A 1,145,768-nucleotide genomic window follows, 5' to 3' on the forward strand; every position below is an offset into this window, starting at 1 on the left:
TACGCTCGTATACCAAGTCCACTATGGTGTCAGTTGAAATATCACCAGGTCTAATACGAGTTGTCGGGGCTATTGTATGCTCAGTTTGCGTATAAATGGAATGAGTTAGGGCTTCTGGTAGGGTCAGATCAACAGTGGTATCAATTGCTTCATCATTGGGCTCTGTGTTTACTGTGGTCACCGGGGCTGCCGTACCTTGTATCCATGAACTCAGGGCTGTGCGTTGTTGTTTTGAGCGTGGGGGTTGTTTCCTCTTAGAACTAGTTGGTTTAGCCAAAGTTGTTTTTCTTTTTGTCCCTGTAGTTATTGGATTTGGGGAAACATCTTTATTTGGGACGATATCCTTTGCGGGGATCATAGTTTGGTAGTCCACAAAAGCTTCATTGTCCTTGTTGCCCCTGTTACTTTGCATGTCACAACCACCTCTCTGGGTTGGTGAGTGTCTGATGGTATCAACAATTACATTTGGCGATAGGGGAGGGCCGGTGCAGGCCTCCTGCTCATCCTGCTCCTCCCATGCCATCGTAGTGATTCGAGGTACTAACAGTCCCAAGGATAGTCGCCTCTCCGTTAACTCAATTTCCGTTGAGACAATATTGACTGCTCTTTCTAACATACTGTCAATGGTGGTGATGGTGGTGGGGCGAGAGCTTGGTGTAGTGGTGCGTTTCCCCATGTCACAATGTCTATTTTAGCACTCACCTAAATCCGACAACACAGCTTCTTGGAGAACACCTCTCAGGGGGGTGGCCCAGCCCGGCCTCTTCCGGCCTCAGACGGGCACAGACGGGCCCACCCTTGGCCCGGGCACGCCCGCGTGCGTCCCGCGCTGCGGGAGACCGGCCACGATTTTACGTGCCTCCTGGCGCGTTGTGCTGGTCCTGGCAGTGCAGGCGCCGCTTGGGCTGCTGGGTGTTGTGGTCCTGGCAGCCCCAGGTGATAGGTCTACCACTCACGGAACCGGGAGGTCCGCAGATGGCAGGGCAAGGCGGTGGCAGCAAGACAGGCGGAACAGGTTCGTGAGATTTTATTTTATAAGAAGCCAGGGTAGCTGTGGGCTTCATGAAGAGTGGTAGCAGATGAACCGGGCAGCGCATGGTTACAACTGGTGCTCACTATGTGTTCACACAGCTCTTCAACGCGCAGTCACTGTGGTGGGAGGTAGGGTAGGGCCAGCCGTGGGAAAGCAGTGAGGGAGATGACGGTTAAAGGATTGGAGTTGGCAGTCTACAACAAAACATTAGATGAAAAGCAGGGTCTTGTGAGTGTGACACAGTTAGAATTAATTTAGCATATTTGTTTATTTATAAAGTGCATGTTGTAAGCGTCCCTTCCGCATAACAAGTCAGTATCGTATGTAGCAATGTTTTCTGACCAAAATCACAAAACATTAACAATTTACCGACACTGGAACAGAGGTGTTAATGCGTCCCGTTTTCTTTAAGGAAAACAGGCTGCAATTTAAAAAAATAAGTTTCTTTATTAAAAATATATTCACAGACATGGTGGTCTGAGGACCCCAGCAGGCCACAATCCCTGTGATGGCCTCCAATCACAACGATTTGCAATATACGACCTACTTTATTAATATTTATGAGGTAGGTCAGATCAGAAACCACTGCGATTCAGATTTGTAATAATCGACCTGTTAATACAAGGTCGATTCTCAAAATTCTTCACTGGTCGCAAAAAATAGTGGTGGTAAATAGCGGCTAGAATTTTATGACCAGTAAATACCACCTCGGGCCCTTTGTGCCCAGGGGCCTGATGTACGATTCCCATTCAAAAATGATTTGCCAAATAAATGTTAATTAGGCCGGTCACAGTTTACAAGCCCCTGTGATTCTCTGCAAATGCAGCGCCTAGAAGGGACAGCAGACCTCCTCCCAGCATTTACATTCACAAACAAGAAATCTTTTATAGGCAGCCCATGTGCACCAAATGGCAGGTGTTGCTTTAAAATAATTATCCCCATTTGGAAAAACATCAGTGGCCACAGTCAATGGTACCCTGACCAGCGCCGGCTACAACGAGGTCTCATGCACTATTACCAAAGGGGAATTTATCGCACAGATGTAGCGTCCAGTTTACAAATCAGTTATCACTCCAATTTCTGGGTAGATAACCAGTAGTTAATTTGTAAAAGAAGAAGTGCCAAGGCCTTCGTCAGGAGGCCTCTGCAGCTTGCACCTCCCATTGCCCCTACCCGCGTTGCCAATGACAGTACCTGCACAACTACTAACCAGCACCCTGCTACAAGTGCGACAATTCAGATTTTACAGGCCCCCAAAGCTACAAAAATGCCGTCCGAGGCAGGCATTAACAGTTTTTAATGCATACTGAATTAATAAGTAATTTTTGTTTGGGTCATCACTAAATAATGCATACAGCACCACCATGTGGCAGCTGTCATAAGTGTCGGTGTTGACAATTAAGTGCTAGTGTCGAGCACCCAATACCACCGGCTCAAATTAAACACTGTAGGTAACTGATTAACGGCTGTTGACATATCTAGTTTACATATGGCAAATAGGTGGGGGACGCTCCTTTAATGCACCCTCCTGACACCCCTTTCAAGCGCCCTCCTTTTTGTGATTCGCAATGGATCGCAAAACCCCTTCTACAAGTTGCAAAGATTTTTCTTGCGAAAGGGCTTTGATACATTTCAAAAAGTTGCTGTGCAATTGTGAATCCTATGTTTCTGTGAATCGTAGGTTTTATGACCACATATTGTTTAGTACAGGAGACCTTCAGTGCCTTCCAGAAAGTAAAGCTGTTTGTCTGCAGGCAGAAGTGGAAGGCAAGGAGTTCCCAGGGTTTAAGACCTTGACTCTGAAGGTCCTAATACTGCAGAAAAAGAAAAGGGGAAGAAGAATTTGGCATGAAGACTAAAGGCTCCAATCAAGAGATTCCTTTATCCTACATGCCAAGAAATGTGGTCTACGTTCGAAGGCCCTTGATCAGGGCTGCAGGAATTATGCAGTAGGGAAGGGCCAAATTATGCAGCAGGGTTGACTAAATTATGCAAAAAGAAAAGGCAAATTATACAGTTTAATGCGGCACACTTTATGAGAGTCTTTTTTCATTATTCTGTCATTTGTAAACATGTTAACAGGGTCTGGTTAAAGGTTTCACTTCATTGGTACCATTTTTAACCCAAATACAGCAATAAGCAAAAGAATGGTGACCATTGTGCGGCAACACATGTTGCTGAGTTTTTAGTGGCGTTCGAGCCATTTGAGCTAGAAACAAAACTGTTCCTTGAGTAAAATCTGTGGATTATGGAGCAAATGAGGGATTATGTGGCAAATTCGACATCCATAATTATGCAGAAAATGCTGTGGCTGCAAAATCTCATAATCCCTTTATACACCATACATAGGGCCTTTAAATTAATAGCCTGTTGCAGTTCTGAGCACCACATACATATGGTCACAGTGCTAAATGTGTGTAATTAGTCGAGGCACTGCATTCCACCAGCGTTGTGGGTGGCGCACCGTGGTTTAAGGCAGTCGCAAGTATACATGCCGTATCACAAAACATTGCCGTGCCGTTATTACATACTGCTGGTGGTAACTAAGCATTACATAGATAAAACACCTTTTACCACTGTATTATGAAAGCGTATTTGTGGAGGTAGTATTATGGGACAATAATGCTTACGCATATTTATTGCACTGCATTTTGTTGTGGTGGTGATGCGCTGTGTTTTTTTCTGCTCCTGTGTTTTTGGGCTGCATTATTGCAGAGTTGTATTGCGATTGTTTAGTTGCGTCCTGTGTTGGATTTCTGGTTGCGTGGTGCCCCATTATGTTTTTTAAATGGTAGTTTACTTTATGCTGAATTATTGTGTTGTGCTCAGTAGAAACATTGTTGTTCTCTGACATAATCTCAAAGATACTCAACAATGTGCCACATTTTTCAGAAAAAAGCGGCACATTTCTTTAAAGTTCTGATGACAACCGACCACCTACCACTGCGTAGGGTGGTGAAATGCCGCTGCTACATCGCTTGCACTATTCTAATGTCACCAGTCACCCCTAAACTGCAGCGCAGCTTGTGTTTTAAGTTGTCTCTTTCAGTGCTCACTTTATGTGAACCGGCCCCAGCTCTTTACAGTAACAGGGGGGTGGGGGTGCTCTCTTGAAAGTTGCTGCAGTTTTGTGTTCGAGGCTTTTATCTGCAAACTCTACACTTGAAAAGCTTTATAGTGTAACAGTGCAACCTTGTGAGCTGATAAGAACCATTTCCTCCTGCCTGGGAACTCAGTGCGGAGGCTGATTGTGTATGCACTCTCGACACGAATGTGTCATTTGAAACATAACAATGTTTTTCAAAGATTGTACCTACACATGTAGTATGACAGCAAACACAGCACTGGAGATTAATCAGTTTAGGGTCCTATTTAAAGTTTTGCAGAGCGGGACATTCGCCAAAAAGCTTGGATCCCACATGCGTTATTCAGAGAGCCATTGACCTGAATGCACTCTTAGTACAGTGGGCGGGACATCCCACCTTACATCACTTCCTTTTCGTCTTGTTTCTTACTTTAAGTATGGACCCAAATAGGAAAGGAATAGAAACAAGCTAAATCCCGTAGTTAATGAATGAATGAATAGGACACTTATAGAGCGCATGGCTACCAAAGGCCTCCCAGCCCTAAAATGACACACCTAAAACTGCAAATCTAAACTGCTCAAGAGAACAAAAAGGTTTTAAGATGCTTGTGGAAGAGAAGATGGTTTACCTCAAGACGAATAACATCAGGCAACTGATTCCAGCTTTTAGCACCAATGACAGAGAAGAGACGGCCCCCGCACCGGGCTCGCTTGAATCTAGGGACAATAGCAAGATGTTTCGACACAGATCGTAGAGGTCTTCTAGGGACATACAAAGAAATAATGGATTGAAGGATCGGGGAGAGTTAGCCACCAGAGATTTGTGAGCAATACACAGTGCCTTAAATTGAATTCTTTTATCAACTGGCAGCCAATGAAGTCCCTTAATATACGGTTTCGTGGATTCTCTATTATGAACCTGAATAAGAAGTCGTGCTGCACAATTTTGGACCGTTTGAAGCTTTTTTATAGTCGAACAAGGGGAGCCTAAATAAAGCACATTGGCATAATCAAGCCTAGATACAATTAGTGCTTGTACCAGCAGCTTCCTAGCTATAAAAGGCGAAAGGGGCAAGATCCTTCGAATCATTTTAAGAATGGCATAGCAGGAGCCAGCAACCCTAGACGCCTGAGTTTTAAAACTAAGGTTGTGATCCAACCAGACTCTGAGGCTCTTTACTTGGTCTTTGGGCGCCGGCATATCTCCCATACATTTGGGCCAGAGAGTAACAATCTCCAGGCTGGTCGTTTTTCCCAGAAACATCAGTTCTGTTTTTGCCGCAGAAGAGTCCCTCCATGCCGAAACCTTTTCCAAACAATCGGCCAAGATGGACTTGTTATTGTCTAACAGGTTGAGGGACACAATAAGCTGAGTATCGTCGGCATACGTAATGATCTTAACCTCGAACGGCTCAACAATATCGGCCAGAGGACGCATATAAACATTAAAAAGTGTGGGGCTAAGAGAGGAGCCCTGAGGCACCCCACACTGCAGTGGCATCCAATTGGAGGTAGAATTGTTCTCAAATACTAGAAAAGATCGATCCGAGAGATAGGACTCAAGCCATTTGTGTAAAATACCAGTCACCCCACTTTCCTCAAGTCTCGCCAGTAGCAGTTGGTGATTTACCGTGTCGAAGGCCGCGCTGAGATCACGTAGAATAATCGCAGCGGAGCCTCCGGCATCCAAGATTTTCCTCGACTCCTCAACAACGGCTAGCAAGGCAGTTTCAGTGCCCTGCTGGGGCCTAAAACCCGTTTGAGAGGAATGAAGGCATTGGTTTCTTTCCAAAAAAGCAGAAAGACTAGCATTAACGTGCCTTTCGCATATTTTGGCAATCCCAGGAAGTAACGAAATAGGACAGTAATTGGCAAGCACTCTGGGATCCAAGTTGGGCTTCTTCAAAGGGGCTCTAACCCTATCCTGTTTCCAAAGAGAGGGGACAATCCCTGAGGAAAAAGAGCTATTTACTAGCTCAAGAATAACAGGAGCAATCAAGTCAAATACCTGGTTAAGGATGCGGGGGGTGCCGCGTCAATAGGGGAACCAGATTTAAGGCGCTCCAATTGCAGTTTTAAAGTTTCCAGGTCCATAGGTGGAATGGAGTCAATAAAAAGGTTTGAGGAGAGGGGTTCATCTCTATTCAAAGGGGGATTGGCCCCACCTCCTAAGACCGAAAAAGGGGGAAAGGCCAAATAAATGTCCTGAATCTTCTTATAGGAAAAAAAGAGCCAATTCGTTGCAACGTAGGGGGTAGGGAGGACCCAGGGGGGTTGCATAAGAGATTTGGTGATTTTAAAAATTTCACGAGGGAAGTTAGCCACTAACAGAATTTTATTTGTAAAATAATTAGATTGGGCAGATCTAATTTCAGCTTTGTAAACTCTAACGGCATCTCTATATTTAAGTTTCCAGGTTCTTTCAGGGCGCTTTCAAAGCTGTTTCAACTCCCTAAGTTTAGGGGAGAACCAGGCAGCATCATGATCAACTTTTTTCCTAAATGACCACTTTTTGTGGATATGGCTATCTAAAGACGTCTCAAGACCACCAATCTGGAACAACCTCTGGTGGCCATTGGAGGCAGGACTCTGTCCTCTCCCTGTGGAAAAGGTTAGAAATCTTGGCGTTATCTTTGACAATAAAATGAATATGTCAGCGCATTTTAACAGCATAACTTCTGCCTGTTTTTTCCTGCTCAAATCTCTCCGCAAAATCTTTCCTTTTATTCCCATCGCTCTCCAGAAGACGGTAATGGCCGCTCTTTTTATGTCGAGACTTGATTATTGCAAGCTATATTTTTGGGCATCGATAAGTTCCAGATCAGTAAAATTCAATCCCTGCAGAATGCCGCTGTTCGCGTTCTGTTACAAATTCCTAAGGGCCACTCCATCTCCTCCGCTAAGAGATCATTGCAACAGAGAATTGAGTTGAAGGCACTATGCTTGGTCCATAAGGCACAATATGGTGGTGGCTCCACTTACTGTCAGAATCTGTTCAGATCCTACGTCCCCCGACGAGATCTACGTTCGGCCAATCTTGGCCTCATGTGTACCTCTAGATACAGACATGCTAGATGGGGTGGCCGCACATTCTCCATCTGTGCCTCCCAATTATGGAATAAGCTTCCAGCCTTCCTTCGCCTTGAGCCAGACCTCCTTTCCTTTAGGAAAGCTCTGAAGTCTAGGCTGTTTAATGTCCTTTAGCTCTTTAGTTCCATCGTTCCGTTGTTCTTCTCACACCACAGCACCAAGACGCCGTTGGCATTAGAGCGCTTAATAAGCTTCTTTATACTTATACTTATTAAATTTAATATTATCAAATTCAGGGTCATTACTAAGCACCGGCCTACTACTATCAAGAGTAGACGCCCATGCATCCATAGAGAGATTAACCCAGCTCCGGTTCCAACATTTTACCCTTTCCCTTGGCTGTCCACCCTCCTGAGGAGTCCAAGCAAAAGGGACCATGAAGTGGTCTGACCAAGGTAGAGGAACAGGTTTATCCACTATAAGATCGTTGATATTGGAAAATAAAGAGTCCAAAAGATGACCTTTTTGATGAGTGGAACCAGATATGTTTTGCTTCAGGGCCAATACGTCTAAGATGTCAGTTAGCACCTCAGATTCAGGGTCCAAAGCCTGGTCAAAATGAATATTTAAGTCACCTAGAACTGTAAAGTTAGAGGTGGAACTTACTAATTTGGCTATGCTGTCTGGGAGCTCTTTACTAAAATTGACACTAGGGCCAGGTGGCCGATAAATAAGAGTACCCGGAAAGGTACACGTGGGGGAGAAGCCTATCATAAAGAAGCAACGCTCGCAGTCCGAAATCAAACTGTCAGTGATCTGACAGTGAAAAATATCCTTATAAACGATAGCTAATCCCCCTCCTCTTCCTCCTGCACGGCCTTGTCTCTGGATTAAGTAACCTGAAGGAAGAGTACGAACTACTGCTGGATATGCAGTACTAGATAGCCATGTTTCCGTAAGGAACAAGGCATCAAGCTCGTACTCCTCCAGAAGCAACCTCAATTCTGTAGAATGTTTGGGGAGGGAGCGACAATTCAACATGGACATAATAAAAGTCCTATTGGCATGAGGGGAGATAGTAACACTAGGCTTAAAAGAAGACTGAAATTCAAAAGAACAACGCCCACGTTTATGATGCAAAAATGGCACAAGTTGTAGGTAACTACCTTTATGTTCACTCCTTCAGGGGGCCACTACATGAAAATCACTACCTTGACAGAAACGACGTCATTAATGTACATTTTAAAAGTATTTCACAAGTGTGAGAAGTTGGCCTGGTATATGATGCTCACTAGTTAAAGTGATCACCTTGTACCATGCCAAGCAACCCTTATGGTGTGGTTGTAAGTCAACCTTTTCGGAATAGCTGCCCTAGTGGTAGCGTAGGCTAAGCAGTCTTTGAGGCTAAACTCGTGAAGCGTGTTAAGCCAGCTGTTTTACCAAATGCAACCCCCTTTTATACCAATGAAAGGACACCACACAGATATATATTCAAAATATATATGTATTTATTTCTCAAAGTAACCCCTAGTCTCTTTATGAGCACAGGAGCACAAATCGTCAAACAAGATTACAGTAGAATACACAGAAGTTGCACTTTATATGGATAGGCCCTGGTGGCCGCTCAAACCATATACTAAAATAGTGGTATAAGTACCACGAACAGAAAAGGGAAAAGGCCTAGGGCCTCTAGAATCGCTGGGCCTACAAGGAGCTAACTTCAGTTAGTGACCAGGAGGTCCACGGGTGGCGTGTGCAGAGCAAATAGTCACACGCGTGCTCCCATAGGTTTCAATGGGTGCGTAAAAAGTACAAAGTTACTGCAAAAAGGATCTTCCAGATGGACTATGACCTTAAGATTGGAAACACAGACACTAGAGATGTTACTCTACACTTGGGCACCGGAGTGCCAGCTTTACCTCACCCACAGGAAGCGGGTGCATAGGTGTCGAAGTGCGTCGGGTTTCTCCTATCGGGTCAATGGAGCCTGTGGACAAAGATGCTGCAGGCGGTCGGTCCGGGAGAGATGCGGTGGATCCAAGAGTGGATCGGTGTTGTAGAAGACCTGTAAGCAGAGGGGACAGTGTTCACAGTCACTAGCCAGTGACCAGCGTGGCACCAGGTGGGTACCAGGCAATGTCGGGTGCAAACAGGAAGAAAGGTGTAGCTTGTCTCTGCAGCCACGTGGTCCCTGGAGGTCGACGACGTCCAGGAGTCGGTTCAAGAGCTGTCCCACGCAGGCTCTCGCTGTCGGCGGTGTCGGCGACTTGATCAAAGCAAACAAGCCTTGGCAAAAGCAATTGTTGTGGAGAACAAGATAAGCTGATTGTTCTGACCAGCAAGGTCAGAGGGACTGCTCCTTTGGAGGGGAGCAAGGGCCAGTCTGGAGCAACCAGATCAGCGGTGTAGTTCTTGAAGTTCGTCGCCAAGATGGCCACTAGCCAGCGGGCCAGCAACCGGTTAGGCGCGTCGAGCGGCAAAATGCAGAAGGGCCCCACGCAGATCGTGGAGATGCTGGAGGGCTCACCTTTGGTGCAGATGCTGCTCGAGGGTTGGGCTTTCCAGATCCCAAAGCACAACTTGGAGGGAGCCTCGGTTGTTGCGCTTGCAGCTTGTCGTCGTCGTTCCAAGATGGCTGGCTCCACGTGTCTCGGTGCCTCCACGGGTCTCCTCTTTTCAGGGACTGTGGATCGGGCGGTGAGAGGTCTGGAGGTCCAGGTCTTGTCAGTCTCTGGGCTCGGGCTCCGGCGGGAGGCGGCGGCAAAGCAGACGTTGATTCGCTGGATGTTGCTTGCGTTAGCAAGGTGGTCACTCCCTGACCACAGGGGAGATTTCCTTCAGTCTTCTGTGCAGCAGAATGTCGAAGTTCCCGTCTTCTTCTTAGTTTCAAGTTGATTCCAGGATGTCTGATTTTACCCGGGTTTCAGGTACTGTACATGTCGTGTCCCTCTAGAAGGGTGGAATGCTAACCCCGTCGCCAGAATTGGCGAGGGGTTAGTATTCCAATTCGTATGACACCTTACTCGACATGTTTTGATAAAGCCAAACCAAAGTTAGCATTTAACCGCAAGGTTCATAATGCACGTAAGAGTATATGGTATGACGATATCTGGAAACAGTAGAAGGAAGTTGTTCCGACCACTGCAGACAGGCTCAGCTCATGCCAGAGCACCATCTCACATGGAACCATGCACTCTGCCTTCAGGATTGTTAAGGCCTGCCATAGGAGTGACTTATAGGTTAACATGTGTCCCATTTAAGGTTAGGTATAGGTATACTACACCTAAGTAAGAGGTGATTACACCAACTTACCCCAGCTGAGTGATCAGCCAGTTGTGTCAAATTGTTAGGCCAAGCCGGGGGTGGCATAATACATGCTTCAGCCCCTGGCAGGCCTTGGAGACACCAATGCCCTGGGTACCTAGTGTACACTGGTACAGGGGCTGACAGGGTGATCCACTTCCAATTGGTTATGCACCTAGGGTGCATAGTGTAAATTTAGTAGAGAGAACAGCAGGCTGGGGGTCTGATTGGCAGGCCCACAGCCTCAATATGTCAAAAACCAGTGAAGCAAAAAGCAAAAATTTGGGGTGACCATAGGATAGCAGACCCTACTCTCCTACACAACCCCCCCCAAACGCAGGGACATTAAACTAGCCTTGACCAGTCTCGTCTTCATGTCCTAAGTGGAAGTACCTGGAGAGACCATCTGCATTCCCATGGTCAGTACCTGGCCGGTGCTCCACTGTAAAGTCCATCCCCTGTAGGGAAATGGACCACCTAAGCAGTTTGGGGTTTTCACCCTTCATCTGATTTAGCCACAAGAGGGGCTTATGGTCGGTCTGAATCTTGAAGTGAGTGCCAAACAAGTATGGCCTCAGCTTCTTCAGGGCCCACACCACAGCAAAGGCCTCCCTCTCAATAGCTGACCAATTCTTCTCTCTGGGGGTCAACCTTCTGCTAATAAAAGCAATGGGTTGGTCTTGACCATCTACATTAAGTTGTGACAGCACAGCTCCCACACCCAACTCAGAAGCATCTGTTTGGACAATAAACTCTTTGGAGTAGTCAGGACTTTTCAGGATAGGTGCAGAGCACATGGCCTCCTTCAGGTCATCAAATGCCTTTTGACAGCTTACTCTCCACTGAACCTTTTTGGGCATCTTCTTAGATGTCAGATCATTAAGAGGAGTCACAATGGACCCGTAGTTCTTAACAAACTTCCTGTAGTACCCAGTCAAGCCCAAGAAAGCTCGAACTTGAGTCTGGGTGGTTGGAGGAGACCAGTCCTTGATGGATTGTATCTTACTCTCCAGTGGTTGAACTTGGCCTCCACCTACAAGGTGGCCCAAATATACAACCTTACTCTGCCCTATCTGGCACTTAGTAGCCTTGATAGTGAGGCCTGCCCTTTGCAGAGCCTCAAGAGCCTTCTTCAGGTGGATCAGGTGATCCTCCCAGGTGGAGCTAAAGACAGCAATGTCATCAAGATATGCTGCGCAAAAGTCATCCAACCCAGTAAGGACTTGGTTCACCAGCCTTTGGAAGGTGGCAGGTGCATTCTTCAGACCAAAGGGCATCACCACAAACTGGTAGTGCCCACCTGGGGTTGAGAATGCTGTTTTGGCCTTAGACTCCTCAGCTAATCTGATTTGCCAATAGCCAGCTGTCAAGTCAAATGTGCTCAAAAACTTTGCAGAAGCTAGTTTGTCTATGAGCTCATCTGCCCTTGGAATAGGGTGTGCATCTGTCCTGGTGACAGCATTGAGACCCCTGTAGTCCACACAGAACCTCATCTCTCTCTTGCCATCTTTGGTGTGAGGTTTGGGGACCAGAACCACTGGGCTAGCCCAGGGGCTCTCTGAGGGTTCAATGACACCTAATTCCAGCATTTTATGTACCTCAGCCTTTATACAGTCCCTGACGTGGTCAGGTTGTCTGTAGAGCTTGTTCTTTACAGGCAGACTGTCACCAGTGTCCACCACATGGGTACACCAGTCAGTTTGGCTAGGTATTAGGGAAAACAGATGTTGAAATGATTGTAGAACTTGTCTACATTCAGTCTGCTGATGGGCAGTGAGGTTGCCTCCAAGGGTCACTCCTTCAACTGAGCCATCTTCAGGGTTCTGAGACAACAGGTCTGGGAGAGGGTCACTCTCTTCCTCCTGTCCCTCATCTGTAGCCATGAGCAAGCCCATGTCTGCCCTGTCAACATATGCTTTTAACCTGTTAACATGGAGTACCCTGTGGGGACTCCTGGGAGTTCCTAGGTCCACCAAGTAGGTGACCTCTCCCTTCTTTTCCAGGATGGTATGGGGTCCAGACCATTTGTCTTGGAGTGCGGCTGGGGCCACTGGCTCCAACACCCATACCATCTGTCCTGGCTGAAACTCAACCAAGACAGCCTTTTGGTCATGCCAAGCTTTCTGTAAGGCCTGGCTTGCCTCAAGGTTTTTGGATGCCTTCTCCATATACTCAGCCATCCTGGAGCGGAGACCAAGTACATAGTCCACTATGTCTTGCTTAGGCTTTTTGAGAGGTAACTCCCATCCTTCCTTCACTAAACACAGTGGGCCTCTTACAGGGTGCCCAAACAACAATTCAAAGGGGCTGTAGCCAACCCCCTTTTATGGGACCTCTCTGTAAGCAAACAGAAGGCAGGGTAGAAGGATGTCCCATCTTCGCCTGAGCTTTTCAGGTAATCCTTTGATCATACCCTTTAGGGTCTTGTTGAATCTCTCAACAAGCCCATTGCATTGTGGGTGATAAGGAGTGGTGAACTTGTAGTTGACACCACATTCCTTCCACATAGCTGTCAAGTATCCTGACATGAAGTTGGTACCTCTGTCAGAAACTACCTCCTTAGGAAACCCCACTCTGGAGAATACTCCCAGCAGGGCCCTGGCCACAACAGGAGCTGTAGTGGTCCTAAGGGGAATCGCCTCTGGATACCTGGTGGCATGATCCACTACCACCAGTATAAATCTGTGCCCAGATGCAGTGGGAGGATCCATGGGACCCACTATGTCTATTCCCACTCTTTCAAAGGGGACCCCCACCACAGGTAGTGGTATTAGGGGGGCCTTTGTTGTGCCACCTGATTTGCCACTGGCTTGGCAGGTCACACAGGAGCGACAAAACTCCTTTGTATCTTCATTCATATGAGGCCAGTGAAAGTGAGGGACAAGCCTGTCCCAAGTCTTGTTCTGGCCTAAGTGTCCTGCTAAAGGAATATCATGGGCCAAGGTAAGAAGGAAGCCCCTAAATTGCAGAGGTATAACCAACCTCCTGGTTGCACCAGGCTTGGGGTCTCTAGCCTCTGAATAAAAGAGCCCTTCATCCCAATACACTTTATGGGTACCTTGAGCATTCCCAGCAGCCTCAGCAGCAGCCAGCTGTCTGAGGGGTTCAAGAGAGGGACAGGATAACTGAGCCTGCCTCAAGTCAGCCCTTGAAGGTCTCCCTGTCCCCAGAAACTCAACCTGATCAGGTTCAAGTTCTTCAGGGACAGTTCCTTCAGGGTCCTCTAGATCAGCTTCCTGGGAAGGTTGATCATCACTCTGAGGCAGGGGGGAAGGCACAGCCTTGACCCTCCTGTTCTTCTTCTTGGTAGGTGCTTGGTCCATTGTTCCAGGATCCAAGACCTGAGGTTCAGTGAGGCACTGTTTGGCCTGTGACCTGGTCACAGCAAGGACATGTGATGATATACCTAACATCTCTGCATGAGTCCTGTACTCCACTTCTGACCATAGAGAACTCTCTAGGTCATTGCCCAACAAACATTCTACTGGGAGGTCTGCACTAACCACAACCCTTTTGAGGCCAGTTACCCCTCCCCATGAGAAGTTAACAACTGCCACACTATGTGAAGTAGTGGCATTGCTGGCATTGGTCACCAGGTAATTCTCACCTGGTATGTACTGTCCAGGGTCCACAAAGCCTGGTGTCACCATAGTGACACTGGCACATGTGTCCCTGTAGGCTTGAGCCACTTTTTCGTTAATTAAAGGAGTCTGTCTGTACTTGCCCAGGTTACTGGGGCTCACAGTCAGGGACAAGTCAATGTCCCCTTCACAGATCAGGACTGCCTGTGTCAGGGTTCTGTCTAAGTCAGAATCTCCTTCAGTTCCCATAGTGATTCCCACTACACCCTTTGTCTGGGGACCAACACTGCTAACAGTAGTACTGGGAGCAGGTGCCTTAGGGGCAACAGTGTTGGGGGCTCCACCCTTCTTACAATCACTAGTCCAGTGAGTTGTATTCTTGCAATGATTGCACCAGGGTTTCTTTTGACCTTCTTTCTTCTTAGTTTGTTGTTGGGACCCACCCTCCTTAGCAGTAGTTTGGGGCCCTGTTGAAGACTTCTGGTCTTTAGATTTCTGATCTCCACCCTTTTGGTCTGTTTTCTTCTGATCACCCCCTTGGCCCTGGTTCTGGTTCTTTTGCTTAACCCTGGTTCTGACCCATTTGTCTGTCTTCTTTCCCAATTCTTGGGGAGAGGTCAGATCAGAGTCAACCAAGTGTTGATGCAGTTGCTGGTTTTGACAGTTATTTAAAATCTGTTCTCTCATCATCAAATTGTACAATCCTGTATAATCAGATACCTTACTTCCCAGCAACCAACCCTCCAAAGCCTTAGTGGCACATTCAATGTATTCAGACCAGTCCTGAGTCTGTGTCTTCTGGGTGTCTCTGAACATTAACCTGTACTGTTCAGTGGTTAAGCCTAACCCATCAACTAGGACACTCTTCAGGACTCTGTAATTTCTGACATCCTCTTCTCTAGTAGTGAGGAGTCTGTCTCTGCCTCTTTCTTCAAAGGAGAGCCAGAGGATTGCTGCCCACTGGTCTTCAGGAACCTGCTGCACTTTGCAGGCTCTCTCAAGAGCAGTCATCCATTTGTGGATGTCGTCCCCACTTTTGTAGGGGGGCACAACCTTAGACAGGTTCCTATTATCAAAGGCCCTATCTTTGTCCTTAGGGACAATGCTGCCACCAGTGGGTATAGACCCACTCTCTCTAGGTTGCCTAGCCTTGTTCAGTTTCTCTTCCATCAGGGCTACCTCTAGCTCCTGCTTCCTGATCCTCAGCTGGGCTTCCTGCATTCTGGCCTCATGTTCCCTCCTCTGAGGGGTGGTCATCCTTCTCCTGGAGTGACCTTGAGAGCCTCTAGAGGCATGAGAAGCATTAGAGTCACCTGAGCAATTCCTTTGCCTCCCAAGCCCCTGGTTAAGTCCACTGGGGAGATCCAATGGGATGATCCCATTGTCAGTCCCCAATAGCCTTAGTTTAGCTGGGCCAAGTATAACACTTGGCACTGGGCTAGTTCTCCCTTCATCCTCACTACTTTCTGTATCCTCACCACTTTCCTCCTCTGTAGTATGATTCTCATCTAAGGGATGGCTATTGGAAAGGGGTACTTCAGTAGCATCTTCAGAAGGGGGGCCTCCTGTTCCTGTCCCTAAGGGGCCTAACTGGGAGGCTTTCCTGAGAGCTTTCTGATCTTCATCAGCCTGTAAAAGCTCTCTGAGTTCAGCAGAAGTAGGATTCTTGGGCTGTTTAAGGCCCCTGATATTTGCCAACTGCCTGAGCTCATTTTGATTAAGGGTAGCAAAGATGGATGGTGCCCTCTGGGGGTCACTCTCAACAGAGATGGGTACAGTGGACCCCTCTGCCCCAGCCATTGCTCTTAAGTGTGGGTGGATGTGTTGCAATCTACCTACACTTGGGTTTACCTACTAAACCTATCTAGTAGTTGTAGTCAGGGTGTGCTACTCCCTTTGCTCTACAACAACTAAGTTCAGTAGAACTTATGTATATCTAATCTTGTTTTATATGTACCTACAGGTACCTATGTGATCTTTCAATTGGTAACCAAGAGATTACAATGGTAAAACACAGCAAGCTCAAATCCAACCGCTGCTCACCAATGTGAGAAGTTGGCCTGGTATATGATGCTCACTAGTTAAAGTGATCACCTTGTACCATGCCAAGCAACCCTTATGGTGTGGTTGTAAGTCAACCTTTTCGGACTAGCTGCCCTAGTGGTAGCGTAGGCTAAGCAGTCTTTGAGGCTAAACTCGTAAACTCCCTTTTATACCAATGAAAGGACACCACACAGATATATATTCAAAATATATATGTATTTATTTCTCAAAGTAACCCCTAGTCTCTTTATGAGCACAGGAGCACAAATCGTCAAACAAGATTACAGTAGAATACACAGAAGTTGCACTTTATATGGATAGGCCCTGGTGGCCGCTCAAACCATATACTAAAATAGTGGTATAAGTACCACGAACAGAAAAGGGAAAAGGCCTAGGGCCTCTAGAATCGCTGGGCCTACAAGGAGCTAACTTCAGTTAGTGACCAGGAGGTCCACGGGTGGCGTGTGCAGAGCAAATAGTCACACGCGTGCTCCCATAGGTTTCAATGGGTGCGTAAAAAGTACAAAGGTACTGCAAAAAGGATCTTCCGGATGGACTATGACCTTAAGATTGGAAACACAGACACTAGAGATGTTACTCTACACTTGGGCACCGGAGTGCCAGCTTTACCTCACCCACAGGAAGCGGGTGCATAGGTGTCGAAGTGCGTCGGGTTTCTCCTATCGGGTCAATGGAGCCTGTGGACAAAGATGCTGCAGGCGGTCGGTCCGGGACAGATGCGGTGGATCCAAGAGTGGATCGGTGTTGTAGAAGACCTGTAAGCAGAGGGGACAGTGTTCACAGTCACTAGCCAGTGACCAGCGTGGCACCAGGTGGGTACCAGGCAATGTCGGGTGCAAACAGGAAGAAAGGTGTAGCTTGTCTCTGCAGCCACGTGGTCCCTGGAGGTCGACTACGTCCAGGAGTCGGTTCACAAGCTGTCCCACGCAGGCTCTCGCTGTTGGCGGTGTCGGCGACTTGATCGAAGCAAATAAGCCTTGGCAAAAGCAATTGTTGTGGAGAACAAGATAAGCTGATTGTTCTGACCAGCAAGGTCAGAGGGACTGCTCCTTTGGAGGGGAGCAAGGGCCAGTCTGGAGCAACCAGACCAGCAGTGTAGTTCTTGAAGTTCGTCGCCAAGATGGCCACTAGCCAGCGGGCCAGCAACCGGTTAGGCGCGTCGAGCGGCGAAATGCAGAAGGGCCCCACGCAGATCGTGGAGATGCTGGAGGGCTCACCTTTGGTGCAGATGCTGCTCGAGGGTTGGGCTTCTCAGATCCCAAAGCACAACTTGGAGGGAGCCTCGGTTGTTGCGCTTGCAGCTTGTCGTCATCGTTCCAAGATGGCTGGCTCCACGTGTCTCGGTGCCTCCACGGGTCTCCTCTTTTCAGGGACTGTGGATCGGGCGGTGAGAGGTCTGGAGGTCCAGGTCTTGTCAGTCTCTGGGCTCGGGCTCCGGCGGGAGGCGGCGGCAAAGCAGACGTTGATTCGCTGGATGTTGCTTGCGTTAGCAAGGTGGTCACTCCCTGACCACAGGGGAGATTTCCTTCAGTCTTCTGTGCAGCAGAATGTCGAAGTTCCCGTCTTCTTCTTAGTTTCAAGTTGATTCCAGGATGTCTGATTTTACCCGGGTTTCAGGTACTGTACATGTCGTGTCCCTCTAGAAGGGTGGAATGCTAACCCCGTCGCCAGAATTGGCGAGGGGTTAGTATTCCAATTCGTATGACACCTTACTCGACATGTTTTGATAAAGCCAAACCAAAGTTAGCATTTAACCGCAAGGTTCATAATGCACGTAAGAGTATATGGTATGACGATATCTGGAAACAGTAGAAGGAAGTTGTTCCAACCACTGCAGACAGGCTCAGCTCATGCCAGAGCACCATCTCACATGGAACCATGCACTCTGCCTTCAGGATTGTTAAGGCCTGCCATAGGAGTGACTTATAGGTTAACATGTGTCCCATTTAAGGTTAGGTATAGGTATACTACACCTAAGTAAGAGGTGATTACACCAACTTACCCCAGCTGAGTGATCAGCCAGTTGTGTCAAATTGTTAGGCCAAGCCGGGGGTGGCATAATACATGCTTCAGCCCCTGGCAGGCCTTGGAGACACCAATGCCCTGGGTACCTAGTGTACACTGGTACAGGGGCTGACAGGGTGATCCACTTCCAATTGGTTATGCACCTAGGGTGCATAGTGTAAATTTAGTAGAGAGAACAGCAGGCTGGGGATCTGATTGGCAGGCCCACAGCCTCAATATGTCAAAAACCAGTGAAGCAAAAAGCAAAAATTTGGGGTGACCATAGGATAGCAGACCCCACTCTCCTACAACAAGTACGTCAACCTCACTGCCCCATCTCTGTAAGTACATCAACCTTTTTAAATTAAGGTTAAATTCAATTCATTTTTTCAATGAAAATATGTAATTAATCTATCCTAACCATATTTGCAGTCCTAAATCTTAACATAACCCATATGCCAGCAATAACCCTAAGCTTTAATCAATTTAACTGAAACTGAATTAAATAATTAGCATTAACCTAACCTTAGTATTAACCTTAAACCCTTTCCGAATTTACATTTCTTTCTTATAAATTGAAATAAAGTTAAGAATTACGCTTGGCATAATCTTCAAGCCTTCCTTAGCCTTTAATTAATAAAAAAAAAAAAAAAAAAAAAAATATCCCTATCCCTTAATTATTTTAATGTAGTTTAAATTGATTTATTAACCATGACTCTGTTAATTAATAATGCTAACCCTAAAGCCAACCCCTCATCGTATTTAGTTTACATTAAATGTGTGTATTTAAACAATAAGCCTAATCCGCAAATAACTTACATTGAATTAAATATGTTTTGCAACCTAATAATTCATTTATATGAGGTTAAAATAGTTGACTATTCCATTTAATTTAAATGTAATGAAATTGAATTAAATAAGGAACACGAAACCTAACTCAAGTGTCTTCAACCAGTCGATCACGAGCTACCAGTAGCTCCCATACACCTTCAGAGCGGCTTGCAGCCTTCAATTCATTTTAAAATAAGCACAGGGTCACATTTTCCTTTTAAAGTTAAGGGAAGGCTGTGTTTATTTTACATTATTATAATCAGGCTGCAGACAGCAGGGCCTGATAATGAGCAGGGCGCAGTCAGAGTCCTGATCCAGGCTGAGGCCCAGAGGTGAAGAACTGAAGTACTGAGGGGTTTCACTCTTCAATAAAAGTCATTGTCAAGGCAATATAGGAGCATAAGAACACAATTATGTTTCTGAATGCTTTTAAATGGGAGACAATCAAAATGAAAAGTGATCTTAAAGATTAGGTTAACTCTTCTTTTTAATTTCTCCTATTTTCCAGTGTCGCATTAACAAACAGGAAGCCCCGTGCTCCAAGTCTCCACAAGAGACATTTAAAGTGCAGAAAAAAGTGCCATATTTTGAACAGTTTTGCAGAACATTTTTCCGCACTTTAAATCTCTCCCATTTAAAAAAATGGTTGTAGGATTGTGTTATGCAGGTAAAAGTGCCACGCATGGCGAAAGGTATATCCTGTGCCACAAGTGCAAACGACACAGGCTCTCAGTCACCTATACACGTATATCCCATTCATACGTACACATGTTCATACATTCCCAAAAATCACGCTCTCACTGACACACATGGCAGCCCTGTCATAGTGCCCTTAGTCAAAGTATTTTATTCAAACCACGGTATCTGGCTCTATGGACATTAGGCTTAAAGTCAATGAAGCTGGACGTGGGGGTGTCGGGTATCAATGCACGAGCCTCTTGGCCTTCAGTAGCTCATGATGATTCTAATGATCAGAAGCAGCTCTCACTACAGAAAAGGTTGGAGACCCCTGACCTAACCCATATTAATCTGAACTACTTAAAAAATTAACCTCTGCACATTAGTTGCATTAAAGTAGCTCAAAATGTCTTTAAGTGCTGCATAGCTATTCTAAACAATGTAGTGGCTGTCTGCGTAGTGGCTACATTGACGTGGTGACATCGATGTATTAACCCGTGGACGGGGTGCCTCGAGCTATTCCGGGTTTACTAGATGAGTTACTACCATTGACATTTAATAACAGTGCCACAACTTCATGCATTGTGATGGCACGTAAGACATCATTTGGTGACAGCAGCCCCGTTGGCATTGGGCGTATCAGATCGATGAATGAATATTTAATCATTAAACACAGCCATTCTGCTACTCCGGCATCTTCTCACTGGTCTCCAGACTGGAAGGTCACTTTCGAAGGTGTATGCCCTGCCATGACTTCACCAGTCAGTGGTGTAACATTAGCCCCCACAGCGCCGGCAGTTCAGGGGGGCCCTCCGGCACTGTGCATAGGCAGCAAGCACCTGGCCTGAGAGCCCCTGACTGGGTCGGGTGGACCTCCATGTAGTTTGAGGGGGCGGTTCCCTCAAGTTCGTTACGCTAGTGTCACCAGACTTACAAGGCCCGCTTATAGTGGCGGCCATCTTGCTTGTTTCAACATTTTTGCCAGGGCTGATTTTGGTTTCCAGTTCAGTGCTGATTTTTATGGCTGTGTTAGGAGAGACAGCCTCTCCTACTGTGCTGTCCCAATATTATCTGTCTATTTAATAGGCAGCAGGGAAGAGTCTTTGGTGCCTGTCAAAAGAGGCGAAGGGGTTTCCCAGCAGCGACCAGGCAATGTATTTCACATCTCCCACGTTCCACTCATCCTCTCTCCCAGCAGCTGGTTTTGACATGTTTGGACAGGCTCCCAGATGGATGCCTTTTAAACATGATGCTTGCAAATGTAAGCAGTTGTCACAAGTGCTGCCCTGATGTTAAATACTAATACACCTCTGCTGCAAACCAGCTTGGTTCCAAGCAGAAAGGCCCTGGAGATGCTTTTAAACAAGCTTTTTAAATGCAATAGGTCTCGCATTTGCGAGCATTTAAGCTATTGGCATTGTAAATTAGCTCAAACTCTCGCAAATGCGAGACCACTTTAATGGTGGCCGCGCCCCCTTTCTTTAGACGCTGGGCCCATGATCAGGTTACAGTGAGCAGCGTCTAAAGAAAGGGTCGCAGCCAACATTAAAGTGAAAGCACATATGGGGCACTTTCACCCAAAGTTTTTAAAAAGTAATTCAATTTGAAAGGTTCTGTAGCGCCTTCTAAAGTAAAGCGGCCCGCGCTGTTGATTAAATAAAAAATAAGCACAGCCTCTAAAGTGAAAGTGGGCCGTGCTGTAAAATAAATGATTAAATAAGCGTGACAGCTAATGTGAAAGTGGACTGCGCCGTAAATTAAATAATTAAATAAGCGCGGCCACTATAGTTAAAGTGGACTGCACTGTAATTTAAATAGATACATTACTAAACACGTATGTGTGCTGTGATGTCATGGGTGGAGTAGAGGAACATCATTAAACGAAATAGTGCTCACCGACTTATAAAGCAGACCTTGTAGCGACACAAGTAAAAAGTCCAGTCGTTATGGGAGGTTAAAAATGCAGACAAGGCGGTACCAGGCATGGACTATTAAGCATATTTACAAATGAAAAGCAGTGATTTTGCAAGGACAGTAACAGGAGCCAATTGAAAAGATGGACTTGAAATGGGCGGAGCTTCCATTCCATACCTCAATACAGCATGCCTCGCAGAGCCGCGCATGTGCTGCCCAGGCTCCACCTAAAAATGTTAACGTGATCAGGGCTGGATCTACGAGGGGATGAGCTGGATCTCTGCCCAAGGCAGCTGGGCACAGGGGGCACCGGAGCTGTGGACAAAACAGTCTCTGATTGTTCCCCACACTGCATCCCTCCCAGACCCATCCTCACAGCCAGGAAGGAGGAGGACCAACACTTTGTCGGACTTATGAGGCAGCTGTCTGTTTATATTGCCTTGGTTTTATTTGAGGTATTGCGTGGGTGAGCAGTGTTTGTGAAAGTAGGCTGGGCTGGTACTGGCCATGCGGCAGCCTTCAGGCTCTGAGTGAAGCTGGACTGCTGCCACCTGTACTGTACCCTTGTATAGAAGAGGCATTGACCACCTTTATTAAACCTGCCCAGTGTGTGTCAGAGAAGCTTGCACTGCTGCTGTCCATGCTTCACCAGTTGTGTGTTGGTGAAAGAAGGCTGGGCTGGTACTGGCCATGCGGCAGCCTTCAGGCTCTGTGTGAAGCTGGTCTGCTGCTGCCTGTACTGTACCCATGTATGGAGGAGGCATTGTGCACCTGCACTAAACCTGCCCAGTGTGTGTCAGAGAAGCTTGCACTGCTGCTGTCCATGCTTCACCAGTTGTGTGCTGGTGAAAGAAGGCCGGTCTGGTACTGGCCATGCGGCAGCCTTCAGGCTCTGAATGATGCTGGACTGCTGCTACCTGTACTGTCTATATTTGGAAGAGGCATTGATGCACCTTTACTAAACCTTACCTGTGTGCGCCAGAGACGCTTGCACTGCTGCTGTCCATGCTTCACCAGTTGTGTGCTGGTGAAAGAAGGCTGGGCTGGTACTGGCCATGCGGCAGCCTTCAGGCTCTGAGTGAAGCTGGTCTGCTGCTGCCTGTACTGTACCCTTGTATAGAAGAGGCATTGACCACCTTTATTAAACCTGCCCAGTGTGTGTCAGAGAAGCTTGCACTGCTGCTGTCCATGCTTCACCAGTTGTGTGTTGGTGAAAGAAGGCTGGGCTGGTACTGGCCATGCGGCAGCCTTCAGGCTCTGTGTGAAGCTGGTCTGCTGCTGCCTGTACTGTACCCTTGTATAGAAGAGGCATTGACCACCTTTATTAAACCTGCCCAGTGTGTGTCAGAGAAGCTTGCACTGCTGCTGTCCATGCTTCACCAGTTGTGTGCTGGTGAAAGAAGGCTGGGCTGGTACTGGCCATGCGGCAGCCTTCAGGCTCTGTGTGAAGCTGGTCTGCTGCTGCCTGTACTGTACCCATGTATGGAGGAGGCATTGTGCACCTGCACTAAACCTGCCCAGTGTGTGTCAGAGAAGCTTGCACTGCTGCTGTCCATGCTTCACCAGCTGTGTGCTGGTGAAAGAAGGCCGGTCTGGTACTGGCCATGCAGCAGCCTTCAGGCTCTGAGTGAAGTTGGACTGCTGCTACCTGTATTGCATCTCTTTTGCCCATTCAGATATTGGTCTCTTTCCTGAGATTGCAAACAGCTGTCAGTATTCAGTGTTAAATGTGTAGACACTGCCCAGTTAAAGAAATACCAGTCCTGCTGAGTTTCCAATAAAGAAAACATGATCTCCAGAGAGACATTCAAAAGCATAGCAGCAAGCCTGGGAAGCTCTGATACTTTCTGTGTATCATAGCTTCTGTCACGTGGGGAGCAGCCTTTACCACAAGGTCAAACCCACACAACGCCATTACCATGCATCCATTATCACACCATTTACAATGCATCCATTACCACGCAATGCTTTAACAATGCATCCGTTACCACGCAGTGCCTTTACCACGCATCCAATACCATGCAGTACCTTTACCTCGCATTGCCTTTACCACACATTGCCTTTGCATTTTCTGTGTGTGTGTGTGTATATATATATATATAGGTGATCAAGGCCGCTTGGACGGCCGAAACGCGTCCTGACACAGAGGAAATAAAATAATAATGCTGCAAAAGTTGGTCTACGCTGGTGATTTCCGCGCGTAAGCGGGTGTATATCGCGAGTTGCTGTGATATTTATATATATATATATATATATATATATATATATATATATATATATATAGGAGGTGTTAATGGTTGGTGGGGATAATGGGTGGTAATGGTATTTTTAGTTAGGGTTTAGGGATGAGTAAGGATATTGGGTGGTAAAGGTGTTTTTAGGGTTTAGGAACGGGTGAGGGTATTGGGTGGAATGGATGTTTTTAGGGTTTAGGGGTGGATAATGCTATTGGGTGGTAAGGGTGTTTATAGGGTTTGGGCTGGGTAAGTGTTTTGGGTGTAAGGGTGTTTTAAGGTTTAGGGGTGGGTAAGGGTATTGGGTGGCGAGGGTGCAAAGAAGGTTTACAGGTGGTTAGAGGTATTGGGTGGTAAGGTCCTTTTATTATTTAGGGGTGGGTAAGGGCATTGTGTGTTCTGGGTGTTTTGGGCTCAGGGGTGGGGAAGGGTATTGGGTGGTAAGGGTGTTTTTAGGGTTATGGGGGGGGTAAGCGTATTGGGTGGTACAGGTGTAAAGAGGGTTTAGCGCAGTGGTGAATTTTAGCCTGGTTTTGGGTGTTTTGCATCTGCACATGATTGCCGGCACCGGCACTTAGTTGTCGGAACCGGCACTTATAACAGTTGCCACATGGTGGCATATTTGCACAATTTAAAGATGAGCAGAAAAAACAGTTGTTTGTTAATGCAGTTAATACAATATACATTAAAAACAACTAATATCTGCCACCCAAGCCATTCTTAAAGCTTTGGCGGCCTGAATCGTCAGACTTGTAGAAGTGTGATGGTTACTAGTTGTGTAAGTCCAGTCCATGTGTGGTGCAAACTGCTGTGACCGCTTGATGAGGGCCAGGCACTTATGTTTTTTTACAAATTATGCACTGATTTAGGGGTGGGTAGAGGGTTTAGGGACAGGTAAAGGTATTGAGTAGTAAGGATGTTTTTAGGGTTTAGGAGTGGACAATGCTATCACGTGGTAAGAGTGCTTTTAGGGTGTGGGTAAGGGGTTTGGGTGTTAAGGGTGTTTTAGGGTTTAGGGGTGGGTAAGGCTATTGGGTGATAACAGTGTTTTTATGGTTTAGGGGTAGGTAATGCTACCCAATGGTAAGGGTGTTTTAGGGTTTAAGGGTGGGAAAGGGTATAGGGTGGTAAGGGTGTTTTTTTATGGTTTACGAGTGGGTAAGGGCATTGGTTGGTAAGGGTATTTTAAGGTTTAGGGATGGGTAAGGGTATTGTGTGGTAAGGTTGTAAAGAGAGTTTAGGAGAGTGCTTAATTCGAGCAGGTGGTTTCCGGTGTTTGGCACCTGCACTTAATTGCCGGCACATATTTTCCGGCACTGGTACTTAAATGTCAGAACCTGCACTTATAACCGCTGCCACATGCTGGCATGTTTGTGTAATTTAAAGATTAGCAGAAAAACTGTTGTTTGTTCATTCAATATACATTGAAAACAACTAATAACTGCCACCCAAGTTATTCTTAAAGCTTTGGTGGCCTTGAACACTCTGAATTGTCACACTTGTAGCAGTGTGATGGTTACTAGTTGTGTCAGTACAGTGGCCATGTGTGGTTCAAACTGCGGTGACCTCCTGATGAGGCACCCAGCATTTATTTTTTTTACAAATTAAGCACTGGTTAGGGGTGGGTAGGGGTATAGCGTGGTAAGGGTGTTTTGGGGTTCAGGGTTGGGTAAGGGTATAAGGTGGTAAGGGTGTTTTTAGGATTTAGGGGTGGGTAAGGGTACTAGATGGGAAGGGTGTTTTCCGGGTTTAGGGGTGGGTAAGGCCATTGGATGGGAAGGGTGTTTTTAGGGTTTAGGGATGAATAAGGGTAGAGGTTGGTAATGGTGTTTAGCTCGACTTGCCCCAGGGCTGCCAAAACACTTCTCTGTCAGGGAGGGCCTGAGAACTCTCCATTGGTGACCAGTAAGTAAGCGAGTGTCCTTCAAAGCCCTGTGTATGGTTCGTAAGGCTCCACATCAGCAAGGTTCTTGTTATCATGGGACCGCCTTCAACTGGTATGTTCCTACTAGATCTCTCAGATCAGAAAAAGGTTATGATTCCCAGGTACAGGAAAGTTAGATGGGGGAACATGCCTTCATGCTAACGGCTGCTCCGATGTGGAATTCCTTCCCGGAACACATTAGGAGCCATAACTCACATCTGATTTTTCATAGGCAGGTGAAAATGTGGCTCTTTGCTAAATACAGGAGCTGCTTTCCACCTAAACTTGAGAACTACCCAGAGTTCGCTGCTTCTTTTTTGCATCATTTATGCGTCACTCTATGCCTGAAAGAGTTTTGTTTTGACTTACACTGGGTGCTCCCTTGTGTCTGGACAAAGCTATACCTCTCTGAAGAGCTCTAATGAGAGTGAAACACGTGTGAGGGGTTGCTTTTACTAATTTCAGGTTGGCTTGGTTGGTATTTACCAATACAAACCTGTAATACTGTGCCTGGAGTGGTAAATGGCTTTTGTCATTTTACAGCTCGGCATGGACAGCACTGTGCTAATCGTATGCTTAAAGACCTTGATAGAAAGGCAGACATTTGAGGCGAGCAAATTCAGAGTGTCGTTGGTGATGAGCATGACCTATACTGGAGCTACTTTCCACCTAAACTTGAGAACTACCCAGAGCTCTCTGCTTCTTTTTTGAATATATATATATATATATATATATATATATATATATATATATATATATATATATATATATTGAAAACGAAGGTTGCCCAAGAGAAGAAGCCGCACATGAGGAGTTAATGCCCTTTTAATGCAGAAGGCAGCAGGTACAGCACACCATCAAACTTCGAGTACAATTGCCAAAGTTATCACCAGACGCGTTTCAAACTCCATTGAGTCCTTGTTCACAGGCTGTTTGGCAAGAGGGAAACAACAGACTGTCAGTGGAGCACATCGTTAAATACACCAAAGTCCCGCCTTGAATGGGCGGCGGCCCAAATTGCCTCCTGGTACATGTAGTCCACTATAATATAAACCCCTGTGGGTGCTGTTGTTTGATAGTCCACAATTAATGCCCCAGTGGGTACAGCATGCCTGCTCCTGCTGCTAATATACTCTGCAACAATGACCTCCTCATTCTCACAAACGCTCAGAGTTGCAAGCGCTTCAGATCCGCCCAAGATTAGGCAGCGGGGCTCCTTCGCGGCCGGACGAGCCGCAGAACATTGAAAACGAAGGTTGCCCAAGAGAAGAAGCCGCACATGAGGAGTTAATGCCCTTTTAATGCAGAAGGCAGCAGGTACAGCACACCATCAAACTTCGAGTACAATTGCCAAAGTTATCACCAGACGCGTTTCAAACTCCATTGAGTCCTTGTTCACAGGCTGTTTGGCAAGAGGGAAACAACAGACTGTCAGTGGAGCACATCGTTAAATACACCAAAGTCCCGCCTTGAATGGGCGGCGGCCCAAATTGCCTCCTGGTACATGTAGTCCACTATAATATAAACCCCTGTGGGTGCTGTTGTTTGATAGTCCACAATTAATGCCCCAGTGGGTACAGCATGCCTGCTCCTGCTGCTAATATAATATATAATATATATTACCTACTGGCGGTCGCCAGTAGATAGTTATAGTTAGGACCGTGTTTCCATAGGAAATCTCAAAATTCTATTTTGAATAACTTTGGCGCCGGTTGACGAATCTTCGCGAAATTTTCAAAACTAATGGGGCGCTCCGCTCAGCTCCTACCCTGAAAGTCTCGGGGGGGATTCGTCAAACGGGGGCCGAGAAAAAAGGGGTGTCCCAAAACGCGTTTTCCCCATGCATTTTTCCATAGGACCTTTAGTCGAAGGTACAGCCCGAACAGCTGAACAGAATTACTTGAAATTTGGCAAAGAGGTAGTCCTCAGGTCAGGGAAGTGCCTTTTGCATATATGGAGTCAATCTGTTCAGTAGTTCCTGAGAAAATTGAGTTAAAAGCGCATAAATTACTATAGCCGCGCACCGTGCGCGAGCGTAATTCTGATTGGTGGTTAAATGTCAGCCAACGTTCGAATTGGTCGAAATCAGGAAGTGTCGGCCGCCATTTTGTTTGTTTTGAGTGCGAGAGTGAAAAAGGAAGGTGGCGAACGTGAAAAGGGGGCAGGGTAGAGAGTTCCTGACCCCCTAGCCTTTGTCAGGGGGTCCCTGAAGGACCCCGAAGGCAGAAAAAAACATTTTAATTTTTTTCAAAAAATCACGGGGTGCGCGCACGGTGCGCGCACCGTGAAAAACCCTAAAAAAAAAAAAACACTTTTTAATACGTAGTTTATTGTAAAATAAATATATAAAAAATATAATAATACATACGTAACTTAGCATTTAAAAAAACGTACAAATTCACTGAAAAAAACATAGGTTTCACACACGTTATAGTTAGGAATTAGCATTTAAAAAACCTTGCAAATTCACTTAAAAAACCATAGGTTTCACACATGTTATAGTTAGGTGGACATTTCACTCATAAAAAACCAATGAAATTCCCCCGTTATAGTTAGTTCAGATAACTATAACTTGCGCGACCGCCACTCTATCACAAGGATGATGTCATCAGTGATGTCATGAGTGATGCCACTGACCAAGTCATGAGTGATGTAATATGTGACGTCATGAGCAGTGGATTGCGGGCGCGCGAGTTATAGTTATCTGAACTAACTATAACGGGGGAATTTCATTGTTTTTTTACGAGTGAAATGTCCACCTAACTATGACATGTGTGAAACCTATGGTTTTTTAAGTGAATATATATATATATATATATATATATATATATATATATATATATATATATATATATATATATATATATATATATATATATATATATATATATATATATATATAAATATAAAATCCACTCACCTTATATATACTTATGTTGCATTACAATGACATGAGTGGGAAAGGTATATGCGTGGTAAAGGATTGCGTTGGAAAGGCAATGCATGGTAAAGACATTGTGTGGTAAAGGCACGCGTTGTAAATGCATGCGTGGTTCCATTATACATCCCTGACACATGGCCATACTGTTCCATTCCAATCATAGCAGAAATGATGTGGTGTTGATAATGAGCTACTTAAAAATAGGCGTTTTTACTTGGGCACGCTGTGTGCTATAGCCTATCGACCTGCCCGACCCCCACTTATTCCAGATCAAGGAATCTTTTGGACAGTATTTGTGAGCAAACTACTCTATTTCTACTCTCCACTCTCGATGATAACCTTCATAAGATTTGATGAGAGGCCACCATAGACATCTCTTCAGCGAGGAGCAGCTGGATGAAGAAGCGTGCCACCTAATGTGGATGAGGGCTCGGCGTGGTGATGAAGCATGCTTTCTAGTGAGGATGATGGCTCAGCGTGATGATGATGTACGCACACAGTGTGGATGAAGGCTCAGATAAAGCTTTCCACGTTGTGTGGATGAGGGCTCAGCGTGATGATGATGCACACACACAGTATGGATGAAGACTCAGATGAAGCATTCCACGTTGTGTGGATGAGGGTTCAGCGTGATGATGATGCACGCACACAGTGTGCATGAAGGCTCAGATAAAGCATTCCACGTTGTGTCGATGAGGGCTCAGCGTGATTATGATGCACACACACAGTGTGGATGAAGGCTCAGATGAAGCATTCCACGTTGTGTGGATGTGGGTTCAGCGTGATGATGATGCACGCACACAGTGTGGATGAAGGCTCAGATGAAGCATTTCACGTTGTGCGGATGAGGGCTCAGCGTGATGATGATGCATGCACGCATTGTGGGTGAAGGCTCAGATGAAGCATGCCGCCTAGCGTAGATGAGGGCTCAGCGTGATGATGAGGCATGCCACGTAGTGTGGATGAAGGCTCAGTAAGATAATGAGGCATGCCACGTAGTGTGGATGAAGGCTCAGTGAGATGATGAAGCATGCCACGTAGTGTGGATGAAGGCTCAGTGAGATGATGAGGCATGCCACGTAGTGTGGATGAAGGCTCAGTGAGATGATGAGGCATGCCACGTAGTGTGGATGAAGGTTCAGTGAAAAGATGAGGCATGCCACGTAGTGTGGATGAAGGCTCAGTGAGATGATGAGGCATGCCACGTAGTGTGGATGAAGGCTCAGTGAGATGATGAAGCATGCCACGTAGTGTGGATGAAGGCTCAGTGAGATGATGAGGTATGCCACGTAGTGTGGATGAAGGCTCAGTGAGATGATGAGGTATGCCACGTAGTGTGGATGAAGGCTCAGTGAGATGATGAGGCATGTCACGTAGTGTGGATGAAGGCTCAGCGTGATGATGAGGCATGCGATGTAGTGTGGATGAAGGCTCAGCGAGATGATGAGGCATGCCACGTAGTGTGGATGAAGGCTCAGCGTGATGATGAAGCATGAAACTAATGTTGATAAGGGCTCATATAAAGCATGATATCTAGCATGGTTGAGGTTCGGCATGATGATGAGACATACTTCCTAGCGTGGATGAGGGCTCAGCGTGGTGATGTGGCATGCCAGGTAGTGTGGATGACGGCTCAGTGAGATGATGAGGTATGCCACGTAGTGTGGATGAAGGCTCAGCGAGATGATGAGGCATGCCACATAGTGTGGATGAAGGCTCAGTGAGATCATGAGGCATGCCGCCCAGCGTGGATGAAGGCTCAGCGTGATGATGATGCATGCCACGTAGTGTGGATGAAGGCTCAGCGTGATGATGAGGCATGCCACGTAGTGTGGATGAAGGCTCAGCGTGATGATGAGGTATGCCACGTAGTGTGGATGAAGGCTCAGCGAGATGATGAGGCATGCTACGTGGTGTGGATGAAGGCTCAGCGTGATGATGATGCATGCCACGTAGTGTGGATGAAGGCTCAGCGTGATTATGAGGCATGCCACGTAGTGTGGATGAAGGCTCAGCGAGATGATGAGGCATGCCACGTAGTGTGGATGAAGGTTCAGTGAGATGATGAGGCATGCCACGTAGTGTGGATGAAGGCTCGGCGAGATGATGAGGAATGCCACGTAGTGTGGATGAAGGCTCAGCGTGATGATGAGGCATGCCACGTAGTGTGGATGAAGGCTCAGCGTGATGATGAAGCATGAAACTAATGTTGATAAGGGCTCATATAAAGCATGATATCTAGCATGGTTGAGGTTCGGCATGATGATGAGACATACTTCCTAGCGTGGATGAGGGCTCAGCGTGGTGATGTGGCGTGCCAGGCAGTGTGGATGAAGGCTCAGCGAGATGATGAGGCATGCCACGTAGTGTGGATGAAGGTTCAGTGAGATGATGAGGCATGCCACGTAGTGTGGATGAAGGCTCGGCGAGATGATGAGGAATGCCACGTAGTGTGGATGAAGGCTCAGCGTGATGATGAGGCATGCCACGTAGTGTGGATGAAGGCTCAGCGTGATGATGAAGCATGAAACTAATGTTGATAAGGGCTCATATAAAGCATGATATCTAGCATGGTTGAGGTTCGGCATGATGATGAGACATACTTCCTAGCGTGGATGAGGGCTCAGCGTGGTGATGTGGCGTGCCAGGCAGTGTGGATGAAGGCTCAGTGAGATGATGAGGCATGCCACGTAGTGTGGATGAAGGCTCAGCGTGATGATGAGGCATGCCACGTAGTGTGGATGAAGGCTCAGTGAGATGATGAGGCATGCCGCCTAGCGTGGATGAGGGCTCAGCGTGGTGATGGAGCATGCCATCTAATATGGATGAGGGCTCGGCTTCCTTTTTAGATCAGAGTAATCATTCACACTTTCTCAGAAACAACCCTCCAATAAGACATACTTCGACCTAAAGGGGAAACGATGTGGTAACTTATTGTGATTGTGTGATTAATTTTTGGGAGGTATTATAACAGCCTGTAAATTAAATACCTCTCAATCTCAAAGTTGTGGACTCTCTTGAGCAGGAGCAGGCAAGGGCGTTTGGCAAACTGTCTGCACAATATCAGGCCAGGCCACAAATGTTCACAATGGCACAATGAGTGGGGGAAGGATTTGCTTTTACCTACTCAGGGAAGAGTTAGTTATCTACGCACTTCTTTTTCGCACTGAAATTTCCATAGTTGACAAATCACAATTTCCTCCTGTTCCCCTCTCTAAAATGCAAGTAGGCGCAGAGAAAGGCGCCTCTGCAGGCTCCTGATTGGTTCAGATATTATGTCTAAATGAAATAATTAAAACCCGGAAATAGGCAAGAGCATGTAAGCATAGAGTATCTCTCTGGCTCCATGTCAGGCAGGAGGTGTGTCTAGGGGCCGAGTTCCTGACTATGCAACTCACAGACCAGGGTTCTTTTTTCCCCAAAAATTATTTAGACGAAACAAATCAAATTCAGGAATGGTGGAGTCCCACATAGATCCAAGGAGGCGGAATCCATGCCAGGTGTTCAGGTTAGCCATGTAAGAAAAATGTGCCCGCAATTAACGTGAATAGAAATGATTTACAAAACCAGTGGTTAGCTTGAAAATCTGGCATGGATCCAGAAAACCAACACACGTCCTGCGTTGGACAAGCCTGGTGTACAACGGGTTAATTTAAGATCAAACATTTCCAACTTCTTCTGCAGAAGAACTCACTGGTCCTTGTATCTGAAGGCTTCATACACCAGCGCCTCAGGTCCCTGTTCTGTAGCAGAAGATAATGTAATTTAAGACAACATGGAAGAAAAAAACAGAGAACCCAATCAAGATGCGTTAGAGAACTCGAAGGAGTGAGTCTATAAACACAGCATTTCAAATCACACCACAGGCCTGTGATCTAATTCCGGCTTTCAGACTTGATTAAAAAGAAATGTGTGTTTCCAGGTAGATCACTTTATCTTCCTCGGCCTCAGTTTGCAAATGTGCATAATCGTATGCAAATCAGCAAGGGTACAGTCTGCTCATGGGGACACATTTATATGTTCCCAACTCACCCTGTCGTGTAGTCCCAGCCAGACGCTGCATGCACCATAGTGCGCTGTACACGGCGCGGTGTGTTGGAGACACCACCACTGCGTTAGTGCTCTGCTGTTGTCAGATGCACTGTATTCAATAATAAAAGATCACAGCTTTCCCAGTGATGGACTTTCCTTTTACAATTCATGGTTTTCAGGGCCGATAGTACAATGGATGCAATAAAACTAAACCAGGACTACAATTCCCTAAATGCACTGTTGTGGTAAATAAAAGCCCATGACTGGAAATAACATGTCCTAACGACATGGAGTCATATGGTAATCTTATAAATGCACTGGGAATCCCCTAGGCTGTACCCGAAAACCCCTAGGGGTAACTGCGCATTTAAGTTCCTAATAATAATAATAAATGTGATTATCCAATTTTTTTTTTTTTGCATAGCTCGTTATACTGCTTGGTGCTCCTGGAGCAATGTGGTGGGCTTTAAATCCATCAGATTTCAGTGACCTAACTCTCCCCAGGTATAGAACCTTTATTACAGGCTGTAGCAAAAACACTCTCAGGACACAATCAATCAAAAGTAAAGTTTATTCAGACCATTGATCTTTAAACCACATAAAACACATCATTATGTATAAAATCCTAACAATTATTATGAATTCAGCATCTCATTCCATTATAGGCGGCTAATTTTCCTATAATCCATCTCAGTTTTGATAAAAACAATTCCATACATAAGTTAAAAACACATTCAAATATCGCATATATGATCCAAATAGTACTAAAATCCTATTTTAAAACATTTAAATAGGAAGAAACTTAAATCCCTATACATCATTACTCAAACTAGCCCTCCATTCCCTATGCCATAAAAAACCTTTTAGCAGCCTGAATAAACTTCGCCACAGCTATTGCGATATCAAGATAATGGAAGCGGTGGGCTTTAAATCCATCAGATTTCAGTGACCTAACTGTCCCCAGGTAAAGAACCTTTATTACAGGCTGGAGCAAACACACTCCCAGGACACCTCCTCCAGGGAGGGTTTTCCTTCAAAATGTGACTCATATCCAAATGTTGCAGCAGGAAATAAGAGAAAATCAAATGTAAACTGCAAAATATGCAGCAATGATCCGCAGTTTATTTCCTTCGATATATTTTGCACAGCGCTTCCATGAAGTCAGAGCAACTATCGATAATCACAGAATTACATAAATAAGTCAAAAAGCGTTATAAAATCATCTAATTAATAGCAAAACACTCAGACTTCCCAAACCATGTGTGAATAGCTTAGCCAGGCTGACAGTTTTCCTTTGCATTCTGGGAATGGTAGTCCTGTTCAAGCCAACCATAAAGTCAGGACTACTGATCCGAGAATGTGAAGAAACTCCCTTGACTGGATCTGCTGTGCATGCAGAGAGCTTGGAGACTTCAGAACTCTGTAATAAGAAAGCGTATTTTATGCTCAGTAGCCCAAATCCTCAATTCCAGGTGAGACTTCGTTAAAATAGGGACCTGTATAGGGTGACCAGATGGTGCCACGTCACTGGGATAGATTTATCCATTCCTGTACTTTGATTTTACATGTCATTGTTGTCAGGTGCGTTGGTCCAATTAAAATTAACAGACTACAGCTCCCATAATGCACTCTTATGTTAATCAAAACCCAGAGCTGGAAAGGTTTTGCCCCAGTGATACAGAGTCATCAGGTTACCTTAGTTGTGTAGAGATGTAGGCTCCCAGGCTAAGGGTACCAGATGAATCCATATTATAGAAAGGTTTTTACATAAGGGCAAAAACGGATAAAATGCATGTATCTGGGTATTTCTCCTTTCCAATCTTTCTTGTAATCGATTATAGTTATCTGTGTACATCTCCCGTTTAAAGCAAATTGCTGTATATGTACTGCACATCATTTATGACCTGTGTTATATGCTTGTCACTGTAGCACTAAGGTCTATTTAATAAAACTAATACAAATTATTTAAAACAACAACAAAAATGCATTTAGGAGCTATTGCTGAACAAATGCAAAATATGTTTGTGCCTGTCAATCCATTCCTGTGCATTATGGAGATTTTAACAAGGAAACGTTAATCCATCTTTAAAAACAAGAAGAGAGTAAACTGAGTTTGCATTCTCTTTACTACTTATGAAAGCAGGAAATGGAGAGAATGGATTTTACCTCATAGTTAATCCCATCTTTCCCATTTGGAAAGTAGAGAACGTGTATTTCCTCCCCTGGTTAGCGTGTAAACTAAGCATGACAGTAGCGTGTGACATGTATGGCCCTCAGCGTGTGGCATGTATTGCCCCGGTGCACATACCATTTGCTGCATTGGCTCTTGTACAGGCAGCCATCATGTTTGTTTGCACCAGTGCAGAGGTTGTGCAGAGAAGAGCCCTCCCTCAGTGCTTCAGATGGGGATGTTTACACTGACTGGCCTGGGTAAGACCCACATCTTGGTTAAGGGCCAATGACAGAAAGCACAGCTGAAGCTGACCCGTTCACTTTCACAAAGTGTCCGGTGAGGCTGTATGCCCACTGTACAGTAATTCTGATCAACTGTGATCTGGGCGAGCTGGAAACAATTGCTTGCTGAAATTTGAAAATCACACAACAGATTATGGATTCCATACTCAGTGTGTCAAATTCATATTCATGCAAAACAGCCACTGTCCCAACGACTGCATTTTCCCAGCTGCCTTCTCAGTGAGTCATGGTTTGGGCTACTGTACTTATGCAGCAGTGAGGAAACTTATGCGGCACAACTGACTAAACCATGTGGCAAGGAAAAGCAAGTTATAATAAGCATAAGTGGAAAATTCCATTACACATTATGCAAATAAAAACATACTATATAGCATTTTTGACGCATTAGCATTATGTATCCACGGGCACACGTTGACACCTTGATGCACAAGGGATCCGAGCACAATACATAACAAGCATTTACAATGCAATGGTCTCGGCATTGGTAAAGTTAGAGCTATTGGCATTGCTCATGACATTATTTTTGTTTCTGTTTTTGTTTTTAAAACATTTAAAGAAACGGCATTGTCATGAGCAATGCCAATAGCTCTAACTTTAACAATGCCGAGACCGTTGCATTGTAAATGCTTGTTCTTTCTGTTACGTTGTTGGAATGGGTGGTTTTCCAACAGTGATGCAGGGGTACTTCCATGCTATGCCTATACTCTATGGCTGCCCTATTCTTATACGTATAGTATGCAACTGCTTTCATCAGAAGTGGCGGCTTTGGTTAACCTAGTGTACTGAAATATTGCAGCTTTGCTGCGTTCAAAGCACCATGGCATTCGTTATGGTCTTTGTAATTTTTATCTCAATAAAAAAAAAATGGTCTTGCAAAATTAGACGTGGAGATATTTAGTGCTTCCATCTTTACAATAAAGGAAGGCATTTGACTATGAACCGCTAAATGTATTCTGAGCTCCAAATATTCAAAAGGTAAATTAATCAGAGAGCTACATATATGCATTATTTTCAAACGTTACTAGCTTTTTCTACATATATTATGCAACGGTTGGGATAAAGACGACGAGGAAAAGATGCACTAAAAAAATACAATCCGAACTTAATTTGGATTCGAGTAGTTACTTTCACAGGATACTTAGCATTACAAAAAATCTCAGAGTATAAAGAATAGTGATATACTGAAGTCCTAAGTCAATGAAGGAATTGTCAAGTTAGCTGGGTTTTGGCAATCCTCTCCTACTCTGCTAAAGGCAGATTTGAAGTCACTGGCCAACGAGAGAACATGTGACCCCATCTCACAGGTTCTAAATGAGCTACACTGGCTTCCACTCCAAAGCAGAATTAAATAGAAGATCTACAGACAGGCAAACGGGGTGATTCACCAGGGAAATCCACCTTATCTGGCTAAAATGTCTTCAGCAGACAAAAGGGTTGTGGAATAAAGAAGCTGCAGCTGAATGGAAACCCAAAATTCAAACCTCTCTGGCACTGAATAAATATAACACAGGAGCTGCAACCAAATCTTTGGAATGGTCTTCTCCTATAAAGAACTCTACCTTTCTTTCGGGAACTGCCAAAGAACAGTGCGGTCTTCATCTGAAATATTTACCATCTCTTAAAGCCTATCTGCTTTATCAGTTTCATTTTTGGCCATTTCGTGGTAAATAATATATTTCCACTAACTTTTTTACTGTTTTCTTTCAGAATGCCTACTAAAATATTAATACTTCGAGGTGATGCCTTTAAGGTGCAGCTACGCTTTAAAAAATGTTAAATACTTAACATACTTTCGCAAAAAAATCGATATGTTCAATTATTTTCAATGAATAACAAAATATAGCAAAATACCTTTGGAAAAATAAGGGAACAAGGTCGATTACAAACCGGTTGATTCTATATGGCAGATGCTACATGGCAGATGTTGAGATTGCTTCCTCGCTCTAGCCAGACTAGTGTTTGCTACATTACCTGGCACTGAAAACAATGCTGATGACATCAGCTCATTTATGACGTTTTAATGCTGGATTTTTTACGAGAATTAATCGGGACAGGCAAAGAGGAAGTTACAAGCTTGTCCTGCAGAAAGCGTGAACACAAGTTTAGCTGGCTTTACAACGACACTTAAAGCTATTTCTTTAATTCAATATTAAAATCGATCGTTGTTTAAAATCAAACGCAAATTAACTTGTATATCCATGTTTTGTAAAAAAAAAAAAAATTAAAAAAAAAATCAAAAGTTGTGTCTTAGTTCTGACCTAAATAAAATCCCTTCGGACGTTCTAAACAGTCGTTCCACTTACAACAGGTTTACAAAGCTGAATCACAGTGCATTTATACAGCTTCCGAGATCTGTGTCGTGCTAATCCAAGTGGTCCAGTCAATCACCCATGACGCTCGATAAAGGGAAGGCAAGAGAGCCTTGTCATATTGTTAAACGACATCCCGGGCTGGGACTATTTTCAGCGATTGGGATCATACGAAAATTGGGTTCTAACTTTGTTGGAAGCCAGCAGAAGGGCTTTCAGCTGTTTTTCAAGTAAGTGGAAACGGATGCGGTCTCATGACACGAGTTAGGAGAACGTGTTCTGATATACATCTGGAGAAAGTAGCAGAAAACACACCAAAATTCACCATATAATCCAGTGAAGACATGTATAAAGTAAGCATTAGCAAAGCCAATATATCTCGCCGTCCCTAAGCCTTTCTGTAAAAGTTGTTACCAACCACATCTTAGTTAAACGTCTCCACCGGATGCAACGGAGCCTTCTCCACCTTTATTTAAAGGAAATAACTGGGCTGTAGATATCTCCTCACACCAGGACCCTAGTACGACTGTCCCAGCTGCACTGGCCACAGTGATGTACTCGAGTTGTAGCTTCAGCAGCGCTGACTTGCCCTCGTGTCACAGAGTGGATCACTTTAGCCCATCCCAGCTTTTGAGCCACAATCGCAATGCTTGCTGAAACTGTAAGCGCAGATGTGCGTAACGTTGCAGACTGAAAAAGCAACAAAGGCTGGAAGCCCCCCTAATGACGAGGAGCCACTGTACAATTATGCTGTAGATGTCCTTAGAAACTGTCTGCATACGCCTTGTTGCGATTTTCCAAACTTCAGTGAGATCACTGACGTAACATCTTACTGCAGCCAAATACAAATTCTCCCGGGCAGACGGAAAAGCAGGGGGTGGGGGGACAGGGGCTGACAGAAAATCACGGGATATAGAAGGGGCCTGTCAGACTATACCATAAAAACAAGAGCTTTATATGAGCACCAGTTAGTTACGTTACATAAGGACACATTCATTTTTGGTAGGCACAGGGAGATTACGTGATTTGCCTAGAATCACACGATGTTGAGCCGACGCCGAGACTAGAACCTTGTTTCCCAGGCCCAAAGTAGTCAGCTCTGGCCGTTAGGCCACATCCTCCCTTGAGACACCCCGTGTTGTGGGTGAAAATCTCATGTGTTCAGAAATGTGACCCGTTTTCTCTAGCACCGAGGCAGACGCCACTTCAATACACTACTAATTTCAGCAGATACCGATACAGAGCCACAGGGTGATAAACAGCTTTGTACGGATCGCAATTCAGGTGGGGAGCTTAAGTAAGGGAATGGGAGGGAGTAACAAGGAGGGCGGAGAGAAGAAAAAACGAAGAGTTGGCGGGGAACAACACGGAGGGCATGGGGAGGAAAGCAAACGGAGAGGAGCAAGAACAAGGAGTAGAGTGCAATGTGGTGCTAGGGAATATAACCACAGGAGGGTGGAAAAACAGGGGCAAAAGCACAGGAGGGTGAGCGCATCAGAAGGAGTCAGAGAAGCACACAAGCAACAGGGAAGGAGAAGCACGAACACGGCAGTGGAGGCAGCACACGAGGGACACCGATAACAAGTACTGACACTGGAATATGCCGTTCGCCGACAACTTTACATCTTAAAAGAAACAGTGCATTACGTAGTGCACAATTATGAACTCTCGCGGGATTCCTTACAGCGGGTAACTCTCGTCCACTGACGTAAGGCGGACAATGCAGAAATCATCCGAGTGAGGCGGACGCGTCCCTCGGGCCAGGAGCATGCCAGCCGGCGCAGATTTAAAAAATAAATGTAGCTAAGCCCCGGCACACAAAGCATCTGCTGGACAACTTCGCGCACTTACATAACTTTACATCTTAAAAGAAACAGTGCATTACGTAGTGAGGCGGACGCGTCCTTCGGGGCCAGGAGCATGCAAGCCGGCGCACAGGAACCCCTTGGACGGAATTACAATTTCAACCGGAGCTTTCCTGAAAAACATATTATTTCTCTTGCTTTAATGAACCCGGTGGGATGATAGCAATAGGAGCGCGTCATTCCGACTGATTTATTAACAGGCCCACCTCACAGAAAAGTAAACAAAGAAGCACACCGAAGCACACCACCGCCTTTCTCCGAGGCCAAGCAGAAATGCCTCGGAGAAACGCAGCCTCGGTTTCGGATTCGGGGGCGTGTTTCTTTTTCTCTCCTCTTGCCATTGGCTGGAGGAGAGAAAAACACGCCCTGCGAAAAGCAACGAAAAAACACGCCCCCCGATCCGAAAAGGACTGGGCTTCAACGGAGTGACTGGACCTCTTCTCCAGTGGCTGGCCAGCATTTAAGAGGCCAGCCAATGGAGAACAGGAGAGAAGAGGGGCGGGTGCAAGCCCCTCTTCTCAAAGTCACTCAAACTCATTAAATCTCGGAGCGAGACTGCGCAAGCGCAGCCTTTCGCAGCCGAGACCTAAAAATCAATTTCTTAAGGAAAAAACTATACCCATTCGGAAGATCTTCTTCAAACGTTATTCACCAACTATGAATGATTTTAGCTTGTACTGAAGGACGGGAATATCTTTATATTAACATTTCTGTTCCAGAGTAAAATTAAATGTATAAACCTATACAATGTTAGAATTTAAGACGTTGGCCCATAGAAAGAAAAGTGACGTTTGTGATTCCTGTAAAGCCGAGTGCCCAACTCAAACCATTGCTTTGAAATACTTCGAGAAGAGTGTATGTGATGTACACATGTATTTTTTGAAAACGGGAAACAAAACGTGGTCATGACAGGTCCCCCAATTATAGATGCTCGAGGCGACTACCCCTCGCCCTCTACCTCCAACCCCCTGTGCCCTCTATACCTTAGTTACACACCAACCGCTTACTCATGTCTCCATCATACTATACGCACATCTGACGTCCTGCTCCCCGGACCTCACGCCGGGTCACCTCACCCGCCTGGCGTGACACTGGCTGGTCATTGATCCTACATCACCGGCGGACATCTATTGATTTTTAGGATTGCTGTGACTGTATATTCTCCTGAAAATGTTTCTATAGGAATCTCCTGGTGTGTATTTCCTTGAATCTTCTTTGTATTACAAAAGATGAATAAAAAAAAAATATTTTTTTAAAATAAAAATATATATTTTTTTTTAAATAAAAAAAATATATATTTTTAAATAAATAAAAATATGTTTGTTAAACTTGTTTCCTGACAAAGAAGGAATCATTCTTTTAAGAAGCCTTCCTCCTGTGACTCAAACGGGGATGTCTGCGCTATCTTGGCAAATCTCTCATCTCCTTAAATGCCCGAATACGAAAATTAACAGCTGAAATATAACTTAATAGCACTTGGTCCATTTGAGCTTGGAAACAAAATGTATTTCCTGCTAAAGTCTGAAGCTTTGCAGCAGACACTAGATAATGTCACGTGCAGCAAATTCCTATCAATTCATAGCGCTCAATTTTCCAGCCGCCCTGGTCATAAACAACTGCCCGAGGCGACTTCAAAGAAAGCGCGGCCATTGAAATGGACATTGAAATGTCCTGGGTCCCCAGAACGAGGCTGGGATGCTCCATTCGTCGCTCAAGTAGCCATGATGCAATCTCCCTTCGAGACCACAGTTCAGACAGGGCATGGCGCGCCAGCGCCTCTTAGGAAACAAGCCTGCCTGGGTGGGGACACACAGCATCCCTCCGAGGCACGTCCTTAGCACAGAAGGCGTCCTGGGGTCATGGTTTCTCCATCCACAGGGTGGCTGACATTCCTTCTGTCTGAGGCATGGCATCAGAGCATCCCTCCGAGGCACGGCCTTGGCACCGAAGGCGTCCTGAGGTCATGGTTTCTCCATCCACAGGGTGGCTGACATTCCTTCTGTCTAAGGCATGGCATCAGAGCATCCCTCCGAGGCACGGCCTTGGCACCGAAGGCGTCCTGAGGTCATGGTTTCTCCATCCACAGGGTGGCTGACATTCCTTCTGTCTAAGGCATGGCATCAGAGCATCCCTCCGAGGCACGGCCTTGGCACCGAAGGCGTCCTGAGGTCATGGTTTCTCCATCCACAGGGTGGCTGACATTCCTTCTGTCTAAGGCATGGCATCAGAGCATCCCTCCGAGGCACGGCCTTGGCACCGAAGGCGTCCTGAGGTCATGGTTTCTCCATCCACAGGGTGGCTGACATTCCTTCTGTCTAAGGCATGGCATCAGAGCATTCCTCCGAGGCACGGCCTTGGCACAGAAGGCGTCCTGAGGTCATGGTTTCTCCATCCACAGGGTGGCTGACATTCCTTCTGTCTAAGGCATGGCATCAGAGCATCCCTCCGAGGCACGGCCTTGGCACCGAAGGCGTCCTGAGGTCATGGTTTCTCCATCCACAGGGTGGCTGACATTCCTTCTGTCTAAGGCATGGCATCAGAGCATCCCTCCGAGGCACGGTCTTGGCACAGAAGGCGTCATGAGGTCATGGTTTCTCCATCCACAGGGTGGCTGACATTCCTTCTGTCTAAGGCATGGCGTCAGAGCATTCCTCCGAGGCACGGCCTTGGCACCGAAGGCGTCCTGAGGTCATGGTTTCTCCATCCACAGGGTGGCTGACATTCCTTCTGTCTAAGGCATGGCATCAGAGCGTCCCTCCGAGGCACGGCCTTGGCACCGAAGGCGTCTTGAGGTCATGGTTTCTCCATCCACAGGGTGGCTGACATTCCTTCTGTCTAAGGCATGGCATCAGAGCGTCCCTCCGAGGCACGGCCTTGGCACCGAAGGCGTCCTGAGGTCATGGTTTCTCCATCCACAGGGTGGCTGACATTCCTTCTGTCTAAGGCATGGCATCAGAGCGTCCCTCCGAGGCACGGCCTTGGCACCGAAGGCGTCCTGAGGTCATGGTTTCTCCATCCACAGGGTGGCTGACATTCCTTCTGTCTAAGGCATGGCATCAGAGCATCCCTCTGAGGCACGGCCTTGGCACAGAAGGCGTCCTGAGGTCATGGTTTCTCCATCCACAGGGTGGCTGACATTCCTTCTGTCTAAGGCATGGCATCAGAGCATCCCTCCGAGGCACGGCCTTGGCACAGAAGGCGTCCTGAGGTCATGGTTTCTCCATCCACAGGGTGTCTGACATTCCTTCTGTCTAAGGCATGGCATCAGAGCATCCCTCCGAGGCACGGTCTTGGCACAGAAGGCGTCCTGAGGTCATGGTTTCTCCATCCACAGGGTGGCTGACATTCCTTCTGTCTAAGGCATGGCATCAGAGCATCCCTCCGAGGCACGTCCTTGGCACAGAAGGCATCCTGAGGTCATGGTTTCTCCATCCACAGGGTGGCTGACATTCCTTCTGTCTAAGGCATGGCATCAGAGCATCCCTCCGAGGCACGGTCTTGGCACAGAAGGCGTCCTGAGGTCATGGTTTCTCCATCCACAGGGTGGCTGACATTCCTTCTGTCTAAGGCATGGCATCAGAGCATCCCTCCGAGGCACGTCCTTGGCACAGAAGGCATCCTGAGGTCATGGTTTCTCCATCCACAGGGTGGCTGACATTCCTTCTGTCTAAGGCATGGCATCAGAGCATCCCTCCGAGGCACGGCCTTGGCACAGAAGGCGTCCTGAGGTAATGGTTTCTCCATCCACAGGGTGGCTGACATTCCTTCTGTCTAAGGCATGGCATCAGAGCATCCCTCCGAGGCACGGCGTTGGCACCGAAGGCGTCCTGAGGTCATGGTTTCTCCATCCACAGGGTGGCTGACATTCCTTCTGTCTAAGGCATGGCATCCCGCCTCTCACAGTTGTGTGGGAGCATTTCTTTCCAGGGCTGGGCTCACATGTGTTATTTCCCGGTGATGGTGACCCTCTTTGACGTGAAAGACATGATTCTGGAAGGGAGGTGGGGGAGGGGAGGAGAGGAGACATACTATAGAATGGCAAGCAGGGGTAGCCAGGCTTGTTCTGTGCCTGCTTGTCACACACCAGTCCTGTGCAGCCTTCAGCTTCACCCTTGCTGGCTCATTAGCATTTTGACCCTGTTTTTGCCCTTAAACTTATTTTTATTTATTTCAGTGCTCGAGTCTTTATCAGTTCTGCTGGAAACTGATGTGCACATTTCATAGACATCAGTTCCCCAAAATGCTATGGTAGTGAAAGCGACATTACGCACCCTTTGACCTCCTTCCTAATGCCCCCACTATTGCCAGTGTCCGAGCATTATCCCTCAAAAGCCTGCTGTATGCAGTGCTTAATTTGTAAAACATTAGGTGCCAGGGCCCTCGTCAGGAGGCCGCCGCAGCCTGCACCGCTGATTGCCCCTGCCAGCGCTGCCAATGACAACACCAACACAACTACCAACCCTCACACTCCTACAAGTGTGGCACTTCAGACTATTCCAGGCCCCCAAAGCTATAAGACTAGCATGGACGACAGCTAATTGTAACCTTCAACGTATATTGCATCAGTAAACAACATTTGTTCTGCTCACTCTAAATCAGACAACCAACGCCACCATGTGGCAGACTGTCATAACTGCCAGTACTGCCAATTAAGTTCCGTGCCAGGCACCGGAAACCACCGGCTCAAATTAAGCACTGCCTATATGTTGATGAGGCACCAGGAGAGGAGCAAGGAGTGAAAACCACAGGGTACAGAGGGCAGCTGGACCCTGTACACTCTCTGATTCTTTGATTCCCTTCATGACTTCTGAGACCTGGGGCAGAGCCAGGGGCACCAAATGGCAATGCAGGGTACCAGCTACTACCTCCGTCACCCCATGTTGATGTTCATGATACATTTATAGTACCCTGTGGTGGTGGTGTTTTTAAAAGATTTTCAGAAGCCATGGATATTCTTAAAGCCCTTCAGTTAGATAAACATTTAAAGAGGAAGGAAGCAGAAAACCAATCATTAGCAAATCCAATAGGTATATATGTTTAAAATATGACGGGGTTGGTAATAGTTGGGCACGTTCGTGGGTGGTGCCCCCCCAGCTGTCCTAAAATACTGTGCCAAAATGAAGCAACTTCTTAAGCTTAAAGAAGAGTGTTATGGATAAGAGTCAGAGGACGAGGTTTGCATTGTAAGAGTTGAACTTTTAAAAAACACGCAAAGCAAAATATTGCGTAATACTAAGAGGATGGGCCAGTATTTTCAATAAATCTTTTTTAAAAGCCTGTGTGTGTGTGTGTGTGTGTGTGTGTGTGTATTTCCCTACATTCTGAACAAAAAATGTTCTGTTATCCTGACACAAATGTACAACAAACGACAGGAAAAGATTATTCGTGAATAGCGCATTGTCTTTATGACAGGCTTAAGCAGTCAAACTGCAAGCACTTTTTAAACAAAAAGATCACACATCTGCAGCTAAGTAAGTGAATTAAAGAACACACACTAGCAAATGTCACATCTTCAGGCGGCAAATGGACTCCTTGATTTCCCATCAAACCCAAACAAGGATAAACCTGGGAATATATACCCCCCCACTCCCAAAATGCCATGACCATAATGGACAACGCATCTAAGCAATGGCAAACCATGAAAAAAGCATGAGCGCCACAGCTGTAGGGGACTGTACTTCTTTTCGCACTTCATTGAAGGATTGATGTCACCAGCTATTCCAGACAGATACAGCAGCATGTAACTAGACCTAAAAATGGAGTGATGTGAACAGCTTGAAAGCTAGCCCCAAGAATGAAAGTTTTTCTCTAGCTGTATTGACCTATATATAGGACTTAACTTAAGCCATTGTGTGCAGAGCCATGCCACCCGCAGCTGGTGTCATTGGGCGCCTGGTCTGCAACTCCTAGAATTCCTCACGCCAATGATGCCAATGAACAGCACCAAGGACCATGCACTCCTAAGACTGGCATCTCATGCCAACTGTATCTTACTCCTCCGAACGGTCTGTCAACAGCCAATGACCAGCGCAGTCACATCCGGCAACATGAGTGAACGTTCCGCTGGAGTGCCCTCTATACAAGCGATTGAATGCTATCGGAAATCGATTAAATAAGCTTGCACTGAGTTTTTTGCTGACAAAATTAAAAACAGCCGCAAACCCGCTGAGGAAATCTTTTCTATTGTGAACAGCCTGACTAAAGCTACGCCCACCCGTGGATTAGCGGAGGCTTCGAATAGCGACCGCAATAACCTCGCTGGTCACTCTGTCAATAAGGTGAAAGATATCTATCTTCATTTTAATAAAGAAGAGGAAACAGTCATCCCTCCCTCCCTTGACACAGGGGCCATCCACACGAAATGGGCACCCTGGACCATGCTTCCCTCGCTTGACACAGGGGCCACCCACATGAAATGGGCACCCTGCACCATGCCTCCCTCCCTTGACACAGGGGCCACCCACACGCAATGGGCACCTTGGACCATGCCTCCCTCCCTTGACACAGGGGCCACCCACACGCAATGGGCACCTTGGACCATGCCTCCCTCCCTTGACACAGGGACCACCCACACAAAATGGGCACCCTGGACCATGCCTCCCTCCCTTGACACAGGGGCCACCCACACGCAATGGGCACCTTGGACCATGCCTCCCTCCCTTGACACAGGGACCACCCACACAAAATGGGCACCCTGGACCATGCCTCCCTCCATTGACACAGGGGCCACCCACACAAAATGGGCACCCTGGACCATGCCTCCCTCCCTTGACACAGGGGCCACCCACACGAAATGGGCACCCTGGACCATGCCTCCCTCCCTTGACACAGGGGCCACCCACACAAAATGGGCACCCTGGACCATGCCTCCCTGGCTTGACACGGGGGTCACCCACACACAATGGGAACCCTGGACCATGCCTCCCTCCCTTGACACAGGGGCCACCCACACGAAATGGGCACCTTGGACCATGCCTCCCTCCCTTGACACAGGGGCCATCCACACAAAATGGGCACCCCTGGACCATGCCTCCCTTCCTTGACACAGGGGCCACCCACACGAAATGGGCACCCTGAACCATGCCTCCCTCCATTGACACAGGGCCACCCACACGAAATGGGCACCCTGGACCATGCCTCCCTCCCTTGACACAGGGGCCACCCACACGAAATGGGCACCCTGAACCATGCCTCCCTCCCTTGACACAGGGGCCACCCACACAAAATGGGCACCTTGGACCATGCCTCCCTCCCTTGACACAGGGGTCACCCACACAAAATGGGCACCCTGGACCATGCCTCCCTCCCTTGACACAAGGGCCACCCACACGAAATGGGCACCCTGGACCATGCCTCCCTCCCTTGACACAGGGGCCACCCACACGAAATGGGCACCCTGGACCATGCCTCCCTCCCTTGACACAGGGGCCACCCACACGAAATGGGCAGCCCTGGACCAATTGGCTCAGCTTGACTCAGTTAATATTTCCACCTTAATACGCACAGTAAAATCTGGATACCCGGACCACGGTGAAACCTAACTACATTTTAAAATTTCAGGACAGTATCACTCCCATCTTTCTTGAAGTGGCCAACCTCTCGCTGAGTACTGCCGAAGTACCAATGTCATGGAAAGACGCCAGGGTTATTCTTCTTTTTAAAAAGCCTCCATAGATGCATATCAGCCAGAAAACTATTGTCCAATCTCCCGTACGACATTTTTATCCAAGGTTGTGGATAAGCATTAAATAATCTCCTTACAGTGGGAGCGATTCACCAAGGCAAACTTAAACCAAAAGTCCAATTTAGGACTTTTGGTACAAGTTACGAATAGTATCTTTACGTCCGCACAGAGGCAGAGTTTACGCACTTGGACAGAATTTCGGGCGTAATCTCAGCACTCGGGCATAATTTTAGCACTCGGCAGGAATCTCAGCACTCGGGCGGAATCTCAGCACTCGGCAGGAATTTCAGCACTCGGCAGGAATCTCAGCACTTGGCAGGAATCTCAGCACTCGGGCGTAATCTCAGCACTCAGCAGGAATCTCAGCACTTGGCAGGAATCTCAGCACTCGGGCGGAATCTCAGCACTCGGCAGGAATTTCAGCACTCGGCAGGAATCTCAGCACTTGGCAGGAATCTCAGCACTTGGCAGGAATCTCAGCACTCGGGCGGAATCTCAGCACTCGGCAGGAATTTCAGCACTCAGGCGTAATCTCAGATCTCGACAGGAATCTCAGCACTCGGCAGGAATCTCAGCACTCGGCAGGAATCTCAACACTTGGGCGGAATCTCAGCACTCGGCAGGAATCTCAGCACTCGGGCAGAATCTCCGCCCGTGTGCAGAGATTTCCCTCTGCACCGGAGTGGAATCTCCGCACTCAGGGAGGAATCTCTGCCCTAAGTGAGGAGATTCCGGCCAGAGTGCAGAAATTCTTCTCCGAGTGCGTACATAAAGATACTATTCGTAATTTACCTTTGTGAATACCAAAAAGTAGTAACGTTAGACTTCTGGTCTGCACTTAAACCAAAAGTCTAACTTTACCTTTGTGGATCAGGCCCAACATTTTTAGAACAAAGTCAAATAATTGATGTTTCCCAAATTGGATTCAGATCGTCACACAGCACAAAAACTGTTCTTCTAACAGTCACTGAAGCCCTTGGAAGCTCTGCAGACGCTGGCAAATCCCCGACTCTGATACTCCTAGGTTAGATGGTATATCTACATCATAGGAACTGCATGGCTCTTCTCCTTGGAAAGTTCCCTCTCCAAGTGTGTGTTAACCAAACATGCACTCCCATAATATCAATGCACGAGTCTTCAGCAGCCGCAGCTGTGTTAGCGTGTTTTGTCTAGGGGCTAGGGACTGACCAGAACAGAGTAACAAGGGGCATTGTTTATCGACCTTGCTCACTGTGTTCAGACTAAACTCCTGGAACAGACCGAGAACGCACAACGCAGACGGTTCTCATGTGAAAGGCATAAACAGAGTCTTGCAAAATAAAGCCATGTAGTAACATGCGCAAAAGCGGCATCATGGCAGAAGAGCTCATGCTAACTCAGCAATGCCGACAATGTCCCTATCGGACATATGACAAGCCCTGTCGCCCCGTGGATGAAGATAGAGATGACATTTGAACAAAGTGCGAAACGGGACCTTATACATGATGTTCAGGGTGTTGTGATAGTGTTGTGTGAAGCTAGATGCATAGACAAGTTTAGTTTCTGGGAAACTAGTCCAAAACTGTTGTGCATGGAAATGTGTGCAAAAGGTTACAACTAAAAATGTTATTTGTGAGGAGAATGTAAGAAATAAGCTGCTTCGCTCCATGGGCCTAACTTGGGAAGATAACAAAAGATCCATCGTAGACTGAAGTCTAATTTAGCCAGTGAAGGTGATGCCAGTATTAAGATTACATCGTGGACCAAAGGCTAATTTAGTCTGTGATGGTGATGCCAGTATAATTTAGTCTGTGATGGTGATGCCAGTATTAAGGATGCCATCGTAGACCGGTGCCTAATTCAGCCAGTGGAGATGAAGCCAGTATTGAGGATTCCATATCAGTCTGGAGCATGGTTCGGCCAGTGGAGATGAAGCCAGTATTAAGGCTCCATCATAGACCTGAGCCTGGTTCAGCCAGTGGAGATGAAGCCAGTATTAAGGCTCCATCATAGACCAGAGCCTGGTTCAGCCAGTGGAGATGAAGCCAGTATTAAGGCTCCATCATAGACCTGAGCCTGGTTCAGCCAGTGGAGATGAAGCCTGTATTAAGGCTCCATCATAGACCTGAGCCTGGTTCAGCCAGTGGAGATGAAGCCAGTATTAAGGCTCCATCATAGACCTGAGCCTGGTTCAGCCAGTGGAGATGAAGCCAGTATTAAGGCTCCATCATAGACCAGAGCCTGGTTCAGCCAGTGGAGATGAAGCCAGTATTAAGGCTCCATCATAGACCTGAGCCTGGTTCAGCCAGTGGAGATGAGGCCTGTATTAAGGCTCCATCATAGACCTGAGCCTGGTTCAGCCAGTGGAGATGAAGCCAGTATTAAGGCTCCATCATAGACCTGAGCCTGGTTCAGCCAGTGGAGATGAAGCCAGTATTAAGGCTCCATCATAGACCTGAGCATGGTTCAGCCAGTGGAGATGAAGCCAGTATTAAGGCTCCATCATAGACCTGAGCCTGGTTCAGCCAGTGGAGATGAAGCCAGTATTAAGGCTCCATCATAGACCTGAGCCTGGTTCAGCCAGTGGAGATGAAGCCAGTATTAAGGCTCCATCATAGACCTGAGCCTGGTTCAGCCAGTGGAGATGAAGCCAGTATTAAGGCTCCATCATAGACCTGAGCATGGTTCGGCCAGTGGAGATGAAACCAGTATTAAGGCTCCATCATAGACCTGAGCATGGTTCAGCCAGTGGAGATGAAGCCAGTATTAAGGATGCCATCATAGACCTGAGCATGGTTCGGCCAGTGGAGATGAAGCCAGTATTAAGGCTCCATCATAGACCTGAGCATGGTTCAGCCAGTGGAGATGAAGCCAGTATTAAGGCTCCATCATAGACCTGAGCATGGTTCGGCCAGTGGAGATGAAACCAGTATTAAGGCTCCATCATAGACCTGAGCATGGTTCAGCCAGTGGAGATGAAGCCAGTATTAAGGATGCCATCATAGACCTGAGCATGGTTCAGCCAGTGGAGATGAAGCCAGTATTAAGGCTCCATCATAGACCTGAGCATGGTTCAGCCAGTAGAGATGAAGCCAATATTAAGGCTCCATCATAGACCTGAGCCTGGTTCAGCCAGTGGAGATGAAGCCAGTATTAAGGCTCCATCATAGACCTGAGCCTGGTTCAGCCAGTGGAGATGAAGCCAGTATTAAGGCTCCATCATAGACCTGAGCATGGTTCAGCCAGTGGAGATGAAACCAGTATTAAGGCTCCATCATAGACCTGAGCCTGGTTCAGCCAGTAGAGATGAAGCCAGTATTAAGGCTCCATCATAGACCTGAGCCTGGCTCAGCCAGTGGAGATGAAGCCAGTATTAAGGCTCCATCATAGACCTGAGCCTGGTTCAGCCAGTGGAGATGAAGCCAGTATTAAGGATGCCATCATAGACCTGAGCCTGGTTCAGCCAGTAGAGATGAAGCCAGTATTAAGGCTCCATCATAGACCTGAGCCTGGTTCAGCCAGTGGAGATGAAGCCAGTATTAAGGATGCCATCATAGACCTGAGCATGGTTCAGCCAGTGGAGATGAAGCCAGTATTAAGGCTCCATCATTGACCTGAGCATGGTTCAGCCAGTGGAGATGAAGCCAGTATTAAGGATGCCATCATAGACCTGAGCCTGGTTCAGCCAGTGGAGATGAAGCCTGTATTAAGGCTCCATCATAGACCTGAGCCTGGTTCAGCCAGTGGTGATGAAGCCAGTATTAAGGCTCCATCATAGACCTGAGCCTGGTTCAGCCAGTGGAGATGAAGCCAGTATTAAGGCTCCATCATAGACCTGAGCCTGGTTCAGCCAGTGGAGATGAAGCCTGTATTAAGGCTCCATCATAGACCTGAGCCTGGTTCAGCCAGTGGTGATGAAGCCAGTATTAAGGCTCCATCATAGACCTGAGCCTGGTTCAGCCAGTGGAGATGAAGCCAGTATTAAGGCTCCATCATAGACCAGAGCCTGGTTCAGCCAGTGGAGATGAAGCCAGTATTAAGGCTCCATCATAGACCTGAGCCTGGTTCAGCCAGTGGAGATGAAGCCTGTATTAAGGCTCCATCATAGACCTGAGCCTGGTTCAGCCAGTGGAGATGAAGCCAGTATTAAGGCTCCATCATAGACCTGAGCCTGGTTCAGCCAGTGGAGATGAAGCCAGTATTAAGGCTCCATCATAGACCTGAGCCTGGTTCAGCCAGTGGAGATGAAGCCAGTATTAAGGCTCCATCATAGACCAGAGCCTGGTTCAGCCAGTGGAGATGAAGCCAGTATTAAGGCTCCATCATAGACCTGAGCCTGGTTCAGCCAGTGGAGATGAAGCCTGTATTAAGGCTCCATCATAGACCTGAGCCTGGTTCAGCCAGTGGAGATGAAGCCAGTATTAAGGCTCCATCATAGACCTGAGCCTGGTTCAGCCAGTGGAGATGAAGCCAGTATTAAGGCTCCATCATAGACCTGAGCATGGTTCAGCCAGTGGAGATGAAGCCAGTATTAAGGCTCCATCATAGACCTGAGCCTGGTTCAGCCAGTGGAGATGAAGCCAGTATTAAGGCTCCATCATAGACCTGAGCCTGGTTCAGCCAGTGGAGATGAAGCCAGTATTAAGGCTCCATCATAGACCTGAGCCTGGTTCAGCCAGTGGAGATGAAGCCTGTATTAAGGCTCCATCATAGAACTGAGCGTGGTTCAGCCAGTGGAGATGAAGCCAGTATTAAGGCTCCATCATAGACCTGAGAGTGGTTCAGCCAGTGGAGATGAAGCCAGTATTAAGGCTCCATCATAGACCTGAGCCTGGTCCAGCCAGTGGAGATGAAGCCAGTATTAAGGCTCCATCATAGACCTGAGCCTGGTCCAGCCAGTGGAGATGAAGCCAGTATTAAGGCTCCATCATAGACCTGAGCGTGGTCCAGCCAGTGGAGATGAAGCCAGTATTAAGGCTCCATCACAGACCTGAGCCTGGTCCAGCCAGTGGAGATGAAGCCAGTATTAGGGCTCCATCACAGACCTGAGCGTGGTTCAGCCAGTGGAGATGAAGCCAGTATTAAGGCTCCATCATAGACCTGAGCCTGGTTCAGCCAGTGGAGATGAAGCCTGTATTAAGGCTCCATCATAGAACTGAGCATGGTTCAGCCAGTGGAGATGAAGCCAGTATTAAGGCTCCATCATAGACCAGAGCCTGGTTCAGCCAGTGGAGATGAAGCCAGTATTAAGGCTCCATCATAGACCTGAGCCTGGTTCAGCCAGTGGAGAAGAAGCCAGTATTAAGGCTCCATCGTAGACCTGAGCCTGGTTCAGCCAGTGGAGAAGAAGCCAGTATTAAGGCTCCGTCATAGACCTGAGCCTGGTTCAGCCAGTGGAGATGAAGCCAGTATTAAGGCTCCGTCATAGACCTGAGCCTGGTTCAGCCAGTGGACATGAAGCCAGTATTAAGGCTCCGTCATAGACCTGAGCCTGGTTCAGCCAGTGGAGATGAAGCCAGTATTAAGGCTCCATCATAGACCTGAGCCTGGTTCAGCCAGTGGAGATGAAGCCAGTATTAAGGCTCCATCATAGACCTGAGCCTGGTTCAGCCAGTGGAGATGAAGCCAGTATTAAGGCTCCGTCATAGACCTGAGCCTGGTTCAGCCAGTGGACATGAAGCCAGTATTAAGGCTCCGTCATAGACCTGAGCCTGGTTCAGCCAGTGGACATGAAGCCAGTATTAAGGCTCCGTCATAGACCTGAGCCTGGTTCAGCCAGTGGACATGAAGCCAGTATTAAGGCTCCGTCATAGACCTGAGCATGGTTCAGCCAGTGGAGATGAAGCCAGTATTAAGGCTCCATCATAGACCTGAGCCTGGCTCAGCCAGTGGAGATGAAACCAGTATTAAGGCTCCATCGTAGACCTGAGCCTGGTTCAGCCAGTGGAGAAGAAGCCAGTATTAAGGCTCCATCATAGACCTGAGCCTGGTTCAGCCAGTGGAGATGAAGCCAGTATTAAGGCTCCGTCATAGACCTGAGCCTGGTTCAGCCAGTGGAGATGAAGCCAGTATTAAGGCTCCATCATAGACCTGAGCCTGGTTCAGCCAGTGGAGATGAAGCCAGTATTAAGGCTCCATCATAGACCTGAGCATGGTTCGGCCAGTGGAGATGAAACCAGTATTAAGGCTCCATCATAGACCTGAGCATGGTTCAGCCAGTGGAGATGAAGCCAGTATTAAGGATGCCATCATAGACCTGAGCATGGTTCGGCCAGTGGAGATGAAGCCAGTATTAAGGCTCCATCATAGACCTGAGCATGGTTCAGCCAGTGGAGATGAAGCCAGTATTAAGGCTCCATCATAGACCTGAGCATGGTTCGGCCAGTGGAGATGAAACCAGTATTAAGGCTCCATCATAGACCTGAGCATGGTTCAGCCAGTGGAGATGAAGCCAGTATTAAGGATGCCATCATAGACCTGAGCATGGTTCAGCCAGTGGAGATGAAGCCAGTATTAAGGCTCCATCATAGACCTGAGCATGGTTCAGCCAGTAGAGATGAAGCCAATATTAAGGCTCCATCATAGACCTGAGCCTGGTTCAGCCAGTGGAGATGAAGCCAGTATTAAGGCTCCATCATAGACCTGAGCCTGGTTCAGCCAGTGGAGATGAAGCCAGTATTAAGGCTCCATCATAGACCTGAGCATGGTTCAGCCAGTGGAGATGAAACCAGTATTAAGGCTCCATCATAGACCTGAGCCTGGTTCAGCCAGTAGAGATGAAGCCAGTATTAAGGCTCCATCATAGACCTGAGCCTGGCTCAGCCAGTGGAGATGAAGCCAGTATTAAGGCTCCATCATAGACCTGAGCCTGGTTCAGCCAGTGGAGATGAAGCCAGTATTAAGGATGCCATCATAGACCTGAGCCTGGTTCAGCCAGTAGAGATGAAGCCAGTATTAAGGCTCCATCATAGACCTGAGCCTGGTTCAGCCAGTGGAGATGAAGCCAGTATTAAGGATGCCATCATAGACCTGAGCATGGTTCAGCCAGTGGAGATGAAGCCAGTATTAAGGCTCCATCATTGACCTGAGCATGGTTCAGCCAGTGGAGATGAAGCCAGTATTAAGGATGCCATCATAGACCTGAGCCTGGTTCAGCCAGTGGAGATGAAGCCTGTATTAAGGCTCCATCATAGACCTGAGCCTGGTTCAGCCAGTGGTGATGAAGCCAGTATTAAGGCTCCATCATAGACCTGAGCCTGGTTCAGCCAGTGGAGATGAAGCCAGTATTAAGGCTCCATCATAGACCTGAGCCTGGTTCAGCCAGTGGAGATGAAGCCTGTATTAAGGCTCCATCATAGACCTGAGCCTGGTTCAGCCAGTGGTGATGAAGCCAGTATTAAGGCTCCATCATAGACCTGAGCCTGGTTCAGCCAGTGGAGATGAAGCCAGTATTAAGGCTCCATCATAGACCAGAGCCTGGTTCAGCCAGTGGAGATGAAGCCAGTATTAAGGCTCCATCATAGACCTGAGCCTGGTTCAGCCAGTGGAGATGAAGCCTGTATTAAGGCTCCATCATAGACCTGAGCCTGGTTCAGCCAGTGGAGATGAAGCCAGTATTAAGGCTCCATCATAGACCTGAGCCTGGTTCAGCCAGTGGAGATGAAGCCAGTATTAAGGCTCCATCATAGACCTGAGCCTGGTTCAGCCAGTGGAGATGAAGCCAGTATTAAGGCTCCATCATAGACCAGAGCCTGGTTCAGCCAGTGGAGATGAAGCCAGTATTAAGGCTCCATCATAGACCTGAGCCTGGTTCAGCCAGTGGAGATGAAGCCTGTATTAAGGCTCCATCATAGACCTGAGCCTGGTTCAGCCAGTGGAGATGAAGCCAGTATTAAGGCTCCATCATAGACCTGAGCCTGGTTCAGCCAGTGGAGATGAAGCCAGTATTAAGGCTCCATCATAGACCTGAGCATGGTTCAGCCAGTGGAGATGAAGCCAGTATTAAGGCTCCATCATAGACCTGAGCCTGGTTCAGCCAGTGGAGATGAAGCCAGTATTAAGGCTCCATCATAGACCTGAGCCTGGTTCAGCCAGTGGAGATGAAGCCAGTATTAAGGCTCCATCATAGACCTGAGCCTGGTTCAGCCAGTGGAGATGAAGCCTGTATTAAGGCTCCATCATAGAACTGAGCGTGGTTCAGCCAGTGGAGATGAAGCCAGTATTAAGGCTCCATCATAGACCTGAGAGTGGTTCAGCCAGTGGAGATGAAGCCAGTATTAAGGCTCCATCATAGACCTGAGCCTGGTCCAGCCAGTGGAGATGAAGCCAGTATTAAGGCTCCATCATAGACCTGAGCCTGGTCCAGCCAGTGGAGATGAAGCCAGTATTAAGGCTCCATCATAGACCTGAGCGTGGTCCAGCCAGTGGAGATGAAGCCAGTATTAAGGCTCCATCACAGACCTGAGCCTGGTCCAGCCAGTGGAGATGAAGCCAGTATTAGGGCTCCATCACAGACCTGAGCGTGGTTCAGCCAGTGGAGATGAAGCCAGTATTAAGGCTCCATCATAGACCTGAGCCTGGTTCAGCCAGTGGAGATGAAGCCTGTATTAAGGCTCCATCATAGAACTGAGCATGGTTCAGCCAGTGGAGATGAAGCCAGTATTAAGGCTCCATCATAGACCAGAGCCTGGTTCAGCCAGTGGAGATGAAGCCAGTATTAAGGCTCCATCATAGACCTGAGCCTGGTTCAGCCAGTGGAGAAGAAGCCAGTATTAAGGCTCCATCGTAGACCTGAGCCTGGTTCAGCCAGTGGAGAAGAAGCCAGTATTAAGGCTCCGTCATAGACCTGAGCCTGGTTCAGCCAGTGGAGATGAAGCCAGTATTAAGGCTCCGTCATAGACCTGAGCCTGGTTCAGCCAGTGGACATGAAGCCAGTATTAAGGCTCCGTCATAGACCTGAGCCTGGTTCAGCCAGTGGAGATGAAGCCAGTATTAAGGCTCCATCATAGACCTGAGCCTGGTTCAGCCAGTGGAGATGAAGCCAGTATTAAGGCTCCATCATAGACCTGAGCCTGGTTCAGCCAGTGGAGATGAAGCCAGTATTAAGGCTCCGTCATAGACCTGAGCCTGGTTCAGCCAGTGGACATGAAGCCAGTATTAAGGCTCCGTCATAGACCTGAGCCTGGTTCAGCCAGTGGACATGAAGCCAGTATTAAGGCTCCGTCATAGACCTGAGCCTGGTTCAGCCAGTGGACATGAAGCCAGTATTAAGGCTCCGTCATAGACCTGAGCATGGTTCAGCCAGTGGAGATGAAGCCAGTATTAAGGCTCCATCATAGACCTGAGCCTGGCTCAGCCAGTGGAGATGAAACCAGTATTAAGGCTCCATCGTAGACCTGAGCCTGGTTCAGCCAGTGGAGAAGAAGCCAGTATTAAGGCTCCATCATAGACCTGAGCCTGGTTCAGCCAGTGGAGATGAAGCCAGTATTAAGGCTCCGTCATAGACCTGAGCCTGGTTCAGCCAGTGGAGATGAAGCCAGTATTAAGGCTCCACCATAGACCTGAGCATGGTTCAGCCAGTGGAGATGAAGCCAGTATTAAGGCTCCATCATAGACCTGAGCCTGGTTCAGCTAGTAAAGATGAAGCCAGTATTAAGGCTCCATCATAGACCTGAGCCTGGTTCAGCCAGTGGAGATGAAGCCAGTATTAAGGCTCCATCATAGACCTGAGCCTGGTTCAGCCAGTGGAGATGAAGCCAGTATTAAGGCTCCATCATAGACCTGAGCCTGGTTCAGCCAGTGGAGATGAAGCCAGTATTAAGGCTCCGTCATAGACCTGAGCCTGGTTCAGCCAGTGGAGATGAAGCCAGTATTAAGGCTCCATCATAGACCTGAGCGTGGTCCAGCCAGTGGAGATGAAGCCAGTATTAAGGCTCCATCACAGACCTGAGCCTGGTCCAGCCAGTGGAGATGAAGCCAGTATTAAGGCTCCATCATAGACCTGAGCCTGGTTCAGCCAGTGGAGATGAAGCCAGTATTAAGGCTCCGTCATAGACCTGAGCCTGGTTCAGCCAGTGGACATGAAGCCAGTATTAAGGCTCCATCATAGACCTGAGCCTGGTTCAGCCAGTGGACATGAAGCCAGTATTAAGGCTCCGTCATAGACCTGAGCATGGTTCAGCCAGTGGAGATGAAGCCAGTATTAAGGCTCCATCATAGACCTGAGCCTGGTTCAGCCAGTGGAGATGAAGCCAGTATTAAGGATCCATCATAGACCTGAGCATGGTTCAGCCAGCGGAGATGAAGCCAGTATTAAGGCTCCACCATAGACCTGAGCATGGTTCAGCCAGTGGAGATGAAGCCAGTATTAAGGCTCCATCATAGACCTGAGCCTGGTTCAGCCAGTGGAGATGAAGCCAGTATTAAGGCTCCATCGTAGACCTGAGCCTGGTTCAGCCAGTGGAGATGACGCCAGTATCCTGCATATGTCCATTCTTTATTAAGGTGACTGTATCATGTTCATTGCTTGGAGTATGATCTTGTAGTCCGATGACGCGGGACCAAAGAGCTTTACCAAGTTGTTTGCCTGTCTTGTAGGTTTGCAGAATATTGCCTGGCCTGGCAGATTGGCGTTTCAATGGCACTCAATGCACAGCGGGGTCAACAGTTAGATCTTCACTTGTTTATGTTGGATGCACGTTATGACTTCCGGCTAACTACTTTTGTAAGCTAGCGTGTGGCATAACTTGGTGGGAAGGGCTGTTGTGAGCTCCATGTTACCCGACTATAGACACTTCTGTACTATGCTCAGTGTGGGTTAAGTGTTTTCTCACCACAACACAAGGTAAACTTAGTAAGACTCCTAACTATCAACGTTGCCCTCAATGATGAACAAATACACAACTTACAATGACTTTATCACAAGGTGGACACAACACACAGGCCCTCTGAGCACCCAACTGAGAGTCAGAGTGGCTTGGAAGGAAGCTGGGTGATGGTTCAGCCAGCAACAGCATGTGTACGGACTGGGACAGAGTCAAGGGGACACATTACTGACTCTACCCCAGCTCCTCTGGCCTACAGCTCTTCCGGCTTATTGACTAATCTGCCAATGTCCATACCAACCAGTCCTTCTATGACTGTCCCGGCTCTGCTTTGGACAAAATGTATAAGACACACAATTTAGGCCCAGATCTCTGTACTGGAGTGAATGTATGACATTGTTCTGTATTCTGTCCATCAATTGTTCTTTTTGCATTTGTCACCCCGAGTGGGACGGGTATGCCCAGACGTGGGTCCCGTGCTCTCCATGCCACTGGAATCAAGCTATCCTAGCTGATGAGGGCCGAAAGCCCGAAACCGGTCCTAGGATGCTTGATTCCAGCCCAGGGAGGACCTGGCCTGGCAGTTCGGGCTGGACTGTTCCCATTGGGCGCAGGGTCAAGACTGATTTGCACATGGCTGAGTCCAAACTGGAATGGCATGGTAAGCAAAAAAACGATGGATTTGGGCCCAGATCTCTGTACTAGGGTGAATGTATGGCGTTGTTCTGCATTCTGTCCATCAATTGTTGTTTTTGCATTGGACAAAATGTAAGCATAGCCTCTTCCACCACATCTTTAACTAACCAACCGATTCTGACCGAAACCTGCTGAAAAGGCTAAGGCACACCCCTGTGGCTGCTAGCAGTACACACAAGAAGAAGTTAGTAATATCTAAAGGGAAGCGAAAGTGAAAGTCATGTGGTCTTTGGGTTAGCTCCAAAGGAGCTTTAGCCCTATTCATGGGAACGCTATAACCGGAAGGAGAAAGTCTAGTCTGGTCTGTGCACTTGGAGGCTAAAGTTGGGGGTTAGTGGTTGGTGGGTTGTGAAGAAAGAACAGGGGTTTATCATTACAATCCCATTTTCTCATCTCACGTGCACCCTTTTTAGGTCTCGGCTAGCGATGGCTGCGCTTGCGCAGTCTCGCTCGCGAGAGATAATGACTTGGGAGAAGAGGGGCTTGAACCCGCCCCTCTTCTCCCCTGTTCTCCATTGGCTGGCCTAGTAAATGCTGGCCAGCCATTGGAGAAGAGGTCCCGTCACTCCAATAATGCCCCGTCCTTTTCGGATCGGGGGGCGTGTTTTTTGCAAAAAGTCTCAGGGAGGAGACAACAGCAAAACACGCCCCCGAATCCGAAAAGGACGCTGCGTTTCTCCGAGGCATTTCTACTCTGCCTCGGAGAAAGGCGGTGGTGTCTTCCGGTGCCCTCGGCTTGTTTCAGACCGTATCTGCAGCCTCTGCTCAGTCCGCTCTTTCTCGTTTTTCTATGTGTGCACTCATACTTTCTAACCCCAGGAAGTCATTGGCAGTTGCTGTTATGACCTCACCAAACACTTGTTCGCTTCCCCACCTACTTCCTTTCGCTTGCTCTTCCTATTACTCAGAATGCAGCGCCTTCGCTGGTGATCTCTCCTCCCCTTTGTTCGTCTATGCGGGTGCTGACGTTTGTTGGAGGAGGTGCTCGGCTTGTCGTTTTAGAGTTGAACGGTGGAAGAGGCGGTGTGTCCAGACCGAAAGTGCCAGAGAATCCGTGAAGGAGACTGGGGGAGGTGAAGGAGACTGGGGGAGCTGACGGAGGAGCCCCGTACGCGGGCGCTTCCGGTCACCATGGCGGTATGTAGTGAGTCTCGGCGGGTGGTGACGTACCGCGGTCCTGAGCTCGCGCATTTCTTTCGTTGTTTCGGTTGAGACTTGTACATAACATGTCTCTTCCTCTCCTGGTACTTTAGAGGACCCCATCTCGTAAATAGTTAGATCCATCTCGCCTTCGATTTCCAGGGTGCTTAATCGCTGCCAAAGTCCCTCCTCCACCATCCGCCATCTTTGTGCCGTCCCGCCCCTACTGACTTCGCTGCTCAAGTCCGCCATCACTGTCTGCCCCCCCCACACACACAGCTGCTCTCTGCTTCTGATCACTTCATGCATGTTAATTGCACAAATTTGTTTCCCCATGCCTATATTACCTACGTGCCTTTCTGTTCTCAACTTCTGAGTGTGTAGAGTCCTTACATTATTTTTCATGTGTATTGCGTTTCATGGTGCTCTTTTTGCCCAAATAGTTGCTACATATGACCCCTTTTCATTGCGATTTTGCCAGTACCACCAATTGGGAATTGTAGAAATCAAGACATAGGATGCTAATTGTGATTGATCAAAAAATGTGCACTCTATAGACGTGTCACGTAGCATGCTTCCACTTGGCAGATATGCAGAAAACGCCTTGATTACAGATTGTTTTGTTGTAGTTTGCATTCAGCTATCGTTAAAATGCTCAACACGATGTTACCTGTTATATATCTGGATGCAATGACAGAAACAGCAACATACAAGTGGGGCGGCACACTATGCAAAGCACAGATTTTTAGTATACGTGTTTTTAAGCCACGCCGTTAATTACATTGGCCATGCCCCATTGAGAGACCTCCGAGTTTTTCCATCCCACTGAAAGCCCTGGTTACAAGGAACAGGCAACATCAGTGTACATTAGTGGGAAAAAAATTATAATTGCACATTAGCAAAATTAATCAACATTACACTGAGATCGATAATAATATTATAAGATCAAAGGGGTAGGATAATATGATCAACTACTACCGTTGCTTCATTAAGTATAGAAACACGAACGGCAACGGAACATAAGGCTGGGGAACGGCGAGCAACATAATAGGCACGCCGCCTTTTGAAAACACTAAGCAATAAAGCACAGAAAAAGTACAAGGGCAACATTAACAAGCATTTACAATGCAACGGTCTCGGCATTGTTAAAGTTAGAGCTATTGGCATTGCTCATGACAATGCCGTTTCTTTAAATGTTTTAAAAACAAAAACATAAACAAAAATAATATCATGAGCAATGCCAATAGCTCTAACTTTACCAATGCCGAGACCATTGCATTGTAAATGCTTGCTAAATGTTCCTTGCCTCCCAGTCTACAAGAGAGAGTCAAGCGTTTGCTATAATTGATTGTGAGCAGTTAATGGAAAGGCTGGCAGAGGGAAAGGCGGTGGTTGGTTTTCTTTATCCAGGGTCTATGTTTTCTCACGAGTAAGGAGTGTAATGTCCTTTCACACAGACTGAAATCTGTCTCTAATGCAGCACTTTAAAAAGACATGAGGTGCGGTTCAACCGCTAGCCTCCTTTCTCAGAGCAGAGTTAGCATTAGAAACCACTTTGTTTCAGAAACACTTTTTTCTGCATGATTAAAAAAAGGTTACTCGAGCTTTGCAACTTCTGTTGCAAGAGAAACTGTAGAAAAATGTAACTAAATGATACTCATTAAATCCACAGAAAGAAACAGAAAAAGGATAATGTAGCAAGATAAGTACAAGTATGTTTTATTTTGCATTTTTAATTCAGTGATTACTTAGCAGCCTGCCTTGCCTAGGAAGTCATCCAATAATTGATCTCTTCACAAGGAGGAAACTCAAACTGAACTCCTTTCCACAGATCCAAACGCACACTCTCAAACATTTTGCTGATCTGAGACTGGCCAACCCTGTGAAAGATGTGCACACATACCTTGTGCCACACCAGTCCAACCCTTCACCCACATGGGGAGTGTGTCCAGAATCAGCATTTGACTCACATAAGGGCCCTTTCCAGAATCCTTAAAGGTTGGTCACGTGGTGCTTGACTAAAAAAACAGCAGCAGATCCAAACAGTCCTCATAATGTTAGACCAATCTCAGCTCTCCCTTTCTTTGCTAAAGAGCTTGAAATGTGTGTTAACAACCAAATGAAACAGTGCATCAAGGTTGGTGAACTTTGGGATGAGCTCCAGTCAGGTTTCAGTGCAGGGTATGCAATGAATCAGCTGTCCCTCAAGTCATCGATGATGTATTGTGTATCCTCGACAACGGCAATTCTCGCCTTCTGCTACTGCTAGATTTAACAGCAGCCTTTGATACGATTGACCATCGCGCTCTTCGGTACCGTACCGGATTCGGAAACAAGGCACTGGACTGGTTTAAATATTATTTTACTAATCGCATCTAGCAGATTCAAATAAGCAGCTTTTTCTTAAATCTTTTTCTGTATTCAAGGAGCTCTTCAAGAATCAGTTCTAACTCTGACACTCTCCAGCCACTATTGGGTACCACTGCTCAGCATCGTCATCATCAGAGAGACAGGCACACTGTATCAGCAATCCATCGATGATACTCTGCTATTGCGGTAGGCTTCTTCCCCCTCAGACATCTCCTTACAGGACTTGTATTTAGATAATATTCAGTCTCGACTGACCATTCATCACCTCAAATTCAAACCGAGGAACACAGAACTCATACTTGTCTCACGACAATCCTGGTCCATTCCAGGTCAAGAAAGGTCGGATCCAACAAATGTTCTCCAATGTATGTCGACCATTGCAGAGAGCGCCGATTCACTCCGCTTCACTTTGAATAACCGACTGAATCTCCACCAACACATCCGAAATAAACCTAGAAATCAGCAGTTAAGACCCAAAGATAGAGGCTGCAGCTCGGATCCTTTCCAGGTGAGCCTATGGTTACTCTATTCTAACTACTTTTCCGAAAATCCACCCATCCGCCCCTCAATTTACACTGCATGGTGCATTTTGCCTCCTTTCTGAGATGAACCGATATGGACATGTTTACTCTCATTTTGCTTAACCTCAACTCCCTCCGATTGAGGGAAAATCTATTTATAAATTGCCAGACTTATCCCACAAACCTATACACTCATCACTTATAACATCTGGATAAAATAGCATGCGTTTGTTCCGAAGGCTCTAGTCAACTCCTGGAGGAGATCTCCATCATCAACATAGAATGTGCCCTGAACCGGTCATTCTCCAGCTGCCGCCCAGAGGGTGGACCTCATATTCCGTGTTCCATTCGCACAACCATCCTTGTGCACCTTAAAAAAGGAGCTGAAACGATGGCTTCTCATGTGACACTGTCTTCCTCATTCTCTACAATTTCTCTCTTGTCTTGTATGGAAGGTTCTACATCTAATGTGATATTTGCTCTTTTTATCGCTGTACTTCTCCACTGAACAGAGGTCTCCACAAACTGTTGTGTGTGCTCACCACTACAAGACTGCACTCTCGGACCAGTCTCAACTATGAATATTTGTACATATGCCATGTCCTTTGCAGCTTCTTTTTTGCAAGTACTTTTGAGTTTTTTATTTAGCTTTATCTTTTACTAGTTTCCCTATTCTTATGCCAGTTATTTTGCCTTTTCTTTCGCAGATGGCGTTATGTATACTCATATATATTAGGGTTGTGCGAAATTCGAGCAATTTCAGTTTTCATAATTATGTGAATTTTCTGAAAAAATGCAAAATTCCACAGCATTTGTTTCTATATTCTTGCATGAAAATACGCCCTTGCATCCATTTTTGAGTTGAGATTGCACACTAAAAATATAGCGCAAAAACACAAATGCTGCGGACAGCAGCCGCTTGCATTCTGGTTGTTCACGTTCATGCGCACTTGCGTTACCTTTTTGCTGCAAATGGCACATAATTACACAATAAGGTGTAACAACATGATGTCAAGAACTTTGCATGACAAGGTTAATGAAAAATTACTAAAATTATACAGGATTACCAGCAGTGGTTTCTTCACTAGGGCAGGGGGGAGTCGCCCCCCCCACCCACCCACTGCTATCCGCGCTGTGTTAAAAATAAAATGGCAATAAAAGGATTTGTTTGCCATTTTATTTTGAACTCTTAGCGTGGCTTGCAGCAGCTGCCAGCCTGCACCCCGAGCCAGGAGATAGGGGGGCGTGTCCTCTGCTGCTGATTGGCAGCATGGAGGACTGACCATACACTGCAAAGTACACATGTAAGATTGGTCGGCTATCAGACGCCGGCCAAAGTGACCTTCGCACATTGCAGCTCTCCACTCAGCTGTCTTAGACCGCTGGGTGGAGGGCAAGCATAGGCCTCCAGGACCTACAAGAACATCGGTGGAACCCGCTCCATCCAATCCTGGCAATCCTCTCATGCTGGTTAACAGCATGAGAGCAGCGACTGGATTGGTTAAGGGAGCTCTTCCTGCCACAGACTGCAGGAGAACACAGAGGAGGACATGTCGTAGCCCGTGGGTAAGTACAATTTACTTTTATTTTTTATATATTAAATGTGTAATACGTGGAATTACTGTATGTTTAATTTTGGGGTTTTGGAGGGAGAAGTTGTTTTTATTTGGGCTTTTGGAGGGATAGGTTGTTTTACTTTGGGTTTTTGGAGGGAGGGGTTGTCTAATTTCGGTTTTTGGAATCTGTGGGCACTTTGCACACCCCACGACTCACAAAGGGTACCAGCCGGCCCTAAAAATTATGCTTCTGTAATAGAAATTTGCCCAGGCCAAAAGCACACCCTGAAACTCTTTCTTTCAAAGCGCTGTGATGCTCTATTACTTTTTTAAATACTATATAAAACTATTCAATAAATCAAAGCTTCCATCAACCTTTCCATGTATACCCTCACACCCAGTCTTCTGTTTCTTAATTCACCCACTAACCCTGATACATCCAATGATTGGTATCCACATGTATGACATTGTACAGGCCCTCAATGGCTTTATGTGTGTCTGCAGGTGTGCTTTAGTGTGCTGATCATGTAAATGTATGCCTGTTTGTGTGTTGTGGGTGGGTGCGTGTGTGTTCTTGTATACCTGTTGATCTCTGTGCCTTATCTATGTTGTTCTATGTTCGTCTGTGCATGCAAGTGTTTTAGTTCTGGATGCCTGGTGCCTGTAGATGTGTTGATCATGTAAATGTCTCCCTTTCTGGTACCCGGCTCAGTGTGCATTCACCACCCTCTTCTATCCTTCCGCTATCCTTCTGAATCCAAATAACTGGCTAACATATCCACCACTCAAATCCCTTTCATATTTCACTATACTAATTCAACACTAATCCTTTATGGGTTCCGGAGTAGCGTGCAACTCGCCAAAAAAGCGCTTCGCCGCCTTGTCAGAGGTAGGAAGCGCTATATGAATGCAATTACAATACAATGCAACCAAACAAACAGATTGGCATTGACAATGCTTGTTTTACTACACCGACCTTCCAGGAATGTGCGCTTCAGCTTAAAGGGGGTTTCCCAGGATTATCTGCGTGTACGTGTGCTTCTATTTTGGTTTTTCACTGTGAATATCATCACCACAAGTGTACAGATTTGTTTAAACAACTGGGAACCGTTTTCCTGGCGATCGCACCCCGGGGTGTCACACTTCACAGCTTCTGTTTACAACTAGGTGTCCTCAATGTAAACACGTCAAAGGTTCAAAAGAGGGCAGCGGGTTCACGTTTACAGACCAGCTATCACCTACACCGTATAATACAACAATACACTACAGGGGGCATTATGCGATGTTTGATCTTGTGCAAGCAATCAGTGTTCTCTGTGTACTCTCTGCCGCCCCCGCCCCCACCCCTGCCCTCAGGCACCGAAGTGCCCCTATAAGAGATTTAGTGGCCCATGTTTGCAAATCGAGACAGTTCCGAACTGGAAAAGACAAGCTGAGTAAGTGTTCATGGCAAGTCGGGAGCAGACGCGATGGAGTTCACGTGACGTCACGTGCAGCACGAGGGAAAGCGATATAGGTTCCATATAAATGAATATTACACGCACTGTGCACACCAAAGACTGTTTATTTTTGTCTATCAATCAATCGACGTTTATTTCGGGCAATGTGCCCATAATATGTAAAATCGTACACAATTCATCAAAAGAGGCCTACGTGTGAGCCAATTAAGACCAGGCACAACATCTGTAATTTCAGGAATCTAAAACTTGAGAAGCTTGTGGCTCACAGATATTCGCCGAGCCGCCGACCCGCATCACGAAGCTGGGATGAAATATAATGTAGTTATGCAGCCCACGTGTGTCACTAGACCAGCATCATGGGATCTCATGGGATCTCGTGGGATAAGAGACAGATGCTTCACTACTCACTCAAGAAAAGTACATGGGACAGGACACAGCAAGAACTGGGAGGGGGAGGGGCATATCGGGTACAACTATGCGAAAAGCTGTCACTTAGTTCCTTGAATACACATTCTAAAAAAACCCTGGGCTATACCAATGTATCCTAAATTTGAAATAAAGTGGGCAAAAAAAGTAAAAAGTGCCCTTCTGTCTCAGGGTTTCCTTTGCAATGAAAACACTATTTTTAGAGCAGCTGGTTTGTACCACTGGGCAGTGAAAGTCGCCCAGGGCAGGACACCTGTTGTAAACTTCACATACATTATTGGAGTGAATCGTTTGTGGCTTCAGAGGGGCTCTGAAAGGCTGCCCTGTGTAGTTTCCAGCAGTCCACTGGGGGCTGTCCACTCCTTTACATTGTTTGATTACACAGGGTGACACAACAGTTGTAGAGTCGGGACTAACAGTGGGAAAACAACCTCTCGAGAGTTTGGCGATATTGAAAAACCATGGCAGTGTGTGCATTGATAACAGCCGAAGCCCCTTGAACCGCAGCGCTGCAGGGCCTTAATGCAGCATTCGTCCAGACCACAGGGAGATACATTAATGGCCCTAGCTTGGAGTACCCTCAATGTTTGTAATCTAACCTTGATAGTCAGGGGCACCCTGGCGAGCTCATTGGTAATCTTAATAATGTTTTCAAGAAACAGTTATCTGCTATAAATCTAAAGCCCCCCAAGGTGCAGGCTCATTGGAGGTGATAACTGCATCTGGGCTTAACACGCCCCTGCCACTGTTGAGAGGGCATGTGAACCTTTGTGATGAGAGGGCACGTGAACCTCTGTGGTGAGAGGGCACGTGAACCTCTGTTGTGAGAGGGCACGTGAACCTCTGTGGTAAGAAGGCACGTGAACCTCTGTGGTGAGAGGGCACGTGAACCTCTGTGGTGAGAGGGCACGTGAACCTCTGTGGTAAGAGGGCATGTGAACCTTTGCGGTGAAAGGGCATGTGAACCTCTGTGGTGAGAGGGCACGCAAAACTCTATGGTGAGAGGGCATGTCAAGATCTCTGGTGGGAGGGCAGGTGAACCTCTCCGATGGGAAGGGCAGGTGAAGTTCTCTGGTGAGAGGGCAGGTGAACCTCTATTGTGAGAGGGCATTTGAATCTCTCCGGTGAGAGGGGATGTGAAGATGTCGGGTGAGATGTCAGATGAACCTCTCTGGTGAGAGGGCAGGTGAAGATCTCTGGTGAGAGGGCATGTGAAGATCTCTGGTGAGAGGGCATGTGAACCTCTCTGGTGACAGGGCATGTGAATCTCTGATGAGAGGGCATGTGAAAAGGGCACGTGAACTTCTCTGGTGAGAGCATAGGTGAACCTTTCTGGTGAGAGGGCAGGTGAACCTCTCTCGTGAGAGGGCATGTGAACCTCTCTGGTGAGAGGGCATATGGATCTTTCTGGTGAGCAGGCATGTGAACCTGTCTGGTGAGAGGGCATGTGAAAAGGGCACGTGAACTTCTCTGGTGAGAGGACATGTGAACCTCTCTGGTAAGAGAGCAAGTGAACCTCTCTGGTGAGAGGGCAGGTGAACCTCTCTGGTGACAGGGCATGTGAATCTCTGATGAGAGGGCATGTGAGCCTCTCTAGTGAGAAGGCATATGAACCTCTCTGGTGAGAAGGCATGTGAACTACTGTGGTGAGAGGGAATGTGAACCTCTCTGGTGAGAGGGCATGTGAAGATCTCTGGTGAGAGGGCATCTGAACCTGTCTGGTGAGAGGGTAGGTGAACCTTTCTGGTGAGATGACTGGTGAACCTCTCTGGTGAGAGGGCATGTGAACCTGTCTGGAGAGATGGCATGTGAGCCTCACTGGTGAAAAGGCATGTGGAGATCTATGGTGAGACGGCAGGTGAAGATATCTGGTGAAAGGGCATGTGAACTCTGGTGAGAGGGCATGTGATCCTTTCTGGTGAGAGGGCAGGTGAAGATCTCTGGTGAGAGGGCATGTGAACCTCTCTAGTGAGAGCATAGGTGAACCTTTCTGGTGAGAGGGCAGGTGAACCTCTCTCGTGAGAGGGCATGTGAACCTCTCTGGTGAGAGGGCATATGGATCTTTCTGGTGAGCAGGCATGTGAACCTGTCTGGTGAGAGGGCATGTGAAAAGGGCACGTGAACTTCTCTGGTGAGAGGACATGTGAACCTCTCTGGTGAGAGGGCAGGTGAACCTCTCTGGTGACAGGGCATGTGAATCTCTGATGAGAGGGCATGTGAGCCTCTCTGGTGAGAAGGCATATGAACCTCTCTGGTGAGACGGCATGTGAACTACTGTGGTGAGAGGGAATGTGAACCTCTCTGGTGAGAGGGCATGTGAAGATCTCTGGTGAGAGGGCATCTGAACCTGTCTGGTGAGAGGGTAGGTGAACCTTTCTGGTGAGATGACTCGTGAACCTCTCTGGTGAGAGGGCATGTGAACCTGTCTGGAGAGATGGCATGTGAGCCTCACTGGTGAAAAGGCATGTGGAGATCTATGGTGAGACGGCAGTTGAAGATATCTGGTGAAAGGGCATGTGAACTCTGGTGAGAGGGCATGTGATCCTTTCTGGTGAGAGGGCAGGTGAAGATCTCTGGTGAGAGGGCATGTGAACCTCTCTAGTGAGAGCATAGGTGAACCTTTCTGGTGAGAGGGCAGGTGAACCTCTCTCGTGAGAGGGCATGTGAACCTCTCTGGTGAGAGGGCATATGGATCTTTCTGGTGAGCAGGCATGTGAACCTGTCTGGTGAGAGGGCATGTGAAAAGGGCACGTGAACTTCTCTGGTGAGAGGACATGTGAACCTCTCTGGTGAGAGGGCAGATGAACCTCTCTGGTGACAGGGCATGTGAATCTCTGATGAGAGGGCATGTGAGCCTCTCTGGTGAGAAGGCATATGAACCTCTCTGGTGAGAAGGCATGTGAACTACTGTGGTGAGAGGGAATGTGAACCTCTCTGGTGAGAGGGCATGTGAAGATCTCTGGTGAGAGGGCATCTGAACCTGTCTGGTGAGAGGGTAGGTGAACCTTTCTGGTGAGATGACTGGTGAACCTCTCTGGTGAGAGGGCATGTGAACCTGTCTGGAGAGATGGCATGTGAGCCTCACTGGTGAAAAGGCATGTGGAGATCTATGGTGAGACGGCAGGTGAAGATATCTGGTGAAAGGGCATGTGAACTCTGGTGAGAGGGCATGTGATCCTTTCTGGTGAGAGGGCAGGTGAAGATCTCTGGTGAGAGGGCATGTGAACCTCTCTAGTGAGAGCATAGGTGAACCTTTCTGGTGAGAGGGCAGGTGAACCTCTCTCGTGAGAGGGCATGTGAACCTCTCTGGTGAGAGGGCATATGGATCTTTCTGGTGAGCAGGCATGTGAACCTGTCTGGTGAGAGGGCATGTGAAAAGGGCACGTGAACTTCTCTGGTGAGAGGACATGTGAACCTCTCTGGTGAGAGGGCAGGTGAACCTCTCTGGTGACAGGGCATGTGAATCTCTGATGAGAGGGCATGTGAGCCTCTCTGGTGAGAAGGCATATGAACCTCTCTGGTGAGAAGGCATGTGAACTACTGTGGTGAGAGGGAATGTGAACCTCTCTGGTGAGAGGGCATGTGAAGATCTCTGGTGAGAGGGCATCTGAACCTGTCTGGTGAGAGGGTAGGTGAACCTTTCTGGTGAGATGACTGGTGAACCTCTCTGGTGAGAGGGCATGTGAACCTGTCTGGAGAGATGGCATGTGAGCCTCACTGGTGAAAAGGCATGTGGAGATCTATGGTGAGACGGCAGTTGAAGATATCTGGTGAAAGGGCATGTGAACTCTGGTGAGAGGGCATGTGATCCTTTCTGGTGAGAGGGCAGGTGAAGATCTCTGGTGAGAGGGCATGTGAACCTCTCTAGTGAGAGCATAGGTGAACCTTTCTGGTGAGAGAGCAGGTGAACCTCTCTCGTGAGAGGGCATGTGAACCTCTCTGGTGAGAGGGCATATGGATCTTTCTGGTGAGCAGGCATGTGAACCTGTCTGGTGAGAGGGCATGTGAAAAGGGCACGTGAACTTCTCTGGTGAGAGGACATGTGAACCTCTCTGGTGAGAGGGCAGGTGAACCTCTCTGGTGGGAGGGCATATGGATCTTTCTGGTGAACAGGCATGTGAACCTGTCTGGTGAGAGGGCATGTGAAAAGGGCACGTGAACTTCTCTGGTGAGAGGACATGTGAACCTCTCTGGTGAGAGGACAGGTGAACCTTTCCGGTGAGAGGGCAGGTGAACCTCTGTGGTGAGAGGATATGTGAAGATCTCTGATGAGAGGGCATATGAACCTCTTCGGGGAGAGGGCATGTGTTCCTCTCTGGTGAGAAGGCATGTGAAGATATATGGTGAGAAGGCAGATGTAGATCTCTGGTGAGAGGGCATGTGAACTCTGTGGTGAGAGGGCAGGTGAAGATCTCTGGTGAGAGGGCATGTGAACCTCTCTGGTGAGAGGGCATGTGAACCTGTCTGGTGAGAGGGCATGTGAGAGGGGCATGTGAACCTCTCTGGTGAGAGGACATGTGAACCTCTCTGGTGAGAGGGCAGGTGAACCTGTCTGGTGAGAGGGCATGTGAGAGGGGCATTGTAACCTCTCTAGTGAGAGGGCAAGTGAGGGCAGGTGAGCCTATACCGTGAGAGGGCAAGTGAGCCTCTTGGGTGAGAGGCATGTGAACCTCTCGCATCCTTCCCCTTGTGCTTCAGTGAGCAGCACTCCTATGGTTTGCTTTATGCCAATCTTTTACCCAAATAGTGAAGTTCAGGTACTCCTTCTAATCGGATGAGTAAATAAAAACATCAACATAACCATCTCATCTGGAGCTCTGGTTAAAAGCTGTCGGGGATAAAATTGCAGCTGCCTGACACTGATGCATGAACTGATCAAGAAACAATTTGTGGGCGATATTGCACATGCACCCACCTGTGGGGCACGAAGAAATATAGAAATCACATTCACCTAAGCATCGTGTACTAAGATGAGGTTAGATGACTAAAAACTAACTTTGGAGTTAAGTCTTGAATATGCAGCCACTTCTGGGGTGTACAGAAGTTTAACATGCACTGTCAAAGCCAAGAGGTCTCGCCTTTGGGACTATTGGTTCTACCATTGCCTTTTGTTCCTGCTGTACAGCATGGGCATTCCTGATTTTGGTGATGATTTGTAGCTGTATACCTGCGTGGCTCCTGTGCAGCTAAAAATAAGAATAAAAAAGAACTATGATGCATCCAGCACTAAAGCACTTTAGAAATAAAATAGCGCATTAGCCCTGGCTGCATCATGGCATTTTTTAATATTAGTTTTAGCCACACTGCAAAGCATCTGTGATGCTTTATAGCATGGCTACAAAACATTGCTGAAGCCAATAGCTCCCATAGGCGAGATCTACTGGCTTTGCCAATGCTTGTTATATCTCCTGCCAGCCTGAGGCAGCACAAACATGCATGCAGTACAACTGACATTGCTTCCAGCGGAGGCAAGAATCTACCCTCATTGCCATTTTGCATTTTAACAGAGTGCCAAAGCAGAATCGGACTGGGACAGAAAATAGGCCTGGGCACTAGAATAAAAGTGGTCCCCACTCGCGAACAGCCCAAAAAGGGCCTCACGTTTGTAAATCGGGCCAGTTTTGAACTTGTATAAACATGGTGCAGAAGAGTTTCGCAGCTATGGAACTGGACGCGTTTCTTCTTAGTACGGGCCTTCTTACAGGACCTCTTGCCCCAGGGACACAAAACAGCACCGCGATCACTCTGAGGGAAAAGGCGGGAAAAGGAGACCGTTTGAGGTGAAGATAGGCGGCATTTTGTTGATTGTTAGAAATAAACAATCTGGAACGACTTGGAACAACCTCCCCAGCAGCTCAGGTACCTCCCCATCGCTGCTGGAAATCTGAAACCTCTCAAGACCTGGCTATTCGACTCAGCCTATCACATCCTGCTAGCGCCTGGAGACCCTCCTGGGTGATTAGCCATGCTGTACAATTGATTGATTCATTGATTGATTGAAATAATATAGACAATACAACTATCCCCCGCGAGGCCTGCAATCAAGGCTTCTTAGACAATGACGAACCCAGCGAGGGTTTGTGGCTGCTGGGACAGCCATGATCCTTTTTGGAAAAAAATGGAGCTTGTCACTCTTTCGCTCCTGCATTTCACAAGTCTTTTTCCCCAGGGATAACATAAAACTCAAAATGTATTGATAATCTGTGAGTATGGAAAACATATAAGAATTAAAATTAGAATATATTAAAGTAAACCCGTCCCATTTACAACTGTGCACAGGAGAAAATGTACTATTTTTTTGTAGTTCACCAACATTTCCATTGGCGCTTTTAGGGAGAGTTGCACCTTTGCACGAATACTCACAAGTATACGTATTCATTTGTAATGTTTTAACAAGAGTGCCCTTGTCCCTACATTTATTTTCCCACAGGGAAAATGTTTTCCAACTGTTTCCAAGGTAGGAGCGGGCCATGAACATATTTGTGAATATCCACAAGTGGTGACCAGAAAGTGGGGCAGTTGTAGCGGGTTGTTCCTCAGAGACTTTCACCAGAGACATCTGCACCAGCAGTGGCGACGCGTGTGTATGTGCCATGCGCAGCTCAAATCACAGTTTGCAAATGCTGTCTGAGACATCCTGCCAGCCCTGCTCTGCGTTGTCATGCAGCTTCTTATTAAAATGGTCTCTAGCCTCATCCGTGGGAAATCCAATAGGTCTCGTCTATGGACAAACTATTATTGCCTTTGCCAATATGTTTTACCATGTTGTACACCAGCTTGGCTGCTGTTCAGCATGGCTAAATGATAGTGGCGTAAAGGGGAGTGGCATGCAGTGTCGTAAAGTAGAGTGTCGTGGAGTAGAGTGGGGTTTTATGGAGTGGCATAAAGAATTCTGGAGTGACAGAGGTAGAGTGGAGTGAAGTTGAGTGTCATGGAGTGGCTTAGTGTGGAGTGGCATAGAGTGTCCGAGTGGAGTGGCATAGAATGGAGTAGTAGAGTGGAGTAGCGTGTTGTTAAATAGAGTGCAGTAAAATGTCATGGAGTGGCGTAGATGGAAATGCTTAGAGCACCTTATAGTGGAATAGTGTGGAGTAGTGCCATAGAGTGGAGTAGAGTTTAATGGAGCAGAGCGTCATAGAGTGGAGTACAGTGGCCTATAAAGTACAGTAGATTGTCATAGAGTACAGTGGCTTAGAGTGCATTGGTTCTGAGTAGAGTAGTGTAGGGTCTATTGATGTAGAGTGTAGTGGTGTAAAGTAGACTGTTGCAAAGTGGAGTAGAGTGGAGTGGTGCAGCATAGAGTGTAGTGGCGTAGAGTGCTATGGCGTAGCGTGGAGTTGCACAGGATGGAGTGGTGGAGGGCGGAGTTCAGTTGTGTAGAGTGCAGTGGCGTAGAATAGATTGTTTAAGAGTAGAGAGAAGTTGTGTAGGGTAAAGTAGAATGGTGCAGGATAGAGTGTTTGGAGGTGAGGTATGGGATACCCCAGACGTGGGGCTGTGTTTAGAGGTTGGAGGTACTGTGGTTCCACGTATGGGGCTATGTTTGGAGGTGGAGTATGGCAGACTCCAGATGTGGGACTGTGCTTAAAGTTTGGAGGTACTTCTCCCATTCCTCACCTCCAACCATAGGCTCATACCGCCTATGGTTGGAGGTGAGTGATGGGAAACTCCAGACTTGGGGCTGTGCTTAGAGGTTGGAGGTACTGCGGTGCCAGGGATGAGCCTATGTTTGAAGGTGAGGTATGGAAGACTCCAGATGTGGGACTTTGTGCTTAGAGGTTGGAGCTACTGCAGTGCCAGGTATGGGAGCATGTTTGGTTTTGAGGTATGGAGACTCCAGATGTGGGGCTGTGTTTAAAGGTTGGAAGTACTTCTGTGCAGTAATGGGGCTATGTTTGGAGCTGAGGTATGCAAGACTCCAGATGTGGGGCTGTGTTTGGAGGTTGGAGGTACTGTTCTGCCAGGTTTGGGATTATGTTTAGAGGTGAGGTATGGAAGACTCCAGACATGGGGATGTTCCTAGAGGTTGCAGGTACCACAGTGCCAGGTATGGGGGTATGTTTGGTTTTGAGGTATGGGGTGATTTCAGACATGGGGCCGTGTTTAGAGGTTGGAGGTACTGCGGTGCCAGGTATTAGGCTATGTATGGAAGTGAGCTATGGGATGATCCAAATGTGGGGCTGTGTTTAGAGGTTAGAGGCTCTTTGATGCTCTATATGAGGCTATGTTTGGAGGTGAGGTATGAAAAGACGTAAGACTTGGGTCTGTGCTTAGAGGTTGTAGGTACTGTGGCATCAGGAATATGGTTATGTTTGGAAGTGAGGTATGGGAAGACACCAGGTGCGGGTGTGTTTAGAGGTTAGAGGCACTGCGGTGCTAGGTATGAGCCTATGTTTGGAAGTGAGGTATGGGATACTCCAGATGGGGGGCTGTGTTTAGAGGTTAGAGGCACTGCGATGCCAGGTATGAAGCGATGTTTGGAGGTGATGTATGGGAGACCCCAGACATGGGTCTGTGATCATACTTTGGAGGTACTGCGGTGCCAGGTATGAGGCTATGTTTGGAGATGAGGTATGGGAAGACACCAGGTACGGGTGTGTTTAGAGGTTAGAGGCACTGCGATGCCAGGTATGAGGCTGTGTTTGGAGGTGAGGTAGGTGAAGACACCAGGCATGGGGCTTTGTTTGAGGTTGGAGGAACTGCGGTGCCAGGTATGAGGCTATGTTTGGAGGTGAGGTATGTGAAGACACCAGGCATGGGGCTTTGTTTGAGGTTGGAGGTACTGCGGTGCCAGGTATGAGGCTATGTTTGGAGATGAGGTATGGAAGTCTCCAGATGTGGGACTGTGCTTAGAGGCTGGAGGTACTGCTCCCATTCCTCACCTCCAACCATAGGCTCATACCGCTTCTGGATGGAGGTGAGGAATGGAAGACTCCAGTCTTGGGGCTGTGCTTAGAGGTTGGAGGTACTGCGGTGCCAGGTATGACCCTATGTTTGGGGGTGGGGTATGGGAGACTTCAGACGTGGGGCTGTGGTTATATTTTGGAGGACCTGCAGTGCTAGGTATGAGGCTATGTTTGGAGGGGAGGTGTGGAAGACTTCAGATGTGGGGCTGTGTTTAGAGGTTCGAGGCACTGCGGTGCCAGGTATGAAGCGATGTTTGGAGGTGAGGTATGGGAGACCCCAGAAATGGGTCTGTGGTCATACTTTGGAGGTACTGTGATTCCAGGTATGAGGCTATGTTTGGAGGTGAGGTAGGTGAAGACACCAGGCATGGGGCTTTGTTTGAGGTTGGAGGTACTGCGGTGCCAGGTATGAGGCTATGTTTGGAGGTGGAGTATGGGAGACTCCAGATGTGGGACTGTGCTTAGAGGCTGGAGGTACTGCTCCCATTCCTCACCTCCAACCATAGGCTCATACCGCCTATGGTTGCAGGTGAGGAATGGAAGACTCCAGTCTTGGGGCTGTGCTTAGAGGTTGAAGGTACTGCGGTGCCAGGTATGAGCCCATGTTTGGGGGTGAGGTATGGGAGACTCCAGACGTGGGGCTGTGGTTATATTTTGGAGGACCTGCAGTTCTAAGTATGAGGCTATGTTTGGAGGTGAGGTGTGGAAGACTTCAGATGTGGGGCTGTGTTTAGAGGTTGGAGGTACTGAGGTGCCAGGTATGAGGCTATGTTTGTAGGTGAGGTATGAGAAGACTCCAGATGTGGGGCTGTGTTTAGAGGTTGGAGGTACTGCGGTGCCAGGTATGAGGCTATGTTTGTAGGTGAGGTATGGAAGACTCCAGACTTGGGGATGTTCCTAGAGTTTGGTGGTACTGCAGTGTATGGAGGTATGTTTGGTTATGAGGTATGGGAAGACGCCAGTCAAGGGGTTGTGTTTAGAGGTTTGAGGTACACCTCCATTAAATCTAATTTGCTCCTGAGGCCCTGAGTATGAGGGGCCGATTCACAGAACTAACTTAAGACAAAATCCTAAACGTACTACTTTTGGTATACACAGAAGTTAGGATTTTGTCTTAAGTTTGTCTTAAGACAAACTTAAGGCAGACTTAAGACAGATTTGAAACAGACTTAAGACAGACTTAAGACAAACTTAAGACAAACTTAAGACAAACTTAAGACAGACTTAAGACAGGCTTAAGACAGACTTAAGACAAACTTAAGACAAAATCCTAACTGAAGTCTGTCTTAAGTCTGTCTTAAGTCTGTCTTAAGTCTGTCTAAAGTTTGTCTTAAGTTCGTCTTAAGTCTGTCTTAAGTCTGTCTTAAGTCTGTCTTAAGGTTGTCTTAAGTTTGTCTTAAGTCTGTCTTAAGTTTAAATCCTAATTTCTGTGAATTCCAAAAGTAGTAAGTTTAAGATTTTGTCTTAAGTTAGTTCTGTGAATCGGCCCTGAGTCTCCAGCAACGGTACACGCTATTTATCACAGCCGTTAAAATCGGAACCCCACCCGCCCTGGGTTCGGAATTTTTCAGGTGAAATAAGTTACACCTGTTCTGAGTTTTTGGGGGAATAACACAAGTTTTGTTGTTTAGCGCACCAAAATCCAGGTGCCACAGGAAATGACGTACTCTTTACCTCCATAGGTTCCGGATGCTTTGAACTGTGATAATTTAACAAGTGTGGACTACACCAGGCAATTACTATGTGCAGTAAATTCTTCATGATTCAAAATTCAGACCCCCACCCCTGCCGTCTCTGGCCCCCTCACATCCGGGACGTAGACCGCGCCTGGGCGTTGAGTCCTCTCTGGGAGAGGCCTTTGCTCAGGCAGCCTTGTTGTCCTGCTTGCTTAGTTTAATTAAGGTCTGGGCTTCTGAGTCCAGTTCCCTTGTTGCCCCGCCAGGGTGCGCTAGTACAACCTACCAGGAGTTTTTTCTAGTTCTGTAAAATTTACGTCACCCTTAGGAGAACCCGTTTCTTTATGTTGTAGAGCATGGAGCCATGCATGCCTGCTTTTTGAAGCCTGTCGCTGCTGAATTCAATTTATGCCTCGCTTGTGGTGCATAAATATATATGCGCTGCAATTAAGGTGCGGAATGAGATGGGGGCCTGAGGAACGCATTTATATTTCCTTCGTGTCAGTTTGCCCTGATGCACCGTATTTTTAATCACCTATTTTGATACATTCGTATTCTTTCTTTGGAAGGTTTTACAGGCTGTGTTTTTAAGCCGTGACTTTTCGAAATCATCTCTTGATCTCCTGAGTCACCGCCACCCCGGCAGATATCAGAGAAAGTGACACGAGTGGAGTAAACAAGACAATAGAAAATACAAGTTTAATCGCATAGAAACCGCTACTGAAGGCATAAAGGTGTATGGTATCGACTACCCATACTTAAAGTATGAACAGAGAGAAAGGGGTAGAGACCTGGCATTTCATACATACAACCACACCATGCCAGGGGTGTAGCAAGCACACACCCAGGTGCAGGCATCATATAAGTAAGTACAAATTCACGTGCCATTCGCAGCCTTCAACCTCCCGAAACCGTGTTGTGTCCAGACACCGCCATTTTATACGGAGTCCAGCCGCAAACACCCAGACAGTTCCTTCCAGACCCCGAGTCGCGATATGGCTTCTAATGCCCAGGCCCAGAGTCATGTGCCCAGGATCAAACATCGCGTGCACAAGCACAGCTGCCAATGGTCAGGCTCACCCACAAGCACCTAAATGTCCGCGCAAAGCCTCATATTGCCAGGCACAGCCCCATCCAGACGGGCACTGCCATTTATGGTGCACAGTTGATGAATTTGTTACTTACTTATGAGATTTGCTGTGTGTAGGGGGGGAGTTGCACTGCTTAGACTGATGGGTGAGTTCCGAATTATGGGTGGAATTCTGAGCGCCGGAATATATTTGAAAAGAGTGACGTTAATAGTTTTATGTTAAGAACACAGATTAGCATGTGTTTGCATTTCCTTTGAGCCAGGCATAATGAATGTTTGTGTGCTATACAATGGACTCGGCTGTGGGAATTTTTTAGCCTTGGGGCTGAGCAAACAGATGCAAGCATTTCCCAATGTTGTGTTTTGTTCAGTGCCAATTTCATGAAGGCTTCAAGCAGTGGCTAATGCTCATTTTAGCTTCTGATAGGTTCATATCAGTACATGTGATTTCATAATGTGTCTAGAACAATATAATATAGTTAGGGCCACTGGAACCTTGTGCCAGGAGAGGGCCACATTATGCAGCAGGGTTGAGTAAATTCTGCTTAAGAAAAGACAAATTATGCAGCGTAATGCAGCATGTTTCGTGTTAGTATTTGTAGGAAAGTGATCCTTTTTGAATGGTTACCCCACTTTTTGCCTGACATCTGATGCAACCTGACTTGATGTGCCCTCGATCCCTGCCAATCAGGTTCCCAGGGCCTGTGTTCTTTCCCAAAACTGTACCTTCGTACCCACAATTGTCATATCTCTGACCACAGGTAAGCCCTTTGTAAAAGGTACCATGGGTACCAAGGGCACTGTGAGCAGGGAAGGCCTCTAAGGGCTGCAGCACCTATTATGCCACCCTTAGAGGCTCTGTACTTAAACACCCACACACACTGCCTTTGCAAGCTGCGTGTTTTGGCGCAGAACAGAGTAAAGAGTCGACATGGCACACATGTGTGCCATGCCTCCAACCCACTGCCTGAGGCCTAGGTAAGCCATCCCTCTAGCAGGGTGCACTTGCCTCAGGCAAGGGTACAGTGGCATGAGCCCTGTACCCCTACAGAGTCTAATTGATTCTTAGACATTGCAAGTGTAATAAAGCCATAAAGAGTATCTCCATAGCTCCATAATGGCTCTACTGAAACCTGGGAAGTTTGGTACCAAAATTCTCAGCACATTAAACCCACACTGATGCCAGTGTGGGATTTAATGTAAAATGCACTCAGAAGACAACTTAGAGATGCCCCCTGAAAATTGACCAGCCCTGGTGTGGTTCCTGAATGGCTGCCCGCCATTTGCCACCACTAGACAGGTTTCTGGACCCCTGGGTAGAGAGCTTCCGCTCCCTGGGTCCAGAAACAAAGCCCATCCTGGGCAGAGGTGTCATGCCAGGAAGGGGAAGATTCAAAGGCCTGCTCCCTTTGTGAGCTGTCCCTGCCTTTTGCTGTCCCCAGCAACTAGCTTCCACTGGTTCTGTCCCCCATTTTGGGTGGGAGAAACGGCAGGAAAACCAAGTTAGGAGGAGAGGTGTGCCCACCTTTGCCAACCCCACCCCTCAGGTGGGGCAGGGGAGGCGAAGCACACATCTCAGTCCCCTCCATCTTGAAGATGAGGGGACTCAACCAAATAAGGAAGAGGCTCATGCCCCCTCCCACTGGAGGGTGGCATATTAGGGGGTGTACCCACCACAGGGAAGGGACCCCTTGGTCTGGACCTGCACACCCCTGTAACGCCCCTAAATCTAGTATTTAGGGGCCACCCGGAACCTTGCCTCCTCAGATTTGAGGAAGAAAGAAGAAGGACTGAAGAGCCTTGCTGACCCAGGAAGAAGAAGACACCTACTGCTTTGGCCCCAGCTCTACCGGCCTGTCCCGTCTCCGACCGGCCTTCAGTGATGAACCCGGCATGTCCAGCAGCTGCCCAGAGCCCGGAGGTCCATCCCTGCACTCACCTTACAGACTCTGTCTCCCGTGAGCACCGGAGTTGCTAAACAAAGACTCCAAGACCAGAATCCAGATTCCTGTCTCTGCACCACTCTACACCCGATGCCCAAGGCCCGAGTTCGAGTGGCCCAACACCACGAGGAGGTCTCCCCAGCAATCCTAACCTGGGATATGGTGATCCCCGACCTCTTTCAAGACTCAAGACGACGCCTGCAGCCTCAACTGAAGGGTACCCCGGACAACAACTGGAGCTGGTAAGAAAACCTGAGCAAGAAGACACCCCTGCAACTGGCTGCCCACGGCCTTGGTTGGCCCAACCGACAGTGTCCAGGCATCCCCCAAGAGTCCACCTTACCTATCAAGCCGGTGGTTGCCTTCAGGAAGCCTCCCTGCCGGCGCCTGCAGCAACTTTGCCGAACCGAAGGTCTATATTTTGAATCACAGGGTCCCCGAAGTCTCCTTGGAACCCTGCAGCTGGCTGCCCCTGTGCCGCCGGTGGTGCAGCTCCTGTGCTGATTTTTGGCCCCTGCAGTGCTGACCTTAACCCCAGGAGCTTTGCTCCCACGCCCAAGTGGCATGCTCGAAAGCAGCCCCTAACCGAAGGCCCCCTCAGCCCCATTGGATAACATTTGGCCCCTGCACTCTGCATCCAGCCTCCCCAGTGTAGCTGGTGGTCCAATTCAAGTGCCTACCTAGACCTCGGGGAACCTTGGTCCTAACCCCCAGAACTCCCACCTGTAAGATGTTTACTTACCTGTGAAACCGATAACCATTTTTTGCCCTTAGGAACCCATGTTATGAGATTTTGGGCCTAAAAATGTTCTGTGTCCTGGACTCTGTGCACACTATACCTTACTTTGGTATAGTATACCCAAAGCCGGCTTCCTCCAGTATGACTTCATTATTTTCTCATTTATGCACTTGTTAAAACTGTCTGGGCATAGGTTGAACTCATTAGTACCGGTTTAATATCCAAATATAGCAATAAGCAACAGAAAAATGACCAGTCAACCTGTGAAAAGGGTGTTCCACTTTGTAAGAGGCGTTCCACTGCACGGCAGCATGTGTTGCTATGTTTTTAGTGACATTTGAACCATTTGAGCTAGAAACAAATTTCTTTTTTTTGGTTAAAATTATTTGTAGATTATGTAGCAGATGATGGCTTATGTCGCAAATTCAGCAAATCCATCATTTTGCAAAAAGGGCATAATTCCAGTGGCCTGAATATTGTTTTTAACAAAAATACAATTATGACTTTATTATTGTTATTCTTAGTACATCATCTACACAAGGGCCGTTTTGTCTAGCTTTTTTAAATCACCCAAGCCCCTCTTTTCAGGGGTTCTTCGGCCCTGATGTTAAAAGATGTGATAATTGCTTAAATAATAAAATGTTTTTAGCAGAAAAAAAAGATGTGAGGTGGTTGGGCTTCTGAGAGCATCTCCACACTGGCAACACAGCTCTCAACCTCAGCCAGAGGAGACAGCGGGCATATGTTTCACTTTAAATGAGCCGCCAACCTGTGTGGTAAGAGTCTGGGGGGCAATGAAGCAACCTTGTTGAAGGCAGATAGGTGACCACCTCACTTCAGGTAATTAAAGACACTGTCACCACAATGCTTAATTTGCGCCGGTGGTTTCCAGTGCTCGGCACCGGCACTTAATTGTCAACACCGGGGCTTGTGACAGTCTGCTGCAAGGTGGCGCTGTCTGGCTAATTTAGAGATGGACACAGCAATTATTTATTGCTGCCCAAGCCATTCTTAAACTTGGGGGCCTGAAAAAGTCAGAATTATCACACTTGTAGGCATGTGACGGTTAGTATTTGTGTTGTTACTATCTTTGGCAGCGCTGGGACGGGCAATGTGTGGTTCAAGCTGCAGCGGCCTCCTGACGAGAGCCCTGGAACTAATTTTGTTTCAAATTATGCACTGTACAGTCTCCAGACCTGACCTTTTCACCTACATATCCCTGATTTTAGTTGTTAGACTAATTAGTTCAATTAAAGCAAAACAAATTAACAACATCCAGAATGCATTAGGCTACCACAGAACAATCCAGGACTGGAAACAGCGCCTCCATTGCCCTGGAGACAGCTGGTCATCCTGCAAGCAGGCTCACAGTCTTGATTCTGGGCAGCCTGTGTAGACAAAGTAATATAGCCAGGGCCCAGGAATTATGTGGCAGTGGAGGGCCAAATTTATACAGCAAGGCTGAGAAAATTATGCAGCAAGAAAAACCCAATTGTGCAGCATAATGCTGCACATTCTGTAATAGTATTTCTTCATTATTTTGACATGTTTACACTTCTTAATCACTGTCTGGCCATTGATTGAACCTCATTAGTACCAATTTTATATCCAAATAAAGAAATGACAACATAAAGGTGACCAGTCAACTTTTGCAAAGGGCCTTCCATGGCGCAGCAACATGTGTCACTGCGCTTTTAGTAACTTTTAAACCACTTGCGCTAGAGACAATTTTTTTGTTAAAATCTGCAGATTATGCTGCATTAGATGAATTATGTGGCAAATGCAGCAAATCCATATTTATGCCAAAAATGCTGTGGCTGCACATTTGCATAATGTCAGTGGTCCTGAATATAGCTCTTCTCCCCCTGCACAAGTTGATGTCCTGCAGTCAGGCACTAGGAGAACTGACGCTTGCCCATCCCTGGGCTCCTCAGCAGTAAAGAGGTGACGGCTGGTGGTCCTGATGAAGGGTACAGCCAGACCCTGAACAAGCAAACATGGATCTCAGAGACCAACTCCAGGTGACCTTGAAACCCCTCGCTCCCCCGTATGCAGTAGGTGTTGTCTCTTGGTCTGACCACAATCTGAGGACCCAGAGGCCTGAACTCAAGTCCCAGCACTCTGAGTTGGCCAACTAATGTGATTAACAAACAACGAATTCACTAAGTCTCAGCTCACTTGCCAGCCTCCAAATGCACCTTAGCTAATCGCGTGCTGCCCACCATCAATAGCATTTTTCCAATGTAAATTATTTAACTAAAATGAATTGTGATGTTGGGATCAATTGAGAGTGAAAACATGTGTTAGGACGAGGTAGTGTTTAATATGTGCTGGTGCTCGGCAGCAGCCCTTAATTCTTAACACCGACACTTGTTTATGACTATCCACCACATGGTGGTGATCCATCCATCCATCCACCCACCCACCCACCCATCCACCCACCCAACCACCCAACCACCCACCCACCCATCCATCCATCCATCCATCCATCCATCCACCCAACCACCCATCCATCCATCAATTACCAGTGCAGGCAGGACAACTTTATAAACCCTTGAATTGTCAAATAGTCACATTCGAGGAAATTGTTTGACATTTGGCAATGTTGGCAGTGGTGGTGCAACCTGCAGTGTATTCCTGTAAAAGGACCTTACACCTATTTTTCTACAAATGACACCCTGGGTGGTTTTAAGTCAACACCCACATGGAACACAGATATAGGAAGCAGGGCACAGACATAAGGATATGTAACACACTGGCCTTGTTCCATTCACCCACCCCTGGAATGCTTTTACCAGGCCTGCTTTTGGTATGTGGTTATACCTTCAGAAATATACACTTGCTGCGTTTTGTGAGTACTCCGACCAAGTTGCAGCTATCCATGATTAATCCATATCTAATAATCCATATTTGGAGAGCACAAACATACCACCCCTTAAAGTATCATGGCGCTGGGGGGCGTCGGGGAGATTAAGTGAGCTATTGCCCAGACTCGCAAGTTGCTGAGCTGAGCTGCCGCCGGCGTCGGGGATCAGACCGTGATCACGGTGCTCCGGAGTCAGCCGCTCTGGCCACTGCACCACACCTCTCCCTCCCACAGGAATGTTTTTTGAATTTCAAGAAAGTCAGTCATTTTCTCCAAATGAAGGAGTAATCTGAAAGGAGCAGATTTCTGACTTTAGCAATCACACACAGGGACAGATGGTTATTGCAGAGTGAACCACTGAAGCTTTTATAAGCTGCTCAGGACAGGATGCTGCCGGGGATTGGATGATTGTGTCACCGGAAGTATTTAACCCTGCCCTACATGCCTTGCTAGGTCAGGGTGGTCGTCAGGTGCTCCAGAAGCTGAATGCTGGGGGTTCAGTCTGAACACAGGTAAGCACTGCCTCGTCGATGTCCATGGCACTCGCTGCTTAATTTGAGCCGGTGCTTGCATGTGAGGTCCACCACCACTCATTTTTGTGGACCGGGATTTATTTTTCAGGATTCAGACTTTGACCTCGAACAAGAGGGAGAAAAACAGAAAAGGGGGAATGAGAGAAGGACAGAAAAACAGCGACAAAGGGAGAGAGCAGAATGAAACAGAACCTGTAAGAGTGAGTTGAAAGGCCAAGGGGTGAATGGTGGTGGATATGTTGGAATCAAGACTACACAACATTGGTGTTTGACAACTTTGACTTTCACAGGGACTGAAGTCTTCTAAGAACAACTCTGGGCCCTGAAACGTATTCTTTTACAAATTAAGCACTGGGACGAGGGGACATTGTTTATGGTAGCTGTGGTGTTTTCCCATCAGACTTTTTTTAAAACAGGAAGACCGCATTTTTCACAGTATTCAATGTACATTTTTCATTTTTTGAGACATTTCGTAATCGGGGGAGGGGTCATGCAGGACATATAGGAAGGTGAAGTATTATGTGGTGTGGCTGGTTAGACTTCACCATACAATACTCTCACAAACCCCAAAGATGGTCCATGGATTCACAATTATAAACCCATAGCTCAGTCCTGGTAGAGTGGCAAAGAGCAGTCAGGCTTTACTAGAGGACCACATGTTAAGCATGTCAGAGTACTAACAAGGACAATAAGAAATTGACACAACTTGAAAGAAATCCGACACTGATTTATAAGAATGAAGCAGATTTTTATCTTAATTTAGACACGAAAACAGACAGAATCAGACACATATAACTGGAGTTATGGATTTCCGAAGCAATATAAAATTAGTGCAAAAGAATACAGTGAAACTTTATCATCGCAGTCAATTGTAAAAATCACTAGTGACAGTCGGTCACTTGCAGATCGAGTTGCATGGAACCCAAGGAGGGTCGAGGTGGTGCAGGTCCCAGGACCAAGCCACCACAGTCAGTTCGATTTTACTTGCCCGGTAAAGCTCGGGTGCTGAGTTGTCCTGGCTGTCCTTGGTGCTGAACGGGAGTCGCGGGAGAGCTGCTATTACTGGTTGCAAAGTGCTGCAGGGGAACAGGGTGCAAAATATCAACAACGGGCCGCTGCTGATGTCGGACGAAAGTTGGACAGAGTTCCCTCTTGATGTAGCGTCGAGTGAAGGGATCGGTTGCTGGTCTGGCTACCAACAAGCCTTTGCAGCAGTAAAAACAGCGAATAGGTACTTCGATTTCCAGTGGCCCCAGGGAACATGGTAGCTGCCTAAAATGTTCATGGAAGGCAGGACTGTAGTTCCCACAATGCACTAGACCATCTGGATTTGGGCGATCCCTCAGAGGCCCCGATGGTCAGTGATTTTTCGGTTCCAGAGCTTTGTTTTACCTGCAGTTTGTATGGTACTAGTACCACTAGTCCAGGGGAGTCTGTGGTTGCTTCTGGCTCTCTCTGGGGTAACCGAGTTTTAGCCTAGGACGAGTCTTGGTCGCACAGTTCCAGGTGCATTGCCACAAGTGCAGAGTATCCATCTTTGGTTTGTGCAAGTCCCGTTGTCGTAAATTCGGGTCTCCTCTTTGTCCTCTTCGATGAAAGTTGGATCGGAACTAAGGTTCTGGTGTCAGAGGTGGCCCTTAAATCCCAGATTTAGGGGTGTTAGCAGTGTGGGTGCAGGTGGCCAATGGGTCCCAGCAGTTAATCTGCCCCTGTGGTGACCACATCCAGGGTTGTGTGTCAACTTTCCTACCCAGAACCCACTATTTCTACCACTTTTAAAGATGGTAGACATCTTCTTTAGGTGTACCGAGCAGGCAGCTCACCCTAGAGTTGTGACTAGCCTTCTGGGGGTGTACATCTCCTACATACCTAATTTTCCCACCTGCCCGGGTGCAAATGTGGCTGGGGCAGGAAGAGGGCTGTTTCTTCCTTGGGAGGCAGCTCAGATGCATATCTGAGGTGATGTAGCCTGTGAAGCTCACACCCTTGATGTGCCCCTTCACTAGCCTTCCTGGGAGGGAGGAGGTGTGACATCCTTCCTGCCAGCCCTTTGTTCCTGACTCCTGGGAGTGATCACACTGCCTGGCAGGAGGTTAAAAACCAATCTTGGCAGCAGCAGCCACGGACTGGCAGCCAGAGCACAGAGCAGCTGGGGCAACTAGGTGGGCAACCTCTAAGCTAGCCACCTGAGAGCATGCCACTTTGCCGTCAACCCGATATTCATGACAGGGGTGGGAAGGCATGTTGTTTGGTACCAAACATGACTTATTTAGGTGGTACCATAATGGAGCTAGTGACCCCGGGTTTGCCCGGGTGCAAGTCCATGCTATCCTGTGGACCACCTATCACTTGTAGTAACCTTTAATGGCAAAGGCCACTATAGGGACATATATACTTGTACTTACATGTCCACACCTTCAATATAAGGCACCTTGCCTCCTGAGCTCAGGAGGCCTTCTTTAGGGGTGACTGACATATATAAAAAGCAGTGCATTAACTTTGCCACACATGGTGAGGGCAAAGTCGAAATGGAGGCAGTGGCAGGCCTGCAGTCACTAGTTTGTTTGGGTCACCCAGAGTGGTACATACAGTGTGGCAAGCCCTGAGGACCCCTTTATCACCCGTTTCCTGGGTACCACTGGTACCTTATACTAGGGGCTGTAAGGGGGGTAAAGTCCTTGTCAATTGGGGTTGCCAATTTACACATAATAGTTTTAGGGCGAGAGCACCGGGGCTGGGGCAACGGGCTTAAATGCACTGTCAGGGTCAAAAACCAGCATCTAGTAGTCCAACCGGGGGCAACAAGTGGGGGGACATCTGTAAAAAGCCTTGTTTTCTCACAGGACATGAGCAGACTTCTGAGGAAAAACATTATTTTTAGCCTCTCTAGATTGCCAGCTTCACATTTCCATGCTTCCTTCTAATTTATCAGAATATCCTGGGCAGATCTGGACCGGAAACCAAAAGCGGCCACGAAGAACGTTCAAATAGCCCCGCTCCTTCTTATCTCTCTCTCTTATCATTCATTCATTTTTATTCTTTTTCGCTCTCTCTTTTTTTGTGTTTGTTTCTCTCTCTCTCTCTCTTTTGTTGCTTGTTGTGCTCGCTGCCATAAACCCCATGGGAGCTGGAGACAGTGGCAGCAGCTGTTGTCCTTCAAACACCAGCTTCCACTGGCTCCTGACCCTGGGGAAATGCATGATGGGATTAATAGCCAGTCTGGCCCTGAGACTGGAAGGCATTTTCTTTCCTGTAGCCAGAGCAGAGTTGAAAGTTGAAATGTCACACATTTCAAAACTCTTGCACATTTACTGTGTACATGTGATTGTGAAAAACCTTCCAAGGACCTAGCGTCAAACTCCAGGGGCGGTGTCAATGACGTTTTCAGGGCTGCGCTAGGACAGACCATACATACATAGAGCACATGCATTAACTTTAAATGTGTCGGAATTAATAAACGTTTTGCAGACAGCAGAGATTGGAAACACAGGGCAGCAATTACCTCTTTTTGTTTCTGAGCTCTGCTGTCAGAAAAAACTTGCGTTAACTCAGAAATATTTTAAGTTAATGTATGCTCTCAAGATGCCACAGGAAGTACACAGAGCCCTTCTGTGCTTGCGTGGCACAGACAACACCATCATGATGACACCTTGGGGTATTCAACAAGGATTGACTCTGCCCAGACCACACATTTTTACAGAACATACGGACAGCACAGCGGGGAACCAGTGCCCACTCTTTATGCACGTTTCTTTCAATAGATAATATCGACAAACATTTGCAATACAATAGGTCTTGCATTACTGAAAGTTTGAGCTACTGGTGTTGCATTATTATTTGCAATGCTAATAGGTCTAACTTTCAGTAATGCGAGACCTATTGCATTGCAAATGCTTGTTTAATCTTTATCTTACCTCAGGGATCCCATGACATTCTTCAGCAGGACAGTGGCCTGTAGAAAATGGCCTAAATGTTCCCCCTCCAGATAATGACATGGGTGGACGCTGAATTTGTGAGTGATGGAGGGGGGAGGATGTGCGAGGGAGGAGTGAAGAGATGGCCAGATCCGGCCAACCAAAAGAATCAATTGGTGATGTCCACTGGGACAGGACCAAGCACTGAAAGGCGGGACAGATGCACAATATTAGACAACCAGAGAAAAGGAATTTTTTAAAAGCAGCCCAACTAACTAACCAAAAGCAGTGGGCGTGTCCAAAGTCCCCGATAGCCCATATACCGAATATGGCACGCTTCACAGAGCTGTGCATGCGCTGCCCAGGCTCGACCTAAAAAGGAGCCCGGAATTACTGTCAAGAGGCCCTGCTTGGGTAGTGTGCACTTTGGAAATGTAGATAGCCAAACAATGAAACTTTGTAGCCAATTGAGCAATGGCTATACATGCCAAAAGCATGAAAGAAATGATCTTAAGATCCGATTATCATTTGAGTTAAGGTTTGATAAAAAAAATTGCATAAATGGACAGGATCACAACACTTATGAGTCACATGGACATACCAGTAAGGTCATAGGGCAGATGTTTGCACTCTCATTATCACTTCCTGACTCCTCTCCGCCACCTACAGCTAGTGCCTACTGTGGGGTGCCCCCACTCCTGAGCTCTAAGAGACACTTAGCTCAAGTGGCGGATGGCATGGCTCGCAGAGCAGGTGCAGTGGGGGTCGCACAAGGGTGGGGGCCGTGGTGGGTGCGCAATATAAAAATAAATATATTTAAAAAATAAATAAACCTACCTTGCAGCCGGGTCCCGCATCTTTGCTCCTGCTCTCCTCGTGGAACTCGAGGAACAGGAACAGCCAGGCCCCACTCACCAATCACAACACTGCAATGCAGCGTTGGGATTGGTAAGAACCCAGGCTCTTCAGACCAATTACAACACTGCAATGCAACGTTGTGATTGGTCTGAGCATCCAGGTTCGACGCTCAGCCAGGGAATGGAGGCCTGAGCATGTTTTCCACGCAGGCTGTAATGCAGCCTGTATGGAGAACAGGGAAAGAGCGCATGACTGCTTTGGGTGGTCCGAGAGAGCCGACCAAACAGTCATGTGCACTTAGGAGAGGGCAAACCACTCCGCCCCTGCTCCCAGAGAGGAGCAGCCCTGACCCGGCGGCAAAGCAGCACAAAGCTTAAAATAATAATAACTCAAAGTTATCATTTTATGTTTCTACTTCGCACTGCATAAAATCAGAGCCGAGGAGGCACCACTGCTTAGCGTCCCTGGGCAGGTTGGTGCTTGTGACCCTCTCTCAGCGACGGTGCCAAGGCCTATGGAGAGTGCCAGCCAGTGGAGAAGGCACGTGTCCAGGCACTTTGACCACCCTTAAATGATGCCCTTGGTTTACCCCTGCTGTCCCTGAGCCATGGGGCCCATGACGGGGAGTGCCCAGTCACAGACCCCCAAGAGGCATAATGGGAATAGATGGCTGGGAGGGCTTGAGGAGGGATAAAGGTGGCAGTGGTATTGGTTGAAATGGCGGACATGGGGTGGAGAGGGTGGACCACGATGTGCACACTGGGGACAAAGATAGGACAGGGCACCTACCACTCGTCCTTGGGTCAGGGTATGGCACAGCATGGGATGACCTATAGGAAGACACAAAGGTGCCAGGGAAGAGGGATCTGGAAGGATGAACGTCAAGTGCGAGCACCTGGGTCTTCTCCGGCAGTCAGGGCCCACAGTGACATCCATGCAGAAAAACAAACGGGTAACTTTGTACAGCTTTGTTTTCTAGTAACAGTAAAATCTGTCATTTTTGGGTATGGCATTAAGACCGCTTTGGCTGTTAATTTTTTTTTTATAAAAATACATACAGAGATATACAGAGGGGATTTCAGTTAGTCCTTTTCACCCATTGGTCGAGCTCAGGTGCCATTCGTATTTTGCTTCCTCCCACCAGAGCCTAGGTATAGGACAGCGGAGCAGCCCGCTTCCTTTTTGTAATGTCTCAATCTTTACTTACTAGTTTTTTTGCAAACATGTGCATGCCACCTTTAGATGGCACCATATTCACTTTGTATTCGTTTTACACTCATAATGTCTATTGCTATAGTTTGTTTAAAAATATATATATAAATATTTAGGTGTGCAGAGGCCAGACCTATTTGCATTGCCAATGCTTGTTGAAAGATGCTAGCCTGCACATTAGGAAACTCGTCATACGAGTTCTGCTCTTTTTTCATCATTACACACACTCTTCTTTCTCTTTATGTGTGCTTTTCTCACCATCCCATATATTTGAGTTTTAAATTGAATTTTCCTTAATTTAAAGTAACTGTACAGCCTGCCATAAGCAGTGCAAATCTTCAGGAGGCAGGACACCAAACTCCAAACTCCTACCTGCACCTTATATATCCCTCCCACCTTTCTGTTGCTTCTGGCACATAGAAGCCTCCAGAGATTGCCAAACCTCGTCCACATGGAGCTGAACAAACAGACTATTGATGTGTACCGCTCCTTTCTTTTCATCCCTCTCACCCAGTACAACTGCCCAGTGAACCCCCTACCTACGCCACCACCCCCTCCGCCCCAACCCAACCCTCCCCGCACCAGTTATCCTTGTCATCTCGCCGGAAGAAGCATGTAGAGGGAGTCGCTCGGGGACAGCAGTGTGTGAACTCGCTATACACGCGCTGGAGGGCAAGAGACGGATGACAGAGTGCCTGGGAAGACGCGGCAGACACCTGCCCCTTGCAGGCGCATGCCTCTAGGCGCTATCTGTGGGAAGAGAGGGAGGCTGCAGAACGACATGGATGATCCAACCTCCGCCACCCCTACACACAAACCCACGCCACACTAGTCGCGTAAAAACCATGCTAATAAGAAAGGATGGGGGCAGGGAGAAGGCACGTGTCTAGGCGCCTTCACTTGCTTCACCTGACCTCTACCACAGGTTGTAAATGTGTCTTTGATGTGAGGCAGATCATCACCATATAAATCAGGGGGTAAACGTGTTTTCTGCTTAATTATGGATTTGCCGTATTTGCCGTATAATCTATAATCTGCTGTAGAATTTGCAGATTTTCAAAATTGTTTCTCGCTCAAACGGATCAAAAGTTACTAAAAATGCAGCTACACCTGTTGCCACACAGTGGAAGGCCCAGTGCAAAGGTTGAATGCTCACCTTTCAGTTGCTTATTGCTGCATCTGGGTGTTAGACAGGTACTACTGTAGTGCAACCAATGCCCAGACAGTGCTAATATGTGTAAAAATGATAAAATAATAAAGTAATACTGAAAAAAAACGACTGCATTGCGCTGCATAATTTTCTTTTTCATTCCGCATAATGTAATTGAACCTTACTGCAAAATATGGCCTCCCCTGTCGCATAGTTTCATTGCACCTAGTTAATGGTAACCATAAAAGGTATGATTCTCTACAAACAGTTAACAATTGGTGTGAAATATTGTAAAAAAAATGAAAATGTGTGGATCTTTCACCCAATCAGGTGAGAGGTTGACTGCAGGCTCTGCCATAAGAGAATATTCCATGAAGTTCTAAACTCTTTCTTGTAAACTTTTCCAAGACACTAGAAATACAAATGGAGGTAGTAGGTAAATTTTGTCTAATGCTTGGTTCATGATGGTTTAAATTACAACACTTCAATTATTACATGTAATGAAGAGGGACCTGCATTTGAAATATGTAGAGTGGTCTTTTGGCATTACCTAGCTTCACATTAAAAATGCAAAGCTGGGAATTCTCCAATCTGTATTTCTTGCTATAAAACTGTCGATGTTGAAGTTCAAGTGTTATCTCTCTGCCCCTTCTGTTAGACCATTAGAAATTATTGGCTGAAACTGACCTTCATTGATTTTGTAACACTCAGGCGTGCATGATTACTGAAGTGAATAAAGTGAAATATCGCCAGCCGGCTTTAGCAACCTGGTGTTTTTAACAATGGTTCCCACCGAGTTGAAAGATGCTCATTTTCAAATATTTATAAATTTAGAACTTCATTGGTCGTTAACTTTAAAGATAATCTAATTCCTTTAGTATCTATAGGTTCTACAGACTTGAGGCGTAGTCAAAAATGTAAACCCAAATGTGTAGATTTACTAGTAATACATGTATTCTTGCCCTTTTGAGTAAACTTTCTTATTTTAATAACCTTTGACTATTTAAAATGTAATTCTGTTTGTTTGAGCATATAATAAACTCTTTTAAATAGTTTAGAATCATAGCTTGATTTTCTTCCATTAACTGTGGACACACAGGCTTCTGCTTGTGCTCAAATTTCTGTCCTGATGATGACCCCGTAAACTACTGGAGGTTTGAAACATCTTTGAAACACAGTGCTACAAAGGCGATTCTGAATGTGAAATTTAATGCAGAGTGCAATAGACTGATTATGATGAACTTAACTAGTTTAGATGTTCTTTGCAACAACTTTGCAAAAAGTCAGTTGCCGATTTATCTGTTTAATTTCTATTTAGGCCGTGTGTTTTCCGATCACTAGTACCGTTTGTTCACTCTTCCTATGGAGCACAGAGAGGTTTTATGTCGATGGATTTAATATTTGTGTATGTCTTGCATTTTTACAATATACAAACAGTTTTTCCAACAGCATTCTGTTTACTGGTCTTTACTAAATGTGTTTGTTTTATTCCTTCAGTGCATATTGTGACATATGACGTATAGCAGATTACCGTTGACTGTGATTGCCTGACACTTGTTGAAATTGCTGTTCTTCACACTTTGAGAGTTTCTGCTACAAAAAAGAGTAGTCTCCACACTGTGGTGCTGCATGTTTCCTTTTTTCTAAAGGCAAATTTTGGAATTCGCCCACCACAATCTTATCCTGAAGGATGATAGGGTTGGAAGCCCCTCGTTTGTCCAGTGACGGAACAGATCAGATACAAAACATTCAGATCTCTCTGTGAACTTTATGTGAGTGAGTAAACTCATAGAATGGTGTGACTACCTATCACAACAGTGTATGTGTTTGTATTGTTGTCATGACCAGCTCAAGGTGATGGCTGTCTGATCCAGGGTCTTATTAAACTAAATCTGCGTAAAATCGGGTGATGACCAGGGTTTCGAAACTTCTGCAGACATGCAAGGCTTCTTGAACGTCGGAAGGCTTTAAAGTCATGCTTTCATGCTGACGTCACGATTAGCGGATGTTACGCGGTGATACAGGAGACCACCATATTTGTTGCTGGCACAGCAGATGTTAGGAAGACGCTGTGCTTCCTGTGACCCCACCCCTCTCGCCTACCACTGGCTCGGTGAGATGTCACGCTGCGAGGCAGGTGCTTGGCAGGCTTGTCACAGCCTCTATGAGGCTGTCAAATAAAGGCACCAGCCGAGCTCAGGATTGCAATCCGGAGAGACAGAATGGTGCCGTCCACACTGCGCATGCCCGATGAGGGATCAGTGTGCCACCACTGGAACTGAAAGATTAAAGGTGTCAGTGGGACGCTACTGGAAGCCCAAGGTCTGTGGGGGACTATTTGGCTGTCGGCCACTATTGGTCACACAAGGGAAGGCTGTGGAAAGGCAGAAATTTGTCAACGGGGTGGCATGGCCGGTGCCCAAAAATGAAGCAATCTGCCTCCTTCATTGCCCTTATTAGACTCACAACTGATGCACCCTGTCCTTCTGGGTGCTAATTTACTTGTGGTATCAATGTAAGGTGCTTTACTCCGCTAAGTTATTCACAATTTGGGCAGAGCCTTGTGTGTGTCGATAGAGTGTCCCAACCAGGGCCGGTCAGACGCGGTCCCGGACACACGAGAGCTACAAGGCGTACTCGCCCTAGCTTCGGCAACAGCGGATGGTGCCGTATTAACTCGGTCTTGCCCACACAAGGCATCATGAAATTCGAAAAGAGAATTAACGTGACTTTTTTAATACCAGGAGAGAGACTCACCATTCAGAGTATAATTGCATCACCTTAATCGTAAGGTACACAAACATTTCAATAGAAGAAATTTCCCCATCGCAGACAGACATTAGGACCCAATGGGTCGGAATTACCACCATTTGTAAGGTCCAGTTCTCATTTCACTCCGTTACAGCCTAGAAGAAGTCAAGGGTTTCATACCCCATTGACGAAACACGTGTTGACTGGCTCGTGAATCAATACACCATTAAAAATCAACACTTCAAGAAAGAACCCCTTTGTCCTTTATCCTTGTTAAACAATAACTTTCTGTATTGTTTTCCACTCATATGCATGTGCACGGGTATTGTTGTTGTTTATTGGGCATTGGCGAGCTGGACCCTGGCCCGGGGGCGCCAATACTCTGAGGTGTGCAACAGGAGCTGCCTGACTTAATGTCATGCATGCAGCAGCTCGTCCATCCCAATTGGTCTCAATCTGGTCCCATTAGAGGCTTTGTAATCAGCCCTTAATGTACTTCAGCGTAATTGTTAGCAACCCATCAACCCCCTGCCCTCCTCCCATCTTCCTCACACTTTCACCATCACACCGCAACAGCCGCCCAACCCCATAACAACCACAAAATGTTATTTCCGCCCAGGATGCTGTCCCGGTCAATCCGATTTAGGGCCGGCCCTGGTCCTAGCGTTGAACAAACTCTGCCAGCCAAGGAAGCCTACCCATACCAATAAAAATATTCCAGAGGGACGCCTAAATTCAGACTTGGCAGCGTCAGAAGGTGCCTGGTGGCTCCAAGAGATCCTGTATCAGACAAAGTGGTTCCGTCGTATTCATTGATTACGAATACAAGAAAATATTTCAATGACACACACAGGAGTTAAAAAGCTGTAGACGGATATTTATGAAAACATTGCACCAATCAAGTTTGCAATGTTTTCTGCTAAGGTGCTCTGTGGTAAGTTCAAAAAGTGCTTGTGCAGTGCTAAGATTGGTGTAAAAGAACATAAACAAGAGGAATCCATATCCAATATTCAGGATTATTTAGTATGAAGGCCTGGTCAAAATACAAAGTTCATAGAGTCTCGACAATTGGGACAAGTCAGTTTAGTTTTGAGGACTGTGTTCACCCAACTTAGTCCTTTTGATACAGGCTAAAATTATCTTCGACGTTTCGACCCACTGAAGTAGTGTGTCAGTAGTGCATCAAAGGGGGGTCTTCTTCAGGAAAAATAAAAGGAACACTGAAGTCATCTTGGAAAATTGTTATAATAAATGCAGACAGAATCTTTAGTTTAAAAAAACAATAAATGGACAATATACTCCAAGGTTGGTTAGAGAAGGCTCACAAAGGAATCTATACGGCAGCAAAGCACATTTTTTTAATGAGGATTGGACTCTTTTTTTGAAGTCCTTCGACTGATTTGTGCATTACCTGGTTGGCCTGGATGTGCCTACACAGGCTACTTCATGTATTTTTCATCTATTGTTTTTTTTCAATCAAGACTTGGTCTGCATTTACTATAACTAGCACTTTTCACACTTATCATGTGCACTTTTTCCACTTATCATGAAGCAGAAAGCATTGTAAACTTGACTGGTGCAGTGTTTTCAGAAATGGTCATCAATTACTTTTTAACTCCTGTGTGTGGCATTGAAATGTTTCCTAAGAGATCCTGAACTCATTTAAAGACTGTGGGTGGTGTATAGCAGAGAACGGGCAAAGTTGGCAATTTACGACACGTTATAACATGTTCCATTTTATCAGTGTCCCATTATGTTTTGTTGGTTGTCTTTAACCACCTCAAGCTTTGTAAGATTGTCAACAACATCGACTATGGCACACCACAGAACCCAAAAGGGGTGCCCGGCTGTGCGTGATTTGTTAATTTTGTTCATTTGGCTGACGGAAGCATGCGTAAGGCGACGCCGCCTTACGTCCTTGGCTCCTCGCAGATCCTATGGAGATCATGGAAGCTAGAAGGGGACGTCTCTTGTAGACTTTATGTGTCGTTAACTAAATTGGAGCGCCTGATTCTGCAGTGAATTGCCCCAGGAATGGTTCTCCTGAGCTGTAAGGATCTTCCTGGGGAATTTATCTTATTAGTGCACAAGGCATGGGATATGTTTCTACTCGCCTTAGGAGATCATGCTACATTTGACCTACTTGTGTGGATCAAGCTTCCAAACTTCTAAGAGGATGCAATGAGCCTGCTGGAAGCTTCCGCGGTTGTTCTGGGAAGAGCACTCTGCGAACCTACGCAATATCTTAGAAAGCGGCTTTGAACATTCTGCTCATGTACACTGTATCCCCCCCTCCGTTTTCTTCACTTGTCCTTTCCACATTCGTGATGTTTAGTTGTGTCAGCGGAGTACTGTCATTTCATCCGTGGTACCTTCCTATGATGCGAGGCAAATCCCTCCCCTGACCCCAATGTAAAATGGAACCTTCTTAGGCTCCCATTGTGACGCGCTGGCGCCTTCATTCATATGCTACGCTTCCTTGGATATATTGTTGCCGTGTGGGGCTCGGGACAGCAGCAGGAGGCCGATAGTTGATTAGTTGATTAATGGTAGTAACTTATTTTTAAGGAGTGCTTCCTGCCGCAGTTTTTAGCATCAGTAAGCACTGGGAATTTGTTGCTCAATTTAATGGTGGTCGATCGATCAACCTCAAATGGATGAAGGCTCATTTGACCAAGCTGGCATTTAAACACAGGTCAGAGACAGGTATCAATGCTGGGCAATCCACTCCCTGTGCCATCTTGCTGCCTAAACCAACAGCATGGCCACGTAGCGAGTACCACGTTTTTATGTAATTTTGGAACGGCAGGACGTATCCAAAAATGACGGCTTTACGGACGAGTGCCCAAGGCCTTGTGACGATCCATGACAGTGGTGAACACTTTGAGTATCAGTGTAGCACTCACACTCACGGTTTGAACGGAGGAGACACTAAAATGGCGGCAGTCTGTTTATATCAGCCCAAGTGATGTTGTGAGAGTTATTTTTGAGCTAATCTTGCTCAGTGCAAAGGGAGATATGACAGGATACGTAGCAGTCAGACACTAACCCGTAGGAAGTACTTCCGGGTCAGTCACTATTTAAGGAAAAACCTGGTTCCTTATCTTTCCCTTGCCACAATATCTGTCCCTGCTTCTGCATACCCTGGGTTGCACTGAGACCTCAAGTCTCACTCATTGCGAGTGAGACTCACACATTGAGAGGGGAAGTTAAGACGTCACTCAGAGCAGGCTAGATGGCGCATCTGTCCAAGGGATAGAACCGGAACTCTGAACCCTGTTCTGCTCAGAGCTCTGGTCTGTGCAGAGCACCTTGTTCGAGCCGTACAAGAGTCAGGAAGCAACCCCGCGACGAGGGAGGCCTTTGTGCAGCCTTTATGTTTGTCAGAAGAGCTCCTTTCGACACATCAGAGTGCTGTCCCACTATTTGTCTATGCTATGGCTACATTAGTGTGGTTTTGGTGTTATTCTATCCATTTTATCATTTTGTTCAGGATACTTTGTGTTATCATTGATTTCAAAGGTCTCAGGACGTCACTTCCTGTGATGTTATTGAATGTACTAATTAGTTCTCTTTCAACAAAAATTCTAAAACATGCGAGCTCAGCAACTTTGCCTCGCCCTAATAGACGTGGACAGACATTGGTCTTATGAGAGATTCGCTCTCTTCCTTATAGGAAAGTTCATCCCTGTTACATATTCTTTACATGCATGTGCCAGGAATACACAGTATTTTGCTTGAGTTTCCCTACTGAAAAAATTGTCTGAAATAGAACTTGGAGACCAAAATTCCAGTCACAGCTTCACTCCTCGGCCAAACTGTGTGATCCTGTGAAAGTCCTTATCCCTCCGCAACACAGGTCTCTTTTCCTTTCTTTTTCCCTTACAAGTAGGCTAAATATCGGCTCCCTCATTTCCTGACATTCATCAGCGACTGGATGAACCACAACCACCTTAAGCTGAACCCGGATAAAACCGAGCTGGTTCTCACCGGTGGTTCATCCAGTCCCTGGAACTCTCTTTTCTGGCCCCCTTCTCTTGGCCCTGCACCGACCCCCTCCACCACAGTCAAAACACTTGGTGTCAAAATAAACAACCAACTCACTCTCCACTCACAAATCAGTTCTGTGGTGTCCTCCTGCTTCTTTTCTCTCCGCACTATCCGCCCTGTCTCCCGCTTCTTTTCCCCCCAGGCACTTAAGATTATTATGGCCGCACTCGTGATATCAAAATTGGACTACGCAAACGCTCTTTATCACGGTGTCCCCGCTTCCAGCTTGCGTAGACTCCAGACCGTCCAGAATCAAGCAGCTCGGCTTGTGTACGGCCTCCCTCGTTATCACCACTCCACCCCCCTTCTTAGAGAGCTTCACTGGCTCCCCATAAAGGAACGGGCCCTATTCAAGATCGGGTGCATGGTCTTCCAGGCCCGCCAGGGCTCCGCCCCTGCCTTCATCTCCTCACTTATCAAGTCCTATTTACCCACAAGAGAACTTCGATCTTCCTCCAGGTCCCTCCTCCAGATCCCTCGCTTCACTCGCAAAAAGTGGGGCGGGGCTAATTTCTCCACCCTAGCTCCAACCTTCTGGAACTCACTCCCTGACCACCTCCGGTCTGCCACCCAGTATCTCCCCTTTCGCAGGGATCTGAAAACGTTCCTTTTTAACCAAGCCTTCCCCATTTAAACCCCTTCAAATTTCTCTTTCTTCTTTCCCTGGTCTTCTTGTTTTCACCTCAGTTGCCGATCTCCCCAGCGCCAAGAAACCGCAAGGTGTATGCTGCGCTTTACAAGTATTTTAAATTAGAAATTAGAAATTAGAAATTACAAGAACAGTTTAAAATATTGTCTATTGTCTTTGACAGCGGAATTCTCTGGCTGTCAATGGAAAGATTTGCAATTTCTTTTTGATACCAACTATGTGGCAGAGTACCACGGTCACTGGAGGCCTGGGAGGTGACGAGAGCGCCGTACAAATGGATAATACAATAAATGAAATGTGTCTTCCAAGCAAACTACCAGCTCAAATTGGTCCCCGGTGCCTAACTTGGCAGAACACACATGCAACACAGTACAGCGGCCGCACAACAGCTCGCAAGACACGGCACCATAGACAACACGCCTCCCCAGGCCACACCCCATCCCAGGCTCCACCCAAAATCCCACAAATCGGCATCTTTTAAGGAACTCACACTAATAGTGCTTCGAAGCAATAGTAACGGCAATACAGCACTAAACACGCTTCTGTTCGCATGCTATAAGACTGGGCGTTGCAACCAGTGCTTGTTAACCAAATGGCCCGTGCAGGCGCTAACGCGTGCCGGCCTCGTGCAGCACGCCAGCGCGCCCACTAATCGCTTCTGGGCGCTGTTTGTGCTGGCGCATATCATTGACTTACTTAAAACCGGCGCAGGCGGGAGCCAGGGCTATCATATCCCGCCTGACCCCATTTTCCGCACGAACACCGTCGCCACGGGCTCGAGCGCAGACTTAATTCCAGTCATTTCGACGCTAATGGGCGCACTTAAGTGCCTACATGAGTGCTGTGAAGGGGGGTGGGGGGAGGCTAAGGTACTGCATAGCTGCTTCCTGTACCACTGGCTAAATATAGCTCAGTGGGCCGAATACCCGCGGTGGAGATCTGTGTGACGTACCTGGCACGTCACAGATTGACCCTTAAATTTGCACAAAAAGTAGCACTGAGATGAGTGGGGGTTTGAGCGCCTTTTCATTTTCACATTTTGTTGGGGTGCTTCAACCTTTCGCAGGGTCATCAAACGTTCAGCCCCCGCTCCCGTTTAGCCCAAAGCCGATGAATATCCGTAAATATGGGATGACTTGTGGCCCCTTCTCATATTTTGCAGGAGGGCCCTGGCATTTTGTGTTACGACACTGACTTGCACTTTGTAAAGAACAATACACACACACCTCTATTGCATTATATTTTGTCCCAGAACTCAACTTGGAACTAAAATAAAAGAATATAATAATTTTTCTCTTTTTTTGACAACGTTTTGATGATCTGTGCAGTTTACTGCTAACAATTTTTAATTAGTCAAGCCATCAGGAATACTACAAATAATTGGTGGTAAATAAGAAGCAGTTAAAAAAGATTCCACTGTGATGTCAGGTTCCACTGTGATGTCAGACTCCACTGTGATGTCAGGTTCCACTGTGATGTCAGGCTCCACTGTGATGTCGGGTTCCACTGTGATGTCAGGTTCCACTGTGATGTCAGCTTCCACTGTGATGTCAGGTTCCTCAAATGACGCCACCGTGTGGAAACGTAGGAGCTCTCTCTTCTCTCCATCTTTGAGCACAGACCCATAGATCAGTGTTTAAATTCTAAAAGTGTAAGTGCCGTGGCCCAGAGCTTTCCTCAGAAGCCCAGTGCCGGCGTGCCATTGGACAGGGTGGCTGAGTAACAAGGATGCGTAATCTTGATTCCACCTCATGCGTCTTTCATCCGCCATCCCACACCCGCCGGCCTCTTGATCTCATTCTTACATGTTTTCCATCTCTGTTCTCTCCCTTTGTCACGTTTCCCCGTCTTTCTCTTCCTCCTTCTCTCCTATTCTGCCTTCCTCTCTCTTCTTCTGGGTCAAAATCTGCTGATGACAAATAAGTCCCACCCACCCCGCCCCCCAAACAGTGTGAGTAACACCTGCAACTATCCAGCTCAAGTTAAGCACTTCCTAAGACATGTTGTTGCATTTATGACATCCTCCTGAGATGGATAGCAGGGAACGGGATCTCATAAGAGTCCCCGAAAACTTCAATTAATCCCGCCCACACATCATCTTAAAATGACCCACTCCCCAGAAAAGGAACACATTTGCTGGGCACCAGTATCACATGCATGGACATTCTACATACCTATGTATAGACATCCTATGGAGCCACAGTACATGGTGACACCAGATGGACTCGGATCAACCGACCAGGGCAAGCTCGAGACCTCTTGGAGTTTGTTAACACTCTAATTATAACAATTAAGAGGGTCGCACCGTAAGATGGGGTCATCTGAGTCTACAGAAGACTAACCCCAGTGCCATTCAGTGACACCTTCACATGACAAGAATTTAAGTCAAAACCATAAAGGTTTACTTTTAAGTTCAGCATAGAAGGCAAAAAGTAATTAATTGAATCAATTAAAGCAATACAAATATGTCAAAACAAATGATGCAAGAGAATGAACAAAAAGTCAGTCTCTAAAGCAAGTAACAGCCAGAAACAAAGTATAGTAGAGCAAAAGGACCAACACACAGAGTCTGCTCTATCAGTAAGTGCTGAAAGCTCTGGCGCGTCTCCCCAAAACATCCACTTTGATCAGGTATTAAACCGAAAAGCCAAACACCCAGAATGGTCTGACATGACATAAAAGAACTGGATTAACAGAGATGCATTCAAATAAACCAATCACTTTTCAAATACACAAGATACATCAAATAAGACACATACTTTACTCTACATTAATAAAGGGAATACAGGAAATGTCATGACATTTAAGTAATGCATAAATACAAAAGGCAGTTCAGCTAATGAATGGCCTCTGGAGAAGACTCGAGCAAAGGCCCTTGAATGTTACAAGAACAGGAACATCTTCAGCACGGCTTCCTCGTGAGGAAGGCACAAATGAAAACCACTGCATGTCCTCTTGTGTTGATTTTCTGAAATGGGAAAGCACACAGAGACACATGCACGGGGAGAATGCTTGTTCTCATAAACTCCGAGTGCACTTTCTTTCGCCAGATAAGGAATGATATCGACGCAAGTTGTTCCAGGGCTGGCCAGTCCATGGCGACATCAGATGGACTCCGATACAACGGACCGGGGCGAGCTTATGAAGCCCTTGAGATCGCTTGGAGTTTGTTCACTATGGGTATGACTGCCTACCTCTGGCTATTTAAATCCACAGGAAAACCAGTAGATAAAGGTGAATTATCCTATTATATATAATAATCAAGGCCATAAGTTATACCCCGGTGATCCCCAAATAAACCTCACTAGCAATATCCAAATACAAGACCTCGCGCCATCCTCCAGCAAGACTAGAAACAGCAACAAACCATCCCAAGAGCACCGTCCTTCCGTTGCGCCAATCACAACCGCCCAAAACACAAGCAACAGACTTTTGGTGTAGAGCAGTCATTTAGCATTTTTGCGGGGTACTTCCGTCAACCAGAGCTCTGCCTGCTTCGCCGTTGTCTTGAATGTGGACGAAACTCCAGGAGCATAATAGGGGCAATTTAAAAAACGATACTGAAGATCACTTAAGATTAAGGCGCCCCATTTTCAGTTTTTACTCATTTTTACAGATAAATATAGACAGAAAAACATCTATTTCTCTATGCTTATTTAAAAATGTGGAAAAGGTGGGACTACTGCTGTGTTTCAAGACTGGTAGGCCAATACCTGTGAAGGCTGACATCCTGGGAACGTAGAAAAAGGAATATTGTTTTCGTAGTGCAGCTTCACAGAGTTACAGATGTGCACATGTACTAAAATGCTGTCATATGAGGGTATTGCAGATGAGTGATGCATTAAAAACACACCTTCTTAAGCACCGACACCCATGACGCATTCTCTTGCAAGAAGCATTTTATCCGTTAAATACATCTGGAAAACATATTAGTTTCCAGTTAATGTTTTCATAAAACACAAAATATATATAGATCAATACAGATAAAAGGAGCAAAAAATAAATATGGATAATCACAGGTGGAAATATCAAAAAAAGAAATGCCCTATCACCACTGGGAGCCATAGTTACAGTGGTTTGATTCCTTAAATATAGGTGCTGTGATTCATATCAATAATATGACCAGGCCATCCAGTTTTCAGTTTTAACCGATTACTGCCAAGAAAAAATCTACCACATAAATGTATGGCTTTTCGGTTGAAACCGAAAACCACCAAAATTGACCACTAGAGGACAGCACCACATCAAATACCTTACCAGAATAAAATAAGAAGCAGACAGCCATAGAGTCCAGCTTTTTTTCCTTCCCCTTTGCATTGCGCTCTCTGTTTTCCTTTGTTATGCAGAGGAGACAGTATCTATCAAAGATAGTCTTTGAAGCAACTTCCTGCTGGCTCTTAAAGGTAGGGTCATTTCCACGAGAATGCCATTGTCGCCTAAACTAGTGTGCGAACCTTGTAAGTTTGCAGCTCTTCCAGTAACATTGCAGTGAACCTGGTACCTTTCTTCCTATTTACCCACCCTCATAACTCTTTCGCAGCTCACCACTCCCTCCGCCAGTTGCTCTCCATGCTCAACACAGCATGACTGCGGGCATTGTGCCCTGGCTGCCGTACTCTGGTTCACTGGTATAATTCCACATAATGTCCAGAGCCGCTTTAGTTGCCAAGGGCCAGGGAGCCTTGTGTTTAGATGAAACAAGGACCCTTGGCCTATGTACCCTGGCAGGTTGGCATGAACATCAAGTACATGTGGAGGATGCCCATCCTTCTTCAATATGATGCTGCACTGCTGGGGGAGGCAGGGATGGGACTGGGGACTCGGGCTGGCATTGGATTGAATCCATCATGTCTTATGAGGGCATGGGGCACACAGTTCAACAGCAGGGTCAGAAAGCAGGTCATACCGTAGATGCAACTTTTCCATTAATTTGCTGTTCTTAAATGGTCACAATGGTATGAAAGAAAGAGTTTAGGATTTTCGATATGGCTGCACAGCATTCACCGAATTCATACCCAGTTCTTGCTCAGCCTTTCTTTGCATTCAACAGCAGTGAAAAACAGTTTCCTGTTGTGAATTCCAACAATTCTCTAAAAACATACAATAATAACACAATTGTGTTTTATCTAGTGCCTCACGCTGAAATGCTGTCCCAGCTAAGTTTTGTAAGTCACACGTGTTCACAATATTTCTTGGAATGGCGCACATCTGAAATCGTTGAGTGTTTAAACCAATGAGTAAACTTTCCAGCTAAGGACCCCTGAAGTGTAAAGTACAGGCGGTGCACCCTGGCAGGCCTTCTGTTTGTGTGGGGTTTGGGTAGCCATGCTGGTAGGATCTCCTAGTGCCATGGGGGGTGGGGCATGCTAGCGCCTTGAACCTCATCCGCATGGGGCGTGCCTATCCGGTTGGAGCCTCAGTAGGCCTTGTGCTGCATGTGGCATGCAGGCCAGGCAGCAGTATGTGAACATGATTAACTCGCTGAGCTGTCTAATAATAAACCTACAACAAAGCTATATCCAAAAAAAAAAGCAAGTAAAAACTGCTCTGTATATCACCTGTTACTAGAGATGGAAGGCACTGTCTTTGTCAAACCTTTCTGAAGCCGAAACATAAACACTGATAAGCACAGTTTTTCAGAACTTGTGAAAACACTAGAAAATAACCACCGTAATTAAAAAAAAAATACACACTGAAAACAGGACAAGCTAAATATGACCAAATCTAAGTTAAGAGGTGTCTTAAAAATGTAATCTTGGTACAGATTCGTCCAACAGATCTCATGTCAGGGATGTAAATAAGTGACTTGCACGGGGTTCTATGTTTTTTACTGAATTCCTGTCCCAATTCTATTCATTCAGATAACATTCACTTTTGCAATCACGCGCCTTTCAGGTCGTTCACCTTCCTTGTTTCACACCATTCTGTTGATCACTAACCACACACGGCTGGTGTTGTTGTAGTATACCATATACCAGTTCTATCTTGCTGTATGCCTCTGCACTCGCGCATTTTTATGTATTTACCTAATGGCACCCACATGCTGTCTTTATGAAACAGTCAGCAAGTCTATCTGTCATTTTAATACAGATGTTCTTGTTTACACGCTGCCCCTGACGAAGGGACGCCCCAGTCCCGAAATGCATCGGGCTTTTTTTCAAGCATTCGGTATATTTTTGTCTCGTGCTATTCATGATGTAATGATCACATGTTATGATTTTCAAGCTATGCGACGTTTATTGTGAAATTATTAGATTTTTCTGACATGATTATGATGTATAATTATGCATAAGAAGCCATAAATTCATGCAGCCTTTTGTTCTTGAAATATTGGTTTCATTTTATTCATTGTTTGATTGAAATTTTAAATCATTGTTAAGGGTTCTTCAGTAATCCAGTGAACAGTGCACAGTGTATACTACCTCACCGGTTAGTAATTCCCTGTCCCAATTCTATTAAGACATGAGTATGCTCCAGGCTATCATGCCGCGTCAGACAGCTGTCATCGAACCTCTGGACCATGGGATGAGACCAAAAAGGAGACGAGATTCTCTAGATTTTGGGGTACTGATATCAAATCTCTTGCACATATTTTATTAGAATTCGATGTCTTTTAGTATCAACAAATGACATTGTTTGTTAAGCATTGTGTCTCGAACTTTGAAGAATAAACGCCAGTAAAGTAGTGACTCTTGTGAACTCCGAAGAAAGGAAGCAATTGTAACAAGTCGATTCGTACAGTAACCATTTAGTGCTTCAATCTACTTGAATAGTAGCGATTGTGTTTTATGAAGTGTGTTGCTTCTCAAGCAAAGATAAACAATATATAAAAAATAAAAAAAATGTGGGCGCAGGTTGTTGCCTTCCTCCAGCGCTCCCTGGTCTGTCCCTGACATTTTTTGCGGGGCGCTAAGATTCCTGGTACTACGCAGGTCTTAGACGCAGTCCTTATGAGGGGGACGAGGGTTCAAGCCTCTCGCAGCCCCTCATCTTTTAGGGAAGATGATGCCTGAGATGAGTTTTTTGGTTTGGAAAAAATGTGTTGTGTCCTAATATGATTCGTCTGTGTACACCTGATACAAATGGAATGCCAAGCAGGGATTAAGGTCTCGTAAGAAGAGGGGAGATTGTCAGGCACTGCCAACAGTGTCTGAAGACTGTGGAAAGGGTAACCTGGAATTATAACCTAGGGGGACACACCCTAGGATTACCTCAAATAAACTTTACACATGCAGATGGGTCACCACTTCTTCACAAACCCCACCTCCAACAAAGCTCTCCTTGACTCCAGCCACAGCACCAGGACTTGAAGGCAGCGACGTCACTAGGGTTGGTGTCACCCAGTGCGGTAACCCATGGGGTCAACCCCTCACGACTTACCCCATGATGGACCTCCTCCGAGTCCGCCAGTGCAAAGCGTGTTTTTAAGCACGTCTAGTGGGCGTGGGCAGTGGGCTGATGAAAACGGCGGGTCCGGGAGCCACGTGAGTGACCTTTCGAACGTCGTTGACGTCCGGACGCCGACGTCGTAAAGCTAATTGGACAATAATCTTGGCCGGCGGCCGGGTAACAGGTTCCTCCTGGTTTATGTAGCGATTTAAAGCAGAGGATCAGCAGCGGCGTCACTAGGGTTGACGCAAAACAAAACTATAACACATTGTTTTTGTGTTTATAACTAACAGAACAGAGATATTTTTATATTTCAATAATACATTTCTGTCGCAGGGCTGAAACAATGCATAAGAATAATTTCATAGAGTGACATAGAATCATAGAAAGACAGTAATATTTTGCATTTTGGTATCGCGGTGTCACCCCATGTGATGGTGTCACCCGGCGCGGTCCGCACCCCCCGCACCACCCTAGGGACGTCACTGCTTGAAGGTGGTCATACCCAGGTGATTTGCAGACAGAAAAGTCAGGCTCTGGAAACAGATCCATAAACCTCTTAAACACTCCCAGAAGGGGCTTGGACAGACATTGCAGCTCCATGAATCACTGTCGCTTTAAAGTCTGGCCTCATTCTTCCCTTGATGCATATCTTCCACTCCAGAGCAGAGTTGGTGCCAAGCACAACTATTCTCTCCATGGAGCGTGATACTCCTCGCTGCCAGGAGGGGGCGCATACTGATGAGCAGGTCACGCGTGAGTCAGGAGGGGAGTCAATGCTGTAGTGTGCAGTCGAAGGTACTGGGACACTTTAACAATCCCATGAAAATGGTATCCTTAGGACCTTTGACTTCATAGGGAAGGAAGTCCCACCACAAATCACTGCCCGGTAGGCACCGAGCGCACAAATCACAAAGGGCAGGTGCACAAACTTAAATTAATCTCCGGTGCACAAAGAACTGCTTTTGCAGCTCAAAAGCCCATTCCAGATTCATAGATTCAGAAATGCTGGGATTTTTCCCTTGCAAATGTGATTTATGCACAAGGAGATTCTTGCAGCATGGAGGCGCCCAGACCAGTACCTCAGTCTGGTGATCACCAGACAGGCCGGGCGGCATTCAAGTAGGCAGCCGCGGCCCGTGGAGGGAGTTCTGATGCAGCGCGCGCTACGAAATTCGTTTTGTTTATTTAATTGTTTACTTACCTGCAATTATCCATATTCCGGTTTTTAGAACCCCCCGCCCCGCCTTACCGCCCCACGGAACTCCCTCCACGGGCCTCGGCTGTCCCTTCCTTGCTTCAGAGCAGACCCGCTCTATGTCTGGGCTGCTTGACTGTAGGTGTTCCTCTTGGAAGCCCTGAGGAAGTCGCGGGTGTCTTGTCCCGAGCGATGAAACACGTGTTGGCTGGAGTCTCAACAAGAAATGCATTAAAATTACTCATGCTTTTCAATTATTCATGCTGATAGTCAAGTTGTTTACTTGTTATAATGACTATGAATGTGTGCCGGGGCATGTTTCAAGGCTACTTGACTGAGGTGACCCCACCTCCAGTAAATCAGAAGGGTCAGCTCATGCAATTCCATAGAGTGAGCATTTTTTTGAAGAAAGACATCCAGAAACATGAAACCGTGGATGCCCAACATCAGTCCAGGAGGGTCGGCTCCATGCCAGACCTTCACCATGCCAGATAGCCACATAAAATCCATCTATATGCAAAGAATCTTATTCACACAGTCTGTAATTATCCTGGAAATGTTCTACCTTGGACCTTCCCTGGTCACTCCTGCTTCAAACTACCCCTCACTACTACAAAGAAGGCTCTGGATGGATTTGCACCACTTTTGCGAATAAGAGAGTGACCTAGTGCTACACCGTGGTGTGTAAGAATGTTGTGTCTCACTGACCATCATCTACTCGACCAGAAAAGGCTGACCCCTCCCTCCGCACCCGAAGAAGCCCCGAGAGGCCGGGAGACAGCCGAGCCGCAGAGTCACTCCTTATGGATTCTGTACGAAGAACAGTATATGATCCTTTTACATACTCAAAATATGTGGTTAATCTAGAGCCACATTCCAAATTAATAAATGATGTGTGTTTCATTAACACGAACGGGTCATAAATAATATAACTGAGCTGCATTTAACAATGCTTTTAAAATTGAGAGGCAAAGTCATGCCTCAAATTCACTTTCAGTTGTTGTACATTGCACATTTTATGGTCGCTCATTTCTCTCTCTGAGCAGCTCCAGTAAAAAATGTGCCCTTCAGCATTTTATAAAATATTCTTAATTAAAGCAGTTTTAAGGTCCCTTTCCTCTTGTGTCTAAAAATATATTTTTCTTCCTGTCCCTGGAGGAAGATGCAGAACTCGACTGCATCTTTACAAGACACTTCATCTCGCTGGAGGAGGCTGCACACACAATTTGAAATGTGCATTCTTTTTGTCTTGTTCAGTATAATGCAGGCATATTCATTAGTATTAGAGTGAAAGTCATTTTCCATGTAATGTGTTTTCTGTTTTTCCATTCAATGTTGTGATGTACAATTTGTTTCACACCATTCTGACAGTGTGATGCCTTTGTTTTAAAACCTATACAACACGATTTCTGGGATGCGAGCCATACATTCTTGGTTTCCCTTGGAGAGCCGTCTCTATTTAAGTCTGTTTAATGACTTAAATACTTAGAGATTTCACATATCGTCCTCGCCTTTAAGCTGAACAGTCCCTTGATAATCTGCTCTGTCACTCATTATATGCCTTCTGCCAGACTTTATCCAGTTCTGGCTATTTAACTAAAATAGGACCCGTTTCTATTGCCTTATGCTAATTCCCATTTATTTGCATTTTGAGATGTATTCATTTGAACTATTTTTGCATTGTAAAATTATTCAAAAAGTTAAATAACCCTTCATGGTTTTGACTTTGAACCTTGTCTGGTGTGAGTGTTCTGATTTGGTTTATTTCTGTTCCAGGGTCATCATCTTTGGGGCTCACAGAAGGCCCCGAATTCTGAAAATCAGCACTTAGGAAGAATAATTTAGTGTCAGTAGTTTTGGGAGACAAAACAGCGCCAACACCAATTACACCACAATTCACACACTTGATGTAAACACATCATTATAATGAATTATTAAAGGTGAAAAACAGCAGCCAGTTACTTCCATCATATTGCTTTCATTCTCAACAGATAAATAGGTGTTGTCGCTCTGTAAGTGTTACCTCCCGTGCTCCGCTGGCATGCTGCCCATATGTATAAATAAAGCAGCAGTCGGGCATTCTATGCTGGCTGTTTCCAACAGCAGTCATGAAAAACAAACATGTCAAAACAAGATATACTTTTAAAGAACTTAAAAATGTAATAGAAAACTTTACACTAACATTAAAATCTCACCCACAGACTGGGTTCACATAAAATATCTGTATGTTGCCAATGCTTGTTTCTACGGGCTAACCAATAGCATACAGATTTTATTTCACGCTGTCGTTGTGTGACTTTGATTTTTGTTCAGCCCTTCTTTGCTTACAGACTTCATGGCACTGAGAGAGTCAATTGGTTCTTGGGGCAAAATGTGTGTTGTTATTTGTAGCGGATTAATTTGAGAACAGAAAAGTTTGTTGCTGCACAGGGATCTAGTGACCCCTCTGACACAAAGTGTCAATCCCAGCTCGAGTTTGGGTGCACAGACACGAGGCCTAGCTTACACTCACGACTGGAAGCCCACGAGCCGCAGACATCCGAGGAGTTCAACTCAGTTTGTTTAGAAAGGTCTGGTGTTGTCTGCCTACAGCTCACTGGGCCTTAAAGGGACCCATCCGGTGAATGACGTCACAGCATGTTTCAAAACCCCTGACCTTATTGTACAGTGGACAATTCTAGAATGTCTATGGTTGGTGGTTGTCAGAGATGCAGACCTGTGTGAACACAACTGTTGTATCTATACACTGCATGGCCCCTTTAATGCAGTGCCCCTTGCCACTGGAAGCCATTGCAGTGACCCCAGTACTAGCCAGATGTGGTCTCAGCTGGAAGGACCTGACAAAACCTTGCCCTGGTGTTTCGCAGGTATCTGCAGGCGCTAAACAGGGGACAAAGTCCTATACACAAGGCAACTGTTGTGTTCATGTGCATTACAAGCAAAGGCCGCCATCTTAGAATTCCAGTGATATCCATAAACCATCAAACTAGGGCATTGGTGACGTGCGCTCATGACGTCACGCAGCCACTTGTGTCAGTACAAGTGCAACAAAACACCTTTACTTTCACTACCACAGACCTACGTATAATGTGGCACACGTCACAGTGTCGGTGTTAACAATACTGTCTTATGCTTAGGTTTGTTAGTCCGAAGGGAAAGTGTCTCTTTGATTGCACATTCATTTAGCTTTTCTTTGTTGACTGCATGAAACCTTCAACCGGAAGTGAACTCACACTCAAGATGGAACCTCGAAAATGTAGTACGGATTGGTTGGGAACGAGATTTTGGGAACCATCAGAAAAGTTGCCTTTCACATTCAAGCTCCCATAAGATTTATTAGAATTGACTGTTTATAAAACATTAAGATGTAACAATACGCTTCATTAAAATATGTTAACATAATATAACACAAGATAGCTCACAAACTGAAATCAAGCTTTTCAATTCTTAACTCAATCACAAATCCAAAAATGATGAAAGAACAAATAACCCTTGAGCTTCATATCACGTGTGCCTTGTGCGTAAAGTAAGTCCTACTCATGACTTTACTCATTCCAAAAACCTGGAGCTGTGGAGAGGCGCAAAACACAACTTACAAGAGGCTTACTACACAGCAACACAAGGACAACAACTCAATGAAAGCATTCAGCAAAGAAACAGGAATGAAACCTGCTCACCTGCCATTCCATTTTCATGCATAAACTATCTACATTATTGCAGATGACATCAGCCTTCACCAGGCACCTGGACCAAGCCATGATACTCCTGTTCATAAGGCCCTTGCTGACTGGAGTCACGTATCTCTACGTTACGTGACACAAGATCGCTTTCTTGTTAAATGTGTCCCAGAGCCCCTTATAGGGACCTAGAAAGGTTATGAGGGATGGGGAAGAAGTACTAAGGCCAGAGCCTTGGACATGAGCATCTCTCATCCTACAAGACATGTAGTCCTTCCAAACACTTCATCTCGAAACCCTCTTCCTCCGGCCCAATCCTAGAGCGCCTGCTCCAACATCCCATGCTCCATGGTACCTTTCCAAAAGAGCTCATATTCCTGAAGGTCACTTTGCTGTTCAGTGCAATAGTTTTATGGATGACGCTTTGCTATATCGCACCCAATAAGTAGTCGATAACCCCATAGAAGTGAGCACAGACTTCCGCGCATTGGCACCTATTGGCTGTTCTAGTTTCACCTGCCAAAACGTGAATCGTTTCAGTTGGACAATCTTGTACATTCATAACATTTGTCGACAACAGATCAAACTGGAGTGACCCGGCACCTGCTCCTCAAGTATTCGATGACACACGGTAGATTTCAACCTAACCATACGGCAACCAAATCACTCAAACCTCCATATCATATGTTCCCCGAATACTTTATCCTAACGAAGATTCCATCAGAAATCTCTTCCCAAACCCCTCTTTCTCATTCTCTTACTCCCTATCCATCCATTTCATATATCTCTCCTTCTCTCCTTTTGCTTTTCTCCCTCTCTGATCTCTCCCCATCCTCTCTCTTTCTAAACCAAAACATTCTTGACAGAATTCCACCAGACCTAGGAAGAAGATAGAACTGGCTCCATTTCCACAAAGGTGATTGATTTGGTTTAAATCTGGCCAATAGTTTCACGTTTGTGAACATGTTCAGAAATACAATGAATGAAAGATGAAACCTGATTGGCTGAGGCCTGTTTTCCCCTTTCAGAGTTTGGTAACTGGCTACCTTGGTCGCTAACCTAGAGGAGACAAAACAATGTACATTTTTGACTATCATTTAAACTTAGGGTGACAAAAATGCAAATCGGTCTTGGGCATCGCATGAACAGACTCAGGAAAAACTGAAATGACAAGCATTTGCAATGCAATAGGTCTCGCCTTTGGAACCTAATAAGGATATAGTAATGCAACATATTGTGCGGCTTCAGAGCTTTCAGGGTGCCTAGTCGCTGACGAGCAAGCAGTGTCCTGTGATTTTGGGCAAATCACTTAAAATACAAGCAGCGATCTCAGATGGGTGGTGTGGGCAGGGTGAAGGGGTAGTGAGAGACAGAACAGGGCGAGCAGGCTGCCATGAGCGGTAAACATGACACGATGGAGAAAATGAAAGCGGTGTCCTGTGATTTTGGGCAAATCATTTAAAATACAAGCAACGATCTTGAAGGGGTGGTAGGTGTGGGGTGAAGGTTTAGGAGAGACGGCACACGGCAAGCAAAAAACAATGAAATCGTTGTCCTGTGATTTTGGGCAAATCACCTAAAATACAAGCAGCGATTTCAAAAGGTTGGTGGGTGCGGGGTGAATAGGTAGGGAGAGACGGCACAGGGCGAGCAGGAAACTAGGTGTGAAGGTGAAAATGAAAGAGATGAGGGGGTGGAGAAAGACAGCACGTAACGTGACTGAAACAGCATTTTAGCTAATAAATTACTCCATCTGGCGACATTTTAAAACAAGTATTTGTAATGCAATAGGTCTCGCATTAGTTAAATGCAGAACTGTTTGCATTGCAAATGTAAAAGAAATACGGCAAGCAAACAACTTTTTTTTCAAATGTATTGACTTTGTAGTGATGGCGGCACACCATTCAGCGTGCCGCCATTGTTACAAAAGTGAATAAATGGGGGAAAAAAAGTTGCTTGGTCACCGTATTACTTTCCCACTTTACACAGCTTCTATATGAAAAACATACACAAAAACCTGCAGGGCATGTAGGGAATCAAAGAAGGCGGGTGTGATTTAGAAGCTTTATTAAAGAGAGGTGCCGCACATGCTGTGTATGAAATATCATTCATGTAATATGGTATATTATGACATGGGGGAGAAAGAGGATAGGCTTGCATACCTGTTAATTAAACAGGCAGACCCATTGAGGATGCAGGCTCGGAGCAAGATGCCATTCGTCGAAGCTGAGGGAATGGCAGGGGGAGTGTGTATGGTGACGCCATGCCAAGCAGCTGAGGCGCTAGGGGGCTGTGAGACAGCGTCAGCTGCCCTGGAGAGCGGCGAGTGACTTCGTAGGGTGTGTTTTGAGGACTCCTCCACAAGCTGTGGCGAGAGACCCATCCCACCCCCTGCTTACGCTGAACAAAAGCAAGGTACACGGACACTATTCTTAAAGCGTGCCGTGCTGCAAAAGAATTTGGTTTTTTAAAACTAAACGAACAAGTTTAATAATACGTGCAAGTTGGACGAGCCGGGCATTTTAGAAAAGAACGTGCGCGGCCACCATTAGCGTTGTGCCGCACTGGGAATATAAAAAAACATACTATGTTTGAGAAATAGAGTTGGGCTAGCCACACACAACAAAAGAAAAGTTGATTGGCAGCCATTGTTAAAGTCCAAGCATGGCGTACTGCATTACAAATAAAAAAGTCATTAAGGTATGAGAGAGCATGTCGTGCCTGCAACAGCAGGTCGGAGAAAGTCTTTTAAGAAAATAATGCTAATAAAACATACTGAGTAACAACACATGTAAGAGGGACAGTACTCATGGGAGGTTACAACATGAGAAAAGGTGCTTCTAAGGAGGGACTACTAAGCCTACTTGTGGAAATTTAGCTTGCAAACTGAACATTATCTGCGCCATCTTGCCTCTCCCCAGCGCCACGCACAGCGAATGCACGGCCGCCATTTTAGGCACCCCACTCTCTCCCCGCTCACTCTCGATCGCCAGCGCTTTCCCCTGGCGCTGCGAGCATCCCCCGCGCGCCGGCCACCCCCGCTCTCTCATACAGGCCATAAACCCTCTCCTTCTGCGCGACCCTGCTACGGAACCACATCCGACCGACATCCCATACATGGTCATGCCTCTCCTTTGATAACCCCCTTCCTCTGCGCCCCATTGTCCGAACTGGTCCCAGGCCATCACCTAGCCCTGCGGATGCAGTTTATTGCCCCTACTGTAAGGGAAACACCCCGCATCAAAGGGATTACAGTAGATCAAAGCCCCTACCCCCTGAGACCCGGCCGGTTGCACACACCCCCGGGAATTAGCGGAATTCCCTGCTGCGCGATAGCCATCTCCCACTGCGGGTAGGGTGGGAACCTCTACTGTAACTATGTGTGGGATCGGATCTGAGCCGGGGCTTCAGGGGATGTTCTTTCATGCATCAAGAGAATCTCAAGAATGTACTATGTGTAATAAAGCAATAAACCGGTGTATAAGAGACCAGGTCTCAGAGATGCGGTTAGAGCACCTCGTGACGATACCTTGCTGTCTGATCTGATGTGTTCTGCTCCGACGGAATAAAACTTTGTTTCCTGCCTTACAGTCTCCGGCGCCTGCCTCTTTCATTGGTAAATTATCGAGTGGTATGAGAGGCGATTACCGCCGGGCAAATACTTGAAAGATTATCGACTGAAACTGCCGCTACCATTTAACAATTGGCGTCCCAAACGTGGGGCCCATCAGCGACACGTGGATCCAGTGGGAGAGGTCCTGACGACAGAGTGAACGACTGCAACGATCGGGAGAGCTCCTGCCCAATAGACCCTCGTCTGGCAGCCGATTATCCGAACTTCACTGGTTCCGAGCAGACCTCTCTCGAGTGATCTACGGTCCTGACTGGGAACCATCAGGAGTGCCACGGCAAATACGGAGAGTAGAGGACGATCGGGCGCTGGAGGCGGAAGACGAGAAACTGTCCACGCGGTCCGGGTAAGGTCGTGATACACGACAAAATGCGAAATAATTGATTGATTGTTTAAAGCTTTGGAAATACTAGTATTGCTCATTGATTGTTCTTTTTGAGATATTCGCTGTCTACAAACGGGGAGGAGTAGAAATACTCTCTCTCTCTCCCTTTGCAGATAGTGAAGGGTAGGTAACGCAGACTTTTGTCCCCGTTGAAACCCGTCGTGCCTATCTTTATCTCCCCATTGATTGATTGTCCGAACATTGATTGTTTTGGAGAATAGTGCTTTTTGAGATATTCTCTGTTTGCAAATAACGTAGAATAGGAATATTCTGTCTAGTCTTTGCAAATAGTGAAGGGTAGGTAATGCTGACTTTTGTCCCCGTTGAAACCCGTCATGCCTATCTTTATCTCCCATTGATTGATTGATTGATTGATTGTCCGAACACTAGTTGTTCGATATTGGTTCTTTGGAGGTATTCTCTGCTTACAAATAACGAAGAATAGAGATATTCTGTCTAGTCTTTCCAAGCAGTGAAAAGATAGGTAGTGCTGACTTTTGTCCCCGTTGAAACCCGTCATGCCTATCTTCTCCCCACTGATTGGTAGTTGGTTCTGCCCGGACCGCTTATTAGAGGTGAACCATCCGGCTCCACTGGAGGGCACCCCTAATAAGGACATGTTCACTAAATATGGACTAGTCGCCGTAGCTTATACCAAGCTATGGCATAAATATACAAAGAAGGACCCCGAGAGTCAGTGGCCACTGATGGGATCCTTCGACGACCATAAGATAGAAGCGCTAGAAGTAGCTCTGCGTAGCAATAAGACGACGCCTACTATGCTTGACAGTATCGGCATGTGGCGCAAAGAAGCAACGCAACGGAAAAAGAGGGAAGAAGTAAAAGCAGAAAAGGAATTACGAAAGGCAGCTCACCTTGCCGCTAGAAGGTTAGAAGAAGACATAAAGGAGAGAAGGGAAACTAAACTAAGACAGGAGCCCGAAACCTCAGGCCAGTACGCTGTTAGGACCCCTTCTTTGCTCTACCCTGAGTTGTCCTCCAAGCAGCGAACGAATGATGAATTACTGTTAGGTCCCCCGATCATTTACATGCCCCCTCCATATGCACCCTCCCAGTCAGTAGTGCAACACCCACAACCCCCGAACACGAGCGAAAGCAGTACAGGGGCCTCGGCCCTCACGGCCTCCGCGCCGGCCGAGCCTCCTGTGCTGAACACAACGTCGGCTATAACGTTAGACGACCCAGAGATGAGAAAGAAAGAGTCCACCAGAATGAATCGATTAACAAAGGATGAACGAGCAGGAATTGATAAGATAGTAGGGACACTGGTGGAGCGAAAAGAAAGTGAGGAGTATATAACAGACGTGTATAACTCGTATGCCGACAGCCGCAGACGACACTTCGTCGTACGGCTCTGTTATCACGCCCTGAATGCATATGAGGAAAGATACCACGATAAAGGTCCCGAAGGCTTAGCAGCCCTATATAGGAAGGTAGACATCGGAGAGGAAAGAGAGGGCGACGTTACGAACCTCTTCACTCGTACACTCGAGGTCTACCGACACCTTAAAGAACATGGACAGACCACCAAAGCAGAAACCCCCATAGCGACTAAGCCCCAGGAAGGAAGGGCTGATGCCATGATGCCCATTAAAGAAGCTGCCCCCTACTGGGTCCCCCCACGAGGTCTGGGAACACATGACGACATCAACCACCAAGATGCGAAGGGAAGGGTTGTATATAACTGGGTCTACCAGCCGTGGGACCGGCAAGATATTTTGACCTTTAGAAAAACTCTACCCGACTTGAGAAAGAACCCGACTGCCTTCTACACTGAACTGGGTACAGCCTTAGGTTCTACGATTATGACTTTAGCAGATATCGACTTGTTCTTTGGGCTATGTCTGCCGGCTGATGTGTGGAAACAAATCCGGAAAGTTGACCACGCTGAGCCGTTCGGATATACCTGGGTACAACTCGATACCATAGATAAGCAGCGAGAACCAGGACAGAAACCCCCAAAAGCCATATTAGAGCTCCCAGACAAGATTGTACTAAAACTGAAGACTCTAATCCCAGAAAGAAAGGTAGACTGGTCGATAGTAACGGCTTGCCGCCAGAAACCCCAGGAGGATGTGTCTGAATACTTCTCCCGATTCGAGACTGTGTTTTCCGATTACAGTGGCCAAGACATGACCACCGCAACCGGACATCACCTCTTTGTCCAGAATTATGTGAAGGGTCTGACACAAGAAATTTCCCAGAAACTACAGACCAGCGAGAGTAGTTGGGCAGCCTCCAAACCCGCAGCAATTCTCCAGATGGCCCAATACTACGAAAATCAGAAAAACGAGAACGATAGGGCATCAGAGAAGAAGAAAAAGGAACTGAAGGAGAGGGTAATGATAGCACAGTTGCAAGGGGTGACCATAGGAAGGGAGCCCCCGAAAGAGAATTACCACCCAACCGCCCCTAGAAAGCTACCCCCTAGAGACCATACACCTGCACCCTACAACGGACGGAGAGACTTAGATGGGAACCAATGTGCGTTCTGTAGAGGGTTCGGACACTGGAAATCCCAGTGCCCGGTCCTTCTGGAACTAAACAAAAATAGGGATCCCAGAGACACAGCATATGACCCCAGAAACAGAGGACAGGGACGAGGGCACACGAACGACGCAACCAACGTCAGGCCAGGCAAACCAAACACCTTTGACCGCCCCCGACAAAACCAGTGTCAGCAGTCCGACTATGAAAGCACCCATGACTTCGCATAGGACCGCCAGGGGCAAGGGAGGGATCCAGACGAACTCCGTGTTGACCAGCAAGGCCCTTACGTCACTGCTAAGGTCTTGGGCACAAAATCTCCATTCCTGGTAGACACTGGGGCGACACGTAGTGCGTTATCCAAACGACTGATCCCTAGGGCACCCTTGTCTGGCTCACATGTAACCTCAATAGGCTTCGATGGAACGCCCTCCACTAACCCCTTATCAGCACCAATCTCCTTTGACTTAGAAGATAACACCACTGACACGACCTTTCTGCTCTCCTCCAACACCCCCGATGCTATTATGGGACTTGATTTGCTAAAACATTTTCGAGCTACCATCAGATGCTCCCCAGACGGAGTTCGAGTCATCCTACACGATAACCCAGATCTGTCCAGACCCTGTCACACACGGCGTATGCTCTCTATAACCGATGCTGACATGTCCCTACTCGACACATTACCTTCACATCTATGGGCTAAAACCGACTCAGATGTAGGGCGCATGGTGATCGACCCGGTACACATAACCGTCCGACCGGACGCAGTGCTCCCAAAGCTTCCACAGTATCGGATATCACCCGAAGGCGAGAAGGCATTGGTGGAAATCATCGAGTCCCTAGTCGAGGCAGGAGTGGTAGAAGAAGTAGTCAGTAATGTTTGCAACAGCCCTATCCTACCCATTGTAAAGAAGCAAGGCGAGGGGGATGAGAAAGCCTACCGTTTCATTGTTGACTTGCGAGAGGTTAACAAAGTAGTCATACCCCAGTACCCCGTGGTCTCAGACATCACCACCATCCTCACCCTGATTCTATCCACTGCCACCATCTTTACTGTTATTGATCTCAAGAACGCATTCTTTTCCATCCCCATCCACCCAGACAGCCGCTACCTGTTCGGCTTCACTTTAAAAGCCCGTTCATACAGATTCTGCAGGGCACCCCATGGCTACACTGAGAGTCCCAGTATTTACAGCCAAGCCCTCAAGAGGCAACAGGATGCAGTCCAACTACCCGATGGAGTGGTGTTGATACAGTACGTCGATGACATTCTTTTGGCGGCCGACACCACTCCACTTGCCGTCACAGCCACCATTCACCTCCTCCGCTTCCTTGCGGAGAACGGTCACAAGGTCTCCAGAAAGAAATTGCAATTCTGCCAGCCCCAAGTAACATATCTAGGCCACCTACTATCCAAAGACGGGAGGAAACTTACCCCTGACCGAATTCAAACCATTCTAGAAACCCCTGTTCCCAAAACTCAGAAGCAAGTGCGGTCCCTAGTGGGCCTCACCTCCTTTTGTCGACAGTGGTTGCCAAATTTCAGTCTTATCGTAAAACCTCTGCTTTCCCTGCTGGCTAAAGATACCCCCTTCCCCCTCCCCTGGACACCCGAATGTCAATCCTCCTTCAAAGAATTACGAGACGCCCTCTGCTCGGCCCCAGTCCTAGGAACCCCAGACTACACTAAACCTTTCTCCCTCTACACCCACGAAAGGGAGGGATGTGCGTTGTCTGTCCTAACCCAGTCCATAGGCCCTAAGCAACGCCCTTGTGCCTACTTCTCTGCCACTCTTGACCCCGTAGCCAGAGCTTTGCCCGCCTGCCTTCGAGCAGTAGCCGCCGCTGCTGTCTCTATCCGGCAAAGTGAGGGGATCGTGCTCTCGAACCCCCTCACAGTATTGGTACCCCATGCTGTTGATACCCTCCTGAACCAAACCAAGACTCAACACCTGACTAGCGCACGACTGACTGGTTATGAACTGACTCTGCTTGCACCCCACATCACATTGAAACGTTGCACCACTCTGAATCCAGCTACTCTACTACCTCTCCCTGACGCTGACCCCAATGCATCCCCTATACATGATTGCGTGACCCTCACCGACGAACAAACCAAGAGTAGGGTAGACCTCCGGGATACTGCCTTCCCGGACCCTGACGGAGAACTGTGGGTGGATGGCTCATGCATCAAGCTCCCCGATGGCACCACCTCAGCTGCCTATGCAGTCACCACAGCTCGAACAGTTGTTGAGACAGCCCGCATCACACAGCGATCCGCACAGGCGGCGGAACTAATTGCCCTCACACGAGCCTGCATCCTGGCAGCAGGGACAACCGCAAACATTTACACAGACAGTCAGTACGCCTTTGGGGTAGTTCACCACTTTGGGCTCTTATGGAAAGAGAGGGGATTCTTGACTTCTCATGGCACACCCATCCTGCATGGAGATCTAGTCTCTGCCCTGACCGAAGCAGTCCTCCTCCCCACACGGTTAGCTGTGATCAAATGCCAGGCACACAAGAAGGTGACAGACATTATAGGACAGGGAAATGCACTAGCTGACATTACTGCCCGAACCACAGCCGAGAATAGGTCCACGACCCGCATGTACGTGACCAGGTCACAAACTGAGAAATGGAAGGATGCTAGGGAAACGATTAGGGATATCCAACTAGCCAGCACACCACACGAATTAACTGAATGGGCCCGGGTGGGATTGAAGGACGATGACGGTTGTTGGCGGACTAAAGACTCGAACAAATGGTTGCTACCCGACTCATACTTGATCCCCATGCTGACCATGGCACACTCCCCCGCACACATAGGGTCTGCCCCCATGATCGAACTCATCTCCAAAGTCTGGCACAACGACAGAATACCAGACTCAGCCAAACGTCTGGTCCAACATTGCCTAGTATGCCTCCAACACAACCCTGGGAAAGGAACTGCTGTACCCCGGGGAGGGTTTGGGGTCCCCAATCACCCCTTTGAAGTCCTACAAATGGACTATGTCCAGCTAGAAAGGTGCCAAGGTTTAAAGTATGTACTTGTCGTTGTGTGTGCCTTCAGCAAGTGGGTGGAAGCCTACCCAACCCATGACAACACCGCTATGACTACCGCAAAAGTACTACTGAAGGAATTCTTCCCCCGATACGGCCTTTGTCGAATTTTGTGGAGCGACAACGGCCCCCACTTCGTAGCCGAAGTTATCCAACTCATCTTAAAAGGGTTGGGTGTAAAAGAGAAATTCCATGCGGTCTTCCATCCCCAATCTGCAGGCCTGGTTGAGCGACACAATGCCACATTGAAGCTTAAGATAGCAAAAATAGTCGCCACCACAGGACTAAGATGGCCAGACGCTCTCCCACTAGCATTGCTATCAATGCGTTCCACCCCCACCAAACACCACTTAACCCCCTACGAGGTCGTCTTTGGGCGGCCCATGAACCTTTGGACTGCACCAAAACCAACATCTATCCACGACGTCCCGGACGTCCTCATGTCTGACTATTTGTATAACCTAACTAAGACGTTGTCTGTTATCCATCAGCAGGTGCTGCACGCCATTCCCGATGTTTCCAGGGGCCCCGGGCACGACATCCAACCCGGTGACTTCGTCTTAGTGCGTAACTTCCAGCGCACCAAGAGTCTGGAGCCCCGGTGGACGGGCCCCCTGCAAGTCCTGATCACCACCCGAACAGCTCTTCGAGTGGAGGGGAAACGCAATTGGCTGCATGCACACCACTGCAAGAAGGTATCACCGACCCTGACAACCACGGACAACATCACCGCCCAAGAGGAACTTCTGGACAAAGACCGACCATCCCTGAGCCGCTGCCCGGATACAGAGACACTTGAATTGATTGAATATCCCGATCCCACTGTGCCATCCAAAGAAGGGTATAACTTGCGACGAAAGGAGAGAACTTCGGCTAAGCAGACCACAGGCTAAGTGGAAATCTCAGAGCGGTAGCCTAGTCACCTCAAAGGCCACCAGGAGAGAAACTAAAACAAAGTCTGTGGTTCTGCCCGCTACCGAGTCTCTTGAAGGTGATGGAAGCGCCCGACATGAAGATGATGGAAGCAACTGGACGTCCGAAGATCCACTACAAAAACCCAAAGACTGACCGAATGCACAGCTTTAAGACAATAGCACTTTTCATTTCCCTTCTCTTTTGCCTTCTCCTCGTGGTCACCTTCTGGATCATGGAGGAGAGCACACCCGCTCATAAGACATTGCTGACCACCGTTCAACCTACCACCACGAAAGAACACCATCTGATCTCACTTTCACCCCAACTCCGAGAAAGGCGTAAGGAGTTCTGGAATAACTCTTTTGTGCAGTTGCTCCACCAACACAATCTTGCCACCAACGCCACTAACTGCTGGATCTGTGGATTGCTACCCCATGCCACTGGGCACTCAATCCCTTTCATCCCTTCACCTTTTTCTGTCCATGGTTCCTGCCTCGCCTGGCTGATCCTCCTGCAGGAGAGCTACAAGGACAATGCCACTTCCGGCAGAACCATGTCACACTTCTACCATGGGTTCTGGCTGAACAAAACTGGTAGAACTTCCGCCCTCTTCTGCCCTCTGAGATCGAACACTTCCTTTCACATGGACATCCCCGCCAAAGAACGAGTTGAAATGCAAGTGTTCAACAATCCAGCCAGACCCACCTTCTCTTACCTCCGAAAACGGACGGCCGCCACCCTAACAGTGGCCCTGTCCGTCATCAACATCACTGGATCTGTATGCCTCGAAGGCCTGGGGGCGCAGCTGGTGGGCCACAGCTCCTGCCTCATCACCCGAACATTGGACTCAGTTGACCCACCCTCCTTTGTTGCCTCCCCGAATATGTACTTCGTCTGTGGTACTAAGGCCTACACCTGGCTCCCGAAAGGTTGGGGAGGCACCTGCTACATCGCCTTCGTCCTTCCCCCGACATATGTGGCTCCAGCAAACCATCACCGACAGAAACGTGCCAAAGACATTGTACAAGCCGACTCCGCCGGAGCACAGTTCATGGACGCAGTAAAAGGTCTTGTTCCGCTCTGGGGTCCGATGGCAAACAGCCGTGCCATCCGCCACTTAACCCAGGCAGTCGAAACAGCAATGAACATTACAGCTGGCGCCCTCGCCAACAACACCGCTGAGCTTCAGGCCGTCCGCCTGGTGGCTCTTCAGAACCGCCTTGTTCTAGATGTGGTTCTGGCTGATCGTGGAGGAGCATGCCGCATCATTGGGTCCAGCTGTTGTACCTACGTACCAGATAACTCACCCTCAGTCTACAAAGCAATTGAACACCTCCACAGACTGTCCACAGAGGTCCATCAAGAGCAAGAAGAATGGTCGCTGGGGAGTTGGTTTTGGGACACTATTAAAAGTTGGGGATGGAGGCTGTTTTCATTTATCCTAATACCGATTGTGATACTATGTGGATGTTGTTTGGGGATTCAGTGTCTGCCACCTTTATGTTCGCTTTTTATGAACTGCATCTGCCCTAAGACTTTGAACTTTGAAACAGAGCGGATGAAAGCCCTTTATGAGGTGGAAGTCCGCAGTATTATGGGGATAAATCCGAACTAGACAAGCTGGCGAGATATGTTAAAAGGGAGGACTGTGGAAATTTAGCTTGCAAACTGAACATTATCTGCGCCATCTTGCCTCTCCCCAGCGCCACGCACAGCGAATGCATGGCCGCCATTTTAGGCACCCCACTCTCTCCCCGCTCACTCTCGATCGCCAGCGCTTTCCCCTGGCGCTGCGAGCATCCCCCGCGCGCCGGCCACCCCCGCTCTCTCATACAGGCCATAAACCCTCTCCTTCTGCGCGACCCTGCTACGGAACCACATCCGACCGACATCCCATACATGGTCATGCCTCTCCTTTGATAACCCCCTTCCTCTGCGCCCCATTGTCCGAACTGGTCCCAGGCCATCACCTAGCCCTGCGGATGCAGTTTATTGCCCCTACTGTAAGGGAAACACCCCGCATCAAAGGGATTACAGTAGATCAAAGCCCCTACCCCCTGAGACCCGGCCGGTTGCACACACCCCCGGGAATTAGCGGAATTCCCTGCTGCGCGATAGCCATCTCCCACTGCGGGTAGGGTGGGAACCTCTACTGTAACTATGTGTGGGATCGGATCTGAGCCGGGGCTTCAGGGGATGTTCTTTCATGCATCAAGAGAATCTCAAGAATGTACTATGTGTAATAAAGCAATAAACCGGTGTATAAGAGACCAGGTCTCAGAGATGCGGTTAGAGCACCTCGTGACGATACCTTGCTGTCTGATCTGATGTGTTCTGCTCCGACGGAATAAAACTTTGTTTCCTGCCTTCCAGTCTCCGGCGCCTGCCTCTTTCATTGGTAAATTATCGAGTGGTATGAGAGGCGATTACCGCCGGGCAAATACTTGAAAGATTATCGACTGAAACTGCCGCTACCATTTAACATACTGACCAATGAAAAGCCACCATTTACAAAGGACAGTAACAGGAGGCAATTAAAAAGAGGGGCGGAAAGTGGGCACAGCTTCTTGTCTGCACTGAATCCCTGAGGCGGAAGCCGGGCAAGCTCTCTAATTTTAAACTGTCATTATTTTAAAGTGTAATTGTACTGTTCAAACTTACCCGCTGCTGCGATTTAGGCCGCACGGGTCTCCAGGCACCTGACGCCTTCCTCTCACCGCCACAGCCGAGTTGGGGCTGCTGTCGGGTGGGGGTCGCCATATTGGATGAGGAGTGGGTCGGCAGACTAGTGCTCGCCCCTCCCGCCAATCACCAGTACAAAAGCCGCGCTGTCTCGATCATGTGTTACTTGTCTTCACTGAATTCCTGAGGCGGAAGCAGGGGAAGCTCTCTAATTTTAAACTGTCATTATTTTAAAGTGTAATTGTACTGTTCAAACTTACCCGCTGCTGCGATTTAGGCCGCACGGGTCTCCAGGCAACTGACGCCTTCCTCTCACCGCCACAGCCGAGTTGGGGCTGCTGTCGGGTGGGGGTCGCCATATTGGATGAGGAGTAGGTCGGCAGACTAGTGCTCACCCCTCCCGCCAATCACCAGTATAAATGGCCACACCCCTCAGGAAGCGCAGCGGACAAGCGCAGCGGGCGCGCCGGCAGCGCACCGAAGGTGCGCCTAAGGTAAGCCCGTCTGCGCCCGTCCGCGCCAGACCTGGCCCAGGGCCCAGACCTCCTGCATCCCCCATTCCAGCATTTATCAGATATTCACACAAGAGCCTCCTCCAGCTCAGGAACCCCACTTTGGACTCATGCCTTCACTCGCTCTCCCCAACAGACCGACAAACAAGCTGTCGCTGCTCTTATAGCCTGAAACCCCCTACCCTCCCCAAAAAACGCTGGGCTAAGATGGCCCTACTTAATTGTAGATCCCTCCCCAAACACAGCGCAGAAATTAACCTACTCCTGTTAGAGACAGACCTTGAGGTTCTGTTCCTCACAGAAACATGGATCAATACAACATCGGACCCTGACATAGTCCAAACACTGCCACCGGGGTATTTAATCAAACACCACGATAGACCATCGGGGGGGGGGAGTCGCCATCATTTTTAAAACGCATCTATCTTGCCGTTTTAGAGCTAGTCCGATCCAGGATTGTGAAAACATCCACTTTTCGATCCTCCTCTCTCCGCTTAAAACACTCTCAGGCCTCCTTGTCTATCGGCCGCCGGGACCGCAAGGTCAGTTCATCAATTCCCTAGTGGAAACTATCACGTCCCTAGCCTGTCTCTCCCCCAACTTCACGGTTCTAGGAGATCTCAATGTTCATTTGGATGACTCGTTAGACAAATTAGCGGTAGACCTCAAGGAAGACTTAACTTCCCTTAACCTTATCTTGAAAAACCAACTTCCTACCCACATCAAGGGCCACCTCCTGGACCCTATTTTCACAAACATTCCCGAACTGATCGCAACCGAGCCCCTCCCTATCCCCTGGTCAGATCATCACTTAATTCCCTTCAAGTACCCGATCTCCGCGGAAGCTCCAACCATATCCCCCCCTCAGGCTCCATCCCGCCCATGGTCAAAACTAGATATAGAAGTCTGGACCGACATATTATCATCCTCTCCTCGATTCAGACCCAACCTTGGCGGACCACCAATTCCGTTCCTGGATCGTTAATTCCCTCGACTCAGTTCTTCCCAACAAATTGCTCCCCAGTAAAAAGGAAACATTTAAATCTCCTTGGTTTACACCTGAGCTGCGCAAATTAAGAAAGAGCTGTAAAAAACTCGAACGCCTTTGGAGAAAGGACTGGGAAACCAAGAGTAAAGGAGACTACAAATCAGCGATGAAGCATTATAAAACTTGTTTAAAAAACACCCAGGCCACCTATTACGAAGATAAAATACGAGCTGCAGCCAACTCCTCCAAAGAAACATACCGGATCATCCGTTCCTTGATGAAAGCCCCAGATCCTCTGCCCACTATCGATCCCTCAGGCTCCAGATGTAACCAATTAGCTGAGTTTTTCTCTTCCAAAATCACCAACATTTTAAAATCACTCCCCGCCCAGACCACCTCTCTGGACCCGTTACACCCCCTTACTTGCCCCGATGCTCCTCAGCTTGACGCTTTCTCTCCAATATCCACAGAGACACTACTTACTACCCTAAACTCAGTAAAGAGCGGAGCCCCTACAGATCCAGCCCCCATGAATAAACTAAAATTGGCTGCCTCCACGATATCCCCCTTACTTACCAAACTCATCAATGCCTCCCTTACCCAAGGTATCGTCCCTCCTAACTGGAAAAGAGCCATAGTTTGCGCCCTTCTGAAGAAACCCCACCTCGATCCCTCTGACCAGGCGAACTTTAGGCCAATCTCTCTCCCTCCAGGCATCAGCAAGGTGGCTGAAAAAATTGCGAATCAGCAACTCTCCACCTTTCTAGAGTCCAACGGTCTCCTCTGTCACTCCCAGACGGGGTTCAGACCAGGGCAGGGCACCGACACCGCCCTCCTGGCCGTGATCGAAGAAGCAAGAACCATCTTGGATACAGGAGGATCAGTGGCAGTGATCCTCCTGGACCTAAGTGCGGCTTTCGATACGGTGGACCACACCATCCTTGCCCACCGTCTCCTCAGGGCAGGAGTCACCGGCTCCGCCCTGGCCTGGTTTGAATCCTTTTTGGAACACAGGACCTTCGAGGTGGCTGACGGACATGTACACTCCAGAGCTCTCCCCCTCCAGTGTGGGGTCCCACAGGGCTCCTCCCTGAGCCCCACACTTTTCAACGTGTACATATCCCCCCTTGAAGACATCGTGTCACCCTTTGGAATAAAGGTAGTCATGTATGCAGACGACACACAACTAGTCGTCTCCCTAAATCAGTCAGCCCATTGTATGGAGAACCTGGCCTCCTGCCTTCAGAACATATCTAAATGGATGCGTGACTCTCGCCTTAAACTCAACGGAGAGAAGTCTGAGATCCTATTACTTGGTGGTCCTCGCAAACCTGCCATTTCTCTCTCATGGCCACCCTGTATGGGGACCCCCCCATTCCAAAAAAGGAAATTAAGAGCCTAGGCATCTGGTTGGACCAAGACCTTAACTTCAAAGCCCAAGCAAGGAATACCGCCGGTACCTGTTTCGGCCTTATGCGGACAGCGAGGAAGATTCTTCCCCTAATCCCCCCCCCCCAGTCCAGAAAACTTCTAATTCAAGGCCTGATCATTTCAAGACTGGACTACGGAAATGCCCTGTATTTAGGTGCCCCAACTTCAGTCATCAATAAATTGCAGCACGTCCAGAACGCAGCCGCCAGGCTCCTCACCGGGACAAAATCCAGATGCTCTGCGAAACCTGCCCTTAGATCACTTCATTGGTTACCAGTCCAGGAACGAATTACCTTCAAAATCCTCTGCATTACGCATAAAATATTCTATGGCAGAGGTCCACCTATATTGAGACCTCTCATCAAATCCCATCAATCCACTAGGCAGTTGAGGTCGAATACCCTTTCCCTGGCCAGCGTCCCTAGAATAAGAAGAGCACGCTCAGGAGGCCGTCTCTTCGCATTCAACGCCCCTAAGCTATGGAACGCCCTCCCCCTCTCCATCCGAACGGAAACGGACTTGTTATCCTTCCGTAAGCGATTAAAAACCTGGTTATTCCCCTAAACGTCTTCTTCTCTTTATCCTGACACTATGACCATCCCCCCTCAATCCCCCTCCTGGTTTCGGCAGGTTGAGTATCAGCGCTGGGACGCCCCCGGGTAGCTAAGCGCTTTATAAACCATAAAAAATAAATAAATATCCTGAATACAGCATATCTCGAAGAAGGCGAGACCTAAACAGCAATGAAATAGTATCAAACATTCTGTGAAGGGCGGTCAGTTAGAGCTGCCGACTCCAGAGTTCGAGTCTGGGTATCGGCTCAACATCCTGTGATTTTGGGCAAATCACTTAAAATACAAGCAGCTATCTCAGCGGATTGGTGGTGGCTGGGTGAAGGGATAGAGAGAGACTGTACAGGGCAAGCAGGGTGCCACGAGCAGCAAACAAGACGAAATGGTGAAAATAAAAGTGGTGTCCTGTGATTTTGGGCAAATCCCTTAAAATACAAGCAGCAATCTCGGAGGGATGGTAGGTGTGAGGTGAAGAGATAGGGAGAGACGGCACAGGACGAGTGGGAAACAAGACACGATGATGAAAATAGAAGCAGTGAGGGGGTGAGGAGGGACAGCACACAATGTGACTTGAACAGTATTTGAGCTTATAAATGACTATATCTGAGAACATTTGAAAAACAGCAATAAAATGGCATCAAACATGCTAAGAAGGTCAGAGCTGCCAACTTAGGAGTTCGAGTCTCGGTGTCTGCTCAACATCCTGTGATTATGGGCAAATCATTTAAAATACAAGCAGCGATCTCAGAGGGGTGGTGGAGATGGGGTGAAGGGAGAGACTGCACAGGGCTAACAGGCTGCCACAAGCAGGGAGCAAGACCGGATGGTGAAAATGAAAGTGGGCATGCCGTTAAAAGGCTCACGGCCTCCAAAGTAAAACAACAATTAAACCAGAGATGCAAATGCCAACTGAAAATGAAGCACAGCTTCCGTGAAGTGGGCGCTGCGCTTATGCACAAGCTGAGGCAAACAAGAAAAAAAATAGAGTGTACAACGGAACCTATATAAAAAAAAGGGTAAGACCATGTGTAAAAGGGGCAGCCTCCTGGGAAGGTTTGAAACACAAAAAGGTGTGACTAATTAAGCATTCTGACCAACCAAAAGCATGCATTTATGAAGGGTACGAACAGGAACGAATGGAAAATATGGGAGGTGCTTCAAGCGACAGTCTAGATCACAGCGTGCCTCGCAGAGCAGCGCATGCGCTGCCCTGGCTTGACCTAAAAACAACCTAGTGAGGAAAAGTTCTTAGTTTTCCATCCCTGGCCCCAGCCACAGTATTACATAACTCAAGCATTCTCCCTTAAACAGTGTACCTCGGAAGGATAAAAGGCTGAGTTGGCCCTGCCATTAACACAGCCTCCGTAGGAGCCCTATTTCCACTCGACGCCTTGCAAGTGGATTAGTTGTGTAAAATTCTACCATGACCTGCAGTTTTGAGTCATGTGCAGAGCAAGTATTGTGCGTTTCCCAGAAGGGCACCTGCTCTCTGCCGTAATCACGCCGTGTGGAGTGACAGGGCCATTACTGCAGCTCGATGGCCGACAACATGGAGAGTGATTGCTACGGAAATGGCTGACAGGCAGCATTACCTGTTTAAAGTCCCAGCAGCAGTTTAACCAATGGTCTGACAGTTATGTATGCCGTCAGGGAGGGGATTACTGAGCAACAGAGGCCGGCTGGCCCACAAAGGAATCTGGGTCTTTCCCAACAGGCTCCTGCTAGTGGCCCCAGCCCGTCATCCTCGCACTAACGGCAGTGAGAGAGGCCAGATAGGGCTGGTCTGCAAATTGTATGTGTGAACTTCACAAAAGCTTTTGGAAGAATGAAAAAAGGATGAATGATTTTACAAGTTACCCATGTCATATAGATCAGTGGATTAAAGTGCCTGCAGCGTAGACAGGCTATTGTTGTAATATTCTATAAGGGAATGTATCGACTGAGTGCACTGCATCGTGCAGTTAAATGTCAACTAACTTAAATCCACCGAGCCCCACATGTCAACACCCAACACTGCCACACAATAGTACAAATTAAATACATCAACCTCACGTTGCCTTACAATCAACACAAGCCCATGAGTCACATAAGTGGCCCTCTGTACATAGAATGCCTGCCTCCTGAGCACAGACGCTTGCGCCACCAGGAAGCCCTGTAAAGCCATATCAGACTTTTGGAATGTTGCACGCTCCATTGAAGAGAATGGGGTGGCAGTGGGGCCATAATGGCTGATAGAGGCATTCAAAGCCAACATTTCAAAGTGCCTTTCTGGTTTTTTCTAAACATTCTACCCTCAGTGGGTGAAGTGTTCTAATATCTTTATAGCCCTTCTTCTGCAGGCTATGCCAGTTATATGCTGTTGTTAAAGTCCCTCTTCACCGCTTTAAGCCCCCACCTGGGCATCGTGCCTACACCTCCGGTTCAGGGCCTTTATCAACCAGTATAGCCTTCATGAGTGGGCTGTAATAGTTTATAATAGTACACTGGATTGATAGAAGCTGGACAGGAGACAATGGAGTGTCATTGGGCGAATAATGGCAGTACAGAGCAGGGGTGGACGAAACAACCAATTAAAAGGGAGAACCGAGCGAGACAGAGCAGAGGGTCTCACTTGGGTTTAACAGCCCATGCGGGAGCAGAGCCGTGTAAACCGTGCAACAAACATCATCTAAAAGTTTGAGAGGATCATCAAAATGTTTAAACAAGTTTATTTCTTTAATGAGCGGGAGTGTTTAACCTTATTACATCAGATTATATCACTGCATTGGCAAGTATTTATTAAAAGTAAGAATTTTTAAACATCACTGAGAAACATTCCTGCCTCTGCCCTAAAGAAAATGCTAGTAAAGAACTAAGAGGCAAGTCAGTTGTCATGTGCACACTCTATATGGCCTAGATTCTTATAGACAGAGCAATGTAGACCAGTAAATCAATCATAAGCGAGGTCTTTCCACAGTGCACATCTTGCACTTCCATATTTGAAAGAGATTTCATGTGTAATAATTTTTAAAAAGTAGCTGTGAAATAAAAGTAGTTGCCTAGGATCACACACTTTGGACAGGCGGAAGCCAGGATTAAGCCCAGGTTTTTGGTTCCCACTATGCATTGCAGCCACTAGATGAGTATATCTTTATCATATTAAAGGTTAATGCTGCTCCCTGTGTATGAGGCAAAAGCCACTTTCTGGGCAGTTTTTCATACCACACACCTGATGCTGGGACATACGAGTACTTCACAACAGACCCAGACTACGTGTTCCCGCAGGTAGAATACGTGATTTACTCAGATTCACAGGATGTTGAGCCACGGCCAGAATCGAACCTTGTTCCTGTGTTCAAGAGTCCGCAGCTCAAGTCCTAGGCCACATCTCCTCGTGTAAAACCCCAGCTCAGTTTGGGCTCGAGGTTCGAAGAAGACCTCGAGCCGAGCCAGAGCCAGGCATCTGGCACGAGGACTTAGTGGCTCCCCCACCTCAGTAAAGACTTCCAGCTCCAACCGTCCAGTGAGTGTCTCAGTGGGTGGACTGCTCTAATGGCATTATAGCCCTCAGGGCCGGACTGGGAACCAAAACCAGCCCTGGCAAAGGGCTCGGCTGGCCCCCCGGGGCTTGGGGGTGCCGCCGAGGTCTTTGCCAGGGCCGGTTTTCGGCCGTGTTTGTTACAGGGCCAATTTTGCAGCTATGCTGCAAAAATGGCCCTGTAACAAAATCGGCCCCCAGGGGCCCAAAACCGGCCCCCACCCGTGTGGCGCACCGGGGGATTGCCCGGTGCCCGCTACGGCCAGTCCGGCCCTGATAGCCCTTTAGCCCCAGGCTTTTTTGGCTGGTCAAGATCCTGTCCCCACTATACCACTTGGCAGTGAGCTTTAATGCCACACTAAAGAGCATGGAGTGGATCAATCAATCAATCAAGGATTTATAAAGCGCTGCAAATCATCTGTCAGGGTCTCAAGGTGCTGGAGTTGCTAGCTGCTGTGTGGTCATCTGTGCACAGGTTAGCTCTCCCCGTGACATCCACCACAGTGGAACAGTTCAGTCACCAGTGCTTAATTTGTGCCAGTGGTTACAAGTGGCGGGCACAAATTCTTACATTTCATCATCAGCCTTTGACTCAAAGCAAAAGAGAGAGAAAAACTGAAAAAGAAAAAAAAGCAGAAGAGAAAGAAAGGAAAACAGTGATGGAGAGAAAGAAGAGATTAAAAAACCCAGAGGAGGGAGAGATTACGCAGGCTGAGTATTCAGAAGTGCTTAATTTGTAAAATAGTAAGTCCCAGGGTCCTCGTCGGGAGGCCACCGCAGCTTGCACTACCCATTGGCCGTGCCAGCGCTGCCAATGACAGTACCTGCATGACTTCGAACCCTCACACTGCTACAAGAGCGACCATCCAGGCCCGCAAAGCACAACAAATGGCTTGGGCGGCAGAAGTAAGTTGGATTTAATGTACATTGAATTAATAAATAACTGTTGTTCTTCTCATCTCTAAATTACACAAACAGCGCCACCATGTGGCACGAGTCATAAGTGCCAGTTTTGACAAACAAGTGCTGTTGCCGAGCCCCGGAAACCAGTGGCTCAAATTAAGGTTCGGCAACCCTGGCATTCAGCAGTTACAAATTAAGCGCTCCCTTTTATCTATCATCGGCTCTTCACAACGATGCATCACCACCTCAGCAAACCCCCTGTGTAAACACAACCACCTTAGGGTCAAGGCCAAGCGACTGGCAAAATGTCACTCTTAACACCACAGTGATACACCTTGCCTTCCAAGGTGGGACCCGCTTGCTGTACTCTGCCCTCACTGTACCGGAGTGTCTCCCGCATGGATATGGGTGACCGCGTGCAGGGAATAATCTAACAATAAGCACTTGGCGCTTCACACCTCTCTTCTGCTGTTTCTAAGCGCTATAAATAGCTGTTGCTACTATTGTCATATATAATGCTCCTCAATGTACCAATAGCAGAAGGGATAAAAAGCTGAGCTGGCAATGCCTGGATTCAAACTCATAACCAGTCACATATAGGGGATTATAATGACTGAGCCATTTAATCACAGAGCTATTCTGCACGTTCGCAGGTGCGTGCACCAACTGAACTATATCGCTTTCATGGTAAAGGCTATCGAGAGGCCAGGAGATGCACAGCAGGGCACACTCAGCCCAGGTTTGTGCACTAACCTCTAGTTTAAGGGCAGCTCTACTGAACACCTCCCAAGCGCCAAGCCATCATGGGCCCTCTTACTACAAGTAGTAAATCTACACATGTAAATTTACTCCTACACTGTGAAGTAAATTTACTACTTTTGGCTATACATCATTTCTAAGAGTAAATTTACTACAAAGTGTAGACTTACATATCTCGAATCCCTAAATTCAGGACCTGAAGCCTAATTTACAAGTGTAAACTTACTATTAGTAACTTTTCACTTGTAGGCGGAAGTCTCCCTATGATAACGTGTAGGGAAAAGTGAAAACGTTAGAAAAACGTTTTTTAAAAAGTAAAATATTTTAGGATACATTTTATTGAAAATTAGCTTTACATATTTATTTTAAATGTAAAACAAAGCAAAAATGCTACAGCACTATCAACTTAATTTATATTAAATATTTAATGTATTTAAATGTATTTAAATACATTATTGACATGTATTAAAATACATTTAAATACATTATTGTTTATATTGTTCTATGCGATTTTGCACATTTTTATCAATAACTTCGGAAACAGGCTACTGGAGGGCCTATTAGGTGATATGTGGGAATCCCCATGCATGGAGATGTATATGAATGCGATACTTCACCTGTAAATACGATTCTTTTGTGTTTTATGGTTTTATCGGTTTTTGTACCAACATGCTTTTTTACCAATTTATTTATGAAGTGTAATGTGCAGTAAAGGACGCTGACATAATATTCAATATGGATGTTAAATACAACTTTCTCATATCGTTGGATGTTAACAATGTGTATAGCATGGTGCATTTAAATACCATAACGCTGACATGTATGTGTTATTAAAATCGGGTAGAGGCAAGAAATAAGAAAGGAAAGCAGACTTACCACTATGTAGAATGCTGTGCTGGTGTCTCTTTTATGTTTATACACCACGTGGTTTAGTAACAAAGCATATTTTAAAAATGGCGAACTGCGTTTGTGTGTATGTGATCAAGGACAAGTGGTGTCCGAAACGCGTCTTATCTGAGAATTAAAGAACACAATGCCTTAATTTCCAGCGGTTCCAGTCTCCCTATTCGCCTGACGGAAGTTTGGAGGGTACGTGTGGTGTCTTGGATACAATTACGGAAGGTGGTTGCTTTCGTGAGCGAACCCACTCCCTGTGGAGCAGGCTGCCGCTTTCAACCAGAGTGACATATTTATATACGTACATATAAATGTAAACAATATAATTGCATGTATATTTTTTTAAAACATATGAAATGAATTAATTTTGCCATTATTTCCGACAGGGTTGTAAGTCCCTACCGCCATTATTTTCTATGAGAAGGTGCTGCAGTACCGGGTTGGCCGTGTGTGGTGTTGGACTTACCTAAGATCTGAGTTGGAGTATATTTACATTAGTTATGTTTTTTTTTGGCTATAATAATTTTAAAAGTACAGTTTGTAAATAGCAATGGGGTTAGGGTGGGTGTTCCTCCCTAAACCCCCCTCTTAAGCTTCCTAAACCCCTCCTTACTCCTACCTCAACAGCTTCCATTGTATAGTAAGTATTGTCCATTTCCAGCCACTCCCCCGTCCCTCCCACATTTAGTACTAAAAGGTCCACCTACATCTGCATGTGAGATAGACCTCTGCACGTAGGTTTGGGAATAGCGCTTAGTAGTACTTGTAGTATTATTGTAGTGCTACTAAATGCACTACAAAAGGCAGTAGGTGAATAATCCCGCACATTTTGTCAGTTCACCACTACAAATAAGGGAGACTTAAGGAATGAGAGGGGAAGCATTGTCAATTCATCAGCAAGCAGACCACCTTTGAGCCCTGCCAGACTAAGAACCAGCACAGAGCCCAGTGAGGTGAGAACCACTTCGAGCGCCTTGAAGCCTAGCCATACTAAGAACCAGCACAGAGTCCAGTGGGGCTGAGAACCACTTTCAGCGCCATGAAGCCCAGCCAGACTAAGAACCAGCACAGAGTCCAGTGGGCTGAGAACTACTTTCAGCGCCTTGAAGCCCAGCCAGCCTAAGTATCAACACACAGCCCGGTGGGGCTGAGAACCACTTCCAGCGCCTTGAAGCCCAGCCACACTAAGAACCAGTAGAGAGCTCATTGAGGTGAGAACCGCTTCCAGCACCTTGAAGCCCACCCAGACTAAGAACCAGCACAGAGCCCAGTGGGGCTGAGAACCACTTCCAGAGCCTTGAAGCCCAGCCAGACTAAGAACCAGCACAACCGTGCGCGAGAAGCAGGGGAGACACCACGGATCCCCCAAAAGGGGCCATTTACTTCACTCGAAGCTCAGACCTCAGTCTGTCCAGGGACTGGGGCAAGGGCCGCATCCCGCCCGGTGGCCGCCTTTGAATTCTGGTCGGTTTCGTTTTGCTTTTCCCCGTTGATGGATGAGGAACTAAAAGAACCAGAATGCAGCTGGAACCCCAGGGACTGGACCCGCTGCTCACACTGACGTAGGCGGCACTAGGATCTCGGCTACCCCGAGTCTCCACCTGCGTTAAAGGCCCCGCCTTGCTTCAGGGGGTGTCTGGATGTCACACGCTTTCGTTGCTCTGTCTAGAGACACTTTTATGTGGGTCTTAAAATAGATGTCCGGTTTTATTAGCAGCAATCATGTTTACAATAGGCGCGTGCGGAGCAAAGTGTCACGCGCTGCAAATAAAACCCTGAACAGCGAGCGAGGGAGTTTGTGAGGCGTTTTTTGTGCCCTTTAACCATGCCACTGGAATTATGCGGTGGTGGAAGACCAAATTATGCTGCAGGGTTGACTAATTTATGCGGCAAAACTGGCACGTTTTGCGACGTAATGCGGCGCATTTTGTAATACACACCGAGGAGCACAGAGCTCCCTGCTGACACTGAGGAGCACAGACCGCCCTGCTGTCACTGACACTGAGGAGCACAGACTGCCCTGCTTTTGCTGAGGAGCACAGACTGCCCTGCTGTCACTGAGAAGCACAGAGCTCCCCGCTGTCACTGAGAAGTACAGAGAGCTCCCTGGTGTCACTGAGAGGCACAGAGCTCCCTGCTGTCACTGAGAAGCACAGAGACCTCCGTGCTGTCACTGAGAGGCACAGAGCTCCCTGGTGTCACTGAGAGGCACAGAGCTCCCTGCTGTCACTGAGAAGCACAGAGACCTCCCTGCTGTCACTGAGAGGCACAGAGCTCCCTGCCGTCACTGAGAGGCACAGGCAGTCCTACTGCCCCTGAAGAGCACACATCGCTCCCTGCGGTCACTGAGAGGCACAGAGCTCCCTGCTGTCACAGAGGAGCACAGACCGCCCTGCTGTCACTGAGAGCCACAGAGCTCCCTGCTGTCACTGAGAAGCACAGAAAGCTCCCTGCTGTCACTGAGAGGAACAGACAGCCCTGCTGTCACTGGCACTGAGGAGCACAGACTGCCCTGCTGTCACTGAGAGCCACAGAGCTCCCTGCTGTCACTGAGAAGCACAGAGAGCTCCCTGCTGTCACTGAGAGGAACAGACAGCCCTGCTGTCACTGGCACTGAGGAGCACAGACTGCCGTGCTGTCACTGAGGAGTACAGACTGCCCTGCTGTCACTGAGAAGCACAGAGCTCCCTGCTGTCACTGAGGAGCACAGAGCACCCTGCTGTCACTGAGAAGCACATAGCTCCCTGCTGTCACTGAGAAACACAGAGAGCTCCCTGCTGTCACTGAGAGGCACAGAGCTCCCTGCTGTTACTGAGAGGCAAAGGCAGTCCTATTGTCCCTGAAAAGCCAAGAGAGCTCTCTGCGGTCACTGAGAGGCACAGAGCTCCCTGCTGTCACCAAGGAGCACAGACCTCCCTGCTGTCACTGAGAGACACAGAGCTCCCTGCAGTCACAGAGAACTACAGAGCTCCCTGCTGTCACTGACACTGAGGAGCACAGACTGCCCTGCTGTCACTGAGGAGCACAGACTGCCCTGCTGCCACTGAGAAGCACAGATCGCTCTGCTGTCACTGAGAGGTACAGAGCTCCCTGCTGTTATTGAGGAGCACAGAGCTTCCTGCTGTCACTGAGAGGCACAGAGCTCCCTGCTGACCCTGGGGAGCACATAGCTCCCTGTTGTCATTGAAAAGCACAGACTGCTCTGCTGTCACTGAGAGGTACAGCGCTCCCAGCTGTCACTGAGGGGAACTGACCACCCTGCTGTCATTGAGAGGCACAGAGCTCCCTGCTGTCACTGAGAGGCACATAGGTCCCTGGTGTCAGTAAGACACACGCAGCTACCAACTGTCACTTAGAAGCACATAGTTCCCTGCTGTCACTGGGAGCACAGAGCTTCCTGCTGTCAGTCAGAGGCACAGAGCTCCCAGCAGTCACAGAGAGCCACAGAGCTCCCTGCAGTCACTGAGAGGCACAGAGCTCCATGCAGTCACAGAGAGCCACAGAACTCCCTGCAGTCACAGAGAGCCACAGAGCTCCCTGCAGTCACTGAGAGGCACAGAGCTCCCTGCAGTCACAGAGAGCCACAGAGCTCCCTGCAGTCACAGAGAGCCATATAACTCCCTGCAGTCACAGAGAGCCACAGAGCTCCCTGCAGTCACTGAGAGCCACAGAGCTCTCCACAGTCACTGAGAGGCACAGAGCTTCCTGCAGTCAGTGAGAGGGACAGAGATCGATACTGTTACTGAGAGGCACAGACCACCCTGCTGTCACTGAGACGCACAGAGCTCCATGCTGGCACTCCGGACACAGGACTCAGTGCTGTCACTTAGGAGCACAGGATTCACTGCTCTTACTCCGGAGCACAGGACCCACTGCTTTCACTCAGAGCACAGGACTCCACGCTGTCACTAATGCGCACACTAAACAACACACTTGCTGCACACTCCCTGCCGTTGGGGGTCCCTGGCCTTGAACCGGATGCTCATCATGCGGGATTCTCCTCCAGAGATCGTTTTAAGTGCGCTCTGGTTCGAGGCTCCTATCAGGCGCCTTCCATATGCTGAAGTCATAGTGACCACTAAGCAGTGTCAGAGGTGGGAATACAGGTGTTCCCTTCTGACCAGTTTAATGGAAACTGGGTAAGAGACTGGCATCCGGGCCTCCCAGGCTCCCTTAACTCTCCTGGGGCAGCCTGGACCGCCAGCCGAGGCCTAGCTCCTGGGATGTGCGGTGAAGGTTACTACTGACCCTGGACCGCCAGCTGAGGTCTAGCTCGTGGGATGTGCGTTGAAGGTTACTGCTGAGTCTGGACCGCCAGCTGAGGCCTAGCTCCTGGGATGTGCGGTGAAGGATACTGCTGAGTCTGGACCGCCAGCTGAGGTCTAGGTCGTGGGATGTGCGGTGAAGGATACTGCTGAGTCTGGACCGCCAGCTGAGGCCTAGCTCCTGGGATGTGCGGTGAAGGATACTGCTGAGTCTGGACCGCCGGCTGAGGCCTAGCTCCTGGGATGTGTGTTGAAGGTTAATGCTGAGTCTGGACCGCCGGCTGAGGCCTAGCTCCTGGGATGTGCGGTGAAGGTTACTGCTGAGTCTGGACCGCCAGCTGAAGCCCAGCTTGTGGGATGTGCGGTGAAGGTTACTGCTGAGCCTGGACCGCCAGCCGAGGCCTAGCTCCTGGGATGTGCGTTGAAGGATACTGCTGAGCCTGGACCGCCAGCCGAGGCCTAGCTCCTGGGATGTGCGTTGAAGGATACTGCTGAGCCTGGACCGCCAGCCGAGGCCTAGCTCCTGGGATGTGCGTTGAAGGATACTGCTGAGCCTGGACAGCCAGCCGAGGCCTAGCTCCTGGGATGTGCGGTGAAGGTTACAGTGAAGACTGGGACCATCTGAAGCATCGACACCCTAACATTTTAAGACGTAGTCAAACAAATCTTTTGGGTTAGTTTCCAGGCCACCCGTTGTGCAGTGGTGCCCTTGCGCCTTTGGAGGGCGAGCTCTATAACGCTTGTCGTCCGATGAAGGGTCAGCCCCATGGAACTTGTTATCCTATGAGGGTGAGCTCAATAAAGCTTGTCGTCTCTTGAAGGGACTCCCCCCTAGATACTTGTTATCCTATAGAGGGTGAGCTCTAGAAAGCTTGTTGTTCTAAGAAGGGACTCCCCATAGATGCCTGTTATCCTACAGAGGGTGAGCTCTATAAAGCTAGTCATCCTATGAAGGGACAGCCCTATGGTGCTTGGTATCATAGCGAGGGTGAGCCCTATAAAGCTTGCCGTCCAATGAGGGGAAAGCCCTAAGGAGCTTGTTATCCTAGCGAAGGTGAGCTCTATAAAGCTTGTCGTCCTATGAAGAGACAGCCCCATGGAGTTTGTTATCCCAAAGAAGGTGAGTGCCATAAAGCTTGTCATCCTATGAAGGGACAGCCCCATGGAGCTTGTTATCCCATGGAGGGTGAGTGCTATAAAGCTTGTCGGCCGAAGAAGGAACAGCCCCATGGAGCTTGTTATCCTATGGAGGGTGAGCTCTATAAAGGTTGTCGTCCTATGAAGGATCAACCCAATGGAGCGTGTTATCCTATGGAGGATGAGCTCTGTGAAGCTTGTTGTCCTATGAAGGGACACCCTGATAGATGCTTGTTATCCTAAAGAAGGTGAGCTCTATAAAGCTTGTCATCCTATGAAGGGACAGCCCCATGGAGCATGTTATCCTATGGAACGTGAGCTCTATAGAGCATGGCGTCCTCTGAAGGGTCAGCTCCATGGAGCTTGTTATCCTATGGAGGGTGAGCTCTATAGAGCTTGTCGTCCTCTGAAGGGTCAGCTCCATGGAGCTTGTTATCCTATGAAAGATCAGCTCCATGGAGCTTGTTATCCTAATGATGGTGAGACCTATAAAGCTTGTCGTCCTATGAAGGGACAGCACCACGCACCTTGTTATCCTATGGAGGGTGAGCTCTATAAAGCTTGTCGTCCTATGAAGGGACTCCCCCATAGGTGCTTGTTATCCTAAAGAGGCAGAGCTCTATGAAGCTTTTCGTCATATAAAGGGACAGCCCCATGGAGCTTGTTATCCTATGGAGGGTGAGCTCCATAGAGCTTGTCGTCCTCTGAAGGGTCAGCTCCATGGAGCTTGTTATCTTATGGAGGGTGAGCTCTATAAAGCTTATCGTCCGATGAAGGGACACCCACATAGATGCTTGTTATCCTATAGAGGGTGGCTCTATAAAGCTTGTCGTCCTAAGAAGGGACAGCCTCATGTAGCTTGTTATCCTATGGAGGGTGAGCTCTATAGAGCTTGTCATCCTATGAAGGGACAGCCCCATAGATGCTTGTTATCCTATAGAGGGTGAGCTATATAAAGCTTGTCATCATATAAAGGGACAGCCCTATAGATCCTTGTTATCCCATAGTGGGTGATCTCTATAAAGCATTTTGTCCTATGAAGGAAGGGCCCCATGGAGATTGTTATCCCATGGAAGGTGAACGCTATAAAGCTTCTTGTCCTATGAAGGGACAGCCCCATTGAGCTTGTTCTCAAGGGAGGCTGAGTGCTATAAAGCTTGTCGCCCTATGAAGGAACAGCCCCATAGATGGTTGTTATCCTATAGAGGGTGAGCACCTAAAAGCTTGTCGTCCTATGAAGGGACAGCCCCATGGAGCTTGTTATCCTATGGAGGGTGAGCTCTATAGAGCTCGTCGTCCTATGAAGTGACACCCCATAGATGGTTGTTATCCTATAGAGGGTGAACTCTATAAAGCTTGTTGTCTAATGAAGACATGGCCCCATGGAGCTTGTTATCCTATGGAGGGTGAGCTCTATGGAGCTTGTCGTCCTATGAAGGGTCAGCTCCATGTAGCTTGTAATCCTTTGAAAGATCAGCCCCATGAAGCTGTTTATGCTATGGAGGGTGAGCTCCATAAAGCTTGTCGTCCTATTAAGGGACACCCCCATAGATGCTTGTTATCCTATGGAGGGTGAGCTCTATAGAGCTTGTCGTCCTATGACGGGTCAGCTCCATGAGACTTGTTATCCTAGCGATGATGAGCTCTATAAAGCTTGTCATCCTATGAAGGGACAGCCCCATGGAGCTTGTTATCCTATAGAGGGTGAGCTCTATAAAGCTTGTCGTCCTATGAAGGGACTCCCCCATAAATGCTTGTTATCCTATAGAGGGTGAGCTCTATAAAGTTTGTCATCCAATGAAGGGACAGCCCCATAGACCGTTGTTATCCTATAGAGGATGAGCTCTATAAAGCTTGTCGTCATATAAAGGGACAGTCCCATAGATCCTTGTTATCCTATAGTGGGTGAGCTCTAGCAAGCTTTTTGTCCTATGAAGGAAGGGCCCCATGGAGCGTGATATCCCATTAAGGATCAGCCCCATGGAGCTTGTTATCCTATGAAGGATGAGCTCTATAGAGCTTGTTGTTAGAAACGGGGTAGCGTGGTGCGGAGCGGGTAGGCTAAACTTAGGAGCAATGTGTAAAGCATCTGCGCAGTCCACACTCACAGGCGACGCACCGGACACACTACAAAAGAGACTCCACACCAGGTTGCGTAAAAATAGCTTTGTATTATGAAAACAGATTAGAATCTTAACCACAGACGCATATAACACAGTGCCAGCCGGCACTAGGAAGCAATTTACAGGGGGGATTATATACAGGGCAGGACCAATCGGGCCGCTGCCAGAGCTATCATAGAGCACAGAGGATAAATGCAAGACCATCAATAAATGGGTAACAGCCAGTACCTACTGGCAAGTCCATGTACCTAACAACATTGCGATAAACATTAGGCCTAAACATCATGCATCATCATTAGCATAGGTCCTGAAAATGTAATCAGGCAGGAACATAAATCATTATAACTTTAGACTCAGGCCTAAATCACCTTTGCCGTAGGCCTGGAATGAAAGCGTCAGGTTAGGCATAGAAATACAAAATTCAAAATCATATTAGCATGGGCATAAGGTGCAACATTAGGCGTACCACCACACTATGCGTACAAATAGGCATAGGTGACAATGGGCATAACTCCGAGTAGGCCTAAACATATGCAGGCGGCATAGCACATTAGGCAGAACACCCACCATGTACGCCACAGGGGGAAAGATACCATTAGCATTAGGCCTGAAATGCAAGTGTCATAGCTAACCCCGGGCGTAGTACTCCGCTTCGCCCACGGAGTGTACGTAGCGCTGCCTGCTTCGCGGTTTACGAAGTAGGCGTAGCAGGCAGCGCTACGCACACGCCAGGGCAAAGCAGAGCTGCCTGCCGCCCGCCTCCCACCTCCCGCCCGCCCTCCTTTTAAAATAAGGTAAACTATGATAAAAAAATAAGATAAAATGCCTTACCTGCAGCGCGGCGTCCTGGGGCTCCCTCTTCCTCATTGACGGCAACTTCTTTTCACGAATGCGCATGCGCGGCGCCCGCTTATGCGCTTTTCTCGCAAGAAATGCGCATGCGCGGGCGTCCGCGCATGCGCATTTGTGAAAAGAAGTTGCCGTCAATGAGGAAGAGGGAGCCCCAGGACGCCGCGCTGCAGGTAAGGCATTTTATCTTATTTTTTATCATAGTTTACCTTATTTTAAAAGGAGGGCGGGCGGTAGGCGGGCGGCGCGTAGTGGGGCTACGCGGAGCGCGTGAGTGTGCGTAGATTTGGCCACACTATGCGATGCTCCACGTAGCCCCACTACGCCCACTACGCCCAGGGTTAGTCATAGCATGACATTCATGAAAATCACGGTAACCCCATGTACCCTCCATCACTGCACTAGGCCTAACCAGATAAGGACAGTAGACATACGTTCCAACAGCATAAGCCCAATAGCATAGCGCACATTAGCATTACACAGCACGATGTGAGCATAAAGGTCCCAACAGCAGGGTCAGTGCATTGACATAAACCTCATTAGCATTGGGCATAACCATGAGCCTAAAGCTAAATTCTGCATACCCATATTAGAAGCGTGAGGGCAGCAGTAGGCACCATCATATTTGCATGAGGCATCATCCGAAGCCATCCCAGCATAAACCCGAGTAGGCATAAACATATCATGCATAGAGTCAGCAGTCATAAAGCTTGTCGTCCTTTGAAGGGACAGCCCCATGGAGCTTGTTCTCCCATGGAGGGTGAGTGCTATAAAGCTTGTCGTCCTCTGAAGGGACAGCCTCACGGAGCTTGTTATCCTATGGAGGGTGAGCTCTATAAAGCTTGTCGTCCTCTGCAGGGACAGCCCCAAGGAGCTTGTTATCCTATGGAGGGTGAGCTCTATAAAGCTTGTCGTCCTCTGAAGGGACAGCCCCATGGAGCTTGTTATCCTATGGAGGGTGAGCTCTATAAAGCTTGTCGTCCTCTGAAGGGACAGCCCCATGGAGCTTGTTATCCTTTGGAGGGTAAGCTCTATAAAGCTTGTCGTCCTTTGAAGGGACAGCCCCATGGAGCTTGTCGTCCTATGAAAGGTCAGACACATGGAGCTTGTTATCCTATGGAGGGTCAGACACATGGAGCTTGACACATGGAGCTTGTTATCCTATGGAGGGTCAGACACATGGAGCTTGTCGTCCTATGAAGGGTCAGACACATGGAGCTTGTTATCCTATGGAGGGTGGTCTCTATAAAGCTTGTCGTCATTTGAAGGGACAGCCCCATGGAGCTTGTTATCCTATGGAGGGTGGTCTCTATAAAGCTTGTCGTCCTATGAAGGGTCAGACACATGAAGTTTGTTATCCATTGGAATGTCAGCCCTATGGAGTTTGTTGTTCTCTAAGGCTCCAGTCCCACAGAGTTTTTATTATTTATGGCAAGTCAGCGCTATAGAGCCTGTTTTTTTGCAGAGAGGGGGGAAGGGAAAGGTAAGTTCTGGTAGGGAAGAGCATTGTATTCTCAGAGTGTACCCTGACACTGACTGAATCACACCTTTTATTCTCCATCCTAAGGTCCTACAGTCAGAGAGTAAATGACAACACCGGCTGAATCACTTTTTACTCTCCACCATAAGATCCAACGGTCAGAGTGCATCTTGACATTGGTCGAATTACACCTTTTATTCTCCACCCTGAGATCTTATAGAGTGTACTCGGACACAGGCTGAATAAGACCATTTATTCTCCATCCTGAGGTACTGCACTCAGATGGTATACCATGACGCTGACTGAATTACATCACTTATTCTCAGTCCTGATATCCTGCAGTCAGAAGGTACCTGACACTGACTGAATCACACCTTTTATTCTCTTTCTTGAGATCCTGCAGTCAGAGGGTACCTGACACTGACTGAATCACACGTTTTATTCTCTTTCATGAGATGCTACAGTCAGAGGGTACCTGACACTGACTGAATCACACGTTTTATTCTCTTTCATGAGATGCTACAGTCAGAGGGTATACCACGACACTGACTGAATCACACCTTTTATTCTCCATCATGAGAGCCAACAGGCAGAACATATCCTGACACCGGCTGAATCACATAATGTATTCTCCATCCTGAGGTGCTAGAGTCAGAGGGTATGCCACGACCCTTTCCTTCTTCACTCTGAGATCCTGCAGTCAAAGTGTACCCCGAAACTGAATCACACCTTTTATTCTCCATCATGAGATACAACAGGCAGAGCACACCCTGACACTTGGTGACTCACACTATTTTTATCCATATTGCCCTTCAACAGTCAGAGGGTATAACCTGACGCTCACTGAATCACACCTTATAGGCTCCACCCTTTGATTCCACCATCAAGAACTATACACTGCTCCTGACTGAATGGCAGACCACTGAACTGATGACACTGATCAATTCATAAACGCATGCAGGGAATTATGTAACATGCTTATGGATTGATGAATGGATCACAACGTTTATTATCCATCCTACAATACATCAATTCAAGGGAACACGCTGACATTGAATCAATGACACCTTTTATTTGCCATCCTACAATCCATCAATTCAAGGGTACACCCTGAAATTGAATCAATGACACCTTTTATTCGGCATCCTAGAATCCATCAATCCAAGGGTACACCCTGACATTGAATCAATTACATCTTTTATTCACCATCCTACAAGCCATCAATTCAAGAGAACACGCTAACATTGAATCAATGACACCTTTTATTTGTCATCCTACAATCCATCAATTCAAGGGTATACCCTGACATTGAATCAATGACACCTTTTATTCACCATCCTACAAGCCATCAATTCAAGAGAACACGCTAACATTGAATCAATGACACCTTTTATTTGCCATCCTACAATCCATCAATTCAACGGTACACCCTGACATTGAAACAATGACACCTTTTATTTGCCATCCTGCAATCCATCAATTCAAGGGTACACCCTGACATTGAATCAATGACACCTTTTATTTGCCATCCTCCAATCCATCAATTCAAGGGTACACCCTGACATTGAATGAATGACACCTTTTATTCTCCATCCTACAATCCATCAATTCAAGAGAACACGCTAACATTGAATCAATGACACCTTTTATTTGCCATCCTACAATCCATCAATTCAAGGGTACGTCCTGACATTCAATCAATGACACCTTTTATTCTCCATCATACAATCCATCAATTCAAGGGTACACCCTGACATTGAATCAATTACATCTTTTATTCGGCATCCTACAATCCATCAATTCAAGAGAACACGCTGACATTGAATCAATGACACCTTTTATTCATCATCCTACAATCCATCAATTCAACGGTACACCCTGACATTGAATCAATGACACCTTTTATTTGCCATCCTCCAATCCATCAATTCAAGGGTATACCCTGACATTGAATCAATGACACCTTTTATTCGGCCTCCTACAATCCATCGATTCAAGAGTACACCCTGACATTGAATCAATGACGCCTTTTATTCGCCATCCTACAGTCCATCAATTCAAGAGTACGCCCTGACATTGAATCAATGACACCTTTTATTCCCCATCCTACAATCCATCGATTCAAGGGAACAACCTGACATTGAATCAATGACACCTTTTATTCGCCATACTACAGTCCATCAATTCAAGGGTACACCCTGACATTGAATCAATGACACCTTTTATTCGGCATCCTACAGTCCATCAATTCAAGGGTACGTCCTGACATTCAATCAATGACACCTTTTATTCTCCATCATACAATCCATCAATTCAAGGGTACGTCCTGACATTGAATCAATGACACCATTTATTCGGCATCCTAGAATCCATCAATTCAAAGGTACACCCTGACATTGAATCAATGACACCTTTTATTCGGCATCCTAGAATCCATCAATCCAAGGGTATACCCTGACATTGAATCAATGACACCTTTTATTCTCCATCATACAATCCATCAATTCAAGGGTACGTCCTGACATTGAATCAATGACACCATTTATTCGGCATCCTAGAATCCATCAATCCAAGGGTACACCCTGACATTGAATCAATTACATCTTTTATTCGGCATCCTACAATCCATCAATTCAAGAGAACACGCTGACATTGAATCAATGACACCTTTTATTCGTCATCCTACAATCCATCAATTCAAGGATACGCCCTGACATTGAATCAATGACACCTTTTATTTGCCATCCTACAATCCATCAATTCAAGGGTACGTCCTGACATTCAATCAATGACACCTTTTATTCTCCATCATACAATCCATCAATTCAAGGGTACGTCCTGACATTGAATCAATGACACCATTTATTCGGCATCCTAGAATCCATCAATTCAAAGGTACACCCTGACATTGAATCAATGACACCTTTTATTCGGCATCCTAGAATCCATCAATCCAAGGGTACACCCTGACATTGAATCAATTACATCTTTTATTCGGCATCCTACAATCCATCAATTCAAGAGAACACGCTGACATTGAATCAATGACACCTTTTATTTGTCATCCTACAATCCATCAATTCAAGGATACACCCTGACATTGAATCAATGACACCTTTTATTTGCCATCCTCCAATCCATCAATTCAAGGGTACACCCTGACATTGAATCAATGACACCTTTTATTCGGCCTCCTACAATCCATCGATTCAAGAGAACACCCTGACATTGAATCAATGACACCTTTTATTCGGCCTCCTACAATCCATCGATTCAAGAGTACGCCCTGACATTGAATCAATGACACCTTTTATTCTCCATCCTACAATCCATCGATTCAAGGGTACAACCTGACATTGAATCAATGACACCTTTTATTCGCCATACTACAGTCCATCAATTCAAGGGTACACCCTGACATTGAATCAATGACCCCTTTTATTTGCCATCCTGCAGTCCATCAATTCGAGGGTATACCATGACATTGAATCAAGGACAACTTTTATTCTCCATCCTACAATCCATCAATTCGAGGGTATACCATGACATTGAATCAAGGACAACTTTTATTCTCCATCCTACAATCCATCAATTCGAGGGTAAACCCCGACATTGAATCAATTACGCCTTTTATTCTCCATCCTACAGTCCATTGATTCAAGGGTATACCCTGACATTGAATCAATGACACCTTTTATTTGCCATCCTACAATCCATCAATCAAGGGTACACTCTGACATTGAATCAATGCCACCTTTTATTTGCCATCCAACAATCCATCAATTCGAGGGTATACCATGACATTGAATCAAGGACAACTTTTATTCGGCATCCTACAATCCATCAATTCAAGGGTACACCCTGACATTGAATCAAAGACACCTTTTATTGGGACCGTACAATCCATCAATTCAAGAGTACACCCAGACATTTAATCAATTACACCTTTTATTCGCCATCCTACCATCCATCATTTCGAGGGTGCACCCTGTTGAATCAATGACACTTTTTATTCTCCATCCTACAATCCATCAATTCAAGGGTACACCCAGACATTGAATCAATGACACCTTTTATTCTCCATCGTACAATCCGGCAATTCAAGGGTACACCATGACTTTGAATCAAGGGCACCTTTTATCCTCCATCCAACAATCCATCAATTCGAGGGTATACCATGACATTGAATCAAGGACAACTTTTATTCGGCATCCTACAATCCATCGATTCAAGGGTACACCCAGACATTTAATCAATGACACCTTTTTTTCGCCATCCTACCATCCATCATTTCGAGGGTGCACCCTGTTGAATCAATGACACCTTTCATTCTCCATCCTACAATCCATCGATTCAAGAGTACACCCTGACATTGAATCAATGACGCCTTTTATTCGCCATCCTACAGTCCATCAATTCAAGAGTACGCCCTGACATTGAATCAATGACACCTTTTATTCTCCATCCTACAATCCATCGATTCAAGGGTACAACCTGACATTGAATCAATGACACCTTTTATTCTCCATCCTACAATCCATCAATTCAAGGGTACACCCTGACATTGAATCAATGACACATTTTATTCGGCATCCTACAGTCCATCAATTCAAGGGTACACCCTGACATTGAATCAATGACACCTTTTATTCTCCATCCTACAATCCATCAATTCAAGGGTACACCCTGACATTGAATCAATGACACCTTTTATCTGACATCCTACAATCCATGTCAGGAGCTACACCAAGACACCGAGCGAACTACACCTTTTAGTCTCGATCCTGTAGTCCGACAGTCAAAAAATATATACTCTGTCACGGACACTGAATAAACCACACCTTTTCGTCTCCATCCTATCATTGCAATAGTTAAAGGCTATACCCTGAAAAGGAATGATTCGCACCTTTTATTCTCCATCCTGAGATACCACAGTCAGAGCTATGGCATGACACTGACTGAGTCACATCAATTATTCTCCAACCTACGTTCCAAAACCAAGAGTACATAACCTTTTATTCTACCTCCCAAGATCCAATGGTCAGAGTGTACCCTGACACTGACTGAATCACACCTTTTACTCTCCATCCTGCCAGTGACAGCTTAAGGATTGTCCTGAACAACTTTGAATTTTTACCTGTTTTCTACTAAATCAAGCAATGCTTAATCATACGCTAAACGTTCAGCAAAAGTATCACATGAAAAGGGTTAAAATATGTTTGGCCAAGGACACAAAAATCCTTAAGATGACAAGGGATAGAGAAAGACAGAGACAAAGGTATATATAGAGAGAGAGAGAGAGAGAGAGAGAGAGAGAGGCAGAGAAGAGGGAGAGATGTAAATATAAGGGAAAAAAGGTGAAAAAGAGAAAAAAATCACTTTCCCAGGGGACCCCTGGAAAAGTGGGGGCCCTGGGCAAATACCCACTTTGCCCATGACTTAAAACATCTCTGTATCCAGCAACCCAACTATCCCAAAATATACCATGCTGCTAAAGGCCTGTCACATCTCGCTCCCCGGCACTAGGTTAATCACATCTTTTATTTTCCTTCCTGTGATCCAGTAATCTGTTGAGAGTAGCATCCTACGTTCTTGTGCCCACCACTGTAGGGAATTCCTGGTGGTGGGGTTTCCAGAGATCAATTAAGCTCCCTGTACTTGTACTATGTGCCTCTATTGACTTCTTGTTGCTTGGACAATGTTTAGTACTCAGTGGTTAATTTGAGCGGGGGGTTCCCAGTGCTCGGCACCTACACTTAAGTGCCAGCACTGGCACTTATCACAGTCTGCCACATGGTGGTGCTTTCTGCCTTGTTTAGATAAGAGCACAATAACAGCTATTTATTATTTCAATATACATTAACAATGAAAAATAACCTGCCACCCAAGCCATTCTTATAGCTTTGGGTGCATGGAATAGTATGGACTGCCACACATGTAAGATTGTGATGGTTAGAAGTTGTGTTCATAATGTCATTGGCAGCGCTGGCAGGGGCAATGGCTGGTGCAAGCTGCAGTGTCCTCTTGACAAGAGCACTAGCACTTGGTTTTCTACAAATGAAGCACTGTCTGTACTTGTTAGGTGTCGCCTAGCGTCGCAGCGCATGCGCTGCACGCTCTGTAAGATCTATTGTCGTTGAGTCGATTTCGTAAGGGGTGAGCACTTTTTTCCTTTATTCGGGCAATGGTGACATCTTGTTAATAGGTGAATGTGCTCTGAATTTAAAGTGTAAACCTAACGGTATTATGATATAGGGAAAAACATGCAGGATGACTGCTCAGTTAATTGAGGTTTGCTTTATGGATGTTAATAACAGTCTTGAAGAAGAGCGGGCCCGAGGTTTCATTACATTTCCTTTATATGAAGTGGTTCTAAAGGGATTTTTTTTTGCGCCAGATTGTTTATCGATGAATCTGCTTGGCTGTGTGTTTTGTACAAGTGTACTTTGGTGTAGCCTGTGACTTCGTTCTCGGGGTTACGCCAGTGTCCGACAGGCGCCGCCTCAGTGGACCTCTGTTTAGCCTGGTGCCCCAGCCAAAAAATGAGCCCCCACGTAACTCTGCATGATAAACCGAGCCATCAGCAGCGCTGCAAGGGGTCACACACCCGCCCGAGGAGCAGCCACAGCACTTCCACTGGTCCAAGACGTTCAACTTGGTTGCGCTCCTGTCAAAAGTGGATCCTCGATTGGGGGCGCAGCAGGTCCCCCTGATCTCCCTGTACAGTGGGCTGGTTTCCAACGTACAGCGCCTGCCTATTTTCTGTGGCCTCAGAGAGGTTTCCTATTTCTAGCCTAACTCATTTCTTTCTATATGCCTACGTTTCCATTTTCTAGCTCTTTTATTTTTATTTTCGCCCACTTCTTCATATTTGTATTTTAATTGCTGCAGCTTATTTCCAGTGACATTTTCAGATTCAAATTGCTTAATTATTTTCCTTGTATGTAGCCTATGTGTCCTTTTTATCTTCGAGTCCCAGTGCCCGTTCATGATTCGGAACCTTTTGCTGCGGTAGAACTTGTTGTTCGTCACCCGTTTGGAGCCCGTCATCTATTCATTGCCCCTTTTCTATTTATAGCATTGTAATACTTCTAAGCTCCTTTTTCTAACTCCAGTACTTTTTGTATTTCTGCCTTTATATTTGTTTGTAGATTGTCATTTTTTCTAAACTCATATATAGTTTCCTGCTTACACTGTTATTTTTGTGCATTTCCTAATCTTTCTTTTATATTTCCGGTGCTCCTTTTTGTTACTTTTTTATGTTTCTTTCCACTGTGGCCTTTATGTTTAATGATCGCTCCGTGCCTTATTTCTAGTTCCGTAATTTTTATTCCTAGAGTTCTAATTTTAATGTCTCATTGTTCTTCTGATTGTTATTCATAGCCTCATTGCACTTTTATATCTGTTGCTCTTCACTTATCTGTTGGATGCTTGTCTCCAGCCTTTCTCTCATTCACCTTAGTTCCCACTACCCATGGTGCCCTTAGGCTATTTGAAGACCTTCACGGTCCTTTTGCTGGAGGATGAGGGGAGGTCAGGGCACGCAGAAGGCCAGTCTGTATGGGGGCAGGTGACCCTAGAGCTGGGGTCAGAACTCTCTTTCTTGGCCATGCGTATACAAGCTTCTGGTGGGGCCAGGGTGAGTTTCACAGATTTCAGGCACAACAACGCTGTTAACGAAGAAGACGCAAAGTATTTTGATTTGACCCACACCCTGAAGGAAGCAGGTGAGAAAGCAAGTCGTTCCACCTCTCATTTCTAGTGTACTCGATCACACTCTAAAACACGCATCTCTTAAAGTCTTCACCTGTTCAATGGGAGGTTTGTAGCCGATCTGGTTAGTCGTGCCTTGAGCTTCCACAGGAAGGGCGTGAGGTCCTTTGATTGTGGTACCTATCATTTATTTGCCACAGCTAACACAAGCTTTTAAGCTGCTCAAGGCAATTGAGATGTATCGGTCCAACTGCCTTTACCTCCCATGATAGCAGTTGGGCACATCTGCCCTTCTGCACATCAGTGCTTATTTTCAGATAGTGTAGTTAAAACAGCCAACTAGACTAGTTTGAGTAACATTTTATGTTAATTACGACCTGTGCTTCAATAACATGAATCGCTGAACTTTTCATTATTACTGAAAGCAAGGTAAACACCTTTGACTTTGCCACTCCCTTGTAATTAGCATCTCTTCAAATGCCCTTTCTCAGATGGTTTCTTGTATGTCTCAGCAAAATGATATAAACTGAAGTTTGGTTTCAGAATGGGATCTGGCATTTCCACCTATCATTTGTAGACTCTAGACTCTGAACGAAGCACATGAGTATTCACCATTCCTGTTTGGTTATTGCTGCTGAACAAACAGCGGTGCATTCAAATGTCACAAGCCAAGAGAACTGGCTCTGCTTTTCAGCCTATGGTCGCCTCGCTTTCATGTCGCCCAAACTCTATGTATTATATGAGATTAGCGCCTGGGTATCCAACATGCCCAACCAGGAAGAAACATATAGCATACAAGGGACAATCCTTTTCAATAAAACACAGAGGCTCGGTCTGGGGCAGGACAGGAGCCTGGATGTGGGGATGACTTAGGGGCAGAATCTAACAAGCATTTGCAATGCAATAGGTCTAACATTTGCGAGAGTTTAATCTATCGGCATTGTAAATAACAATGCCTATTATTTATATGTTTTGAAAACCAGCAGGCGGTGCGTAAACACGCACTTTGTACTTATAGTTGTTGCTTACAGGAAGCAAGGTTGGCAGTAACTGCGCCTCTTTTACTGCCAGCCTTGCTTCTCGTATGCAAGGGCTATAAGTGCAAAGTTCATGTTTACGCACTGCTTGCAGGTTCTCAAAACACATAGATAAAAGGCATTGTCATTTACAATGCCAATAGTTCAATCTCTCGCAAATGCGAGACCTATTGCATTGCAAATGCTTGTTTTTCATTTAGCATCAGTGTCAGACTGTGTGATAGCCAGAAGGCTTTCCCTCGCTGAAGCCTTTTCCCTGTGGCATATCCCAGTACCGTTTAGAAGCTTCCTGGAAAATACTCAGGATTTGACTTGCTCTCCTGATCCATGTTGGGTTTTGTTGAAGCCAGTGTGCCTTTCCTGCCAGAGCCTCAAATTCCCAGAATTCCCTCCTCACTGCTACGGATGAGTGGAGGGATCTGTACAAGTGAGACGTGTAATTATTGGTGAGCTCTTTTAAGCCTCTGCTTGCTTCAGTCCAGCATTGGCCACTGTAGCAGTGTTCTGATTGGCCACCCCTTTGTTTCTAGAGTTCCTGATTCCTGTGCTATTGTTACTTCTCGGTTACTGAACCCGAACTGTTTATCAGTGTACCCTTGTTTCTTTACCACCACTATCGTGCAGTGTTCCCTTCTTTTCTGGTCCTGTTTTTTTTTTGTAGTTTCCTTTCTTCCTTAACTAGCATCATTTTCTAGAACATCCTTGTTTCCAGAGATTGCTCAGTTCTGCTGTGTCTCTCTATTTCTCTAGCTAGCACTACTGTGTGCTTCCTTGGACTTCCACTTCATCTGTAGTTACCCTTGTGCCAGTCTTTGATTATTCAGCCCTGGTCCTTACAGTCCAGTGTGTTGCTTTCCTGTGCCTCCTGCCTCAGTTTCCAGTTTACTGTGTGGTAGCTGGTTTGCTTTCTGCCCAGTGTTGTCTATGTTTTCTAATGTATCCTGCTAAGCACTATTCCTGTCGAGCTCTTTGCATAATGCGGCTGTTTATCAAGATCCCAAACCTTGCTGTTACTGCCATGTGTATTCCTGTGTGATTGCCACAGCTAAAACATGAATGATGTTTCTTATTCACTGTGAATATTGTGTTTACATTATGTTTTATAGCTTCACCCTATATAATTACGCACCACAGACTGAGCCTTTACAAGTGGTGAACTTGGCCATCTCTGGAGGGTTACTCCACATTTTTACCTTCTTTTGCTGAACCCGTTTTTGCTGCCTTTTAGGGCTCAGTGCACTTTTCCCTCCTAACCAGTGGTAAAATTCTTGTGCACTCCCTTGACAACATAGTAAAATTGGCCTGATTGGTACATTTAATTTACTTATACGTCCCTAGTAAATGGTCCTACATGTTCCCAGTGCCTGTAAATTTAATGCTACTGGTGGGCAGCAGCACTCATTGTGCCACCCACTAAAGTAGCTTTGTGAAGCATGTCTCAGGGCTGCTGTTGCAGCCTGTAGTGCAGTTTTAAACTGCCATTTCAACATGGCAAAATAAATCTTCTTTTTTAGGTCGAGCCTAGCACAGCGCACATGCGTTGCACTAGGAGAGGGCCTCTTGAAATCACTCCAGACATTCAGAAAGTTTTAGAAAGCTCGCACGTCTGGTTGTCAAATTCTATTGGCCTTTGCGTGTGGCTTTCAAAAAATGAAAGCACAACTTTTGTTTCTAAGTTGCGTTTTTTTTTGTTTGAAAGTTTCAAGCTGCATTCCTAGTGGGCTAATTAAATATTTGCTTGTGTGGCGCGATGCTTATAATGACGCCGCTCCCTTCTGTGTTTTTTTTTACAGCTCTCACACCTGGCCTCCCTTCCCTATCCCTTCTCGGCTCTCAGCCCAAAGCTGGTCATCGGCAACAAGGACTCAAGCCCTGTACGCCCTCCCTTCCCTATCCCATGTCATCTCTCCGGATCACCAGCGGGTGCTTTAGGCTTCAACCCACCCCCACTCAGGATTGTGGGAGAACACTTTTTTATGTTTTAATTGATGCTTTCTGCCACCACACACTGTGCCAAAAATGTTTTAAACATGAGCACAGGTCTTAACAACTCTCCTGCCTGGCCTTCCTTACCTATTCCATCTCGGCTCTCGGCTCTCGGCTCTCAGCCCAAAGATGGTCGTTGGCAACAAGGACTCCGGCCCTGAATGCCCTCCCCTCCCTATCTCATGTGATCTCTCCAGATCACCAACTGCTGCATTTGGCTACAACCCAGCCCCACTCACGATTTATGGATGACATGCTAGCAGTAAATCTCTGCCCGGATTTGCGTTCTAACTGCAATCTTTTTTTTGTTTAAATTAGGAGTGTTGAGGTGCATTTACAGTGAACATGGAGGAGAGAACGAATGAAGAAAACACTACACAGAGGAGTGAACTTTCTTTCCTTGGCACTAGCAGCACTTCCTCCTCGGGCATTATCTGGCAGAGGCTCATCTCTTTGTCATTTCGGGGAAGGTTGCAGACTGAATCTGATTAATGGTGTATAAGAATCATGCTCCTGAACTTTTATCACAGAGAGACAACTCTATCTGCAACTTTTAGCTGGAACAGACACATAAATAACGTGGCATTCACCGAGTCTTCCTAGGCGGCAGAGCTGACCAGTAAAGTAGGTGTTGGGACCCCGCTGTTTTTTTTCCACCTGACATGGGAATGCCCACCTGTTGGAACCTACTGGGAAGAGATCTTAAACACCATTGAGGATATAGTAGAAACCCTCCATTACTCACTCTACTGATATACACCAAGCAGCTCCCAAAGTCGATTAGTTGACAGACAGGAGTCCTGCTCCTTCTAGCCTAAAAATGCCTGGCCCGATGTTAGATGTGGGGCCCTCCACCCAGTGCTTCATTTCAGCTGATGAGTGTCCGGTGTCTTGGCAACCAGCATTTAATTGTCAACACCGGCCCTTATGGCACTGGTGCTGTGTGTCTAATTTAGAGATAAGCACAACAGCAGTTGTTTATTAATTCAATATGCATTAAAATGACCACTAACTACTGCCCAAGCCATTCCTACAGCTTTGGGAGCCTGGATTAGTCTGAATTGTCCCACTGGTAGGAATGATGTGGTTAGTAGTGGTGCTGGTACTGTCATTGGCAGCGCTAACAGCGGCAGAATGATGCAAGCTGCTTTGGCCTCCTGACGAGGGCCCTGGCACTTATTTTTTACAAATTAGCCACTGCCTCTTCCTTAAACTAAGCCTGGGCGGAGTTCGCGGAGTTCCGCGTACCTGCGCCGCACTACGCAGAGTTCCACAAGCTGAGGAATGTATTAGTGGACTCATAAAAAATGATTCAAGCAATATAATTTGCACAATCGCAATAAAGAGAGGGTAGAATAATGTCGGAGGGCAAGGAACCACCAACACATTTGTACAATTATGACTTGTTTTATAAACGCAACAGACTTATTATATACATTGTTTAAATTTACAATAGAACAGATATTTGTCCCCTTATATAACCATTACCCTGGTTCCGTTAGTGAGTAGGGTTCCCCTGTCCTTTCTCTTTTGAGGAATGTACTAGGTCATGCCGGTCGCACTGATTTTTAGCACCTGGTATTTGTCCCGTGCTGGAAAATCGGCGCAAACATCACTAAGCGCAGCGCAAGAGCGCAAGCGGGAGCTGCTTCTTTCTGCTGGTTTCTCAACGTGAGCGGTCGCGACCATCCGCGACCCACCATGTTGAGAAATCTCGTTGGGAGGTGGTCTAGCATTGGATTTTCCTCGCTCGCCAACTTAATGTTGGTGAGTTCGAGCGAGGAAAAAAACTTCACTCCGCTTCAGAACTCCGCGTGTGGAGCGGATTTCACCGCACAGGCCTACCAGAGACTGGCTTACAGAAAAGGCTCTTTCACATGAACGTGCTGAACACTATGCAGAGCTTCAGCCAACCCAGTCGCATGATACTGGAAACCACTGTGGGCATATCTTCTAACACAACCTCCCACACCTGCGGAGGCACAGGTGAAACGACAACACCAGTGGCAGAACAAAACTTGAGACGGCTCCCTCAGTACATGGCGAAGGCCCCCCACGCTCCGGACCCAGCCAAGAGCGCTCAGGCTAGGGATCCGCCGGTCGCTACAGAGTTCGGACCCCCCCACCAAAGGGCTGCGGGGGGCTAATGTTACACCTCTGAACCACACACAGAGCTGTGCAATCAGCCCCACAGGGGCACGTCACTTGCACCTGTTCCGGTGAGTGGATAATTCTTAAAGTTATTCTCATAAACTGTACCCACCATGTTCTCTGGCCTGCATGTCTCTTCTCTCTTTGATATTGCAATCTACTGCCCTGTACAGTCCTGTATTGTTGGGTGATGCCAGCCATGATTTACTGAACACTCGAATGTTTGTCAAGTTTGTGGTATGAAAAGGCAATTTAAAAAAAACAATCCCAAAAGAGAGCCTGGCTGAAGTCGAGTACGTGGTCCCCTCAGTGCTCGTACATTATGGCAATCACACTTCCCAGTCCAGGGATCTGACAATCTCAAACTATGTCCTGAACTTCAGTGCTTTGCTTCACCTCCCAAGCATCAGGGCACTCATGGCCTCCATTCTCCATTCAGCTGTGTATCAGCAGTCCAAAAATACCTTCAGACCAAGGCAGGGGACCCCTAATGTCCCCGAATCCAACTCAATGGCAATATCATGGGTTCTTATAACCAACCCCTCTGGAATTATGCAATTTAGCGGCTGCTGCATTTTCTGCATAAGTATGTACATGCTGCATTTGCCACATAATTCATCATCTGCTGAATAATCTGCAGAATTTACCCAAATATATATATCTATATATATTCTAGCTCGAACGGATCAAAAGTCACTAAAATTGCATCAAGTTGTGTGGAAGCCTCGTTGCAAAGCCTGACTGATTCCCTTTCTGTTGCTTATTGCTGTCTTTGGGAGTTAAACAATTACTAATAAGGCGAAACCTTTGGCCAACAGTGTTAACCTGTGTGGAAAATGACAAAATAATGATGTAATATTCGCACAAAAAGTGTCACATTACGCCGCATAGTTTGCCTTTGCTTGCAGCATAATTTAGTCAACCCTGCCGCATAATTTGGTCCTCCCTACCACATAAATCTAGTGACTTTGCCTATAACAGCCCCAAAATACAATAATATATGTCTCACCCACCCAACTAATTTAGGCCACGCCCCTTCACTCTCTTTGCATCAGACCAATCAGAACCCTACCCTGCAGCCAGCTGTCTGAAAACAGTTCTTACACACATCCTACCAACGGCTGACATTCCAGCCAATGCTGCTGCACAAGTCCATTCGAGCCCCTTAACCCCCGCCACCCCCCCCCCCCTCCCCCGCCCACCCTTTCCCCCCATCCAAACTGCACCTGGGCAAAGGCCGGGCCACCTCACTTCCCCAACACCTGCCAGATCGCACACACCGAGCCCCCAATGCGGCTGACAGACGATCAATATTTTCTAATGATGTGGCTTGTCAGTATCCCTAAATAACTGCGGGTAATCGATGCCGCCGCGCGCCTGTAAATGCTTCTGATCGTTGCATTATAAGTGGCCGTGTTCGATGTAGGAGATGGGCAAGAAAGGGCGTTCGGGGGACTGTGAAAGTGACACCATGTGACAGGAGTCAGTGTGAGCTCTGTTACCACCGGGGTGGTATTACACCTCTCAGAGAGTAGGTGACAGCAGGCAGAGGAGATCTGATACCACCAGGGTGGTATTGTACCTATAGGAGAGCAGGCAGGGGAGATCTGATACCACCAGGGTGGTATTATACCTATAGGAGAGCAGGCAGGGGAGATCTGATACCACCAGGGTGGTATTACACCTCTCAGAGAGTAGGTGACAGCAGGCAGAGGAGATCTGATACCACCAGGGTGGTATTATACCTATAGGAGAGCAGGCAGGGGAGATCTGATACCACCAGGGTGGTATTATACCTATAGGAGAGCAGGAGACAGCAGGCGGGGCGAGCTCTAGTACCACCAGGGTGGTATTATACATGTAGGAGTGTAGGTGGCATCAGTCAGTGCAAGCTCTGTCACCAGGGTCGTATTACACCTCAAAGAAAGCATGCGAAAGGAGGCAAAGCGTGCTCAGTTTCCACCAGGGTGGTATTGCACCTCAAAGAAAGCATGCGGAAGGAGGCAAAGCGAACTCTGATGCCGCCAGGGTGGTATTACACCTCAAAGAAGGCATGCTGAAGGAGGCAGAGTGAGCTCTGATTCCACCAGGGTGGTATTACATCTATAGGAGAGCAGGTGGCAGCACGTAGAGCGAGCTCTGGTAACACCACGGTGGTATTATACATGTCGGAGTGTAGGTGGCATCAGTCAGTGCAAGCTCTGATACCACCAGGGTGGTATTAAACCTCAAAGAAAGCATGTGGCAGGAGGCTGAGGGAGGTCTGATGCTACCAGGGTGGTATTACACCTATAGGAGTGCAGATGGCAGCAGATACAGCAAGCTCTGATACCACAAGGGTGGTATTATACCTGTAGGAGAGCGGGTGACAGGAAGTGGCATAAGCTCTAATACCACCAGAGTGGCATCATACCTGTAGAAGAGCAGGTGACAGGAGGTGGCCTGAGCTGTGATACCACCAGAGTGTTATTGTACCTCTAGGAGAGCGGGTGACAGGAAGTGGCATAAGCTCTAATACCACCAGAGTTTTATTATACCTGTAGAAGAGCAGGTGACAGGAGGTGGCCTGAGCTGTGATACCACCAGAGTGTTATTGTACCTCTAGGAGAGCGGGTGACAGGAAGTGGCATAAGCTCTAATACCACCAGAGTGGCATCATACCTGTAGAAGAGCAGGTGACAGGAGGTGGCCTGAGCTGTGATACCACCAGAGTGTTATTGTACCTCTAGGAGAGCGGGTGACATGAAGTGGCACAAGTTTTGATACCACCAGTGTTATTGTGCCTGTAGGAGAGCGGGTGACAGGAAGTGGCATGAGCTCTGATACCACCAGAGTGGTAATATACCTGTAGAAGAGCAGGTGACAGGAGGTGGTCTGAGCTGTGATACCACCAGAGTGTTATTGTACCTCTAGGAGAGCGGGTGACAGGAAGTGGCATAAGCTCTAATACCACCAGAGTGGTATTATACCTGTAGAAGAGAAGGTGACAGGAGGTGGCCTGAGCTGTGATACCACCAGAGTGTTATTGTACCTCTAGGAGAGCGGGTGACAGGAAGTGGCATAAGCTCTAATACCACCAGAGTGGCATCATACCTGTAGAAGAGCAGGTGACAGGAGGTGGCCTGAGCTGTGATACCACCAGAGTGTTATTGTACCTCTAGGAGAGCGGGTGACATGAAGTGGCACAAGTTTTGATACCACCAGTGTTATTGTGCCTGTAGGAGAGCGGGTGACAGGAAGTGGCATGAGCTCTGATACCACCAGAGTGGTAATATACCTGTAGAAGAGCAGGTGACAGGAGGTGGTCTGAGCTGTGATACCACCAGAGTGTTATTGTACCTCTAGGAGAGCGGGTGACAGAAAGTGGCATGAGCTCTGATACCACCAGAGTGGTATTATACCTGTAGAAGAGCAGGTGACAGGAGGTGGCCTGAGCTGTGATACCACCAGAGTGTTATTGTACCTATAGGAGGGCGGGTGATAGGAAGTGGCATGAGCTCTGATACCACCAGAATAATATTGTACCCGTAGTGGAGCGGGTGACAGGAGGTGACACGAGCTGTGATAAAGCAAACACAAGGAGATGATGGACGGAGCACGGAAACTTTTCAGACACTCACCCTCAGTCAAAGATCTGGGTTGATTCCATCATCATTCTTTAGCTCACTTCGCCATCCCTGTTCAGGCCCAGCCATATGCAACTCTGTCTTGACCCTGTGCCTCATGGGAACAATCAAGCCCGAACTACCAAGTCAGGTCTTCTCTAGATGAGAAACAAGCATCCTGGGACTGGTTTCATGTTAAACACCCCTCATCAGTCAGGCTAGCTTGACTCCAGTGGCAAAGTGAGCAAGGGACCCACGACTGGGCATACCCTGCCAACTTAGGGCGAACAAAGCAATCACAAGGAGATGATGGACCGAGCACTGGAACTTTTCAGACACTCACCCCCAGAGTGGTTTTATACTTTTAGAAGAGCAGGTGACAGGAAGTGGCATGAGCTCTGATGCCACCAGAGTGTTATTGTATTTGCAGGAGAGTGAGTAAAAGGAAGTGGTAATACCAACATTGACATATTATTCTATTAGGATAGCAGGCAGCAGCGGGAGGCTCTGTCTCCTAGATGACAAGTGTGATACTATACTTCTAGGAGAACAGGTGACTGGAGGCAGTATGAGCTATGATACCACACCTCTAAGAGAGCTCCAAGAGAGCTCTGATACCACACCTCTAAGAGAGCTCCAAGAGAGCTGCTGCTGGAGGTAGCACAAGCTCTGATACCACGCCTTTAAGAGAGCCGGCACAGGAGGCAGCACGAGCTCTGATACCACGCCTCTAAGAGAGCTCCAAGAGAGCTCTGATACCACACCTTAAAGAGAGCTCAAAGAGAGCTGGTGCTGGAGGTAGCACAAGCTCTGATACCACGCCTTTAAGAGAGCCGGTGCAGGAGGCAGCACGAGCTCTGATACCACGCCTCTAAGAGAGCTCCAAGACAGCCGGTGCTGGAGGTAGCATGAGCCCTGAAATCACCAGCATGGTATAATACCTTTAGGAGATCAGATAATAGGTAGTGTGAGTTCTAATACCGCTAGGGTGGCATAGTACCTTTCGGAGAGCAGGTAATAGGTGGTGTGAGATCTGATACCAAAAGACACACAATTGATGGACGGAATGCAGAACAAATCAAAACATTCCCCCCCAGTCAAGAGATCTGGGTTAAATCCATCATTCTTTTGCTCACCATGCCACCCCAGTTTAGACATGGCTATATGCAAATCAGTCTTGATCCTGTGCCTCATGGGAACAGTTCAGCCCTAACTGCCAAGCCATGTCCTCCCTGGACCGGAAACAAGCATCCTAGGACCGGTTTCGGGGTTTCACCCCCTCTTCAGCCAGGATAGCTTGATTCCAGTGGCACAGTGAGCCCAGGACTCACGTCTGGGTGGTATTATGCCTTCAGGCGTACAGGAGGCAGGACGAGGTCTAAACCCATTTTTTATGCATCTAACAGAGGTGGTGACAGGAAGTAGGAGGATCTCAGAAGGCATCAAGGTGGAAATATGCCTCTAACAGAGCACGTGAAAGGAGGCAGGGTGCGCTATGAATTCACCAGGGAGGTATTATTATATCTTCTCGACAGCAGGTGACCGGAAGAAGCACAGACTCTGAATTCCCCAGGGTGGTATTATACTTTTCAGAGAGCAGGTGAAAGCAGGCAGCATGAGCTTTGATACCTCCATGGTGGTATTATGCCTCTTAGAGAGCAGGTGACCACAGGTGGGAAATAAACCCAGTCTAGAGTGGTAAACTTCTAGGATAGCAGGTGAAGCAGGTTCGAATACCACTGCAGTGGTATTATACAAGATAGCAGGGGACAGCCGTCAGAACAGGTTCAAGCACCACCACCGAGTAATGACACGGGACAGCAAAGTAGGGGTAAGTAGGGGACACATGCTTGAATACCCCCACAGTGTTATTATAGGGGAAAAGAGGTGACAGCAGGAGGCACAGGCTCAAATACCACCATACTGGTATTATACTAGAAACCAAATAACAAGGGGCACAGGATCGATTACCGCCACAGCTGTAATATACGAAGAAGCAGATGACAGAGGACAGAACAGGCTGGAACGCCATCCTGGTGGTATCATGCAGGAGACCAGGAAACAGTTGTCAGCTCTGGCTTGAATACCACAGCGGTGGTATTACACTGAAGATCAGATCACAGCGAGCTGCTTTGGCTCTGATACCACTAAGGGGTAATATACAGGAGAGGAGCTGACAGCAGGTGACATAAACTCAAATACCATCACTGTGGTATTGTACAGGAGAGCAGGTGACAGCAGGCAGCACAAGCATGAATGCAGAAAAAGTGGTAATAAACCAGAGCACGGTTGACTGCAGGCATCACAGCCTTGAATACCACCAAAGTGGTACTATACGAGACAGTGGGTGAGAGGAGGCGGAACAGAGTCAAATGCCACCCTGTTGTTATTATACAGGAAAACAGGTGGGTTAGACTCAAAAAACACCCTGGTGGTATTTTCCGGTACCACAGATAGCACAATCTCAATTACCATAACTGTGGTATTATACAGGAAAGCAGGTGACTGCAGGTGGTATAGGCTTGAATACCATCACAGTGGTATTATACAGGAGAACAGGTGACAGCAGGAGACACAGGCTCATATACCACCACAGTGGTATTATACTGGAAGCAGGTAGCAGCAGGAGGCACAGGCTGGTATACCACAACAGTGGTATTATACTGGAAGCAGGTGACAGCAGGTGGCACAGGCTTGAATACCATCACAGTGGTATTATACTGGAAGCAGGTGACAGCAGGTGGCACAGGCTCAAATACCATCACAGTGGTATTATACTGGAAGCAGGTGACAGCAGGTGGCACAGGCTTGAATACAACCACAGTGGTATTATACTGGAAACAGGTGACAGCAGGTGGCACAGGCTTGTATACCATCATGGTGGTATTATACAAGAAGCAGGTGACAGCAGTTGGCACAGGCTTGAATACATTCACGGTGGTATTATACTGGAAGCAGGTGACAGCAGTTGGCACAGGCTTGAATACAATCACAGTGGTATTATACTGGAAGCAGGTGACAGCAGGTGGCACAGGCTTGAACACCACCACAGTGGTATTATACTGGAAGCAGGTGACAGCAGGTGGCACAGGCTAGTATACTTTCACGGTGGTATTATACTGGAAGCAGGATCCAGCAGGTGGAACAGGCTTGTATACGTATACAATCACAGTGGTATTTCACTGGAAGCAGGTGACAGCAGGTGGCATAGGCTTGAATACCATCACAGTGGTATTATACTGGAAGCAGGTGACAGCAGGTGGCACAGGCTTGAGTACCACCAAGATGGTAATTTCTCTAGGAAGGCATGGGGGGAGACTATACGACAGGGTCTCACCATAAACATCGGGGCTGCCAATTGACAAGACAGTGCTGAGAAAGCACTACCATACAGGCTGGTCAGACAGGAACCGAGGAGGGCATATCTGTACGGAGAAAAATATATGAGAGTACATGAGCGCACAACAAAACACGGCTGTGCGAGCCTGTCTGCACGTACATCCATATATGGGAGCACAGAGCGCACATCTGTACAGATAATAATATAAAAGAGTACATCTGCACGCACAAGAACATGAAGAGGGAACATAAGAGAGCACATCCCTCCAAGCAGGAATGTAAGGAAGCTTAGCTGCACAGAGTGGAACATAATAGAGAGCATATGTACCGAAAAGAACATGTCAGCACATGTTTATACAGACAGGAGTATACGCGAGCAGATCTGTACAGATAACAAGATGAGATTTGAAATAAGATATATGAGATGTACAGAGAGGTTAAATAAAACATCTTATTTGTAAAGATAGAAATAAAAAAAATCACATCTCCACAGAAAAGGGAAATACACCCATGGAAGTAAAACACCACATCTTTCAGCTCTGTCCAGAGAAGATATCTCAGCTATCCAGACAGGAAATAAAACATCGCATCAGCACCTCAATCCAGACAAGGGGCATAAAGTATTTGCGGTGCACAGGTAAGAAATAAAACATGATATCTGCACCTCTGTCCAGACAGGGGAAATAAGATATCCGTGGTGTAAAGGTGGGAAATAAAATAGGATATCTGCACCTCCGTCCAGACAGGGGAAATAATGTGGCACGTGGGACACCCACAAGATGGCTGCCTGTCCGTAGCTTACCGGACGTCCTGGGCACTATTGAGAGATTTCCTGAGAACACCCCCCCTCCCCCCGTTGCCCCCCCCCCCCCCCGCTATATTCCAGCAAGCGGTTCCGGAGTAGGAGCAGTGAAGGAGCGCATTTGGTGAGTTTCTTTTACTGCTCACTGGTCCTCATGACAAATTTCCCGACTGCCGCCACTCCTCAAACAGTGTTCTCTTATGCCATTTTATTTGTTGAACACATTTTTCTAATTTATAACTAACTCATGTTTAACATTTTCTTTTTCCTTTATAGGTAAATTGTTTGTCCATGACAATTGGATTGCTGTGTTCCATGTCTCCATACCCTTCTGTTTCTTTTCCCTCATTTCAGCATGCGTAAATTGTCTCACCCAGTGTCAGTACATATTTATACACCTTTTACTATGCGTCAATGTTGATATGATCCACAGTTTTAATGTTCACATACTTTTCCTTCTGATTATTTTCTCTCTTCTTATTCCTTTACTATTTTATTAATATGTCCGGGGACGCTGCCTTTCTTTTTTTTTGCTCTACTTTCCCCACAAATACTGTTGTCACCTTTTCGCGAATCCAATTCATGGTTAAAGTCTTTTGGCATCTTGCAATCTTGTCTTTCTTTAGGGTATTTTATTTTCCCCATTCCTATCTTTAGTTTATTCTTTTTCACTCCTTTTTTCTTCTTTTCTTCACCCTTCTCTCTTCTTTTCCATTCTCCTCTTTTAATTTTGTTGATTTTCACTTCACACTTTCATTTTATTTTAGAATTGTTTTTGCAAATTTTGTATACCTCCACATTTCAAAGTTGCTTATTTATATGTGGTATGTTCTACCTCTTTCTTGATTGTTTAATATGAGTAATTTAAGCATTTTTTCATGGAACGTCAAAGGTCATCGAAACCCATTTAAGCGTCAAAGAGTACTCACTCATTTATCCCACCTCAAATGCCAGATTGCCCTATTACAAGAAACCCATCATAAAGAAAAAGATCTTGTTTTTCTCAAAACAAGTTAGGTTGGTCAAGTGCTTTGTTCCCCCACACAACATAACAAAAATGAAGTAATAATTATTTTCCATAAATCCTTATCTCTACATATAGATTCAACGGTTATAGATGATGATGGCAGGTGGTTGTTATTAACTCTTAAAATTAATAATATCCAGATTTCTATTTGTGCCTGGTCCCACGGGTGTTGATGTACAATTTTGGGAAAGTTTCTCTAGTTTTTTATTCTCCCCTCCTACTCAAAATCTTATAGTGGGAGGAGACTGCAATCAATTGATGGATCCTTTTATAAACAGATGTTCTCAAACTAAATATATTATGGAATTCATGCTTTTTCCCTTGTGCACCATTCCAGCTCGAGAGATTACACACTGCTAACCCATAACATTTATCAATCTATGGTATGGGCTGAATTTAGTTCTAACATTATTTCTGACCATGCACCTCTTATGGTCAACATAGATATTCTGCCAGATAGCTTATGTTCTAATAGAGAGAAGTTTAATAATGCATATTTGACTGATACATTTGTTATCGAAAAATTTGAGAAGTTTAGTAATGAATTCTTTTAGCTCAATCTTACTACTGATACCGCAATGAATTTCATTTGGGATGCATTTAAAGCAGCTGCCAAGAGTGGTATTATTGGCTCAGTTGCATCAAAAAATGCACCTCACTCAAAGAAACCTCCTTGTTACTAAAAAATATTAAAATTCTTGAAGATGGGGGCGTGGCCAAGCGAGCTGCAATGGCGGACGTGTGCTAGAGAGCTCCGTCCGGCCCGCAACTTATCCGCCGATTATCCTGGCTCCCTCGGACCGCTGACGAGTCCTGGAGGGGGCGTAGCGGCACCAGATCCTTGCAGGAGGCGCTGGGTGAACAACGTCAGCGCCCGGAGGGCAGGGGACCGGACGCCGATGGGCGCAGGTGCAGCGGCCTGGTGGACGGCAGTGCAGCCGGGGCCTCGAGTTTGGTGATCCCAGGGGCGGACGCAGGACGATCGTCGGCCCAGGCGCCCTCGGAGCGGTGGACTTGGCAGCGGGAGGCCTGCTGGCGGCGGCGGTTCTCGAGGGGCAGATCGGCCCCTGGAGCGACCGAGAGCTTGGTTCCAGCTACTGGTGAGGAGGCGAGTGGAAGGAGGGGCGTCCCGGCCTACGCGGCGCAGGGATCAAGATAGGCCGGTGGGAGCTGGTCTGGCCTCGGCGGATCCGGGAGCGAGGGGGCCCCTTCGCGGCTGCGGAACTGAAGTCTCTGGAGGTACGGGAGCCCCCCACACGGCGTTTCCCGCCCCCACTGTGGGCCTACCTCTGCGTCTGGGGATTCGGCGGCTAGGTCGGGCCGCGGGGGCTGGGGTGTCCCTGAGTGAATGGCCCGCAGGCTCTGGACGGCTGGAGCTGGGGCCGTCGGGCCTGGCGGTGCCACAGCATCCGGGGTGGACGGGGCCGCAGAGGAGCCTAGCGGTGGCAGGTGATGACCCATAGGGGGTGCTTCGCGGCGGGCACGAGGTGTTGCACTGATCGGGAGGAGCGGCGGACCCATAGCGGCAGGGCGGTGCACCCGACAGCCTTGTGGCAGTTATTGGACTGGCTAGTGTGACGCCGTGGGCTTTGGCTTGGATCGCGCCTTTGGGGTCAGGTATCAGCGGCTGTGTCGAGTCACGCCCCCCCCTGTGAACCCGGGACCCCGTCCGGTTCTGGTGCGGTTTCACGGGTGTGCCGTGTGGGCCGGCTCCGGGAGATCTTTGGTGCGGGCGCCCCCGGCTGCATACTTTGATAGGCGCAGGAGGTCCACGGCGGTGCACCATGACGAAGGACAAGGGCGGTGCTGGCTCCACGAAACAGGGGCCGATCGATAAGTTCACGGGCCCGGGGGCGACGAGCGGGGCTGCCGGGGCCTCCCAGGGAGTGGTGCCGGACAATGCTGCGCTGATGGCGGCGATTACCCAATCCCGGGACATGCTTGATGCTAAAATCGGTGCGGTGGGCGCAGATGTCATGCTACTGCGACAGGACCTCCGCAATGCAGTCTCTCGTATAACGGAGGCAGAAACCCGCATCTCCGGGGTGGAAGACGATGTTGGGTCCTCAAACAGAAGGTAGCGGGTTTGGAGAGTATTCAGAAGGGCCTGGCGCTCCGGGTCGAGGATGCGGAGTGACGGGCCCGGAGGAACAATCTGCGCTTTGTGGGCTTTCCGGAGGGGTGTGAGGATGGGGGGATGGAGCGATTCCTTACACAGTGGCTGGAGAGTTGGATCCCCGCTGAGGCGCTCTCTCGTTGCTTTGTCGTGGAGCGGGCCCATAGGGCGCTCCTACAGAAGCCTCCGGTGGGTGCTCGTGCACGCCCAGTGATTGCTAGACTCTTGAACTATCTCGACCGTGACACGGTGCTGAAGCTGGCCCGCGCCAAGGAACCTTTGCTGTATAACAATCACCGTATCATGGTATTTCCAGACTATACCCGGCTGGTTCAGCAACAACGCCAGTCGTTCATGGCTGCTAAGGCCAGGCTGAGAGAACTGAACCTTCCGTATGCTCTGCTCTTTCCTGCCCGCCTGTGAGTGGTGTTTAAGTCCCGCACGCACTTTTTTGAGTCCCCGGAGGAGGTATTCAAGTGGACGGACGAAACTGTGAGGGTGCGGGTTCGCTCCCCGCCTGGGCTGCATTCGGACTCGTCCCGAAGCGAGGGGCCATCTAAGGATGCTAACAGCCGACGCCGGAGGGGACATGGTCGCTCGCACTCCTGAAGGCACTCCGCATCGCCGGGGCGCCTGGCTCGGGGGGCGGCGGCGGCTCAGTCTCCTCCTTCGGTCCCATGATGTGCGTCAGGAGTGGGTTGCTGCACTATCCCTTCCATTAGACTCTGTGACTATTGCGTATACTGGGTCATGAGGGAGCTATTACTATGGGCCGAGTCCCTATTTGTTTAGGGTGGTGGGGGGTGGGTCTGGGTGACATGGGATGTTTACTGGGGATCCATTGGTGTGCGCGGTCCGTGCCTCCCTGTTGGGGGCCGGGTACCGCACACGCCGCGACAGGTACTTCGGCGTTCTTGAGGTATGGGGTTGGGGGTTTGGGTTGGGGTAGGGGGTTTGTTGAGGGGATGAGTTGCGCTCACACATTGTGCTCTTGTTGTTATTTACCCCCGCAACTGGGTCCAGGTATTTGTGGCCTATTTCAGCTGAGGGTCCTATGGCGGGCGGGAACGTAGGGATTGGAGGGCCCGCGGGCTGTCTCCGCATCATGAGCTGAAATGTTCGGGGTGTGTTAGACAAAATTAAACGGGGGGCAGTGCTGCGCTAGGCCAAGAGGATGGGAGCGGACATTCTCCTTCTGCAGGAGACGCATTTGATGGGTTCCAAGGTCCTGTGTCTGCAGCGTTATGGTTTCCACCAGGTCTTTCATGCTGGGTTTACGCAGGGTTCAAGGGGGGTGGCGGTTTTAATACATCGTCGAGTCCCTTATGTACATGTGAAACAGTGGTTAGATCCGCAGGGACGATACATACTTCTTCAGGGTAAGATTGGGGACGAACCTATTGTACTTGGCTGCATCTACGCTCCCCCCCCACTTCAATGGTCCTTGGTGGAACGGTTGCTCTCTCTGTGGGCAGAGATGCCTGAGGTGGCTGCGGTGGTAGGGGGCGACTGGAATGATGTCATGGATTTGGGGAAGGATAGGGATCGGGCCGGGGGTGGTGTGGGGAGTGCTCAATCCACCAAATTGTCTTCCATGGTACGGTGCCTTGATTGGGTGGACACGTGGCGACATGTGCACGGCGATCAGAGGGAATATACATACCTCTCTGCGGTCCATAAATCCTTTTCGCGTCTCGATTATATCTTTGTACCCCGGGTAATGGCGACAAGGGTGACCTCTGCAGAGATCCTCCCTAGAGGGTTGTCGGATCACTCTCCGGTCTCCGTGGGGTGGCAGTGGGGCAGGGGGCGGCAGCCGTTTCGTTGGCGATTGGCGGTGTGGAACTTGCAAAACCCGGAATATGAGCGTTGCATGAGGGAGGCTATTGCGGACTATCTTGTAGCTAACGCGGGGTCGGCTCCTAGTGCGGTCATTCTTTGGGAGGCCTTAAAGCCCACCCTCCGGGGGGTCGATATTGCCTGGTGTGCTGCGGCCCGTCGAAAGCGCCGAGAGGCACTGGTTAGGGCGGAGGCGGAGGTGGAGGGACTTGAGCGTCGGAGTCGGGGGACAGGGGCGGGTCCGGCGGTGCGACAGCTGCTGCTAGCGCGGCAGTCTTACGCCTCTCTATTAATGGATGAGGCCCGCCAGGTGTGGCTAGCTACGCGTAGTCGAATATATCAGTGGGGCGATAAGTCAAGCAAGATGCTGCATCGGCTCTGCCAGGGCGCATATGCTCCGCAAGCTCTGCCGGGGTTGTTGGACGCAGAGGGGGTGTCGATAACGGACCCATTGACAATCGCGGAGAGCTTCGCTACCTACTACGCGGCACTATACGCCCCTAAGGAATGCCTCGACGAGGCTACGGTGGTTAGGTTCCTCGAGGACCACCACCCAGGGCGGTATCGGATGAGGCGCGTCGGCAGCTAGATCTCCCACTATCAGAGGAGGAATTGGGTAAAGCGCTGGGGGAACTTTACTCCGGGAAAGCGCCAGGTCCTAATGGGTTCCCCAGCGAGTTTCTTCGTCACTATAATCTACAACTGGCATCGTACTATCGAGCTGCGGTGGAAGAGGCCAGGGAGACTGGTCGACTCCCGAGGGACTGGCGTCATGCAGAGGTAGTGGTGTTCCAAAAGCCTGGTCGGCCTCCGGAGCGTCACGAGTCTTATCGCCCCATCTCTCTTCTGAACGTAGAGGCCAAGGTCCTGGCTAAGGCCCTGGCCAATCGCTTCCTGCCCTATATCTCGACCGTGGTTCATCCGGACCAGGTGGGATTCATGCCTCACAGGGCTACGCGGCATAACATACGGAGGGCGCACGTGGCATTGGCGGCGGTTCGGGGGACGGGGGTGCCAGCGGCGCTGTTGCTGGCAGACATGGATAGGGCGTTTGATTCCTTAAGTTGGACCTATTTGTTTGCCCTACTTCATCGACTCAATCCGGGCCCTCGTTTCCTGTCCTATGTGGCGCTCCTATACACTGACCTGACGGCGTCGGTCCGTGTGGCGGGGGCGCTCTCCCCCAGCTTCCCTATTGGTCGTGGCACTAGACAAGGGTGCTCCCTGTCGCCATATTTATTTGCCGTTGCCATGGAGCCTTTGGCGGCATGGGTACGTATAGATGCGCAGCTGCAGGGATTTGAATGGGCCCCTGGACTATCGGACAGAATAGCCCTATATGCCGATGACGTCTTGTTCTTCCTGACGGCGTTGGACAGGTCGGGGCCCCGTCTACTTGAGATAATGCGGATCTTTGGGGAAACGTCCGGGCTGTATATGAACCCCCGTAAGTCCACCTTGTGGGTTCTGGGTGACCAAGGGGGGTGGGAGAGTGGGCCTCTGGGCTGCAAATAGCGGACAGTGGATTTAAGTATTTGGGTGTCTTTCTATCAGAGGCCCCGGAGATGTCGTGGGCACGGAATGTGGCGCCGGTCTGGGCGCGCGTTCGAGAGGATATTACGACTTGGTCCCGCATGCCGCTGACAATCTACGGTAGATCGGCGATTTTTAAAATGGTGGCACTTCCTCGGCTACTGTACCAACTTCAGAACCACCCATATACGATCGCGCCCAGCTGGTTCCGTACGGTGAATTCGGTGCTCGGCCAGTTTCTGTGGGGACAGGGGGCGGTACGTGTGGCGTTGCGTAAGTGCTTTCTATCCACCTATTGTGGTGGGCTGGCGACCTCCGACATGCTCTCGTATTATCAGGCATCACACCTATTGGTCCTCAACGAGTGGTGGTATGGCGACCGAGGGGACCCGGCTTACACTCTTGAGCGACACTTGATGGGGCGGCATTCTCTCCATACGATCCTTTATTCGCCGGCGCTGCGGGGCTCGCTGCCGCCTGTTTCCAGAGTAGTCTTCCATATCTGGCGGCAGTCCTTAAAGAGAATAGGGTGGTGGAACACATTAACGGGGGAAACGCCGCTATGGCATAATGGGAGGCTACCAGAGTTAGCGGCGCTACAGGTGTTCGGCGGCTGGGACGACATCGGTATCTCTACCTTGGGCGACGTGACAAGGAATGGATCCCTTAAATCGTTTCAGGACCTGCAGGAGGAATTTGATATGCCCCGGACGCAGTTCTTTCGATTCCTCCAGCTTCGCCATGCACTTGCTCCTAGCCTGGAGGGCCTGACAGACATTCCCGAATTTAGCCCGGTGGAGGCGAAAGTCTTCATGGGCGATCTCGCAACCAAAAAGATCTCCCGGATATACCAGTCTCTGGTCACCCATAGTGCGCCCTCCCTGGATAGGTTATGGACGGCGTGGGAAGACGATGTAGGCTCGTTGGAGGAAGAGGATTGTAGGGAGGCCCTGGCCGCCCGGCGGGGCACGGCCATCGCGATGTGCCTCCGTCTGGTCCAGTTCAAATATCTACACCGGGTATATTTCACTCGGGTGCGCCTGTATAGAGCGGGCTTGATTGCCTCGCCGGTGTGCCTCAGGTGTGGTGGGGCGGAGGGTTCCTTCCTGCATACGGTTTGGCACTGCTTGTCGTTGGATCGATTTTGGAGGGGTTTTTTTTCGTGTATGTCTGAGGTCCTGGGGTGGCAGCTCCAGTGCTTAATTTGTAAAATATGAAGTGCAGGTGCTCAAATGTTTGTCGGAGGCCACACCTATTTATATCTGGCCCACCCACTTCTGCCACTGGCTCCGCCCACTTACTATATTAGCTCCACCCACATCGTCAACTGGCACAGCTAAAAGTCAGATGTAATATATTCCATTCATCCATGCTCAGAGTCACTGTCAGCAGCGTGCTTGCAAACCTTTTGCAAGAAGTGCTTTTTTTTTTGTTTTTTTTTTTAAACAATGGGGTGCCGATACGCACAAGATTTCAACTTTAAAGCTAGAGTCACGGCCTGAATCGGTCAGGACTCGAGGACTGCGTAAATAGTTTGCCACAGTTGGAATTTGGAATGTGCGAGCAATAGTGTATGACGCTTTGCTTCTGGCTGTGATGTACAGTTAATGGCCACCCGAGTCTGAGTAATCTTTGCTCTTATCTTACCACATTTGAAATGAATATAACATTAGAGAAACGCGCTGTAGCCTGGTGTTGGCCAAGCCCCTGTCACCATTCGGCTGCATTTTTAGAATGTTGCTCCATCGTTAAAAAGACGGTGGCCTACAAGCCCCAGCATGCAAATGTGTTGGATTGGATAAAAACTAAAATCCACACTGGCAAACACAAACACCCATAGCAGGATGCCAAGCATTTGGGTGAGTGAGCGCCAGGGAGCGAGGAACAGAATCAGAATAACATTATTTTGTTTAATTTGTGACCCGCGGCCGCCCTCAGAAATTCGGACTCAGTTTATTTATTTGCAAGACCCCGGCCCGTCCCCTCTCCTCGCATGCATATCATAAACTGAACCAACTGACGCTGATGGACTCTTGGGAAGAGACTAGAGGCCAGAGCCAGTAGGGAATGTTTAGGCAAGGCAGCCAGGGTTATTACGTGACGTCAGACTCAGCATGCCCGGCGCCTTTACCCAGCCATTTGTTGAGTGACCACTGACCAGACACCACCACGCAGAAACCAAACCAAAAGCAACCCACTGCAGCACTCTTCACACACCAAAGTGCAGCCCAGTTCCCACACTTGACTGCAAAACCAGTGTCATGCACCGGTAGTACACCCTCCACAGACCAGACTGCAGCACCCTCCCTCCACACACCAGTCTACAACAAAAAACACACACACAGGGCTGCAGCACCCTCCACACACACCACGATGAAGTAAAATCCACACACACGGGGCTTTAGTCCAAACTGCATTTTGTCGTGGGGAAGGGCCCGAGAAGTGAAGAGCAGTCAAGTGAAGTAATTTGTTCGCAGCCGTGCACCATTTTGGACTACAAGTACAACACTGGCTGCTGCGCGGAGACGCCGGGCAGGGCCCGCCCCGCCCCGCCCTTGGCTTTACACAAGGCCCTATCAAAAAATCACATTGGTTAGGAGTCGGACTAGGAGGACGGTTAAAAACAAGTGTGTGTACCACCTACTACGGCCGGCGGACGCCACGGTTGTTCCTAGGCCAGAGCAGGCAGGCTCTGGCAGGCACTACTGGGCTGAGGGCTGGCAGCAGTCAGTGAATCTGGATTGCGTAATCATATCCAGTTAATTGAATCAAATCTTAAATGTGGGGCCGACGGAGGCTAGCTGCCCCGCCGCGCCGCTGCCAGACCAGTGCCTGCCACCCTCCTACGGTGATCAGATCAGGTGACCGTCGGTCGGGTCGTCACGCCCGTCACGCAACTGACCACCACACTTCAAAATGAAAAACAGCGTTGGTGTTTATGGCAAATGATGGCATATTGGCTTCGCTAGTAGCAGCTACTAGTACAGTACAGTCAGTACTACTACTAAGTAAGTTAGTACTTAACTTACCGTTACCTGTGGTGGGCCGGCCGGCGGGCAGGGGCTCACTCACACGTCACACCGGCTGCACGCACCGCCTTTTTTCTTTACTGATTAGGCCTGCCTGGTGCTGCTTAATATTACTAGTAGTACCAGTCAGAGTCAGACACAGTACTCTCCGCTCAGGGCAGGTTAAGTGTCCCACACGGCAGCAGTGCAGCACTGTTAACCGCCGGCTGACTCACTCTGGTGATCGATGTGATGTGAAAGTGAAACACACGATGCGGCTGCAAGAGAGAGAGGAGTAGTACAGTAGCAAGTCACAAGAGAAGTGTACAGTCAGTAGTAACTAGTAAGTAAATTGAAAAATGTAATGTGCACGGTGCACCTCGTGAGTGCGGCGCAGCAGATGCCTGTAGACTAGTCAGAGTCAGACTGTAGACCCGGCCCTGTCAAATAAGTGCCGGTGCTAAGCACCGGAAAGCGCCGGCACAAATTAAGCCCTGGGCAGCTCCAGCGTACGCCGCAGCTGGCCTTGCTTCATGTCATGGACGATATTGGGGGTAATGTCTATAAATGGCACCTCCTGTTGCTTGGTCTTACCTTGGTGAAACGAGACATAGCCAGGCAGTGGAAGTATGAGCGGGTCCCTTCGGCGGCCGCATGGAAAAATGGTCTGGACTTTTGTATGGGCCTGGAACAACCTATCTTTGTGGCTCGGGGCTGCCCCCGCAAGCATTTCAAGATTTGGAAGCAGTGGGCGGATTATCGGGGTCTGTGGCTGGAGCCCCCTGCTGTGCCTGACGATATCCCAGTGGGAGTGGGGTAGGACTAGAGTGATGGGGGCTGTTCTTTGGGGTGTCGGGCACCATGGGGGTGCGGGGGCGGCCTGGCTGTGCCGGGTCTTTACCAGGGTGGATGGGTCGGGGTCCTTACTGCTTTGCTGTGGTTACCGGGCGCGGGTGGGAGAGCGGTTTTCAGTGAGCGAAGCGCAACTTGGGGGGGGTGGTGGGTGGGGGGGCGGAGATCCGAGGTTATATTTTAGATCAAAGAATGTAATGGCTTGTTTTGTTTCTGGTGTTCTGTTTCTTCTTTTTTCAAAAACGAAAATTGTCCTTTGCAATGTCTCTCTCTGTAATTCTGTGCGGTAGTGGCGTCTGGGGTCACAGAGCCCTGCCTCTTATGTGCAAATGACGAATAAAATCTGTTGTTAAAAAAAAAAATTCTTGAAGATGAATATTTTTCCTACAATTGCAAAGACACTCTAGTCCGCCTAAAAAAAAGCCAAATTAGTTCATAATAAAAAGTCTATTGAGCAAGCAAGTGCATCTCAACTAAAAGTCAATGGAAAGTTCTATGATGGCAGTGATAAACCATGTAAAATGTTAGCAACAAAAATCTAAAATAAATGTAATTTCTAATAGTTTAAGTAAAAGACACTGTACCGATTTACATTTTTTTAAATGTTTCATGGAGTATTATAAACAACTATATACCACAGAATACAACCCATCGCAAGATACATTGGAAGAATTTTTTGAAACTATACCTAAAGATTCAGCCCACTCAGTTGACCTTTCCTCTTTAGAGATAGACTTATCAGTGGCTTAGATTCTGGCAGCTATTACTAAATTACCTGAAGATAAGGCCTCTGGTCCAGAGGGATTTTCTGTTGAGTTTTATTTCCAATTTGCTAAGGTACTAATCCCAAAACAGTTACTATTAATTCAACACTTTCATTTGTTAAATACTGCACAGGGCACTTTTGTCGAAGCTATGCTCTGCTCAATCCCCAAGAAAGGTAAAGACTTCTTTTTATGTAGAAATTACAGACCCATCTCACTGACCCATCTCTCTGATTAACATGGATTGTAAGATCTTTGCAAAGATCTTGGCTCTATGTACTAATCCAGTCATTCCTGATTTAATTGGAATGGGACAATCCTGATTTGTTAAGGGTAGACATATTACTGATAATTCTAGTACTTTTTTGAACATTAATAACCAGACATCCAAGTGTCACAACCCATATGCAGACATCACACTTGACGTAAAAAAAAAACATTTGACCGTGTTCATTGTTTTTAGCATTGCAATGGCATGGTTTTAACCATCAAATTCTCAAATAGATTAGTTTGCTTTATTCAGCACCTACCACTTCAATTTTTGGTTATGGTTTATAATCCCCTTACTTTCATTTGCATAGAAGCACTCAACAGGAATGCCTATTATCTCCTTTACTTTTTATACTTGCTTTACAACCTTTTTTAGAAAAGATCCCTCGCTCTAGCCAGTTCTCGGGATGCAAAAATAAAGACAATGAAGTCAAATTTACTGCTTATGCCGATGATGTTTTACTCTTCATATCGTATCCACACGCAACCATTTCTGAATTTTTTAAGACTTTAAAAGAATACTCTTCCATATCAGGGTATAGGCTAAATCTTGAAAAATCAGAAGTCATGCCTGTTAATAAGTACTGCCTCAAAGAGATGTTTAATGAATATGGTTTTAAATGACACTCCAACCATATCAAACGTCTTGGTAGCCTATACACTAACTCCATAAAAGGCACTATTTCTATCAATCTTGCAGCAGTTAAACAAAAATTATAACGCTGTCTGAGAGATGGTCACCTCTTTTCTTATCTTGGTGGGGTACAGCCGCGGTCCGTGGAGGTAACAGCAGTGGGGCAGTGGGGCTGGGTAAAGGGGGATTTCGAGGGACGATGCCACGGGAAAATTAAATAAATAATTAATTTCCCTCTGCATCATCCCTTGAAATCCCCCTTTACACTGCCCCACCGCTGTTTCTGCACGGACCGCAGCTGTTAGGGTAGGCTTGACACAATTAAGATGAGGCTGTTGCAGATAATAAATGTTACTTTATCGATGCTTCCAGTTCAACTCCCAAAATGTTTTATAAAATCTATAAACAGTCTGTTGATCAAATTTTTATGAAGAAACAGGAAAACACATATATTATCGTGTAAGCTTCAACAACCGAAAGATTCAAGTGGAGTACATTTTCCTCATTTTTTGAAATATCTCTCAGCTTTTACTCTTAAACAGACTGGATCCTTTTATTGAGTGCACTTGATCTTGCTTCCACTATCTGGCAAAAAACCTGAAAACTCTCTTTTTAATCCCTTTTCCTTTCAAGATATAGTTTACATCTCACAGCCTCCAAAATCTTTTTATTACCCTACAATTACACACTCTTCATCCTTAGACAAACCCTTTTTTCTCAGATGCACCTACCCTAGATAATTTACATCTATATCCCATATGGTATAATAAACACATAAAAATAAATACCAGAACGCTCACCTGGAAAGCCTGGATTTGCACAGGTAACTATAGCACAACGTTTTTCAAATGTTTGCCTCCTCACCTTCAACAACATTACAAATCAACTTACATTTACCCTTCTCCTATGTTTTAAAATAACAATTGAAACCTTTGAGTCTACACCTCTCTTCTTCCTTATTGCCACACAAATCACCAAGACACATTTCCTATTTTTAGCTTTTCTCTTCAAGTGAGTGCTTCTTTCTTACATTCATAAGAGCGTGGATGTAGTGCCTAAAGACAGACTTAAAACCAAAATGTTATTACTATGGGAAACTGACTTCCAACAGACTTTCCCCAATCAAACCTGGACCAATATTTGGTCTAAGATTAATTCTACTTATCGCTCAGCTAGCACCATGCAAACACTTCTTTTTTTAATAACAGGTTATTTTTAATGCCAACTTCGCTGTTTACATTTAAATCATCATTAGATAATGCATTAGAAAGGCTGAGTGATGCTATGAGCATGTTTTTCCGAATATCCAAAAGTTAGTTTATTTTGGGATAGAAGTTGGGGCAAAGTTAATAATATCTGTTTTACCAGTGTAGCGTTTACAAAACTCACATACTTTTATGTGGTACTTCTCCTGTTTGGCATAATGATGTTATGATTGGGAAAGGTGTTGGCTTACTCCTTGCCATCGCTTTACAAATAATTACCTCTAGCTGGAAGGATGCCACAAATGCCAGATGATGGAAAATGTTATGTCATATTCACAGATTAGACAGAGCTAATATACATTCTAGTCAGCTTCTCATGAAGGAAGATTTGCATTGGTCACCATTGGCATCCTTCCTCTTAAGACAATCAACCACTCCCTCTACTGCGAACGCCTCCTTTAAACCACCGCGACTGCTTTATATGTTTCTTGAACGTTGTTTCTTTATAGGCTTCAATTAATCAATTGTACGTATGCATTTATTTATTCTTTCTCTCCTTTCTCTTTTTTCTTGCTTCCTCTATCTTTCCTCCCTAAAAACAAAAACTTTTCTTTAAATGATAATTGTCTCATTAACCTCTTTTATTTCCAATATATTATGTTTATGCAATAGTTTGTTTCTATTTATTATTTCTGAAAAATGCATATGTGTGATCATACTGGTCCGTATCTGGTTGTTATATTGCATTTATACTCATGTTTCTTTCAATAAAGCATTTTCAAACACAGACAGGTATAATAAGATATCTGCGGTGTGCAGGCGAGAAAGAAAGCATTGCATGTGCACTGTGTGCAGACAGGGGAAATAAGATATCTGCGATGTGCAGACGGGAAATAAAACATCACACCTGCACCTGTGTGCAGACAGGGGAAATAAGATATCTGCGATGTGCAGACGGGAAATAAAACATCACACCTGCATCTGTGTGCAGACAGGGGAAATAAGATATCTGCGCTGTGCAGACGGGAAATAAAACATCACATCTGCACCTGTGTCCATACAGAGGAGATAAGATATCTGCGATGTGCAGACGGGAAATAAAACATCACATCCGCACCTGTGTGCAGACAGGGGAAATAAGATATCTGCGATGTGCAGACGGGAAATAAAACATCACATCCGCACCTGTGTCCAGACAGGGGAACTAAGCTATCCGCGATGAGCAGACGGGAAATAAAACATCACATCTGCACCTGTGTCCATACAGAGGAGATAAGATATCTGCGACGTGCAGACGGGAAATAAAACATCACATCCGCACCTGTGTGCAGACAGGGGAAATAAGATATCTGCGATGTGCAGACGGGAAATAAAATATCACATCCGCACCTGTGTGCAGACAGGGGCAATAAGATATCTGCGATGTGCAGACGGGAAATAAAACATCACACCTGCACCTGTGTGCAGACAGGGGAAATAAGATATCTGCGATGTGCAGACGGGAAATAAAACATCACATCTGCACCTGTGTGCAGACAGGGGAAATAAGATATCTGCGATGTGCAGACGGGAAATAAAACATCACATCTGCACCTGTGTGCAGACAGGGGAAATAAGATATCTGCGATGTGCAGACGGGAAATAAAAAATCACATCTGCACCTGTGTGCAGACAGGGGAAATAAGATATCTGCGATGTGCAGACGGGAAATAAAACATCACACCTGCACCTGTGTGCAGACAGGGGAAATAAGATATCTGCGATGTGCAGACGGGAAATAAAACATCACATCCGCACCTGTGTGCAGACAGCGGAAATAAGATATCTGCGATGTGCAGACAGGAAATAAAACATCACACCTGCACCTGTGTGCAGACAGGGGAAATAAGATATGTGAGATGTGCAGACGGGAAATAAAACATCACATCTGCATCTCTGTCCAGACAGGGGAAATAAGATATCTGCGATGTGCAGGTGAGAAAGAAAGCATTGTATGTGCACTGTGTGCAGACAGGGGAAATAATACATATGTGATGTGCAGGCTGGAAATTAAACATCAAATCCGCACCTGTGTCCATACAGAGGAGATAAGATATCTGCGATGTGCAGACGGGAAATAAAACATCACATCCGCACCTATGTGCAGACAGGGGAAATAAGATATCTGCAATGTGCAGACGGGAAATAAAACATCACACCTGCACCTGTGTGCAGACAGGGGAAATAAGATATCTGCGATGTGCAGACGGGAAATAAAACATCACACCTGCACCTGTGTGCAGACAGGGGAAATAAGATATCTGCGATGTGCAGACGGGAAATAAAACATCACACCTGCACCTGTGTGCAGACAGGGGAAATAAGATATCTGCGATGTGCAGACGGGAAATAAAACATCACACCTGCATCTGTGTGCAGACAGGGGAAATAAGATATCTGCGATGTGCAGACGGGAAATAAAACATCACACCTGCACCTGTGTGCAGACAGGGGAAATAAGATATCTGCGATGTGCAGACGGGAAATAAAACATCACACCTGCACCTGTGTGCAGACAGGGGAAATAAGATATCTGCGATGTGCAGACGGGAAATAAAACATCACACCTGCATCTGTGTGCAGACAGGGGAAATAGGATATCTGCGCTGTGCAGGCGGGAAATAAAACATCACATCTGCACCTGTGTCCATACAGAGGAGATAAGATATCTGCGATGTGCAGACGGGAAATAAAACATCACATCCGCACCTGTGTGCAGACAGGGGAAATAAGATATCTGCGATGTGCAGACGGGAAATAAAACATCACATCCGCACCTGTGTCCAGACAGGGGAACTAAGCTATCCGCGATGAGCAGACGGGAAATAAAACATCACATCTGCACCTGTGTCCATACAGAGGAGATAAGATATCTGCGATGTACAGACGGGAAATAAAACATCACATCCGCACCTGTGTGCAGACAGGGGAAATAAGATATCTGCGATGTGCAGACGGGAAATAAAATATCACATCCGCACCTGTGTGCAGACAGGGACAATAAGATATCTGCGATGTGCAGACGGGAAATAAAACATCACACCTGCACCTGTGTGCAGACAGGGGAAATAAGATATCTGCGATGTGCAGACGGGAAATAAAACATCACATCTGCACCTGTGTGCAGACAGGGGAAATAAGATATCTGCGATGTGCAGACGGGAAATAAAACATCACATCTGCACCTGTGTGCAGACAGGGGAAATAAGATATCTGCGATGTGCAGACGGGAAATAAAAAATCACATCTGCACCTGTGTGCAGACAGGGGAAATAAGATATCTGCGATGTGCAGACGGGAAATAAAACATCACACCTGCACCTGTGTGCAGACAGGGGAAATAAGATATCTGCGATGTGCAGACGGGAAATAAAACATCACATCCGCACCTGTGTGCAGACAGCGGAAATAAGATATCTGCGATGTGCAGACAGGAAATAAAACATCACACCTGCACCTGTGTGCAGACAGGGGAAATAAGATATGTGAGATGTGCAGACGGGAAATAAAACATCACATCTGCATCTCTGTCCAGACAGGGGAAATAAGATATCTGCGATGTGCAGGCGAGAAAGAAAGCATTGTATGTGCACTGTGTGCAGACAGGGGAAATAATACATATGTGATGTGCAGGCTGGAAATTAAACATCAAATCCGCACCTGTGTCCATACAGAGGAGATAAGATAACTGCGATGTGCAGACGGGAAATAAAACATCACATCCGCACCTATGTGCAGACAGGGGAAATAAGATATCTGCGATGTGCAGACGGGAAATAAAACATCACACCTGCACCTGTGTGCAGACAGGGGAAATAAGATATCTGCGATGTGCAGACGGGAAATAAAACATCACATCCGCACCTATGTGCAGACAGGGGAAATAAGATATCTGCGATGTACAGACGGGAAGTAAAACATCACACCTGCACCTGTGTGCAGACAGGGGAAAAAAGATATCTGCGATGAGCAGACGGGAAATAAAACATCACATCTGCACCTGTGTCCATACAGAGGAGATAAGATATCTGCAATGTGCAGACGGGAAATAAAACATCACATCCGCACCTGTGTGCAGACAGGGGAAATAAGATATCTGCGATGTGCAGACGGGAAATAAAACATCACACCTGTACCTGTGTGCAGACAGGGGAAATAAGATTTCTGCGATGTGCAGACGGGAAATAAAACATCACATCCGCACCTGTGTGCAGACAGGGGAAATAAGATATCTGCGATGTGCAGACGGGAAATAAAACATCACACCTGCACCTGTGTGCAGACAGGGGAAATAAGATATCTGCGATGTGCAGACGGGAAATAAAACATCACATCCGCACCTGTGTCCATACAGGGGAACTAAGGTATCCGCGATGAGCAGACGGGAAATAAAACATCACATCTGCACCTGTGTGCAGACAGGGGAAATAAGATATCTGCGATGTGCAGACGGGAAATAAAACATCACATCCGCACCTGTGTCCATACAGGGGAACTACGCTATCCGCGATGAGCAGACGGGAAATAAAACATCACATCTGCACCTGTGTGCAGACAGGGAAAATAAGATATCTGCGATGTGCAGACGGGAAATAAAACATCACATCTGCACCTGTGTGCAGACAGGGGAAATAAGATATCTGCAATGTGCAGACGGGAAATAAAACATCACACCTGCACCTGTGTGCAGACAGAGGAAATAAGATATCTGCGATGTGCAGACGGGAAATAAAACATCACATCTGCACCTGTGTGCAGACAGGGGAAATAAGATATCTGCGATGTGCAGACGGGAAATAAAACATCACATCCACACCTGTGTGCAGACGGGAAATAAGATATCTGCGATGTGCAGACGGGAAATAAAACATCACATCTGCACCTGTGTGCAGACAGGGGAAATAAGATATCTGCGATGTGCAGACGGGAAATAAAACATCACATCCGCACCTGTGTGCAGACAGGGGAAATAAGATATCTGCGATGTGCAGACGGGAAATAAAACATCACACCTGCACCTGTGTGCAGACAGGGGAAATAAGATATCTGCGATGTGCAGACGGGAAATAAAACATCACATCCGCACCTGTGTGCAGACAGGGGAAATAAGATATCTCCGATGTGCAGACGGGAAATAAAACATCACATCCGCACCTGTGTGCAGACAGGGGAAATAAGATATCTGCGATGTGCAGACGGGAAATAAAACATCACACCTGCACCTGTGTGCAGACAGGGGAAATAAGATATCTGCGATGTGCAGACGGGAAATAAAACATCACACCTGCACCTGTGTGCAGACAGGGGAAATAAGATATCTGCGATGTACAGACGGGAAATAAAACATCACATCTGCACCTGTGTGCAGACAGGGGAAATAAGATATCTGCGATGTGCAGACGGGAAATAAAACATCACATCCGCACCTGTGTGCAGACAGGGGAAATAAGATATCTGCGATGTGCAGACGGGAAATAAAACATCACATCCGCACCTGTGTGCAGACAGGGGAAATAAGATATCTGCGATGTGCAGACGGGAAATAAAACATCACATCCGCACCTGTGTGCAGACAGGGGAAATAAGATATCTGAGATGTGCAGACGGGAAATAAAACATCACATCCGCACCTGTGTCCATACAGGGGAACTAAGCTATCCGCGATGAGCAGACGGGAAATAAAACATCCCATCTGTGCCTCTGTCCAGACAGGAGTACTAAGATATCTGTGATGTGCCGTTCGGAAATAAAACATCACATCCGCATCTCTGTCCAGACAGGGGAAATAAGATATCTGTGATGTGAAGGCGGGAATTAAAACATCAAATCCGCACCTGTGTCCATATAGAGGAAATAAGATATCTGTGATTTGCAGGCGGGACATAAAACCTTCACTCAGAGGCGGTGTAAGAGATAGTAGCTCTCCGCCTTACCACAAGGTGCATTCCATTTGCGCACATGAACAGCATCCCGTCAGGCACAGTAATGTGTTTGGTTACACGAACATAGACAAGGAGGCCCTCAAGCACCATCACCAGTAGAATGGACCTGTTGATTGGATGATGCGCTGCATCCTGATCGTGTTTCAGGTGAGGCATCCAATGGAGGTCACTGGTTTGTTTCTTACACCAGCAGGCATAGATGCTGTGGCTACCGGTATATAAACCAACACGATACAGGGAAGAATCACATTTCTAATTCACTTTGTCAATTAAGTTTTCCTGTTACTCATCTTTGTACATTTCCCTGAGAGGGCCTGACTGACATGAGCCGAAACGCGTCAACCTTTCACAGACAGAGAAGCTCTTACATGAACTCAATCAACGAGAAATGATTAACTCATAGGTAGTTTGGGATGCAAAGAGTTTGTGCACTCCCTGGTACTTTCTTTTGGACTTTGGGACTACCTATTGGCGTCCTGTGGACAGTAAAACGAGTGAGCATACCCCCTCTACAAGCTCGATACAAGGACTGTGTATTTAGAAGATGAACTTAAGTAGATAAGAATATTTTCTCTTTTGTGCAAAAAAATATAGATGTTTAGAAATGTTTGCTTTACTTTTATTGTCCTGACTGCTCGATTATGGTAACCATAGCTCTGCGGTAATACCGTTGAATAAGTAAGCATACTAAATATGGGCTTGCACACATTGATAATTACCTGTTTCCAATAGCGACAATTCCCCCTATTGTTGATTGAAATAAGCTTTGAAAAATTCATCTCTGTAGAAAACCCCCTTTGAATGAAATTAATATCCATAGCCCAGGTTCATATAGGGTTATTCGAGTAGACCCTTATACCTGTACTCGGTGTGAAATAAAAAAAAAACATCATATCTGTCCCACTGTCCAGACAGGGGAAATAAGATATCTGCGATGTGCAGGTGGGGAATAAAGCATCACAGACAATGGCATAATATATCTCCTGGTTACAGACGGCAAATGAAACATCGCATTTTTACTGGCAGGCAAAATGTGATACGTCATGTCTACAGGCAGGGTCAGATTAAGCATATCTACGCAGCCAGGGGAATAACATCTCTCATGTGTAAGGACAGGAGAAATAAAACATGACCTGGGCACAGCAAAAAGAATCATTAGCAAAGGCTGGAATCTAAGGTACACAGGAGGGATTCAAGGCCACACTTCAGTGCTGAGCCCACCTATAGGGTAAATATGGAATCATACCTATACATGTAGGGGGGATGAGTTAACATATTAAATGATGCAACAAATGACACATCACAAATGTGCTGACAGGAAATAACATGGGAGGAATTTTATTTGCACAAAAACATAAGGGGTCATATTTGGGACACAGGAACATGGCAGATTTAATTTGGACAGATACAAGGAATACCAGATCACATCAAAGGGGCAGAGAAAATAAGAGACAGCACAACAAGGGGAAGAAGTTATAACCGCCATAGAGAGGGGGGGATTATACCTCAGACGTTAGACAGGGGAAATATACCGCAGGGGTACAGGCAGGAAACATATTACACCTCAGAGTTACAGACAAGGGAAATATTATACCTCAGAGGTACAGAGGTGCAGACAGGGGTGCTAAGATGTGTCAAACGTACAGGCAGAGAAAATAAGATATTAAACTGGGCCTGAAATATCCTGAGAAAATGCAATTTCACATCTCGACAGGGTGGGACAATACGTATTTTAATCAGTACAGACGAAGATATGAGAGATTTAATGTGTACACAGCAATGAAAGAAAGCTACGGGGTCACAACTACAAGAAAGAGAGATTAGGTGGTCTCTGGTTTTCAGATGGTGGGTCACCAGCTCACACGTGTACAGCAAGGAAGGAGAGAGACCTTCAGGCTGGAGGTAGACCCGGTGGGCCTGGGCAGGGCTGCGGACAGGCTGTGTCCGCTCCACCCCCTCCCCCCCCCCCCCGTTCGTTCCTCCATCCGAGGGAGGTGACTCAGGCTGGCCTCACTGTTTGAAAGCGCTCAGCTGCTCATGCATCCAGCACAGGAATGACTGATCAGATGCAAATGCAGAATTACAAGACCCCCCCAGTGTAAGGACCAGCAACTGTAACCCCCCATCACTCAGTCTCTGGATTTGTATGTGTTTATTTGTAGAGGTGAACCAGGCCTCGGAAGTGTACCAGAGGTTCATTGATTACATTTAAATGAGGTGAAAAAAGAGGTAACTCCTTCATTTCTCTCAGTTTCCAAGGTACCGGTGCAGGGTACATCTAAAGAGAGACCATGTTTGTATCATGTAGTACATAGAATAACCCACGGCAGGAAGTGGGGTATCGGCAGTGGGCCCAAAGTGAGGACAGCAACCCCCACCTGCCACTGAGCAGGGGGGCAGGTCTTTAGGGGGGCACAGGCGCGAGAGGTCTCTCTGGCAAGATGTGTTTCATGTCTATGTTGAAAGTGTGATGGTCTTCTAACATAATTAAGTCGAAATTAGTGAAACCCTTCAGACCAAAGCACACAGCCCTGAGCATACTCCCTCTAAATCTGCCTGTTACAATCTCATCCCACCTGCCTTGAAGCCAATGAGAGTGAATGGTTGAATGAAGGCACCACACAAGATGAAAATCTTCAATCTACCTGTGGAACCTTGACCAGCACGCTGAGTCAAGCAATTTCTCTTGGCGCTGGTGTTGAAATGGCACAAATCAATACCTCATCCAACCTCAAGGGGGAGCCCAAGCCTCAAAGCGCGCCCTAGTCAATCACTCTTAAATAATCCCACAGCTGGTCCCCGGATCTGGGCACATTATGGATCGCTGATCCCCAGAACCCCAGTAACATTCCAGAAAAGGAAGTGACCAGACAACTATCGGACTATGGTGACCTCCTCATTCCAAACCATTATTGATATGTCCGCAATCCTTAGTTTTTCACCTAGAGCTCACTGATTCCAGGTGTGTTAGTCTAATTAGTGGAATTGAAGAAAAACAAGCCTCCAGCACCCAGGATGCATCAGGTTATCACACAAAGGAGGAGGACTAGACACATTGGGAATCAGAGACAATATCTCTAAAAGTAAAGATATCAGAGGTCACACCTGTAAACACATTGGGAATCAAAGATAATATCTTTAAAAGCAGGGATATTAGAGATCACACCTGTAAACACATTGGGTATCAGAGACAATATCTCTAAAAGCAGGGATATCAGAGGTCACACCTGTACAGACACTGGGAATCAGAGATAATATCTGTTCACACAGGGAAATCAGAGGTTACACCTGTAGACACATTGGGAATCAGAGATAATATCTTTAAAAGCAGGGATATTAGAGATCACACCTGTAAACACATTGGGAATCAGAGACAATATCTCTAAAAGCAAAGATATCAGAGGTCACACCTGTACAGACACTGGGGATCAGAGATAACATCTGTACACACAGGGAAATCAAAGGTTACACCTGTAAACACATTGAGAATCAGAGATAATATCTTTAAAAGCAGGGATTTAGAGATCACACCTGTAAACACACTGGGAATCAGAGAGAATATCTCTAAAAGCAGGGATATCAGAGGTCACACCTGTAGACACTTTGGGAATCAGAGATAATATCTTTAAAAGTAGGGATATCAGAGGTCACACCTGTATAGACACTGGGAATCAGATATAATATCTCTAAAAGCAGGGATATCAGAGGTCACACCTGTAGACACACTGAGAATCAGAGACAATATCTCTAAAAGCAAAGATATCAGAGGTCACACCTGTTGACAATTTGGGATCAGAGATAATATCTTTAAAAGGAGGGATATTAGAGATCACACCTGTAAACACATTGGGTATCAGAGACAATATCTCTAAAAGCAGGGATATCAGAGGTCACACCTGTACAGACACTGGGAATCAGAGATAATATCTGTTCACACAGGGAAATCAGAGGTTACACCTGTAGACACATTGGGAATCAGTGATAATATCTTTAAAAGCAGGGATATTAGAGATCACACCTGTAAACACATTGGGTATCAGAGACAATATCTCTAAAAGCAGGGATATCAGAGGTCACAGCTGTACAGACACTGGGAATCAGAGATAATATCTGTTCACACAGGGAAATCAGAGGTTACACCTGTAGACACATTGGGAATCAGAGATAATATCTTTAAAAGCAGGGATATTAGAGATCACACCTGTAAACACATTGGGAATCAGAGACAATATCTCTAAAAGCAAAGATATCAGAGGTCACACCTGTACAGACACTGGGGATCAGAGATAACATCTGTACACACAGGGAAATCAGAGGTTACACCTGTAAACACATTGAGAATCAGAGATAATATCCTTAAAAGCAGGGATTTAGAGATCACACCTGTAAACACACTGGGAATCAGAGAGAATATCTCTAAAAGCAGGGATATCAGAGGTCACACCTGTAGACACTTTGGGAATCAGAGATAATATCTTTAAAAGTAGGGATATCAGAGGTCACACCTGTATAGACACTGGGAATCAGATATAATTTCTTTAAAAGCAGGGAAATCAGAGGTCACACCTGTAGACACATTGGGAATCAGAGACAATATCTCTAAAAGCAAAGATATCAGAGGTCACACCTGTTGACACTTTGGGATCAGAGATAATATCTTTAAAAGGAGGGATATTAGAGATCACACCTGTAAACACATTGGGTATCAGAGACAATATCTCTAGAAACAAAGATATCAGAGGTCACACCTGTAGACACATTGGGAAACAGAGATAATATCTTTAAAAGTAGGGATATCAGAGGTCACACCTGTAAACACATTAGGAATCAGAGATAATATCTTTAAAAGCAGGGATATTAGAGACTACACCTGTAAACACATTGGGTATCAGAGCCAATATCTCTAAAAGCAGGGAAATCAGAGGTTACACCTGTAGATACATTGGGAATCAGAGATAATATCTACAAAAGCTGGGATATCAGAGGTCCCACCTGCACAGACACTGGGGACCAGAGATAAGATCTATACACAGAGGGAAATCAGAGGTTACACCTGTAGACACATTGGGAATCAGAGATAATATCTACAAAAGCTGGGATATCAGAGGTCACACCTGTAGACACACTGGGAATCAGAGATAATATCTATACACAGAGGGAAATCAGAGGTTACACCTGTAGACACATTGGGAATCAGAGATAATATCTTTAAAAGCAGGGATATCAGAGGTCACACCTGTAAACACATTGGGAATCAGAGATATTATCTTTAAAAGCAGGGATATTAGAGATCACACCTGTAAACACACTGGGAATCAGAGACAATATCTCTAAAAGCAGGGATATCAGAGGTCACACCTGTACAGACACTGGGGATCAGAGATAACATCTGTACACACAGGGAAATCAGAGGTTACACCTGTAAACACATTGAGAATCAGAGATAAAAACTTTAAAAGCAGGGAAATCAGAGGTTACACCTGCACAGACACTGGGGATCAGAGATAATATCTATTCACAGAGGGAAATCAGAGGTTACACCTGTAGACACATTGGGAATCTGTCAAGAATTCCTGTCATACGAGGGGAGGAAAACGGTAACCGGCGAAAACGGACTACATCTCCCAGGATGCTTAGCGGTTGAGAGGTTATGTAAACAGGAGAGCTGTTACATAACTCAAGGGAAACACGCCCTTATGTAAACAGGAGAGCTGTTACATAACTCAAGGAAAACACGCCCTTATGTAAACAGGAGAGCTGTTACATAACTCAAGGGAAACACGCCCTTATGTAAACAGGAGAGCTGTTACATAACTCAAGGGAACACGCCCTTATGTAAACAGGAGAGCTGTTACATAACTCAAGGAAAACACTCCCTATAAAGGGAGGAACCGGGAGGTACAACGCTGTCGGATATTGTGTTCACACCGACGTACCTGCTTCGTGAAGAGCAGTGTTCCGGAGTGGTGCTCCAGTAAGGCAAGAACGGAGGTAGGTCGAGTCGTTACTCCCTGGGCCGTGTCTTGCCCCATCGTCACCTGTGAAGGACCCGGAAGCTCTACCGGTCAACCATTGAGCTTCGCTTTTTGACTCGGCTGAGTCCAAGCGCAGTGGCGCTTTTGCTGGTTGGAGTCGTAACTCCCAGCCCGACCAGAGACACAGGGACTGCCAGCTGTAACGCACACCAGGAGGTGTTTGCCGCGTTACAGACTCGGAAGTCCACAGGATCGATCGAGCGGCTGCTCTCGGTTCAGTCTTCTTGCTTGTGATTGGGGTATCGGTGACGCATCACCAGGAGGTGACTCCGCGTCCCGGTGCAGTCTGAGGAAGAGGTTGAGCGGCTGCTCCCTTCAGGTAGAGACCCCGGCTGGGTGTTTCCCTGACTCCTCGATTCTCCCCAACACTCTTCGTGCCCCTCACAGCCTACCGATTGGCATTGTCGGCCATTTCATTTCTGCCCTCTGTTGGCATACGCCGGGACCGGCGTATATGCAGAGGACGGTTAGGACCATCCGTGCTGTGGGCTGGTAACGTACTTAGCCTGGAGGATTCCAGTGACTATAACTTTTGTTTATTCTTTGTATTATATTTGCCTTCATTAAAACAACTAACCCTTCACTAGTGGTTGCGTCCTCATTGTCGTGTCTGTTAAACGATCCTGAGACGTTCAGGGCGTTACAGAATCAGAGACAATATCTCTAAAAGCAAAGATATCAGAGGTCACACCTGCTGACACTTTGGGATCAGAGATAATATCTTTAAAAGGAGGGATATTAGAGATCACACCTGTAAACACATTGGGTATCAGAGACAATATCTCTAGAAGCAAAGATATCAGAGGTCACACCTGTAGACACATTGGGAAACAGAGATAATATCTTTAAAAGTAGGGATATCAGAGGTCACACCTGTAAACACATTAGGAATCAGAGATAATATCTTTAAAAGCAGGGATATTAGAGACTACACCTGTAAACACATTGGGTATCAGAGACAATATCTCTAAAAGCAGGGAAATCAGCGGTTACACCTGTAGACACATTGGGAATCAGAGATAATATCTACAAAAGCTGGGATATCAGAGGTCCCACCTGCACAGACACTGGGGACCAGAGATAAGATCTATACACAGAGGGAAATCAGAGGTTACACCTGTAGACACATTGGCAATCAGAGATAATATCTACAAAAGCTGGGATATCAGAGGTCACACCTGTAGACACACTGGGAATCAGAGATAATATCTATACACAGAGGGAAATCAGAGGTTACACCTGTAGACACATTGGGAATCAGAGATAATATCTTTAAAAGCAGGGATATCAGAGGTCACACCTGTAAACACATTGGGAATCAGAGATAATATCTTTAAAAGCAGGGATATTAGAGATCACACCTGTAAACACACTGGGAATCAGAGACAATATCTCTAAAAGCAGGGATATCAGAGGTCACACCTGTACAGACACTGGGGATCAGAGATAACATCTGTACACACAGGGAAATCAGAGGTTACACCTGTAAACACATTGAGAATCAGAGATAATAACTTTAAAAGCAGGGAAATCAGAGGTTACACCTGCACAGACACTGGGGATCAGAGATAATATCTATTCACAGAGGGAAATCAGAGGTTACACCTGTAGACACATTGGGAATCAGAGATAATATCTTTAAAAGCAAAGATATCAGAGGTCACACCTGTAGACACACTGGGAATCAGAGATAATAGCTATACAAAGAGGGAAATCAGAGGTTACACCTGTAGGCACATTGGGAATCAGAGATAATATCTATACACAGAGGGAAATCAGAGGTTACACCTGTAGGCACATTGGGAATCATAGATAATATCTTTAAAAGCAGGGATATCAGAGGTCACACCTGTACAGACACTGGGGATCGGAGATAATATCTGTAAACACAGGGAAATCAGAGGTTACACCTGTAGACACATTGAGAATCAGAGATAATATCTACAAAAGCTGGGATATCAGAGGTCACACCTGCACAGACACTGGGGATCAGAGATAACATGTGTACACAGAGGGAAATCAGGGGTTACACCTGTAGACACATTGGGAATTAGAGATAATATCTCTAAAAGCTGGGATATCAGAGATCACACCTGTACAGACACTGGGAATCAGAGATAATATCTCTATAAGCTGGGATATCAGAGATCACACCTGTACAGACACTGGGAATCAGAGATAATATCTCTATAAGCTGGGATATCAGAGATCACACCTGTACAGACACTGGGAAACAGAGATAATATCTCTATAAGCTGGGATATCAGAGGTCACACCTGTGCAGACACTGGGAATCAGAGATAATATCTCTGAAAGCTGGGATATCAGAGGTCACACCTGTGCAGACACTGGGATCAGAGATAATATCTCTAAAAGCTGGGATATCAGAGATCACACCTGTACAGACACTGGGATCAGAGATAATATCTCTAAAAGCTGGGATATCAGAGGTCACACCTGTGCAGACACTGGGAATCAGAGATAACATCTGCGTGAACATTGTGAATCAGAGATAAGGTCTGTACATGCAGGGAAATCAGAGATCACATTGGATCAGAGAAATAAAATCATACAACACAATTGTACGTACAGGGGAATCAGAGTTCACATCTGTTCACATAAAGAGACACTGATCACATATATACGTGCAAGAAATTCAGAAATAATTGTATACAGTCTAACAGAATCAAAGTTGGCATGTTTAAAGACAATGGCAATCAGATGTCATTCATTCGTTCATTCATTCTTTATTCGATCAGTTTAAAAAGATCATAAAAGCACAGAATAAATCTGTACAGAAAGGGAAGTCAGAAATCACATCGGCACAATGGAAATCAGAGATCAGAACTGCACAAAGGGAATGAGAGATCACATCTGTGTAGACAGGGATATTACAGAACATATCCTGTGCAGAGGAGGGCGATCGGAAATCAAATCTGTACAGACGTAGAAATCAGAAATCACATCTTGATAGAGAAAGGGAATCATATATCACATCACTACAGAGAAAATAAATTAGTGATCATATATTTAGTCACAAGGGAAATCAGAGATTGTGCATCTGGAATCTAACACAATCAGAGATCATATCTGTACAGGCAGAGTAATTAGAGATCACATCTGTGCAAACGTAATCAAAGGTTGCATCAATACGTTCACAGGTTACCAGAGATATCAGTGCTATCCAATGGAGTCAGAGATCATAGCAGTACAAAGGGAATCAGAGATCATAGCAGTGAAAAGGTAATCAGAGATCAAAGCAGTGAAAAGGTAATCAGAGATCATAGCAGTGAAAAGGTAATCAGAGATCATAGCAGTGAAAAGGTAATCAGAGATCATAGCAGTGAAAAGGTAATCAGAGATCATAGCAGTGAAAAGGGAATCAGAGATCATATCAGTGAAAAGGTAATCAGAGATCATAGCAGTGAAAAGGGAATCAGAGATCATAGCAGTAGTTAGAGGGAATCAGATATAAATGCAGTCAAAGGGAATCAGACATCATATCATTACAAAGGGAATCAGACATCATATCAGTACACAGGGACTCAGAGATCATATCAGTACAAAGGGAATCAGACATCATATCAGTACACAGGGAATCAGACATCATATCAGTACACAGGGAATCAGACATCATATCAGTACAAAGGGAATCAGACATCATATCATTACAAAGGGAATCAGACATCATATCAGTACACAGGGACTCAGAGATCATATCAGTACAAAGGGAATCAGACATCATATCAGTACACAGGGAATCAGACATCATATCAGTACACAGGGAATCAGACATCATATCAGTACAAAGGGAATCAGACATCATATCAGTACAAAGGGACTCAGAGATCATATCAATACAAAGGGACTCAGAGATCATATCAATACAAAGGGAATCAGACATCATATCAGTACACAGGGAATCAGACATCATATCAGTACAAAGGGAATAGACATCATATCAGTACAAAGGGACTCAGAGATCATTTCAGTACAAAGGGACTCAGAGATCATATCAATACAAAGGGAATCAGACATCATATCAGTACACAGGGAATCAGACATCATATCAGTACACAGGGAATCAGACATCATATCAGTACAAAGGGACTCAGAGATCATATCAATACAAAGGGACTCAGACATCATATCAGTACAAAGGGAATCGGATATCAGTGAAGTAAGAGGGAATCAGAGATCGGTGCAGGCAAAGGGAATCAGAGATCATATCTGAACAGTCAAGGGGAATCAGAGATCATATCACTCCAGATGTGGAAATCAGAGATCACACCGGTGCAGGGAAAATAAATCAACAATCACAGATGTGAAGGCAAAAGATTCAGAGATCAAATCTACGCAGAGAAAAAAAATCAGAGCTCATATATGTGCAGAGAACCAAATCAGAGATGACAAATGTATTGAAAGAGTGGGAGGGAGGTGAGATCTCTGGGTGTGATTGGAAGGGGATGGTGCAGAGGGTCATGGATGCAAGGATAGTGCAGCCAGGATTAGATCTGATTTATCCTCGCAGGTCATAGTGGCAGCGGGGGGGGGGTGGGGGGGGTCGGTGGAGATGACAGATGTACTGAAGGAGGTAGGGTGGGATGGGTCCAGCCTCTCCATGTATGTCAGGGGATGAGGTACCCTGGAGTGGGAGACACTTAGGATCACATGTGCATCTGTGGAACAAGAGGTGACACATGTTCACATCTGTGGTGAAGCAGCAGTGTAAGAACCCATCTGGCCATATTCATCAGTGGGGGAGGGGGAGGGATGGAGCGAGGGCACAGAATGGCATCTGTACATGGGTCAAACACAGGATGGAGACCAGCACAGCTGCATGTGTGGGGCAGAGGGGTCAGGTATCACAAAGACGGGTCCGCGAGGGGGAAGAGTGACATCTGTGCATATTATTGCCTGGAGAGGTGAGGTATCACAATCACTCACACGCACGCACGCACACACACACACACACGCACACACACACACTGCTGACATTAAACATTGTAACATCTGCACACACGAGGCAGAGGAGGTGAGGTATCACATGCGCACGGGGTGGAAGAATGGAGGGTCACATCTCAGCGCAGGGTCACTTGTGAACATATGGAGACGGCGGGTGTGCAAGGAACACAACACACACACACACAAAAAGATAAGGGGTCATATCTGCAGAGACCCTCTAATGACAGCCATCCCTGGAAATGAGCGCAGATAAACGCTCCAGGCTGCAGAGATTTTGGGGGGAGGGCGGGGAGGGCTTGGTGGCTGCACGGTATTCAAGAAGATGCCAGTTAGTTGGGGTACACAAGCTGTGACAGCTGGCTGTGGGTCCAGGTAAGGTCCCCCTGGACCTGTCTGTACATTGGATGCCCTCCCAGTCCTGCATACTACACCGCCCCCCGCCCCCTCCACACGGAGCATCCCCATACACCGCTCACGCGAACACAAAGCATCTGTCCTGGTTTCCAGGGGTGCGTGTATGTGTAAGTGTAGTGAGGGGCGGGTGACAACACCAGCATTGCAAAACAAATAAGGCATAGAGACCCGTCCTGTTGACCCCCGCCCCTCCTCCCAAACTCAGGTGTACACAGCATCCCATGCCCTCACTGGAGTGCACACCTGCGCCCCTCCCCCCAGCAGGGAGCTCGGCTCACCTTCCCCTGCTGCCTGCCGCCTGCTCTCCCTCCGCTGCTGCTGCATGGATGGCAGGAGGCGGGGCCAGCCTCAGCAGCAAGAGCTGCAGCTTGGGCTCAGCAGACGCCCCCTCTATCCGAGAGAGATGCGTGGGAGACTGCATGGCCAGCACCCACGCCCCCTCCCCTCCTGTAGCGCTCCATCACAGCTCATCCGCGCAGAAGAGAGGAGAGGTATCCATGTCTGACCGGCAATGCCTGCTCGCCCCCCACGATCCGCGCACCCCCCCAATCAACCCTCGATCCGAGCATCATACACAGAATGCAATGGTGAGCATCTTGCAAGCCAGCACCCACGCCCCCTTTAATTCCTGCATCGACACATCTGACTATCCACGCATCGCACTGAGCAGACATTTATTGCATGGTCAGCACCCACCGCCTCTCCGGGCCCCACAGCCCCAGCTAACCTCGCATGTGCAGACACTGCACAGAGCAGGCACACAGAGCAGGCATGCACCGTCTGCACCCGCACCCCTCGCACCCTCACACTGCACAGAGCAGGCATGCACCGCCTGCACCCGCACCCCACACATCCTCAAACTGTACAGAGCAGGCAGGCAGGCACCCAGAGCAGGCATGCACCGCCTGCACCAACACCGCCTCACATCCTCTCACTGCACAGAGCAGGCCCCCAGAGCAGGCAAGCACTACCTGCACTAGTACCCCTCACATCGTCACACTGCACAGAACAGGCATGCAGTGCATGCACCAGCAGCCCTCGCATCCACACACTGCATGCACAGAGCAGGCACCCACAGCAGCCATGCACTGCCTGCACCAGCACCCCTCATATCCTCACACTGCACAGAGCAGGCATGCACCGTCTGCACCCGCACCCCTCGCACCCTCACACTGCACAGAGCAGGCATGCACCGCCTGCACCCGCACCCCACACATCCTCAAACTGTACAGAGCAGGCAGGCAGGCACCCAGAGCAGGCATGCACCGCCTGCACCAACACCGCCTCACATCCTCTCACTGCACAGAGCAGGCACCCAGAGCAGGCAAGCACTGCCTGCACTAGTACCCCTCACATCGTCACACTGCACAGAACAGGCATGCAGTGCATGCACCAGCAGCCCTCGCATCCACACACTGCATGCACAGAGCAGGCACCCACAGCAGCCATGCACTGCCTGCACCAGCACCCCTCATATCCTCACACTGCTCAGAGCAGGCACCCACAGCAGGCATGCACTGCCTGCACCAGCAGCACCCCTCACAGCCAGCATGGTCACATAACGACCCACTCTCAAACTGAACAGTGCAAGTACCAAGGTGAGTATTGTGTGCGCAGCTCCAGTGACCCCTGAATATACACACCATATAAAAATGATATGTATGGGAGAGCCCTGCATGCTGGCACTCACAGCCCCTCCCCTGAATGTGCCCTGTACACTGTACAGAGCGAAGCAGGACTGATGTCCTGAACAGCCTCTACACCCCACAAGACCCACGCCCTCCTTTACCCTCCATCGGACTATCTTTCCCACCAGCGCTCCTGTCCTCCCTGCCAGTGCCTCATTTGAGCTGGTGGTTTCTGGTGCTCCACACCGACCCTTAATTATCAGCACCGGTACTTATGACAGTCTGCCACATTGTGGCGCTGTTCAGCTAATTTAGAGATAAGCATACCCACAGTTATTTATTAATTCAATATACATAAAAAATACTAATAGTTGCCACCCAAGCCATTCTACTGGCTTTTGAGGCCTGGAATAGTCTGAATTGTCACTCTTTGAGGAGTGTGAGGGTTAGTATTGTGTCGGTCCTGTCATTGGCAGCGCTGGCGGGGGCAATGGGCGGTGCAAGCTGTGGTGGCCTCCTGACGAGGGCCCCGGCACTTTTTAAATATTTTTATTTTTTACAAATTAAGCACTGCTCTCTGCCCTTATATTTACAGACTGCAGAGGAGGCCGGAGCTGGGGTACAGCAAGCCTACTCCCTCTGCACCCCGCCTCACCCCTCCCATTCTCCACCCTTACAGCCCCTCTACCCCACTTTACTATTCCGAGGGGTCTTGTACAACATGTACCCAACCCCACCGCACTATGCTCCCGGCTCACCTTACCCACTCCATATTTGCATCATCCCCGCCTTATCTGCACCCTTACACCTCCACCACCCTCTTATGTACACAGTACTGGTACCACCTCGAAGGTTACCCTACCACACGCGCTCAACCCTACACTCTATAGGCCTACAAACCTTCTTACAAGAACCCCATCAATCACAGCATGACCGTATTCTGCCGATTTGCCCTTTGAATACGAAAAAGGCAGCGCAGTGGGTTAATGCACCTGCCCCTACATCGCTGACGGAAGGGGTGGGTGAAGCTCCGACATACCCACCTAGCTAGAACGCCACCTGCTCCCAGCAGCTAGTAGTTGGTAGCCTGGGAGGGGGTGGGCCGGGAGAGGGTACACTCCATGCCCACTCCCGTGCCATGGGAAGGGCTCCGCGGAAAGGCAGGGGTCAGGAGACAGGGACCCGCTGTGCTTGCAGCCCAAGCCTCATGGGATTTTACCGGCCAGTAACATCGAGTTTAGTGCCTCGTACCCAGAAAATCTGGCTGCAAGCTCACGAAGCCGCCACAGCGGTTTCCCGCCCAAAAATACAGCTGCATGCAATAACCAGGGCCTCAGTGGAGTGATATAGTCATGAGATCTCCAGGATTACGGACAGACTGACTCCCATCACTTCTAAACGGAGGAGGGCCAAGAAAACGCCATATTGGTTTAATACCAATACAAACAAGCATTGAAAATGCAATAGGTCTCGCCCTCCTTTAAGTTAAAGCAATTCTGTTTGTAATTAGGCGGCTTTTTAGCTTTGCTTCTATTAGTGTTTTTCAAACTTTCATGTACATAACATGCATATGTGTATGTATGCATGCATAGAGTTGTATTTATGAGAGGTAGAGGTAGAGAGCAGAGAGTAGTAGAGAGAGCGGTAGAGAGGTAGAGAGTAGAGTGAGCATTAGAGAGTGAGGAGTAGTGAGTAGTAGAGTGTGAGTAGTAGAGAGTAGTAGAGTGAGTAGTTGTAGAGAGTAGTAGAGAGTGAATAGTAGAGAGTGAGTAGTAGAGTAGTAGAGACAGTGGTCGAAGTGGGGGAAAAAAAGTAGGGGAACTGTGGGCGGAGAATCAGAGGGCAGGAATAACCCAAGGATTGGCTCAGTGGGTGGAGCCAGAGGTGTGGCCAGAATGCGCAAATATCCCAATTTTTAGTATTTGTTTGGCATTTCACTGCCCAGTTTAATCAACCATTGGATACACATGATTATATAAGGTTATAATGAGTTATTGACAGTAAAACACATTCACAAAGTGGGATATGCTTCTAATCACAGAATGTCCCAAATACGATAAAATGTGGAAGCACAAGCCATTTTTCGCAGAGCCATGGTGTTTATCATCAGCACTTCTCCCTTTTTCCACAACAGCAGTTCAAACATGAATGGCAAAATATCCCAGTTTGCAAATGTTTTCTATATAACTCTGGCTCTGCCATATTTGCCTCCTAATGCAAGATATGCTGCATGATCTGACCATTTAAACTAAAAAATTGTTTATAGCTCAAATGTATCAAAAGTTAACAAAAAATCTGACTTGTTTTGCTGCGGAGTGGATGGCCTATTGCAAACGTTGACTGATCATCTTTCTCACTGTTGCATTTGTATGTTACACTGGTGCTAATAAGGCAAAATCTTTCCAAAGACTGTTAGCATGTGTACACATGTCAAAATAATAAAATATCAGAAAATATACTGCATTACACTGCAGCCTTTTTTTAAAATGCATAATTTAGTCAACACTGTGGCATAATTGTGTCCTCCTTTGCTGCATATTTAATTCCAGTGGCCCCACAGCAAGCAGCCCATGTTAAAAGTGCTTGTGAATGAAGCAGAGAGACTGTGAAGTTTGCGAACTTAGTTTGGTGTGCGTGCCAAATTCTGCATTGCCAATCACTGGTGAGTTGCAGCTACTACTTCTGAAACAAGGCCAATGGAGCTAACTATGGGTGAGGCAGACTGCCTCAAGGGCACTGGTGGTGCCCTGTGCATTAATGTTTGTTATTACCCTCTAATGGCCACCTCTGTCATGGATTCCCTCACTACCACCCTTTAACAGTGCCCCTCAAGTCTCCAAAACCACACTCTCTCTCAGATGCATTTAATTTGATTTACAGCGCCACTCATACCAGTGTAGGGTGTCAGAGCACTTTACATCACACACATTACTCAGAGACAATCAATATGTGTGTAAATCACTGTATAGAAAATGTTACATAAGACTAAGGACTACAAGGTGTAGGAGTCACATGACAACCATACTACTAGGCGGTATAGTTTATTAGTGATTGGTCTTGAGAAACATAAACTCAGAATTTTAAAACTTAATACCATGGTTGGGGGTTCTCTTTAATAATCAGAATTGATTTCTGTCCAAAAGAACACTTTTTGCAACATTAGGATAATCAAAGACTAGGGGGAAAACATAACGCTCTAATTTATACCTTGCAGGTTGTATGCAGCTCTTACATGAAAGTTAATAGCTCACCTTTGTATGTTAGGATTTTAACTTCAAAACTGCAAGTAACAAAAGTATCTCTCTGACAAAAGCAGTAGCCCTCTGACCTATTTACATTATGTGCACTTTGTGATCTGTGTAGGAAGGTGGAATCTGACTACATGGTTGCCCCCACTTTTTTCCTGGTGTTTTGCTGGTTTTCGACTTAGTCTGCCTTGGGATCCTGCTATTCAGGACCCCAGCCTATCTGCTTTCTCCCGTAAATTGATTACAAGTACTATAGGTACACTCCAGATTGGATTCTGGGGTACCCTTATAAGTCCCTAGTATATGGTATACTATGTACCAAGGGCATAGGTACCCCATAGGCCTACCAGGGGCTGCAGCATGTATTGTGTCACCCCTGGGAAGCCTTCCAAAATGACACCACAGGTCTGCTACTGCAGCCTGGGTAAGGTGGTGCATGCACCCCTTACTGAGACATAGGTTCACTATATCTCTCCATATCACTGCACATATAAACCTATCAGTCACCCCTATGGCAGGCCTTACCATTCCTGAAGGCAGGGTGCTGGGTTTTATGTGAGAGGGTGCCCATGCATGAGCAGAGCCCCATAGCAGCCTTCAGAACCTTTATTCTGGGGTTGTTTGTGATGCTGCCAAACCATACACTCTTAAGTGCATTATAACCAAACGGTAAATGCTAACTTTGGAATGGCTGCACGGAAACATGTTGTATTTGGTGTCAAACACTTTGGAATCATACCCCCACACCAGTAACTGGTGTGGGAGTATGATCCCACCCTTCTAGAGGGAGAGACATGACAGCACCGGTATACCCAGCACCAGCTAACAGAGCCCTGGCATCACAAAATGGATGCTGCCAGTCACAGACACGAGTCTACCCTCCTGTTGCTGGACGAAACTCCGGCAGGGGAGGCCTGGACAATAGGTTTCCTGTCACAGGGAGGTGTCACCACCTCCCAGAAAGGCTTTAGTGTATTGGGGCTGGGTGGGTGCACTCCAAGAGTGCTTTGAAGTTCAGCACTGGGGGCACATTTGGTGTCCCTGTACATAGTCCGGCTCAAACCGGTTGCAGGGGCTACCAGCCCCTGCAATGGCGCGAAACTGGACAAAGGAAATGGGTGTAGCCACCCCTCTTTCCTGACCCTCCCATAGGTGGGTCCCTAGAGTTTGTCCCACCCCTTCCTTGGGTATAAGAAAGGAACCCCTGGCTACAGGACTTTAGATTACACCTGGACGAAACTCTGATACTGAATCCTGGAACTTCAACGATCTACATTGAACTAGATAAGTAAAGAATCTCCCTTGGAGTAAAGGATTTACTCCCCTGCAAGGCAGGCACCAAAGACAGATCTGACCGGTTTGCAGCTCCGAAGCTCCCGCCAGACTCCGAAGAATTTTGTAACATAGGAGGTGGGTTTCCGTGGTCTTAGAGGTCGATCAGTGCCCACAGCAAGTCTGAGGCCCGTATCCCTCGTGGCGACTGTGTAAACCGAACCCCTGGACACCACGTCACTTTGCAGAAGCATTAGCTTTCCAACAACTCCTGCAGCTAAGCTTTGGATTACTTTTAGCCCTGACCCCGAGCAGCATTTGCACTGAAGATTGCCCGCCTACACTCCATGAGTGTTCCATGAGCTGGCCCTTTGTGTTTTCTCTCGAGGTCCCTTCGCGATCCCTAGTCCGTCGACTGGTGGGTCCCTGTGAAGGCAACTTTACCTCTAATTAGGCTTACCTGATTGCTCCAGACGTGTCCTGACTCTCCATTGCTTGGGGAGTCCCCAGGACCATGCTGGTCCGCATCAAAGCATATTTACTCTTCCTGCGTGGGTTGCTGTTGCCAAGGCTTGTTGTGTTCAATACGCGGACCGACACCCCAGCACTCGACATCCTTTGTGGGACAGCTCAAATCCAGCTTCTGGTTTTCGTTGACGCCTCCTGGTCCTCGTGGCTGCAGAGTCAAGCTTCACCTCTTCGCACTTGAATCACCCAACATCGGTGGGCTTTCATCTACCGTGCCCCTGGTCACTGGCAAGTGACCCAGACTCTGTACCCTCTGCTTTCAGGTTCTTCTGATCTTCGATCCAGGCTTGGATCACACCGGACACTTTTCTCCTTCCCGGCAGCAGCACTTTGCAGTAGATCGCCATTGAAATCAACGACGATTCCTGACACCATTTGACACCTATGCACCCGGTTTCCCTAGGTGAGGTAACTCAAGTACTCCGGTGCTCCCGTGGGTGGTTTCTTGGGGTCCCAGCGATTCTACGTGCTTTAGGCACTGTGTCTAGTCAAATCGTGGTTCTTATACCCCTTTCTTAATATATGGTTTGGTCCGCCCCTAGGGCCCATTGTATATTGTGCGATTTACTGTAGTTTTAGAACTGTATTATTGTGTATCTTGGACTCTAATCTCATAAAGAGATTAGTAGTGAGTGTTTAGAAATAAATACATATATTTTATATATACCTTGTGTGGATCTCCTTTCATTTAGTAATTCAAGAGGTTATAATCTGGTAAACCAAGCTGCTTTACACTCCTTCAAGACTTAGCCTGAAGGCTGCTCTCCATAGCTACCACTAGGATAGCTTTCAATAAAGGTTGTCTTTAAACCTATCATCAATAAGGGTTGTTTGGACTAGTACAAGGTGCCCACTATAACTAGTGAACAGCATATACCAGGCCAACTTCTCACAATCTGTATGGTACATGTTCTTTGCAGCAGGCACATTAACCCTCTGAGCTACCTTTCCATGAATCAGAACTTCCACTAGACAAAATGATCTCTCTCTAGGAAGAACATTAAACACCAGAGTCATCATGACATTTTTATTGTTGCCAAAAATTGCTGGATGCCAGGAAGGAGGCAGCAAGCACTTTTAAAACCTTAATATACTTGCAAACATAATGCCTCCACCCAAAGTCAGCACCCGGTGCGGTCACACCCGTTGCACTGCCCTAGAGCAGGCCCTTCTCAAGTGTCCTGTGACCTCAGTGACAGAGTCACTGTCGCTCTAGGGCGTGCTGCTTCATAGGCCTGTCTGCAAGACTGGAGGTGAACTTCAATATGGATTTTGGTGGACAAACCTTGAAGGTTAACCCACACTTGCCATTGCTAGGGTCCACCTGCTCGTGCTAAGACACCAGGGATTCTAAGGTCTTGCGAAGCCTTCTAAGGTGTAGCATGGGATTGTGCTCTCTCAGGAGAGTGGACTGGTGGACTGGTTATTAAGGCTGAACCTGGTTCCCCAGTTACAAATTCAGTAGCTCTGGCCATAGTGCCACATCCTCTCCCCCACTAAACACCATACTGCCCCAATTAGAAAAACTCACACTGCCTTCAACTACAACCCAATTGTTGCCAGCTATAAACACCTGGATGCGGCTCAATTTAAATGACGCAGAGCAATATGCAGCCTACAAAAAAAAAGTGACAACATCCTGGAAAAAGCAAACACTCATAGGGAATGCAAAGTTTAGCAAACCATGTGAATTGTAAGCAGGAACAACATGGTTACCTTAATGCGTTTACACTCACTATTCAGGAATCAGTGAGTGCTTTTGCCTGAAAAGTTAAGGACATGACTACAGGGCCCTGAATGGACCCATTTCAATGCCCATTGCTTATATCCTTACAAAACGTAAGCAGTATGGTAAAAAGACCACATCCCTGGACGCATTTTGTTTTCCAATCCACACTTTGCAGTACCTCCAGGATTGGGGCACTAGTTGCAAGCCCAGGGAAAACAAAGACAAGAAAACAAAAATAGCGCTTCACTGGCAAACTCTGTAAAAGTGGCGCTAATGTGTTTGGGTGTGAATAAAATCAATCTGGTCAGTTTGCTACCAGCAGGTGCGCAACACCCATTGGCACACACACAGCCGCACCCGAGCACTTCACAGGTCTTTTAAAGACCATTTGCATGTTAATGAGGCCTTGCTGTTGTTTCACCCCTTCTAAGAGCCCCTGCAGCTCCACTCTGCCTATTGCTTAAAGATTAAGCCCCCCCCCCCCCCCCGCCGAAATTTGGCTCTAATAGCGCCTCTGGCTACCAGTCTGTCTTACTTTACTTAGTTATTTTTCCTATTTTTAACCTTTTATTCCAGATGCTACACATTTCCAGCAAAAATGATTTTCTTTTTTGGATCCATTTCACAGGGGAGCACTTAAAAGAACGGAGAGGAAAGAGTGTGAAAACCCCGTCTTGAAATCTCGGTTTTCTGTAAGGGAAGAACTGCTAGACAGAAAGAGAGGGAAGAGGGAAAGAGTTGGGGGGAGGGGGGAAGGCAGCTGAAGCTACAGAGCAGAAGCGGACACTGTATTTTGCTTCTCTGGGTAAGAAGAAAAAGACAGAGTCCTGTTACTTCTCTGCCGCGCGTCCTCGAATGCCGAGCTTTATAGGCGATGGTGATTTCTTGCGTCCCGGGACGCATTTTCAAAATAAAAAAGTAGGGGAACGGAATCGCTGGAATTGAAGAAGTAGGGGCACGCCGTGCCCTGCAGTTCCCCCCCACTTCGACCACTTAGTAGAGAACAGTAGAAAGTGAGTAGTAGAGACTAGAGAGTAGAGTAGTAAAGAGAGTGAGTAGAGAGTAGTAGAGAGTGAGTAGAGAGTAGTAGGGTAGTAGAGAGTAGTGGACGATGAGTAGTAGACAATAAGTAGTAGAGAGTGAGTAGTAGAGAGTAATAGAGAGTGAGTAGTAGAGAGGGAGTAGTAGAGAGTAGGCAGTAGAGAGTGAGTAGTAGTGAGTAGTAGAGTAGTAGAGAATAGTAGAGAGTGAGTAGAGAGTAGTAGAGAGTGAATAGCAGTCTGAGTAGTAGAGTAGTAGAGAGTGAGTAGTGGATAGTGAGTAGCAGAGAGTAGTAGAGTGAGTAGTAGAGAGTAGTAGAGAGTAGAGTAGTAAAGAGAGTGAGTAGAGAGTAGTACAGAATAGTAGAGAGTAAGTAGTAGAGACTAGAGAGTAGAGTAGTAAAGAGAGTGAGTAGAGAGTAGTAGAGAGTGAGTAGAGAGTAGTAGGGTAGTAGAGAGTAGTGGACGATGAGTAGTAGACAATAAGTAGTAGAGAGTGAGTAGTAGAGAGTAATAGAGAGTGAGTAGTAGAGAGTGAGTAGTAGAGAGTATGCAGTAGAGAGTGATTAGTAGTGAGTAGTAGAGTAGTAGAGAATAGTAGAGAGTGAGTAGAGAGTAGTAGAGAGTGAGTAGAGAGTAGTAGAGAGTGAATAGCAGACTGAGTAGTAGAGTAGTAGAGAGTGAGTAGTGGAGAGTGAGTAGCAGAGAGTAGTAGAGTGAGTAGTAGAGACTAGAGAGTAGAGTAGTAAAGAGAGTGAGTAGAGAGTAGTAAAGAGTGAGTAGAGAGTAGTAGGGTAGTAGAGAGTAGTGGACAATGAGTAGTAGACAATAAGTAGTAGAGAGTGAGTAGTAGAGAGTAATAGAGAGTGAGTAGTAGAGAGTGAGTAGTAGAGAGTAGGCAGTAGAGAGTGAGTAGTAGTGAATAGTAGAGTAGTAGAGAATAGTAGAGAGTGAGTAGAGAATAGTAGAGAGTGAGTAGAGAGTAGTAGAGAGTGAATAGCAGACTGAGTAGTAGAGTAGTAGAGAGTGAGTAGTGGAGAGTGAGTAGCAGAGAGTAGTAGAGTGAGTAGTAGAGAGTAGTAGAGAGTAGTAGAGCGTGAGTAGTAGAGAGCAGAGAGTGAGTAGTAGAGAGTAGTAGAGAGTGAGTAGTAGAGAGTAGTAGAGAGTGAGTAGAGAGTAGTAGAGAAGTAGAGAGTAGTAGAGAATGAGTAGTAGAGAGTGAGTAGTAGAGAGTAATAGAGAGTGAGTGGTAGAGAGTGAGTAGTAGAGAGTAGGTAGTAGAGAGTGGGTAGTAGAGGGTGAGTAGTAATGAGTAGTAGAGAGTGAAAAGTAGAGAGAGAGTAGCAGAGAGTAGTAGAGAGTGAGTAGTAGAGAGTGAGTACTATAACGTAGTATAGAGTAGTGGAGAGTAGCAGAGTATTAGAGAGAGAATAGTAGTGAGTGATTAGTAGAGAGTGAGTAGTAGAGAGTTACCAGTAGAGAGTAGTAGAGAGTGCGTAGTTGAGAGTGAGTAGTAGAGAGTAGAGAGTGAGTAGTATAGAGTAGTAGAGAGTGAGTAGAGAGTAAAGAGTAGTAGAGAATGAGTAGCAGAGAGTGAGTAGTAGAGTGAGTAATACAGAGTAATAGAGAGTGAGTAGTAGAGAGTGAGTAGTACAGAGTAGTAGAGTGAGTAGTAGAGAGTGAGCAGTAGAGAGTAATAGAGAGTGAGTAGAAGAGGAGAGTAGTAAAGAGTGAGTAGTAGAGAGTAGTAGAGAGTGAGTAGTAGAGTAGAGAGTAGTAGAGAGTGAGTAGAGAGTAGAGAGCATAGATATGTATGTTGGTATATGTATATTTGCATCTTTATAGATATTAAGATGTATAGTCATGTTTGCATCAATAAACAGTAGCCGAATTTGTAGTTCAAAATGAGTTTATTATAATTGCATGTGCAGCTTTTTTATTTATTGTAGTATCACATCTGTTTATTTTCACTTTCAGGCTGCTTGCTTAATTTAGATGTTAATGTTCTTTAATTATTTCTGTTATGCACCCATTTCAAAACAGGACATCTAGGGGTCGATTCCGATCCTGGATTTTTTTTTCCCGTATGACTCGTATCCGTATGTTTTTTACGTACAAATCGTACAAGGGCCTGTACAAACGGCGAAGTACGATTCGTACGTGAAAAATACATACGAATCGCCTCGGGAAAAGTCTACGAGACATCCCCGGACAGTTTTACTTACAACCCGTAAAACTGAAGTCCGAGCGCGCAAGTACGATCCGTACCGCCCGTCCGAAAACAAAAGCGCATGGAAAAGGCCCCATACGGAGCAAACTTTGTACGACCCCTACCCCGAGTACACTTGTGCCAGGGGTATGAGTCGTACGGCCCCCCCAGCCTCCCACCCCTCCCGCGTACGTCCACACCGTACCCCCCACCCCCTGTATGTATGGACCGTACCCCCCATATGTACAGACCGTACCCCCCACTCCTCCCGTATGTCCGCACCGTACCCCAGGCGTACCCCCCAACTGCGTATGTCCGCACCGTACCCCAGGCGTACACCCACCCACGTATGTCCGCACCGTACCCCAGACGTACCCAATCCTCGCGTATGTACGGACCGTACATATGCGAGGATTGGGTACGCCTGGGGTACGGTGCGGACATACGCGGGTGGGGGGTTCGCCTGGGGTACGGTGCAGACATACGTGGGCGGGGGGTATGCCTGGGGTACGGTGCAGACATACGCGGGTGGGGGTACGCTTGGGGTATGGTGCAGACATACGCGGGTGGGGGGTATGCCTGGGGTACGGTGCAGACGTACGCGGGTGGGGGGTACGCCTGGGGTACGGTGCAGACATACACGGGTGGGGGGTACAGTCCGTACATACAGGGGGGTACGGTCCGTACATATGCAATGTTGGGATACGCACCGTACATGATGACACGTACGATGTGGGTGATGGCGTGTACGTCACGTAGCGGGCCCCCTTTTCCTCGTGCATCGCAGCGTACTTAGCTTTTCCGGCACTTTTTGGCTCCCGTAAAAATATAGCCGTGCGGAGTGCTGTAGGTACGAATCGTACTTGCTGGTCCGTAAAACGCTGCCTGACTCCGTGCGGACGTCGCGTACGCGCTGTCCAGGATCAGAATTGTATGTATTTTTTAGCCGTACAGTGTTTTTTACGATTCGTACGGAAATGGTATTTCTGTACGAATCGTACTTGCTGGTTTGTACGGTGGAATTCCCGGGTCCGAGTCGTACGGAGAAAACGCTCCGTACGACCATTCGTACCCGGGTTTTACGGGATCAGAATCGGCACCTTAATGTTTTGGGCAAGTGTGGCATCAGAGCATCTCCAAAATCATCAATGTCTGCACTTGTGTCCAGAAAGTCCATTAAAACGGTAGTTATGATGTTCATTGATTGGAAAATTTCCGTGTCTTGGCCGTGTACTGTTATAGTACTCCTTTCTTGATTTGTGTTTTCAAGTCCATTTATCGTGATAGTTATTTTTTCTTGTGGTGGTTTTTAACACCTGTGAAGGAAAGAAAATGTGGTTATTAATTTATGTAATATTAAGTTTTGTTTTTGTTAATATAGTTATTTGTTCTTTTTTCTACTTACTTGAAATTGTGTGTTTCGAGTTGAATTTAATAATTTTTGTCCATTAAACTCATGCACAGTTAAATGAGTTATTTTGATATATGTTTCAATTTGTATAGAAAAGTTTGTTGCTTCTCTCCATAAAGTTATCTTAATGGAGTCGGTTGTATCATTGACTGTGATTGTTTTTAGTTTCGTTTCTTGACCTCCAATAAATATTGTTTTTGTTCCTTCTTCCTGCGGAATATAATACCATTGGTGAATTGTTATAATTGTTTATAATTTGTTGTTATAGCTTATGTTTAGTACTTTTACGTTTTATCTGCATAAAAAGTAGATTGAAAGAAAACATTAGTAATAATGAATGTTAGCGCACCAATAATATATACATACATATACATTTATGGTTGTATGTATCTAAAAAATATCCCTTGAAAAACTTTATATATATATATATATATATATATATATATATATATATATATATATATATATATCAAATCAACCAGCTCCACAGCTCCACAGCTACAATACGCCTGCTGATGCCAAAGAAGTCGGTACACGAACCAAATTAAGGTGCTAATTTTCTTTTATTTACCCAGAGCGACGGCCATAACGTTTCGGCTCTCACGGAGCCTTGTTCACATGACAGCATTACGCTCACAGAGCCAGAAATTTAAAGTGCAGGTGCTGAATACGTACAACATCACATGGGTTGGTCACATGGGAGGGTGTTTCTTTCATAGACATAGACGACAGGTAAATTTAAAGAGTAAAGGAGATATGTTGACAATATGCATAAAACCATTTGACATAGATTCACAGGTATTAGCAGCATAAATGCCTAAGTTTACCAAGGAGAAATAGTTACAAAGGTAGTCACAATGTCGTCAGCAATAAAGAGAATAAAAACAATCTATAGCTCACATACCTATAAAAGTAAATGGATAAAATCATCATATATAAAATGAATTCTCATTAAGATCACAAAGTATGCATATTATTCCCCCTGGATTGAAGTACGTAAACATAGTGCAATAATAAACAATAGTGAATAAGTGCTAAAAAAATATATATAGAATACTGAAGGACAGAGTATGGCAGGTACAGTGAGCAGGGGATCTAGTACTATCCCCGGTGTAACGAAAATGGGGCATATTTATGACGTGCTGGCACCAAATCCGGTAATTCCGAGACAAGACCATCTTGGGGCAACTGATTCAGTAAGTGTTGAAAAGCGGGGGGACAAACTGGTAGAGTACATATCACCAGTCGGGGCTAGGTCATTTACCTAGTCAGAGTAGAAAATGGAATGTTTTGTAAAATACAGATGTGCAAGTACGCAAATGAAATGTTTTTGATACAGTACTAATTTGTCAAAATAAATAGTAAAATACTATATAAATAATTGTATGTTAAAACAATTAAATAATTTAAGACAAATGACCTAAAAACAGCTAAAATCAGCCCACTGGACATCTGATACAAATTCCATAAAAATACACATGTATATCACAGGGTAAAATCTGAAGGGATGGATAAGACATAAATAATCTTCATCAAATAGATACCACTGCTCATACACTATGGAGCCAACGGCTACATTGAGTATATAAATGCTCCGTTGACCAGGTCATATCAGCCCAAACATGTGTGTAAATCCTCAGTTATATTCAATCCTGATGGTGTCCTGGTATTGAGTTGCAGTATGTAGCGTGTTTCTAATCTGCGTAATCTGGTCTCACGGTCACCACCCCTTCTGCTTGGCTCAATGGAATCAATGACAAAGTACCTAAGCCCCTTAATGTCACTCCCATGAGTTTCCTTGAAATGTCTAGCCACGGGGTAGGTATTATCTTGGTTTGAGATTGCTCGTAAGTGTTGTAAGACCCGCTTATGAACTGCTAATTTGGTACTCCCTATATAACTGAGGTTACATGGGCAGGTAAGAACATAGATTGCATATTCCGTTTTGCACGTAAGCAATTTGTTGATCCTGTGTTGTTTGTTGCTAAATGGATCTGTGTATGTTTTGGTGTTAGTGCCGTGGTTACATGCTTTGCAGGTCTTACACTTATAGAATCCACCATTAAGTTGTAACCAGGAAGTTTTACTGATAGCTTCAGGATTGGTGTTGACCAGCGCTTCTCTCATGGTGGGAGCCCTACTGTAGGTGATAAGAGCCCTTAGCGGGAGCAACGGGCCAATAATTGGGTCACTTCGTACTATGGGCCAGTTTCTGTTAATGATTCTACGTAACTCAGTATGTTGCTTGCTGTATCCCATGATAAATCTAAAGGCATTAATCGAACCGATGTCATTACCCTCCTGGTTAATCAGAGACACAGTTGTACCAGTGGTACTACTAGTGATCTTGAGCAGATCATTACGATTACGTTTATTAGATCTTGCAATGGCACTGTCAATTACACCCTTTGAGTAGCCTCTCTCCCTGAATCTCTGGCTGCTAAGTATCTGTGCTGATTCAAGCTCCTTAGTTTCGCTACATATTCGTTTCAAGCGTAACATCTCCCCATACGGTATGCTTCTAATAAGGTGGGGCGGATGAGCACTGGATGCGTGTAGGGTCGAGTTGCCTGCAGTCAGTTTGCGGAACAATCTGGTTTCAAGCTTGCCTGCCTGTATGTATACCTCTGTATCAAGAAATGTAACGCTGGTTTGACTGCATGTTGCCGTAAAATGGAGATTCAGATTATTAACATTTAAAATCTTAATAAAAGCCTGAGCCTCCTCCAACGAACCATCCCATATGACAAAGAGATCATCTATGAAGCGCAGCCAGATCACCACTTTTTCATTCAGATATTCAGCATGATCCCTGTGTAAAATCATCTCTTCCCAATGCCCCATGTGGAGGCAGGCATAGCTAGGGAAAAGCTAGCCCCCATAGCTACGCCCCTTAGTTGCCGATATAGCAAGCTATTAAACATGAAGTTGTTATTAAGCAGGCAAAACTCAAGCATTTCAATCAACATTTCATTGTGAGACTCGAAGTGAACTGGTTTGCGCGAAAGAAAATATTTGATGGCATGTATGCCATCATTGTGACTAATACTTGTGTAAAGAGACGTCACTTCAAGTGCCAACATAAAATACTCCTCCTTCCACTCAACTTTGTTGATCTTACGCAAAAAGTCACTCGTATCCTGCACATAGGAATCCAATGATCTCACAAAATCCTGCAAGAAGAAATCAATGTATTGTGATGTCTTTTCATACATACCATCCCGGGCTGAGATGATAGGTCTGCCCGGAGGTTTGCTAGGATCCTTGTGCACTTTGGGAATAAAGTACAGGGTGGGAATGACAGGATTATCATTTTTTAAGAAATTAAACTCCTTTTCAGATAAGAGTTTGTGTCTCCTCCACGAGGCTAATTTATTCCTGAAGCTGTTACTAGATGACTGTATCTCAGCCGCTGTCGTGCGGGTATAGCAGTCTCTGTCGTTAAGTTGATTGAAGGCTTCTTGGTCATAATGTTCTTTTGTTAATAAGACAATATTGCCTCCTTTATCGCTTTGACGGACCACAATTGTCTTGTCGTTTTTGAGTTTAGAGATCAATTGATGATATGACTGCGTTTGTCGGTTATACCGGCGACGTTTATTACGCGTTTCCATGTGCAGCGTTTTCATCCCTGCAATGACATTTTCGTTAAATACATCCAGGGCGTCTCGTGGCATAATGGGATTGTATGTTGACTTGGGTCTGAATGGGGTAATGGGCCCCTGTGGACCAATACCAGTCTGATGGTAGGCCTCATTACTACCACCCGCTCCCTCAGTGTCCCACAGATTCTGAATAGCATCCTGTAGCGCTGAGTCCTGAGAGTTGTCGTTGTTATTGGGTCGATTGCTTTGAAGTGCAAAGGATTTTTTCAGCTTTAATTTCCGCACTGCTTTGTACAAATCGAGGCGAGTGGCTGCATAGTCAAAGTCATTTTTAGGTGCAAATGATAGGCCCAGGGAGAGGATCCTTTCCTCGTCATTGGACAGTTCCACAGGTGTTAAGTTGATGATAGTATTGGTGTTGCCAGGGATTACTGATTCTTTGCCCAGTAACCTCTCCCTCTTCTCCTGTTTGGATTTGATGTTCCTCTTCCTCGCCCTCTGCCTCTGCCTCGATTTGAAATTTGCTCGTTTGCGTCGTAGTCTGTAGTAGCTGGTCTCGGGCGTAGAGTCTGCCTCCTCTCCACGCTTAAAAAATTCATTTCCTCAGCGGGAGTCGGTTTGGGAATAGAACCTGATGCCAAATTGCCACGCAGTTCCGATTCGGAGTCACTGCCACCCAAGGAACTAAGATCTGACTGAGTAGTATCATTTGCGTAGGTGGCTTTACTTGTGCCCTTGTTGGAAAGGATTGCCTTCGACTTTGAAATACGCAGGGAGTCATACTTCCTCGCAAATGTAAAAATCTGACCCAATTGATAGTCATTGCGATCTCGTTGGAATTTGAAAGTCTTTCTTTCTATGATTTTTGCCTCCTCTTTCTTAAGCCTGGCAATCATATCATCGTTTAATCTCGTTTTTTCCTCAGTATTGTTGATTTTATCGAGGTCCTCATTGATTTCATCTATTTCTTTGAGTAACCGGGCCCTGTCAATGTCAGCATATTTTATTAGAATTAACACAAGCTTGCGTGAGGACTCCAGATTTGTTTCCGCCCATTCACGCATTAACTCAGGGTTTGGGTTCTCGTAGCTGGGGGCCGTCAGGATGCGTAGCCCACGTGGTATCCGATTGACTTCAATATATCGTTGGAGGGATTTCGACTCCCACCATTTACTCTGTTCACTTCGACGTTTTTTCTCTAGTATTCTTTATTTATCTTTAAGAGTAGTGTCCTGAGTGACCACATCCGTGGCGTGTCCATTACGAATAACTGCAGGTAGCGGGAGGCTGTCAGAAAACATAGACAGTGCTGCGGCTTCCCGCTCCCGTACGCTGTCGGCCGTCATGCTCATTCGGGGTTTCTTTTAATTGGCGTGTGGGAGGTCAAACTGGGTTGCGTTAATAATCAACCTCAACCGCCCAACGCCGCACCAATACTCTCACTTCCCCCAATACCTTGAAAATCAATTGAAGTCTCCGGTCCTGTTCCTGCTGTGTCGTCCGATCACAGCTAGAGCGGGCCTCCTTCGTCACACTGCTCAGCAGTCCGTGTTCACAGACCAGCCGAAAGTGGTATTGCGGGGGGTCATACGCCAAATCTTCCTTCAGGAAGCCAGTACATCCAGGAAGCACCTGGACACAGTTTCACTTGAAGGCGCCGTCCAATTAACAGAGAGGGTTCCGTGTGTGGATCGCGTGAAACCAATAACGATCGCTAATATCAAATCAACCAGCTCAACAGCTCCACAGCTACAATACGCCTGCTGATGCCAAAGAAGTCGGTACACGAACCAAATTAAGGTGCTAATTTTCTTTTATTTACCCAGAGCGACGGCCATAACGTTTCGGCTCTCACGGAGCCTTGTTCACATGACAGCATTACGCTCACAGAGCCACAAATTTAAAGTGCAGGTGCTGAATACGTACAACATCACATGGGTTGGTCACATGGGAGGGTGTTTCTTTCATAGACATAGACGACAGGTAAATTTAAAGAGTAAAGGAGATATGTTGACAATATGCATAAAACCATTTGACATAGATTCACAGGTATTAGCAGCATAAATGCCTAAGTTTACCAAGGAGAAATAGTTACAAAGGTAGTCACAATGTCGTCAGCAATAAAGAGAATAAAAACAATCTATAGCTCACATACCTATAAAAGTAAATGGATAAAATCATCATATATAAAATGAATTCTCATTAAGATCACAAAGTATATGGGGGAGGAGCCTAGCGCGCAACCAAGATGGCCGCGTAGGTGCGAGGCTCCCGAGGACCTCCGCGACCTCCTGCATAAATCCTGACCATATCCTGTCCTAGACGAGGGGACTGTGTTTGTGAGACCGAGCTGAGGTGCCACCCGTTTTCCGTTTCCAAATCGGACCTCGGACACCGGCGGGAGCACCGATTGAGGTTTGCGGCCTTCTCCACGCCGGCCCCCCGGATTGCAGTTGTGGGGCGATCCGGAGACAAAGTGAACAACAGCGGCGGGCAAGGCTGGGCGACTCGCGTACCCCGCACTTTCACTTTCGCTTTCGCGCCCTCCTTGCTGCCAAGCGAGGTAGGGTCGCGGGGCGGCGTGCGGTGGTGTGGCCTCGTCGGGGTGCCCTGCCGGCCCGCCAGCTGTGATCCGCCCTTCGGAGCTGTGGTCGCCCCCCCCCGGAGCCCGTGAACTGGTTTGTTAGCCCCTTTCAAGGAGATTGGCACGATTTGGGGACTGGAGCCATGTCCACGAAGCAAGATGGCGACCGGGCAAAGGTGAAATCGACCCGCCGTGGCGCAGCCCATCAATCCAACAGCATGGACCGCTACACCCTCCAGAAGGGATCTCCAGAGGCGCCGCGTAGGTCCCCTGTGGGCCTGACTGATGCTCCTGCTCTGCCCGCGGATCTGACCCTCCGAGACGTCATGGGCGCCATCGCCGAGATGAAGGCCTCGGTGGACCAGCGCTTTGACACTCTGGCGCAGAAGATTGACTCGGTCCTCGTGGATGTGGGCCTGGTGAGGGCCGATCTGTCCAAGACGAATGACCGGGTCGACTCTTTGGCCCACACTACCTCGGGCCTCACAACGGACGTGGCGGCCCTCCAAAAGGAGGTGCGCCGACTTGGCCAGGCGAGCGCCCTGATGGATCGTCGACTGGAGGATTCCGAGGGTCGAGCCCGGAGGAACAATGTCCGCATTGTCGGGGTGCCGGAGGGACGTGAGGAGGAGGCGGCGGATCTGTTTGTGGAGGACCTGATCCTCACCCATCTCCAGCCCCGGGGGCTGAGTAAACTCTTTGCGGTGGAACGTGCCCACAGGGTCCCCGGAGGAAGACCTAAGGCCGGAGCCCCTCCGAGGCCTCTCATTGCCCGGATTTTCAACTTTCGGGACAGAGACGCTATCCTGCAGACTTCTAGGCTACAAGGACCGGTCAGACTCGACAATATGGACGTAAATTTCTATCCTGATTTTACTCCGGCGGTCCAGAAGCAGAGACTGAGTTTTCTCGGAGTCAAACGTCGCCTACGGGACCTGAACCTCAAGTATGCGATGCTTTTTCCAGCGAAGTTGAGGGTAGAGGTGGATGGCCGCACGCACTTTTTTGATCGTCCCGAGGCGGCCGGGGACTGGTTGGACACTTTGCCCGGGGATCGGGGCCGGGGGGGTGGGGGGGGCGCGGTTGGCGGGGAGGGCTCGCCGGATCAGGACTGAGGGACTAATAGTAGGCCTTGCTCTGGACAACATTATTGTCATCATTGGCTGATTGTGTAAGTTCCCCTCCCGTGGAGGTCGTACGGGGTCTCTTGGGGGCTTTCCCTCCTCCTCTGGGGGACTAGTTAGTTTTCTCATCTATGGGGCGACAGGCACACTGCACTTTGGGGGGGCTGTTTGGGCTCATGCAGGGGTGCAGGGAGGGGGGAGTTCTGTTGGGACGGGTGGGTTGGGGTGGGGTGTTGTTCGTTTTTACCGCAAGGCAAACCCTTTACTGTATTGGTGTTTTTGAGGTGCTCTCGGGGGGACGAATGATGGCTTCTGTAGGTGATGGGGGGTAGGGACTTGACTTTGTTGTCGTGGAACGTTAATGGACTGGGGGATAGGATTAAGCGAGGTGTGGTCCTGCAGTATCTGAAACGAATTTCGCCAGATGTGGTCTTTCTGCAGGAGACACACCTTATTGGCAATTCCTTTTGTGCCATGAATCGGCGTGGCTATCGTTTGGTGGCCCACTCGGGCTTCACGTCTGGCTCGCGGGGGGTGGGCATCATGGTTAAGAACTCGCTCCCGCTGGAAATAGACGAGGTGCGCCATGATGAGAGGGGACGCTACACTGCCTTGGTGGGGAGAATGGAGGGCAAAGTGGTTGTCTTTGTTTCAGTGTACGTCCCACCGGGGTTACAGTCTACCACTTTTGCGGACCTGGGGCGCCTCCTCCTTGACCTTCCGGGGGGGCTTCTGGTGGTTGGGGGGGATTTCAATGCGGTGGTTTCTGGGACTATGGATCGTCACCCCCCTAGGGACCTCCCCCGGGCGCAGGCGTGGCTGTCCGGCCTCTTAGATACATTGGGATTGGTGGACTGCTGGCGCTTAAAACATCCCACGCAGCTGCAATACACCTTCCATTCGGGTGCCCATGGTAGCCTCTCGCGGCTTGATCATATCCTTGTCCCTGCGGCCTATGCTGGGAGAGTGGGAGAGGTGCGCCATCTGGCGCGGGGTATTTCAGATCACTCCCCGCTCCTGTTGCACTTTGATGTCCTCCCGAGGGGGGAGGGCAGGGTAGCTCCAATCAATGCCTGGTACCTGCGCGACCCCACCATTCGTGCTGACTTGATTAAATCCTTGCAGCGGTATTTTGAGGAGAATGTGGGGTCTGTCCCTTCGGCTATCTCCCTGTGGGAGGCCTTCAAGACAGTTCTTAGGGGGGAGGCCCTCTCCTTCATATCCCATGCCCGGAGGCGCGAGCAGGAGGAGGTGACCCGGGTGGAGGCCGAAATTACTGAATTAGAGGGTGATCTGGGGAGTGGGGTGACGGATGCTGCACTACATGTTCTACACCTTAAGCAAGCGGCCTATAGGGCCCTCGTCACGGAGGCAGCCAGGGGCCTCAGTAGAGAGCAACAGGGGCGACTGTATGATGTGGGTGATAAGGCTGGTAAATTGATTGCGTGGTTGGATAAAAAGGAGAGAGCGAGTCGTGTGGTCCCGCTGATTGAGAGGATGGATGGTGTACGTGTCACCGAGCCAGAAGACATTGTCTCTTGCTTCGCGGATTATTTCCGCGAGGTGTATTCCCCGGTCTCTCCCTGCTCGGAGGCGGATTCCCATGCCCTGCTTCGAGATATCGCGCTGCCCTCCCTTTCGGTGGAGGACAGGGAGTCGTTGGATGCTGCTCCTACCTCGGACGAAATTGCCCTCGCCATACGCTCGGTCGCATCTGGCAAGGCCATGGGCCCGAACGGCATCCCTATCGAGTTGTATAAGCTGCGACCGGATGTACTGGCACCCCACCTCCGCGCGATGTTCCTGGCGGCCCACTCGCGGGGCTCCCTTCCGCCGGACCAACGTCTGGCTACAATCGTGGTGATCCACAAGGAGGGGAGACCCCGAGACCGGGTTACCTCCTATCGGCCTATCTCGCTCTTGAATGCGGAGCCCAAAATCCTTGCCAAGGTGCTCGCCAACCGGCTGGTCGGCGTGGTGGGCGATTTGGTCCACCAAGACCAGTCCGGCTTTATTCCCCATCGCAACACGGCCCTTAATTGCTTGCACGGGGTGCTCGCGCGTGTTCCGTTTGTGCGGGAGCCGGCCATCTTGGCGTCCTTAGACGCCACCATGGCGTTTGACACGCTCGAATGGCCATACATTTGGGCGATGCTGGCGAAATTTGGATTTGGACCGGGATTCATCAGCTGGGTCAAATTGTTGTATTCGGGCCCATTAGTGCAGGTGGTTGTGAATGGACGAGTCTCGGCCCCATTCGCGCTGGGACGGGGCACGCGACAGGGTTGCCCCTTGTCGCCGCTCCTGTTTGCACTGGCCTTGGAACCCCTGGCGGAGTGGCTGCGGTGGCACCCTTCCATCCGTGGTCTCCGTTGGACCCCCGAGTATGAGGACCGCGTGTCCCTCTACGCTGACGATATCCTTTTGTACCTAGCCTCCCCGCGCAAATCACTGATTGTCCTGGTTGATGTCCTGCGCTCCTTTGGCCGTAACTCAGGCCTCGTCATCAACTGGGCTAAATCATGTGTCTATGTGCTTTCCGGGGAGGCTCCCGTCCTCCCGCGGGGCTGTCCGATCCAGATTGCCTCGCAGGGGTTTCGGTACCTGGGTGTCTATATCACGCTGGACCCGGAGGCCCGCTACGAGCGGAATTTGCTTCCCCCCCTCCAGCGCTTGAAGGAGGACGTCGCGCGCTGGCGGCGCCTGCCGCTTTCGCCGCTCGGCCGGGCGGCATTGTTTAAGATGATGTCGTTGCCGCGCTTCCTGTACGCTCTCCAGAACACTATGGACTTAGTCCCGGCGCGCTACTTCCGTGAGGTGGAGAGTCTACAGCGCCGCCTGTTCTGGGACGGGAGGCCGCGTATAGCCCTGGCGAAGTTGACGCTCCCGTGGTACGACGGGGGGATCGCCCTCCCGGACATTAAGCGGTATTACTGGGCCTCCCAGCTAGCTGCAATTAATCACGGCCTCTATGGGCCCGCCTTGAACCCGGCATTTGAAATGGACAAGATGCTCCTGCCCGGTGGCGACTACAATCGAGCGCTCTACTCTGGCGCGCCCGATCCCCGCTTGACGGGGCCCACGCGTGTCATGGTGCGGGTGTGGCACGCGGCCAATGCAGCTATGGGGTGGAAGGACCGTTTGACCCGGGCGTCGCCGTTGTATGCGCCTCAGCGGTTGGGCTCCCTGTGGACCTCGAAGGGCTTCGAGAAGTGGGACACGATCGGCATCAGTAAAGTGGGGGACCTCTGGACGAGAGGGGGATTTAAAACATTCGAGACGCTGCAGACGGAGTTTCAGCTGCAGGGCAGTGAATACTTTCGGTACTTGCAGGTCCGTCACGCGCTGGGCTCCGTCTTCCCAGACGTCGCCTCCATCCCGGAGTCTTCCCCCCTGGAGGATAGAGTGCTGGATGGCCACGTTCCGGACAGCACGATCTCCCTCATTTACAAAAAATTGATTAATGACCGCTCGGGCCTGCTGACCGGCCTCCGTGAGGCTTGGGTTGCCGACGGGCTGGAGTTGGACGACGAAGACTGGATTTCCGCGGTGGCCTCTCCGAAGGAGGTGGCCATACCGGCTCGCCTTCGCTTCGTCCAGCTTAAGATACTCCACCGGGTCTACATGACGGGGCCAAGGCTTCTGCGTATGGGCTATGCTGAGGATGGGTTGTGTAAGCGTGGGTGTGGTGCTTTGGCGACTTTTTTGCATATTTTGTGGGAATGCCCGAAGGTGGAGCGATTCTGGCGTGGTGTGCATGAGGTCCTGCGACTGGTTACGCATGTCGCGCTGTTGCCTGAAGCGAGGAGATGCTTGCTGAATGTGAGGGAACCAACTGATTATTCGGTTCCGCAGACGCGATGGGTGACTCTGGGATATATGATAGCTAAGCGTGACATCGCTCAACTGTGGGGATCCCAGCGGCCCCCGGCGGTGTCGGCCTGGAAAGAACACATGGATTGGTGCATGTTCCGAGAAAAGGTGGTGTATGTGGCGAGGGGTAAGCCTGGGGCGTGGGTGAAAGTATGGGGCCCCTGGAACGCCTACCGCGGGGGTATCTGCGAGCCACCACTGCTGCCTGCTGCCTCACCGGCTCCGTCCCCCTAGTTGACCCCCTCCCCCAGCCCCGGGCACAGAGTTCCCCCAGTCCTGGATTTGTTTCCCTTCCCCCTCTTTAGATTCCTGTGGATGGTCGGGGTCCCTCATTAGAGGAGCACGTGCGGTTACTTTCGATTGCGGGTTGCCTTGCGGGTGTGGTTTTTCTGTGTTGTTGTGTTTGTATAAAATGAAACCGTATTGTGGGCTTAGAGTCATGTGGCCCACGTCGTTGATACCTCCTGATTTACTTCTCTGCAACGCCAAGTGCCTTTTTGTACGTTTGTCAGGTGCTCCTGTCACTCTAGCGGCCGGCCGGAAGGTTGTAGGCCCATACTTGTATATACTTGAGATTGCAATAAACGGTTTAAAAAAAAAAAAAAAAAAAAAAAAAAGATCACAAAGTATGCATATTATTCCCCCTGGATTGAAGTACGTAAACATAGTGCAATAATAAACAATAGTGAATAAGTGCTAAAAAAATATATATAGAATACTGAAGGACAGAGTATGGCAGGTACAGTGAGCAGGGGATCTAGTACTATCCCCGGTGTAACGAAAATGGGGCATATTTATGACGTGCTGGCACCAAATCCGGTAATTCCGAGACAAGACCATCTTGGGGCAACTGATTCAGTAAGTGTTGAAAAGCGGGGGGACAATATATATATATATATAAATATCAAGCGCATCCTTCCACTTCCCAGCGGGCGAGGAGGAAAAGCACACGGACACCAGACGTGCTTCACAGAGATTTATTCAGAAGTTAGTAACGGCGTGGCATGTCATTACGCGTTTCGGCCACCAAGTGGCCTTGATCACATAGAGTAACAACCTTACTGAATATCCTTTTATACAGCATTTTGAGATCACGTGATAATTAGTGCTGAACGATATGGAAAAAATATCCTATTTACAATTGAAATACTCTTGATTTGCTTGTCATTATACATTAGTATGAGGGTGTACAAATACATGAACAATAATAAGGTGCAAATGCTTATTGTGCAAAATGCGTAGGTTAAAGTGCAAATTGCAATGATATTATGTGCAAAACATGCTGCAAGGTGCAAAATACAAATATTCGCATGTGGTATGTAATTATATATAGGGGATGGCTATAAAAATATTTGAAAGTACAAAATACATTTAATAAAACCTTCATATCTGATCGCCTATAGATTAAAATATCAAGATGTTCTTGTGCAAAATACGCAATAATTATATCAACATTGATCAGCAAAGCAAAGAATGTCAACCTGATTCAAAAATGCTCATGAGTATAGGATACTAAATATCCATCCAATAATTGACAAGCAAATAAAAAACCAAATAACAATATATCGTTCATATGAATCTTAATTTTCAAAAGAAATATGAATAAGTGCAAAATGTGACAAAATAACGGGATAGGAGAACACAAGAAAGAACCATTATGTATTTGACAATGGAAATTCTTGGAGTGCCATGGCCTAAACATCAAATAAGTCCAAAATCAAAATCCAATTTCCAAATATAGGGACTGGTTCAATGAGCGTCTGCACAGGAGCAAATGATAATATGAATTTCTTCAATCGCGACGTGCTTCAGACATATGTAGATTTTGAAAAGGCCAAATTGGGTGGATCATCCATTGGTGATGCTACAAACATCGGCACCAGTAAAAATGTGTGCGACAACCAAAAGGAAATTGTGAATAGAGCAATAGGATAAGGGAAAATGATAGAAATACAAGACAAAAAAAGGGGGGAGAAAAAAACAAAGAACAAATACGCATTTATAAGTAAGTGAATGATTCATCAATCATAAGCCCATATTACAATATTTGAACAGTAATAAATAATGTTATACTCTGTTTTTCCAACTATATGTGGTTAAAATTGCAAGAGCATGGAAAGACTAAAATCAAGGAACAGCTAACCATACACATGAAATGTTGATGGATATCTTGTTTTACATTCTCAGATTTGACCCTGAAAGAATGTGTGTATGTTCGCACAAGGATGATCTAATTGTTGTCAAATGCAGTTATACAAATCCTCAGTGTTGTTGAGTCCTGTAGGGGCCTTGCTGTTGAACTCAAGGATATACCTTGTTTCGAGCTGTCTTAAAGATTTTTCTCTATTGCCCCCTCTGCGTTGTGCAGGAATATTGTCAATAACAAAGTACTTAAGACAATTCAGGTCATTGTTATGGTACTTTTTAAAATGTCGCGCTACGGGGTAGCTGGAGTCATTATTGACAATGGCTCTTAAGTGCTGAAGGATCCTGATATGGGCTTGGAGTTTTGTACTGCCTATATAGTTTAATCCGCATGTGCAGTTTAGGACGTATACCACGAATTCTGACTTACATGTGTAGCGGCCCTTAATTTGTCTTGCGATGGGGCTAAAGGGAACAAGGTATTCAGTGGTGTTCTGACCGAATTTGCATGCCCTGCAGCTTGTACATTTAAAGAATCCATTTTTTGGTTTAAGCCACGTGCTGTTAGCGGGTTTGTCCTTGTTGGATCCCATGAGTTCTCCCTTCATCGTTTTAGCCCTTCTGAATGTAATCACAGGTTTAGGAGGTAGCATACTGATTTGCATATGGCCATGTCTGAACTGGGGTGGCGTAGTGGGCAAAAGAACGATGGATTTAACCCAGATCTCTTGACTGGGGGAGAATGTCTGCATTGTCAGCATTCCGTCCATCATTTGTTTGTTGTAGCGCTTTTCGCCCTAAGTGGGATGGGTACTCCCAGACGTGGGACCCGTGCTCACTACGCCACTGGAGTCAAGCTATCCTGGCTGATGACGGCTGATAGCCAGAAACCGGTCCTAGGATGCTTGATTCCGGTCCAGGGAAGACATGGCTTGGCAGTTCGGGCTGGACTGTTCCCATGAGGCACAGGGTCAAGACTGATTTGCATATGGCCATGTCTGAACTGGGGTGGCGTAGTGGGCAAAAGAACGATGGATTTAACCCAGATCTCTTGACTGGGGGAGAATGTCTGCATTGTCAGCATTCCGTCCATCATTTGTTTGTTGTAGCGCTTTTCGCCCTAAGTGGGATGGGTATTCCCAGACGTGGGACCCGTGCTCACTACGCCACTGGAGTCAAGCTATCCTGGCTGATGACGGCTGATAGCCAGAAACCGGTCCTAGGATGCTTGATTCCGGTCCAGGGAAGACATGGCTTGGCAGTTCGGGCTGGACTGTTCCCATGAGGCACAGGGTCAAGACTGATTTGCATATGGCCATGTCTGAACTGGGGTGGCGTAGTGGGCAAAAGAACGATGGATTTAACCCAGATCTCTTGACTGGGGGAGAATGTCTGCATTGTCAGCATTCCGTCCATCATTTGTTTGTTGTAGCGCTTTTCGCCCTAAGTGGGATGGGTATTCCCAGACGTGGGACCCGTGCTCACTACGCCACTGGAGTCAAGCTATCCTGGCTGATGACGGCTGATAGCCAGAAACCGGTCCTAGGATGCTTGATTCCGGTCCAGGGAAGACATGGCTTGGCAGTTCGGGCTGGACTGTTCCCATGAGGCACAGGGTCAAGACTGATTTGCATATGGCCATGTCTGAACTGGGGTGGCGTAGTGGGCAAAAGAACAATGGATTTAACCCAGATCTCTTGACTGGGGGAGAATGTCTGCATTGTCAGCATTCCGTCCATCATTTGTTTGTTGTAGCGCTTTTCGCCCTAAGTGGGATGGGTATTCCCAGACGTGGGACCCGTGCTCACTACGCCACTGGAGTCAAGCTATCCTGGCTGATAGCCAGAAACCGGTCCTAGGATGCTTGATTCCGGTCCAGGGAAGACATGGCTTGGCAGTTCGGGCTGGACTGTTCCCATGAGGCACAGGGTCAAGACTGATTTGCATATGGCCATGTCTGAACTGGGGTGGCGTAGTGGGCAAAAGAACGATGGATTTAACCCAGATCTCTTGACTGGGGGAGAATGTCTGCATTGTCAGCATTCCGTCCATCATTTGTTTGTTGTAGCGCTTTTCGCCCTAAGTGGGATGGGTATTCCCAGACGTGGGACCCGTGCTCACTACGCCACTGGAGTCAAGCTATCCTGGCTGATGACGGCTGATAGCCAGAAACCGGTCCTAGGATTCTTGATTCCGGTCCAGGGAAGACATGGCTTGGCAGTTCGGGCTGGACAGTTCCCATGAGGCACAGGGTCAAGACTGATTTGCATATGGCCATGTCTTAACTGGGGTGGCGTAGTGGGCAAAAGAACGATGGATTTAACCCAGATCTCTTGACTGGGGGAGAATGTCTGCATTGTCAGCATTCCGTCCATCATTTGTTTGTTGTAGCATTGGGGCCAGTACACCATCTGTAAGTAGAATGGGTCAATTTTTTGAAACAATGGCCCTTATTCTGTGGTGTTGCTTACTGTAGGTTGTAATTAAGCGTGGTGCGTCCGAAATTGGATCATCCACCACCAGATCAGGTTCATTGGTAATAGGGATACTTGACTTGTCAATTAATAAAGTATCTCAGGGCATGATTTGTACTTTATCATAGGCCTCCCTCAGGGTCCTCTCAGTGTACCCTCTTTCCTTCATCCTTGTTATAGCCTCCTCCGAGCATTTTGTTCTCTCCTCTGGTGTACTATAAATACGCTTTATGCGGAGGATAGGGGATACTTCTTATGAGGTGCTGCGGATGAGCACTGCTGGCGTGCAGAATAGAGTTGCCAGCAGTGGGTTTTCTGTATAGGGTTGTCTCAATTTTGTTGTCAACGATCATGACTCTAGTATCAAGGAACTCAACTGAATTGTAATCTATGTGCGACGTGAATTTGAGATTAAAAGTATTATTATTTAAAATCTCAATAAAATTCATTACACTAGAAAAATCCCCATTCCAGACCATAAAAACATCATCAATAAACCTGAGCCATGTGACAATCTGGGAGTTGAATATTTCCGCATGTGTCCCCATGAGAACCTGCTCCTCCCACCAGCCAACATGAAGACAGGCATAACTGGGGGAGAAGCAAGCTCCCATGGCGACTCCCCTCTTTTGGGAATACAGGTCGTTACCAAACATAAAATGATTATTGCACAGAGCCCATTCAATTAGTTCCAAAAGCATAGCATTATGGTTATGAAATTTGATCGGTCTGCGGTCCAGATAGTGTTTGGTGGCAACCAAACCTGTGACATGTTCGATGCTTGTATATAGTGATTCGATATCAAGAGTCACTAGCAGAAACCCAGATTGCCATTCAATGTTGTTCAACTTTCTAATGAAATCACTAGTGTCTCTAATGTAGGTGGATAAGTTCTTAACTAATGGCTGTAAAAAATAGTCCACATACCTACTGGTGCTCTCACTGATGCTGTTGATGGCGGAAATGATGGGTCTGCCAGGTACCGGCCTTGTGGCTTTGTGAATTTTCGGTATGAGACGCAGCGAGGGGATTGTGGGGAATTCATTGTGCAAGAAGTTGAATTCGCTGTTAGAAATCAAACCCTGTCTCTTATATGAGTGTAACATTCTCTTTAGGGATTCTTTGGCAGCATTGTAACGCTTAATGTTTATTTTTTCATAGCAGTTACTGTCGGATAGCTGCCTTCTTGCTTCAGACTCATATTCATTCTTGGGCCAAACAACTACGTTTCCTCCTTATATATATATGTTCACTTAAAAAACCATAGGTTTCACACATGTTATAGTTAGCTCGACATTTCACTCGTAAAAAACCATTGAAATTCCCCCGTTTTAGTTAGTTCAGATAACTATAACTCGCGCGCCCGCAATCCACTGCTGATGACGTCACATATTACATCACTCATGACATGGTCAGTGGCATCACTCATGACATCACTGATGACATCATCCTTGTGATAGAGTGGCGGTCGCGCGAGTTATAGTTATCTGAACTAACTATAACGGGGGAATTTCAATGGTTGTTTACGAGTGAAATGTCGAGCTAACTATAACATGTGTGAAACCTATGTTTTTTTAAGTGAATTTGCAAGATTTTTTAAATGCTAATTCCTAACTATAACGTGTGTGAAACCTAGGGTTTTTTAAGTGAATTTGTAAGGTTTTTTTAAATGCTAAGTTATGTATGTTTTATTATATTTTTTATATATGTATTTTACAATTGTATCCTGTAATATGGAATGGCTCGTTTAAAATGTTTTTTTTTTTTTTTTTAGGATTTTCACCGTGCGCGCACCCCGCGATTTTTTGAAAAAGAAATAAAATGTTTTTTTCACCCTTCGGGGTCCTTCAGGGACCACCTGACAAAGGCTAGGGGGTCAGGAACTCTCTACCCTGCCCCCTTTTCACGTTCTCCACCTTTCTTTTTCACTGTCACACACAAAACACACAAAATGGTGGCCGACACTTCCTGATTTCGACCGATTCGAATGTTGACTGACATGTAACCACCAATCAGAATTAGGCTCGCGCACGTTATGGTGCGCGCACGGTGCGCGCACGGTGCACGCACGGTGCGCGCTTATAGATATTTATGTGCTTTTAAATGCAATTTTCTCAGGAACTACTGAACAGATTGACTCCATATATGCAAAAGGCACAACCCTGACCTGAGGACTACCTCTTTGCCAAATTTCAAGTAATTCTGTTCAGCCGTTCGGGCTGTACCTTCGACTAAAGGTCCTATGGGAAAATGCATGGGGAAAACGTGTTTTGGGACCCCCCTTTTTTCTCAGCCCCCGCTTGACGAATCACCCCGAGACTTTCAGGGTAGGAGCTGAGCGGAGCACCCCGTTAGATTTGAAAATTTCGCGAAGATTCGTCAACCGGCGCCAAAGTTATTCAAACTAGAATTTTCAGATTCCCTATGGAAACACGGTCCTAACTATAACTATCTACTGGCGACCGCCAGTAGATAATATATATATATATATTCACTGAAAAAACCATAGGTTTCACACATGTTATAGTTAGCGGAAATTTTACTGATAAAAAACCAATGAAATTCCCCCGTTATAGTTAGTGCAGGCAACTATAACTCACGCGACCGCAATCCTCTGCTGATGCTAATACTGTATTTAGACACTTATTTGCCCATGTCTTCTTCCATACATTTTTAGCTATACATATATTACAAATATTTTTTTTTCATAAAGACACATATGTCATCAGCAGAAGATTGCGGTCGCGTGAGTTATAGTTGCCTGCACTAACTATAACGGGGGAATTTCATTGGTTTTTTATCAGTAAAATTTCCGCTAACTATAACATGTGTGAAACCTATGGTTTTTTCAGTGAATTTGCAAGGTTTTTTAAATGCTAATTCCTAACTATAACGTGTGTGAAACCTATGGTTTTTTCAGTGAATTTGTACGGTTTTTTAAATGCTAAGTTACTTTACGCCATTCGTGGCGTGCGCGCCCACTTAACGCAGTTCGTTCCGTGCGCGCACGGTGCGCTTCGCGCACCGTGCGCGCACAGTGAGCACGCGGTGCGCTTCGCGCACCGCGCGCCCACTTTACGCAGTTAGTGCCGTGCACGCACGGTGGGCACGCGGTGCGATGACAAAGCAAGAAAGCACGTCAACAAATCTGTTTCTGCTTATGGTATGGGTGCCATTTACCACAACAACTTGCGTTATGACATGCAAGACATTTATAGAGGAGATGGTGTGCACTTCAATGATGAAGGGAACAGAGTCTTCCTCTTGAACCTTAGACTCTGCATCGGTACTTACTTGTAGGTACCACTAAAAAATCATTTCATAAACACAACGGCTCTTTTTAGAGCCCCCTAATATCTAAACACTTAAATCTGATTTTCATTTTTTTTTTTTTTTTTTTTCTACCGTACGCTTACCGTAAGCTTACCGTACGCGTACCCCGTGATTTTTTTTTAAATCAATAAATGTTTTTTTTTGTACTTTTCTGTCCTTCTTTGACCCCCTTACAAATGTTAGGGGGTCTGTAACTCTCCTCATTGCCCCCTTTCCTTGTTTTCACTCTTTTTTTTCCGAGTGAAATACACAAAATGGCGGCCGCCGCTTCCTGGTTTCGGCCGATTCGAATGTTTACTAAGATCTAAGAGCCAATCAGAATCGCGCACGCCACCGTACGCTTACCGTAAGCGTACGGTAAGCGTACCGTAAGCGGGCTCAGATATATATATTGATTTAAAGGCTATTTTCTCAGAATCTACTGAACAGATTTACACCAAACCTACAAAAGGCACTTCCTTGACCTAGGGACTACCTCTCTGCCAAATTTTGAGTAATTCTGTTCAGCCGTTCAGGCTGTAGCTCGTTCTAAAGGTCCTATGGAAAAATGCATGGGAAAAACGCGTTTTGGGACCCCCCATTTATCTCAGCCCCCGCTTGACGGATCCCCCCGAGACTTTCAGGGTAGGAGCGGAGCGTAGCGCCCCACCTATTTTGAGAAATTCGCGAGGATTCGTCGACCGGCGCCAAAGTTATTCAAAATAGAATGTTGAGGTTTTCCTATGGAAACGTGGTCCTAACTATAACTACCTACTGGCGACCGCCAGTAGGTAATATATATATATATATATATATATATATATATATATATTTATATATATATATATTTATATATATATATATTTATATATATAGATATATTCAATTTTAGAAGTACTCCTGTCGAGATATGGACTCGTGGAGGGTGGTGCATGCACCAGGAGAGCACCTGGTACATCAATTAAAAATCTGTTTTCACTCCGTGATAATAATACACTCTTATGTTCCAATAAAGTAAGTAAGTATTACTATTTTTATTGGAACCTGAGAGTCTATTATTATCACGTAGTGAAAATGGATTTTAGATATATGTATATATATATAGATATTTATGTTTTTTTTATATATACACCAATTTATATTTGTTTAAATGTGTATATATATGCATATATACTTGTGCATGTGTATATACATATATTTGGAATTATTCTGATGCATTTATGTTCATGTTTGTAAACATATGTATATATATATATATATATATATATAATATATATATACTAAATACATATGGATATATATTTGTATATATATATACACAAATTTATTTAGATATATATGCATTTATACATATTTATGCACATATATACACACATATAAATATATATGGGTTTAGAGCATTCAGAGACCTCCAGGCGCACAGCGAGCGGCGAAAATGAATGAACAAACTCCTCTTCGTCGGTTGAAAATGTTTGTTTATTCACTCCCTTCTTCTTGCCATGATGCGTTTCGACCGAAAACCGGCCTTGATCACATGAGATATATATGGATGCATATGTTTTTATATATATATATAATTTGGAGTAATATATTTGCATATAAATATATTGTTGTCTGTATCCAAAACATTAGTTATAAAGATGTAAGACAAGATTATAGGTCAAGAGAAAATTTCAATGGATGAATAATGCTAACGTAATATATGTACATATGTATGTATGCATGTATATGTGCACATATATATATATTTACAAAGAGATATTTCATTTTTAAGAAATGAGATGAGAATGTAATTATGCTAAAAGGGGAAAGCATCGTTTTTTAAAAGATGTTCCACTTATTTACCGAGTTGGTGACATGCTTTATTATTGGGGTCCCATATGAGTAGCTGAATGCCACTTGAGTGTGCTTCAACACCTGATTACAATGGAGCAGGTTTTTTTTTAGCAGTGGTGGAAGGAGTTTTAATGTAAGGTTAAAATATGTTATTATGTAAAGACCAAATTGTAATTTTAGATAAAACCTAAATGTTAGTATTATTAATATGCCTTCTGTGCATAATGTATATTGAATAACTTTGGCGCCGGTCGACGAATCCTCGCAAATTTTTCAAAATAGGTGGGGCGCTACGCTCCGCTCCTACCCTGAAAGTCTCGGGGAGATTCGTCAAGCGGGGGCTGAGATAAAAGGGGGGTCCCAAAACGCATTTTTCCCATGCATTTTTCCATAGGACCTTTAGACACAGCTACAGCCCGAACGGCTGAACAGAATTACTTGAAATTTGGCAGAGAGCTAGTCCTCAGGTCAAGGAAGTGCCTTTTGTAGGTTTGGTGTAAATCTGTTCAGTAGATTCCGAGAAAATAGCCTTTAAATCAATATATATATCTGAGCCAGCTTACGGTGCGCTTACGGTGCGCTTACCGTACGCGTACGGTGGCGTGCGCGAGCGCGATTCTGATTGGCTCTTAGATCTTAGTAAACATTCGAATCGCTCGAAACCAGGAAGCGGCGGCCGCCATTTTCTCTCTCGCTCTCTGAGTTGGGCGGCAAAAACGAAGCCAAAAAATGGCTAAAGAGGCAGTTTTGTCACATCCTAACCACCCAGCACTGATATAGGGGTCCCAAACACCCCTCAAGCCCAAAAAAAAAAATTTTTTTTTCTCGGAAATTCGCCGATTACGCTTACCGTACGTGTACGGTAAAAATTTTACAAAAAAAAAATTATCCACATTCTCCCCACCCCGTGTGCAAATTGTGCCCGAAGGGCACCATTTGTGCATTGCATATAACATTTATCACATTAACAAAGAATACTTTTTAAATAGATGCGCCTAATATGTCCCCCATGTGCGCACGGTGCCACCCCGTGTGCAAATGGTGCCCGAAGGGCACCATTTGTGCATGGCATCTAACAGCTATAAAATTAACAAAGAATACATTTCAAAAAGATGCGCATAATATGTCCCCCATGTGCGCACGGTGCGCGAAGCGCATCGTGCGTACATGGCCCATCCCGCATAATGTGGGCACGCGGTGCGCGCAGTGCACCGCGTGACCACCGTGTGTGCACGGCACTAACTGCGTAAAGTGGGCGCGCGGTGCGCAAAGCGCACCACGTGCTCACTGTGCACGCACGGTGCGTGAAGCGCACCGTGCGCGCACGGAACGAACTGCGTTAACTGGGTGCGCAACGCCACGAATGGCGTAAAGTAACTTAGCATTTAAAAAACCGTACAAATTCACTGAAAAAACCATAGGTTTCACACACGTTATAGTTAGGAATTAGCATTTAAAAAACCTTGCAAATTCACTGAAAAAACCATAGGTTTCACACATGTTATAGTTAGCTGTACATTTCACTCGTAAAAAACCAATGAAATTCCCCCGTTATAGTTAGTGCAGGCAACTATAACTCACGCGACCGCAATCTTCTGCTGATGACATATGTGTCTTTATGAAAAAAAAATATTTGTAATATATGTATAGCTAAAATTTAATGGAAGAAGACATGGGCAAATAAGTGTCTAAATACAGTATTAGCATCAGCAGAGGATTGCGGTCGCGTGAGTTATAGTTGCCTGCACTAACTATAACGGGGGAATTTCATTGGTTTTTTACGAGTGAAATGTACAGCTAACTATAACATGTGTGAAACCTATGGTTTTTTCAGTGAATGTATATATGTACACATATATATGTATATACAAAGAGATATTTTATTTTTATGGACTGAGATGAGAATGTAGATATGCTAAAAAGGAAAAGCATTGTTTTTTAAAAGACCCCTCACTCTCCAACCTAGTTGGTGACATGCTTCATCATTGGGGTCCTACCTGAGTAGCTGAATGTCACTTGGGTGTGCTTCAACACCTGATTACAGTGGAGCAGGTTTTTTTTGAGCAGTGGTGGAATATGTTTTAATGTAAGGCTAAAATATTGTATTATGTAACTGTATGTAAGATATACATATATATATTCACTGAAAAAACCATAGGTTTCAGGGGTGTTATAGTTAGCTGGACTTTTCACTTGTACAAAACCATTGAAATTACCCCGTTATAGTTAGTTCAGCTAACTATAACTCGCGCGCCCGCAATGCACTGCTGATGACGTCACATATTACATCACTCATGACATGGTCAGTGACATCACTCATGACATCACTGATGACATCTCAAATGACATCACTGATGACATCACTGATTACATCATCCAGTGAATGTCTGTTTTTCTGAAAATTAAATATGTTTTATATATGTATATCTCAAGGTCGATGGAAGAATAAATGGGTATATAAGTGTCTAAATGGATGATTTGTTTTTGAAAAATTGATTGTGTAACTGACTGATTAAGTGTATCATAGTGAATACATGGCTTAGTGAGTAATGTTTAAATATGTAAGTATCTGTATCAGTCTCTCACTTTGTGTATAAGTGGCTGCATGGGTTGGTGAGTAGCTACATGGGTGTCTATATAGGTTATTAGTTGGTTTTTTGAGTATCAGTCTGAGTGTCTGCATGGTTCGGTGGGGGGTATTACGTAGTGCATAGGTGCATGAATGAGTGACTCACTGTTTGTATGTGTTGAAGACAGCATGTGTGAAGGACTGTATGGGTGGATGAGTGTGTGTATGGGTGTGTTAGTGAGTGAATGACTGTCTCAATAGTGTCTTTATGAGTAACTACATATGTTTTAAACTAGTATATGTGACTATTGGTGTATAGAAGTGAATATATGTGAGAGCGAGAGATTGAAAGAGTTCCTGTATGAATAATTATGTGTTTCTATAAGTGATTGTTTAAAAAACTAAGTATGTGTAAGTTTCCGTAGAAGTAAGTGTGGTGGTGTGTGTATAACTGTATATGCAAGTAAATGTATGTTTGATTCTTTATTAGCATGAGTGACTATGTGTGTGAGTAACTCTATGGATGAGTGGCATTGTGTAACAGGATGTATAGGTGTATGAGTACATATGATGAGTGAGTACATGTAAGAGTGACTGTATAGGACTGTTGGTGAATGAGTGGATGTGTATGTGGATCTTAGAATTACTGAAGAGGTTGTTGTAACTGGTATTGGTATGTCGATTGTTTTGAAAATTTTAGTCTCAATTTTTGAATGTGTGTATCAAAGGTTATATTAGGGTGAGAGGAGGTCTGCCACTCTATCACAAGGATGATGTCATCATTGATGTCATCAGTGATGTCATTTGAGATGTCATCAGTGATGTCATGAGTGATGTCACTGACCATGTTATGAGTGATGTAATATGTGACGTCATCAGCAGTGCATTGCGGGCGCGCGAGTTATAGTTAGCTTAACTAACTATAACGGGGGAATTTCAATGGTTTTGTACAAGTGAAAAGTCCAGCTAACTATAACACCCCTGAAACCTATGGTTTTTTCAGTGAATTTCTGAGGTTTTTTAAATGCTAATTCCTAACTATAACGTGCCTGAAACCTATGGTTTTTTCTGTGAATTTCAAAGGTTTTTTAAATGCTAATTTCTAACTATGCCTACAGAGATAGGACATGTGAAGAAAGAAGAAAAAATGCACAGAAAGAAAAAAAAGAAGTGCAGAAAGAAGCAACAGAAGTCCTCAAAGACGAAGAAAAGTGCAGGAAGAAGGATAACGTGCAGAAAGAACAAAAAGAAGAGCAGAAAGAATCCTTGTTGCAAAATCATCCTGTACCCTCAACTTTTTCAGACGGATACTGGTGGTAACTGAGTCTGACTAACCAGTCCTAGAGCCAGTGCTATGTTAAAAGACACTTAGAATACAGTGAAAACACCTACATACACTAGGGAACATTATGTGTTGGGGTCCCCTGTGATTAGCATGACCTCCTCTGTAAGCCCCTAGTATATAATAGGGCAGGGGGGTTAAAACTACCTCTTAAAACAGGCCACAGGGCGTTTTTGCACACGTTAACTCAGGCCCCGTCCCCTCCCTTCACCACTGTGTAAACACGCCCTGTGTCCGTTTTTAGTTGGGAGATTAAGTTCATTTGAATCCTGAGGGTCCCTAGGGTCCAACTAGCCCACTAGATACCTCCAGTAAGTGCCACAGAGCTGCGTTGCAGAGAGGTGTAAAAGTGGCACAGCCTGGACCACCTCTCTGCAATGCAGCTCAGTGGCGCTTACTGGAAGCACTTGGTAGGCTAGTTAGCCCCCAGGGGCCCTCAGTATTGAAGGGAAATTATATCCCCAATTTAAAACGTGCCATAGTGCGTGTTTGCACACGTCACCTCAGGCCCCGTCCCCTCCCTTCACCACTGTGTAAACGCGCCCTGTGGCTGTTCTAAGTTGAGAGATTAAGTCCCCTTGAATCCTAAGGGTCCCTTGGGTCAAACTAGACCACTAGGTACCTCCAGTAGGCGCCACAGAGCTGCGTTGCAAAGAGGTGTAAAAAGGGGCTTGGCCTCAGAACACCTGTCTGCAGCGCAGCTCCCTGGCGCATACTGGAGATGCCTGTTGGGCTAGTTGGCCCTCAGGGACCCTCAGTATTGAAGAGGAATTAATTCCCCAACTTACAACTCGCCAGGGGGCGCGTTTGCAGAGTGCTGCAAGGAGGGGGCGTGGCCTCCGGCACGATGCCAGTCTTTTATTTATTTTAATTTTTTAAGAAGGGGGGCTGTGTGGTTCCCCTTCTTATTCTAATTTCTTGGCCCTGATGACCCCATCCCCCAGGGCCTGTCTCCTAATTATATTTTTTTAACCCAATCCCCAGGGCCTGTTTTTTATTATTTAAAAAAAATATATATTTATAGACATACCTAGGACATGCTGGACAAACCGTACGTACCTATCACCATGACGATTTGAGTGATATTCATTAAAAGGTGACTATGAATACAATGAATCCACGTGGAATGTATTTACACCACTAGTGAAGCTCTGACATGTCTGATGCCCTACCGTGTCTAATCCCGGTAGACACCCTTGTCGTTTATTTATACAAACATGGGTAGCTATTGACGGGCACATTTAATACACATGCACACCAAGCCATTCAAAGGGGATTCGACAAACATTCGACCAAAACTATGTAAGAAACCCCCTCACGGTTAATAAAACACACATCCACTGCCGGATGTGTAATACGTTTTATTTTACTCTCTGGAAAGGGGACGAACATCACTTGAGAGTCACAGCGCGCTCCTGGCAGAGCCCAATGCTGTGTTACACCCTCCATTGCCTGCCGAGTGCCACACACCTCTGTGTTGTATTCCACCAGCTAGTGCATATGCTATGACACTCTCTAGCCCATGTGCACTGTAACACCACCCCGTGAATATGTCATGCCACACTTGTCTTCGCACGGGTTATATTGCCCCATCTAACGTGCCTTCCTCGATGCCTATGTTATAACGCACAGTGCTATGCCATACATATTACAATCTGGGATCCATATCTTTGTCACAGTGCATATGCAACGTTACACTCCCCAGCACATATTTTATATTACAACTTTAGAGACTAGTTAGGTTACGCAACACTGCCCTGTGCATATTACACTCCAAGGCGCACATCGCATAGCACGCGCTAGTGCCTGTGCTATCTCGCGCTCTCCAATGAATCTGTCATTGCGCACAATGTATTGCATATTATATTTCACACCCGGTTCATCTTATATCACGCTTTTTGGTGTATAGTTTATACCATACACTATATCTAGTTTTCATTTTCAATCGTGCTCTCAGGACTATGTTCTATATAACACTGTGTTCACCTACCCTTTTCACAGGCATTACATTTTGCGATAGGGGGTGGAGGGTCAGGGGGTGTTTCTGCCAAGTGAGCCCAGAGTCACAGTCACAAGCGTCCTCTTCTTCCTGAATAAAAGTGAGATTATGCTGCATACTTGTTCATATTTTAAGTAGTTCGCACAGACACACATTTTAAAAACAATAAAGTTCCTAATACCCGCCTTCTCTGAACAGTTAGCTTGCTGCCCCATCCCCCTCCTCCCTATCCTCTGTTGTGTGAATCCATGGACTAGCCTCCTCCCTCCTGCCATGCATGGTCTGATGTGCTGCCACTGCCCTCAATTTAGTATGATGTACCAGTCCCCTCCTCCTGCCCTCCATTGCCCAATTCTATGCCCCATCATTGACCTCCTGCTTAAACTCTGTGCTTAGCTTGCTGACCCTATTCTCCTTCCCCCTGCCCTCCGATGTCTTTGTGCATGCCCCTGCTCCATCCGTTTTGCCCACCATGTTCCATGGACCTGCCACTTCTATCTACTCTGAGTGTTCTGTTGAGCTGCCACTCCCCTCCCACCTGCCTAGCATTGTCAGATGACTGTAACCTGTCCCTGCCACCTCCACCCTGCCTGTCCACATGCCATGCCCCTATCCTCTTCCTCCTGTCCTACATGGTCCATTGTACTGCCACACCCTTCTGCCCTCCCTGGTCTGTTGTGCTGCAACTGCTCCTCCTGCCTGCCCCGTGTGGTCTGTTGTGAGGCCCCTTCCCCTGAACTTTCTTGTCTGTGCACAGGTCCTGACCCTCCCTTATATCCTCCATCGTCCTTTGTGCATGCCCCTGCACCCTCCTTCTTGCCCATCATAGCCATTGTGCTGCCACTAACCCTCCCACTTGCCATGCATGGTCTTCTGTGCTGCCATGGCCCCTCCCACCTTCCCTGTGTGGTCAGTTAGCTGCCCCTGACCCCCTCCAACCTTCCCTCCATGGTCTGTGTGTATGCCATCACAGTCTCACTGTTGCTCTTCATGGTGTGTCTTGCTTCTAGTGCCCATCCTGCCTGACCTCCATGGCTATCTTGCTGCTCCTGCCCTGCCCCCTTGCCCCCAGCCCTCTGTTTACATGTGCAGACCCCTACTCTCTCCCTCCTGGCTTGTCTGTTCCATTGTAATGCCCCTGATACGCCCCTCCTGCCCTTTATGGTCTGTTATGCTGCAGCTTTCTCTCCTGTCTGTCCATTATGGTCAGCTAGCTACCATTGCCTCTGGCCCCTCTGTTCTCCGTTGTACATGTGCATGGTCCTGTCCCCTCCCTCTTGCTTTCTATGGATTGTTGTGCTGCACTCCCGTCCTGCATGCCCTGTGTGGTGTATTGTGCTGCTGCAAACCCTGATGCCTGCCCTGCAGGGTCAGTTTGGTGCACCTCTCCATGTCCCTCCTGTCCTCTGTTATCCAAGTCCATGTCCCTACCCCATTTCCTTCCATGATCCAATGTACCATACTTGCGAACATTTTGAACTTGGTAAGAGGGAGATTTTGAAAAAAAACTGGGGTATTGATTTTCCCCATTGAGTTACATTGAAAAGAGGAGATTGTAGACAGGAGACAGATCAAATAAAGCCCATTTGAGCTTAAAAACATTGGACGTTTCCTGGCTGAATCGGGTCTGTTGGCATGTATGGTTGTACTACCATTGCCTCTTCCTTCTGCCCACAATGGTCTATTACATTGCCACAGCCTCTCTTGCAAGTCCTGTATTGTTGGTTTGTTGCCCCTGCCCCCCTTTCCACTGCCCTCCATAGTCTGTTGTGCTGCCACGGCCCTTCCTGCCTGCTCAGTGTGGTTAAATTGTTGCCTTTGCACCCTCCTACCTGCCTTCAATTTTCAGAGTCCGTGCCCCTGGCCTCTGCCTCTCAACTGTATCCTAATGAACAACTAGATTGCTAACATTCTATATTTATTACAAAAGCGTGGAACGCCTGACGTCATCTTGATGTAATCAAAACTGTAATACCTAGAGCATTTCCTTTAGAAATTACATATATGAGAGGGTCTTATTGGCATCAAAATTATGGTTAGTGCTCTAAAAGACTAAAATAAGGACATATTTTCTGAGTTTTCAAATAGCGACAAAGCACTTTTAAATTATTTGTTATCTTTATGTTTTTTTATCCAGTTGACCACTTGATTAAATGTTGCACTTAGGGGAGAGAATGTGGTGTTACTTCCAGAACTGCAGACTTTGCAACTGGGGAACCAGGTTGGAGTTTCTGCTTCAGCTCGACATTCTGTGATTCTGGTCAAATCACTTAGTCTCCCCATGTCTACAACCAAAATGAATGTGTTCTTGTGTGATGTAACCAATGCTCATGTAAAGCACTCCAATACCTGACAAGTCTGCACTATATAACACTGCAAAAACACAAAATAATAAGTGTTTTGCACACTTCTGTCATTGGGCTATATTTGGGCTACATCTGGGTGATTTTGGGCTACATTTGGGCTCTTTTGTCTCCGGTGGCCATCTTGGGAGATTTATTTGTTATGAAGTTTCCTAATTTCCTCATGTACTGCAGTCTCCTCAGTAGGAAATGCTTTCAGTTTTTTACTTTGATTCCATCATGAAGGTATTCAGATATGTCACACATTTGCCATAAATTCTGAAAGTTAGCACTCTAGTTGCTCATTAGATCACTGTAGTAAAACTACTGTTCACCATGGAAGTCTGCTCCTGGTATTAAAAGTGCATGTTTCAGTCTGCATGTCAGAATGTTTTAATGAAATAGAAGAGGATTTGAGAAGTCACTCAAAATGTGCCCTCATTTTCTTTCTTCAGCATTAATCATCATTTCTACGGCAAAATGAACCCCCTCATTGTTTTCCTTTTTAAATTAAATGTTTTAAGTGTTACCAGTTTATTCCAATCAAGATGGCTTCAGGTGTGCCATACTTTTGTCATAATGAAGACAGTAAGCGCTCTAGTTGTTTTTAAGAACACTCTGGGACATTCTGTCATTGGGCTATACTTGGGCTACATCTGGGTGATATTTGGGCTACATTTGGGCTCTTTTGTCTCTGGTGGCCATCTTGGGAGACTTATTTGTTATGACGTTTCCTAATTTCCTCATTTACTGCAGTCTCCTCAGTAGGAAATACTTTCAGCTTTTTACTTTGATTCCATCAAGAAGGCCTTCAGATGTGTCACACATTTGCCATAAATTCAGAATGTTAGCACTCTTTTTCCTCATTAGATCACTGTAGTAAAGCTACTGCTCACCAGGGAAAACTGCTGCTGGTATTGAAAGTGCATGTTTCAGTCTGCATGTCAGAATTTTTTAATGAAATAAAAGAGGATTTCAGAAGTCAAAATGTGCCCTAGTTTTTCTTTCTGCAGCACTAATCATACTTGTTATGGAAAAATGAACCCCCTCATTTTGTTCCTTTTTAAATTAAATGTTTTAAGAGTTACCACTTTAATCCAAGCAAGATGGCTTCAGGTGTGCCATACGTTTATCATAAGTAGGACTGTTAGCGCTCTAGTTGTTCTTTGGAACACTCTGGGAAGCTGCAGTAGAACACAAAGGAATCAACTGACAGTCTCTGCCCTTGTTGGATTTACATGTTTTACTGAGAATGTCAGACTTCATTCTCACATGACTGAGAAAGATAATGTGAATTTACAGAAAATAAGCTCTCAGTTTAGCTTATAGATCACCTTCCAAACCTCTGTGGGAAAAGCATGAGAAAATATTTTTCTCTCAATCATGATATCCCAGCAGAAGGCTTTTTCACATGGTGAAATCACCTTAGAACATACCACAATTCCTAAAATGAGTATGGTACCATCAACAAATGATTTATAATGTAACTAAAGTCTTAAAACCTTCTATTAACTGCAATGCTTTTTATTGAGGTGCTATCATGTATATTGGTCCCAAGATGGCTGCCAACACTTCTTGGATGAAGTGCTGACAGCCAATCAGATCTCAGGATGTGGTTAGGCTCCGCCCACATATATATATGATTTTACTTTTGATTTTCTCAGGAACTACTGAACAGATTGACACCAGACCTGCAAAAGGCACTTCCCTGAGCTGAGGACTACCTCTCTGCCAAATTTCAAGTAATTCTGTTCAGCCGTTCGGGCTGTAACTTGGACAATAGGTCCCTATAGAAAATTGCATGGGGAAAACGCGTTTTGGGACCCCCCTTTTTTCTCAGCCCCCGCTTGACGAATCCCCCCGAGACTTTCAGGGTAGGAGCGGAGCGGAGCGCCCCACCTATTTTGAAAATTTCGCAAGGATTCGTCAACCGGCGCCAAAGTTATTCCAAATAGAATGTTGCGGATTTCCTATGGAAACACGGTCCTAACTATAACTATCCACTGGCGACCGCCAGTAGATAATATACATATATATATATATATATATATATATATATATATATATATATATATATATATATGTGCCTATATTTGCCTATACATATATGCATGTATAGCGGCATATAGATCGGTAAATATGCCGAAAAAACAAATCCTGTAACTTATATGTTTTGTATTAAACTCAATAGTGATTACCTTTAAATGTATATTTACTTTGAAAGCAACATACCTCTGATATTGTCCCTGAAATGCTCATCAGCGATTTTAGGTTTGCTCCTCGGATGTCTTTTATTGGTGATACTGGTGGAGGAGGTGGTTGAGGAATATATTCAGCCTCTTGTATTATTGCCTGTGGTGCTGTTAATGCTGGCATCCGAGAGATTTTTGTTTGCTTTGTTAAGATTACAATATTGTTCTTCATAATAAAATACCTGACGATAATACCATTTTGTTCTTTAGTCTGCCTGTAATAATCATCATTGTAGCAGGTAGCTTTTATTGACCCACTTTCGTCTGTCAGAGACAGATTATATAAGATTTTGTTTTCCTGCTTTGCATTCCTGTAGTGGGTTTTGCTTGAACATTTTACTATGTTTGCACGTATTGCCTTTTGATATGGTTTACTCTCTTCATGTTTTGTTTGTTTAAGTTCCTCAATAGAAATCATCTGTAATGATAAAAGTACATTTAGTTATACATTTTGCATATTAAATTGCCAACTATATGATTTGTCTGAAATGAGAAAAGCATATTAATGTATACATATTGCATATTAAACTGCTACCCATAAGGCTTTATGATCACTGTAATATGACTCTAATGTACCATAGTGTTGTAAATCTTCATTAGTATATATATGATCTAGTATAGAATTCTAGTCTGTTGTGTAGTCTTGTATTTTTTGGATACAGTGACATTGGCTGTGCATATATTGTAATAGTAGTGCTATGTTTTGTGATACTTTTTGTAAATCTATGTTGAAGTCACCCATGATAATATATTTATAATTAGGGTAGAAGTTTAATATGGTTGTTAAGACTTCTAATAGTGTCTGTATATGTACATGTGGTGGCTTGTATAGTACTATAAATAAGTAGTTTTTACTATTAAAATGTTGATTAAAATGTAAAATGTCAATAAAATGTTCTGTTTCATATATTGGTAATAAGAAAATGTTTTTTTGTAATAAATTGCAATTCCATGCTTTGTCCGCTGATTGTGGAATTTATCAAATATTAGTAGATGGTATTGATCAATCAAAACATTAGTGGCATCTGCTTTTCTAGTTGTGTTTATTTCTGTTAGACATAGAATATCAGTATTCATGATATTAGTGTCTTCTAATATTGCTTTGTAATTTTTTTGCAGTGAGCGTAAATTATGTACAATAATATTTAAATGCTGAGTATATTGTTCAATTTGTGGTAATGATATTAGCAATTGCATATCTGTTCTTAATCTGCTAATTTCGTCGTGTACTTTTGGATGAACAACTATTTTGTCTTTGTTAAAGTTTTTAATATATATGTTTGATAATGATTTTGCTCTACTTAAGGCTACATAATGTAAGTGATGTATTTTGCTATTGTTAAAGTGGATATAAAGTAGTTCAATAGTTTCGCCTTGTGTTCTATGTATAGTACGTGCAGATGATTGGCGTAATGGAAATTGTTTGCATATAATTGTAATTAATTTTTTGGTGAATTGAAAATCCCTTGCTATAGGGTGAATTGGTGTCCAGTTTTGTGCTATGTTTGGGTGATATATGTGTTAGTTTTGTTGTCTTGTCTTTTTCCTTACATTTTCATTATCAAAGCTAATCCAAATTACAATTTGGTTGTTATTAATAGCCTCAACAAATTGTACTATACCTGTTGCACCATTTGTTAAGCCATCATTAACATTTATATTGCAGGTTAAATCATAGCGTAATTTTAATGCAATGTGTAATGTGTATGCTAGGCCCATTGTTTTTGTTGGATCAGTTGGTAATTTGTTGAGTAAAGTGTTTTTTTAAATTGTTCTGTAAGATCTGAAGCAACTGTATCTGTTGCTATTGCTGTGTAAACAGGATAGTTTTGTATCTGTTGTATTAATACTTCATTATTTATGTTATTAAACTCTTTGTTGACATAATAAGGTATAGTTTTGCTAATGTCGTCAGGTGGTTCAACTTCTCGTGATTCAATCTGTATAATATCTGTGTTTGTTTGCTTCCCTTCTCCTAATCTGTTTAATAGTTCTGCAAATGGTAGATCATTTAGCTGTCTCATAATTTTTGTGAGTTCAAATAATTTAAAATGTGCCTGCCATACATTTTTACTTAATGGACCATATGAATGCCTTGAATTTTCAAATAGGTATGTGTCAAAAACAGGTTTTAATTGATAGAAATCTCCTATTGCTAAAATGGAGATTCCTCCAAAGGGTTGGTTAGACATTTTGATTTCTTGTAATCTGTTATGTATGAAATTGAACATATTTGTTCCTACCATTGATATTTAATCTATTATTAGTAATTTAAGATACATTAATTCATTTTGCAATGCGCTCCTGTTTTCATGAGTTAGAGGTTTATGAGTTAACATTTGTGAAACGGGTATCTTAAATGAGATATGTAGTGTCTTCCCATTTATGTTATGTGCTGCTTTGCCTGTTGGAGCTGTAAGTACAATATAAATGTTATCTGGATTTTCTCCTGCTTTTGTATTGTAGTATCGCAATAGGGTTTGGTAAAGTGCAATAAAAAGAAAACTTTTCCCAACTCCTGCACCGCCAGTACAGAATGTGTAGCAAGGTTTTTCTTTTGTTTTAATCCAATGCAAATGATGGTATATAAAGTTAAGTTGTTCTGTAGTTAGATTATGCATTATATCATTATATTGGTCATTTGGCAGTACATTATTAATTAATGTTTCTTCGAAAGTTGCGCTTCTAATGCTTAAATCTAATGACAAGTCAGAGGGAAAAATGGGAAAAACGGGCTGCAAATGAAAGCGTCTGGGTTTTTCTCTGCAAATGGTATCAAAAAAGGGTTTTTGGGACTGAAATCACCACTTTCCCAGCTTTCAGGGAATGACAGACTTTTGTCAGAAAACCAACATGTTTTACACAGTTTTGGCATTTTTCTGGGACATAGCCTATTTTTGCTATTTTGTGCGCTTTCAACCTCCTTTCAGTTAATGGTAGAAATGGGTATGAAAGCAATAATGGATCCTGGAAAGCTATACGTTTTAGAAAAGTAGATACAATTCTGAGTTCAGCAAGGGGTCATTTGTGTAGATCCATCAAGGTTTCTCTATAGAAACTAACAGTTAAATATAGGAAGAATTGAAAATTAGTTGAAAAAAACAGCCTTTTGTGTCAACGTTTTCACCTGTAACTTCTTCTAATTATGACAGCTCTTTGAAAGCAATATACCATTACATCCACTGGACCTTCCTGGTTGTGGGGATATATAGGACTTGTAGGTTCACCAAAAACCCGACGAACCCAGAGTCAAAAACTGAGCAGCAATTTGCAATTTATTATGTTCCGGGTATATAGCAATTATTTTGGGAAAATGTATACATAGAAAAATCAGTATGAAAGACACCTATGTAGTTCTGAAATGGGAACAATATATAGAGTTTAGAAACAGTACATATTTGCACATTTTCAAAATTGGGGATACTCATACTAGTATGAGAATTATCGATCATTTTTCAAAATGACTTCTTTTTTACACAATGTCTTTCATTTGATAGGCAGAAAGGCATCAACAATCTATAGGTAACAACAGTTGCTTTACACATCTGAATTGCCCTAAGTCTCCAGATAGAAATGGTACCTCACTTGTGTGGTTAGGCATAGTGCCCACAACAGGAAAGGGCTCAAAACCCAACGAGAACACACCACATTTTCACAATGAAAATGTACCCTTTTTGTGCGAAGTGTCTAGCTGTAGTTTTTGAACACTAGCTCTTCCAGCACCTAGGGAAACCTAGCAAACCTATACATTTTTGAAAACTAGACACCCAGGGGAATCCAGGATGGGGTGACTTGACTGCCTCCCACCAGGTTCTGGTACCCAGAATCCCTTGCAAACCTAACAAACTGTCAAAAACACCACATTTCCCCCACATTTCTGTGGTGGAAAGTTCTGGAATCTGCGTGAATCCACAAATTTCCATCCACCCCGCGTTCCCCAAAGTCTTCCAAGAAAAATGGTACCTCACTTGTGTGGGTCGGCCTAGTGCCCGCGACAGGAAACGGCACAAAACGCAACGTGGACACACCTCGATTTCACAGTGAAAAATGACTCTTTTTTGGCAAAGTGCTTATCTGTAGTTTTTTAACCCTAGCTCTGCCAGCACCTAGGGAAACCTACCAAACCTATACATTTTTGAAAACTAGACACCCAGGGGAATCCAGGATGTGGTGACTTGACTGCCTCCCACCAGGGTCTGTTACCCAGAATCCCTTGCAAACCTAAAACATTGACAAAAAAAACACATTTTCCCCCACATTTCTGTGGAGGAAAGTTCTGGAATCTGCGTGGATCCACAAATTTCCACCCACCCCGCGTTCCCCAAAGTCCTACGAGAAAAATGGTACCTCACTTGTGTGGGTCGGCCTAGTGTCCGCGACAGGAAATGGCACAAAACGCAACGTGGTCACACCTCAATTTCGCAGTGAAACATGACCCTTTTTTGGCAAAGTGCCTAGCTGTAGTTTTTTAACCATAGGTCTGCCGGGACCTAGGGAAACCTAGCAAACCTATACATTTTTGGAAACTAGACACCCAGGGGAATCCAGGATGGGGTGACTTAGCTGCCTCCCACCAGGTTCTGTTACCCAGAATCCCTTGCAAACCTAAAAAAGTCTAAAAAAAAACACATTTTCCCCACATTTCTGTGGTGGAAAGTTCTGGAAACTGCATGGATCCACACATTTCAACGCACCCTGCGTTCCTCAAAGTCTTCCGTGAAAAATGGTACCTCACTTGTGTGGGTCGGCCTAGTGCTCACGACAGGAAACAGTGCAAAACGCAACGTGGTCACACCTCAATTTCGCAGGGAAACATGACCCTTTTTTGGCGAAGTGCCTAGCTGTAGTTTTTTAACCTTAGCTCTGCCGGCACCTAGGGAAACCTAGCAAACCTATACATTTTTGAAAACTAGACACCCAGGGGAATCCAGGATGGGGTGACTTGACTGCCTCCCACCAGGTTTTGTTACCCAGAATCCCTTGCAAACCTAAAACATTGTCAAAAAAAACATATTTTCCCCACATTTCTGTGGTGGAAAGTTCTGGAATCTGCGTGGATCCACAATTTTCCACCCACCCCGCGTTCCCCAAAGTCTTCCGAGAAAAATGGTACCTCACTTGTGTGGGTCGGCCTAGTGCCCGCGACAGGAAACGGCGCAAAACGCAACATGGTCACACCTCAATTTCGCAGTGAAAAATGACCCTTCTTTGGCAAAGTGCCTAGCTGTAGTTTTTGAACCCTAGTTCTGCCGGCACCTTGGGAAACCTAGCAAACCTATACATTTTTTAAAACTAGACACCCAGGGGAATCCAAGATGGGGTGACTTGACTGCCTCCCAGCAGGGTCTGTTACCCAGAATCCCTCGCAAACTTAAAAAATTGTAAAAAAAAACACATTTTCCCCACATTTCGGTGGTGGAAAGTTCTGGAATCTGCGTGGATCCACAAATTTCCACCCAACCCGCGTTCCCCAAAGTCTTACGAGAAAAATGGTACCTCACTTGTGCGGGTCGGCCTAGTGCCCGCGACAGGAAACGGCGCAAAATGCAACGTGGTCACTCCTCAATTTCGCAGTGAAAAATGACCCTTTTTTGGCAAAGTGCCTAGCTGTAGTTTTTTAACCCTAGCTCTGCCGGCACCTTGGGAAACCTACCAAACCTATACATTTTTTAAAACTAGACACCCAGGGGAATCTAGGATGGGATGACTTGACTGCCGATCACCAGGGTCTGTTACCCAGAATCCCTTGCAAATCTAAAAAACTGTAAATAAAAACACATTTTCCTCACATTTCTGTGGTGGAAAGTTCTGGATTCTGTGTGGATCCACAAATTTCCACCCACCCCGCGTTCCCCAAAGTCGTACGAGAAAAATGGTACCTTACTTGTGCGGGTCAGCCTAGTGCCCGCGACAGGAAACGGCGCAAAACGCAACGTGGTCACACCTCAATTTTGCAGTGAAAAATGACCCTTTTTTGGCAAAGTGCCTAGCTGTAGTTTTTGAACCATAGCTCTGCCGGCACCTAGAGAAACCTACCAAACCCACACACTTCTGAAAACTAGACACTCGGGGGCTTCCAGGGAGGTACGTTGGGGTATCCACGCAAGCCATACCTCCCGGGAAGCCCCCAGGAGTCTAGTTTTCAGAAATGTGTGGGTTTGGTAGGTTTCCCTAGATGGCCGCTGAGCACGGGGCCAAAAACCCAGGTGACCCCCCTTGCAAAACCAGGTGGTTTTGAGATAGGCAATGTTGATGTCGCCTCACTACGTTTTGGGCCCTGCCTGTCGCGGGTACTTGGGCCTCCCACACAAGTGAGGCACCATTTTTACCCGGAGACCTGGGGGAACACTGGGTGGTGGGAAATTTGGGTGAGCCCGGTGAAGCCACAACTTTCCCACACAAAAATGTGTGAAAAAAGTGATTTTTTCAGCTAAAATTGAGGTTTGCAGGGGATTCTGGGTAAGGAAACGTTGGGGGATCCATGCAAGCCATACCTCCCTGGAAGCCCCCCGGGTGTCTAGTTTTCAGAAATGTGTAGGTTTGGTAGGTTTCCCAAGATGGCCGCCGAGCACGGGCCAAAAACCCAGGTGACCCCCCTTGCAAAAACAGGTTGTTTGGTGATAGGCAATTTTGATGTCGCCTCAATACGTTTTGGGCCCCTGCCTGTCGTGGGTACTTGAGCCTCCCACATGAGTGAGGCACCGCTTTTATCGGAAGGCTTTGGGGAACGTGGGGTGGGTGGAATTTTGTGGATCCATGCAGATTCCAGAGCTTTCCACGACAGAAATGTGAAGAAAATGTGTTTTTTTTTTACAAATATTTAGGTTTGCAAGGGGTTCTGGGTAACAGAACCCGGTGAGAGCCAGTCAAGTCATCCTACAATGGATTCCCCTGGGTGTCTAGTTTTTAAAAATGTACAGGTTTGCTAGGTTTCCCTATGTGCCGGCTGCGCTAGGGCCCAAAATCGACAGGTAGGCATATTGCTAAAAACAAATCCGTGTCTAGTCTGCTTTCTGCTGCCCTGGGGGGGATATTGGGGGGTGGGATTGCGCTGATATGCCCCCAAGGGGGGGCAGAAACACTGTGGCTATTTGTTTAGGGGGTGGGGGCATGAGCATGCACGTTTTGGGCAGCCCCACTCTAATTCAAATTTGCCCCCAAAAAAACCCTGGCGTCTAGTGGGCTTTTTGCCCCCCCCCCAGGGGGGGCACACTGGGGGCCAATGCCCCCACCCTAATAAAAATTTGCCCCAAAAAATCCCTGCCATCTAGTGGGCTTTTTGCCCCACCGGCGGCAGATTGGCGGCTAATGCGGGGGCATCGGCCCCCCAGGGGGGGCAGGAAGGCTGTAATTTTTGCGGGGGTGGGGGCATGGGCATGCCTGTTTTGGACAGCCCCCACCCTAATTCAAATTTGCCACAATAAATCCCTGGCGACTAGAGGGCTTTTTGCCCCCCCCGGCAGGGCAGATTGGAGGCTAATGCCCACATCTGCCCCCCGGGGGGGGGGGCAGAAAGCCTACTAGACACCAGGGATTTTTTAGAGCAAATTTTAATTAGGGTGGGGGTTGCATAAAACGGGCATGCCAATGCCCCACCCTAATAAAAATTTGCCCCAAAAATCCCTGGCGTCTAATGGGCTTTTTGCCCCCCTGGGGGGCAGATTGGTGCTACTACGGGGGAGTGGGTGGGGGCATGGACATGCCTGTTTTGGGCTCTCCCACTCTAATTCAAATTTGCTCTGAAAAAAAACATGGCGACTAGTGGGCTTTTCGCCACCCCGGGGGTGCAGATTGGGGGCCAATGCCCCCATCCGCCCCCCAGTGGGGGCAGAAAGCCTACTAGACACCATGGTTTTTTTGGAGCAAATTTTACTTAGGGTGGGGGTTGCCAAAAACGGGCATGCCAATGCCCCCACCCTAACAAAAATATGCCCCAAAAAATCCCTGGCGTCTAGTGGGCGTTTTGCCCCCCCAGGGGGGCAGATTGTTGGCTACTGCCCCATCTGCTCCCCAGGGGGGGCAGGAAGGCTGCGATTTTTACGGGGGGAGGGAGACGGTGGGCATGGACATGCCTGTTTTGGGCAGCCCCCACCCTAATTCAAATTTGCCCCCAAAAAAACGCTGGCATCTAGAGGGCTTTTTGCCCCCCCGGTGGGGCAGATTGGGGGCTAATGCCCCCATTTGCCCCTCAGGGGGGGCTAAAAGTCAACTAGATGCCAGGGAGTTTTTTGGGCAAATTTTAATTAGGGTGGGTTTAAATTTGCCCAAAAAATCCCTGGCGTCTACTGGGCTTGTTGCCCCCGGGGGGGAATATTGGAGGCTAATGCCCCCCTCTGCCCCCCAGGGGGGGCAGGAAGGCTGTCATTTTTGCAGGGGAGGGGGTGGGGGCATGGGCATGCCTGTTTTGGGCAGCCCCCACCCTAATACAAATTTGCCTTAAAAAAATCCCCGACTAATGGGCTTTTTGCCCCCCGGGGGTGCAGATTGGGGGCTAATGCCCCCATCTGCCCCCCAGGGGGAGCAGAAAGCCTACTAGACGCCAGGGATTTTTGGGGGCACATTTTAATTTGGGTAGGGGTTGCCAAAAACGGGCATGCCAATTCCCCCACCCTAATAAAAATTTGCCCCAAAAAATCCCTGGCGTCTAGTAGGCTTTTTGCCCCCCTGAGGGCAGATTGGGATCTACTGCCCCATCTGCCCCCCAGGGAGGGCAGGAAGGCTCTAATTTTTGCAGGGGAGGGGGTGGGGCATAGGTATGCCCATTTTGGGCAGCCCCCACCCTAATTCAAAGTTGCCCCAAAGTAACCCTGGCGTCTAGTGGGCTTTTTACCCCCCCCGGGGGGCAGAAAGGCAGTAATGGTGGTGGGGAGTGGGGGCATTGGCTTGCCCGTTTCGGGCAGCCCCACCGTAAAAAAAAATGCGCGAAAAAAATACCTGGCGTCAAGTGGCCTTTCTGCCCCCCCCCCCCGGGGGCATTGGCGTGCCTGTTTCGGGCAGCCCCCACCCCCCCCAAAAATGGGGCAAAAACAAAATTCCTGCCGTTTAGTGGGCTTTCTGCCCCCCCCCCAGGGGGGCAGATTGGGGGCTACTGCCCCATCTGCCCACCAGGGGGGGCAGAAAGACTAATTTTGTGCTGGGGTGGGGGCATCGGCATGACAGTTTTGGGCAGCCCCCACCCCTAATGAATACATTATTATAAAATCCCTGGTGTCTTGTGGGCTTTCTACCCCCCGGGGTGCAGATTGAGGGCTACTGCCCCCATCTACCCCCCAGGAGGGGCAGAAAGACTATTGGTGCCCAAAAAATGTATGGGGGGAGCAAAGGCCCTTGCCCAAGGGGCCGCTCCCCCTCCCTGGTGCCTAGTGGGTGGATCTGTGCTTGGGGATCGCCCTCCTGGAGCGATCCCCAAGCAGGGATCCACTAGGGAGGGGTACCATTGGAAAGGGGAGATTCTCCCCTTTCCACCGATACCTCTCCTGAGTTTGTACGTGCTCAGGGGGCAGAGATAGGCCCCTGAGCACGTAGAAACTGAAATGAGCCTCTTGGCTCCTTTCAGTTTCACTGAAATTACGTCAGCGCGACGTGCGCGCTGATCGTCATTTCAGGGAAACCAGGGGGGGGGGGGCCTCGGGAGCTGGGGAAGCTCTTCCCCAGCTCCTGAGGCTATTTTAGCTTAGAGGGATTTCCCACACAATGTTTCATGATGAGCTGGACTCGTCATGAGCTCACGACCACTGTGGGCCATGACGAGTCCAGCTCATCATGAGCATCGTAGGGGTTAAAAACTTGTTTCCTATGTGCTTAAGTTGATCTTTAATATTTGGATTGTGATATACTTCTTTTGCTGCTTGTGCTATTATTTTGCTCATCCCACGCAGTGATTTGCTAATCTATGAAACAATATATACTGCACATGCATATGCATCTAGTATGTATTGTATATCTATGTTTGCCTGCCATGCTTGACAAATTGTAGCATTGTAATTATTAATAAAGCATTCAGCTGGTGTTCTTTTTAAAAAAATATTATTTTTATCTATACTAGATCTTATACATACAATATATTGTGTTATATCTAAGTGCATATATTCTAAGAATTGAATAAAACTATAGCTTTGAAAGTCTTGTGTATTTATAGTAGCATGAATGACTTCTATTTGCTGGAGCAGCTCTTTATCTGTTTTGTCTAGAGGTAATGGTTCTAGTACCATAGTTGTTGACATAGGATATTTAGGATATTGATACTTGCATGTTTTTTTTTTGTTTAATGCGGCAATGTTTTGTATGTCCATGTCTTTGGAGTGTTAATAAAGGTTCTATATATGGATCTTGTGTTTTTCCACATGTGACATACTTATCTATAAAGCTAATAACTTCGATTAATTCAGATTTCTCATACTGTGGAGCATTTTCTATCCATATTAAAGCATGTATATGTGGTGAACCTCATTGGTGGAAGTCAACTCGATAAAAGTAATAGACTATTTTTCCAATTGGGTTACTTTCATGCAATAATATACCATTAAATAATTTTCTAACTTGGAAATCAAAATGCCGTGCACATGAAATAGGATCTTGTTGTATTAATGTGCATTTTGTTTCCCAAGACATATTGTCAAATTCTTCTTTGGTGCACTCTTTTTTATTTTCAATACACAATAATATGTTAATTAAATGGTACCATTTAGTTTCTGCTGCTGATAATGTTAAAAAAAATGTTGGGATCCCTAATTGGCGTATTATTGCAAAAAGGTCTTTTTTGCAATGTTCCCAATATGGTGGCGAACTACGTATAGTTTTCAGTATTTTATATCCTTCGTTATATTGTAAAATGCTTTCTAAATTGTGTTTTATATCTTTAGCTGTTATAACTTTCCCGTTATTAAAATGTTTTCTAAGGGATATGTATATTTCACCATTTATTTGTTTTATGTGTAATTTTTTTTATTTGAAAAATATATTTGTTATACATTTAGCTACTCTCCTGTCATAGCTTCTTAATTCCCATTGACATATTGTGCTATAATGTATAGGTACATGACTATCTTTATTAGTAGGTCTGCGTTCTCCACCAAATATTGTAGGGAAAGCTAAATATTCAGAATCTACATCTTCATATATACCTCTTGGTGTATTATATTCTGCAGGTGCTAAACGTAAGATATTAATGTTTTCAGTGGTAATAGTTTCATTAGTTAACATAGTGTCTAAGTTCCCTACTGGGATGTTATCTGAGGAATCAGATGTATTGTTTGTTTCAGAAGTTTCATTACAATAATTTATTTCTTCAGGATTAAAAGAGGCAAAGGAGCGTCGTTTAGAGGTAACTGGCCAGTACCCTGTTAGGCGCCCCATTTATCACATACTTAATAAACCTCAGGATGATTCCATCTTGTTAGATCGACCTCCGCCCCATATAAGTTTCCCTCCTGAGAACGATCTTTCTGAAGAAGAACATCTTTCCTCAGACGATAAAGACTTAGGTAAGCAAGATGGGTGCCAGACTCGCTCTACTTTGACTGTTGACGAAAAAGCCACTATCAGATCCCCTGCTCACAAAGAAGCTCATGAGACTACTTCTGCCCCAGACCTTGTAGCGCTGGTTCAGCAGTGGAAGGATTTGGAGCAGTTATATTTTGCAGAGAAGTTCACCTAGGAAATAATACTTGGTTTTAGAAACGTTTCTAAAAACTTAGAGCCCAATTATATTAACAAATCAAATTAACAATTAAATGATGGAACTTTCCTTTTGTCAAATATACCTGATCTAATTAGGCGAGTAGTTAAATTAAGACATGATACACTACGCTTAAAAGCGGAGCAAAAATCAGGTGGTAAAGTTAAAACTGCACAAACAGTTCAGACCCCTGTGCAAAAAGAAGAAATTTCGGGGACAGATAATGACCCTAGTGATACTGTGGTTACTGTGAAACCGATGCGTGAAGCTGCACATCTGTATGTTCCTCCGAAGGGTGCGGGAACAAGTGCTGATAAAGATTCAGATGATGCAAAGGGTTGTTTTGTCTATAATTGGGTCTACACTCCTTGGAGTAGAGCAGACATTATGGCTCTTAAAGTTGCTTTTCCTGATCCACGTTAAAATCCGTCCGCTTTCTATGAGGAAGTGGAAGGAGCCATTAGCTGCTGAACTATGACCTTGCCAGATATCGATATGTTTTTTTGACTTATTTTGCCCCCTAATATGTGGAGAACAATTCGGAAAATAGACGATAATGTAGCATATGATGATACTTGGGTGCATTTAGAAGAAATAGATGCGGCTAGCAAGCCTGCGCAGAAACCACAACAGAGGATATTAGATCTTCCTAAAGCTATTGTGACTAAGTTGAAAACTCTCATACCCCCTAAGAAAATAGATTGGACAACGTTAGCATCTTGTGAACAGAAAGCGGATGAGACAGTTTCTGATTTCTTTACACGATTTGAAGAGACATTCCACGACTTTAGTGGGCAGTCCTTGATAGATGACATGGGTAAGCATCTGTTCGTCAACAACTTTGTCGCTAACATGTTGCCAGAAATAGCTAGTCGCCTAAAGGCCAGCAAGAGTTCATGGACTACGTCTTCCCTTTTGACTATGGCCCAGTATTATGAGCGTCAGGATTTGGAATCAAAAGGCAAAGAGGATAAGAAGGTTAAGGATTTAAAGGTGAAAGTTATGTTGCCTCAAGTATATGGTCCACCATTCAGAGGTAGTGGTAGAGGCGGACGTGCAGTATATAGCCCTGGTGTACCCCCTTTCTCTCGATCAACTTTGTCTTCTGATCAGTGTGCTTATTGTAAAGAGATTGGACATTGGCGTTCTGAGTGCCCCCTTTTGCGAGGTCAGCAGTATCAACGGGGTAGAGGAAGTATGAGAGGACGCCCAGGGAATTCAGGAAATAGGAGAGGAATAGGAACTCGTCCCCGATTTGAGGCAGTTAACCACGGACCAAATTATTCTAATACCTTTGATAGACGAAATCAATATCAAATGTCTGATTATTCAGCTGCTGGTCTTGCAGATTCTGATTATGCATAAGAATGCCTAGGATGGGGTAAGGAACGGGTTGAGGTCCCAGTAGATCAGAAAGACCCTTATGTTGATGCAAATGTCTTGTGCTCTACTGATTGGTTTCTGATTGATACAGGAGCTACTCGTAGTGCTCTGTCTAAAAAATTGGTTCCTAGGGCTCCCCTGTCTGGCGCAATGATAACATCGATAGGATTCAATGGGACACCTACATCTAGCCCACAGTCACAGCCACTTGCATTTAGTCTTGATAAATTCACTGCAGCATGTCAATTTTTGCTTTCCTCTAACACGCCGTTTAACATTCTGGGTATTGATATGCTCAAATATTTTCGTGCTACAATACGTTGTTCCCCAGAAGGTGTGCGTGTTATCTTAAATGATAACTATTCAATGGTTGAGAGGTCTTGTCTTATCAAAGAGGATATCGCTCTGGCATCTTTACCCAGTACTTTATGGGCTACATCAGATACCGATGTGGGACAAATGGTTATTCCACCAGAGCATATTCAAGTGAAGGAAGATGCTTTATTGCCTCGATTTCCCCAATATAAAATATCTCGGGAAGGCAAGGAGGCATTGACGCACATTGTTCAGGATTTGATCAAGGTGGGCGTTGTGGAAGAAGTCCCTTATAACATTTGTAATAGCCCTGTCTTTCCTATTTTAAAAAGAGACACTGACACTAAAATGTACAGATTCATTATTGATTTACGAGAGGTTAACAAAATTGTGGTGCCCCAATACCCGATAGTCTCTGACATCACAACACTTCTTACCATGGTTCCTCCTACTGCCACTACATTTAGTGTCATTGATTTAAAGAACGCATTTTTCTTAATACCTATTCACCCTGACAGCCGTTATTTGTTCGGCTTCACTTTTAATAATAGATCGTTCAGGTTCTGTAGAGCTCCACAAGGTTATACAGAGAGTCCTAGCATTTATAGCCAGGCATTGAAAAGGCAGCTTGATTCTTTTCCTGTACTGAAAGGGGTGGCTCTTATTCAATATCTCGACGACATCTTGTTGGCTGCCTATACCCCTGAACAGTGTGAAGAAGATACACTGTCATTGTTATCATTCCTTGCCTCTCATCATCACAAAGTCTCTCGGAAGAAACTGCAATTTTGTAGACAGCAGGTTACCCATTTAGGCCACCTCCTGTATAAGGAGGGACATGCACTCACACCAGATCGCATTCAGACCATTTTAGACACACCTGTGCCCCGAACTCAGAAGGACATCCGTGCATTGATTGGCCTTACTTCCTTCTGTAGGCAGTGGATCCCTAACTTTTCGTATATTATTAAACCCTTGTTGGCCCTTTTGACTAAAGACACTCCGATGCTTCTCCCATCGACTACTGAATGCCAGAATGCCTTCCAACAGTTACGTCAAGCTCTTTGTTCTGCAACAGTACTAGGAACTCCAGTCTACAGTAAGACTTTAACACTCTATGTACACGAGAAGGAAGGTTGTGCCCTCTCGGTTTTAACACAGACACACGGTGATAAACAATGTCCTTGTGCATATTTTTCAGCTGTCCTTGATCCAGTTGCCCGCGCCCTGCTTGGTTGTTTTCGAGCAGTAGTGGCAGCAGCTGTATCCATATGTCAGAGTGAGGGAATAGCCTTGTCACATAGATTGCTTGTGTTAGTACCTCATTCAGTCGATGCCTTGCTAAACCAAACAAAGATACAGCATCTGACTAGTGCTTGCTTGACAGGATATGAATTGACACTTTTGACTCCTCGAATCACATTGAAAAGATGTTTGAATCCTGCTACACTATTGCCACTTCCAGCTACCCAGTCTCAGTCACAAGAGCTACATGACTGTATATCCCTTACTGAAGAACACACAAAGGGTTGTGTTGACCTACAAGATACACCTCTTTCGAGTGTTGATGGGGAATTGTGGGTTGATGGGTCCTGCTTGAAGTTGCCTGATGGCACGACATCTGATGCTTATGCAATTACAACACTTCAGAAAGTAGTTGAGACAGCTCGTATCCCACAGAAGTCAGCTCAAGCAGCTGAGTTGATAGCACTGACAAGCGCATGTGAGGTTAGTACAGATTTGCTTGTCAACATTTACACTGATAGCCAATACGCCTTTGACGTGGCACATCATTTCGGATAGCTTTGGAAAGAAAGAGGCTTTTTTACTTCACATGGGACACAAATAGTGCATGGGGAATTAGTACATAATCTCCTTACTGCCTTGACCTATCCTAAGAAAGTGGCAATTGTTAAATGTAGCGCACACAATAAAGTGACCAATAAAAGAGCAGACAATGCCATTGCGGATTACACAGCTCGGGAGACCGCAATGCAGCGAAGTACCACATCTATGTATGTAGTTAAATCACAGGCTGCATGTTGGCATGATGCCAGGCAAGAGGTGCTGGACATGCAACAATCTGCTTCTGTTGATGAATTAGACCAATGGTCCAAGTAGGAGCATTGGATGATGAGGGCTGTTGGAGGAATAAAAAAATGACAAAATGGAAGTGACCACAGCCTATTTACACCCTATGATTCACATGGCACATGGGCCGGCACATGTTGGAGGATCCTCAATAGCAAAGCAACTTATGCAAGTTTGGGATCATCCAGATATTGTCAGTACAGCTAAGAAAATAGTCCTGTCCTGTCTGATCTGTCTCCAGTATAATCCTGGAAAGGGAACACGAACTCCAACAGGAGGGTTTGCAACCTTTTAAGGTCCTGCAAAGGGATTACATCCAGCTTGAGCGCTGTAACAACCTGAAGTATGTCTTGGTAGTGGTTTGTGCCTTCAGTAAATGGGTGGAGGCATACGCTACAAAAGATAATACAGCTCTTACTACAGCAAAGGTGCTCCTAAAGGAGTTTTTTCCCTGATTCGCCATTTGCAGAGTTTTGTGGAGAGACAACGGACCCCATTTTATTGAGCAAGTTGTTGAGTATCTTATGAAAGGGTTGGGAATTAAGCAGACGTTTCATGCTGTTTTTCACCCACAATCAGCAGGACTAGTGGAACGTTACAAATCTACTCTGAAATTGAAATTGGGGTAAATGCAGGCTTCCACATCTTTGAAATGGCCTGATACACTGCCTTTAGCATTGCTATCCATTAGATCGATACCACATACACGATCTGGCCTCACACCGCATGAGGTGTTTTTTGGAAGGCCAATGAATATTTGGGGGATTCCTAAGCCATGCCCTATACATGATGTACCCTATGTATTGATGAATGACTATTTGTCTCAGTTGACTGACAGTTTGTCTTCTATTTATCAACAGGTTCAGGAGACTCTTCCAGACAGGTCGCAAGGTGAGGGCCACTGCTTGCGCCCTGGGTACTAGGTCATAATCAAATCCTTCCAGAGGACCAGATCCCTAGCACCGAGGTGGCGAGGCCCCAAACAGGTGCTGCTGCCTACCAGGACGAATGACGAGTGACGAACCGGAAGACCTGGGTCCATGCGACACACTTTCGAAAAGTGTCACAAGACCTAGTGAGCCCAGCTGTGTTGGCAGATCACCGCGATATCCTGGTCACAGAGAAAGGACAAGCTGTGTCACCTGAAGGATCTGAGGAAGTCTTCCCGGACCACACGATCCCTGGTACATCCCGATATCAGCTGCGGCCCAGGAAGAAAGACACTTTGTTGCTGAAAAAGACTGTTTGAGCCACTGTCCTGGGTGATTAAAGACTAACTTCAAAGGGGGGTAGCCTTTTAGTGACTATTCGTCTCAATGTTAGTGAAGAAATCAACACCTGCCCAGGACCTTAGGGCACCAAATATTTTGTTTTTTGTCAACGAAATGAATATGCCTAAGGAGAAGAAACAGACTGTTGCAAGAGTTTGTAGCGAAAGAACAATGATTGTTACTGGACTTACCTTGACTGTTATTACTGTTGCTATAATAACATGGATTGTAGAGGAAGTAGCTCCTGATCGAAATCTACTGACTGCTACTACTCCTGTCCCTATTGAACACCATTACTTTTCCCTTCCTTATCATGAGCAGAAGCACAGGATGTCCTACCTCAATAACACTTTCATTCAGATGTTGCACCGTACCCACAATGCCACAAACGTTACCAACTGCTGGGTATGTGGAAGGATGCCAGCTTATCAGAAAAAGGGAGGAACGCCTTTTATTCCTTTGCCGTTTTCACATAATGGCTCCTGCAGAGCCTGGTTTGCATTGTTGTGGGCTTCTGAAGTTGCTATTATCACTTATGCTGATGTAGGAGGACTAAACGCTCAATTGAATAAATTGTGTTACCCTGATGAGGAAGGAGATCCACAAGCTAAAGGAACTGTATGGGAAATGGAGGAGTATCGTCGAGGAAATTCCTCAGCGCGCTATGTTTTCCCTAACACTCGAACAACCAAGGGAAATGGGCCTCCTGTTATTGCTGTTACTAGAGCTCGAGCGGATCTCTGTGTGAGCAGTATTGGCAATATTCCTGTGGGAAAAAGTGACTGTACTTTAGTGTTGAATATTACTGGAATAAACAATAGTAGTTTTTTGTCCACACACAACACTTATTTCATTTGCGGAAGTAAAGGTTATTATCATTAACCTATTGGTTGGTCAGGTAGCTGCTATGTGTCCTTTTTGCTTCCACCTGTGTTTTTGGCACCTGCATCCTACCATAAAGACTACAAACTGTATAATTACATTTTCAAAAATAGATTCAAGAGGACAATAAATAATGATGAGGTGGATCAAACTGATACTGCACTACAGCAGTATATTGGCTTTAATTTGGGACTGTTCTCCTTTGTTGGTGCGGCCTTAAATAGTAGAAAGATCAGACGCTTGACACGTGTTGTAGAGGCTGTAACCAATCAGACAGCAATGACGCTTGAAAATATCATAGAAGAACTACAAATTGCGAGAATTGTGACGCTCCAAAATAGGATGGTCCTTGATGTCATCTTGGCTGACCGTGGTGGTACATGTCGCATCATTGGGAGTAGCTGCTGCATTTACATCCCTGACCACGCCCCTTCTGTTTTTGATGCAATTTCTAAGATGCACAAAATAGCCACTGAAATCCACCAGGACTCAGGGAAATGGACTTTGACTGGATGGCTATGGAATGTGTATACTGTATGGGGATGGAAAATTGTATTAGCTCTGTGTATATTTATTGCGATTCTTTTCACTTGTTGCCTATGTATTCAATGTGGCCCAATGCTTTGTTCCCTTTGTGTTTTTACTTGTACCTCGTGCATACCGACTAAACAGAATGTTAAAAATGTAAATGTCCAACTAGCAAGTGATCAAGAAATTAATGAAATGATGCAGATAGACGTTAATGATATTTTTCGTATTCCTTCCAAAGCATAAGAAAATGTCTTCAGCATATGCTAAAAGGGTCGTCTGTGAAAATCTGAAATAATTTCCGTTAGCATAAGCTGAAGCCATTTTGGTTGTGGCATCCATTTTGTCAGCTATGTAATTCTTACGTCTTCACTGTTGCTTGCCCTTCTATTCTGCTTGTGTCATCAGCTTTAGTTAACTCCTTCTGTACTGAACCAAAGCAATGTAAGTGCTGACAAAAGGCCTGTAGCTGCTGAAATGCGCCTGATTAAAGATGTAACTGTCAACTGTTTTCTACTGTAGTAAACAGTTCTGTTCCCCCTCTCACTTTGCTGACTAAGTGATTACCCATCTGCCCATGTCTGGCTGTAACTATTTCTGTGTAGGCCTGTACCTTCTATTTGTATCTACATGCTTACGCTGCAAAAAAGTATGTCTATAAGCACCATGGTCTGTGTATTCAGTGTACTACCTCAGGCAGAACTTGAGAGTGCTGTGTGGACGTAGTCCCACTCATGAGTGATTAATAAACTTGTTATTTGAATTCCAGATTCAGTGCCAATCTCTATTTTGTTGGTCTACGGACCCCTGCACCCGTGTGCTCATTAAAAGGCACATTTCCAAAGGTCCTTTTCCTACCTCGCTACAAAGACCCCGAACTCCCTGCCCCTGTACCTCAGACAATCACCATCGCTGCCGCAATTCAGGAAAGACCTAAAGACCTGACTCTTTGGCTGAATCACAGATCCACCTCCACCCCCACTCAGCGCCTTGAGACCCTCACGGGTGAGTAGTCGCGCTTTATAAGAATCCTGATTGATCGATTGATTCCAAATGCTGAATTGCAAATGTAAAATTTGAATCAGTAACAAGTTAACAAATTACATTTTTTCAAGTTGTACATTTGGAAAAGCATTTTGCAGTCGCAAATGTTAGGATTCGCCCAAACTATGGATGTGTGGTGTGCGAGCCAGTGTGTAATCCTGAAGGAAGGACTACTCAAGTGTGAGTGCCAAGTTCCTGTGCGGGATTCACAAGAATGCAGGCTCACGCGTGAATTGGCAGTCACCACGGATGCCACACAGTTGGGAAGGAACCAACCAAGAAGGACAGTATCTCCAAGAGGGAAGTGACACCTGTTGCTTACAAGCGCACAAAAGTACCTCAAGGTACGTAGAACGAGCCAAGACCTCCAAAGGCAGGAGCTTGGCCAGCAGAGGAAGGAGAGACATTTCCCAGCTATAGGCAAGTAAACAAAATGGATGCGTGGAGCTGGGCTAACAAGTAATGAGGTACTGCCAAAATGGTGCAGGTAGGTCACTTGTAATGGTATGCAGGGAGCGGAGGCCAACAAGAAGGGTAATATTGGATTTGGCATGGAACCTCACCAGTCAGACGAGACGCCAAGTGCTAGCTTCTAACACAGACACAGCTTTATATATATATATATATATATATATATATATATATATATATATATATATATATATATATATATATATATATATATATATATATATATGCGGACACAAAAGTTTCACCGTTGTCGTTGCAGCCACACATCCTGGGTGCCTTCTGTACGCGGTGGTGAACCGCGTTACACAGTATTTTACCGTCAGAGCCACATAATGTGTCGGTCGACACAAACAGGAGCACACACGCCAAAATCCGTGGAAATGTGTATTTATTTCATAAAGGATCCCCCCCCTCAATGCTAACAGACGCGTTTCGCCGCTCTGGCTTTGTCAATGTCAGTTAGTTGCAGAAAGTACCACCATTTTAAATTTGAAAAAAGTGCAAGTACAGGTAGAAAATGGTAAACACAAAAGACGGCACAATATATGTTAAATACAATGTCTTCATGTCGGCCATCTTAACATGTAGAGCAGCATCAACAGAAAATACATGAGTATTGCTTATTCTCTATCTCCATATGCATTGAATTGGACAATTGACATCCCCACTTAAAAATTATTCATATATATTTTATGAATAACATTTATCGCTTTTTTGTATGTCTATCCAAACAGTTTATCCCCCTTATTTTTGGAATTGACATTGTTATAGATTTTACACAGTTTTGTGAAAAGCGGGGATATTCTGTCAAACCATCATGCCCTGAATGGGCGTTCACAATGCATAAGCAGGGAATTACTCATGTGCTCTAAATATACAAAAAATGTTTGATATAATAAAATTGCAGAGAGGAAGCTAAATCAATTTAAGTACTTATACCATTTAGTGCTAAAAACGTAAAAAAGAGAGGAAAGAAAATACACGTTCTTTTGTTGTTACTTTTCTGATCCAGACCAATGTCTGCCATCTGCGATTCGCAGATGAAAGAACATATCAGAAATCAAGTGACAGTCTGAAAGTAGAAGTTATAAAAAACAGACTGGAGGGGGACATTAGACAGAATGGCCCACCTTTGAATTAATCCCACCCTGATATTTACATCATGTATTTTATCCGTAATATGGTGGAAAACTTGATTTAAAACTAAACAGAATTATGTATATGTAAATAAATGTACCTTATGGCTCTATAAGGAATGTAAATGATTACATGATTATGCTAATCAGTACCAGAATCTTATTCTAAATGCGCACAAAGCTCTTCATCATTATTAAGACCCTGTGCCTAGTTCAATGATATATCTAGATTCGAGGGCACGTAGATTTTTAATCCTGTCTCCCCCTCTTTCGTTTTTGGGTATTTGGTCTAAACAGTAAAAAGCTAAAAGATCTCGATTGCTCATATGGCAGTCCTCAATGTGGCGAGCCACCGGATAATTTCTGTCTTTTTTAGCTATCGCCCGCATGTGCTCTAGCATGCGTTTTATTGCTGCATTTATGGTGCTGCCAATATATTTTTTCTTGCAGGAACATTCCAAACAATATTTTATAAACTCGGAATTGCAATTCAATAGCTTATAGATAGTTCTGGAGATCTTTATACCCTTCCCTGGTAACTCTTAAGTCATCTTTTTGCAGCTATATTTGCATGCCTTGCATTTCATGCAGGGATCGAAACCATTTACTGATTCTTTGGATCTCATTTTAGATTCATAGTGACTGGAAACCAATAGATCCTTAATAGATTTTGATCTTCTGTATGTTATGAGAGGCTGTCTAGGAATTTGATTTTTTAAGATGTTATCAGTTTTCAGCATATACCAATTCTTACAGAACATCTGTACAATTTTGGCAGATTGTGTATTGAAGCGTGTTATCATACGGGTAGGTTCAGATGGTTGACTAATATTATTTTCTGTAGCAGATTTAGTTGCTAAAAGTTCTCTCCTAGTCATTTTTTCTACTTTTTTGATAGCTGTATTTAAGGAACCATCTGAATAACCTCTTGCTTTAAATCGTCTACATGCTTCATTTCGTGCTGTGGCATAGTCCTCATATGTGGAACAGTTTCTCTTCATGCCTAAAAGCTCCCCGTAAGGAATATTATGGATCATGCTTTTTGGATGGAAGCTATTGGCATGAAGCAAAGCGTTACCAGCGGTTGGTTTCCTATACAGTCGTGTAAGGATCTCCAAATTGTTAATATAGACTTCTAGATCCAAGTAGAAGACTTGGGTGTTACTGATGTGGCCGCTAAATACTAGATTGAGGTCATTGGAGTTTAAGAAAGATATGAACTCCTCAGACGAGAAGCGTGAACCCTTCCATATGATGAAAAAATCATCTATGTAACGAGTCCAAAATGCCACCTGATCCATCCACCTCTCTGGTACTTCCCTCCTGGCCACGTGCTCCTCCCACCAGCCAACGAAAAGATTTGCATAGCTGGGGGCAAAGCACGTGCCCATCACTGTACCATGTTGTTGCCTGTATAGCTGGCCAGCAAAGATAAATATGTTGTTTTCTAAACAAAAAGTCAACATTTTCAAAAGCATTTCATTATGTCTCTGGAACTTTAACGGACGTTTGTCTAGAAACCACTTAACAGATAAAATACCTTGATTATGATTAATACAAGTGTATAAGCTGGTAATGTCAAGTGTAATAAGCAACATATTAGATTCCCATTTTACACCCTCAATTAGTCTTAAGAAGTCTTGAGTGTCTCCGATGTAGGAACTAAGGTTCTTTACCCACGGTGCAAGAAAAGAATCCAAATAGATTGAACAGTTCTCAAGAAGACTATTGATGGATGCGACTACAGGTCTTCCAGGGGGCTATTTTAGATCTTTATGAACCTTCGGTATGTGATAGAATGTCAGTAAAGTAGGATATTCACACATTAAAAAATTGAACTCATTAGTGTCCAACATTCCATCATCTCGCCACTCTCGTAAATTCTGATGGAAGATTTCAATGCAACTCGAATATTCTTTTCTTGTTGTTGGTAAGTAGCACTCACAATCTTCCAATTGGTTCAAGGCTTCCCTGACATACTGTTCTTTTGGAAAGACCACAATGTTGCCCCCTTTATCGGATGGCTTTATTACTATGGAATCGTCCTGTTTTAGACTTTGTATAGCCTGCCATTGTTTAGCAGAGATGTTAAAACGCTTGAGCTTATTGGTTTCCTGTTCAAGCTTTTTTAAGTCCTGTATTAGCGTGTCATTGAACACATCAATGGTGTCGAATGGCATCTGTGGACAATTTTTCGATTTCCTTTTGAGTCCACTATTTCCGCTGACCTGTTTTACTCCTGCATAAGGTAAGTTGCATTCTGTTCCTCCTGTATCATAAGGGTCATCCTTGTGTTTAGATGTCTCTAGGTTCTGGAGTACCATCAATGATTCTAAGTCATTGCCAGTGAGAATATCCGTAGGTGTTATAGTTGTTGTCCCAAGCTCCCTTTCTTTTTGCGGGTGCATCAGATGTACTTTCTGGAGCTTTAATTTACGGATAAATTTGAACAGGTCTATTCTAGTTTCGACATAATTAAAGTCTGATGTTGGACAGAATGTTAATCCCAATTTTAATACTTTTAGTTCGTCTTCATTTAAAATCCGATCCTATAAGTTGATGACACTTTTTTCAGTCATTTCTTGCCCCTGTTGCCTTTGGTGCGGGTCACCCTGGATGTAGATGTCTCTTCGCCCTCTCTTGCCACGTCTTGTTTTGCATTTCTTTTTGATTTTGGAGGGTGGGTCCTTTGTGCTGGTCTTTGGCGACCCTCGCGAATCAATTTGAACTCTTGAAAAAAAGTAGTGACTCTGCTTCGATATTTCTCATTTCTTCGTTAGTTGGTAATTCCCCCCCTGAGGTTCCTAGCTCAGATTCTGAGGTCTCCCTACTGAAAGATACACCAGTTTTCTTTTTGGACATCTCTTTTCTAGGTGCATCGTATTTCCGGGCAAAGGTCAAGATACGCCCTGATCGATAGTCTTCTTCATCGCGCTGAAATTTGATTTGTTTGCAACAACGTATTCCGTTTTCAGATTCCTTTAGTCTGTTTTGCATAGCTGTTCTAAGCTCTTCACTTTGTTTACTGTCCTTATCTTTGCTAATTATTTCCTCCAAGTTCTTAATTTCCTCCCAAAACTTTCTTCTGGTCACTCCAAGCATATTTGACTAAAATTCTCATCATTCCTCTGGCAGACTCAGTGGTGTAATCTGACCAGTCTTGTAACAACTGGGGGTCTGGGTTCTCATAGGAGGGTACTGTAAAGATGCGTAGACCTCGTGAGATACGTTCAACCTCAAGGTATCTTTCTAAAGATGTTGCTTCCCACCATTTCCTTATTTCTTTTCCTATTGTTCTTTCTAAAGTTTGGTACAAAATTTTCAAATTGGTTGGAGGATTTGTGGAGTGACTTGATTCCTTTATTATATGCCTTTCGCATGTGTAGCTCCTTCTTTAAAAACATTAAGAGCAGCCTCCTCTCGTTCTGTAACTGTCGACATTATTACGCTGCAATAGATACTTTAACAAATGCTGAGGGGGGAACACATTATCTCTGGTACACGGTTTGGCTTTCAGGTCTAACGCTGTATTTAATGAAAACAGCCAAAGCACAAGGACGAAAATAACAGCCACCAGGAGCTTCGTGTGGGAAACGCGGGTCCTCCGATCCGAGTTCTTCCAAACGTTGCAGCCGGCTCCGTGAAGTCTCGCCCTGTGTTCGCTTCGTTGTTTGTTTTGAATCCGCTATTTGTTGCACCAGTATATATACACATTTCCACGGATTTTGGCGTCTGTGCTCCTGTTTGTGTCGGCCGACACATTATGTGGCTCTGACGGTAAAATAATATATATATATACTTTTGTACTTGCTCACCTCCTGCAGTACTGGACTGTATCCTTTGCCTTGCACTGTCTTGTGGAGTCTTCTGTCGTCTGCGCTTTCTCACTGTATCTGGGGCAGCATCAATGAGAACAGTAAAAAATAACAGCCTCATCTTCAAACAGGTCAGTGTACTGATTTGAACACAAGTTGGTCGCACACTGCTCGTCACACCAGCAAGTTGCCCCAAAGGACTGTGGTGAATGTAGTGGCGACGGCGGGTACGCCTATGCCACGATGTGTAAAAGGAAAACAGTATGTGTTGCATTTAGCCATCCCTGGACACGTGTTTCGAGGTAGTTGCCTCTCGTCAGCAGGGAGCAGGACAATGTAAAGGGGTGCCGAGTGGACTGCCAAAATGTAATTAAAACAGGTCAAATACCTCTCATGGCGCGCAGGTGCAGAACCAGGGCTCGTCAGCCCGATAGCTCACGGGAGCCGTAATAATTTGAACACAAGTTGGTCGCACACTGCTCGTCACACCAGCAAGTTGCCCCAAAGGACTGTGGTGAATGTAGTGGCGATGGCGGGTACGCCTATGCCACGATGTGTAAAAGGAAAACAGTATGTGTTGCATTTAGCCATCCCTGGACACGTGTTTCGAGGTAGTTGCCTCTCGTCAGCAGGGAGCAGGACAATGTAAAGGGGTGCCGAGTGGACTGCCAAAATGTAATTAAAACAGGTCAAATACCTCTCATGGCGCGCAGGTGCAGAACCAGGGCTCGTCAGCCCGATAGCTCATGGGAGCCGTAATAATTTGAACACAAGTTGGTCGCACACTGCTCGTCACACCAGCAAGTTGCCCCAAAGGACTGTGGTGAATGTAGTGGCGACGGCGGGTACGCCTATGCCACGATGTGGAAAAGGAAAACAGTATGTGTTGCATATAGCCATCCCTGGACACGTGTTTCGAGGTAGTTGCCTCTCGTCAGCAGGGAGCAGGACAATGTAAAGGGGTGCCGAGTGGACTGCCAAAATGTAATTAAAACAGGTCAAATACCTCTCATGGCGCGCAGGTACAGAACCAGGGCTCGTCAGCCCGATAGCTCACGGGAGCCGTAATAATTTGAACACAAGTTGGTCGCACACTGCTCGTCACACCAGCAAGGTGCCCCAAAGGACTGTGGTGAATGTAGTGGCGACGGCGGGTACGCCTATGCCACGATGTGGAAAAGGAAAACAGTATGTGTTGCATTTAGCCATCCCTGGACACGTGTTTCGAGGTAGTTGCCTCTCGTCAGCAGGGAGCAGGACAATGTAAAGGGGTGCCGAGTGGACTGCCAAAATGTAATTAAAACAGGTCAAATACCTCTCATGGCGCGCAGGTGCAGAACCAGGGCTCGTCAGCCCGATAGCTCACGGGAGCCGTAATAATTTGAACACAAGTTGGTCGCACACTGCTCGTCACACCAGCAAGTTGCCCCAAAGGACTGTGGTGAATGTAGTGGCGACGGCGGGTACGCCTATGCCACCATGTGTAAAAGGAAAACAGTATGTGTTGCATTTAGCCATCCCTGGACACGTGTTTCGAGGTAGTTGCCTCTCGTCAGCAGGGAGCAGGACAATGTAAAGGGGTGCCGAGTGGACTGCCAAAATGTAATTAAAACAGGTCAAATACCTCTCATGGCGCGCAGGTGCAGAACCAGGGCTCGTCAGCCCGATAGCTCACGGGAGCCGTAATAATTTGAACACAAGTTGGTCGCACACTGCTCGTCACACCAGCAAGTTGCCCCAAAGGACTGTGGTGAATGTAGTGGCGACGGCGGGTACGCCTATGCCACGATGTGTAAAAGGAAAACAGTATGTGTTGCACCTGCGCGCTACGAGAGGTACTTTACCTGAGAACACTTATTTTAGCAGCCTACACAGCAACCCTACACACTCACCTACTCCCTGCTGACGAGAGGCAACTACCTCGAAACACGTGTCCAGGGATGGCTAACGCTACACTTACTTGCACTCATGACTCGGGCATAGGCGTACCCGCCGACGCTGACTTCAGGGACCACAACTCTTTGGGGCAACACGCTGGTAGGTAGAGCAGTGTGCGACCAATTGGACTTAGGTCAGTGTACTGAGCCTGCGGCTTCAACAAACTTGATTATTCAACCTATGAGAGTATATTGATGCAGATCAAACTGGTGATTATTTGATACGGGTTGACATCAATCCATTTGTCTGTGTCCTCTTGCACGGAAACAAGACTTCCAGCCAAAGTCCTTATTTCAATAGGTAAGGGATTGATGCGCGGGAAGGAACTAGGACTCACACATATACCTTGATGTCCATATGTCAATTAAGATACCAATTGTATTTTCTGTCATTTTAATAGGAGTTACAGGACAGGGGAACTGAGTCATCTGCTTGAGATACAGATCCGCAAAGGAAACATTCCCAGAACCTTTTGTCTTCTCTTCTTCCCTATCCCTATTCCTCCACCCCTGCTACCCTTGGGCATAATCCACGGGCACCTGTGCCTGCTCTGGGTGCTGGGGATTGTTCCTAGGAGGTATTGGGAGGACTCTCCTCACTCCTGCAGATTACCAGTCCAAAGTGAGGGGAATCATGACAGCAAACCACCTGATTCTGCAAATCGTGCCATTTGAGACCGGAAAAATGCTTTGTACATCTGGCCCTTAGTCATTTAGAGTTTGGTGACACAGGAGCCCTGCCGTAAATCAGTAGGGCTGTCCGCCAAACTTATGAATACGCAGTATTTAGGAGTGGTGATTCTACAGGCTCTGCCGGCATGAACCTTTGACCTGGTGGCTCATCGGTCACAAGGCTGCCCAGTCATGGTGACGGTCACCCAACCTTATTTAGAGCAAGGACACCAGCATTAGATTACTTTGCCCAGTTTAACATGTCAGGCATGACGGTCCTCGCAGGCAAAGTGCTCAAATGCCCTCCCGGCTGGGCACAAAACTCCCTGCCCATGAGAGCTAATGAACTTTTGTTTTCAAGAACAAACTTCGGCTTGTGTTGTTTATTCTTGTAATACAAAAAGATTGCCAAGTGGGCTCTTCACCCTCCAGGAGCAGGTACTCTGAATGCTTAAAAATCCCCTGCAGGCAGATGGAGAGCTCTAATTCTGACTGGTGGTATTCTGAAAGGAGAGCAGGCCCTGGTGTGCTGGCAGGCCACCCAGCAAGGGGTAAAGGAGATCCATGGCCTTTCACTTCCCAAATAAGATCAGGCAAGCAGGTATCTGAGGGTCAAACACGCCCTCTCACTGTTGCACTATCAAGTTCACCAAAAAAAATACCCTTCCAACTTGGGATATATTTGCACCCATTGCAAAGACGCATTAGAGAAAGTCACTGCTAACACTAAACTATCAAACTTCTCATCAGAGCCCATTCCCCCCTCAGTGGTCAAAGAACTCTCACATGCCCTCTTCTTTCTATGGCTACAAATCATAAACTCCTGCCCAAGCCCGGCCTCTCCCAGTTTATTTGAAGATGTGGAATGTTTGTGCTCACCCTAAGAACCCAAACACTAACCTCTACGCTGCATAACTACCGGCCCAGAAAAGCTGTGACAGCAGCCAATCAAAAGGTTGCAGCAGAAATATTTGTTTCCTTGGAAGTCTCCAATCTGGTTTTGGTTCTGGTCACCACCCCAAAACCCCTCTCCTCAAAATTGTAAATAGCACTCTTCATCTCTTTAATGAAGGAGACTTCCTGCCTCTTGGTCCTTCTCCTCTTATCAGTGACCTCTCTTACAATTGCCTTGAAGATACACCTCAAAATCTTAAGCAAAAGAATGGGTAGTGAAGAAACAGTGCTCAATTGATTTAGGTCATATTTGCCAGGCAGAACAAAATCCATCAAAATTGGAAGTACATTCTCCAACTCTACTATTATAGGATTATAGTCTGCAGACTTTACCAGTTATTGAAGGCCCTCTGGTCGAGTGACGAGGGCCTTTAATTAGCATAAGGGCCTTTATTGACTGATATAGCCCTCAGGAGAAAGCTATACGGATATTAGAACATTCCGCCCACTGATGGTACAATATTCTAAAATCAACAGGGAGAAACAATAAAACGAACATAGGATTATTGAAGCAGACAGCCAATACCAGCCATTATTGGACCTCTGCACTACATTGCCTTAATTAGAGCTCTCAGCTTTCCAGTGCTCTAATTATTCAATACAATCCAGTGGGGGAGGGGGTATTCAGAGTAGTTGTTGACTAGGGTGGAGTTAGAAGAGCTGAGGTGAGGTTGATGACCCTACTGCACCCAGGCAATATCTACCTAGGAGATTCCACCCCTTGGATAATATTGCTATTTTAAACAAACTATTGGCATTCAGAGTGAAATGCTCAAACGTGTTAGTTAGAGATGTGTTTGTCATGGGACTTCTTAGGTGGAAGGTTACATTAAGTACAAAGGTGGGATTTTTTTGATGACAAGGTTCCACCATTTTTCTCCCAATGAAATGCATTGTAGTGAATGCCTACATTTGAGGGCTCAAACGGGAACTTATAAAAAAGGGTGATAACAATATAAATCAAATTCCAGTGGTGTCATATGAATGTAGGAATTGTAGCTAGGTCTAAGGTGAAATCACCCTGTGAAAACGTGGATCGTCCATCGGGATGTGATGAACCATCTGTGAGAGAAAATCGTGTCCTCTAATATTTTTTTTCATGGAAGTTGTGGTAAGTGTTTGGAAGCTGAAATGAAAGCTTAAAATGAGGCTGCATTTTCTATAAATTCTCAAATATTTTCCTCATCCATGGTAGAAAAGAGTCTGGGATGCTGAGTGAAACATGTACGTCCAAGAGCTGCAGCAGCTTGTCCGCTGAATCCCAGGTGCTCTATTCTGGCTTCTGCAAAGCGTTCTAATGAAGAACTGGAGTGATAACATTCTATATTCATGACAGATTCTTAATAAAATAGGGGCTCTCATATCACAAATATGCTTATGACTCCCAGCTGCACATTAGGACTCAATGCTCACATAATCTAAAAGCTCTAACCCCCTCCCTTAAGGAAATTCAAAAGTGGATGAGAAATATGAATCTTAAACTGAACCCACAGAAGACAGAATTCCTTCTGCCCCCCCTTTAAAAAAATGCCAATATTTACCCAGAGAATGAATGAACCATCTTAAAGGTAAGGAGTACCTATCTCCTGAAACTGTCACCTCTGCACAGTCCATTGGCTTCATACTCGACAGGTTACACCACCTTTGACAGGGAGCCAGAAATGCCAGATTTCATAATCCCAAGCCCTTCCTTCCAAAACAAGTCATTAAGTTGACCGCACAAGTCTAAATTATTTCATTAATTTATCACAGCAGTGCATAGCTCCTATAAAAGTGGTCCTCCACTATGCAGCCTGCATGATCTCAAACACAAAAAGATGTGAGTGCGTGACAGCTGACCTTACACCCCTTGGTTTCCATTGGAATATTTTTCTGTGAATAAGGCTGCTTGCATCACATACAAGCTGAGCCATCTTAAGACCCTACATACCTTTCTGAAAAACTTGTGCTGTGTCTAATAGATCTGGGTCTGCAAGAATGAAATTAAATTAAATGTATATTTGTAACGTGCACTAATACCCGGAGGTGTCGAGGCGCAGCGGCTCAGAACCAAGAGTGAGCCTGCATGGGTAGAGCAAGAAGTGTGAGTGATTACTATTTCAGTTCCTCCTTTCTATTCAGTGCCAGTCCCTTATGCCGCTGCCGTCCATTGGGGTTGTACCATCAGCTCACACCTCTTTTACATGTACCCCAGCCTTCTCCCAGTCCTCCTCAAAAGCTTCAGTCTCAACTGATAGAACTACACTAATGACACACAAATCATTCTAAAGTTTGACGACTTGAAAGATTTCACTACGGTGCCATCAACCAATGCCTCGAAAAGTTTGATCACTGGATGCTATGTCACCACCTCGAGATGAACTTGCAGAAAAGTAAGATACTTGCTTGCAACAATGGAAAAAAACTATCACCCCTCCATCATTTGGCCACCAGATAGGTCTACTCCCAAGTCCCTCAAGACAAGGACTATAAGCGCTACCTTATTTATGTTATATTGATTTGTATAGCGCACTTATCGCCCAAGAGGGTATCCAAGTACTTGGGCTGGTATGTAGGTGTGTGGTCTTCAAGGTGCTTACACAAAGAGCCAGGTCTGTAGCTTCTTGCAGAACTCAAAAAGTGAGAAGGAGGCCCTGATATGTTTAGAGAGGTCTTTCCGTACCTTGGGGAGAATGAGCGACCTCCAGTTTTGCTTTTGCGGATGCGGGGTATGTGTGCGAGTGAGGCAGGGTGTAGGTGTCTGGTGGGTTGGTGAAAGCGTACGCGGCTGTTCGGGCGTTCTGATAATGTGTTGTGTAGGGCTTTGTATCTGTGCGTGAGAAATTTGAATTGGCTGCGCTTGTGAATAGGGAGCCAGTGAAGCTTCTTGAGGTGCAGTGTGAGGTGGTTGTGGTGTGGGAGGGTGAGTATGAGTCTTGCAGGAGTTCTGGATGGTCTGGAATTTGTATAGGAGTTATTTGGAGATTTCGGTGTAGAGTGTTGCTGCAGTCCTGCTTGTTGGTGACGAGTGCTTGTGTGATGGTTCATCTGGTGTTCTGAGGTAGCCATTTGACGATCTTTCGTAGCATGCATAGTTTGTGGAAGCAGGAGGTGCACATTGCGTTGGCTTGAGCTGTCATGTGGAGCTTGTCGTCTAGGATAAGCCATAGATTTCTTGCGTGGTCTGTGGGTGTGGGTGTGGGTGTTCGTCTTAGCTCCCATAACCACCAGGTGGAGTCCCCTGGGGAGGTCTTGTTGCCAAAGACCAGTACTTCTGTCTTCTCGGAGTTGAGCTTCAAGCAGTTGGTTCGCATCCAGTCTGCTACCATGGACATGCAGTTGGTGTAGTTGTTTCTGGTGATGTTTATCTTGTCCGTAAGGGAGAGGATGAGTTGGGTGTCATCGGTGTAGGAGATGATGGCGATGTTTTGTGATCATAATGATGTTGGCAAGAGGTGTCGTATGTTGAAAAGGGTGGGCCTGAGGGATGATCACTGGAGGACTCCCAATATTGATTTCTTGGTTTCTGATGTGAAGGGTGTCAGCCTGACCCTTTGGGATATCCTTTTGTGGGAGGAACAGATTCATTTAATACCAGATCCTTGTAAGCCAATCACGTGGATTCTTCTGATGAGGGTGTCATGGGATACCGTGTCAAAGGCCGCCCAGAGGTCGAGCAGGAGCAGCTGTTTCTCCTCAGCCCAGGATGATTAGAATGTCATTGGTGGCCATAATGAGTGCTGTTTCGGTTCAATCTGAATCCTGATTGAGTGCTGTCTGGAAGATGGTGAAGTTCGAGATGGGTTGGGAGTTGCTTGTTGATGGGCTTCTTATTAACTTTGGCTGGTTAGGGGAGTTAGGAGATGAGCTAAAAGTTTGTTACTTGATTCAGGTCGGTTGTGGGCTTCTTGAGGAGGAAGTTGATTTCTGCAAGTTTACACTCATCTACGAAATTGGCGGACATGATGGAGGTGTTGATTATGTGGGTCCGTTCAGGATCCCGAGAGGATAGTCTGCATGATTGCAACTGTGTCGTTTCTAGTGAGAATTGTCATTATGTCAGGCGGCCATCTTGGCTGGTGGTTGGTAGGTTAGCATGAGTTCTCGGGGGTTGGGTTGGTGTGCGAAGTTGCTGTAGATGTTTGAGATTTTGCTTTGGAAGAAGTTGAATGGGTTGTCACAGAATTGTTGGGAGGCAGCAATGTTGTGGACAGTGGCTGAGGGGGAGTGAAATCCTTAACAATCAAGATCTCCTTACAACTGTTGGAGGTTCCTTTGATGCGGTCCATTAGTTTTTTTTTCTTGGTGTCTCTCATTTGCTGGTGATAGAATCTGAGAGCGGCCTTGTAGGTAGTTCTGTTGGTGGGGTCGTGGCTGGCTCTCTATTTCTCTTCAAGCTGGCTGGCTCTCTCTTTTCTTTCTAGATTTTTACAGTGTCTGTGGTGTCTCCGAGGTCTTCTGTGTATCAGTTGGCCTGCTGATTTGATCTACTAGCCATGTTGAGTTTGATGGGTGCAAGAGACCTTATAGCGAAGGGAATCAAATTACCATAGGAATTGTCTACATGATAGGATCTCTTTACTGAATCTTCCCTTACCTCTGTTTCCACAAAGAGTAAAGCTCACCATGGCATAAATGTTCTGTTTCAACCATGCCTGGTAGACCCTCTTCACATGACCTGCAGGCTACCATGAATTCTAAATACAGCTACCACATAGTTCAATTTACAGCACAAAAGCACTCTTTTTCAACATAAAAACTGCTCTTTAGGATAAACAAGATTGCTAGACTCCATGTTGGTCCCACTCTTAAAAAAAACACTTCAGTCAAAAGGTCTTGGGTAACTGTTCATCTCAGTGCTAGACTCCATGTTGGTCCCACTCTTAACCATCGCTTCAGTCAAAAGGTCTTGGGTAAGTGTTCATCTCAGTGCTAGACTCCATGTTGGTCCCACTCTTAACCATCGCTTCAGTCAAAAGGTCTTGGGTAAGTGTTCATCTCAGTGCTAGACTCCATGTCGGTCCCACTCTTAACCATCGCTTCAGTCAAAAGGTCTTGGGTAAGTGTTCATCTCAGTGTGAGACTCCATGTCGGTCCCACTCTTAACCATCGCTTCAGTCAAAACGTCTTGGGTAAGTGTTCATCTCAGTGCTAGACTCCATGTTGGTCCCACTCTCAACCATCGCTTCAGTCAAAACGTCTTGGGTAACTGTTCATCTCAGTGCTAGACTCCATGTTGGTCCCACTCTTAACCATCGCTTCAGTCAAAACGTCTTGGGTAAGTGTTCATCTCAGTGCTAGACTCCATGTTGGTCCCACTCTTAACCATCGCTTCAGTCAAAAGGTCTTGGGTAAGTGTTCATCTCAGTGCAGACGGCCAAATTCTGGAACCCAATTCCTGCAAGAATAAGCGACAACCATAATTGCAGAGTCTTGAAAAACTGATTATTTCCATTCACATAGTTCTATGATATGGACCACTGCTAGAGATGGCAGGTACTCGCATGCGTGACCATGTCTGTGCACAGACTTTACTTCAACACCTCATGCTTAACTATGTCTACAAGTGGACAGCACCAAGATTGGGTCATCTTTCTGGGCTTCACACACCACATCCAACACATCTCTTAGAGGCAAATCTGCAATCCCACACTGTTTCAACCATCCACTCAGAAACGGCCTTAAAGAAACCTGATGTCAATCGCAGCCCTACACAACCATGTCAGGAGTATGAAGCGCTATATAACCTCTCCAGTACAATTCATTGGAATACATTGAGTATGCGAGGGGATCTGAGTGAGAAGCAAGATTGCCTAATGTAGAGAGGAGCTCAAGTGTCCTGTCGTGGAACAACACATCGCGGCACACAGCTGTGTTAAATAGTAAACCGCAGGATGGGGAATGGATATGGTTTATGAAAAATTATGTGATCCGTTGATTTCAGGAGACATGGGCAATGTTCAAAAGTCGTATGGATGCTTTTATAGAATTTGCTGCACCTGCACAACCTTTTCATAAAGGTAGACAAATGGGGGATTTATTGACACGGGAATCTTTTAATCTAAGCTATGAGGTACAACAACTCAGTAAGCGTTATCTTTCAACAAGTTAGACTCCCAAATATCATTAAGGAAATGCCCCCCTCCCCCAGGAAATGGAATTTGCATGGGGGGAATGCTTATTGTTAATTTGTGAGGACTTTAACACATATCTCTCTGATGACATTGGACAAAGCGAATAAAAATAGGCAAAGGTTTTCAAAACTTCTTATAAAGCATGGGCCTTGCTTCTGAATGGCCGCACCACTACTGATGCAAAAGACCTATAGCTGTGGCACAGATGTCTCATTGATTGATTATATTATAATTAACGTAGAAAATTGGAATAATGTGATTGATATGGGGTTTTAAAGATGATTGAAAGTAACCATGATCCCCATGTAGTGAGTCTTCTATTAAGAACAAGAGGTCAGTCGGAACTGTGCAGATATAGCTCCAGAGATTATCACCTTGAGAGTCCTCGACTAACAAGAGGAAAGCCACTAGGCGGGGAGACAAAAAAACACCCTGATGAAATCCCAATACTCTGATATCTTAGCAAGGGTGGGAAATGCAATGATTAGTGCAACAATGATAATATACTAGATTTATTCCAATCAATGCTTCTGAGATTAGGTTATTGTGGTCAAATCAGATTAAAAATAGTCAACTACCATTTAATACCAGTAATATGTGTTCTTGGTATGATGTAGAGTGCCACAATCTGAAGTATAGGGTATAGGGTACACTATCAACATCTCAATCCTGAATATTAGCTGCTTTTTCAATCATATGGGCAGGAGTAGAAAGATCTATTACAAACTGGAAACGATTGATGGACAAAATGCACTCTGGGCTGAGCTAGGAGAAGCAGCTGCTGAGAAAGATTCCAGGAGGCTTTAGGAAATTGTCAGCTTCATAGAGAGAGAATCAGTAAACAATAATGCCACATCATACCACAGGAGTGAGTAAACCATTACAGGGATCTATATGGGGCGAAAATCCTAGGTGCAAGAAGATCAGTGAGAAATATACCTGCTGAACATTTTAAGACCAGAAGAGGAGAGGGCACTGTGTAGTAAGAAGGAGAAGGAAGCCTCCAGCCCAGACCTGGTTCCCATTGATCTCTTTCAGGTGAGCCAAATATTATGGACATCAGTACTGCTAAAGTAATCAATGCTCAATCTCAGATGCCAGTATTCTACAGTCTTGGTGTTCTGCTATCTTGTCACCTTTGCATAAGAAGGGTGTCCAGGGTAGTCCCTCAAACTACCGGCCAGTATCCTTATTGGATGAAGTGGATAAGATATTTGGTAAAGTTACACTAAATAGATTACTGGGTTGGATGGACAACTCAAGCATTTTGTCTGAGGTCCAGATTGGCTTCAGGTCAAGGATAGGAACTCCTGACCAAGCCGTTAATCTATAGATGCGTTTTTACTAAATGCACAGTAGTTCAGAGGTCCTCATTGTACCTCACCTTTGTTGACCTGAAGTTGGCATTTGACCTTGTGAGCCGGGCAAATCTGTGGGATTATTCTGAAGGGCAGAAAGTTAGGAGTTTTCAATTCTGAGGGGCAATAAAGGGGCTCCACATGGGAAATACAGCTAAGGTTCGCTATGGGTCTGCAGGCGAATGCAGTGAAAGCTTACCGATTGAGGAGGAAGTAAGGCAGGGATGTATACCAGCTCCACTGCTTTTTAGCTTATTTTTAAAGGATGTCTTTTGTTGTTTTGAAAAGCTCAAATGGGACAATCGGAACCCCCTCCTCACTCACTGAATCCCTTCCAGATGGCCGTTTTTTTATTTTTCAAAGGCCTCCTCTAACTGTTCCTCTTATGGGTGCAGGAGACCCCTGAAAAATGGGATGTCCTTCTTTCAAACCTTTAAAACAAAGTAACAAGAAAATGAAGGAAATAACAACAAGGCTTCAACAGCTCTTGGTATAAAGAGAAATCATGGTTTATAAATATTAGTATGTCATGTTGACAACACAGTAATCGATAGTTTTACATAACACTGTAATTCGGACTGTCCTATACCATCCATCAAATGCCCTACAGCAAATGTGGCTACACCAGGGCCTAATCTAGATATTGCCAGAAGTCCCACCTCCACCGTCCATCACCCTCTCTCAGTGTGTGGCCCTTCTGGATACATCCATTACTTGGGGTACTATCATTTTATGAAATCCGCCCTGCACTGCAAAGCCAAAGCCTGACCACTTTGTGGGGAGTCCATACCCTTCTAAGCCCTGGAGGTTGACAAGTGCCCAACGCCATGTGCCCACCTTAAGGGCAGACTGGCCCTGCTGCTGACCCACTCCTTCCATGTGATCCTTTATACCCAAGACTGAGTGAGACAACACTTGGAAATAAAGACTTCTGGGAAACAGGTAACAAAACAAGGGAGAAGGAAGGGTAATCGGGTGTTGGCCATTGAGAAGGGAGAGGTAATGGAGGCAAAAGAACTTGGTCGCCCTAGAAAAACATATGCATGCATCAGTTAAGATTAATTAATTAATATAATTCATATAGCCAACTGTAAGTCACACACTTCAGTACACTCACCTCTGCTGTTCTGACAAGAGCCAGAGAACAGGGCAGATAATGTCTCCAAGATAATGCAGGACAGCAGCTAATCACTCAATAAATACAGTAAGAGGAAGAGAAGGCACGGAAAACAGAATCAAAGCTCCAGGGGTACCCGAGGGGAGAAGCGAGGAAAAAACAATAAAGGGTCTTAATGAGGGAAAGGCCAGGTGCGAACTGCATGTAAATGTAGAGAAACCCCTCAACATGCCATGTCCTCCTCAGTGTCCTCCTCAACTGACCGTTCCCCAGTTGGAAGAAAGACTCAGCACTTACTTTTGATGACAATGAACGAGGTGGCTTTATTGCATAACGATAGGTTTTCTCCTACAAGAGAGCACGTCATTCTTGACAATAATCCAGTATGGCTGACCCATGTGTGTAGGTGGAGCTGAACGTACACATCGTGTCTCCCGCGCAGGGTCCTCCATGCCTCCCCTGGCTGCCAGAGTAGCCCCTCTCTTGGAGAGAGCAGTATTCTCGTCAAATGCCTCTCAGCTGCTTCTCTACCATGTAACTCTCTGGGCAAGCAGTATTTAGAGTGTGACACACTAGAATGGGAACTGTTATTCCTCCAAACACCCCTCCCCCCATTCGTTTGGGTTTTGACATGTATGTGCAGTGTTTGTTTGTATGGTTGAGGGGAACATATTTTGAACTTCAAACATTTGTTTATTTTATTTATTTATCTTTCGGGTTCTGTATGGCGCAAACTTGGCCCGAAGGTATCAGAGCACTTCACAGAGTTAGCACAGCAGCAATTGCAAGAGTTACATAAAAAGCAAACAGTGCATTGTAACAGTATAAAAAGAAGTATACGATAGACAGCAGGATATGTGAGCGATACAGCAGCAGTGCAGTTGCACGAGTTACATAAAAAGCAAATAGCGGTACATAGTAACAGTGTAAAAAGAAGTAGACAGGAGTAGATACTAGGATATGTGAACGATTTAGCAGCAATTACACGAGTTACATAGAAGGATTAAATAGAAATACAAAGTGACTGCATAAAAAGTGCACAATACACAGTGCAATATGCAAGTGCATTAGTTCAGGGGTAGATGTGGTGGGGAGTTCCGATGGTCACTGTTTTCCCCAAGGTAGTGGCACTTAAATTTAGATGGTGGGAGTGGGGTAGGAGCATCAGGCCAATCAGATCGCATGAAAATACATAGTAATCGTATAAAAAGAAGTATACGATACACAGTAGGATATAAAGATGCAACAGTTCTGACGCAGTTATGGTAGGGAGTTGCGAAGGTGGGGAGATTAGAGTCACTATTTTCCCCCAAGGTACTGGTGCTCAAATTTAGATGGAGGGTGTGGGGGAGATGGGTTTGGAAATACACAGTAGCCTTATAAAAAGAAGTATATGATAGACAGTAGGATATGCAAACACAATAGTTCAGCGGTAGTTATGGATGGGAGTAGAGAAGGCGGGGGAGTACAGTCACAGTTTTTCCCCAAGGCAGTGGTTTCCAAATGTAGATGGAGAGAGTGGAGTAGGAGCAACATGCCAATCGGATCGTTTAGTGGGGAGGGTTTACGTGTTTATTGAATAGCACATTGCAAACACGCGTAGCGTAGCGTTGCATAGCGCAGCGGTCATTTTTTGCTTGCTCGCGGTCCTCAACGTCAAGTTGGCGACTGCGAGCTAGCAAAATGACATCCCGGCGAGACTTTTTCCTCGTTCGCGATCAGCAACATCAAGTTGGCGATCGCGAGTGTGGAAAATAAACCTAGCGGCGAGATTCTCAACGTGGGGAGGTCAGGTTTTTCATTGCGAGTGGTCGCGTCTGCTCGCGACCGCTCGCAATGAGAAACTACCAGTCCGCGTTGAGAAAGCTGCAGCTCGAGTAAAAATCTACTCGAGCGGCAGAAAACTACAGCTCGCACTGTGCAAAATGCCGTTTTCAATGATTGCACAGTTCCGGATGCTTGTCCACACTGTGCAATCATTGAAAACGGCATCTTGCACAGTGCGAACAGGGTACTACGCAGATCGCGAAGTACTACGCGTAGCTCGCGTAGTGCGAAGTGCACTTTGCGTAGCTACGCGTAGCGCTACTTCGCGAACTACGCCCAGGGTTAGATAGCATCACTTTTGCAGTGCCGGTTAAGCCTAGTGTAAGAACAGGCAGAGTGAAGATTTCCAGAGGTTTATTTGAAAGCCTTGCGTCACTTTCACACCACGTAAAGTGGTACATGCATGATGCAGAGCTCTGAATCAGATTTATGAAGCCATGCAATGCAGGCTTTGAGTGCCCTCATAAATCTTGAGTAAGGCAGCACAGCGCAAATCGCTGCGTCGCCTTACTCTACGCTCGGGATGGAATCCGTGGGCATTGCAGTGGGTGTTTCCATGTAACACCCATGAATTTTGACGCTGGCCCAGATTTACAAAATTATGTAAACCCGGGGAAGTGCCAAATCCTTACGCCTCCTAAGGTGAGGAATAAGGAGGAGAAATATCTTTATTTCTCCTTGTTTTTTCCTCTTTCTAGCTGCATCTGCAGCACATCGAGAAGGAGGAAAACACCTCTTAGGATTGTTTATGTGCAGGAAGGTGCCCCTTCCTGCTCATAAAACAATCCTGCATGCAACACAGGCACCCTTGCACCTTAGTGCAAGGGTGTCTAGGAGGTGCTAGGCTATCAAAATGGCGCAAACGCAGGGAGAAAGGGCAGGGATGCACTGTACTGCATAAATACGGTGCATTTCTGCCCTTTCACTTTGGTGTCGGGCAGCGCAGCAAGCTGACTTGCTGCGCTGCCCTATGCCAAAATCCATAACTGATTGCCCCAGTGTCACTATTTATCAATCTTGTCCCATTTCCCTTTCCCCGAGTCTTCTGCTCACTAGCACAAAAAGAGGGTGAAGAAGCTAATAAGACCTGATGTTAGTTATCCTATCTAAAACAAACTTATACTAAACTGTCTACGAGACATCAAATACTGAGGCCGTAAGATCTACCCCAATTAATGACATAGAAGAATCTGCAGGGCCCTGTCTTTACTCCATATTGGAACAACAGGGGACAGGACTGTGAAACAATGATGTCATTAGAATGGGCAGAATGTATAGCTTCCAAAAAACAAAGAACAATGGAAAATACAAAACCTCTTTTTTATCAAAAAATTCTTTTAAATCATCAAATAAAATTAAGCATCAACAAAGCTAAGAAAATTGGGCTACCTTGGAAACGATGATCATAGGTCAGTAGACCTGGTCCTTTTGGCCACAGGCACCTGCTTCTCAACCCATTAGCAGCTTCTTTCACCACCGGGAAAAATATGTTTCTCCTGAAATAATTCCACCGGGTGACCATAGTTGGACAATAGCTTATCATTATCTGAGCACACTTACTGATATCAAAAGAGTAGACCCCAATGCACTAGAAGGTTATGTGGGACATATCACACAAAAAAACAGAAGTGGAATTCTCTTAATAGTTGCAAACGCATACCTGATAATATGGATCCCCTTGCACTGATATTATGTCATGGCTCTCAATTCTCCAAATGTTCATATAACCATGAGTTTGCCAGGAATAGATAATAAGTCTGGCTACAACACCACTGAATATTGAAAGCACGAAGAAACCTCTAAGAAATTATATGAAGGAGATCAACCAACAGAATATTATTAAGATAGACGATTCACAAATGGTAAAAATATAACCAACAAGAAATTCAATTAACGAAGAATCACCAACAGCATTATGGCATGTTGCCAGATGCTTTTGAAAGAGCCAAAAGTAAAATAAATTCTATCCCTTCCTTGAAGATTATTTAACGGTATTCCATCCACATCTCTTGCCATGACACCAAAGAGCCTCTGTACAAATAATATATATCTTCTTTCATGCAAATTTGCAGGCCTAGGTTCAAACTTGGATGATCTGGAATGCAATCATTCATAAAAACAGCTGCTTTTAGGAGACAAACGCTTTGACTGGGGCTAATCCAGATGTGTATACAGAATTTTGCATTTCTGCAAGAACATTTGCTAAGGAACGACCACATGGTTGAGTGGGGTAATAGACACTTTTTATTTAAATTAAATTCTATATGCAGCAGCACCCTTTTTGTAAAATCCCATTTTATGCTATACATATACCGTTGAATTGAACCCCAGCACGACAAGAAATAGTGGGCATCTCAAATGTTTATATTCTTACAAGTCGCCTTTCCAACTATAAGAAAAGGATTACAGCTTTGGAAAGGGCTGTGGAGAGACCTTAATATCACACCTCCAAAAGGTTTAGCGGAAGACTGAATCCTTGAAGAGGAAGAAAGCTGGAAGGGGGAGAGAGGCTCCCGAAACCAACAATTCTGGCAAAAAAGAAATCTGGCGAGAGGGACTGGTCTTTTGATAGAGCTGCTAAACAACAGACTAGGGTTTTAGATTGAGTTTCCTGCTTCTGATTGCCATGCCAATCACACTTTTAGCTCAGGAAAAATTGAAAGTTTGTTATACTTTATTCTAACGTAAGGGCCTGGGAAAAGTAATAGTAATGAAAGTCACAAAAAGACCAGAAATAGATCATAATCCACAGATGGTCACTATGTCAATTGGCTATGTTGCATCTGAAGATTCAAATGCCATTATGTTTAATTACCTGCCAAATGCGTCAACAACTACAAATAGAATGGCTGTAAAATGGAATTTGGATAAATAATGTAGTGATAGCCCATATTTAATGGAAAACATTAATGGCAATATTAAGAGCAAAGCAAGGTGAGCAAAGGGCAGCCCTATCTTTCTTTAAGATGGTGGTCTACAAGGCTGCAGAGGTGGGATCCACCATAAGATCGTGTATGGAAAGGAGCACGTGTAACCCCTCAGACTGGTTTGTTATGGAATGCTGGGATTAAAAAGGAACCAGCTCTGGGAAGTAGGAGATTAACAGTCAATATTGATTCCCACTTTCAAGAATTGAGTAGTAATTACTATCGAGTAAAAAAGTAGATGCCCAAACCAGGCTGTGGAGTGAACTACAAAATGGTGTAAAAGAAACAGGCATCAAGAAGTTCTGGGAACTGGTAGACCCTAGATGTAATAAGGGGGGATGAAAGATAGAGAGCCATATCAAAGCAAATGCTTGGGAAGCCCACTTTGAAAAAATGTATTTTAAAAACACTAATTTACATAAGGAGACTGATCCATAACTTGTAAATAATCTGGTTGTTTTATTTACTGAGGTGGTGAGGGCTATTAATGCCCTTAGGCAAATAAATCACATGGTCCCGCTATAGTCTCAACAAATTGTTATTGTTGATCCCACTTTTAAGGCACCAATCTTAGCTAAAGTGTACAACACTGTGTTAGCCCTAAATGTTATTCCTTTGCTTTGGCAGTCAGCCAAGATGGTCCAATTACAGAAAAAAAGTAGTTGCAGGGTTCCAGCAAATTATAGACCAATTTCTTAGCGGGACAGAGCCCGATAAATTTCAGATTGGGTGCTCCTTAACCACCTACAAGTTTGTGGTGACGCATATTGTCCTCTTGTGGATGTACAAGCTGGATTCTGAAAAGGAAAGAGGGCGGTGGAACAAGCATTTCGACTATATGATATATGTGAAAAATACATTTAAAAAACTCCTCTATTTTTGACTTCTCTTGTACTAAAATCATCTTTTGATTTAGTTAGCAGCCCCAGCTATGGACAGCATTACAGCCAATAGTTTGAGCTATAAAATACCTCATACTGCAACATTGGCCCGGGTGCAATATGGACCGATGGGAGAATGCACTGAGGCTTACAAATATCATTGTGGTGTAGGAAGGCTGTTTATTTGCCCAACTTTTATTTAGCTTATTTGAGAATGATATTGCTGTATGCTTGGAGAAACCTCATCTTGAGGTCCCAAAGTCACCCTGCACTTATGGGGCTCAACCTTTGCTTTTAACCTTTGCACAGCATCCTAAATGGCTGCAATTTGACCTAATAGCTCTAATCTTATAACCAATGTTTGTGGGAGTGTCATTGTTGTCTCTGCATAAGCCCTTTATTATTTGGACTGCAAAGGCTCAAAATTCTGTATGCAACAATGCAGTTTGGAAAATCTCACCATCAAACCCTCAGTTTAAACAGATTCTTCTTCCATAGAAAAATAGCCCCGTTATTATTTATTCCCAGCACATACCTAGATTTTTAAGATACATTTTCTAGAGTCTAGAGATAATCTTCTACCACCACACAGAGACTCTGATTTCTGATGCTGTTGTACCATTTAGATAGACATATTCCTTGTCTTCTATATAGCGCAAAACTCTTCAAGAACATTAGGAAAGACTCTGAAGAATGTTTTAATGACATTTTCAATATCTCATGCAGCCTCTTTTTCGTAACAAAGAAAGATATTATAGGATTCTATATGTTTAAGAGATCTTAACCAAGTGACTGTCAATGATCAATATCCTCTTCCTCTCAACATCTTAAAGACAATGCACGTTGCAAAAAAATCTACAATACTGGACCTATGATGAGCTTATCATCTCATCCGGATAAAGTCAGCTGTTGGTTAGAAGACCGTCTTTAGACCGCCATTTGGTCATTCTGAATACAAAGTTATGCCCTGGAAGACTTCCAACACAGTACGGATTCAATTGGTTCAGACTAGTTCTTTCATACTATGGTCAACTATCTTGATGATAATTAAACATGATGAGAATGTAAAAAAAAAGTTCTATCAAAATTCCGCAAATATCAGTTGTTGGCCAAGCGGGAAAAGTATTCCTTTGATCAATCAAATATTTATGTGGGTCTTCTTATTTATTATAGCGAGCTAGCTACAGATTATTGCAAGGTCTAACACATTGTGGAATGGAAGACACTCACATCTGCTAAATAAACTCAAAGGTTTTTTAGGGTTTGGAAACTATTATAGAAAATGTATTAAGGATTTTGCAGATATTTTTACACCTAATACTGATTTATTAAATAAAGGAAGGATTTTCTCTGGACTCCAGAATTCACAAGGGCATGTGAAGGCCAAATAAGATTCACCAAGGCACCATATGTCTTCAACCAGATACCTTCAACCCTTTTATCTTAGAGACCGATAGTTCTGACGGGGCTCTAGGTGCAGTTCATATTCAAGTGCATAAAGGATAAGAACACACTCTATCCTTTTATTCTCAGAAATTGAGTAAGCCTGAATTTAACTTTTCAGTATTAGAAAAGTAACTGTTGGCTATGAAGAAGGTTTTTAAGGAATAAAGATATTGCTTACTTCTGGCACAACTTCACGTCACCATCACTTCGAACTGAGCATTGTAATCTTCAAGTTCTGCAACAAGCGGAATACAGACAGAGGCAACAGGCAAGATGGGCTTTCGTTTTCCCACATTTCAATATCAAAACAGCTTATAGTTCAGTAGTAGTGCATATTGTAGCTAATTTACTGTCCAGATGATATCCATAGCAATCTTTTCTATTAGGGACAGATGAGTTTTCCCTCACCTGTTTATTTTTTGCATCTTTGATAAAGTTTTTTTATGAACAAGTAAAGTAAAAGACAGTGAAAGAAGACAGGTACTCTTGACTCAATAAGAAAAAAAAACCTATTCAATATCAAGATGGTCTGTTTGTTTTTATAAGAGAGTCCATATTCCTAATAAGAAACTTTCACTAATGGGCTTAGATTTCTGCTATGATTCTGTTATGGCTTGTCCCAAGAGTCAGAAATTCAGGAAGATTTTTTTAATAACCAATTTTGGTGACCAACCATGTAAAAAGATATTAAAGACTATATTAAATTGTGTGGAGTCTTTCAATAGGTGAAGGCAGATTTCCAAAAGATATATGTTTACATATAATGTTTAGAGATGCCTACCAGACCTTGGGAATTCATTTCCACAGATTGTGCCACAGAGTTACCACCATGCAAAGTTTATTGGACTATTGTGGCCACAATGTATTATTTCATTACTGTAAGCAAATTCTTCTCCCTCGACTATACGCCCTACTGCAGCTAAAACAGCAAATAAATGTATTTCTTACATTTTAAGACTGCAGGGACTCCTTTCCAAAATAATCTCTGCTCAGGGTCATCAACTCATATCTAGGTTTGGGATGAATTATGCAAAGAACTTGAAATTCAAAGGGCTCTTTCATCTCAGTTCTATCCCCAGACAAATAGACAGACTGACAGATTGAATCAGACCTTAAGACCTATTTTTGCAGTTTTGCGAATGTCACACAAACAAATTGGAAATCTTTATTGCATACTTCAGCATTCACCTATAACAATTCAATCCATTTTCTTTTGATTCCATTCCTTCTTTTGCCAACTATGGATTTCATCCAATGACTTTTCCTTCAATTTTCTCTACAGATGCAAGAGAACGTCCCAGCAGTTCAGGAAATTTTACAGACTCTCTGTGAAAACAGAAAACAACCTCCAATTAATTTGTAAAAAGCCCAGATATCGCAGAACAGGCAGATAAATAAGCATTGGTTATTGGCTTTTTCTCATAAGATAGAGGAAAAGGTCTGGCCCTCCCCAAACACACTTCCATTCTCTAATCATTGATCAAAATTAAGTCCAAGATATTATGGTCCATTTCACAATTATGGAATCATTAGTCCACTAACAGTCAGATTAAAGATTTCCAGCTTCCTGGAAAATAATTTTTTCATTTCATGTGTATTATTTAAAACCTGATACTTCTAGTGTAAGATTCCAGTCTTTACCTCAGTTAATAAAGTGCCAAGACTTTCAGAGAACTTGACTCCATGTTGACAATGCTGGTCTGGGCTGGTAGACACAGCAGAGTAGCACTGACAACGGAAAGCTAGACAGAGAAGAGGGGGACCTTGGCCTTCCTGACTTAGATTATATTATTTTGAGGCACACCTACAGCATGCCATGCATATGTTGGTGTACCCTGATGGGAAGCTGCGCATACATCACATGCGGTACAACACATGCGATTACAACGCGGTCGTTACAACGACCGTGTTGTTATAACGCTAACCATTACAACGCAAGTTGTTTCTATGACTTGCTGTAGGGGGCACTCTAAACTAAGGATTGTATAATTTACTATTCCAACACCTTCCCTACTGTTGCGCACACTGGAGTTGGAATAGTAAATTATACTATTCCTAAGTCCAGCGTGCCCCCTACAGCAAGTCGTGGAAACGATTTGCGATGTAATGGTATGCGTTGTAACAACGCGGTTGTTGTAACGACCGCGTTGTAATCTCATGCGTTGTATCGCATGCAATGTAACATCGCATATTCACCCCGATAGCTGACCGGGAAAACAGTTCTTGATGGATGCTGTGGCAACCATGCTCAACAAACGGTACTGAGGATGGGGTAAGAACCACCCCTAGAACTCTCATATATAATACGGTGTACGGTAAAGATATAGGAAGATATGACACATTGAGTGCTTAAGTGCTATCCATTTTCTAGGTCGGTAGAGCTACAATGGCTACACCCTTTCTGGAAGATAGCAAAGGACATGACCATGGAACATTGGCTTGCAGGGGGCTGTACAACACTGGGGGACCTGTTCCCGGGTGAACAGCTTCTGACATTTGGAGAGGCGTAAGACCAATCTGGGGTGGGACAAGTACAATTCTTACAGCATGCATGGCTGACCAAGGTGATGAGAGAGATATGGCTGGGATTCCCTGCCACCCCCCAACTTATGGGACCTTAACAATACTCCTGGAGTTGGGCACGGCTGCCAAGGGGTGTTTAGATTATATAGGGTGCTAAGGGCCGAGAGGAGGAAGAAGAAATTCCAAGTCTGCAAACAAAGGGACAGAGCAGACACTACAAAGAGACACAAGTGGAGGCGGGCCTGCAAGCACGTCAAATCAATCTCTAGCAATGACAGATTTCAGCTAGCACATTTTAACTTTCTGCATTAAACTTATCATACTCCATTGAAACTTGTCAGAATCTACCCGACCAGGTTCTAGGTGTGGACAGGAATGTGCTGATTTCCTACATTTGACATGAACATGTGGACAGTGACATGGCTAAAGGAAGACTGGGGTTGCGAGCTTATGTTGGATCACTGGACTAACAACTAGACCCCTTGACACTGCTTGCTTAGCACTATACCGCTGCCCAAGGAGAAAGGGAATACAACACAGATTCTCATTACTGGGACTAGTGCTGGCAAAAAAACAAATAGCAATCGGATGGCTGAGGGCAACAGGACCTGATATAAAACACTGGGAGTGAGACAAGATGGAATGGATCATTGCAGAGAAAATATAGAAGAAAATGGGCCCCACAAATGAATATTTGGCCAATATCTTGGAGGGCTGGTCATCAATGACCGGAAATTTGATGGCAGGAGTAGAGGGGAAGATTCGAGAAGCAATTGATGGCACACATGAATGGTAACTGTATGGTGTATATGTGTCATGAAGGTCCATGCTATAGGATTTGTCAAGATGTATGTCACAAGATGTTTTTGCTTCTGTTCTATATAAAAAGCATAAATAAAAATATTTTTTTAAAGTAGTGTCAAGAACAATATGAAGTATATGATACATGATTTCAAAATACATGGAGGAACTCTTCAATTTTTTATTTATTGTAAATGATATCTCCTTCTGAAAGGCAGTTTGTATCTCAATTCACGCCCCTTGTTGGGTACAACAATTTCTTCTCAGATCAGTCTGGCAGGAGGCATAGTGTTAATAGTACACAGGCAGGTAAGAAGATTAGGGCATGATGAAGAACGGAGTATGTTGAACTCTAATCGTGTTTCGAAGGGTTGCATCACCCGATGCGGTCTCTTACAGTCTGTAAAGAAGTTCCGCTCTGCGGCTCACGGTAAGGGTCATGTAGGTTTCTGTGTTTGGCAGTGCTGGCATGATGGGTTACACCTGCCCTGCGTATCACAGATTCAGCCACGGTTGGCTGAACTATTTTGCTGCGATTGTTACCGGCATTGCTTCATGGCATATGGTGGGAGTCTTGCATGGAGCTCGGGCCCAAGTTCGAACAGACATTTTTCAGTGCCAGTGCATGGTAAAATTTAGAACAGCTGCTGCAAATAAGATGTATTAAAAATGTAACTATTAAATCCCAATATTAACATTTTTAATATGTAATTATAGGTTAAAATAAATTTTTAATACAAACAAATATAGTAAAGTAAATTGTTAGATTATTTTAAATAATAAAATACAGTACAAATATTTATAATGATTAATGTTATTAACATATAAAAATACTTTATATTTATTAAACCATTACAAATATATTTAGTAAATATGTAACAAAAAAAGATTTTTAAATACTAAAATACATAACATTTTTTAAACACTGAAGTACATTACAAAATATAGAAAATCATTTAAAAATATACAAAAAAAACAATTTAAAAAACATTTTTAAAATATATTTTTAAATAAAATATCCTGAAAATATCTTATGGAAATACCTGATGAAATAAATTAAACGTAAATCTAATCCCAAACTATTTGAAACTACACAAATGAAAACATTTCAAAGATACTACCCTCACTATAATTCTACAAACATTGGGGAAAATACATACATTGAAGTGGTTAGGGGAGGATCAGATATACTTCTAGCTCCAGTTCAACAAACTTTGATGAAAGTGTATATATTAAAGGAGGTTCAGAGTTACTATTCTAACTCAAGTCTAACAAACATTGGGGAAAGTGCATACATTGTGAAGCATAGGATTCACTATTCAAGCTCCAGACTAACAAACACTGGGGAAAGCGTACATATTGGGGGTTTAGGGTCATATTTCAATTCTAACACCAGCTTAACAAACATTTGGGAAAGTGCATACATTAGGTCAGATGTACTATTCAAACACCAATTTAAAAAACACTGGGTAAAGTGCATGCATGGGAGAGGGATCATCTGATGTACTAACCTAACATCTGTTCAACAGACATTGTGTAAAGTGGTGCATACATTGGAAGTGGGAGGGCTGATTTACAATCTAGCTCCAGTCTGTCGGGTTCTGAGTTTGTGGACACTCTGAACTGCCCTGTCTCTCCCGAGTCTCTACACTGACAGCAAAACAGAACTTGCTGTCTGCAATAGGAATGTGGGGGAATTAGGATTTTCTCAGGAGGCAGTCCCTCACAGGCAGTTGTTTATGGAGTCTGGAGAGTTGACACCGCTTTACAACAGGGAGGGAATGGTAACAATTATGCAACAAATGGGAGCACTACATAAAAGAAGATATACAAACAGTAGGATTACTCGCCTCAGCAGCGGGTTTGGCTCAAACCAGTATGGGCCAAAATCCAGCTGACTGCCCCGGGAGGCTGCTGACAACACACGGGTCCAAATGTGAGGAGCAAATTAGGAGAAACGAGGCACAGCACAACAGAACAGTGGACTAATAGGCTGTAAAGGACTGGGAACAAGGAGGCAACTGAACAGGAGGAAAACTACAAAGGTGAGAGAAGGAAGCACACGTGTGAACTAGGCATAAGTGAAAAGTCAATGCAACTAAAACTTAGTCGCCAAGCTAGGTGCACGAGTCCTCCTAGATTTTCTACATAGGGTTCTGCCATCAAAGGATATGGAACTAGATTTAGACCCCAGAAGTGAGTAGTGTAAAGGCCTGCAGTTAGAAGTCTATTGTTGCAAATCCTCCAAGCTTCCACAGACGTGTCTTCTACCCCCTCCTCACCCCCCCACCACACCAAGCAGGTTGTGCAATATTTCTGTCCAGAACCTTAACCCTGACTCTGTCTAACAAACACTGGGGAAAGTGCTTTAATTGGCGGGGGGCTTAGGGGTGGTGTAGACGCACTATTCTAACTCCAATCTAACAAACATTGGGGAAACCGTATACATTTGGGTGGTCAGCTTCACCACATTCAAATAACAATACACATTAAAAATAATTTACAAATTAAATATAAAAATAAATATCACTAAAATATCTTTAAAAAATTAAAAATAGATTGTTGCAAAAATGTAAAAATTGATTAGAACTGTTAAAAAATGAAAAACCTTACTTTTTAATTTACAATATCACAAAAAACACACAAACCTAAGACGCATGCTGTGATGTTGAATAATTATGTGCAAAGCCAAAATAAACAGAATTTGGTAAAGTTTTACATGTTTATTTTTTATGACTTATGAATTAACAATTAAAACAACCCACTCATTGTCCTAATATATCTCAGAACCCATACAAAACTACTCAAAATTCTTCAAAAATATATAAATAGTTATTTTTTATATTAATTATTCAATTGAATAATATCCAAATATAAGACTTGCATCCTTAATACCTTAATCAATTACTATTAATATTATATCTCTTAAATGTGAATCATTTAAACAAAAAAACAATAAAAAGATCAAACATAATTAATTAATAAGCATTAATGAATATATTATTAAAAATGCTATCCACTGAATCCCTGATAACCCAACAACCTGAAACAATACACATTACTATAAAAATTAATATAAATTTCACATTAACATGTATAATAAAATAATTACATAATACAATACACCTTAGAAAATACCTTCATTCAATCAATATTAAACTAAATAATATGTTAAACCTTGATATCACATTAATATAGTAAAAGAAATCCTTACTTATATTTTTTTATTCACAATAATTTGACCATGATAATAAGGTCACAAGATATTTTTGAGTTGCAATTTAGGTGGAATACCCTTATGTACGCACAAGAAGGCTTCCAGTAGACCATACGGCCCTTGATATAGTTTCCCTTTTCAAGAGGTAGCTATACTCTAAGGTTGAGATGACAGCGGTCCCAAGGATTTGTATTATCTTCTGAGAATCAGGCATATTATAGCATTTTTTATAACTTTTATTAAATGCCTACTCTTACACAATACTGTCCCTTCCTCTTGTGGCACCTCTAGGGATCCTTTTGAGACATTTCCCCTGGTCGGTACCATAGATGACATCCACAAAGTCTTGAATCCTGACTCATCTACACTGTTGGGCCTATGATCCACGAGCAAGCAGCATGGATATTTTTGTGTCTACAATACCTAATTAGCTTGAGTTGTAAATACCAGCTGGACCTTAACAAAGGTGAGTGTGGCATGAAACCAAATGCTGGGATGACACACTTCAGAATTATTGTCAGAAAGTGTCATAAAATCCTGTGAATGAGTACTACAATGGTATGGGTATTTTATAATACCTTGCCAGTATTATTTTTTGATGTATTGTGTTGTAAAGTATTGTATTGTATTGTATATTGGTATTATTGGCCATTGCTATGTCTATAATGCTTCCTGGGTGGTGCAGTTGTATTACTTATGTAGCACCTCATATCTCTGATAAGGTTATGAAGGGATCCGATGTATATCAGGTCATGGGCGCCTTTTGGAGTTTACGGGTGAAATGATGCAACATGGGGGTACGTTGTGTGATCTGGCGGAAGCATGTGCACCTAATGTTGTTGCACGTAAACATGGAGTGACATTCAGGGAACAGATATAATGTAGCATGATATTATCTGTAGATAGGCCAATGTATGCTCATATGTACAGATATTTTCTTTTTTATTTCTTTACATAAAAGATTAAGCCAAAAAGAAAAGTACAGAATAATATTATTATTGTAAGGGTTATTTTTGGTGCAACTATCACTCGCTCAGAGTTTCCTGGCATTATCGCGGACACTGCTACCTTGAATGCCACAGGCAGAACTCATTGATACGTACTCACTTAAATGCAGCACAGCCAAGATTTGTGTTTCTCCCTGAACTTAACTTGTCAGATGTGTAGAGCAAAATATTTTTTCAGATTGCAGCACCCTGCATTCAGAAGGCTCCATCTACCAATTTAGGGGCCGATTACAATGTCGTTTTGAAAGGCTCCGAACTGCATCTGATTCGGTCGAATTTGAATCGGAAGCCTTGTTTCTGACTGACTCGGAAAAATTTCCTAACGACCAATTATGATGTCCGGTAACCATTCAATCTGTCCGACTCGGTCCTGAACGGCATTTGGAGTAACAGAGTCGGTTGGAGCCAACTCATACAGGTCAATTGGCCGTGTTTCGGAATGATCGATTAGGATGTTGGATTCAGACAGCCTTTCCGAATCGGTTCTTCTGACACAGATTGGCTGTCGGAATCTGACTTTAGGGGACCGTAGAAGGCCCCCTTCAACTGGGGCCCTCTGAATCGGGCCCGTGGCAGGCATCATGGGTGCAAGGTTTTCCCCAAACACCCCTTTTTTCAATGGGAGCCTATGTTCTCGTTCCAAACACAGGCTCCCATTGAAGTCAATGGGAGTCCAACCGAACGGTGTTCAGACACATCGTAATCAGTCAGGCGGACTCCCTGTAGCAGAGTCATTCGGAAAGCATTCCAAAATCAATTCGGTCAAACTGCTTTCTGGACTACATCGTAATCGGCCCCCTAATGTTTCTGAATATATGGACCGTTAATACAGTCAGGTGAGGTGTGCAAAACCAAATGCATTGAAATACTTGCTAACTTTTCTACTAAGACAGCAGATGCCAGTTTCATCATAAATCCTTTAGTGATGAACTGTTTTAAACAGAATCCCATTACTCTGAGGCAGTGAAGTTATATCAAATATTCTCAGGTTAAAATTAACCTGATATTGACATTTTGGATCTTTTGAAGACAGCAACTACATTTTTTTACAGTCCCAAATATATTGTGTTGCAGAAATTCAGCTGTGGTGGATTAAAAGGGGGGAACAACCTTTACAACGCAACTGTTACAACGCACTACACTAACAACGCATTTTTTACAACGCATAAGCCATTACAACGCACTACACTTACAACGCATGACACTACAACGCATTTTAAAAAAATACCTTTACAACGCATACCATTACAACGCCTACCATTACAACGCATAATATTACACTACACTATCCAACACTTACCCTACTGTTGCACCCCCTGGAGTTAGAATAGTAATTTTTACCCCTATACTATCCAACACTTACCCTACTCTTGCACCCCCTGGAGTTAGAATAGTAATTTTTACCCCTATACTATCCAACACTTACCCTACTGTTGCACCCCCTGGAGTTAGAATAGTAATTTTTACCCCTATACTATCCAACACTTACCCTACTGTTGCACCCCCTGGAGTTAGAATAGTAATTTTTACCCCTATACTATCCAACACTTACCCTACTGTTGCACCCCCTGGAGTTAGAATAGTAATTTTTACCCCTATACTATCCAACACTTACCCTACTGTTGCACCCCCTGGAGTTAGAATAGCAATTTTTACCCCTATACTATCCAACACTTACCCTACTGTTGCACCCCCTGGAGTTAGAATAGCAATTTTTACCCCTATACTATCCAACACTTACCCTACTGTTGCACCCCCTGGAGTTAGAATAGCAATTTTTACCCCTATACTATCCAACACTTACCCTACTGTTGCACCCCCTGGAGTTAGAATAGCAATTTTTACCCCTATACTATCCAACACTTACCCTACTGTTGCACCCCCTGGAGTTAGAATAGTAATTTTTACCCCTATACTATCCAACACTTACCCTACTGCTGCACCCCCTGGAGTTAGAATAGTAATTTTTACCCTATACTATCCAACACTTATCCTACTGTTGCACCCCCTGGAGTTAGAAAAGTAATTTTTACCCCTATACTATCTAATACTTACCTTAAATGCAATTAAATATTATGCGTTGTAATGGTATGCGTTGTAATGGTAGTTTTTAAAAATGCGTTGTAGTGTCATGCGTTGTAAGTGTAGTGCGTTGTAATGGATTATGCGTTGTAAAAAATGCGTTGTAAGTGCATGCGTTGTAAAAGTGTGCGTTGTAACGTCATACATCCATTAAAAGGATTTCTGTCAAAATGAGAGTAGAGGGAAAAATAGTTATAAAAGACAAAAAATTGATGGTTCATGTCAAATTATTAGCATCCATCATTAATCCAAGATTCCTTAAGACTATATTTCAGAGCGGAAGCTGGTGAGCCGGTGAAGCTAAATTTTAAAAAGGTGCAGTTGCACAGACGAACCCAGCAGTACTCCCCACTTAAAAGATTTCGGCTCCAATACACAGCAACCCAACTGCACTACTTGTACTTGATTGGACAGCAATAAATTAAACCAGTGACTGCTAAATTGGAAATCCTGAGAATCAAGAGCTGATGATCACTGGTGTTGAAGGCAATAGACAGACTTAATGAAACAACTGCCCCCCCAATCCACAATCATCCATCATCCGTAGAGTGTCGCCACCGAAGTCACTACTGGTTCAACTCTCATCACTGCATGGAATCAGACTTGTGGAATGTGCAGCAATTGATAGAGTCAACATAGTTCTGAAGTTGATGAGTTAATACATTTTCTGACAATTTGGCTGGGTATGGTGGAAGAGAGAATAACCAACATAGGCAGTGATCCAGAGTTTGTCAGATTGAAGGTGATATTTATCGCATCTTGTAAATAATGATAGCATTATTTACAGGGTGTGATGAAACAGACCTATTGATAGCTTTTGGTGAATATCATGCAGAGTTTGGTGGGTAATGCATCAAAATTTGCATGGTACGGTAAATACTGCACACTTACAAAATTCGGGCAGGTATGACTTTGCTGAGATTTAACGAAGGGTGAGGTATTAAATTCACATGATAATTAATGGATGTGGTAAATACCAGTCAACTCACAATTCTGACCCACTACGCAGACAGGAGTTTGTAAATTAGTAAATCTAACTACTCCAACGTCCAACTCATTCTCTACTCTAGCCCTAGGTTAGGGTTGTAATATTACATATGCCCCTTTAATGTCCAAACTTTCCCTACTGTTATTAGTTTGAAGTGGGCATAGAAAATATTGCTCCCCATATACAAATGGGCCCAATTCAGTTTCCTCACCCACACTTACAAGGCACTACATAACACTGGTGCAGCATACCTCAACAATTGTATCTGCTTTCACAACCTCCCAGACACCTCCTCTCAATCAGACTCCTACTTGCACACATCCCATGCATATGGAAAACTAAATCCGGCAGTCAAGACTTCTCCTACATCACTCCTAAAGTGTGGAACACCTGTGGCTACACATATTGGCCTCCTCCTCTCTTCTTGAGTTCTGCAAGAAGCTGAAGACCTGGTTTTTAGAGTAGTCCCAGTAGGCTATAGGTTTGGCTAGACTCACACCTGCTCACCCTTACGGATGAGAGTGCGCTCTATGAATTTGCATAACATAGCCTGGATGTATTTAACACAGTGCAATGATTTAGTGTCTCAAAGAATTAAACACAAACAAGGTAGAGAAAGAGATAACAATGTACTGGTTGAATTGTGCAACGTGACACAAGGAAACCTTGCGTCAATCAATCCCAGCATCAACTTGACCACATTGTGTGATCCATCGTAATGACTTTTTTCACAGTGCCTCCTTTTCCTTTACTATCACAAGAGGACCTTTAAATTCATCAGATTATAATGTTACTCCATCTATAACAACACCCTAGGCCACACATAGGGGCAAAAGACTACTGACTTTCCTCTTGGTTTACTAAGAGCACCAACAGGGCAGTGGTAGGGGACATGCATGCTTTAAGTTCATGATTAGAATCTATAACATTAACAATTGCTGCTTACCGCAATTGTGCAATTTAATACTGAGCTTAATTGTGTTGCAACAATCATATTATAAAGAAGTACATTCTTTTGAATTTTGAAAAGACTTTATCATATATCTGCAAGACCCTTTGAGTCAAGCAATAGGAGACACTTTGATCCACTCCCTAAAGCCCTGAAGGACAGTGCTTCTCATGGGAATAGTAAATCTGACCTCTCAAAATCCAACACTTTCCCTATGGTTCCCAAGTTTGGAGCGGGAGTAGTTAATTTTACTCCTCCAAGCCTAATTTTTTGTCTTACATTTTTAAAGGTTGTTTTACTATATTTTTGATTAATTTAATGCAGCATTGTCTTATTTTTTTTTGATAATCAAATTTTATTGTTTTCAAACACGTGAAACAAATCAGCAGATACACGGAAATCATTAAGTCAAATACATTCCTGTAAGCAATGCATCCCACAGTCATAAACCCCAAAAGACATACACAGAGAAGGTATGGAATCTGGTTACTCAAAACCCTCCACATTACCTAACCACTTCCCCCACACTCTACGATACTTTTTGCCGCACCCCTTGGCCAGGTAAAGAGCTTTTTCCAGGGTCGCGCACCAGTCCACCCCCCTACGCCACTTCGCCAGGTCAGGTGGATCAGGACTTTTCCAAGCCGCCGCTATGTCCCGCTTGGCCACAATCATAGCTGTGTTAAAAAATAACTTTTCATTTCTGGACGAATCCAGCCCATCCGTGATCCCCAATAGTGAATGACGTGGCTCATGCGGAACCTCCCAACCCAACACCTCTGTAAGTCCACCTCAATAGACCTCCAGAAGTGCTCCAGACGGGGGCACGACCAAACCATGTGGAGGAAGTCAGCCGGGGCGTGAGCACATCTCGCACATGATGCATCCGGGCGCAAGCCCGTTTGGAAAAGGCACAGGGGAGTGAAATACGCAGCATGCAGGTAGTAGAGCTGAACCAGCTTAAGTTTGGCAGAGACGGTGACTGTCCTGGGGGCCATAAGAGCATCGCGCCAATCCATTTCATCGAGGGGGCCCACCCACTCCACCAACTGTTCCCTCAACTTATCCAAGGAGGTGGGAGTGTTGTTAACTAAAGTGCGATAAATGCGGGAGATGCCCCCTTTACCTAAGTCTCCCATCATTGTCTGGGCCTCAGTGGGGCTATAATTGGGAAGCCTCGTGTCATCCAGGATGAGCATATGAAGGGCGTGTCTCATCTGCAGATATTTATAAAATTGGGACGAATGTAAGGAGTAGCGGGTTTGGAGCTCTTGGAAGGAAAGCATATGGCCTTTAGCCCATACATCCCCTAACTGAGAGATGCCCATGAGGTCCCAAGTTTTAAATCCCCGTAGTCTGTTAACCTCCCAGAGCCAGGCCCCATGCCAGAGGGGTGTACATTGGGTCAACTTACGCGTCCATCCGGTATGACGCAACAAGGCCCGCCAGGCCAATACCACGGAGCGTGTCACATCAGGCAATCGAGACGGAATGGGCCCCCCGTACAACAAGGCCTGGATTTTAGTTAGACCTAGTTCGCTCAACGCAAGCCTTTAGGCCGGGTCAGACCAGCCCCCATTGAACCAGTCGTGGACCACCAGAAGACGCACAGCCAGAAAATAAAGATATAAATGAGTCATCCCCATACCCTCATTGTAGGAGGGAATCCGGCATGCAGACAGAGCCAGGCGCGCCTTCCCTCCGCTCCAGAGAGACTTGGTAGTCAGACTGTCCAGTTTCCGGAACCAAGACCTGGGAAAGCAGAAGGGAGTATTTTGGAGGACATAAAGAAATCTGGGGAGGATCATCATTTTGAACAGGGCCACCCTCCCCAGGGGGTTCAGAGGCAGCGCTTTCTATTTATGGAGGTCTTCCTTGGCCTTCTTAACCAACGGGGCTACATTGAGAGACCAGCGAAGCTTGGGAAGGAGGGTTCTCCATATCCCCAAATATTTGAAGGATTGTCGCCGGAGTGGTATAGTGGATTGACACTCGAAGCATTCTCTAGAGAGATGCAGGGGGACCAGAACAGATTTCCCAGGGTTTAGCCGCAGACCGGAGGCCTGCTCAAAGGAATGTAAGATCTGGAGGCAGTATGGCCCGGAGGAGGCTGGTTCCGCCAGGAAGACCAGGACGTCGTCCGCATATAGTGCGATCTTGTCTGTTTCGGTATTAGGCCACTCCCAGCCACGAATGCGGTCCTCAGCCTGCATTAGGGAAGCCAAGGGCTCGATCGGCAAGGCGAATAACAATGGGGAGATGGGGCACCCCTGCCTAGTGCCCCTAGCAATGGGAAAGGCCTCTGATAGCACCCTGTTGACCAGCACTCGGGCTCTCGGGTGGGCGTAAAGAACACGAACCAGAGATCTGAATTGGGGCCCAAACCCCATCTCGGCCAGCACATCCTGCAAATATGTCCAGTCCACCGAATCAAATGCTTTTTTGAAGTCCATGGACAGAAGTGCTAAGTACGGGGTAAGCAAGTGCCGGTGGGCTAGAGCCAGCTGCAGCCTCCGGAGGCAGTGGCGAGTCCCACGCTGAGGCATGAACCCACATTGGTCTGGGTGGACCAGCAGGGTTAAGTAGGGCGTACATCTTAATTTCGGTATTGAGGAGGGAGATGGGACGGTAGTCTGCACATCCACCGGAAGGAGGCTGGGATTTCAGGAGAACCACGATGGTGGCAATATCCGTTTCTGGTGGGAAGGAACCTTTCTCTACAGCTTCGTGAAACAAGCTGGCCAGCTGGGGCATTAGAGTGTCTCGGTATGTCGCATAATACTCCTGAGGAAGGCCATCGGGGGCCTGGAGTCTTACCCGAGGCAGTGAGGGTGAGCGCTTCTTCGATCTCTTTTTGTGAAATGGGGCGATCCAGGTCCTTCTGAGCAGCCATTTCTAACCTAGGGAATCTCACCCCACCCGTTCAAGGAGGGCTGAGAGTGACAGCTCGGGGCTGTGCGCCGTGTACAGTCTCCGGTAGTAGGCAGCGAAGGTGTTAGCCATCGCCATAGGGGCAGGGTGCACCGCTCCAGCACCGTCAACCACCTCCGGGATAATACGGTTCGCCCTGGGGTATGTGGCCAGCCTATGCAGAATCGTGCCATTTTTGTCCCCCCAACCATAAATCCTCACCACCGAAGACCTTCAAAGGAGCTTAGCAGCATCCAGGGATAGTTGTCTAATATAATCTCGAAGGTGGGCAAGTTGTTGGATAGTAGCTGTTCCAAGCGGAGTGCCTGCACTTCCTTGGAGGAGATCTCACGCAGTTGCGCTTGTCTCTGGATCTTACACTGCCCTTTAGCGACGCCCCGTATGGTCGCCTTCCCTGCCTTCCATAGGGTTCCCAGGGAGGCTACAGAAACATCATTAATAGCAAAGTATTGTTGAATCTCATTCCCTACCACTTTTTTAAAGACTTTATCTTGGAGAAACCAGGCGTTCATCCTCCATGTTTGGCGGGCCGAAGGAGGGGGAGCCCCTGTGCTAAGGAGTATTGAAGAGTGTTCGGAAATGCCTCTAGGCAGAATGCGGACATCCAGAATCTGAGAACATTCAGGCGCGGGAACAAAGATCGCATCTATGCGCGCTTGTGTGTGGTGAGCCGCGGAGGTATGTGTGAATAGAGTGGTGTGGGGGGCCATGTGCGCTTGCATCGCAGAGTCCCAGGGATTCGGTCCAGTTCTTCAGCTGTTTCGCACGCGCCGTTCGGGCGAGGGATGACCCGTTGTGTCAAGAGACGGTGCTAAAACTGTATTAAAGTCACCCGCAACAACCGTGGTGCCCATAGGCATATTATTCAGCAGGGCAGCAGTATGCGTGAGTGTGAACGTGAGCATCGAGGAGGGGGCGTATACAGACATGAGAGTGAGGGGGGAGCCAGCCAGCGACCCACAGACTGTCACAGGCGACCCTTGAGGATCGTGAATCACTAGGGAGAAGATGATGGGCAGGGTGCGTCTCAGAAGGATGGCCACCCCTCGTGAGCCCCTGGAGAAGCCAGAGTGCCATACTCTATCATATCTATAGAGAGCCAAGAAGGGGCAGCAGTTACCCAGTAGGTGCGTTTCCTGGAACATTTTCTTATTTTTAGTGGTATTTTAATTAATATATTTTATTTAGATATTGTATTAGTATTTTTTATTTTAATAGCTAGAGTCAGATTTGGCCTTGACTGTTTCTGCTTCCTTTAGCAGTCTTTACCCTTGCCTACCAGTTGTAAAGTACCTGTGCTCCCACTTTCAACATGATGAAATTGGCATACCCCTGATTGGCATATTTAACTTACCTATAAGTCCCTAATACATGGTACAAAATGCACAATGTGACAATGTAAACATGACTGCAGGACTACCCTCCATAGCCTGGCTCTGCAGTTTTAAACTGCAAATGCAACTTGTCAAAATAAGCCCTTTTAATGGGCCTAACCCCTACTTTTCATTATTAGTAAGTCACCCCTAAGTAAGCCTTGCTATCCAGAGGAAAGTGTGTATGGTATCTAAAAGTAGGATATGTAAAAGTTCAATGTTAAACATGTTCTTACAATATTTTCACTGTAGCAAGCTTGACTGCTCCATAGGTAAGCATTGCGGTATAATATTACATTTAATAATGTTATCTCTGTCTAGAAAGAAGGTACAAATTTCATTCTTAGACTTCTTGGCATATTTTGTACAAGCCCAATTCACTGGTAAAGCCGGGTTTGTAATAAATAGTTTTGAAAAGGTAATTTTAGAAAGTGATCTTTCCCGGCCTAAAGCCTCTGGATGCTCATTTGCATGAGACCCACTGTCACCTGGCAGCTAAATGGCTGCCTTTATGAGGTTTGTATGTGCTCCCAGAGCTGAGACAAAGGCCTTGAATTCGGACAGGTGCTCTGTTCCTCTGGCAGGATGACTATCTGGGCTGTACCCAGGAACTTAATTGACTTCAGAGAGGTCTACCCTGTCGCAGGCAAGTGTTAACTGACACTTGACCCCTCTGCCCCCAAACCAGGCAGCTCCAATCCCAGTGGGAGCAGAGCTGCCCCCACAAATGGTTTTGAATGGCCACAGAGGAGGGGCTGCTCCTTTCCACAGCCACATATCTGGAATGGGCACACAAGCTTTGCACAAGGGGAGAAGGATTTCACCATCATGGAGTTAAGCAGCGGGAGGCACTGTGAAATTGTATGCAGCATGGTACACAGGAAGTGCTGCAAAAATGAAAACGTTTACCCTATTGGTCAGGAATGACCCCCCACCGACAGGCTGGTGCCAGGCATAAATGTGGCACCAAGCAACCATAAGGAGATGATGGACGGAGCGCTGAAACTTTTCAGACACTCACCCCTAGTCACAGATCTGGGTTGAATCCATCATCGTTCTTTAACTCACTTCGCCACCCCAGTTCAGGCAAAGCAGTCTTGATTCTGTGCCTCATAGGAATAGTCCAGCCTGAACTGCCAAGCCATATCTTCCCTGGACTGGAAACAAGCATCCTGCGACCGGCTTCAGGGTAACACCCCTCATCAGGCATGCTAGCTTGAATAAAGTGGCAAAGTGAGCAAGGGACCCAAGTCTGGGCATACCCTGTCAACTTAGGGCAAACTAAGCAAACACAAGGAGATGATGGACGGAGCACTGAAACTTTTCAGACACTCAACCCCAGTCACAGATCTGAGTTGAATCCATCATCGTTCTTTAGCTCACTTCGCCACCCCAGTTCAGACACAGCTATATGCTAATCAGTCTTGACCCTGTGCCTTAAAGGAACAGTCCAGCCCAAATTGCCAAGCCATGTCTTTTCTGGACCGGAAACAAGCATCTTAGGACCGGTTTCAGTAACAGCCCTCATCAGCCAGGCTAGCTTGAATCCAGTGACAAAGTGAGCAAGGGACCCACGTGTTGGGCATACCCTGCCAACTTAAATGTGGCACCAACGATACCCTCGTCAGAACACTTAATGGGCCTGTGGAAGAACAGAAGACTGGACCTCCTGTCAATGACCTCAGAGGAGCCTGAGAAAAGGAGGGTGCTGAACCCTTTTTTGCACTTTTTTACATTTGAGTAAAAAAAAAACATAATTCCAGTTTTCTTTTTGTGAATTGTGGTCATTTTGGTGTCCTTTTTTTAAAATTAAAATGTACTCCTGTGCGGTGTTTTGACTTCATTCTGTTCTGGTACTGCATGAATACTTTACACATTGCCTCTAAATTGAGCCTGTCTGCTCTGAGCCATAGCGACAAGGTTGCTGAGCTCAGGTCTATTTAATGACTTTAGCGTTTCATCCTGACGAGGAATGTAATTACTACTTGAGCTGGGCACTTAATCCCTCAACTAATAACTCAATTTCATAAAACAGGGAAACAAGGTAAAAAATAAGAATTGGGTGATTGCTGGAGAGCCAAGATACAGTATTCTCCTTGTTTACTTCTCTTATAAATTACATTCAAGGCATCCATAGCAGAAAACTCCCGTGTGTACATTCTTATAAGGAATTTCATACCTTGTTTAACACCTACATTCTGTGTTTAGTGGTCATTAGACAGTGCTTCTGGCTGTGCCTCTGGCTTCTGGCTGTGCTGGGTGTTAATGAAATAAACCTGGGGTCTCCTGAACTCAATGTTTTCTCGTGTATGACCCTCACTACAATACAAGGCTGCATTGAAGGCTTTGTGGCCTCTCTCCTGTTGGTCCAAGCCTGCTTCACTGTAGGCGTTAACGGTACAATTTTGCATCTTTAACTGTTTAGTAGGTAACCTGCTCTGGAGCTCCTCAACCATCTCATTTACTTCAAAAACAAGCTAAACCCCTTCACAGGCACTTTCTGCTCAGGATGTAGAGGGGGCCTCAGTATCTCAAGAGTTATATAACTAGTCTGGCCGGCCGGCTACTGGGGCTTCTCACTCGAGCCCTGGGAAAACAACACTCAGGAGAGAGAACATTGCAAAGAGAATGAGGGTCCCTCAAGAAAAGAACAGAGAGCACAGGAGACAGGTAGAGGCGAGCAGCACAAGAGAAAGTGTATTAAGATAAAAGCAGAGAACACTTTAAGTAAAGAAGGACAATGGGCAAAGAAGTATTTCACTGATCCCGATGTTCTCCCACTGTGCTCTGCTCCTGCAGTGTTGCAAACAGTGCTGCTGCACCTGATCCAGGCATATCCCACCCAATACTGGTGCCGGCGGCCTGGTGCCGGCCAGCTCGCTCTGACCTGCTGCTCCTGAGCGTTCGATAAACAAATGAGCATCCCTCTGCCTAAAAGTGTGGCGGGTGTGTGCACCACGACTAAACGCCATTTCAGTGACAAGTGGGAGAAAGGAAAAAGAATCCTTTTTTATATACAATCCTCACCCACTCTGGTAGTGGCATGCTTCATCATCGGGTTCACCCGGACTCCTCAAGGTCAGGATGGGCTCCTCTGCGTTCCCCTATGTGTGTTGTGCTACTGACCTGTGCCTGTCTCCTTACGGCAGCACTATGTACATCTGATGTCGGCACCACCAAGCTGGTTGCACAGGGCAGCTGACTAGAGGAGGAATTACTGAAGTGGGTCCAGGGAGTCAATGTGTAATGCGACTCTCCTAATCATGAGGGGGAAGAGGGAGAGAACAGTAGCGGCTGGTGTTCCGGCAAAGTGGTGAGCAGGGGGTCACCAGTGTTCAACTAAAACACGCATGTGTACTTACTTATTTTACAATGTGAGAATCTTGCACAATCTAACATATATACTTTGCAAAGGCTTAATATAAAAATAAATGGTTAGGGTTTTGCTCTTGGGCACCCAGGTACAGGAGCGCAAAAAAATCGGGAACACTAGATTTATATAACCTAGAACTTAACTCATCATTAGACCTCCCAACACCAGAGAAATCAAAATAGGGAAAACGCAAGCCAAGATGCTTCAAATTATCCAGTCCGGTCTGAAGCCACGGCTCCTTGCTCTCAAAGGAGAAAGCTGGAAATTGGGCAATAAGGGAACCAAATGAAAACTGAAAATCAAATAACCGTGCGGCTGTATCTGCGGTGTGTACAGGTGTGTGTTAATGTAGACACACTATATACTGATAATACAACTCAATTCAAAGAGATATCAACAAGATAGAAAACCCCAGATGCGCGCCAGGCACATAATATGGAAGGCCTGGTGAGAAGCCGGCGGCCTGCAAACTGAAAATACATCATAGCGTCGCGCAATTTTCTCTCACTGTAACCACCGGAAAATCTACTGCCTGGAATCATCAAACCATATCACTGAGAGTGGCGGCTGCTCAGGCTCCAAAGCAGTGAGGGGGGGGGGAGAGGCAGATACAAAGATAAGCGCAGAGAAAGAAGAAGAAAAAAAACCCTTTACTTGCCCCCCACTCCTGTCCTCGCAGTGCTCCGCTTCCGACCGTTGACTCCAGGGCTGGTGCACACTGCGCAGGCGCCCAGATCCCAACCCTGACGCTGCCTTCATGCTGGAGAGCAGCGTTGGAATTGGTCTGAGTGGACATAGTTTTAATCTATGGCAATGTAATCAGAATACTGAAATATTTGTGAAGGAACGACCAAAGCTAGAGAGCTCTGCGGAGTCAGCCTGGTCCGTGCACATGCCTAGCTCCTGCTACCATTGTCAGCAGCTGTGCAGGAGAAGTCCTCACTGTCTCCAAGCCACCCAGGATGGAACATAGGTCTCTTCTCAGCTGGCATTCTTGCGGGCCCAAATACGACTTTGGTGGTGCAGTGCCGGGTCCACCGTGCCGACGCACCGTGAAATCTGTGGTCGGCCCGCCTGCCAGATTAGCAGTTTCCTCCTGTCTGGCAGGCTTTTTTTTGCCGTTCCCACGGCGGTACCACTAAAAACAGACACCACAATGGGAACGCCAAAAACAGTTCTTGCACAGCATGGACTGAAAAGTCTCCCCTTGTGTGAATCCACAGGGGCGCCTTGTAGGGCACCCTTTATTCCTCTCCTTTTAATGGAAGAGGAACCGCCATGATAACCCTGCCAGAGGGGAAACTACTAATATACTTGGTGGGATCACAGCGGTCCCGCTAAGCATACTGATGCCTGTACACCGCCACAACACCACCATGGAACGGCGGTTCTCTGGCGGCTGCGGCGGGGTTGCGGCGGTCCGATTGCCCAACTCATAATAGGGTGGTCGGAAGACAGCCACCGCCGCACCCTCATGAGTCTGGTGGTCCATGGACCGCCAGACTCGTATTCGGGCCATAGGTGTGTTAAATATGCATATTTACATGATGCTGTTTCCTTTTGTGAAAGTAACTAGTATTAGTGCTTCGAAGACTCATGTCACTACTTTCGTTATCTGGCCTTCTCTTAACTACAATAAAGAATATTCAAAACTAGATTGTTATTTTAGCCTATTAAATTATATTGTTATAATTTATTGCATTTGAATGGCAGCATCAAACATGTTATAGCCCTCACTGTTTCTGGCGAATCACTGTTACCTTGGAAACAATGAAAGAAGATCTTTACTCCTACTCGATAGCCACACGAGGAGTAGAATTCTCATCTTTAAGAAAACAAAACTTGCTGCTACACAATTTCCAGCAGATTCCAGTAGAGAGTGGTGTTGGTGAGCCATATGATGTTTAGAGATGAGAGTTAGCATGTTTGCATTTTATATTTTATAATCTTTATCATTATATAACAGGACCTTCAAGGAGAGAACACGGGCACAATGCACACAGAAATGAGATAAGAGTAAATATGCACAGTAACGAAAAGTTCACTTACGTAATTACATGACAGATACACATCATCTATGTAGAGCGCAAACATAACAAATGACAAACAATGAGATCAAAAGAAAACATCACAATCTGAAGTGGGCCCATGGAATTATTGTCGTGAGTTTGCATAAGTAAATATTGCCATGAGTTTGCAAAAGTAAATATTGCCATGTAAATATTGCCATGAGTTTGCATAAGTAAATATTGCCATGAGTTTGCATAAGTAAATATTGCCATGTAAATATTGCCATGAGTTTGCATAAGTAAATATTGCCATGAGTTTGCACAAGTAAATATTGCCATGTAAATATTGCCATGAGTTTGCATAAGTAAATATTGCCATGAGTTTGCATAAGTAAATATTGCCTGAGTTTGCATAAGTAATTATTGCCATGAGTTTGAATAAATAAATATTGCCATGAGTTTGCATAAGTAAATATTGCCTGAGTTTGCATAAGTAATTATTGCCATGAGTTTGCATAAGTAAATATTGCCATGAGTTTGCATAAGTAAATATTGCCGTGAGTTTGCATAAGTAAATATTGCCATGAGTTTGCATAAGTAAATATTGCCGTGAGTTTGCATAAGCAAATATTGCCATGAGTTTGCATAAGTAAATATTGCCATGAGTTTGCATAAGTAAATATTGCCATGAGTTTGCATAAGTAAATATTGCCTGAGTTTGCATAAGTAAATATTGCCATGAGTTTGCATAAGTAAATATTGCCTGAGTTTGCATAAGTAAATATTGCCTGAGTTTGCATAAGTAAATATTGCCTGAGTTTGCATAAGTAAATATTGCCGTGAGTTTGCATAAGTAAATATAAATATTGCCTGAGTTTGCATAAGTAAATATTGCCATGAGTTTGCATAGGTAAATATTGCCTGAGTTTGCATAAGTAAATATTGCCTGAGTTGGCCCCATACTTTTCCGGGCCTAAAAGGCAGTGGGAGTAGAATGGCTTTGGCGTCCAATGCATCATTGCAGAACATCAAATCCTTAATCCATCCTCCTACCTTTGGGAGTGGACCCCTCCCTAAAGCATTGCCCCCCTCCGCCTGGCCAGTAAACCATCTCACAGGTACCGGGGTCTCTTTTACAAACCCAAGTAAAGCCAATAAAGAGGTCAGTATTGCGGTGTTTCATTTCCCCAAGCTAAATAAAGGTAATCCAGAAGCCTGAATCCCAGAGCACCAACTCGGCCCCATCACTGGAGCACCTCGCTTATGTAGGTGTCTCAATAAACCCAAATGCAAGCAGTGTGGGGGGGGGTGTAGTAAAGTCAGTGAAAAAAACACGATGTGCAGTAGTCTGTGCCTGCTATTCAAAGAGACAAACTATATTTGGACGCAGCAGTAAAACCACTGTTCATCTGTGAGTGTGTGACCCAGATCTGTCTCCCAAGCACGTGCGTACCCTGCAGTCCAGGAGAAGGAGCAGTGAATCTATCCCTATATAGGAGAGAATATGTTAGATCTGTCTCCCAAGCACGGGCAAGGCAAGTATTGCGCCCCCTAACCTGTGGACTGTTAGCACTTCCTGAGTCCTTTCCACCAGTCTAGTATTGAGACCCTTACCCTCAAGCACATCTATTAGATTTGAAGAAAATACCGATGTAATTGAAGTAAGATGCATTTGATGCTAATAATATACTCTCCACAAAAATTAAATCGCCGGGTTTTAATTGGTAAAACAATAAATTCACCAACGCTGCCTTTTTGGGTGTTTTTACACGATGCAGAATTAGGTCCCCGCAGAGCTCCGTAACACCCCAACGCATACATCTCCATTCAGCATCTGTAATCACGCCACACACTTATGCCACGCTTGTTGAGTACAGAGCAGCAAGGACTGTGTGTGACTCTGCCTCCTGCCTCCGGGGCACTGCTCCCGGGCACCTTCCGAGAGAGGGGGACTGTGGGAGGCGGTGGCGGACCTCGCTCACGGTGTAGTGCACTCTTACTGGTACAAGGAGCATGAGAGCATACTCCAACAGAAAAAAAATCCTCAATGAGATGTCAAAGTCCAAGTAGCTACTAGCACATTTTGTTTTCCTTCTGAAATGTTGCGCCCCTGAGAATTTGGCGCCCGGGGCCACCGCCCCTGTGGCCCCGCCCACGCTACGCCGCTGATTCCCGGTACAGCGGGAGCAGAGTTTTTAGGATACTATGAGTGCTGTAATACAGAACCTTGTCTAAGGGTCTCGATGCACCCTATCCTCCCCGCTGAAGTGAACCTGCTCTTTGAATCCACCCTCCATGAAGACATCTCCTGGACACAGAACCCCAGGGACAGTCAATCCTCTAGGAATCTAGATACTCTGACAACTGACTCAGCACCTTCCAATAATGATCTTCACATCCTTCTAAAAAGACCACAACATCCTTCCCATCCAGATTCCATCGATCTATAAAAGTGAAACGTATGAACAGGTTCTACATAGTGGAACAGCAAGGAATAAAACCAGCTTGGTTGCAAGACAAGTCTGGGTTTAAAGGGAAGGAGATGTTTTACCAATAATCAGGGCGACTGGAATTATGTGGCTGAGGAGGACCAAATTATGCGGCAGCGTTCACTAAATTATGCGGCAAGAAAAGACCTTTTATACGGCATAATGTGGCCCATCTAGTGTTAGTATTACCTCATTATATCGGAATTCGTACACCTTAACACTGTCTGGGCAGAGTTTTACCTCACTAGTACAACCTTGAGACCCAAACACAGAAATAAGCAACAAAATGATGAGGAGGGGACATTTACCAAGGGACTTTCACTGTGCGGCAACACGTGTCGCCACACTTTTCAGAACGTTTGATGCTTTTGGTTAAAATCCGCAGATTATGCAACAGTTGATGCATTGTGTGGCAAATGCGGCAAATACACAGTTAAGCAGAAAAGGCCACAGCCGCAACATGACATAATTCCAGTCGCTCAGGCCATAATCTTTACCAAGATTTCAGTGTCAGTATCGAGAAGGCACAGCTGTCTGTAAGATGCTAACAAAACATCTGCTCTACATAGTTTAAAAACTGTGAGGATAATTGCTTCCCATATGGGGCGGAGTAAGAAAGCCAGAGTTGCATATTTCATCATTCATGGCTCGAATATGAGGGGCCAAGACACCGGTGCATTCTTCATAAACATTTGCAGAGACAGTCATTCCCGGGAGCGCAGCCACCAGCATCTCACCAACAACTTATTTCATTTCCTCCACCATTATCTGCAGCAGAAACTGTTCCCTGTCCTCATTCTTCAACCACACCATGGACAATCTGTCAAAATATTTTAATAATTGGACAGCGGAGTGAGTCAACTGTGAAGAATGGAGACATTCCTAGCATTCCCTGAACCGGGCAAAAATATGAGGCGCGTCACACAGCATAACCTTATTGGCAGATTCAATCGTTGTGATGTCGCCAGCAGGCCACATGGGTCTCAACATCCCAGCCAGAGTCTTCCAAGCCTGCTCACCCTCACCAAAGGCCCTGGCCAGGCATATTTCCCCAAGAACTTTGACTTTGCGAGCAGTAAAATCACTGAATTCCTGGAACTTTGAGTAAATTTCGCCAAGAAGTCCATCGCCACCCATTGAGGCATGGTCACTCTAACTCCGATCAGCGCCTGGAAACCCTCACGGGGGATTAGCAGTGCTTTACAAGTCCTGTTTGATTGACTGACTGATTGATTGATTGACTGATCTCAATCTCCAAGTGATCCTGACCACCAGGGTTTGAAACTGAAGAAGCCTGAGTGTCTATCAATGCAATCGTCTCATGAGCCCAGGTCATTATGGGAGTAGTCTACGGTAGCCTCGTCTCACCTCACATTTGGAAAACGAATCCAGCAACATCTCAGAGGGAAACTTCCGAAAGGGACCAGCCGAGACAAGACAGGATGCAAAGGGGGAGTAGATATTGCTGACAAACTAATTAAATGTAAAATCCAGAGGTCCACAAAGTTTAAATCTCTAAACGTCAACAAAGTCATCCTGTTGAACTATCTAGAGTAAGACTCTGGTTGTAGCCGATGGTCCCCGGGAGCCCCTCTGAATCTTTCTACATCATCGTTAATGAGAACGTTACAATTTGCGCCTCATGTCATGATCTGAAAGTCAAGACTTATATACCCACGGCAGATCAGAATAGAATTGTAGACAATCTTAGGACCATAAACATTGATGAGTATAAGAGATAACCATTGCACCCCCACCTAAACATCTAAGTGACTCCCTCAAGGATCACCAGTTGTCCTGATCACATGGAGTAGAAACCCCTTTTCTTGTCCACAAAAGACCTCCTCTCACATCTGTGCTGCAGGAAGCAAATAGACAGCAACCTCCCAATCTCCCAGTTCTAGATTTTTCGTTATGACGTGTCAAGTTTATCTCCCGCATAAAAGCTCTATCGACCTTGTGTCTATTCAAACAGGCTGAGATCTTCCTGTCCTCCCATGCACCATTTACCCCGTACACACTCCAGGTCAATAATCGAAAGGTCAGCACATACTGTGAGCCTGCAATCATGCAAAATGTACAATGATAAATGGATGACTAAGGGGCATATGTATCAACCGAATTTTTTATCGCAAACACTGCGATTCGCAAAAAACAGCGTTTGCGATTAAAAATTCGCAAAACGGGATGTATGAGGCAAAATCTCATCGCAAATTTAAGGAATCGCTAATTTATCGATTTCTTAATTTTGCGTAAGCATTTAAGAAATCGCAAATTGCGATTTCTTAAATGATATGTAACACGCACCAAAGCATTGCGAATTATCCTTAAGAAATCGCAAATTACCACCAACTTCTAGTTGGTGGTAATTTGCGATTTCTGTTAAAAATGCACTTTTTGGAATTTTACAAAGTGCCACGTGGCGCACATACATGCCCTTAGGGCATGTATGTGCGCCATATGCACACACATGCTCATTTCAGGGGTGCATCAGGGTATCATCATGACACCCTTGCACCTTTGAAATTATTCTCAAATTGCGATTAGCAAATTGCGAATCGCAATTTGAGAATTACTTCCCATTCATTCCTATGGGTCTCCTGGCCCATAGAAATGAATGGGAAGGTATTCCTTAATTGCGATTTCGCAATTTGCTAATCGCAATTAAGTTTTGCGATTTTTTAAATACATCCCGTTTTGCAATTCTCTAGTAGCGATTCTTTAAAAATTGCTATTTGAGAATCGCAAATGGAGATGTTGATACATATGCCCCTAAAGCACCTATACAAAGTCTCACGTGTGTATGCAACAATGTGAAAACAGTAAATGGGTTGCATGTCAGCAAAATCCACAAATAACGCCCGACTCAGACTGCATACCCCAACAAGAAGTGAATCTTACCCCTTCTCCCAAAGAGAACAATACTACATAAATTTCACTCTGAGCAGGTGCCAAAATCCAGACACTCTAATGGCTGACAAGGGCCAAACTCAGCATCCATCATGAACATGCAATGGTGGCCACTCCGCTCAGTTTTAAATGCAGGTGGACAACATACAAAGTCCCACCCCAAAATCAGAAGAGGAACAGAACACGAAAGGCCCGTACCAAACCCAACATTATAAGAGGAAATAATGGAGCTCATAGCAGGATCCCAGTATACCTCGGCTACTACATTCAACAGCTGTATGGTTGTTCCACCATCACTCCACCCTGCTAGAGGCAAAGGCAAAGAACTAAGCACTAGGGCACTGTGCATGCAAAGAAAGAGTGGTAGAAGACACTTCAAACAAATGACAGGAAAGAAAATCATTGCTATCCATACTCAGATCCGTCTCGTCGCCCGTCTTGCGAGGGATTATGACGGTCTCGGCAACCATCTTCTGAGGATGCGATGGTGGCTTGTCTTTATCCCTTTTTTCAAGTACTGAGGCTGCCAACTGTGGATCTCCAAAAATATGAGTTGCTGACCATGTTGTACATGATTTTATCCAAGGGGGGTGTTCCAGATAACCCTGTAGAGTTTGGGGTGATCATGTAAAAAGACAACAACAGTAACTCTAGAGGGATGAATTTGATCTCTTTGGTCAACAATAACAAGCAAATTATTGTTGGACAACACGTCATTTATACAATGCATTAACGAAATGCCTTTTTTCATCAGGACACCTCCTTCAGTGTTACTATTCATCAATGATTTATTTGTGAAAGCTTATTTTGCAAGAAATTACAAAATCCTTAAAACCACAGTCACACTATCCTCGTATATGGATAAATAGACGGTCCAATGCGTATTTTCAAGCCGGGTCCATCAAGAGGTAGTCCACTTTCATTTTATTATAGTCATCGTCTAATATTCAAATACTGAACATCCAATGTTATTAGGCCAGCAGTGCATACAAAAATTAGTTATTTTCAATTATCAACGTGGACTCCTCTCAGTAGACAGTCGATGCATTTCGGCCAATCAGTTTCCGTCCTCTGCTGGACTGTACAAGGGGGTGTGAACCCGCTTTTGAAAATAAATACCCACTGATAAGTAAAGATCCTATCTTGAAAATCTTAAAAAATGTATTTACATCTATATAGGTGCTATTTTACATGGGTGCTTCAATATCTATATATCTTCAAAATCTTACAAAGGTGCAGCATGTATGTCAAGACTATTAAAATGATAAAATCAGAACATGCAAGCTGTCACTTGACCAAAACAAATCAAACCAGTCCGCCAAACTCAGTGCCAAAATATGAAACAAAATAATTCACCCAGAGATGCTGTATGGGTCAAAGTATCTTGTCCTCTTCATGCATATCATTCAAAGAGATCCTCCCACAGAGTGGCTCTCGTCATTGAAAGAATAAAGAAGCTCTATAGATGCCTTAAAGATGTAGAGGGGTGTAGTGCCTGCTTCAGAGTAAAAAAATGTTTGCTGATTGGAGCCCTCAATTGGCCTCCTGATCTGAAGCATCAGGGACAAAACAAGCTTCTAATAACCTTGCACCTGGACTCTGCCATCTGTGAGTGTACCCTGCCAGTGGTGCCACCCCAGTCCTGGACCTCTGGAAGTAGGCCTTAGGTGCTTACCAGCGGAACTAACACATCTTCTCTGCTGAGTGGTTCATCTCCTCGGCTCAGCGGCTTATGCCCGAGCAGAACTGATGCATCGCCGCTGCTTCGTGGATTGGACCTGTCGCTAAGACACGCATCGCCACCGCAGTACTCAGAATCGATGCATCGCCCTGACGGCTAAGCTATAGATCACTGAAGAGCACCCACAACGTCAGCTGTTTATCGCACTTTGGTCCTCTGATGGTAGATCAGACACAAAGGATATTGATGCAGGTTAAGTCATGCTCCCCCTAAGACCCATGTCCAGCCAGAATAATTCACCTAGCCCCGGAAGTGATTGCTACATATCTCACGGCCCTGTTTAACAATTTATTCACTGCCAGACAATTTCCTATAGACTGGAAGAAAGGATCCATCCTCCCACTATTAAAATACAACAATCTGGATGCCGCTAACCCCAGTAATTATCGCCCAATAACACAACTACCATTTCCCGCCAAATTGGTAAAAGAAAATTGTTAATCAGGAACAGAACATTTTTTAAGACAACACAAAGAGTCTTGATCCTATTCAATTTGGATTTCGTAGTCATCATAGTACCGAACTGGCGTTGGTCACAGCCACTGAAGAAATTAGGCAGACGGTAGATGGCGGCAGAAACGCGTCTCTGATCCTTTTGGATCTGTTGGCTGCATTAGGTATGGTTAACCACGTTGTTCTGGTCGACCGCCTCGAATCAATTGGGATCAAGGACAGTGTGCTGCAGATCGGCGCATATAAATTCTCCCTACTTCCACGGACAGAGTAAATCTACAGTCACACGCACATACACTCTTCATACGCTAGGGCCCATCACACTAAATTCACACTATTACTCTATCCACACTGAATATAGGAGAGAAAACCTAAACCAATCTGCATCTAAATGAGGTCAATGTAACCCTAAAGACATTGTCCTGAGTCATGATTTTAAACATAGGAAATACATTTGAAACTCAATAAATGACAAGGAAATAACCACCCGACACAAGAATTCAAATAAATGCTTATTTATCTAAATTAGTTTAAAAATGAAAATCAATCATTAGCAAAATCATTATTCTCATAATGACCTATTCTAGCTAAATGGGTCAGGACTGGTCTCTCGGTAAAGTCTCTCGAGCTGCCGTCCTCAGCATGAAGTCCAAAACGCGATGATCGCAAGGAACGCGATGAATGTAAAAGCGCAATGAACATGGACCCTCTCTAGTCTAACATTTTTATAGGGAAAATAACAAATAAAAGTTACAAACAAACTTTAGATATCCGTTGAGCCGCTGAGCAGAGCGAGCAGGAAAGGAAGTCTCTCGGTTACATTTAGAAAACCTCCGCTCAGGAAAAATCACAAAAATAAAAAATACGGAAGAAGGAAACTCGAGTTTGCAAATGTTACTTTCGTAAATGCTCTTCCTTGGTATCATAGCAGAGCCACCGCAGACTGGTCATTGTTCATTGTGGCTTTATCCTTCTCCAAGGACAATTGGAATCATTCCCAGAGCTACTGTCCTCACGGAAACTTTCTACACAGGCAGAAGCTGTGGTCAGGTGACTTTCGACCATGTTCAGCAAGGCCTCTCGTCAAAATTCAATCACTCGAGTGCAGGCTGTAAATGGCAGCCATCTTGTTTTAGGCCAAAACGGACCATCTTAATTAAAAGAAACACAAAACAACGTTACCACATCATAATGATTAAACAGTGTTAATCCCCACTAATACCCCTATGTGTATGTAATTATCTAGCCTTCTGCAACACAATAAAGCATTAGCACACGTTATTTTAAAAGCACAAACTCAAAACAAATAGCACTTTTGCGACACTTATTTAGTAAAACCGCACATTATTATTAAGCAACATATATGCATCCCACGTGTAGTTTCTCTCATTAGTAATGTTGATTAATTTGGACTTTTAACAAAACAAACCATTAATTAATGTTTTTAAATTAGTAATTTTAATCATGACATATAGACAAAACTGGAGCTTAAAACTCGATAAATTTTCAACAGAAAACTCTGCTCCAGCAATCCCCCCTTTGGTGATATCTTATCACCACAAAAACCAACCCAAAAAAAAAAATGTAGTCCCAATTTTGAGGAGAAATTGAAAATGTCTTTTATGAACATTAAACACCAGACTCTCGCACATTATCCCTCTTAGACTCCAAGTAAACACTCTCCCTCAATTCTTCTAATTCTATTTCTTGTGGGTCTCTCCTTGACCTCTTTTGTTTCTTTTCAGTATCCCTTCTAATTATTCTCTTCAGAATAACTTGTCTTGGCCTTCCCCACCTTGGAACCAAGCAATTTCTTCTTCTGTGCACCTTAATCCTCACCCAGTCCCCTGGACTCAGATCATGAGCTTGCTTCTTCTCAAGTGTGGTAGCGTCTTCTCCAACCTGATGAAACACAGAATGAACTGCGTCAGCCAGGCCTTTACAGTAATCCAAAATCATGTCATCAGTTATTGTCATCAACTTGTTGACAGGCTCAAATGCATGTCTCATCGCACGTCCCATTAAGATTTCGTGCGGACTCAAACCTGTGGTTCTATCTGGAGTAGACCTAACAGTCATCAGCACTAGAGGCAAGACATCAGGCCATTTCATTCCAGTGGCTAAACACATCTTACCAATTCGGTTTTTAATTGTGCCATTCATCTGTTCAACGACGCCAGAAGCCTCTGGTCTGTATGCACAATGTAGCTTCCGCTGTATGCTCAATGCTTCACAAATTAAACCCATGAGCTCATTGTAGAAGTGTCCACCTCTGTCAGACTCAATGGTCACTGGGAACCCGTACCTAGGAATCAATTCTCTTAACAGTAACTTTGCAACTGTTATCCCATCATTTCTCCTAGTCGGATAGGCCTCCACCCATCTTGAAAACAAACAGACTACCACCAGAACATACCTCAATTTATTCACTTGGGGCATTTCAATGAAATCTATTTGCATTCTGGTAAAAGGACCTCCTTCTCTGCCTATTGTTCCTAGACTCACCACTGTCTTTTTCCCTGTATTGAACTGCTGGCAAATCAAACATCTTTGACAGATGCTCTCTGCAATCAGCCTGAATTTTGCATTGTACCAGGTTTGCTTGAATGACCTAATCATTGCGTCCCTCCCCAGATGTCCTTGGCCATGATACATTCTTGCCATTGTCGACAGCATAGAGTTGGGCATGACTGGTCTACCATCTCTATAGATCCAAACATGATCTGTCTCCCTTGGGGCACAACCTGCCTTGATCCAATCTCTCATTTCCTCATCTCCTGCCTCATCCTGCAACTGTTTCACTTCATCCCACGTTTCTAGGACATTAGTAAACATCACAGAACAAAACGACATCTCCCTTTCTCGTGCCCTATTAATCTAATGATTGTTCTTTGCACAATACTGTGCTATGTCATTGGCAAAACGATTACCAAGAGTAACAAAATCATCTCCTTGTCCATGAGCAGCACATTTTACAACTGCTAATTCTTTAGGCAGCTGTATCGCCTCAAGCAACTTCCCAATCACTTCAGCATTCTTTATTGGAGTCCCACTCGACGTCAAGAAACCTCTCTGTAGCCAAAGCTGGCCGAAATCATGAACGACTCCAAATCCGTACTGACTATCAGTCATCACAGTCACTCTCAGATTCTTCCCAATCTTGCAAGCTTTTGTCAATGCCACCAATTCAGCCACCTGAGCAGATCTCACTCCTTTCAAAGGCGAAGCTTCCATAACTTCTGAAACCTTGCACACCGCATATGCTGCACTTAGCACACCATCATCAGTCCTTAAACATGATCCATCCACAAACAACACATGATCACTCTCTGGCAACGGCAAATCTCTTATGTCTGGTCTTGGTTTCGTGCAGTAGTCAAGCACATCCAAACAATCATGATCCACATCATCTCCCACATTCACATTGTCAGCATCTGGTAACAACGTTGCTGGATTCACATTCACACATCTCTCAAGAGTCACATTTGATGCTCCCAGAATGATTTTCTCATATTTAGTCAACCGACTATGTGACATGTACTGAGTCCTGCTTCTTGTCAAAAGAATTGCCACATCATGAGGTACGAATACCCGTACAGGATATCCCATTATTATACCCTCACTCTGTTCCAAGCTTCTGCATGTAGCAGCTACTGCTTTCAGACAACCTGGCAAACCCACAGCTACGGGGTCAAGTGTCGATGAGAAGTACGCAATCGGCCTTCTCAGTTGTCCATGCTTCTGAATTAACACTGAAAGTGCACAACCATTTCTCTCACTGCAGTACAACTCAAACTCTTTCTCATAGTCTGGCATTCCCAAAGCAGGGGCTTCACACATTCTGCTTTTTAACTCTTCAAATGCTGCCATTTGTTCTCCATCTAGTTCCAATGGGTCTCTCACCTCACTTTTTGTCAGCTTAATCAGTGGCTTTGCTATCAGGGAGAACTTATCCACTGACGACAATAACCCACCATCCCCAGAAACATCCTCACTTCTCTCTGGGTCATTGGGGCTCTCATTCCTCTGATAATTTTGATCCTGTCATCAGTCACTTTTCTCAGACCCTTTTCAATATTGTGTCCAAGATAATGCACCTCTTTCTTGCAAAATTGCAATTTGGCTGGAGATACCTTTAACCCTCCATCTGCCAGATGATTCAGTAAAGCTATGGTATCTACTTCACAAGCTTCACGTGTCTACGATGCCACAAGTAAGTCATCAATGTACTGCACTAGTACTGAACTTTCAGGCATGATCAAACTCTCCAATGATTTTTTCAACAACTGATTGAATATCGAAGGACTCTCTGTATACCCCTGTGGGATACGACACCATGCTAAAATACGCTGGCCAAACCGGAATGCAAAAATCGGCTGGCTGTCATGATGCAATGGAATTGAAAAGAAAGCATGACACAAATCAATCACAGTATACCACTCAGCATCATGTGGAATCTGATACAAAATCACTGAAGGATTTCGCACAATGGGACAACATGCCACCACAATTTTGTTAACCTTTCTCAAATCCTGTACAATCCTGAACTTTCCATTAGGTTTCTTTAGCCCCATTATCGGTGAATTACACGGGCTGCTTAGTAACTCTCTCAAAACACCCTGTTGAATCATCTTGTCAATTATAGGAGTAATTCCCTCAATTATTTCTGGTGTCAATCTGTACTGAGGAATATTAGGATAAACAATCCCCTCTTTCACCGAAATCTTCACTGGATCTACATTATTCATCAATCCCACATCTTCTCCAGTAAAATCCCAAACTGCTGTTTTCACTGTGTGTCTCAACTCCTGAGGCAAATCGTCTGGATTAAACACAGCATATGTACCAACAATCTCACTCTCTCTATTATCTAGAGTCATCCGGTACAAAACATCCTCATCTGTTGTCTCAAAAGCTATTCCATCCGGAGTACAGAAAATTGTACAGTTCATTTTGCACAATAAGTCCCTACCTAACAAGTTCACTGGACTAGTGTCACAGACCACAAATCTGTGCATGTCTGAAAATTTCCCTATTCTTACCCTTACTGGTTCAGTAAGACGAGTCTTAATCTGTGTATTGGCTACACCAACTACTTGGATTGCTTCGTCCGAGAGAGGAAGATTTCTAATATCTGCTGACCTGACAGTTGATCTCGTCGCTCCTGTGTCTACCAAGAAAGTAACACTCTCCCCATTTATTTTCCCATCTACAAATGGTCCTGCCTGGTCTATTTCTAGAGTTGCACCAAGTATGCACTCCTCCTCCTCTCTTCCGCACCGTCAATAGTCCCCTTCAGACTCACTCCCCTCATTCTTTAACCAGTACTGCTGTACCAGGTTAGAATGTCTCGGTTTGTTTACCTGCTCATCATTGTAGAATCCTGAGTCCTGGTTATACTTTTGGGACCCTCTATTCTGCGGCAAGGGCGGTTTTGGCTCTTGACTCTGCTGTCTGACAACCTTCTGTTGTTGCTGCTGTTGATTACACCCCTCGTTCTGCACCTGTTGATTTAAGGGTTTATTCTCATTACTCACTAATGGTGGATTGGTACCCTCGGATCTCCAATGCCCCAATTGTCCACAGTTGTGACAAGGGAACTTCTTCTTTGCTTCCTCTAAATTCCCCTTTCCTTTTCCTGCAAATCTAGGTCTAATTCCTTGATTATTTGCCTGTTCCATCAACTGTGCTTCTTGTCTCTCAGAAACTTTCACCTGTGCCCACATTGCTTTCTCTTTCAGCTTTCTCTGTTTTGCTTCAATTTCATCACTGAAGTACTTTGCATGTCTCAGGATTTCATCAATCTTTTTACTCTGCCAATCAACCGTATGCTCTCGTATTCTTTCACTGATTTCTGGTCTCAGGCCATATACAAATCTGTATACAAAATGACTCAAATCCTTGTCACCCAGGTGTTCATCTCCACTGAACTGTTTAAAAGCCAGTATCAGCCTTTCGTAAAAAGCATGAACTGATTCTTTTGCTTCCTGATGTGTTCGATCTATCTTAACCCAATCTGTCTCTTTCGGGGGTACCTTATTTTTCAGAAACACAATAACCTGTTCGTACTTCTTTATTACCTCTGGATCTGGTGCTCCTGTTTTCGGGTCTCTTGGATACTCCTTAGCAGGCCAATCTACAACTATTTTACACTCTGCCCACAAGTCTGCTGGAACAATTATATCAAACTGACTATTCAGGTCAATCCACAACACTTTTGACAATTTCACAAACCTGTCTACATGCCTATACCACTCGACGGGCTTTTCTCTCAGTCGAGGGAAATCATTCGTAAATGACAAAATATCCTGTCTAGTCCATGGGACATGTACATATCCTCCTCCAGGAATCTCTCTCATAGGATAAGCATCCACTGTTTTTTCTTTTTCTCTCATGGGAAAAGCTGAGTAAGTCCTGTCCACTGAATCTTCCCTTTTCTTGTACCACCTATCCTTCCACTTTTCTACATCACCCCATTTTCGCAATAAGGCAACCATCTCTTTAATCTGTCCTGTTCTGTCAGCACCATTTAGATTTTCAATATCCTTGTCAGAAAAATCCACCCTGTAAGGTTTCTGCAAAGCTTTCACCTTATCCATGTCAACTCCTTGTTCACTCGCTATTGCTTTTAACCTGTCATGTGTACTCTTAGCCCTCCAGGTGATACTCTTGCACATGAATAACAACTCTCCATCATGATGATTTTTCACTATATCTGTAGGAATTGTTCCTGCAATAAGCTCCTCCAATTCTATGCGTAACCTGGCTACATCAATTGCCTGTGAATCTTTATCCCTCTTTTGAAGAACTTTCAACCAATCATTCAAATCTTCAGCTGTTATTTCAGTAGACTTTTTCACTGCACCCACTTGTTCTGTCATCCTCTGTGGTTCCAAAATTGTTCCTCCCAAACAACCAGTATTCAATCCTAAATTAGGCTGCACATCTGATCCTCCACTACATGTGTCATGTCTCGACTGCCTCAAATTATTTTCTCCTGTTCTCATTCTTGATTCTTCCAAAGTACAAGTACCAACCAAACCATTTCCAACATAGGGAACCGTCAAACCATTTTCACCCATTCTTTGTTTATCAAAAATAGGCACAACCGGACCTATTGTTACAGGCACTGTAACTGCTTCAAGATTTTTCGTTAACTCTCGGATTTTCTCAGTCAGCTCAGATGTGGTTCTGGCTAATTCTCTTGTCTTCTCGTCACTGACTCGATTCTCTCTCTCTCGCTCTCTCTCTCTTTCCCTTTCCGTGAAAGAGCTACCACTTTTCAGATCAGGTGCCACAACCTCAGTTTTAATATTTCGCAAATTATCTCTTACAGGAGTAGCAACTGGCGTGCTCTCTTCTGGTTCTGGTCTATACGGAGGTGGTCTCTTGTAAATCATGTCATCCAAGACCTCATCCTCATAATCATTAACTCCATACCTTCTCACTTCTGCATCAGGTACCTTTTCTGCACCCTTCCTCCCTTCCGCTTCTTCAACAGTTCTCATAGGATATAATCCCTCTGACATACTAGCATCTCGCCATCTCCGCATTCGATCATGATGAGTCTCACGATCATATTTCCTCCCAAAAATGTATCTATAGTTGCCTCCACTCCTCTGCTTTTCTCGCTCATGCACCTCATCTTCCCATTCCACCAACGCCTCAAACTGTGTCGGCCTTGGTCTAGGCTCTAGACACAGCCAGATTAAATGAACCATGTTCCGGGAACGCTAAGACACCATCTTCCTTAGTATACTTAGCCCAGTTATCCAACCATATACAGGTATGATACCCATATTTCGCAACCATGAAGGATGCAGGAGTTCTCGTCTGAGGTAGCAATTCACCTTCTCTAGTTATTATGTTCTTATCCTTGTCGAACCACCTTTTTATTTTACCGAACAAGGATTTTTTCTTCTTTTCCTCCGGTTGGTAATACATTTTAACGTTTACCAATATTTTCTAGTCCCTTCCGCAACTGTACGATCTTTTTGTCCAATAACAGCGTGACTCACACCAACGCACCAATCCTGGAGCGTCTACGTCACCCTGTATTCCTTCCAATCCCTGCGCGGCTCACACCAACGCACGAATCACAGCGCGAGCACTATTCTGATCCACTACCCAATCACAGCGCGGTCTGTATGACGTCAGCAGTCGCTGCAGTCGCTTCTGCTCCTGTCTCCTGTCACTCGTCTACCCCTCCTTTACAAAGCCTTCTCAGTAGACTTCGTTTCAGATTCTACAAAATCTATTAGTTACAACATATAAACATCTCCATTGTCTGCTTCGCTAACCACAGAATAGTAAAGGGAAACTCTCACAAGAATCCCGCTTCTCTCTAGAACAGCACTTACCTCTGCTCTACCACGGAATAATTACTCTCGTTGACACAGTAGCACATCCCTCTACTCTGCCCTTCTAACATGCATCCAATAACTGTTTCCTCTAAGACTGCTCCTAAAAGTCTCACAATCAATTAAATGCTCATACATTCACGCACTTTCACACCAGAAAATGTAGCACATGCACACAGAATCCTGCCTTTCCCGAGAACAGCGAACAGTCTGTCCCACTACAGAATTATAACACACATTAACCAAGCAGCGCTTACCTCTGCCCAGTCCTTCAGATAAGCTCAGAGAATACCTATTACTCCTCCCGCGATAAGCTTTAACGGCGAACCTTACGGATCCCTGGGACTTAAGACCAGAGTTTCACAGATAACCTTCGCTACCATACACACTCCTTTTATACTGAAAATATGTCCCTAATAGTAACACACGACGATGTCACTGATTCCGAACCCAGACAATGTGATGCGCAACTTCAATTGTCACACGTTTTTCCCCGCATACGTACAGGGCCAACAATCCCGTTTTTCCCGAGAGCAGCACTCACTTCCCTCTGCCCTACTACGGAACCGTCACCAGCTCCCAAGTTCCAGAAGCCGTACACACTACATAGAACTCAACACGACGATTTCAACATATAGTATTAGTACATATACCAACATCAATCAATAAATCAATGAATCAAAAGCCCATGTACAAGCAATCTATCAGATCAAGACAATAATCTAACCATCATACTGCTACCAGGAAACTGCTGCAGATCGGCGCATATAAATTCTCCCTACTTCCACGGACAGAGTAAATCTACAGTCACACGCACATACACTCTTCATACGCTAGGGCCCATCACACTAAATTCACACTATTACTCTATCCACACTGAATATAGGAGAGAAAACCTAAACCAATCTGCATCTAAATGAGGTCAATGTAACCCTAAAGACATTGTCCTGAGTCATGATTTTAAACATAGGAAATACATTTGAAACTCAATAAATGACAAGGAAATAACCACCCGACACAAGAATTCAAATAAATGCTTATTTATCTAAATTAGTTTAAAAATGAAAATCAATCATTAGCAAAATCATTATTCTCATAATTACCTATTCTAGCTAAATGGGTCAGGACTGGTCTCTCGGTAAAGTCTCTCGAGCTGCCGTCCTCAGCATGAAGTCCAAAACGCGATGATCGCAAGGAACGCGATGAATGTAAAAGCGCAATGAACATGGACCCTCTCTAGTCTAACATTTTTATAGGGGAAATAACAAATAAAAGTTACAAACAAACTTTAGATATCCGTTGAGCCGCTGAGCAGAGCGAGCAGGAAAGGAAGTCTCTCGGTTACATTTAGAAAACCTCCGCTCAGGAAAAATCACAAAAATAAAAAATACGGAAGAAGGAAACTCGAGTTTGCAAATGTTACTTTCGTAAATGCTCTTCCTTGGTATCATAGCAGAGCCACCGCAGACTGGTCATTGTTCATTGTGGCTTTATACTTCTCCAAGGACAATTGGAATCATTCCCAGAGCTACTGTCCTCACGGAAACTTTCTACACAGGCAGAAGCTGTGGTCAGGTGACTTTCGACCATGTTCAGCAAGGCCTCTCGTCAAAATTCAATCACTCGAGTGCAGGCTGTAAATGGCAGCCATCTTGTTTTAGGCCAAAATGGACCATCTTAATTAAAAGAAACACAAAACAACGTTACCACATCATAATGATTAAACAGTGTTAATCCCCACTAATACCCCTATGTGTATGTAATTATCTAGCCTTCTGCAACACAATAAAGCATTAGCACACGTTATTTTAAAAGCACAAACTCAAAACAAATAGCACTTTTGCGACACTTATTTAGTAAAACCGCACATTATTATTAAGCAACATATATGCATCCCACGTGTAGTTTCTCTCATTAGTAATGTTGATTAATTTGGACTTTTAACAAAACAAACCATTAATTAATGTTTTTAAATTAGTAATTTTAATCATGACATATAGACAAAACTGGAGATTAAAACTCGATAAATTTTCAACAGAAAACTCTGCTCCAGCAATTGCACTTCAGTTTATCACCTCTTTTTTAGCGGACCACATCCAGACGGCCTCTCTCAGTGAATTCACCCCACCACCTATTTCTCTGCCTTCTGGGGTCCCTCAGGGCTCGTCCCTAAGCCCCACTCTGTTGAATCTTTATGTTACCCCTCTTGCAGCTCTGATAAGATCAGTCGGTTTTTCCTTGATCTCATACGCGGATGACACGCAAATTGCTCTGTCTGTCAATAACAATACCGAAGCTACGGCTGCCCAGTTTCATGACTCTATGGTTCATTTTGGGAAATGGATGAGTAGTAACTGTCTAAAACTTAATTCCTCGAAGACCGAGGTCCTTCCGTTCGGTAATAATCCCTCTTTCTGGTCGATCAACTGGTGGCCCCAGAAACTGAGGGACTTACCTATCCCCAGTGACAGAGCAAAAAATCTTGGAGTAACCGTTGATACCAAACTCTCCTTTGAATGTCAAATAAATCATATCACCTCTGCTTGTTTCTTTATCTTAAAAACCTTAAGGAAAGTGTTGCCTTTTATTCTGACAAGTCTGCAGAAAACGGTAGTTACTACTCTTATCTCAACTAAAGTAGGCTCCTGCAATGCGTTCTTCATCAATATTTGGAAAAATTTATACATAAGCTACAAACTCTGCAGAATGCCGCAGCTCGGCTACTGTTGGGCATTCCTAGCACTGATCCAACTACACTGGCTTCCTATACATAAACGGATTCTGTTTAAGGCACTCTGCATTGCCTTCAGAGCACTTTAAGGCATTGGCCCTATTTACCTGAAGCAGCGCTTTCAGCGCTCCATCCCGGCACGCTCCCTGTGTTCATCCAGTAGCGGAAATCTCGCAATCCCCAGATTTAAGAACACCAACTGGGAAGGGAGAGGTTTCATTCTAAGCACTTCGAGGCTGTGGAACTCACTTCCAATGGAACTACAATTTAAGACAAATCTATTGGAATTCAGGAACAGCCTGAAGACTTGGCTCATGCTGTCCATTCCGCTTAGCGCCTAGATACCTCTCGGTAATTGTTGCGCTTTAGAAATTCTATTTCATTTCACGGCGTGGCACATCCACAGCCCAGGTCCTTGCATCTCTCATCGACAGCAGCCTCGATGACAACGCCGTACTCCGCATTGCAGCCTCACAGTTCCTCAGAACCAACGCATCGAAAGCTGCATGCCATATTCCTGACGTTGGACTTCATGTCGCAAGCCCTGTCGACGAGATCCTTGACGCTGATGCAACAGGACCTCGCACCACTGCCTTGCCGTATCTAGGAACTGACCCATCGCTTCCGCTGCATGACGCATCTTCGAAACTGATCCACGCAATCCTCTGCAACCAGGATTTAAGGTACTCTGTTCAGCGGACCTAACTGGTTTCTGTAGCCGGCCCGCGCTCCATCGCGGTCAGGACTTTGCCCTGGTCCAGCAACACCAGATATCCCCAATTGGCGCTTTGTGCTTTTGGACGCTATTGTCACTACAACATTTTTACATTCAATATCTCCAGTTCTACTAATTGGGTTTTTGTCGTTTGGTCTTGAATTATTAATTAAATTAAGCTCTATGTTTCTAACTTGGTGTGGGATCCTTTTTGTGTGGTGTGTCCACTGATTTACTGTTTGAAGGGTTGCCCAAATACTTTACTATTGCACTGTTGGACTTGGCCCTTCTGGCAGGTTCACCCCTGAACTTTTTGCTTTTACTGGTGACCTGGTGGTAGTGATTTTTGGTTTCTGCGCACTTTCCCTGTGTCCCAGAGTAAAGTGCGTGCGCACTCTGAGTGCATGTGGTGAGATAGGCCTGCCCTCCCATAGGAATGCATGGGGAATGTATGTGTCCCTGGTAGTTCCTGATGCGTGGGGTGTGCAGGCTCGAGTTTGGTATGTGCGGACTCGTATGATTGAATGCTTCGCAATGATGTATAATGCGTGATTATGCCATGTGCGGAAGTGCCACTTCTAGGAGTTGGCATATTAGTGTAAAATGTGTCTGGCGTGTGATTGGCTGGAGCTGGCTGGTGAGCCTGGCTCCAGGAGCCTGGGTGGGTCTGCCCCAGTGGTGAGTGTGAGATTAGCATGCTGATGGCTGGGGAGGAGTGCACCTTGGACCTGAATAGGGCAGGGCTTTCCCTACACAATGCTGGCTCCGCCCCCTGTGGTGCGACTGATGACCCTAGCCCTGCCAGTGAATAGAGTGAGGGGCTGAGAACATCAAGGGTGCTCCCCAACCAGCTGCGACTGGTTTTTTCCCCTCACCCTGAGCAACAACAAAGGGAAAAGGTGTATAAGAAGGGGCTGTGTCCCCTTACAATTTGTTCTCTTCCAGGATCCTATCTGAGGGGGGCTGCTGCTGGAGGCCAGGAGGAACCGCCACTTAGGACTGCCTTCCTGCCTGGAGGGCCCAGTGAGCTGGCCCCTGGCCCAGACTTGCCCCCCTGCCTACCTTCCTAAAACTTTGCCAGGACTTTTGTTGCTGGACTTGCTCAAAGCGCCTGGAAGCGCTTTTATTTGCCTTATAGCGCTAGGAGCGCTTTATTTGGACCCCAGCGTAGAGAAGCGCTTTTTCTGAGAAGCGCCTGCAGTGTGACCAGCGGCGCGGCGCTACCACGGTCTGCGAGGGAACCCCGACGTAGGGATTCCCCCGCTCTAGCCATATTCAAAGCGGGTGCCCACCCCGCATTGTGTTGCCCGAGCGGGAGCCTACCCCGCTTTATTGGAGAAGTAATATCCCTAGTGGGTGCCCACCCCTCCAGGGACTTTGCCGTTCTGGTTGCACCCCCCCCTTTGCGTACTTACTAGCGGGTGCCCACCCCGCGAAGGAACCACTGCCGCGGCCCGAGCCGCAGGAAAGAGAAGTGATGCCGGACCCGAGGGAAGCCAGGGGGTTGCCCGGCAACCGGGACTCCAACCGCCGCGTCATCCCTACGCTGAGCGGAAGCAGGAAGTCCCGGCTCCCGGATCCCCGGCGACGAAGGAAAAGTCCCGCAGCCCCAGAGAAGCCAGGCGGGAGCCTACCCCGCTCTGGCAGACGCCCCACAAGCCGCCAGCAAAGAGAGCGAGGCTCCAACGTAGGCCATAATTGTCCTAAGGGCCCAGAGGTGCCCAGGCCCCAGTCCCTACAGCTGCCCAGCACTTAGTGGGCAGCTGCCACATTTAGGTTGTGTCCCTGCACGCATTGGCTTGCGCAGCCTGCGCAGTCTGCCCTGACTCTGCTGGACAAAGGGCGTTTGACGCCCCTGATAGGCCAGGTTGGCCTGGGGACAGTTTTTGCCGTGTTGTGCCCTCACCTAGGGTACCTGATCATTGTTACCTGTGTACTCTTGCGCCTGCGCAATACCTTTGTGCTGTGTTTATTTCTAAGCTGTGCCTATGCGTAGGAGAGGGTTTTTCCTAGTGTAGGTTATGCTGACGTGTTCATGGTTCCCTGCGTAATATTCTCCTAAGGTGGTTAGGGTTGCGTAGGTGGTACTTACCTGTTACCAGTGGTTACTGGTTGTGCGCTACATGTTCTAATTGGTGCTACAGTGATTGTATGTACTATGTTCGAAAAGTGTTATTCCTACAAAGTGCTAATTCCACAACGTGCTAGTTCTAACAAGTGCTGATCCCTGACAGGGGTCCAGGTGGCCCTGTCTTGTACATATCCCTTGTAAAATTCTGCCCAGTGCCAGTTGGCACAGTGTAAATTGTGTGAATATTATCTAATGTGTTTTGATATAATACAAAGGTTATTTTTATATAATACTTTGTGTGGAGTTTCTTTTGTGGTGAGCCTAGGGTGTTGTTGCTGGGTGCGCGCGCAAACGCTTTACACATCGCCTCCGGGATAAGCCTGACTGCTCGTGCCAAGCTACCAAGGGGGTGAGCAGGGGTTATCTTTGGCGTGTAACTTCCTTGCCCTGACTAGAGTGGTGGTTTCTGCCTGGCTTTGGCGCAAGCCCTAGCCAACCAGAAATCCCATTTCTAACATGCACTTACTTTTGGGGACCAGCAGCTATTTTCCAGCGTCATTTACAGAGAGCAAGATAGGCGTAAAAACACAAAGCAGAAAGACAGGGAAAGACAAAGACAGAAAACTTGATACAAAGGGGAAAGCAGGAGCCTGCAAGAATAGGATAGAGGGGCAGGGAGTGTCTTGTTCTGGACTAAAGAGGGATCAGGTGGTTTTATGGCTAGGCAGCCTTGGCATTCCATTCAACAATATTTAAATGCACCTGCCGCGGGCTTCTCATTAGAGCTTCGGGCACCAGCACTCTTTCTTTCACAAATTAGACACTGATCAAACCAATTCATATGCAGCAAAGTGTGAAATGAGTGATCATAGAGCAGATGGCACAGTGCTCAGATTGTGAATATAGTTACAACATACATAACACAAGACACTGTACAGTTCCCAATGGTAGTGTACATTGTTTGAAACAGTTCATATCCGGGTAGCGAGACCTCGTACACAACCCCTTTGTGTTAATTGGACAAGTCAACCAAAAGGGAGGGTTTGTCGACGTTTTGACCCAATCTGATTGTAAGGGTCTCTTCAAGATGTGGAAATCAAAAAACAATGGTGGTTAGGGGACCCGTTTGTCGCACAATCACGTGTAGCTAATTGTATTAAAGAAAGTAATTGGATACAAAGTTGCCCACCTCAAGAAATGATTCGCCACCAGTTAGAACCACAAATAATTCAACATAAATACAAGCATCCGAGAGGCAACTACAACAGCTTATGACGTACTATTGGCAAAATTGCCAAGCATGAACAGATGAAATGAAAGAATGTCTTTATGAATTTGAACCTTTATTTCATAGTCTTTGTAACAAAATGACTACAGCCAATGCGTTTCGCCTGGATCTGGGCTTCTTCAGGGCTCTGCAGCAAAGTTTCCCTTTGTACCGGAAAGTGCCACCGATTCCAAACGTTCGAGGGCTTCAATAAAAAAACTGTGTGGCTTAGATTCTTTGCACACTGCCCAATCGTTACATACGTTTCCTCAACGCCGGAACCGGGCACGGCGTTCTCGGTGATGCTGATTACAGCTTTTTCAACTTCTACTCGTGTCATAGGGCAGATGACGCAGTGCTCAGATTGTAAATATAGTTACAACATACATAACATAAGACACTGTTTAGTTCCCAATGGTAGTGTACAATACAATACTATTTTATTTTATACAGCAGCTTCATACAAACAGATCCCAGTACAGTTTACTGGCACAATAAAAAAAAGACACAGCACAATGATACAACGTGAGTCACAGCAGGGGCGACAAGTCGAGTGAGGGCCCACAGGACGGCACAAAGGGGTGGAACAGCAAGCAAGACAGGCATGAAGATCCCTTGGAGAAGGTAAGATGGCAGGGGGGTGGGAGGACTAATAAACAGAGAGGCACAGACCGAGCAAAAGGTGGTATGAGGACCCCCTGGAAAAGGCAACACCACAGGTAATAGGGAAAAGGGGCGGTACAGCCAGGGAGATGTGGAGGACAGGATAAAGGAAGTGAGAGGTGTATAAGGATGATTTCAGGTGAGGACTCCGAATGGCGATAGAAGGTGAATCACTATAGAAAAGAGGGACAAAATGGGACAGCACATGATCAAGTCCCGGTCATTCCACTTATGATTATGCCTGGCTGAAGAGTGGAGAATAACAACAATTGTACATGGCTGCACCCGTTCATCGGATGGAGGAAGAAACGATGAGCTTCGAACCTTAAGTAGAAGTAAGCCTGCCTAGTGAACGGACAATGCATGCAATGTACACGGTTGCACCAGCCCAGCTAATGGAAGAACCAAAGAAGAGCTTCCCATTGGAGTCAGAAGTGATGGTTTATCAAACGAAGGATAACCTAGAAGTCTTAGTGCCTGTGACAGGTATTGAGCCAATATCTGCGCATGGACATCTCTTTTCAAGAGGGCTGCCTTTTTAAGACAGTAGGTTGATTGTCAGTCATCAAAAACAATGTGCTACCCCCCTTCCAACCTAACTAAAGGTGTGGCCGAACTGAGGCGCTAAGGATGGAGAACCACTGTTACAAGACAATTCAACCAGGACTGGAGAAGATGGTGTCCCTACGGCTCATGGCAATAGCGAACAATGCCTCCTATAGCTCCATGTTGACATGATATTTGATGCATGTATTTAGCTAGTGTGGCATTCGGTCAACTCTGGAGCAGACAAGAGACAACTGTACGCCATCTCTGGGCGCCAGGTATTGTTACACAATGAATGTACAGCTTGGGTAGGTATGCGATCAGGAAAATTGGGGCCATCTTATGAGATGGCAGAGGAATCTGTGGAGGAGGAAGAATGGGCAAGCTTTGGATCGAAAACAGAAGTTTACCAACAGATAAAGGCAAACTTCCTTACGATAACCGAAGAAGCTAATCTGGTTCTAGAATCCTGAGCATTAAAAAGAGTTTCCACAGAATTCACTGTGTCTGCTCACAAACAGTGGCCATGTCAGTACGTACTTCCCCGTTATTCAGACTCAATGTTGCTTTTAAAGCACATACTAGGCACTCGCCCTCAGAGCAACAAGGCTCAAGAGCATAAGTCCCTGTTAGGGTGCCGGCAACGAAGTAACTTGTCTTAAATTCGCCACATAACCCTCAATGGGCTCAGAAAGTGGCAGCTATATCCCTGAAGCCAGAATGGGCAGTCTTTAGGTCTCAACTGCTAGTTGGCCTAGAGAGGTCGGACTGAATTCAGCATTTCCCTGCGAGAGGGGCGCCCAGAATCAAATTGGGAGGTGCTGGGAACACAAGGAAAGAGATCATGGGTGTTGGTCAAACTTGAAGGCAAAAGCTTCAACTTTGCAAGGTGGGAAGGGAGATTTCCACTTACTAAAGATGCATGCTCCTTTGGCCTTAGTTCTTTGAAACGTTTCAACACCTTTATGGACTACTAGGTTTTGAAATTTAGGAAACTTGAGGAATAATTATGATTTCACCCAAGGCAGAGATTCTTCAGAGGGGTAATGGGGGTTTAGGTACAACAGGGGTAGGTAGGGATCTCCCAGAGACAGCAGTGTCTACTCAGACTGTTGTCTCCCAGGGCTTTGATCGACGCGGCATATGAGAGGCAGTTGGATTCTCTTGGGTGGCGCTGATGTTCAACTTCTGCAGTCCAGGAATTTCCTGCCCAGTCTGGAACAAGTGCAGGATTTCTGGGAAAGACACAGAAGAGTCCTTATCTCCTTCCTCAGCATTACTTCCTAGCTCCTTGGTGCCAGCGGTTTCGCCATCCTTCTGCCCATCGCCAACTGGGTCTTCTGCACCTCCATTCTCCTCACACCTCGGAGACGTAGGATCCTCTTCATGTGGCTTTATTTTTTGCCTCTTTTCCCACATCTACACAACCTCCTCCTCCCCAGCTCCCTTCTCTTGGGTATCCATGCTTCCTGAATCAGAGGCTCAGAAATACTTGCGGGCTCCGGATTTCTGTTGAGTGCTCAGAGAGGAAGACCAAGCTACTGACACTCTCCAGTGTTAGGAATACACCTGGCTCGGGTGCTGTGTCCGTCCCAGGCCCCGGCCTGGGACGTCCAGCAGACAATGGAGCTGGAGATGGAGGAGCACCAGGGAGAGACCACCACGGCCAGGGAGGGGGGCGCAGACCGTACCAAGAGGCATAGGTCTGCGGCAGCGACAGTCACTGCGCTGCCGACATTGAAGAGGGACCACCTATGGGAGAGTATATTGTTTGAAACTGTCCATATCCAGGTAGCGTGACCTCGTACACAATCACTTTGTGTTAATTGTACAAGTCAACCAAAAGGGCGAGTTTGTTGACATTTTGACCCCCTCTGATTGTGAGGGTCTCTTCAAGATGTAGTCATCGACTACCACACTACCTTAATTGGGAATGCACACATGTAAATCAGGAATTTATCAATTGTTACGAATAAGAATGAAATCGCATTACGGATTCGGGGACCATATCTGAGTCAATTCCAATAGTGAGCTCTTCAGCACTGTGGACTCAAGCCATGAGTGGTATTTGCAAGAACTGAGCAAATGATGTGGAGGTCCGGTGATGAATTCCTGACATTAATTGCCTGGGACTCCTTTGTAGCAACCAAACGGCTGGTGACATACCTCTAAATCCATACACCCATCAATAATAGTGAGGCCTTTACACCGGCCCTTGATAGTCTGGCTGTCCATGGGTGGAGGGAGTGGGGTATCCAAGGATTTTAGATATGTTTAGTGCCTCTGTCCCCAAAATCTTTTTGCAATCCAAAGCTGAGTTCACCTCTCTGAGAAAGAATGATTGCACTACGCCCTGATCCGTCATTGGGTTATGAACTCAGAGGTTCGGCAGGCAGTTGTGCAAGATAAAACCCATTTGAAACACTTTTTCCCAAACTGCCAGGTACTAGGCGGACCATCTCCAATGTTTTATGACTGCTCATCCCAAAAGATCCATCACAGACATGGAAACATATTTTAATCAGAAAAAGGGCAACTAGGCGGAAGGAAAACAACTGAATCCAGAAAAGACGATCCTACCAGAGCATCCAAAGATTTTGGAGAAGACGCCGCACTCACTGAATCATGACACGCTTCATCATCGGCACCTATCCACACCCTGGTAGGACGCCAGCACCAGGGCAGATCTCAACCAAAAGGAGGAGAGTTCTTCTATAAAATGTTTCTCTGGATAATGCAGGGATCCAGACAGGAAAGAAAATCTAAAAATGTCTCACGATATACACAAAAGGAATCCTCTTTATTCGTAGGGTACCGTGGGCATAGATAAAAACAAATACGGTTTTAGTTTCTCAATTGCCCCTGATTTTTCTTTTAATTTTGCCAACATGTTTCGGCCCACACCATGAGTCCATCTCCGTTTGGGGCCTTAGTTAGGGCTAAGTGAGTATCTCTGTCTACCTAAGCATGCATTCTATGCACATACGTGAGGTGTAAGGCTGTCACCTAATACAGAGTTCCTTGAATCGGGAGTACCCTATTATTGGGCTGCTTAGGAGTCATGCAAGTCTGGCGCACAGTGCTATCCTGTAGTCAATCATGCGTTAAGGAGCTGGCACTGCCGGTGTAACCTACACACTGCTGCTCAGACCGCCGCCGACATAATCAGTCTTGGGACCTCCTGTTAGGAACAGAAATCACTCACAAGCAGAGAGAACGGCTAGGGAGAGACGTCTACTTGTATTCGGGGTAGGAATATCCATTACAAAGTATGGCTTGACTGGTATTACACCCTCTAGTGCATACACCATATGTGCCCAAACGCAAGCCCTAACTGCTGTGGGGGGGAAATTGGACACTTGGTGACTCGCAACATATTTGGTGGCTCTGCCCCAAGCTCCGCTCTTTTTAGCATAAGATGGTTGACACATTGAAAATTATGCTGGGGTTCCCGCTACCCTTTATACTGGAGGCACTGATTTTGGATACTAAACCTCCTGCAGTAAAAATTACGCCGAAACATGTATGGCACACGGTCTTCCAACACTTGGGAGCGCCCAAACTAGCCATAAACCACGACTAGAAAAAGACAGAACCTCTTTTGCTTACTCAATGATTCTACAGATTCCCCCAGCTCTCATGCCAACAGAAATACTCACCAGTAACATGAATGGAGCTTCTATAGGATTTGAGACCAGTTGGAAACCTGTTTATAGGCTAATGTGGAGATGGGGTGAATTGTTTTTTAGTAAATGGTGAAAGCGCATGCTCGATAGCTTCAGGGTGGAGGAAGCACACTCATGAGGACATATCTATTGGAGCCTACTGTGGTATGGTTAGGTCTCATCTCCAAAGGTGGTGGGCATGTATAGTGGGAGGTTGTGGATAGTTGGAGTATTCAGTTTTTTCACCTTACTGCCTTTTTTTTTATTTTTAGACTCTGCCCGCCGGAGGGAGCGTACTGTAGTCTGCTATGTTTGATACTGTCTTATATTAAGCTGAGTAGGTCCCCATCCAGGGGTGTTGTCTTTTTTTGTTCTATTTATTGAAAAATCAATAAATAGTATTAATAAAAACACACTTCATCCTTATACCTCTTCCGATCACATCTCTGAACCTCTAAGTGGACTACCTGAGCTTTCAAATGAACAGGAACCTGACTGTTGTAAGGTGTTGCCAGATGGTCCATCCAGCAAGAACAGCAAGAGCCGCGTGCTATCACGCGACTCATAACACATATCTACAATGGAAACACTGTAATGCATCTCTATAACACCTTCCCCTCTTTAAAGAGCAACAAAATAAGTAAAAAAACATATCATTATTCCAAAACAAAGTCTCTCAATCTACACAAAATTTGTCTGAGACGTGATGTTCTTTTTGCCGTTGCCTCAGACAATTCACCAATCTCCGTAGCACTGGGCTGAATTTCCTAAGACAATGGCAAAGGGTCAGAGGCAACGGATTGAGTGAGTTGACTTCCAAATGGTTCCAAAGCACAACTCGAAAGAGGTATGGACAAAGCACTACTGTCAGTAACAATGGGTTGAGTGATTTGTGTTTCAGTTGGTACCGAAATACCAATGGAAGAAGGTTTCTCGTAAATTAAATCAAACCAGTCACAATGTTCTGACTCTGACTCTAAAAAGGTATGTTGTCTAATGACATCAGCCTGAAGGGGAGATACCTTAACAAGAGCTCTCTTGTTTCACCATCCTTTGTTATCAAGAAGAGCAGAACCTCTACTAACATGTATAACTAACGTTGGAGAAGAGAATTTTGATTGCCCTTTCGGCATCTTTTTAGGATTTTTGATACGTACCCAATCTCGTCTTTTTAAGGGTTGATCTACAGAATGTTTGCCAGCATCAAAGCGTGCTTTCATGGCGTTCTGTTTTACTTTAACATATTCTTGGATGGAAGCAGACTTAAGTGAAACACTATCATCTTTATGTAACCAAGTGGGATTGAGATGACTATGCAATTTCCTTCTCCTAAGCAACGTAAAAGGTGCAATGCCAGTGGTGGTATGTGGAGTGGTGTTATATGCCCAGACTTTATCATGTACAAAAGATAAAGGGTCTAATCTAGCAGATATTGCAGTCTGAATGCCCTCCTTGATTATTCGATTGCACCTCTCAACCAAACCGTTAGATGAAGGAGAAAATAAGGCAACCTTAAAATGAGAAATGTCATGGGTTTTGAGAAAAGAACACAACTTTTGTGACACAAAGTGTGTCCCATTGTCAGTAACAATGGTTTTGGGAAAACCTTCAACATCAAATACTGTTTGCAAAAATTTCATAGCATTATCAGTTGACGCTGCATTACAGAAAGAATAGTATAGCCACTTAGTATAATAGTCAATCAAAACAATCAAAAATTTGTTTTCAGTTGGTAAAATATCATAAGGTCCAGAAAAATCTAACCCTACTTTGTCCCATGGACCTACGGAAAGTGGTACAGGATGCAACGGAGTGGAAAGAGTCTTCCAATGTTTATCAGAAAGAAGACATTGAGTGCAATTGTCAATCATTTTCCTGACATGTGCATCCATGGAAGGCCACCAATAAAATTGTTTTATGCGTTGACATGTTTTGACAACACCAAGATGTCCTTGATGAGCCGAGCGAATGATTGTATTTCGTAAGGATTCGGGTGGAACAAACAACTCATGGCGCCTAATCATATTGTTAACTAAAGAAAGTTCTTCAGAAACATTTGCAAAGGCTTTTAAGTCTGGAGATAGAGTCCTGCGCTCAGGCCATTTGTTCACAATAAAACATTTAACCTTGGAAAGTGTGACATCATCGTTGTAAGCTGAGTTCCACTCGGTTTAAGAAATGGGTGGACATTGCGCAATAGCATCAATTGCAGCAACAACACATTCAACATCATCATCAATAACAGAATTTTCCTTTAAAGACATTCTTGAAAGACAATCCGCTCTAAAAAAGTTTCCCCCAGAAATGTGTTTGATGACAAAGTGAAATTCATGAAGTTTTGACAGCAGTCGAACAAGTCTTGCAGAAGCTCTGTTTGACGTGCTGTTTGAAAGCATGTGCATGAGTGGTTTGTGATCAGCATAGATTTCGAACTCACGACCCCAAATATATGGTTTGAATTTTTGTATGGCCCAAACACAAGCTAGAGCCTCTCTTTCAATTGTACTATATCTAGTTTCAGCTGGTAAGAGTGTTCTAGAGGCGAAAGCGACAGTGTGTTCTTTACCATCCACCCATTGTCCTAAGTCAGCCCCCACCAGTGAGACTTGCATCTACGGTAATGAAACATTTTGACCCATCAGAAAAAGGATGTAGGGCTGGTGAGTCTTCAATGAGCTTCTAAACATGCTCAAAAACTTTTTGTAGGTCGTGTGACCAAATGAACTTCACTCCCTTTCTCAAAAGATTCCTTAAAGGTTCAACAATTTGGGCATAGCCATGAACAAATCTGGCATAGTACTCTGCCAGGCCAAGGAATGAGCGAAGAGAATCCCTATCGTTGGGAGGGGTGGCATCTCTAATAGCTTTTATCAATGAAAATTTGGGTTTTATGCCATTAGGAGAAAGTGTATGACCCAAATAGTCCAATTCTTGGACGGCAAATTTGCATTTATCATGCCTAACCGTCATCCCAGCTCTCTCTAAGACTCCTAACACTCTAGCTAGAATGAGATCATGTTCCAAAATATTGCTGGCAAAAATCAAGATGTCATCTTGGTAAGCTTGTACCCCAGGAATGTCACGTAGTAAATTATCCATTTGTTTCTGAAAAATGCTAGCAGCTGAGGCTAGGCCAAAGGGAAGTCTCAAGTATTTGTACGCCCCAAATGGCGTTACAAAAGTTGTTAATTCTTGAGACTTTGGAGACAAGGGAATTTGATGATATGCCGACTTGAGGTCCAAAAGGGAAAAAAACTTTGCTCCACCCAGATTAGAAAGTAGATCGTGAATTTTGGGTAAGGGATGACAATCCACAATGATATTGTTGTTCAAGGAGCGCAAGTCAGCACATAATCTAACCTCGCCAGACTTTTTGCGAACTAAAACTATAGGGGAAACCCATTCGGATGAATCACAAGGTGTAATAACCTCCTCATCACACACATTTTTCAAAACTTTCTTTAATTCATCCCTTGCGCTCAAAGGAAGAGATCGAACTTTGTGGACTATTGGTTGGGCATTGGACTTGAGGCGAATCTCATGCTTGAAACCCAAGACTGTGCCAACCTTATTCTGAAAAACATTGGGAAATTGATTGAGTATATTATCAACTTTATGATTAGACATAGACAAGTCAGCCACATTAATGTTCTCAAGTTCAAGATTAGAGTAATAATCATCTGGAATATCACCCAAAGCAATGGGTTGATCCGACCCGGGTTTGAGAATTAAACCCATTTTAGCTTGATCCAACCAACCCAAAATATTTCTGGCCTTGAGGGCGACATATATTTTTGTGAAAGTTTTTCTGCCAAGGCATTCAATCTTTGAATGGAAGTACCCTAACATGTCAATATCTTTTTCGCCATAAGCTTTGGGATTGACATCGGATACAAAAAGAGACACACTGCTATCCCAATTTGTATGAAATGTTAGGTCTGATAAGATAGTGATCGGTGAACCAGAGTCAGCTTTGACCTGTAAGGGAATAGTACCAACAATTAATTCACACAATGGACCCTTGACTTTGGAAAAATCAATAGAATCACATTCAATAGACAATGATACATCGTTAAGTCTAGTAGAACACAACTCTAGATTCTCTACAAGTTCAAGGTTATTCACTCTGGTGAATCGTTTGCCACCTCTGCAAACAGATGGGAAATGACCAATATTTTTTCACAAAGAACATTTTTTTCCAGATGAAGGACAACTAGGGGAATTGCCAAGATGACTTCTTGAGCCACACCTATAGCAAATGGTGGTTTTCTTTGATGATTGTCTGAAAGGCTTATTGACAAGATTCACAGAGCAGGTAGCAGAGGGAGAAGAAGACGCTCCATCAATCGTGTGAACACTAACTTGACCAACTTGGCTTTCTTGTAAAATTCTTGAAGATATTGTTGCACGTTCAATGCCTTTAGCGATATCCACTATTTCTGCTAGTGTGGGATTTTTGCAACTTAATAGGCGTTCTTGAAGTTTTTTAGACGAACATGAAAATATGAATTGGTCTCTAATTGAAGTATCTGTACTTGGACCAAATTCACATGTGGAAACAAGGATTCTGAGTTGAGCAATGTAGTCTTCCACACTTTCATCTGCATTTTGCTTACGTTTGAAGAAGTTATGACGTTCTAAAACAATACTGGGTTCATCGTCATATTGTTTTTTTAAACGACAAAGAGCTTCTTGGTATGTATTACAACTGTCACCTGAATCTGGAGGAGGAGAAATCGGTGGAAGGTTTTCAAAGACTTGTTGTGCTGCAACTCCCAGACAATCATATAGAATGGCAACCTTGCGAGCAGGAGGGTATTTAACAGCATCAATGGCAATCAAATAGTTTTCAAAACCTTTTAGCCAATTACGCCACGCCAAAGGTGGTTTGCCAGGAGTTTGTAAAAATGGAGCTGGTGTTTGGAAATTGTTGTGAAGAAGCCATGACAGGAGAAAATAAATAAATAAATATGATCAACACTGATCAATTGAAACGATGTTTCAGTAACTGTGCGTATTGTTGAAAATAGATTAAAATAAAAAAAAAATAAGCAAAATAGAATGAGATGAGATGTGGAAGATGAGGAAAATACAGTTAATTAGGACAAGTACTGTAATTACAGGTGAAAGCGTGCATATCGCTGAGTAAGTGAATAATAGTTAGTTAGGACATGCACTGTAATTACATGCAGGTGAAAGCGTGCATATCACCGAGTAAATAAGTAGCAAGTGGAAATAGGCAATGATGAAAGCGTGCCTATCGCTGCGTGAAGCTTAAAAATGTGACCACTGAAGCTGAAAGCAGAGACAACACAGTTGAAAGCGTAGCGATCAATAAATAAAGTGTGAGATAAAGCGTGCCTATCGCTGTAGGCAGGAGACGGCTTAGTTTGAGTTAAAAATGGCTGCTTGACGTTGTAACCATGGTTACGGTTAAACGTGATTTCTTGAGGCGAGTGACCTTGTTTAGCAACGCGGATCAGTCACTGTGACGTAAGGCGTGCGCGGGCGTGCGTGAAACAAATTTGAGGAGACACGCAGTGAAGCGCGAGAAGCCGGCTGGATTTCAACTGCCGTACATGTAAAAATGGTGAAAGTCAAATTAATACGACCTTTTACAGGAGTGTGAGGTCATGACAGTCGATGGAAAGCAGAGTCGCTTCATCTGGAAGGGCCGCTCGGAGGTGATCGGCTCAGGAACGATCAGCTGCTCGGGGAAGGATGAATCTCTTTGAAGATTAGGCTCTTGGTGGTGGGTGCGGAGAAGGATCCCGCTCGTCGCCAAGTTATTAAGTACTCGACAAGGTGAGTAGAGTTAAAAGCGTGGTTTATTGCATAAATAATGCACCCACGACCGGAGCCATCCAAACGCGAAGAAACCAACGTCCAGAGTGACGTTCAGAAGGAATCTCCACGATTGAAAAGCAACGCTCTGGAATGCACACAATGACATGAAAAAGAACAGCAAGAGTCGCGTACTATCACGCGACTCATAACACATATCTACAATGGAAACACTGTAATGAATCTCTATAACAGACTATAAGTAGGGGATGCTGAACAGAGCTTAAGCTTCTCATTGTCTTGCTCACTTGTTTTAGGAGAGTTCTGATAAATGTAATTAGGTTTACCTTCAAAATGATGTGCAAGGGAATCACAAAGAGATTGTGAAGGCTCGGCCTCGAAGAGCAGGCTCATGGTTTAGGAAAATAATTAAGAACTTTAAAAAGCACATTAGAAGAATTCCCTGCCTGATTAATTTGGTCAGAGATAAATGTCTTGCGGGCTTTTCTATATTTCGATGGTACTTCATTACGAGTAGTTGATAAACTTCTTTTTGAGCAAGATTATTGGAGCAATGCCAGCATCTCACAAGCTTTTTACACAAGGTTTTTTTCATTACGCAACTCCAAGGAGTACCAGAGAGCATGTGTGCCATAGTTAGACTTAGAGCAAGATTTTAAAGGAGTGATCTTGTCAAAAGCTGCATTAGCACCTGAATGATAATCAGTTATAACTGTGTCAATATCAGAGTCTGTGATTAAAAAATCAGATTCTGAAGAGAAAGCATCTGGTGTAATTTTATGCTAGGATCTAGTGCATTTCCTCAGGGACTTAGGTTTCAGTTCAGACCCTTTAAATTTGGGGATCTGGAAACATATTAAATAATGATCTGTCCAGAGAAGAGATTGTGGGGCCTCACACAACAAAGTACAAGCGCTAGTAAAATTCAAATCTAATGCGTGGCCAGCTAAATGATTGGGTCCTATCATTCTCTGTTGTGGACCTAACTTAGGTCTGAGGTATATTGATCTACCTCAGAACTGGCAAAGCCCTCTCCATGAAAATTTAAATCGCCCAATAGCTAGAAGATATTGAGACACAAGAACATGGAGGGCAATAAATTCCATAAGACGCTGACTAAAATATTTGTTGAACCTGGAGGGCGATACACAAGAGCCCCTCTCCAACTATTATTGGGGGAGATTTCCACTCTAAATACAAAAATGTCTGCCCAGTCTGCTAGCAACGTATCAATTAGTGAAACTTTGATGGTGTCTTTAAAAATGATAGCTGGTCCTCCACCTGGCCTGGACTCTCTGTCTAATCTGAGCATCTGGTAGTTATCAGGGAGGCCTAATGAAATGGCAGGAAAGGAAGAAGAATTCAGTCAAGTTTCAGTAAAAAAGCTAATGTCAGATAGAGGGAAGATATCAGATCCCAAATTTCAACCGCAAGCTTTGGAAGGGATGTGATATTACAGAGAAAGCCAGACATGCAGGAGGAGGCGGAGAGGAGCGATACACTTTGTGGATGTGGCAGGGAGTTTTCACTAAATGAACTAGTGAAATTACTAGCAGCCGCTATAGATGCAGCACACATATAAGCATTCACGTTTGCATTTTAGACACGCAATCGGCCGTTCTAGAATGGAAGGAAAGGCAGAATTACATGGAGAGTTAGTACCATCAGCAGATCTACTCTCAAGTTTGCAGAGTTCTTCTGCAGTGGAAGTAATCCTAGCCTGGTTTCTGGCGTCTGTTAAAAAAAGAGGCAGGGGTCCTGGATGCTGGCGACGGATGGGTGCAGACGGGCGTTGACGGACTTGCCTTAGGTGCGCCAACGGGGCGCCAGCGGAGCAACCGCGCCCCAGCCACCTTTAAATAGCGTGGCCTTCAAACGACTAGACCCCTACCAGCACGGTGGGCTAGTGAAAAGAAACAAAAGACTGCAGGCACCGAACACGGCCGGACAGTCAACCCCGAATGGTATGTCCCCAGAGAGTCGAACAAAAGAAACTTGAGGTAAGTTCAATACCTTAACTGGAAAGCTAAACATGGTTCAAATTAGGTGCAAATAATATAAATGTAGTTTTAAAAATACAGTCTGTGTTAATATCACATTACAAGGACTTTAAAGTCCAACATCTCACTTCAGTGGGCAAGAGAGGAGCTTGGGAGCAGACGCCTTGATGTACGGCTCTGCAGGCAGATGAGACAAGCCCACAGTATTAACAGGCTTCCATTTCCAGAAAGCCTCTTAGTGCTGCTTGTGAGAAGTTGGCCTGGTATATGCTGTCCACTAATTAAAGTGGGCACCTTGCACCAGTCCAAACGACCCTTATGGTGATTAGGTCAAAGATAACCTTTATTGAAAGCTATCCTAGTGGTAGCTATGGAGAGCAGCCTTCAGGCTAAGTCTTGAAGGAATGTAAAGCAGCTTGGTTTACTAGAACAAAACCTCCTGAGTGATCAAATGAAAGGAGAACCACACAAGTGTTACATAAAATATATGGATGTATTACTAAACACTCTCTACTAATCCCTATACGAGATTAGAGCACAAAGCACACAATACTTAATCAATATAACGACAATAAATAGCACAATACACAGCGGGCTCCAGGGGGAGACCGAACCATATACTAAAAAAATGGTATAACAACAACAACTTCAATAGGCACAGTGCCTAGAGCATGTAGAATCGCTGGGACCCCAAGGAGCCACCCAAAGGAGTGACACAGGGAGCTCATGGAGGACGAGTGCAGTGTGGGAACACAGACACGTGCTCCGTACAACTCTATGGGAAAGTCACGATTGGAAAATTACAGTTTAAGGACACTTCGGAGAGGACTTCAAGCAAACCCTTTGGAACATAGAAGGTTCTAAGGCCAGCACCCTTGTGAGTACCGAGGTACCGGTGTTACCTATCCCAGAGGAACCGGGTGCATAGGGGTCAAGTGGTGTCGGAAACAATGGCGTGATGCGAAGAAGTGCTGCTGCCGGGAAGATGAAAAGTGTCCAGTGGAATCCAAGCCTGGATCCGAGGTGAGAAGAACCTGAAAGCAGAGGGGACAGAGTCTGGGTCACTTCAGGGTGACCGGGGGCTCGATAGATGAATGCCCACCGATGTCGGGTGCTTCAGGTGTGAAGATAGGATGCTTGACTCTGCAGCCACGGGGACCAGGAGACGTCGATGACAACCAAAGTCCGGAGGTGAGCTGTCCCATGAAGGATGTCGAGTGCTGAGGGGTCAGTGTCTGGATTGAATACCAACAACCCTTGGCAAAGGCAACCCACGCGGGCAAAGGAAATAGGTTACGGTGAGGACCAGCAAGGTCCAGGAGACTCTCCAAGCTATGGGGAGTCAGGGCACGTCTGGAGCAACCAGGGATCGCAAGGGGATCTCGAGCGGATTCACAAAGCACCAGCCCACAGAGCACTCGTGGAGTGGAGGCCAGAGATCTTTGGTGGAAATGCAGCTCGGGTCGGGACTACACGTAGTCCAAAGCACAGCCTCAAGGATTGCCAAAAAGCATTTGCTGCTGCAAAAGGACACGGTGCACAGGGGTTCGGGTTGCATGGTCCCCAAGAGGGATACTGAACTCAGGATTGCGGAGAGAGTAGATCGACCTCAGAGACGCTCGGAAACCGACCTCCTGTGTTGCAGAAATCTCCGGAGTCCTCAGGAGCTTGGGAGATGCAAATGAGTCAGATGCGTCTAGGTGCCTGCTGCTGCAGGGGAGTAACTCCTTTACTCCAAGGGAGATTCTTCTGTTGTTCAGCGAAGTGTAGTCCATCGAAGTACTTGGTTTCTGCTTGCAGAGTTAAGTCCAGGTAAAATCCAAGTCCTGTAATCAGGTTTCCCACTTTATACCCGGGGAAAGGGGTTGGACTGACTCTGGGGACCCTCCTAGGGAAGAGGGGTGGCTACACCCATGTCCTTTGTCCAGTTTCGCGCCAGAGCAGGAGCAAATGGCTCCTGCAACTGGTTTGAGTCGGACTATGCATGGGGACACCAAATGTGCCCCCAGTGCAGACTTTCTGGCACTCTCAGAGTGCACCCACCCAGCCCCAATACACTAAAGCCTGTCTAGGAGGTGGTCACACCTCCTTGTAACAGGAAACCTATTGTCAGGCCTTCCCCTGCTCGAGCTTGGCTCAGCAGAAGAAGGGCAGACTCATGTCTGTGGCTGGCAGCATCCATTTTGTGATGCCCAGGTCGAGAAAGCTGGTACTTGGTATACCGGTGTTCCACATAAGTCCCTCTAGGAGGGTGGAATCATACCTCCTCCGCCAGTTACTGGCGGGGAGGTATGATTCCTAGGTCTTTGACACCAAACACGACATGTTTCTAAGCAGCCGTTTTAAAGATAGCACTTACCGCAAGGTTATAATGCACTTAAATATATATGGTTAGCTGCATCACAGATAACCCCGGAGAATAGGTTCCGAAGGCTGCAGAGGGGCCCTACCCATGCAGGGGCACCCTCTCACATAAAACCCAGCACCCTGCCTTCAGGATTGTTAAGGCCTGCCATAGGGATGACTGATAGGTTTATTTGTGCAGTGATTTAGAATAAATATAGGTAACCTATATCTATGTAAGGGGTGCATGCACCTCCTTACACAGGCTGCAGTAGCAGAACTGTGGCGTGATTTTGAATGGCCACTCAGGGATGGCACAGTACATGCTGCAGCCCCTGGGAGGCCTCTGGGGTACCAATGCCCTGGGTACATGGTGTACCATATACTAGGGACTGGTAAGGGTACCCCAAAATATAATCTGGAGTGTACCTAAAGTACAAGCAAACAATTTACAGGAGAAAGCAGATAGACTGGGGTCCTGAATAGCAGTGATACATCAGCAAAAAGTGGGGGTAACCATAAGGAGCAGATCCTATTCTTCTACACTGTGCTTCTTGCTGAGCATTTGGAGAAAGTGTTACTCTTACCCAGACCTGCAGTGTAGATCCTCTAATATCTGCAGCCATCAGCACTGACCAGCCACACACTCACAACTGGTGATGCAAAACTGGTGGAGTAGCTCACACAACTGCCTCCTCATAGTTTGGGCTACTTATTCCATACACAGGCAAGCCACGGTCTGGCTGATAAAATACCTACAAAAAGCAAAGTGACTTAGGGCCAGATGTACGACCAAAGAATTTGTGACTCGCAAATTGCGTCGCAATACCGACTCACAATTTGCGAGTCGCAAATTGGTATGTACAACAGTGTCTGCGACACTGATTGCGATTCCCAATGGGGTCGTAAATTGCATGCCTCATGCATATTCATGAGGCAGTCAGTCAAAAGTCTTTATTCGGTTTAAGTGCAAACCATAAAAGCATACTACTACAATAAAAATACTTAAAAACACAAATTTCATTTAACTAATCACTATAGCTAAAAACACATTGACACAAGATAAAAAAGATGCAGTTCATTTCCTCAGAGAACGAATTACAAAAGATAAAAAATTCGCAATGTTAAAAGTTTCCCAAACATCATTTAACATCTGAAGGTAAAGAAGAGCAGGTCTCACCTGCACAAAGCCTTTGTTTCTTAATATAGGGAGTAAAAAGCGTTTCCTAATGTCAATAAAGTGCTCACAGAAGAAGAAAAAATGTGTCATATCCTGTATAGAAAAATTGTCACAAGAGCAAGGGCCAAGATCCTCAACCCTTTTCCAACCTTTCCTTTCTCCAAACAGTAGGTGTAATTGATTTAGTCTGAACCTAGTCAATAGGAAACGGTGGTTTGCATTTGTGACATATCCTAGGTATGGTTCCAGGGATGGTATTGTTTTACAGAGCTGATGAGCCCTAACGGTGCCCTTTACCAACTCATTCCCTTCCCTATCCATGGTAGATATGTGCATAAATGTTTCTTTGCACCATTTTATGTCACCTTTTACTAGGGCTTCTGGAGACTGATATAATTCAGGTCTACCCAGCTTTATGGCCAGGTTCTGAATATATTTCAGCCAAGGTATACGTGACCCATAGTCTAGCAATATACAATCTTTCATAATTGTGCGATTCATCTGTAGGTCCGGGTTTAGCCAAATGCTAATCCATTTCAATAATGGGGCCAGGGCAATGCTATCTTCTACAAAACCGATTCCAAGCTCCTGATGGACATTATAATTAGCAGTTGAAATCGGGACTGAAAGGAGGTTTTTTAGAAACCTATCCTCAACAGTCTGAATACTTTTAACATTTTTAATGCCCCATACCTCGGCTCCATACATCGCCAAAGAGAAACACTTGGCTCTATAAACTTGAATAAGGGCCTTCATTGGTCTGGCACCTAGCTTTCTGGCAAAACCTAGGACAGCCACAGTCGCTCTAGATAATACAATCTGTTTTGCTGTTATTTGGGTTACCCAAGAACCTTGATCATCGAAAAGAACGCCCAAGTAAGGGAATGAAGATACCCTGGATAATTGGTGACCCCCACATTTAAAAGTTTTAGTCTTTGCAGATTTCGGACCAATAACCATAACATGTGATTTTGCAAAATTGACAGTTAAATCCAACGCCATCATAAAACCCGCAAATGAATCTAGCAGTAACTGAAGGCCCACTCCCGTTCTTGCGAGTAAGGCGGCATCATCGGCGTATAAGAGTGCAGGGATTAAACATTTCCCTGCACGGGGGATATCATTACATGAGGTGATTAAGGCATTATCTAATTCATTCATGTAAAGAGTAAAAAGCAGAGGTGCCAAAATGCACCCCTGTCTAACTCCATTTGATATAGGTATGTCTTTTGTACAATTGCCCTGTTGGTCATACCGTACTGTAGCCGATAAATCCCTATGTAGATCAGCTAAAAAGTAGACGATGTTTTTGTCTACCCCATGGGATAAGAGCAAAGACCACAATTTTGACCTATTTACATGGTCAAATGCCGATGACAGGTCCATAAAGGCTACCAATAAGGTTCCCTTCTTGGCCACCGTGTATTTGCCTATTAATAGTTGTAAGTTTAGACATTGATCAATGGTGCCCATCCCTTTTCTGAATCCGTACTGGACCTTCGAGAGTGTTCCTGTTTCCTCTAACCAACCAGTCAGTTGGGCAAGGACCACCCTCCCCAGTACTTTCACCGAAGAATCTATTAGGGATATTGGGCGGTAACAACTCGGATCACCTCTATCGCCTTTTTTATATATAGGTATGATGACAGATTTCGCCCAAGTCGGAGGCAGACCCAGTTGACATGCATTAACGAAGACGTTGAATAACATTTTAGACCATATTTTTATATCTGATTTAAAAAGGTCTGCCGGGACTCCATCAGGTCCCGGGGCCTTATTACTTGTAATTTGCATAATGGCATGTGTGACCTCTAATTCAGTAAAAGACAAAGTATAATTTTCCAAATTTAATGTAGGCGTCACCCTAGAGCCATCTCCATCATACACCTATTTAAAATGACTAAACCATTTTTCTTCTTGAATACCGCAGTCAAGCTCATTATTGCTTTTACCATTAAAAAAGGGCTTGTTTACCACGGTCCAAAATTTGGCACTATTTTTAATGACATCGATGGATAAAAGTTCATTCCAAGCCTCTTCCCTAATTTCATTTTTACGCTTATTCTGGGCCATTTTATAGGCTTTCCTGAATGCAGCGATTTCTGCTTTGTCAGGTGGGACAGCTTTCAGAGCTCTCATTAACTTCCGTTGGGCTAATGAGCAACTGTGATCAAACCATTTCATGAGGCAATCACAATTTGCGACCCCATTAGGAATGGCTGGCCCTCCCAGGTATGGTGGCCTGCTGGGCTCAGCAGACCTCCAAGTCTGGGAATGCTTTTCAATAAAGCAGTTTTGTTTTAATGCAGCCCGTTTTCCTTAAAGGAAAACGGGATTCATTTAAAAGAAGAAAAATTAAACGTTTTCGTTTCATGTTTTAAGGGCAGGTAGTGCTCCCTGGGACCACTGCCTGCCCTTAAAAAATATTTTTAGAGCCAGTCACAAAGCGGAAGGGGTCCCCAGGGGACCCCTTCCCATTGCGAGTGGTTTACCACCCTTCTATGAAGGGCAATTGCGGTGGCAAAACAGTCATACATGGCATTTGGGGCCGCTATTGGGAAGGAAACGCCCCTTCCTAAAAGCAAGCCGCAAAACATTATTTTGCAAGTCGCAAACTTTTGCGACTAGCACAATAGGGTTTGTACATGGCCAAAAGGATTTTTGTATGCGCAAACGGGTCTAAGACCATCGTACATCTGGCCCAAAATGTTATAATTGTTGCAAGTACCAATTAAAAACACAACAATCATTATAGAATTTGCACAGCACGATATCTTACACTGAAGAAAGACAGACATTTCAAAAGAATTATTCTTAATCTCACATGATATTGACCTTCAATTCATGTGTAATAACTCTTTAAAACCTTTATTATGGTGTTAAAACGCAATAAAAAGTTTTTTAAAAAACAAAACAAAAAAACATTTATTATGATCTGCTTGTGCAGTCCTGCACTGTTTGTGAATCATCCTTATTTTTCTTAGTTACACATCTCTTGTGCAGCTTGTATGCCATCTTAGAGGGTATTGTGGCCGCTTATGTTCTGGTGCTGCTAATGTATTTGACAAGTACGTCCATGTAGACAGATCTCCAGTTACTTTTCATCAGTCATGACCTCCTTCATCCTGAATTCCTCGGCCATAGCCCCTCTAAGTAGATGCCACCTCTCCCAAGTTTTACTATGGGGCTCCTGAGTTGGAGCCATGGTGTGTCTATGCGTCGTTTAGCCAATAGCCCTCCCAATGCAGCAAATTTATGCTGAATTTTCAATCCCTTAGGTCTGAGGATAACCCGCATAAGATAGGACTTGATCGCGTCCTCAATTTTTATATTCGTTGGCGAGCTTAAGTTTTAGCAAGTGCTATGTTTAATAAATAAATGCAGCTCGGGCACAAGAGGATGTATCTGGGTATACTTTTAGGAGAGTGAGGGCCAGAAGTGTATAGTGTAGGAAATTGAAGTGAATTAATGTAAAACTTGTACTACATGGTCACATGCTTTTCCCCATCCATCACCAGGTAATGGTGCCTGTATGGTTTCCTCCTCCGTCTGCAGCATTTCTACGGCTATTTTCCTCCTGTATGTTTTTAAGCTTCATAAATATGTGATACTAATACAAGGTCCTGTCCCATTTCTAAGATTTCCTTTAAGATTGTTGAGGTGGTAGGGATATTGGGGAATCCAACCCACACTTCCCTGGCAGTCCTACCCCATTTTGCAAATTGGAGGAACTGCCCAGGTCTCACCCCAGATGCTGCCTATGACTCTGCAGAGGAAATGCTCTCTTTCGACAATTACAAATAGCCAAGAAAATGGCGTCCACCTTGCCTGCATTGGATTATTGACATGTTTTTGTTTAATATGCTGAAATGGCTGTACCCACCAGATGTCCTGAGATATGGTGAAGGGTTAGGGGGCCCGGGACTATCCGTGGCTATCGACCAGGCAAACGCTGTCAGGCATACGACATGGGGGTAGTGAACATCTATATCTGCCCCTCACATCTGGAGCACCAGCAGGGGTTCCTCCATGAGAGAAACATGATGTACTCTTTTTTCCCCAATTATCTGCATCCTCTCACCACGGTGCAGATGCCCGCTATTTAACACAATTTTAAGTGGTAGCCTGAGGCCACCTTCAACTAAATCAATTTTTAAGACATCCAGCTGGACCCAGATTTGTTTGCCAGCCTACACCAGTGAATTTTGTAAACTATCTACATCTCTGAGAGCAGCGCGTTGAATCGGGCATTGAGAATTTAGTAACACATATAGGTTGTCCCCATATTATATGAATACTTACTGTTTTCACCACTGTGTGCTATCTGCATTCCTAAATATTGACACCTACCAGTTTCCCATTGCAAATCAGTTCCTAGGAGTTCTTTCAGGGCGTTTCTCGCCCCTCTCCCCAAGGGGGATAGCACAGTCTCCTATCTATTCCTGCAAAGATTTGGGACTTCGCTGAATGTCTCTGGTTTCTTTAACAGGATGGGAACTGATCTCTAATGCTGCCTAAGGAACACCAACACGTCATTAGCATACATCAATATCATATGTACCGTGTTCCCTATCCATATACCCCATTTCTGCATTGCTTCTCTTAGACAGACTGACAATGGTTTGCCTGCCTGGCATACAATAACAGGGACAAGGGGCAACCCTCTCTATAGTCCATTTAACGTTACCCAGGCTATGTGATCTGTGTATAATCGGTTGACCAAACCCAGTAAACCAGGCCCGAATGCCTTCATGTCCAATACAGACATCATGTAATTCCAGTCCAAGGTATCAAACACCTTTTTTGATATCCAGCACACCAACGTGCCACTGACCTAGAATGCCGGTGGCGTGTAACACATGATTTAGTCTTATAAGAAACACAACAAGATGATGGACAGAGTGCTGAAACTTTTCAAGCCCTCAGTCAAGAGATCTGGGTTTAATCCATTGTTCTTTTGCTCACTATGCCACCCCAGTCTGGACACAGTCATATGCAAATCAGTCTTGACCCTGCTCCTCTGGTAGGTGGTGAGTGTTCGAAAGTTTCAACACTCCGTCCATCATTTTATTTTGTGATGTTGCTATGTGCACCCTAAGCGGCTAAAGGTATTCCCAGACATGGGTCCCTTACTCGCTGTGCCACTGGAATCAAGCTAGGCTGGCTGATGAGGGATGATACTTGAAACCGGTCTCAGGATGCTTGTTTCTGGTCCAGGGAGGACCTGTCTTGGCAGTTTGGGCCTCTTCCCATGAGGAGCTGATTTGCATATGGCTGGGTCCAACCTGCTGTGATGTGGCGAGCAAAATAACAATGGATTGAACCCAGATCTGTGACTGGGGGTGAGTGTTTGAAAAGTTTCAACACCCTGTCCGTCATTTGATTTTGTGATGTTAGTCTAATAAGATTCAGGAATGTGCAAAGTCCTAGGATGAAGCTGCATTGGTCTTTATGAACCAGGGAGCCCATAACCCATCGTGATTATTTCCCAGAAATGTGGCTAACATTTTGTGTCTACATTTTTAATTTAGAGGGGCCTGTATGATCATGGGACCTTCGGAATCTGGCCAGGTTAAATCAACATAATTATGTAGATCTGCCAGGAAGTCCACCACAGCGGGCCCCAGCTCCGGTGTATGGCATTGTTAATACTGACCCGGGTCACAACCGGTCCTCCCTCCTGTCTTCACATGGTAAGTATCGGGAAAGAAGGCCTTTTCAGTTTCAGAAGGCTAGGTTTCTCCTAGACTTATCTGCCCCTCTGCAATTTTTCACTGTATTCTCGGAGGGTGCATTTTTCCAGGTGTCTCACATTTAGGCATTTTTTTTACATATCTTTTTATTGATTTGCAAAGGATATAAAAGACAAAATACAATGCCTACTATAAACCATGCAACCTAACACAATGGGTATAGCAGGTATATCTTACATAGTTTGTGTCCAAGTCACAGAGAGGTAGAGTCCTCGGGGTGCAGTCAACCCACGTCACCATTGTGCTGCTGTCCTGTGGTCCAAGGGCCCTTGACCTGTGCATATTTGCAATGTCAGCCACTCCATTTAGAGACCATCTTTGGTGAGTCTCTTGTTAAGGTCAGGAAAAATTGTAAAATTCTTGAGCGTCATTGGAGGAGCTCTTACTGCCCTATGGCCAAATTTGAGTACATAACCACTAGGAAAACCTACCACAAATTGATTTGGAAAACCTGTGCCACTTTCTTCGCTGACAAAATTAATACGAGCAATAACCCCTACAAAACTATTTTTTGCCTATTAAAGGATATGGTGAAAGCTCCAGTGACTAGTGACAGCTCCATCACCTCTAACGACCAGTGTGAGGTGTTAGCCACCTACTTTATCAATAAAGTAGCGGGCATTCACGATAGCTTCCATGGGAAGTGTGAAGCCTCTGTGATGCTGTGTGATGAGTCTGCAGGAAATGGGATTCACTCTTTGCACGCCCTCCCTTCTATTACTCTAGACGGCCTCAAGGCGCTGTCATGAAGATCAAATCAGGGTCCCCCAATGACCCCCTCAGGCCTGATCTTTTTGTTCAGCATCAGAACTGCCTTCTGCCTTCTGCCTAGCTGCCTGGATTTGTTGTACTTTGTACGCTTACTATGTTCATGTTATGTGGTACTTCACCTTTAAACTTGTAACATCATTGTGCTCTAGAATGTGGGATCTCCTAGCAACTGTGTTAAGCTGGAGCATTCCTGATGGAGCTGTTGGCAGAGATGGTCTTCCTACCTCTGCTACCGATGTAGCCAATAAATAACCATAAATCTCTATGTTGTTCTGAGTTGGTTACTACAATTAATCTTTGCCTTTCCAACTCTGAGGTTCCTCAAACCTGGAAGCATGCAAAAGTTATCCCTCTCCTGAAGAAACCCTCTCTTGAAACTTCTCGGCCGGAGAACTACCGCCCGATTTCCCTCGTACCTTTCCTAGCTAAAATCACAGAATCCCATGTGAATGGCATTCTGATGCAATACTTGGGGGCTCACTCCATACAAGACCCGTCCCAGAATGGTTTCCGTCCTAAGCATAGCACAGAGTCAGCTCTATTAGCTGTAACAGAACAACTAAGGGCCTCCATGGATGAGGGCAACATGACTACGCTCATCCTGCTTGATCTCAGCGCGGCTTCCGACACGGTCTCACACAGCATTCTGATCCATCGGCTGCGTGAGATCGGTGTCACAGGTAGCGCCCTTGATTGGTTCTCTTCCTTTCTGTGGGACAGGTCCTTCCAGCTCATCGCCCCTCCGTTCACTCACATATACATCCTATGTGCTGTGGAGTCTCACAGGGGTCAGCTCTGAGTCCGACCCTGTTCAACATTTACGTTCGCCCGCTGTCCTAAACTCGCTACATTCATAATGATATCTTACGCGGACAATACACAACTGATCTTTTCCTGTACTAAGAACCCCAGCCTGGACATGCTTAAATTTCAGGAGGATCTGGTAGCCATAGCGGGCTGGATGCAGGCGAATTGTCTGCAGTTGAACTCATCCAAAACTGAGATCCTTCTGTTTGGCAGAGATTCACATCTCTGGGTAACAGCTGGTTGCCATCGGTGTTGGGTAGTCCTCCGATGCTCAAGGCCACAGTAAAAAATCTCGGTATTCGGTTGGATACTGCACTTTTGTTTGAGGAGCATGCCAACTCGATGCTTTGGTTTTTTATGCGGATTTAGGCCCATATTGAGTCTGTTTGACCCTCACACGTGCCAGCTGGTTGTGCAAGCCACGATCCTGGTGAGGTTAGATTACTGTAACAGCCTTTTGCTCTGTGCTAATAAGTCAGTGACCAATAGGCTCCAACACACCATGAATTCGGAAGCGCGCATTTTACTTGCATCACCTAAATATAGCTCATCTCAGGGGTGCTGCGTCGACTCCACTGACTCCCTGTGGAACAAAGAATTAGGTTTAAAGCATGTTGTGCTACTCATAAAGTTCGGACAGGCACTGGCCCGGCGATTCTCAGAGGTCTTGGCCACCACTATATCCCCTCCCATGCTCTGTGGATCTACACCTGTTGCGGGTGCCACATTTTCGTAGAGCCAGAGTCGGAGGCCGGTCATTCAAAGTGTTAGCCCCAATTTTATGGAACTCGATGCCTCTTGCTATCAGGAGGATTCCCAATCTTCTGGCGTTCAGAAACGCAGTAAAGACTTGGTTGTTTCAGTAGCTATAAACATCTCATTCTCCTCGCTCCCTGATCTTTAGCGTTGGGACGCCCCTTTGCTGGGACAGCCATGCGCTTTACAAATCACATAACATAACATCTTTTCAGGACTAGTGCAGTAGTCCATACATGGGAAATAATGAAAGGAAGTACTATCATTTTGTACAAAGCTAGTCTACACATTAGGTTCAGGCGCAAAGAATCCTAATTTTTAACGTCTGACTAGGCGCGTCGCATGATTAGTATTATGTTTCTGTCACAGGCTACCTGCAAGTCACACAAGATATGTATTCACAGGTACTGAAATGCGTTGGTGTGTGGTATTTAGCATCTGAGGGGGCATGCAGCATAAATGTACATACACAGGTATTTCCCAGTTAACGACCAACCCTGATGCTTCTCCGTATACATGCAGAACATGGGACAGACTTACAAAGGATGGCTGAGGATGTTGCAAATACAGAAGCATGTCATCAACGTAAAGAGAAGCTCTCTCTTCTGTCCCATCAGGTCAGAGAAAGCCATGATTCTTTGCTGCAAATGAATAAAGGAATTGAGACAGAGGACACCCCTGGCACATATCGCGTTGAACAAGGAATTGGTAGGAGAGTACTCCATTGACCCTTACTCTCACCCAAGGAGCCTAGTAGAGAGCTACCACCAGTGCTATAACTTGGGGGTCGAAGTTCATTTTACATAGGATCTGAAATAAAATACAAAAGACCAGTGTATGGTATCAAACACATTTTCATAATCCAGTAAAAATAGCACTGAGGGGCTCTGCATGTCCTCAATGTGGTTCAAGGGCACCTATAAGTGGCGAAGACAGTGTCTCGTACCCCTTTGGGGCATACAGAAATTCTGGTCTACATCAACCAGTGATCTAATAGTTTTGGCACGTCTGGTGGCTAGCAGTTTAGCCAACAGCTTAAGCTTTACATTATGAAGTGAAATAGGTTGATAAGAGGACAGTACTTTGGTAGGTTTGCAGGGAATAAAGGAAATTAGCGCTCTGCAAAGGTCATCTGGGAGAGAGGGCGAGCTACCTATGGTTTTAAAAGGTTTGAGAAGATGTGGCATCAATGTCAACAAGAACCAATTTTAAAAAACCTCAACAGGGAATCTGTTCTGTCCTGGTGACTTGCCAGATGGTGAGGGAGTCACCTCTGCCTGGATCGCCTCTACTGTCAGTGGTGCATCTAGAATGTCCTGGTCCGCATTTGAAAGGGAGCGCAGTGGAATGTTGTTCATGATGGGGTCATGGTGTTCTGGTCATGGTGGGATTTGCTCTTTATATAGGTGTGTAATACGGGCATCTCGGAAGACGAGGCTTCCTTGTCCTTCAAGATGGCGCCCAGATCAGAGCAGCCAGAGAAGGAGGTTAGCGTACTAGACACGCCGGCCGATGCGGGACTGACGTCGCGCCCCGGAACAAGAGGGGGAGAGACACCGAGACGAGGAGGAGAAGACATGGACAAAAAGGAGGACAGCAAAGCGGCGGAAGGTCGGGACAGTGAAGCGGCGGAAGGTCGGGACAGCGAAGCTGCGGAAGGTCGGGACCAGTGCCAGTCGGAAGAGCCGGGAGGCGAAAAGAACCGGTGGAGTTTGGAGTCGGAAGAGCCGAAGGGGCAGGGGCCCCCAGCCTACATCGCCTTTGTATCCGGACGTCCCCAGGAGAAGCAGGATGCCGAGATATCCCACGCTATGGTCCCGGAGGACCGTAGCTTCAGGCAAGTGCCCTTCCTTCACTTTTGGAAAAGGTTGGCGGGGAGGGGAGATAAGAGGGGACGGCCTACCTAAGTTGGGCACTAGTTAGGACCGCTCTTTCCCCTCACGTCCCCATTCCCTCACAAAACGTGGTTAAAGTCTGCTCCGGTGGAGGGTCAGCACAACATATATCTAAAATTAAGCATTAGAACTGACCGGTGGTTGTTTTGTGTTTCTTTGCTTTTCTTCTGGGGACACCAAGCAAATCAGGAAACCACCAAGGAGCTGAAGGGAAGCTACCTGAAGAAAGGAGACATGCGGAGTGGCTACCGGACTTGTTATGTTTTGTTCCTTGTTCGTTTCTGGACACCCTTGTACATTTAGACTGTGTCCCCGAGTTAAGACTGTTAATTTCACCATCAAATAAATTTACCATGGTGTTACCACATCTTTGGTCCTCACAGCGCTCAGGTTCTGAGAGGTCAACTCCCGACAAGGTCCTTATTGTAGGCCACAAAGGCTTCCACCATTTCTTGGGATCTACAGAGCAACCAGCTGTCCCTTAAGTGAAATTGTGGAATTATTATAGCCCCCCCTCTTCTCTGTGCGCAAGCCAATATAGGAGCTTCCCTACCTTATTGCCATGCTCTAAAATCCAATATCTGGAAATAACCCATGCAAGCTTATCAGTGTCCATTAATTTATGCTGGAGGAACATGCTCAGACTTTCTCAAAGTGCCCGGTTTGCTCCCCTCTGTTCCAGTGTAGGTGTCTGCTCGAGAAGAGATTTTTCTCCTCTAGCTCTAAATCTCTTGCTCTAAGTCCCAATCTCTGCCACGGGCCAATAAGAGTGCCTTGTCCTGCATCATCGTCTTAAACGTCTCCCATAAGGTCACCGGGGAAGGCAGAGATAGAGCATCTATCAGATCTCCCGGACCCCCTCTAAGTGTGTCGCGACTAGTGGGTGAGGTGGGCAGTGACCGAGCACGGTTTCAGGACACAAGAGGTGATTTACTCACTGAGATCATTAAGAGGCCGGTGAATTACAGAGGAGCCCCGGGCTGGATTCCGGCCGCACGGCGATGGCGCAAATATGACTTCGCGTCTGGCCTGAAGCGGACTCGGCGGCACTGAGCGGAAATCGGAGCTCCGGTGCAGGCGAAAGGGAGACTTGGCCGACATCGGTCCAGAAGTAAGTGGCCGGGGGACGAGACTTGGACTGTTTCCTCCCCCCGCCTGTGAGCAGATCTCTCATTACGGCGGATCCCTTTGCACATTGTTTGGGATCGCCCAATCGATGGTAAGTGGCCACCCACCCTCACAAGAAAGTGACTCATTTAGCTTTGGGGGCCTGTACCACATGTGTTGGCAGCTGGAGTGAAAGAAAAGAGGAAATTGAGGCGGTACCTGACAGAGGGAGGAACCCGCGACGGGGGTCGGGCGATCGGAGAGACAGACCACGCGGCCCCAAGGATACAAATCACCACGCACCTTGAAATATGCAGGGGTTGATGTTTTCTGCACACAAGAAGCCGTGGGGGTCCGTATCACCTGGAAATACTTGGAAGGTGTCTCCAGTTTCCCATGGCAGGTGACAGATAGTACCGGGGAGATCGCCCATTCAGCCAACTGACCCTCTGGTGATTGCGAAAACATGACTAGGGGAAAATCATTAAAGGGACCTACCAGACGAAATTGGACAGATTCGCCCTCCCAAAAAAAACACAGGGTGCTGAACCCACAAGAGATCGGGCGCAGAGCAGATTCCGGGAGGAGGCCTGAGGTCTGTGGCCTCCCTGACCCATCTGTTGGCTTGACCTGCAGCAAGATGGCGAGGAGAGCAGAGAGCGAACCAGAAACCACAACAGGAGTCCCCTCCTGGAGGCAACCAGGTGCAACCAATAAGGCAGCTCAGAGGAAGCTGGAAGTGACCTGATACGGTAGGGAGGTGCGGCCTCACCCCGCCCCTGGACAAACGGAAACGAAGTGAAGGAGGAGATACCCTGCAACAGGCGCATGAGGGTAGACCTGACTCGAACCCAGCAAAGCACTCGGCACGGTCCTGAGCCCACACATGGGCGAGAAAGCTGCGCGTGAGCAGGTGCTGGCAAGCAGGACAGCCTCCCTGACCCTTCCCACACCAGAGAAGACATTGCGACCAGAGGAGGCGAGAGGCAAGAGGACAGTACACCCATGAAGGGGGGGAGAAAAGGTCTTCAAGGACTCCAGAGCAGGGCACAAAGTAACGGCCTGCATTTCATTGGATTTCCAGAGGGAACAAGGGCTCAGACCCTGAAGCCTTCCTGATGGCTTGGCTTAGAGACTCCCTCCCAGCCGCAAAGTTCTCATACTGTTTCATAATTGAGCGAGCTCATAGGATGCCGACCGCGAGGCTGCCACCCGGGGCCCATCCGCAACCGCTGATTGCTCGATTCCTCAATTTTCAGGGCCACGACCTAATCCTTCGAGAGTCGCGATGAATAGGTGAAATCAAGCATGCCAACACGAAAATAATGATCGTCCCTGACTACTCCCGGGAGGTTCAGAAGATGCGACGCACATTCGACTCAGTAAAAGTGAAGCTGAGAGCCCTACAAATCCAATACATGTTACTTTTCCCGGCAAAGTTAAAAGTCATTTTTCAGGGCAACTCTCACTTTTTTCAGACACCAGAAGAGGTATGGGCCACCATATAGAGACACTCCAAAAAGACCAGACCCTAAGCGACAAAGGGAAAAAAAAGACGCTGTTAGAATTGGGGATCTCTGGTTGGCACAGGTAGGTACTTGTGACAAGCAGGGACCCTCTCCTCTAGTCAGGGTAAGGGGTTACACTCCTAAAATAACCCCTGCTCACCCTCTAGGTAGCTTGGCGCGAGCAGACAAGGCTTATCTCAGAGCGTTATAGGTTAAGCATTTGTGACCACATACAGTAACTCAGTGACAACACCACAAATGGACACCACACTAGATTTATATAAAAAATAGTGATCTTTTATATAAAGGCTTAGCACAAGACCAAATAACGACAAAAATGACATACACAGTTCAAGAATATGATTTTAGAAGGAGTTCTTAGGTTAGCGACAAAATCATTCACCTTAGCGTCCGTTTTAACCCACAGTACCTTATGATGCGATTAAAAGTTCCTAGCGGCACTACAGCGTTGAAAATCAAGGTGTAGCTTATCCGGTAGAAATTTACTCGCTAAGGCACAATGCGACAAAATTCGGGCCGCTAATGAGCGGGGCGACAATTTCACCAGCGGTTATCTTGGTTGAGTCTGCGACGATTTTCACAGCGATAAAATTACTCACGCTAACGTGCGGTGCGATGATCTTGGCTTGTTCTGCGACGATTCCACACAGCAGCGGCAGGCTCTGCGACGAAGTTTGCAGCGATAGAATTCTTCCCGCTAACAGGCGAAGCATGGATCTGGGCTGGTAGCGATCAAATTCGGTCCGCTAACGAGCGGGGCGATGATTTTTCCAGCGCTGATCTGGCTCAGCGGCAGCAGGCTCTGCGACGATGTCCTCAGCGATAAAATTCTGCATGCTAACGAGCGGTGCGACGGAAATGTTCTCGCTAAGCCGACTGTGCGTGAAAAAGTGGAGATCTTTGATTTCTTTCATCTTGGCCAGCTTCCCAACAGCAGGCACAGCTCCCAGAGGTCCCAAAACTGGTTCCAGCACTCTAGGAGGGGCAGAACTCACACAGCAGAGTTCAGGGGGAAGCTGGGGGTGAAGTCCTTTTGTTCCTGGGACTTCTTAACAGGAGGCCAGCTCTACTCAGGCCCTTGGAGATCTTTTAAAGCACAAGTTGAAATAAAGTCTTTGTAGTCTTTCTCCTCTCCTTCAGCAGCAAGGCAACCCCTGCAGGCCAATCCCCCAGGTCAGGGACAGTACTCCTCCTAGCAGCTTTCCCTGTTCCTTCTCCTCAGGCAGAGGTTCTACTTGTCAAGCAGGATCTAATTTCTTGGGAGCAGGGTCCCAATACTTATACCCCTAATTCCTTTGTTCCTCTGGGGTAGAGGGGCCTTTGCCCAGTCCAAACCAGTTCATGAGCACTTTGTTGACATGACTCTGACTTTCCATTCAGAGTGCAGGGCAGAGACATCAGCCGCTCCACAGGAGGTGGAGCCAGCATTGTGGTGGCAGAGCACAGCCCTATTCAGAGTCCAAGTGTACTCCTCCCACCCATCTGGATGTAAATCTCTCTATTCACCACCGGGCTGCCCCAGCCCGTCTCCTGGAATTCCCCAGCCCTGTCACTCACAGAAACCAGACAGCAGATACACATCCTAGCAGAGGCGGGCTGAAATGGTTAGGCAAGCAAATACCAGCTTTCTAAAAGTGGCATTTGCAAACACAGAATATTAAAATAAACTTTACTAAAAGATGTATTTTATTATTCTGAGTTCAGGCATACTAAACTCGAAATTCTACCATGTTCCCTGGGTCTATTAGGATCATAGAATGTAACAATTCTAACATCCCATTCTGGCCTATGGAGAACAGGTAGCCTTACAATAGTGAAAAACGAAATTGGCTGTAATTCACTATTAGACATGCCACACACATCAGGGCTTGTCCTACCTTATGCTTACAATGCACCCTGCCCTTGGGCCTACCAAAGGGGTGACTAATATGAAGTTAAGGGAAGGTTTAGGGACTGGCAAGAGGGTGCACATGCCCAGTCAGCATGACAGTACCAGACTGCATGCAGGTTCTGCAATGGCAGACCTTAGACACATTTTACTAGGCCGCTTCTGTGGGTGGCACAACCAGTGCTGCAAGCCCACCAGCAGCATTTGTATTTACAAGCCCTGGGCACTCCTGGTGCACTTTACTGGGGTCTGACAGTAAACCAAATAAGCCAATCATGGAATCCAACCAACATACACATTTTAAATTAGGGAGCACTTGCACTGTGGCACTGGTTGCCAGTGGCACAGTGCTCTGAGCAGCTAACACCAGCAAAACACATGAGGCACAGCGACAAAAAGTGGAAGGGAGACTCACGCCAAGGTGCCAGGTCTAACACGTGTCCCCTCCAGCTGAAATGGGGGAGAACTACCCTACCCCAGGGAGTTTCTCATCACTAAGGCGGAAAAATCTGGACAGACCGTCAGCATTGGCGTGATCTGTACCAGGGCGATGTTCCACCGTGAAATCCATACCCTGTAGGGAAATGGACCACCTCAGCAGCTTTGGATTCTCACCCCTCATATGCATCAACCATCTGAGGGGCCTGTGGTCTGTCTGGGCCCGGAAGTGAGACCCAAACAGGTAGGGTCTTAGCTTCTTCAGTGCCCAGACCACAGTAAATGCCTCACGCTCAATAGCACTCCATCTCTGTTCCCGTGGAAGTAACCTCCGGCTAAGGAAGGCTACAGGTTGATCTAGGCCCTCTTCATTAATCTGTGAAAGAACAGCCCCCACACCATGCTCTGAAGCGTCTGTCTGAACGATAAACTCTTTGGAGAAGTTGGGAGCCAAGAGCACGGGCGCCGTGCACATAGCAGCTTTCAGGGCCTCAAAGGCTTTCTGATAGGTGTCAGTCCAAATCACTTTCCTGGGCTGCTTCCTAGAAGTCAGCGCTGTCAAGGGGGCAACAATGTTGCCATACCCCTTGACAAACCTCCTGTAGTACCCGATGAGACCTAGGAAAGCTCTCACCTCTGTCTGGGTTTTGGGCGACTCCCAATTCAGGATGGTTTCTATCTTGGGTTGAAGGGGCGCCACCTGGCCGCTCCCAACCTGGTGCCCCAAGTACACCACGGAACCCTGCCCGATCTGGCACTTACTCGCCTTGATTGTGAGGCCTGCCCTCCGCAGCGCCATCAACACTTCCCAGAGGTGGCGCAAGTGTTCTTCCCAAGTGGAGCTGAACACTGCGATGTCATCCAGATAGGCAGCACTGAATGAATCCAGTCCAGCCAACACCTGGTTGACCAACCTCTGGAAGGTGGCAGGGGCATTCTTCATCCCAAAGGGCATAACCCGGAACTGGTAGTGCCCATCTGGGGTGGAAAAGGCTGACCTCTCTTTGGCCCCCTCGGTCAAGGCGATCTGCCAGTACCCAGACGTTAAATCAAACGTGCTGAGGTAGTTGGCAGCCTCTAGCCGATCTATGAGCTCATCAGCTCTGGGGATAGGGTGTGCGTCAGTCCTGGTGACTGAATTGAGTCCTCTGTAGTCCACACAGAACCGGAGTTCGGGTGTGGCTCCCGGCGCTGCAGCCTTTGGGACCAAGACCACTGGGCTGGCCCAATGACTGCTGGAGGACTCAATTACCCCGAGTGCAAACATCTTGGAGACCGCCTCCTTGATGCATGCCCTCACCCTGTCAGTCACCCGGTAGGCCTTGTGCCTCACAGGTGCACTATCCCCAGTGTCCACATCACGGACGCACCAATCAGTGACACCGGGAACCAGGGAAAACAGATCAGAAAATTGTCCCAGCAGCTGGCGACAATCATTCTGTTGCTCCGGGGTCAGGGCGGAAGAGAGGATGACACCATCCACTGCCCCATCTTGCTCCTGGGCTGACAGGAGGTCAGGAAGAGGCTCGGTCTCCTCTTCCATCCCAGCATCTGTTGCCAAGAGCATGCCTACTTGGGACCTCTCCAAGTGGGGCTTGAGGCGGTTGACATGAAGGACCCTTAAGGGGTTCCTTGGAGATCGCAAGTCCACCAAATAGGTAACAGGACTCTTGCGCTCCACAACCTCAAAGGGACCGGTCCACTTATCCTGGAGCGCGCACGGCTCCACGGGGGCCAAGACCCACACCTTCTGTCCAGGCTGAATCTCTACCAGAGTGGCATTCTGGTCGTACCATCGCTTCATCCCCTTCTGGCTGGCTTCCAGATTTGCCTCAGCAAGTTGCCTGAATCGCCTAGTCTGATTCCTGAAGGCCAGCATGTAGCTATATACATTCTGGGGAGGTTTCCTGGGAGATTGCTCCCAGCCTTCCTTGACCAGACTTAGAGGTCCTCTCACTGGGTGGCCATACAGGAGCTCAAAGGGGCTGAACCCTAGAGACTTCTGTGGCACCTCACAGTACGCAAAGAGAAGACATGGCAAGAGGACGTCCCACTTACGCCTCATGGGTTCTTCCAGACCCATTATCATGCCCTTGAGGGTACGGTTGAATCTCTCAACCAACCCGTTTCCTTGGGGGTGGTAAGGTGTGGTGAACTTGTAGGTTACACCACACTCTTGCCAAAAGGATTTCATATATTTGGATATGAAATTGGTACCCCGGTCAGACACCACCTCTAGAGGGAATCCCACTCTATAGAAAATTCCCATCAGTACACGTCCCACCACAGGGGCCGTCACTGTCCTCAGAGGGATGGCTTCCGGGTACCGGGTGGCATGGTCCACCAGGACCAGGATAAATCTGTTGCCCATGGCTGTCCTGGGGTCCAGTGGCCCCACAATGTCAATCCCCACTCGCTGGAATGGGGTACCGACCACAGGGAATGGCTGGAGAGTAGCCTTATGCTTCCTCCCACTCTTTCCACTTGCCTGGCAAGTCTGACAGGTACTGCAGTGAGTGTCCGAACTCCTGCGCATTTGGGGCCAATAAAAGTGGGTGACAATCCTTTCAAAGGTCTTGTCCTGCCCCAAATGTCCTGCCAATGGCACATCGTGAGCCAGCCCCAGTAGGAAGGCTCTGAAGTCCTGCGGTACCACCAGCGCACGGGCTGACCCAGGCTCAGCAACCTTAGGCTCTGTATATAGGAGGTTGTTCTCCCAGTAAATGAAATGTGACCCAGATTGATCACCTGCGGCCTGGTCTGCAGCCTGCTGCCGCATACCCACGAGAGAAGGGCATTCTGTCTGTGCCTTACAAAAGTCCTCCCTGGTGGGGCCTCCTTCCTGCTGTCAATGGGTCAGCTCAGGCAGGTCCCCCAGTTCAGCTATCTGTTCCCCGGTAGGCTCCAGGGCATCCCCCTCAAGGTCTGCTCCCTCCTGGGCCATGGGAACTTCAGGGGCCGGGTTCCCGCGCCCCCTGCCGCTTCTCTCTAAGGCCGGTCCCTGGGCCTCCCTCTCAGGTTCCAGGACCTCTTGAGCACCTCTACTTGCTGCCATGGACCGTGTGGTGACACACGCCCAATCCCGCATACCCTACATCTCCAGGTGAGCACACCGCTCCGCCTTAGCCCAAGGTGAGCTCTCCAAGTCATTCCCTAACAGACAGTCTACAGGCATGGCGGGCCTCACAGCTACCTCAAGAGTACCAGAGACCCCCCCACTCAAAGGGAACCTGAGCCACCTTGCAGTGACTCTCTGTGTTGTCAGCGGCAACAACTGGATAGAATGCTCCTGGGACCACCTGCTCTTGAGACACCAGGTGACACTTGACAGCTGTCACACTGGCTCCTGTATCTCTCAGAGCTTCCACCCTACGGCCATTGATGGTCACCCACTGCCTGTATTTCTTAGTGTTATCAGGCAGCTGGGTTTGGGGGACCATCTCACAGTCTCCTAATGAGACAAGGGACATCTCTGCGGGACCCCACCCACCTTGGACTGCCATCTCCTCCCCCAAGGCTACACTAGCCATCTGCCGGGGTGGAGCACCAGTGGGTGCTGGTTTACCATACAAAGGACACTTTACATCAGAGGCAAAATGCCCCATGTTACCACATTTGTAACACTTTAGGGACCCCTTCTGAACAGGGGGACCTGTCGGGGCCCCGGTCGGCTTCTGGGGTGGGGGAGGCTGAGAACCTTTCCCTTGGGGATTACTTTGGGGCCTTCTTGGGAACTCCCTCTGTTTACCCTTGTCCCCCCCCCCCACTCTTCTGCTGGGGACCCTGCCCACCTTTAGCGGAGTCTCCCACTGGACCCTTGTGGACCCTGGTACTGACCCAGCGGTCCGCCTCCTCAACAAGCATTCTAGGGTTAGTCAGCCTACTATCAATCAGGTGCTGGCGTAGCTCAGGAAAACAATTAATGGACAAGTGCTCCCATGCCATTAAATCAAGAAGCCCTTGAAAATCATCAACCTTGCTACCCTTCACCCAACCATCCAGTGCTCTGCAAAAAAAAGTTACATACTCAACATACGTACTGTTTGGAATCTTTGTGCAACCCCTGAACATTTGCCTATACAACTCAGGGGTCAACCCATACCTAGTCATCAAAGCATCCTTCATATAGGGATAAGAATTATAAACATCTGAAGGCAAGTCTAGCAGTGTGTCCCGCCCCTCACTCAGGAACCGTCCCCACAACCCCGCTCCCCAATCCTTCTCAGGGACCCGGTGGGAAGACATGGCTACCTCATAGGCTTTGAACCACTGCCCTATGTCATCATTTTTTTAAAATTCCTTTACCACATCTTTTGGTATGTACACCCTTGATTCTACCTGCACTGGCGGTGTGCTGCCACCAGAGGGAGTGAGTTCTAAACTCCTAGCCTTCAGTTCTATCTCCCTCAACTTTGTTTCATGCTCCAGTTGAATTCTTCTCTCTTCCAGAGCTAGCTTTTTGCTTTCCCACTCCCCACTCAATTTTGCCATCTCCATTTCATGTGCTCGGGTTTCTTTCCTGTCTGCCAACTCTTCTGGCGACAGGCCTCTGCCAAAACTCTGGAAGCTTCCTGCTGGTTAAATTATGTCTGCCTCCTCATGTGATCTGGACTCAATCCAGGCCCTCAGCGCCTTGAGTAGGTCTGCCTTGAGCTTACATCCAACAATGGGGACTTGGAACTTTGTACAGAAGCCCTTCAGCTGGGCCTTGGTGTAGCTCTCTAGTTTCTCTTCTTCCCATTCAATATCTTCAATTTCAGAGACTACAGATGCTGCTCTCCCCACAACGACTGAACCAGGCTTGATTTCTTCAACAAAATGGCGATTTCCAGCAAAACGAAAATTAAAAAGTGTGTAGCTGCGTTATGGTCTGAACTCACTAAGTGGTGTTCACAATCACTGTACATGAATCACAAATGCAAATTCAGGATCCCATCGCTGCCACCAATGTTAGAATTGGAGATCTCTGGTTGGCACAGGTAGGTACTTGTGACAAGCAGGGACCCTCTCCTCTAGTCAGAGTAAGGGGTTACACTCCTAAAATAACCCCCGCTCACCCTCTAGGTAGCTTGGCGCGAGCAGCCAAGGCTTATCTCAGAGCGTTATAGGTTAAGCATTTGTGACCACATACAGTAACTCAGTGACAACACCACAAATGGACACCACACTAGATTTATATAAAAAATAGTGATGTTTATATAAAGGCTTAGCACAAGACCAAATAACGACAAAAATGACATACATAGTTCAAGAATATGATTTTAGAAAGAGTTCTTAGGTTAGCGACAAAATCATTCACCTTAGCGTCCGTTTTAACCCACAGTACCTTATGATGCGATAAAAAGTTCCTAGCGGCACTACAGCGTTGAAAATCAAGGTGTAGCTTATCCGTTAGAAATGTACTCGCTAAGGCACAATGCGACAAAATTCGGCCCGCTAACGAGCGTGGCGACAATTTCAACAGCGGTTATCTTGGTTGAGTCTGCGACGATTTTCGCAGCGATAAAAATTACTCACGCTAACGAGCGGTGCGATGATCTTGGCTTGTTCTGCGACGATTACACACAGCAGCGGCAGGCTCTGCGACGAAGTTCGCAGCGATAGAATTATTCCCGCTAACAGGCGAAGCGTGGATCTGGGTTGGTAGCGGTCAAATTCGGTCCGCTAACGAGCGGGGCGATGATTTTTCCAGCGCTGATCTGGCTCAGCGGCAGCAGGCTCTGCGACGATGTCCTCAGCGATAAAATTCTGCACGCTAACGAGCGGTGCGACGGAAATTTTCTCGCTAAGCCGGCTGTGCGTGAAAAAGTGGAGATCTTTGATTTCTTTCTTCTTGGCCAGCTTCCCAACAGCAGGCACAGTTCCCAGAGGTCCCAAAACTGGTTCCAACACTCTAGGAGGGGCAAAACTCACACAGCAGAGTTCAGGAGGAAGCTGGGGGTGAAGTCCTTTTGTTCCTGGGACTTCTTAACAGGAGGCCAGCTCTACTCAGGCCCTTGGAGATCTTTTAAAGCACAAGTTGAAATAAAGTCTTTGTAGTCTTTCTCCTCTCCTTCAGCAGCAAGGCAACCACTGCAGGCCAAGCCCCCAGGTCAGGGACAGTACTCCTCCTTACAGCTTTCCCAGTTCCTTCTCCTCAGGCAGAGGTTCTTCTTGTCAAGCAGGATCTAATTTCTTGGGAGCAGGGTCCCAATACTTATACCCCTAATTCCTCTGTTCCTCTGGGGTAGAGTGGCCTTTGCCCAGTCCAAACCAGTTCCTGAGCACTTTGTTGACATGACTCTAACTCTCCATTCAGAGTGCAGGGCAGAGACATCAGCCGCTCCACAGGAGGTGGAGCCAGCATTGTGGTGGCAGAGCACAGCCCTATTCAGAATCCAGGTGTACTCCTCCCACCCATCTGGATGTAAATCTCTCTATTCACCACCGGGCTGCCCCAGCCTGTCTCCTGGAATTCCCCAGCCCTGTCACTCACAGAAACCAGACAGCAGATACACATCCTAGCAGAGGCGGGCTGAAATGGTTAGGCAAGCAAATACCAGCTTTCTAAAAGTGGCATTTGCAAACACAGAATATTAAAATAAACTTTATTAAAAGATGTATTTTATTATTCTGAGTTCAGGCATACTAAACTCGAAATTCTACCATGTTCCCTGGGTCTGTTAGGATCATAGAATGTAACAATTCTAACAGCCCATTCTGGCCTATGGAGAACAGGTAGCTTTACAATAGTGAAAAACGAAATTGGCTGTAATTCACTATTAGACATGCCACACACATCAGGGCTTGTCCTACCTTATGCTTACAATGCACCCAGCCCTTGGGCCTATCATAGGGGTGACTAATATGAAGTTAAGGGAAGGTTTAGGGACTGGCAAGAGGGTGCACTTGCCCAGTCAGCATGACAGTACCAGACTGCATGCAGGTTCTGCAATGGCAGACCTTAGACACATTTTACTAGGCCGCTTCTGTGGGTGGCACAACCAGTGCTGCAAGCCCACCAGCAGCATTTGTATTTACAAGCCCTGGGCACTCTTGGTGCACTTTACTGGGGTCTGACAGTAAACCAAATAAGCCAATCATGGAATCCAACCAACATATACATTTTAAATTAGGGAGCACTTGCACTGTGGCACTGGTTGGCAGTGGCACAGTGCTCTGAGCAGCTAACACCAGCAAAACACATGAGGAACAGCGACAAAAAGTGGAAGGGAGACTCACGCCAAGGTGCCAGGTCTAACAGACGCCTACCAACAGGAGTGTGCAGAACTCGGACGGGGACACCTCTGAAGAGGACCACTCACACGCTAGGGAAGACGCTCTGAGACTCCGTTGTGGACTCAATACAAGCCAACGATCACCTTCTCCTTAAAAACATTAACCACATGGAAGAATTTGGCACCGAGACAGAAGATCCAGAGATCCTGCACCAGCAGCTTGGCATGAAGAGGGCTACATACACGATGGGTGAGGTAGGCTACATGGCGTTGACGTGGAATGTCAACGAATTAGGAAACAAGGTAAAGAGAGGGCTTATAACCAGGTATTTCAGGAGGCTCAAGCCCGACATCGCCTTCCTACAGGAAACTCATTTGATGGGTGCACATTGCGCTTTCCTGGGAAGGAGGACATATACCACACTTACACATGCGGGCTTTTCCTCTGGGGCTAGGGGAGTCGCTATACTGATTAAGAAAACTCCTCCCTTTCATACGACAAAGGCCTGGACTGACCCCAGCTGGACTTTCGTTGCTGTGTATGGAACCTGGGGGCAACGGGGGCTTACATTGATTAGAGTCTATGCTCCTCCACAACTGAAAACTCAAACACTAGACGCAGTGGCCAAGATCCTATTGGAAATCGGCCCCTCCACACATTATCGGTGGCGATTTTAACAATGTAATCGATCTAAGCCTTGATCGTACACACACAAGCACTGGGACCCGCATAGCCACCCCATTGGCTGAAATCACAAATTCCCTAGAGCTGACCGACCTCTGGCGGAAACACCACCCAGTAGATCGCACTTACTCATATTTCTCCAGGGCCCACATAGTATTCTCTAGACTTGACTACCTCTTTGCCCCGGTGGGAGAGATAAGGACTGTAGAGAGGGTGGAGTACCTAGCAAGAGGAATCTCTGACCACTCACCACTTTGGTTAACAGTGGGAGGAAAGGGATGTAGACCATGTTTGAAATGGAGATTGAATGCTTGGGAGCTACATGACAAAACAGTTGCAGGTGCGAACAGAACAGAGACTGAGCTATACTTTAGTGAAAACGAGGGCTCTGTGCCTTCAGTGACAACCCTATGGGAGGCATACAAAACAGTGATATGAGGCAGGGTGAAGGATGTAGTGGCATGGAAGAGAAGGGAGGAGACCCGCCAAGTCGAGACACTGGTACGTAAGCTCCTGGAACTCGAGAAAGACATGGACCCGGACGTGGACATGACCCTGCTTTGCCAGATGGCAGTCACACACAGGGAATTCCGAGCCCTGACAGAAAGGGAGGTGCAGATCCAAGTCCAGGCCTCACATCACCGACTCTATGAATCGGGAGACAGAGCGGGGAAACTATTAGCCTGGCTAGGCAGGAAGGAAAGAGAATCGAGATGGGTGACAACGATACGGGAAAAGGAGGACGTGCACGTAACTGCACATACCATAGCGAGGGCATTTGCCCGCTTTTACACAGAGCTCTATGATGCCAGGCCATTAGCAGAAGAATCGCAGATAGCTGCCTACCTTGGGTAAACAGACACCCCTTCCTTGACTCAGGAGGACTAGGATGCCCTGGATAAAGATATCACCCTAACAGAAATATTAGAAGCAATTAATAGACAAAAATCAGGGAAAACCCCAGGTCCAAACGGACTGCCAGCGGAATTTTTCAAACAAAACGCTAGCTTACTAGGCCCTGACCTTTTAAATATGTATCACACAGCACGAGATGAGCAAACTCTCCCCACAGACCTCTGTCAGGGTACAGTAGTGGTGATTCCAAAACCAGGGAGGCCCCCGGAGAATTGTGGGTCGTACCGCCCAATATCGTTACTTAATGTTGAAACCAAAACCCTGGCCTCCATTCTAGCGGCGCGACTGCTGCCGGTGATCATGTTCCTCATCCACCATGATCAATCTGGCTTCATGCCCAAACGAGCTACATGCTTCAACCTTCGTCGCTTGGCCAACTGGCTCGACACGGTGAAGGATAGCTCCGCACGGCACCTGTTCCTTTCCCTTCATGCGGAAAAATCCTTTGATACAGTTCACTGGCCATTCATGCGCGAACTTTGGATTTGGACAGGGCTTTATGACGTGGATGGAGTTGCTTTACACCAATCCCAGAGCCAGAGTCTGAGTTAATGGGGTAATGTCAGCAGACTTCCCAATAAAAAGAGGAACTTGGCAGGGCTGCCCCCTGTCCCCCTTGCTATTTGCCCTGGAACTGGAGCCACTGGCATGTCTGGTTAGAACTCATCCAGAGATAAGCAGATTCAGAGACAACAGAGGTTGCCTCAGAGACGAACGGATTACTGCTTATGCAGATGATGTAACTAACCCTGAGAAGACACTCCCATTAATACTGCAACTGTTCAAGGTGTATGGTGATCATGCAGGATATAACATAAATTGGGATACATCAAGTCTGTACCCCGTGGGCGGTACCACTGACACACGCAAAATACAGAGGCATCTTCACATAACCAGGGAGGGATTCCAATACCTGGGGCTTTATATCTCCACCAATGAAGTAGACTGCTTGCACCATAATATTAAGCGGGTTCTTACGGAATTCCGTGAAGATGTGGTTACGCGGAGGCGGCTCCTTCTGACGCTGCTGGGTAGAGCGGCCATGTATAAAATGAATACGCTCCCTTAGCTACTTTACATCCTACAGATTACATATCATAGAGTCCCAGGGGCAATTTTCAAGGTAATTAATGATGAACTCTGTACACGTTTATGCCCTGCCCAACATACAATCTTACTATACGGTCGCACATCTCATTGTAATCAATGAATGGGGACATGCTGCGGGTGATCATCCCACATACGCTCTGGAAAAACTCCAATTTCAGATCACACCTACCTTCATTACATCTACGGGGGCAGGAGTCCGGGGCCTGATGCCTGCCACACAGAGGTCGATCGAGGCATGGAAAGGGGCGGAGCGACAAATGAGATGGAACAAAAAGCTGACAATGGCGACGCCACTCTGGGAGGGCAGGAGGCTACCCGAAAAATAGACTTCAAGGCTTCAAGCAATGGGACATGGTCGGGATTACTACCGTGGGTAATATCTTACAACGCAGTGACCTGATTTTCTTTTCGCCACTTCAATCTGATTACCACCTTGCACACAAACAAAAATACAAATACTTGCAACTGCAACACGCCTGGAGGGTAGAAAAGATCGAAACCGCGGATATCCCCAAATATGCACCATTTGAGGGTAGATTACCGCAGGAGGAACTACCCTCCAAGGCAGTCTCCTGGACATACAAAACCTTAATCAACAACATCCCTGATAAATTGAAATCCCTTGGGTCCAAATGGGAAGACACCACTGGTCCACTAGAGGATACTGGTTAGGAGGGGGTCTTGATGCACCCAGGAGAAGTGGTAATTAGGCTCCAACTAAGACTGATACAGAACAAAATCCTCCCATGGTATACTTCGATAGGGCCCGACTACATACTATGGGAAGAGCGGAGACACCCAACTGCTTACGCTGCAAAATAGATCAGGGCACTTACATACATACATTATGGGAATGCCAATAGGTTCAAAGCTACTGGATGCAGATAGTAAAAGAACTGAGCTATATACTTGAGGCTCAAATTACCATGGACCCTAAATAAATATTACTTGGAATCCCTACTGAAGTTGAACTTCCTAGACACAAACTTCTATTATGTAACCTCGCGCTAATAGTTGCCTTAAGAGACACTGTCAGACACTGGGGGCAGTAGGCCTGCCCACACTAGGGGAGTGGAGAGCTCGTATGGTCTTATACATGGGGGCAGAGAAGACGACATACACGGCCAGAGGATGCCCCAAAATGTTTACTAAGATTTGGACTCAGTGGCTGAGCTATTATGGCTTAGAAATAGAAGGGGCGGGAGTTGATAGGTCACACCCACTTACGTAGGATTAGAATATAGTCAGCGGATCTCCTCATTCCTCAAGCACATGTTAATAAGAGGGAGGACTCCTCTGAAGCAGGGAGGGTTGGAGGGGAGTGGTATATGGAACATATTCTCCTATCTTTGTTTCCCTGACAGTGATTAATGGATGTAATAATGTAAAACGTACTGTGTACAAGGTTCACCTACTGATGTACTGGCTGATATTATAAAATAAAAATAGTAAAAAAAAAAAAAAAAAAAAGGCCACACTTATTTGGGGATGACCGCTGGAATGAAGGTACTCTGCAGACTCACCCAGGTCTCTCAGGAAGAATGGTTAAGAGGAAGGATGTCTTCCAGGCTCCCATAGACTTTCATAATTCCAGACAAGAAATTGACAGTAGGGAAAGACAGTTAGATGAAATGGGGGCCACAAGCAAGGCATCAGGTATGCAGGTAGCTGCAAAATCTTCCAAGATTGTAGATTTAGATTTAGATTGTAGATTTATATAGCGCGCTTTATCACCCATGAGGGTATCCAGGCGCTGGCCATTGGCACTGGGAGATGAGAACTCAGACCCCCAACTCCCAAGTCTTGCAATGGGACATGATCTCTTCCCCACCCCAGGGCAGGCCAGTGCCCACGGCTCCTTACTGAGCACAGGGACACGTGGGTGACCCTGGGTCGGGCGGGAGTGCCAGTGAGGGACCTGGCTGCTTGTTTTACGCACACCCCGCTTCTTTCATTGGGACAGGATCTCATCCATAGCCCAGGGCCCACTGCTCCTTACTGAGCACAGGGACACGTGGGTGACCCCGGGTGGAGGCGGGGCGAGGGGGTGCCAATGAGAGGCCCGGCTCCTTGATTTACGCACACCCCGCTGCTTTCATTGGGACATGATCTCTTCCCCACCCCAGGGCAGGCCAGTGCCCACGGCTCCTTACTGAGCACAGGGACACGTGGGTGACCCTGGATCGGGCGGGAGTGCCAGTGAGGGACTGGCTCCTTGTTTTACGCACACCCCGCTTCTTTCATTGGGACAGGATCTCATCCATAGCCCAGGGCCCACTGCTCCTTACTGAGCACAGGGACACGAGGGTGACCCCTGGATGGAGGCGGGGCGAGGGGGTGCCAATGAGAGGCCCGGCTCCTTGATTTACGCACACCCCGCTGCTTTCATTGGGACATGATCTCTTCCCCACCCCAGGGCAGGCCAGAGAGGCCAAGGTGATATCTTGGAATGTTGCAGGATGGAAGAGCAAATTGGACTGTAGTGACTGGGGTTATGTATAGAACAGTATGACATCTGCCTATTCCAAGAAACCTGGCTGACGATAGAAATTCACCGCCCTGGCTTTGTAGTCTTCATTAGAGAGGCCATCATAGGGAGGAGGGGTAGACCTTCAGGAGGGTTGTCTACCTACGTAGCCGTTTACCTGGGCTGCAGGGCCAAAATGGTGGAGACTTTTGTGAGTTCTACTAACGTTTGTTCCCATAATAGATTTATACCTGGTCAATCAGTCAGTCAGAATATCTTTATTCGGCTGACTAGCAGCCATAAAAGAATGCATCAAAAGACATCTAAAACAAGTTAAAAGAGTGATACAGAAAATAAGTAATTGTGTTTCAAAACGATAACGATTTCACTATCAGGATATCAAAGTTAAAGTTAACAGTTTAGCACAAGGTAGCACCATGAATTAGGGACAGGGTATAAATAAATAAATTCATAACAATCCCCTGTCCCTGTAGACAATAAGACCCAGAGATGATTCATTAAAACAGATAAAATCATTTTCCAACCATGCCATGTAGTCGAACAGACGAAGAAATATATTTATAAATATCTATCTATATACATCATCAAACGGGTAAATTCATCCTTTAAAAGCTGGAGATGATATAATGCTGCTCAACACTTCCTGATGTTTAAAAACTTTAAAAGAGGGATAATAAAATCACGCCTTGGCTTGATATAAAGTTGACAAATAAACAAAATGAAGTGCACACTGAGTGGACTTAGAAACACACGGGCACGGATCCAGTTTGGCATTGCAGTAAACTTTGCGGGGATAAGAAACCAAAAAATACGAAATGCCAAACCTGAAGTTAATGAGGTAGAACAATTTGGTGTGACTGAAATAAAAGGAAAGATAAGGCTCACGCCTAAAGAGCAAACTAAAAGCGAGTGTTTTGAAACACTCTTTTTTGCCATCTCTAAATTTCCTCTAGTTGAATATAGGCAAGTTAGAAAGTCCCTTTTCAGTTTCGCTTTTGGGATCTTTGCAATGCTAGCTGGATTGTGAAAACAGTCCCCCAGCCCCAGGGACTTTAACTGTTTTTTTTATATGACTGAGCCAGGGTATCTTTGTCATATAATCCAATTTAAAACAGTCTAAGATAATTGCATGATTTAGGCTGGTTCTTCCTTTGCCCAGATGGAGTGCCACAATAGAATCAGTGCTAATTATATACGGAAGGACAAAGGAATCAAGCCAAGCTCGCTGTGACAGACAGCAGCAGGGAGACTATTGGGGACTGTCAACAAGCGTCTCATAAAAATATTCTCGGCTCTTTGTAGACCCACTGGGTTACAAAAACCCCATACAGAATAACAGAACAGGAGCGAGTCTTGTAGATGTTAATGATTGCATAAATCGGTCTAGAGCCTAGCTTTTTCGTGAATCTAAAAACTGCCACCTGGTTTTGTTTAAAACTAATAATCCTTGTATCAACTAGGTGGTGCCAGGTGCTTTTTTGATCAAAAGGGATTCCCAAATAAGAAAAAGTGGGGACGTAAGATAGCTTTTCATTTTTTATAAAACAAGATTTTAAAATGGTGGGGGATTTACCCACTACCATAAAATAAGATTTCCCTATGTTGGTCTTTTGTCCTAGTTCATTCATAAAATTATTAAACCTGGTTCAAAGCTTCTGCAAACCCACACTGGTTCTAGACATTAAAACACAGTTGTCACTCATATCCAGACTGCATTAAGGAAAGAAATAAGTCTCACACCAAGGTTGGGCCTACTTAATATCTGGATGGCCACGTACCTTACAGAAGTTGAACAGCAGCTGGCCACATTAGGCTATACCCTTGTTAAGCAAGAAATAACAAAGGGATGGGGGGCGGCGGACCCACCGTCTATCCAGATATGGGCAAAAGAGCTAGACAAATGTATGAATGCGGAAAAGGAAGTATTTACAACACGGGGTGCCCTAAGAAATGGGACACGAAGTGGGGCAAGTGGAATGTCTATCGTGGAAATATATGTGTATCTCCATCGGTGGAACTGGAACTGCAACGAAGTGGTGACCGAGTTATGGCTATTATATAAATTTGGCTTTTCTTCCCCTCGATAATGTAATAACATATTATGTGAATATTGGTAACACTGATTGGTAATGTATGTATAACTACTATGAAACTAATAAACAGAAATAAAAAAAAATGAAAATAATCTACTGACCAAGGAAAGAAAAACAGTGGCTGCTAATTTGATATGCTTAAAACAGTGGTTCTTAACCTGTGGTCCGGGGACACCTGGGGGTCCGCAAAGCCTGCTCAGAGGGTCCATGACTGCTTAGAAAATTCAATAATATTAACTGATTAATAAAATGTATATTAATAAAGAAGCGATTTGTAAAATTGAACATTGTAAAACATTATGTAGATGTTAAGGAATTTGAAATTGGAGGCTACAATTTAAGTTAGTATGCTCAGACTGATTTACGGGAGCAGTGTCAGTGTATCAAACAGAATACAGTTTATGGATGATGAGTGGCTTCTATTGAATTTAGAAAAGCTCCAATCTTTCCATTCAAATTCTTATTGTTTTTTAACATTTGTTTGTGAATTGAATAAAATATCTCATCTTTTGTGGAAAAAAAAAACACAGTTGTCTGCGTAAAGTAATGCAGGGAGATTTCTGGTGCCTATCTTGGGGGCATTCACGTTCCCATGATTAATATAGCTTTCTAAATCATTGATAAACAAGCAGAATAAAAAGGTGCAAGGACGCAACATTGGCAAACCCCACGATTCATTTTTAATGGGGCCGAGAGTTCGTCACCTACTCCATATCTGACCCTCCCTGTCACATCTTGATGCATTGTGGCTAGAAAATGGGCAATAGATGGTTCAATGCCCATGTTCAACAACTTTTCCCACAATCTCCCTCTCTGCACCCAGTCAAAAGCAGACGTAAGGTCCATGAACCTGAGATAAAGGGATCCGGACTTAGCTATTGTGTACTTGCTTATGACCAGGTGCAGATTAAGACATTGTTTGACGGTTCCCAGGCCCCTCCTAAAACCATATTGTATGTCTGAAAATGTCCCGCTGTTGATTACCCAGGCCTCCAACTGCTCTAATATAACCCTGCCCATCAATTTGCAGGTACAATCAATTAATGAAATGGACTGATACATTTTGGGTCAGACCTGTCCCCTTTCTTAAAAATGGGGACTATTATCACGGATCTCCATGATTCCGGAGGACCCTGGGATGCTATACAGCTTAAAATGTTAGTCAACAGAGGGAGCCATAAAGCAGGGTAAGCTAAAAACAAATCTGCTGGGATGCCGTCAGGGCCATGGGCCTTATTCTTCACTGTTTGATTTAAAGCCCTTTCGACTTCGTCAAGTGTTGGCCGAGCCAGCTCTGATACCCCATAATTTAAATAAGGGTGCTGCTCGCCATTGGGGCTATATAAACAGGAAAAATATTCCACCCACGCTTCAGGCATGATTGTAACATCAATACGACTATTATGGGAGCTCTTGAAAAAGTCCAGGCTAACAGTTTTCCAGAAGAGTCTAGGGTCTTTGCTTTGGCAAGCTACAGGGAGTTGTTCTCAGGCATCTTTTCTTATATCTAATTTACGTCTCCCTAGCGCCTGTTTATATTCAAATCGAAGTTGTTTTACCACCAGATTATCTCGGTTTTTTTTTTCAATGCCTTAACTAGTTTATTGTGGGACTGTGAACAATCGCTATTAAACCACTTGCTTTGCTTCCGGGATCTTATTCTTTAATCACTAGATAGAGCAGCATTAATGGTCTCAGTTATTGCAGCAAAGGCTGTTAGCATACATGGTGGATTTACACTGTCTTCCAGACAATCTAGAACTTGATTCATGTTAGTGGTCATAATCCGTTGTAGGACGGAATCTGGATTGATGGTAGACCTCTTCCACAATAGCCCCTTGTTTTTATCATAGGTTATGGGGCATAGTTTAGTTGTCCCAGAAGGGTCACCAAATTTGCCTGGTCAATGTATACTCTAGACCAGTGGGCATCATACAGGATTCTCCTACAGTGGAGCAATTGTCAAGATTCTTGGCCACACTACCAGAGAATGCCCTCAAGATAGTAGGAGTCAATCTTAATTGCCAATTTGAGCCTCTTGATATTAACCTTGATCACTTCCCTAGTGATGAGAATAGGCTATGGGCGGGAGTGTGGCTAGCAGCCGCAGAAGAAGGCCGCCATCTAACTACGCTGCGCTAGCTGACAGTGTACAATCCTGCAACATCTAGCATTATCCGACATACTGAGGGTCCCCCCTGAAAGGGCAAGGGTGCGGAAAAAGCGGCGGCGTCCTGGCGGTGCCTCCAAACTCGGCAGCCGCAAACCAATGACAAGGGAGAGGCGGTTCGGGTGACAGGCCCGTAGGGACAAGATGGTGCCTCCCCGGAGCTCCTAGGACCCAGGAGACTCACTGCTCTAGCTACACTGCGGTGACTGAAATGGCCGCGCAGAGCCAGCCACCCGTGCCTCCATTGATTCTCCGGAGGTCAGCCGAGGGCGGAGCACCTTGCCTGCAATGCAGCAGGCACCCACTGCAGATCCGCTGAGTAGAGACCCGGCAGGCAAGTGGAGTTGTGGCAGGGGGATTCTACGCCTTTCCCGGTCCTGGGCTGAAAAGCGCCAGAGCGTGGCACCGGTGGATGTGGGAGGCTGAACAGAGATCTGTGCTCTGGCCTTCAGCGCAGTGTGTACAGGCAGACTGTCTGGAAGCTGGCGGTGGCAATCCCCTCCCCCACCCAGGTGCGCATCGGCGGGGTCTCCTGGGGACGGGCGGCGGGGTCCGTCTGCTCCCCAGCATAAAAGACACCTAAGTGGACCAAGCCAGCGGTTGAGGCACTAGCTCAGAGCTGCCACATAGCGGAGGGTGCCCTGCAGATGGTCCGGTAAATACTTGTCCTCCATCACTGCCAGCGAGAAGTGGCTCTGAAGTGACGCTGGGGAAAGTGTGAGCCACTCCTGAAAGGTTGGTGTGGGTACCTAGGAGTGCGGGTCGTAAGGGCAGTACCCAGGACTGTAGTGACATATTGCTGACAAACCATAGGTTGAGCTATGGGTCGCAACAAAGCACTGGGGCCATGGGTCACGACGAGGGTGCGACAGGAGGGGGTCCGCTGGAGGAACCGGACGGCCAGACCAGCAACCCCTCTTTGAAAGGGATCATGAAGGCGATCAGGGATTTGAAGGGCACCCTGGAACCGAAGCTTGACTCAGTCACTGAGGATGTGAATTTTCTGCGCGCAGACCTGCGTAAAATTTCGGAGAAGGTGTCCGCGTCGGAGGCAGGAATTGGGGGCCTACAGTCCAAAACTAAGCATCTCGAAGACCAGGTTGCCATTCTCACCAAGAATCAGTCAGACATCTACGCCCGGCTCGAAGACCAGGAAGGAGGAGCCCGGCGTAACAACATTTGCGTCGTAGGAGTGCCGGAGGGTATGGAGGGACAGTCCATGGACCTTTTCTTAGAAGATTTGATTTTAAATCACCTGAAGCCCAAACGTTTGTCAAACTATTTCTCAGCAGTACGTGTGCACAGGGCCCTGGGGGGCAGGCCTCGCCCTGGTGCGCTCCCGCGCATGATTATAGTCCGTATCCTGAACTTCAGGGATAGGTATGCTATTTTACACGCGGCACGTATGCATGGCGACCTCTGGCAGGAGAATGTCACCATTCCTTTTTTCGCGGACTTCACGCTTCACGTCCAGTGTCAGCAGCGGTTCTTTGACGCAGTCAAGAGAGCTCTTCGGGTCCAGACTGTAAAGTACATGATGCTTTTTCCAGCCAGACTCAAAATTATGGTCGAAGGGAAAACGTATATTTTCGACTCACCAGCAGAAGCCAGCGACTGGCTGGAGGGATGGCGCACTGTTTGTCGCAAAGGAGGGAGCAACTGATCTGCGGCAGAGGATGGCTGCGGAGGGACCGGACAGGCGACGGAGCGGACATCCGGTGGCCATTCGCAGCGGCAGTGGACAGATAAGTGACTTGTGGGGCACACCTTAAACCACTGGGACTATTCTATTCCCCAATGTTGATGGGGAGGGGCATACATTGGGGTCTGGAGGAGCTGCTGTGAGAAAGGGGCCCACTCAAATCTTTGACCAGTGCGGCTTAACACAATTCTCACTGACAATTCTCACAATGACACACTCGCTCTTTCCTTCTCCATATACGTTGAGAGACTGCCCCTGTGGATTGTTGCATAGGGAGGCCTCACTGCCACTTTGTATGGGCTTGACATGATTTGTCAGCAGACGGATAGTACTTCCTGCTGGAGGCTAGCTCACGGCTCTCCACGAATGTTTCTTTCTACACTGTTTGGGCGACAGGCACTCTGCATGTTTGGGAGGTAGGAGGTTGGGGACTCACCCAGCAGGGTTGCAGGGAGGGGGGAGTTGGGTTGTTTATTTGATTTGTTGGGGGGAGGTAGACCATGTTCAAGATTTTGAGTTCAGAAGATACAGGAGGGTGGCACAAACAGAACTTTGGGGGTGAGGAGACACTCTAACATTATTCACCCCGCAGCACATTAAGAGGCATTCCCCAGACGTTGTTCTGATCCAGGAATCGCACTTGCGAGGGAGTAAATGCAAGGCATTAGATCGTTTTGGGTATAGGATAGTGGCCCATTCTGGATTCTCGTCTGGGGCCCGGGGGTGGGGATCCTGACACGTAATGCGTTACCCCTAGCCATCACAGGCACCTCGACAGAATATGCCGGCTGCTTTGTTGCGGCAGCGGGTAAATGGGAGGAGCGACTAATAATATTGTGCTCTTGCTATATACCCCCTGGTCTTCATGCAGTGATTTTCCCGAAGCTTAGCTGATTCCTCACTGATCTTCCCCTAGGCACTCTCCTGATGGGTGGGGACATGAACGCAGTCATGAACCCGGAGATAGACTGGTCTGGCTCCCATGCGGGCCGACAAGGAGTACGCGGCCTGGTGGACTTTGTCATGGCCATTGGCATGGTGGATTTGTGGCGGGCACATAATCCTCTCATGAGGCACTACACATACTATTCAGCACGCCACGGTTCTTTCTCTAGAATAGACCACTTTTACACATGCAACAACAGAGTGGGGGCCTTCCTTAACCCTACACACATGGCGAGGGGTATATCGGACCACTCTCCGGTCTGTGTCACTCTTAAAGGCTGAAAATTGAACAACAGAGCACAGCACAAAAAGGTTCCAACTGACTAACATAAGCCAGTAATGTGTTTAATTCCAAACTCAGCAATAGATGAAATAGTCAAATTTGAGTAATCTTGATCATCAGTGGATCAGTTTCCAAAATGCTGACACGTAGGTGTAGCACATACACAGCCAACATGTGTTTCGTCGTTAAACAACTTTCTCAAGGCTGTTGACAAAACAGTATGACAAGTTTTTTGATACCTATACCAGAGGCAATTCTTACTACAATCTACCAAAGTCAAACCTAAGACTATATTGAGAAATGATATTTTGACGAGTGGTGAACGACATGCCCTACGGGAATTTAATCAACTTCCCGATCTGATTTTGAAAGAAACTGATAAAGGTGGAAACTTAGTACTCATGAACACCAAAGACTACCATGCTGAGATTGACTGTCAGCTGTCGGATACTAATGCCTATGCAGCTTTGACCTCGAATCCGATGAAGTCTATAACTTCTTTATTGGAGAGCAATCTCAAGAAATAGAGGGAACTCGGTCTCATCAATGATCAGGAGTTCAAATATTTATATACTCCTGATCCAGTGGCACCATGTATGTACATACTACCGAAAATTCGCAAGCCAGGAGGTTTTCCCCCTGGTAGGCCAATAATTTTGGGTATCGGTTCCCCCACTGAACACATTTCTGAGTATATAGATCAATTTCTTCAACCTTTTGTTAGAAACTTACCATCTTTCATCTTAGACACTAAGGACTTACTTAATCAACTAAGTGATTCCAACTGGACTGAAGACTGCTGCTTTGTAACACTTGACATTAGCTCCCTCTATACTTCAATTCCTACGGCTGTGGTGTTGGAAGCAGTCAAATACTTCCTGTCAAAAAGAGATGCTTCCCTGTGGGAACATACGACAATGCTTTTGGATATGATTACCCTGAATTTGGAGAACAATGTCTTCTTACATAATGGTAGCTGGTTTAAACAACACCATGGGGTGGCCATGGGATACAAATGTTCTCCTTCATTTGCGAATTTATTCGTAGGCTGGATGGAGAAATTCTTCACCTGGTCCTGATCTGTTGATTAATCATGGTATCTATTGGGGTCGCTATATAGATGACGTGCTGCTAATATGGAATGGCGACACTGATCGATTACATGATTTTTGCTCATTTCTCAATTCAAATACATATAACATCCAGTTTACTTATCAGTTCAATAAGGAAGAGATTACTTTTCTTGACTTGAGACAATACACCAAAGGAGGTTCCATTCTATCTGCCCTACATAGAAAGCCAACTGGGTGTAATGCAGTCTTGCACATGGATACCTCACATCCTAGATCACAAATCAACTTCATACCATTCGGAGAAATCACACGTTTAAGACGCAATTGTAGTGAGGATGAGATTTACATGAAAGAAATGACAGACACTATCAGCAGATTCAAAGTCAGGGGTTATGATAAAAAGATATTAGAGAAAGCTAAAAGAAAGGCACTTGGTTTAAACCGAAAGCAATTGTTAACATACAAACCTAAGTCTAAAAACAGCAATAAACGCAAAGAGATAGTATCCCTGGTAACCCCCTATAACTCCTCTAGCCATATATTATATAAAATTCTCAACAAACATTGGCATGTCTTACGGGTGGACCCAGTTATCAACAAAGTTCTAAGTGCGAAACCCAGCATTATCCATAAACAAGGCCAAACCTTGAGGAACATTCTTAGCTCCAGTTTCTTCAATCCCAAATAAAACAGGAGGGACACACAATGGCTAGGGACTCCACCAGTTGGATTTCATAAATGTGGTTGGTGTTCGGTCTGCCCCCATACTTTGGATAAGATCAAAAGTTTTAGATACAACACACAAACGGAGTATTAGATTATCTCATTCATGAATTACAATACTAAATGTATGGTATATTTTATTGTCTGTGAGTGCAAGAACATCTATGTGGGCAGCACAATTAGACCAGTGAAAGAGAGGATACAGGAGCACATAAGGGCCATTAGAAATGGAAACACAAGTTATCCCATAGCGGTACATTTCAATGCAGTGCATGGCCCGGCTGAATTGTCCTGTGGGAAATTTCATGGGCTTGAGACAATCATGGATAATCCAATAGGACGTGACAAAGTTCACTGCCTATGTAAACTAGAGGCTTCTTGGATCTGCAAATTGAGAACAGTAGAGCATGGACTCAATATTGATAAGGAAATGTATGTATTTCTGAGGCAATGAGTATTCTTTCGTGACTAACCTATACTTTCCTTCGGATCACAAGAGGAAATTAGAACAATCAGATAAGGATTGGATTCACAGATGAACATGTCTCCTAATATGCATTTCAGTATATTATACTTTGTGTGATATAAATGTTGAGTTGCACTGACCATAGGCTGTTTTCTAATCTGACCTTAATGAGCCTCTTTGCTTCCTTGTTAGTATATATGGATTTGACAATACTGTATTCTGTAAGAACAGTTTTATGGTGTGTAGTGCTGTCCTACTGTTAATAATTGTGTTATTGTAAATAACTAGTATATGTATTACAATTTGGTTTTAGAACTGATAATGTTTATCAGTGATTTGTAAAGAACTATCTCTCACTCTCACTTTCTTCACTTGGGGCGGACTCTCTGATCATGCTTTCTTGCACTGCCTATTCTAATTGCTATGTCTCCTGTAGGGTGTGTTGTTAGCATCACATCTTGATTTTTTAAAACCACATTGGTTCTAGAAACGACTATCCATATTTATTTATTTTGTAGCTGAACTATATATCAGTCCATTCTTGCGTCTAAATATTTGTATTCTGGATGCGACCTTCATAGCTGATTTGACTGTGTTGCTTTATATCAACATAACGCAGACTACCTTTTGGTGCCAAGAACTACTGTGTTCGTATCACAAATGTAACTGTTTTTAGGGTTTCTAAGGTCTTGAATACACTAGATTTCTGATACATTAATTGCTTGTAACTAATTTCTACATGTGAGACAGTTAGTGTTTCTTATTAATGTGCTGTCTACTTTCACGCCGTGAAACTACAATGATGGCTAATGTGACTCTGTAACAGGCGTATTACGCAAACACGCTCTGTTATGGTACTGACGCTCTAGAGACGCGTCTTGTTACTTATGTGGTGCTTCTCCATGGCGGCTGCAAGTACTTGTTAGGACGAGAGCTGGAAATTAAGGCACTTCGGGTAAGTCGTCTTGCAATTTAACTTATTTTTATTCGCAGTTGGCTGCCTACATGTTTAAGAGGTAATATTCTCATAGCTTATTGCCGTAATGTCCTAGATTTCAACTGATGTCCACTTTCAAATAGAGGCTTAACATTTTGACTTCTGACTCGTTTACCATGACGGCTTCTGACTCGTTTACCATGATGACTTTTCCAGTTCATCCGTTTTCACTTTAAGTAAGTATATTTGATAGTATGAATTACTTGGAACTCGTTTAGGTTTTTATCGTTTGATCACGACAACAATGAATTCCTTTCTTTTACTTTTGTCAATTCTCATTGTGTATGGAGTACGTATTAGGTGTACTTAAGCAACAGCTTTCTAGTTCTTGTTACAGGCATTTTACTGCCGGTATGCGTTTCTTTCTATTTTCCTGAGACTCCAGCTAATCACTGAGGCTTTATCGCCAATTCTAGTAGCTGGCCTGATGTGTTGGTAGATTAACTACGGGTTGTTGTTTTAGAAACTAGAGGATCCCCTACTATTGTGTCAATACATTTTGATGCGTAGCAATCACTTGTTTTAAGAGGGGTATATAGGAGACACATCCCTCACTGTTTATATGTTTCTTCCCTTCTAGTGACCACTTCGGTTTTATGTGACTTTCAGATTTGTATTAAAATTGCCACACACCTTTGATCTTTTACATTGGAGAAGACTTGGTTGCTTTTTGCTGATATTTCTACATACAGATATCAATTTATAGTAATTGTAGAACAAAAAAAGTTTCCTTTCTTTTCAGATCAAAAGACCAAACGTTAGGTTCCGACCCGAGTGGCCAGAGCGCACTAAAGTGGTGCTACAGTGCTGGAGGGCGGCCAACAAATTACTAGGGTGGGAAAGGTAATTAACTGGTGGAACCCCGGTGTGAGTGGGGGATCCTTTGCATGAAGTAGCAGCCTTAACGGGTTTCAAAGGGAGGAAACTAATAGGCATTGAGTACTTGGGAGACGTATGGAAAGGAGACTCTCCCCTCGCTTTTGAGGTACTCCAGCGGGAATACAATTTACACCAGACTCAGAGATATCAGCACCTGAGGCTCATACACACGATGTGCACCCACATACTTGGTGGTACTTCTGTCCCAGTATATTCCAACTTGGAAGACCGGGTGTTATTAGACCCAATTGTCGAGAAACCGACCACCACGATCTATCGAAAATTGATAAATAATGTGCCAGACCCCCTACTGGCCCTCTGGGAAACATGGGCTAAAGACTTGGGTTCTATAGACGATGAGGAGTGGCAGGAGGCAATCGAGAGCCCAAGAGAAATTGCAATTTGCTCCCGATTTAGGTTGATACAACTAAAGATATTACATCAAACATATTCCCCCCGTACTCACCTATACACATGGGGCATGAGCCCTACGACATTGTGCGTCACAGGATACCAGGAGGAGGGAACCTTCCTACATACTTTTTTGGGAATGTCCAGAAATTGATAGGTACTGGCAAAAAGTCACGGGTACCATGTCTAGAGTAGTGGGAGTGACAGTTCCCCTGGATGCGAAGTGGCTGCTACTCATGATTAAGGGTGACTCTGACTGGCCCAGGTATGAGGGAAAATGATTGGCTCTAGCAGCAGGGATTACGAAGCGTATCATTGCCAGAGGGTGGGGGGGGCGCCTCTGCCTCCGACGCTGGAGGAGTGGAGACGAGACCTTGATTGGTGTCAGCGCGCTGAGGAAATGGTCTACAAAAGTAGGGGGTGCGTTAAGAAATGGGAAAGAATATGGGCGCCCTGGTGAAAATACAGAGGGATGAACATGGGAAACTGACTCTCATTGGGGGTATTCTTTGCCTTCTATACTCACGTGAATGTATCATTGTCATGAAACTGTGTCCGCCTCACTGTGTATCATTGAAACTGCCTTTTATATTTGATGTTCTCTTGAGCAATGTTAATAAAAAGATCAATACAAAAATTAAATAAATAAAAAAAGAGAATAGGCTATGGGCTATTCCAACGTTGTCAGTACCCCCATTAAGAAATGGTCCCCCTTGGCCCTCTAAATGAATGCCTTCGTATTAAACCATTCTATGAGGGCATGTAATGGGCGAACTAAGTCACATAGACAGGCCTCCCACACATCTAACAGGATAGATGGTCATCACTGATCGACCATGTTCTTGTGGATACAAGGTTATGGCCTTCAGTTTTGGATCTGGAAGTACTGTCTAGACATGACAGTGATCATAACACTCTATCCTTCAACTGAAATCTTCCCACTAGAAGTGTCTGTGAAGCTTGCTCAAATAGGCTAGATGACAGACTGAGGCTATCTACCTCTAAACAAAGAAGTTATTGGTCCACATTTCAGCAGGCCCCAGACCAAATTGAGGCATTATATAAGGTGGTGGGTCAGCCCTTAATAACACTACACAAGGCTATCTCCCCTGATGGCAAAGTCATCTACCATGAGTGGGAAGCAGAAATTCATAAACCACTAGCTGGTGAATTCAAAGATGCAATTCACACAGAAGCACGGTCCGGGGCGCCAGGAAAAACATACCCTCAAAGGTTTAATAAATATTGCAGAGCCGCAAAACTAACTTTAATTGAGGCCTTGAAAAGTAAGGACACCTGTATAATTAAATCTGTAAGAGGTACTTATAACAATGCCATCTGGTCTGCAAAGATGGAATGGAATAAAGCAAAATGGGATTCTATGCTCCTTGCCGTTAAGAATAAAGAATCCAAGGTGTTTTAGGATATAGTCATTTTTAGGAATCGTGATGGCAAAACCAATATAGATCACAACATTGAAATCGATCTGTGGAATAACCATTATCAATCCCTATATAGAGCACCGGATGGGCCGGAGGCATATCCATTTGGATTTAATGTTAAGGGCATGCTAAGCAGTCATCTGCCCCCCTACGGACTGGAGAGCTACGCCTCAATAACTTTGACGGAAGTACTCTGGGCTATTGGCAAAATTGCCCCCACACGAAGCCCTGGGTATTGATAGAATTCCTGGGTACCTTTATCTCTCTGCACCTGAAGTTTGGGGCCCCTACATGTGGGCGATTGTTAATGCTATAATGAAAGGAATGCCTTTCCCCAGTTCTTGGACTGGGGCGGAGATTATACACATCTACAAACAAGTCTCCCCAATGCTGCCTGCCAACTATATATCCATTAGTTTAATCAACACTGACATCAGGTTTTATAGGGTTCAAAGCAACTTATATATTTCAGGATTGCTTCGGTGAGGTTCAACCAGCCTTAGCGAAGAAGCTGCATATACCTTTTGGGAATGGGACACTTCCCCTGCGCACATTCACAAGCCACTTCAGGAGTGAGGGCAGTGGTCTATTGCCGACTTGCCCTACTTGTGGCAAACTCTGAGAAAGAAAACTGGACACTGTTTCTGCTTCTTGTGCTAGATATTCAACACTCTCACTACAACTGCATTTATGTGTAAGTAGCTAAGGGATATTAGTTTTCTGTGTATATGGATGTCCTTATTCAAAATACTAATACTCTGGGTTGGTTTGCTATATGGTCTACTATGCAAAGTCCTATCTTTTACACAGAGTTCCAGATCCAAAAACATCAATTATATCTTATCATAGTCCAATAATAATTTCGTATTTGAAGTGAAAATGTATGATAGTCCTGTAATTCACTATCAGTACCACTCCATATTATGCAAATATAATTAATGTACCTATACCATGTAACTACATGGTTATAACCTTCATACAAATTCTCATTTCAGGCTCCCTCTGATACTAATCCATAAATAGGTTTGTTATAAGAGGGAGCAAACCTCTCTCCTATTGCTGTCTCTCATATTTGCTAATACAGGTCCCCTTGATACATAAAAAAGTTACGTAACTCATGATTTATGTTGTTGATTTTATCGTATAGTGTAACAATATTGATTTTCCTTCTCTCTCATTTTAGTTTTGTTCGGTCTTCTAGATTTTACTCATGGGGCTCTGGTGTTGATCTGCAGCTGAAGTCTCCATAGATTAAGTCATTGAGTGCATGCTGTTCAGCAGAATTAACATACAATTTATTTTTGATACATGTTTAAGGAATTTGTTGCTTTAAAATGCCTGAAAGGTTAATTTCAGTAAGTCACCTCACGTCATGTATTTTAGCTTGTCAACTTTTCTTAATTTCTCCCTTTTGAATTGTTTCTTCTTTTTTAATTAAACTCTCTGAAGACAAGAACACATTCTCTTCTGGTCTATACTTACTGTAGGCAATTAAATATATAGGCTGGTTATATTTTGTTGAAAAAGACTCAAGTATACTTATATACACTATTGACACAAACTGTGGTTTCTGGAACAGATTACAATAGTACCAGTGAATTATATTTGTTGTTGTACAATTTGAAAAATAACATGGTGCAACTAAGCTGTCAATTTATTTTTGAAGCCCGAAAGAAGTGGTGTTCCTACTGCGAAACATGTGTTGGCTGTTCAGTTATTTTCTTACTCTACGATATATGAACCTCATGAATTGTATTTTTTTAAAGTCTGTATTGATTTGTAATTTTGAGAATTGTTTTAAAGCTATTCTTTTAGTGTATACCAATGTATTGTATTCTGTATACAATATGGCTCACGTTGTGAAAATAGACTAAAAAATGTATTTCAGATATTTTGGATTTAATTGTTGACTATGACTCCCCACACTTCATTAATATGGCATAAGGCTAGTTTTGCACTGCTTTTGTTGGGCATCTTTTCAAATCCTGTTACACCTCTTTTAGAAGTCTGGTTGCAGCACCGCTAAGACGACCCAGATGTCCATGCTACTGTTTTCCTCCTTCAATATTCTGCTGGGCTGTCAGGGGTCTTCTCGGGTGGTCAGCTGCATGCCAGATCATCTTCCCTGGGGACAAACAGAGCGGGGGAGGGGAATCTCCTGCACCGTAGAGTGCCCCACCCTAGAGCTAACCAGAAAGGCCAACAGTAATTCCCAAGAGATTCCAAGCAATCAGCTTGCCAGTGGCTTACTGCTCTTAACCTCGTCGCTCAAGGCCCCGACAAGGTCCTCTAGTCGGGCCTTGCTTATCCCCCAATCATTACCAGGCAGATTTATATAGGGTGGCATGGACTGGCCCCGACACCTCAGCAGCGTTCAAAATTGCTGTACACAGCACTGCTTCATCTTCACTGGCCACCTCAATCCTGGGTGAGCTCCGCCTAGGCCAGTCTGCTCCTTGCATTTTCATGTGCCCAGAGTATCGGCACCTCATCGGCCTCAAGAATTTCCAGGTAGCCCGAGTGCCATTTTTCCGTCCCGGCCAGGGACAAATTCGCCACAGTCAGTCCTCTGTTTCGCCCTAAAGCAGGTGCTTCACCAGTACCTTCAAGCACCTTGGGTATCTTTTATGCTGGGGGTCCAACAGGGACATATGGAATGGTCTTTTATTGCAGGATGGTATAAGATTAATGTGGGGTTGGTGCCTCAGAAGCCCACAGCTAATATGAGCTGCTAAACATCTTATAAGGCCATGCCCCCTGCATCCCCATAGTAAAGTGTTGAGTGAGACCCTGATGATACTAGGTACAGCTCACTAAACAAAAAGGTTTATTTAGACCGATGAACAAAAGGACATTCACCTGTTTCAGTGGAAAAAGTACCTACTTTTCTGCCGACCATCACAGGAATATAAATATATATACGAGAAGTGTTATTGGTCAGTCTATTTCTTTTAATTTGACACTTTAAAAAAACAGCATTATAATAAATATCTCACAAAGAAAAAAGTATTTGCTATAGCTGTTAAATGGCCTCAAAAGAACGTACAACAAATATGATTAGCTATTTAAGTGCCTAAAAATGAGCACTGTAAGCAAGCTGAAGTTGAGAAAAATCGAACAGAATGTAGGAAGGTCATCCATTGAGAACATGATGATAGGAAATGGAAATGCTAACTGGACTGTGCTGTATCAAACAGCAGTCAAAATGAAATATATGCCCTGGCAAAAAAAAGAAAAGCAATCCTCATGTCACACCAACAATGACTTAAAAAGATGAATGGCCATCATCCTCAACCTTTCTGCTGTGGTCATTATCATACCTTTACTTTAATAGAAGCATCATAGACACATGAGACCTAATAGGGCCAGAAAGTATTGTAACAGCTGTTTTATGAGGAGGGGTGTATCTCAAGAAAAACTACGGCAATACAATAAAAATAGCGAACGCCATAAAGGAAAATTATTGCTGCAAATAGATGATAAAAGGTACTAAATAAGCACCAGAAATTGATGTATTTAGCAAATGCTTACACAAGATTAAAAATAAAAGGAGCACACCACAGAGAATTAGAACAGCAGCCGTACTACACAAAAAACAAATCCCCACATGTTTGAACAATACATAGGAATGATAGCAAAATTGAGCGTTGAACTCCAGAATGCACCTACACTGCCAAATTCCAGTTCTGCTTCCACAAACTAGTAGTTAAGAGAAGGAAACATGGGACCCTTTCAACTGCAGTGATGCACCTCTTATTCCGAGGTGGAATGTGTGTATCTCCTGTGCCTCTGTAAACATTAGTTGTGTCAGGTCCTACATACTATGATCCTCCATTATAGTGGCTAACATGGGGTTCCGAAGCCCAAATCACAATGTATGTAAGGCAACATAGTGAGGTTTGGGAGGGACCCTACAGTGAGGCAAAGAACTGAGACAAGAGCAACACAGCTGGGGGGTGAGATAATAGGTCTGTCAAAAGGTAGCTTAGACATCAAAATGCGTCTGCAATATCAGTAATTTAGTTTTTTTCATTCAAAACCCATTCTTATATATTTTGACAAATGAAACTGCCAGAAGTAAAGGAGACAACACAACTAAATTGATTAAAAAGGTAATAAAGTGGCAAGAAGCTTTGGAGGTAATGCACTCTACATAAAACTACTAAAACAAGCACTGGAGTTTAATTTCACATTAGTTTCACCCTAGAAAATAATAGCTGGAATGCAAAAACATATGTAGAGCCGTAATACCCACTTACTGGGTCTCGGTGGCGGGGGAACCGCCCAAGTCTACCATACCCTCCTTATATAAAAAAAAGGAGACACAGGAGCCTTCGTCTGCAGGAGGAACAAAGTTTTATTGGTATAGCCCGGGCTATGGAACAGAGTCCCAAGCTCGTCGGTGACAAGACAGAGGAGGCTGCTGCTTTACTCCGCAGCTTACAGGCCTTATATACATATTTCCCCACCCTAAGGAACCAGTTCGGGTGGGGCTGTAGTTGCGCCATTCTTCGTTCAGACAGGACTGGTGCTGCAATCGATTAGGACAGATCTTGCCAAACGGGATATGTACGTGAAAGAATCAACCAGATCTTGACAAACAGGATATGTGAAAGAAACAAGTTCTGGGACAGCGTCGTGACCAAGTCTTGCGAAACAGGATGGGTGCGTGCAGGAGTCCAGTCCGATGGCGGTGAGAGGCCAAATCTCTGTTCCCTTTTTTGCAATTGGCTTAACCGCAAGAAGCAGGAAGGGCAGGGCGGACGTGACAGTTAGAACTTTGGCAAGCATCAGTAGAAACGACCAGCAGGGTCATGCAGAGGTGTTTGACACGATATGGCAACGCTAAAATAATGGAGTCTGACACAAAATGGATGCTGACAAGAAGGACACTTTTCTTCAGACCCTCCTTTTACCATTGAGTGGCAAAACCATTAGAAAATGTCTATATTCATGAGATCATCTGTTTCTTGTTGGAGCATCATCTTCATATTGGTGTCGTGAATGTTTGAGGGTGGAAGCTTAAGAGCCTGGACACACCTTGCACAGAGCATTGGCAGGCACTGAACACACAAACAACAGGAGACTAGGACAGCCACTCCCAAGGTAAGGAAGACGAGGACCCTCCATCCAAAAATCTATTTTATAAGAGGGTCAAAAAAGGGGACTTAGTTTAAGGACTAAAACACCTCCAATCCCAGCTGGACACTACAAATAACCATCAGAAGGTGCACAGTCCGTTTAAAGAAGAATAGCTAACCAATAGTTACTGTGGAGGAATGCATGAAATCCTACAGGTAATTGAGACACCACCTCGCAGGAGGTAAGAGTCCATCAGCCCACCCTTGTTGGCGGAGCATCGTCATTTGGAACTCTAAGGAATCACTGTCTGAGCCCAGGGTCGCAGATCACCAGAGACTCAGCCTGGTGCACAGGCCAGTGATACCCAGAAAGAAAATAAACTCCTGCCAGGGTGTGTACCCAAGAATCGAGGACTCAAGTGATGTGCAGTGCTTATATGTGGTGTGAAATTAAAAATGAATACTTGGTCAAAAAATGTGTTTAATATGGATTAACCAAGTTTCATGTCTAAAAGAACCTATAGTCTTATTTAAAATTCTACAGACTAATTCTTGGTTCAATTATAGTGTGGTCGACATGTTTCAGCCGGAGTGGTCACTTGACCCGGCTTTCTTCAGGACCGAAAAACACAACAAAAATGCTACTGCTAAACTAATTAGTTTAGCAGTAGCATTTTTGTTGTGTTTTTTTGTGAATTTTAAATAAGACTATAGGTTCTTTTAGACATGAAACTTCGTTAATCCATATTAAACACATTTTTTGACCAAGTATTCATTTTTAATTTCACATCACATATAAGCACTGCACATCACTTGAGTCCTCGAGTCTTGGGTACACACCCTGGCAGGAGTTTATTTTCTTTCTGGGTATCACTGGCCTGCGCACCAGGCTGAGTCTCTGGTGATCTGCGACCCTGGGCTCAGACAGTGATTCCTTAGAGTTCCAAATGACGATGCTCCGCCAACAAGGGTGGGCTGATGGACTCTTACCTCCTGCGCGGTGGTGTCTCAATTACCTGTAGGATTTCATGCATTCCTCCACAGTAACTATTGGTTAGCTATTCTTCTTTAAACGGACTGTGCACCTTCTGATGGTTATTTGTGAGGACCCTCCATCCCCATTGGGAAAGGAAGCCCCAGATCCAGCCTGTGAGGGACCAGTTGCCTTTATCTTGATGAATTTCAGAGGAAAGGTGATGCAGACGTTGGATGGCATCATATACTGTAGGTGCGTTATCTGGAATATACACACAGCAGCTGGAGCCAATCAATTTACACACACCACCACGATCAGTGAGGATGATGTCAAGGACCATACGATTTTGAAGTGTTACAAGGCGGTTCGCCTGTAGCTCTGCAGTGACGTTGGAGAGGGCACCAGCTGTTTCTGTGATAGTGGCCTCAAGGACCCTGGTCAGTCCTCGTATAGCCCGACTGTTTGCCATAAGGCCCCAAAATGGGAGGAAACCCTTAAAGAAATCCCCGGCTTCCTGGCCTACTGTATCCTCAGCCGATATGACACCCCTACGTGAGTGGCGCAAAGCACCCTTCATCAACAGGTGGTAATCTCCATGGGTAGAATACGTTGGTGGAAGGAGGATAGCCAGATAGCATGTACCAGACCAGTTACGGGGGAGCCAAGTGTAGGCTGCTGTGCCACAGATAAAATAAGTGTTGGGGGACGCCACCAACTTCGGAGTAGAGTTTAAATTTTTAATGATGTCACAGATACTAGTACCAACTTTCTTAGTTCCCAAGCCATGGATGCAGACACGGCCCCGCACATGTATAACATTCAGAGTGTTTCGTACATCAGGTAGTAGCCTTCTGGCGCGAAATTTGGTAAATGTTTGTCGAGAAGATGAGCTAAATACCACCATCTCACTGAGTTCATCCGGGCAAAAAGGGGTATTGGTATTGCCAGACCTGTTCCGCCAGAAGTCATCTCGAAATGTTTCAAGTGCAGAATTGGCAGTACCATTGACAGTATAGGCCTCCTGTATCAACATCCACCATGCAAGACAGGACCCAGAGATGGAAAAAGGATAAAGAAAGAATGGGACAGGTTGTGTCATAGCATGCGGCATCAGTCCACATACCCAACAGTGGGAAGTATTTATGATCAGCTGATGATGATGTAACATTTGGACGAAGGTGTTATTGAAAAATTCTGCACGGCGGGGTATTTTGTGGGCGGGTAACGAGAAATACTGATGCTCCCCAGGAGTCGGGCTAGGAGTTGGTGGGGTAACAGGATAGTAGATCAGTAACATCCAACCGATGATAGACAAGATGAGAGAGACAAACAGTGTCACCACGGTGGCCAGGAAGCACTTGCTATGTAGGAGACTGACATATCGTTTCTGGACTTGGGTGTATTGAACGGCTGCCATTGTACTAAGCCAGGGACCACTAGCGGCTGTCTGTGATTGGCGGTTGCTTCACTGGATGCAGGTGCCAAGAGCCCTAGGGGCGTAGCTTAGTCTGACACACCAGCACCGGTCTCAGCCGGGAGATCACAGCTCCACAGCCTACAGGTACCCGGGCGAAGTCAAGGACAAGCCTTCCTTCTGGAACGCAAGTTATATCGGGTAGAAGTAGGGACAGTATGGTCGGGGAATATTTGTTCCTGATGCTGAGCAGAGTTAGGGGAGAGTTCCACCTTTCCCTTCAGAATACTATCACTCTCTGCTTCTGTAGATGTAAAATGCAATCTTGCATCGCTGAATGGAACAAACGTTGGGACTATTTCTGTCTCTGACTCTCCTTGTCCTTCTCTCACCCACTGATCATAGGTGAGAGGCTGAGGCACTCGTTTACAGTGCGTTGCATGTATCCAGTTCTTCCGACCTTCAACTTTCACGGCAGTGCGGGTGGCCAGTAACACCTGGCGGGGCTGTGTCCAGCGGGGTTCGAGGCTCTTAGTACGTTGAAAGTTGCGAATCAGAACCCAGTCGCCAGCTTGGACAACGTGTCCTGGGCCCTCGCTTTTATCAGGTATGGCCTCATGCACCTGGTGGTAAAGGGTACGAAAGGTGTTAGTCAAACTGTACAGATAATCAGTCAACACAGGGTATTCAACATCAGACAGTTTCTTAGGGCGCGGGATACCCCACACATTGGCAGGCCTCCCGAACACAATCTCATGGGGAGATAATCCGACCCTGGTATGGGCCGTTGTCCTGACAGACAGTAGAGCCAGGGGCAGAGCATCAACCCAAGTGACACCCGTCTCGGCTACAATTTTGGCCATTTTAGTCTTTGGGATGCCATTGTACACCTCCACTAGACCTGCTAACTGGGGGTGGTTAGCTGCATGAAATTTTTGTTTCAGACCTAATGCTGAACAGACATAGTCCATTATATGAGCCGTAAAGTGTGTCCCGTTGTCACTCCAGACCAAATGGGGCAAACCAAATCATGGGAAGTATTCTTTCGATAGTACTTTGGCGGTAGTGATAGCGGTGCAGTCTTTGACAGGGTAGGCCTCCACCCAACGGCTAAAAGTACAAACCACCACCAATACGTATTTCATGTTTGCACACCTATCCATCTTTATGTAATCCATTTGTATAGCCTCAAAGGCTATGCCTTTCCCGGGATTATGCATAAGGCAGATCATACATGTTTTAACTAATTTCTTGGCATATGCAGGAATATTTTCATTGTACCATGTTAGTTCTAGCAGCTTGCATATCCCTTTTGCGCTGATGTGAGCTGGGCCATGAGCCATGGTGACTGCTGGCAGAACATGGCTATCTGGAAGCATCCACTGTCTTCCTTCAGAAATACGCACCCAACATCCATCAACCTCTCTTTCAGCCAGGTGTCTTTCCCACGTACGTAATTCATCTGGGGTGGCATGAGATTATATCTCAACCACACTCTGACTTGTGTCTTCCACTAAGCCGCCTTCAACCACCCACCTAGCAGGTCCAGCCACATACATTTGGTCTGACATGCTGAGAGCTGTCTGCCTAGCAGTCAGATCTGCAAGGGCATTGCCTCTGCCAACATCAGCAGTCACTTTCTTATGGGCCTTACATTTGATTACTGCAACCTTTCTGGGCATGGTCAAGGAGTCTAACAATCGGTGGATAAGTGGACCATGCTGTATCTTTGTCCCATGTGAGGTGAGGAAATTTCTCTCCTTCCATAATCTGCCAAAATTGTGAGCTACCCCAAAGGCGTACTGACTGTCTGTATATATATTAACGGACATGTACTTACTCAACTCACAAGCTCTTATCAGTGCCATTAATTCTGCTGCTTGGGCCGTAGACTGTGGTATCTGGGCTGTCTCTACCACCGTCCTCAAGGTCGTGAGAGCATAGGCGGCGGAAGTTGTACCATCTGGTCTCTTTAGACAGGAACCATCTATATACAGTGCACCTTCCGCACCTACCATAGGAGTGTCTTGTAAGTCTACTCTGCCCTTTGTTTCTTCCTCCGTCCTCAGGATACAGTCGTGGGGGTCTGTGAGAGGGTCTGAACCACACTCTTGTGTATCCGTGGGGAGTAGGGTGGCAGAATTTAGTACAGTACATCTCTTAATGTTTATATGACTGGCAAAGAGTGTGAGTTCATAACTGGTGAGTCTTGCACTAGTGAGATACTGTGTTTTAGTGTTGTTGAGAGGTGTGTCCACAGCATGAGGGACCATAATAGTCAGGGGTGAATTCATAACAATGCCTGCACTTTGGCGAACTAGGAGAGCGGTGGCTGCCGTTGCATGCAGGCAACCTGGGAGGGCCCTAGCTACCGTATCAAGTGTGGCCGAGAAGTAGGCACATGGCCTATGTTGGCCTCCATACACCTGTGTGAGGACCGCGCAAGCACAGCCACTGGTCTTGTGTACAAAAAGAAAAAAATGCTTATTATAATCAGGAGTACCTAAGACAGGGGCAGTACACAGAACTGTTTTAAGGGATTGAAAGGCTGTCAGGTGCTCGTCTGTCCATGGGAAGTCTCTATCCGAGACGTCCTTAGTAGTGAGGGCAAGAAGGGGTTTGACTGTTGGTGAGAAGTTGGGGATCCACTGCCTACAGTAGGAAGTAAGGCCTATGAAAGCCCGTACCTGTTTCTGAGTTCTCAGAGAAGGCATAGACCTGATAACAGCCACTCGGTCAGCAGTAAGTTGTCTTCCCTCCTTCGAGAGGAGGTGACCAAGATAGGCCCAATAGATTCTCACTACAACCGGTCGTTAGAACAAGGGGGGCATCAATATGAGCTGGGCCAACATCCAGGAGGAGGGGTTGTGAAACGGGGCTGGTGACGGGGATCCCTGAGAAACCTACGGAGACATTTATTGCGCCAGAAAGGGGTGCCTCCGGTATTGATGCTTGAGCAACAGAGGATCTAGTGGCTCCTGTATCCAAAAGGAATGTCTTGTCTTCCCCTGAAACTGACGTATGGACATATGGACCCTTCTGATCTACAGAAATCTGCACCCTCCTTTTGCCCCTGGCTGTTCTATGCTTGATAAAACCCAGTCTCATCTATTTCTTCATAATCATCATTGAAATACGTTCTCGTGGCCTCATAACGATTGTCAAATTTGTTCGAAGGACCCGGGCAAGCTGCTCCTCCTATTATCTTCCTCGTAACAGGGCTGTCTTTGTGGTCCCGGTCCTCCTCCCACTCTCGGGGCTCGGGGCTCGTGGCTTAGTTTTACCAGATTGAATATTTTGAGCTAGGACAGGACAATCGCTCACCCAATGACCGAAGGCTTTACAATAGGCACATTGATCGCTCTCGAGAGGGCCAGATGGGCTAGAGAACTTAGGCTGGGCAGCCCGAAGGGGGCGTTGGGGCAGTCGCTGGAAGTAACCGGGGGCGGCTGGTGTCCCTGCGTATTAGATCTTTTAGGAGGGTAAGCCTGTTGCAAAAGGGCCTTAGTCTTGAGATCTTTAATTTTCTGAACCTCCTTCTCTTTCTCCCCCTTATTTTCCCTGTTCTCATGATACTGAGCCATAGCCAATATTCCCATCATAGTCTGGGCTGACCACGTACTTTCAACCTTTTTAAGTCTAGTAGAGAGGTCAGGAAGTAAATTACTAATTAATTTGTCAATAAAGACCCGACCAGACCCTTGAACTCGCGGACCTAATCCACTATGTCCTTTGTATTCAACTTCAAAACGGGTAAAGAAATCAGCAACACTCATCTTTACGCTGTTTACAGGCATTAATCCTATCCCAATTTACGACAGTTTCTGGCAGAAACGTTTTCATGAGAGTCAACAGTCTTTCCGGCAAGGCCGTTATGGCTGCATCAGGTTTCATTCCACCCTGTCGATCGTCCTCCATTCGCTGAAAGGCAGTCCATGTCCTTCCCAGTGCAGCATCATGGTCTTTATTGCGGATCTTATCCCATATATCGGGGGGAACCACCGAGCCAAAAAGCAAATCAATGTCATCAAGTGTTAAGACACCCGTTTTCACAATCTGACCCAATTCTTGATAATAAAGGGCTGGATTCTTACAGGAGTCAGGCAACTGTGTCTTCAGTTGGAGTACCTCTAACCTCTTCCATGGAACATGGACCCACATTCTGGGCCAATGTGCTGCAACTGCCAGATTGTTATTGTCTGCCGCGACTGCGTCGACAAAAACCGGCGTGGCCTCCCGCATTGGCATAGCTTTCCCTCTAGGAGGGTCAGGTATAGCAGTAGCATCCTGTTGGAAAACCACACTCTCACTCTGAAAGGGTGGTGGTGGTCTTCCGGACACACTGTGGTAGCTTGGCTCGAGTGGTCAGGAATCAGGCTCCGCGCTAAGCATACAACATACCCAAACAATAACCATGCGTGCATCCGTTCCAAAAACGACTCTACACCGTAAAAATTATGAAAATATCTTACTTTATCTTCTTTTTCTCTTAGTTGCTGATTGGATAAAATAAATAACAATCACAATATACAAACTTTTTAGATAGTGCAGGTCAAATAAATACTGGCTTAATGATTCAATAAATAGGGGTGATCATAAATACTGAAGGCATAAATAAGGGTGCAATACATACAGGCAATTAAATATTTTGAGGCAATAAATACTGTAAACCAATAAATATTGTGCATCAATAAATACTGTGGACCAATAAATACAGTGGAACAATAAATAGGTTAAATACAATAAATACAGTGCCCCTAATAAATACTTAAAAGCTGACAGTGACACTCATAGAATCAGATCACTTTTGAATTCCTAAGGGCTGATTTGGCCCAGGCACAGCTTGTGGGGATGTGGAAGGCTTGGGGGTGTCTACTCCCTGGTTTGGACAAGGCTGAGGCCTAAACTGAGGTAGATCAAGGGGGGAATACCAGAGACCTGGCTCTCTCTCTCCACACAACCTCTCTAGATTAGTCCCAGTTCACCCCTGGCACAGTCAGGTTGGTTCCAGCACCTCCCTAGCCCCTTAGAGCAGTCTCTCAGGTCTCCACAGGGCCTTAGGCGCCCTCTACTCCACTTACTGCCCTTTTTCTGATGCTCCGACGCCGCTGGAGTCGTGTCGACGCCGTGAGGCGGTTCCGGTTCGATGTCGGCGGCCTCGGCACAATGTCAGTTCTTTGACGACGCCGGTAGGCGGCTCCGGTTTCGATGTCGGCGGCCTCGGTTCGATCTCGACCTCCGATTCGATGGCGTCGGGCAGTCTTTACTCGATGTCGACCTCGGGCGGCTCCGGTCCGATGGCGACCTCGGATTCGATGACGTCGGCCGGCCTTGGCTCGATGTCGACTTCCGGCGGCTCCGGAGTGCGATCCTCACTCCCGACCTCCGGTGCTCCTCTCCTTAGGTTTCCGGCGACTCCGGAGTGCGACCTCCACTCCCGACCTCCGGCACGATTCTCACAGGTTCCGGCGACTCCGGAGTGCGATCCTCACTCCCGACCTCCGTTACACTTCACCTCGGTCTCCGACGACTCCGGAGGGCGGACTTCACTCCTCCGATGACGCCGCTCACTCGACCTCGGGTGACTTCCTCCTCGACCTCTGGTACTCCTCACGACCTCTGACGGCGCCCTCTCTCGACCTCCGGCGGCTCCGGGTACGACGTCTGCTTTTCCAGTCAGCGCCGCTTCTCCCCCTCGGGCTCCAGGTCTCAAGCTACTCGACGTCGGACTCCAGGGAAACCAGTTTCCAGGTCAGGATCTTGCTGTTCTCTGTTTCTAAGGCCTGTTCCTGCTGTCCAGGTCCTTAGGATGGTTTTTCTGGCTTCTTCCCACACAGGGCTCCAGGCTGGGCTCAGTCAGTAGGGACTAGTATCAAGGGTGGGTTTATGGACCCCACTCCAGGCACAAGTTTCCACCCCTGCTGCCTCACTCCTTCCTCCTTCAGGTTTCTGCTGCTCACTCTTCACCAGTCAGGTGCCAACTGCCAGCTCCAACTGCCAACTCTCTGTCTTAGCTTCCCAACATTCTAAACCGCCTCCAACTGTCACAGGGTTCTGGAATGTTCTGGAAGGTGCTGGTAGGTTCCAGTGGATGCTGGTGATGTCACAGGTGGCCACCATTTTGTGCTCCAGGCCCTCAGACAGAAGTTTCAGGGGTAGCTAAAATGGCTCCCTGAATCTGCATCAACATGAAAAATGAAAACAACTGAGGGAAAAAGGGCCAAGTCCTACATAACCCCCTTCCAGCCAAAAGCCAGGGTAGACCGATCAATGCCTTGATGGTCTTCCCTGCTTGGGGCGAGAAAAGGTGGACGCCGGCCCGCAACGGCAGGAGCTCCCGCAAGTTCTCCTCCGCTCTGGAACCCAATGGTTCCCTAACAAGCCTCCCTGGACCAACAAAACCACCCCACTGGGGCTCCCTAGCTAGTTGTGGCCAGGACCGGCCCCTGGGCCGTCCAGATGTCTCTGGCCCGGGTGATCTCGCGGAGTGGGAGGCAGTAGCCCCAGGCCTGTAGTGCCCGTTGACCACTCCGGTCCTCCTCCTTGCAGTCCTAAACTGCCTCTGGTCCTTCCTCCTGGGGTTCACACCCTTAGACTGACCAGCCTTCAGGGGCGAGGCTCTCCTCCCCCTAACTCTCCTTCTGGGGTTCCTCACCCTACCCTGCGAGGCACCCTCAGACCAACACTTCCTCCTCAGTCTAGGGCCTTGACCCCTCAACTGAGCCTTCAACCTAGGGTCTAAACCCTTAGGCTGAGTCGGTGCCCAAGGCGAGACCTTCCTCCCTCTGCACCCCCTTCCAGATTTCAGCACCCTCCTAACGGGAAAAGTACCCCTGGAAGTCAATTTCGGGGGGACCCGGTTAACAGAGGCCCCACCCGCCAGGTCAGGCAACCCCTGAGCCTGGCATCCCAGCCCAGGACCTAAACCCTGAAACTGGACCAACCCCAGAACCTCAGGCGCGCTGGTTACAGTTGCCCTGGGTCCTCCTGACACTAGGGGCTCCCCTGCACTGGAGGGCACATCGGGACAGCCTAGGCTCCCAACCTGGGGCTCCCTTGCGGAACTCTCCAGGCCCTGAGACTTCGGTTGGGGCACCTCGGGACACCTCCCCGTCTCACGCCTTCCTACAGATAGGTCGTGAGGCCCTACAACCCTCTCTCCCTGGGACCTAGCTGGGCTATCTGCCACTTCTCCCACCTCGCTGGGTTGGGAGATCCCTGCACTACCCCCTTCAGGTTCCCACCCCAATGCCTCCTCAGACACCCTGGTGATGTCATCCTGGGGTAAATAAACTTCTAGCTCCTGTGGAGCTTCCGGTATGCTGCCACCAGTGTCCTCGCTGGACACACTCATCTGGAGGGCACGCAGCTCCAACTCCTTCATCCGAAGCTCGTGCGCCATCCTTCTCTCCTCCATCTCTTTCTCCAGCCTTGCTAAGTCCCATGTGAGCTGTCTTTTCTCCCTCCGGTCTGTTAACTCCACTTCAGACAAGCCACCGCTAGAGGCACTGCTGCCCTTCCTGGAAATGGTTCTGGGCCCCGCTGACAGGTTCCCCACCTCAGGTTGGTACATCTCAGCCCCCTCGGTGTCAGGCTCTCTATCTCTGTCCTCCTCCTCAGCCTTGCTTTCTCGGCGTGCCTCCCCCCAAGCCCTTAAGCTGGTTTGGAGTGCACCCTTCTTTGCTCCTGGGGGACAGTACACCCCCTCCCGCTGGCAAAACTCCCTGAGTTGGGCCACAGTGTACGTTTCTAGATTTTCTAGTACAAACTCCATCTCGCCCACTCAGGTTAGAGGACAGGTTTTGTGCAGTAACTATGCAGGGGGGTACCTTTAATAATACCTCCTCCCACCACCAGAGTAAATTTGGAAAAAACAAAAACCCACAATTAGGAAGGCCGCTTTGAGAAAACTCCCGGTGTAGGCCTATGGACTACCCACAGTTATTGTTGAGTATACGTAGGCACAGCTCGATCCCACCACTGAACACCAATTTATGTTGGAAAACCACACTCTCACTCTGAAAGGGTGGTGGTGGTCTTCCGGACACACTGTGGTAGCTTGGCTCGAGAGGTCAGGAATCAGGCTCCGCGCTAAGCATACAACATACCCAAACAATAACCATGCGTGCATCCGTTCCAAAAACGACTCTACACCGTAAAAATTATGAAAATATCTTACTTTATCTTCTTTTTCTCTTAGTTGCTGATTGGATAAAATAAATAACAATCACAATATACAAACTTTTTAGATAGTGCAGGTCAAATAAATACTGGCTTAATGATTCAATAAATAGGGGTGATCATAAATACTGAAGGCATAAATAAGGGTGCAATACATACAGGCAATTAAATATTTTGAGGCAATAAATACTGTAAACCAATAAATATTGTGCATCAATAAATACTGTGGACCAATAAATACAGTGGAACAATAAATAGGTTAAATACAATAAATACAGTGCCCCTAATAAATACTTAAAAGCTGACAGTGACACTCATAGAATCAGATCACTTTTGAATTCCTAAGGGCTGATTTGGCCCAGGCACAGCTTGTGGGGATGTGGAAGGCTTGGGGGTGTCTACTCCCTGGTTTGGACAAGGCTGAGGCCTAAACTGAGGTAGATCAAGGGGGGAATACCAGAGACCTGGCTCTCTCTCTCCACACAACCTCTCTAGATTAGTCCCAGTTCACCCCTGGCACAGTCAGGTTGGTTCCAGCACCTCCCTAGCCCCTTAGAGCAGTCTCTCAGGTCTCCACAGGGCCTTAGGCGCCCTCTACTCCACTTACTGCCCTTTTTCTGATGCTCCGACGCCGCTGGAGTCGTGTCGACGCCGTGAGGCGGTTCCGGTTCGATGTCGGCGGCCTCGGCACAATGTCAGTTCTTTGACGACGCCGGTAGGCGGCTCCGGTTTCGATGTCGGCGGCCTCGGTTCGATCTCGACCTCCGATTCGATGGCGTCGGGCAGTCTTTACTCGATGTCGACCTCGGGCGGCTCCGGTCCGATGGCGACCTCGGATTCGATGACGTCGGCCGGCCTTGGCTCGATGTCGACTTCCGGCGGCTCCGGAGTGCGATCCTCACTCCCGACCTCCGGTGCTCCTCTCCTTAGGTTTCCGGCGACTCCGGAGTGCGACCTCCACTCCCGACCTCCGGCACGATTCTCACAGGTTCCGGCGACTCCGGAGTGCGATCCTCACTCCCGACCTCCGTTACACTTCACCTCGGTCTCCGACGACTCCGGAGGGCGGACTTCACTCCTCCGATGACGCCGCTCACTCGACCTCGGGTGACTTCCTCCTCGACCTCTGGTACTCCTCACGACCTCTGACGGCGCCCTCTCTCGACCTCCGGCGGCTCCGGGTACGACGTCTGCTTTTCCAGTCAGCGCCGCTTCTCCACCTCGGGCTCCAGGTCTCAGGCTACTCGACGTCGGACTCCAGGGAAACCAGTTTCCAGGTCAGGATCTTGCTGTTCTCTGTTTCTAAGGCCTGTTCCTGCTGTCCAGGTCCTTAGGATGGTTTTTCTGGCTTCTTCCCACACAGGGCTCCAGGCTGGGCTCAGTCAGTAGGGACTAGTATCAAGGGTGGGTTTATGGACCCCACTCCAGGCACAAGTTTCCACCCCTGCTGCCTCACTCCTTCCTCCTTCAGGTTTCTGCTGCTCACTCTTCACCAGTCAGGTGCCAACTGCCAGCTCCAACTGCCAACTCTCTGTCTTAGCTTCCCAACATTCTAAACCGCCTCCAACTGTCACAGGGTTCTGGAATGTTCTGGAAGGTGCTGGTAGGTTCCAGTGGATGCTGGTGATGTCACAGGTGGCCACCATTTTGTGCTCCAGGCCCTCAGACAGAAGTTTCAGGGGTAGCTAAAATGGCTCCCTGAATCTGCATCAACATGAAAAATGAAAACAACTGAGGGAAAAAGGGCCAAGTCCTACACATCCCTATAAGTAATCATAGTGACAAGGGCATTATACATATGGGCACCTTGAATGTGACCCTGTGTGATCTGCTGTTGGAGATCGATCAGACCTGTGGGTATATCGAGAGGCAGTGCCTCAAACCTTCGCATAATTAGAGTACACATATATATATCCATGTCTGTCTGTTGCATAGTAGTCCATTGCCCGAAGGTGGAATATATGACTTCTACGGAATAAATAGGCCCATTATTTATCCAACATTCGCACTGTTTCCTCTGGACGTCCTGTTCACTGAGGCCAGAAAGACTATGGGACCGTAAGGATTCTCTTCTAGGGGTACCGAAAAGGAGGGTCAGTGGCTGAATTGGTGTTTGAAGGAGGTTCTGAATCGAAGATGCCCAACCGGACGATGGCCGGGTGGGGGTGTCTGCGAGGGTCGAGCAGGGATTGTGAGGAGTTAGGGAAGGGTGTTGTCAGGGTAATCGGGTGAGGACTGATAGTATTTATATTTAGAGATGATGTTGCTGAAACCGGAGTATGGGAAGGGGGGAACGCCTGGGATGCCTGGACTAGAGGCACAGGTGGTGTACTGGGAACCACCACATGGGGCGTAAATTGAACAGAAGTGTCGGGTGACAGGGATGACTGGGGGGGTGGTGAATTCGGGGGACCAGGGCATAGGACAGGGTATATAGGGGCATAAGCAAGGGGTGGGCCTTCTAAGATTGAGTCCAGCAGGGAGTCCCCCTCCTCTGATCCAACATGATCCCGATCCTTCTTAGTCCAAGCTGGATAACACCCTTGTGTTCTTGCCCGGTGTTCCCTATCTATTGCTGCTATTGAATTATCAACCTGTTCCTGATGATGTAATTTCGCATGGTCAGCCATCATCATTCTTTCCTTCTTTTTATGCTGAGCTTTGTTTCTTGGCTTTCTGATCTATTTCCTTTCTCCACAACCGAATAGATTCAAACATGGTGGGTCGGGAGCCTTTTCTGAATAGTTGTTCTTCTAAACTGGTAAGGACTCGAGAATCAAAGGAGCCGAATTGTGGCCACCGCAATTCTGAGTCACCCTTGGCAGTATACTTTGCCCATAACGAAGAGAACATAATGGCGGAGGCTCCATATTTCACATACATTTCATAACAAGGAGTTCCTTCTGGAGGGAGTGAGCTAGCTGCCTCCAGGAGGGAGTCCTCTGTACACATACAACAACACAATTTCCTGAATTTACTACCGACAGGCATTTTTAGACAGAGAGACCACAGCGGGTTTAAAGATAACAACTCACCTCGCTGTCTTGGCTTTTGCAAAAGTCAATAAGAGAGCAATCATACAGACTCGGTGGGTGATCAGCCCACCCTTACCTGACTGGGGTAGTTCTCTTCTGCAGACGTAGGGCCTTGTCCTGTTCCAGATATCACTGTTAGGGCACCCCAGAGAGGACGCGGTCATGTGGCCCAGACCGGGCGGGGAGGAACAGCGGGCGAGTCGTTCGGCTACCGGACTGCAAGAATCCCTCGGGTAGGGTACCTCCGTCGGAGTCTCTCCGTGCACCTCCTCACATCCACCGGGCCTGACCTTCGTGCTCGTGGGGTCCCTGTTCGAGTGCCATTTGTAGAGCCGTAATACCCACTTACTGGGTCTCTGTGGCGGGGGAACTGCCCAAGTCTACCATACCCTCCTTATATCGAAAAAGGAGACACAGGAGCCTTCATCTGCAGGAGGAACAAAGTTTTATTGGTATAGCCCGGGCTATGGAACGGAGTCCCAAGCTCGTCGGTGACAAGACAGAGTAGGCTGCTGCTTTTCTCCGCAGCTTACAGGCCTTATATACATATTTCCCCACCCTAAGGAATCAGTTCGGATGGGGTTGTAGATACGCCATTCTTCCTTCAGGCAGGACTGGTGCTGCAACAGATGGTGCAATCGATTAGGACAGATCTTGCCAAACGGGATATGTACGTGAAAGAATCAACCAGATCTTGACAAACAGGATATGTGAAAGAAACAAGTTCTGGGACAGCGTCGTGACCAAGTCTTGCGAAACAGGATGGGTGCGTGCAGGAGTCCAGTCCGAGGGCGGTGAGAGGCCAATTCTCTGTTCCCTTTTTTGGAATTGGCTTAACCGCAAGGAGCAGGAAGGGCAGGGCGGACGTGACAGAACTTTGGCAAGCATCAGTAGAAACGACCAGGAGGGTCATGCAGAGGTGTTTGACACGAAATGGTAACGCTAAAATAATGGAGTCTGACACAAAATGGATGCCGACAAGAAGGACACTTTTCCTCACATATGAGAGATTATGTCTGACATGTTGAAACACTGTATAAAGCATTGGGTAGCAGAACATGGATGCTATATGAATGGATGCACACTATGCGTGCTGTATTTACGATAAACCAGTGACCATAAAAACCTGCATTTAGATACTTTCTACCTGGTGACTATTACTGATGTTAATTGTCTGCAATAGGTTATTCACTTCGTGGAGAAGAGAAAGGCATGCACCCTGGCATGTCATCATAGCCCGACTGCAGAATGACCTCAGCCTTCACAACTAGGGGGCCTATTCACAAACTGCACTTAATACTATGCTAGCAATACTAGAATAGCACTACTCATGTAGTACAAAATGCTCTTCACAAACATAGGCACAGAGATCTCTGCCTTGCCTCTCTTTGCTATACGAGTTCTCCGCCATGTGTGCAGAGATCTTTGCACACAAAGGTATATGTTTTAGTAGTAAAAGTGGGCAGGACCTGGAGGAATGGCTGGAAAATTAGCAATACCTACTACTAAATGAGAGAGGATTACGGAGAGGGAATGATAAGGAACGGGTAATGGGGGCTTTAAGGAGAAACATGCAAATACAAGTAACCACCCACCCATAAAAAGTAAACCCATTCCTATTACTAAACTGCACTTCTAAAGTTACTACAAATGAAAAGGCCCCAACGCAGTTGTAAATGTGCTCTTCTCAGCCATGGAGTAAGTCTAGCACCACACATGGCCACTAACAAAACACACTCCCATAGGATTAATGGAGGCAGGGATTTAAAACCCCTCCACATTAAATAAAGTCAAATAAAATTTATTTTTTCAAATTTTAAATTACAATATTTTTTTAAATGTTAACTTTTTGAATAAATATTTAACGTTTGGTTTAAAAATAAATAAAACTTTTATACATTTAATAAAAACTAACAATTATTTAATCAAATACATTTTAATAACCTTTTCGAAAAATAATTATGTATAAAATGGTTTTGATTAACAAAATATTTTAAATGGTTATAAAGTAAATATATTTATTAAACATTTCATTTGATGATTAATGTGATGTAACATTATCTGCTTTAGTTTAAATATAATCATTCTAAGTTCATTTAAATTTTTAATTTACATAAAAATGTTTTAATAATTACTAAGCTTTATTATTTCCCTATACTTTACCGTAGGGAAATACCTGCCCCAGTATTGAACTCTATGTGTGAAAGGTTTCTAGTAGCAACTTAACAGATGTAAATACTCTTCTAGCATGCTCCACCCACAGTTTGTGAGATTGGAGACATGCAAGTTAATGTTAATGTTATTGGGACTTGTAAAGCGCTAACTGATACTCGAAGGTGTCCTGGCGCTGTGTGATGTCCTGACTGAAGACCGCATCGTGGTAGTTCTTCGCAAGGTTTACTTTGAGAAAAGCCATGTTTTCAGTGCCTTCCGAAAAGCTAGGAGATTGTTCATGTTTCTCAGGTGAGGTGGGAGGTCATTCCATGCCTTGGCCGCATTGGCAACAAAGCCTCTGCCGCCCCAGTTGCCTTTTTTCACTCGTGGCACCACCGCGAGTTTAGCATCCGAAGACCAAAAAGCTCTTTTTTGTGTATACCAGCGAAATCTTTGGTTTAGAAAGTCCGGCCCAGTTCCATGCAGAGCTCTAAAGACCAGACATAGCGCCTTGAACTGAGAACACTTCCTGACCGGAAGCCAATGAAGCTTTTTTATTTTGACTGAGATCGATTCAAACTTTGGTGTGCCTGTGAGAAGTCTAGCTGCAGCATTTTGAAGGATTTGTAATTTGTTCAGCGATCCTTCATGGACCTTGAGATAGAGACTATTGCAATAATCTAATCTTGACATTATTAGCGGGGTGACCACTGTTTGTTGCGCCTCCTTGGGTAAGAGTGGCATTATTTTTTTGCATGATCTGAGAATGTATGATGTTGAAGAAGCCTAACCTGGTCCCTGAAGCTAAGTTTGTCGTCTATCCACACTCCCAAGTTCTTCACCTTCCTAATAGGGGTGGGGAGCGGGCCTGATGCTTCCGGCCAGCATCTAGGGGTCCAGAAGTTGGTATTGTTACCGAACAACATAACTTCCGTTTTTGTGGAGTTAAGTTTTAGGCGGTTTTGGGCCATCCATGTGCCCACTGCATTTATGCAGTTTTGCAACCTGGATGCGGTTTCCTGGATCACTTCTGGCAGTATAGTCACCACAATTTGTGTGTTATCCGCGTATGACGTCAAATTGAATCCAAAGGATTCAATTAGAGGAGCCAATGAGGACACATAAACATTGAATAGCGTTGGGCTAAGCAAGGACCCTTGTGGCATTCTATAGGGTAAAGAAAAGGACTGCTTCAAATTTGTCAAGGGCCACAGTTTGTGTTGTATCCTAGAGGAAGGATCTGAGCAGTTTTCAGGCCATGCCCCTGACTCCTATCATGTCCAGACGGTCCATCAGCAAAGCATGGTGGACAATATCAAATGCTGCAGACAGATCCAACATGATCAGTGCAGCATTTCCTCCTTGGTCAAAAATGGTCCTAATTTCCTCTGTGGATTTGAGCAGCGCCGTTTCTGCACTGTGGCTCTCTCTGAAACCATATTGAGTTGGATTCAATGTTTTGCACCAATTAGTAAATTCAGACTTGGAAATGGTCAATAGCAAACAAAAGTGTAAAGTTACGTCAATGAGGAGTATTAAGTTTATATGTGAGTAAATCTACAAGTATACATGTACATTTGTAAATATGCCCCAAGGTTTCAGAATCTCATTGAAGCATGGACTCCACTCCCACCCTTCCAAGCACGGGAATTACTCTTGAGCTGCAGAATTTCGGAGCCACATTTCCACTGGTAGAATAGGTGGAATCTAAAAAGATCAACTGCATCGCAGCAGGCGTATAACAGGTGTAGCTTAGACAGGAGGTCAGAGGGAGAAACATTGATGCACGACTAAGTTATGGGTTCCATGCAGAATGCTACATGCCTATCTGTGCAGTGGAGAATTGGGACTACCAGTCAGTCATGCCACAAAAGCATGATAGCTCAGACATGCCAGTCAGTTTAGCAGAAGGGCATGAATCGATGCAGAGGTCAAATATAACCAGGGCGAGTCTTTAGCATGTGCGAGCTGGGTCAACGCCCAGGACACCGAACCCTGAAGGGGCACGGGAGCTGCCAGCTGGAGAATCCCTCTGACATGGATCCAAAGAAAAGTGCGTTTAAACACAGCTTCTGAAAGCTGATGGCAGGACACCGAACTCTGAAGGGGCACGGGAGCTGCCAGCTGGAGACTCCCTCTGACATGGATCCATAGAAAAGTGTGTTTAAACACAGCTTCTGAAAGCTGATGGCGCCTCTGCCCCAGCTATGCCAACATTTTAGGGAAGTGGAAGATGTAATGATAGTAATAAATAAATCCGAGAGTGTATTTCCCCTATTAACTTCAATAGAAGGAAATGATATTTCAGTTCGGAGACAGCCAAAATAAAACTATTTTGCATTTATAAAAATCAGGAGTTTTCCACCTGAATCGGGTCTGCTGGCATGTGTAGAGTGCCACCTCACCTCTACTATGCTTTGTTGCAGTTTTCATGCCGAGGGCTGGGCGCGGCTCGAGGTGATAAAGAAACAAGCAAGTGGATGCGCTAGACCACTCTTGACACCGTTACTGTGAGAGCGTGTCTAATCACTGAGTGTGCAGTGAGCAGGTATATTAATTGCCCCGTGTCCACCAGGCCATGTCGTAACACTGGCGATGAAGCAGCGACAGCACATCATGCGCTACTCGCCTGCAGCCCTGCGGTGTCCTGCCATCGTCTCAGCCTGGGCGCTGCAGAAAGTGTTGCGGACTGCGCCCCTATGCAGGATGGAAGACGAGAGAGGAAGCCAGTGTTTCCCCGGCGATCGGCTGGTTGTGGAGAAAATCGCTGGTGAGGTCCGTTTGCCCCGCTCTGCCTGGCCTATGTGCTGCTCCCTCTGCCTTCAGCAACCGTACTTCACCTTGGCCGCATCCAAGGCCCAGCCTGAAGCGTGTGCACTCCTCCAAGCACTGTCATCGGGAGCCACAGTCCAACCTAGCGCCCAACCCGATCTAAGCACCCCAAGCTGCCATCCAGGAGCAGAAAAAAGGACTGCTGAGTCAGCGCTGCAGCACAATCAGCCTGTGCGACCCAGTCCAGCGTACCCCTGCCAAATACCAGGCATCAGAGGGCTGTTTTGAGGCAAAGAAGCTGTTCTGACATGAACAGCTTGACGTGCCATGTACAAAGAGAGGAATACAAGATGCTTCACACACACAAAAACAATAGTAGGGAAGCGGGTAGCAACTGGGCAGCACTGTTGCAACACTTGGGGATTTCTTTTCGGCTAGAGAGGCTAGGAAGGATATTATTTCTTCATGGCTAGAACTCCGAACTATCTACGAATTATGCCTGTGGGAAGACATAAGGGGGTGTTTAAGATGTATCGAGCCAAGCTACTATAAGAAGGTGCAGGCCAAAATCATTGGTGCAGCCCTTAAGATTTGCAATAAGATCAAGGGTAAGGCAGGACTCAAAAGGTATAACAGGTTTATTCAACTGTGCTTATCTATTTTCCCCTCAGCATTTATTGATGCGGTATGCAATCAATGGAAACAAACAAGATGGGCTGAGTGGGCTGGGTCACCTATTTTTTCATAAACAATTATGCTCATTTGGTGATTTGCAGCAGGACTTTGGGCTAGGGGCAAAAACTTGTGTCAAATATTTGCAAGTTAGGGATATTTTTTAAACAAGTCAGAGAATGAGCTTCTTTTGGTCAAGAGAATCCCTCTGCTCGATATAATCCTGCACCGGGTAAATAAGATCGGGCAGGTTAATACAATATTGAAAGATCTGGTACCAGATGACCTCGAATCACAAGAGGTCAGATGGACAGAAAGAGTGTGGAAACATGGGGTATAGATATTTAGGCCTCAATAGAGGTTGTCATGAAGGTGCTACTCACTGCTAGCTTGAGAACCCAAAACTACAAAACCATTTTTAATTTGTGCTATACACCTGCTAAAGTGTTCAGCTGTGGTAAAAGAATCTATGATAAATGCCCCCGCTGTGGGGAGGCACCTGCAGATATGGTGCATATGTTCTGTGAGTGGGGAAATTCGCAGGCATTTAAGGAGGGGAATCGAGGCTTTTTGGATGAAGGTATTTACCATAGAGATTCATATTGATTCATCATTGATGCTATTTGGTACCCATCAGCGCTCCTCAGGGGATCTAGGGCAGCTCCATTTTATCTTCACCTCCATGGCTGTAGTATGCCTGCTTAAGCCAAAGCATGGAAAAATGCTACACGGCTGACAAAGCAACAGTGGTTGTCGCGTTTATTGAGTATGTATAACTTAGAAAAACCTTTAATGAACTGTAAAGAAAGGGGAGCCAAGAAACAGGCGTCACTGATCTGGCCACCAATGACAGATTGGATAAAAGACAGTCTTGGGTTTAGTGACTAATTATATCCAGGGTAGTAACCCCAAAGACTTAACTGGCTAAAGCAGTAAGTCCTTATTGGAGGTAGCGCAACTCAATCGATGTACTGTGTTCTTTTTTCCAATTGGTTTCAACAGCCTGGAATCATGTGTTTTGCACAATGTGGTTCATTTAAGATCCCTGCACTATCTCCTCCCGAAACCGAATGTGATGATGTAATAGGTATGATGAATTGGCCTTATAGTGGAGTGTGATTTGGGTCAGAAAATCAGTACATATGCAGGAATTAAATTTGTACTTTGTACACCCATGACTATTAAAATCGATGATTTATGTCAATGAGCTGATTTCAGTGCCTTATTATTAAGCTAAATCAGCCCTTTTATGTATTTCTGTGATTTACTCCTTTATGGCAATAAACATAAAAGGATGCAGGTAGCTGAGCAGTAACATCATCATCATAACAGGGTCAGCATACGCCCGAGTGCTGGGGTGAACAGAGCAGGAGGCATGAATGACCAGATACAAGACCAGGTGCGCCAGTCACACCCCCGTGCCATACGCACACGCCTCTGTAGCGCCTCTAAACCGTTCAATGAGCTGGCTGAACCCACCACTGCAGCCCTTAGATGGTGATCTTGGACTGGGCGCCTTCAACACTGTTTCCGCACCACCGAGAGAGCTGTGAAGAGATAACTAATGGTGCACATTTGCGGGGAAGAGCTTTATGATCTGTTTGAGACTCTCCAACACACAGGTGGAGACACAGACTTAGACACCGCGGAAACAGCCCTCAACAGACCCCACGAGCCGCAGCTCAGTCCTGATTACGAGTGCTTTAAACTGTGTCAGGCAAACATGATCTAAATGTTATGTTATGTTATGGAAATTTCTAAAGCGCACGACTCACCCTGGGGCATCTCGGCGCTAAGCCTAGTAGAAGTCCGAGGAGGAAAAGAAAGACAGGACGGGAGAGCGAGTTACCAGTGATCAGAACAGAAAGGTTTTCAGTTGTTTCCTGAAAATACTGAGAGATGTACATCCACGAAGAGAAATAGGTAGCATAATCCAATAGCGAGGGGCAAGGTATGAGAAAGCGTTGCCCCCAGAACGGGAGAGACGGATTCGGGGGACCGTCAGGAACCCAAGGGTGTTTGATCTAAGGTTGCGGGTCGAAGTCTGTTTAGCGAGCCTTCTTAACAGATATTTGGGGTATTTGCTATTTAGGGCCTTGTATGTAAGACAGCAGGTCTTAAAGTATGATCGTTTCCCGACCGGAAGCCAATGGAGGTCTCGCAGCAGAGGGGCTGAAGGAGAGCCCGCAGGACGGTTTAGAATCATTCGGGCGGCGGTATTTTGGATGACCTGCAGTTTTTTTTAGCAGAGTCGGGCCTATTTCTGCCAGCAAGGCATTTCCGTAGTCGAGGCGGCTGATCACCATGGCCTGGACCAGGGTTCTGTGATGCTTGATGGGAAGGTAGGGCAGGATCCTCCGTAGGAGCCGAAGGCTGAAATAGCAGGAACTGGAAATCGCTGCTATGTGTTCTTTCATGGATAAAGCCCGGTCAAGTTTAAACCCTATATTTTTCACTACTTGTTTAGGGGGAGGGGCAACACCCAACTCCTGAGGCCACCAATCATGGGTCCAGAAAAGAGGGGCTTTCCCTATTAGCATGATTTCGGTCTTGCTTGGATTCAATTGGAGATAGTTTCCCGTCATCCAATTAGAAATGGCGAGCATACCAGCCGAGAAACGTAGATGTTCTGATTCTACGTCAGGGTTAATTTTGAAGATAAGCTGGGTGTCGTCCGCATATGACACTATCTCAAATCCACATGACTCTGCTACTTTAGCTAATGGGGACATGTACACATTAAACAGTGTGGGACTAAGGCAGGAACCCTGAGGTACACCTTTATCCAGACAAGACTTCTCTGAGCGGTAAGGCCCTGGCATAATCGTTTGATATCTGTCAGAAAGAAAATTCTGCAGCCATTTTAGGGCTTGATCTTGGATGCCGCAAGAAAGTAATCTCTCCACCAGCTTGGAGTGTGCGATGGTGTCAAAAGCGGCGGAGAGATCCAGGAGGACCAGAATTGCTGATCCTCCGGCGTCCACTTCTCGCCTCAGTGAGTCAGTCACCGCCAGGATTGCGGTTTCGGTGCTGAGTCCCGGACAGAATCCTGATTGTGAAGGATCCAAAAGGGTATTGGACTTCAGATAGAGACTCAGCTGCCTGTTTATGGCCGATTCAAGTTGTTTGCCCAACAAGGGTAGCAGGGATATGGGGCGGTAGTTACTAAGTGCCTGGGGGTCCGCCGACGGTTTTTTTCAGGATAGGTCGAACGTAAGCTTCCTTCTAAATGGGGGGAATTATGCCTGAAATGATGGAACAATTGAAGATTCCTTGGATTTCCGGGGCACAGCATGAAGCTAGGAGGGCCATAATTCTGGGAGGGCAGAGGTCACTAGGTGAGCCAGATTTAGCCGAGGATAACAGATTTGTGACTTCATTTATAGAGATAGGTTCAAATTGTTTAAGAGTGCAGGGAGGCGGGTGGCTCCTTTCTAAGGAACTTATGAGAGAGGCTGAAATCTGGGCTAGGGGGGGTGGAGAAGTTGGCATAAATCAGAGTGATTTTTTCCATGAAAATGGGCAGCAAGAGAGTTACAAAGTTCCTGTGGCTCAATTTGAGGCAGTCTACAGGCTTGGGGTGAGACGAAATCTTTGACTATGTTAAATAATGCTTTAGATGAGTTGGTGGCCTGGTCGATTTGTTTTAAGATAAAAGTTTTTCTCGCTGTTATTATGTTTTGATATTTTGACATGGATAGTTTGTAGGTCTGTCTATACAAAAGGGTTTTACTGACTCTCCACCGTCTCTCCAGGACTTTACACCTGGATTTCTCAGCGCGAAACTCCGCAGTGAACCTGGGAGCTGATAATCGCTGTTTGGAAGGACACCATTTTTTTTCGGGGATTAAGGACTCGAAAGCCGACATTAAGCTGGTGTTAAAGTTCTTCAGCAGCCCCGAAACATTAAGGTCGGCCGAGGTATCTGCCGGTGGATGTGAGTGGAATACCGCCTCAAATGCCTCCAGAGATAAATTATTCCAAGGTCTGCAAAGTTGTTTCGCACGTACTACGGGTCCAGGTTGAGAGTTACTATACTGACGTCGAGTGGAGAATGGGACCATAAAGTGGTCAGACCATGTTAAGGGAAGGAGGGGAAGACAGTATAAATGATCGATGTTGGTAAAGATTAAGTCTAGGGCGTGTCCTGCCCTATGCGTGGGGGCAGCTACAAGTTGGGAAAGCCCGATTTGATTTAAACTATTTAAGAGATTGTTCGCATCGGGGTTCAATGGATCTTCGCCGTGGAAATTAAAGTCTCCAAGCAGAATAAAGTTGCTGGATGCTAGGACTTGCATAGCGATCAGCTCAACTAATTCATTTGAGAAGTGGTTCCTAGGCCCAGGGGGCCGGTAAATCAGGGCACTATTCCATCTATCAGACGGCGATCTGGTTAGTTTAAAAAAGCCCAGTTCCAAACTGTCAGTACTATGCGTGTCAGTCCATTGGACCTTTAAACAGTTTTTAAAAGCGATTGCTATCCCACCCCCCTTTTTTCCCTCTCTATCAAGATGAATACATTTGTAGCCATCTGGGATTGCTAGATTGATCTGGGGGTGGTTAGTTGGATTTAACCAGGTTTCTGTGAAAAAGCATAGTTCCGGGGAGTGGGTACTAATCATGTCCCAGATTTCAATGGGATGTTTAGCTAGTGATCTGACGTTACAAAGGATAAATTTAGGGCTAAGGTAGCCTAGGTCAGACGTGTCTGCCCGGGGAGGCGGGTCGGAGGTGTTTAGCTTGCAGTGAAAGAGACAGGTCTTGCATGCTACTGGCCCTTCAAGATTTAGCGGGAAAACGTTGGAGCAGCAAATCATTGGGGAGAGGTACGCTACTTCCCTAGTTCTGATATTCAACAGGGCTTTAGTTGGATATATTATACGGGTCCGGTGGGGAGCGATAGACCTGGTTTGGGCAGAGATTCCTGGCTCAGGGCTTGCAAGGGCGCAGGCGGGCTTGCCTTAGGCGCGTCCGCTGCGCGCGTCCGCTGCGAGTGCGCTCAGGATCTGACATTTATTGTAATAAGAGCTCAACAACTAGCCCGCTACCTGCTTGTAGCCTCAAAGATGGTGGCCGTCCCAAACAGGAAGTCGGGTTGCTGACCCCGATCCCCGAAGAGCCTGAGGCCCCGGGAGAGCGAGCAACAGCGTGATGATTAAAAAGTAAGTGCAAAATAGCGATTAACAGTTAGCAGCAAGTAGATCAGTCGCCATGTTCAACACATGCCTTAGAAAACTCGCCAGGATGTATGTAAACATCACCAACCCAGAGGAAATCTATGCCCAGATAATACAGGGGTGTAGGGTCAGCGGTGATCTGATATTGAATCCTGCGGCAGGTTTACATCTCACTGAAGTGCTAGTACCAGCTGGGTCCCAAAACCTATCGAATAGCAGGGACGATTATATAGAAGCCGCTCTAAGTCAGGGCGTGGCCGTGAATGGACCCCCGAAGAGCGCGAAGGTAAAGGAAGAACAAGTCAATGCAATCCAGAGGCAACTGACACCCTCTTGTCCAATGGGTCCCACAAGCTCATCCAGCAGCGGATTTGGTAATTGCGACTAGAGCCCAAAGTCCTGAATGTCTGCCTGGCTCGAAGGCGTACCTACTTAAAATGTAAAACACAGAATCACTTCACAAAGGTATGCCAAAACGGGATGCAGGGGTACAACACTGCCTACCCGTAGGCGGCTGCTGCACTATAACCGCTGTCACTAGACGATCCAGTGGAAGAGGACACATAATGCAGTGGAGGGGCAAGCATCCGTCTAGAAGATAAGGAAGACGATGTATTTGTGCTATTGTTTGCCAGGAGTAATGGCAACAGGAAGAGGTCGCTTTCATGTGCATGGTGGAGGTAAGAGGCATACCAATTAAGGCCCTCATCAACACCGGCGCCTCAGTAAATGTAATCAAAGCTGTACAATTCAACCGGATAACACAATCATGTGTGCTCAATATGGACTGTAGAAAGCCATTCAGCAGTTCAGTAAAAGTTGAAAGTGATGTATAGTGCCACCCGATCTCTACTATACTTTGTGTTTTCACGCCATGGGCGTGGCGCAGCCCGAGGATATAAATAAACAAGCCAGTGGTCCTGTAGAGAGCAACTCGGGCTCTTCACTACAGTGTTGCCATCTACACGCACCCCCACACCCCTCGGGCGGACTCGACCCAAGGGGATAAATAAACGGCCGGAGACCGCTCTGGATCTTCCGGCCACGATAGTAAAGTAACTGCGTCGTGTATTCATTTCTGCACAGTTGAGGCCTAGTCACCACCAGGTCCCGCCGCGCTACATTGGCGACGAGGCCAGTCACCCCCCACGTGTGCCGCTCACCTGGTCGATCTTCTGCTGGGAGCGTGCGGTGCCTACCCGCGTGGTCCTGCTCTGCTGCTGCAGAGTCTGCTTCATGCAGAGAGCTCGCGGAGCCCACCCGCGCAGCTCCGCCCTGGCCGGAGCCTGCTGCCTTCCAGCCCTATGCTCTCCGCGGCCGCACTGCCTGCCGCGCCGAGACCGCCTGCATCCTGGGGTAAGTGCCTGTTGCCCCGCCCACCTGGAGCACGTCCTGCGGCCGTGTCCGCTCCTGCTGCCTGCCCTGTGGTTAAATCACCGGCTCCTCTAGGGCAAGGCCCCCCTTGTCCTGGGGCTGCCATACACACTGCCTGCCCCACCAGGACTGAGCCTGCAGAACTGGGAACAACTGAGGGGCACAAACTCCCTGTGCAGCAGGCCTGCAGAATGGAGCAATAGTGAGGTGCAAGCACCGGGTGGCATGCTCTTGGCCCCTGAGTCTCTGGACACACGCTAGAAGAAAAAAAAGGACGGGGCACAACAAAAGAGTGGAGGGGAGGCCACACCTCTAAGAACATCACCATAATTGATAAAGGAAAAGAGCAATAGTGGATATCAGGGCACACAGAGCCCTGCTACACCCTTGCCTCTATTTCACCACGGGACTGCGCCAGGGGGCACGTCGCCTCCCACGCACGCACGTGTTCCCACCAGTCGGCCAGTGGCAAGTGGCCACGCGCCAACACACGCACCCAGCCTCCAAGGTTGACGTCCAGGCCCCTGCCTCGCGCCAGGGCCCCAGCACACAGCCACCATAAGCAACCCGCAGGCAGCTGGCGCTGCTGCTCAGCAACATGGAGCGAATCAGCCACGTGGGGGCGCCAATATGCCTCTCCCAGGACACAGCAACACAGCAATTGCGCCTCTATCTCCCTTCAGTGAGGCCTCGGATCCTGCCACTGCCGCGATGGAAAGCGTGGGTCTGACGGCTCAACCACTATTTCAAGGGGACAAGGGAAACAAACGGCACCGTTAAAAGCTCACTCCTCATCTACTATGGAGGGGCGGAGATATATGACCTCTTTGAGACGCTCCCCAACACGGGCAATGTCACTGCGCTTAACTGGCACCTCGACCCGCAACTCAACCCCGATTTTGAGAGTTTCAAGTTCAGAAGGGCGTGGCAGTTGGACTCAGAATCAGTCAACATGTCCTACGCACGGCTGCGCCGGCTGGCCAGCACGTGCACATTCACGGATCAGAGGGAGGAGATAAGAGACCAAATCATCCTGGGATGTAGTTCTAAACTCCTGAGGAAGCTGATCCTCCGGCTACCTGGAATCTCGCTGGACGAGATCTTGGTCCTCGCTCCCATGAACTGTCGGATGTCCGATCGCAGGAGATGTAGGCCGCCTTACACACGCCGGTCGGCATACCGACATCCCCCGATCAAAGAGGAAAAGGTTGAAGCCATCCAACGACACCCCTCTGCGGCTCGCCAATTGCCCGGACCGCAACCGGCACCAGGGGGACCGTGTGGATATTGCGGAGAGGACCACCCACCAACGTCTGTCTGCGGGGCAAAAGGAAAGACATGCTCCCGGTGCGGAAGGCTAAACCACTATGCCAAAGTATGTCGCGGTGGGCGTTTCAGGCAAACGTCGTCAAGGTCCCGGGGCATGGCACAACGCGTCCGCCAGATCTCTCTTGATGATCTGCCAACAGTCGCAGACAATCAGCCACAGGGGCGACGGCCCATGTACGAAGATGAAGAGGACGAGGTGTTTGTAGTGTCGTACATTGGCAGAACGGATCGGCGGCGGTGGCCACCTCCCATGTGCTCAGTCGCCGTCGAGGGCACAGAAGTACGAGCCCTCATTGACACCGGTGCGTCTGTCAACGTGATGGACTCAACACAATACGACAGCCTGTCACCTCGTCCCTCGCTAGCACCCTCTACAGCCCGGATATACGCATATGGAGGGACTGACCCACTTCCTCTCCGCGGGGTCATGCAAGCAAAAGTCATGAGCGGGAAAAACTCAACGGAAACCCGGTTCTACATCACGGAGGGACGAAAAGGGACCCTGCTGAGCTGCCACACGGCAGAAGATCTGGGACTCGTATTCTTCGCAAATCAAGTCCACGACTCGCACGCTGAAGCAATACTGCAGAAATTCCAGGCTCTCTTTGAAGGACTAGGAAAACTCAAAGACAAAAAGTTTAAACTACACATTGACCCCCTCGGTCAGACCAGTAGCCCTCAGACACCGGAGAGTGCCATTCAAGCTTCGCCCGCAGGTCGAGGAAGAACTAAAGAAACTCGAGGAACTGGATGTAATCGAAAAGGTTTCTGGCCCAACTCCCTGGGTTTCTCCGCTGGTCGTAGCACCTAAGCCCAAGCAGCCCGGAGCCATCCGGCTCTGCGTCGATATGAGACTGCCAAACACCGCCGTGAAGAGAGAACACCATATCACGCCCACGATGGACGACATAGTGGCCGATTTGAATGGAGCCAAGTGGTTCTCCAAGTTAGATCTCAACGCTGGCTACCATCAGCTGGAACTGGAGCTGGAAAGACGGTATATCACGACCTTTTCGACCCATATAGGACTCCGAAGATATAAACGGCTCAGTTTTGGTGTGTCATCGACAGATGAAGTCTTTCAAAACGCCATCAGGGAAGCGCTGTCCAGATTACAGGGAGTAATCAACCTGAGTGACGACATTTTGGTGTTTTCTAGTACCCTAGAAGACCATCACCTTCACCTCCGGGCAACTCTGCAGAGACTCACAGACTGTGGCCTGACCCTGCACAAGTCAAAATGCCCATTTTATCAAGAGACAGTTGATTTCTTTGGGTACACCTTCACCCAGGATGGATTGCTCGTAGACCCCAAGAAGGCCGCGGCTATCCGTGCCGCCAGCACCCCGAAGAATCCAACGGAGGTGAGGTGTTTTCTCGGTATGGCCACGTACTGTGGGCGGTTCATCCCGAACCTTGCCGCCATATCAGAACCCCTTCGGACCCTCACTCGTCAAGATCACAAATGGGAGTGGACGGTGGCTGCCAACGAGGCGTTCAACGCAATCAAAGCGGGACTACTTGACAAGACGGTAATGGCCTACTTCCACCCCCAGCGGCGCACGGAGTTAGTCGTCGGCGCAAGCCCGTCGGCCTAAGGGCAGTCCTCCTGCAAGAACATGGTTCGGAGATCTGGAAGCCAGTTGCCTATGCAAGTAAGGCTCTCACAGACACAGAGACCAGGTACGCTCAAATAGAAAGGGAGGCTTTGGTCATCAAGTGGGCGTGCCAGCATTTCTATCTGTATCTGTGTGGCCAGGAGTTTCATGTTGTGACCGACCACAAGCCGCTGCTACCACTGTTCGCAGGCTCATCTCGGCTGGCGCCCCCGAGGATAGAACGGTGGGCGATGCAGCTGCAAGCATACAACTTTAAAGTAATCCACCGTCCCGGCGCTCATAATCCGGCCAACTACCTGTCTCGTCACCCTGAGCCCCCAAGTGCGTCAGACCTGTCGGAAGATGCATGTCACACCGAGGCCTTCATGAATATGGTGTCTCACGGGGCGTGCCCGTCCGCCATGACGCTGGAAGAAATCAGCAGGGCAACCCAGGAGGATCACACACTGTCCCGGTTAAAGGAGGCACTTAAGATCAACAGGTGGACGCGCTTCATGGATGGGGCCCGTGTCCTCCGACCGGAAGTCAGTCACGCCCGACAACAGCTGTGGCAAGTACGCCACGAACTCAGTGTGGGTTAGCGAGGAGTGGTTCTAAGAGGTCACCTCATAGTGGTCCCGGAGGGTTTACAGAAGAAAATCCTCGCGCTGGCACACGTTTGCCACCAAGGAAGGGCGAAAACTAAAGCCAGGCTGCGGGCCAAGGTCTGGTTCCCGGCAATGGACTCAATGGTGGATGAAATGGTAAGGCAGTGCAATGCCTGCACGATCACTGGAGGCGATCCCGCACCGGCACCAGTGATCACGGAAGAGCCGAGCACGGCCCCCTGGACTCAAATCAGTCTCGATTTTGGGAGCTTCCCGGACGGATGTCACATGCTGGTCATCATCGACTCCTTCTCGAAGTTTCCCAAAATGGAAATAGTCGCGTCAATGGCATTTCCACAAGTAAAGAGGATCCTCGACAGAACTTTTGCAGTGATGGGGCTACCGGAGGAGGTCAAGTCCGAAAATGGACCCCCATTTCAGGACCGAGACTTTCAGGAATACCTTGAAAACAAAACAATACAGCACCGGAAGATCACCCCGCTATGGCCCCAAGCAAACGGGGAAGTAGAACGCCTAATGAGGACTCTCAACCGAGCACTGCGCATTGCAGTGGATGGGGGAGAAGACGCTGAAACTGCTCTCGATCAATTTCTGGGAGCAGATCTGCAGACCCCACACAGTACGACCAAGTGCGCGCCGGCTCATCTATTGTTCAAAAGGGTACCACGAGACAGCATCCCGTCTGACCCGACGTGGGTACCCATGGAACGGGACAACAACGCAGTCCAAGCAAAAAGAGAAACAACCAATCGAAAGGCCAGCGAAGCCCGAAGGGCACAGGAATACCATCTGAGATTAGGAGATCGGGTGGTGATCAAAGACCGACACCCCGGTTGGAAGTTCCGGATGCCCTATGAACCGGAAGCGTGGGCCGTTGTAGGCGTTCAAGGGACCATGGTTACTGCACAAAGGGGACAGCACTCTGTCACGAGAAATGTGTCCAGCTTTAAGGTGTCCGAGAGGGAGCTGGACCAAGAAGCATCTGACCATCAGGACACCCTTCCGAGTTTCTCCCCACCTGCTTCTCCCAGCATGGGGAGCCCGCCATCGGAGACACCACAGCAAGCTAGCCAAAGGTCTAGTTACGCTGCCAGGTCGACTGGCCAAAGCACAGCAACGGAGTCATCCGAGAGTATCCCGTCCAGTGCTCAGGCCGGTCCTAGTTCCCGGAGCCAGAAGTATGGTCTTCGGCCAAACCCTGTGCCAAGTCAGAGACTGAAAGACTTTGTATATATGTCTCCGTGAACTACGAGGACTTGATGGTCAAGAACCGAAAGAAAGGAGGGATGTAGAGAGCCACTCGGGCTCTTCACTACAGTGTTGCCATCTACACGCATCCCTACACCCCTCGTGGGGAGCTCGACCCGAGGGGATAAATAAACGGCCGGAGACCGCTCGGGGTCTTCCAGCCACGATAGTAAAATGACTGTGTTGTGTATTCATTTCTGCGCAGTTGAGGCCTAGTCCTAGCCCCGCCGCACTGCAGACCCCTCAAAGCCACAGCTGACACCATTGATGTGGGTGAGTGTCTAATCATTGCTTGTGCAGCGAGCAGGTATACTAATTGCCCGTGTCTACCAGGCCGTGGACACTACAGCATGTATGCAACATATCTGATTTAGGTAGTAGATTCCAAATATTCTAACCCAAATAAGACTACATTTTAGCTGCCTTCGGCCTAAAATTGCACCTGCTTCACCATAAATCAATGGGAGAACTACATTCTATTTTTTTTTACAAAGATCTTCCACGGTCGAGTTTTAGGATGGCATGTGTGGTGTCCGCAATTAAATTATCTTCATGGCGCCGCCTATTAATATTAAACCCCTTCGCCTTCCACCTACTCCTTCCTAATTGTTGGCATGCAGGAGGCTACATGGGTGGCGCCAATTCTGTTTTCGCCCAGGGTAAATAAATGGTGTAAATGCCAAATTTGCTCCATAGTCTACAGGGTTTGGGCTATCAGTCCCACCCGAACCCCACAAACTAATACCACGAGGGCCTACCCCGTTGTCAGTCGTGACAAGCCTGTGACAGGAACCAAGCGTCACTCCATCTCTTCCCTTGGGGGCCTACTTCGCGCCATACTCCCTCCACACTCGTCCCCTCCTTCTATGCTATCCAGAAGGCCAGTAAGCGGCAGCCTAGTCTACCCGGCCCGACACAGGCTGTCACCGCCCGCTCCGCCACACAACCCAAACCTCATCTACTACCACGCTCCCACAGATGGGCGGCACCCTCCGACTATAAGAGGATGGATCGGACGAAGCCACGTGCTGGCTCTACAGCCAATCAGCACTTCGAAATACTGTTTGGCACACTAGGATTGGCTGGGTGTCCCCCATGCTCCAATTCAATGGCATTTTACACCTTAGCAGTACCGCCCACTCTCAGATGACGCACACGGAATGTCCCGGCGTGGGATTGGTTCTTATCCGACCCGGAAGTGTTAGGCATACGGAGTGCGGACGCCAGTTAAAAGTGCATCAACGGAGGATGGACGTGAGGATGAGTTGACGGACGGTCCCAGTAAGTAGCGGATGGGTGGCTGTTGTAGCAGGGTCGAGGGCATCCAAAGTAGCTGAAAGGGATTTGGCAGTAAACACTCAAGGATCTCCCTTTCAGAGCAGGGACCTGTCATACATGAAGCTGAAGGATGAGGCGCGTCAAAGGCAGCAGAGCTTGAGCACATCGGTACAGGGATGTAGGACACTTGGCTTGGCTCTAAGAGTTAAAGCACGAGCCGAGCCATCAAAAGATGTAAAGCGGCCAACAAACAAAACCGGAAAAATCGCTATATTTCAATTAAGTACAACCAATTATATCATTGAATCCAGTGACATTTACTGGAAGTAATATTTTTTTAAACATGAAACCTCTAAGAATAGCCTCAAACTCTCTGTGATGTAGTCAGATTTGTTTGAACTGATTCAGTATGCTTGATGTTTGTTCTTAAGTTTTTGACGGTCCTTATGTGGTCCTCTGTAGACTCTATTGTAGTAGTTTAGATGAGACCGGAGCAGAGCCCTGGTTAGCTAAAGCCAGTGTTTTCATTAGGGAAAGGGGCTGTCCTTCTGATTATCATGGTTGGTTTTCAGTGCTTTTGACAGCAGTTTGAGCTTGGTATTTAAAGGAGAGATCTTTGTCAAACCCGATCACAAGGTATCTCACTGTTTGGATCTGGGTAAAGCGCGTCATTAATGTCCTTGGCCATTTGAAGAGGAAGCAGCTTCGTAAGTTCTTGCTGGTTTTCAGGATTTCTAATTTGAGGCTAGAGTTGGAAGTAATCGTCCTTCATCCAGTGGTAGATATGTTTTTATACTTTCTGACACTTTAGCGTTTTGGTATTCGAGGTTGTCTGGTCTGAGATGGATTTTTATGTCTACGCACATCTGGAATTGGAGTTGGTAGATTAATATGATTAGCATCAAGGGTCTCATGTAGATGTTAAACAGTAGCGGGGAGAGGAGAGAGCTGTGGGAACCCCCCGCAGGTTGTTTCGAGGATGAGCAGAATAAATCCATTTTGTTTTGTTTGCAATGGTTTAAAAGAAAATAGTTCCACCACTGAAGTGCTTTTCCATTTATCCCTGCCCTACTTTCTAGTCTGTTATGTAGGAACAGGATTAGAATTTCAGAATGTTATGCATTGAGGAGGACAAGAGATCATAGATAATGTCTGTGATTATGGATTCTATGTCACCCCTCCCCCTTAACAGGTTGTTTGTTCCAATTAAGTTTTTGATTTCCAAGATATTGTTGATGAAAGGGAGATTTGAGATGGGTCTAGCATTTGTTAGCTCTGATGGGTCTACTTATTGTTCCTTCATTATGGGCGAAATATGGATTGCTTCAGTTTAGTGTGCACTTTTTTTTTGAGTGAAGCTTTTATGATTTGCCTGATGTGGGGGCCAAGTATGATCAAGGTTTTTTCGATGGTCTGCGGTGAGGTTTAAGACCTTATTTAGTAGCTGTTTTTTAGGATTTGGTCGAAGCTTATGGTTGAGAAAGTTGGGAAGTTCGAGAGAACTCTAGGAGTTTCTTCGGGGAGAACATGTTCCCCATTCTCCTGGATCTTGACTCCAATCTTTGAAAGTTTGTTATTCAAAGAATGTCAGCCGGCCTTCAGAGGTGGTTGGATTTGACGGGGGGCTTCTTCAGTGCCTCAAGACCGAATATTTCTACCCTAAAGGTAACCAAGTTATTTTGTGACCAGGAAGTTAGCATAACAGATTCTTGGGTGATCAGTGTGTGAGAAAAGACCAATTCGAATATGTGACCCACTTTGGCTAGTTGAAGGAGTAACTGTGAATAGTATGTCACTTCTCTTAATCCTCCTATGATGCTTAATTTGTGTTTTAGGTATATTGTAAGGTCATGGTGGAGTGCTTTGTGTGTGATACTTGTCCTATACTTGAAGTAGTTTCTGGTTTCATTAGGAGATGGAGATTCCTGGGACGAATAGGATCATATTTAATAGCTCCTTTTTCTAGATGTGCTGCATCATAAAAGATGGCTTTCATGGGCACCTGGGCAGGTTTGGGGAAGCCGTCTAAGTGAAAGAGAAGCTCTGCTGCCTTTTGGCTAGGTTTGTGCTACAGTAATGCCATGTACATACAAAGAGAGCCAGAGTTTGAATGAACGTACTGACGTTGCATAGATATGAAAGATTGTAGTTTTATGTAAAGTTACAATGCAACTGTTTTAGTAAGGCTGGAGATGTGTGGAACCACTGATAACTTTTTTTTGTTAGGTGAAGTCCAGCAATGTGGGTACCAGTTCAGGCGATATGCCAAACGTCGTTCTCCTCCATAACATTGGCAATGTAAAGAATACGGTTCTGTGATATAGTGGTGCTTGTGCATTGCTCACCTCATGTAAGAGAGGCTTTCATTGTGTACTGTGGTTGACGTGCCACCTCTGTGTACACTGGAACATTCTGTATGCCAGCTGCCTCATCAGTTTGTTTCCAGCATGCATGTGATAGTTTTTCGTTGGGGGGTAAGCACACGTTGCTTGAGGCGCTCCCATTCTCTGCTGCTATTATACATTGACACACAGCTCTGTTGCAATTGTTTTGTTTCTTTGCTCATACCGTTTCAATGGAGTATCAGATCAAGGTCAAAGGAAACTGTGAAAGGACTACTGTTCTTGAGCAAAATTGTTGTTCTGGCATTGGGCTTAAATTTTTAGGGCACAGCTGACAGAATTAATTATGGTCTTTCTTCTTCTATTGCTGTTTGCTGAAAGAAGATTATGATGCAGCTGTCTGCACAAGAGTAATGTGATATTTAAATAGGCATTGGAAATGCAGTCAGTCTCGCATTTGTTTGAGTTAGAACTTTTGGCATTGTAAATGGCAAAGTCTTTTACCTGTGTTATGGAGTGTATGTATGTGGTGTGTAGTGAAATTATGTGTGTTGGATTGGTTTAGTATTTGTGGGATTGTGTGGCATGGGACTGTGTGGTGTGGAATGGATTTGTGTAGTGAAATCATGTGGCATGGTGTGCTGTGGAATTATATGGATAGTAATTATGTGGTATTGAGTGTACTGAAGCTATGTGGAGTGGGATTGTGTGTTAGGGAGTGCAATTTCTGCAAACAGCAGCTCTGCCAAGCGTCAAACATTTTAGGGTAATTTACAGCAAGGGCATGGATTCATCACTCATCCTTAAATTAAACCATATTATGTCTGTTAGTGCTGAGATGCTATTTTCCCTCTGCCAAAAAGACAGACTGGTCCAGTGATAGCGATAGATGGATCCAGTGGTCACAACAGCCCATCAGAGTAAAGCTTTGATGCACCATGTAGCTGGAGAGCTCCAGACTGGGTCATCTTTAGGTGCACTTGGTGCCCATCGCATCTTAACTTTATCCTCGTGTCTCATACATATACTGCGACCAGTGGAAAGTGCTGGTGATTTAAGTGATCTTGGCACTGGCTGTGATTGCAGTTACCTGATATTAGGCTTGTCACCTCGGGTGTAACCAGATCATTTGTAGGCTTGTCAGTCCCTTGGTGGGTCTGCTGTTCTCGTGCCGGGCAGGAAGCAGCCCAGTGATAGTGGATGAGGGAGATGCAGCTTGAAACTGAAAGCACCTAAGTTGAGCTGTGGGAAGGTTGAGACCCTCAACCTATTACAGCCAGCATGACCTTCAATCTGCAAGTTCAAGTGCCTGATGCTGGTGCTGCCTCTCGCAGCATCCAAGGCCCCTAATATTCTGGCACAAGCTGGGCAGCACACCAACACCACAACCAGCAGCACATGTCCCTGCCATTCCTTTTGGCATCAGTTCGTGCATCGAACTGTCAGTTTAGGCCTGCTAAAACAATGAAGAAGAAAGGAGAGACGGGAATAGAGAGATCGGTAGATAGATCAAAGGAAATAGCTTAAGAGGGAGGGGGTACTACAGGAGAGGGAGAGAAGAGGGAGAAAATATAGAGCCTAGAAGAAGGATACATCGAAATGGGAGAAAGAGCGAGCAGATAACCACTGTCAAAGAAAGGAGAGGGAGAGAGATAGATAAAGGACAAGGAAATGATGGACATAGAAATGGGGGAGGCTCAGGAAGAGACAGAAAAAAGAGGCAGGGGCAAGAGGGAGAGCGAAAGAGGCAGACAGTTGAAAGAGATGGGCTGATGACAGAGAGGGAGAAAGTAGGAGAGCCATAAGTGGGTAAGAAAGAGACATAGGGCCATATGTAGGTAGCTAAATACCGGTCGGTAACGGCCGAAATTCGGTAAATATCCCGTTACCGACCGGTATTTAGTCAAGTGAGATGTAGGAGGCCAAAAACCAGTTTCGGTAAATATGAATAGGTAAATACCGAGTCATATTTACCGAATTCTAAAATACCGATTCATATTTACCGAATACATATTTTCCGAAGTGGTAAATATGAAGTGGTAAAACGGGAAAAGATATGTAGGTAAATTCGGTAATTAAGAAATCCATGAAATTCGGTAATTAAGAGTCTGTAATTAACACAGATTGAAAGCAGGTGGTAAGCATCAACAGTGCATATAAGCAATCCCAAAATGCAACAGCGTGGACAACATGGCCGCTCTGTATGTCATTGCAAGGCGCCTACGTCTACAGGCAGCAGGTCTGAGGATTTGGAGACGGGAGGAACGCATTTACAGACAGCGCATCACACTCTTTCAACAGACTGACGCAGAGATACATGAAAGGTACAGGCTACACCCACAAACCATCATGGACCTGATAAGGGACCTGCACCCACTCCTGGACCAGCCAACAAGAAGGGCGCATGCCATACCACCACATGTGCAGGTTCTCTGCAGCCTACATCTACTCGCATCTGGCAGTTACCAGGGGGTGATAGCTGCGGTGGGCGGTGTATCCCAGAGTTGCCTGTCCCGTTTCTTCAGGAAGTTCCTGGACGCCATGATGCAGAGAATGCACCACTACATCAGCTTCCCAAACACACAGGCTGAACTGCAGAAAACTAAAACTGACTTTTATCACATGGCACAGTTCCCCCATGTCATTGGCTGTATTGATGGCACACACATCCCAATCTGCCCACCAGCTGCCACTGAGCACATCTACAGGAACAGAAAGTCCACCCACTCCATCAATGTGCAGGTAATCTGCGATGCAGGGAACATCATCACTGATATTGTTGCGAAGTTTCCTGGGAGCACCCACGACACCTACATCTTCCAGAACAGTGGGAACTACACACGACTGCTTGCCGGAGAATTTGGAGAAGGATACCTGCTAGGTAAGTAACAGTGACGCTCCATAATACTTAGTGCAAATCATAGTGTATTGAGGCATGTGACTGATGGTTCCCCTTTACTCACCTAGGCGACAGTGCATATGCCGTGCGATCATTCATCCTCACTCCCTACCTACACCCATCAACCCAGAGTGAGAGACGATATAATGTGGCACACAAATCTACACGCAATGTGGTGGAGCGCACGTTCGGACTATTGAAAAGCAGGTTCCGCTGCCTCCATAAAAGCGGAGGTGCACGCCAGTACACACCCATCCTCTGCTGCAAGATAATTGCCACTTTTGCAATGCTGCACAACCTTGCCACGAAGAGAGGTACAGAGGTCGAAATGACATATTGAGGACAATGATGATGAGTCTGCACAGCCAGAGGCCAACGCAGCAGGAGTGGCAACAGCAACAGATGGGAGAGTGAGACGGGCAGAGATCACATGCAACTATTTCTGAGTGAGTAAGGGGACACAGCCAGTAGTTGGATGCCATAACGTAGTTTAATCAGGCAGCACTACGCCACAACACAAAGGGAAACCTGTTCCATCAACATTGTTTAATAAACATATGTCAGTCAAGGGTTACTTCACCCAATAGTGTCTTTGTTTGTCTTGACGCATTAGTGTTTGCGCCCACGCGCACCAGTGCGGGATGGCATTGAGTGAGCGCCCTCACTGGCTGTTGGACCAGTGGCACCACCTTGCCGCCTGCTGCTCCGACGTGTGTCTGGGACAGGGGGGGTTATGCTGCTCCTGCTGGTCGTGTCGTCGGTGTCCCCAGCATCCACAGCGCCAGTTGTGGCAGACTGGCTGGTGAGCAGCACTTCTAGTGCACTCGTGACCCTCACCATCCCCCTTGACACATCTGTGCTGCAGTGCGCAAGGCCCTCCTGCATCGCCACAGAGCGCCTGCAGAGCAGCAAAGTGGCAGTTGCCAGCCGGTTCACTGCCCTTGAGTTCTGATCCTTTTTCTGATGTCCCCTGCGCCGTGCTGCCCTGTCCTCATCATACTTTGAGCACAGCAGCATGATGGACTGGGACATGTCCCGCATGCCCGCTGCCATCTCCGCCATTCCCCCTGCCATGGCGCTGATGCCCTTGTCAATGTTAACAAATGTCTCATTGAGGCCACGCATTTGGCGCTGTACGGACACCATTGCCCTTGCCTGGATGCGTTGAATTTTCACCATGGTGGCCTCAAGCCCTGAGGAGACTCCATGGCCCACCCCTAGGGGAGGTGGACTCTGCGGCCGAGCCCTGCGGCGCTGTCTGCTACCTGTGTGTGCTCCCTCAGAGTCGGAAGGCACACTGGCATGGGTTACATCCAGGGGTACAGTGGACGTTTCCGCCCCCCTCGAGTCTCCAGAGGATGAGTCTGTTACATACAACCTGGCAGCAGCACGCCTCCTCGACCTGTGCAATGCAGGTGATGAAGATGGTGGTGACACCTGCAGGAGTGGGGATGCTGGGTGGAGTGGCGATGCTGGCTGGGGTGGTGTGACTGCCTGTGGTGCCGTTCCCTGGCCGGAACTGGTGGTGGCCTTCTCCGCGCTGTCTTTGTGGTGTGCCCTCTCTCCCTTGTCATGGGCAGTTCTGTGCGCAGTAGTGCCTGTGGACAGAAATGCAACATCAGCTAAGTGTACCTGAAGCATAGGTTTGCTGCCATGACAATACATTTTTAAACAGTATCTCAATGTCCTCTGCCTGCTCCTCGCTACTGTGTGTTACATGCCTTGTTAATCTGTGCTAATCGTATCATGTTTGGGCTTTCAGGGACTACATCTCCCATGATGCATTGCTAGCATGCACTAACACCCACATTGCTGTGCAAGCGTCTTACCTTGTTTGGAGGTGCCTCTGCTGGAGCTGTCAGCGTCCCCAATCCCCACGATGCTTTCTGGCTCAATAGTGGTCTCCACAAGCTCCTCCAGTTCTGTCAGGGCTGGTGCCCTGTTGCGTCCACCTCCTGTCAGGCTGGCCTCTTTTTTCAATTCTGCCACCTTCCTCTTCGTGATGATACGGATGTCGTACCACCGCTTCTTGAGGACATCAATGTCCCGGGGGGGTCACTCCCATGGCATTCACCTGTGCCTGGATTCCAAGCCAGATCTTCCGTTTCTCTGACTCAGCCACTTGCAGTGACTGTTTGCCACAAAGCTTCTGGTGCTGCTTCACAACCTCCTCCACCAGTACCTGCAGCTCTTTTTGGCAGAATTTCAGCTTTCTCTTCCTCTCCCCTCCATCCCTCTCTGTGTCCTGGCTGGCCATTGTTGCAGTTTCCAAAGCTGAATCAGGCAGTTGCTCTGTTCCTCTCCTCTGCACTCCCAGCCTCTCCAGAGTCTGTGGATTGTGTGCACCTGCCTGGGTGTGGCCACTTCCTGGTTGGGTGGGGTTTAGGTTTCACAGGATTGGCTGATTCATCAAGTCATGTGTATTTGAATTACCGATTCGGTAAATTCCGATTCGGTAAATACCACCTCGGTATTTACCGATTCGGTAAATTCCGATTCATGATTACCGAATATTACCGATTCGGTAATGATTACCGAATGTTTACCTACATGTAACTTACCGATTCATAAATACCGATTCGGTAAAATTCGGTATTTATGAATCGGTAAAAATAAATTACCTACATATGGCCCATAGTGAGAGAGAAACTCTTGGAAACAAACAAGAGCTGGTAGCTTGACTTTAAGACTACAGCTGCTTTTGCCCCTTGGGCGAGGGACGTCTTGGCCAGTATCACTCACAAGATTGCCAGCTGCAGATTGCACAACAATGTCTGGGTTTAAAATATCATCTTGTGGCGAATGGTCAACCTTCACCCTGGGGCCAAAGGCTAAAAAGAAAAGAGTAATAAACATTTAAACACTGTGAAATCTTGTCCCCTTCCTCCTGTTCTGTCTGAATCCTCCTACATTCATCAAAATATAATTCCATGTAAAAATTGATGCAACAAATTGCACACTAAAATTATTAGCAAATAAATAAGCTTAATTTATATCAAATGACTCAAATGTGAAAATAGAACTTTGTGTAAGTAACATAGGATTTTTTAAGCTAAGTTTGTACTTATAGTGCGGACACAGGAGTGGCGGGAGGGAGTGGGGGTTGCAGGAGATGAGGAGCTCATGACCATTCAACAGTGTGAGGTGCGAGCAACAGAAGCTGCTCAGTAGAGTGGCCAGAGACCGGAATCCCTAAAGCACCGACCGATGCAATTGGATGGTCAGCGTCTCATCGCTTACATGATGTGACTTACAGGATGCGCATCAGTGGAAAGATGTGCCTAGGACTTGTGCGTTCTACAGATTGGCTACAGCTGGCTCAAGTTTGCAGGACAGTTTGTGATTGGCTGCAAGTATACCCGTATAAAATAGCTGCACTGGAGGCAACGTTAAGCAGCTGGTAGACACTGGCGCCCAAAAAACACAAGTTAGCGATGTGGCATAACCAACAGAGCTGCCGACTTTGGGCCTGGAGCCTCGGCGTCGGATCTACAAAAAACATGCAGATGGTAATACATTTTAAAAGCATTACAAATATAACTAAACAATGATTGAACATATACACTTACAGGATCGGGTGAACAAATGTTGAGGTGCACGTAACAAGCACCCTCGGACCACGACTGGTGAGCAGAATAGCAAAGAAATGTAAATGCTGTGTGTTTGTTAGCTTAACAGCCAATGTGGGATAGGGAAGTGCACGAAGCAGGCGCCTTCGGATCGTGTCTTATGAGCAAGAAACAAAGAAAAGCAAATGCGGTGTGTGTTAGCTCAAAAAGTGAAAAGTCAACCAAGAAACTAGTGAACAAGGTATGGTAAATAAAAGGAAAGCGTAAGAGCACATGTAACTGGTGCAGTCCTCATGGGAGGTTACAAAAGTGCAGAAGGAGGGACTGCTAAGTGTATTCATCACCAAAATCTGGCTTTTACAAAGGACAGCAAAATGAACCAGTGAAATAGAGGGGCAGTTCTTGAAGCCCACATTCTAGATTTAGCATGTCTCGAAGAGAAAGCGCATTCGCTGCCTATGCGATACCTAAAACAAAGTATGGATCTTCAGATTTTTTTTTTTTTTAATTGTATGGAAGGATGTTTGTTTTCTTGTTATGTCTTGTCATAGATTTCTGTCTGCCGCTGCAAGAGCTGCTTTAGCCTTTGTGGAATACATCTGTATCTGATAATTCAATCCCCTGGAGTAGGGGCTAAAATGAAAGTAGTGAAGGTTGTGCTCTGTAACATTAATGCGCCTGGTGAAGTTTTTGCCTACAAATGTGTTATTGAACCCGCCATATATGCAATGACTCGAATTATATACAAATTGTCAGGTATCTGACTGACTTAGCATGAGGTACAAATCATTACATTTCTTAAGCCTGTTTTAAAAAATAAAGAGAGTCTCAGGTTAGTAATAAACATTTTTTTCTGTTTTGGAAAAAAATGTTGCTTTCCTACTATAACGCATAATTAGCATGCACATTTGTTGTTGCATGATGTTGACTACTTGAATACACTGTTTGGGTTCTGTTGGTTCACATATTTTGCCCTTCTAAAAAATCATTAGTAGATTGTATATAGTTTTAAGATACTGTATTGAAAAAGGTGAGGAGTGTTACATTGTTTTTGTGTGTTGACTAACGCAAGTGTTAATTCAGATTTCAAGAATCCAGTGTAGGAAGGATTACAGGACAATATGCAAGGAACTCATAATCCCCATTGAACGCAGGAAAGAGTAGTGTATACATGACAGACACAATAAACAACAACAGACACAGTGCCTCAGAAGCAAAACCCACTTTTTTTTATTTTATTTAAAGGAGTGCTCAAAATTCTCATAACTCCCTGAAATGGAGAAACATAAAACAGGCCTTAAATAGCCAGAATCCACAAAAAATCTTCAATGTCTGTAAACTTACCTTGACCAGCAAGTGAAACATCAGCTTTACAGAAAGAGACCTCCTTTGTACAAACTTACTCCAGCCATGCTGTAGAAACGGAAATTTATTCATGGAGATTTATGCTGCAGTTGAGGCAGAAAATATTTCTTCAAAGCCGTAGAAGAACCATTGATAAGATAAACAACTTGTGAATACAAAAAATTAACAAACGGATCGAAGTTTGTACCTTTCATGAGCCATAAAACACTTGATTTATCTGAAGCAGGTTTTTGAAGGATCAGAGTAATTTACAAAACCAAATGCTGAAATTTGAGTTGGAAAGATCAATCATACATGAAGATCTTAAGTAACAACCTCATCATTGTATTAACGATTGCATATAAAGGCGGAGCAGTCCTCATAATGGACAAATAACTACACAAAAGTAAAATGATGGAACACCTTTAGTGAGGATAATTTCTTCACCAAGCTAGAGGAAGAAAACACCTAATTCAGGAAAATGTTGGGTCACGTTTTGAAGCATGTGAAAAACATGAATTGGCTCACTAACAAAAAAGACAGCTTTGTAAAGCAACATTGGTTGCATACTATAGCCTTATAGCCCACCGTAGCGGGCTACACCGGCTATTAAAGGCCCAATCCAGCGTTAAAGGCCTGAGCCGAAAGCGAAGGACTTGAACAAGGGAGCGGGACTTTAATAGCCGGTATAGCCCAGCTACATTCTGCCACTAGAGGGCAGAATGTTCCAACAAATAAAACAAAAGCCTCTCGGAATTCGAGGGGTTTAACCCCTTGCGTGCCCATGACGGAACCACTCCATCATGAGCCACGGGCGGCGTGTGCTCATGACGGAGGGGTTCCGTCATAATGCGGCCGCTCTGCCCACGCGTCGCTGATTCCCTGCCTGTGCGGGCGAATTAACGAGTGGGCGGAGTCGTGACGGAACCACTCCGTCATGAGCACAGCTCGCCCGTGACTCATGACGGAGTGGTTCTGTCGTGAGCATGGCGGCGCCGCGCTCACCCCGCACCCCCCCAGCGCCGCGGCAGAATTTGCGCCGCTGCCAAGGGGTTAAATTCCCTCGGGCTCTGAGAGGCCTTTGAAAAAAACATTGGAATGTTGCTTTGCGGGCCTAAACATGAGAATTTGTATTACATACAATCACCAGGTATTTAAATGTGCTTAAGCTTACATGTGTAGTGAGACATTTGAAAGTGAATTCATTAATGACAAGGAAGAATGAAACTGACATTATGGTGCCTGTTTTAAATTTGTTGACAATATTTCTACTTTCTAAAGGAGAAATTGTTGCATGACAACGTTCAGTTCGTAAATAAATAAACCAGGAAACGCATTTTGAGATTTACTCGTAAGGCATGTAACATATGTTAATGTTAGGTGTCGGGCTGTGATCTACTTAAAAGCAGCTGGTCGAAATCTACTTTATGTACAGATTTTCCATACTGTCTTTAAAACAGCTACCATGCTGTCCGTTAAAAACAATAAATTATATCAAATTAAGTGGGGTATGATACAAGAAAGGTAAGAAAGTCCTAAATAATGGTTAGGGTGAAGAAACATTACAAGAAGTAACTGTAAGAGGTGAAACGTTTAAAAGTGAGAATGAATTAAAGAAGAAAGCAGAAAAAGAACCGAAATGCTCAGTGTTTGCCAGCAAACACGCCACAATTATCGAACTGGAAATATTACAAAAACACTGGTCCTTGATTACATTAAACCCAGGCTGAAGCAGAACTGTCCCTGAGGAGCCATTGCTGACATCTGATCGGAGCTGGAATTTAAAAGAAGAGTTTGACATCTTGATCAACAAGTGGCAGAGAAAAACCAGCAACACGCAAGACAAAGAAAAATGGGTGCATTTTTATGCTTGCCCTGCACTCACTAATATAATGTTTACATCATTTACAGATAGTTTAAAATATTTATTATTAAATTTCCATGTCGAACATTGGAGGTTTTCCAACTACAGTTGAGCATTACATCCTTCAGACACATTTGTATTTACTGCTTTCCTCCGTGCATTTACAGTATCGATGTAAGCAATATCATAATCTTAATGGGACCGACAACTGTTCTTGAGAAAACCTGGTAGGTTAAAAGATTTTAATGTTAACTTTATGATAGGTGTGTGGACTGGCATTGCAAAGATTGTGTACTTGTCAGTTCGATATCTTTATTGCCATAATTTAACCATCAGCTGAACCCGAAAAGACTAAGGGGCTCGTAACGATCGTCCGCCATCGTCACTGGAATCGGCCGTCTATATGGCGGCGGTCCCGCCCATGGAATTGCAATGCGACTACCATGGTGGCGGTCTCATTAGGTATGCTTACCATTGCGGCAGGTGCTGCAGGCTGCAGCACCCGCCGCAATGGCAAAAATTCAGGTTTCGCATTTTCCTGCACGACGTGGCAGGCACCATGCAGTGCCTGCCACATGGTGCAGGGAAATGTAGGGGGGCACCATAGGTGACACCCAAGTGCAAAAGAAAGGTGCCCCTGCTGAAGGGAGGCCCGCAAAGGGTCCCCAAAGTCAATCTCCGCCCGCCTTTGAATGGCGGATGAACCGCCATTCAAGGCTGTCGCAGATGAAGCATCCTAATATAGCGGACGGTGCCTGCTAGGCACCGCCACCATTCTAGGTATGCCTTCCAGGTCCGGCAGGCAATCGTACCGATTGCCTGTGTCGGACGGACTTCCCGTCTGCCAGCAAACCGCCCGCCATCCCCATTTGGCGGGCGGAGAATGGCCTCCAGTTGGCGGATTCATCGCTATCGTAATGATCCCCTAAGTTCCAGACAGCCTGCTGGTCCCCCTTTCGTACCGCTTCTAAAAGCCATTCCCACTTCGCTGATTCCCACTCCCTTTTGGCTTATCATCTTTTTATAAGCTGTCCTTTTAATTTGGATCTCCAGCCTGTCTTGCTGCTTGATAGTTGAGTCATGGCAGCTGTAGCCCGCCTACAGGAAGAGTTATACCATGATGGGGAACAATACATCCCTACAGACTTTATGGCTTCCACTAGAATAAGACTGTATAGCTCTCCATACTTCTGAAAATGACCTACAATAATATTCTCGAGTTTATCAGTAGTGTCTGTCCGCCTAGACTGAGATAAAAAACCATCCACATATTTTGCTGCTATCCTGTAGACTGTGTCTAGTCGTTCCTCAGACAGGCCCATTTGGCTCCATTTCACTCTGCACATGTTATTGGTTGGCCTCCATCAATTATCAAAAGGATCAGCAGGGTTGGCTGACATGCCACAAAGTGGAAGAGCAATAACACTGGAGAGTGCATTATGATCACTATCTTGTCTCTGACAGATCTCCATATCAATTAAGTAAGGCCAGACCCTCACATCAACTAAATGTAATCGAAGTGACTAAAACTAAAAGGGAGATTGAAGGAATGTTTACTGTCTCTGTCGACTGCTGTTCTACCATTACATGCTCGAAGACCCTGGTTTAACGTAATTGCCAGGATGTGTAGGGTTAGAGGTGACCATTTTTTGATTGGTGGAATTGCTAGCCTAGGAATGGGCGAACGTTGTCTTCCTTCTGTGCATGTGATCCTAAGTTACACTCTATGGGTTCAAATTGACAGTCAAAGTCTCCTCCCACCAGTTTCCAAACCCCAGCCGAGGCTGATGTCAAATGTGTGCTTAGCAGCTCTAGAGTCGTGGAAACTCTATTCAACGCCCCTGGTCTTTGATACACTTTATAAATGTGCATAGTAAGTTGTGGGAAAGTCAGGGAAATTCCCAGAATGTCTGACGAGGGAGTTATGAGTTCCTCCAGCTTACAGGAACGAGAGGTACGCACCCAGATAGTAAGGCCCCCCGATTGTCTCCCTTTTGAATAAAGCAACCTTGCTAAAATTTACAAATCCCATCCGAAATGCCACCTTCGTACACCAGGTCTCTTGAAATAAATAGAGGTCATGTGAATCAATGGACTGGGCCCATTCAGGGAATCTAGCTTGGATGCAAGCCTAACAATATTCCATGAAAATAATTTCAAGGGCAGAGCTGAACATGGAATGATTTGTACATTTATAGGATCAAACCCTAACCTCCTGCCCCCATCCTTACTGGAATACGATCTATAGTTAAGCTGTGGAGGAAAGCCAACTTGTTATTATCAAAATTAGACCAGGGCTGAGTTGTTGGCCCACTAAGTTTGGGAGAGAAATGGGTTGTGTCCCCTATATGTATGTGCGGGCAGGACACTCTGATTGGGCAGCTTGAATCGCCCAGTTGTGATATGTGTGAGAGGCCTATTTCCAGGTGCTGGAATATCGGTCAAGCCTTATCTAAAGGAACCACTCTGTTAATTTTTGGCTCCTCGAACCCAGGCATGCCCTATTTCAGTTGAGGCATTTCTATGGAAGCCTGCCATGAGAATTTGTCAATAAACATCAGCCAGAACATCAAAACAGTTAGAAGTGGTGAAGCCAAATATACCTTGAGCACTAATGGGACCCGTAGGTGCGTGCACCAAGCATTCATCAACTGACCATGTTGAAACTGTTGGGGAGCTAAGGTCCTGAGGGAGTAGTGGGGATTGTGAAAAGAAATAATAATAATAAAAAAAATCATTGTCATCAAGTCAATATCTGAATGACCCATCAAAAGATGTTTCACTACATGGGGGGACTTAAAATTCAAGACTGTGCATTCTCCTGGTCTATCTGCCTTGCCAGGGCCTAACCAACCAACTCTGCTCGTTAACAGGACATTGTTTACATGGGAGAAGGGAAAATGTCTGTTTCTTACCAATCAGTCCAGCAATTTGTTAGTCAACTCGCCTGAAGTCTCCCTCTGTCCCTTACGCAACCTTGGGACTTCTGTTAAAATCCCAATATAGGGACAGGATGCTCGAGGTAGATCTATCACTCGTGGCTCTGGGACAGGAGGAGTTCTTAGATCTCATTCTGATATGATTGTAGTGGATGTAACACATCACAAACCTAAGGTTATGCCTCAGGACTGAAAGCACATCGAGTTGTGTAGTAAACACTATCAACATAAGGCATCAAATCTTATTGCTTGACTCGTTTCTGCCACTTAAAATTTAGAACCTGTAACTCCACCCTGTTTTCTTGGTGTGCACATCCTGTGATTAAAGGGCCAACAAACTAAATAGTCTCATTATTTAGAGTACGACATGGGATGTGCTGTGACTTACTATTTTTAGTCCCCGAGTTCCTTGTAGAGCACGTTTGGTTGGTGAGGTGATTTCGACAAATATCTTTGGATCCTGCAAGGTGAAAAGTACCGACGGGTCCTCTCCTTAAAAAACTAGGCATTTGTTGTGGTGTTTGTGTATGTAAGGGAGGATGTGCTTAGGTTGTATTCCCCCCCCCCGTGTGTAGTGACATAGTCTTACAGCATGAAACTATTCTGATTTATATAACCCTGTTTCAATGTGAGTTTTTTTATTTTTATTTCTAGAAATGTTACAATATTATAGACCCATAATTAATAACACCGCCATGATTATAATCATTTAAAATACAGTCCAGTTCACCTTACAGCAAATCATTTACAGAAACATTTTTTATCTTCTTGTTCCTGCATTCAAATGAAAAAGGCAATTACTCTAATAAATCACCCTACTTTTACCTGACATGCAATACAGAAAGTTTCCATTTTGGCAAAAAAGGTTCGGAAAGAGGTGAATAATTAATTTTGATATTTATTGATTTCGCAAATAATGGACCATGCATGATGTATTTGAAGTACCCAACGCTTGTAACTGATGGGGATATGATCACTCCTCTCTTGGCAGACTTGTATTAAGTCAGAGGGCAATTTCACAAAAAAGTAGTAAATCTGCACTTTTAAAAGTATGTACAGAAGCAATTTTATGACTTTGTGATATTTCACTAATAGTTCCAGTAGTTGTCCTGGTTTCAAGGCTTACTACTAGTAATGTCATGTGACTTATCCACCTGGCTCCTATTTCCTCCCTCTGTCATTTTACATAGCACTGATGGAATGCACAGAGCAATGTTGGTTGCTGAGCGAATTCATTTTTTTGTTTTCTGATGGGGGAATGAATTTTTTCATGTGGATAAAGCTGTTCCTAAACACTGCAAAAATCTTTGTGACCCAGTCCCCTTCCCATTTCTGTATGTCTGCAGTGAATCTCTGACCCTTTTTAGGTCTCACCTACGCAGCACTTTTATTGTCTCTGTGAGACATGCTGTATTCAGTTATGGATTTGAAGCTCTGCCCATTTTCTACCCATCGTTACAATTGGCTCCTGATACTGACCTTTGTAAATGGTGGCTTTTGATTTGTTAATAGGCTTAGTAGTGCCTCTTTAGTACCTCCATTTCTCATGTTGTAACCTCCCACAAGAACTTGCCCCTCTTGATTGAACCTCAGTAAGGCATCTTGCTCTGTAAGAGCAGACAATAGTCTCTTCTAATTTTAGCAACTCTTAAACTTTTATTCTATTTTTAAAAGCTCATCCTTGTAAATATTTGTCACTAGCTTTTTTAAATCTACAGGCAATTGATCGAAACTCGGGTATGAGCCCACCTGCAGACGCTTACCATCTTAGGCAAATCTTTTCTTTTCCATCCGTTTCTCCCTGGTCCACCATAGCAGATAGTCTGCTGATTAAATGGAGGGAGGTTCTGTGGCAAGGGTGACCAGCACTCACTTCCGCTGGGCCATCTCATCGCCACCATCTTGGAAGCAAGACGCTCTAGTCTCCCTCCACCCATCCAGGCTCGCGGCCACAAAGCGAGACAATGGCGCCAACGCGCACCGATTGAACTGCAGTAAGGCATCTTGCTCTGTAAGAGCAGACAATAGTCTCCTCAAATTTTAGTAACTAGTGAACTTCTATTTTTAAAAACTTGTCCCATGTACATATGTGCTACTAGTATTTTTAAATCGTCAGGCACTTGATCAAAACTTGGACGCTAGCCCACCTTCAGACGCTTACCGTCTTAGGCAAATCTTTTCCTTTTCCATCCGTATCTCCCCGGTCCACCACAGCAGATAGTCTGCTGATTGAGTGGAGGGAAGTTCTGTGGCAAGGGTGACCAGCGCTCTCTTCCGCTGGGCCATCTCGTCGCTGCCATTTTGGAAGCAAGACACTCTAGTCTCCCTCCAACCATCCAGGCTTCCAGCCATAAAGAGGGTCAATGGTGCCAACGCGCAGCGGACGCGTGCAGAGGGCGCACCTAAGGCGCTCCAAAGGCAAGCCCGACTGCGCCTGTATGCGCCCAGCACCCATCCCCCTGGTCCTTTCTGGCAAACCACTGCAGACACCATCAGGTATTCACGCGATACATTACTGGCACTGAGATTTAACACCCCTATCATGATCTCCTGTCATCTTCCCAGCTCCAACGAAAATGGATGTACTGTTATGTTCCATATAGGTACCCCAATATAGGCTCAGGTAGTCACCTAACCTTTCACCTATATTCTCCCCTACCAGTACACTACCACACTGTTCTTTGGACAGACCTTTTACCTAGTCATGGTACTGCTTACAGGATGTAGGGTTTTCTCTAAAAACTAGCCTCATCCATTATGCATGAGGATTCTTGGAAACTCAGCAGGACTACCATCTCCTGCATTATAACTATGTACAAGGGTCATTAGTCCCGTCATTCTTAGTCCGACATGACACAGCAAGGTAGAACACCTGAGGGTACCACTTTGGGTATTTAAACACCATATTTTGCTGAGGTAGTCAGAGGAGAAAAGGACTTCCATGCCGACACACTGACTCGAGATGCTGAGGTTCCTGCACGCAGACAATCCAGCTCGCAGTGATTTGACATCCCTTGTTGGGTGTCCATCTCGATACCAAGACGGGGTCCCACAGTCTCTCACTTCAGGTAATAGAGTTGACTTTATCCTTTAGGGATTCTTGGCTTTTACACCTACATACATGCTAGGTACACTTAGGTACATCTAGTCAGGGTCGCATCGTAGGAGTATGCATTTTACTGTCCTGTATTTTATATACTTGCCAGTATTCATTTCTTTAGCGCGATGGTAGATTTCTACCATCCTTTTACTCTGTTATTGCGTCTAATCATTTATATCTGTTTCTGTCTAATGGTTATTTCAGCACACCTATTTTACACTAGAATGACACTAGTTCAATAAATGCTTATTGAAAAACGTCCCCACCATTTATTCTGTGTAGCTCTCCGAGACAAAAGTGAGCATAAGTGACATAGCGAAAAGTTTTGCACTGTTTCCACGATCCTGAGGGATCAGGGTTGTCCTGTTCGATAGTTGCCAAGAACTATTCTCTCCTTGGTAAGAAGGGTTTCTAGTGGCACTGTGAGCTAGCTGGTACACAGGCTAACGTACCCGGTGGGGGTATCGGGAATCAGTCCGGACACCAATCCTAAAGTGTATGTTGTCTAAACGTGCAGATCCTATATAGGTTTATAGGAACTACACGACATGGCGCCCAACGTTGGTTTGGTACTCATTTATCAGTGAAATCTGAGTAGTTCAGTCGTGCTATTAGGGAACTATCCGCCACAGTTCAGTAGGCATATCCTACGTATTGGCTGTAGGTTTATCAAGCTTGAAGGACAAACAGTTCCTATTGTGCATAAAACCTTATCTCAGTTTCCTTGAACCTCTTCATTGAGAAACCTTTGTCAACAGTGGCTGACGATGATGCCGCTGTGCAAGCACAATGTGCTATAGTCCGAGAAGAAGAAGGAAAGGAAAATACAATTTTACTTTTTAGAAAAGTTCAGAAACGCTCTTACTCTAAAACTAGCAGACTACGGAGTCACAGCTCGGGGGGGGGGACAGTAACATTTGTGATTGAGACTCAGGAGTCCTATAGAACAGAGGTATTCTATTCATGGGTTAATTTCCCACAAGCAGATGCACAATCACATACATTTCATTCTTACTCTGAAGATGAAACACCAGAGGGATACTGTCCGTATGAGGACATTGAAGTTCCACTCACCTACCAGGAGCACATAAACTGGTTTAAAGGTGCCCTCCCCCCACAAAAGACAAAGTAAGACTAGGTCCGCTCGGAAGCAATGGAGCCACTTGGCCAGTCCTTGCGGCTTACACATGGCATCCAGACATTTGCCCAGTGGCAGACTTATGTCCACCTCATAAAGAAATAATAAAACTTTACAGAAACCTGACACAGTTTGTGATGAGAACACTCACACTTCAGCCAACAAGAGCTACACAAACAGGACAAATTCAGGGATCTACAACTAAAATTACACCACAAATGCTACACGCAGATATGGGTAAAATGCCCACTAAACGTGAGCAAATGCCATTCTGGATAGCTCAGAAAATAACACCGCTAGAGGCAATATTTCCACACACAAGCCTCAAGTAAAACACAGAATGCTAACCATCTGCTGGCCAATGGGGATAGCTCCCTAAATGGAGGATTGTACCACTTGGGCTACAGTTTTCGCTGCTGCCATATATACCAGAACTCATGGTATCCCTTCATTATCAGTAATACCAGATGTATTAAGACAAATACAGAATGAGTATGGAGCAGAACCTGCTCTGTACTACGGGATGAAATTATTAGGTAATTTTGCCCAGGTATCCGCTATCATATTAGCTAACGTTAAAGGGGATGTAGAAGCAGTGGCAATACGCCAGCACCTGAGGGATTTCACTCCTTTTACTAGACCTGCAGGTCTAGTGACTTAAAAAAATCTACTTGACCTAATTATAATGCCCATGTCCCATTAACTGGTTTCAAATGATGTGATCCTGGTTAAGTATTTTAATTCGCTGCAATGCCATTTTCTTCTTTATCAGATATGAGATAACCTTCAAATACTCGAGTTCAGCTGTCTGCTGTGCAAAAAAAATTTGGTTTAATAGACTAAACATTTGCACCATATATAATACAAATCTAGCCACATATAGGATACACATGACCACTGACTTGCCTCAGTTCATTCACAGGCATTTTCATCAGTGCAGGGGCAGAAATGTCTCTGAACGTATGTTTAAAAACTGTCACTTTTGATAAATACATAACTAAAGCATGAGGTAGCAGCACGCTGTCATTTGCCATCAGCAGATTTTACATTGAAATGCCCACAGAATTTCCCACTAACTTGGTTTTAAAACAATATAGTGTACAATGTCTGTAAATAGAGTTTCTGCAAATATTTGTCATTTGCACCTCACCAAGTAAAGTGTTGTGATTCGTTTTGCTCCTATGTAAATCTTTGTTTGCATCACACTTCTGAATTACAAAAAAGTTCTTTCATAATTCTTTCTATATTTTGAAATAACTGTACTATTGATTTACAAATAGTTTAAATATTGTTAGAAAAAAACTGAAATTTTGCAGCCTTTTGTGTCACAATTATTGTCAGATAACTCACTTGACAAAAAGCTCGAACTATAATAAGAGAAAGAAAAGTAAAAAAACATTTTTCAGGAACAGATAAGCAACAATTAGTTAAACGAAAAACTGACGTTTGACTTCTGTCCTTGAATAGACAGCAAATGTGTCAAGACAAAAACAAGATTTAAAGGCCTCTTTATTGCTCATTCACTTTCTGAATGAACAGAACACCTGTTATTTCCGGTTTAAATTAACTTGCTAGTATGGTCGATTAAATGCTAAAAATAGCTCGACCTGACAAAATCCCACTTAACATTGCAAGTGGGCGAGTGTATTTTGTCAAGGCCTGAATAGGGAGAGATAGTTTGGGAGCTAGAGCAACAAAACCTCAACTCATGGGTGGTCCTGAAAAAGAGCAAACAGCCGATTCTTCAAATAAGAAATGGGATAATAACAATAAAAAACAAAAGTATAGAGAGAATAGATCACACTCCAGGATTGGGTCTCCTCAACAGGAGCCCTTCAAGAAGAGGTACAACCTTAGGAACCTGACGGGTATCAGGATACTGATACATGTTCATCTCGTTCCTTTCAGAGTTTACCAAGAAACCCAGAGAGAGAAGGACGATCAGAACACAGACAAGAAGAGCGTACAAAGTCCAGAGACACGCCACGCACTTCAGATTATACTTCCAAAAAGAAGAGAAGTCAAAAATCAAAACATCAATTTAAAAAGAAGAAACTAGCAGGTCTTAAAGTTAGACATGGCCAGAATTCTGAGGACTCTACTTCTGAATGGGGAATGGGCGCTGACAATGCTAGACAGTGCAGCAGAAGTAACAATAGTTCGCCAGAACCTAATGGGATTTCTGGTGACAGCGGAGTTGAATGAGCATATCACGGAGGAAACACCTGATACAAGGGTAAGTGTCCCACATCAGTTACATGAGAACACTCCAAATGGAGGGGGACAAACCCAAAAAAATGTAAGGTCTTTTTTGGGAGAACCTGACTTTTGGCTGACATCCTTTTAGCTGAAAGATATTGGCCGCCTGAGATTGTTATGGATTGTCCAAAGGGAGAAACTGTTATTTTACCGGCTTTTTCCGACCTCCTTCCGATATACTTAAAACACACATGCGCGCAGGAGTGGTAGGTAGCCCTTGCTCCAACACTGTATCGCAACCATGTTGGGTGGGATGCTGAGTCACCTCACCATACAATCCCAGTTAAAACTACTCCAACTCCACAGAGACAGTACCCAATAAAACAAGGAGCGAAGAAATAGGTCAGGGAGATCTTAGATCAACTTGAGTACCAGGGTGTAATTGAAAGTTGCAACTCTCCAATGAACAATCTTTTGTCTCCCGTTATGAAACACGATAATTCATACCATCTAGTTTTAGACTACAGACATCTGATCACCTGCACAAAGCCATTTGCAGTACAGAATGCACATAGTGCCGCATTAATGAATAACATTGTGCGGAAAAAATACAAAACACTAGATATCTCAAATGGATTTTTCTGCCAAAATATAGTGCCTGAAAGCAGGTATTTAACCGCTTTTTCTGCGCTAGGTTCTCAGCGTCAATTTTGTCGACTCCCCCAAGGATATAAGAATACCCCTGGGTTGTCTTCCGCTAGGGTAACAGAGTTACTTCAGAATTTGAAGAGGCATTGTCCTATGTCGATGATATTTATCAGAAGGATGATGATTTAAAGGATCACTTGACCAGGGTGAGCAACATAATTTTTGGGTTCGCCTCTGAGGGTTACAAATTCAACTTTAAAAAATAGCCCACATCAATGTCCTATTTTTGGATTTGAGCTTTCAAGGGAAGGTAAAAGCCTGGCAGCTAACTTTTTAGAAAAGTGTGCACTGCTCCAACCTCCTAAATCGCTGAAAAACATACAATCCATATTGTGATTTTTAAATTTTGGCAGAACATACATTTTGGATTACACAGAAAAAGTAAAATCTTTCTACGACTTTATCAGACCTGATTTTTCAGTTAGGCATTGGACACAGGAACACACAGATATCCTTCGTTCCCTACAAGCTGACATGATACTTGCAGACACGCGTGAATGGATGCAACCTAGTGATCCATATTATAACGGGTCAATCTGGGTAGACTTACCTAACCGTCAATGAAGGAGAAACGGTACCCATAGCACTTGTACAGAAAGCTGAAATGTGTTTTGCTTCTACAGAACAAATCCTGACCGCTGTAGTAAGAGAAAGAGCATTGGGTCAGGGGAAATTAATAATTGTCGTTATTCCGTTACCGGCCTTAGAGGCTGCTACAAAGGCAAGCGTTCCTAATGCTAAAGTCTTACATCCAAGATGGATACAATGGGCTAATTCTCTCACTGCAACAGATGTAGAATACAGATATGACCCTAGTTTGAAAACACAAGCATTCCTGCAATATGAACTAGAATATCCTCTACCAAATGAAATAATGCCTCTAGATCATATGAATACATTATTTACACTGACGGATCTGCTCAGCCGGCCGTAGGAAGTAAACAGCAATACAGCGCCGCGTGTGCGATTGTAAAGGGTCGTATGCGGGATGGCAAGATCCATCCCTACAATGCGAAGATGCAGTCTCTACGAGACTGCACAGCTCAGCTGACAGAACTAAAAGCCCTATTACTGGCACTAATAAATACGGATCGATAATTCCCCACACTAATTGTGTGCGATTCTTTTTATTGTGTCCATTCATACAACGAATATCTTCACTACTGGGGTCAAAATGGGTTTAAAGATGCAAAAGGTGGCACAATTAAGCATAAAATGCTATGGGAAGAGGTAGCTGAGTTGAAAAACGAACTACCATGAGCTCACGTGATACACACGCTGAGTCACCAACGTGATGGCGTTCATGTTGAAGGGAATCCATTGGCAGATGAAGCCGCAAAGGGGGCAGTACGAACTGCTGCCGTAAGTGTAATCACTCTTTCAAAAACTTGAATAGACAGACAGAAAATGGTAGCTGTCATTGCTTCACTCAAAAGCAGCCCAGCCTTGCCGAAAGGTTTTCCACTCAAGTATTCCTGCAACTTGGATGCAAATAACATTCCATAAGCTGAAATTCCAGGAGTGGGGCATAGAGTAATACCAAACATGGATCGCAGAAAACTAGCTGCACACAAGGGTCTAGGTTCTGCACACGCAAGGATTTCTTTACTGAAACAATGCTATTGGTGGCCTCGTTTAACTAAACAGACAAATAATTTTTCCCTAAATTGCGACATCTGCCAGCAGATGAAGGGTTTCAACGTGGCACGTCCAGCTCAGACACCTTTACTAATATCAGACAGACCACTCGCTTGTGACTGTTTGGACCACTGCGGCCCCCTACAATCGGATCGGGGTTACAAGTATATCTTGGTGGGAGTGGATGCATACTCTAGATTCCTATGGGTATGGCCTAAGCGCTTGGCTGATGCTCAGACTGTTATAAAAGATTTGCGAGTCTTCATTGGGACAGTAGGGACGCAGTTGGCACATTACATTCTGACCGTGGCCCCACGTTTAGCTCTATGGCTTACAAGGAAGCCATGGAAGGTTTGGGTGTAGCATTGGGGTACTCCTCTCCATACCATCCTGAGGGAAATTTAGTCGTGGAGAGGAAAAACCAAGACTTAAAGTAATATTTAACAGCAAGAGTATTAGGTTTGGGTGGTAGTTGGTTCAATCACTTATACGGGGTCCAACGAGCCCTTAATAACATGCCAAGAAGTTTTCTAGGGGGTGTCACTCCTTACGCGGTCCTATTTGGGACGAGAATGTGTGTGCCTAATCTCGATTATGAAAGCACAGTGGCGGATGAAAAACCATTTGATATCAATAAACGTTTGGCTATTTTACAGGATCTGAATGAATCCCGGGGACTACTAAGCAACGTACAAGTAAAACGCACCACCGCTGGGGAAGCCAAATCAGTCACGGCAAGAACTGTTTGGATCCCAAAAGTCTGGAATCTGGTCAGAGAAAAGATCAAGGACAGAAAAGAATTTGGACCGTCATACAGAAAGCCTGTACCTGTCCTGGCTGTCGAAGGAACAAGAACAGTACTTCTATCTCTTGCCGGCAAAAAAGTAAAGAGATTAGTCTAAATTTATCTGATCAAACCACACTATGTGGCCGATACTGAATAGTAGGCCTCGTGGGCTCCTGGGTAGCAGATGCTCTCCTCTTGCTACCATACAGGAAGTTACAGAAAGACTCCTATCATTTGAAGTCACCAATACGAAATTATGGAATTTCCAACAATGAAATGGAACTTCAGAACACAAATGAAAGACATGTATAAATTCAGCCTAACACCGAAGTCTACATCAATACGCCTCGGCAAGATACACCTGCCAGTTCAACAAAACCTGCTGAGCTGCCAAAGATAGATCGAACTGCATTCATGGATTTTGATACCTTCTCTCTTGATCCCATTGAACCTGAGACAACGCCAGCTCCAGTTTCCTGTAAGCAACAAATTTGTGAATTCAACACTTTTCTGAAAAGAACTTACTTCGTATCACCTTGGCTCCAGCTCTGGATCATAACTGGAAGATTGTTTTTTCTGTTCTGGATTGGCCTAGTGACTGTTTTTTGCTTACTCATCAATGGAAAATATCTCCCAGAGCGCTCTTCAGTACCAAATGTGAACTTGGTCCTGAAACCTCATACATCATCTCTTCGTGAACAAAGAGACCTGTTTTCCGTGAACATTACAGCTGTTCCAATTCTTGGTGGTATAGTTTTAGAGTAGGTTGATTAGGATGTATTTGGCCCTACTGAACTTTTAGAAATGCCACATTTATTTAAAATTTCTCTAAATTATATCATTACCTCCAGTACATTTTCTGACGATTGGGATTTTGAAACTGTAAATAATATGTGGTCTGATTTAGAACAATCCGCTGCATTTTCACGCATTGAACTGTTAAAAGACACTTCTGACTATATTTACATGCCACCAATGGGAACATTGCCTAACACCACCAAAGGTAGTTTGAAAACGTTTGTAGGGAAATATTCTTATTTTTCAGGGTTTAACACGATTGACCCGACCTACTATAAGGTTGCACCTACACCTGCACAGAAAAATATGCTAACACCAAACCGATTTATTCTACATCTTTTATTTTTCAACTGTCTGAACAGGGTTTCGACTTATGGAAGAACACTATAGACTCAAAATCAGTCTGGGGTTCTAAGGAATGGCAAGTTCAGGGAACAGAAGCCCTATTTAAAGCTTGCCTCATTCCACAGCAGATAATATTTCTGAATAACAATGTGCAATAGACTTCCTGTCTTGGACTAGCCAAGAACAAGGATTTGAACACGCCTCGGATTCCCACAACTTCACACATCAATTTTACATCACGTGGAGGGGATACAATAGATGACATCATGCAGTACAATACTTTAGACCCCAGTTTGAAGGGATGGTTAATTTGGCCCACAGACACAAACAGATGTCAATCAAGATTCAAGGGTACAACCAAAGGGTTTAGTATTCATAGGCCGGACCAACGCTATGTACAAAGAGAACATCCGGGGGTGGGGACATCATACAGTGTTGGGAAGTTGTGCCTCCTTTGGCGAAAAACCTCAACACTGTGCCAGGTGGAACAGCACTTATCCTTACTCTCAGATGAGGTGGATCTAAGGGATCTTGTCACTGTAAGCCCCAGGGTTACTTGCTGTATGCAAGTATTGTTTCCACCGACCCATACGACAGTCCTAGACGTAAGTTTGTAAGTAAGCCAGTGTCCATAGGGGCAACTGGCCAGACGCATAGGAATTGCTCCAGCCGTAACAATTCCAATATCTCCTGCATGCTATTGAAAACCAGATCCCTAGTAAAACATCAGCTAGAATTCTCTGATCTAGTTCAATCGCTGGGCGCTGATGTGATGTTTGTAACGGAAACATGGGTAGATGCTAGCTCTGTACAAAAGGGGCGTGGCAGTTCGGGCTGGACTGTTCCCATGAGGCACAGGGTCAAGACTGATTTGCATATGGCTGGGTTCAAACTGGAAAGGCATGGTGAGCAAAAAAACGATGGATTTAGTCCCAGATCTCTGCACTGGGGTGAATGTATGACATTGTTCTGCATTCTGTCCATCAATTGTTGTTTTTGCATTTTTCACCCCGAGTGGGAAGGGTAGGCCCAGACGTGGGTCCCGTGCTCTCCATGCCACTGGAATCAAGCTATCCTGGCTGAAGAGGGGTGAAACCCCGAAACCGGTCCTAGGATGCTTGTTTCCAGTCCAGGGAGGACCTGGCTTGGCAGTTCGGGCTGGACTGTTCCCATGAGGCACAGGGTCAAGACTGATTTGCATATGGCTGGGTTCAAACTGGAAAGGCATGGTGAGCAAAAAAACGATGGATTTAGGCCCAGATCTCTGCACTGGGGTGAATGTATGACATTGTTCTGCATTCTGTCCATCAATTGTTGTTTTTGCATAGATGCTAGCTCTGTACAGCCAGCGGATTCACTGGCAATTAAGGGATTGTTAGTCTATTGTCCTCCAAGACCAAGGTGTGGATTCGCTGACAATCTCAGTATGTTAATAGAATCTTCTATCATTAATGAGAATTTCCTGTTGTTGGGAGATTTCAATTTTCACCTAGAAAAGGAAACTGACCCTGACTTCCAAAAACTGATTGATGCAATGGACGTGTTCGGACTATCTTTAAGCACCAAAGGTCTGACACACAGGGCTGGACACATGTTAGATGGAATTTCCTCAAACTATGCTGCCATTACCCTACTTCCATCTCTCCCTCTGACCTGGTCAGACCAAGGCATGCAGTCATAAATCAAAACTTTTGTGACGCACTGGCAAACTTCTTTCAAGGAAAAAGTTTTTAATATTTCAATAAATTCACTGCGAAGAAAGTAGCCAATCGTCAGGATGGGGATGCTCTAATGGACCCACTGGTTAAAATCCGCTTCTCCACCTTTAAGGCCCCCTCAGTGGAACAACTCACAGAGTTAATTCCCTAATCAAATCCGGTGCGTCACAACATCTCTGCCCCGCCCCCCTAGTATAATGCATATGATCCCTGCTTAAGTGGCACAATACCCGGGACAAATCCTCAAGAACATGTTTGCAGGAGGGATTTTCCCCTCCCATTGGAAACTTGCTTTGATCCTCCCCTTAGTAAAAAAAGACAATTTGAACAGCCTGGACCCTAATAACTTTCGACCAATTTCAAGGCTCCCTTTCGCTTCCAAGCTGGCAGAGAAAGTTATGAATCAACAACTCTCAGATTATATAGAAGAAAATTCTCTGCTGGACGATGCACAACATGGGTTCAGAAAAAATCATAGCACGGAGTCTGCCCTGGTGGTAGCGACTGAGGATATACAAGAAGTGCTTAACAGGAGGGGATGGCGGCGCTGAATTTGTTGGATCTCTCCGCAGCCTTTGATATGGTCAGCCATGAGATCCTGGCTGACTGTATACGTGGCCTGGTGATAGAGGGCACAGCGTTGGCTCTCTTGAAATCATTCATGGCAAATAGACAACATAATGTGACAATGGGCAAGTTTGTCACTGGGCCTTTTTCCCAGCCCTGCAGAGTTCCCCAGGGCTCGGCACTGAGCCCAACTTTATTTAACCTCTATATTACGCCAATTGCGTCAATTATAAAAGACTCTGATTTTACCTTCGCTTCTTACGCTAACGGCACCCAAATTGTGGTGTCATTGGCAAATTCTGACAACAATTTGGGTGCAGCATTCAGCTCACACATGAATAAGGTGAGCAACTGGATGGATTGCAACTGCCTGAAATTGAATGCCACAAAAATTGAGGTCATCATCTTCGGCAATAAACCCTCTCTTTGGACACCGGACTTCGAGAGTTGGACTCGTTGCCTACACCCTGTAATAAAGACAAAAACGTAGGCTTCTTGGTAGACCGCGAACTGAAGTTCAAGGACCAAGTAAACAAAATTACATCTGCCTCTTTCTGCTCTTTAAGGATTATAAAAAAGATCAAAAATTCTTGCCTCCCGAACTTCTGAAAACAGTAACAATGGCATTGGTTCTCACAAGGATTGATTATTGCAATAGTCTCCACCTTACGCTTGCATTGAGTCTTTTGACAAGACTCCAGACTCTGCAAAATGCTGCTGCTCACTTCCGTTTAAAAATTCCCACTATGAATAGGCCAAAGGTGCCATCAGGAAATTGCACTGGTTGCCAGTTAGGCAACGCTGTAAATTCAAGGCCCTCTGTCTGGCATTTAAATCCTTGCACGGACTTGGGCCAGACCATTTTTAGAAGAAACTCCAATGGTATGTACCAGCAAGGATGCTTCGCTCAGGCTCTGCTAGGAATCGGATGGTCCCCCCATTAAGGAAGGCCACCTTGGGGGAGGGGGTGTAGAGTTTTTTCAGGACCACTGCGATGCTCTGGAACAGCCTGCCATTGACTCTAAAATCTGCCCCCTCCTTGCTCACCTTCAGAAAAGCCTTAAAAACCTGGCTCTTCGCACAGGGTTAGAAGGCACATTGCACACCTACTCAACCCGTTGCTGACATTGCTGCTGTCCTAGTCTGATTTCTATAGCGCCAAGACGCCCCCAGGCATGAGTTTGCGCTTTCTAAATTACATTTACATCACATTACATGTGTTGTTACTCAGGATGTTTTATTTACAGTCTGTGAGCACTATTTTCTTACATGACTTTCTCCTACCTGCTTTTGCATACAGAACACGCTCTCCCGCAACATGATTTTTATTATAATTTTTATTTTGTAGCTCATCACATGTGCTTGGGTTTTAACTTTGGTGGGTGCGCGACTTTTCTTTTGTTGTGCACTGTTTTCCCAACTCTATTTTTGTACAATTGTATTTTATTTTTTTGACGGCTGTTCGTGATATTTTCAAAATGTGCGGCTTACCTGAGTTGAACATTTTCATTTATTCCAATTTTTTATTTTTATTTGGCAGCACGGCAAACTTTAACAACAGCGCCTTTCTTTTCGTCCGTGTAAGCACTTAGTGGTCGCGCGCATTTATTTTCAAAACGCGCGCCTCACCACACTCCAATATTTTATGCTTTTAGTAAGCACCGCAGCAAAGGCAGTGTGCTGCTGAGAAAAAACGTACAATATTGAAAAAAATGTGTTTGACGATCCGCGCCTTTCTTCTGCGCCGTTTGCCAAACTCTTGTTTTGTACGAGTTATTTACGTTGCCAGTGCTTGTTACCTTAGTATTTTGATGTGTAACATAAATAATGTGGATCATTTGGTTCACGTTCTTATCCGTTCTGCGCTCCGCCATAGGTCTCTTGCCCAAGTCAGTCATATTGTACATGTGCGTATAAAGCACACGCGCCTTTGAACCATGCTTCACCTACTTCACAGAGAAGTTTGTTTATTTCCCAGTTCTAATTCTGACTTTGTGACTCATGCGCCTTGCGTGTGGTTGGGCTCCTAGTAGCAAGGACGTCGCCTTGCGTGTGGTTGGGCTCCTAGTAGCAAGGTCGACCAAATCACTTGATAAAATCCAACACTTTCATAGAGCTAGGTAGCTGTACAGGTCCTGGAAGGGCTACAAGATACAACGTAACACAGTGAAGGAGTTATGGCTGCAGATCCATTCATTGCCAGCAGTTACCCAACCAACAACTGAAAACATTCCCAGTAACACCTGCCATCTCAGGGGTGTAACCACCACAGGGTGACAAGGTCATCAGTCCAGAACCGGGTCCTTAGGTTTCACAATACACCATCCACGATTCGCGCACAGGGCAGTTCATCTCGAGGACTGGCGGAAAGAGCACATTCACTCCTCTTCCTGAGGCAGAAACGGAATAGCAGATTCTTGGTAAGAGTTCACTTTTGAAAAAAGATATAACATTTACTTGGCAGGTGACCCAACTCCACGTGCCTTGCACGTTTATAAAAACGAACATTTGCACAGTAATAGGTCTCGCATTACTGAAAGTTTGAGCTATTGGTGTTGCATTGTTATTTGCAACGCCAATTGCTCAAACATTTAGTAATGCGAGACCTATTGCATTGCAAAGGCTCATTTAAGGTTGCGACACGGTTGGATCAACATTTGGGAATGGCCACAAATGTAAAAGTTTGTCGTTGTTAGAAAGCGTAGGCAGACCATGCCTTGTTACTCCCATTTTCCAGCCGTTAAGGGCCTTCTACTGACATTTGCATAGAGTGTACAAAGGCATACATATGAATCCCTGCATATTTTAACTAATTTCTTTTTCTTCTGGTTGATAAAATGAGTGTCAAGGGCTGCATGCTGTGAAGGTATCTTGTTACCGTCTTGATTTAACCACGGAAAGGGTGACTCCACCCTGTAGCCATTGTGTCACTCCGTGCTTTTTATGATAGAAAGTAGTGTGTGCATTGGAGAACCTATAGGGTTTAATACTCGTATTGGAACTGCTGGAGTAAAGAGAGCGTAAGAGTTAGTACAACCATACACTGTCATTTGTATCACATTGTGTTAATATGTGTGAGCTTTATGACAGACCACATTAAAAGCTCTGCTGGCGCACAGTAAGTTGCTAAATTAAACAGCAACTGTAAAGAAATGAAAGGAAGGATAACAAGAAAATCGAAATCTCAGCTTTGTTAACCCTATTCTATCCCCATCCTCCCCCAACCGCCCGATTCAAAGCTAAAACAAGATTGTTGGCACTCAAGAAGAGGTGCTCCCAGGGTTCCATGCGCCCAACTTCAAAGATATGTCATCCAATGCCTAATTAAAACATAGGAACCATGTTATTAGCATGTTAACGTATTATTTATGTATAAACAACCAAAAGCCTTGGCAGCAGAACTGATAATGGAAGGGGAGCTCCGCGCTGCAACTGCTGATACAATAGCCCTTGCCCAATTAATAAAAAAACGAGGCTGAGGATTCTTAAGCTAGGCGAGAATGGTATAGAAGAGGAGCATGACGTTCAGAAGGCGCTGGCAAGCAGCTCAGAGTCAAGGGAGACCTTGATTATACAGAGGGGGAAGGAAATTTTGACAAGGAAAGAGGATAATAGCGGGAATATTATGATTAATACTCAGCTCGGTCAGACTGGTCAGCCCGTTAGCAGCAGTGACGGCTTGGATAGCTACTCTAACGTGAGCCCAAACTCCAAAGTTTTCAGTCATGCAGGTAAGCAGCTCAGTGACGACATGCTGCTTGATCAAACTGATCTAAATAGTGCAGATGATCAAATCCAGAAAACGACTACTCAGCAGAAGTTAAGCTTGATTGAATCTGAGGAGGCTACACCCGTTATGACTCAGCAAGCCGTCTTACAAAATGCTTATAACACCCAGGCAATAAATCAAAAGAAAAAGGGGAAAGGCCCTAAATCTAATATCTGTGGGAAATCCATGGACCTTCAAGAAGGGAGCCTCTACACCACCTCAGGCTCCCGCCGAGGATTGGAAAACAGCCCACTACGGAAATGGGTGCAGGCTAAGGGAGAGGTCAGAGCTATGATCTCACGGCTGTCTGCCATTAATTCAGGTAAAAATCAAAGCATGGAGGGGGTAACCTTGGATAAAAATTTGAGGCTGGTGTTGGGCAGGATATTTCCCGGATGCTATGTTAAATAGCGTTGACAGCCCATCTACAACAGGCATGGAACGGGACAATAATGTATTGATAATTTCACAGGGCGTAGAAATGGAGCTAGAAGAGGATTCAGGTTTAAGGAGGGAACCTTCCCTCTCATTAATACTACAAGTGCTGCAGGAGCAACGATCTGAGGCTCATGCTCATCATGGGCAGGTCAGGGCGGACTATCTAAGTATTAAGGCGTCACTTGACGAGGCAATGAGTGCTGTTGCTCATATAACAAAAGATGTAATCGAGCTACAAAGCAGGGCTGCGGAAACAGAAGAGACTGTCACTTCAGTTCTGCAGAAAGTTCAAGTGCATGGGCAACAGCTTCAAGCCTGTCATGCTAAGATTGAGGATTTGGAGAATAGGCAAAGACGGAATAACTTAAGACTGTTTGGGGTACCGGATGGCAAGGAAGACCCAGACCCTCGTGCCTATGTGGTTCAACTCCTGCAGAAAGCTTTTCCTGATCTATCAGATTGGGATTGGGATTGGGATTGCCAAATCCAAAGAGCTCACCGGCTCCCTCTGAATATACAAAGGAGTAATGCTCGGTACCCCCGTCCTATATTGATTTTCTTTGGAAATGTATTGCTGCGACAAGCTTTGTCGTTTAAGGCACGTCCTAACTCTCCAGTGGCAGTGGACTCTTTGTCAATATTTTTCAGATCAGATCTAAGCCGCGGTACTATGGAAAGAAGGTGGAAATTGAGGCAATTTATCGATCCACTTAAGGCAACGGGTGCTCAGGTGTTCCTGCAGGAACCTGCAAGACTGAAAGTCATTAAAGATGGCAAGCCATTGTTTTTTGCTTCAGATGTAGAGGCTAAACTTGCGTTATCAAAGTGGCAGATTGCCTGATATGCATTAGTATTAATAATCTGCTAATATGGCTAATTTACCCAGGGTAGCCTCAATTTAATAAGTTATCTTTACTGGTTCGGTATGAAGCCTTGAGTTTTTCCTCTTTTTTTTTTCTTCTCTTTCCCCCTTTGATATTAGCTTCTAATTATATTTTTGCATTTAGATATGAGGCGTTTGGGTGTGGAAAGCCAGGTGTGGGCTGGGCCTGTGGGGCTTAGAGATGCCAGCTGCCATATCTATCGGCAGCTCTGGGGGGGGATTCCTTCTATGGGACCAGGGAGGGTGGGTTGGGTGACCTGGTTGGTAGGGGGGGAAGGCTCTAGGGGGGGAAGGTGGTATTAAAGGGGGGAAAAAGTCAAAAGGGGGGTTTATAATTACACTCAAGGTGGAAGGATAACAAGGGATACTACTATATTTGTTTCTGTGGTTGATATTATTAGGTAATTATGGCAATAATAAAATGCTTAGCTTGGAATGTGTTTGTGCTGAACACAGCATCTAAAAGACAGTGCGAGAAGAACTCAAGGCATATAAGCCCCAGGTTGTATTATTAACTGAAACACATCTAGCATATAAAGATCGGCGCTTCCTGGAGCAATTGGGGTTTCAGAATGTTGTCTGCAATTCTCAGAATGTGTCAATTAGGGGGCCGTTAGTTTCAAAGACAGTGGAGTGTCAAATTTGTAAAGTATCAGCGGACCAAAGGGGAAGATGGGCTATTGCTCAGGTTGAAAATAACTTGGTAAAATATGTCTTTTGCGTCCTATTTTTGGCCTAATATTGATGACCCCACTCTATTTGATGAAATTTGTTTAGAACTAGTGGGATGGCCGGGGCAGCTGATTTTGATGGGGGATTTTAATTGTGTGATGAACTATGCTATAGCCTCTACTAGTCAGCCGTACGCTCCAAGAATGAAGAAGGTGAGAGCTTCCATTTTGGAACTAGCACGACTCCATTCTTTACAGGACGTATGGCGGGTTCTGTATCCAAACCAGCCTGCTATACGTACTATTCAGCACCTCATGGTCCATATTCGAGAATCGATATGGCCTGGGTTTCAGATACTATTTTATTAAGGGCTGACATGGAAATTTGCCCTAGGATCACATCTGATCACAACCCCATAGTTTTTTCTTTTCAAGCTAAAACTGCCCCTAAAAGTCCCCGATTATTTACATTTCCCAGATATTTGGCGAATGATTCTGAGTATGGGGGTTTTATTGGAGAAAAAGTTCGAATTATTTCACAGATATTATAGGCTCAGCTCCGATCTCGGTGGTTTGGGATGCTATGAAAGCATACATTAGGGGAGTTACCCAGCAGTTTGTATATCAGAAGAATGGAGAACAGGAGAGACAAACTAGAGATGCTTACCAAAAACGTTTTATTTTGGAACTCCAACATGCTGAGGCTGTTCGCTTTAAAAAAACAAATCAAGATCTTTTGTACATTTCGTTATTGGAGCAGAAAGCGGTGATAAATAGGGTGCTAAAGGAAAAGGTAGCATCGTCCTACATAAAACATTGCAGTATGAATACGGTGATAGGATTGGTAAAGTCCTAGCTCATCAACTCCTATATAAGCAGCTTAAAACTAAAATTAAGGCTATAAAAGGGGAGGGGGGAGTGATTTATAGATGTCCCCAGGAGATAGCTATCCAATTTTCTATCTTTTGTCAACAATTGTACTCCCCTGAAGATGGGCAGGACTTAACTGGCATGCAGAGTTATTTACAAAGGAGTAATTTGACGACTCTGACAGAGGAAGACTCGTCTTTATTAGAGCAAGGTTTACATTAGAAGAAGTACTCGAGGCAATTGGGGGGCTAGCATCAGGGAAGGCAGCGGGGGAGGACGCCCTCCCTGCAGAGTTTTATAAGTGCTATAAAAACCTTCTTGCCCCGGTACTGCTAGAGGTAATTGCTCAAATTGGGAATACAGAACATGGCAAATCTAGTCTTTTTTCTAAAAAAAACAAACCAGAGGAAATGGCTTCTTTTCGCTCAATCTCATTAATCAATTCAGACGCAAAAGTGTTTGCTAAGATATTGGCCACCCGGTTAGCTCAAATGATGTCTAGCCTGGTCTCTCCCCAGCAACATGGGTTTATCCATGGAAGAGATACCACCTCCCATGTAAATACGGCAATAGCTGCTTTTGATGTTGCTGGGAAATTGAAGAAGGAACTGGGCATGGTATTATTGGATGCAGAAAAAGCATTTGACCGGGTGGCCTGGGATTATATCTGGGCAACTCTTACAATATTTGGGATCAAAGAACACTTCCGAAAACTGGTAATGGCAATCTATCAGAATCCGATGGCTAAGCTACTGTATTTTAATGTCCAAACTATTCCCTTTCCTATCCGACGTGGCACGAGACAGGGATGTCCCCTCTACCCTCTTTTATTTGCTCTTTATATTGAGCCATTCATTCAAGTGCTTCTGGATAATAATTCGATTTGCCCGTTGGAAATTGAGCGGCGCTCCCTCAAACTAACGGCATATGCCGATGATATAGATATTTTCTCGGAAAAACCAAAGGAGGCTATAGAATATATAGACGGAGAGGCCAAACAGTTTGGATGCTTCTGTGGATATAAACTGAATAGGAATAAAACTCAAGTACTGCTTAATTATCAACCGGAGGATCCAATCGAGGGGGCCTGCCTGAGAGCTGCATATCTAGGGGTACAAATTTCTTCGAAAATTGAGCTTAAATTTGCTTTGAACTATGCCTCTTTACTAACTAACATCACCAAACAACTAAAGATGTGGCATAAACTTCCATTAAGCATTCTAGGAAGATTCAATGTTATTACAATGAAGATACTCCCTAAATTCCTTTATCTTTTTAGGTCAATTCCACTACGTATTCCGAATGCTTTTTTTAAGAAACTGGATGGAGTTTCCAGCAGCTTTATATGGGGGTATAAAAAGGCAAGACTGGCAATAGCAATGATGACATTTCCATATAATGAAGGTGGCCTAGACTTTCCTGATTTTAAACATTACTTTTTGTCTGCTTTTGTTGGGCGTTTAAGGAGCCTCTTTATTCCGGAGCTAACTAACTTTTGGCATTGGCTGGCCCTGGGGGCAGAAAGTCAGATGTTCCTCTACCGAATTAATGACCCTAACTATTTTAAACGAGTGCGATTCAAGACAGTTCAGGACTGTGTATATATATGGAAAGGCATTGAGACTAGATTTTCTTTATCACCAATTCATACTAGACTTTCGTTATGGGGAAATCCAATGCTGCCTGGAATTTTCCAAGATAGCACGGCCCAGATATGGATATATTCATTGGGTCAACTCTGACTGTAATGGTATTAAGTCTTTTGAGAATCTTCGGGTAACATTTGAGCAAATCAAACACTCACCTCCAGTCAACTGATCTGGGTTTAATCCATCATCATCCCTTAGCTCACTCCACCACCCCAGTTCAGACATGGCCATATGCAAATCAGTCTGACCCTGTGCCTCATGGGAACAGTCCAGCCCGAACTGCCAAGCCATGTCTTCCCTGGACCGGAAACAAGCATCCTGGGACCGGTTTCGGGTTCATAACCCTCGTCAGCCAGGCTATCTTGAATCCAGTGGTAAAGTGAGCAAGGGACCCACGTCTAGGCATACCCTGCCAACTAAGGGCGAACAAAGCGATACCAAAGGGGATGATGGACGGAGCGCTTGAGCAAATCAAACACTCACCTCCAGTCAACTGATCTGGGTTTAATCCATGATCATTCTTTAGCTCACTCCACCACCCCAGTTCAGACATGGCCATACGCAAATCAGTCTGACCCTGTGCCTCATGGGAACAGTCCAGCCCGAACTGCCAAGCCATGTCTTCCCTGAACCGGAAACAAGCATCCTGGGACCGGTTTCGGGTGCATAACCCTCGTCAGCCAGGCTATCTTGGCCTGGCAGTTCGGGCTGGACTGTTCCATTTGGCACAGGGTCAAGACTGATTTGCATATGGCTGGGTCCAAACTGGAATGGCATGGTGAGCAAAAAAACGATGGATTTAGGCCCAGATCTCTGTACTGGGGTGAATGTATGACATTTTCTGTTTGCATTTCTCACCCCGAGTGGGACGGGTATGCTCAGATGTGAGTCCCGTGCTCTCCATGCCACTGGAATCAAGCTATCCTGGCTGAAGAGGGGTGAAACCCTGAAACCAGTCCTAGGATGCTTGTTTCCAGTCCAGGGAGGACCTGGCCTGGCAGTTCGGGCTGGACTGTTCCATTGGGCACAGGGTCAAGACTGATTTGCATAAGGCTGGGTCCAAACTGGAATGGCATGATGAGCAAAAAAACGATGGATTTAGGCCCAGATCTCTGTACTGGGGTGAATGTATGACATTGTTCTGCATTCTGTCCATCAATAGTTCTGTTTGCATTTCTCACCCCGAGTGGGACGGGTATGCTCAGACGTGAGTCCCGTGCTCTCCATGCCACTGGAATCAAGCTATCCTGGCTGAAGAGGGGTGAAACCCTGAAACCGGTCCTAGGATGCTTGTTTCCAGTCCAGGGAGGACCTGGCCTGGCAGTTCGGGCTGGACTGTTCCATTGGGCACAGGGTCAAGACTGATTTGCATATGGCTGGGTCCAAACTGGAATGGCATGGTGAGCAAAAAAACGATGGATTTAGGCCCAGATCTCTGTACTGGGGTGAATGTATGACATTGTTCTGCATTCTGTCCATCAATAGTTCTGTTTGCATATAGAATATTCTCCCAACAAAAGACAGAAGGGTGCGAGAAGTTAGCGTCTAAGTGGAGCGAGACGCTGGGCGAAAATATCACAATTGATAATATGAGGATCGCTTTTGATACCTTCGCCCGATCGGTGCATTCGGTCAGCTTACGGTGCCAGCAATTTCGCACACTTTGCTTACTTTCCTATACACCTGAAAGGATTGTTAGAGGGTCTTACGGCCGGGCTACATGGGGAGGGACTCGGGGAGCGACACGTCAGAACTGTCTTAAGTGCAGGCTACATGCGGCAGGTATTGTCCATATGTTTGTTTCGTGCCCCTCGCTGAAGAATTTTTGGGATAAGGTATTGGGGGCAATTCAGAATAAAGTAAACAGGGACATCACAATATCAGCGACAGAAAAGCTGCTGGGATATAAAGAAGATGGGGAGGAGAATGGCCCCATTTTGACAATTATGCTAGTAGCTGCGCGCCTCGTAATAGCCAGAGCCTCGTAATAGCCAGAGCCTGGATTTCCCCTAAACCTCCTACCGAGATGGAATGGTGGTTAATTCTTAAGGAAACTGGCGAAAGGGAAAGGGCTTTGGCTAAAGCTTGAGGGATTCATGCAATGCAGAAATTTAGATCTGTTTGGGGAGCGCTAGAAGTGTCCTGAATTAATATAGGCCTAAAGCTGGTCAATAATTACAATGGTTAGTTTTAATCTATGGCTCAGAAGGTGACTCAGAAGAAAATTTATTTCTACTATTCCATTATGGTTGTGTTTTGCTTTTGTCCTTCTGCCGTATTTCTTTTTACTGCTGTAATTTAATTCTTGCAGGTATATTCTGTGGAACTGTATGTTTTTCCCTCTTTTTGATATTAAAATAAAAAAAAAGACATTTTGTTATGGGGTGTTCTGTATAGTGTATGAAGTCCAAAATGAAAGTGAGAGGAAATACGTTATGTTCACTCTCCTCTGACAACACTACACACAAACAATATACCAAAACTATGTACATGTGCCACACTGCACTTGAAGTGTGAGCGCATCCCTAACAATTGCTGACCTACGATGGGGTGAGGAGCGGGCCCTATGATGAAGCATGACATATTGTGTTTGCGATGACCTGGCATTCTTAACATGAATTTTCACAAGACCAGTGTTAAGTAAAGTGCTTAACATTGAGGCTGTATATTGTCCCATCAGCCTTTCTCCTTCTTTGCACCCTCACCATGATGGTCTTGTACCATCGTCCATGGATCCTGTCTACATTATATATATCAAAACTCTGTCTAGATAACTGCAAGTGCGTATTGCTCGTTGTTCGGCGCACAAGACTGTTCTTCATCATTGTTAATTATGTTAGGTATTTGATATAGAATAGTCTTGGCTCCAACCAGCAGCTGTATTGCTTTACCAAGAAGGTTGTTTTTATTTTAGCAAAAGCATCACCAGTACCAGTGACTTTATGGAACAATATTGGGGATTTGTAGAGTTTGGTTTAAAGAAAAAGTGGTGCAAAGGTTATTGGAACAGTACCAGACACTATATTGTATGGTTGTTTTGTTCACATTCTAATATTCACACGTTTATTTACTTAGAGCTCACAATCCGTTGCGCACATTTCCATTATATTGAAAGAATCAGACCATAGGTGATCAAGTGCCAAAGCTAGGGTTAGGAGTAAAGTGTCTTGGTTCACACGTCCCCAACTTAACCAGTAGGCAGTAATTTCTTCTAGACGTTAATTTCAAACCAATCTATTTATTGCTTTCAAAATGGAATATCTTTTCATCTGTCTTTTATTTTGATCTATGCCAGGGCATCCATCTTGTTCAAGCCGACAACACAGCCTCTTCACAGCCCCCACATATCCTGAATATTGCCTCCATCTACAGGTGAAAAATGTGTCACTGAATCCCATCTAAGGTAAAACTATTAATGCCTGCTTTATTCCTATGGAAGAATGAGAAGTTTCTTAGATGTTTGTGTAAGTTTTAAAGGCCAGTTTTACCCATAGAGTGCTTTTTCTGGTCAATATGTCCTTGTTTTTTTGCAATCCAATCACAAAAGAACTCCACTGGATGTGTGGAGGAGGGAACAAGAGGCATGGGGTTCTAGGAGCAGCAGCCTCCAATACTAAATATTCATCACAAAAGAGCTGCTCCTAGTGTGATAACCCAAACGAGTTACAAGAACGTCGTAAGTGTGGGCATTTCACAAAAAGATACGGACTGGTCTCACACACCACCTGGTGTCATGCTTCATCATTGACCAGTCCTCGCCCTCCAAAACCTTCGTTTGATGGAGGGCGGGCATACACTTGATGACAAGGATGCACTTCTAAGTGATTGAGTGGGGGCCCGTGACTATGTGAGTGAGGTTAAAAATCATTATAGTAATCAGTAGCAATTCTTTAATGTGAAATGAAAACTATATGATATTAAAAACAAGTGTGACGGTGATTGGGACGGTTATTGTTCCCAACCGTCTAGTGAATGGTCTAGTGGATGGTCGACATGTTTCTGCCTGGATGGCCCCGAAGGGTCCGTGGCATTCATCAGGACCTAGAAAAGAAGAATAAAGGGCTCCGTTCTTACCAAATTTGGTAATGTGTAACCACTGCGGGAGTGTGGCAAAAGTCACATGTCACCGTCTTAGAACTGCTTCCAATAGTGAAGCCCTAGTAATTTGGACAACTTGTCCCATGGGGGAAGGGGCGGGGGAGAAACCACAGTTGTGTTTCCTTGTAACTTGTGGTCACTGCATCCCGAAACCTATACGTCCGCTCCCGGTCCTCCCGAACGCGAAAATGGCAGGGAGCGGGTGGAGTATTTAAAGGTTACTTCCGGGTGCTTAATTGAGGTAGATAGAACAATTGACAGCACGTGAGCGATTCCCGGTGTCCCGGGCTGCTACTGCCTGGAGCAAAGATGTCGGTTAAAGGTTGTTTTTTTGCATCCGTGTTGATTTAGATTGCCCATGCACACATCCTGCCTTGATGCTTTGTAGCACCCTGGTGAACATTTGTACCTCACACTACCTATTCAGTCTTCTGAGATAGTTGTGTCCCAGCCCATCTTATGCTTTTTTATTTTCCCATATATGTACCCAAGATGGTTAAGGTAGATGGCAATTCGACTGGTTTTTGCACGTGAATAAATCTGAACGTGATTCAGACAAGCATGAATTTAATTCTTGTTTCGACTGGAAGCCAGTGTAAGTCACTTTAAATTAGACTGAATTAGTCTATTATTTTTACTCTAGATATTAGTCTGGTGGCAGAGGTCATCAAAACTTTGAAGACGAGCCAGAACATACTTGTGGCTGCCTTTCAACATTTAGTGACAATAATACATACATTGACTGGACTTTGGTAGAGTTTTTTGGTTTGGGCAGGCTTTTCATTTTTTCAAGAAGAGGGGAGATGTTCCCACAGATTTTATGAGTCATTGGTGTGCAATGACTTGGAAAGGTGGGGGCTAGCCTGATGCCTATAGACTTAAAATCTGGGCCTAGAGAGGGGTAGAAGTCTCTAGAGAGCAGTCCTGATAGCCATTTGTGATTAAATTTGGATTCATGGTGATAGCGGAAAAGGGTGAATTGCGTTTTCTCAGGCTTTAGTCCTTGAACGTTCCTTGACATCTAGTTTTGGAAAGGGTACGTTTTTCAGACCTTAACTCTACAGCACATAAAGTTTTCCAGGATAAATTAGAAACTGATTGTTAATGGTATATTGGGGCCCGATTTCTATCTTGGCTGTAGCACACCACCAACATAATTGTCTGTCCGCATGATGTATTTGTGAACGAACCTTAGATTTGGCTACGGCGCTGACTTCTACGCCAAATCTCTTCAATGGCCCAATGGAGTAAGGGCCATCAGAAAAATGGCTACATGACCAGACTACCCAATAAGGATGGCAGACATGAAGCCATTTGTTTCCTGTCGGTCATCCTCCGCCAAACCCTGCCGGTGAGGGACATTACAAATCAAATAATGCTCCCCTCACCACCATGGGAGTTAAATCCTATGGTGATGGGAGCATCACTTTTTTTATTTAAAAAAAAAAAAAATTGCTTTTGTGGATTTCCTTTATGTATCATGCTCACGCAGCCCTGCTCCAAACAGCGATATGCATTGACAGGAACCGCCATGATGGCGGTCCCTGCTTATGCATTATAAAGTGACGTTTTGCTTGGAATTTATTTATAAATGCAATGGGCTGTTCTTCCACCATGAGGATGGAGTGATCTACTCCACCCCCATGGTGGAACAACGGGCTGTCCTTCAAAAATTGAATTCAGGCACACCGTGTGCAGTTAGATCACCTGGTCTATGAGGCTGTGGCTGTCATATAACATTTCCAGCCTAACTAATGTATTGCTGAATTCCTTGCAAAAGCCTCATTAATAGGGGTTTCGTTGATCTATGATAGTAGCAAGTTGACCCAAAAGACTCTTCTGAAGTACTTTGTCACACAGTGGAATGTTGGTGAGAAGTCTGTTGTTGCAGAGAACTGACGGATAGGCATTATTTTTATTTCCTTTTTTCTTTGTTTTTTAGTAAGGTTGATGAGATCATGCTAATTTTAGTATTCCAGGGTAGATGCCTACTTGTAGAGATGAATTAATTTGTTGACTCCAAAGACTGCGTAGGTGATGGATATTTTTTGATTGATTACAGAACTGAGCCACGATAGAAGGTGAGCTTCGTATCCCTAACAGTCCTGCTTAATTTGTCTTTAGATTTCAGATAAAAATTGTCCCTTTGAGAATGTGACTGGCAAATCTATTTTGGGTTTGAAGTTTACTTTCCTGATCTGAAAAAGTTTTTGAGGTTTTTTAAGAGATCATTGAATCTTTGTTCGAAGACAACTTTTACATTACGAATGTCTTTTTTTGCAACGTTTTTCTAGCAACCTTTAGAGCTATTGGGGAAACTGGGGCATTGCTTGGATCTCCATTCTCTTTCTAATTTGTGAAGATTTCTCCTTTTAGAGGGTGAAGCAGAGCTGTGAACTATGGATTTCCAATCAAACCAATATTTTGGTTTTAATAAGGGGCAGTATGTCAGCCATTTTCAGAGGTTTTATGATAATTATCAAAATAATTTTGGACTTTATTATAGATTTGAGTTTTTAAATTATTACTGTAGAGTGTTAGAGTTCAGAAATAAGGTAGAAGGGTCTGATGATTTTGGGAGAGAGGTAGGAGGACAGTGGAGGTTGAGGTAGGTGGATGTCAATGAGAATTAAGAAGTGGTCTGACCAGTTAACTTAAAATTTTTTAGCGTAAGCTTTAAATTGGGTCAGGACTGACTGAGTCAGGATTTTCCCATTTAAGTGAATAGGGATGGTTGATAGTTGTTTCGATTGATCATCCTTCAGTGAATTTCAAAATCTAGTGACAAAAGTCTTTTTGGTTACCTCACTTTAAGTTGAAATCACCAATATAGGTACTTTTCAATATACTTCGTTGCAAGATGAAGTTTGAGTGATGTTTGAGAGATGTTTCTGTAGGTGGTGTGAAAAAATGTTTTAGAATTGATTTTAGGGATGATTTGTAAGTGTCTAAATCATGTAAACTTGAGATTTCTTAGTTGCATTGATATTAATATGAAGGTTTTTTAAAAACTATAAACTGTACGTTTGCTCTTTATTTCTCTATTTTGTACTTTGCCGGAATCGGTTTCTTTTATCAATTGATGAATGTTTTATGTTTTTTGCTTTTATGGTTTCTGATTGGTCTGAATAAAGATACTGAACTGAATGTAGATGGTTTCTGTGGGATAGGTTTTTAAGGCCATTTTCAAGGATTTGAAGTAAGATTAAGGAGGCGATCTAGCAGCCAATTCAGAAACTGCATTTTGTAGTATATTTAGTAGTACTAATCGTACTACAAACCTACAGGTAGAGACTCGCACGTTTCCTGTCTTTTTTTTATTTTTATTTTTTTATGCTGAGATCTCTACCAAGATGTAGATCTCCACTCAAGTAAGTAAACACTTTAATAATAAATGTAGTTAGGGACAAGCGGGAGCGGTTGTAAAGTAGGGAATGCTACTAAAAGAGTAAGACCACTGTTATTCTCTAACTACACTTCTTAATTTACTACAGCCATACAGGTAACAAAACTGTAGTAAATGTACTCCAGCCCAGCCTTGGCATATGGTGGGCACCACATTTGGCCACTTACAGGTACACACTCCTTTAGAAAATAATGGAGGCAGGAACTTAAAATAACACATTATAGGAACTATAATGTTAAATTTATTTCAAACTGTAAAATATCTATCAATTTAATGTTAAATTATATATAATTATTACATGTGTATTCGAACATTTATTATTAAGCTTAATTTAAAAATAACCTTTTAACTTTTGTTAAAAATTAAAACCAGTTTAAATTAATCAAATACATACCTTTTAACACAATTTGTGAAATATTAAATACAAATTTAAATATTAGTGAAAGTGGGTAGTTTTTAATAATTATTTAAGAAGTCGCTATATGCGTTAAAAATAATTTAACCATTATATTTGATCTATTATCTAATTTTTTTGCATTTAATGAGTGAATGTGCTGCAACAGTTTATTTATATTTTTCATTAAAATATGTATTATTTTTAAAGATTAATAAACGTCAGTAATTTTCCCAAATGGAGATCTCCACCTATGTGTCTAGACTTCTACTGAGGCGCAGTAGTAAATATAGATGTGATTAAATATATACATGAATAGTTACCTCAGCATTACTTCCAAGACAAATTACAGTGCTGCAAACATTGACATTGCTTCTGTCATTGACTAGGTCCACTTTTTTGGTGGGTATAACTTGCACACCTCTGTCCTTAATTATGAAACAACATAGTGTGGGAAAAGCAAGAACTGATAGTCTACGAAAACAGATGGCATAAAATTTGGCGCGCATCGACTACTTCCTCATTCTGCACAACTACATATGTCAAACAGCTCTTCTTTAACTGCCTAGGGATTATTTCTTGCACCTTGCTGTTTGAATAATGTGGTAAAGGTTCACACTGTACCTCTGGTTCGATGTACCACCTTTACATGTTTGTAGCAAATATGTCTCTGTTTTGGAACTAAGGAATTTAACAGTTATCGTCAGTGTTTGTCATTGTGTTTACCTGCTGGTGAGCTTTTCCTTTTTGATATCAACCTGTGTACAACTGGAACACCCACAAATTGACCAGCCGTTAAAATTCACAATCATAACGTCATGGTGTGGTTTATATTTAAATCATGTTATGTTATATTATAAGGAATTTGTAGAGCGCACGTACACCCAGAGGTTTCATGGCGCTAACTGAGGCCCAGTGAACACGACAGGAAGGCTAATTGTGTGATACTGCAAACAGCTGAGTTTTAAGGGCTTTTCTGAAGCCCATAAGGTTATCCTGTGTTCTGATGTCTAGGGGTAGCGAGTTCCAGAAGCAGGGTGCAAGGTAAGAGAATTTAAGCCCACCTTGGCGTTTGAGTTTGATGATTGGAATGGCAAGCAGTCTGAGGTTGCCAGACCGTAGAGTACGACCTGGGGTGTATTTCACAATGCGACTGCTGAGGAATTTAGGGCCCCTACAATGCAAGGCCTTGAAGAGAAGGCACCCGATTTTAAAAGCCGCACGCTGTGCGACTGGTAGCCAGTGGAGCTTAGCCAGCAGAGGCCTGGCGGAGTGCCATTTGGGTTGCTTGAAAATTAGTCTAGCTGCCTGGTTCTGTACCATTTGAAGTCGTTTAAGCAAGAACATGGGCAGACCCAGGTAGATAGAATTGGAGAAGTCAAGGCGCGAGAGGACTAGAGCTATGACTGCCTGGATGAGGGCCGAGGGGGTGAGTAGGTGGGCTATTTTCCTGATTTTCCTGAGCTGGAAGACGCATGAAGAGACCACCGAACCCACCTGACCTCTGAGCGAAAGATCGGAGTTCAGTATCACTCCTAGGCTTTTCACTGAGGGGGAAGGAGAAGGGGATGGTCCGAGAACAGAAGGCCAGAAGTGGGGGCCCCACATAGTTGCGCTGGTTCCTGGCAAAATTAATTCGGTTTTGCCAGGATTAAGTTTCAGATGGTTAGAGTTCATCCAGCGCTGGATGTGGAGCATAGTGGCTTAAAATTCGGAAGCAGAGTTAGGTCCACTGAGCGTAAAGACAAGTTGGAGATCGTCAGCGTAGTTGAATGTGGTGACCTTCATATGTTTTAGGGAACTGATGAGGGGTCTGAGGTAAAGATTGAATAGAAGGGGGGAGAGGGATGTCTTTTAGTTGCACTAAATAGGTGAGACCAGAGCTTGTTCAGTGTTTCAGCTGCGTATGTCTAGCATGCACCACCGGAGTAATGATCAAACTCTCTGGTGGCAGAGGGTTCCAGAGAACAACTCCACTCCCAGCATCGGTTGTCAAATGATCAGTGGAATTCTGCTATAGCTAAATTTAGTCATCTTTTGTTTCTCTTCTTTTCCTTTCCCAGCATATTTACTAGTTGAGTGAGACATTACACTAAATAAAGGAGACTGCTATTAAGACGTTGCCATATCTGAAAAGTGTCATTTATATTAACAAAAATAGTAATCTGTTGGCTATCTTGTTTAAATGTTAGAAAATCTTTTTTTTTTTCCGTAACACATATGCAAAATCACAATTCATTGTTTGCAATATATCACCATTAAATATTTCAGTGGATTTAAAAAATATTTTGCTTATTTGTTATCTTAAGCAAAAGGTATTTTATTATAGTTCAACTATGAAGTTCATTGAGCAGAGTTTTTACGCTGCTAGTGTTTGTGGAACATGTATAGAAACTTCCCTTTTAGTATCGAGATATGCCAATTGTGTTTGTTATTACAGCATTGACTGGAGGGTGTTTGCAATGGCCTATATGAGAGGTGCAGTTATTAGCATAAGAGCCTTGATAAATCTAAGTTTAAGCCACATTAGATCTATTGCATGTCCCATTGAAGTCTGTATAGATAAACGGTGTGTTTGAAGATTTAGTAAGTTCAGATACTGTGGTGAAAGCATAGTACTATTAGAGAGCAAATCTTCTGTTACGAAAGGCTGCAAAAGTATAGAGTTATTCAATGCCCTTGTAGAATATTCAGCGAGGGCTACCGAGATAGGCTTGCCAAAGAACCTAGATGCTTATTCAGTTCCTAGGAAAATGTATTTGAATAGCCCGGAATTAGTGACATCAAAACAGGTGAAATTCGTGGGAAACTAAGGTACCTGGTTTCTAGAAACCTATTTGTAGGGTCCACGCATTGGGCATATATAGGGAGTGTGGGGAGGTATTCAGTTCCTTTTGATAGTTGTGATCATGGTGTATACTACTGGTCCAGTCCATCTAGATGTGTTCTGCAAGTACAGGGATGTATTTGGGAAGTCCACTTCAGTGCGATTTATTAGGAACATAGAGAGCTGCTCAGTTCTTAAGAGATATTTATAAGTGTAACCAGAAGAGAATTATTAGGAACATATAGGTTACTCGGTCCCTCAGGACATGTTTGTAGGATCTAATCAAAGTCTGGATGCAGAGGAGGTCTCTCTATTTTCCCATTTTTGGGCGTGTTAACCTGATAAAAATGATGCTACTACCCAAACTGACTTACCTTTTTAATGCTATTCCTCTTGAGTTTTCTAAATCCAGCATTGATAAAATTCAGGGGAAAGTCATCCGTTTTATTTGGGCTTATAAGGGAGCCAGGTTGACCTGGAAAAAACTAAGACAAAGGCTCGTTAAAGGAGGATTGGCCTTCCCCGATTTTAATCTATATTGTGTAGAGCTTCAATTTAAAAACATTCAGATGCTGTTGTGGAAGCCTGATGATTCCACATGAGGGAAGATACTAGGGGAAATGGTGAAAGGGATGAGTGCGGAGGGATTTCTGTGCAAGTTTGGTGCTCCCAGATTTTTCAAGAGAGTCCGATTAAAGGTATTGAGCTCCGCTCTTTAGTCCTAGGCGTAGTTCGCAGAGTTTTGCTATACGTGAAGTTACAAAAAAACTCTGCGAAGTTCCGCGAGTGTTGGAGTGCAGTGTGAACTGCAGTTTGTGATGGTATTCCTGCTGCTCGGGTAGAAGCTGAAGCTCGCGAACTTCCTGATCGCAAACTTACCATTCGCGATCGCGAGTGGGGAAAAACAACCCTGCACATCGCGAAGCGGAGTTTTCTTCGCTCCGCAAACTCCACGAACGGAGCGAAGTTCACCACCCAGGCCTAAAAATTATGGTACAAAATGAGAAGATTGTGTGGCCTAGGTTACTATTCACATTTGACCCCAGTTTGTGACTCCCCTTGTACCCTGACATGCCTGAAAGACAGGTAAAGTCTCCCACTCAGGAGGGCGGGTCTGATAACATGGTCAGATTTGATGACAGCTGAGGAACTATAACCTTGGGAAGTCTTAAAATCCAAAACTGGAAATACCTTGTCTTGTCTAAGTTTAAACTTATCAAACTGTCCTCTTGGTTTTTGGCATCAAAACAGGAGATGGGGGCGACAGGGAGTTAGAGCTTCTTCTTCAGGATATAAGACCAAAGAGCAAGAAGGTTACTAGGTGCTATGAGAAACTATTGGAGGCTGAGGAGAAGAAGCTATCGCCTCCTCATTTAGTATGGGGTGGAGCCCTCTTGGAGACGGATATCAAATCGACTTGGGACAATTCCCTGAGGCTCTTGTATTCCACCATCAACCCTTCTAATCTGAAGAGGAATCACTGACTCCGTCTAAAATCTCAAAGTTTGCCCATCACCCCCCTCCTAAGTGTATAAGGTGTGGCCATTTGAGCGCCGAAGATGTTCATATTTTCTTTTAATGCCCCAGGTAAAGTCTATTGGGGAGATATTCAACTTCCTTTGAAAGATATTTTAGGGGTGGAGATTGTTCTGAGTTCATCGCTCGTCCATTTTGGAGTGAATGAGAGTACAAGCACCCTCCCCAGATGATTGCAGCGAGGGCTGCTCTTCTACCTGATATTAATTGCAAGAAGAGAAATCTGTATGAGGTGGAGGGGTCCTAGCCTTCCGAAAGTTGGAGATTGGATCAGGGCAGCAGTCAGGATATGGCGGTTAGATCAGGGCACAGAAACGAGCCGCCCTCCGGCGATATGGACTGATTTCTCATCTTGGTATTGTCCTTTTGGTACCGGCCATACATTCAAATGATTACAACAAAGCACCAACAACGGTAAAGGTCCTGTATGGTGTCAGGACCGTGGGCTAATGCCGTGATCGCCGAGCAGACAGATAGATGGAGCGGTCCCTTGAGAGTTGCAGACACTCTTGATGGTATGAGGATAAAAAAAAATGACAGACATTTGAAGTACGTTTCGTTAAGCTTCCAATCGCTGTAATCCCTTTTAAAACCTCGAATTCCAGTCGTGCGACACATTTGCCTTCCCAGGTAGGATCTCTGCTCTGAGACTTATCTTATGCTCTAGACAGAACACCCAAAGTCTCCTGGCCAAATCCGATAGGTCTGGGGACTTTATACCCCCTAATTGATTTATGTATGCCACAGCGGGCACGTTTTCCATCTGCAACAGAACTGTTCTGTCCTGTAGACCATGTTTGAAACTCATTAGAGCCAGAGGCCTGTAGTGAAATCCAGATAATTTATATGATGAGATGTCTCCATGTGAGACCACAGACCCCCGGTATCCTGGTCACGCTGACGAGCACCCCAACCATGAAGGCTTGCATCTGATTCCAGAATAAATTCTTGAGAGCATCCAAAGATTGCCCTGCTATTCCAGGCACCCAGGTTCTCCTGTCACCAATTCAACTCCAATCTGGCCTCCTGATCCAGGATTACCCTGTCTTCATACCACAAACCTTCTTGAAGTCCTTTCACTTTTACTCTTTGTAAAGCATGATAGTGTAATGAACAGAAAAATAGCTTCAATGGAAGAGGAGGGAGGCCCAGAAGCCTGGTAAGTTCTCTCAAAGTTAAAGACACTTGTCTTAGTACAAACCTTATCTCCTTTCAAATCTTGGTAATCTTCTTCAAGGGTAAAAGCTGAACCGCAATCACTGTGTCTATAGTGAATCCCAAGAACTCTAGGGACCTAGAGGGGATAAGAATAGCATTCTCCCTGTTTATTATGAAACACAAACTTTCCAGAAGAGTTATAACAATTTCCAGATCTTTTAGAATCTGTGTTTGACACTTCGACATTATGAGAACATCGTCCACGTAGATGAACATGCGTTTTCCCCTTTTTCTGAGCAAGGAGGCCACCGCTCTCATCATCTTGGTGAAACACCAAGGTGCAGAGGAAAGACCAAAGGAAGGTGCCTGGGAATTATATAGACTGTCTCACCAGGTGAACTGGAAGTAACACTGGCACTCTCTGGCCATAGTAATGGTGAAGTAGGCATCCTTCAGATCCAACTTTACCAGTCAGTCCTTTTCTAATAACGCATCCCAAAAAAGATGGATTTCCTGCATCTTTTCTTTTATAAAACTTTTAATTAAAGAATGAGCAACAGCTTATCAAGTACATCACAGAGGAAGTAATAGGTCAGGCAACATGAGGACCATAGGTAAAGCAATCAGTACAAAATATCACTGGAAAGGTCTAGGGTGAAGGGGGGTGTCACTGCCGGTGGTGAGAGGAGGTTGACATATTTCCCCACAATAGGAATTCCACAAGCCCCACACACAGGCCCACTAATTGGGGCAACCCCTGGGTACATATACCGTCTTTTCTCTGAACATTGACCAATCCAGATCTTTTTTCCAGTCACCCACTGTAGGAGGTTGAGCCGCTCCCCACCTCTGTGCAATATTTCTCTTGGCGAGCATGTGCCCTAGAGTGACCCATTGTGTTAGGGAAGCATTCAGATCTGTCGGCTCCCAAATATTCAATAGACATAATGTCGCATTCCCAAATTATGTGCATAAAAGTGCCCTCCTGGCCACATCCTCATCTACAATCCCCCCCGTCCATTCTCCCCATCAGCACCAATTGGGGTCCTGTCACGTAAATCCTATGGAGTACCTTAAGTTGGATTAGTCGGAGGCGCGCTGGTATTGCCACGACTCTGGGCGAGGAAACGGCCTCCTGCCATTCCTCATCGTCCATCTCAATTCCGTCTCTGGACCAATTCTCCTGAAGCGATTAGAGAGGGTCCGTCATGTTATTGATCAGCTTTTTATAGATCAATGAGATAGTTTTATCAGGGATGCGGCCGTCCAACACTCGCTCCTCAAGTGGGGAAGATTCGGGAAGGGTAGTACCGCGCTGCAGATGGGAACGCAGGGCATGTCTGATCTGTGTGTAACGGAAGAATTCCGAGTTAGCTAGCTCGAAGTGCTGTTGCAGGGTGGCGAAGGACTTGATATCTGATTTGTCCCATAGGTCCCCTATACGTGAGAGACCTATGAGGTCCCATTTGTCAAACCCTTTGCTTTTCCACAAACTACCAAGCTGCTCCGAGTCCCATAATGGGGTTGCAAGTATGAGCCTGCGATCCCATCCAAGGCTTTTAGTGACAGTGTGCCAAACATGGACCGAGTGTTTGGTGGGGCCTGTGAGTTTAAACGTTGTGGTTTGGAATAAAGTGCTCTATTGTAGTTTCCGCCAGAAAGAAGCCATCTGTCCATGTTATAGCCTGGATCCCTGGGACGGGTGTAGGTGCCATGATTGATGGCGGCTAGGTGAGCCGCCCAATAATACTTTTTAATATCAGGGAGACTAATGCCTCCGTCATACCAATTCAGGGTGAGTTTACCGAGGGCGATGCGTGGTTTTCCATTCCATAGCAAGTCCCGCTGAAGACCCTCTACCTCCCTGAAATAGGACGTTGGAACCGGGTCTAGGGAATTCTGCAGAGCATATGAAAACAGGGGCAAAGACATCATTTTAAAAAGGGCCACCATACCCAGTAGGGAAAGAGGGAGTGACTTCCAGTTGCTTCTGTCTTTACGCAGCCTAGTCAAGGGGTGGGGAGAAGGTTCTGAAATTAACGGAGTGATGGATCCAGGGAAAAAAAAATCCCCAGGCACTTGAAGCCCTCTGTACATATCTGTATTGGGCACCCCTTCGGTGGAATAGGCGGCTCTCCTGCCAGGACAAACAAAAGGGATTTACTCCAGTTAATAGAATACCCGGAGAACCTGCCAAAAATAGCCAGAATATCCAGGACCACAATCGGGGACTGCCTCGGTAAAGCCAGATAAAGCAGGATGTCTGCGTAGAGCGAGATGCGGTCCTCCCACTCCGGAGACCAGTGCAAGCCCCGAATCATCAGGTCTCTGCGTATCCATGCAGCCAGTGGTTCCAAAGCGAGGGCAAACAGGAGGGGGGACAGCGGACAACCTTGCCGGGTCTCTCGCCCCAGCTCAAAGGTGGCCGATTTTTGTTTATTGATTACTACTTGTGCTAGTGGTTTAGCATACATAAGCTGCACCCACTGAATAGATTTCGGGCCGAACCCCATCTTCTCCAGAACTGCCCACAGATACGGCCATTCAATGGTGTCAAAGGCCATGGTGGCATCCAGGGATACTATTACCGCAGGTCCCTCGATCGAGGCCCCTCTGCCTAAGACGCCATGCACGCTGCGCAGATTAAGCATGGTGTTACGATAGGGAATGAAACCAGATTGATCTGGATGGACTAGCGTCTCTATCGCTGTAATCAGACGGTTGGCCAGAAGCTTAGCCAGAATCTTGGGCTCCGCATTCAGGAGGGAAATCGGTCTATATGACCCACATTCGGTTTTAGATCTACCCTCTTTATGGATAGTGATTATGGTGGCCGTTCTCTGGTCTATCGGTAGGAGCCCCTTTTCTCTTGAGTCCTCATACATGGTCCTGAGATATGGGGCTAGCCTGTCCGGTGTAAGCTTGTAAAGTTCAATCGGAAGCCCATTCGGGCCCGAGACCTTCCCTGAATCAATGGACCTGATCGCCTTTGCTGTTTTGTCAGTGGATATGTTGCTATCCAGGAAGTCCCGGTCGTCTACTATGAGCTTGGGCAGTGTAATGTCGGCCAACATCTGACGGGCGTCCTCTATGGAATAGGGAGCTACTGAAGAGTAGACCGTGCAAAAGTGGGCAGCAAACTTGTCAGCAATGCCCTATGGATCCGTGAGGGGGGTATCATCCTCCAAGCGAAGCTCCGCTACTAGCCGGCTTGCCCACTCTTTCTTGTCCAACCATGCTAGTAGTTTCCCAGCTTTGTCTCCCACCTCATATAGCCGTCCCTGCGTAGCCCTCTCCAAGGCTCTTGCCTGGTCCGTCGCCAGTGCTCTAAATTCCTGCTGTCGGAGCGCTAAATAGTGGAGTTTGTCGGGTGTAACCCCCAACTCCAGGTCGGATTCCAATTGGCTAATCTCCGCCTCAATAGCCACAATCGCTCTATTGCGATCCTGCTTCTTGTCTGAGATTAGGGATAGAGCCTTTTCTTGGCTTCCTGGGCACCCTTTGGAGTTTCTACGCACCTCGCTAGCCGTGAGGGGAACGGCTCTCCTAACCGGAGCATCTGGGCAACCTGCTGCAGTGCCGTGAGGGGAACGGCGGTTCTCGCGCAAACTACCATCCCCAGCATTCCCTCTCCCGGGCGCCTGCCTACAGCGTCATCAGGCTGCGCCGGGGAGGGTTAAAGGCTGGGACGAAGAGCCGCTGCGCGGGACGCGCTTTTCTTGGCTTCCTGGGCACCCTTTGGAGTTTCTACGCACCTCGCTAGCCGTGAGGGGAACGGCTCTCCTAACCGGAGCATCTGGGCAACCTGCTGCAGTGCCGTGAGGGGAACGGCGGTTCTCGCGCAAACTACCATCCCCAGCATTCCCTCTCCCGGGCGCCTGCCTACAGCGTCATCAGGCTGCGCCGGGGAGGGTTAAAGGCTGGGACGAAGAGCCGCTGCGCGGGACGCGCTTTTCTTGGCTTCCTGGGCACCCTTTGGAGTTTCTACGCACCTCGCTAGCCGTGAGGGGAACGGCTCTCCTAACCGGAGCATCTGGGCAACCTGCTGCAGTGCCGTGAGGGGAACGGCGGTTCTCGCGCAAACTACCATCCCCAGCATTCCCTCTCCCGGGCGCCTGCCTACAGCGTCATCAGGCTGCGCCGGGGAGGGTTAAAGGCTGGGACGAATCCCTAACATTTGTGGTGGGACTCTGCTCTGCCACAGCTCTCCTCGTCGCTGCTGTAAGGAGTTGGCGCCAAGAACTGTGAGTTGCCAGTGGGATACGATACTATTGTTTTGCTGTGCACCATATCAAGCTTCAGTGCTATACTAATGGAAGGCGGGTTGCTCGCTAATAAGTGTGGCCGTACTTGCCTCAGTAGCATGTCTAAAAGGAGGGCTGGTGACAAACAGGGGGGAACACTCGACGATTATCTAATAAGAGCAGAGTCAGCTTTGAACCTCGAGATTCAAGCGGTGGAACGTAGACTCTCCCTAGATCCCACCAATTCTTCCCTTCCATGTGCCCAGATACAGACTGGCTCGCCTGCCTATGATCATACTAGCCCTATTGATGGTATCACCTCTCCTCCCGCACTTACTCCCCCCGTGCAGGAATCCTTGGGCCCAGTTCAGGGTTATGCTTCCATTCAGAGTCCTTCCAGGGTTACAACAAGAGGGAGGATGGCCAATAAAGCTAAAGGCAATACAAAAGTCGTTATTAATAAACAACCGAGAGGTCAGGGAAAGAGTAAACCTATTGTTGAGTCGCTCTCTCTTATGCCTAGCGGGCCCCCCGTAGAAGGGAGTGTTTTGGACCTAAACAATATTCCTACTAGCCAGGCCCAGTTACAACATCTTTTGGATTTACTTCTTGCCGGCCTTAAAGATCATCTATCCTGTCTCCTTGTACCTGTACACCAAAAATTGGATCTTGTAGCCAATAGGTTGGACCAATTGGAAGCTAGATTTTCTGGTAACAAGAGCTTAGTCCCAGGGCCCCCCTTGCCATCGAACAGGGTGTTGTCAGTGGAGGTACCTAACGAGGCTGGTAGCCCAAGACCATCAAGACCAATGGGGGTAATGCCTTTGCTACCATCCATAGGGGAAGAGAACGTTACCGCCCCAGGTCATGCTGCTGTTACCGACAGGAGTATTTATACTCGCCATGACCTGCAAAGACGCCCCTCGCAAATCAACAGGGTTGGTACTGAAGGGGTGGGAGCGGGGCTCTCTCCACCCCCCACTAGTCTACACCTTCCGCCCCAAGCCACCCCTTACACGATTATCCTGGCAAATGTTCCTCCACTCCTGGAAGGATCTTACGAACATTGGTCCAACCTCAAGAATAAATCCCTTCACTACTTGAGTTCCAAAATTGGTAACAGTAAGGCCCTATTTGATGACTTCAATATGGTTAGACGTATTAATTGGATCGGTCAGTCCCACAAGTCTTTTCCTGGGGATTGTGTTGTGTTAAGCTTCAGGTCACCTGCCCTAGTCAAGTACATACTGGAAGCTGCCCACCACCTCCCCCATGCCCCTAACACAATTAAGATCCTCCCTTTGGGCTTCTTTTATAGGCCAGGCTTTTTACAACCCTTACGAGAAAATTGTAATTTACCAACATTTCCCGTCAGATCTGACATGCCCCTTGCGACTTCCAACCGCTTTGATATTCTTTCTACACTGGAGGATAATGATTGACACATGGATGGCTCCCTGCGTACCCCAGTGCTTGCCCTAGGGTTGGTGGGTCCTTATTGTCATCTGAGCCACGATTTTATGATCAAGACACCCCCCCCTAAAGATCGTTCCTGTTTGATTATCTCACCTGATCACATCTTGACACCACCTGTTGAAACGTTCGATTCTCATCATGCCTCGGGTCAAGCAGCTGAAACCAGGGTCGAGAAGTCTACATTAAAATTGGGCTCCTGGAATATTGCAGGGCTGGGGTCAAGGCTCGAGATCCCTGATTGGGCTGACTTTATTGATGAGTTCGAAATTTGGACATTTCAGGAGACTTGGGCACTGTATCCTCACTTTCGTACAGGGTTTTTGAATTTCCACAAACCTGCTGTTAAGAGCCATAGAGGCAGACCCATGGGGGGCTTAACCACCTGGATCCGTCAATGTGAAGGTGTTACTGTGTCAGAGGTTCCAATTGATAGTCCTGATATTTTGATAATCAGGGTCAAATCTTGTAGCGGCCCCGATTTTCTTATAATTAACATCTATGTAAGAGGTCTCCCGGGAGGCAAGTGCTCTCCCACTTGTCTATTACTGGAGAATTTTCTGGAGACTGCTTCTATGTTCACGTACAAGATTGTGGCTGGAGATTTCAATGTTTGTTTTGAGCCATTGGGGGCCGATTGTGGGGACTTCACCGAGGAAGAAGACTCATCCTGGGGTGTTCCCATGTTGGAGCTAGAACCAGTTAACAAATGGTCTCAAGCTGCTCTCTTTATGAAGGGTTTATGTTTAAATCAAGGCATGAGAGCAGTAAATGGGCGAACTAAATCTGACAGGATGGGGAGGTTTACATTTGACAATGGTAGGTCAGGGAGCCGAATTGATTATATATTAGCCAGCTTGGATTTGTGGCCACTCATAGACGACATGGTGGTAGTAAGTAGAGTCGAGAGTGATCACAATCCCCTTGCACTGTGTATCAAGGTTAATACCTTTGCAGCCTCCCCTACCTATCCAGATGGCAGTTCCCCTATAGATGTCATTGTTACCAACGATCTTAGAAGGGTGAGATGGCCGAAGATTGCCACCTGTGAATCTTCACGTGTGGCCATCAGGGAATTAATCAACAATACCCTGGTCACACTTAATAAAATGGAATCCCAAAACTTGATTAAGGACAACATCCGGGATTCCCACAACAATCTCTTTGCGGAGCTCAAAACTTTTTTTGTGAAAAGCCAACCCGCCACCGGTAGGGGTAAAGAGTTGAGACCACGTACATGGTTCAACAAGGATTGCAGAATGGCTCAAAGTGCCCTGAAAGAGGCCATTAAATCAGGCTCTCTTTCTATCATCCAAAAGTGTAGACTTGTTTACAAAAATGCCCAACACAAGGCCAAGCAAAATTGGGATGAAGAGCGTTGGAGGGATTTATATCAGGCTTGTCATGATCGCAACATGGTCCAATTCTGGCATCTCCTTAAATGGGGTAACTCCCCCTCGGATAGTCGCCCCTCTAATCAAGTAGAACCACAACAATGGGTAGCGTATTTTGAGGAACAATTTAAGGTTGGTGCTTTAACGGACAGGCAGTTCTCTTGTCCTCTAGTTGTTGAAAATACATTAAAATTTACCACTGATGAAACCAAGTTAGTCCTACGCTCGATTAAGAGTGGTAAAGCCCCAGGACCTGACTGTATCCCTCCTGACCTATTTATTCAGGAACAAGATGTATGGATTCCCTACTTGACCCTCCTGGCTAACGCCCTTGCGGGTGGTGCTGTAGTCCCTGACTCGTGGCTCGGGGCAGAGATACTGCCGATATATAAGAAAGGCGATCGCTCTGCCCCGGGCAACTACAGACCCATTAGTCTAATAGACGCAGTACAAAAAATTATTGCCCGCCTCGTACTCGGTCGTATCCAAATTTGGATGTCTGACTTTGACGTGCTGTCTCCACTTCAGGCAGGGTTTCGGTCCCACACTGGGACCCTGGACCAAGTATTCAGGGTAGTACTTCTGTATTGGAAGGTTGTCTTTCTGGGGGGAGGTAAATTGTATGCAGCCTTTGTAGACTTAAGGTCTGCGTTTGACCTTGTGCCGAGGGACAAGCTATGGAAAGTTCTCTTGGACATGGGCATGCCAAAAGATCTGGTTTCTTTTTTGGTCACCATACATGAAAATACGTACGCCCGTGTCCGATGGGGTAAACCCGGGGAACTGACCGATAGATTTAAAGTTTCCAAAGGTGTACGACAAGGGTGTGTACTCGCACCCACCCTGTTTTCTTTATTTATCAATGGGGTTGTAAACTACTTCTTAAATAGCCCTACAGATGCACCTTCATTGGCAGGAATGAAGATTCCCCTGCTCATGTTCGCGGATGACACTCTTTTGATCTCGAGGACGAGACAGGGACTGCAGCTGGCCCTGTCTCGCTTCGAGATCTTTTGCCGCGAGCATGAGTTGGAAATAAACGTTGGGAAGACCAAGTTTATGGTTTTTCGTGGCCCTCGGCGGGTTAAGGCGGAGGTGTGTTTGGGTGGAGTCAACTTATCCCAAACGGCTGTATTTACTTATCTTGGAGTCACTTTTAGCGAGACGTGCAGCTGGTCTCACCAGCTGGATCTTCTCGCACTCAAGCATGCCCAATTGGGAGGAGCCTTGTTGAAAGAGCACAAACACTCTTTAACAAAGCCAATAGCCCCACTCATGAAGATCTACGGCTCCAAGATTTTACCTGCAATTTTATATGGAGCTGAGATTTGGGGCTTTAATAATTTGTCCAAATTGATAACTGCCCAGAATAAATTCCTCCGGTCAGCTATTGGGCTTCCCCAATCCACTCCACGCATCCCTCTCTTGTTTGACCTGGGAATTCAGCCTATAGAGGACTGCGCAGGGTATAGACCCCTGGCGTTCTGGCGCCGCTTGTGGACAACCCCCGAACTATCTAACTATGCAAAAGCCCTTCTGGAGATCAAAGGGTTGGAGGGGTCTCATAGGATTCCCTGGTTGTCTAGCATCAAAACCCTGCTATATGATCTCGGGATGCGTGATCTATGGGTTAACCCTGATACAGAAGTCTTCCCGGCAAAAAAGGTGCTTAAGGTTGCGTATTGGAATTACATTAAGAATAGGAGATGTGTTTCCCTTACAGGTTCCACAATGACTGCTTCTTTCCTAGTTTTTAAGGAGGACTCTGTCTATGAAAGTTACTGGGATACCATCTTGAAGTTTTTAGATCGTAAGTTGTATCACCAGTTCAGAGTGGGCGCTCTACCACTGCGAGGACTCACCAAAAGTTGGAGTCCTCTTGGTAGTGATAAATGCCCATTCTGTGTTGACAAGATTGAAACCATGGACCACTTCCTTTTTTGTTGCCCAACTTATCAACTTCCTAGACGTATCTGGCTTCGACCTGCATGCAGACTAATGAGCACTCGTTCTGCACAGGTCGCTAGTAGAATTTTGAAAACCGATACTTCCACTCCTATAGTAATTGGTGTTGCTAAATTTATTAGTTGGGCATGGATCCTTAGGGCCAAGAAATTGAAGCCATAACCTGTGTTCTTTGCTGCCGCACAATAGTATCTACTTTGGTCCATGGCATAAACGGCACGTCTCTCTCTTTGCACTTTATTGTATTTTTTAACATGATGTGATCATTTTTACCTACTATTTTATTTACTATTTTAAAGGTTTTACAGTCTATTTTTGTATTGTACATGAATTGTCTTATAGTCGAATTGTCTAATATGTGTAGTATGTCTTTTATGATGCAAATCGAATAAAGACTTTTTTGACTGATTGACTGAGCCTGACCCCGAATCACAGTCTTGAAGGCTTCCCATAATGTCTGTGGGGAGTCCACTGATCCGTCATTGTCAATAAAGTAGTTATCTATTGCTGTAAGGAGTGTTTTGCGGATTTTAGGATCTCTGAGATACCACAGGTTAATGGGGGCCACTCGTCCCACCTGTTTATAAGTAAGAACCACGTGAAGCCAAACTGGTGAATGATCAGATATACCCCTGGCCAGGTGTTTAACCTCATGCATATGTGTAATCTGGGATCAGAAAATAATCTATACGTGAGAGGCTCCTGTGTGCCCCGGAATGGAAGGTGTGCTGCTCTGTGTTTGGGTTAAAGGACCGCCATCTATCCACCAGCCCCATGGTCTCAAGGAATTCAGGAAGCCAACATGATGTGGGGCTCGGGGGAGGGGGGATGGCGATCTAACTCGCCCAAGACTACCGAGTTTAAGTCCCCTCCTAAAATTAACAGACTCTCAGGAAGAGCAAATAGTATAGTCACTAAATCGCTAAAGGTGGTGGATTGTAGGCCAGGCGGCACATACACCGAAAGAAAAGTGAGGGGGTGACCTTCCCATGTGCCCGAGACCCCAATATATCTGCCCCGGTCGTCCGTCCAGATGGCAAAGGGAAGGGATTTCTTCATCATAATACCCACCCCTCGGGAGCTAGAGGTGAATCCCGCATGGGCCAGCAGTATATAGCCCCCTCTATGTAAGGCTTTGCATGCATTGCCCACGAGATGAGTTTCTTGGAGCAAAACAATATCGGGGGCCTGACGCTTGATGTATTGCAGGACCACACCGTGTTTGATTTCATCCCCCAACCCATTGACGTTCCAACTTAACACTTTAATCCCTAAGTCTCTGTGTGGCCATGACTGATTGGAAAATATCTCCATTCCCCCTCCAGGGATTGTGACATGAATTTTGACTACCTCCGTGAAAGTTACCATAGAAGATGCTGATGCAATGAATACAACCAAAATCAAACAAAACACTCTCTCCCAACAACCCTCCACCCCGCTGCCCTGCACTCTGGGCCTAAAACTGCCCATCAAAAACTTAGAACTAAAAGTAGAAGAAAAGGGGGAAATAAAGCGCTCCGCCTCCCTATCCCGAAACAAGTCAAATGTACACCCTTATTGATTTAGAAATGGCAAGCCTAAGAGAGTCTAGCATCATGAAGGATCAGACATAAGGAACTCCCCAACCAATCCCACCCCGCCCCAGGCCCAAAGCACTCCATACAAAAAGAAATGATGATGGTGTCCTCCCTTCAGCCAGGACGATTGTCCTCACTCTCCCTTCCAACGTGACTGCCTGGGCTCCTCAGTCTATAATTCTCGATCCAGTCCACCACTGCTTCAGAACGTTCAAAAAACCAGGCCCTCCCATCCGCCTCAACCCGGAGACGTGCTGGAAATAACATCGAATATTTCAGGCCTCTGTCTCTAAGTGCACATTTCACTGAGAGGAACGACCTCCTCTGCTTTTGTACCCTCTGTGTGAAGTCCGGGAAAAAGGTTATGTCTGCATTCTCGTAGCGGAAAGGGGCCCCCGTCCTCGCATTCTGGAGGATGACATCTATGTCCCGAAAGTTTGGAACTCTGGGCAACATCGGCCACGGGGGAGCGCCCGGCTTTGGACGGCCGCCCGGGACCCCATGTGCCCGTTCGATAACAAAGAACTTACTGAGGCCTTTAGGCTGAAGATGTTTTAGTATAGGGTCTTCGACAAATAGGTCAGGGGATTGCACCTCCGATTTTTCTGGAATACCCAAAATGCGGAGATTATTGCGTCGTATACGGCCTTCGTAGTCGTCCAGTTTTAAGTCTGTAAGTTTACGGAAGTCTTGTAGTTCGCGGACTTCTTCTTGAAGCTGTGTGACATCTCCAACTAAACTTGTGGCGGTGATCTCTACCTGCTTAACCTTCTCGTTCAGCTTCCCCAGATCAGCCCTAATGAGGTTTACGTCGATCGCCATGGTTTCCATTTTATGCTCAAGGGAGGTTTTGACTCCGGTGATAGCGTCCATGACGTCCTTCAGCGACAATTCCTGCTCCTCCCCACACGAGCCACCCTGGGAGGCCCCACCGGACAACCGGCCCTGTTGCGTTTCTCTGGGAACCGTGTAACGGTCCAGTTTGTTAGTTTGCGCCCCTTTGAGCCCCCGGGCCCCCGGGCCCCAGCGCCTTTACTGCGATCCATTTCTCTGCTAGTCTGTGACTAGGGCCTTTCCAGGACACCCAAGGCAGGCATCCGCATGACCTCCAACTGCACTCCACCAGCCGGTGAATCTGGGGTCCCGCCGACCCCCAATTCCTCAGGCGAAGGGGGAGCCAATACAGTCTTTGATACCCCCAAGAAGAGCCCACCACTGTGAAGCAGAGCCGCAGTTGAAGAACTTGGATTCGGGAGTAAAACACGAGTCTCCCTGGATCCGGAGTGCCACCTTGCTGGGACAGTGTAGGCACTTGATGCGGCACCCTTACAGTCCGCCCGGGGGGGTCCTCACCTGTACGTCTCAGTGGTGATGCTGCCACAGGATCGTCTCCGCTACCGGTTGGGTCGCAGCTGGCACGGCCTCAACACCTCCTGGGTCCTCGCAGGCGTAGCGGGTCACAGCCACCACACGGTGGGCTCCCAGTTGTAGTGTCCAGCAGCCACCGCATAAGTTAGTCGGTGGGGGAGGGCGAGAGATGCATCACAGTCCTCCGCGGCGCAAGGCCGCCGCTGCCGAAGTCAGGCCCACCACTCAAGGACGACACTGTCCCTGGGCCCTTCCGCTCGACGGAGCCTCTGCGCCGGACCCCACCCGGCCGCTGGTTGCGGCGGGATCCCAGACCCCACACCGTGGTCGGCAGTCCCCTCTCAGTGACTATACCTCCCGTACCTCGCGCCACCGCGAGAAGACCTCCGCATCGCTGGACCACGCCCCCGGTCCCTCGCAGCACTGTGGGTCCCGGCTTCGGATCGACAGGTAGGCCTCACTGCCCTGGTCTCCGTAACTTCGGCGGCAGACGCCGGATGTGAGCCGGGGCGAGCGGGATGGTGACAGCTGATGTTCCGATGCACGGAACCACCGTCGGATGATGCGGATGAGGGTGTCGGATAGACGTTAGGGAAAAGACGGGCAGCAGAGCTCTACTTTACGCGGCCATCATGGATCGCTGCGTAGCCACGCCCCCCGATTCCCTCCATCTTGAAGTGTACTTATGCAAGGTACCTATTCAGATCTCTGAGACTTATTATGGGTCTCTACCCTTTGTGGTTTTTCTCCACACGGAGAAACGTACTCTCTAAAACCCTGCATTCCAAGTGTACTTCTACGATAGTGCCCTTTTGAATCATGGAATTCACTTCTTCTACCACCTTCTGCTGGTCTATAGTCAAATGTAATTCTCTTGGAGGGGAAATGACTGAATGGGTACCTCTAGGAGCTCTATTTTGAACCCCTGAACAGTTTCCAGAACCCAAGAATCTATGTAATTGTTTCCCAAGCCTGAGAAAAACACCTTAGATGTCCCCCCCCCACTTTTTTCAGAAAAGAGGAAATAGGAGAAATCATCATACTCACTCTGAAAATTGTTTGAGCCTTGTCCACGTGATCTGAAGCCTCTCGCACGATAAGCTTGTCTTCGTTGGGGTTAGAAGGATGCCGATGCACCCAGCTGATGGTCCCTACCAAAGCCTCTTTGTCTGAAGTGGGGCTTCTGGGAGGCTCGGCTGGCAGAAAGGCCTCTTTTTCCAGCCTGGCCCAAAATACATTGGCTGAAAACTCTCCTCATAATGGTTTGGTCTTTGTCTAGGGCTGTAAATGTAGCCAAGTAATCACCCAGAATTTCTATCATATCCTCCTAAAAGAGTAGGCCCTTGGGGTGCTCTAAAGGCTCCCCCTCAGTAAGGTCTCTTCGCTTTGGGTTGATTTTCATTAATAAGACCATACGCCATTTGGCGTTGAGCCCAGCATTGGCATTCCCTAGGATGACTAAAGCCCTCCGGCTCCAACCCCTGAGCATCTTAACATCTACCAGGTCTCATTGAAATGGGACTCCTCTGCCATGTCAATTATTCTGGCAAGGGGTCCTAAGACATCAAGAACACAGTCCTGCAGACCTTCATCTTGAGGGACCTCTCCAACCCTTTCCTAGTGTCCCTGCCAAGTATAAATAAAAATTTAATTACCTCTGGTTCCAAGTTGGAGGTCAAACAAACCTTTTCCTGGATCACAGGCCTCGAGCATGTCGCTCACAGAAAATTACTGGCCTCTGTTTCAAGGGGATTTTTAATCCACCGTCTGATAAACCTCCCCACGTGAACTTGAGGCCACCATTCGGCACTCCTTGGGTGTCTGATATTATGAGGGGAGAACATCCAGGAGCTCTTCATTCTGAAGCTCTAGTTCTTTCATGGCATACTCCTGCGTGCAACTTTGCGCACCGAAGACAGATGTGCTGCTCTGGACACCTTTTAATTCTGTGCCATGTAGGCACCCAATATCTTTGTGGTGCTTAGACCTCCTGATATTTTTGAGGTGCTTAGACCTCCAGTATGTTTTGAGGTGCTTGGACCCCCTGTGTAGCTCATGGAAGAAGCCCCATCAATGTGCTTAATCTTCTTTAATCTCTTGCCCCCTTTTTACTACAATCCGAGTCTCTCCCCTGAAGCAGAATCACGATCAACCTCTTCGTCAGATGCCACAGGTCTCTTGTTAGCCATGACCTGGTGCAAGCTTTCGCGTATGCAAGTCTACATCTCCTGCTGAATAAGCTTTTTAATTAAGTCCTCGTTTAAATTGGCATGGGGCGCATCAGGGCGATCTATCGCTGATCTGACATAATAGGTATATATTAGAGAGTTACTAATATTAAAAACAATAAACCTGATGTAAGGACACTCCTTCCAGTTTATCTAGAATCACCAGAATGCCAAGGGAAATGTATTTTTTGTTGTTGTTGGTAATAACCAAAGCGAAAGCTTAGAAAAACTGACGAAGGCAAAGAAAGGTTGACCTACAATAGCGTTAACTCCGCTCAGAAAAGCGAGGAGAAAAACAAACATGCGTCTGAGAAAGAACTGATTGTGGAGACACCACAACTGTTGGGAAACCCTGTGACATCAATGTCTCGAGCGATCAGCTGGCTCTTAATCAAAGAACGCCATCTAAAATGGTGGCATGTAAAGCGATGGGCAAAGAAGTTCATTGCCCATTGCTTTTCTCTAATATTTCCTCCAGACGTGTCATGTCCTCAAAGATGCATCAAGAGAAATGTGGCCTGAACACGAAAGGCTCCTTTATGCCCCGGGCCGGTGGGGCTGCTTCCCAGAGCTCAGCATGGATATATTTGGCCGAGACGCCGTATTAGCTCTGAGACATGTCAGGGTAAAAAGGGCCAACCAAGAAAGGGATGCTCCCTGCGGAAACTGCCAGTGGATTGGTGAACGCTCGGTCCCCGATCTGGGGAGTCGAGCAGGTGCCCACAGGGCCAGAAGAAACTCACAGGAATCAGACCCACGTTCAGCGGCTTTCCACGCTTTGACACATAAAAAGACCTAAAGTAAACAATATCATGTACAAAAGGAAGTTTTCGTAAATTGGAAACTGAACATCAAACAAACTTGTACAAAGCCTAAAGAGAATATAATGGGTACAAGCAAGCAAACAATCATAATATCTCTATTTTGGCAGTTGCCATAAAAGCAACACAATGACTTAAAACTGTAAAATCATCCAAAAATTAAACACTAAAAAACATAACATGTAAAATAATGAAAATATTCACAATTAAAACTAGCAGCATATAAGGAGACCATCACAATGGTTTTAAAATGCGAAGTTATATTTCATCCAATGACTCCTATAATTATTATCTACTGTTGCATGTGCTTTAAGAAATCCTAAAGAAACCGTAAAATGCAGCTTGAACACACAACAATCTTAGGTGCTAAGTGACAGACAACAAGGCAGTCTTTTTCTGTCTGTCTCCACATATATGCAAAACACCTGAATACATTAAAGACGAGTGGTTGAGTTGTGTCTGCCTTGAATACCCTAATTTTGCAGTACCTAATACCCAGATTGCGACATAACGGCAGGATCCATTTTCTCCTATGTACATAATACTGAGGACAAAAGTACAGGCTTCTGCAGCTCTCCAACAAGGGATTAAAACTTCACGCATTCCTTTCACTTGGGCCATGAACATGACAGGGATTTCCCTACTTCTTGCATCACCTCATCTTCCGAGCATGCTCGCTTCCACTCTTCCTCTGAAAGTGCACTCTTCACTGCTACATCAACTACACATCCAAATTTTACATCCTCAAAACCCCGATCACATTCATCAACTTGATCCTTCAGGGGTAGCCTGAACAAACAATCAGCGGCAAAATTCCACACACCAGGAACATACTGTAGCTTGTATTGGAACTCCTGAAATCGTTATTTCCATTTGGCAATACGTAGAGTTGCTCTTCCACCACATTTTATTTTGAACAATTCCACCAATGGCTTATGGTCAGTTCTTAAGAGAAACTCATTTCCTCAAAGGAACTTCTTGAAGTACTGAACACCCCACCACATTGCCAAAGCTTCCATCTCTATACTGGAGTAAGTATGTTCAGCATGCCGCAATGCTCTAAAAGCAAAAGCGATCTCATCTGCACCGTTGTAAGTCTTTTGAATCAGGGCTACCCCTAAACCACAATTACTAGCATCTGTAGTCATAATGAAGACATCAGTGGTATTAAATGGCTTCAAATGCCCTGCTACAATTATTTCCTTTTTGATAGAAATGAAGGTCCTGTCACGTTCACTATCTGACAAGAACTTAGCATTTTTCTATAAAAGCACACGTAAACATGCTGTTTTTGCAGCAACATTCGTAATAAATTACGAATAATACTCAATGGACCCTAAGAATGATTTAAGTTGCTCTTTATCCATAGGTGCAGGTACGTCCTAAATAGCTCTCAAAATATTCACTTTAGGCCCAATTCCATTACCAGATGTATGGTGTCCCAAATAATCCACACCATGCTGACTAAATCTACACTTGTCCCTCCTTAATGTCAGACCACTCTTCCTGAGTATTTGTAAAACCTCATCTGACCTTAAATCATGTTCTTTCTGATTTTTCCCATACACTAATATGTTGTCCCGGAAGTATATTACTCCCAACAAATCCCTGAACAGGTTACCCTTCAACCTCTGAAACACAGCTGAGGCAGAAGCTAATCCGAACGGCATGCGCACATAACGATAAGCTCCTCAGGTGTCACGAAAGATGTTAAATGTCTAGATTCCTCACACAATTCTACTTGGTGATAAGCAGCCGACATGTACAAAGAGGTAAAAACTTCAGCTCCATCAAGAGTGGTTAGCATTTCGTTAATATTTGGGCGGGGCTGCCTATCCACCCAAATATTTTTGTTTAAATCGCGTAAATCTACGCACAATCTCACAGACTTGTCAACCTATGGGAGAAAGCCACTCAGAACCCTCAATAGGCTTGATTATGCCTAACCCACATAACTTCTCCAATTCCTGTTTTGCTCCTTCCTTAAGGCTAAAGGTACCTTACGTACTTTGTGCACCATAGGATACGCATCCGCTTTCAACACAATACGGTGTTGGAACCCTTTAAGTTTGCCCGACCCGTTTGTAAACACACTGGGGTACCGCCTAACCCACGCACAATCATCAAGGAGCAACACACTCTGACATACATCTACTTCACTCTCTTCGAGTAACCTGGCCATAGAAATCACTTGCTTGGGATGATTCGAGTCAAGCACAATGAGTTCACCTTGCTCGTCACGTTCCAAAAGATTTGCATAATTTTCTGTCACATAAATGGTTCCTTGAGTGGAACTGTGCTTGAATTCTATATTAGCACAGAATTAGCCTAGGATTTCCACTTTCTCCCCCCATAAGCAAAAACCTTTACTTCGCTACTCATACACACAGGGTGTGAGGGGACCCAGAATCAGCCATCATATTAACTCTCTTACTAATCGCCAACACCTCACAATGAGGAGGTTTCCTCTTCTTTACTGACTCTACAACAGCAATTTCTTCTGATTCGACATCAACAGGTGAAGATAACATCAACACAAAGTTCTCATCAGATTCGGACTCCACATCATCCATTGCACACACACCTCAACCTTTTTGACCTATTCCTGATTTACATACTCAAGCATAATGCCCCTTCTTGCCACACTTAAAACATGACCCCTTATTAGCAGGGCAAGTCTTACTATTACTCAAATAGGTTTTTGCTGATGCACTGAAAACCGATCTACTCACTCCTCCCTTGAACGAATTTTCCTAGTCCACCCACCACTCGGGGTGATCGATTAACAACATTCTCTTTTTCTTGTGGCTTTTCCCTCTCACGTGGTTTGTCAGGTTGTTTTACTAATAATTTCACCTTACGCACATCACTCATTTCCTTGATACAATACTCAGAATGGTAAATACTTCTGGCAATTGTATGTGCCCTTTCTAAATCCTGATCTTCAGTAGACAGTTTTTCTTGTATCTTCTTATTGTTAGTCTTTTCTGTAAGTTGATCACAAATGCTCTCATCTTTAAACTCCCCATAATTACATGCTATTGCAAGTGTGCATAACGTTGCCACAAAGTAGTTGATTGGTCTGCTCGGAAGTTAGGATCGTTGCAAAAACCTGTGCCATTCCAGTAGAGAATCTCTTGTCCATAGTTTTCAAAACAGATAAGTACTCATTGACCACTTTGTGAGAACCTTCATCCCCTTCTCCTTTATGCACACTCACAATTTCTAATGAAAGTGTTTTCAAGACAGTTTTGCCCTCAGAACCTAAATTGTAAACCAATAGGGCTATCCTTTTCTTCAAAGTGAAAATATCCCCATCAATTGTCTCCAAATATGCCTCAAACACCTACTTCCATTGCTCCCAACACATGGGAGGGGTACCTGGAGCAGCTAAGAATGGTGCAGGTGCTGCAGTTGTATCCATGGTTCACCTAAATTGTAATAATCAATGTGGGTGAGTTGCTGGGCTCAAAAAAAAAAAGTGAGTATTCTGTGTAATGAGTCACGAAATTAGGTGTGCCAATCAGCGTTACTACAAGTACAAAATACAGGATTTCCGCTAGTATTGATGTTATACTTTTTTCAAACTTTTTGCCAACCAAGCCAACCAGTGCAATGCTCAGTTTCAAGATGGCGGCCGGTTTATGTAGCTCCTCTTGAAGAATTAAAGCTTGTACTTTACTTTGAGTCAGTTAATAATGAGGTTAGTAATGAGTGCAACGCAGTGACGTGCACTGGGGATTCACACTTAGTAGGCGCAAACTAAGCAAATACACCGTCAAAATGGCACCAACACAGTACGTAAACAGTCCGCTCATTCCGCGGTTCATTAATCTAGAAATGGCTGCCCATTCCACTCCCGGATTCCACCCACATTCCAAGAAGCTAAGACCCAACAGGATGTTTCCTGGAGGTCTTGAACAAGTCAAATTGTCAGTTGTACTTGGATGGAGTGTGGTGTGACGTTGCTGGAGCAAGGCCCTTCGGGTTACAAATATGATCAAACCTGACCGTGCCAACACAAAGGCACACTTTACCTTGAACTACCAGTGTGCACCTGGGGTAGTGTAGAGGAATATGATAGTCAAAGTCGCATAACTAGCATGTGGTGAATTGCCACCAGTCAGATAAGTTGTCTGTTGATCCAATATGACTCTAGATGTTTGTGTATTTGTGCTAATCATATATCCCTTCTAGTTGAACAGCAAGGCCCAGGAGGAAGTACAGGCACCAACATCAAGTCTCCCAGGAATATGGGGACATCGGAGAAGAGGGTGACCTGTATACCTTGGTAAGCCCATGCCCATTTGGGTTAGGTCTAGGATCACAATCTCATACCTTAGGCCACCCACCCACCCTCCCCTAAGGCCAGGAAGGGACATAGTGGATGAGGATTAGGGCTGATCCTAGCTTGGCTCACTTGAGCACCTTAAGCCTTCAGGGACTGATGGGAGTCTATGCAATGCCACTAGACACAGATAAGGGAATGCATGGACAGGACGGGCAGGGGAATAAAAAGCAATAGAGAACGGAGATGAGAGAGAAGAGGCAGGGCAGTTAGAGGAGTATTAGGGTGGAGATAGAGAAGTGTAGATGATGGAGGAGTCAGGCAGGGAACATAAAAAGATTGACGAAATTAAAAGAAAGAAAAGAACAAGTGAAAGAAAGGAGCTGGGAGAATTCCAACATGAGAACTTCTTAAAGCGTTAAAGGTGGAGGCAGAAGTTCCAAACTATATGTTCTAGTTCCCAGGGGAAAAGAAGATGCTGAGGGAGAATCCTGCAGAGATATCTGGGTGAAATGATCAAAGATATGGCAACCTATGCATAGACCTGTGCATGACTACACACTGCTGAAGGTTGATATCTCCATCCTCTTGAGAATAGTGTCTTTTTGGTCTTTTGTGTCTGTGGTGGTGGCGGCTTCACCTAGTGATAGTGAGAATGTGATGACAGCAGACAAGAACTTATGGCTGCTAACTGCATCGTCCTAGTTTCTTTTCTCCTGTGATCTCCTTTTTTTTATCGTACCTTGATTTCCCGATGATCTGCTCACTTACGTTCTTAACTCTGCACTCCAGTTGGCCTCATTCGGTCTATGCAGATAATGCACACTTTAGTACCCAGAGGAACTTCTAGCGCAATATATGATCGTATTCATTCATTCCTTCATGTCTTCTTAAAAACACTTATGCCTCACAGAAATTGTTCTGATCATATTTCAAGAGCCTTACTGAGAGGTTTAAATACTCACTTATCAGTTAACCGCTGTTGAATGGATGTTTGCTCTTGGGTTCCCTTTGTGTGTTCGAACTGCAGTTGACCAAGCTTGGAAAGCTCTTTAAATGTAGTATGCTTTAGATGTGTTTGTCCTGGGGTCAGAAGATAATATCTTGATCCTTAACTAGTTCATCAGTGGAAGTGTATCTGAATGTTCTGTTGTGAAAATCTTAGACTGACTATAATGAACTCCCTATCTCATCTTCTACACAATGTGTGCACATTTTCTAATAGCTAGTTATGCCTGTTCGACAATAGCCAGTTTGACGACTACCATACTAAGCTTTTAAGTCTCATGTGAAATGAATTGCTGAGTGAATGTCTCTACTCCTGACCCCGTGAATATACTAATGAACATTTGAGTAATGGGTTCAATTCACAAAGATAAATATACATATGTGGATTTAGTCATATATATATATATATAAAGTTTGAGGGAGTTTTTAGAGACAGGCTGACTACTATATATACCCACCCACAAAAGAGTAAGGCTATTGCAGTTCATACACTACACTTTTAAAGTTACTAAAGTGCTCCATCCGAGCCTTGTCTACTGTCCAAATGTGTGAATTACAGCCATTTTTTTGGGGGGTATTTTTTTATTTTTTTTTAGCATAATAGGATTTCCACATGGACCAGCACAACGGAAAATTAAAATAAATCTTGCTGCACAAAGTGAATTTCTGAAGGCGTCGGTTGAGCGCCGTAAAATAATAGCCTTGGCACAGTTTGGCTGGCACCTTGTCCTTTTATTCATCTCATCTTCGGCCATCCAGAGTCTGTTGGGAGTGAGATCTCATCTGTAACTAAGTCTCTGCTGGAAAATTGACTTTTTAATTAGCATCTCCTTGTTGCTGGTGAAGTGGTTTATGCTAAGTAAAAAGCTCCCTGGGACACGGTGTCTCAGAAACACTGCAGAGGCTGTGCTCAGAGGCACTTGGGTGCTACCTTGGTTTGCATGTTCTATTTCGGTCTAATACTTGATGGTGACAGGATAGCGTTTAGAGTTGTGTGGATGAATACTAAAGGACACGGTGATTTTCTTTTGAGTAGAGAGGTTTGGCGTAGAAATCCTATTTCATAGTGTAACTATTTGGATTTTTTTTTTCTTCCTTTAGATTTCGGCTCTACGTTCTTCATTTCTGTAAACTACATGGTTTTGTTTTTAATATTAAAACTATTTTCCATTCTCTGTTGGTTTACACATAGAAGAGTGCTGACTTGGGCCTTGGAAGTGGAAGATTTGAATGGTGGCAGATTCTAGCGACTTGACACTGGTCTGAATGAGGGACACTTCTATTTAGGACGCAAAGTCCCTGTCGCCCATTCGTAACTGCAGTGCATTGAAAAGAACTTGTCACTCCAAGGGAACGCAGTGTCCAACTCCCATTTTCGGAGACCAGGCGGTATCTTCCAGAGCATGTCATCTCCTACTCCGTAGAGCTGATGCCGTCACCTGCCTACTTTTATGTCACTCCTCTGATCCTCAACCCTTCTTCCTGCGAAATTGAATGTGTGTTGTGTTTTGTTGTACCTTAAGTTCTGCTATTTTTTCTGCCAGTTATGTCTTTGCACTGTTTGGACTCTTTATCAGTCATCTGCTTGATCTGGAGACATATCATCTCCCTGTTGACGATGCTACTGAATGTGCTGCGCTGAACCTGGGTGCATAGACGTCCCTCTGTTTGGCCTGAGGAATCCGTTCACTCAGCTGTTCAACTTTATGCCTTTTTGGCCAGTCTTGACACCTCTTAGCTGCTCTTGGTGCCCTTCAGCAGTGTTGGAACCTTTCAACCCTTGTTGGTGCCTTTCAGTCAGCATTGGCACCTCATACACGTCTCTGGCACCTCTCAGCTTGTCTTTGTGCCCTTTAAGCCAGTGCTGTCGCCTTTCAACATATCCTAACAGTTTTAAAATAATCTTGGCACTGCTATACCGCTCTTAGTGCCTTTCATTCAGTACTGATCATTTTCAACTGTTCTTTCATCCTGTATTCGTGCCTCTTAACCGTTTTTGGTGCCTTTCACTTGGTATTCACTCCCTGTAGCCATTTTTTTGACCTTACAGACAGGACAGAGGCTGCAAAACTCTTTCACCTTTCGGTCTTAGCATCTCTTAATGGTTCTTGGTACCTTCCAGCCCGTATTAATACCTCTCAGCAGATCTTGGTGCCTATTCAGCCAGCCAGTTTTGGAACCTCTTTCAATCAGAATTAACACCCCTCTACAATTCTTGGCGCCCTTTCTGACGATATTTGGCGCTACCCTTTTTTGGTGCAATTTTTCCGAGTGTTGCCTTTCACCCATTCTTTAATTTTCAGCCAGACTTGGCTCTCTGGAACTTGCACAGCTCATTGTCTGTCCTGTGTCTCTCTTTCGTAATCAGGTCCCATATTAATCATTTTCCAGTCTGTCTCATTCACTCCAAATCAAGATGCAAAACAAATTTACTAGAATATCCTCTGCTTAGAGGGAAGCTGTGCTGGAAACACTTTCACACACTTTAACTCTTCCCTTCCTCTACCACTGCGAAAATCTCAATTTCTATGTGATCTCTTCCCAGTTCCTTTTCTCCTATACTTGGTCCTTAAACTAGGAAGCTTCTAAGAAACTGTGCCCTCTGCAATGGCACTTTGCATGTGTTGGCAGTTCTGATATGCATATGGCTGGGTCCAAACTGAGGTGCCATGCTGTGTAAAATAACGATGGATTGGGATGCGGCCAGAGTAATTACTAGTGGCTGTGATTAATTCCAGCATTCCATCCATCACTTTTTGTATACTTTAATGTGTTGCCCCAAGTGGGACAGGTATGCCCAGTTGTGGGTCCCGTGCACACTAGGTCACTGGAAACACGCTGTACCCGAATGATGAGCCCATAATTAGGGCGAAGCCCATCCTGGTTTGCTTGTGTTCCGGTTCAGGGAGGACCTGGCTTAGCAGTCTGGGTTGGACAGTTTTGATTAGAGCAAGGTCAAGTCTGATTTGCAAATGACTGGATCCAAACTGAGATGACATGGTGTGCAAAATAATAACGAAGGATTGGAATACAGCCTGTGAAATTACCAGTGGCTGAGATTGCCAACTATTGCAACCATCACTTTTTTTGTATACTTTAGTGATCAGAATATAGCCGAGGTGTACCGGCCCAATATCCCCACAGAAATACTACAGCCTGTTTCAGTGGCAGCAGAGCCAGATGCTTCCATTTAAAAGAGGTTCAGCCGGACCCCTTTAAGGTCTCTGCCCGAGCTGTGAACTGGTTGATTGCAAGGCAACAGAGACTGGCCCCTGGGGTTCCCACCTTTCTCTCCATTAATCTTTCACCGTAATGTTTGGTGCTGTAGGCATCATCTTGTTCAAAACAAAACTCTGGTGCTTTCCCTCTGCTCTGTCAAATGGAGAAATCCAAGAAATCGAAAGCAGTGGGAAAGAAGGCCCTAAGATCCATGAATACCATATGCCTGCTAGCCAGATACACCCACGCCTTGTGAGATATGGCGAACGTGTTAGTCCCAAGCTTACCAGACTGATTAAAGGGCCACTTTACTTAGGCTTTGAGGGATGGCCAAGACACTTCCAGACAAATCATTTAAGCAGGCCTGAGACTATATGTGTAGCTGAAATCCATAGCATTTTCCAGTAATGTGTGGTTGACACCCTGGAAAATGCTCTTCAGTGCTACACGCCTGCTAGGGGATAAAGCTGGCTCAGCCTTGGAAAGATTCAAGGCAGGGGTATCTACCTATTAATCTCTATGATCTTCAATCCCCCACACAAGACTACAGACAGTTTTTGATAAGTTTACTTCTCATCAACTGAACTAACAGCTAAACCAACTTTAGTGGCAGTATATAGGCAGAGGAAAAGACAGATCAAGAAGCTCTCTGCTTTGTAATCCCCCACACCACCGGGAATGTTATTTTAGCTTCCTCTTACAGTTTACCTGCAGCCAGTTGTAGGAAAGGTGTCTTCTTTTCTGCAGGCTTGGACGGCCATATCATCAGACCAGTAGGTCCTGGAGCTCAAAGAAAGGGGGATATGTATGCCCTGCTCTTCCGATTGGCACCTCCCTAGACCCCCCCCCCCCCCACCCTCCATTCCCTTCAGTTTGAGGATCACCATTGGATCCTACACCAGTAGGCGGCTGCTATGTTGCAGAGAGGAGCAGTGGAGTTGTTTCCAAAGCAGGAAATTGGCCAAGGTGCGCCTCCTGTTACTTCTTGGTTCCCGAGAACAACAGTAATATTCATCTGATCATAGACCTTACGCTCTTGAACTTTTACTTTTGCAAGGGGAATGTCAAAATGCTATTCCTAGCTTAGGTACATCTGACACAAGAAGCAGATGACTGTATGGTTTCGTACGACTTTCAGGCTGCGTATTTCCGCATACTGATCAAACTGTCACTCCATAGGTATCGGAGGTTCATGGTAGGTTAGGTTCTACCCAATATCATTATGGTGCATCCTTAGTCTTCATGAAGATGATGGTAGTGGTTGTGGAACATTTCTTACAGTGCCATGCCTGGGTTGGTTGCATGTGTCCAACTTTGGTTACAGCGATGTGACTCCTGTCCTTAACAGTCCCGTGCCTGGGTTACAGTGTGTGGATCCACCATTGCTTAGTTTGTTGAACAGTAAGTGCCAGTATCCAAAGCTTTTCTCATATGCCCGTGACCGGCACCAGCACACAGAATCCCAAGGCTGAGTATGGAATCCACCCCATGCTTCTTTAACTGACTTCTAGACACTCTCTATCCCTTTCTCTCTCTCTTGCTGGTTCCCGCTTTCTCCCTTTGTGATTTTTTTTTTCCATCGTTCTCTCTCTTTCTGTGTTGTGCATTTTCCCTCTCTTGCTCTCGGAAAATGTTGGCTGAGCAAAAAATAATTGACAGTTCCAAAAAAAGGAGCACTCGTGGGCCCCACCAGCCTCACAATTAAGTGGCAGTTGTCCCACTGTGTCAGATCAGGCATTGGGGGTCTGCCCTTTGTTACAGTGATGTGTCTCCTGTCCATACAATACCAGGTTGAGTGTGTGGGTCCGTCTTTGGTCGCAGCGATGTGGCTCCTGCCATGCCTGGGTCAGTCGCGTGGTTCTGACCTTGGTTAAATCCACGTGGTTCCTGTTGTTAAGGTGCCATGCCTGGGCTGGTCTTGTGTGTCTGATTTTGGTTATAGCGATGTGGCTCATTTTCTTGCAGTGCCATGCCTCGGTTGGTTGTGTGGGTTAGACCTTGGTTACAGTGATGTAGCTCCTGTCCTTACAGTTCCTTGCATGGGTTGGGCTTGTGGTTCTGACCTTGATTACAGTGATGTGGTTCCTGTCCTTACAGTGCCAAGCCTGGGGTGGGGATGTGTGTCCGCCCATGGTTATAGAAAATTGGCTCCTGTCCTTAAAGTGCCATGCCTGTGTTAGGCGTGTAGGTTCGACCTTGGTTACAGTGATGTAACTCCTGTCCTTACAGTCCCTTGCATGGGTTGGGTGTGTGGGTCCGACCTTGGTAATAGCAAATTGGCTACTGTCCTTACAGTGCCATGCCTGGGTTAGTCGTATGAGTCTAACCGTGGTTACAGTGCTGTGGCTCCTCTCATTATAGTGTCATGCCTGGGTTGGGCATGTGGGTCCAACCTTGGTTAAAGTGATGTACTTCCTGTCTTTACAGTGCCATGTCTGGGTTGGTTTTGTGAGTCTAGCCTTGGGGACAGTGACGTGGCTCCTGTCCTTATAGCGCCATACCTGGGTTGGGCGTGGGTTTAACCTTGGTTTCAGCGATGTGGCTCCTGTGCTTACAGCGCCATGCCTGGGTTTGGTTTGTGGGTTCAAGCTTGGTTCCAGCAATGTGATTTCTGTCTTCAAAGTGCCATGCCTGGGTTTGGCGTATGAGTCTGACCTTGCTTACAGTGACGTGGCTCCTCTCTTATCAGTGCAATGCCCGGCTAGGTTGCGGTCAGTTTTTATCATGTCCTATAGCACCAGCAAGGCTTAGAAACACCATAAGTGACACTGGAACTGTGGTTACAGTGATCACGTTCCTTGACATTCGGTGCATTGCCAATGGCGGCGAGAGGGGCACTCCTGAGGAGTATGAATCCCCACCTCCTTCATGTCCGCTCTTCTACAATGGTTGTCACCTCTGTGCATGATGTGGTTGTGACTTTCTGACCCCAAACAACAGAAGGAAAAGAAAACAAGTTTAATGCCAAAAAGTAATCTGACTAACCAAGTACCTAAATAGATGTGGTGGCCAAGATCCAGTTGCTAGTAGACTTTTGGAGCCGGGGTTGACGCAATCCCTGCAACCATTTAGAAGTGGTTCCAAGGAGTCTTCTTTGGTGTCTTAGTGCCTCGGAACTTGTGCTCTTCATCTTGTTTGTTGCTTGAAAAGGGATGCAGCCTTGCATCACTGCCTGCCGCTGCTCAGCCTTCCATACCACGTCACTGAGGTCATGAAGCACCAGATATTCAGGTCTTGATTTGGATCTCCGGGTGTATCAGGGCTGAGGGGCGTGATTCGTGGAAAGAACGCCCCAGCTTTGGGTTCTCGCTCTGAAACATGTCTCTTCTTGATCTTTCAAACATTTCTTACCTCGCCCCCACGAGAATTCTATTCTGAAGATTGCTAACAAATGGAATATGTGTCTCTTCATCTCTTTGATTTTTTTGTTATTTATTATTTTACATGCCCCCTTCACCAGATGTTGTGAACACACACGGTTAAAAAGTATCAGTTATCAAAAGCAGCAATAATTATGCACAGTTACATTAAAGGTTTCTGGGTTTTTTGCTTTCTCAAAACATGGGTGATTTAAGAAGGTAACCTCCACTCGAACTCTCATTAATTTAGCTAAGATGTGTCCCATCTGATCGTTTATGTACCACCGAGGAAGATAAGGCCAAATTATTTGTCTGATTTTACATCAACACTTCTTTTCTTGTATTTTTGTATTCGTGTGTCACACACCTTCCATTCTTTTCTTAATTTGCCCCTACCAAGATTTGCCCAGTTCTCATTTTCTCTCCCCAACATCCCCTCTTTATTACTCACAAGGCAGGTACTGACAAAGTAATGTGATATTAAAAATTAAACCAGTGATTCCCACAGATGTGTTCATAGTGCAGTCAAGTTGTTTGTATGTGCATTCACCCACGAGGGCCATATTCTCTCTCTCTCCTTTGCTTTGTTCTGTCTCTCGTATAAGTACATTCACCCACCGAGGGTCATATTGTCTCTCCCAAGCACTCTCTCTCTCTCTATGTAGGTACGTTCACCCACGGAGGCACATATTCTCCTTCTCTCTCTGTAATACACATATTCTCTCACGCTTGCTTTAGGACTCCTGAAATTGTTTGAAATATCTTGGGCAAATATGTCAGCCACCTCGGTCTCACTCTGATATATAGGAAGGACGTGGAGTTCAAAGGGCAGGAGCAGCAGCTGCAGAACCAAAGGGATTACACGGTGACTCTGCTCGAAGCTGCAGCGCCCAAGGATCTAGCAGAGAGTTCCGCGTCCGGAGCATCTGGAGAGTCACGCGTTACCTTGAAGCGTGGTCTCGCCAACGGAGGGAATTCTGCTGCTGCCCTGCACAGGAGGGGGTGACGGAGCTGTCGCTTGGCCGTGGGAGACTGAGGGGCTGGACTGGGCGCGGAAGCAGCGCCCCGCCGGACCGTCCGCGGCACCCCTTCCCCCAGCGGTCTTCAGAGAATCGAGGACTACAGGCGGGCCACTGCAACGCCCTGGATCGGCAGGGAGACTGCCCTACGGTGCCGGAGAGGTGCGGAGGCTGACAGGAGGGCATTGCAGGGGTACTGGGCCTGCGCCTGGGAATTGAGGCCAAGACCCTACCGTTCTTGCCCCTGGGGCTGGGCTGCCCTGGAAACAGAGACAGGCACTGTTCTGCCCCACATTGCCTGGTAGGAACCAACTGGCGAAAATATTTCCCCGCTCCTGCAGGAGAGAGTCCAACCCGCATTGCTGCTGTTGGGGGGGCTGGAGGACTGCATGCGGAGGCCCACCCTCCCCCCACACGATGAGCTACTGAATGAAGTGGTGAGTGAGCCGGGCACTGATCGCAGTGGAGTCGCGAGTCAGGCAGTGTGGAGGTCGGGAGGAGACTGGACACAAGCATTCCTCTTTCGCCTGTGGCTCTAGGACTGTATTACATCTGCCACAGTAAGTACTGCTGGGGATATCATTAATATGGCTGCCCGAGGGACAAGGAGCAATACAATGGCCAGCAGAGGGTTGGTTACTGGTACTTTAGACAATTTTATCGTTAGAGCAAACTCAGTGATTGACCAGGGTATTATCCTTATGGAGCGCAGAGTGTCTCAGGACCTTGCAATGGCTAAACGATCTTCCTTGGGCCACCTTGCCAATGCTCGGACGCCTGTGCATAACAATCTTATTAATATTACCTGCGTCCCAACCCTGGTACATGCTCCTCAGGACGACGGTCACATCTCTTTAACTATAGGCTCCCCAATTCCAGAGGCAACTGTGACAACTGTGGTACCAGAGGTTTCATCTTTCCCTACCTCGCCTGTGAAATCACCGGCAAATCCATCGAGGGGGAATCCAGGAGCGGCAAAATGCAAAAGGAAGCGGGCTGCCACTAAAGGGGATTGTCACAGGAAGACCAGAACAGCGAAGGGCCGGACTAGCAGTTTCACATCTTTAAAACACAAGGAAGGTCCTACCTTGAATAACTCGATTGGCGCGGACACTGACTTATCCCTGTCGCCTCCAGCTGCAAAAGGACCCATGACCCCGGAGGTTCAGTGCATGGGTGGGGCCAAGGGCGAGTACGATATCCTTATAGAGAGTCTGGGGTCCTTACTAAAGATAGCGCTTGATCCGTTAGATCAGAGATTAGCTCGCATGGAAACCCAGCTCTCCCAGCTACAACAGGCTATGGCTGGGAATGGGGTAAAAAGAAAGGAAAAAATGCAGATGGCGGATACAGCCCAAATCAGTTCTGTGCCTACTGGGGTTGCGAGTCTTGTTCATTCTCCTACTGCCGCGCCTTCTATCACAGCTGCAAATAAGTCAGCTGCGGCCGCAGGAGCTGGTGCAGGGGCAGTATTTGCAGTCAATCTGAGCACGCACACTTTAGACGCGATCGCACTAGAGGAGGGAGAGTCTCTACCTAATTTTACACCTCAGGTTGCGACAAGAATTGATTTACCGCCTGAAACCAGTCCGTATGTGGTGGTTTTGACAGGCACTCCTGAAATTAGCAACCCAGGCCAGGAAGCATTTATGTCTTTTAAAAATAAAGTGACCCAGTGGCTCAATCATAATCGGCCCCTACCGCATAATGTTAAAAGTGAAGTACTGATGGTACGTAGGATAGCTTGGGTGGGACGCAGTAGAAAAACCATCCCAGGTGATTGTGTTCTGGTTAATTTCAGGGACCCACGCACAGTAGAACATATCTGCAATTGGACTAACGATAGTGTAGGCTCAAGGATCAAACCCTATTCCCTGTCCTTCTTTTACCCTCGACCTGCAACGCCAGTTTGCGCATCGGATTGGTCACTGGCGATGCAAAAGCGGGGTCTAAGGGTAAACAGGGGCGATCACACAGACCTAATCACCCAAAACTGCCCTGTGACCCATAATAGGTTTAGTTCCCTTGAAATGGTGGACTGACTTCATGTGGATAGGGACCTGAAGGTGGGCAATTCCCAGTCCATGGTCCCTAAACAGATTACTGAAAGTGCAGAGGAATTTGAGGGTGGTTCAGAAAGTGCGTTTCCAATTATCCAGACCCGGGTACCTAAAACGGTAGAGGGGCATGTGACTCAAAGTGTGGTGCTACCGCACCAAGCTCAACCTGATTGTGGGGCACAGAGTGTAGGTGAGACACTAGGAAGTGTTGCAGTTACCAAAGCAGCCACGGCACAGACCTCAATTAAAATACTGTCTTGGAACGTGGCGGGTATAACAAACAAGCTACATTGCCCAGAGTGAGGCGCCCTGGTAGACCAGATGGATTTATGTTTGTTCCAGGAGACTTGGGCCAGGGAGGAACACTCAAGAGTGGGATTTGCCACTTATCATGTACCCGCAAGGTGGGGAGGGAAAGGAAGACCTTCTGGGGGATTGGCTATATGGGTTGCTCTTCATTTGGGTTGCGTGGTGGAAAATATGCCCACTCATTCGGAGGATGTGCAGTGTTTAGTGCTAAAATGGCCCAATGGCTATGGACTGGCGGTTGTGAATGTTTACTCACGGCCAGTTCGGATAGGGCTTGAGTCACTCACAATTGATGATCTATCCCAATTCTTGAGTCTATTGCCAGGGGATTCTAGGCTTTTGGTAGCAGGGGATGTGAATTGCCAATATGAACCTTTTTTTGGAAGTAGCGAAGGCGCGCTTATGGGAGAGGATGACTACTGGGCGATCCCCCAATGTCAGTCCCCACGCCCTAAGGTGTGGTCCCCATTGGCTACTCAGATCACAGCCCTTGTATTAAATAATTCCCTTAGGGCTTGTAATGGCCGTTCAGCGTCCGATAGCCCGTCAGTATGCACCTATAACAAGAAGGGGCAAGAGTCCTGAATCGATTACATCATGGTGGAAACCCGGATGTGGTCGATGCTCATTGATTTTAGGGTAGTTGAGAGGGCTGATAGTGACCATAACGTGTTACGCCTGGAGTTGGTGAATCCAGGGCAACAAGAAACAGACTCACTTAATGTAGGAGGGGACGATGAGGGTTTGGGTCTGATCTTATCAAGTAACAGGCGGAGGGTAAAGTAGGGGAGAATAATAGGTTCGCAAGAGAACTTAAGTAAAGTCTACAACATAGTTCTATTACGACTCCTGGAGGTCGAAACTCTAAGCTCCCAAGTTGTTCCCAGTGACTTCAATGGAGAACTTAGTGTAATCCATTCAGATTTGGCCAATAGCCTGGCTGAAGTTTTCTACCCCCAGGCACCCACGAGAAGGCCCAGACAACCTGCCTCTTCCTGGTATAATTCAGCATGTAGGAGAGCAAAGAGCAATCTTGTTATAGCAATTAAGGCAGGGCATAGCAAAATGGCGATTTGAGATTGCAGATTGCAGTATAAGGAGGTCATGGGGCATGCAAGAAAAGAATGGGACACGGAAAGGTGGATGAACCTAAAGCTAGCCCTGGACACAAAAGATGTGCGCAGATTTTGGTCACTTGTTAACCATGGCTCGGGTGACCTAAAGTCTGCCATAGAACCGAATATTGCGGCATCAGCATGGGAGGCCCATTTTAAAGGCTTATATGGGGGGGAAGCTGCGTTGTGTAGTTTGTCCGACTCACGAGTCCCAGTAGACAAGCAGGAGCCCCTGGAGTTTACCCTGGGGGAGGTAATAAGTGTAATAGGCAGACTTCCAGTGGGAAAGGCCCCGGGACTGGATAAATTACCGGGGGATCTTTTTAGACATCAATCTGAGATCTGGGGCCCCTATCTCCTTGTCGTATTTAACGCTATCTCGAGGGGCATGGAAATTCCCAGTACTTGGCTGGGGGCAGTGATAGTTCCGATATTTAAGAAGGGGTCACCTCTGCTCCCAGTCAACTACAGGCCAATCAGCTTAATTGACGTTCAACAAAAAATATTTGCAAGATTGGTCCTGGACCATTTGTTAACGTGGATGGAGGATCACGACGTACTGAGCCCCTTCCAGGCGGGATTCAGAAGGAATACGTCCACTATGGACCAAATCTTCCGACTGACCCTTTTGTACTGGAAGACGGTAAAGGTAGAGGGTGGCAGCCTCTATATGGTCTTCGTGGACCTCCGGTCCGCGTTTGACCTAGTTCCTAGGGGTAAACTGTGGGCTGTCCTTCAGGATCTGGGTCTCCCGCACCAGATTTTAGTGCTACTTATAAGATTGCATGAGGGGAACTTTGCCCAGGTTCGCTGTGGTAAGAATGGGACGCTATCACCAAGGTTCCCCGTTGGCAGGGGGGTGAGACAGGGTTGTGTCTTAGCACCGACCCTGTTCTGCCTTTATGTCAACGGGGTAATCTCTCATCTGGACAGTGTCCCTGATAATGACGTACCAAGACTGGCTGGTAGGAGGGTGCCGGCGATCATGTTTGCAGACGACACCCTCCTACTCTCCAAATCTCCCATGGGGATTGAGAGGATATTGAACGGCTTTGGGGACTTCTGTCGGAGTAGAGGCCTTGAGATCAACGCTGACAAGACAAAATTCATGATCTTTAACCCGCCAGTGTATACTCGCGCAAATCCATCACTGGGCGATGTATGTCTGGAAAGGGTTACGACCTTCCAGTACCTGGGTGTTACAATTCATGAAAATTTGTCATGGGGTCCGCAAAAAGCCAAATCCCACATGAGACTTTCACAGCTGTCGAGTGCTATCTTAAGGGTTTCTGACTCATCAAGCTTTAGACCAGTGAGTCCTGCCCTGGAGGTCTATAAGACGCAAGCAAGGGCAGCAGCTCTCTATGGGGGTGAGCTTTGGGTTCACTGTGCTGCCCCTGAAATCACTAAAGTTGAGTCTAAATTTGCAAGGCGATTACTATCGCTTCCTCGGGGTACTCCATTAACAACGTTAAGGTTAGATCTGGGACTGACGCCTATTGCAAACGAGCTAGCAGTAAAACCCCTAAGGTTCTGGCATAGACTATGGACCACTCCAGATCTTTCAAACTATAGGGACGAACTTAAACAGATCCTTAGTTTTAATTGTGTAAGCAAAATCCCCTGGCTTGCGTTCATTAAGCGTGAACTTCTAAGTCTAGGACTACAGTCTATGTGGGAAGATCCAGATAGGGCATGTGGCCGGATATCACGAAAGTTGTTTACTAAAATCTACAAAGGGCAAAAGCTGGAACTTTTAATTACGGCCCCTAATGCAGGTTCCCTCACTAACTATTTTTTAGAATTCGACATTTTTTATTATTTTGAGGACTTCATGGATGTTGTCTTCCCGATTTTAGCGCATAAACTTTTTATCCAATGGCGACATGGCACTTTACCCCTCAAGGCCGTCACAAGCAAGTGGACGGCCTCCTCTAATAAGTCCTGCCCGGGCTGCAGCGGCGATTTAGAAGATGAGCTTCATGTTCTCTTCTTTTGCCCAGCATATACCAAACCAAGAAAATATTGGTTGTTGCCACTGTGCAGAAATTTGGGTTTTAAACTTTGCTTGAATGCTTTTAGAATTTTTAAATCCAGTACATCGAGCCCTATTATTTTTGCACTTTCTAAATTTTTGCTAGCTATGTGGTGCAAGAGGCGTAAATTAATCGATATCGACTGCTAGCCCTAATGTTTTTGAAATGAGTGTTTGGAATCTGACGCATTTTTAAATATTTTACAGATGAGAGGGTATTTTTGCCTGTACGAAAATATTGCCATGTGTATACAAATGAATTTTAAATGCTACTTGCCTTCCCTTCCCCCTTCTTCCCTTTTCTGTTTTACTCTGTACTCTTTTATGGCCAAACCGGCCGAAATAAAGAATTTTTGATGATGATGATATATAGGTAAAGGCGCCTTTTTAGGTAGAAGTGCGCAGAGGTACAACATTTATTTTTTATTATCTTCTCGACCTTGGTTTGAACACTTCTTAAATTCACAAATGTTGCAAAGTTTTTCATTTTACCACACTGTTAGTGTGGCCAAAGCCATGACGTATGACTTACACTGAGGCTTGCCCCTCCCACAGTCTGCCTTCATCAAAAGGCCCAAATTCACAAAATAAAAACACTCAGAAATAACCTTGTTTGCCCACCCCCAGAACTGTGCCTAAACCACTCATTTATTAATTTCATCATGCATCCAGCAGAGGACACCCACCGCCCTACCTTGAAACCAAAAAGAGTGAATCCTGTCCTTAAAAGATTCCAGGACAGAGTGCTTTGTTGTGGCATCATCACAGAAAGGGATGTCACAATCCTGATTACCAGCTTGAATGGGAAAGTCTCTGTTTTTCAATCGAAGCAGAACTACAAAGTTTGTATAAATATTTATTTATCAATTATTTGTATTTATGACTTTGTCACTGTTCCAGAAAATAAATATTGCAGTACACCATTCCTGCTCATATTATTAAAACAGCTGCAAGAATACATCCTTCTTGAACTATGAGTCATATAGGAAATTCTCGTTTAAAATATTTGATTGAGTTTCTTAATAACAAGGAGACAAACCGTATCTGATACCATAGGAAGAAAAGATGATTATCTAAATTTGTAGGATATACGAAACCTACATTGCAAAAATGAAAACATATAGAGCTAACATTTAGGGCCATATATAGGTAGCAACACATTTACCGATTCATAAATACCGAATTTTACCGATTCGGTATTTATGAATCGGTAAATGTGATGTAGGTAATGATTCGGTAAAATTTACCGAATCGGAAAAATTCGGTAAATATGAATCGGTATTTACCGATTCGGTAATGGGGCATACCTTCCCATTGATTCCTATGGGCCTGGAGGCCCATAGGAATCAATGGGAAGCCAGTCACCATTACCGATTCGGTAAATACCGATTTGGTAATGGGGGGAGCATATACAAGGGTGGCAGGGTGTCACATTGACACCCTGTTGCACCCCTGATTCTTGCATGTGTGCACATGTGGCGCACATACATGCCCTAAGGGCATGTATGTCTGCCACATGGCACTCTTACATCTGCAAAATATTGCGTTTTGCAAGGTATTCGTTATTTATCACCAACCTGTATTTGGTGGTAAATAACGAATTCTTAATTCTAATTTGCACTCTTTAGAGTGCTCCCTACATTCAGGATTCGGTATTTACTGATTCGGTATTTTACCGATTCGGTAATTTACCGAATCCAGAATTATGCCTCCTTCATCCCAAATAGCTAAATACCGGTCGGTAACGGGATATTTACCGAATTTCGGCCGTTACCGACCGGTATTTAGCTACCTACATGAGGCCCTTTGTTACTAAATTAGCTAATCTTAAGAAAAACATCCAGTGTCTTCTTAAATAAAATGTACTAGAAAGTGGCTTCTTCTTTTTATCAAAAGAAAATCCCAGTCCATTCCTGGTAAATAGTATCCAATTCCACTAAGAGCTTGAAGATATATCATTAACAGATTTCCAATTAATAATTATGGATTTGATAGAAGAAATTAATAAATAAAATAATTAGCATTTGTGGGAATGTAATAAGTGAATATTTACCAACCGTAATTTCATATGTAAGGGGATGATCAGTTTGAAAAATTTGTGAATTGGTGCACCGGACATCAGACCAAAGTTTACCAATAACTGCACATTTAAATAGCTCATAGTTCTAGGAACCAAGTACGAATTTACAGTTAAACCAATCTGGTTTGCTAGTTAGTTTTGCATTATATAAATTAAAAGGTGTCTAATAACAATTGTTCAGTATGAAGGAATTTGTCTCACAGATATAGGATGGAAGACAATAAGAAATATTGCACAACCATATTTTTTCCATGTTTGCATAGAGCGATTAGTGTCAAAGATGGGATTCCAGAATTAACTTATTTTCAATTCATTTAAATAGTTTGCATAAACCAACTTTTATAGGTTTTTGACGGAATAAGACAGGATAAGTAAGCCCTGTATACCAAAAAACAACTCCAGACGCGAACAGTGAGGATCTCGAATAGTATTGAGAAATGCATTGCATAAAATAACAATATAATCTACCCATGATATTCGCTAATCTGAAATTGAATTTTTAAATCCAAAAAAGGCAGAAACATATTACAACTGCAAATGTCTGAAATATAAAATATACCAGCATGGATCCATTTTTCCTAACGAGATTGGACTATTCAGTTTAAACAAGGGAGTTTTCCATAAAGATTTATTTTTTGAAGATATAATTCTATTACTAAATGTTGCATCCAAACTTAATATAGCATTTTAAGCAGTATTGAGAATTGGAGAATATAAATTTGCTTTTTAAGTTCCATAATTGTAATTGCTTGTTAAGGAAATGGCTCTACAATATTTCTCTTTGTTAAAACCCATGATGGTGTTAAGTGGGGATCCGGATTAGAGATCCAGAAACACTTTGTTGTTAGAAAGGGAAAATTATATTTCTTAAAATTTGGGATTCCCAATTCCCCCTCTAATTCTGAAGTTAGTAGAGTTCAATATTTACTCCTTAGGACCTTATAATTCCAAATACATTTAACATTGAGTATATTTATAGTGGTAAAGAAAGATAAAGTAAACATAACAGGTAGTTTTCATAGTATATATAGAACTTGAAGAGCTATTACTATTGTAATTGCTTCGCTTTTTCTGCCCACCATGTTCAGTTGACGGAAGACCCTTTGTCTAGTTTATCTGTAATTTTTGTTAATATTTTACAATTTGAATCAGATGTATTTTTTATTGTATTTAAAAAAAAAAAATCCAAGATACTAGGCCTGGGCAATGAACTTCGCTCTGTTTGCGGAGTTTGCGGAGTTTTCTGCACTCCGCGGATGTAACACTTTTAATATGACTTGTTGCAGTTTACATTGGTTAGGTTTACGATGTGAGGGTATGCAATAACCTTTATCTATTTCAAACTTCTGTGATAGTTTTAATTTTAATAGGGATGGTAAGAGATTATCCAAAAAGGCTCTGCAATCCCGATCCTCCATATTCTCAGGTAAGTAAAAGATGTGAAAATTACATTGGCGATTTCTATTTTCCAAATCCAACAGCATCTTTTTCATAGATGTAATGTGTATAACTTTAGGTGTCAACTGAGTAATTGCAGCGTTATCACATCATATAATCTCATTAGCCAAGACTTTCATTGAAAGATCTGCTAGGTCTCTTTGAATGTGTTTAATATCCCATCTAATTCCGTCAGTGTTATTAAGAATCGCCTGAGCTTCAAGAATTTTTGCCATTGACTCCTTTTGTGACTCGATCAGTTTAGACTTAGCAGGAGGTGGTGAAGTAGCTTGCTTCCATATGTGGGAGTATGGAATGTGACTTTCATGTCTGAATTGGACATGTTTAAAGTGTTTGGAAAGCCAGTGTTAAAATTGGATATGAAATGCAGCAGTTGTACTTATTAGAACAATAGGCAACTGACTGTAGCCTTTATGTAGAAAACATTTCTTAAGTTGCTTGCAGTGTAAAAACTATATGCCTTTAAAAACGGCAAAGTGTGTAAAAGGCCGCACCTTTAACAGAACCAAAAGGAGTTATAAAGCCCTCCATCCACTTTCCAGGCTATCCCTCCCTCAATACAGTCAGCTGACAGGATTTGCAGTCCAGAGGAAAACCCCTTCCTCAAATAAACCAGAGGGAAACATCAACAGACTTCAGAGAAGAACTTTGCCTTCATAAAATAAACCTCTGAAATGGCCGAAACACCATAATGCAGTGTAGAAAAATCAGAGTATAAGCAGGTACAGGCAGAGCGCACAGTGCGCCTACCATCTTGTGTGTGTGCGCTCACGTGTTTGTTAGATATAGGCAGTACCCGGCCTCAAGAGAGCAGCAGACACAATCTGTTGCCCTCCTACGCCCTATATGACTGAGGATTGATGTGACCCGCCTCCAAGGAACAGATTTTACAATCTGTACCATTTGTGGCTTTTCTGCCTATCCTGGCAGCACAAAACGCACAAGTGAGTGAATGAATATTGGAATGAATGAAGGTTTCACGAGGGACCAATGTATCTTCAGTGTCCGCCTCATCTCCTGAATTTTTGCTGTTAGAATCGCTGACCATATCAGGTCCCTGAGGTGGTAACGACTGGGTGAGACAGGAAGAGGCCCTGGGTGGTAGAACGTCCGTTGTAAATAAATGCATTGAAAAAGTTGTGCCAGGCATGTGAATATTTATCCTCTTCAGGACCAGTTCCACCTCTTGGATTTTTTGAGTCTGGGCTTAGTCACGGGCTGGGCTTTTCTTATATAGTGAAGATTGGAAGTGTGTGACTGGCATGCCTACAGAGGAACATTGTTAGCACTTCATTGGCGGGTGTTTGTGTCACCTCCCCGCTTTGGGTCATAGCTCAGGTAGTTGCACTGTGCAATGTCTGCCACCTCTTAAGTGACGTCAAGAATCCTTCAAGGAGGTTCTGATGTGACTTGCAGTCTCAGGCTTCAGTGACCAATCCAGTCCCAATGCAACAAATCCTGTTTTCAGTACTGGATTGTCAGGAGGTGTATGATTTACTTTAATGTGCATCCTGACACTCATTAAAATGATCCCTCAAGACATGTTGTGCTGAATCGAGAGATGGAAGAGTTGAGCAGTCAGTGTGAGCACCTTAGGTTGTGCCCGCCTCCCTTCCCCTCGGCCAGTGGTCCAACTTCTTCCATTGTTTGTTGGTGTGAGGTGGGTGACGAAGGGGCACGGAGATAGAAATGAGACTGTGCAGTGCATCCCTTTAAACATTTTGTCCATTAATGTTTTAAATCACAATCAAATCGAAACATAAGTATTAAACGCTCATGCCAACTGCTTGTGACAGTGCAACAGCAAGGGGGCCCACTGAAAATAAGTATCACAAAGTCCCCCATTCTCTACAAGCAGGACATCTTGAGGGAGGAGGTAGATGGTGGTGAACTGATCTAGCCCATGTTAGTCGCACCGTTCAACAGTCTTTAGTCCATTCACCCCTCTGACTCTACACCACATCCACAACTTCTTCTAGTGACCAGTGAAAAAGGAACATACATTATTTGAATATTGACTTCTCTTCAAAGTTGAGTGGCTGCATGTACATCTCAGTTACTGGCGTAACTGACAATTTTGAACCAAAATTTCTCCTTCAATCCTTCATCTGTGTAGTTTCCAGCTCACTTTGAGTCCCCTGCTTTTCATGGTGTCTCGTTTTGGGATGAACAATGTTGGATTTTTGCATCTCACATTTTTAGTGTTTCTGTTAATTGATTGTTACTCCTTCGCCATCAGTTCCCCTCTGATCTCTTTAATAATGGTTTCATCTCTGTTCAATAACCTATCTCCGACTGTGAACCCTTAAGGACGCTTCTCGTCTCCCGACACTTTAAAGTGCTCTCCTGAGGTGTCAATATGTGGATACATCTGAGACAAAGGAAAGCTGCCAGTTGTTATGCCTTGTAATGTCTGCCGCCTTGCTAACTACACCATAGGTGGACTTATCGACAATTTGATTGGCACGGCCGGCATAACTCCATGCAACTCATTACTGTTTCTTCTGCATGCTCCCAGTATGCACTCCTCATTTTAACCAATAGTCATTGTTCAGGCCTTAATGCCACATTGACAGATGGAAAACGCTGCGGTTGACTAGGCGGTTGCTCTTGCAGACTTTTAATGAGAAGAGTCTGATGATGCATCTGAAACTAGGTAGTTGTCTTGTTGAGACGGCCCCACTCTGTGTGCCGTTGAGGATTGTCACACGAATAGTACAGCAGGTGAGACTGGTTAATTTCCAAAGCTACATCCGTACCCCAGTCATCTGTTTTTCTAAACCTCTTTTACTTTCCAATCAAAGCTACACCAATCACCCATAGGCTTACAAAAACCGTGACTACTAGCCAATGACTCTGAAGATTGCCAACCTATTGCTCCACACCAAGACTGATCAAAACAGTTCAGTAGGATGCCCATCTCTATCCCTTCTTGCATACACCGGCAACACACGCAATCACTACGATATGACTAGTAGCCTTTGTTCACTATTCAAATGTTGATGTTAATACTGACACCAGTTCGATGCATCTCAGCCAGATTGTCAGTAATTAGGTTTTACAGACGAGCACCAGCTATCAGTGTGCTGTTCTTCATCTTCCACCAAAGTTTCTCTTTCAGTCTCTTTAATCTGACGAATTTCCTCACATCAGTGTTTGACAATCCAGTGTTGCTGAGCCTCAGAGACACCACTGACCCTTTATTGTAAGTTGTACTCCTCTGTTTGATGAACATGACAACCACTTTTCTAAAGAAGCATTTCATTAGTCATAATTGGTTTCACTTTATATGCATTCTTGTGCAAATCAAATCATATGCTCTAAGTAGCAGTATTATGCATATTTTTTTATGAATCGGTGACTAGGAGAAAATCTGGACAGATCTGTTAGGATCAAGAAAACAGAGGTATAATAGGCTACAAGGTGAGTTTTCCTTTGAGATTGGCCATGAACGTACCTAGACATTTCTATACTGGTCTCTATAAATGGCTGACTTTCACAACATGTTCGTTTTGGTGGCAGCCAATGTCCAAGTGGCCATCTGGACAGTTGTGCGATGCCCAAGGGATGACCGCTACAGGTCAGACGCTGGCTGCACATCTAGTTTAATCACAATCAGTTGTAGGCTTTTCAATAGGTTTTTAGAGGCTGCTTAGCAGTCACTGAGTGAGTGGTGCTACTACGACCCTGCTGGGCTTCTCAGTGCCAGGGAACGATTGTCAGTGAGATGGCAGAATGTTGGCTGGAGGGTAAATCCTGCGGGGGCCCTACATTTTGGACGGCTTTTTCCCTTCTGCCCTAACACTGGGTTGTTGGTTGTTCAGCTGGGAGTAAAGAAAAGCGGAGATTTCACAACCTTCTGTGTCACCTAGCGCCCTCGCCAGTTTTATTTTGGAAACTAAAGTGTCCTGGGTGGGAGTAGGTGCAAAACATCAAACATAAGGACTGACACACCCTTCAGAAATATCCTGCTTTAAGAGCTGAAGGGACTTTTCAACAACATGACTCTTTACAAGGTGTCTAAAAGGGCAAGCTTAAAGTATCCATAGAACAGAGAATAGCTACGGTCATTGCTGTAGTTGTGCGGAGTACCCTGTGTTAGAGGCAGGTTATGAACTGACTCCACAGTACATGTCAGTCATGGAGCAGGTTGCGATACCTGCTCATACTTCCAGTGACCATTCACATAACATCCAACAATGATTCAAACTCATGCCCTACACACTATGTGTTTGATTCAGGATCATAACTCTGAAGAGCCAATAAGTGAGACACTTTTAGTTTTAAATCTAATAGTCTGTGCAGTTGGCAAGTTTGAAAGCCAAAATTAATGTAGTTTACTCTTTCTTAAATAATATAAGAATAATTAATATGTTTAAATGTGAATGCGTTTTTTAAATTGCTTTCAAACTATAATTTCTTCAAATTTACCGTAGAATATTTCCAAGGTGTCAGGCTGGATCTAAAATGGTTTTTGAGCTGTCCCCTTGACGTCGGCAGGTGGTGTCGTTTGGCTCTGCAGTGGCGTCATCCACACCAGAAGTGACGTGCATTGTGCCTATATAGGCGCCAGCACAGCGAACTGACCTCAGTTCCTTATTTTCCGTATTATCAGCGCGTATCTGACTCATGTTCCCCCTAGTCACCTTATTACTGACTTTTTTTGACCTTTTTGTCAACTTAAACCACCAGTGTGCCTTTTTTCCCTCTTTTTGGGGTATGTCTCAAAAGGCCTACTGGTTTCAGACCTTAATGTGCAGTCACAGGCAAATGTCTGTGACAGACCCTCACTTGGTGTGCCTGTGGTGCCTGGAGAGGGACCACAACTCCAAGGCCTGGTCTGATTGTCAAACCATGAATCCAAAGGCCATCTGTGAGCAGGCCATGAATCTTTGCCCGCTTGACTCATGACTCTGCACCACATTAGGTCCTGTTCGTGAGAAAGGTGCCGGGACTGCTCTTGTCGCTTGTGCCGGTCATCATCGCAATGCCAGATTTTTTCAGATAAGTTCTTTAAAAAGGTCCAAAAGGTGAAAGCTTTCTTCAACTTCTCGGTCCCGGTCCCATTCATGGGGTGAGGTGTAGGACAAACTACATATGTCCAGGCCTTGTTTGCAGGTCACCCCTATAGACCCTGCACCTGAGCCTGGGTCCACTCCGCATTTCCCTGAGATAGCTGGAGCGACCCTGCCCAACTTTGAGAATTTTATGAGGCCATGAGCCTAATTGTTTAGTGGTCTGACCCCTCGGGAGCACCTTTGGGCCCTAGGGGTTCCAGAGGAACTCCGACTGGGTTTCCGTCGGTGGGTTTTTCCTCGGCACCAGTTGTACCCTCATGATTCATTGGTAGATCCGCATCAGTCCTAGCTACGACTTCACAACGTCCTCCTGTGACCTTTCTAGTGCACTGTTCCCGACAGCAATCAGCGGAGCCCAACTCTTCGTGATTCCCGACTGATATGGAGACGGACCAGCGATAAGGAACACTAATTGAGGGAGTCTGAGGGTCCCCATGGTTATTCCGACCCCTTAGGAGAGTCCATGCCGATGACAACTGGCACGACGACCTGGCTTATGCTAGTGGTCTGAATACTGTACTAGACACTGGTCTCCTCTTTCCTCCCAAGGTGGCTTTTGAGCAAGGGGCCTCTTTTGCAGTGGTGGTCGGAAGGGTGGCTGAAGTCCTGGACCTAACGTTGCAATATGGTAGAAGTTAGGACTAGCGTCGTGACAGAAGTGCTTCAACTTGCTGTGTCTCCCTCAGAACCCGTACTGCCCTTCAGTGGAGCCCTCACTGATGTCCTACTCAGTGCCTGGTCCAAGCCCTGCACAGGCACTCCAGTGCATGGGACCATTGTCTGCTGACATCCCCCGCTCCCGGGGACCCAGCCTTACTCACCCAGCATCCCACCCTTGAGAGCCTGGTGGTGCAGGCTTTGACCTCCAAGCGTAATCTCGGTGTGTTCTCTACCACACCACCGGATAGGGAATGCAAGAGACTGAACACCTTTGGGAAGAGGGGTTTTCTTCTACCGGTCTTGCACTGCGGTCAGTGAGCACCCGTGCTTATTGGGCCAATATTCCCATACTGTGTAGGATTTGGTTGCTCAAGTGCTGACCATTGTCTCGGAAAAGGCTCGGGCCATACTCTCCCATTTCAGCATCAAAGCTTACCATCAGATATGGATTGGATACAACAGACTCGCTGGGCAGCGCCATTGCTTCCACAGTGGCACTCGATGTCCCTCCTGGATGAGAACAACTGGCTTTTTGAGTGAGGTTCAGACATCCCTTATGGGCGTCCCATTGATAGCACTCGCCTTTTTGGCGACAAGGCAGATTCTGCCTTGAGCTTTTTTTTTTTTTTTTTTTTAAATTTTTATTGAACAATAATTCGGTTACACGCACGGGCCTACAACCACCAGGGCCGGCCGCTAGGTACAGAATGAAATATACATTTATCATGGCTGCAGTCAGGTCCCGGGGCGCAGCCCCGTAGTGGCTCCGGATAGTTCTAAAGGAACAGGAGACTTAAGTCCAACAGACACAAAAACTAAAAGAAAAACAAAAGGCGAGGCATAAGGGCAAACAGTGCGGGTCAGGCTTCCTCCGGGGAACTCCAGTGCAGACCATTAAGCAGCCGGCAAAAGGAAGGAGTACCGGGAGGCTGGGGACGGGGGGGGGGGGGTCAAGGGAGACGAACGTCAATATGTAGTTATTCCAAAAGGTGCCAGGAACCATCAGGGGTCAGGGGGACATGGCGATATCGGTGTCCACCAGGGGGGGCGTACAGATACCCCCGCGATACGCATTCCATTGCCCCCAGATTCTACCCCATGCCCCCGGCTTACCACGGGCCACATACACAGTCTTCTCCCTGAACATACACCAGTCCATTTTCTCCTTCCAGACTGACACGGTGGGCGGCCGTTGGGCGCCCCAAAGCTGCGCTATATCTCTCTTGGCAATCATGTTCTCCAGGGCCGCCCACCGAGTCTGAGCCGCGCTGTAATCATTGGGCTCCCACACATTCAGGACACAGCGACGCACCTCCGGCAGCAGCACAACCCCAGTGACCTGTCCCATAACCCTATGGACCCGGCGCCAGTAGTCCGCCACCTCGCGGCACTCCCACAGGATATGGAGAAAGGTGGCGCTGAGCCCACAACCCCGCTTACAGAGCCCGTCGTCGGAAAATCCCATCGAGACCAAGCGAGGACCCGTCACATACACCCGGTGAAGAATCTTGAGCTGTACCAACCGGAGACGGGCTGGAATGGCGACCTCCTTGGGGGACGACAGTGCAGACTGCCAGTCCTCGTCGTCCAATTCCACCCCGTCCCCCGTCCAAGCCTCCCGGAGGCGCACAAAGAGGTCAGCCCGATGATTAATCAGTTTTTTATAAGTTAAAGAAATAGTACTGTCAGGGACATGTCCGTCAAGTATGCGGTCCTCGAGGGGCGAGGAAACCGGGATCTTGGTCCCCTCCCCAAAGACCGAGAGCAGGGCGTGTCGAACCTGAGCATAGCGGAAGAACTCCCTGTCCGTAAGCTCGTATTCGGCCTGGAGCACCGCGAAAGTCTTAACCGTGCCCTTATGCCACAGGTCTCCCACTTTGCTGATACCAATCGTATCCCACTGGTCAAACCCCTTCGTAGTCCAGAGGCTGCCCAGGCGGTCGGAGGCAAACAAAGGAGTAGCACATGTTAGTCGCTCACTCCAGCCCGTGGCCGCAGTGGCAGCCCTCCAGGTCCGCACCGCAATCTTAGTAGGACCCGTAAGGGTCCGGCCAGCCGAGCGGGAGTAAAGTGCCCTGTTATAGTTCCCGCCGGGAAGCAGGAACTTGTCCATCTCATACGCCGGATTCAAGCCAGGCGCATACGTGGCATGGTTAATGGCCGCTAGCTGCGAGGCCCAATAGTACCTGCGAATGTCAGGAAGCGCGATGCCCCCGTCGTACCAGGGGAGAGTAAGCTTAGCAAGAGCAATACGCGCCCGCCCGTCCCACACCAGTCTCCTCTGCAGGCTCTCCACCTCCCGAAAGTAGGCCACTGGGATAACGTCGAAGGAGTTCTGGAGTGCATAGAGGAACCTGGGAAGGGACATCATTTTGAACAGCGCGGCCCGACCCAGCGGGGACAGGGGCAGCCTGCACCACCGGGCCGTGTCCTCTCGCAATCGCCGGAGTGGACGCAGGAGATTCTGCTCATAGCGAGCCACCGGGTCCAGCGAAACGTATATCCCCAGGTACTTGAAGCCGCTCAGAGATATTTGGATAGGAAGCCGAGGCGGCAGGAGAGGAGGACCACCAGAGATAGGATAGACGCAGGATTTAGACCAATTGATCGTAAGACCCGAATTGTTCCCAAAGGAAGTCAGAACGTCAAAGAGGACGTTGAGCGACTGCCGCGGTGAGGTGAGATACAGGAGAATATCGTCCGCATACAGCGAGACCCGATCTTCGAAGCCCGGGGCCCACCGGATCCCTCTAAGCGAGGGCTCCCAGCGGAGCCAAGCAGCGAGTGGCTCCAGGGCGAGAGCAAAGAGCAAAGGGGACAACGGGCACCCCTGCCTCGTGCCCCTGCCGAGGGCAAAGGGCCGAGAGACCCGCCCATTCACCACCACCTGAGCCATGGGTCCCGTGTAAAGAAGCTTCACCCAGCCAATAAATCCTTCCCCAAAGCCAAATTTAGCCAAGACAGCCCAGAGGAATGGCCACTCGATGGTGTCAAAAGCCATCGTGGCATCCAAAGAAACCAGCACGGCCGGTTCGGAGAGGAGCTCCGCCCTGGCCAGGGCGCCGTGAAGACGCCGCAAGTTAAGAGCGGTGTTGCGATGCGGGATAAAGCCGCATTGGTCCGGATGAATAAGATCGCACACGACGCTCAACAAACGATTGGCAAGGACTTTCGCCAGAATTTTAGGCTCTGCATTTAGCAGTGAAATAGGCCGGTAAGAAGTACAGCGGTCTCGCGGCTTGCCCTCCTTGGGGATCACGACTATCGTGGCCAAACGCTGGTCAGCCGGAAGGGAACCCGCCGCAAGAGACTCACGGAACATGCGACTGAGGAAGGGCGCAAGCTTATCAGGGCGCAATTTATATAGCTCAATCGGCAGACCGTTGGGACCCATAGCCTTGCCCGAGCGAAGGGAGCGGATCGCGGTCGCTATTTCATCCGCCGACAAGGGGGCGTCCAGCCGCTCACGGTCCTCAACAGACAGGCCGGGCAAGGCAATATCCCTCAGTAGAAGGCGAGAGTCGTCCTCATCTCTGTCAGTCACTGGGGAGTACACAGCCCGGAGGTGGTCGGCGAAACATTCCACAATCTCATCCGGCTCAGTCACACACACACCATCCGCAGCACACAACTCCGGGACCACACGATTCACTCTCTCCTTCTTGTCCAGCCACGCAATCAACTTTCCCGCCTTGTCCCCGGCGTCGTACAGTCGGCCCTGCTGCTCCCTATTCATAGTTTTGGCCGCGTCAGTGACCAGGGACCTATATTCAAACTGTTTCAGGCTAAGGGCATGGAGCCCGTCCGGAGTGACATTCGCCTCCAAGGCCGACTCCAGCCCCGAGATGTCAGTCTCCAGCCTCACCACTGCCTCACTCTTGAGTTTCTTAGCCACCACTATCTGGGAGAGGGCGTGTCCGCGGATTACGGTTTTAAAGGCTTCCCACAGGGACATTGCGGACGACACCGACCCCTCGTTGTCAAGGAAGTATTGGTCCATAGCCTTAACCAGGCTGTCGCGAGTCGTAGGGTCTCGCAGGTACCATGGGTTAATGGGAGCGATCCGCCCTGCAGACCGCGACCCGGTGTCAAAAAGAAGCCACAGCGGAGAATGGTCGGAGATACCCCGCGCCAGGTGCCTGACCTCTCTAATCCGACCAGTCTGCGCCGCGGGCATAAGGAAGTAGTCTAACCTAGAGAGACTCCCATGCGCCCCCGAGTGAAAGGTGAACTGACATTGGGTCGGATGCATTAATCTCCAGCTATCCACCAGGCCGAAGGTATCCAACATCCCACCCAGCCATGCCTGGGCAGCGGGGAGGGTCCTTGGTGGGTGACGATCCAGTTCACCCGAAACCACAGAATTAAAGTCCCCGCCCATGAGCAGGAGGCCGTCCGGAAGGTCAAGCAGCATTCGACCCAAGTCAGTGAAGGTGGAGTTCTGGAGGCCCGGGGGGACGTAGACTGAAACCAGGGTAAGGGGCTGCCCCTCCCACCTCCCAATCAAACACACATAGCGCCCTCTGTCATCCGAGACTATCTTAGTGATCTCCACCGGAAGGGAGGTTCGCAGTAGAATGCCCACCCCCCTGGAACCAGTTGTGAAACCAGAATGGGCTACGAGGCGATATCCCCCCCTGTTCATTGCATGACAAACATTGCCAACCAGATGCGTCTCCTGGAGAAACACCACATCAGGAGTCAAACGACGCAAATATTGCAGCACTACACCCCGCTTGATACGGTCCCCCAACCCATTGACGTTCCATGACATAAGCCTCAACCCGTCCCCCCCCATCCCCTCCAATAGATCAAGGGTCCCCCAGCCTGCAGCACAGTTCCCAGATGTGGACAAAAATCAATACCTCGCCCTGTAAACAAAAAACACACAACAAAACAACCCCTCCTCCCCCCCAACCCCACCCCAAGTCCAACTCCCCCCACCCTGCACCCCTGCGGGCCAAAAAACCCCCCCAACTTGCAGTGTGCCTGTCGCCCCACTAACCCCATTCTACGAAAAGACCCCGGAGGAGGAAAGGGACCCGTCCCCGCCCGCCCCCCTCACAGGTCCTGGTGAAACACAATATACAAAAGAAGTAAGACCCAACTGAACAGTGCAAAACGGCAAAATCAAGGACCAAAAGTCATTCTAAAGGGGACCCGTCACCTGCGGTGCCCGCAGAGGGTCCGGGACGGCCACCTCCGTCCGGCAGCGAGTCCAGCCAGTCACTTGCGGCCACAGGAGAGTCAAAAAAGGCTGTCCGATCCCCATGTTCCACTCGGAGTTTTGCAGGGTAGAGCATCGAATACTTTAGGCCCAGCTCGCGGAGACGACGCTTCACCCCTTGGAATCCCATCCGCTGTTTCTGGACCAGTTGCGTGAAGTCCGGGTAAAAATTGATGGTCGAGTTCTCGTGACGAACCGGGCCGTGGGTCCGTGAGGCCTGCAGAATAGCGTCGCGGTCCCTGTAGTAGAATAGTTTGGCCACGATAGGCCTCGGGGGGGCCCCCGGCCGCGGCCGACCGCCCGGAACTCGATGGGCCCGCTCCACGGCAAAGAACTTACTTAGGCCAGCCGGGGACAACTGTTGCAGGATAAGTTCCTCGACCACGAGGTCAACCGGGCGGCCGTCGGAGGACTCCGGTACACCAATGACGCGGATGTTGTTGCGTCGGGCCCGTCCCTCGAAGTCCTCAAGCCGCCGGGCCATATGATCGTTGACCACCCTGATGTCTCCAAGCGCGGCCCGCAGATCCGACACCTCCGCACCGAGGGTGGAGGTCCGTGTATCGAGGGCCTGGACCCTCTCGTTTGTTTTGGAGAGGTCGGCCCGGATCAGGGTGACATCAATCGCGACGGTGTCGATCTTACGGGCCAGGGCCTCGTATTGCGTGGCGATGGTTTCCCTGATGCCAGCAATGGCGCCCATAATGTCCTGCAGGGAAAGTTCCGTAGAGACGTTCGTGCCTCCCCCTGCAGCGTCCGGGGGGAGGCCAACAGCGCCAGGGGACCCTCTGCCCTGGGTGTAGCGGTCCATGTTGTTGCTCTGGACCGCTCCCCCGCGGAGGGAGGCCTTGGTCTTGCGCCCCTCGGGACCCCCTTTGCCCCCCATGTGAACACGGCCACTCGAGGGGACCTCCAACCAAGAGGTGTAAGGGCGCCAGCAAGAAGACCTCGAAATGTCTGTATAGGGGGTCCGAGGCTATAGGCACTCTAGTGGCAGGTGGAGGAAAACCTCGTGCAGAGGCCCAGGAAGCACCTCTCCACCCCGAGCGCACCCGCCAGCTGGTCTCCTGAAGTCCAAAACCGAAACCGAAAGTGGTGGATCGGCAACTGGTACCGCGCTGAAGCCGCTGTTGTTCAATTGCAGCCCGGCCCCACGGGTCACCTTCACCCCGGTCACCTCCGTCGGGTGGGTCCCAAAAGTTCCGACGACGACAACTCAGGATTCCCAGGTCCGAGTTGATTTTTGAAAAGAGATATGTGCTCAGCTGGTCTTCATCTCCCAGATTCCATAAACCACATCAGGATATTCTCAGGATAAATTCCGAGGAGCAGAAAGGGTCCGGGGAGCCCTGTGCTCACGCGACCATCTTGGATGCGCGCTAGGCTCCTCCCTCTGCCTTGAGCTTTTTAAAGATAGTATTGCTACTGTTTGGTCATTGGAGCTCACCAAAGCCTGCAACAGCCACATTCCGCCTTCCGTGGCTACGGTAGGAGCTACCAGCCTTGTCCTTTCATGGCTGTGGCTCCCACAAGGTTTGTCCCACAAGGTTTGTCCCACAAGCCAAGGCCAGAGGTCTGCCCAGTCCACCCCCCAACCCCTCTAGCAGCCACAGCTGCAGCCAGGGTTAAAATGACTTCACACTATCATGAACAACTGCTTAGTGGCAATGGTGAGAGATGGCATCAGACAATTGGGTGCTTCAGATTGTCCATCGGGGTTACACCTTACCTTTCCAACAGACCCGCCGCCTTTACCATCGTCCCCTGATTGGCTGAATTAGGACCACCTTTTGCTTGGAACAGGAAGTGCTGGCTCTTCTGACTAAAGGAGTCGTAAAGAGGGTAAAGGCATAAGAAGTAGGTCAGGGTTGCTATTCTCGTTACGTTCTAATGCTGAAAAGGGACAGAGGCCTCCCCCCTATACTAGACCTACACCCTCTCAACTACTTTTTGAAAAAGGAAGAGTTCAGAATGCTCACTGTGGCCCAGGTTCTGTCTTTTCTCAACCCTCGAAACTGGATGGTAGCATTGGACTTGTGGGATGCCTACTTCCATATCCTCATCCTACCAGCCTGCAGTAGTCACCTGCTATTCACGGTGGGCCACAAGTATTATGAGTTTGCTGTACTCACCTTTGGCCTTACCAGCCCCCGTCAGGGTTTTACCTAGGGGATAGAAGTGGTTGCACCACATCTGTGGAGGTCGGGGTCCAGTCTTCCCATACCTTGAGGCCCGCTGTTGAAAGCGGGCTCGTCCCAGGCAGTTGTCTCCTACCTGCAGACTATGGCGAACCTCCAGCATTCGCTAAAGTTCAGTATCAATGTTACAAAGTCACGTCACTCACTTGCTGACGATCCCTTTCATTGGAGCTGTTCTAGATACAGTGCACATTCTTGCTTATCATTCGGAATGGTGAGTCCAGGATAATCGGGCCATGTTTTTGTTTCAGCCCCTATCCTGAATTTCGGTGAGACTAACTCTGGAGCTGCCTGGGAATCTCTCCAACCTGATCCAGATATCAGAGGGTACTGAAAGAGCTCTGCAGTGGTGACTAACCTACCTTGATTGGGTCTGCAGCAGACCACTCCCCTCCCCTAGCTCACAATAGTGACAGATGTAACACTTCTAGGTTGGGCGGCCATCTGGGAGAGGTGGAGATCGGAGGACTCTTGACTCTGGCAGAATCTCAGCTCCACATAAACCTGTTGGACCTGGGAGCAATTCACCTGGCATTAAAAGCCTTTCTTCATCCCATTTTTCAAGGGAAGGCTGGTTCAGGCGCTAATGGACATCACTATTGCCATGTGGTACTGCAGCAAGTGGGGTGAGGTCGTGGACCCTTTGTCGGGAGGACCTGCGTCTTTGGACATGGCTGGAATGTTAGGGCATTTTCCCGGGGGTTCAACACGTTGTTAGCTCTCTTAACGCTAGAGCAGACTAACTCGGCTGTTGATGGCTTGTGGATCACAAATGGTGTCTCCATCCCGAGGTGGTGCAAGGCCTCTTCAGAGATTGGGGATAATCTTGGTTAAATCTATTTGCCACTGCTGAGAACACGCAATGTAAACACATCTGTGTGGGGAAGTGGCTCTTGCTTGAAGACACATTTTGTCTTGAAGGAGGCTCAGGACCCCTGTACACCTTTCTGCCGATATCACTCCTGACCTGTGTTCCCAAAAAGATCAGGACTGACCTGGCCCAAGTCATCTTGGTGGCTGTGGATTGGACACAGAGAGTATTGCACCCCAAACGCATGAGCATCTGTCTACTGATCAGACTGACCCTTCAGGAGGATCTACTGCTGCAGCAACAGGGCAGCTTCTTGCACCTGAATCTGCACACTCTTCTACATGTGTGGAGATTGAGTGGCAAACATTGAGTCTTTGACCTCCCTCCAGAATCGTGCAATTTCATTCATTCTGGCAGCCAAGTATTCCTCAATGAAAACTGTGTACGCCAGCCGATGGGCCAAATTTGTGAGTGGGTGTGCTACTAAGTCCATTGATCATTTGTCTGCACCCATGTATAAGTTCTTCTTGTTTCCTTTATCACTTGCCCAGCAAGGCCTAGCTATGGGCACAATTAAAGGGTACCTTTTGGCCATCCAACTTTCTTGCGGTTGCTGGACCAGTCCTCCCTGTTCAAGTCACTGATTGTGACTCATTCATGAAAGGTTTGTAACACAAACTTTCATTATGCCCCAATAGATCTTAATTTTGTTTTCCCTTTTTTAATGTGCTCACCCTTTGAACCCATGCACAGCTGCGCTCTGTGACTGCTTACCATCAAAGCAGTTTTCCATGTGACCATAACATCTGGCGGGAGGGTTAGCTAATTGTAGGTGCTTCCTGTCACCCCTCTCTACTCCTGAGGACCCGTGCCGCCTTCTTACCCAAGGTGCTCAAACCATTTCACGTTGGGCGAAATATCACACTGTCAGGCAGCCTCGTGGGGTAGGTATTGCTGCACACATTTGTCAAGCATTACTGCCTGGACAGTCAAGTTTGACGTGATGGGCATTTTGCCCTTCAGTCCTCCTGGACTTATTAGTGTAGCACAGACTGCAGACCCTCTTCCTGAGAGAGATTGCTTTGGTATCTATTCTAAGGTAAGGAACCTGCGGCTAGAAGTCTCTATCAGATGACCAAGTTACTTGCCTTTGGCAATTCCTTATCTGGTAGAAACTCTGTTTATTTAGCTGCAGAATTCTTATCTATCCTCCCGCTCTGTGAACTGTAAAATGCATGTCTAAGAGATCCTTCAGGACATCACTTTGGCGCACTAGTCACACTACCTCAGTATGGCTCCGTGCCTCTGGCGCAGAAAATAGTCTTGAAACTGAGGTAAGTTCGCTGGGGTGGCACATGCCACTTGCGGTGCAGATGCTGCCGAAGGAGCCACGCAGAGCAGAATTAAGCTACCCGCTGGCACACAGGGAGACTGCTCAAAAAACTCTCTGGATCCAGTCTGACACTTGGACAACATTCTAAGGTAAGGAATCGGTGACTTGATAGTCTCTACCAAATCTGGTGTTACAGAAGACAGTTAACTTGTTCTTTCCCGACAGCCAGGCCTCGAGCCTGAAGATACTGGGGCATATATTAATTCCTTGGTTATCACATTCACAGTAGGCCTCCTTTGATCGCCTCACACGCCATACTACTGCCACGGTTATAAGGATTCTACAAGTAAGGGAACGTTGTGCTGTCTGAGCCAGTGCTGCGTGTGTTGTGTGTGTGGTAGGGAAACATACCTATAATGCATGTGCTGGGAGGTAACATTGGGTAAAGAGAGAGAGACTTGCTCTTGCATTACCAATCCCAGCCCCACTCAGTGTGTGGGGGGAAAACTGCACATCGGCTGCCTATGACCCCATTAAGTGTGTCGGGAAGCTTGTACACCTGCTGCCCGTCGCCCTATTTAGTGTGTGGGGTAAGCTTGTACATCTGCTGCCAGTCGCCCTATTTAGTGTGTGGAAGGAACCTTGTACACTTGCTGCCCATCGCCCTATTGAGTGTGTGGGAGAAGCTTGCACACCTGCTGCTCTTGGCCACATTCAGTGAGTGGGGTAATCTTGCACAACCGCTGCTAGTCGTCTTATTTTAGTTTGTGGTGGAAGCTTGCACAGCTGCTTCCAGTGGCCCCTCTCAAGCTTGTACAGTGTTCTGTAATCCCGCTTCATGCAGCACTTGTGTGTCTCTTCCCTTTCTTCCTGTCCCACATCTGTTCTGAGATTAACAAGGGTTGGAGGAGGAGGCTTATACTGCTGTATCTACTGGAAGCTTGCACGCGATGGATGTGGTACTATAAGATTGTTGTCCGAATATAGTCTACCCAACATAAATATTGTGTTCTAAATATCTTTTACAAAAGTATCACCCCATTGTGGTTAATAATGGGAAATCTGCACCAATTAGAGCTACAGTTCTGTAAACGATATTCAGAACATCATATTTGTCATACGATATTTCTGTACAAGATAGTTCGACATACAACCCCATTAGGCAGGTCTGTCCGTACAGCCATATCGTTTTTTGTGGGGTAAGAGGAGGTTGTGGAGGGGCGGACTTCTGTCTGTCTTGATCTTCTGCTGCCTTTACTTTGCATGTTCTGAGTGTGTCGTGCTGCTGCGATCTGGGATTGATCCAGTCACTGTTTGGCAACCTATGCTGAGAAGTGGAATGCAGCCCTATTTCAAAACCAAGCAGCCCTCCCCACGCGCCAGTCATTGTGCACTCTACGCAAGGAGGGTGCCAAAGGTGGAATCCAGACTTTATGTACAGGCATTTATTTCTGTTTGTGTCGAAACTGCCAGCAAGTGCCAGTATCTTTCTCCTCCCCTCTCTCAAAATGTTTCTTTTCTCCTCTTGCTCTCTTTGAAACACACATGCACATGTGCGCACTGGCGGCCCCCACTGGACAGCCCGTGCAGCACTTCTTTAATGCAGGGCGCGTCACATGGTGTTGTTCGTGTGCCCGATAATTCACATGAACCCCGAGGATAGGGTCAAGAAGGGGGGATATGACAGGACAGGTCATTATTTTTCCTTTGCCTGTCTCTCTAGACAGGATTTGCTGCTATTGCTCTGTCTGGTAAATAAGGTTCTTTTAGTATGCTGGCTTTCCAAGGAGTGTTAATGTTTGCCCATTAGCAAGAGATGCTTGCTTTTGCATCTGAAAGCTATCTCTGTCCTCTCACCCACTGGACTGTTTAGCCTGTGTCTGCCTACAAGAAAAAAAAAACAGAAGGCAAAGAAGTACATTTTATTTTGCATTTCACTACTGTGCTTTGGGACTGACATTAGATACCATACCAACATCTATTTTTTAAGTGTTGCCTAGGCAGTACTTGCGCTGTCTCTTCAAGACATGCTGTATTCACGTATGTACTTTAAGCACTGCCCATTTTACTTCCCATCTTTCAAATTGGCTGTCCTTTGTAAATGGTGGCCTTTGATTTGTTAATAGGCTTAGTAGTCCCTACTTTGTACCTCCTTTTCTCATGTTGTAACCTCCCATGAGGACTGTCCCTCTTACATGTGTTGTTACTTGGTATGTTTTATTTACAGTCTGTGAGCACTATTTTCTTACATAACTTCTCCTACAGGCACGACACGCTCTCCTGCAACAATGACGTTTCTTTTGCAGTGCAGCACGTGTGCTTGGACTTTAACAATGGCAGCTGTGCGACTTTTCATTTGTTGTGCACGACTTCGCCTAACTCTATTGCAACATTGTATTTTTTTTCCCCAGCGCCTCTTTTTTATTAAAACGACGACTGCGCATGATACTTTCTAAATGCGCGGCTCGCCCAACTAGTACATTCTCATTTATAAAACATGGCTTTTTTTGGCAGCGCGGCGCGCTTATCAAAAGCGGCCAGACACATTTTCTTTTCACTGGGGTAAGCAGGCAATGGCAGCCCTGCGACTTTATTTTCAAAATGCGCGTTTCACCCACTGCAGCTTTGCTGAAGGCCAGTCACTCTTACAAGCATTTTGCTTCACTTTTTTCAGCCAAGAAAGGACGTAGAGATTTGTGTTGTCTTTGGCCCTAGGGGCCATAAATCGAGCCTTGCTTGAACCATAGTTTAATCAATGCAGCAGCAAAAACAACCATGCGCTAAGAACGAGATGTGTTCAAAATAAGGAGCAAAAAGACAACCGCTACAAAACCATTAACTATGAAGAACTCAAACCGCATGGTCTGCACAATATATAGATATCACTCAAATCAGGATACAACGCCTCGTTAAGAGCACAGCTCAAGCAGGGATGCACTAACAAACTTGATTTATTGGCAAAGGCCCTACTTCTTGTACTGGAAGGAGAGACCCTACTGATGCCAGAACCAGACTCAGTTCAGTTTGGACGCTGTCACAAACCATAGATTTTGCTGCTTGAAGTTCTGTAATGTGTGTGGTTTTTTTTATACAGTAATCCAACAATGCCTCAGATACGGGCACTCGTAGAATAAAAAATGTCAAGTTAATACTTTCATAAAATGTATTGCCCCAGTACCAGCTTCTAAACTCAGGAAGTCATTATTTTATGCGTAGTGTGTAGAAGCACTAGGCCCTCAGCAAACTAGGTTTCTGCATCCAGTTTCGGTTGCCGCTGGCATATAATGCCACACTTCCTATTTATGTACGTATTTATTCATTCGTTCATTGATTTATTTATTGATTTTGGTGTTATTTAGTGCTCTGAAGACCCTTTCAAGTGTGCAAGATTGTTATAAATATTTTGTGAAATTATAGAAGCACATCTAGTGAGGAAGCAAACCAGCATTTGCAATGCATTCGGTCTTGCATTACTGAAAGTTTGAGCTATTGGCGTTGCAAATGATAATGTTTTAGTTTTTTTTTTGTTAAAAAATATCCCTGGAGTTGGCGATGTAATAAAGTAAAATCAACGAGGCAAGAAAAGTTTGAATCCCAGCATCACACTTGCACCTGACTGAAAATTGTATAATTCTGGACAAATCATTTAATGACGCCGTGCCTAAAATGTTTAATGCATTTGTAAATATGTGAATGTAATGCAATTGTAAATATGTAAAGATGTAAATTCCTACTTAATGTATATGAATTTGTACTTTGTCCCAACATCCCTCTTTTGCTGTATATATGGGCACTATGTAAATCCCAATTCTTATGTAAATACAATGCAAAACATCCTTTTTTTCAAATTATGTTATTTTATAAACAATGAAAGTTTCAACCCTCCCGCTTAGGACAGGATGATCCGCATTATATCATGTTACCAACGTAAGTGTTGCATATTTCTTCCTTCTCTCTTGCCCTGCGCTGCTTTGAGGCTGAAGGTGCCCTTTGCTGTCCTAGAATGCTTCTTACTGGAGTTAAGGTACCCTGCAGACATTGTCTTTTGTTGTGTTGTGTATTCTTCAATAATTGTAAATATTGGATAGTGGCTGGCCAAGATAGAAATGACCACTGTAGTGCTAAGTGTTGGTTCATGTTAGATGGTTGCGGCTTGGGATTGCATGTCAGAGTAGAGGTGACAAAGATATTCAGCAACATAAATATTTTGTCCTAACTATCATTTCCAAAAATATCTTCCCATTGGGTGTAGATTTTCTATTATTAACCCCAATAGGCAATATTTTTATAAACTGTTTTTAGGACACAATATTTGTCAGTTGCTGTTCAGTCTACGATGCGGGCTAAGTCACGTCATGGACTTGTGTAGGGAATTGTGCCTATGGATGTGTGAAGCCAGGGACTTTGCTTTTTGTGTTGTTCTGCTAAGTACATAGTTCCCAATTTCTGTGGCAAGAGTGACCATTAAATGGCATCAGCCAGTTATATGGCTCTGATGCAGTGTTGCTGCCTTTCATTTATGCTACCGCTTTCTTAACGGATGATATGTTGGTTGAGAGAATAGGACTAGGCTTCTCAGAGAGTCCTGGTTGCATGTAGCGTATGTGATGGGTTAAAACCTGGCACTCTGAAATGGTCCAGTCGTGTGTTCATTTTGTCAGGATCTTGTCAGTTTCCGAATTCATCCTTGCAAGTGAGACGATTGCGTCCGAACCAGGAAATCAGGTGGCCTGCTGCAGATGCAGTGACTTTCACATACTTCCATCTACTGTAAAGCTCATTAAGGTTCTTTAAGTCTGTGTTAAAATCAGAATAAACTGATTCCAAGAAGCCCTTTGATGTATAGGTTATTACCGTTAAACTAGCTTTTCCTGTATGTTAAGAGATTAGTCTCGGCAGGCCGTGTGCTTATAAAATCCTATATGAAAAAGGGGACATTCTGAATAATTCCCACACATACATTGATGTTGAGAGCTAAATCGTTTTTGTTTCTTACCCTAATGGTACCAATCAATCAGGGTTCTTTTAGAGTGCAACTACCCACCCGTGGTGCTCTCAAGGTGCTGGGGAAAGGGGGAAGGGGAGGGGTCAGCAGTTCAGTGAAAGAGCCAGGTCTTGAGGTCCTTCCTGATTTGAGGCAGTGACGGTGATTGTATGAGGTGCAGAGGCAGGGAGTTCCAGGTCTTTTCAGCGAGGTATGAAAAGTATCTTCCTCCAGTCAAGGTCTTGCGAATCCATGGGATAGTGGTCATGGCTAGATGGGTGGAGTGGAGATGTCTGGTTGGTGTGTAGACTGAGAGGCGGTGGTTGAGGTATTCAGGTCCGGTGTTGTGGAGGGCTTTGTAGGCGGTTGTGAGGAGCTTGAAGGTGATTCATTTGTTGATTGAGAGCCAGTGGAGGTATTTCTGGTGACCGGAGATATGACTTCAGCAGGGAATGCCCAGGATAAGTCTGGCCGAGGCATTCTGGATGTGCGGAAATATCTTTTGGTGTTTTTGGGTCATGCCGGTGTAGAGTTCGTTGCAGTAGTCGAGCTTGCTGCTGACTAGCGCCTGGGTGACCGTTTTCCTGGACTTTTTGGAGATCCATTTGAAGATCTTTCTGAGCAGCGCAGTGAGTGTAAGCAAGAGAATGATACGGCATAGATATGGCGATTTATAGAGAGCAAGAAGTATAGGAAGATGCCAATGTTGTGTGCGTGGTCTGTGGGTGTGGGGAGGGTTCCGAGTGCTGCTGGCCACCAGGAGTTGTCCCAAGCGAAGGGAGTGGAGCCCAGGTTGAGGACTTCGGCTTTGTTGGAGTTGAGTTTGAGGCAGCTTTCCTTCATCCAGGTAGCTACTGCCTTCATCCCATCATGGAAGTTGCTCTTAGCGGTTGTAGGTTCATTGATAAGGGAGAAATCAGCTGTGTTTTGGCGTAGGACACTATGTTGAGTTTTTGTTTAATGATGATGGCTGCAAACGAGCCAAGTAGATGATGAAGAGGGAAGGAGCCCTAGGGACTCTGTAGATTTTGAGGAGTACGATGGGTGTCTGACTCTCTGGGTTCGGCCGGTGATGAAGGTGTGGATCCACTCTGGCGCTTTGCTGCTGATGCCGGCATTGTGGAGTGTTGTGCTGAGAGTGTAGTGAGAGACGGTATTGAAGGCGGCAGAGAGGTCCAGGAAGATGAGGGCTGAGGTTTAGCCTCAGTCGAGGAGAGTGTGGTTGTCGTCAGTTGCAGCGAGGTGAGTAGTCTCGGTGCTGTGGTTGCTTTTGAAGCCAGATTAGGAGGGGTCCAGGGTGTGGTTTCGATGAATTCTGCGAGTTGGGCGTTGATGGCCTTCTCAATGACTTTGGCTTGGAAGGGGAGCAGAGAGATGGGTCTGTAGTTCTTGAGGTTCATTGGGTCGGCAGAGGGTTTCTTCAGCAGGGGGACATATTTTAGGATGCAGAGCCTCTCACCCACCTAGATGACATGCTTCATCATGGAGTCCTGATCCACGCTAGTTGGCAGTGCAGTACCAACCGGGACCCTTGTATGGGGGCACTTTGGTGGAGATCGCTTTCCTGTTCATTTTTGAGCGATAGTAAAACTGAGGTGATAGTGGGTATGGTGAAGGATAAACTTGCCTGTAAGTAACTACGGTGGTTTCATTTTTATTTTCAATTTGGTGGTCTATGGCAAGATTGAAAAGGAAGGGTCCAATTGAACTTTAGTTCTTTTTTGATTCTAGTAACTGGTCTACGTGCTTTACGCTTGACTGCCTATGAAGGCAAATTAGCGTTTCTTCCTGGACCAAACTTGAGTATCCTACTTCTATGTGGGTAACCTAATCTTAAATTATCCTCGAGCTTATTGTGACAACGGGTGCAGTCACCCCATTGAGTGTCCCAAGCGTCTTGGAACTCACGTGATCCAGTATCCGTTGCCATTTAATAATACAACAAACACTGATGTTGGCGTGGCATATTGCCATCTAATAATCCACTTTGATCAACTTTGCCGAACTACCACATCGTAAATATGCATGAGCACACACTGTATGCACAGCATGCAACTTTTTCGTGAGCGCAGCAAAGCGTGATTTGTTTTTCCATATACCCTGGCTCTTGATATAAGACTGTTTACAAATTGAAATAATCCTGAAAATAATGGCATTTGGTCCTTAGCCCTTTTGTGATCTTATGGGGCCCCCGTAGGATGTGGAAACTCTTCACCTGTCCAGCCTGCTAGACTGAAAAGGTTTAAGGAACAACGTTGGTGAGCTGCAGGTTAATAAGAACTTGAAATCTTGTATCATACCGAGTATGTCCTACATTTACTGTGTCCTGACAGTGTCAGACCCTGCCCTCATTTGCCACTCCCGAATCTTGACCATTGGTGCCAGGTGGGATTTTTATCTGCTTGTTACCTGGGAAATTGACAGCTGCTGCCTGTTTCTGTCTCGCAGCCAATGTAACGCCCATGGAATGATTCAATCGAACATCAGTATCCTGTTTATGCTATATACTCGTGTGTTGTAACAACTGATGATAAAACGTGATATTTTTTCAAAATAAATTTTTATATATATCTATCTCACTTCCCGCACCCTTTTTGTCTGTGCCCCTAATAATTCTGCCTTGTGCTGTAGTTTGGAATGACTTTCCTGAAAAGGAGAGTTCTAAAATAATGAAAAGAGCTTTGGTATAGTGAATCACTGATATCCACGTGAAAAATATTAGAATATGGAAAAAGTGAAGGGGCCCAATCACATAAGGTGGTTCTCTATATACTTTTAAGGTAGGGGACCTTATGACGCCTTTACGCCTTCTTTGTAGCGTCCTACCCGATTCTAATTGTTATCTGGCTTATTCTGAGCACCCTTTGATGTCGCTGATGACAAAAGAGATGTATAGAAGTATGTTATACGCTTGTTAAGTGTAAAATAAATCTGGGATGGGGTGTGGTGGCGTATATATCGTATCTTGCAGATCTTCTGTTTGCTTTGCAGAGGAAAGGTTTTCATGTCTTGAAGGACAAGGAGACACGTCGAGGTGCCTATTGATGTCTGTGAAATATGAAATCATATTAATGCATCGGCCAGTCCCAAGCACTTCCTAGGAGGGCCATTCTTCCTTATTTCTTCAGTTAGCTCCACTGTATCTCATCAGTCAGGCCAGTTGTGGAGGTTTGTAGTCTGAACATCCACCGTTATTCCTTACGAAAGAGCTTTGGGTCAGGTGGTATGGTCTCCATAACCATCCACATCATGTCATTTGGCTAAAGATGAAGTTCTTTCTACAAAATGCTCTGTAGGTTTGGTTATTCGATGCCTCATCAGGGGTAGTAAGCGCTGTATAAATGCAATTACAATTACCGCGACTGATGCTCCTGTGTTCCCTTATGCCGATTTCTGCATGCATTTTCTTCATTCCAGTATACTGTAGTCCACAAATGCATGTAATCAAATACACGCAATTCTGTGTATTACAATTGATGTGGCATGGTAGCTGCCAGGTTTTGGTCAGGCCTGGCCACGATCTAGCCTTTTTGTTTGTCTAGTCAGGCGGCATACATTGTAGTTCCCACTTGGAGAGTGCCCATTCACCTCAGGTCGTCCACAGCTTCTAGCTATGGTCTTTGTGTGTTGCCTACTCCTTGGTCTGGTATGGACAAGTCTATCTCGAAGGTTCTGTAACCTTTTAAAGATGGGCATTAGTTTGCTCAAGATTAACTCTCCAGTGTTTAGGATATGCCAATTTCTTCCGATTTTTTTTTTTTTTTTTTTTATCTCATTCGACATAAGAGTACGTTTTCACCAGGTTAGTCTGTCTTGAATAGGTCAGTGTATAGGTTTCCAATAAGACTTCACGAGTATTATTTCTAGCTCTCTTCATCTTCTGTATGATTCTGTCTGGATATTCCCTTGCTTGTAGTTTATAGGCTAGTTCATTGTCTTTGACCTTACTGTACTTACTTTGAAGATTCTATAATCATCATCCATGAGCATTACAAGAAAACGTCCAATTTGGACGATTCCTTTGATTAGGAAAGAATTACAGTAAGGACAATGACTACAAAGAACAAGCACATGAACTAGTCTATAAACTGCAAGCAAGGGAATATCCTGACAGAACCATACAGAAGGTGATGAAGAGAGCTAGAAATAATCGTGGACCTTATTGGAAACCTACACATTGGCCTACTCAAGACAGACTAATCTGCGTGACAACTGTCTGTCTTATGTCGACATTCTGAACACTGGAGAGTTAACCTGAGCAAACCAATGTTAGCCTTTAAAAGGTCACAGAACCTTGGGTATAGACTTGTCCATACCAGACCAAGGAGTAGGCAACACACAGAGTCCATAACTAGAAGTTGGAGACTACTGATGTGAATGGACACTTTTCATGTAGGAATTGCAACGTATGTCGCCTGACTAGATAAACAAAAAGGTTAAATCTTGTCCTAACCATACCCTGGGAGCTAGTAAGCCACATCAATTGTAATACACAAATAGTATATATTGGATTACGCGTGTGTGTGGAATACGGTATGTTGAAATGACGACAATGCCTGTAAGCGGACAACAACCGAACTTGCAGCACATTTTTTGGAACTGCATCATTCATCTGATGACATGGTATGGACGGTTTGGTGACAATCCCATTTGGCCCAAATACGAATACACAGCTCTTTCATAAAGCCTCCACAATTGGCCTGAATGATGAGATACCATGGAGCCAACTGAAGAAATAAGGAAGACGGACCATCATAGGTAGACTTGGGAGCAGTCAGATTTCAATATGCACTTTGACCTGTCTCCTTGTACTCTGAGTACATGAAAACCAAACCTGTCCTCCGTAAAGCGAAATAGAAGATCCAACAGATGTGATACATACACCGTCACGCCCCTAACCCAGAATTATTTTACACTTAACGAGTTGTATAACATACTAAAAGTACATCTCCTTTGCCATCATTTTCATGAGCTTTCAGAATAAGCCAGCTAACAATGGAATCAAGTAGGACGCTACAAAGAAGGCATAATAGCATCATAAGATCACCTCTGATCTTAAAAGTACATTGAAACTCACCTCATGTGATTATGCTCCTTTACTATTCCCATAGTCCTAATAGTTTTCACTTAGATAGCTGTCATTCACTGTACCAACTCTCTTTTCAGTTTTATAGAACTATTGTTTTTAGGAAAGTGGTGCATTTTTATATATATTTTTACCACATTTTCTACCATCTTGAAAAAATCTATTACTTTTTACCATCAGTTTGTTGCAATGCATATGAGGATTATATAGAGTAAACATGATACTGAGGTTATATTTCAAGATAGACACCACATATAGATGTGTGACATCGTACGAGTGTGAACGCTCATTCTTAGAAACTGGCAGTTAATGTCCCAATTAACAAGCAGATAAAAAGCCTGCCCATCAACAATCCTCCCGAATGGGAGCAGTAAATGGGAGCAGTGGTATGGTGTGGAGCAGTGTGCTTGCGGACATAACCACATGCACACCATTAGGTAGGGCATCGCTGTTAATCTCCGGTATGCCACAAGATCTAATGTTCTTATGCAACTGCATCTCGGCCAAGCTTGTTTGTACCTGAAACTTTTTCAGGCTAATGAGCTGGATGAGTGCCCAGTTTTGGCATCCTATGAGGGACCCGTAAGATCACAAAAAGGGTACGAGCCAAAAGGCATTGTTTTCATGATTATTACAATGTGCAAACACTCCTGTGTCACGAGCCAGGGTAATCAATAGAACAAATGACGTTTTGCAGTGCCCACAAAAACCTTGCGTGCAGTACACCCAGAGCGTTCCCATGCATAATTACCATGTAGTGGTTTATCAAAGTTGATTATTACATGGCACTATGCCATGTCGACATCAGTGTTAGTCTCTGTATTATAAATGTTGTTTTGTCTCTTACTCCCACAGGTTCACGGATACTGGATCACATGAGTTCCCAGACGCATTGGACACTCAGTGAGGTGATTGCACCCATGCTGTCACAGTAAGCTTGAGGATAATTTAAGATTCGGTTACCCACCTTAATTGTAGGCTATTAGAGTTTTAGTCTGGAAGAAACTCCAATTGACGTTTATGGGCAGTCATGCATGACACGTGTAGACCACTTACTAAGATGAGGGAACAACTAAAGTTCAATTGGTCCCTTTGTTTTAATTCTTGCTATAGACCACCAAATTGAAAATAAAAGGTTAACCATCTTGGATACTTACAGCCACTTTTATCCTTCACCAAAAGCGCTATCAGTGAAAAAGGGCAGGAAAAAGACTTCCACCAAAGTGCCCCCGTACGAGGGGCGCGCTTGGCTCTGCGCGCCCTCCTAGTGTTAAGCAGAACCCAATGATGAAGCCTGCCGCCTTGGTGGTGGTTGTTGCATTCTGAACCAGGTATTCCTGGTACCATTGAAATAAGAAACAAAATCACTGTATTTAGCTGTCTACCCTCAATGTAGGTGTGGGAATTATTTGGTACATCAAATTTCTTTTTATAGATTTAATGTTCTGGGAGGACATGTGAGTGACCATATCAACCGCCCTTCCTTTGAACACTGCATATAGCCCTCATTGTCTGTAATGTTTTGAATCCTGTTGGAGGTCAGCTGCTAGCGGAGGAGTCGGAGAAGATACACATGAAGACATCTCAGCGGTCTCCTCTAGGACAGATTACTGTAGGCCTTGATTGGGGATAGACAGTGCTTCACCGAGGCTCAGTATTGTTCGTTCATCAGCACATTTATTCATAACAGTTGCTTGGTCAAGTTTTGATTGAATGGTGCTGTTTTGTCAGTCATTCGTTTTGTTCTCTCTAGTGAAACTCACTTTCTTTGGCCTTATGTTAGCCTCTCCTCTTCTTATTTTTAAGCCCCTCTGGAAACTTAATTCTCCAACTTGTGATCTTCCTCCACCTCAGTTTTGCAAATTGACTGAAGGCTCTTAGGATGGAGAACAGGCAAGTCAGTTTTTTCTATCACATTTTATTTCTGCTCTCTTAACGGTTTTTAATCAGTTATTTTTCATTGTCCCAACTTCCAATTTTGGACCTTTTTCTCTTCCTCTTTTGTATGTTTGTCTCCGCTTTGCATAATGGAGCTATAACAATACAGAAATGAATCATAGAATAAATATGTGGATGAGGTTGGATGGTTAGAACAGATTTCATATCCATCATAGACCCTTTCCTGCAGATACTGATCCATGGACTGTGGCCGATGAGAATTTGTATAGCTGGTTGTTTGCTTGTCCAGCATTGAACAGCAACACTGTCATTGTGTGACCAGCAATGTGAAGCCAGCCTGTTGCTGTGGGGCACAATTTGTGTGTCTGAGTGCCACCAGAGTCGTCCTCGTTTGACTTTTTTCTGGAGACCGTGACGCGATAGTAGTACTTAAGGTTCCTATTGAAGCTTGCAGGTCTGCTTAATTCTGGGAGATTCCTCCATTATTTTCCTTTGACTGTCACTGGTAGAGCATGATTTCTGTTTTTTAAATATCTAGCAGGGTTCATTGAGCATAAAGCACAGAGCTCAGAGAATATCTTAGACTGGCCTCAGGTCACACTTGGGTACTTCTGATAATGCTGTTTATTCACAAGTAGGTCAATTGGTTGATTGACAACTGTTTGGAAAGACTTTTTTTCCACGTGTTTTATTAAATGTTCAGACAAATGTGCATGACAATATGGCTCAGCAACTCATAAACAGGATGTCAGCTGAGTATGGTAGTACAGCTACCAACATCGTGACACGGCATGGGTTGGTTTGACAATGAACCGTAACTTGTGGAGTCTGTGTGAGGGAGTATTGTAGCGTGATGCGGTGCGTGGGTTAAGCAGGGAAGAGCTGTCTGTGCTAGGGGCCCCCAGGTAGGGTCATGACCGGGGTAGAGTGGAGTGCAGTATCTGATAGCGCAAGGTAGGATGGCCCCTTGTGAGCACTGACGTAGGTTGCTTGGGGGAGTGCGGGTCCGGCCATGTGTCATTCCTGATGGAACGTGCGCAGTGGATCTCTTATGCTCATAGCGTGTCGTGACAGCATGTCGCAGAAGAAGGGCACCAATGGCAGTAGTGTTGCACGTGCTTAAAGGACCTACTCCTCATCCCAAATTAGATAGTAGAAAATAGCCAGATTTTGAGTTGTTTCCTAAACAGACCCTCCTTGTTTATGAAGGAAAGTAGAACAGGAATATCTTTCAAGGCCTTTGCCACTAAAAAGGCAAAGGCCTGACTCCTCTCCTGTCCCAATTGATTTTCTGGATTTCAAAAATGTTTGTGTTAGAATTTCTGCTTGTGGAATAATGTTTGAACCTAGCCGGAAAATATTTGGGCCTCCCCCCAAAAAATGCTCTGTGCAAAAATCAGTGAGGATGCGTTTTTTCACCCGTAGCCTATAAAGTTGCTTCAGGTAGACCATCGTGGACAAATGGCGAATGAGTTTGAGTCATTTATTCCACTGTGTTCTGGACAATCGGCAATCTGTTGCCTAGATCTTTAGCGAGGCCAAAGCTAAGGCTGTTCACATAATCCAATCTCTAGGTATTAAGCTCTTGAACTACTATCTTCTGTGATTCTAAAGGCAGAATGTCGAAGAACTTTCTCAATGTGCTTAATCTAGAGAAGAGGCCATTTGTAAGCTGAAGGATGGCTCAGCCTGGGCTCGAACTGTGTGTTTAGTAGATTTGTGGGCGTTCTGCTGTCGTCAACACAAGCCTCGGCCCATTCTCTGTGGACTGACAGTTGCCAGCAGTGGCCCTTTCCAAATGGAAAACTAATGCATTTTTTCTAGGGGCTTCAAATGGGGGTCTAGTTCCTGTCGGAGTAGTAAATAGAAAAGCACTTTTAGGAAACTTCTGTCAAAGAAGGCTTAATGTCGTCATCAGAATTGCCCCAGTACTGCCACTTCTGAGCCCACTGCGACCAGCTCCTGTGCCGCCCTCTCATCGTAATGTGCTCTGTCTGTTCAACTTGTGGTGCACAGCAGTAGAGTGTGCGTTGGTAAAACAGACCACTGCCCTTCTACTTTTAACACTATTTGTTGCCTAAAATATGGCCCAGTGGTTAAGCGGAGCATTTTGAGGCAGTTGAAGCTTGAAAAAGGGTTTTCGAGCATAATATAATTCCGTGTGTTGGGTATGGTAGAAATCTTGTCTGGAGTGCAAGAGCAGTCCTGAGAAGGCCAGCTTCAGTAGCCACCTCAATTCATGCGAGGTCTTGGTCTTCAGTAGCCACCTTAGTCCATGCAAGGTCTTGCTCTTCGGTATCCACCTCAGTCCATGCTATGTCTTGCTGTTTGGTAGCCACCTCAGTCAGTGTGAGGTCTTGGGCTTTGTTAGCCACCTCAGTCCATGCGAGGTCTTGCTCTTCGGTAGTCACCTCAGTCCATGCTATGTCTTGCTGTTTGGTAGCCACCTCAGTCCATGCGAGGTCTTGCTCTTCGGTAGCCACCTCAGTCCATGCGAGGTCTTGCTCTTCGGTAGCCACCTCAGTCCATGTGAGGTCTTGCTCTTCGGTAGCCACCTCAGTCCATGCGAGGTCTTGTTTTTCGGTAGCCACCTCAGTCCATTCTATGTCTTGCTGTTTGGTAGCCACCTCAGTCCATGCGAGGTCTTGGTCTTCGGTAGCCACCTCAGTCCATGCTATGTCTTGCTGTTTGGTAGCCACCTCAGTCCATGCGAGGTCTTGCTCTTCGGTAGCCACCTCAGTCCATGCGAGGTCTTGCTCTTCGGTAGCCACCTCAGTCCATGCGAGGCCTTGCTCTTCGGTAGCCACCTCAGTCCATGCGAGGTCTTGCTCTTCGGTAGCCACCTCAGTCCATGCGAGGTCTTGTTTTGCGGTAGCCACCTCAGTCCATGCGAGGTCTTGTTTTTCGGTAGCCACCTCAGTCCATGCTATGTCTTGCTGTTTGGTAGCCACCTCAGTCCATGCAAGGTCTTGCTCTTCGGTAGCCACCTCAGTCCATGCGAGGTCTTGCTCTTCGGTAGCCACCTCAGTCCATGCTATGTCTTGCTGTTTGGTAGCCACCTCAGTCAGTGTGAGGTCTTGGGCTTTGTTAGCCACCTCAGTCCATGCGAGGTCTTGCTCTTCGGTAGTCCCCTCAGTCAGTGTGAGGTGTTGATGAGACAAGCGGGAGTCGTCCTGAAGACTGAGTCTGATGTTTGTACCCACAAAGCCTTAGATCTTAAGGCCAGCTCCTGACTGCTCTATGTAAGGGCCGAAACACATAGCACAGTTCTCTGACCGGCCTCTCACCAGACAGAGCCACTTTGAGTTTCACTACATGTCGAATGGGGTGGGAGCGAGAGAAAAGACTGCAGATGGTCTACTTGAACCCTTCGTAAAGTTTCCGTTCAGCCTTTCTGCATTGCATCTGGTGGAGGTTGCCAGAGAAGGGTGACCGCCAGGTCCCCCGACAAAGCACGGTGTCTATCCTTTTGGGCTTGGATTTTGCATTCATTGTTGAGTTACATTACTGCCATCTGCATGGCCTCGGAGTACCTTTGGTGGTGTTCGTATTGTGTTATTTTTTTTGTCTCGTTCTCAAAGTAAACAGGTTTTGCTCTTTCATTCCATGAGTGTGGTGTGCTGGCAAGAGGCCGGGGGGCTTTACCAGGTCAGTCTGCGTGTTCTTGCTGGATGGGCGCACCTGTGGTCTGGTGCGCGCTACACAGGCGCCATTTTCTTGATTTTGTGTGATGCGGACTGAGCCATACAACCGTGTACCGGATGCGCGCAGAGAGTCCTGTTTGATGGTCGTGAAAATAGCGAGTGAGCTGTTTATTGGTGCGCTCCTGGAGCCCCGGAAACGAGGAAGGACAAGTAGTAAGCCGTTACTCCTCGACGGGAACCAAAATGTGCTTTACTTAAATAATAATACTCAGAACCGTGATAAAATGATTGATAGAGCTACCGAAGTGTCCCGGCGCTAAGGTCTCGCGTCCTAAAGCCAGAACATAGACTTGGGGAACTGCTGCTCCGCAGCTGCCGGTCAGACTTGCTGCCCTTTCGATGCCCACCCCTTTTGTTTCGAGGCAGGGGTGGGAGTGTGAGCAGCCAGCAGTGACAAATGTGTTTACAATAATAAATGAACTGCAGTTAAACAACGCTCACTGAACACATAAATTGCAATTAACGCCGATGAGCTGCACTGATTTGCACTTGAGAGCACGAGGCGCGCTGCCATCACGGCACGCGCTGGGCACCGCCGGGGCGCCTCTGCCTGGCGCATCCACGTGCCGCCGTGCCAATCCGTTAATGGATGGGGCCGGCCCGCTCGTACTCCAGGACTCGGGGTAATTGCAAACAATTACCCGTTGGTCGCGCCGCGCGCGCACTGAAGGCACGGCCGAGGCGCTGTGCGTGAGGCGCCCTAATGACTGCAATCAGCCGCAGTATTTACATCAGGTTAGTAATTACAATCCGTGGCTCTGCCGGCGTGGGTCGGCGCTATGTGCTGCGAAGCACCTGATGAGGTGTGTGCTGTTTACCTCCCTGGAGCAGATCCGTTTATTTCAGCAGGTGTGCATTGGGACTTTTTCCAAATGGCTCAATCTTTCCAACCTGCTGCAGAATTTAGAAACATTTTTGAACCAGGCCTTGTTTCGCAGAAGAGTGCATCTTTACTTAGTGTATATTTACACCAGTAAATGGACGAGGTGTCCAATTAGCCAGGTCTCTTCCGGCTTCACTTGGGATCCCAGGAGAAAGTCGTCTGTAAAGCTGTAGAGTAATGATTGTCCTGAGCCTGGTGAGATACCAGATTCTAAAACCCTGCCAGTGTCCTGGGCCTGGTGGGATATCTGTTTCTAAAACCCTGCCAGTGTCCTGGGCCTGGTGGGATATCTGTTTCTAAAACCCTGCCAGTGTCCTGGGCCTGGTGGGATATCTGATCCCCCCTAACCCTACCAGTGTCCTGGGCGGATATCTGATCCCCCTAACCCTGCCAGTGTCCTGAGCCTGGTGAGACATCAGATTCTAAAACCCTGCCAGTGTCCTGGGCCTGGTGGGATATCTGATCCCCCTAACCCTGCCAGTGTCCTGGGCCTGGTGGAATATCTGATCCTTCTAACCCTGCCAGTGTCCTGGGCCTGGTGGGATATTTGATCCCCCCTATCCCTGCCAGTATCATGGTCCTGGTGGGATATCTGATCCCCCTCACCCTGCCAGTATCATGGGCCTGGTGAAATATCTGTTTCTAAAACCCTGCCAGTGTCCACGACTTGTGGAATACCGTAGTCTAAAACCCTGGCAGTGTCCGGGACTGGTGGAATATCTGATTCTAGAACCCTGCCAGTGTCACACTTTCTATTTGTCTGAAATTAAATTTTTGGACTTCCTGCTCCTCGAATGAGGCTAGAATCGTCTTCAAGCTTTACAATCCTGTCAGCAGAAATATATGTTCTCACCAGACTCCTGCTTGCCATGAAAGACTTTTGTAAGGGACGCTGAACTATGGGAAGGTGCAGTCTAAAAGAGCCTGTTAGTGATTCAAATCGGAGGGCTTTAACTTTAGAAGTAATTGATTTACTGTAAAGAATGCCTGTAAATTCACCTTAAAATGGAGATAAAGAAATTCATTAATTCAAAGCGATTGATTTAACATCTAAACATTTCACTCCGAAACTTACAGTTGCCTCATGTTATTCCTTCCGTTCTCACGTTTAAAAAGATAACTCTATGCTCGCTGAATCCCGCCTAAAGCTAAATTCATTAATTGATAAACTTTAAATCCTTTGTTCACATTTCAGCTTTTCGTCTTGAACAGGACATGAAACATGTTCTCCAGCTGAGGCGATGTATACTGCAGCTCTCGGCATTTTAAGAAGTGCTATCTACAATGCACTGCATGACTTGGTGTGGAAGGAGGAGGCTGGCCGTTTCTGGCTGTCTTCTTGCTGCCAGTGTTCCGAGTAGAATTTGAGAATTGTGGTTCTTGAGTCCACTGACTTCCGGTTACTTATGTTAGTAATGAGGTGGAGCTGAAAGGGGCAGAGGCACCATCTGTGAGTTGTAATACATGAAGGAAGGTGGAATCTGACTGCCTGCTTGTCCCCACTCTTTTCCTGGTGTTTTGCTGGTTTTCGACTTGGTTTGACTGGGATCCCAGCCGATCTGCTTTCTCCCTTAAATTGATTGCAAGTACTTTAGGTACACTCCAGATTGGATTCTGGGGTACCCTTATAAGTCCCTAGTATATGGTATACTATGTACCCAGGGCATAGGTACCCCAGAGGCCTACCAGGGGCTGCAGCATGTATTGTCACCCCTGGGAAGCCTTCCAAAATGACACCACAGGACTGCTACTGCAGCCTGTGTAAGGTGGTGCATGCACCCCTTACTGAGATATAGGTTCACTATATCTCTCCATATCACTGCACATATAAACCTATCAGTCACCCCTATGGCAGACCTTATCAATCCTGAAGGCAGGGTGCTGGGTTTTGTGTGAGAGGGTGCCCATGCATGAGCAGAGCCCCTCTGCAGCCTTCGGAACCTTTATTCCGGGGTTGTTTGTGATGCAGCCAAACCATATACTCTTAAGTGCATTATAACCAAATGGTAAATGCTAACTTTGGGATGGCTGCACGGAAACATGTTGTGTTTGTTGTCAAACAACTTGGAATCCTAGGGAGTATGATCCCCCCCCCCTTCTAGAGGGAGAGACATGACAGCACCGGTATACCCAGTACCAGCTAACCGAGCCCTGGCATCACAAAATGGATGCTGCCTGCCACAGACACGAGTCTGCCCTCCTGCTGCTGGATGAAATTCCGGCAGGGGAGGCCTGGACAATAGGTTTCCTGTCACAGGGAGGTGTCACCACCTCCCAGACAGGCTTTAGTGTATTGGGGCTCGGTGGGTGCACTCCAAGAGTGCTTTGAAGTCAGCACTGGGGGCACATTTGGTGTCCCTGTGCATAGTCCAGCTCAAACCGGTTGCAGGGGCTACCAGCTGGGTTCCTAGAGTTTGTCCCACTTCTTCCTTGGGTATAAGAAAGGAACCCCTGGCTGCAGGATTTTAGATTACACCAGGACGAAACTCTGATACTGAATCCTGGAACTTCGACGATCTACATTGAACTAGATGACTGAAGAATCTCCCTTGGAGTAAAGGAGTTACACCCCTGCAAGGCAGGCACCAAAGACGCATCTGACAGGTTTGCATCTCCGAAGCTCCCACCGGACTCTGAAGAATTTTGCAACACGATTTCCGTTGTCTTAGAGGACGATCTGTGCGCTCAGCAATTCTGAGGCCTGTATCCCTAGTGGAAGACCGTGCAACCCGAACCCCTGGACACCACGACCATTTGCAGACGCATCAGCTCTCCAATGACTCCTGCAGCTGAGCTTTGGGTTACTTGTAGCCCTGAACCCGAGCAGCATTTGCACCGAAGATTGCCCATCTACACTCCACAAGTGTTCCATGAGCTGGCCCTTTGTGTTTTCTCTCGAGGTCCCTTCGCATTCCCTAGTCCGTTGACTGGTGGGTCCCTGTGAAGGCAACTTTACTTCTAATTGGGCTTACCTGGTTGCTCCAGACGTGCCCTGACTCTCCATCGCTTGGGGAGTCCCCAGGACCTTGCTGGTCTGCACCAAAGCATCTCTTTTCTTCCTGCGTGGGTTGCTGTTGCCAAGGCTTGTAGGGTCCAATCAGGGCACCGACACCGCAGCACTCCACATCCTTCGTGGGACAGCTCGAATCCAGCTCCTGGTCGTCGTCGACGCCTCCTGGTCATCGTGGCTGCAGAGTCAAGCTTCACCTCTTCGCACCTGAAACCCCCGACATCGGTGGGCATTCGTCTATCGTGCCCCTGGTCACTGGCAAGTGACCCAGACTCTGTCCCCTCTGCTTTCAGGTTCTTCTGATCTTCAATCCAGGCTTGGATCACCCCGGACACTTTTCTTCTTCCCGGCAGCAGCACTTTGCAGCAGATCGCCATTGAAATCAATGACGATTCCCGACACCATTTGACACCTATGCACCCGGCTTCCCTGGGTGAGGTAACTCAAGAACTATGGTGGTCCAGTGGATGCTGGCCCTAGAACCCCGTAAGTTATAGGGGTTTGCTCAAAGTCCTCTCCTAAGTGTCCTTAACGTCTAAAATTCCAACCGCGACTTTCCCATAGAATAGTACGTGGCTCGCGGCTGTGTGCGCACACTGCACACATCCCCTTTGGGTCTCCTATGTCACTACCTTGGGTGGTTCCTTGGGGTCCCAGCGATTCTACGTGCTCTAGGCACTGTGTCTAGTCAAGTCGTGGTTCTTATACCGCTTGCTAAGGAGACATTGCATTAACGTTTGCACCGGATTGTAAACTCGCTCGACTTGAGGGTTGGAAGCCTCAGAGCTGTACTGCTCCCTATTATTTTCATCTGCTGCTATCTTTTTAATCTTGTTGTGTGTGTTTTATATATACATATTTTATAGCTGAATTTTAAACATTGTATTTGAATTGAATTTATTTGTACCTCAAACTCGCACGGCCCACTTACCCGCACTTTAAAACTCGAACCTTCACTCGCTTTGCGAGACTCCTCCCCCTGGTCCGGGCCTATCTTTGGGCGCCATTTTAGCTTGGGCAGACTGCCGGGGACTATATATTTCCGGCCAATGCAAGCGCGCAGCGGGCGCGCCAATGGCGCGCCGGAGGCGCGCCAAAGGCAAGCCCGTCTGCGCCCGTCCGCGCCCTGACAGGACCTGGGGCCGCACCCCCTGCTCCTGATTCCACGACCCCTAGACTTACATACTCCCGTTCTTGTTTGCACAGCCTTCGACCGTTACCAGGTATACGCTGTTCTCATTTACACTGTAATGATGCCCCCTTGTCTTGCCCTATATGTGCTCTGACTCTCACATCTCTCCCATCAGAACTAAATATTCTTTCGTCCTCCTTCTGGACTGCTACCCCTTTTCCAGTGACAGTACACCCTTCTGACTCTTCTTCCGACTTTAGTTTTCTTAGTTTAAATTGCAGATCTCTGCCTAAACACAAGAGAGACATATTTGACCTTCTCACTTCATCCAGGCCGTCGGCCTTGTTTCTTACTGAAACCTGGATTAATGACTGCTCTGGGCCAGACATCGCCACTGCCCTCCCTGAGGAATACACCTTTGTGGGACGTAACAGAAATCTTGGGGCTGGTGGCGGCATTGCCATCATTTATAAGAGGTGCTATTCCTGCAAGTGGGAAGACCTTGATATCCCCAATTGCGAGGCAGGGAGTTTTAGATTGCTATTATCTCCGACGTTTACTCTGTCCGGTGCCCTTCTGTATCGTCCGCCAGGTGCAGCCAGCGCATGGGCAGCTGCCCTTCCTGAGTTTATTGCTCCCCTATTGTTGGAATCTAATAATTTTTTGTTACTAGGTGACCTGAATATCCATTTTAACGATACCCTTTGCTCCATTAGCACTCATCTCATACAGGACTTTGCCGCCCTTAACTTAAGTCTTCTTAACTCAGGTCCAACTCATAAAGGCGGCAATTTATTAGACCCTATCTTTGCTAATTTGGCCAATATGACCTGTCCTCCTTCCAGACCCATCACCTGGTCTGATCACTTTGTTGTAGAGTTTCACATCAAGATACCGGGTGCCTCCTGCCCTGCTGCTGTTTCAAATTCCTTTAGAATCAGTAGAAATTGGCAAAGACTCAATTTGGAGCATCTCAATAGTCTCCTTGAAAAGACCATGCCTTCTTTCTTGAATATTTCTACGGATGATGCTGGGACGATTAGTACTTGGCTCACCTCTGCAATTGATTTCTGCCTACCGGCACGTAAATGTAAGCACAACTTCCGGCACCCTCCTGCTCCCTGGTTTAATGAACAATTAAAAACTGAGAAGTCCTGCTGCAAAAGACTAGAGCGCATTTGGAGGTCCAACTATTCTCCGGCTGATAAAGAGAATTATAAACTCGCATTACATAAATACCATGCTTCATGTAATACTGCCAGGGCCAATCACGTTAATAACGTGATACTGAAAGCTCAGAATCGTCCTAAAGCTCTCTTTAAGGCTGTTCAAGAACTATCTGGTATGTCCTGTGCTCCTAAAGCCCCCAGTCTGGATAATATCCAATGTAATTCCTTGGCGGACTTCTTCACGAAGAAAATTGACAACATCTATGCGGGTTTTGATGTTTTATCGGCTGCCTCATCCAGTCCCGCTACACTGAACCATGTCCTACCACCTCATCAGGATAACCCTGCACGGTCTTCATTTCCTCCACTAGTTAAGTGGGAACTTATTTCTATGCCCGCTTTTCAGAAATTGCTGGCAGAGATTAAATCTGGCTCCCCTTTGGATCCTATGCCTCCGCAGATCCTGCGCACCCTTGCCAACACCTCACTTGACTGTATCCTGGCTCTTCTGAATGCCTCTCTCATGGAGGCAATTGTTCCCAATGCCTGGAAACATGCTATGGTGGTCCCGCTCCTAAAGAAAGCTAACGCGGATCCCAGCAACCCAGCTAATTTTCGCCCGATCTCCCTGCTTCCCTGTCTCTCTAAGATATTGGAGAAGCACGTTAACCGCTACCTAACCACTCACATCGAATCAGCTAACGTTCTTCATTCCTCCCAATCTGGTTTTCGGGCGGGCTTTTCCACGGAGTCCACCCTCCTAGGAGTTTCCGAGACAGTCAGACGTCATGTAGACAGAGGGGAGACGGTGGCACTCATCCTTTTGGATTTGAGTGCCGCGTTTGACACCGTCTCCCATACCATCCTCCTCTCTGCTTTGAGGTCTGTCGGGATTGACGGTCCCGCACTTGCCTGGATTGCTAACTTTCTTTCTGACCGCACTTTTCAAGTCTTTTCTTCTTCTGCGGTGTCCACTGTTCATAACTCTCCTTATGGTGTCCCCCAAGGTTCGATTCTTAGCCCTTTATTTTTTAACCTTTATGTAAGACCTCTTGCTTTTCTTGCTGAACAGTCGGGACTATCTATTTTTTCGTATGCAGATGACACCCAGATTATTTTCTCCCTTTCTTCGAATCAGCACTCCTCTTCTTCTTCTCTATGTTCTGGCCTTGCTGATATTGCCAACTGGATGCTGACTAACAAACTCAAATTGAACGGCGACAAAACGGAACTGCTCTTGTTCGGTCCGGATTCCGCTCTATGGGGCCCACAACATTGGCCCCAGCAAATCGGACCTTTACCGGTGCCAACAACAGCAGCACGTAATCTCGGGGTCCTTTTTGATAATCAGTTATCCATGAGGCAACATGTGGTTAAAGTAGCAGCCACCTGTACCACCATCATCAGGTGGTTGAGGAAGATCACATGGATGCTTCCCCCCGACACCCAGAAGTCAGTCGTCCAGGCCTTGGTGACATCGCGCCTGGACTACGGTAACGTTCTACTTCTGGGTGCCTGCAAGGAGGTTTCCCGTAAGCTTCAAGTGGTCCAGAACATGGCTGCCCGCTTACTCTGCAACTTGCCTAGAACCTCCTCTGTTTCCTCTTCCCTGCGCAGCCTGCACTGGCTGCGCATAGAATCTAGGTCTAAATTCAAAGCTTTATGCTTCATGCACCGTATTAAAGCTGGTAAAGCCCCTCATTATCTATCCACCCTAGTTCATCAATACTGTCCCTCTCGCATTCTCAGATCTTCCACTCAATGTAAATTTTCTGTTCCTCGTTTTAAACGTGTTAGAGCTGGTGGTCGCTCTTTTTCTTACCTGGCGCCCTCGCTCTGGAATTCGCTTCCCATTTCCTTACGGTCTGAAACGTGTTATCTTAAATTCCGGAAAGGAGTAAAGACCTGGCTGTTTTCTCTGTAATTGGACTCTTAACACGTCTGTCTGACCTCCTTACTCCTTACTTGTGTCTCTAGCGCCGGGAAACCCAAGGGTAGCTGCGCGCTTAATAAATTCATATATAATAATAATAATAATTAATATATAGTTTGGTCCGCCCCTAGGGCCCATTGTATATTGTGCTATTTACTGTCATTTTAGAACTGAATTATTGTGTATCTTGGACTCTAATCTCATAAAGAGATTAGTAGTGAGTGTTTAGAAATAAATACATATATTTTACATATACCTTGTTTGGTTCTCCTTTCATTTAGTAATTAAAGAGGTAATAATCTGATAAACCAAGCTGCTTTACATTCCTTCAAGACTTAGCCTGAAGGCTGCTCTCCATAGCTACCACGAGGATAGAAGGTTGTCTTTAAACCTATCATCAAAAAGGGTTGTTTGGACTGGTGCAGTGTGGCCACTATAACTAGTGGACAACATATGCCAGGCCAACTTCTCACAATACACTTGTGATCTTGTGTTGACATTCTGCAGGGATACAAACTTTATTAGCTGATGACCATGAGATTAACTTTTTAAAGTTCTTCGGGATTGTTTGTCTTCAAGGGACCTGGGAAATTTCGTGGATTTCGCTCCTTGATGGTTCTGCTGCCTTTCATGTTAACACTAGACGTTCGTTACCGGGCAGAGAAAAGGGGGGGCTGGTGGCATTTGCAAAGCTTGGCTCAGGTTGTGAAACAGGGATAGTCCCATACAACTCGTTAAATATTCTAGGCGTTTTCCTAATTTCCCCCATGAGACTATTGTTTTAGTAATTAATGTCAGTAACTCATCCTTCTCGAGTGAACCCTGAAAGATGGAGCTAAAAAAGTTTTTGGAAGGTTTCCTTCTGGTCCGGACTATTTCTCCACTGATCCTGTTATTAGGGAAGTTTATCGTGCACCCTTGTTCATTGTGTGGTTGCATCATACGAAAGGATGAACTCCGCGATGACGTAGAGGAGTCCCATTTTACTCCGTCCTGTAAGGGGGACCTTTTAAATATTCTGTTTGCAGATTTTAATCTTATTAATCTTTTGTCCAAGGTACAGGGTAATGCCTCAGATCTTTTACCTACGTTTAAGGGAAGAGGGCCATAGTTCAGTTATTGATTTTATTTATGTCCGCCTGAGTTCTGCCCTCTCTTAATAAGTTTAAAACAGTAAGGAATGCCGGCAGTGATCATAATCTGCTTCTGGCAGAGTTTAGCTGGTATGACTTTGGGGATAAGAAAACACCGTCATATAAGGAACTCCTCGTAACTAAGGAGCAGAGTCGTAGACTAGGTTGGGCCAAGATAATCCTGGGTGACTGCCCAAGGAATCTGATTCAATCATGTAGCAATCAATTTGAGACCTGCCTACAGTTAGAGACACCCTCCCAAGTTATTCTGGATTCATTTACAAATATTTGTAAAGAAGTACAGACTGCTCTCACTAGGAAGGGCAGAAGGGTGGACAGCCTTGTGCCTCAATGGTTCAATCAAACTGCTCAAAGGCCCATAAAGTCCTGATGATGGCTCTTTATCAGAAACTGAGATCTAAAGAGGCAGTGGAGGAGGCCAGAAGCTGGTATTATAGGCCTGTGTGACTCAGAAGAACGACCGTAAAAGTCAAGCTTAGGAGCAGTTGGAGGCCTTATGCTCTTTAAGAGACAGTTTGGCCTTCTGGCGAGTAGTGAACCAGCCCCTCTTTAGTGCGGCTACCGCAGCAGATATGGTTCAAACAATCCCAGCGCAGGATTGGGTCACCCACTTTGAGAGTCCATCTACACTAGAATACCCTTCTCTTTCTTAGCCATCTTTCACCTAAGCAGGAGGGCCAAAGTATCAGAAGCCACAGCGGTCCTCTCTTCCCGAAGTGCCAGAGGATCTTTATAAATCACTTGTAGACTTTTGGGCCTCAACATTTAAATGCTGCAACGTGAGGGCTTATTCCCTCTTCCATGCAAAAATCAGCAATTGTTCCGGTTTTTAAAAGAGGGAACCGACCAGAGCCAGTATGTTACTGGCCCATCTGTTTAGTAGATACCAGAGTGAAAATTATTGGACTGGTACGGTTGAATAAACTGACTGAATGGGCAGCCAAGGGCAAACTATTACAGTTTTAGACCAGGACCGGAGACAATCAAACAAAACTTGAATCTTTAACTATTGATTAACAAGTACTCTACAGCTAAAAATGAATGGATTCATCTTCCCTTCATGGATCTCAGTGCTGCCTGTGACACTAAACAGATTGAAGCTGTGGGCTGCACTGGTGTCAAGTAAGTAGATAGTGCCCTTGTAACTTTTTTTGCACGATTTGCACACTGGGCTTGAAGCATCAGTAAGGAAATTCCCATCCTTACTTTATGTGGACGATACAGTCCTTATTAAACAAACAGCTAATGGTCTTCAGCTTCTGCTACATCGTTTTTATGAATTTATGGACAGTTTGGTCCTGAAAATTAATTTTACTAAATCTAATACTATGGTACTAGGGCAGAATAATGCCAAAACTCATACGATTAATGGACATTGCTTTGGTAATAATCGATCCATTCTGTTATCTTGTCATATGGTTAGATTGTAAAATTGAATCTGAATCCATTAATGAGGGCTCATGTACAGTCTTTTAATAGAACAGCTCGCGGTATCGATGCTTGCTCTAGGTGTATTGATCATACCCACATAAAATCCCTAATGGATCTTTGTTATGTTCTGTTAGAAGAACTTCTATAGCGCACGACTCACCCGGGGGCATCTCGGCGCTTGCTAAAGTTATCCCAAAAGACTGGAAAGGAACAGGTGTTGTTTGTTTAAAAAAGGAAGGCTTTCAGTTGTTTCCTAAAGGTGGTAAACACTGTAATTCTACGAAGAGAGTCTGGAAGCTCATTCCAGTATCTGGGCGCCAAGTATAAAAAGGACTTTCCTCCAGAGCGGCATAGCCGGATACGTGGCACTTGTAGAAGAGCCCGCGCACCAGCCCGCAGATTTCTAATAGGAGCATGCTTAACAAGTCTCTTTTGGAGATATCTAGGGCCTCTACCACTGAGTGCCGAGTACGTAAGGCAGCAGATTTAAAAAAACAATCTTTTCCTCACTGATAGCCAGTGGAGTTCTCGAAGCAAGAGGACCGATGCGGAACCTGCTGGGCGGTTCATAACCATCCTAGCTGCCGTATTTTGAATGACCTGCAGTTTACTCAACAAGGTCTCTCCTGCCCCGGCCAGTAGGGCATTGCCATAGTCCAGGCGACTGATGACCATTGCTTGAACCAAGGTTTTACGATGGATAGTGGTCAGAAAAGGAAGAATTTTACGCAACAAACGCAGGCTATAATAGCAAGAGCTCGTAATCGCAGCTATGTGGTCCCTCATAGATAGTGCCTGATCTAATTTTAGACCCAGATTTTTTACACATAGTCAGAGTAGGGACAACTCCCAATTCGGCCGGCCACCGGTCATCTGACCAGCTGACAGTTGCTTTACCTATCAGCATTAGCTCGGTCTTGCCAGGGTTCAGCCAAATGTGTTCCCACAGTGTCATTTGACTGAGAGATATAATTACCCTATCCGAGCTGCCTCAAACACTGTTTTTATGCGTATACTGAGGATTCCCCAGAGTGTATCTTCAGCGATTGTGCATGAGGAATTGGGGAAGGAAACTTTTCTGATTATATACAAATTCACCCCTTGTTACTGTGGTTTTCTGTTTAGATAAAACATGATTTGGAATTTAACAAAGATTCTAAAAGAGTGCCTTGATCTGGCTGGGTCCAAACTGGGGTGGTGTGGTGAGCAAAAGGATGATGGATTAAACCCAGATCCTTGTGACTGGGGGTGAATATTTGCATTGTCCAGCATTCTGTCCATCAATTGTTTCTTTTGCATGTGTCGCCCTAAGTGGGAAGGGTATGCCCAGACGTGGGTCTTGTGCTCACTACACCACTGGATTCAAGCTAGCCTGGCTGATGAAGGGTGATGCTCTGGAACCAGTCCCAGGATGCTTGTTTCCGGTCCAGGGAGGACCTGTCTTGGCAGTTCGGGCTGGACTGTTCCCACAAGGAACAGGGTCAAGACTGATTTTGCATATGGCAGGGTCTAAACTGGGGTGGTGTGGTGAGCAAAAGAATGATGGATTAAACCCAGATTCTTTTGACTCTGGGTGAATGTTTGCATTGTCCAGCATTCCGTCCATCAATTATTTCTTTGGCATGGATCTGGATTACTGTCATTTTATCCTTTCTGGATGCACCATGTTAAAAGCACCTTGGGTGACCTTGGTAGAACAGAACTTTTCTCTGACCAGAGCAAGTTTCCAAACCAGATGTCATGGGTTAAGGAGGCATTTCACACCAAAATGCAAGAAAAAAGAGCTAATCACATTTATCTAACAGTTCGTTTGTACATTATGCCATGGTAAAATCCTTCTGTAAAACAGAGATGTATTTGACGCTTGATATGCCTGTCTTTCACAGGTGACTTTTGTCTTGTTTCCACTTGAATTCTTTTCCTCAGCTTCTAGGTGGGTATCATAAACCATTGGAGCACCCAATTTGCAAATGTGAAATGGCTGCTGCACTTGGCACTTCGCATATTGTTTTTATTCGTCCTAAATGCATCAGTTTACGATGTAAGTTTCTAAGTCCCCTTCTTCTGCCAATTAATTATTATTCAGTCAGGGCCTGCTCTATCATATCTTCAACTTTTATCCAGTCATAAAGTCTGTTTTAACTTAAAGTGGTTTTCATCGGAGATGTTTCACTCTTTCTCATGAAATATGAGGTACTGTTTTTAGGTGATTTTATTGAACTGTTTATACACATGTACTTTTATGATTTACTGTGTTAAATCGAATACAGTAATTATTGATTGATTAATGTCTACTCGTTGACCTATACATTGCTGACATACCATCAGACTGCTATGTAGTTTTGGATTAGTGTGTGTACTATGCTCATACAGCACTTATCTTGGTTTAAACCCTTGTAGGTTCTGCCTTGTGTCTTCTGATATCATAATCTGTGCCAATGAGCTAAATGATCACTATTTGAAACCTAAAGTGAAGTTATTAATGTATGCCGAAGTAACGCATTGCCGTAGTTTTTAAAAACACTATTAATGTGACATGGATTACAACCCTCCTTTCCGACACTACGGAGTTAGGTATTTTTAAAATAAAAGTCTCCGCAACTGATAGTTTTAATGGAGCCTTAATATATCGCCCCCTTGGGTCCAAGACCAACTTTGGTCAACAGCTGTTGGAAAAAATAGCCATATATGCCCTAGCCTAAAACAAATTCCTTCTCCTTGGTGACTTTAATTTCCATGGGAAGCACCTCGTCAACCTGGAAGTAATGAAGCTACTAGCGGACCTTGAGACTCTAGGACTTTCCCAAAGAATTAGAGGTCCCACACAAACCGCTGGCAACACACTTGATCTATTATTCTCCAACTTTGACTGGATTGTAAGGCTCCACTACCTCTCACGTGGACAGATCATCTAATCCTTTTTGATGTACAGTCCTCTCATCCCCGGTCTAATACCAGGAACAATAGACTGGCAGGTGACACCTACAGACCATGGCATAAATCTCACTGTTGAAGCCTTTCAGGAAGCTTTCTATCTGAACCTGCTACAAAGTAATCGAACGGTCTCGGAGCTATTGGAGTCTTTTAACTCTGCTCTGACGGCTGCATTGGATATAACCGTCCCTCATAAAACCTGTCGTTCTGCCCATCATCGATCCTCGGCCCCCTGGTATACACCAGAGTTAAAAATAGAAAAATCAAAATGCAAGAATTTAGAGCGGCACTGGCGTAAGAGCAAGAGCCCCTGAGAAAAGGATTTGTAGAGACAAACGCTCACCTGCTACCACCACAACATCAAAACAGCCAGGCGTAGCTTTATTGTCACTCAAATCGACCGGGCAACTCTTTCAAAACGCTTTTTAATATAGTCCATGACTTTATCACGCCCTCTGCGTGCTACCAGTCTCTGCCTGAATCCCAGAATTTCTGCGACTCGTTTCTTTCAGGGCAAAATTTCCTATATTTATTAAAAACTTCATATTGTTCCTCATCAAGACCCAGGGACCTCAACCTTTAAGCCTAAGCAGTTAACAACTACCTCTCACACTTTAGAGAGTTTTGAGCCTTTTTTTTAGTGGAAGAAATCCAAAGCTTCTTGGTATCAGCGAAGTCTGGTTCCCTGTTGGATACCTGTCCACCCAAAACAATGTCTCTGTTGGCCACTCTTTGCGCCCCAGGAATCTCAGATATTAAACTGTTCAGTCAAAACGGGTACCATTCCGCCCGAGTGGAAGACAGCCTGCGTACGTCCCATTCTAAGGAAACCTTCATTGGATCATAAATAGCTAAGTAACTATCGCCCTATATCCTTATTACCTCTATTGGGTAAACAGCTCAAAGGTCTTAATAATAAGCAACTCAGTTCTTATCTTGAACTTATTCATATCCTTGACCCCTCCCAACTTGGCTTCCGCCCACGCCATAGCACAGAGACAGCTCTTCTGGCAGTTACTGTCTCTCTGCGTCTGGGAATGGATGCAGGAAACCCAATGATACTTTTATTATTGGACCTCTCCTCAGTCTTTGACACCATTTCCCATATGAGGCTGATGGAAAGGCTGCAAGAAATTGGCATTCAGGGTCTGGCATTAAAATGACTCCAACATTTTCTGACTGATAGACATCAAAATGTCATCTTGGGTCCTTATTCTTCACGCAAAATAATCCTAGATAAGGGCGTGCCGCAGGGCTCATGTCTGAGCCCCACCTTGTTTAATATCTACATGGCTCCTTTGGCTGGGATTGCAGATCGCTTTGGCTTCAATATAATCTCATATGCGGACGACACCCGGCTGATGTTTACGCCAGGAAATGACTTGGTGGCAGAAAAAGAACGGTTTTCCTCAGGCATGCAAGCCATCTCTGACTGGATGAATGAGAACTATCTCCAGCTGAATGCAGATAAGACCGAGATCATGCTGTTCGGTAAATCCCATGCCATCTGGGCTGACGATTGGTGGCCGCAGAAACTGGGTGCCTCCCCTGTGCCCAATCAAGCTGTAAAGAATCTGGGGATAACATTGGACCAAGCCTTAACTATGAGAGAGCACATTCTGGCCACCACTGGTTCATGTTACCATTACCTAAGCCTATTGCGCACAATCTTCCCTTACCTTCCTATTTCCGCCTGGAGAACGTTGGTTCAGGCCATCATAATAAGCAGACTGGATTATGGCAATGCCCTGTTGGCTAATGTCAGTGAAACACTGATCTCTAAACTTCAGGCTGTTTAAAATACGGCAGCAAGGCGTGTGCTCAACTGCTCTTCTGGCACCTCTTCGGCGCCTCTGCTGAAAGAACTACACTGGTTGCCTGTGAAGAAACACTCTTACTTTAAAATCTGCTGTCTCACATATAATGCCTTAAAGGGCAAAGGCCCACTTTACCTTCAGAAAAGAATAAAAGCGTATGCTCCCTGCCATAATCTAAGATCTGTCTCGAAAGCCCTGCTCTGGGTCTCTCGCATCCATCTAACACGCAGAGGTGGGAAGGCTTTTTCCTATCTTGCCCCGTGTACTGGAACAAGCTTCCTCTTCACGTATGTTCTTACCCAAACTACTGTACATTTAGGAAACCACTCAAAGGCCACTTATTTGAAACACCCTCTTCGATTCATGACTTTGATCCACAAGCAGCGCCGAGATGCCCTAGGGTGATTTGTGCGCTATGTCAAGTCGATTTAAGATAACGCAGTGCCTGCATGTAGCCCACGTGAAGGAAGGTTACATTAGCTCAGCCGAGTCCAATCTGATACTGTAAGGAACATAGAATCCTCACACTTTGCTCACTAATGTAAGGTCATAAAACTGCAGGGTTCCAAGTTTGCACTGTAGAGCTTGGATGTGCAATACCTGATTAGATCACCGTCAGTAACTGAATGACAAAACGTTTGAAAGTTCAGATTCTGTCAGTGATATTTTCATCGCTGCCGTTGCATGTGGGCTCTAGAAACAGAAGATCGTGAACGTTTCGCCTGTTTACTATTGTGTGTGGGAAGATCAGCTGGCAATGGGATCTCAGTGCCTGAGTAAAAGACAGTGGACATGAAGCTGAGCACCTCCTTGCTGTGGTTCAACCCAGATACGCAAACTTGATGCTGAAGCTGTTAGTAGCGAGGTACTCAGTGCAGTATTAAAGATCCTTTGTAACCTGCTGCTTAACAGGGACCAAGACCATGCTTAGGGGAGAAATGTTTCTGGGGCAATGAAGCTCGATGCTGTGTCGTGTGCGGGAGAAAGGTTGGGACAATGCTTCGTCACCTGTAGAGCAGATGAGTATTGTGCCAGTCCTGAGGTCCCATCTTTGGAGCTACTGTGCCTAGTTCTGGAGATCTCCGCTGGGGTCCTGCATCTTGTTCTGGGGGTATGAGTTAGAGGTCTATGAGTCTTGCATCAAGTTCTGGGGGTATTAGTTAGAGGCCTATTTGGAGTACTGTGCCTAGTTCTGGAGACCTCCGCTGGAGTCTAGCATCCAGCTCTGCAGGTATCAGTTAGAGGCCCATCTAGAGGACTGACTAGTTCTGGATACATCAGCAGGAGTCTTGCTTGTAGCTCTAGAGGTACTAGTTCAAGGCCCCATTTGGAAATCTGTGCCCAGTTTTGGAGTACTCCTCTAAAGAATTCTGCCCAGTTTTGAAGTTATCTGAAAATTGTGTCAGGTGCTGGAGCATCAGCTGGAGTATTGTGCTCAGTTTTGGAGGCCTTATCTGGAGAGATGGACCTCCTTATAAAGGTCTCAAGTGGTGTATCCAGTTCCGAAAGCCTAGCTTACAGACTTATGTATGTGTCTCATACAGTGCCTGGGTCTAGCGGGCCCATGTTAAAATGTGTTTTCTCTTTGTGAGGCCACAGCTGGGGTGGTATGTTCCGTTTTAGACGCCTCATGCCTCTAGCAGGGCTAAGACAGAATGGAGCCGTTTCTAGTACGGTAGACTGAAATGGTACTGGTTTTAAAACTAGCACAAGGCAAAATAATGAAGAGGGATGAGAGGAATTGACTCTGACGTCACAAGGGTGAAGCTGGACACCATGTGGGCACGGTGTGCAGGAGCAGGTGTCTCACCACCCTCCGCTTTCCAACGCTGGTACTTTGCCATGCCTTGTGGCCATTGCATATTCATGTACTCCGAGTTTGTGGCTAAAAAGCTGCAGTCTGGTCTCCGTTTTGCAGCACTGAAGTTCAGATGGCCAGGCGGCAGATCAAACTCCCCAGCCTGGAGGGTGTCCGAGGAGTTGGCACTGACAGAAGGATGCTTGTAATTGTTCATTGGGCACCATTAAGACATCCCAGCAGCTGGTAACTGGCTGTTAATTTAAACACTGAAAACGGAGCTGGAAGCCGCAGTTGGGCAAAGGGGTGAGCATGCTATCCGGTGCTGCGGAGAGTAACAACAGCACCTGCTTTGGGTGAAGAATCTGACGACGAGCCATGGGCTGCCCCAGACAAAACCCGGGAAAGCCAGGGTCGTTCGCGTGTTAACGGCACCTACCTGTCTGTAAATGCAATCACGGCTTTACATTTTATGCCAAATCAATCTTGGTGTAGGAGAGTGTGGGGTGGTCTGGTAATGCAATCCTGGTTTGACATTTTATGCCGAATCACTCTTGGTGTCGGAGAGTGTGGTGTGACCAGGCCCTGCTCCAGGATTCCCGATCAGGCAGGGCTGTGAAGAAGACTGGGTGCCCATGACCATGAGTAAGGTTGCCTAGCGTTGCCCAGATATTTGAGAGCTAGGCATGCTGGATGGTCTTGTTGGGGGATCAGGGGTGCAACTAAACCCGAACTTTGGGGAAGGGCAAACCGGTCAACCACTGGGGGCGGGGCTAACACTTCAAACAATGCAGCATGACTACCCTTGGACCTAATGCAAGAAAAGAGTGATAAATTGTGTATTTTAAACATACTGGTCAAATCTGATAGGCTAAAAATAAACAATGATAGTGGATTTGACAATGTTCATATCTGTCTCTGTCTTTCGATAGGTCAGGTGCGAGACACCTGAGCTTTCCCTCGGGTGATATTCCATCACCATCATTTCAGCTCGATTTCTTCTAAAATTACTACCGGCCCTGCGTTTAGTGCTTGAGGGCACCCATTAAATTTGTCCAAAACATATACATGCAAGTTATGAGTTATGTTGTGACTTCTAAAGGGCAACGAGTGTCCTATGGGCTGAACTGACTAAACATCAGAAAAGATATGAAGATAATCAATCAAATAGATTAATCCTTTATAAACATAGAATGATCTTCTATTTTGTGCTGGCCCAGAAGAGCGCATTCCAATTCGAGGAAGCATCGAGAGAAGGAACATCCCCTCTGCACCCTAGCCAAGTCTTTCTAATTCAGGATGGACGATGGCAAATGAAAGGATTGCTTCGATTTGGAAGCAAACGCAAGTCCTTTTTCATAGTAGACTCTGGGGCCAAATTGTGATGCCTTCTAATGGATATTTCTAGAGATTGGCAACCAGTGCAGCTTAGGAAGAGCCTTGGAGACCCTATGAAATGTTATGTAATTCATGACTAGTCAGGATGCTATATCCTGAACACCTTGAAGCTTGTAAATAGCTGACCCGCAAACACCCACATAGCAAGCGCTGGCATAGTTCAAATCGAGAAAAGATGGTAGTATTAACTACACAAGCTTTCAAGTGGCACGTAATAAAAAGGTAGCTTTATAGATGTGATGGGAAGTGATAACTGGGCCATTCATCTCTGTTGATCTAGCCCCAGGCACTTTAAGTGGCCCACAGTTGCACAGTACTGCACCAGTAATTTCCAGTACTGTGCGGCAGCAACCCACCATTTCGAGTTAAAAAGTGTTAAAAGGCATTGGGAATTACTGTGTAGACCTGGTTTTCGGCATGGTATACCCTTTACTGTAGGGGTTAACATGCACATTTAGCAGCTGCTCTGAGCAGGTGATAAAACTGTGCATTAGGCTACCGTAAAAGGCGCAATTGGAGGGGAAGGGGTAAGGATGGAAGGAGTGGAGAATGTTAGCTGGCAGGTGTGAGCATGTAATGCTCCTCCGTGCTTTGTTTGAGGTTTGGGCAGGGGACTTTTCCTGCAGTGATTGTACCCGCTGGAATTTCCAGCTGGTGAAATCCGGTTCACTGTTTCCACACACAGTAAGGCAGTGTGCAGGCACACTGGACCTCTTAGAATTGTGCTGAACGGAATTCCACTCCCCGCAGTTAACAAATAGGGCCATGTCTTTTATGGGCACCTTGCAGATGGGCTGATTAGGCAGAGAATGCGTGACACCCTAAGGCACGAAATGCAATGAAAACAAGCCTTCGCATAGCCAATCGGTCTCGCCGTTGGGACCTTATAAGTGTTTAGCCATGCGACACTTGATGTTGTTGCACCAAGGATATTGTACTGGGTAACTAAACACTTCTAAGGTCCCAAAGGCGAGACCTATTGGCTATGCCAATGCTGGTTTTGAAACCCGTTGTCCAAAAATTTACAAATGACTGTTTATCACCTATCACATATACAGTAAAGGGAAAGCTAAACTAACAAGCATTTTAACACCCCGAAAAGTACTGTTCGGATAGATGAGTAAGAGACATATGTGTCAAGCATTTCATCCCCAAACAGCGCAGTTTTTTTGGGGGGGAGGGAGGGGTTGGGGATATATAGCGTGAACCAGCCTCGAAGGTATCAGAGCGTTTTACATGGAAGACATACGTGAGCCATGCATTTCATCCTCGAATAGTGGTGTTAAGATAAAAGAGTGGAAGAGACATGCGAGTCATGCATTTCAACCTTGAATGGAAAACAGGTATGAGTCAAGCATTTCATCCCCCAGTGGTGCTGTTAAGGCAGATGAGTGGAAGATAAGAAACAAGTCAAGCATTTCAACCCCCTATGGTGCTGTTAAGGAAGATGAGTGTAAGAGAGGTATGAGAGAAGCGTTTCATGTGCGCAACAGTATCCAGAAGGCATACACGTCAAAGTCAAGTCTTTCAACCCAACCAATGTTTTTAAGCAAACCAGAGTAAGAGGGGAGTGAGACAAGCACCCCCCTAACCCCCCCAAAGGGTAAAGGGGAGCTGGGGAGCTGTGAGTGAGTCACGCATTTTATTCCCCAGCAGTGGCCGGAAGGCAGAGTTGAAGAGAGCTGTGAGGCAAGCACTTCCTCACAGGAGCCATGTTTTCTTTCATGCAGGTGTGCTAATAGGGGACTCTGGAGTATTCGGGAGCATAGGGGGGGGGGGTTATGGTAGTTATTGGATTGAATACCTCTTTCCTAACTATGGTTGAAGGGTTTACAATGGCGTCTGTTCTGTCTGGTGGCCTCCCACAAAACGCACAGCTTGTTTCTCCCAACCACACTGTAGCCTCGGATGAAGGTTCCAGTTTTGTTTTCTATCAGGGCCACGTCTGTGGCTACCTGAATGATGGTGGCCAGTCCTCAATCACCCCTTGTTGAAACCGGCGGGTTACACTCACTTCATAACAAGTGCAGGAGGCAATGCCCACTTGAGCAATGAATGACACCTTGTGTTGTTCTCGCCACTTCAGTTCAAACGTCTCTTAATTTTATCTCGCTCCGAGAGCAGGGGCCTTCATTGGGAAGGGAGGAAGTGACGTTGCACAAGACCCAGCCTATTTTAGGCATTTAAAACCAAAAAGCTGAAAAGAGGGCCAGCGTGGAACAAATACAAGGATATAAAACTGCTGTGTAATAAAAATGTGTGGCCCTCAAAATGTAAACCAGCCACTTCCCAGTCGCCAAGAATTGTCACTCAATGCACGGCAGCTAGCGTGGAAACGTATTTGATGGTAGCCACCATGGACTTTGTGTGATATGCGTCAGGTAGCCCCGATGCACAACACTACGTCTGCCGTGTCCCATGCTTACTTAGCAGCAGCCATGGGTCTCCTTGCAGCGCATGGCATTTACCACATAACCGTCATAAGTGACACTATTTTCAAAACATCCTTCATAGCAGCTAACGTACTTCCCCAGCACCATGGCACGAGTCAAGTAGTCGTTACACATGCATTATGTGTAGAATACCCCATCACTGCATGATAGACTGTGGAAAGCATTGACATTGATGGCATTCCATCATGGACGTCCCTGTCACCAAGTGGTACATACCAGGGAAGGTCATGCACAGCGCTGTGTTTGGAACATTCCAAGACTGCCGGGCAGCTACCATGGACTTTCCGGTCCCCATGTGGTACATTCCAAGTAGTTGTCACTATAATTGTAATGTACCATCTCTGAGAGAGAGAGATCTCTCTACAGGACCTACCACGGATCCCACCATGACTGCATTACACGCACCGAGTACTCGCCATGTCTAGAACTTTCTATGATGTATTGCAACCACAGTTCAGAGCCGGATTGAGGAGACAGCCGAACAGACGAAAGAACCTGGATGGAAGGGAAAAAGCAATTAGCCTGCAAAGTCGGGCGTGCTTACGTAAAAAAACGGAACTTGTTTTATATATAGTGCTTCATACCATAACGTTGCCATCTCTAAGCTCTGTACATGACAGGTGCAAGTGCTGCCCATTTTAATGGTACTCAGTTTCCCTCCCTCAGATGGATGGACGGCGGAATTAGCCTTGGCCATGATTTGAATGTGAGACCTGCAGGCCACAGCAGATGTCAGCAGCTAGCGTTTAACTCCGCCTCAACGGAAAGATGTGAAGCACAGTGCCTCCACTCCCATGTCTGCCCCGAGGGCCTGAATGTGGGGTGAACACACTAGCACGTCGCACACGGTACCATAACAAAACAAGACTTTACTGTGACAGCTTGACAAAAACAGGCCATACAATATACAATACATAATCAAGCAAACATGAAGCATTTGACAACATATCAAAAATACTTGCATGCTAAACAAGCTCGCGAGTGGTGCGCGCGCCACATCGAGCGATCTGTTTTCGATTATCGCGCCCGTGTCTGGGCACTGTAATTGAAAACAGATGTGGCCTCTGCGGGTAACCGCAAGCAGTAGGCAGTGGGCGGAGCAAAGGCGGGACATGCACCCGCCTTTGCCCAATTGCATGTTGTCTTCTTAGAAAGACGCACACAAAGCCCATTAGCCTCGGAGAAAAACAAATGCACACGCACGAGCGTGTGGTGAGCTTTCTAAAGCCCATTACGAAAAGTCGAGCAAGCAGCGCATGCGCGCTGCTCTAGGCTCGACCTAAAATAACAGCCTTCTCCACCTGTAAATGTTTTTCGATGCAGTAGGGTACCTTATACTGGGTAATATAGAGGTGGGAGAGCCAGTAAATTAGTGAGAGCTGAGCCAGAGATGAATCGAGGTGAGGGTCTGGCTTATCTCTAATAGTCAGTGCATGAGCTGAGCCCTGAAAATGAGTGGCTTGTGGCCACTGTATCTTTAAACCAGCGTATCGGCTGAACAGTTTGCAAAGTTGTCCAGTTGCTGACAGAAGCAGAACTTGCGCAGCCTTATAAGGGCCCAAATTTAACCTGTAGCACCTTAAAACTCCTGAAATCAGTCTCCTGCAACAGGAGAACCTCCACTGGTAATGCCACCTCTAAGCTGGCACCTTCTGCATATGCCAGGCTGGGACTTTAAACTGCTTGCAACTACTGCCATAACAAACACAACTCGTCCCCCAGTACACCTGTGTCCTCTCTAAATCTTTTTCCGCTGAATTATTTTTACATCTTCTAAACTCTTACTTAAGCGTATATGTAGTGCACACCTAGCTAAAAGGCATGAGAGAGCTCGACGATGTCACAGATAGACACCATCGACATATGCTTGGATGAGCGGCTGGTTTCTATGAGCTAAGCTAGAGTTTCACTGCATCATGATGGAGTGTTCTTAAAAGAGGTGCGTTTTCAGCTCTTTCCTAAACTGGAGAAGGGTTAGGGCATTCGTTATTTATATTTGGATTTTGTCAAGATTCGTGGTGTGTAAATGGAGAAGGCCAGTTGTCTTGCTAGATCTTTTTTGTGCTTTCTCTTCTCTAGTTTGATGGTGCCCATCTCTGAGTGTGGTGAGTGCCACAGGAGATGGTAAATTGTTAGCCAGATAACCAGGGGTACAGGTCATGATGGCTTTTTTGATTGTGCCGCTGGTTTTGAAGATGGCGTGGACCTGCAAGGTGAGCTGGTGTATTTCTATTAGGATAGGGGTGATTTTGCAACATTTCTTCAAGCCCTTGATGAGGCATGCTGCAGCGTGTAGGATGTTGGCATATTGGTGAATTTTGATTTTGTTATTGTTAGTAGAGCTCCAAGGTGCTCCATGCAGTGACTGAAGATGGCAGGGAATGGGATAGAACTCACAGGGATTCCGCAAGTGATAATGATCTTCTAGGATCTGCACACACCCATGTGAAAGAAGTGGTTTTGGTTGGAAATGTAGCAGGAGAGCCAGTGAACGATGTTGGAAGTGAAACCCAGGGCCTGGTTTGAGGGTAAGATGATGGACGTGGTTAAAGGCAGCTCAGAGGTCCAGCAATATCAGGAGGCAGTGGTCTTCTTCTTCTGTGGTCAGTAGGGTGTCGCCTATGATATGTTAGGTTACTGTTCCTGTGCTGCACAGAAGCGTAACACAGGCCCCCGCAGCACCCGTGGTGCGGGGGTAAGGGGTCACGTTCCAGCGGCCCCCACCGCGGCCGCGCAGCCAGCAACCACTTAGCACTCCACACATCCGATCCGTCTCGGTAAGCTGGAAGTTGCGTAACTTACGTTATGCTCACCGTAGTTGCATGCGCGGCCGCCTCATCATAAATTAAATGGCGCGCTGCCGCATCTGCGCGGTCTTCACCCTTAGGGTGGCGCATACTATGGTGGAGCTGGTTATTCTCATGCGCATGTCACTTTGTGCACTTTTAAGTGCACGTGAGGTGAGGCAGCTGAGCGGGCCCGTGCGGCCCAGGACAGACTGGTGCGGCCTTAATTTAATTATTGCCAATGCTAACCTTGCCCGGTCTTCTGCCGCCCGCTCGCGCCTGCCACGGCCAGGCCTCAGGTGAGTCAGTTTGTCGCCTATACATTCTCAAGTCATAAAGTTGATTGTCTCACATGGCATAATTTTCAACCTCCATGTCTTCAATGGAACCCATTTCCTCCACCGCCATCCGCATGGACTGGGACTCTTGACCGCCATAGCCCCGCCCATGCGGTGTTTAACAGATGAATCTTTTCTAAATTAAATTATTACTGGCAGTTTCCAAAGTCAACCCTGGAGATTAACATTTTTATCTACAACAACCGACCTCATAACAAATCTCTACCTCATTATGAAGTTCGTACAGAAGCTAATGCTCCACCAATCACTACACCGTCTTGAGGTCCCGTTCACCTCCCCTCCACTCATTCCTGGATCCACCTCTTGGCATAGCACATACAGCACACGCTTCTGTGATAACACCTTGCCAATAGTTTATTGGGACACTTTCAAAGTTAGCCTATTTGCAACCTCTAACATAACACAACTGCAGCTAGCATTTTAATATTTAATGATTAATTAGTCAATTTGATCAAAAGTTATGTATTTTTGTGTTCATTTAAAACCATTAGACATTTTGTATTAAAAGCTTAACAAGTTTAATTGAATTACTTTTTTAAATTGATAATTATGCATTTTAAAAAATATAAAATATTTTATGTTGAATTTAATATAACTTTTACCCCAAAGCACGTTTACTTCTAGTTAATTTAAAAGTCAAAAGAATTCAATTTATTTAATATGGTTTCCTATGAGGTGTTAAGTCCCTCATCCATTACATTTCTTGGCAGTGGGTGTCTGTACCAGTGAGTGGTCGTGTCAATACTCACTCAAAGACTGGACTGGAGTGCATTTACTAGTGATTTGTGACCTTTTGAGTTATAGTAACTTTAGAAGTGTTGTTTGTGAATAGCAATGGGTATGTTTGTGTTCGCAGACCCCACCCTTAGCCCATCCTTACACCCATAAACTTCTCTTTACTGCTCCGTGAACCCCTCCAATTTAGTAGTAACTATTTCTCATTTCCCAGCAGCTTTCCATTGTCCCTCCGACATTTACAGCTAAATCGTAGGTTAAAGTGTGTGGAGACCACCGACACTTTAACAGAAATCACGACCTAGAAAAGATGGGAGATATGGAGGGCTCTGCTTGTAGGTTTGTGAATAGTATTTTATAGTACATGAGAAGTACTACCTAGTACTACTTTATGTACTACAAAATGCAGTTTGTGAAAAGACCCATTTTTGATCTGTTACAAAATCTTAACCACACCCCATGCTAAATACCTACAACAGACAGAGTGTTGTTTTATGGTCACTTATACAGGTGCCAAAACAGCGCCTCCTCTGTAGCCTGTAAAGAGGTTCAACCATCTGTGCACAGCCTCCACTGAGGCATGGGCATGGATTCTTCCAGCTCTGCTCACAGCCTCCTCTGAGGCCTGTAGTGGTCCCTGCTAGATGTGTATACAGCCTCCTCTAAGGTCTTAACAGGCCTTGCCAGCTGTATATAATGCCCTCTGAGGGCTGCAAATGGATCCTGCCAGCTGTGTACACCGGCTGTTCTGAGGTCATAGTGGGTCCTGTCAGCTGTGCACAGTCTACTCTGAGGCATGAAAATGGATCCTGCTAGCTGCAGTCAGCCTCTTCTGAGACCAGTAAATGGATGCTGACGGCTGTGTGCACAGCCTCCTCTGAGGTCCTAATGGGCCCTACCAGCTGCATACACAGCTTCCTTTCAGGCCTTCACATGAATGCTGGCAGATGTGTGCACAGCCTCCTCTAAGGGAGTAAATGGATCCGGCCAGGTGTTTAAGCAGCCTCATTTGAGGCTTGTAAATGGATTCTGCCAGATGTGTGCACAACCTCCTCTAAGGCTGTAAATGGATCCTGCCAGCAGAGACTGTAAATGGAATGTTTACTCAGTGTGCTTTGAGGCCTGTAAATGGATGCTGTGACAGCCTCAGACTGAGCAGACTGAGCAGGGAGACTTGCACGGATGTCTGTTAGTTTGGGCTAATTTCCAGCAATCCCCTGGGTCTTGTGTTGAGGAGGAGCCCTAGTGTGCCTGACCCCTGACGCAAGCACAGGGCCAGCAAAGGGTAAGCACCCAGGGAATGGTGGGGGAGTCTTAGCTTTGCAGAGCACTCTGGTATATGTTTAGAGTGGGCCGTGGACACTTGCACTCCTGGGATGACCCCTGTGCTCAGCGTCTAGTTGGCCACTCTCCCAGCAGTAGGACAGCCCCCTTCAGCAATTCTAGTACAGAGTTCCACTCTGAGTTGCATATGTGCACAATCATTTCTGATCTGCAGCTGACACTTCTAGCCCAGTACTGGGGCACCTCACTCACTGGTGCACCTCTACCCAAAATGTTGTAGCATCACCTCGGGTTGGTTCAGTGCAGAGCCCATCTTACAGCTTTGCCAATGTAACGAAATCCTGACATGACATTCACTTCTGTTACAGTGTGACACCTTGCTCTTCCAATGTACCTCATTCTTGACCTGTACCATCATTAATTTCAATAATGTCTTGAAAAGCAAGGTTCGGAAAGCTAAGACAGTTATTTATGGTAAAGTAAAGAACAAGCGATTATATGCATATAACTTGTTTGAAGGTCGCAAATGGCTCAATTCGCAGAATAAGGCCATTTGAGACTGCAGCAAAGCATTTTCATATGTACAAAAAATCAGATTGCTATTAATTAACTTGTTACAGAATCGCAGTGGTATGTATTGATGTTTTGCGACTGAATTACGGTTACAAAACTTTAATTTTGTACTGACAGTTCAAAGGAGGTGGTAACAATTCACAATTTGGAAGGGGGCCGAGAGGGACCCCTTGGTCCCCTTCCCATTTGAAAATGTTTAACAAAATATATATATATTTTTAAAGAAAAGAACAGGCAGTGGTACCACGTACCTCTGCCTACTCCCAAACAAGCATTGGCAAAGCCAATAGGTCTCGGCAATACAAGAGCTATTGGTTTGGCCAATATGTTTTAGTCCTGTTGTACACCAGCTTGGCAGCTGCTCAGCATGGCTAAAAGATAGTGGCGTTAAGGAGACTGGTGTGGCGGGAGTGTCGTAAACAGAGTGTCGTGGAGGGGAGTGGGCTGTTATGGAGTGGTGTAGAGTTGAGTGGAGTGTTATGGAGTTGCATAGGGTGGACTGGCATAGTGTTGTGGAGTGTCATGGAGGTAGTAGAGTGTCGTAGATTGGAAGGGTGTAGAGTGTATTAGAGTGTCATATAGTTGAGTATTGTAGAGTGAAGCAGAGTGTCAGAGTGGAGTGGCATAGAGTGTTGTGGAGTAGTGTAGAGCAAAGTGGAGTGGCATAGAGTGTTGCATAGAGTGGAGTACAGTGTTATAGAGTAGAGTGGTGTAGAGCGGAGTAGATTGTTGTAGAGTAGAGTGGCATAGAGAGGAGTTGTGTAGTAGAATGAAATGGCATAGAGTGGAATAGTGTCGTGGAGTGGCATAGAGTGGCATGGAGTGTAGTGGCGTAGAGTAGTAGAGTAGACTGGAGAGTACTGTAGATTATAGTGGAGTAAAATGGCATGAAGTGGCATAGAGGGAGTAGCATAGAGCATTGGAGTAGTGTCGCAGAGTGACATAGAGTGGATTAGAGCATCATAGAGTGTTGTAAAGTGGATTAGAGTGGCCTAGAATGAAGTGGCATAAAGTACAGTGGTGAAGAGTAGACTGGCATAGAGGGCATTGGTTTTGAGTAAAGTGCCATACAGTGCATTGGCGTAGAGTGGAGTGGTGTAGAGTGGTGCAGAATAGAGTGGAGTAGTGTAGAGTAGACTGCAGTGCATAGAGTACAGTGGCGTAGAGTGAATTGGTGCAGGTACTGTCATAGAGTGACATAGAGTGGAGAAGAGCGTTCAAGAGTGAAGTGTTGTAGAGTAAAGTGGCCTAGAGTGAAGTGGCATTAAGTACAGTTGTGCTGAGTAGATTGGCATAGAGTGGATTGATTTTGAGTAAAGTGGTATAGACTGCATTGACGCAGAGTGCATTGGTGCAGTGGCGTAGATTAGAGTGACGCAGATTAGAGTGGAGCGGAGTGGTGCAGAGTTGTCTGCAGTGGAGTAGAGTGCAGTGACATAGAGTAGAGTGGCGTAGAGTTCGGGCCATCAGCACAGTAGTTGTAGTGCGCAGCTGCAGCATGGGTGCACCAGTTGCCTCATATCACTCCTGCGGGCAGGCGGCCTGCCTCATAAAATAAATGGTGTGCTCCTGAGCCTCTCAATAGTGAAGATGGGTTGGCGCTCTTTCCTGTTTACCGGCCCAGCATCATCGTCTTTGTTGTAGCACATTCTGATGACCAAGTTATAGCTAGAGCTACACAACTATAGGGGCAGCAATTACATGTTATGTTACGTTATTTATGCTTATATACTGCATTCTATGGAAAAAATGGCCCACGGCCCAAATGCCATGTCTGTGCTTAGTTCGATGTAAGCAAAATGTTCTATTTAATGTGTTGTGTTGGAAGTTTGTTTGTGTTCCATGCTATTGAAAAGCGCTCTTTGGGGCCACATTGCAGCCAGCTGTATAGTATATCGGCGCTATGTGGAGTGTATACAAGGTCTGCCAGTGCATTCTGTTCGATTCTTGTGTGTGTTTTAAACTACTTACAATGCTCTCGGGAGCTGCGTGCCATCCAGCTATATGATATTTCTGAGCTATGTGCTATATAAGCTCTACTCAAATTACTTTCATATTTCACCATACTAATTCACCACTAATCCTTTATGGGTTTCCGGACTAGCGTGCTACTGCCCCCCCCAAAAGTTTTTTTTTAAAAAGGCGCTTCAACAACCCAGGGGTAACAAGCGCTATATAAATACAAACCTTTTTTCCTCTTCTATCCTTCCTCTATCCTTTCGAATCCAAATAACTGACTAACCGATCCGCCATTTTAATTACTTTCATATTTCACTATACTAATTCAACACTAATCCTTTATGGGTCCCGGAGTACCGTGCTACTCGCCGAAAAAACGCTTTGACGCCTCGTCAGGGGTAGTAAGCGCTATATAAATGCAATTACAATACCCAGTGTTCGCTATTACATGTCTGCATGTGATGTACATTATTGAAAAGTGTTGTTGGGTGTTACAGTGCAGGGCTCGACAAATCTAAAAAATCTTACTTGACCTTCAGGTCGAGTGAGTAGACTTTTGTACTCGACCTAACATCAATGCACTCGACCCACAAATTGATCGCATATGAATTTTTTTCAAAACATTTGCAGCGCCAACAACCCAAGAAAATGTTGGCCAACCAAATTAACAGCAAATTTTATTAATTTATCACCCAGTACCTCCCTAAGATGTGTGTATCAAAGTGCCGTGGTGAACGTTTCTGTGAACATACAATGCAAAAAATACCCCATAAACTTTAACATGTCACTGAAATAACATCCATGACAACATATCAGGCACTTACTTCTTAGTGAAGATGCTGATGCTCTGAGCTAAGGGTTGTGTTCTTCATATGCAACGCTGCCTTCTGTCCTTGCTATTCTGTCTTGAAATAACTTTGTGCAACAGGACCAATGTACTTGTATCAATCGAGGTTGAAACAGACTGAGCCATCGGTATTTATGGCCAGAGATCAAGTGCTTGTTCTTTCAAATATAGGGACAGTTTTGCATATTCATGGACCTGGAAGGCTGTGTCAATGTGATTGTCATTGTCCTGTGTTTCCTCTCAGCGAAAGCACTACTGTTCGGGATGAAAGTGTCAACTTTCGAGCTGTCCACTTGTATTTGCATTAGCGCTCCGTCAGCTTTGAGGCAGAATGTAGCTCATTTTGTAATCCGTTTGTGCTGCCAAGTCCTCAAAGTTACGTTTAGATTGCTGTAGCTGTGGCAGTGCTTAATTTGTATTAAAAAAAGTGCCAGGGCCTTTGTCAGGAGTCCATTGGTTTGGCAGTTCGGGCTGGACTGTTCCCATGAGGCACAGGGGTCAAGACTGATTTCCATATAGCCAGTCCTGAACTGGGGTGGCGAACAGTGAGCTAAAGAACGATGATGGATTCAACCCAGGTCTTTGACTGGGGGTGTGTCTCCAAAGTAGACAAACAGCTGCTCCACCATGGCAAATTGTAGGAAGTATGGTCAAGACTGATTTGCATATAGCCAGTCCTGAACTGGGGTGGCGAACAGTGAGCTAAAGAACGATGATGGATTCAACCCAGGTCTGTGAAGTAGACAAACAGCTGCTCCACCATGGCTAATTGTCAGAAGTATAATTGACAGACACCAAACAGTGAATGGTAGGACAACACAACGCACCAGCATTTACTAACTTTTTAAGGAAAATGGTGCTGATTTGAACATAGAGAGTAGCAATAAACTCAGTCGCTATCTTCTGACTCAGTAACAGTCTTGTTTTGACAAGGATGTTTGTGGCCCATAATATGTCTTGTTCCTGGATTTGCTGAAAGCCAATGCAAAACGGCTGGGTTTGGATCAAAAGTGTCTAACTCCGGCCCATCTACTTGGATTCGCATTAAAGCAGACATGGTGTCACTTTTAAGGGACGTACGGAGCTCATTTATTATTCGGTTCATGCTGCTAAACCCCCATTTACAAATTGCTGTTGTTGGACTGATGGAAAGCATGATTTCTAAAATTGGAAGGACATTTTTAACTTCTTCTGGGCGTTTTTTCAATAGCTGAGTGAAGAGGGATACAGGATTATGCGACGTCATCCGATGAAAGACGTACAGTTTAAAATCTAGCCACTCTCCAGGGGCAGACTGAATTTCTTCATCAGTAAGTACCTTTTTGTAGCATGTAACAAGGTCCTCAAATTCTTGATCCCCAAAACCTCTAATCTTTTCAACAGAGTCTGGCCACAAAGTGAAATCGAAAATGTTAAATAAAGAATGCGGCTTGCCTGAGATGTCACTTATAAAAGAAAGAGCATTCTCTATTAACTCAGTAGTGTCTTCCTTGACACTAGTTTCATTAGAGCTGCCTTTTCAAGCAGGCTTTGCCTGTGTTAGTAACAGGACCCCTGCAAAATGTCCATCTTTAAAAAGCAATTGAAATTGTGTTAGTGCTTTTTCTGGCTTTGTTTTCAGCTATATTAGCTTCTGTTGAAGCACCTCAATCCTTCTTGCAACTTCAGAAATAAGACTGTCTTCTTGTTGAAATGCCTTAGACACTTGCTGAAGCAGCTCTGTGAAGTCTATCATGAAGTGCAAGAAATAAAGACACTTCTCTGATTTCATGTCATGAAGCAATCCTTTGGCTTTGTTTGAATATTCATCACTACCAGTAGCAAGGTGCTCAGATGAAGTACTGTAGATTCCCAGTTTGTCTTAAGCGCTGTTACTGCCCTGTGCTGACTTGCTACCCATCTGATTTGCTGCAAGCCACCAAAATGTTTTAACTGCTCTTCCAGATTATCAGCTATCTCTTTAAGTTCCCTTCTCCACTTAGGTGAATAATAATATAGTTTGAAACATCCTTTGAGCACCTCTTCAAATTCGGATATGTATGAACTTTTTCTTTTAACATCACACACAGCAAGCTCTAGATTGTGAGCTACACAGTGCACAACTGCAATGTGATCGCAATTGTCCCATCCTTGATGTTTGGAGACTTCGACCAGTAGCTGCTTCACAGAACCAGATTTACTACCGAGGTTCACAGCAGCTCCATCTGTATTCATACCAATGCATTTCTGGCTCAGAATATCCAGAGATATGCCCATGCTTTCCAGGCCAACTATTAAAGCATTTTTCACTCCGGATGCAGTGGATTTTTTTATGCTGACAATGTCACACAGATGGGTAACAAGGGTGCCTTCACAAACGAATCGTACATACATTAGTTCCTGTTCCTGAATTCCTTTGTTAGTTGACCCATCTGACAGAACACTGAGGAACCTAGCATTTTCTATCTGGGATCGAATTGTCATTTTTAGGGTCTCGGAAATTGCTATTACCAAGTTACGGCATGCATGATCATTCGTATAATTTTCGAAATTCCAGTCAGGATTGTTGTTTTTCTGCAGTGTGCAGAGTTTTGGAAACTTAATAAAAGCCTCACCTTCTTTTGCAAGATAATAGGCTGTATTAAATAAAATGTTTAAGTGCCCGATATTTTTTTCATGCATTTTTGTGATCGATTTGGCTATGCAGGTCTCCTGTGGGTTTTGAATTGCAGCTTCATGTAATATGCATTTTTCATGTGATTTGCTCTTGTTGTGCCATTCCAACGTCTCCCTTTTGAATTTTTCTGTCACACCAACATATAGGGAAGACTTAGTATCTGCGAGATGAGGACATTTCCTGCAAACTCCACAATACAAAACTTGAGATTTTTTAAAACTGGTCTCGACTAGGACAGCTCCATTACTTTCCTTTTCTTCAATCACTGCCCACTGGAAATCTTCAAGCCATTTCTGTTGTACAACTGAGTGCACCACAACAGTCAGCTGTACGCTCTATCTGAGGTGCACAGTCCACACACTTTTGTAAACTGGTTACCGAGGCTTAGCTTTTTTCTGGTCTAGTACCCCCTGGGCCCCCACTCTGCCTATTCCTTGCATTTGAAATGTACATTTACTGCCGTAGTGTGAGAATGCATTTAATGAAAAGGAATGTAAAGTAGGGTTGCCAAAAGAAAAAATGCCAGCCATGTGTTTATAGAGCTTGGAAAGACCTTGTCTTGGCACTAAATAGGGTTTTAAATAAAAAAGTATGTATGCATTTGCAATGTGACTTTTCTGTCTTTGTTCCCGTTAATTATCAGTCATGGGTCATTCAGGCAGCCCTAGAACACAATTAAAGTACATTCTATTTATATTTGCTGTTCGAAGTATGCACAGAAAAGTGCTGAAAATTACGGCTTTAGGTGACTGCTTATTTTTGTCGGTGGGGCAAAGGGGGGCCCCCTTAAGTTTTGTTACGCCACTGGGGCTGCAGCATGATTTGAAGCCAGATTTGTAGTCTAGCCGGAGATAGCTTGTCTACTGTAAATGGCTTGCACCCTTATGCCCACTTTAAATAAGTTATTGGATATTTTCACTTTTGTGCTGTGGCAGGCATTGATATTTAAGACAAAGAATGGGTGAAACATCTCACCAGTGGGCAGGCAGTGTTTTGGAGAGTAAATCGCCATGCTTCTATTGCCAGGCCACGCACTAGGGTGCCGTAATTTGGTGGAAGGTAGTGTTCATTTTTTATTCTTCGGACAGTTTTCTCTCTAAAGCCTTTATAGACAGAAGTTGGACCAGCGCCTGTGTTTTTACCCTAGCATGCATAAACTTTGTGACAGTGACGTATCTTGTCTAGGACCAGAGGCCGTATGAAGCACTTAAAGGTGTTCTGGTCTGAGAAGGATCTATTGCCAGAGGCCAGCTGCTCCTGGCCAGATAGCAAGATCTCCTCAGATGAAAGCCTCTGGTGCGGTATATTTGTGTCATCACTGCTTTTGGGGTTTGCTCTTCGGAGGTGAGTGGCAGTGCTTGCTTTTTGTGGTTCACCATCTAACATGGAGAAGTGGTGAGGCTCCAGCTGGGAACATGCTGTTAACCCTGGCTTCCTGGATCTGAATATTGATTTGAAATGAAAAAAATAAAACAAAAAGGATATATTTATCCACAGCAGCGACCGGATAGAAGCTACAAAAAACGCACTCACGGGTCAATTTCTTCAGTAAGTTTCTTTAATATAATCAACAAATCCAGGCAGTCTTGTGCGTATACTTAATTCTAGCCTCATTTCAGTGACTCCTTCAGATTGCCTCACAGAACATGTTACGGCACAGTTGAGGAGTTCCAGCGTGCAGCTAAGCACCGCAGTGATATTTCCATGACATTTAAATGTCCCTTCCTCTAGATGCTAGTTGGGGGTCCACTGTGGTTCCTCCAGTCCCTGTACAAGTCACAGCACGTGCATTTCCACATGGTAAGTCTTTAAGCCGCCATGGAGGAGGGCCTGACGTCTCAGATGTGGCGTGGAGGTGGAGAAGCAGTGTGGAAGAAGTTGAGAGATGTGTGCCCGGCCATGCCTGTTGACTCCAGTAATGCCAGCCTGCCGCCCTGTCAGCTTGGCTGGCTTGTAGGCAGTAGCCCAAGCAGTGAGCATTTGTCCAGGTGCTAGGGTCCACAGTTCTTGGCCAAGGTCCTTGAAGCAGATGTATGGGAACAGTGCATCAGAGAGGCGGACCTTGGGTCTTCAGCAGTGACCCCCCCCCCCCCAGGTGTCCAACCTGACATCGCAGGGGTGTCGATAAGAATCCGTTGGTGGCCCAGCAGGTTCTCCTACGCACTGTGTGATTCTGTACACCTGGCCTGACCCCTTCAATGGTCGTAGACTCAGAATACACGTCCAGCCATAAATCTCAGGCGCTAATTGCATTCAGCACTAAATAAAGAAACAGTGCCATTAATTGAAGTCAGCCACCTCGGTGTACCAGACGATGAACGGGATAAGGCGGTAATTAATTGACAAAGAAACAGCAAGTGATCGTCGTGGCTCTGGGGAGAGAGCACAGAGCCTGGGCTGGCGCGGGAACAGGGGTTGTAACCGATGGATGTCTTTTAATTTAAATGCTTTTCAGTTTGCACTGCAGGAAACTTTGTTTATTGTGTGATATTAGACATTCCCTCCTACATTCTGTCGTGTTTCGACTTCCTTTAATATGGTAATGATGTCTTAAGATGTAGCTAGCTGCAAGCAGCCTTTTCAGTTTGTATTAAAAATGAGCTCTTTTCAGCTCCCACCCAGCCTCCGTCTCTCTTGGTGTTATTTTTAGGTCTAGCTTGGCAGAGGTTCGGTCTGTTTACCTACTGTTACCAATCCTTTAAAATGTACCTAGAGTGGGCTTTGCCCAAAGGAGTATTTCTCTCTCCAAGTTATTGGCTGTTTGGTGATTCATTCCGCCTCCAATTGAGAGCCTGGATTGCAGTTCATGTGGTACTATTTTACGTCTAAAAAGCGCCTTGAATAATCACACATCCAAATCTTTATCTCCTAAAAAGAAAAGCAATTGCTTTTGTTTTTTCACTGTAGCAGACATTTTTTGATGCTTCAATCGGGACTCTGAATGCAAGTCAGTCATCTGAGCTTTGCCAACGCTTGTTGGGTTAAAGCCATAGTGCCTTAACACCTCTGGTTAGACTCAGGAAGAGTGGATGAAGGTAGCAAGTGACTATGTCTTTTTTTTTTTTAACAGAGTTTTATATAGCGCGAACTTGACTAGGCCTGGGCGGTAAATTCCGTACACTCGTGGAATTTGCAGAATTTGGGTAATTTCACGTTCCGCGGAGAACGCGGAATTGCCAAAAATTCCGTGATCTACAGCTTTGTGGAATTTTTTGCCTGTTTGCGCATTCAGAATGTGTGTTTGCTAGATATTTCCCCCGAGCACGCAAACAGCGTTCGCGAATAGGAAAAAAGCATCGTGAACGGGCGGAACAAGCAATTCCGCGTTTTTGCAGAATTCTGCGTGCTCGCGGAGATTTTTTACCATTTCTCTGAGCTTTGCGTAGCCCGACTACACAAATTCTGCCCACCCCTAAACTTGACCCAGTTTCGGGTATCAGAGCGCTTTTTTTTTGTGTTAGGTACGGGGAGATTAAGTGATTTGCCCAGAATCACAGAATGTTCAGCGTCATTGCCGAAACTCGAACCCGGTTCCCCAGATTCCAGGTCGACCGCCCTAGCCGTTAGGCCAACTCCTCTCCCCAATGACTGTCATTACTGTTTTATGCCTCCACATAAGGGGGCCTATGGTGCTTTGCATTGGGCCACAGGTAGTGCATGTAAATGATCTTCTAGCCTTCCACAGTCAGTGATTAAAGTACAGCAATGTACTGGCCTAATGGTAGACAGGCATGCTCTTGGGTCATTCCTGGCCTTCCTTTCATCACTGGTATTTACTTCTGCAGATCTGTGCTTCATTCCCCTGCTGGTGAGCTGAGAGAGCGTGAATGAAAGAGAGAATGAGAATGTAGTAAAGGGAATAGATTTTGTGCGTGTATACTATGCTAGACATGACTGCGAATCCATTACTAGTGCTGAACATATATAGCTTTAATCCAAATAGAATCCTCTTCCATACATTGCACAGTGCTGTGCAGAGCACATCAGCGTGAAACATGTGGCCATTGTGAGGATCTGCTATTGTAGGAAGCAACCCAGTGTTTTCTGCTTTTTTCTTGTAAGACTCACCCCATTTTCATTCGCAGTGGGCAGTGTATTATCAGAGTAATGTTTAAAGATGAGGCTGGGAAACGGCCTCCAGGGATCGGTGTCTCTGGCTTCCATGCCATCATAATGCTCCTTTTTAGGTCTGGCCTAAGACAGCGCATGCGTTATCTGTTGCTAGACACATTCTTACAGTGGGCTTAGAGCTTGCCCATTGCTTATCATTGTTTGACTTCATTGTCATTACTTGTGTCTTTTTTTTCTTCTCATTTTTCAAGCACTACCTTCTTTCTGTTTACGCATTCTACGAGAGTGGGTGAGTTTTCCATCTGTCTCCCTCGTGTACCTCTCCCTCTTTGTGTTCCTCTTTGTCGCCAAGTAGAATGCTATTCCACATGCTCTGGTTCTGCGGATGTGCAGGGTCTTGACGAGGTCGGCGGAGCAGAGGTTTCTCTTGGGTGCTTGGAAGGAGACTCTTTTGCTGAGGTATTTGGGTCTGGTGTTGTGGAGGGATTTGTTGGCATGGGTGAGTAGCTTGAAGGTTACCCTCTACTTGATGGGGAGCCAGTGGAGGTATCGCAGGTGTTGGGTGATGTGTTCATGCTGTGGGATGCCGAGGACGAGTCTGGCCGCAGTGGATGGTCTGGAGTTTGCGTAGCACAGATTTTTTTATTCTAGCGTAGATGGCGTATCCGTAGTCCAGTCTGCTTGTTATGAGTGTGTGGGTGACTGTCTTTCTGGATTCGGGGGGATCCATTTGAAGGTCTTGTGAAGGATGTGGAGGGTTTGCTTCCACCTCACTTGTTTTCTCTTGCCGTTCTTCTTTCTCCACTACTTGCCCATTTGCACCCCAGTCCTGCCTGCCCACCTTCCATTGTCTAATTGCTTCCCCATCAGCTCCAGCTCACCCTCCAATGACTGTGATTATCGAGCACTGTCTTCTCACCTCCATTGTCAGCCTGCTTCCCTAGCCCCTCCCACCCAAACTCCATTGTCTGTGTGCTCACTCATTCCCCGCCCACCCACCTTTTGTGTGCCTACCAGCCCACCCACCTTCTGTTGTCAGCTTGCTGCCCCAACCCTTCCCCCCACCCTTTCCTCTGTTTTCTGTTAGTTTGATACCCCATCCCCATCCCCTGCCCACCCACCTTCTGTTCTCAGCTTGCTTAACCCTGCCCCTCCTGCCCACCCTCTTCTGCCAGCTTGCTTCCCCAGCTCCTCCCACCCAGCCTCTGCTGTCAGCTTGCTTCCCCTGCCCCTCCTGGCCACCCTATGCTGCCAGCTTGCTTCCTCAGCTCCTCCCACCCAGCCCCTGCTGTCAGCTTGCTTCCACAGCCCCTCCTGCCCATCCTCTGCGGTCAGCTTGCTTCCCCAGCCCCTACCACCCACCCGCTGCTGGCAGCTTGCTTCCTCAGCTCCTCCCACCCACCCATGGCGGTGTGCTCACTCTTTCCCCACCTGCTCAGCCCTCTGTTATCCATGTGTTCGCCAGTCGCTCCCACCCATCCTCTGCTGTCCAGTATCAGCAAGCTTCCCAAACACCTTCAGTACCACCCTCCATTGTAAGCTTGCTGTCCTATACCCTTCCGCCCACTCTTCCTTCTCCGTTGCTTTCCTTTCTTCCTCACCCACCCTTTGTTGTCTGTTACCCTCCCTCATTTGTCCGTTTGCCCACCCACCTCTTGCGTGACCTGTCCCTCCACCTGCGCCCTTCTACGCCCTCTCTCTCTCTCCTTCCCATGTCCCTCATCCAGCAACCCACTTCCTCATTTGTTTGGTTTTGTTAATAAAAAGTAAGCGCATTAGCGCTAACCATGTCACAGCACATTTTTTTATTATAAAGTATTTATTAGACGTGCAGCATGCGATAGCTAAGGTTACAGAACCCTTAGCATGTCAGGTTCTGTAACCCAGGAGTGATGTATGGAAGGGTAACCAAGCTCAAGGTTCTAGAGTAGCGGAGGAAGAGCTTGGAGAAGCGATTAGAAGCTGATGACTGCCGTGTTTGTGGATGGGGTCTCTGTTGACTTGTAACATAAAATAAAAAAACTCTATCAAATACTGGCTCTGCAGTTACACCTTTTAACATTGGCGACGATTGATCCACGCACTCTTTGGAACATCCAAGCTTAACAAGGTGAAGATTGTCTTATCACCTTCTAACCAGTGGGACAGATCGGATCTCAGTTGGGTAGCACCACGGCCGTCACGATTAACAGAGACCTCAACACAGTGATTACTAAGTCACGAAAAGTGAGTTTCTAGAAGGTATGTTGCAGCGGTTGCCTTCAGATTGAAGAGTGTGGCGGTTGGTGTCTCTAACGTACCTTCACGAGTTTTGTGCGCTCTTGAATCCGGAGCAGCCGTCCGCATCTCGAGCACAATAATTAGGTGCTTCGCGCGCTGCCTTCTACGTCATTCCAAGGATTCGGGAACACCTTTGGATATCTTCTGAGGTGAGAGCTGGAACACAGCGACGCTTACGCTGCATGCAGATGCACAGCGGCCATCTTGATTTGGGAAGCGGGCGTCGACTTCATTGAAAGAGTTTCACATGCCCATCTCGGTGATGCACACAACATTCCTTTGCTGGCATCAATAATATTGTTGTGGGACATGAGCCTTTACCTCGGTGACGCAAACACTGCTTTGTGTGCTTGGGCTACAGGGGGTGTACGAGAGAGCCAGCTATGCACGTCGTGTCTCAGTGATGAACACACTGCCTCTGCACCAGAAGTAATTGCATCCTTGTACAATTTAAGCAATTTGAGAAACGTGAGTGCCAGGTGTACAGGCAACAACGCCTCCAAGAAAAGTATTGCATATTTGAACCTTTGGTATTTTGGGAAGCAAAAGTACAAAGCCTATGGTGCACAAGAGTTTCGAGAGTGACAGGTTTACAGCACATAAGCATTTCAAGTGTTTTATCTTAACAAGTTTATCTTAGCAACATTGCTTTTATCTTCAACATTGTGTGTGAGTCGTTGAAACACACACCTCAAATTACTCCTGGATTTGCACTCTCAATTACAGTTTGCGCTGTACATTTCATCCCATCTGGTGACTTAAGACTGACTAATATGAATGTGTTTTTTCTACTGCTGCAGTGGTGCATGTGTATTGTTATAACACATGCTTGCGGTATCTGGTGTGCAGGTATATTGGGTAAACAATAGCTTTCTTTTGACACAGGTATTATCTTATAGTGATTGTGTGTTTATGGTTATGATATTGAAATTTGCATTTCTGTGAAATTGAACCATTATACTGAATGTTGCTATGCCGCCATTTTTTTTTACTTATTCTGAGGAGCCACCAATACAGTGGATAAAATAAAAGAAGGTCTTTGCACATTATGCAAGGGTGTGTGGCGCTTCTCTTAGTGCTAAAAGGAAGATCTTGTTGTTATTACATTGTCTGGGGTAGGAGGGGCAAGAAGTATTTGACCACATCTTCCGGAATGGTCTGGTGACGAAGTGGCTGACTTAAAGGAATATGAAATTTCTATTCAGAAACTTGATCTGCATTATCTTACCGAGTAGAGTGCTTGAACGTTATCATTTTGAGAAGAGAATGCAATGTCAAAATGAGAGTTGAGCAGTATATAACTGAGCTACATAGGTTGGCTTCAACATGTGGTTTTGGAAATTCACTTGAGGAACGATTGAGGGATCAGTTCATGCTGGGATGCATTTTGGAAAAAGCTAAAGAATCAATGTGTTATAAAGATAATCCCTCATTGTATGAGGTATTGACCATAGCAAAAACACAGGAACACTCCAAAGTATGTGTGGAAGTTATTCCCAAAGATGCGTTACAGTCAAGTAAGAGTGATGACACATCTGTTAAGGTGGTTGCGGAGAAACATAAGGATAATCAGTCTATTCAAAGTAAGAGTGACATAAAAGGCAGATCAAGTCGACCCTTTCCGGGTAAATGCTGTCGATGTGGAGTAATAGGCCTCATGGCAAAAAATATGATGTTTCCTCTGTGGAACTCAATGTGTAAATATTGTGGAAAAAAGGGTCAAGTGTTCAAATGCTGTAAATCTACTGTAAAAAAAAGTCAAAGAGGTGGATTGTGAGGATGACCTGGTAGAAGAAGTGGGAGTTTTGCAAAACAATACTGAAGGTTTGGAGGGGGCTTTAGAAGAGGTGCAGGTCAATGGAGAAGCTGTCGAAATATTAAACTCAGGAGCCAAAATCACGTTGATACCACAAGGCTTTTATGATGGGAAACTTAAAAACTAAGTGAAGCTCTTAAAGCCAGACATCAAACCCATTGGGATATGCTGGGAAACAAATAAAGTTGGCAGTATATTTTTGGGGGTCAATAGAGTTTAAGGATCGAATCATTCCTGGGAAAATGCATGCGTCTATGAAAGGGGATTCTCTGATAAGTTGGTTTCAACAATGTGACCTCTGTGTATCTCGACCCCCAATGCTAACCCGGTTGTTTGAGAGAAATGTCAACTGTTAGTAGTGTCTTGGAGGTGTGTGATGATCTGTTGAATGAGTTTTCAGGTATTTTTTAAAAGTAAGCTGGGATGTTTGAAAAACAACATACATGAAGTGGCTAAGGTTAGGAGTTTCCCTTTGGCAATTAGGGATAGTATGAGGAATGCACTAAACAGACTGGTTGCCTGTGGCAAAATTAAAGAAGTAGAAGCATCGGAATGACTTGCGCCTATGGTTATAGCTCGAAAAAGCCTATGGCAAGGCTCGCTTATGTGTTGATTTGAGGGAGCTTAACAAGGCTGTGATTGTGAGATGCTGAGTTACCCTGGGCGTAGCTTGCGTAGTGGTAATATGTGGAATTTCACGGTGTTACTTTAAAGCTCTGTGAAAAGTCACTCATTGCCCCACCACCCCCCGCACCCTCCTTGCTAAACCCCTGGCCATGGGCTCCCCCTCCCGCTAAACCACCGGCCCCCCTCCTGCTAAACCTCCGGCCTCCCTCCCGTTAACCCCCCGCCCCACCTGCCGTGTAGTAAGACCTGCGGGCTGGGAGACTTACCTTCCTCCCAATTCGGTGTCCTGCTCCTGCCTCCACTCGGCTTCCGCTGCTCCGGTTCAATTAACAGGAAGAACTGCAGTGCGCAGGGCATACTGCGTGAAGGCAGGCCTGACCCTATGAAATCCCATAATAGGGTCAGGCATGCCTTTCCTGCAGTACTCCAAGCGCACTGCAGTTCTTCCTGTTAATTGAACCGGACCAGCGGAAGCAGAGTGGAGCCAGGAGCAGGACACCGATTTGGGAGAAAGAGAAGTCTCCCAGCAGCACCGGTAAACTCCGCCCGCTGCAGTTGCAGAGTTTTGGAAAACTTCACACTCCAAACAGAGTGTGGAGTTATAAAACTCTGCAAACTTCACATGTGGAGCGGAGTTAACCGCCCAGCCTTAATGCTGAGCTCATTGAATTGTGTCAAGCACTTCTCGTCTTTAGATGTTTGTTCTTCGTACCATCAAATGAAATTAACTGATGTGTCGCAATATTTAACCACCTTTGCCACTCCCTTTGGTACTTTCACAGTTTTGAGGATGCCATTTGGGCTTATATCAGCTGCCCTTGTTTTTCAGAGCGTTACAACAAACAAATAAACTGGAACGGCATGGTGAGCAAAAAACGATGGATTTAGGCCCAGATCACTGTACTGGGGTGAATGTATGACATTGTTCTGCATTCTGTCCATCAATTGTTGTTTTTGCACTTGTTTTTCAGAGGGCAATGGAAAAGATATTGAAGGGAGTGGCAGGAGTAAAAGTGGATCAAGATAATAATCTTGTGGTGGGATTAGATATAGTAGAGCACAATGAAAGGTTGCGTGAAGTGTTGGATAGATTACTGAAGAGTGGTCTGACTCTATAACGTGAAAAATGCAAATTCAATGTCCCTGAGATAGAATATTTGGGGCATTTAGTCACTGGTTCAAGGAGTCGACCAAAGAAAGTCTTCATTGACACTAAAGAATCTAGCTTCGCCTAAGTGCAAATATGAACTGGTAACATTTTTAGGTATGGCTGAGTTGTATAACAAATGTATCCCTTAATTTGGTGAGAGAACAGTAATTCTCAGGTCGCTGTTAAACAAAGGTAAAGCGTTCTTGTGGCGTGATTGTTGTGAAAATGAATTTAAGGATGTGAAGTCTGCTTTGGAGAAAGCCTTGGATCTTGGGAATTTTGATAATGATGATATCATTGTAATGACGGATGCCAGTTCCAAGGGGTTGGGGGCTGTATTGATTCAGCGGTCAGGTGGTGTGTATAGAACCACTGCATTCATTTCTCGTAGTTTGAGAGGTGCAGCGATCAATTACTCAATTATTGAGAAAGAGGCCCTTGGAGTGTTTTGGGCTGTTAGAAAATGAAGAAAAGTTCTTTGGGGACGCAAGTTTCAGATCAAATCGGATCAGAAACCACTCAAGTATGTCTTTGCGAAGAAAGGTATTGACCAGATTTCGAGTTGCATTCATTGGTAGGTCTTGCGCTTCAGGAGTTTAAGTTTGAACTAATGTATGTGCCTGGTGCAAGCAATCTACAGGCGAACTGTCTCTCAAGGTTGTTTGTTGATTTGGAGGAGGACGAGTCCTTGCAAGAAGGAAGCTTTGGTGGGGAAGACTTACGATGAAGAAGTAAATGTGTGTGTTGTAACTGAGGGAATAACACAAGAGGAGGAACGAAAGCGGATGATGCAAAGTGATGTGGGTTTATAATATTCGATAAAAATGGTTTTAGAGGGCTGGTTGAGCAAAAACAGATTTGAAGAGCATGCATTAGCTCAATGGGAAATTCGCTATGAGTTATCTGTGGTGGTAAGGGCCCTTCAAAATTGTAAAAAAAAAAGTGTATTTCTTTAAAATAGGTAAACGTTTCACCTTAGTACTTCAGTTTAATATCAATGCATTGAGAGGCATTTATTAAAAGTAATACGTTTAAAAAATGAGCTTAGAAATATTCATACCTCACCCACCCAAACGACAATGCTACTATTGAAATCAGAGGCGAGTAATTAATCATGTATGCCCAGTATGTGGCCTAGATTCTTATTATAGATGGAGCAACATTATGGTGTGTTAAATCAATCAAAAGAGGTTTTGTACAGCAGACTTCCTGAACTCGTGTATTTGACGGTCCTCTCCTATGTGTCAATGAACAAAAAGAAGATTCCGTGAAATAAAATATTTGCATAGGATCACACAATTTGTTTAGGTTGAGAAATTAGGATTTATCCCTGATTTTTTTTTATTTCACATTTTACAATTCTGCTGCTGGATGGGTATCTCTATCTCTGCCTCTTTTACATCAAAGATCCCTGCGTTTTATAAAATTCTTGGCATATGAAGTTAGACATGGGGGCAGGCACAAGCCATGTGCGAGCTCAGCTTGTTTTGAGCTTTAGGGTCCAAGAGGACCTTGAGACGACCCAGAGCCAGGCATCTGTCTCGAGCTTTCAGTGGCTCGTCCATCTCCAAAACTGGAATGGCAGAGTGATCTACGAAGATGTATGTGTGATGCACAGGCATGACCCTTGTCACTAATCTGATTGGACCTCTGGCTTTCACTCACTCCACATTAGTGTGACGCTTCCAGGCCATTAAGTGGTCCGGTCCTGCCAGGTCTTCAGTGCAGCAGTACTTCAAAGCTGTTTTTGAAATGGGTCCCTATTGGGTCCTAAATCCATGTCCTTAACAGGCAAAAACAATACTTAAATTCCCAACAATTACTGTATAAATTCTTGAAGTAATCCAAAACCACAATGCAATCCCTAGTTACAATCATTTTAAATTCATCTTGTAATCTCTAAGATATTTTTCTTTCTATATATGTTGTTTTTCTAAAGCTTTTTCATTCAACATGACTTTTTCCCCCCAATATATTAATCAACCGTTTTCCATTTTATGACGTGCACATAGCATAGTAGTCGGAGGAATACAACTAGCAGACAATATAACTATCCAGTCATACAGTATTTCGTAACAGCACCTTGTGCATATCGTGGGTATGGGTCTGCCGTCTCCACTAGAGACATGTGCTTCACCTTATGGTCGTAATATGACAACTGTTAAAACATAGAAATAGCAGTGCTCAGACCTAAACTTAGTGGGAAATGTATTTAACATATCGCTCTTTTATTTGAACGGAGACCCCTCTAGGCGTCTGGGTGGGTTCCAGATGTGGGTCAGTGTTCATGACTGGACACGAGTAGGAGCTCTGGAGAGGAGTCAAAAATGTGCTAGCATTCGTGCCAAGAATTTACATTTCTATTAAGAACACGGAGGCGAGGATTATCCCACCCGGCTATGTTACAATATCATTGTTCATGCTTACCCACCCGTTGATGATGTAATGATTGGGTTGGCTGCGGTGTGGGGGAAAAATGGGGATGGATAGGTAGGCATCTTTGAGATCTAGCCTGACCATCCAATCTCCCGGTTTTAACAGATCCGTCAAAAGATGGATTCCCTCCATCTTGAAATGTTTGTAAATAAGGTACTGATTGAACTCCCTCAAATGTAAAACCAGTCTGTGGCCACCATCCTTCTTCTGGACCAAAAAGACATTGCTGCAAAATCCGTGAGGCCTGTTGTTGCATGGTGTTATTGCGTGTTTTAGCAGTAATTCGGCTATTTCGTTGTCTATAAAAATGCACTCTTGTCGGGAAAAATGGAGAGGATTGGGGAACGTGTCCTGACAGGGTGTTTTCGTAAAACTCCAGATGGAACCCCTGAACCGTTTGAAGTACCCACGCATCCTGTGTCAGGGTTTGCCAATTGTGAACAAAGAATTGTGTTCGACCCCCCCAAAGGTAGTGGAGATAAGTCTGACACGCTTACCTGCGGAATTCTGTGTATGGAAGCCTGCTCTATTACCACCTCCTTGAAACCGGCGTCTGTTGAAACGACGACAAGTGATGTAGAAGATGCCCCCTCTTGTTGAATCCCACTCTCCTCTGCCGCGACCATAGTCGCCTCTGGGGGGACCTTGATTGTGGAAACAGCCTGACGAGCGTCCCCTGCCTCGTCTGGCCCTGTTGAAAAGGCCCTGCTGGAAGACACGCTTAATGCCTGATGGCGCTTTGTCAAGCGAAGTAAATGTCCCCACATACTTTGATACATCTTTCATAAAACGATCTTCAATGAGATTGCCCTCAGCGAAGGGTCCCGGCTCAGCGGCCGCAAGATCGGTGAGGTTGGAATCCATGCGCAAAAGCAAGGATTTGCGCCGTTCGGTGGATATGGCGCAATTGGCATTACCCAAAAGGCATATTGCCCTCTGTGTCCATCCTGCCATGATATCCGGATCCACCGGAGTTGCCGCCTCTTTGGCCACCAGGGCCATCTCAAGGATCTTCGCTAGAGGTCCGACGACGTCAAGGAGCTTGTCCTGACATCCGCGCCAAGCGCAGTCGATCCCCTTCTTGGGGTCTTTTGCAAACTTTTTTAGAAAAGTGAGGAGACTAACGTCTATCTCTGGAGTTTCCGCCACCTTGTCTGGTAGATCAGGTCGGTGACACTCTGATCTGAGCCGATTACGGACTTTTTTGTCAAAACCTTTGCAAAGGTTCTCATGGAGATACTCGGTAACTTCTGGTGCCGGCGCCCAATCCGAGGATCTGGGATGTATAATCTCGCTAGGATTGAAGGTAAAGGGAGTATTGGATGGAATTTCCGGGGTGGAAGAAGCCCCTTTTTTTGGCTTTCTTCCTGGGAGGGGCTTCATCATCCGTTGTAGTAGTGTCGGTATTGGTGTTGGTGGTATCAGTATCCACATAGACCTTCTGCTTACTCTTCGCCTTGCCTCCTACTGAGTACTCATGATCCCCACTTGGAGCTGGGGGTAATGAATTTAACGCACTAGCATGCGGCCATTGACTCTCTTTTACTGCTTTTGTAGCTGGAGGATTAACATTCTTTGGTCTATCTTTAGTGAACCCATGACGTTTGGCAAAACTCTCAAGCTGCTTGGTAATTGGTTTAAGCGCAGCTGCCAATGCTTGTTGCACAGGGTTTGGTACTATGCTCTCAATAGCCCTGTTTACTGAGGACTGGACAGAGGCGTCCAGAGCCTCCACTATGTTATCTTCAAGGACAGTCTCTTGCTGTCCCTCATAATAGACATCCTCCTCATCTTCATGTAGCACCCACTCATCCATCCTTATGCAGTGGTGCAGTATAATTCAAATTTCAATATAACCGCCTAGGAGGAGTAATGGGGGTTGCAGCCCACATGCACACAATTAAATTACTGCTAAAAGTACCAAGCCCCCTCAGCAAAGCTGTACTCAAATTCTTACAGCCTATAATAGGCATAGGAGCCAAATACTAAAAATAACTGAATTATGCGGACTGATCCTGGCGTGCGCAGCCCAACGCAAGCCTAAAAGGAGCCCAAAAAGAGCCCAATGGGAGCGCTTGTGCTGTGCACGTCGTTCGCAAGCCACCCGACTCCTGCGGTGCGTACGGGCGATCAGGGAAGCCCAGGACACCAGCGCGCCACACGCACGACCGTAAAAACGGTTAAAAGCAACCGCAAGCGGTTCGGTACACTCGCGCCGAGAAGCGCGGCAGTAAAAGAATGACTCCAGCAGCGCTGGAAACCGGGCAGAGCCCAGTTACAATGCGCGAAACGTGCCTTTTTAAAGTTGCAAATAATCACACAAATACCCCTGAAACCTTACATTTTAGCAAGCGATATAAAACAATTAGCAAACTATAAAAACCACCATACATTGTAGCGCTACACGCTAAGTAAATTCGACATGCACCAAAGTACAATATAATGACCAATACGGATATCGTAAGTAAATACTTAGCTCTTGCTGTGAGCAACAAAGAAAGAGGATCATGGGACTGTGCTCATGGCTCTTATGGAGGGCTAAGAAGGCGTGACTGATGCAAAGCATCATGGACAATGTAGTTGGTGTTGACTAATTGTATGTTTTCATTGGCTGCTGTGTTTTTACAGTAAAGAAAGAGATGGCATAATCCGAAGCCTCCGGTCCTGTAATAGAATCGGAAGGTAGTGTGAATTTATCCGAGTACCTTTCAGTTGGTCATAAAGATGTTCTGACATCATGCACATGCAATCCTCAAGCTCTCTGCAGAGCGCACAAAGCAATGGTCATGTGTGCCTTTTCTAATTGTGCTTTTATGGGAAAGTATGTGAAAGAGGTCCACAACTGTCAAAATATTGGCAGCGCCAAGGGAAAATAAATTGCAGCTCTTTAAGCTGAGTTTGTTGGTTGTGTGTGGTGGGAGATGGTGAAATGAGGAGCTGAACAGAAGTATGTGCAGAAGAAATGAGTGGCAAGATGGTCTGAACAGGAAAATGATTCAGATGAACAATTTTCTGAAAGACGTGAGGAGAAAAAGGTAAGTGACTAACAGAATAAGAAAAGACAGAATAAAGTGGTGCGAAGGGAAATAGAAGTGATTGACACCATTCACACACAAGAGCAACTGGGCTAAAAAAAAAAGAAAGGAGATGAAACGTGTTGGTTTTGACGGGTTAGGGTTAATTGAACAATTAGATTCAAACAAAAAAACGTTTTATTTAATACCCCAGTTACCCTGCAAATAAAGGAATCCTCAGGGTATACCTGGAGATATTGTTATCTTCCCACTCTTAATCTGTTTCTCTACTTAGCCAGCCAGATTTTAGGTAGGAACTCCCATTCTTTTGGTTGAGTCAGCCCTGGTGGTACAACCCCACCAGGGTGTGGCCAGGCGCCAATGATGAAGCATGTCATGATAAAGTGAGTGAGGCGTCTATTCAAATATCTTTGGATACCTGAACGGACTGGGTCCATTTCCTTTTTTTTTTTTTTTTGGGGCCAGTTGCTCTTGTATGTGAATAGTGACTTCGGGACTACACAACTGAGCATGTAGTCTCTCGGTCTCCCCTTTGTGAGAATATACACCCTGAACACCACCCTGCCTTTCACAAATCTTAGCAAGTCTCACATTTTTAGAATTGAAACAATTTTAATTCACAAGCAGCTCGTTGTTACTCTATTATATGTCTAGCTGCAATAATAAAACTCACAGAGAGGTACCCAAATCCTGGCAAGATGGCATGGTTTGTAAAGCACAGGATTTTATTTTTCTTATTTGAAGCCACACCCTTAAATTGATTAGGCCACATCTCTTGGGAAGGATTCCTAGTTACAATTATTTGCCAATGTCTCTCTCAGAGACTCCCCACCCTTTTCATCCAAAGGAAGGGATGATGGCCCCTCTCAGGCCTCATGTGTGGTGCTTGGACTCTTGGGACCGAGTGCTTCATCAACTGAAATTGACTCTTAAATGATGTGCCCTCCGCTGCTTAAATATGTGTTCCCCACTGCAGCATCCCTTTCCCTCTATCTGAATTCCATGAGAAGTTTTAGACCTGGGATCAGCATGCTAGTGGTTTTATCTTTAGCTGTCAGGTCCTAACCAAACCTAGCTTTGTTCTTGTTCACCAGGCTCAAGCTCCCAGGAGTGCCCCGCTCACTTCCATTAGGCCCTTCCATGTAACAGTAGATTCGTGGGGCCAGTGTTCGTGGTGGTTCCTTATCTACTCTGAGGATAGGAGTCCACACAGGTACACTTTACTGATAGATCAATAGCATCTCAACATTTGTTATTGGGCTTCATGTTGTGTCATTCCGAAGAGCTGTAAATAATGAATATTCTGATAAACTGGTGTACATGGTTAAAACAAATGCTGGTTTTACAGTTGTATGTCTGACCCTAGAATTAGAATGTTCATGTCAACATGTTATACAACATTGTGAGATGGCTCACTGTCATTTCTTTCTTTTCTGAGCATCTTAGTCAGCAGTGGCCAAGTCACAGTGTCATATCAAAGACGTCATGTTTGTCATTGTAGAACCTTCTGTTACTGGGTTATGACTCTTAAGTGCACATAAGACAACCCGTAAGCATTAGGTAGTGCTAGAATTCTTGATTGGTAACGGTTCTTCCTCATCACAGAGATTTAGCGTGCTTCATTTCCCAATAGGTAGATATACATGCCCTTCAAAGCCACTAGCCATAGCACGTGCCAAAACGGGTGGAAGCTCCCCACATCAGTCTGCATAGGCATCCATGCTACATGGAGTAATTTGGAGGATTTCACGTAACAAGCGTAAAGTAAAATTCCCAAAATAATTTGGCCTAATGCATACATGTAAACCACCTAAACAAAGTTAACTTTAATCCGCCCAAACACACAAAGTAACCACCACACCCATGTGTGCACTAATATCCTTCTATCCACAGACCTTTTCCTTTCACATTCTCCATTCATCCACACATCCATCTGTCCACCCAAATTTGGTATTCAGCAATACGTAAATTCACGAGCTACACAGTCACTGAATTGTCCACCAACTTACCCCACCATTCACTTGTCCATCCATGTATTCATGTGTCAATACAGCCTTTCTTCCACCCCTCCACAAATACCAAGACATATGTATTTGGAAGGGCACCTTCACCCTTTGGGGCTTGACCCTGTGACCAGGCAGGTCGCTCCCTCTGCCACCGCTCAGACCCCCTGTGTGCCGCTGCTGCTCCGTGTTGTCTGCTGCCTCCCTGCAGACTGGTCTGTTTGACTGCGTGTCATCTTCTTCCCTGTTGACTGTGTTTTTCGTCTTTTTGCCTACTGTTGACTGTGTTTTCGTCTTTGCCTACTGTTCCACTTGGCCCTTGTTTTCATTTTTGTGCCCGCTACGCCTGTCTCTCCCCCCTGCCCCCTCTTGCCTTCTGTTCCACTTTTTCCCGCCGCTCGCTTCCGACGCGGCCCCGCCCGCTCCCGCCTCCCAGCTGCTCCTCCCTCCCTCTCCCCCTCATATGGAGGCCACGCGGTGGTGAGAGGAGCGATCCTTGACCCTGTGACCAGGCAGGTCGCTCCCTCTGCCACCGCGCAGACCCCCTGTGTGCCGCTGCTGCTGCTCTGGGATTGTCTGCTGCCTCCCTGCAGACTGGTCTGTTTGACTGCGTGTCATCTTCTTCCCTGTTGACTGTGTTTTCGTTTTTGCCTACTGTTCCACTTGCCACTTGTTTTCATTTTTGTGCCCGCTGTGCCTGTCTCTCCCCCCCCGGCCCCTCTTGCCTTCTGTGCCACTTTTTCCCACCCCCTCGCTTCCCATTGGCCGCCCCGCTCCCGCCTCCCAGCTGCTCCTCCCTCCCTCTCCCCCTCATATGGAGGCCGCGCAGCGGGCGCGCCAAAGGCGCACCGTCTGCTCCCGTCCGTGCCTGGTCCGCGCCCAGCACCAGGACCCCTGGCCCTCGGCGATGCCAGCCCACCCGACTGAGTTACGACGCCGCCGCCTTCCACGCACTCAACACCGGCCGGACCCCCGCCTGCCACCGAGCCACCCCGAAACGCACCCACGGACCCTTCACCTGCCAAGCCTGCAAATTCACCTGCCTCCGGACCTGCACCACACCCGCCAGACCAGGCACCAACAAGAACCACCTCAAGTGTATCCTGCTCAACACCCGCTCCGTCCACAAGCACGTCGTGGAACCTCCTCGACACAACAGCACCGGACGTCGCCTTCCTCACAGAAACCTGGATGACATCGCCATAGCCATCCCGGATGGCTGCAAGATCACCCGGAGGGACCGCGTCAACCAAACCGGAGGAGGCATCGCCATTGTCTGCAGAAACACCATCCGCATCACGACCAACGCCGACGACACCCTCACTGCCGCCGAGCACCTTCACTTCCAGATACACACCGACCCCAAAACCACCCTCAGAGGTACTCTCATCTACAGACCCCCGGGATCACGCACACAATTCAGCGAAGCCATCGCAGACTTCATCTGCCCTCACGTCCTCAGACTACATCCTCCTAGGGGACCTCAACTTCCACCTGGAAAACAACAATGACAACAACACCACCACCCTTCTAGACAACCTCGCCAACCTCGGACTCAAGCAACTAGTGAACACCCCCACCCACTACGCCGGCAACACGCTTGACCCCGTCTTCTCCTCCAGCAACCACATCTCCTTCAGCCACTCCACCAGACCACACTGGACAGATCCCAGCTGCGTCCACTTCAACTTCAGGAAAACCACGACCGACCACCACCCGCAACAGGCTCCCCGAAGATACTGGAGCAAGATCACCACCGACCAGCTCACCACTTCCCTGAGCCAAAATCCTCCCGCCAACACTACGGACTCCAACGAAGCAGCCCGTAACCTCACTCAGTGGCTCACCAACTCGCCGATGCCCTTGCATCACTGAAGAATCCTCCCAGCGGACCCGGCAGCAAGAAAACCTCGTGGTTCACCAACGACCTCAAAGACTCCAAGAAATCCTGCCGTACCCTCGAGAAAGCCTGGCGCCACGACCAGTCAACAGAAAACGTGACAGCCCTCAAGAACGCCATCCGCAAACACCACCAGCTGATCCGCACCACCAAAAGGACAGCATTCAGAGAACGACTAGACAACAACACCCACAACAGCAAGGAACTCTTCAGCATCGCGCCCTCGCAAGACCTCTGCGACGCACTCGCCTCATTCTTCGACCGCAAGATCGCAGACATACACAACAGCTTTGGCGCCCAAACCACGCACCAAACCACCGAACCAACGCCCCCCACCACCACCCTCTGTGCCTGGACCCCCGTCAGCACTGAAGACACCACCCACGTGATGAACACCATCCACTCCGGCTCCCCAGCCGACCCCTGTCCAGACCACATCTTTAACAAAGCCGACTCCATCATCGCACCCCAGCTCCGGAACATCATTAACAACTCCTTCGCATCTGCCACCTTTCCGGAGAGCTGGAAGCATGCGGAGATCAGCGCCCTCCTAAAGAAACCCACCGTGGACCCCACGGACCTCAAGAACTGCCGCCCCATCTCGCTCCTCCCTTTCCCCGCTAAAGTCATCGAGAAGACCGTCAACAAGCAGCTAACCGCCTTCCTAGAGACAAACGGCTCCCTCGACCCATCACAGTCCGAATTCCGAGCCCTCATCGCAGCCACCGACGACATCAGGTCCCTGCTCGACAACGGGGAAACTGCTGCCCTCATCCTCCTCGACCTATCGGCCACATTCGACACAGTCTGCCACCGCACCCTAACAAACCGCCTCCACCACGCCGGGATCCAAGGAATGGCCCTGGAATGGATCACCTCCTTCCTCTCCGACAGAACTCAGAGAGTCCGCCTACCTCCCTTCTGCTCAGTGGCCACCAAGATCATCTGCGACGTACCCCAAGGCTCCTCGCTCAGCCCCACCCTCTTCAACGTCTACATGAGCCCCCTCGCAGCCATCGCACGCCAACACAACCTAAACATCATTTCCTACGCTGACGACACCCAGCTGATCCTCTCCCTCACCAACGACCCCACCACCGCCAGGGCCAGCCTCCAGGACGGAATGAAAGACGTCGCGGAATGGATGAAGCTCAGCCGTCTGAAACTGAACTCAGACAAGACGGAAGTCCTCATCCTCGGACCATCCCCCTGCTCTGGGCACCGCCCACGGACCACGCACACACGCACGCAACCTGGGTTTCATCCTGGACTCCTCCGTCACGATGACTAAGCAAGTCCACGCCGTCTCGTCATCATGTTTCAACACCCTGCGTATGCTCCGAAAGATCTTCCGGTGGATCCCCACCGAAACCATAAATACGGTCACTCAGGCCCTCGTCACCAGCCGACTGGACTACGGGAACGCCCTCTACGCTGGAACCACAGCCAAACTACAGAAAAGACTCCAGCGCATACAGAACGCTTCTGCACGACTCATCCTGGAAATCCCCCGACACAGCCACATCTCTGCCCACCTGAGAGACCTGCACTGGCTCCCCGTCAGCAAAAGGATCACGTTCAGGCTCCTCACCCACGCTCACAAGGCTCTCCACGAGATGGGCCCCATATACCTCAACAGCCGCCTCACGTTCTACACACCCACCCGACAGCTCCGATCCACCAGCCTCGCCCTCGCCACCGTCCCACGGATTTGCAGAACCACCACCGGAGGAAGATCCTTCTCCTACCTGGCTGCCAAGACGTGGAACTCCCTCCCCACCCACCTCCGACTGACCCAGGACCATCTCTCCTTCAGGAAGCAACTCAAGACCTGGCTCTTTGAGCAGTAGCAGTGGGTGAGTAGCGCGCTCTATAAATGTGTTTGTTTGATTGATTGATTCTCTGTGCTTAATTTAGTAGATGTTTTTACTCAACCATCCACTGTTCGTTTTTTCAAATATATTTTTATTTATTTTTGCATGGAAAAAGACATTGTTCCAGCATGACAAAATCAGTGAAAGCATGTGCGAATCATCAATGCAATCATCATGTGCATACAATGAAACAACCTGTTGTGACTGCAAAGGAGAGATGGGAATAACAATAATCTACACACAAGGAACACCAACTATAAAAGCTTGGAGTCTGTATTCAAAAGATAAGAGGAAAGGAACGAAATACTGTCGATCATGTGAAGGCGTCAATGTCCGAAGGAGGAGGTCAGGCCCAAGCGTTATAGAAGCAGTACGGAGTTGTCCCTGCTTTGTCGTGTGAGCTTGGGGGTGGGTGGGCAGGGACAAATAGCATAATGGTCTAAGCAAGTGGGGCATCGCACTGGATCTCTCATGTACTTGATGGGGCAGGCGTTGAGCTTCGAATATGGCTGCATATGTCACCTATAGTCCTGAAGGGGGAGGGTAACTTTAGGCAGGGAGGGAGCAGTTGAGGGGTCAACCATCGGGCAGATAGGTTATGTAGCCTCTCATAACCCTCCAGTCACTATGCATGCAATTTGAGGTAGGTATGGTGTCCATTACTAGGGTACAATATCAACTTCAAGGTGAGTGTATATCGTTCTTTTCTTCAACGTTGGTGAAGTTGACTTTCCAGCTTTCACGGCCTTTCTGGAATCCGCTCTAATCCAAAGGAGCCTAGGGGTGTTCGCATTAATAGGCAAGGGCATTTGCACTGCTGCTGCAAACTGTGCTGTACCTGTTATCTGAAAGAAGTGGCTTCACAGATTCACCCTATTCTGTGATAGTCCTGCTCCTACTGTTGATGTAGTGTCAAGGATGAAAGCTTCCTTTGCCCTTACATTGCTGTCTCTGTTCAGTGAAGGAGGGAAGCTTGTACTTCTGCCCATACTGTACCGTTTCATGAGGAATGGAAGCCTGCACTGCTGATGGGATGGTGTACCTGTTGTGTGTTGTATGCTGTGATGTACTTCTGTGAAGATGGGGAAATTGTCAACTGATGCACATGGTGTATCTGTTCTGTGATCGAGGCAAACTGATATGATGTGCTGTATCTGCTCTGTGAGGGAGGGAAGCCCTGTTTTGCCATGTTCCAGAAGCATTAGTCACACCCACTGATGTGTACCCGTCTGTTGGTGCTGGGGGTGGGGTAGGCAGGTGCATCGAGCTGTGGGTCTCAACCTTGATTGTGAGCATTCAGTTGGTGTGCCTGTCTTCCTTGAGGATCTGGAGAACGAGTTCTCACCTTTCTCAGAAAAATATACTGGGCATTTATTTTTTCTGAGGATATGGACAGGACAGGCAATGGTATTTACATAGCAGTTTGTATAAAACCCTCTGTATTCTTTTTCTTTAACATAGCATTTCTGCTTCTGTTTCCATTAAAAATGTTTTAAGGACAGTCTAGACAACTTTAAAATACCTTTGATGTGTTTTCAACTTGTATTTGCTGCTTTGTTATTTCAGAGGGGATAAGTAGTGGATTGTGATGATTTTCTTTTAATCTGACTTGGCATTAAAATACTGGACAGACCAATGGTCACAGTTTCCATCCAATTACAGTAGCTTAGATGGTTAATGTACTTGCTCCAGAGCACTGCATGCATGGTAGAGCTCATATTTGCAGTCTAATTAAAATAGCTTGGAGGGTTAATGCTTTTGTTACAGGTATCCTTGTGTAACCTTTGCTCCCACTTGCGTCCTTACTTTTGTGTCTACTTGAGCCCCCCTCATCTGCAACACAGGGAGGTGGGGTGTTGACTTGGACTCAATGTCTCTCATCCTCGTCCTGCTACAGACCTGTTTCATCTACCCTTTCTACGCTTGTCTCCCTTCATGTCATCACATTATGGTGTCTTGTCGCAGGCCAGGGGGCAAGGAAACAGCTCCTGGCACCTTCAGTTAGCTTCAAGTCATCCACACGGTTCAGTGTTTATTAAATCATTAGTGCATCAGTTCAAGCCTCACTTACACATCACTCTACAACAGCCGTACATATTAGACCGAATTCCTGCCTCCATTCTACGCATGATACAGATCAAAGGCAAACAGTTGTCTAGCGCTTGCTCGCTCAGTGGTACATCCTTTCAACTTATTCCCATAATGATGTCCTATCATCAGACCAGACATCCTTTGTGAAAATATTCGGTGAAACCTACCACATCCAGAAACACTTGGAATGGCATTAAATACAATTAATTATGAAAAGTTGCTCTAAAGTTATTGACCGCTTGAAGCCAAGGAATGAACAGTAGTTCACACCTTAGTAGAATGAAAGAAATTGCAGTGGTCTTCAACACATGAATCCGTCGCATTTGAACGTCATACATTTACAGTTGTGAAATCATTTCTATATTTTTTATTAAATGGGAGAAAGACCGAGAAAGAAGAAGGAACCACTGCTTGTGTGTGGATCACCACAGTGCGGAAGAGTTTTATCATCCAGGTAGTTTCAAACTTACTTTTCCTGGACTTTTAGATGTCTTAGGTCATTACATACTGCTAGGTTTTTCTGCAGCATTTTCCTCTATTTTGAGACTTTCACCAAACCTGCTCCTTCCCATTTCTTTCCTCTTCCAAGCGTGGTTCGCTGCTGGGCCTGGACAATTAAGAGGCCAGTTCTCTCTCTCTCCACCCTAGGCCTGGGCTGCTGATGTTAGGTGAGGGCTTATGCTAGCCTGCCCTCCCTACATTAATGCGAGCTGGAACTTCACGAGAAAGGATACCATAGTCCAGACCCTGCGTCGAGTGGTCTTACTTTTCCAAATAACTGGAAACTAATGGCCCCTACAGTGGCCCCAGCCCGCCCTGGTTAGCTGGGCTCACCTCCTCGCTAGTTGGCTATCTCACACTCCCCCCAACCCCCCCACCCCCCCCCCCCCCACGCTACCAGGCCGCGCTGAGCTCTCTTATTCGGTCACTGCACATGTATCTGCATGCTTCTTTCTCCTCCTTTAAACACAAATAAATGCTTCAGGGCGGACCAGTCGGATGGGACCGGCCTTTCCCCCGCTTTTGGCAGCCACGGAAGAAGATGGATGGCGTCTAGGACGCTCTTCTCCAAGGCTCGGTTAATATTCACCTGTCACTGCCGCGCTTCTGATCACACCATATTAAATTCACATTGAAAGCACGCTGGAAGCTGTGAGCGCGCCCGGGTCTGATGCAGACAAATGCTCCTCATTAAGACAAATGCGCCTTCGGTGCCCTGTTGGTTTTAATGGGAACGGGGGAGCTTTAAACAGCTGCGCGCGCGGAAGTCGATCTGCTGCTGGCTCGGGCCTGCTTTTGGGGCTTCCGAGTTTTCCTTAACATCAGAGGTCAAAGATGGCGGGATCTATTGAGAATAGCATGTCCAAGCTTTCATTTTATGCAAACCGTTCCCATACCTTTCGAGAAATAGCAACCATTCCTGCACAGTTAACGAGGAACCCGAATTGCTCCAAGACTGTGAAGATTCGTTTAATTTACATTTGTTTTTCACTTAAGGTCTGTGATTTATATTTTCTGTGCAGTTACCTCTAGCTGAAAGTCCAACGATATAGTTGCATCATTTTTTTTTCTTTTTAGTTATGCCTTTGACTCCACCCACATTGCGCTCGGGATCACCATTCACATATTTATTTTTATGTGCTTCGACTGCTGGTTAATATGGATCTCTTCTGCTCTTTCCACGTGCAGGATCTGGCCTTATAACCTACAACACCCCGATTGGAAGGAACGTGGACTCCAGAAGCCTCCTCCATGTGCATCATCTTCTTCAAGTTTGACCCGCGACCTGTTTCCAAAAATGCCTACAGGTAATTTGAGTTTTTTCTCAATGAAAATCACATATTTTCTCTTACATCATAAAAATCATGGGCTCATTTTTCTTCTTTTGAGAGGTGAATATCCTGCTGCTGCGACTGTTGCCACGATAGACTACTCCATGTGCATAGAAGGATTGAAGAGACCCTCGAATGTCCTAGCAAAGGTGATAGTTGAAATGCCTTGTGGAAAGTGGATAGAACTTGGGAGGCGAGTTGGTGCAGAGTTTAACTAGGGACCTCAATTTCAGAAGAGTTTAAAATGAGAAATGAAGGCAACCCAGTGCTGGATAGCCGTAAGGTAGTCAGATATGTGTGATTGGATGTAGGAGGAGAGTGTGGGAAAGGAAAATGAGATTTGTGTTTAATCAGTGGAGCGGTTTTAGGAGTAGCCGAAGGATGATATGATGTCCGAAAGAGAAGTCATGAGAATGGAGAATAGGAGTGGGATTAGGACAGACTGACTCTTGAGGGATCCTAACTGGTATAATTGTCAGTGTTGAGCTCTGGAGTCCTACATCACTGATGGAGAGAGTGCGAAAAGTTCTCAGGAGAACCAAGGAAGAGCAGAGTGCCTGAGACCTCCTGTGTTGAGGGCAGAAAGTACTGTAGGACTAATACCCCAGATAGATCAGTGTAGAAATGATAACAGAAGCTTGGTGATCATTGTGAGCAAAGGAGACATAACAGTGTGTTTACAGTTGAGTGAAGAGTATGGAGGCCAAACTGGTATGGGTTTAGATGTCTAATAGAAGAGACATCTAAACTAGGCTTTCCAGTTTCTTGAAGAAAGGAAGTTGCGATTTTGCACAATAAAAGGAGAGAAATCGTCCGCCATGAGTTTTTCGGAAAGGGAAGTATAACTGCTGAGCCAAAGTATTGAGGGTAGTTTCCAGTTAAGATGGAGGGATTTAAAAGGAAGGGTAGAGGGATATCACCATGGAACAGAGAGTCAAGGTTTTTTGTTTTTTTAGTTTGTAGCCGTAAATGATCAGATGGGGCATATGAAGAGTTAGCAGCTCAGAGGATATGATAGGTATAAAGGAAGGAATTCAGAGAGAATAGCCAAGTGGAAGTGAGGGGTGGACACCGTGAAAGAACAAAGGCAAACGGGCAGTAAGAAGAGCACAATCATCACTGCATCACCAGCCAGCACTGGCTTCTCGGGAAATTCCCCGGCAGCCCTCATGGGTTGATGGTGAGCAGCTGTTCAAAGAGTAACAACTCCTCGCTGGAGTGCTTCAAGGATATTAGAGCTACAGGTCACTTGCCTTTTCTCCCCAGCAAGACAATTTCACCAACAGTACAGTGAATTTAAAGGATATTCCAGGGCAATACAGTCTAGGTAGAGACAATGTTCTAAACCAATCCAGATGTCCCAACAAATGTACCACTCCTTTGGGCACTTTCCCACCAGCTGATAGCTGATTGGCATTAGCCTGCCCTATCTTTCCTCCCTTATGGGCTGCCCTCCCTCTTATAGGATATACTCTGCAGAACAGGTCTCGATTTTAGAGGTGGAAGTGATCGCCCTGTTGAACAAAAGGCCATAAAGTTGGTACCTCTGGAAGAAAAAGGCACAGAAGTTTATTCTCTTTACTTCCTGGTGCACAAGAAGTGCAGAGTCTGAGAGCAATCCTCTTTCTTTGCCTCTTGAACCTTGTTATTTTTTTTGTTTTTTTTAGGGAGTTTTATATAGCGTGAACTTGACCCGGTATCAGAGCGCCTTACATAGCACCAGTTGCGTTACAGGAGGACACATTCATTTTTGTTGGGCACTGGGAAATAAAGTGATTTGCCCTGAATCACAGGCTGTTCAGCGTCATTGCCAAGACTCGAACCCGGTTCCCCAGATTCGAGGTCGACCACCCTAGCCATTAGGCCAACTCCTTTATTTAGCTGGCCAAATTAAAGATAATGTCCCTGATCCAAGTTCTGCTGGCCCTCATTGCGGTGATTGGTTGGTGTCCCTTGGTCTCCAGGATGGCTACTTCAGTCTGCCAATTCTTCCAACCCAAAGATATTACCTGAGATTCATGGTGGGATCCCAGCATCAGTGTACTGCCCTACCATTCAGACTGATAGCTGCACCACATGTCTTTGCAAAGTGATGGTAGATATGGTGTTCTCGCTGCAACGGACAGGTGCCCATGTATTTTTTAGTCATATGACTGGCTGGAGAATGCAGTGTCTCTAGTACTGATCAAAGAATATTTTCAGCGCACACTTACTCTCCTCCATTAATTTGGGTTTTAATATCAATGTCCAGAAGTCTCCCCTTCCACTCTAATGCTAAAGTTAAACTTGACAAGAGCGGTGTTGGACAGAACCCATATGAAGAGTTTTCCTCCTCTTTAGAGGATCTTTGATATCCAGGAGATGGTTCTGAGGTTTAGGACTCCGACATGAATTCCAATTCCACACGTTGTAAGTTTGCTTTGTCTCATGGCTTCATGCATACTGTTGTCACAATCCAGATTGCCGATAAGGGACCCTTCGTTGATAACAGAGAAAACAGAGGCTCCAACATCAGTGGAGCTTCTTAGCCGAGCCGAGTCAATTCATCCAGATCTACAGTGGTGGATTACCCACCTCCCCTTCCAACAGTTGTTTTGGTGGATCCTCTAAAAGCCCACCACAGGCTACTACTGTCAGACATTATTGGGTTATGATGGGTGTCTGAGCAACTGTATGGTGCAAGACCTTTGATCTGTGTTGGCCAGGGTGTGCACAGAGGCGTGCTGAAGCTGCTGGAGGCCATGGATGCATTACTCCCTTCCCACTCTGGAGTACCATTCAGATTCTGTCAGACTCTGCTTCCATCCATTATATCACCATGCCTGGTCGTGTGGTTTCATGGACCTGTGTAGGGAGGTGATTTGCCTGTGGCAATGGGCACCCATCCTTTTCTTAAGCTCCCGTCTTACCTTGCCTCCCGCTCCATTCATGATCCTCTGTGGTGTTTGAATCTTGTATTAACTTTAGAAATAGCAGCACAATTCAAGCTGGTCCGTAGTTGCCCTGTTCAGCTTTGTACGGCAAGGACTGTACCGTTAGTGGCCAGAACTTCATCCCGTAGATTTGGAGAACATCAGGCTCTCTTTGTCTAACCTTCACCGTTTTGTACCCAGGTAAGCTGGTTCTTTTTGCCTGTCCCTCCTTCCTTTCCAAAATAGTATATGCCTTTCACATGGGCCAGTCCATCACCAATTCATCCTTCTTTCCTCCTCATCCCACTAAAGAATAGGAGTGACTACATATGTCACAGCTGCTTGGTGGTCACATGCACATCCTTGCTTCCTTTAGCCAATCATTGCTGCCTCCCAGCCCAAGGACACAGTGACAGATACTTTGCAAGTGCTGTGTTGCATGACTGCCTTTTTCTTTTTAATAGCATTTTTGTTTGTTGTAACATAACAAATGCTGTATTACAATGTACATTCAACATATCCATTGAGCAGTTTTAGGCTTACATAGGATATATGATGTAAATTAACATCCAACATATTTAACGGACATGACTATTTTTGGCCTGTATTAGCACCTATGCTATTGCTAGATAGATGACGTGTGGTGGGTTTAAGGGGAGGTGGTGGGCTACACCAGAAGGGTACTCGGAACGTCCTTGGTTAATCCACACTTCTCAATCCTGTCTCTCAGGGAGGTATTGCTTCGCAACGCATTCAGAAGTTGAGGTTTATAAGTGAACATGTATCCATCTGAAGAAAACATTACTTACCTTAAGCAACAATATTTCTATTAGATCTATAATCTTCTTGCAGATTCCTAAGAGTCCCCCGATGAGTTAGTTCCATGTGTATTAATAAGATCCCAGGTATGCAGATGTGTGTTTTTGTTGCTGTCACTGTGTGCCTGCTTGGTTCCCCTCTGCACGGCTCAATGGGACGCATCAAAATTACCAAGAACCTAACATCTGCTGTCACTACATTGGGCAGATAGAATTGTGCCTGAAGGAAAAACTACTGCCAGGTAAAAGTGTCTGGACCAGTCTAGCATTTTAAGGAATGTAAATAAAGTGAGTAATCTGCAGAAAATTTATGTATCCACCAGAACTACAGTTACCGAAGCTAAGTAACTTTTCCATCAGACTATATGCATGCCTTTATCTGGATTGTGCTCATGCAGCCACATTGTTGTACTTGCAGGTTAGTTGGCAATGAATATGAGATATAATGGGCTTGGTAGCTTTTATTAGAAAATGTTTAGTGCTGAATCTTTAATTTTGGTTTTCTTGAGACCTGGAGAGGACAAAAAAGAAGTAGCCTTTAGACATACACTCTTCTTTGGATAGAGTTGTGAAGGCATTTGTCAGATCTTTTCCAAGATACAGTTCCAGATGGAGCATACGTTTCAGGTCTTACATTGTAAGGAAGTGGTTAAGAGTATTATCTGTTAGGTTCACACATTGACTTAAGAGCTCTTCGTCGTACAAATACTACGTCAACATCTGGTGTGGTGATATACAGTATAGTGTGAAGGTAAGGCAAAGTTTCACAGTAGTAAAATCTACTTCTCTATCCAGCTTGGTTTCTTTGCAACTAAATGGGGTACTGATATTATTGGTCAGATTAATTAGTAGTGGCTCTAACGGTGGGTGGTCCTGCTGAGTATGTTGTGGCCCGCAGTCATTGGAGTTAACTAGCGAGAACTAGTTAGGACCTGAAAATAAGTTGAACAACACCATCACTAAAGTCTTTTTAAAAACCATGCATGATAAAGAGATGTGGATAACAACACAAGAAGTGGAGGAACCAGAAGCCTTACTGAGCCACATGTTTATAGTAGTTGACACATTTATGTACATTTATCAAATATGCAATGCTCGCGACTGAGAACTTTGATCATTAGACGCAGCAGTCAGGTTGGATTAGTTGACTCCAATGACTGCGGGCTCCAGGCTTGGACTCCAGTCACTGCGGGGAATGTTCAATTGCTTTATTGGTGTCATATATATATATAAGAAATCGGGTTATTGGTTGAGTGAGGTGGGTGAACCATAAAAGTCCCTAAATTAACCTGTGCTTAACCCTCTGTCAGCATTGCACAAAGCAATCAGGCTTCACTTGGAGGCAATGTGTGAGGCATTTATGCAGCACAGAAACAGTAATAAAGTGACAAACAAACAACATTTAGAAAAATAGTAATTTGTTTTATAAATGAAATAATATCAGAATGATCATTATCCAATCCGTAGAACCGGAGATTTTGAATTTTTAAGTTTTGTGAAAATAGCACCAAGAAGCACAAAGCGTCACTCGCGGTTATCTGGTCGCCTTGGACCGGGGGAAAGTCATAAGTTCATGCAGACCACAATAGAGTATGAGACAAATACAGGGACCAGGTTAGTTCTGCTGAAAAGCTACCTTCTCAAGTCTGGCTCAAAGAGTTCCGTTTGTGTTGGTGAAAGCAGCAAGGAGGAGGCTTTCGGCACTAAAGCAGGTAGAGTGTCATAGATGGTCATACCTGTAGCGCGAAGAGCCTGTCCTTGCTGGAGCTTCGTATTGGCAGATGTCGTGGACTATCATTGCTGAAGCGCAAAGTGCAGTTGTCTCGTTGCGGGTTGTCGTCGGCGGCCACTGTCTGCGCAAAGAGCCGGTCTCTAAGAGCTTAGCGTTGGCGGTTGTTGTAGACTGTTGTTGCTGTAGCGCGAAGTGCACGTCTCGAGTTGCTGGTTGACGCTGATGGTTCCTGTTGCAGAGAAGAGTAGGTTTCACCAGAAGTTTTTGTTGGCTCTCGTCGCAGGCAGCAGAGTTTCTGCGCAAACGGGCCCATTTGTAGTTGTGAGGAGTCCAGACTTCAGGATTTGGACCTTTCTCTTGTGGACCTAGGGGGCACCTCTTGGGGATCAGGACTCGCTCCAGAAGAGGCCAGCAGCAGTGCTTGGACAGATCCAGCTGCAGCCATGCAGTTGCAGGGAAGTCTCTTGAAATTTGTTGTGTCCCTGTAGGTCACACCAGATGTCAGCCAACAGACCCTTGGAGCCACTCTGGGTAGCCTGGAATGAGAGCAAGCAGTTTCAACCTTCCTTCTTCAGACCGCAAGGTAGCCCTTCAAGTAGCAGGGCAGTCCTTATAGTAGAAGGGCATTTCTTCTTCTGAATCTTCCACACATTCTGGAGTGTTCTTATGAGTGGTTCTGAAGGCCCTCTTTATTCCTGGTGCCAGCCTTTGTGTGGGAAATTCCTCGACCTACCTCCAAATTGGGTTCTGGTCAGTTCTTTCCCTGAGTTTGACTCTAAACTGTCTAGGGTGACAAAAGACAGGGTAGGCCTGGTGTCAGGTTCCGTTGTTTGTAGGAAAGGTCCCTTGAAATATAATGAGGCAGAGTGTAGTTACTCCCCATCCATCCTGTCAGGAAGACTGTCTTCCAGTTGTACCCAAGTCCCTTGGCTCACTGTGTGAGCCCAATACACATCCATATTGGGGGAACCATTAAGAGGCACAGGCAGCTGGAATCTCCTAGAAAGGCTGCACAAACTTTGGGCAGAAAAATGCTAGCTTTCTAAAAGTACAAATATGGTGGGGGGGCGTCCTCTTCGCCCCTGCCAGTCGCCCAGCTAAACACTCCTTCATGGCGATCATGTTGTCAGTCCATTTTCATCACTATCATCATTGTGAACAGCTTTTTGATTATACTTTTTTAGTTCTACTTATATTCCAAGCCACACGCAGAATGATTTGCCGTTTCCCAGGTTTCTTATGTTCTAATCGTGCCCATCCGGACCTCGTAAAAGAACAGGTCCGTAGTATTGTTTTTAGTGGAAACCTCATATGTTGGCTGTCTCTTTCTCTACCGATTGAGTTCCCCCTTTATGAATCCCATTTCATTCAGTTAAATATTTCTGTGTCAAAATATACCTCAAAGTTGATTTTTCTCACACACCTGAGTCCATGATTCACTGACAAAGCAGACACAGCTGTTCATAATCACTGAATTCTACTGAAAGACTTTGAAATGTGGCATGTACTCTTGCTAAGAGCCTTGTCAATTAATGGAGCCACTAAATTGGATAAATCAGTCTTCTTTTGCATGTCACAGTCCGCCACCTTCATAGCTGCATAAGGGAAAATAAGAAGTAATTGTGCTGAGGGCATGCCATTATGATCTGTATTTATTTATTTAAGAGTTTTATATAGTGCTGCCCAGAACCGAAGGTATCTGATCACGTTACAACAATTATGACGATAATTGGCAAATTTAGTTCAGCAAATATCTTTGTCTTTTGTTGAATCAGGTTAAGGTCTGGAGGAGAGCATAGAAGGGGGAGCAAAAGACAGGGAATGTAGGAACTCTCTAGCGTTTGTCGATTGTTTATCATCTAGACGAGATTCCTGTAGCAGAGGCACTCTGTCATGCTGGGTGGTTGCTATCCAGTTGGTTGAGGTATCATTTTACTCGGGAGACTAAGGGGAACGCTGTGTGGTAGGACATTTGTACCGGCACGGTGAGCCCACGTAAAAATATGCAGAAAATGTGATTATTTGTTTTCCAGCTAAATTTGAGGTTTGTAGGGGATCCTAGGTAGGAATACGATGGGGCATCCACGCAAGCCATACCTCCCTGAACTCCCACAGGTGTCTAGCTTTCAGAAATCTGTGGGTTTGGTATGTTTCCTTAGATGGCCGCCGAGCCCGGGGCCAAGAACCCAGGTGAATTCCCTTGTAAAACCAGGTTGTTTTGTGATAGGCAATTTTGTTGTCTCCTCAATACGTTTTGGCCCGTTGCCTGTCGCGGGTACTTGGTCCACCCACACAAGTGAGGTACCATTTTTATCGGGAGACCAGGGGTAATGCTGGGTGGTAGGAAATTTGTGTCAGTCCGGTGATCCCACAACTTTCCCACACAAAAATTTGAGAAAAATTTGATTTTTCCAGCTAAATTTGAGGTTTGCAGTGGATTTTGGGTAGGAAAACGTTGGTGGGTCCCCGCAAGCCATACCTCCCTGGACTCCCCAGGTGTCTAGTTTTCAGAAATGTGTGGTTTTAGTAGGTTTCCCTAGATGGCTGCCGAGCCCGGGGCCAAAAACCCAGGTGACTCCCCGGGCAAAACCAAGTAGTTTTGTGCTAGGTAATTTTTGATGTCTCCTCAATACTTTTTTTGGCCCTTGCCTGTCGCAAGTACTTGGCCCACCCACACAAGTGAGGGACCATTTTTATCGGGAGACCAGGGGGAACGCTGGGTGGTAGGAAATTTGTGTCAGCCCAGTGATCCCACAACCTTCCAACACAGAAATTTAAGAAAAATTTGATTTTCTTTCAGCTAAATTTGAGATTTGCAGGGGATTCTGGGTAGGCAAACGTTGGGGCGTCCATGCAACCCATACCTCCCGGGACACCCCAGGGTAACTAGTTTTTAGAAATGTGTGGGTTTGGTAGGTTTCCTTAGATGGCAGCTGAGCCTGGGACCAAAAACGCAGGTGACCCCCTTGGAAAAGCAGGTTGTTTAGTGATAGATAGGTGGGCACCTGTGTTTTCGGTCCCGGGTTTGCAGACATCTAGGGGAACCTAAAAAACCTAGACATTTTTGAAAACTAGACACCCGTGGGAGACCAGGGTGGTGTTTGCTTGCTTTGAACCCCCAACATTTTCCTTCCAAATATTCGCTGTAAACCTCAAGTTTAGCCAAAAAGTCCTATTTTTCTCTAATATCTGTGTGAGAAAGTTGTGGGATCACCGCATAGCACAAATTTCCTACCACTCAGCGTTCCCTCAGTCTCCCAATAAAAATGATACCTTACTTGTGTGGATTGACCAAGTGCCTCTGACATGGAAGGGCCAAAAACTTATAGAAATTGAGGTAGGCACAAAGCAGGTCTAAAAGCGCAGTTTGTTTATACATTTTTAGACTGACGCTACTTTGAGCATCCACCCAAGTGAGGTATAATTTTTCTCAGGAAACCAAGGGGAATGCTGGGTAGTAGGAAATTTGTGCCTGCACGGTGATCCTACATCTTACCCACACAGAAATGTGAGGCAAATGTGTCTTTATAAGTAAATTTGAGGTTTGCGGGGGATTCTGGGTAAGAAAACTTTGGGGGATCCATGCAAGCCACACTACCAACCAAGAGTCCGTACACGCACGCAACCATCTACACACACCACCAGCCAACCGCCATCTACACACGGCACCAGCCATCCGCCATTAACGCACACCGCCAGCCAAGTGCCATCCACACACACCGCCAGCCAAGCGCCTTCCATGCACACCACCAACCAAGTGCAATTCACGTACACTGCCAGCCAAATGCTATAAATGCCACAGTTAGCCAAGCAATGTCCACGCACACTGCCAGCCAAGCACCACCCACGCACACCCCCAGCCAAGCAGCGCCGGACTGGGAACAGCTACCAGCCCTGGCAAATTGCTGCTCGACGGCCCTGGCGGGGGCGTGCTAGTAAAAAGCACTCCTCCCACTTTTGTTACTGGGGCTCGATATTGCAGCACTGCTGCCAAACCAGCCCACAGTGACAAAACCACCCTCCAAGGCCAGAAACCCATCCCCACCCATCCGGCCCACCAGGGAAATGCCAGGTGCCCGCTACGGCCAGTCCGGCCCTGCAGCCAAGCACCAGTCCACGTACACCGCCAGCCAACCGCCACTCCATGCACACCACCAGGCAAGCGCCAATCTACATACACATCATCAAGCCCGAGTCCACCCGCACCATTAGCCAAGTGCAGGTCCACACACACCGCCAGCAAAATGCCAGCCAAAGGTCAGTACACGCAGACCATCAGCCAAACTCCAGTTTACCCACACACAAACTCTCCCTGAATTCTAGTGGTTTTCTGTCCCCGCTTTGGTGTAGATGAGAATAAAAATATCATGGAAACACCCAAAATATGTGCGAAAAAAAAAAGGGAGCGACCTTTGCCTATGGGGCTCCTCACTGGCATGCCCATAAACATGCCCCTGGTGCCTAGTGGGCTTTCTGCCCCCAGGGGGCAGATTCGGTAATATTGCCCCCATCTGACTCCTGGGGGAGGCAGAAAGGCTGTGTATTTTTTTTGGGGGGGGCATTGGTATTCTCATTGTGGGCAGCCCCCACCCCTATGCATAAAAAAAACAATTCCTGGGGCCTAGTGGGCTTTCTGTCCCCCCCCCCCCCCCCCCTCCGGGGGAGCAGATCAGAGTCTCTTGCCCCTATCTGCCTAGGGGGCCGGGGGGCAGAAAGACTGGAATTCTTTTTTGGGGGTGGGGGCATTGGCATGCTCATTTTGGGCAGCCCCACCCCTAAAAACAATTGAAAAAAAATAATCCCTGGCATCTAGTGGGTTTTCAGCCCCCCGGGGGGGAGGGAGAGGCAGATTGGGAGCTGCTGGCCGTATCTACCTCCCGGGAGGGCAGAAAGACTGTGAAATTTTGCCAGGGGGTGGGGGTATTAGCATGCTCATCTAGGGCAACCCCCACCCCTAAATCCAATTTTAAAAAAATCCCTGGCATCTAGTGGGCTTTCTGCTCATCCAGAGGGGTGGGGGGACAGATTGGGGGCTATTGCCCCCATCTCTCCCCAGGGGGGGGGGGGGGGGGGCAGAAAGACTGAATTTTACCCAGTTTCATTTGGAGGAACAAAGACCCTTGCCCAAGGGTCCGCTCCCCCCTCCTTGGTGCCTAGTGGGTGGATCCCTACTTGGGGATCGCTCACCTGGGGTGATTCCTAAGCAGGCATCCAATAGGGTACCATTGGAAAAGGGAGATTCTCCCCTTTCCAATTATACCTCTCCTGACTTTATACGTACTCGGGGGGACTGAGATAGCTCCCTGAGCACATAGAAAGCAAAACTGAAATGAGCCTTACGGCTCATTTGAGCTTCGGTTTCACTGAAATGACGTCAGCGCGTCATGCGTGCTGACCGTCATTTCAGGGAAACCAAACAAGCAGCCTTGGGAGCTGGGGAAGCTCTTCCCCCCCAGTTCCCAAGGCTGATGAGGGGAGGGAAAGAAATCCCTCTGGTGCCCACACCAGAGGGATGACAATTGACATGTGCGAGGACTGCCGGGAGCCATTCTGCGCACACGCCTACCGTGTCTAAGGATGGCTCCCGGCAGTCATGAGCACGGAAGAGGTTAATGATTTGAATTACCTTCTCCCAGTATGACCGTATCTGTGGGGAAGCCCACATAGTGTGTGAGGGTTACCCTTCCACCACACCCCCTCCAACATTTCCACTCTCTTTTGTGGCTCATTTTCCCCAACCATGAGGGTATTATGCCACCTGTAGAGTAATTTTAACATCGCTTCCTTCCCCTTGCATGAAGTTCTTTGTTCAGATCAGAATATTATTCCATCATTTTCTGTTGATGGAGATTTGAAAATAATGGGATTCAAGAGCCAGTCTAAGCTGGAAGTAGCAAAAACTTTCCGCTTGACCCAACCCAAACTCTGTTTTCTCTTGTACAGATACCATCACCTCTCTGACTTCACTTATATTTCTCAGAGTTTGCAACCTCGCTCCCGACAAAGGCAATAGAGGTCCCTGTGGAAGGCCCATAATGGGAAGAGGCATGATGAAAGTCCCTTTCCAACTTTTAACTTGTACCAGGCCTTGAGGGTGGCTCTTGTCACTGGGGAGATTTCTGGCTTGTAATCACTCTTGCCTTTAAGCTTCCATGGGGCCTCCCATGGTGGCCTTAATGTATGATCCATCATGAAACAACGCTTCTCCATTTACCTCTTAGCCTAATGTATGAGAAAACTCAGATCAGCGATTTAACAGTAGGGGAGGAGGTTGGAAACTCACAACCTCCCTTGGAGTCGTTCCAGGGTGCTTTAGTATCTATTGATTCTTTCCTTTTTCCCCTGCCAAATAAAGACCGAGCACTAAGCCCAGAATTCTGTTATGTAGTCTTTAGGAATGTGGAGGGTCCGTGTTTGGAAAATATATAATATCTGTGAGAGGATGGGTATTTTCAGGGCTACAATCGGGTCTGGCAGTAAGAGGGTTTTATAGGGCCAGCTACCCAGTTCTACTATTATTGATCTTTTCATGTACTGTAGCTTAATCTCTCTAGTTTTCAATAAGGTATTGGCTAGGTCTAGACCTAATTATCTAATGGAAGTATCAGCCCATTTCAAGCGTGATAGTTCTTGCACCTACTAGGTGTGGTTCTTGGAGAGTCAAATATTTAGGATTTCTGAGTTACTTAAATTTACTGAAAGCCAGAAACATGCAGTTCAGCTCCTAGCTCTGCCATTACCTACAGTAGCGAGCCAGTAGGGTCTGTAATTCACAGCAACATGTCATCTGCCGACATGAGCTTAGTGATTTGCATTCTCAACTTTTATTTCTTTAATAACGATGATAAGTCTGATTTTCTGGGCTCACAGTCCAAGTGTTAGTTCAAGTAGAAGGGACAAAAGCAGACATCTGTCACCCACTTACTCTAATGTTGGCCTTCAGAGCATGGTAGCTCACCAGGGTCTTTCTGCAAAAGGATTCCCCAAAGCCCATGGTCCGTAGCGTGGCTGCCAGGAAATCCCGATTTACTCTACCTAATGCTTTTTGTGCGTCTAGGGATATCATGATTGCCTTCTTGTTGCCTCTGTTTCCAATATCTAAAAGGTGCAGAGCAGTTTTGGTACCATTGCTCCCTTGCCTTTCTTGTATAAGGGCGGACTCGTACAGATGTACAATATCTCCGAGCTTGCTCTCGAGGCTCAATCCACTTGCTATCTTATTGAAGACTTTTACGTCAAGATTTAGTAACAAAATCTAGCGATTGGAACGCACTCTTCAGGCCCCTACTTGGCATTAAAATTAGCGACTCTGTTAATTCTTACGTAGTGGAAGCTGCTTTTGAATTTATATATTTTTTTTGATAGACCATAAAGAGAAGGTATAGTGAGGGTGCACTAAAAACCTTATAAAAGGTTGCTGGAAGAAGAATCCATAGGTAGCTGCACTTTTGATAGATATTGTTTTAATTCCCTGGGACCCTGCTGTTTTGCATATAATTGTTCATAAAACCTTTTAAAACATTTAGCTTTATAGTTTCTTCTACAATTAGCTTACACTCGGGTCCCTTCACTTCCACTACGGGGCTATAAGCCTGGCATACTCGTAAGAGGTTATCTAAGAGCCTCACTGGTTTATTTCCTAATCCAGAAAAACTCTTATCTTGTTTGACTAAATGGTAGGCTGCTCTGTCTTGTTCAAGGGTCCTCACTTGTAGCCTCTTAAAAATTATTTCCCTTAATGATTCCTCCCTATTGAGACTGCGGAGTCTGGAGAAAACTAAAGACAAAAAGTTAAGTTTAGGTTAAAGAAAAAATGTATGTTAAATATTAATTAAGGTTATATATTTATTTTGAATGTCAAATAAAGTTAAAAAATGATACAGCTCTATTACCTTCCTTTTGAATTTGATATATATTTGAATATATTAAATTAAATGTTTAGTTTTTCTGAAGTTTAAATTAAAAAAACAAATTTCCGCCCAAAGTGGAAAAGAACAAATTCTTATACATGAATTATTGAAAGTGATTAAGAAATTATTAAAAGTAATTTCATTATATTTTATATAAAGTATTACATTAATTCCTAAATTCAATAAAGATTAATTATTTTACAATACATGTTTTATTTATAGATACTTTAGATTTCCAGATATTTTTTACATTTAGTTATATTTATTTATACTGTTAACTATTTGAAATAATCTAAATTAATTTCCTCTAACATTAGTCCCTATGGGGTTACATTTTAAGTCACTACCTCCATTATTTTTGTGTAAGGGTGTGGCGTCCAGGACCTGTGTTTGGCCATGTGTGGGGCTGGACGTAAATTTCTAAATGGTCAATTACTATTTCAGGACCTTTTGTAGATGTAGTAACTTTTGAAGTGCAGTTTGTGAATGGCAGTGGGCTTTTGTTGGTGGGATGTATGTCCCTACCTAAACCCTTCCCTAACCTTCATTAAACCCTTCCTCCCTCAACTCCTACCCTCATCTCTAAGCCTCACCCATTTAGTAGTAAATATATATTTCCCTCTGATCCCTTCCATATTTACTTATAAGAAGTAAAGTTACATGCGTGAGGATCTCTTCATAGTGAAGATGAGAGAGGTGGAATTGGAGATTTACACTTGTATGTTTCTGAATAGTATTTTATAGTACTATCATAGTAGTACAAATGCAGTTTGAATTAAGGACCCACCGCATTGTGGAAGGGGAAAAGGTCCAGTTTCAGAAGATTACTTCAGATAATTAAATAACCGGTAATAATAGATTATGTATCTTGATTAATGTGAAAGATTTAATAATGTTAGAAAATGAAGTGTGACTCTTCGGGCCCCCAGGCAAAACAAAGGGGACATATGCTTTTCCCAAGAAACTTGGAGGCTGATAAAGATTGCGGCGATCCAGCTGTTGGACCGCAATTGTGGCGTTCGGGAGAACGTCTCCAAGCCGTTTGCATTCCGACCGCCGCATTCCGAGTAAACCGCTGTGCTGGTGGTGGCATGCTTAGGCTGAGAGTGAGCCTGAAGGCTATGCTACTGCACTGTTGTGTGTGCACTGTTGCGGTACAAAAGGGGGTGTTGATGGACGGAGCATCAGAGCCAATCAAACACTCACACCCAGTCAACAGATCTGGGTTTGATCCATCACCATTCTTTAGCCCACTCTGCCACCCCAGTTCAGACATGGCCATATGCAAATCAGTCTGACCCTGTGCCTCATGGGAACAGGCCAGCCCGAACTGCCAAGCCAGGCCTTCCCTGGACCGGAAAAAAGCTTCCTGGGACCGGTTTCTGGCATTTCAGCCGTCTTCAGCCAGGCTTGCTTGAATCCAGTGGCAAAGTGAGCAAGGGACTCACGTCTGAGCATACCCTGCCAACTTATGGCGAACAAAGCGGTACAAAAGGGGATGGTGATGGACTGAGCATCAGAGCCAATCAAACACTCACGCCCAGTCAACAGATCTGGGTTTGATCCATCACCATTCTTTAGCCCACTCTGCCACCCCAGTTCAGACATGGCCATATGCAAATCAGTCTGACCCTGTGCCTCATGGGAACAGTCCAGCCCGAACTGCCAAGCCATGCCTTCCCTGGACCGAAACAAGCTTCCTAGGACCTGTTTCTGGCATTTCAGCCGTCTTCAGCCAGGCTTGCTTGAATCCAGTGGCAAAGTGAGCAAGGGACTCACGTCTGAGCATACCCTGCCAACTGACCCTGTGCCTCATGGGAACAGTCCAGCCCGTGGCAGTGTGGGCTAAAGAACGGTGATGGATTAAACCCAGATCAGTTGACTGGGGGTGAGTGCTTGCAATGTTCAACACTCCGTCTATCATTTCCTTTGGTTTTGCTTTGTTCGCCATAAGTTGGCAGGGTATTCCCAGACGTGAGTCCCTTGCTCACTTTGCCACTGGATTCAAGCAAACCTGGCTGAAGATGGCTGAAATGCCAGAAACCGGTCCTAGGAAGCTTGTTTCCGGTCCAGGGAAGACATGGCTTGGCAGTTCGGGCTGGACTGTTCCCATGAGGCACAGGGTCAGACTGATTTGCATATGGCCATGTCTGAACTGGGATGGTAGAGTGGGCTAAAGAATGGTGATGGATTAAACCTAGATCAGTTGACTGGGGGTGAGTGCTTGCAATGTTCAACACTGCGTCCATCATTTCCTTTGGTTTTGCTTTGTTCGCCATAAGTTGGCAGGGTATGCTCAGACGTGAGTCCCTTGCTCACTTTGCCACTGGATTCAAGCAAACCTGGCTGAAGACGGCTGACATGCCAGAAACCGGTCCTAGGAAGCTTTGTTCCGGTCCAGGGAAGACATGGCTTGGCAGTTCGGGCTGGACTGTTCCCATGAGGCACAGGGTCAGACTGATTTGCATATGGCCATGTCTGAACTGAGGTTGCAGAGTGGGCTAAAGAACGGTGATGGATTAAACCCAGATCAGTTGACTGGGGGTGAGTGCACTGTTGCCAGGCACCATGTCATGCATGGCAAATAGTGCACACACAACAGTGCATTTTCTGCCGACCTTTTCATGGTGGCATCACTGCCATGAGAAGGTCAGTGGAAATGCAAATAGTAATAGGCAGAAGTGGGGGGGGGGCGTCGTAGTACTCTCAGTGGAAGGGCTCAGATGGCTATCAGTCAGAGATGGGCCCAGTGGATGTTTGGAGGATGAAACACTCAGAAGAAATGGACTCCACACACTATTCAGCTTTTCCTGTGTTATGATAGACGTAGTTGTCACAGATCAAACACTGGGCCCACACCTTCGGGAAGCAGCACACAGGGCGTTGGATAATGTCTTGGGGACTTGCTCTATGAATTGGAAGTGAAGAGACCCTTTATGAGAGTTCAGTGAGCATCTCCTAAAGGACCCTGTCACCAGAGAGGCCATTAATTCCGAAATGACCCAGTTCCTTCATATCAGTAACACAGAGGAATGTGCACTATTGGCAGTGTGGGACTTCCATTAGCCAGCCATACAGGGGACATATATGACAGAGATGGCTAGATTCACAACAAGAGAAGTAAACAAAATGAGGGAAGGGAGGGGGTGATTCTGAACTCCACAGCATCTTCACACAATAGACAGTATGCAGCAAAATCAGTAGTAGAGGGACTACAGCCAGATAGGTGCAGTATCTCACATACTTTGGAAATGTACCTGTACTGTGGGTACTGCAAAGAAGTACCATTGCCATATAGGGAATAATGGGTTTATAGAGCCTTGGTACCCTAGAAAGCATTTTACTGGAATCGATGACAGAAGTTGTTTGGGGAACTGAAAAGGGTGCTCAGTCATTCACCAACTACTCCTGTCAGTCAAACAGACCGTATTGACTAAATAGGAGGCAAACCTCATACCACACATTTCGGATTAGTGTAACCGAATGTGGGTCATTCTAGGAATGGAAAAATTTGTCATGCCATGCATGGCATGGGTACATCCTTCTCCACGGCATGGGTGCATCCTTCCCCACCACATGGAACTCCCTTTTTGAGTACTTTGCAGCAGATAGAGACTAGGCATGCCAACACTCTTTAAGGGCCTTCAAGATTACACCAAACTGTTCAAGTTGAATGCAGAAGAGAAAATAAGAAAAGTCCACAGGATCAATATTAGACGTGGTTGGGGCCCACATTTCATTAATATGTACTACTGTAAATACAGAGGATGTCCTGGAGAGGTGAGCGTGATTAATAATTCAGTTATTTTGTTGTTGGTTGTTGTATAACATCGTAATAAAAACCTTACCGAACTTTGAAACAAACTAAATGGATCAAGTCACACAGCAGTGCACCGAGTCAGATTGTCAAGAACTATAGATTGATTTTTCTTTCTTTGGCCCACACTTGGTGTGTCCTCTCGATGATGGTGTAATCCGATTGCTAGGTGAAACGAAGATCCTGCAGCTGGTGAAGTGGCACTTATCCCGCTCAAAGAGTCTCGCTGTGTTACAGCCGGGAATATCATCCAGCTTGATTACTGATCCATTCCTGAAGGGCCCATTTCATGCCAATGTTGGTAAAGTTTCCCGATCTCCTACTAAAGGGCTCGCCAAAGCTTCCAGTCTCCAGCCTTTGTTCTTATGATTCTACAGGAGATTCTCTGTCATATTAATCAGTTCTTATGAACTTACTGGTCAGCCATCATCACTATGCTAGAAAATTGTGGCCGTCCCAAGAGCTAGGCTAACACATTCTTATGGCAAAATGTTCCTGCCTCCTTTTTTTTTTTTTTTTTTTTTTTTTGTATACAACTCCAAAAAAAGAAAAATAGCAAACAATAAAATCATAAATAACAAAAAATAAATATTATGAAGGAAAATACAAAGACCAGATAATACAATAATACCTATTGTCATATATACGCCATATGGACTAAAGTTCTGCAAATCACAATGGAAAAAAAAGCTATAATACTAAAAGCTGTAAACATAAGATGCAAACGTAGGAATTCATGCGGAAGCCTAATAGTACAGTAATGGTTATTGCCATATAAAAACATATTAATAAGGGTTTTATACATTAATTTGAGACCGCTGCAGTGCTCCAAGCTGTAACATGGGACCAAATCTTTTCGCCTCTTTTTTTTAGACTTCGGTCCCTTGGTGGCATAGATTGCTAACTCATAGTTATGAACACTCAGGAATCTGGTTAGCCACATTTGAAAACTTGGGGGATCACAATTTTTCCATAATGCAGCAAGAATAATTCTATATACCGCGGTTCCAATAAAAAGAATAGCTTCCTCGCTAGAGTTCAAATTTAACGTACCATCATATCCTAGCATATAAATAGTGGGCGACTCGGGCAATTTACGCCCAAAAATCTCCTCCCAAAATTCCCATATCATTTTTTTTAGTAGTGTCAGCTTATTACAATAGTAAAACATATGTAGTAGCGTGGCGGGTCCATAATTACACCTGGGGCATTGATCATTACTTCTTCTACCCCATAAATATAATTTAGCTGGAGTGAAGTAGAGGTTGTAAACAGTTTTATACAGTTGCGATTTTAGATTAGTGGAAAGTAATAATTGCGATGACAGGACCAAAACCTTATCAATGTCTATATCTGAGTTAACAAGCCTGTTTATCCATAGTAGTTCAGTCTGTACTATATCATCTGGTGAATTTTCGTGGAGGAACTTATAAATTGTGCCAATTCTAGAGGAGGGCCTGATGGTAGCTTCAATAAGAGAGCTTCTTATCCAGCTTATGTTAGGGAGCTGGGAATTTATACTTGATCTTATTTGAAGGTATTTTAAATAGTCAGTCTCAGGTATATTGAACTGATTTTGGAGAGTAGTAAAGCTAGCCTTCATGTCTGTACCTAAAAAATCAAAAAGGGAAATAATTCCCTGTCTCTCCCACCTGGCAGAGATAGCGTCATTTAAACTTTGCGGTAGCAAACAGGAGTGCCAGAGTGGAGTATAGCGACTTAGCCTAGGAATATTCGTAAATTTTGTGATTTTTTTGCCAGACTTTCCATGCCCCAATAACAATTTTGAACTTAACTTTTTTTAAATAACTGGGCTCAAGTTGTCTTAAGAATAGTCCTCTAGTATTGTGACCAAGGGCTAGTTCGTATACGGATGGTATGTCGGACTCTTTCCTATTAGCTACTGAATTAACCATTGGGGCGAGTTGTTGTAGGAAGGCCGCCCAAAAATATAGAAGTAGCTGAGGGATTGCGAGCCCCCCTCTGTCAGGTGGGAGAGATAAGTATTTGAGTGATCTCCTAATCTTGCCGTTTTGCCAGACAAATTTAGAAAACTGAGAGTCCAAAATTTTAATAAATTTGTCTTCGACTAGCAAAGGGATTGCACGAAATAAATACAATATTTTAGGAAAGATAGTCATTTTAATAAAGTTCCCTCTTCCTATGATAGATAACTGCAAGCTATTCACTCTTGTTAGATCTTGTTTAATTGAGTTAATAAGGGGTTCATAATTAACTTTGGTAATATTTTGAACTGTAGCGGATATACGAACCCCTAAATAAGTTGCCAACTCGGTCCGTCTGACATCCACAAACTGTGTATTTTCTGTACATAATATGATAGTTTTATTTTTGTTCAGGGAGTATCCTGAATAGGCACCGAACTGCTGTGTAATTGCCTCAATCTCAGTTATGGCTATCTCAGGGTCAGGTGTTACTACTGCGACGTCGTCTGCGTAAGCTAAGACTTTAGTTTCAAATAGTCCTGTCACCACTGGTTTAATTCTGATGTTCTCTAAGATTTTAAGTATCAGAGGATTGATGTAGAGGGCAAATAGAAACGGGGAGCACGGGCAGCCCTGCCTTGTTCCTCTCGAGATTTTGATAGTATTTGATTTGCATCCCATAATCTGAAGCTTAGCCCTTGGATCAAAATACATAGCCTTAATTGATTTAATAAAACTATGCCCAAAGTTATAATGCTCTAGTATAGCCCACATGATTTCCCATGACACTCTGTCAAAGGCCTTCTCTGCATCTGCCTCATGCAGACTGATAAGGATGGAATCACTTCAAGCCAAGCAAGTCCACCAACAGCTGTGCATGCTCATAAGGAAGTTCAAAACCCAGCTGTTCTCATTACTGTTCGGGCACCCAGACTGTTAGGCATTGGTTACCTGGCTACCTAGCAATAGCAATGACATGACCAAATACTAGGAGTCTTGCATTAGTCTGAGTTGGAGATATTTGCATTATAAATGGCCATGTCTTTTACTTGTGTGTAAGTTCTTGGTAATAAAACAGCACTGATGACCTGATCCTCCCTGGCCCAGTGGAAGCAAAATAACTGCTTGACGTTGCCCTGGTATTTAAACGGCCCTTCTTGTCATTTGATCTCCTAAAGGTTTAAGGGTATACAATACGAGAGGGGTGGGGTTGGTGGGGGGGTTGCAGCAAGAACAGACAGTGGGGGTCAAGACAAGGGAGGAGAGAGAGATCAGCGAGGGGTGGACTGCCAAAATGCTGTCTTGGAGAGTGATTGGCCAAAAGTAAACAAAACAAGCAGAGGCTTAAACCAGTTTCGATTTTACAATGTAATTATAAGTAGACAAAGCACACAATGTGGTCTCTGTTCCACGTAGACACTGTAACTTGGAGGGTGACGTATTATTGGGGATGGCCGCATCTATGGTTGTTTTCTTGTGCTGTCCTGAGGCCTATGCAGTACCAATAAATGTTTAGTGCTGCTTCGACCCGCCCCCACAAGTCTATCTATGCTGCTGGGCATGTCTATCAACAATATTATAATTTATGTTGTTTGTAGGAAAGGCCGTGTGACCGCAATGGGAAGCAAAGTAAACAAAACACTTATTAACACAGCACCCAAAGTAAATAAACAAGGGCAAAGGGCTGCAACGGAGAGCGTGTGCTGCTTTTAATAGAGTATGTATTTTACATTTGTGGGACGCACTTAAACGCAGGTGTGGCAGTTTTTCCTAATAGTTTGTTTGTCTTTGCAAGTTTAAAAAAAAAATGAAAAGGTGCAAGACAGGGACATGTGGTGTAAAGAAAATAAAAAATTCATTATAATTGCTTGTGAAAATGTGTTTGGTAAAGTCTGTTACTGTATGTGGTTGGTGTAGTCCATAGCATTCCTGTCAAAACAAGGGGAAAAAAAAAAACTCGGTCTTTCAATGCACAGCAATTGGGGCAATATAAGGGCAAGATTTATAGCCCTGTTTACAGCAGAACTCTGTAAACCACTGTCACTGACCTTGAGTGCTCCAGCTTAAAGAAAAAAATAGTGCTCACATACTGTCTGAGTAACAACACATGTAACAGGAGCAGCCCTTGAAAATGGACAGAGCTTAAAGCCCATTCAGAATACAAAATGTCTCAAGAGACAGCGCATGCGCTGCCTAGGCGAGACCTAACTAGGAGTGAGAATGCTGTGTTGCCTAGTTAAATACCAGTTGAGTCCACATCAGATGCATCAGCCTTTAGAAGCATAGGATGAGCTGGGAAAACACATCCAGGCTAGAGAGTGAAAGGAAATAGGGTTATCAGTGGATCTCTGATGTGAAAGCGCCTCAGGGGTGCTTGATAGCTTCAAGTGCATGCTTAATTTGCTAACAGTTGAAAATGGGTTCAAACTTGATCGAGATAGCAGTTGGAAATAGGAAACTGACAATTGCACTTAACAGGATAACTCCGTCCAACCTGTTTATTTGACATCGTATATCTCTTTACCCATACTGTCCGAGTCCTTTCTTTTGGGAGGCTATACTTCCATTTTACAAATCTCTGATTGCGGAGTTCTTAGCTTATGGTGGCTACATGGCAGGATCACCCAAGTCTAAAAATATTTATTTGTCTGGAGTTTCCCTTTTACTACGCAATCTCTAGTTCTAATAAAAAGGATCCCATTCGTCCCTTCTTCAGATGATCCCACACTTCTCTTTCTGTAAGACTGTAACTTCTGTGCTGTCCAAAGGGAGTTAAAGGGGCAGCAGAAGCACATGTATGCCCTCGTTCTTTCTGTAACACCTTCTTTAGTTTTTTGTGTGTTCTCCTCGTTTTTTTTTGTTTTCACACAGATGTATCTTTGTTTGTTTGTATCAAGCAATTTTATTTGGCACAGAGATGATGCAGGCAGTATCTCCATGCTTTGCAACAGATGCGAATACATAACAAGTGTGAAATCAGACTACAAAGAGCCAGGGAGTGCATCAATAAAACATCCCATTGCACCCACCGAGCATACATTAATAAGAGATGAGAAAACATTGAAAGAATACAAACAAACAGAAGCATCAGTATGTCAGGCTGGATATTTCTAAGAAACAAACATGTAAAGAAACTAGTGTGAATTTTAGTAACTTTCATCAGCATCTCTATTGACACACTTCACCAGACACCTCACGTATGAGGGGTATCCCAGTATCAGGTTAATGCACATCACGAAATGGGATATTTAAAGCATATGAACGCGGCAGCTCGCATGCTCTGTTGGATCTCTAAATACAAGCCAGTTTCAGAAGAACCCAGGAAACTACACTGGCTTCCAGTCAGGCAGAGGATCACCTTCAAGGCCTTCTGTCTAGTTCACTAGGCACTCCACCACCAGGGTCCCCTTTTCCTTAGGACTAGCATTTCCTGGTACATCCTTGCTAGAACACTACGTTCTGCCTCCTGCAAATTGGTGGTGACTCCCAGGTTCAAGCTTACAAAATGCGGAAGTGTAAGTTTGGTGGTCAAAGCGGCCAAGGCCTGGAACAACCTACCTCCTCATATCAGATCCATACCTAACCTCCTGGCCTTTAGGAAAGCACTGAAGACCTGGTTGTTTTCCCTCTCTTTAGCGTCCATATTGAATAATTTACTTGACTTGTAGTTTCAACCGAAGCCAAGACATCCTTCTTGGGTATACAAGTGCTTTATAAACATATTAACATAACATAACATGAGACTTTATCACAATAAGCAGAGAAATACTTCCTTTGTGATAGTTCGAATTAAAAGCCATCAATACGCTTTACTTCAATGAGTTTATATGATTTGCAAATTAACAATTTACACATTTGCTGTCTTCCAAAAAATAATAGGACATTTTAAAAATGTTTTTGAAGTCATTGTTTTTCGAAATCGATTTTTTTATTCACTTTCAGTACATCACAGAGAACCTTAGCTGTATAAACTCTTCTGAAGGGATCCCATTCTAATATATGATGGTAAAACTAATGCTTGAATATCAAATCATTTAAGCCCTGTACACATTGAAAAATACAAAATCTCACTTGGATCTAGGAGCATACTTGCAATTGCAGGATATCTGTATGTCCCAATGGAGGGGGGTCATTCTAGAAGGATGGCTCTTAAGATATGGATTATGGGAGTGGCTCACAGTTGCCATAAGGGCATTCGTCAGTAGGGACAAGGCTTTTAAATTAATTTAAGTGATGTAGTGTCTAAGCAGGACTAGGCACAGCTTGATAAGGCCCGGCTAAGACACAGGAAATATTGTAACGTGCAGAGCTGGGGGAGTAACGTCTCTGGTGTTACCCACCTAGTCAGAAATGTGCAAACTGGAAGATATTGGGATTTACAGTCCGGCAGCAGTTTATTACATCAATAGTACTTGGCTCAGTCACTTCATAATCCATATCTCGGACAAGGCACCTTTTTTCTCCCAAATTTTCTCTGTTAAACGATTGCAAACCTGTAGTGTGCGCTTTCATTCAGCCCCCTCTTTCCCAAATCGCATCTGGAAGCGAGTGAGCCACTAGATATTATTAATCAGCTGTCGATGGTAGATCATCCATGTTGGATCCCACGAGTTGCAGGCAAGATTAAGCTGCTTCGGCTCTTCCTGAAGGTCCCTAAAAAAATGTGAATTAACAGCCCGGACATAATCATAGTCAAGCATGTTTTAATTGTCTCTTCTTTGTTTTTAATTCCATACATTTTTGTGGAAGGTCAGGAGGATTCGTAATTTTTTCATTTAAAAAATGGAATAGTGTCTCAACCTCTAGGTGTATTGAATAGCAAATGAGCCCAGCGGAGCACATAGAGCTTAGCTAATGAGCGAATTACTACATTGTACGTAGTCCAGAGACCCCTTAGAGTGCGGAAATGTCCCAACCTGCAGTGGGTCACCTCAATGCATAGTTCAGTTTCCATGGGTCTGAAATTTTCATTCTACTCCCCACAAATTACTCATGTCTGCTAAAAACCGTTTACAAAATCCATTTACCTCTTTCAAGGAGAAAAATCTGTGATCTTAGTTGAGGTCATTGGATTTAAAATCCCATTTTTTAATTCATGTTTTGGTACTCAAAAAAAGTTTGTAGAAATTCTAAAATGTTGATATAATCTAGAATTTCCAGGTGAACTTCAACATGTTTCACAAATGAATGTGGAAAAAATATCCGCCATCCTTTCTGATTTGTTTTATTGGCATTACTTATGCTGTGAATTCCAGCATTTCTTACTGCATACATTGTGGCACAAGTCTCGATACCAGCCCATGCTTCTTTGCATCTGTACATAAATATTCACAAATTTGTATTTTGCTTTTCCACTTTAAAAACTAGATTTTCAGCATCTCATGAGCTATATTACAGCTCTGAATACCAGATTTTGCAAGTGATAGGCCACTCTTACAGCTAATTTGCATCTAACACTATGGGGGTCGCACTGGTTTGTCCAAAGATGAGATAGTCCCCCTAATATGTATAGCTCTTTGGTGGGATCAGCGAGAGAAGTGACAGTGTAAACATGGTCGCATCCTTTTCCACCAGGGCTCTGGTGGTTTTTTAGGTCAACCCGCTCGGCCCTGCCAGTTCCAGGAAAGGGTATTTTCACTTTAGTATCCTAGCCATTTACTTAAAAAAATATTCTTACAGCTACACTTTAGTTGTTTGGCTTTCAAAACCCAAAAGGCCAACAATAATGTACGCAACTCATGCATGTTGTCTGGAGTGGCCAAGTAGACTTGCTGTGGGGGTGCCTCTCTCTTAAAGATATGTGTTGCCCCTGGATAGTGTTCCGGCTGCCTTTATGCCAGCCCTTGTTTAATATTGGTTAGGCCTGCAATACCATACCTTTCACTCTGTCCCTGCAGAAGTGATGTAACCTGCCCATCACTTTCCACATTGGCCCGTCCTACGGTATGTAGCCCCTTGTGTTGCATTTTTGTGCCAATTCCTCTGCTGGCGTCTGACTGCAGACAGGTGCATTTGGGGGTAGAGCCTGGAACGCACTAGTATGTCATCAAACTGTTGGCTCCTCCTGGGCATCCATGCACTCTTGGCATCCGCAACTTGGAAAAGTGGCCAAGCAACCTTTGAGCAGAGAGCCATCCCAAACAGATGGGCATCCTTGTAGACAGCCAAGTGGCCATGTACATGATCTGAGGTGGGATGAGGAAGGGCCTCAGTGGTACCAAGCAGCTGTGTGAAGAATCATGACCTCTGCTGTTGCACTTTGTGTCCTGCAGTCAGGACACTGGCGCTACAGGCAGGACACCCATCATGAATTCATATTCAGTCTGCATTCTAGAACCCTTTTGGCTTGTGTGAATGGATGTTCAGGGTAGACTATTCTAGTATAGCGCTATTTTAATGACTCTGAAACCTCATCAGTTGCTCTGTTGAGCAGTGTACTTCTTCCCCTGCAGCACAGTGCCACCTTTGCTTCCATGAGCCTTATTGAGTCCCAAACGTAGATATTGGTTTCTTGCAACAAGTAGAATATGCCGGTTTCATGGAAATACCTGTTGTACCAGCAGATAGAGAATGTAAATGCATCCGATCTGCTCATGTCCCTGCTTCTCCTCATAAACAGACCTTTCAGGGTCTGTAGAGGCAGATAGCCCTGCTGCCATTCGCACACAGAACCTGCCAAAGAAGTAGGTAAGGAAGACATGGTGCCACCCCATCTGTTTATCTTCATGCTGATTCTCACTCAGATTAGACCCTTCTTGGTCTGTAGAAGCAGCGTAGAGGTGGGTAAGGAGGACCTGGTGCCTTTTCCCTTCGTTCATCTACATGCTTCTCCTCACACATGGACTGAACCCTTCGTGGGCTCTAGAAGCAGAGAAGAGGTAGGTAAGGAGGACCTGGTGCTTTCCCGTTTGTTCATCTTCATGCTTCTCCTCACACACAGACCAGGCCATTGTGGTCTCCAGAGGCAGAGAAGAGGTAGGTAAGGCAGACCAGATGCCATTCCAGTTGTTCTTCTTTCTGCTTCTGCTCACGCACACATATTTCCTGGTTTCCAACAGGCACATAAGATGTGGATAAGGAGGACCAGTAACCATTATGTTAATCTTCCTGGGGCTCCTCAGATGGAGACCATTCAAGATCTCCATGGTCTCCAATGTCAGAATCAGCCTAGACTATGGGTACGCATACAAGTGTGCCCCATTGTCTCTTCACCTCATTCTAGGAAGCTGTTGTGGGCATTTGTACCTTTTTCTAGGGTTACTCCCCAATCTTACCCGAGTCTCATATAGTGATCTTCATCTCTGTGAGTGTCTTCAGCTGAAGCATAAAGCTTCTTGTCCTGTTTTATTCCATATAGGAAACTGAATGTCTGCATAATATCCTAATATCCCTTCTCACTCTTTCCTTCTCTACACACATTCTAATCATTGAAACTGTCCTCGGGGGATGTGGGCATTAAAACATGCATAGCTCTGGTCACTGGCCTATGGGTGGCGACTTCTCTGCTTTTCTCCTTAAATCCCTGTGGCTATGACTTGAATTAGCTGAAAATAATAGAGATGTCACCGTTTATTTTTCTTAAAAGAAGGCTTAGCCATTGCAGTGAGTTCCTGCGAGACTCTGCATTCTGTATATTCAGAACAGATATGTTAGAGATGGTAATTCTTATTGGGGTAAGATATTTTAGCACCTACAGTGTAATATGTGACCCTCTCTCCTTAGTAGCCATCATGAGCTCTCTTGTCGCCATCTTAGCTCTTGAAGCAGGACCAATCTCCTAGAGTTGTACCTTTGTCACTAGCATTTGACCATTTTTTTATATATATTTTGACTGAATTCTCAAAACCTAGTGCAAGCTCCACCCTGAAGCATGTCTCCGACGCTCGAGTCACAGACACCTAAAATGGCAGCCGGGAACTGGTACCGTGGACTTGTGAATGTCGCAACACCAAATACATTTATTTCTTAATTTATACAAATGGGAAGGGAGCCTTTGGCATCCCTCTACTGTGGCCTGGGGGGTGGGCAATACAGCTTTTTTTTTTTTTTTTTTTTGGCAGGATTGAGGGACTTTAACCTAGTGACCTGATATGACAGCCACAAGAGCACTTGTTCGCATGCGGCAGCCAATTAGATTCTCGGATCCGGCTGTGGATCTACTGAACCAAAAGAGATGACTGGAGCAGAATGTTTTCTCATCCATTCAGATGACCCTGTTTTTGACATTGCCAGAAATGCGTATTATTTGCGAATCCCAAATGGCAGAGATCTACAGAAGTCTTAACACTTTGAAGCCTGCTTGGCAATTTTTATTAAAATACTTTTGTTTGCAAAACTACTGAATGGAGTTACACTAAACCAGAAAAGCACTGGAATCCGCATAAAGTTGATTTTGTCAACTTTAGTGTAAACCAGTGTAGACGTTTGGGCTTTAGGGTGAGCAAAATTTCCTATGGGAGCTAAAATGGAAAAACACGTTCCCTCCCCCGCCCCCCCCCCTCATCTCCTCCGTAACTTATTTTTGTGTGGATGGATCTTCACGGTACTTGCTGTGCCGAAACTTAGCTAAGTGATTGCCAAATTTTATGCAAATCAATTAAAGTGGGGTTAAAATATACAGGGGAATCAAAAACATGCTTTTTTGGTCTCTACACCCTTCCCACTTAGTAGTTTGTATGCCTCTTTTTTCAGCCACTCCCCCCTGTTCCCTCTCACATTTACTAAGTATTAAATTTACATGTGTGAGAATTTCCCCATAGAAAAGATAGCAAAGGTGGAGGTAGAGATTGTGTAAGTGAGTACTACTACTGCAGGACTTTTTTATGTACTACCAAATGCAGTTTGTGAATTGGGCCCTGAGAGAGAGAGCGTGCCACCAGTGCCCACACCTTTCCTCCAGACTCCGCAGACTCAATCTGAGTTGGATGACACAAGTTAACAGAGGTAGACAGGGGCATGGAGGCGTTTCATCCTGTGTACCTGAGGGGTGTAAATCTAAATAGTACCCTGTATTTATGCAAATTTTGAAGAGTAAAAAGCTTTGCGCTAATAATGCATTGTTTTATAACAGGCCATGCAAACTAAAGTGGGTTTTCACTGAATATTAATGGAAAATACTAGCCCAAGCAGTTCTCATTTATTAACCTTAAAAGAATGAACAGTTGAGTGAACACCTGGAAGGATTCACTTTTCCGTCTTGTAAGTTAGCTGCAGGCAGTGGGCACGGATCTCAATGCGCTGTTTTTCCTCTATTCGAACTGGTGACTACTAGTTTGTAGAAGGATCTGAGCAGCATGTGCCCTGACCCACTGAGCTGTTGTAACAGAATACAAACCTGTGACCTGCAGGTAACTTGCCAAGCTCTGCTTGAGGCGCATTAACCCATCAAACTATGTTAGGACTATTTAGCTTGTGGCCAGCAGATTACACTCAATTCTCTGCAACAAATGCTCAATGCCCTAATTTATTTTAATATATGATCGATAAAGTGAGCTACAACAGCTTGGTGTGTAGTTTCCTCTTGTCTATCTGTTTGTGGGCGGAGTGTGAAAGAATAATGCTTATTTACTGGCAGGCTGTCTGCGCATTTATCGCTGCTCCATCCCTCTGAGCCCCCCTGGGTTCCTATTTGTGAGAAGCTGGCCTGGTATATGATATCCACTAATGTAAGTGGGCACCTTGCACCAGTCCAGACAACCCTTATGGTGATTTAAGAGGTCTCAGACAACCTTAGGTGGTAGCTGTGGAGAGCAGTCGAGAAGGAGTGTAAAACAGCTTGTTTTACCAGAATGCAATCTTATACTATAGATTAAGTGAAAAAGAACCACACAAGGTATTTATAAAAATATGTATTTATTATATAACACTATCTAGTACGTTACAGTATCTCCTGAACGGAGATAGATACAAGGCACACAATACTTTAGCAAATAAATCACAGTAAATAGCACTAATACACAATGGGCCCCGGGGGGGGGGGGGGGCAAACCATATACTAAGAAAGTGGTATAAGAACCACGACTCGAGTCACGACAATGTCGAGAGGACGTAGAATTGCTGGGGACCCACAGAACCACCCAAGGTAATAGCTAGGGACCCCACGGAGTGCGTGTGTGAACACGACCACATGCTCCGTACAAGTCTCTGTGCAAGTCGCGGTTGGAGTTTTAAAGAGTAGGGACCCTGAAGAAACCCCGTGGTAGACAGAAGGTTGGAGAGCCACCCCTCCCATAGATACCGTGTTACCCAAGTTACCTATCCCAGGGAATCCGTGTGCATAGGTGTGAACTGGCGTCGGAAACCGCTTTCGAACCCAATGGAGGCCTTCAGGAAAGTGCCACTGCTGGAAGATGAGAAAGTGTCCGGAGCAATCCAAATGTGGATTCTGGAAGAGGAGTACCTGAAAGCAGAGGGGACAGTGTCTATGTCACTCGGGAGTGACCAGGACAGTTGGAAGACGGCTGATGTTGGGTGCTTCAGGAAATATGTCGGTGACTTTGACTCTGCAGCTGCGAGGACCAGGCAAAGCGGAGGATGACCAGGACCCGGATTCGAGCTCTCCCACGAAGGATGTTGAGTGCCGAGGAGTCAGTGTCCAGCGGGAGCACCAACAAGCCTTGGCAAAGGACACCCACGCAGGAAGTCAAGAAGGTGCACGGTTAGGACCAGCAAGTTTCAGGAGGCTCACCACAAGCAGGGAGTCAGGGCAGGCCCCAAGCACTCAGGGGAGCCCAAGGAAAACAAAGATGGCCCTCAATTGGACCCACAGGCCGGAGGCATAGGATCGCGAGAGAACCTCGAGCAGCTCACCAAAAGGAGCAGGCCATGGTACCCACGAGGCGATGTGGCTGAAGATCTTGTTGAAAGAAGTTGCCGGACGTTTGGGCTATTTGGAGCCCAATGCACTTGTCGCAGAGTTGCAAACAAGCATATGCACTTGCAGAAGTACGCGGTGCACAGGGGTTCGGTTAATGCAGCCCCCACGAGAGATTCTGACCTCCGACTTGGTGAGAGAGCAGCTCTGGCCTCGGGAGACGTAGATAACCACCACTTGGGTTGTTGAACCCTTCGGAGTCCACAGGAGCTCGGGATCAGCAGACTGGTCAGCAGTGTTGAAGTGCCTACGAATGTAGGGGAGTGACTCCTTCACTCCAAGGGAGATTACTTTGGTTGTCCTTTATGCTTTACTGGCCTTTGAAGGTTCCTGGATGATGCACAGGCACAGACGATGCAGCAGACTGGAAGGGAGATGAAGTCAGCCCCAAGTGAAATCCAGTCAAGTCCAGAGTGCCCAGACGGTAGAAGTGCAGTGGTTTCAGTTCTGAATCTTGTCCACGAAGAATCCAGGGACCTACACCCAGGTAAGCCCTTAAGTACCCTACGGAGAGGGTTGGGAAGATTCAGGGGACCCTCTGACAGGAGGGATGTTACTCCCATGTCCTTTGTCCAATTTCGCGCCCGAGCAGGAGCCAACGGTTTCCATGACTGGTTTGAACTTGACTATACACAGGGACCAAATGTGCCCCCCATGCAGACTTTCAGATGCCGGCAAGCGCGCCCATCCATGCCTAATACACTAAATCTTGTCTGGGAGGTGGTCACACCTCCCTGTGACAGGATGCCTATTGTTTTGTCTTCCCCTGCTCGAGATTGGCTCAGCAGCAGGAGAGCAGAAATGTGTCTCTGGTCGGCAGCAACTATTTTGTGCTGTCTGGAACCAGAAGGCTGGTTCCGGGAACACCGAGAGCCTAAAGGAGGGCTCTTCCAGGGCTCTAAATCATACCTCCCACACCGCTTACAGTGTGGGGGTATGATTCCAACATTTTTTATACCAAACATGATAGGATTAGTTGTAGCCGTTTTCGAGATGGTCATCGTGCGGTCATGCGATGCCCCTCCATATAGTATATGGCTGCTTCACTGACAACCCAGGAGAATGGACTCTGTAGGCTGCAAGGGTGTCCTGCTCGTTCAGGGGCATCCTCTCACTTAGAACCAATCACCTTGCCCTCAGGATTGTAAATGCCTGCTAGAGGGGTGACTTATAGGTTTTAAGTGCAGTGACACTTAGATATAGTAAACCTCTATCTTTCGTAAGTGGTGCATGCACCAACTTACACAGGCTGAAATGGCAGGCCTGTAGTTCCATTTTGAATGGTCTCTCATGGGTGGTAGAATACATGCTGCAGTCCATGGGAGACCTCTGGGGTACCTATGCCCAGGTTACATGGGTACCATATACTAGGGACTGACAAGGATACTCCGGTATCCGATCTGGGGTGTACCTAAGTACATAACACAACAGTTTAAGGAGAAAGCAGATAGACTGGGGTACTGATAAACAGGCTCCCAGTCAGACTAGTCAAAAACAGCATCACATCAACAAAAAGTGGGGGTAACCATAAGAAGCAGATCCTACTTTCCTACACTACTGTATTAACCTTCCTTTTCCTCCCGGGTCGTCTGAGACACCTGTGCTCAGTACCCCGACTCGAAGCCGGTTATAATGCTCAACCAGTTGCCTGGTCCTGACTGGCCTCTGTTGGCCACTGAGGCTGCGCAGCAAATGCCTGCTGTCTACACGGCAATTTTGAACGCCATGTTAGATGCATCAGCCAGCTAGATGGCTCAGTGAGTTGCATGCTGTAACCTACACGTCACGAATTCGAATATAGCAATGCCATCTCAGCCGAATATCCTTCCGAGGCCATTAAACTGAGTACCTTAAAAATGGATAATAGGCAGATCTGTTGTTCACAGTGCTGAGAAGCAAAAAGGAAACGGCGCTATATAAAAGCAGGTTGTCATTTGTATCCTCACAGACAACGCTTTCCTACTGCCTTCACCTTCTAAACCTATAAAACATTCTAAAAGTTGCGGGTGCATTGTGGGAATTCTCTGCATGTGAGAGCATTTGACATTCAGTAGCTCGCACGTAAATTATTTAAGCAGGACACCACTTCCGGGCTCGAAGGTAGAAAGAAGTCCATAAGCCCGGCTGTCACTGGAATAAATAAATATTAATGGAGATGAAAACTGCCCATAGTTGAGCATAAAAACCGAGCAGCTCCGTGGCCCACAAAATTAAATATTAAAAGCTACCAGGGGCTTGGATTGCACTATGAGCATTGTTTTAATTACTTCTGAATAATGGCATTTTGAAAATTACCCATTAAGGAGCAGGTGTGTAAAAAATGTAGAATAGGTCCCGCTTTAATGCAACATGGTCCCCTGTAATGAGCACACCGCCCTGGTATTAGTATATCACAAAGTAACTGCATGCTCTTTTTCATGAGAGCTCATTACTAGTCACAATAACCACTTGTCTAACCACTAACCTTGGGTTCCGGAGTAGCGCAGTACTTGCCGTAAAGTGCTTCAATGCCTTGTATGGGCTAGTAAGCGCTTTATAAATGCAATTGCATTTACAAAAAAAGGGCTTTTTGTCCATTTTTGATGGTCACACCCTCAAGACCCCTTCGATGGACTAGGTAGGTGGTAGCCTGGTCAGAGGGCGTGTGCCACCTTCTAGAAAGACTGTGTTTAAGGGAGCCTGGCTTTTGGGTAATTCAGCAGTATCAGGTTTTGTGGGGGACTTCTCTACAACCTGTCTGCTATTATCAAGCACGTTTTGACTCGTTCTATGACCCACCTAAGCGCGCCCCTCTGTACCTAATGTGGTAGCATGTGAAAAACTAGACTGTAAAAACATATTTTGCAGGCTCCAAATCGTAAACTTTCACAACCTTACTTGACATAGCTGAAAAAACTAATTCTACCTGCCCCCAGTACAGTATCCAGCACTCGGCCCATGTGGGCTAGGACTAGAAATTGAATCAATCATCCCAGCCCGCAATGTATGTGGGAGGGGAGATTGGCTTCTTTTAGCATTTGAATATAGGGCGACATTTTCTAGGTGCTTTTTATGTGAGGTTGAGATTTTATAGTCCATATTTCCCAGTTTGTTTTTGCAAAACATTTTTTTCAGCCTGTGTTTTTATATCTACCTACCTACCTAAGAGTTTGAAACAAAGTGCTGCGTGTCTCCCTGTGGCACTGTGGGTAGCAAGGACATTCGTCGACAGGCAAAAAACAATGTAATTGTCGTCTCCTCTGAGGAAGATGTACAACTTGCTTTAGGGAAGAGAGTTTAAGAAGTTTCAGTGAGGTAAAGAGAAAGGAGGGCAAGAGACTGACCTGGCGAGAAGTACCACAAAATAGCGAATACTACGAGCTCGCAGTTTGATAGTGATGATGCTTAGTACATACTGTGTAGAGTTTTGCAGATTCTAATTCGTTGATTTTCGCTATTTCCGAATTGCAAGCTTTCCTACATCAGGCCCAAAGTGTTTCCGAGCCTCTGTGTCGGCAGTTTGTCTTCCTCAGTTGGGGTTCACCACTCCCCTGGTCTCTCGAGCACCCCATCTCTACCCTGTGTTGGATAGCAGGCCTAGGCTCTTACACTCTCAGTGGCCACTCATAGCCCCGCCCCCTCCCTGCCGTAAGCGCCGTTGGCATCAGAAGCCCTCTGTGGAAACTACCGTCCATACAACACTTTCTAAGCACTCGTGGAAGAGGTGTGGCGCAGCGGCCAGGGTGCCTGACTCCGGACCACAGGGTTCACGGTTCGATCCCCGGCTCCGACGGCAGGTTAGCCCAGCACCATGTGACTCTGGGCAATAGCTTGCTTAATCTTCCTGACGGCCCTAGCGCCGGGGCACCTCTCCGGAGGTAGCGGTGCGCTTTACAAATGCTGGCATTTACATTTACTCTTGTTCATGCGAGGGTCAGAATTCAGATATAACATTAAAAAAAAGGATTTGGGTCTGTCCAGGGAAAGTGGGTAAACCGAATTTGTGCACCTAGGTAACACTTGTACCACCAGCTACTCCCTTCGAGGCAACTATTAGTTTTAATTCTTTAGCTGGAGGTGGTGAGATGATGATGACACTTGTGATCAGCCACCACCTGATCCATGGGAAGACTACAATCTAGATCCACCGGTAGACACAGACCCGGATCTATATCCGGCTAAACCTTCTACTGATGATAATACTGCATATCAGGAGTTAATTGCTAGGGCAGCCACTTATCATGGAGGGACTTTACATAAAGAAGCCCTAGAAGAGGATTCCCTATTTGAAACTTTAGGAAACGCACACCGAACATCAGTTAGGGCACATATCCTAACACCTAGGGTGGACAAAAAATATAAACCACCAACATCCAAACCAGTTTTTATTAAGGGCCAGTTGCCTTTGTATTCTTTAGTGGTCTATAATGCCCGTAAAAGGGCAAAATCACAAACCTCAGGGGAGGCACCACCTTCAGATAAAGAATTAAAACTGGCAAATAAGATATCAATTGCCAACTTGGCCCATCTCACCAGCAGTTCACTCTTGCAAAAACCCTGCAGTTTCCACTGCTTTCTGTGGCTGTTCTCAAAATCCATAACACATTGCAAACCTTGTAAGCCATGACCTCCTTGCAGCAGGGCCTTCTGGGAAATCCATATTAAACATGGTGTAAAGCAGCACCACTTAGAAGATAGGTCTTCTGAGTAATATACACATTAGAAGGTTTTCAGTTTACTTTCTAGTCCCACACAGTAGCACTGTGGACATTATATTGTGAGGCGCATTCCTAAGCCTTTAAAGGAGCTTGTGAATATCCAGGGCTCCCCCATTTTGGTGGGTTTGAGAGAGTCCGAAGCCTTTGCCACTGCAGCCGATGCAAGCATGAAATCCCATATTATATGCCTGTGCTCAGAAGCAGTATGTCACCAGGCCTGTGTGCTTTCTCTCTCCCTCGAAGCTAGAAGGGAACAGGTGCACTCTGTACCGAGGGATTGCCAGTTATTGTAATTTGTGGCGCTGCTTGCCAAATTTTCAACTAACTTGGAAAATATTTGTATTGCTATAATGAACTTTCTAAATCGCATCCAGTGAATTTAAGGGTGATGTTGGAATTCAGAATCGATATTTGCACATTTTCAAAGCTGGCTGCCCAGTTTAACCCTTCGGGTTAGTTTATACTGCTGGCACCTCTGCTTCAGATGATGCCAGCCTAGCCCTCAAGAACACAGAGGGTTTGTAGGCAGAAAGCAGGAGGTATGTTTTGTTTTCAGTACCATGTGAGTATCTCTTACTACAGCAGCAACGCTGTCTTTGCTGTTCTGGTAACACACAGTCTGTTACGTATGTTGTCTGTATGTTCTAGGCATATGTGCTGTAGATACACCTGCTGTGCATACTCCTGCCATCTAGTGTTGGATCCGGATATTTGCTAGTTGGTTTTCTACGAAGGAGTCTTTTCCAGTCACGTGGTAAGTTGACCCCTCCTTCCAGTGATACTGCACATGGGCATCGACTCCATTGTTGGATTGTTTTCTTTCCGCCATCGGGTTCAGACGTGTATTGCAGCACTACAAATCGAAACCGCTAATCGGAATCCCTTTTGTACGCAATTCACTCTACCCTCGTCTGTATTGTTTCAATCGCGTTTTCCACCTTCTGCGTTTCGAAAATTCGGAAAACTTTCATTATCCAGTCAGGAAACTCTAACCGCGGCCTTCGGGCCTAGCTAGTTTTCCTCTATCCACTTCCACTTGAAAATCCATCATCGAGTCTTCTGCTGATGGAACGGACACCATTTCAGTTCTGTCCACGGTGCCATTGCAAATACCCGCACACCGACCATCATAAGGTCTGTAACCTCTGTCTCTCCCCGAAGCATACAGAAGATGACTGCAACGGTTGTCGGTAGTGATGATCTAAAAAGACTCTATGGGACCGCCGAGTTTGACGAAGAGAGATGCAGCAACAGAGTATCGAGAACGAAAAAATGAAGGCGTCTGACGAGACCTTCTCTGTCCAGGACACCGATTCCGAGTTGGAGATTGAACTAGAGTCCCACAACCTTCTAGCTGGACAGGTTGCCGTGAGTACCAAAGCCCTTTTGCCCACCAAACCTGCTTCAACCAAACGAAAGGCTATTGGGCCACCGCTGCCACCAGGCCATGGTTGGACATGAAACAGCCTGGCAAGCCTACTGGCTCGGACAGGGATGATACCCCTTAGATTCCGAAACATTCGGGCCCGAAAGTTAAAAAGGACAGATTCAGCTCGGCACTGGCAATTTTGGCACTGAAACATAAAGACACTCCTCTAAAGCCACCAGAGCCTATTCTAGAAACCATGAAATAAAAGCTGGATCCCAAACAAAAGAAAATTAATATAAATCCTGACACTGGGCACATTACAACTAAGCCAGTAATACCATCTTCTAAAAGGAAAATAGACACTGAATATAAAATCCCTCTAAAAGAGAAAAAGGACATGGCTACTAGTCCTGGTAACATTCCTCCAACCCCTCCACCTTCTTCACCAGAACCTATTATACCAGCTTTAGACCCTCTCTACACATCATACCACCAGGCTCTCCAAATACAAATCCTGATATAGGAGATGATGATGATACTTGTGATCAGCCACCACCTGATCCATGGGAAGACTACAATCTCGATCCACCGGTAGACACAGACCCAGATCTATATCCGGCTAAACCTTCTACTGATGATAATACTGCATATCAGGAGTTAATTGCTAGGGCAGCCACATATCATGGAGGGACTTTACATAAAGAAGCCCTAGAAGAGGATTTCCTATTTGAAACTTTAGGAAACGCACACAGAACATCACAGTCCTTGTCCTTGTAAAGGGTATGATGAGGCATGCTGATAATATTTTTAAGGATCCAGTTAGGGCATATATCCTAACACCTAGGGTGGACAAAACATATAAACCACCACCATACAACCCAGTTTTTATTGAGGGCCAGTTGCCTTTGTATTCTTTAGTGGTCTCTAATGCCCGTAAAAGGGAAAATTCACAAACCTCAGGGGAGGCACCACATCCAGATAAAGAATTAAAACTAATATATGCCTCGAAGTGAGTAGCTGCTCGATCAGCCAACCATTGGCGCATAGCCAAAACACAAGGTCTACTGACTTGGTATGAGAGGGCACAGAGATGGAAGAATAATTGCAATATCTCCCAGAAGAACACAAGGAAAAGGGGCAGGACATAGTGCAGGAAATAGTGCAGGAAGGAAAACGTATTTCCAATTCCTCTATCAGATGTGCATTAGATGCTGCAGATACTGCAGCTAGAGGAATCAACACCAGCATTCCACTTAGCAGACATGCATGGCTCAGAATTTCTGGTTTCAAACCAGAAGTTCATCAAACTATTCTTAATGCACCTTTTGATAAGGAACACATATTTGGCCTTAAATAGACCAACTGCTTGAAAAGATGAAAAAGTATACAGAAGTGGCATAATCGATTGGAGCATTTCAGTCTCCTTCTACTAGCGATTATTCTCATTGCTCCATATACAGAGGAGGATCCAAAACTAATGCCACAGATGCGGATGCATCTTCATACAAAACAGACTCAATCATCCCCCTCTAGAGGATTCTATAAGGATTCTATAGGCGTGGATAGAGGGAAAACAATTTTAAAGGAAGAGGTAGAGGTACCCCAACATGCACCTCTCTCTCAAATGGGCAGCCCTTTATCGGCCCTCTTCCACAAATCGAGCTCACAACAGACGCATCTCTCAAAGGTTGGGTGGCACATTTCCAACATTTAACAGTTCAGGGTATTTTGAATACCACCCAACAGAAGCATCACATCAGCTACCTAGAACTGCAAGCAGGTCAGCTAGTGTTAAAATCATTTCTAACTCATCTGATAGGAAAAGTTGTCCTAGTCCACACGGACAATATGACACAATGGACTATGTCCAAAAACGTGGGGGAGATGCTCTCCACAACTGTCATGCCTCTCGCAGACCATTTGGCATTGGGAAATATATCACAAAATCCAACTCCCGGCAGAACACCTTCCAGGGACAGACACATATTTGCCGACCTCCTCAGTAGAATGAGGCAACAAGTGCACAAATGTGAACGTCACCAACAAATTCTCCTTCCGTACGTCCATAAATGGCATTTCCATCAGTAGACCCCATTGCCACATCAGAGAACTCAAAATGCCCAGACATTGCCTCTAGGTTGCCACACCCTCTATCCAAAGACAATGCCCTATGGATCAACTGATCAGGGATATTTACTTACACTTTTCATCCTCTCCCTCTCCTTCCATTCCTGGTTCGGAAACTCAGGCAGACCTCTCTCACACTAATTCTGGCAGCTCCCACATGGGCTTGTCAACCATGGTTCATCACACTAATAGAAATCTCAATAGTTCCACACCAGAAGATTCACATAACTTCAAACTTTGTCACACAGAACCACGGAGAAATCAGACATCCAAACCCCAAGGAACTCAACATAGTGATCTGATTCCTGAAGTCATAGAGTTTGGATACTTAGACCTACCACCAGATTGTATGACATATCTTAAAGAAGCAAGAAGACCCACCACTAGGGCATGTTACGCAGCAAAGTGGAAAAGGTTTGTGATATATTGTAATAACACAATTGAGCCGGTAGATGCAGCTATACAAAACATTATTTATCTTTTGCATTTAGAGCGACTTAACTTAGCCTAAACATCCATTAGAGTACACCTTGCGGCAGTAGCTGCATATCTTCAAAACGGACAACATTTATTCTTATTCAGAGTTCCAGTAATTAAAGCCTTTATGGAAGGCCAAAGAATAATACCTCCCAGGGTACCACCTGCACCTGTCTGGAACCTTAACATTGTTCTCACAAGGCTTATGGGTCCACCTTTTGAACCTTACAATTTTTCATTACAATTTCTTTTAGGGAAAGTTGCCTTTCTAATTGATATCACTTAACTAAAACGTGTTGGTGAACTACAGGCATTAACCTTAGAAAAACCCTTCTTTCAACTTCATAAAGATAGGGTGGTTCTTCGTGCAAACCCAAAATTCCTTCCAAAAGTGATTTCTGCTTTTCATATTAACCAATCAGTTTAGTTATCTGTGTTTCTACCCTCAACCTGATTAAGTAGCAGAAAGAGCTCTGCATATCACTCTTGTCAAAAGAGCAATATTATATTGATAGGAGAAAAATGTTTTGGTCCCTTTGCTCCACTCATAAAGGAAATCCTATCTCTAAATCCAGTATTTCTAGATGGATTGTTAAATGTATTCAAACTTGCTATGTTATAGTTAAAAGAACTTTTAACTATACCTCCTTTCTACTCACAAAATAGGAGCAACTTCGTCCTTTTTAGGCAACATAGCTGACATATATAAGGTAGCTACGTGGTCTACACCACACACATGTACGAACATTATATATGTATTCGCACCTCAACAAGCTAATGTAGGACTAGCAGTGCTAAAAACACTTTTTCAAACAACTGCAACACCCACTGGTTAGCCACCGCTTTGGTAGAATACTGCTATACTGTCTATGCAAAGCATGTGTATCTACAGCACACATGCCTCAAACTGATTATGTAACTTACCCTGTTAGCATCTGTTCTTGGCATGTAGAGCTATAGATTTACATGTACCCTCCCTCCTGGACACCTGTGGTTGCTGCAGTTCTTATTATACATGTCATATACACATAGACATCTCTATACTACACTTACTTACTCTATTCTCACCCTCTTGCGGGAAAACAATCTAGCAATGAAGCCCATGCGTAGTATCACCGAAAGGTCATCTTACCTCCTGACTGGAAAAGACTTCTTCGAAGAAAAACAACTTGAAAACATCCGTGCCCAACACAAGATGGCAGGAGTATGCAAAGCATGTAAATCTACAGCTCTAAATGCCAAAACTGATGTGTTCATGGTAAGTGACATAATCCTTGCATCAAATGGACCACTCTTGGTAGGACTTATTAGTTCTATCAGCAGCTTGCACTCTTTAAAGGCTTTTTAGGCCAACTCCTTTTAATAAACCAGTCTTGCTTCTTATGGGCTTCCTCGCCTTGAAGCTTTGAGAACTGCAGTAGTAAGGCAGAGTGGGACATGTGGGCAGTCCAGGTACATATTTCTTAAGAAACAAACTTAGCGCTAATGTGCTAAGTTCATTTTGTATAAGGGGCCAGCAAGGCTGAATTTTCAACTTGAGCTACAGATTAAGTTCAAGAGTTTATCATTTAAATTGATTAAATCAAACATTGTGATGAGTGTTCAACCATACTTGAAACAACGATAGTCTGGAAACCATTTATAGTAAATAATTCTTTATTGTGTTAATCAGCACAGAGGGTAAGATTTAACCTCAATATTCAGCCAATGTGTTATATCCACAGACCTTCGTCACCTGTTCATTTCCATAGTTGCTGGCCATCATTTTTAAGTCTGTTGATGGACAGGTGATGTTGTGTATCTTTGGTCTTTTCTGAGCCGTGATTAGGCTCAGGACAGTGGGGGTCACATGGCTTGATTGGTTCTTCAGTTCTTCTTTCCACTGCTTGCTGGGGTTTGGTTCTTTGAAATACTGTGCAACTCCTCCTGCAATCTGTTTCATTCTTTTATGAGACCCTTAGATGAGATTCGATGATTCAGAGGCAATGGTGAGGCATCTAGACTGCGAGGAAGCGTGTGTCCCTATTCATTGAAGGCCTGCCTCTATTCAACACTTATTCCTGCTCTTGAACAGAAAGGACCGTATTGTTTGCTTGTTCATCTCCAAGATTGACTATAAGACATTTGGGGCATTGGTTATGTCTCCATTGAAGTTTTGTTTCTTTTCCCTTTCTCTCTTATCAGCTTCTCCCTCTGTCGCTCTAATCTCATTAAAACCTATGTTTATTTCTTTGTTGCATAATGTTAAAAACTAAACAGGGGCTGTACTTGTAGACTTCAGTGCATAGCTTGAAGATCCATGTGGGATGATGGTTCCTTGCTACACGCTGCAGATCATTATTAGTTGCTGGGATCTGAAGGTATCCATCTGGATACGTTGATGTCACTCAGGTTGCTCAAGAATGTGTATGGTGTGTTATTTGTAAGTCCTCAGCACAATAAAACATATGTAGATTAGGGCTTAAAGGTCAAAGTGTGACTTGTTTAATGGCTGTCTTGATGCTCCAAGTCTGACAGTCGGTAGGGAGTGGTTTGTATTGATGTGTTCTTAAATTTTCATGGCAACTGCTTTTTCTATACATATATTTTAGCAGCTTAACCTAGTGACTTTTACATCCTCCAAGCCAACCACCCTCAGGGGAAAGTGTGGGGGGGGGGGGGGAAGAGGGGGAGGAATAGTAGCCATAATACACCAGTATTTTAAATTTACAGTGCTAACTTCTCTTGACTTACCACTAGTAGACAAACTGGTGATCAAATTGGAACCTGATTTTGCCCCTTTGGTCTGTGTCCTACTCTATAGACCACCCCAGAACATGCCACTGTTGCCACAGTCCTTAGGCGAACAGCTGGCATACAAACCATGCAATAATATTGCTGATTGGTGATTTTAATTATTGGGCCAACGAAACATCAGGTGGTCCCCATTCAGCTGAACTAACGGATTTACTCACAGGGCTCAATCTCAATCAACATATTTCCGCTGCCACACATATTAAACGGCATATACTCGGCCAGGCATGGTCATCCAACCTGGCGATGACTAACCCAGTGGTCACTCCCTGTATATGGTCCGATCATCATTTAATCAAATTTGTTATTAATAATCTCACCAGGTCTAAACACCCTCACCTGAGGTTGGATCAGTTAGGAGTTGGAACACCATTGATAAGTCAATTCTTCAAGACACTGACCAACACAGTTCCGCCTGCCCAATCTTCTATCAACCACAGTGAGAAAGACCTATCTGATTGGCTACTGACAGCTAGCAACAAACATGCCCCACTTAGGAGAGTACATCGAGCATGTCGTCATGAGGCCCAGAGATGGTTTCCCCCTGATTTAAAGAAATCAAAATTAGCTCTGCGACAAGCCGAAAGGAGGTGGAGAAGTAAATACTTGCCTGATGATATAAGCACCTAATTTGCTGCACTTCGAAATTACAAAAAAAACATCCTGGTCACAAAAGCTGCATATTTTTCCTCAAAAATTTACCTCCACAAATCGGTCAAAAGAAATTTTTTCGATAGTTAATGAACTATCTAACCCTGACAGAGTGACACTAAAACCCACACCCTCGCAGACACTATGTGACTCTTTAAATAATTTCTTCATCGAAAAAATCAAAGCCGTTAAAGCCAGTATCCCTATATGTTCGAGCCCTGCATGTCCTACAATACCTAAGAACTCCTGTACTTTGGAACAGATTCCAGTAATAAGTCAAGAAATATTCTTGGACTTGTTGATAAATGTAAAATCCGGCTCACCTAGGGATTGCTGCCCCCCCTTGGATCCTAAGGGAAGCCTTTTATGCTCTCCCTGGTCCAGCTATGTTCCTTCTGAACTAGTCATTGTCCCAGGGCTATGTACCCGACACCTTTTAGGAGGCTATATTCATCCCCCCCTCCTGAAGAAATCAGGGGCCGACCCTAAAATTCTTACCAACTACCACCTTATTTCCTTGTTACCTTACCTGGCCAAATTACTCGAAGCCCATGTGGCCAGAAGTCTATCTGCCTTTCTGGAGCGGTCCGATTATCTAGACGCCCATCAAGCAGGGTTCCGTCCAGCCCACTCCACAGAGTCAGTTATACTGACAGTATTGGACACCCTTCGGGAGGAGGCTGATGGGGGCTCTCCGCAGGCCCTGGTGCTTCTGGACCTTTCCGCAGCATTTGACACGGTCGACCATAATATACTGGTCGACAGTGTCAAGGAATCAGGAATCCAAGGCTCAGCCCTGGAATGGATCTGCTCCTTTCTAGGAAACCGATTTCAGGCGGTCCGCCTAGGACAGTTCACAACCCCCAAGATGAGCACTACATGTGGCATTCCACAGGGCTCCTCACTTTCCCCTCATTTGTTCAGCCTATACCTTCTTCCTGTGATTTTTGCCCTGAAAGAAAGGAAAGTTCACACCTTTAATTACGCAGGCGATTTCCAACTGGTATTTTCCATCAGTAATTCTCCTACATCCATCCATGAATTCCAGACCACGATGCTGTTCATCCGTGACTGGATAAGACGGAAGTGATTCTAACAGGAAGCCCTTTAAATCCTTGGAGTTCCCGTTTCTGGCCTAAAGAGCTGGGACAGACCCCTACCCCTTCCACATCTGCTAAAATACTGGGGGTCATAATTAATAGTGACCTCACAATGAAGACTCAAATAGGGTCTGTAATCTCAACGTGCTTTTACCAGTTGAGAAAAATAAGGAAAATTAGAAGGTTCCTTACACAGGAAGCAAAAATACTGGCAGTCCTCGCTATGGTGATATCCCATATAGATTATGCCAATTCTCTATACTTTGGCATTCCCGCTTATCTCACCCACAGTCTTCAATTGGTACAGAATCATGCAGCTCGACTGATTCTTCAGGAAAATAGGCGTCAACGTGTCACTCCCCTTCTGAGGAAGCTGCATTGGCTCCCCATTACTTAGAGATGCGCCTTTAAGATGAGATGCATTATCTTTAAGTCCCTGAATGGTAGAAGCCCCAAATTCATTGACAGTCTCATTGAAAGATGCACTCCGATCCGCAATCTGCCCATATGCATCTCCTGACTCTACCTTCCTTCAAACTGCTGCGTCTCGGTGGAACAAGGTTTGCCATACTAGGCCCCATATATTGGAATTCCCTGCCTCTTTAATTCATATGCTGAATAGGCCTCATGAGTTTTCGAAGGCTCCTAAAGACATGGTTATTTAGACAGGCATTCGAGTAACATCCCAGGACTAAGTACCCTTTAGAGTAGCGCCATGAAACCAATCTGGTATAAGTGCACTTTATAAATTAGTATAACATAACATAACATTTATTTTTACAATGGGCTGGTAGTTAGTTTAGTTGTTGAGCCAAGTTTGCCTTAGCAGCAGGAGCCATCTGTGTTTGTTCCAGAAACATGCCTTGTGTGAGGAAGGTATAACTATGATGAGAAATAGTATGATTGCTTCTTGGGTAAAAGTGAATGGCATATTCAGTTAGCCTGATAGCTGTATGGATGTTTGTGGGGCTTGTATTTGAAAGTGTCTGGTTGGTTGTAGTTGTGGTGTGCTTGGTGCTATTGATGTGATGTTTGATCATGTCAATCCTTTCTACGAGAAATACATTGATGGTGTTGCATTTGTAAGTTGGAGGGAGTATCAATGTAATGTCTGGTGCCTGTGAAAATTCTATTGGTATTGTTGCAGGGTTCTGTCATAGATTTCTATTAGATTGTTTTGGTTGCTGTAATGTTTGTATTGTGATGACCTTGTAGTTCTTTTTTGGCTTTTGACCATTTGGTATTGTGTGAAAGTGAGTGGTTTTGTTTTTATATATCATTTTTTAATTAGGGCATGCTGGTTAACATGGCTTTCAGGGTGTAGATAAGCGAATCCAGTCATGAGTTGACTTTGGCAGTGATTTAAGTTGCGAATGATAGGAAAAGTAAATTTTGCTTGAGTGTGTCAACAGCAAAACCACCCAAATGGGAATATATTTGTTTGGCGGCAGTTTTGTGGCTGTGGGCGAGAGGGAAGAGGTTTTGTTGATGGGTGGCATTGAAGAGATGGCATGGAGGGTGCTTGATTTCGAGGGAGGATGGGTTCCTATTGTAGGTGTTTTGGTTTTGTTTATGGATGTGTTGCTGATTTCTTCAAAGAAGTTTTGCTATTAGCTAAAGAGTAAGTTTAATATTGTTTGAGTGGAGGAATTGTGAAATCACTGGATCAAAGTTCCAGGAGAGTCCAGGGCGTGTTTCTCTGTTCAATCATATTGTGTGTAGTGTCTACTCTAAACCATCAGTTGTGATGAGTCTGCAATGTCAGTTGCATGAAGTACTATTGAGTGTGGGTTGATGAGTCAATTGGTGGCTTGTATGTGGCGACGAGTGTGATATGTATGAGCTTGCTGTGGTTAATCTTGTGTATCTGGCATCCATAATGTTGTATGTGGAGTGTTGCTGAAGATTATGGGATTGTTCTTTGGATCAGGATCAATTCCACACCACCGGACTACACAGTGGGGGCGTGCTCTAGATGGGACAGAGGGTTGTTGCAGCCGCTGTCGACTAAGGCGTGGTCCTGTGCACATCAACAGGTTAAGGACATATCTCTTAACTCGAGATTTCTGTTCAGTTTAATTCCGTACATCATGCTTACCTCTCCCCTCAGTGCTTAAAGAGCATGTTCCCAACTCTGGTTTCTGAGTGCCCTCGCTGTAAACTGCTAGATGCTGGGTTTTACCACATGGTATGGGATTCCCCAATGCTGCACCCGGTTTGGCAAGCGGTCATTACCCCACAGTTGCTGAACTCGCTGAGCACACCTTCGCGCACACACCTGAAACCTGCCTGTTGGGACTTCACTCCTGAGCAAAGGGTGACAGACACCTCAATAGGTCCACTGTCCTCGCTTTCGTCCTATGTAAAATGGCAGGTAACAATGGTCTAGAAGGCATCTCACCCCCCCCCCCCCCCCCCCCCAGCGTTGGCTGGCCACACACCTGACATGGACACAAGTGGAAGCTAAGACCCTTAAATCGCTCCGTATGAGGGGGGATTCATGTACCGGTGGTGAATGTTGGGATACATATTTAATCAATGTTGAAGAAAAAACGATACACATCCACCCTGAATTATATTACGAATGTGGGTCCACAATCACACAACTGATGGGGAGTCCACCACACCTAGGGGTAGGGGAGTGACAAAGCTCCTGGAGCACCACACTCGAGGGCTCCATACCCTCACATGGTCACTATTTGGCTTGGAGCCCGCCCCCCCACACGACTACCACTGATTCTTCTTCCATATGGGCGGCCTCCCCCTCCTTGTGTGATTATTCATTATGCCCATAAGATGCCCTTGTCAAATAGTCAAAGTTAGGGACGGTCTACTCTTGGCCAGCTCAGTTGTATGACACAACTCACCCTTAAAGTAAGTAGACTCCACGGTTATAACTGTTATTATTAACAGCAAATGTGTTTGTTCATAATGTTTTGTATTACCGATAACAATAGCAGCTGGTCTATTTAGCCAAGCTAACATCCTGTTTAGGATATGTTGGATTGCATTGCAATGCTTGGATTTGCCCTAGGGACTGTTGTCATAGCGTGCATAGAAACTCAATAGAACACATTTATAAATACTGGAATTGACATATTTGTTGCCGGTTTTAATTCAAGTCACGAATGCCCCCTTTAGGAAGAGCCTCAGTTAAATAATCTCTTTGCTTTACGTATTCTTTATGGCCGGTGCTGACGAGGACAGTAAGTAGGACTAGATACAATCACTACAGTTGCCTCCCTTGAACAGTAATGTCGCTCCGGTTCGCCAGTTGCCCAAAGCTCAGTACACCAGTGACACTGGTTTATGAATTTTTAGCTGTGCCACACCACCCCAGTTGCCTCAAGGTCCAGCAGTGTTGGTCTTGTTCAGGAAGGTCCCTCAGCACACCAATTTATTCACTCGTCATTAAATGTTTGTTTCCTGACTTTCTTCAGATGTGTCAAAAGGTGTGCTTCTGATCTGGCCCACTCCAACAGTTTGCATCCATGTCGTGGAGTGAAAGTGGATAGAATAGTCCAGTCACAATGTCTTTGTCCTTTCTTCAACTCGGGGTTACACTCGTAGAACGTATTCCTCTTCCAGTTGTGCTCTTGAGCCTCCTCTCCAGCTCCTTTTGTTTCTAGACAGAAGGCGGAGCCTACTTTATGCTTCTGTTTTCCCCATCCAAAGCGGGACCCGCTTTATGCTTCTGTTTTCCCCATCCAAGGCGGAGCCTCCTTTATGCTTCTGTTTTCCCCATCCAAGGCGGAGCCTCCTTTATACTTTTGTTTTCCCCATCCAAGGTGGAACCTCCTTTATGCTTCTGTTTTCCCCATCCAAGGTGGAACCTCCTTTATGCTTCTGTTTTCCCCATCCAAGGCGGGACCTAGTTTATGCTTCTATTTTCCTCAACCAAGGTGGAACCTCCTTTATGCTTCTGTTTTCCCCATCCAAGGTGGAACCTCCTTTATGCTTCTGTTTTCCCCATCCAAAGCGGGACCCGCTTTATGCTTCTGTTTTCCCCATCCAAGGCGGAGCCTCCTTTATGCTTCTGTTTTCCCCATCCAAGGCGGAGCCTCCTTTATACTTTTGTTTTCCCCATCCAAGGTGGAACCTCCTTTATGCTTCTGTTTTCCCCATCCAAGGTGGAACCTCCTTTATGCTTCTGTTTTCCCCATCCAAGGCGGGACCTAGTTTATGCTTCTATTTTCCTCAACCAAGGTGGAACCTCCTTTATGCTTCTGTTTTCCCCATCCAAGGCAGAGACTCCTTTATGCTTCTGTTTTCCCCATCCAAGGCGGAGCCTACTTTATGCTTCTGTTTTCCCCATCCAAAGCAGGACCCCCTTTATGCTTCCGTTTTCCCCATCCAAGGCAGGACCTCATTTATGCTTCTGTTTTCCCCATCCAAAGCAGGACCCCCTTTAAGCTTCTGTTTTCCCCATCCATGGCGGAGCCTCCTTTATTATTCTGTTTTCCCCATCCAAGGCGGGACCTCCTTTGTGCTTTTGTTTTCCCCAGCGGGACCTCCTTTATACTTTTGTTTTCCCCATCCAAGGTGGAACCTCCTTTATGCTTCTGTTTTCCCCATTCAAGGCGGAACCTCCTTTATTATTCTGTTTTCCCCATCCAAGGCGGGACCTAGTTTATGCTTCTGTTTTCCCCATCCAAGGCGGGACCTCCTTTATGCTTCTGTTTTCCCCATCCAAGGCGGGACCTCCTTTATGCTTCTGTTTTCCCCATCCAAGGCGGGACCTCCTTTATGCTTCTGTTTTCCCCATCCAAGGCGGAGCCTACTTTATGCTTCTGTTTTCCCCATCCAAAGCGGGACCCCCTTTATGCTTCTGTTTTCCCCATCCAAGGCGGCACCCCCTTTATCTTTCCGTTTTCCCCATCCAAGGCGGGACCTCATTTATGCTTCTGTTTCCCCCCATCCAAGGCGAAACCTCCTTTATGCTTCGGTTTTCCCCATCCAAGGCGTGACCTCATTTATGCTTCTGTTTCCCCCATCCAAGGCGAAATCTCCTTTAAGCTTCTGTTTTCCCCATCCAAGGCGGAGCCTCCTTTATTATTCTGTTTTCCCCATCCAAGGCGGGACCTCCTTTATTATTCTGTTTTCTCCATCCAAGGCGGGACCTCCTTTATGCTTTTGTTTTCCCCAGCGGGACCTCTTTTATACTTTTGTTTTCCCCATCCAAAGTGGAACCTCCTTTATTATTCTGTTTTCCCCATCCAAGGCGGGACCTCGTTTATGCTTCTGTTTTCCCCATCCAAGGCGGGACCTCCTTTATTATTCTGTTTTCCCCATCCAAGGCGAAGCCTCCTTTATGCTTCTGGTTTCCCCATCCAAGGCGGAACTTCCTTTAAGCTTCTGTTTTCCCCATCCAAGGCGAAGCCTCCGTTATGCTTCTGTTTTCCCCATCCAAGGTTGAACCTCCTTTATGCTTCTGTTTTCCCCATCCAAGGTGGGATCTCCTTTATGCTTCTATTTTACCCATCCAAGGCGGAACCTCCTTTATGCGTCTGGTTTCCCCATCCAAGGCGGAGCCTTCTTTGTGCTTCTGGTTTTCCCATCCAAGGTGGAACCTCCTTTATGCTTCTGGTTTCCCCATCCAAGGCGAAGCCTCCTTTATGCTTCTGGTTTCCCCATCCAAGGCGAAGCCTCCGTTATGCTTCTGTTTTCCCCATCCAAGGTTGAACCTCCTTTATGCTTCTGTTTTCCCCATCCAAGGTTGAACCTCCTTTATGCTTCTGGTTTCCCCATCCAAGGCGAAGCCTCCTTTATGCTTCTGGTTTCCCCATCCAAGGCGAAGCCTCCGTTATGCTTCTGTTTTCCCCATCCAAGGTTGAACCTCCTTTATGCTTCTGTTTTCCCCATCCAAGGTGGGATCTCCTTTATGCTTCTGGTTTCACCATCCAAGGTGGAACCTCCTTTATGCTTCTATTTTCCCCATCCAAGGTTGAACCTCCTTTATGCTTCTGTTTTCCCCATCCAAGGCGGGACCTCCTTTATGCTTCTGTTTTCCCCATCCAAGGTTGAACCTCCTTTATGCTTCTGTTTTCCCCATCCAAGGTTGAACCTCCTTTATGCTTCTGTTTTCCCCATCCAAGGTGGGATCTCCTTTATGCTTCTGGTTTCACCATCCAAGGTGGAACCTCCTTTATGCTTCTGTTTTCGCCATCCAAAGTTGAACCTCCTTTATGCTTCTGTTTTTCCCATCCAAGGCGGAACCTCCTTTATGCTTCTGTTTTCCCCATCCAAGGTTGAACCTCCTTTATGCTTCTGTTTTCCCCATCCAAGGTTGAACCTCCTTTATGCTTCTGTTTTACCCATCCAAGGTGGAACCTCCTTTATGCCTCTGGTTTCCCCATCCAAGGTGGAACCTCCTTTATGCTTCTGTTTTCCCCATCCAAGGTGGGATCTCCTTTATGCTTCTGTTTTCCCCATCCAAGGTGGGATCTCCTTTATGCTTCTGGTTTCCCCATCCAAGCCGGAACCTCCTTTATGCTTCTGTTTTCCCCATCCAAGGCGGAGCCTCCTTTATGCTTCTGTTTCCCCCATCCAAGGCGGAGCCTCCTTTATGCTTCTGTTTTCCCCATCCAAGGCGGAACCTCCTTTATGCTTCTGTTTTCCCCATCCAAGGCAGAGCCTCCTTTATGCTTCTGTTTTTCCCATCCAAGGTGGAACCTCTTTTACGCTTCTGCTTTCCCCATCCAAGGCGGAACCTCCTTTATGCTTCTGTTTTCCCCATCCAAGGCGTAACCTTTAGGCTTCTGTTTTCCCCATCCTTTAAACCAAACCCAGCAAAATATTTACTCCTCCTCTACGGGAGACATCCTCCTGGATCAAACATCAGTGGGATATCTCTCGTCTCTGGGCATCTTCCCCACATTGGTCCCATCATAAAAACTACACAGATTCATCAAGGATCAGAAAACAACTATGACACTACGCATAACTGAACTTTACAAAACTGCCTCATTTCACTTCTTTCTCTCAAGAACCTCAAGCCTTCTGTCCTACCCAATGAATTCAGAGCAGCAGTGCAAGCTGTGGTTCTGTCACAGCTTGACAGTGTCAGTGGTATATTGGCGTGATCTTCCAAAGCCTACCTAGCCCTTCTCAAGGATAGTTTACAAGCCTTTGCATGTCTTGTTAAAGACGCAGTAACATCGAAGAGTTACACCTATTTTAGGAGATCTTCATTGGTTTCCACTCCAGTCTAGAAGAGTCTCTCTCCCACACAAAAAGTTCCACCTTTTTCTGCCCGTTTACCTGAGAAGCAAACACCACACTTGGGAGCGCAGAGAGCCTACTGAGTCCAATCTATCTTTATTTTGGAAATCCCCAAGACCAAAAGGTCAAAAACTCAACCAAACCTTCTCTTTTCAACCTCCCAGAACCTGGAATCACTCTGACTAGATTCAAATGTCCCAATCTTCTAAAAGTCTTTAAAACTTCACCTGTTTCAACTCCACATGCAAAACTCTTTCATGTCTAATTTTCTCTTGTTGAAGTTATGATATATATGTAGGGCAACCCTTCCCTTGTGACTTGGCCCTCAAGTTTGATGTTCTCTAGTTGGGAGTAGCTTGTTGTGAAATGTTCCTCTTTCCATTAGATCTCCACTACATGAATACCATAATGAAGTGAATGAAAGTACATAAATATTGCTGCTGTGAAGTATGGAGTCTAGTGTCAAAGCAGGGCATGCAATGCTATGGAGAGCGTGGGCAGTTAGAGGTGCTTGCGGATAGCGAGAGATGCTAATGGATCAGTGATGTGGACACTGCGTTTAGGTAGAGGTGCTTGTGGAATAATGATGTGGAGACCGTGGGCTGTTAAATATGCTTTTGGGGCACTGTTATGCACAGTGTAGGCAGTTAGAGATGTTGATGGAGCACTGCTATGGACAGCATGGGCAGGTGCAGATGCTAACGAAGCACTAGCATGGATAGAGTGGACAGTTAGAGATATTTATGGAGCACCGATATGGACTGCTAGTGAACTTAGAGATGCTCTATGGAGCGCTGTTGTAGATAGCGTTGCCAGTTTGTGATGCTTAAGGTGCACGGATATGGACAGTGTGTGCAGTTAGATTGGTTTATGAAGCACTGGTACAGATAGCATGGGCAGTTAGAGCTGCTAATGGAGCACTGGTGAAAATAGTGTGGGAAGTTTGAGAGGCTGAAGGAGCGCTGGCATGAACTGTGTGGGCAGTTAGTGGTGGTGACCGAGCACTTCTGTGCACAGTGTGGGCAGGGGGAGATGCTTACGAAGCACTAGCATGCATTGTGTGGGCAGTTAGAGATTCTTATGGAGTACTGGTATGGACAATATGGGCAGTGAGTGACTGACGGCTCAAGATACCTCGGTATCAAAGCTGATAGATGGCCTTTACCCCCACTCGTTGGCATTGGTGTAAGATCCACGCACTTAATTCTTTTTTGGACTTGAACTGCAAGATGTTGACGGTAGCTTTCTTTCCAACTTGCTTTGTCACTGTGCAGAATTGGAGGTTGACAGCAATCGTGGTTCATGAGGAGAATTGTGGGTGCTGGCCACGACCACTTGCTTGAATTTCTGAAGGAATGGGGGACATGTGAAAGGTTGCAGAGCCTTAGTGGCTATATCCTCCTCCTTCCTTCTCCCCAGAGCAGCCCAGCCAGCCCTCTACTGATGGACACTTACATAAATGCTGAGTGCTCCTGGCACCTGGGGGAATGCAACACCAGTGTAGATGGCCCATTTTGCTGGGCCAGTCCTAGAAATTATTGTTGAATTGAGTACCAGAGATAAACTGTCATATTAAAGTGGAGCATTGTTGTGGCTACTCCTCTGCAGTTTGTACTTGGAGCCAGTACCACACTATCCCCCACGAGTATGAGGGAGACTTTGCTGCCAGGGACATAGTACGCTGCATCTGGCCAGTGTATAGTGAACAAATCTAGAGTGTTGGAGAGGACTTACAATTGGTGATGTTGGGTGCTCGTGGAAGTGATGGGACTGACGCATGACAGGACAGATCCAGTCTTACAAATGTATGAGTTCAATCTGAGCGTCCCTGTATAATTTTCACCTAAAGGGCTGAAGTGTTGTCCTAATTACTAGTATCCATTCCCAGGTTCATGGTACAACACAGAGGCGAGGTGGACAGTGCACCATAAATGAATGGAATTATGATCTTTCAAGCGAAAATTAAAACGTTAGCCCAGATCACCAACTTCTAAGGGTAACTCATAGCTGGTAAACTCTGGTTAAAGAATCTACACATTTGAAAACACCAACCAGAAACATAGTAATGAAATTAAGTGGGTACAAGGGCTCTGGTCCACAAATTGTGGTGCTTATTTGGGATGCTGCAGGAGACTCGCGATGTGCACATAATGGGTTTACCAAAAAAGACAGTTGTGAATTATCAGTGCCTTTGTCAAGAAGCTACAAGTGCTCCTCTGAGGCCCACCGAGAAGATTACGTCCCCAAGACCTAGAGGCCTGCCAAGATCTTGGTATTGTTGCAGTAGGTGGACTTTGGAGAGTGGGAAAGTGTCTTCGAGGGGCAAGAATTGATTCTGTGCAACTCATCAGACATTTAATTGTACCCAACTCATCCAGAAGACCGGACAGTCCATGAAACAGGTCAGAGCACAGGTACGCAGGTATCCAGCACAATATCTAAAACCAGTGTGTTTTCGGACTGTCTTTGTGTGGGTGTCTTCAGATGATATAAGAGCCTGCACATGACCTCTGATCCTGACCATTACACTCCTCAGCACTGAACTTTCATGGGCGGACTTGTCGTATTCACCGATGGCAATGAAACCCCATAGTATTTTGACTAATTTGCTCTGTGAGGGTGCTTCATGTGTGTTGGAAAACGAGGCAGCATCTGTGAGGCCTGCACAAATAACATCACTACATTTGTCCTTCACTGGGAACCAAACACCCAATTGTAGCGCCTGACTCTCAGAGGGTAGCGTTGCAGAGCAGTCTGAGGCTTACTCAAGGTAGGTGGTGTGGGCTAGTAATCGCCATTTGAAGGTGCGCAGAAATAACACTCAATAATTGATTGTCCAGTCTGTACTTTGCTTTATAAAAGTAAGAGTACATGTATTAAACACACACACCACTCAATACTATGCACCAATTTACAAATATACATAAGCTGTTGGAATTACTTTGTGACATTGCATAACATCTCCACCCCTCCCGCAGGAGGGGTGGGGTCTAGTACCACCACTCCCATGTATGCACATCAACTTGCCCCCAATGCAGATAGTTGAACATAACCTGGAGCGAGGGCCCTGCACACTGGCACCATCCCAGTGGCGACCCACCCCAATACCTCAACAAGCATTAAAAAGGGGGAAACCTGCCTTGGTGACACATGACCCTGACTGCGCATCTCCTACTGACCATAAAGTATGCACCTCTATATCTTAAGGGCTAGCAGTCTGGGGTCTTCACCTAAGCGCAGCAGCAAGAACCATGTTTACGCACACTTTAGAATGACAGTACTCATCACCTTGGTTGATCATTTGAATGCATTGCAATTACTGCCCCTAAAGGCATTACAGATGAAATCACAGGATTGCGCATATACAGCCAGACACCCTAGCAGGACTGTCTGGCAACATAACCCCACTTGACTTATGACATCTCCTTACACCAGCACATCACATTAAACAAATGAATTTCAGTCCCTCTGAAAGAAATAACCATTAGTAAATGCATTTCGGTGCATTTACACCACTACACCACTTCACCTCCAGGGGATGCCCTTCTCCAGACATCCCCAACTCAGCCTTTCACTCCATGATGCACTTCGTAGTACACCCTCAGCTGTAGAACCTAAGTTCCAGCCCAGAAGGTGATAAATGCTGGCTGAGCCCTTGAGGGGTTATTCTTTCAGATGCCCCATGAAACTTATGGGGGGACCGTCCTCCTTTATGCTGGGGGAGGCTGCGGTGCTCCGGCAGCCCCCCTGCACTTCTTTCCACACATGAGGGTGACCCCCTCCTCTGAGGGCCACCCGCATGGGGATGTTCTCCCCATGCCTTGCAAGGCATTATGGGGCGCTTCGAGCTCCTTCTTACGGTCAGCCCTCAGCCTGGGTCTGGTCATGGCTGGTTCAGAGAAATATGACAGTTCTGGATGACCCAAAAGCAGTACAAATATGACTTTGGACTCTGCAGAATACTTCTTTTCACATTTGCTACATTAGACTTAAGTGCGTGTCTGGAATCTGTAGGCCTAATTGAAGTTAATCTAGCCCCTGGCTCCACATTCCCATAGGGGGATAAGGAAGTGAAAACACAGTAAAACACACTGACTTTCCCTGGCCTGTCTTTTCCATCCTGAGTTCACTTTGGGTGGGTCCCAATTTATGAGGCTCCCCCACAGTAAAAGCTCAACAATGAGGTGCTCAAAAAGCGAAAAATCCGGGCGGCCCATAGTGTCAGAACCACCTTCTAACACAGTGGACACTATGCAGTTGGAACACGCGCATACAGAAAAGTCACTAATGTGCTAATGCGTGGTACAGAACCAGACGTCCTATGCAGTAGATGTCACCTCAAGCCATGTACATAGTCTTCCTTGTCTACTCTGGGTAGCTTTATTAATATACTATTCTTGTCATTATTAATAGTTGCAGTTGTACCCTTTACGCTGACCTGGTTTTAGATATGTATTTTGAGATATTTGCTACTGGCAAAGGTTAATATTGCTTCTAATCGTCTAGGAAACTGGGTTAGATGGTGAGTGATTGTGTGTCGCCAAGAGCCGTTGCAGGCGGCTTCCAAGTGTGAGGTGGGGTTTTTCTGGCATTACTGAATTGCTTTGATGATGGTACATTCGAAGTTCTTGGTGTGGAGTGTCATAGGATTTAACTCAGTTGTACAGCATTCACATAAATGTCATTCCTTAAGGGATGCAGGACAGGGGCTTTGGTGTTACACTAGACTCACTTTAAAAAGGAGAAATGTATTAAACTGGTTTCATGTGTTGTTAGTTGCACAGTAAAGCAAAACATACAACTGAGAATAGAAATGTACCAGAAATATGTACTGTATTAAGCATAAAATGAAAATAGTTTCAAAATCACAGGTTCAGAAAATCAGCATAGTTGAATATTAGTAAACAAAAATAATCTAGGAGGATGGTAGACAACCCATCCCGTTTATATGGCCATCCAATTCCAGTTAGAATTGAAAAATTAAAAGTGGGCTGGACATGTCAATTCAAGATCACCTGTGGAGATATGGGACAGTGGTGGGGAAGTTGTACAGAACTAGATGGTGCCTGCTTGGTGTTTGGAGTCCAAAACAAGACCGCAACACATTCTTTGAGAAGATAATTACAAAATACTGAGCGTATCTGGGCTGTTAGTAGATATGTTGGATATAGTTTGAAAGTTCCTCCAGGGTCAGAGACTGCTCCCAAACTGGACTATAAATGAGTGTGACCTGAAGGAATTGTGGAGATTTAACTAACTCTCAAATAGTACAGTAGTAGTATTGCTGTATTGTACACAACTATTTAAGAGTGTCCAGATTTAATGCACATATCTTGTACAGGTAACACATCGATAGAGGGAAATGGCTATTTCTAACGGATATTTCTAACTGCAGATTCCGCACTTTGTGAATATTCCTCAGGTGTCAGATTGGATCTGGAAAAACTCTAAAGCAGTACTCCTGCTCACTGGTAGGTGGCAATGTGTGTCTGTGCACCGACTTGGTTCCACTTCAAAAACAAGCATTGGCATAGCCAATAGGTCTCGCCTTTGGGCCCTTATAAGTGTTTAGTTATCTAACACAATATCCTTGGTGCGACAACATCAAGTGTTGCATGGCTAAACACTTATAAGGTCCCAAAGGCGAGACCTTGTAGAGACGTAGGTAGGAATATCTATACATAAAAGAAAGCAAATTAGTCATTGCTTCTTTCTGTATTTTCGCTTAAAGAAGGTATATTTTCAAAGGGGCACTGATTGATTTTGTTTCTGAAGCGGGGGCAGTAGGCCAAATAGGTTTGGGAACCTCTGGCACCCATTACAATAGCATCTGTGTTGTTCTTCCACTTAACATGTGGGCCAATGCCCACAACTCCACATTGGTGACCAGGCAGTCTGGACCCAGCCTACAGCTGCATCTCTGGTATGACATAGCCCAGCATGCTATGCCCCTACCTCGTGAGGTGCCCGTTTGCTACTCACGCAAGCCTGCCACCATCTGTTCTGACAAGAGGAGAGGGGAGCAGCGCCCTCCCAACGAGTGAGCCAGGTATGCAAACCTCCAGCGCGGCCCAATTTTGAACAAAGGCCTCTTCTCAACAACTAATTATACTATGGGGAATATCTCCACAATCGATGCACAACAGCAACCATGTACCACAGAAATGGATTTATAATTCACAGTTTTATTAATCAAATTATATACATTATTTTTGTATTTATAATTTTCTCTTTAAGGACGTACATTTGAAGATACAAATAATCATGTGTTAATTTGTTCAACTCAAAATCAAAATTTAAATGGGAAACACAAACAAAACATTGATAACAAAAACATAATTCATATTTTGTAACAAAACCTCCAGACAGTACATACACCCTATGCAACAAAAAATCACTTATAAAAACATGTAATAATACATTTCAGATATATATACATTAAAATAGAAATGTAGCCAAAAAGGATAACAAACATAAAAAAGAGAAGCGCCGACGCGCTTTTCGGAGTAGGATCAAAAGACCCACAGTTCTTCGTCAGGGCGCAACAATCCTTTAGTGGCCCCCAAGGTAGGAGGATCGTAGGAGGATCGTTCGGGCACGGCAACCTGTAGTGAGCCAGAATGCTGGCACCCACTCAGCGAGAAAGTATGAGTGGGTCCACTGCACGCACATACCCCATCACGGCAGAGTGAGGGGTGAGATCGTCCTGGAGGCTCCAGGCTCATGCCTTCTACACGGTCGGAAGACAGCAGCATTAGTAAAAAATAACTCTGTACAGCACCCTGCACAAACTCAGAGTGAGGGTAGCAGCGGGAACGGCCCCTCACTCACATCCTGTGCTGCAGAGGAGACCACAGCTGTGAAGGAGAGCTGAGACCGGAATGGAAAGTGCTGCATGCCCTCTAGTGATCCCCTGCCGCCAAAGTATGCTGCCAGGAAGATGGCTGTAAGTGCAGCCACAAATAGAAAACTTACTGATTCCCCTCAACGCCTGAATGCAGAGTAGCCTGAAGTGAATATAACGGCCCGGTGACCTCCCCACACCCCACCTACTCAGACCAGGAGAGTGGGCAATAGCGAAGCCTGACTCTTTTTACAGTAACCAGGTTCAGCATTTTAAACCACCACTAGTGCTGAGAAATCTGTGTGACCCCTGGTGGCAGGCAGCCACTACTGCAGGAGATGAGAAGACCGTATCGCCCTCTGGAGGCGCATAAACTCCAGTGAAGCACAAGTCCAGCCAGGTGGGGACAGTGTCACAGCACAAAAGAAGCCAGTATTGAGCCCGAGAGAGAGGAGGCCTGAGTGCAGAGAGGCCAAAGGGTAGTGGTGCTGAAGTTTGGCCCATGCACTGGGTTGGAGACCCAACAGACGCCAGGTACTGCGTACCTCGAGGTCACTGGGGCTCAAGCAGCAAACCTGATATGGGTGCAAGGAATGGTCAGCGCCGTCTGGGGGCTGCCTGCTGATATCACTGGGAGGAAAGGGGGCTGACTCCCAATGAAATCTGACTGCACCAGCCGTTCAGAAAAGGAGGAGAGCGCTTCCGCTGAAGAAAAGTGCGCTCAGACCAGATGAGACACCATTCTCCGAGGGCTAGGACCAGCAGGTCTGTGTGCTCCCAGCCAGAGGGTGTTGTTATGTTTGGTGGGCTGCACCACTGCTGTTGTAGTGGCAGGGGTGTATCATCGTGAACTCCCACCCAAGGCGATTATGTGGGATAGGACAGCAGAGGGAGGAGCGGAGAAAAGTGAAAGTAATAAAGGATACGGAAGCTAGACCTCGTGGTAAGATCCGGACTATCAATCCTACACGTGTGTCCCTGTTTATTTGTATAGCGCTGATGCCGTATGCTTTTCTCCCATACCTTCATCCGCCAATTCTCCGCTGCAGGTTCAAGGCGTTTGGAGAACTCGGCGTGCTGCGTCCTGGAAGGCGTGATAATCGCCCGCCCGGCTGCACGAGACACGCCACCCCTAGGCTGCTTCCCTGTTGCCAAGCAGTGCATCCGCTGGCGGCGGGAGTGACGCGCACTGTTACTGAGGCCGCGAGTACCAGCCCTGCCCCGCAACATAAGGCTGTGCTGCTCCCTCCTACACAGAGGCCCCCTGCCAACAGCCTGACAACAGCTCTGGCGTAGCTGCAACCATGCCACTGAACCCACAGTAAGACAGAGACGAGTGGTGCGCGCGCGCGCGCCACAGCGAGACATCTGGTTTCAATTATCGCGCCCGCGTCTGGGCACGATAATTCAAACCAGATGGTGCCTGTGCGGGTAACCGCACGCAATAGGCCGTGGGCGGAGCAGAGGCAGGACATGCGCCTTTGCCCAATTGCGTGCGGTCGTTGTTAAAAAGACACACGCAAAGGCCAATAGCCTGGGACAAAACCAAAAGCACACGCACGAGCGTGAGGTGAGATTTCTAAAACCCTTACATAAAGTCGAGCAGCGCATGCGCGCTGTGCTAGGCTCGCCCTAATGACTAACAGACCTGCATATAAGTGCCACCCATACTAGCTGACTTCAGTTCCTTTTATTCTGAGCCTTCAGACGCGGATTCAGAGCTCTAACTGAGCCTTCAGACTCGGATTTGGAGCTCTACTTCTTTCTTCTCTGGGATATTTCCTAAAGTATCTCTTAGTTTTTCCAGTGTGCAAGGGAAATGTACGTGGCCTAAAATGATAGGGTTTAAACCTTGTAGGGGCTGTCGCAACCAAATGTCTGACAGACCCCGACAAGGTGTGTCTCTGGTGTGTGGGGTTGGCCCACGTCTCCAAAACCTGAAGTAACGATGACCAGATGAACCCGAAAGCCATATGAGATGGCGATGCTGTATGTAATAAAGAATCACAAGAACCCAAGCCCATTCCTGGTCGAAGTTGTGAGCAATGTTACATTCCCGAGCTCATTCGTGTGGCAGATCCTCATCACAGTCGACGTATTCGGCTAAGACTCGTTCCTGGTCTCTTCAGGAGTCGTTTCTGGTCTCTTCAGGAGTCGTTTCTGGTCTCTTCAGGAGTCAATTCAGAGGCTGTTCTAATGCACCTTGTCTTTCTGGCTCCAATGGCAATGTTTCAGCAAATTAAGGCCTTTAGGAAGACTATGCTGCATATTTTTGGCACCCTTCTGGCTCCCTCTGGTGTTCCTCCAGGCCCAGTGAAACCTGCAAGGACCTCCAGTTGAGCTACTGCTGGTGTGTTCCTTTCACTATGCTCCTCAAACCCACTTTGAGTTCTGCAGCAGCTTTGGTGCTGACTTCGGTTCTGGGGCCAAAATCTGCTTCAGTCCTTCCAACATGTATAGGAGGAGAATTCGCTGCATAGTGCTTTCTGACTCCGAGCTGAACTCGACCTTGGAAAAGGCTGCATCCTGATCCCTTGCTGGTGCCGCCAACTGGCAATCCTTTTGACTTTAACACACTGGCTTTATCACAAAGTCGCTCACAGAGACTACATTTGTTTTCCAGCTCAGATTCAGAAGAAATTCTAACTTTTGGCAATGACAGGGGCAACTTTGTCTTACTGTATGATGAGGAAAACTGTTACAAAGTGCTACAGGATGCCAGTGGCCTGGACATCTCCCGATACACTAGATTACTCTCCCCTCTTGGTGAAGTTACAGAAGAGAGCACGTCATTTGCGGTAGTAATCAGACGAGTTGTAACGATGCTTGACCTACAGCTCCCAACTATGGACGTTAAACCTAATGTTCTTACGGAGCTCCTTCGGCTTGACCAGGCACTTACAGAACCTTTTCTGATCTTTAATGAAGGCCTTATGGATACGCAACTGGGAACTTGGAAAAAAAACATGTTGTGGCCCTCCGGTCAGTAGACTAGCTCCAGGCAACCCTGACTTTCTTATTGCAGCATCCAACATGATAGAGCTTGGTTGTGCAGGTTTCTACAAGCAAAATCACACGTAACACTTTTCCTACAAACTTCCCTGACCGTGAATCCAAGCATATGGACGCGGTCAGCAAACGCATGTTTTCCTCCACCAGTCTTGCCCTCCGCTAAGTAAATGGCAGTTGCCTCCTTGGACACTGAACCCGGGCGCCATGTGACATGGTCATTCAGATCTTACCGGCTGTCCCTAATGACTTATTGGTTTATTTAGACCAAACTGTTCAGGAAAGGTGGAACGTGGCTCAATTTGTTATCCGGTCTGGCCTGGATACAACCAGTTTCTACTGGCACAATTGTGGTACTTCGACAGCACGCTTGGATGAGGTCATTGGGCTTCTCAGTGGATGTCCAGGTATCCTTGGGGTATGTGTCATTCCATGGCGCTCTCCTCTCTTGGTGAAAAGGTGGACTGTGCTCTTGATTGGTTCAAAGAGTCATGCCACAGCTTGTTCTTTGGGTTTCTCAACAAGCACCAGACAGTTTTCCAACATTTTTTTCCCTTTCATGGTTATGCCAAGGGTTTGGCATATAGACAACGCCAGACTCCTCCACCAGAGCAACTAGCCCCTCAGTCCTTTCAAGGTCATCACTACTCCCAGAGACAACATCCTGGACATCAGCAAGAACACCCAACTCCCCTCAAGTGTCCACAACCTCCATTCCCCGTACAGCAACCATAACTTTAAAAACACCTCAGTGGGTCCTCCAAATTGTACAACAGGCTTTACGATTTCTTTCTACCCTGCCCATAAGAGCTGCTGACAGAGAACCACGTCTTTTTTGCAGCAGAAAGTGCAGGCCCTTTTGGCCAAAGGGGTCGTAGAGTGGGTTCCAGCCTAAGAAGCAGGAACTGCTTGTTACTCCTGCCACTTCCTTTTGCCGAAGACGGATGAGACTTTTGTCCTATTTTAGATCTTTACCCTCACAACACCTTCCTCCAAAAGAACCAATTCAAGATGCTTACTCTAACCCAGGCTCTGTCTGCCTTGGATCCTGGAAGCTAGATGGCAGCGTTGGACCTGCATATTCCTTTCCTGCAGGCCCAGAGGTATTGTTTGCAGTTCAGTGTGCCAGGAGCATTTTAAGTTTGCAATGCTCCTTTTTGGCCTCACCAGTGCCCCTCAGGTGTTCTCGAAAGTGATGGAAGTGGTTGCAGAACATCTTCAGAGGTTGGGTGTTTCAGCCTTCCCCTAGCTCAACCACGGCTGTTGAGAATTGGCTTGCCCCAGGCAGTAGTAGACCACCATAACAGTGAACCATCTAACATTGTTAGGGTTCACTGTCCCCTGCCAAAGTTACACCCAACTTCCTTTGCAGACGCTCCAGTTCATTAGGGCCATCTTGGACAGTACAGGACATTCGTACAAACTCTGCCACCGTTGCTTAGTGGCTCATGAATGGCAGTTGCACCTGTAGGTGATGCAGGAAGCCTTCCATCAATGGGGAGAACCCTGGCTCCATCACTTTGCACTACCAAGAACACTCAGTGTCAAAACATTTGCAGGCTGGCTGGGGTTCCCAAGAAAACTTTCGCTCTGTGAATCATTCTACCCAAACTAAAGCTCTGGACTTCTGCATGCCTTCCCGCCGCTGCGTCTTCTGAGTCGAGTTCTGAAGGCCATCAGAAATGACCAGACCCGATCCTCGAGAAGGGACAAAGGCCTAAAAGCTGTTTTCACTGTGGCAGGGATAGCTACCGTATGTAGAAAAACAAAGGTGCAGGTTAAAATACTATATCTCGGGGATGGGACCAGTTAGAAAAATAATTAAACCACTATTTTAAAAAGTTTTTAAGAATCCAATTTAATGGTGAATTTGAATTTTGAATAAATGTTAAGGAAAATAATTTTTTATAACGTTACCCATTTACCTGCCTGTACTGTCAGAAGGCTAGTTAGCATAAGCCTCTGCTAGCACTCAGCCTATGCTGCAGCCCGGGAAGAGGACTTAAATGCCACCCAGGAGCTGTCAGTAGGCTGACCTGATTGGACAGAGATGACACCTCTGAACTCCACAAAATATTCAGAGTAGGTCGTGGTCAGCCTGTGACACCACACTAACAAATCCTGCTTGGGAGGTCTGATGAGCCACATATAACACTTAGAGCACACTTGAAAGGGAGAGAGCAGGATACCAAGACAATTCTTGTCGATCCCCTGTCTGGTTGCTGAAGGACCCTGCATTTGTCCTAACAGATTGAGTTTTTTGTGGGTACAGTAACTGCTTCAAACTGGATGTTGGTGTTAGATGTGGGTGGGAACTGGCAATATCCCCATGACACTCTTACACCCAGTCCTCAGAGCCCATGTTTTCTTTGGCCAAAGACTCTCACAATCATGAAAATGCCCTGGAACATGGCATTTTGGGCCTGTTTGGAACTACTAAACAAGTGGGTAGGTTTGGCCCAGGAACGTTTACCCCATTGATTAGGGAGTGCCGTGCCCAGGATTCAGTCATACCTACTATTTCAATTGTATTTATTATGTTTTGGCACTCCGAAGAGGGCCACATAAACAAAATACACAAATACAAATACATATTCCCAAAGAATAAAATAACAATTACAACACTCTCCGCTAAAAAAGACAGACTACGACACAGACCTCCATGTTTCATCAATAAATAGCTAAAAAACCTTTTAAAAAGTTAAAAATATTGAAGCAAAACATTTCATTTGGAGGAGTATATAAAGCCTGCAAAAAAGAGTTCATATCCAAGATACCCAATTGCAAACATGTTGATCTTAACCACTTTAAGCGAAGTGGACGCAATGCCGGACATATAAACAATACATGATTACGATCCTGAGCAGACATATTACATAAGTTGCATAAAGGAGAGGACCCATACCATTTTGCCAAAAGAGTATTAAGTGGCAGTAGATCTTGCATCAAGAGGAACCAAAATCTCCGAATACCATGAGGTAAATTCCAAATGACATAGGGTTGGACAAACTTCCTTAGGTATGTATTAGTCAGAAGAACACCTCCCTTCTTAGCTACCATGGACTTTTTGTCCAATGTAAAACAAAGAGTCCAGGAAGCCTGTTTCAGAAGAGATTTTAGCTGGGAGGGAGAGATAACAAAAATAGTGCTCTCATCTAATTCAAGAAGAGCCACAGCCTTTCTGAAATTTTTAACAATTTGAGAGTATTCTCTAAAACTTCCCAACAATTCCCCCTTGAGAAGGGATCTCAGAGACCCCATTTCACCTCTAGCGAGGCTGGCAACCCATCGTACTAAGGCAGATAGGCCCTGCACCCAACTGCTACGGAGACCAAACTCAAGTCTGCAGGAAGCTACAGAACAAGCAGAATTAAAAGAGGTTATAGACCTTAATAATTTTCCTTCGACCGTCTGTAAAAAAACCCAATGCTCTAGATCGACCACTTCTATTCCATACAGGAGGGTTGATGGAATTTTTGCCCTATAAACCTCGAGCAAACAAGCAAAGTGTCTTCTCCCTGTGGCGGAATAAAGGGCACTCAAACTTTTACCTTGGGACAGGGCTTTACGAGAATTGTTATCGATATGAGGTTTCTCACTCAGGTTTGCAGAAATTATTTTTCCTAAAAAGGTATATGTTTTAACCACCTCCAATTTCTGTCCACCGACTGACCAGCCAAAATTCTCAGATTTAGATTTTTTCCTCCCCGTAATGCACATAATTTTACTTTTTGTGGCATTTATCCTCATGAAGTGGGTCTCTGCAAAATGATGTAAAGCCTGCAGTCGATTAGCTAAACCTTTAGGAGTTAAATCAAGGATAAGAATATCGTCTGCATATAAAAGGCAGGAAATAGGAGAGCCCCCCACTACCGGGGCTATGCCAACACAAGATGCAAGCGAAGCTGGAAGCTCAGCAATATACAGGGAGAACAGTAGTGGTGCTAGAAGACAACCCTGTTTTAGTCCATTAATAGATGGTATAGCCCGTGATAAGCCCCTTTCTCCACCCTGTAGCACTCGACACCAAGTGTCTGTATGTAAGGATCGAACTAGATCTAATAGAGGTGGGGGCATACCCAAAACTGCTAACTTTCTCCACAGCAAAAGGCGATCTACTTTGTCGAATGCTGTGGAGAAATCAATAAAAGCCGCATACACTCCTCCTCCCCGAACTCTTACATATTTATCCAAAATAACCTGCAGGGCTGTAAGGTTATCCAAAGTGCCATGCCCCTTACGGAAACCAGTTTGTTCGAGGGGTAGTATCTGATTCACCTCAACCCAATCAGTAATTAGAGAAAGGAGACATTTGGAAAAAAAAAACTTTTCCAATAGCATCAAGAAGGGCTATCTGGCGATAGTTCATTGGCTTATCCCTATCGCCTTTCTTGAATAAAGGAACCAAAATGCTCCCTTTCCAAGAAGAAGGTACAGTTTTACTGAGGAAGCACGCTCTAAATAAAGGAAAAAGTATCTTGCTCCATAAACCAGGGTCTAACTTCAATATCGAGATAGGAAGTTCGTCAGGCCCCATTGCTCCAGAGGAACGCATATCTTTAATAGCCATTTCAATGGTTTTCTCTGAAGGAACTTCAATGGAAAACTCAACGTCTCTAATGGCACTAATGGGCCGCTCACTTTCCAACACTACGCCGTTCCCAGCATATAGGCTGGAAATAAAGGAGATCCATGACGATTCAGCAATAGGAATAGGGAGAGGACTAACTCTGACTCCACAACCCTCTCCAATAAGGGACCAAAATTGTCTGACTTTGCCATGAGCGAAAGCCTCCCGTAAACTTATCCAAAGAGAGTCCTCTTTTTCTTTTTTAAGTTTCTTCCTAATTCTACTTCTCCTTCTTTTTAACAAATATATTTTGTTTTTTATTTCAATGGATCTGCACAGGAATTGCTCCCGCACTAATCTATTTATTTCCTTATTTAAAGGGATAATTGAACTAGGAACATGGATCCTTTTTACGGAAGATGTGGATCTTTTAGCAGCACGATAACCTCCTTCATAAAATTCTCAAAATAAATCAATTCAAGGCCCTGCCAATCATTCAATTCTAAAATAGTTTTGCCTAAAATACACTCAAGGCCCTTCTTGGCTTTAAAATTCCAAAAACATCTTCCAGAGTCCCTATGAAAATTAACTATATCACTATTTAGGGACCATGAATCGGAATTTGGAAAAATTAGAGAAAAATTTATAGTAATCACATTATGGTCACTAAAAGTTGTCGGTGAAACCACCAAATCTTGCACTAAGGAAAAAATACCATAATCAGTGATTACATAGTCCAGGATTGACTGGCTTTGAGAGGTTCTATGAGTGTATTTTGCAGGGACGTCAGAAGGGAGTCTACCGTTCACTATTAACCCCTCAGCTGCAGAAAGTTCTTCCAGCAACAACTTCCCTCTCTTGTTAGTTTTAATTTTTATTAGGGAAGAGAATCTGAGGAATATAATATGCTTCTTCTTTGCATTTGTTGCTAAATAACTCATCCTGATCCCTTGCTGGTGCCGCCAACTGGCAATCCTTTTGACTTTAACACACTGCCTTTATCACAAAGTCGCTCACAGAGACTACATTTGTTTTCCAGCTCAGATTCAGAAGAAATTCTAACTTTTGGCAATGACAGGGGCAACTTTGTCTTACTGTATGATGAGGAAAACTGTTACAAAGTGCTACAGGATGCCAGTGGCCTGGACATCTCCCGATACACTAGATTACTCTCCCCTCTTGGTGAAGTTACAGAGGAGAGCACGTCATTTGCGGTAGTAATCAGACGAGTTGTAACGGTGCTTGACCTACAGCTCCCAACTATGGACGTTAAACCTAATGTTCTTACGGAGCTCCTTCGGCTTGACCAGGCACTTACAGAACCTTTTCTGATCTTTAATGAAGGCCTTATGGATACGCAACTGGGAACTTGGAAAAAAAACATGTTGTGGCCCTCCGGTCAATAGACTACCTCCAGGCAACCCTGACTTTCTTATTGCAGCATCCAACATGATAGAGCTTGGTTGTGCAGGTTTCTACAAGCAAAATCACACGTAACACTTTTCCTACAAACTTCCCTGACCGTGAATCCAAGCATATGGACGCGGTCAGCAAACGCATGTTTTCCTCCACCAGTCTTGCCCTCCGCTAAGTAAATGGCAGTTGCCTCCTTGGACACTGAACCCGGGCGCCATGTGACATGGTCATTCAGATCTTACCGGCTGTCCATAATGACTTATTGGTTTATTTAGACCAAACTGTTCAGGAAAGGTGGAACGTGGCTCAATTTGTTATCCGGTCTGGCCTGGATACAACCAGTTTCTACTGGCACAATTGTGGTACTTCGACAGCACGCTTGGATGAGGTCATTGGGCTTCTCAGTGGATGTCCAGGTATCCTTGGTGTATGTGTCATTCCATGGCGCTCTCCTCTCTTGGTGAAAAGGTGGACTGTGCTCTTGATTGGTTCAAAGAGTCATGCCACAGCTTGTTCTTTGGGTTTCTCCACAAGCACCAGACAGTTTTCCAACATTTTTTTCCCTTTCATGGTTATGCCAAGGGTTTGGCATATAGACAACGCCAGACTCCTCCACCAGAGCAACTAGCCCCTCAGTCCTTTCAAGGTCATCACTACTCCCAGAGACAACATCCTGGACATCAGCAAGAACACCCAACTCCCCTCAAGTGTCCACAACCTCCATTCCCCGTATAGCAACCATAACTTTAAAAACACCTCAGTGGGTCCTCCAAATTGTACAACAGGCTTTACGATTTCTTTCTACCCTGCCCATAAGAGCTGCTGACAGAGAACCACGTCTTTTTTGCAGCAGAAAGTGCAGGCCCTTTTGGCCAAAGGGGTCGTAGAGTGGGTTCCAGCCTAAGAAGCAGGAACTGGTTGTTACTCCTGCCACTTCCTTTTGCCGAAGACGGATGAGACTTTTGTCCTATTTTAGATCTTTACCCTCACAACACCTTCCTTCAAAAGAACCAATTCAAGATGCTTACTCTAACTCAGGCTCTGTCTGCCTTGGATCCTGGAAGCTAGATGGCAGCGTTGGACCTGCATATTCCTTTCCTGCAGGCCCAGAGGTATTGTTTGCAGTTCAGTGTGCCAGGAGCATTTTAAGTTTGCAATGCTCCTTTTTGGCCTCACCAGTGCCCCTCAGGTGTTCTCGAAAGTGATGGAAGTGGTCGCAGCACATCTTCAGAGGTTGGGTGTTTCAGCCTTCCCCTAGCTCAACCACGGCTGTTGAGAATTGGCTTGCCCCAGGCAGTAGTAGACCACCATAACAGTGAACCATCTAACATTGTTAGGGTTCACTGTCCCCTTCCAAAGTTACACCCAACTTCCTTTGCAGACGCTCCAGTTCATTAGAGCTATCCTGGACAGTACAGGACATTCGTACAAACTCTGCCACCGTTGCTTAGTGGCTCATGAATGGCAGTTGCACCTGTAGGTGATGCAGGAAGCCTTCCATCAATGGGGAGAACCCTGGCTCCATCACTTTGCACTACCAAGAACACTCAGTGTCAAAACATTTGCAGGCTGGCTGGGGTTCCCAAGTAAACTTTCGCTCTGTGACTCATTCTACCCAAACTAAAGCTCTGGACTTCTGCATGCCTTCCCGCCGCTGCGTCTTCTGAGTCGAGTTCTGAAGGCCATCAGAAATGACCAGACCCGATCCTCGAGAAGGGACAAAGGCCTAAAAGCTGTTTTCACTGTGGCAGGGATAGCTACCGTATGTAGAAAAACAAAGGTGCAGGTTAAAATACTATATCTCGGGGATGGGACCAGTTAGAAAAATAATTAAACCACTATTTTAAAAAGTTTTTAAGAATCCAATTTAATGGTGAATTTGAATTTTGAATAAATGTTAAGGAAAATAATTTTTTATAACGTTACCCATTTACCTGCCTGTACTGTCAGAAGGCTAGTGAGCATAAGCCTCTGCCAGCACTCAGCCTATGCTCCATCCCGGGAAGAGGACTTAAATGCCACCCAGGAGCTGTCAGTAGGCTGACCTGATTGGACAGAGATGACACCTCTGAACTCCACAAAATATTCAGAGTAGGTCGTGGTCAGCCTGTGACACCACACTAACAAATCCTGCTTGGGAGGTCTGATGAGCCACATATAACACTTAGAGCACACTTGAAAGGGAGAGAGCAGGATACCAAGACAATTCTTGTGGATCCCCTGTCTGGTTGCTGAAGGACCCTGCATTTGTCCTAACAGATTGAGTTTTTTGTGGGTACAGTAACTGCTTAAAACTGGATGTTGGTGTTAGATGTGGGTGGGCACTGGCAATATCCCCATGACACTCTTACACCCAGTCCTCAGAGCCCATGTTTTCTTTGGCCAAAGACTCTCACAATCATGAAAATGCCCTGGAACATGGCATTTTGGGCCTGTTTGGAACTACTAAACAAGTGGGTAGGTTTGGCCCAGGAACGTTTACCCCATTGATTAGGGAGTGCCGTGCCCAGGATTCAGTCATACCTACTAGCTGGTGCCAGTCATAAATGTGGCACCTCTAGGCACCCTTTTCAGACCACTTTGTAGACTAGAACTCCTGTGTGTGACCGGAGAGGAGCCCTGAAGGACTGGACTTGCTCCCTCTTGTAGCCATGACAAAGAAGTGGACTCCAAGGGTCAGTTGGCTGATCTCCTGTGTGACTACAGGGAGATAACAAGCTGCAAGAGGCCTTTATGTGGAAATAGCCAATGTAGTTTCTCTAAAAAAATGAGTGTTTGTGTAAGTTATAAAGTAGGCGGACCCCCATGTTCATGAACAGAACTTTGACGTAGTCCAGCCTAGTTAAAATGAGCGCCCTGACCACTGTGATTTGCAAAGAATAAAGTTTAGCAATTTCCTGAGCATGCAAAGAATCCATAGGCATGATATTGCTACCACCGAAACCTGGGCCTTAAAGGGGACTTGTGAGTCAAACATAGCGCCCCAAGTTCTGACCACCGCTGTTGAGGGCTGGCGGTGCAGTGGGAAGAGGCTATTAGGCCAGGCTCCTGTCTTTCCTGGGAGAGGCTTCACCCCACACAATAAGAGCTCTGTCTTGTCTGGTTTGCAATGTAATTTGTTTGTCCTGAGTCAGTCTAGTAGCGCCTTCATGCAGAGTGCAAATATTTATTTTTTACTCGCTTAGTCACCGTGGTAAGTGAGCAGTAGCTGCGTATCGTGTGCGTATGATACAACCTTAATGCCGAAGGATTCGACCAGAAAAGCAAATGGGGTCATATTTATATATTAAAAAGAGAGGGGCTCAGGGAGGAGCCCTGATGTACCCCCATTTCAAAGGATTAGCTCTGGACAAAAAGGGCTTCATCCAGACTACCTGCTCTTGCTTCTCCAGAAAGGAGCTCAGCCAGCCTAAGGCTGATCCAGTCGCCCTCAGGTGTTCCTGCTTATGTAGCAAAATGTTGTGATCCACTGTTGCTGACAGGTCCAACAGCACCAAAGCAACATTGAGTCCTGAATCAAGACTGGTCTTAATGGATACAGAGACCTCCAGTAGTGCCGTCTCAATGTTGAGTCGCACTCTGAAGTCGGATCGGCATGGGTGTAGCAACTTGTTTTCTGGAGCCCCTCACCCACCAGGGTTGCCCCTAGGTGGCATGCCTCATCATTGGGGTTCCTATATTATTGCATTATGATGCAATAATATAGCATCTACAGCATAGATACTCACAAACATTTTCTGAGGGGCCGCAAAGTATGGCCTTGTGGCGAGCCAGAGGGCTGCATTGATGCTAGCAGGATGGGAGTGGGGCTTTGTTGGTGGGTAAATGTTGCAGGATACTTTATTAGATCATTTTCCTTTACTTCAGTTAGCTTGTAAATAAAAGCTTCCCCATGTCTTTAACTTCTTTCTGAATGTTCGTGTTCTCTGAAGTAAATTACAGCCCTGTGCTGCTGTTACCCCGGGGGTCAAGTGAGCCACAGATGGCCCCCGGGCCTTACTTTGAGTATCACTGATCTACAGAAACACGGATTAATCACCAGAACTGTATGTGTACAGTGCGCATTAGGTGTGCATGGTTTGTGTCCTTATTGTAGGATTCACTAGGAGTGGTAAACACGGAGCTGGACCCCGTTGAATCCTGATGAAGAGCTATTAGGGGAACAGCTCGAAACATGTTGACAAAACACCTTACTGAGACAACCAGACTCATTAAGGTCAGGTTTCTTCTCAATAAACGACCCCTGATTTTTAGCCATACCAACTAGGTGCGGAAATAAGAGTGGCCAACTAGTTAGGTATTTTTAAGTTTTCTTTCCCTTCCCACTCCACATCACTGCACTACACATAGTCTACAATAAAAAGTGCTCCTATGTAATTCGCAAGTCGCAGCACACCTCAATCCCTAGAGGATTGAGAGGAAGCCCAATGATGAAGCATGCCACCTTCTAGACAAGGGATTACAACAAATTCTTGCTGTATCCTATCTAATTCCCTAAGGACAGGTTTTCTTCGATATACTCAATTTTTGTCTAACTATGTAACTGTCAGGAGGATAAACCTAGCCTCTACCTCTGCCTACCTCTCTACTTTGGCAGCTTGTTTTCTGCCAAAAAAGTGGTGAGCGGGTGGTTCACCACCTTTTCCAGAATCTTGGCAGAAGTAGTGAAACCAGTCTGAAGTTTGCTAGCACTTCAGGGTTCGCATTTGCCTTCTTAAGAAGGGGGACTATGTTTGCCCTCAGCCAGGAGTCTGGTATAGTACCAGAATGGAGCGAGGCAGAGAATAGCCCCTGGTGAGTGGGGGCAAAATTGTCTGCAATAGCCTTCAGGATATGTGGTGGAAATGGGTCATCAGGGTACCCCGGCCTACAGTTTCCAATATGCCTTCATAAGTGGTAGGAAAAGCTTCAGCTTTATTTCTGCTGTCGGCCCTGCTATGTCTCCAGGCTCTGAAACATGATCCAAATTGTTAAGACCCACCAGGTTTGGCTGGATTTTGGAGATACAGTTGTTAAAGTCCCCAAGTCTCGCTCAACTGTCTTAAAGATCTACTTCCTATTGTTTTCGGCCTCTTTAATACATTGGGAATAAAAAGAAAAACAAGATAATTTTATGTTTTTATGATGTGCATTTAGAGCCAGTTTGTAGTGTGTTTTGTCTGCCTCCCTGTAGTGACGACCCCAAGTTCTCCAGTTTTTTACGTGATGATCTCTCCAGGGCCAGTTCTCGAGAAAACCAGCGGACCAAACGAGCCGTAACTCCCTTCCGAGAGGCCACCATCGGTGCCACTGTATCAGGCGGCTATCATGAGCCAGGTATTGATAGCTCTTTCTCAATCTGCGGCCGTGCCCAAGAGCACTGTTCTATACTGATTCAGGATTCCCTTGAGGCCAGGTAAAGATGCCTTATTCCACGTCCTTTTCCCTTGCTCCTGTGGGGACAAGCTACTTTCCATAGGTCTTCCGAAAGGCCAGGAACAAGGTAAAAGGAAATTATCTGATCAGGGCTCTCCCAATGTACCGCTATTTTGATAATTTCTGTAAATGGCGTGGCCTGCCCTATGCGTGGGGCCAGTATCAGCTCATGTAAGGTTGAGTGAAGGTTTCAAAAAAACGAATGTAGAGCGGGTCATCTGCCTTGTCCAGATGTATGTTGAAGATGCCTAATATGGTAAAGTTTACTTAATTAATGCATTTAGGGGCTATAGCCTGATCAAGGTATTTTTTATGTTTTAAAAAATATATAATTATTGGCATTTCTACATTACAGGACATACACTTCAGTCAGAAGAGTATTGACGTTACATTTGCAGAAAGTAGTAGTCCAGTAGACTAAAAGTCCCCGTTGCCGGTGTATGACATGAGAATGTTCTGAGAGTGGGTTAACGTTCCCTCCAGACATCTCTCAGCTGCATACCCTGTATGAGGTCCTTCAGAGTTTGTCATTCCGGACTTAGTACACATGCGAGGGGGCTCCCGATCTACCACACAGTTAATATCTCCAACCATGAAAGTCGTCGCGCCCAAGTATGGTGCCGCGTCTGTTAGCAGGTCTGGGAAGAACGATGGGCAGTCAATATTGGGGACATAGACATTAAGTATTTCCCTTCCGTCTTATGTGCCGTGCAGTATTGCATACCTACTCTCAGGGTCCACAATGTGAATTAAGTGTTTGAAGGGTATTGCTGGAGCCACCCAGATGAGTGTCCCTCGTGCAAAGCCCGAATATGAGGTGGCGTACAGTTGTCCCCTCCATCTCTTCCTTTTACAAGTCAGGGAGTCACCCCAGACATGAGTCTCCTGCAAGCATGCTATGGCTATCCCATATTGTTTCGAGTAGGCCAGCAAATGTCTGCGTTTGTCAAACTGAGCTATACCCTGACGTTCCAGGTAAGAGAAGGAGCTATGGGTCCAAACTGCCCCATCTCTTCTGACTCCCCCTCCATCTTGGTCCTGGACCATATATCGTCCACCATGGAACCCCCAGCAAGGCCAACCCGATCAGTCGACACGAGCAACAAAAAGCAAAGAAGCATTCCCCCAACTGGTAACTTTTCAATGAGCCCAACTCCCTCCCTCCCTCCCTCTGGGCAGATCCGTCAACTTTGTTAGCCTCCCAACTAAGAAACCAAAGAATCGTGTCAGCCACCCCATTGCCACCCCTATCCCAAGCCCAAATATAACAAATCTCCACAAGTCCATAATCTACAGGTATGTGAATATGTGGTTCTTCTAGAAAAAACTGTGTAAAGCAGATGCTACGCTGGTGATTGGTCCTCTGGCGGGGTGCAAGGCCGAAGCCTTAAGCGCCACATACCGTAACCAACCTCTGGTGGGGGTAGCCCCCACTAACAAAGTTAGGCGTGTGTGACTGAGGTATCCCAATCTTACTATTCCTAGACAATGTCATCCCCAAATGTTCCACATCTCTTTTCCAGTTACCCTTCTTCCCTGTGGTTACTTATCTGGCCCGGTTAGGTGTGTTCACTGGTTATCATCCCGGTCCTCCAGTACCCCTAGGAGGCTCAGGCCCACCGTCTGATCCAGCGTGGCCCCATCAGAGCCCGTGACCGACTCTGAGGCCCTCAGCATCCCATCAAGGCAGACCCGGACTCGCCCCTGGTTCCTCACATTCTGAATTCTGTCTTTGTTGTCTCCGCCTTACTTGGTCGGTGCTGTCCAGTCCAGTAGCACGAGCGGAATCCATCGAAGGTAACAGGCATTGGCCCGAGCGTCCCAGTCTATGCAGCCAGTCAGTTGCTTCTGTCGCTGAGAAAAAAACCAAAGCATTTCCATTGTGTTCAATTCTTAATTTGGCAGGGAATAGAAGATTGTATTTCATCTTGAGGTCTCGGAGCCGTTTCTTGACTGCTAGGAACGATTTCAGATGATCTGAAACCGTTGCGTGTAGTCTGGAAATATTGAAATGGGTTGATCTTCAAATCCTTTGGTGCGAGTGGCTTGCAGTATGGTGTTGCAGTCCCGGTGATTGAAGAGCCGGTCGATGATGACTCTGGGTGGTGCACCAGGTCCCGTTGAAGGGACCAGTGCTCTGTACACCCTTTAACATTAAAAACCTTAGACAGTCGTTTGGGGGCCAGAGTGTTAAAAATGCAGTCTGCCCGGAAGAGCTCCTCGAGGGTCCCTCGGCCCTTTCAGGAATACCCTCGAATCGCAGGTTATTCCGGCCTGATCTACCCTCAGAGTCCTCTTCTCGGTTATCAAGGTGCGCCACCTTTTTCTGAAGCGCAGTGACTGTGTCCCGTAGTGATTGAACCTCAGTTTGCAGCTTGTTTACAGTATGTTCGGTGGTGGTCACCCTCTTGGAAACCTTGCGAAGGTCACATCGCAGTAGGTTCACCTCGATCGCAACAGAGTCTATTCTATTGACAATATTGTTTCAGGAGTTCTGGATCGCGGCCATTACATCTTGTAGTGAGGGGGCCACCCCCTCAGTCCCCATCCCTCCTTTGTCTCGTTCATCCAGGGTGGTCCCCTGGAGTCCAGGATCTGGGGGCAGGGGTTGTGTGTAATTCATGATTTTGTTGGTTTGTGCTGGTTTCCACCCTTTGTCATTCACCATCTTGTTTTGTAAGCGGGGTTTAGTTTCAGCTACCGTTTCACCCTAGTGCATCTCAGCCTTGGGTGTTCCGCTTGTCTGCTCCAGTCAGGTCCGCCTTTAGAACTCACGGGTCTTCGTTGCACAGGTCATGTGCTGCTGTTTCCTTCAGTGGTGTTTGCAGTTCCCCTCCGGCACGCCCTTCCATTTTACTGTGGCTCTCCTCCCCAGCAATTGTGGTAGATCACGGTCTCAGGTCTCTCCACCTATTGCTATCCAGGACCTCAAGTTGCGCGACCTTTTTATTGTTAGTTTCCTTTACCGTCTGCAGATGTTCCTCTGTTGGTGGACAGCAATAGTTTCCACACAGAGCTCTTTATTAAACACAGAAGGCCCCTCCCCCGTCTGTCCTACTCCGTGGGGCCTCCACCAAAGCTGAGTTATTGTCCTCCATCTCGCCTGGTCACGGTCCCCAGTGCAGGCTGCCGTCCACCTCCAGCGGGCCCCGTCTGGGCACAGTCGATCCGCTCTTGGGTCATCCCTTCAGGTGCCTGATCAAGGGATGCTATGAAATCTGCATATTCTGTGGGGTTTGTAAATCGGCACACCTGAAAAAGAGTGTTTGGTGCTGGCAGAAATATGTGGCACTTGAAAGCTTTCTATATACAATAGCAATGCCTCACCCCTCACCCTCCCTCCCTTTTGTCCACCGTGTCTGCTTGAACACAGGAGTAGTTATCGGGGATGGGAAATTGCAAATCAGGGCATGAGTCGTCACTCATCCATGTTTGTCATGAAGAAGGCATCCTGCTCTCCTCTAGCAGCTTGTATATGTCTAGAGCATATTTGTGTAACGACCATATGTTGATCAGGGCAGCCTTAAATCCATCTGGGTTCGAGGTTGGACCTGACGTGCTCTTGGTCTTCTCATTAAGAGGGTGTAGCCTACGTTTGCACTGTGCATAGGAAATTGGCCGTACATAGTCTAAGAGGAAAGGGGTGCAAGCTTTAGAATCCACTCTCATACCTATCAATTGGAACGCCCTGCAAGCTTGTCTGGGTGAGCCATCTTTAAACAAGCCGGCATAGTGGTTAAGTCTGGTACCTTGTGAGTCTCGAGGTTCCTCCCTTGAGGTCTTGCGGGTCTTTGTCAGTGTACTTCTGTGGTTTATTGGGTTTTAAAAGACTAAAATAGAAGGTAAAAACTTTTAGCAGTACAAGTACCTGGTTGGTGTATTTGACCTGCACTCCACTGCTGTCAGTCTGAAATGGCGCCTTGGTCTCGGTCTACCATGACCATAGCACCTAGAGCTTTTTGTTGCCATTTCTACATACTTTTTTTAATTCATTTCTTCGGTTCCCCTTATTAAACTTGTCATTTTGGTGTCATTTTGATTATTAATTTTACTCTATTCTTCTAATTGGATTGGAATTTGCGGAATTTTGACATTACTGTTTTGGTACTGCATAAATACTTTACACATTGATCTATTTAAGCCTGTCTACCTTCTGTCATATCTGCAAGGGGGTTGGGCTCAGGCTAATTTAGTGCCGTTGAGGGTTCACCCTGACAAGGATTGTGATTATTCCTTGAGGTGAGCAGTTGCCCACCCCAGACGTACCTTTTCGCACAGATGTACTTTATCGTTGTGACGGATAACCTAATTCTACCCTTCCTGAAGTGTCTAGCTCTTTGATGGCCCAGGACTTCACTAGCTATTCTAATGTCACCGCTGTCAGAGCATGGTGGGCTGCCTTGAACCAATCATGCCTCAGTAGCCCCCCCTTCAAGGCGGAGCTGGTTTGAACATTGTTGCCATGGATCATTTTAGTTTCCAGCCCTGCTCTGGCCCGTCCCCACAAATCGAACAGTAAACTGCCTAGCAGTGGCACAGTCATTGCTGGTGCCCCATTAGTGAGAAGGCAAACATCATAGCCGTCAAATCTGGCCTTATCGAAATACTGTCTCTGACAAGAAAATAAACAATAAAGTTTACAACCCGATTGAAAAGTCTGGGTTTGCATATTAAGCCTCACTGAAACTTGATTCGCAGACAGGTCCAATGCTATTTTGAGTGGCTGATCCATGTTAGCTAATTAATGTCTCTGGCAAATAGAAAAGATTTGAGGTGGTCTTGCAATAGTCTAGAATTTGGAGCTCATTTGCAACAAGGCCTGTGGAGTGCCTAACAACACTTTCTGCGAAGAATTCTCATCACTGGAGATCTAAACTTGTGGCTTAAAGAAGAAACAACAGGCTTTATGGAGAATACTGAACTACCAGGGTTCCTTCAAATTCTGCCAACCAGGAAATACAGAGCAGAAATGCAAACTGGCATTGGTGCTTCCTGAAAATAGTACCATACTTGCTCAGGAAGCCATTCTTTTGAGCTGATCATTTTACTTCCTTAGCTATCCTTAGAAAAAGTGCTCAAAACACAGTGCTACATGTCTGATGGCTTCCACTTCCTTTAGTCAGCTACCTTGGATTCAGGGTTCACATTCTAACTGATTCTGCGTAGACCAACAACTAATTTGTTTGTATCAGAACAAGAGATGCTCCATGTGGTTACTCCCAAAGGCTCCCAACAGATGACACACTGCATAGGTGGATGACTCAAATAGAAAGCGATAGAAACTAGAGTGAAGATGCCTGAAATTCAAGGCAGAGTCAGACTAAACTAGCTGAAAGGTACAACTGAGAGGATTCCATGGTGCTGTCAAATGTTCCACAAAAAGCTAACAATCAGATAGAACCCTGCAAATACCATAGATGAACTGTTTGAGATTATAAGAGAGGCAGATTATACTCATGGTTTTAGCTCAACACTCCAGAGACATTCAGATATTTCCACATGGAGAATTATGTACAACTACAAAAACATAACTCACAACTCCGAAACAACCCTATCCTTGTTTGAACCCACTGTCACTGCTTTCAAGCCATTGAACCCTGCAGAAATAAACCAAGTGGTAGTGAATACAAAAAAAAGCATTGAAATAGCCGATGGTACCATGCTCATGGGCAGGCTACCAACATGTTAAGTACTAACAGCTCCTTAAGTGTCATCAAGCACTTCTCGATTTGTTGATTGATCCTTACATATCTAAAATCTTACCTTTCAAGGTGTCATGACCCTCTTAGTCTTCACAGAAGCAGAACGGACATTGATCCCAATGCCCGCCCATCGGTGCCGCCGTGCCTCTTACAGAGCAACGTCACCAATAGGGGGTAAGGGGAAATAGGAAAGAGAAGAGACACTCCGTCAACAGCTACCACCCTCGTGCAACTTCCAGGAATCTTCTATGTGGGTGCTCCTGACTGCTCAATGGGTGCCTAATACACAGAAGGGAAGAAAAGCATAAATATATCAAGCTACAGCGCTTTAATGTAATTCTAAATGGACTCTAGATTAGCTATCTTGCTACCAGCAGTTACCGAAGTATGAGCCTCTCTTCTATATTTATACTGTAGGAACAATGGTGTTCAATTGGAATAGTGTTTAACTATCTGTAATAAAGAGTAAAAGGTCAGGAATGGAATTCTAATACAGTTCACTAAACTTGAATGTACACTTCCTCAATGATACCTTATATCTCCAATTATACAATGTTAGTTTGATTTTCCAATTCAGTATCAGTATGGTTGTTGTCTTTCTGCGGTTGAGTCAAGTCTTTTGCCAGTGCTAGTGTCCTCTATCAAGATGCGTGGAAGAAGGAAACAGGAATGGTCAAGAGGGGGAGGAAAGGTAAGGGTAAGTGCAAAAGAGGGAACAGCAATTACTAAGCCGTAAGCGCTTGCAAACTGGCAACATAGGTTGTGTTTCTTTCTTGGAAAGATCTTACTTGCAGGCGGAGTCGCTGACTCGCGGAACTCAGCACTGGAACTCTGGCTCGAAGAAAGTATGCAGGTATTCGGTTATCTCAGCAAAACAATTATTGGTTCACGACTTCCAACTCTTCACTGCTAGTCGGAAGAGCTCAGGAACTCCTGACGAGTCTCTATGAAGGAACGTCTCTCAGAGAGCTAAGTTAGTCATAAACCTTCTTGCAGAAATAAGTTATATTAGTCCATGAAAGCGGAATTCTACTTTTCCGCTAACTCAATACTCTCGATGAAAACCGTTTTCTCCCTCTCCACACAAATGCGGATAAACTGTTCCAAGGTGCGTACTCTAACGAATGTCAGTTGAAGTGCGCAGCAGTAATCGCGCGCACTTCCCTTGATCACTAGACTGCTCAGGTGCTTTCAAATGCGCAGGATAACTGCTACAAAGGCAGCGGCCATCTTGTAGTATCTAATTGCCTATTCTATATTATACCACAAATTTACCAAGCTGGGTTTGACAATGACTCGGTTTCCTTTCAAGGTACTGCATGGATGCTGATGCGCGACTATGGCAATCGTGTGTTTCCTGACACAAGGAAACGGCACACTCTACAGATGTAGTTAACAGAGTGCCTCACTACATCAAACACAGCACTCATTGATATCAGTGCCTCATTCATTAGGTCACGCCTGCGCTGTTTTGCGAGGCTTTTAGTAAGGGCTTAAAACTCAAAACACTTGCTCGTGTGTGCTTTTTTTTTATCCCCCGCTACTGGCCTTAGCATGCGTCTTTCTAAGAAAGACAGCACGCAATTGGCCCAAGGCGGGTGTATGTCCCGCCTTCTCTGTCCCCTAGCCTGTGGTGTTCGGGAGCGAGCAGGAGCCAGCTGCATACCTCGCATTCCTTGTGTAATTAGCAGCGCATCTGTTGTGGCTCATGTTACAACAAATGCTTTCACGTTCACGGCCGTGCGCACACACTGGTATTTCATTTATTTTTATCTTTGATGACAGTGATCCCTGTCGCTCTTTTTTTCACCTCTCATCTGCAGGTGACTATATTGATCACCACAGGCTAATTTTGTTATCGGAGCAGCACCTGTTTTTAAAGGCCAAGTTTTAAGTTTGTTCTCATGCTTTATATCGGGTTGTCCACAATTTGTCAAGGTTGAAACATACACATTTGAATGCGATATGCTGCCATGCGATGTTCGACAGAGTATGATCTCACACTTTTTAATTCTATTCGGGGGACAAGGTCCCTCAATCCAGCAATATGTTTATGACGAATAAATCTACTTGAAAGCTTCCTTAGTCATTGACACTGCCATGTGTGCTCAGGCTTGTCAACATTTCAAATTTGGATGTCCTACAACTTTCTGACAAATCCACCTTTATGTGGGATTCTAACTACCAGGCCTAGACAGAAAAACAACTCCAACCCCTCACTCATTGACAGACTAACAGTAATAAAAATACTTCTTCCCTTTCTTAGTAAAATCATTGTGCTTTACTCTAGACTCCACCCTGTCACTATGCTCGCACATCAACCTAGTAACAAAAACTGTCAAGTATAATCTTCACTTACTAAGAAAAAAATCTGACATGCATGCTTTCCCTGCCTTAAAAGTGTAACACACCCCTTTGTCAGTTCTTGTCTTCTCTCTGGTAATACTTATTAGCAGGATACCGCAGTCCACTCAGGCACCTCTGAAAGCAAAAGTACTCTCCACGGCTAGACCAAATAAATGTAATGACATCTCACCAATTTTAAGAGACCGGCACTGGTTACTATTGGGAGCCAGAAATGAATAAAAGGTTTGGTGTCTTGGTTATAAGGCACTTTATCTGATGAATCTTCCCTATTTAACAGACCTGCTCACCATCTGAGGAGGTCTAAGCTGACTTTGAAGCAAGGACTTGTTTCACCTAGAAATCTAAACGTTCGTATCCAAATAATTCAAAGCACCGAATCGGGCTTTGTTGTGGGTGGCTACATGCTGAATTTCTCTGGCACCTCATTGAAACAAGCATTGGCATAGCCAATAGGTCTCCTCTTTGGGACCTTATAAGTATTTATTCATGCAGCACAATATACTTGGTGCAACATCAACTGTTGCATGGCTAAACACTTATAATGTCCCAAAGGCGAGACCTATTGGCTATGCCAGTGTTTGTTTTTGGAAAGGTGCCTCATAAACTGAGGCATGCCATCACAACTCTCTCCTCAAAGACACAGGCACTAACCCAGAGCACAGTTTGCATTATAGACCAATTAATCTTTGTATTTACTTACTCATGATTTATTTGGCACCATATCCTAGTTGCAGTCCACCTCAGAGTGCATCTGAGAGGAAAGGAGATGGTGCAAGATAAAGGGATAAAAGTAAAGACAGTCAGCAGAGATAAAGCAGGTAACATTGGAAGAACACAGGTATATTCATTAAATACATTCAAGTTCCTTTTATTTTGCCTCCGGTTTACCAGTTAAGGCACAAGGAGGTAATCCTCTCCAAGCAAGTGTCCTCACACCTTGAGCACAACAACTGTTGTTTATTGGAATAGTCATATTTGGCACACTTGTAGGAGTATGAGGGTTGGTAGTTGTGTTGATGCCGTCGTTGGTAGTGCTGGTAGGCACAATAGGTGGTGCAAGCTGCTGTGTCTTCCTGACGGGAACCTTGGCACTTATTTTTCACAAATAAAGCACTGGCTCCAGCCACTTTCAGGATGTTTTTGGTGGCCTGAAGTGCCAGTCCAAGAATGATTGTGGATAGGTTGAAATCCTAACTGACTTTGTTCTGAATAGTGCTGGACTTAATTAATCTTCCCAGAGAAGGCTTGGAAAACTGGGTTATGTAGGCGTGGGTGAAGAGGAGATGGGATGCATGGTAATGGTGTTGTAGCAGGGGTCCCTACTTCCAGAATGCATAGGAACTATTAAGTGTACTCATCACTTCACAGAAGTAGAGTACAAAAGGAGTAAACAGGGATATTCGGCAGAGCAAGTTTGCAGTCCTATTGAAGAAAGATTAAATAATGTGATGTGAGAATGGGAAGTACGGATTTCGAGGTTATTAGATTCAATGTGGCATTGTTGTGTCTTCATATTTTGATGTTTTCAGTTTCGACCTTATGACCTAGCAATCGAAGATCTAAAACCGAGCTGCAGCATCAGTTGTACGTTATATTTTCTCAGTGATAAATATTGTGCATCCGAAGTAGGGTCCTCGACTGGATCCGCTCTTTCCTCTCCGCCAGAACGCAACGGGTCAGACTCCCTCCTTTCCTCTCAGAACCCACACCAACCACCTGCCGAGTCCCCCAAGGTTGCTCCATCAGCCTGACCCTGTGTAGCATCTACCTGGCCCGCTCGCATCCATCGTCAAATCACACAAACTCAACATCGTATCGTATGCCGACGACACACCAGTCATCCTCTCCCTGTCCAACGAACCCAACCTCTCCAAACATAACTTTCAAGACGGATTGGAAGCAGTCGCCAGGTGGATGAGGAACAGCTGCCTATAACTCAACACAGACGAAATGGAGGTGCTCATCATAGGCCCACACCCCGACGCCTGGAACGACTCCTGGTGGCCCCCTACCCTCGCAAACCCTCCCCCCCTCCCCCCATGGACCACGCACTCAACCTCGGGATCATCCTGGACTCTGAACTCAAAATGGACCGCCAGATCAACGCCGCCACCTCTTCCTGCTACCACACCCTCTGCCTACTCCGAAAAACCTTCAACTGGATTCCCCTCAAACACAGGAGTACAGTCACCCACGCCCTCATCAGCAGCGGACTAAACTACGGCAACGCACTCTACGCTGGTATTTACAAGAACCTCACCCACAAACTCCAGAACGTCCAAAACGCTGCCGCCAGACTAGTCGTCAACCTACCACGCCACTGCCACATCAGCCAACACCTACGGACACTACACTGGCTCCCCGTTGAGAAGAGAATCACCTTCAAGCTTCTCACCCCCGCCCACAAAGCCCTCCACAACACCAGACCCGCCTACATGAACCACCACTTCACATTCCACGCACCCCAAAGATCCCTCCGCTAGCCCCAGCTCTCCCTTGCGACTTTACCACTCATCAATAAGACCAGATATCAGGAGGAAGCTCCTTCTCACACCCTCCTTCTCCACCTCGACCTCCGATGGACACCATCACTCCCCACCTCCAGACCTGGCTCTTTGACGGAGCTCTCTGATCTTCCAGGAGCTGCGGGCTCCCATTCCCCCCTCAGGGCTTTGAGACCCCTTGGGGGGAGTAGCTGCGCTTTATAAACCCTGATTGATGTTTTTTTTTATTTTTTTACAGTTATATAGCCTTTCACAATCCAATCATTTAAAGAAGCAGGTACTGGCATCAAAGAGGTAATCCACAGCTGCGGCTGGCACCAACTTCGAATACCACCCACATCTACCTCAGGCCGAAACCAGTCTCTGAGGGGGCATCCACACCCATCACAAGCCGACATCTGCCTTTATGGGTGCATTATGGGTGCTCCCGTACCAGGGGGCGGCACCAGCTTCTAATAGCCACCCATACCCACCACAAGCCGACATCCGCCTCGAAGGTGGCTTCCATACCAGGATCTGGCACCAGCTTCTAAGGGGCCACTCAAGCTCACCACAGAGTGATACAAGGGTCTTGGGGGACATCTACACACACCACAGGCTGGCACCAACCTCAGAGGTGATTCACATCCACCACTAGTCTCCAAAGGCCATCCACACCCACCACAGGATGGTATCATCCTCAAAGGGGTCATTCACACCTACCACAGGCTAACCCCAACCTAACGGGGTGTTCACATCCAACATAAGGTACTACCTGCCTCTAAAGGCCATCCATACCCACCACATGGTAGCCCCAACCTCACAGGGGTGATTTACATTCACCATAGACCTGCATCAGCCTCCCAGCAGTTCCCAAATCAATGTAAAGCCTGCTTTAGCTTGTCGGGACCTATACAATCCCAAGGTCACCCCAGCTCTTTGGGAGAGTGTCTGAGTTTGAGCCATTAGAATATGCAGGAATTCTTGTAAGATGTCCTTTCGGTGGAAGGTGTGTCCAGAAGCCCAGTGAATTGCAAATTCGAGGCCATTGATGGTGGAAGGGATCTTACACCCACAAAATGCATGTAGCCAATGTCGCCTTTGTCATTTGATTTTCCAGTGAGATTTGCTAGCTGTGCAGTGCTATTTCTGTAATTCCTCTGCCTTTCTGTGTTTCACAGCCAGCTCCTGCTTGTTCCAATTGTATTTCCTGGAGGGAGCCCTTGTTCTGTTTTAATTAAATCTATTAACTTCCATATGCTCGAATGACTTCCTCTGATTGAATTATTAAGTACTTGTGTCTTACTCCTGGGCAGATCTGCTTTCTGGCAAGTTCAGAAGAGTTGAGTCAAAGTTGTTTGAGAGTAGATCTGTGAAGGTTGAATTTTGTTTAAAGATTTATTAGAATACACTTAAAGTCATCCCGATAAGTTCTTGTTTGCAGTCAGAGTGGAAAAAACATTGTGGAATACATTAACCACGTGTTATATAATTTTTGTTTCTATGAAAAGAAAAACAGATGGAGAAGAAATGTTCAGTGCAGATTCTGCATGGTTCTGAAAAGTATCCAGTCGCCGTATGTGTTCCTTAAATTGTCACCAGAGACATCGAACATTCTGTTAATGTCACTTGAGAGTTATGTTGATTATTCGTGTAATGTCTTATGCCCCCCAGCACTAATTTCTGAGTGCTGAGAGGGAGGCAAGAGAAGCACGGCTTCTGTGAGATTTTCAGAGCCTTGAGCATTGTTGTATGATGAGACCTTCTCCACGCTTATGCTATGTCATGTTCTAAGCCGGAGACTGTCAGGCTCCTGACATCCCTTGACTCGCCCTTTATTGTCAGCTGCATACAGGAGAGGTTTACAGAAACAAGAAATCTGAACCCCAATATCGGTGGCCTTATCATATGAATTTGCCTAAGATTTGTGTTAAGGATGGCATATATCTAGGCTGTGGCTTCAGGGCACTTTTGCTCCAGGTGTAGTGGTACAATCCAACATTAAGAGGTGTCTGGTTCTTGCCTGTTGTTCTACGTCGTGATTTGGTTGTCTGAGTGGTCTTGAAGGTTTGTCCTTTGTTATTAGATCACAGTGCAGATTTGCAGTAATTAACCTTGTTTTATACGTTCCACCTGAATAGAAGGATGAATTTGTATCCAAAGCTGATCTCTCATCCCTGTTGGCTCCTCAGTAGAACCAGTCCCGGGTTCTTCCATGTCCGAAGGCGCGCCAAAGGCAAGCTCATCTGCGCCCGTCCGCGCCGGGACGCTGCCAATGCCAGGACCATCTTTGCCTTTGGATTGTACATCTATGTTACATATTGGTGAGTGACTCAGTATGGCTAGACTATCCTATTCCAGTAAAGAGCTTAAAAACCTAAATAAATCCTATTTTAAACTACCAGTTGACCTAACGGAAACAGCTAATACCTGTACGAACAAAAACCACTGTTTAAAAGATCGAACACCACTGGACATACCTGAACCAAAATATAATCTAGCCAAAACCATAATCCCCAACCCGCTAAAGGCAAGTTATTTGAATGCCCGCTCAATCCCTAAACATGCGGTAGAGCTTTGGAACCTTCTGGACATGGAAGCGCCAGATATCTGTTTTATAACAGAGACCCGGTTAAACGACCATGCTTCCACAGATGTAGTTATGGCCTTTCCACCCAATTACAATATGAGTAGAGTGGATAGGAAGGGGGAGGACTACTCATAGCCACTACTATGGGCGTTGAAATAATTTCCCTGGAATCTATAGGTACAGACCAACTTGAACTTTGCATTTTTGGAATAAAGGGCATAGCTCAACAAGGCACTATGAGAGGAGCCTTAATATATAGACCTCCGGGTCCGAAAAACGATTTTGTCCATAAATTACCCAAGGCCATTGCCCCTCACGCTCTGGCTGCTGATGTTTTTCTTCTAATAGGCGATTTTAATTATCATGGTGAGATTCTTTCCCACCCAGATACAAATCAGTTGATCACCAATATGAGCACCTTGGGACTAACTCAAATGGTGATCGGCCCTACTCATGCTGCGGGCCATACGCTCGATCTATTATTCAGGAATGCCACTAACATCATAGTAGAACCTCCATTCCTGTTACTGTGGTCAGACCATGACCTATTGAAGTTCACAATTCCAATTCAGACCAGTGGAAATGAGACTAGGAGTGAGCCCATATGGAGACGATCATGGCGGAAAGTCGCCTCTACCTCCTTTTCAGCCCATTTCAACCTCCCTCCACTGCGTCAAGAGGAGAATATTGATCAGGCAGCTTCCCTCTTTGAGGGAGAGATAACCACATTAAATCTGATCGCTCCTCTTACCAAGATTAAAATAAAACCTAGAACTGTCCCTTGGTTGACAGAGCAATTAAAAACACTAAAGGCCTCCTGTAGACCGCAGAACGTAAATGGAGGAAAAGCAAAGGCCAAATCGACCGTGAGAACTACAAAAATGTCCATCGTAGTTATATGGATAATATCAGGCAAAGCAAAAAAGAATTCCTTCTAAACCGTATCGAAAAAGCGGCAAACTCCAACAAAGAACTTTATAACATCTTAAGGGAATTTACGATGCCCTATGGTCAGGCAGATATCCCTGTCTTACAGGATTGGGCGGACTCGCTTTCCGAATTTTTCGAAGAAAAAATTCACCATTCACAGTTCCTTTCCTTTGCAAGAATATTTAAATACTCGAGGAAAAATACCATACCTCCCCCGCTGACCCCCTCCCCCTCTTAGAGGAATTCTTCAAATATAACTCTGAGGAAGTGGCCAAGGCCATGGAAAAAAATAACTCAGGCTCACTAATTGATCCTGTGTCACCTCGTTTCCTGTCTAGAATTCTTCCGGTGCTTCTGGACAATATCACAACTCTATTCAATTGGTCACTATCAACATCAGTGGTCCCAAAGATCTGGAAAGCAGCCAGAGTCAGACCAATTCTAAAAAAAACAACTTCAGACCCGAAACTCTTAACCAACTATCGCCCAATCTCGCTGCTCCCATACTTCGGGAAGGTACGTAGACCATCTTGAGAATCATGGCTTACTCGATCTTTCACAGTCCGGTTTCAGGGCCGCACATATCACTGAAACAGCGCTGGTAGAAGTCAACAACAGCATCCGACTTGCATTGGATAGAGGGCAGTCATCCATTCTCATCCTGCTGGACCTATCAGCAGCTTTTGACACCATATCCCATAGCATTCTGGAATAACGGCTCTGGGATATTGGTGTTAGGGGAAAGGCCCTAAAGTGGCTAAAAAGTTATCTAAGTGATAGAGTCACAGCAGTACAGATTGGCGATTTAGTTTCTTGTAGTAGGCCTGTTAAGATGGGAGTGCCACAGGGCTCAATTTTGAGCCCTACGCTATTTGATCTTTATATGACCCCTCTAGGCAAGGTGATCAGATCATACGACTTTGACGTAGTGTCATATACCGTTGACACTCAGATTCTGATCACCCTTGGTCCTGACCCTATAGAGACAAAATCTCGTTTTAGGAACTGTATGTCTCACATAAATAAATGGATGAACATCAACCACCTACAATTAAACAGAAGCAAGACCGAGATTGTACTTTTTGGTAAAGCTCATGAGCATTGGTCAGATGACTGGTGGCCCCCAAATCCTGGGTCCTTGCCCACCCCCAAAGCAGACCGTTAGGAATTTAGAAATTCAAATTGATATTCGGTTATCAATAAAAAAACAGGTCAACCATATAATTTGGTTCCTGTTTTGGCATTTTGCGCAACTGTGCAAAGTGTTTAACCCCTTCGCCGCGGCGCAAATTCCGCCGCGGCGCTGGGGGGGTGCGGGGTGAGCGCGGCGCCGCCATGTTCGTGACGGAACCACGCCGTCATGAGTCACGGGCGAGCTGTGCTCATGACGGCGTGGTTCCGTCACGACTCCGCCCACTCTTTATTTCGCCCGCACAGGCAGGGAATCTGCGTCGCGTGGGCGGAGCGGCCGCAGCATGACGGAACCACTCCGTCATGAGCACACGCCGCCCGTGGCTCATGACGGCGTGGTTCCGTCATGCGCACGCAAGGGGTTAAGTGGATCCCGCTAGAAGCCAGGAAACTACTGGTACAGGGACTGATTGTCAGCTGCATGGACTACGGCAATGCTCTGCTGTCAGAAATAAATGTAGATCTCCTTTCTAGACTTCAGGTCCTGCAAAATACAGCAGCCAGGCTGGTTCTGAATCTTCCATCAGGAACCCCCTCAGCGACTAGCCTTAGACATCTCCACTGGTTACCTGTGAAGAAGAGAACATGTTTCAAGATCTTATGCCTAACACATAAAAACATGTATTGTAGGGGTCCAGGCTACTGGGAAAAAAAAACATAGCTGGTACCAGCCAAGCCAGTCCTTAAGATCCGGTAACAAATCACTCCTCACTCCACTCAGAGTACGTGCTGTCAGAAACGATGGTCGGGCTTTTTCTTTTCTTGCCCCCACTCTGTGGAACAAACTGCCTTTACATCTACTTATCATCTCTGACCATAATCATTTCCGCCAGAATCTAAAAACATGCTTGTTTGACCATTAGCTCTGTCTCTCGTATGCTGACAACCTAAGAGCCGTCCGCCAGTGCCATGAGACCTTCGGGTGATGTGTGCGCTAAATAAATGTTCCTTGATTTGATTTGATAATGACTGGTGTTGGTGAGCACTCACTGGAAACTCACCAGCGACTCCTCCAAGGCCAGGGAGGAGCTCGGGCCTCCTGTAACCTCTTGCTGCTCTTGTCCTCTGGTAGGAGTGAGACAAGAATTGGGCATAAACCTGCAGGAGCTAAAGAGCATGTTCCTGATGCTGCAGTCCTCCTTTCCAATCCTTCAAGGAAGGTGGCTCCAGTACATAACACAACCATCCCCACTGACTCCAAGTGCTGCTGTCTGGTGTAGCTGGGTAGAAATGATGAATGAGCGTTCCTATAATTTCTTGAGGAATGATACCTGTAGTAAGCATTGAGGATGGTGTAGAGATTAGAGTGCCAAAGACAGAAGTTGTTGATAAAATCCCACTTACTAGTAAAGTAATGTTTCCTTGCTATGCCCCGCAAGATTCCCTCTTTGTGAATTAGCTGTCTCACTGACAGCAATTTTTTTGTCAGAAATAGTTAATTGGCCAGTCGCAAAAAGTGAGAGCTCCGATGCATGGAATTTGGTGACCTAACTAGGTCCCATTCCAATTGTGAAATTTTGTTTTTTCAGTCCTTCAGCACGTTGGTCTGTGTTCTTCATGTTGATGATCGACGAGCAGCTCAGTGTAGTAGATTATAGTTATTATAGACGAGTCCACATTCATATACGATGACGTGCTGGTTTCTGCTGCAGTATGTTTTGAGATTATGTAGGTAACAGAGACTGAATACTGTACAATTAATCTTGAGATTTGCTGTCATGGATTCTTGAAGGTATCACAGCTAGTTACATTCTGGGTACGGTGGTTGCAATCTTTAGCTAAGAATGGATCCAACCAACTTTATTTAACAAGAATCAAAAACTTTACCAGTCATAGGGCCAAAAGGGATGGAAGGAAGCAAACAAGAGATCTAAAAATTGGCAGAAAATAGTTCACAGCGACTAAAGTAAGTTGCGTCCCAAGCCGAAAGAGTCGACGAAACGGAGTGTGGTTTACTAATGACACAAAATAGAGGCTGTTCCTGAAATGGAGTCACAGTATAATACTACCAAAACAATTTAAGTGCATTTGTGAGTAGTGGTCCACTCTGTCAGCACTTGAGTTTCCAATCTTTGCATTGAGAAGCCTTTCCCAAATCATATCAAACAATCCTGATTGTAGTGCTCTTTAAAAAACAGGGGCTTCTCTCAGACCTAAAATACTGCATTCCCTTGTTTCCAATCAACATTGCTGCAAGGTACTTTTTAAAATCTTTAAAAGATAGATTAAGTATTGGGTAGATGAATACTGTAGTCTTCGCCTGTTACAGGGTAACTTCAGTAGAGTGTCCTCAACATGGGCTCAAGTTTTCAACTTGTGCCATAATATCCACAGATGCCCGCATAATAAACAGGCGTCTCCCTGTGTGACCGTTCTAGATTCCTACAGGATTTTCATCTAGAAGACCGATCACAACCACTGATCATGATGGACCAGGCCGATTGAACCAGTATTAGTGGTTATGGAATGGAGCATAAATCTCCAGGAGGAAAAAAAGTAATTCTGCACAGTAGCCTTTCATAGGGCTGTGGAGGAGCAGGTCAGCTTGACATGGAGTTTGTACTTGGAGTATGTACCATGACACATGTCCTAGGGGGGCTTACAACCAGACATCGCTTGCATTATCCTACTTTGGGGACAGCATACACTGCTGTGACTGCAGTCTTACCATTGATGGTGTCCCTGCCAACAATAACTTGTTTATATTTTCACCTTCATGAAGGTTTTTGCTCCAGCCTTTCTCACTTTATAACACTTTCTCCCTTCCTCCCTTCTTAAAAATGTATATCTTTTTTATGTGAATATTAAATAGTATTTATTTAATCTTTCAACTAGTGCCACATATCCTAATGCATGAAAATCAAATTTAAATTGAAAACCATGAACTTAGGCAGGGACAGTAATAAAGATGGTCATGTTCTGTAATGAGTCCTTGTCACTCAAGATGAATACTTCTCAGATGGATCGGAGTGTGGCTTGAAGACGAATGTGCCGCTTTCTTATGTAGGCCAATGACCGAGATTGTAATTCCGCAGGCGCTGAACGTATTACAGGTCAATTCTGCGCGATCAGTCATCCTTTGCAGAAAGCCCTTAAAGATGCTTTTTCTGCAAAGGTCAGCAATGGTTTCTGCCAGCCAATCAGCAAACCCTCCTGCAGTTTGTGTTAAAATACCACTGTGATATCAGTCTCTCGACCTGCTCCCTGGGAGGTGGATAAGATGCATTGATGTTTCACTTAAAAATCACCGGTGTCTGAAACCTTCCACTTCAGAAGGCTTCAGATCACCACAGGAACGGCGCTTTTTGTGATTCTGCTCATGTGCTCTCACTCCTCCATAAGAAGGTTCCCGGCTTCAACAGATAGTTGTCTTTTTTTTACATTAATAAGTGTTCTTTATCAATGTTTATTTGATTTCTTTCCAAGGGAGTGCAGTAAATGTTATACTGGTCTTTAGTCTGGCATATAACATGGTTGAACAACTTGACAGTGTTTGGGCTTTTCATCAAACTTAGTGCTCTCAAGAAGGTTGGACTTAGCCACTTGCTCCCACACACAGGTAACTGTGACTTCTGATGTCTATGCTTATTCATAATCCAGTGATACTTTGGTGACAGTGGGCTGCAAGGCTGTAAGTGCCCACTACCCGCTTTCAAAGCCCTGTCGGCTACAACAGACTTTTCCGAGCTAGACAATTATCAGTTCCATAGGGAAGATAAATCATCTTGCCCAGTGTGTTTTCAATGGATGTGGATTATGGGCTCCCTAAGGCCTCGTATGTAGGGCCAAGAAGCCAACCACATCCAAGCTTTCAAATAGATATCACTTCGCTGCAGATTCAAACTTAGCCGCGATTGGCCAGAATTGCCGGCTGGAGTGACAGGTTCAGTGTTGGACCTGTCTTTCCAGAGTCAACAAATCACTATTGTTGTAGGTGAATCCTGCTGGAAGACTGTCACACATAGGTACTTCAGCGGTCCTTGTTGTCACCACTCCTTCCCACACATATTGAAACAGTGAACCCCCTGAACCTCCCCACCCTGCTACCCTGCTTTGTGGGCTTCGAACTGTCCACATCCCCAAATTACAGAGTGCCTGTCGCCCCAAACAGAATATCTAGTAATTGGGGTAGGTTGCAGCCGCCCAGGTAATGGCATTCCGGATACCTTTTACGGCCATAACTGAAACATCCCCTGCACACATTGTATTAAATGCGTACGCCACGGCTCAGAGTGAATTCGACATGTGTACGGGTCAGGAGCATATGGCTTCCACAGGGATGAATGAGAGAATCTTCCAAGTGCAACACAATTTGATCTGGTGAGTTAGAACAAATGGGCTAACTATTGTGGACGAAATTTAACTGGACATGTATGACTTTAACAAAACGAGAAGGCAGCTAACTATTCTCATCAAGATGAAAAGGAGAAGCTTTTTATTTTGATTTGTCATCATATTCTTTCATCTTGATCATAGAATTGCATACAATTTATGAAACAAGTTTCATATGCTTCTGTAATTAATTCAAATAATAATTAGTAGGGGTGGGCAGAATTTGCGTAGTTGCGCTACGCAAAGCTCCGCGAAATGGTAAAAAATCTCTGTGAGCACGCAGAGTTCCGCGAACACGCGGAATTGCTTGTTCCGCCCGTTCGCGATGCTTTTTTACTGTTCGCGTGCTTGGGGGGAAATATCTCGCGAACACGCATTTTGAAAGCGCGAACAAGCAAAAAATTCCACGAAGCTGCGGATCGCGGAATTTTTGGCAATTCCACATTCTGCGCTTAACGCGAAATTACCCAAATTCTGCAAATTTCGTGTGTAGAACGGAATTTACCGCCCAGGCCTAACAATTAGCTGCTGGAGCCTAGGGATCAATAGGAGAAGGAAAAAATATTGGATGAATTCCTTGCATAGCAAAAAAGAATGAAACCCAAATGGCATGATGAGTTGCATTATTATAAAATAAAATCAACAATTGGTTCCTAGGCCACCAGACTCTTTTGAGTTGCATCACATTAGCAAAGAGATATTGCTCCAACCTTTGATTAGATCCCTGTGCCTTACACAGAGCTCTCTCAAAACGTGAGTGATATTGAGAACCTCTACAAGAAATGACAGCGGGGTAGGCAATCCACGAAGATGAAAAGTACCAGAACACATTGGGCCACTGTAATCATTTTCTCAGGATATCCTTTGAGAGCGAATGATCCATTATGTAACCTGTAGAAATCATACGCCAAGGGTCATGAGTCACTAGTACCTGCTAAAAATATCCCAAAGTCAATCAATGTAGTGATTTATGGTGGGGTAAAAATAAGTGGCAAGAACCTATTCATGATCAGCATTAAGGTCTTCCTTTCCGTGGGACAATGGGATCAATTGAATGCTGCTCATGGGTCTTTATTGTAGTGCTTTGAGTGCAAATGTTAATGAATTAAATATATTGGATTTCAAGATTGTGTGCTTTGCCTATCCTTTCCATGTTACTCTGCAAAGACATGCACCCATAGCGGGTCCTGATGATTGTTTTCAACTAGGCTTTCTCCATTGTCTCCACACTTATTTTTCCTCCCATTGTTTTTTCTTCCTACTATGAACTCTGTACCTTCCTATTCTCCTGTTAAAATTCTGGAATTACTATGTACTTGCGCTGTGGTATCTTCTCACTGGTATCTCTATTGTTCACAAAGTATTCTCTTCAGTGGTACTGTAGTATTATGGGATCATTAGGACTTAGACTAGTCTTAACGATGAGACTTCCAGAACGATATACAGGAGGGTCATCTTGGACCTCTTGTGCTTACACTCTGTTGAGTTATGAGATACCTATGTGATAATGAAAATTGGAGTTGTTACCAATTATAATCTCAGAACCTTGTAACTCTTGTGCTTACTTCTTCTTGAAAACTTAAAAAAAGATATAATAAATTAAGAGTTGGCCACCAAAAAGATTGCAAAACTAAATTAAACATAGTCTTGGCTCCTTCATGAACAGAAATGGCCGTCACAACTCATTCTTATTTCAGCCAACTGTATGTTTTTTAATTGGCACAAAGATGAGTTGTTTGCTGAACTGCAATTTATTTCATTGGCCTAAAAGACCGTTTGGAGGAAGATCCTCTAATTCCTTTGTATCCATTTGTTCTTCAGACATCCTAATGACGTCTAAAATATAAAAGAAAACAATTCAAACCATGCATTGCTGTGAAATTACAGGCTGGACATAAGCGGTGACTCTAGATAACCTCGAGAAATACCATCCACTGAATCATTTTTGTATCCAGAAATATAAGTAATGGTGAAATCATACCGTGAAAAAAGAAAAATGGGCATCTAGTTCTTTTTAGCCATTGTATTACCTCCACGTGTACTTGCACTTACATTTCACACAAAATTTAGCTCCATACTAACACTGATCATTTTCCGAAGTGATAGTTGACTTGTATGGTGTGGACAGGAGGGATTCAGTTAATTCACTGTAGCATAGAAGAGAATATGAAAGGAACAAATCACCAACAATCTTGTCATGAACCACCTTTCCAGGGTGAGCAGGAGTTTCATTACAACTTTTACGAGAGCGTCCAGATTAGCCTTCTAATCTATTCACTAGATGCTGCAAAGAATTGCTATTTTCAGCACATTGCTATCCCCCTGCCCCTCATCCAGAAGCATTAAATCTTGTGTCGCCCCTATCTCCTCTTCTGGGCCTGTCCCAGACAAAGTCTCTGTAGCAATTTCTCTCATGTGTTTCCCTCTGCTCCCGCCCCTCCTGTCCCGACCCCTTCAGAATCACACATGATGCCCCCATCCTGTGTACCAAACCATCCCTTTCATGTCCGTATCCCAGCTGGAATGCTCACATGCCTCGTGAAGGGGGATGAAGTTCTCATTGGCTGTCCGGAGGCGGGGGGGGGGGGGGTAATCCTCCTCTCCCCAGAGCCCCTAGATCGATCTCTCCTCTTTTCTCCATTGGCTCCTTTTCCGGCCACCCTCCTGCCAGTCCCATGCTTCTTCCGGGGTGGAAGAGTGCCATGTTTTTCTGTCTGTGATTACTTTCAGTTTGGAGGGGAAGAACATCATATATTTCAACTCCTTGGCCACTAGTGCTCTTTTAACTAAAGCAAAGCTTTTTCATTGGCGCTGGACCTGGAAGGTAAAGTCCGTAGAAAAGCGGATCACCACATTGTCGTGGTGTAGATCTCCCTGCATCTGTGCCGCTTGTAATATGGCATCACGATCTCTGTAATTTAGTATGCAGGCTATTATTGTTCGCGGCACCGCCCCCGGCCGTGGAGGTGGGCCCAATGAGCTCTCTCCACAGAGAAAAAGCTCGAGAGGCGTTTTGGTTTCAGCTTATTAAGGATAAGGTCCTCTAGGAATAGATCAACACTGGGACCCTCAGAATCTTCGGGATCACTAACCACTCTTATGTTGTTCCTTCTTGCCCTCCCTTCCTGATCCTTTAGTCTGGCGGCCATAGCTGCACTCTCTTTTGTTAAGATCTTTACTTGTTCCTCCAGGCGTTTTGTTGGGGAAAGCAGCCATTTATGTGCGTTTCTGCCACTGCCACTTTTTCTGAAATGTTGTGGAAGTTGGACCAGCGTAGATTGACAGGTGCGATGGAGCCCCGCAGCTCCTATATGGCTGCCATAACTGTGCGCAGGGAGGGTTCCCCTTCCTGTTGCGATTCCCCTCCCGGAGCCACACTCTCTGCTCCCTGGGTCAGAGCCCCCGCTGCCTGACATACTCCCCACGTATTTATCCAGGTTATTCTACTGCAGGGGTTTTTGTAGGTGGCACTTCACCATTTCAGGGGCCCCTTCCCTACCAGCTCATCTTGCAGATGAACTCGACCCTCGTGGACCCGGGTTGGTCAGACTTCCTCCAACACCCTCCTGCCCTGTTAATCCTCTCATTACCCAGTGTGGTACTGACTTCAGTCTTTGCAGTGAGTGCAGGAGCCAGTCCACACAGTTCACCTCTCTGGGGTTTCTAGACCTACCCGGGTCCAGGAGCGTCTTCAATCACTCCACCTCAGCTAATTTCAAATTGATGCCTCCAATTGGGATCACTTCTGACCTTTCTGCTTACAGGATTATTCCACTCCAGTCTCCTGGGCTAGTGAGCTTCCAGGCAGCTGGCTGGATTCACTGTACTTTCTAATCTGGGGCCCCGCAGGCATCTCACAGGCCACTAGGTCTGGCCCGTGTGGACACCCGGGCCCATCCGTCCATCTCCATGCCACCTTAAGAAGGGGGAGGGGAGACCCCGTTTTGCCGCTCTATTACCTCGGGCCGACTCCTCCGCTCTCTCCTTCAGCCACTTGGCCCTATCCTGCAGAGCCCACCTCCCGGGCTGCTCCTGGTTCCTGTCTGTGTGGGCCGTGTAGGCCGCAGTCTCGGGACCGCCGTCCTCAGGCCCCTCAGTCGACCGTGTCTGGCTCAAAAGCTGCCAGGCTGCCCGCAAATGTCTCTAAGTCCCTGCCTCATCAGCAGGCAAGCGCAAGGTCTGCCGCGGCTCCCTCAGCTCCAGACACCTCCCCTGCCTCTTTCAACGCCTTCAGGCCCCACCCGGGTCCCTCGCTTCACTTCCATCTCTCCGGTGGGGGGCAGGCCTCCTCCAGTTGCATTGTCCTGGGTCTGCCTCTCCAACAGGTTTGTGTCCCGCGCTGCCATCTACTTACATCTGCCACGAGCTCAGTTGATATAACGTTTGTGGTCCCAGGGGCGAGTCACAAAGCGCTTCGTCCAAAGGTGTCCCGGCTGCCATTTTCCTGGGATCCTTCAGCCAGCTATGAAGAGATTTCGTGCCCCAGCAACCCCACTCAGCCGTTCCGTTGTTCTGCGGTTCGACAGCCGAGGGTCTCTTCATCACCATTCCCTCCGAACTGGGCCAGACACTGTAGGATTAATGAGCGGATGTCAGGGTATTAGTCCCAGGTGACACTGAGCCCTTCTAGCAAGCAGCCATCTTCCTCGGCTGCCAGCTACACCCCACTGATTTCCACTCTCATCAGATAGATAACGTTATTCAGTGTGCACTGTACAAAATACCACCTAAAATATGATCCACACACAGTGCCTAAATGTGCCAATCAATGTAAGACTAAAAGAACAGAACCTAGAGGAAACCCTCAAAATGCTGGTTGTGTGCCATTAGAAGTAATGGAGTCTACCTTAAGATTCTAATCAGACAGCCTCGACTTCAAAGACCCGAACACCGTTACCTCTTAATGGTGCTTAGTGGCATCACTGCACCCCCAGGACCCATCCAGGTGGTCTTGGAAGCCAGACTTCAGGAGGGAATGGAATTCCAATTCAAGGGTCCCCACATCCTTGACAACTTCAATAATATGTAGGAATAGGCTCTGCTTTGGCTCATCACTGCCTGAACGAGGCAGTCTCCCCTTCTTTGTCCCGGAGACTGGACCGCAGCAGAGAATGAAATTTCATTCTAAGAGACTCCAGATCGTTGACAATTTAAATAAGTTGTAGACTTTGGCTCTACCCACTCTCTGGACCACTGAACTGATTTTCTCTGGGGCCAGATGAACCATCATTAACTTCTCAGCGCACTCCTTAATGATCACTAGAACCGAGAACCATCTGAAGGGTCTCACTTCACTCAACTCAGTGCTTTGAAGAGGATTGTGGTGTCAGGTACAGCACTATGCAAAAGTCTAAAAATAATGTGTTTTTTGCTCACCTGGTAACTGTGAGATGGCCAGTGAGATCTCACAGCACATCCTTGTTAGTTCGTTTGGGTTTCATACAAATCTTTACCACAATAACCATTATTTGAATCCTTTATTTTCCTTGTCAGCAGCTGGTGGGAAGAAGGAGTGGTGTCTATACTTAAATGAATTCTCGTAGACCCATCCACCGTCTCTAACTTCCCACTACCAGGCAGTTGCGGGGCTCTCTTATTATGTATAATGATTTGCATGATTTCAGTTGACTAGAAATGTCTGCTCCTTGTTCCTATCAAGAGCCTAAATCCACACTATGACCCAGAGATCATTAGCTTAGCATGAGTCTCATTGTGAAGATGACCGTGCACAAGAAGGCCTCTGCCTATCATGTACAGCATTATAGAGATGTTCAGGAAGAGGAGTAGTCCAATATCTAACATGATGCAGAATTTAGCACAGAGCCTCCATTACAGCTCAGACAACTCAGTGATCTTCTATTATGGGGAAAAGTGACCCTGGAGGTGGGAATGTTTTAGAACGGTACTGCTAGCTTGTTTTTTTTGTTGTATATATTCTGCAGCCATGTCATATATAGGAAAGGCAGCACTGAGAAATCGGTTATACTCTGTGGCCTGTTCTACTTCGTCCAGACTGAGCCAGCAATATGCAGTAATACAGCCACATGGGAGTAGTAGGACTCAGACTGGCATGCTCCGATGACAACCGCCTGGAGTAGGGAGGAATGTCTAGGTGAAAGGGAAAGGGGTGGTGAAACACTGACACAACATGGCGGTTCCTGGTTCATCCTTGAGCAGCACAGAGTGACATAGCTCCTGCAGAGGTCTGAAGCAGAGAGATGCCATTTCCAATCAAAGACGCAGTCAAAGACGCAACCACAACAGTTTCCCTGCCGGGCAATACACAACTGAAGGAAAGCAGGCAGCTGGTATCTGTATGCAGCCATGGCAGTGCTGCCCTGGGATTCTTCTATCATGTTAATGAAGAAGTGTGCAGCACTCCCAACGCAGACTATTGTCCTTGATATCATGATATAGAGAGAGCAGTACTCTGTTTTCTCATTTGATGAAAGTGTGTTCAGGGGCATCACATTTTAGGAAAAACAGTACTCAGCTTCATGGCTGCTTCAGACTACTAAATAGAACTGGTCATCGCAAAAGTTGCATGTGGATCATAGCCCCAGTCAACCTTCAGTCAGTATGATATTGCCTGAACTAGTGGAGTTCAGTAGTTTCAGAGGACATTGGTCTTTGTGGATAGCCCACAAGGCAGAGGTCTCCAGAAGAGGGGCAGCTTTCAGGGTCTGCCTGAATTTGTTGCAGAGAGGCTGAGATCTCAGTGTGGGTTCGGTATGTTCTAGAATTGGACTCCAGTGATCTTGATCTGCTACTTCCCGTCTTGTCTGTGATAGCCAATTTAGCATGGCTTGTCTTAATCTCTGGTTGCTTATGGGATAAAGTAGGTGGCTAGATTGTTGAGGCATCAAGGTCTTTGTTCCCGAGAGCATTGTGAGTGAAACATAGGACTTGAAGTAAATATGTTGTTGACCAGGGCCAATAGAGGAACTTACGGCTGGAGAAATATATTGATATTTCTTTGGGGTTAGGCACATATGGCAGGCTGGTTCTGGATCCACAAAATTAGAGTTTTCTCACTGATAGACCTAGTTAAACCCTATTATGATAGTGAGGTGCGTTCGGAATTAGAATAGGGTTAGTGACACCTGAAGATGTTGCCAAAGCAGCTTGTGGAACTTCTTCTCCTTGGAAATGTGCTATTTTGTCCATGAAACACTTTATTAACTTTGGTTAAAAAAGGACGGCTGTAAAACAAAGCGCCCAGATGTTTTAAATTGTGCATTGACTTTGGCTTTTGGCCACATTAGTGTGAGGGCGGCATGGGCTCCTTTTCACTTAAGGATAACCTGTGTTTTTGTTGCATTGACACACTGGATGATATCCTTGTACCAGAGACAGCTGGCATTGTTGCTTCTTATCTCAGGTCCATCGTCCAGCCGGATGTAGATCTACAAATCACCAACTAATATTAGTGGATATCCATAGTAAGAGGCAGTGGAGCATGTACCCCTTGAATAGAAGTGAGGATTGGACCCAAATGTGATGGGCCTGTTGTCGTTGGACTTTGCCTACGCATATTTGTTGGCTTCCACTTGTAAGTGGATGAGCTGTGCTGGTTGTTTGTGAAGCAGATCTTTGAGGCACTCCAGCCCAGTTGCTGGACGTGGGAAATCAAAAGGCTTCCAATCTAGTCTGAATCTGCTTTGTCACTTCTTTTCTAATGATCTAGCTTGAGAAAGACAGATGAGAGATTGGTCAATAGTTTGGGAGGTCATTGGGATCAGTTGAAGTTTGTTTCCAGAGAGAGGTGATCATGTTCTAAAGTGAAAGGTAGCAGGTTTTCAGCATCTGTTGTTTTGGTTTTTGCCCTCTTGCACAGGCGTGTCAGTGAGTAGAAAATGCTACAAAAGAAGTGGTGCACTTACAGAGTACGTGCACACATTCCTGACCTTTGTCCCACTCCCTCCTTTGGAGTACTCAGAGTCTTTCCTCAACAGCATTGAGGCAAAAGCAGAAGGTATGCCTATACACATTTCAGTGAAAAACGCCCACTTGTGATCACAGCATTTAGTAAATACCGAAAATCAGCATGCAGACTACTAAATCAAGGGAGGACGGAGTAATGCATACAAGAGTCTTCACATGCTTTCGGAAGTGAGAAGGCTAGTGATCTTCAACCCCGCACCCCAAATCTGGAACAGAATATTCTATCAGGGACAACCCAAGAGCTGGGTGAGCTGGACTAAGGAGCCTGAGGAAGACCCAATGTGGAATGGGCAGAGCTGGCTGACAAGAGGCTGCATTTACAGGGCACGTGATCTCCCAACAGACGCTAGCACCAGCTGACAAGGAAAATGAATAACCGGGCAGTGGCAACGAGTCAGCCACTGGGGCAAGGGCAGTGATGGTGGGAAATGTAAATGTGAAGGTTAAAGGGGTCCAACACTTTAGCAAAAGGCTCAGGGGACAGAACTCAGTCCATTTATTGCCACTGGTATGTGAGCAAGCTTTGTGCTCTTGTTTAGAGCCAAGACTAATCCAGAAAAGATGTGCCAAAGTCAGAGGCCTCATGCGGGCAATGGGCATGTCACGTGGGCAATGGGCATGTCTGAAAAAAAATCATTGATCGAGCCCACAGCAAATGGGGCCAGAACTATGGAGGCGATACTAGGGAGCAAAAGCTAATTCGACACTCATTTCATACCAAAGTAGGAGTCTGCTGTTGCAATGTTACTCTTGAGTGTTTTTCACCCATCTCGTGAAAATCAAATTTGGAAGTAGTGAATTTAACCTAATGTCCTTCCTAAATAGTCCATTTGTCACTAACAGACCATGAAGTCAAATGTTCTCCATTCAGGAAAAGTACATGAAAATGTTTTCTTTCTTATTGTTGCTTCGCTTCAGTTTTGTGGCTTGTTTTTTCACGAAAAACATCCAGACCTGCCTCCATATTTTTAAATAAAAACATTTATAGGAGTGTAATTGGGGTTCTGGTTACATTGCTCCTTATTTGCAATAAAGGGTGAGATTATACCTCCGCTGTTCCTTGTACATTTGAAGACTGCCATATTGTGGGCGGGATCAAACTGTGCCAAACCACACCCAGCAGGGCTAGAAAGCAGTGTACATTCCTGGTGTGCACCCATTGTCACACACGCCTGGAACCCCTCGTTAGCCCAGCCTACAAGTAAATTTTTAGTTAACCCATATAGAGTGGAATTGTTATACTTGCCCTTTTGGTGTCTGTGGTTGAAGCCACTTTATTGTTGTTTTTTTGTCTTCTTTTGTGTGTTGTTGCGGACTGTTGATGTAGGGACAAACACCTGTGGGCATCAGATACTATTGTATTACACAAGCCCTGCACAGACTTTCCCTGTCAATTACAATACTGTGCATCCACTTTGTTTATTTTCTGGTAGACAGACCCTTTAGATCTCAGGCCAGTGTATAAGGAAGATCTTTACAAGAGCATTCTCTTGGAATCGGTTTATGTATCATCACAGCAGTAAAATGTTGCCCTTCCGTGGTCCACATGGCCACCAGGATTTCAAAGATGTATGTCGATTCAGTTTTGTCAGTTCTTATTGGTGTTGAGCAGGGCTTCCATTCACTATGTTTGGACAAACAGATGTCATTGTGAAGGTCTTCACTTCCCAGGAGGGGCAACTGTGCCGCTCCTCCCAAGCATGCGTTGAAACACATAGCAGTTACTACGGCCTGTCCGGCTCATATATTAACCTTAAGTAGCTTTCATGAGGTACCAAGAGAGGCGAGCGCCTTTTAGACTGGCACTCAGCAATATCATCTTAAGGAGAAGTACACAAAGGTTTTGTCTCAGAATCTGGAAGAGCAGGTCTTTGAGGCTTTTGTCTTATGAGAGCAACAATAGTCTTTAGTTGTCTCCTGTATGTAGATCCAACCCCTTTAAAGGACTGTAGCTCAGACACTTCATGGACCAGCCTAGCTTTGATTCTTCCAGGGCGTCGCTCTCTTCCCTTGGCAAGAGAATATCCTCTGGTCCTGCCTAAACTTCCTGCTGGTGTCCAGTTTGGAATCAAGTTTCAGAATAATCTTATTGAGGCAGGACCTCCAGTCACCTACATTACTCTGTACAGTGGCTCACAAGCAGCCCTTGAAATTATTTGGAAGTAATTTCCATAGCCGAGGCATCACGTTACTCCACTCCACCCGCCCCCCCCCCCTTTACTTCAATCGGGGCACTTATCATGATACACTCTGAGATTCCTTGCCCATCTCAGGAAACGCATAACTATTTTTTTTAATGTATACTCTCAGTTGCTCTGCGGCCGAGAGAGATCCTTCTCTCGAGTCTCCTAAAGTGCATTTTTACATGCATGTGCCTGTCCAAGATAGGGTGGGCATGAGTGTGCCATCTTCTTACTGCCCTTGTCACCAGAAGAAAAGAGTGAGAGGCCATACTGTCTCCCTTCTCTGCCTCTTTTTATAACTCCTTGATTTTTCTCTATTGCCCTCAGACCAGTGTGTTGGACATTCAAAACACACCCTCTCCCCCTAATCTATGCGTTAAGGACCATGTTAAGACGATTGAAATTATATTTCTAAGAAACAAGAAAAAAAGGCAAATTAAAAATGAAATCTTCATATTCTTCCCAAAAGCCTTCAGATTGCCAATGTTCATACGTTCTCTGGTAGACTGTTGAATGTTCTGGTTCCGGCATCCACTTAGTGTTAGCTGCTTCATCTTGGGTATACTTGAGTTCTGAACACGAATGAAGAATGAAGAAGTCTTGCTGATTGGTGAAGACAGAAGATGCGTTGCGGCATACTATCCTATGACTCGGAGTTACATTTTACAGGAGGAATAGAAACATTTCCAACCTGGCATCATAGGCAGTGGTAACCATGTGCCCTCCTGGCGCTTTAAGTACTGACCCAACCTAAGAAATAAAGGACCGTAGTCCATGTTTGACATATGCCACTTTGGCCAGATGTGCTAGAAAAGCCTCATTTGGTGAGATGGTTCACTTAATACCTGTATTTATCTGTGTCTTTTGAGAGTGAGAAGATCTGGTACACACAGTGTACCTGAGATGGAGAGCTGCTCCAGTCCTTCAATTATGAGTGAAGGATTGAGCTGTTTAATGAAAGGGAAGAACTTTTTTTCTTTTAATCTCCCTGGTCCTCTTCCTTATCCATGTGAACTATTTTTTGTTTTTTATACATCTAGCACTTTCAGCCTCAGTTTCTGTACTCTTGGATGGTTTCTGAAATGTGTTTTGCTGGTTTCCTGCTACTCTATTTTCCTTGGGCTATACAAGAAAGTTAGAATATTTGATTTTATGAACGCTTTTGTGTGTGTGTCGTTTTTTTTTAATCTTTCTGCATTTGTATGTCAACATTCTCAGTGTCTTTCAAATTAAAGCACCCCACGAGTTAAAATATTGGGTTTCATTTTATTATAATTTACAGGTGCGAAATGAGACTGATCCACCTCTGAAACCTATAGAAATAATAACCTAGAATACATAGGACAGCAGACTTAATCGGCAGAATGGTCAAGCTAGTCTTTAGCGGCCAATAGAGGCAATGCTGTGTATATTAAAAATATGAGCTTCTCATTGTAGCATTCCTGCCCTTCTTGATTCCCCACTTGTTTTTTTTAAAGGCTTTACTTACGTTGACTCATTCTCAGAACTATGAGTTGGCAATGTATTACAGCTGTTAATGTTGAAATCCAATATGTTTCTGACATAGGGTCGAGGGAGCATGATGTGGTTATAGTGTGTGGGATGTATGACTAAGCTACCTTCAGAGAGCAGGGATGGGCCGGAGGAAGCGGTGAAGATGCTGCATTGACACCTATTGGTCAGGATGGCAGGATCTGATAGAGAGCCGCTGCAGTCTCACCCTTTTCCGCAGGAGCTTCCTATGCAACACCCAAAGAAAACAGGATTACCTGACAAAGTCAAAGCAAACAAGATGTTGGGCATTAGTACTGCAGAAACAAAGTCCATGTGTTATTCCATTCTAACATGGTGGGGGATGTATATTCAACATGAGGATGGTCTGTGGGCAATGGGTCCACTTATTAGAGAGAGGATGTGGTGTAATGGCCTGAGCTACCGACTTTGGAGCTGGTGGGAACCAGGTTTGAGTCTCGGCATCAACATCTTGCGATTCTGGGCAAATCACTTCATCTCCCCGTGTCTACAATTCAGTGCCTTGAAGGTGATTTGCCGCACTTTGTAAATCCAGTATCTATTTATTTATTTATTAGTTTTACTTATGTGGAAGATAAGTGTAACTTCCACCAAGGAGGTGATGCGACCCTCTAATCTGCAAGAAGCAGTAATCAGTGCAATCTCCTAAAATGACCGGTTTCCGGAGTGAGGCACCTCCTAGAGGCCTATCTCTATCATTAATAAAGAGGACCACGAATGTGAAAAGCCATTGGTGAATCAGTAGTTGGGGCCGATTGGATTGCAGGTGCACTCAGATGAAAGTAGGTTAAAGCTGAGCCGGTACAATATGCCTTCAACAAGTTAGAGTGGGAGTTTCATTTTGGGGTATCACAAAAACGAACATCAGCCTAACATTTTTTCAAATATGAGAGACTCTTGTAGGAGCAGCCAACAGAATCTGAGACTTTAAGGTCTTATCCAGACTATTCTCCATTCGAAGCGGGCCCTGCTAATGTTGACTCTTAATACCATCGTTATACGCGCTTTCAGTGGAGCAGCTTACCCATTGGATATGAATTGATGCACTGATGTAAAGCTCTTGGGGTGGAGGATCATGTCACGCTATACACAGACTACTTGCTTTAATTCTTGAGCTACCCTTCTCAAGGGGCTCCCCGCCTGTGAGCTATTCAGATCCTAAACTTTGAGGAATATTTAGGGCTTGGAGTCTTTTTGCATAAATCTTATTCGAAGATGACGAGAGGAGTGTGTGGGCTTTACTTGTGTGTGTACGTAGTCTAGAAGTAAAACGTGGCCCAAGTTTTCCATGCCCTTAAATGTTTCTTGAATCGGTGAAGAGCTCTTCCTCTATCCATTATGGGTCAGGTGGACCTGCTCAGTATGTTGTCCCTCCTTCCCCAACCTACGATATTCATTGCAGCTTTACCCTGGGTATGTTTTTTCAGAAATCATCATCACCCCTTTTCCTTTACGTGGGCAGGTGGGGTACTTGGGGTGTTGATGGATGAGTGCTGCAAGGGAACGTATGGGGATTTGTTGACCCAGGCAAGTTGATGTGCTATTGGACATTGTACCTAGGCTGTTCAGCCACTGTGCTGGTCTTACTGGCTCTGGCCAACACACATCCCCTACATGCCAGGTTCCAGACAGTCATTGGCGTTAGTAGACAGGGTCGCAAGGGAAATTGCCGTCTCTGCCCGATGTCCTCTGATATAATTCGGATACTTGCATGACCTCCATGTCATGAAAAAAATGCGTCACCTGTTGGATTACACTGTGGAACTGAGTGCATCAATTTCCCGCATACAATTTGATGGTGTGCAGTGATCGATACTTTCTGCACTGGGATAGATTTTGTCCTCTCCAAGACTGTAGGGTAGTAGCTTCCCTTCCCTCCCAAACTAGCCTTTTTAGGTCTCTTGGAAGACTTGGAGGGCGATACATTAACAGAAACAGAAAAAAAGTTATGAAATTAGGCCCGACTGTTACCAAGCAGAATCATGCACAGATATGAAGTGGTTTGGTGAAGCAGCTGAGGTCAGCGAATTGATTAGAGGTATGGACAAGTGTCTGACCATCGAGAAGCACTAAGACGCACAGCAAAATCTGAGTCTCCTCGGTGTTTGACCTCAATATCATTATGTCAGGCTGGGTTACTGAATGGGTTTCCTTCTATTGCATTACCTGCATATAAAATGTGAAATACAAATAAGTTTGCTTCTTCATTCCACAGCTTTACAGAGTTGATAACGTGCCATTCCTTGATTTGCTCGTAATTGTTTTATTCAAAATGTCAATATAATAGTTTATTTATAAAATGAGGATTATCTGAAAGTAACAAAATAACTCAAAGATGGATTGTGTGAGAGCAGTGTATCCACGGTCTAAAGTTGTTGTGCTATCACTTCCTGTTTTACAGGCTCATTCTGGCAGCCAATAGGGACGAGACCTACCTCAGACCCTCCAGACCAGCAGATTTCTGGGGGAACAACAACGACATTCTCAGTGGTGAGTGCAAAAAGACAAACCAGTGATGTGATAGGCTCACACTCTGATTGAGGGTGCTAAAATGAATTTCAGTGGCCAGAAAGCCTCCATGCACTTGTGGTCTTAATTCACTGAGCTTTGCTTTAATTTTGAGCTATGCGTTGCCTGCTTCCAAGAGATGGAAACTATATGCACTCGCAGAAAGGCTGAAGATTCTTAATTAGGGCTCAAACAACCTGATGCTTACCTCTGTGCACAGACGAAAGCAGAGGTGAGGTTGAATTACCCACAGTGCACTTTGAGGGTCGGTCTTTGCATCTGTTGCGAAGTATCGACTTCTGGTTTAAAATACAGTGGTCTGCTGAAAGGGTTTCATTACATCATATACATCTTTACATATACATCTCATCACCTCTGTGGTGTATGATCCTGTTGAGCACCTTTTAGAGCTGGCGTCTACGCAAGGGGCTTGCCCCATGCTTCCTAACTACATCCATGAATGTAAGTGTGTGTCTGTCTGTCTGTCTCCCTCCCCTCACTACAGCAAGCATTGAAAAAGGCAGACCACCAAATGCATTTTCCTGCTGGATAAATAAAATGAAATAGTTTGACCCTGTGATTCCCCGCACTCATGTTTTGGTGGAAGCTTTGATATTTACCATACGTCCGCGCTCACGAGAGAGGTCCCCGCCACTAAGGAGTTCGGTGACTTTTGGTGGAAGATATATATCATTGTTCCACTAAAAGTTGCCGAACTCCTTATATAACAACTATCACTTTATGAAGACTCTCCTGGAATGGAATCTATTGTCCTGTCAAAGCTGTTGCCGAAATTTGTCAGCCATAACATGCACTTTGAATAATAAAACTGAAAACGTCACCTTAATGGAGGAATTACTGGGTTACCCTCTTCTATCTGCCCGCCGAATGAAAGAAAATTTGGCGATTTGGGAAAGGAGAACTAAAATAATTTCTGTGTGTGTAGGATTTATATTTATATATTCATTCACTGGAGAGAAAAAAAAAAGTTACAGGCACATTATACACATTATAGTTAGGCTCACCTTTCACTCGTACAAAACCATAGAAATTCAGCAGTTATAGTTACCATAGCTAACTACAACTTTCACCCCGTAATGCACGGCTTATGACCTCACATATTACATCACTCATGACATGGTCAGTGGCATCCCTGATGATATCTCCAATGACATCACAGATGGCATCATCCAGTAATTATAAGTGTTTTCTACGAGTTTGAGTGTTAAACATATCTGCTAAGCTGCTACAAAGTTTATTTAGTATACCAGGTGTACTACTAATGAATGATACTACTTCTAACATAAAATATGTGAGTGGCTGTTGGTATCAGTGTGTGAGTGGGTGTCTGAGTGGCTATATGGGGGTATGAGTGGCTGGGTGAGTTTGTTGTATTCGTGATTGAGTGGGAGTGGGAGTGTCAGTGGCTGTATGGGTGGGCGAGTGGGTGTGTGTGTGACTATGGGTTGAGTAAGTGAGTGTTTGAAAGGCTTTGAGTGAGTGGGTGTGTAAATGTGCTCTAAGGGTGAGGGAGTGGCTCTTTGAGTGGGAGTTTGGTTAAGTGAGTTGGTGGGTGAGTGGCTTTATTGAGAGTATGCATCTGTGTGAATGGCTGTACGGGTGAGTGATAGTCAATGTGTGAGTACTTGTATGTATGTGTGAATAGGTATGCAAGTGGTTGTGTGGGTATGTGAGTGACTGTGTGATTGGTTGTATAGGTGAGTGAGCGGCAGTGTCGAGAGGCTGCATGGGTAAGGTGAATAAGTGGATGTGTAGTAGCTGGATAGGTGATTGTGACTGTGTGAGTGGGTGACAAGTTGTATGAGTAGCTGTATGAGTGAGTGGCTGTATCATTGAGTGGGAGTGTGAGTGGCTCTATGGTTGAGTGAGTGGTTGTGTGAGTACTTCTATGGGTCCGTGAATGGGTATGTGAGTGGTTGTGTGAGTAAGTGGGTGTATGAGAGGTTGTATGGGTGTGTGAGTGGTTCTGTGGATGATGTCACAGGGTTGTTTGTGCCCTGGTGGGGTCTCTCTGGGACACCCCCAAAGAGTCCTAGGGGGTTAGGGTATCCCTACACTGCCCCCATACTCTGTTTGTTTTTTGTTGGGACTCAGCAGAAGCCGAGTCCCAAGAGAGCTTCCTACACTCCCTGGCAACCAATCAAATTTGAGCACGGGGACTGTCTGATCCTCAGAGCATCTGTGTCCCCATATATACAAATTTGAATTTCTTTTAAAATCTCCTAAATTACTGAACGGATTTGCACCCCTTCACAAAAAGGGGTCTTTCTGGACCTGCACCCACCTTTCTGCCAAATTTGATATAATTCTGTTCAGCAGTTTGGGCTGTAGTTGTGTCTTAAATTCCTATGTAAATTAACATGGGAAATGCATGTTTTTTGCCCCCCGACCCCCCCTTTTTCTCGGCCCCTATTTGATGGATTGCCCTGAAATATATAACCAAATAGCGGTTGCCAGTAGGTATAGTTACAACCATGTTTCCATAGGAAAAGCGTTTTTTGAATTGCTTATATCTTTGACGCCAGTTGCCGAATCTTCACAAAATTTTCTTTTAAAAAGTGCCCTAGGGATTCTTGTAGCGCATGGAAAGTTTCAGGGCAATCCATCAAGCGGGGGCCAAGAAAAAGGGGCGAAAAACATGCGTTTCCCATGTTAATTTACATGAGAATTTTAGACACGACTACAGCCCGAACTGCTGAACGAAATGATACCAAATTTGGCATAAAGGTGGGCGCAGGTCCAGAAAGACCCCTTTTTGTGAAGGGGTGCAAATCCGTTCAGTAGTTTTGGGGTCAAAAAACGTTTGTTTCCCATGTTAATTTACAGAGGACTTTTAGACACGACTACAGCCCGAACTGTATGTATGTCTTGGAGCATCCTGGATCATCCTTTTCTGTCTGTGCCGCTCCATGGTGGGCTGAGGTAATTAAGCCTACTCTGCAGAGGCTTAATTAACTCAGCCCACCATGGAGCGGCACAGACAGAAAAGGATGATCCAGGATTCTCCAAGACTTTAGACCAATTGTCTTTTATTTATTTATCCAGTAAAACAAGCGTATCAATAAGATGTGGTCTACAACAATTGCAGAAACTGACCACGACCGACACTTTTCGGCAATAAATATATTTATATTGTTCTGACATTGATTATCCTATCACATTTTAGCATTTGTGATTTAATGTCCCTCCTTATTTTTAAACAGCATCATGATTCTGCATTACTATATGTACACTTTGAATAGATGTGTGTGTGTGTGTGTGTGTGTGTGTGTATATATATATATATATATTCACTGAAAAAACCATGGGTTTCACACACGTTATAGTTAGGAATTAGCATTTAAAAAAACCTTAGAAATTCAATGAAAAAACCAAAGGTTTCACACACGTTATAGTTAGGAATTAGCATTTAAAAAACCTTGCAAATTCAGTGAAAAAACCATAGGTTTCACACATGTTATAGTTAGCTGGACATTTCACTCGTAAAAAACCAATGAAATTCCCCCGTTATAGTTAGTTCAGCTAACTATAACTCGCGGGCCCGCAATGCACTACTGATGACGTCACATATTACATCACTCATGACATGGTCACTGACATCACTCATGACATCACTCATGACATCTCAAATGACATCACTGATGACATCACTGATGACATCATCCTTGTGATAGAGTGGCAGACCTCCTCTTCCCCTAATATAACCTTTGATACACACATTCAAAAATAGAGACTGAAATTTTCAAAAAAATTGACATACCAATACCAGTTACAACAACCTCTTCAGTAATTCTAAGATCCATATACACATCCACTCATTCACCAACAGTCCTATACAGTCACTCATACATGTACTCACTCATCATATGTACTCATACACCTATACATCCTGTTACACAATGCCACTCATCCATAGAGTAACTCACACATAGTCACTCATGCTAATAAAGAAACAAACATACATTTATTTGCATATACAGTTATACACACACCACCACACTTACTTCTACGGAAACTTACACATACTTAGTCTTATAAACAGTCACTTATAGAAACACATACTTATTCATACAGGAACTCTTTCAATCTCTCACTCTCACATATACTCACTTATATACACCAATAGTCACATATACTAGTTTAATAGATATGTAGTTACTCATAAAGACACTATTGAGACAGTCATTCACTCACTAACACACCCATACACACACTCATCCACCCATACAGTCCTGCACACATGCTGTCTTCAACACATACAAAGAGTGAATCACTCATTCATGCACCTATGCACTACGTAATACCCCCCACCGAACCATGCAGACACTCAGACTGATACTCAAAAAACCAACTAATAACCTATATAGACACCCATGTAGCTACTCACCAACCCATGCAGCCACTTATACACAAAGTGAGAGACTGATACAGATATTTTCATATTTAAACATTACTCAGTAAGCCATGTATTCACTATGATACACTTAATCAGTCAGTTACACAATAAATTTTTCAAAAACAAAGCATCCATTTAGACACTTATATACCCATTTATTCTTCCATTGACCTTGAGATATACATATATAAAACATATTTAATTTTCAGAAAAACACACATTCACTGGATGATGTCATCAGTGATGTCATCAGTGATGTCATCAGTGATGTCATTTGAGATGTCATCAGTGATGTCATGAGTGATGTCAGTGACCATGTCATGAGTGATGTAATATGTGACGTCATCAGTAGTGCATTGCGGGCGCGCGAGTTATAGTTAGCTGAACTAACTATAACGGGGGAATTTCATTGGTTTTTTACGAGTGAAATGTCCAGCTAACTATAACATGTGTGAAACCTATGGTTTTTTCACTGAATTTGCAAGGTTTTTTAAATGCTAATTCCTAACTATAACGTGTGTGAAACCTTTGGTTTTTTCATTGAATTTCTAAGGTTTTTTAAATGCTAATTCCTAACTATAACGTGTGTGAAACCCATGGTTTTTTCAGTGAATTTGCAAGGTTTTGTAAATGCTAATTCTTATATTTACCTTTTTTTTTGTTCAATTTTTTTAACATATTTTTATTTTAATTTTCTATCCTTTTTTAAAGACTATGGTTAAAATTTAAAAATTCTACAATATATTTTTAATTTTTACCATTTTTTTAAACTAAACAGGTAAGATTTATTAGTATAACATAGTGGGTTTTTTTTCCCCTTTTTTTTTTTTTTTTTTCAATTTTTTTAACGTGCGCGTACGGTAAGCGCACGTCTTGCTTTTATAACGTTAGATTTCTATGCTGTTTGCGTTCAGTTACGCAATTTGCGTAGACGTACGTCACACGCGCGCAGCGCGTAACGCGTATGCTGCACGCGCATGTTACGCGGAAGTGAAGGGGCATGCCTGTTTTGCGCGTGCGCGTGTCTTGTTTACGCGCATGCGTACTTTTGCCGTAAGTGCTCCGTAAGCGCACCGTAAGCGTAACGTACGCGCACGGTAGGTCATGTGATCAAGAAACAAAACTTTTGATTGGTTTAAAGTACTTTCAGTTCTAGAACTCTCCTACACCACACCCATTTCCCTCATTTCTGCTTGTGATCCCTTAGGAGAAGGAGCTGAGTTGTCTTTGTGATACGATGGCAGAACAGCAGACCTCTTCTGGGGGGCGGAGCTAGCCGGCGGCTATGGCGGACGTGTGAGCGCGGAGCTCCCGCTCTAGGCCCCTGTCTATCCGAACATAGGATCCTGAATAGCAGCATTGCTCTGTGCACTGGTGTGGGGGGTCCCCTCTGGCACTGGCTGGTGTCACCCCGGGGGGCCGGCGGCGGCGATCGAGCCCTGGTGTACCGATACCGGCGTACGAGGAGTGAAGAGGCGGACTGGGCCGCGATCCCCGGGCTGGCCTGTGGCTGTACCCGACGTGCGTCAGCCGACGTGCGGCTGCCAAGCAGGAGGCGGACCCGACCATCGTAGTCCAACGGCCGGGTCCCCGGGAACCGAACGGAGGGTCAGCCGCGGTGGCGCCCCTCCCCCTGGATTGCTGGCTGAGTGGGCAGCGAGGCGGGAACTGCAGCCCACGTTGCGTCGGACTTCAAGCACCCCAGAGGCGCGGGCCCGGAGGGCCCCCCCGAGGCACCTCGGAACTGGGAGACGAGCTGGTGAGGCTCGCCCCCCCCTCGCTCCCCCCCCCCCCCCCCCCGCTGGAAGTACAGGGGGGCGGCGCAAGCGGTGGGGCGCCCGTGAAACGGGAGGCAGTCGGGGCACACATCGGAGCTGCGCCGGGGTGCCAAGGAGAGACGGGCACCTGTGGATCGCTTGGAGACTGGCGCGCTCGCCACCCTGCTCCCCACTCGCGCTGAGGGCGCTGATCCGAGCCCGCGGGGGCGGCAGAGGGACCGCTGTTCATCCTGGCCCGGGTCTGCGTCCAGTAGCGGCGGCTACCCGATACCTGATCTGTGGAAAGCCCGGTGAGTGACGGTGGTGGCCCGGAGTACTAGTCCTCGCAGCTGGCGCTGAGGCTTGGCCGTGTGTGGTGGAGGGGCCGCTGGCGTTGTCGCGCGGAGGGGTGAGGTTCGCTGCCGTGGTCCTCTGAGGTGCGGCCATCGTTGCTGGCGGTATTCAGCTGCGGCCCTGGGGGCGCCCACCCAGTCCTGGACAGTAACGCCACATTTGGAGTAGCGAGGCATAACCGACTCGGGCAAGGCGTGCCCCATTCGCACTCGGCCCTGAGGAGGCGACCGGACACTGGAAGTGGCGAGCGCGGCTCTTAGACTCCGGAGTGCGGGACTGTGACGCGGGGAGGTCGGCGCCCCGGACATCGAGTGGTGGCGGCGGTGGCCTGCAGGGCTGGGCCTTTGCGTCGCAGAAGCGGCCACGAGCCAGCTGCTGACCTCAGACGCAGCCATGGGCAAAAGTGATAAATTACAGTCCAAACTGTCTTTTGACCCCCGCAAGCCGAAGGGGCCAGTCGAGGCTTCGCCGGCGCGACCCCCGGACGGGGCGACTGCGGAGAGCTCCATGTGCGCAGACATCAAAGCAACACTGGCGGCAATGGAAAAGGGGCTGCAGGGCAGTCTAACCGCGATAGATACTAAGCTTGATGCGCTCACATACCGCATGGACCGTATGTCGGAACGAGTGGATAAGAACGCTGAGAGGCTGGACGCGACCGAGCAGAGGATAATGCAGGTGGAGGAGACGCAGACAGCGTGGGACTCGGACCGCCGGCAATTCAGTAAACTCCTGCAGGTCATTCAGGATAAGTCCGAAGATTTGGAGGCCCGTTCGAGGAGATCGAACGTCCGTATCACCGGCGTGGCGGAATCGACGCACACAGGTCGAATGGAACTCTTCGTGGAAAAACTGCTGCGGGCCCTGCTTGGAGAGGAGGTGTTCTCCCCAATGTTCGTGGTTGAGAGAGCCCACCGCTCGCTGGGCCCTCGACCCAAGCCCGGGGCGCCAGCCAGACCTATAATAGCAAAACTGCTAAATTATAGAGACAGAGACACTGCCCTGCGTGTGGCGCGGGAAAAGGGGAAGCTGCAATATGAAGGGGTGGATATCTCCATCTATCCCGACTTTACGGCGAAGGTACAGGAGGAACGCAGGCAGTTTGCACCCTACAAAAAACAGCTCCGCGACCTGGGCCTGGACTATGCAATGCTATACCCGGCGCGGCTCCGTATCAACAGGCAGGGGCAGTCGCACTTCTTCACAGACCCGAGGGAGCTGCAGCGATCCCTGAAAGAGTGGTCGAGGGAGCAGCGGCGTGGAATGCAGGACGACGCGACTGCCCGGGCGGAGGTCTCCGACCTGGGGGACCAGGACTAGAACACTGGCGGTGACTGCTTGATACGCATTGTCTCCTGGTGAGGGGACGCTGCCCTGTTGCAGAGGCTGCCGCTCCACTGGCGGCTCTGCGGCAGCTGGAACTTTGTTGGCGTGTAGGAGACGACGAACGCCCTGGAGGACTCTGAGGCTGCGGCTGGGTGAGAACATTCTGTTGTGTTGGGGGAGCCCCGGGTGTCGCTGCCCTAGAATTGGTGGGGGGGCGAGAGACTGGTCCTCTTCCATGGTTCTGATCAGGGGCGGGATAGCCCGGTGGTCCTAAACATTGCGAGACTTTGGTGGGTATAGCGCCTGGAGCGCACCGCAAGGGCTGAGCTGTGAGATAAATGGGCTACGGCCGGGTTGAATGTCCGGGGGAGGTTGGGGGGTGCTGTGCAGACTCGGATAGACTGGGGAGCTCGCCGCTGATGGGCGGGCGGGGGTACCCCCCCACTGCACCTACTGGAGGGGAGGCGATATTCGCTCGAGCTGCACTTAGATTGGGGGTTTAGAGGTGGGGGCATGGCCACATGGTGGACTCTTGAGAGTTTCGAGTAGCTGCTCAACGGAGGCCCCTGCCCCAGTGCTGATAGCTCTCTTGGCCCCCACGGGGGCTGGTTCAGGGATGGTTTTGTATGGTTGTTGTTGTGGGGTAGGGTGGGGGGAGGGGGGAGGGATCTGTCTGGCCAGGTTGGGGACGGTCGGCTGTGGGTGGGGGGCTGGGAAGTTAGGGGGATGTTCTGCTTTGGGCATTTGTGATAAGCACTGTCTTTTGCACGGCAAGCCATTTGATTTACTGGTGTGTGGCTGTTTCAGATTGTCTGAACTAGAGGGGTGGGCGGGGACTCCCTGCTGCCCTAAGTGCAGAGGTGATATTAGTATGCTTAACCGGGATGACTGGAACGGATGAACGGATGGGTGACTCTGGCGGGGAAGCTCTTAGAGCACTGACGTGGAATGTCCGAGGGCTGAATGACTATCGCAAACTCAGAAAAGTCTTAAACTACCTCCACCGACATCACATTGACCTGGCACTGCTCCAGGAGACTCATCTCCCACTTACAAGTAAGTTGTTAGCGGCGAAGGGCCTGGTGGGTTCCAGCGAGGCAGCAGGCTTTACATCGCACTCCAGGGGGGTAATTACTTGGGTGAACCCACGATCGAGACTGCGGTTGACGTCGCTGCTCTCCGACCCGGACGGGCGCTACTTAATAGCGCGGTGCGTGGGTAAGGGCCACGACTTGATTGTGGTCAATGTATACGGCCCTAACTATGATTCCTCTGACTTCTTCGACGCACTGGCGGCACAATGCAGGCTGCACGTGCCCACTGGCATGGTATGGGGAGGCGACTTTAACTTCACATTCAATCCGGAGTTAGACCGCTCCTCGGGGCCAGCCCGTCGCCCAGCGACCGCCGCCCTACACATGCAGGCGGAGCTGATCAGGCTCGACATGCTCGACGTCTGGCGGCATCGTCACTCGGGTAAAGGGGGCTACACGCATTACTCGGCATTTCACGATGTGCACACCAGAATAGATTACTGGTTGGTGTCCCGGTCACTGCTCGCGTGCGTTGCGGACTGCGAGGTGTTGCCGCGCACGTTGTCGGACCACTCTCCTCTCCTGCTGGCCCTGACCACTCCGCATCGGCGAGTACCGCCGTTCACGTGGCGGCTGCCGCCGTATTCGCTGTTGGACGACGTGTTCCGTGGGGAACTGGCGGACGAAATAGACACGTTCTTTGAGGTCAACGCAGGCACAGTCCAGAGTTTCCAAATAGTGTGGGACTCGTTTAAGGCCTATATTCGTGGTGTAGCGATGACTAAGCATTCGGGGGTGCTTAAATCCATCCGGCGGCGGCTCGGGGCCCTGGAGACGCAGATAGCTCAACTGGAGGTGAGTCAGGGGGCCTCGGTGGACCCTGAGGTGGCCACGAGGCTGCAGCACCTGGTCGCTGAGTTCAACAGTGAAGCGGACCGAGAGGTACAACACATGGGGAAGTATGCCACAGCCCGCACGTACGGGGAGGGTGAGCGCCCGGGATCCTTGCTAGCGGGAATACTGCGCAATTCTAGGCGACCCCTGGTGATTGATGAGCTTGTCACTGCTTCGGGCGATGTGATCACCGAGGAGGAGGGGGTCATAGAAGAATTTAGGGCCTATTACGCTGGATTGTACAAATCGCAGTCCTCGCGCATGGAGGAGGAGATAGACGACTACCTCAGTTACCTCAAAATGCCGTTTTTGTCCAACTCGCGGCGAGAATTCTTGGCGCTGCCCATACAAAAAGACGAGATCTTGGAGGCTTTGGGAAGTATGCGGGCGGGCACTGCCCCGGGAGCAGACGGGCTGACGGTGGCCTTTTATAAGGCCTTCCAGGACCAGCTCCTCCCGCACCTTATGGCCCTTTTTGACGACATTTGCCTCGAAGGTAGTATGCCCGACACGATGCGAGAGGCCCTGCTTGTTACAATTCTAAAACCCGGGAAGCCTCCCAACCAGTGCGGATCCTATAGGCCACTCTCACTGATCAATGTCGATGCCAAAATATATGCGAAGGTGCTGGCCACGCGCTTGGCGCTACTGGTGCCGGAGCTCGTGGCGCCGGAGCAGGCGGGCTTTGTCCCATCCAGGAATCTCACGTACAATATCCGCACGGTCCTTGGCGTCATGCAACATGTGCGCCCAGAGAGTAAGGCCATAGCGCTCTTCCTTGATATGGAGAAAGCGTTTGACTCAGTGGAGTGGCCGTTTATGGTGCGGGTGCTGAGGAAGCTTGGGCTGGGAGAGCCTTTCCTGCAGATGATTGGGGCATTGTATTTCAGACCCACTGCCCGGCTTCGCCTTGGAGATCGTGTCACGGAGCCGTTTGCAATCACTAGAGGGACCAGGCAGGGTTGCCCTCTCTCCCCACTCCTTTACGCGCTGGTGGCGGAGCCCTTAGCGTGCGCAATAAGGGAATACCACAGATTCGAGGGCATTAATTTTCCCTCTTATAAGATTGGTATTTCTACCTATGCGGACGACACGCTACTGTACATCAGAGACCCGGAGGAGAATCTCGCCTCTATCCTGCGGGAGGTGGTCCGGTTTGGGGCGCTGTCGGGCCTCAAAGTCAACTGGAACAAATCGCTGGCATTTCCGCTGACCCCGGCAACATTGCCGTTCTCTATGGAATACCCTCTGCAGTGGACAACAGACTCAATCCGCTACCTGGGCATTCGGCTGCACAGGGACCCGGAGGTCTTGCTGAGGGAAAATTATGGGGTGGCTTATTCCAAACTCGTGGATGAGGTGGAAGAGTGGAACAGGCTGCCCCTCTCGCTGATGGGCAGGATAGCCATTATGAAAATGATCATCCTACCGCGATTTCTGTTCCTCTTTACCAACATTCCTATAGTGCTGCCCAGGTCTTTCTTTGCACAGCTGACTCAGACCCTAATCCGGCTGGCTTGGGGTGGTAGACAACCGAGAGTCCAGTGGAAAGTGCTAACGTTGCCATACGAGATGGGGGGACTTGGAGCTCCGGACCTGGAGAGTTATTACAGGGTGGCGCAGGCGTCCCATCTGCATTCGTGGATACACGCTGACCCAGATATTCCACATGTGCTACTGGAGCGCTTGTTCGCGGATCCGGTACCACTCCTGGCGACGATCTTTCTGCCCGTGGATCGGAGGGCGGGACTGTTGGACTCGCTCGGATCTACTAACCACGCGTGGCACATGCTTATGAAACGGCAGGAATGTGCCCTCTTATACTCCCTGCTGATGCGGGTGGAGTGGGCAGTTTGGCTCCCTCCTCTGCGAGAAGCGGGGGTGACGCGGGCGCTGGGTGCTTTGGGTATAGTGAGGATGGCTGACTTGTTCCAAGACGGCGTGGCTAAGACGCTGGAGAGTGTTGTATCGGCACAGCCGGGGTGCACATTACTCTAGCGCTTTCAATTCCACAGGGTTCGGGGCGCACTGCTGTCTCTTCTGGGGCCGACTGCGGCGGAGCCGCCCGAGATCCCGGAGCTTACCTATGTCATTAAAACTGCGGCGCCGTCCAAGCTGGTCTCGATACTCAAAAAGATCGGGGATCAACACAGGGAGCCCCAGTGCTCTGCTGCGCGGCGAGCCTGGCAAACGGACCTCGAAATGGACATTTCGGATGAGATGTGGAGATACTGCTGCTCCAGCACTAAAAAGGTCTCTTTGAACGGTCGGCACCGATTAATACACTTTAAGTTCTTGCAGCGGGTCTACTACACCCCTGAAAGACTACATAGATATGGGTTGCGCCCCACGGCGGAATGCGAGCGTTGCCATGCCCTTGTGGCTGACTTCCTACACATGGCCTGGCTTTGCCCAGGAGTGGCCCGGTTCTGGACGGCGGTATTCCGTGAGTTGAGCCAGATCTTGGAAAAAGAGATCCCCCCTGACCCAGCTCTAGCGCTTTTGGGCTACTCCAAGCCGCTTCCGCGGGCGCTGCGGCGACTGACAGATGTGGCGTTGCTGATTGCGAGACGAGTCGTGGCGGCCTGCTGGATGAGAGGGCCTCTTCCCACTAAGAAAAGATGGGCCAGTGATATGCTGTACTGTAGCACACAGGCGGAAATGTATAGCGAACTGTTGCCCCCTAGGAGTCGCCCTAAGAACTTCTGGGCGCTGTACAGCACTTACATGGCAGCGGGAGACTCTGAGGAGACTGGTCGAGGGGAGACGCAGCATGAAGCCCCGGAGGTGTGTGATGGGGTAGCGGAGGGTGCGCCACCGGATTAGAGTTCGATAGAGGTGAGATAGGCTATGATGATAGTGTGGTGTTTGAGAGAGCGACTGGTTGGCGGGAGGAGGGACGGGGTGTCCCCTGTATGTGGTGTGTGCCACCTTGCGGCGTGCTTGCGAAGCGGGAACTGGAACCGCAGGATTGGCCAGGTCTGGAGGCATGGGGTCTGATGTCTGGCCGGAGTTCGGCGCCCTGGTTAGAGACAGTGTGCATGAGTACACATGATACGGGTGAAGACAGTGGCACGATGGCGGACGGGGTGGGGGGTTGGGTGTTGAGATATGGTGTACGAAACTTCAGGTGCTTGAGCAGACCGCCTGCAGGTTGGATGAGTGGGCTGGTTAAACCACGGCGTAGGCTGGGGGGGCATACGTACCATATGCGCTGGAAGTGCTTCAGCCTGAACTGTATTATGTAGAACTGCAATGCCGCCGGTCCTCCGGGATGTCGGCTAAATGGCTGTGTGAGAGCTGCAGGACCGTAACAGACGTGTTTTCTGAAGTAACCCATTGCATAAGGAGCATACGGCAGTCTGCTATGTCTATTTGCTATATCTCAATAAAGGTTTTTGAAAAACTAAAAAAAAAAAAAAAAAAAAAAAACAGCAGACCTCTTCTGAGAGTGAGGCTAGCAGCACTACCTTGAGGCAGAGAAGGAGGAAACAAAAGAGCTCTTTCATATGGGAGTATTTTTCTTTTCCAGAGGGCCAGCAAAAGGTAAATGCACCCTTAGTGACTTGTAAGCTTTGTGGCCGTGTACTTTCAAGAGGGAATCCCAACAAGAAGTATTCTTTCGGGAATCACACCATGTTGAGACACCTTCATGATGTACACGGTAGGACATATGCTCGACATACTGAAGGTAACCCTTCAGTAAGTCAACCAACACATCCACAGCAGCTCAGCCTGGTCCATCATCTGCAGGGCCGAGTCCATCTTCGGCAGGTCAGCTGAGCCCTTCATCTGTGGGGGGAGCCTCTCCTTTTTCTCGTCCTCTGGAAATCAACCATCGGTTTTCGAGGGTTTTAGTTCGGTGCGCCACTTGTCATGATCTAATTTGTCATAGGGAGACCAGTGTTGCCCTAGTGAACAATTTAATAGATCAGCACATTTGTCGTAGAGACTAATATTCCCACTCTTTCTTTCCTCTGTCCCTGCATGAACACAACGGCTCTTTTAAGAGCCAACCTTACCTTTCAACTTTTTTTTATATATTTTTTTAAACTTTTTTTTATTTTTTTTTTACCGTACACTAAATTTTCACATTACAAGGTCCTTGAGAGACTACAATGAAAAACTGAAAATGTGATGGTGGAGAAGTGGAAAAAAGGGACCATGAAATTTTTGACTTACCATACCCACTCAAAAAATTATTTATTAATTTAAATTTAATTTTAATTGCTTTAAAAATGGTTCAAGTTTTCGAAAATTTTCTATCTCAATCTGAAAAAAAAGAAAAAAGTATTAATATTTAATAAAACATTTTATAATACAGTACACATATTTACATATTTTCCCCAAAAATGTTTTGCCTTTTTTTTGCTGTTTTCAGAATATATTGCATTTCACTATAAATTGTGAAAGCAATTGCATTCATCATTTAACAGCGGGCAAAAAAAAAATTACAATCTCAAAGATTGTTTTAAAAAAGCCCAGAATCTCTTTTTGCATAAACATAACTTTATAGAAATGCATAATATTTTTTAAAAATATCATCTAATATCAATACTTATTTCTTTAAAATACCGTCTGACAATTTTGTTTCAGAAGTATAATCCCAAAAATATTATATCTCAAATAACTCCACAATACATGTGGTTCCATTTCCTTTAGGCCAAATAGTCACAAAACGAAATTTGAAAGCACACTTACTACTCTCTCTGGCAAGTGATAAGTACTTTTACAGACTGACACATTATGAATCCACTTTTCAGATTCTGATAAAAGCACATGTCCAAACTGCTTTTTGAGACCAGCACCATGTGTAACCTGGGTGACTGACTACACTCCAGCAAGGGCAACCAGCCTTAGTGATGCTGAATGTATTTGCATTACTGACTGAAACCTCAAACCCCACTCGGTTGTGAATACTATGTATGATTCCACAGGATAAGCAGCTGGCTGTGTACTAAGAGTCTGCTTCTGCATAAAAAAATACCTCCCCCTTTCCATCTAATACAAATGTAAAATCACCAGAGCAATACGCAATAAATCTCTGCCTGTAATTCCTATTTACACACAGAGTCATGTTTTCACATTAGTCACAAAACGAAATTTCTTTGCCAATTTGAAAGCACACTTACTACTCTTTTTTTTGGCAAGTGATAAGTACTTTTACAGACTGACACATTATGAATCCACTTTTCAGATTCTGATAAAAGCACATGTCCAAACTGCTTTTTGAGACCAGCACCATGTGTAACCTGGGTGACTGACTACACTCCAGCAAGGGCAACCAGCCTTAGTGATGCTGAATGTATTTGCATTACTGACTGAAACCTCAAACCCCACTCGGTTGTGAATACTATGCATGATTCCACAGGATAAGCAGCTGGCTGTGTGCTAAGAGTCTGCTTCTGCATACAAAAAAATGGCTCCCCCTTTACATCTAATGCAAATGTAAAATCACCAGAGCAATACGCAATAAATCTCTGCCTGTAATTCCTATTTGCACACAGTCATGTTTTCATATTAGTCACAAAACGAAATTTCTTTGCCAATTTGAAAGCACACTTACTACTCTTTTTTTTGGCAAGTGTTAAACACTTTTACAGACTGACACATTTTGAATCCACTTTTCAGATTCTGAAAACAGCACATGTCCAAACTGCTTTTTGAAACCAGCACCATGTGTAACCTGGGTGACTGACTACACTCCAGCAAGGGCAACCAGCCTTAGTGATGCTGAATGTATTTGCATTACTAACTGAAACCTCAAACCCCACTCGGTTGTGAATACTATCCATGATTCCACAGGATAACCAGCTGGCTGTGTGCTAAGAGTCTGCTTCTGCATAAAAAAATACCTCCCCCTTTCCATCTAATGCAAATGTAAAATCACCAGATCAATACCAAACAGCTTTCTGAGACCAGCAACATGTGTAACCTGGGTGACTCACTACACTCCAGCAAGGGCAACCAGCCTTACTGATGCTGAATGTATTTGCATTACTGAGTGCAACCTCAAACCCTTAAAGTATTCCTTATTTTTACCAGTACACCTTAATTTATCGTGAAAACATAGTCCATATTATTTTACATGTTCCTCACATTTAAATTTCTCCCAAAACAGAAAATAATAAACACAACTTCAACAAAAGGAATTCCAATTCTATTATTCATTTCTTAATTTACCATATACATCCCCTCTCAAACTCTAAACTCACCTTTAAAATTAGTTAATTGTAAAAGAAATGTGGCACTCAAACAGCAGATTATCAGAGCCAGGATCTCTGTTCTGTACACCGCTCTCCTTTCAGCAGAACCAGATAATGGCAAACTTTCCCTCTCTTTTTCCACACATATACATGTTAATTTCAAATCTCAGTGCTTCCCCCTTTTTTTCAAATGTAATCACACATTTCTATTGGTTGAAAACCAACCCTTTTCCAAAAGTACCCTTCCCCCAACTTGACTTCTGCCTAGTACCCTTCCCCCAACTTGACTTCTGCCTGCTACCATAGCAACAGCTCATGGAACACTGCTGTGTGGAGTTAGGTCAGAAGTTCGCCACACAATGTTTCATTTCCAAAGAGCAGGAGTGCTTGACTTTTCAAACCTAACAGCAAATCCATAGTACTGTTCTTTGGTAACACATTTTTCTGTACCAATACAAAACATGCTTCTATAAATTTACACATACAGCCTAGTTTTTATTCTAGAATGGTATGAAACAGCCAATCAGTTCTTTTTTTAATAAAAAAAATATGTATGCCTCCATTTCCAAACTGTCTTTCATTTCTTTTTACCATTCTACTGAATTACACCTCCTGAGTGCATCCAGTTCTCCTTTGAAGATGTTCACAGTGTGGATTGTAGGGCACAGCTATGTCTTCTGGAGTGAAAAGTATGCAGAGAAAACAGATATGGTGAGAGACCTTGCTTTGCCAAATGTAGACATTAAATGGATTGGTCAGAGAGGGTTAAAGTGGTACCAATTGATGCCATTGGTGAAATCCTTCATGCAAATCCAACACCCTGACCTCATAATAGTGCACTGTGGTGGCAATGACCTAGGCACTTTGACTGGGGTAGGTCTGGAAATGGTTATGAAGGACACCTTTGCACAACTGTTTTCACTTTTCCCTAAAACTGCCTTTGTGTTTTCTAACATATGCCAAAGGCAAAAATGGAACTGGTCCAATCCTTTTTGTCCACAGATTGACAAAGCAAGAAAGCACGTCAACAAATCTGTTTCTGCTTTCCTCCGTGACTATGGTATGGGTTCCATTTACCACAACAACTTGCGTTACGACATGCAAGACATTTATAGAGGAGATGGTGTACACTTCACTGATGAAGGGAACAGAGTCTTTCTCTTGAACCTTAGACTCTGCATCGGTACTTACCACTAAAAAAACACTTAATAAACACAACGGCTCTTTTTAGAGCCCCCTAATGTCTAAACTCTTAAATCTGCATTTCATTTCTTTTTTTATTTTTTTTTTTCTACCGTACGCGTACGGTGAGCTTACCGTACGCGTACCCCGCGATTTTTTAGAAAATTAATAAATGTTTTTTTTGTACTTTTCTGTCCTTCTTTGACCCCCTTTCAAATGTTAGGGGGTCTGTAACTCTCTTCCTTGCCCCCTTTTCAAGTTATCTCCCTTTTTTTTTCTGACTGAAACACACGAAATGGCGGCCGCCGCTTCCTGGTTTCGACCGATTCGAATGTTTACTAAGATCTAAGAGCCAATCAGAATCGCGCTCGCGCACGTCACCGTACGCGTACGGTAAGCGCACCGTAAGCGCACCGTAAGCTGGCTCAGATATATATATTGATTTAAAGGCTATTTTCTCAGAATCTACTGAACAGATTTACACCAAACCTACAAAAGGCACTTCCTTGACCTGAGGACTACCTCTCTGCCAAATTTCAAGTAATTCTGTTCAGCCGTTCAGCCGTTCGGGCTGTAGCTGTGTCTAAAGGTCCTATGGAAAAATGCTTGGGAAAAACGCGTTTTGGGACCCCCCTTTTATCTCAGCCCCCGCTTGACGAATCCCCCCGAGACTTTCAGGGTAGGAGCGGAGCGTAGCGCCCCACCTATTTTGAAAAATTCGCGAGGATTCGTCGACCGGCGCCAAAGTTATTCAAAATAGAATGTTGCGGATTTCCTATGGTAAGAGGGTCCTAACTATAACTACCTACTGGCGACCGCCAGTAGGTAATATATATATATATATATATATATATATATATATATCGAGCACGATCCAGCATTAATCCGTTGACCGAAATGAGCAGGAACGGACCACCACACAGCCAAGTCTTTTTTCAAATTCAAGTGCTTTATTCCATACTTTCAGCCAGCATGACGCGTTTCGACCGGGGAACCCGGTCTTGATCACATGACATGCCCCGATCACCTACGTGTTTAAATACAGGTATAGTTGAACATTAGCTCCTCCCACGAGTGAATAGAGACAACAGACTAAAGACTCTAGAAATTTCTTATTTCATGGTCGCTGTTATGTGTACACATTAGATCCAATATATATTTTTTGCAATTTCAGGAATAGATGTGTAAATATAAACAATTATAAATATAAATATAAACATAATAGCTATTAAGTCATAGTGGGCAAGTGCCCATTGTTCAACATTTATATACTTGTTTGTATCAAAAAGGGAACACGAATATTCATATTCATGAACCAAAACAAATATAAATGTAATAACAATTGTGTTATAACGGGCAAGTGCCCAATATTTAACATTTGTATCTTTGTCTATACACAAGAAGGGGAGCATGTATATTTATGTACCAGCATTCACTTTTTGATAATTTTTTTGTATATATATACGTGACATTCCAAAATTATATCTTTGTAAAAGTGCAAGTAGAATAAGTTCTAAGAACTAATGTTCTGTGAAAATAAACTTTCTTTTGGTACTTAAGAGGTATGCTGCATAGATCCGCAAATGAATACTAATTCATTTTGATTTCTGATTTTTTTCTTTCTCTCTTAATTTCTTTCCGATATAAAGTGCTAAGTGCAAAAACAATAATTATCTAAGTGCAACACATTAAGAGTTTCCTCATTGGGGTTTAACATTCAAACTGAGATACCAGTGATTAAATTCATAACAATTTGTTCCAACGAAAATCATGTTTCATGCTCAGTTTCGCTAGTTCTTTTAAAGCTCCTTAACAGTACAGTGCATAACAATGGTAATTAAATAAGGATAAAAAACCGTGTGCAAACAGCAATTAACAAAGCCACCCACCTCATAAATATCAGATAAAAACCAGTAAAAACAAGTAAAACTAGTTAAAATCCAATAAAATGAAGATCGTAGCTCATATAAAAATCATCCTTACACGATTAAAACATCAATCCTAAAAACCATTGTCATAAATAGTTGTTAATAGATTTCTGATTCTTTGATCAAGGGTTTTGCTGCAGGTTTGAAATACAATGTTCAAAGACCAATTTTTACCCTTTCGCGAAGTCCTTAAATAAAATTGTACAAGAGATACTCCATAAAATATCTACAAGAAGTTATGTAGGTCTTCCCCGGTGTTTAAACCGTTTGGCATTTTAGTGTCTAATTGAACTATATATTGGCTTTCTAGTTTGCGTAATTGCTTCTCTCTATTACCACCCCTGATGGATTTCGGTACGGCATCTATGACAAAATATTTAAGGTCATTTAAATTGTTCTGATGCACGCATATAGTTGTGTAGGAATATTTTTATCTTTATGGACCATATGCTGTATGACAATTTTAATGATGACAGCTTTTTCTTTTAACCAACATCTTAATTGCTTCTGCTGAAATTAAGGCATAAAACTACCATGACAACCCCTCCCATTAAACATTGACTCTTGTGTTGCTCTTTTATGTCACAAGGGTGTCACAAAGATCTGCAGGAATACTGCATGCCTGCAAGGCAGTGGATAGATATTTACCTACCCTCAGGTCAGCCACTGTAACCTAAGATTAGGCGGCATATCAAAACTTCTCTGCCATTCCCCGACCACTTTCAAACCACCCTTTTTCAGGAAGCGGGAGAAAAAGCCTCTTTCTAGGTTCTGTCCAGGTTCCATAATATGATGAATTGAATCCTCCCTTACCTTAGCCTATATGTACTGTAGAAACAAACACTGAACTAAGTAGATAAAACTGCAACAGAAATAGTGCAACACTTCTGTTATAAGGTATTGAATAGTACATGGTGTGTGAAACTGTACTATGATGACAGAGAGAGAGGTTCGATGCCATCTTTTGCCACAGAACACAAGCAAGATGAAATATCATTTGTATCCCCTAATGTTGCGAAACCATTTTTGTTGCAGTTTAATTGCTGCCTCCAATCATAGTATCTCATCTGTGTCCATTATTGTCCATTGTTTGTTTCTACAACATGTAAATAAACATCCATTTTGCCTGCTTGTTTTATCACTGATGCACTGATACCATGAACAAGACCGGCATTAGGGTTGAGAAGCATTGGATTGTGTTTTTTGGAACTCATAAAGCATTCCACAGTGGAGTGCCAGCTGCTTTTTCAACGAATGAAGGCAAATATATATATATTTTCAAAGTTGTGGAAAACTCTAGAAAATGCGCCACAGAGAAGCGCTTTGTTCTCTTGTCTGGCCAGTCCCACCAGTATTGCTAGTGCCACTGAATTGTAGAGATCTCAGCACAAACAACGGTTTGGACCGTACTGACGATTCCATGTCTCTCAAACTTGTGCAGATTTTTCATTGGGATATTTAAAAAAACACACACTCTCAGACAGGGCGGAGCATTGATGAGAAGTGGTAAACTGAAGTCACATTGACAATATTATTTTATGGCCAGGCACCAGGATGACACCCTTCCATATTCCAGGAGCTTTGCCCGTTTCAAATATTGTCCTGAACAATGCTGTCAATGTGGTAGTCCACCAGAGTGCCTTTTGAGGGCTGTGTAACATAGGCCATCAAGTCCAAGTGCGCTAGAATATCTTTACAAGACCGCAGGCTACCATATTGCAATCCCTATTGTTGACTTCTTGTGGCAAGAAGGCATTAAGTTGACAAAAAAATCCAGCTTCTGTGCCAGTAGTTATTCCAAAACTATACAAAAAGTACCGGGTGCCCGAAGGCTCTTCTACATGTCTCATTGGCCATCCAAAGCCTGATTCTGTAATAATGCAAGCTGCTCAAAGGCGATCTAAGAGCCCTGCTTCACCATGTACCACTCCACCAGTCAATGAAGGGCGCAGGTTAGACAGTATTGGGAAGAGATTTTTCACGAAGCCAGCAACGGCCATCAGAGCCTTCAATGCCATGGCCATCCTTGGGAGGTACGATAGGCAGATGTGGCCCCCACTGACCCTCAGTAGCCAAGAAGACTTCATCCCCCAACCAGTAGTGACCGAGGAGGTGCATTTGCAGAGTGGTGGAGAAAGGGGGCATGGCCTCTGACGACCTCTCAGCAATCTCACTTTGAGACTTTGTGGAGGCAATAGGAGGGCTTGTTGGCCCGCAAGGACCCGCAGCATTCGAGGGGACTTCATCCCCGACCAGCAGTGTGCCAAGAGGCACGTTTGCAGAGTGGTAGAGAAAGGGGGCATGGCCTTCAAAGATCCCTCAGCAGTGTCATTCTGTGGAACTTAATGGAGGTAACAGGAGGGCTTGTTGGCTCCCAAGGACCCTTTGAAGCCAAGTGGACTTCATCCCCCAGCAAGCAGTGCGCCAGGAGGCGTGTTTGCAGAGTGGTGGAGAAAGGGGGCGTGACCTCCAAAGTCCCCTTAGCAATCCCGCTTTGCGAGACTTACTAGAGGTAACAGGATGGCTTAGCGGCCCCCAAGGACTTTGCAAGAGTGGTGGCGAAAGGGAGTGGGGCCTCCGTCGACTTGCCAGGCCCGCCTTTTAAAAAAAAAACAAATTATGGAAAGGGGCCGCGTGACCCCTCTTTCCTGGGCCAATTCCGGCCCGGAGACCCCATCCCCCAGGGTCAGGCCTTTCTTGAATAGGGGAGGGGGGAACCGTGCGACCTCCTCCTGGGCCGATTTCAGCCTTGGGGACCCAATCCCACTGGGCCTGTCCTCAATAGTGGGTGCCCTGGTCCCACCCAGGGCAGCCACTCCTCCTTAATGGATACCGCAGGGGAGCATAAAGGCCCGCCGCAATCCCTTCTGGTTCCCCGCCTCCTGCGGGCGCCGGAGTTGCTTTTACAGAGAAGGTGCTGCTAACATGCAGCTCTCTCTTTGTAAAAGCAATTGGTGACCGCTTTAAGCAAGTGAGACATTTTCAATGCTCACACTTGCTGAAAGTGGAGCACAGTTTGCTATGGCTTGGCGGGAGCGGTAAAGCTCCCGCCAAGCCATAGCAAACTGCTGTGTCCCGGGGGTGGACACCCCGGGACATAGCAGGTTCTGGCTGTGGAGGTGGTGGTCCCTAGGGCCATGTATGGCTCCAGGAGGAGGGACCATGCTCCTCACCAATCTTTACTTTAATCCCGGGAAGGTGGTGCTCCCTGGGGCTGAGGGGCTGCAACGGACCCCCTCCATTTATACCATTTGAGCCCTGGGGAAGTTAATTGCCCCAGGAAGGTGGTGGTCCCTGGGACTGGGAACACGTGGGCCCTCAACATTTCTAAGATTGATTACCCCGGGAAGTTGCGGTCCCCATGACTGCAGGGGGGACATGTGGGCCCGCCGCATCTCTAAAATTAACTGCCCCCGGGAGGTGGTGGTCCCTGGGGCGTTGGGTGGCACGTGGGCCCCCCTCCTGCCCCCCACCTAATTTAAAAACATTCCCTCCGGGATTTGGCCCACCCGCAGCTTAATAAAAAAGGTTTGCGGTAGCCTACTCATCTCTATTTTTTCTTTCTTCGGTTTGCTGCAGGTCTACCTACAAATTTATGGCAAAATTGATTTAAATAAAATGCTTGTAATCCCTGTCGGGGGGGTCGGGTATGCCTAACCTGCCCCGTTTTCTTTATTTCTTTCTTTTTTTTTTTTTATTTTATATTTTTTGTGGGACTCTGCTTCAAACCGAGTCCCAATATGGCTGCCAACACTTCCTGGTGGAAATGTTGTCAGGCAAACAAATTTCAGTAGGATCCACGAGTCCACTGACTCATGTCCCCAGATAACTAAATTTTTCAAACTTAAATATCTCTTAAACTACTGAACAGATTTACACTAAATCACAAAAAGCACACTTTCTGGAATTTTGTGTAATTTCGTTCAGTGGTTCGGGCTGTAGTTGTGTTCAAAATCCCTATGGGAAAACTAATGGGGAAAATGCGTTTTGGGACCGCCCGCCCTTTTTTTCTCGGCCCCCCACTTAAAGGATCACCCCGAAACTTTCTACACAGCAGGTGAACAACTGAAAAGAGAAAAAGTTGTGAAAAGTTATTGGCAAAACAAAAACCGCTTTTCCTATGGAAACATGATCCTAACTATGGCTACCTACTGGCAGCCGATGGATGGATGTATATATATATGTATATATATCTGGGGTGGGTATCATCTTAGAACCATTTGACTTCATAATGTAAGTGCTCTTGAACCTCCTACTTGGGGATTGACACTTTGTTCAAGCCCTACTCGAGCACACACTCATAATCCAGCAAAGCTTTCATCCGGTTGAGCACACCAGGGGGCCATCAAGGGCAGGTGGTCTCTTCGGCATGCCTCGGTACAGCCGTCAGCCATCAGGGGCAGGTGTTCTCTCTTCAGTGGACCTGATCTCAGCAGTCAGCCATCAGAGGCAGGTGCTCTGTCTTCACCTGGACTCAGTACTGTAGTCAGCCCCCAGGGGCAGGTGTCCTCTCTTCACCAGACCTCTGCACAGCAGTCAGTCCTCAGGGGCATGTGTTCTATCTTCCCCCCTTAACCATTTCTCCAAACCTGATTACAGCTGTGAGCGTCAGGCACAGTGTGTCTCTTCCCTAACAACCATTTCTTCTAACATGATCACAGCAGTCAGTCCTCAGGGACAAGGGTTCCCTCTTCCCCAACAACCATTTCTCCAGATCTGATCACAGCAAGTAGCCCTCAGGGGCTGGCATTCCGTCGTCACCAGACCTCAGCACAGCAGTCTGCCCTCAGGGGCATCTCTTCAGCAGACCTGATCACAGCAGTCAGCCCTCAGGGGCGTGTTCTCTCTTCAGCAGACCCATTCACAGCAGTCGGCCCTCAGGGGCAGGTGTTCTCTCTTTACCAGACCTCAGCACAGCAGTCAGCCCTCAGGGGCATGCGATCTATCTTCCTCAATAACATTTCTAATGACCTGATTACAGGAGTCCGCTGTCGGGAACAGTGTTGTCTCTTCCCCCTGCCCATTTCTACCTACCTGATCCCAGCAGTCCACTATCGGGGACAGTGTTTTGTCTTCCCCAACAACCATTTCTGCTGACCTGATCGCCGCAGTGAGCCCTCAGGGGCTGGTGTTTTTTCTTCACCAGACATGATCACAGCAGTCAGCCCTCAGGGTCAGGTGTTCTCTCTTCACCAAACATGATCACAGCAGTGAGCCCTCAGGGTCATGTGTTCTCTCTTCACCACACATGATCACAGCAGTCAGCCCTCAGGGTCAGGTGTTCTCTCTTCACCAAACATGATCACAGCAGTCAGCCTCAGGGTCAGGTGTTCTCTCTTCACCAAACATGATCACAGCAGTCAGCCTCAGGGTCAGGTGTTCTCTCTTCAGCAGACATGATCACAGCAGTCAGCCTCAGGGTCAGGTGTTCTCTCTTCAGCAGACATGATCACAGCAGTCAGCCTCAGGGTCAGGTGTTCTCTCTTCAGCAGACATGATCACAGCAGTCAGCCTCAGGGTCAGGTGTTCTCTCTTCACCAAACATGATCACAGCAGTCAGCCTCAGGGTCAGGTGTTCTCTCTTCAGCAGACATGATCACAGCAGTCAGCCTCAGGGTCAGGTGTTCTCTCTTCACCAGACATGATCACAGCAGTGAGACCTCAGGGTCAGGTGTTCTCTTTTCACCACACATGATCACAGCAGTGAGCCCTCAGGGTCAGGTGTTCTCTCTTCACCAGACATGATCACAGCAGTCAGCCTCAGGGTCAGGTCTTCTCTCTTCACCAGACATGATCACAGCAGTGAGCCCTCAGGGTCAGGTGTTCTCTTTTCACCACACATGATCACAGCAGTGAGCCCTCAGGGTCAGGTGTTCTCTCTTCACCAGACATGATCACAGCAGTGAGCCCTCAGGGTCAGGTGTTCTCTTTTCACCACACATGATCACAGCAGTGAGCCCTCAGGGTCAGGTGTTCTCTCTTCACCAGACATGATCACAGCAGTCAGCCTCAGGGTCAGGTCTTCTCTCTTCACCAGACATGATCACAGCAGTCAGCCTCAGGGTCAGGTCTTCTCTCTTCACCAGACATGATCACAGCAGTCAGCCTCAGGGTCAGGTGTTCGCTCTTCACCAGACATGATCACAGCAGTTAGCCTCAGGGTCAGGTGTTCTCTCGTCACCACACATGATCACAACAGTCAGCCCTCAGGGTCAGGTGTTCTCTCTTCACCAGACATGATCACAGCAGTCAGCCCTCAGGGTCAGGTGTTCTCTCTTCACCAGACATGATCACAGCAGTGAGCCCTCAGGGTCAGGTCTTCTCTCTTCACCAGACATGATCACAGCAGTGAGCCCTCAGGGTCAGGTGTTCTATCTTCACCACACATGATCACAGCAGTGAGCCCTCAGGGTCAGGTGTTCTCTTTTCACCACACATGATCACAGCAGTGAGCCCTCAGGGTCAGGTGTTCTATCTTCACCACACATGATCACAGCAGTGAGCCCTCAGGGTCAGGTGTTCTCTCTTCACCAGACATGATCACAGCAGTCAGCCTCAGGGTCAGGTCTTCTCTCTTCACCAGACATGATCACAGCAGTCAGCCTCAGGGTCAGGTGTTCTCTCTTCACCAGACATGATCACAGCAGTTAGCCTCAGGGTCAGGTGTTCTCTCGTCACCACACATGATCACAACAGTCAGCCCTCAGGGCCAGGTGTTCTCTCTTCACCAAACATGATCGCAGCAGTCAGCCCTCAGGGTCAGGTGTTCTCTCTTCACCAGACATGATCACAGCAGTCAGCCCTCAGGGTCAGGTCTTCTCTCTTCACCAGACATGATCACAGCAGTGAGCCCTCAGGGTCAGGTCTTCTCTCTTCACCAGACATGATCACAGCAGTCAGCCTCAGGGTCAGGTCTTCTCTCTTCACCAGACATGATCACAGCAGTCAGCCTCAGGGTCAGGTGTTCTCTTTTCACCACACATGATCACAGCAGTCAGCCCTCAGGGTCAGGTGTTCTCTCTTCACCAAACATGATCACAGCAGTGAGCCCTCAGGGTCAGGTGTTCTATCTTCACCACACATGATCACAGCAGTGAGCCCTCAGGGTCAGGTGTTCTCTTTTCACCACACATGATCACAGCAGTGAGCCCTCAGGGTCAGGTGTTCTCTCTTCACCAGACATGATCACAGCAGTCAGCCCTCAGGGTCAGGTGTTCTCTCTTCACCACACATGATCACAGCAGTGAGCCCTCAGGGTCAGGTGTTCTCTCTTCATCAGACATGATCACAGCAGTCAGCCCTCAGGGTCAGGTGTTCTATCTTCACCACACATGATCACAGCAGTGAGCCCTCAGGGTCAGGTGTTCTCTTTTCACCACACATGATCACCGCAGTGAGCCCTCAGGGTCAGGTGTTCTCTCTTCACCACACATGATCACAGCAGTGAGCCCTCAGGGTCAGGTGTTCTCTTTTCACCACACATGATCACCGCAGTGAGCCCTCAGGGTCAGGTGTTCTATCTTCACCACACATGATCACAGCAGTGAGCCCTCAGGGTCAGGTGTTCTCTTTTCACCACACATGATCACCGCAGTGAGCCCTCAGGGTCAGGTGTTCTCTTGTCACCACACATGATCACCGCAGTGAGCCCTCAGGGTCAGGTGTTCTCTCTTCACCACACATGATCACAGCAGCCAGCCTCAGGGTCAGGTGTTCTCTCTTCACCACACATGATCACAGCAGTCAGCCCTCAGGGGGATGTGTTCTGTGTGACTCAACAGGTAAGCCCAAACCTGAACTGTTTGAGTCAAACCTGAAGTGCCTCCATCCTTACTGTAACATCTGTTTTTGGAAGGATGTCTGCAGCTGTTCCTATGAGAAGTTGTGCTTGAAATGTATGTGTATTATCTTCAGCAAGTGGAATGGTCCAGTAGATCACATATGGTATACATTTATTGGGAGCAGACTTTGGAGCGCTGAGTTGACGTGCTTTCTCTTTCTCTTTTTCTCTTTTTATTTCACTTTCTTCTCTCCCTTCGCCTTAGGTCTGGACATGGAATCAGGGAAAGAAGGTGGGACATGGCTTGGAATCACCAAAAGAGGAAAAATGGCAGCTCTGACGAACTATCTCCAGCCGAAGATAGATAAGAACGCGAAAGGCAGAGGTAAGAAACCCTAATAGAGCTGCCAAAGATGTTCAGATGTTGCATAGGGGCAATGAGCCCTGGAAAGACGCCAAGACCCTACTTAGAAACTCAAGAATTGAGTATCTGGCGTTCCAGAGGAGACTGTTCCAGAATCACATTGGTGTATGTTAAAATCGGGGTGCAGCGGGGTACACAGCAGAAGGTTCAGACGGAGACACATTAAAAGCACCGTTCAGTTTGATAAACTTTAAAAGAAGGGATCAGGTAGGCATGAATTAAACACAGGGTTCGGCGAGGTGTACGTGAAACACATGGTTGAGACTAGTTTGCATTAAAAGCAGGGTTCAGACAGGGAGACTTTAAGCACAGGATTCAGCGGGGTATACTGTACGCCGAGTTCACGTAAGTTTACATTAAAAGCATGATTCTGACGGGTATACTTTTAAAATCAGGATTTAGGTGAGTATACATGAGTTGGCAGGGTATACAGTGAAGGCACATTTCACATGGGTGTACACATTAAAAGCAGAGTGAAAATCATTTATAACCGTTCTGATCAAACTGATTTTACCAACTGTAACCAAGAAAACACCTTCAAAGCAGACTCCAGAGGAGTATACATTCAAAAGTACAATTCAGACTGGTTTACAATAAAACCATGGTTCTGGCACATGTAAATTAAAGCAAGGGTTCCAAAAGGTATACGTTAAAACTAGGGTTCAGAAGCTAAAGATAAAATAAAGGGTTCAGAAAGCGATACTTGAAAAGCAGGGTACACCCAGTGTACATTAAAAGTTGGGTTGAGAAGGTATACATCAAAAGCAAGGTTCTGACTGGCATACATTAACATTAAAAACAGGGTTCAGATGATAGAAATTAGATACAGGGTTCCAAGAGGTATACATTGAAAGCGGGGTTCAGATGGAAATACATTAAAATCAGATTTCACATGTGTATACATTAAAAGCAGGATTCAGGCAGCTATGCTTTAAATGCATGATTGAGATGGACATATATTAAAAACAGAGTTCACATAGGTATACATTAAAAGCGGGGTTCAGGCAGCTATGCATTAAATGCAGGGTTGATGTGGACATATATTGAAAGCAGTGTTCAGATAGGTATATATTAAAAGCAGGGTTCAGATAGGTATACATTAAAAGCAGGGTTCAGGCAGATATGCATTAAAATGCAGAGGTGAGAAGTGTATACATGTAAAGCATGGTTCAGGCAGGTATATACATTAATTACAGGATTGAGATGGAAATATATTAAACACCGAATTTAGATAGATGCAGGGTTAAAATGGTTATAAATAAAACAGGGTTCAGATATTTATAAATTAAAAGCAGGAGGCAGACAGTTATACATTAACCGCTGTGTTGATGGGTACTCATTAAAAGCAGTGTTTAGTCATATACATTAAAAGCAGGGTTTAGTCATATACATTAAAAACAGGGTTTAGATATATACTTTAAAAGCAGAGTTCAGGCAGGTATACTTTAAACAGTGTTGAGACTTTTTACCATTAAATGCAGGGTTTAGAGGGGCATATATTAAAAGCAGGGTTCACATGGGTACATAATAAATATTGTGGGGTTTAGACGGGTATATATTAATAGCAGTGTTCAGATACTTAAATAATAAATAATGTGGGGTTTAGCCGGGTATATAATAATAGCAGTGTTCAGATAGTTAGATAATAAATAATGTGGGGTTTAGACAGGTATATATTAATAGCAGGGTTCAGATAGGTAGACAATAAATAATGTAGGGTTTAAATGAGCATACATAGAAAAGAAAGGTTCAGGTAAGTAGTTAATAAATAACGCAGCGTTTAGACGGGTATATATTAAAAACAGGGTTCAGATAAGTCTATAATAAATAACGCAGGATTTAGACGGGCATATATTAGGAGCAGGGTTCAGATGGGTTTATAATGCAGGGTTTTGATGGGCGCATATACTAAAAACAGGGTTCAGGAAGTTAGATAATAAATAACGTGGGTGTAGCCAAGATGGCGTCCGCATCGGATGCTTTCTAAACAAGCCCTGTGCCTGGCCCAACAGCTAACCTGAAATCCGGTGTTATCAGCCTATTCTCACTTGCCCAAACACCCATAGAGCCAGGTCTGGCCGTCGACTGCGGAGATTTGCCTCCTCGGAACACATCGACACGAAGTTGTGGCAGAGTATGGCCTGTGGTGCAATTCTCCGGAGATAACTCACCAGAGCCGGAGTGCGCCTGTGGACTATAGATGGGAGCGGAGCACTGGACCTGCACCGCCTGGTGGGCCTGAAGCATTACTGGGCCTGCGAGACTGGCCCGGCTGGGAGGGGGGCGTGCAGCGCAAACGGAAATACGTCCCTGCTACGGGTGTGGCCCACTCCTATGGACTGCGGCAACTTGACTGCCATTGCTGCAGGATGTTAGATGAGTCCCCTGAAGGGTGCATTAGGGGTGTGGAAGAATGCCGGAGAGTCTGTGCCGAGGGACGAGACAGGCGAAAGACTGAGTCTGACATGGCAGACATCTTGCGTTGCTCCCCGGACTGTGGTTTCGCCGCTGGCAGAGGGCCAGGCCAAGAACCAGAGTAATGGTAACCGATGGGCGACCCGGCAATTTTTGGAGGCGTCGCCTTACCTGTGCCTGCCGACAATTTACCCCGCAATAGACATGTGAGTGGCTGCGCAGCTTTGTTAGTGACCTGTTAGGGACCGATCGGTCTGGGCTACCCTGGGGAGCTGTGACTACGCCTGTTGGGCCCCAGGAGAAGTGGTGAGCTCACTGCCGCCGTACGGCGCTGCAGGACTCCCTGGAGGGAGCAGAGGTGCAGGGGCAGACAATGCAACCTGCACACAGGAACACGGCTCGGAGTGCTGAGATGTCTGATCCCCTCAGCAATTGACATCGAGGAGGTGGGGGCTCTAGAGAGTCCCTGGAGACGCAGAGTAGAGGTCGCTCCTGCTGCTATATGCTTGAGTAGACAAGACCTGCCTTACTGAGGTAAAAGTAGTGGCCCTTGTCTAACCCAGGGATTGTGATCCTAAGTTCATGCAACAAAAGGAGGGGGGCCCCTTGGGTGGTGGCTCATCGCTGTGCCCCCTCTGCACAGACAAAGCACCCCGTCTTGAACAGATAATTACCTGCCATACCCGGCCCATGACCGTGAGGTGCGGTGTTGGCGGGTGCCCTGTGAGGCTCTCTGCGATTCAGGGCCCTGCATCGAACTTATGGCCTGTGGGACTGCTCTGTCATCAGCCTGAGATATTGATGAGACTGGGAAACGCGGCGGAGCACATAACCCACCTCTGGTGCCAGAGTGGGGACCTACTAGGGCCACTTTGGAAGAGTTGTACGCAATTCCCTAAGTGTCTAACCCTGTTTGTAATCCCTTATCCACTGGGGCACTGATGGGGAAAGCAAGACCATAACAAACGGGAGCCTCGCCTGAAGTCCCTGAACACTCCTGTGGAGCCGCGGCAGAAGATGACTACTCCACCCCAGCTGTGGAACCTTTACGGCTCCAGACGAATAACATCCTAGCGGCCACAGCTGATACCTAGGCCACCCTTCAACAAGACATAGGCACAGTGTCAGTGGGCCATGGCGTATTGGGAACGGAACACCACAAGTTGGCGGACCAAGTCAATGGGGTGAAGACCTCCATTACAGAACTTCGACCTGAATGCACGACACATACGATTCAGATGTCTAACCTGAGATACATGCTGCTGCTCCTTGAACGACGTGCAGAAGCTGCTGAGGGCCTCAGTAGACGTAACAACATCAGCGTAGTGAGCCACCCAGAGGGAGTTGAAAAAGGCAATATGCTGGACTACCTGGTCAACTGGCTACGAATAGAGGTAGCCTCGGGCCTCCTTACTCCCTCCTTTGCACTGGAGCAGGCCCATTGGCTACCGGCGTGGCTGCTGGCCCCGGGCAGACTTCCCAGACTGGTGGTAGCTAGGTTGCTCCACTTTCGAGACAAATATTATATTGCAGAAGGTGTTTTTGGAGGACCCCTACACGATGGACAACGGCAGGGTCTCCATATTCTCGGACTTTACAGCAGCAGTACAAGCCTCCTTTATGGAAGTCAAGAGGGCCCTCTGTGAAAATGATATCCAGTACTCCCTGATATTTCCATCCAAACTCTGGATTATTCTCAATGGCTCTACACACTTCTGTGAAGATCCGGAGTCCACCTGGGCGTGGCTGGAGGCCTATAAGGTGGGGACAGCCCTCCCCACAGCACATTCAACACCACCGGTACCCAGGCGGAGGGTACGGAAGCACTCACGCAGGTCTGTAAGTGGTGGCCCCAGGAGTGGCCCATGCCCCTCGCAGACCGAACTGTAACGAGCAGCAGCCCTGCAGGCAGTAGCAGACATTGTGCAGGAACACAAGAAAGCCTCAGGAGCGGAGTGTGCATCAGACCTTAAATCAGTGGTGTCCTACTCGGTGTCCTTGCATGGTGATGAGATGGACCTCCCAGTGATCACACCCCAGACGGCGGATGAACTGGTTTGATATCCTTTGTTATATGTTGTCCTGTTGATGCAGGGAAAGTGGGGTGTTGGGGGTGGAGGGTGGGAGAGGAGGTCTCCTGAACTGAGCCACACATACTTATGTGGTCTATAATCACATTGCACCATGTGTGAATCTGATTGACTGTCAGCGAGAAATGTGTACTGACCAAACTGTGATGAGCCTGTAATGCATGGACTCTACTCGCTCGTCTTTGCCCGCACCTCACGGAGATGCCCTTGTAGGCTGACTGAGGGAAGATATTCATTTAGGAAATGCTTGAAGTATCCAGTTTGGATGGCCAGCCGATCCTGTACTGCCCTGGGGTTCGGGAGTTCATAGTTGGGGGTTGTTTATGCCTTTCTTTTCCCCTTTATTATTCTTTTTGCTTGTGCAGGGGCTGCGCATACAGGAATTGGGACCCAAAGGGACCGTGGAAGGTGTGGCTCTCTGCATCTCCCCATGGCTGAACGCTGACAGACTCTTACATTTATTTCATGGAACATTAGGGTGATTGGATCGGCTGCAAAGAGGCACAGTGTCCATAGATACCTCAGGCGGAGGGGAGTACAGGTGGCCATGCTTCAGAAGATCCACCTGGTCGGGGCTGAAATTGATCAGCTGAAACATAGATGGCGGGGCCAGCTTTATGCCACTCCCTATTCGACTTATGCCAGGGGGGGTTAATATGGATTAGGGCAGGGGTCCCCTTGAGCTCACCTGCCCCATTATAGATAAGGAGGGTAGATATGTTTTTGTAGAAGGTAGATTGTTTGGGAGGGAAATTACACTGGGTAGCAACTATGCTCCGAAAGAAGACCAGATTTCTTTCCTCCACTCACTCTCCACTCACATAGCCGACCTACCAACTGAGATGGGGGCAGGCAAGCTGGCAGAGGGACAACTTGACTGGGTAGGGCACTGGGGGATGGTGTATGTTTGTAGGACCTAGAATGGAGAGGAGCCTGACTTCTCATACTTCTCCCATATCCATAACCTACACACCCGGATAGATCGATTTGTATGTTCTCAGAGACTTACCCAACATATCGTGCACTCTGAATATCTGGAACTGGCTTTGTCGGACCACAGCCCCGTTCTACTGGGATTTCAGTCAGTGGGGGAGCGTCCACCTGTCCCCACGTGGCGGCCAGTCCAGCCTCTCTGGAAGACACATGCTACAGTGATCGGACTGCTTCACTCAGAATCAGGGCTCTGCATCCTCAAGTATAGTGGAGTGGGAGGCTTTTAAAGTTGTGGTATGGGGTCATTGTATCAGGCAGTCAGTCGGTAGCCACAGGGAGTTGAGTAGGGAACTCCAGACACTAGAGGATAAACTGCATACCTTGGACAACGTCCTTGGTGCCCAGCCAGAGATACTGGATGAGATTCAGGAGACAAGGGAACGGTTTAATATCACTGAAAAGGGTGCGTCGTCATGATTACAAAAAATACATTAACAGGGTGCACAATGAGGAAGGGAAGGCTGGCCGACTGTTAGCATGGCTGATTATACCAGACTGTCGGGGGCATTACACACATCCAACAGAGGGATGGTCGGTCTCTACACTTGCCCACAGCAATCAATAAAGAGTTCTTCAATTATTGAGAAGGCTTGTATGCTACCCATGTGCCCCTCACGGCAGAGGCTTGGTTGGCCTTTTTAGTGGCTATACCACTGAATACATTTTGTGGAGAACACTGCAAAGACCTGGGGGGACCTGTAACAATACAGGCGATCCAGGTAACTACTAAGGAAATAGCAAGGGGCAAAACACCAGGCTCCGACGGCCTCCCAACTGAGTTTTATCTGGGGACCTTAGCCCTATGGTTGGAAAAGCTGTTTGCGGACTCGTGGTGGTTCGGTACACTCCTGGAGTCCACCAATGACGCAGTGGTTATTCCCCTTCCCAAAACTAAGACACAGGGAGCCCAGGTCACCGAATTCCGCCCCCTCTCTATGTTGAGCATAGACTTTAAGATCCTTAGTAAGGTTTTGGCCCTCCAATTGCCCCAGCATATATGGGTTCCGATTCATGAAGACCAAAGCAGTTTTATCCCCACCCGCAGCACCTCTCAGCACCTTAGGCGGCTTTATCATGTGATGCATCATCCTGAGGCCCTTGCAGATCGGGACGCAGTGCTGATATCAGTGGACCTTGAACAGTCGTTCGCTAATGTATGGTGGGACTTTTTATTGTAAATGATGTCTAAAATGGGCTTTCCCCACAATACCGGGTGTGTAGAGGCACGAGGCAGTTATGCCCGCTGTCCCTGTTGCTGTTTGCTCTGGCCATTGAACCCCTCGTAGAGCTATTCAGACAAGAAGGCTGGGGCTCTGGTATGACAGTTGAGGGAAGAGAACACATTATCTCCCTTTATGCGGATGATATACTCCTCTACCTGAGAGACAGGGCCCAGGGCGTTACAAGAGCTTTGGAACTTTTACAGGATTTTAAGGTGGTGTCCAGCTGCGGGTCAATAAGACCAAGACACATATATTACCTTCAGATCTGATGTGATCGCCTATCTCCTTTCGATATCTGTGGATCCAGATATTTTTATAAGTTGAAGGATCTCCGAGAAGCCAATTTGTGGAAATCTCTCCTCTCCCTGAAGTCCTGTGTCACCTTCTAGCGCTCACTTAAGCTACCCATCATGGCTAGGATATTGATCACTAAAATAGTCATGCTCCCAAGACTCCTATATTTTTTCACAGATTTGCCAGTGGGAGTTCCAGTCACGTGGTTTAAGCAACTAGACACTCTGTTACATGACTTGATATGGGACGGTGGCCATCATAGTGTATCCTTAGCTGTCCTTCAGCGCCCCCCGGAGGAGGGAGGTTTGGATGTCCCAGATTTCAAACTCTATTTTTTGGCTTCACAGCTCCAGTGGAGCACACTGGGGCTTAACGGGACTAACCAGAGCGAGCTGGGGGTGACTGGGTCTTCGGCGCACATGGAGACTTTATTGGCTTAACTGATATGCCCTTCGGTGGCTATCCAGCACCCAGGGGTGCTACTATCTGCAGCATTGAAATGCTGGCGCATATGTGTTTTAAAGACTGCGGGAACACATCATATGCACCGGCACTGCCTCTGGTGGGGCTCAATAATGGAGAACCTCTCTTATTTTACGGTTGGGCAACTGTCGACTTGGACAAATGCTGTGCTGGTCATGGTTGCAGACTTCTATTAGCCGGCACCATAATACCATTGGAAGACGTGATGGAACATTATAACCTGCTGTCGGGCATTTCCCTACATATGAAGCATTAACATGAGCGTTTCGGACTTGTGGGCTGGTGAACGGGAGGAACCCACGAACCATGCTGTCCTGCAGTTATTGGTCTCCATGGTTGCAATTAGGCAGCTGGTGACTTGGTTTACCAGTCTCCATTGACTGTGATCCGCTTCCCTTTAATTGTTTTGCGGGACAGATGGGGTAAGGATTTTGCAATGTGAGCTGACATACCTGGAGTGGTGGAGAATATTGCTCTCCCCGAAAAGAATCTCTAGAGGTTGAAGTATCTCCAATTCAGATATATATACACATGACGCCGTACAAACTTCAGGTGGTCTATGGAGTCCCTGCCCCAGATGGGGACATTTAGATGCAGATTTTGCCCACATGGTGTGATACTGTCCCTGACTACGACCCTATTGGGAGACGGTACTTGCCGCCATGGGGAGACACTTGGATGATCTCCCCCTAGTTCTCTGGAGGCATGTGTGCTGGGGCTGTTCCCGAGGCCGAACTCACGAAAAGTTGGTACGAGGTTTATAGATCTGACCCTAGTGTTAGCCAAAAGTAGAATAGCTATGACCTGGAAATCGGCAGTGGAGCCCAGGGTGCAGACTTGAAGGACGGATGTCACACAGTGGGCGAGGGCTGAGGAGCGGGCGCTGGTTAGAGAAGAAGCCAGAGCGGTACGGGTCCACCATATAGAGTATTTATGGACTGAGGTGCTGGTAACATGAGAGCACCCGGAGAACGGCCCAGGGGGTGACCCAGAGACAAGCGATGACTTGCTTGAGAAAGGGGAAGTTGGAGTACCGGGGGACCAAAGGGACGAGACGGCTACGAGAAAACCTGGATGACATCCCTAGACCCTGGCTTTAATGTACCGCCCAGTTGTAATGAACAGAGGAGGTTAGATACCCCCCATCCACATGCAGGGCAGAAGGTGTGGCCTTGGTCGCAGTCGGCATTCATTACAACACTAGGAGGGAGCCGCCCATTGGAAGCTACCAGGCCCCTCTCCCACCTGATAGTTAGAGGTAGCTGCCGGCTATCACTGCGGGCTGGCGACACAAAGCTGACTGAGTCCTTTCATTGTGCAAGGTCACCCTGTTTGTCTGTATTTTCATATCTGTTCATTATATTTTCCCACTCTCAATTACATGAATGGCAAATCAATTTCCTTCAAATGCTATATTATCTTACTGTTGTAATGTTGTCATAGCTCCCCTTCGTAAAAGTAAGGGGATACTACCTAGGAACAGCAATGGTGTAAACCGATAGTAACAATCCGATCCGAGGAGTGTTGAATGTTAAAAATTAGACAGTGTAATGGCTTATTACTACATGGCACACCGCTGTAACTTGTTAAAATGTAAAATGCCAACTTTAAAAAAAAAATAGATAATAATAATTAACACAGGGTTTAGACAGGTATATATTAAAAGTAGGGTTCAGATGGGTAGATAATAGATTACTCAGAGTTTAGACGGGCATATATTAAAAGCAGGGTTCAGATAGGTATATAATAAATAACGCTGGGTTTAGACAGGTATATATTAAAATCAGGGTTCAGGTATGTAGATGATAAATAATGCAGGGTTCAGAATGGCATATTAAAGCAAGGTTCAGGTAGGTAGGTAATGAATAATGCAGGGTTTAGACAGGTATATATTAAAAGCAGGGTTCAGATAGGTAAATAATGCAGGTTTAGACGTGTATATATTAAAAGCAGGGTTCAGGTAAGTAGATGCTAAATAATGCAGGGTTTAGACGAGTATACATTAAAAGCAGGTTTCAGGTAGGTAGATAACAGATAACTCAGGGTTTAGACAGGCATACATTAAAAGCCGGATTCAGGTAGGTAGATAATAATTAACGCAGGTTTTAGACCGGTATATATTAAAAGCAGGGCAGGGAGATCGATAATAACGCAGGGTTTAGACGTTTATACATTAAAAGCAGGGTTCAGGTAGGTAGATAACGCAGGGTTTAGACAGGTATATATTAATTTCAGGGTTCAGATAGGTAGATAATAAATAACGTGAAGTTTAGACTGGCATATATTAAAAGCAGAGCTCAGGTAGGTAAATAATAAAAAAAAATGCAGGGTTTAGAAGGGCATATATTTAAAGCAGAATTCAGGTAGGTAGATAAATAATGCAGAGTATAGACTGGTATATATTAAAAGCAGGGTTCAGGTAGGTAGATAAATAATGCAGGGTATAGACTGGTATATATTAAAAGCCGGTTTCATATAGGTAGATAATAAATAATGAAGGGTTTAGGCTCGCATATATTAAAAGCAGGTTTCAGATAGGTAGATAATAATGCAGGGTTTAGACCGGTATATATTAAAAGCAGTGTTCAGGTAGGTAGATGATAATGCAGGGTTTAGACTGGCATATATTAAAAGCAGGTTTCAGATAGGTAGATAATAATGCAGGGTTTAGACGGGTATATATTAAAAGCAAGGTTCAGGTAGGTAGATGATAAATAATGCAGGGTTTAGATTGGTATATATTTTTATTTTATTTAAAATGTTTTATATAACGCAAATGACAATGACTTACAAATCATTAAGCATAGTAAAGGTACATAGAGTGTAACAGAAACAAATAGCATAGAGGGGCAGAGAGTTGAGGATCTAAACCAGGAATCGTTTCATTAACAGGAGTTTGACTTTTTTGTTGAAGGAGTAAATGGAGGGAGTCAGTCTTATATCAGGAAAGAGAGAGTTCCAAATTCTGGGAGCAAGACTCGAGAATGATCTGTTGTAGGTTTTCTTCTTGTTGAAACGTGGCTATAGCAGTAGGATGGAGGCACTTCTGGTAAATCTAGCGTCTCCAGATCACTCAAGCTTGTTGGCGAGATAGGTTGGGGTGGAGGCGCTTCTGGTGGATCTAGCGCCTCCAGATAGCTCAAGCTTGTTGGCAAGATAGGTTGGAGGCGCTTCTGGTGGATCTAGCGCCTCCAGACAGCTCAAGCTTGTTTGCGAGATAGGTTGGGGTGGAGGTGCTTCTGCTTTTTCTAGCGCCTCCAGATAGCTCAAGCTTGTTGGCAAGATAGGTTGGAGGCGTTTCTGGTGGATCTAGCACCTCCAGACAGCTCAAGCTTGTTTGCGAGATAGGTTGGGGTGGAGGTGCTTCTGCTGGATCTAGCGCCTCCAGATCTCTCAAGCGTGTTGGTGAGATAGGTTGGTGTGGAGGCGCTTCTGATGGATTTAGCGTCTCCAGATCACTCAAGCTTGTTGGCAAGATTGGTTGTGGAGGCGCTTCTGGTGGATCTAGCGCCCCCAGACCGCTCTAGCTTGTTGGCGAGATAGGTTGGTATGGAAGCGCTTCTGGTGGATCTTGCCCCTCCAGACAGCTCAGGCTTGTTGGCGAAATAGGTTGAGGTGGAGGCGCAGCTGCTGGATCTAGTTCCTCCTGATAACTCAAGCTTGTTGTCAAGATAGGTTGGGGTGGAGGCGCTTCTGGTGGATCTACCGCCTCCAGATAGCTGTAGCTCGTTGTCGAGATAGGTTGGGATGGAGGCGCTTCTGGTGGATCTAGTGCCTCCAGACAGCTCAAGCTTGTTGGCAAGATAGGTTGGAGGCGTTTCTGGTGAATATAGCGTCTCCAGATCACTCAAGCTTGTTGGCGAGATAGGTTGGGGTGGAGCTGCTTCTGATGGATCTAGCGCCTCCAGATAGCTCAAGCTTGCTGGCGAGATACGTTGGGGTGGAGGCGCTTCTGGTGGATCTAGCGTCCCCAGATAGCTCATGCTTGTTGGGAAGATAGGTTGGGGTGTTGAAATGTAGACCTTTGTGTGTCATGCATGCCATTTTTTGTAGAATTATAGTTTCGTAAGGAAGCCAGTTGAGGGATTTTAATGTTCTTGGGACTTATAAAACGCACGAATACCCGGAGGTGTCTTGGCGCTGACGATACAGTAAGGCCGCTCAGGCGTCTAGTTCTGAAACAACCGGGTTTTTAGTCCTTTCCTGAAGGTGGAGAGGGAGCTTGCACTTCTGAGCTCACTCGGAAGAGTGTTCCAGAGTTTAGAGGTGCCAAAGAGAAAGCTGCGGCCACCCCAGTGCGATGTTCGAATTCTGGGCACTGTCAGGAGTTTGGCCTCTGTAGAATGGAGATGTCTGGTTGGTTCATACCAGGCAAAACGTTTTTGAAGAAAGGAAGGACCTGTGTGATTCAGTGCTTTGTATGCCAGACACAGAGCCTTAAATTTGATACGCTGTAATACAGGAAGCCAGTGCAGATTGCGAATCTCTTTCGATACCGATTTGAGTCTGGGAATGTTGACCAATAGCCGTGCTGCTGTATTTTGAGCAATCTGAAGCTTTTTTAAGCACTGCTTCTGTATGTTCAGGTAAAACCCGTTACAGTAATCCAGTATAGACTGAATCAGCGATGTTACTACAGTTTTTCTGGTGTCCACAGGAATATTAGGAAGAATCTTCCTTACTTTCTTGGGAGGCGGAGACAGTTGCATTTGTATGCTGGGAGAGCGAAAGTTTGTTGTCGAACCACACTCCCAGGTTCTTAGCCTTAACCGCTGGTTGTGGTGGTTCTCCCATCTCTGCCGGCCACCACAGTTTGCGGCAGTTTGACTGCATATTACCAAAGATCAGGACCTCTGTTTTTTCAGAGTTGAGTTTAAGACAGTGTGTACTCATCCATCGGTTTATAGTACACATACAGTTCTGAAATTGCTAAATAAGAGGAGCCTGATTTTTATATGCGGCCACGACAATCTGGGTGTCATCGGCGTAAGATGTCCGACTAAGCCCAAAATCCCAGATCAAAGGAGCCAGTTTGGAGACATAGACTTTAAAAAGAGACTGGCTCAAGGAGGATCCCTGTGGTACTCCGCACGGAAGGGTATAAGGCTCAGAATGATACCCATCAACCGAAACTGTTACTCTCCTATCCTTGAGAAAGGAGGACAGTAGGGCTAGTGCCGTACCCCTGACCCCCAGACTCTCCAGCCGCTGTTGCAAGAGTGCGTGATTAACAGTATCAAAAGCGTCTGACAGATCGAGGAGCACAATGGCAGCCGTGCCTCCTCCATCCATCACCGCTCTGATCTCCTCTGTGGCTTTGATGAGTGCCGTTTCCATACTGTGTTCTTGGCGGAAACCAAACTGCGAGTGATCAAGCAAGGTATTTTCACGAATAAATTGAGTTAATTGAATATTCATGATATTGTCAATTATTTTAGCTAGCAGCGGCAACCGTGCTATAGGACGGTAGTTGTTCAGGTTGGTCGCATCTAGGGTGGGTTTCTTTAGCAGCGGAAGGATGGAGGTGTCCTTCTACATGGAAGGAAAGTTGCCAGAGTCAAACATTGAAGTAAAAATTTCTGTTAACCCAGGACTCACCAGGTCTGCTATTTGTTTCAGAAATGCTGGCGGGCATGGATCGGAGGGGGATCCCGACTTTGCTTCGTTAATGTATTTTGCCACTGTTTCAGATGAAGTGGGGGGAAAACTACTTCCATCAGTAGGTCTGGGGAGGTGTGATTGTACCTTTTTGACCCCGTGATAAGTCTTGCCACAGAGTTCAGTGAAGCCCTTAATGGGGCTGTTGTGGCTCTAGGCAGGCCTGTGAGTAACGCTTCCATATTCCAATTGGGGGATTACGAGTGTTTATACGGCCAGCTTGAAGTCAGTTTCAGGGAGGAAAGGTTTTAGTTTTTGTAGTATGCTCAGTTGTATTTACTCCTTTAGTGGTGGCACTAACACACTCCTGCATATTAAGATTTTTGTCCAGGATTATTCCTAGTGATTTGGCTGACTCAATGATTTGTGGTGAGCATTTGAAATCTGTTAAATGGTTAATCCAATCACTTGTCGAGTTTATCTGGTTGGGTGGGGCGATTAGGAGAAATTCAGTTTTTTGGTTGTTAAGTTTGAGGTGGTTGCATGAGAGCCAATTTTGGGTGTTTTGGAATGGGATTGAGAGATCGGATGTCTTCAGGAGATGAAATGTTCAAGTACAATTGGATGTCATTAGCGTAAAGATGATCGTGAATGTTGGTAGCCCTTAGCATTTCAGTTAATGGTTCCATGAATCAGTTGAAGATCGTGGAGGAAAAAGAGGAGCCTTGTGGGACACCGAGTGTGACCGGCGTAGTGTTGGAAAGGGATTGAATAACCTTGACTTTTTGCATTCTGTTTTGCAGAAACGAGGTGAACCAAATTAAGACAGACCCTGATTATCCCATCTTAGGCTCTAGTAAGTCAGGAAGGTAATCATGCTTTACCAAGTCAAAGGCCGAGGAGAGGTCCAAGAGGATTAGTAGGCATGATTTGTTTTGTTCCAATATTTTTAGAGCATCGTCCACTATATGTGTCAAAGCCGATTCAGTGCTGTGGCCCAAGCGGAAACCTGATTGGTGCCGGTCAAAGAGGTTGAATTGGTCGATATGATTGCAAAGTTGGACATGAACACTTTTTTCAAGAACTCTGGCCAGTGTTGGGATGTTGGAAATGGGGCAAAAATTGTCAAGGTTTGTTGGATCAGCCATAATTGTTTTTAAAATAGGGGTGTCCTGTCCGGCTTTTAGACAGTCCGGTCATTTACCCTGACTTAGTGAGGCATTTTATTAAAAGCAGAGTGTAGGTAGGTAGATAGTAAATAACACAGGGTTTAGACGGGTATATATTAAAAACAGGCTTTCAGGTAGGTAGATAACGCAGGGTTTAGACGGGTATATATTAAAAGCAGGCTTTCAGGTAGGTAGATAATAAAAAATGCAGGGTTTAGATGGGTATATATTAAAAGCAGGGTTCAAATAGATCATAAATAGCACAGGGTTTAGACTGGTATATATTAAAAGCAGGGTTCGGGTAGGTAGATAATAACGCAGGGTTTAGACAGGTGTATATTAAAAGCAGGGTTCAGGTAGGTGGATAATAACGCAGGGTTTAGACAGGTATATATTAAAAGCAGGGTTCGGGTAGGTAGATAATAACGCAGGGTTTAGCCAGGTATATATTAAAAGCAGGGTTCAGGTAGGTAGATAACGCAGGGTTTAGACAGGTATATATTAAAAGCAGGGTTCAGCTAGGTAGATAATAAATAGCTCAGGGTTTATTCAGGTATAGACTAAAAGCAGGGTTCAGATAGGTAGATAATAAATAATGCAAGGTTTCTTCATTATTTATGTACACTTTATTAATCTGACAATATTAATTAAACATAAAAGCAGAGTTCTATACGTTAAATGCAGCATTTTGACAGGTATTTATTAAAACAGGGTTCAGAGTATAAACATTAAAAGTGGGGTTCAGACGGTTATAGTTTAAATGTACTGTCCAGACCGGTATTCATTAAAAGTTGGGTTCAAACAGGTATGCAATAACTGCAGAGCTCTAATGGGTATACATTACATATAGTGTTAAACTGGGTATACGTTAAAAGCAGGATTCAGAGAGGTATTCATTAAACAGGGTTCAGAGGAGGATATACATTAAAAGTGGGGTTCAGACAGGTCTACATTAAATGTTATGTTAACACCGGTATCCATTAAATGCAGAGTTCAGACATGTATGAATTAAACAAAGGACACAGACGTGGTATACATTAAATTCAGATTTAGTACTAGTATTGATTAAAAGCAGGGTTCATACTAATTTACATTAAATGAATGGTTCGGCCATGTATACATTAAACACAGGGTTAGTCATGTATACTTTATCTGCAGTATTCAGATGCATATATATGAAGAGCAGGGTTTCTAAAGTTTAGCAAGTGTGTATCAGTGAAGTAACTCTTAATTAAGCGAAAATGGCTCTCCTGGGCCCATAATCCTCCTCTTGTTGAGGTGGTGTTTCTATCACAAGTACTTCTAAGTAAACTCTTGGTAGGCGGTGGGGAACATGCAAGATGTGAAGAGGCGTCTGGAGTGCAGAAAGTGGTAGTTTGTGCAGCTAAGGTATGCCGGGTGCCACATGATATGCTAGTGAATGTAGTTATGTGTGACGTCATAGCAGCAAGCGTACCTCAGCTCTGGATTATGTCAGTGTCACTATTCATAGTGGAAGCAGGATGGCAAAGACCTTTGCCATTGTACTCCTAGCCTAGTCTGGGGGCATTCCCTGGCACAGCACCCTGCTACCTGCTGGCGAGATCTGTCTGATACCCTACATCATTGTTCTTTTGAAGACTGAAGACAATGAAGAAATGTCAGTGCTGGGTGACGTGGACACTTGTTTTGGGGGCCACTGTCATTACTCGTGATCCTATTCTGTACTACCTCTAACAGTGGGATTCCGGTTCTTGAAGGTGCTCACATTTGTTGTTTCCCTTGTTAGTGTTTTCGTTTGTTTAAAGAGCCAGCTCAGATCCCATGCTTGCTTCCATCTGGGCTTCTAGTCATTGTCTAGAGTTTAAACTTTACTTGTAAGATTTTGATACAAGGCAGACTGGTTTATGGCCATATTGGGGGTTCTGGAGGGGAGACCACAACTCAGCCCTACTGGCCGTGTGAAGTGACAGATCTGTCAATGCATCATGATTCCCTGGTCTAGAGGCGACCCTTGGTTTTGAAACTCAGTGTGCATGTATAGACAGTGGCTCTTCTCAACCAGCTCAGTTTCCCCTGTGCTCATCTTCCGTGCAGGTTCTCTGGTAGCAAACTTCCTTTCGTCAGACATGGACAGCTATTCGTACCTGAAGAAGATCGCAGCCGAAGGACACCTGTACAATGGGTTTAATCTCATCGCAGCTGACCTCAGGTAAGCGGACAGGACCTTGAGAACACACAGGCCTTGGTGGTCAAACCATGTCTCTGGGGATGACCAGGTGATTAATTCTTCCTTGACTGAACTTGTACAATTGTAATAGGTGGAAGACTGTTATCTCTATCTTCTGTGTTCTATTATCTCACATGGAAGTCTGCAATAACTGTATAAAAGCCTATCTGTAATTTTCCTATTAGTCTAGTAGTGATATCACTAGTCAACTGTGATAAGAAGATAAGGTAGGTTCTCAGCTGTAACAATGAACCCAGTTAGTAGCTGCTCAGCTGTAGCAATGTACCAAGTTAGTAGCTGCTCAGCTGTAACAGTTTACCCAGTTGGTAGCGGCTCAGCTGTAGCAATGTACCCAGTTAGTAGCTGTTCACCTGTAACAGTGTACCCAGTTAGTAGCTGCTCAGCTGTAGCAATGTACCCAGTTAGTAGCTGCTCGGCTGTAGCAATGTACCCAGTTAGTAGCTGCTCGGCTGTAGCAATGTACCCAGTTAGTAGCTGCTCAGCTGTACCAGTGTACCCACTTAGTAGCTGCTCAGCTGTAACAATTTAACCAGTTAGTAGCTGCTCACCTGTAACAGTTTACCCAGTTAGCTGCTGATCAGCTGTAACAATGTACCCAGTTGTGTCATCACATTGCCCCTGCCAGAGCCAGCAGACAGTGTGACCATCTGAACTGCTTTTCTGAAATTGTCATTCGCAGAGTAGAGCCCATGACAAAGGTTCTTTACATGGAAGCAGGAGTCCCTCGTTATCTTACCACACATCGTGAACTGCAGCTAATCCTTAGCAGGACGCTGGTGTGTGGGTATGCCATTGCACTGTAGCTCTTTACTTATTCGTCATTTTTTAACCATGCTTGAGACCAATATTTAATCCTTCTGTGGGAAGGGTAATAGAGTAATCCTGTTTTATAAGGAATGACATACGCTCGTCCTGCGTTGAACAGATGTTGCGAGTCACCTTGGAGTTTAGTGTTCTTATAAATAGCCTCGCAAAGATGGGAGGGTTGGTTCATCACGGACTGGGACGCTGCCTTTCAAGCTCCACACTACACTGGAAAGCTTAATTGTCAATCTCACACGCTTGTTTCTTATTTGATGGCTTTCTTTTGTCTTTTTGCTTTTGTCCATCCGCTGGAGCATAGGTTCTTTGCTACGCTTTGGACTGAATGATTGTTATGTTGTGGTTTTTAATATTTCCAAGATATCTGCTGTTTTGCATCATGAATCTTAGAGGCCATCTTGGAAATACAAAAAATACACTTTCAAAATGGCTGGTCACTACCATTGGCTTTGCCTGTGCAATTTTAAAACCATGTTGAGAACAACAGAAGAGTGAGGGAAAAAAACAGGTAGTTGGCCACTCTCAATCCCCCAGGTAAATGTAATCAAATCAACAAAAGAGTGTGCCTTCAATTTATCAAAAGAGCACTACTGTAGAATCCAAATAGGTTTCTTTAGAAAGCCCTCACTCACCAACCTGGTTGGTGACATGCTTCATCATCGGGCCCCACCGGGAGAGGCCGAGTGCCACCCCGGTGTGCTTTGACTCCAGAATTACTGCGGAGCTGGTGATGTGAGTGTTGTGAGTGATGAAAGTGATAGTTAAAAATGTCTTGTTTATGTCAACAGAAAAAACTTTAATAGAAGCCAAACGGACATGTATAAAAACAAGGTGTAGGACGTATGGACTGAATAGATTGTCCAGCCAGGTCGCTTACAGTGTGGTCTATAAAAACAAGGTGTAGGACATATGGACTAAATGTATTAATTAGCCAAGTCACTTACCGTGTGGTCAACATGTTTCAGCCTATGTGTCATGTTTTAACAGGCATTCGTCAGGACCATAAGAAAACGTGAAACCCCGGCGGTATGGGCGCGCTAAGACCCACCCTAATCAAAGGTTATAAGTGTGAAAAAATTGATCACAAGAAATTGATCAAAAAAAATTGTTTGACTCCCACAATGGAGAGGAACCGAGTTTATTCTGGGTAGAAGACAAACAAACATAGACAAACGGAAAAGAGAGACAAACATGTAGAGATTAGGCATGGTCTCATGGGTTTGTCAATGGTGGACGTACAGTAACAGGTGCTCTGCGTGGTGCACTTAAACGGTAACGCTGAACAACTGTGCTACTATGAGGTCAGAAAGTGCTAAACGCTGTAAGAGAAAATCAAGCATTACTTGAACAAAAGAAGGTAGCTGTCTAACATTAACAGATATGAAATGCCCAGGACAAACAATAGCATAACGATAAAGTCATTGTGGTAGAATACTATGCGCAAGAAGAGTAGACACGGTGTGGTTGGGCAATGAGTACACAGAGCTTAAATGGTATCTCACTTGGGGTGTAGAGAATTTCTACACCATGAGTCTCGGGAGGGGGGTGGAAGCTACAATGGCACACCCTGGAGAGAGAGAAGAAAGAAAAAAGGGGAAGAAGGGTAAATACACTTCACAATTTGGGGGAGACGCCTGTTACTTAGCTGAGATCCTATTGTCGATGAAAACTCACGCCCGCTATGCGTGGCACCCGCTTGGCACCTAAGCAAACCCTCTGGAACCAGACCCTGATGGTGAATGCAAGCGAGGGCCGGTGAGCTTATATGGACGGGGTACGATCACCGCGCTCGAGAGGCGAGGCATGGAGGCGTGGTCACGTCGGGGGCGTAAGCATGGAAGGCGTCGTGACGTGATAGAGCACCAACCAATCAGTTTGCGAAAGACAAAGCTAGCTCAACTGTACCCAATTGGTGGAGGGGGTTGCTGAGTGCGTCTATGTTGTCAAGGAGACAGGAGGCTCTGGGCAAGTGCCCGGGAAGGAGGTTCCTACGATCTGTGCGAGACGTGGTGTACTCCAAAGCTTCACCCACGTTTTTGCGACCATTTTTTAAAACCCCTGGTCCAGCAAACCCCCACTTATCTTAAGGACACAAAACACCTTCTCAGTCTATTACGCGATCTACCTCTAGTCACAGAATCTACTATACTGGTGACTCTCGATATCGAGAGTTTGTACACCAGCATACCTCAAGACACCTTGAGTCTCCCCTATCATACAACCTCGTTCGACCTTCCCCAGGCTGCGACTGTCCCCGCAATGACCACAACAGTCACACTTGAGACACCTTGAGTCTCCCCATCATACAGGGGAGGAACCTCCTTCCCGGGCACTCGCCCGGAGCCTCCTGTCTCCTTTACAACATAGACGCACTCAGCACCCCCTCCACCTATTGGGTACAGTTGAGCTAGCTTTGTCTTTCGCAACCTGATTGGTTGTTGCTCTATTACGTCACAACGCCTTCCATGTTCACGCCCCCCCCGACGTGGCCACGCCTCCATGCCTCGCCTCTCGAGTGCGGTGATCGTACCCCGTCCATATAAGCTCACCGGCCCTCGCTTGCATTCACCATCAGGGTCCGGTTTCGGAGGGTTTGCTTAGGTGCCAAGCGGGTGCCACGCATAGAGGGCGTGAGTTTTCATCGACAATAGGATCTCAGCTAAGTAACAGGCGTCTCCCCCTTTCTTGTAAAGTGTATTTACCCTTCGTCCCCTTTTTTTCTTTCTTCTCTCTCTCCCCAGGGTGTGCCATTGTAGCTTCCACCCCCCTCCCGAGACCCATGGTGTAGAAATTCTCTACACCCCAAGTGAGATACCATTTAAGCTCTGTGTACTCAGTGCCCAATCACACTGTGTGTCTACTCTTCTTGCGTATAGTGTTCTACCACAATGACTTTATCGTAATGCTATTGTTTGTCCTGGGCATTTCATATCTGTTAGTGTTAGACAGCTACCTTCTTTTGTTCAAGTAATGCTCGATTTTCACTTACAGCGTTTAGCACTTTCTGACCTCATAGTAGCACAGTTGTTTAGCGTTACCGTTTAAGTGCACCACGCAGAGCACCTGTTACTGTACGTCCACCATTGACAAACCCATGAGACCATGCCTAATCTCTACATGTTTGTCTCTCTTTTCCATTTGTCTATGTTTGTTTGTCTTCTACCCAGAATAAACTCGGTTTCTCTCCATTGTGGGAGTCAAACTATTTTTTTGATCAATTTCTTGTGATCAATTTTTTCACACTTATAACCTTTGGTTGGGGTGAGCCTTAGCTCGCCCATACCTCCGGGGTGTCACGTTCTCTTATGGTCCTGACGAATGCAAAACATGACACATAGGCTGAAACATGTTGACCACACGGTAAGTGACTTGGCTAATTAATACATTTAGTCCATATGTCCTACACCTTGTTTTTATAGACCACACTGTAAGCGACCTGGCTGGACAATCTATTCAGTCCATACGTCCTACACCTTGTTTTTATACATGTCTGTTTGGCTTCTATTAAAGTTTTTTCTGTTGACACAAACAAGACATTTTTAACTATCACTTTCATCACTCACAACACTCACATCAACAACTCCGCAGTAATTCTAGCGTTGAAGCACACCGGGGTGGCACTCGGCCTCTCCCGGTGGGGCCCGATGATGAAGCATGTCACCAACCAGGTTGGTGAGTGAGGGATTTCTAAAGAAACCTATTTGGATTCTACAGTAGTGCTCTTTTGATAAATTGAAGGCACAATTTTAAAAGCATCCAGAATTGGTAACGCACATTGCAACTGGAGAGACAGACAGAGCAATGGGGGTGCAAGGAAAGAGCGTGAGTGTGCTTTATCGAAAATGAGAGGGAAAAAGGAGCGAGACATACACCTACAGTACACAGCTGAGCTGCCTACTGCAACACCACAAATATATATTCATATAGAATATACTTATATTCTTAGCAGGGTAGTGAAAAGAAGTATTTAAATACATGTCGGAAAATGTGACCTCATCATACTAAACTTGCTTCTATGTCAAGCTGTGGTGTTTTGATCTGTGGGTACTGAAAGTAACCTGGCCACAGGAGATCCTCAGATGTGTACCGACACTCGTGGAAGGCGACATGATCGACAACACCTTGAGATCCTCCAAAGGGCAGGTGCTTTGAGTACCAGATTGTCCATTTACTCTACATGGTAAGGTGACCGAGGTACTATGCTAGGGGAGGCTGCAAGGTGTCTAGAGTATGACTGTTGTGGTCATTGCGGGGACAGTCGCAGCCTGCGGAAGGTCGAACGAGGTTGTATGATAGGGGAGACTCAAGGTGTCTAGAGTGCGACTGTTGTGGTCATTGCTGGGACAGTCGCAGCCTGGGGAAGGTCGATCGAGGTTGTATGATAGGGGAGACTCAAGGTGTCTAGAGTATGACTATAGTGGTCATTGCGGGGACAGTCGCAGCCTGGGGAAGGTCGAACGAGGTGGTATGATAGGGGAGACTCAAGGTGTCTAAAGTATGACTGTTGTGGTCATTGCGGGGACAGTCGCAGCCTGGGTACGGTCGAACGAGGTTGTATGATAGGGGAGACTCAAGGTGTCTAAAGTATGACTGTTGTGGTCATTGCTGGGACAGTCGCAGCCTGGGGGAGATCGAACGAGGTTGTATGATAGGGGAGACTCAAGGTGTCTCGAGTATGACTGTTGTGGTCATTGCTGGGACAGTCGCAGCCTGGGGAAGGACGAACGAGGTTGTATGATGGGGAGACTCAAGGTGTCTAGAGTGCGACTGTTGTGGTCATTGCGGGGACAGTCACAGCCTGGGGAAGGTCGAACGAGGTTGTAGGATAGGGGAGACTCAAGGTGTCTCGAGTGTGACTGCTGTGGTCATTGCGGGGACAGTCGCAGCCTGGGGAACGTCGAACGAGGTTGTATGATATGGGAGACTCAAGGTGTCTCGAGTGTGACTGTTGTGGTCATTGCTGGACAGTCGCAGCCTTGGGAAGGTCGAACGAGGCTGTATGATGGGGAGACTCAAGGTGTCTAGAGTGCGACTGTTGTGGTCATTGCGGGGACAGTCGCAGCCTGGGGAAGGTCGAACGAGGCTGTATGATAGGGAGACTCAAGGTGTCTCGAGTGTGACTGTTGTAGTCATTGCTGGGACAGTCGCAGCCTGGGGAAGGTCGAACGAGGTTGTATGATAGGGGAGACTCAAGGTGTCTCGAGTGTGACTGTTGTGGTCGTTGCTGGGACAGTCGCAGCCTGGGGAAGGTCGATCTCGCCCACACGGAATAATTGAACATCTACGCATTAGGAGCAAAGACTATTGATGCCCAGCCCAGATAGACGTAGATGCCCATCTGACACGTGATTGGATGGGAGCTTACCAATTCGTTATTCAGAGTGTACACGATTGTCCAAGAAGTGTACTCTCACAAATGTTCCTGTGCTCCAAGAACTCGTCCTGGGCAGCGGTCCCACCAGGGGCAGCCGTATGCGATGGATAACTGCATACCCTTATGGATCTAATGAGTGGCCCGGAGCTGCCCAGATGAAGCCCCTATGCTAAAGGTTGATCTAACAAACAAACCTTGCAGCAGCAATAGAACATCCATGCTGAAGTCATGGCTGTGGGAGGCTGTTGTGTTTGTCAACTCGTAGTTACAGCGCAAGGACTGTGCTCAAGCCTGCGGAGAGGCCCTGATGGAGCCGGGCACCATCCATCACGTGACATGGCCGCAGAGAGCTGCCGTGAAAAGTGCCCGGGTCTGCAAAGGGTTCACACAATGACTCGGAAGCGGCGACTGATTGGACGGGTATCGCTGCGGCTGTCATTCGAAGAGTCTTTCGGGAATTGGGGGCAGACGGAGCCGTGTACGTCAGTGGAAGGCAGGGTGACTGGAGCTGAAAGAAGCTGATGAAAGGAGGGCGAGGAGCCATGAATAAGAAACAGGGCCGAGGCGGCAGCAAGGCGAGCAGATGAAAGCGGAGGTCTTGTTCCTTTCACAGTTGGGGTGAGAAATCACCCAGACGTGTTTCACAGTGGTCGCCGGGTCAAGGAGCCGGAGCGGATGAGTGCAAGAGACAATCGGACACGGAAGCAGGTAGGCTCCGAGGCTGATAAAAGGAGTGACCCGCTGATGGAAAAGGACCAGCGAGGAGCGGAAACAACGAGATGCGGATGGAAATGAGAAAATGTGCATGCCACTCGGTGGCCAATGGGATCACCGCCGCCCCCTCCTGCCTTTTCACATGCTAACATGTGTACATAGTCCAGTAGAGTGAACATTGCGTGTGTGCCTGTCTGAAGCATGTGGCCATCAATAAAGAAGGCAAGAAGGCTATTGGTATCAAGATGGCACCCATGACCTCGGTGCCGTTTGAGCTCCCTGCGGCACATTATAAGAAGATGTCCTCCTTGGAGAAGGACTGTTACAGCTGCAAGCCTGGACCCAGTCTCAGCCAACACGCCCACCCGCGTGTGTGTGGACCACACAGTAGTATGACAAATCCTCTCTGTCCTCCCAGGCCTTCTTCAAGTATATGTTGTCCAAGCCCCTTTACGCATCCCCTGTGACGTCAGTCTTAACTCCCACCCATGTTTAAAATGTATGCAACCCTATGGGGTATTGTTGGGTAACGAATGTCTATCCATCCGACAGCGGACTAACACCACCCTCTTATATCTGAAGGCGCTGCTGGTAAAAGACATCCTTGGTCTGGAGTCCTGGTGGGACACAACATGAGCTTGAGTGTCAGCGGGGTACCTCATACGTAACCCAAGGGAAACACATTCTCATGGCCTCTGCCAGCCTTGGCCCCCTGACTGACACCTGGTGCCCACCAGAGGCCTGGGCGGTTTCTCCGCTACTCTCGCCTGTGGTCAGTATCTGCTCTCCCCTGTTCTTTCCAACTCTACTCAAAGTCACATATGAACAAGCATTTGCAATGCAATAGGTCTCGCATTTGCGAGAGTTTAAGCTATTGGCATTGTAAATGACCATGCCTTTTATTTATCTGTTTTGCTAATTAACACATGAATAAAAGGCAGTGTCATTTACAATGCTGATAGCTCAAACTCTTCTAAATGCGAGACCTATTCAAAGAAGCGGCCGTCATTGTCCTGGAGTGCTCGGAAAGTGAAAACACGCATGGCGCGCTGATTGTTGCAGGAAAGCATGTAGTACCTGCAGTAGGGGAAACTCGTTACAGAAAATAGTGCTTACAGAGTAAAAGATACGTACTATGTATCAATCGAAGTAAAAGGGCCAGTCCTCATGGGAGGTTACAAATGAAGACAAGGCGGTACTAAGGAGGAACTAAATAGCCTTTTAACAAATCAGAAGCCAGCATTTACGAAGGGCAATGACACAAGCCAATGACAAATATGGGCGGAGAGTAGGCGGGGCTTCTATTGCATACTCCATTACAGCATGCCGCAGAGCAGCGCATGCGCTTCCCAGGCTCAACCTAAAAATCATCAACAGCCTTGTACCACGAACAGCAGGCCCGGCATCCATGATCCAGTGTCCGCTCCACAGTGCAACCAGAACTCACAAAGACAGAGGTAATGTCCTCCTCACAGGCATTCCACACACCACTCTCCTTACCCCGCCAAAAGCCAAGTTCTACACCACTGTGCAAACAGCACTCATTGTCACAGTGCTCTGCCAGAGGTTTTCCACACACCACCCTCGTTCCTCTAAAAGCTTACAGTTCTCACTTACATAGACGGAGGCAGTGCCCACCTCACAGGCTTTCCACGCACCTGTCAGGTTCCGATCTTCCTGGCGTCCTCGGAGCTGGGCTGATGCTTAATGGGTCCACCTCTTGACTGCCCCAAGTCCGGAATACAAAGGAACGCGGACTAGTGGAATAGTCAAGTGAGGGAAGGAAAGGGTAGGAACAGCGGGGAAGGAGATCTGAGGAGAGAAATGAACACAATTAACAATGGTTGAGGAAGAACAGTCGCTAGCTGTGTACACGGTCTAACAGGTGAGTAATGAATTATGTCTACACTCTACCTGAAAAGGAAAACATACGAAGTTGGAATGCCTGAAGAGAGAAGCGGAGGACTACACTGGTTTTAGCCTGCAAGGTAATCAGAAGAGAACGTTCAAGTTACACAGATTTACCAGTCACCCCTCAACGAACTCCCTTTATACCGGAACAACATGGGGGATGCTCCTACGTACCCGAAGCCTTGGGGTCCCAGGGTTCTGGAGCAACACAATGACCTTCTCTACTCCGTAACTCTCTAGCCCTAGGCAAATAATAGTCAATGAACAAACGCGGTGTTAACTGTTCAACCGTGAAGGGGCATCACATGTGGATGCTTAAGGAAACAAAATGGTGAAGGCGATAGGGAAATACGTCTTTCCTCTACCTGCGCGAGCAGCGTTTCCTGTGGGCGTAAGCAAGGTTTGCTCTGTACTCAAGTTTATACAGTGCCCTACTCTTGCTCTATCCCCGCTACAGAGTACACATTAGAATATAGCGATGAATAAATGCGTCTCCCACCAGGGAGTGTCATACGGTATCCAGTCGTGCAGGGGATCTCCCAAAGAGCCCTCTGGGATGTTTTCCCCGGCCTGGGCTGCGGCGGGCAGCGAGGAAGGCGGGGGGTCGTGGAGAGGCTTCACTGCAATTGAGGAGCGTAAACACCCAAAGATCGTTCCTCTGCACGAGACTCGGAAAGTGAATCTCACCAACAGAGGAACCAAGATGTGTGCAACAACACGCTTTAGCGTTCCTCTGCACGAGACTCGGCAATGAGGTCTCTCCAACAGAGGAACGGGGAACAGATATTACAACGGGCGCGCCTCTGCATGAGACTCGGAAACAAAGTCTCTCCAACAGAGGAACGGGGAACAGATATTACAACGGGCGCGCCTCTGCATGAGACTCGGAAACAAAGTCTCTCCAACAGAGGAACGTGTCTCGGAACCAAGGTACGCTTTAGCGTTCCTCCGCACGAGACTCGGCAAGCTGGTCTCTCCAACGGAGGAACGGGGGCGGCAGACCTCCGGAACGAGGACCAGGAACGAGGAAGCTGGGTTGTACTCACGGTGCATAGATCTGGAACGTGAACTAGCTGGCCGTCGGGTTGTCGCTTCGTCGGAAATCCGTGACTGAAGGAATAACCAGCACTGAGTGTTCTTCCGGCCTTGAAGATAACGGAAATGCGCTCCGCGTCATCGACACGTGATCCGTGTCTCGGGCTGGGCATCTTGGGAAATGTAGTTTTCGGCCCTGTTGGAGCGGGCGGATTAGACAGTCAGTGATTACCGGGTGCTCGGCCTGACAGCACCACCCTTGTCCCTGCAAAAGCGGAGAGTCCTCACTTACATAGACGGAGGCAATGTCTTCACAGGCTTTCCACACACCACCCGTGTCCCTCCAAAAGCTGACAGTCCTCACCGACATAGACGGAGGCAATGCCCACCTCTCAGGCTTTCCACACACCACCCGTGTCCCTCCAAAAGCTGAGTCCTCACTTACATAGACGGAGGCAATGCCCACCTCTCAGGCTTTCCACACACCACCCGTGTCCCTCCAAAAGCTGACAGTCCTCACATAGACGGAGGCAATGCCCACCTCTCAGGTTTTCCACACACCACCCGTGTCCCTCCAAAAGCTGACAGTCCTCACCTACGTAGACGGAGGTAATGCTCACCTCACACTGCCACAGGCTTTCCACACACCATTCTTGCCCCTCCTCCCCAGGTCAAAGAAATGGCTTTCCCCCACCCAGGATTGATTTTAGAACCCTGCGTTATCAGCAGGGCAGCTTTACCACAAGCCCTACTGTCTTAGGCGGAAGTGGCGTTCCGAGGAGGAGACCATGTCAGGAGGGGGCACATTCTTCAGATGAATAAAGTGCAGCAGAAGAAAGGCCCACGTCACGTCTTCACCCAAGATTAGCTCGTCACAGACTTCGGCTGCCTCTGAGGCCGTGTAAATGAAGAGGAACCCAAGATGGCGCCGTGAGAGATGTGCTCACTGAGGACACCGACTGTGACCTGCAAGTCACACGTTCGAGAATCCTGGCGTGGCAGCTCAGCTATCCATCCTTCAGAGGTGGGTAAACGGAGTACTGTTCCGTGTAGCTCATTAGTAATACAGCAAGCTATACTGTCACTATATATTAATGCTGTTCTTATTAACGGCCACCTGTTCAGATGCTGTCTCCCTCCTAACTCCACCATACATAGAAATGCTACGTAACTGAACGTACCTCCTGCTCTCTCGTCTCCTCCCTCCCCCAGTTTGAGCAGCGCTAATGTGCTGGGTACCCCAAAACCATTGCCCACTGTGTGTGACAGACGTCTGCTCCACCCATCACTCTGTTCACTCGTGATCAGGCTACCAGGACGTGCCCTCTGGGAGCCCTCGCTGTTATCAAAAGCTAGTTTCAGATTGGGAAGGTGTTGAAAATAAACATTCTATTTTGCGCGCCTGGATTCGATTAACTGCTGGCTACCCGCATGCACGCCCAGAATAATCGCAGTCCCCAAGGCGTCTCATCTCCTTTTGGACGACAGGATTAAAGGGAATTACATTTACTGGTTGTTTGTAATAAAGATAAACAGTTTATTGATTGACAGTCGTCATGTCAGAGACTTCCTCGTACAAACCTGGCTGACCTCATCCTGGTCTATTCGTCACTTCCTTCGGACACAGTTCTACGTCGTTTATTTCCCTCTATGCACTTGTTCTCTGTCTTCCAGTAAATGTAGTTCTGCTCTCTGCCCATCGCTGTTCGACCTGTCTGTCCATCAATTTCATTTCTCACTGTGCTTACTTCCTTACCTAAACATGCCACAGGCTTGGGAACATTTTCAGTAAGTTCTTTGACCACTGTTTTGTGCTTCAGACCGTTTCTTATCACAATTTATTTCCTTAAACCAGTGCTTAATTTGAGCCAGTGGTTTCCGGTGCTCGGCACCAGAACCTATAACAGTCTGCCACATGGTGGCGTTGTCTGTCTAATTTAGAGACGAGCACAACAACAGGTGTTCATTAATTCAATATACCTTAAGAATGACTAATACTTACTGCCAAAGCCATTCTTTTAACTTTGGGGTCCTGGAATTGTCACCCTTGTAGGGGAGTAACGTTCTTGGTTATGCTGTTACTGTAATTGATAGCGGCAGTGGGCGGTGCACATGTAAGCGGCCTGCTGACTATGGCCTTATCACATATTTTATTACAAATCAAGGACTGCTTTAAAAGAAGCTTTTCGTTCTGTTTCACCAAACACTATATTTGTGCCAAAGACTAACAAGCCCTTTAGAGCTGGTCCTAAACAGAGCATGCCCGAACAAGCATTTGCAATGCAATAGGTCTCGCATTTGCGAGAGTTTGAGCTATTTTTATTGTAAATGACATTGCCTTTTATTTATGTTTTGGTTTTTGAAACATAAATAAAAGCCATTGTCATTTACAATGCCAATAGGTCAAACTCGCGTAAATACGAGACCTGTTGCATTGCAAATGCTTGTTATTACCGGAAAGCCCTTTCCACAGCGCATACTGGCTCCTTTAACGTTACTCACAAAAACAAACAAGTACAGGTAAAGCACGAGATGGCTTCGTGTTACCAAAAGCACAATGCTCCAGCCCTGGAATTATAATCAACATAGTGGCAGATCTTAAATCCCAATGGCAGGAGTCAGGAGGCCTCACAAGGAACATATTAACCTGTAATAATGTGCTAGAATCTGTTGGAGGAATATGGTTAAAGACCAGTGTGCCCACTGATGAGAGGCACGTGAGTCCAGGACAGTGTCTCCTATGAATGAGCAGTGCGGACCCTGAGTAACAGTCTCTTAATCATGCAGTTTTGCCATCTGCACTAGTCCTGTTATCATCAGCGCTATTCTTATGGTCATCGGCACTAGTCTCGTTGTCATCGGCACTAGTCTCGTTGTCATCGGCACTAGTCTCGTTGTCATCGGCACTAGTCTCGTTGTCATCGGCACTAGTCTCGTTGTCATCGGCACTAGTCTCCTTGTCATCGGCACTAGTCTCCTTGTCATCGGCACTAGTCTCATTGTTATCATCAGTGCTATTTTCATTGTTATCAGGGCTATTCTCATTGTTGTCATGGGCACTAGTCCCATTGTAATCAACAGTGCTATTCTCATTGTTGGCATCGGCACTAGTCCCATTGGTATCATCAGTGCTATTCTCATTGTTGGCATCGGCACTAGTCTCATTTTTATCATCAGTGCTATTCTCATTGCTGTCATGAGCAATAGTCCCATTGTTATTATCAGTGCTGTTCTCATTGTTGGCATCAGCACAAGTCCCATTGGTATCATCAGTGCTGTTCTCATTGTTGGCATCATCACTAGTCCCATTGGTATCATCAGTGCTATTCTCATTGTTGGCGTCGGCACTAGTCCCATTGGTATCATCAGTGCTGTTCTCATTGTTGGCATCGGCACTAGTCCCATTGGTATCATCAGTGCTATTCTCATTGTTGGCATCGGCTCTAGTCCAATTGGTATCATCAGCGCTATTCTCATTGTTGGCGTCGGCACTAGTCCCATTGGTATCATCAGCGCTATTCTCATTGTTGTCATGGGCACTAGTCCCATGGTTATCAGTGCTATTCTCATTGTTCGCATCGGCACTAGTCTCATTGTTATCATCAGGGCTATTCTCATTGTTGGCATCGGCACTAGTCCCATTGTTATCATCAGTGCTATTCTCATTGTTGTCATGGGCACTAGTCCCCTTGGTATCATGGTATCATCAGCGCTATTCTCATTGTTGTCATGGGCACTAGTCCCATTGGTATCATCAGTGCTATTCTCATTATTGGCATCGGCACTAGTCCCATTGGTATCATCAGCGCCACTCACATTGTGTTCATGGGCACTAGTCCCATGGTTATCAGTGCTATTCTCATTGTTGGCATTGGCACTAGTCCCATTGGTATCAGTGCTATTCTCATTGTTGTCATGGGCACTAGTCCCATTGGTATCATGGTATCATCAGTGCTATTCTCATTGTTGGCATCGGCACTAGTCCCATTGGTATCATCAGCGCTATTCTCATTGTTGTCATGGGCACTAGTCCCATTGGTATCATCAGTGCTATTCTCATTATTGGCATCGGCACTAGTCCCATTGGTATCATCAGCGCCACTCACATTGTATTCATGGGCACTAGTCCCATGGTTATCAGTGCTATTCTCATTGTTGGCATCGGCACTAGTCCGATGGTTATCAGTGCTATTCTCATTGTTTGCATCGGCACTAGTCCCATTGTTATCATCAGTGCTATTCTCATTGTTGGCATCGGCACTAGTCCCATTGTAATCATCAGTGCTATTCTCATTGTTGCCAGGAGCACTAGTCCCATTGGTATCGGCGCTATTTTAATTGTCCTCAGCACTAGTCCCGTTGCTGTCATCAAGGTTACTCCCATTCACTTAGAGCAGGTCTTGAAAACACTGAAATGTGGTGCCTGTTGCGGTAGCAGTTGTCTTCCGGAAGATTTTGAAAAGCCCTTGCTGTTGACTTTACTTCAAGAGCAGATCTGCCTTCCGAGGAATCGGACAAAGTCTGAGTATCTGCTACAGGTGATTCTGGAAGGAAGCCAGGCGCTGACCAAAGCAACCTCCATGGGTGACAATGTATATGCTACGAATGTTGTCTGCTGTGAAGCTTAACGATTTCATCGTCTGCCAACCGCATACAAATAGGTAGACTTTGTTTTATAAACATCGCAAAAACACTGCAAATATTAAAGAAGGCATAGCCTAGTCGATGTAGTCTAAAAATAGATTTTTGTTCGTGCTCGGAAGAGGGTGGGGGCACACCCGAAACTGAAAGAAATTAGAACGAAGGGTGAGACATTAAGATGCAGTATCTAGGAGGGCAGGGGCATGAGGGGTTATGTGTAAGATCTATACACATTAACCTTAACCCTCACACTTTTAAGTGATGTTGACTGCTTTTAGTGCTGGTCCAAATGAGGACTAGCATATGTATTTAGTATCTGTATAGAGCGAAAGGCAGCGAAGCGCTAAATGTATATGGCATTTCTACAGTTAATACCTATATAAAACGAGAGCGCGCGCACGCGCCACAGCGTGCCATGTGGTTTTAATTATCTCGCCCGTGTCTGGGCACGATAATTGAAACCACATGGCAGCGGTGCGCGTAATAGACACCAATAGGCAATGGGCGGAGCAATGTGCCCGCCTTTGGCCAATTGCGTGCTGTCTTTCATAAAAAGATGCATGTAAAGGCCAATAGCATGGGCCAAAAGGAAAAGCACACGCACAAGCGTGTGCGATTCCTAGGTCCATTTTCAAGCCCCATACAAGAGGTCTCTCGCTGCGCGATCAGGACTGCGCACTGCAACGCAGGCGCGAGACCTAAAAACTGATAGCGGTCCTGCTGACCACCTTAGGCATCCCCCGCCTCTTGTTAACCACCGAGAAGTTTCCCTGTTTAGGAGGGGCCCTTCCCTACACCCTGTCCACAGGCCGTCTTCTCAGCCAGGACCCCTGTTCGTTGCATGGTGGTTCCAGACAGAAGACTTGCAGAAGTGTTCGTCACTCAGGGAGAAAACTTTCACTCCCACCTCTGCAAGTCGTTTCTTTGGTGCTACTGTCCATTCTCATGTACACTGCGTTTATTGCTGTTTCACTATGTGTCTCGAGTAAGGACCCGCTTGCCTCATAGTAACAATAAATAACGTTACACCGGCTGTTGATTACTTTCTGTTTTTAGTCTAAATTTGATAATGAGTCCATTCTCATGGGAGATAATTTAGTGCTGCTATTGTGCACAGGGCTTGCACAAGTGGTGCACTTTCCAGGCACTAACCAACTGGCAAGGTGACCTCTCCAAGGTCAAAGTGAGGTTGGTTTGCAAGTATCTGCCCCATAAGCATCTTAGTTATAAGCACTAAATGTGCATCTCATATGGCCCCAAAATGACGGTGGACGTATGCATCAGGCAAGGATGAGAGTAGGACTCGATGGGTTGGATGGGGCAGAAGAAAGGCCCGCACACCAACATAAAAGTGGCCCCCCCATTAGCAAATTAAAAAAGGGATCACATTGGCAAAACGGGGTACTTTTGAACTTCTGAATACATGCTGTACACGTGTTTTGTAAGGTATGGGAGACTGCGTGTATTGTGATTGCTGTAGACAATGTTTGTGGTAATATTAGGGACATCAACAGTAAAACCTGCCCCCCAGACCATAAAACAGGTCCAGAAACAGTCTTAAAGAAACAGCCCACACATGGACCTGGCATACAAGTCTTTGGGCACCTCCAGATTGTCCCCGGATGAGGCAACTCCATAGAGTCCAGCAGGTGTAGTTCTTTTGAGTCGGAGTGGGAAGATGAGCCTTGTGTCCCTTGACAGTCTCAGTGTAACATCTCATACGCCTGGTGTCTGTGGATTGTTCCATGTGAAAAGAGTGCTCGAAATTAGTCAACTGAAAGAAGTGATCATGGTGAAAAGTTGAACATAAGCCAGACCGTGGTTATAAAGTTAAAAAGAGACCGTAGACCTTCGGTGTGAGATGTCTACATTAAGATACGAGGAACCGCTCTCGACGGAATCCTTTCCTTTCTCACCGGCAGAACCCAAAGGATCAGACTCCCACCCTTCCTCTCCGAACCCACAGAGATCTACTGCAGAGTACTCCAAGGATCCTCACTCAGCCCCACACTCTTCAACATCTACATGGCCCCCCTCGCCGCCATCATTAGTCAGCATGGGCTCAGCATGATCTCCTACGCCAAGGACACCCATCTCAACCTCTCCCTCACAAAGAACCCGAAGACACAAGACTCAGCTTCCAGGAAGGAAGGAAAGACGTCGCAGCCTGGATGAACAACCGCTGCCTTAAGCTCATCTCGGAGAAGACAGAGGTCTTCGTCTTTGGACCCTCCTCCACCGCCTGGCACAATACCTGGTGGCCTTCCGCCCTTGGAAAGTACAGCACCTGGCACTGAAGGGTGTTGAACCCTTCAGTCAATGGCAGGGCACGTAAATGTATGTAAAAGATTACTCCTATAGTATTACTTTCTGGACTCCTAAATGCATTTGCAAAACGTTGCCAATATGTTGTAATGTCTGACAACTTGTGTTTTTTTCCAGAAACTCTTTGTGGCCATCCTGCATCTTTCATAGAGACGTTACAGTTGGGGCAGGTATTGAAGAGGGTTGGAGCGGGGATCTTTGTGCGGATGCAAAGAGTACCCTTTGGTTCCGCAGGAACAGACATTGCTTTATTGTGCACACCAGGCCTTACACTTACAGGGGATGTGTTTAATGTTGCTAAAAAAGGCACCAAGATCCTTTGTAGGTCCATTCTTAGGAACCTCTGCTCTAGAATCAGTGGGATTCAATGCATCAGAGCGGGTGAACCTGTAAGAAACCCGTCTTTGGTGTCTTTGAAGAGGGATAAAGCGGTGGGTTCTTGTGTCTGCTGGCGGCAGCCATCAGGGCTTTGTCTAATGCAATGTTCACACACTGAAAGCAGGGCGAACTAAGGTTTCGCTATCGGGGGATCTATGGGTCACCCCAACATCACTTCACCACTAGGCCTGGGGTATGCAAGTGATAACATATACCGTCTGCTTCCTAATTGTGAAGCGAATAAATTAAAAAATTGCTAAGACAGGAACTTGATTGCTCCCACGGTGCATGCTGGAAACAGCCATGGTGTGGCAGGTAAAGCTTCAGATGGTCCAGTCCTGCCATTGTATGTCCAGATGCAGGAACATTCTTGCATGCCATGAAAAGACTCCTATGCCTGTTAACAGCCGCCTGTGCACAGTGCGGCCCTGTGGGCCATTGTGTGCCCGGGCACAGCTCTTGCTCCCATGTCACGCAGGTGGAACAGGAGGACGTAAACATGACTCTGGTGTATCCGATTGGTCTCCCTGGACTGTATCTTGCTCCATCTGCACCCATCTTCACAGCATCTTTCATCCTTCGAGCTCGAGTGGGCTGTGAAGAGCCCCTGTGGCCTGGGTACCACCAGGGCCTGCAGTCTTCTTTGCCTCCAGGGGCTCTCTCATTGTCTGCAGGCGAAAAACGAGAGTCTTATGAGAATACGTTTACCGTGCACCCGTAATGCTGGCATCGTCAAATATTGCTCATATATTGAAGCAGCATTTGGACTAACCATTTATTGCACTCCGACCTTTCGAGTGGGCAGACTAGTAGTCGTTTCTCACTTATGAGTGAAGGGTGAAGATTTGTGACACATTCTGCCCAAGGCAGTGCTGGCAACCTGGACACAAGGATTCACCTCAGTGATCTGGGTCAGGGGTGCATTGGCTAGGTAGGCTAAGCTCCTACCCTTCACTGGCCCAAACACCTTACCCTGGAGGTTATTTACCTAGAGGTGCATCACCAGGTGTCTCTGCTGAGAAGTGGCTGGAAGAAGGACCTGTGAGCAGGTGACCTGACACAGTCCACAGGTCCCCAGGCCCTCAGATGGGGTCCAAACTCCTCACCCTGGAGGGTAGTCACCTAGGAGTACAGAACCAAGTGTCTACAGAGAGATGGGTGGAAGATGGAACTGTGACCAGGTGACCTGACGCTATCCACAGGTCCTTAGGCGCTGCGAGAGGGGTCCAAACTCCTCACCCTGGAGGGTACTCACCTAGGAGTACAGCACCAGGTGTCTGTAGAGAGGTGGCTGAAGATGGAACCGTGACCAGGTGACCTGATGCAATCCCACCGGTCCCCAGGCCCTCAGATGGGGTCCAAACTCCTCACCCTGGAGGGTACTCACCTAGAAGTACAGCACCAGGTGTCTGTAGAGAGGTGGCTGAAGATGGAACTGTGACCAGGTGACCTGATGCAATCCCACCGGTCCCCAGGCGTTCAGATGGGGTCCAGACTCCTCACCCTGGAGGGTACTCACCTAGAAGTACAGCACCAGGTGTCTGTAGAGAGGTGGCTGAAGATGGAACTGTGACCAGGTGACCTGATACACCGGTCCCCAGGCGCTGCATATGGGCTACTTTAATGCGTTAAATGGGTTAGAAACAATTATTTCACAAAACCATAAGCTGAAAGCCTCAAGCAACAATACATTTACATTTATACAAAAACAATTTTCTGTGTCGTTTGAAATAGTATGTCTGGAATGGACATTTTGTGGGGAAATACTGGTATTTTTAAACATCTGACTCGTTTTCTGGATTAGCTAATCCAGACTGCCCCTTTTCACACTGCATACAAGCGCCTCAAGGAGATTGTTTGAGTGATTTTTATTTTTCAACGAACGGATCAGACATTCTCACGTTCCGATGGAAATATATGCAGAAACCTGATGCATAATGGCTATTTTACAGATTTTGTTCTATCCTGAAAATGTTGGCAGGCCTGGAAAAGTGCGAAAACTGCAATACTGGATGAAGTGCTGAAAACTCCGATGGACAAGCAGCAGAGGCAATAAGTACCCAGCATTCAGGGTACACTCCGGAGAAGAGAGCAGAGTGTGAGAGGCCAGGGGTGTTTGTGCACGCGCGCAGACAGTCACTTGTGAGAGGCTAGAGGTGTTTGTGCATGCGTGCCGACAAAATCACTTGTGAGAGGCCAGGGGTGTTTATGCATGTGTGCTGCCAGTCACGTGTAAGAGGTCAGGGATGTTTGTGCACGCGTGCATTCAGTCACTTGTGAGAGGCCATGGGTGTTTGTGCACGCGTGCAGACAGTCACTTGTGAGAGGCCAGGGATGTTTGTGCACGCGCGCAGACAGTCACTTGTGAGAGGCCAGGGGTGTTTATGCATGCGTGCTGCCAGTCATGTGTAAGAGGTCAGGGATATTTGTGCATGCATGCATTCAGTCACTTATGAGAAGCCAGGGATGTTTGTGCACGCGTGCAGACAGTCACTTGTGAGAGGCCAGAGGTGTTTGTGCATGCGTGCTGCCAGTCATGTGTAAGAGGTCAGGGATATTTGTGCATGCATGCATTCAGTCACTTATGAGAGGCCAGGGATGTTTGTGCACGCGTGCAGACAGTCACTTGTGAGAGGCCAGGGATGTTTGTGCACGCGCGCAGACAGTCACTTGTGAGAGGCCAGGGGTGTTTATGCATGCGTGCTGCCAGTCATGTGTAAGAGGTCAGGGATATTTGTGCATGCATGCATTCAGTCACTTATGAGAGGCCAGGGATGTTTGTGTACGCGTGCAGACAGTCACTTGTGAGAGGCCAGAGGTGTTTGTGCATGCGTGCTGCCAGTCATGTGTAAGAGGTCAGGGATATTTGTGCATGCATGCATTCAGTCACTTATGAGAGGCCAGGGATGTTTGTGCACGCGTGCAGACAGTCACTTGTGAGAGGCCAGGGATGTTTGTGCACCTGTGCAAACAGCCACTTGTGAGAGGCCAGGGATGTTTGTGCACGCGTACAGACAGTCACTTGTGAGAGGCCAGAGGTGTTTGTGCATGTGTGCCGACAAAGTCACTCGTGAGAGGCCTGGGGTGTTTGTGCATGCATGCCGAAAAGTCACTTGTGAGAGGCCAGAGGTGTTTGTGTTTGCGTGCTGACAAAGTCACTTGTGAGAGGCCAGCAATGTTTATGCACGTGTGCTGACAAAGCCACTTATGAGAGGCCAGGGATGTTTGTGCATGCGTGCTGACATACTCACTTGTGAGAGGCCAAGGATGTTGAGAGGCCAGGGATGTTTGTGCATGCATGTCTACAAAGTCACTTGTGAGAGGCCAGGGGTGTTTGTGCATGCGTGCCGACAAAGTCACTTGTGAAAGGCCAGGGATGTTTGTGCACGCATGCAGACAGTCACTTGTGAGAGGCCAGGGATGTTTGTGCACGCGGGCAGACAGTCACTTGTGAGAGGCCAGGGATGTTTGTGCATGTGTGCTGACAGTCACTTGTGAGAGGCGAGGGGTGTTAATGCATGCATTCTGAAAAAGTCACTTGTGAGAGGCGAGGAATGTTTGTGCATGCGTGCTGACAAAGTCACTTGTGAGAGGATAGGGATGTTGAGAGGCCAGGGATATTTGTGCATGTGTGCTAACAAACTCACATGTGAGAGGCCAGGAATGTTTGTGCTTGTGTGCTGAAAACATCACTTGTGAGAGGCCATGGGTGTTGGTACACGCGTGCAGACAAACTCACTTGGGAGAGACCAGGGATGTTTATGCATGCGTGCTGACAAAATCACTTGAAAGAGAGTCCAGGGATGTTTGTTCATGCATGCTGACAGTCACTTGTGAAAGGCCAGGGATGTTTGTACACGAGTGCTGACAAAGTTACTTGTGAAAGGCGACGGGTGTTGAGAGGCCAAGGACGTTTGTGCATGCGTGCTGACAAACTCACTTGTGAGAGGCCAGAGGTGTTTGTGCATGCGTGCCGACAAAATCCCTTGTGAAAGGCCAGGGGTGTTTATGCATGCGTGCTGCCAGTCATGTGTAAGAGGTCAGGGATCGTTGTGCACGTGTGCAGACAGTCACTTGTGAGAGGCCAGAGGTGTTTGTGTATGCATGCAGACAGTCACTTGTGAGAGGCCAGGGATGTTTGTGCATGCATGTCTACAAAGTCACTTGTGAGAGGCCAGAGGTGTTTGTGTAAGCGTGCAGACAGTCACTTGTGAGAGGCTATGGATGTTTGTGCATGCATGTCTACAAAATCACTTGTGAGAGGCCAGGGGTGTTTGTGCATGCGTGCTGGCAAAGTCACTAGTGAGAGGCCAGAGGTGTTTGTGCTTGCGTGCTGACAAAGTCACTTGTGAGAGGCCAGTGGTGTTTGTGCATGCGTGCCAACAAAGTCACTTGTGAAAGGCCAGGTATGTTTGGGCACGCATGCAGACAGTCACTTGTGTGAGGCCAGGGATGTTTGTGTACGCGGGCAGGCAAGGTCACTTGTGAAAGGCCAGGGATGTTTGTGCACGCATGCAGACAGTCACTTGTGTGAGGTCAGGGATGTTTGAGTACGCGGGCAGGCAAAGTCACCTGTGAGAGGCCAGGGATGTTTGTGCACGTGTGCGGACAGTCACTTGTGAGAGGCCAGGGATGTTGAGAGGCCAGGGATGTTTGTGCATGTGTACTAGCAAACTCACTTGTGAGAGGCCAGGGATGTTTATGCATGCGTGCCGACAAAGTCACTTGTGAAAGGCCAGGGATGTTTGTGCATGCTGCAGACATAGTCACTTGTGAGAGGCCAGGTATGTTGAGATGCCAGGGATGTTTGTGCATGCGTACTAGCAAATTCACTTGTGAGAGGCCAGGGATGTTTGTGCTTGTGTGGTGACAAAGCCACGTGTGAGCGGTCTGGCATGTTTGTGAATGTGTGCTGAAAACGTCACTTGTGAGAGGCCAGGGGTGTTTGTGCATGCGTGCCGACAAAATCACTTGTGAGAGGCCAGAGGTTTTTGTGCTTGCATGCTGACAAAGTCACTTGTGAGAGGCCAGGGGTGTTTATGCAGGCTGCAGACATAGTCACTTGTGAGAGGCCAGGGGTGTTTATGCAGGCTGCAGACATAGTCACTTGTGAGAGGCCAGGGGTGTTTATGCATGTGACTTACATAGTCACTTGTGAGAGGCCAGGGACGTTGAGAGGCCAGGGACGTTTGTGCATGTGTGCTGACAGTCACTTGTGAGAGGAAAGGGGTGTTTGTGCATGCTGCAGACATAGTCACTTGTGAGAGGCCAGGGCTGTTTATGCATGCGTACTTGCATAGTCACTTCTGAGAGGCCAGGGATGTTGAGAGTCCAGGAACGTTGAGAGGCCAGGAACGTTTGTGCATGCTGCAGACAAAGTCACTTGTGAGAGGCCAGGGGAGTTTGTGCATGCTGCAGACAAAGTCACTTGTGAGAGGCCAGGGGAGTTTTTGCATGCTGCAGATATAGTCACTTGTGAGAGGCCAGGGATGTTGAGAGGCCAGGAATGTTGTGCAGGCGTGCTAACATAGTCACCTGTGAGAGGCCAGGGGTGTTTGTGCATGCTGCAGATATAGTCACTTGTGAGAGGCCAGGGGTGTTTGTGCATACTGCAGACATAGTCACTTGTGAGAGGCCAGGGGTGTTTGTGCATGCTGCAGATATAGTCACTTGTGAGAGGCCAGGGATGTTGAGAGGCCAGGAACGTTGTGCAGGCGTGCTGACATAGTCACCTGTGAGAGGCCAGGGGTGTTTGTGCATGCTGCAGATATAGTCACTTGTGAGAGGCCAGGGGTGTTTGTGCATGCTGCAGACATAGTTACTTGTGAGAGGCCAGGGGTGTTTGTGCATGCTGCAGACATAGTCACTTGTGAGAGGACAGGGGTGTTTGTGCATGCTGCAGACATAGTCACTTGTGAGAGGCCAGGGGTGTTTGTGCATGCTGCAGACATAGTCACTTGTGAGAGGACAGGGGTGTTTGTGCATGTTGCATACATAGTCACTTGTGAGAGGCCAGGGGTGTTTGTGCATGCTGCAGACATAGTCACTTGTGAGAGGACAGGGGTGTTTGTGCATGCTGCAGACATAGTCACTTGTGAGAGGACAGCGGTGTTTATGCATGTGACTTACATAGTCACTTGTGAGAGGCCAGGGATGTTGAGAGGCCAGGAAAGTTTGTGCAGGCTGCAGATATAGTCACTTGTGAGAGGCCAGGGATGTTGAGAGGCCAGGAACGTTGTGCAGGCGTGCTGACATAGTCACTTGTGAGAGGACAGGGGTGTTTGTGCATGCTGCAGACATAGTCACTTGTGAGAGGACAGGGGTGTTTGTGCATGCTGCAGACATAGTCACTTGTGAGAGGCCAGGGGTGTGTGTGCATGCTGCAGACATAGTCACTTGTGAGAGGACAGGGGTGTTTGTGCATGCTGCAGACATAGTCGCTTGTGAGAGGCCAGGTGTGTTTGTGCATGCTGCAGACATAGTCACTTGTGAGAGGCCAGGGGTGTTTGTGCATGCTGCAGATATAGTCACTTGTGAGAGGACAGGGGTGTTTGTGCATGCTGCAGACATAGTCACTTGTGAGAGGACAGGGGTGTTTGTGCATGCTGCAGACATAGTCACTTGTGAGAGGACAGGGGTGTTTGTGCATGCTGCAGACATAGTCACTTGTGAGAGGCCAGGAAAGTTTGTGCAGGCTGCAGATATAGTCACTTTTGAGAGCCCAGGGGTGTTTGTGCATGCTGCAGACATAGTCACTTGTGAGAGGCCAGGGGTGTTTGTGCATGCTGCAGACATAGTCACTTGTGAGAGGACAGGGGTGTTTATGCATGTGACTTACATAGTCACTTGTGAGAGGCCAGGGATGTTGAGAGGCCAGGAAAGTTTGTGCAGGCTGCAGACATAGTCACTTGTGAGATGACCGGGGTGTTTGTGCATGCTGCAGATATAGTCACTTGTGAGAGGACAGGGGTGTTTGTGCATGCTGCAGATATAGTCACTTGTGAGAGGACAGGGGTGTTTGTGCATGCTGCAGACATAGTCACTTGTGGGAGGACAGGGGTGTTTGTGCATGCTGCAGACATAGTCACTTGTGAGAGGACAGGGGTGTTTATGCATGTGACTTACATAGTCACTTGTGAGAGGCCAGGGATGTTGAGAGGCCAGGAATGTTTGTGCAGGCTGCAGATATAGTCACTTGTGAGAGGCCAAGTATGTTGAGAGGCCAGGAACGTTGTGCAGGCGTACTGACATATTCACTTGTGAGAGGACAGGGGTGTTTGTGCATGCCGCAGACATAGTCACTTGTGAGAGGACAGGGGTGTTTGTGCATGCTGCAGACATAGTCACTTGTGAGAGGCCAGGGGTGTTTGTGCATGCTGCAGACATAGTCACTTGTGAGAGGACAGGGGTGTTTGTGCATGCTGCAGACATAGTCACTTGTGAGAGGCCAGGGGTGTTTGTGCATGCTGCAGACATAGTCACTTGTGAGAGGACAGGGGTGTTTGTGCATGCTGCAGACATAGTCACTTGTGAGAGGCCAGGGGTGTTTGTGCATGCTGCAGACATAGTCACTTGTGAGAGGACAGGGGTGTTTGTGCATGCTGCAGACATAGTCACTTGTGAGAGGACAGGGGTGTTTGTGCATGCTGCAGACATAGTCACTTGTGAGAGGACAGGGGTGTTTATGCATGTGACTTACATAGTCACTTGTGAGAGGCCAGGGATGTTGAGAGGCCAGGAAAGTTTGTGCAGGCTGCAGATATAGTCACTTGTGAGAGGCCAGGGATGTTGCGAGGCCAGGAATGTTGTGCAGGCGTGCTGACATAGTTACTTGTGAGAGGACAGGGGTGTTTGTGCATGCTGCAGACATAGTCACTTGTGAGAGGACAGGGGTGTTTGTGCATGCTGCAGACATAGTCACTTGTGAGAGGCCAGGGGTGTGTGTGCATGCTGCAGACATAGTCACTTGTGAGAGGACAGGGGTGTTTGTGCATGCTGCAGACATAGTCGCTTGTGAGAGGCCAGGTGTGTTTGTGCATGCTGCAGACATAGTCACTTGTGAGAGGCCAGGGGTGTTTGTGCATGCTGCAGATATAGTCACTTGTGAGAGGACAGGGGTGTTTGTGCATGCTGCAGACATAGTCACTTGTGAGAGGACAGGGGTGTTTGTGCATGCTGCAGACATAGTCACTTGTGAGAGGCCAGGAAAGTTTGTGCAGGCTGCAGATATAGTCACTTGTGAGAGCCCAGGGGTGTTTGTGCTTGCTGCAGACATAGTCACTTGTGAGAGGCCAGGGGAGTTTTTGCATGCTGCAGATATAGTCACTTGTGAGAGGCCAGGGATGTTGAGAGGCCAGGAACGTTGTGCAGGCGTGCTAACATAGTCACCTGTGAGAGGCCAGGGGTGTTTGTGCATGCTGCAGATATAGTCACTTGTGAGAGGCCAGGGGTGTTTGTGCATGCTGCAGACATAGTCACTTGTGAGAGGCCAGGGGTGTTTGTGCATGCTGCAGATATAGTCACTTGTGAGAGGCCAGGGATGTTGAGAGGCCAGGAACGTTGTGCAGGCGTGCTGACATAGTCACCTGTGAGAGGCCAGGGGTGTTTGTGCATGCTGCAGACATAGTCACTTGTGAGAGGACAGGGGTGTTTGTGCATGCTGCAGACATAGTCACCTGTGAGAGGCCAGGGGTGTGTGTGCATGCTGCAGACATAGTCACTTGTGAGAGGACAGGGGTGTTTGTGCATGCTGCAGACATAGTCGCTTGTGAGAGGCCAGGTGTGTTTGTGCATGCTGCAGACATAGTCACTTGTGAGAGGCCAGGGGTGTTTGTGCATGCTGCAGATATAGTCACTTGTGAGAGGACAGGGGTGTTTGTGCATGCTGCAGACATAGTCACTTGTGAGAGGACAGGGGTGTTTGTGCATGCTGCAGACATAGTCACTTGTGAGAGGACAGGGGTGTTTGTGCATGCTGCAGACATAGTCACTTGTGAGAGGCCAGGAAAGTTTGTGCAGGCTGCAGATATAGTCACTTTTGAGAGCCCAGGGGTGTTTGTGCATGCTGCAGACATAGTCACTTGTGAGAGGCCAGGGGTGTTTGTGCATGCTGCAGACATAGTCACTTGTGAGAGGACAGGGGTGTTTATGCATGTGACTTACATAGTCACTTGTGAGAGGCCAGGGATGTTGAGAGGCCAGGAAAGTTTGTGCAGGCTGCAGACATAGTCACTTGTGAGATGACCGGGGTGTTTGTGCATGCTGCAGATATAGTCACTTGTGAGAGGACAGGGGTGTTTGTGCATGCTGCAGACATAGTCACTTGTGAGAGGACAGGGGTGTTTGTGCATGCTGCAGACATAGTCACTTGTGGGAGGACAGGGGTGTTTGTGCATGCTGCAGACATAGTCACTTGTGAGAGGACAGGGGTGTTTATGCATGTGACTTACATAGTCACTTGTGAGAGGCCAGGGATGTTGAGAGGCCAGGAATGTTTGTGCAGGCTGCAGATATAGTCACTTGTGAGAGGCCAAGTATGTTGAGAGGCCAGGAACGTTGTGCAGGCGTACTGACATATTCACTTGTGAGAGGACAGGGGTGTTTGTGCATGCCGCAGACATAGTCACTTGTGAGAGGACAGGGGTGTTTGTGCATGCTGCAGACATAGTCACTTGTGAGAGGCCAGGGGTGTTTGTGCATGCTGCAGACATAGTCACTTGTGAGAGGACAGGGGTGTTTGTGCATGCTGCAGACATAGTCACTTGTGAGAGGCCAGGGGTGTTTGTGCATGCTGCAGACATAGTCACTTGTGAGAGGACAGGGGTGTTTGTGCATGCTGCAGACATAGTCACTTGTGAGAGGACAGGGGTGTTTGTGCATGCTGCAGACATAGTCACTTGTGAGAGGACAGGGGTGTTTGTGCATGCTGCAGACATAGTCACTTGTGAGAGGACAGGGGTGTTTATGCATGTGACTTACATAGTCACTTGTGAGAGGCCAGGGATGTTGAGAGGCCAGGAAAGTTTGTGCAGGCTGCAGATATAGTCACTTGTGAGAGGCCAGGGATGTTGCGAGGCCAGGAATGTTGTGCAGGCGTGCTGACATAGTTACTTGTGAGAGGACAGGGGTGTTTGTGCATGCTGCAGACATAGTCACTTGTGAGAGGACAGGGGTGTTTGTGCATGCTGCAGACATAGTCACTTGTGAGAGGCCAGGGGTGTGTGTGCATGCTGCAGACATAGTCACTTGTGAGAGGACAGGGGTGTTTGTGCATGCTGCAGACATAGTCGCTTGTGAGAGGCCAGGTGTGTTTGTGCATGCTGCAGAAATAGTCACTTGTGAGAGGCCAGGGGTGTTTGTGCATGCTGCAGATATAGTCACTTGTGAGAGGACAGGGGTGTTTGTGCATGCTGCAGACATAGTCACTTGTGAGAGGACAGGGGTGTTTGTGCATGCTGCAGACATAGTCACTTGTGAGAGGCCAGGAAAGTTTGTGCAGGCTGCAGATATAGTCACTTGTGAGAGCCCAGGGGTGTTTGTGCTTGCTGCAGACATAGTCACTTGTGAGAGGCCAGGGGAGTTTTTGCATGCTGCAGATATAGTCACTTGTGAGAGGCCAGGGATGTTGAGAGGCCAGGAACGTTGTGCAGGCGTGCTAACATAGTCACCTGTGAGAGGCCAGGGGTGTTTGTGCATGCTGCAGATATAGTCACTTGTGAGAGGCCAGGGGTGTTTGTGCATGCCGCAGACATAGTCACTTGTGAGAGGCCAGGGGTGTTTGTGCATGCTGCAGATATAGTCACTTGTGAGAGGCCAGGGATGTTGAGAGGCCAGGAACGTTGTGCAGGCGTGCTGACATAGTCACCTGTGAGAGGCCAGGGGTGTTTGTGCATGCTGCAGATATAGTCACTTGTGAGAGGCCAGGGGTGTTTGTGCATGCTGCAGACATAGTCACTTGTGTGAGGCCAGGGGTGTTTGTGCATGCTGCAGATATAGTCACTTGTGAGAGGCCAGGGATGTTGAGAGGCCAGGAACGTTGTGCAGGCGTGCTGACATAGTCACCTGTAAGAGGCCAGGGGTGTTTGTGCATGCTGCAGATATAGTCACTTGTGAGAGGCCAGGGGTGTTTGTGCATGCTGCAGACATAGTTACTTGTGAGAGGCCAGGGGTGTTTGTGCATGCTGCAGACATAGTCACTTGTGAGAGGACAGGGGTGTTTGTGCATGCTGCAGACATAGTCACTTGTGTGAGGCCAGGGGTGTTTGTGCATGCTGCAGATATAGTCACTTGTGAGAGGCCAGGGATGTTGAGAGGCCAGGAACGTTGTGCAGGCGTGCTGACATAGTCACCTGTAAGAGGCCAGGGGTGTTTGTGCATGCTGCAGATATAGTCACTTGTGAGAGGCCAGGGGTGTTTGTGCATGCTGCAGACATAGTTACTTGTGAGAGGCCAGGGGTGTTTGTGCATGCTGCAGACATAGTCACTTGTGAGAGGACAGGGGTGTTTGTGCATGCTGCAGACATAGTCACTTGTGAGAGGCCAGGGGTGTTTGTGCATGCTGCAGACATAGTCACTTGTGAGAGGCCAGGGGTGTTTGTGCATGCTGCAGACATAGTCACTTGTGAGAGGACAGGGGTGTTTGTGCATGCTGCAGACATAGTCACTTGTGAGAGGACAGGGGTGTTTATGCATGTGACTTACATAGTCACTTGTGAGAGGCCAGGGATGTTGAGAGGCCAGGAAAGTTTGTGCAGGCTGCAGATATAGTCACTTGTGAGAGGCCAGGAACGTTGTGCAGGCGTGCTGACATAGTCACTTGTGAGAGGACAGGGGTGTTTGTGCATGCTGCAGACATAGTCACTTGTGAGAGGACAGGGGTGTTTGTGCATGCTGCAGACATAGTCACTTGTGAGAGGCCAGGGGTGTGTGTGCATGCTGCAGACATAGTCACTTGTGAGAGGACAGGGGTGTTTGTGCATGCTGCAGACATAGTCGCTTGTGAGAGGCCAGGTGTGTTTGTGCATGCTGCAGACATAGTCACTTGTGAGAGGCCAGGGGTGTTTGTGCATGCTGCAGATATAGTCACTTGTGAGAGGACAGGGGTGTTTGTGCATGCTGCAGACATAGTCACTTGTGAGAGGACAGGGGTGTTTATGCATGTGACTTACATAGTCACTTGTGAGAGGACAGGGGTGTTTGTGCATGCTGCAGACATAGTCACTTGTGAGAGGCCAAGGGTGTGTGTGCATGCTGCAGACATAGTCACTTGTGAGAGGACAGGGGTGTTTGTGCATGCTGCAGACATAGTCGCTTGTGAGAGGCCAGGTGTGTTTGTGCATGCTGCAGACATAGTCACTTGTGAGAGGCCAGGGGTGTTTGTGCATGCTGCAGACATAGTCACTTGTGAGAGGCCAGGGGTGTTTGTGCATGCTGCAGACATAGTCACTTGTGAGAGGACAGGGGTGTTTATGCATGTGACTTACATAGTCACTTGTGAGAGGCCAGGGATGTTGAGAGGCCAGGAAAGTTTGTGCAGGCTGCAGATATAGTCACTTGTGGGAGGCCAGGGGTGTATGTGCATGCTGCAGACATAGTCACTTGTGAGAGGCCAGGGGTGTTTGTGCATGCTGCAGACATAGTCACTTGTGAGAGGCCAGGGGTGTTTGTGCATGCTGCAGACATAGTCACCTGTGAGAGGCCAGGGGTGTTTGTGCATGCTGCAGACATAGTCACTTGTGAGAGGACAGGGGTGTTTATGCATGCTGCAGACATAGTCACTTGTGAGAGGACAGGGGTGTTTATGCATGCGACTTACATAGACACTTGTGAGAGGCCAGGGATGTTGAGAGGCGAGGAAAGTTTGTGCAGGCTGCAGATATAGTCACTTGTGAGAGGCCAGGGGTGTTTGTGCATGCTGCACACATAGTCACTTGTGAGAGGCCAGGGGTGTTTGTGCATGCTGCAGACATAGTCACTTGTGAGAGGCCAGGGGTGTTTGTGCATGCTGCAGACATAGTCACTTGTGAGAGGCCAGGGATGTTGAGAGGCCAGGAAAGTTTGTGCAGGCGTGCAGATATAGTCACTTGTGAGAGGCCAGGTGTGTTTGTGCATGCTGCAGACATAGTCACTTGTGAGAGGCCAGGTGTGTTTGTGCATGGTGCAGATATAGTCACTTGTGAGAGGCCAGTGGTGTTTGTGCAGGCGTGCTCTACATTTCTAATACTGGCACCTCTGCGGCCGTCCTAGAGCCAACACTGCTGTTTTATTGTAATTATTACTGTCTGGGCATTGGTTGCACCCCATTAGTACCAATTTTAACTCCCAGATTTAGCAATAAGCAACAGACAGTTGACCATTCCAGCTTTGCAAAGGCCCTGCCACCATGCGCCAACATGTGTTGCTGCATTTAAAAAAAACTTTTGAACCCTTTCAGTTTGAAACAATTTTGGGGGGTTAAAGTCTGCAGATTGTGCAGCAGATGGTGAATTATGTGGCACGTGTATAATTATGCGAAAATCGCCGCGGCCGCACATTCGCATAATTAATGTGGCCCGGATCATACCTTCCCTAGCTGCTGATGGCGGCGGCAGACATGACATAAACACTTTTCGAATTTACATCACCCCCAGGGATGGGTGATGCCACCCTGAGGGTAAAACTAGAGGACCCGATACAGACGCATCACCTGGTTTTTAAAGCACCACTGCTCAGCACTCGCAGGACCCGGCCGAGATGAAGTGCTGGGGTACTTTCCATACGCCATTGCGCCAGAAAAACACTCGAAATGCACATGGTCAGTGACTGGCTACCGCCCTCCCCCTATGTCCACACCACCCCCGGACACAGCACCTAGACGTGGTATCTTTGGAAGGCGGGAGGTCGAGAGACCCCCCGGCCGTATTTATTAAGTACAAAAACAATAAATTTTAAATTTGCATGATAAACAATTATACAAAAATTCAGCAGGACATTAGATACATTATTGTCAACAGGTGTGAGTGACTATCCTTAACAAAGACTCTAATACAGATTGTTTCCTAACCGAGTCTAACATCCTCCTCTGCATTTTTGTATACTAACATTTCTGGGCCATATGGCAAGGTCGCTAACCGGTGTCAGGTCCTACTAGCTGCGCCTCCCCTACAGGTGTGCGCATGCGCAGCCGGGCCCGGTAATTACCCGGTCCACGCCGTGAACTTCATTTACCCACTAAAGGAGGGCCCTTACTCTGCGCCATCCGGTGACGTCATGAGTATGCGCGCGCGGGGTGGCTACCAGCCTAAGGAAAGCGTGACTCCCCAACCCGCGCCCCTTTGAAGCACCAGTTACCTTGCCCCTGAAGTTCTAGGAGGAGCCAATGGCCCCTTCCCCTGGGCGGGCACCACCGTAGGATGATGCCCGCCCCCTCAGACCTTCAAATAGTTGCTCACCGGTCATGACCTTACCGCATGCCCCCATACCTAATAAATACGACGACCTATGGGAGAAAATTCTAAAGGACAACTACACTGACTAAAATCACACGTCATGTATAACACCATAAAGCTACAAGGGAAAGAAAAGGCCTAAACACGACTGCATCAGTTACACATAATACAGTATCATTCACTACCTTGGGAGAACAAGGCCTACAAGAAAGCATAGTCAAGAACATAACTGCACAATACCATATTGATCACTACAATGGGAGAAAAAGTCCTAAAAGAAAACCTCATCAGAAACTAACATCTCATAACAGTTTCACGCGCCCAATGCTAGTTGGACTAGCAACGCATCAACCACGTACTCCAGGGATGGTGGGTGGGGAAAATTTACCGCCCTGCGCGCCAGGGCACGTCCGATGTGGGGGAGCGTCCAGGGAACAAGGGGGTCACCTGGGCGCTCCCCGCCGCTTTATCCCCCCAGAGGCCCGCCCCCCCCTCCCCTCCGACCCGGATGTCGATTAACGTCATCCGGGTCACGTAGGCAGCCAATCGGTGGTAGGGCGCGCCCCCAGTGAACACGCCCCACCACCGAGAAGTCCGGGGGAGGTCGCCGCACTGCCATGCAGGCGGAGGGGCCAAGGGCCCCCCCTTTCCACATGGTCAGTGACTGGCTACCGCCCTCCCCCTATGTCCACACCACCCCCGGACACAGCACCTAGACGTGGTATCTTTGGAAGGCGGGAGGTCGACAGACCCCCCGGCCGTATTTATTAAGTACAAAAACAATAAATTTTAAATTTGCATGATAAACAATTATACAAAAATTCAGCAGGACATTAGATACATTATTGTCAACAGGTGTGAGTGACTATCCTTAACAAAGACTCTAATACAGATTGTTTCCTAACCGAGTCTAACATCCTCCTCTGCATTTTTGTATACTAACATTTCTGGGCCATATGGCAAGGTCGCTAACCGGTGTCAGGTCCTACTAGCTGCGCCTCCCCTACAGGTGTGCGCATGCGCAGCCGGGCCCGGTAATTACCCGGTCCACGCCGTGAACTTCATTTACCCACTAAAGGAGGGCCCTTACTCTGCGCCATCCGGTGACGTCATGAGTATGCACGCGCGGGGTGGCTACCAGCCTAAGGAAAGCGTGACTCCCCAACCCGCGCCCCTTTGAAGCACCAGTTACCTTGCCCCTGAAGTTCTAGGAGGAGCCAATGGCCCCTCCCCCTGGGCGGGCACCTCCGTAGGATGATGCCCGCCCCCTCAGACCTTCAAATAGTTGCTCACCGGTCATGACCTTACCGCCACAGGCCAGTATTGTTAACCGACGATCTGGCCTCCCCCCAATCCTACAACTCAGAAAGGTCATGCCCCTGCCTCAATTCCCTGACCACACCTATGAAATTTCTCAACACTATGTCATCACCCACCCTAGTCGAGTGAACCACGACTTCTATAAAGCACAATTCGCCCTGACACCCCCTGTGACCAGACTATGCTGTAGCCCTGTTACCCCTGTGCTAACCGGCCAACCTCGAAGATTACCTCCTCCCGCAAGACCCTTCTGCCTAGTGGTAACAAGCCATTCCTCTACTAACTATAGGAACTATTGCGGCGAAGGACTGTATCTTTTCAGAATATCAGTCCTAAAGAAAACCCCGAAACTGACTGAGGCCAAGGACCTATACTTGAAAAACCACCCTGTTCTCAGCTCTGTCTGTCTAGTCTGCAGGTGTAAAAACGCTAGCCAGCCTCCTCCCTACTGGAATCGCTGCACTCCATGCCGAAGTGTACCTCGGCATAGTCATGTCGCATTCCCAATCCCATGCGAAGTATTCCCCCCGTTCTACCCAGTGGGTAGGGTACGCAACCCCCCACCCAGTGTAAGGCAACACAAAAAAAATCCCAGAGCTGACTGAATCTGACAAAATCGACATACCGTCAAGGAGCCACAAAATGGTCTTGATTGACGCATCGTGATGTACCACGTTGCAACCCAAACCCCTAGTATTATTAGCGCCCTGCTCTAAACCTACACAGTTGACCAGCCACTCACATAACCCGGTACTCATTCCCAATGTAATTGTACAATTTGTGATACAACCCAGAATAGTGCCCCCAGGGTCCCAGATAATTCCCATTAGCATCCCCCAGGGCTTCATGTACTGCTGAAACTGAACCAATATGCTCAAAGCTAGGTTCTGTGTTGGCTGCTGCCCCTACTCTGGAGCCTCCCAACCCACCCAGTGACTAATGTAATTACAAGGTGCGTTGAGGAATAATTCCACACCCGGGCACTGCCATTAGCAGGACATTAATGCTACGGTGCTGGATTCATCATAGGGAGTGAACCTACCATTTAGGACCCCTAAACCGTGAACTATCTGCATCCAAGCCAATGTTCTGGGATAGGCCCCGTGCCTGCCTATCCCCCTACACGGAGCATCCAAACTCTACTCCATGTCCGCATCGATAGGCGCCTGCGTGCATGCGCCGTAATGGCAGTTAACCGTTCCATGACACAGGAGTTGTGTCACCTCTGCCCCGGATACTTGTGTTTTTACCATTGGTAAAGGTATATACTTACAAAGCGGCGCCCTGCCGTCCGAACTCGTGTGGCAAAATTAATTGGTGACAACCATACCCTCTCACTAGAATGCATCAGCAGATCTGCAGGTATATACCTGCCAGGCAGACGTACTGCCGACTTACCACTAATGGTAACCACAAACGCATGACAGCTGTACAGTCCGTTATGAAGCACCATCCAGGCTGGCACCACTTGACCACTGGGTTGATCACCCATCCAACTTGACGGCGCCGCTTGCCCCTCACATTCCGGATCCACCGGTCCCCTTGATTGTCCACTTTTGCAGTCATAGCGGCACGTAGCGCTTCCAGGCACCAGGCGTTGATCCAGGTAAACAAACGAAAATCAAAGACAAATGATTAGTGCCTTACACCGAGAGGTGCCCAACAACGATGTTTGACTGCCTTGCTATTCCGCGAGACTGTACTCTCCCCCTTTTACCCCTACTCCCCACAGGCTTTAAACGTGCCAAAAATACGTGACCCACACTTACATTACACTGTGTGAGTGGCTGGGCAATGGTGCATAAATACAACATGACACACCCCAGGCATATAATGACGCCGTGTAACGTACTGGGGGAGCGACGGTATCCTGTGCTGCCATACGACGTACAATAAGAAGTACACAAGCCCCATAAATGCAGAGATCCTGTGTGATACCATACATCATTGTGCACAAATGTGCTCCCTGGATACTAGTGTACAGACCCTGAGCAGACATCGGACCCCAGTCCCTACATGTATAATTGGACCGGCGCAAAGGCGCCGTGTGACTGAACGCTCTCCTGCAGCTACTTCCCCTGCACATAGCGCCTAGGGCTTCCTTACCCCACCTTCCTACGCGCCCCCCCACTGCACATATGGATACCCTTGCCGATGTGACGACAAGGCCTATACCTGTTCAGATTCACCTAAATGACCCTGACCCCCAGCCAGTGCCTAATGGGCCCCACCCCATAATCATTTTAAAGACAAGACATTAGGTAACACGCTGAGCCTCGCTTGCCAACTAAAAAATTGTAACACACTGTGCAACCCAGTAACCTACCATAAAGGTACTTCATATGTAACGGAGCGAAGGCCTGCTCCGACCGGGCAAATTACCAACTGTTTGAACAGATCCTACAATGATAGGTCTGACACCCGTGGTGACTACAAGGTGGGCCACCCCGGCGGGTGGCAATGCTGGTGGTACAGGCCCCACCATGTGTACTTGCCTGGTACCTGCAATATTGACCCGCTTTGCAGGAACAAAAACAGACTCCTATCCTACATTTCCTATTCCTGCCAACTTTATTTTCCCTTATCTATAGCTAATCCCCTTAACGCTGTTCATTACAATGTTACCTAATGAATTTGCCTGCTGGCCAAGACATTGCTTCCCGCCATCTAATGAGTCTCCAAACTGCCTGGGTTAGCCCCCCAAAAGCAAATGCTGACTGATTACTGGCCAGCCTATATCACCCATATGTGTTCCCCAGTGATCCGAAGCCTGATGATGTTGTAAACTAACAAACGGCGGTCGGCATCAGCCGCCTACGTCAACTGTGTACACCTGTAGGTGAGACCTGCGCAATCCGGGAACCTTTGCCATGGGCATCGCCCGCCATTGTCAGTCGGACTCAAAAAACGTCCCCTATGGATCATTTTAAGTAAAATCTCATTGCCAAAAGAACATTGATAACAGACAATTAAAATCAAGCGACACTCGTCATAACGCCAGGTGCCCCACCTCTGGGACACTAGATTCATACTTCCAATAGGAAGAGTCTTGCCTAGCACTGGTCACAGCCCCTCTGAGGATTTGTTAGTATGCCCGCACTTCCTCATACCACTAACAGATTGTGTCCCGCAAAAGGACATAACACGTGTGTGCGTAACCCCGTGACGCTTTCTGCAAGTATCACCCATTTTTTGGTTTTCACAGTCGCACCGGTGCACATAAATTGCATTTTATGTTAAACGAATGTATTGCCTCCTCTAGCAAGAAAACCCTGCTTCCTAAAAACATGCATTGGTCAGTACACAAGTACCAACGGTCAACCCATGCAAACGCTCAGGGACCCACTCACCGGCACTCCGCAACATTTGTGACGCCCACCTGCCTGCAATATGTGGCCCCCTTCGACTTCCCCCATCCGGAAAGCTGTCCAGGGTGCTTCCCTTCTTTTCCTTTAAAAAATTGTCTACATCTGCCAAGACACAAAAATTGGACCACAACCACTGCACCGGGGTGAGGGTCATAAAATGAGCAAAGAAGGGGTCTGTACGTGGCCCCACGTGGATGTAAACCGATGCATGCACAGTACAATACTTTCACGCGTTGGCCCAGCCAAAAACACTCACTGCTTAACATGAAGACCGTGACTCGCATGGTTATATCATGGGCGCAATGCCCAAATGGGCGCGCAAGGCACAACGCTACAAATACACCAACTAAAGAACAATACATGGGCAAGCACAACGAGAAAACCAAGGCATGACATGTGCAAGTCCCCTAGAATGACATGTACCAAATGCAATCAGAGGCAACCGCCCATCCCCGTTCTGTACTCTGGTCGAGAGGTTAAAATGTCTTCCGCTCTAGTTATAGGCTGCGCTAAATGCATGGTACTGTTACCAAGTTTCCTAAACTTGTACACAATAACTCCGTATGCCTGCGAGTTAGTTAACAAATCACCCACATATTGACGCAACCCATAGTGGAACACTTACATCCCTGAATCTTGAAGCGCACAGGGCCGTATGGGCCCGCCCCTGGCTTCTAACCATCGGTTAAAAACATGACCCCTCTCCCCAGTTCTAAACGGGTCAGCCAGCCTATATTTGTCAAATCTCGCTCATAGTGGAACCTATGCGCTGCTTGGATATGTAGTTAAGGCTACTCTGTCCATGCCACTCTTCATCCTATTGAACACATCGCGCAGCTGGTTCGTTCCTCTGCCCAAGAAGACACCATCGTGAAGCACTGCCGGTGACGTTGCATTTTGCAGTTACTTCGCATTGGCAAAGTCACCATGTCAACTGGACTTTCCCCTCCTGCTCCCAGTAGCGCGTCCCCCTTCTAGAATATACGCAGCGAACTATCCTTTATTCTTACAAAATTAAACTCATGTATGTTAGAAGTGGGCTTCAAACCCACGCCGCCAAAGGAGACTATGACCTGAACGCAGCGCTTTAGACTGCTCGTCCAACATGACGCACGTACAGAAGCAATGCTTTTTTCATCTCAAACTCGACCCGAAGTCATTGGCGCGCTTCACACGAACACCGCTTTCCTCCCACACACTGTTTTAAGGCACGGGGAGAGTAAGTGACCTGCCCAGAATCACAGGATCTGAACGCGACTTCGAGGCTCCTACTCCAATTTCCAGCACCAAAGTCGAACCACCTCCCCGCCCAATTTGAACTTTGAAACACCCTTCCCTGGGTGTGCTTCGAACCCCCCACACGAAATCTAGTAGAGGCGAACGTGCAAACCGATCGCGCCACATCATTAGCATTTACATTTGAAAATGAGCCTTAGAGCTCTTGCATCAGCTGCCGCCTGTTATTCCTTTCTATATTTCGTGCCCCCCTCATGCCAGATCACGCTGCATGCTCACCATAAATAAACGGGGTGAAGGCAGCCCCGCACGTCGCAGCAGATCGACACAGCTGCACCCTCCGCCGACGAGCCCGACACCGGCACTGATCATCCTGTGAAGGCAACCTCCACCGATGAAGCTGCAAAACCCGAAGACCATCCTCGCGTCTCGCCGCTATGACGCTCGTGTCCTCCGCTCTCCACACTGCCGATGAGCCGCCCGCCGCTCGAGCTCCTCGTACCCAGCCCGCTCCCGAATCCGCCGATTCATCCTCCGCCGAAAGACCTGAAATACAAACAAACAAATAGTTAGCAGCCTCCCAGGGGCTGCAACCGCCCTGCGCGCCAGGGCACGTCCGATGTGGGGGAGCGTCAAGGGAACAAGGGGGTCACCTGGGCGCTCCCCGCCGCTTTATCCCCCCAGAGGCCCGCCCCCCCCCCTCCCCTCCGACCCGGATGTCGATTAACGTCATCCGGGTCACGTAGGCAGCCAATCGGTGGTAGGGCGCGCCCCCAGTGAACACGCCCCACCACCGAGAAGTCCGGGGGAGGTCGCCGCACTGCCATGCAGGCGGAGGGGCCAAGGGCCCCCCCTTTCCACATGCGCAGTAATGGACTCCAGACCCCTTTGCGCTTCATTAGATCAGCTCTCGCTCACCTGTGGCGCCGACCTTTGCCTCCAGAGGGTTTCATCAGGGCGTGGGCGGGTCCTGAGGTATTGGAAGATGTAATTCCTTCCTCCAGTTGTTTCTGTAACATTCACAGCTTTGTAACCAATATATTTGCAAATTGTGCTGTAGAGCGCGCCATCTGGGTACTTCGGTTTCATGCAGTGTTTCTGGGTGCAAGACTGTCGTCCCCTACCCCCTCTTCCTTCCTCCCTAACGTGTGTGGTGAGATTTAGACGCACTCATCACACTTGTGCTAGTGAGACTGGTTTAAAAACTATTTTTTAAACTAGGCTATTTTTTGTTTCAAAATAATGATGGGCGCATTGTAGCCCGCCGCCAAGGGCTGTAACACCTGTTAAAGACCCTCTACCTGTTAAGCTTCAGACAGGGTCCTATAGCGACAGAGAGGGCCTCAATGGCTGCTGTGGCCTGAGGCGTAAGGGCTATAGTGGGTTTACTTCTGTGACCGCTTTCAACTGGTTCTGGACCGACCTATCACACAGGTTTCAGTGTCTCAAAATGTGCAACTCTGTTTCCGATCGTCTCTCCATGAATTAATGTGAGCCATTGCTAACTAAATACTCTGGGGCTCTTTCAAAGCCATTTTTATTTTTTTTGCTCTTCCCTGTCACTTTAAGCGAGGACTAACTATATGCAGATCAGTATTGGGCCTTCACCAGTAGAGCTAGTTCAGTCTCTGTCTTCAGGTTAGAGTAATTCAAAGCCAATATTATTTTTCTTTGGCCAATAAAAATATACCTGTTTTAAGTACACCTGCCTGCCAGGAAACATATGTACTGCTCTGTTAATGCATTTATTATTTTTTGTATCTAAAAATTGCAAGCACATGTCAGCAACGTTTAGGTGGCAGCGTGTTTTTCTTTCCTTATTTTTTGTGGCATATATTTTCAATTAAAAGCATAAGTATATATCTATTGTACCAGGCAAGGCTAGATCTGTTGGGTTTGCCAATGCTTGTTTTCAGTTGTTTCTGGTTTCGTCAGACGCAGTGGTGCTGGGAGGCAGTTGCTTGCATTTACCACACTTTCTGGGGGGAATAGTGTCTTTGTTAGCCCTGATGCTCCTTCTAGCCACCATGTTGAATTGTGTTGGTGCCTCTTCCTGTGTTCAAGGTCGCGGTGCGGAGTCACAAGAGAACAAGTCCAGCTGGTGCTTGCAAACCTTACGGTGGCTGTGAGGTAACATTACTAGATGTGGCACATCCTGATCTGCTTAGAGAGTTTGTAACAGAACTGCTGACAGCACCATGTTTAGTCGCTTGCTTGAGTCCGGAAAGGGTGTACCACGAAGAGAGGGAGGATCATCGATGCTCAAAGGCAATGGAGAGGAAATGGATGGATTTGTGGCACGAGTAGCGAAATAACTCAAGTAAAGTATTTGACTTTCCTGACTGAGTCATCAGTGCAGTGGGGCAAGATTCATGAATGTTTGTGATCTCAACTCTAGCCTGTGCCTTTCAAAAGCCTTGTATTTGGGTTGGGCTTCAGAAGCCTCCTTCAGACCTTCCTGTAGGAGTTATGAGCTCTGAAGCGCTCTCTGCCTAGTGATGTCAGCAGTGACACGCCATCCTTCTGCGTCAGAAGTAAAAACAAGATGGTGGCATGAGTTATACCATTCATGACAAGTGTTTGGATCTCAGAAGACAGGGCTGGCGTGGAATTGCCGAGGTCCTGCTCTGATCATGTTGTATGTTGTGAGGCATGAATCTCCCCTCATGTCATTGAGTTAATGGGTGGGCCCTTGTTTGCTGGTACTTACAGTAATGGGCTTTACACAAGAACAGAAGATCTGCTGCGGAAGGCGGCAAAGGGAAGACGAAATACTGTGAGTTAAAGAGTTCGCTCAGGAATTCATTTCACAGTTGATCACCTTAACTGTTGCAGCCTAAGTTACATTAGTAGATGAGAGAGAGGGGCCATCTCTTAGGAAAAGCAAGACATTATAAGAGGCGCTAATTCATAAAATGCCTCCTATGTGCTCTGATTACTGCGAGCCTGGGAGGTGGCTCTGAAAAGTGTGGGTGTTCATCACCTGATGAAAGGTTAGTGACATGTTTCAAACCATTTTAAGCACATTTGTTCAGCCTCATAATCTCGTGATGGAACAACAGCAGGGCCTCGGTCTCCAAAATCAGGTGCTGCCGGAGACCAGCTCCATGCTCCCATTTTATCCACTCGGACAGACTAAAGGTTGCATCTAACCAGGTGGGTTGCAGCTTACAAAGATCTGTGCAGCTGGTGTGACAGGAATGGCGCTTGCTTTGGAAACGAGCTTGTACACCTGCCTTGCGTGTCCAATGGCTTATGTTTCTGGTATCCTTATTTTTAGGTTTCGCTTGCGCTGTGCTTTCAAAATCTCTTGTATTTAAAAAAACAAAACGTAAAAAGGGGTTAGAGCCCGCCATTACTTACCATTGTCTGACTCCCACGTCACTCTCGTTACCTTGCTTCCTATTGGTCAGCAACGACTCCTCACCTCTGTTCCTCCTGGGCTTCAAGTCTTCGTCCTGCTGTTGAACATGAACCAATTAGTCTCCCAGTAGCCAGTGTCCCTCCACTATAGGCTCCTACAGGTACTTTTTTTCTTCTTTTTTTTTTTTTTTAAACTTTACTGGCCCTCACCTCGTTCTCTGTTATAGTTAAAACCCACTCGCTCACCGTTCGTTTAAAACCAGCTCCCCGCCCTCCTCCCACTCTCCTTAACCCACGTTCCCACTTTCCTTAACCCACGCTCCCACTTTCCTTTGTTTCTAAGCCACTCCCTCTCCCACTTGTCTTTGTTTCTAAACCCCACCCTCTCCCAGTTTCCTGATGTTTCTAACACACCCCTTGTTTCTCGCCCTCCCACTCTATTGTTTTTCCCACCATCCACCCTACTGTCACTACCCCCGCCTCTTCCCCCCCCTGTGCTGTATCCACTATCTCCGCATTGTATTTTTTGCATGTTGCACTGCAGTGCGGGCTGCTGTACAACATGGTTAAAGTAAAGAAAAAAGCAATGACTGGGTTACTGCTGGCTGCGTATAGTGCTTTTATTTGTTTTTGTTCTTTAAGCCATGTTGCACAGCAGCTTGTTCTGCTTTGCATAATGTAAAATACATTGACAAATCCAACAGATTTTGCATAGGTGAAACCTATTGCTTTTGCCAATGCTTGTTATTTTGGCCCTAGTATCACACTAGTCTCGTGTATGCAGAGGCCTGGGTCTGTCTTTGTGTATTCAGGGTCCAGGACCTGCCCCGTGACCTCTACAAGTGGGTAGGAGACAGTGGAGTTCTGTCCATTGCCTAGGTCCACTACATTAAGTGGTGGTTGCAGCATACTGTTTTGTGAAATTGTGGTTGTGACAAGACCTTTTTCAATGAGTCATTAAGAACTGAGTGTATTAAGAGCCTAGAAATCTTCCTGGGTGCTGTGAGGCAGGAGTGTGACTGGCCCTGCCGAAGGAAAAACTTTCCAGGAGGAGCAGCTCAGTCTGGTCTGTGCAGGGGTCATTCCTAGACAGCGCCAAAGACTGCCAGGAAGCAAGGCCACCAGCAACTTGAATGCCCAAGAGGTTCCCCAGTCCACCCTAAATAGGTGTCCGCGTGAGCCGCACTTGTTCTTCTACAATAACCAGGGGCACTAGAATTATGTGATTGTGCGGCCTCGGATACTTTCGTATAATTTTAGTTTTGCCGCATTTAACACATGATCCATCATCTGCTGCATAATCTGCAGATTTTACCTAAAAATATTTTGTTTTGAGCTCAAGTGGTTCAAAAGTTACTAAAAACGCAGCAGCACATGTTGTGCGCACTGGAAGGCCTTTTGTAAAGGTTGACGGGTCACCTTTCTATTGCTTATTGTTACATTTGCGTATTCAGCTGGTACTAATGAGGTGCACCCAATGCCCAGACTGTGTTAACAAGTGTAAAAAGTATAAAATAATGAAGTAATACTATCAACAAATGTGCCGCATCCCGCCGCATAATTTGCCTTTTCTTGATGCATAATTTACTCAACCCTGCCGCATAATTTGGCCCTCTCGTGCCGCATAATTCAAGCATTGGGTAAGATCAGCTGAAAGACTGGTGCTGCCACCATATGATCTCAGGTGCTCCAGCATGTAGAGTGTGCTGCTCATAAATTAAGTTATGCAACTGACCTGCTGGCAGTGGGTGTGCCTTCTTTCCTTGGATATTGGGAAAACTTTGCCGTTGAGATTATATATATATATATAACGGGACTGGCCATATAGAAAAGTGAGACTAAAGCCTTTAGTCCTTCTTTTATGTCTAATCTGTCCCGGTTTTTGCTCCTCAAAATCTGGTCACTCTAACCTACTAGAACCCCAACTACCAAAAGCAGGTAACAGTGGGTCATTGGACCTGGGTGCGAATGAGAGTTGGCGAAGCGAGCTAAAGCCTGCCACACAGCCTAAGGCTTGTTTAGCCCTATGTGAATATCGCCTGTGAAGGAAGTGACCCGCTTAGGGCCACCCGTGTCACCGCAGACAACCTGTCAGCCTTCCATACCAAATGAAGAGTCGGAGACACCGTAGAGAATATACACCAATAACTATTTATTGTATACACTCAGCGGATCCCCGACTGCACAATCTCTAGCGAGAGCTACAGAGGGAACTGAAGACCAACAAGCATAGAGATACATTATGTACATTTCATGATTGGTTAAGAACACGGCCAAGTGGAATTTTCCAGGCAGATGCAGCTGGACCGTAAAATACAAAGAAGAAAGGTTTCTGCACTCATATCTTACACAACTCAGCACAGTCCAAGGCTGTTGCACCCTGAGCTGCGATCAAACTACCAGACAGGTGGGAGAGGGCCTTTATCTAGTGGGAAAGCTATGCGCTGGCATTAACAGTCCTTTATTATAGAAACGAAACTCAGCAAAGGGCATTTCTCATTAATAACAGAAGATTCGTTTCGATCACCATATAAAAATGGAGTCAAGAAAGAAAATGGTGCAGCGAATGTTATCTTATACAGCATGAGCTAAAAACATTTTCTAATATACAAAAAAGGAACAAGGAAGGCAGCATCATTATAACGGCATCAACACATCAGAAGTTAATAGAGCATCAGAATTTAAAAATGCAACTGGGGTAAAACTATGGACACTCTTTACAATCAACATTAGAAAGTGGAATATCAAGAAGGAAGGAATCCTCAAATATTCCCTCATCAATATTCATAAGGTCGTCAATATCCTCCTGAAGCATCATAGCTGCATTGGTAACATGGGCAAATATTTTCTGTTGATCAAATTAGGAAGCTGGGATTTGAGTCCAGGACTACACACTGTTCAAGTTCAGAGCCTGTAGGGTTGCAAGTTTGACTCTGTACTTTAACTCTAAAGGTCAGTGCTTTGTGTTCTATCACTCAGTTATTGTTAGTCAATTAGTGTTAGTACATGAAATAAAGTAAATATGTGTCCCTCCATCACTGATGCATTTCATATAGGGCCTCGAGAGTGACCCGCCATCTATACCCCCTTGCTTCAAGCACCCCCCTCTGTCTCAGCGTCTTGTGCTCACCGAATAATGCACAACATCCATGTGAGCAGTGTGTCTTCATCTTAGCAGTTGTCCTGCTCAGATCATCGTAGCCACAGCCATGACCCCACAAGTCCTGCATCTTTTATCCACTGTGCAAGGTTCTGGAGAAACTTGTCAATAGACAGCTAACTCACTATCTAGAATCAAATGAGTTGCTAGACCCCACACAGACAGGTTTCAGGGCTACCAACAGTACGGAGGCAACTCTCCTGGCTGTCTTAGTCAATATAAGGACATTGCAGGACCAGGGAAAGGCTGTAGCCCTGATCCTGTTAGACCTGTTGGCGACTTTCAACACAGTCTCTCACCAACTTTTATTGGAAAACCTGCATGAAAAAGGGATGCGCGCTAAGGCCCTTAAATGGCTGAGTTCATTTTTATGTAACAGAACTCAAACTGTACAGTTGGGTACCATGTCCTCCACCCCAAAAAACCTCAACTGTAGAGTTCCGCAGGGAGCATCCCTGAGCCCCACATTATTTAACGCCTATGTTTCATCTTTGGCAAAAATCGGCATGAAGTGGGGCTTCGGAATTGGCTTCTATGCGGGCGACACCCAACTGACAATAGCCTTCGGAAACGAGCATGATGCCACCAGAGCCAAACTCAATAACTGTCTGACCGAGATGGCAAACTGGATGTCAGAGCACTGTTTAAGCTCAATGCAGAGAAATCAGAAATCCTGCTTCTCGGCGGAGCCAATCACATTTGGGATACATCCTGGTGGCCCCTCTCTTTGGGCGCGGCGCCAGCTCCAAAGCAGTGTGTCAAAAACATGGGCATTATCATCGATAATACTTTATTGATGTAAGACCATGTGTGGTAGAAGTTTCGCTACCCTGAAGCTCCTAAAGAGACTATTTCCCAGGATCCCTCTGGAAAGTAGGAGGGCCATTACGCAGGCACTGCTTGTTAGCAGGCTGGATTACGGAAATGCACTCTTTGTTGGCATGCCAGATTATCTTTTTAAACGTCTGCAGGTCATACAGAACGCAGCGGCTAGACTAGTGTACAATGAGAGCAGATACAGTTCTGCGACAAAATGCCTGAAACAACTCCACTGGCTGCCTATGCGCCAAAGAGCGCTTTTCAAACTCCTAGGCCACGCTCATAGGGCACTCCATCACACAGGCCCCAAGATTCTACAGAATAGAATCAAGTTCTATGTCCCACCCAGATGCTTAAGGTCACGCTCCTTAGCACTAGCTGTGTCCAAGAGAATAAGTAAAAGCAGGACAGGTGGACGCACTTTTTCGCACCTTACAGCACTTCATTGGAATGAGCTTCCACTGGAGCTAAGACTAACTGAAGAACACATGGCATTCAGGAAGAAACTCAAAACATATCTATTTCCCTAGCAATGCCATTTGCCCCAACTAATCATAACCTGACTCATCATTTCTCCGCCACAACTAGCGCCGTGATATCCCAGTGGGATGAATGTCGCGCTTTATAAATAGATAATTAATGTAACCGTGCAATCTCAGCCATCTACCCTCCATTATGTAACCATGTAATCACGGTCAGCCACCAGTGTCACTCATAACTGTCACTGCCTGCGATGAAATAAAACACACGAATGTAAGAACAGACGAGTGGGTGCAGGAGATGCAAGGGGGGCATGAAAGAATAGCAGTGTAGGGGGAGGGGCGCGTAGAGAGGGAAGTAAAGATCAGGAGAGGACAGGGTGAGGGTGTAAAGACTGGGAGGAGACAAGGGAGTAAAGACCGGGTTAGGGAATTGTGGGAGAAAAGGAGAAGGGTGTGGTAGTGTAGAGAGGAGGGAGTAAGGGACGGAGGCAGAGGTATGGAGACTTGAGAGTAAAGATGAGAGGAGGGGTGAGGACAGGGTGATGAGGGTAAAGATGGGGCAGAGACAATGGAGTAAAGACGAGGTTAGGGAAGTGTGGGAGAAGAGGACAAGGAGAAGGGTGTGGTACAGTAGAGAGGAGGGAGTGAGGGCAGGGACGGAGGCAGAGGTATCGAGACTTGAGAGTAAAGATGAGAGGAGGGTAGGGGAGGGGAGAGGACCAGTAGGAAGGGGCGGGTGTAAAGATGAGTCTAGGGCACAGGACAGGGGACGAACGGAAGTAAGTATGCGAAGCAATGGAGGAATGAACAAGGGAAGGGATGGAAAAAAGATGAGGACTGGGGAGGGGAGGTTCAGTAATGGACATATAGTTTAGGAGAGGAGATCAGAGAACAGAAGGAGGGATGGAAGGAAAGATGAGGAAATGAGAGCTGGAAGTAGACAGGAGGAGCGTAGAGGAGAGGACGGGCGGGGCGGGATGGATGTAAAAATGAGCGTAGGAGAGTATATTGGGTGAGGGATTCAAGTAAAGATAAGAATAGTAGGGAAGGTAGAAAGAGGGTGAGTGGAGATTAAGATGCGTAGAGGACAGGACAAGGTGAGCAATGGAAGTAAAGAGAATAGTAGAGTGGGTAGGGGGTGGGGCGGAAGCACTGGCATAACATCAAATGATGCCCCACATGCAGAATGTGAAGAGGGGTTCCTTAGCCTCCCATATATCATAGATATTCCGTGGTCTTGGAATAAATGCCCCCCCTCCCCCTTCCCGAAGGGTTTAGAGCCTCCTGCAGGATTGGAGCCCACGCCCTTAGCACCGCAGGGGCCTGTGTTACCCCCTGGATTAAAGTTAAGTGAGAATAGTAGTGAGGGTACGGAGAGGGATGGAAGTGAAGATGGGGAGGCAGCAGGAGGCATGGATGTCGATTTACCTAAATGCCAGGGGCAGTGACATCATATACCCTTTAACATTAATGATGTCACAAGAAGTGTCATCATATGACTTTTGACCCTGCATCACATAACCTTAATCCTGATGACATCACAATAATTAACATTGCTGAAGTTACATAATTGCATAATTAATATTCTAGATTCTAGGGGAGAACAAAGGGTGGAGGATTCTCTTCTCTGAGAAAATTGTGAACAAATTGGCTTTACTAGTGCTTTTTGAGGCGCAATTTTCTCATAAATTTGCTAAAAAGCTATCGGTTCACAAATATCCAAGTCCTTTCATAGTGTGCCAAACTACTGAAATCTGACAGTGCCCATGAGTTCATCCATTTATATTTTTGAAATGTTGTATGAGTGCCCCTTTATGTCAAAATAATACCTCCATTGCTAAGACCAGCATTTTGCCATGGTTGCCCCTTTTTGCCCAAACATTACCTACAATATGCCAGTGCCAGAATTGTCCTAATAACTGCTTCTCTTGCACTATGGAGGTCTCTTATGTCAAAGGTTATGTCTAATATGTCAAGGACCACATTTTGTCATGGACGGCCCCATGCCCTTGCCACAGTTGTCTTCCCATATGCCAAGAATGTGCCATCACATTTGAGTAGAAGCAGCATAGCAGACAGAAACTGAAGTGCATAATACACACATGCTAAGTATCACCAGCAATTTGCCACAGGTGCCAACTATGCCAAGAATTGCCTCCAGGAGGCCAGCGCTGGCATTTTTTCATGGTTGCTCCATGCCAACATGTACCGATAGAGTGCAAACAGTAGCAATTTGCCCACAGTATCCCATTTGCAATTATTGCCTCCAGTATTCCAGCGACAACATTTTGTCAAGGGTGCTTCTATAATCCAAGAAGCACGCCAGGTTCAACAGCGGATCTGCAGTATAACACCCTCACTTACATTCACTCAGTCCACCATAAGCACTCATTCATCTTCACCTCCACTCATGCACTCACTCTCTACCTAAATCACTCATTCGCACTCTCTCACTCACTCTTACTCTGACTCCCTTACTCTTACTCTGACTCACTCATACGTGCACACACTCACACATACACACTTTCACCCAAACTCTCTCTCACCCACGTGCACGAACAGAACATACATTAAAACAATTTTTTTTCTTAACTAAGATGCCAGTGAAGATCCAGATCTTGCTCCTCCATTTTTTATCACACTAATAGTTCATAATAAATCGTTATTCACTATTAATGTATTTTTTTGTTGTTGCAGAAAACGAGGTTAGAGCCTGACTGATAATGCGAGACACCCCTTTGTTCTTGCCATTGATTTTGCCACCTCTGAGGCCAAGGGTCGCAAAGGCAGTGCTAGGGTAGCAAGGGGCAAGCTAAGCCTCCTCTGGTGAATGCACGCGCCCACTGTGAGGGAGGCCGCGCGCCCTCCAATGCACGCGCCCACTGTGCGGGAGGCCGCGCGCCCTCCTCACGGTACGTACATTTCTGCTGCTGTTCCAAGGCCGAGGCCTGCGCGTGTCATTTAAGGAATGTGTAGAAATAATATCTCTTCACACAGGCCTCAGGGGAGCCAAAATAACGGTTTTTATTCATCCTCATCCCAGACCTCGTCTACCCTTGTTCTTCCACTTCGCATTAATGTTGCTAAGATACCACCACACGCAGAATCCAAACGTGTCATTTGCAGAGAGCCGTCCTTCAATGTTGCAGATGAAGAGCGGGCGAAGGTACCTCGCTGCTGGAGGTGTGTGAGTGCGTGTGTGTGTCTGTGTGTGTGTCTGTGTGTGTGTGTGTGAGTCTGTGTGTGTGTCAGTGAGTCTGTGTGTGTGTCAGTGAGTCTGTGTGTGTGTCAGTGAGTATGTGTGTGTGTGTGTCAGTGAGTCTGTGTGTGTGTGTCAGTGAGTCTGTGTGTGTGTGTGTCAGTGAGTCTGTGTCAGTGTGTGTGTGTGTGTGTGTCAGTGTGTGTGTGTCAGTGAGTCTGTGTGTGTGTGTGTGGGGGGGGGTGTCTGTGTGTGTGTGTGTCAGTGTGTCAGTCAGCTTTTTCTCTGTCTTGCACCTCAGTTGTGGCACACAAGGACACTACCTTGTAGCCATCTCTCTATTTCACTATTACTACCATATAGAAACGCATGGCTCTACACTCTTAGAGTAACCTGGCTTGGTCTTTACCCTTTACTAAAGGCTTTGTGGTTTGTAACTCACATTTTCTGGCTTTCTTTTTCCTGACTTTATTAGTTTTAGTCTGTCCATCACTCCCGTTGCCCAAACCTTGTTTACTGTTTTCTCCTACTAACTCGCCTTGTGTAAACAGGTCTTTAAATCTTGTTCTTTATCTCTTCACATTTGCTGTGCATTCAAAGACAAGGGTCAAATGTCAAGTTGTCTTCCAAGGGAGCCTGGTGTTTACTTTTCCTTCTCTGACTTGAGTGGGAGAATTTATGTGACAATCCTGCAGGGTACCCATGAAAGAGGAGAGGGTGTAGGATGTTTTTTTTTCCCTAGCACACAACAGTAACAAAAACGAGCATTGACAAAGCCAGTAGGTCTAGCCTATGCGACATCTATTGGCCTTGCCAGGGTTTTTTTTTGCCGTATTGTACAGTAATCCCCGCTTCAGTGCAGTATGGCTAAAAGATTTTTTAAAAAAATCTCTTTGATGCGGTCAATGCTGGCTGTGTCATAGCTTGTTTTCTTTACTTTCAGCCATGTTGCAGCATGGTTAAGAAACATTGACATATCCAATAGATCTCACATAAGCGAGACCTATTGGCTTTGCCAATGCTTGTTTTGGTATCTGTCATTGTCCCAGGACTTTCTTGTGTAACAGGGCGCTTAACAACTTCCTTAATATTAAGAGACTGCACACGGAATGGACGTACAGGACAAGAAACAAGGAGACCCTTAGGGATCTCTACAAAGGTCAAACATAAGTAACAAGACAAGTATCGTTTACAGTTTTCTATCCTTTGTTTCCATTGTGGACAATCCTTGCACCCTTGTGGCCTATCGTGGACACCACTCTCTGCCCTCCCCCCAACCCTTGGTAGCCCACAGTGGACATCCATCGCCCCTTAGTAGCCTACCAAGGACAATCACAATACTCTATGGTGTGGACGATTTCTTCCCCCTTGTGGCCTATCGTGGACACCACTCTCTGCCCCCCCCCCCCCCCAACCATTGGTAGCCTACAGTGGACATCCATTGCCGCCTATGTAGGACAATCCCAATACTCTATGGTGTGGACGATCACTGCCCCCTTGTGGCCTATCGTGGACAGCACTCTGCCCACGCCCCCTCCCACCCTTGGTAGCCTCTAGTGGACATCCATTGCCCCTTGTTGCCTATGTAGGACAATCCCAATACTCTATGGTGTGGACAATCACTGCCCCCTTGTGGCCTATCGTGAACACCACTCTCTGCCCACGCCTCCTCCCACCCTTGGTAGCCTCCAGTGGACATCCATTGCCGCCTATGTAGGACAATCCCAATACACTATGGTGTGGACGATCACTGCCCCCCTTGTGGCCTATCGTGAACACCACTCTCTGCCCACGCCTCCTCCCACCCTTGGTAGCCTCCAGTGGACATCCATTGCCCCTTGTTGCCTATGTAGGACAATCCCAATACTCTATGGTGTGGACAATCACTGCCCCCTTGTGGCCTATCGTGGACAGCACTCTGCCCACGCCCCCTCCCACCCTTGGTAGCCTCTAGTGGACATCCATTGCCCCTTGTTGCCTATGTAGGACAATCCCAATACTCTATGGTGTGGACAATCACTGCCCCCTTGTGGCCTATCGTGAACACCACTCTCTGCCCACGCCTCCTCCCACCCTTGGTAGCCTCCAGTGGACATCCATTGCCGCCTATGTAGGACAATCCCAATACTCTATGGTGTGGACGATCACTGCCCTAGTGGCCTTTCATGGATATTGTGGACTATCGCTCTCTACTTGTGGGCAGTTGTGAATAATCACCGCCCCCTTGTGGCCCTTGTTGGAATCCTTTGTCATTGTTACAGCAGAGGTCTACCCACAAGGAAATGTGCACAGGAAGGATGAGACCTTGGTAGCCCTCTGTAGAGAGCACGTCACATCCCTTTCTGCCTTGATTGGGTCCGCGCAGTTAAACCAAGTGGGACCCTCATTCAAAGATGTGTTGGGGTGAAGCTGGGACCTTCTTGGACTCTAGGCCAGACGTGCGTCAGTTCTCTGGAGGAACCGCCCCTCAGTCCCGTGCCTTAGGGGACTCTGCAAGTGTAAGACATGTCCATGCCTGGCACCACCATTTCTGTGGCACTCTGGTGAGATCCCCTCGCCCACATGCCTTTTTACCTGGCAGCGAAGATGTCCTAGCTTCCAGATGCACCTTTTTTTGATTTTATTCCGATTTTTGAACAGTAAGTTGAACTACTCCAAAATAGAATCTTGCGTCTGAATTTGGAGTGGCCCTCGTGGCGATCCATCCAGTTCTCACTCATCGTTGCCCTGCTCTTCGTATCCGGGTTTACAGTTGCCATCCAGCATGTAAAGGAGCCTGCCCCCGGGCACGGTCAGTGCCCCCCTACAGAGGCTGCCAGCACTCGATCCTCTCACATTGCCAGTACCCATGGCCTGTGTCTGACACAGCGACGCTGGCATCAGCGGCCTGTCTCCGGTTCTTGCCTCATTAAACTGGCTCTGCCGGGTGGCATGCGGTTAGTCTGAGTGACTGCCAGGGTTTCACTTCTTTATTTGTTTATTTTACCAAGAGTGCAGCCTCCCTGCCGGACATGCCCACCTTCGGGGTCTCCTGCCCTTCTTTCATCCCCTGAAGAGTGGGCTCTGTGCTGCTCATCCCTGGCGGCCCTCACTCACCCTGTTGGAGAGGTGCAGCACAGAGGCTGGGGTTCCACAGCACCTGGTGCACGCGCATTCACAACTTTTTGAAGAGATTGGCACCTGCGTGCCAGTGTAGAACAGAGCTACATGCCATGGCTGGGCGGTTCCTAATACCAGCGACCTTCTCAAGATGGGGAAAACTCTGGACTTCTATCTATGGAATATCACCTAAGGGGGAATGGTGGAACTCACATACTCACTCATCCACCTATAGATGTACCTCAGTGAGTTAAGCACCCACCCCAGCGATCTCACCTGCATGTCACTCCTACCTCAAGCGTACATGTTCTGTGAGTCATGGAAGCTGCTTCTAGTCTGCGCTGATGGGATTGGACGATTGTACACGCTGCAGAGAGGGATCTGGCTGTCCTACTGCCATCCTGTACCCATTCTGAGAGGAAGCAGAGGTTGAACTGCTGCGGCTGCCTTATTGCAAATGTTCTGTGATGGGGAAAGCGTGCCCTTCTGCTGCTCGGCCTAGGTTTGGGCTCTGCAGGAGGAATGCTTGCACTGTTTCTGCCAGGGTGGACCTCTTCTGTGAAGAACAGGTGCACCGCTTCCTCCGCTTCCACGGCTCATGAAGAAAAAAAAGTGTGTGTGTATATATGTCACGCACTTGCATCTAATGCTCTTTGAACGCGGACTATTCCACAACAGTTGATGCAAGGCGCCACTAGTCCCGATAAAGTTCCTATCCCAAAGAGGCGATATCAAAGCGCCTCAATGTGCTGCTAGAACAGAGAAGGCGGGTGCACTGGCCACCCTCTGTTGTTTAATCTTGTGGCTGAAGACCCCAGTACAACATCTTAAGCTCACCCGCACATCATTTTCATATAGGTCCTGAAAGTTTAACCATGCTGGCATAAAGAACATAATCTTACGAAAACCAAGGACCTCCTAAGTAGGAGACTGTCCTGCTAGTGAAGAGAAGAAAAGTGAGTGTTTGCAGTGCTAGTTGTGGAACCCACTCATGAACCAGGCCACGGGAGGCAGGTGGGCTTCATGAGCCTGCACTGATGAACCAGGCCACGGCAGGCAGGTGGGCTTCATGAGCCTGCACTGATGAACCAGGCCATGGGAGGCAAGCGGGCTTCATGAGCCTGCACTGATGAACCAGGCCACGGGAGGCAGGCGGGCTTCATGAGCCTGCACTGATGAACCAGGCCACGGGAGGCAGGTGGGCTTCATGAGCCTGCACTGATGAACCAGGCCACGGGAGTCAAGTGGGCTTCATGAGCCTGCACTGATGAACCAGGCCACGGGAGGCAGGTGGGCTTCATGAGCCTGCATTGATGAACCAGGCCACGGCAGGCAGGCGGGCTTCATGAGCCTGCACTGATGAACCAGGCCACGGGAGGCAGGCGGGCTTCATGAGCCTGCACTGATGAACCAGGCCACGGCAGGCAGGTGGGCTTCATGAGCCTGCACTGATGAACCAGGCCACGGCAGGCAGGTGGGCTTCATGAGCCTGCACTGATGAACCAGGCCATGGGAGGCAGGCGGGCTTCATGAGCCTGCACTGATGAACCAGGCCACGGGAGGCAGGCGGGCTTCATGAGCCTGCACTGATGAACCAGGCCACGGGAGGCAGGTGGGCTTCATGAGCCTGCACTGATGAACCAGGCCACGGGAGGCAGGCGGGCTTCATGAGCCTGCACTGATGAACCAGGCCACGGGAGGCAAGTGGGCTTCATGAGCCTGCATTGATGAACCAGGCCACGGCAGGCAGGCGGGCTTCATGAGCCTGCATTGATGAACCAGGCCACGGCAGGCAGGCGGGCTTCATGAGCCTGTACCGATGAACCAGGCCATGGGAGGCAGGCGGGCTTCATGAGCCTGCACTGATGAACCAGGCCACGGGAGGCAGGCGGGCTTCATGAGCCTGCACTGATGAACCAGGCCACGGGAGGCAGGCGGGCTTCATGAGCCTGCACTGATGAACCAGGCCACGGGAGGCTGGTGGGCTTCATGAGCCTGCACTGATGAACCAGGCCACGGGAGGCAGGTGGGCTTCATGAGCGTGCATTGATGAACCAGGCCACGGCAGGCAGGCGGGCTTCATGAGCCTGCACTGATGAACCAGGCCACGGGAGGCAGGCGGGCTTCATGAGCCTGCACTGATGAACCAGGCCACGGGAGGCAGGTGGGCTTCATGAGCCTGCACTGATGAACCAGGGCACGGGAGGCAAGTGGGCTTCATGAGCCTGCACTGATGAACCAGGCCACGGTAGGCAGGTGGGCTTCATGAGCCTGCACTGATGAACCAGGCCACGGGAGGCTGGTGGGCTTCATGAGCCTGCACTGATGAACCAGGCCACGGCAGGCAGGTGGGCTTCATGAGCCTGCACTGATGAACCAGGCCATGGGAGGCAGGCGGGCTTCATGAGCCTGCACTGATGAACCAGGCCACGGGAGGCAGGTGGGCTTCATGAGCCTGCACTGATGAACCAGGGCACGGGAGGCAAGTGGGTTCATGAGCCTGCACTGATGAACCAGGCCATGGGAGGGAGGCAGGCGGGCTTCATGAGCCTGCACTGATGAACCAGGCCACGGGAGGCAGGCGGGCTTCATGAGCCTGCACTGATGAACCAGGCCACGGGAGGCAGGTGGGCTTCATGAGCCTGCACTGATGAACCAGGCCACGGGAGGCAGGTGGGCTTCATGAGCCTGCATTGATGAACCAGGCCACGGCAGGCAGGCGGGCTTCATGAGCCTGCACTGATGAACCAGGCCACGGGAGGCAGGCGGGCTTCATGAGCCTGCACTGATGAACCAGGCCACGGGAGGCAGGTGGGCTTCATGAGCCTGCACTGATGAACCAGGGCACGGGAGGCAAGTGGGCTTCATGAGCCTGCACTGATGAACCAGGCCACGGGAGGCAGGTGGGCTTCATGAGCCTGCACTGATGAACCAGGCCACGGGAGGCTGGTGGGCTTCATGAGCCTGCACTGATGAACCAGGCCACGGCAGGCAGGTGGGCTTCATGAGCCTGCACTGATGAACCAGGCCATGGGAGGCAGGCGGGCTTCATGAGCCTGCACTGATGAACCAGGCCACGGGAGGCAGGTGGGCTTCATGAGCCTGCACTGATGAACCAGGCCACGGGAGGCAGGTGGGCTTCATGAGCTTGCACTGATGAACCAGGCCATGGGAGGCAGGCGGGCTTCATGAGCCTGCACTGATGAACCAGGCCATGGGAGGCAGGCGGGCTTCATGAGCCTGTAGGTGTTAGTGAATGGATGGTACTTCCATTAGAGGTCTGGCTCTTTCTTCCAGGTGGTTTGTGCTTCTTGTATGTTTGCGTGTTTATCAAGACTGTGCACAGGTCTTTTTGCCTCTCGTTGTCTCTTTAGAGAGTCCGCTCCCTGCGTTGCTCCGGTTCTGATGAACGAGGATGGTCTGCGGTCCCTCCTGCCACAGTCACCTGTCTTCGGCTTATTCTTTGCGGCAGGGGAAGCTGCGCTGAAGTTCGGTATAAAACTTCCCACTACACAAGAGACAAAACCACCGATATTTCAATATTTCGTTTTAAATCATGACACAAGTTAAGGAATGAACCCTCACACAATATGCGGGAGAGTTTACTTTCGGTTATGAGTGAAACAAGCAGATTTTGAAATGGACCAGATGACTTTGTAACATTGTAAACCATACCTGGCATGTGGCCCCATGCCATGTATCCCATGCCATGTGTCACACCTTGGGCCAGTTCTAGCATTGCAGCCAGTGTCACTTTGCATTCTGGGACATTGAAGCCCTAAAGAACGTGTTACGGTAAAACTATAAGCCCCTCAAAATCCAATATACTGTTGTCTGAAAAGCGAGGAATGGCTACTGTGTTAGAGGGCACTTGACCGACTAGTGGAATGCAAAACTGAATGCAGGTCCTAACTTTCTGCCTGTTTTTCTTGACGGTTCAACAGCCCAGTGGGTGAGAGGGCACAGATACCTTTCAAATGCAAACAGGAACAGCTCAGTGCCAGTGTGCCACCCTTAGGACTCTTCAGGGGGTGGAGGGGTGGCGTGCTAATAAGTCATGCTTCCTGGAAGAATAGGGGCAACAGAGACACAATGAAAGGAGAACCAGTGTGCTGGCATCGCTCCTTCCGACCGCCTGCCTGGGACTCTGCCTGCGAAGGCTGCCATTGCGGCTCATGCCAACCTGCATCTTTTTGATGATGTGTAGCCTGCTTTTCAATGCCCTGGCACCCTTACCAAGCCCATGGAAACCTCATGTGCACACTCGCTAGCATGGCGTATTTACTCTGCCGGTGTTCTAACATTATTTCCAGGGCCACTGGAATTATGCGGCAGTGGAGGGCCAAATTATGTGGCAAGGTTGAGTAAATTATGCAGCCAGAATAGTTAAACTATGTGACATAACGCGCCACATTTTGTGATAGTATTAATTCATTATTTATTCATTTTCATACTTGTTAACACTGTCTGGGCATTGGGTGCACATCATTAATGTGAGTTTAACACCCAAATATAGCAATAAGCAACAAAAATGTAGCTAGTCAACCTTTTCAAAGGGCCTTCCACTGCAACGTAACCCATTTCGCTGCATCGCTGCATTTGAAGTAATTTTTGAACCATTTGAACTAGAAACACATTTTGTCCGGTTAAAATCTGCAGATTATGCGGCAGATGATGGATTATGTGGCAAATCTAGACTTGTGCGAAAATCGCTGCAGCTGCACAATGGCACAATTCCACTGGCCCGGAGTATACCGTCATTACCAGTGGCTCGTAAATCCCAGTGAACTTGGTAAGCGGAGATACCCGAGCCATCCGAATGATAAATTTGGGGTTTTCACACAAACATTTAAGCTGCTATTTCCCCACTCCCGGATTTCGGGGACCCCCAATAACTGAAATGTTGGGATGTGGAAACCATGGATTTTAAAGGGCCCCTTGTAACAAGGAGCCATGTGTTTGTGCCTGGAGTGTGCGCTGGTGAACAACAAGCAGCGCTGCGATAGGTGTTCTAAGCGCTTGAACTCACCTCTGTTTCAGTGCCCTCTGACTGTTTGTGTGCCCTCCGGAAAGTGATGGGTGCCATAGGAGTATCCCGAGGTGTTTGAGGATAGCGTAATCTACAGTCCTCACTACATGCCAGTCATTGTAGTTTAGGACAACTCTCTTCGCCCCCCAGACGCCCTCTTTAGACTTTGCGGCCTTCACCACACATTAACAATGTGTGTAAACCTGGCAGAGTTCCCACTGCCACAAGTGCACTAACCGCTTTGAAAGCTCACTGTTCATTTTGTGTATTGAGGTGTAGAACTTCTAAGTGCAAATGTATATTCAGCACCCCTAAGTTACACGTAGCGAGCACCAACCTTTGGGGATCGGGCTCTTTGAGCGGGTTAGTAACTTATTTCATTGTAAGTAACGGTGCCCAAGTGTGTCATTTCAATCACAAAAACAAGGGTTCTCTTGGCTACCTGGGTGGTCATGGCAGCCGTTAGTTGCTGTGTTTGTGGACACTGAAACACTTGTGTGTTACTCTTAGGGGCTGAGAATATCTTGGAATGAAGGGTTAATGCCCTCAAACCCTTCATCAGATGTTTCTTTTGAGTGCTCGATAATTATTTTATCAGTGTTTTTGTCTGTAACGTGTACCACGTCATAAAATGCAACCATGCTAGCAAACTCTAGCTCACACCAAACTAAACAAGCATTTGCAATGCAATTGGTCTCGCATTACTGAAAGTTTGAGCTATTGGCGTTGCATTATTATTTGCAAAGCCAATGAATTAAACTTTCAGCAATACAAGACTTTTTGCATTGCAAATGCTGGTTTAATCTTGATCTTACCTCCAGGATCCCATTACGTTTTTTAACAGCAGGTCAGTGGCCTGTAGAAAAGGGCCTAAATGTTTACCCTCCAGATAACAACATGGATGGGTGCTGCGTTTGCACATGACAGGAGGGGGGGAGAGTATGTGAGCGAGGAGTCGAGATGGCCAGAGTTGGCGAACCAAAATAATCAATTGGTGATGTCTGCTGGGAGGAAACTATGCACCGAAAGGCGGGATAGGTGCACAATATTAACCAATCAGAGAAAAGGAGTTTTAAAAAGCAGGCCATCTAACCAACCGAAAGCGGTGGGTGTGTCCAAAGTCCCCAGTAGCCCATAATCCAGGGAGGACCTGGCTTGGCAGTTCGGGCTGGACTTTTCCCATGAGGCACAGGGTCAAGACTGATTTGCATATGGCCAGGTCTAAACTAGAGTGGCATGTTGAGCAAAAGAATGATGGATTTAACTAAGACCTCTTGACTGGGGGTGAATGTTTTGATTTGTTCTGCGTTGTGTGTCTTTTGCATATACCAAATGCACCATCCCTCGCAGAGCAGCGTATGTGCTGCCCAGGCTCAACCTAAAAATGTATGTATTGCATTTATAAAAAAGTGCTCTTCTGTCCACCTTGCTTCTTGTCAAAAGATTGGATGCAGCCAGCATCAAGTTCTGAGCTACTCTCAGGACCTAATGCATAACAGCCAACTCTCCCACCCCCCAATCCACCTCACTGATTAAATCTTCCAGAATTGCATACAGAAATAAAAGCATGTTAATGCTTTAAAATTTAAATTTTTTCTCCATACCGGCAAATCTGACCCATTAACCCCATGAATCTTTCTTGAATTCTATATTTAGTGGCCCCAAATTGTCTGCTACTGTTGAATCCCTGGGTCTGCATCTTGACAGACGCTTACAACTCGGTGCACGCCTTCAAGTGGAGGTGAAGTCCTCTAGATTTCTCTTTCCTAAACTTAAGAATTCAAACACATCTTCTATCGCCCCAGCATCTGATACTAGCAGTTGCAGCCTTGATAATCTCCCAGATTGCCTGGCTCTGTCCTGACCGGTCTCTGACAGACACTTTCCACATAAAACGGTTCATGCTGCCCCCTTACCGCCTATGCTCTGCCCTCCTCAATGGTACCCTGATGCTCGTTTGCAACTCTTTAATCTTCAAACGCCTAGATGGCTCTCCCCGGATCTATCCGGATCCTGAGGTGTTGTACCGGAAGATTATCTGACATAAAGATCGTCTCTTGAATCAGTGACTTTGGCAGAGGAGTGTCCGCCCGCTGCTTTCTCGCACTGCGAAAAGAAAAAACATCAAATGGTAATCCATTTTATGTTTTTTGCCGGTGGTCTGGTGGGCGGGACTGCTCTGCTCTCCGAGCAGGGCAGGGGAGGAGTGGTTTGGCCACTCCCGAGTGCGCAATGACTGTTTGGTCGGCCCTTTCGGACCGCCCAGACCAGTCATGCACACTCCCATGTTCTCCATGGCGAGCAGGAGAGAGACACAGGACCTGGCTGCGGCAAGATAAGTTTTAGTTATTTCTTATAATTTTTTTGATGCAGCCGAAACCCTTCTCCCCACCCACCCGCGAACCGTGCCGGCCGCCCCTGTCCTGAATTTTACCTGCAAAAGTAAAGCCGGGTGAGGCAGGGCCAATGGGATTATGCAGCAGTTGAGGGACAAATTATGCAGCAGGGTTGAGTAAACTATGCAGCGAGAAAAGCAAAATTATGTGGCATAATGCAGCACATTCTTTAATAGTATTACTTCATAACTTTGAACTTTTTTCACTTGTTAACACTGTCTGGGCATTGGATGCACCTTTAGTACCAGTTTAACCTCCAAGTATAGCAATAAGAAACTGAGAGGTAACCAGTCACCCTTTTCAAAAGGCCTTCCCATGCTCGCCAACACGTGCCACTGCATTTTTAGTAACTTTTTAACCATTTGCGCAGGAAACGATTTTTAAATTAAAATCTGCAGATGATGGATTATGTGGCAAAGTTGGCATATCTATAATTAGGCGAAAATCGCCGTGGCTGCAAAATCGCATAATTCCAGTGGCCCTGACTTTAGGACAGAATATTTAGGTCAGAATGTAAATATGAGCTTCTGACGTAAAACACGCTATGTTGCAACAGCAGGAGTCTTCTAGAACCTTCCGCGGCAAAGGTCCCAGTATTTGTACCGAGCAACCCTCCCTCCCTCCAACCACCATCACCACCACCATATCAAGAAGAATCCTTCTTTCCAAAGTTGTAAACCATCCTGAAAGTACCTGCTCCTTGGGAAACATGTGCATCGGAAGGCATAATCTATCTCTCCATCCCCGCGCACCTCTGGCTGAGGGTCTCTGCTCTCGGACTCCCGAAAGAGCCCCGTCTCCTTACATCCTGCCCCCTCTCCTTACATCCTGCCCCCTCTCCTTACATCCTGCCCCCTCTCCAGACTGTCCTCCTCCCAATTATGCTTTGTCCGCCTTAAATGTATTGATTTATTTATTTAATGCAATTTTATATAGTGCGGACTTTACCCAAAGGTGTCAGAGCACTTCACAATAGAACCAAGTACGTTACATGAGGAAATTTACATACTTGCACGTTACAGACGAGATAGATAAAAAAGTAAAATAAAACAATAGGAGGCAGTCACACAAAACTCAAAAACACATTATGATTAGGCATAGATTACATATTTACAACATTGTACGAACTTCCTTGAGGGACCCGAAGAGAGATGTATTGATTCTGGAAGTGTCTTTGTAAGAGGAGAGATTTTAGGTCAGTTTTGAAAGTCCGGGTAGAGGTGGTGGTACGGAGTAGTGGAGGAAGCGAGTTCCAGATTCTAACCGCATTGCCTGAGAAGGGTTGAGCCATCGATCTTGCCCTTTTGAAGGTTGGGGGGCTCAAGCAGTACATTTTGTGCATTGCGTGAAGGTCTAGGGCATCCAGAGATTTTAAGTTTATTCGCCAGGTATCGAGGGGAGGAAGTGTATAAGCCTTTGAGGCTAATACAGGCAGTCTTGTAGATTTACCTTGCTTCAGTGGGAAGCCATCGAAGAGAAAACAGTATGGGAGTGTTGTGGTCACTTATTTTGGCCCCAAAGACAAAACGAGCCGCTGAATGGAGTACGGATTTGAGAGGGGAAAGGTGGGATTTGGGGAGGCTAGCAAGCAGAGAATTGCAATAGTCCATCTCGAGAGAACCAGAGATTGGACCAAGGTTTTAAGGTCTTGCTCCAGAAAGAAACTATGAATCCCCCAGAGAAGGCACAGTTCGTAACATTCATTCTTTGCAATGAAATTGATGTAAGAGTGTAGATTGAGCCTTTTGTCAAGTATGACACCAAGGGATTTTGAGCTGTCAACAATGATAGGTTTATTGTTGAGTAAATTCAGCTGATCCATCCAGGATTGAACAGGAGGAGGTGAAAGTGAGGTTTAGAGGAGGAGGAATTCAGTTTTGGAGGGATTCAGAATTTGTTGATGTGCTAACATCCAGTTTTGAATAGAGTTGAGAGTGGTGTTGAGGATTGAGATGTTGTGTGCGGAAGACACCTTATGGTAGATTTGGGTGTCATCAGCAGAGAGATGGTTAAGTATTCCAGATTTGCTTAGGAGATTTCCCAATGATTCCAAGTAAAGATCGGACAAAGTGGGTGCGAGTATAGATCCTTGAGGGACGCCTTGACCTACTGCCATTGAAGAAGAAAGGCTGCTCGCTATTTTAATCACTTGAGATCTGTCCGAGAGGAATGAAGCAAACCATTTAAGCCCTGTGCCTTCCAACGCCATCTCTGTTTTAAAGAGTTTAGGAGAGGGTTGTGATTAACAGTGTCAAAGGCTGCAGAAAGGTCTAGAAGAATCGATCACTTGCAGCGGGGCTGTTTCAGTGCTGCAGTCGTGCATGAAACCAGATTGGAATTTGTCGAAGATTGTTATTCTTAATATGTAGGGAAAGTTGGTTCGCTACACATCTTTCTGTGATTTTCGCAAGAAAAGGGAGGTTGGGGATGGGGCGGAAGTTGTTGAGGTCTTTTGCATCAGCGGAGGATTTTTTAAGAAGTGGGGTAACCGTTCCTGTTTTAAGGGCACCAGGAAGGGAGCCTTGGCTGAGGAAGGGGTTAACCAGACTGGTCCAATAGGACAGAGTATGGGTGTAGAAGTCAATGGCAATGTCACTCGGAATGGGGTCCAAAGAATGGTTAGAGGGTTTTGTTTCAAGAATGCATTTGAGGAGGGAATCTTCAGAGATAACATCAAAGTTCTGCAACATGACTAAGGATTTGCGCTCCTCTAGGGGGGTAGGATGAATGACCTGAACCACCCGTGATTTCACTTTTTCATCAAAGAATAAAGCGAATTCTGCTGCTTTCTTTGGAGGATCGTCCGGTTTGAAGGTTGAGAGAGTGAAGTTTATATTTTTGATGAGGGCAAATTATTTTTTGGGTCTGTTGATGGCTGAGTCGAGAAGGGTTCGGAAGTGTGACGCTTTTTCATGGAAGATGTGTTTGTGGTATTTTGATCTTTCTGAGCGCAGAGTAGAGAGATTAGTGGTGGATGGAGATTGTCTCCATTGTTTCTCCAGAAATCTCAGGATCTTCCTTTCTTCATAAAGGGAATTATTGAACCATGGAGCAGAAGGAATTTTCGTATTGCTTTGGAGTGGAGCGACATTATCGATTTCGACTCCAGGGATTGAGAGGCATTGGGAGGTAAGATCCTTGACATCCAAGTTAGGGTCTAGCCTTGGAAGTGATAGCATAGCAGAATCATAGTGTCAAGGTCAATTTTGGGGTGTTACGAAACCAGGTAGTCGTCCTTTTAGGTTGGCCATGAGTTACAGAGTGAGATAGGTGAAGAGAGAAGGGGATGAGGAAGTGGTCAGACCAGTCTACTTGTATAGGTTCAGCAATAGTTGGCATATCTGCTTTGGATATAACAAGGTCCAGAAGTGAGCCCTTAGAGTGTGTTGGTTCTGTGCAGTGATGGATAAGATCATGAACTGAGAGAAAAGTGGCAAGCCTATTGTCAGCGGAGTCTTCCATGGAGCCCCAGTGGAGATTAAAGTCTCCCAGAAAAACCTGTCTGTCACTTTGAGAGTATTGGCCGCTAGCGAAGTCGGTGAGTTCCTCTAAGAAAGTGGAGCAGTCACCGTGCGGGTGATAAATGGCATGAAATCTGAAAGGGGGGCTGTGTTGCACTTGAAGCTCAAAAGAAAGGCATTCGAAAGTATGGACGGAGCTGTTAGGAAGTACCTTGAATTGAAGGGAGTTTCTAAAGATGATTGCAATACCTCCCCCAACTTTATCTGTTCTGTCATTTCTTTTTTTTTTTTTGTAAATCCTTTTTATTAACAAAATTCAAACATTTGGTCATTTCACCGTTTAAAATCAATAGAGTTACAGTGTTCGGCCTGTTCTGTCATTTCTAAAGATGGAGTAGTCGGTGGGTAGCAGAAGATCAAAAATAGTATGAGAGGTGTCGTTGAACCAGGTCTCAGTGAGCAAAAGAATGTCAAGAAGAATGATGGTGTCTGATATTTCCAGCTTGTGTTAGTTGCAGACCTGCGGTTGTGGAGCAAACAGCTCAACTCTGACGGAACTGTTTTGGTGAAGGGGGCGTTTGGGCTTATAGGGATGATAGGGATAATGTTCCCATATGAGGTGTAAATCACATGTTCTGTAGGTGCCACGGGACATTCCCACCCGCATCACGGTCCCCTTCATCCAATGTTTATACTTAGCTATCGGTAATTTATATCTTTACAAATGCCACCGGGCACCCAAGCGCTTGGTTGTACCAGATGGGAAGAGGCCGCCCAGCACTATGCAGCAGAGGCAGCCACATACAATACAGAGCCAGGACAGTATTTAGAATCTGATCCAACATTGCCACACAGTGGAACTCTCTGGTAGTGCAGCTGTGAGAACAAAACAAAATACAGTACCACCGGACTCTCCGGCGTGTTGGAACGGCCTTTAAGCGAGTGTTCCCTTCGGCGCCTCTCACTGGAGGCTGTGTGTGGTGGGGATAAAGGAAAGAGGGTCGTGGGGAGGGTGGCAGGCCTCTCTCAGTGGAGGACGGGCCCCTTTCCTCGTGAAAGTATGTGTACGTGAGCCCTGCCATCTGAGACTGAGAGTGCAGGAATGCAGACTGGCCTCGCCCAAGGTGGTGGCCATAAGTAGTACGAGGCCTAGATTTTCTTTTGGGGTTCTGGGGCTTCCGCGTTACTGTTGAGGGTAATGTAATGCTAATGTACCATGTGCTCAGACTTTACCTGAGCAGACGGTGCACATTAATGTTTCTTACAACAGAAAGAGCGGGCGCTGGACTGCAGCACCCCCAGACTGGAAGGGACCTCAGAAGGGCACGGACAGGGGCGAGGCCTCTTCTCTTCGGTGCAGCATTCACGGTGTATTGTACAATAAGGGAAACCCGCCTTCCAAACCACGCAATATTCTTTTATTGCGCAACCCTGTCTGCAAAGCACCAGCAGCAATAGGTAGAGCCGAGGAACAGAGGAGCTCTGACACCAGCCAGAGGTAGAGACGAGGAGCACAGGAGATCTGACAGCAGCCAGAGGTAGAGAGAGAAGCAGGGGAGCTCTAACAGCAGCCAGAGGTAGGAGCAGAGGCGCTATGACAGCAGCCAGAGGTAGGAGCAGAGGCGCTATGACAGCAGCCAGAGGAGCACAGGAGCAGACGAGGAGCACAGGAGATCTGACAGCAGCCAGAGGTAGAGATACATCGTAGAGGAGCTCTGACAGCAGCCAGAGGTAGGAGCGGGAGCAGAGGAGCTTTGACAGCAGCAATAGGTAGAGCAGAGGAACAGAGGAGCTCTGACAGCAGCCAGGGGTAGGGGCAGGAGCAGAGGAGCTTTGACAGCAGCCAGAGGTAGAGAGAGAGGCACAGGAACGTTGACAGCAGCCAGAGGTAGAGACGAGCAGCACAGGAGCTTTGACAGCAGCCAGAGGTAGAAACGGGGAGCAGAGAAGCTCTAGCAGCCAGAGGTAGAGACGAGAGGCACAGGAGCTCTGAAAGCAGCCAGAGGTAGAGATACAGAGTAGAGGAGCTCTGACAGCTGCAATAGGTAGAAACGAGGAGCACAGGAGCTCTGGCAGCTGCCAGAGGTAGGGGCAGGAGCAGAGGAGCTCTGACAGCAGCCACAGGTAGAGCCGAGGAACAGGGGAGCTCTGACAGCAGCCAGAGGTAGGGGCAGGAGCAGAGGAGCTAAGACAGCAGCCAGAGGTAGGGGCAGGAGCAGAGGAGCTCTGACAGCATCCAGAGGTCGAGACGAGGAACACAGGAGCTCTGACAGCAGCCAGAGGTAGGGGAGGGAGCAGAGGGGCTCCGACAGCAGCCAGCGGTAGAGACGAGGAGCAGAGGAAAGGGCGGGAGCAGAGGAGCTCTTACAGCAGTCAAAGGTAGAGACGAGCAGAGGAGCTCTGACAGCAGCCAGAGGTAAAGACGAGGAGCAGAGTAGCCCGACAGCAGCCAGAGGTAGAGACGAGGAGCTCTTACAGCAGCCCAAGGTAGAGACGAGGAGCAGAGGAGCTCTTGCAGCAGCCAGAGGTAGAGACTGGGAGCAGAGAAGCTCTGACAACCAGAGTTAGAGACGAGGAGCAGAAGAGCTCTGACAGCAGCCAAAGGTGGAGCCGAGGAACAGAGGTGCTCTGACAACAGCCAAAGGTAGAGCCGAGCAACAGAGGTGCTCTGACAGCAGCCAGAGGTAGGGGCAGGAGCAGAGGAGCTCTGACAGCAGCCAGAGGTAGGGATGAGGAGCTCTGACTGCAGCCAGAGGTATGGGAGGGAGCAGAGGAGCACCGAGAGCAGCCAAAGGTAGAAACAAGGAGCACAGGAGCTCTGACAGCAGTCAGAGGTAGAGAAAAGTAGCAGAGGAGCTCTGACAGCAGCCAGAGGTACAGACGAGGAGCAGTGGAGCTCTGACAGCAGCCAGAGGTAGGGGCGGGAGCAGTGGAGCTCAGACAGCAGCCAGAGGTAGAGACTGGGAGCAGAGAAGCTCTGATAACCAGAGGTAGAGACGAGGAGCAGAAGAGCTCTGACAGCAGCCAAAGGTAGAGCCGAGGAACAGAGGAGCTCTGACAGCAGCCAGAGGTAGGGGCAGGAGCAGAGGAGCTCTGACAGCCACCAGAGGTAGAGATGAGGAGCAGAGGAGCTCTGACTGCAGCCAGAGGTAGGGGCAGGAGCAGAGGAGTTCTGACAACAGCCAGAGGTAGAGACAAGTAGCAGAGGAGCTCTGACAGCAGCCAGAAGTAGGGATGGGGAGCAGAGGAGCTCTGACTGCAGCCAGAGGTAGGGGAGGGAGCAGAGGAGCACTGAGAGCAGCCAACGGTAGAAACAAGGAGCACAGGAGCTGTGACAGCAGCTAGAGGTAGAGAAAAGTAGCAGAGGAGCTCTGACAGCAGCCAGAGGTACAGACAAGGAGCAGTGGAGCTCGGACAGCAGCCAGAGGTAAGGATGGGGAGCAGAGAAGGTCTGACAGCCTGAGGTAGACATGAGGAGCAGAGGAGCTCTTGCAGCAGCCAGAGGTAGAGACTGGGAGCAGAAAAGCTCTGACAACCAGAGGTAGAGACGAGGAGCAGTAGAGCTCTGACAGCAGCCAAAGGTGGAGCCGAGGAACAGAGGTGCTCTGACAGCAGCCAGAGGTAGAGCCGAGGAACAGAGGTGCTCTGACAGCAGCCAAAGGTAGAGCCTAGGAGCTCTGACAGCAGCCAGAGGTAGAGCCGAGGAACAGAGGTGCTCTGACAGCAGCCAAAGGTAGAGCCTAGGTGCTCTGACAGCAGCCAGAGGTAGGGGCAGGAGAAGTGGAGCTCGGACAGCAGCCAGAGGTAAGGATGGGGAGCAGAGAAGGTCTGACAGCCTGAGGTAGACATGAGGAGCAGAGGAGCTCTTGCAGCAGCCAGAGGTAGAGACTGGGAGCAGAGAAGCTCTGACAACCAGAGGTAGAGACGAGGAGCAGAAGAGCTCTGACAGCAGCCAGAGGTGGAGCCGAGGAACAGAGGTGCTCTGACAGCAGCCAAAGGTAGAGCCGAGGAACAGAGGTGCTCTGACAGCAGCCAGAGGTAGAGCCGAGGAACAGAGGAGCTCTGACTGCAGCCAGAGGTAGGGGCAGGAGCAGAGGAGTTCTGACAACAGCCAGAGGTAGAGACAAGTAGCAGAGGAGCTCTGACAGCAGCAAGAAGTAGGGATGAGGATCAGAGGAGCTCTGACTGCAGCCAGAGGTAGAGCCGAGGAACAGAGGTGCTCTGACAGCAGCCAAAGGTAGAGCCGAGGAGCTCTGACAGCAGCCAGAGGTAGAGCCGAGGAACAGAGGTGCTCTGACAGCTGCCAAAGGTAGAGCCGAGGAACAGAGGTGCTCTGACAGGAGCCAAAGGTAGAGCCGAGGAACAGAGGTGCTCTGACAGCAGCCAAAGGTAGAGCCGAGGAACGGAGGTGCTGTGACAGCAGCCAGAGGTAGGGGCAGGAGCAGAGGAGCTGACAGCAGCCAGAGGTAGGGGCAGGAGGAGAGGAGCTCTGACAGCAGTCAGAGGTAGAGACGAGAAGCACAGGAGCTCTGACAGCAGCCAGCGGTAGAAACAAGGAGCACAGGAGCTCTGACAGCAGCCAGAGGTACAGACTAGGAGCAGTGGAGCTCTGACAGCAGCCAGAGGTAGGGGCGGGAGCAGTGGAGCTCAGACAGCAGCCAGAGGTAAGGATGGGGAGCAGAGAAGGTCTGACAGCCTGAGGTAGACATGAGGAGCAGAGGAGCTCTTGCAGCAGCCAGAGGTAGAGACTGGGAGCAGAGAAGCTCTGACAACCAGAGGTAGAGATGAGGAGCAGAAGAGCTCTGACAGCAGCCAAAGGTAGAGCCAAGGAACAGAGGTGCTCTGACAGCAGCCAAAGGTAGAGCCGAGGAACAGAGGTGCTCTGACAGCAGCCAAAGGTGGAGCCGAGGAACAGAGGTGCTCTGACAGCAGCCAGAGGTAGAGCCGAGGAACAGAGGTGCTCTGACAGCAGCCAAAGGTGGAGCCGAGGAACAGAGGTGCTCTGACAGCAGCCAGAGGTAGAGCCGAGGAACAGAGGTGCTCTGACAGCAGCCAGAGGTCGAGCCGAGGAACAGAGGTGCTCTGACAGCAGCCAAAGGTAGAGCCGAGGAACAGAGGTGCTCTGACAGCAGCCAGAGGTAGGGGCAGGAGCAGAGGAGCTCTGACAGCAGCCAGAGGTAGGGGCAGGAGCAGAGGAGCTCTGACAGCAGCCAGAGGTACAGACGAGGAGCAGTGGAGCTCTGACAGCTGCCAGAGGTAGGGGCGGGAGCAGTGGAGCTCGGACAGCAGCCAGAGGTAAGGATGGGGAGCAGAGAAGGTCTGACAGCCTGAGGTAGACATGAGGAGCAGAGGAGCTCTTGCAGCAGCCAGAGGTAGAGACTGGGAGCAGAGAAGCTCTGACAACCAGAGGTAGAGACGAGGAGCAGAAGAGCTCTGACAGCAGCCAAAGGTGGAGCCGAGGAACAGAGGTGCTCTGACAGCAGCCAGAGGTAGAGCCGAGGAACAGAGGTGCTCTGACAGCAGCCAAAGGTAGAGCCGAGGAGGTCTGACAGCAGCCAGAGGTAGAGCCGAGGAACAGAGGTGCTCTGACAGCAGCCAGAGGTAGAGCCGAGGAACAGAGGTGCTCTGACAGCAGCCAAAGGTAGAGCCGAGGAACAGAGGTGCTCTGACAGCAGCCAAAGAGAGAGCCGAGGAACAGAGGTGCTCTGACAGCAGCCAGAGGTAGGGGCAGGAACAGAGGAGCTCTGACAGCAGCCAGAGGTTGAGGCAGGAGCAGAGGAGCTCTGACAGCAGCCAGAGGTAAGGATGGGGAGCAGAGAAGGTTTGACAGCAGCCAGAGGTAGAGCAGAGGAGCTCTGTCAGCAGCCAGAGGTAGGGACAGTAAGAAGAGGAGTTTTGACACCAGCCTAGAGTCAGAAAATGTGTGGCATCCCGTGCAGCTGATTCCGGTCCAAAGGTTCCAACTAATATGACCGGTTTCCCATGAAATCCAATACCTTTAAAATAGTCTTGTCACGGATACTTGCCAGTGTGGCAAGTTTTTGCTTGTTATTTTATTATTGTGTATTTTTCCTAAATATTTATATTACTTTTTTACGATGATATTTTATTGAAGGTGGTGATTTGGGGAAAGTGTTTGAAAGTATCATGGTGTGAAACTATTACAACAAACAAATGATGGACGGAATGCTGACAATGCAGACATTCTCCCCCAGTCAAGAGATCTGGGTTAAATCCATTGTTCTTTTGCACACTACGCCACCCCAGTTTAGACATGGCCATATGCAAATCAGTCTTGACCCTGTGCCTCATGGGAACAGTCCAGCCCGAACTGCCAAGCCATATCTTCCCTGGACCGGAATCAAGCATCCTAGGACCGGTTTCTGGCTATCAGCCGTCATCAGCCAGGATAGCTTGACTCCAGTGGCGTAGTGAGCACGGGTCCCACGTCTGGGAATACCCATCCCACTTAGGGCGAAAAGTGTTACAACAAACAAATGATGGACGGAATGCTGACAATGCAGACATTCTCCCCCAGTCAAGAGATCTGGGTTAAATCCATCGTTCTTTTGCCCACTACGCCACCCCAGTTTAGACATGGCCATATGCAAATCAGTCTCGACCCTGTGCCTCATGGGAACAGTCCAGCCCGAACTGCCAAGCCATGTCTTCCCTGGACCGGAATCAAGCATCCTAGGACCAGATGGTGTGAAACTATCCAGGTCCCTTGGCGTTCTGGAAAAGAATCTCAGCGAGTTGCAGGCTTGTGTGACTGAGCAGCCGTGGAGATTGCAGGAATGGAAGGACTGTAAGCGAGAGTTGCTGGAAACCTGGGACCGTCTAGGTAAATGTATCCACTCGAATGACATACAGCGGCTCCTCATGGAGCGTGATTATGCAAGAAGACTGCTCGCCACACTCCGCAGCGAACCGCGTACCCCAGCAATGGTAGGAGTCAGGTGCACCAGAGGGTGAATGGTTTGCATGCAACAGGGTACAACGGAAGTCTTTGCCACACACCTGCAACGGGTTTACACGCCACCGGCAACTGGCACACCACGGGGGAGAGCGGGAACGCATATCTGGCTGGCCGGCGGATGGCTTCCTTGTCAGGAGATGAGAGGGATCGTCTGGACGCTCCCATATCCAGGGAACAAATAATGGTTGAAATAAGAGCACTGAGGACAGCTCAGACCCCGGGCTGAGATGGACTGCTGGCAAAATGTTACCAACGCAAGGCAGATCAGATTTGGGACCAATTACTGGTGGTCTATAACGAGGCATTTGGGTTGGGGCTCCTTCCAGCCTCCATGAGGAAGGCGCTTATTGTTATGATGCCCGAACCTGAAAAGGATGCTTCGAAGGTTGCGTCCTATCGCCCCCTGTAGATGCTAAATGTTGATTTAAAAATAATCAGTAAAGTGTTGGCGACACGACTAACGGAGTATATGCCGCGGTTGGTCCATTAGGACCAATGCGGCTTTATACGTGTAGGAACACCCTCTGCAGTTTGAGACAGCTGTCGCTGGTTATGTATGCCCTTATCCTCAACGAGGACCAGTAAGCACTGGCGATCCTGGACATCGAGCAAGCATTTGATTCATTGTCCTGGGACTTCTTGTGGAGAGTCCTGCAGAAGGTGGGCATGGGAGAGCAATGCATAAAAAGGGGCAAATACTGTATAGCAACCCAACGGCAAGAGTGAGAGTAGGGGTAAATAGTGTCTCGGCGGTTCACCTTTCACTGGGGAACTAGGCAGGGATGCCCTCTGTCACCCCTCCTGTGCGCAGTAGTGATGGAGCCTGTGGCATGCTGGTTGCGCAATGTGCTGAAAGGCCAGGGTATACAGGTCAGGAAGACCACACATGAGCTCACTATACAGTGATGATGCTTTGATCTATCTGCGCCAACCTGTATATTCAGTCCTCATCATGCTGGCTGTAAACGCTGTAAAAAAAAAAGAAATCCTGCCTACAGAGAAAAGAATTGCAGGTGTGCAATAAAACCGCAAAGGTGCAATTGGAAGGGAGGCCGGGTTCAAACTAGAGCGAGGAAGCAACCAACACGCTCTGTCTTTCTGAAGGTGCAGCCCTTATTTACCGTTCTGGCTGTCATGACCTGGAGGCGGAAACTGGCCGCCATCTTGGATAGATATGTCCCTTATTGCCTACAGTCAGCCGTGGCCATCTTAGAGTGGATAAGTCACCAATACGAGTATGCACCACCCCACATCCCCTGTTGCTGTGTACACCACAGTGTTTTCAGATAGTGGAAGTAAATCAAGTCCCCCACGCAAGCTTGGGGGTGGAGGAGAACGCCATTGAGCAGTGACTACAAAAGGAGGCCAGGATTTACTAATAATTCTGCTACGCTAACTTTTCATTGCTTAGCCACACACACGTTTTGTTTTCTCGATGCATTACTTCCCACAACAACCCGCTGAACTGGAGACCAAAAAAATAATGTATTTTTTTTTTATCTGACTGTGTATTATTACGAACGGAACAAATAAATTCTACTGACAGCCTTATTTTTTATGCCCTGCCTGTATTGCGCCTGGCCTTATAATCCTAACAGATTCATACATCTTGTGCCAAGCTCTGGCTGCCAGGGCAGACAGTGAAAAATAGCACAGATCCGCCTGCAACTGATAGCGTTGCCCAGTCCGCACCACTACTGATGCCACAGTCAATATTTACCCTCTACCTCCTGTAATGGTCCTTCCCAGGCTGTACTCGTATGTGCTGGCATATGCCCAGTACTGTCCTCTTAAAGATGTGTCGGGCCAAGGCAAGAGACATTTTGGGATCCCATGTTCGAAACAACTTGACGTTTTTTTGGGGCACTTTCATCTCATGTAGGCCTTCATTATGCCACCTTAAATAAAACTTTCAAAGACTCTTAAAGAATTATGAAAGCAATTCGTTTTGCTTTTGGATCTACACTTTTTTTTTTTTACTTGCAACAGCAGTATTTTACATGGAAGTCCATGTTCAATCAACCTGTTCCTTATGCTGTAGAAAGTCAAGGTATGGTTGACTTGGTGAACATAGAGTAAACTAGACCATAAAATCCTATTAAGACGCACATTGCACTTGAAAAGGTAGCCTAATTGGCAGATATTCTCAGTCACAAATAACTCCCTTGGCAGCATTCTTGCTGCACCAGGGAATGCCAACGCAATACTGTAAGGATTTGCACCCTTCCACCGGTTGAAATCTGAGCGGTTCCCGGTCATTTCTTCTTCTGCTTTGTCCCTTCTCTCCTCTTTCTATGTGTAAACTTCGCCATGCAGAGACCGGCGTCCAGCTTTGATGAAATGGAAGCGGCCAGGAGAAGGACAGAGTGGCAAAAAGAACAGTCCAGTGAAGTGAAGATCGGCCTCTCCAGAGCTGAGGGAGGCAGGTGGTGACATATCTAGGGACGAAAGGGAAAGAGAGAAACGTGAGCTGGTGCAAACGCCTGTGCAGGGTTAAGCTCAGGGGACTCTAGTATGTGGCACATGATCCCCCAAAAAAATAACACTGAAAAAAACAAAAGTTAAAGTGAAGTTATAGTAGGGTTTGGCTTTAGCTATTACACGTCAACATATGTTTCAAGAAGGCTCAAAACTTCACCTAAGAAAACACAGTTAAAATTCATTTGTTCAGAATTGAAACCGAGAAAAACACTGAAATTCGCGGGTTACCATGAACGCAGTTTGACTCACACTACTCTCATGCAAACCATACCTCACACACCAAACGCAGAGCTTCAGTTCATCCTGCCTCAACTCCTCTAGGCAGCGCCTCCCTCGTGCAAGAGAACAGCAGATGCCCCTCTTAGAAACCTGTCCGCTCCTTCCTGTAAGGCAGGTCCATAACAGCTCCCCTAGCAGGCTGTAGACCTCCCTAGATTTCACATCCCAAACCTGGCAAGGGGGAGCAAGCGGTCAGTACCCCAAGCCTGTAGCTTGGAAGCTTTTTAATGGTCTCCACTGGTGTGGGATTCCCGGATTCTGGTAGAAATATCTTGGCTCGGTGGCTTGACCGAGATTGTGTACTCCACAAGTCCACCTTTGAGAGTAGTCTCACGCATTCCTTATGTTTTGTGTATTGATCCGAGACTGGGCCAGTCATGGCCTTTATCTTGTAGGGTGAGCAGGATGAAGGGGTGGACCTCGGCATCTCCTGTCAGGAGAGGCCCACAACGAAATAAAAAAAGTGGAGGAGGCTTCCTCATATGACCACTAGCTGATCGGGGGGGGGGGGGGGGTAACGCTTCTGGTAAAGAATGAAACAGAGGGGCATGGGTTTTCCCTGTACGACTAAGGGATCCCATATCTCCTGTCCTCTTGCCTGGCCGATGACGAAGTATCTGAACTGGGGAGTCTGCAACCCTCCATTGTAGATCCCATCCCAATGCAGGAAAATAAAATGGATTCCTGTGCGGTCTCAGCCGTGGATAGCCTACTGTAGAAACATGGCCACATACATGTGCGTCATCCATGTCCCACTTGGATGGAGCTAAGGACCTATGTGCAGGGGACTGGTCGACCAATAGAAAAACTCTGGAGAGGCCAGTAGGCAGATCTCCCACTGAGGCGAAAGACAGTAACCTGTTGCTGCCACCACTGTCATTTCTCTCTAGCATGGACCCATTCTCACACTGCGGAAGAATCACAAAGAACAATCGGCACAGGTTTGATGGTCCTGTAACTTACAGAACTTACCTTGCTAGAGAGAACTTGAGGCATGGGTACCCACTCTCTCCAGCGCCGTGCGGCGGACCTGGTGCGCTGAAGAGGCGTGAGGTCGAGAGAGAACAGCTGGACAGATGGGGCACATACATGAAGATGTGAGAGAGGGTTATGGCAGAAGAGGTGAGGGGCAGTATGGCAAGAGGCATGCCATAGATGGGTAATTCATGCACAGAGAGGGAGAGGGCGGTAGGGAAAGATGACCTAGAGGTCTTCATGAGAGGTGCAGTGAAAGAAGAGTGATGATTTAGTGATTTGTAGGATATAAAGACATGAGGTGCAACAAGATACAAATGTAGAGAGAGATGGAGTAGTGAAAGGTTGAGGTAGCAAGAGAAGGGAGAGGTGGAGACCAGCACAGTAGGCAGCAGGTGGTAAGAGTAAGCGACAAGGAGGTTGTCCGAATTAGAGCGAGCAAGGTTGGAAGGAGAGATGACAGAGCAGCGACTAAATGAGGTATAGAAAAAGAGTTGGGTAAGTAGAGAGCCGCGAGGTAGGTAGATAGTGGTAAAGGTAGAGGTGTGCAGACTGGCTTGTGGCGTCGAAGCAAAGGAACTTGTGCGGTTCAGAATAGGGAGCTGGTCTTCCAGGTCAATGTAAACAGACGTGTATTTAGGTCCAGGAATGGCATCTGTTGGGGCTGGCCAACACTTCGCATTATGCGGCTTGTCCTCTTTTACACTTCCTTTTTCCTAGCCTCTGTCCATCCCCTTGTTTGTTTTTCTCTGCAGTTCCATCAGGTTGTTCTGCATGTTCCCACAGTCCTCATTGCTTTTCATCTTCTGTTTAGCGTTACTTCACCTGCTGGCTTCGGCATCCTTCTGGCGTCTAATCGTCTCCATTGTTTAGTAACGCGTAGTTTTGTGGGGCCTGCCAAACGGAAGCCATTGAGTACAAACACCAAAGGGGTTATATGTGTACAAACGATAGCACATACTTGTGTTCATTAAGTCTGTCAATAGTGAAGAACGGGTACTTGATGATACCCTGCTATACGTTGTACAATGCAAAAGAAGTCCAAGTGTGTGCCTTTCTCTCTATCTAATACTTCCTCACCTTTAGAATACTCTCAGGGGCCAGACTGCATCCAGATACATTTTGCATCTGTGCTCGCATACGCTGGTAGATGGCACCATAAGGCTTTGAGGTGACTCCATACAAGCCCTGAAGTGATAGAGCTGAGTCACATATAAGCACCACCCCTGTACGCTGACGTCAGTTCCTTTCTTTCCGCGCCCTCTGATGTGGATCCGGAGTACCGCTCCCAAATTTGTCAGTCTTTCAGTCACCTAAAAATTCTTCTACAACAGTGTGCTGAGGAAAGTTTTCCTGCCAAAAACAACAGAATATAAACTGTGCCCGCAATGCAGGAATAAGATGTCAGTCATGGACCTACACAACATGTCTCCATTGTGCCTGGGCTTCAGTCACGACTCGAAGTTGCGTGACAAGTACGCATTAAACTGAAGGCAATTAGGGGATGAGAGGCGAAGTTCTACATCACAGAACATGAGAGAAGGTCGTGCCTGAAACACAAGTCCAGTTTCAGGCGGCCACTCCCACGGAAAGTAGCCTTCCCAGTTAAAGTCTTCCAGGCAGGCCAATTCGAAAACGAGACATAAGGGCAAAAAAAAACCAACTAAGGGGGCCTTGACACCATCCTGCCACTGAAAGTCAAGCTAAAGATCTTACTCCCCTGGTGTCACCTAAATCCAACATGTTTCCCCATCTTGTCCTGGTGTGCCCCGAAGTCCCCAGCTGTTGAACCCAGCAACCGATAGTAGCCTTCAAAGACGCCATGCTGGATATATTTCAAATGCTTCTGGCTTCCTCGAATGCATTCATGCTTTGTGGGGCATGGCCGGCGAGATTTTGTCGGCTTCTCCGGACAACCTCAGTACAGTCAGAAATTGAGATTGAGAAATATTTGTTCAGTGTTGCAAGATCTTCTAAAGGTCAATCAATTGTTTTTGTATATGTACCTGGTAACCTGTTTGTTTATATAAGATGTTGAATGTGATGCCCTATACAAGTATGCATTTTAATATTGGCTAATTAATATCATTTCACTGTGACAACCTGGTTCAGGCTGTGAATCATTGAATTAATTGAGATAATATTACAGCGACACGTTGGAAAAGGTGTGCGTGTCTTACATGTAAAAGGAATGTTTTACAATCCATGGTCAGTGAGGGTTGCGTAGCTGCCTCTGGCATTATAAATAATGCAGCTGGTTTTGAAGATGGTTGGGACTACAGTCAGTGCAGTTCCATCAGGATCCGGGTGATGTGATCCTATTTTTCTGGTCCTAGGTGAGACATGACTGAGGCCTGTAGGATGCGCGTGAGGGAGGCCGGTGTCAGTCTGGGGTGCCACGGAGAAGGGCTTTTCCACTGTCTGGATGTGAGAGTACAAGAGCTTGAACAGCGCTGCTCCAGTTCGCTTTCTGGTGTCAACAGTTCCACTTCGTGCAGTAGACCAAGTCTGTACCAGGTGGTCTTTGTTTTCTTGGCACTGTGGGTGAACGTTGGGGTTCGAAGCCTATAAGTTGGTCCTCCGTCATTGTTGTTTTCTGATCATCCCACTGAGTTAATAAAGTATACATTTACTATCCCTAACTTCCCACAGCAATGTGTTGGGAGGCCATCTTGTAGATGCGCTGTTTCGGCAAGTCCGTATTAAAGCAACAACAATGTAGTCCAACTCTTGAAGGAACAATTTACTCAAGGTCTGGCAGGTAATGGACTAATGGGTCCAATTATATATGAATGGCCGTAACCAATACTAGTGTGATGAAGGATGCAAAACGCACCTATGTAATGTAGAGCTCCAAGAGGGACCATGGGAAATTTGTCTACGGATAGAGTGACGTATCACCGGATGGTGTCACTGCTATGATCATAGTATTACTTTGGCAATTCGCCTTTCGTGGCTTGTGTAATTAATTTCCAGCAGGACTTCCTTTTACAGGTGAGGTTACTTTGAGATCTCTGTACTTTGGCTTCTGAAATGCCTTCCTATCAGGAAGGCATTTCAGAAGCCAAAGTACAGCAGTCTGTTAGTGTAAAGTTTCTTTGAGGGTGGGGTGAAAACTGTCACTGCTGGTGGGCAAGGTGTACATTGAAGTTTAAGGGAAGTTTTGGAGTCCTCACACTACTCCCCATAGTACCACCGGGATTGCACTTTCATGTAGTCTTGTAACTGTTTTATTCTGGACAATCGGTGAAGTGAGGAAGTGGACTAGAGAGTGGGGTCATTGACGGATGCTTGTTAAAGAACCAAGCTGTTGTGGTGTTGATGGACTGAAAACCCTGGTTAGGTCAAGGAAGGTCTCCGGCTTCTGCGAAGAAAAAAACTGCGATTGGATGTCAGGCAGTGCCCTTGGTGTGTCGGATGGAGGTTGGTTGCTTCATAGATGGACTGTACAGGGGGACAAGGCTGCTGCAGATGGGTGCTTGGAGGATGTTGTTGAGGTGTCCAAGGGCATTGATGAGGATGCGATTGTAGGCTGTCTGGATTTTTTTTTTTTGCTAAGTCAATATATGGCAGGTGGCACCAGCTTCCCTGTTTGGAATGCTGTACCCGGTTCTTTTGCCGGTGACAATGTCATTCCTTCCCCAGCTGATACCCCTGCCAGAAGGTCAGCTAGGACTCCAAAGTATTTGGAAGATGTTGTCACTTTTTTCTGTTATTTTAATGGCGAAGGTGTGTGCTGCTTGGTGTTTTCCTTGTGCTTATCCTGTTGTCATTGATTCTGCGCTTGAATCCTGTACTGTTAGCTCAAGCACTGACTTTTGGTGTCGAGGATGTGGAACTCTGACGTCATTCCAAGTTGCCTGGACAACAGACCCTGCGATGGTCTGAGGGCTTCTCTCGGCTTTCAATAAGCTTACCAAAGCCTGCCCGTCGTTACAGTTCTGAATGCTTCTGACTTTCAAATGTTGTAGGACAGGGGTGGATGCGACCTACGTGACCCCCACTCTGTCCCAGGCTTACTGGTCGTGCGAAAGCCATCCTGCGTTCCTCGCGGGCTTCTGGCGGCCATCTTAGGTCGCTTTTCAATGCTGCAGCGTTCACTCACAGAGGATGCCGTGGCATCACATTATTATAGGGTTGTGTGGCCACACTATATTAGCACGACCCCAGAATATGGTCTGATTACATTATGATAGGTTTAGGTGACATCACAGAGACTGATTCTGCTATCCTATTGAGTTGAAAACGTTAATCTAGGAGTCGATGACATCACAGCAGCAACACTTCATTACATAGGATTACATCATAATAGGGACGCATGGCATTCCAATAAGGACTGATAGTTATCGATGCATGATCGATACTGGATAGAGAAAGGGTGGCGGTACCACAGTAGTGACTGATGCACAGGTGGCATCTCAACAGGAAATGATGCTTATAGTAGGGACTGTGGAAAAGCACTGCTGCCTCTACGTCATAAAATGCCCTCGATATGGGAGTGTCACTCCCACCCTCCCACGTCAGCCATTCCGCAGGTTTCCTTGCCCCAAAAGGCGCCTACTGATGCCTACGGGCACCCTGGTGGGCAACATCCAATCAGGCGCTGACGTAAAGTCATTGTAAAACGAGTCCAGCCCTGCTCGACGGCACCGGGCCGCAGTGCTCGCCTGGATGTGGGCGGGCTCCAGGTGGAAGCGGCATTAGAGATGATTTTTGTATAAGCCATGTTTTTACCCAGATCTCAGAGGCCGCCATAAAGGTATCACCGGAGCGAGAATAATGAGACGCGCCGAGGCCTCTGATGGAGTGCGCCTGGGCTCGCAGTACACGTACTTATTTCTCGGAAGGCGTCTTTACGGTCCGTCAGGGAGGGTCTGCACTTTGAAGAGCGGGAGCGCTAGAGCCCCGACGCATGCCTCGTAAATTAGGCGCTACAGCAGGGCCTGTAATTGGTTTGTCAGGGAGAAGATTGAGGTCTGCTCTGGTGGTAAGTAATGGCCAGAGGCTGACGTGATGCGGGCCTGGAGTGGGGTCACGAGCCTCTCCAGAGGGGTGCCTACCCTACAGCATGACTGTAGAAAACTCAACTGCTATCCTAGTGCTTGGAAGGGTGCTGCCTAGCATCAAGGGCCTGGACGCCAAATATAGGTTAGCATGTGGTGCCAGCTGCTACTCCTAGGTTGTCCACCTATTCCGTACCCCTGGCACCAGTCTTGCTACCTTTCCCATGCCTGCTCTTCGCTAGTCACTACCTCAGGCAGCTCTATTGCTACCCCTGCCATGCCTGCCCTTTGCTACTCACTACCCCTAGTATATCTTGCTACCCCTCCCATGCCTGCCCTTTGCTCACTCAATCTTACTCAACCCCCATCATTTTTAAGCAAGCCTGGTAGTCCACCTATTATCTGGATGGAATGGTTTAGGCTTTTTGAGAACCACCTCGTAGCGATAGATGCTGACGGATACTCTCCTGCTCGCAAGTTCGCTATACTTTTTGGGTGCCTGGGTCAGGCGCCACAAAGAATCTTTGATAGTATCGTCCCTATTCCGCCACCAGCTGCACAGTCCGGGGATAATCGTTGGAATGTATATGTAGAGGCCGTTGCTAGACTTAAAAAACAATTTGAAGATGAACCCAATATTATGCTTGAACGACACAATTTTTACACTCGTAAACAGAAGGAAGAGGAAAAAGTGGAAGAGTACATTTCCGCTCTCAGGGTGTTGGCTACTACCTGCGGATTTGGTCCATTATCCGATAACTATATAAGAGACCAGGTTGTTTTCAATTGTGTATCACGTAAAATCAGACAAAGGATCTTGAGTTGTAAAAACCCTCCTTTGTCTGAAGTCATCGAGTTGGCTCTAAGCATTGAACGTTCAACAATTACAAGTAACGTGATACAAGCTGACACTAAAACTGGTATCAATGTTATTAACTCGAAGGAGATAGATCAAGAAAATACATTAGCGTCAGTCAATGTGAAGTCCAAGGGTAAAAAATTTGTACAGAAGAAACAAAATGTGTTCTGTTATAGATGTGGATCTAGAAACCACATTGGTAATTTTCCGGGATGTCCAGCACTTTCGAAACGCTGTGTAATTTGCAAGAAAATAGGCCATTTTCAGGGGGTTTGCAGGAATGCTAAGAAACCAATTAATATTAAATGTTTAGAAACCGAGGTGGATGCATGTACAAGTTCCTTAAACAATGTTATTGTAACTTTGGATTGTGGATCGTATTGTATCAAGGGTCCTTTATGTACGGATTTAATCGATAATGTTTCATTACAGGTTATGGCGGATTCAGGGTCACCGATAACTATTCTGAGAGACACGACATTTTACGAATTTTGGAAGGACAAAGATTTACTCATGTCAGATGTACACCCCAAAGCATTTGGGGAAAAAGATATAGATATGCTGGGGTACTTTTCTGGCATTGTTCAATGTCTGGGGAGAGAGACCATGACTAAAATTTACGTGGCAGAGAAGGGCAAGAATATAATTGGGTGGAAGGATCTAGCTCGTATGAGGTTGTATTTAGTTCCGGGCGATGAGAACCCGATTAAGCTAGGAGAGTTACCGGTTTGCAACATCGAGTCAATAGAAACGGGTAATAATGGCGAGTTACAAGACCTCTTAAGGGAGTTTAAACTTGTTTTTAGAGAAACGGTTGGGAAAGTTAGAGGGGTGGAACACCACATTAAACTAATTCCAGGAGCACAACCGATTTCCCATAAGGTTCGCTCGGTTCCTATGAGTATTCGCCAGGACCTTAAACTCATGTTGAAAAATGTGTGCGAGCAAAAGATTATAACCCCAACGGATTCTTCACAGTGGGTGGCCCCCATTGTAGTCGCACGAAAAAAATCTGGCGAAATTAGGCTTTGTGCCGACTTGCGCACGCTCAACAAGAATATAGTGGTGGATTGCCACCCAGTACCCAGAATCCACGAACTACTCGCGAATTTAGGAGGGGCAAAGTGGTTTTCTTTAATTGACCTCAGATCAGCGTACCACCAAGTCCCATTGTCGAAAGAATCACAGGAATTAACTACCTTTGTGACACCATTCGGGGCGTATAAATTCCTTCGCCTGCCGTTTGGGTTAGCGTCAGCTGGAAGCGTGTTCCAAAAATTAATGGATACCCTGTTCGAAGGGATCGTGGGGGTCCAGGCATACTTGGACGACATCCTGATCTATGCTAAGTCTCTTGAGGAACACGATAAAATTTTAAGACAGGTTTTGGCTGTTCTCGAATCCAGAGAAATGACAGTGAGAACAGACAAATGCAAATTCGCGGTGCAGGAACTTGAATATTTAGGACACACGGTGTCCGAGAATGGAATTAAACCCACATTTTCAGTAATTAGAGCAATTGAAGAGGCTAAAGCTCCGAACGATAAGGACGCTTTGCGTTCGTTCCTGGGGTTGGAAGAATACTACGCTAGGTTTGTACCTAATTATGCTCAGTCTGTAGAGCCTTTGCGCGGATTGCTAAAGAAAGGACATAGTTTCAAGTGGAGTGATGATATGGAGTCAGCATTCAGGAACGTTAAGAAACTGATCGTATCTGCTCAAGCCTTGTTTGCATTTAGAGATGATTGTATGTCCATCATAACAGTAGATGCTAGCATGTCTGGGTTAGGGGCAGTACTGAGTCAGAGTGTAAATGGGCATGAGCAGACCGTGGCATTTGCCTCCAGATCGTTGAAACAATGTGAAAGATTATACAGCACAATAGAGAGGGAAGCTCTAGCGTGTGTATGGGCCATACATAAATTCAAAATGTACATCTGGGGGCGGAAATTTGAGTTGGTAACAGACCATAAACCACTAGTGTACATTTTTAATCATATTGATTCTGCCAGCATGTGAGCTAGGCTTATGCGATTAGTCTCCAAAGTCCAAGAATTTAATTTCTCTGTCAGACACATCCCAGGTGGGAAAATTTTTAGAGCGGACTGCTTATCAAGGCTGTTAATGGATAAAGATGATGAAGACGACGTTTTGGTGGATGATGTGGAATGTGTTGCGGTGGTGGATGCGATTCAGGTGTGTGATTCGATATTGTCAGAGAACGCGTGGAGAGACGCATGTGGCAAAGATGCAGTTCTAAAGAAAGTAATTGAGTATTCATCAAGCTCATGGCCCGAACTTAGGAATTTGGACGGAGATCTTAGAGCTTTTGCCCAAGTGGCAAGTGAGTTGTCAGTTGAAAATGGGGTTGTTCTTCGGGGGGACAGGTTTGTTCCACCGGTCGATCTGCGTGCTGTAATTATAAACAATGCACATTTAGGCCACCTAGGGTCCACTAAAACTGCAATGAAGATTAAGCAGCATTATTGGTGGCCTGCGATAGATTCACAGGTGAAATCCACCATCGATAATTGCCCTGAGTGCTTGTTATCAGATAAGCATTGGCGAACTTTGAAAACCCCGCTCCATCCTACTGAATTTCCGAGTTCCCCTTGGGAAAGAATTGGCCTGGATTTTTCCGGACCGTACTCGGTTCTTAGTCAAGATAAAAAAATTATTTTACTGGCGGTGGATTATTTTTCAAAATGGATGTATTATAGTTTCATTGAATCTCCTGATACAGAGTCAACTTTAGCGTTTTTGAGGAATATTTTTTCAATCGAGGGTGCCCCAAAGGTTATTGTCACAGACAATGGCACGCATTTTGTGTCAGAGAAAATGTGTACTTTTTTGAGACAGCTTGATGTAAAACACCTCAAGGTAGCACTGTATTCCCCGACTTCCAATGGTTTGGTCGAAAGGGGGAATAAGGTTGTGAAGGAAGGCATCCAGACAGCCCTGGCGGCAGGCTTGGATGTGAATGCATTTTTGGAGGAAAAATTGTGGAGCTATAATACCTATCCTCACTGTACAACAGGTGTATCTCCTTTTACATTATTAATAGGTAGGGAAGCACACACTGCTCTATTTCCATCTTGGTTAAAAGAGAGATCTAATGACAAGAAGATAGACATTAAGGTAGGGTGACCAGACGTCCCGGTTTTCCCCAGACGGTCCCCGTTTTTGGAGAAGTGTCCCTGTGTCCCGACACTTTTCTCCAAATGAGTCAAATGTCCCCGTTTTCGAACAGTGTCCAGGTTAAACACACAAATGTCCCGTTTTTTCATTGGTCCGGTTGCGCGCATGCTCTGTTTGCACTGCGTGTGATGTCACGAAGTTGAGCGCTGTAGCAAGAAGGGAAATCCTTTGAAGAGATACATTTTCTCTCGGGATTTCCCTTCTCTTTGTCCATGCAGCGCCACCTACGTACTTTTGCTGACTTCCAAGAGGTGCCCGCACAGGCGTGTTGCAAAGATGTTAATCAGGCCTCATGTGCACATTAGAACAAATCCTCGCGCCCTGCTTGCGGCACCACACGGGCCTTTTAACTGCTGTAACTGCCCACTAATACTGGTTCGGTACCTGGTGTAAACACAAGTCTCTGCAGTTATGGGATCACAAAAGTCTCTGCCAATGAAAGGGAGAAGCTGCCCTTCTGACGGCAATCTTAGTCCATCAGTCTTATCAGGGAAAGCTGGGTGGGTGAAATGAATTGGGAAATCGACGGATGTCTGGTCAAACCTGTAAATGCACTGCTCAGCCATTGTTCATTTTTAGGAGGAAAAAAAGTAAGATTTAATTTACTGAAACGAGTGGGTGTTGCATTTTTTGGAATATAGTCCTTTAAACAGCAGGCCGCTACTGAGTACACTAATATTCTCCTTGAAAACTTACCCAGCTTAATTGACCATTTTGTCAGGGACGTTCGGTGAGGTTTTCTGCAGCCCCACAAATGACTTTCCGCTAAATTTATTCCACTCAGGCTGCAACACACCACATACACACACCAGCGAAAGCACAGGCAGTGATAGGGCAAACACCTGTCTTGTAGAAGAGCAGGTATAATGCATGCAGCACCAATGCAAGCGTCACGCACACTTGCCTGGCAGCATGTGCAGTGGCAGTGCGCGTTTCTCTTATACAGTACAGGCTCAGCACAGACAGTGGCACTGTAAGCTTCCTTCACAGATGTATGTACACCCAGGGTCCTGCTCAAGCAGCCTGTGACAGTGTGAGTTTCCTTCGCAACCTACAGGTTCTGCATAGCCAGTGCCCACTCGGTCTGTGGAGGGAGCTGTCATTGTAGTCACTTTTCCATGTCTATGACAGCTGTCAAATACTCCTACTTTTATGTTGATGGTTACTGCAAACCGTAGTCCTACTTCTATGACCTGTCCCCGTTTTTTGTTTTGAGAATCTGGTCACCCTACATTAAGGATGTCACCAAGAAGGTCTGCTCAAAACAATTACTAATGAAGGAACATTTTGATAAGAGGTGCCATCTCACAAAAGAAGATGTCTTGGTGGGAGATTGGGTCCTAATTAAGAAACCAACTAAAGTAAAAAAAGGGGAATCAAAGTTTTTAAAACCAGAAAGGGTATGTAAAGTAAGTAAGGGAGCCGCTTTTGTTGGAAGTAGAGGGTGGTGGAACAAGAGGCAACTCGTTAAGGTTTCTGACATGCAAGCCAAGACCTTGTTAGAAAGACAAGAAAAGGTGTGTGACGACCTTCACTGGGGTCATTGGTTGAAATCGAACGAATTGCATGAGGTTCCATGTACACGCACCCTGGCTAATGAAGTCCCTAGTTCTCAGGGGTCAAGTAATGTATCTATGGGGGAGTGTTCACGTTCTAGTGTGAATAAAACCTCAACACAGTCTTATGGGAGCACGAGCAGTGTCCACACTTCTAGTGGACGCACTTCTAGGATTCCCAGGAGACTCAAGGATTTTGTTAGGTACTAAGGGAATAGCGTTGTTTAGATATGTATTAATATGTAAAAAAAAATGATTTTGTCTTTGACAATGTATCTTCTTTGATTTCTGTAAAAGGGGGAAGGTGATGTAGTGTAGCGATTCGTGTAGTGTAGCGCCATGTTAGAGTGTAAGGCGCGCGATGCCTTTTTAGATGTCATGTATTGTGTATCTTTGAAATGTAGCTCGGGGCATGGCGTTCTTCTTTGTGGACGTTCGGATGGCATTTCAGCAGTTGCCGTTCGGACGCCTAACTGAGGGGACGCTTTTGCTGCGGGTGGAGTGTATTTCCACTTACTTAAATAAACCAAGTCTACTCACCGCGCTTCTGCAACTTGTTTCACCCTGGCACCACCCTTGCTACCCCTCCAGTTCCTGCCCTTCGCTAGTCTTTACCCCTGGCACCTCTCTTGCTACCCCCTCCCATGCCTGCCCTTCTATAGTCACTACCCCTGGCACCTCTCTTGCTCCCCCTCCCATGCCTGCCCTTCTCTAGTCACTACCCCTGGCACCTCTCTTGCTACCCCCTCCCATGCCTACCCTTCGCTATTCACTATTCCTGGCACCTCTTACTGCCCCTCCCATGCCTACCCTTCTCTAGTCACTACCCCTGGCACCTCTCTTGCTACCCCCTCCCATGCCTGCCATTCGCTATTCACTACCCCTGGCACCTCTCTTGCTACCCCTCCCACCTCTCTTGCTACATCTCCCATGCCTGCCCTTCTCTAGTCATTACACCTGGCACCTCTTGCTACCCACCCCTTGCCTGCCCTTCTCTAGTCATTACCTCAGGCATCTCTCATGCTACCCCTCTCATGCCTGCCCTTCGCTATTCACTACCCCTGGCACCTCTCTTGCTACCCCTCCCATGACTGCCCTTCGCTAGTCACTACCCCAATTACAACTCTTGCCACCCCTCCCATGACTGCCCTTCGCTAGTCACTACCCCTAGTACAAATCTTGCTACCCTTCCCATGCCTGCCCATCGCTATTCACTACCCCTGGTACAACTCTTGTTGCCCACCCTTCTCTAGTCAGTTCCCCTGGCACCTCTCTTGCTACCCCTCCCATGCCTGCTCATCGCTAGTCACTACTACTAGTACAGCTCTTGCTGCCCCTCCCATGCCTGCGCTTCTCTAGTCACTACCCCTGGCACGTCTCTTGCTACCCCACCCATCCCTCCCCTTTGCTAGTCACTTCCCTTGACATCACGCCTGCTACCCCTCCCATGCCTGCTCTCTGCTAGTCACTACCCGTAGTACAACTCTTGCTGCCCCTCCCATGCCTTTCCTAGTCACTACCCCTGGCACCTATCTTGCTACCTCTCCCATGTCTGCCCTTCTCTAATCATTACCCCTGGCACCTCTCTTGCTACCCCTGCAATGCTTGCCCTTCGCTAGTCGCTACCCCTGGCACCACTCTTACTATCTCTGCCATGCCTGCCCTTCGCTAGTCACTACCCTGGCACCCCTTTTGCTATCCCTGCCCTGCCATGCCTGCCCTTCGCTAGTCTGTACCCTAGCACCACTCTTGCTATCCCTGCAATGCTTGCCCTTCACTAGTCTGTACCCTGGCACTACTCTTGCGATCCCTGCCATGCTTGCCATTCTGTACCCCTGCCACCACTCTTGTTATCACTGCCCTGCTGCAGTGTCCACTCGTTGCCCCCACAGTCACCTCTTAGCAGTGGCTGGGAGCCTGTTGAGGTGGGGTGAACCCTGTAATGCCACCGAGGTCGAAGGGTCCATGATGTCACTTCCGCTATGGTTGAGGTTTTGGTGAGTAGACATCCACAAGACAGGAAGCAGACGCAGCTCCCTCCTCGTGGGGGTTGGGCACACTCCTTGGAGGTTCACAAATGGGTGACGGGTGGTATATGTATTTATATAACCATTGAACTGTGCATGGGGCATAGACACTGAAAGTAGGGGGCAGGAGGTGCAGCAGCACCCCCAAAATATCCATGCTGGCGTTCACAAGGTGGATGAGCAATAAAAATTCCTTCAAATTTTATATTTATCTTGTCACATTTGCTGTGCATTCAGAGACAGAGGTGAAATGTCAGTCTGTGTCCTATGAACAATTGCTGCTGCTTCTTTTACAGGGATATTGGAGTTTACCTTTCTTTCTTTCACTGTAAAGAGAGAGCATTTTGTAAAGTCAGCTACCTGACGATCTTGCAGGGGTATAGGGAGTGTGAAAGGAAAGGATTTGGATGTCAGTTTTTTTCCATAACTCACAACACTTAAACACATGTAAAATAACTATAGAAATATCCAAATGTATATATAATAAAGCACGTTTGTTTTGCAGTTCTGAAGTGTAATGGAAAGAGGTTTTAATAGGGTCAAAACAAATCAAGACACTACTTAGTGATGTGCAAATGGTCAATATTGGCTGGAAAGGTTTCCACACATTATGTAAGCGCTATAAAGATTTATCATTAAACCAGCACAACAGAGCGAATTTCGTTGCCATTTCAATGGAAAATGTCCTGTCTGTCAACAAGTGGCTGTTGCTTCAGTAATACATGTGCAACAGCATGCTCCAAGATGCATCACTAGCTACACACACTTACCACTCTCCTGCCGCATGGGCGTTGCGTATTTGCTATGCTTGTTGTTTTATGTGCCCTGTCCATTCACCCATGTACTGCCCCTCACAGATCCCAGAGGGTCTTAGTGGAAGAGTCTTCAGCCCACTGTACCAGTCAGTACTGTGCACTATGTGCATTTATAAAGATAGTGCCTGAGATTGAAAAAGATCTCTCCTAAACGCAGCCCATCCTGGTCCAGGGCTCCAGTGACATGTAACTCCTGTTGCAGGACTAGTATGTAGAACACAAGCAAAGCATTGTCTTGTGATAGACACACATGACCTTTAACTGTTTCTTGTTTTTGCTTCCAGTTCTTCTAAAGACAATGCGATGTACTACTACGGGACTCAGGGGGAGCCGGAGCCCGTGGCCCTGAAGCCTGGTGAGTCGAATGTCTGTCTGGGCATAATAATGTGTGAAGGTGGGAGTCAGTCTGTGCTAGGGAGGGTGCAGTCAGTGAAGTATACATGTTCAGCTTTGTTTGATCGCAGGTTGGGGGTATAATGTCTGTAGGTGGGAGTCAGTCTGTGCTAGGGAGGGTGCAGTCAGTGAAGTATACATGTTCAGCTTTGTTTGATCACAGGGTGGGGGTATAATAATGTGTGAAGGTGGGAGTCAGTCTGTGCTAGGGATGGTGCGGCCAGTGAAGTATACATGTTCAGCTTTGTTTGATCGCAGGGTGGGGGTATAATAATGTGTGAAGGTGGGAGTCAGTCTGTGCTAGGGAGGGTGCGGCCAGTGAAGTATGCATGTTCAGCTTTGTTTGATCACAGGGTGGGGGTATAATAATGTGTGAAGGTGGGAGTCAGTCTGTGCTTGGGAGGGTGCGGCCAGTGAAGTATACATGTTCAGCTTTGTTTGATCACAGGGTGGGGGTATAATAATGTGTGAAGGTGGGAGTCAGTCTGTGCTAGGGAGGGTGCGGCCAGTGAAGTATGCATGTTCAGCTTTGTTTGATCACTGGGTGGGGGTATAATAATGTCTGAAGGTGGGAGTCAGTCTGTGCTAGGGAGGGTGCGGCCAGTGAAGTATACATGTTCAGCTTTGTTTGATCGCAGGGTGGGGGTATAATGTCTGAAGGTGGGAGTCAGTCTGTGCTAGGGAGGGTGCGGCCAGTGAAGTATACATGTTCAGCTTTGTTTGATCGCAGGGTGGGGGCATAATAATGGGTGAAGGTGGGAGTCAGTCTGTGCTAGGGAGGGTGCAGTCAGTGAAGTATACATGTTCAGCTTTGTTTGATCGCAGGGTGGGGGTATAATGTCTCAAGGTGGGAGTCAGTCTGTGCTAGGGAGGGTGCAGTCAGTGAAGTATACATGTTCAGCTTTGTTTGATCGCAGGGTGGGGGTATAATGTCTGAAGGTGGGAGTCAGTCTGTGCTAGGGAGGATGTGGCCAGTGAAGTATACATGTTCAGCTTTGTTTGATCGCAGGGTGGGGGTATAATGTCTGAAGGTGGGAGTCAGTCTGTGCTAGGGAGGATGCGGCCAGTGAAGTATACATGTTCAGCTTTGTTTGATCACAGGGTGGGGGTATAATAATGTGTGAAGGTGGGAGTCAGTCTGTGCTAGGGAGGGTGCGGCCAGTGAAGTATGCATGTTCAGCTTTGTTTGATCACTGGGTGGGGGTATAATAATGTCTGAAGGTGGGAGTCAGTCTGTGCTAGGGAGGGTGCGGCCAGTGAAGTATACATGTTCAGCTTTGTTTGATCGCAGGGTGGGGGTATAATGTCTGAAGGTGGGAGTCAGTCTGTGCTAGGGAGGGTGCGGCCAGTGAAGTATACATGTTCAGCTTTGTTTGATCGCAGGGTGGGGGCATAATAATGGGTGAAGGTGGGAGTCAGTCTGTGCTAGGGAAGGTGCGGCCAGTGAAGTATACATGTTCAGCTTTGTTTGATCGCAGGGTGGGGGTATAATAATGTGTGAAGGTGGGAGTCAGTCTGTGCTTGGGAGGGTGCGGCCAGTGAAGTATACATGTTCAGCTTTCTTTGATCACAGGGTGGGGGTATAATAATGTGTGAAGGTGGGAGTCAGTCTGTGCTAGGGAGGGTGCGGCCAGTGAAGTATACATGTTCAGCTTTGTTTGATCACAGGGTGAGGGTCGTGTCATACAGTGTTGAAAAGCAAAAACGCTTCACTGGTGGCGGTGTGTACCCACATATGTTCATCTTGGTAAGACTAGTTGCGCCCCAAACTCAGTTGTCACAAAACCAAGTCCCTCAGATCAATAGTCTCATTCACTTAGTTGAGGGAACATAGAACCCTACTAGGGGCCTGATTACGTCTGATGCAATAATTATCACCTGTTGCAAGTTTTTGAGGAAAAACATGCTGCACGTTTTGGTGCTTAGCACAGCCCAGTAAACACCAGCCTTTGTCCTCTTGTTGATTTTGGCAGGTTTTAACTGCTGAAATGTATCAAACTGTGCAATCTCTTTTGCACCTGGTAATTACTCTGTGCGATAATTATCTGATAGAGACTTCTATCTGCAGATTCCTTACATTTGAATTTCCCAGGCTTCAGGCTGGATCTGGAAACGTTTGCTGAGCAATACCCCTTTCGTGCTATCGGGAGACTCCATTCGGCTCTGCGTGACGTCGGTTATGGCATCGCTGTCACCTATAAAGGCGCCACACAAGCACTTTGACGTCAGCTATTTTCTTTCCGCGCCAATTAAGCACCGATCCAGAAAGAGCCACCCATCTGTTGTTTTTTGACAGGCTTTTCCTTGACTTTTTTTCGACTTGAGAATTTTTCCCAGCTTCGTGTGTGAGGATGTCAGAGTTCAAGCCATGCGGTGCCAGCCACTGCATGATGTTTGTTACCGACCCCCCCACCTCATCTGTCTCTGGTGTCTCGAGTGCATCCATGATTCGAAGTCGTGTTCTGACTGACGGGCTATGGCTCCTAAGGCCTTGCAGGAGCAGGCTATGAAGCTCCTTGCAGTCGACAACGTCCAGCGAGGCTCCGCAGAGCTTCCGATCGAAGAAGAGGAGGTTGCTAGACTGCTCCTGGAGCCCAAAGTCCTCTTCATCCCTTTCCAGGTCTTCTGGACACTCGGGGAAGAGGCACAAGAAGAAGTCCAAGTAGACTTCATCTTCGCCTCAGCTGTCGTCCGTCAACGAAAGAGGTAAGGAGCACCGGGTCTCTTGGCATGGTTCGCCGGAGTCAGGGTTGACTTTGTGCCTCCCTTCCTTTCCGGAAGCCAGAGAGACCCCCGCTCAAATTAAAGATGTTTACGAGGCCATGCACCGTGTTTTTGAGCAAGCTGACCCCTCTGGTGAACCCTCGGGTCCCGCTGGGTATGAAGTGGCCCCATCGGATTCTACGCCGTAGGGTCCGGCCACGGCGCCGGTGGGGCCTTGATGATCTGATCCAGGATCTGGGTCGACGGTGGTCATGCCATCGCGACCTCCTCCGGTGTCGGTCCCAAAGTCAGTGTCTTTGGCGCTCCCGGTACCCGGCGGCGGTGCTAGCCCCATTCTTATCCCGACGACACTGAGTCGGAACGGTGTCGTTCAGCGCTGATTGAACCTAGGGGTTCCATGTTGTCACCTGAACACTTTGAAGATGTGTTAGGCTTAAGAGAGCAATGGGAGGGATATATGGACCTTTTGGAACACCAGGGTGGCTCTGCAGAGCATTGGACCGATATGGGAAACTTGGGGAAGCCAGTGGACTGGATACTTCCCCAGATACTGGCATGCTCTCTCCTCCAACTGTAGCTACGGAGGAGGTGGCATCTTATGCTATGGTGGTTAAAAGGGCGGCAGAGGTCCTCAGAACTAGAGCTGCTCTTTGTGCAGGTCAGGACTAATCTTCTGACCGGAGTGCTTCAGCCCTGGACTTCCACCTCCGAACCCCTTTTGCCTTTAAATGAATCACTAACTGATGCCCATCTAGGCACGTGGTCCAAGCCTAGCACAGGGGCTCCTGTTAATAGGACAATTGCACGCCGCCATCACCCAGCTTCGGGAAAGCCAAACTTCCTCAGCCAACACCCCACCCCCGAAAGCTTGGTGGTGCAGGCTTTACATCCCAGGGCGCGTTCTCTTCCGCCTCTCCGGATAGGTAATCCCAGGGGCTGGAATCGCTTGGTAAGATGTTTTCTTCCTCCAGCCTGGCATTGCGGTCGGTGAATACCGCATGCTTATTGGGCCGTTTCTCCCACTCCTTTTGGGAGACACTTGTGCAAGTGCTGCGACAAGTCCCGGAGGAGGCCTGGGCTGTGCTCTCTCAGGAAGTTAAGAACAGGAGAGATGCTCCAAAATTTGCCGTAAGATGTGGCCTTGATACGGCTGATTCGCTGGGCAAATCGATTTCCATGACAGTGGCCTTGAGGCGCATGTCTGGCTTCAGACAACTGGCTTCTCGGGCGATGTCCAGACAAATTTGATGGACATGCCTTTTGATGGAACCCACCTTTTTGGAGAGAAGGTATATTCGGCCCTAGTGAGGTTCAAGGACTCTTGAGCTAGGACCAGATTCTTTGGCCTCCCATCTTCACCTCGTGGCCAGTTTAGCTCTTCCCCCTTTTGGGGCAATGAAAGGGGTTTCCAACTGTGTCCGCTCTATCCCAACCACCATCCTGCGCAGGCTTCCCAAACCGTGCGTGGACGTGGTTCATTCCAACCTAGGAATAAAAGCCAGAAGTAGTCGGCGACCCTGCCCTCGGCATCCGCAGCCTCCAGGCACTCGTAGTCTGACTGCAAGACTGCACTACTCCAGTTGGTGGGAGAAGCCATCATCCTCTCCCCCACAGGAGGTCCATAACATCTGAGTTTTGCAGATCATTCAGGAGGGCTATTCTCTGCCTCGCATTTCTTTTCCTCCTGCCATTCTTCCAAATCAAGAACGGCTGATGAAGGAACATTTCAAATCGCTCCAAGTGGAAGTTACAGCTATCTTGGCCAAGGGAGCTATAGAGAGGGTCCAGATTTAAAAGTAGGCATTGGCTGTTATTCCCGCTACTTTCTGATTCCGAAAAAGAACAATGGGTTGAGACCCATTTTAAATCTTCGGACCGTCAATCTCTTCCTCAAAAAGGAGAAATTCAAGATGCTCACTCTAGCTCAGGTATTGTCTGCCCTAGACCAAGAAGACTGGATGGTAGCGTTGGACCTACAGGATGCGTATTTTCACATCCCCATCCTGCCGGGCCACAGGCGTTACCTGCGATTCAATTTAGGCCACGAGCACTTTCAGTTTACCCTGCTCCCCTTCGGCCTTACCAGTGCCCCTCTGGTGATTACCAAGGTGATGGTGGTGGTCGCAACTCATCTGCGCAGGTTAGGGGTGTCAATCGTCCCCTACCTCGATGACTAGCTGTTGAAGGCGTCCTCGATCCAGGCTGTTGTCTCCCACCTTTTGACTACAGCGACCTCCTGCATTTCCTGGGGTTCTCTATAGATGTGCCAAAGTCACACCTGACTCTTTCTCAGATGCTCCCTTTCATGGGAGCTGTTCTGGACGCAATGCAGTTTCGGGCCTATCCTCCCGAGCAACAAGTCCAGGATATTCAGGTTTTAATTCTGATGTTTCAGCCTCTGTCCTGGATTTCACGGGCTGACTCTGAGGCTGTTGGGCCTCATGGCCACCTGAAGTTCCAGTGGGCACAGCATCTAGGAAATCTCACCGATGTGGTCCAGATCTCGGAAGGAGCTGCGAGAGAGCTGCAGTAGTGGTTGACGAACCGCAATTGGATCAACGACAGACCACTCTCCATTCCCCAACCAGAGCTCTCATTTGTGACTGAGTCACTTCTGGGATGGGGCGGACTTCTGGGAGAGGTGGAGATCAGAGGACACTGGTCTCCGGCGGAGTCGGGGCTCCATATAAGTTTGTTGGAGCTCTGAGCGATTCAGCTGGCATTGAAGGCATTCCTTCCCTCTGTCAAGGAGAAGTTAGTGCAGGTGCTCATGGACAACACCACCGCCATGTGGAACTGCAACAAGCAGGGTGGGGTGGGATAAGTGGTCCCTTTTTTGAGGGGCCCTGCATCTCTGGACATAGCTGGAACAGCAGTGTATAACCCTGGTGGTTCAACACCTGGCAAGTTCTCTGAATGCCAGGACGGACAAGCCCAGATGGCGATGCCTAGCGGATCACGACTGGTGTCTCCAGTCGGAGGTGGTGCAAGGTCTCTTTCAGCAGTGGGGAGAACCTTGGTTAGATTTGTTCGCCTCTGAAGAGGATGCGCAGTGTCAGTAATACTGCGTGCTGGAGTTTCCAAGGCAGCTATCGCTCGGCAATGCCTTTCGTTGCAAGTGGAGCTCAAGCCTGCTGTACGCCTTTCCACCCATACCTCTCCTGCACAGGGTTCTGAAGAAAATCGGGAGCAACCAGGCCCAAGTCATCCTTGTGGCTCCGGACTGGGCGAGGAGAGTCTGGTATCCAAAACTTCTGAAAATGAGCATCGATCCTCCGATCAGACTGCCCCATCTGTAGGATCTCCTGTTGCAGCAGCAGGGGAGGGTTCTCCACCCGAACCTGTCAACTCTGTGCCTATTTCATGGAGATTGAGCGGTGGCAATTGATGGCTTCCCAAAGTATGTAACATTATTTTGGTGGCCAGGCGGCCCTCCACTAAGACGGTATATGCCTGCCGTTGGCAGAAATTTGTATTGCACTGTACAGAAAGGTCTATTGACACTCTTTCTGCTTCTCTTTTCACTGTTCTTCTATTCATTCTAACCCTTGCCCAACAGGGCTCTGCTTTGGGAACTCTCAAGGGTTATCTTTCTGCTCTGTCTGCTTTTTTGCGGCTGCCAGACCAACCCTCTCTCTTTAGATCTCCAATTGTATATAGGTTTTTAAAAAGGGCTGCCTCACTTGTTTCCTCCCATGCACCTATTATGCTGCAGTGTGGGACCTTAAGTTGGTCCTCTCTTATCTTATATGTGCTCCCTTCGAGCCTTTACACAACTGCCCCCTTAAGCTGCTTACCATCAAGACAGCCGTTTTGGGGCGATTACATCTGCCCGGAGGGTGAGTGAGTTGTGTTAGCTCGCACGCCTCTCTACATGATACATTTTCCCGACAAAGTGCTGCTTCGCACCTGTGGTTCATTTTTGCCAAAGGTTGTGACCCCATTCCATCTGGGTCAGTCCATCACGCTGCTTATCTTCTTTGCTACCATGCATCCATCTAAGGAAAAGGAGCGTTTCCACCGTCTGTACCCAAAAAGAGCGTAATCCTTCTACCTTGACCACACAAAAGAGTTCCGGGGAGACGACCAACTCTTTGTGGGGTTAGTGGGAGCTGAGAAGGGCAGGGCAGCGCAGAAAAGGACAATCTCTTGCTGGGTTGTTCTTTGCTTTAGGATCTGCTATGCCCTGGCCAAGAAGCAGCCCCCAGAGGGATTAAGGGCCCATTCCACCAGGGGAAAGCCTGCGACTACTGCCTTGGCTCGGGTTGTCCCAGTCCTGGACATCAGTCAGGCAGCAATGTGGGCATCTTTGCACATTTGCCAAGCACTACTGCCTGGACAGTCATGTCTGCAGGGATGGGCATTTTGCCCGCTCTGTCCTGCAGGCCTTTCTAGTATAAGGTACTGGTCTGCACCCACCGCAGGGATGGTATGGCTTGGGTATCTAATTCAAAGGTAAGGAATCTGCAGTTAGATGTCTCTATCAGATGAACAAGTTACTTACCTTCGGTAATGCATTATCTGGTAGAGAGTCTACCTAGCTGCAGATTCCTTACAGCCCCACCCATAATTTTCCAGGTTTGCAGACTAATTTTATTAGAGCTAGGGAAATTCAAAGGTAAGGAATCTGCAGCTAGATAGTCTATACCAGACAATGCGTTACCTAAGGTAAGTTACTTGTTCATTCCACCTCTTTTAATTGCAATCCCTGCGCAAATAGTTATATGCTCAGGGATTGCGGTTTATCTGGCATTCTTAGTGCTTCTCCGCTTCAAGGTGGTCAGGATGTGACCAAATATGTGATTTCAGCTGGCCTTGATACTACTGATTGTCTGGGAAGGGCAGTTGGTACCAGGGTGATGCTACCCCACGGATGCGCTCCACATGTTTCACTGGGGACATAAAGGTGTGGATATGCCTTTTGATGGCTCATGCTTATTCGGCAAGAAAGCCATTATCCTTAGAGCGTTTCAAGGAAAGTTGGGCGATGGCACTACTCTTGGGGGCTGATGTGTATGTAGGCAACCCCATCACCCCAATCCGTTCGAGGCTGAGGACGTGGTTTTGAAAGGCAAAGTGCAGGCTTTACTTTGGCCACTTGTGATGCCGCACTGATACAAAGATTTCAGTGATGGCAACTTTAGGGTTACAAAGCGATACCAAAGGGGATGAAGGACGGAGCGTTTGAGCAAATCAAACACTCACCCCCAGTTAACTGATCTGGGTTTAATCCATCATCAATCTTTAACTCACTCCACCACCCCAGTTCAGACATGGCCATATGCAAATCAGTCTGACCCTGTGCCTCATGGGAACAGTCCAGCCTGAACTGCCAAGCCATGTCTTCCCTGGACCGGAAACAAGCATCCTGGGACCGGTTTCGGGTTCATAACCCTCATCAGCCAGGCTATCTTGAATCTAGTGGCAAAGTGAGCAAGGGACCCACGTCTGGGCATACCCTGCCAACCTAGGGCGAACAAAGCGATACCAAAGGGGATGATGGATGGAGTGTTTGAGCAAATCAAACACTCACCCCCAGTCAACTGATCTGGGTTTAATCCATCATCATTCTGTAACTCATTCCACCACCCCAGTTCAGACATGGCCATATGCAAATCAGTCTGACCCTGTGCCTCATGGGAACAGTCCAGCCCGAACTGCCAAGCCATGTCTTCCCTGGACAGGAAACAAGAATCCTTTACACCAGGAGATATCTGGGGACTGTGAATGATTTAAATTACTGATGGCCCGTAGTTTCTTCATTGTTTTTGGGGGATTGGGAACTACATTGAATGGCTTATTTGACCCACAAGGAACTTACATACTTTATTTTACGTTTTTTCGCATTACAGCCATTCCACGACACAGCATAAGTAAATCAAGAGGTGAAGACATCAAGGAAGTAGGAACAAAGCACAACATAGTCAGGCAACAGAGTCCCGTAAGGGGGCTTCGCTCACACCAAGTTCTGTAGAGAATACATGTCCCAACCAGCACCATGGGTGCCCTTAGTCGTGGCAAAAGTAAATTGTTGGACAAAACCAAAATCCAGCAATTTGTAGACAACACACCCAATCCTCGTACCCCTGGAGGACGGTGCTAACCCACCTCTTGTTGTGTAGTGGTACCAGAAGCAAACATTGGAGGTGGCAAAGGAACTTACATACTTTAATTAACTCTTACTTTCTTCAAGGTGTGGATAATTACATTTACTAGTAAATTGGCTCCTCTCTTACACACACTTTGGCAACTTACTCCGAATGCTTTGCCTTATTGTAATGCCGATCTCTTGTTCCTTATACATCATGTAATTTTTATATGCGTAAGCTTTTAATCGAAATGTAGCATTTGTAGACCCTTTTACAGAAATATACTTGAATGTGCACACTTTAATTTGGGACTTCTATTATTATGTATTTTACTGCAACCTTTGACAAGGGGCCAGTTAAGCACTCCTGTACCTAGCACTGAAATCTCTTATGATTTTGTTCTGTGGTTTTTCCCCCTTATGTTGGTCCTTTATGCAGTGATGGAAAATCATCTGAGGTATAATTGTAGGCTCGAAGAGGAACGTTTTGTGTATTTTTTATCCCTGGCAAAGTCTTGGAGATGAAGCCAGACAAAACAGGTGTTGACTAGAAGTTCTTTAAAGAAAGAAAAGAAAGAGCACTTACAAGAAGAAACCAGATAAGAATCAGTTTGTGTCCTTCAGTGTGCTATCAAGGACGTTTGTATCTGATTCAGGGTTTTCCTAAGTCTGGGGGTATTGATGTGGCTGCTTCCTGCTTGTTCAGGCACCTTTTGGACTTCCATAATTACAGTTTCCTTTGGGTTGTAGTTTGCGATGACTAGAGACTAGCCACTTTTGGCCACCAGAATGTTACTGAAGAGAAGTAGCTTGTTCATTTTCCTGTTGCCCTATTCCAAGTACAATTTTTTACTATAATAATTTTGTAAATTCTCACAACTTTATGTAAAGAAAAAGTGTTTGAAAAAATATTTTCAAACAAAAAAATCATATTCTTTTTCTGACATCAAAATAAAACATCCTGGTGTGTATAGAATTTTTACAATTTCATAAACCAAATTTGAAACCATAACTCTGTGAATGTCAACAAAGAACACAACATGCATTACACTTTACTGTGTACTAAGTTTAAATTACTAAATTGGTCAAAGATGACATTTACTCACAGATATTTTCACAAATGGTACATACTTTATTTCTTTTTTACATATAGGCTTCAGGGAATATGCTGGGGGACGAGTATTGAATTTTTGCAAATGTTCATTTATTTTCAGGGTTTATGTCCTACAACTCAGCCTAAGCAATACTGGCGGTGAGTGTTGCTATTAGCATTCTTGTCTTGTGGTGGTGAAGTTGGTGGTGTTTTATTTGGTGGCGGATGTGTTGGTCGGTGGTGGTGGAGCACATGCAGGTGTTTGAAGTAGAGGTGGGCAGTTTGTGGGTATTGCAGGGGGGTTGAGGGGGTTTAGTTGGGCGGTGTATCCCTCATAGGTTGATGTGCTTCTGATTAATCTTGTACATACGCTGGCCGTGAACATATACTTTGAGGCTTGTATGTTAACGCCTCTAATCTTCATGGTCAAGGCATTCTATCTTTCATTCCCTTCCCTCAAACTATGAAGATGTTCATGGGGCTCCTTTCGCATGTCTTGGTAATATGTCACAAAGATATCCAAGGTATGAGGCTCTGCTTTTCAAACATCTGAGGGAGTCCTTTAAGATTGTTGGCTATCTCATGAAAAGTAGCATTCGTTGTATGAATGTTCCACCACATGGTTGCCTGCTGTTGGAAAATTAGATCCTTCCAGAGTGAAGATTTACACCCTGTCATGCTTTCCCAGATCTGTTGCCGTCTGTCATCGCATGCAGGTTGACTATCGCAGCGCAGGTTGCCATCTGGGAGGTTTTTGGGGAGGGTGTTAATAAAGTGGGAGAGTTGTTCCTCTTCATGGATATCCTCTCCCTCAGATGATTGAGAAGACTGTTGAGGAACCTGCATGAGAATAGTGTATAGTAGACTCTACAGAGGTTCTTGTAAGATGAGGCCTGTGTAGAGGCAAGTCTTGTATAGGCAGAATAAGCATTCATTGCTGCTTCGTTGAAAGCTGGGCAATGACACTCCATAAAAGTGATCTTGCCAAAAGACTGCTGTCAGTTATGATGAGGACTTGTTTTTTGTGTTGAAAACAACAATGTCTTCCACTTCATCCCCCCTTCCTCCTCATCCTCCTCCTCCTCCAGCTCCTGGCTGTTCCTCCTTCTTCTTGGGCATTGCTGGCTGCTGAGATAGATGCTTTGAGGAGGGTTGGATTTTGTCTTTGGATTGCTCCCCATCCTTGGGGTTCAGCATCATTGCCCTGCAGTGTCCCCTATACATGCGAAAAGTAGACTAAAAAAGTTGAAATACAGCAAATATATTAGTGACGATACTTCTACGAAGTATTGTAATCTAAATTTCGAGAAAGAAATGGAATAAAGTTAGTATCACAAGAACTTAAATAAACAATTAAAGCTATTTTTGATCCATGCATGGAAATATTACACTTCTACGGTAGCAACTCGCCGGCCACATATGTTTCCTTTCCCGATGACTCCTTTGATGTTATACGCTGAACCAGTGTCCTCTTAGTTGCTGTTGAAGCAGCAGGTATAGAGTGAAGAGTAAAGTAAAGTGATGGACTATCAAACTAAAAAAGGGTTCTTCACCACAAATTCTGACATATTGGAGATAAATACGTGAAAGGAAAACAAATACCAATAAAACACAATTAAAATATTTAAAATCTAAAAAAAAAGTACAGAAAATGCTGTCAAATGATTATTGATTGATTAAAGAAGTAAAGATCAGATGTTCACAGAATCGCCTGACCGACGGATGGTAGCTGGCATAATTGTTTCTGTCAAGATGTCCCCTGATGTCATTGGTGTTTTTGTTCGTAAGTTTGAGGCAAAGGGCTGTTCTACAACAGACGTTGACAGGAGAGAGAGAGAAATGTATAGTGGAGTAAGCAATCCTATGTCATATATTATGACAATATTTCTATGGTTTTTACGCAAAGTATGAGACACAGAGATTGCTCTTGTGTAAGTTTTCACACGGTGTATGGATATAGGGCTGCACTTACAATGCCAAGTCTAGTGCCAATTTAAATGAACCAAGTAGAACTTAACCAACATTAAATCACATATTGACCTGGGTGGACAAATGGATGTGTGACACTTTAAACAAACCTATTGTCTCTCTTACAAATAAAGAGATGGATTAGAAAAGAAAGGGTTTGAGTATGTTTTAAAAAAATATATATATATTTTTATTGACATTTTCTGAGATAAACATTGTAGGCATTACATATCATGAGAGCCAAGTCATTGACAAGTATATGCTCATTTGACATATGTTGTATCATTATGTTGACAGTGTTTTAATAGTGAGCCCCACCCTGCGCCCCGATCCCAGCACCTGTAACCAAAGTTTATAATATCATACATTCCTCTCCAATGGTCCCCTCAATCGCTTGTATCTGATTCTGGATCCTCCCTCGGGGGTTCGCACACATTCCCGCGATATTCATTCCACCCTCCCCATATCAGGGACCATTTTTTGGGGCACCCTCTATGAATGTATACTGTTTTTTCAATAATCATTGCCTTGTCCATCGCCTCGATCCACTGGGGAAGGGTAGGAGTCTGTGGGGACCCCCAATGCAGTGCTATATTCCGCTTTGCTAACATCATACCCAGTGTCACCCAAGTTTGCGCTGTGCGGTTCAGGTCCGTAGGCTCCCATACGTTAAGGAGGCATCTCCTTGGTTCTGGGAGAATCGTGATTTTGGTAACCTGTGAGAGGGTGCGCATGACTGCCTTCCAATAGCGGACAATTGCGGGACATAGCCAGAGGGTGTGGAAGAGAGTCCCCTCTTCCGCACATTGTCTGAGACAGAGCGGGGAGTCTATCCGATGTAATTTATGTAGGAGTGTTCGGGTATAATGAGTACGGTGTAGGATTTTGATTTGCATCAACTGTAGTTTTGATGTTATCGCTACTGTCTTCGGGGATGAGAGTGCGTCTTGCCAGTCAGCGTCGTCTAATTCTCCTATCTCTGATTCCCATTTGGACTTGAAGGCTTTTAGGGGGTCCGGCTGGTTATTAATTATTTTACGATATGTTTGAGATATGGCTTTTTTGTTTAGATACTCTGTGAGGAGTCTATCCTCCAGCGGTGACGCTTCTGCTAGCTGTGTACCTGGTAGGATTGCGGCCATGAGGGCGTGTCTGATCTGTAGATATCGATTTTTTTCAGTATTCGCTAGCCCATATTCAGCCTTCAAGTGTGCAAACGTGACTACTTCTTTTTTCTTCCACAGATCCCCATCTCGCGAGATCCCTATCAAGTCCCATTGGCGAAACCCCTTAGTATTGCGTAGCGTACCAAGTCGCCTCGTGTCCCATAGCGGCGTTGCCTCTGTGATCTTTCCCTCCCATCCTAATGCACGTTGGACCTCAAACCAGATTTTTACCGTATGAGCCGTTGGTCCCGTAAGATTATGCCTTCTAACCTTGTTGTATAGTGTACCCATAATTCCAACAGTGGCAAGCAAATGTCTATCCATGCGATAGGCCGGGTCGTCACCGGGAACATGCAACCCCTGGTTAACCACCGTGAGATGCGAGGCTCAATAGTATGCCTTGATATTGGGGAGAGCAATGCCCCCATCATACCAGCTCCGAGTTAATTTATGGAGTGCTATCCTCGGCGCTTTCCCATCCCAGAGGAGAGTGGTCACTTCTGTGTTTATTGCTGTGAGGTACGCCGGGGACACCTGGAAGGGCGTGTTCTGCAATGCATAGAGGAACCTGGGGAGCGCCATCATTTTAAAAAGAGCCGCCCTTCCCAGTAGTGTCAGCGGTAAGGAGCGCCAGTGTTTGACTTCTCTGCGGAACCGTATTAGGGGCTGTGTAAGATTTTCGGCAATTAATTCTGATCTATTAGGTGTTGTGTATATCCCTAGGTATTTAAATCCATTTTCCGCTATCTGTATTATACATCCCCTCGGGAGCCGCGGTGGGGCGCCCCGCAACACATAAAGGTGTGACTTTGCCCAGTTAAACGTATAACCAGAGACCCGCCCATATGACGTACAGATGTCTAAAAGACTATTAATTGAGCGTGCTGGGGATGCCAGGTACAGTAAGCTGTCATCCGCGTCGTTAGACAGACTGCATACATCGTCGCATTGAAGTCACCTCCCATTACTAATTCACCGTGGGGAAGTGACAAGAGGAATTCCCCCAAGTCCTGAAATGCCGTCTGATGCAGAACCGGGGGGATATATACGGATACCAGGTTATAGGTCTTTCCCTCCCACTGGCTGGTCATTGCAGCAAATCTCCCCTGTTCATCTTTTCTGGAGTCAGTAACTATCAGTGGGAAGCGTTTGTTGATTAGTATACCCACTCCCCGTGACCCTGATGTAAAGTCGGAATGTATCGCCATTTTGAAGCCCCATCTATCTAGGGCTCTGCACGCATACCCTGTCAGGTGGGACTCTTGGAGAAGCGCCACAGCCGGCCCTTTGCGCTTTAAATATTGCAGCACCAGTCCCCTCTTTATTTTGTCTCCCAAGCCATTTACATTCCAGGACAACACTTTGAAGGGGGGGGTCAGGTGTCTGAGGGGTCGCTGTCGTGAGCCCGATGACGTCAGTGGGGGCGTATACTTGTGGCTTATCTGTCATCTATGTCAGTGCGGTGTTGTGCAGCATGTGTATGTCCCATCACAGCAATGCCATATCCGTCATCTATCAATATTCTGTGCATAATAAACCAACCTGGAACTGAACTTCCAATGAACTCAATGAACTTTACCCCCCTCCCTGCCTCCCTGCATCGCGGACTTAGAACTACCCGCCACCCCAACTCAGCAGAGTGCTTAATTCCCATAACTGTATACTTGCGTAGGGGGGGAGATTCACTCCCCGTCCTCAGCTCTCTCCCCGAATATCCCATAGTTCAGTGCGAGAAGTCTGTAAGGCACGGTATTGCGGCCCAGTCTTCAAGTTTTGTAGCTGACATGCCCGCTGTGTCCCGGATCGAAGCCTTTGGCTATGTCAGGGTTCGACGTCCCTGAGTCAGGCTGAGTTCTGCTGTGATCCCTCCGCCGCTTCTATTCCGTCTTCCCCTGTCGGTGTCCGGGAGTGGAATCCAGGCCTGATTCCCGGGCGCTTTGCATCCTTCGCTGGTAGCCAACCCTCCAGCCAATCCGAGGCCTCCCCCGGCGTGGTAAAGAACCACGTCTTTCCTTCCGCCTCAACTCTCAACTTTGCCGGGTATAGCATTGCATATTTGAGGTCACGGTTGCGGAGTTCTCATTTTACCTCCATGAAGTCCCGTCTCTGTTTAGTCACTGCGACCGTATAATCCGGGTATAACGCTACAGTTCCGTTGTCTACTCGAATTGGAGGAGCCACTCTTGCAGCCTGCTGAATTGTATCCCTGTCTCAGTAGTTGAATATATGTGCCAGGATCAGTCTTGGGGGGAGGGGGGGGGAGGGGTGGGGGGTTGCCCTGGTCGGGGCCTTCCTCCAGGAACTCGGTGTGCCCTTTCCACAGAGAAGAAGCTGGACAGCTCACGCGGCTGTAGCTGGTCCGTTATCAGTGTTTCGACAAAGAGGTCCAGTGCCTGTCCCCTCACACTCTCCGGTACCCCGGCAGTATTGTTCCTTCTGGATCTCCCATCCTGATCGTCAAGCTTGGCAATGAGCTGCTTATGCGTGACTTCCAGTGTCTGTATTTTTGTCTTTAACACTACCGCATCCTTGGTGAGATTCTCCGTGGTCGTTTCGACCTCCTTTAGCCTTGTACTCATTTTGGATAAGTCTGCACGTACCAGGGTGATGTCGATCGAGATTGTCCCTATGGACGTTTGCATCTGGGTCCGTGCGGCCATCACATCTTGGAGAGTCACTTCTTTCTGTTTTTCAGGCACTAGGCCAGGGTCATCAGTTACCGGCGGAGGCTGCAAGTCCGCCTGCTCCCTGCGGTATGCGTATTTATCCAATTTTGTGTGGGGCACCGAACGTTGGCCCTTGCCTCCCATGGCTTTCGGGGAGGGCACCTCCGTGGATAGGTGCAATCAGGGGGGGGCACACCGGGAGATAGGGACGGCAGTCGCCGCTGCCTGCCACGGGGCAATGCCCACGTCCAGCCTGTCGGTTTTACCGGCCCCAGCGGCTTGGCCCCCTCCGCAGCTTGAAGTATGCTTGGTGCGGGACTGCTCAACTCGCCTGAGCCAGAATCAGCAAACCGATCCGCAGGCCCCCCAGCCAGGAGTTACCCGTTTGCCGTGTAGTCTGGCCAACTTTTAAGTGAGGGTCAGTGCAGGGATACTTGTAGGGCCATGCAGGTAGTGTCTATAGGGATGCCCAACCGCTGCCCCGGTGCACATGCCCGATCCACTTTCCCACACTCGAGCGCGTGGGGCAGGCTATGGGGCCCAAAGCAGGCCTGCAGTGCTCGGGCCGCCTTGATTTCCGCCGACTTCGAGCCGCCGGTTTATCTGTCTCCTCCTCGAGGGCAACAAGACTTCTCACCGCCTCAGGGCAATCGGGCCGCCGGTGAAGCTCCTACTTCCATGGCCCGTCCGCACCTTCCGGGCCAGCGTCCGTCCCTCAAGCTCCCCCCCCCCCCCCCACAGAGATCGGGCAGTGCACTTAAAAAGGGCAGCCGAGCTTCACCCTGAGCGAGCAGCGCCGAGCCCCTCTGCTTTTGCCGGCCTCCGACGATTCATACGGGAGCAATCATCAGGGCGTGGGTGCGCGCAGGAGGTCCCTCCTCTCCGTCTTTGGCGCTTGACGTACCCGAGGCCCCGGCCTCGCTTTCCACCACAGGCCTCAGACGCCCGCACTATCTCCACCTTCAACCGACGCCACCACCGGGCCAAAATCGTAGCCGATCAGTGCATAAGACCGCCTGGGTAGTGGCGATTGTTTGCACCACTGTTTTATGCAGGATGTATGACAGGATCAATGCGGGAAGAAGCTTCGGACGCGGAGCTGTCCTAGGCTGCCGCCATCTTCGTGGGCTGCTAGCCATGCCCCCGTTTAAGTATGTTTTGGCTAAGAATATAAATCTGTCATATTTTAGTACAGTTATTAATCAATAAAAATCAACTTTTTAAAAATAGGATTTGGGTCTAGATGTGGTCCATAGGGTATAGTAATGAGATTGTTTGCGCAAGTGTGTGTGTTGAGAGACATGCCCTGTCTATTGGCCTGCTGCACTCAGAATTACACAGCCCCGGCTGAAGCAGCCCATCTCCTCGGACGAGTGACTATGTAAATTTAGGAAAAGTTATTTCCATTTACAAGATGATACTGAACTGTGTTTATCAGTCATAAGTTGTATCTAACGTAGCGCACTCTTCTACTCCCGAAGTATCAGGTAGGGAGTGAACAACACCTAGTTTGAAGCAGGTGGCATCATCCTGTAAATGGAGCAGTCTAGTAAAGTGAGGACATTGTAAGACATTGCCGGGAGGAGTAAAGAGCTTTTCTAATGGTATGGAAGGCCTCCAGCATATGTGAATTTGGTACGGTAAAGCGAATGTTACTGCTTCGAGAGAAGATGAGTCAAAAGGTAGGTCTGAGTGTCAAAGGTGGGAATGAAGCTTCACTAATTACCTACCGTGCCTAAAAAAGGCCTAATGGCTTTTTAACCTGATGGTACTGTACGCTAGCAAAAGATTCCACTTTATCTACTTGGTGGCTTATTTTCATTTCCCCAAATGTATACCCCTAATATCTTACTTGTGTGGCAGAAAGGGCAGTTTTTTCCTCAGGTTTCATGCACTCCTTTCTCTTCTAATGCATACTTCTAACTGTAGAATACCCCCAAGTGGCATATTGGATCCAGAGAATTTCAACAGTAATGCACCCATGCGCTGGCAGGTGGCGTTGTGATGCTCTGTGTAGGCTTTGCCTAGCCCTGGATGTGACAGAATGAAGCTGCACATGAGCGTAATCCCGTGCACTGACATTTGTTAATTTCTTTTCATGCCTTCTAATGTGGATTCAGAGCTCCACTCCCACCTTCAGTTCTTAAGATGACGCCATAATTTGCAGACCGTGTTCTAGGGTATCAGGTGTCCTCTGAAAACCACAGGCTTCAACCTGAGCTGAGACTGTAGCAAGCCGATAATTGGCTACAGACTGGCACAAGGTGGGCCTCTGGTGTCATGCGTGTGGTCACAACATATAAGCCCTTATGCACTCAGAGGCTCTCTGGGACTGTGGTTTTCAGAGGAGGACACTAATGGAAAAAGGTGACTTATTTGCAGCGGTTATGCAACGGTCAGCTGAGGTGCTAGATTTGCAGTTGCTCTCTTTTGAGGCAAAAACATTCTGACAATTCTTTCCACCTGAGGTATCATTGTCAGAGCCCTTGCTACCAATTGATGACACATGGTCAAGCCTTGTTCTTGCCCTTCTATCAGCCCATAGACCAGTTCTAACTAAGAACACTAAACAATAGAATCTGATTGCGCAGACCTTAATTAATAAGGTCTAACCTAATTCCTTTCCGACAACTCCTCTAGATATTCGACTCAATTAGGATTGATGCTTTTGGTAAGCGAATGTTTTTGTCTGCAAGCCTGGCCCCTAAGTCTGTTTTCGTTCGAGGCATGTGGGCTGCTGAATTCATATCTGTGCATAGATCGCCGCCTAGTGTTGGGTCCGGATGTTTGCACGTTGTTGTCCTGGAAGAGTCTTCGAAGTATCCTTGGATAGGTGACTCCTCCCCTGGACTACAGTGCGCATGGGCATCCTCTCCATCCTCAGATTGTTTTTTTCCGCCATTGGGTTCGGATGTGCTATCTTAGCTCAAGTTAGGAAAATATTTTGTCGAGGCCAAAAGGCCTTTAGTTTGCGTCGGTACTGTTCATCGATCGGGTTTCGATATAATCTTGTTAGTTTACTAACTTTCAGCACCGACTTTTTTCGCATTTACCTGTCCATCGACTACTTCGACGATGGAATCGAGGACGCCATTCAAAAGGTGTCCGGTATGCAATGCGAAGTACCCACACATCGACGTCCATCCGGTGTGCAACAAATGCCTTTCGCCGGACCACGACGAATCGACATGCATGGCCTGTGCCCGGTTCCGTTCCAAGAAGACTCTACGGAATCGACGAGCGGCGAGACTCGAGGCGCAGCACGCGGCACCGGCCCCAACAGACATCTTCGACGAGGCCGAAGACGTCGAGGAATTAGAAGTCTTGCCCTCCAGTCCCGTTTCCGAACACGAACCCGGATCGGACGAGGTAGACGAGTCACTCTTCCACAGAGGTGAAGACGACACCGAGGTAGGAGACGACGAGGAGGCCTTAGGGGCCGAAGAGAGTAGCTCCAATGATGAACAAGGCCTACCTGTTCAAACCGAAGAAACACCAGTGCCACAGCCTATGGCTCCGGTCGAGGGATCGCCTTCGGGCCTTACCCGAGACCCATCCCGCAGTTCTTCGGCCCCGCCCTCGGGCCCGGCCTCGGACGTTCAGCGGCAGCCATTACTGCATAAACCAGCTGGTTTCCCTACCGCAAAACCGAAACCGAAAGCTGCTCCGGTTCCTCATAAACCGAAACTGAAAGTGGCGCTGGTCGGATCGAGGCCTTCGAGGCCAGCGCAACGCGTCGGCACCGACCGCACCAAGAGAGACTTCGGTGCCGAACTTGAAGCGGGCGACGTCGGAGTCGACAAACGGAAAAAGGCCATCGGCACCGACAAACCTGCTCGGCTACCGGCACCAACGACACCGAGGGCCGTACCGCCTGCTGCGTCTCGCATCGCTCCCTCGACGACACCTAAGCCTCACGTATCGAAGACTTCAACGGTGATCTCCGCACCTCGACTCGATGAACCGCCGGCGCCGAAAAAATCCACGGCCGCCTCTACGAACCTGGCCGGTGCCAAAGCCTCAAAGACGCCCCAAGTACGACCTGGTGCGACGCAAGGCAGCAAAACCACGGCTGTCCTCCAGGACACGTCGGGTTCCGGTTCGATCGGAGCTCCAGCAGCCTCTTCGGTGCCGGCCAACATTACCTTCGGCTTGCCTCCGTCGACAATCCCAAAAATGTTCCAACTCAGGACACGGGTCACCCAAACTACGGTCACACCTGCTGAGACGTCTCCGGCACGTGTCATCGACGCCGACACTGGCAGGATGATTCTCCACGACCGAAGGATAACTTCGGAGCCGCCATTGGACCCTTTCAGGATCCCACTAAAAAGGAAGTTGCCTGTAGAATCAGAACCTCTCCTTTATGAACCTTTCCATTCATCCTACCAGGATCCACACCGGTTCTCCCCCACACGCTCCGACACGGATGCATTGGAGGACTACATGGATGACCAAGTCCCCTACCATGTAGACACAGACCCTGATGACCAGCAGGACCCTGATCAAACTTGGGGCGACCCTGCAGACCCCAGTGCACCTCTCGATGCACAGGACCCACAACTCTATGGGGCAAAAACATCTCCTACGGAGGATACTGCGGCGTTCAACGCTCTTATTGAACGTGCTGCAAATAACCATGGGGTACAGCTTCACTCTGATACCATCGAAGATGACTTTCTAATGGACACCTTTGCATCCTCAGAAAGACATGTAAAGACTCTGCCAATGTTGAAGGGGGTCCTCAAACCAGCCAAGGACATTTTCAAGGAACCCACCAGGGCACGAGTGATAAACCCCAGGATTGATAAGAAATACAGATCAGCACCTGGGGATCCTACTTACATCAGAGGCCAATTACCACTCGACTCCATCGTCGTAGCGAATGCACGCAAGAGGGCACACTCGCAAACGACAGGTGACGCTCCTCCCCCGGACAAAGAGTCCAAGGTGTTAGAGACCTCTGGCAAGCGAGTTGCCGCCCAAGCTGCCAACATATGGCGCATAGCCAACACTCAAGCGCTCCTTGCTCGCTATGATAGAGCGCACTATGACACACTGGAGCAAATATTCCAACATCTCCCTGACCAGTTCAAGGAAGGCGCAGAAATGCTCATCAGAGAAGGACAGCTACTCACGAATGCTTCCATCAAATGTGCACTAGATGCTGCAGACACGGCTGCCAGAGCCATAAACACAAGCGTCATGCTGCAACGACATGCCTGGCTACGGATCTCAGGATTCAAGCCTGAGGTACAAAACAATATACTCAACCAGCCCGTCAACCCCGACTATTTATTCGGGCCAGAGGTTGACACCACCCTCGAAAAGATAAAAAAGGACACAGACACTGCAAAGTCCATGGGCGCCCTACAAACTCAGTCCTTTCGGAGCGGCTCCTTTCGTCGCCCCGGAAACAAGGGAGCAGGTAGAGGACAGGGGTCACAACAAACATATAACAAAGGCAATACACAGACCACCTACGATAAAAACACCCGAGGTGGATATCGTGGCTCCAGTACAAAGGGCAGAGGACGTGGCTACGGCAACACCAGGTCCTCCCCCAAGAACAAGCAGTGACGCCCTCTCCCTTCCTCCCGACCACATAACACCTGTCGGGGGAAGGCTACAAAGGTTCCTGTCCACGTGGAACTCCATCACCACGGACAGGTGGGTCAAAGATATTGTAAAATACGGTTACTGTCTGGAGTTAACCTCCACTCCACCCACAATACCACCAAGAAGCCGTCCTATGTCCTCAGAGCACTTAACGCTCTTACAGCAAGAGGTGCAAAGTATGCTTCTAAAAGGCGCTATAGAGGTCGTACCCATCCACGAGCAGGGTACGGGAGTGTACTCCCTCTACTTCTTAATTCCAAAAAAGGACGGGTCGCTCAGACCTATATTAGACCTGAGACCCCTGAACCAGTACATTCTTTCAGAGCACTTTCACATGCTCACTCTACAGCAAGTCCTTCCGCTTCTCAAGCAGGGAGACTTCCTAGCCACACTGGACCTCAAGGATGCGTACTTTCACATACCCATCCACCCCTCACACAAAAAATACCTCAGGTTCACTGTTCAAGGGCAGCACTATCAGTTCAAAGTCCTTCCCTTCGGCGTGACAACAGCGCCCAGGATTTTCACGAAGTGCCTAGCTACGGTGGCAGCACATCTACGGAGGCAGCATATACACGTCTACCCCTACCTAGACGACTGGCTCGTTCAAGCGAAGTCAGCCCAGCAATGTGCAAGCCACATGTCCCGCACCATTCACCTTCTTCACAGTCTGGGATTCTCACTAAATTACCCAAAGTCCCATCTCCAGCCCGCACACGTACAACAGTACCTAGGTGCGACTATAGACACTCTGGCGGCCACAGCTCAGCCAAATTTAGTGAGGATCAACAGCATACAACTGCTGATCTCCAAGTTCAAACCCAATCACTCACTTCCAGCGCGAGTGTTTATGCAGTTGATAGGCATGATGGCCTCCTGCATCTTCATAGTCCCGCACGCGAGATTACATATGCGCCCACTTCAGGAGTGCCTAGCACGTCAGTGGAATCAGGCTCAAGGACAGTTGAAGGACCTAGTGTTGGTGAGTGGTCGGGCATACAACTCTCTGCATTGGTGGAATCCACAAAACCTTTGCAAGGGCCGACCATTCCAAGAGCCTGTCCCACAGATAGTACTGACAGCGGACGCGTCTCTTCAGGGATGGGGAGCTCATGTACTCCACTACACAGTGCAGGGACTATGGACAACACAACAAAAGAAGTTGCACATCAACCTTCTGGAACTGATGGCAATCTTCCTAGCCATGAAGGCATTCAAAGTACATCTATGCAACAAGGTCGTGTTGATCCGGACGGACAACATGACCGCAATGTACTACATACAGAAACAGGGAGGAACACACTCTCCACAGTTGTCTCATCTGGCTCAGAGCATGTGGAAGTGGGCCATTCAAAGGAACATGTTCCTCATGGCGGAACACCTCCCTGGCAAGGACAACCAGATGGCGGATCTGCTCAGCAGACACAGCCACCAGATGCACGAGTGGGAGTTACACCCATCAGTACTCCAACCGTACTTCCAGCAGTGGGGTCATCCGGAGATAGACCTATTCGCGACAAGCGAAAACGCAAAATGCCAAAGCTTCGCCGCCAGATTCCCACATCCGCAGTCGCAGGGCAATGCGATATGGATGAACTGGTCCGGCAGATTTGCGTACGCTTTTCCCCCAGCGCCATTGATACCGCTGGTGGCTCGCAAACTCCGACAATACTCCCTGACACTCGTCCTAGTTGCTCCCACGTGGGCACGCCAGCCGTGGTACACCACCTTCCTCGAACTTTCCGTGGTGCCGCATCAAAGGCTGCGGATCAAACCCGCGCATTTGACGCAGAACCATGGAGAGGTTCAGCACCCAGATCCGCAACAGCTGAACCTGGCGATCTGGCTCCTGAAGTCCTAGAGTTTGGCTATCTCAACCTGCCACCTGACTGTATGGACATCATCAAGGAGGCCAGGAGACCCACTACCAGAGCTTGCTATGCAGCCAAATGGAAAAGGTTCGTCATTTATTGCGGTAATAATGACATCAACCCGCTGGACGCATCCATCCAAAACATCATCTGTTACCTCTTACACCTATATCGATGCAATCTGGCGTACACCTCTATACGTGTCCATTTGACCGCAATCTCAGCCTATCTGCAAACCAGGCAGCACCTCTCTCTATTCAGAGTGCCTGCCATCAAAGCATTCTTGGAAGGACTCAAACGAGTCATTCCACCAAGCCACCCACCGGCTCCAATGTGGAACCTCAACTTGGTCCTCACACGCCTGATGGGTCCACCCTTTGAACCTCTACACTCATGCGAGATTCAATTCCTTACCTGGAAAGTGGCCTTCCTTGTAGCGATCACTTCCCTAAGAAGGGTTAGTGAACTCCAGGCACTGACCGTTCAAGAGCCATTTATACAGGTTCACGCCAACAGGGTCGTACTACGTACCAACCCCAAATTCATGCCCAAAGTAATATCGCAGTTCCACATGAATCAGACTATTGAACTGCCAGTTTTCTTCCAAAACCCACAAACTGTTGCAGAAAGGGCACTACATACACTAGATGTACGGAGGGCCCTCATGTACTACATCGATAGGACTAAACCCTTCAGGAAGACAAAACAACTGTTCGTTGCCTTTGCCCCACACCACAAAGGTAACGCCATCTCCAAAGCAGGGATAGCCAGATGGATAGTTAAGTGTATTCAAATCTGTTATCAAAAAGCAACACACACATTAACTATTCCACCACGAGCCCACTCAACACGTAAGTTGGGGGCTTCCATGGCCTTCCTAGGAAATATTCCCCTGCATGATATATGCAGAGCAGCCACATGGTCCACTACACACACATTTACAAAACACTATTGCGTAGATGTGCAGTCAAAACAGCAGGCAGCTGTAGGACAGGCTGTTCTCAAAACACTTTTTCAGACCGCTGCAGCTGGCACGGGTAGCCGCCGCCAATAGAGGGCACTGCTATGTATTCTATGCACAGATATGAATTCAGCAGCCCACATGCCTCGAACTGAATATGCTACTTACCAGTATGCATCTGTTCTTGGCATGTAGGGCTGCTGACATTCATATCGCCCTCCCTCCTCCCCGGCGCCTGTCGCAGCTGCAGCTCTCAGAATTACTGCAAGCATGGTCATCACTTTCTGTATCTACTCCATCACTGCCACAATGGCGAAAAACAATCTGAGGATGGAGAGGATGCCCATGCGCACTGTAGTCCAGGGGAGGAGTCACCTATCCAAGGATACTTCGAAGACTCTTCCAGGACAACAACGTGCAAACATCCGGACCCAACACTAGGCGGCGATCTATGCACAGATATGAATGTCAGCAGCCCTACATGCCAAGAACAGATGCATACTGGTAAGTAGCATATTCATTACTGAGCAGGTAGATGCGTGCTCAGTGGGATGTAACAAGTAAGATCTTGTTGATACTCCCAGAAGACCTCTGAAATTATCTGGACAACACATGATGGGCAGGATTCAGCAAGGTACGTAATACGTGCAGGCCTGGACACTTCCAAGAGCCTTGGCAGGGTAGTTGAGACCAGTATTGTACTTAGAAGGCACATATGAATGAAGTCAACCGAATTTTCTGATTATGTGCAGGCATCATTCATAGATGTACGTTTTGATGGGTCCATACTCTTTGAGGAAATGCTGTACTCTTCACAAAGGGCGATTTAGACAGCCAAGCCACAGCATGCTCTTCGGGGCTACTGTCACCAGTGAAAGCAACATCAGGCTTCCAAACCAGTGTACCAACAGACAGCCCAACATTTTTAGGACCAAGGATGGGGAACTGACAATCCTGCAGTTTGTCCTCCCATGCTGCAGCGACTACCAAGCTAATTTAGTTTGTCCTCCACGATTCATGTCAGGCGGGTGGGTGGCATGATACAGCATTGATTCAGTGCCTGAAGATCCATCATGCCAGACAGATGGGTCTTACAAATCAACCTAAAGGTTTAGACCCTACCCGTTATTTCCTCCTCACCCGATCTTCCGCCCACACCACAACAAATTTAGAGGAGCACTTGTCAAGTAGAAATAGTGCCAAGAAGCACAAAGTGCTAATATGCAAATTATGGGCCGAAGATGCGGAGAAACGTGCATGCCGCAACAACCTCCGCCTAGTGGGGTTTTCTGAGGGGGTCGAGACGAACCAGGTAGCCGCCTTTGTGGAGACCTGGTTCAAGTCATGGATGCCCGGGGAAGCCCTCTCAGCGTGGTTCATGGTGGAGAGAGCGCACTGACCGCTCGCACTGAAGCCGCCTGTTGGGGCTCCACCTCACCCTATTAAACTGAAAATCCTTAATTTCAAGGACCGAGATGCTATCTTGCCCGAGGCACGCTCCCAGGGACCTCTCAAGTTCCAAAACCACACTATTATGATTTTCCCGGATTACACTAAGGAAGTGCAAGAACAACGCCGCTCCTACATGGACGTTAAGAAGAAAACGCGATCCTTGGGTCTTCAATACCAGCTTCAGTTCCCTGCACGCCTTGGTGTCATTTTCCAAGGACATGTGCAGTTCTGTGACCCCTGCCTGGTCCTGGCTGACGGAGGAACGTCCTCTCCGGCAGCGGCAAAACCTGTCCCCTTGGCCGTCTGGCTCTCAGTCCACGAGGCCTCGGTCGCCAGGGCACCAGTGCCGACGGCGCACGCAATCTCGCAGGAGGCGCCCGTCCCAGGCAGCGGCTTCCAGATCAGCGAGCCTGGTTGCCCACAGAACCCTAGACTCTTCCAGCCCCTCAGACTCTCCTCCCCGCCCCAGGCACCATTTATCCGGCGCACCATCCCTGGCTCCCCGTCACCTGCTCAACGAGGCTCACCGAGGGCGGATTCAAATCTTTCCCGCAGCCCAACTCTCTGAGAAGCCAAGGGGCACTGCCTGAGGTGCAGTCTCTCCGGGACCATGCTCCGACCCCACCACTCCACCCCAGGGGCGCAGAGCCACGGCAGACTTTCTGTTCCGATTCAATGTCCTTCTGCCGAGACACTGCACATCCGTCTACATGGAGGGGTCCTCCACGCAACTCAACCCGAACGTTCTAGTTTGGTTCTTGTCTCATTCAGGGGGCCGACAGATGCTTCAGTTCTCGAAGTATAGGGTGGGGGGAGGGGTAAGGGGAGGGACCGGGATTGTTTTTCCCATTGATGTTGTTTCTTATTGTTTTGTTGTACCAGCCATCACGAGTCATTCTCTGATAATCTCTCATGGGGTGTACAAGGCCCCTTCAGAAGCGCCCTTCCACATAGGTGTGAACCCCGTGTATACCCACAACTTTGTACGCAGTTGCACACCACCACTATGTACACCAGCCGCCATGACTGACCTACCCGTTCCAACGGCCTCCCTTCACGTTCTGTCCTGGAACGACAACGGCCTCCTAGATTGACTTAAACAGATGGCTGTCTTACGATCTGCGCAGTGCCTCGGTCTAGAGGTCCTCCTACTTCAGGAGACACACTTGCTGGGTAATCACTGCCCCCTTCCTGGCTCGCTATGGATATGACAGTGTGGGGCACTCTGGATTCGCCCGGGGTTCCCGTGGGGTGGCTATCCTGTTGAAACGCACCCTTCCCTTTGTGCTCACACGAGTTATACACAATCCCCAGGGAATGTCGGTGGCCCTCTGTGGCTCGCTGGGTGGTAATCCCCTGAATCTCAGATCTATGTACTCACCCCCCTCGATGCTCATGACAACCCTGAAACATTCCACTGCCTTGCTGACATCCTTGCCACTGGGACCCACGATCATTGGGGCGACTTCAACGCTAGACTTGCGCAAGGGAAGCAATTCACAAACTGGCCCGAGTCCCTAGGCATCAGCGATGCATGGCGTGTCTGGCACCCTCACACCAAACAATTCACTCATACCTCTGAAGCTCACCACACGCAGGTGAGCATAGATGCAATTTTTGTCCCGTCATCTGACTGCATCACGATTCAAGGTGTCCGTATCCTCCCAAGGGGTATTTCAGATCATTCTCCGGTGCTTCTTAGCACGGTTGCCTCTCCCCCCCCCCCCCACATTGGCACGCCCGATATGGAGAATGAACACTTGGTTTCTTCAGGATAAAGAATTTCAAAAGTTGGTGGGGACGGAGCTTAAGCAGTACTTTCTGACCAATGATGGGTCGGTGTCCTATGCAGGCACCCTGTGGGAAGCGAGCAAAGCCACCATCCGGAGATTTGCTAAGGGCCAGCTTAAGCGTTCGCAACAGGCGCGGCTACAACAGATCACCTCACGGGAGGCGCAGGCTTTACGCCTCGAGCAGTTCGCGTTCAAGGGTGGGAATGGCCCAACACGGAGGTGGACAAGATCGCTCTCTACGCGGACGAGGTCTTAATTTTTCTAGCTGATCCTGCTCGGTCCAACCCTCATTGCCTTCGGATCCTACGCTCCTTTGGGCAAGCCTCCGGCCTCCAGCCAAATCCTGACAAGTCGGTCCTGATCCCCTTACACTTGTTCAGAGAATGCTACGACTGGCAGTCCACCATATCGATTCGGCGGCAGTCCTTTAAATATCTGGGGATATGAGTGGCCCTTCTCCCCGAACTGCGCTGGTCCCTCAATGTTACCCCGCTGGTGAAGAAAGCAAAGGCAGAACTTCAGAAGTGGCAGGCGTTACCTCTGAATCCCCTGGGGAGAATCGCCCTGTTTAAAATGATGATGCTCCCTAGGTTCCTCTATGTCCTCCAGAACACCCACTTTTGCTTTCCGAGGGCCTAGTTTCGCGAACTAGACCGTATCGCCACTAAGTTTCTATGGGGGAGGGGGAGGGCATGCTTGGCTCTGACCCTATGCCGGATTCCTCCATTCGATGGAAGCATGGGGATGACGCACTATCCATACATGATTGGTTTAATGGCAGCTAGTCCGACCCGGCCTACAGGCTGGAATTGAGCAAATTAGGTCTGCCCAGAATCCAATCTCTGATGTAGGGGGAGTCCATCCCGTCCAGCCTACCAGAAGTAACACACTCTGCGCTGTTGGCCTGGCAGGCAGCACTGCGTCACACTCAATGGACACTCAAGCTGACTCGGTGCACGCCTCTCTGGCATGGCAATATGCTCCGAGAGGTCAGCGGGCTACAGGGCTTTAGATCATGGGACCTTATAGTAATCTCGCAATTGGTGGATGTGTGGGCGAGCAGCCACATGCGTTCCTTCCAGGACCTCCGAACCCGGTACTCACTGCACCCATCACAGTTCTACAAATATCTGCAGCTGCGACATGCCCTCCACGTACATATATCGGACGACACTCGGATCCCGAAGTACAGCCCTCCTGAAGCGCAGACCATGCTGGATGACCTGGGGAGGGGAGGGTATCTCCCGCATTTACCAGACACTGGTTAACACCCCGACCTCATTAGACCGCCTTCGAAGCCAGTGGGAGGAGTGGGTGGGTGCTATGGAGAAGGACTGGCTCGATGCCCTCATGGCACCCAAGACAGTGACGGCATCGGCCAAACTCCGATTGGTCCAACTATACTATTTGCACGCTGCCTACCTGACCCCAGTGTGCCTCCATCGGGCGGGTTTTTACCCGAGCGCTTCATGTACGAGGTGTGGTCATGACCCGGACAATTTTTTTCCACATGGTGTGAGCATGCCCCCATTTGGCGTGGTTCTGGGGTGACATCGAGGAAGAACTCTCAGAAATTTTGGGGTGGGAAGTCCCTCATGACCCGCGACACTCTCTCCTGGGGAATACGGAGTGGCTGGATGGGTCTAGAAATGAAAAATAGTTTTTCAACATGGCAATGGTAGTGGCTAAGCGAGATATAGCTGCATCTTGGAACTGTCCAGATCCGCCCTGCTCTGGGAGGTGGCGGTGGGGGGGTGGATTGGTGAGCCACACAAGAAAAGTCCATGTACGGGGCACGGGGCTGCCCCAAAAAGTATCACAGAGTGTGAGGCAAATGGTTGAGTGCTATGGGATAGTCTAGCTGTGGATGTACTTTGCTTATCTGTTTGCGTTTTTGGGGAACCTCAATCATGGGAGGCTCATGTATTTGACTATGATCTGTCAAATTCAATGTCCAAAACTGATTTGCTGGTGTTTTTTTCTTGGTAAAAACAATAAAATTGCTTATAAACAAAACTGTTCATTTCAACGGTGCGGTGATCTTCTTCCCTCAGTGTACTGCAACAAGGGTCCTCCTTCTTTTATTAATTTAAATGCTTAGTTTTCTTCAGATACTTTCTGCCTTTAATATTTCTGCTATTTCTCTCCACTTCCTCTGAAAGTGACCGACATTCCTCAGTTGAGGCGTTCTCCCTTTTCCTTTTACCTGATCGCTTTGAGCTGCACCTTTAAGTGAACTATTGAGCTCTTTGTACAAGACACTTTATTATACACTTTAGTAACAAATCACTAGTTACCTTAGAGCTCGTCTCCTCCATCTCAGCCATTTTCTAAAACACCTCCTTCACTTACTTCCTATTCTATGGCTTAAAATATAGTCTTTATCTCTCAAGACTTTTCTTTTTACCTCACCCAATATTTCTGAAGCAGTTAATGCTTCTCTCACAGCTATTTTCGACAGCTGTGTAAACATCACCTCGGTGCCACTTTCTGCTTTCTACTGATGCACCATCTTCCATATACAAAAATAAGTCTTGTAATGTCCGCAACATCTTGTAAAATGTACTGACTTTTTCATGTCAACCAAAGGGCGTAATCAGTAAAATGTTCATGCTTACTGGCATGCACTGCAGAAACCCTGTATCCAAGAGCTCAGCTGGTCTCTCTGGAACATATGGCTATTTTCAGATGTAAATGATTATTCACTTTCGCACACTATCTACTCCTGTAATAAAAGTTACCTATGTTCAATGTACATCACCCTGAGCTACCAATATTAATAGTGTTGAAATAGTGACCACATCATAGAAGATTACATGAGTGGACGCCCCATGCAAGTATTGACAGCAGTGATCACCTCATTACATCAGACATGGTTCCCAACAGTAATGTGAAAAAAAGGCTTGATCAATGTGGAATGCCTTTCCATGGGTAATAGCCATAGCTGTAATGCCCCTGGCACCAAGGGAATATTAGTCATGTTTCCCCAGCACCGCATGAATTATCCTCAAATATCTTTAAATATATTTTGGAATTTCAGCCACTGTCCTCTAAACATCAGCTTATGAGTTCTGAAATACACACTTTTTTGTATTAAATATACACTCCATTTTGGTATACATATATTAATTAAACCAAGCAAAAGCTTCTAATTTAGTAGGCTGGGAAGCGCGCAGAAAAAGCTGCTTCCAGGTAGCTGGAGAGCAAGCAACCAGTAGCTCATGAGCTACTGGGAGAAGGCAGTGATAAATTAATCAAAATTCTCTACATGTGCTTGCACAGACATACAGGTTTGAAATTTGTAATATTAAATCACATTGTAAATCATCTGTTAATACTAAAGTAATCATCATTAGTAATATATCCATGTAATTCTTCCCAGCCTACTACTCCAAAAACTGGAAGCAATTCTCCATATCCTTTCTTATCACAGCACAGAACTCAACACCCATCTTCTCTTCTCAATCCTCCACAAATACCTTCCTTCCTGGAGAATATGAAGCAAGATACTGACCCGCCGAGGAGCAGCTTTCAGCGAGGGAGAATGTTGGGCAGCAGCCTTGTTAGGCAGCCAGAAGGATTCGAAGTCCATGTTTGCATGGAATTACGTTGCATTTTTGTTCAATAAAGTGCTCTGCGGGGAGAGCAATGTTATCCTCCAGTCTTGCCATAAAATTATTCTCACCTTGCAAAACTTATGAACCTCGTAAAATTACAAATATTTTGCATAATTTTAGTTCATGGGAGACTAAGTTGAGCAGTAAATGTCTCGGATGTGCAGAAAATTTCTTCTCGGAGATAATTTCTCCTCAATCCAATCTCCCTAGATGGGGCAACATTTTCCTTTTGAACCCAAGACATGCATTTCTTTCCATTTTCATGTGAGGTACTGGAAAATTTAATTTCATGAAATTTAGCATAGCTTCACATAATTTTGACAAAATGTTGCACTTGATTGCAATTTTACACAGGCCTTGAGGAGATGCAGGGATATGCCTGTCCCTGCCGTGCTCCTTGCAGCACACAATCAGGGTCTCTGTTAACCAATGTATCTTTCACAGTGCTTGCTATTACTCTTGCCTGCATGTGAGAACAATAAGTTCATAATGTAGGTGGTACAAATCAGGTAAATGTGTATGACCGCGAATCGCAGAAGGTACAAAGGGCAACATGCAGTCTCAATTTGAGAATCTGGTGTAGGAAACCTAGTCCAGAGAAGACTTTGATCATTGCCTGAGCCATCGTTCAAGTTTGGCCTCTGTTAGGGAATGGCCTCTGGATATATCAAGAGGCACAGTCCATTAACATATATCTATACTCATTGGAGGAGGCCATCAGCAGCCAGACCAAATCCATTCTATCCATGCCCAGTGAAAGAGGATGCCGATGACAACAGAGGTCGTAGCTGTGATTTGGGAGGATTAGAAAGCACGAATAATTGACACATAGGGCATTTATTGCAGAAGCTCCTAATATCCGAATAGGCTCCTCACCGGTGCAGGCGTTGTTCTGTCTTTTCACGATTTAAAATATTTCCGATTGTAGTAAATGTGCCAGGAACGGCACGTATTTTTAGAAAGTGATTGCAACTAATAGCGTTTTTTGTTAACTCTTACAGTAACCCTTTACAAAAATGGGGACGTATCTTAAGTCAAATCAATGCCAGGAGGCCATCATGCTTGTTATAAGCTGGCATTACCAGACTGAAGCATGCAAAATTCAAGTGCCCTCGATTTTTACCACAAGGAGGAGTTCTCCCGATGATAAAATTGGGAACATTTTAAAAGTTTTACTAAACTTGAAAATAACTAGTAAAAATATATTTGTCAAACATTAATGTACATTTTATATATTTATTTTAATTGTAATTGCATTTATATAGCGCTTACTACCCCTGACTAGGCATTAAACCTCTTTTTCGGCGAGTAGCGCTCTACTCCGGAACCCATAAAGGATTAGTGGTGAATTAGTATAGTGAAAATATGAAAGTAATTTGAGTTGTGGATATGTTAGTCCGTTATTTGGATTGAGAAGGATAGTGGAGGGATAGAAAAGGGAAAAAGGTTTGCATTTATATAGCGCTTGCTACCCCTGATGGGGGGCTGAAGTGCTTTTTCAGCAATTAGTTCGCTACTCTGGAACCCATACAGTGTTAGTGGTGAATTAGTATAGTGAAATATGAAAGTAATTTGAGTGGTGGATATGTTAGTCAGTTATTTGGATTGAGAAGGATAGCAAAAGGGTAGAAGAGGTAAAAAGGTTTGCATTTATATAGCGCTTGCTACCCCTGATGAGGTGTTGAAATGTAGAACAAAATAAAAAACACAGTACTATTAACTTAAATTTGAATGAAATCGTTATTTTAACTATATTAAATTACATTTTTTTAAAGATTCTATTAAGAGAAAATCCACTTAAATTTAAATACATTTTTATCTATTAAAATTATTAAGTGGTCTATTGAATTAATTGATATTGATTTAATTATTTTAATAAAAATGTTACATAACTTTTTAAAATGGTAAAATTAAATGTATTTTTATTTAAAAATATTTTTCATTTAAATGTATCATTATTTGCTATTGAGTTCCATTTTAAGCCCCTACCTCCATTATTTTCCATGTCAGGGTATTGCATAATCTGTGGTTGACCATGTGTAATACTGGACTTACTGCTGATCCGTGCTGGCTGTAGTAACTTCACACTCATACATTTGACTCCACCTCGTTTTAGGTGGTGGGGATGTAAGTGTACACTTTTGAGTAACTTTACATTCTTAAATGGTGAAGAGCCCAGTAGTAAAGTTAGTCAAAAGTGTAAGATTAAACTTACATGTGTTGATTTACTAATGTACAAGTTTACCTTTGTGTCTAGGCCACCAGTGTCTAATACTGCCAGAAGAGAATGTCAGTTCATTATAATTATGGTTTCTTTATAAGCCTTGGTTTGACCTTCTATATCATACACAGATCTTCACAGGTAGCTAATGTTCATCAATGCTCCCAAGGGCCGACAATAACTACATTCTTCAATTCCCCATAATCAAAATACCAGGGTCCGCTGGGGACAAAAGTAGAGAAGATGAGTTCTGAAAAAGCTAGAGTAGGACAATGAGGCTGAGACCAGGTCTGTCTGCTAGGGTGGGTTTAAGGAGAGGAGGTCTCTTTCCTATAGACCCATTCGACTGGCAAGTGACCGAAAAAGGAGGAAGTCCATGACACGCTGATAGGCCAACTCAGTTGCATCTAGAAATGTTACTTCGGGATGTTATTTTACATGCTGCTAGGTATTGATAGAAAAAGATTTTAAACTCTTTTCCAGCAGCACTCTACTATCTTCAACGGTAGCAGTCATTGGTTCTAATCATCAGTCTTGCACTCAGTAGAATAAAGCACAGGGACTTTCTCCTTAGGTCCAATTGGCTTTCCAAAACTGCTGACGATAGGTATCCGTCTAGTCCCACCCTCTCAAGGATGGCCTTTTTTCTCCTCGTATCCGGTAGTGCCCATAGAATTTAAAGGTCTTATAAGACTGCTTGAAGTTTTCCAACCAGCAAGGGAGCCATATACCTTCTTGCTTTCTTTCATCGTTTTAGCTCTCAGGTTGTTTGTTTATATTTATTTTTTTGTTTCTTACTTCTGGATCGTAATTTTGAGTACTGTGTTTGGGATCACTGTATTGCTGATGACATTTTCTAGCATTTTTATTGTGTTTTTCTTGTTCTATGTTACCTGAGCTGCACTGTACTGAGCTTGTTTTGCATTCCCCAAGCAAAGCCTGTACACTGCTTCTGCTCTTCTTCATTCATCTGATGAACTCTAGTGGATGTCACAATTTTATTCTGTTCTGCGTCATTAGGACCTTGGATCCACTACAGTGCTTCTTTCTCCTGTTGTTGTTCTTTGGGATTCTGCCCATCCTTGGAGATTACTCCACAGGCAGCAGCATAACTTCTCTCAGGAAGGCACTGTCTCTAGCCCAGCCTTCATACTGAGGACTGTTCCAGCAGACTCTGTGAATTTCTTCTGAGACATGAGAGAAATTACTCTTCTCATATTTCCCTCTCCCAAACTTTGAAAACTTTGAATTTTATTACCTGGGAATTGTCTCTTGAATGTCCAGGACACAAGTTCCTCATCTCTGTTTTGACCGGTCACCTCTATGTTACTGCTTCTGAATTTTATCTCTCTCCTCACATAGGGGATTTCCTCAAATTGCCATCATTTCTGTTCCACAGCCATAGCCCAAAACGTTTGATCTGATGGGGACAGTCTCTCTCCTGGAGTCTGGTGTCTTGTATTTCAACGTTGATTTGTACAGGATGCTTTCATCTGTCTGTGGCTTTCACTCACCAATGAATAGCCTTTTCTCTTCTGAAGACTTTATATTAGGATATCAATTACACCTGTTGCTGGGTCCTTGAAACCATGTCTGTTGTATTGTATTTGGTTTTATATAGTACTTTGTATACCTAAAGCACTGTCTGATTAGTCAAGTAAATATCCACTCCGTTTGTGACATGCAGTTGGTAGATTGCTGTTTACAGTGGTCTTTGTGGACAGGAGTTTCATTTCATGCAAGTGTCAGAGGTGTGCAAGCTTGGCATACTCAATTTCTAGCCTTTTGAAAGTGTTGCATGTAGTGGAGAGGTGTGTGAGGTGGCAGGTCACATTTTTATGCATGTTTAATTATTTTAGCTCAATTTTCAAGAACAAACTCGTTAAAATTGGTGTAATACCTATCTACCTTCAGTGTTCACAGACTTCCCAAACACATACATACATTTAAAACATATATTCTCTAGGAAGAAGACTAATCCTTTCTGATTATTATATTCATGCTTCTTGAAGCAGGGTTGCAACCGAAGATTATTCTGTGTCTTCTCGCAATATAGTTTCTGCCATTTTAGGTTATCATATTGAACCCAAGCTCATTGTTTTGGCTAATCGATATTTTATGTTAGCCTTCCCCAAAGCATATGTTATAGATGCTTACAAATAGGACAGCAAGCTTAGTGGCTATTTAATGTGTCGGAATAACAGAAAACAACAAACATTTTTTGGTCAGTTAGGTTTTTTTCCATCATCACTACGTTTATAAGGATATACCCAAATCTTAAAAGTTTTTTATTCTTTTCCCACAACATTTGTACTTCTTTTAATCTCTGTGTCAATTTTAAAATGTTCTCAGTTATTTTCTATAAAACTACTAAAGAAACAATAATTTGGAATGAATTTAATCTTCATTGTCCTCTTTCTCGTATTTACATATTATTCAATATTAGCCTGACAATAGAGTCCCCATAGCACCTGGTACTTAGCCCTCTTCACTTCATCTCAGTTTTATGCTTCACATTGTTGCAATACTTTTTTCTTTTATTGTTCTTTGTAATTCTGTAAGGGTTAGCATATTATTAATCATTGTGTTACTGTAAATGTTATCACTATTGGTTTATTTAGTTGGCTATACCATGTTTGCAGACTTTTCCCCACTCAGACATAACTGAGACTATATGCATGATTTAATTTCCATTGCCCACTTGGGCAACACGGAGATAGAAATCATCAAACAAGCCCTGGTTAATGTTGGAAATATGTAATTAGACGAGTCTTCATGGAAAATAGATTTTTACCTAACGTTTCTATTTGCTTTAGTTGCTACATCGGGTGCGGGGGGTGCCCCTCTGTGATTGCTTTGATAAGGAAAGAATTAAAGAAAGAAATATTGCGTCAGCCTCTATAAACGTTTTAAACAACCAAAATCATTACTGCCCAAAAGACAAAACTGTTTGAAAGTTATTTATTTATATTAGAGAGGCAACATAAACAGAGTATTCGAAAAGGAAGTGCAGAAAAAACAGCAATTACACAGCAATAATCAGGCAATTTTCTTTGTATCCTTTCATTCTTCTTCACTGTAAACAACACGGCCAACACGTTTAGCCCAATCGGGGGCTTCCTCGGGGCATAAGTCAGCCCAAAAAAAGGGGCTGTAATATAATTCCGTAGGCGCAGCAACTTCTCAAGGTACATTTGTTAAGAAAAAAGATTTTGAATTGTAATAATTGAAGCAGTATACTCAATATTGGTGTTTTGCATGTCAGAGTGAGTGCTTCAGTCGTCCAGGCCATGTTCGGCCATTGTACACGCTTCCTGAGTCAGTATGGTAGATCGTGGATCAAAGTTACACTATGGTGTGGCAGCGTACCATTCCCTGTGCTGCATTTCTACTTTGAGGCACTGATGCTCTTGGGCGTAGTTCAAATGTTCATGGCAGAATCTATTTTCCCATAACCTGGTTGCTGGCACTTTTATTAGGATGTTGGATATTTTTTTATATACTGTTAGAGTGTAAGTGCCTCCTCATTGTTGGAAATATCCTATGGGAGAGAATCTATGTCACTTTTGCCTTCTCCGAGCCTCCGTAGACTGAAGTGTCATGCCTCTGCGTGGGGTCAGATTTACCATAGCTCTTTCTGGTGTCGATGCTGGCAATAACAAGGACTCTTATCTTGTAGGAGATGCCACTGTTAACTTGCCTAGTATGCAGTCACTAACACCTATTTGCCTGTTTCCTTGGTTCAGTACCAGGGACATGAAGCAGACATAGACACAGGTGCACTTTGTTAGGTGAACTGAAACGTTATGGGATGGATTGGACAATTACCTGCAAGACAGTATTTAAACCTTGAGGTGCTTTAATGTCTAGAGCCTCTTCTCCTTACGATTAAGTTGAGTTTCTCATAAGTGTATGGCCGTATGCTGTGGATCTTTCTTCGTCTGAATTGTCTTTGTTCTCTAATGCCCTAGGTGTCTATGGTCTGAGCTGCTGCATCTTGAACACGCCATGGAAGAAGCTGGAGTATGGCAAACACCTCTTCACCGAAGCCATCAAAGAAAGCCAAGGGCATTCCAAGGAGGAACTGGTGCAGGATCTCATTAAAGTGATGACTAACGAAGATCCGTAAGAACATGGCCTAAAAACCCAGCGCCAGCGTCCGGCAGCAGCGAGAATACTTGTGCGATCCCAGGGGTGGAATAGGTGACAGACACCCTGGTGTTTCTGCTAATGGGGCTCCTTTTCAGGGTACGGAAGGGAGAAGTAACTTTTCTCATTGCCAAGGGGACCTGAGTAAAAGGGGCTGCATAGAAGTAATAGTGCATTATGGAGATGATTGTTGGTGCCGTGCCTCAGGCTTGCAAGTGCTGGTATGCAGGAGTAGAGTGAGAAGATGGATGGGGTCTGTCACAGGTGATCTGGAGTACCAACAAGGTCACTTTCTTTAGTGAGAGCTACTGGCTAGCGATACTTTGATAGGCATGTACCAAAAACATGTATCTGAAAGAGACAGTTAGTTATAGATTCCTTACCTTAGAATTAGCCCCAGGCGTCATACTGGATCCAGAGAATTTTTTCTTAGCAGTACCCCTGCGCGTTGGTGCGGCATCGGTCGACTCCGTCGCTGGCGTCATTTTCGCCAGGCTAATGTTGCGTGCCCTACTTGGACTCCGCGCCAGCCTAGCGCAGATCCAGAGAGCGCTACCCCTTTAGTCATTTTTTGACTAAGCTTTTTCGACTTTTGTCGACTTCTTTTTTGAGTCTTTGACTCCTGGCGTGGGAGGAATGTCCCATCATCGGTCCGGCTTCAAGCCCTGAAAGGCCTGTCACAAACTGATGTCTGTGACGGATCCGCACCTTGTGTGTCTCTGGTGTCTAGAGCGCGACCACGACCCAAAGTCGTGCTCCGACTGCCGGGCCATGAATCCTAAGTCTTTGCGGAAGCGGTCCCAAAAGCTATTGGCGACCCGGCAGTCAGCTCCTCGTCTTTCCCGCGCGAGAGGAAGGTCCAGAGACCACTCGTGGAGCCCCCACACCTCGTCTCACTTAAAGTCTTCGAAATCCTCGGTTAAGTCGAAGCACAAGAAGAAGGTGAAGCAGCACCGGCGCACTTCGCCTACTCCCAGTCGGTCGGCTGACACGGTGCGGGACCTAGAGCGTCGTCGCTCAAAGGCTCCGTCTTCGGTGCCTTCTTCCGGGACGACTCCGCGCCTCCCATCATTTCCAGGAGCCAGAGCTTCCCTTGCCCAACTTTGTGCATTTTACGAAGCCCTCCATTCCATCTTTGGGCAGCCCGACTCTGCCGGTGCGCCTTCGTGCCCCGTGGTGCCTGTTGGGGGTCCTGGGCCTTTGATGCCGGAGAACCCCCATGGATCCAGGCCTGGATCGTATTGTCGCCGTTCAACCTTACTGGACCTTTCCCAGCGACGACGCCCCGGCATCGATCGTGCCCCCGGCCGACGCTGTCCCCAACCTCACCCCCAAAATGGGCACGGAGCCTGACCTACATCGGCCGACATCTAATCAGACACCAGAGGGTACTTTTGTTCCCCTGTTCATCCCTGATGATCCCTTTCACCCAGAAGGTGGTGATGAGGATTGGAAGGGGTCACTGGACCCATTAGCAGACCAGCTTGAAGAGCCGGACTGGAGAGAGGACCTGGGTGCCGCCAATGGTCTGGACACCTCCCCAGACCTTGGCATGCTTTCTCCCCCTATGGTGCCTACAGAGGAGGGAGTGGTGCGAAGGGCAGCGGAGGCCCTGGGCCTGGAGCTCCCTTCAGTGGTGGTCAGGACTAGCCTCCTGACAGAGGTGCTTAAACTGGCAGCAACCTCCACCGAACCCCTTTTGCCATTCAACGAAGCCCTTACTGACATCCTTTTGGGCACGTGGTTCAAGCCCAGCACAGGGGCTTCTGTGGAAAGGACAATTGACCGCCGGCGCCACCCAGCTCCAGGCGACCCAGTTTTCCTCATCCAACACCCTTCCCCTGAGAGCTTGATGGTCCAAACCTCGTCTTCCAAGGGCGTATTCCCTTCTGCTCCCCCAGACAAGGAATCCAAGAAGTTGGATTATCTTGGGAAGCGCATGTTCTCTTCCTCCCGCTTGGCACTGCTGTCGGTGAATACCGTGTGCCTCTTGGGCCGCTACTCCCATAATATCTGGGATAAGGTCGTTCAAGTGCTGCCTCAGTGCTCAGAGGAGGCCTGGGCCATTCTCTCCTAAGCCGTAGCAGATGGGAGGGACGGAGCAAAATTCACGATTCACTCTGGACTGGATACCACTGACTCACTAGGCAGAACGATTGCCACGTCAGTAGCTCTTAGGCGCTACGCATGGTTGAGGACGTCTGGCTTTTCGGGGGATGTCCAGTCTACCTTGCTGGAAATGCATTGGGATGGCCGTCGCCTTTTCGGCAACAAAGCAGACTTGGCGCTGGAGCGCTTTAAGGATTCTCGAGCTACGGCCCGATCCTTGGGTCTTGCTGCGTTGTCCCGTCCACCTCAGTCTGCTTTTCGCCCCTTTCATGGCTACGGAAGGGGCACCCAACCACGTCCGACCCAGTCAAGCCACTGGTTCATGCAAGCTGCCCAGCCTCTGCGTGGCCGCGGACGTGGGACCCAGCGACGTGGGTCTGGGAGCCAGCGGTCGGGCCAGTCCATCCATTTCCCCCCACAGCAGCCTCCAAACCTTCCTAGTCCGACCTTTCAGGGCCACCAAAGGCAAACCATCACGTCGAACAGGTGGGTTTTGCAAATAGTCCGAAGGGGCTACTACCTCCTCTTCGAGACTACCCTCAATCCATGTCATTGTCTTTCGATCGCATGTCGGAGGATCATTTGTCGATTCTCCGTCAGGAAGTCTCAGCTCTCTTGGCCAAGGGAGCTATCGAGAGGGTTCCTACACCAGAAGTAAGTCGTGATTGCTGTTCCCGCTACTTTCCGGTGCCCAAGCAGGACATAGGCCTGTGTCCTATTCTAGACCTCAGGACCCTCAACCGCTTCCTCTGGAAGGAGAAGTTCAAAATGCTAACCTTTGCTCAGGTCTTGTCTGCCCTCAACCCTGGAGACTGGATGGTGGCGCTGGACTTGCAGGACACCTATTTTCTCATCCCTGTCCTGCCGGCCCACAGATGCTACCTGAGGTTCACTGTAGGCCACGAGCATTTTCAGTTCAATGTGCTCCCCTTTGGCCTTACCAGTGCTCCTCGGTTGTTCAAAAAAGTGATGGCAGTGGTCGCAGCCCATCTGCGCAGATCAGGGGTTCCAGTCTTCCCCTATCTCGACGACGGGCTGTTGAAGGCGAGTTCGCCCCAGGCTGTGGTGTCCCACCTCCAGACTACGACGGACCTCCTGCATTCGCTGTGGTTCACTATCAACGTGCCGAAGTCACACCTGACTCCCTCTGAGACGCTCCCTTTCATCAGTGTGGTTCTAGATACAGTGCATTTCGGGCCTATCCTCCTGAGCAGCGAATCCAGGATATTTGGGCTATCATACCAATGTTTCAGCCTCTATCCCAGAATTCAATGAGAATGACCCAGAGGCTGCTGGGCCTCAAGGCCTCCTGCTGGTGAATCATGACAGATGGCATATGCAGGCTCTGCCGTGAGACCTGAAGTTCCAGTGGGCGCAGCATCAGGGGAATCTTTCCGACTACGTTCAGATCTCGGAGGGAACTGCACAACAACTGCAGTGGTGGTTAACTAACCAAGCTGGGGTTAGAGGCAGATCCCTCTCCCTTCCCCAACTAGACGTCACAGTGGTGACCGATGCGTCATTTCTGGGATGGAACGGTCATCTGGGAGAGGCGGAGATCAGAGGCATCTGTTCCAGGTCGATTCGCCTGGCACTGAAGGCATTCCTTCCCTCTTTCAAGGAGAAGGTGGTGTAGGTGTTCATAGACAACACCACCGCCATGTGGTACTGCAACAAACAGGGCGGTTGGGGTTGTGGACCCTATGTCAAGAGGCTGTTTGTCTCCGGACATGGCTGGAACATCAGGACATGACCCTAACTAACAGGTTCTCTGAACGCCAGGTCGGACAAACTCAGCTGCCAGTGCCTGGTGGATCCTGATTGGCGTCTTCACTTGGAGGTGGTGCAAGGTCTCTTTCCGCGGTGGGGAGAGTCTTGGTTAGATCTGTTCGCCACTGAAGAGAATGCGCAATGTCAACAATTCTGCACGTTGGGGTTTTCAAGGCGGCACACGCTCGGCGACTCTTTTCATTGCGAGTGGAACTGCGGTCTCCTGTACACCTTTCCGTCTGTACCATTTCTGCCCAGAGTGCTGAAGATGATCAAGTGCAACCGGGCTCAAGTTATTCTTGTGGCTCTGGACTGGACACGAAGAGTCTGGTACCTTGTCTTAACTTATCTTATGTGGGCTCCCTTTGAGCCTGTTCACAACTGTCCTATCAGGCTCCTCACATTGTAAAATGCCTTCCTTGTTGCCATCACCTCTTCTCACCCTGTGAGTGAGCTTCAAGCTCTTTCTTCGAAGCCCCCTTTCTTCTCTGTGCATCCGGACATAGTGGTGCTACGAACGAGACCCTCGTTCATTCCAAAAGTGGTTACACCCTTTCACATTGGACCTCTAAGGCCCCTTTTGAATGAGACCCTTGTTCCTTTCAAAAGTGGTTACACCTTTTCACATTTAACAAACCATTACTTTGCTCACCTTTTTCCCACTTCTGCACCCTTCCAAGGAGGAGGAGAGACTCCACCGCCTGGACCCTAAACGTGCACTGTCCTTCTACTGTGACTGCAGAAAAGATTTCTATGTGGGTGATCAACTCTTCATTGGCTATGCAGGTGCCATGAAAGTTCAGGCTGTTCAAAATCGTACCATCTCTGGATGGGTTGTCCTTTGTATTAAAGTCTGTTGCGCTTTTGCGAAAAAGAAACCTCCAGTAGGACTCCGAGCTCATTCCACTAGAGCTACGGCAGCCACCACTGCTCTTGAACTTCGAGTTCCACTCATTGACATCTGTCAGGCAGCCACATGGGCATCCTTGCATATGTTCACAAGACATTTCTGCCTGAACAGCCAAGCCCGGGGGACGGCTATTTTGTCCACCTCCAGGACTTTCTGGGGTGAACTTGGCTTGCAGAACCTGGTATTGCTGGGGTATCTATTCTAAGGCAAGGAATCTATAACTAACTGTCTCTTTCAGATGAACGAGTTACTTAGCTTCGGTTACGATGTATCTGTAAGAGACATTGGTTACTTATAGATTCTTTACCGCCCCACCCATCCCCCCACTCTGCGAACTGACTTCTAGGAAGAGGGACTAGTTTTAGTGCACCAGTGTTCAGTGTCTTGCATGGCTCTGCACCTCTGGTGTGGAAAGTCGTGTCAGAAATGACGTCAGCATGCAAGGGTGGCATCTGTCTTACAGATACATAATTACCGATGGTAAGTAACTTGTTCTTCAGTCCTCGGACAAATGTAATGCTGAATAGTTTTTCAGCCATTTGGTGGAAGCCGATTTTGGATGTAACATAGAAAGTTGAGTTACCTTGAAGTACAGTTTATTCTAATTGCACCTACAATAGGTAATTATCTATGCCAGCAGGACGGCCTAGTGAGTTGAACAGTTGCCACTGAGAAATGTGTTATCTCACAAATTTGATTTCCAGATTTCTAATCCCAATAAGACCTGCTCAATGTACCATGTTTCCAAGTTAGGTAAACTGAGTGCCATTAAATAGGGTAATAGTAAAACTTGTTATTTTCAGTGCTTAGAAACAGCAGACATGTAGTGTAAACCACTATATAAATAAGCATTTTACTATTATTCCTACACACTCCTCACCAAGAGGTCAGAGCTTTGTCTGTTGACTCCTGAAACACCCCCTGTATAACACAACTCTGGTCACACCTCAGGAAGCTGGGGCACACAGTGACAGTCATATGACAACACGAGAATGGAGAATTTTATTTTTTTGTATATACTATGGTGGATATGCTTCAAAAGATCTGCACATCAATACGTCTCCTAAACGGTATACACAGCATTACAAAAATATCCTTATACTCAATCTTGGCTATTCTCTTGGCTTCGAATACTCATCCACCTTGAGTATTAATCTCCCGAATTTACCGAGGTAATCCAGGTACCATTCTAAGCCAAAGACACTAGAGCACACCTCATAGTAGTTGCTTTCATCCTACGTGCATTGGGCACTATTTCCATACGTATCCAGCATTTTCTATTAAAAGTTCTAAAAGTGATGTCACATCAAAAAAGTCCCAAATTAATGATCGTAGCTGTAGAGTTAATCCATATTCAATCTTTATTCCTTATACAAAACAGCAGCCGACGCGCGTTTCGCCCTCCTGGGCTTCCTCAAGACTGAAAATTACATATAAAAACATGATTGTAATAACTTATTATACAATCATTAAAAACACAACTCGGACGTTTAAAACCAATACTATAGTGGATTTTAATTCTAACACTAAGGCCACCAATCCCAAAAGAAGTGGGATGTTCCAATCACTCTTGGTGGGTCCAAAACCCCACAAAGTCAAACAGTTCGCTTCACAGAAAAGGAAGGAAAAAGATACAACGCCACCACGTCTCCAAATCAGCAAGTGCCCAATTATCTATATGTGGTCTACATGAGGGTTGTACCTATCCCGACCAGTATGTAGCGATAAAATAAAGATACAGGAAACCTCTTATTGGTCTCACTTCGCTATTATAGTAAATTTAACGTTATGTCTCCAACTTGACCCTTACGCTCATGGTATAAAAGTCGCAAATATAGTCTCATGGATCATTAGAGCTGTGAACAAAAGTAAAGTTCTTAGTATGGGGTTCAAGTCACGGTTTCTGACAGTAAATGCATAACACATTCATGTGATATAATCACAAGGATGCAAGTGTGTTCGCATCTTACCTAAAATGTCACAGTGCTCTTCTTGTCATTTGCGACTTCAAAAATAGGGTCCCAATCGTAATTATTTCATATATACCGTCTCTTCCAGTTTTGTTTACTTTCACGGAACCATATTAAGTTCCATCTATCAAAGATAAGACACAAGCGTTCAGCTGTCAGTCCTCATGGGAATCGCTTAAATATCACTCTAGCCGTATAGCCCGTCTGTTATATCGGGTATCTTAACTATTTATTCTCTCCGTGTTCCATCTTACCGTGTATTCCAACTAGTCTCGCAAGCGTGTCCGTGTATCCGCTCCCTGTGTCGCAAACGCATGCGTCAACCATTCAAATTATATCGCGTTTGAGTAAAAAAATCGAAAACTAACACCACATTCCAACGATCCTAGCCGATGGATTTCCGTGGTGGCCATCTTGATACGGTCAAGTCCCGCTGTTTTATGGTGGAAGATTACTTCATTGTCCATCAGGGGCAGTGAATTAGTGAGCTATCTTATCTCTAAATAAACAATCAGATCTCAATTTGTGAGCATAATTTGAGAGGCACATGGATATAAGTGAAAAAGAGTCTCTATCATATGTCATATAATCCCTTTTATCTGCGTTTAAGGACACATCTATATTAAGGTTCTGTCCTTTTTATGGTGCCTTAGTTTTATGTCTGTCATTATTATCAATAGTAAAGTATTGACTTCTACTACGTGTATTGATGGACAATAAGTAAACCGGTCCATACTAATTACTTCCGAAATACGCCATTTCATATTCGTATTAGAATGACATAAGTTCTATTTCATTAATAAATGAAAATAATGCCCAGTGTAGGACCCCAAGTTAGTGCACAATAGAGAAAATAGGAAAAGTAAGGAAATACACACAGAGATCCTCCAAGATCACAATTTCATCATAAAGTATCTATATCTCAGCATCATGAGTGACCACAATTCATTACCTCCTAAGGTTGCACATGTAAAAACTGATCTTAATGAGTAGCATTATACAGTAACCAAAGACATCATTGCTGTATTAGAAACTTTTGCATATTGATAGAATACTATCATAGAGCGGGGCAACCAGAATACTCAACATTGATTTATATCAAGAGATCAATAACATTGGATATGTTCATAACTGTACTGTACAAAGGGCATCTCAAGTTATTGGTTCAACATTACATACAATTGCCAAGTTCTTACCTCATATAAGATATCTCTTTCGAAACATAATACCACATCATAATCTAATATTTTCATTGCTGATTATAAGTAATGGTGATGATTATCCTGTCTCATATTAGAACCATATCAGAATTAAAAGGGATAGCAGTTATATAAACTCAAACAGTTCCTTATCCACATTGATACCCTATTCTACGGCTCTTAGGTTAATGATCCATTTACTTTCTATTTGATGCAATCTCAATGGTCTGTTGCCACCCCTCTGACCTGAGTGTGCCACATCTATACCATGAAATCCTATATTCATGATTTCTGTGTTCTTGTGTGTAGTATTGAAGTGCACAGCTAAATGGTATTGTGTGTTATTGCGTATGGCTCTTATGTGTTCTTGTATCCTCTCCTTGAGAGGCCTCACAGTGCTTCCAATATATATTTTACCATAAATGCAATTAATGCACTATACTGTAAATTTCGTATTACAGTTGATAAACTGATTTATTATATATACTTTCTCAGTATTATATTTGAATTTAGTCGTTTTATTCATAGCAAAACCGCATACATTACACATTTGTGAAAGCCTTTTGGAGCGGGGGTAGCCATATTTTATTCTCTATAGGTGGTATATAGCTTGGACAGAGTGATTGTCTCAATGTTCTTCCCTTTTTAAATGTAATAGATGGTTTTGAGCCCACTATTCTGTGCAAGGTCAAATAGTCCATAAGCAGGGCCGGACTGACTACCGGGCGTTTTGGAATGCTGCTGAGCTGGGGGCTGATTTAGTTGATGGGGACCTGCGTGTACTGAACGAAATTCGTTTTGCTTTAATTATTTCGAAGTACACGCAGGTCTCCGTGTACGAAATCAGCCCCCACCGCAGTAAAATCAGCCCCCTGCTCGGCAGAATTCCAAAACGCCCGGCAGTCAGTCCGGCCCTGTCCATAAGTAGGTACCAATGTTTGTTCAGGATTTTATATAAATCAGTACTGACAGAAGGATAAGGTGTAATGGATCTAATTTTCTTGTTGTTTTGTGTTTTCCTCTTATGATTTCCTGGTAATAGATTGTCCTTATCCCTCTTGTTGAGTTTATGTCGGGCTTTAGTAATGACATATTTGTTATATCCTCTGGCAATAAATCTTTTTTCCACCCGATTCAGTTCTTCATTCTAATTTTGATGCATCACTGCAGTTCCTCTTAGTTCTTATCATTTCTCCAAACGGAATTGATCTTATTTGAGAGGGTGGGTGTGAGCTACTAGCATGTAATAATGCATTACATGCCGTTGGTTTACTAAAGGGTACTGAGAGTAATTTATCATTGTTCACCACAATAATGATGTCCAAAAAGTTGATCTCAGTAGTACTTTGTTCCTTCATGAAGCTCAAGTTAAAAGGATTGTCATTTATGTATGCAATAAATTCCTCTAGGCCCTCACTAGTACCTGCCCAAAACATCAAAATGTCGTCAATGTACCTTCCTAGGTACAGAATATTTTCCATTAGGTTGGCCGGGCTTTTTCGCCAGAGATGTGTTTGTTCGAAATGCCCCATATAGAGGTTGGCAACTGATGGTGAACATTTTGCTTCCATTGCCACTCCTCTAATCTGACAGTACCAGTTGTCATTATGTAAGAATATATTATTGTTAAGGACAAGTTCTATCATATCTAGCAGCATGACAGAATGTTCATAAGTATGAACTGGTCTTATGTCCAGAAATTGTTGTATTGCATTAAGTCCAAGTTTCCCTGGTATGCTAGTGTATAATGAGCATACATCCAGTGTTACTAGATAGTGTCCATTTACCCATTCTACATCTTCGATTTTGATCAAAATGTCACATGTATCCTTGATATAGGAAGGTAAATTAACCACTAAGGGCTGCAAAAACAAATCAATATATTCCGAGATTCTTTCCTTGGGAGACCCAATACCGGAAACAATGGGTCTCCCCGGACGGAAACCCCCTCCTTTATGTATTTTGGGTAGACGGTACATAGAAGGATATGTTGACATTTCATTAAATAGATATTTACATTCCATGTCTGAAATCAGACCAAGATCCCTCCAATGTTTCAATTTACTGTGGATAACCTCTATTGTATATTGTATTGGGTTTGCACTAAGTTTCATATATGTCGTTATGTCGCCTAGTTGTCTGTCTTGTCTATATAATCTGAATGATTCATTAGCACTATGTTGCCTCCCTTGTCAGCCTCTTGGATGACAAGGGAGTCATCTTTTCTCAGGTTGTCTAGTGCATTTCTCTCGTTTGCGGTAATATTTTGTGTGCAATAAAGGTGTTTAGAGTGGAGCTTATCCTCCATTTTGTATAAATTAAGCATGACATTTTGCTGGAATTTGTCAATGTTGTTGTCCTCTGGCAGTTGTGGAGTAAATCTGGATTTAGCCCTTAATCTACTCTCAACTCTAGTGAATGTGTTCAGGTCCAGGTCTGCTGCCACTGTTTGAAGTGACGGATTGTCTTCCTGATCATCTAAGCTTAATAACAGATGTACATCCTTGATCTCCCTTACAGAGGGAATATCTTCAATAATATTAAAGGTTGTATTCATGTTAGAATTAAAATCCACTAAAGTATTGGTTTTAAATGACTGAGTTGTGTTTTAATGATTGTATAATAAGTTGTTACAATCATGTTTTTATATGTAATTTGCAGCCTTGAGGAAGCTCAGGAGGGTGAAACACGCGTCGGCCGCTGTTTTGTATAAGGATTAAAGATTGAATTTGGATTAACTCTATTGCTACGATCATTAATTTGGGACTTTTTCGTTGTGACATCACTTTTAGAACTTTTAATAGAAAATGCTGGAAACGTATGGAAATAGTGCCCAAAGCACGTAGGATGAAAGCAACTACTATGAGGTGTGCGCTGGTATCTTTGGCTTAGAATGGAGAATTTTATGTTTTGTATTCTATCATAACAAATGACACTAAGGTGATCAGTCAAACTACTCACTGTTTAAATTCCCCTTGTTCTCTAGAGCGGGGGCTCATGTTTGATCCAGAGATTTCCCTAATGTCCTTCCCAGCAGAATGTATTGATAAATAGGCCTCCGGTTCGACTTTTGCACGGTTCACCAGCCAAGCATTGCACTAGTCGTGAGAAATGAGTCAGTTCTCATTTTAATTTCAAAGGGTTAGGATCAGTGTGAACAAAACCCCAGTGGATGTCAGATTCTCACGATCTCTACAAGCATTGTGATACATCAGTAGCTATTCTATAGAAGCTAACGTGGGCATTGGTTCAGTTTACAGGGAGCAACCTTCTCGGTTAATTGATTCACATTTCCAAAGACTGTTGCTGGAGTGTTTCTAAAAAATGCTGTAAGTGCTTTAATCTACCGATGCAATTAAGAGTCTTGAGGATAACGTGCAATGGGTAACCATTTGGGATCATTGGTGGTTTTCAGATAAAGGAATATGAGATGTGACATGGGGGGGTCATCACGTTTTTCTCTTTAGTGATTCCTTGAGATGGTGGAAGAAGTCAGATATTCTGATGGATATGAGTGAAGAGTCTCTTATCTTAGCTGTAGGGTCTGAAGTAGCCTAAGAAATGGAAGCACTTTTCATGAACCTTTGGGTCTGAAGACGATAATTAACTTGGTATCCACTGGATAGGGTCAGTTTCTGCGAAAGATGTTTAGGGGGTTTTCAGTGTCGTGCCTTACATGCTAAGAGGCAGTTTTATAAATCTGTTCTGTCTCAATCAGAAGCCAATTTTGAGAGGCAAGGACCGGTGTGACATGATAATCTAGTTGGCTATTAATATAGGTGCAGCGTGAGGGACAGCCTTAGAAGATGCCACTGACTCTTGTTCATTCTGCCAGCGAAAAGAGCATTGCAATAGTCGAGGTTGGAGAGTACAGAAGATTGTGCATCTGTTCTTTGGGTCACGCAAATTCCAAACAAGGCAAGTTTCGTCACACTGCTGTTTCCTGTACTGTGCCTCAGATACATATAAAGACTACAGTGAGGAGTCATGGTGTTGTATATGGTGTGGTTGTGCGATCTCACCATGGAAAACACTCACAAAATCAACTTGGGTCCAGTCAGGCTCGTTTGCTAAACCGAAGTTCAACCCTGGGTGGTTGTGGTTTCGAGCAGTCAGGCTTAAACCCTTTATCGCGTCTGAATACTGGCACTAAAGTCTGGTTAGCAAGTTTTAATGCGCTCTCAAAATCGAAATACCAGCAGCATCAGTCCAAAACTTTGAGGGTGATCATGCAAAAGAGACATTTTCTTACAACTACCACATCTAAATGTGGAAATTGCCATTATGCTTTAAAAAAATGTATTATCGTTTCCTCAGAAAAGTAAAACAAAACAGTGCTGGTTACACTTAGCAATGTCCATTATCATGACACATACATTATAGGTTATATACACAGGTAATGCATTGTAAAGAGTTGCCTTAATTTACATCTCCAATTGTCAAAGCGTCTGGGCCCCCGATCCCGGGTGTTTATCTGTCCCTCTAATAGACCTTGTGGGCTAGTCGCTGTAGTCTGGGTCTGACTCTTCTGTCGGGGGGGGCACAAATATTGCCCCGGAATGAATTCCACTTGCCCGACACCCGCTCCCACTTTTTGGGACACCCTCTGTGTATGAAGACTGCTTTTTCGGCCACCATTGATCTCTCCATATCTTGATACCAGTGTCGTTGTAGGGGGACTGTGGGCGCGCCCCAATGTTGTGCGATATTGCGTTTTGCTAACGTGATCCCAAGGGTCGCCCAGTCCTGTGCTGCGTGATTGTCAGTTGGTTCCCATATATTGAGGAGGCACCTTTTTGGCTCAGGGGAACTTCAAAGCCACACACCAAAGTAATTGTCTCCATAACCGCCTCCCAGTAGTGTTATGCGAGGACAGTCCCAAAGCGTGTGGTAAAATGTCCCCGCAGACAGAGAGGTATCTCCGCTCGGCCGATTTTGTGGAGCATGGTTCTAGTGTAGTACGTCCTATGTAGGATTTTCAGTTGCACCAACTGTAATCGAGACGGGATTGCCACCTCTCGTCGGGACGCCAAGGCTTCCTGCCAATCCTGGTCGTCCATGTCTCCAAGGTCTGCCCGCCATTTGTCTCGTAAGGCTTGTGTGGGATCTTTCTGATTATTAATTAGCTTGCGGTAGGTGAGAGAAATGGCTTTCTTAGTTAGATGGTCTGTAAAGAGACGGTCCTCGAGTGGCGATGATTCGGGGAGATCATTGCCTCTGGGTATGGCCCTTGTAAGTGCGTGCTTAATTTGTGTGTAGCGAAACAGTTCTGTGTCAGCCATTTCATATATTGTTTGTAGTTGAGCGAACGCCACTACTTCTCCCTTTTTCCAGAGGTCCCCAATTCTCAAGATACCAATAAGGTCCAAATGTGTAAAACCTTTACTGTAGTGGAGCATACCTAGTTTTGGGGTATCCCACAGTGGTGTGAATTGGGTGAGGACTCCCTCCCAACCGAGCGCTCGCTGCGCTATGAATCATACTTGTATTGTGTGTGCAGTGGGACCTATCCACACATCCTTTTTAGGTATACCTTTTTAGGTATCGCTGAGCCCAGCGCATGCGCTGGCCCGGAGAGACATTTTGTATGTGCGTTTTCAAAGTGCTGCTGGCTGGCCTAGCGCTTGCATTCACGCAACCGTGCACGCGCGCAGCCAGCCTCCAGCAGCACTTTGAAAACTCGTGCGTCATCGCGATCGCTTTCAGAGCGATCGCGATGACGCACACTTTCAATGCTGTTTAGCTCCTCTTGTTTTGTTTGTTCATGTCTCTCTTTTTTCAAACCCTTCCAAAGCGCTGTAAATCATCCGCATCATTTCTCTGCACCGCTAGGCAGCTCCTTTGAGACAGTCACGGCGCCGTATTGCATTTCTTCAAGCAGCTTCTGGTTAAATTATTTTCCCTTCCCACCCACAATCTGTTTCTCTCCTAAACCTCTGTGCATATTAATGATTTTTTTTGTTTTTATTTACTGCGAGTGCCCAGCAACTGCCACTTTTGCCAGGCCATTCGCTTCTTTCTACGCTCCTGCATGTTACACACTTCTTAATTCACCATTCTAGAACGGCTTTCAGCCCCACTGGAATGGAAAATTAAAAATTCAAAAATGGCCGCTGACATAGAACAAATGAATAAGCATGCTTCACGATATATGAGAATGCTTTGGTAGCCTTCTTGGAATCACTTTTTCTTTATTAGAAAACACATTCAAAATACCACCCATGTGTCCATCTGTGTATTAATGCGCTGGCTACCAATTTGGAATTCATTTAAGCAAATGCTTACAAGCATTGGCAAAGACATAGACTCCCACTTTCAAAGGCAAGACCCATTGCCTTTGCCAAAGCTGCTCTAGAGTTTGGCAAATTTCATTACATTTTTTTTCAGCATCATTTTAGAACTTTGTATTTAACTAAATGGCAAATACCCTGCATTTAAATACAATGTGTGTGAGGTCATGTGGTGAAGTCATTCAGGCAATTGCAGAATATTCCAATATTATCTTTAAAGGCCATAATGTAGGTGTCTCGCGTGATACATGACCTGGTGGTTCAGTGAGCTGATTGAGGTATGTTGTTTACACCATTCTCACAACTTTAAACATTGACGGGTTCACGCAGCATTTTATCCTTCCAAGATTGATAAAATGAGTACTATTTATCTGGGTAGCAATAAATATCTGTTACTTATAAATTGCACCAAGTCCCAAGAAACCCCTTGATGTTACACGTTCGGTTATGATTAAATTGAAACTGACTGTTTCATTTCATTCACGTTTTGGAGCTGTAAAACTTGTTGAATTGAACCTTTGTATCTTCCCCTGGAGTTGTTGGGTTGATTGGACAGGGAGGAGCAGGGTCATAGCATGTCATAGCAGAGTTCTGCATTTTGAATGATACAAGCATTTATTTTGAATAAATAGATTTATTATAAATCAGAAACATCTGTTATCCCTCTGGCACCAACTTCATTGGGAACGTAGAAATATTTTGATGTTGAGGCAGAATTTTAAGCTTCTGTGATATTATTAAGCCAGGTGGCCACAGGTGGCACCAAACAAATTACCGAAAATAAAGGGGAATGGGTAGTCTGTTCAAGCACACAGAGTACAGGAACCACTCTGGAGCGCAGTGCAGTCAGAGATGTGAGGATTAAAATACCAATAAACAAGCATTTGCACTGCAATAGGTCTCACATTTACGCGAGTTTGAGCTATTGACATTGCAAATAACAATGCCTTTTATTTTTGTTTTAAAACATCAATAAAAGGCATTGTCATTTTCAATGCCAATAGCTTAAACTCACGTAAATGCGTGACCTATTGCATTGCAAATGCTTGTTGTTTTTGTGGTAAAGCGCCAATAGGGGTCCTTCGGCCCCAAGAGTATGCCTGTCGAGCCAGAGAGCCGGTTCCTCCTGCAGGGCAGGGAGCCATTGATTCTCTATGATAAGTTGCGAGGCCCAGTAATACAACTGTATGCTGGGCAAGGTGATTCCATCATCGTACCAGCTTCTAGTGAGTTTGGATAGGGCTATGTGGGGGGGGTTTCCACCCCAGAGGAGCAGTCCCACTGCAGCCTCGATGGCCTTGAAATAAGAGTTTGGGACCAGGGTGGGTGTATTTTGCAGAGCGTATAGGAACCGTGGAAGAGCCATCATTTTAAACAAGGCTGCACGGCCCAGGAGGGTCAGGGGTGGTGCATACTAGTGTTTTACGTCGTTTTTTAGTCTCAGGAGGGGAGGCACGAGATTTTGTTCGTAGAATTGAGTATGGTCTGGGGTAATGTGGATGCCCAGGTATTTAAAACCGTCTTTCCCAAGCTGTATCGCTACTCCCCTGGGTAAGCGCAGAGGGGAACCGTGGAGGACAAAAAAAAAACCATTTCACCCAGTTAATTATGTAACCTGAGTGTCTGCCATATGATGCACAGATATCTAATAAACAATGAATTGAGTGGCTGGGGGAGGACATGTATAGTAATATATCTTCTGCGTACAGTGATATACAGTCTTCCCACCCCTCTGTCCATCTCAGTCCCCGTATCACTGGGTCGCATCGTATCCAAGTCGCGAGAGGCTCGAGCACTAGGGCAATTAGGAGCGCGGACAAAGGACATCCCTGTCTGGTCCTGCGCCCTAAAGGGAAGTCCTCAGATATGCGTCCATTGACCACTACGTGTGCCATGGGTTGTATATATAACAACCGGACCCATGCACGAAAATTGGGCCCAAAGCCAAAGTGCTGCAGCACTGCGAACATAAATGGCCATTCCACCCGATCAAAGGCCATACTGGCGTCCAGTGATAGAATGACTGCCTCTTCTTGGATAGTGGACATTCGAGCCATCACTCCGTGGAGCCGTCTTAGGTTCATTGCTGTGTTGCAGCCTGGCATAAAACCGGACTGATCCGGGTGTATAAGGGATGTGAGGTGTGGTTGGAGCCTGGAGGCTAGTACTTTTGCTAAGATTTTCGCCTCTGCATTAAGGAGTGAAATTGGACGGTAGGAGGTGCAGTCCTGGGGGGGCTTGCCAGGTTTTGGGATTGTCACTAATGTAGCTATCCTCTGTTCCCTGGGAAGTAGTCCCTTATCTAGACTGTCTTCGTACATTTTTAATAAGTGGGGTCCTAGCCTGTCCGCTTCTGTTTTGTAGATTTCTACCGGAATGCCGTTGGGACCTAGTGCTTTGCCTGATTGTAGTCCCCTAAGTGCAGCGGTAATTTCGTCCACCGTGAGTGGCTCGTCTAATGTGTCGGCGTCTTGGGATGTCAAAGTTGGCAAACAAATTTCTTTGAGAAAGTCCAAATTCTCTTCTACTGAGGCGTTTGTGGAGGGTGTGTAAACTGCCTCCTAGTGCAGTGCAAAGGCTGTTACTATGTCTTGTGGGTCCGTTATGTCCTCCCCAGAGTTTGGCCAAGTCTAGTTTGTGCGTTGTCTCATCGGTCTGTGCTCTTGTGTGTTCTTCGCCTACGCTAACTGCACTCTCAAGTTCCTCACTTGTAGGGCCTTGTCTCGTTTGTGTGAGGTTATTACGGATATTGCTTGCCCTCGTAGGACTGTCTTGTATGCCTCCCATAGAGTACCAGGGGAAGCAACTGAGTGTGTGTTTTCTTGGAAATATTGTTTCGTGGTTTTGCGCAGTTGTTTCCTAATAGTCGGGACTTTTAAGTACCCTGGGTAAATCGGATAGATGCGTTTACGTCCCGTGTGCTGCGATGTGTAAGTTACTGACAAGGGTGAGTGATCAGATATTCCTCTAGGGAGCGGTGTGATCTCTGAGATTGCTGCTAGTCTTGTCGGGGACGAGAGGATATAATCTATCCTTGACAAACTATTATGGGCTCCAGAGTGATGTGTGTATTGGGGTGTCGTGCACACCAAACGTCTACAAGTCCCATAGCTTCTGTGAAGTCACGTAGATGTGAGAGGGGGTTCCCCTGGTCTCGTGGTGGTAACCTAACCCAGGAGGCGTCGAGGACGGCGTTAAAATCGCCTCCTATAAGCAGTTCCCCAGGGGGTAAGGTGAGCAGGAACTTACCAAGAGCCGGGAGGGCCAAGTCATGGAGCGCAGGGGGGACATATACGGCAACTAGGTTGTAAGCTCGTCCCTCCCATTGACAGGATAGTGCCGTAAAACGCCCCTGATCATCCGTCTGGGTGCTGTGTACTATTAGCAGATTCAACAAAAAAATGCCAGTACTGCACTATGATTAACTCGTTTTTTATGATTGAGTAGCAATCCTCAATTCAAGACCAATCTTATAGTCTGACTTCTTTTGAAAAAATCCTTTTATTTTAATTTTTAGTCATATAATTATTTGGATTATTCAATTTCTTTAAACAAAAATTGAGATGACAACAAAAATAGAGACTTGAACAAAATAGATACAACAACGTATAATATGTACAAAGACATGGGAAATGTCACAACTTTCATATAATGTGATATTCAGTAGACATATTCAACATTTGAAAGACAACATTAAGTGCACTTAGGGACATAAACAACAAGACCTAACAAATTGACGAAACATTGACAAATATTCCTGTTCATGGACAAGAGAAAACGCCCTGTGTTGATTAAAGTTTTTTTGAAAACAGGTGCGGATTCTGGTGATTAATAAAGAATTTATTTGTTCTTAATTATCATGTAATAGACCATCCAATAATCTGATTTTTAAGTTTGTAATCCTGGGGAGATTGGTCTATTTGAAAGGACGGAGATAAAGGGAACAGGGGTCGACGCGTTTCGAATCCCCTAAGTAACAGGGATTCTCATCAGGACCGTGAAGATTCAATCTATAAAAGGAATAATAAAAACATTCTGTCAGTCATACTCAGAACACTCAACTTCAATCTATCAAGCGAACTCTCAGATCATACCTTTGTCATGTGATTCAGCAGTCGTTCTCCCAATGTAGTTAACCCTCATTGTTGTCACGTTGTATAGCGGGTATTTACCCGCGAGGTTACCCTCATTGTTGTCACGTTGTATAGCGGGTATTTACCCGCGAGGTTCCCTCATTGTTGTCACGTTGTATAGCGGGTATTTACCCGCGAGGTTCCCTCATTGTTGTCACGGTGTACTATTAGCAGGCAGCTCTTACGTATCAATATCCCCACCCCTCATGATCCCGTAGTGAATTTGGAGTGTACTATAATTTTGAACCCCCATCTGTCCAGTGCTTTAGTGGCGGTTCCCACCAAGTGAGTTTCCTGCAAGAGGACTACTAATGGAGTTTGTCTCGTAAGATATTGTAGTTAATTTTGTTGCCTAGGCCGTTGACATTCCACGATATGAGAGTGGGGGGGGTGCAGGACTTGCGAGTGTCGTCCAGACCTAATTGCGGGGGGTCAGGAACTATGTCGCTCAAGACGTTGAGGCCACTTTGTGACATTGGAGTCGTGTGTGAGTTGATGGGTTCCCTGTGCTTAACCCTAAAGTGCATGGTACCAGCATAGAACAAATAAACATTTCTAAGAAGAAAAAGAGTACAAACTCTAACAATACCTGGATCAGCACTTGTGTGTGGGGGGAGAGGACATCTGGAGCATTCCAAACATCCCTTCACTCCAGGACGTTGAAGAGGTCATGATATTACGTTAAGTGTGGCATCTTAATTAAAGGTTCAATCGCAGTAGTATGTCTCTAGTTGTTCACTTCTAGACCTCCACGGGCGATCCGAGCCGCGGCCAGGTCTCTTGGTATGGGGTGAGTGGAGGTTCCATCTACGAAGTTTGAGCACCGCCAAGTCGACTACCACCATCCATTGGGGGTCAGTCCTCTGTGTCCGTTTGACGTTGGCCGTCTTCTTTTTCCATGCGTCTCTGGCCTTGGGATGCTGCTTCTATTACGTGGCGTTGTTTTCTCCCATTGCCCTTTTTGACCTGTCGCCAGCCCTTCAGCCAGTCGTGGGCGTCTTCCGGCTTTTGAAAGAACCAGGTCTTACCGTCCACTACTACTCGAAGCTTCGTGGGGGAAAAAGCATGGAGTATGCAAGTTCTCTGCATTGGAGTTCCTTCTTGACCTCAAGAAAGCTCCTTCTCTGCTTGGTGACTGCCGCCGTATAATCTGGGAAGAAGGATATGACGGAGTTTTCTATACGCAGAGGTGGAGCCACTCTTGCTGTTTGGAGGATGGCGTCGTGGTCTCTGAAATTGAAGATCCTGGCCAGGATCGGTCGAGGGGGTGCTCCAGGCTTTGGCTTACCCCCGGGTATTCTGTGTGCCCGTTCCACCGAAAAGAAGCCGGAGAGACCCCTTGGCTTGAGGTGATTCTTGATGAGGTCTTCTACGTAGAGGTCCATGGCTGGCATCCCTTTTGACTCCGGAATTCCTGTGATACGGACGTTGTTGCGTCTCGATCTGCCTTCTTGGTCGTCTAGTTTGGCTGCCATCTGGCGGTTCTGGGCTTCCAATTGTTGGACCTGTCGCTGGAGGCTGGCTGTGTCCTTCGTGAGAGACGCCGTCCAGGTTTCAACTTCAGTCATTCTGGAGGTCATTTTCTGGAAGTCTGCTCGGAGGAACGATACATCTGAGGAAATGAACCCCATTGTCGTTTGGACGTTCGTCAGAGCGGACATGATGTCTAGCAATGTGACTTCTGGCTGGCCTTCTGGTGTGGCACCGACATCCGTGGGTGTCCGTTGAGTGGTCGTGTCCGTCGCATCTTTGGAAAATGCATATTTGTCTAATTTGGCTTGCTGGGTCGCTCGAGGACCCTGGCCCCCCACTAGGCCCTATGCGTGGTATTGCTGGTATTGCGCAGTACTCACCGCCGCCTGCCACGTGACTGCGTGTCACCTTGCGGCCTGTCGGGTTTCCTGCTCGATTGTGAGGTGCCTCTGGTTCCGGTGTAGGTCGAGTTATTCCTAGCCCAGTGGAGTCCAAGTCTGTGGCATGTAGCACTTCGTCGAGTGCTGGATTCAAGGCCCCGAGCAGGGGGGTCCCTTGAAATACATGGGTCATGAGGCCTCTCCACGTGTATCAGCGTGGCCTCGGTGTGGTGCCTTTGGCAACCCGGAGTTGCGCGGGGGGATTCTGGTCTCTCTTGCCCATGCCTATGTGCCCTTTTCTTCCCCCCCCCCTTTTTTGGGGGGATTATGCGGGAACTCTACAGTTGACAATGGCGCTGCAGTGCCAGGTATTCTAGAGCCTCAGAGTGGGGTCACTCAGTGCATCCAGGCAGTGCGGGCCTTTCAGTGTTCCAGGAACTGCGCAGGATCTCACTACCAGGGCGTGGGCCCCCCACCTGGGGGTCTCAGCGCGGTATTCTGTGCCTCTCTCCCTTCAGTAATGAGGTCCACTAGTTGCGCGATAAAGATGGTCCCCCGGGGGCCTCTCATGCACCGTGCCTCACTGCCCCCCTATCTTGTGTCTCTCCTGGGGGCCACAGATGTTTAGTGTCCTGGCTCTGGTTGTGGAAGGGGGCACCGCTGGTGTCACGGCCCCGCAGGCTCTTTCTCGTGGGGAGCCATGCGGGCCCGCCGTGCGGGAAGAGCGGATCGCAACCGGGCCTCTCCCGGTGCCAGGAGTCGTCGCGATGCTGGCTTGCCCCGTGGGGGTTCCCAAAGGTGTTGCACAAATCAGCCGCCCAGGCGCAGCCCCCACAGCAACGTGGCGCCCTTCGCCCCACACCGCTGCACCGTCATCTCGTTGGGCCGGGCGGGTCTTCCAATCACGCGAGACCCCGGCTCCATGCACGGCTGTAGGCCGCTCTTTGCCTCGCGCCTGCGGATCAGCAATATCGCGTCGGTTCTGCTCCAAACTTGATCGGGACAAGCCCCCAATGTTTCGATGCCAAGAAAGGGTCTTGGGAGATAGTTTTTTTAAAGGATAAGTGTCCGGATTAATAGGGGATGCTCTTGTGCTGGCCGGAGCTTGGTTAGGTTGCGGCCATTACTCTCGGCTGCAAGCCACACCCCCGGAAATTGCCATTATGAATGATCCAATTGAATATGGTAGATAGTAAGAGCAGCCCTCGTGTGATATTGAAACAGCTGATAAAGTATTAAATCAAATTGATATACTCTCATCCAGCCAAAAATATTGGGGAAGAGAATAGGGAGTATGTGATGACCCAGTTTAGATACTCCTAATCAGTCAATGAAAACTAGAGTACATCCCTGCTGCATACAGGATTAAACTATCACACAGCACTTAGACTGAGCCCATTAGTAACCAAGCCTCAAAGCCTGGAATGCCAAGAGACTGTTTTAGACCCATCAAACTCCCATCAAACCAGGAAGTCTTGAGTCACCTAGACTGCGTAAAGAAGAAAATCATACCCTTCCTTACTGCCTGCAGTCTCGCTGGAAACCAAAGTGGAGCCTCCAGATGATGTGCTAGTAAGTCTCATTTTACTCCATGTAGTTCTCTTTTCTTCTGAGTCTGCCGACTCATGTCGAAGGAGGCAATACTTTGCGCCCTATGAATTTTAAACCTTTATGTGCCCTGACTCTTGTTACTCTGCTGGGTGTCTTGAGAGATCCATCCTAAAGACAAAGTCCTAGTTCCTGAGTTCTTGTTCCTGGCCTCCGTGTACAAATGTCCAGAGAGAACTGTGCATCAATCCACAAAATTACCTCCTCCAAAAACCACAGCATGAGGACACTAATCTAATAAGGAGGGACCCTCAAAAACTCTAACCGTTTAGCTCTTGTAATGTTAACCAACCGCCTCATTTCATTCTCCAATATCAGTACCAAGGTTAAGAAAGCCTACCTTAAAGTCCTCATGGTCCCTCACTCATTCTTTTCCCCAGAAAGTTAACCTGCATCTTCACTTGTGTCACTGATCGATCCAAATCCAGCACCACCTTTTTGTTCTGGACACCTTTCCCTTTGATTTTTTCCAGATTTGACTCTATAATCGTCACCTTGTAGTTGATGGGGTCAGTAGTAGCCATCATGTATTGGAGGAGATCCTATATAACGACCACTCACCCTGCATGAGCAAGTCCAAACAATGACTGCGTTTCCCCTCAGCGTCTTTATCGCAGTGACGTGACATAGATGGGCTCAGAGAAAAACAGTGAGGTTTGTCTTTTTCTTCCTTGTTAGGTCCAGCCTAGACAGCGCATGCGCTGCTCTGTGAGGCATGCTGTATTCGAGTATGGACTTGAAGCCCCGCCTACTCTCCGCCCATATTTTCCATTGGCTTGTGGCATTTATCCTTTGTAAATGCTGGCTTCTGATTCGTTAATAGGCTTGTTAGTACCTCCTTAGTATCTCCTTGTCTGCATTTGTAACCTCCCATGAGGCCTGGCCCATTTACTTCTATTATACGGTATGTTTTATTTAGTCAGTAAGCACTATTTTCTTTAATGAGTTTCTCCTACTGCAGGCACGACATGCTTTCCGGCAATATTAAGCGTGTCATCCGTGCTTTCACTTTCCAAGCACCCTGGGACAATGGCAGTCACTACTTTGAAGTGAAATAGGTCTCGCATATACAAGAGTTTGAGCTATTGGCATTGTAAATGACAATGGCTTTTATTTATGTTAATTATCAAAACAGATAAGTAAAAGGCACTGCCATTTACAATGCCAATAGCTTAAACTCTCGCAAATGTGAGACCTATTGCATTGCAAATGCTTGTTTTTATTCTCCTCAGGAATTGTGGTAGTTCCTCAATACCATGGGTATCGCAGCCTTCGAAAACTTTTCTGGCCCCTCCCAGGACACTGTTATTTTTTAGATATTGCTGTGGGAATGAAGCAGAGGCTCCGGACCGAAGCAATCCATCTTTTCCAGCTATTCCCAGTGGTCCAAAGGACCCAAACTCCCACCTATATCTGCTGCCACGCGAGGAGGAGATACTGTTGTGCCCTGAGGGACTTGAGTAGATTCACAGGAGCTTAAAAATACATTTTTAAAAGCTTCCCCCAGAACTCTGCAGAAGATTCAGAATCGGGATCTTCCTCTCAAAATCTTTGCTTCCAAGAGTTTCCCACACTGGTAGCTGCCATTTTGGGTTAAAGGAGGAGGGGTTGGTGCCGCTATTTCTTGATTTTGTTGATTCTCTTTGAACAGAACCAAGCATACTGGCCTCACCAATGCACTTCAGGCTCCCCCCACAAAGGGTGCAGGCCTGCTCACAGCCCCCAACCACACCCACCTGATCCCTACAAATGTGTCTTGCCAGAGTTCCACAAAAAGATGGCTGCATGTCAGCCCTGACACCACCCCTCTTTCCAGAGATGTGATGTTACGATGAAGTTTCTTGTCTGATATGACTCCTAGAGATGTGACACTATACACAGAGCCTGAAAGCCAGCAGTCTGGATCACAAAAATCCTATTTTCTTCAAGCAGAAATAGCGATAGGTGAGAGAAGGAATTCCGTTTTAAGTACATTTAATATCTGGTCTCTGCTTTTCAACCAGTCTTGTATATTGGTTAGCTGTGTATTCTTTGCAGAAAAATGATATGGTAATTGGGTCAGAAGAGCTCTAAGGAGTTAGCTTCAACATTGAACAATGTAGGGTCCCAATGTTGAGCATTAGATTATGCTGCATATAATTGGGATGGATTTAGAAAGAGCCCCCTGATTTATACTCTGACGCCAATTAGAGAGATTGCATTGGAGCCAGCCGTGTGCAGTTTTTATAACCCCATTCCTTTCTTACAGGATCTAGAATAGTATTTCATGGTTTACTATGTCAGATTAGTGTAAAACAATTAAGAATGAACCCAAATTTTCAGAGTGGTTCTACTGCCATCCTGTATGTCTTAGCGCTTTGTCCCAAGAGGACATCAAATAGATGGTCACTAGTGTGGGTATTAACTCCTTGAGCAGAGAGGCATCACAGTTTTCCATTATTTTCATGACAAATTCTAACCCTGTGATAGGACGGAAATCTAAAGATGGGTCATCTGGTGTTTTTTTGAGGAACGTTTTAAATGCCAGTTTAAGGCGTCCGAAACAGTAACAAATTCCACAAACAAGTTGCTGATTAGCAGCCAGTTAGCTATCGGCCATGAATAATTTATTTAGCTATGTTTGGTGGTATTGGGTCAGCCTCAGCATCTTTACTCAGTGCTTCACTTAACTGAGTGCATGATTCTTTCAGCACATGAAATCTATTTCTAAGCTTATTTTTGGCCTCATTCATTTGCTTACTAAATAAGTCTTGGCCACAGTAACCTATCTCTTCTTTTTCATTTTAATCTATTAAGGTAGAGTTTGCTCAATTCTCTTTCAGTGCCTCAAGAGGCTTTTCTTTCGTCATGGGGATTAGTGGAGCACTAGATTGAGGACCTCTCGACCTTTTTGTTTTTTCAGATTTAAGAGCAAGGTTGATGTCCTCATTGTAATGTCACCATTGTGAGAGGAGTAGGGAGGTGTGACTCAAAAACTCCATCTGCTACCTTGGGTTTTACGGAGGCGACTTGTCATGTAGTTCCCACTAATCAGTAGGATCTGCGCGTTTGGGTGAGATGTCTAGACTGATTCCATGCACCCCGTAGTATATGTTGGGCTAAAGACCATGCAGCTCACAGTGCCACTATAAGCACCCCTTAACCTAAACAGGGAGCAAATGGTTTCTAGCAACCACTTAACATGACAACCCTTACCCCTCGGTGATCGTGTTAACGGATCTAGAAATCCCTTTAGCTCAGTCACCTGTGTTCTGAGAGGAGTATACTGGGAATACTCAATGGGACGTTCTTCAATATATTTATCGAACCAATGTTATTCTTGTATAGAGTACATGTGCTGCGATAATCAGTAGACAGAAGCCTATGAAAGTGATTACAAGCACCAAATAGTAAATAGCAGGTATAGTGCCACCCTGGTGCTTACAACAGTGTATATATGCAGGCATATAAAACAAGGTGGTATTCAGGCGTACTCTACTATGCAGTCCCTACCCTACGCGCGCGCGCGCGCGTGTGTGTGTGTGTGTGTGTGTGTGTGTGTGTGTGTGTGTCCATGTGTGTGTGTGTCCATGTGTGTGTGTGTCCATGTGTGTGCGTGTCCATGTGTGTGCGTGTCCGTGTGTGTGTGTGTGTGTCCGTGTCCCAGTCTAAGAGTCCCCCACAGGATGATCCAACCCCATTACCTAGCGGGACAAAATGTAGGTCCCCGTCTAACGGAGATGTTAGGCAGCTGCTTGGCGAACCATCAGCATGCAGGCACCTCTTGATGTCAGCAGAAGTGTGTTCTCTGGCTAACCCCCAGAAATGCGTATTTATTTATAATAAAAAGCATCCTTGCGATGTATATACAGATTAGCATTATTATGGGTTGCAGAGAGCCCTGTCGTAGCGTGGATGAAGATAAAACGACATTTTTACGGCGTATGTAAAGACCTTGTACTCACTGTTCAAGGCATCCTGATAATGTTGCATGAAGCAAGCAGTTTCAGGGAAACTAATCCAACCTTTTCACGCTCGCAAATATTTGGAAGAAGGTATAGTGAAATTATTCTGTACAGAAAGAGGACTAGGTTAGAAAATGTGCTGCATTGCTACATGGACCTAACTCGGGCACATAACAGACTTAACGTTATTTGGATTCTTTCTCATCAACATGCAGTCCCCGAAGGTCCATAGCCGAGCTTGGCTTCATCATTGGCTAGGTAATAATTTTAGGGTGTATTTTGAAGAAGGTGAATGGAGTCACATGGTGAAAACGCCAGTCATTCGTCACCTCTTGTCCATGAGGGCCAGGTTTTGTAACTAGTTTAAGAATGCCACCTTTATTGAAAGTTGGTTTTCTGACAAATTGTAGCAGTCCTGATTGTTTAGGAATGATTCTAATTTATGGGTGGTCATGTCCTTCTCAGTTCCCCTCGAAAGATTAATGTCGCTCAAGAACTTGTTTTTAGTCAGAAGCTCCTTTTATTCTGTTCCAGCGTCAATTAATCTTTTTTTTTTGGTCACCAAGTGACCAGTAGAGGGTTACACTGTACTGCGAGTGACCATCCACTTGTGAGAATTGACACAAATCCGAAAGAGCAGTGTTTATTTGGGAGCATTTCGGGTAGATCTTAAAGATAAGCCGACACCCCACTGTGTTGTTCACTCTAGTGATCTCGTATCTTGTGTTCAGGAGGCGTCTGACGCCAGTTTCGGTTAGGACCATAAGGCCTACTTTACGTTACTGGAGGAACTCATTCTTATTTTTGTAAACATAAGAAGCTCCTCCAGTCTTTACTGTTTCCACAGCACACCCAAGTGCTGCACCCGCAGATACAAATATTTAGGTAGGATGAGGACCCAAATAAGGGGCTATTCTTACTTTTGCCCCACTCTACGGTCACCTCTGGACAGTGCGGTGCGGCTCCCGCATGGTCTCAAAACCAACAGTAATTAACAAGCATTGGTATAGCCAATAGGTCTTGCCTTTGGAATCTTATTTATTGATTGATTTATTTATTTATTTGCAAGGTTTTCTATAGCGCTGGCTAGACCCGAAGGTATCAGAGTGCTTTACATGAGGATCAGCAAGTTACAGGTTACATAATTACTTCAGTTACAGTTCCAAGTATAGACATAGGAGAAAGGTAGAGGGAAGGAAACATAACGGAGAGGTGAGGAAAACAATGTCCGGCTGGGTAGGTGACGGCGAGGGGGTGAACCAGGGCCAAACTCCTCTTTAGCTGCATAGGACAGCTCCACCAGGCATCGGCCAAGGTTGCTCGGACTCCGCGGTGAGAACAGACAGTAGAAAAACATGAGATTACACAATAACACAAGTTATTTTCGCGTTGCATAGCAAAGACAAAACGTCTTATGTGGAATGGAAGGAAGAGGGGGAAAGGTAAACAGGGGAAAGGAATGTAGATAGCGTCAGGCAGACCAGAGGGGGTAAGGGACTTCAAGGGAAACAAGCAGTTAAAGTGAAAGACAGACAAAACCGTGAAGCACCGTTAGAAACAATGTCCGATGTCCGGCTGGGTAGGTGACGGCCGAGGGGGTGAACCAGAGCCAGACTCCTCTATAGCTGCATAGGACAGCTCCACTGGGTAACGGCCAATGGTACTCGGGTTCAGCGGTAAGTACAAACAGATTCGGTTTTCGCCCATGGGGCATCATCATAGTTTAATCGAAGGCATCGGTCCCAGTATAATTGGGAAGCACCCTACTTCGTCCTCCCGCTAGCCCCATGAGAGGAGAGGTGGAAGAGACAGATCATCAGTCCTCAGAGCGCTCGCTCCCAAAAGCGGTAGCCCAATGCTGCGCGCAATCAGTGTTTGATGGCCTATGGGGAAGGCCACGATCCTCTCCTTCTTTACATCCCTCATGCTGCACTGCGGAGCTAGATGCCACAGAGGCATTTTAATGCGGCATCCCCTTCAATTAGAAGATCCTCGGCAGCGTGTCGACCGCCATCTTGGGGTCAGTCACGGGCAGGCGTGGATCTGATTAGCTGCCGTTGCTAGCCTGAGGCGGGCTGACCGTTCCTGATAATGCTCCTGCTGCTGATCCCAACCAGCTGTAGGGTATATGCCCAAATAAATTTAAAAAACTCGCACACAGTGATGTCCGGAGCCGCATGCTGCTCACAAAAGCCGTGCCACAAGGGAAACACACCCGTTGAGCCGATCCGCCATAGAGTGGGGGCCGGGTGCGCTCCACTCACCGCACCATATGAAATGATACTTCCTGGGCAGATGCGTTGTCTCCACACTCGCGGCACCTTCGTGTAGGCACCTTCACCGCCGCTGTGTCCAGGAACTGCTCGCCGCCGTACTCCAGCGCAAGGACACCCACTTCCTCCTGCCGCACCGCTGTCGGACGGCCACCACCACACGCTGTTCTGCTCAGTTGCTGGCAATATTCGGGAATGTGCAAAGTCTGCTTTTAAGCATTAGACCAAACGAGGACACAGTGCTCACTATCGTCCTCCGGCCCGAGGGTGTTACGGCCGGCCGAGCCGCCATCTTGTGTGATCGTGGGGAGGTATCACAAACGCCGTGTTGTTCCTGTATCAGCTACATAATCAGCACTTTGACACTCCGGGCGATTCCTTGACAGCTCCGCTTCAAAGCGCTGCCATTTGCGGGGGTTGAATATCGGTGGATCCGCAGATATTGAACGGATCATTAGCCCAGCCGGCAGAGCCTCACTACCGTGCAGCCATCTTGCCCCGGGCTCCTCCTGTGGACCTTATAAGTTTTTAGCCATGCAGTGGGTACTACAACATCTACTGTGCTTTAATATGGAAGCTTTGATACTAATAGACATATTATAGAACTGCATTGAGAAGTGCTTAAAGTGTTATTGTTGTATAACTGGAGTTTGAACTCATATACCTTGAAGTGCTTTTCATACGCTATGTGAAATTGCAGCAATACCTTGTCTAGAAATAGCAAAGTCAATTGCAATGCTTTCTATCGAGTTATATATGTAGGAGAGAATTAACATCGCAGACACAATATAAAGACTGCTAACTGGAGCCTTTTGTGCCTCTTGCCCTAAACCTGACTCTCTGACCCTTGTAATATCAGCATGGTTATTATATTGAGATCCGAAGGGATGAAATGTTGAAATACCATACCAGTAGCCAGCATGTGAAAGATGGGGAGTGGTTTATTTTAGTACCAAATACCAGTAACATGCCAGTTTCATACAAATAACTTCTGAGCGCCGAAATTGGAGCGCTCTGGGGCCAGCGTACATTGGTATGGTCCCTGGTCCCTAGTGAAGAATAACCCACGCGTGCCACACCTGCCTGGAGGGACGCCTCTGTAATTAGTGTGGCCACAGGGAGAACTTGTGGATATAATGCAGTATAGAGCTTTGCAATGAGGACAGGGAAGAGGTAACTGGAATGGAGAAAGCAGGTAGAGAGGAGTAGGTGTTTTTAGCGAGATGGAGAGGGAGGGAAACTGGAGAGCTTTGAATGCAAAGAAAGATGTAGTGGTGGGAGAAAAGGAAGGACGTAAAAGGGGAAGGTATTTCAGCGAGTTGGTGAGAACGGATAAGGGGCGAGAAGGAGTAAAAGGTGAAGCTGGTGAAAGATAAGGAGGGAGGGGGTGTATGTTCAGAGCTTTATATTAATGTGTGCAATTAAACGCTGCAGTGTGGTACATCTTGATGGGCAGTGCATACAAGAGCACACCGACACCCAAGCACATGGCATGTGACTTGTGTCGGTATGTACAGATTTATATCTGATTTTCTTAGTGTTCAGCATTATTGGGGCCCCATAGGTCCTTCAAGGTAGACCTGGGGCGTGCTGGCAGATTTGGACACAATTTGCAAATAATGGTTCTAGAGAGCTTCCTGCTAGATTGATGCAGTTTCACTGCAGGACTGTTACCTCTTCACCATTATCTGCTCTACAGATAAAAACTTATTGGTAAACCTGCAGGATGCATGCTACATTGCAGCTACTCCCAGTTGCCATGGTTAACTAATCGGGGTACTAAAATGGGTTACAAGATGACTCCATGTTACAAAGAAACAGGGAGACAGATGGGGTTTTTCTTTTTACATAGTAATGCATTCTGGAATTGTCGTTTTCGGTATCGTCAGTAGTTCAGTTTCCAGTATTGCGTCCTAGGTGACAGACTCACTTGATAAGAGTACCAAAAAGATGCCTCTCTATTTCACAATGCACACGGCCAAGCGAGCCATCCCAATCAGCGCCCAGAATACACTATAGGCGGCTTACTGTACAGTAAGTAAACAGTGCAAAACGTTATCACTCTAGTTCTAATAAAATGATTCCTTTAAGGATGTTGTAGACTCTCACAAGTACACAGTAGCACTGTTGATAAAAACACTTCTGTCAGCCACATTCTTTTCCCTGTAAAGCGTACCCCTCGCTGACATTGACGCTATTGTCTGGCTACAACAACTGAATGCAGCAGTGGATACGTCACCCTGTTGTCTTTCCGCTTCCATTGGACTACACACATAGATGGCCTCTGCCTATAAATATGCTGTAGCTGTCCAGTCTCGGTTTAAACAAACCCTTTACTTAAGGAGCTCGGTCGCGAACGTAAATTGATGTAAGTGGACGCACGATCATGTACTGTCGTACCGCAAAAAAGTAACATTAAGTAAACAAAAAAACACACGTCCAGAAAAGGGAGAGGAGGAGGGAAGAGTGATGTGGCCGACACAAACATGGCAAAGGCGGCACGGAGTTTGGAGCAAAGCTCGAAATATAAGCAGCAAGAACCAAGAGAAAAGGCCAGGCAAAAGAAAAAGTAGTACGCCAACAATATATATGGCCGATTGGGAAATAATTTGCGTAACATGGTCAGTCTGCAGGGTGGTAACTAAACAGCCAAAAGGCGGGACAAAGTAAAGCATTTAACCACCAAACCTAAGCATTTGTGAAAGGCTGCCCAAGGAGCCAGTGAAAGTGATTGGTGTGGTGAAAGCCCCCAAAGGAGATACAGCATGTCAAGAGATCACGCATGCACTGCCTAGGCTTGACCTAAAAACTGATATGGAAACATGTCCTTACTAGGATCTCAGTAATGTTGTTCCTTTTTACATTTCACAGGTTTTAGTTTTGCATTGTCAAGAGTATTTGCATTTTTGATTATGTTGTGCTCTGTAGTTTTTTTTCCATGCAACATATCATGCAGAGTCTGTACTCCTAGGTGTCTGGTTGAGTTCAGGTTGTGGGTGGGTGTTTAATTAAGGCCATGATTGAGGGCTCTGGAGTTGAGGCCCAAGGTAGTGCGAGTTTCTCTAAGTGCTCGTCAGTGGGTCATAAAGGGGTTCAGAAACATTTTTATCCAATACTTGGCCTCTTGACAGAGCACACAAAGCAAGAGTCAGGCGTTGGATTGCAATTATTATTCTATGCTGGACAGTGTGAAGGAGATACTCAGCTGTTGAAATATTAACAGGCATTAGTAAAAGAAAATGCAGTGCTTACATGTGAGTGGCTGGTGAAATGAAGGGGATTCAAGGAAACACACACAGGAGGGATTAAAAGAGGGTGCTGACGAGGAAAGAGAGGTGTAAGATATGCAGATGGATGGTTTCAGAAAGATATCTGGAGAAGAATGCTGCAAGTGTCTAACCTAGAGGCTGCAGAAGAAATTGGAGCGTGAAAGGGGCCATGGGGGTGATTGATACACTGAAGACAGCTACCCCTTCCACTGACCTTAGTAATGTTTAATTTACAGTCTTGCGATTTCGGAATCAAAACATTTTCTGTTCTAATTATACACAACCAAGTTACTGTTACTCATTTATATGATACAGCTAACAAGATTTGGCAAAGTCAATAGTTTGTGTTTGTTTTATTACAAGTCTGTTGATGTTTGATATTTATGTATGTATGCAATAAGAGAAACAGTGAGGCACCAAAATATTGGTTAGGTGGCATGCTGTGGGAAGCACAGGATTTTAGTTTGTGTTTTAAACCATGCCTTTAATTACTTAGGACACACCTCTTGAAAAGTAGTCCAAATGGTGTTTCTCAGGCTACGCTCCATTCAAGACCCCCACTCCTACTTAAAGATGTGGTGGTGATATTGATATGTGTGGTCAAAGATCAAACTCGTGTCAAGTAATTGTATTCATATAAAACTTACTACCCCAGACGAGAAGGCATTGAAGCACTTTCCAGAGAGTAGCACTGTACTCTGGAACCCAAAGGAGGATTAGTGGTGGTTTAGTAGGGGGAAATAAAAATTGTTCTTGGGAGCGGTGGGAGTGGTCGACCTGTTCATTGTTGGGAGACAGTGTAACCGAGTGAAAATATATTGCTCTGACGGATGCTGTGACATCAAGAATGAGCACGAAGGAAAAGGATAGACTGTCAGCTGAACAACTGGCCAAGGTTAGCAAACGTTTTAATACGTTTGATAATGTGCATGTGGGTCATGCTTTTGTTCATGCGACAAAAGCACTGACTCCCACACCAGAGCACTAGTTCTGACCAGCAGGCACACGGGCTTGAGGCTACAGATTTACTGGAGGAGAAAGGGTATGGAGAGCCTGGCTATGGATTGTAGTGGATGGCTTCCAGTATGTGGTGGGAATTTGGAAACCAGGTATAGGGCTACCTATATATATTTGACTGCATTGTCTCAAAAAAGTCTTCATTATTAAGACAACCAGTTTGTTTTTAATTCAGAGACGCTAGTAGGTAGATCAAAAGAAAAAAGCACTGGCTTAAAACCTAATGTCTTGGTCGTACCATCTCTTAGATGTTACAGTTTCAGCCTTGCTGCAGCAATGTATGCAGCAATGTATGGCTCAACTTAGCACATGGTGATACCAGTGCTTGCTACATGCAGCGGTACCCTGGCAAGGTCACAGTGTAGTATTTGGGTTATTTTCTAATATTTCTATACGTTAGCCAGGGACGTTTGCAACACTCACCATGCTATGTCCCTTTTTCAGTAATCAACACATGCCTACCTACACTCCCCTTCACTTCACTCTTTCAGGGTTGCTCAGGACATTCTGAAATTAACATTACACAGGCACAGCTGCTTTGACTTGAAAGAGTCACTCAAAGTATCACACATAAGGCAATCAAATGTCACATATAAGCACACTCCAGCCATTGAAATGTCACACACTCGCAAACTGGAAACTTGGCAGCTATGTGCACTCAAAGGGTGGGAAGGGCATTCCAGAACTTGGTTTTCCTTGGCGGGAAGGCACCAAACGTGTACATTTGTGGGCATTCCAAAAGTAAGATCCGATCTCTTCCCGCCATAGAAATCGGCAGACATTTATTCCAGCAAGCGGAGTAACTCCACTATTAGTTTATTTGTTTTCTCTTTATTTCTGTTTTGACTGTGCAAAAAGATCTACTGGCTCTTTAGGTCTGCATGTTTTCCCAGCTGTTGTAGTCCCACAGGAAGCTCTTAGTCTCTAGCTTTACCCGTATATTGACTGCTGTAAGGTTAATAACCGATCTCAAGAAAAGTTGCATTGAATGTTTTTTCAAGGCAAAAGGCTTTTCTCCAGTCCACATCTTCATTGGCTTGCTCTGCTTAAGTGTGAGGCTAGAGACTTCTTAAATGACTTCGAAATTCATGAACAAACTAAGCTGCCCACCTCTTTGCAGCCTCTATGTTAAATACTCTCGTTTGAAGAAATCTAAACCCTTTCAACTCTTTTAGGGATTGAAGGAGGCCTAACAGACATCACTTTACCCACTCCATCCACCACAGCACTTCATTCCTATCCATCTCACCCATGGTTCACAGCTCTGATACCCTGTCTCTCACCTTGACAGAGGTGGAAGGAGAACATATGTGTCGTGGCATATTTGATTTTTTCCCCCCTATTTTCACAGAGAATGATAGTGAGTCTTTAAAGCATTGATAACTTTTATCCACTTGGAACTGCCAAGGTGAAAGGACATAAGCCAGTTACCTTCCTTCTTTCTATTGTCCACTGTCGTCTCTACCTCTCTCCCATCCAACAGTAGATTCATCTTTCTCCCAAAAACTGTTCTGTGCTTCAAATATAACCTTTTCCCATTTAGGTCTTCAGTTTTGCCTCTGCATGACTTGCAGAGCTCTTTTAACTGGGCTGAGTCACAGTAGTAATTAGGCATCTTCGGTGTGACGTTCCCGTAGAATATTTCAGCTGGCTTTAGAACTTTAGAACTGCTAACCAGTAGTAAAGTGCCTGTGCTCCCTCTTCAAACATAGTCGATTCGGCATACTTCTAATTAGTATAGTTAACTTGCTTAACAGTCCCTAGGATATGATGAAAAATGTACCCAGCGGCCTGGAAGTAAAATGCCATTAGGTGGCAGCAGCATCTATTGTGCCATCTACTTTGGTGGCAGTGCAAACATAGCTTCTGGCCTCCAATATAGCCTACCTGTAACGGTATAAAACATGCATTGCAATCTGTCAAAATAGGTTCTTCTTTGGCAGTTAAAAACCTTCATATAAATATTAGTAAGCCACCCATATGTAAGCCTTGTAGCCCACAAGGAAGGGTGCATGGGTTTTAAAAGTAGGACATGTAGAATGTTAATGTTACCATGTCCATACAGTCACAAGGCCCTGAAAGATATGTTCAAGGCATATGAACTGCAGATAACACACTGTGCATAGATCGCCATCTGGTGTTGGGCTCGGATGTTGCAGTTGTTTTTTTCTTGGAAAGTCTTTGGAAATCACGAGGTATGTGACTCCTCCTTTGGATCATATTGCGCATGGGTTTCGGCTCCATCCTCTGATTGTTTTTTTCCGCCATCGGGCTCGAATGTGTTCTTTGCGCTCCAGTTCGGATCCGTTCCAGTTCCCCTTTTCGGCACGCAATCCTTCGACGGTATTGTCTCGATCGCGTTCTCCACACTCGACGCGACTCAACACTCGAAATCTCCGATTCCGGTTGTAGACGAAGGCCTTCGGGCCTACCTGGGCTCCGGTCCTGGCTGATGGAAAGGACGCCATTTTAAAAGTGTCCTCGATGTGGGTCGAAGTTTCCCCACACCGATCTCCATGAGGTGTGCAATTTCTGCCTCTCTCCAGAACACGAGCTTGCGCCTCCTTCCGATCAAAGAAGACGATCCGGGGCCGACGAGCAAGGAGAACAATGGCTCACTCGTTGACTTCGATACCAGACGACATCTTCGAAGAAGGCGTCGATATTCCGGAACAACAGCACACCGAAGAGGGCCTCATCAGCGCCTCTGAAGCTGACGACTCCGACGTTGAGGACATCACTCCGGCACGGAGGGGCGTGAGTACAGACGTCGACCCCGACCCTAATCCTTCCTCCACGCCATTGAAAAAGGCTTCGGTCATGCCTTCGGGCCTAGGTATGCACCAAAAGACTGCTTCCCATACCTCACTTTCGGGCCCGGTTAAGAAGCCCATCAAGCCTTCAGGCAGCTCGGGCTCGAGCCAGCCTACCCTCTGTGCCGAAAAAATCTCATCGACACCGGCACCGAAAAAGAAAACACTCATTTCCTCCTCCGCGCCGAGCTTGACATCGAAGCCCTTGGCGCCAAAGACTGGCACCGGCTCCTCGGCACCGATAACATCCTCGGAGCCGAGCAAGAAGCCGAAAAGCCTCGACTCCCACACCTCAAAGCCGAAACCCACCTCGGAACCGAGGAAGTCAAAAGACACTTCCAAACCAAGAACCAGTGCCAAATCGACGCCTAAAAAACCCACAACACCGATACCATCGGCACCAAAGGATCTGCCCTTACAGAGGAACTGTTTCGACCTGATCCTTACCAAAAAACCCTCACAAAGTATCCAAAGACAGGGCATTTAACGCTTAGCACCAGAAAAAGATCACTGGACAAGCCTGCACCACCAAATAGGAGAGACTTCGCCACCTCCCCTTTAAGGATTCCTTCACCTCCTCCTCCTCCTTCACCTCCTTCTCCTTCTCCTCCTCCTCCACCTCCCCCACCCCATCATTCTCCCACACGCTCTCCATATGAGGATGATGATGACATCCCCTACGACAAAGGGGACGGAGCGGATGACCATCCAATAGGGGCACCCTACTCCTACGGGCTCCCCAGACCCATGGGATGACTACAACATTCCAGACGTCCCTAACGTCCGGCAGGACGATCTTTACCCCTCTAGATCCTCCCCCCCCCCCCCAGAGGACACCATAGGCTTTAATCAGCTGCTCCATAGGGCTGCCCAGTACCACGGGGTTGATCTCCACACAGACCCCGTAGAGGAGGACTTCCTCTTAGATACATTTGACACTGCAGAGAGGTTCACCTCAATTCTGCCGATGCTTAAGGGGGTTATTAAGCACGCACCAGAGGTCTTTAAAGACCCAGTTAGGGCCAGAGTCATTAACCCACGCATTGAGAAAAAATATAAGGCCGCCCCAACAGATCCAACCTACATTAGAGGCCCCGCACCACTAGACTCCTTGGTAGTCTCCAATGCGAGGAAACGTGCCAATTCCCAGGCATCAGGTGAGGCTCCACTGCCAGATAAGGAGTCTAAACTCCTAGATGCCTCTGGCAAACGGACGGCGTCTCAAGCGGCCAACATCTGGCGTATCGCTAACACCCAAGCGCTCCTAGCCAGATATGACAGGGCACATTATGATGAACGGGAGTCAATAATGCAACACCTCCCTGACAAATATAAACATAGGGCCAACGAATTGATTCAAGAGGGTCAAACCATCACAAACACTTCCATCCATTGTGCCCTCGATGCAGCTGACACCGCCTCCAGGGCAATAAATACCAGCATTCTTCTGCGTAGGCATGCCTGGCTACGCATTTCAGGGTTCAAACCTGAGGTTCAAAGTTCTATCCTCAACCACCCCTTTGATGAGAAACATCTCTTTGGCCCTAATGTCGATATAGCCCTCGAAAAAATGAAAAAGGACACAGACACGGCAAAATCTATGGGAACCTTGCAGTCACAAGCTCCCAGGCGCTCCTTTCGCCGTTCCTCCTTTAGAAGCAACACTAGAGGCTACTCCTCCAACAGCGCCTCCACTTCCTACAAAACCCCTACCCAATCCACCTTCACTAGGGGTTACCAAAGAGTCAAAGGCAGAGGCAAAACTAACACCTCCCGCTCTGCCTCCACCCCCACCCAGTGACTTCCCTCCACTTCCCCCAGACTATTCCACTCCAGTCGGGGGCAGACTCCACAATTTCCTTCCTGTCTGGGCTACCATCACCTCACACAGATGGGTGCAACAAATAATTCAATCAGGCTACTGTCTAGAGCGAACATCTACCCCCCCCAACCATTCCACCCAAACAGCGCCCAATGTCACAGGAACATTTGTCACTTCTAAAGCAGGAGGTAATCTCCCTCCTACAAAAAAATGCAATAGAACCAGTTCCTACCCACCAACAAAACAAGGGAGTTTACTCCCTATATTTTCTCATACCAAAGAAAGACGGCTCTCTAAGGCCCATTCTGGACCTCAGACCCCTAAACCAATACATACACTCAGACCACTTTCACATGGTCACACTCCAGCAGGTGCTTCCTCTGCTCTCCCAAAACGACTTCCTGACCACCATAGACCTCAAAGACGCCTATGTCCACATTCCCGTTCACGCCGCTCACAGGAAGTTTCTCAGATTCGTAGTGGACGGTCACCACTACCAATTCAAAGTACTCCCCTTCGGAGTCACCACAGCGCCAACAGTGTTTACCAAGTGCCTAGCAGTAGTGGCAGCACACCTAAGAAGACAACACATCTACGTCTTCCCATATCTAGATGACTGGCTCATAAAAGCCAGCTCATACAATCAGTGTGTACAACACACTCACGCCACTCTCCAGCTACTTCACGACCTGGGCTTCACAGTAAACTACGCCAAGTCCCATCTGCATCCCTCCCATGTACAACAATACCTCGGTGCCACCATAGACCCCTCAAGAGCGTTAGCCTACCCCAGCCCTGCCAGGATAGCAAGCATACAAGCTCTTTGCGCCAAATTTCAACCACAACACTCTCTTCCAGCCCAAGTGTTCATGCAACTTATAGGGATGATGGCCTCTTGCATATTCATAGTACCTCATGCAAGACTCCAGATGCGTCCTCTCCAAGAGTGCCTAGCACGCCAATGGAACCAGGCTGAAGGTCAGCTAACAGATCTGGTGTTGGTAGACGGTCATGCCCATCGCTCTCTGCAGTGGTGGACCAACAAAAACCTTTCCAAAGGGCGACCGTTCCTAGAGCCGGTTCCTCAAATAGTTTTAACAGCGGACGCATCGCTCTCCGGCTGGGGAGCTCATCTACTACATCACACCATGCAGGGCAGGTGGACACCTCACCTCAACAAAAGTTACTCCACATCAACCATCTAGAGTTACTGGCCATATTTCTAGCCCTAAAAGCCTTTCAAACACACGTCTCAGGCAAGGCTGTCTTAGTCCGCACAGACAACATGACCGCCATGTACTACATCCAAAAACAGGGCGGCACACACTCTCTGCAGCTAGCACAGAGCATATGGAGGTGGGCCATACCTCAAAACATTTTTCTCCAAAACACCATTGCAGATCTGTTGAGCCGTCAAACACAACAGATCCACGAGTGGAAACTTCATCCACAAGTTCTTCAACCATTCTTTCAAATGTGGGGGCAACCACAGATAGACCTCTTCGCCACCCACGAAAACGCCAAATGCCCAAACTTCGCCGCCAGATATCCACACCCATTGTCCAAAGGCAATGCGATATGGATGAACTGGTCAGGCAGCTTTGCGTACGCTTTTCTGCCTCTCCCACTCATTCCATTAGTGTTTCGCAAACTACAGCAACATTCCCTAACTCTCATCCTAGTTGCTCCGACTTGGGCCAGACAACCGTGGTACACCACATTTCTGGAACTCTCTGTAGTTCCGCACCAAAAGTTACACCTCTCTCTACACCTCTTAACCTAGAACCATGGAGAGATCAGACACTCGGACCCAGCTCAGCTCAACCTTGCGATCTGGCTCCTGAAGTCCTAGAATTTGGTTACCTTAATCTTCCCCCTGACTGTATGAATGTCATTAAAGAAGCTAGACGACCTACCACTAGAGCTTGCTACGCAGCCAAGTGGAAACCTTTCGTGATCTATTGTCACAACAATAACGTCAACCCCTTAGATGTGTCTATCCAACACATCATAGGCTACTTACTACACCTACAAAGATGCAACCTAGCCTACACGTCTATTAGACTACACCTTGCTGCCATAGCAGCGTATCTACAAAATAGACAGCATCTATCACTCTTCAGAGTACCTGCCATAAAAGTTTTCATGGAAGGCCTTAAGAGAATAATTCCCCCCAGAGTGCCACCCTCACCTGTGTGGAACCTAAACATCGTTCTCACAAGACTAATGGGGCCTCCATTTGAACCTCTACATAAATGTGAGCTTCAATTTTTAACATGGAAAACTGCTTTCCTTGTAGCCATTACTTCGCTCAGAAGGGTCAGTGAGATACAAGCACTCACCATTCAAGAACCCTTTCTGCAAATGCATCATAATAAGGTTGTTCTCCGCACTAATCCAAAATTCCTTCCTAAAGTCATTTCTCCCTTTCACCTCAATCAATCTGTGGAACTGCCCGTATTCTTCTCGCAGCCACAAACCATTGCAGAACGAGCTCTACACACGCTAGATGTCAAAAGAGCTTTACTCTACTACATCCAGAGAACACAACCATTTCGTAAGACCAAACAACTGTTCGTGTCTTTCTCACCACCACACAAAGGCAACCCCATCTCCAAATCTGGGATAGCTAGGTGGATTGTTAAATGCATACAAATTTGATACCACAAGGCAAAACGAACGCTATCTGTTCCCCCTAAAGCCCACTCTACACGTAAAATAGGGGCTTCCATGGCATTTTTAGGGAACATCCCCTTAGATAATATCTGCTAAGCAGCTACATGGTCTACACCGCATACTTTCACTAAACACTATTGTGTAGATGTGCAATCTAAGCAACAAGCTAGTGTGGGCCAGGCTGTCCTCAAAACACTGTTTCAAACAACTGCAACAGATACTGGTGGTCCCTGCTAGGAGGGGGTACTGCTACACAATCTATGCACAGTGTGTAATCTGCAGCTCATATGCCTCGAACTGAATATGCTACTTACCAGTATGCATCTGTTCTTGGCATGTAGAGCTGCAGATCTACACAGGCCCACCCGCCTCCCCGGCTACCTTTATCTGTTCCAGTTTATCTTATTTAGATACAGCACACATGGGCATCTTTCCTGTTTCTTACAAAGCTCCATCATTTCCCTGCTGGCGAAAAACAATCTGAGGATGGAGCCGAAGCCCATGCGCAATATGATCCAAAGGAGGAGTCACATACCTCGTGACTTCCAAAGACTTTCCAAGAGAAAAACAACTGCAACATCCGGGCCCAACACCAGATGGCGATCTATGCACAGTGTGTAGATCTGCAGCTCTACATGCCAAGCTCTACATGCCAAGAACAGATGCATACTGGTAAGTAGCATATTCCTTTCACTGTTGTAGGTCTAACTGGCCTATGTTGAACACCAGGGTGCAGATTAACAGACGTCAGGAATGGGACAAGCAAGAAAAATCAAACTATTTTCAATAGTTATTTTCAATGGTGAGATTGGAGTTTTAACCAATATTAATAAAAAGTTGATTTTAGAAAGTTATGTTTACCTGCCTGAACTGTCAAAAGGCTCATTAGTATAAGTCTGCCAGCTCTCGGCTTGTGCTCAGCCTTGAATAAGTGTGAAAAGGTGCCCAAGAGCAATCAATAGGCTGATGTGAATGGCCATGGAGAAGTCCTCTGAGTTCAGCAGAATATGCAGGGTAGGGGATGTGTGCCCCCTTTTGACAGCACAGTAAAATCCTGCTTGACTGGTCTGTTGAGCCACATGTAGCACTAGGGGTGCACTTTAAAAGGGAGAGAACAAGATGCCAAGACAATTCTTGTATATCCACTGCCTGGTTGCTGAATTTGTCCTTCCAGACATCTGTCTCTGAATTTGTTGTGGGTACAGTACATGCATCAAATTTGGTTTTAGTGTTATAAGTGGAAGAACACTAGGATTACCATAGTACACCCCCACCACCCACTCACACACAGTCCTCAAAACCCATGTTTACTGTAGCTGAAGACTTTCCTCATCTTGAAAATGCCAAAACGTGGTATTTTGATCCTGTTTTCAGAAAGGCAAATAGTAAGTGCTGCAAAAGTGGGTAGGGTTATCCCTGGAAACTTTTACCCCATTGGTTTGGGGCGTCAGGAATTCATTCCACCCACTGGCTATTGCCAGGCATAAATGTGGCACCACCAGACACTCACTTCAGAACACTTTCCGGACTTGTGGAAGATCAGAAGAGGACTGGACCTGCTGTCTGTGACCTGAGAGGAATCCTGAAGGACTGAACCTGGTCTATTTTGTACCCAGGACAAAGAAGTGGCCTCCCAGGGTCAGTTGGCTGACCTCCTGTGTGGCTACAGGGAGCCCACAAGCTACAATATCTCTTTTCCCAGTACCCAGCTGGCCAGTGGCAACTGTACCTGGACTGGAGCCTGTTTTAGTCTCTGCCTGACACCCTGTGAGTCAAGCAGTGCCTCCCCTTTAGACATGTAGTCCTGTGGTGGACTGGGACTTAAAAGACTAAGTCAGAAGGTAAATTATTTCACCAGGATGAACCTGCTTGGTGTATCAGACCTATGCTGCAATGCGGTCAGCCTCACATTGCGCCTAGGTCCTGGTCTACCGCAACCATTGACTATCACTGGTGCTTTGTGCTTTTGCTCTGGTTCCCTGTATTGGATTTTTATGGTCTGGATTGACATCAAAGGAGTCACCAGACAATGGCTTGAGAGCACAGCTATCAACAGACAGTGACTTGACAGAACAGCAGTCACCAAACAATGGCTTGAGAGCACAGCTATCAAAAGACAGTGACTTGACAGCACAGCTGTCGCCTGTCAATGGCTTGAGAGCACAGCTATCAACAGACAGTGACTTGACATCACAGCAGTCACCAGACAATGGCTTGAGAGCACAGCTATCAACAGACAGTGACTTGACAGCACAGCTGTCGCCTGACAATGGCTTGAGAGCACAGCTATCAACAGACAGTGACTTGACAGCACAGCTGTCGCCTGTCAATGGCTTGGCAACACAGCTGTCGCCAGACAATTATTTTGGCATCACTAGAGAAGGGTTTGTTCCGCCCACATGTTGGGTGCCAGGAGTGTACATGTTTTGATTGGGGAGAAGTTGTGTGCTTCTACAGCAGGTCAACCGGAGGGGAGATGGAGGCAAGGCTCTTGCTGGTGGCCCCCCTCTGCTGCAAGTACAGCCTGATCACCCCGGTTTCTACGCCATAAGACCCATCCATGAGTCCCACTCTGCTCCCCTTTCGCGATAAGCATTCTGGCAGCCTCTTTGTCCAATAGCTTCCGGCGCCGGCAGTTTACAAGCTGCACAGAAAGTTGTCCACAGGAGGCAGCAGCCTGTACAGATTGTGCTATATTGGTGATATGTAGTTGGCAATTCTGCCGGTTTCTGCAAGAGTAAATTTGTGAGTAGCTTTGGCAGCTAGATAGTCTTGGAATCTTTTCTAACTGCCTGTACAATTTCAACATTTTGTTTGAAAAGGTGAAAACGTTGTTCGATGATTTGTTGGATTTGTTTTGCCTTTTGCATGCAGGTAATGTCAATGAAAGAGACCCTCCGAACAAAGAAGCACAGTCGCCTCATTTGTTGCTCCTGGGAATCCATCTAGAGTTGCAGACTTTAGGGTTAAAAGTAGCGCGCTTATTAATATAGATAGTGTATGTACATTCTGTGTGGGTATGGGTGTATATACATCCATCCATATATATATATATATACCATGATGCCACGGGAGTGGCCACGCCCATGGAGGCGGGACTGTCAATATAAATGGTGGTGCCTGAAAATTGCTATGCTTCTGCATCACGACTCCGTTGCCTTTGAAGAAGTGGTTGGGTCCACGAAACGCGTCAGGCTGTTTGGAATTCATTTTGTGATTGCAAGTCCTCATGCTCGCTGTTCCCTCCAATAAAAGATTGTGGCTGATACCTACCTGTCGTGGGTTCTTTCTACAACAGGCACCTCGACGGTTGATGTTTTGCGGCCTCGCCTGAGCCGCAGAGAGAGCCCCGGTGTTGTTTCCCAGCACTCCTGCAACGACGCCAATCGACGCCGCTGCCGAAGGGACAGGTGCCAGTTCATTGGAGTTATGAAGTGGCAGCGATGTGTTGAGCCTTTCTTCACTACCCACTGGGGATTCATTGAACATTGTGAATGCTAGGGCATACCAGCTAACATTAGAAATACAGGGCACTACAATTACCATGATGCCACGGGAGTGGCCACGCCCATGGAGGCGGGACTGTCAATATAAATGGTGGTGCCTGAAAATTGCTATGCCTCTGCATCACGACTCCGTTGCCTTTGAAGAAGTGGTTGGGTCCACGAAACGCGTCAGGCTGTTTGGAATTCATTTTGTGATTGCAAGTCCTCATGCTCGCTGTTCCCTCCAATAAAAGATTGTGGCTGATACCTACCTGTCGTTGGTTCTTTCTACAACAGGCACCTCGACGGTTGATGTTTTGCGGCCTCGCCTGAGCCGCAGAGAGAGCCCCGGTGTTGTTTCCCAGCACTCCTGCAACGACGCCAATCGACGCCGCTGCCGAAGGGACAGGTGCCAGTTCATTGGAGTTACGAAGTGGCAGCGATGTGTTGAGCCTTTCTTCACTACCCACTGGGGATTCATTGAACATTGTGAATGCTAGGGCATACCAGCTAACATTAGAAATACAGGGCACTACAATTACCATGATGCCACGGGAGTGGCCACGCCCATGGAGGCGGGACTGTCAATATAAATGGTGGTGCCTGAAAATTGCTATGCCTCTGCATCACGACTCCTTTGCCTTTGAAGAAGTGGTTGGGTCCACGAAACGCGTCAGGCTGTTTGGAATTCATTTTGTGATTGCAAGTCCTCATGCTCGCTGTTCCCTCCAATAAAAGATTGTGGCTGATACCTACCTGTCGTGGGTTCTTTCTACAACAGGCACCTCGACGGTTGATGTTTTGCGGCCTCGCCTGAGCCGCAGAGAGAGCCCCGGTGTTGTTTCCCAGCACTCCTGCAACGACGCCAATCGACGCCGCTGCGGAAGGGACAGGTGCCAGTTCATTGGAGTTACGAAGTGGCAGCGATGTGTTGAGCCTTTCTTCACTACCCACTGGGGATTCATTGAACATTGTGAATGCTAGGGCATACCAGCTAACATTAGAAATACAGGGCACTACAATTACCATGATGCCACGGGAGTGGCCACGCCCATGGAGGCGGGACTGTCAATATAAATGGTGGTGCCTGAAAATTGCTATGCCTCTGCATCACGACTCCGTTGCCTTTGAAGAAGTGGTTGGGTCCACGAAACGCGTCAGGCTGTTTGGAATTCATTTTGTGATTGCAAGTCCTCATGCTCGCTGTTCCCTCCAATAAAAGATTGTGGCTGATACCTACCTGTCGTGGGTTCTTTCTACAACAGGCACCTCGACGGTTGATGTTTTGCGGCCTCGCCTGAGCCGCAGAGAGAGCCCCGGTGTTGTTTCCCAGCACTCCTGCAACGACGCCAATCGACGCCGCTGCCGAAGGGACAGGTGCCAGTTCATTGGAGTTACGAAGTGGCAGCGATGTGTTGAGCCTTTCTTCACTACCCACTGGGGATTCATTGAACATTGTGAATGCTAGGGCATACCAGCTAACATTAGAAATACAGGGCACTACAATTACCATGATGCCACGGGAGTGGCCACGCCCATGGAGGCGGGACTGTCAATATAAATGGTGGTGCCTGAAAATTGCTATGCCTCTGCATCACGACTCCGTTGCCTTTGAAGAAGTGGTTGGGTCCACGAAACGCGTCAGGCTGTTTGGAATTCATTTTGTGATTGCAAGTCCTCATGCTCGCTGTTCCCTCCAATAAAAGATTGTGGCTGATACCTACCTGTCGTGGGTTCTTTCTACAACAGGCACCTCGACGGTTGATGTTTTGCGGCCTCGCCTGAGCCGCAGAGAGAGCCCCGGTGTTGTTTCCCAGCACTCCTGCAACGACGCCAATCGACGCCGCTGCGGAAGGGACAGGTGCCAGTTCATTGGAGTTACGAAGTGGCAGCGATGTGTTGAGCCTTTCTTCACTACCCACTGGGGATTCATTGAACATTGTGAATGCTAGGGCATACCAGCTAACATTAGAAATACAGGGCACTACAATTACCATGATGCCACGGGAGTGGCCACGCCCATGGAGGCGGGACTGTCAATATAAATGGTGGTGCCTGAAAATTGCTATGCCTCTGCATCACGACTCCGTTGCCTTTGAAGAAGTGGTTGGGTCCACGAAACGCGTCAGGCTATTTGGAATTCATTTTGTGATTGCAAGTCCTCATGCTCGCTGTTCCCTCCAATAAAAGATTGTGGCTGATACCTACCTGTCGTGGGTTCTTTCTACAACAGGCACCTCGACGGTTGATATATATATATATATATATATATATATATATTATCTACTGGCGGTCGCCAGTAGATAGTTATAGTTAGGACCGTGTTTCCATAGGAAATCCGCAACATTCTATTTGGAATAACTTTGGCGCCGGTTGACGAATCCTCGCGAAATTTTCAAAATAGGTGGGGCGCTCCGCTCCTACCCTGAAAGTCTCGGGGGGATTCGTCAAGCGGGGGCTGAGAAAAAAGGGGGGTCCCAAAACGCATTTTTCCCATGCAATTTTCCATAGGGACCTTTAGTCCAAGGTACAGCCCGAACGGCTGAACAGAATTACTTGAAATTTGGCAGAGAGGTAGTCCTCAGCTCAGGGATGTGCCTTTTGCATATATGGTGTCAATCTGTTCAGTAGTTCCTGAGAAAATCAAAAGTAAAATCACATATATATCTGGGCGGAGCCTAACGACACATCTCATCATGAGATCTGATTGGCTGTCAGTACTTCATCCAAGAAGTGTTGGCAGCCATCTTGGGACCAATATACATGATAGCACCTCATTAAAAAGCATTGCAGTTAATAGAAGGTTTTAAGACTTTAGTTACATTATAAATCATTTGTTGATGGTACCATACTCATTTTAGGAATTGTGGTGTGTTCTAAGGTGATTTTACCATGTGAAAAAGCCTTCTGCTGTGATATCATGAACCATGTTTGAGAGAAAACTATTTTCTCATGCTTTTCCTACAGAGGTTTGGAAGGTGATCTATAAGCTAAACTGAGAGCATATTTTCTGTAAATTCACATTATCTTTCTCAGTCATGTAAGAATGAAGTCTGACATTCTCAGTAAAACACGTACATCCAACAAGGGCAGAGACTGTCAGTTGATTCCTTTGTGTTCTACTGCAGCTTCCCAGAGTGCTCTAAAGAACAACTAGAGCGCTAACAGTCTTACTTATGACAAAAGTATGGCACACCTGAAGCCATCTTGATTGGAATAAAGTGGTAACACTTAAAACATTTAATTTACAAAGGAACAAAATGAGGGGGTTCATTTTGCCATATAAATTATGATTAGTGCTGCAGAAAGAAAAACGAGGGCACATTTTGACTTCTGAAATCCTCTTTTATTTCATAAAAAAATTCTGACATGCAGACTGAAACATGCATTTTGAATACCAGCAGCAGACTTGCCTGGTGAGCAGTAGCTTTACTACAGTGATCTAATGAGCAACTAGAGTGCTAACATTCAGAATTTATGGAAAATGTGTGACACATCTGAATGTCTTCTTGATGGAATCAAAGTAAAAAAACTGAAAGTATTTCCTACTGAGGAGACTGTAGTAAATGAGGAAATTAGGAAACTTCATAACAAATAAATCTCCCAAGACGGCCACCAGAGACAAAAGAGCCCAAATGTAGCCCACCTATCACCCAGATGTAGCCCAAGTATAGCCCAATGACAGAATGTCCCAGTGTTCTTAAGAACAACTAGAGCGCTTACTGTCTTACTTATGACAAAAGTATGGCACACCTGAAGCCATCTTGATTGGAATAAACTGGTAACACTTAAAACATTTAATTTAAAAAGGAACACAATGAGGGGGTTCGTTTTGCCATAGAAATTATGATTAGTGCTGAAGAAAGAAAAATTAGGGCACATTTTGAGTGACTTCTCAAATCCTCTTCTATTTCATTAAAAAATTCTGATATGCAGACTGAAACATGCACTTCTAATACTAGCAGCAGACTTCCGTGGTGAGCAGTAGCTTTACTACAGTGATCTAATGAGCAACTAGAGTGCTAACATTCAGAATTTATGGCAAATGTGTGACATATCTGAATACCTTCTTGATGGAATCAAAGTAAAAAACTGAAAGCATTTCCTACTGAGGAGACTGCAGTAAATGAGGAAATTAGGAAACTTCATAACAAATAAATCTCCTAAAATGGCCACCAGAGACAAGAGCCCAAATGTAGCCCAAATATCACCCAGATGTAGCCCAAATGTAGCCCAATGACAGAAGTGTGCAAAACACTTATTTTTGGTGTATTTGCAGTTTTATATTATGCAGACTTGTCAGGTATTGGAGTGCTTTACATTAGCATCGGTTACATCACACAAGATCAAATTCATTTTGGTTGTAGACATGGGGAGATTAAGTGATTTTACCAGAATCACAGAATGTTGAGCTGAAGCAGAAACTCCAACCTGGTTCCCCAGTTGCAAAGTCTGCAGCTCTGGAAGTAACACCACACCCTCTCCCCTTGGATGCAACATTTAATCAATTGGTCAACTGGATAAAAAAAACTAAGATTACAAATAATTTAAAAGTTCTTTGTCGCTATTTGAAAACTCAGAAAATATGTCCTCATTTTAGTTTTTTAGAGCACTAACCATAATTTTGATGCAAATAAGACCCTCTCATATATGTAATTTCTAAAGGAAATGCTCTAGGCATTACAGTTTTGATTACATCAAGATGACGTCAGGCGTTCCACACTTTTGTAATAAATATAGAATGTTAGCAATCTAGTTGTTCATTGGGATACTGTTGAGAGGCAGAGGCCAGGGGCACGGACTCTGAAAATTGAAGGCAGGTAGGAGGGTGCAAAGGCAACAATTTAACCACACTGAGCAGGCAGGAAGGGCCGTGGCAGCACAACAGACTATGGAGGGCAGTGGAAAGGGGGGCAGGGGCAACAAACCAACAATACAGGACTGGCAAGAGAGGCTGTGGCAATATAATAGACCATTGTGGGCAGAAGGAAGAGGCAGCGGTCATACAACCATACATGCCAACAGACCCGTTTCAGCCAGGAAACGTCCAATGTTTTTAAGCTCAAATGGGCTTTACTTGATCTGTTTCCTGTCTACAATCTTCTCTTTTTCAATGTAACTCAAAGGGGAAAATCAATACCCCAGTTTTATTTCAAAATCTCCCTCTTACCAAGTTCAAAATGTTCGCAAGTATGGTACATTGGATCATGGTAGGCAGGAGGAATTGGGGTAGGGACATGGACTCGGATAACAGAGGACAGGAGGGACATTGAGAGGTGCACCAAACTGACCCTACAGGGCAAGCATCAGGGTTTGCAGCAGCAAAATACACCACACAGGGCATGCGGGACGGGAGTGCAGCACAACAATCCACAGAAAGCAATAAGGAGGGGACAGGACCATGCACATGGACAACAGACAACAGAGGGGAAAGAGGCAATGGTAGCTAGCTGACCATAATGGACAGACAGGAGAGAAAGCTGCAGCATAACAGACCATAAAGGGCAGGAGGGACGGATCAGGGGCATTACAATGGAACCGACAAGCCAGGAGGGAGGGAATAGGGGTCTGCACATGGAAACAGAGGGCTGGGGGCAAGGGGACAGGGCAGGAGCAGCAAGATGACCATGGAGGTCAGGCAGGATGGGCACTAGAAACAAGACACACCATGGAGAGCAACAGTGAGACTATGATGGCATACACACAGACCATGGAGGGAAGGTGGGAGGGGGTCAGGGGCAGCTAGCTGACCACACAGGGAAGGTGAGAGGGGCCATGGCAGCACAGAAGACCATGCATGGCAAGCGGGAGGGTAAGTGGCAGCACAATGGCTATGATGGGCAAGAAGGAGGGTGCAGGGGCATGCACAAAGGACCATGGAGGATAGAAAGGAGGGTCAGGACCTCGGCACAGACAAGAGAGTTCAGGGGAAGGGGCCTCACAACAGACCGCGCGGGGCAGGCAGGAGGAGCAGTTGCAACACAACAGACCAGGGAGGGCAGAAGGGTGTGGCAGTAAAATGGACAATGGAGGACAGGAGGAAGGGGATAGGGGCATGGCATGTGGACAGGCAGGGAGGAGGTGGCAGGGACAGGTTACAGTCATCTGACAATGCTAGGCAGGTGGGAGGGGAGCTCAACAGAACTTTCAGAGTAGATAGGAGTGGCAGGTCCATGGAACATGGTGGTCAAAAAGGATGGAGCAGGGGCATGCACAAAGACATCGGAGGGCAGGGGGAAGTGGAATAGGGGCAGCAAGCTAAGCACAGAGGCTAAGCAGGTGGTCAATGATGGGCCATAGAATTGGGCAATGGAGGGCAGGAGGAGTGGACTGGTACATCATGCTAAATGGAGGGCAGTGGCAGCACATCAGACCATGCATGGCAGGAGGGAGGAGGCTAGTCCATGGATTCAGACAACAGAGGATAGGGAGGAGGTGGATGGGGCAGCAAGATAACTGTTCATAGAAGGTGGCTATTAGGAACTTTATTGTTTTTAAAATGTGTGTCTGTGCGAACTACTTAAAATATGAACAAGTATGCAGCATAATCTCACTTTTATTCAGGAAGAAGAGGACGTTTGGGACTGTGACTCCGTGCTCACTTGGCAGAAACATCCCCTGACCCTCCACCCCCCATCGCAAAATGTAATGCCCGTGAAAAGGGTAGCTGGACGCAGTGTTATATAGAACATAGTTCTGAGAGCACGATTGAAAATGAAAACTAGATATAGTATATGGTATAAACTATGCACCAAAAAGTGTGATATAAGATGAACCGGGCCTTGAAATATAATATGCAATACATTGTGTGCAGTGACAGATTCATTGGAGAGCGCGAGATAGCACAGGCACTAGCGCTTGCTATGTGATATGCGCCTTGGAGTGTAATATGCACAGGGCAGTGTTGTGTAACCGAAGTAGTCTCTAAAGTTGTAATATAAAATATGTGCTGGGTAGTGTAACATTGCATATGCACTGTGACAAAGATATGGATCCCAGATTATAATATGTATGGCATAGCGCTGTGCTTTTAACATAGGCATCGAGGAAGGCACGTTAGATGGGGCAATATAACCCGTGCGAAGGCAAGTGTGGCATGACATATTCACGGGGTGGTGTTACAGTGCACATGGGCTAGAGAGTGTCATAGCATACGCACTAGCTGGTGGAATACAACACAGAGGTGTGTGGCACTCGGCGGGCACTGGTGGGTGTAACACAGCATTGGGCTCAGCCAGGAGCACGCTTTGACTCTCAAGTGAGGTTTGTCTCCTTTCCAGAGAGTAAAATAAAAAGTATTACACATCCGGCGGTGGATGTGTGTTTTATTAACTGTGAGGGGGTTTCTTGCATAGTTTGGTCGAATTTTTGTCGAATCCCCTTTGAATGGCTTGGTGTGCATGTGTATTAAATGTGCCCGTCAATAGCTACCCATGTTTGTATAAATAAACGACAAGGGTGTCTACTTGGAGAGTACCCACCAGCGGGGGCGCCGGGATTAGGCACGGTAGGGTGTCAGACATGTCAGAGCTTCACTAGCGGTGTGAATACATTCTACGTGGATTCATTGTATGCATAGTCGCCTTTTAATGAATATCACGCAAATTGTCATGGTGATGGGTACATACGGTTTGTCCAGCATGTCCTAGATGTTTCTATAAATATATATTTTTTTAAAATAATAAAAATCAAATGCCGGCCCCGGGGGATGGGGTCCCTGGGGCCATAAGTGGCCTGAGGAGGGGGGCAACACAGCCCCCCTCCTAAAGAATAAAAAAAAAAAAATAGGCCATGACCCGGGGGTTGGGGTCCCCGGGGCCGATTACGGCCTTGGGAGGGCCAAATTAATTTTTATCAACAAAAAAAATTAGGGTGCAGGCCCTGGGGGATGGGGTCCCCAGGGCTAATAAATTAGAAAAAGAAAGGGGGCCACACAGCCCTCCTTCTAAAAAAAAAAAAAAAAGACCAGCATCGCGCCGGAGGCCACGCCCCCTCCTTGCAGCACTCTGCAAACGCGCACCCTGGCCAGTTGTAAGTTGAGGAATTAATTCCCCTTCAATTCTGAGGGTCCCTGAGGGCCAACTAGCCCAACAGGTATCTCCAGTATGCGCCAGGGAGCTGCGTTGCAGACAGGTGTTCTGAGGCCACGCCCCTTTTTACACCTCCATGCAACGCAGCTCTGTGGCGCTTACTGGAGGTACCTAGTGGGCTAGTTTGACCCTAGGGACCCTTAGGATTCAAGGGGACTTAATCTCTCAACTCAGAATGGCCACAGGGCGCGTTTACACAGTGGTGAAGGGAGGGGACGGGGCCTGAGGTGGCGTGTGCAAACACGCCCTGCGGCACGTTTTTAAGTTGGGGAAATAATTCCCTTTCAATCCTGAGGGACCCTGGGGTCCCACTAGCCCACCAGGTGCTTCCAGTAAGCACCACTGCTCTGCGTTGCAGAGAGGTGGTGCAGGCCGTGCCACTTTTTACACCTCTCTGCAACGCAGCTCTGTGGCGCTTACTGGAGGTACCTAGTGGTCTAGTTGGACCCTAGGGACCCTCAGGATTCAAGGGGACTTAATCTCCCAACTTAAAACGGCTACAGGGCGTGTTTACACAGTGGGGAAGGGAGGGGACGGGGCATGAGGTGACGTGTTCAAACACGCCCTGTGGTGCGTTTTAAGAGATAGTTTTAATCCCCTGCCCTATTATATACTAGAGGCTTACAGAGGAGGTCATTTTAATCACAGGGGGACCCCAACGCATAGTGTGCCCTAGTGTATGTAGGTGTTTTCACTGTATTCTGAGTGTCTTTTAACATAGTACTGGCTCTAGGACTGGTTAGTCAGACTCAGTTACCACCAGTATCCGTCTGAAAAAGTTGAGGGTACAGGATGATTTTGCAACAAGGCTTGTTTCTGCTCTTCTGTTTGTTCTTTCTGCACGTTATACTTCTTCCTGCACTTTTCTTCGTCTTTGAGGACTTCTGTTGCTTCTTTCTGCATTTCTTTTTTTTCTTTCTGTGCGTTTTTCCTTCTTTCTTCACATGTCCTATCTCTGTAGGCATAGCTAGAAATTATCATTTAAAAAACCTTTGAAATTCACTGAAAAAACCATAAGTTTCAGGCATGTTATAGCTAGGAATTAGCATTTAAAAAACCTTAGAAATTCACTGAAAAAACCATAGGTTTCAGGGGCGTTATAGTTAGCTGGACTTTTCACTCGTACAAAACCATAGAAATTCCCCCATTATAGTTAATTCAGCTAACTATAACTTGCGCGCCCGCAATGCACTGCTGATGACGTCACATATTACATCACTCATGACATGGTCAGTGACATCACTCATGACATCACTCATGACATCATCCTTGTGATAGAGTGGCAGACCTCCTCTCCCCCTAATATAACCTTTGATACACACATTCAAAAATAGAAATTAAAATTTTCAAAACAATGGACATACCAATACCAGTTACAACAACCTACTCAGTAATTGTAAGATCCACATCCACTCATTCACCAACAGTCCTATACAGTCACTCATACATGTACTCACTCATCATATGTACTCGTACACCTATACATCCTGTTACACAACGCCACTCATCCATAAAGTTACTCACACACATAGTCACTCATGCTAATAAAGAATCAAACATCCGTTTACCTGCATATACAGTTATACACACACCACCACACTTACTTCTACAGAAACTTACACATACTTAGTCTTTTAAACAATCACTTATAGAAACACATACTTATTCATACAGGAACTCTTTCAATCTCTCACTCTCACATATACTCACTTATATACACCAATAGTCACATATACTAGTTTAAAACATATGTAGTTACTCATAGAGACACTATTGAGACAGTCATTCACTCACTAACACACCCATGCACACACTCATCCACCCATACAGTCCTGCACACATGCTGTCTTCAACACATACAAACAGTGAGTCACTCATTCATGCACCTATGCACTACGTAATACCCCCCACCGAACCATACAGACATCAGACACTTATACTGATACTCAAAAACCAACTAATAACCTATATAGACACTCATGTAGCTACTCACCAACCCATGCAGCCACTTATACACAAAGTGAGAGACTGATACAGATATTTACATATTTAAACATTACTCACTAAGCCATGTATTCACTAAGATACACTTAATCAGTCAGTTATACAATCAATTTTTCAAAAACAAATCATCCATTTAGACACTTATATACCCATTTATTCTTCCATCGACCTTGAGATATACATATATAAAACATATGAAATTTTCAGAAAAACACACATTCACTGGATGATGACATGAGTGATGTCACTGACCATGTCATGAGTGATGTAATATGTGACGTCATCAGCAGTGCATTGCGGACTCGCGAGTTATAGTTAGCTGAACTAACTACAACGGGAGAATTTCTATGGTTTTGTACGAGTGAAAAGTCCAGCTAACTATAACGCCCCTGAAACCTATCGTTTTTTCAGTGAATTTCTAAGGTTTTTTAAATGCTAATTCCTAGCTATAACGTGCCTGAAACCTATGGTTTTTTCAGTTAAAATATATATATATATATATATATATATATATATATATATATATTACCTACTGGCGGTCGCCAGTAGGTAGTTATAGTTAGGACCACGTTTCCATAGGAAAACCTCAACATTCTATTTTGAATAACTTTGGCGCCGGTCGACGAATCCTCGCAAATTTCTCAAAATAGGTGGGGCGCTACGCTCCGCTCCTACCCTGAAAGTCTCGGGGGGATCCGTCAAGCGGGGGCTGAGATAAAAGGGGGGTCCCAAAACGCGTTTTTCCCATGCATTTTTCCATAGGACCTTTAGAACGAGCTACAGCCCGAACGGCTGAACAGAATTACTCAAAATTTGGCAGAGAGGTAGTCCCTAGGTCAAGGAAGTGCCTTTTGTAGGTTTGGTGTAAATCTGTTCAGTAGATTCTGAGAAAATAGCCTTTAAATCAATATATATATCTGAGCCCGCTTACGGTACGCTTACCGTACGCTTACGGTAAGCGTACGGTGGCGTGCGCGAGCGCGATTCTGATTGGCTCTTAGATCTTAGTAAACATTCGAATCGGTCGAAACCAGGAAGCGGCGGCCGCCATTTTGTGTATTTCACTCTGAAAAAAAAGAGTGAAAACAAGGAAAGGGGGCAATGAGGAGAGTTACAGACCCCCTAACATTTGTAAGGGGGTCAAAGAAGGACAGAAAAGTACAAAGAAAACATTTATTGATTTTAAAAAAAATCACGGGGTACGCGTACGGTAAGCTTACGGTAAGCGTACGGTAGAAAAAAAAAAAAAAATGAAAATCAGATTTAAGTGTTTAGATATTAGGGGGCTCTAAAAAGAGCCGTTGTGTTTATGAAATGATTTTTTAGTGGTACCTACAAGTAAGTACCGATGCAGAGTCTAAGGTTCAAGAGGAAGACTCTGTTCCCTTCATCATTGAAGTGCACACCATCTCCTCTATAAATGTCTTGCATGTCATAACGCAAGTTGTTGTGGTAAATGGCACCCATACCATAGTCACGGAGGAAAGCAGAAACAGATTTGTTGACGTGCTTTCTTGCTTTGTCATCGCACCGCGTGCCCACCGTGCGTGCACGGCACTAACTGCGTAAAGTGAGCGCACCGTGCGCGCACGGAACGAACTGCGTTAAGTGGGCGCGCACGCCACGAATGGCGTAAAGTAACTGAGCATTTAAAAAACCGTACAAATTCACTGAAAAAACCATAGGTTTCACACACGTTATAGTTAGGAATTAGCATTTAAAAAACCTTGCAAATTCACTGAAAAAACCATAGGTTTCACACATGTTATAGTTAGCGGAAATTTTACTGATAAAAAACCAATGAAATTCCCCCGTTATAGTTAGTGCAGGCAACTATAACTCACGCGACCGCAATCTTCTGCTGATGACATATGTGTCTTTATGAAAAAAAAATATTTGTAATATATGTATAGCTAAAAATGTATGGAAGAAGACATGGGCAAATAAGTGTCTAAATACAGTATTAGCATCAGCAGAGGATTGCGGTCGCGTGAGTTATAGTTGCCTGCACTAACTATAACGGGGGAATTTCATTGGTTTTTTATCAGTAAAATTTCCGCTAACTATAACATGTGTGAAACCTATGGTTTTTTCAGTGAATTTGCAAGGTTTTTTAAATGCTAATTCCTAACTATAACGTGTGTGAAACCTATGGTTTTTTCAGTGAATATATATATATATATATATATATATATATATATATATATATATATATATATATATATATATATATTATAGAGAGAGAGAGAGAGCGCTTTAGAATGGCTTGCTACATACAGTGTTCTCTCATTGTGGAACACTGTCACTGGGTCTTCACTTACCTACTGAACTGAGGCGGTGAGTCCCTGGACTTATTACTGCGAGTCAATCAAAATGTAACTTCGTTGCAAAGCAGTGAGTGCTTGTGCGCCTATAAGGCTGTGAGTTGGTACATGCTGTCAGACAGTATGCGTGTGCACCGCTCTGTAGTGAGACAGGCACCGAATGACTGGACTGCGAGAGTGAGAACATGCACTCTCGGATAGGCTTTGAGTAAGCGAATGAAGCCCGCACATTTGAGATGGAATGGAGTGATTTCACTGCCTGCTCAGTTCCTGTCCTCCACACATACCCTTCCCCTCATGCTGATCCATCTCGTTTTGCCGTCCGAAGAGATGGGGTAGAGTGGATTATGTTTTCAGTCTTGCTGGGGTACGAAAACTGTGGGGGGGCGGCTGTTGGATGTTGTTCTTTTGTAGCACACAGCAGGGTGTAGAAGCCTGTGGCTGGACTGGGCACATTCAGGAGTTTTTGGGGGGGTGGCAGTGAGACACATGTTTTTGTTCAGTGATGTCATGGAAACCGGGATTTTAAAAGGATCAAAACAAGAGGAGCAGACTGGGGAACTGGTTTGGGTGGCTTCCTTTTCAAGTACCTCTCAATGCAGTTCTGTAGACAGAGCCTTTGTGGGGGTGATGCACCCTCACAGTCCAGTAGTATCCAGCCTGGAGCACCCACAGCAGAGGCATAAAGAGGCGTGAACTTTCTACATCTGGCTACAGACAGCTACAGAGATGGTGATCAGGAAAGAGAAAAAAGACTGGTCTCAGCTGACGGACCCTTCTCCCTCTGAACAACAGACTGCAGCCCCCTTCATCCACAGTGCCACAGGAATGATCTAATCCAATTTCAATATGACCTTTCCCTCGTTTGTCCTCACTTAGGTCTCCGCCTTCCTAAATCCTGATATACTTTCAGTGTCTGGGAAAACAACTTCACCCCCAACTTGTGCACAGAAACAGACCCGGGTCATTCAAAATGGAACCCACAGGCCTTTGTCACTCTGCTTCACTTATTCATATAGTTAATTTACTACAATGGTCACACGCAGAAAATGCACAACACACACTTAAATGAGTTTAGGTGACAAAACAGGGTATAAACGTGATTGTGTATTGGCGAGACTCTCAGCCAGTGCCAGATAAGGTAATGAGTGAGTGAAAACACCTTCTATTTACAGAATAGTGAGGGAAGAGCTTTAAAGGAAAACATTTCTTTTTCTGTGCCAACTCCCCTTGTGCAGTGTATAGACCCTGTACCAAGGTTGGGATACTCCAGGCTGTGTTTAAAAGGGCTGCCTTAGACTTGGGACATGATTGACAAGGGCTTTTAATGTTTAAATGACTTGTACACTCAGAATCATACGATTACGCTGTCTGCCCCAGATATTGAGCACTATGTTTCTCCCTACAGCTTACATTCTGTGATTGCTTGTTAAATCAGAAAGCCCTCTCCCACTATACTCCTAAATCCTGCATAAAAATTTACATTGACTTACTCCTGCTTCATTCCTCTTGTTTCTTTCTTCAGTGAACGTTTTCCATCCTCTGCATACCTTCTATTTATGAGAATAGCCTCTTCTCAGTCTCATGCCTGCCTTGAACCTTCATGATACAATTCTGGAATTGGCTGATACCTCATTTCTTAGATCACAACCTCTGCTTTTTAAAACCCTATCCCTGTAATGTAACATTACCTAATCTCAACCAGCCTATCTATCTCACCAATTACAATTTTGGTTTATGCAACAGTCTGTTTCAAAGACCAGAATCTGGTTATAGTTTGTTCTAGTCATGGACTAGATCTAGGTTTTTTTCCGTTCAATGCTGATACACAACCACCTAATCCAGATAGCCCCCAGTCTGGTGGTTGGGCAGAGATGATCTTGGGAAGATCTCAACCCGAGGTCCAAATCTGAAAAGCAGTTGGACAAGGACCAAACTCTACTTTAGACCGTCCAACATCACCTTGGCCCACCTATCTCTGGAAGGCAGCAATCTTAGAGATTAATCCAAGATTATGCAAGTTTCTTCCAACTGACGGAGAGAAATGCAGATGTGCAATTTATATAAGATATATGTGTATACACTCTCTCCTCTCTCTCTCTTTTTTTTCCTGGTCAGACATTTCAGGACGACACCATATCATCAGTAAACATTTTGGCAGAATCCAGCTGAATACAATTAAATTAGTTCATTTCTTTTCCCCCCCCAAGTCTTTCTTTCATCTAGTTAGGATTGAGGTTGGACAAACAAGAGGTAACTCTGGGAGGTATGAAAATCTTTTTGAAAATTGGTATAATGCTCCCTTGTCGAGAGATAGATTTCTTATGTTGTCTGAGATGATGGTATTAATGTTCTTTGTCAAATAGTTTATTCTTTTTTATGCAACACGAAAAATAAATCCTGGGGTATAGCTTTTGAGGGTATTTACCTCAAAGACATGGATGGCTATGCCAGACCTGCAAAGATTCACAAATTTGACCAGAATGGCAAATGCAGGTGTATTAACCCACTGAGCTGCTTTCCCAGAGAAGATGCTTGTGGAAGAAAGCTGTTTTGTTTACATGATGTTTTGAATGGGGGATCTGACTGAGTTGTCTCATGCTTTTCCAGGCAATTGCCAGACCCGTTAATCGTGGAGCAAGGGAAGGAATTTGTGCGGCCCATCATTAATGGATACTCTGCTGTGTGCGTGCGTTGTCCTGGATACGGAACACGGTGAGTATCACCATATGTACCTCCTACAGGCTGTCCATGACATAGACTTTTTTTTTACACCCACTCTCGAGGATTCACACATTTCTGATGACCACAAGCTCCGTGTCCAGATCACGGAAAGCCGGTTCTGCTCTTGTTCTTGACTTTAGGGAGGAATAAGGGCCACAGACTCTGGCACGTGGAAACTGCAGCACAGAACCCAGGATACAAATCCTAGGAAACAAGCACTGGCAGTGGGGGACGGACACTGGGACAACCAAAATCAAGATGGTTGGGAAGCAGACAGCAATGTAAGCACTGGGCTGGGACACTGAGGCAAGGATCCTGGGGCATGGAGGGGTGCTGAGACAGAGGAACCAACACAATTACACCAACATGTATGCATGAACAGAGTCACAAACTGTGGGGAGCGGACCTGGACAGAGGGACCGAGCAAGGAACTCGGAGACTGGGGCACAAGAAGGTGTACACAGGCATCCTCACAGTGACACAAACACGGAGGCATGGGCACTGGAACATAAATACTGGGTCATGGGTACTGGCACACAGACCCAGGGAGAAAAATCCGGAGAAAAGAGCACCGACATCAGAGCACTGACATGGAGAAGGGACACTGCAACACAGAGGACACAAACCTTGTGAAGCAGATACACGCATTGGGCTGGACTAAGCTGTTATTCAGTACTTGCACCTGGTGTTCATTCAAAGTTATGTCTGGCAAGTTTTTGACCAGGTTTATGTCGGGGGGAGAGAGAATCTGGGACAAGGACACTAGGACACAAATGTGGACCATAGGACACAGGCATCAACACAAGGACGCCAGCATGTGGATGCAGATACTGAGACCTAAATAATGGAACACTGGCTCTGGGACACAAATCCTGAGGAAAGGCCACCGGCCTGAGACTAACATGTGGCAGTGCCACTAGGACATGCAGGTAAGTAGGCAGAGACACAAGCACTGGCGTGGAGATCCACACTGGTTCATTGACACTGGGCCACAGACTCCAAAACAAGGATGTTAACAGAGGTGATGAGTCCTGAGACGTGAATAGTGGGACATGGATCTGTGGACACGAATCCTGGGACACAAATCCTGGAGACGTTCGCATAGAGGCGAGGGTCCTGAGACTCGGATAGTGGGGCATGACCCGGGGACACGAATTCCGGTGAAAGGGCATAGACACAAGAGCACTGACATTGGGCAGTGGCCTGGACTCGGAGGCAGAAGACATAATCTTTGGGAAGCAGACTGAGACACAAGCTCTGGGCTGGGAGCAGGGACTCCGGGACATGTCTCCTGGGACAAGAATTCTGGGAAAAGGGCACCAGCACAAGAGCACTGACATGGGAGCAGGGATACTGCAACACCGAGTCGCAAGGAACAAAGCTCTGGAAGCAGAAGAGCAGTGGGCTGGGAACAAGGATTCTTGAGCATGGCTTCTGGGACACGAATCCTGGGAAACAGGATACTGATATGGGATTATGGACACTGGGACACAGACTCAAACCAGGCATTGACACAAATGCGTTGCTGGGGACACGGAGGGGGGCACTGAGACAAAGGCTCCAGTACAATGAAAGTAACATGGGGGATGAACACATAGACACAAACCTTAGGAATCAGACAGGGACAGAAACACTGGGCTGGTGATACGGGCAGGGATGCTGGGACACAGGCACTAACAGTAACATTGGTACACGGACACTGGAACATGGAGGTACAAACCCTGGAAGGCAGACGTGAACACAGGGTCTGGGCTGTGGACGATCTCTGGGATGTAAACATTTGGATAGCAACAGGATCCTGGAACACAAGCACCAACACAGAAACACTACACATGGGGCCACAACCGTGTGAATCAGATGCTTACTCTTGGACACAGACACTGTCATGGTGACAGGGATACTGAGATAAAGCTATTGAGGCAAAGATATTGATACTAAGATCTTAGATCATACACCTCGGGGACATGGCACAGGACATGAGCATACCCCCAGCAAGACTCTTCAATTGGCATTTGCTGTGCTTTACAACTATCACAGAACAGTAACAGATCGTTGCATAGATGGGTAGGCGAGTAGACCTGCTGGGATATGTCCCAGGAGACCGGTGCTTCTGACAGGTCAGTATTCCCAGGACAGAGTTTTCTGTAAATCCGAACATGTGGCTCACTGTATTGGTGCCTTTAAACAGGTACTGCCTTCTAGGAAATGTCTTGCTCCCTTTTGTACAATCTTCCCCTAGAGTCACGCTGTGCTGCATGCATGGGAGTGCAGGTTTCTTTTCTGAGCTGTGTGCTGTTTATGACCAGGAGCGGGTTGCCCCAGTTAACACCTCTGCATTTTCCTAGAAACCCTAATTATCCCTAAACATTCAGGGATATAGAAATACTGAGATATTCATGCACTGTCCTCTTCCACGAGAACCATCAAGAAGCGATGTCAGAGATTCTGTGGCATAGTAACTATTTGCGGGGGTAAAATATAGGGATATATTGCTCACTTTGCCACTGGATTCAAGCAAGCCTGGCTGAAAACAGCTGAAATGCCAGAAACCCGTTCTAGGAAGCTCGTTTCCGGTCCAGGGAAGACATGGCTTGGCAGTTCGGGCTGGACTGTTCCCATGAGGCACAGGGTCCGACTGATTTGCATATGGCCATGTCTTAACTGGGGTGGCAGAGTGGGCTAAAGAACGGTGATGGATTAAACCCAGATCAGTTGACTGGGGGTGAGTGCTTGCAATGTTCAACACTCCGTCCATCATTTCCTTTGGTTTTGCTGTGTTTATTAAGCAAACATCAAGAAATAACTTTGGACTCCGAATGTTGGAGTAGTTGAGACAAATTCACCTCAAAAGGACATTGCATATCCTAGGGGCCTCCTTTCCTCCTCTACCTTCATCACAGGGTCCTTTTGTTGCCCCAACAGGTATGGACCCTCACCACCTATGATGCCCCAATTTTATAACACCTGACCTTTTTTTAGGACAAGGGCAGATGCGTGTAGGAATCAAAGATTCCAAAGTCCAACGGGAAGACTCAAACAAGAAGATAACCCAGATTATGTCAAGGGACCCTCAACCAGGGACAAGCAAGGTGTAAACCTGCTCAAAAACTACCCAGACATCTTTTACCGAACACCAGTTCCAAGTACTCAGTAAGAGCTTAGGCTTTGTCCCAGTCCCGCTTGTTGACCTATTTATACTATGCGGCAAATTAGCAGAATTCTTTAGAAAAATTTAATTGAAAGTATTTTTTACTGACACACCTAACACCAGAACCAACTCAGGCTTATGTAAAAAGTCATCTCTTCATCGGCCACCCAGCAATATCCCACCTCAAGTGACAGCCATAAGCAGGCAGTCATCAAAGAGGTTTTATCAATGGACACAACCTTACTTGAACTTTCCACAACTTTTCCAGAAACAAACAGCAATCCTTGGGGGATTGACGTTTTAATACTGAAATTGTCATCACACCTATGGACAAGACTGGTGCAATTGTAATACAGGTTCTACAAGTTATAGACCGGAAGGTGTAAATCTCTTAGCAGACACTAGAAGATACAATATTTTGATAAATTACCCTACAAAAGAATTTCTCAGGAATTTTCAGTCAGAGTAGCCAATAATAACTGTGAAGCCATGGTAGAGACATTGTCAAAGAATGAGTGTGACAGGCTTATATGTGTTCCCACATACCGTGCTATCTCTATCCGAATAAAAAAAGTATTTAGCAGAAACTGGCATGTACTGAACCCTGACAACCTAACATGAGAAACTGTAGTGCTTCTTTAAAAGAGTCTCAACATTTAGGGGACTTACATGTGTATACTAGATTATCAAATTACAAACCTGATGTTATCGAAACCACTCTTTGGGAGATGCCAGTGGTGATTAAATACTTTCCCTGCGGAGATGTAGCTCATGGTCTCTTACAAGATCCACTAAGACTATTGACCTGAACATGTGTGAACGGTGGCAGTTGAGGAAAAACACAAATTGAAATTCCGAGAACGTTATCTACATGATCACTTGTCCTGGTGGCCATAAACATATAGATATGGACACCCAAAAAGCACTGATGATGACTGTTATAATATGGGAACACAAGAGCAATATACGGTGAGAGAAAAACACCACCCGGATGACTATTTCATCAGCCGGTGTCAGGGAGAGAATGACCTTGACGGTGTCATTATAGAGAAGATTCAAAGCAAAGGTTCTTGTTTGATTGTTAGATGGATATGTAGGTTGTGAACATAGATGACCAGCATGAATGATGACATTAATAGTATGTAAATGTGAAGCCCAATGCACAACTTCTATACCTAGTAGATTTTCCATTTCCGTATTCCTTATCATCCTGTGGCACTGTCTCTAGATGCTCCTTCATGAAAATTATCTATTTGTGACTCTGCTCCTTACATTAATACCCCAAAGACCTTTTGATTATAAACATAACCACCATGTGAATCGATAATACATTAATATTTTACATAATATGACCTAAATTTATCATCCCTTTTTGGCCAGATTCTCTTTACATAGGTTTATTGTCCTGCATCGTAGGATCGTCATTGATATTTTTTTTAATGTTTTCATTATTCTGTCCTCTGTGCTTGGATCTTGGAGAAGATGTGAGGTTTGGTATTTCCGTTTTTTTGTATAGAAAAATGTCAGTCATCTTAGTGATTTTTTTTTTTTTCACCTTCAATTGACTTATTCTGAATCCATGTAATAAGTGAAATGTTTTTCATCCTCGGGTAGACGTTTTTTCTATTCAGAATGCCTTCTCTTTCTTTCTTTCTTTGTGAAAGGAAGAATGTGGACTCAGACCCACACAAAATCTGTTTGGTCCGTCTCCCAGCTTCATAATCTGCAAGATCACAGAGGAACACCTCAACACGATTACTTGGGTGTAGTAGACCTTCAGGATGTGTAGTTTCACATCCTAAAAACACCTTACCACAGAAAATACCTGAATATAAACACCAAAATGCATGAGATTTCTGGTAGGAGAAAATCACAAACAAACACAAAAATTGGTGTGATACCCTCAGAGAAATGCTGTTTGCTTAATCAGCAAATAAGCAGGTTAGTACCAGAGACCCAATGAGTTCTCTGTGTGCTGCTAGTTGTTTGTTAGCTACATTCAAGGCAATTCCAAGAATTGGATGAGGATGGCTCACTCACGTAATGTGACATGCTTCATCCTTTGTCAGCTCGTCCCACCTTGGTAAGATGTTACTACCAGTGTGGACTCAACCTCAGAATGGTGCTTCTGTGTTTAAATTTATTGATTGCTCTACTGTGGTTAAAACAGGAATGGTAGGCAAAATATTCAGGCCCCACATGTAATATAAGTTATATATGGAAGCACAGCAACACTTTAGATGCACTTAAAACATAAAACCACGCCCCTGTCCTCTTTTGTAATAGGAGCGATTTACAAGGATACCAAGATATCCTGTTCACTGCCTCTTGAAGGGCCTGCATTCTAACAATCCTCTAAACACTCCATGCAAGACGTACTTCATCAAGGTCGAGAACACACTTGTCACCTAACTTGCCCCATGGAACAGCCGTCTGGTGCAGTGCCTGGAAGTTCCTGCTTTTAAGTTTCCAGGTCACGGTTAAATTAGATGACCATTTGCACCTGTGTCTGCAGGCAGTAGCCGAGGGGCAGGTGAGAAAAACTGGACCGAAGCCAGAATCCTCACCCAGCATGCGTCAGGGTCCAAGGGTCCCGCCCTGCGGTTCGACATGCCCACACCTTGATCGTACGTCGATTTGGGGGCGATTTCCCCAAGGTCTATGGCACGTAAGTCTGCGTGTGGGAAAAGGCGATGTAACCCAGAATCGGGTATGTTTAACCCGGGATTGTCTTTTAGCCTCATGTGACGATCTCTTTTGTGCTGCATTATGGGACATGAAGCCCCTCATCGTATTGATAGCTGGACAACCTATAGTTTTCTTATCAAAAAAATATATTTATATTGAGCCAAACAGAGTATTAAGACATCATATGTCTGCTCATTGTGAAAATTACTGCGATCTCGAAACCCTCCAGAAAACTTGTGGATGACATGTGGGACAGAGGCCTCATTTTCTAAAAGGAAAACTATATATTTTCCTAGATTTTTACATGTGCCACCAGCCTCTGTTTTTTTGATTTTTTTTTAAAAGAATGATTTTGTGTGCAGGACCTGTACTCATCAGCGAGTAATTGTGTATCAAAATGTTTAATTCTGTGTAGGGTCCTTATCAAATTCCCATTGTATCCCACGGATAGGCTCGGGGAGATGCATTACGATTATCTACCGGTAGGCCCAGTTTTTTACACAAAGGCAGGTATAAAACATTATGATGGAAAGACCAAGTGTTTCTACATTCTGTTGAATGATCCCTATGGGATATCGTCGTTTAGACCCTGTGAATCAGTTCGGAGTCGATACACCCATCGTTGTTCAAACCTGACCAGTGCTTTTGTGATGTTGGTGTTTCCTTGTTCCAGTTTTTCTAGAACATACCATTCTGTGTCGTTTTCAGTATGTTGGCTTTCTATTTAATGTCTTGTCAGTTTGGTATTATGGTAAAATCACTACCAATGCTGCTATTTGGCCTGATGTTCTCTCCTCACACCTTCTTGGAAACTGTGGCAGTAATATTGGCCTAGCTCATAAGGTGGGGTATCTTCATTTATCTTTACCCGGATGACTGGCTAATGCTCATTACTCGGTAACACAAGACTTCAAGATAGCTTGCACCCTGCTGCGAAAATCAAGGTTTTAAGTACGTATGCAGACATCAACCCCTCGTTCCAGTACAGAGACTGCCCTACCTAGGGGCGACAATAGACACCATAAAACAAAAGAAGAGAGACTGTCCTCTGTATGGGAAAAAAATTAACCTACTATTGATAACCCAAAATTCTACAGCCAGACCGATATCGTCGCTACTAGATGCTATGGCACCCAGTTCCAAATGCATGCCTTCCTGCATAGGTGTCTGTAGGAGCAATGGTTCAAAAGATGCACCATCCGGAAACCATCTGATGCAGACTGCTGCATTGAGGCAGTATATAACATGGTGGTGCAACAGTCAGAACCTTCTTCAAAGGGTCTCCTTCCAGAGAAAATCTCCACTGCAAACTACACTGAGAGGTGCAACTCTATCAGGATGGGGGGTCACAGGAATCATCTAGTGGTTTAGGATCACTGGTCAGAGAAGTAGAACATATCACATAAATCTACTCAAGCTGATGGCTGTTCATCTTGCTCTAAAAGCATCCCTTCTGTCTCTACACGAGGATACGGCAATCAAGATTTAGACATACATCCCCACCACCAGGCAGTTATGCCAGTGAGCAAGGCAGAACAATATCTCAACCTCTCTCCATGGAAGCTCAATCGATTTGTCACAAGGCCCTAGTGAGGGTTTTATGGATAACAGCGATTAATATATATATTTAATCCGTGATTATGGTTGAAACGCGTTATGGGGCAATTTACAATAAATGAGCTGCACACAGTCCGAGATGCATCGGAGCCTTGTTTTGGATTGGCATAAAGGTCATATATACAGAGAGAGAGTGCTCCGGGGTCCACACGCACAGCACAAAATAATACAGGCATTTATGAACGATTCCTGTGACGCAGAGCCAGAATTACATGTAAGTAATCTTTTCTTCCCTCATAGATGTTTTGAATGAGGTTGCCAAAACAGAAGGAAAATAATGATTACAGAATATGCCTTCATATTCCATTGCACAATCATACTGCAAAGCCATGTGTTCTACACTTCCCAGTAAAGGTCTGTGTTCCCCGGCTTCTTTCTTCATTTAATAACTTCCAACACTGATGTACTGGCAGGGTTGGGAGACCGTAGGGCAGGGGTCTTCAAACTGGGGGGCTTGCCGCACTAGGGGGGCCTCAAGGGATCCGGGGGGGGGGGCACCATGCTATGGCCAAAAGAAGCATTCTGCTGATAACAGTGATTTGTTTTTGGTGGAGCATCTTTTGTCATTCATATCCTAGCCGAGAGTATGTGTCAAAAAGGCAGGGACTCTAAATATCCTTCAAAATCCCCACCCCACTTCTAATTGTCACACTGTGAATTCGTTTACACATTAGTAACGCGTGCCTGACCAGAATAGTATGTTTAGCAATCATGCATTTGACTGAGTTTTTAAAACGGTAATATAACTTAACTGCAACATTTAAATAAGTATAGACTTATTTATTTGTAATAAAGCAAGCATTCACAAAATCTATAGGGCTTTATTTTTTACTTTAGCAACGCTTAATTTGTTTGTAAAGTTTTTTGTTTGAACACCCGAGACACACCGGGGCGACCCAGCTGCAGTATTGGGGGTCCGTGGCCCCTTGCTTAAGTTTAAAAAAAAAAAAGTAGTGTCTAGTAGCCAAAATATATATATACTTTCTAAGACACGTACAAGTACTCATTGCATCAGTAAGCCTTGGTACTAAAAGGGACTACTTATTGCCGAATGCCGCCACTCATACACTGGTAAGCCTATTGCTGAAGCGGGCTGTTCCTTTGCTCCATGCTGTGTGTTGTGGTGGACAGTAGCAAATGTTAATGACACTTCAGCAGATCGATGGATGAAGTGGGCTGATCAAAGCCCTTTGCTTAGGTATGTATAAGCACCAGTTCTCCTCCGGCCCTCACAGAGACACTGCTGAGTGCTGCAGAGAAGTAAAGTGGTTGCTCCACAAGTTTTAAATTTGACTCGAGAAACGCCACAAGGCTTTACATGCACACACTTTGTAGTTCACGTCTACGAGAGAGCCTTCAGTTGTCTGTAGAATAAAGCTTTTTGCTGACCACAGTGTTTTAATTAGAATGAAAACTGTTGGGGGCCTCTAAAAGGGGTGTTGCCTAAGTAATTAAGGGTGTAGCTTACAACATGCAAACTACAATTCTATATTGCGTCCTCTCAGTCGAGCACCCCAGGTGACTGGGAGCTGCAAAGCCGGAGGACTCTACGTAGACAGTGGTTTACAGCCAGACACCGATCAGCCAGAGCTTCTTCGGTGAGAATGAACAGATCACAAAAGACTCTTCTTGTGACAGTGAAGCACAATGTTTGTTGCTCGCGTCCTGTGGTGAAGACTGAATGTTCCAAGGTCACTCGGCAAACTGCTGACGTACTGATCTAAATCTATGCACTGGACAATTGGTGTGGTTCATGGATACGGAACGGAGAGACCGCATCCTGCCCTGTTGCTACTGGTAATCACCATGGCTGGTATACCCCCTTTCTCTCTAGTCCTCTGGGGTACCTGCCTGCCTCCCTTCTGAGAGGTGAAGACATTGTACAGTGGAAGTTTGTGACTCCGTCGCCTCAGCTTGCTTCCACATGATCCGCATGCTTCGAGAGATCTTCAGGTGGCTCCCCATCAGCACTAGGAAAACTGTAGTGCAGGCCCTCATTACCAGCCGACTCGACAACGGCAATGCACTCTGATAGCACCACCCACAAACTCATGCAAAGACTCCAGACAATCCAGAACGCAGCAGCTAGGCTGATCCTCAACCTACCAAAGATGAGACACAGCACACAACACCTAAAATAAGTCTACTGGCTCCCCGTTCAGAAGAGATGTCAGTTCAAGCTCTTGACCCATCCCTACAAATCCCTCCACAACCTAGGACCACATTACATGAACCTTCCACAAACCAGCCAGAAACTTTAGCTCTGGTCACCTCGCACAGACTCTTCACATCTGCCACAGCCGCACCAGAGAACGTTCCTTCTCTCACCTCGCCGCCAAAGACTGGAACCCCCTCCCTTTCCACCTCCGCACCAGTCTTGATTCGCTTCAGGAAGGAAATCAAGACCCGGCTCTTCGAATGAGACCTGAAGCACAGCACCTTGAGACCCCCTGGGATGACAAGTCCCACTCTACAAGTATCTGTTTGATTGAAGATTGCACACCGTGACTGGAGTGGATACTTGGACAGACACACCATGAGACCCCACTCCTCTCCCTCCTCCTCCCCAACAGAGCTCTCTGCTTCTTGTATGAGTCACTCAGGTGCTTCAACGCAGGGGAAGCCTTGTGATTGACGTTCACAGCTAGGGACCGTGTAAGTGTAACTCTAAGCATTCACTGAGCGGTGCTCACTCCCCTCCCTCCCCCCCCCCCCCCTTCAGTTTCCGGCAGCAGCCAAGAGTTTCTTTTCTTCTCACTGGTTCCATACTATTTTGTTGCCTCCTACTATGTCTCCTTAATTTTCTGATCTTCACTTGCTGCTCTCTTTCCCTCAACTGACGTTCTTAAGGTTACCTGATGTTTAAACAGACAGCCTTGTCCTGGGAGGGGAGTCGTGGTTGGGTAAATAACGCTTGTTGGTTACGGTCTTGTAACTTTATGTACAGGCTTTGACACAGGGAAAGAACTCTTCATCTATTTGTGACTACCATTTCATATTGTTACAGAGAATGTATGCTCATATTAGCTATGGACCACTCAACAGGGATGGGAGGGTTGCACACAGCACAATGGAACAACTTTCAATGCAACATGGCTCTTCCTATAACTTATAATTTTCTTACATAGAACATTAGCGGGTTGGGCCGATGGCGAAGCACTATCACACATTCACGTATAAAGAGACACAATGTACACATCACCATACTCCAGTAGATGCACCCCACAAAACTGGAGGTCAGCAGTTGAGACTGGTTGGAGACACCAGCTTTCTACACCACATTCCCTGACTACTCCAAGGAGGGTCTTGATCTGGGTCCAGCCAGGGGTGCCCTTCCACCTAGAAACGCAATGTGTGGATCCCGCTGGCATGTTTGTGTATCTGTCAAGTAAATTAGATGGCCTACAGACCCACATACTCCAGCCAAATTGCACATCCATATCCACTCAGTACGGTAGTGGAAAATGGCCTTCATAAACCCATGCTTATTGAAGGGTTTTGCATATTTCACACAACACTGTACAGGTCACACACACCCCTTTGCAAGGTACGCAGACTTAGAGGTGCAGCAGACATGCATAGATGGGCAGACAATTGGGATGTTTTCGATGCATGAAGAAGTCCATGTGGTGGCTACAGGTCTCAGTTCTTGAGGGCACTGCAAATAGGGGCACCATCGGCAAAGACACAAAGCGTTATTTTCATACCAACGCCAGTAACGGCGAGACGGCGGCCCTCATCCTCCTGGACCTCTCCGCCGCCTTCGACACCGTCTGCCACCGCACTCTACGCACCCGCCTCCACGACGCCGGGATCCAAGAGAAGGCCCTGGACTGGACCTCCTCCTTCCTCTCCGGCAGAACTCAGAGAGTCCGCCTCCCCCCGTTCCGATCTAATGCCTCCAAGATCATCTGCGGCGTCCCTCAAGGATCCTCCCTGAGCCCGACGCTGTTCAACGTCTACATGGCCCCACTAGCACGCATCGCCCGACAACACGACCTCAACATAATCTCCTACGCCGACGACACTCAGCTGATCCTCCCCCTCACCGCCAAATCCAACCTCCACCTGGGAATGAAGGCCGTCGCAGACTGGATGGAGGACAGCTGCCTCAAACTGAACACTGACAAGACGGAAATCCTCATACTCTGGTCCAACCCCTCCGCTTGAGACGACTCCTGGTGGCCCACGTCACTGGGATCCCCCCGGCACCCACCGACCACGCACGCAACCTGGGAGTCATCCTCGACTCGAAACTCTCCATGACCAAACAAGTCAACGCAGTCTCCTCCACATGCTTCAACACCCTCCGCATGCTCCGCAAGATCTACAGATGGATCCCGACAAACACGAGGAAAACAGTCACCCAGGCCCTAGTCAGCAGCAGACTCGACTACGGAAACGCCCTCTACACCGGAGCCTCGTCCAAGCTCATCAACAGACTACAGAGAATCCAGAACGCCTCCGCACGCCTGATCCTCGATGTCCCGCGCCGCGACCACATCACCCCCCACCTGAGGAACCTGCACTGGCTCCCAGTCGACAAAAGAATCTCCTTCAAGCTCCTGATCCACGCACACAAGGCTCTCCACAAAACCGGCCCAGCCTATCTCAACAGTTGGTTCTCCTTCTACGTACCCAACAGGAAACTCGCCCACGCCCTGGCCACGGTCCCACGCATCAGGAGAACTACGTCCGGAGACAGATCCTTCTCCCACCAAGCCGCCAGGACCTGGGACACCCTCCCCCTCAACCTGCAACAGACCAAAGACCTGCGGACATTCAGGAGACAACTCAAGACCTGGCTCTTCGACCAATAGCAGCAGCATCCCTCCCCCCAGCGTCTTGAAACCCTCACGGGTATGTAGTGTGCTTTACAAATTATTGATGATTGATTGATTGAGTAATGAAGTGGGAGACATTCAAAGACTGCATGCTAGATGTCTACATGAAGACCTTCTCCGGTGTAAGCACTGCCGTGCAGGTTCAGCTGACATGGACAAAACGTAACTTGTTTTCACTGAAGTTGAATATTCAGTTGCAGGTAAGACGCCATCGGGTTGAGCACTAGGTTTGCCAAGCATGAGTACAAAGAATGCATTGCGCACCGGCATATGGAGGGGGGCTTGCAGTTGGTCCAGTGCTGGGCCAACCCTCTTACCATTTGTTATCCGATATACCTTTTTCACCAACTTAGAGGTAAAGGGAGTTGACATTTAATCAAACAAATATAATTTACAGTGCAACCCATTTGGTTACACAATAAGGACCAGGAATCAATGACTATAGTTAAGGTTTTTTACAAGTTAGCAGTCAGGTTAAGGTAAATGAATCTCAATACCATGCTGTAAAGATACAGAATGACAACTTGATAACCCAACCTCCGGAAGAAGTTCAGGCGTACCAGGATAAGTCACAGAAGACATTCAGTCACAGCAATATAGAAAATTAATAACAGAATTTGATGCTCAGAGTAGAGTTTCTGATCCTGTCTTCTGTACATGAGCATAGTCTAGAATAATCCAGTTTAAAATCTAAACTAATGTAGATGGTTAAATCTAAAGGGATCCCAAAAATCAAGGAAATACAGAAAATAGGAAAGTATGAGAAGTATGAGGAGGTGTCAGCATTTCAGAACTCGGTCAAGAGTGTGCTAGGGATACAAGTATAAGTGTTATCCTAAGCCAAACGCAGCAAAAGGGGATAAGCATAGAGGGCTACATCTCTCAAAGTCCAACAGAAAGTGCTGCTGACATACAGTGTGAAATCCAGTTATTACCACTAGTCTCCAAAGTAACACCCCTTTGTTTGCATCACCAGAGGCTCCATTTTCCTTTCCATTCTCTCGTTGTGAGCTGCAACATTTATCAAATATCCCAGACCAACCTGGGAAAGATATTGTCCTTGGTTACCTGTAACTCCTCGCAGCATTAATAGATGGAAACTTTCAGTGGACACGCTCGCTTTCCATGTTCCTTGTCAAGGTCCTTTTCTCAGGCTCTCTCTATCACTAGTACAGGGTTACCTCTATTCTCAAACTAACAAACAATGTGAATGTACCTGCAGGGAAAAGACATGCAAGCAGAAAATTGAAAACAGTATTTTATGCAGATAGAAATACAGGCCTAGTAATGGCAACTTAACATATTAAATCAGTGGTGCACATTCAATATGCGTGTGCACTCTGAACCACAAATTAATGGAAATGTCAGTACTTAGTGTTACTCTTTCATAATGGTAAAATAACTGAGCGCACGTGTCTAGTATGTGGCTAATAACTACATTATAAATGCAAATGAGGAACATTAGTACACCTATTACTTAAATCCTTTTTGTTTTTAAAGTATATACATTTCAATAGTGTAAGGATGGTTTTAGTCAATCGCCTAAACTATAAATTTCAAAGGGTTGAGGCACCCAGTGTATATATGAGTCTCTAATCCTACAGTGAATGCAATTCAAGAGTGATGTATAGTGCAACACTTTACATTTATATCGTTAGGACACAGAGTACACGTGCTAAGTGCACATATATATTGCATATTTGTGACGTGTAAGGGTGGATACAAAATTACACTGCTTCACAGGCCTAATGAAGGCAGGCATTGTGGATCTGCAAACACAGCTATCCGTCATTCCAACGGATGTGTATAAACAGGTGGGCATCAAGGTGATATTCACAACATTATCTGAAACTAAAGAGTGGCCCAAAAGAGGTTGATGCCAATCTCATAGACCAATTCTTAGATGCAGCTCACTTTGAGTCATTATGTCCAGAGCACCGACTTGCAATTGAAGGTCAGACCACAGAACACAAGATAGCTTTTGCAATTCAACAACTCGCAATGGGAAGGACCCCAGGCTGTGATTTTCTCCCCTAGAATTCTTTAAAAGCTAACAGACTTACCTGACAAAGCATTTTGTGATCTTGTATGAACTGAACGGCGCATACGTGTGGCAAGTTACCTCCACCCTCCTGTAAACCTCCTCTAGTAATGCTCCTGAAAGCCAAGGGGTGACCCACTCCAAAAGGGTTCCTACCACCCATTATCCATTCTCAGTTGGTTGCATACGATCTTGGACAAGGTTATAGCGAACCATATTCAACACAAGATGCACTTCCTGCACACCCCACTTCGTGCGAATTTGTGCTTGGCAGGAGTCGTCTTCAAATATTTGGCAAATATGTCATTTTATATGGATGTACTCCCTATTTATATTGAGAAAGCATTTGATAGGCTCTCCTGGCATATCTGTTCGTGGTTTTGCAGTGCCTGGTCTTCGAAGAGTACATTTTCTCTCGGAGCATGCTTCTATATGCTGATTCTGTGGCATACGTGTAGACCGACCAGGAGTTATTCGAGCTGTGGCAAATCCATAGAGCCCCCAGACAGGGTTGCCCCCTATCACTCCTGCTGTTTGCACTTGCTCTGGGACCATTAGCTAACAGTATTCATCAACTAGGTGTCCACCACGGCTTCACTGTCGCTGAACACAAACATTCTGTCTCATTATATGCTGCAAATATTTTGATATATTTGTCTGACATCGCATCTGGCCTGGTTCAGACTTTACATACTTCAGAGAACTTTGGGGCTTTCTCGGGCCTACTAGTCAATAGAACCAAGTTGTGCATATTCAAACTGACGATGCCTGCGCAGCCTACATCATAAGTGTGGACTCTTTTGCGTTTCCCAACGCATCGCAAACATTTAAATATATGAGAGTATGTATATAGAGACACTTAAATTAAGGGTAGAACTGCACGAGATCTATATAGAGATATATACACTTTCCTCATTAATACTTACCTTAAATAGACTTTGAATTTCTCAGTAAAGGCACGTGTTTTAAAAGTATATGTATATATATGTTTATCAAAGATGTCCTTAGAGATGCCACACACGTAGGGGCAACTGCACACCAGTTCACAGGCGGCAGCAAGGTCGGCAGGCTGCACACATCCCAAATGCCTAACGCATTTCGAGCTCTTGTTCACTGGCAACATGAAGACAGGAAACACCAGTGTAAGAAGAGCTACTTTTATTCATTAAAGAGTCTTTGCCCCAGTGGGCGTTGCATCACTTGGCATGCTGGTAAAGGTAGTCCCATAGTATAGCCAACAAGAACTCTCAGTTCTTTAACCAAGTGGATGGCGTTCCTGTCCAAAAGTTAATAAATCATCCGTTTCAGGTGAGAGGCATGTTAACACTGCTTTTCCGCTGCCAATACCGCTGCGAGCGAGGCCCCCTCCGTCCATACCTCGCGCTGTGATTACAAGCACACTGGATCCGCCATCAGGAGTCTGGGCATCTCGCGGCTGCACTAGCCGCCATACATACAAACGCCAAAGATGTCCTTAGAGATGCCACACACGTATGGGCAACTGAACACCACTTCACAGGCAGCAGCAAGTTCTCCTCAATTAAAATTTCAATACCACAGTGCGAGTGTGATGCAAGTGACTTCCACTTTATCTCTTGATAAGCCAAGCCAGTGATCACGGGTGAGGGAACGCCCGAAACGCATATGGAATTCTTGGCATATATGTGAACTGGAACAAGTGACGTTGATGCCCTGCAATAAAAAAGGAATACAACACGACCGTGTGTGGCGCCTTCAATGTTGGGAGCTCATGGATATGAATATATTAGCGCCCCGCTCTGGTCGTGAGGGCGCCCCGCTGCTGACGATGCATTTGGAACCGCGTGTCCGTGTTGCATGGACTTTCATTTGAGCAGAGCTACAACCTTGCCTGTATGCAGTAACCCACTGTGGTATTCAAATTTTTATTGAGGAGAATTTGTCGGCACCCAGTAGGTAGTTATAGTTAGGACCTATTTTCCATAGGAAATTCGCAACATTCTATTCCCAATAACGTTGGCGCCGGTTGACGAATCTTCGTGAAATTTTCAAAACTGGTGGGGCGCTCCGGTCCGCTCCTATCCTGAAAGTCTCTGGGTGATTCGTCAAGCGGGGGCCGAGAAAAAAGGGGGGTCCCAAAACATGTTTTCCCCATGCAATTTTCCATAGGAACCTTTAGTCGCAGCTACAGCCCGAACTGCTGAACGGAATTACTCCAAATTTGGCAAAATGGTATCCCTTGGTTCAGAGTCGTGCCTTTTAGTTAAATGGTGTAAATCCGTTCAGTAGTTACTGAGAAAATCAAAAGTAAAATCATATATATATATATCTATAGCCGCGCAGGATCCGCGCACCCTCCCGATGACAAACTGTATGCTAATTGGCTGTCAACACTCCAAACCAGGACGTGTTGGCAGCCATAAAGCAGAAAAAAAAAACGCAAATAGGGGGCAGGGTAGAAACACCCTGACCCCCTAGGCCTTTTTTTTTTTTTTAAACCTGCAAAATCCGCACAGGGTGCGCGAATCCTGCCAATTTAATAAAAATAAATAAATTTAAAAATGAAATAAAACGAAGCGCGGGCTCCCGTGCTTCCTTGGTAATTAGCCCCCGGGGGGGCCAAATCCCGGGGACAATATTGTTTATGTAAAGGGTGGCCCAGAGGGGACCCCAGCCCCGGGGACCGCCACCCCCCGGGGCTTCAAAAAGTAATGGGTGGGGAGACTCAAAGACCCCCCAAGCCCCGGGGACGGCCACCCCCGGGGCTTTTTAAAAATATGTGGGGGGGCTCACAGCCCCCCCAGCCCCAGGGACCGCCACCCCCCGGGGCTTATAAATATATGGGTGGGGGGCTCAAATGCCCCCCTAAGCCCCGGGGACCACCACCCCCGGGGCTTTAAGAAAAGATTGGTGGGGGCTCATGGCCCCCCCCCCCCCGCAGCCCCGGGGACCGCCACCCCCGTGGCTTTTTAAAAAAAAATACCCTGTGTGGGGGGGCTGAAGCTCCCCCGCAAACCCCGGGGAACGCCACCTCCCCGGAGTTCTAAATATTTAAATTGGGGGGTCCGTGATGGACCCCCCAGCCCCGGGGTCCACCACCCCCGGGGCTTTGTAGATTGTGGGAGGGGGGCCGCGCGGCCCCCCTCCTGGAGCCTTGTCATGGCCCTGGGGACCGCCACCATCTAGGGCCGGCTCCTGCAGTGTCCCGGGGTGCCCATCCCCGGGACACTGTAGTTTGCTATGGCAGGCTCCCGCCCTGCCATAGCAAACTTGGTTTGAATTTTGAAAGAGAGAGCAGGAAAACCTGCTCTCTCTTTCAAAATTCAAACCAAATTGCTTTTCCACACGGGGAGCTGCATCTTAGCCTCCCTCCCAAAAAAAATAATAAACAATATGCCCATGCCCCGGGGGATGGGGTCCCCGGGGCAGATTTTGGCCTCTGGAGGCGGGCCACGGAGCCCCCTTCCCAAAATAAAAAATTGGGGGGAAGGCCCTGGGGGATGGGGTCCCCAGGGCCAAGAATATTTGGAAAAGGTGGGGGGCCACACAGCCCCCCTTCTTACAAAAAAAAAGATCAGCATTGCGCCGGAGGCCACGCCCCCTCCTTTGTGCACTCTGCAAACACGCCCCCTGGCTCGTTTGCAGATGGGGAACGAATTCCCCTTGAATACTGGGGGTCCCTGGGGGCCAACTAGCCCACCAGGAACCTCCAGTATGCATCAGGGGGCTGCGTTGCAGAGAGGTGTTCTGAGGCCACGCCCCTTTTTACACCTCTCTGCAACACAGCTCTGTGGCGCTTAATGGAGGTAGCTGGTGGGCTAGTTCCACCCCAGGGACCCTCAGTATTGAAGGGGAGTTAATCCCCCAACTTGAAATGCGGCACGGGGCGCGTTTGCACAGGGGTGAAGGGAGGGGGCGGGGCCTGAGTTGACATGTGTGCAAACACACCCTGTGGCGCGGTTTAAGTTGGGCAATTAATTCCTCTTCAATCCTGAGGGTCCCTGGGGGCCAACTAGCCCACCAGGTACCTCCAGTAAGCGCCACGGAGCTGCATTGCAAAGTGTTGTAAAAAGGGCGTGGCCTCTGAACACCTCTCTGCAACGCAGCTCTCTGGCACATACTGGAGGTACCTGGTGGGCTAGTTGGCCCCCAGGGACCCTCAGGATTGAGGAGGAATTAATTCCCCAACTTAAACCGCACCACAGGGTGTGTTTGCAGACAAACACGCCCTGTGGCGCGGTTTAAGTTGGGGAATTAACTCTCTTTTAATACTGAGGGTCCCTGAGGGCCAACTAGCCCACCAGGTGCTTCCAGTAAGCGCCACTGCGCTGCAGAGAGGTGGTGCAGGCTGTGCCCCTTTTTACACCTCTCTGCAATGGTGCTTACTGGACGTACCTAGTGGGCTAATTTGCCCCTAGGGACCCTCAGGATTCAAGGGGAGTTAATCTCCCAACTTAAAACGGCCACAGGGCGTGTTTACACAGTGGGGAAGGGAGGGGACGGGGCCTGAGGTGACGTGTGCAAACACGCCTTATGGCGCATTTTAAGTTGGGGAAATAATTCCCCTTCAATCCTGGGGGCCAACTAGTCCACCAGGTGCTTCCAGTAAGCGCCACTGTGCTGCGTTGCAGAGAGGTGGTCCAGGCCGTGCCCATTTTCTCTGCAATGCAGCTCTGTGGTGCTAACTAGAGATACCTGATGGACTAGTTGTACCCAAGGGACACTCAGGGGTACTTTATCCCCCAAATTAAAATAGCCACAGGGCGTGTTTGCACACGTCAGCTCAGCGCCCCCCCTTCACCTGTGGCGCGTTTTAAGAGGTAGTTTTAATCCCCCTGCCCTATTATATACTAGGGGCTTACAGAGGAGGTCATGCTAATAACGGGGATACCCCAATGCATAGTGTTCCCTAGTGTATGTAGGTGTTTTAACTGTAGTCTAAATGTCTTTTAGCATAGCACTGGCTCTAGGACTGGTTAGTCAGAGTCAGGTTCGAGGCATGTGTCTGCTGAATTCATATCTGTGCATAGATCGCCGCCTAGTGTTGGGTCCGGATGGTTGCACATTGTTGTCCTGGAAGAGTCTTCGAAGTATCATGAGATAGGTGGCTCCTCCCCTGGACTACAGTGCGCATGGGCATCCCCTCCATCCTTAGATTGTTTTTTTCCGCCATTGGGTTCGGATGTCCTAATCTTGGCTCTTAGAGTAGTTAGGCCTCTAACTCGTCGGTATTGTTTTCGTTCGGCGCCGAGTATCTTCATCGACGTTAGCCATTTGCCCTTCGACGTCAGCGCCGATCCAGATCGACGATGGAACCAAAGACATCGAATAGCCCCTTCAAGCGTTGCCCTCTTTGCAACGCTAAATATGCTCGCTTCGATGTGCACCCGGTGTGCAACAAGTGCCTCTCTCCAAACCACGACGAAGCCACCTGTATGGCGTGCTCCCGGTTTCGATCGAAGAAAACACTTCGCATTCGTCGAGCAGCTCGGCTCGAGGCGCAGAAGGTAGCGCCAAACCCGGACAACATCTTCAGGACCGAAGATGAGGAGGTCGTGGACCTTGAAGTTCAAGGAGAGATATCGGCGGCGTCGGAGCGTGAATCAGACTATGATGCCGAGGACGAACATATTCTAGATGAAGAGGATGATGAAGTCATCGAACAGGTAGGAGACGACGGAGAGGCCCTTGGGGCAGTGGTGGATAGCTCGGAAGAGGAGCTACGCCCACAGGTCCACTCAGGGCCCAAAGAGACACTCGATAAGGCTCAGGTTGCGGGATCACCACAAGGCCTTACCCAAGATCATTCCTCTCGTTCTTCCGCCCCGCTTAAATGCCCGGCGTTGAACTATCCTAAAGAGCCGTCGGTATCAAAAGCGCCATCACTCGATCGACAAGAATAGAAACTGAAGGCAACGGCACCGAAAGTGAAGGAGTCTCTCCACGGCACCAAGGCCTCGAAGCCCTCGGAGCCGAAGACGCAAAAGAAGGCTGTCGACGCCGAGAGGAGTCTTACGAACATCGAGCCGAAGGCGGCACCTACCATCAAGGTCAAGGTTTCCGACCCGAAAATATCGACGCCACGGAGCGTCGACACACATATGGCGAGCGGCCCTCGAGACCCACCCCATTCCAGTCTTCGTGGCCCGAAAACGACATCCAGTACGGGGCCTGAGGCCACAACCAAGAGGGCGTTGAAGGATCGTGTCCAATCCGCGGCGCCGTCTCCCTTTGTGAAGCAGAAGGTGTCGGAGTCGTTATTACGCATCCAAACCAAGGCTTCCATGGTTGGCGCAGACACGGCCCCGCAGCCCAAAACGGTCAGCGCGGTTCACATTGTGTCGACGCACATCAAGTTTGGACTCCCACCAGCGGTGCGACAAAAGATGTTCGACGCCAAGCGACCCCCAGGAACCTATCGACCCGAAGAAAAACTGTCGAGGCACCGACAGGCATTCCAACAGAAAAGGGAGCGGTTGCAATACCTCGCGCCGATGAGGATCCCAGGCAATTTATCGACGCCAATACTGGTAGACTTTCTATATACAAGCGGAAAATAGTGTCGGAGACACCAATGGAGCCCTACAAAATTCCATTGAAGAGAAAACGACCAACATCACCAGTTCTAGTGGAACAACTTCCATATTGTGCCACAGACCCTCAGTCATTCTCACCCACACACTCTACTGTGGATGCTGGAGATGTTGATGATATAGAGGACACTTATCCTATGGACACTGACCCCGAAGACCAGAACCAGCCTTGGGTGGACAATACTGATGCAGGGGACCCACATACTGCTCCAGACACACAAGCATATGTGGTGAAAACGTCTCCTACAGAGGATACGGCTGCTTTCAATGCCTTAATTGAAAGAGCCGCCAACAATCATGACGTACAGCTCCACACTGATCCTATTGAGGACGACTTTCTAATGGATACCTTCTCTACCTCAGAAAGATCTGTTAAGACTCTGCCCATGCTAAAGGGGGTCCTCAAACAAGCTACTGACATTTTTAAGGAGACCACAAGGGCTAGAGTCCTTAACCCTAGAATTGAAAAAAAGTATAGGCCAGCTCCTGTGGACCCTGCCTACATAAGAGGACAGTTGCCTTTAGACTCATTGGTGGTTTCCAATGCTCGGAAGAGAGCCAACTCACAGACAACGGGTGATGCTCCTCCCCCAGACAAAGAGTCTAAGGTCTTGGAAACATCAGGAAAGAGGGTTGCCGCACAGGCAGCTAACATCTGGAGAATAGCCAACACTCAGGCGCTTCTAGCTAGATACGACAGGGCACATTATGATACCCTAGAGACACTGCTCCAGCACCTCCCAGATCAGTATAAAGAAGAAGCAGAATCCCTGATTACAGTAGGGAAGCTTATCAGCAACGCTTCCATTAAGTGCGCTCTTGACGCAGCTGACACTGCAGCTAGGGCTATTAACACCAGCGTCATGTTAAGACGGCATGCTTAGTTAAGAATCTCTGGATTCAAACCAGAAATATAAACAACTATACTTAATCAACCTGTCAACCCTAACTCCCTCTTTGGCCCCGAGGTTGACACCACCCTAGAAAAACTCAAAAAGGATACAGAGACTGCAAAGTCTATGGGGGCTCTGCAATCACAGCAGTTTCGGAGTGGGTACTTTCGTCGCTCCAGCAACAGAGGGCCATCAAGAAGCCAAAACTCCCAACAGTCGCAGTACACTAAAGGAGGTACACAGACCACCTATAATAAAAATAATAGAGGTGGATACCGTGGCAACAACGTCAAAGGCAGAGGCCGAGGAAATAACAGCTCCAGGTCCTCCGCCACCAACAAACAGTGACGCCTTGTCACTGCCCCCCGACCACGTAACGCCTGTCGGGGGGAGACTCCAACAGTTCCTGCCAGTCTGGGAATCCATTACTACGGACAGGTGGGTGAGAGAAATTATCCAGTACGGTTATTGTCTAGAGTTCACGTCCACTCCACCCAACATACCACCAAGACACCATCATATGTCCGCAGAGCACTTGCACTTATTTCAACAGGAAGTTCTCAGTATGCTCCAAAAAGGAGCCATAGAACTCGTGCCTGCAAAGGAACGAGGATCAGGGGTGTACTCACTGTATTTTCTGATCCCCAAAAAGGATGGATCTCTGAGACCCATACTAGATTTAAGACCTCTAAACCGTTACATTCTCTCAGAGCATTTTCACATGCTCACTCTGCAGCAAGTACTACCGTTGCTCAGTCAGGGAGACTTTCTCGCAACATTAGACCTCAAGGATGCCTATTTCCATATACCCATACACCCCTCACACAGAAAGTATCTCAGGTTCACTGTTCTCAATCAGCATTACCAGTTCAAAGTCCTCCCTTTTAGGGTAACTACAGCACCCAGAGTTTTCACCAAGTGCCTGGCTACAGTGGCGGCACACTTAAGGAGACAACACATACATGTCTATCCTTATCTGGACGACTGGCTTATCCAGGGAAAGTCGGCCCAGCACTGTGCCGGCCACATGTCCCACACCATTCACCTTCTTCACAGCCTGGGCCTCTCTCTGAATTATCCAAAGTCCCACCTTCAACCCAACCACGTACAGCAGTACCTAGGCGCAACCATAGACACTCTGGCAGCCACGGCACAACCCAATTCAGTCAGGAGCAACAGCCTTCAGTTGCTCATAAAGAAATTCAAACCTCAACACTCACTCCCAGCAAGAGTGTTTATGCAGTTGATAGGCATGATGGCCTCCTGCATCTTCATAGTCCTGCACGCAAGATTACATATGCGCCCGCTTCAGGAGTGCTTGGCACGTCAGTGGAATCAGGCCCACGGACAATTAAAAGACCTAGTGTTGGTGAGCGGTCGGGCATACAACTCTGCATTGGTGGAATCCACAAAACCTTTGCAAGGGCCGACCGTTCCAGGAGCCTGTTCCACAAATCATACTGACGGCGGACGCGTCTCTCCAGGGATGGGGAGCTCATGTACTCAATCACACAGTGCAGGGACTATGGACGACACAGCAAAAGAGGATGCACATCAACATTCTGGAACTGATGGCAATCTTCCTAGCCATGAAAGCATTCAAACTGCACCTCTGCAACAAAGTCGTGTTGATCCGAACGGACAACATGACTGCCATGTACTACATACAGAAGCAGGGAGGGACACACTCGCCACAGTTGTCTCATCTGGCTCAGAGCATGTGGAAGTGGGCCATTCAGAGGAACATCTTCCTCATGGCGGAACACCTCCCAGGCAAAGACAACCAGATGGCAGACCTGCTCAGCAGACACAGCCACCAGATGCACGAGTGGGAGATACATCCATCAGTACTCCAACCGTACTTCCAGCAGTGGGGTCATCCAGAGATAGACCTATTCGCCACAAAGGAAAACGCAAAATGCCAAAACTTTGCCGCCAGGTTCCCACATCCACAGTCGCAGGGCAATGCAATATGGATGAACTGGTCCGGCAGATTTGCGTACGCTTTTCCCCCAGCACCATTAATACCGCTAGTGGCACGCAAACTCAAGCAACACTCAATGACGCTCATCCTGGTTGCTCCAACGTGGGCACGTCAGCCTTGGTACACCACGTTTCTGGAACTCTCCGTGGTACCGCATCAACGGCTACGGCTCACACCCACACTTTTAACGCAGAGCCATGGCGAGATTCAGCACCCAGATCCGCAACAGCTGAACCTGGCGATATGGCTCCTGAGATCTTAGAATTTGCCACCTAAACTTGCCTCCAGAATGTATGAATATCATCATGGAGGCACGGAGACCCACTACCAGAGCCTGCTACGCGGCTAAGTGGAAAAGATTTGTCATTTATTGTAAAAATAATGACATCAATCCTCTGGATGCATCAACACAAAACATTATCTGTTATCTATTACACTTATACCGATGCAATCTGGCATACAATTCCATCCGTATACATTTAACCGCACTGGCAGCTTACCTTCAGAATAGGCAGCACCTCTCTCTGTTCAAGGTGCCGGCCATCAGAGCTTTCTTGGAAGGACTCAGACGTGTGATTCCCCCACGACACCCTCCTTCCCCAGTCTGGAACCTAAATGTGGTCCTCATTAGACTAATGGGACCACCTTTTGAACCTCTACACTCCTGTGAGATTCAATTTCTAACATGGAAAGTGGCTTTCCTAGTTGCCATTACTTCCCTAAGACGAGTTAGTGAACTTCAAGCACTAACCATTCAAGAGCCATTTATACAAGTTCATGCAAACAGGGTAGTACTACGCACCAACCCTACATTCATGCCCAAGGTGATTTCGCAGTTCCATATGAACCAATCCATATGCCCGTGTTTTATCCTAATCCTGAAAATGTAGCGGAGAGAATGCTCCACACACTTGATATCAGAAGAGCTCTCCTATACTATATTGACAGAACACAAACTTTCAGGAAAACAAAGCAACTGTTTGTTGCCTTTTCTCCACAGCACAAAGGCAACCCCATTTCCAAAGCAGGAATAGCTAGGTGGATAGTTAAGTGTATACAGATTTGCTATGAAAAAGCTAAGCGCACACTAACAATTCCTCCAAGGGCCCACTCTACACGAAAGTTAGGGGCCTCCATGGCTTTCCTGGGAAATATTCCTTTAGAGGAGATATGTAGAGCAGCCACATGGTCCACTATACATACATTTACCAAGCACTACTGTGTAGATGTACACTCAAGACAGCAGGCAGCTGTAGGACAGGCTGTTCTCAAAACTCTTTTTCAGACTGCTGCAGCTGGCACGGGCAGCCGCCGCTAATGGGGGACTGCTATATAATCTATGCACAGATATGAATTCAGCAGCCCACATGCCTCGAACTGAATATGCTACTTACCAGTATGCATCTGTTCTTGGCATGTAGGGCTGCTGACATTCATATCGCCCACCCTCCTCCCCGGCGCCTGTAGCAGCTGTAGCATTCAGTAATTACTAGTTAGCATGGTCATCATTCACTGTATTACACTCCATCTATGCCACAATGGCGAAAAACAATCTAAGGATGGAGGGGATGCTCATGCGCACTGTAGTCCAGGGGAGGAGCCACCTATCTCGTGATACTTCGAAGACTCTTCCAGGACAACAATGTGCAATCATCCGGACCCAACACTAGGCAGCGATCTATGCACAGATATGAATGTCAGCAGCCCTACATGCCAAGAACAGATGCATACTGGTAAGTAGCATAATCATTACCACCAGTACCCATCTGAAAAAGTTGAGGGTACAGGATGATTTAGCAACAAAGACTCTTTCTGCTCCTCTGTTCTTTCTGCACGTCTTCCTTCTTCCTGCACTTTTCTTCGTCTTTGAGGATTTCTGTTGCTTCTTTCTGCATTTCATTTTCTTCTTTCTGTGTTTCTTTCTTCATTCTTCACATGTCATACCTCTGTAGGCATAGTAAGAAACTAGCATTTAAAAGAGCTTTGAAATTCACTTAAAAAAACATAAGTTTCAGTTACGTTATAGTTAGGAATTAGCATTTAAAAAACCTTAGAAATTCACAGAAAAAAACATAGGTTTCAGGGGTGTTATAGTTAGCTGGACATTTCACTCGCACAAAACCATTGAAATTCCACCGTTATAGTTAGTTCAGCTAACTATAACGCCCGCCCGCAATGCACTGCTGATGACGTCACATATTACATCACTCATGACATGGTCAGTGACATCACTCATGACATCACTGAAGACCTCTCAAATTACATCACTGATGACATCATCCTTGTGATAGAGTGGCAGACCTCCTCTCACCCTAATATAACCTTTGATACACACATTCAAAAATAGAAACTAACATTCTCCAAAAAAATGGACATACCAATACCAGTTACAACAACCTATTCAGTAATTCCAAGATCTACATACACATTCACTCATTCACCAACAGTCCTATATAGTCACTCATACATGTACTCACTCTTCATATGTACTCATACACCTATACATCCTGTTACACACCGCCACTCATTAAGAGTTACTCACACACATAGTCACTCATGCTAATTAAGAATCAAACATCCATTTACTTGCATATACAGTTATATTCACACCACTACACTTACTTCTACAGAAACGTACACATACTTACTCTCTTAAACAATCACTTCTAGAAACACCTAGTTATTTATACAGGAACTCTTCCAATCTCTCACTCATACTCATTTATATACACCAATACTCACATATACTAGCTTAAAACATATGTAGTTACTCATAAAGACACTATTGAGACAGTCTTCACTCACTAACACACCCATACACACACTCATCCACCCATACAGTCCTGCACACATGCTGTCTTCAACACATACAAACAGTGAGTCACTCATTCATGCATCTATGTGCTAAGTAATACCTCCCACCGAACCATACAGACACTCATACTGATACTCAAAAAACCAACTAATAACCCATATAGACACTCATGTAGCTACTCACTAACCCATGCAGCCACTTATACACAAAGTGAGAGACTGATACAGATATTTACATATTTAAACATTACTCGCTAACCCATGTATTCACTAAGATACACTTAGTCAGTTATACAAATAATTTTACCCCAAAAACATCCATTTAGACACTTATTTACCCATTTATTCTTCCATCGACCTTGAGATATACATATATAAAAAATATTTAATTTTCAGAAAGACACACATTCACTGGATGATGTCATCAGTGATGTCACTGACCATGTCTTGAGTGATGTAATATGTGACATAATCTGCAGTGCATTGCGGGTGCGCGAGTTATAGTTAGCTGAACTAACTATAATGGTGGAATTTCAATGGTTTTGTGCGAGTGAAATGTCCAGCTAACTATAACACCCATGAAACCTAGGTTTCTAAGGTTTTTTAAATGCTAATTCCCAACTATAACGTGCCTGAAACCTATGGTTTTTTAAGTGAATATATATGTTCGAGACATGTGGGCTGCTGAATTCATATCTGTGCATAGATCGCCGCCTAGTGTTGGGTCCGGATGATTGCACATTGTTGTCCTGGAAGAGTCTTCGAAGTATCACGAGATAGGTGGCTCCTCCCCTGGACTACAGTGCGCATGGGTATCCTCTCCATCCTCAGATTGTTTTTTTCCGCCATTGGGTTCGGATGTGCTTATCTTAGCTCAAGTTAGGAAATTATTATACTTGTTCTCGAACTTATTCGCCCTTCTCGGACCGAGTTTCGGTCCGAACATCGATCGGCGTTCGAAGATGGAATCGAGGACTCCCTTCAAGAGATGTCCTCTATGCCACGCGAAATATCCACACGTTGATGTCCATCCGGTGTGTAACAAATGTTTATCACCGGATCCTGATGAGACCAGGTGTATGGCCTGCGCCCGGTTCCGGTCAAAAAAGACCCTTCGGAATAGACGAGCGGCTAGATTGGAGGCCAAACAATTGGCACCTAACCCGGTTAACATATTCAGCACCGAGGATGAAGAAGCCGACAGCGTCGAAGAGGTTGAATCCCAATATGACGACGATGATGAGGAGATCTTCGAGGACGAAGACGTCGACGACGAGGTAGGAGACGACGATGAGGCCCTTGGGGCCGAGGAAGATAGCTCAGGCGAGGAGCTAGGCCCATCCGTCGATGCGGAGGCCGAGGGAGATGGTCTTGATAAGGCTCAGGTCGAGGGATCGCCTGCGGGCCTTACCCAAGATCGGTCGGATCGTTCTACAGCCCCGCCTGAAGGCCCGGCTTCGAACATTTCAAAAGAGCCAGAATTATCAAAAAAGACTGGAGTCGATTCCGTGAAATCGAAACCAAAACCTGCACCGGTCAAATCGAAACCGAAAGTGCAACTGGTTCAGGTCGGATCGAAGGCATCGAAACCTTCCAATCCGTCAACACAAAAGAAGGACATCGGAACCAAACAAACAAGGAAGGACTTCGGTACCGAGAAACCAAAAAAGGACTTCCGCACCGAGAAACAGAAGAAGGCCCTCGGTCCCGAGAAGACGCAGAGGCCTATGGCACCGAAGGTTGGGGCACCAACGACCAAGGTCAAGGTGGTTGATCTGACTACATCAACACCGAGGAGTGCTGAGACTGCCAAAATATCGGATCAACAAGGCGTCGATCCCAAACTTCGGATCGAAGCCCCGAAGACTGGAAAGAAACCGGAGACCGCGTCGAGGCCTGTCTCCAAAGAGCCTGTCGGATCAAAAGCACCGTCGGCATTCACGTTGCAACAGGTGTCGGAGTCCCTAAAGCGCATCAGGGAACGGGACACTCTCGAACCGAAAACGGGTCCCGAACCGAACAAGGCCGCCAAGGCTCACTCGGCGCCGGCACCGATCAAGTTTGGATTGCCGTCACCGGGGGCACCGAAGATGTTCGAACTTTAGGAAGAGTATCGAACAACCAAGAACAGTGTCCACAGAAAGACCTGATGTCAAAGACTCACAGGACCAGTTTATCGACGTCAACACTGGTAGACTGTTGTTCCGCAAGCGGAGAATTGTTCCAGACAAGGCTTTAGACTCATACAAAATTCCACTAAAAAGGAAAATGGCGTCAGGTTCGACACCAGTGCTTGTAGAACCTTACCACACCTATGATCAGGAACCACCATCCTTTTCTCCCACACACTCGGAGGCGGATGCAGGAGAGGGCTATACTGAGGATACCACTTATCCTGTGGATAATGACCCTGATGAACAACAGCAAGACCAGGATCAAGCATAGGGAGACCCTACTGACCCAGGAGACCCACAAAATGCTCCTGACACTCATCTTTATAATATAAAACCATCTCCCCTGAAGATACTGCTGCTTTTAACGCCCTCATTGAAAGAGCAGCTGCCAATCACGGAGTGGAACTTCATTCTGACTCTGTGGAGGAGGATTTCTTGGTGGACACATTCTCCACATCAGAAAGAACAGTCAAGACTTTGCCAATGTTAAAAGGGGTTATTAAACATGCTAAGGACATCTTTAAGGAGCCAACCAGAGCACGGGTATTGAACCCCAGAATAGAGAAAAAATACAAACCAGCCCCAGGAGACCCAATGTACATTAAGGGTCAATTGCCGTTGGACTCCATGGTAGTTTCTAATGCTCGCAAGAGAGCTAACTCGCAAACTACCGGTGATGCTCCTCCTCCGGACAAGGAGTCCAAAGTGCTAGAAACATCAGGAAAAAGGATAGCAGCACAAGCAGCGAACATCTGGCGAATTGCCAACACTCAGGCACTCCTGGCCCGATACGACAGGTCACACTACGATACCCTAGAAACACTGCTAGAACACCTACCAGATGAATACAAAGATGGAGCAGAGCTCCTCATCAGAGAGGGGCAACTCATTACAAATGCGTCCATCAAATGCGCACTAGATGCAGCTGACACTGCAGCAAGGGCAATCAACACTAGTGTGATGTTGAGAAGGCACGCATGGCTGAGAATATCAGGTTTCAAACCTGAAATTCAAAATAATATCTTGAATCAACCAGTCAATAACAGCACTGCATATGATGTTGACATGGAGTCAGAAGCACCCTAGAATCACAAACTTATATTGCACGCTCCAGAACAGCCGAGGGCTAACTTTGATGGATCTCAGGCTCCAGTGGAGCCATGACATTCAGACTGAGCTGTCCGATAGGGACTGGACCACTATTCTACTACTGCAGTTTAATTATGTCTCACACATATGTCTCCCCTACCAGGCTTTGCGCAAATCATCTTGATGCGATAGTGATGCAGAAGATGTCTTGGCAGAGGGTGGCTCCGAAGTGGGCCTCACGGACCCGGTTTTGGGCCGCCATAGAGCAACAAACAACAAGGGGGGAGGTGTCTCTCACTCCTCCAGTAGTAGAAGAGCGTGCCAAGGTTGGCGCAAAAACGCCAGGTCAGTGGGGGCTTAATAGGGGTGGGGACAACACTACCCTTTGACTGGAGGTATGGGGTTTAAAAGGAAGGTACAGTCGTGGAGCAGGGGCAGCACGCAAGAAATTTAGAGACCTACACCTGAACAGCAGCATTGTTGCAGGGCTGAGAGGGCAGGCAGTTAAAGGGGCACATTGGTTGGTAAAAGAGGAACACTGGCAGGACGGTGTGCTGGAAGAATGCCACTTACCTGGGGATGCCTTACTGCAGGGTAAGTAGGCCGCCGGGAAGTAAGCGGGCATGGCAGGGCACAAAATTTACAGTCAAGGTAGTGAGTTGAGCCTAACAGCAGTATGAGGTTACCCCTCACACGATCAAAGGAAAAACCAACCAAAAACTTTGACCCCAAAAAGCGGCATGTATGGTGGCCTCATCAACAAAAAGGTGTCAACTATGACAAGCAAATGACAAGACTTGATTGATATATGGCTGCGTTGATTTATGAGCTGTTATTTATGATCATGTCAGAATAATTTAGGACTCTGTCATAATGATTTATGGCTCTGTCATCTTGGAGTATGACTGGCCACAATGATTTAGGAGGTCGCTAATGTAACGTAGCTCATGCTCATGCATGTAATAAAACTGCAGCCAATAATTCCCACAAAAAATTCAAACGCAAGACTGGTGTAATTTTAGTCAGAAATGTATATTTGGTATATGTACTGATTAGAGTGGGCCAAGTGCAGGGGTTATCCACATGACACGGAAGTGTGCTGCACTCTAGTCCCTCTGGCAAGAATTGTGTGCGCTGGCCACGTGGGCGCCAAAGATCTGCCTTCTAGGTCTCGTGCATCGCATTGCCCAAAGTCAGATAAAGTTTATAGCACATTAGTCGAGCTTGCACTGAAACAGAAACTCTTGAAAAGGGGCCCAGGTTGAGGATGTAGTTGGACGACAGAAATAGAGGGCAAGGAAAACCTACGTCAGTTATGGGGTGGGCTGCGCTGCTGGCTGTAGATCCCAAGTCAAACACAAGGCCGCAGTAGGCCGCCAGCAGATCATCACCAGCACTACCCCCCTCTGAATATTCGCCCCCTCTGAGCACCCACAGCTGACTGCTTTTACATCTCGGGCACACTCCACTGTCCTCTCACGGGTCCTGATCTCGTGGGAGCTGCTGCCTGCACAGGACACACCTAACTGCACTCTCCCCACATAACTTGACTACAGCCTCACTGTTGAGTCTCACCCTGAAACAGTTTTTCCTGCGCATGGTGCAATGTCTGTCTGAATGTGCATTCCTTTCTAATGCAAGTGATATTTGTCTTAAAAACTTAATAAAGGGCATTTTTTTTAAAACTACAACTCTCCGCCGGTTTGGTTTTGCTGACTCCTTTATTGGGATGGTCAAGGCGAACTACCATGCGCCGCGCTCTAAGGTCCTGGTAAATGGGATGGCTTCGGAATCTTTCCATCTTTCACGGGGCACCCAGCAGGGGTGCCCTCTATCCCCCCTCCTATTTACGCTCATCATCGAACCCTTTGCGAAGCGCGTACGGTCCAACCCGGACATAGGGGTAGTCCTGTTTGGTTCGGACGAGCACAAGATATCCCTCTTTGCGTATGGTGTGCTCCTACCGGTCACAAGACTGCAATTTTCCCTTCCGGCGATATTGACAGAGCTTGCTGCATATGAGCGTGCCTCGGGCTTCAAGGTGAACCACTCGAAATCTTTTCTTCTGAACCTCACAGTGTCTAAGGACACTATGCGGTCTATTGAGGGCACAACTCCCTTTCGTAGTACCAACAAAGATATCACCTACCTGGGCATAAAACTTACCCCCGAGCTGGAGCATCTCTATAGGGCAAACTTCCCCCCGCTGTTGCGCCAAATTAAAGCTGACTTCGCCAGATGGCGAACGGCCTACCTCTCGTGGATAGGCCGGATCAACACTATAAAAATGAATATCCTTACTGTATCTCTTCCAGGGCCTTCTGATTCCGGTGGATAGGGCACTGTTCTCCGAATTGAAAACAATGGTCACTATGTTTATTTGGCAGGGGCAGAGGGCTAGACTCACCAACCGAATGTTGACACGACCGAGGGGGGAGGGAGGGTTGGCCCTTCCAAACTTCCTGGGGTACTACAGGGCGGCCCAACTGGGGGGCATCACGGAGTGGTCTCTTCATGAGTCAGATAAACTGTGGCTCCATATGGACAAATAGTGGGCAGAATGATATGGGACCTACCGTGGAAACACAAATAGCATCGTTCACGCAACGCCTACATTAGCACGCCTACAGCGACCACCTTGGGGGTCTGGAACGTCCTCAACAGAACCACTCCCCTCACCACTTTTCTGTCCCCGTTCACGCCCATACACTTTAATCCAGAATTCCCCCTGGCCTTGCAGGAGGGTCCCTTGGATGTCTGGCGGGAGGGGGATGCCTTGCCGTAGGAGTTGGCCCTTGTTGGCTAAAGTCCCTAAACTTTTTGCTTTCCCCCTAGACCTTTTTCTGACATAGTGTTGCCAACTTAGATGCTTTGGACACTTTGCCACTACTAAACAGTGTCAAAGTGTAAGTGTTCCCTGTATAAAGTAATGGTAATTGGTTGTCCACGATTGGTATGTTTGCCTTACTACGTGAAGTCCCTAGTAAAGTGCACTATGTGTGCCAGGGCTGGTAATGCAACTGTTACTAGTGGGCCTGCAGCACTATTTGTGTCACCCTCACAAGTAACCTTAAAAAAGGGAACTCAGGCCTGCCATTGCAGGGTCTGCATGCAGTTTGTTGTTCTGTCAAGTTCATTCACTTGCCAGACCTTACCCCTGGAGAGGGTGCAGTGCATGTGAAAGGGAGGACATGTACTAAGGTGTGTGTCATGTCCTGACAGTGAAATAATCTCCATTTCGTTTTTCACTGATGAAAGGCCATCTTGCCCATAGGATAGAATGGGAAGGCTGTGTAATATGTTTTCCAGCTCATCTTCCTAAAACCTTAAGATGGAAAGGTGAAGTTCAGTATACCTGAACTCACAGTGTAATAACACATCTTTTTATGTAGGTGGTTTTTGCATTGTAGGTTAAGAAGCCACTCTTTTAGAAGTGGCTGAGTTTTGTGCTCTAACATTTCTGTGTGTCTCTGCCTGGCTGTGGATTGACTGTCTGGATTTGAAAGTGATAGAATCTGGGGAATGTCTTGACCTAGGGGAGGAGGTGAGACAGCAACAGGCTGGCCTGCATCTGGAGTGTAGGGGGAGGAGAAGTCCTTAGAGGTGAAGAGGCCTGGGTTGCTGCTATAAAACAATTGGCTCATCTCCTACTGAGTGATTGAGAATCCAGACCCACACTAATCAAAGGAAGAAAGGAGTCAGCGGCAGGGAGGGACTCAGAACTGATTTGAACAGGGGTCAGTGCCCCCTGAAGCATAAAGTCTTCCAAGCCATTGAGGGGTATAACTATGAGAGCTGAAACCCTGTACTTTGGAGAATGGCTTGATCAAGTGGAAACAAGACTGGAGCTACTTTGTGGTCAGGAGAACCTTTGCCAAGGAAGAAACAACTGAAGAGACTGAAGGATAGGATTGACCCTTGCTGTGTGATCTGGGGCTGGCCTGCAGTTTGCTGTTTCAACCAAGGAAAGGCTAAAGGAACTATGCTGTGTGCTGTGTCCCACTGCTTGAAGGACTTTGCTGTGTCCTGAAGTAACTATCCCCAAGAGCCTGAGGTGAGCTGGCTCCCTGTTTGGAAACACAGGAACATAAAGGTTTCTGGGAGAGTCTCAGCGGCGCTGTGGGAGCGTGCCTGTTGCAGTCTGAGTCTCTCGTAATAACTGCCTGTGATCGTGGGCGTCTGGTGTCCAAGTGTGTCTCAGTGACGCTGTGTGCTTGTGCTTTGTGCTGCACTGAGACCTTCAGGAGGATCGGCCTTTGATCGTGGGCACCTGGAATCCAAGCACGGATCAGCGACGCTGTGTGCGTGGGCTTTGTGCAACCTGAACTCCGTTGTGAGGATTGTCCAGGAATTGTGTGCACCGAAATCCAAGTGAGTCTCATTGACGCTGTGAGTTTATGCGTTGGGCACTGTGAGACCTTTGTGAGGATTTGCCTTGTTATCGTGTGCACCGGAATCCACGTGAGTCTCATCGCCGCTGTGTGCGGGTGCGTTATGCACTGGGAGACTTTCGTGAGGATTCGCCATGTTGTCGTGTGCACCGGAGTAAAGTGAGTCTCAGCAATGCTACTTGTGTGATCTTTGTGCAGCCTGAGACCTGAATGTGGAGTGACCCGAATGCTCTCTACTTAAGCTAGTTGGAAACTGCCGATACTTCGTTCACAAACTGTGTAAGATCTATTAGCACACTGTGCTGTTCGGCTGATATTGTCCATCGGAGTTGCCTTCCCCTACATGTTATTTTTGCTTACTTGTATATATCACTTTCTTTAAAATCAATAAAAAGATACTTGACAAAAAAAGACTACAATACTGTGCTTTACATAGCATGCAGCCTACCAAGCATTTACGCTCCTGTTTGTGAGTTTTTTGCTATTGCATCCAGACATATTTTAACAACAACAAACATGCCAGAAGCAAGCCAGCCCTACTGGCTATGTGAGTGCTTGCTAGCAGTGTGATATAAATGAAATAACTATGATTTTGTTGTAAATAGATGTGGCAATTAGAAATGGTACATATGTGTGAAATCACTATGTGAACTCTGCGAGAGGCCATTGATTGGATGAGCATGGAATTGGAACACAGGTATGGTCCACTGACTCACACCACCTTCAGCTTCTGTTCCTGACCTCCCAGTCGTGCCCAGTTATGAACACCTCACACGGCTAGAACTCACCCAGGCTCCTAAATGCGACTCATCCCTAATGAAGCAAACAAGCATTGCAAAAACCCATTAGATCATCATTTTACAGTAGAGACCCATTGGCTTTGACGCTCCTAATAAATTATAATACAAAACTGCACCAAAGCAAAGAGTTTACAAATGTTAACAAATTCAAAGTATTTACTTAACGTAAGCCATTGGCAAAGCCAAAAGCTCCGGAATGATTGACTTATCAGCTGTGGCAATGCACATTATATTTTTGCATGTGTATTTGCATATTGGATTTGTTTGCAACAGAAACATAAAAAAATGAATTGTGCTTGCGAAGGGTAGACCTGTTGGCTTCTTTAATGCGTGTTTCTCAATTTGTTTTCCGGTGCTTTATTTTCAGGACCAATACTATTGTCCTGGTAGATGCCGCAGGACATGTCGTCTTCACTGAACGAACCATGCTCAACGCAGACATCACCCAATGGAAAACCAGCACTTACCAGTTCAAGCTGCCGTGATACCCGCCCGTCCCACCAATCGAAGTGACAATTACGAAAATCCAGGACTACAAAGAGCGCTTTTATTTAAAAAAAAAAAAAAAAAGTAAACGAAATATCACATAGCAGCACCCTGCAAAATTCAAACATAGGAATCCTCACACCATACCAAAAATCAGCAGCTTTATACCGGGCACCTGCTTTAAAATGTATTTGTTTTAATGCACCTATGATGTAAGACTTTGAGCTAGACGAGCATTGTGTGTTTTGGAGTATGGTTGAGCCCTGTATGTTTGTAGTTTGTGGAAGTATTCACCTGTGTCGATGGCAACCTTATGTCTTTAGAAGTACCTACTACTGCATTGTGATCTGCACTTAGCAGCCTTTTGACTGGCAACCTAAAGGTGTTTTTATTTGATTTTAATTCTATTATGTTATTGAAATTAATTTATTTTTCTATCGGCATGCTTTAAATTGTGTGTATTTAAAATTGGTAGAACTTCAGTACACACCTTTGTAGCTATACATGGGTAAGAGAAGACTCTGAGGCCCGACTCCATATCCCCCATTTTCCGTAGCGTGATAGTATGGGGCCCTGTAGCGCCATATAATTGAGCCTGCTCCCTCTGTATCTTTTTTAAGTACCCAGCAAGAAAACAGAATCTCTCAAGGTAAAGCAGATACTCCCTTGATACTCAGGTGTGTGCAGTAGAGTTTCTGGTCATCATTAGATCTTCACTGTTTCCCACTGCTCAAAACAATTTTAGTTTTTCCATATGCAGTGATGTCAAAATGCATACCATGTGGTCTGGTGGCAGCTAACCTACTACTCCTACAGCACACACATGGACGCCAGCACTAGATCCAGATCTCCGTGGATGAACGTTTCTAGCCTAAATGTAAGAGGTGGAAGTTGTCAAACAAGATGCTAAGCCCATTCTTTGACTTCAGTGGAAGGGCACTGTTAACTGCTGAGTAAAAACTCACCAGCAAGGGACACCTTGAGTGCATGTGAGATCCCTGAATCCTCGACGCTATGTTGTGAAGGTTCTCGCTGCGAACACTTATAGCTTAAAAAGGCAGAAACCCAAGTAGAAAAGTCTTGCGAGTCTCTATCAGAAAGACATATGAGCTCCATACAGCACATCAGGAAAGCACCCCGTCAAGAGTGAAGCCTTAAAATGTGGTATGAATTTTCATAGAGCAGCCTTTTGCCTTGCACTCACAAAAGCACAAAAAACATGTAAGTCTTCCTTCTGAGTGTCCTTGGCTTTTCGTGGTCTGAGGGCTTCTATCTCTTCCATTCCACCATATATTTATTTCAGGTGTGTGTTCAGGTGCTAGAGGCCTGGCTTAGACACTTACTATTAGAGCGAGGCAGGACAGACTGGTTGAGTCCAGAGCTCAGACGGACAAATTGCACAAGTATCAAGTTTACAGGATTTTATTTCTATGGAAAAAAGGTATCTTTGGCATAAAAAATTATGTTGAAAGTTCTGACTCCCACCAGAGCTGCTTGTATTTCATGAGACCTGTGAACGAGTGGGCGGTAAACAGGCTTTCAGGCAGGTGGTTGGATTAGATTGTTTGTCATCTGGACACGTCAGTTGTTAATAATGCCGTATTCTCACCAAGGTCAGTGATGTCAGACTGTGGCTCCATGATGACCTTAGCATGTGTGCTTTAGAGGCAAGTAATGATAACATCAGATCCACCCAATGTTGATTCTCTTGTGTCAGAGAGCCAGAATCAGCCGTGATGTTGTGAAGCCATAGACCATGAAGGTAACTTGGCAGCAGGTCCTGAGGATGCTGAAGGGCGCACCCTTCCCTGGTTAGCTGTAGGTTTGTTTACATTTCAGGAGCATGGGGTGTGGCTGATATACATGGGTAGTTAGGTTTGGCACCAACTTGCTTTATTATGTCGGAGATTTATTTCATTTGCATTTCTTGCAGCCTTAAATTGTATTTAGGTCTCGGATGGGTCTCTTCCCAAATCACATACAGCGACTAAGTTACCTACCAGCGCTGTAGGACTTCTGAGTGTGTCTCAGGTAGTGCTGCACTTAGTGCGTGCAAGCGCCTAATGCAGATCACAGTATCTTGACTTTGTGAGCATGTTGTGTAGTTCACACATATGTGCCCCATTCCTGGCTCCCTCTGATATGTCAACAGTGCAATGAAAGGCTGAATAACCAATCAAGCACGGCATGATCTTTGGTCTGCCCGTGTACAGAAACTGTGCTCCTTTTGCCACTTGGTAGCAATAAATATTCACTGATGTCTTAGTGTCCAGCCCCGACTCACAAAACTAGGTATACTTCCTCCATCAGAGGGTTGGGTAGGGTCAAGCCTTCCAAAGTGTTCGTCCACCAGGAATCCAAACTTCATGGAGTGTTCGGTATCTCCGCTACTTCCGTTGAGTTTTTTCAGCCTGCCCTTCCACGTAGGTTCTCTTCATTGTATGTTATTATTCTGTGGTTATATGCACTGAGAACCGGCTGAAATTTCACAATAAACTGTGATGACGACAAGGCTTCTGTCCTGTTTCATGTCCATTTTTGCCTGTTGGTCCACATGTCAGGTGGATCCAGGTGATGCTCAAGCGTATCTTTATTGGGACAAGAATCAAATACATTATTAAAGAAATAGCAATATAATTCCGAAATTGTTAGTAGTCCAGCACACCACTGCTTATTCGATACGGTTACCAGCCCTCCCATAACCTCTTCTCTTAACTTTTGAGTACTGCTTAGCCTTAACTTATCCCAAACATTTAGTTCAATATATCGTTCAACCAAACTCTCTTTCAAAACGCCTGAACTATTGTGCCGAACCAGTGTATGTTGTGATGAGGCGTCTGAACCAGCACCCATTTAAGAAGGAATATGGTTGGGCCTTGATGAATGTGATTTTTGCCAGTTCTGTTAGAACCTAAGGTAGAAAACCAAAAGTAAACGGAAGTTGAGAAGTCTATCAAGAGGTTTCTATGTTGGGTTTATATAGGCACTGTGAGGAAATGAGGTGTATTATATGGTGTGGTTGTGCAGCTTTCCCGTTTATCACACTTAACCAACCACCTTAGGTTCATTAGGTTTCGGTTTTGCAAAACCCTTAACTTAACCCTGGGTCGCTGTGGCACTGAGCAGTCAGGCTAATGCAGAGGAGCAAGTGTTAAGCATTTAAATAGCACCAACACAGTCGAAGAAGAAATCGACACTCAAGAAAACCAATACCAATTTATAAAAATGTGTTGTATTTTTATAAGAATTTAGACACTCGTACAAAAAAGGTCCACAGGGGGTCCTGGAGATATAAATATAACAAGCAATAATAAATCAGTGCTTGTTCACTCAACTGGGAACAAGCCTTGGCAAATTCAACAAATTGGACACTTGGACACTTTATCAGAGAAAACGTAGGTGTCCCTGCGGTCGGTTAGAAGTACTTGAGGCGAAAATCTCCTCCAGATAGCTAGTCAGGGGGACCATCAAGTTCCTGAAGAACCGTTACCTTCATAGGAGAAACAGTCCTTCAAATGTTCCAGGCACTTTATCGGCATTGCAGTGGATTCCTATGGAGGACGTTGAAGATGCTCAAAGTATGCTGTGGATGCGATGCTATCGACGGGGGATCTTCTTGCAAGGAGTCCACGAAGATGGTGACGGGAACCTGGTTCCAAGGTCAATGTCAAACAAATTTCTCTCCGTTCTCTGGTTGTAGTCCATCCGCCCATTGTGGCGGTGACAGGTCAATCCTTCCTGGGTCAGTAACTTTCCTTCTGAGGGTCCCAGCAACTCTCTGACATCACTCCATGGCTCAGCGAACTCGGCTGCAACTCTGCATCGGGTCTTGGTCTTCGGTGCTGCACAGTGGCAGTGGTAGTAGCTTGAAAACACTTTGGGCTCCCAACTTGCCCCGCAGGCTTCTTCAGCTGTTGTGCATGTGCTGCGAACAGGAGGCCATTTAGCTGGCCCCTGGAGTGCTCTTGGCTTGACTCTTAATCCCCATGAGCAATCATGGCCGGCACAGTCCCTCTCTTCGCTAGCCAGCCGGCGCAGTCCTGGTCTGTGCAGCCTCTCTCTGCTGGTCCCTCAGTGCAGCAGGACAGTCATCCTTCGGTGCTTCTTCCAAGTCAGTCGAGATCTGGGTGCCCTATTTATCTTCAAACAATGCCGTCAGAGTAGTATACGGTTGATAACAAATGGGCCACCATGTTCCCTCTCTCCTGATGACCACTTCCTAGGACTATCTGAAGTGACTCTGATTGACTGAACCTCAAACCTTAGGGATCTATTGACTAGGATTGGCAGTGATAAAGCAGCATGTATTCTCCATCTTAAAGGTAGTGCCTAAGCTAATGCACCATACAATATTTAGTGTGTGATTTGAACGGACCTACAAAATGTGTAACTAACTTAGTGTTGGAGGGAAGGTATATAACGGGACAAGGAAGCTAGGGGCGGTACTCAGAGCCCCGGGAGCCACCACAGAACTGAGCAGGAGAGTGAGTCAGGGACAAAAGGGGCACCTTAATTTGAGCCGGGGTGCCCGGGAACGCTCGCTCTAAAACTGAAGAAAACAAACATGTGAGACATGGAATTGGAGGCAGAATACAATGGCAGTTTAATGGGAAGATGCAACTTCAAAGAAACTGCGAAACAAAGGCATTAAATACAAAATACAGAATTCAGATAATCACATGGAGCTCATCATGATACCCTCTGTATCTGGACTATTGTAATGTCAGAGAAAGAGAACGCATCTAAAAGTGCAATTGAAGAAACAGGTTACACCAAGGAGAAATGTTTCAGAGTATACTCTAGAGCAAGCATTCCTGCAATTACAATGAATACATTATTCAGAGAACAATGATTAAACATAACAGGACATTTCATATAGGTAAAATACAACAAAATGCTAAGCAGACGCAAGAGCTTCTGAGCTCTTGGGGAAAAACCTACAGTCGGTTACCTACATACAGACAGCAAGGTAGTCCGTCGATATCTGTGGGTGCTCCCTTTTTATATCATTTTGTGGGCTCCTTTGCACACTACATCTACCTACGTATGCTACCCAAAAAGCCTCGTCTGCAGATTTCAACAGACATGTCGTCATTTACCCACTTAATGCTGACAATGGACTAGGTAAAAAGGTCAGTTTCTCAGGCCAATCGCTTGTCGTAAGTTTCAAAGAGCAAGCAGAAAATATAAGCAGATATTGTACGCGAATTAAATATATACATGTATAAATCTCCTCAGTTCTCCTAACTTGACGCTCTGCGGTTGCCACTTCCTTGCAAGCGGGAAACCAACCCAGGAAACAAGTGCCAGGCCAGGATGCAGCTTACTGTATGTCGAAGTCTCAAGGGGATGCTGAACTTTGATACCGAGCACAGAGCACTCGGGTAGGGTGGGGGCTACTAGTTTGGAGCAGAAAGCCTCGCAGAAAGGGGAACTGAATATGAGTTGGGTCAGACCTGCCATCAGCCTGTAATACACTAAAATGGCAGAGCTATGGTCAATTTAACAAAGGCCTGTATACCGAATAAAAGGGCCTACACAGCACGGTCAAGTAGGAGGGATGTCTTAGGACAATTATATGGGACAATCAGTCCCTTTCACACTAGAATGAAATGTGGGCAAAGAAAGATAGCGAGTTGGCAACCAACAGTCAGTCTTCTTTCTTATAACCTAGCACTGGGTTAAGATATCATTGAAGTGTTTATATTATGCTTCTGCTTGAGCTAAATGTAGCAAGATGTTAATGTGAACTGAAGATGTGGATTTTAGTAAGGCAGACACAGAGAGTACAGAAGAAAGATCAAAGGAATCGAGAAGTAGTGGAGGGTGAAAATTACAAGAATAAAAGAAAGTTGATTCTCCCAAGGAGCAGTACAACAATTTATTTTTTGTAAACTCTGTAGTCAGTAACCAGATGAACCATTGTTCTTCGTGGTGCAATGTATAGCAAGCTTACGAAACCAGAAGTATACAGTTCCTAAAGGGGGGTCTAGGTGTACCAGGAGATGGAGCAAAGGCCCTCACACACCCCAAGGGGTGTCATGCTTCATCATCGGGCAGCTCCTCTTTGAGCCAGCGCTACAATGCCCAACAGACTCCACGAGGGGGCTCTTTGCTGGAGTTCTTTTCTTTTTACAGATGTGAAGTGTGAGGTTGGTGCTGGATGTAGTGCCTAAGTGTGAGTTAATGTATGTTAAAAAATGTTTTCACATTTATTTTGCATACATTAACTTGGGCTGGAGTGGGTCATTATATCCACGTCTCCCCTTGATTTTTGTTTTTTGATCATAACAAAGGAACCCAGTAAACAAAAGAGCCTTTTGGATTCCTTTAGTTATTTTTATAAGCATACCCTTTTTTCACACCTACTCGCTTGGCCACTACATACCCCACCCCACCTCACACTTCACATCGTCAAAAAGAAAAGAACTCTGGCAAAGAGCCCCCTCGTAGGGCCCGCTGGGCATTGCAGCCCTGAGCCAACGAGGAGCTGCCTGATGATGAAGCATGACACCCCTTGCTCCTAAAAGGAGCACCCCCCCTCCTGGTAGACCTAGATCCCCCTTTAGGATCTGCGTACTTCTTGTCTTGTAAGTCTGACACGGGCACGTATACTGGACCTTTTTCTAGCCACTGTCCCCCCAGTTTGTGTTTGCAATGTATAGCAACGCAGATTTTGCTCTAAAGGCGGTTTAATCTTTCAGTCTGTCCATCCGTTTGCAGGTGATGACTGGTAGAGTTGAAGATTATGGTTACCATACCAGTTTATGCAAACGACTGTGCCAAATGTTCAACATGAACAGTGGCCTCTGTCCATAATAATGATGCTGGGTATCCCATGAAAACGCACCAACCATAAAAAAAATAATTATACCCAGCTGCGAAGCTGTAGGCAATCTTAACCCGAGGTATTAAATTAAAATGTTTATTAAAGTAGTCTATTACTAAAAGATCAAAGTGGTCTTCCTAGAAGGAGACAGAGCAGTACTTAAATCCAAAGAAAATCTTTTCCATAGTTTATTAGGTTAGGTAAAGGTTGCACAGCTTTTTTACTTGTGCGTGTCTTTAATCAGAACACAAATTATGTAATCCTTCACATGTTTTTTTATCAGATCTTTAATACCTGATCCACCATAAAAGTTTTGATATAAATTCAAAGGTCTTATTTTCTCTAAAATGTCCAGCTATAAGTGCACCACGCCTCCAACATAAAACTCTCTTTCTCAAATGACCGTCTGTAATGTAGATCTTGCCTTTATGGAGTAACTTTCCCTCCCTTTCAATCCAGTAATATGGATCTTCCTCAACAATGAAATCTGGGTTTTGATAAAATTCGACTGAATGTGCCGACAGAGTGATAGATATTGTGTTAAAAATGTGATACAACTTACTATGAATACGCTGTTTAAGGTAACAATTTGTGATTATTTAAAAAAAAAAAAGTTTTTATCATCATTGTGTATGTTGTTCCTGTGCACATATGGTTGATTTTTACCAGAACCCAGATTTCCTTATTGGAAAGCTTTTTTACATGCCAGGTTCTGTTACCCTGTTCGAAATGAAGGGTCATTTTTAGAGGGGTAAGCCTCGTGCACATGTATAGATGTTCCTCCAGCCATCATTTAGTCCGAATTTTCTTTTGCTCTGTTGTCAAACAAATTAAACGGTAAGGAAATATGAATGGAAGAGGTAAAATCGTTGACACCAAACTAAGGGTAATAAAACAGAAACATGATGGACCAGGAGCAAGGAAAATACAACTCAACAATTCATAGCGTCCTAAGCAGAGGAAATTAGATATGCTAATATGTTATGAATATTGTGGCAGCCGAAGACCAGAATTAATGACAGAAGTCACTTGTAGATGTAGGCAGGTTTCATCCAAAGAACTAGAGCGATATAAATGGAACCCATCAGCCTGCGTCATGCTAGTTTGCATCTCCAGCCTCCAACTGCTGAAGTGATTCAGAACCAGAACACCGTTAATTGGCACTTCCCTGAGAGACCCTCATTTCTAATGCTGATTGAGCAAACACTCTCACCAGTCAGTTCCTGCCTTCTACACAGTTATTAGCTTGGGAGCATATAATTCGGTGGAATTAAATACAGTTGAAAGGCCATCCAGAAATATTTTCATCAGTCCGAACACAAACTAGACCCATTATTTGTGGGGTTAGCTTCACATGCAAGTACATACTTCAAGAATTCCAAAATTCTCCTGGTGGTTATCGAGCTTACACAACAGGCTGTGACTCACTTAGACATATAATTCACCAATACTAGTGCTTATCTCTATCCTGGTGGCAATATTTCAAAAGGGCCAATTATATCTAGCCCCAACTTGCTCAAGGGTTCATCAGGAATTTCTACTGGTGACAACGGTACTGTCCTCGCGGACCTGGATGTATCATTACTTGCACAATGCAGTCTCTCACCACTCCCTCTGTTTGGTTGTCCCTCTCACCCTCAACTTGGTCAGGTTTCATTCCACATGCCCCTCGAGGGCGAGATTGATGATTTTGTTCCATAATCCATCAGGTGCAATAAACCTTGGTTTCCTCCAAAAGCATTTTAAGGTTGGACCACCCAGCAACTACATATTCTGACCCTAGTTTCCTCGCACCATCCTTAGCCACCTCTGCTTCCCACTCCCAGAGCTGACTCCATGACCCATCTGTGTCTGATAAAACTGATTTGTCTACCAATAATCTGAATAAGCAATCTGCCGGAATATTCTTAGCACCAGAAAGATACTTAACCTGAAAATTGAACTCCATCAAACTCTGAACCCACCTTTTGCTGGGAGAGCTCATTTTATCCATATTCTTGCAATCTAATAATTGGAACAAAGGCTTATGATCCGTCCTTGGTACAAATGGCATACTCCACAGAAAAAAGTTAAAATTGGTGCACTGCCTACATGCCTGCCAGGTCCTCACATTTGATTACAGAATATTGCTCCTCAGCTGCCTTAAGAGATTGTGAAGCAAATGCCACCACCCTTTCTTCACCTTCCACAACCTGATTCAAAACTACCCTAAACCTTTTCAAGCTGGCATCAGTAGTAATGACAGTCTTCTTCGAAACCTCAAAGTGCTGCAGAGTTGGATTTATTTATTTATTTTTATTCTAACAGTTTTGTATAGCGCGAACAAGACCCTTGCGGGTATCAGAGCTCTTTACAGGGCAAATATAGGTGACATCAAGACAAATAAAAATATCATAGGTTACATTAGAAGTTCGTACAATATTATAGCTTATCAAATATAGCAAATTTATACACAAATGTATGAGTAGTTCAAGTGAATTTGGCCAAGAGAATCGATTTCACTTCTTTTTTGAAAGATGACGTGGGAGGGTTCTGTCTCGTTCTGGGGGTAAGGCATTCCAAATCCTGGGAGCCATTCCTGAGAAGGATCGGTTGTATGTTTTCTTCTTGTTAAATCGTTGTGGTTTCAGTAGCAGATTGTAGGAGCTCCTGGTGGTTCTGTTACCACATGACCAACTAATTTCTCAGCCAGGTATATCAGTGTTTTGTGATGTAATGCCTTGTGCGTCATACAGGCTATTTTCAAATGAATTCTAGCCTCAAAAGGAAGCCAGTTGAGGGCACGCAGGTCAGGAGAGATGTGACAGTTTCTTTTGGAACCTGTGATAAGTCTAGCTGCTGCGTTCATAGAGGCTCCTAGAGGGGCCGTCGTCGATTTGGTAAGGCCACAGAGAGCAACACTATCGCACTCCAGTCTAGGAATTACTAGAGCTTGAACTGCTTGTTTAAAGTCATTTGCGGGCAGGAAGGGTTTGTCTTCTCAAAGTGTTCATATGAAAATGTGCTCCTTTTGTAGAGGTACTGATGTGTTTCTGCATGTTTAGCTTATTGTCCAGGGTTATTCCCAGCGATTTCACTGAGTTGATGATGAGAGGTTGACCATTGAGTGCTGTGAGGTGCTTCATCCAATCGAGGATGATGGTAGATTGGTTTGGGGGAGCGATTAGGAGGAATTCGTTTTTGAGGCTGTTTAGTTTTAAGTGTTTTTTGGCCAACCAGGTCTGCGTTTGGAGGGATTTGATGTCCTCAAGTGAATGGATCTTTATGTAGAGTTGTGTGTCATCTGGGTACATGCGATAGTGGACATTCGCGGTGCTGAGAAGATCGGTGAGTGGTTCCATAAACATGATGAACAGTGTAGGGGAGAGGGCTGATCCCTGTGGAACTCCTAAAGTGACTGGATTGGGCTTGGATAAGGATTGATTGCTCTTGAATCTTTGTGTTCTGTTTTGAAGGAAGGATGTGAACCAGTTCAGGACCGATCCAGATAGTCCCATTCTGTGTTTCAGGAGATCTAGTAAGTTGTCGTGTTTGACTGTATCGAAGGCCGAGGATAAGTCAAGCAGGATTAGTAAACATGCTTTGGTCCAAGATTTTTTTTTTGAAACCGTTTATTACAAAGTTCAAAGAATATACAAAGATGGGCCTACAACCTTCAGGCCGGCCGCTAGCAAACAAGAGGAGCATATGATACACACAGTAGAACGCATGCTGCGGCAAAGGGAAACGTACAGGAGTTAGCAGCGTTGATGGCCACACCATCCGGACCCCACATAACGGTTTCTTTTTAACATAAATAACAACAAAAAATCAAACCACAAGGCAACCCACAATTGAAAACAGCAGCATGTGCTCCCCTAGAAGGGGGACCCTACCAATCCATAGGAGTATCAAGGGGGGGAGAAGGTCAGGACAGGGACTGGGTGGATTCAGTGCCCGGTACCGGAGAGCTAAACCGGCTAAGGGGACGGGGCAGGCGATGGATCGGGCAATAACGGCGGGGCACAGATTCCCCCGCGGTAGGCGTTCCAGGGCCCCATACTTTCACCCATGTCCCAGGCTTACCTCTCGCTACATACACCACCTTTTCCCGAAACATGCACCAGTCCATATTTTCCTTCCAGGCCGAAACAGTCGGGGACCTCTGGGAACCCCACAGTTGAGCAATATCGCGCTTGGCCACCATATATCCCAGAGTCACCCACCACGTCTGTGGCGCCGAGTAGTCGGTTGGTTCCCACACGTTCAACAGGCATCTCCTCGCTTCGGGCAGTAGCGACACACGCGTAACCACCCGCAGGACCTCATGCACACCACGCCAGAATCGCTCCACCTCTGGGCATTCCCACAAAATATGAAGAAAGGTCCCCAAAGAACCACACCCACGCTTACACAACCCGTCCACAGCATAGCCCATACGCAATAGCCTTGGCCCCGTTATGTAGACCCTATGGAGTATCTTGAGCTGGACGAAGCGAAGGCGGGCCGGTATGGCCACCTCTTTCGGGGAGGCCACCGCAGAGACCCAGTCCTCGTCGTCCAGCTCCAATCCATCGGCAACCCAAGCCTCACGAAGATTAGGCAGCAATCCCGAGCGGTCATTAATCAGTTTTTTATAGATTAATGAGATCGTGCTTTCCGGTACATGTCCATCCAGCACTCTATCCTCCAGAGGGGAGTACTCCGGGATGGAGGCGACGTCCGGGAAGGCGGAGCATAGTGCATGACGGATCTGCATATACCGAAAGTACTCCCTGTCCTGCAACTGGAATTCCGTCTGCAGCATCTCGAACGTTTTGAATCCCCCCCTCGTCCAGAGATCCCCCACCCTGCTGATGCCTATCATGTCCCACTTCTCGAAGCCCTTCGAGGTCCACAGGGAGCCCAACTGCTCAGATGCGTATAGTGGTGACGCCCGGGTCAAACGATCCTTCCACCCCATCGCTACATTAGCCGCGTGCCACACTCGTACCATGACACGCTTGGGGCCCGTCAGACGTGCGTCGAGCGAGCTGGAGTAGAGCGCTCGATTATAGTCACCACCCGGCAGTAGCATCTTATCCATTTCAAAGGCCGGGTTTAGGGCGGGCCCGTATAGGCCGTGATTAATCGCAGCCAGCTGGGAGGCCCAATAATACCGTTTAATATCCGGGAGGGCAATCCCCCCGTCATACCACGGGAGCGTCAGCTTCGCCAGGGCGATACGCGGTCTCCCGTCCCAGAACAGGCGGCGTTGCAAACTCTCCACCTCGCGGAAGTAGCGCGCCGGGACGAGGTCCATTGCATTCTGCAGAGCGTACAGGAAACGCGGCAGCGACATCTTAAACAATGCCGCCCGGCCAAGCGGCGAGAGCGGCAAACGCCGCCAACGCGCGACATCCTCCTTCAGGCGCTGGAGGGGGGGAAGCAAGTTCCGATCATACCGGGCCTCCGCGTCCAGGGTAATGAAGACACCCAGGTACCTAAATCCCTGCGGGGCGATCTGGATAGGACAGCCCCGCGGAAGGATAGGAGCCTCCCCAGAGAGAACATACACGCACGATTTAGCCCAGTTGATGACAAGGCCGGAGTTACGACCAAATGAATGCAATACATCAACCAGTACTATCAGTGATTTACGTGGGGAAGCCAGGTACAGGAGAATATCGTCAGCGTATAGAGATACGCGGTCCTCATACTCGGGGGTCCAGCGGAGACCACGAATAGAAGGTTCCCACCGCAGCCACTCCGCCAGGGGCTCCAAGGCAAGCGCAAAAAGGAGCGGCGATAACGGGCAGCCCTGCCGCGTGCCCCTGCCCAACTCAAACGGAGCCGACACTCTACCGTTCACAACCACCTGCGCCAGTGGGCCAGAGTACAACAATTTAACCCAGCTGATAAACCCTGGGCCAAACCCAAATTTCGCAAGCGTCGCCCAAATATATGGCCATTCAAGTGTGTCAAACGCCATAGTGGCGTCCAAGGACGCCAAGATGGCCGGCTCCCGTATGAACGGGACACGTGCGAGCACCCCATGCAAACGCCGCAGGTTAAGCGCTGTGTTGCGATGGGGAATAAAGCCGGACTGGTCCTGGTGGACCAAGTCACACACTACGCCGACCAGCCGATTGGCCAACACCTTGGCGAGAATTTTGGGCTCCGCATTCAATAACGAAATGGGTCGATAGGATGTGACCCGGTCCCGTGGCCTCCCCTCCTTGTGGATAACCACGATGGTAGCCAGACGCTGGTCTAGCGGGAGGGAACCCACCGAATGGGCCGCAAGGAACATAGCACGGAGATGCGGCGCCAGCGTATCCGGTCGCAGTTTATACAACTCGATGGGAAGACCATTAGGACCCATGGCCTTGCCGGAAGCGACCGAGCGTATGGCGAGGGCAATTTCTTCGGACGTTGGAGCGGCGTCCAACGACACTCTGTCCTCCTCCGAAAGGGAAGGCAGCGCGATATCTCTGAGCAGGGCATGGGAATCATCTTCAGAGAGGGAAGACACCGGGGAATACACCCCACGGAAATAGTCGCGAAGCAGGAGACAATTTCCTCCGGTTCAGTGACACACACACCATTCGTTTTCTCAATCAACGGGACAACTCGACTCGCTCTCTCTTTTTTGTCCAGCCACGCAATCAATTTACCAGCCTTATCACCCACATCATACAGTCTCCCCTGTTGCTCTCTACTGAGGCCCCTGGCCGCCTCCGTGACGAGGGCCTTATAGGCCGCTTGCTTGAGTTGGAGAACATGTAATTTGTCATCCGTCACCCCACATTCTAGATCACCCTCCAACTCGGTTATCTCAGCTTCAACACGGGTCACCTCCTCCCGCTCGCGCCTCCGGGAGTGGGAAATAAGGGACAGGGCCTCTCCTCGGAGTACTGTCTTGAACGCCTCCCACAGTGAGACCGCCGATGACACAGACCCCACATTCTCGTCAAAATAGCGCTTAAGGGATTTAATCAGCTCTGCGCGAATGGTGGGGTCACGCAGGTACCAGGGATGGATCGGGACCACCCTACCCTCTCCCCTCGGCAAAATATCAAAGTGCAACAAGAGCGGGGAGTGGTCCGAAATACCCCGTGCCAAATGGCACACCTCTCCCACCCTCCCCACATAAGCCGCTGGGACCAGGACATAATCTAGCCGAGAGAGACTACCATGAGCCCCTGAATGGAAGGTGTACTGTAGCTGCGTGGGATGTTTTAAACGCCAACAATCCACCAGCCCCAGAGTATCCAAGAGGCCAGATAACCACGCTTGGGCCCGGGGGAGATCCCTAGGGGGGTGACGATCCAGAGTTCCGGAAACTACAGCATTAAAATCCCCCCCCACCACTAGAATCCCCTCCGGAAGGCCAAGGAGGAGGCGCCCCAGGTCCGCAAAGGTGGTCGTCTGCAGCCCCGGCGGGACATATACTGACACAAAAACGACCACTCTGCCCTCCATTCTGCCCACCAAAACCATGTAACGTCCCCTGTCGTCATGGCGCACCTCATCAATCTCCAACGGGAGCGAGTTTTTAACCATAATGCCCACACCCCTTGAATCAGACGTGAAGCCCGAATGGGCCACAAGGCGGTAGCCCCGTCGATTCATAGCACAAAAGGAGTTGCCAATGAGGTGCGTCTCCTGCAGAAAAACTATATCGGGCGAAATTCGCTTCAAGAACTGCAGGACCACACCTCGTTTTATCCTGTCCCCCAGTCCATTAACATTCCAGGACAACAAACTCAGTCCCCTACCCCCCATCATAAACAGAAGTCATCACTCGTCCCCCATAGAGCACTGTAGAGATAACACAATGATACGTTTGCCTTGTGGTGTAAACGAACAACACCCCACCCCAACCCACCCACTCCAACAAAACTCCCCCCTCCCTGCACCCCTGCATGAGCCCGGACAGCCCCCCCAACTTGCAGTGTGCCTGTCGCCCCTATAGAATGAAACTAGCTAGACCCCCTAGAGGAGGAAAGAGTACCCCTTCTAGACCCCACACAACCTCCATGGGAGGGGAATGTACAAAGACAGACGCTTGATCGAAAGTAGCATCGTATTCGTCCAGAGTGAGGCCCAATATTGACCCCTCAGTCCCGATCCAGTGGACCGTCTCCTCCCGCCGCCCCCCCCCCCCCCGCCATCTTGATCACGATCCCCAGACAGAGTGTCCAGCCAGTCCCCGGCCGCTTCGGGACGATCAAAAAAGTGCGTGCGACCATCCACCTCCACTCGCAGCTTGGCCGGGAAGAGCATGGCGTATTTTAAGTTCAGGTCCCGAAGTCGACGTTTGACGCCCAGGAAGCTCAGTCTCTGCTTCTGGACCGCTTGGGTGAAATCAGGGTAAAAGTTCACCTCCATATTTTCCAGCTTAACCGGCCCATGTAGTCTGGAGGCTTGCAGGATCGCGTCTCTGTCCCGAAAGTTAAAAATCCGGGCAATGAGAGGTCGCGGAGGGGCTCCGACCTTCGGCCTTCCCCCGGGAACTCTGTGGGCCCTCTCCACAGCAAAAAATGTACTCAGTCCCCGAGGCTGGAAATGGGTAGCGATCAGGTCCTCCACAAATAGATCCGCCGCCGCTTCCTCCCGTCCCTCGGGTACTCCGATGATGCGGATGTTATTCCTCCGGGCCCGACTCTCGGAATCCTTAAGGCGCCGATCCATAAGTGCACTCGCCTGACTAAGCCGGCGCACCTCCATTTGTAGTGCCGCCACCTCAGTCGTAAGGCCCGATGCGGTTTGGGCCAAAGAATCAACTCGTTGGTCTTGGAAAGATCGGCCCTCACCAGGCCAACATCCACAAGGACCGCGTCGATCTTCTGTGCCAGGGTGTCGAACCGCTGGCCCACCGAGGCCTTCATCTCGGAAATGGCGCCCATGACGTCGTGGAGAGTCAGATCCGTGGGCAAGTCCGGGGCATCAGAAGGGCCCTCAGGGGACTTGTGCGGTCCGCCGGGAGATCCCCTCTGGAGGGTATAGCGGTCCATGCTGTTGGCCTGATGGACGGTGCCACGCCGGGTCGACTTGGTCTTTGACCGATCTCCATCTTGTTTCGTGGCCATCGCCGCTGGTCCCACAATCGCACCAGCAACACCGTAGAGGGCAGGCAATCAGGGCCACGAGCTCCGGGGGGCCACCCCAGATCGGCGGGGTGGGTCACAGCCGGCAGGCAGGCAGGGTCCCCCAGCGAGGCCACACCAACACAAAAAGCTCCGCGATCTCACTTGCAGAGACGGTGCGAAAGCGAAAGTGCGGGGTACGCGACTCGCCAGGCCCGGCCCGCCGTTGTTGTTCACTTTGCCACTGGGTCACCCCCCGACGCAAATCCGGGGTCCGGTGAGAAGAAGGCCGCAAACTTCAATCGGTGCTCACTCCGGCACCCGAGGTCCGATTTGAGAACGGAAAACGGGTACCACCTCAGCTCAGGCTCACCAACACAGTCCCCTCAACCGAGGCAGGATGAATTCAGGATAGACGTAGGAGGTTGCGGAGGTCCTCGGGAGCCTCGCACCTACGCGGCCATCTTGGTTGCGCGCTAGGCTCCTCCTCTGGTCCAAGATTTTTAATGTGTTCTCTATTATGTGGGTCATGGCTGATTCCGTACTGTGCCCAGCGCGGAAGCCTGATTGGATTTATCAAGCAGGTTAAAGTGGTCTATATGGTTGTTAACACAGTTTTCTAGCAGTTTGGCCAAAGTGGAGATGGTGGATATTGGAAGATAGTTATTCAGGTCTGCCGGTGTTGCAGGGATTCTGCTCATGCACAGAACTATGCGCAGGAAACCAGGACCTCAGTGAATTGCGGTGTACCAAAAGCTCACCTCAGTACCCAGAACCCCTATCCGACTAGCATCAGTGTCTCATTCGTTCTCCGTATCATCTCGAAGCTACCAATGATTAGACAACCCAGAACAAGCGACTTAGAGTACTCTCAGGAATGGTGGGAATCAGAAACACCTTTTCGTTATTATTCTCATATCAGTCCACAACAAGAGTAATCAGAGACACGGTAAAGTTTAACATGTTTATTTTTAACTACGTGCCCTAAGGAGCAGTACTTTGGCTAACATAAGCAGGCAAATGATTAAAAACAAAACCATCAGCATTGTTACAATACCATAGAAAATGAAGGGAGAAATCCTATTACAAATGACAGTGGAATATAGCCACCCTCCCTTCGCTAGTTTTATGAAACTAATAGAAGGTCTCTAGGCTTGAATGGGGAACCCCATACCGTAAATTTCAGCTTAGGTGAATCACATCACAGGATCAGCTCTGCGTCTGGAAAAGGTTTTCTCCAAGTGTCTGAATCATGCATGCAAATGCAATATTAAAAGCACCTGAGTTTCAGATATTTGCAGCTGTGTGCGTGTTATGGCTAGAGCTTGGGCCGATCAACATGAATTCAAAACCATACATTGTTATTTGACCTTGACGGCTTCTGCACACAGTGTTCAGACTAAGGTCGCGGTGCACGTCTAGGGATGTGAACAACAGACCGTTCCCATCTGAAGAAAAAGCAAGCAAGCAGTTTTTCTTGTAATAACAGCTACCTGCAGTGTCGTGTGCAAAAGTGGCAAGATGGCGTTTTACATCTAAGGCGCTTATGCTAACATAGCAATGTGTATACATGGAACTCCGTCTCCACTACACCCTCCCTTGATCGGACCACGAACAAATAGGGAAGCAAAGTAGGAACACAGAGTTCGACAGAGACAGAACCAAGTTCATGCATTGCCCATCCATATAATTGGTAGTGACAGTTCGAAAAACCCGTTGGAAAAAAGTAAAAAAAAAAATAACAACTCGCAAAGGCGCAACAGAGCCTCGTGTGGAGTAAAACAAATGGAAAAAAATAAAAAATTTGGGGTCGGACTATTGGAAGATGGACAACTCCCAAGTCAATCCATCAACGTGTAAGCACAATAAGTAGCAACAGCCTCCAAGAGGAAGTCATAATGTTCTGTAAAAGATTTCACTATATAGTCTAGCAAAGTAAATGAAGATACATGTTCTTCAATAACTGGTGACTCTAGCACAATCAGAGGACAACTTGCGTGTTCTTCAAGATAACTTCTCGCCAAGAAGGCATATGCTGCCGTATATATATCCCAATTCCCTAGGACTCCATGTGCCGCTCCACAGGCCATAATCCAGATGCCAGAACAGTCCAACTCATGAGCCACTAAGGAACTCATTAGTCGTTCATAATCCGGGGCAGGAGACGCCGAGTTCGACAGGCACAAATCCAGAGCCCATTCGACTGGACAATCTAGGCAATGGAAAACAGGTTGCACGCAAGTAAAGTAGGAGAACCGGAAGGACAAGCCATAGGCTACGCTTAAAGTGGCCAGTGGTAAAGTTCCATAGTATTCTAGCATCCGGTTACGCAGTTGAAGCAGCCGGGGCAGGCTATCGTGTGACACAGATCGTGCAGCCATTGCGCAGCAAGCAGACCAACAGGAGCACACCAGCCGTGAGGGCGAGAATCAACGGAGTAACAACTAGCAGTCAACGGAAGCCTGCCGAAGACGCTGGAAAAAATAGAATGAAAAGATGCCGGTATCACAGCAAATATTGTTTGGAAGGAGGTCACAAGGCCGGAGCCCACATCTTTGAAAAAATGCACCAAGCCAGTTGTTGACGAGGCATTGAATATAGTATGAATCAGAGCACCGAAATGAAGGGGGAGATCAGTATTCAGAAGCGCATACACCTCAGTGCGGGTGTTTGCCACGTGAAGGATGAATGTTTCTCGGGAGGAAGTCAGTGCGACTTCTTTTTGAGACAATAGGGGCCATATGTAGGTAGCTAAATACCGGTCGGTAACGGCCGAAATTCGGTAAATTTCCCGTTACCGACCGGTATTTAGGCAATTGAGATGTAGGAGTCCAAAAAGAAGGATTCGGTAAATATGAATCGGTAAATACCGATTCATCTTTACCGAATCCAAATATACCGATTCATAATTACCGAATTCATATTTACCGAATCGGTAAATATGCAATGGTAAAACAACACAAGAGATGTAGGTAAATTCGATATTTACGAATTCCATGAAATTCGGTATTTAAGAGTCGGTAATTAACACAGAGTGAAATCAGGTGGTAAACAGCCACAGTGCATATAAGCAATCCCAAAATGCACCAGCGTGGACACCAAGGCCGCTCTGTATGCGATTGCAAGGTGCCTACGTCTACAGGCAGCAGGTCTGAGGATTTGGAGACGGGAGGAACACATTTACAGACAGCGCATCACACTCTTCCAACAGACTGAGGCTGAGATACATGAAAGGTACAGGCTACACCCCCAAACCATCATGGACCTGATAAGGGACTTGCACCCACTCCTGGACCAGCCAACAACAAGGGCGCATGCTATACCACCACATGTGCAGGTGCTCTGTAGCCTACATCTACTGGCATCTGGCAGTTACCAGGGGGTGATAGCTGCGGTAGGCGGGGTATCCCAGAGTTGCCTGTCCCGTTTCTTCAGAAAGTTCCTGGATGCCATGATGTAGAGAATGCAACACTACATTAGCTTTCCGAACACACAGGCTGAACTGCAGAAAACAAAGACAGACTTCTACCAGATGGCACACTTCCCGCATGTCGTAGGCTGTATTGATGGCACACACATTCCAATCTGCCCACCAGCAGCCACTGAGCACATCTACAGGAACAGAAAGTCCACCCACTCCATTAATGTGCAGGTAATCTGCGATGCAGGCAACATGAATGAATGAATGAAATAAAATGTATATTGCGCAACTAAAACCCAAAGGCATCAAGGCGCCTACAAAACAGATCAAAAACAAAAAACAGAACACAACTACAGGTATGACCTCGCAAAAAGACGGGTTGTCAAAGCATTTCTAAATAGCTGTAGAGTGGGAAGGGACCTAAGTTCTAGTGGAAGAGCATTCCACCACTTAGGTGCCAGAATGGAAAAGACTTTGCCCCCCCATTTAGTTCTCCGGATACGGGGGAGTAATAAAAGAAGTCTATTAGAATAGCGCACGTTCCTGGAGGGGCTGTAGAAAGATAGAATAGATCCGATTCCAGTAGAGCTACCATTAGCTAGGGCCCTATAGGTCATGTACATGGTCTTAAAAAGTATCCGGTCCTCTATAGGAAGCCAGTGTAACAGTTTTCTGGCAGAGGTAGCCGAGGTACGCCTGGGCAAATCCAGGACAAACCTAGCTGCTGCGTTCTGGACCATTTGCAAGCGCTGCAGCAGACTTTTATTCAGTCCCGCATAAAGCGCATTGCAGTAGTCCAGCCGGGAGCCAATAAGAGCAACAGCAACTTGTTTCCTTGCCTGCTGCGAGAGAGTGCCTGATTTTCCTCAGTATGTGTATAATGCCCCAACAAGTAGAGACAGTTCTATTGACTTGTTGACACATGCTGAGGGTGGGGTCGATCAAAACTCCTAGGTTCTTGGCCAAAGAGGCGGGGACAGGACACGCTCCCAATGAGTCCGGCCACCAGTCGATTGACCATACCTCTTCCTTTCCTCCGAACACCATCACCTCCGTCTTCTCCCCATTCAGTTTCAATGAATTATAAATCATCCATTAGCCGACTGCCTCCATACAAGATCTAAAATTGGAGGCAGTCGAGCTAACTGACTGGGAGAGAGAAACGAGGATCTGCGTGTCATCTGCATAGGAAACTACCTCCATCCCAAAAGATCTAATTAGTCTGGCAAGGGGGGTCACGTATATGTTAAAAAGGGTCGGACTTAATGCCGACCCCTGAGGGACCCCACATTGCACAGACATGGATGGAGATAGGAACTCCCCCAGCTTCACTCTTTGCTCTCTTTGATCGAGGAAAGAGGTCAATAGACGCAGGGCTGCTCCCTCAACCCCGATCTCCCTCAGGCGCGATGTTAAAACTGAGGGAGAAAGGGTGTCAAAGGATCAGGAGGGTGGTCTGACCCCCATCCGCACGTGTGCGGATATTATCCAGCACTAGGGTGAGGGCCGACTCGGTGCTATGTTCCCTCCTGAAACCATGCTGGGAGTAATCAAGGCAACCCGAACTTTCCACGAAAGCTGCAAGATGTTTATTCAGATGAGTTTCTAACATCTTTGCAGGGGCAGGGAGCAGTGAAATGGGGCGAAAGTTCTTTAGAACCCCAGGATCAAGAGATGGTTTCTTGAGTAGAGGTTTCACTACCGCCCTTTTCCATTGAGGGGGAAAAATACCATCCCTCATGGCCCTATTCATGATGTCAACGAGAGGGGGCAGGAGGGATTCCCTGCACTGCTTGAGGATCTTAAGCGGGCAGGTATCCAATTGCGAGCCTGACTTGGTATTGTTTAGGAGGTTCTCTAAATCCTGCAAAGAGAGGGGAGGGAAGGATTCCAAACGTCCCAGAGAGGGTATCTCAGTAAGAGCAGTGAGAACAGGAGCCGCATCCACAGGTACAAGGGGCTCAATGGTTAAGGTCCTCTGCAGCTCTAAAGCGGAATAAATGTCAGAGATCTTCGTCTGGAAAAAGACAGCTATGCTGTTACAGAGCTGCTGCGAGGCAATACCAGGGTCCGGGATTTGAAGGGACATAAGAGAGTCCACTATCCTGAAAAGCTCCTTCGGAGAGGAGAGTGAGGTGGTAAGGGCCGTAAAATGTTCCTGTTTAGCCCTTATCACTTCCATCTTGTATTTCCTCATCAGGGTTTTGTGGGCCTCCTTGTCCCCCCGATCCCAGCTAGTATGCCATAACCGCTCCCGTCTCCTGACTTCCTGTCTAAGAAATATTAAGTGCTCCGAAAACCAAGGGGCAGATGGCTTTTTTCTCGCTGAGTAAAGCGCCCGGATAGGAGCCAACTCATCCAATGCCTCAGTGACAGCCTTTTCGAATTGCGCGACCGCCACCTGGACATTCTCCTCCTGGAAGATGGACAGGCTAGAAGTCCAGGGAGCAAAGGAACTATTAGTGATATTCTTAAAATCCCTACGTAGTTCCATTTTGCTCAGAACTTTTTCGTACCTGTCGACGGTCGGGCAGGACACCTCAAACGGTACGGCCAGATGATCAGACCATGAGAGGAAGAAGGGGTCCTTTACCACCAACCTCCCATCATTGGAGAAGATCCCATCAAGCGTATGACCCGCTCGATGGGTAGCACCTCTGACCAGTTGAGTCAGTCCACAGGCTGACGTAACATCCAGCAGGGAAAGAGTATCATTGGCCTCCAACAACTCCAGGTGATAATTTAGATCTCCCAGAACAGTTAAATTTTTGCAACCAAAATAAGGTTCTAAAATATGGAGCAGCTGTTGTCCAAAGTCCACTCTAGAACCGGGGGGGACGATAAATCAAGATCCCATTAAAAGGGGTCTCATGAACACCTTTTAGAGAGAAGTACAAGGCTTGGAAGTTGTCCTTGGGGTCTGATAGAGATAGGGTATGACAATAAAAGCTATCTTTATACAGAATCGCTAGCCCTCCTCCCACACGGCCCATTCTATCCTGCCGGGACAGGCAGTAGCCCACAGGGACCACTTCAACAAGATCTGGACCAGAGGAGTCCTTCGCCCACGTTTCCGTGACAAAGACCCACGAGGGTTTCCTGTCCAGTATGAGCTCCTTAAAAGCAATATTATTCTTTATCAGCGAGCGGGCATTAATAAGAATACAGTCTTCTCTAGCCGAGCTGATTCCTATATCAATATTGTGTCCTAACGAATGGGGGGATGGAGGAAGAATCAAACCCCCAGAGCCTACCAATGAACATCCGCAGCCTAAAGGAAGTAGGAGATCATCCGGGGAGATCTTGTGGGAACACAAAAGTCTTGAAGGTTTAAGCCTGAGAAGGTCATGCCTAGAATATCTGAAGGACATAGGATTCGCCCTGCGATGACCGGACGTCCAGCCGGCCAGCCCGTCCTCGGCGCGGACGGGCGCAGACGGGCTGGACTCTGGCGTGACGCCGGCGTCACTGCGGCACACACGCTGCAGCGCACACGCGGCGCGCACACGCTGCGCGCCATAATGTCCAGTTAAAATAGGGCTCTATCCAGTCCACCTGACTGCTAGAGTTCAGAGTGAGGAGAGAGCTTCCCTAAAACCCACCCAAGATAATAATCACTGATATCGTAGCTAAGTTCCCTGGGAGCACCCACGACTCCTTCATCTTCCAGAACAGTGGGATCTACACACGACTGGTTGCCGGAGAATTTGGAGAAGGATACCTGCTAGGTAAATCACTGTGACACTCCCTAATACTTATTGCAAATGAATGTGTATTGAGGCATGTGACTAATGCTACTCTCTTACTCACCTAGGCGATAGTGCATATGCTGTGCGGTCATTCATCCTAACTCCCTACCTACACCCATCAACCCTGAGTGAAAGACGATACAATGTGGCACACATATCAACACGCAACGTGGTGGAGCGCACGTTTGGACTATTGAAAAGCAGGTTCCGCTGCCTCCACAAAAGCAGAGGCGCACGCCAGTACACACCCATCATCTGCTACAAGATAAGTGCCACTTGTGCAATGCTGCACAACCTTGCCACGAAGACAGGTACAGAGGTGGAAATAACAGATTTTTTTTTTTTTTTAATATAACTTTATTTTTCATTTTCAAGCAGTTAGAATTACAGCAGAACAGACCCTGCAAACCCCGTTACCATTATAAGGCAACACATCCCTGGCCTATCGGTCATAGGTGGCTATTAACAATATGCGAACCAACTGCACTGCCGGAATCCGTCTCCCTCCCATTCCACCTGCTATATCCCACCCCTTTCCTCCCTAACCCAACATCCCCAACCCCCCTCTTCCCCCCCTGGTACCTGTGTGCTGCTGCGCTATGGAAGTGCGAAGGTGGAGCAAACTCTAGCCTGGGACTTTAGACGGTGAGGCATCGGTAAGTCTGAGCAGGCGGAGGTATCTGGGACACGTAACTTCGTAGAATTCATTCGCCAACAGCGTCAAAAGAGGGCGCCAGATAGTTCGGAAGGATTCCGAAGAGTGGGTGAGAGTTGCATTTATGCGTTCCATCCCAATAATGTACCACAGTTTGTGCAGCCACCCAGTGTGAGACGGACGAGTTTGCGTACCCCAGAGTGCCAATATGTGGTGTACTGCTGCGCCCATGGCTATCCCCATTTGCTTCCCCCGGGTAGATTTCAGCGGAAAGGTGATATCATTAGGCAACCCTAACAGAGTGTAGGCTGGTAAGCGGGGCACCTCTGTGTCGAAGCAGGCATCAATGTCGTTCAGAACAGCCGTCCAGTACCCCGTCACCTCTCTACAGTCCCACAAGATATGCGTCAGCGTGCCCACCTCGTCACAACCCCTCCAAAAGGTGGGGCTGCGGTCCAGGTTAATTTTGTTGAGTCAGGCTGGAGTCAGGTACCAGTAAAGGGCTACTTTAGCCGCTGCCTCTCTGCTCGCTGTATTTCTAGCGGTATGGTGAGCTCTATAATAGATCTGCTGCCATTCCCTCAATGAAAGGCTCCTACCTAGCTCGGTCTCCCAGCGGAGCGCTCCAAGGGAGCCGGGGGACGCAGCATGAGATAGAGTTCAGAGATCAGGTGGCGATCCGACTGTTTCGACAAGAGCCACTTCTCATATGCCGTAAGATGCCTGCTAACCAGAGGTCTCGTGTCGGGATGGGTCAACCAATGTCGAAGCTGAAAGTATTGGAAGCGTTTGGGGTCGCGGATGCCATGCCAATCAGACAGCTCGTTAAATGGGAGGAACCCATCAACATCAAAAAGATGCCCAGCAGATCTACAAGCCGAGGCCTTCCACTTCGAAAAAGCTCGGGCATCGAGCCCCGGTGGGAAGTCCGAGTTCTCGAATAGGGGCGTGAGGGGCGACGGGAAGGAGGTGAGATGGCGCTGAGTCGCCTCCGCGTTCCAAGCCCGTACTGCTGAGCGAGTGATAGACCAGCATATCTGAAGGCTTCAAAAATGGCACCTTCCACAGGGGGAGACCCGCCATCGCCCGGTCCTGAAACAGCCATCTTTTTTCTGATTCAGGTCTACTCCATTCTACCAGGTATCGAAGTTGCGCCGCTCTATAGTATGTCAAGAGGTGGGGAATTCCCAGCCCCCCTTCATCTGGCGATTGATAGGCAATCTCCCGACGTAAGCGCGGGCGTTTCCCTGCCCATATGAAATGGTGAAGCTCCCGTTGTAATGCGTGAATGAACCGCATGGGAGGTGCTACTGGGATAGTCTGGAAAATGTATAATATTTTAGGCATAAGAGTCATTTTAACCGCAGCTACTCGGCCCAAGAGCGACAGAGGATAAGACTGCCATTTGCGAAGATCCTGAGTGATCTGTGAGTGAAGGTTGGAATAGTTGCGAGTGATCGTCTGATCCGTGGACTGGGTGAGAACGATCCCCAGGTACGGGATTTCCGCTTGTGGGCGCACATTCCCGAGTTCGGGGAAAGCGCCTTCCGTAATACGCTCGTTGAGACCCAGAGGCAACCACATTGATTTCCCCACATTGACTTTAAATCCCGAAACCTCGCCAAAATCAGTCAGCTCTTGTAAGAACGCTGGAACCGAGCGGCTAGGAGTATCAAGGGTCGCCAGGATATCGTCGGCATACAAACTGACTATGTGGCGTTCTCCCCCAAAGGAGATACCCGAGATGTTGGGGTCATCCCTTAGCCGCTGCGCCAGGGGTTCAATGTATAGCGCAAAGAGCAGGGGTGAAAGAGGACACCCCTGTCCAGTACCCCGCCTGATATCAAATGGCCGAGAACTAATCCCATTAACCCGGATCGTCGCCGTCGGCCTATCATAGCAGCTCGCCACCCAAGCCCGAAAGCGATCGCCCACGCCGAAACGCTGGAGCGTCTGATCCAGGAAACCCCAGTCTACCCTGTCAAACGCCTTCTCGGCGTCGACAGAGAGAAGTGGAGCGTCCAAGCCCATATAGTGAGCTTTATCAATTAAGTGCATCAACCGCTTGGTATTATCTCTACATTGCCTATTGGGTATAAAACCCGATTGGTCGGGCTCAATAATGCCTGGCAAGCGGGGTCCCAAGCGTGCCGCCAGGACCCCCGTAAATATCTTGAGGTCCAAGTTAAGTAAAGAGATGGGGCGATATGCCGCGCACTGAGTAGGGTCCTTCCCAGGCTTGGGAAGAACCACGATAGCAGCCTCCAACATGTCCGTCGGGATGGAACCCGGGCCCTCAAAAGAGTTGAATAAGCGTGTCAAGACCGGGGCAATAGGCTGGCAGAAGGTTTTATAGAAACCCGCCGAGAACCCGTCAGGCCCCAGGGACTTCAGAGGCTTTAGACGGGAGATCGCGCTTATGACTTCCTCGACCCTGATTGGCACATCTAAAGCGATAACGCCAGCCAGATTTAAGGCAGTCACCGCTGCCTGGTTGAGATACCCTAACCCCGAGCCGTCGAACGCAGGGTCTCTACTATATAGAGTGGCATAAAATGCCCGGAAAGTTTCAGCGATCTGGTCATCACCCTCCACCCGCTCCCCGGACTGAGTGTGAAGGACCGCAATTCGAGACCGCTGAGCTCTGGCTCGGAGTTTGCTCGCAAGAAGCTTCCCCGTCTTGTCCCCCCTGACATAATAGGAGTGCTTAAGTCGTAAAGCTGCATATTCTGCCCTATCTAAATCCAGGCTAGCCAGTTGGGCCCGCGCTGCTTTCAACTGCCGCCACATGCATGGGGCCCCGGTACGACAGTGGACCCTCTCGAGTTCCACCACTCTGGCCACCAACTCCGCGCGTTTCTCCTCGCGGGCTTTGTTATCCGCCGCAGATATGGCGATTAGTTCTCCTCTCACCACCCTTGAGGGCCCCCCAGAGTGTCGCTAAAGACACAGCCGGGGAGTCATTAAGCGACAGGTAGTCGGTGATGCATTGATGCATCTGCTTGGAAACATCCGGGCGTTGTAAGAGGGATTCACGGAGGCGCCAGCCCCCCTTGGACAATGTAAGGGCCGGAGATCGAGCCATACAGTTACCGCATCATGATCAGATAGGGCCGCTGGGACAATCTCCACCGACTCGACCAGAGCATTGAGATCCGGCGTGCCTAAAAAGTGATCCAATCGGGCATACGTTTGGTGCGCATGGGAATAAAATGAATAGTGCATGCTGTGTGGGTGAGCCGTCCGCCAAAGATCCATCAGCCCCCTACTCTGCAGCCACTCCCCCCCGCACCTGAAAGCGCCCCCGCCCCCCCCTGCCACTGACCAGATCTATCCCTAGAGGGGTCCATAACCAGGTTGAGGTCGCCGCCGATTAAAATGTGCCGGTCGTGGTGGCGAAGTACTTCTGACAGGGAGTCAAAGAGGAAGGGCTCTTGCCCCTGATTGGAAGCATAAAGGGAGCCCACTACAACAGGGGTACCGCCCACCAAGATCCTGTGCGCTAGGAGCCTTCCCTTTATCTCAGCGATTTTATCACCAATGCTACCCTGAAAATGTCGCGCTGCTAAAATGGCCACCCCCCCTTTCTTATCCGGCATAGAAGAATAGAATTGATGAGGAAACGCACGAGAGCGCATCCTGTGCCAGTCTTTCGGCAGAAGGTGCGTTTCCTGCAGCAAGCATATCGAGGCCCCAGAGTTCTCCAAGTAGCTCAGAATCGCCCGCCGCTTGACGGGATTATTCAACCCCTTCACATTAAGAGTAAGGACCTGGATGGTCATAGAAAACTCGGTAAGACTGCGAGGCTATATGCTCTTAGCAACGACTGACAGCGGGTGCCAGCACTTGACGTGGCGCCCTCACCTCCAGCAAACTCACCGCCCTGGCAGCAACCTGTCCCCGCCAACTGCCCTAGAGCCACACACCGGGGTCCCCCACATCTCCAACTCCCACCCCCCACACCCAGGTCCCAGCTCAACTTCCCCAACATCCAACAATGGGCAATTTCCCCCCCCCGTCGTTCCCGGAAATAACAGATTTTGAGGACAATGAAGATGAGTCTGCACAGCCAGAGCCCAACGCAGCAGGAGTGGCAACAGCAACAGATGGGAGAGAGAGACGGGCAGAGATCACATGCAACTATTTCTAAGTAAGTAAGGGGACACAGCCAGTAGTTGTATGCCATGACGTAGTTTTAATCATGCGGCACTACGCCACAACACAACGCCATAAATGGCCCTATCAATCATGTGAAAACAAGAGTTTGAAGTCAAGGGTTACTTCACCCAACCGTGTCCTTCAATTGTGTGCAGCATCAGTGTCTGCGCCCACGCACTACAGCGCTGGATGCCAGGGATTGAGTCTCCTCACTGGCTGTGGGACCAGTGGCAGCCCCATGCCGTCTGTTGCTCCTCCGTGTGTATGTGACGGGGGGGTAATGCTGCTCCTACTGGTGGTGTCTTCACTGTCCCCAGCATCAACAGCACCAGTTGTGGCCGACTGGCTTGTTAGCAGCACCTCAAGTGCACTGGTCACCCTCACCATACCCCTTGACACGTCATTGCTGCAGAGCGCAAGCCCCTCCTGCATTGCCACGGAGCGCCTGCAGAGCAGCGAAGTGGCAGTTGCCAGGCGGTTCACTGCCCTTGTGTGGTGATCTTTCTTTTGCCTCTCCCTGTGCCGTGCAGCTCTGTCCTCATCCATCTTCGTGCACAGCAGCATGATGGACTGGGACATGTCCCGCATGCCCGCAGCCATCTCCCTCATGCCCTCAGCCATTGCGCTTATGCCCCTGTCAATATTGCCCATTGTTGCATTGAGGCCCTTCATTTGGCGCTGGACTGACAATATTGCCTTTCCTTGTAGGCGCTGGACCTTGACCATGGTGGCCTCCAGCCCTAAGAACACCCCCTGGCTCTCACCCTGTGGAGGTGGACTGCGCACCCGAGCCCTGCGGCGACGTCTGGCACCTGTGTGGGCTCCCTCAGAGGCGGAGTGCACACCGGCATGGCAACCATCCAGTGGCACAGTGGATGTTTCTGCAGCACCCCTCGATTCGTCTGAAGAGGACTCTGAGACATGTATTCTGGCAACAGCACGCCTCCTAGACCTGAACAATGCAGGTGGTGTAGATGCGGGTGAGTTCAGCTGGAGTGGCGATGCTGGATGTGGTGGCGAGGCTGGCTGTAGTAGCGTGGCTGGCTGTGGTGCTGTTGTCTGGCCAGAACTCGTGGTGGTCTTCTCTGAGCTGTCCTTCCTGGGTGCCCTCTCTCCCTTCTCCTGTGCAGTCCTGCGCGAAGTATCGCCTGTGGACAGAAATTCAACATCAGCTCAGTGTACCTGCAGCCCTGCATTGCTATCCTCATAATAAATTTCTGTAACACTCTCTCATTGTCCTATGCCTGCTTATCGCTAATGTGTGTAACATGTCTAGTTGTTCTGCGCAATTTATGTCATGTTTGGGGTTTCACAGTCTACATCTCCCATAATGCATTGCTGGTTTGCACTAACACCTGTACTGGAGTGGGATTCTCAATGCCCAATTGGGGATTAGGGATAGGGGTAGGGGGGGGCACAATGCTGTGCATGCGTCTTACCTTGTTTTGTGGCGGCTCTGGCAGAGCTGTCTGCATCCCCAATCCCCACGACACTTTCAGGCTCAATTGTAGTCTCCACGAGCTCCTCAAGGTCTGTCAGGGCAGGTGCCCTGTTCCTTCCTCCTCCTGTCCGGCTAGCCTCTTTCTTCAGTTCCGCCATCTTCCTCTTGGTGATGATACGGATGTCGTACCATCGCTTCTTGAGGACATCAATGTCCCGGGGGGTCACTCCAATGGAATTCACCTGCGCCTGGATTCCCAGCCAGATCTTCCTTTTCTCTGATTCAGCCACTTGCAGTGACTGTTTTCCAAACAGCTTATGGTGCTGCTTTACCACCTCCTCCACAAGTACCTGCAGTTCCTTTTGGCTGAATTTCAGTTTTCTCTTCCTTTCCCCTCCATCTGTGTCCTGGCTGGCCATTGTGTCAGTTTCCTGTGCTGAATCAAGGACTGGCTCTGTTCCTCTCCTCTGCACTCCCAGCCTCTCCAGAGTCTGCTGATTGTGTGCACCTGCCTGGGTGTGGCCACTTCCTGGTTGGGTGGGGTTGGGTTTGCACAGGATTGGCTGATTCCTCAAATGATGTGTATTTGAATTTCCAATTCGGTAAATACCGATTCGGTATTTACCGAATCGGTAAATACCAATTCGGTATTTACCGATTCGAAACTCCGGTCGGTATTGTGCATTCGGTATTCATTTACCGAATTTTACAGATTCGGTAATTTTTACCGAACTATTTGGTACATAGCAAATACCGATTTCTAAATACCGATTCGGTAAAATTCGGTAATTAGGAATCGGTATTTCTGGCCTACCTACATATGGCCCTAGAGCCCTTATTCTGCTCATCTTGTTGAACTCTGCTTTCAAGGTCAGGATGGAAGGCCAGATGGATACATCCAGTCTCCCATGCGGAGGTGGAAAAAGGACATTTTTACAGCATACTACGCGTTGTGAGACAGTTACAATGTACGGAATCCCCACTAGCATCCCGCAGCATGCCTCATTATTTAAAAACAAATAGCTACTGTTAGCTAATAATGTAAAAGTGGGCGTAATTGCTGGCACAGGATTTCCTTTCGGAATGCAAGCTAAATTCGGTGCCTGAACGTTGCAGGCGCCATGCAATTGGATGTGCCTACAGACTACTGAGTGATCAGGTGTGGAAGTGCATTCCTCTCCTTTCAAATAAACCTCTTTACCCTCTCTCATGCATCTGTATGTAAATGGAAGTGACCAAACTTCATGCAGGAAAGCAGTGCCCAATGGTTCATATCCGCCTAGGGCATAATGTTTCATACATGAACTGAACTTAAACGATGGAAACAGCAAGGTGATTTAACCGTGGATAAGCCACATAGCTGAGTTTGATTCGGCCACAGAGAAAGGTAAAGGTTCCAACTTTTCAATATGCAATAATGAGTATGTTGCATCTTTCATGGACATGAACTGTTGTTTTGCAGTCAGATTAAAAGGGCAGGAATAACGATGATGTATTCATGTAGTCCCAGGGAACTTTCCCAGCCTTCAATGTTTGTAAAGTCCATGCAAACTGCATTATAGAACGCAATTGATTTTGACCATGGTATAAAACAGACAAAAAATGTTTGCTATGTAAATCACACAGGCAAGATGGCCGCTGACTGATTGCAGGACACAGTCGCTTCAAACCACCCTCCTCAAAATTGCTTAAACTTGGGATAAATACGGAGTAAACTAGGACAATGTCGGTATGAACAACAAAATAGACCTTTCCTACCTGACTGTGGACATTCTAGCGCTCCGGTGGTTTACCAAGACAAGAGCACTTCTCGGCGATAGCTTGCTGTTTTCATCCCGCTGCAAAAACTCTTTGGGAAGACTCGGCAGAATCGGGAGCGCTATGCCACCCAAAGCGTCAAAACTACCGAGGGATGCGGCAACGACCAAATGATCGCAACCGCCAGCAATGGACACCAAGGAAAACCCTGTGAAGGAAAAAGACAGGGAGACTTCGATGGCAGCTGGCCGGGCAGCGTTGATGCAGCGTAAGAGCCTGAAACCAGCGGAAATATTGCATGACAATGGCGGCATTGGCGGAGGCCAGGAGAGCCTCGCTTCAAAGGGAAATGCGGCAGGAAAGGATCCGACTCTCAGGCAGCCTTCAGTCAAAGAGTCGTTTGCTGTGAAGGTGCCGGAACCTGCGGAGCCCCCGGCGGTGATAGTGCCGCAGAGTGCAGCAGCGCCGGCAGATTCCGAGCCGAGTCAGAGGCAGCGGCAGAGGCAGAACAAGCAGGGGGATGCAGAGGCAGATGCAGCCCGTTCGGGTGAGGAAGCGGAGGCAGAGCTACGGAGCGAGTCCTCCGATGGAATACTATTACAGGGACCAAGTAAGACGAGACAAAGAACGCCGCCACAGGTTCTAAGGGTGGATACAGGAAGAATTGATGGTAGAACATTGACTGGGGGCTCAAAAACGGGAGGCATAGCGGCTATAAGGAAAATAATTAATATGGCAGGTATTCCTGAGGGGGAGGCTCCTGCAACACCTGATGGAGTGCTTTTTTTCTGTTAATGAGGACTCTGGGTCAGAGTCTTATCTTTCTAGTGAGCTGGGGGATGAAAGTCAAGAACTAAGCTCTGTCTCTGACTCTGATTCTGATACTGCAGCTAAATCTTCTATTCAGAAAGCGCCACCAGGGCATGCAAATTCTCAGAGAAGTAAAAGACGAGCTAAAATAAATCCCTCAAGCAGCCCTCAACTTCAACCCTCCGATTCAAAGCTCTGTTGGGATTATTCCGCAACGGCTTCATTATATCAGGAGGAAGAAGCTGAGGGGGGAGTCAAGGGGGCAGTTAATGTGGGTGTTCCCCCTCCAACACCCTCACTGGGTCTATTGTATGAGACTCTTATTCAGATGCAAGTAGAGGCCAGAACCGAGAGTCGAAGAGCGAAGATGGCGACAAAAAAGATACAGAGCTCCATGAGAAAAATGAATAAACTATATGAGGAAATGGCAGACAGAGTATCACATGTGGAGGAGCGTACAGCCAGGCTAGAAGACGACGTTTCTCGCTGGCAGGCCTTCAAAGAGTCGCATGAGAAGATGTCAGAGGACATAAGATGGAAACTTGAGGATTATGAAAACCGGCAGCGCCAGAATAACATTAGACTACTGGGGGTGGCTGAAGGGATGGAGGGGGAGAATGTAGGGGCCTATGTAATAAATTTGTTAAAGGGGGCTTTCCCAGATATTACCAAATGGAACTGGGAGAACGAGGTGCAGAGGGTCCACCGGTTTCCATTGGTGCAAAGAAAGTCATATGGGGAGCCGCAATCTGCGAAACCTAGAGCTATCCTTATATATATCGGGAATTTCTTAGCCAGGCAAGATATAATGAATAAGGCAAGACCAGAGGCTAGGCGCAGCTTTGAGGGGGCCACTTTTTTTGCAAGACCAGATTTTTGTGATGCCACGGTGGAGAGGAGGTGGCGCCTTAGGCAATTGATAGCTCCAGTACAGAATTTAGGTTATGAAGCATTCCTACTCTACCCAGCGAGACTCAAGATTATTGTCAAAGGAAATGTTAAGATGTTTACCTCCGAGATAAAAGCACATCTATACATCGACGAGCTCAAGGGACAGAAGGTGGGATAGGCGATTTGTAGACACGGTAGTCTTAGGTAGGAATTCTAGGGTTGTTAACTTTTTTAACCAGGACCTCTCTACTCAACGGTGTTTGTTTTCACATTAAGGTTGAATACTGTTTTCGTTTCATTAGTGGTGGAGTGGGAGGGAGTAGGTAGGTTAATATTCAATGAGGGGGGGGGGGACGCGACTGATGCTTTCAAAAGCTGCCACACATAGGTTACGGATGACCTATTTGCCTGTAGATAGGGGTGGGGGAGGGGGGATGGATGCTCAAGTAGCTCGAGTAGGGAAGGGGGGAATTAAGGGGGGAGTGGAGGCAGTTGGATTTGTAAGTTATGCATTTTTCACAGCATGTATCGTATTGCACATTCGTTAATGTTTTTTGATGTTCACTTAAGTTACTTCAAGGTATTGGTTTCTCTAAGTGGGTGTACATTTGATGTGTTTTAATGTCATGTAGAATTGCATCAATTAATATATGTGGGCTAAATGACATCAACAAAAGACTGAGAGCTGCTGCACTATTTAAAACGCTTCGGATAGATATTCTGTGTCTCCAAGAAACATATATTGAGGGAGGTAAGGGATATCTTCTGGAGCAACTGGGTTTTCATCTGATGGCTTATTCGAAGCAAGGGACAAGGAGAAGGGGAGTTGCAATCCTAGCCAAGAGTAGGGAGGTTGTTGTAAATAGAAAAAAAGAGGATCAATGGGGGAGATGGGCACTGGTGGAAATAATATATAAGGGAGAGAAGTGCACTGTGGTTACACTATATGGCTCTACTGAGGATGATCCGGAGGTCTTTCAATTTTTAGACACTGAGTTGGCTCACTGGCCAGAACCCATAATATGCTGTGGTGACTTTAATATACATGATCCACGTACCTCCTTTGCGCAAGAAGGGGGGAAATATACCGGTAGAAAGAAGAAAATGCACAGGGCCTTGGCTGCTATGGTACACCACAACTCTCTGATTGATCCATGGGTTAAGCTGCACCCTCATAGGGAAGGTAGTACCTTCTTCTCTGCACCGCACAAAGTTTTGGTTAGGCTTGACTATTTTTAAATTTCTAGTTCTCTCACTGCAGGCTTATTGATGGAAAAGCAACCTAGGATCATTTCAGATCATAATCCCCTGATTTTAGCAGTGAATCTAGGGCAGTCAAAAAGCAAAATCTCACAGTGGACATTCGAGAGAGCAGTATTAAAAGATGAGGGATATAGAGAACATATGAACATATGGATCAAGAGGTTCTGGGCAATGAACAGAGGGACAGCATCCCCAGGAATGGTATGGGACGCGTTTAAAGCTGGGATCAGGGGGGAGACTCTCAGCTATACTGGCTATAAACGCAAGGGGGATAAGGCTAGATTGGATGATCTGACTAAGGAACTTTGTAAGGCGGAAAACGAGTTGGTACAAGGAGTTCAATTAAATTTACCTTTAGAGGATCTCCGGCTTAAAATTATGCTGATCAAAACTGAAACTATCGAGAATATTGCCACAAAAGCAGCAGTTAGTTATCTAATAAGAAAAGAGAATTCATATGAATTAAGTGAGAGAGTGGGGCACATATTAGCCGTCCGTACAAGACAGAAAGCAGCTGCGGCGGATATTAAGAAGGTTACAGATGGACAGGGTAACCTGATCTCAGACCCCGATGCTATTAGAGAAGTCTTTAGACAATTTTACTCTGATTTGTATTCCCGAGAGGGTGTAAACCACGTAATCAATGTTGCAGGGTACACTAGCAATATACTCCCACCAAAACTCCCGCAGGAAGAGAAAATAGCCTTAGATTTACCAATTCAGTTGGAAGAAGTCGAAACAGCGTTGAATAGTCTTCCCTCAGGCAAAGCATCCGGCCCTGACCAGATCCCACTTGAGTTTTATAAGGTATTTCAAGATATACTTATGCAAGATTTTTTTGATATTTTGAGTCTAGCACAGACAGGGGAATCAATTCCGAACTCTTGGGGGGGAGCAGACATCGTAATAATCTTGAAGAAAGGAAAGTCCCCGGTACTTCCCGGATCTTATAGACCTATTACGTTAAAATCTTAGCTAAAAGACTGGGTAGAGTCATTGAGAGTATGGTCAGCCGATCACAGCATGGTTTTATTCCGGGGAAAGGCACTACCCACCATATTAGGCGGTTGGTCACATTATTTGATGCAACGGAAGTCCTGGGAGACCCTATTGCAGCCTTATTCTTAGACGCAGAGAAGGCGTTTGATAGGGTCTCCTGGGATTACCTCTGGGCAATCATGAGATGGTTTGATATAGGGGAGGGATACATACGAGCAATTCAGACATTATATAGAGATCCTATAGCTAGGATAAGGGTCAATAGAGGGTATTCTTCAACACTCAGGATAAGCAGAGGGACTAGACAGGGGTGCCCGTCATCCCCATTAGTATTCGCCCTTTTTATCGACCCATACCTACGTAACCTAGAGGCCAATGTTAAGATACCTGCAGTCATGATTAACGGAAGAGTGTGCAAAATATTGGCCTATGCGGACGATGTAGCCATCATAACGTCTACTCCGTCGGAGGCCATTAGGGAGGTGGAATACGAAGCTTTACGCTTTGGGCAGCTGTCCGGGTATAACTCAATAGCACTAAGACACAGATTGTTAAAAATAGGTATACACACTGCAATGATAACCGGGTTGTTAAGTCGGCAGTATATCTTGGTGTTCAGCTTTCCGCGGAGGTGGAGAATGTGGTAGAGCAGAATATGACCCCTCTCATGGCGACGGTACGACTAGATCTGGAACGAATGAACAATCTTCACTTATCTTTGGTTGGGTGCACCAATGTAATTAAAATGGTAATATTGCCGAAATTTCTTTATTTTTTTAGATCTATTCCTCTGTACTTTGAGGCTAGGTGGTTCCATGCATTAGAGTTAATTTTGAATAGATTTATATGGGCTCAGGGGAAAACACGGAGGGCTTATAAATTTATCTCTTTCTAAAGAAAGGGGGGGGGTGGGGCGCACCGGATTTTAGATTGTATTATTGGGCTGCAGCGCTACAATATATGCAGGGCCTAATTGGGGGGGGGGGGGGGCTCACGACTGTTGGGACACTAATAGCTCCACGGATGTATATGCAGTGGTTTTTGGCGAAGAAGCTGGAAACTGTCTTCTGAATTGTATTGACTTTTCATACTAGAAGAGGACTAGGTTTAAGACAGTTAGTGCAGCTATTAAGATCTGGACTGCATTTAGGAAAAAAATTGGAATGGGTAGACTTAATAGATATACTCGATTATATCGGAATAGGTCATTCCCGGAATTGATTTTTGCGGATAATGTTATGGCAGAATGGGCAAGCAAAGGGATAGGGCAGATAGGGGACCTGATGGATCAAGAGGGAGTAGTGCAGTCTGCGGATCTAATCATTAAGTACCAGCTGGATGTTAGAAGCTTTTTTAAATATCTTCAAATCAGGAGTTTTCTGAATACCAAGAAAGGGGGGCCCGTTGGATTTGGGAATAATGCAATATTGGACAAAATAAGTAAGGGGCGGGAGTGTACAATACGTGGTTTTTATGCAATATTAGCAGAAGCTAAAATGGACGATATTTCCAAGTTTGACACTAAATGGATGGAGAAGCTATCCATTGAGTCGGGACTTTTCCAGGAATCATTGGCTCTCGGACATACCGTCCTGTGTTAAGCTCCACTTCAGGCCCAGCATTACAAAACAATATATGCTTTGTACTATACTCCTGCTAGAATTGCACAATGGGGGGGTACCAAGGAGACGAGTTGCCCAAGATGCAATTCCGTAGGAGCAGATATCATTCATATATTTGCATCTTGTCCTCCGCTATATACATTAAGTCGGGATTTGGAAACGTTTTTAGCTACATATTTAGGTATCCAAGTTGTACTTACACCGACTTTGGTGTTACTTGAGGTTAGTACAGATCCATCGGTTCCTCATCGGGAATTTCGGTTTATAGCAATGGCAGTGTATAGATTAATGATTGCCAGGGCTTGGCTGGATACAAGACCCCCGGATATGCATCAGTGGCTGGCAAGTTTATTGTCTGCCTATAATTTGGAAAAAGCAATTTATACACGCAAAGGTAAAAAGAAGAGGCAACTTGGGCTGAAAATCTGGGAGCCTGTAAGGATATGGAAGGAGGGAATGGTGTCAGTTTAAGGATTCTTTTTTATATTTTAACTCTCTCTTTGTTATACCTGCATATATACCCATTTTATTCTTTTGTAATGCTCCTTCTGGTTATGAAGTAATGACCAAAAAATATCAATGTTGTATGATCAATGTGTTATAAAGTAATGTCAATATTAATTGAGCTAATATTGTATATAGGATTATCTCAATGCAATATACTGGATAATGCTGTGATAATGATGCATTAATGATGGAATATAAGTAAAATTTAAAAAATCAATAAAAATATATTTTTTAAAAAGGTATAAAACAGACATATCATCCTGTACAATATCCACAACAGATGAAACAATATTATCTAATGTATAAATTCTGGAAGAAAGGGTGTTAATGCTATTATCGATGACAGCTAGCACTTTTTCCAAATTTGCTTGATCAATAGCTCTTAACCTGTAAGCAGCTTCAATTTGAGATAATTTCCAAACTTCGTTATAAATAGCATACACCCATCTTTTGGAACTGCCACCCACAGGACCTTTAACAAAATCATTCAAATCTACTTTGTCAATTAATTTTGATAAATGAAGTTTAACAGATGCCAAGGTGGAATGTTGCAGCCAATTCTGACATAACTTCCCGACCGAATAGGTAGTAACAGAATGGGAAGATTCAAATCGGGGGCCCACTCTAACCTGTGTATAGCCAGGATATAGACCCAGGAAACGATGTTGACAGAAATCTGAGCTCTTCTGCCATATTAACCATCCTTCAGGATCTATGGTGGAAATGTTGAAGGACGTATTAGTAATATGTGACTGCAACGCATCAAGGGACAGATCTGTGTGATTATCCCATATGGGATAAGCACCCAGATCTGGAATAGAGGGGGTATTCATCTTTTTAGAAGTAGCCAATCCAAAGCAGGTGGTTTGAAAAATGGTGGAATTAAAAAACTAAATGTGGTTTGGGATAAGGCAAGCACGATGCAGAGCTTCTGTACCTTGTACCTGCCACGCTTTAGAACCCCAAACAGATTTAAGATCAATGGTATCTTTCCACAGCTTATAGCCCCCAATAGCCAATTCATCCATAAAGGACTTGGAATACAATAATTTAGTGTGAGTCAGTCTAACTTTGGAGGCTTCAGGTTCAGATACACTGAAATCAGTAAAATATGTAAACTTGTTCACTAGAGTTTTGGAGCTGCCTTCGATAGGTGTCGGGCAGTGTTCCCATTGTATATAATTAACAACATTTCTAAATGTATTTTCTTTATGCAGGAAATGATTGCCATAGTGTTGGTAGCAAAACAACTCTCCATAGTTAGCTGTGTCTAAATATAAATTTCCAGCATCAAAAGCCGCATAATATTTCAAATCGGAAAAAAGAGCCTCTACGGCTTGGACATCCCAATCATCAGAGCGGATGTTCTGTCTAACAACATCCCCCATGGAAACACGAAGGACATTGGGGACATTAATCACTTCCGTGGGACCATGAATTTGAAATTTAACAGCATCCCATACAATCCCATCCAACACAGGCCAGGCAGTAGTATTCACAAAAGTCTGGTCCCTCTTCATGATGTGGGACGAGGAGTGGGGTGCCAAAGTTCCATCAATTAATCTAATTGTTGATCTCTCGGTGAGATAGTGTCCATTGACTAGGCGAAAAAATACGACCACAAACCCAACGGACATAAACAAAAAAATAGTCATGAGTACCAGCCAAATGTAAGTCGAAGGGGGAATCAAAAAATGTCTTTTAAACCAAACAGCAAAAATAGAAATTTTCGATGGGGTATCGGAAGTTATAGAGTTGGTGTCAAATGAAAAACGTGACTGGTCAACTGCAGTTGATTGTAAACCAGGCAACGACACATCTGTGGGGTAAGTTTACACAGTATCTTCAGGTGGACCACCAGCCGATGGTGGCAATAAAGGATTAGTAACTGTATGCATCTCGATGGCAATGTCAGGCCTGGTGGTAGTTGCCGGAGCCAAAACAGAATTTCTCAGCATTGCTGGACAAGAGACCGCTGGAGTCATACTAAGAAGAATCAGCCACTCGCTGTAGTTTGACATTGTCAATGGAGATGTACCTGTTATCCTTGTGACCAGGAAGTACAGGTAAAATGACTGTTCTCGTGCCCTGCACGCCAAGCACTGGTACTGGAGCACGATAAGAGGGGCCAAACTCCTTCTTGTTCTCCACCTTCTCACGGACCAGGTCACCAACTCGAGGTAGCCAGCCAACTACCAGAATCTGAAGCGCAGCATCAGTCGTGGAGGGCAAGTGTTCCTTTGCAAGACTGTCTCTGGTCTCTTGTAGATTCTGTAATACATCACAGTGATCATCTACGTCAAAGGGTGCGGCCGACGCCGCCATGTCTAGACCATCAAGGTCCGGGACAAACATCTTTATGCCAAAGAGCATTTCGTATGGGATCCGTCCACCCAGAGACCTTCTAGGGAGATTATTAAGTGCACGTTGAACTCTATACAGATGGGCCAACCAGTTTCTGCCAGTACCTAAAACCCTAACTGTCAGGGATTGCTTTAAGTCACAGTTCATTCGCTCCACAACACTATTGCCCTCAGGCTGGTATGGAGACGAAAATTTGACTTGGACCCCCAAAGACCTCATGGCTTCTTTGTACGCCTTAGAGGCGAACGCAGGACCTTGGTCAGAATGAAGGGTACCACATGCGAAAATTCCCACAAAGACACGCAAATCCCTGCTGACAGTTCGAACATAAGCACTCCGTTGTGGCCATACCCAAAGAAAATGTGTGCACGAATCCACTCCAACTAAGATGTACTTATACGCTGTATCAGAGGAGAAAGGACCGCAGTGATCCAAATAAACGCACCCAAGTGGTTTATTAGATATGTACAACTGTGTTTGTGGTGGGCGCGCAGCAGTCGAAGGCTTAATCTGCTGGCAAATGTCACAATTAAGAATTAAGAACATAAGCACGAGTCTGTTTAGACAATCCTCACCACCAGTAATGTTGTTGTAATAGAGTAACAGTCACTGAAACGCTGGCATGTGCAGAAGTGAGCTGCTGTTATCAAGGAAAGTCTGCAGTCCGCTTTGGGAATCAATCTGTCACCAACGTCGTTAATTCTCACATAGGGAACTTTATCAGGATAAGAGTATTTAGAAGGGATACCTCGAGGGTAATTACTTCCCTTCTCTGTTGCAGCAATAGCCGCCAAGATGCCATCATCAATCGTACTTTTGGATCTTGTAACTGCTGCTACTAGATATGTTGCCACTGCTGTTTCCGCTGCTTCGTCAGCTAAGCTGTTACCGACAGCGTGGACACCAACCCGCTGGTGCCCAAGAGTATGAATTACATTCACGAGAGGCAGATGCTGTTTAAGTTATGAGACTCGAACCCAAAGCATTTTATGCTTTATTGTGCTACATTTGTAATCACGATACTCATTTTGAGACCAAAAGAATAAATTGTCGTTGAAAGACTGAACACAGTTTCTTAGCTTTCCAACTTTGTTTAGTAAAAGCTGGACGTTCGTCTTTAGAAGACGTCCCTGTCTTAGTTTGCAGTTGTGTGGCTGATGTTTGTACAGAAGGCTTAACCCCTAAACTATTGCGGCCAATCGTCCTATACGCCTCCGCAATAACTTTAGGTAACTCCCGGAGTTTGACGTCGTCGACGAGGCGCAGTGCATTCGACACTTGAAAGTTAACCGCATCTCCCTTGACGTTACCAAGGATGAGCGTGGCAACTACGTCGAACACGCCGACAAGCCTCATTCCTAATTTGACCACCGCCTCCGGACCGTGTTGATCCTGAACACGTTTGATCATGGAGGGCAGTACAGCCATAGACGGGTTGCCGAAGCACTTCGAGTAGACTGCTGCAAACACTTTACCCCAGTTATCACAATCAGCTAACTCTGGGACCAAGTCTTTCTGCAAACTAATGGTGAGAATCCTGTGTTTTTCCACAGGAGTAGAATTCGGAAAAACTGCCTCCAGCTGGTCAAATTTCTCAGCAAGCCAATAAGGCATATCGTCCTTATTTTGGGGACGCTTGCCCATTACCGAATTAACCATGATGGGACTAATAGTAATCCCGGCCGGGCCGGCTGGTTGCCCACAACTACAGATGCCCCTACCTGGACATTGCGTGAAACGTATTGCACTAAAGCCCGATGTACCGTAATCAAGGCGGTATGGAGTTGACGTAACTCATCCACCGTGGCTTGCAAATAACGTGGGTGTGGTGTAAACCCGGCCAAGAGGCCCCTGGAATGGATAAGGGACCCAAACGAACCGGTGTAACCATGTGGGGGAGAGCGCCATTGAACCAAATACGATGCTGCCAAGCGGAAATTGGAATTTCCTGCGTCCTATATCTCGTGTAATTTGCCGGGACTGCCGTAGGAGTGTATGAGTGAAACGTACCATCGTCCGCATTCACCGCCGGCAAAGTAACCCAAGAGTAAAACAGCTCATAGGGATGTGATGCATCGGCACTCGCTACAAAGATAGACATCCCATCGTCAGGCACCCCGAACTGCGTCAAATGACGCCGGAGAGGTGCGTGACTGTGCGCTGCAATAGCGACTTCAGCCATAAGGACACAGAGAAGAAAAACAATCTATATGAATAGCACAAAAAGGGTATATAATGAAAACCTCTTTAATTGTCAAGCTTGATAGAACCTATATATTAACTATGTAGGTTGGTTAAAACCGTCACTCCCGCTAACCGGAAACAAGAGTGAGGGCATTGTGGACTAGTATAAGCACTCTACTAAGGCGTCTCAATCATAAGACCAAAACGTTAGGTGCGCCATGTTGCAGGGATTCTGCTCATGCACAGAACTATGCGCAGGAAACCAGGACCTCAGTGAATTGCGGTGTACCAAAAACTCACCTCAGTACCCAGAACCCCTATCCGACTAGCATTAGTGTCTCATTCGTTCTCCGTATCATCTCGAAGCTACCAATGATTAGACAACCCAGAACAAGCGACTTAGAGTACTCTCAGGAATGGTGGGAATCAGAAACACCTTTTCGTTATTATTCTCATATCAGTCCACAACAAGAGTAATCAGAGACATGGTAAAGTTTAACATGTTTATTTTTAACTACGTGCCCTAAGGAGCAGTACTTTGGCTAACATAAGCAGGCAAATGATTAAAAACAAAACCATCAGCATTGTTACAATACCATAGAAAATGAAGGGAGAAATCATATTACAAATGACAGTGGAATATAGCCACCCTCCCTTCGCTAGTAAGCTAGTTTTAAGAAACTAATAGAAGGTCTCTTGGCTTGAATGGGGAACCCCATACCGTAAATATCAGCTTAGGTGAATCACATCACAGGATCAGCTCTGCTCTGTGTCTGGAAAACGTTTTCTCCAAGTGTCTGAATCATGCATGCAAATGCAATATTAAAGGCACCCGAGTTTCAGATATTTGCAGCTGTGTGCGTGTTATGGCTAGAGCGTGGGCCGATCAACATGAATTCAAAAGCATACATTGTTATTTGACCTTGACGGCTTATGCACGCAGTGTTCAGACTAAGGTCGCGGTGCACGTCTAGGGATGTGAACAACAGACCGTTCCCATGTGAAGAAAACGCAAGCAAGCAGTTTTTCTTGTAATAACAGCTACCTGCAGTGTCGTGTGCAAAGGTGGCAAGATGGCGTTTTACATCTAAGGCGCTTATGCTAACATAGCAATGTGTATACATGGAACTTCGTCTCCACTACACCGGGTCCGCCAATGGTTTCTTTATGATGGGGGATACCTGGCCTTCTTTAAGGATGTCTGGGATGGTTCCTTGAAGGAGAGAGGAATTTATAATCCTAGTCCATAAAGGCAGTACAAATGGAATGAAGTCTTTTAGGTAGTTTGCAGGGAGCGGGTCTGTGAAGTGGTCGGAGGGATTTAGGGCCGTGGGAGTCTTTAGGATAGTTTCTTCGTTGAAGGAGGCCCAGTATGCATTGTTTGCCGAACAACTAACAGCCTCATGCATCAACCCAAAATCCAGTCGGTAAAATACCGATTCGGTAATAGCTCCAGGTATTAAGTAAAAAATACCCAATCCCAATGCATCAACCCAAAAGCAGAAATCGCTATTTAAGGAATCCTTAAATAGCGATTCTTTAAATAGGGATTCCTTAAATACCGATTCCTTAAATAGCGATTGCATTTAAGGAATCCCAAAGTGAGATTCCTTAAATGCAATGCATCAAAGTTAAAAAATTAGCGATTTCGCTAATAGGGGGAGCAAATTACCATGAAGATGAACTGCATGGTAATTTGCAAAAACTTTGAAAAATGCACTTTTGTGCATTTTTCAAAGTTTCATGTTGCGCACACACATGCCCTTAGAGCATGTGTGTGTGCAACATATGTGCACATATCATTTTCAGGGGTGCAACAGGGTGTCCTTTTGACACCCTGGCACCCTTGAAAGTGCTCCCGCTATTAGCGATTCGGTAATACCGAATCGCTAATACAGACTGGCTTTACATTCATTCCTATGGGCCTCCAAGCCCATAGGAATGAATGGGTAGGTATTCCTTATTACCGATTCGGTATTACCGATTCGGTAATAAGGAATATTAAGGAATCGCTATTTGAATAGCGATTCCTACATGCATAGCCTTTTGCTATTCCTTATTAGCGATTCCTTATTTTTCGCTAATAAGGAATCGCAAATGGCATTGTTGATGCATAGGCCCCTAAGATGGGTCCCCAGCGGAGTCAGTGAGGAGATCATAAGGGGGTCTGCGAGGGATAACAGATTCTTATGCAGGTCAGTTTTTATGTTTTCTGTCTTTGCCATGAAAAAAGAGGCAAATTCCTCACAATTGGGTAGTGTATCTGGATGAACTTGGGGGGGTGGGGGGGAGTGGGAGACACCCTTAGATTGAGATTTGATTAGCTCGAATAGTCTTTTGGAACAATTGTTGGCTTGGTCTAATTGCTTTCTGAAGAAGTCTGCTTTTGATTGTCTAATCTTTCTATAGTAGGAGTTTCTTGTGCTTCTTAGTAATTTGAGGTTGTCGTGGGATGGTCCCGATCTTCATTGTCGTTCAATTAGTCTTAGTGATCTTCTGTCTTCATTTAGCCTACCATCATATCAGGGTTGTGAGTCTTTTGTGGTGACTCTTTTTAGTTGTAAGGGAGCAAGATTGTCTAATACCATGTTCATGGAGTGGAAGTAATGATTAGTCAGGTCTTGAACCTCGTTTAAACCTTCCGGTGGCAACAAGGTTTTAGGATTAGTGGTTGTGAGTAAGTCGGGGCAAAGGTTTTTAAGGTTCCTCTTCTAGATTTCCATTCTCGTGGGTTGGACAGTGAGTGGTTTGATTGATTCATTGATGTAAAAGGTGATGATGTGATGGTCCGACCAGTCACAAGGGAGGATCGATTCAAGCTGGGTGAAATCCACTTTGGAGATTACTAGATCTAGGGTTGAGCCTTTGTCATAGGTGGGGTTGTCACAGATTTGGGACAGGTTAATGTCAGATAGGAAGGCTTTGCAGCTATTGACCTCTGGGTCGTTAGGGTCATTTCAGTGGAGGTTAAAGTCCCCCAGGAAAATTTGAATGATCTGTTGTCCAACATTTGTAGCTAGTATATCCAAAAGGTGTTCGATGAAGGTGAGGTTATCCCCTGGTGGGTGGTAAAATGAATGTAGGGAACAAATTGGTTTGTTATTATGAGTGATGTCTAAGCATAGGTATTCACAGGACGAAAGAACTGGGGAGTTGGCGCAGTTTGCAGAGAAGTAGTTCTGATGAATGCAAGCAATACCACCCCCTGGCCTGTCACTTCTATCTAGTCTTGTGATGTGATAGTTTGGGGGATCTAGTATGTCGAGGATAGGCGTGGAAGATTCATTTAGCCAGGTTTCGGTTAGAATTAAAAGGTCAGGTTCCTTAGTTAGTAAGAGGTCAGCTATGTAGGCAGCGTGTCTTGCGGCCAACCTACAGTTTAGCAGAATACATGTTAGCCGGGTTTTGGTAGGAGAGGTGTTGGGTTCGTCTAGGATGGGAACTCATGTGAGGTTGTTTTCAACTATACCTCTAGAAATATGTCTTGTAGCTCTAGAGGCATTGGCTGGGATGGATTGGACTAGGGATGCTTTCTGCGAGTTATCTGAGTGCGCAATATTAAGGGATGGAGACTGGAGCTCGTAAGAATGGGGTAGGGAAGTTAAATCATTAGATGATAGAGGGTTTTTCCTCCTGACTGGGTGGGATGAGGCATTGGGGTATGGTACTGTTCTCCACCTGGGGAGTACCTGTTTCGGAGAGCTTGCGCGTGATTGGTAAGCGAGATTTGAGTGGTTGAAGTGGCGGTATGTCTTCGCTTTTACTACGTTGCGCATGGAGTTGATTTGTTGCAGAATCAGGTCATGCAGGGCTTGGAGGTCCTGTTTGACTTGATGTAAAGATAGTAGTATTTCATCACGTCTGAGGTCAGGAGTCGGAGTTAGCATTTTTATTGAATGGACTGTAGTTAAGGGGGGGTTTGATCCTTGTGTGACATCCTGGAGGGAGACGTGAGCTGGTTCCTTATGTGGTAGTTTTTCAGTGTGGTAATCAGTAGGGAGGGGGGTAGCGAGGGGACGAGGGGGGTATTGTTAGCTATAGGTGGGACAAAGGGATTCATGGTGAGGGGAGAGGGTGGGAACGTGGGCTGAACGAGTGTAGGGGTGCCGGGGGAGATTGGGTCAGCGTTTGTGTTGGAGTTGCTGGGGGTGGAGTGAGACGTGGGGAGGATAGTGTTGTCTCGAGGGTAAGGGGTGTGTGTATAAGTCCTAAGGGAAACCGAGGGAAAGTGGCTTAATGGGGAGTCAAGTTGGGAGTTGGGCAGTGAACTGGGAGATTGATTTGTTAGGGAGGTCTTACAACTTTCTCTATGATGAGGGGAAAGATGTTATCCAATAGATTTAGGTTGCAATCCGATGCTTGCAAGAGGATGATCCCATTATGCTGGATGGTAATAGTTGCTGCAGCATTGTGGAAAGGGGAGGGAATGATGGATAATATCAAACCATGTGCAGTTGTCCTGGTGGATGCAATTAGGAATAGGGCGAGAAAAGCTTTCCGCCATTGGGCTCTTCTTTTGGTAAAGAAGATGATGTTGTTGCTTATATGACCTTTGTTGTTTGAAAAGTAGAGATTAGAGTTTCTGGGCGGGCTTTTGATAGGTTATGTTTAAAGCCTTTGGCAACTTTCTTTGTAAGGTTAGGGGGGTATTTGATAGAAAAGGTGTGTAAACCAGTGAGCTCCATAGTAGGGGCGAAACGTTTGTAGGAGGAGTTAAAAAAAGGGGTCAGGGAGTAAGAGAGGTGTCTTGTGAGGTTAAATACGATCAAGGGTAGAAGGGAATAACTCTTACCTGTGAGTTTGTAGAATATGGAATCGGGGATGATGTCTGTTGTGTGTGCCTCTGTCCAATTTGAGTGAATCAGTCCAAGATGGCCGCCACGATTGCTACAAGTGCCTGCTCCTTTGAGTTGGTCCTTTGTAATCTTTGCAATCTCTTGTTATATTCCCAAATGCTTCTTCACGTTCCTTGAACCATCCAAAACTCACATTCTTCTTAAGGTGTAGAACACTTGCAAAATTCGGAACAAATCTGGAGTATCTGATGGAGACTTCTAGCCGCAGATTGCTTACCTTAGAATTATCGCCAGGTGTCAAACTGGATCCGGAAATTTTTCATGAGCAGTATCCTTGCATGCTGGTATGTGGCATCATTTGGCTCTGCGCGACGTCCTCTGCACCAGAAGTAACGATTGCGGTTCTTATATAGGCGAGACAGAGGCAGTTCTTTTCTTTCTGCACCACCCAGCACAGATACAGGAAGTGCTATCCCTAAGCCAATTTCTGACTAGGTTTTTTTGACATTTTGTCGGTCTTTTAAGGATTATCTTCTGGTGTGGTAGGGAAGTCATCCAAGAAGGCCGGCTTCAAGCCCTGCAGCACCTGTCACCGACATTTGTCGACAGACTCGCACCCTGTATTCCTCTGGTGCCTCCAGCAGGATCGTGACCCAAAGGCCTGCTCCGACTACTGTGCCATACACCCGGAGGCCTTAAGGGAGCGCTCCCTTAAGTTTATGGCAGGTCAACGTGTGAAGCCGTGACAATCGCAGTCCTGGTCAAGAGAAAGGTCCTTGGAGTGGTCGGAGAGCCTGAGGTAATCGTCTCATTCGATGTAGTCAAGCCATTCGGATAAGTGTAATTCCCACAACAAGTAGAAGTCGAAGTGTGCTTCGACTGCACCTCAGCCGACGAGACAAGAGAGTGTTGCTCCTGCAGGATCCACGCCAACAGCTCCAACGCCAGTCAGGCCCCAAGGATGCACAGATGGATCGGCGTCGGTCGTACCACCTCGACCTTCCTCAACTCCGATCCCGAGGTCAACGCTCCCGGCGCCTCCTTCCCCCACTGGTGGCGCATCCCCTTTCTCATCCCGAACACAAAACCGAAGGGGTGTCATCCAACTCCCATTCCGGTGCCGACTGGAGTCATGCCTTCCAGGCCAGAGCCTGAGCCCTATTCTTATGGGCTAGAACTAGAGGAGGATTGAGAGGGCTCGCTGGACCCTGAACAATACCAGCCTTATGAGTAACAGATGGACTGGTGTGAGGATCTGGAAGAAGCCACTGGACTGGATACTTCTCTAGATACTGGCATGCTTTCTCCCCCTACTGTAGCCACAGAGGAGGAAGTGTTTTTCGCAATGGTGATTAAGAGGGCGGCTGAGGTCCTGGGTCTTAACTTGCCCTTGGTGGCAGTCATGACTAGCTGGGAGTGGCCCCATCAGAACTGCTTCTCCCTTTCAATGAGGCACTAACTGATGTTACACTTGCGACTTAGTCCAAGCCCAACACAGGGGCTCCTGTGAACAGGACAATTGCCTGCCATCAATACCCTGCACCAGGGGACCCATATTTGTCCAAGCCTCCATGTCACACATAAATCCTAACGCATTCCCTACCACACCCCCAGACATGGAATCCAAGAGGCTGGACAGTCTTGGGAAGAAGATGTTTTCTGGCAGCCTGGCATGTGGTCTGTGAACACTGGAGCCTTTTTGGCCACTATTACCACGCTCTGTGGAATACAGTCGCACTGGGGCTGCCAACAGTACCAGAGGAAGCCCAGGCCGTGCTGTGCCAGGCTGTTGCTGAAATGTATGCAGCAAAGTTCACCATCCATTGTTGACTGGACACCAACGACTCACTAGGAAGAGTAGTTTTGTTGCCCTGTGTTACCACACCTCGTGGAGGACGACTGACTTTTCTGCGGATGTCCAGTCATCACTCATGGACATGCCCTTTGATGACTTTCATCTCCTTGGAGACACAGCAGATGTGGCGCTGTAGGGTTTTAACGACAGTCATTGGGGATGTCTGTTTCCCCTCATCAACCTCAATCTACCTTTCCCCCCTTTCATGGCCACGAAAGTGGCATGCAACCGTTCTCATCCCAGCCAGTCACTGAGGTGCACAAGCTTTCCAACCTCTGTGTGGCCGCTATTCCTACTGGCTCCGTGGGTCAGGTGACCTGCAGTAGGGTCTGTCCACCAACCCCCCTGCCGCCACAGCCTCCAAACCCTCCTAGTCTGCCTGCTTATCATAATGGCACCCATGCCAATAGCATGGCATGAGCACCCAGTAGGTGGCAGGATTCGCCATCACCTGCCCCACTGGCAGTCTATAACATCGGACAGGTATGTTTTGTAGATTGTCTGAAGGGGCTACTCCCTCCCCTTTGAGAATACCCCTTCCTCCATGCCATCTACTTATGACGGGCTAACGGAGAACCACTTCTCCCCTCTCTGCCAGGAAGTGAAGGCTTTTTTGGCCGCAGGAGCCTTAGAGAGAGTGCTGGCATGGAAGTAGGTTGTGGTTGCTATTCCCGCTACTTTCTGGTGCCTAAGAAAGATTGGCTCAGGTCCTGTCTGCCCCGGACCATGGAGACTGAATGGTAGTGTTGGACTTGCAGGACGGAATCTTCCACATTCTCGTCCTGCCTGCCCACAGGCGTTACCTGCGGTTCACGGTGGGCGACAAGAATTTTCAGTTCGCTGTGCTCCCTTTTGGCCTCAGCAGCGCCCCTCTGTTGTTCACCAAGGGGGGGGCGGTGGTTGCAGATCATCTGCAGAGATCAGGGTTGCAGACACTTGACAACTCTCGATGACTGGCTGTTGAAGGCAGGGTCGCCCCAAGCACTCGTCTCCCACCTCCAGAGTACGGCGGACCTTCTGCATTTGCTGGGGTTCACTATCAATGTGCCGAAGTCACACATGACTCTGTCTCAGACGCTCCCTTTCATCAGAGCTGTTCTGGACACAGTGTAGATTCGGGTCTATCCTACCGAGTGGCAAGTCCCGGACATTCAGGTTATGATACAGATGTTTCACCCTCTATGCTGGGTTTCGGTGAGACTGAGGCCATGAGGCTGCTGTACCTCATGGCCTTCTGCATCCTGCTTGTGACACGTGACCTGAAGTTCCAGTGGTTGCAGCATCAGGGGAATCTGTCTGACAGTCCAGATCTCAGAGGGAACTACAATTTACCTGCAGTGGTGGCTAACGAACCGTGATTGGGTCAGTGACAGACCCCTCTCCCTTCCCCAGCCCGATCTGACAATGGTTACAGATGTGTCACTCCTGGCATCCATCTGGGAGAGGTGGAGATCAGAGGACTCTAGTCTGGCAGAATCCTGACTCCACATCAACCTGTTGCAGCTGCGAGCGATCTGATTAGCATTGAAAGCCTTTCTACCCTCCAGCCAGGGAAGGCTAGTGCAAGTGTTCATGATTAACACCACCGCCATGTGGCTCTGCAACAAACAGGGTGGAGTTGGGTCGTTGACCCTTTGTCAAGAGCCCTGCGTCTCTGGACATGGCTGAAACATCAAGGCATTTCCCTGGTGGTTCAACACCTGGCAGGCTCTCTTGAATTCCAGCGCGGACAAACTCAGCCACAGAGTCCTAGCAGATCACAAACAGAGTCTCCATCCTGAGATGGTGCAAGGTCTCATTCAGCAGTGGGGAGTGCCTTGGTTACATCTGTTCACCTCTGACGAGAAGGCACGATTGTCAGCAGTTCTACGCAGTCGAGTTGCCAAGGCAGCTCTCGCTCTGAGACACATTTAATCACAAGTGGAGCTCAGGCTTCCTGTACGCCTCTCCGCCCGTACCACTCCCGCCCAGAGACCTCGAGAAGATCAGGAACGACCGGGCCCAAGTCATCCTTGTGGCTTCGGATTGGGCACATTGAGTCTGATATCCCGAGCTGTTGAGCATGGCCATCGGTCCTCCGATCAGGCTACAGATTTTGGAGGATCTTCTCTCGCAGCAACAGGGAAGGGTTCTCCACCTGGACCTGTTCTTCCGTGGAGATTGAGCAGGTATCTTGGCAACTAGACATCCCTCTGCCAAGACTGTTTACGTCTTATAAATTTGTGGCATGGTGTGCAGAAAAAAACATTGATCCCCTTTCTCAGGTGCTACTGTTTGTTTTTCCCTTTGCCCAGCAGGGCTTTGATCTGGGCAGTGTTAAGAGATACCTATCTGCAATCCCAGCTTTTCTTCGGTTGCCCGACCGGCCTTCCTTTTTTCCAATCCTCTATTGTACACAGTTTTTTTTAAAGGTTTACCACTTATGTTCCCTACCATTCCATTTGTTATGCCCCAGTGGGATCTCAGTCTCATCCTCACCTTCGTTATGTGTGCTCCCTAGTGAGCCTCTGCACAATTGTCCTCTCAGGTTCCTTACCATCAAGACGGCCTTTCTTTTGGACAACGCCACGTGGAGCCGAGCAACCCCAGCTACTGGTGCATTGGGGTACTGCTTACAAAAAATGTCTGGATCCAGCATGACACATGGGGATAATTCTAAGGTAAAGAATCTGCAGCTAGATAGAGTCTCTACCAGATAAGGCGCTACCAAAGGTAAGTAACTTGTTCAGCATTTCGCCAGACCAGCCTGATCTTTGTTACCTAGAGAGGGTGCTAAAATAATGGAGTTAGCCAGGTCTAACTTGGGACTAATTCCATTGCCAGATATTGTATGCCTGAATAAGAAACTTCCCGCTCTGAATTTGTACTTATCTCTTTTATGTGGAAGTCCTTTATCTTTCAAACTGATTAAGACCTTCTTTAGGGTAACATCATGACTCCCACTGCCCTTTCCATACAATAGGATACTATCTTGGAAACACAACACAGAATCAATCCCTAACAACACACCTTCATTGGTCTATGAAAGCAAGCCCAAATGGCATCCTTATAAATCTGAACGCACCTAAGGGTGAGACCTAGAATGTGAGAGCACTTGAATCCTCATGAAAAAGCGCCTGATGATAGGCAGCTGAAAGAGTCATAATAGTAAGAACCTAACATTTCCAACGCTTCACTGGAGAAAGGTTTGCGGTCAACCCATATACACTGAGGGCCAGTGCCATCTGTGGGAGCCAAAACTATAGGAGCTAACCATTCTGAGGCTTCTATCTTCTCAATAGCCCCATGCATAGAAACCTATCTAACTCTTCTTGGAGATGTCTTAACATTAGGTTGAGTACCCACCTTCCTTAAACACCACTGGCATAACATTTTTCTTTAGGACAACCCTATGTTTAAAGTCCTTTAGAAGTCGAAGCTCTTCTCCAAATACTATTCTGAATTCTCTTATAATTCCATCATCATCACCAATGTTCGTGACCAACAGGACCTGGTCAGGGGAATTGGGATAGAGTGTAATCTCTAAATCTCTTTGGTGACACCACCCTAGTAGATAATAACCATGTTTAGCTACGTAAATCTTCCACCCAGTTTCTCGCCCCTTAAAGTTAATGTTCATTACTGTATAGCCAATCAAATCAGTCTTAAAACCACTATAACCTGCACCTCGGTTTTCCCCCCATTAAACTGTGAGGAATTTTTCCTGAGCCAACCAGCAGTCTGGTGCATACACTCCTGGAAGGTATCCATAGATATCGCTTGTTTCCCCTCCAGGGAAAACACAAGTTGGGTATCATCTGCATAGTTGACCAGGTCAATACCATAAGATTTAATATTGGGGAATAGAGGGCGTAAATAGATATTGAAAAGAACAGGGCTGATCGCCGAGCCCTGTGGCACCCCGTGGTGTACTAGGGACTTGCCAGAAGTAAACGGTGTCATAGACACAGCCTGTTGTCTTCCCGACAGATAAGATTGTAACCACTGCAAGGCCCGTCCTTTAACCCCTATACTTTCCAATCTCTCTACTAGTGCTGTATGGCTCACCGTATCGAATGCGGCTGACATGTCCAATAACACTAGGACAGAGGAATTCCCATTGTCAGCACACATTCGTAGATTATCCATTACGGTTGCCAAAGCAGTCTCAGTGCCGTGTCCTGAGCGAAAACCAAATTAGTCCCTATCCAGCAGGAAATTATCCCCAAGGTAGCATGATAGAATTTTGCTAACTGCCTTTTCTAAGATTTTGATTGGATATGGCGGGAGGGAGATTGGTCTAAAATTAGCTGGAATTGTAGGGTCCAAGGATGGTTTTCTGAGCAAGGGGGTCACCACTGCCTGCTTCCATACCTGTGGTACCTCTCCTTCCTCCAGAGACTGGCAACAAATCTGCCATAGCCAGGGGAGGGTTTCTTGGCCAAATATTTTCCAGATTTTATTTGGAAGGGGATCTAAAGGGGATCCTGAGGACACATTTCCATTCTTAACTTTACTCTCGGGCATAGTGATACGCCCCCCCCTTCCATCCCCCCTCAGGGCCGGACTGGGAACCAAAACCGGCCCTGGCAAAGGGCTCGGCCGGCCTCCCCAATCAGTCACTCCATCCACTTGGTTAATACTGCTTGGTGATGGTATGACGTGTAATACGAACTTTTGACTGATTTCTGGAGCATCATTTGTAGCATGCACATCAATGTTTTCACATATGCAAGCTAAATGACCTCTTTTGCCACAACCTCTACATGTAGGATTACAGGCATGACAATTAGGGTTATTAGAAAGATAATCAGGACTTCCACGCTTTTTTAAACATACTTTTATTGAGCATTTCACAGTACAAGTCTGTCATCCCCTATGTTTCCGACAGTATTGACATTTCAGTGGATACTGGATGACCGCAAAGCTTTATGAACTAGAAAGAATAACTGGTAAACATTTGAACAATTTTCCCAACTAGTCCAAGTGAGTGCTTGGGTGGTTCTGGTTTACGTGATGCCATGCTCTAGTATGGCATATGTGGGTGAAGACATTACTGTAGGTCTTAGGAGGGGCTAGTGTCAGGGGTGTACCCTGGTGTGTCTCCTGTATGCTCTCCTACGCATGCTGCATCTTCTGCATAGTTGCTCCTATATGTATACTTTGCTCATACTCTCTGTGCCTCCCCAGTGAGAACACTGTCCACAACATCTTGCCATTGATCTGCTAGAGGCTTCCTGCGTATTCGGTTGTATTCCTCTAGGCATGTAGCAATTCCCTCCTCCAGCGGACAGTCTTCCACATCTGTCTTCTGCCTGCTATGCGGAAGGCTGTCAGGCGATTTACAGTATCTGGCTATATTTCTGTGAACTATTATCAGCATTAAATCGAGGAATCTGTTGCCGGCTTTCCTTTTTACCTGACAGCTATAGAGTCCTGGCAGGCAGAGTTTCACTTTATACAGTGCCTGCTGGTTGAGAGTATTTCCCAGTTCTGAAATAACCTGTTTCCAAAATCGGGTAATCACTGGGCAGACCCAGACCATGTGGGCAAATTCTGGGTCTACCATGTGACATCGAGGGCAACTAATGTCAGTGGTGTGTAGCATCGAATTCAGGCGATGTGGCATGAGGTAAATGGTCTGTAGGCAATCAAACTGAGTGTATTTAAAACAGGTGTTCCCTGAGACAGTGTAAGGAGGTTCCTGTTCCTTCCCTGTGAACTGCCGCCTTACAATGGCCTCCTACTTAGCACAGGATTTCAGCAGGACATCCACAGTCATGCCCAATATAGCCAGTAGATTAGCTGTCTGCCTCCCAAAAAATAAAATAAAAATCTTCTGGAGTAGGTCATGCATGCATAAGCGGGGGGCTCTGGGTCCAGTGACCTTTAGAGATGGTGTGTTGCCCGTACCAATGACCATATGTCAGGAACTGTACGTCTAGGAGTTGAGTGCTCGGATTGTCCAGAGACCGAAAGGTTCCCTCTACATTAGCAGCCCCCAAGGGTCAGTAACTCCGCTGCTGTTTCTCCATCTGCCATGCTGTGAAGTAACCACCCCTGGTAGTGGGGAGCCCTACTAGCAGTAGTGCTGTTGCATACAGAATGCGCCCTCCCACACACGAGTGCACCCCTCCGGCATCGGAGGGCTATGTCTAGTAACCTTGGTTTCTTTACAGGAAGTAATTTCACCCCCTAAAAGCATGGCCAGGAGATCCTGCGCACTGTGGTTCTCCCCAAACTGCCCCTAGTTTGTCACAAAGGTACTAGCCATCCATTTAGCCAGGCACTGGCCTTGTAGTAAAAGAATTTGCAGTCCGGTACCCCAAGTTTCCCCTCCCGCAGTGGCCTTTGCAGCTTGCTCAACGACATCCTGTTACGCCGTCTGTCCCATAGCAACTCAGAGCAGCTTTCTCAATGAGTAGAACAAGTTCTGCGTACTCCAATCGGATGAGTTAGCAAAGTAATCTAGGACTCAAGGCAGTGCAATCCTTTTTGTCACCGCAATCCTGGCCATGATGGGCAATCGCAGCGTTAGCCAGTAGGCTATCCTCCCACTCAAGAACCATAGGGCCCTACCAAGATTGCCTTCCCTAGTATCAGCGTCTGTGTGATATACTCTGACCATCCAAGTAACAAAGGACTCTTGAATTCGCGTTTAGTTCCACATTTTAGGGCAATCACTGGGTGGTTACTGTAGGGAGGCCTTCCCAGGGAATGCACAGGTTTTGTTCGGCTCCTGGACACCTCGCTCAACTCTGCTAAGACCGCCACGGCCCACTGTTTCCCTACATTGGCATCTGTCAGAGAGTAGCATTTCATCCTCATATAAGGATATGAGATGCTCTCCATCCCACAGATAGATACCCTTGCCCCGGCCTTCAGTATGCTAGCAAACGGTTCAATGGCTAACGCAAACAGCATCGGCGAGAGTGAGCAACCCGGTCACGTTCCCCTATGGATCGAGAACAGATCTGATATACAACAGCCCCTGCGCTGCCTTGTCCATGCATTGGTATAAATAAGGGAACCCCATTTGTTCCATCTGTCACCAATAGCCATCAGATGCATGAACACTCTTACGTAATCCCAGTAAAGCATCTCAAATGCCTATGGGACGTCTATTGAGAGCACCACCGCCTCGGGATTTCAATTTGTGGCGCCTCACCCATAATACAGTATGATCATCTGTTGTTGTAGGTGTTGTTCCTGGTCGGCTATAAGGCAGTGTGACCTGAGCGGCTGCACCGTCTGCTGACCTGGAGGGGGAGGGAGCTGACCTCAGGTGGGGGCGCTGTGTTTAGCAATAACACATTTCAGGCAGCAATAAAACATCTCAAGATAACTCGTGATTAATGTTCCTGCTAGAGAGAGAGATTGGAGTTTTATTTAATGGCAGTTTTGATAAAGTAGCGAAGAGGGTTAATATGCCTGCTGCAAACACCAGATCTTTATTTAAATTGGATAGGTGATTGGAGTAGTAAAGCCAACCTTTACCAGCACTTTGAAACAAATTAAATCTATGTGTGAGAGGAGCTATGGAGAGAAGAAGGGCACCTTTTGCCATGCGGTAGTCAATGAATCTGAGGAGTTCATGGGGGGGTGCTATAAAGGATTGTCTCGCCCGGCGTCACCAGCGCTAAAGCTGGCCCTGGAGGTGTTGCGTTGGGATAGAAATCCAGTTCGAGGCATGTGGGCTGCTGAATTCATATCTGTGCATAGATCGCCGCCTAGTGTTGGGTCCGGATGTTTGCACGTTGTTGTCCTGGAAGAGTCTTCGAAGTATCCTTGGATAGGTGACTCCTCCCCTGGACTACAGTGCGCATGGGCATCCCCTCCATCCTCAGATTGTTTTTTTCCGCCATTGGGTTCGGATGTGCTATCTTAGCTCAAGTTAGGAAAAAATTTTGTCGAGGCCAAAAGGCCTTTAGTTCGCGTCGGTACTGTTTATCGATCGGTTTTCGATACCACCTTGTTAGTTTACTAACTTTCAGGACCGACTTTTTTCGCATTTAGTGTGCAATGCGAAGTACACCCACATCGACGTCCATCCGGTGTGCAACAAATGCCTTTCGCCGGACCACGACGAATCGACATGCATGGCCTGTGCCCGGTTCCGTTCCAAAAAGACTCTACGGAATCGACGAGCGGCGAGACTCGAAGCGCAGCACGCGGCACCGGCACCAGCGGACATCTTCAACGAGGCCGAAGATGTCGAGGAATTGGAAGTCCTAGCCTCCAGTCCCGTTTCCGAACACGACTCCGGATCGGACGAAGTCGACGAATCACTCTTCCACAGAGGAGAAGACGACACCGAGGTAGGAGACGACGAGGAGGCCTTAGGGGCCGAAGAGAGTAGCTCCAATGATGAACAAGGCCTACCTGTTCAGACCGAAGAAAGCCCAGTGCCACAGTCTATGGCTCCGGTCGAGGGATCGCCTTCGGGCCTTACCCGAGACCCATCCCGCAGTTCTTCGGCCCCGCCCTCGGGCCCGGCCTCGGACATTAAGCAGCAGCCATTACTGCCTAAACCGGCTGGTTTCACTTCGACAAAACCGAAACCGAAAGCTGCACCGGTTCAAACGAAACCGAAACCGAAAGTGGCGCTAGTCGGATCGAGGCCTCCCACGCCAGTGAAACGCGTCGGCACCGAGCGCACCAAGAGAGACTTCGGTGCCGAACTTGAAGCGGGCGACGTCGGAGTCGACGTACGGAAAAATGCCTTCGGCGCCAACAAACCTGCTCAACTCCCGGCACCGACACCGAGGACCGCACTGCCTGCTACGTCTCGCATCGCTCCCTCGACAACACCAAAGCCTCACGCATCGAAAACGTCGACGGTCATTTCCACACCTCGACTCGATGACCCACCGGCGCCGAAAAAGTCCACGGCTGCCTCTACGAACCTGGTCGGTGCAAAAGCCTCAAAGGCGCTCCAAACGCGACCCTTTGCGCCACAAAGCAGCAAAACCAAGACTGCCCTCCAGGACCCGTCGGGTTCCGGACCGATCGACACTCCGGCAGCCTCTTCGGTGCCAGCCAACATTACCTTTGGCTTGCCTCCGTCCACAATCCCGAAAATATTCCAACTCAGGACACGGGTCACCCAGTCCACGATTACACCTGCCGAGACGTCTCCGGCACATGTCATCGACGCCAACACTGGCAGAATGATTCTCCACGAGCGAAGAATAACTTCGGAACCACCGTTGGACCCTTTCAGGATCCCACTAAAAAGGAAGCTGCCTGTAGAATCAGAACCTGCCCTTTATGAACCTTTCCACTCATCCTACCAGGAACCACAGTTATTCTCTCCCACACACTCCGACACGGATGCGTTGGAGGACTACATGGAGGACCAAATCCCCTACCGTGGAGACATGGACCCTGATGACCAGCAGGACCCTGATCACACTTGGGGCGACCCAGTAGACCCAGGTGCACCTCTCGATGCACAGGACCCACAACTCTATGGGGCAAAAACATCTCCCACAGAGGATACTGCAGCCTTCAACGCTCTTATTGAACGTGCTGCCAATAACCATGGGGTGCAGCTTCACTCTGACACCATCGAAGATGACTTTCTTATGGACACTTTCGCATCCTCAGAACGGCATGTTAAGACTCTGCCCATGTTGAAAGGAGTCCTCAAACCAGCCAAGGACATTTTCAAGGAACCCACCAGGGCACGAGTGATAAACCCCAGGATTGATAAGAAATACCGATCAGCACCTGGGGACCCTACTTACATCAGAGGCCAATTACCACTAGACTCCATTGTCGTAGCGAATGCTCGCAAGAGGGCACACTCGCAAACGACAGGTGACGCTCCTCCCCCGGACAAAGAGTCCAAGGTGTTAGAGACCTCTGGCAAGCGAGTTGCCGCCCAAGCTGCCAACATATGGCGCATAGCCAACACTCAAGCGCTCCTTGCTCGCTATGATAGAGCGCACTATGACACACTGGAGCAACTATTCCAACATCTCCCTGACCAGTTCAAGGAAGGCGCAGAAATTCTCATCAGAGAAGGACAGCTACTCACGAATGCTTCCATCAAGTGTGCACTAGATGCCGCTGACACAGCTGCCAGGGCCATAAACACAAGCGTCATGCTGCCACGCCATGCCTGGTTACGAATCTCTGGATTCAAGCCTGAGGTACAAAATAATATACTCAACCAGCCTGTCAACCCCGACTATTTATTCGGGCCGGAGGTTGACACCACCCTTGAAAAGATCTAAAAGGACACGGACACTGCAAAGTCCATGGGCGCCCTCCAAACTCAGTCCTTTCGGAGCGGCTCCTTTCGTCGCCCCGGAAACAAGGGAGCAGGTAGAGGACAGGGGTCACAACATACGTATAACAAAGGCAATACACAGACCACCTACGATAAAAACACCCGAGGTGGATATCGTGGCTCCAGTACAAAGGGCAGAGGACGCGGCTACGGCAACACCAGGTCCTCCCCCAAAAACAAGCAGTGACGCCCTCTCCCTTCCTCCCGACCACATAACACCTGTCGGGGGAAGGCTACAAAGGTTCCTGTCCACGTGGAACTCCATCACCACGGACAGGTGGGTCAAAGATATTGTCAAATACGGTTACTGTCTAGAGTTAACCTCCACTCCACCCATAATACCGCCAAGAAACCGTCCTATGTCCTCAGAGCACTTAACGCTCTTACAGCAGGAGGTGCAAAGTATGCTTCTAAAAGGCGCTATAGAGGTCGTACCCGTCCACGAGCAGGGTACGGGAGTGTACTCCCTCTACTTCTTGATACCAAAAAAGGACGGGTCACTCAGACCTATATTAGACCTAAGACCCCTGAACCGGTACATTCTTTCAGAGCATTTTCACATGCTCACTCTCCAGCAAGTCCTTCCGCTTCTCAAGCAGGGAGACTTCCTAGCCACGCTGGACCTCAAGGATGCGTATTTCCACATCCCCATTCACCCCTCACACAAAAAATACCTCAGGTTTACTGTTCAGGGTCAGCATTACCAGTTCAAAGTCCTTCCCTTCGGCGTGACAACAGCGCCCAGGGTTTTCACGAAGTGCCTAGCTACGGTGGCAGCACATCTACGGAGGCAACACATACACGTCTACCCCTACCTGGACGACTGGCTCGTTCAAGCGAAGTCAGCCCAGCAATGTGCCAGCCACATGTCCCGCACCATTCACCTTCTTCACAGTCTGGGATTCTCACTAAATTACCCAAAGTCCCATCTCCAGCCTGCACACGTACAACAGTACCTAGGTGCAACTATAGACACTCTGGCGGCCACAGCTCAGCCAAATTTAGTGAGGATCAACAGCATGCAACTGCTGATCTCCAAGTTCAAACCCAAACACTCACTTCAAGCGCGAGTGTTCATGCAGTTGATAGGCATGATGGCCTCCTGCATCTTCATAGTCCCACACGCGAGATTACATATGCGCCCGCTTCAGGAGTGCCTAGCACGTCAGTGGAATCAGGCTCAAGGACAGCTAAAAGACCTAGTGTTGGTGAGCGGTCGGGCATACAACTCTCTGCATTGGTGGACTCCACAAAACCTTTGCAAGGGCCGACCGTTCCAAGAGCCTGTTCCACAAATAGTACTGACAGCGGACGCGTCTCTCCAGGGATGGGGAGCTCATGTACTCCACTACACAGTGCAGGGACTATGGACGACACAACAGAAGAAGATGCACATCAACCTTCTGGAACCGATGGCAATCTTCCTGGCCATGAAGGCATTCAAAGTACATCTGTGCAACAAGGTCGTGTTGATCCGGACGGACAACATGACCGCAATGTACTACATACAGAAGCAGGGAGGAACGCATTCTCCACAGTTGTCTCATCTGGCTCAGAGCATGTGGAAGTGGGCCATTCAGAGGAACATGTTCCTCATGGCGGAACACCTCCCCGGCAAGGACAACCAGATGGCGGATCTGCTCAGCAGACACAGCCACCAGATGCACGAGTGGGAGTTACACCCATCAGTACTCCAGCCGTACTTCCAGCAGTGGGGTCATCCGGAGATAGACCTGTTCGCCACAAGCGAAAACGCAAAATGCCAAAGCTTTGCCGCCAGGTTCCCACATCCGCAGTCGCAGGGCAATGCGATATGGATGAACTGGTCCGGCAGATTTGCGTACGCTTTTCCCCCAGCGCCGTTGATACCGCTGGTGGCTCGCAAACTCAGACAACACTCCCTGACACTCGTCCTAGTTGCCCCTACGTGGGCACGCCAGCCATGGTACACCACCTTCCTCGAACTTTCCGTGGTGCCGCATCAAAGGCTGCGGATCAAACCCGCTCATTTGACGCAGAACCATGGAGAGATTCAGCACCCAGATCCGCAACAGCTGAACCTGGCAATCTGGCTCCTGAAGTCCTAGAGTTTGGCTATCTCAACCTGCCACCTGACTGTATGGACATCATCAAGGAGGCCAGAAGACCCACTACAAGAGCTTGCTATGCAGCCAAATGGAAAAGGTTCGTCATTTATTGCAGTAATAATGACATTAACCCGCTGGACGCATCCATCCAAAACATCATTTGCTACCTATTACACCTATACCGATGCAATCTGGCGTACACCTCTATACGTGTCCATTTGACCGCAATATCAGCCTATCTGCAAACCAGGCAGCACCTCTCTCTATTCAGAGTGCCTGCCATCAAAGCATTCTTGGAAGGACTCAAACGAGTCATTCCACCTAGTCACCCACCGGCTCCAATGTGGAACCTCAACCTGGTCCTCACACGCCTAATGGGTCCACCCTTTGAACCTCTACACTCATGCGAGATTCAATTCCTCACCTGGAAAGTAGCTTTCCTGGTAGCGATCACTTCCTTAAGAAGAGTTAGTGAACTCCAGGCACTAACCGTTCAAGAGCCATTTATACAGGTTCATGCCAACAGGGTCGTACTACGTACCAACCCAAAATTCATGCCCAAAGTAATATCGCAGTTCCACATGAATCAGACTATCGAACTGCCCGTTTTCTTCCAAAACCCGCAAACTGTCGCAGAAAGGGCACTCCATACACTAGATGTACGAAGGGCCCTCATGTACTACATCGACAGGACTAAACCCTTCAGGAAGACAAAACAACTGTTCGTTGCCTTTGCCCCGCACCACAAAGGTAACGCCATCTCCAAAGCAGGGATAGCCAGATGGATAGTTAAGTGTATTCAAATCTGTTATCAAAAGGCAAAACGCACATTAACTATTCCACCACGAGCCCACTCAACACGTAAGTTAGGGGCTTCCATGGCTTTTCTAGGAAATATTCCCCTGCATGATATATGCAGAGCAGCCACATGGTCCACTACACACACTTTTACTAAACACTATTGTGTAGATGTGCAGTCAAAACAGCAGGCAGCTGTAGGACAGGCTGTTCTAAAAACTCTTTTTCAGACCGCTGCAGCTGGCACGGGTAGCCGCCGCTAATAGAGGGCACTGCTATACATTCTATGCACAGATATGAATTCAGCAGCCCACATGCCTCGAACTGAATATGCTACTTACCAGTATGCATCTGTTCTTGGCATGTAGGGCTGCTGACATTCATATCGCCCTCCCTCCTCCCCGGCGCCTGTCGCAGCTGCAGCTCTCAGAATTACTGTAAAGCATGGTCATCACTTTCTGTATCTACTCCATCACTGCCACAATGGCGAAAAACAATCTGAGGATGGAGGGGATGCCCATGCGCACTGTAGTCCAGGGGAGGAGTCACCTATCCAAGGATACTTCGAAGACTCTTCCAGGACAACAACGTGCAAACATCCGGACCCAACACTAGGCGGCGATCTATGCACAGATATGAATGTCAGCAGCCCTACATGCCAAGAACAGATGCATACTGGTAAGTAGCATATTCATTTTGGTCTTTGTGTACTAATGTGTGTAGGTAAGGATGCAACCGATTGGCCAATAATGTACTCCCAATCTTATAATCCAAAATTAGAAAGGATAGCAGAACAATAAGGTGCCATGTTTGATGCATCTCCAGGACCGATACTATCAGACCCTCCCTAGTGGTGTCGGGAGCACATCTCAAGAATATGCCTCTGCATACATTGCTGCCAGTCTCGGCACCAGGAGTGATACATGTGTATGATAGACCTCCACCAGCATACCTGCCGTGCCAGGAGTCTACCCTGGGACAGTTCCTTCAGTGCACCCCTGATCTGAGGTTCAGTAGTAGGACCTCCCAGAGCCTTCCTGTATTCGCCTGTCAATCAATGCCCTAGCGAAGAACGCCTCCAGCGAATCTGCTAGGGGCGGGTCATGCGCCTCGAAAGGGGCCGATTGTGTTGGGTGAAAACCACATGAATGTCTTATTGAGCCAAGTCTCTCACTTGCGTAATGAGGCGCATCTTGTCACCAAACCTTCTTAGCCTCGAAAGTCTCCCTGCTCTTCCCCCTCCACATCTATGTGCGATGAGGAGTGGTATTCAAGTTTTGTGAGTCAGCTTAGCCTTTCCACAAAGTTTGCATGATTTTTCCACTCTTCCCTCAACCTATGTCCTTCTCCTAAGTTCCCCTGCATCTCCACCTCCATATTTCAAAGAGTCTTTGGCTTTCAGTATCTTTCTGTTGAGCGTTCAGGTCATCCCAACTCATGGACCATGGCAGTGACTCCCTACCACTAATTTAAATACATTCCACTCAATCTTGTGTGAGGCCGTGTGCTTGTTATCCTGGAAGTAGTTCCCTATCCTGTCAGCCAGCGGGTCTCAAAATGTAAGCTCATCAAAGTGCGCTGTCTGGAGTCTCCAGGTAGAGATAGGTGAGATATGCTTGCTCCAATCCATGCTAATCTTCGGTGGGTTGTGGTCTGAGTATGAGCGCTCTAAGTATTCCATAGGTACAATCTGCCCCGCCGACCTTGAGAAGCGTACCATTATATCAAGACGCACATGTTCGTAATGCATTGGTAAATAAAATGAGTACTCCCTCCTCCCTGCATTCCGTAGCCCCCATGGGCCCCAGTTGTCTATCCATGTCCAAACATCCTGTGCCATTTGTACTGTTGGAAAGCCTGCTAGGGGAGGCACCGATCTGTTCAAGTATATATCTGCTATGCAATTATAATCCCCTGCCAACATCGTCGGGGCACCGGTCTCCTGTGTGAGAGTTGGTGGAAGAGGTGGGGGAACATCATCAAAGAAGACACCAAATTGTGCCTGACCTGTGTTTGTTACATATATGCTACCTGTTGGAAATTGGGTTACCGGTTGAGGGGGTTGAAACCCTATTCATGCAGCAAGCACATGTTCTGTCGGGTTGAAGTCGCAAGCAAACCCTAAGGTGTCCTATGCTTATCCTTCTGGTAGCTTATCACAGTCAGGCTTAACAGGCAATGTGTAAAGTATTTATGTAGCATGTCATACAGTAATAAAGTGAAATGTTACACAAGAAAACATCCACGCCAATGTAGATCAATAGAGTAAATTGTTGTAAAGAAACAGGCTGTTTGCAGGCTTTCTCCAACTTTTTTTACCCACCATTTTGAATACTAGGTACTGGTGTGATGGCTCTAAAATGCCCTGAGCCCAGCTAAACAGGATTCAGTGCATGTGCTCTGACCCTAAAATGGTGCATGTTTAATTGTCTGGTCCGCAATAAGCATTGCCTAACTTACTTGCAAGTCCTTAGTATATGGTAGAAGGGGTACCCAGGGCCTATATGTAAGAGTGTTCCCCCAGGGATTGCAGCACTTTTCGTTCCCCCCTGAGTGGGTCAAGGTATAACATAGCTCCAAATTAAAACTGCTGACTCCAATTTGCCATTTCAATTAATGGCAAAGCTCAAACACTCCCTTTTTAATATCTATCTCACCCCTATGGCAGGCCTAACAAGCCCGAAGTCAGGGTGCTGTATGTTAAAAAGTGGAACATGTGCTTTTACATGTTCCACAAGTAAAAACACTAAATTGTTGTTTTTACTATGGAAAGGCTAGTAGCCCCATTAGCAAGTACAGAGTTACAGGCTGGCATCCAAGCACTTCTAAATGGGACTTCAAAGGTTGGTAAGTTTGTGTGACGGGACGGGTCTGCCGGCTCAGGGGACTCCAGAGGGCACGGACTGGTGGGCACCGATATCAGGGGTCCCTAACAATCTCCCCTCTCCACAGACCGACTGGGCAGCGGACGAAGACGAACTGCCGCTGGTGGCCGGAGCCGGGCCCTTTAACTGGGAAGCACCTGGAACGCAAGCCCCGCCCAGGGAGGACGTCACTCAAGCAGGAAGTACAAATGGAGGCGGACCCAGGAGGTGGACGGACGGCGATCCCTGGAAGAAGGACGGAGACGGAGGAGACGGAGGTGGAGAAGACGGCGCGACTGAGAGGAACGATCCAGAGCAGGCGGACACCGGAGGCTGGAGGAACGAGAGACCCAGCGGCTACGGACTCCGCGAAGCGCCCGGCCACGTTCCCAGGGGAGGAGCGTGGCTTGGACAGGTACGGGACCGGGTAGCGGGCTGGATGGGAAGGCGGGAGAACCCGCGTTAACCGGTCGCCTCCTCAAGTACCCTTACCTTCTTGTTTAGTTTTGTTTGAATCACTCACCGTTTGGGGCACTCCGTTTTCCGTTGTACACCAGTAGGGTGCTTCCTCACTCCCGGTCCCTGGTGTTAGGAATACGAGTATACCTACTCCCAGTCTAATACAGTCCCTTATCTCTCTCTTCCTTGGGGCACAACGGAGAGTCAAGGCCGTGGCCGCCGAAAGGACGAGGAAGGAGGGGAGCAAACCATCCGGGAAGAGCGTTGGAGACCTAATTCACCACGGATCCCGCTACCTTCGCGAGAGAAAGGCTAACTAGCCGGACTAAAAGAAGATTGATATCAATAAAACCACGTATACCCAGAACTCGTGTAGTGTCTCTCATTGACGCCCCATCACAACTGGTGTCAGAAGTGGGATTTCCATCTCCCGTCGTCGGTGATCAAAAGATGGAGGCCCTCGTACAACACTTAATCCAGGGGCAAGAGAAACTCAGCTGGGCCGTGGAGAGACAGATGACATCTGCGCAGGCAGACCGGGAGCTCTTCCAAAACTCAATGAAAGCGCTCCTGGACTCCCTTCCAAAGACCACCCCCGATCCCGGGGTACCGATACCCTTGGAACGACGGCTACCTTATTCCAGCTCGGCCGGAGTGGCCATACAAAAATACGTTGCGGGGGAAGACCCGGACGCTTTCCTGACCAACTTCGAGCGTGCGGCTCAGGCTTGCGGATGGCCGGAGGAGAAATGGCCTTTTTTCCTGGCTCCACTACTGTCAGGGGAAGCGCAGGCCGCTTACCAGGTGGCCAACCCCACTGGTCTGACCGGGTACCACGTTATAAAGGAGGTTATCCTGGAGCACCTAGGCCTCGATGCTGAGGCCTATAGAAGCAAATTCCGAAAAGAGAGAGGGGTACAGGGGGAAAACCCAAAGACCTTGTATTTCCGGCTGAAGATGGCCGCTGACAAGTGGCTCAGGCCTGAGTCCAGTACCAAGGAGGAGATTATGACAAAAATATATATGGAACAATTCTTGGAGGCTTTACCCTTCGGGACCCAAAAATGGTTGAAACAACACCCCCATTTAACCCCTGAACAAGCGGTCGATATGGCCAAGTATTTTTCGCGAGCCCAGCCCCGCTCATACCCCCTGGAACCGGAGAAATCTATCAAAACACCCATGGGAGGCAGAAACGAGAAGAGACCAGCGCCCCCCCCTGGCTTTACCCGAGGCAAGACCCCGCGTTCTGACGGGCCCCTGCCCAAAGGCCCCCAATGTTTTGAGTGTGGCGAATGGGGCCACATCGCCAGACTGTGTCAGCGGAAAAGAACCGAAGAGCCCATGGATGTGGGGTACCTTCCCCGGAGCGTCCTGTACTCAGCTGAGATGGGTGCCTCGTTTTATGTACGTGTGGGGATGAATGGCTTTACACTTAACGCCCTTTTAGACTCAGGATGTCGACAGTCGGTGGTCAAAAAAAATGTGGTGTTGCCCCACCAGTATCTGCCCCACCGACTTGTCCACATAAGGTGCAAACACGGGGAGGTCCGGCCCTATCCCTTGGCCCTAGTACCTTTGACTCCCCATAATGGGCCCACCTGCACGGTGAGGGTAGGGGTGGTTGACTCCCTCCCCGAAGATGTGATATTGGGGGTGGATAACCCCGACTTCCTCAGGATGTTCAAACATACCATGGAACAAGAATCCAGGGATAGAGAGCTACCTCTCTCGGGGCTAGTTACTGCTGACCCTTGGATTATAGATCGAAGCTTCCGCTTCGCCCAGTCTAACGACCGCACCCTCTTTAATGCTTGGGAAAGCGCCCACCTCAACCAATCCCAGTCCAGGGACGCCTATCCCCGGTTTATTATAAAGGATGGGCTGTTGTACCGGGAAGGGAATAAGGGAGGTGATCAGCAGCTGTTAGTGCCCCAGCCCTTCAGGGAGCAGATATTGTTCTTTTCTCATGCCCATCTTACAGCAGGACATGCCGGGAGGGAGAAAACCACTAGCGGGGTACTACGGTATTTCTACTGGCCCGGGGTATATAAGGACGTAGAGACATATTGCCAAACTTGTGAGGTCTGTCAGAAAAAGTCCTCCTATAAACCAGTAGCGGCCCCATTACAACCCATGCCCATCATAGGGGTCCCCTTTGAGAGGGTGGGTATGGATTTGATAGGCCCTCTCCCTCGCACTAAGAAGGGACACCTCCACGCCCTTGTTATCGTGGATTACGCCACCCGGTTCATTGAAGCATTTCCCCTCTCAGCCCCTACCACTAAAAACGTGGCCGACAAGGTGATCGAGTTGTTTTCCCGGGTAGGGTTCCCCAAGGAGGTCGTGACCGACCAAGGGACGCCCTTCACGTCCCGCCTCATGAAAGAAGTATGTGCCACCCTAGATATCCGCCAGTTACACACGTCTGTGTACCATCCCCAGACGGATGGGCTGGTGGAGAGATACAACCGCACCTTAAAAACCACATTAAAGAAAATGCTGACGGCGGAAAAACAGGATTGGGATAGGCTGCTTCCCTTGGCCTTGTACGTGTTACGAGCCCAGGTACAAAGTAGCACGGGGTATTCGGCCTTTGAGTTATTATATGGCCGCCAGCCCCGGTCTTTGCTGGAGATGACCCGTGAGGCCTGGATACATGAAGACAACCAAGACCACCGATCTTTATTGGAATACACCTCCCAGCTCAAATCCAAACTCGGAAAACTGCGAGAACTCGCACATTCCAATCTGGAAAAAAGTCAAGAGAAGCAAAAGAAATATTATGACCACGGAAAAAGACTACGGACGCTGCAAGTGGGTGAGTGGGCTCTGGTGTTGCTGCCCTCCAGCACCAGTAAATTCAGGAGCGAGTGGCAAGGCCCGTACCGCGTAATGGAAACCATAGGACGCACCACTTATAAGCTGCAGGTGACCCCTTCCAAAGCACAAAGCTACCATATCAACTTGCTCAAGAAGTGGCTTGGTCCACCTCCGAAAAACGCCCACTTCTTAATACCGACCCACAGCCAGAAGACCTCCACAGTGGGCTCCTTGGTGGTAAACTCTGACCTACAAGACGTACAAAAGGAACAACTGCAAGAGGCCCTCCGTCCCTTTGAGGACATTTTCTCGGATTCCCCGGGAAAAACCCACTTGGCAGAACACTCCATTGAAACCCCCCCCGGACAGATAGTGAGACAGAAGGCCTATCGAGTTCCCGCCGCAAAAAAGGAAGCTATCCGGAACGAGGTGAAGGATATGTTGCGTTTAGGGGTCATCAGGCCTTCCACCAGTCCATGGTCCTCCCCGATCGTGATGATTCCCAAACCCGACGGGTCGTCCCGATTCTGTATGGACTTTAGGGCGTTAAACGACATCTCTGCCTTTGATGCCTACCCTATCCCTCGAGTGGACGACCTGATCGAAAAAATCGGGGAGTCCACGTACATTACGACCTTTGACCTCACGAAGGGCTACTGGCAGGTGCCTCTCCGAGAGGAAGACCGAAAAAAGACCGCCTTCTCTACCGATCTAGGGCTTTTTGAGTTCACGGTCTTGCCCTTTGGGCTCCACGGGGCCCCGGCAACCTTCCAGAGATTAATGAACCGAGTTCTGTTGCCCTACGCCAGCTTCTGCTCAGCCTACTTGGATGACATTGTGGTGTTCAGCCCTTCTTGGACGGAACACCTACACCACATCACCACAATACTCTCCGCACTTCGCCATGCAGGGTTGCACATTAATGCCCGTAAGTCAAGAGCCGCCTTTCAAAGGGTACAGTATCTGGGGTATGTCCTAGGGGACGGGGTCATATCTCCCCAAGAAAAGAAAGTCATGGCCATAGGAAATACCCCTTTTCCATCCACCAAAAGGGAACTGAGGGGTTTTTTGGGCTTAATAGGATACTACAGGCGCTTTATTCCCTCTTTTTCTGACCTGGCCTCCCCTTTGACAGATCTCCTCCGTAAAGACTGCTCCACGCATTCCCTCAGGCATCCCACAGCTGTGACCCTGCAGGCATTTCAGGATCTGAAAAACGCCATCACCTCGGCCCCGGTGTTAATTTCTCCCAACTTCCAGAAAACCTTCCTCCTAGCCACTGACGCATCTGATACCGGGATCGGGGCGGTGTTATCCCAAACTGGGGAGGACGGGCTGGAGCACCCCATCCTTTTCGTAAGCCGCAAGCTCTTCCCCAGAGAGAGATCCTATCCCACTATTGAGAGGGAGTGTTTAGCGGTTAAGTGGGCGGTGGAGAAGCTGCGGTATTACCTGGAGGGAAGGCCATTCATCCTGTACACGGACCACGCCCCATTGCAGTGGATGTACAGGAATAAAAGCAATAACGCCCGGGTCCTCCGGTGGTTCCTGTCCTTGCAACCTTTTACTTTCTCTGTGCGACATCGCAGGGGTAGGGACAACTGTGCCGCTGACTTTCTCTCCCGATCCTCGCCTCTCCCCGAGCGGGAGCAGCCAGGGGGGGTGGTATGTGACGGGACGGGTCTGCCGGCTCAGGGGACTCCAGAGGGCACGGACTGGTGGGCACCGATATCAGGGGTCCCTAACAATCTCCCCTCTCCACAGACCGACTGGGCAGCGGACGAAGACGAACTGCCGCTGGTGGCCGGAGCCGGGCCCTTTAACTGGGAAGCACCTGGAACGCAAGCCCCGCCCAGGGAGAACGTCACTCAAGCAGGAAGTACAAATGGAGGCGGACCCAGGAGGTGGACGGACGGCGATCCCTGGAAGAAGGACGGAGACGGAGGTGGAGAAGACGGCGCGACTGAGAGGAACGATCCAGAGCAGGCGGACACCGGAGGCTGGAGGAACGAGAGACCCAGCGGCTACGGACTCCGCGAAGTGCCCGGCCACGTTCCCAGGGGAGGAGCGTGGCTTGGACAGGTACGGGACCGGGTAGCGGGCTGGATGGGAAGGCGGGAGAACCCGCGTTAACCGGTCGCCTCCTCAAGTACCCTTACCTTCTTGTTTAGTTTTGTTTGAATCACTCACCGTTTGGGGCACTCCGTTTTCCGTTGTACACCAGTAGGGTGCTTCCTCACTCCCGGTCCCTGGTGTTAGGAATACGAGTATACCTACTCCCAGTCTAATACAGTCCCTTATCTCTCTCTTCCTTGGGGCACAACGGAGAGTCAAGGCCGTGGCCGCCGAAAGGACGAGGAAGGAGGGGAGCAAACCATCCGGGAAGAGCGTTGGAGACCTAATTCACCACGGATCCCGCTACCTTCGCGAGAGAAAGGCTAACTAGCCGGACTAAAAGAAGATTGATATCAATAAAACCACGTATACCCAGAACTCGTGTAGTGTCTCTCATTGACGCCCCATCACAGTTTGGTATTCAAAATAATTGGTGCACTGATCCAATTTAATGGTTAAATCAAATTTAGTGTCACTAAAATGCCACTTTACTTGCCCAAGGTTTCCAGTGTTAGTTTACCGATGTACACGGAGCTTGGCCTGCAGACATTACTCTGCCCTCCTGGGAAGACCTGTTTATGACTCCCAAGAAAACACAAAATAGGGGCCTGAATGGGAGAGAGGTGTTGCCTCCCTCCTGCAAGAAGCCACAGGGGTGCTAGCCCAAAAGACGAGCTTCAAAGGAGAAGCCAATTTTGAAGGGAAACTGGGTAACAAAGGCAGAAGGGCTGCTCTATTGGTTAGGCAGACAGACTGGCCCTGGGGACAGGAGAGAAGAAGCCAGTTGTCAAACCAGTTTTTCCCCGGAGCATGTTGCCCTTTGGTAGCCACACCTCTGGGGGTGGGCTAGGGAGCTCTTGAGTTCTGAGAGAGGTGTCTTATCATCTTAGGAGTGGGCAGAATGGTGCTTTCTCAGATAGCCAGATGCCACACTTCCCAGGAAGTGGTCATCCGAGACGAGGGAACCTGGTAGCCGATTGGCTACCAACTGCAATCTACCCTGATGGCATTTCCTGAAGATAAAGAGAACACACCTGACACCCAGAACTCACATCTCGACCGACCAAGGTGCTGCCAGTCCCAAGGATCCTGGCGGTCCTGTCCCTAAAGTTGGCACACGTAGGCCCCAGAAAGGGGGGAAGGGATGGCTACTCTTACTCGGGGAGCCAGTGGCAACCTCTCCCCAAGACTGGCCCTGGTGAGGTCCCTCCTGACCCCCACGAAGTCCTGGAGAGTCAGGCAACTACTCAGAGGACGGGCCCCTCCCCCCCCAAACTGACAGAAGAAAGGGTGGAAGGAGGATGGCTGCCACCTGCAGTGGTAGCCCCCCACTCTGAAAAGTTAAAGAGTCTCCAAGAATACACAGTACTCCCTCGTGTAGCCCATCTACCAGTTAGTAGAGAGCTCAGGCTGTGGTTCTAGGTACTGACCGCTTCTGTAGCCTGTGTTGGGTGCTTACCTTTGTGGCAGTACTATCCTTAGCATGGGGTTCATGCCCCATGACAGGAAGTTAGGTAGGCCCCCTGACCCTAGGAGGGGGAGCCCATTGGCTGCCAACCGCATCCTACCCTGAGGGCATTTTTTGAAGATAAAGAGGGTAACCCTGGCACCCAGAACTCAGATCTCAACTGACTTGGGAGTAGGACCAAAGAAGGACTGCCCTTATGTACCGCGGGACCAGGAAAGAGAGGCTCCACCGTCAAAGACTGCACCTAGTGGCTAGGGAAGAGAGGGACTGTGCCTGCCATATCCTGCTCAAGGAGAAGTGGTCTCCAGAGCCCAGTCAAGCCAAGAGATCTCCAAGAGCCAGCTGACTGACCTGTTTGCAGCATAGTGACACAACAACTGAAAAAGCCTGCTGAGACAAGTTTGTAGCCCTAAGTCTTCATGCTGCTACCACCGCCACCATGCAGCACTGAGGACTAAGACCCAAATCACAGAGTTACACCCCAGTTCGATGAGCCTGGGAGTGCTGCTGGAGAGTTGCTGGGACCCTCAAAGGAAAAGCTATCGACCTAGGAAGTATTAGCCTGTGTCCGCTACAACGGGCGACTCGTAGTCCAGTGGCAACTGGATTTCAGCCAGACTGGAGAGGACTTCGTGGGACGACGACCCTGCAATCAGGACCGCCTCACCATTTTCATGACCCGAGGAATACCTGTAGAAAGACCCCTGTCGCATCCACAGCATCCTCAGAACATCTTTAGCATCCTTCATCCCTTGCATCAGAACCACTCCAGAGAAATCCACTATAACACTGATAAAGTGCCTGGAACTGCTGGAATACTGATTCTTCTGTGGAGGTAACTGTTCTTGAGAACCTTGCTGGTCCCCCTAACTAGCTCCCTGCCGGAGTTGGTTGCCATAAGTACTTCTAACCAACCACATTGACACTTAAAAAGTTTTCAGAGAAAGCGTGGATCTTTTTCATTCTAGTGTCTAAATTCTTGTAAAAATACAGTCCGTTTTTATAAATTGGTGTCAGATTTCTTGAGAGTCGTGTCGATTTCTTCTTTAGTTGGTTTGATACTGTTTAAATGCTTTACACTTGTTCCTCTGTGTAAGCCTTGCTGAAAAGTGCCGTAGCTATTGAGGGATGAGCTGAGGGTTTTCCAGACAAAGCCTACCGGACCTAAAAGAGTTGGTAAGTGTATTACACAGTGAGGTCACACAACCACATTATATAATTCTCCCTTTTCCGTACAAATGTATTAAATTATTTGACACCAAAACAACAAAAATCCAATCAGTAGAACCAGTGATTTGTAATTTAAAAGTTTTAAGTAAAAATTGTGCCTAGAAGCACAAAGCACCTACTGTAGTTATGGTCTCAGCAAACCGGGATGAAGTCACATATACGAAACGGATCCTGCAACACACACAATTACGTATTCCTTACAACAATGAAAAGGATATTAACCTTTGTTGTCTTGGACTGGTTCAGGAAAATAATCAATAATGCTCAGTTATTCGCCACTGAGGATCAAAGTAGACATTATACGACCACGCCCCGGTGTGGTGTCTCGAGCTGTGCATTTTTACACTCCTTGTGCAATAGGTAATTACAAGTAAGGAAAGCAAATAAGCGCTCCCGCGCGATGACCCAAACGTAAACACACAATCATGCGCTCCAGTGCCGTGACACAAATAAAGGATATGCACAACAATCGCTCCAGCGCGTCAAACCAAATGTAGACACACAAATATGCGCTCCTGCACCGTGAAAAAACAAGGGAAATCTACAATAAGTGCTCCAGCACTGTGGATTTCTATAATGCATCAGCATGCACTCCAGCGCTGTGTTATTTTGTGCACTTTCACCGTTCTTGCGTCACGATGAGGATAGATTCCTGTGACCGCATTCCACGCGGTACAGGACACATCTAAGCGCTTCTGCTCTTCCACGTATCAAGGTTTTCCTGCAATCACGTTCAAGAATAGATGTACCTTCAGCGCTCCTGCGCTCTGATTACTTGGGTTGTTGAAGCTGGGTGTAGGCAGACCTCACAGGGTGAGTTTGAAGGACTTCTCCGCAAGGCTATGGCCGAACGTGGCTCTGGTTCGAAACTGGAGACGAAGCACCATCTGGGCTGCGGTCTGTGTCTTGTTTTCGTCTGTCAGATGCCTACTGACAGTGGTGAGATTTTGGATACCGAGGCGGTAGCCTCATTACTCCACATTCATTTTGAGTTTTTTAGTCGCTGTTTAGGTTGTCTTATTGATTTGTGACACTTTGTCACAGGTGAGGTTGGATCACAAGGTCAGCGCTGTGATAGGCCGTGGGTTGCGGTCAATTTGGTTTGCAGAAGTGTCAACAAGTTTTATCGCAGAGTCTTGTTTTCGTCTGCCAAATGTCTTCTGGCGGTGATGAGCTTTTGATGGCTGCCGCGGCGGCTGCCTTCTGACAGTGATGAGTTTTGGGTGCCTGCCGGGGCGGTTTGCCCTCAGGCAGTGATGAGTTTTTGGATGCTGTGTTGCTGTTTCAGTTTCACCTGGCTAGCGCTTCGATGGGCTGCGGGTAGCGGTCAAATGGGTTTGTAGAAATGTCTGCAAGTTTCCTGACCAGTGGGTTTTCTTTTTGATCCAATCCTTTGTAGAATGTCCTGTTGAGTTTGCGGAGATGGTCTTCCAACATCTCAACGCCTCGGTCTCTGTGGAGGTCTGCTGTTCTTGTGAAGAGGAGCACCTGCTGCCATCCGTAAGGCCCTGCTCTGAAGTCTCTGTAGGTCTTTCCGGTGCTGCGGGCGGCAGCCACTCCAAACTGGTGAAGCATACGTCATAGTTGGTCGAATTATTGCGGTGATTGCTCGCACCTTGCTCTGCATGGGCATCGACTTGGTCTTCAGGAGTGGATTTAATGCAGCCAGTTGTGTTGCTGCTTTCTAGCAGGTCTTCTCTATGTGGTTTCTCCAGCTGAGTTTAGAGTCCAGAGTCACCCCCAGGTAGGAGCATCTGTTTTCCCATTTGATCTCTTCCCCATTGAGGAGGATCTGTGGGTGTTCCCTGTTCAGCTTCCTGGTGAATAATGTTGCTGTGGTTTTGCTTGTGTTCAGGGTGATATGCCAGTCGCTGTACCATTTGAAGAGTCTGCTGAGTGATGTCTCAAGGTTCTTAGCCACTTCCTTTTCGCTGAAGGATTGCGTCTCGTATGTCCACTTGAAGATCTCACTTAGCATGCGCAGAGTGAACAAGCAGGTGGAGGAGACAGTGTTAATCTGTGAATTCATGGTGCGCTAGATTTCAATGATAATTCTGAGGTTTTTGGCTTGGTTGGAGGGAGTGGGTGCAGGTGCTAGGTCTGATTGCCACTAGGAGTTGTCCCATGTGTTGCTGCTGTTGCCAAAGAGGAGTACTTCCGTCTTGTCTGTGTTCAACTGAAGGCAGTTCTTCATCCAGTCCGCGGCATTTGTGGGAGTTGGTTCTGGTGGTGGTTAGAGGATGTGTTGGGTGTCGTCTGCATAGGAAATTATGTTGAGACCGTGGGATCTGACAATGTTGGCCAGCGGGGTCATATATGCGTGGAAGAGCGTTGGGCTGAGGGATGAGCTCTGGGAGACACTGCAGGTGATCTCCTTGGGTTCTGAGGTGAAAGGTGGGATGTGGACCCCCTGGGTTTTTCCGGTGAGAAAGGAGGTGTATTTCTTGTCTTTCTCGTACCAGTTCCAGGCTCCCTCTGGCTCATGGAAGAACCAGGAGCTTTCCCCCACCAGGACTTTAAGACGGGCCGGAAAGAGAAGTGCAAAGCGTATGCCTGTGTCCCTTCATTCTTTTTTTACTGCAGTGAATGTGGCACGCTTTTTCTGGACTGCCAGCATGCAGTCATGGTAAATGGCCATTGTAGCATTCTCCACCTGTAGGCGGACTGCTGCTCATGGTTTCTGTAGGATCAAATCTCTATCCCGGTAATTTAGCAATCTCCCAATCGCCAACATAGGCAGCACTTGGGGGGAGGGGGCACACCAGCACTGTGCACTCTTTTAAGCGCAAAGAATTGTGACAGCCCCTGCCAGGCCACTTCTTTCTGCAGCCACCATTCCAAGTAGGTGACCATGTCCTTTCCTTTTATCCTTTCAGGCAGGACGACTATTTGTATGTTGTTCTGGCCTTTCGGATCGTCGGCTCTACGATACAGTATTTCCACTGGCTTTCCTTTGTTCTGCACCTGGATCTGTAGTCGATGTACCGTTGGGCCAACTTCTCAAAGAGCTTCTGTGATGTGTTTGACTTTGTCCGCCTGCTGGTGGTCATCTCTAAGACCATTCAAATCAAGGGACACCATATCGATCTTGCACTCCAATACTTCTCGGGCGGCATTGACAGCGTGTAAAATCTGATCCAGTTTATCTAGAGTACCTTGGTTTTTCTCTGCGGCTGTCAGTCCTGGATGATGCCTGTTCTTTCACTGATACTGGCCCACTGCCATTGTGTGTGACTGAGCTGGTGCAGCCCATCTTAGCTCGGACACCCAAGTCCAACCTCTGGGGGATTGCCTCTCCCTTGGCCGCTGCATCACTTCCCAAGGTACTTGCCTCCAATCCTCTGGCTTCCCCTCCGTCCATAGCAGCAGTTTCCAGTGTGAGACTCTTATGGCACCATCAGTAGCGTTTCATTATGCCTTGCACCCACAGATGGTGTTCTTGCAGTTGCGAGCAGGCCTCATGTATGTTCAGAACCTGCGTCCAACCGATGCAAAGCCCATCGCCCCATTCGGGCCGTACTCCACCAGTCAAACCTCACTGGCCCTGTGCTATCCATAAGGTGTCCACTCCACTAGGCCACCGGACTGCCCTTCCCAAGGCTCTTGTAGCTGTCCAGACCTCTCAGACCCCTGCCACAGCTGCTCCAGACCCACTGTCCGCCCCTCACTTGCCTCAGAGACGGCGTCTCGGGAGACCGCAGTGCCTTTTCCTCAGCTCTCGAGCAGGGGCTACTCCCACCTCTAGCGGCCTCTGACTTAGCTGTGCGGACCCTCTGAGTCCTTTTTCCCTATCAGGCCCTTTCCTGGGCTGCAGCAGCTGGCGAGTCTCTGGGTACAACCTCCATCCAGGTCCTCACTGGGTTATTGTTGCATCCGCAGGTCTTGCGTCTGGCAGTTACGGGCAACTCCGCTCTTGCCCTGCAGTCCCTTCACCGCCTGTGAGGAGCCTACTCCGTCAGGCCATCACACCACTCCTCCTCTCAAACAATTGGCGGCTGTGCAATCCTCTTGATGCCCCCTCTCCAGCTTCTTCATTTTCACCCCTGCCACCCTCCACTTGTTTATCTTAGGGTCAGAGCCTCAATCAGTGTGAGAGTCCTCAGCCCACAGCAAGGCAGCATCTACTTTGCACAGCCAATGCGGGTTGCCATCTTGACCGGGCCAGCCTCTCTGCTCCTTCAACTCAAACACATTGCTACTCAGGCAATGGCATTGGTCGATTCAACAGGAAAAACCCCCGCTTGAGTCAACACTGTTGTTTTTGGCCTCTGTCATCTTCTCCGGTTACAATGGGCTGCAGGATGTTGGGAAGCTGGAGGCCCCGCAGGGGGGTTCAGGCATTTACCACCATCTTGGACCATGGCTACCCCCTTAGGACTCCCACACTTATAGCATTTGCACTTAGAGTCTCAAGGCCCCACATTGCTCACAATGTGTCATGGGTATGAAAGAACTGTGTGCATAGATTACAAATGAAAGATTACAACAAAATACTGTATCTCAGGATTGGGCCTAGCAAGAAAAATTGTAAAGCAACTATTTTTTATAGCTAATAAATATCCAATTCAATGGTGAAGTCAAATGTGTTATAAATAATAAAGAAAAGTAACTTTTAAATGTTTCCTATTCCCTGCCTGAAGTTCCTGGAAGCTAGATTTGCATTTGCTTGCCCTCTTCTGCCATCCAGTAATTAGCATTTGAAGAGCTATGAAAACTGGCCCCAGAGCAAGAACAAAGGCCTGAGTGTGAAGAGGTATTGTTCCCTTGACAGGATGACCAGTAGGATTGGGCATAGGAACTTTATTAACTTCAAAGAGGCCTCCCTTGTCGCAGGTAAATGTTAGCTGACACCGGGGTAGGGTGCTTCCTTTGTTCCCCCTGCCAGCCAGGCTCCAATCACAGTGGACCTCTTTTAGACATTACAGTGACACATCTTACTGTAGTGTCAAATCCTCCTTGATGGGCCTGCTGGGGTTAACATATAATAAATAAGGGTGCACTTAAAAGACAAGGAAACATGATTCCAAAATAGTTTTTGTGTATCCACTGTATGATTTCTGGAAAAACTCGCTTTGTTCTACCTGACTTCTGTCTCTGGGTTTATTAGGATTAGTGTGACCCCCCCCCCCCCACCCCCAACTGGATTTTAATGTTAGATATGGGATGACACTAGGATTACTGTAGTTCACTCCCCACACACTCCGTATTCAGAGCCCAAGGTGAATGTGACCAAAGACTTTCGCATTCTTGAAAAATGCCCAAAGTGTGTAGGTTGGCACTGGGAACTTGTATCCCAGGAGTCATTCCCACCAACTAGTTCATGCCAGGCATAAATGTGGCACCTCCATGCAACCACTCCCTGGAGGTGAACTTTTGGAAGGTCAGAAGAGCAACAAACCTGCTGTCTGAGACCTGAGAAAAACATAGAAGACTGAACCTGCTCTCCCTTTTGTACCCAGGACAAAAAAGTGAGCTCCACGGGTCATAACCTCCTGTTAAAGCTACAGGGACACAGTACACTTTAAGAGACCTTTTCATGTAACTGCCCAGCTGACCAGTAGCAATTGAACCTGGATTGGACCCCTCCTGTTTAGCCTCTGTCTGACACCCTGTGAGTCTCTAAGTGCCTCCCTGGGGTCCTGGGGACTTTAGAAGTATACTCTTATGGTGGATTGGGACTTAAAGCACTAATTCAGGAGGTAACATCTTTGACCAAGGCAAATCTGGTTGGTGTATCGAACCTGCACCCCATTGCAGTAAGCCTCAAATCGTGCCTAGGTCCCAGTCTTCCACGACCAGTGACTATCATTGGCACTTTGTGCTTTTTGGTGCAATTTCTACTGCTGTTTCCCCATTTTGGATTTTTGTCATTTTGGTGTCAATTAGTGTATTTATTTTTACTCCATGTCTCTAATTCAGTTTGGGATTTTTATTGTTTAGCGTTTTGACTGTATTACTTTACCCACTGCCATAAGTTAAGCCTGTCTTCTACAAGGGGGTGTAGCTCAGGTTAATTTATTTAATTTAAGGGTTTACACTGACACAGATTTTGATTATCCCTTCAGATTGGTGGTCACCTCCCCCACCAAACAATCCAATTTCTTAACAGGCCTAGACTACGAATATGAGCTGTAAATTCTAACTTAGTGTACATGTTTTACCCCAGCTTAGTACCTTGCTGGAGCCTGTAGACCTAAGTAGAACGGCCCTGTACTTGAGCATGACAGGTTTTTGAATAAGCACCACAGACCTATTTTATGAATGCACACTCATAAGACCGACTCCAGTTCAGTGTTATTCCTTGCAGAGTCCTTTCAACAGCAGGCTACCTGTCTGCAGATACCAGGCTGTGCATGATGGTAGCCTTACACATGCAGCCTGCACATATGGTCATGTGTGAACGGTCCACTGCCCTTTACCCTAGCCGTGCAGCAGAAGCCTTATCTTAAAAAGGCTGACATTGACGGTTAAAACGCTTAGTCCAATTGCCATGATTTACCGTGAGTGAGATGCGTGCATTGAGACTCACTCACAGTAAAATTCCCAAAACGGGGTAGTCATTTGCAAAAAAAAAAACTGGTGAACTAAATGGGCGGAACCCATTTGCTACATTGTGGGCAACCACAAATTCAGAGGTGTACAAATAACCACTGTCCTCAAACTCGGGACTAAAATTTCTCAAAGGACTGCATTGCCCTTGCATCACACTGAGTATCACAAGGGTAACAAAATCCCTAAGTCAGATTCACCAAGCAGAGCAAGGCCACCTTGCACTGCCCTGCGTTTTTGGTAAATATGGAGTAACGCCTTTCCCTACTCTGTCCTGGTAAGGCTTTCCATGGGTGTGGGTGTTGCCACAAATCCACTCATAAATGTTGGCACATTCCCGGATTTTCCAAGACCAGTAAACTTGGGAAGGCATCAAAATGCTACACCTTCCAAGGGGAAGCACACTAAAGTGAAATAACTACTTCTCCTCGTTGGTTCCTGTTTCTAAGTGAACTGTATTCTGCAGCACTCTTAGAAAGAGGGAAACGCCCCTTCCTGAGCAAAACTAATCCTGCCTGCAATACCGGCACACTGGCCCCACAGCGCAAGGGTACCCACACTGGTGGAACACTGCACATTGTGAACCAACACAAGGAGAGGGCAGGAATGTGCCATATACTGTTGAATATGGCATATTTCTGCCCTCTTCCTTTCACGCGATGCTACAAGATGTCTTGCTGCTTTGCGTTGCTTGAAAGTATGATCTATCTGGCCCTCTGTATCTTGTGTTCTTTGCAGAAATACATAGGTTTCCTTCATACCCATTTTTCATTCTTTAAATATTTACCATATAAACTGCTGGATAGTCTGTATGACGTATAGTCCCTAAGGTCCAACTCCATCTTATGTAGGCCTCCATTCCATTTTAACTAATGGAGGCCGCCATCTTCCCTCTCTCAAACACTAGAAGTCGCCAATGTGCCATCTTTTCCAATTTGTGCAGAAGCATTCTCATGCCTGCTATTAGACGCAGACGTCACCTGACCTTATCTTTCTAAGAACTGTGAAAGCGTCAAGCCCTTCAATTGATGACACAGATACAACCAACAAGGCAACATTTGTCTGGATCAAATTTTCCAGAATGTCAAGGTTGATTAAGAACACATATCGACATTTAAGCAAAATAGTGTTGTATGATTTGGCGTCCTTTTACCTTGTATGTTTATAAGAAAACGTGTAGGACGCGTACCTTGATGCAGATCATTTATGCCAGACATTCTTACAATTATATAAAAAATTCCAATCTCTACCAAGGTTTAATTATATAATATGTAAGGACGACCACTTGGCAGGAGAGGTTCTTTGCCCAGATTATCGCCTGAGATGGTCTCACCTACTGCTAGTGCACTTTGAAGATGCAACATCTCACCTAAAGCCTTAAGCTGATAATACTAAGTCCCAGAGGAAGACTGACTGACTACTACCGCAGTGTGTTTGCACTTCACGGGGATCACTGTCTAGGCGCCTCCGCTAATAAAGAAAGCCTTTATTGTCAAAGTATGCAGTGCGTCTCTTTTCCCTAAGAAACTCTAGACTCTAAGATGCTCTGCCTTCCATACTCTGACAGTATAGCGCATAGAAGTTGACGTTAGGGTGTTGGGTTCTAGATGACATTTTAAATATCATTTTAAACAATGCTAGACATATTCATTTAATTTGTGTTATTTATAACGTGCCTTCTTGCTGGTGTCATAATATTCTGTGTAGTTGTTTTAGATGTACTGACAGATTGTTCTTGTAGTAATATATACTTTTTACTTAAGTGTTCATTCTTCTTAGTACAGTGTGTGTGATACTGGAATAACAAAATAAGGTTTTGTTTCTGTTTCCATGGTGCCCCTGATCCCTTTCTAGGATTGTTAGTAACTCAAAAGCAATACTTCTATGTCAATTACACATTGAAAAGTGTTTTTTATGCTACAATAACCTGTCTTTCACATTCATCGCTGGTTCATTGAACCAAGTTTACCCATGGGTGGGAAAGCACACCTTATAGAGTTACGCCAAAGTTGTAACTTATGCAACAGTTGGTGCCCAATGTGTAGTACATATTTCACGGTTATGCGTTGAGTAGTTTTTACTTATCACACACACCTGAACCATTATTTCATCATTATGGACATATCCGTAGTGATCATAGTTACCTCCTAGTGGAGATAAGGGAGCATCTATTCCCCTAGGTTCATCAAGCATGACTCATAAAAGGTTATTCCCAATTCTATGAGTTTTCCAATTCTTCGATTCCAGATTTGAAATTGAGTCCATCCATCATGGCAGCACCTCTTGTAATAGAGGTCAATTGCAGGGAAGCGTTGACTCAACATCTCAAATCTCAAGGTGTCCCCAATGCAGGGGGGGAGAGGGGGGAGTTACATTTGTAACAGCTGCATATCCAGCATATGCCTTCGAGACGTTTTATTCCTAGGTGGAGTATAAGCCTATTCATGCTGCCTCAGGGCAGTTTCAAGAATATATAGCGGTAGATCTGCCAGCACATTATAGGGCTTCCCAAGATTTGGAAATCCATTTAACTTATCAGAAACACCAAAATTGGTTTGGTGGACTATTGCTGACTAAACACAGACCTGTCCATTTGGGGCCTCTGAGCAATCACAGCGCTATGTAGCCAGTCTTGGCTTGTTACACTCCTGTTCCTTGCCCTGACAACCTTATACAGGAGACTCATACAGTTTGTATAACAAACTTTGAGCTCCAGACCTGCTGTTGCAGCAGGGCCTGCTGCTCCCACAAAAATACAAATAGTTAGTCCACAGACTATTAATGCTATCATGGGAAAAGCACCTGCGAAGCATGATGAATGGCTTTCTGGATTGCTCGTTAGACCAGTTAGTTACAAGCAGTGTATACATACACTACCCCACAGATAAACTCAGGATATTGACCATGTGCATGTGTCTTCCTCTCTGGGGATGGTGACCCCTGTAGAAGAGTGTAACTCCTGGAGAAGCATCTTTGCATGCGTTTATACCAGTATTCATGGTAGGTCTTCATTGGCAGTCCTCTCGTATGTACTGAGACAGGTACAAAAGGAACACAGAGCTACACAAGCTCTGGATTTAGGAATGAAGTTAATGGGGAACTTCTCCACAGTTTCCTCTATCATCCTAAGTAACATAAAGGGAGAGGCTGCAGTTCTGGCTATACGTCAGAGACTGGAACCAGTTCTGGTTCACAACCGTGTAAAGGGAACTAACAAAAACCATTGCAGAAGTTTATACCTCTGTAGATTGAGATACCTTGGGTACTCAACCTGTTAAGCCGCATTTAAAACCTAAAAATTATACTGAAGGATCTGTTAAGGAGAAATGTGTAATGTAATGGAAGAAAAAACAACAAGACAAACAAAAGACAGGCTGGATCACCCGCTTCTCGGGAATTCAGCAGGGGTGGTTATAACTTAAGAGACCATGAGAAAATTAAAAAACCAGACCGATATTAATATTCTAATAGCTGTTCTTCACATTCTTTTCAGAGCACTAAAGGTAAAAGAATAGAAAGTGGGAGCCGATCTGATGCAGAAGAAAAGAATACACTCGGAAAAGTGAAGGAGGGTGCAAGACTGATGTCAGCAGAAAGAGGGAAGAGAAAGGATTGAACTCTAAAACCCCCCCTAAAAAAAGAAGAAAGTGGTAGGACTTTCTAAACAACATGCTGATCCAGCCTCGACTCCTCATATGAAACAGGACTTGTGTGAGAGCGTTTCTAGACAGCACCATAGAAGTTACGATTATACATCGGATGCTTCTGAAGTTTCTAGATGCGAATCCAACTGATGACTTTATGCAGATTGAAACTCCAGAAAAACATTCTACTTCCTCCCGATAGGGTTTATAATTTCAGAATACAAATTCAATCAATCAATCAGGGATTTGTGGAGCGCACTACTTACCCGTGAGGGTCTCAAGACGCTGGGGGGGTTTCAGGCAGCTCCAGTCATTCGAAGAGCCAGATCTTGAGGCTCCTCTTGAATGCTTGCAGGGTGGGGCTTCGTCTGATGCTGAGGGGGAGTTTGTTCCAGGTCTTGGCCGTGATGTAGAAGAAGGATCTGCCTCCTGTTCTGGCTCTTGGATGCAGGGGATTTCGTCTAAAGCTAGGTCAGCGGAGCAGACGTTTCTCTTGGGGGGCATAGAAGGAGATTCTTTTGTTGAGGTATTGGGGTCCGGTGTTGTGGAGGGCTTTGTAGGTGTGTGTGAGCAGCTTGAAGTTCACTCTTTTTTCGATAGGGAGCCAGTGGAGGTCTCGTAGGTGCTGGAATGCTGAGGATGAGTCTGGCTGCGGTGTTCTGGACAGTCTGGAGTTTGTGGAGTAGAAATTTGTTGATTCCGTCGTAGAGGGTGTTTCTGTAGTGCAGCCTGCTGGTGATGAGTGCATGAGTGAAGGTCTTCCTGGATTCGGGGTGGATCCATTTGAAGGTCTTGCGGAGTATGCAGAAGTGTTGAAGTATGTGGAGGATAAGGCGTTGATCTGTCGGTTCATGATGAGGGAAGAGTTGAGTATGATGCTGAGATTGCAGGCGTGGTCTGTGGGTGTAGGCGGGTTGCCGAGGGCGGGGGGCCACCAGGTGTCGTCCCACATGGAAGGGGTGGATCCGAGGATCAGGACTTCCGTTTTCTTCGAGTTGAGCTTCAGGCAGCTGCTGTTTATCCAGGATGCAACGTCCTTCAGTCCTTCCTGGATGTTGTCTGGTGATGTTGGGTCCCTTGGTGAGGGAGAGGATGAGCTGGGTGTCGTCGCCGTGTTTTCTGATGATGGATGCGAGGGGGACCATGTAGATATGAAAAGTGTGGGGCTGAGGGACGATCCTTGGGGTATTCTGGATATGATCTCTGTGGGTTTGGAGAGGAAGGGCGGGAGTCTTATTCTTTGAGTTCGGCCGGCGAGGAAAGAGCGGATCCAGTCTAGGGCAGTTTCCTGTATGCCAGCGTCGTGGAGCTGCTAGTGTGCGGTGGGAGATGGTGTCGAAGGCTGCTGAGAGGTCTAGTAATGCAGTGTGGCCTTGGTCGAGGAGTGTGCGGATTTTGTCCGTGGCGGCAAGGAGAGTGGTCTCAGTGCTGTGGTTGCTGAGGAAGCCAGATTGAGAAGTTTTGAGGATGTTGTTGGATTCTATGAAGTTAGTTAGCTGCATGTTGACGATCTTCTCTGTGACTTTGGCGGCGAAGGGGAGGAGAGAGGTGGGCCTTTAGTTCTTGAGGTCTGTCGGGTCTGCGGAGGGCTTCTTGAGGAGGGGTTGGACTTCTGCACGTTTCCCGTCGTCGGGGAACGGGCCTGTTTCGACGGTGCAGTCGATTGTCCGTCGTAGTTCTGTGGAAGATGTGCGGCAGGCAGGGGTCAGTGGGTGCTCTGGAGCGTATGCTCCACATGGTCTTTGCTGTGTCTTCTGTGATGACAGGGGTCCAGGTGAGGATGTTCAGCTGGGGGGCGTTGCTGGTGGAAGGTTTTGGGTCGGTGCCTTGGTCATTTTAGTCGAAGTTGTGGTAGAGTGTCCTGATCTTGTGGTGGAAGAAGGAGCTGAGTTTGTTGCAGAGGTCTGTCTTGCTTCGCCTTTCAGATAATACAGAATCTCCCAAACGGTGGCTCAAAAACACGCACAGCGAAGCAGGAGTTATAAACACAAAACAACAGAAAAGGGTTTTATTTTACAAAATGCAAAGACTCTCTTTTCAGAACAAGGCTTGGGGTTTATTTTTCACAATGTTCTCTAACAGAAAGGCTTTACCAGATGCCAAAACAACAACATTCAAATACACACATATATATATATTCACTGAAAAAAACCATAGGTTTCAGGCACGTTATAGTTAGCTGGACTTTTCACTCGTACAAAACCATTGAAATTCCCCCGTTATAGTTAGTTCAGCTAACTATAACTCGCGTGCCCGCAATGCACTGCTGATGACGTCACATATTACATCACTCATGACATGGTCAGTGACATCACTGATGACATCTCAAATGACATCACTGATGACATCACTGATGACATCATCCAGTGAATGTGTGTTTTTCTGAAAATTAAAAATGTTTTATATATGTATATCTCAAGGTCGATGGAAGAATAAATGGGTATATAAGTGTCTAAATGGATGATTTGTTTTTGAAAAATTGATTGTATAACTGACTGATTAAGTGTATCTTAGTGAATACATGGCTTAGTGAGTAATGTTTAAATATGTAAATATCTGTATCAGTCTCTCACTTTGTGTATAAGTGGCTGCATGGGTTGGTGAGTAGCTACATGAGTGTCTATATAGGTTATTAGTTGGCTCTTTGAGTGTCAGTATGAGTGTCTGAGTGTCTGTATGGTTCGGTGGGGGGTATTACGTAGTGCATAGATGCATGAATGAGTGACTCACTGTTTGTATGTGTTGAAGACAGCATGTGTGCAGGACTGTATGGGTGGATGAGTGTGTGTATAGGTGTTTTAGTGAGTGAATGACTGTCTCAATAGTGTCTTTATGAGTAACTACATATGTTTTCAACTAGTATATGTGACTATTGGTGTATATAAGTGAGTATATGTGAGAGTGAGAGATTGGAAAAGTTCCTGTATGAATAAGTATGTGTTTCTATAAGTGATTGTTTAAAAGACTGTTTGTGTAAGTTTCTGTAGAAGTAAGTGCGGTGGTGTGTGTATAACTGTATATGCAAGTAAATGGATTCTTTATTAGCATGAGTGACTATGTGTGTGAGTAACTCTATGGATGAGTGGCATTGTGTAACAGGATGTATAGGTGTATGAGTGCATATGATGATGAGTGAGTACATGTATGAGTGACTATATAGGACTGTTGGTGAATGAGTGGATGTGTATGTGGATCTTAGAATTACTGAATAGATTGTTGTAACTGGTATTGGTATGTCCATTGTTTTGAAAATTGTAGTTTCTATTTTTAAATTTGTGTATCAACGGTTATATTAGGGGGAGAGGAGGTCTGCCACTCTATCACAAGGATGATGTCATTTGAGATGTCATCAGTGATGTCACTGACCATGTCATGAGTGATGTAATATGTGACGTCATCAGCAGTGCATTGCGGGCACGCGAGTTATAGTTAGCTGAACTAACTATAACGGGGGAATTTCAATGGTTTTGTAGGAGTGAAAAGTCCAGCTAACTATAACGCCCCTGAAACCTATGGTTTCTTCAGTCTATTTCTAAGGTTTTTTAAATGCTAATTCCTAATTATCACGTGCCTGAAACCTATGGTTTTTTCAGTGAATTTTAAAGGTTTTTTAAATGCTAATTTCTAACGATGCCTACAGAGATAGGACATATGAAAAAAGAAGAAAAAACGCACAGAAAGAAAAAAAAGAAATGCAGAAAGAAGCAACAGAAGTCCTCAAAGACGAAGAACAGTGCAGGAAGAAGGATAACGTGCAGAAAGAACAAAAAGCAGAGCAGAAAGAAGCCTTGATGCTAAATCACCCTGTACCCTCAACTTTTTCAGACGGATACTGGTGGTAACTGAGTCTGACTAACCAGTCCTAGAGCCAGTGCTATGTTAAAAGACACTCAGAATACAGTGAAAACACCTACATACACTAGGGAACACTATGCGTAGGGGTCCCCCTGTGATTAGCATGACCTCCTCTGTAAGCCCCTAGTATACAATAGGGCAGGGGATTAAAACTACCTCTTAAAACGCGCCACAGGGCATGTTTGAACACGTCACCTCAGGCCCCGTCCCCTCACTTCCCCACTGTGTAAACATGCCCTGTGGCCGTTTTAAGTTGGGAGATTAAGTGCCCTTGAATCCTGAGGGTCCCTTGGGTCCAACTAGACCACTAGGTACCTCCAGTAAGCGCCACAGAGCTGCGTTGCAGAGAGATGTAAAAAGGGGCACGGCCTAGACCACCTCTCTGCAACGCAGCGCAGTGGCGCTTACTGGAAGCACCTGGTGGGCTAGTTGGCCCCCAGGGTCCCTCAGGATTGAAGGGGAATTATTTCTCCAACTTAAAAGGCGCCACAGGGCTTGTTTGCACACGTTAACTCAGGCCCCGTCTCCTCCCTTCACCACTGTGTAAACACGCCTTGTGGCTGTTTTTAGTTGGGAGATTAAGTTCATTTGAATCCTGAGGGTCCCTAGGGTCCAACTAGCCCACTAGGTACCTCCAGTAAGCGCCACAGAGCTGCGTTGCAGAGAGGTGTAAAAAGTGGCACGGCCTGGACCACCTCTCTGCAACGCAGCTCAGTGGCGCTTACTGGAAGCACCTGGTGGGCTCGTTAGCCCCCAGGGGCCCTCAGGATTGAAGGGGAATTATTTCCCCAACTTAAAGCGCGCCATAGGGCGTGTTTGCACACGTCACCTCAGGCACCGTCCCCTCCCTTCCCCACTGTGTAAACACGCCCTGTGGCCATTTTTTAAGTTGGGAGATTAAGTCCCGTTGAATCCTGAGGATCCCTAGGGGCAAAATAGCCCACTAGGTACGTCCAGTAAGCGCCATTGCAGAGAGGTGTAAAAAGGGGCCCCACCTGCACCACCTCTCTGCAACGCAGAGCAGTGGTGCTTACTGGAAGCACCTGGTGGGCTAGTTGGCCCCCAGGGTCCCTCAGGATTGAAAGGGAATTATTTCCCCAACTTAAAACGCGCCACAGGGCGTGTTTGCACACGTCAACTCAGGCCCCGTCCCCTCCCTTCACCACTGTGTAAACACACCCTGTGGCCGTTCTAAGTTGAGAGATTAAGTCCCCTTGAATCCTAGGGGTCCCTAGGGTCAAACTAGCCCACTAGGTACCTCCAGTAAGCGCCACAGAGCTGCATTGCATAGAGGTGTAAAAAGGGGCGTGGCCTCAGAACACCTGTCTGCAACGCAGCTCCCTGGCGCATACTGGAGATACCTGTTGGGCTAGTTGGCCCTCAGGGACCCTCAGTATTGAAGGGGTATTAATTCCCCAACTTACAACTGGCCAGGGGGTGCGTTTGCAGAGTGCTGCAAGGAGGGGGCGTGGCCTCCGGCACGATGCTGGTCTTTTATTTATTTTATTTATTTAAGAAGGAGGGCTGTGTGGCCCCCCTTCTTTTTCTAATTTACTGGCCCTGGGGACCCCATCCCCCAGGGCCTGCACCATAATTTTTTTTGTGGAAAAAAATACATTTGGCCCTCCCAAGGCCTTAATCGGCCCCGGGGACCCCAAACCCCGGGTCATGGCCTTTTTTTAAAATTTTTATTCTTTAGGAGGGGGCTGCGTTGCCCCCCTCCTCAGGCCACTTATGGCCCCGGGGACCCCATCCCCTGGGGCCGGCCTTTGTTTTTTATTATTTAAAAAAATATATATATTTATAGAAAAACCTAGGACATGCTGGACAAACCGCATGTACCTATCACCATGACGATTTGCGTGATATTCATTAAAAGGCGACTATGCATAGAATTAATCCACATGGAATGTATTTACACCGCTAGTGAAGCTCTGACATGTCTGACGCCCTACCGTGCCTAATCCCGGCGCCCCCGCCGGTGGGTACTCTCCAAGTAGACATCCTTGTTGTTTATTTATACAAACATGGGTAGCTATTGACGGGCACATTTAATATACACGCACACCAAGCCACTCAAAGGGGATTCGACAAAAATTCGTCCAAACTATGCAAGAAACCCCCCTCACGGCTAATAAAACACACATCCACCGCCGGATGTGTAATACTTTTTATTTTATTCTCTGGAAAGGAGACAAATCTCACTTGAGAGTCACAGCGTGCTCCTGGCTGAGCCCAATGCTGTGTTACACCCACCAGTGCCCGCCGAGTGCCTCACACCTCTGTGTTGTATTCCACCAGCTAGTGCGTATGCTATGACACTCTCTAGCCCATGTGCACTGTAACACCACCCCGTGAATATGTCATGCCACACTTGCCTTCGCACGGGTTATATTGCCCCATCTAACGTGCCTTCCTCAATGCCTATGTTATACTGCACAGCGCTATGCCATACATATTACAATCTGGGATCCATATCTTTGTCACAGTGCATATGCAATGTTACACTCCCCAGCACATATTTTATATTACAACTTTAGAGACTAGTTAGGTTACACAACGCATATCGCATAGCACGTGCTAGTGCCTGTGCTATCTCGCGCTCTCCAATGAATCTGTCATTGCGCACAATGTATTGCATATTATATTTCACGCCCCGGTTCATTTTATATCACACTTTTTGGTGCATAGTTTATACCATATACTATATCTAGTTTTCATTTTCAATCGTGCTCTCAGGACTATGTTCTATATAACACTGCGTCCACCTACCCTTTTCACGGGCATTACATTTTGCGATGTGGGGTGGAGGGTCAGGGGGTGTTTCTGCCAAGTGAGCCCGGAGTCACAGTCACAAACGTTCTCTTCTTCCTGAATAAAAGTGAGATTATGCTGCATACTTGTTCATATTTTAAGTAGTTCGCACAGACACACATTTTAAAAACAATAAAGTTCCTAATACCCACATTCTCTGAACAGTTAGCTTGCTGCCCCATCCACCTCCTCCCTATCCTCTGTTGTCTGAATCCATGGACTAGCCTCCTCCCTCCTGCCATGCATGGTCTGGTCTGATATTCTGCCACTGCCCTCCATTTAGCATGATGTACCAGTCCACTCCTCCTGCCCTCCATTGCCCAATTCTATGGCCCATCATTGACCTCCTGCTTAGCCTCTATGCTAAGCTTGCTGCCCCTATTCTCCTTCCCCCTGCCCCCGATGTCTTTCTGCCCCTGCTTCATCCTTTTTGCCCACCATGTTCCATGGACCTGCCACTCCTATCTATTCTGAGTGTTCTGTTGAGCTGCCACTCCCCTCCCACCTGCCTTGCATTGTCAGATGACTGTAACCTGTCCCTGCCACCTCCACCCTGCCTGTCCACATGCCATGCCCCTATCCCCTTCCCCTTCCTCCATGGTCCATTTTACTGCCACACCCTTCTGCCCTCCCTGGTCTGTTGTGCTGCAACTGCTCCTCCTGCCTGCCCCGCGCGGTCTGTTGTGAGGCCCCTTCCCCTGAACTCTCTTGTCTGTGCCCAGGTCCTGACCCTCCCTTCTATCCTCCATGGTCCTTTGTGCATGCCCCTGCACCCTCCTTCTTGCCAATCATAGCCATTGTGCTGCCACTAACCCTCCCGCTTGCCATGCATGGTCTTCTGTGCTGCCATGGCCCCTCCCGCCTTCCCTGTGTGGTCAGCTAGCTGCCCCTGACCCCCTCCCACCTTCCCTCCATGGTCTGTGTGTATGCCATCATAGTCTCATTGTTGCTCTCCATGGTGTGTCTTGTTTCTAGTGCCCATCCTGCCTGACCCCCATGGTCATCTTGCTGCTCCTGCCCTGCCCCCTTGCCCCCAGCCCTCTGTTTCCATGTGCATACCCCTATTCCCTCCCTCCTGGCTTGTCTGTTCCATTGTTTGGTGCACCTCTCCATGTCCCTCCTGTCCTCTGTCATCCAAGTCCATGTCCCTACCCCAATTCCTCCTGCCTACCATGATCCAATGTACCATACTTGCGAACATTTTGAACTTGGTAAGAGGGAGATTTTGAAAAAAAACTGGGGTATTGATTTTCCCCTTTGAGTTACATTGAAAAAGAGGAGATTGTAGATAGGAGACAGATCAAATAAAGCCCGTTTGAGCTTAAAAACATTGGACGTTTCCTGGCTGAAACGGGTCTGTTGGCATGTATTGTTGTACTACCACTGCCTCTTCCTTCTGCCCACAATGGTCTATTATATTGCCACAGCCTATCTCGCCAGTCCTGTATTGTTGGTTTGTTGCCCCTGCCCCCCTTTCCACTGCCCTCCATAGTCTGTTGTGCTGCCACTGCCCTTCCTGACTGCCCAGTGTGGTCAAATTGTTGCATCTGCACTCTCCTACCTGCCTTCAATTTTCAGAGTCCGTGCCCCTGGCCTCTGCTTAACAGTATCCCAATGAACAACTAGATTGCTAACATTCTATATTTATTACAAAAGTGTGGAACGCCTGACGTCATGTTGATGTAATCAAAACTGTAATACCTAGAGTATTTCCTTTAGAAATTACATATATGAGAGGGTCTTATTTGCATCAAAATTATGGTTAGTGCTTTAAAAAACTAAAATGAGGACATATTTTCTGAGTTTTCAAATAGCGACAAAGAACTTTTAAATTATTTGTAATCTTTGTGTTTTTATCCAGTTGACCACTTGATTAAATGTTGCACCTAGGGGAGAGGATGTGGTGTTACTTCCAGAGCTGCAGACTTTGCAACTGGAGAACCAGGTTGGAGTTTCTGCTTCAGCTCAACATTCTGTGATTCTGGTCAAATCACTTAATCTTCCCATGTCTACAACCAAAATGAATTTGATCTTGTGAGATGTAACCATTGCTCATGTAAAGCACTTCAATACCTGACAAGTTTGCACTATATAAAACTGCAAATACACAAAAAACATAAGTGTTTTGTCATTGGGCTACATGTGGGCTACAGCTGGGTGATATTTGGGCTACATTTGGGCTCTTTTGTCTCTGGTGGCCATCTTGGGAGATTTATTTGTTATGAAGTTTCCTAATTTCCTCATTTACTGCAGTCTCCTGAGTGGGAATACTTTCAGTTTTTTATTTTGGTTCCATCAAGAAGTCATTCAGATGTGTCACACATTTGCCATAAATTCTGAATGTTAGCACTCTAGTTGCTCATTAGATCATTGTAGTAAAGCTACTGCTCACCAGGAAAGTCTGCTGCTGGTATTCAAAGTGCATGTTTCAGTCTGCATGTCAGAATTTTTTAATGAAATAGAAGAGGATTTGAGAAGTCACTCAAAATGTGCCCTAATTTTTCTTTCTGCAGCACTAATCATACTTTCTATGGCAAAATGAACCCCCTCATTTTGTTCCTTTTTAAATTAAATGTTTTAAGAGTTACTACTTTATTCCAACCAAGATGGCTTCAGGTGTGCCATACGTTTGTCATAAGTAGGACTGTTAGCTCTCTAGTTGTTCTTTAGAACACTTTGGGAAGCTGCAGTAGAACACAAAGGAATCAACTGACAGTCTCTGCCCTTGTTGGATGTACATGTTTTACTGAGAATGTCAGACTTCATTCTCACATGACTGAGAAAGATAATGTGAATTTACAGAAAATATACTCTCAGTTTAGCTTATAGATCACCTTCCAAACCTCTGTGGGAAAAGCATGAGAAAATAGTTTTCTCTCAAACATGAATAGTTTTCTCTCAAACATGATTCATTATATCACTGCAGAAGGCTTTTTCACATGGTAAAATCACCTTACAACACACCACAATTCCTAAAATGAGTATGGTACCATCAACAAATGATTTATAATGTAACTAAAGTCTTAAAACCTTCTATTAACTGCAATGCTTTTTAATGAGGTGCTATCGTGTATATTGGCCCCAAGATGGCTGCCAACACTTCTTGGATGAAGTGCTGACAGTCATTCAGATCTCACGATGAGATGTGTGGTTAGGCTCCGCCCAGATATATATGTGATTTTACTTTTGATTTTCTCAGGAACTACTGAACGGATTTACACCATTTAAGCAAAAGGCACGAGTCTGAACTGAGTACTACCTCTTTGCCAAATTTGGTGTAATTCCGTTCAGCACTTTGGGCTGTAGCTGCGTCAACAGGTCCTATGGGAAAATGCATGGGGAAAATGCGTTTTGGGACCCCCCTTTTTTCTCGGGCCCCCGCTTGACGAATCACCGTGAAATTTTCAGGATAGGAGCGGACCGGAGCTGGCCAAAAGTTTGGAAAATTTCGCGAAGATTCATCAATCGACGCCAACGTTATTCCAAATAGAATGTTGCGGATTTCCTATGGAAAATAGGTCCTAACTATAACTACCTACTGGCGACTGCCAGTAGGTAATATATATATATATTTGCATGCAATAATAATACACTTGGTAAATGCAACAGTTAATTGCATGAATAATACTAATGAATAAACAAGCGGCAAATATTATGAGATAAGACTCAAGCAAATATAATGGGATGTCCTGCAAGAGATCAGAAAGATATATACACTCAATCACAAAGAAAACACCTCAAATGATCAAAGCCACTGGCCACACATCACAATGGCAATAATCAAAATTCAACACCTCAAATGACCACAACCACTGGAACCACGCATCACAATGGCACTAGTCAGAAACAAGTCACCTTACCAGATCGTTCACTCGACATCCTTGCCAATTCTCGCTGGGGGGGGCCCGTTCACAACTGGCTCGGACTCTCGACCGGGACTCAAGTTCTGCTTGTTTTACAGCAGTATGTCTACTCTGTAAGTGAGCTCCGAAATCAGCTGTCAACAAACCCCAGCTTTATAGTCTCAAAATACACATTAGTAGGTTCGAGAATTGTCCTCCCCGTGCCAATGGAATCTTACTAGGACTGGTCAGCTTTCCAGCAAGCATTCCATGGCAGGGAGGAGTTCCCACGTTCCCTCTACAGTCTCATATGTTCCAGCCTTTATCTTGACAAACCTCACGAAAGCCTTCCAGGGTACATTAAACAATCTCTCACAAAAACAATCCTGGAACGTGAGTAACCCAAACAACTTGCAAGCATGGCTGTGCACACAGATCAAGCTCAAGCCAGGCAGAGTCAGAATTCAGGATGACATGTGGCCATTTCAAAGCCAATAGTAAGAACTTAATAATACTACCAATGTACAACACAATTCACATTTGTGCACCACTGCTTATAGGATCACATACTTCATCTCTCAATGTACAACACAGTGCACATTTGTGCAGCACTGGTCGTAAACCTGCACTTTGAGACCAAAAAGTACATTCCACACCTTTCTCTCTCTCTCATGCTTTCAAATGCACATCCCACACGTTCTGTTCTTGGCAAGGCTGTCCTACTCCATGACAGCTCCCACTGAAAGACTGCAAGATTACAAGAAAGAAACCTTTAGGAGAAACAAGTGTGCAGGACGTTGTACATTCAGGCTAGGATAAAATAACACACCAAAGTCAGTTAAAATAATGTTAGTCAAAGGTCATCACAGGGTGTCAGACCACAAGAGTGCCTCTAGCACTACAAGGTCCTGGGAGGGAGGGATGTCAGAGATTTTGCTGGTGGTCTGGTGAATTCTTGTATTATGTTGAAGAGTTCCTTGGTGTTGCAGGAGTTGTAGAGGATTCTGTCCTGGATGAAGTTCCTCTTCGTAAATCTGATGAGCTGGTGGTGTGCTGTAGTTGCGGTCCTGTAGGCAGTGCATGCTTCTGGGGTTTTGATGTTCCTCCATGCTTTCTCGAGTCGTGGGCATGAGCGTTTGGATTCTCGGAGGTCCATGCTGAACCAGGTGGCTTTCGTGATGTGCTGTCTGTCGGAGTTCTTGAGGTGTGCAAGCATGTTGGCACAGTCAGTGATCCATTTGTGGAGTTCGTTGGCTGCAGAGTTGGCGTCGGTCGTGGTGGGTGGAGGAGTATGGCTGAGGGCGGAGGTGAGGTACTCTTCAGGGATCTTGCTCCAGTTTTTGCACAGGGATGTGGCTTTGGCATGTGTGCAGAGGGTTTCGGGAAGACGTGGATGCAGTGGTGATCCGCCCAGAGGGGTTGTGTGGTGTGACTGAAGCAAATGTTGATTCCTCCAGCGTAGAAGGGGTCGAAGGTGTGTCCTGCCTTGTGGGTGGGGGTCGTGATGAGTTGCTTCAGGCGGATGTTGGCGTGGTTGTCTAGGAGGTCGGTGGAGTTGGGGTCGCTGAGGTTGTCAAGTTGGAAATTCAGGTCTCCGAACAGTATGTAGTCCATGGAGGCGAGGGCGTGGAGTGCGATGTGGTCTGCGATGGTGTCAGTGAATGGGGCGCGGGGATCTGGGAGGTCCGTAGATGAGAGTTCCGTGTAGAATTATTCTGAGGTTGACCTGGATCTGGAAGTGGATATAGCATGCAAAGCAGTCTTCTGGACACAATTATATAATTATGGCATCATCCTGGCAGAAAATGAATGGCCTCCAGACTTCATTAGGAAAGCACCCTGGAGCAAGGAACTCATAAGGGTACCCTTCTCTCCCAAAGTCTCTGAAGATATCCGAGAAATCTATGCCAGAGACCGAGCTGTGAGACAAGCTCCTGCCTTATACAGGAACCAAGCAGAGTGGGACGAGCATTCTAGTCCATTTGTTATTCCCCTATCACCAACACTATCTTTTAAAGTCAGAAGCAAAACATGGAATCAAAGTAATATTCGATCAGCTGTAGTATCAAATCATCATAGCACCTTGTCTCTTATCTATTAACACATGCACCTTTTGTTCCCGTCTCTAAGCCAAACGGTTCCTATAAAATACAAAGGTACATTTGAGAATAACAGTGGAGCCTTCTAGCTTGCAGCACCTGCCCTAATATCACTCCCAAAATGTTCTCCCTATTATATTTTCATATATGTCAGGGATGTGTGTGCACACTGATCAGCACCCACTGTCACAATGCTTGTTCCCAAGGGAACTTAATCAAATAGATCAAAAGCCAAGGTGCACATCGTACCGGAGGATTTTTCTGTGAGCATATCTCTTTGCCGATCGTAACCAGCATATTGCGGTCCGGTAATACTCAGTTAAAAATCATCTATAAACTTGCGGATTAAATTTATTATAATACTACGATCCTGGACATACTTCGTCTAGGGAAGATATCCTTACATGGAAGAATACTGTAGAGAAGACTTTTCTCTCTTACTACTTATACCATCTATGAAGCAAACATCTGATTCCTCTTACATATTGCCCTGAAGAAGTCCTGTTTCAGGACGAAACGCGTCGGCTATACCGCACTGTAATGTTCAATGCTATATGAACACGGAATAAAGAGATAAAACTAAGGAACGCTCATCCGTCTTTTAATTGGAACTGGACTATATAAAAAGGTTCCTATAAAATAGTCTTAGACCATAGAAATTTGAATTTGCACACAACATATCCGTACAAAATGTGCACAGCACGGTTTAATGATGAACCTGGTGTGGAAGAAATAAAAAACAACAGTGGATATTTTCAATTGGGGTTTCAGTCAAAATATACTACCTGAAAGTGAGTATCCAAGCACTTCCAGTTTTGACTAAGTGCAGTTTTTATTCCGACGTTTGCCTATGAGCTATAAGAATAGTCCTGGCTTGTTTTCAGCATGAATTATGGAGGTCTTACGACCAGATCCTGAGGTATTTTCATATATTGATGATATCTGCTTAACTGATGATGATTTGAATCTACACCTAATCAGAGTAGATAGAGCATCACATAGTTACAAAATTAATTTTAAGAAATCTAAGATGGTCTACCTGACAGTGACCTTCCTGGGATATGAATTATCCAACGAGGGCAAAAGTCTAGCTCCAGACTTCCTCCAGAATGTGCTACCTTGCAACCTTCCTATACGCTGATAAAGTTGCAATCCTGGTTGGGATTTCTAAACGTTGGACACACTTATTTGCCTCACTACGGAGAGAGAGTGAAGCCTCTGTCCTGATTTCTCCCATGTTTTCATCCAAACAGTGGTTAGTAGAACACCCTGATATATTGCTTGCCCTACAAGCAGACATGCTTGAGACTAAATATTTACAAATTAGGGACAACCAAACCAACCTAGTTATCAGTCATACCCAGTTACCATGGTTACACCTATGTGACCTACAACAAACGACAAACCATCCCTATTGCTTACAATTCACACTTGTATTCCTTGGCAGAAACATATTTTGCTTCAATGAAAAGAATATTAACAGCGGTACAGACAGCTATTTTGAAAGAGCGGCATTTGGAGCAGGGAAAACATATTATTATGGTTTCTCCCATAACAGCACTAGAGGCAGCCACGAATGCAAGTATTCATAATGCTCGTTCCCTACATCCAAGATGGGTACAGTGGGCCTCTTCTTTAAGTGCAGTGGAGCTAAAGTTTCAGTATGACCCTTCTCTTCATACACAAGCTTTTCGCCAATATGAACAGAATACATTTCCAACTCGTGACACTTTGCCTGTTGAGTCATATCAGAGCATCTTTTACACAGATGGCCCTGTCCAACCTGCGGTAGGAGTGTAAAATAAGAGAGAGGGGCTCTATTCCACAAAAAGGGGTAGAGCGCCAAGAGACAATAGTCTGAAGAAGTATTCCCCTTTTTGGCACCTGTGCAAATACTCATACAAACTCATACAAAGAATACACTCAATCAATCACCAGAACAAGACACCAAAGTTTGAACCCTAGTAACAAGATATTTTAAAAAACTCTATTTTATTAAAATTGTTTGACACAAAACATTATTAAATAAATACAAAATTAAAAATAGTGAGACAGTTACATAACAGTACACAGAACTAATGACATTGTGCCTGTCGTGCAATAAGCAAACATAAAAGGGATCACAAATAAAAAAGATCACAGTTAACAAACAGTTCAAAGCATGGGGAGAACACAAGAAAGAAAAAATGATTTCTAATCCAGAATACAAAGGAAAACACTAGACCCAAATCAACTGTTCTCCGCAGTATTGATACTGCTAGCTAATTCCATCGAGAACAGATGTCACTCCAGTCTACAGTCTGCCTTTTGGACTTGCGTCGACGCGTTTCGGTGGAGTACTATAATTATAAGACCACCTTCTTCAGGACAAATTATTCAATCTCCCACGATATAGATAATCTTAAAAAAAATTTAAGAACATCCAAGAGGTCCGTATTGGTAGACTTCCTGCCATCTAACTAAAGGGCGAAAAACGCTGAATTCAGCGGGAACGTAAAGGAACAGGCCTTTTGGTCTGCCTTCCTGCCTTTTAGAATTAGTTACGATCGGGTTGCGAGGGTATATGCGCCGATCATTATGTTCAACAGGAGTGTTGTAACATCTTTAGGATAAAAACTGGTCCTGTATTATTGCTGAGGTCCCTTTGCGATGATCCTCAATGCAATTAGATAATCTTGATGGCGCTTTATTTTTAGAAATTCTAGGATTTCCTGTTCCACGCGCATGGATACCTCTACGTCATCCCGGGAGCAGCGTCACACGCTGCTCCCGGGATGACGTAGAGGTATCCATGCGCGTGGAACAGGAAATCCTAGAATTTCTAAAAATAAAGCGCCATCAAGATTATCTAATTGCATTGAGGATCATCGCAAAGGGACCTCAGCAATAATACAGGACCAGTTTTTATCCTAAAGATGTTACAACACTCCTGTTGAACATAATGATCGGCGCATATACCCTCGCAACCCGATCGTAACTAATTCTAAAAGGCAGGAAGGCAGACCAAAAGGCCTGTTCCTTTACGTTCCCGCTGAATTCAGCGTTTTTCGCCCTTTAGTTAGATGGCAAGAAGTCTACCAATACGGACCTCTTGGATGTTCTTAAATTTTTTTTAAGATTATCTATATCGTGGGAGATTGAATAATTTGTCCTGAAGAAGGTGGTCTTATAATTATAGTACTCCACCGAAACGCGTCGACGCAAGTCCAAAAGGCAGACTGTAGACTGGAGTGACATCTGTTCTCGATGGAATTAGCTAGCAGTATCAATACTGCGGAGAACAGTTGATTTGGGTCTAGTGTTTTCCTTTGTATTCTGGATTAGAAATCATTTTTTCTTTCTTGTGTTCTCCCCATGCTTTGAACTGTTTGTTAACTGTGATCTTTTTTATTTGTGATCCCTTTTATGTTTGCTTATTGCACGACAGGCACAATGTCATTAGTTCTGTGTACTGTTATGTAACTGTCTCACTATTTTTAATTTTGTATTTGTTTAATAATGTTTTGTGTCAAACAATTTTAATAAAATAGAGTTTTTTAAAATATCTTGTTACTAGGGTTCAAACTTTGGTGTCTTGTTCTGGTGATTGATTGAGTGTATTCTTTGTATGAGTTTGTATGAGTATTTGCACAGGTGCCAAAAAGGGGAATACTTCTTCAGACCAACCTGCGGTAGGAACCAAATGTAAGTACTACGCAGCCTGCACAGAAGTGCAAGCTGCAGTGAAGGATGGTGAATTCATCCCACAATGCACCCACATCAAACTTCTATCTGCTAGCACTGCACAAAATGCAGAATTACATGCCCTGCCACTCGCATTACAGAAAAGTGACTCATCAGTTCCCATACTCATCGTGTCCAACTCAGCTTTTTGTGTGCAAGGTTACAATGCCGATTTGCAGCATTTGAGATTGAATGGATTCAAGTAATCAAAGGGTAAGCCTAAACAAAATAAACAGCTTTGGGGAAAGGCAGCTGTCTCACAAGAAAAGCTTCTATTGGTCCATGTGAGGCACACTTTGGGCCAACAGCATTGTGGCATTCAATCTAAAGGGAACCGTACAGCTGACCTAGTGGCAAAAGCTGTAATTTAGACTGTCCGAGTAGAAGTCCTGACCAGATCTCAAACGAAGATCAACACAGATAATTTAACAGCCATAAATTCAACTAAGCAATCTGGAAAACCTCCTGCAGGTTTTCCTCCCAAATAATCCTATACCCTAAATTCAGATAACATACCTGTAGTTATTATACCAGGAGTGGAAGACTGAACAATACCTAATAGTCTGTCCACATTAGAACTAAGCAAAGAAACCCAGGAGGGGTTGGCCTCTGCACATGCAGAAATTAACACAATTGTAGCAATGCTACAGCAATGCTAATAGTGGCCTAGTTTAATAGACTAGGGACTATGTCAGACAGTGCGACATTTGTCAACAAATAAAATCCTCTACTGTAAAAAGACCTTTGCCAACTCCTCTCATGATATCAGATATTCCCTTCTGTGTTATTTATTTGGGCCACATCTGTCCCTTGAATTAAGCTAACCAATACAAATAAATATCAGCAGCTATTGATTCATGTTCTTGATTCCTATGGGTTTGGCCACAGAGAAATGCATGTGCTTCAGCAGTCGTAAAAGCAGTTCATTCATTTCATTCAGATAAAGGTCCTGCATTCGCCTCCAAGACTTAGATGGATTCAATGTCTGCTCTGGGAATTTGTCTACAATTCAGCAACCCGTTCAAAGTTGAATTGAACGGTGTTGTAGAGAGGGCCAATGGGGTGATTACACCAGCTTTGACTACTTCGAAAGCCTGCCTGATAAGAATGCAAGGCAATCCAACAGCAAAGTGGCCACTATCATCAACCATGCTGACAGCCTACTGCAGGAGTGTGACCTCATGGAGAAGAGAGGCTCACTATTGGCAGTCTCTGAAAGAAATGTTAAATGGTATTTAGAGTGACCATCTGTATGTATTTTCACGCCTATCCTGAATTTGTTTGCCTTCTCCATGAAGGCAGGAGTGGTCCATAACGGATGCCTTATGTCCAAAAGTTTAGCACATTATTTCCCTTTCAGTGTGTCTTAAGACAGGGTCATTTGCTTCTGCTTGCATCTGTGTGTTAAAGAACGCTGTTTGTTTTGCCAATATCTGTTAATGATAGGCCATAAGCAAAGAGATGATGCCATTTACATTTGAAAGGCTATCTCTGCCTTCTCAATCACCATTTCTGTTTAACCCATGAGTGCCTATAAGAAAACAGGCATTAGCAAGGCCAATAGGCCTTACTTATGGGCGGTATTGGCTTTGGCAATGATTTTTAGCCATGCTGGACAGCAGCACGGCTGCTGTGCAGTATGGCTACAAATGAGACATGAAAATGCTATGATGCAGCGAAGGCTAATGTGCTTTTTTTAATTAAAAAAACAACAAAAGGGATAGTGGACAGGGAGACTATGCATCAGAGGCGGGACGGGAGAGAAGGACTTGGGTGGGGGGCGAAGATGTACAAGAGACAGTGGGGAAGCACACAGACATTGGAGGGTCGGCAGAAAGGTCTGGGGAGGAAAACGGACAATAGATGGTGGGCAGGAGGGACTTGGAAAGCAAGTTGACAGAGTGTAGCCGTAAGGGGCTATGGCAGCAAGCTGACAACAAGGGGGGGCAGGATGGGATGGGGCAGCAATCTGACAATGGAGGTTGGGTTGGAGGGGCTGGGGAAGCAAGCTGACAATAGACAGTGGGCAAGAGGGGCTGATAAAGTAAGTTAACAATGAGGTTTGGGCAGGAGGGGCTGGGACAACAAGCTGACAACAGAGGGCGGGTGGGGGGCGATGAGACAGCAAGCAGACAAAGCAAGTTGACAATGGAGGGTGGTTAGGAAGGGGTGAAGCAGTAAGCTGACAACTGAGGGTAGCAGGAGGGGCTTGGAAATCAAGTTGACAATGGAGGGTAAAAATGAGGGGTGGGGCTCTCAGTCCACTGAAAGCTAACAATATGTTTTACAACAGACAACGTATGCGCTGTCTTCGGTGAAACCTCAAATGGCAGAAAATCAGGAACTAATATTTATTTTGATTTTGACAATTTTGTCAAGTGGCACTATGAGCCAACAGCATTTTGCATTGTGGGACTTATAGTTTTGCTTTTAACACTTTTGTTATGGTTTTAAAACCCTAGATGTTAAAGTGATGTGTGTGTGGTGTCGGGCCTCTGGCCCGCATGACGTGAATGACTTACACGGACACCAGGAGATTGGGTACAGTAACTGGCCACGTCACTAGTGACACCCGTGATGGATGGATGGGTGGAAGTGCAAGTGTGCCCAGCCCTCAAGGGAGTGGCTGGGAATATCGTAGCCTGCCAAACACTAGAACGTATCCTGCAGGACACTACATTCCTCCCCAACTTTATTGAAGAACTACAAATATTAGTCCAACCTGGGGGGACAAACAAACAGTCAATTAAACCCCACAGGGTCCATCAGCCTTACGAGTCAGGTGGCGGGAAGACGTCGGACATGGGCTGGTGACTCGGCCTGCAGCAGGACCATCTCGGCGGGCACTCGTAGTTAAACCTGAGGGGTTCAGGACACGACCGCCATCTTGGAGACGTCCACCGCATACAGTCAGCTCACTGATGATGACGTGTCTTCCAGTCTTGCGTGGCTCCACTCTGCTGACATCGAGGATGGTCTGTGGTGAATTCTGAGTCGTCAGATTATGAGAACCTAACCAAAGGGTGTGAGGAAAGCACTTGTTTCCTGAAAAACCCAGGCAAAAGAAAGAAAGGGCAATTCCTTTCTTTAGTCCCCTCACTCACCAGGGTTTCCCCACGGTGACATGCTTCATCATTGGGGTCCTCTCAGTCCTCTACGGGCTGAGGCGTGCTGCGACTTGCGGATTTACGTAGGAGCACTGAACAAGACTATGTGTGGTGCAAGTGTTGTGGTGTGGAGTGGTTTAAAGTGGGTTAAAATAATTAACTAGTGGGCCAATCTAATTTTATTGTTGCTCCTAGCTAATTAATTAAAAAAGTGGGTAATGTGCTAGAGATAACTACTATAATGGGTAAGTGTACCTAGCATCCGTTGTCGACTAGTTTCAAGCTTCCCAAGCTCTTCATCAGGACTACACTGGGACCAGCCCAGTGTGAATACCACTCCTAGAAGACCTAAATTGGTGCATGAAATAAGTGAAAAAAAACGAAAAACGCTGTGCAAATTTAGCATGCGTTACTCAAAATACATACGTAATGTACGTCTCATGGAATTCTGTAGGATGGAAAACAGACATTAAGGGAGAAAAGGCAGATTATGCATTATTGTCTTAGGATAAAAAAGTGAAAAACACTATGCACCAGTGTCGCAATGCTCATTATTCACAAATTATAATTGTGCCACTGTATAGTACTCCCGACAGTACATCTTTCATGCTGGCGTCTAGCTATATTGTGAATAAAGGTGATCGTGAATGCACGAAGTGCACATTTAATAACACACACAGAGTCAAGAAAAACATGCGTCTGACAACATAAATTACACACAAGACAGACAAAATTACGAAAATACATACATTTTAAAAGGCAAAACTGTGCCTCATGGTCGACTGAGGGGGGGTTGGACACTCGTACACCTAGGATAAAGGTATAAGCCATAAAGAAACAAAGTACTTCGAGCGCTGTCCTGTTAGGAATTCCAGCGCAGAATGAAGAGAGTAAGAATGAAGAACCATTTAGATTACGAAGGGGCAAAGGCAACCCCCTGCTGCGTGGTTACTCACTTGTACTCGTCAGGCCACCCGCCGGAAACACCTACTAGTGCACTGCCTCGCCGACCGCATACTGACTGGATGCGAGCCGGGTGCCTAGATATCTACCTGGTGGGGGGTGTGTGAAGAGGAAGAAAGGACTCGCCGGTTGCGGTCGTGTTCCATAGCCGCCATCTTGGAACTGGCAAAAATATCGTAAACATAAGGATTAAGAATAATTCAAAAAAGAAGTTAATTGTTAACAGGAATGCAAGGGATTAGCCATCCGCTGTGTGTTTCTAAGAAAACGGATGAGGAAACCTTCGCTGGTTGTGGTTCCCCTCGGACGCCGCCATCTTAGAGCAGGCACCAGTTGTCAAAGTTACTAAGACATAAAAAATTAATTTTAGGCATTGTCATAAGGGTTAAGTTCATCTGCTCCGTTCAGTGCATAAAAAACGGAGAAGGCTAAAGAGCCTTAGGGTGTCAAATCTCGTAACTTAAATTGGTTCGGCCATCTTAGGTAAGGGAGAACGAGTAAAACAAGGGTTACCAAACAGTGCCACACTAATTCTTTGGAAGTCAATGAGTTCAAAGCCCATAGAATGGGAAAGTAGTTGTCCCATTAGTTCCTCCATGATAGGTTTTGAACAAACCTCCATGCTAGGTTCTACACAAACCCATTAACACCTCTCATGGGTGAAATGAAAAGATAGTTACCTCAGTTGTAATCGTGATTGTAAGGACCACTTGTAAGATACCTCAGATTCTAGAGGATAGTTATATATCTCGTGTTATTAGACCCAATAAAACGCAATGGCGAGCTCGAATTGCCAAATATAATTTTTTAGGCTGATATATTTAGGGTGCTAAAATCAAAGTGGTTGGATAGCAAGAGGTTGCTGACAGATAACTCAGTTTGTAGTGAAATGGCCCCATGGTATATCATCATTAAGGCCGTGGTCGTCTGAACGCAGTTTAAACACCCAACGTTGTTCTTTTTCGTGTAGATTCTTCTCACTGTTGGGATAGTTACTGACATGTTCAAGAATGACCCAGCTGAAGTCATTTGGTGTATGTTGTTTTTCCAAGAAATGCGTCGTCATTTTGGTTTTATTATGTTTGCATCTGAAGTTACTGCGGTGTTCGACCATTCTCGTGCTCACTTTTCTTGTGGTCATTCCCACGTAGTGAAGATTACATACGCATGTAATGAGGTATACTACCCCGGTAGTGTTGCAATTCGAAAAGGATCGCAGATTCCACGTCATGCCATTGTTGCAGGTGACAGTCTTAGTTGCTGTGGTTAGGTGACATACACTGCAGTTGGCACAGGGGTAATGTCCCTCTGGGAGTGGGTGTAGTAGGCGTACTGGACCAACCGTCCTTGTTGAATTAGGTCTGGTGTGTACCAAGTAGTTCTTGATGTTTTTTGCTTTTTTATGGCTAAACATTGGTAGTTGCAGATTAAGACCCCCACTGTTGAGGATTCGCCAATGTCTTTTAATGATCTTGGTCACCTGATCTGATGCGGTGTTGAAAGTTGTGATGCAGATTTGTCGTTTCACATTCTTATCCGATGTTTTTTCAGGTTTAGGTTCCAGAAGCGCATCACGGTTGTTGTTGGATGCTCGTTTTTGTGCTTTGGAAACAAGATGTGGTGGGTAATGTCGTTGCATCAATTTTTTGGATAGATCTTGAGCTTGCCTTTTGTAGTCCTCTCTCGTGGTGCAGTTGCGTCTTAGACGTAAGAATTGCCCGAAGGGTAAATTATCTTTGAGACTTCTCGGGTGGAAACTCTCATATACCAAAAGGCAGTTTCTTGCCGTGGGTTTAAAATGTGTTGTCGTGATCAGGCGGCCATCGCGCGCCGATATGTTGAGGTCAAGAAAGACCAAATCTGATCTGCTCATGGTGAAGGTGAACTTTAGAAATGGATCTTGTTGGTTAAGCCAGAAAAAAAAGGATTCAAAATCCGTCTCGTTACCCTCCCAGATGAGGAACACATCGTCGATGTATCTCTTCCATAACTTGATATTGTTGATGTGTGGGTTGTTGTTATGGAGGATCTTGTGTCGTTCCAAATGGTGTACGTAGAGCCCAGCCAGGCTCGGCGCAAAGGTGCTTCCCATGCTCGTACCGTGGGTCTGTTTGAACAAAGAATCATTAAATTGAAAGAAATTTTCTGTGAGAGCTAGTCGACAGCATTCCAACACCACATGCCTGGGTGTGTGGTAAGCCCAATCATTTTCGAAGAGTACTTCCTCAAGGATGTCCAGTGTATCCTTGTGTGGTAAACTGGTGTACAAGCTTTCCACATCGAGGCTGATTAAGATGCTGGTTGTAGGATTGAAGTCTAGATTTTGAATTAGACACAGAACAGCTTTAGTGTCTTGTAGATACGTGTCGGTCGCTTGGACTAGTGGTCTCAGAAAAGCGTCGGCGAATTTTGACAGGGGTTCCAGAATAGAACCAATTCCTGAAACTATAGGCCTGCCAGGTGGTTTCACCATAGACTTGTGTATCTTAGGGATAGTGTAAAAGTAGGGGATGACTGGTTGCTTGTTTTCAAGAAATTCCGCCTCTTTTCTACTAATCCAGTCATTGATAAGGGATTCTTCAACCAAGTTCGCAATCTCAATCCTCAGCCGCTCAGTTGGGTTGGTTGGTATGGCTAGGTAGTTTCTTCTGTCGTCCAGCAGTCTGAGACATTCAGTTTGGTAATCCGATGTCTCTTGGAGGACTATGGCTCCCCCCTTGTCGGCTGGTTTAATAGTGACAGTTTCGTCTTTGGAGAGTTGGTGAATCGCCTCTTGTTCAATTTTACTCGTGTTATGGAAGACTCTTATGGATTTAGGGTCCAATTCCCTAATCTCCTTAATTACTGCTTTTTCGAATGCTAGTAATTCAATAGGAAGGGTATTGGGAGGAGGTGTGAAATTTGATTTTTTGTGCAGTCCTGTGTCCGTCTTAGATGTAAGGTCTGGTTCTTTGTCTTTAAAAAATACTTCCAACTTGATTCTGCGTATAAATTCTTTCAATTCGCAGATCAGTTTAAATTTATCCAAGGTTGCTGTGGGTACAAACCCTAAACCCTTCTCCAACACATTTTTTTGAATAGGTGTTAAAGAGTGGTTAGATAGGTTGACTATCAAGCTGGGTTGTTGCTCGTAGAGGGCAGATTCGGTGGGCCCATGCTCCGTGTGTGACTCCTCACTGATTCCAGTGGCTGCGCCCATTGGACTTGCTGGCCGCGTCTGTTTCTTCCTCTTGGGGGATTTTTGCCTCTCCCTAAAAAAGGCTGGTTGGATTCTTGATTCTGGGGTTCCCAATAAGGGTAAGGTTGTGGAGGATATGGCTGTTGAAAAAGTGGGGGTCCATAGAAGAATTGTGGGGGTGGAGGTCCATAGTGTGGGGCATTCTGGAACGGGGACCAGCCAAACTTTGCTCCGCCTCTATTCCTAGGGCGTCCTCCCCTTGATCTTCTGTTTCGGTTCGTGGGGATGTAATTACCACCGGGGTCTGAAAAATCAGAGCCAGTATCCGAGCCATCGCTGTCCGTGTTGTAACCGGGGTTGCGGTTGGATGGAGTATAGTCGTCCCTGGTATAGGGATACATTTTCTCTTGGGAGAAATTCTTTTGGTCTTTTTTTAGTTTTATGTACTTGGCGTCTTTCAAACCAATTTCAAATTTGGCCATGCTTTTGTTGAGTTCTTCCAATCGTTTTTTTAACTCCGCTGTAGTTTGGTAGGTCTTCAGACGAATCTCAAGATCATGGATTCCTATTTTCATTTCCTCAGATAAACGAGTGGCTGTTTTTATAATTAGCACTAACCAATCCCTGGTGCAGTGCCATGATATTAGAGACCAGTCTTTCTTGAATAGTTTATCATTTTGAAAAATGAAGGGTTCATTCCTGACAATTAACCCACGTGGCGCGATGTTGGCTCTCACGTACTCTGTCATCATAATACCATGTATTAGTGTTTTTATCTGTTCCCGCTTCAATTCGGTCAATTCGTCCCAGCATTGGCTTGCTTCGGATGTATCTCTGGTGTTAGTTCCTGCTAGAGGTAGCATAGACGCTATGATTCTGTCTACCTCTTCTTGTGAGTAAGTGAGGCCCGTCACTTCAGCCATGGTTGGTAAAAGTGTGAGTGTGGTGTGCAATGTTGGATGTCAGACTGAGACTCTGTGATCAAGGTACAAAATCCCTCAGCTGTAAGCTGTAATCAAGTATATCAAAAAGAAGGGGGAAAGAGAGGTTTTTAACGGTTAGGTTCACCCTCCCATTGTATGTATAATTAAATAAATAATCTGAGTCGTCAGATTATGAGAACCTAACCAAAGGGTGTGAGGAAAGCACTTGTTTCCTGAAAAACCCAGGCAAAAGAAAGAAAGGGCAATTCCTTTCTTTAGTCCCCTCACTCACCAGGGTTTCCCCACGGTGACATGCTTCATCATTGGGGTCCTCTCAGTCCTCTACGGGCTGAGGCGTGCTGCGACTTGCGGATTTACGTAGGAGCACTGAACAAGACTATGTGTGGTGCAAGTGTTGTGGTGTGGAGTGGTTTAAAGTGGGTTAAAATAATTAACTAGTGGGCCAATCTAATTTTATTGTTGCTCCTAGCTAATTAATTAAAAAAGTGGGTAATGTGCTAGAGATAACTACTATAATGGGTAAGTGTACCTAGCATCCGTTGTCGACTAGTTTCAAGCTTCCCAAGCTCTTCATCAGGACTACACTGGGACCAGCCCAGTGTGAATACCACTCCTAGAAGACCTAAATTGGTGCATGAAATAAGTGAAAAAAAACGAAAAACGCTGTGCAAATTTAGCATGCGTTACTCAAAATACATACGTAATGTACGTCTCATGGAATTCTGTAGGATGGAAAACAGACATTAAGGGAGAAAAGGCAGATTATGCATTATTGTCTTAGGATAAAAAAGTGAAAAACACTATGCACCAGTGTCGCAATGCTCATTATTCACAAATTATAATTGTGCCACTGTATAGTACTCCCGACAGTACATCTTTCATGCTGGCGTCTAGCTATATTGTGAATAAAGGTGATCGTGAATGCACGAAGTGCACATTTAATAACACACACAGAGTCAAGAAAAACATGCGTCTGACAACATAAATTACACACAAGACAGACAAAATTACGAAAATACATACATTTTAAAAGGCAAAACTGTGCCTCATGGTCGACTGAGGGGGGGTTGGACACTCGTACACCTAGGATAAAGGTATAAGCCATAAAGAAACAAAGTACTTCGAGCGCTGTCCTGTTAGGAATTCCAGCGCAGAATGAAGAGAGTAAGAATGAAGAACCATTTAGATTACGAAGGGGCAAAGGCAACCCCCTGCTGCGTGGTTACTCACTTGTACTCGTCAGGCCACCCGCCGGAAACACCTACTAGTGCACTGCCTCGCCGACCGCATACTGACTGGATGCGAGCCGGGTGCCTAGATATCTACCTGGTGGGGGGTGTGTGAAGAGGAAGAAAGGACTCGCCGGTTGCGGTCGTGTTCCATAGCCGCCATCTTGGAACTGGCAAAAATATCGTAAACATAAGGATTAAGAATAATTCAAAAAAGAAGTTAATTGTTAACAGGAATGCAAGGGATTAGCCATCCGCTGTGTGTTTCTAAGAAAACGGATGAGGAAACCTTCGCTGGTTGTGGTTCCCCTCGGACGCCGCCATCTTAGAGCAGGCACCAGTTGTCAAAGTTACTAAGACATAAAAAATTAATTTTAGGCATTGTCATAAGGGTTAAGTTCATCTGCTCCGTTCAGTGCATAAAAAACGGAGAAGGCTAAAGAGACCTAATTCAACAAGGACGGTTGGTCCAGTACGCCTACTACACCCACTCCCAGAGGGACATTACCCCTGTGCCAACTGCAGTGTATGTCACCTAACCACAGCAACTAAGACTGTCACCTGCAACAATGGCATGACGTGGAATCTGCGATCCTTTACGAATTGCAACACTACCGGGGTAGTATACCTCATTACATGCGTATGTAATCTTCACTACGTGGGAATGACCACAAGAAAAGTGAGCACGAGAATGGTCGAACACCGCAGTAACTTCAGATGCAAACATAATAAAACCAAAATGACGACGCATTTCTTGGAAAAACAACATACACCAAATGACTTCAGCTGGGTCATTCTTGAACATGTCAGTAACTATCCCAACAGTGAGAAGAATCTACACGAAAAAGAACAACGTTGGGTGTTTAAACTGCGTTCAGACGACCACGGCCTTAATGATGATATACCATGGGGCCATTTCACTACAAACTGAGTTATCTGTCAGCAACCTCTTGCTATCCAACCACTTTGATTTTAGCACCCTAAATATATCAGCCTAAAAAATTATATTTGGCAATTCGAGCTCGCCATTGCGTTTTATTGGGTCTAATAACACGAGATATATAACTATCCTCTAGAATCTGAGGTATCTTACAAGTGGTCCTTACAATCACGATTACAACTGAGGTAACTATCTTTTCATTTCACCCATGAGAGGTGTTAATGGGTTTGTGTAGAACCTAGCATGGAGGTTTGTTCAAAACCTATCATGGAGGAACTAATGGGACAACTACTTTCCCATTCTATGGGCTTTGAACTCATTGACTTCCAAAGAATTAGTGTGGCACTGTTTGGTAACCCTTGTTTTACTCGTTCTCCCTTACCTAAGATGGCCGAACCAATTTAAGTTACGAGATTTGACACCCTAAGGCTCTTTAGCCTTCTCCGTTTTTTATGCACTGAACGGAGCAGATGAACTTAACCCTTATGACAATGCCTAAAATTAATTTTTTATGTCTTAGTAACTTTGACAACTGGTGCCTGCTCTAAGATGGCGGCGTCCGAGGGGAACCACAACCAGCGAAGGTTTCCTCATCCGTTTTCTTAGAAACACACAGCGGATGGCTAATCCCTTGCATTCCTGTTAACAATTAACTTCTTTTTTGAATTATTCTTAATCCTTATGTTTACGATATTTTTGCCAGTTCCAAGATGGCGGCTATGGAACACGACCGCAACCGGCGAGTCCTTTCTTCCTCTTCACACACCCCCCACCAGGTAGATATCTAGGCACCCGGCTCGCATCCAGTCAGTATGCGGTCGGCGAGGCAGTGCACTAGTAGGTGTTTCCGGCGGGTGGCCTGACGAGTACAAGTGAGTAACCACGCAGCAGGGGGTTGCCTTTGCCCCTTCGTAATCTAAATGGTTCTTCATTCTTACTCTCTTCATTCTGCGCTGGAATTCCTAACAGGACAGCGCTCGAAGTACTTTGTTTCTTTATGGCTTATACCTTTATCCTAGGTGTACGAGTGTCCAACCCCCCCTCAGTCGACCATGAGGCACAGTTTTGCCTTTTAAAATGTATGTATTTTCGTAATTTTGTCTGTCTTGTGTGTAATTTATGTTGTCAGACGCATGTTTTTCTTGACTCTGTGTGTGTTATTAAATGTGCACTTCGTGCATTCACGATCACCTTTATTCACAATATAGCTAGACGCCAGCATGAAAGATGTACTGTCGGGAGTACTATACAGTGGCACAATTATAATTTGTGAATAATGAGCATTGCGACACTGGTGCATAGTGTTTTTCACTTTTTTATCCTAAAACAATAATGCATAATCTGCCTTTTCTCCCTTAATGTCTGTTTTCCATCCTACAGAATTCCATGAGACGTACATTACGTATGTATTTTGAGTAACGCATGCTAAATTTGCACAGCGTTTTTCGTTTTTTTTCACTTATTTCATGCACCAATTTAGGTCTTCTAGGAGTGGTATTCACACTGGGCTGGTCCCAGTGTAGTCCTGATGAAGAGCTTGGGAAGCTTGAAACTAGTCGACAACGGATGCTAGGTACACTTACCCATTATAGTAGTTATCTCTAGCACATTACCCACTTTTTTAATTAATTAGCTAGGAGCAACAATAAAATTAGATTGGCCCACTAGTTAATTATTTTAACCCACTTTAAACCACTCCACACCACAACACTTGCACCACACATAGTCTTGTTCAGTGCTCCTACGTAAATCCGCAAGTCGCAGCACGCCTCAGCCCGTAGAGGACTGAGAGGACCCCAATGATGAAGCATGTCACCGTGGGGAAACCCTGGTGAGTGAGGGGACTAAAGAAAGGAATTGCCCTTTCTTTCTTTTGCCTGGGTTTTTCAGGAAACAAGTGCTTTCCTCACACCCTTTGGTTAGGTTCTCATAATCTGACGACTCAGATTATTTATTTAATTATACATACAATGGGAGGGTGAACCTAACCGTTAAAAACCTCTCTTTCCCCCTTCTTTTTGATATACTGTGGTGAATTCTAACAGTTCATATAGTGGGTTGCGTCATGAACATGGATGAAGTCCCTGGTGAGAGTTCACGGAGGTGTTTCCTGATCGATTGTCTCTGTTGAACCGGTTGGCTGTAACCGATAACCTGTCGGTGGGGCAATGTCTCTTCTCACTCTTCCACCTGGGGAGGCCCATTGTCTGGGTTGCTACAGGACTGCAGGAGAGCTGCGCTGGGCGCGCTTGTGTGCCGACTGGAGACAGCTGCAGGACCACTGAGGAGCCGTTACTTGGTCGCACGCAAAACCCTCGAAGGTGGATAAGTCTTGGCCAAGACACGTGCTCGCTGCCGCGGTTCAGGTGTAGGCCAGGTTCACAGGTAGCCTCTGGTTTCTTTAGTCAGCTGGTGTGGCAACGGTGTAGGACTCCAGTCCATCGGTACTCTGGGAGTGGTGGTGTTTGACGCATGTGCTGAGGGCTGGTGTGATGGCGGTTGCCAGCCATATGGTCGAAATAACAGGTGGTGGTGACTTGCTGGGAGTGTCGGATGTCAGGCGGGACTTAGCAGCCATGTGTCTCCGCATTGCTGAGGTTGATCTTTGGTGGCGGCTTGACACGTACAGTGTGCGAATCCTCTCTTGGGGGCCACTGCAGACTTCATCTTGAGGCGGTGTGAGGAAGGACACTCAGTGCAGATCTTCACCCGTGGCATCTGGAGCAGGGATGCCGTTTGACTTAGACTGTCGACGCTCGGGGATGGACGGTCGCCTGGGGAAGCGTTGGGGAGAGACGCGGTTTGCACTTGCTGCGGCTTAAGTTCGGTTCTCCCGTGATGCTGTGTCCAGGGACGGTTCATTGGGGTGACATGGTTGTCACTCTTCTTCCCTCGAGGGTGTTGGGCTTGGACCTCGAGGCGGCGCCGTCGTGGCGCCTGCTTCTGTCTATGTTCCAGGGTGCTTGTCACTTCGTTTGACGTGCTCCTTGCTTGCTGTGCGACATGACGTCCGGCCACATGTCACCTGTTGTTGGGGCACATGTTGCTGTGGCGGCCTGCCACATGGAGTGTGCAACTCCTCTCTTGCCTGTCTTGGGTCACCGACAACTCCGTCTTGAGGCAGTGTGAGGGATGACACTCTGTGTTGTCTTCGGCCCACTGCGGGGCTACGCTGGTGCTGTAGAGATATATTCATTCTCTGTGCTGCGTTCAGCAGTGCTTCTTTGTGGAGATGTCTCTATCACTCTGGCACCTGCCAGTGCTGTCCGGTTCACTGGCGCGGCCTTCTGCGCTTCGGACCAAATGCGCTCCGTCTTCTCCTTGGGCGCTCTCTTCTGGCACTGGGTGTGCCTGTGTTGTAGCTTGCGGTTGTGCCTGTACACCAGTAGGAGCGAGTGGTGCAATATCTCTGGCGGTGGCGTTGGGCAGCCACTCGTGCTGCGCGCTCTGCACCAGTCTTTCTAGTGTAACTAGATGGGGATAGCTGGCTGCAAGGTTTGTTCTTCCTGCTGCTCCTTGTGGGGGTTAACAGTCTCTCCTCTCCAATGTGACAGACATGAGTGGGTGCCCCATCAGGCAGTGCTGGGGCTACTATGCAAAACCAACAGTTGATAGATAGAATGCAGAACAATGTCATACATTCACCCCAGTACAGAGAAGTGGGCCTAAATCCATCATTTTTTTGCTCACCATGCCATTCCAGTTTGAACCCAGCCATATACAAATCAGTCTTGACCCTGTGCCTCATGGGAACAGTCCAGACGGAACTGCCAAGCCAGGTCCTCCCTGGAATGGAACCAAGCATCCTAGGACCGGTTTCGGGGTTTCACCCCTCTTCAGCCAGGATAGCTTGGTTCCAGTGGCATGGAGAGCACGGGACTCACGTCTGAGCCAATGTGCAACATTCCGTCCATCATCTTGTGTGTTTTGCTGTTTGCCCTATGTGGGAAGGGTATGCCCAGACGTGGGTCCCGTGCTCACTACACCACTGGAGTCAAGCTATCCTGGCTGATGACGGCTGAAATGCCAGAAACCGGTCCTAGGATGCTTGATTCCGGTCCAGGGAAGACATGGCTTGGCAGTTCGGGCTGGACTGTTCCCATGAGGCACAGGGTCAAGACTGATTTGCATATGGCCATGTCTGAACTGGGGTGGCGTGGTGAGCAAAATAACGATGGATTAAACCCAGATCTGTGACTGGGGGTGAATGTTTTGCCAATGTGCAACATTCCGTCCATCATCTTGTGTGGTTTGCTGTTCACCCTATGTGGGAAGGGTATGGCCAGATGTGGGTCCCGTGCTCACTACGCCACTGGAGTCAAGCTATCCTGGCTGAAGAGGGGTGAAACCCCGAAACCGGTCCTAGGATGCTTGATTCCGGTCCAGGGAAGACATGGCTTGGCAGTTCGGGCTGGACTTTTCCCATGAGGCACAGGGTCAAGACTGATTTGCATATGGCCATGTCTGAACTGGGGTGGCGTGGTGAGCAAAATAACAATGGATTAAACCCAGATCTGTGACTGGGGGTGAATATTTTGCCAATGTGCAACATTCCGTCCATCATATTGTGTGTTTTGGGGCTACTATGCAGCGTCTGCTGGTGCCATGCGTGTCCCCTTTTCTCTGGTGGTGGTGGGCGTTTGCCCTTTGGGGGCGTGTTGCACTGTCTTCTTTTTCCAGGGATGTTGCTTCTTCCCGTGCTGCCTCTTTTGTTTCTGGCCAGCATACCTGCAATGCTAAACCTTCACTTGACTTACCTGTATGGCGGAGTGCTGGTGGCGCCTGACATTGCGCATGGTCATTTACTCTCTGCGTGACTTCTCTTTGGGTTAGTCCTTGCTTCTAACCCCTTGTCTCAGGCTTGACTTGGGTACTGTACTAGTAACCAGGGCTTCCGTTGGAGGCAGAGTCTCATGCTGGGGAAGTCGCCAGGTGCAGTCAGCGTTTGTCCTGACAGCGCTTCACAGTCTCAGTTCCCCTGGAGCAAGGGGTGGGGTGTCGAGATGTCCCGGTCTTGCAGCTGTCTCCTGGGCCTTAAGCAGGGGGGACCATTGACCACATGGTGACTCCTCAGTCTTTGCTGCCGCTACAACAGACTTTGCTAGTGCTGCAGGACCGTTAATCTCGCTCTCTGGGGCTGCTGGGATGAAGCGCTATGGGTCCCGGTATGGGGCTGCGTTCATGCACTGTAGCTGCAATGGCCACTAGATAGCACTGCAGACGCGGTCCTTGTTTCTTCCCCCGACGGCAGCTTCATTTCGAATCGCCGGCCATGCAGGGGGTCTGTGCTGTGTGCTTGAGTTGTGGCTTTCTTTCTTCCGTGTCTGGCGGGGCGGTGACCTGAGAGCATAGCTGCCACAGGCAGCATGAAGGACGGAAAGGATCTACTCACTGGCAGGTAGGGACACTTGCTCCAAACGGGTGGCGGTTTCCCCGAAGACCAGTCCCAGACAGGGCGGCCGCATGCAGGGCACTACCGTTAGCGGTGAACGGTGCAGTCGCTAGGTGGTGCTTCATCCGCGTCACCATGCTGGCGGCAGCAGCTGCCTGAGGCTGCAGGCTGCTCTCCAGCTCACACGCACTCTATGTGAGACATAAGCCGCTGGTGCGGCCTCGGGTGCATCTGCAGCGGGCTTGACTCATGACGATCAGGTGCGCGCCTCACCGTCAGCAGGCTGAACTGGTGCCATTCAGCAGGCCGGCTCTTCTGTTCTTCTCACCGCGCCTACCGTCTGGCAGGTGAGTCCACCAGAGGTGCGGTCTGGGGCATAGTCGGGTTGGCTTCGCTGCACGGCAGGGGCAGGTGTGGGTAGTTTCTCCGAGGCTGCCTTATGTGGGGTGAAGGTCGCTCATATGGGCTGGAGTCAGGCTCGTGGACGCAGTGCCTAGTTACTGAAGCCTGCCTGCAGTCTTGTTGCGTTGTGTCCCTTCTCCCTGTGCTTTCGGTGCAGCAACGGCGGGTAGGACAGCCTGTGGATGCCTCAGGGCATGGACGGGGGTACTCCGAGGGTCAGAGGCTTGGGCGCTTCTCACGCAGCGCTGGCAGCGACAATCCTTTTCCCGTCTTTCTGCTTTCTGGACCACTGACCTTCTGCTGTCGGGCTGGCTGGCGTTAGGGCTGCAGCGACGGCCATGTGCAGGCGTTTGTCGGGACTTCCCCCGTGACCCTGGTCCATGCACAGGGTAGCCTCCTTCTTTCTCAGCACGGCCTCGGCCGTCATGCTGGCAATGGGCCCAAGTGAGCATCCAGGCAGGCTACCTTGATCCTCCAGAGCCTAGGAGGCGGAGATCGGGTGACACGAGGGGCTCATTCCCCTCCGCAGTCACGGGTGGCCGTAAATAGTGCACTGGGGGGGTGCCGCCGGCCGGGCTCATTTCCTCCCCCATGAGGAACGATGAAGCGCAGAGCAGCAGGCAGGTGTGGTTACCTATGCCCCTCATCGCCAATGTGGTGTTGGGCCTCAGGCCTGCATGATGTGAATGACTGACACGGACACCAGGTGATTGGTTACAGTAACTGGCCACGAGCACCCGGGCCCTTTTATTGTCGGGGCCACGTCACTCGTGACACCCGTGATGGATGGGTGGAAGTGCAAGTGTGCCCAGCCCTCAAATTCCCTTAAGCGTTGGCGGATCGCCACTGATGCTGCCTCCCCTTTAATATTAGATAATATTATTGTTGAGACCTGGTCAAAGTTTTTCAGTAATTTCATACCTAAATTCAGAGCAGGATCTGCCCCGTATTAGTTTTGAATTTGTTTCAGGACATCTGGTATTACTGCAATTGTTGGAACACCACGTGTTTTAGTATAGATGGCAGCAAAGACTGTGCCCCAAGTGGTGCAGTCTTCCAGATGTGGTGTGATCCCCATTGGCAAACAGATTGTTAGGATTCTGTGTTTCTCATAAGGGTTAGTATTTGGAAATACTGCTTCGATTTGAGTAATTTTTTGAGCTATCCAGAATGGAATTTGTTCACGTTTTGTGGGCATTTTACCCATGACTGCGTGTAAAGTCTGTGGAGTAATTTTTAGTGTGTACCCTTGTTGAGGGGTTTGATTTGGAATGGTTATTGGTGGTTGGACTGTGAAAGTCCGCATGACATATTGGACTAATTGTCTGTACATTTTTATTAACTCTTATTGTTGAGTAAGTAATTCTTCGTCTGACATTTCTTCGATGTCAGGATGAGGTGTGTAGCCTGCTAGAATCGGCCATGTTGCTCCTGATCTACCTAGTGGACCAAGCCTGGTAATGTTTTTGTGATGTTTTAGGGCACCTTTAAACCAGAGATTATGCTCCTGGTATGTGAGTGGAATTTCAATATCCTCGAAAGGAATATATTCCTCAGGTGGTTCATGTTCTTTAAAGAAGTGAAATACTTTTGTTACTGGATTTGATTCTGGGAATACAATCCATGAATAGAATACCTCTGTCTGAAAGGATTTGTGTGCCTCTAACACAAAAACTGCTCTACCACCTCTTGGTGTTACGCCGTGTTTTATAAGTTTTAGAGTGATGACTCTCCTTAAGTTTGGAGGGAAGTTTATAATACCCTCATCGGTTTCATTTAAACCTGTAAAATTAAAAGCTGTTACGACTGGGTCAGCCGCAGCTACACCGTTCTCGGTATTAGTATCCCCATTCAGGGACATTGTTTTTTTAAAAAAAATGTAGAACAAGTTTCAAGGAAACAAAGATAAGGTGCACTGTATCCTTCAACGTTTAACAAACCAAACCGCTAATATCTAGGATTTTTGTCCTATTCAGCTTTTTGGTGGATACTTAACCCTACCCAATCCAGACGTCTTATGGAGTATGTGAGTAAGGATCTCTGAGAATAGCACGACTGAGTTACTCAGTATCTAGCGTTAAATTAGTGCCTTACTAAACATTGGGCGCCATGTAGTGTAGTTCCTATTTCCCTAATAGGCTCTGCGCAGTGGAATAATATACCCTATAGATTTGGCATAGGACTGAGGTCAGTATGCCTCTATCGAGTATATTAAACTTAATTAATTTGTACCAGCTAACTCAGAGGAACTAGAAACTCCTTGTAAACAAGGAGGGATTAGTGTCTGGCAACTGCATAAATATGACAACTTTGTTTCCCTTTAGAATCGGAACACTCTCAGAATCGAGGAAACAAGAGATAACAGTTTCACTCAGCTATTCGTGCATGCTTAGTTTCTTCAGAGTTACACAGAAAGAACAGACGGGTGTTTCAATAAAAGGATTTATTGAACAGTCTTGTTTCTCGTGTAAGAGATATGAGGTGTTACAATTGCAAGACAGGATGTGAGATATATTATGTACAGCGTAAGCAGTAGAAAGAAATAATACTGCGCTAGCATTATCTTTTAGCTACGACACAAATATTCATATACATAAATAACATAAGCTAAAAATGCGAGTACTCATAAGATGCTTCTCTAACTAGTTCTACCCCAGGGTACCGAACCTAAGTGTAGTACAAGGTAAGAAGTAGGTGATGTATTCTATAGTATGGTAGGCTATAGTATGGTATACCAAGTTTAGTATGCCAAGAGTACCTCTAGGTTCTAGTCAGCTCCATACCTTGAGAATGAGTGAGGTGGGAATCTCTTTCCGGGTCTCGAACTCTAACACCCCGCGAAGGGAGCCAGAACACTGGAAGCTAGATTCTCTGCGAGCAGGGATGACAGTGTCTCTTGTCAGTGCGTCAGGCCGGGACTCGGGCTCCTCTAAAGTCGAGGTCTCCTCCCACTTGTTTTGGCAAGGGAAGGTATATTTATACCCGGTAGGTGCCTTGGAATGTTAACATTGACGTAAAGTCGGCAGAGGAAGACGGCAGGAATGAACCCTTTAGGAATAGCGGTTCATGCATAATAAATGAGTTCTTGGAGAAATGAATAATCCTTTGCTAGGGGAACTCCCAAGAGCTTAAGGGTCTGGTTTCTAAGAACTCGTTGTGACATTGGGGTGGACGGAAGTAGGTGACCATGCCTGTATTTGGATAGCATGGCTAATGCCTAAATAAGGACTGGGATCTTATGCCTATATAAAGGCAATGCAAATTGTGACTATATAAGGACATATCATGAAAACCTATATAAGGACACCTAAAGCGGAATACAACAGGGGGTGTTTGAGGTGACTGTCCAATCCTGATACAGCACCCCAAGCTGGCGATCCCTTTTCACGTCTGTTTGCTCACCCTTCTTGTGTGCATCAAATGTTGCTCGAACCATTTCCTTTGTCAATTGCTCCTGAACGGTGCGCGAGGATTGATAATATTTTCAAAATGATCTTTCATTTTTCTTGTCAGTTTTCATTGCTGGTTACGCACATTTTATTAAGAATATATTCAGCAGAAGGGATGGCCTCGTTTTACTCCACGTCAGTTATTTATTTCATGTTTACCAGACTGTATTCATTGGGAGTTTTTTTTAATTAACCCTTGAAGGTTGTTTTATAGATGCTGTACTATCTTACCGGCTGACGAATTTAGTCGAACATTTGTTCTATGTCTTATTTTTCTATTCATGTGATTTGAATTTCATAAACTGGGAAGAGTATATGTATCATCGGTCTGTATTGCTCTGCTGGGCATGTTCATTTGGAAAATGTAATCGATAAATTCAGACACGAGAAAGGATCATAAACAGTTTGAGGGGTGCTCTGTCCTAGCATGGAAGAGTATTTGCAAAAGCAGTGTCAGGACTAAATCGGAAATGGAAAATGTTTTTGCAAAAAAGGGAGCAATGCGTGGTTTAAGGATAACTCAATTATTAGCCAACCATTACACCTTTTAAACACTAATCTGGTGTAATACTTTGTGAATATGTAGATAAGTAAATATGGAACAGACACCAACCATCAAATCCAGAACCTCCTTTTTATAATCTCACCTGAGCTACCAACAGCTTATTCTATTTTATTCAAAAGTTTTATGAAGTTTTATAAAGAGCTTCAAGTGGCCTAGGACACTTCAAAACTCTTATGTACAGTCAAACATTTCTTGTCAAATGCTTCTGTTGCACCATCAAATACATTCTGTTCACAGCAGGGCAGTGCAGATCCCTCTTTGTACATCAAAGCAGCTCCTAAGGAACCTTTAAGATCCAGAAAAAGGAACCTACTGTGGACTGGGAGTTGGGAAGCAGCTCCTACGGAGCTTAGGGAAGGGAGTGGGTTGGTGCACAGACCCAGAGTTCACTGTTCTCCCTTCTTCACTAGCAGCAGCACTTTCCATGACGGTGCATACTTCAGTTATTAGTTATGGATGCCCAACGCAGCTTTAGAATACATTTAAAAGTGATTTCAAGTTATATTTGCTGTTTGAAGCATGTATAGATCATAAATAAAAAATATAGGCTACCACAGTAGCTTCCAAGGTTAACTATTTAATCTTAAGTACCTCCATACATGGACTGGCATGTACACAAGTTCACAGCAAACTGCCTCTTTCCTTTCACAGTAAACATTCCAAAACTAGACACCACAATCCCCACGTTCTATCCTACTCCAAACGCCCACCCTACTAACAAGATCCCAACACATCTTCCCCCTCACACCACATGTAAAACAAAATATGCAAATCAGGAAGAACAACATTTCTATATAGGAACACCTATAAAATGTGATAACAGGTCATTTAAATAATATTATAAAAGATATAATCACAAATACATTTTCAATGCAGTGTTGGAAACATTCAAACAAACAAATACATTTAAAATGTAATGCACCCTCTAAGTACATTTAGCGCTGGGATGCCCTTGGGTAACCAGGCGCTTTACAAATGCTACCTCATTCATTCATTCATTCATTTACTTTAATTCAACAAGATACATTCTATCCTCTTATATCAGTCTTTTAATTTGATTGGTAAAATTCTAGTTCTGTATGATTTCTTTCAAACCACTTGCATGTTCCTTTTGTCACTCTGATCCCATTTCCTTCCTACACTCATCTTCTCCACCATGCACAACAGATATTCTGTCTTTATTCCAACATTTACCCTCTTCTAACGTTCTAACAAGTTTTCCCACCTTTTTCACCCTCATAGGACTAGAAAAACAACTTTTCTCCTGTGAGAAGTTGGCCTGGTATATGCTGACCACTAATTAAGTGGGCACCTTGTATCAGTCCAAACAGGGGAGAAAGCAAATACACTGGGGTCCTGATTAGCAGGATCCCAGTCAGACTAGTCAAAAACCAGCAAAACACCAAGAAAAAAAGAGGGGGGTAACCATGCAGTCAGATTCCACCTTCCTGCATAACCCACCCACCCCAAACGAAAGGAGATAAGGCTAACCTTGCCCAGTTGAGACTAAGTGGCCATATAAGGAAGATCCTGCACTAGCATGGACACACCCTGTCTTATGGTTCACTAACGAGTCCCTACCCTTAAGGGTATTGGATTTTCTCAAAAAGTTGGGATTACTACCTGTAGTGTGTTTTGGCAAAGTAAAAGGCTGGTGGGGTGTCTGAGTAGAGAAGTGAGGCCCTAATAAATATGGTCTCAGCTTCCTCGGAGCACGGGTCACCAATGAGAGGCCTTTCTTTCCATGTCTGTGTTGTATCCTGCCCTAAGGGTCAATCTCTGGCTGCCTACAGCTGAGGGTTGGATCCCTTTGGTTGGAACACTGGAGGGAGAGGGTAGGTTTGGAACCATTTGGTCCCAGGTTTGCCCTTGCCCAATAGAGTCCATCTGGGTAGGTCCCTATCCAATGGTAAGAGGGATCCCTTGGGGTTTGAGGAATTTTAACCTGGTTAGGGTTACTAGCCTGGGTGTCCCTAATCTGGTGATGGGGGGTTACTCTGGACAGTGGGCCCTTAGGGGTCCACTGACCTCCCTGACCTCTGCAGCCCTAGGCTGATTGAGGTAGGGTAGAGAGGGACAGGATACCTTCTCCAGATTGGGTACCACCTTGGAAGGGTCCCCTGCCATCAGGGGTGATGCCAGGCCAGGCCTGACCACCTCTGGGGCAGTTCCTTCACTAGGGGTAGGATCAGTTCCCTGAGGAAGCTGACCTTTAACTATAATCTCGGGGGAAGAATACTTTTCTTCAACCCTTCTCTCTGGTGGAGTAGAGTGGGCCATTCTTTCAGGCTCCACCACTCCAAAAGTTCCCTGGGGTTGGGTTGAGGACCTAGGGCTCCCACCAACTTTCTCAGGGAGGCCTAACATTCTTAAATTGGGCCTGGTATTCAATTTCTAGATCACTGCCCAACAGGCAAGTTTGGGGACACTGCCACTCTCTTTGGGCCAGTGACCCCTCCCCAGCTGAGATTGACTATGGTCATGGGATGATCTGTCCTGATACCATCAATGTTGGTCACCTGCTACTTAAACTCAGGTAAAAACTGTTGAGGGGTAGCTAGGTTCTCTGTCACCATGGTGACACTAGCCCCTGTGTCCCTGAATGCCACAGCTTGCTGACCATTTATTAGTGGCTCCTGTTTGTACTTGCCCAAAGAATTAGGACTGACAGTAATATCCCATATCCCATGCAACCATCACAGACTGAGGAGGCTTGTGAGGGGGACCTTTCTAAACCATGGTCCACCTCAGTTCCCCATGAGAACCCACCTAATTTTTTGGGTGCACTACTACCACCTGGGGGATTACTACTTGTAGTACCAGGAGGAGTGGTGGTATTGCTGGGAGGAACATTTTCCTTATTGCTGACCTTAGGGCAAATGGGGTCATTTTTCCAGTGGCCAGGCTTCTTACAGACATGGCAACAAGGTTTTTTTTCAGGGGAGGAAGGAGTTTGGGACCCACCCCCAGAAGAGGACTTTTGGGGCCCTGTAGTGGATTTATCTTCTGATTTATCCCCACCTTTCTCTTGGTTCTTGGAAGAATCTTTTATTCTGGTCACCACCCTGATTCTTTGGCTTCACTCTGGTTCTGACCCATTTATCTGCCTCCTTGCCCAATTCTTGTCTGAGTCCACCAGGTACTGGTGTAAACGCTGTTTTTGATAATTATTAAGGATCTGCTCCCTCATAATCAAGTTGTACAATCCTAAAAAGTCATGCACCTTGCTGCCATGTATCCCACCTTCCAGAGCCTTAGTAGCATAATCTACAAAGTCAACCCAGTCTTGAGTCTGCCTTTTGGGTATCTCTGAACTTAATCCTGTATTATTCAGTGGTTAAGCCAAACCCATCAATCAGAGCACTCTTCAAGACTTTGTAATTATCATCAACTCTTCTCTTACAGTGAGGAGCTTATCTCTACCTTTGTATGCAAAGGAGAGCCACAAGATAGCTGCCCACTGCTCTTGAGGGACACTCTGTACTTTACAGGCCCTCTCTAGTGCAGTTATCCATTTGTGGATTTCATCCCCACTCTGGTAGGGAGGGACAATCTTGTTCAGGTTCCTATGGTCAGGAGTATGCTCTCTACCTCTAGGGACAATGTTGTTGCCACCATGGGCTCTAGCCCCAACCTTCTGGAAGCTCTATGGAGCTCTAGGGATTCCCTATCTAAGGCCAATTGCTCTCTCTTGATTCTGAGCTTAGCTCTCTCAAACTGAAGCAGTTGGCACTTCTACTCAAAAGAGGATTCCCTTTTATGAGAAGCAGAGGTCCCTACAGAAGTACCAGAATGATTAGATTCATGAGAAGGAGATATTAATCTTCTTGGTAAACTGTTAACTCTTCCAGGTGGGGTAAAGAGAGGGCCACGGAGGCCTTCTCCCTCACCTGAAGGAAGAGTTGGATTTTCCAGGTTAGAATCATCTTGATCTTCCTGGCCAGGGTTTGAGTCCAGCTCATAGAAGTGGTAACTTCCTGCTCTGTCCTCATCTCCTGTCCCAACCAACCTACCTGCCTCATCAGACCCTGGAGTTTTTCTGAGGTCATCTAGAAGTAGTATCTCTATGAAACGTTGATTGCTAGCACTTCTCTCATTCCTCAGCTTCCTGGATGCACACATATTTCTCAATTCCTGAAATGATTTATGGTCATACTTAGTTGGCAAGGAGCCACTGGCTTCAGACCTAGAAGATATACTAGAGTTATGGGGTGCATGCACCTACCTAACCTAGTGGGAGCTACTAAACTCTCTTGAGTTGGAGAAAGGATGTGCTAGACCCTTGACTTACCCAACTCTAAGTTCGGTAGAACTTACTTATTCTAGTCTTGATTTATATGCACCTAATACCTTTAGTGGTTTTCAGTTAGTCACTCAATGAGAGTATCTTGTAAAACAATTACAATCTTGAATCCCAACCGCTGCCCACCAATGTGAGAAGTTGGCCTGGTATATGCTGACCACTAATTAAAGTGGGCACCTTGTACCAGTCCAAACAACCCTTATTGATGATTCGGTTATAGACAACCTTTATTGAAAGCTATCCTAGTGGTAGCTATGGAGAGCAGCCTTCAGGCCAAATCACGAAGGGATGTAAAGCAGCTTGTTTTACCACTTTATAACCTCCTGAATGACCAAATGAAAGGAGAACCACACAAGGAATATATAAAATATATGTATTTATTACCAAACACTCTCTACTAACCTCTTTATGAGATTAGAGAACAAAGCACACAATATTAAATCACTAGAACAACAGTAAATAGCACAATACACAGTGGGCTCCAGAGGGAGACCAAACCGTTTTAATCAAATCCTATATATAAACATTGATAGTTTAGTTGTTATAAAGTATCATGGACAATTTTCGATATTAAGTAAGGTCCACGGCATTTATAAGTATGCAAGTTTGCAGTCTAATCTCTTTTTAGGTCTCGCCTGGCGAACGCAGCGCGAAGCACTGCTGTCCGCCAGCGAGATCTATTGTTGCTGACTTGCCTCGGAAGTAGGACAGGAGATGGGCACGCGCAGGCTTTTGGCGGATTTGAGTTGGTGTACGCGCTTACAGCCACGCGGCGTGCACATCTCCTGTACCCCTTCCCTCGCAAGCCAGCATGCAGTTTCACTTTCGTTTTTTTTTTAAACTCGCTCTTTCGTTGGAGCGGCCCGCAACGGCGGGTCCGCTCAGGAAACAAACATTGACACTGTGCCTTGGAGAATCCCCCACTCACCCGGTCTGCGGGGGGAATCCTCCTGAAGGGCGGCTGGCTTCGGCGCTTCCGGAGCACTCCAGCTCCACTACTGCCAGCACGACGCGAGGCTCTCTCCTTGGGTATGGGAGACCCGCACAGCTATCTGCCGCTCTTCACCCGGGCCCCCTCCTGGCACCCGGGACTTCAGCTCCCGCACTTCCTCTCTGGCACCGGGGCTCCCTCTTCACCACGGGAGCCCCGGAAGAGGACAGGTGCTGTCTGCACCGGCCGCACGCGCCGCCACTGGGCATGCGAAACTTACTGGTAGCGCGCATGCGCGGGCAGCTGTCGCCCTCCCGGCCCGGATGTGGAGCTGCTTTCTGTTTTGCTTGTTAGATTGGTTCGTGAAACGCCTTCACGGGATCCCTCAGATTCTCAGCAGATTGTTCTGTACACGTGGGCCCTGCCTCAGGCGGTGTGAATCCGGTTCATGTGCCGTGAACGATAATATAGTGTTTGTAACTGGCAGGGTGTGTAGGTGTGAGTGCACACGTCCGCCATAGGCTACTTGCTGTCCGGTTGCCTAGGGCTGACACTGTCCGGCTTTGACCGTTGCCCAGAGCCACAAGTCTGCTCAGCTGGCGTCCTCTTCATTGGAGGCTGTGCGGAGTCGGACGGTCCGTGCTACATCCTATGCGTGACGTCCCCCGGAGCTACAAGCCTGTTGTTTCTATTGGCCGGATAGATGAGCTAACCAACGCCGCGGGACGAGAATGGCCCGTAAGTGGTTCATCCAGGGGCTGCTGGCTTTTTAGTGAGAGCTGTGAAATGCTACTGCCTGCTCCTAAGCCCGAAGATCCGGCGGCTTGCTGCCTTGCCTAATGAGAGGTGTACGTTATGGGCAAAGGCATCCATGCTAGGGACTCATGGCCTGCTTAGCAAGGCTTGATAACTGGTGACTGTGTGCCGAGGTACAAGGCCGCTGGTCAATATTGTATTCTTTTGTAATCTATATGCATTTAAATAGCGCATTCGCGGACAGGTGGCAAGCCACTAAATAGGGGAATGCTTTGTTGGAAGGTGCTGTCTTACAATGTGGCCTATGCTATATGGGTAGCATTGTGGTTATTTTGTTTGGTTGTTCATGGTGATGCTCGTTGAAATTGTCGATTACATTTTGTTATGGTAGCCTCGGCTGCAGGACATATTTCTCTTTATAAATCTATTCATAATGTAATTTTAGATCAGAAATGCTACAACAACTAAATCAGCAACAAATGTGTTTCTTGGGCTGGCAATCCATCAGCAAAGTTGTATGCCAGTGACCAAATACCCTATCTAGCAGTTTAAGAGAATTACGGCAGATAAGCTGGTTCTTGGGATTTCTATGGACACAGAGGTATGGGGCTCCATCCAATTTAAAACAAGCATTTTCAATGCAATAGGTCTTGCATTTGCGAGAGTTGGAGCTATTGGCATTGTAAATGACAATGCCTTTTATTTATGTGTTTGAAAAGCTGCAAGCTGTGCCTAAACAAGCACTTTGTACTTATAGTCCTTGCTTATGAGAAGCAAGGCTGGCAGTCTCCTTTACTGCAAGCCTTGCTTCTCGTAAGCAAGGACTATGCATACAAAGTGCATGTTTATGCGCCGCTTGCAGGTTTTCAAAACAAATTAATAAAAGGCATTGTCATTTACAATGCCAATAGCTCCAACTCTCGCAAATGCGAGACCTATTGCATTGCAAATGCTTGTTTCTGATGCGGTCACGAGATATGTAACTTCCTAATTGATTGGGTATTTGCCCTACGTCGCGGAATGACGTCATTCCGGTGCCATGTCGTAATCGCGACGCCTGTATACGCCTCAATTATTTAAGACTGCACGCTACCTAGGGCAGACCGCTAATATTTTCACGAATGCCCGGATGCCTGGAACCCGTTAGCACGGTGCCTTTTCGCACATCGAGATAAGAGCGAGGAGGTGAGTTCAACTCTAAACCCCTACACTGTAGCTTAGAGCAGTTTGTTCCCCATTAGGTTTTTTTCTCCCCTCCTCTCCATTTTAACATATTTGGTTTTAATCCAGTGCAACTAATAAGAAGCCCTCTGTGCAGTTAAATTCGTATAGTTTGTGGATTCTGCAGTATTTTATTAATTTTCTGGCCTCCACATCCGAGATATACACATTTAAGGCATAGCATTTACATATATAATTGTATGTTATACTATGGAGAGACAGAGTCTGATGTAAATTTGACGTGTCCCGTTTCATATCTGTTTCTACCACAGGAAATTATTTAACCTACCAGTTATCCGCCATCAATGCGGATCACAAATTTTATTTTTAACTTGATATCCTACGAACATAATATCAGGTAAATTCCATTTTAATATAGACTGTTGTCCATAAGGCCTGTAATATGTGACAATAAAATATGACCAGGAGTTTTTTATCCTATAGATTCTCTATCAGGCTACGGGTTCCTTTATTGATATCCATTAAGAAATAATATCATATACCAGAGGTGGTGACTACGACGCTACACCTTACAAGTAGTCGTGAATACCAAAAGGTAAACACCATGCAAAAACCCATTATCGATTATTTGGCCACCATGGGGATTTTTCGCCCAAATAGTGACTTTTGTAATCTCACAGTTTTTATCTACAGAAGAGAAAATACTGGGACATCTCCATCAGTGAATCCTATAATATCTGTCCATATACATAAAGTAAGCGTTTATAGAGGAAAATGTCATAACTTTTGGTAGTAAAGAAATAAAAGTGGGACTTTTGGCTTTCATCATATTCTTTGTTCTTAACTTATTTTCCATATTTCCAATTATCTTTTTCTTTTCTATTCTGTTCAGTATATCAGGTTGTTAATGAAGGCAAATCCGATTGTAAACTGAAAGTGTGATATATTATATTTTTTACAGTGTAATGCAAAATATGTATCAAATTGAATTAAAAATAAGTAAAATATGAACTGCTGTTTAGTATACTTTTTTACTATTTTCAGGTTTTTGTGGCTTTTCCTGACGAAGGCGTGCTTTACGCCGAAACGCGCGTCGAAGACTTATTATTCTGCCACCATATTGTGCTTTTATATTGTACTTTTCTTGTAATGAGATTTTATGCCTGCAACAAGTTATGAAAAAAACATTTTTGTGAATAAAATCGTGTTTTTAACTTATCATTGTAACAATGTAATTACAGCATTGAATACTTGTCATTAAAACAAATTTAGCATTTTTGTAATTTGGTCGTTACACTGAGTTCATTTTTAGTATACATAGAATGAGGAGTATCATATAATTATATTGCTTAGGAATTTATTTTTCATTGTGTATTACCCTGTCCTAGGAATTGTATTCTCAATTTGTCAGGGGGTCCTTGTTACTCACATGAGACACCTTTCGGCTTGTTCCACCCCTAAAGTGGGCTACCTGAAGTGAATGTGAAATTTCAGAGTCTGCCATCTTTATGATGGCAAACGTAGGAACTCTGGGACAGGGTTATGCCCATTTCCCACAGGAAGTGGTCATATAGGGGGTGTAGTGACCCTATGAGTAGGTAGCCCATTGACAACTACCCTACACTTCCCTAACCCCCTAAATCTAGTATTTAGGGGAGCCCTGGCACCAGGAAAGCAGATCCTGCTGACCCAAAAGAAGAAGGACCGAAGAGCAGTGAAAAGCAGGAACTGAGGAAGAAGCAACTGCCTTGGTGCCAACCAATTGTGCCAAAGTCATCTTATCATGCAAGCTGCTGAGTCTCCAATAGCCTGGGAGGATTGCCAGCACTTCTGCCAAGACTCGGGAACTACCGCAGAGCAGCGTAGGCATACCCCTGCATCATGTTGCAGTCACAAAAGAAAGAAAGAACTGTGAGGGCTCCAGAACTCGAAAACCCAACACTGGCCAGCACCACTGCAGCCATCCCTCCAAGCCAAAGTCAAAGTGGGTCAATCATGCAAGTGTGGTCACCCAGCCCTCCAGAGCCAAAGACCACCTTGGGTTCCCCAGCTGTGGACTTCCTGACGCTGCCGGCAGCCTCTGTGTGCAGGCCCCTTCTACCACGACTGTTTCTGGTGACAAAAACTTCAAAACACCACTGCACCCGTCGTCCCCAGCCTGTGGAAAAGAGGACCAAAGGTGCCCTCACGTCCCCGAGTATTGCAAGACCTGAGCCTACCTGTTCGTTCATCCTGACTGGTCTCCCAGTCCAAACCTGCAGCCTCTTTTCATCCGGACCAATCCCCATTGACTAACATTGGGCACCTGACACTGTACTGCACCACTGACAAGCAATAAAAGTACCAGAATGCCACAAACCAGGAGGAGCAGCATGGGAAAGCCTCCGAATACGCTGGGAAAAAAATAGAATGAATAAAAGCAGGTATTACTCCAAATATAGTCTGAAACGATGTAACAAGGCCGGATACCACAACTTAAAAAAAAGTGTACAAGGCCGGTCCCATCAGACGCATTAAAAATGTTCTGAATTAATTCTCCAGAGAGTAGTTTCATTCGTGTTTAACAAAGATTGAATTTCACTAGATGTTCTCGCCACCTACAATACGACGGTCTCACATGCTAAAGTGAGATCGATTTCTTGTTGAAACAATAGCGCTTTGAGTCTGCTTAGCTTATTGAAATCTGTTTTCAAAGTCGGAATGGAAGGCCACAGCGAACTATCTACACTCCCATGTGGGGAGCAACAGGACATTCCTGCAACAAGTAATTTGTTGTGAAACTGTTACTAAGTACGGGATGCCTGCCCATAAACCGCAGCAGTTCTGGTTGTTGAGAATAAGTGAGAGTTGGAATAATAGCAGGAACCGGGGTTCCTTTTAAAAAACAAGACAAATTAGGTGCTGAAACGCTGCAGGCACCGTGGAGTTTTACTTGTTTACAGAAAAGGGAGTGTCTGACTGTTAAGTCACAATCCTCCCCTGTAAGGAAAACTTCAGACTCTGCACGCTGACAACATAAAGTGCATGGTAAGGACCATAATTCATGTATGAAACTACTCCTGAGGGGTTCGTATCTACCTACAGGATGATGTTTCATGAAATCTGTAAACTGGAAAAGTGAGATGGGCAATGAAATAACACAGCGCATTAACCACACTGCTGAATCTATTTCTGCTACACTAAATGGTAACCGTTCAAGTTTCTCAGCATGTAACATAGTGCAAGTTGCATCTTTCATAGACATCATTTTCTGTTTATCTGTCAAACTGAACGGTAAAAATAGCACAGAAGCATTAAGGTAACCCCATGGTACTCTCCCATTTTTAAGTGTGAGTTAGGTCCAACCAAATTGATTGGCAGAACGTAACTGATTATGGCCGTGATACAAGTAGATACTTTATTCTGAACAATATCAATAACAGACTACACAATACTGTCTAAGGTATAGCTACAGGAAGACGGTGTGTTTATGCTGTTATCAACTAAAGCAAGAACGTTGTCCAAATTCTCCTGATCAATTTAGCGTAAGCGTAGTTCCTCTTCCATTTGTGATGGTTTCAAAAATTCATTACAATCTGCATAAACAAAATGTTTAGTGCGAGGGGATTTTGTACCTAAAAGAAAATCTGCAAGATCAATGTCAACTGACAAAAGGGAAAGATGGTGTTTCACAGACGCTAGTGTAGAATGTTCCAACCACTGTTGATATAACTTGCCAACCGAATATGTGGTAACTGTTTCTAAGTGAGGGTAATGTGGATCATGCCTATTTTGGTAAACCCAGTAGCCGCATCCAGAAAACGGAAATGACAAGCATCAGTATGTGTAGGCCATAACACCAAACCCTCAGGATTTATCATAGAAGAATTAAAAGAGTCATTTTGAATCATACAAGTTAATTCATCAATAGTATAATTGGTGGGTATGTTCCATGACTCAAATTGAGCCAAAGATGGAATAGATGAAGCATTCAAATTTTTAGCAGTGGCCAATCCGAAACAGGTAGTTTGTTGAACCGTCTGATTTAAAAATAATATTTGAGACGGTATTAAACAGACAGATTCACTCCCTTGCACTTGCCAAACTTTAGTGCCCCAAATAGACTTTAAATCAACAGTGTCTTTCCAAAAATCGTAACCTTTCAGGAACATATTGTCTATAAAAGATGATGAATAAATTAAATTAGTCTGTGTAAGCATATATTTGTTCATTGCGTGAATATTCAATTTGCAATATTATGATGCTGGGTCAGATAGATTGTAACCAGTAAAATATGTGATTTATTTTTCTGTGTAATGGAACTTATTTTAGGTGTAGGGCTATGCTCCCATTGTGTGTAATTGAAAGTGGGTCATTGATTTGATTTGATTTGATTTGATTTGTAGATTTGTAGAGCACAGCATATGCCCATGGGCGTCTTGGCGCTAGAGGTGGGTAGGAATAATGCGCTATGGCGTTTAGTTGACAAATAGCCAGGTTTTCAATAGCTTTCTGAAAGACATTAATGATGTGCTATTTTTTATTTGGAGTGGTAGACTGTTCCATGTTTTTGCTGTTCCATGCAGAAAACTTCTACGCCCCCCCCCCCCCAAACGGGCCTGCTTGAACCTGGGGGTTGACAGTAATTGCTGATGATTTGACCTTAAATTTCTGCTTGATGAATGTCTTTGAAGATGTTTTCTTAAGTATAAGTGTCCTCTGCCCTGCATAGCCTTATATGCTAAGTTATTGTGACTTAAATTTTATTCTTTTTTCAACTGGAAGCCAGTGAAGGTCCTTCAGCCTATGAGAGACTGGTTGGTATTTGGGTATATCTAAAACCAGTCTTGCTGCTGCGTTCTGCATACGCTGAAGCTTCAGAAGGAGTTGAGATTGTAACCCCACATATAGTGCGTTGCCGTAATCCAGTCTCGAGAGGGCCAACGCTGTAACTAAGGTCTTCAATGAATCTTTGGGGATGAACAGGCTTATTTTCTTGATCATTTTCAAGATGCCCCAAAAAGTGGAGGCAAGTTTATTGATCTGGCATTTAAATGTGAGTCTTTCGTCGAAGATAACTCCCAGATTTCTAACCTTTTGGACTGGGGTAGGGCATTCACCCATATCAGCTGGCCACCATCTTGGGGACCAGAAGGTGGTATTTGTCCCTAATAATAGTACCTCGGTTTTTTTGCCGTTTAGTTTAAGACAGTTTTCCTGCATCCAGGTGTTTATCTGGGACATACAGACATTAATTTGGTCTGCTGTATCCTCGATGTTATTGGAGATTGATACGACCACTTGGGTGTCATCGGCATATGATATCACAGAGAAGCCACATTGCCTGATAATTGTTGCCAGAGGGGCCACATATATATTAAACAGCGTGGGGCTCAAAGATGAGCTCTGTGGCACCCCCCATGGCAGCACGAAGGATTCGGATGCTGATCCATCTGCTTCTATTACAAATGATCTATCTGCTAGATAAGATGACTGTAAGGTAGTGGCAGAGTCTTGAAGTCCGATTTCAGCTAGTCTCCCAATCAGGATCTTATGATTAACAGTGTTGAAAGCCGCCGAGAGATCTAACAAGACCAAGGCGGCCTTCTTTCCTGTATCTAGTGTTCTAGTGTACTTCTGAGTTCCTCTACTGCCATTATTAATGCAGTCTCTGTCCCGTGGCCTTCTCGAAAACCATATTGGGAGTGGTCCAAGAAATTTCCCGCAGTGATATATGAAGAGATCTGCGTGTTAAGTAGCTTCTCCAGCACCTTAGAGAAAAAGGGAATCCTGGAGATGGGCCTATAGCTACTAGGTTCATCAGGATCAAGGTTAGCTTTTTTCAGAAGTGGTCGGACTGAGGCTGATTTCCATGCCTTTGGAAAAATACCAGATTGTATTATATCTGAAAATAATATTTGGAGTTGTTCGCTGAGCAATTCTGGGAAGAACTGAAACACCTTAGGTGGACAGGGGTCAGATGGAGCCCCTGACTTGGTAGTCTTGACCACTTGGGTTACCTGTTCCACCGTCGGTCCAGAGAAGGTAAAAAGCTTGTCTGATGCCTCTAATCCTAGTCTGGGCTCTTCATGTGGAGAGGTGTGATTGTCCGGGAAGGTTCTGTATAGAGTCTCAACTTTGTTTACAAAGAATTGACCTATAGTATTACAGAGGTCTGGGCTGAACTTTTTCCCCGCATTTATTGGGAGATTAGCGAGTTTTTTTACTGTGTCAAATAGTTCTCTACTGGTGTTATCAGCTTTCTGAATTTTCCGTGTGAAAAATTTGCTCTTTTCCTCGATAATCATTTTCTTATATTCTGACAAAGTATGTGAGTATTCGATCTTTCTTGTCTGGTCCTAATTCAATCGCCATTTTCTTTCAGTCCTTTTACATTCTTTCATTTTAGTTCTTCACTTTTCTGAGAACCAAGGTTCGGAAGGTTGGGTTCTTTTCGGTATGAAGTTCTTTTTAGGTGCTGTCATATCTAATGCTATCTTTATCCAAGTGGAGATTTTTTCCACCCCAGAGTTGGCATCTGAAATTAGAGTGGGCTTTGAGTCATTTAATTGGGCATGTAATTCAGATATATTTATTTTATCCCAATCCTGGTATATGACTGGGATGTTGTTATTGCTTAATGATGTTTTGTGCCCATTATTCTGTATCGTGAATATTATTGCTTTGTGATCGGACCAAGGGACAGGGATAATTTCCGAAATTCTTATCCCTGAATTGGAAGTAAAAATCCCATCCAGTGTGTGTCCTGCGACATGTGTTGCTTGTCTAACTTTCTGTTCTAGGGAGAAACTTGCCATGGTCTCAGTGAATGTGACAATATTTTGATCCTTTTCTTTTTCAAGATGATAGTTGAAGTCACCCAGTACTGGTTTTGTGAAGAAAGTGATGTCCATGAAGTTGGTAACAAAATTAATCTGCATAATTAGATGAATTGAAATACAGATCCTCAGTATCAAATACAGTTTAATATTGCAAATTAGAAAACAAAGAATTAACAGCACTGACATCCCAATAATCTGAATGCATTCCAGGTAAAACAAAATCTCCCAAAGAAACACAGAAGACATATGGAATTTGTAGGGCCTCCGTAGGACCGTATACATCGAATGGCACTTTGTCCCAGTCAATACTATTAACGATCGGGACTGCTGAAATATTAACAAAGGTCTAGTCTCTTTTCATTTTATGCGAAGAAGTATGCAGGGCCAGTACTCCGTTAACCAGTTCTACAGCAGAGCGTTCAGGTAAGTAGTGGCCATTAATCAAAAGGATAAAGACAATAATGAATCCAATCCACATGAAGAGGAACACCATTGACAACATGATCCAGATGTACATCCATGGTGGGATTAGGTATGTGCTCTTCAACCATGAGATAAAAATACAAAACTGTGTCGGTGGCACAGCAACAGAGGAAGACAACAAGATGTATCCGAAGAAAAGTTATTTTGGTCAATATAGTAACTGCTGGAACTGAGTTGAAACAACGGGGTTGGTGTTCATTACAAGCTGAATGTGCTAAAGTCTCTGGGATATCGACTGTATGTTCCACTGGCGGAGAAGTATATTCATTTACCAAAGTTGTTGATGTTGACATTAAAACAGGTGAAAAATCAATGGAGGACTCGGCCATCTCTTCCAGATGCAGGGGAGACCCAGAAGAAACAGAACTCATCTGATGGAGTGAAGCATCCCGAAGCGGAACGCTTCTGGGAATATTATTGAGTATTGGCCAGATGGTGTAACTTGACATGTTCAATTGAAATGAATCGATTGTCTTTGCATCAGGGGTAAGATCACTGTGCGGGTGCCCTTTTAACTAAAGACTGGAACCAGAGCACAGTATGTGGGAACAAATTCTTTCTTGTTTGCTACTTTCTCCCGGACCAGATCACAAACTTTAGGAAGCCAGCCAGCAACCAGGACCAGCACTACTGCATCTGTAGGTGAGGGTAAATGGGTTTTTGCTAGAGCATCTCGATTCTATTGTAGATTTTGTAACACAGCATAATGGTTATCTACGTCAAATGTTGCGCAGCCGCCACAATGTCTAGACCGTCAAGGTTTGGCACACACATCTTAATGCAAAAGAGCATTTCGTACGGGGTTCACCCACCCAGAGATCTTTTTAAGAGATTATTAAGTGCGCGTTGAACCCCATAGAGATGTGTCAACCAGCCCCGACCTGTACCTAATACCCTTGCTGTTAAAGATTGCTTTAAGTCACGGTTCATCCGCTCCACAACAGAATTACCCTCAGGCTGATATGGAGACGAGGAATGCACCTGTACCCCCCATTGACTTCATCGAATCACGGTAAGCCTTTGACTCAAAAGCCGGACCTTGGTCAAAATGGAAGGCACCGCAAATCTTTTATAACAGTACAAGTCTTAGCACAGCGCTGTGGCCAAACCCAGAGGAACCTAGTGCACGAATCCACTGCAACCAAAATATATTTGAAAGCATTGTCTGATGTCAAAAGACCCCAGTGATCAAAATAAATACAACCAAATGGTTGATTTGAAATGAAAAGTTGAGTATGTGGTGGATCAGAAACAGTAGAAGGTTTAATCTGTAGACGTATGTTACAGGAAATAACGTATTTGCGTGTTTGTTGGTATAAACCGTGCCACCAATAATGTTGCTGCAAAAGAGAAATTGTGTCCGTCACTCCTGCATGGGCGGAAGCCATTCCTTTGTGGGCAGCCACAATCAGTGAAAATCTACGGTCCTCGTTGGGAATCAAGCGATCACCAACTGAGGGGATAGTCACAAACGGAACCTGATCAGTGGTTAAGTGAAAAGACTAACGTGAAGGAAAACCCTGGGGAAGCATTGTCCCCTCCTTCGTCGCAGAAACAGCTGCCAAAATATCATCATCAATTTTGGTCATGGATCGTCTAACTGCTACTATGGAGCATGTGACTACTGCAGATTTGGCCGCTTCATCAGCCATAGAATTATCAACAGCATGTGCTCCTACACGCTGATGTCCTAGTGTATGGATCACGTGTGAGTGGCAAACGGTCCTTAAGAGCAGCCACTTGAACCTAAAGCATTTTATGCTTGATTACGCTACCCTTAAAGTCATGACAATCATTCTGTTTCCAAAACAATAAGTTCTCATTAAAGGATTGTACACAGTAGATGGAATCACACACTACAAGAGTAGGCACTTCAGGATCAGCAAACTCAAGAGCTAACAGCAAAGCCCGTAACTCGGCCAATTGTGCCGTACAATCCCCAAGTGATTGTGTGTGATCCAAAGAGGATTTAAAATCACGTACACTATCGTGCCTGCCACAATAGCGCAGGCTGCAGAATAAACATATTTAGAACCAATGGCTGGCTGTGCAGACCCATCAGTGTAAATGATACATTTGTACTGAGCAAGAGGGAGTAGGGACAAATGAAGAGTATGAACATGTTCATATTGCAAACACTCTTGTGGATTAAATGCGAAATTTACTTCAGCCGATGTCAATAAACTAGCTAATTGTATCCAACGAGGATGCAAAGCTTTTGAATTTGTTACACTCGCCTTTATGACTGCTATCAAAGCGGGCACAGGCAAGACCACGAAAATGTGTTTGCCCTGCGCCAGAAAGCGTTCCTTTGGAATCCCCATCTGTTCTGCTGTTAAAACAAAATTAGTAGAAGAAAAGCGCATTTTAGCAGTAATCAAATGAGATTTATAAGCCATGGGGACTGTGTCACCTTCATTAGAAGTCACGTAGGTGAATCCCGACATTCCCGGTACAATCCTTATGACCAAATTTGTAGTGTTATCTCTACTTAACAATAATTGAGTTGCAAGCAAATGAAATTGCAAAGACCGCAGAACTGCAGTATGTTCCGGATGCCAACTGGAAGATGAAAATGAGGGTTGTATCAACACATATAGCGGTTTGATTCGCTGGGCATAATCTGGAATGAAGGTTCTGCTGAAATTTAAGAAACCCAGCAAAGACTGCAATTTGTTTAGGGTAGTTGGAGGTTGCAGTTAAGCACATTTCTCCAAAAAGCGGGGTGCTAACCCCCTGCCCTTATTAGTCAATTCGTAACCAAGAAAAAGCCCTGCTAAAAAAGCAATTTGTGATTTAGCAAAATTGAATTTGTAACTTAAAGTCGTAAAATGCGTGATAATACGATCCACACACTTGAGATATGGATTCAGTTCATCGTCCGTCAAGTATATATCATTTTGTTTTTTAATCAGATTTTATTGAGTTTCCACAATACATATAGGAATGGAGCTCTGGTTACATTAGTAAAATTGGAAAGCGCTGGAAAGCAAGGAAAATTAACTGATGACAGTACAACCAATGTCCTCCAATTCCAGTTGTCCCTTGCTGCCAGTTGAGGGTCAGGATAAAAGCATAAATCAAAACCACGGTTCAACCCACAATCAACAAGTCCTTACCCAGGGTCTACATAACACAGATTTGTATTGATCTACAAGTATCTCTTCTTGCAGTCCCTGTATTCCCTGTATAACTCTAGCCCACCCACAATTAACCCCCCACCCTAACCACCCCCCAGGCATGTCGCTTGCTATCAAACATAATTATATTCTCTAGGGTTACTCTATATCATGTACACTCCTTCTCTCTAACTAAAGTGTGCAGTTGGAAGCGCAGATGGGGGGCACTGGGGGTGGCGGACCCGGTCCAAAATGTGGATCTCAACTAGGATCGGAGTTGGTACTTGGGAGGTTATTCGCCATTGTCAGGGCCCTCTTCCCCTAAACTATCCTCCTCGTCCTCTTCCGGGTGTTTCAGGAGCTCTACTAGCGCTATCCATGCCCTGGCTGTGTCACATGCTTTTTCGCTCCCTGTCCTTTTTGCTATTTGCATGCTAATTGTTTTCTCACATTCTGCCCATTTTACTAATTGTCTCAACCATCTGGAGATTGTAGGACCACTCCTCCCCTTCCAGTGACTAGTTATGTCCCTTTTAGCCAGGATCAGTCCCAAATCCAGAAACATACTTGTGACCTTGTTCTTGGTTGTATGAGGAAACCAGTGCAGCAGGCAATACCCTGGGGACGCTACAACTTCCCTATCGGTTACATTTGCCAACACTGTGGTGATCCCTTCCCAGTAGCTGTGCAGGTTGAGGCAATCCTAAAACATATGTAGAAACCCCACCCCCTCCATATTACAGTGGGGGCAAGTGGCTGAATGGGTACCAAAGTATTCATTGATCTTACCCAGGGTGAGATATGCTCTTTGCAGGACATAGAAATGGATCCGCTGAAACCTCGCATTCCTGGAGCTCTTCCCTGCTCTCTCTACCAACTCCCCCCACGGCTTATTGGCTATAACCTCACCCAAATTCTCTTCTCACTTGAGACGTAACGCAGTCAAAGGTTGTAGTTTTTCATGTGTGAGACGCCTATAGAGGCAAGTGACCGCCTTGAAAGTTTTGGATGCCATCACTACGTATTGGCAGACTGTTGACGACTAGGATTCAGCCAAACCCCCCATGCCAGTGTTTTCGCATTGCTGTCGTGAGAGCTGTGTGCAGGAGAAAATCCCCTCTTGGCAGATCATACCTCTCTCGGAGGTCATTGAAGGGGAGCATAGTATTCTCCTCATATAAGTCTCCTACGGTGGACAACCCCACTTCCCCCCAGGCTTCTAGTCTCCGCCAATTTCCCCGTGGGGTAAATGCTTACACATGGCCAATGGGAGCTCAGGAGCATAGGGACATCGGATTCTTGCTCGTTGGAGAGTTCTATTCCAACATTTACACACTGTATTCACATCAGAGGGTGTCGAAAGACCTCGTATGGGGAGCTTCAGCAGTATCTGCGCCAGTGTCCTCAGGCTTGGATCGTCACCCCCGTGGTCTTCTGTCCCCCTGAGTCTCCCCGTTACCCATTTCGTAAACCACTGCAGCTGTGCCGCGAGATAATAGGCCTCAAAATCTGGCACAGCTAAGCCTCCCTCCACTCTTGGCCGCATCATAGATCATGGATTTAAGCTGAGTAAACAGCCGAGGTGGGATCCAAATTGGTACCGATAACGGTAGTGTCCCCCAGAAGTCGAAGTTAGCTCTGGTGGCATGCAACGCTCTTCCCACATTTCCCTCCAATAGGTCCCCTTGCGCATGGTATATTTGGGTACCTAGGTAAGTCAAGCATCTATCCTTCCATCTCACACCTTCTGTCTCCAGCGGTCCAACTCTGTCCGTACCGGTCAGGAAGAGACACAACTTTGTCCAATTTACTTCAAGCCCCGCCACCCCACCCAGAGCTTGCAGAAGGCTCTTAGCCCCTCATAGTGCCTCTCCCAAGTCAGCCAGGAACATCAACAAGTCGTCTGCGTAGAGGGCTATGTATTGAGTTTGTCCCGACACCCTCAGTCCTTGATAGTAATGGCCCGATCTAGCATGGGCTGCCAGTGGCTTCATCGCCAGGGAAAACAAGAAGGCCGACAGTGGGCAACCCTGTCTTGTTCCTCTGCCTACTTGACAGGGGGCCGAGGGGTTGCTAAGTGCGGATTGTCCCCCCTTCGAGCATCACAGCTCTCGCTCGCTGCGGCTGCTCTCTGCCCTACAGGAGCCGCACTGTCTAGGAGACCGCCACCCGATGCCTGCTGACCTGGAGCGGATTCTCTAGCGCTGCCGTCGGTCTGCTTTCCTGCAGACAAAGCTGTGGCGAAGGCGGTAGATCTGCGTTGTGGCCAGACCATGAGCCCCACATCGGAACCGTGCTGGAACTGAGCTGACGTCGGCGGCTGCCACCGGAGTCTGCCTGGACCCCTGCGGTGAGTGCCTATGCCAGAAGCCCGCGTCTGGGCTGTGGTCCCCGTCCACCTGCAGTCCCGGCGGGCCTCTGGCCTGTGGGGCGTCCTGTGTGGCCTGGTGAAATGGCCCCTGCCTTTTGTGGCTGAAGTACGTGGTGCAGCAGCCACGCGCGACCGCAATTGAACTGGGCTGACATCGCAGCGGCCTGCGGTGCGCCTGCCAGTGCCCATGAGATATACAGGGAGGTCAGAATTGCAGTATAGCCCTGCAGCCAGAGGTTTGGGGCCCATTTTTAGTGTTTTTGCTTTGGGCTATTGGGGGGCACCCATTTTGTCTCCTGGCCCACCTTATGGAAACTGAGGAGGGGAGCTCCCTGATCTCTCTGCTTGACTAGCCATGGAAATAGAAATAGGTGAGCTACATCCTCAACACTTGGCGGCCATCTTGGAGTTGGCTAGTTACTTTTACTTCTATTCTATTCTACTGGTGATCCTATGTGGAGTTACTTCACTGCTGTTGCAGGACAAGATGGGTAGGTTGATGCAGAATGAACTTCAAAGATGTTTAACACAGTCTGGAATCCATGGATCCTATTCACCCTCCAAAGACTCACAGTTGCCGACAACAGGGGAACACAACATGGCGAACTGAGCATCATCCTCTGCACCCAAGAACTTAATATGATAACATCTGGATTGCTGATGTGCAGTGCACTATAAACTTCTGTGAAACGTGAAAAAATTATTCGAATTACTAACTGTGTGCTTCATGTCCAGGATGGCAAAGCTTCTGGAATGGCCTGTGCTAGGCTTTTACCTTAGAAATGGGGCAAGCTCATGGCCACAGAGAGAAAACAGTCTGTCCCCCAAATTGATGCTGTTTGTTCCCATTTATTACTCTCTTTCTTTGTCTACTTCCTTTGCTCCCATCCCCTCTCCCCTGAATCTCTCCCCTTGCATGCTACACCGCCTAGCCCCCTGCCCTTTTGTGCACTGTGACTAAGCACTCCTTCTCCCCCTGTTGGGGAAAGATCCAATATTTATACTCTGGAGTCTCAGCGAACCCACTGAGAGAGTCCACAGCACCAAGGGAGCCACTCACAGTTGAGGTATGGTATGGCACCCCTTGCCAAAGCACTCCCTCTCCCCTTTTTGGGGAAGGATCCAGTATGTAGGCCTTGGTGTCTCAGAGACCCCTCTGAGAGAGTCCACTGCGTATAGGGAACCTCTCGCAACACAGATAGGGAAATGATACCACATCCCCTGGTACCACAGTTTACCGGTCTTTGGACGCAGCTACTGGTTTGTGTCCCGTCACCCTCCCCACCTCTTTCCATGCTGTGTCTCTCACCCTCCCCTCCTCTTTCCCTCCTCCATTCTCTGTCTACTTTCCCTGCTCCTACCCCCTCCCCTGAATCTCTCCCCTTGCATGCTTTTTTCCCTTACATATATGTCCTTCTTGTTTGTCTCGACCTTACATGTAACTATGTTACCATGCTCTAATAACTGTGTAACCTTTTGTAACGATGTAACCTGCAACTATGGTCTGATACTCATGTAAAGCGCTCTGATACCTCCAGGTCTAGCCAACGCTATATAAAACCTTTAAGATAAAAAAAAATAAAAACCCGCCCGTCCTGACCCCGGCAGTGGAGTCCTTGTCCGCATGACCTGGAAAAGATTGGGCCATTCAAGGCTATCAAATGCCTTCTCGATGTAAACCGATGTAAACCGAGAAGACAGTTGCCTCCTCCTTCCGGTAGGTGTCTGCCTCCAAAACCCGTAGTAGCCTCCGGATATTCATCGCGTGTTTCTGATGGGGATAAAGCCCGCTTGGTCTTTATGTATCAGTGCCAAAATAAGTGGGAGGAGGCGGTAGGCCAGTATCCGACTTAGGATTTGTATTCTAAATTGAGCATGGAGAGTGGCCGATATGCAGTTCTGCCTCAAGCCGGTTTCCCGGGCTTAAGGAGCAGAATAATTACCCCTTCTCTTGTCGAGGCAGGCAACGTACCTTCCTGTTTTGCCCGATTGTAAAGTTCCACCAGTTTGGGAGCCAGAATTTCAACATAAGACAAATAGAACTCTACCGGCAATCCATCCGTCCCTGGCGTCTTATTTCTGGCCATGCCTTTAATGGCACCTCTCCAATCTGTATGTCTCTGCCCATATTTTCCGCTGCTTCCCTATCTAAGCCAGGCAGCTCCACTTCTCCTATGAACCCGGCAATATCTTCGTCTGTTGGGGCTAATCTGCTCTGATATAGGTCAGTGTAATATGCTAGAAACTGGTAGTTAATATCCTGCTGTCTATAAGAGACCTCATCCTCCCGCCCCCGGAGTTCCAGTATGGCTGTCCCCCTTCTCGCCAGATTAGCCAGCCAAGCTAAAAGTGCCCCGGATTTGTCCCTCTCAGCGTGGGCTCGGGTTACATAAGTTTTGTGCTTCAAAAAATCCTCAGCACACGTCTGTAGAATAATATTAAATACCATTGCAAGTATACACAAATTATAAATATAGTTTCAGAAATATTCTCTTTCTTTTATTCTTTTCTTTCTGATCAGCCAACACGTGTTTCGTCACTCACACTGGGAAATAGTCCCACAACTTTCTCCAGGCTCCAATGTCATTGGTAGCAACTTTCCATGTGGTGATAATTCCATCCCACACGCTTTAGACTGCGAGTGAGTCTAGTATCCTTGGTTCGAGGACCGGACAGACTGATCTAGTTGCGGCTGTACTACGGGTGCTTTTACTGAAAAATAAGGATTTGCTTACTTCGGCGTGTGCTGAGGATTTTGTGAATTTCTATGTTGGCTTTGGCCACAACTTTGGGGGAGGTTGGTGGTTCTCCTCACCTTACAGCACCGTAACTCAATACTATCCTGAACTGATGTATGTGTGATTATTCCTAGGGTGACGTATAACCTATAACTATATCACTGTCTATTAAATTTACATAATGGTCGAAACAACGCAGATGCTGTACCTGGGCTGCCATTGCTTCTCTAGCCTCCAGGAGCTCCGCGTGTTTATCTACTCTCTCCGGTCTTTCTTTCTCAGCCTCACGGAGCTGCTGTTCCGCTTTCTGCACATCCTGCAAAAGAACCTTCTGTGACCCCAGCATTTCTGCAATGCAGCGCCCTCTAATGACAGTTTTCTTTTTTTTATAATTCTTTTTATTAACCATTAGTTGATCACAGCTTCAAAGTGTCACTTACATGAGTAGTACAATTATGGAGACAGGACAGCAACATTTTATAAAGCACCTTTACATTAAGACAAGATAAGTTAATATAGTTACGGTGATGCTGGATCATCTTGGAAAGGAAGAACAGGAGGCTCACAGATATACCCACGATGGGCATTCCATTTGTCCCAGATAGCGGTCCATTTTTTTGGGCAGCCTCGTGCCACGTAGACAGTTTTTCCCCTGATCATGCACCAGTCCATATCCGCCTTCCAGACTTTCATCTTCGGCGGTGTAGCTGCCCCCCATAGTCATGCAATGTTTCTTTTTGCTGCCATTTGACCCAAGGTTGCCCATAGCTTATCTTTACTGTTAAGATCTGTGGGTTCCCACACGTTCAAAAGACACCTCTTTGCTTCCGGCCTAATCACTATTTCCAGCACTTTGCTCATACAGTAATGCACCTTCTTCCAATATTTCTGGATATACCCACACTCCCATATATTCTGCATAAATGAGCCCTCTAGGCCACACCGTCTCTTACATTGTCCGTCTGTCGCCCTGTCCATATGTGCCAGCCTGCGTCCATAGACATAGACTCTATGCAACATTTTCAGTTGGACAAGCTGTAATCTGGATGAAATCGGCACTTCCTGTGGGGAGACTACTGCCTCCTGCCACTCCTCGTCATCCAGTTCCTACCCGTCCCTCTCCCATCGCTCCTGCAGTGCTACAAGGGGATCTGCAGCATTGTTGTTAAGGGAGATTACTTTATCCGGCAGGTAACCATCAAGCAGTCTGTCCTCTGGGGGAGAGGATTCTGGGGGAGAAGTTCCCTCTGGCAGATTCGATTGGAGGGAGTGTCGGACTTGCAAATATCTAAAATATTCTGTGTCTGCCAGTTGGTGTGTGTGCTGCAGTGAAGCAAACTCTACCACCTTGCCTGCTTCCCATAAGTCACCGATCTGTGATATCCCTATGAGATCCCATTTGTCAAACCCCTTTGACCTCTCCAGGGTGCCCCATTCTTCCGAGTCCCATAATGGGGTGGCTAGTGTGAGTTTTCGGTCCCACCCTAGGCTACGGTTCACTATGTGCCAGACTTGGACTGAATGTTTTGTCGGTCCCGTTAGGAAGAATTTGCGAGGTTTGGAGTAGAGTGCTCTATTAAAGTTGCCACCAGGGAGTATCCATCTTTCCATTCTGTACCCGGGGTCATCTCTGAGACGGTAGGTGCAGTGGTTCACCGCTGCCAAGTGGCCAGCCCAATAGTACTTTTTAATGTCTGGTAGCCCTATACCGTTGTCATACCACCCAAATGTGAGTTTGTGTAAAGTAATGCGGGGTCTACCATCCCACAGCAGTTCTCTCTGGATGCTCTCTATTTCCTTAAAGTACTTAGCCGGGACCAGGTCAGGGGAATTCTGCAGGACATATAGGAAGTGCAGCAGGGGCATCATTTTAAAGAGCGCTGCTCTTCCCGGAAGTGATAACTGCAGCGCCTTCCAGCTCGCGGCATCGCACTTCAATCTTTGCAGTGGGGGGAGGAGGTTGCATTCATAGCGAAGTTTAGTGTCTGAGGTGATAAAAATTCCTAGATATTTAAAGCCCTCTTGCGCTGTCTGGATAGGGCAATTTCGAGGTGGGGTGGGAGGATCCCCATGCAGGACATATAGCAGAGACTTGCTGCAGTTTCTTTTATACCCAGAGTTTTTCCCAAAGTTAGTAAAAATGTTGAGAACTACATGCAGTGATGTTTTCAGGGAGGCGAGATACAGGAGAATGTCGTCAGCATACAAAGATATACGGTCCTCCCACCCCTCCGCAGGGGCGTAACAAACGCCCCCGCAGCCCCCGCGGTGCGGGGGGGCCCCCAGTCTTCGGTTAGGTGAAGGGGGCCCCCTCAGCTCTTCGGTAAAGAGCTGTGAGAGAAAGGCTTCCTCTAGAAAACAGGTGCAGGCTGCAGCCTGCTCAGAGCTCCTCGCGCAGACCCAGGGCAGGACTGAAGAGAAACAAAGTAACAAGTTACATTGTTTCTCTTCAGTCAGAGCCCGGCCGGAACAAGGATGGGGCCCGCACTCTTCAGAAACACCGGGGCTTTCAGGGAGAGAGGTTAGACTTGTAAAGAGCAGGACAGATAACATTCTGCAGCGTTGTGGGTAAGTCTAGCAGTTTTAATTGTGAGTTTTCATTGTGAGCTCCTTCAAAAAACATGCTATGTTGTGGGTTGATAACAAATGCCTGATATGTTTTAAAATGCAGCATTTACATTTCTACAGATAGGTTATCTGGGTCTTTAATTAGTCCCAGCTGTAAATATCCTCCTGTCGCTGACCCTTTTCTTTGTCTCACACCACTAACAAGTGCAGGATATGTTACCTCCTGCCAGACCCGGTTCTAGAGGGTGTTGTAATCCTCATTGGTTTATGTGACATTCCCCATAGACTGATTTATTGTCTCTGTATAATGCGTGCTGTTATGTAAAGTACTGTGACACCCTACACTGATATGAGTAGCACTACACAACAAATGAAATGGATATGAGAGAGGGGCAACGGAGAGATGAGGGGCGCTGGTGGAGGGTGGCAGTGAGGGAATCCGAGGAAGAGGTCATGGGGTGGGGAGCTACGGAGAGATGAGGGGCGCTGGTGGAGGGTGGCAGTGAGGGAGTCAGAGGAGGAGGTCAACGGGGTGGGTGGAACTACAGAGAGATGAGGGGCACTAGTGGAGAGTGGCAGTGAGGGAAGCCGAGGAGGAGGTCCTGGAGTGGGGGTGGAGCTGCGGAAAGATGAGGGGCACTAGTGGAGGGTGGCATTGAGGGAAAACGAGGAAGAGGTAATGAATGGGGTGGGGAGCTACAGTGAGATGAGGAGCACTGGTGGAGGGTGGCAGTGAGGGAGTCAGAGGAGGTGGTCACGGGGTGGGGGGAACAGCAGAGAGATGAGGGGCACTGGTGGAGGGCGGCAGTGAAGAAATCTGAGGAGGAGGTCATGGGGTGGGGGGGAACTACAGAGAGATGAGGGGCACTGGTGGAGGGTGGCAGTGAGGTAATCCGAGGAGGAGGTCATGGGGTGGGGGGGCTATGTAGAAATGAGGGGCACTAGTGGAGGTTGGCAGTGAGGGAAGCGGAGGAGGAGGTCATGAGGTGGGGGAACTACAGAGAGCTGAGGGGCACTAGTGGGGGGTGGCAGTGAGGGAATCCAAAGAGGTCACGGGTGGGGGGATCTACGGAGAGATGAGGGGTGCTGGTGGAGGGTGGCAGTGAAGGAATCTGAGGAGGAGGTTATGGGGGTGGGGGGAATTATGGAAAAATGAGGGGCACTGGTGGAGGGTGGCAGTGAGGGAATCTGAGGAGGAGGTCAGGGGTGGGGGGGGAACTACAGAGAGATGAGGGGCACTGGTGGAGGGTGGCAGTGAGGTAATCCGAGGAGGAGGTCATGGGGCTCGGGGGGAATTACAGAGAGATGAGGGGCGCTGGTTGAGGGAGCAGTGAGGGAATCTGAGGAGGAGGTCATGGGGTGGGGGGGCTACAGAGAAATGAGAGGCACTAGTGAAGGATGGCAGTGAGGGAAGCCAAGGAGGAGGTCATGGGGTGGGGGAACTATAGAGAGATGAGGGGCACTAGTGGAGGGTGGCAGTGAAGGAATCTGATGAGGGGGTCATGGGGGGGAACTACAGAGAGATGAGGGGCACTGGTGGAGGGTGGCAGGGAATCCGAGGAGGAGGTCATGGAGTGGGGGGAAATACGAAGCTATGAGGGGCGCTGGTGGAGGGTGGCAGTGAGGGAATCTGAGGAGGAGGTCATGGGGTGTGGGGGAGCTACAGAAAGATGGGGGACACTGGTGGAGGGTGGTAGTTAGGGAGTCTGAGGAGGAGGCCATGAGGGGGAGTGGCTATGGCGAGATGAAGGGTACTGTTGGAGGGTGGTAGTTAAGCTATCTACAGAGAAAGAGGTCAAAAAAGAGGTCAAAAAGACGTTTGCACCAGCAATAAAGCTGGCCCTGTCATGGCCTTGCTGTTTTCATTTATTTAATTAACAGTCAGGTGATTAGGACAACTGTGGAGCATACTTTAAAGTGCGTGCTAATTATTTTTACTGCTATATTCAATATTTCTAGTTTGAAGGTGATTTTACTATTGTTTTTTACGGGGAATAGTGAAAGTGGAACTGAATGGTGGCTGATATGGGGCTAGGGCCCAAGGTCAGGTGTGAGATAAGGTGTGATGGAGAAGGGTGGTAGAAAAGTGGATAATCAAGCCTGTAAGAGAGTGCGCTGCAGAGTCAGAGGTCAGGTGGAGGTAGTAATGAAGAGGGTTTCTCCCTGAAGGCTCGCACAGAGGAAGCCCGGGTAGTGTCACTTGCTTGATACTCCCACCTTAGAAACTTCCTCCTCCCATCAAAGGGACATTGCATGGAAGAAAAGCACTTTTTGAGAGTGATAACATTTAGAAAGAGACTTTGAAAAGAGTGCGTTTTACTGGGCCTAGTAAGAGTAAGGAGAGATAAAGGAGGGCCCAGAAGCAGGCCCTGGCTAGATATATAAGCGATAAATCGGGCCAGCAGTGGCCCACCCGAATGTACCCTTGGCCCACCCAAATAAAAATTCCTGGAGCCGGGCCTACCTCCTGCCCCCAATTTTACCATTCCCCGTCCCACCCTTTGTGTTAGTTGGCACTAGCTTGGTTTTATTTTACCTTTGCCAATGCTTGATTACTTGCTTCACAAGCATTGGCTGCCGCTGCATGGCTCCCATGTGCTGGCCTCACACTTCGGAGCTGAGGAGACTAGTCCCGTGTTGCTGTAGACGCCTCGGTGCTGTTGCTCCACCCTGGTGTAGGCTGCCAGCTCCTCACCCTGCTCCTAAACCTCTTACTCATCAGCTCACAGCCTCACATCTACCGGGGCACATGAGCTGAGCTACCGGGAGCCGTTTGTGTTGGTCTTGGCACTGTTCTGTGGTATTGCTTGCTGTGCTGGAAGGAGAGAGGGCTCCTTCCTGTCCACCTCTAAACAGGTGCCGGGGACTACAGAGAAAGGGGGGCATGTGACAATAAATGACCTAGTATTACATTCTCTCTATAATGGTGAGTTCAAATCAGAACATGCCAAATGTGGCCCTCGGGGTAAACGCACTGCTACTGGGCGCCAGAGACACACAAAAATCACTATTCGGCTCCCGGGCATCGGCTAAGCTTTATCCAAACAGTTCTGAAGTGCTGCTGACATGGTATTAAGAAGTCTTTTCTTGCACTTTTTCGTCGAACAGCACGTCACAGAGACCGGTCTGTGTGCAACCCATTAATAAAACAAATTGTACCTCTGCCAGTGGCATAGTGTTAACTTTTGTTGAAATAGTGCCAAGAAACACGCTTATGCTGTTTGTGAGCGCTATAAAACACATAAATTGTACCTATTTCAGCTGCACGCAAGTTACCAACTGAAGCGTGTTACAATAGCGCTTAATGGAAGGTCCGTGCTCTTCATCTGATGTGTGCATAAAATGAAAAGCATGTCATGCGTTGTTAGCACTGGAGTCGTAGAAGAATATGGAAGGATTTGCTGTCTTCGTCTTTCTTTTCTCATCTTGGTCTCTTTCAATCTTACTTTCATTACTCTTGCACTTAATTTACTAACTTTTCCTACTTATGCCTACTGCTGATTTTTGTTTCTACTCATATGTTGCATACTTCCTCTTACTGTGCTACGTAACCTCTTAATTTTACCTTTCTCTTACACCTCATATTTGTTCCCATTCTTACGTTTTATTATTCCAACATACACTTGCTTCCACTTACAATTTATTACGCCTATTTCCTCCTGCTCTTACTCATTTCTCCTCTTACTCCTATTACGTCTTCTAACTGCTATTCTTACTTTTGCTACCGTATTTACCAATGCCCTTATTACCATTAACTTAGTCCTACCTACTCCTACTTGCACTCTTACTCCTGCATACTCCTACTTGACCCTACCTTCCACTACTTTTACATCTACATACTTCAGCTCTTCTGCTTAGCCCTTCGTATGCCTATTCTTACTCATACTTGGGAGAGGAGTTGGCCTAACGGCTAGAGCAGTCGACCTCGAATCTGGGGAACTGGGTTCGAGTTTCAACAATGACGCTGAACATCCTGTGATTCTGGGCAAATCACTTAATCTCCCGGTGCCTAACAAATATGAATGTGTCCTCATGTAACGCAACTGGTGCTCATGAAAAGCGCTATGATACCCGATACGGGTCAAGTTCGAGCTATATAAAACTCCATAAAATAAATAAAAATAAAAAAAATGAACAGGATCTGCTCGGTCGCATTGGAAGGTAAACAAGCATTTGCAATGCAATTGGTCTCGCATTTGTGAGAGTTAGAGCTATTGACATTGTAAAGGACAGTGTATTTTACCTATGTGTTTTCTGCTTGGAGTGGAGTGAATGTGTGTGGTGTCAAGTGGACATATGTGGTTTGGATTGGAATTGTTAGTTGTGGAATTGTATTGTGTGGATTGGATCTGTGTAGCCAAATAATGTAATTATGTGGATAGTAATTGTGTGGATAGTAATTGTGTGGTATTGAGTGTACTGGAATTATGTGGAGTGGGATTGTGTGTCATGGAGTGGGATTGTGTGTCTTGGAGTGAGATTATCTGGAATGGTATTTTGCGTTGTGGAGTGGTATGTAGTGGAGTTTACTTATGTGGTGTGCTGTTAAATATTATAGCATGATGTGGAATTTTGTGGTGTAGATTGGATGTATGTGGTGTGTTATGTAATTCTGTTGTTGGTTTGAATTATGTAGTTTGTTGTTGAATTATGTGGTGTGGAATGGAAATGTGTAGAGTTGAAATGTGTGACGTGGAAGTGTTCGCTGCTGGGTGAAAATTATGTTGAGTGGTATTATGAGGCATGGTGTGAAGTGTAGTTATGTGGAATGTTGCTACGTGACAGACTGGATTTATGTGGAGTGTATTTATGCAATATGGATGAGAGCATAATTATGTGGAGGTTAATTATGTGGTGCTGAGTGGTATTATGTGGAGTAATTATGTGTGATGAATTGTGTGGGGATGAATTGTGGAATTGTGACGTGTGGAATTATGTGGCATGGTGTGGTGTATAATTGTGCGGAGTGGAATTATGTAGCATTTTGCAGAGTTGTATTTTGTGGAGGGTAATTCTGTGTTTTGGAGTTGCGTGTAAATATGTTGTGTGACGTATAATTATATAGGTTGAAGTGGAATTATGTGTACTTGAATTGTGTAGTGTGGAGTGTAATTATGTGGTTTGGAGTGCTATTAAGTTGTGTGGAATGTTATTATGTGATGTGGAATTATGAGGTATGGAGTGAAGTAGAAATATATGTTTTTTCATATTTAGGATTGTAATTATGTGGTATGGAATGTAGGGTTAAATTATTTATAGTTGAATAGTGTGGCATGGAATTATGAGAGTTCAAATGTGCTGAGTTTGGTAGAATTAGGTATCGTGGATTTGAGCAAGCTGTGCACGCTAAGGCTTTTATGTCATGGGATATAAAGTTGACGATTGTCTATTTTTCTTTGTAAAAATAATTTGGGCTGTTTCTTTACCTTCCGGTACATTTCTGAACAATTTGTTAAGCTAAATTGTGATGTTTCTTTTTGTGCGTATGCAGGAAAGAACGAGTGTATGTGGAATGTTGCTACGTGGCATAGACTAGATTTATGTGGAGTGTATTTATGCAATATGGATGAGAGCATAATTATGTGGAGGTTAATTATGTGGTGCTGAGTGGTATTATGTGGAGTAATTATGTGTGATGAATTGTGTGGGGATGAATTGTGGAATTGTGAGACGTGTGGAATTATGTGGCATGGTGTGGTGTATAATTGTGCGGAGTGGAATTATGTAGCATGTTGCAGAGTTGTATTTTGTGGAGGGTAATTCTGTGTTTTAAAGTTGAGTGTAAATATGTTGTGTGACGTATAATTATATAGGTTGAAGTGGAATTATGTATACTTAAATTTTGTTGTGTGGAGTTTAATTATGTGGTTTGGAGTGCTATTAAGTTGTGTGGAATGTTATTATGTGATGTGGACTTATGTGGTATGGAGTGAAGTAGAAATATATGTTTTTTTCATTTTTAGGATTGTAATTATGTGGTATGGAATGTAGGGTTAAATTATTTATAGTTGAATTGTGTGGCATGGAATTATGAGATGTTCAAATGTGCTGAGTTTGGTAGAATAAGGTAGCGTGGATTTGAGCAAGCTGTGCACGCTAAGGCTTTTATGTCATGGGGTCTAAAGTTGACGATTGTCTATTTTTCTTTGTAAAAATAATTTGGGCTGTTTCTTTACCTTCCGGTACATTTCTGAACAATTTGTTTAGCTAAATTGTAATGTTGCTTTGTGTGCGCATGCAGGGAAGAACGAGTGTATGCAAAAAATCATCCTATGTCTCAGTATTAACTTCCACACCTCTAAACAATAATCCCAATCCTAGAATGAGTTATCCGTTTGCTTTACAACAGTTAGTAAAACAAGGAAGTGCTTTGCGAGTCTGTAAGTAGCAAAGGTTTTAAAGGGACTTGTTTTTGTGCAAAGTATTGCTTTTCCCAGTTCAAGGAAGGGATAAAAAAATATCTTCAGATAATAATAGGGGTGACAGGATGGTGCGATAGCAGAATATTGATTTGGGTGGATCTGGCGAGGACTGCGGGCAGCAAGTGCTTGATACGCTATTTGCATAAGAAAATACTATATATTTTTTTCGTTATCCTCCATTAGTTATTAGTAAGGAAGGGGGAAGAGAAGCGTTCACCGACAGCATTCCGTTAGTCTTAGGGACACAAAGAATGCTGTGGTCTGTGGTAGATGGCGCCCAGAAGGCATAAGTATATGTATCAGGAGCTGCCAAAGAAAGGAAGTGGAAATGCGCTTTAGACGTTGCTGGTGTTGATGGCTACTGTGCGGTTGCAGACTTCGCTGGGCTGACAGTTGGTGGGGAAATGCTACGTTGTCATTGTAGGTTTAATTCATGAATCGCTCATTCTCTCTGGTGTTTGTCCTTGGGGTACTTGTTGACTGGTGCTACATATGGGATCTGGTTTGCCTTTGACAGCAGGTATGGTTTAGTGGGGTACATAGTGTAAATTAATGTTGGCGTGAGGAAACAAAAATCGGACCCTTTGTACATTTGATATTATTGTGTGCATCATGCAGAGGATGAAAAGTAGCAGGAACGGCTTTGATGCCGTAGAGGCTAGCAGGAAGAAATGTTTTGAGGTGGTCAGTTGCAGAGATTGTTCAACATTTTTAAAACTTCCATAGTGGCATTGGGGAGGCCAGCAGCTGAAAGGCTCTGTCTTTACTGGTAGGCAGTGGTTAGATGGTGACCGGTCATCAGTCTTTCTGTGGGTGATGGACAGGGGAGCAGTAGGCGGCGGTCACAGGTTTGCAGTGACATCCGAGGGGTGGTTTTAAAGGCGGGCAGAAAAGCATAATTGCGGGTTTCATAGGGGTGAGGGTAGAGTGTAATGGATGCGTTAGTAGCAGGCACGACGGAAGTGACCTGCGTTTGAAGGTGGTTAACTGAGCGGTCTTCACTTGAAGGTGGGTCATCAAGTAGGAGGATGTGTTTGGTGGGCCGGCTGGAGGCAGTGTTATGTAACTTTGCTGGAGGGCGCAGCAGCATTTACTGATGTATGTAAATCGCTCGATGAGAGGGCGGATGTGACCAATAGAGGAACCAGAATCATTTTTTTATGGCTGGGGTGAGCCCCTGCAGTATGGCGGGTTGCTGGCCTGAGGGCTTTTGACTGGCGAGGAGAATGGGGGCCCCCTCCATGTACTTTGCGGTGGGGCCCCCTCAAGTTTCGTTACGCCACTGCCCCTCCGTCCACTTAAGCCCTCTAATCCATGGGTCCCTGCATATCCATGCCGCTATTGGTTCCAAGGATAGAGCAAAAAGCAAGGGCGAGAGTGGACATCTGTGCCGAGTCTCACGACCCAGGGTGAATATATCCGACTTCTTATTGTTAACTACTACTTGTGCTAGAGGGGCCGAGTAGAGGAGCTTCACCCATCCGATGAATCCAGAGCTGAAGCCCAACTTCTTAAGTACTGCAAAAAGGTATGGCCATTCAATAGTATCGAACGCCATTGTGGCGTCCAGTGAGACCACAATCGCATCTTCCTGGATCGTGTCCAGTCTTCCCAGAACCCCATGTGGCCTACGTAGGTTTAAAGCTGTGTTCCGATGAGGCATGAAGCCGGATTGATCTGGATGCACCAATTTGCATATAACCTGAGTAAGCCGATTCGCTATTAGCTGAGCTAGGATTTGGGGTTTTGCGTTTAAGAGAGAAATGGGTCTATAGGATGAGCATACATCCCTTGGTTTTCCTTCCTTATGTATGGTGACTAACGTTGCCACCCTCTGGTCGCGTGGGAGTTCACCCTGTTTTCTACTCTCCTCAAACATGGTTTTGAGATGAGGGGCTAGTTTGTCTGGGCTTCATTTGTACAGCTCAATGGGCAGTCCATTAGGGCCCAGGGCTTTGCCTGATTGAAGGTTCCATATCGTCTGTGCTATTTCGTCGTCTGCAAGGGCACTGTCTAAAGTCTGACGTTCCTCAGCTGACAGAGTAGGTAGGGCGATATCAGCGAGGAGTGCTGTTGAGTCCTCCTCTGGTAAGTCCGAGCCTTTTTTATCCATCACTTTCTAATGGTCTACGAATTCATTAATTATGGCCTGGGGATCCAATAGTATATCACCGGAGCGACTCCTTAGTTCTGGGACCAGCCTACTTGCTCTCTCCTTCCGATCTAACCATGCAATCAATTTCCCTGCTTTATCTCCCTGATTGTACAGTCTGCCATCCCTGTCCCTTGCTAAGGTCTTAGCAATACTTGATCTTAGCCAAAAGTCCACATCTGTAGCGATGGCTTTGTACTCGGCCCTTTTAAGATGTAGGGTATGGAGTTCCTTCTACCGGTCCCCTTCTCCCATTTCTTCCTCAAGGCGGAGGAGATCGGCTTCGAGGCGGACCATGTCTGAATTTCTCGTTACGCTCTCCGGCTATACCCGATAATGCTTGTCCCCTGATTACTGTTTTAAATGCTTGCCAAAGAATTAGGGAAGATCCAACTGACCCCTCGTTTTCCTGGAAACAGTGGTCTAGAGCTTGTATAAGTGCGGTTTTAACTATAGGGTTACGAAGGTACCAAGGGTTAATAGGCGCTACACTCCCAACTCTTTTTTCACTCAGGGCAAGGTGTGTCCACACCGGGGAGTGATCAGAGATCCCTCTCGCCATGTGTCGTATTTCACGTATTGTCATCGTTTGGGATGAAGGCATTAGCAAGTAGTCTATTCTAGAGAAGTTGTTGTGTGCCCCCGAATAGAACGTATATTGATTGCACTCAGGGTGGTATGCCCTCCAGAGATCCGTGAGGCCTAGTGTTACCCGTCTGGCTTCCTGCTCCCTGTCTCTATCCCCTATGAGTGCACTGTCATAAAGTTCTGTTTCTGAGGGAGGGGTTGTGTGCTTTCCCATGTTGCCTTGCGAAGAAGGTTTAATTGGACGCCCTTCTATATGGACGGTGCTTGCCTTACTGATTTTTGGTGGACCACGCTGTGCTACTGGACCCAGAAGCTAACGGAGCTCCCTGTTTCGTGTTTGGAAATTATTGCACCAAAATACCTTCCTTTAAGGAAGTTGCCGAAGGTCTCCCTGTCCTCTCCAGAGCTTCACGGACCCCACCCGCTTGTGAGATTCCTGATGCGCGGTACGTGCTCACTCCTGACTCTTTTTTCTGGCATACAAACAACATAAGAGGTTACCTTTCCTTTTGTTTTACGGCCGTTTCCTTCGCGACACGAGGTCGCGATTGCATTTCCTGCCTTAAGGGTTAATTATTTTCTGAAAACTCTCCACTTTACGTTGTGATTGCCATTTTTGAATTTTGGTAAGGCGAGCAGGCTTTGGGAACTACACTTGGCCTTTTTGAACATTGAAAATACCTTTTTTAAGCTGGCGCAGCACTCGCTAACATGAGAGGATGTTAAAAGTCTATGGTCATAAAATAGACAAGCGCCTGCTCCGTGCAAGTTTTGAAAACCTGTTGTGTTCTTCAATAAAACTTTATTGATCCACTCCGAGGAAACAAAAAACATTCCTAATTGGCTTCAAGCTGGATTCAGCCCTGTTGCTGCATTGTTTGTGTATTAGGCAGACGTATGCCTTTGGTTTCCTGAGTAATTTTTCATACCTGTTGCTACAGGAGCCTCTTTTTATTTCTTAGAAAGTTTAGTTGCTCGAGGAGACCTTTCTACAACAAAGCTCATGTTTGGCGCTTGTGTAAGTATGAGAGAGTACACAACCTTGGCTCTTACCCTTGTTATAACCTGCAACCTTGTTTAAAGCACCTGTACTTAATATTGCCCTTGTCTCTTTTTCTCCTGTTTATTATTGTGTGTGCTACAGTCCAGAGACTCGTGCATTCTCCTACTCCCCTTCCTGAGTTACTAACACTACTGGTATTTTCACGAAGCCGTGGTCCTGTGGTGGTCTCCTCTCTCCTCGGCGGTATTAGTCCCTAGTCTGAGGTTTTGCCTATACGGACAGGTGACTGTACCTTTTGGGAGAGTTGGGACACTGTCTTCGCTCCTGGGGATAATGGTCTTCTGGTCTTTGCTACTGCTCTGGGATCAAAACCCGACAGAAAGCCAAGCCCAAGTATACTTATATCCCCCGAGCGAGGATGGATAAGGGAACCGCGTTTGACGCGCTCATGGATGGTTCCCTGTCTATTGAGACGTCAGAAACCACTATGAACGAACTAGCGGCATCTGTAGTGAATTTGCAATCCGAGCTTAGAGTTCTCAGAACAGAAAATCAACGTTTTGTAACCGAATTAGATGTTTTGAAAACACGAAGGCAGGTAGAGGCCACACCTAAATACAAAAGGAGTTACATACAACCTGCACACTTCCAGGTTCCTCCTCCTTCTTCTTCTGTTCCTGTGGGGGGTGAGACTCCTCCTGTTAATGTGACTGTTATGGCTCTGACCCCAACCCCTTTAGGTATGCCAGAAATATTTAATGGGGATAGCAGTAAATATGGGGTTTCTATGAACCAATGTCACTTACAATTCCTGTGTAGAGCAGCATCCTCTCCAGACGATGCAGCTAAGGTGGCTTTCATTATCTCTTATCTGACCGTCAATGCCGCCCTTTGGTTGAGAATGACGACCCTGTCCTATATGACTTGTCACAATTCAAAGAAAGGATGAAAAGTCTTTTTGCCCGTCATTCTTATATGCAGGCAAGTGATAATGAGTTACTGGGACTAAAACAAAGACCTTTTGTCATACATTACAACTTTTAATAGACTCATCGCTGAGACACAGTGGCCTGAAGACAAGAGAACTTCTCTCTTCTATAGAGGCCGAAAGGACGAGTTGAAAGATATTTTGTCCCAAATAGTCAACCCTCCTGAAGATTGCGCTTCGTTTATAGATTTGGTAGTAAAATTGGATCACCGCCTCAACGAAAGGAGAGGTGAAAAGACTAAAGGAGAGTATCCTCAGTTTCTGTTGCCTAAAGTAGAGAAGAAAGAAGTGAAGCACATTAGTGAACCCATGCAAATAGGGGGGATTAGAGGTCCTTTGACGAATGAGGAGTGTGAAAGATGACGAAAACTCAACCTATGTCTTTATTGTGGGAAAGGGGGCCATTTTGCCAGAGAGTGTTCCGTTAAACCTAAGACAGTCTTGAAAGTCTCTACAGTAAAAACTGGGTATGCTACTCAAGCGGAAAACTAATAGACTTGAAAGAAAATGGGATCGATCTTCCAAGTCCTTCGTTTGTACAGATCTCACAATTCTTAGCCCATACACGGAGTCTGTTGCCCAAACACTTCACCTTGAATGTGGTGTTGATATTGCCATCACAACTTAGAAAAACTCTGCCCATACTCTTGGATTCCGGTGCAGGGGTAACTTTTTGGATATCTCTTTAGCTAGAGCTTGTGAAATAGCCTTCCTACCAAAATCTCAGCCCGAAAAAATAAAAGCAGTTGATAGTACTGAGTTATCATCAGGTTTACTTGCTTACCAAACCCCGGCTCTCACTATGGTATGCGACAACAGCCACTCAGAAGCCATCAAGTTCGACTTGATTGACACTCCCAATTTTGGCGCCATCCTAGGGGTACCATGGTTACAGGTACATAACGCCCACATTGATTGGGTCTCCCGGAGAGTAACCTTGCGATCCCATTATTGTATGGTACACTGTTATCAGGACAACTCTACTGGGCAATCCCCAATCTGTTGTGCTACAGAGAATCCTGTAGTGTCCGAGCTACCTCATGTATATGATGAATACAAAGATGTGTTTGATGAGAGAAAGGCGGTGGCATTGCCCCCCCATCGAACCCATGTTTGTAGAATTGACTTGGTCCCGGGTGCGGTTCTTCCCGTCAGTAGAATATATGTACTCACTGAGCCGGAAACCAAGTACCTTTATGATTACCTGCAGGAAATGCTAAAAAAAGGGTTCAGCCGTCATTCCACTTCCCCAGTCTCCTCGCCTATTTTTTTCATCCCTAAACGCGAAGGTGGGCTAAGACCCTGTCTGGATTATCGCGCCCTCAATAAGGTTACTATCAAAAACAAATACCCTCTTCCACTCATCTCTAGATCAGGTGCGTAAAGCAACCATCTTCACTAAGTTAGACCTTCGGGGGCTTACCATCTGATCAGGGCCGGACTGGCTGTAGCGGGCACCGGGCAATCCCCCGGTGCGCCGCACGGGTGGGGGACAGTTTTCAGCCCCTGTGGGCCGTTTTTGGTACACAGGGCCGTTTTTGCAGCAGAGCTGCAAAACCAGCCCTGTAACAAAATCGGCCGAAAACCGGCCCTGGCAAAGAGCTCGGCGGCACCCCCAAACCCCCCCCCCCCGTGGGGAGGTGGGGGGGGCGGCGCCGATCACTTTGCCAGGGTCGGTTTTGGTTCCCAGTCCGGCCCTGCATCTGATCCGCGTGAGGGAGGGATATGAGTGGAAGACGGCCTTTCGCACTAAATATGGGCTCTATGAATACTGTGTAATGCCTTTTGGCTTATGCAATGCCCCTGCTGCTTTTCAGTTTTTTGTTAATTAAATTTTGCGAGACTATCTTGATCTTTTTGTGATTGTCTATATTGACGATATTCTGATTTATTCGCAATCCGAAGAGAAACATGTGCAACAAGTTAAGATGATTCTCCGACGTCTCCAGGACAACCATCTGTTTGCCAAGCTAGATAAGCGTCTTTTTCACACCACCAAAGTCGACTTTTTGAGGTTTGTAATCTCCCCTGAAGGGATCCATATGGATCCTTCTAAGGAATCTGCTATAACCTCCTGGCTTAGTCCCACTACCATACGAGAGATACAATCCTTCCTTGGGTTCGCCAACTTTTACAGAAGGTTTATTGACCACTTCTCTGACCTCATCACACCCATCACAAGACTGTTGAAAAAAGGGGTGGTGTTTGAGTGGGAAGATGCAGCAAAACAAGCCTTCCAAAAGCTCTTAAGGCCAGATTTGTTTCCGCTCCCATTATACGGCATGCTGATTGTACTCAACCTTTCTATGTGGAAGCGGATGCTTCTCAGTATGCTGTAGGCGGGGTTCTGTCTCAAAGAGACCCTACAACGGGGAGTCTGCATCTGGTGGCATATTTTTCTAAAATTCTCTCTTCTGCCGAACAAAATTACACCATAGGGGAAAGAGAGTTGCTTGCCATCAAGCTGGCCTTCCAGGAGTGGCGACATTATTTACTGGGTTCTCCACATGTCATAACCATATTTTCTGACCATCAAAATCTCCAGTTCTTTAAATCAGTGAAGGCCCTTCCCCTGAGACAGATGAGATGGGTATCCTTCGTTAGCGAATACGACCTCAAAATAACATTCCGACCAGGAGTCAAGCAAGGAAAGGCCAATGCATTATCTCGTCTGGAAAAAGAAAAAAGATACATGATAGAAAAATCCTCCACTCATCATCCCTCAGCACAAGATAGCAACAGTAGGAGATCTATGCAAAGATACTGTCTTTTTTTAGAAACTAACCACTGAATATGCTTCACTTAGTCCTGAGGAATGGTTAGCAAACCCTCTGAACAAAATAGTAGACAACCTTTACTATCACGAAGATTGCTTGTACCTTCCTTCTGATGAACTATGCTCCTTGATCATGAGTTGGTGTCATACCTTACCTATGGTAGGACATCCCGGGGGAGAAAAGACAATACAAATCTGTCAGAGATGGTTTTGGTGGAAGGGAATGACCCAAGACATCAGTAATTATGTTAAAGCCTGTCCCACCTGTGCAGGACAGAATTCCCTGCATTGCTCTCCCGCTGGCCTGTTGCATCCATTACCCATTCCCCCTATACCCTGGTATTCCATTAGCATGGATTTCATTACTGATTTGCCGGTCACTCGGGAGTTCAATACCATACTAGTGGTGGTAGATATGTTATCCAAGATGGCTCACTTTGTTCCTTTAAAGAAACTACCCACAGCAAAGGAGCTAATAGACGTATTTATACTACACATAGTACGATTACATGGATTACCCTCTGTTATAGTGTCTGACAGAGACCCTCAATTCGTATCCAAGTTTTTGCAGGGAATGTGTTTGGTGTTAAAGATAGACCACTGTCTCTCTTCCTCTTATCACCCCCAAACTGACGGGCAAACCGAAAGGACAAACCAGACTTTGGAAACATTTCTACGTTGTTTGTTAGCTATGGTTACAAGTGATTGGGTACAAGCCCTTCCCTTAGCTGAGTTTGCTTACAATAACTCTCATCATTCTGCCACCCAGGTTTCTCCCTTTTTCTTCGCTTATGGGTACCATCCTCACTGTTTATCATTGCACATTCCTCTCTCTTTATCACAAATCCCAGCAGTTTCAGAACATCACACAAAACTCAACGCTACATGGAATCAGGCTAAACTGAAACTACAAGAGGCAAAGGAAACACATGAAAAAACAGGCCAACAAACATAGACGCCCAGCACCTGCATATGCTGTGGGGGATCAAGTGAGGCTAGCTACAAAGAATCTCAGGTTAGAAGGACGTAGAAAACTGCAACCTCGTTACATAGGTCCTTTTATGGTTGTACAACTCATAAATCCTGTCGCCATCAAACTAGAATTACCATCTGAGTACCAAATACATCCTGTATTTCATACTTCCTTACTCAAGAAATATGAATCCCCATCCTGCCCAGAACCTCCACCTCCCCCCATACTATAGAGGGAGAACAGGAATTTGAGGTCAAACGAATAATGGATTCTCGCAGATATAAGGGAAAACTACAATATTTAGTAGACTGGGTGAGTTACGCTCCAGAAGACAAATCCTGGGAACCCGCTGAACACGTACACGCCCCTCTGTTAGTAAGAAGGTTTCATACCCCTATACCCCTCCAAACCCAGACCAGTGAATAGACTAATAGGGGGGAGAACTGTTACCCGTCTGGCTTCCCGCTCCCTGTCTCTATCCCCTAAGAGTGCACTACAACTCCCATAAAGCTCTGTTTCTGAGGGAGGGGTTGTGTGCTTTCCCATGCTGCCTTGCAAAGAAGGTTTAATTGGACGCCCTTCTCTATGGACGGTGCTTGGCTTACTGATTTTTGGTGGACCACGCTGTGCTACTGGACGCTGAAGCTAACTGAGCTCCCTGTTTCGTGTTTGGAAATTATTGCACCAAAATACCTTCCTGTTTTTTGTTGCTTCGCATTACTTCATTTAAGGAAGATGCCGAAGGTCTCCCTGTCCTCTTCGGAGCTTCACGGACCCACCCGCTTGTGAGATTCCTGACGCGCGGTATACGCTCACTCCTGACTCTTTTCTGGCATACAAACAACGTAAGAGGTTACCTTTCCTTTTGTTTTACAGGCGTTTCCTCCACGACGCGAGGTCGCAATTGCATTTCCTGCCTTAAGGGTTAATTATTTTCTGAAAACTCTCCGCTTTACGTTGTGATTGGCATTTTTGAATTTTGGTAAGGTGAGCAGGCTTTGGGAACTACGCTTGGCCTTTTTGAACAGTGAAAATACCTTTTTTAAGCTGGCGCAGCATTCGCTAACATGAGAGGACGTTAAAAGTCTATGGTCATAAAATAGACAGGCGCCTGCTCCGTGCAAGTTTTGAAAACCTGTTGTGTTCTTCAATAAAACTTTATTGATCCACTCCGAGGAAACAAAAAACATTCCTAATTGGCTTCAAGCTGGATTCAACCCTGTTGCTGCATTTTTTGTGTATTAGGCAGACGTATGCCTTTGGTTTCCTGAGTAATTTTTCATACCTGTTGCTACAGGATCCTCTTTTTATTTCTTAAAAAGTTTAGTTGCTCGAGGAGACCTTTTTACAACAAAGCTCATGTATGGTGCTTGTGTAAGTATGAGAGAGTACACAACCTTGGCTCTTACCCTTGTTATAACCTGCAACCTTGTTTAACGCACCTGTACTTAATATAGCCCTTGTCTCTTTTTCTCCTGTTTATTATGTTGTGTGCTACAGTCCAGTGACTTGTGCATTCTCCTACTCCCCTTCCTGAGTTACTAACACTACTGGTATTTTCAAGAAGCTGTGGTCCTGTGGTGGTCTCCTCTCTCCTCGGCGGTATTAGTCCCTAGTCTGAGGTTTTGCCTATACGGACAGGTGACTGTACCTTTTGGGAGAGTTGGGACACTGTCTTCGCTCCTGAGGATACTGGTCTTCTGGTCTTTGCTACTGCTCTGGGATCAAGACCCGACACCTAGTGCCTCAAGGAAGTTTGTAAGGCAGCCGCTCGCAGTGCCGATGTCTCGGGAGGATAGCGATCCAGGTGGCCGGAGACCACTGAGTTGAGATCTCCTCCCACAATCAATTGGCCATCCGGGAGTGAGAGCATGAGAGTGCCTAGGTCTTTGAATGTCTGGCCTTGTAGTCCCGGTGGCACATAAACTGCCATTACTGTCAGTGTGCGACCCTCCCATTGTCCTGAGATAGCGGAGTAGCAACCCAATTCTTCAGACCAAGTGTGTAGTACAGAGAGTGGGAAGGAGTGCTTAAGAAGAATACCAACTCCCCTTGAGCCTGAGGTGAACCCGGAGTGGGCAACAAGTTTATACCCCCAACTATTTAAAGCCTTGCCGGTGTTTCCAACTAAGTGGGTCTCTTGGAGTAAGACTATGTCTAGGGAGTGCCGTTTGATATATTGGAGCACTATACTCTGTTTTATCTTGTCTCCAAGCCCATTGACAGTCCAACTCAGAAGTTTAAGGCTCTTGTCCCAGTGCGTACTCATTTTGGGTAAGGTGATATATGTCTGTCATTCGCCGTCTGTAGCTGAGTTCTAACATTAGTAGTCGTGTGAGGAGTGACTATCTAGTTCCCCCAACATCCCCCCACCCAAAATCTCAAAACCCTTTGAGGCGACATAAAAAACACCCCTCCCTCCTCCCATTACTAGACCACCCCCCTTCCTTAATCTGCAGTGCAATACAGTGTTGGCGGTGACCCAGGATAATGCCTGTGTATACAAACAGTCAAAACAATCGTAGTAAATTAACCAAACGAAAACTCCCATTAACATCTTCCCCCCTCCCTGCTATCCTGCTACGTAGGTTTGAAACTACCCACATCCCCAACAAGCAGAGTGCCTGTCGCCCCAAACAATATTCAACTAGTGCAGGGGTCACCGGGCGTTGCCTCGTTGAGGCTCCCAGAGGCCTGCGTGAGCCCAGTTCACGGAGTGTACATTCCAGTGCAGGAGCAGGTCTATAGCAACAGTTATCAATACATGTGTTTTCCCCTACTTACAGTTTCTGACAGGAAATGGTACAAATTGCATGTCGAGTCCCAGTGTTCCACTGTTCCCGGCGGCAGGTTCAGTTCTCGAGATTCTGTGGGGTCACAGGACTCATTGATCGGGATCTCCAAGGTCGGTGGTTACGACTATCCGGTCCCTCCCACCAATTTGATGAGCCCTGTGCGCGTTCTCGAGTATCCCTCCATTTGTCCTCTAATGACAGTTTTAAAGGTGTCCCACTCTATAAACAAGTCCGTCGCTGTGTTGGTGTTTTCTAGGGAATATTGGTCTATAGCGGTGCCCAGTGTAACCTGGAAGACCTGATCATCTAGTGCCCCCAGCCTTAAACGCCAAATGGGTATCTTGGGTCGGTCACGGGACCACTCTAGGCACGGGAACAGTGGGTTATGATCAGAAACCAGTCTGGTCAGGTATTCACTCATCTTAACCTCCCCATGTACATCCGGGGAACACAGGATAGCATCTAAACGAACGTGCAGTTCATGTAACGCAGAGAATAAGGAATAGTTTCTCTCCCCGGGATGTTGGGACCTCCAGGTGTCTATCAAACCCCACCTCTGCTGCCAGTTTCATCGGGCCTCCGCAACCCTATGTATAGAAGCATCAGGGAGTGGAGGGTGGGATCAGTGCAGCCCAACGTCAGCCACACATATAAAGTCACCGCCCAGTAGTACTTATCCCGTCAGGATCGAAGCCAGTTTCCTTGGGAGTTGCGATAGGAAAGCGGGTTGCTCCGTGTTGGGAGCATACAAACTTCCAAGTGTTATGTCCCTGCCATCTAAGCTTCCCAAGACAACCACGAATCAATTATCTGCCTAGTGCATTGGAAGGGGACTGACGCCCTCATCCAGATCAGGCCCCCCCTGGCAAAGGCCGAATAATTGGTATAAAACACTTGCCCCTCCACCTACGTTGAAGAGCAGCGCCTTCCTTCGCCGTTAGGTACGTATCCTGTACGAACGCGATTTGCACCCCCCTCCCCCAAATATGCATGGATTTCATGGCGGCGTAGCATAGTGTGCATCCCCCCTGACGTTCCAAGATAAACACGTAATGCCTACGGTGGATACCAATGTAGAAGGTGGATCACACTCCTAGTGATTTTCCCTAAAGCGAAATGCCTGGACCACAATAACAACCTCTGAACAAAAGGAAACCCCCAACTTTCCGTCCCCAGGACAGGTACATACAAACTAGTTCCCACCCAAACTGAAGTTTAACGGTAAAAAGTATTTTGGTAATGGTGGGGTTATGTGGTGTATTCTACCAGGCCCGGATCTCCTCCGGGCCGCACCCCCCTTCAGCATAACGTGCTTGGCAGTTCCGGTGGTCATGTCGTCCTCGGGCAGCTGCTGCTATGCCTATTTCTCGTGATGAGTGACACTCAGCTTCTCGGAGGCCCCTTCAAGTACATCATGGGACTTCCCCGTTAGACAATGTCATCAGCTGTCTGAGGTGTGACTTCTTGCAGTTCAGATTCAGAGTCCTCATTTGCACTACCCAGGGGTGAACTTTCAGATCTGTCAATGTCAGGGCTGCTTTTGCTCGAGCCAGGGCTGGTGCCTCTACCGCTAAGTTCTGCAATTGCCTGCAGTGCATTATTCCACTCCTTGCGGCGCTCTTTGGGAGATGGGGCTCTAGACAAGTGCTGACTCTTGGTCGGATTTTGCTGAGTCAGGTTCGGGGATGAGGTGCGATCTGTTTGACTCCAGCGGGATTCTAGCCACTCCCATGCCTCTTGCGGGGTATTGAAAAATTGTGTCCCTGATTTATCAATCACCCGGAGGCGCGCTGGAAACAGCATTGCATATGGGATATGAAATGGTCTCAGCTTTCGCTTGAAGGCCAGAAATTACGCTCGTTGACGTTGGACTTCCGGAAGTCCGGAAATATCATCACTTTGTTATTACCTATCTGCTGGTCCTGTCTTTGACGGGCATGGTGAAGGATATTGTCGCGATCACTGAAGTGAAGGAGTCGTGCCACAAGTGGACGAGGAGGGGCTCTGGGTTTGGGCGGTCTGGCAGGGACTCTATGAGCTCTCTCCAGCACATAAAAAGGGGGAAGACCCTCCGGGGCCACTTCCGCCCTAAGCCAATCCTCAAGGAATTGCACTGCATCTGTGCCCTCCGTTCACTACGGCACCCCCACTATGCGTAGGTTATTCCTACAGGACCTACCCTCGCTGTCCTCTGCCCGTGCTTCTAGCACCTTGACCTTGGATTCCACACTTTTCAGCGATTTCTGTAAGGTGACCATCGCTTTCGGAATATCAGCGAGGGATTTTTCGGTGGTGACAACTCGCTCTTTAAGCTTGTGGTGTTCATCTTTTAACAGGTTAAGGTCTGCCCCAATCGAGTCTATCTTCGCCTCCAGCACCTGCCTGGACACAGTGATGGCCTGCATGATATTCCCTAGAGTGGGCCCCGTGGGAGTAGCGTCGCTTCGTGTCTCTGTCGTCTCGTCGTCATCGTCCGTCTGATGGCCCGCGCCCCCCCGCAACTAGTGCAGTACACCCCTTCTTCTTGAGGTGTTTCCCCATGATCAACTTCCAGCGCTTCCCCCCCAGGGAACGACCGTCTGGTGCTGTGGATATTCTTTATTAAGCCCTGTTTGGCAGAGTCAGGCCGAATATGTAGTTCCAGCAGCACAGTGGATTCAGGCACTCTACCCTCTTAAATAAGCAGTGAGCAGCTCAAAAGCTAATCCATGCTAGATCCACGCCCTCAGGTGCTTCCCAGATCGAGCCCCTCAGAGCCTTGCCACCAAAATTTTACAGTGGCCGCCCAATGGCCCCTGAGTGTGCCTAGGTGGACCCACAGTCGCTCTCTCCTCCAGGTCAGTGGATCCCTGAACCAGGCCCTATTTGTCTCAGTGCTTTTTCCCCCATCCTGGAGGTTGGATGTGCTACCACACACCTGCAGGTATGTTGCGATGGCCCCTCCCCCACCACCACATGTGAGGGTGGTGTCCAGAGATTGCCGCTAGGTAGGCCGCTCTGGGCACCGTACATGTCCTTCTAGGCCTCAGTAAGTCAGGTGTCGGTACCGGGACAGGCGGTGCCCTCCCCAAGCGCTATTTAGTGCAGTCAAGGGGGCCCCTGCCGATATCGCGGCACCCAAGTGCGCCGCCCCACCCCTTCAGCCTGTTCCTGGCAATTATTTTGAGCACGGGGTCACATTTCCCTACGCTGGCCGATCACCAAGGACCATGTCACCAGGTCTTATGCAGCGTACACCCCGGGTCGGGAGCCTTCACCCCACGTCGTCCTGACCTGTGCTTTAGGCTACGGCCCTAGGGGGTCTTCTCTGCACAGCTGCACACTGATCTCCCCACAGTCCTGGACTCTCATTCAGCCGAACCTCGGCCCACTCCCGGTCTCCGCCGTTGTCAGGATCCACCTCCTCACTCTGCGGGCTCCATCTTGCCGCCTCGCTAAGTCTCCGAGTCGGGAGCAAAATCGGCAATTCCACCATCGCGCTGGGTGCATGTGAATGGCCCCTCAGCTCAGCGCGATCTGTGGATATTCCGCAGCTTAGGCGTTATTATAGGTCCGTGCCTGGGATTCAGGATACTTTATGTTGGGGGATTCAGCATACGCAGCTCCGGAGACCCCTCCCGCTTACATCGGCGCCTGGCCACGCCACAAGCATCCGTCAAGTATATATCATCAGCATATGAAAAAGCATCAGGGTCGATCTTGTGTAAGATAGACACAATGCGTGCTGCAAAAACCCAGGGTCTATTCTTATACCCCATAGGCAATCTTGCATAGCATCTCTGATTGCCGAAAACACTGAATACGGTCAAGTCACGGCTTTCAGGATCCAAAGTGTGGCTGAAAAACCCATTGGAAATGTCTAATGTAGTTTTGTACTTCTTTCGGACAATGTTATTTACTAACGCAGAGCTATGTGCATTCTGTACTGCAAAGATACGAACATTACTGTTCAAATGTCTGTAGTCTAAACTTATGCGATGTGAACCATCCGGTTTCAATATCGGAAAAAAAGGATTATTCATAGCCGACACACATGGTTCAACTACACCCTGATATTCCAATTGAGTGAGAGTTTCACTAACGGACGCTTTAGCATCTCGTTTAATGGGGGATTGCGGTTGGGGCTGAGGTGTAGATCATAAAGGAATAACATGCAATGGGGAATCCCTATCCCTTTTTTTTTTTTTTTGAATCTTTTTTATTGAGATCAGGATAAGAGGTCAAATCGACAGTACATTTAAAAGTACAAAAAAAAAAATGTTTTACATATTCATATCAGTATGACTTGCAGGACATAAATATAAATGTCAAAGTAGATTTCATAAATGAAAAGGTCATTTTAATTCAGATAGCAGGTATAGCAAACAGCAAGAAAGAGTAAGGGGAATCCCTATCCCAACCCACTTGGTTGCGATATAATGCAGGAGCCAAAGCTAGAGCCAACTCCGCAGCATATGCATGTTTAGTTTCACCTAGGACATATTATGAAAAAGACGGGAGTATTACTTCCTCGCCCCTAGAGGAAGCGAGGACAAAAGGTGGAGGCCAATCAACCTCCGCAAGCAAAATGACATAGGAAGATGTCAAATTGTCCCAAAAGACTGCCTTTATAGTGCTTTTAATATCACCTTCAATTTGGAGGTTCACTTGATAAAGTCTATTGGGTGGGGCAACGCGGGTATCTGCCGTCTCAACAGTTATAAATGTGTCAGTTGCTTTCGCCTCCAGACACTGGTGGAGTGTCTGCCAAACTATGGTAACCTCTGCCTTGCTGTCGAGGAGAGTTACCACCCAACTCCAGTCTAGGAGGAGGTTTCTCACCGTTTCTGGGGCATACTTTGCATTCAAAGCGGCAAATTTTCTTCCGAAATGGGGCTCGATATTGAGGTGGTTCCTCCCGTTTTACTTTGACGTCAAACTGTGCTGCGGGTCTCACCTTTATTGCGTAGACACGCCCTGTCTGCGATCCTGTCGTCCCCCTCTGCCAAATTATCGATCTGACAATTCCTGAAAGAAACGAGGAGAACGGGGATCAGGAACCTGGAACCTCTCAGGTGTTTTAATTTTAGAGTGGTCACGTAAATCATATCTATGCTCAGAAGCGTCAGGTGGAGGCGAACCAGCACGAGACCTAGGCTTCTGCATATTTTTGTTCCATGTCTTTTTCGGAAAGACTGGACGCCCCTCTTTATCCGGTGGGGGTTTATTCTGTACTTGTGTAAATGGTCTGACTCCTAAATTATTGCCTCAACTTTAATGTTGGTCAAAATCATATCAGAGACAATAGGGAACATTCCCACTAATTTCATCCCCAAGTCTAGAGCTGGACTAGCCCTGTGTTCATCCTGTACTCGTTTTAGAATGCTAGGCAGAATGCTCATGGAGGGGGTGCCAAAACACAGTGTATATACTGACGGAAACACCGTCCCCCAGGTGTTGCAGTCCGCTAAAGGAGGAATCAGACCACTAGGCAAACACATAGTAAGAATTCTGTGTTTCCCTACAAGACTAGTATGTGAGAGAACAGCATCAGGCTGTTCAATCTTCTGAGCTACCCAAAACGGTAGGTCCTCACAGCTCTGAGGACATTTGCCCATCACCAAATTAATTATGACGGGACTAATCACAAGGCTTCCGCCATGCACAGGTCCCGGAGGCGCTGCCCCAGCCGGAGCTACCAAGAAAGAACGAGAAACAAATTGTATGACCCGTTTATTGAGTTGAATCACTTGTGCATATAGCAAACGAAGCTCAACCACAGTAACATTTAGATGGATGGGATGTGGTGTGAAACCATCCAAAACTGGCCAAGTGGCCCCATCTATACGTACGGGGTCCCATACGAACAAATTATACAGGGTGAGGAAGGGCACCATTAAACCAAATAGTATACTTCTAGGACGTCAACGGAACTTCAAGCATTGCGTAAGGACGACACGCTGCAGGAGGAGCAGCTACCGTATAAGCATGAAAAAAATTATCATTAGCATCAACTGCTAAAAAGGTAATTCATGAATAAAACACCACAAATCGGTACGCTGGATCCGCTGCGACAACAAAAATATTGGTAGCCCCCGCATTGGGGACCCCATGCTGCGTCAAATGGTGTGTAACCGGCCCTTGGTTATGTGCCGGAAGAGCGACCGGTTGTGCCATGTCGCTGTAAGGAAACTACAAACAAAAATTGAAGTGCAAAAAGGGTCTAAAAACCCTGTAAAATTCAAGCTTGAAAATCCCACAGAAATAGGTATACCCAGTGGCGTCACAGGGTTGGTGTCACCCGGTGCGGGTAACTCATGGGGTCACCCCCTCACGACTTACCGCATAGACCTCCTCCGCTCCGAGTCCGCCAGTGGACACAGTTGGCAAATAACGGGACCATACAGAATCCTTAGTAACGTTTGTAAATGTAGGTCCTATATTTACAAAGGCCATAGAAGAAAAATTGAATTCAACAAGGTCAGAGGTAAAAGATTGTAAGAAGTTAAGAACTAAGAACTACATAGAAAATATGTTACTTTTTTTATTTTTATTTTAACATTAAACTTTAAATGTTACTGTTACAGGAGATAAGGTTGTAACCGTTCTGTATCGGGTTTACACAATCAGCAACTGCCAGAATAGTATGCAACAGTACGAATTACAATGTCACATTAAATCTCGACTAATCAGAACTTTCCTTTCCTGGCCTTTAAAGCTGCAAACTTGTTAATTACTTCATCGAAATCAACTCCTTTCGCCAAATCACTTGATAATATTGCAAGATCAGAAAGCCTTGACTGTCCCATGGTAGATCGCAAATAGTTCTTTATAAACTTCAGCTTTGAAAAACTCCTCTCACATGAAGCCACAGACACACAGATCGTAAGAAATAATTTTAGGCTCACTGAGAGATATGGGAGAGATTCTAGGAAGTCCCATTCAGCTATGAATTTCAAAACGTCAAATACTGACCAGTCTTTGGCTTCTTCGAGCTCAATCTCTGCTGCCTTCAGGTGCCTTCTCAGCCTTGATATTTCTAATAAAAGCTCTCCCTCGGATAACTCATCATAGAAAGTGGACAATTTTGGAATGGACACCAGTAACTCTTCTTCAGTGGCAGATATAAAACTCTTGGCTTGAACAGCCTCACACATGGCTGCTACTTCCTTGTTGGCTCTTGATCTGATCTGGAGTTCAGAATGGAAACGATCAATACACTCAAGCATCGCCCTCTTGTTTTCTTCTTGCAGAGTTAGTCCAGCATCTCTTGTCTTCTCACCTGTCATCCTCTTCTTGAATCTGGGTCTGCTGGTCTGAAATTCCATATTGGTTTGATTTTAAAAGTGCCTGTTCAATTGCCTTCTCCACTAGATGATTGCGCTGCTCATCGTACAGAAACAGTCTTAGCGTCTCTAGCTTTGTCACTACCTTGTCAAGAGTTAACCCCTAGTCTGAAGGTACAGCTGTGTAAGATTAACTTCTTCAAGTACATCACACCAAAAGTAGAGGTAGCACAGAAACGTGAAATTGCAGACAGCAGGCAAAAGACCTCGGGCTGTACCTCTTGTGTCTGAATTTTCATCTGGATCACATAGAGCTTCAATTGCCGCCACACATTCATCAAATTTTTCTTTCACTGCCTGAACTGCAGCATGATGAGCACTCCAGTGTGTTGTTGATAGTCTTTTCACTGAGCCTCCAGTGTGGTCCATTAAAACATCTCATCGGTGAGTGGAAGCAGCAAAGAAGGAAAACATTGTCTCAAGAGTTCCAAAAAAAGTCACACACGAAGCATTTTCTGCAAAAGTGTTGGCCGCACAAGTTAAGCGAATGGTCCACACATCCATTAAAAATAGCTTTCCTGTTCCTTCTTTTCAAAATGGCTTGTACATTCCCATGGATTCCAGCCATAGTGGCAGTGATAGAGATCAGGGGGTATATAATATCCCTACTTCCACGGATAGAGTAATCTCACAGTTACACGCACATACATTCTTCATTCACTAGGGCCCATTTCACTAACATACGCTCAAATACTCTACCAGCAATAACCTGTGGAAAGAAAACTCCTAAACACCCTGCATCTATATCGGGGTCGATAAGATCTGGTTATTGAGACTGCCCTTAAACATAATCTAAACAATCTATACAATAATAATCAAAATAGGATACTCAATAATTGACAAGAAATAATAACCAACACCATATTCAAAATTATATTGCTTTATCTAAAATTAGTCAAGGAAATCAATCAGAATAAATCATTTTTCTCATAGTTACCTATTCTAGCTAAATGTCAGAACGGGTCAGGACAAGTCTCTCGGTAAAGTCTCTCAAGACGAAGTCCTCTCAGCAACGATCCTCACCAACGCAGATTCGGAACGCGGCAAAAGGCAAATGGCAAGTGGCAAAGCCCTCTCTAGGCTAACAATTCTTATAGCAAGTCGAACAAAGGAAAATATAATTTGTATTAACTTCTTCCGTCAAACCTCTGAGCAAAGCGAGAAGGAAAGGATGTAGCATCGCTACATTTGAAAATCTCCGCTCAGGAAAAATCACAAAATAAACATAACGGAACAGGAACCAAAAAATACATTTGTATCTTGTAACTTCCACGTCTCCTCGGCAATGAGATCACAGTTCAGAGTCTTTCTTTAAAGCTCCTTTGTTTCCCAAAGCTGCCAAGGACGCTTCATTTCACTTGGAGATCGCCCAAAACTGCTGCTGTCCTCACGGAAAATTTCAACCAGGCAAAGCAAGGACTGTGGTCAGCTGACTTCAGGACCATATTCAGCAAGGCTCTCTCTCGTCACAGATTCTACTCGAAGCCAGGCTTTACGTATCGGCCATCTTTGTTTAGGCCACAATAGGCCACAATAGACCATCTTAATTAAAGAGACAAAAACAACGTTACCACAGCATAGTGATTGAACAGTGTTAACCCCACTAATACCCTTATGTGTATGCAATTATCTAGCTCTTGCAACATAGAAAAGCATTAATTCGAAAAGCGTTTCGTGCTTAAAAATAAACAGCACTCAGCAACGTTTAAACATGAAAACACGCACATTATTGTTAAACAGCACACTTATGCATTCCCACGTGTAATTCTCTCTTGTTAAAACAAACGAGTTGATTTGTAAGTATAAACACTTACACAAGACAAATAATTAATAATTAATAATTAATAAATTAATATAACAAATAGACATGCCAGAGCTTCAAAACCCAGTTGATTTTCAAACTGAAAACTCTGCTCTAGCAATCCCCCCTTTGGTGATTTTATCACCAAATAAACCCCAAAAAAAAAATTAGTGAAAATTTAGTCCCATTTTAGGAGAAATCGGAAATGTCTTTTTCTCCTTACACAACACTACACACCAGTCACTCTTTCATCATCCCTCCTCTTGTGGTTCTCTTTTCAACCTTTTGTTTTTCTTCTCTTTATTCAGTTTCTTCTTCCCTCCCCTGTTTTTACAACACACACACACTAATCTCAGTATTAGTAAAGCAATAATTATGCAAGTTAAAGGAAACAATATTCTACCTATAATAGTACTACCTATTTTTGCAATAAAATCTTTAACAGCTATCACTTTATTAGCTATTTTATTTTAGTCCATAAACTCTCAGCTTCAAGTGGTACTAATTCTTCATGCAAATCAGTAATATTTTTGATATAGACCTTCAGGTCTTTTCTTTCATCTGGAATGTAAGTGCAACAATGTTGAACTTTCAGCATTCCACAAACTCCACCCTCCTTGGCCAATAAAATATCAAGGGCAAGTCGATTTTGCATTGACATGGCACGTACGGCACTTAATTCCGTATTCACTAAAAGAAACCCTCCAGCGGTATTTGTCGATAAGCGATCCACCACTGTTGACAATTTCCGAATTCCATAAGCATTTAAAGAAATTCCCACTGCTGGAATTAAAACCCCAAAAATATCACCCACTATTTCAGACCAGGTTTCTCTCTTGAAACGCATTAGTAAATTAATATGTTCTACATCTGTTATTTTATCTATATGAAACATCTTTGGAAAGACCAAACCCACATAACACGTGCCATACCAATGGTCAGGCAACTTGTAATAAGCCTTGTTCCCACAAACATAATACACTCCTAGGAAAACTGTATCTTCTCCACCTCTGAAACCCCAACCTGTTGCAATGAAGTATGTATCATGGCACTCACTAGTCCCAACAAAATATGTATCATATTGAGATTTCCTTCTTGTAATGCATAGTTTACCCTTCTGTGGTACATCTAGAGCTAAAGTTGGACTAGCCCCATTTCTCAATTCTTTCCCCATCTCAATATCCCAAATTGTCTCACTCACTTCATATTTCCCTGCTTTCTCATGCATGTTCAATCTCCTTTCCTCTACCATATCCAGGAAAGCTTTCTCCTCTTCTTTCAGACTGCAAGTTAAATTATTCTTAAAAATGTAATCTAATGTTAATCCTTTCTCTTCAATAAAAATTTCACCAAAAGTGTTAGCTTCTTTAGCTGGATTCAGCTCTTTGTTCATTGGCAAATGCCCAAAAATACTATCTCTGTTAGACATCTTATAATCTACTTTCCCTAACAAATAGAAAACACTACTTAATATACTACATGAAATACCATATGTAGCTGGCAAATGATGATAAGTAACACCCTCTGAAACGGATGCAGGTAATTGCATACAAACGTAGCAATCCCTTACTTCCATTGTTTTCACATATTCATACAACAACTTCGAAAAAACATTACTAGAAAAATTATTAATTGACCTATCTTTGTGTATGTAAGTATTACTAATTCTATTCAAAACTACTTTTTGCGAATTCTTCTCTATATCTGTCATATTTTCTGTATGCATCTCAAATGTAACTTGAAAAGTAACTAATAAAACTAAAACTCCCCACAGTAGCATTAATAATCCAGTACAGCAGCAGCACATTCTACACCATCTTTTAAAGAAGGCACATCTACTTTGATTATCCTCTATGTTAGCCATTTTATTACTTTGACCTTGTCTTTTGACTTAGCCTCTACTACTCCACTACTATTATATTTTGGATTACTTCAGACAACTGAATTTCAGACTTTCTCTTTTCACTTTTCCTCCAAGTGATTTTTCAGTTCACTCAATTTGGATATTCATCAGTTTTCACTCCTTCTTCTTCAGCAACATCAAATTGTATCAGATCATCAACAACATCTTGTGCATCTGACTCTTCTCCAATGTCAGTCAGAATAACTTTTAAAATTCCTTCTTTTTCCTCAACCACTTTTCTCAAGATCCCCTCCGGATTATCTCGAGTCACTGTTTCTTCTTCTCCTTCTTCAGATAGTGCCACATAAGACCATTCCGGTGATCTGTACTTTTGGTTGGGTCTTCTTATTCTTTTTATTTCCTCAGGTTCTCCTGATTCTTCTTGCTCCTTTCTTTTTACTTCATTTTGACTCGATACTTCATTCACTTGTTCAGCATTTGATGTATTTGTTCTTATTACTCTGTATCTCAATCTCTTTACTCTGTTGTTAGGCCAACGATCTCCTTTTATCACCTTCTTCGGCCTAATTTCTTTATTGTTTCTTTCTCCAATCCAAGTTCTCTTTCTCAGAACTCGACCTTCTGTTTGTTCATTCTCACTCTCATCCAATTCTGTTTCAAGTGCCTTCTGTTTTCTTTTTCTAGCAGTTTTCTTCTCCTCCACAGTTTCTTTCACCACTATTTGAGACTTCCCTACTCCTGTCCCTCCTCGGGTCTCCGACACGCAATCTTCTTGCTGTCTACTTGTCCCTTCACCTAGCTTATTAGAAGAGTTCCCTACACCTCCTCGGGGGTCTTCCGCAATCTGTCCCTCTCTATCTTTTTCTGACCCTGCTTTTTCAAGTATAATCTCAAGTGGTTCTTCAGTCTCCTCCTCTTCTGATTCAGGAGTAATCTCTGTGGAATTGCTCTTTTCTTTTCTTTTTTCTTCACTACTTTTTGAAATCTCGGGCTCTCTTACAGAATCTGATCTCCTTTCTGAGACTCCCAATGGTTCTCTTGGAGTTTTTTCTGCTTCTTTTCTCACTGGTTCTGGGTCTTCATCATCACTGGAATCTGATTCTTCCAAATACTCTTTACCAGTTCCCTCTTTTGGGTTTGGAACTCTCAGAGTATGACTCGCATGCACCCAGTTTTTCACACCAGCACACTTCACTGCAGTTGTCGTTGTTAGAATGACTTGTCTCGGTCTTCCCCACCTTGGAACTAAGCAATTTCTTCTTCTGTGCACCTTAATCCTCACCCAGTCTCCTGGACTCAGATCATGAGCTTGCTTCTTCTCAAGTGTGGTAGCTTCTTCTCCAACCTGGTGAAACACAGAATGAACTGCGTCAGCCAGGCCTTTACAGTAATCCAAAATCATGTCATCAGTTATTGTCATCAACTTATTGACAGGTACAAATGCATGTCGCATTGCACGTCCCATGATTATCTCGTGCGGACTTAAACCAGTAGTTCTATCTGGAGTAGATCTAATAGTCATTAGCACTAGAGGCAAGACGTCCGGCCATTTCATGCCAGTGGCTAAGCACATTTTACCAATCCTGTTCTTGATTGTGCCATTTATCTGCTCAACCACACCAGAAGCCTCTGGTCTGTATGCACAATGTAGCTTCTGCTGTATGCTTAATGCTTCACAAATCAAACTCATGAGTTCATTATAGAAGTGTCCACCTCTATCAGACTCAATCGTCACTGGAAACCCGTACCTAGGAATCAGCTCCCTTAACAGTAATTTTGCCACTGTCACTCCATCATTTCTCCTAGTCGGATAAGCTTCAACCCATCTTGAAAACAAACAGACTACCACTAGAACATACCTCAGTCTATTCACTTGGGGCATTTCAATGAAATCAATCTGCATTCTTGTAAAAGGACCTCCTTCTCTGCCTATTGTTCCCAGACTCACCACTGTCTTTTTCCCAGTGTTAAATTGCTGACAAATCAAACACCTTTGACAGATGCTCTCTGCAATTGTCCTGAAATTTGCATTGTACCAGGTCTGCTTGAACGACCTAATCATCGCATCCCTCCCCAAATGTCCCTGGCCATGATACATCCTTGCCATTGACGACAAAATGGAGTTGGGCATTACTGGTCTGCCATCCCTATAGACCCAAACATGGTCTTTTTCTCTTGGGGCACATCCTGCCTTAATCCAATCTTTTTTCTCTTCCTCTCCTGCCTCATCCTGCAACTGCTTCACTTCATCCCATGTCTCTAAGGCATTAGTAAACATCACAGAGCAAAAAGACATTTCCCCCTCTCGTTCCCTATTAATTGACTGATTCGATTTTGCACAGTATTGAGCAATGTCATTTGCATACCGGTTTCCAACCGTGATAAAATCCTCCCCTTGTCCATGGGCAGCACACTTTACAACTGCTAACTCCTTAGGCAGCTGTATCGCCTCAAGTAATTTCCCAATTGCTTCAGCATTCTTTATTGGAGTTCCACTCGATGTCAAGAAACCTCTTTGTAGCCAAAGCTGGCCAAAATCATGCACCACTCCAAATCCATACTGACTATCAGTCATCACAGTCGTCCTCAAATCTTTGCCAATTTCACAAGCTTTTGTCAATGCCACCAATTCAGCAACCTGTGCAGATTTCACTCCTTTCAATGGTGATGCTTCCATAACCTCTGAAACTTTGCACACCGCATATGCTGCACATAGCACACCATCACCATTTCTCAGGCATGAACCATCCACAAACAACACATGATCACTCTCATGCAAGGGAAGATCCCTTATGTCTGGTCTCGGTTTTGTACAGTACTCAAGCACATCCAAACAATCATGATCATCTTCCATTTTCACACCCACATTTTCAATATCCGGCAAAAGTGTCGCTGGATTCACATTTACACATCTCTCAAGAGTCACATTTGATGCTCCTAGAATCACTTTCTCATATTTAGTCAACCGACTATGTGACATGTACTGAGTTCTGCTTCTTGTCAAAAGAATTGCCACATTGTGAGGTACGAATACCCTTACAGGATATCCCATTATGATTCCCTCACTCTGTTCCAGACTCCTGCATGTTGCAGCCACAGATTTCAGACAACCTGGTAAACCCACAGCTACAGGGTCAAGTGTCGATGAGAAGTACGCAATAGGCCTTCTCAGTAATCCATGCTTCTGAATTAACACTGAAAGTGCACATCCATTTCTCTCACTGCAGTACAATTCAAACTCCTTTTCATAGTCAGGCATACCCAAAGCTGGAGCCTCACACATTTTATTTTTAAGCTCTTCAAATGCTGCCATTTGTTCCCCATCTAGTTCCAATGGGTCTGTCATCTCACTTTTTGTCAGTTTAATCAGTGGCTTTGCTATCAGCGAAAAATTAATTATCCACTGACGACAATAACCCACCATCCCCAGAAACATCCTCACTTCTCTCTGGGTCTTTGGAGCTTTCATTTCCCTGATGATTCTGATTCTGTCATCAGTCACTTTTATCAGACCTTTTTCAATATTGTGTCCAAGATAATGCACCTCTTTCTTGCAAAATTGCAATTTGGCTGGAGATACCTTTAACCCTCCATCTGCCAGATGATTCAGTAAAGCTATGGTATCTACTTCACAAGCTTCTCGTGTCTTTGATGCCACAAGTAGGTCATCAATATATTGTACTAGTACTGAAATTTCAGGCATGATCAAACTCTCCAACGATTTTTTCAACAACTGATTAAATATCGAAGGACTCTCAGTATACCCCTGTGGGATTCGACACCATGCTAAAATACGCTGGCCAAACCTAAATGCAAAAATCGGCTGGCTGTCATGATGCAATGGAATTGAAAAGAACGCATGACACAAATCAATCACTGTATACCACTCAGCATCATGTGGAATCTGATACAGGATCACTGATGGATTTGGCACAATAGGACAACATGCCACCACAATTTGATTAACTTTTCTCAGATCCTGTACGATCCTGAATTTCCCATTAGGCTTCTTTAGCCCCATTATCGGTGAATTACACGGACTACTCAGTAGTTCTCTCAGGACTCCCTGCTGAATCATTTTCTCAATTATAGGAGTTATTCCCTCAATTATTTCTGGTGTCATTTTGTACTGAGGAATGTTAGGATATGTAATTCCCTCTTTCACTGCAATTTTCACTGGATCTACATTATTCATCAATCCCACATCCTCTCCAGTAAAATCCCAAACTGTCATTTTCACTGTGTCCCTCAGCTCTCGAGGCAAATCCTCTGGATCAAACACAGCAAATGCACCAATTAACTCACTTTCCCTGTTTTCTAGAGTCACTCGGTACAAAACATCCTCATCTGGTGTTTCAAAAGCTATTCCATCCGGTGTACAGAAAATTGTGCAATTCATCTTGCATAACAGATCCCTACCTAACAGGTTTACTGGACTCGTGTCACAGACAATAAATCTGTGCATGTCTGAAAATTTCCCTATCTGTACTCTTACTGGTTCCGTAAGACGTGTTCTGATTTGTGTATTGGCTACACCAACTACTTGGATTGCTTCATCCGAGAGAGGAAGATTTCTAACATCTGTTGACCTGACAGTTGATCTTGTCGCACCTGTGTCTACTAAAAAAGTAACACTCTCTTCATTTATTTTCCCATCCACAAATGGTCCTGCCTGGTCTATTTCTAGAGTTGCACCAAGTATGCACTCTTCCTCCTCTCTTCGGCACCGTCAATAATCACCCTCAGACTCACTCCCTTCATTCTTTAACAAGTACTGTTGTACCTGATTAGAACGCCTTGGTTTGTTTACCTGCTCATCATTGTAGAATCCCGAATCCTGATTATACTTTTGTGCTCCTCTATTCTGCGGCAAGGGCGGTTTTGGCTCTTGACTCTGCTGTCTCACAACTTTCTGCTGTTGCTGCTGTTGATTATTCCCCTCGTTCTGCACCTGTTGATTTAAGGTTTTACCCTCATTATTCACTAATGGTGGATTCGTACAATCATTCCTCCAATGTCCCAGTTGGCCACAGTTGTGACAAGGAAACTTTTTTTTCGCTTCCTCAAGATTCCCTTTTCCTTTCCCTGCATATCTAGGTCTATTCCCTGCATTATTTCCTGGATTATTCGCCTGTTCCATCAATTGTGCTTCCTGTCTTTCTGCAACTTTCACTTGTGCCCACATTGCTTTCTCTTTCGGCTTTCTTTGTTTTGCTTCAATTTCATCACTGAAGTATTTAGCATGTCTCAGAATCTCATCTATTTTCTTACTCTGCCAATCCACTGTATGCTCACGAATTCTCTCACCAATTTCAGGTCTCAGGCCATATACAAATCTGTATACAAAATGACCCAAATCTTTGTCACCCAGGTGTTCATCTCCACTAAATTGTTTAAACGCCAGTATCAGCCTCTCGTAAAAAGCATGAACTGATTCTTTTGCTTCCTGTTGTGTTCTATCTATTTTTACCCAATCTGTCTCTTTTGCAGGTACTTTACTCTTCAGGTATACCATCACCTGATCGTACTTTCTCATTACCTCTGGATCTGTTGCTCCTGTTCTTGGATCTCTTGGATATTCCTCAGTAGGCCAACTCACAACTATTTTACACTCAGTCCACAAGTCTGCTGGAACAATTATATCAAACAGACTATTCAGGTCAATCCACAGCACTTTTGACAATTTCACAAACCTATCTACCTGCCTATACCACTCGACGGGCTTTTCTCTCAATCGAGGGAAATCATTCGTAAATGATAAAATATCCTGTCTGGTCCATGGAACATGTACATATCCTCCTCCAGGTATTTCTCTCATAGGATAATTATCCACTGATTTCTCTTTTTCTCTCACTGGAAAATCTGAATAAGTTGTTCTATCTTCAGATTCCTCTCTTTTCTTATACCACCTATCCTTCCATTTTTCTACATCTCCCCATCTTCGCAATAATGCAACCATTTCTTTAATCTGTCCTGTTCTACCAGTTGCATTCAAATTTTCAATGTCCTTTTCTGAAAAATTCATCCTGTAGGTTTTTTGCAAAGCTTTAACCTTATCAATGTCAACTCCCTGCTCATTCGCTATTGCTCTTAACCTGTCATGTGTATTTCTCGCTCTCCAGGTAATGTTTTTACACATAAACATTAGTTCACCATCATGATGACTTTTAAGAATTTCTGTTGGAACTGTCCCTGTAACAAGCTCTTCTAATTCTACCCGTAACCTAGCCACATCAATTGCTTGTGAATCTTTATCCTTTTTCTGAAGAACTTTCATCCAATCGTTCAAATCTTCAGCTGTTATTGCAGTAGTTTTCCTCACTGGAACCACTCTCTTTTGCGGTTCTAAAATTGGCATCCCTGAACAACTAGCTTCACTAGCATCCAATATTTCACTACATGTGTCATGTCTGGATTGTCTCAGGTCACTACTTTCTGTCCTTTTTCCTGAATCTCCTGAAGGACCAACTGAACTTATCAAATTATTCCCAACATATGGAATCACCAAACCATTTTCACCTATTCTCTGCTTGTCAAACACAGGCATAACCGGACCTATTGTTACAGGCACCGTAACAGCTTCTAGATTCTTCGTTAACTCCCTAATCTTTTCAGTCAGCTCTGTTGTAGTTCTAGCTAACTCTCTTGCATTTTCGTCACCACTTCGATTTACTTTCTCCCTGAAAGAATTACCACTTCTTGATTCAGATGTCACATTTTCTGTCTCAATGATACAAACTGTATCTCTTATTGGAGAAACAACTGGTGTACTCTCTTCTGGTTCTGGTCTATATGGAGGTGGTCTTTTGTAAATCATGTCATTCAAGACTTCATCCTCATATTCATTAACTCCATATCTTCTCATTTCTGACTCAGGAACCCTCTCTGCTCCTTCTTCTACTGTTCTCATTGGATATAATCCCTCTGACATACTAGCATCTCGCCACCTTTTCATTCGATCATGATGAGTCTCACGATCATGTCTCCTCCCAAACATGTACCTGTACTGTCCTCCAGATCTCTGTTTTTCTCGCTCATGTACTTCCTCTTCCCATTCCACTAAAGCCTCGAACTGTGTAGGTCTTGGTTTCGGGTCAAGACATAACATCTTTTCCCGTAAATTTCTCAACACGGCCAAATTAAATGAACCATGTTCTGGAAATGCTAGAACACCATCCTCTTTAGTATACCTAACCCAATTCTCCAACCATATACAGGTATGATACCCATATCTCGCAGCCATGTAGGATGCAGGTGTTTTCGGTGGAGGTAACAATTCACCCTCTCTCGTCTTAACATCTTTATCCTTGTTAAACCACTTTTTAATTTTTCCAAAGAATGTTTTCTTCTTTTTCTCTTCTTGGTAATACATTTTAGTTTTTACCAAACTCTCTACTCTTTTCCGTATTATAAATATACAATACAGATGATTTTCAACCAATAACAGCGCGACTCACACTAACGCACCAATCCTGGAGCGTCTACGTCACTAGAAAAGCTCTTCCAATCCTTGCGCGACTCACACCAATGCACCAATCCCAGTGCGAACACTATTCTGATCTATTATCCAATCAGAGCGCGGTCTTCCTGACGTCAGCAGTCGCTGCAGTCGCTTGTCTCCTGTCTCCTGTCACTCGTCTACCCCTCCTTTACAAAATCTTTTCAGTAGACTTCGTGTCAAAATTTCTACAAAATCTATTAGTTACAACATATAAACATCTCCATTGTCTGCTTCGCTAACCACAGAATAGTAAAAGAAATCTATTTCACAAGAACCTCTCGTTGACACAGTAGCACTTCCCTCTACTCTGCCCTTCTAACATACATTCATTAACTGTTTCCTCTAGGACTTGTCCAAAGAGTCTTACAATCAACTAAATGTATATGCATTCACGCACATTCATACAAGAAAATATAGTACATACACACAGAATCCTGCTTCCCGAGAACAGCAAACAATCTGCTCCACTACAGAATTATAACACACGTTAACCAAGCAGTTTACTCTGCCCAGTTCCTCAAACAAGCTCAGAGAATACCTATTACTCCTCCCGCGATAAGCTTTAACGGCAAACCTTACGGATCCCTGGGACTTAAGACCAGAGTTTCACAGATAACCTTCACTACCATACACACTCCTTATATACCAGAAATATATTCTAATAGTAACATACAATAATGTCACTGATTCCGAACCCAGACAATGTGAATTTTCCTGCATACATACAGGACCAACAATCCCGTCTTTCCCGAGAGCAGCATATACTTCCCTCTGCCCTACTACGGAACTGCTACCAGCTTCCAAATTCCAGAAGCACTACATATAACTCAACATGACAACTCCAACATATAGTATTAGTACATATACCAACATCAATAATCAATAATCAATATGTAATCTAATCCGATCAAGACAATCATCAATAACCATCCTCTGCTACCAGGAAATTTATAGAGATCAGGGTATATATAATATCCCTACTTCCACGGATAGAGTAATCTCACAGTTACACGCACATACATTCTTCATTCACTAGGGCCCATTTCACTAACATACGCTCAAATACTCTACCAGCAATAACCTGTGGAAAGAAAACTCCTAAACACCCTGCATCTATATCGGGGTCGATAAGATCTGGTTATTGAGACTGCCCTTAAACATAATCTAAACAATCTATACAATAATAATCAAAATAGGATACTCAATAATTGACAAGAAATAATAACCAACACCATATTCAAAATTATATTGCTTTATCTAAAATTAGTCAAGGAAATCAATCAGAATAAATCATTTTTCTCATAGTTACCTATTCTAGCTAAATGTCAGAACGGGTCAGGACAAGTCTCTCGGTAAAGTCTCTCAAGACGAAGTCCTCTCAGCAACGATCCTCACCAACGCAGATTCGGAACGCGGCAAAAGGCAAATGGCAAGTGGCAAAGCCCTCTCTAGGCTAACAATTCTTATAGCAAGTCGAACAAAGGAAAATATAATTTGTATTAACTTCTTCCGTCAAACCTCTGAGCAAAGCGAGAAGGAAAGGATGTAGCATCGCTACATTTGAAAATCTCCGCTCAGGAAAAATCACAAAATAAACATAACGGAACAGGAACCAAAAAATACATTTGTATCTTGTAACTTCCACGTCTCCTCGGCAATGAGATCACAGTTCAGAGTCTTTCTTTAAAGCTCCTTTGTTTCCCAAAGCTGCCAAGGACGCTTCATTTCACTTGGAGATCGCCCAAAACTGCTGCTGTCCTCACGGAAAATTTCAACCAGGCAAAGCAAGGACTGTGGTCAGCTGACTTCAGGACCATATTCAGCAAGGCTCTCTCTCGTCACATATTCTACTCGAAGCCAGGCTTTACGTATCGGCCATCTTTGTTTAGGCCACAATAGGCCACAATAGACCATCTTAATTAAAGAGACAAAAACAACGTTACCACAGCATAGTGATTGAACAGTGTTAACCCCACTAATACCCTTATGTGTAT

General features: G+C 46.4%; 1 protein-coding gene across 2 annotated transcripts; it reads left to right on the forward strand.

The window, feature by feature from the left end:
• The first annotated feature begins 420,352 nt into the window (after positions 1-420,352).
• On the forward strand, positions 420,353-965,660 carry TANGO2 (transport and golgi organization 2 homolog). Of its 2 annotated transcripts, XM_085635540.1 has the most exons (10): positions 420,353-420,478; positions 460,006-460,113; positions 595,413-595,531; positions 700,909-700,997; positions 728,159-728,278; positions 744,659-744,773; positions 831,827-831,897; positions 869,146-869,299; positions 927,493-927,597; positions 963,029-965,660. In XM_085635540.1, exons 3-10 carry the CDS (start codon positions 595,476-595,478, stop codon positions 963,144-963,146), a joined length of 828 nt encoding a protein of 275 aa, XP_085491666.1. In that variant the 5' UTR covers positions 420,353-420,478; positions 460,006-460,113; positions 595,413-595,475; the 3' UTR covers positions 963,147-965,660. The 2 variants fall into 2 exon arrangements, with proteins under 2 accessions (XP_085491666.1, XP_085491667.1); XM_085635541.1 differs by lacking the exon at positions 460,006-460,113 and having other exon boundaries at positions 420,406-420,478.
• Positions 965,661-1,145,768: the final 180,108 nt, after the last annotated feature.

The sequence above is a fragment of the Triturus cristatus genome, chromosome 11 (genome assembly GCF_964204655.1).
Source record: "Triturus cristatus chromosome 11, aTriCri1.1, whole genome shotgun sequence".
Taxonomy (NCBI): Eukaryota; Metazoa; Chordata; class Amphibia; order Caudata; family Salamandridae; genus Triturus; species Triturus cristatus.

Coding starts and splice junctions, on each gene's coding strand:
- TANGO2 (XM_085635540.1), top strand. CDS start 595,476: ATGTGCATCATCTTCTTCAAGTTTGACCCGCGACCTGTTTCCAAAAAT. Junction 595,532..700,908: donor GTTTCCAAAAATGCCTACAG/GTAATTTGAGTT, acceptor CCTGTTTTACAG/GCTCATTCTGGCAGCCAATA. Junction 728,279..744,658: donor TAAGAACGCGAAAGGCAGAG/GTAAGAAACCCT, acceptor TCTTCCGTGCAG/GTTCTCTGGTAGCAAACTTC.